Source organism: Camelus ferus, chromosome 9, assembly GCF_009834535.1.
Source record: "Camelus ferus isolate YT-003-E chromosome 9, BCGSAC_Cfer_1.0, whole genome shotgun sequence".
In the NCBI taxonomy this organism is placed as follows: domain Eukaryota; kingdom Metazoa; phylum Chordata; class Mammalia; order Artiodactyla; family Camelidae; genus Camelus; species Camelus ferus.
The window spans coordinates 52,936,659-54,090,091 of record NC_045704.1 but is presented as its reverse complement, the minus strand read 5'-3'; the positions used below and the strand labels follow the sequence as shown (position 1 = coordinate 54,090,091).

The window sequence follows — 1,153,433 nt, the reverse complement described above, 5'->3', positions numbered from 1 at the left end:
ATTTCTCAGTTGTCTGGATTTCATTTTGAAGTCATGGTTTTAAGAATGGCTCATGGGTCCTGTATTGTCTGAACAACATCATGGGCTAGGTATAACCTTCTCAAGATAGGCTATCTTTCATTTAGCTCTTTGTAGACATTGTTCCATTGTCTTCTGGCCTTGAGTGCTGCTGTGGTATTTTTTGAGGATAGCTGGAATTTTCTTCCTTCCTTGTACATAATTTATTTTTGTTTTTGGGTGTTGGAACAATTCTTTCTGATTCTATGTAATCCCAGTTTAACTGGGATATATTAGCTGTTAAGCATTCCGGATAAAATTTCCCTGTGATGGATTGTGCTCTTAGAGCTGAAAAGTCATTCCTTTCTTTATCTCAGGAAAATTATTTGTACTGTGTGGTCTTTCTTAAATCTTTGTTGGATTATCAATTTAAGAATCAAATATCCATATGTTGGATAATTTTTGTCTTCTACCTCTATCAGTGTTTCTCTAACAGTTTTAAGATGTTTGTCATTTTCATTGTAATACAAGCCTTTTATTTTAGTAATTCAATTTTCAGCACAAGATCTATTCCTTCCCTGCTGTCCTGAATTATTTATTAGTTCCATAATATCGTTGTTTTGGTCCTCAATTTGTTTCCTTAGCTCTTTGGTCTCCATTTAGAACATGTCATTCTGCTGTGTTATTTTCTTGTTTGGAGCCCTTGTTTTACTGAGATTCATGTTCTTATTTGTTGCTGTATAGTATGAAGTAGTTGTACAGGATTTCCTTCCCTTTCTGGAGTCATACTTCCTCCTTGGTTGAGTTCTTTGTTTTATATTTGCATCTCCCTCTTTCATCCCTCTCCCTCCTTCTCTTCCTCCCTTCCTTCTTTTCTTCTTTCCTTCCTTCCCTTCATTTCTTTTTTGCAAGTAAGTCTGTATAGTTTCTATGACATTTTTTTTTGCATTTTGCTTATGTTTGGGCAGCTCTGACCCGACATTCTGTTTGTGATTATATAGCGTGGGTGACTTCTTGACTCTCTCCCTGCTGTATCTGAAACCAGATTGTTTCCTCTCCAAGCTGTATTTTGAGGGCTAGGTATTTTGTGTTGCATCCACTTATCTGTGGCCTGGGGGAATGATGGAGGGAGAGAGATCAGCAGGGCAAAAATTCTCTCTGTTAGAATTGCCTGGACTCTATTCTCTAGTCTAAATTATGCCAAACATCCTGGATCGAGGCTCACTCCACTCAGCTTGGGAGGTGCACAACCATTTCCCTGGGGGTTGGGGTTATCCTTGTGTTTTGTTTTCTAATTCAGCATATAGGTTTGGAGCCTTGCTTTCTCTCCCTTCACTTTTCTCTGTTGTTTCCTGCCCTCTCCGTATTTCTTCCCAGCAACTCTTTCCCCTATTTCTATATCAGAAGAGAAAAAGCTAACAATTGGGGGATTAAGTAAAACTTCCCTGGATTTTGTTGATTTATAGGTAGAATTTCTGGGCAATGAGGGTGGCTTGTGAGCCATGCACTTTTTGCTTTGCTCCAGAATTTTTTGTTTCTTTCCTTACTTGATCTTTCATTGGTTTACCCTTTTGGTTTTCTTTGAATAATTCTTCTTTTTGGTTTTTTGCTGGTTTAAATATTTTGCTCATTGTGTTAGATGTCAGGACTAGGAAATTTTGAGATGCAGTTTCGATCACGATCTTAACCTCTTAATCTGGAATTTCTGAAATTGTGCTCTGTTGATGACACCCAGTTATCCACAGGCCCACCACTGTGATTAGGAAAATCCTCCCTGGCCCTTGTCCATATTCATCAATTCAATTGTTTATTCACTCATTCATTCAACATTTGTGTTCAAGACACTGTAATTATACTAGTCCTTCACCGTTGCTTCCAGACTGCACATACTTCATGGCCCTGTATCAGATTTAACCAGACAGTGTTAACTGAATAGAGAGTATTGTCTCATCATGTAAGAACTACCCAAAACATGGAAAATCAAAGAAACTTTTTTTCATTTGTTAAAAGATAGCTTGAGGAATAAATTAAGTGCTAAAGACAGTCTCTTCTGGCAAAGTTCACTTTAGAACCAGCTTCTAGACACATACACACACGCAAGGACCCTGAAGTTGTTTAAAATCTTATGTCATCAGCCCTGCTATTTACTAGTTTTCCAACTTCCTATTGAACCATTCCCTTTAAATTTTTGCTGTTTCCTAATAATTGCAACATTTTGTTTATATGGTAAATTATACTTTAGAAAGTGGTTTCCCTTATTTTTTCTTTTCTTTCTCTCTATCTCTCTTTTTTTAATTTTACTCTCATTATTTATCTCAACTTACAAATGAAAGAACCAAGGCTTGGAAGGTGTGATTTTTCTACACAGCTGGTAAGGGAGAAGAAGCATAAGAGAAATGAAATTCAACACAGTCCTGATACTTGTTTTTCAAACATTATTGTCTCCTGCTGTTTGAAATATATGGGATGTTTTTGTTTACAGGGAATAAAATTTAGTTCTTGCTTATGGTGAGAAATCACTGTACATACAATTTTGTATCTTATTTTTTACAAGACTATACGTTATTAGCATTTTAAAATTCCCCTCAGCATCTCCAGATGTCATTTTTAGTGATATGTCATAATTTATAATGCAGTTCTCCAATGTGGGACATTTAGTTTCCAGTTGTTATTTCCCTGTAAGAGCTGAGAAAGTAATAAACGTATTTGTGACATATAGCTTTTTGCTTTTGTTGAATTATTTCTTTAGGATAAGTTTCTAGGAATGAAATTACCGGGAATGTTTTATAATAGTGCTTTCCAAAGAGGTCATTTTAATTTATAATGGCACCCGTAAGGAATGAGGTTCTAGTTTTACTCTAACTTGGCCCGAATTACATATTGTTTATATTGTGAAATTTTGCCAAATTGGGCAGGTTTTAAATGATATGTCAAGGTTGCTTTAGCCTGCTTTAAAATTTAATAGCATGGATTTTTTCCCATATGCTTTTTTACCATTTGTATTGGCCCATGTAAATTAGCTATTTTTATCTGTTACCTGTCTGTCTATTAGGTCTTGGAGTGTCCATAAAAATCTGAATTACATCAGGGTTTGACATATTGAATCTAAATATTTTCCTCTGTCTGCTTTTTAAAAAATACTTAACATTTTAAAAAATTGATGTGCAATTTACATATTGTGAAAATCTACCCTTTTTAGGGGTTTGACAAATGCATGTAGTCTAGTCACCACCAGTACAATCAGTAATGGAATTTTGGACCCTCATGGACCTTTGTAGTGAACCCCTCCCCCCAGTCCCAGACCCTGGCGACCACTCATCTGTTTTCCTGCCTCATTTTGCCTTTTCTGGAATTCAGAAAATAAGTGGAAACATGCGTTGTGTAGCCTTTCGAGATGGGCTGCTTCCCCTTAGCATTCCACGCTGGCCCTCCGCCGTGTTCCGGGACTTCTTGTTGCTGAGTCGTGTTCCATCACATGCCTACAGCACAGTTAGTGTGTCTCCCTTTCTGCTTTAACCCTTCTGATTTTAGTTCTGTGACATAGCTCTTTCTACAATTTTTGACTTTTAAATATTTAAGTCTATCAGCTGGTCTTTTCCTCTGTAATCACTCCCGTTGAGAAGGTTTTACTTAAGCACTTCCCTTTTGTGAATAAGAGAACTCGAAGAAGCATAATCCATATGTCCATCCATCCTCCTTTCATAGAGTGGCTGACCTTTGTCAGCACCTCATCTTCCCCCACTACAGGCTGAATTCTGGGCATCTCGGATAAAGACGCACAATCCTGAGAGCTCTCTTGCTGGGAGCTCTCAATTTTAATGGAATTTTAATAGTGGCAGAAGTGAAAATGCTAAAAATTAAACATGTTTCCCTGGAGGCAAGGGTGACCGGCTGGCACAGCAGGGATGCAGCAACGCTGAGAAGGATGAAGGAGTGAGGGGGCATCTCACCTGGTTGGGGTGCCTTGGCATAGTGATATCAAACATTACTTTAAATTCAAGGAAGTGGCTTGTTTGTACATTAGTTGAATACTCAAGGAATCAAACATTCTCCTTGGCAACTTCTCAAAGCAACTGATAGATTATTTCCAATTCCTTGTCCAGGTCATTATTAGGATTGAGTTTGCAGAGAGAGATGTGGGAGAAGTAAAATGCTCATGGGACTTGATTTACATCGGGACTCTTGTACCCCATGGGAAAGGGGGTGTGTGACAAAGAATCTGTTGGTCATGGCCAGAGATGCATGAGACTGTCTTTGTTTCCTTCGGCAGATGCCTTGTTGAATAGGAGCAGCCTCCTTGAGTCCCAGGATTAATGCTGTTGCCACCACTAGACTGTAACCTCCGTAAGGGCCTGGGCTGTGTCTGTTCTTGTTACTCTCATATCCTCAGAAAATAGGGCTTAATAAATATTTTATTAAATGGATGGATGGATGAACACATGAAGTAATGAACTGAAAACTTTTTGGGCCATTTCCTAAAGCTACAAAGGCATGTGTCACATAGATCTATTCAGGAAGCTGACCATGTCCCCCTCGTGGTGCAGTGAGAAATGAGGTGGGAAAGCAGACCTTGATATGGGGGCAAAGGAGCCACCTGAAAAGCCTCTGGCTGTAGCAACCAAGATGCTGAAGGTCTGGGTGAAAAGTGAACCCAAATCCGTGCTGTGGGGGTTCAGAGATGCCCAGATTCTCCGTGAGGAGTTATGGAGGGTCTGCCTGTGGTTCACGTTGACAGTCAAGGCTAGAAAGGTAGGGCTCAGCCTGATGCGGGAACTCTCTCTCTCAGATGAGGGAGTCAGGGAGATTCAAAGGATCAGACATAGTACAGTTCCTTGGCACAGGAAGGTGCTACTACTGGGCTGTTATTTGAGAAAAACACTGTGAAATCATCTGAGCCTGTTTCCTGAGTCCTGACAGCCTCTTTTCATGTCCGCAGTCTTTCTTTCTTCCTTGTAGGATGCCTTGTAGCCATCACGGGGAGCTGAGTCGTCAGCCAGCTGGGGAATGGAAGGTGTCCTCTTTCTCCGTACTTTCTTTACTGCCCCTCCTCAAATCCAGGCATACCACGGGCCACAGGTGTTCCACATTCTCTTAGGATAAAGGTCCTGCGTGATCTCACCTTTGTGAGTCATTCCAGCTCTAAGGCCTGGCTTCCCCTTCCTTACAATCTAGGCTCCAGCCATATAATCCTCTTTCACTTCCTTTAATGTGTGGGCCACTCTGCACTTCCCCTCCAACTCACCCCCTCCACCTGCACCATTCCCCCTGCTGGCTAATTCCTACCCATCTCTGAAGTCTAGTTAGACATCTCTCCTTGACCCTTCAACCTAGCAGGGTCAGGGGCCTTCCCATGTGTCCCTATTGTGCCGTCTATTTTTGCCACCATGACAGGTACCAGGCTGTATCATAATTGCCTGTTCATTGTTGTAGCTTCATTGCTTAGTACAGAGCCTGGCAGATAGTAGGTGCTTAATAAATGTTTGTACAGCAATTGAATGAACAAAAATGAGATTGGCTTGGCACCAAATGAAAATATTAAGACCTGATAGGTTACCAGGATGTGTTAGTGAGAAATTATAACTTTCTAGGTAATGACAGTGGTTATTTTTAATCCACCCACCCCCCATTTTATGTCCCTTCTCCTCCTTTGTCTTTTGGCTTATGTATTTTCTAAAATCTCCACAATCACCACGTATTTATTTTGTGATCATATAAGAAAAAAATGACTCATTCATTTCATTGCCACAAAGAATGAATTTTGCATGTGAGTTTTGAATTTTACGTCCCCGGGAAGAGACGGTGAACTCTGCATGCTGCTCCTTGAAGGCCAGCAGCAGCCCTCTAGGCTGGTCGTATTTTTCTCAGTTAGCTACATTTCAGCATTTCAAGGATTTTCAGCCAATTAAGATGGATGTACTCGGATGACATGACAAAAAAAAAGTCTTTAAAATGCTACAAGTAGGCAAAATAGCAAGCGACATTTAAAAGGAAGCAAAAACACTCTGAAGGGACAAAAAGCTACATATCATGGAAAAAGGAATTACTTGTGACAAATGCTGTGCTACAAATATGAAATTAAGGTGGACGTGTCCTTGGACAAATACGCTGACAAAACTCAAGAGTGAAACCAGGGAAACGACTCCCGCTGTGTGCGCGGTGCCTGGCCACCTAGGTGACCCTGTTGTTGTTTGTTCCACGTGGCCCTTAACCCTGAGGCCCCGCCCATCCCACTTGTGGGTAGGCGGCTCCTGCTGGCAGGAAAATATCCCTCCCCAAGTCAGTCACGGGGTGTGTGTGTGTGTGTGTGTGTGTGTGTGTGTGTGTGTGTGTGTGTGTGGAGGGGGGTCCTCAGGAAAGTTTTATGTCAGCACGGGGGAAAAATCATCCTGTTTTATTTCAGGGTCTTGTTCTTTGGGTTAGACTTCAAGGAACTTGAAATGTCTAGCAAAGTGCTTCTGCCTCCAGCCAGTCCGCACTCTCCACAGCCCTCCGTTCTGGTTAACTGATGCTGCATAGTACATTCTCCACAACTTAGTGGTGTCAAACACATTTTTTGACTTGATGGATTCTGTGTGGAAGGACTTCAAACAGGTCACAGTGGGGACAGCTCGTCTCTGTTCCCCAGGGTTGAGGGCCTCAGCCGGGGTGGCTTCCCAAGGCTGGAGGCTCGAGTCCTCTGACTGTGTCTTGACTCATCTCTCTGGTGGCTGATGTTGGCTCTTGGCTGGGGACCTCAGTTCCCCTCCACGTGGTTCTGTCCACCTGAACTTTCTACCTGGGCTCTTCTGATCTGCTTTGCAGCCTGACGCCTAGGTTCCGCAGAGCAGGCGTCCAAAAGAGTCAAGCCAGGCAGGAGCTGAATCCTTTGGACGAGCTGTCTTTGAGAGTCACATAGCACTCCCTGCGCTGGAGAGAGCAGTCCCAGCCCCTACACTGACTCAGGGGTGGAAACTTGGCCCTCACCTCTCATTGGGGGCGTGTCCAAGTCACACCGGAAGAGCATGTGGGATTGAGGTCTTGTTGCGGTCATTTAGGAATTCCTCTGCTTAAAGACCTTCAGGAGGATTCCAGTACGATTCCATACTCCGTGTCAGAGAGCCTGGCCCCCTCCCTTGCCCACTGAGGAGCACTTCTGGCCCTCTTTCTGGTTCTCTAACACATTCGGGTCTTCACACAGGCTCTCCCTTGCCTGGTTGCGTCATTGCGAGGCTGGCCACTCCTCCTCAAGTCTCCGATTAAGTGTTACCCCTTCAAATAGGTCTTCCCTGAGCACCCTACATCAGCTCTGATGTTTCCAACACCACACTGGCTTCATTTCCTTCACTGGCCTATCCCACTTGGGAATTATGTACTGATTCTTTGTCAAGTATAAGATCTATGACTCTTTTATTCAAAATATATCCCATTGCCTAACACAGTGCCTGGCACAAGGTATTCACCCAACAGAGGTTTGTTAAATGAACACATAGCTGCTGCAAGCTGCCTACTTCTGGGAGGCTGGCTGAGAGCTGGATTCTAGGGCTGGCCTGGGCCCCAGGTATCACATTCCCAACAGGTCGCTGTGTCTCATTCCCCTTTGCTCTCCACTAGTATTTGCAAACCTCAGTTACAAGCTTCATCCTTGACTTCTCTGCAAAGGGGCATTAAAGGAGTGCTGTGGTCCCACACGAAGACGGGGAGAGCGTTACAGTGGGAAGCAACGCCCCCTAGCGGTCAGCATGGCAGTGGCAGATCCCAAAAGGGAGATCTGTTGAGCAAGTTTAGAAATCCAGCTGCCCCTTCCCACGTGGAGATACACTGAGCTTCGTTTCCAGTTTCACCCTTGGGGAATTAGGGTTTTATTGGTCTTGGTGGAAGTGGCTTTTGACTCCCGTTGGCAATAAAAGGGAAGACCCCGTCACACAAATGTGTCATGTGTGGTATGTTGCAATTATTAAAAAAGTGTCCTTTAGGTAGCTGCCACTAGGTGAGCTAACACAGCAGCTGTGAATTACCTTTGGTTTATAACTTCCATTAATAAAAACCCACATAATTATGCCCTGACCCGATGGCTAATCCTCTTCCCTTCAGGTCCTCAGCACTGGCCCAGTGGCCTCTTCACTAATCTTCAAACCCCGGCAGAATGCCCCCATCTCAGGGCCTTTGTGCTACTGTTCTCTCTGCCCCATATATTCTTGCTCCAGGGCTTTTCACAACTCACCTCCTCATCTCCTTCAAGTCTTTGCCCAAAGAGCATTTTCTCCAGGAGGTCTTCCCTGACCATCCTCTTGAAAATTACAACCTCCCCGCCAAAGCAGGCACCAGCCCCTGTCCAAAAACTTAGCTCCTTTTAATATAATTATATTATAATAATTATAATATAATTACTGTATTACTAATTTTATATTATATTATATATTATATCATATAGTATGTATTAGTATATATAATATCATATAATAGTTATTTTATTTTTCACTAATTGTCTGACTATTCCTACCAGACTTTAAGTTCTAGAAGGGCAGAAATTTTTGTTTACTTTCTTTGTTGCTGTATCCCAGCTCCTAGCACAGTGCCTAGAACATAGTATGTGCTCAAAAAACACTTGCTAAATGACTGGATAAACAACTCTGTTAATAACCAATCCTGTATTCTGGGCATTTATTAAATAGCTTTGATAATCAACACCAGCAGCCTAGGAGATATTTCTTTTTGTCTCTTTTTTACAGAAGAAGAAACTGAGGCTCAGGGAGGTCAAGTAATTTACCCGGGGGTCCACAGCTACTACCTGGCTGAATTTGGAATAGAACTCAAGTGTGTCGGACTCCAAGATCGATGTCCTGTTCAGCCCTGCATTCTCCCCTATTGATGCAGCCACCTCAAAAGGACCCTGCCCCACTCCTTGGCTCTGCGAGTTCAGGCAGGATCAAAGAGGAGCAGACACACAATTCCAGGGTTGGAACTACATTCTGGGAAGAAAGCATCAGGGAGGTGGGCTTTCTAGCCCAAGGGAGCCTGTGCAAGATTTGCATGAGGCACCAATGTGTTGTTTTCCATGTCATCTCACAGAGGCTGCAAACCAGAAGACGTGGACATGAATTTCAGGGTGATTCTGTCTGTAGCCACCTGGCCTGCAGGAACTGGGAAGAAAAATCCCCCTAGATTACACATCGATCAAATTTGCTGAAGAAACTGTTTCTGAAATAGTGAAATTCAAGGAATTCCACATCTGATTGATAATCATGATTATAAATGATTATAGGGTATATGATGATAAATACGGGAGTCTTTTTTAATATAACTTTTTTTTTTTAAACACAAGACATTTTAAACTAGGTGCCTGCTGTATGACTGCCTAATCCCTCTCAGGAGGGATTCAGAAGAAGGGGCCAAAGGATTACAGCGTAATGCCATGAGGTTCACTCTAGTATCCTGGAAATACACTGGCCTGAGAGATCTGAGTTCTGAAATGGGGCTCTTCGGACACCCTGAGCCTGAGCAAGGGAGTGTGATGATATAGATTGGTGGTTCTCAAAGTGTGGTCCCTGGATCAGCTACATCAGTATCACCTGGAACTTGTTAGAAATGCAAATCCTAACCCCTCTCTTCCCAGTGCTGCTCTGGGGTTTGGCAACCTGTGTTTTAACAAGCCTTCTGGGTTGTTCTGAAGTTTGAGAACCACTAGTACATGTATTAGTGCAAAGGTAGGGCTTTGGTGACCCTCTGATTCCTTCAATAATATTTTCCCCCCATGGCTGTGCTGTAGGATCTGGAGTCAGATCTGGGTTTGAGTGCAAGTTGGAGTGCAAGGTAGGTAATTTCTCTAAGCCTCAGTTTCCTTATCTGTAAAATGGGGATAAAGAATACTTGCTCTATAGTTTATTATATAAAATTTAAATTAAATGAGACAATGTGAATGAAGTACCTTTGCATCCTGCTTCCCTCCTCCCTTAGTATGGACTTTTTTTTTTTTTTTTTTTTTTTGATTATGAGCAACAGTAGCTTAAAGAAAAAGAAAAACTTGATGAGTTCAAGGAATTCCTTGAAGACTTGTCCATACCTGCTGCCTCCAGTTTCTCTCATCCCACTCATTTTTGAACCCACCCTCATCAGGTTTACATATCTCTGCTCACTGAAACTGCCCTTCTCCATGTTTGCAGTGACCTCCTTGAGGCTAAATCCATGAGTTCTTTCTCCGCCCTTATCTGATGTGTCCAATCAGTAGTGTTGGATTCGGTTAATCCCCTTGTCCTTAACATGCCTCTGGGACAATGTCCTCCCTCCTCTCCCAATCCCCCGACCCCCACTTCTGGGCGCCGGTCTTTTTGGCTGATTGTCAATCACTCACTAGCTCTCTAACGGTTGAAATTCCTCAGAGCTTAGGCCTTGGGCTTCTATTCTCTCCATCCTCTCCTCCTAGGTGATCTCATCCAGCTTCATAGTTCTCATCCATCCCATCCACCTGCTGCTGCTGGCTTCAAATTTATATCCCCAGCCTGGACCTCTCTCCTGAACTCCATTCTGGAGTATCCACCTGCCTTCTCAGTGTCTCCATTTAGATGTCTAATAGGTTTCTCGAACATGACAAGTCCAATCAGAGCCCTGATAACCCCCATGCACACCAACTCCTGCTCTGACACAGCTTCCCCATCTTGATTAACGTCAGTGCCATCATTCATGTAACTCAGGCCAAAACCCTTGACTTCATTCTTGATGCCTCCTCTTCTAGCCCACATCCAATTGGCAGCAAGTCTTGTTGGCTTCCTTTCCAGATCCAGAGCCCAATTCTTGTGCTCTGTGTAGGTCAGCATCATCTGTTGCTTGGATTTTTGCAGTAGCCCCCTGAATACTTATGCCCTTGTTTCTCCTATAGATTATTTCCTCAGAGTGATCAGAGAAACCTTGTTAACACGTAAATCAGGTGCTGTCCCATGTCCCCTATGTCCTCCAATACACATGTCTTCCATGGCCTCTCTGTGTATTTCCCAGAACTGCCATAACAAAGTGCCACAAACTGGGTAGCTGAAAACAACAGAATTTTATTCTCCCATTTGAAGCCAGAAGTCCAAAATCAAAGTTTCAGCAGGACTGGGCTCCCTCCGAAGGCTCTGAAGGAGAAGCCATCTCCTGCATCTCTCCTAGCTTCTGACTGTCCGGGCATCCCCAATGTTCCTTGACTTGTGGTTACGTTTTTCTAATCTCTGCCTCCATCCTCACGTGCCTATCTCTTATCAGGACCCCAGTCATTGGCTTTAAGGCCCACCCTCATCCAGTATGGCCTATCTTAACAAATCGAATTTCCAGATATGGTCATTCTGAGGTCCTGGGTGGATGTGAACTTTTGAGGGGTCACTATTCACCCCAATCCTCTCTCTAACCTTGTATCCTGCTACTCTGCCTTCCTTTCAGTCTCATGCGTGTGGTCCTCCTCATGCTCCTTTATCACTCCAGGCTTAGTCTCACCTCAGGACCTTTGCATGTTCTCTTTTCTTCCCTTTGCCTGGACTGCTGACTCACTCAAGTCTTTTCTCAAATGTTACCTTCTCAGTGAGACCTTCCCTGGCCACCCTCTCTCAAAACCTGGCACCTCCCATCAAATTTCATATTCCTCTTTTCAACTTTGTATCTTCCTCTTTAGCATTGATCACTTTCTAACATACTATATATTTTACTTGTTTTCTTTGTTGTCTATCTCTGCCAGTAGAATGTAAGCTCCATGAAGGCAGGGCTTTTTGTTTGTTTGTTCTGGTTTTTTTTTTGGTTTTTTGTTTTTTTTCTGTCTGTTTTATTCACTGTTCTCCTCCCAGCACCCAAAACTGTGCCTGGTACATAATAGGAGCTCAATACAACTTTGTTGGGCATTTGTTGAATTAATGAACTGAATTGTTTGGGAGTGGGACTAATTTGGCTATTGCAATTGTTATTTAAATTTGAACATAAGCACTGTTCATGTCTATCTTTTGACTTTATCTTTCTTTCTGTTAGCTTCATATTCAGGTAGGTCCTTCTCTTATTTTGGGGCAATAGCCACCACCAACTCCAGGTTTATATCTGACCAGCTTAACAAGAATCTCAGTCAGCTATTGCCACAATAATGCTACATAACAAAACAGCCACAAATTTAGCAGCTCACTACAACAAACTGGCTCACAGTTTTCCGCTGGTTGGCTGAGACACCTCTGCTCCTGGTTGGGGATTGCCTGGGCTGAGATCTACTCCATATGTTTCCATATTCTCCCTGGGTCAGCCTCCATCCATGAAATACTCTCCTCATAGCAAATGGTGGGAGCCCGAGTCCAAGGGGAAATATGTGATGTCTCTCAAGGCTTTGGCTGGGAACTAACACACTGTCACTTCTGACCACATCCCTGTGACCAGAGCAAGTCACCTGCTAGGGTGGGGACTCAAGCTCCACCCGCTTTCATACACTACAAAGTCATATGACAGGAGGGAGTTGAGAACTGAAGACATTCATCTAATATCCCATAGCAGGCTCAGCAGGAGGAAAGACTCTTGGGCAGACTCTCATTTGATTGACTCACTTCATACCCACCCTTGACTTGGTCACTGAGGCTTGGGGCAGATATTACAGTGATCGGTCAGACCAATCATGTGCTCGTTCCTGGAAATGGGCAGTGGGATGGGGGTGGCAGAGTCTTACCCTCTCCCAAGCCACTGGGTTGAGAATCAGAATGGTGTGTCCTTCTGGAGGAAAATTAGAGTTGTTGTTACCATGAGAAGGGTGAGTGGCAGCTAGGAAAACAAATCCACAAGTGCCCTATCCCCTCTAACCCCAGAATGATTTGAGCTGGCTGGCAGGTGGCAGTCTCCAGAAGCAGGGAGCAGCATGTAGCATGACACACAGGCTGTGACACTTGGTTTGGGAGTCTGAATGCAGTTCCTAGCCTGGGAATATGATAAAAGGGAAATCTGTTGGAGGACCTCACACTGACGTTTGCTGCCTTTGCCTAGGGACACTGGCCATCCTAGCTTGAGACACTTTCTAGCCTCATCAGCTTATAATTCCCACTCAAGTTAGTCCAATCAGAGTGAAGCCCAGGAGCCACTCGGAAGAAAGTTTCTTTTCTGCTGGACTTGTCCCTGGGAGGATTTGTGGGCAAAGTCTGTCTGAGCTGTAGCCAACACAGCAGTAGTAAAAGATAGAGAGAAGCTGGTGATATTGTTCAAGTCCTGGAATCCAGCCACGCCTCAGTCTGCCAAGCCTGTCTTTTCTGTTTCATGTTGATGGATTTCTCTTTTTCCTTAACTGTTCGGAGTCATCACTAAGTAAGGTGCTCCCCTCCTGACCCCAGGCCTGTGCTCAGGACCAACCTTGCCCCTTGCTTGGCCTCTTTGATCCCATTTTGCATTGAACATTTGCTCCCCTGTGTCTTCAACACCTGTGTGATTTATCAAAGAGTAATGTAGACAAGGCGACAGGTCATCAGTGACAGGTTTTCTGAGTAGAGAAAACTGTCCTCAAAATAGGATACTTTGTGCTCTTCCATTTGAAATGGCTTCACTGTCAAGTCACAGAGGGAGGTTTTGTCCCTGACATTTTAAGTATGTAACACTACAACAAAGACTCAAGAAGCAATTTCCCTTTTGGGGGGGATGAGTAAATATAGAACTAGCCATTGCCAGAAACCAGTGTGCTAGATAAATGTACTCTCATAAGGGAATGATTTTCCTTATCATTGTACCAAATTAACTAGCATTTTATGGTCTATATATAGTACTTTGTAAAGATTTTCATATACATCATCTGACTGAATCAACCTGGGTTAAAGCCACCCCAAGAGGTGGGTATTACAGTTCCCATTTTATGGATGTAGAAATTTATTCTCAACAAAGTTAAAATAGGTCACCTATGTTCTCTAGCTAACGAGGGTCAGAGGTGGAAGTGGAACCCAGGTCTCTGTGATTTCACAATCCTATGTAGTTCACACCACACTGTGCTAGAAGAATGAGAAAGTCTGTGGCAGCGTTAGATGGATTTTAGCTTGGAGTATGTTTTATATTCTTGTTACCAAACAATCTTCCATGACTTCCTTGGACTATTGAGTGAGGGTCAAAGAAAACACAAGTCAGATTATGTTATGTCTCTTCGTAGGACCTTTCAATGATTCCTATCAGACAAACTCTACCTGCCTTGTAGACACATGAGCGATAATAAATTATTGTCATCTTAAGATAATAAAAAAGAATGGTTTGGGCATGTTGAGGTTATTTGTTATGCAGTGATAGCTAACTCATACAGTCTTCTATGAAAACACAGCCCCCCTGGATATAGCCATTTCCGCTGGTGCCTTGTGGTCAGTGGCCACCTGATTGTGTGACTATCCTTTTCCCCAACTCTCCACCACATTTAGTCATGTGGACCCCACAGTAGGGCTGCTTATGCTTAGCTTCTCAAATAGTTTCTCTAGAATAAAACTCCTTCAACTTTTGGCCATTTCCCCTTCTAGGCAGGCTCAAACCAGCTGCCAAGGCAGGTAAAGAGACAGTACTCATGCCATTCCCTCCATCAGCCTGCTCTCACCAGTCCTCCAACCCCAAATTCATTATCCTCTTTCCTAAAAATGAATAAAATAAATGAAAATATCCTTGCATCTACAGGCATGCAAATCTAAGCAAACACCAGCCTGTAAGTGTCGGTAGCCTATTCAGTTTAGCAAACTTCCAGGCTTTATGTGATGGATTGGGTATCCAAGAAGCAGACATTAAGATGGGCTTAGACACGAAGAAAATTCACTGGGGGACTTGCCTGTGAAAGGTGTGACAAGGGAAGGAAGCAGGACAAGGTAGGAGGAGCCTACCTTCAAGTCAGATCCAAGTCTGACACCTTTGACAGGAGAGTGGGAGGGAAGGGGGATGGGCAGGAAGAGCCTCAGACCACAGCACCAGGGTCTAAGGACATTCTGGCCAGGCTGATAAGGAGTCCTCCAGCTAACATCGCTCCCAAGAGTCCCATGTCCTGTGGGAAAGGGCTGGCCCCATATTGTGTTGTGCTTAGTCATTGGGTGGAGTAGGCTGGGAGAAGTGTGGCCTCATTGTGAACATGGTGCATCCCAATAGGTGGCAGCTGGGGCTGTTCATCAACTGTATTCCTACAGCAGGCAATCTGAGCAGTGCATTTCCATGGCTGCCATAGTCCTAACCCCAGGTTGGCCCTTACACCCTGAATAGAGAAGTATATTTAAATAAGGATGAGCCAATGGGTGGTTGGAGGAAGGAAGAAATCAGATCTCTCCAAGGAGAGTTTGGCCTTTTTAGAAGACATTCATGTGGAGCAGACATATGGACTACCTTGACTCAAAGACATGTACCCAAGAAAAGGTGTCTGTCTTTGTCTAAATCTGGAACATTCACCAGATGGCTTTGGAGCAGGTGGTAGTTCTTGTGGTTGTTCACCAAAATGGTGTTAATTATCAAAGGGCTTCCGGTAGCAAGGCTGGAGTGTGGGAATCACTTCTGTACTTCTGTCTTCAGAGCAAAGGAGGAAGGAACACAAAATCCTTAAGAACTGCCTTTACAGGCAGACTCCAGGCACAGGAGAGAAGGTTAGGGTCAGATGGTCATTCATTCAACAATACTGATTTCGGACGTATGCTCAGAACTGCATCAGGTGCTGGGGAAGGCTCCAGGGAGCCTCCATTTGCCCCTTCAGACTCGCTTTCCACCCGTCCCCACCTTGCTTTGGCACAGGAAGGCTGACTTGTTTGGGCAGCACTGGGCTCCAGTGCCCTCTTGCTTCTGGTCGGGATTGGCCAACAGAAGGTCCTGGCAGGAGACTGGGAGGTGGTGGGAGGGTGGGGTCAGGCACTTCTCCCTCTGGCTCCCTCCTTGGTCACCTCACATCTCCATGACCAGCAATCACTGTTGCTCTCAAGGAGGCTGACTCCACACAGCTCTCTCCTTTGTGGCTTCCCTAGTGACCCCTCCCGTCCTCCCTTTAAGCTGAGGGTGGTAAGTTCTGGGTTACAGCCCCTACACCCACCCCTTTGGGTAAATAAACCCTCTTCTGATTATCCAATTTGGGTATGCCATCCATCTCCGGGGAGGCCTGGAGGTGATAAGGAACAATAACAAGACAGACGCGGTCTGTCTGGGGTCAACAGACACGGTCTCAATCAGCTCTGGTTGCCATAGCAAAATACTATCAACTGGGTGACCTAAACAACAGGCATTCGTTTCTCACAATTCCAGAGGCTGGGAGTCCAAGACCAAGATTCAGTTCCTGTGGAGGGCTCTCTCCCTGGTTTGCATGGCAGAGTGAGCACACGAGAGAGCCAGCTGTCATCTCTCTCTCCCTCTTGCTGTAAGGACAGGGGACTCTACCCTCATGACCTCATCTAAACCTAGTTACCTCCCAAAGGCCCCATCTTCAAATACTATCACGATGGAGGCTAGGGCTTCCACATAAGAATTTGCAGGGTTGGAGGGGAGACAGTTCAGCTCATAGTAGACATCAAACATTTAATTCCACAAACATTTAAAATTATAATGAAATCTACGATGGAAGAGTACTTCGTACCCCTAGTCTGGGGTCAGCTAGGAGTCAGAAAGGTCTTCTCTGAGGAGGTGACAAATTTCATGTGCTCTCTGCTGGGCACAGAAGGTGAGTTTCAGGCAGAGCAATAACGTACATGCAAGCCTGAGGCCAGACGGAGCTGAGGGTGTTCCACCAACCAAGAGAAGAATCGGGGTGGGCGGCAGCCTGGCGATGGCCATGGGATCAGTTCATACAGATCCCTCTCCCTCTCCTCTTTCTTTTCTCTCCCCTCTCTCCTCTACTCCCTTTCGCTTTCTCTTTGAATAAAATAGGCTTCAAAGAGGTCTCCAGCTCAAGGTCACCTGCTGATCTTGAGAAGGGCATGTGGTCAGGGACCCCTGGCTGAGCCAAAGGCGAAATCCCCAGGTTCCAAATGCCGAGTACAGCCTGGGCTGCTGCCTTCTGCTCTTCTCTTCCTCTGACTGCAGGGTGGGTGGGAGGATTAACTCCTTGTGACCCAGGTGATGGGAGGGATGAAGTGACTCAGAAGCAGAACCGACCTCATGCGTAGAGAGCTGGTTGTGAAAGGTTCCCCGATGCCAGGACAGGCAAGACCGAGTGTACTTGGCAGGGGCACTGTGGGATCTCATTTATTGGATCCATTATCTGACTTAGGAACAATTTGAAATGACGACCACGAGATAAAAACACAAGATAAGAGTGTTTGCAATCATCCTTGCCCCTGCTTGTCTGCGTTGTGGGTATTGTGGAGGCCTCTCCTACCTTTCCTCATGTTTCACATCATTTAATTAAACTTAATTAGTTCTTCTGGACCCCAGAAAAGGAAGAAGAGAGCCAGCATTTACAGTGTGCTAAGCACTACATTAAGCATGTTGATCCTCGAAGCCACACACAGCAGTTCAGTTTCTCATTTAATCTTCCCAGCAGCTCTACATAGAAGGTTTTATTATCCTCATCCTATGGGTGGAGATAAGCTGAAGCCTAGAAAGATTGGACATCCTAATTGTAGTCCCTTAGTTAGAGTTATACATCTCCCTGTCTGTCTGTCCATCCATCCACCTATTCATCTAGTCATCCATTAATCCATCTAACCATCATCCATCCATCCGCCCATTCTTCCATCCATCAACCGCTCCATGTTTCATGTGCTGCTGAGCACTGGGGTATCACTGGGGAAAGAGACGCTTGGTCTTCTGCCCACATGGAGCCCTCGTTCTAGAAGGCTGGGTGCTCAGACCTCCCTGGGCCCCTTGGGTGGGATGTCTCAAAGGCCTTCTTATTTGTAGCCCCATTCCAAGATCCTCTACACAGTCTAGGTCTGGACTGGGGTACCTGGAAAAATGTAGGGCTTTTCAGTGGCACATGAGCTCTTTTTAGCACTCAAAGAGAATGTATTTTGGGTGAGCAACTGACTTGCGCGGTGTCCCAGGATATGGACTTCTTTTAGTGCTGAAACCAATCTTGGGCAAACTTGGAAGCAAACTTGGATGGGTAGCCACCATGGTTCAGTGGTTCACAACAGCCAGGTGATTTTCCTATACCCCGAACATTTGGCAATGTCTGGAGACATGTTTGGTCAACACAACTGGGGTCGGGGACTGGCTGTCATCTAGTGTGTGGAGGCCAAGAATGCTTCTAAATGTCTTACAGTGCCCAAGGGCAGCCTCCTTCACAAAGAATCATCTGGTCTAAAATATCAATGGTGCCCCATGCGCAAGAGAGGGGCTAGAAGTGCTGCAGAATTACTGGTGCCAGGAGCAGCTTTCAGCCAATGGTGGGTGGAGTTGGAGGGTAACCACCCCAGCTTTTTTGCCTCTTAGGTGGGAAACTCCAGTGCACATTCTGCATTGTCTCCCAGACTTTCTGAGTGGAACTGAGCCCCTGCGTTGCCCATGGTGGTTTTGTGCTCAGTAACACACCCCTTCCGTGGCTACCTTCCATCCCCTGTCTCGTTCCCTTACTTCCCTACTGATACTCCCCTCAGACTGCTTGCACTTAAGTTCTTAATTCAATGTCTGCTTCCAGGGGGACCCAATTATCTTTACAAATAGAAAATCAAACATGGCCAGTTTTATTTAAAGATAAGAGTGGGTTGGCAGTGTGGAAACTCCATTCCTCTTCCCCACATTTCTGGCCCCTAAACTCAGTTCCAGGGTCCTGCTGCAGAGCCAGGTGCAGATGTGTGAGGATGGGTGGCCCCATGACGCTGAGCGGAAGTTCAGAGAGAAGCTGCCTGTGTGTGGCTTTCTTTGGGGGGCCTCAGGTGCACACGGATTTGCCTAAAGGGATGTGAGACGCGAGGTGGTATTGAAGCAAGATGTGGAAAGGGAAGTAGAAACAATCAGGCAGGCTGGGCTTCCTTTGACCTGGCCTCTTGAAATTAGCTGCTCATTTTTGTTGTCCTCGTGATTGTACGTTGAGGTTTTTTGTACCCTCAGTTGAGAGTGTGTCAGCTGGGTTAGTATAGCCGGGTGGGTAACGTCCCAGGCTTCAGAGTCAGACAGAGTTGGACTTGAAAACTCGAGTTGACATTTACTACTTCTTGGACCTTGGGTGACTTACTAAGTCCCTTGCCTCATGTGATTATCATGAAGATTAAATGATAAAATGCACATAGAATGGTATGTATTGTCGTACAGTATCAATGTAGCAATTGTAATATTGGTATGTGTCCACACATACAATATATATAATATATATATTCTCCAAAATTTAATTTTGCAGTCTGCAACTTCTTGTAGTACCTAGAAAATGTGATGTGGCCAGATCAGGGTCTAAAGTGTGTATCTGCAGAGAGAGAAGATCCATGAATGCATGATAAAGACCTATTTTCTTCAAATATTTTTTTCAGTATTGACATTTTCAAGTCTATACAAAAGGAGAAAAAATAATATGATGAACCCTCAAATATCCATCACCCAGCTTCAGCTGTGATCAGTATCTTGCTAATCTTGTTTTATCTATCCATCCCCCAATGTCTTTTTCCCTGAAGTCTTTCAAAGCAGATTCCAGACAACAAGTCACTTCAGCTGTCATCTTCTGTTCGCATTGTAATGAGTTGAACGTTGCTCTTCACTCAGGGTTGAAGACCCTCTGGGGAAAGCCAAGAGGACCGGCATCTGTCCTGGGCTGTGGGGTCCCCACGGCCCCTTCCCACTGCCCTGGGGACCGACATCCTCACCCCCAACAAGTGTGCTCTTCCCTCCCAGGCCGTTGTTTGTAATGATGGTTTTGAGGTCATACCTCATTTATACGCTGGTACCTGCCGCCTGCTTCTCTGGACTTCGCCTGCGTAATTCATGCTGAGCGTCTGTCTCGACTCAGAGAAGGCGCTGCTGCCTCCACATTTCACAATAAATATCTCTTTAAACGGCCTGGTGTTCAGGCTTGTTTCTCATTTCCAAGGAGGCTTTTGACTGATAGCCTAAAGAATTGCTTCCCCATGACTGACACTGCATTATGCAGTGTCGCAACCTCCCCATTCTCTCCCCACAGGAGCCTGGGTGAGAGCTGTGACTTCAAGTGCCACAGGCTGCTTCTGACAGAGCCATTTACCCTGGTTACTGCCCGCTTTCCTCTGCCCCCGCGGGGCTGCTGGCTGCCAGTCAGGAAGTCAGGGCCATCTTGGGGGTGCTCCAGTGGGGCGCATTTTTGCAGGAAATCCTTGTAAAAGGCCTCCAAGGGCAAAGTGAATTCGGGCTCCCTGCTTTACTGGAGTCTGCAGGCAGCCCACAAAGGCACAGTTTTCTAGAGACCTTGAAATCCACTGAATGCAAAAGCTCTACCAGGGGGAGTTGTGGTTTGAATTCTCTTGACATAGAGGCCCCAGATGCAAAGGCTGGCCTGTTTAAGAGTTCCATGTGCACAAGAGGCCCTGGGCACTCTTTATGAAGCACCTTCTTACACCCCATCAATCATCATAAAATGTATGTGCATCCCAGGTGAAATGCAATTCACATACGAATGTCGGGTTGCAGATGCCTGGAAGGCATGGAACCGATTCTTTCCCTGAGCCTTCAGTGAGCCCATGGCACTGTTTGTGCTACCAATGGAAACAAAGAGGCCTAGAAAATGATGGTTCTTAACTTTTTATTCTTCTACCAGACTTGATTCAATATTACAGAATCATGCATGTCCTGAAACAGTCACCTACCTCCTTCAGTTATACTTTTCTGTGTCTTTGGGAGGAATATCTTGTCCAGGTTTGGAGTTTTGTGATATAAAAACCAAGCCTGCATTTCCAGGTAACTCACTACTGCAGTCAACGAAACCTGCCCTTCTGCTTTCTAGATGTCCTGGAAAGGTCTTCCAGTCTTTAGATGTGAATGGAATCCAGTTTGCAGTGACTAAGTTAATTCTGCTTTAATGACTGATCATGCCTCACATCCCTTAACCAACGCCATCTCAGAAGTTGGTCAATAAAAAATAAAAGAACCATAAATGAGCAGGGCCTGGGGAGCACAGCTGGCCAGAGGCCACAGGTGGCTCTGAGTGGCCCTGGCTTATTTACTCTTAAGATGTATCACCAAGTCATCCTGCTGCTGACAGTTTGGTTCTGACTGTGTCCCCTTGTCAAGGGCTGAATTGTGTCCCCCACCACTTCCCAAATTTATATGTTGAAGTCCTAACCCCCAGCACTTCAGAATCTGACTGTATTTGGAGACAGAGTCTTTAAAGAGGTAATTAAGTTAAAATGAGGCCATTAGGGTGGCCCTAATCCAACATGACTGTTGTCCTTATAAGAAGAGGAGATTAAGACTCAGTCAGGTACAGAGGGAAGACCATGTGAAGACAAGGGGAGAGGATGGCCAACTACATGCCAAGGAGAGAGGCCTCAGAAGAGACCAACCCCACTGACACCTTGATTTTGGACTTCCAGCCTCCAGAGCTGTGAGAAAATAAATTTCTGTTGTTTAAGCCATCTAGTCTAGTACTTTGTTGTGGCTGCCTTAGTTCAGATAATAGACTCGTGCCTCAGTCTCTTTCTCTAGGCCGTACCCGCCTTGCCTCTCTCGCCCACACCAGTCCAGTCTTTCCAATCCCCCTCCCAGGGGTGCTGTCTGAACTCCTTCTGTGATTGTGGCTTGGTTCTCTGTAGACACTTTTCTGAAGCCAGCTCTAAGATTTGTGAATATCACAGCTCCTGGATTTCTTGCTGAGATGCTGTTGTGGGTTTTGCTTGCCCATCATACTTGTTTTGGGAAAAACCTCCCTTTTCCCATTCTGTGTGTTTCTAGTAGGGCTGTTAGTCATAGCATCTGCCTTCCTTCCACTGAACCACCCATCTGGACCATTATTTTTGTCCAAGAAACATTTCAGAGGGAGAATTGAATGGTTTTGGTGGCCAAATGGAAATGGAGAGATAGTAGAAGGTATCGGTACTCTGGCTTGGGCATTTGGATGGAAGGTTGTGAGATGGGGACATGGGGGGGAAAGAAAATTTGGGAGAAAAAGATGATAAACTTTGGTTTTCAGTAGCTAAGAAGTGAGCTGATAAAAGTGATGTGTAAGGAAGGCTGGCTTGGGATGGATGGGAGAGTCTAGAGGTCGGGAGATCAGGGAAGAGATACTAATTGATCCCAGTGTGAGACAAGAAATGATGTTATTAATTAACCACTTATGCCTAAGGATCGTAGCAAAGACCAAGTGCAGCTGCTCATGGTTTTCAAAAGTGGACCTGAAGATGTATTGGGGAGTAGAAACTGGGGAGAATCCAATTATTTTGCAAGATAGAAGGAAGGGAATTTGAAGTTCCCCAGGGTAATCAAGAAGTGAGGGGGTAAGAGAGAAAGATGGAAGGAGGACGGCGGAAGGAGAGCCAGAGATCTGGCTCCTCCTGGGGCTCCTCATGGAGCAAAGTGACTGGTGAAGGCAAAAGATTCTTAAGCACAAAAGAACCAACGTTTAATTTTGAGTCCTCTGCTTTGTTCCACCCCATAACCTTTTGTTTGTCACCTAAGCACACAAACTTTGGTTTTGCTTTTAAAAGGAAATCAAGCAAGGATCTGAGTGTGGATGTTTTCAGCAACGTGAGAGCATCCAGGATGTGATCAGATGCACGCACAAAGGCGGCCTCAGTGGACAGCTGAGTTTCACTTACATGGTTTGTCATCTGCCTCAAGTCTGAACTCACCAGCTGGTTCTAGATCGCTGAGTTCCACCACATGCTGGAGCTGCCCGGAAGCATCTGTTGACTGACTGCCTCAAAAAGGTTCTCCCATAAGAAGTCTCTGCATGACCCACCTCCCAGTTCTGTCCAGTGGCCTGGCCTGGAGAGAATGCCGCTCCAAAGATAGCACAGAGGTTGCCCACTGCCACTTTGAGATCACAGTAAGGGAACTGGCTGCACTCACAGAGGCAAGGTTCACTCAGCAGCTTCAAAAACATTTTTTTTTCAGCTAAGTTTCTGTTCTGCTAGCAGTTCTTGCTTGTGACCCAGAAGCAGCCGGTGCCCCAGGGAATGATGCTGTCTAAACTTCCTTCTATTTACTGGCCTCCCCTCCCCTTCCCAACACCACTGGTCACTTGTGCTTCCCAGCAGCCTTTGCAGGCCCTTCCTGCACCCCTCCTCCAGCCATGGCCCTGCTCAGAACCCTCATCCTATCAGATGCAGTCCCGCAGCTGGACTGAAGCCAGTGGCAGCCATGAATGTTGGCACCGGGCTTAAATCCACACTGGCCTCCCTCCTGCCTGCAGCGGGTCCAGTCTGGTCTTCCTGTGCTAACTTCTCTCTCTGCTCTGGCCAAGGCGCATGTGCAGGGTTTCTCAGTCCAAATTATACACGAACAGCTGGGATTTGTGTTACAACATGCATTCTGAGCTTTGTGGATATACACTCTGGAAATGTTGTCTGTAACTTAAACTTTCTTTTGCACACTGGTTTGTTGGATCCATTAATGTAGGCACCCCTCCACTTTAAGACATTCCAGAGTCCTTTTTTCCTTGTCTTTGAACGGAAATGATTCCTTGTCTGGTTGCCTGGATCTGGCTGGGAGCTGGGCCAAGAATCCCCTCTTATACACACCACTCAGTGCCCACACCCATCCAAAGTCCTTTCAAAAACACTGACTCATCCTCTCACCATCATTCATTCACTTACAAAAATAGTGGGACCTACTGTGTGCCAGGGGCTATGCTAAGTGCTAAGGGCACAGTGTCAAAACAAAACAAACCAAACAATGGCCCTTCCATCCTGGGGCTTGGAGTCTAGTGGAGGATATAAATCAGTAAACAATTTAACCCACTGATGCAATAGGAAAACATGGGAACACCTAATCCAGACTTGGAAATTCAGGGTAAGTTTTAGGAAGAAATGCCCTATACATGGGGCCTCCAAAGTGTTGACCTTAGGCAGGGAGGGCTGATTGATGTTGGCTTTAATGGTGGCCCTAAGCCATGCTGTGCATCTATCATACAGGCAAATTCCATCTCATGGCACCAGACCTCAGGAAACAGGGAAAGACATTGACTCAATGGTTTTTCCATCTCTTGGTTCAAAATGTCTTCACTGGCAGCCTCTAAAAGTGGAATTGTGGTGAATTGCTTGTCAGCTTTTCCCTTGAAGAATCTGTAGAGTCAAGACTTTTGACTTTGTAGCATCAAGACTTGTTCATCATCCTAAGATTAGATTATTACCCTAGGGTAAAGCTCCAGTTGGAACCCACCCCTCACCGTTGCCCTGCCGCCAAGGTCAGCCTCATCTCTAAGCCCCACTTTCTGGACTCTGATCATAAACTTCCCATAGGATGAGTGCCTTAAAAATACGTGCTGAGGGTGAGCAGACAAAGAGAGAGCACCTATTATGTTATATATGTAACCAAACCAGCCAGTAACTTTGGAAAAGTTGGGTAAATTGGGGGTTAATTCAGGTAACTCATGGTAGATGACATTTATCGAGTGCTTACTGTGTTCGGTGCTAAGTGCATGATGTGTGTGCCCCCACTGCATACTCACACCAGCCTAGGGAGTGGAGACTACCAGCTCCAGGGTGGAGCTGAGAAGCCCAAGGCCCAACCAGTCTGAGTAACTTGCCTTGTGTCTCATGGTTAGTGGCCGGGCAGCAGGGAGAACGCAGGGCTCCTGACCATGCTGACTCTCAGAAGTACTACTCCCTCTTTGGTTTTTCATGCACACAACAGAGCTCCCTTCAAGGTTTTGATTCTTCAGGTTGAGGGGATGTTTGGTGCTGGGATTCTGAGCCTGAGAAAAGAGCGTGAAGAGAGTGTGTTTGTGAGTCACCTGGCACTCCACAGCTGCCTTGGCCTGTTGGCGGGGCTGTGGACCCCATTTTTACAGGTTCTATACTCCTTGAGGGCCACCAGGAGTGGGTGGGTGGGAGCTGAAATCCAGCACAGCTTTCTTCATCAAGCCCAAAGGGGGCACCCTTTTACAATTCTGCAAAGGTGCCACAGGGCTAGCCCTGGCCTGCTCCCTGTGCATCAGCACTGGGTGGCCGCCCCTCCTTCCCAGACACACTGCTCTGTCTTGCGGGACCTCAGGTGCAGACCCATTCAGAACTCCTTTTTGCCTCTGGGCATGCCCCGCATTGATTGGAGACTTTGTAGGGTCAACATGGCTCTCCTGGCTCTGCCCCAGATTCGGCCACCAGAATCTAACAACAGGAGGTGGATTCAGGTTTCTGACTTTCTTGGGAGGGAAATTCCAACAAGAGCAGAGCATTAGGGGAGAAGAACAGAAAGAGAAGAGAGAGAAAGAAATAGGTAATGGGTAATGGGTTGCTCACTTGAGGTCACTAATTGAAGCTGTAGGAGAAAGGGGCCGTACATCTCTGGCCAGGTATAATCCCTACTCACTCAGCCCGCCCCGGCTAACCTGGGAGATAAGCTGGACTAGTGGGATTGTAGACACTTACAAATAGATACAGAGCATTGGGTTTTCAGTTTCCCCTCAGTTACCTGTAAGAAATACTACAGGACAGACATGAAATCAACTAAACATATCCTTGGAAAGCTAACTTCTCTGGCCAGAATATGAAATAAGATGACATCTGTTTCTTTTTATATGATTCATATGTTCCCTCAATACAGGTAATTTGTGTCTGGGTTTGTGCATATGTGTCTTCCCGTGTGCCTGTCTAGGCATGCCCATACTGGTGTGTAACTGTGTGTTTGCACGTGTGCATGTGGGGCTCTCCGCCTGCAGCATCCATAAAGCACGATGTTGCAGTTGCTTTGGAAACAGTATTCTTGCCCTGGCACAGCTGGGGACGAGGGGGCGTGGCAGGCTGTGACATGACCATGTGGCTGTGATTCTCTCAGGGATGTGGAGGCTCTCGGGCAGTTAGTTCTTTCTGTTTAGTTGGAGACATAAGGGCCATGCGGGATGACAGGGGGCAGGGAGGTCTCCCTTACAGAAGTGATGAAACCCTCATTTGGAGGCAAATCTGCAAAAGAAAGCCAACTGGCTGTGTAGATGTGCTCTTGGATCCTTGTTTTCTGCTCCCAAAGAGTGATACCAGTTCCTCCCTTTAGAGAGCTCTCTTCCAGAGGAAGCAGGGACTGGGGCAAGGGGGTGCCCCTCTTCCGCTGCTGGGGGACACGATTTAGGGCATTGGAGGGAGTATCCTGCATTTGTTTTACATAATGGATTGTTAACAGCCACACTGTATTTTGGGCTAAAGAGACTGATGAAACAGATCAATGAGAAAAAAGCCCAGTTAGAGTGATGCTCTTTGGGAAAGCTTATAAGTAAAAATGTAGATTTATTTAGAGTATGTGCTGGTGTACTTTTTAATGAGGTGCTCTCATACCTTAATAAATAATATCATTAAATCATTTAAGAAATCTAGGAGCTAGACACTGAAGACCCAGGGATGAAAGATCTAGCCCACGTTCTGCTGGAGTTCACAGACAGTGGAAAACGTGTTTAATTCACAAGATAATTGCAACAAAGTGTGATTTGCGTGAAAAAGGAAATACTAAGTGTGGTGGAGCATGGACGAAGGAGGGCAACCAGAGGCGAAGGGGTGGCAAGCTCCCTATGCCTCTCCCCAAACCCGTTCCTTATTCATAGCAGCCTGAGAACTTGTTCCTGACCAATCAGTCAGGAGAGGAGAATGGAAATGAGTAAAGGAATGTCAATGTCAGTGTTACCTGGGTGGTGGTGGTGGGGTAAATACCCCACAGCAACAGGCTCTGCTGGATGGTACTCTGACAGATGCAAGCATTGACTGCAAAGTGGTGCAGCTGTTAGTGAATTTGCACGTGACTTCGCAGGTGAGAACCTGGGTACTAATGATCATGACCAGCACAGCTGCTGCCTGGTCTGCAGGATGGCAGGCACTGTGCAAAGAACTCTGCGCCCCTCATCTGATTTAGTCCCCATTCGTCCTCCTCCCCAGTATTTAGATGAGAAAACTACACTTCAGTGGGTTTAAGAGATGGCAAAGCTTCAGCACTTTATGTCTGAGTCACTTCCATGGCCCCGCACATGCAGTTGTAACAGGCCTCTTAGAGTGGGATCAAAATCAGCTTTATCTCATCTCTCCCCTGCCCACTCCTATCTACATGATGGGACACGTTCTCTCTTGTCCCCTGTGGAAGCTCAGATGGGTCCTCTAGCTTTTCCAGCCACCCTCAGATAACACAAAACACCCGGTTCACTTTATGTCCCAAGGGCTCTCATTTCAGTCGTGGGTGTGTTCCATCCCATGGAAGGGTCCAAACTCTAGACTCGCTACTGGTGAAACTTCTGCCCTGGGAGCCGGCGATGGGAGAGGCTGTGTGGTCAGCTTCACACCCTCGTTTCTCTACCTTTTGTCTCCCCCAGCTGAGTGAGCAGTTTCTGATCCATCCAGGCTCCAAGTGGTGGAGGGAGGTAGGAGAAGGGAACACGGAAGGTCTTACTTGTCAGGTCCTGTCTTGAACTTGCCGCCATATCAAAAGGCCGCATGAAGGGAATATTTTAGTTCAAAAAAGGGTAGATTAGTTTTGGAGGAAAGGGATCACTGGGAAGTAATAATGATGGTTAAAACTATCTGACCCCCTTTTTGTGTTCTGTGTAAACACATATATAACCAGGGGTGGCTACAATTACTTTTTCCCATTTTATTGTTAGGGAAACTGAGGCTCTGAAAGATAAGTAATCTGTCAAGGTCGGAGAGTTTGTTAAGTGCATGACTGGGATTTGGGCCCAGAGAGTTTGAATTCAGAACCTGGTCTCTTAACGGCCCTGCTATCTGAATCTGGAAATCTGGAGAGGAAATTATGATTCCTTACCAGCTTGACAATTTGCCTTCTTTCTTATTCTAGGAAATATTACCAGACCGGATAGCATTTCCTTTTAATAGCTGGTATCAAAGCGAATCTAATGAATATGTGTAACCTGTAAAAAAAAAAAACTCTCTGAAATTGTATTAATTTATGATCATAAAGGGATCTGTTGTGTTTGCAACTAACCAACAACTTGATTGGATGGAATGTAAAGAATTAGGAAAACAAAACAAATCTCAAGGGAACGAATTTGTGTGACTAAAAATTATCTTGAGAGAATTGTTTCTTGCATTGTATGATACTTGGGAGCATAATTCAGTCAAACTTGCACCCAGAAATAATTTGTTGTCAGAAATAAAACACTTTCCCCCACCTCATGACCTATAGGGAGGCAAGAATATATCACTGATGATGGTTTTCAAACATAAAGCTGCTTTCAGTTGTTGCAATTTGTCCCTCTCAATACTTTAGTTGAGCTGGTGCTCACAGAAGTATTGAAACAGGTTTTACACATTATAATTCCCCTAAAACATTTTTAGTTCAAGTGATTGAAATATTTTGGGTGGAAGTGGGCGTTTTTGAGTGGGTGCCTTGTGTACACCAGCCCTCACCCTTTTGCCCACCCTGTGCTCCTCTGCACAGTCTATCTTCATTGTCTCTACTTGTTGAACTCCTACTCATTATGCAAAGCCCACACGGATAGTCTCCTCTTCACAGAAGCCTTCCTAATTGTCACACCCAGGTAGGCTGTTTGCCTCCTTTAGACCATAGGGAGTTTTGTAATTTGCGTTTGCAACATTTTACCTTGTATAAAAGTTGCTTAACTTTGCATCAGTGATCTAATTAGAGAATTCTAATTGGGTAGCCTAGCCCAGCTCTAGATCAGGGGTGGCAAGTCATGGCCCACAGGCCAATTCCAGCCCACTGCCTACTTTTGTACAGCCCTTGGTATAAGAATGTTTTTTATATTTTTAATTGGATGGAAAAAAGTCAAAAGAAGAATACAATTTCAGACAAATGAGAATGATATAAAGTTCTGATTTCATTGTCCACTGTTAAGTTGTATTGGAATGCAGCCATGCTCATTGGCTTATGTATTGTCTATAGCTGCTTTTGAGCTGCAACAGCAGAGTTGAGTAGTTGTGTCACAGACCATCTGACCCCAAAAACCTGAAATATTTTCTACCTGGCCCTTTTCAAAAAATATTTATTGACTTTTGCTCTGGAATAGGTGTTCTCAAATTTTAGTGTGGATCAGAATAAACTGGAAGGCTCAGTAAAACACAGACTGTTGGGCCTCACCCCTATAATTTCTGATTCAGGAGGTCTGATATGGATTCTGAGAATTTGCATTTCTCAGAGGAAATACAAATTAAAAGATAATAAAAAATAAAATAATAATAATAAATAAATAAAAAATTAAATTAAAAAATCTATTTCTAACAAGTTCCCAGGTGATGGTGTTGTGTTGGGATCCACACTTACAAACCCCTGTTGTAGATGTAAAGAATCATCTTTGCAGTGACAGATACATCTTTAATTTGTTATTTATCAAGCCATTAACATCTCTCAGAATCTCAGATTCTTCATCTGTAAAATGGGGCACATGATAACCTAGTCAAGTTGTTGGAAATTCAGTAGATGGACTCTGTGAGGGTTCCTGGAACATGTAGTAGGGATTAAATAAATGGGCATTTCTTTCTTCTGCTCCTCCCTTCCCTCCTTCCTTCTATTTTCTCCCCTCTTCCCTTTTGTCTGAGAAGGAACTGTAGGTACTTATTTTCCTACTGACTCTGAATCGTCTTCCTTCATGAGGCTGCTTGGGAATTTTATAGCAGTGTTCTACTCATGATGTGTCTGCCTCCAATATGGTGCCTGTCCTTTAACCCGAGCAGGGCAGGCTGGGAAAACCATCCTCCCCTAATTTACTTGAGCGTATACTGTATACAAGTTTCCATACTAAGGAAGAAAATTAAGATCGGGGACTAAGAAAGACATTGTCTATCTCTCAGAAGTTTCCATGATAAAGTCAGAGGCCGGGTTTTAAAAAATTAATGGTTGCCCTTTAGTTAATTGTAATCAGGTGGTTTTGTCTTGTTTCCGGGAAGAATGATAAAGGGCAAGAGCTTTAGAAACAAAACCCAAATCTTTAAGGAACCAGGTACAAGTGCACTTAAAAGAAATACAGGTGATTTGAAAGAAGCATTTTTCTCGGGCCTGGTTTTAAAACCACGATTACATTAAGCACACAAAAATACTGTTTTCCCTAGGAATTTTTTTCTCCTCTGAAACTTAGCCATTACTGCTTCATAAAAATTGTTACGAGAATCAAATTAGATAATTAATATAATTGTATTTGAAAATTATAAAGTACTGTTTAAATGCAAGGGAAATCAGGTTTCCCACATTAAGTCACCATTTCATTAGCAGAGAAAGAGTGCAATTTATTGGATGAATAGCAGAGGGTGAAGAGAATTAGGTAGATGCTGGAGGACCCCACTTCTTTCCATCTTAGCCCCTGGGTATCCCTGCACCTTAATTTACCTGTTAAGGTAATTATAGAGAAGGCCTTTCAACCTTCTTGCTCTCAAATTTCTTATTTCCTTTCTCTACATGTAGCCGAACCTGAAAGATGAGGACTTAACCTCATGTAGATTCCCTCCACACATGGCACAAAATGTCAGTTGTTCACTCCCCCTTAGCCCTAGCTAGAAAGAGGTACTTTTTACCTTGACATTTTTGCTTTGGTGTCCACCTCCCATTAGCTCTCTGGCTTCTTCTGCTATGAGTATATTAGCAAGTCATGTTTATGGTAGTAACTTCCCTCTACTGAGAAAAAAAAATGTTTTTAGGCAGTCATGTGCTGGTAAATGCTTAACGACCGGTTCTCTAGGAAGACAGATGCACATATGTTTGTATATTTATTACTACCATTACTGATATAAAGGATTTGTAGCACACAATTTACAAATATAGGTAAAACAAGCAATCCTCTTCCTTGTGAATTCCATAAAGCCAATTGTCAATGGATGTTTTTGCTGATTTGTGCCAAATTCTTGTATATATAGTCCATCTGCAGTTGCCACTGACCAGCAACTGTAGTTCTGACATAAGTTTTGGTTGATGTTTTCCTTCATGTTAAACTGGTAAGATGAAAGTGAAATAACCCAAGACATAGGTAGGGATGCTTGTCCATGGTATGAGCGACTCCTTTGCTGAATTGGATAATAGCTTTTGAATCCTGCAAGAATATTTCCTTAGTTTTTTGTGCCATCATGACTACAGACACAGCACACATTTTAGTTTTAATGCATTATTAATATTTTTCTCCATCACTTTCTTAAGGGTAGATGATCAATAATCAATCAGTCAAGTCCTGATTTGTAGTGTTTGTCAATTTCTGTGATGTACATAGTCCTATTGCTGTGTACTAGGCCCCTCCACTGACTTGGGACATAGGCCGTCATCCATAATTGTGGGGAAGGGCTGAATGGATGTTCACTGCTCATCTCTATGCTCCCAGTCGGGAGCATCGGTTAAATTTTCAATGTTCACTACGTGTTCTTTGCTAATTTTACTTCTTTATGCTTATGCTTTTCAGCTTTAGGAGTGGGAGTTTTGGATATCTGCCTAGCAGCTATTACTCTTCAGAGTTTCTCAAGTTTTAAACATTGTAGAGAATTTTTAACATTGTATAGAGGAAGAAAATGAAAAGCAGTCATAATCCAACTTCTTAAGTTTTTTTAACAAGTACAAATATTTGTATTTGTGATATTATTATGTTCAAATATTATGAATATTATACAAAATACAAATATCACAAAGTAGTATTATTTGTGATCACTAAGACATTGGAAGCTACCTCAATGCCCAAACACAGGAAAGTTTTTTGTTCCTCATTTTATTTTATTATTATTTTTAAAATTTAAATATGACTGACCTACAACACTGTGTTATTCCAGGTGCACAACATAATGATTTGATATTTCTATACATTGCAAAATGATCACCGTGGTAAGCCTAGTTACCATCTGTCACCGTACAAAGACATTACAGTATTATTTACTATATTTTCCCCATGCCACACATTTTTATTTATTTATCTTGTAACTGGAATTTTGTGCTTCTTAACTTCCCTCACCTATTTCACTCATCCCCAGACCCCTCCCCTCTGGCAACCTGTTTGTTCTCAGTGTCTTTGACTCTGTGTTTTCTTATGTTTGTTCATTTATTTTGTTTTGAGATTCCACATATAATTGAAATCATATGGTATTTGTCTTTCTTTGTCTAACTTATTTTACTTAGCATAATACCTCTGGGTCCATCCATGTTGTCACAAAGGGCAAGATTTTATTCTTTTTATTGCTAAATTATATTCCATCTTTATCTACTCATTTGCTGATGGGCACTTGGGTTGTTTTCAAACCTTAGCTACTGTAAATAATGCTGCAGTGAACATAGGGATGCATATATCTTTTTAAAATAGTGTTTTTGTTTCCTTTAGAAAAATACCCAGAAGTGGAATTGCTGGATTGTATGTTTTTAATTTTTTGAAGAACCTCTATGTTGTTTTCCATAGTGGTTGTTCCAACTTATGTTCCTATCAACAGTGCATGAGGGTTCCCGTTTGGCCACATCTTTACCAACACTTGTTATTTGTTGTCTTTTTGGTAACAGCCATTCTGAGAGGTGTAAGGTGATATCTCACTGTGGTTTTGATTTGCATTCCCCTGATGATTAATGATGCTGAGCATCTTTTCATGTGTCCGTTGGCCATCTGTATGTCTTCTTCGGACAAATGTCTATTCATATCCTATGCACATTTTTTAATTGAGTTGTTTGGTTTTTTTTTCCTATGTGGAGTTTGTGAGTTCTTTGTATATTTTCAATATTAACTCCTTACCAGATACATTGTTTGCAAGTATGTTCTCCCATTCAGTAGACTGTCTTTTCATTTTATTAAGTTTCCTTCACTGTGCAAAGCTTTCTAGTTTGAGGTAATCTCATTTGATTATTTTTGTTTTTGTTTCCCTTGCTTGAGGAGACATATCCAAAAAATTATTGCTAAGACCAATATCAAAGGGCATACTGCGTATGTTTTCTTCTAGGAGTTTTATGGTTTCAGGTCTTGCATTTAAATATTTAATATACTTTGAGTTTATTTTTATATATTGTGTGAGAAAGTAGTCCAGTTTGATTCTTATGCATGTAACTGTCAACTGTCCAGTTTTCCTATCACCATTTATTGAAGAGGTTGTCTTTTCTGCATTGTATATTCTTGCCTACTTTGTTGTATGTTAATTGATCATATAAGTGTAGGTTGATTTCTGGGTTTTCTACTCTGTCCCATTGATCTAGTGTCTGTTTTTGTGCCAGTACCATACTGTTTTGATTATTGTAGCTTTGGTAGTATAATTTGAAATGAAGGTGTGTTCTTCAGGTTTGTTCTTTCTCAAGGTTTGTTCTTTCTCAAGGTTGTTTTAGTTATTTGAGGTATTTTGTGTTTCCATACAAATTTTAGTTCTAGTTCTGTGAAAAATGCCATTGGTATTTTGATAGACATTGTATTGAATCTGTACATTGCCTTGGGTAGTTTGGTCATTTTAACAATATTAATTCTTCAGGTTTGTTCTTTCTCAAGGTTGTTTTAGTTATTTGAGGTATTTTGTGTTTCCATACAAATTTTAGTTCTAGTTCTGTGAAAAATGCCATTGGTATTTTGATAGACATTGTATTGAATCTGTACATTGCCTTGGGTAGTTTGGTCATTTTAACAATATTAATTCTTCCAATTCATGAGCATGGTCTATCTTTCCATTTGTTTGGTTCATCTTCAATTTTTTTCATAAATGTTTTTTAGTTTTCTGAGTAAAGGTTTTTTTTAACCTCCTTGGTTAGATTTATTTCTAGGTATATTATTCTTTTTGATGCAATTTCAGTTTCTCAAGATTTTGATATAATTCGATTGTTTGCTTTTTTGATGCACTCATACAATTTCAATCTTTCTTCAACCCAATTAGGACCATAGTATACATTAATTTTAAAGCATTTTTAAAACTCAAGATATGACACATACTTTGAAAAGAGCACATATCAATAAATTATTATGTAGTGAAAGTGGCCATGTAACCACCACCCAGGTAAAGAAAGGAAATGTTACTAGCCTGTCTGAAGGTTCTCCTCAAGCCCTCTACAAATGTGTATCCTTTCTCTTTTCCCCAAAGTTAAAGGTTATCCTATCATAAATTCATTTTGCCTATTATTAGACTTCTATTTATAATTAGAAACATATAGTGAATACACGTTTGTGTATGCTTTCTCTTCCTTAGCATTATGTTTGCAAGATTTATCCCTGTTGTGTGTAGAGTTTATGTATCTGTACTGAAGATTTTCCCCCGTTGTATGAATCTACCATAATCTATTTATTCACTCTACTTTTGATGGATGTTTGAGTTGTTTTTAGTTTGGGCCTATTTCAAATAATGCTGTTATGAACACTCTTTTAATATATCTTTTAGTGCACATGTGCCCTCGTTTCCATTGTGTTACTGCCAGGAGTGAAGTTTCTGTTCAGACATCAACTTGCAGACATCCGTTTTAGGTTGCATACTGATCAGTTCAGGAGACAATGCCAAACTGCTTTCCTAAGTGCTTATAATCATTTACACTCTCATCAATGGTGTAAGATACTTCCTGTTCCCTCACCTTCTTACCAACACTTGGTATTGTATTTTTGTTTTTGAACTTTTAATACTTAACATCACATTGTGAACATTTTCATGTACTATAGTTATTTTTTTCATTTTTAAAAATGGCTGCGTGCAGATTATCATATAGAGCAGTGGTCAGCAAACTTTCTGTAAAGGGCCAGGGAGTAAATATCTTCAGTGGTGCAGGCCATACAGTCTCTGCTACAACTCCTCAGCTCTGCCATTGCAGCACAAAGGCAGCCGTAGACAACATGTAAGTGAATGAGTGGGTGGCTGTGTCCTAATAAAACTTTATTTATAAAAACAGGTGGTGGCCCAGGCTTGGTTCACAGGCTACAGTTTGCCAACCTCTGGTATTTATTCAGTTTCCTAATGATACTACTTTTCTTTCTTTCTTTCCTTCTTTCCATCTTTCTTCCTTAATTTCTTTCTTTTTTCTTAATTTCTTAATTTATTTATTTATTTATTTCTTCCTTCCTTCCTTTTTTTCTTTCTTTCTTTCCTTCTTTTGGATACTCCTTTTCAAATTTGTTTTTAATCAGGAAAAAATATACATAAATCTACAACAAACATCATCTATTTGTTGAATACCTATTATGAGCCAAGCATTGTGCTTAGCTTTTGGACTTTGGTTGCATATCACTCACTAACAATTAAACACAAACCTTCCCCTTCCTCCCAAAGGTGAATCTTAACTGGAACTCAATATGTAAAATAGATAAAAGCAGAACTGTTTGACTTAGAAATACAAAACTCGGAGTCCTATCAACCTGACCACTTTCTGGCCCCACTGGTTCCCCTGTGTTTAATTCTAGGGCTCTCCTGAAAACAGCCTAAAAACATGACCAAAACTATCACTTGTAGGATGTTGACAGTTTTTATTGTTTGTTTGTTTGTTATTATGCCACTGCTTTTAATTTTTTTGTACATAAATCTTTGATTTTCTGCATTATTTTCTATACCAGATTTCTAGCAGAGAATTTATGAGGTCAAAGGTTATGACTATTTTGAAGGCTCTTGCTCTATTTTGCCAAAACATCTTGCAGTTTGCACTACCATGAGCACCATTATATGAGTTGTGTCTTACCTTTACCAACATCCTGTATTGGCATTTAAATAGCATTTGCAAATTTGATAGGTAAAAAATATTACCTTGTTTTAATTTGCATTTCTTTGATTAGTTGAGTGCTGAACATTTTTTCATATTTATTACTCATTTGCATTTTTTTCCCTCTGAATTGATGAGAATAGGACATTCTGAGCATAATTTAAATAGAATTTTGAAAAGAGATTAACAAATCAGTTTTTTTTTTTCTCCCCAGATACCAGACTTTGAATTAGAATGAGGTCATGGTCAAGAAAAACAGATTTCTGTAGAACTCTCCTAGGTAGCCACGCCTGTATTTTATTCTGGAGACATTACTATTCTTAATTTGATAAAACCATGTTTTTTCAAGTATTTAAAAACACCATTTGAAATTTTACAGGCAAAGATTTAAGTGTGAGAAACAGTGCGGTGTCAACAGAAGGGCGAAAATGAAACTAGATGTAGTGAAAGTAACTAGGTATGTGTCTTGGACTGAAAGTTTATGGCCACCCCCCTCCCCAATACCTATGTTGAAGCCCAAGTTGCTAATGTGATGGTATTGAGAGGTGGGACATTTGGGAGGTAATTAGGTCATGAGGATGGACCTTTATGAGTAAGATGAGTACCCTTCTAAGAACAGATATGCAAGAGATGATCTCTCTCTGCTCTCCACCATGTGAGGATTCAAGATGAAGGTGGCCGGTCTGCAAAGAAGGAAGAATGCCCTCATCAGACAATTGCTCTGTTCGCACCCTGATCTTGGATTTCTCAGCCTCCAGAACTGTATAAAATTAATTTCTGTTTTTTAAGCCACCCAGTTTATGGTATTTTGTTATAGAATCTCCAACTGACTGAGATAGAAATCTGTTCACCAGGGTTCTCTGGAGAAACAGAGCTAATTATATATATATATATAAAATTTTTATTTATATATTTTTTAATTTATATGTAAATAAAATCAGCTTGTAATTTAAAAAAAAGCTAAGAAAGAGATTTATTATAAGCTATTAGCTCACGCGATTATGGAAGCTGAGAAGTCCCATAATCTGCCCTTTGCAAGCTGCAGACTCAGGGAAGCTGGTGGTGTAAGTTTGAAGGCCTAAGAACTAGAGCGCCAGAGAGCCAGAGATGGTGTAGATTGCAGTCCAGTTCTGACAGCTTGAGAACCAGGAGGGCCAAGTCCAGGAGAATACTGATGTTCCAGTTTAAGTAGTCAGGCAGAGAGTGAATTCAACTTTCCTCCACTTTTTTGTTCTGTTCAGGTCCTTAATGGATTGGATGACACCCATCCCCATTGGGGAGGACCATTTGCTCTATTACAGCCTGTACATGTGCTCACCCTCCCCCTTAGTCACTCTGCCTGTTTAATTCCTTCTTCCCCTTCTGAGTTCTCAAATGTCCTCAGGGAAGCCTTACCTGACCCCTGAGGTTAGGTCTGAGCCTCTGCTCTGTGAATCCCTTGGCCCTGGACTCTCTGGCATCATCACAAAGGTAATTAAATAACCAGTTGTGCAAGTCAACCTTTGATGTCTGCATTATGGTTGCCACGTCAATTAAGGTAGAAACAATTAGAAGGCAGAATCAGAGCAATTTTATTGGCCACATGCCACATCTCACATTGTACCTGTTGGATAACACCCAGTCCAGCATTGTGGGGGTGAGGCTTACGAATATTTTTATTAAGTTGAATTTCTCTTCTCTCTTATCTATTCTGACCCTGATGAAGAAAACATTATCAAGAGTGGTGGGATATATTATCTTGTTCTTGTTACCTTTGCCCTCTGTTCTGGGAGATCCTTTCCACCTTCTTGTGAGTTGATGGCCCTCTGTAGCATCTGCCCTCAAGTGCTGGATTTTAAACATCCTAGTGCTTGATTACCTCCCAACCCACTATTTCTAAAAGGTAAGCAGGAGACTACCTGAAGTTTACTATCACCAATGGAAAGGCAAAAAGCCAAAGGGCTATCACCTGATAGATCTGTTCACCAGACAGAAGAAATGCAGGGTGGGAAAGAACACATCACTGACTCCTCCAGTCACCATGGCGAGACCTCTGATCCCTAACTGTAGAATGTTTCTCCAATTTCATTGAAGTTACCAGCACATTCATTACACCACAGCTAGGCTGTAAACCCCAAGAGTGTGGGCATCCCTGGGGGTCTTGTTCACTGCTCTGTCCTTCCTGCCTCACGATAATCTAGTTCTTGGTAAACATTTGTTAAACATGTGGAGGAATTAAACTCCTTAATCCATTTAGAATTCATTTTAGCATATGCTATGATTTAGAGAACTTGCTTTATTTTTCCCCACAAATGATCAGGCTGTAACTTCAATGGCAAATGTTGAAAAATTTATCCATTTCCTATTGATTTAAAACTCTGCACTTAAACATACAAGAATCATATATATACTTGCTGCTGTTTCTATATTTTTTATTCTGTTTATTAACCTGTTGGCCTGCTTTATCCCATTACCACCATTGTTGAAAAATTGTTCTTAATTGTGGTTTTTCAATGGCCAGTAGAAAATTTACTTATTTTTATAGAAAGATTTTGCTTCCATAAATTGTGCAAGAAGATAACACTCAGATGTCTTTAAAGCTCAGAGCCTAAATCACAAACTATCAAAGCATTCTGTTAATACACTTTGCTTAATTTATACAGTTCAACTAGTCATTTTATTTCCAATTGTGGTGTTTTATTTTAAAAATATAGATTATATTGAAAGCATAGTCTACTGAAGGTGCCTATTTACCAGGTTAAGGTAACTTTTATCAGCTTGCAGTAATGTCCTTCTTTTCTTTGGACAGTTGCGAGTGAGCTGGCAGAAACTGAGCTTCTAGTCTTCTGGGAAAAAAAAGTAAAAGAAATTACAGAACACATTATGCATTTCTGGAATGGCTTCTCCTTCCTCATGACTAATTTCCAAAATCTTGGCTATTCTCACTCATTTATTATTCCAGGTAAACCTTAGAATTATTGTGTCAAATTCTGAAAAGAAAATCCTGCTGATATTTTGACTAGAAGTGAATTACTTTGAAAGATTAATTTGGAGAAGTTTCAGATCTTTGCAATATTGGATGTTTTCATCCAGGAATATGATATGCCTTAAAAAAAAATCTCAGTTGCCTTTGATATCCCTTAATAAACATTTTTAGCTTCATATGAATCCTGTATCTTCCTTCCTCCCACCTTCTCTCTCTTGCTCCATTTCTTCTTCCCTCTCTTTCTTTCCCCTTTCTTCCCCCACCTCTCCCTTTCTCCCTCCCTTCCTCCCTCCTTTCCTTACTTCTCTCTTTCTCTCTCTCTCTCTCTCGTCTATTGTGAATGCTTGATTTTTACCCATTAACTTTTCAAAACTAGTTATTCATTAAAAAAATTATCAGGCACTTGTATAGTGCCAGTCTTATTCCAAGTGATCTAAGCCAGAGACACTTTTTATTGTGGTGAAATATAAATAACAAAATTTACCATTTTAAGCATTTTACAGTGTACAGTTTAGTGGAATTAAGTAATTCACACTGTTGTCCATCCACCACCACTAACCATATCTAGAACATTTTTTACTGCCTCAGAGTGAAACTCTCTATCAAGCTATGGTAACCAGTGTAAACAGACACTTTAGAAAGCTTTCCTATTAGTTTCAATAGTTTTATAATTGATTTTCTATTGTTGTTGTTTTCAAGATATATACTTGTGTGCAAATAAAGATTATTTCAATGGTTCACAGAACTTCCCCCATAATCTTAAGTAGCAGAAGTGATATGGGCATTTTAGTCTTGCTGTCTATTTTAATGAGAATGCCTTTGGTGTTTTCTTTTTTAAGATAAGTATACTGTTACTTACTGGCTTATCATTTCATATTGATATTCTTTACTAAATTATAGAAGTATATTTCAATCCCTCTTTGGTTGGGAGATTTTTAAAAAAAATAATTAGGGATGGATGCACTATTTTATAAAATGCTTTTCTACTTTTGTTGTATTGGACAGAGTTTTTCCTATTTAGTCCTGTTAATATGGAACCATCTTTGCACTCTTAAACTTCATTTTGTTGTAGCTATGGATTTTTTAGTATGCTGCTTGGTTAGGCTTGTTTAAATGATATTTGCATTTATATGGCTATACTTAGGAGTGAGATTTCTGAGACAGAAATTCTATTTCTTATTCTTAAAGTTGTCTATTTGTATTAACTGTCTCATTTCTTTTTTTTTTCTTATTAAACTTGTTAAAGTTTGCTTAGTTGGCCAATTCAAAGAACTAGTTCAGTTTTACTGTATTTTAAGTTGTACTAATTTCTCCTTTATTGTAATTATTTTCTTATTTTTCTATAGGCTTATAGTTTCCTATGTTGGATGTTTGCTTTTATTATTTCTTACTTAATAATAAAAGCATTTAAGACTATGAATATTCCTCTGATGACAACTTTGCCTGCATTCTGTAAAATGTCCTAAATTGTCTCAAATTTTCTAATGTTTCTAAATTGTCTCAAAATACAGATTTTATTTCCAACCTCACCAAAGAGCTACTTAATAAAGAGCTTAAAATTTTGCTGGTGATAGAATGATGGGAGCACATGGCCTGTACACATTCTAACTTTGAAAAAAATTTGAGATTTTCTTTGGAGAAAAATAGATAATGGATATATTTTTTGGTATCTATATTTGCCTGCTTATTTCATTTTAAAAAATCAAGTGTTTTAGTCCATTTTTTGGTCAGTTCTTTTTTGGAATTTTAATAGCAATTTGCTTATGTATTTTGATACTAGTACATAAATGGTCTTGACTGGTATATGTTTATTGGTTCTGCCTTTACCAAGTGGTTATATTTTACATGAGGGGCATGTTCTTGAAGACTTTGAAAATCCAAGGTTGATTTTCCCACTGGAATGAACGTAAAGTTTGTGTGAGAGATATTCTTGGTGTGCATAAATCTTCAACTACTACAATATATTTTTGCTTTAAATGATTATTTTTCAGCATTCTTCTGATTTATTTTCCAAAGGGCATAGTATATCATGATTTTTTTTCAACTCTTCTTATAATGTTGTAATACATCTAAGTCCTATTTGAAAGTTATTAATCGGGTTACAATTTCAGCAATAGTAATTGTAGTATTATTTAACATCATTCTTATAAATATACAAATAGTTTAAAATTAAAATTTAAAAATTACTTTTTACTATAAACTAATATTTTTGCTGTATACTATAGCAAAATAACAAATACCCAACAAAATCATCTGTAGAATTTCTAGCATGTAACAGCAATATGGGTCTCAGGATAACAACAAAGGATAATGGGTATGTTTGTTTTCTGCTGACCTGGTGCCATCAAGTGACAAAATCAATTATCATTATCATAATGATCATCACCATCGTCATTGTTGTAACAAATACTATGTACTAGTTACACGTGTTCTAAGTACTTCAAATATACTATCTCATTTAATACATGTAACATTATATAAGATAGTTATTATTATTATTATTACCACCACTTTATAGATGACAAAACCAAGGCACAGAGAGGTAAAGTAATTTGTCCACGGTTATATAGCTTGTAAATAGCTCAGCTTGTAAATGGCAGAATTTAAACCCAAACAAGTTGGCTCCAGAGTCCAAACTACTGACGATCACACTATGCTCTCTCTCCATAGTTTACAATTCACTTGGTTGAAAAGCTCAGTAATTTTGCAATGTTTTTCAAGTTTTAAAAATGCTGGGCTTTGCATTATTTCAGATATTGCACACAAATTACAATTTTAAGGTGTTTATAACCCACTACTTAATTTACTTAATTCAAAATAGCACAAAATGTAACTATATTGTTTTGCTAAATTGCATTACAGAGACTTTACATGAATTTATATCTGTATTATAATCTTCCTACTGTCATTTAAAATAAATTTTTGTCAGTAAAGGGATATGTAAAATAACTTACTGTTTTATTTTGCATCTTTTATTGAATTAAACATGAATGTATTGACCTTTAGTGTCTCTTTTGTAGATTTACTGCTTATGCCAATTTTTCTTCTGGAATTTTAATATTTTGCTCTTTGATTTCTGAATTTCTGAAAATTTTTTTCTCTTTTAAGGACTTCTACCAGTCCTCCAAATGTAAAGCAACTTGACGAAATAGTGCAGTTGCACTTTGTATGGTTTTAAGTTATATTTGTTGTAATTTTTCTGTTTGCCTTTGCCTCTAAACTTTGAGTCTTTATTTCGTTAACAGAGAATTTATATTTTTATGTTATCAAGTCTTTTGCTGTTTCCTTTGTAATTTCTTATGTAGGCATTTCTCCTCTATTAGGAGGCTGATAAATATTTAATAATATGTATTCTATTTTTTATGATACGTTTTGTTTTTATTTAACTCTTTATTCCAGTTGGGATTTCTATTTGTGTATGGTGAAAGGAGAAATTATTAATTAAAAATGAACCTTTACTTTCCTCACAGTTGTTAACCTGTTGTGCTAGCACAATTTATTAAGAATCTCTGTCTCTGATTTTGGATACACCTTTAATTAAATTAGTGTACACAATAAATCCTATTTCTCAGTGTTTGGTTTTGTTCCACCAAGTCGCTTGATTTGTTCTCATATATTGTCATACTGTTTATTGCACCCTGAGATAGCTGTTAGGTCTAGTCTGCCTCCATTGGTGTTATTCTTTGATAGCCTTATCTGTTTATTCCTTCAGTTTTATTTTAAAAGACAAGTTGCAGAGGCATTTAGAATATGGGACCTACAGGTGGACTTCTCCAGTTCAAATCCTGCTCTGACATCTACCAGCCTTAAAACTCCAGGTAGTTTCCATCAGCTTCCTCATTTGAGAATAATAGTAGTATCTTCTACGAGAACAATAGTAGCATCTTACCTGGTGCACAGTAAGATGCACTAATACTAGCTAATATATTTTTGTCAAGTTTAAAACTCATCCCATTGGGTTATTGATTGGAATCATATTAAACCAAATCTATGCATTGGTTTGGAAAGATAACTCCCTCTTCAGGAGCATAGCTTGCTTTAGTCAAGTCACAGTGTACATTTCATCAATGAGCGTTTGTAATTTTACCCACATACAGTGTTTCAGTTGGATTCTTAGTTAACTAGAGCATTTAAGATCTGGGTGGAGAGGGAGGATTCAGATCATCCCAAACTCACCCAGCTAGGAACACTGAACTGAATGAGTCATTTGAAAGGATAAGACCCATTTACTGGGTGTGGTTGATAAACAGGATAGAGTTAGCATCAGCCATTGCTCTCCTTGATAAGAGAAGTCTTAACCCTAAGGCAAGAACTTCTTTGGTTAGGATGTTCTTCCTGGGGCACGAGGTGGCTGGCAGCAGTGGCGATATAGACTAGGCTTGACCTGGGTAACACCAACAGGCTTGTTCTCTTGAAAGCCAAGGGTAGAGCCCCTCCACCTTACCTCCTGGATCAGGTTGTTAGAGCTGTGTACCTGCTCCGGTGAGATGTAGGAACCCTCAACTCACCAAGCTTGTTCCATCAGAAACGGATTAACTTGTACAGATGTTTTACTCCTGGCATCCACTTACTAGGAGCACTTATGGACTCATATCCTTTATTTTACTCAGCTGGTCAAAGTTTGACATGTTATAAACTGCAGCATTCTTACAGTCAGGGCGTGCATGCAGGCACAACGTGGTTACTTTTGCCTTTTTTTTTTTTTTTTAAACCAAGGACGTGCTGTTCACGAACAAATTCGAAATTTTCTCTCCTGTCCTTCTCTCTCAAGGCCAGATAGCTATGTGTAAACACAACTTATTCCATAGACGTTTGTAGTTTGCTTCATATGCCATACACAGTTTGCATTTAGATGTTTTATAGATATTATAATTGTTTTGTTATTTTTGTGAATTGGATTACTGTTTTCTAATTCATTATTGCTAATGCTATAGCAAAGTTATGGTTTTTTGCATATACATACTAGTGAGCCACTTTGCCCTTTCCTTTCATAACTTCTATTGAACTAATCAGGTTTTCTTTATTATGTTTCCTCTCTCTCTTTCTCTGGTTTAGAAACTATACATTGTCTTTTCTGTTCTTGTATTGTCTTCCTTAAATTTTTAATGGTATATTTGACTTAAGATTTAATTAATATCTTTGTCTTCTTTTCAAGCATGTCAAGACCTTACCATGGCTTAGCTCTGATCTCCCCTGTTATCTTACATATTTTTATTTAGTGGTTTCATCTTTTTTTAAAAACAATTTCTTTTGAAATAATTATAGATTCATAGGAAGTTGTAAAGATAATACAGAGAGGTCTCTGTATGTTCCACTCAGTTCCATCTAAAAGTTCCATCTTTTAAAAAAAATTTAAATAAAATTTTTTTTTGTCAGTGGGGTAGGTAATTAGTTTTTTTTTTTTTTAAACAGAGGTACTGGAGATTGAACCCATGAAAGTTCCATCTTATGTAAACATAGTGTAATATCAAAACTGGGAAGTTGATGTCTGTACAATATTTGTTTATAGTTCTGTGTCATTTTATTGGGTGTAGATTTGTGTGACCACTACCGCAATCAAGATACAGAACTCTTCCTCCACTATAAAGATCTCCCTTGTGAAATTCCTTTATAGTCTCACCTTTACTCCTGCTCTCTCATTGACTCCAACCCTGGTGACTACTCATCTCAATAACTGTATCATTTCAAGAGTGTCATATAAATGAGATCATACAGTATGTGACCTTATGACATTGGCTCTTTTCACACAGTATAATGTCCTTAAGATTTATCCACGTTGTTAAGTGTATCAGTAGTTTGTTTCTTTTTATTGCTAAGTGGGATACCACCATTTTGTTTTTATTCCCTTAACATTTGTTATTATTATTACTTAGATTTATTGATATGTTTACTATCTTCTCTACTTACTATTTCTTGCATCACTCTACTTCTGTGTTCAATTTCCTATTTCCTGAAAATACTATAACCTTTAGTAATTCTTTCAGTGAGGGTTTGTTAGTGCTAAATTCTTTCTATATCTTTTTTTATCCAAAATTATCCCTTTCTCCCTTTACTTTTTTAAAATTGAAGTATAGTTGATTTAAGATATTGTGTTTGTTTCAGGTATACAACACAGTGATTCAGATGCACGTATGTTTTTCCCCCTTTATTATACAGTAAATCTTTGTTCTTAACCTATTTTATACATAGTAGTATATATCTGTTAATCTCATACTCCTAATTTATCCCTTCCCCCTCTTTCCCCTTTGGCAACCATAAATTTGTTTTCTATGCCTGTGAATCTGTTTCTGTTTTGTAAATAAATTCATTTCTATTATATTTTAGATTCCATAAATAAGTGGTATCATAGGATATTTGCCTTTCTCTATCTAATTTATTTCACTTAGTGTGATAATCTCTAGGTCCATCCATGTTGCTGCAAATGGCATTATTTCATTCTTTTTTGCAGCTGAGTAGTATTCCAGTATGTGTGTGTGTGTGTGTGTGTGTGTGTGTGTGTGTCTGTGTGTGTCTGTGTGTGTCTGTGTGTGTCTGTGTGTGTGTACACCACAGTTTATTTATCCATTCATTTGTTGGTGGACATTTAGGTTGCTTCCATGTCTTGGTTATTGTAAATAGTGCTGCTATGAACATTGGGGTGCAAGTATCTTTTCAAATGAGAGTTTTCTCCAGACATATGCCCAGGAGTGGGATTGTTGGATCATATGATTAACTTCCCCTTTACTTTGAATGGTGGTTCAGGTGAATAGATATACAAGATTCAAAGTTTTTTTGTTTGTTTTTTTCCTTTTTGTATTCTTTTTCATAATAGGTTACTATAAGATATTGAATATAGTTCCCTGTGCTATACAGTAGGTCCTAGTTGTTTATCTGTTTTATAGACAGTAGTTAGTATCTGCAAATCTCAAACTCCCATTTTATCCCTTCTCATCCCCTTTCCCCCTGGTAACCATAAATTTGTTTTGTATGTCTGTGACTCTGTTTCTGTTTTGTAAATAAGTTCATTTGTGTCATTTTTTAGATTGTATATACAAGTGATATGGTAATATGGCATTTTTCTTTCTCCTCCTGGCTTACTTCACTTAGTATGATGATCTCCAGGTCGATCCATGTTGCTTCAAAGGGCATTATTTTATTCTTTTTTCACAAAACCTTGAAGCTTTCATACCATTATCTTCTGACTTCTGTTGTTGTTGTTGCGAAGTCTCCTGTCAATGTAACTACTCATCATCTGCAGGTCGTCTTAACCCTCCTCTGCTGCATACCTACTCCCTCAACCCTGCTCCCTCCATACCCTTTAAGGTTTTCTTGTTGCCTTTTGACGTCCACAGTTTCACCACCAGGTTTTTAAATTGTGGATTTATTTTTATTTATCTTATTCTGATCTCAGAACAACTTTCAAAAATAAAGACTCATGACTTTTTTTAAGACATGGAAAATTCTCACCAGCACACCTTCGATATTTTCCTCTTCCCTATGTTCTTTTCCCAAAGTTGGTATTATGAAGAACAATTTACATGCAGTGAAACTTACCTTATTGAGGTACTGTTGGGTGAGTTTTGACACATGCAGTCATGTGACCACCACAGCAGTCGTAGAATAGTTCCACCCTACCCACCAAAATTCCAGTTCCCTTGTTTACTTTATGGTCGATCCCCTATTATCACCCCAGCCCCTGACAACCATTCATCTGATTTGTGTGTATAGTTTTGCATTTTCCAGATTGCCATTTGAATAGAATCATACAGTATATAACCTTTGTGTCTGGCTTTTTTCACTTAGCTTAAGGCACTTGAGTTTTGTTGATGTTGCTGGATCTACTCAGTAGTTCCTTCCCTCTTGTTCCCATGTAGTGTTTCCTTGTAGGGCTATATACCACAATTTGTTCATGCTTTCAGCGGTTAATGGATATCTATGTTGTCTCCTGCTTTGGGCAATTATGAATAATGCTGCTATAAACATGCATGGGTGGACCTTTGAGGGACATATGCTTCATTTCTCTTGGGTGAATATTTAGGATTGGAATTGCTGGGTCATCTGGCAATTGTATGTGCAACTTGATGAGAAACTGTCAAGCTGTTTTTCAAAGTGGCTTTTAGCACTTTATATTCCCACCACCACCTATGTATAGAGATCTATTTGCTTCATATTTCACCAGCACTTAGCAGTGATGGTTTTGTTTTGTTTAATGTCTCTCACATAGTGTAGTGGTATCTCATTGTGATTTTAATTTGTATTTTCCTAATAACCAATTACATTGAGCATCTTTTCTGTGCCCATTTTGTCATCTTATAGATCTTCTGTGGTGAAGTGTTTGTTCATATCTTTTGTTCAGTTTTTAAATTTGACTTTTGAAATTATTGTATTTTGAGAGTTCTTCAAATATTTTAAATATAAATCCTCTATCAGATAGGTGTTTTACAAGTGTTTTCTCCCAATCTGTGTCTTGTCTTTCCTTAACAATGTCTTTTGAGAAGCAGACATTTTAAAGTTTGATGCATTTTATCTTTTTTTCTTTCCTTTCAGGGTCTGTACTTTTCATGTCCTACATAAGAAATTTTATCCTTCCCATGATCACAAAGATTTTTTCTTATAGTTTCTTCTAGAAGTTTTACAGTTCAGATACTACATTTAGATCTATGACCTAATTCTCGCATATGTTGTAAGTGTTTATGTTCCTTTCCTCATTTCCCACAAATTTTGTTATGTTGTGCTTTCATTTCCATGTAGTTCAAAACGCTTTGTTATTTCCCCGATTTCTTCTTTGAGTCATGGATTATTTTAGAAGTCTCTTATTTAGCTTTCACATACTTGGTTTTTTTTTTTTTCCAGGGATCCTTCTCTTATGGGTTTCTAATTTTATTCCTTTATGGTCAGAGAACATATTTTGTATGGCATGAAAATTTTATGTGTATTGAATCTTATTTCATGGCTCAGAATATGATCAATTCTGGTGTTTCCTGTACACATAAAAAGAGTGTGTAATCTTGCTGGTTTTGGTAGAGCAAAATATAAATGTCAATTACATCAAGTTGATTTATATTGTTGTTCAAATCTTCTGGGTAATTACTGATTTTCTCTTTGTTCTATAATTTATTTAGATGAGTTTTGAAATAAATTCTAATTTTGGATTTGTTTATATCTCCTTATAGTTCAAATAGTTTTTGCTTCGTGAATTTCAAAGATCAGCTACTAGGTACATAGTATTTAGGATTGTTATGTACTCTTCATGAATTGACCCTTATTATTAGAAATGATATTATTTATCCTTGGTGATACTTTTTGCTCTGAAATCTACTTTGTCTGGTTTTAACATATAGACTCCAGATTTCTCTTCATTAGTATTAGCATCCTTTTGCTTTTACTTTTTGTGTCTTTATATTTGAAGTGCTTTTCTTGTAGGTAGCAAACAATTGAGTCTTGATTTTTTAAAATCCAGTCTGATAATCTATGCCTTTTAATTGGGGCATCTGGGAGATTTACATTTAATGTGGTTATTAATATGTTTAAGTTTAAATCTATAACCTTGCTATTTCTTTTCTCTTTGTCTCATCTATTGTTGGCTCCCTTTTTTCTTTTCTTCTGGTTTCTTTTGGATTAATTAATTTTTTTGATTCCATTTTGTCTCCTTTGTTGGTTTATCATACATAACCCTTTCTTTTGTATGTATGTATGTATGTATGTATGTATGTATGTATGTATGTATTTGTTTTAATGAAGGTACTGGGGACTGAACCCAGGACCTTGTGCATACTAAGTACCCACTCTACTACTGAACTATTATCCTCTCCCCCTCATTTTAAAAAACTTTCTTTTGTTATTAGAGTTTATAGTATATATCTTTAACTTGTCACAGTCTACTTTCAAGTGATATTATACCAATTTATATATAAAAACAAACAGTACTATACAGTAGTCCTCCCTTTTCCATAGTTTTGTTCTCTGTGGTTTCAGTTACCTGTGGTCAACCACGGTCTGAAAATATTAAGTGGAAAATTCCAGGAATAAACAATTCATAAGTTTTAAATTGCGCACCGTTCTGAGTAGCCTGATGAAGCCTGTGCTGTCCTGCTTCGTCCTACCCAGGATATGAATCATCCCTTTGTCCAGCATAACTGTACTTTATACTCTACCTGCCCCTGAGTCACTTCGTAGCTGTGTTGGCTATCAGATCAACTGTTGTGGCATCACAGTGCTTGTGTTCAAGTAACCCTTTTTTAAGTTAATAATGGCTCCAAAGTGCAAGAGTAGTGATGTTGGCCTTTCAGACATTTTCTTACCGTTCCTAATTTATAAATTAAACTTTTTTTCATACATATGTATTTACAATAGGAAAAACATATGTAGGATTTGATACAACTTGCAGTTTCAGGTATCCATTGGAGGTCTTGGAACATATTCCTGCTGACAAGGGAGGCTGCTGTACTTCCATTTCTCTCCTCCCAACCCTTGTGCTATGGGGTCATGATATCATTTTTATGTATGTTATAAATCCCTTTCTACATTGTCATATTTTATATAGCCAATTATGTCTTTTAAAAAACAGCTTAATTTAGGTATAATTTGCCCATTGTAAATGTACAATTTAATGAGTCTTAGTACATTTATAGAAGTGTGCAATCATCACCATTATCCATTTCTACCACTCCACAAAGTTCTCTTATGCCCATCTGTGGTTAATCCCCATGTGCAACTTCAGCCCTAGGCAACAACTAATCTGCTTTCTGTCTCTACAAATTACATTTTCTGAAATTTTACAGCATATAGCCCTCTGTGTCTAGTTTCTTTCATTTAACACGATGCTCTTGAGATCCATTCATGCTGTTGCATGGATTGTTAAATTGTTTACTTTTATTGCTGAGTAATATTCCATTGTATGGATGTCCATAGTTTGTTTTTTCATTTGCCTGTTGAAGAACATTTAGGCTGTTTCAGTTTTAGGCTACCCCAAATAAAGCTGCTATGAACATTCATGTTCAGATTTTTGTGTGAACAGAAGTTTTATTTCTCTAGGATAAACACCCAGGAGTGTGATTGCTCAATTGTATATCAGTGTATGTTTAACTTTATAAAAAACTGTCATATTTATTGCAGAGTGGCTCTTCCATTTTACATTTCAACAAGCCATATGTAAGAGGTCCAATTGTTCCACATCCTTTCTAACACTTGGTATCATCAGCATTGATTTTAGCTATTCTAATAGGTGTGCAGTTGTGTCTCACTCTGGCTTTAATTTGTATTTCCCTACTGTCTAGAGATGTTGAACATCTTTTCACATACTTATTTGCTATCTGTATATTGTTTTTAACCTTTGCATAACTCTGAGTTACAAAGACTTTCAAAAAAATATTTTCTTCTAAAATTTTTATAGTCTTATGTTTGTCATATAAATAACCCAAAGATATTAGCCCCTAGTTTGTTTATATCTTCACTACAGACTGAGACTTATTAACTGAAAAGCCCGCTGGTACAAAACTCAAATTTTTACACATTTAATTATTTTAAAAAATAGCCCAAGCAAGTGTATTTAGTGCCTGCCTGCTTTACATATGCTGTGAAGCTGTACAGAGTATCTGCTGACCATCAGTAAGATAGAGCTTTGTGTTTTTAAGATTCCAAGGAGGTCTGTGACTAAGAGATGTCCTACTGCACAGCTAAGTGACAGCAGCTAGACAAGTAAGCTGCCTCTCAGACCTGCCTCTTCTCGAGGAGTTCCCTTGCCCTCTTTTCTTTCTGGGTGATGGCCCTCACACTATAAACCTCTGGATGGTCTCATATTGTGAGAGAGTTTCTGTCTTATGGAATCCTGTAAAATCCCTGCTTAATAAAGTGTGTGTGTTACTGCTTTCATGGTCATGTCTTTTTTGTTGATTAGCCCTCAAATCCCTTCAATCCCCTATAACATTTTATATTTAGATCTCTGATCCATATTGAGTAATTATTTTTGTATAAGGTGTGCTTTTTTTGTTTTTTGCTATGAGTTCCAGTCGTTCCAATATCATTTGTTTAAAAGAGTATCCATCGAATTATTTTCGCATCTTTGTTGGCCCTCCTTGTTTGGGTCCATTTCTGGACTCCACATTCTGTTCCATTATTTTATTCTATTTTGGTACTATTGCGAATAGAGTTGTTTTCTTAATTTCATTTTTGGGTTCTCCATTACTAATACATAGAAATACAATTGACATTTGTATGCTGATCTTAGATCTTGTGATCTTGCTAATCTTGTTTATTAGTTATCATATTATATTACATTATATTATATTATAATACTAGGTTTTCTTTTTTTATTCCTTGGGATTTTTTACATACAGTGTCATATCACCTGCCAATAAAAGCAGTTGTATTTCTTTCCAATTTGGATGTCTTTAATTTCTTTTCTTTTATTCTTTTTTGGCTTCATCTTACTGTTTTAGACCATCCAGTATGATGTTGAATAAGTTTATTGAAAGCAAACATTTAGGCCTACTTCCTGATCTTTGGGGGAAATCATTCAGTCTTAAGTATGATGCAATCTGTGTATTTTTTGTATATGCTCTATCAAGATGAGGAAGTTCCTTTAGAATCCTAGTTTTTCTAGAGTTTTTTTTTTTTTTTTTATCATGAATGGGTATTGGATTCTGTCAAATACATTTTCCACATTCATTGAGAATATCATGTGGTACCAACTTCGAATTACTGGGCAAATCAAACATGCTTGGTGTGTTACACACTTTGCTGATATGTTGGTGAATTCAGTTTGTTAATTTTATGTGTAAGATTTTCATATCTATACATATATGGTTTTCTTTTGTTGTAATGTCTTTGCCTTTGTTATCAGAATAATTCTGGCCACATAGAATTCATTGGAGAGTGCTGCCTTCTTTATGTTCTGAAAATTTTTGTGAAGATTCGTAATAGTTATTCTTTAAACATTTGATAATATTCACCAATGAAGCCAACTTGGCCTTGGCTTTTCTTTGTGAGAAGACTGTAATTATAAACTCAATTTTTTTTACTTAGTATAGGTTTATTCAGAATTTCTTTTTCTTTTTTAATGAGATTGGGATTTTGTTCTAGGGATTTGTTCATTTCATCTGGGTTATCTAATTTTTTTACCTCAAGTTGCTCATAATATTATGTTTTAATTCTTTTCCTTTCTGCAGTGTCAGTAATTATTTTCCCTTTTTCAGTCTTGATTTTGTTTGTTTTCTTTTTCTCTGTTCTTTTTTTTGGTTGGTTAACCTAAAGATTTGCCCCTTTTGATCTTTTCAGAGGAACGGCTTGGTTTCGTTGTTTTTCTGCCTTCTATGTCATTTACTTTAATCTTCCTTTTTTTAGTTTCTTAATGTAGATGTCACTTACTGATATGAGACTGTTCTTTGCTGAGGTAGGCATGTAACCGCTGGCTCTAACTGCATTTCACAAACTTTAATAGATTGTACTTTTATTTTCATTCAATTCAAAATATTTTCTGATTTCCTTTGTTACTATTTCTTTGAGCCATTAATTATACAGAAGTATGTAATTTAAATTCCAAATAATTGCATTTTCCTGGATTTCTTTCTGTTGTTGATTTCTAATTTAGCTCCATTATGCTTAGAGAACATAGTTTGTGTGATTTCAGTTTATTTAACTTTATTGAGACTTATTTTATGGCCTAATATATGACCTATACTGGAGAGTATTCCATGTCTGCTTGAAAATAATGCATAGTCTTCAGTAACTGGATGGTGTGTTCTAGATATGTTAAGTTGGTTGATAATGTTGTTTGAGCTTTTCATAGCTTTGCTGAATTTCTGTATAGTTGTTCTATCAATTACTGAGTGCGAGTTATTGAAATCTCCAACTTTTATTGTTGAATTCTCTCTTTTTCTTTCAATTTTGTCATTCTTTGACTCATATGTTTTGAGACTTTGTTATTAGTTGCATATACACTTGTGATTGTTATATCTTTATGATATATATTGACCCTTTTATCATTATGAGATATTCCTCTCTTTAGTACTATTTCTTGTTTTAAAGTTTATTTTGTCTTATATTAATACAGCTACTCTAGCTTGCTTATTGTTACTGTTAGTATTGTAAATCTTTTTCCATCCCTTTTCTTTCTACCTATTTGTGTCTGAATTTAAGATGTATTTTCCATAGACAGCATGTGATTGACTCTTGTTATTTTTACTTCCAATATGATAATCTCTGCCTTTTGGTTGGGGTATTTAAACTTATTCATGTTAATGTAATTGTTTATATGGTTGGATTTATACTAGTCATTTTCCTATTTGTTTTCAGTGTCTTTCTTCCTCCTATATATAAATATTTTATGTTTCTATTTTAATTCCTCTGTTATGTTTTTTCACTATTTTTGGTTATTTTCTTATGATTGCTATAAAGATTATTATATGCATCTCAATTTATCAGTTGTCTTCAGATTAATATACTCTAAATTCTCCTAAAATATAGAAACTCTGCTGCAGTATGGCTCCATTCTGATCCCCTCTTTGTCCTACTGTTGGCATAAACATTACTTCAGTACATGTTAAATGCAACAATGCAATGTTATAATCATTGCTTTATGCAATGTAACATCTTTTAAAATAATTAATAAAAATTACAATATAGTTATAAGATCTTTTATATGGACCTATATATTTACCATTTCCAGTGATTTTTATTTCTTCTGTGTATTCAGGTAACTGTCTGTTATCATTTCCTTTCACTCTAAAAGAATTCCTTTATTATTACTTGTACTATGGGTTTGCTAGCAACAAATTCCCTCAGTCTTTGTTTATCTGGGAATATCATTATTTCATATTCATTTTTGAAGGATAATTTTGCTAGATATAAAATTATTGGCTGACAGCTTTTTCTTTCAGTACTTTAAATGTTGTCGCACTGCCTTCTGCTTCTTTTGCCTCTGATGAGAAGTCCACTGTTAATCTTGTGGTTGTTGTGAGGGCAGCTGCTTTTGCAATAGCTTGGGGCTGGGGCTAGGATGATTCTGCCATTGCTGTGAGTTTCCTAGAACTCTGCCTCAAGCACTGCCTCTGAATATGATCCCAGGCTAGTGGTGGATGGAGTCTGGAGAAAATGACATAAACATAGCCAAATAGTGCTTGCAACTGACATAACCGAGACTAGGACTAGGGTGGATCTGTGTCTCCAGGCCAGGGACAGCACATATCTGGCTGACTGGACACCTGGCCTTGTCCTGATTGCCTTTGGACTTCATATCATTTTTCTCTTGCTACTTTCAAGATTTTCTCTTTGTCTTTGCTTTTCTATAATTTGATTATGTTTCTAGTTGTGGATCTCTTTATTTTAACATACTTACAGTTTGTCCAGACTTCTTGGATGTATATGTTAGTGTTTTTATAATCTTTGAGACATGTTCAATCATTATTTTTTCAAAAAAATCTTCTGCTTCCTTCTGTCTCCCATTACATGTATGCTGACATGCTTGATGTTTCCCCATATATTTCTGAGGCTGTATTTAAAAAAATTTTTTCCTCTATTTTTCAGATTGGGTAATTTTTAATGATCTGTCTTCAAGTCCACAGATTCTTTCTTCTACATTTTATGGGTTTGCACAAACATATAATGATTTGTTTCTATCATTACAATATCATACAAAGTATTTTCTCTGCTCTAAATATCCTCTGCACTCCACCTATTCATTCCTCTCCCCTCTCAATTCCTCAAAACCACTGACCTTTTTCTTTTTTACTGTTTGTATAGTTTTTGCCTTTTCCAGAAACTCATATAGTTGGAATCATATAGTATGTAGCCTTTTCAGTGTGACTTCTTTCAGTATTATACACTTAAGTTTCCTCCTTTTCTTTACAAGGCTCAATAGTTCATTTGTTTTTAGTGCTAAAAAAAATTCCATTACCTGAATGCACCACAGTTTATTTATCCATTCACCCACTGAAGGCTATCTTGATTGATTCTAAGTTTTGGCAATTATAAATAAAGCTATAAACATCCATGTGTGGGTTTTTGTGAAGACATATTTTCAACTCCTTTGGGTAAATACCAAGGAGTGTAAGAAAAGGGAACCCTCCTACACTGTTGGTGGGAATGTAGTTTGCTGCAGCCATTATGGAAAACAGTATGGAGAGTCCTCAAAAAACTAAAAATAAACTTACCATATGATCTAGTAATCCCACTCCTGGGTGTATATCTGGAGGGAACTCTAATTTGAAAAGATACATGCACCCCAACGTTCATAGCAGCGCTGCTTACAATAGCCAAAACATGGAGATAACCTAAATGTCCATCAGCAGATGACTGGATAAAGAAGATGTGGTATATTTATACAATGGAATACTACTCAGCCTTAAAAAATAAGATAATGCCATTTGCAGCAACATAGATGGACCTAGAGAAAATAGTCAAAAGTAACCTTGAGACTTCTGGCTTGAGCATCAGACTAGGTGATGATGCCATTTAATGAGATAGGGAATAAAGACACAGGGACAAGTTTGGGAGAGGAAGGGAGAAAATGAGGTCAGATTTGGTCATATCCAAAAAATAAAATATGTGGATCTGGAGCTTGTGGAAGGGACTGAGTTGGAGATACGGATTTGGGAATTATTAACATATCCATGGTATTGGAAGCTTAGGAAGAAGATGAGGTTGCACACACAAGCTGTATGGATGGAGTTAAGAAGAAAGACAGAGCCTGGAAGATTGTCTAACATTAAGGATGGATAAAAGATAGATCGAGGAAAGAAGAATGAATACAAATACTTAGAAAAGATGGAAGGAAGACCAGAGAAATTTGACACCCCTGTAACCAAGGAAAAGGATATTTCTCAAAATTAGTAGTTTGTGGTACCAAATGTCACTGCCAGGTGAAGCAAGATGAGGGCCAAAGAGTGTCCTGTGGATTTAGTCACAAGGAGGCATCGATGTTTCTTAGTGAGAGAAGTTTCAGTGGAACAGGTTGAATAATGAATTGGTTGAAGACTAAGCTGGTGGTAAAGAAATGAAGGTCGTGAGCTTTGAGTCAAGAAATTTGACTCTTACCCTAACTTCTGGGTGGTCTAATACAAAGGCCACTTTCCAGTCTTTTTTTTTTTTTTTTTTGACTATCCGACCATTATGTGTTTTGGTGAGGATGCTTATTTGTCAATTTTGCTTGAAATACAGTTGGTTATCTCATTCTCAAGAGTTAAAAAATGCTCAGTATGTGTAAAATTTCACTTATTATAGTTTTGAGTATTGCTTTGTTCTATTTGCTCTTTTTCTGCAAAAGATCCACTCATTAGTTAAATCTTTGTAATATATCCAATTTATCCGCCAAATCCTCTAATATTTCCATTTCCATTCAGTACTGCTTTAATAGCTGATTTTTTAAAAATTCTGTTAGTGCTTCTCAAATTTGTCCTATGCATCATTTAGTCAAGCTTGGGCAGCATTGTCCTTGCCATTCTCCATACAACTGTTTTCTTAATTACAATTTTTTATATCAGTCAGTGACTTATAACGATTTGTCCTTATTTAATAGAAAATATATCCCTTGTAGCCTCTTGAACATAAGAGGTGAATCTTTCATGAATCATTCTTTTGTTTCATGAAGCCTAGTAGAATATCATTTATACAAAAGTCTAAGCATAAGTGTATATGATGGAATTATTACATCCTTGTTATATCCTTTTTTTTAAATAAAAAAACATTGTTCACTTAAAAAATCATTTATTATGGTAATTGAAGAATGGCTTCCTGAAGTGAATAATTCATGGTGATGGTGAGCCCCGTTGAGCTGGACCTGTGGTGGTGAGAGTCGAGATGGATGCCTTTAGCCGATGCTATTTTATACTGTGAAAAGCTCATACATTTCATGGGACAAATATCATTTGTTACTGAGCAGAAGGTGGCTCAAGTGTAGAGGCTGAAGGAGAAACCTGGACAAGAGCAGCAGAGGAAGGAAAGACAGATGACAGGTCTTTTCATCAATGCTGCGTTACCGTTCCATTCTTCAGTTTCTGCGCCACTGTTACATTAAATCCTGTTGATAAGGGACGCTAGCCACGTCCCTCTCTTTAGATCAAGAAGGATTTCCTGGAAAATAAAAACTTCATTTGAGAAAGTAATTTATCACTTTTATAAATGTGTCATTTTTAAAGGAAATGAGTGCAAAGCAAATTCTATGTGTATGAACTGATAGGTAAAATGTTTTTGCTGTGTTCCCATGATTAAATATTGGTTATATTTTTCCATTTTCAAGTTAATCCAGATGTTTTTCATGGGTGAAAAATGTTGGCTTATGTTTAACATTCCTCGATTAGTCTGCATGATACATTTATATTAGATAAAACTCTCCTAGGATATATGGCTTTAAAACTTATTTATTTATTTATTTATTTATTTTTACTGTGCCACAGGTCCCACACAATATTCTAAGGTGCCTTTTAAAAAATCATTGTGCTTGTTTGAAGCTAAGATATCTACACCTGGAAATATTACATTGTTCTGTAAGAAGTCAAGCCATGGACATTCTATAGTGAAATGATCTTCCATTTTAAAACTATTTTTACAGGAACATCTTTGAATCTGTCTTAGAACTTTATACCTTTCTCTTGAACTTCAGAACATTTTATGTTCTCTCTTGATTTCTTATCATAGCATCTCCAGGTGGACTTGCCATTTTTGGTGTGGTCAGCAACAGGAAGAGTGATTGATTTCTGACACAACAACTGACCTCACTAGTCAACATTCAGAAATTGGCAGACAAGTAATTTCATCATCTTGTTATCCAATATGTTCTTTTTTTTTGTTTTCATATTCTTTTCCATTAAAGGTTATTACAAGATATTGAACATGGTTCCCTGTGCTATACAGCAGAAACTCTATAAAATCTATTTCTATATATAGTGGCTAACATTTGTAAGTCTCAGACTCCCAAATTTATCCCTTCCTACCCGTTTTCCCCAGTAACCATAGGATTGTTTACTATGTCTGCGAGTCTGTTTCTGTTTTGTAGAAGAGTTCATAGTGTCTTTTCTTCCCCCTTTTTTGTTATCCAATATGTTCTTCACACAGCACAGCTTTTAAGCAAGAGAGGTGAGTCAACATAGATGGTTTCATGCTCGCAGAATTGGAGGCATAAAGAGGGAGAGAGATGGCAAGATGTTACCATATTACGGTGCTCTCAAGAACACAGGCTCAGTATATCCCTTTTACCCAGAAAGAAGTTTATTCTCTGTCAGCTACAGAAACTCCTCTCAACCCACAGTATGTTGTCTCCCCTACCTCTTTCTTCTATTTGCATTTACATTCTCTATCTGGTCCATAGTCTCAAGTGTTTCTCTAACAGAGACGTGATTTTTTTTTTAAACTGAGATGTTTGTCTAATTTTGATTCAGCAATTCTCTTCTTTTTTATTGAAGTATAGTCAGTTTACAACGATGTGTCAGTTTCTAGCGTACAACATAATAGTTTCATCATACATATACATACGTATATTCCTTTTCATATTCTTTTTTCAGTGTGGGTTACTACAAGATATTGCATATAGTTCCCTGTGCTATACACTATAAATTTGTTGTTTATATATTTTATATATGGTAGTTAGAATTTGCAAATCTTGAACTCCCATTTTATCCCTTCCTACCCTCATCCCTCCCTGGTAACCATAAGTTTGTTCTCTATATCTGTGAGTCTGTTTCTGTTTTGTAAATAAGTTCATTTGCCTTTTTTTTTTTTTTGACTCCACGTGTAAGTGATATCATATGGTATTTTAATTTCTCTTTCTGGCTTACTTCACTTAGAATGACATTCTCCATGTCCATCCATGTTGCCGCAAATGGCATTATGTTATTTTTTATGACTGAGTAATATTCCTTTGTATAAATATACCACAACTTCTTTATCCAGTCATCTGTCAATGGACATTTATGTTGTTTCCCTGTCTTGGCTATTGTAAATAGTGTTGCTATGAACATTGGGGTGCATGTGTCTTTTTGAATTAAGGTTCCCTCTGGATATATGCCAAGGATTGGGATTGCTGGATCATAGGGTAACTCAATTTTTAGTTTCTAAAGGAATCTCCGTCTGTTTTCCATGATGGCTGCACCAAACTACATTCCCACCAACAGTGTAGAGGGTTCCCTTTTCTCCACACCCTCTCCAGCAACTATTGTTTGTGGACTTTTGAATGATGGCCATTCTGACTGGTGTGAGGTGATACCTCTTTGTAGTTTTGATTTGCATTTCTCTGATAATTAGCGATATTGAGCATCTTTTCATGTGCCTATTGGCCATTTAGTAATTCTTTTTCAACCAGTGCACCATTCTACATTCTAAATAGTCCCATACTTTTATCACAATGCATGGAAGCTCGTACAAAGTCCACTTTCCATGTACAGTACTTAACCAAACCAAATGTCTTCCTATTTAAGGTACTACTTCTCAGCCTTTATACTTATGACTCATCAGACTCTACATTGAGTTTTATTTTCTGTCTACTCCTACTTGAACATGCAGTAGCATATGAATATTCAATGTTGCAGAGTAATTAGTTTTGTTCACAAACATCTCTAAGGGGTGTGGATGCAATTTGCTACGGAAAATAACTATCAGATTAGGTGTGGGTGAGAGAACAAAAAATTTAGGAAAAAATATTAAACCTCGAAAAGGATTCTGCTCTCAGAATGTGTCACAATTGTCTTTAAATTCTCACTCTGTTTTAAAGAAACCAAGACTGACAATCAGGGCGGAGGCATGTGGATGGTGTAGGTGAGAAAGGTAAGGCAGGAGTCATATCCTGTGCTGTGCAATACCACACACGTGTGCAGCAGTAGCCACCTGTGGCTGGTGACGACTGCATTAGGACAGGTAGAGAAAGTTTTCATCGTCACAGAGAGTTTCACTGGACAGCACTGCCATCAGTTGTCCCCACTCACAGAAAAGTCTTTACCTCTCTGTTAAAAACATCGGTTAACCAGTGTGCACATGTATACTTTATTTAACACCCATATGGTTTTACTGGCATACTGTTTTAATGGACTGAAAGTTTTAAGCAATCAGTGCATAGTCTCCCAACCTCATTGGAGAATAACATTCTACTGTGGTGTTCTGTGCAAAGTGAAATGATTAAACGATGATTCAGAAGCGGATGGTTGAGGGGGGAGGTAGGAGACTGAAGAGTAGGTGGAGCCTCTGTTTTCTCTATAGAAAAAAATAAGGAAGTGACTTTTTACTGAGTTAGAGAGCGTTTATTTTTTGAATGGATTTCACTGAGGATGAGTGATTCAGTACTTTCCACCATGATTCTGGAGGGGCAGATGCTTGTGGTTCTATCAGTCAGTTGAACATCAGGTGGAGGAGCCTGTCCTGGACGGCCACGGCTGCTTCGTGGTCTGGCTGGTCGCTCAGGGAAGCCCCTCAGGACTGCCCACCGTACTCTACTTTCAGTGTCAGACTTGTGTTTCTCTTTTACCTGTAATTTTCTCCCCTCACTCTAAGCTTCATGAGGGCAGGGACGGCGACTGGTTTTGTGTACCACAGTATCCTTGGTAACTAGCACATAAAAGGACATCAAAAAATAGTAGTTGAATGGAAGATTAAATCAACAAAAAAAGATTTAAGAGCCTAATGATCACAGGTGTGCATCAAATGGGGCTTATTCTTCAAGGAATGAGCGATTGCCCCCCCAGACCTCAGGAACAAGAGCATATTTCATTTACCTTTATGCATATGATACCCAAAATGTCACCAGAGTTTACAACTCATTTACAAGATGTCTGGGAAAGGCTACAGACGTAAATAACCAGGCAAGTTAAGACTAAAGGGAAGAAAAAACAGTGGAAAAATTAGTTGCTTGTTTTTAAAAACTCATTTCACAATGTGTTTTCTTTGTTCTTATCAAAAGGCAGGAAACTCAATGTGTATAAATCTTTAACATTAGCACACCCCTTCAAAATGAGGACAGCTCTTAAACCTCTCTGTTAAGCAATCTCTTCATGAAAGTTTATGATATCTTGGGAGGAGAGGATGTGAATTTAGGTAGGATGCACAAAAAAGAAGAAAACGGCAAAAGAAAAAAAAAACAAACCTTAATTTTACTTCATGTCAAATAATAACTGATAATTACACAAGAGATAACAAGGATCTTAAAAAATATAAGCAGTCTTTTCCATTTATATTGATAATTAATTGTGTTCCCTAGCAATCAGAAAGAAGTGTTAAAGTTCATTTTCAAGGACTTGAAATAGAAAGGCAAATAACAAAGCGTATGCCAAAACAAGTTGCTTGTGAGTAACTTCTTATCCTAGGGCTCAGTGCCTTTGTGAGAGAAATATCAATAAGGAACCTTCTTCTTACATAAATAAGCTGAAGGAAATATCTTGATTTTTAGAACTGATAGGATTTCAAAACAGGAAAGTCTTCAAAGCAGATGCATTTTTTTTTTTAAAGAACGAAATATTTCTTCCCAAGGCAAAATTCATGCTCTAGAAATAGCTGAGCAATCTCCCTGATGACCTTTATCCTTGTTCTGAAAGCTTTAATGGTGACTTGAGTGCCATTTTCTCAGTCTGGTCTTGAGTAGATGTGGTGCTTTGAGTTTCAATCCCTACGTAAAAGTCTATATTTATAAATTCTCTACCTTGAGAATAAAATATGCATCTAAATCACAGGAAGGAATGGGCATGGCAACTTTGCATTTCTCTAATTTGTGGAGATAAAGGAATCCTTAAAACACCAACTATAGGTTTGCTCTACAAAGCCTTTGTGGCTCCTCTGTAGATGAACTCATTTCCGGAATCTTGGGGCACCCGGAAGACTCAAAGCTACATAAATGCAATGCACTAGCTTCTTGTCTTCTTTTCCTTGTCTTCTCACTGTTGGGTTGTGAGCATTTGTAAATGTGGCCACCTTAAAGCATATGTGGAGTGGAAACAAGAATTATAGTATTGGTGTTAAGCTTTCTGGCTTCATGTAGGACTGAGCTCTTCTGTTCTCATGCCTTTTCTTTTAAAAAAAATTTTTTTTTAAATTGCAATGTAGTTGCTGTACAATATTTTATGTTACAGGTGTACAATATAGTGATTCACAATTTTTTAAAGGTTATACTCCATTTATATTTATTATAGAATATTGGCTACATTTTCTTGTGTTGTACAATATATCCTTGTAGCTTATTTTATACCTAATAGTTTTAACCTGCTAATCTGCTACTGCTGTCTTGCCCCTCCTCCTACCCTCTACCTACTGGTAACCACTAGTTCCTTCTCTGTATCTGTGAGTCTGCTTTTTTGTTACATTCACTTGTTTGTTATATATTTTTAGATTCCACATATAAGTAGTATCATACAGTATTTTTCTTTCTCTGACTTATTTCACTTAGCATAATGCCCTCCAAGTCCATTCATGATGCTGCAAGTGACAAAAGTTCATTCTTTTTTATGGCTGAGTAATATTTCATTGTGTATATATACCACATTTTCTTTATGCATGTATCTGTTGATGGATACTTAGATTGCTTCCATATCTTGCCACACCTTTTCCTGACCTTCTCCTCTATCTCAGCATTGACTTGTTTCCTTTGACACTGCTGATGTGCTACTTCATTCTCCATCCTGTTGGAGAAAAGCCTGTGCAAGTGTGTTGGAGATTCTTCCAATGGCCATTCTTCTGTGTCCTCAAGTAGAATTACTTTGAGACCTTGGTTAAAGGGCAACATTCATGAGGAGAGCAGTTATTATATGGTAGCCTTGGTGTCATCTCACAAGGTGCCTTCTCCAGGACTTCTTCCTTCTTCCTTCTTCCTCCCTCCCTTGTAGTGTGGTTAACCATTCTCTCTTGTGTGCCCTCACTGTATTCTGTGAGACTTCTGTCTCAGCACATGGCACACTTGGCTACATTAACTGTCTACTTTCCTTATCTCCTACCCCGACACATACTTGATTTTGAGAATAGTGAGAATAGCATTAAGCAATACTGTTATCACCACCATCATCATCTCTAACATTTATAGATTATTGACTATGTGCCAAGTTCTGTGCTAAGTGCATTATATCATTGTCTCATTGAAATGTTACGATAGTTTTACAGAAGAGGAAACTGAGGCTCAGGAAGGGTGAGTGACTTGCACAAATGGGTGAGTGGCAGAACCACTTAGATTAGAACACAGATCTGTCTGATTTGGGGACCTGAGTTCTTCATCATGATGTTTTGCTTCCTCAAGACTTATTCATTCTTGGGTCTCCAGTCACTAATGAAAGTCATAGCCCACTGTAGTCCTTGGCTAACTTTTACTGAATAGATGAGTGAATAAGAGTCTGGAGAATTGAACGGAGCCACCCAGGAAACTGATCAAACAGAAGCAGTGCTGATCTTGGCCAAGTGTGGAAAGAGGCCAGTGTTTTCCTTGCCTCTCCTTAAAGGTAGTCCCTTTCTAATATCCTCCTATACTACCTTAGTCTTCCCATATTCTTTTCTAGCCAAGCTTATTTTTATGAAGGTTGGGATCAATAAATTGGTGTGGTCAAGATGCGACCCTTCTTCCAGGAGTAATGGCATTGTAATGCGATATCAAATTTTAAAGGTTAAAAAAAAAAAACTTGGCCTTGGACGGCTGCCCTGTTAGAATCAAGTTTATAGGGAAGTTCATGAGGTTTTATGACCTGAAAAGATACTCAATTTAGATGTAAAAAAGCTTAGTTCCTCCTAATTGTGCTTTACTTCCACTGTGTCCTCTGGACACCGAGGGTCCCCAGTGATTGGGCTGCATACAACCTCCCATATCTGAGTGAAAGATGAAAACATTAATTCAATCACTGGGACTTTCTAGCATACTGAAAATTGTACAAATTCATGTTCAACCAGATGTTTTGGTTTTGGCCAGCCAGACAAAGCCAATTTCTGTATTTGAACCACTTAGGAATCTTCTTCAGGGGTTTCTTGGTGGAGTACTTCATGGACAGCCAGTCTTCACCCAAGTCCATCATAGGAGTCCTAAGATACAGCCAACACCTCACCAACACTGGTTTCTTTTGGATATCTGAAGCTGTTGTGAAGTGGTTTTTCATAGCACCCAGGAGCTAAAAGAACCAAATGACAAGTCAAAATTATATTCAGTAGACCAGTGGCTGTCCACCTGGGCCATTTTGCCCCAGGAGAATATTTGGCAGTGTGGGATATTTTTGGCTGTTACAGCTGGGGACAGGTGCTGCTGGTGCTCCTCAGTACTCCAACATGATGCTTTAAAGAAAAACAAAACCCACTGAGAAATTAAATCAGGATGGAAACTAAATATGAAGGGAAATAAATTCATTGACCGTGTTCGTTTTGATATATCTTGATAGGATCATGAGGCAGTAGGGCACAAAGAAAAAAATGCTATTTAGTGCAAAAAAATGAGTGTCAAGTTTCTGCCTTTTAGGGAAAGAGCAGTATGAATATTACTGATGGATGGCTCTTTGATGGAGTAGAATAATTTAATGGGACTATGTGGTTGAGAAAGATGAGCTTCTGTCTTGTTTTTTTTTTTTTTTTTTTTTTTTTTTTTTTTTTTTGCCAACTTCTAGGGAAAGTCTAGATTTGTGAGGGTTAGAGAGCCCAGCTGCTTCCACTGAGAAGATAAGGTTTTTGAGTGTTGGTGGGCAGCCCAGAAAAGAGGGCTTGAGGGACCCAGCATGTGAGAAGAGGGCCTCAGTAATATGGCGACAGGCACCACCTTCAGGAAAATCATGGCAGTGAGGAATTCCCTGTGGAGGAGGAAATAGGGGGAACTATGCAAAAATAATGCAGTTTTAAATTAGGTGTTTTTTTCCTGGTTGTGAAGAAGTGACATTGAAGAAACCACTTCTCTTGTCCTTAAAAGTCTCAGTAAAAGTTAATCACACACAGTAATCCTGGGGAGTGTTGTCTAGGGAGTGGAGGAAGGAAGATGAGTGGTGTTGAGAAGAAGCTGGAAAAAGAGGTGATGAGTAGAAATAGGCTTTACCCCATTACCTCCTCCTCCCCATTTCTACTGTCTCAGACACTAGAAAAGAAACAAGACTTCTCATGGTGCTAAGATGGGGCCTTGGGCCATGTTATTTGGGTAATAAAAGACAGTGTGCCCTTAGCAAGCCAGAGAGTACTGGGGACATCTGGTTTATGGAACTGAGTTAATGAGAAGAATTGTCAAGCAATGGTGACATCTGCCCATTCTGCAAAGGCCCTGCCTTTTCACGAGTTTCCTTGGGCCAGTGTTTCCTACCCAGATATCTGGGTATCTGTGGCTTTCTCAAGGTCTTTTGGTGACACTTGCAGCCTGAAAACTTCCTAGGGAGCTGGAGTCTAATCCTTTCTGCCCAGCCTGCCTACATAAAAAGGAGGAAGGGAGATGTGGTAGGAGATGGCTCTGAGATGGGATGGCCTGGGGTTGCATGGGCTGGAGGCCAGGCTTTCTGCCAGCATCTCTGGCTTCCGAAGATGGATGAATTCTACGTGGTCTTCTGGAGTGTGTCCCCTGAAGAGCTCTGGGTTTTGTTGCATCACAAAGATCATGTCTGCTGTGTCTCTCTGCAGTTCTGGGAGTTCCCAGCTGCCAGACACAGAGCAAGGGGCTGTTGAAGAGGCTGTTTGCCAAAGGTGAAAAGTTGGAGGTGCCAAGGCATTTGCTGCAGTCATCTTTCTTGCCCAAATTTGTCATCTTCATTAGGAGGATTAATGAACAGTCAGTGTCCAAATGACAGTATTTCACCTTTCCCCAATCCTACCAAGACTTTAAATGCAGCTGTAGAAATTGTAATATTTGTGTATTATTGTTGTGGTCTAGGTCCCAGAGATTTTCTTTCTCCTGGGGTTTTTCTCACTAGGTCAGCCCTAACACATCTCTCTTTCTGTCTCTGTCTCTCTCTCTCTTGGCTTTCCACTGAATCTTGCCCCTAGATCTTCACCTGATTGGTTCCTCATCATTACTCATATCTTAGTTCAAATATTACCTCCTTGGAGAGACCATCACTGGCTTCCCCAGTATAGAATGTTGCTCCCCAGCTTCTTTGCCATTCTGTAGTAGTTTCTTTGTTTGTTTGATTTTAAGTAGTACTTATCACTACCTGCATTGGCTTGTTCAGTTCCTCCTTGGTTACTGTCTTTCTCCTTCTACTAGAATACAAGCTCAATGAAGACCAATATCTCATCTAACACATTCACCATTGTATCCCTATTACCCACACTGTGCTCTGCATGTAATAGGTTCTCAGTAAATATTCATTTAGACAAATGAATGAATAAGTGCAACTACTCTTTATAATGAATAACTTTATGGTCTCTTCTCAGATCTCATTTTTCTCCTCAATGTCCCCATTGGTTTTCTAACCACACTCAGAATTTTTCTGTCTTTCCTTGCATACGAAGCCCCACCTAATTAAAGGCTGGTCTACTTACCTTTCTATCCCCTACCACTCTTGGCCTTACTCGAATCACACTGTCTTTTCTGTTATTGGAACAGACCAAGCTTACTCTTGACAGTCAAGAGCACGGGCTCTGGACTCGGCTGAATCTGGGCTGAATCTCTGCTTGTTGCCAGCTGTGTGATGTTGAGCACATTCTTCACCTTGTCTAACCCTCATTTCCCTCCTTTGTAAAGTGCACGTAATGATAGGGCCCACCTCATAGGTGGTAACTACATGGGCTCACATACTCAGAGAAGGAAAAAAGTCTCAGTGAATGTTAACTCTTACCAACACAGCGTGAATTGGGTCTGAGTTGCAGATTTGGTTTGCAAGACTTTTTCGGGAAAATAGGAAGCCTATTGTGGGTGTGGCTGTTTCCTAGAGGGAAGAGTGTGCAGCAAGAATGTGGAGGGTCAAAGATTGAGTCGTGTATTGCGTCCACAGCAAGGTGGAAAAGCTTCAGAGAGAAGGCATCCAGAAAAGGTAGGATGCAGATCCAGCCAGCTGTTAGGGAAGCTGGGAGAAGTGTGATCACCAGAGTGTGGCTGCAAAAGATGAGATCAGAGATGTGGGATGATGGCAGAGTCTGAAGGCTGTGGAACAGCATCCAGGACATCCTGAGATACCATCCCTGGAGCTTGGGATGTCCTTTGTGCTTAACAGTTTAGGGTCATGGATCCCTAGTGGATTGATAGTGTCTTTCCCAAATCCATGTCTACCCCAAACCTCAGAATGTGACTTCGTATGGAAATAAGAGTCTTTGCAGATGTAATAAAGATAAGGATCAAGATGAGGTCATGCTGGGTTAGGGTGAGCCCTAAATCCAATGAGTGTCTTTACAAGAGACAGAAAAGGACACAGAGTTAGAGGGAAGGAGGCCACGTGAAGACAGATACAGAGATCCGAATGATGTGACCACAAGCAAAGGAACACCAGGAGCCACCAGAGGCTAGAAGAGATGAGGATGGAATCTCCCCTAGAGCCTCTAAGAGAATGCGGTCCTGTGAACACCTTGATTTTGGACTTCCAATCTCCAAAACTGTCAGAGAACAAGCTTCTGTTGTTTGAAGCCACCAAGCTTTTAGTAATTTGTTATTACTGCTTTAGGTAACTAACCCAATCTATTAAGAGAATTTTCTGACATCTGCAGATCCTTTCTTCAGAAAAATGCATGTGTGTACACACACAGGTACACTCTTCTTTTCAGTTTAATGGGTGTCCTGAAGCTCATCCATGGGTCCCGAGGTTAGGAATCCTTCCCCTAGCTGTGGAGAAAAGAGGGCCCTCTGACACTGTTGGTGGGAATGTAAATTGGTGCAGCCATTACAAAGGACAGTATGGAGATTCCTTAAAAAACTAAAAGTAGACTTACCACATGATCCAGCAATCCCACTCCTGGGCATATATGCAGAGAAGAACATAGTTCAAAAAGACACATATATCCAGAGGAAAACATAGTTCAAAAAGACAACATGTCCATCCATGTCGCTGCAAATAGCATTGTTTTATTCTTTTTTATGGGTGAGTAGTATTCCATTGTATAAATATACCACCTCTTCTTTATCCAGTCAGCTGTTGACGGACATTTAGGCTGTTTCCATGTTTTGGCTATTGTAAATAGTGCTGCTATGAACATTGGGGTGCAGGTGCCTTTTTGAAGTAGGGTTCCTTCTGGATATATGCCCAGGAGCAGGATTACTGGGTCATATGATAAGTCTATTCCTAGTCTTTTGAGGAATCTCCATATTGTTTTCCACAGTGGCTGCACCAAACTGCATTCCCACCAGCAGTGTAGGAGGGTTCCCTTTTCTCCACAGCATCTCCAGCATTTGTCATTTGTGGACTTTTGAATGATGGCCAATCTGACTGGGGTGAGGTGATACCTCTTTGTAGTTTTGATTTGCATTTCTCTGATAATTAGTGATATTGAGCATTTTTTCATCTGCCTATTGATCATTTGTATGTCTTCTTTGGAGAATTGCTTGTTTAGGTCTTCTGCTCATTTTTGAATTGTGATGTTTGTTTTTTTCTTATTAAGTCGTATGAGCTGCTTATATATTCTAGAGATCAAGCCTTTGTCAGTTTCATCATTTGCAAAAATTTTCTCCCGTTCCGTAGGTTGTCGTTTTGTTTTACTTATGGTTTCCTTTGCTTTGCAGAAGCTTATAAGTTTAATTAGGCCCCTTTTGTTTATTCTTGCTTTTATTTCTATTGCTTGGGTAGACTGCCCTAGAAGAACATTTCTGAGATGTATGTGAGATAATGTTTTGCCTATGTTTTCTTCTAGGAGGTTTATTGTATCTTGTCTTATGTTTAAGTCTTTGATCCATTTTGAGTTTATTTTTGTGTATGGTGTAAGGGAGTGTTATAGCTTCATTGATTTACATGCTGCTGTCCAGTTTTCCCAACACATTTGCTGAAGAGGCTGTCCTTATTCCATTGTATATTCTTGCCTCCTTTGTCGAAGATTAGTTGACCAAAAGTTTGTGGGTTCATTTCTGGACTCTCTATTCTGTTCCATTGGTCCATATGTCTGTTTCTGTACCAACACCATGCCATCTTGATTACTGTAGCTCTACAGTATTGTCTGAAGTCTGGGAGAGTTATTCCTCTAGCCTCTTTCTTTTTCTTCAGTAATGCTTTGGCAATTCTAGGTCTTTTGTGGTTCCATATAAATTTTATCATGATTTGTTCTAGTTCTGTGAAATATGTCCTGGGTAATTTGATAGGGATTGCACTAAATCTGTAGATTGCCTTGGGCAGTATAACCATTTTAACAATATTCTTCCAATCCAGGAGCATGGGATATCTTTCCATTTTTTTAAGTCTTCTTTAATTTCCTTCATCAATGGTTTACAGTTTTCCTTATATAAGTCTTTCACCTCCTTGGTTAGATTTATTCCTAGGTATTTTATTACTTTGGGTGCTATTTTACAGGGGATTGTTTCTTTACTTTCTTTTTCTGTTGATTCATTGTTAGTGTAAAGAAATGCAACTGATTTTTGAACATTAATCTTGTAACCTGCTACCTTGATGAATTCTTTGATTAGTTCTAGTAGTTTTTGTGTGAACATTTTAGGGTTTTCTATATATAGTATCATGTCGTCAGCATATAGTGACACTTTTACCTCTTCTTTTCCAGTTTGGTTCCCTTTTATTTCTCTCTCTTGCCTGATTTCTGTGGCTAGGACTTCCAAGATTATATTGAATAGGAGTGGTGATAGTGGGCATCCTTGTCTTGTCCCAGATTTTAGTGGGAAGCTTTTGAGTTTTTCACCGTTGAGTACTATGCTGGCTGTAGGTTTGTCTTATATAGCTTTTATTATGTTGAGATATATTCTCTCTATACCCACTTCGGTGAGAGTTTTTATCATAAATGGGTGTTGAATTTTATCAAATGTTTTTTCTGCATCTATTGAGATGATCATGTGGTTTTTGTCCTTTCTCTTGTTGATGTGATGATTTGCATATGTTGAACCACCCTTGTGTCCCTGGGATGAACCCCACTTGATCATGATGTATAATCTTTTTTATGTGCTGTTGGATTCTATTTGCTAATTTTGGTAAGGATTTTTGCATCTATGTTCATTAGTGATATTGGTCTGTAATTCTCTTTTTTGGTGGTGTCTTTGCCTGGTTTTGGTATCAGGGTGATGGTGGCTTCATAGAATGAGTTTGGGAGTATTCCCTCCTTTTCAGTCTTCTGAAAGAGTTTGAGAAGGACTGTATGAGTTCTTCTTTGTATGTTTGGTAGAATTCCCTGGTGAAGCTGTCCGGTCCTGGACTTTTATTTGTAGGGAGGTTTTTATTATTGCTAATTCGATTTCATTTCTAGTGATCGGTTTGTTGAAGTGGTCAGTTTCTTCTTGATTCAGTCTTGGTGGACAGTATGTTTCCAGAAACTTGTCCATCTCCTCTAGGTTATCCAGTTTGGTTCCATATAGTTTTTCACAATATTCTCATATGATATTTTGTATTTCTATGTTATTTGTTGTAATTTCTCCATTTTCCTTTCTTATTTTGCTTATTTGTGCTCTCTTTTATTTCTTCTTTGTGAGTTTGGCCAAAGGTTTGTTGATTTTATTTACTTTTTCAAAAAAGCCAGCTTCTTGGTTTGATTGATTTTTTTCTATCATTTTTTAAATCTCTATTTTATTTATTTCCTCCCTGATCTTTATTATTTCCTTCTTTCTGCTGCCTTTTGAGGTTTTTTTGCTCTTCTTTTTCTAATTCTTTTAGCTGGTGGGTTAGATTGTTTATTTGAGTTTTTTTTTTTTTTTTTTTTTTTTGAGGAAGGCCTGTATTGCTATAAACTTCTCTCTTAGCACTGCCTTTGCTGTATCCCATAAATTTTGTGTGGTTGTGTTTTCATTTTCATTTGTCTCAGGGTATTTTTTAATTTCAATTTTGATTTCATCGTTGGCCCATTGGTTTTTTAATAGCATGTTGTTTAATCGCCATGCTTTCCTTTTTTTCTCCTTTGTTTCTCTGTAGTTGATTTCTACTTTCATGGCATTGTGATCAGTAAAGATGCTTGAGATAATTTCTATCTTCTTAAAATTATTGAGGTTCCTTTTGTGCCCAAGTACATGATAAATCCTAGAAAATGTTCCATGGGCACTTGAAAAAAATGTATGTCCTATTTTTGGGGGATGTAATGCTCTGAAAATATCTACCAAATCTAATTTTTCTATTGTATTATTTAATTTCTCTGTTACTTTATTTTCTATCTGGAAGATCTGTCTAGTGATGTTAATGTGGTGTTAAAATCTCCAACAATGATTGTATTCCCATCAATATCCCCCTTTATCTCTGTTAGTAATTGTTTTATGTACTTAGGTGCTCCTATATTGGGTGCATATATATTAATGAGTGTAATATCCTCATCTTGTATTACTCCTTTAATCATTATAAAATGTCCTTCTTTATCTTTCTTTATGGCCTTTGTTTTAAAGTCTGTTTTGTCTGAAATCAGTACTGCTACACCTTCTTTTTTGGCTTTTCCATTTGCATGGAATATCCTTTTCCATCCTTTCACTCTCAATCTTTATGTGTACTTCTCCCTAAAATGAGTCTCTTATATGCAGCATATTGAAGGTTCTTGCTTTATTATCCAATCTGCCACTCTATGTCTTTTGATTGCAGCATTTAGTCCATTAATATTTACAGTGATTAATGATAGATGTGTGTTTATTGCCATTTTGAACTTATTTTTGCAGTTGATTTGGTATTTCCTCTTTGTTCCTTTCTTCTTCCTTTTGTGATTTGGTGATTTTCCTTTGTACTATCTTGGATTTTATTTAGTTTTTGTGACTCCCTTGTAAGTTTTTGGCTTGTGGTTACCTTTTTTTGTAAGTCTATTAACACATTACTATAACTGTTTGTATTAAACAGATAGTAATATAAGCTCACACCCATCCTACCGAGAACAAAAAATTTAAAAAAGAATGAAAAAAAATACTCAATATTTTCTTGCTTCCCTCTCCCACTCTTAATGATTTAAATGTCTTCTTTTACAATTTTGTGTTTATTCTATTTGTAATTCATGATAGTTATCACCTTTCCAATTATGAGTTTCTAATTTCTGTAGCATCCTGCTTCTTTTCTATTTAGAGTAGACCTTTCAATATTTCTAGCAGGGGTTTAGTGTTGCTAAACTCTTTTAGTTTTTGCTTGTCTGTGAAATTCTTTATCTCTCCTTCTATTCTAAAGGATAGCCTTGCTGGATAAAGTATCCTAGACTGCATCTTTTTTTCATTCAGGACTTTGAATATATCTTGCCACTCCCTTCTGGCCTGTAGTGTTTGTATAGAGAAATCAGCTGAGAGCCTTATGGGTGTTCCCTTGTAACTCATTCTTTGTTTTTCTCTAGCTTCCTTTAGGATCATTTCTTTATCCTTGACTCTGGCCATCTTGATTATGATATGTCTTGGTGTGGGTCTGTTTGGGTTCTTCCTGTTTGGGACCCTCTGAGCTTCCTGTACTTGGATATCTGATTCCTTCTTTAGGTTTGGGAAGTTTTCAGTCAAGATTTCTTCCAATACCTTTTCAATCTCCTTTGTTCTTTCTTCCCCTTCTGGAACCCGTATTATGCGTAGATTCACAAGGTTTATCTTATCCCATAGGTCCCTTATATTGATTCCATGGTGAAGAGGACCTCTTGTCATCCCAGCTCTGGGGCAATGGATGCTCTGCCTTTACAAATCAGGGCAAAGATAAAGATACTACTTCTTGAAAGATTCTTTATATTTTTGGGAAATAGCTTTACTCCTCATGCTGGAATATATTTTGTAAATATGACTGGTATGTTTTTACTGCCATTTTGTGATCATGGAGAGAGGAAGAGCCACAGGTTCAAATTCAAATTTAGCCTTGTGTATACTGGTACAAGTCACATATCGAAGCCTCAATTTCCATATTAGCACAAAAAAAGTTATTGTTAGGTTAAGTGAGGTAGTATCTACCTGGTGTACATTGTCTGTGGACTACCTGTAGCCTTCCCCACCTATACTTTTAAAATATTTTTTGTCTTTTGCTAACAGCATCCCAATTTATTTCAGGATAATCAAATCTTATCTCAGTCTGGGGGCCTGTGACCTAGATCAGGATATGGAGAATAAAGAGGAAGTTTGCCAAAGAGGGTCAATCTTCCAAATAAAAAGACAAAGTCTCACAGGGATAATTACTTTGTCCCTTCCTCTTTATTCTGCTTTGAACATTGGATGTGATATCTGGGGCTGCAGCAGCCATCTTGTAACCAAAAGGATATAAGCAGTTTGTGAATGATGGAGGAGCAGAAAGGGAAAGAGCCCAGGTCTCTGATAGTATCACTGAGAAGTTGAACCAAAGGCAGCACCACTAACTTCTAGGCTTTTTGTTAGAAAAGTTAAATTCCTGTTTTCTATTGTAGACAAATGCAGTCCTGACTGTGAATCCTAAAAGTGAAACAATATGTACTCATCCCAGTACTTGGCAATAGTGAGTGTCAGTAAATGCCAAGAACTTTCCTTTCCTCCTTTCTTCTGGTTTGGTTTAAGTTTTGCTTCTCCTATATCATTTCCCAAAGACCCCATTTCTTTCTTTTGTGCATATCTTCATTACACGTTTAATTTTATTCAATAACATCTTATTTGACCAAATGTCACCTATCAACCAAACCTATCTTTTTCTTCACCATAGCTGAGAATCCAGAGGGGAAGAAAAACAATTAGTGGCAATTATGTGGAAAATTAGATGTGAAAAACTTCATACTCTAAAGGTAGTATGAATCTAAAAGTTGAGTCTAAGCAGAGAACCTCAGATCTTACTCATAGCTTATATACTTTTACTCTGGATACAATTTTTACTAAAACTTGAATAAATGATTGGAAGCCTGCTCAAAGCAAAACAGTGATGATAGCATAGGAGGAGGCCAAAAAAACTATAAAATGCAAAATTATGAAGTGATCATCATAGTAGCTCTAAGTCATTTCAAGTAGCTGCAGGCACCCTGTGTGCTTGAATATCCCCAAGGGGATCTCTATATTACAGCATAGTGTGAAAGCAACATTCCTAATCATCCAAAGATGAATAGAAAAAGTTAATCTATATTCCATGTTGTCTGCCTAAGGCAGGGAAATGTTTTAGCTTCTTTTGAAAGATTTCCATTAAAAAAAATTGCTTGAAAACAGTAAGCTCCCCAGATCTGGAACATTTCACTTTAAATATTTGGATGTCCATGTTATCTTGTTGCCTAGACATTTACCTGCTTAGAGATTATCATCCTAAATTCTTCATTTATATCTCTGCTCTGCTATCCCACAGAGATAAACTGTGACAGACACTCAATAAAGACATATGGATTTGACTTACCTTTACATGTTGAAGCTGTTGAGTTTGTGTCACACTTAGATTTCAAGTGACTGGTTGGATGGGTGATCTCAGGATCTCACAGGCCTTCAGAATGCCTTGTCCATGAGGGAAAAAGTACCCTTTTAGAGCCCCAAGTTACAAAGTGTGAACTGATTAGATAATGACCCCCTAGGGCTAGTGCTGCTGTAGTCTTGGCATGGGAGGAGCTGATGTGTTTTCATTTTGGATCTCAACCGTTGGTGCCCTTCGGTTAAGGGGAGGAACACAGACCCTCCTTCACTCCATCACTAGGGAGAATAAGATGGTGGGAGAATGGATAAGGCAAAGTGGACACAGATAGAGAACAAAATTCAGGTGAGAGAGCTGAAGCATCACTCAGCCAGGACAAAGATGTAGAGACCCCAGCATGGGAAACGTGGAGCCTCAAACTCGGGAAGAAGAGCTCAACGTGTTTCTTCATTTCTCTTGGCTGTTCTGGTGAAGGAAGTTCACACATTTATTCAGAAGGACAGGCAATCAAATCAGGAACCCTGTATATACTTCCTAGTACGTGGTTTCTAAGGATGGGACATCAATAATGTAGTTCTCATGACAGACCTTGCTTTTGTGCTTTCTCAAAACGTAATAAACATGGTAAACACTGGGTCTTGTTCATTATAGATCCTTGGACTGAGTGGACCCAAGGTTATGACATCCAGAGTAGAGAGAAATCAGGTGTATGATACTTATATGTCAAAGGTGCTTCATGTAGATGTCCAAGGATTTATATTCCAGACTAATGAGAAGTCACTGGAAATCCATACAAAATTCTCTGTCTAGCTGTATATGTGCATTTTCAAGGTCACCCAATCAATAGTTTTCCATATATTCTCAGAGATCTCTGAACCTAATGGTGTTTTAAGCAATTTTTAGAATACTCTAAAAATTTTATTCTCTTCCTAATTCTTAAATAATACATTGTTGAAGTTTTAGAAAATGCATATGAATGAAAGAAAAAAATACTCACACCAAGGACTAATTATTTAGCTATTCCTCCAGTTTTAGATATTCAGAAATTATGTATGTATATAAATATGCACACAGAACTGAAATATACATATATATTACTTATGCTATATTTTCTTATAATAAAATAATTGGATATAACCAAATATTTTTAAGTTGTTCTTCCCCTTTTTATTTATCTATTTATTTATTTATTTATTTAATTTTATTTTTATTTTTATTTTACCCCAAAGTTTTTGGGTAAACAAAGTTTATTCTAGGGAGGGCAATTCATTGAAAGATAAAACCATTTAAAAATATACATATATGTACTGCTCATTGTTTCTAAGAACAGTTTAGAGCTTTAGCTTTTTAAACTTACATGATTATCAAAGGAATAAAGCCAACCACAAAATAAGAATCAACAGAATGCAGTAATCCAATCATGAAGGACAGTCAAATGTGTTTACACATATTCAAGAAATCAATCATCTAAGTTATAAATAATAAGTAGTTCATTTTTGTCCTCATTGTTAGATTCCAGATATAAATAATATCATATGGCATTTTTCTTTCTCTTTCTGGCTTACTTAGAGTGATGATCTCCAGGTCCATGTTCTTTCTCTCTTTAAATCATGTATGTCTTTTCTTATAAATATACATTGACATAACCATCCTCAGTGACTGTATGGTATTCCATTGTATAAATGTATCATAATTTAATTAACCATTCAAGATTTTTAAAGATGTTTCCCTATTATAAATGACAGTGAGATGCATATATGTATGCATTTATCTAATTATTTTTAAGGATAAATTTTAAGGGTAAATTCCAGCAAATGGACTTTCTGAGTCACTTAAGTCTAATATTTTACCCAATTGCTTTCCAGAAAGTGTACAATCTTTTTTTTTTAATATATATTTTATTGAAGTACAGTCAGTTTACAATCTTGTTTCAATTTCTGGTGTACAGCATAATGCTTCAGTCATACACAAATATATATATATACTCGTTTTCATATTCTTTTTTACCATAAGTTACTACAAGATATTGAATGTAGTTCCCACAGCACGAACTTGTTGTTTATCTATTTGATACATATTAGTTAGTATCTGCAAATCTCAAACTCCAAATTTATCCCTTCCCACTCCTTTCCGTCCCTGGTAACCATAAGTTTGTTTTCTGTGTCTGTGAGTCATTTCTGTTTTGTAAGTAAGTTCCTTTGTCTCTTTTTTTTAGATTCCACATATAAGAGATATCATATGGTATTTTTCTTTCTCTTTCTGGCTTACTTCATGTAGAATGACAGTCTCCAGGTCCATCCATGTTGCTGCAAATGGCATTATTTTATTCTTTTTTATGGCTGAGTAGTATTCCATTATATAAATATATACCACAGCTTCTTCTTCCAGTCCTTTGTTGTTGGACATTTAGGCTGTTTCCATGTCTTAGCTATTGTAAATACTGTTGCTATGAACATTGGGATGCATGTATCTTCTTGAATTGAGGTTCCCTTTGGATATATGCCCAGGAGTGGGATTGCTGGATCATATGTTAAGTCTATTTTTAGTCTTTTGAGGAATCTCCATACTGTTTTCCATAATGGCTGCACCAAACTACGTTCCCACCAGCAGTGTAGGAGGGTTCCCTTTTCTCCATAGCCTCTCCAGCATTTATTGTTTGTGGACTTTTGAATGATGGCCATTCTGACTGGTGTGAGGTGATACCTCATTGTAGTTTTGAGACCTCATTGTAGTTTTGATTTGCATTTCTCTAATAATTGGCGATACTGAATATTTTTACATGTGCCTATTAACCATTTGTATGTCTTCACTGGAGAATTGCTTGTTTAGGTCTTCTGCCCATTTTTGGATTAAAAAAACTTACATTCCTAAGAGCAGTATAAGACAGTGCCTCTCTCCCTATTTCTTTGCCAACTTTGTGCATGATCATAATTTTTGTCTCTGTCAATAAGATTGTTTAAAAAAAGGAACCTCAATATTCATTAGAATTTATTTGGTGATAGTGAGGTTAAATATATTTTAACTTTTTTGTGGTGTTTTATATCCTTTCTTTTGTGAATTAACTTTTATTATTGCCCTTGATCCCTTAAAACATTAATTTTTTTCACTTGTAAGAACTTTTTACACAGGAATATTTTGACATGTACATTACACATAAATTTTCCCAGTGTGTTGTTGGCTGAATATTTCAGAAATTTTAATCTTTTATGCACTTAAGGCTTTACATTGTGTTTCATTTAAATATTGTTCCTCCATGTTATATTTAAATAGATATAGGATCATGTAAACATTCATCACTATTTTCCTCTAAAGACTTCATTGTTTCTTTTTTACATTTCATCTTTTTTTTTCTGTATCGTCGAAATTTTCTTTAGCTTATTCATGGTAACAGATGATCCCCCAATTTTAAGGGCTTATAATAACACATCTTTAGTTCTCACTTACTTACATATTGGCTGTGGGCTAGCTTTAGTGCTGTTCCAGGTGTGCCTCATTCTTGGACCCCACCTGAAGGGGTCCTGTCTCTGTCTCCTGCTAGAGGGTCAAAGAGCCATGGTAGAACCAAGCAATGGTATCTTGGGCTTCTACTTGGATGTGGCATATTCATAGGTGAAATCAAGACACAAAGCTAAGTCTACGTCATGAGGCATGGAAATATGTTCTCATAGAAAGGGCAGTCAACAATTCAGAACTAAGTACAATCTACCATATGTTTGGAGTAGATTCTAACTTTATTTTTAAAATACTTAACCAGTTGTTTCAATACCATTGATTAAGTCTTATTTTCCATGCTGCTCTGTGATGCTACTTTTATCACATGGCACTTAATCTTTGACTTCCTGGACATTCTGTTGTGTATCATCGATCTATTTTTCTATTCCTGCACCTGGGCTGGTTGTACTTTAAAAGTCAGCTAAGGACAGGCCCACTTTATTCCCTTTATTTAAAAGATGTCTTGAGTACTCTCTGTGTTTATTATTCTAGTTGAGTTTTTTAAAACCTGTTCCATTTATTTACAGAAAGAAGTCCTATTGAGATAATGGTTGGATTGCATAATGTGTTTGGATAAATTTGGAGGACAACTGATTTGTTTGCAATATTAAGTCTTCTCATCCATGAACATAGTATGTTACTTTATTTGTTCAAACTATCTTTTACATTTTCTTAGCATTTTGTAGAGATAAAAAATCATGTCTTAAACTTAAATTATATTTAAAGGAATTTCATAGTTTGATACATTTATAAAATAATTTCCTCATGTGATATTTTATAAATGATGTATATGGGAAAGCTATTGTCTTGTTTCATATTTATTTTTTAATAAAATTAGAACTCTGAACTTCATTATTTATCTAATTAGTTCTCTTTCACTTTTGAAACCAAATTGTTATATATATTATTATAACTTATATATTATTTATTTTTCTAACTCAAAACTAATTTTTGGCACTGACCCAAAATTCCAAGACAATACTGAATAATAGTGGTTATTTCAGGAGTCATTTTCTTACTCCAGATTTTAGGAGAAGAAATCTTATTGGTGTTTATGAATTATTCTTATAACTCTAGTGTTAGGATTATATAACCATGCATACAGCTGAATTTTATCAAAGTGTTTTCTTTTTATACTTCAAGTCCTCACAGGTATTTTCCCTTTGGATCTACCACCATAGTGAATCAGATTGATGATTTCAAATATTGAGTAATCCAGTGAGTCTGGAAATAATGCTCACTGGACACAGTGTTCTATTCTTGACAATATAATTTTATTTATCTTGTTATAATTTTTAAAATGACTTTTGCTTCCAAATTTAATATTGTAATTTATCTACAAATTTACTATTTTGGGGGGGTATTTTTGTGAGTTTTTTTATGGTGTCAGAATTATACTGATAAAATTAATTAGAGAGTTTCCCTCTTTTGCTCCATTTTGGAATGGTTTCAAGAGTATAGGTACTTTCTTAAAAAAACATCACCTGTAATACTGTCTGGTCTTAAAACATGTTGAAGAAAGCTTTTAAAAACATTTCTTACATGGTCATTTGTGTTTTTGACTTTTCTACTTCTTCTCAAGTCAACTTTAGTAATTTATAATTTCCAACACATTTTTCCATTTAATTAAGATTTTAGGGTTAGTTGACATAGCATGCACAGTGAAGGAAACTATCAACAAAATGAAAAGGCCACCTACTGAATGGTAGAAGATCTTTACAAACTCTATATCTGATATAGGTTTAATATTCAAAATATGCAAAGAAGTCACAGAACTCAATATCAAAAAACAAATAACCCAATTATAAAGTGGGCAGAGGACCTGAATAGATGTTTTTCCAAAGAGGACATACAGATGGCCAACAGACACATGAAAAGATGCTCAACATCACTAATCATCAGGGAAATGCAAATCAACACCACGATGCATATCACCTCACACTTGTCAGAAAAGCTATTATCAAAAAGACAACAAATAAGAGTTGGCAAGGATGTGGAGAAAAGGTAGCCCTAGCAAACTGTTGATGGGAATGTAATTTGGTACAGCCACATTCGAAAATAGTATGAATATTTATCAAAAATTTAAAAATAAAGTTACTATATAATCCAGCAATTCCACTTCTGGATATTTTTCCAAAGAAAACAAAAACATGAATTTGAAAAGATATATGCGCTCCATATGTTCATTGCAATATTTTTTATAATAGCCAAGATGTGGAAGCAACCGAAGTCCATGGATAGATGAATGGACAAAGAAGATGTGTTATATATACACAATGAAATAGTACTCATCCATAAAGAAGGATGAAATTCTGCCATTTGCAACAACATGGATGGATCTGGAGGGTATCATGCTCAGTGAAATAAGTCAGACAGAGGAAGAAAAATTCCATATGATGTCACTTATTTGTGGAAGCTAAAAAACAAAACAAATGAACAAAGATAACAGAATAGACTGATAGATACAGAGAACAAACAGGTGATTACCAGAAGGCAGGAGAGTGGTGAGAGGAGGAGAGAAACAGGTGAAAGAGATTAAGAGGCACAAATTTTCAGTTACAAAAAAAAAAAATAAATGTCACTAGGATGAAATGTACAACATGGGGAATATAGTCAATGATATTGTTATATTTTTGTATGGTGACAGATGGGAACTAGATATATCATAGTGATCATTTTACAATGTACAGAAATGTAGAATCACTATATTGTGCATCTGAAACTAACAAAGTGATGTAGGTCAATTATACCTTCATTAAAAATATGTAGACACAGTGAGGAAATGAATCAATGAAAGTAAAGGTCATTTCTAGGGGGTGGGGAATATGAGTGATTGCTAATTTTTACTTCATTCTTTTTATGTATTTCTAATTGTCTTCAACGAACGTGTATTGCTTGTAAAATTAGGAAGAAGACAATAAATGTCATTAAAAATAAAAAATGTAATTGATTTAGCATCTAAGTAATCTTGCACCATTTGAAATATTGCAGAAGCTGTAAATTTAAAACAAATTACAAATTTCAATTTACAAGATTTCTTAGATATGAACAAAGCCAGAGCAAAGGTGTCACCTCTGTCTGCCACCGACAGGTGGCGATAGCAGTCACTTTATATTGTTCATTTCGATTTCAGAACAAATGGACTTTGAAAGTCTTCCAGAGCCTGGTCTCCTCTGAAACGAGACCTTTTCACCATTCCCAACGTTATATAATTGTGCCCTGTTTATTCCCTTTCTTCCCCTGTTCCTCTCATTTCTTTCTCATTTTATTCCTTTCTCTCTCCCTTCCTTTCTATTTCCCTTCTCCATCTTCCTTCCTTCTTTTCTTCCTTCCTACTCTTGCTAAATCTTAGAATGTGTTGGTCTTTTCAAAAAAAAAAAAAAATTCCTTATTTTTAGATTCTATATCTTTTCCTAGTTTTTTTCAAGGTTAAGTGTTTATTTATTTATTTTTGATATTGCCTAATAATGAAAGCATTTAACTCCATAAATTCTACCACTGATTAACACCTTGACTGTATTCCATTAGTTTTGATATTATTTCATTGTGATTAACTTCTAAATAATCTGTCATTGCAATTTTGACATCTTCTTACGCATAATTATGTGGGATAGTTTGTCTTACATTTCAAGAAGGGGAGATTTCAATATCTAACTCCCTACAGTGATGTAGTTGTATAGGGAAGCAAAATTGCCATGACATGAGACGTTCACTGATAACTTAACCACTTGTAAAATTGATCTCATACTAAAAATTCCGTCATTGGTAGGACCAGGGTCTTTAACCTGTCCCTCTGGTTGATTATTGTTCTCTAACTGATTATTGGATGTTTTCCTGACAAAACAAAGCAAACACATTAAATTTGACCAAGAAGAGAGACTGCAGAATTTAGAAGGTTGAAGGTGATGTTGGAGAACTGCTGAAATCAACCAGATTTCTTTGACAAATGAGGATTTGGCAGAATGCAAGTGAAAGAAGAGGAAAATCACAAGCTGATGACATATAGCAACAGAGGAGAAATAGCTGAATAGAAAAGCATTGAAAAGGCCTTTGGGAAAATGATAAAAAGCTTTGGGTTTTTTTTCCCAGAATAATTATTCTTCTTATTATTCAAACATGAAGGGTATTGTATCATGAGATCACAAATTTTGTCAGATTATGCCAAAGTTGATGTTTTTTTGTTCTTTAATTTTATTAAATATGCAATAAAATATAAACTTACCTTGATAATTTTTTGTTTCATTTTTCAAGACAAAATTCCACTACAACTTTTCTTCAATGCTTGTTGTGAAATTTTGAACATTTTAAAAAGACGATTTACTTTTAAATTATTCTAAGGATCAATTATCCTCAAGTAATGTCTGTTATTAATATATAATTGTATTGAATTTTTGCATTTTGTTATATGTTTTATGTTTATAAATTTTCCATAATTTTCAGGAAAATGTACTATCTCCTCACCTCATTTAAAAATTAAGCTTACTAACTTTATGACTTAAATCCTTTATGTTTTGTCTAATATACCTTCCAAAAACAATAATGGTATGCTGACATTTCACAAAATTACAGTGTTTGTGTCAGTTTTTCCTTGTATTTCTAACAAGTTTTTTTCTTTATGTATTTAAATGAAATAGTGTAAGGAATGGAACAACTCAAGAAAGTTATACATTTATTTTAAAGTTTAGTAATAGCTAGCATTAAATGTTTCATGCATTTTTTTTAATTCCTAAAAGACTGTGGGAATAGATAAGTTTTTGCTGAATATTGCACCATATCTTCATTTTGAATTATATCCCTTATTACTACTATAAAATATCCCCTTTTGTCACATGTAGTGTCATTGCCTACATTTCTTTTTCATCTAATATTCATTTTACACCTATACCATGTCTTCTTGTAGTCCTTTGTTTTTTAAACGTGTTATGTCGCTTTTATTTTATATTTATATTTGTGGAAAATGTACGGTTGACCCTTGAAAAACCCATGTTTGAACTGCGAGGATCCACTTAAAGGTGGATTTTTTCACTAGTAAATAGTATAGTACTACATGATCCCGGGTTGGTTGAGTCCACAGATAACGGTATCTCGGATGCAGGGGAATCATGGATTCAGAGAAACGAGGGATATGGAAAGCCAACTATAAGTTTTATGTAGATTTTCCACTGCATGTGGATGGTGGGCACCACTAACCCCCACGTTATTCAATGGTCTGCTGTAGTTTTGGCCTAACATGTTTCTGTGGCCTAATTTAAGAGTGGCCTCTCTTTTATGCATTTATCCCATTTACTTTTATCTTTATAATAAATATTACGCCTGTCATCTTCACTCATATATTCTGTTTTTTACACTTTCTTGCTATCTCTATTTTCTATCTTACACTACATGGACTATATTGACTATGCTTTTAGATTTGTCTGTGTTTTAGGGGCGAATATATCCTGCAACTTCTTGTAGTGATAACCACTTCAATGTTTCAGGTTTGTTTTCTGATTTTTTTTTTTTTCCTAATTGCAGAGTCAGGAGCAAAGGAGTATCTCTGGGCTCCCCAACCCTCCATCTCCCATTTGAGGCAAAATATTTAATACAATTTACTTCCTCCTTCACAGGTTTTAGTACCAGAAATTATTACATTGTTACTTTTACATTCACTTTCAGTTTTAAAGGTAGATTTAAAACAGTTATTTAGACTTCACGATTTTGACAGATTTTAGTGTTTATTGCTGCTCAATTTATGATTGCCCCATTCCTGAGGATTTTTTTGATTGAAATATGTAATTAGGTTTTTTTTTCCTCAACAAAAGTATTTTTTCTGAGTTATGGTGTTATCTTTACATAGAAATGACTACTTTCTTGGTATAAAACAATTAACAATTAAAATTTCTATAAAGTGGTAAGTCTTCAGCTCATCACTGTTTTCTTCTGTTATATCTTCAGATCTTACTTCTGTTCTGTTTTTCCTCTTCTTTATTGTCACTTTAAAAACATCGTATCTTTGTTCTCCGTTCTCCATCTTCCATGATTATCATATTTTCTCTCTTCATCTCAATCTCTTTGTCCTTTTTTTCTAAATTCTGGGAGATAGTCTTAAGTTTGCTGTCCACATCACACCATTTATAGTTTATAATGTTGATTTTAATTCTGCTAAAATGTTTTACATTTCCTTGCAATATTTTATGTCATTCATCTCCATTTTTGTTTTTTCTTTTGCCTGTTTATCTGTATCTTTTTTTCGGGCACTCTGATAATTATTTATAGAACCTATTATTTTTTATCTTTTGATATTCCCAACCAGATTTTGAAAGTTTTCTTCCGAATTTTGGAGAAGCTCATCTTCAAGACAGGTTATTCCCTGGATTCTTCCTCTTTCCAGGTTTCTTGTTGTTTAGGTGTGCCTTTCCTCAGATCAGTTCATTATTTTCCCTCTTACTTTGTGATAAAGAAGAGTGAAGTTACAGCCTTAGTGGAGATCTATATGTTCAGAAAAATGTAATTTTTCACTCTTCTCTTAATGAAGAGAACAATATTCCTCCTCTTAGGTGTGTATTTTCAGCTATACTGTTAATTGAAATCAATATAATAAAGTTTTTCTCTAGAAAAAACTTTGCCTGTAATGATCTCCTTCAGAGCCCTGCAGAGATAATTTATGAAAATGCTTTTATTGTATTTTGTTAACAGAATTTTACTTTAAAAAAACCCCAAACTTTCTTAGAATAGTTTTACATTTACAGAAAAATTGCAGAGATAGTACAGAGAGTTCTTAGATACTTATCACCTAGTTTCCCCTATTATGAACATTACTTACATTAGCATGGTACATTTATCACAATTAGCAACTAATACAAATACATTATTATTAACTAAAGGCCATACGTCATTCACATGACCTTCATTTTTATCTAATATAAATTTTTTTCTATTCCAAGATCCCATCCAAGTTATCACCTTACATTTAGTCATCATGTCTCCTTCGACTCTTCTTGATGGTGACAGTTTCTCAGACTTTCCTTGTTTTTGGTGAGGTTTTGAGCAGTACTGGTTGGATATTTTGTAGAATGTCCCCTGGTTGGGATTTGTCTGATAATTTTCTCTTGATTTGTCTTGATAATTTTCTCTTGATTAGATTTCTCTTCTCTTGTTCATCAGTTTTTGAGAAGAAGACCCAAGAGTTGAGTGCCATTTTCGTCACATCATATCTAGGGTGCATACTATGAGCATGACTTATCACCATTGACCTTGGTCTTGGTCACCAGGCTGAGGTTGTGTTTGTTAGGTTTCTCCACTCTAAAATTACTCTTTCCCCCTTCTTTCCATACTGTGCTCTTTGGAAAGAACTCACTATGTGCAGCCCACACCTAAGGAGTGGGGAGTTATGCTCTACCTCTTTGAATGTGGAGTACCTACATAAATTACTTGGAATTCTTCTGCACAGGAAACTTGCCTTTTTTCAGCCATTTATTTATTTATTTATTTAATCATTCACTTATATTAGTATTGACTCATGAATTCTTATTTTATACTTTGGATATAATCCAATACTACTTCATTCATTTCATTTCTCAAATTGTTCCAGCTTTGGCCATCGGGAGCTTTTTCAGTTGGCTTCTTTGACATATTGCCATCATTGTGGATTTATTTATTCATTTTGAGCACTTCCTTATTTTCTGGTACTATAGGGTATTCCAGGTTCCATTTTGTTTATTTTCTGCCTTAGTCCTAGAATCAGCCATTTCTCTAAAAAGCCCTGGTTCTTTTTACTAGAGAATGGTATTAGAAACCAAGTTCTCAGCATGAGGTGTGCTCAGTTCTACTGAGGCATCCTTACTTCTAGTGCCCTCTCAGCTGACAGAGCAAAGAGATATATGTGTGTATACTAACATGTATATATATTTATAAATATTTCTATATGTACTACTTGGATTTATATTAGGCTAGACATGACTCTATACTGATATCTCCAATTCCAACTCATTACCACATGAATCGTTCTAGCCTCCTCCCATTTCTTCTGTGTAAACTCCAACTCCAGAAGCTTGCTTTACTTTTAAAATAACATTTCCTTAAACAAAATGTCCTGAGTCTATAAATGTATCTGTTTATGTGTATGCATATTATATGCTCATTGTAGAACATTTAAAAATTCAACAATAGCTATGGAAGAAAGCCCAAATCTCCCTCTATATTCAATCAGTGTTAACATTTTACCACACACACTGTCACACATTTACACACACACATACAACTTTATGAATAAAAGTGTAATCATACTAAATATACTATTTTGTAATCTGCCTTTTCCACTTAATAATGTATAATGAACTTTTCCCCATGTTATTAACTATTCTTAAAGGTCATGATTTTAATTATCTGCAGAATATTAACATTTTAGACATTTACATTTTAATAATTTTTGGGCATTATAAATAACCCTAAACATAAGTCCTTATACAAAAATAGCTGATTTTTTAATTTAGAATAATTTATGGAAATTAAATTACTGGGCCTTAGAGTATGAACATTTTAAGAGGAATGATAAGCAATGTCAAATTTCCTTCCAGAAAACATAGCAACAATTTAGCTTTCTACCAACATTGTATATAAGCCATTTTTCTCTTCATTATTGGCAATACTAAGTATTGGAATAATTTTTTAAATCATCAGTTGATTAATTAAAATGGCATCTTGCTGTTCTTTTACACTGAGCTGCTTTTATAACAAGTGTGTCTTAATGGTCTTTTCCTAAGTTAATTGCCCATTCATATTTCTTTATTTCTGTATTGCCTATTAATGCCCTTGCCTTGCTCATTTTTTTGAGTTAGATATTTTTATTTTTTTATTATTCCAAAATAACACTTTAATTTTGAAATAAATTCACACTCATTATAGAAATCTTTTAAAAACAAAGAGAAATACAAAGAAAATAATTACCCAAGATCTCATCACTCATTCTGAGTTCCTTGCTATCATTTCCATTTTGATATGTCTATTTACACACCAGAAATCAGTATTTTACATTTTATAAGTGGTTAACTAGAAAAATGATAGACTGGACTTCTTGTTTTGTAGTCTGCTTATTAATCACTTAATGTTATATCATTAGTATTTCCTCAGTCAACACACAATGGTCCTTTTCTACTTAAAAGGAAAGACCTCTTTGGATTGAGTGTCTGTCCATCTATGTGCTTTTTCTGTGGCGCTCCTTCATCAGGAAGTCTGACTCTGCTCAACAGGCTGATAAGGACCCAAATCTGGACCATCTCTTAATTCTATGACACCAGTCTCTGTGCTATGAGGATTGCTATAGGATTAGTATTCACTCACTTCCTGGAATTTGGAGCCACTGTGTTCCCTTGAGCTGCTTCTGCTGCCATCCTCTTAGCCCTGGGGGCAGGGTATGAAGAGGGAAGGCTACTCTCTGCTTTATCAGTGCATTCCAATCATACATACAGGCTTGACTCTGAATTTCCCATAGCATAACTAAGATAGCACGGCAACATTTCACAAAACTAAAGACTTCGAGTTAAAAGAAGAGAAACTGAACATAGAGAGAGTTAAAACTAATTATGGGGATATTCTCAGAGAACACAGATCCAGGTTCCTCCAGCTGAGGCCCCAGCTGGCACTGCCAGGGCCTCTTCCTGGACTGGGTCATTCTGGGAGAGGCCCACCTCACTGACCTTTTCTGCAATGGCTTCCACCAATGGGTTTCTCTTTCATAGAGTCTCAGGTTCCCTCCCTACTGCAAGTACCTGTAGGTCTTCTCCAGATTAGTTCCTTGCCATAATGATTGACAGCTGCAGTGGCCACTCCTCTTAGAAATTAAAATAAACCTAGCACCCTGCCCACAGGAGTGAGGCTTGCTTTTGGGCATCCTCTCTTCCAACAGATTGTAATGATCTGTACATTTTCTGGAGTCAAGTTATTCAGTGAAAAATTGATATCCTGCTACAGGCTAGCAGGAACTCAAAAAGACAGAGGCATAAAGCTAATCTGTGCAATATTATTTGTAACTGCAGAAGGCTGTCCATCAACAGGTGACTGACTGAATAAACTTGATTCTGCCACATCATGGAGTATTATGCAGCTGTAAGAATCATAATTCTAAATAATTCTAAAGAATGATCTACAGGATATGATGTTTAGAGAGACAATCAAGGTAGACAAAAGTGTGCATAGTATACTAATATTTATCTAAGAAATGGTGTATATGAGTGTACGTGCCTATTTGTTTATGTTAAAAAATACAATAATAAACCATGAAATACATTGATTACCTACAAGAGGAGGGACAGAATAGAGTGGAGGGAAAATGATGGAAGGTTCATTTCTCTAAATGTACTTTGTTTATAGAATTAACTTTGGAACCATGTAAATATTTATACAATTAAAAAATTAAGTAAAAATAAAAATGAAATCTCTAAACATCAAAATCAAAATGAAAACAAACAACTCTGAATGTATAGTGAATTGGTGACTTAGCCAAGCAATGGAGAAGTTATTTCAAATGGCCTTAAAACAAAGAAATGTGCTTGGACATCCCTTGTGGGATATAACCTAAGAACTAAAAGAACTATAAAAAAATCCCTTAGCTTTGTTCATTGAAAAAGTCTAGAAACAATGACCAAACCATAACTAAAAGCTGATGTTCACTTTATGTTATCTTGACGCCATTTCTCAGTGAAAGAACCAGGTGAAGTCCACATCTGTTGCAGGACGTGGTCAAGATGTCTGAGCATCATTTCAGAGTGGAAATCAAGGATGCATTCAAATAGTCAAGAACCAACTTCAAGAGGTTTCTGCTGGCCAAAATAGGAGAAATTTGAGCAATAAGAAGAGAAACAATGGCAATGGGGTGAAACATATTAAATATGTTAAAATTCCTGAGTCCATCATGATGCTAAAATACCTCATGATCCTTTGCAGGATGGTAGAAGACCAACTTCTGATTTGGAAAACATAAATAAAAGGAAAGGATGAAGCACTTAGCCAGCCTTTCCTGTAAAAATATACCTTAGGGCAACCAAGGAGTTGATCAGGAAATATTTAATAGAAGTATCCAGCTGATAAATAAGGAAGGAATGATAGATGTTAATTATTTTGCAACCCCTACTGAAACGGATCTAGGCAGAAATCATCAGCGGCTGCCAAAATCACAAAAAGAAGACAAGGAGACACTATGTGCCTTCTGGTGGGAGTGCACAGCTGCAGCTATGAAGTATTCTTACTCCCCAAACAAACCCAAATCTGGATCTAGCTCCCAGCGTATAGAAGACACTGGGTGGAGAAGCACATGCTAAATGACACTGCTGACAAATGATCTGGATTCTCTAGCAAATAAATAACAAGAAAGAAGGGCAAGGATCATGATCTATACAAACCAACTGTGAAAAAGTATTTATGAAACAACTGGGGAAATTTGGACATCAACTGAGTATTTACCAATATCAAAGAGTTAGTGTTAATTTAGGTGTGATGGTAGTGTTGTGGTTGCATTTAAGATATCAGCCTTTCTATTTTAAAGATACATATTGACACGTTTTCAGATAAGGTGATGTAATTTGTTAGACTTGCTTAAAAATAATCTAGTGTGTGGGGTTTGGGAATGGGTCAGTAGAGATGAAATTAGAGTGGCCTTGGACTGGTGGTTTTTGTAGCTGGTAATGGCTACATGCAACTCACTGCTTATTCTCTTTAATTTTGCACAGGTTTAGAATTTTTCACTTAAAAAAAGGTTAAAAAATTAAAGAGGGAGAAGAGGAGGAGGAAGAGGTGAATAAGGAGGAAACAGGGGAGAAATCCCCTGTCAGGCTTCTCCAGTCCACTTAAGTTATGTTCTCTTAGGGTTCCTCCAGAAGCTTGTGTTGAATAAAGATGCTCTTAGGTCCTGTGTAGGGGCCTCTGGGCCTAGATTAGGCCTCTGTCCGGTCCTTTGTCGGGAACTTTGTGCATGAGAATATACACACTCATGTAAGATGTAGGAACCATGTAGTCTATTTAGAAAAGAAACATTTCCATATAATCTTCAAAGATGCAACTTTACCTACAACAGAGACAGCTTTTACAGGATTCTGTAGAAGTGCAGTTCTCACAAGAGTGGTCCAGGCCCCTCAGGGTCCCTGAAACCACTTCAAGGATCCATATGGTCAAAACTGTTTTCATAATAATCCCAAGATATTTTGGCATTTTTCACTCTCATTCTCTCACCAGTATATGAAGGACTTTTCTAGAAGTTTCATGAGTTTGGATAACTTTATTGTTCTGGCAGGTAACAGAGTGTGTGCTTGCATGTCATTTTTATGTGCATGAATTCCTGTTTTAAAATGTTTTTCAATGTAATTTCCAACAGTGAATAGTAGTAGTTATAACCCACATACACATAACCTCTTTGGCATTCCCAATCATGTTGAAGAGTGTCAATGGATCTTGAGACGAAAACTTGAGAGCCTCTGATAGAATTTAGTCACCTGAAGTCACACTGATGGACACATCTATTTCACAGTAATGTCACTGATTTACTACGTACAAACAAAAATTGCATTTTGATCTTCCTAGACAAAGGAGTATTGGGCCAAGAAACTTAAGTCCCAAGTTTCTTATTCCAATGACACACACACAAGATGCACAACTAAAAAACATAGTGCTTGCTTCCCATTATTCACCCATCTCCTACTCCTAAGATTTCAAAGTCATAGGACCAATTCTTAGCCAAGACTTAAAACCCAACATTTGGATGGTCCTCTGCAAGAAATAACTTTCTCCCATGTACATAGTCCACGGGAAGTCTGGGCCTACTTCAGGCAACAGAAGTTCTACCTGCCCTCCCCAAGGTCTTTACCTTAACTTCTTACAACTGTAAAATGCAGCCAATAGTTCTTACCTTGTTGAAATGACAAAATGATACAACATGCATATAATAATTGAGTTCTGCCCACAGTGTCTAGAAGGAAAGACAGGTTCACACCATTGAAAATCACTGGAGTCCATAAACAGCTCAATACATTTCTTTATTTTTCCTTTCAATTAAGGTTATTCAAAGACGACTAGGTTTCTGGGAGTTCCCTTCTTTTCCTTTTCCTGCCTTCATTTCTCCACGCTTCTCCTAGGCCTAATATCTGTGGTCTTTTCCACCCCTCAGTTCTTACCTCAGATTCACCCTCCGTTCTTAAGGTCTTCAATGTTCTCAACTTTGTTCCTGCCTCAGTCCTGCTGGGACAACAGCAGGTCCTTACAGGGTGAGCAGGGGAAGCAAGAAGGAGGTGAAGGAAACAGAAGATGGTTATACATGGAAAGCATGCAGTTCAAGGTAGTTGCTCATGTGCCATCACGAACTGTGCCATTTCAAAGGTCCTTGTCACTCGCTATGGTCCTTCTCACTCGAACAATCTCTGTTCCAGTTCATTGAGCAACAGTTTTGTTTGTATCATCTCTATGCAGTCCCTGTGTTATCACACCCCTTATCTAGCTTGGGTCCAGTAACCATCATCCTTTCATTATAATCACTTCCTCACATATACTCTTAACTCCCTTTCCCCTCTCTCCTTCCAGTGAACTCACATGGCAAATCCCACCCTTGGTTAAATCTGACGCCTAGCTTGTCCCTGAACAACTGAATGTGATTGGATAAATCACAGCCATGCTAACTGGTTGGACTGGTCTGATTAAGTTATGACCACAAATATCCAGTGGGCCTTCAGGACGTCCAGCAACACCACTATATTTTCTCCCCAAGTCAGCTTTTCATATTTAAAAATTTGTCTTCAAATATCTAACACCAGAGAAACTATGCATTTTGATCTAAATCTAGACAGACTTAGGAGTGAAAGGGGGTGTTATTTATAGTTTTAGGGGGACAATAGACTAAACAAGCATTGTTCCAGGCAGATCACTGTCCCCTATCTGATACCTCTCCTTTCCCCTCACTTTCATCCAATGATTTCATGAAGAATAATTGAGTTCCAAACTTGCTAATGACTTCATCTGCAGCCATGCACTTGGCCTGCTTTGTCCTTCCAAAGAATGGGGTATTAGTTTCCTGCGGTTGCCATAACAACTCACCACAAACTCGATAGCTTAATGTATCAAAAATGTTTTCTCTCTCAGTACTGGGGGCTAGAAGTCTGAAATCAAGGTGTCAGCAGGACCATACTCCCTCCAATGGCTCTGGGGGAGAGTTCTTCCTCCCTAGCCTCTGGTGATTGCTGGCAATCATTGACATTCCTTGGCTTTTAGACACGTTGCTCCAATCACTGTTTCCATTGTCACATGGCGTTCTCCCTATTTCTCTCTGTCTCTATTTTAAGGACACTAGTTACTGGATTAGGGCCAACTGTAATCCTGTATAACCTCATCTTAACTAATTGCATCTTCAAACAAGGTCATATTCTGGGGTTCCAGGTGGACATGAATTTTAGGGGACCCGGTACAGATGGGACCCAGTGCTCCTAAATCCTACCCTTCATGTTGGCCTCTTGGCATCCCCTCTCCATTGGCTTTTTCAGACTCCTTTCCTGCAGTGCTGTCTTCTCTCTAATGCACATCAATTTCCTCCTCTTAATTGTGTCATTCCTATCATTGTACAGACATGTTGTCATATCATCTATATTAAAAACCCTTCCCGTATCTGATGCCCCCCCTCCATCTACTCACCCACTTCCCTGCTCTTTACAGCAAAAGGCCTTGAATGAGTCACCTGTGCTCACCATCTGTACTTCCTCTCTGCCCAAACTCTCTTTAACTCACTCCAGTCTCACTTTCAACTTTATGGCTCCACCAAAACTGGTCTTGTCAGGGGTCGTCCAAGATCTCTAAGGTGCCAGATCCTATGGTCAGTTCTTTTCTTACCCAACCTCCCACTGACATTAAATGATCCATATTCTATCTCTGATTTGGCTTTGGGACTCAACACTCGCTTGATTCCCTCCTATTTCAATCACCCCTTCTCAGCCTCCTTTGCTGGCTCCTCTCCCTCCTCTTGACCTCTAACTGCTAAACTGTCCTAGGATTCCATCCTAGACCCTCTTTCCTTCCAGGTCTGTGCCCAGTCCTTACTGTTAGTGTGCTGATCACTGCCACTGTGTCCAGCCTGAGTTCCTGACTCACATATCGGATACCCCTTCATCTCCATTGGGATGTCTAAATGCATCTCAAAGTTAGCATGTCTTAAAACTGAATTACAGATTTCCCCTCACCCGAACCTAATACAGATACAAATACCTACCAAATACATTCCTCCCCAGTTTCCCAATCTCAGTAGATGGCTCTGCCATTCTCCAAGACACTCAGAACAAAAATTTAGGATTCTTCTACTTTCCTCATAGCCCACGTATCCCCATATACCTCCAATCCAACCACTTCTCTTTGTCTTGACACCTTCCCCCTTAGTCCACAGCACTAGGATCTTCCACCTGGGCTTTCATAATGGTTTCCAGCATCCCTCTAGTCCCTTTTCATTCCAGTCTCCATCCCAGAGCCAAGTGATCCTATCATATCCTCTTGCTCAAAGGTTCCCCCAGCGACCTCTCACATCACTGAAGAGTGGAATCTCAATTCTTTACCTGGCCTAGAAGGCCTTATATATACCTGGCCTCGATTAGCTCTTGAACTGACCTCCACCTGCGCTCTTTCTTGCTCACTCTGCTCCAGTCACCTTGCTTAACTTCTGGACCCTGAACATACCAAGCTTCCTCAGCCCCAGTGCTTTGCCTTTGCTGTTTTCTTTCTCCGATGTTCTCTGTCCTCTGATTTTATGTGTGTTCTCTCTCACTTTTTTGAGACTTTCAGCTCAGATGTCACCATCTTAGTGAGGTCTTACCGAACCACCTTATCTAAACCAGTACTCTCCCCATGCCCTGGCACACACACCCACCTCAGTTCCTTTCTGTCTCTTTACCTGGCTTCATTTTCTTTGTAGTTCTTAACAATTCATGAAATGATGTTATATATGTATATTGTTCTCTTGTTTTATTCACTGTCTCCTCCCCTGTATAGTAAGCTGCTTGAGGGCAGGGATATTATTTGTTTTGTTCAGTGAGAAGTTTATAATAATGAGCATGTTATAGAAAATGAATAAGTACGACTTTAATTACTATCATTATTATGAATATTATCATCATCATTATTTAAATAAAATATTTAAAAATTAATGCTAAAAATACAGCTTAGTAGCAAGAGTTTCTACATGGCTTGAGAACAGTATTTGTTTTGAAGGTTTTACTTGACTTAATGTCTTTCTACAGAAATCTTGAACATTCAAAGATATTAGTGACACATACAAATTTGAAACTAGTAATAGTAGTTGTAATGTTAATTATAACAGGTACATTATTCAGCCCTTATTAGTGGCAGGTGCCTTGCATGGATTTTCTCACTTAATTCTCAAAATAACTCTGTGGGTTATCTATCACCTCAATTTACAGATGTGGTCTCGTAGTTTTAAAATATATCCACAAATTCTTTGACAGCCCTCCCTTTAGAAGGTGGAGGCTAATTCATCTCTCCTTGAGTGTGGGCTCAGTTAAGCTGTTCCTGAAAACCGAACCTACAGAAAGCAAGATAAGAAATGCCTTTTGTTTTAAGCCACTAAGTTTTAGGGATACTTTTTTGTGTAGCAATAAATGACAAATACATTTGGAAATGGAAAAACAGAGAGGTTAAGTAAAGAGCCTCATAGCATATACCCAGCAGTAATGTTGCGGGAATTGGAACTCAGGCAGTCTGACTCTAGAGTCTATGTGTTCATCACCGCACTATACAGGGGGTAATGATCACGTCTCAAGTAACACCAGAAGGAGATGATTGGCACTTTCTAATGCCACTGTCAGGGCAGTGGATACAATCTGTCTTTGGATATTCAACTGGCTGCAAGGCCATGTTCTATACAACTACTGCCCTTGCTTCTAAGTTCCTTTTCTGCCACAGGCTTGTCCTAGTGTATAGTGAACATCTGTCTTCCCAGTATCCATTCCCCCATTCCTTTGGGCTTCTGCTCAGCCTCTGTTCCAATCAGGTAATTCTAGTAAAGCTACCAATCATTGAAGTCTTCCTGCCCCATAAGCGGGCATGTGACTTAAGCTGTCCAATCACAGAGTGCTATCAGGGAGTGACTACAGTGATTGGTCCAAAACAAGAGCACATGATCTACATTAGCCAAGCAGAGCCTTTCCCTGGGTTTTAGAAATACTGTTTTGAGGTCTCCACCCTGGGATGATATGAGCTGCCAGGTACCTATTCTCAGCTGCATGGAGGAAGTCCATCTTCAACAGGAAGATGCCAGCAGAGGGGAAGAGGCAGAGACCTTGAATTTAGCCTTTGAGACCTTGAATTTAGCCAATTCTGAGAGTAATTCCATCCTTTTCTGATTTAAGTGAGTCAATAAATTCTCTGTTTTAAATTAGTTTGAGTTTCTATCAGTTGCCCTTGATTACACCTAGTATAAAGAGTCTATCCCAGTTTGTAGAAGATGGTAGGTGTCTTCCACTCTCCATGAGCAACAATCTCAAGAACCTAGAGCAGCACTTTCTATTGGTTGGGTTGACCTTCCCACAGAGGGTGAAGAACCTTGCCTTCATCACTTAGGAAGCATCTGGCTTTTCTGGAAGCCAGCAATGGTCTGGGGGTAAGTTCAAAATAAAATGGTGTTATGACAGATGCGGAGCTCGGTCACTTAGTTTAAAACCTTAGTCATCTCCATATCCTCTCTCTCCTTAGTTGCTCACCCCTTCCCTCAATTCTGAACACACACACACACACGCACACATCCTGTTAGTCATCAAGTCCTGTTGATTTGGATCAAATGCTTTATGGAAGTAGGTGGAGTAACCATAATGAAAGTCTGTGGCCAGCAAATTCTTCCTTTTGAACGTCTTGCAAATCCAGTTTTTCTTCTTCATTTTTACCCTCACCACCGTGGACCACTGCAATTGGTCTCCCTACTTCTAAACTCCACCCCTGCAGTCCACTTCTCATATCTCTTCTAGAATTTGTTTCCTAATGCACTTTTCATGGCCTCATGCTTTTGATGGATTCAAAAGTCTTCGCTAGTTTTCCACTGCTGACTGGCTAACCTGCAAGCTTCTTAGCTTGGTGTTCAGGACTCTTCATGAACAGATCCTTGTTCATTATTCAATGTCAAGTGACTTCCATGACTCAACCTTCTAGTCTTCTCACACCCATCCCATCTTGGCACTGCCAACCACCTACCCTTACTTCTTTCCCCCAGGTAAAACACTCTCCCTCCTTTTCTATGAGTCTTCAAGATCCATTTCAGTACTGCCTCCTCAATAAAATATCCCCTGAGCGTGCCAATCCATAGTGAATATCACCTCCTGTGAACTCTGTAAACAATTGTTGTCTAGACTAAGGTTTTTCAAATTGTGCTTGAGTTCCCAGGGAGTATTTGGCTGGCAAGTCGAGCTTTTGGTGTTTTTGTAAAACTACTGATTATATATTCAAATTTGGCTGTGCGTACTATTTCCAAACCCAGTTTCTTTCTTGTCTTCTACTTTGAAATTACATCCTCATGCTATGGTGGCGCATTTATTCCCAAGTACAAATTAAAGATCATTAAAATTTGTTTTGTGACCTACAGACAGAGAACTGCTTATTATTATTATTTAAAACCATGACCATTGGGAAAATATCAGTATGAAAGAGGAAGAGAACTGCTATAACAATTTCTACAGTTTCTAAACCAAATACAGTTATGTGTTTCTACACCCTCACTTTCTTTTCCCTCTCACCATTTTAATGTGGGATTTTAACTAGAAATTGGTATAAAATCTGTTGTTGGTATTGTCTGACAAACATTCATTGTGTACCCACTCTCTGCCAGGAATAGTGATGGATGCTTCTGATACAAAGATAAACAAGCCGCTGCAAGAAGAGGAAGAGTTTTCCAGATGGATTCAACGTGAAAGGACATTTTAGGCAGAGGGAACAGCATATGTGAACTCATGTGTTCTAGAATGAGCCAGACATGAAAACTATGTGGTCCAGATTCTGTGAAATTTATTTAAATTGGAAATTTTGGTGGCTTTTAAAAGTTTGACATCCCTCTAGATTAAACCCTTCCCTTTTTTATAATTTCCCTTTGCCATCTTCCTCCCTACAATGCAGTGCAGGGTCCAAATTCAGACACAAATAAGCTTCATGGAGTTCTGCTGGGATAGGACACTGCACGTACACAGAGATCCTCTATTCAATTCTCACATCACCTTAGGTGTGTATCACCATCTCCAATTTAAAGATGAGGAAAGCAAGCCTCAGGTGGGTAAAGTGACTTGTCCAGAGTCTCACAATTAGGAAAAGACTGAGGGAGGATGCACCACACTGGAGAAAATGACCAGCTGGGTATTTTGGGGGCTGGGATGAGGGAGACCCTTCTTCTCATTTCAGAAAAGCCTGCCTTCCCAGGTCCTGAGTTAATTCTATCTTTAAGCAGAAGGGTGACCACTTATACGGAATGAAGGAGGAAGAGATGACTTAAGAATGAGTTCGGATTTCAGACAGCTTCCCCAGTCCCTCCAGCTCTGGAGCCCGGCACACAGTAGATGCTCCATTTTGCTGAGAGGGTGAATCCTCCTCACGTGCGCCTGGTTGATATCTCCTCTTGGATTCAAAGTTCCTTGTGGGCAGGGTCCCAGTCTTGCCTATCCAGGGACACAGTGTAGTTGGGTAGAGTTTGGAAAATATTTGTTGAATAATGGATGAGTGAGTGAAAGAGGGGTGGCGGTTGTTTGTGGAGGGAAGGCCACGCCCGGCTCTACTTTCCAGGGTTTACCGGCGTGCTGTCCTGCCGCCTCGGGATAGCCCATTTCGTCCCTCCTCCCTGTGGCCTCCACATCTCACTAACCAGACTGGAGGGAGGGGCTATGCAGCCGGGGAGAGGCCGCGCAGCCCCGAGGGGCTAGGTCTCCCAGGGCGGCGCCCACTCCCTCCCTCCGGTGTGGGAGAAGAAGTGAGGCCCCCAGGGCCGGCTGGGCCCGCCTGGGGCCCCTTCCCCGCGCCGAGCTCCGCAACCCTCTACCTGCCTCCCGGCCGCCCCTTCGCAGTCGGGGCCGGGTGCGCCCGTTGGGCACCTGGCTCGCCATCCCCGGGGGCCCCGCCGGCCGCCTCAGGGGCTGGCCCGGGCGGCGGGGCGGGCCCAAGCGCTCCCCGGCTCCGGGACCGGTCCCCCGGGGCGCGGCCGGGCAGCCGCCCCCGCCCCCCCCCCCGCCCGGGGGGCCGGGCCGGGCTCCCGGGGGGCGGGGACTCGCCCAGTGGCAGCAGCGTCCGGGCCGGCGGCGGGCGCGGGGCGGCTTCCTGCAGGCGGCGCCGGGGCGAGCCGTTGCCCGCCGCAGCCACCGCCGCCGGGTCGCCAGGTCGCGGGGGCCGCGGCGCTCGGGCCGCGTCGGTGCCTCCCAGGCGTGCTGCGCGGCCGTCGCTGCTGCCCGCGCTCGTGCCGCCGCCGCCGCCGCCACCGCCGCCGCCGCTGCCGGTTACGCCAGCCCCGCCGCCGCCCGCTCTGATTCTGCGCATAGGCAGCCCCCAAGCCTGTCATTCTGCAAAAACACAGTTTACTCAACACACCACACACACTCACACACACACGCGCGCACACACACGCGCACACTGGCCCCCTCGCGCACACGCACGGAGGGCGCGAGCGAGCAGACGCGCACACCCGGCGAGCCAAGTTCCGCAGCCTGGCATGGCTTCTGGGGACCTTTACGAGGTACGGGGACGCGGGGGCGCGGGTCGGCCCCAGCCCGCGGGCGGCGGGTGGCGGGGACCGGGCCGGGGCTGGGGCCGGGCGCGAGCCGGAGTTGCCGAGCCCGCGGCGGCGGCGGCGGCCGGAGGGCGGCGGGGGCCGGGCGCGCCTCCCGCCCGCCGCCCGCCCGCCCTCCCGCGGCGCCCGCGCCCGCTCCCTCTTTCTCTTTCTCTCGCACACACACTCTCTTACTCCATCTACTTTGCGGCCTTGGAGGGGAAGGAGGAAGCCGGGCGGAGCCGGGGCGGGGGAGGGTAGCGGTCCCGGGGAGGTGTTTCTCGCCCGACGAGCCGCCTCGAGTGCAGAAAGTACAGGTAAAAGTCAGCGCCGGACGTGCCGGGAATTCGGGGGGCCGCGCGGCGGCCGGCGGGGGTGCGGGGCCGGGGGTGCGCGGCCCGGGCTGGGCCGGGGGCACGGGAGGGGAGGGGGGAGGGCCAACGGAGCGGAGCCCAGCCGGGGCGAGGCGGGGTTCTGAGGGGGCGGCCGCGAAGCGGGTGGCCGGGTGGGGGTTCGGGAGACACCCGCCAAACCGCTTCCCGGGGACACCCGGCCACCTCCCCCCTCCCCCCACCTGCTGCCCCCGCCACCGGCTTAGGGCCGGGGCGTGGGGGCGGTCCTGGCGGGTGTCGTGCTCACTGGGGGCGAGAGGGGGCGCTGAAGAGGGCCCTCGGTGGAAAGGAGAGAACATGGAAGTCGGGAGTGGGTGGTAACACGTTGCTAGAGGACATGGGATGAGAGCCCTGCTTCCAGTGCTCTTCGTCACCCTCAGTGGATACCTGTCTCCAGGACCACACAGGTGGCCAGCATTGGATTCTTTGAAAGCGTATCAAAAGTGGTCAAGGAAGACATTCTTAGTGCGCCATCTTTGAAACAATGGAGAATAGTCATGGCCTCTGGGAGCTAGGTTTTACTAGCTCTGGACACAACTGTTCCTTGCTTTTGGATTCCTGACAAGTGGACAAAACAAGAAGCAACCCTCTTTCCCTGGAGAGAATGCCCCAAAGAGGTCTTGCCCCAGGAGAAGATTCAGGATAAGGAAGCTAAGAGACCAGCCATCTTCAGCCGGAAGGCCTCCTGATCCTCCAAGAAACCAAAGTCAGAGATCAGCCTGGACCTGGACTCCCCTGCATGTAAATTGATTAACACTAGCCTGGTTCTCAAGGCTTTTGACTAAATTGAGATGAGCACCCCAAGGGGTGGAATTAGCCATCTGAGTAAGAGACTTCAGGGGTGATTCACCCACAATGAGCTTTTTCTTCTGGGGCTTCTGGACAGCTGAAGCTTTTCCGATGGTGTATTTGCTGGCCAGTGTGAAAGAAGAGTGGAAAACAGGCAAGGTAGCTTCCTGTGCAAGCAGGGTCTTTGGATGATTCTGGACTTGGCCAGGCCCAGTTGTGGACCACTAGCCAGTGCGGTCAGGTGCCATGTCATGAGGACACTTCAGTCCTGTGGAGAAGTCCATGTGGTCAGGAGTTGAGACCTCCTACTCTAACTTAGCAAGCATGTGTGTGAGCCACCTTGGAAGCAGAACCTCCAGCCCCAGTCAGGCATTCAGATGAACACAGCCCTGGCCAACATCTTGACTAAAACCCCATGATATATTCTGGGGCAGAACCATCCAGCTAAGATGTTCCTGGGTTCCTTGAAAGAATGATGCAGGTTGACCTCTTCTCTACCTTACTACCTTCCTCATCTCTCTACTGATAGAGAAGATGAAGTTGGATAGAGAGCTGGTGAAGAACTTTGGCGGATTGTGGCCAATGGGTCACCCAAGCACTTTTGCCTATTTCAAGATGGCAGAGCAATTTCTGAAACCAAAAGTTGAAGCACGGTAAAATGGGATGTTTGATTGAGCTTCCCGAAGTATAACCAACACTCTTAGGATATTGGCCAAAAGTAGATACTGTTCAGGGGCACAGCTCATCTTGTTGGGAGTGTGGATTTTTCTACACATTGATACAGAGTCGTGTTAGAGCTGCTGACCTTGCCTGGGTGGAAAGTCGCATCAAGAAGGCATATTAGGAGCTATCGGTATTTCTCCGTTTAAAGTTTGAAACTTATGAACCTTCTGGGGATAATTTCTTGCTTAATGTTCATCTCAAATGCCCTCCTTAACATTGGTAATTATGGTTGCCAGATGAGTCTGTTAGAGGGAAGTTTTCACACTGGCCTTGGAAGTATCTACATACCTCAGGAGTTCTTATTGAAGTTCAGTAAACAAGACAATAATAATAATTACTTCTGTGATAGTAGGTAGTTGTGCTAGATGTAAAATACTTTTCCTGTGGCTGATTATTTGCATAGTCATTACTAAAAGGGCTAAATTGCATTACAAGAATATAACCAATGTCAACAATTTTGTAGCCTATGTCTACATTACGTAACTTATACTGAGAAATTTAATTTGTTGTCCAAATTTAGCTTTAAAAGCAATTAAGAAGTTCTACCTATACATTAACATGTGTATCTGTAACTAAAATTGTTGCATGTGTAAAAAATAGGATGTTTATTTAAGGACAGACCTTGGAATATCCAGTATGCTGATTGACCTTGAAAGAAAAAAAAGAGAAGAAACCTGATACCATTCTCAATTATGGTATTACATTAATTAAATATGATACTCAAGTGTATCTAAAATGACATCTTGTAACTTCTAACCAAGAAACCACATTTTGAGTGGGCTAAGAACTATCATGTTTGTAATCGATATATCTCATGTGTGTGTCTGTTGACACTACCCTTGACCCTTTATGGTGAAGATGTGATTTGGATTATGGAGATTCTTCAACTTCTCTTTGGTGCTTCAGACGATTACATTGTAAAGAGTAAACTATACCTGAAGAGCATCTTTTAAGGAATAGGTACTGATTTTACAGAATGGCACAAATGGCGCAAATGAAAACTTTGTTTATGTAATGGCATTCTTCAGTCATAATGAAGAAATAAGCATTCAAGCTCAGTTTCCAAAATATTGATCTTGAAAGATTGTTCTGACTTGTTTCTTCTATAGCAGAGTTCTCATCATCTTCTGGTGTGTTATATAGCCATCACCTGTAGGAAGGTGATCTTAAATAGGGGTTGATCTTTTTAAAATCAGATATCTAGATACAAAATGAAATTTCTTGTCCACATGCTCTGGTCATAAAATGGCAGTCTGTGAGCCAGGTCTAGTCTATCATGTATTTTGTCTTGCCTTGATGGTAGATAAAAATGGACTAGCATACCTTTATATGGGGCATGTGATCTCTCACTTATTATTGTCCCAGTGCTCCCTGTTATCAGATACCCCTTCTGCTTCACTTTTACTTTACTTATCTGGCTCCAGAAGGCATTAGAGTTTGGAACCCCAGGGCACTAGTCAATCATTTGCAAGATATTTGGGTATCAGGAAGACATAATCAGTGAAATAAGGAGCCCAGTTGTCTTTTGTCCATCTCTGCATCCTTGCACATTCAAGTACTTGTTGACTGAATCAGTGAACGGAAGACTGACTTAAATATAAATGGAGTACCTTGACTGACCTTTGTTATCCTTGTGTTGAGTGCTACACTCTGTTCTTTTTTTTTTTCCTCCGGCTTGTGGTCTCTCAGCGTTGGTAACACCACGTTTAGGGGTGGCTCTCGGTTCTCTCTGGAAGGAAGTGTGCTGAGTCCGCTTCTAGAGAGTCAGACTTATTCATGAGAAGTATTGAACACATATAAGCTTCAACTGTGTGGCTTTCTATGTGGCTGTGGGGTGGTGTTTTATACCCTCCCCATTGTGATTGGCTGACATTATGGAGGAGGTCTCCACTTTGTTGGCAAAAATGTTCAAAGAGAATGTGGTATGTCTATAGAGAAAGTCGGTAGCAGCCAACTTGAAATTTATTGAGATGGACTTACTCGTGGCAGTTCCTGATGTTTGTCAATATTCAGTTTATTTATACTTCCCAATGTTCTATCTTAAAAGGGTGAAATGTGCCATTTGTTTTTTTTAGGGGGATTGGTATGCAAGAGTGCTTCCATATCTTATCTAATATATATGTGTGTAATTATGTGTATGTGTATTACATATTAAAAATACTGCTTCCATTTCACTCCAAATAAAATAAGTATCAATAATAATAGGATAATTTCAGTTTTGTTGAAAGAAATTTACTTCAGTTAAAAATCGACCCTGCTACAGTGATAAACACAGGCATTGCTGCTCTGGCGCTGTATACGCACATCACGTTCTGGAAATTACGCACTGAAAATAACAGGGCTTATAGGAAAAACAGGATTGAGGCAGATGGCTGAAAACCTTTGGAACTCTGTAACCAGAAACAAAAACAAGCCAAATATAATAAAAAATACAGCTCGGTTAAATCTCCACCTCGTTGGTGTTTGCCCTCAACGGGTCAGTCCATCTTTTATAGCCTTCAAATTGGGCCCCTCTGTAGATCGCAGACTTCACTAGCTTCTAAAAGGGACCATTTTCATTGAAATTAAATTTGGCCCAGGGCATAGCCCTCTGCATTCATCTGTGTAGGGAGAAGTCTTTTGTTGCTTCTTCATCTGTAATTTGCAGCTTTGCCAGTCAGGTTAACATAGTGGAAAGGTAGTAGTTCTTGAAGCCACAATTGGCCACTACTCATATTAAAAGTAGGCCCTTGAGTATGTTTCCAGCTTTGTTCTAAGGTCTTTGAACATCATTAAGTCTTTCTCTTTCCTTGTGAGAGCTTTTTCCTATGATTGCTTCAAAATAGTAACAAACTAAAAAAAAATTATGTAAGAATCAACATAGCTTGTTATACTGATGTGTTCCCCTGTTTACCAGTCATGCCTGGGGTGAAACACAGGTAGTAGCAGAACAGACGGTCTGTGATAGAGCTTCTTGAGTCTCTGTACCAGTGTTTGAAGAGGCAAATATTGTCAGAGAGAATATATTGGATGAGTTGAACTGATTCCTTGGCACACAGTAGGCACCTGATGAATATCTAGTGGGTGTATGATTCTCCCAGCTTTTGAAAGTTATTTTAAGTTATCCTCTGTGAGTAGATAATCAGCTTATGTTCAGGTAGTATAGACGTTCATGTGATGTCATTCTTCATTGCATAAGGTCATTTCTTCAGGGGCTTGAACTGTCCTTGAAAGGAACTTGTACAGCTTCTTGCATCCTGACCAATTGCTAAGGAATGGTGATTCTTGAAGGTCTTAAGTACTGGATGCACACATTTATATTCCAAAGATGTGGGTTCTTCTTCTGCATCTCTTGGATGATGGAGAGAGGCATAGATGTTCATTTGTTCATTTCACATTGATAGGACACCAAATATAAGCCAGGCACTAGGGAAATGACGAGATTGTGCTCCCTGTCTAGTGTGAGATATAGTCAAAAAAATAGGCAGTTTACAGTGCAGTGGGAAAAGTGTTAGTACAGGGTAAGATGGGCTTCTCGAGGAGTGTGGGGAGATCCAGCCTTGGGGGAATGAGAGAGGGCTTTCCAGAGGAGATGATGAATGTTGAGGAATTTAAATTAGGGAATGAGCATGATCAGGTTTGCAGGACTTTTTGAGAATATTTATCTTTTCTGTTTTTAGAAGCAATTTATTGTTGCACCTTGAAAAAATATAAGCATAAAGAAAAAAATTATAATTCCTAAGATAACTATTATTATACATTTAGCCTAAACTTGGTGCTTGTTAAATACTAATGTGATATCTGAATTAATTAAAATGTTAGCTTTTTTTGTGTAGATACAAATGTAAGAGTGAAGTTATTTTCTGTAAATATTTATGTAATTAAAAAAATCAAATTGGAACATAGGGTACATACTGTTTAAAACCCATTTTATTTATATATATAATGAGCATTTCCTCGTATCTTAAAATATTATGTCATAGCATGATTTTTAATGACAGGTTAATTTTCTCTTGAATACATGCACTATTTTGTGTATAACTCACTCATCCCCTGTTTTGGCCATCTAGATTGTTTTCATTTATAAATCATTTAAATATTGCTATTATTAACTTCCATGAACATAATTATTTTATTCCTATCATATTATTTTCCTCAGGATAAATTCTGAGAAGTGAAATTATCACTTGAAGAACATTAACATTTTTACCACTATTGATACATAATCTCAGATTGCCCCTTAGAAATGGACAGTGGATTAGGTTGGAGGAAGACTCGAAGCATGGTGATCAGTTAATATGCTCTTTCAGTAATTGAAACAAGTGGTGTTGGTGGCTTGAACTAAAGGAGTGGTAGTAGAGACGGAGAGAAATGGATGGAACTGAAAGATTGTAAAAGAATGAACATAATTTGGTATACCAGTCAGGATTATGTTTGGCTGCTTATAATAGAAAATATACAAAAACAGTGGCTTAAACAAGGTTTATTTTCTTAAATGAAATAAATTTGGAGTTAGGCAGCCCAGGGTTGGTGTGATGCTCTGAAGTTCTCAGGGTGCCAGGGTCCTTCTGTCTCTTTCATCTGCAGCTGTGTCTTCTGTCTCACTGCTTGATCCAAGATGGCCACAGAGCTCTAGCCATCTTTTTTTGGAAGAAGATTGAGGAAACTGGAAGGAAGGAAGGGCAAAAGTGGAGTTATCCTCTACAAACAGCTACCTAAAAGTTCCATACAATCCTGTTTCCATCTCATTGGCATGAATAATTATATGGTCACACCTAGCTGCAAAGGAAGCTGGAAGATGTGATTTTCAGCTGTACTCTCCTGATCCCCCCCTCCAGAAAAACTTGACTGACAGTATGTAGGGAATGATGGAAAGGCAGAAGTTCAGGGATAACTTCTTGGTTTCTGGTTTGGTTCATTAGGTGGGTGGTGGAACCAGTCATGGAAATGGAGAACCAAGTAAGAAACATTGATTGAAGGAAGTTGAGGCAGTAGAAAGGATATTGAGTTCTGAGTGTTTCTGGGACATCTGGGTATAGGTGTTCATAACACTAGGTCACGTGAGCCTGAAGCTCATAAGTGATACCTGTCATGGAGATAGAAGAGTGGAAGTCATTAGTGTATAGATTACAATGAAAGCCAAAGGACAATATATAAACGTGAGGAGGGTCCAATGATGGAGGACTGGAGAAAGTGGACATTTACAGAATAGAAGAAAAGAAAGAAGATTAAATTTAAAAGGGATAGCAAGAGAGGTATAAGGAAAAACAAGAGGCTTTGATGTTATGGAAGGTAATAGAGAATTGCATTTCAGGAAAGAGGGTATGGTCAACAGGGTCCCTTGGTTGAGTAAGTCATTGGTAACCTTAAGGGACATCTATTCCATTGACTGTGTTGGTGTGAGGGCTTGATTGCAGTGTGATGATAAATGGGGGCTGTAGGGAATTGGATGTAGAGACTTCTTATTTGGGTAACACTTTTAAGAATCTTGAGTGTGATAGTGAGGAGAGAGTGAATGTGATGTCTGTGGTAAAGTGGGAGAATGGGTTAACCATCTCCATTCTTCTGGTTCTACACATGCTCTGCTTCTTGGATGACTTGATTAACAAGATTGTGATACAGACTTTGGGTGACTGGACTTAAACATTCTTAGAAGAAATGATGTTCTGTGAACCCTACAAACCCCTCTCCTGCTGACCTAGGACAGTGGGGTCCAAGATGTTTGGTAATTTTAGCTGGAGAAAAAGAGTAGAACATGTTTAATGTAGTCACCCAGAACCTTCTAAATAAAATTTGGTCAAGGAAAAGGTCTTACTAAATTGAGGATAAGGAGATAAAGTTCTTCATTAAAGAGTTTGTTATACCAGCATTTCTCTGAGAGGAGAGATCACTGGGGTGCTATTGATAAATGAAGGTGGTGGTGTTTTATGTGTCAGTTATTCAATCAAACACTATAACAGGTTTTGCAGTGAGAGTATTTTGTAGATGTGATTAAGGTCCTTAATAAGTTGACTTTAAGTAAGGTAGTTTATTCTAAATAATCTGGGTGGACCTGGTTCAGTCAGTTGAAAGACCTTAAGAATAGAACTGAGGCTTACCCGGAGATGAAGGAGTTCCATCTGTGAATAGCAGCTTCAGCTTGGAAGAATTCCAGCTTACCCTTCCTAGTGATCTGCTTTATGGACTTTGGAATTACCTGGCCAGTCCCACAGCCACATAAGCCAGTTCCTTGCAATAAATCTCTTGGTATATATCCTAGTGGTTCTGCTTCTCTGGCTGAACCCTGATTGATACAGGCAGAGTTCTCGTCTACACACCACCATTTGATCACAGTGAGTAGCTGGACATGTCTTTTAGTCTTTTGAAACTTGACGGCCCCTGCGGTTTAAACGAGAGCTCTTCTATTTTGGAAATTCCTCTTTCTGATTGAGTCTGTTACTTCTTCACTTAAACACCTTGTTAGTGGCTGTTGTCATCTTGTTTGTATGCATGTGTGAAGAGGGGCCAGCCTAGAACTCCAAGCATCCTGCCATTTCTTGGTTTTGTGTTACACTGGAGTTGTTCTGTGGAGCCGTGCTCAGGATGGCAGGCAGAGGTGGTGCTAGACTCCTGCAGAGGCCTCTTCTGGGTCTGAAATTCATCCTTCCCTTGAGGCAGCCTCCTGCTCTGGTAGTTGAATGAATGATGGGCATTATGGAATAGCTCTTCTCAGTCCCGATCCATCCCTTCCTGTCCCTTCTTTCAGCTAATCGTCTTCCTGTGACATCAGCCAGGCAGTCTTAGCCTCTGGATGGAAGCTGAGGCCGCAAAGGTCCTGTAACTCCATTGAAAGGCCCATCAGTTGACCAGGCCTATAGAAATCTGTGATAGGGTTCTTGAGATGCCTTGGAGGGCCACGAGTTTGTCATTTTATGTCCTGCTTTCTCTTAGTATGAAGGGCACTGCTCCCACTTTATTCCTGTACACTCCCATTCCCCCATCTCTCCCAGAATCCCCCAGCATTGATCCATCACCACACTGCTTTCTAAATGACTTACAGAAGTATCAGTGTGGGAACTGGAGGGACATGTATGTGACACTGGGGCTCTGGGCCATGCTCTGCCATGCCAGGAATTCCCCTGCTGAGGTTGCCACCATCCTGTTCTCAGATTCTGATCAGGGAATTTTCCTCTTTGATTTTCATTTCCTTGTCTTCGAGTCCAGTGTTTTAAAAATTATATCTCAAGGGGTCTTACTAACAAACCATGGATCTTAAAAAATGATGGATTTAAATTTTGTTTAAAAATAGTTACTTTTGTTCAATGATCCATCAATCAAATATTTTTTGTTTGTCAACCATGCACCTAGAACTGTGCCAGGCACTGGGGCTGCAGCCATGAGTGTCTTTTAAACTGTTGTTCAGAGTGTGGTCATTATAAAACCTAACACCCATATATGGTTGTATACCACATTTTTAACATGTTGGAGTGTTCAGTACATTTAAAGGGGCAGCTAGGTTAACTCTTTTGTGTGTGTGTGAGCAGACCTCAGAATACAGCTTTTCCTGCCATCTGGAGACATATATTTGAACTTCTGGTAGATGCACTGTTTTAGCAATGTTGTTGGTCTGCAACATTCTTAAAAATTTTTAGACCTGTTCATGTCTCCTCCCTTGAAAGTGTGCAAGCAGACACACTTTCTAGCATAGTGCACCCCACTCAATTAAATACCACCCAAAGTTCAGGTGGTGCAGTGGTGAATGTTCTAGACATAGTGTAATAATCAGTGTGCAACAATAACTGAATTCTAACACTTTGTCTCCTTATGTTGTATATAAGGTAGTGTGGGGCCTTATTGAGAATTCTAGGTCCTTCTGCCATAACTTTTAAATTTGAGAGAAAAAATGTACCATCCATTTTAGGTTGGCTGCCCAGAGCTGGACTGTAGATGGAGAGTTGTATCCAGGTAGTTTACTGAAGGATGCTCTTGGAAGATACACCTATAAGGAAGTAGGGAAGGCAAGGCTGGACATATAGTGAGGCGGACCTGCAGTGAGCTTACACCTGAGGTCTCAGTGGATCCTTCTGAAGGCTCGGAAGCTGGATGGCCCATCAGAAATGTCCCAAATTGAGGCCAGGGAACTGGGGCTTAATATCCCTGCATCAACCAGCCACTGTTGGTCAGGCTGTCCCATATGGGAGGGAATGTTCTTGGGCAGGGCAGTTCCCTGTGGTGGGGGCAGTTCCCTTTCAGGGACACACCTGTGAGCCTTGAGCAGCACGGATATTCCTAGAAGCTAAGGGGTCAGGCACACTAACCCTGAAAAGGAGACCTAGATGGGCTATCACATTATCTACTCCACCATCAATGCCAGCTGTTCACTGGTGGGTGCATCTGTCTGCCCGAATACACATCTGTCACCTCGGTTGTATTTTGGGTTATTGGTTCCTCCCTTGAAGACGTTTGCCATTTGACAGCCTCCTGGGGCAGCCCAGGTCTTGAGTACGGACACACTAGCCATGTATTAGGATCCTGCTCATGGTTCCCTTTTCCCTCCATACCACATGCAGCATAGGGCCACGTGTGGGGAAATATTTCAGAGGCTGTCATTTCTGTTGGGTCTCCACCCCTTACTCCTGAAACATTTTCCTCACCTCACTCTCCCACTTCTCAGTTGCCTTTGTGTCCTCATCTTCCACTGCCTATTCCTTAAACTGAAGCTTCCTATAGTTCTGACCCAGGCTTCTTCTGTCCTCTCATCGTGCTTTAGTGACTGTCTGGGTGATTCCCAAGTCCCTGACGCTTGCCTGGGTTTTGTTTTTTTTTTTCTTTCTTTCTCTTTTTCCTGAGCTCCAGAGTATCATCTAACTCCCTTGGGATCTTTGAACTCAAAATATGCAAAGTTGAACTTATGTTCAACCTGTGTAAGACTTGCTTTTCCATTTGGGTTCATAGCCTCAGTAGTACCTCCATTCACCTGTTCCTTAGCTAGAAATACAGCCTTTGTTTTGCCCTGGCACCTGTCTATTTTCTGTTGTATCAGCATCTTGAATATTTTTTGAATCTGTCCTTTTCAGAGTCACTCTTACCACATTAATTCAGGAGACAACTCCCCTTGCTTGGGTTTCTCCAATACCTCTCAGTTGATATCTGTGCATCTAGTTCAATATTTCTCTTTACTGTACTCACTGAGTTCTTTCTAAAACCCCCATTTTAATATGTCTCTCCTGATGAAGTGTCTTTAAGTGATGTGTAGTCTGATTTGACCCTTTCTCACCTCCTACTAGTTCTCTCCTTACAGCAGATGATCCATCCAGAGAGATCTGCTCTCAGTTCTTGAACACTCCATACACTCTCCTTTAATCACACCCTTCCAGGTGACTGGGCACCCTCCATTACCAACTCTGCCACAATTCTGCTTCCTTGACCTACTCACCCTTCAGGTCTCAGCTCAGATGTTGCTCTTCCCTGACTCATCAAGGGTTTTCTTTAGGCTCCTGTAGAACCTTGTTCTCTCATCATCACACTCATGTTAATGTGTTGTAATTTGTTATCCTATTTTAAAAATCTTCCACTGGATTGTAAATTTTGAGCAGGCAAGGGTTCCATCTTCAGCACCTAGCACAGTGCAAAGACTCAGAAAGAATTAATGTATTCAGGTCTTTCATTCACATGAAAGTTGAAATTGTCTCAGATATCTCTACAGTCTGTTTTATATGAAGCTCGAAGGCATTTTCAGTCTTTCAGTTTTCCTAAAGACATAAAAGTCTTGAGTCTGTTTTCTGTGTCTTTATTGATCAGTTGGTCAATGGACATTGGTTTCTCATAAGCAAAACTCACTGACTGCATTCAGCTTTGTGTTATCAGTAAAGCTAATACAGTCTTGTATTCAAAGGATTATTGAGTCTTGGAGTTGGATGGGAGTTTTGGAAGTCATCTTCGTAGTCTTTCACTAACATCTCCAACAAGTGATCAAAAGTGAAGGACTCTTACTCTATTGAAGGGGACAAATGCTTGAGATGCTAAAACTGGCTGTTTGCCTTCACTAAAATCTGAGTGTGTCATCCAGGAGGCAGAGAGGATATCTTCCTAGACTATTTTGGAGAGTCGCCTTGGAAGTCTTGACGTCATTGTTGCTTTTTTTATGCAAGACTTGGTAAAGGAGGTCAATGAGGCTCAGCATAGCCTTGAGTCCTGTTTAACTCTCTTGTTGTTGAAGAATGGGGTTAGGACGTGCCTCACCCACTGACATCATAGGCCTTGAAGTTAGGGGAAGCACTTGATGTCTAAACTTTTCCTAGAAATCCAAACTCATTTATTGGTGGTTGGAGGTCAGATCAAAGTAATGGAATCCAAGTCTCCTGTTGCATTAAAAAGTGAATGGCTAGTATTTAGTGTACTGATAGTTACATTACTGTATTTGCTTGTCTGTGTTGCCTCCTAAAGCCATGTTTACTTTGAAGAATATGGTACATGTGAAACAGACTTGGTTAAGGTCTTGCAGTTAATAGAAGAGAAAGGGAACCACACAATGGCTGCCTTTGGGTCCAACAAATGTATGGACTTTCTTCAAACTATAGACCTAATTTTCTCTCCAAATTCATGTATATTTTGGTACCACATTGAAAGTCATAGATTGTTTTCTTATCTTGGTTATCAAACATGGCAGCAGTTGTGAAGTCTTTGCTATCGTGAGGCATTTCTGTGTTTTATTACCCACCATTCTCCCACTCTTGTGTGGCTAAGTCTATGGTATTGACTTTTTGGGAAGCTGGTGCAAATCTCATTCACTTTTGACTTAGTGAGTTGCTATATCTTTTGAAGAAATCTGATCTGTGCTTCTTGTTGATGATAAAGAGGTTTTTGGAAGTGCAGCTTCCTACGATTCTTGTATAAAACAATCTTATCAATTATAGTAAAAATGGTCATAATAGCATTTATCATTTACTATGTGCAGACATTGTCCAAATCGTCCCAGGCATTATCTCATTTAGTCCTTCCTGTGGAATATGTACTAGTAGTATCCTCACTTTATGATTCAGAAACGGAGGCTCACAGCCACCAGAGGGTGAGACCAAGACTTCAGCGAGGTCACTGGAGGTTCTCATCTCTTGATAAATTATAAAATGCCCATGGTTTTCCTTCTAACATCCTTCCTTTTGTTACCCGGTGGTATTTCTGCTAGGACACTGTTTTGCACCTGTGCTTTACACAGAATCTCAGGTATAGGTCGGTGAGTGTTGCACCAAAAACAAGAAGAGAAACAAGAGAATATTTCTGCTCCTTTGTGCTTATAGCATGAAAACATAACCATGTATGCTGTATTGTTCAAGATGGCAGATGACACAGGCCAGCTTGAGTGTTGGCATGTGCAGCAGTTCTGTGAAATGAGTTAATTGGGATGAGGAATCTTCCATTTGAGTCTGCTTTACTGTGTTGCTTCAGAAATAGTGATGGCTCTGCCCACCTAGTAATTATGATAGAGGAACCAATTTCAGAGGTCCTCGTGCTGGGCGGCCTCTACTCAGGCTTTCGCATTGAGGAGAAGGCTGGTTTGGAGGACAGTTGGTAGCATTTCTTGGTCAGTGTCATTTCATCCTTCCAGCATATTTATGAGCCTCACTGCGTTTTTCCATGTGCTTTTTTGTTTTGTTTTGTTTTGGTTGGCGTGGTGTTCGCATCCCTTCACGGTTGGAATTGGCAGGATGGTGTTTCTGACATTCTTTCTCTATTACTATGTAGTCTACTGACAGTTTTGGTGCCTGGTGGACAGTGGTGCCTTGGTTGTATGGGTTTGTGCTCAAAACAGCTGGGCTTCCCATGAGTGAGGCAAACAATCCTAGATTCCAGCAAAGAGGTCTGCACGCTTGGGTTTTACAAAATATTAACAGCATACATATATCTAATCTTAACTAAAATTAAGGTAATACATCCTTCATTAAGTAGAAGTTTTATACTGATACGTAAAGCAATACAAAGAACTGGAAAGATATATGGTACTGTTTTTTCAGCCTCTTCATGACAAGCTGTATAGTACTGACGGTCATTTATCTGTGTACTTCTCTGTAAGAAACTCAGCTTGAGTAGATAGGTGAACTGAGATATGAGGTAATACTGTTAAATACAGAAGCATGCATGATTTCTTTCTTTCCTGGTGTCTTACAGTGAGTTGTCCAGTTACCCTGGCATTTCTGTTGCTTTTAGCAAAGAGTCTTAGAGGTTGGAATGTCTTAGATGTCATCTAGTCTAATTCCTCAACCAGTATATACATCCTTCACATAGGATCATCGAGTTTCTCCTGGGAAACTTTTGAAGGAAATAGGGTGCTCTGTCTTGAAGGGAAGCCTCTTCCATTCTGGCATAGTGTGCTAGCTTTTGGAAAGTGCCTTGTTATAGTGAGCCAAAGTCCACCTTCTTGTGCAGTTCTACCTGTTGGTAAGAGCCATGGATTCAGTCACCAGGAACTATCAGTTTCACTTCCTTGGTACCTCCGTTTCCTCTACTGCTGTCCTAGTCCTAGTCCAAGCCATCCCTCTCTCTCTTCTAGAAGAAACATTGCCTCTTAAATGGACTCAGAGCATTTCCTCTTTGGTGCTTTCTAGTCTCATAGTATCCAAAGTGATTGTTTGAAAAGGTAATTCTGAACATGTCACTTTCTTCCCAGTGTCTTCAGTGGTCTCCTATTGCTCTAGGGCATAAATCTCAAATACTTAACATGATCTGAACTTGCCTACCTTTCCAGGCTCAGCTAAGACTACTCACCCTTTTCTTCTCTGGGCACCACACTCACTGCCTCTTTTCAGGCATCCAGACGTCTTTGGCCTCAGGACTTTTTACTCATGCTGTTTCTTGCACTCGGAAGGACCCAGCCCTTCTTGGTCTTCTTTCCCATCACTTTTCAGCTGTAAAGTTGATTCACCAAGAACGCCTGCCCTGACCTCCAGACCAGGGTAGACCTCCCTGTTATGTGTTCTCTGAGCATCCTGTGCTGCTTCTCCACAGCATTGGTCCTTGTAATTGTTTATTTTGGTACTTATTTAAGGACTGTCTTCTTGGAGGTAGGGTCACATCTGATTCAGTGATGTATCTCCAGCACCTAGAGCATAAGAGGTGCTTCCAAATCTTCCAGAAAGGTCTGGGCTACTAGAAATTAGGACTGTTTTCTCCTCCAGAGTATGCATCCCTGTCTTCTTTTCCCCTGCTCTTATGGAATTTGTTTTCTGATCCTTTACCTCCCTGGTTGTTCTCTCCTGGATATCTCTAGTCTAACACCCCACTTTAAATGTATTACCTAGAATAATTTGGTCTCATCAGCAAAGGTCACTTCATCTAATTGGGACACTGGACTTTTTATTAGTTTAGCCTCAAAGAAAACCAGAACCTAAATTGCAGAATAAACGTTAAAAAAATAACATGAATGAGAACAATAGTCATAGGACTTCTGGACAGTGGATAAAGTGGTGCTTAGAGGAATACAACTTCAAACACATACATTAAAAACAAAAAGAATAAACTCAGCATTCATCTCAAAAAGTTAGAAAAATAACAACAAAATGAATTAAAGGAAACCATAAAGAAGGAATAAATGTAACTAAAACCAAAAATATTTAAAGTGGAAAAGAGAAAGACAGTAGAATAAAGGCATTAGAGATTACACTAGCTTTTTTTTGGATGTCAAAGTTTTACATATATATGTGTGTATATATAATATACATATATATTTTAAAAGTTTAAAAAAATTATGGTGAAATACACACAACTGACCTTGAACAATGCTAGAGTCAGGGGCACTGACCCTCCACACAGTTAAAAATCCGTGTGTAACTTAGAGTTGGCCCTCTTTTTCTGTGGTTCCTCCATGTCTGCAGTTCTACATCTGTGGATTCAACCAACTTCAGGTTGTGTAGAACTATATGTTTACTATGGAAGAAAATCTGTGTATAAGGAAATATGTGCACTTTAAACCCATGTCGTTCAAGGATCACCTGTATAACTTAAAATTTGCCATTTTAACAATGATTAAGTATACAGTTCAGTGACATATAGTATTTTCACAGTGTTGTGTGACTGTCATCACCATCTTGTTCCAGAACACTTTTTATCACCCCAAGAGGAAACTCTGTATGTTGTCATTTCCCATTTCCCCAGTCAATGGCAATCACTAATCTACTGTCTTTATGGATTTGCTTATTTTGGATATTTCATATAAATGGAATCATACAGTACGTAGACTTTTTTATCTGGATTTTTTTTTCTTGCCATAGTGTTTTCCAGGTTCATTCATGCTGTGACATGTAGACAATTTCATTCCTTTCTATGGCTGAATAATATTACATAGTATTTTATGTATGCCACAGTTTGTTTATCCATTCATCTGTTGATGGGCACTTGGGTTGTTTCCACCTTTTGGCTTTTATGAATAATGCTATGAGCTTGGCTTACAAATATGAGTTTAAATTCTTTTTTCAGTCCTTTTGGGTATATACCCAAGAATGGAGTTGCTTCGTTGTATTGTAATTCTGTGTTTAACTTTTTGAGAAACTGCCAAACTGTTTCCACTACATCTGCACCATCTTATATTCTCATTAGCAGTGTATTGAGGTTTCCAATTTCTCTGCATCTGTATTTATGCTTGTTACTTTACTTTTTTCTTAAATTGTAGTCATCTTGGTAGTTAAATGTTATCTCATTGCATTTCCTTAAATGACTACTGATGTTGGGCATGTTTTCATGTGTTTATTGGCAGTTGTTGGTCTTCTTTGGAAAAATGTGTATTCAAGTCCTTTGCCCATTTTTGAATTGAACTGTTTGTCTTTTTGTTGTTGAGTTGTAATAGTTCATTATATATTCTGGATTTTAAACCCTTATCAGATATGTAATATGAAAATACTTTATTACTTTTTATGGGTTGTCTTTTCAATCTCTTGTCAATGTCCTTTAATGCACCAAAGTTGTAATTTTAATGAAGTACCTATTTTTTTCTTTTGTTGCCTGTGGTTTTGGTATCATATTTATGGTAGAACTTCTGGTACAGTGTTGAAAAGAAATGGAGAATGTAGGCATTGTTGTCTTGTTCCTAATCTTAGACAAATAGCTTTCAGTATTTCACCATTGAATATGATATTATTGGCTTTGGATTTTTCATAAATGCTCTTTACCATCTTGAGTTTCCTTTTCCTGGTTTTTGACATTTTTATTATGAAAGGATGTTGGATTTTGTCACATGCCTTTTTCTGTGTCAATTGAAATGATCACGTGTTTTTTTCCTTCATTCTGTTAATATGTTACCTTTATTAATCTTTATATATTGAATTATCCTTGCATTCCTGGGATAAATCCCACTTGATCATGATGTATAATCCTTTTAATATGCTGGTGGATTTGGTTTGGTAGTATTTTGTTGAGGGTTTTTGAATCTATATTAATAAGAGACATTGGCCTGTAGTTTTCTTGTAGTGTATTTGTTTAACTTTGGTGTCATGGTAATGTTGACATCATGAAATGAGTTAAGAGGTATTTATTCTCTCCTCTGCAATTTTTTTTTTTTTTTTTGAGGCGGGGGAAGAACTTGAGAAGTATTGGTGTTAATTCCTCTTTAAATGTTTGGTAGAATTCACTGGTGAAGCCATCTAGTCCTGGCCTTTTCTTTGTTGGGAAGTTTTTGATACTGATTCAATTTCCTTACTTGTTATAGGTCTATTCAGATTTTCTATTTATTCTTGGGTCAGTTTTGGATAGTTTGTATGTTTCTAGGAATTTTTCCATTTCATGCATGTCACTCAGTTTGTCATGTGGGTAACCATCAAACTGGATAACCTACATGAACAATGCTGTTTGTTCAGAGCCTTCTCTTGTAATTCTTTTTATTTCTCTGACTTCTGTAGTAATATCCTCTCTTTCATTTCTGATTTTAACAATTTGAGTCTTCTCTCTCTTTGTGAATCTCATTAAAGGTTTGTGAATTTTGTTGACCTTTTCAAAGAACCAACTTTTGGTTTCATTGATTTTCTCTATTGTTTTTATCTTCTTTGTTTTGTTTATCTCAACTCTGATCTTTATCATTTCCTTCCTTCTGCTACCATTGGGTTTAGTTTGCTTTTCTCTTTCCAGTTCTTTAAGTTATACAGTTAGTTTATTGATTTCTTTTTAAATGTGTTTATAGCCATAAATTTCCCTCTGAGTGCTGTTTTCACTGCATCCCATAAGTTTTGATGTGTTTTCCTTTTGTATTCATTTGTCTTAAAATATTTTCTAATTTCCCTTGTGATTTTTTCTGTGACTCATTGGTTATTTAAGAGAGTGCTGTTAAATTTTCACATAATTATGAGTTTTCCCATCTTTCTTCTGTTATTGATTTCTAACTTTATTCTGTTGTGGTCAGAAAAGATACTTTGTATGATTTCAGTCTTTTAAGATTTACTAAAACTTTTTTTGTGCCCTAGCATGTGGTCTGTCCTGGAGAACATGCCATGTGCGTTTAAGAAGAATGTATATTCTGCTGCTGTTGCACGTTCTGTATACATGTGTTAGGTGGAATTGGTTTATAATATTCTTTTTTTTAAACATTTTTTATTGAGTTATAGTCATTTTACAATGCTGTGTCAAATTCCAGTGTAGAGCACAATTTTTCAGTTATACGTAAATGTACATATATTCATTGTCACATTTTTTTTTTCTTTGCTGTGGGTTACCACAAGATCTTGTGTATATTCTTTATATCATCTGTTCTCTTATTGATCTGTCTGGCTGTTCTGTTCAGATTGAACGTGGGGTATTCAAGTCTCCAATTATTGTAGAACTATATATTTCTCCCTTCCATTTTGTCAGTTTTTCCCATATATTTGGGGCTGTGTTGTTAAATGTGCATATGTTTATAATCATTATATCTTCTGATAGAACAATATGGAAATTTTATAGAAGTCATTTTATTTGGTTGGGTCATATGAATCTTTAAGTCAATTAAAACCTCCTAGATTTCTTTTCACACAAACAGGTCGCAGCAGTGAACTTAGAGCCTGTTCTAGCACATTCTTTTCTTTTGGTTTTTTAACCTAAATGGGTATATTATAATTTCTGTTAAATTTACACCTTGCTACTTTAGCCTATTGAAATTATTTTGAAAATCTGATTGGGTGTTCTCTCCAGTTTGTGTGGGCTTTTTATTTCTGGGCTTTAACATAGGTAACACAGAAGTGTGTTGAACAAGCAAATACCAAGCACGTGAGCCTGTTTATTTGTTGTATTCACTAGTTTGCTTTATTTTTTAGATTCCACATGTAAGTGATATCATACAGTGTTTGTCTATGTCTGACTTATTTCACTAAGCATAATACCCTTCAGGTCCATCCATATTGTTGCAAATGGCAAAGTGAAATTTTCAATATTTTACTTCTGGTATAACTAAGATTTTTTTAGGAGTCTTTGTATATGTTGGTGATACTTCCTTAAGATAAATTTCTAGATACGGAAGTTCAATGAGTATGCCTTTTATAAAGACTTTTGCTTCTTTTGTTAATACTCTCAGATTGCTGTTCAGAAAAGATTTGTTTGCCATTCAGAAAAGATATTGCCAACAGTACTGACATATTTATTTCCCTAGGCTCTCAGCACTACATTGGTATTATTGTTAAAAATTCAATTGGAGAGATGTTTTTTATTTCTTATTGATATATAAAGATTTTAAAAACTTTTAATGAGGTTAGTCCTTGTCTATAACATACATTAACACAAATAGTTATTTTTATTTCTGGCTAGTTATTAACTTTGCCTGTTGTAATTTTTTTTTTGATAAGGAGAGTAACTTAAACTTTTATTCTAGATTAAATATATACATATTTATGATTCCCTCTTGTCTCTCTATCTTTCCTACCTCCCTCCTTCCTTCTTTTCTTCCTACTTTCCTTCCTTGGAGTGGGTAGAAAGCTGTCCTTGTGCTGAAGTTTATAACCATTGATCTTTAGTCTCTTCTATTTTTTTAATGGAATAATTTATGCACATTTAATATAGCTGTAATTTGTTTTACTGTATGATCTGAAGTAGGGATATGGTTACTGCCATTGTTTATCTATTGTTTCAACAGTATTGATTGAATATTTTATTATTTTTCCTCTGATTTGAAATGTCATATTTATCATTGATGGAATTATTACGTGGAGTGATATGAATTTGTTTATGAGTATTCTGTTCTATTCCATAGTTTTAGGTATTGTGGTTTTAGAAAATATTTTATTGTTTGGTAATTTGAGTTCACTTTCATAATTCTTTCTCAAAAGGTTTTTAATTATTTCTGCTGATGAAGTTTCAAAATAAAACCCAGGTGAGATTCTTCTTTTAATTGAACTAGATTTACAGATCACTTTAGGGAAAGTTAGCATTTTTGTGATTTTGAGTCTTCTCAGTCAAGAGTATATTTCTCTCCATTTGCTAAAACTTCCTTTTATGTGTATTAGTAAAGTTTTCTAGTTTTCTTGATACAGATCCAAAGTTTATTACCAGGTAGCTTAAATTTTTGTTGCTTTTGTAAATAAGAGTTTTATTGATAATTTACTACTGTTTACATATCAGAAGAGTAATTTTTTGATGTTTGTTTTTAATGTTTCACCTTCTGAATTCTAATCAGTCTAAAAATTTCATTCAGTTCTTTTTGGAATTTTAGATGGTCATATCATCCTCAAGTTATACTGTCTTACCTGTCCTTTCTATTAGTTACACACTTATGTATTTTTCTACTCTTACTTTATTGGCCAGAATTTTCAGAATGCATTTGGTAATAGTGTGATCACCAGGATCTTGTTTCTTGCTTCTGATTTCACCATTAATTAAAGCAGTGGTTGTTGGTAAAAGGTAAATATTATTTTCCTATTAATTAGAGTTCCTATATCTGTGCACTCTCTCTTTTTCCTTTTAACAAGGAGTGGTGTTTTATTAGGTGCTTTTTCTTTTTTGATACTTACTGAGGTGATCATGTAATCTTCCTCTTTATCATAAACTTCATATAATTTAGTAACTGATTTTTTAAGGTTAACTTACCATATTTTGAAGTTAGCACACTTGGTAATGATGAATTTTTATTTTAATGTTTTGCTAAGTTCAGCCAGCTGCTATGTGTGTTTGAAATTTTAGTATTGATATTAATAAATATGGTTGGTCTTTGGTTTTCTTTTTGTGTGTGTACTAATTTAGTCAGATTTTTAATGTCAGGATAATGCTGGTTTCATGAAAGTAATTGATTAACCTTTTATTTTTTCCCCTGTTTTCAGGAATAGTTTATACAACATGTCAATTAAATTTTCTCTTGAATGTTTTTTGAAAGAAATAAGTTGGTTGTGATATTTTCTGTATCTAGAATATTTTTTGAGATACTTTGTTAACATTTCTACTGGCTGTTGACTTTTTTCATTTTTCTTCTTCTTGAGTAATTTTTTTTGTGATTTATTTTTGGCAAGAACACCATTCATATTATCCATGTTTTAACATTAATTTGAAGAGGTGCATATAGTTTTCTCCTGTATTTTCAAAATATCTCTTTCATATATTTGGTGATGCTCTTCTTTTCCTACGATTGTAGCTTTGTCCTTTCCCACTTTTTCCTATTTTTCAGGTTGCCAGCAGTTTGTCTCTTAACTGATTTTTTTTTCCTATAAAATCAGCTCTAAGCTTTATTTTCCCATTTCACTGTTTTCTGCTCTGTACGAATCAGTTTCTGCTTTATCATTATTCATTTCTTCATCTACTTACTTTTTCTACTTTTAATTATGAAATATATATGCAAATAAAAGTGTACATAATGAATATATATAACTTAATAACAATAATGACACTTATCAGTGTATTGACCACTTAATTTAAACAATAAAACATCTTTTTAGCCCTCTGTGTTCTCCTAAGTGTGTGCTCATCTATCTTTCCGAGAGGTAATTATTCTTCTGAATTTCTGTTTAATCATTTCCTTCACTTTTTCTGTAGTTTCACTTATGAATCCCTAAAATCTTTGTTGCTTTATTTTTCCTGATTTTTAACTTTAAAGAGTTGGAATTGAGTTGTATGAATTCTTCTGCATTTTGCTTTTGCTCAATGTAATGCTTTTTTTTTAATTGAGGTATAGTTGATTTACAGTGTTGTGTCAATTTCTGATGTACAGCACAGTTCTTCAGTAATACATGAATATATATACATATTCATTTTCATCTTCTTTTTCACCATAAGCTACTACAAGACATTGAATGTATTTCCCTGTGCTACACAGTATAAGCTTGTTTATCTATTTTATATGTACCAGTCAGTATCTGTAATGCTTTTGAGATTTATCCATGTTAATGTATACTGGAATATACTATTTTTACTGGAGTATAGTATTTCTTTATAAGAGTGTGTGTATTTACGTATAAAAATATACAAAATGTTGGAAATACAATACACAGTATATATTACGCAAATGTATGTATTTATTGGATATACAGATGTATGAAATTTACTAATCTATTCTGTTGTAGGTGGATAGTTTCTTGTATTGTTGGAGTTATTTCAGTTTCTTGTATAGTTTTCATGCTTTGCTATTACAAACGGTGTTCCTATGAGTATCTTTTTGTAATTGTCTGTTGGTACATCCATGCCAAAGACCATCCATGATAAATACTTACACGTGAAATTCCTGGGTCCTAGTATACTCATATGTTCAGTTTTACTAGATTATACCAAATTCATCAAATTATCTCCAAAATATTTATATTTTCTTTAGGCTTAATTTGTTCTTAATTTTCTACATACTTGAGTTGAATGCTTAACTTATTTATTTTCACGTTTGATATTTGAAAATAGAAAAGGAAAACATTTATAGTTTTTTTTTCAGACTATGGTTTTAACTAGAGTTTTATTATATAGCTTTCTAATTGATATTTTTTTCTAAATAGAATGTATTTTCAGTTGCTATTTGCTCTTTTATCTAAGAGTTATTTAGGAGAGTGTTTTAAATTAGAAATAAAAATTTTAATTTAAAAATAATTAAATTAATATTTTTGGTACTTTTTTTGTTGTGTATAACTTTATATTTTTATGCATTGTGGTCAGAGATCAAGATGTATATTTAATTCCTTTTTGCAGTGTTATTGAATTTTTTGTGACTTAATATGTAATCAATATTTTATTGATAGTTGAAAAATGCATAGTCTTCTATGGGAAATCTTCTGCAGAGAACACAAAATATGATATCTATATTATATGAATAAATGTATATTGACAATTAATAGATATATGTATATATCTATTAAATAAAGCTGATTAATTATATTAGGTAAACTCCTTAGATCCTTATTGGTTTTGTCATAAGATGAGAGCTAGTTTGAAGTCTCAAGGTCCCTTGTGAATGTCCTGGATAGGTTTCCATGTCAATCCACATAGATAGTATTTATTGTGAGTACTGGTATGTTTGAAATTATTTAGGAAATCGTATTTTATATTTTTTGTTCATCATGCTGTCTTGTTTTCCTTTTCTTATTTTTCTTAGGATTGATGATTGATTTAGGGACTTCTTTTCTTTTAGTGTTCTGGTAGTTACACATATCCTTCTTATTTTTATAATGGTTATCCTTAATTTCTTACCAAACATATTTGAAACTATTTTTCCTACTCATGTCTAGAGGTAAACAATTGTTATAGCTTCCCACTTGAACAAGGTAAGCAACTTAGCCACTCTTTAATTTCCTCTCTAGTGGCCTCATCTTCTGTTTTTTAATTTAATAATTTGAATTTTATATACAGATTTTTGTATTATTGGTTTAAAAGTATATCTACTTTCTTAGGCCTTGAATTTTAACATTTCCTTAAGTATAATAGTAAAATTATCAACAGTTATTTAGATTTAAATATAAATTTACTTATGTCATCACTTACTACACTTTTATATATGCCACAACTTTTTTTTTCTTGGACTGTGTCTCATGACGCTGGAGTATATCCTCAAGTAGCGCTTTCAGATAGAGACTATGCATGGAAAATCTTCTGAATCCTTGAATGTGTTTTAATTCCCTAATTTATAAAAATATTTTCTATTGATATCTTTGTCTTTTCAGTTGATAAAATTTTATAATGGATTTCTTACCCTCTGTATTTTGGAATATGTCCTTCTTGGTGATGACTTTTTAATAATCCGATAAATTCAGCCAGCTGCCATACTTCTTATCCTTCCTATTGTGGCCCCGATCTATATCTTACTACTCTTACCATTATTTTATTTTATTTTATTTTTTTTTGTGCTTTGCCCATTCTGGCCTTCCTGCTGCCCTTGAATGTATCATATTTTATCTTATGAACTCTTCACAATACTCTTCAACCTCTTCTGGAATGCTGCCCTCCTGCTACACTTATTAATTCTTATTCATTTTTTGACCCTTATTTCAATGTCTCTTCCTATAGGAAGTCTTCCTTGACTTCTAAGACTAGATTAGTTTTCCATTTTGTGTTAGTGTCTTCTCTTTGTTTTTTGTTTTTTTCCCATAGGGCTTATTATGGTTTGGAATTTATTTGCATGAATAACTGGTTAATGTGTGACTCCTCTAAAGCTCATGAGAGAAAGAACTATATTTGTCTCACTGTTTTGTAGTCCTGGCCCCTAGTATAGTGAGTGATTCATAGTGAATATGAAATAAGTGTCAATTGAATTAATTCTGCTTTTTTGTGGCCACTTTTGATTTCTTTCTATTCTATTTTCCTTGTATGTTTAATCCATTCCTTTAAATATCTATTTATTGCCAAAATTATAAATACCTTTTGAATTACAGAGTGAATACCTGTCTGGTTATCACCAGGACTTCATTTTATAGAACACTGTCAGCACCCAGAGATCCCCTGGTACATGAAGTTTGTCCTTAATAATTTTACCTTTTTAAGCTGTATAGTGATGTTCACTTTTTCATTTGTGAAACTGCTTATATTTGTCTCCTTCCTCTTTTTTTCCAAATCATTCTTGTCAGTGGTTAAATTTTTTAAAAGTGTTTTGGCTAACTCTTAGCTTTGTGTATTTTTCTATTGTTTGTTTTCTGTTTCATTTATTTCTGTTCTTATCTTTATTATTTTCTTCCTTCTATATTTCTTGTGTTTGTTTTCCTTTTTGTTAAAAAAATTCTTGACATGGTTGTTTAGTTCATTAATTTTCACCCTATCCTTTTCCCCAAGTATATCAATTAAAATTATATGTTTTTATTCAAGCACTGTTTTGCCATATCCCACAGGTTTTAACATATAATATTTTCATTGTTACTGAGTTTAAAACACTTTCTAATTTCCATTTTGATTTAGAAGTATAGTTCTTAATTTCCAAATGTGAAGATTTTCTATTTATCTTTATCAAATTTTGGATTAATTGTGTTATTAGAGCACATATCCTGATATTGACACTTTAAAATGTGCTGATATTTCCCTTATCACCTAGTATCATGTGCATAAAACCTCTGTGTTTTATGTATGTTCAAACAGTTGTATTCTGCAGTTGTTGCATAATGTGTTTAGGGTAAGTCCTTTATGTCAGTATTATTAATTATATATTAAATATGTGGCTTTGCTCAGCATTTAGTCTTGTTTTATCAGTTATTGAGAGGAGTGTATGAAAATCTCCATTTTAATTGTGAGTATATCTATTTTCTCCTTGTAATTTTGTCATTTTTATATTTTATATTTTGATACAGTTTTATAAATTTTTACATCACATATTTTCAGTTTATGAGATATATACAGATTTATAATTTTTATATATTCCTGGAAGATTGATCCTTTTACCATTATAAAACAATCTTTTTTTCTGAACTCTAGTAAACATTTTTGTTTTAGAGAATACTTTGATATTAGTAAAGACATGTTTTTTCAGTAATGTTTGCATGGCATGTCTTTTCCCCTCATTTTGCTTTCAACTTTTCTGCACCCGTATGTTTTATATGTGTCTTTGTATATGGCATACGGTTAAGTTTTTTTTTTTTAAATCCAATCTGATAACCTTTATGTTTTAATCTGAATATTTAGACCATTTACATCTAACATAATTATGCATATATTTGGGCTTAAAACTACCATTTGCTCTGCTTTCTCTTTGTCCTACCTATTCTGTATTACTCTTTATTTTCTATCTTGTCTTATTATTTATTAAGAAAAATTTTATCTCATATTTCCTCTATTATTTCTCAATTTCTTTTAGTTACTTGAGAGATTACAACATCCATACTTTACCTAAATTCCAATGTTAATTGGCTTTTTATACTCTTCTGAAATGATACAGAGGCCTTAGAAGTCTTTTGTCTTAGGTACTATTGTTTTTTAATGTTTTATTTATATGTATTTTTAACTCCACAGGACATTATTTCAACTTTCCCTTATTTCCAGTTTTTGGGGTGCTTTATTCCTTCATTCATTGCCAACCCTCATCTGAGATTATTTTCTGAAGATCACTTTATTATTTCCTTTAGTGAAAGGCTGGTAATAGCAAATTCTGTTCATTTTTCTTTGTCTAAAAAATCTTTATTTCACATTCATTCTTTTTTTTCTTCCAGTTTTATTGAGATACAATTGACATACAGCACTGTATAAGTTTAAGGTGTCCAGCATGATGATTTGACTCATACATTATGAAATGATCACTGAAATAAGTTTAGTGACCATTCATCTTCTCATATAGATACAAAATTAAAGAAATACAATCTTTTTTCCTTGTGATGAGAAGTCTTAGGATTTACTCTCTTAACAGCTTTCATATACAACGTACAGCAGTGTTAATTATATTTGTCATGTCGTACATCATATTCCTGGTACTTGTTTATCTTTTAACTCAAAGTTTGTTCCTTTTGACTGCCTCCATCTCACCCTTCCTCTCCCTGCACCTCTGGTAACCACACATCAGGTCTCTTTTGCTACAAGTTGCTTGGTTGGTTTGTTTTTGAAGTATAATTGACCTACAACACTATGTTAGTTCCTGTTACACAACATGGTGATTAGGTATTTCTGTACATTTCAAAATGGTCACCATGATAAGTCTGGTTATGGTCTGTCACCATACAAAGATATTATGTAATTATCGACTGTATTCCCCACACTGTACATTTCATACCTGTGACTCACTTATTTTGCAGCTGGAAGTTTGTACCTTTTAATTTCCCTCACCTGTTCTTCTCCTCCTTTCACCCTCCTCCCCTCTGGCCTGTTTGTTCTCTGTATCTATGACTCTGTTTCTGTTTTGTTATGCTTGTTCATTTGTTGTGTTTTTCAGATTCCACATCTAAGTGAAATCATACAGTGTTTGTCTTTCTCTGTCTGATTACTTCACTTCACATAATACCCTCTAGATCATCCATGTTGTTGTGAATGACAAATTTTCATTCTTTTCTATGGCTGGGTAATACTCCATTATACATATATATACCACATCTTCTTTTTCCATTCTTCTATTGATAGGTATTTGGGTTGTTACTAAATCTTGGCTACTGTAAATAATGTTGCAATGAACATAGGGGTGTATCTATCTTTTCTAATGAGTGTTTTTGCTTTCTTCAATTAAATACCCAGGAGTGGAATTTCTGGATTGTATGATAGTTTTATTTTTAATTTTTTTGAGGAATCACCATAATATTTTCCATAGTGGCTGTTTTTGTTGCATATATGTTTAAAAAAATCATGATGTGGAGGAGAAGTCTGATGTCAACATGATTAAAAACTTAATAACTTTTCTTTCTAGTTTTTGTAAGATTTATTCTTTATCTCTTAAATTAATACATTTCAGAAGTGTATATCTAGTGTGCAGTTTTTATTAATGTAAGTTGACACCTAGTCTTTTGATCTGTAGTGAAGTCTTTCAAATTATGTCATTGGTTATTAGTTTCTTCCTTAATTAAGTTACATTGGTGAATATATTGTAGATTTTTGGGATATACCCTCAGTATTTCTATCGTTTTGCTCAGGGAACAATTTTAGCTAGTCTTCTAATTCTCTCATTCAGTTTTCTGCGGTGACCATTGCTGACTCCATTTGTTTTGCAAAATAGTTTTTTTTTCCTTATAAAACCTGGTACTTTATAATACAAACAGCACAGAAACTTTAAAAAAATTTAATACTTTTGCAGTTATTTAATTCTTAAACCCTTCTTTCCTTATCATGGATACAATATTTTCAATATTGTTGAGAATGCATGTTGTATAATGTCATGAGTTTTTTCATTACTGTTGTACTGGGAAATGAGTAATCTGATTCCCCAGTTTAGTCTCCTGAATTTCATCTATGCAAATATGTCTGATTGTTTCCAATGTTTCTATCTTTGTTTTTTTGTCCAGTGTTAGGAATTGAGCTAAGATTCTGTCAGTAAAAGAACTGGTCCCTGTTCAGGTTTTTCAGGCTGAGATGAAGGGAGCTAGAGAAGTTGATAGCTCCCACAATTCCGCTTTGCCTTATTAGCAGAAAGAGCTGCAGCTAGAACGGTAGACATGAGCAGAGGCTTCCAGTCTCTTGAAAGATTCCTTCTTATGTTCGTGGTGACAGCCTGATATCAGTGTGTGCAGGGCCCCTTCTCTCACCAACTTTGCTGTCTATAGAGTGACTCTTGTTTTACTTTGCATGCCAAGATTGAGGGATAGTGATACATCTGTTTTAGAGTATGAAAATTATTTAAGAGACAATGCTTTTTAAGCTTTAGTATAGTTATTTGTGCATGGTAAGTGCTCAATAAATGTTGGCCTCTCCCATCACTTCCATCAGCTTATGCTTGGGCTAATGTTTTTCTAGTTTTACAACTTTTGGACTCATTTTCTTAATCACATAATGACCTAATAAATTATAGCTGGTTAGAATGTGACCATATCCCTGAAGACACATGCTCTTCAAAACTGAAACACTTCCCTTTCTTCCATTTCCTCATGAAATGTGGAGCTGTTGGCTCTGGGCACATCTGAAGCACATGGGCTGGAGTTATGGAAGATGATTGTGTAATGGGTGTTTGGTGCCTGTTTGATGAAGTCCACCATATTATATGCTAAGAAGTTGGGACTAATAGGGAGCATCTGAAGGTTTTAAAGTAGGGGGCTGGTGGTCAGAACTATGCTTTTGATAGTACAGGCTTTGTAAGTAATAGAATCATATTCGTAATGACAGCTAACATTTATGAATACTTATATTCCACTTGCTCCTCTAAGTGCTTTATCTACACTATTTTTTAATATTCTCAAGCACCTTTTTTTTTTTTTAAACAGACATTAAAACTAAGGCATCGAGAGGCTGAAAAACTAAGTTACAAAGCTAATAGATGGTGGAGGCGGGGTTTGAACCCAGGTGGTCAGGTTTCATGCTGTTACGCTGCCTCTCAAGCCAGAAGCCTGGAAGCATGGGCATGAGTTAGTACAGGTGAGGGAAACTTGAGGCATTGACATTGGGGGTAGTGGTGAGTGGCCCAAGTTTCAAGAGACATTTGGGAGCTAGGTCTGATGGCCCATGACAGGGAGGGAGGGAGAAGAGACTGGAATGAAGTTTAGGGTGTTTCCAGGGTCTCTTGTATATTCCCTGCCTCCCTTCATGGGCTGCAGTGTGGCTGTTTGACTTAGTGAAACAGATACAAACTAAGAAACCATCCAGACTAGGGTTCCAACCCCATCTCCTTCACTCATTACCAGTGTGACAGTGGGGGAATTGGCTCTGCCTCTCTGAATCCTGGTTTATCATGTATACAAGGGGTAAATATGATCTTACAAGATCCGTAGGAAGACTGAATGCATGAATTCACAGGAAGTGCTCAGAGCTCACAAAGCCCTGGGTATAAGGGAGGTGTTCTAGAGAAGGGAGCCTTTCTCACGGTAAGTACCGTATGAGAAGGTGGAGTGGGAGGGGAGGGCTGACTGGTGACATTCCACAGTGAACACGGTGCCACTTGGTGACAGCTTCATCTGCAGCTCCTTTTTCTACATTTTAGTGGAAGCTGGAGATCCTGTAAACGCTTGGGAAGTATTGGTGGAGTGAATTCTTTGGCACCAGCCAGCAACTTGTTCTCTAGCGTACTGTGACTGTGTAGACATGAACTTTTACAAAGTGCGGGGTGAAGGGGGGAGCCCTGGCCACTTCCGTGGCTCATGCCTCGTCTACCGCATTAATTGTTCATTGAAGAGTCTTTAGGGGTGCCTTGGGCAATGATTAGAAACCAAATTAGCTTCCATTAGGTATTCATTGTGTCTTATGCTCACCTGATGGTTCTTCCTTTAGGTGGCTCTGTTTTCTGTAAATGCAGTTGAATAGTGGAATCTGTGTGCCGGGAAAGCCCCACCCAGAATAAATGGCTGCAGTTATTTTCTCTACTGCATTAAAAGCCTGCTGGAAGCAGCACGTAAAGCTCTCCTTCCCTGAGAATTGCAGCTTCGTGCAGTCAGTCCCTCCAAAGTAAGATGTGCTCAGAGAGTTCTTTGAAAAGTGCTGGGCAGAATACTTGGGGGTATTCCTTGATGTGGTTTGATAATTGGGGAGTGAGAGAAAAAAATCCATTTATGCATTTGTTAGTTGAGTGAAAGTTCTGTTATGTTGAAGGCTGGTTGTCTTTTGTCTCTGAAGCTTCTGGGGCACAACCCAGCTCAGCCACTAAGTAGCTTTGTGACTAATGGCAAGTTTTCTAAATGGCATTGTGCCACAGTTCGCTCATCTGCAAAATGGGAGTGATAATACCTGCTTCTTAAGGTGTTTGAGAAGATTAAATGAGCTCATATATGTAGAAAACAGTGCCTGATGTATAGTAAGCCCTTAGTGAATGTTTTATTGTGATATACACATGCTTTTTAATAACTGTTTTACAATTTTTATGTAGTTAAGCTTATTATTCTTATCTTTTGTCATTTTTTTTCATCATTTCTACACTTAAAAACCTGCCACCAGGGATTAGATGAATGTCAGCTTGGATTGGACGAATGTGGACAATATGGACAAACTTATACAGACTTCACCTGGCCTACTTTGCAGTGAGCTTTTGCACTGAGGGCCCTTGATACTAGACATGTGAAAAGGCAAATAGGCCTATTTATTGGGCTCTATAAGAAGATGCTTAGTCTTCTCTTGGTATCCGTGGGAGATTGGTTTCAGGACCCCCATGAATACCAAAATCTGTGGATGCTCAAGGCTCTTATATAAAATGGCATATTATGGTCAGCCCTTCCCACCTGAGACTGGTTGAATCTATACATGCAGAACCCTGGATACTGTGGGGCTGACTGTGCAAGGAAGAGGTGGTACCCACTGCCCCATCCCACACCCCTCCCCTTCCCCCAGCACAAGGCCAGCGCCTCCCAGGCTAGGTGCTCCCTCAGGATGGAAGTGGCTGGGGTGGGCCTTGCCTCTGGACCACCTTTCCACTTGCTTGTTTTGTTTTGTTTGGAGAAGTCATTACAGTTAAGATGGTCCCCAGAGAATCCCTGAAACAACAAGGTGGATGCTAAGACCAACCCTGTTCCTGGCAGGGCCTCTGCTTTCTTAACAGTGCCCTCCACTTCCCCTGCTGTCTGGACTCCCACATGTGCTTTCTACCTGAAGACGTCTGGATTCTACCCCAGCCTTTTGCATCTGAGTCTGAGACTGGCTTCTTATTGCCTCACTTCTTCCCAAAAGTTAGAGAATTGAGATGTATGTATGATGTCGATCCGTCTACTTATTTTACTCAAGGGATCAAGAAAGTTTTCTGACCATGACAAAATTATCTCTGCTTCACTGCACGTTTAAATGAAAATGTGCTATCAGACGATAAAGGTAGGCAGCATGCTTTGTTTTGTTTTTATTTTGATTCTTCTATTTCCCAAAGGAAAGAATAATAACATTTGTGGACAGTTCTCTGTTACCAGACTGACACTGCCCTTTTGCTCATCCTCTTCAGTGACATAAAAACCAGGAGAACTTTAAGAAGTCATTTATGCAATATTAATTTAGCTTTCCTTGGTGTATAATCAGTATGGAATTAACTTGGGCACATTAGATAAAGATCTAAATTCATTCTACTCCGTGTTACTAACAAGTTGTCCCAGCCACGTTTGTTTACTAAACTTCTTCCCCACTGATGGAGGTGACTCCTACCATACAAAGACCATTTTTACGCTGCCACGTGCAAAAGAATGAAACTGGACCACATCTCACACCATACACAACGGTTAAAAAAAGGATTAAAGTCTTCAGTGTAAGACCAGAAACCATAAAACTCCTAGGCAGAAACATAGGTTTTAACTGCCTTGATACTGCTTTTGGTGATTTTATTTTTCTGGATCTGACTCCAAAGGCAATGGGAATGAAAGCAAAAATAAACAAATGGGACTACATCAAACCAAGAAGCTTCTGCACATTGAAGGAAAAGCCATCAGCAAATACAAAGGCAACCTACTGGATGGGAGAAGATCTTTGCAAATTGTATGTCTGAGAGAGGCCTAATATTCAAAATATATAAAGAACTCATACAACTTAAAAAAACAGTTGGATTAAAAATGGGCAGAGGATCTGAATAGATGTTTTTCCAAAGAAGATATACAGATGGCCCACAGGCACATAAAAAAGATGCTCAGTATCACTAATGATCAGAGAACGCAAATCAAAACCACAATGAGATATCATCTCATACCTCTCAGAATGCCTCTTATCAAAAAGACAGGAAATAACAAGTGTTGGAGAGGTCATGGAGAAAAGGGAACCCTTGTACCCTGTGGTTCAAATATCAATTATTGCAGCCACTAAGGAAAGCAGTATGGAGCTTCCTCAAAACAATTAAAAATAGAACTACCATATGACCCAGCTCTTCTGCTTCTGGATATTTACCTAAAGAAAGCAAGAAACACTAGTTCAGACAGATACATGCACCTCTATGTTCACTGCAGCATGATTTGCAATGGCCAGGATATGGAAACAACCTAAGTGTCCATTGATGGATGATGGATAAAGAAGTGTAGTATACACATTTACACACACACAGGAATATTATTCAGCTACAAAAGAGAGTGAAATCTTGCCATTTGTGACAACGTGGATGGACCTACAGAGTATTACGCTAAGTGAAATAAGACAGAGAAAGACAAATACTGTATGATTTCACTTACATGTGGAATCTAAAAAAACAAACAAAACTCTTAGATACAGAGAACAGATTGGTGGTTATCAGAGGGGAAGGGTGTTGGGGGGTGGGCGAAAGGGTTGAAGGGGGTCAGTTATATGGCAACAGGGTAGTAACTAGACTGAGTATGGTGATCACTTTGTAGTCTATACAAATACTGAATTATAATGTACATCTGAAACTAATATAATGTTATATACAAGTTTTAACTAAAAAAAGAAGAACATTTATGCTACTACCTCACCACAGTACATAAATGTACACTAGCAAGTTTGTCGTCGTTATTTTAGGGGGAGGTCATTAGGTTTGTTTGTTTATTTATTTAATGGAGGTTCTGAGAATTGAACCCAGGACCTCAAGCATGCTAAGCTTGCTCTCTACCACTGAGCTATACCCTCCCCTGCAAGTTTTTAATCTCTACATTCTTTTCCATAGATTTGTCTGTTCTTGTCCCAGCAACATACCCTTTTATTCATTATAAATATTTTAGTATTGATCATGCTAGTCTCTTTTAATTACTCACAGTGAAAGGTTTTATTTCCTTTTCTCCCATGGGGATATGGACTGGAATTTCATCAGTCTTAAAATTTAATTTGGGAAGATTTTGATGCTTTCTTTTCTTCGGTCTTCTCTGAAATAAGACCCTTAGTCCCATTGTTTCAGATCTCTTATATCTCTCAGAACAGTTTTGCAGTTGTCTTTATATAGGTCATGGATATTTCTTAAGGCCTTAAGGTTCTTAAGTATTATGTAGCTTTTGAGGCCACCATTTAAAGAATGTTTAAAATCATGTTTTATAATAGCAGGTTGCGGGAATATAGGAAAGTGATTTTTATATATTTGTCTTCTACCTCACTACTTTATTGAATGCTTACTTTTATTAAATGCTTATCTTTCATACAACTCTTTTTTTAAAATACATTAAATCATACAGAGTAGTAACTAGATTGACCAGGATATTTTAAACTGTTTTTTTGTCTTGTCTTTTTCAGTATTTTGTAGCTCTTATTTCGTTTACATCTCTTATTTCTCCACTACTTTTCCTGGGTACCCTATTTCATTTTTATTTCTCTTATTTTATACCCACTTCTCTATTTTGTCTTTTCCTTCAGTTCTTAACACTCTTTGCAATACTATATATTTCCTTTAAAAACATCAACAAGTTATTTATGATCCTCAGCAGAATGTAAGCTCCCTGAGGGTGAGAATTTTTGTTTGTCTTCACCCCTGTGTCCCTTGAAAGGGCACGCAGCATTATGCCTCAGCAAATATTTGTTGAATGAATGAACTTGCATTATTTTGAAACTCCAGATGGTATCTAATCTGAGCTCAGAGGTCTTTTACTTTTATAGTGGCTTGGTGTTCCATTCTGTCTTTCTCTTTGTTTTACCTTTTCTGTTTAGACTACTCTTTGTTGGAGATGATGGAAGCAAATTAGTTTTTAAGTAGCTACAGTTGATTCTCCTTATTTGCTGTGCTTGTTAGTCACGGTAGTTACGTTCTTTATAAAGTCACTGTGGACATGGAATTTGCCAATACAGTCGGTCCCTCCATATCCGTGGGTTCTGCATCCATGGCTTCAACCAACTGTGGATGGAAAATTGGGGGTTGGGGGGAATTCCAGCAAGTTCCAAAAAGCAAAACTTGAATGAACATGCCTGGTGCCCGCAACTATGTACATAGTATTTACATTGTATTTACAACTATTTGCATTGCGCTTACCTTGTATTAGGTATTAAAGTTAACCTAGAGATGACTTAAGGTACACAGGAGGATGTGCCTAGGTTATATGCAAATACTATGCTATTTTATGTGAAAGACCTGAGCATCAGCAGATTTTGCTTTGGGGGTTCCTGGAACCAACCCTCTGAGGATTACCAAGGGATAACTGTACTGAATCACCTCCCTCAGGGAAACACAGGGTTTAATTCTTTAGAGCCTCTTGTCACATTTTTGTCAACCAATCAGTACATAACCTCATGTCATGTGTGTTTCTGTTCACAGACACCTTGTTTAATACACATTTTTGATTCGTTAACGTTGAACCCCACAGGCGACAGCACTGTAAACTCACCCTGAAGGAAGCTCATGTAACACACGGGTTTCCCGCATGAGACCCATCACAGCCTCCTCAGGCTGGGCAGCCCTCCAGCACTGTGCTTGGGGCTGTTTTAAACAGCAAGATCACCAACAAAAAGCACGAAAAGGCAAACCTGTGACACTAGATAGACCATGAAGGCTACCTTTGTTTGCTGAATGAGAACTGAAATGAGAAGGCATAGTCGGAAAGTCACGTCGGATGAGTCAAAATTGCCCCCGCCCTGTGCATGTCCTTGAATGACCATGAAATCCCCTAAGTATTGATTTTGGGAGTCAGAAATAGATTTTAGTGAGTAGGAGAATTTACAAATACAGGATCTGTGAACGATGGGGATCAAATGTAGTTTCACGTGGTATAACCGTCTTTCTAAATGGTGGAGCAGCCTCCCGGAGTCAGGTTTTAGTCTGAGTGACTTGGCTAATGTCCAGCAACTCCACAGGTGTGAGTTCTGGGTTTTAGCGTCACCCACTGTTTTTTTTTTTTTTTTAATTGAAGTATGGTCAATTTACAGCATTGTGCCAATTTCTGGTATATAGTCCACCGTTTTTGACCATGGTCGTATTCTACTCCTTCTGCCTTTGCCTCACGTTCCCAGGGAGCCCAAGCTCATCTCCTTACAGTCACTTTCTTCCTTAGTTACTTTCTTCTTTCTCTTTCTTGGAATCATCTGTTCTTGCATAGTCAGAATTTCACTCTGGGGGCTCTTTAGAAATTCATTTGAACTGTCTTTCTTCTTGGCTTCTCTGGACAATGGACGCAACCTTTGAACCTCAAAAATTTTTTTAGCCTGCTTTCCTGTTTAAACAGGTTCTCAAATGGAGGCACACATCTCAATCATCTGTGGGGTTTTAGAAACTGCGGCGCCCCCTCCTCCAGCCTTACCCCAGACCCTCTGAGTCAGCAATCGCAGGGGGTGTGCTCCATGTATAGACATATTATGAAAGTTCCACAGGGGAGTCTGATCTGTTGGGGGAAGGGTTTGAGTGCTATGGTAAAGAGAATAATTAAAATCATTAAGATGGTAACCATCAAAACCACCACCATCAACATGAGGTTCCTTATTAAGCCCTTTGTGTGTTTTAACTTTACAGCCCTTTGACATAGATACATACTTTGATGAACCCCAGTTTTCACATGAGAAAACAAGCTCATAGTGGTCAGGTAACGTTTCCAAAGTCCCGGAGCTCCTAGGCATAGGGCTGGAAATCAGCTGGCTGCTTAACTACCAGTGGTTCATCCTGGATCTTGCCTGGGAATCCCCTGGGGAGCTTGTTAAAGCAGATTACTGGCCCCACTCTGTGCATTTCTGATGCTGTAGATTTGGAGTGGGGCCCGAGAACTTGCATTTCTGATGCGCTCCTCTAAGACGCTGATGGCCTTGTGCTTTCTTTCCTTTTTTGGACTGAGCCATCTCAGTTTTACACTCCACATGGTGTGGTCCATTTGGCTCCCATTACTTTCACCTGCCCAGTTAATTTGCTTGTCACTCTTGTGCATACACATCCGCAGAAGCACCTGTTCTCAGTGAGTCTTTTAACCTTTTGAGAGAGAACTTGGGGTGAATCCAACCACAGGTTTCTATAATTTTGAGAATATGGGTCTAGGTAACTGGTCACCTCTAAGTCGTCTTGCTCTCTTGTCCTTCCTGCATCTAGATGAACTATCCAGTGTTGTAGTTAGTGATCTGTCTATAAGCGCCTAAGACTTTTATCCTCCCACCAGTAGTAGAAGCCTAGGTGAGAAGATACTTGCAAGGAGTACAACTATTTTAACACTGTTTTTAATGCACCAGAGGCCATGCATCCTGCATTCTTAGGGGCAAATGCTGTTAAGTTCTTGCCTAGCTTAGGTGTGCCTTGCCTGTGCAATAGATGAATGCATTCCCAAGTTGGGTAATAACATAATTGCACAAGGGCCTGCTGTTTTTAAAGGAATCCTGTAGCAAGCCATCTTTGTAGAGTGAACAGTGACACCCAATTTATAATTCTAAATTTTCACCTTTTTCTTAAAATGAAATATGCCTTCAGGTTTGAGCACTAATCTCTAAACAGAGTCTTTGTGCCATTACAGTTAATTTACCCGAAGACAGTAATTTCTAATAACTCTAGTAACTCTAGTAACTCTAGTAATTTCCAAATCATTTGAGTCATTTCTCTTAGAATGTAGGACAGGACCTCAAAGAAAAAAATATATAGTTCAAGAATTTTTCCACATGTTTCAGGGCATCTTAGAATTCCCCTGATAGTTTCCTGGTCTTAGGGAAACTTTTGCAAGTGTGGTTAGACTCAAAGTGGTTTGTGCAGTCCCTGAATTAGTTGTTATTCTAAGTTTGTGTGTTTATTTTTTCTCAGTGCAGTTCCTCCCATGCATCTGTGTCTTGATGTTTTTGCATTTGCCTCCGGTACCCTGTCACACTCAGAAGTGTGGTCTCTTTTGCTGCCTTGAAGAGGAGGGTAGGTTGTAACTCCCTCTTCTTATCCACATAAGCAGCAAACATGATCCAAAACCAAAAAGAGTAATGTGATTGCTGTGCTTGTAATTGTCATCACAGAAGTGCTCCACTCTTTATAATGATTATGGTTTATTATTTTTTCCTGGCCATCCTTTTAGCATGTTATTTTAAAATGAGGTAGTATTCGATTGGTACGTGGGTCACAACTCTAAACAGTTAAAATCATTCAGTTAACCTGGCAGTACACATTTGAGGCCAGTTCATGTTGAAGGGCTTGCCAAAAAATCACATTATTTAGGACTAAACTTTCTTTGCTTACTCAACAATTTTTAATATATATTATGCAATAATGTAATAATATTGTATTTAATTATATATAACATATTATTTATGTTATATTGATATATATAATTATATAAGCATTATATATTTATACATAACTATATAACACTTTTATTCTTTTATTTCAAAATTTTATTAACTACCCTAACTCAGTTATCTTCCATATGAATTTATGGAATCAATTTTCAAGCAAATAAAATCTTAGCTAGGATTAGAATGGCTGTTAATTTATTATTGAGCTTGGGAATAACTCACTTATAATAGGCCAATTGGCTTATCCCTCTAATCTTATCTTTCAGTAATTTTTTTCTTCATGTGGATTTTACATATTTCTTGGTACATTTTTTCCTAGGTATTCTGTTCAGTTTTTTGTTGTTATTGAGAATACATTTTTCTCTATGATATTTTTTGTTTAGTAATTTTATAGGGTAAATTATTGGTTTTTGAATACTTATCTTGTTACCTGCCATATTTTTGACTCTCTTGTTAGTTATTTTGTTCTCCTGCTTAATTCTCTTATGTTTTTTGAGTTCAGTTTTATCTTAACCAAAAGTGGTCAGTTTCTCTTCTTCCTGATAATAGGTGCTATTACTTCTTTTCCTTGCTTTGTTTACTAGTGTTAAATACAAGTTGTGATAGGAGCCTTACCCCTGATGTTAATGGGAACGCCTCTATTGCATCACCTTAAGTTTGATGTTGGCTGGTAGCTTAAGACTAGGAATGTTCTTTTGGTCCTAGTTTGCTATATCTTAAAAACAGAGAGTGATATATCAGATGCCTTTTAAAAATTATAATGGTTATATTAATGAGTTCATATTTTTGAGGGGGACAAATACGTGCTGACAGAGGTATATTTTCTCTTATTACAGTAGTGGATTTATTGTATTATTTAGTTATTTTATTTAGGGGAAGGTGATAGGTTCATTTATTTTTTTTGGACGGGGTAGTGGGGATTGAACCCAGGACCTCCTGCATGCTAAGCCTGTGCTCTACCACTTGAGCTACACCCTCCCCCTTTACACTAGTGGATTTAAAACTTTTGTTTAGAATTTTTTGATGTATATTCGTAAGTGATACTGGGCTGTAGTTTTAGTTTGTGAGTGTATAAATGTGTGTATGTGTGTGTCAGATTTTTCTGTCAAGGTCACTAAATGTCATAAAATGAGTGAGGGAGGAAATGTTCCTTTTTTTACTGTGTCTGGAAAATTTTATAAAGCTTATCAGAAAGCATTCTTTAGCAATCTTTTCAAATTTGTTTATAGCTTTTTCTTAATTTGATGTTCTTGATTCTTTTTTTTCTTTTTTTAAACTTTTTTTTATTGAGTTATAGTCACTTTACAATGTTATGTCATATTCCAGTGTAGAGCACAATTTTTCAGTTATACATGAACATATATATATTCATTGTCACATTTTGTTTTTGCTGTGAGCTACCACAAGATCTTGTATATATTTCTCTGTGCTATACAGTATAATCTTGTTTATCTATTCTGCATATGCCTGTCAGTATCTACAAATTTTGAAATCCCAGTCTGTCCCTTCCTACCCCCCACCCTTGGCAACCACAAGTTTGTATTCTATGTCTATGAATCTGTTTCTGTTTTGTATTTATGTTCTTTTTTTTTTTTTTTTTAGATTCCACATATGAGCAATCTCATATAGTATTTTTCTTTCTCTTTCTGGCTTCACTTAGAATGACATTCTCCAGGAGCATCCATGTTGCTGCAAATGGTGTTATGTTGTCAGTTTTTATGGCTGGGTAGTATTCCATCATATAAATATACCACGTCTTCTTTATCCAGTCATCTGTTGATGGACATTTAGGCTGTTTCCATGTCTTGGCTATTGTAAATAGTGCTGCTATGAACATTGGGATGCAGGTGTCATCCTGAAGTAGGGTTCCTTCTGGATATATGCCCAGGAGCAGAATTCCTGGGTCATGTGGTAAGTCTATTCCTAGTCTTTTGAGGAATCTCCATACTGTTTTCCACAGTGGTTGCACCAAACTGCATTCCCACCAGCAGTGTAGGAAGGTTCCCTTTTCTCCACAGCCTCTCCAGCATTTGTCATCTGTGGACTTTTGAATGATGGCCATTCTGAGTGGGGTGATAACCTCATTGTAGTTCTGATTTGCATTTCTCTGATAATTTGTGATATTGAGCATTTTTTCATCTGCCTATTAATAATTTGTATGTCTTCCTTGGAGAATTGCTTGTTTAGGTCTTCTGCCCATTTTTGGATTGTGTTGTTTGTTTTTTTCTTTTATCGTATGAGCTGCTTATATATTCTGGAGATCAAGCCTTTGTCAGTTTTATCGTTTGCAAAAATCTTCTCCCATTCCATAGGTAGTTGTTTTGTTTTACCTATGGTTTCCTTTGCTGTGCAGAAGCTTGTAAGTTTAATTAGGTCCCATTTGTTTATTCTTGTGAGATAATGTTTTGCCTATATTTTCTTCTAGGTTTGTTGTATCTTGTCTTAGGTTTAAGTCTTTGATCCATTTTGAGTTTATTTTTGTGTATGGTGTAAGGGAGTGTTCAAGCTTCATTGATTTACATGCTGCTGTCCAGTTTTCCCAACACCATTTGCTGAAGAGACTGCCTTTATTCCATTGTATATTCTTGCCTCCTTTGTTGAAGATTAGTTGACCAAAAGTTTATGGCTTCATTTCTGGGCTCTCTATTCTATTCCATTGGTCCATATGTCTGTTTTTGTACCAATAGCATGCTGTCTTGATTACTGTAGCTCTATAGTATTGTCTGAAGTCTGGGAGAGTTATTCCTCCAGCCTCTTTCTTTTTCTTCAGTAATGCTTTGGCAGTTCTGGGTCTTTTGTGGTTGATGTTCTTGACTCTTATTAGGTCAGTTGTGTTCATTTTTACTTATCCAGAAAACCCTCTGTTTCATTGAGACTTTTCAAATTTAAGTCTTAATTTCCTGTCACTTTTGAATTGCTGCCATGTTTTTACCCTTTTTCATTCATTATTGTGTCTATTTTTGTTTTCTTATTATTTCTGTAATTAGACTAGATTAAAGTTTGTCTGTTGGTGGTAGTTTTGTTTATAGTAGTGTTTTTTAGAGAACCGGCTCTTGAATTCTGCTATTTAGTTTTTAATGAATTTATTTCTGCTTTTAACCGTACCAGTGCCTTGATTCTGTTTTTCTTATTTTTTATTTGTTTTTTTTCTAACTTCTTGAATTAAATTGTTGGTGCATTTAGTTTTATCCTTTCTTATTTAATAATAAAACCATTTGATAATTTTCTTAAGATTATAGTTTTAGCCATATCTCTTGTTTAGAACTCTCTTTTGAGTATTTTGCATTTCTCTATGTCTAAAATTATTCTTTTAGGATAGGTTTCCAGAAGCAGGATTAGCAGATGAAACATAAGACTATTTTCTAGGCTTTTGATAGATATGGCCAGATTCGTTATTGGCCATTTTGTCCATCGAGGGCAGCCGTGCCTTTTCTTGGTGGTAGGTATTAAAAGTCATTCCGCACAGATGTAGGTCTCTGTAAGCAGACAGCGAAATCCTGAGTATGGGCTCTGGTGCCCCACTGATCCCTCTTCCTGTGTGAGGACCCTGGGTTGCTGGGGCCAGGAAGCCCTTTCTGTTCATCCTCACGTAGATCTGAGGTGCTCAGACTCCTTGGTACACTAAGTGGTAAGAATTCACAGTTCTCTCTACTCTCCAAATGCAAGCAGTCTCCAAGCATCCTTACTGACACATAGGTGTACTGACACTTGCTGAGCAACCAGAAAATGTCAGGCATTTTACATATTTTTCCATCTTAAAATGAGTTAAATAGCATGTGAGTGAGGGAACCAAAGCACTGAGAGGGGAAGCCTGAGTCCTTTACCAAGTCCTCTGCTCACCGGACGTGCAGGTGGTATTGCTGGGCTGTTGCCCAAAGTCAGGAGTGAAGTTCTGAGGCTACTTCTCCTGGAAAGTCACATGCGGTTCTTGCCCACCCAGCAGTGTCCACCTTCCCATATGAGACCTTCCTCATCCCTGCTGCAGGAGGGTCTTCTGGGGGCCTGTTGATTTCCCAGTTGATTAATATTTGGGAGGAAAGAGGGGCCAAACCCCATCACACTTCCAAATGAACTTTAAAACCCCACTTTAGTAATTTATTGCACTCATAGTCCGTGCCAGGTCCCCATGTGGATTCCCCTGCTGGGTCCTCCCTGGTGGAGGGCTGGCATCACTCTCCATTGTACAGATAAGGGAAGTAAGGCTTAGGAGAATGGCTAAGTGACTTGTCCTGGGTCACACCCCAGACAAGCTGTGGAGCCATGTGGGCTGACACTGGAGTGCCCTTTTCTACAGTGTCATTCCTGGCCACATGAGGCCACACTTTATGGTTCGTGATGGATGTGACAGCCCTCAAATTCTGGCATATTTTCCAAACTACATAAAGTTCCTCTGCAAAAAACTGTCTAGCTACAGCATCTCTTAACTTCTGATATTGGGGTGGCCTTTTGCTCCTGGGCTAATCTCCATTTGTCCTGAATCCCAGACTCTTTTCCCTGCCACCCTCAGAAAGCCACATGGTCTAATTATTTCACTTTGCGCTCTGCCCACGTACTGGTTGGGCCCCTCTTGCTAGGGACACCTGATATGTTCACCTCCTTGCTGGTGCACCACAGATTGGCAAAGATTGATTTCAGTTTGTGTCTAACCAAGCATCTTGGTCCCCTTCCCCAGGCTGGTCATGCAAATGAGGAAGATGGTGTGTGGTAGAAGTTTCCCCAGTTTTCTTGAAACATGTGGACGTTTTGTCCACCGTATTTTTTAGTTTTATATTTTGATGCTTTTGAGTGCAGAGAGGTATTTCTGTGCCATGAGAAAATCGACAGTACACATAGCTTTGGGGACACAGTAGGTGGCAGTGGGGAGTGTGGCAAGCCCAGGAGGGCTGGCCATTGTTAAGAGTCCAGCCAGCTGTTGGAATGGAGACCCAGGGCTGCCAGTTCTTCCTTTCTCTTACTTTGTTTTTTGTTTTGTTTTGTTTTTTAAGGAAAGCTGGGAACCTGGATTTAAGTGAAGTCTACCAGTTTTTAAAAGTCAGCTCAGTTTTTAAATGACCCTGAGTCAACAGTAATAGGGTTGTGGGGAAAGCAGTCTCCCAGTGCATGGTCTCCATGCAGTGCCATCCTGCTGGAGACCCCCCACCCCCACCCCGAGGCTGCGCTGGTCTCCCTCACACCCTGGGGAGGGGCCCTGCTGACCTACGTGGTGTCGTTCTTTCCTGGCACATCTGGTGGCCAAGTGAAGATCCAGTGTGAGTTGTCTGAGCCAGAAATTGTCCTCAGTCTGTCTAGGATCTCTGACTTCCCGTGCCCTACATTCTTGGGGTTACTTCTCCTGCCTTCGACGCCGATTTGAAACAGTCAAAGATGCCAGAACACTTGAGAGGACGCAAGGAAAATTGCTTAGAATCCGCACTGAGAAAATTCTGGCTGTAAGAAGAAAACAAGAGGTCACTCCTGCAGTCAATGCCAGGTGGACCATTTTAAGCACGTTTAAAGAAGCCTTTCTCTTCCTGTAGCACAATTCACTACTGACTTCCTCATGCTCGGGATTGTAAGGTCAGCTCTCCACTGGTCAGCGGGGGAGGCTAATTCTGTGTCAGTATATTACACACTCAGTCCATACTCCCCCTCAGATAGACGGAGTGCAGTTCAGCCTCCCAGCACGTGCACATCTGCATGTGATGGAGGATAATTGTCCCTGTTTTCATCCAGGTGCAGCCCAGCACCTGATACGGTACCTGGTGGGAGGTGCCTTGTCCCTGGAGCCAAGGGTAGAAGATAGGTCTTGGGAACAGGTCTGGTCTTGTGAGTTTCGCTCCCTTTCCACTCCGCTCTTCAGATTCCAGGGAACTGGGTGTGGATGATGTAGACCCGGCAGGTCGGCGGCAGGTGTGCTGATCAGCCGTGGAAGGGTTGTCCTCACAACCACAGGGCTGTTGAATCAGGTGGTGGCGATGTGCTGCGTGTTCCGGGCAAACAGTGGTGTCCTTGGTCCTCCCTGCCTTACCCCATCCTCTGAGGCAGGAAGAGCAGCAAGAACCTTTCCAAGGGAATAACGACACGCTAGTGCTTGGTGTGAAAACCCCAGTCCTGTGTAGGGTTGATTTCAAATTCCCATGGGCATCACAGTGATGTTACTATTGTATTGTTCTACTCCTGAAAGCCGAATCTAGGAGCAAAATCACCTCCTGTTACAAACTGAAAACCTGCACTGTCATCTTTTTGTAGCAATAGTGATAATAATGATAATTGTGAATGTGTATTGATTTATCGAGTGCTTACAGCAGCAGACATCATTTGAAATGTTTTATGGGTATTAGCTCATTTAATCTTCATGCCAGCTCTAATAGGTGGGCGCTGTTTTTATCCTCCTACAGATGAGAAACCTAAAGCACAGAGAGGTTATGTGGTTTTCCCAAGGTCACTCAGCTAGTAAGTGGTCAGGCTGGGATTATGTACCCCAGGGGCTCTTGATTCCATTCTGACTGCCTTTTGCCTTGGGATTTTTGAATATTTGTGACAGGGTTTCATTTGGGTTCCTGGTTTCAGGGTCAACAGTGTCCTAGGGAGTGGACATTTGGCTTTCCAGATGCTCTGCTCACACAAGGGAGGTTACCTGGTGTTGAGCACAGATCAGGGGATTTGGAATCTGAGAGTCTCAGTTAAAAATCCCAGACCCACACATTCTAGCCACGAGACCGTTGGGCATGTTGTTTGAACTTCTTACCTTGATCGTTTTCATGGCGGGATGCTCTTAGTACCTGGCTCTTGGGGATGCTTGTGCAGGTGAAGGGAAACAGGTGTTGTGAAAGCACTTCATCAGCTGGAGGGCCTCTAGCAATGGTGCTTTTATTATTCCATGTCTGTCAGTCACCCTGTAGTTCAGGGTTTTTGCACATTTATGGTACCAGAAGGGCCATTGGGTGCCTGTGAGCAGAGTTTTCCTGAGAGGAGAGGAGGCAGGTGGCTCAGTGCTGCTGTATAACTCAGTGCTGGGCTTGTGTGACTCATAGCAGGGGGTGGTGGTCCAAGACTCATCCTTCTGATCATGTGTGAGCATGCTGTCAGTTGTCACAGGGATGGAGCTGCTGCTTCACTACCCTGTCCACTGAGAAGAGAGCTGGCCAGAGCTCAGTTAACTAGAAAGTCCCTTGGCTGTGCTGACACGTGCTGTCAAACCTGAGTCTCATCGAGACCCCCACATGGACTTTGACTGTAGTCCTGTGTGACACCCATCATCCGGGCAAGCCGCTTAATCTCCCAGAGCCTGTTTCTTCATCCATAAATTGGGGACAATGACATTTTCTTGGAAAGCTATTGGGAGGATTAAATAAAACGATGGTTGTGAATAGTTTAGGGTGTCCACCTTGTTAGTTTATTTTTCCTTTTCAGTCATCACCTTGTTGCCTTGTGAGGTCAGGACTGCAGAGTAGGGCTTCTTTAAGGAGGGATGTCTTCACAGGATCTAACGTGAGGCGGCTGTTAGGGGATTCAGCACGTCACGGGGAAGGCGAATCCCAACAGCCTTCTGGAGCATTGCTGTGGTCTGCAGAGGGGCTCAGGGATGGGGTGGTAGGGAAATCAAGGTAGGAAAGGGAAGGCACAGAGAACAGGGTAACATCTGCACACGTGTGCTCGCCCCTTCCTGAGTGAGTTTCTCAGCATGCCTGCCTTTTCTGCATCTCTGGACTCAGAATCAGACTGATTGAGTTCGAATCCCTTGTTGCTTCTAAGTGTGTGGCTTTGATGAGTTGTTTTCATTTCTCTGTGCCTCTGTTTTGTTTTTTTTTTTTAAGGGGAATAAGACACTTCCCATGTGAAGTGTCTATGACACATTCACAGAGGATGTTCCCTTTTCAGTTAGGGGTATCAGCAGAGCCAGTACCAGTAGGGTACTCCCACCACCACCCTGCCCACTGTGATGTCTTGAGCACTCAGTAGACGCTGCTTCTGTTGAACACATCAGGCACCTTCTATTTCTTTTGGTTTCTTCTGGTCACCAGGATGTTGCCTTCTGTTGTCAGTTGTCTTCATCCTTAATCGTATTTAAAGGGGTTAAATGTTTAAAAGTTTTTTAAAGATTCCAATTAATATGTTTATTGTAGGAAATAATCTTACCTGGATTAAGATAACAACAAATAATGGAACATAAGGCTCAAATGTCATACGGTTTAGGGGCTTAATGCCAATCTTTCCTCACCTGATGTAGGTGATACCCATTCCTTAAAGAAGGAGGTAGAGGTGCATCTCTCCTGATTTCTTCTGAATCCTCTTGTCTTGTCCTCAACTTTTACAGAGTCCTTGGTAACCCTCTCTATCCCACATTCCCTAGTCCACATTGGGTTGCTGCCTCCTTCTGTCGGAGTCCCTGTATCAGTGCAGAAAATTGTCAGGCCTGTTGTCTCTGGTTCTTTGAGACCCAGACTTTAAATAAACTTTCATACTTCGTGACTTCTTTTGACCTTTCTGTTTTATAACGAACAGATTTTTAAAAACTCTGGAAAGAGAATGCCTTCTGGTTTGGGTGGGAGCTACCTTACAATATCTTTGTTTACCATTTACTCTTGGGAGCAGAAGCCTTGGATTTTGCTGTTTAATTGTTTCATTCCTGTTTTGGTGAGGGCTAAAATGGTACCTGAAAATTTGCCTGCCATGAAGTTAATGTCAGTACCTATGATTGGAAACAAAAATGAGGACAGATTCCCAAACTAGTGCTTTGTGATTTGAGCCATTCATCTATCTATCTACCAACCCACCATCCATACATCCTTCCATCTGTCCATCCATCCTTCCTTCCATCCATCCATCCATCCATCCGTCCATCCATCCACCCACCCACCGACTCATCCACCACCCACCCACACATTCACCCACCCATCCACCCACCCATTCACCCACCCATCTACCCTCCCTCCATCCATCTACCCATCCGTCCACCCCCATCCATCCATCCATCCACCCACCCATCCATTCATCATCCATCATTCATTCATCTATCCATCATTCATTCATCTATCCATCATCCATCCACTCATCCACCTATCCATCCATCCATTAATTCTGTTAGATGCCTATGCCTGGCGAATGTAATTAAGTCAATCTCTTATTGTTGGACAGTAAGTAGTAAAGTTTCGCTGTTGGTATTGATGCTCCCTCAGTGGCATCTTAGTGTTTCACAGTCTGGACCTAGGCAGCCACACTGCCTGGGTTAGAATCCAGGCTCCACCACATAATAGTTGTGTGATGTTGGACAGTTTTCTTGGTCTGTCTGTGCATCAGTTTCCTTATCTGTAAAAATGGAGATCATCTAAGGATCTAGATACTACTTTTTTAAGGATTAAGGTACACACTCCACTTAAAGCCTAGAACTGTGTCTAGTAAGTACACGTGATGACCGTAACTTGTGATAGTGATGTTGAAACTTTGCACATAGTTCTGGTTATTCCCTTAAGTTTTCTAAAAGTAGAATTACTGATCAAAAGATGTGACTGTTTCACAATGGTTTTTCATGGGCATTTCCAAATTGTCCTCCAAGAATGCTGTAAATTAGTGTAGCATTTACATCTCCCCAGCATGATATAAGAATGCCCATTTATCTGAAGTTCTGCCAATGCTGGTCAGTTATTTTAACTTTTGCCAATATTGTGAAAAATGCCAATTCATTGTTTTATTTGTCAAACTTTATTACTGGTGAGTTAAATATCTTTTATTTGTTTTCTGGTCATTTCACTTGTTTTTCTCTTCCATACTTCTTTTTCCTGACCTTATCCATTGATGTGCTCATCTGTTTCTTACTGAATCATAAGATTCATACCCATAATAGTAATAGTAAATGATTTTTTACCATTTATAAGTCTTAACCTCACAATATTTTTTCAAATTTACATTATGACACTCTTTGATATACAGAAATTTTAAGTATTGTGTATTAAAAGCTTTGAAAATTTTCTGTAAGCTTAGAAGGACCTTCTCTATCCCTAGATCACTTATATGTGTGTGAAGGTATTTATTTGTACATTTGATTCTTTTTTAAAAATTGAAGTGTAGTCATTTTACAGTATGTCAATTTCTGGTGTGCAGAATAATATTTCAGTCATACATATACATACATATATTTGTTTTCATGTTCTTTTTCATTATAGGTTGCTATAAGATATTGAATATAGTTCCATGTGCTATACAGAAGAAACTTGTTGTTTATCTATTTTATATATAGTAGTTAATACTTGCAAATCTTGAATTCCCAATTTATCCCTTCCCACCCACTTCCCTCCCTGATAACCATAAGTTTGTTTTCTATGTCTATGAGTCTGTTTCTGTTTTGTAGGTAAGTTTATTAGTGTCTTCTTTTTAATTTTTTTAGATTGCACGTATGAGTGATACCATATGGTATTTTTCTTTCTCTTTCTGGCTTACTTCACTTAGAATAATGATCTCCAGATCCAGCCATGTTGCTGCAAATGGCATTATTTTATTATTTTTTATGGTTGAGTAGTATTCCATTGTATAAATATACCACAGCTTCTTTATCCAGTCATCTGTTGATGGACATTTAGGTTGTTTCTATGTCTTGGCTATTATAAATAGTTCTGCTGTGAACATTGGGGTGCATGTATCTTTTCGAATTAGAGTTCCTTCTGGATATATGCCCATGAGTGGGATTGCTGGGTAATATGGTAAGTCTGTTTTTAGTTTTTTGAGGAATCTCCAAACTGTTTTCCATAATGGCTACACCAAACTACGTTCCCACCAACAGTGTAGGAAGGTTCCCTTTTCTCCATACCTTCTCCAGCATTTATTGTTTGTGGACTTTTTAATGATGACCATTCTGACTGGTGTGAGGTGATACCTCATTGTAGTTTTGATTTGCATTTCTCTCACGGTTATTGAAATTGAGCATTTTTTCATGTGCCTATTGTCCATTCACATGTCTTCATTGGAGAATTGCTTGTTTAGGTCTTCTACCCATTTTTGGATTGGGTTATTTGTTTGTTTTTTTTTTGTTGTTGTTATTAAGTTGTATCAGCTGTTTATATATTCTGGAAATTATGCCTGTATCAGCCACATCATTTGCAAATTTTCAAATGATGCAACTGACAAATGGGAGATGAATCTCCCATTCTGTATGTTGTTGTTTTGTTTTGCTTATGGTTTCCTTTTCTGTGCAAAAGCTTGTAAGTTTAATTAGGTCCCATTTGTTTATTTTTGTTTTTACTTCTATTGCCTGGGTAGACTGCCCTAGGAGAACATTGCTAATATTTATGTCAGAGGATATTTTGCCTATGTTTTCTTCTAGGAAGTTTATAATGTCTTGTCTTATATTTAAGTATTTAAGCCATTTTGAGTTGATTTTTGTGTGTGGAGTGAGGGAGTGTTCTAACTTTATTGATTTACATATGGCTGTTCAGTTTTCCCAACACCACTTGCTGAAGAAGCTGTCTTTTTTCCATTGTATATTCTTGCCTCCTTTTGTACATTTGATTCTTAAATTAAACTGTGTTCATATTGGTTGATGATATGAGGTAGGCATCTCATAATTTTTCTTTAAATAGTCAACCAGTTATCCAAACCCACTTTCCTTATTGAATCTAGAATGTAAAATACCATTTTTCTTATATACAAAATTCTAATATATGAATATAAATACAGTGTATACATAGGTTTGTTTTGGGACTTCTTATGGAATTTTATTTTTTGTCTCTGCTACACCAGTTACTTCTCTGTTATAGATTTTATGTTTTAATAAATGGTAGTACAAGTCCTGAATTCATTTTTCTTTTTGTTTCAAAAACTTCTAGGCTATTTCTGCTTCGTATTTACTTAAAATAAATTTGTCAGGTTTAAAAAATCCAGATGGGATTTTGATTGAAATTGCTTTAAGTTTAAAGTTAATCTTGAGAAAATTAACATGTTTATAGTAATGAAACTTCCCATCTACAAATATAGAAGTGTCTCCATTTGGTAAAATCATTTTTTTAATGTATCACAGTTGTTTTACGGATTTCTTCATTCAATCCTGCACATTTTTGTTAAGTTTGTTTCTAGGCATTTTATATTTTTGTTGCCTCCATAAATAGGTTTTTTTCCTAGTATAGTTCCTAGTCAGTTATTTGTGAATGCTGATTAGATCTTTATTTTGTAACCAGACATCTTTCCAAATTTTCTTAGTCTGAATTATTTCAGTTCATTTCTCTTGAGTTATTTAGATGTATGATGATTTATGCAAATAATATTTTAAAGATTATTTCCTATAGATTACCTCTATATGTTTGTTTCCTGCCTTACTGCATTGGCTCAAAATTCTAAAAGAATATTTAAAATAATTATTTTAGATATCAGGGCTGCATTTTTAAAATTGAAGTATAGTTAATATACAATGTATTAGTTTCTGTTGTATAAGAAAGTGATTCAGTCATATATAAATATAGATATATGTTCTTTTTTGGATTCTTTTCCATTATAGGTTATTACAAGCTATCGAATATAGTTCCCTATACTGTGTAGTAAGGTCCTTGTTGTTTATTTATTTTATATACAGTAGTGTGTATATGTTAATCCCAAACTCCTAATTTATCCCTCCCCCCTGCTTTCTTTTAGCCATAAGTTTGTTTTCTATGTCTGTGAGTCTGATTCTCTTGTGTAAGTAAGGTCATTTGTATCATTTTTTTAGATTCCTCATATAAGTGATACCATACGATATTTGTCTTTCTCTGCCCGATTTACTTCACTTAATATGATGATCTCTAGGTCCATCTATGTTGTTGCAAATGACATTATTTCATTCTTTTTTATGGCTGAGTAGTATTCCATTGTGTGTGTGTGTGTGTGTGTGTGTGTGTGTGTGTGTGTGTGTGTGTGTATGTATCTAATGTCTTCTTTATCCATTCATCTGTCAGTGGACATTTAGGTTGCGTCCATGTCTTGGCTACTGTAAACAGTGCTGCTATGAACATGGGGTGCATGTATCTTTTCAAATTAGAGGGTTTTTTTTCAGATATAAAGGTTACATTTTTAATGGTGTAAATTTATGTGTTACAGAACTCGAAAGGAACGGGGTGTCATAGTTGTACCTCTGGGTTAGGCCTTCTAGGTGCTTCCAGGTATGTTTGCCTGTGCTTACATCCAGTTATTTCTGTAGACCCTCCTTCCTTCCCCCAAATTCTACCACTTTAGAAGTGAAGGATAAAGAATGAGAATATATTTGTAGGATCTTGGGCCTTGAAAGGATGGGGGTTGCAGGAGGGAACACAAGTCCGAATTTCAGGCACCCTGTTTTCTGCTGCATCTTCCTAGACATGCTAATTTATTCCACAGGCTGCACCAGGGCTGACGAGGGACGCTAAAGGGACAGACATGTCCTGTGGCTGTCAACCGTGCCTAATTTAGTCAGTCTCTTTTTTTTTTATGGGTTACAGACCTATCACCAGCTCTCCTGTCTTCTGTAATTTCTTCTCTGCACCCCTCCCTGCCTCTTCCACCCACACCCCCTGCACAGCCACATGGGGGAAGACAACAAACAAAGGAAAACCGTGAGGTGGTTCCTGAGTCTTTTGTTCCTGTACATCAGTGTGACTCAGCGTCACTCTCAGCAGACTTGGGCTGTTCTGTTGAAATATTCCAGATAAGTGCTTCTGGGTAAGTGGACTGTAGGGCCTGTGTGTGGATGGAAGGTCTCAGGTATGGGGCTTCCGTTCCTGGGGAGTTTCTTGCACTGGCAGGGAGTGAGTTCGCATGTCTGAAAGCAGGGTTCATGACTCACTCTTGCTCCCACGCCCCTGAGCTCTGAGCTGGCACTTGGTGCTCTGTGGGCCGGTGCCGGGTGGCGAAGCAGATGGCAGAGCAGGAGGGGGCCAGGGGGCCCCCAGAAGGCAGGGCCCCCGTCAGACTGTGGTGCTGGTTCCGACTTGGGACTGCCGGCATTCAGACACTCCGTCCGTCTGTCCTGATGAGGTGTTAACTTCTGAGCCCCCCGTCCTGTGCAGCCTTCTCCAGATTTCTCCCTCCTCCCCACAGTGTTCCTTTCTCCAGTCCTTATATCCCCCTAATCTTTTATTCTTCTTTATTGTGTTGAAATACGCCTAACATAAAATGTATCATCCTGACCATTTTTAAGTATACAGTTCTGTGGCATTAAGTACATTCACGCTTGTATGACCATCACCACGTCCATGCCCAAAACTCTTCATCTTGCAAAACTGAACTGTGTGAATTGTCTCATTAAATACAGAATCCCGGTTCCTCTCCCTTCAGCCATTGGTAACCACCTTCTACTTTCTGTCTGTATGAATCTGACCACTCTAAGCATCTCATAGGAATGAAATCACAGTATTTGTCCTTTTATGCCAGGCTTATTTCACTTAGCATAATGTCCTCAGGGTTCGTCTAGGTTGTAGTTTATGACAGGATTTCCTCCCTCTTTAAGGCTGAGTAGTATTCTGTTGTGTGTGCTTATATACCTCATTTTACTTACCTGTTCATCAGTTGATGGACACTTGGCTTGCTCCCACCTTTTGCCTGCTGTGAATGACCCTCTGATCTTCTCTAGCTGATAATTATATGGGTCAAAACAGTGAGTGCTTTTTACAGAGTTATCCCTCTGAATTTTCACAGTAATTTAAAATTTGCCACTGTTGTCATCTCTGTTTTATAGATGAAGAAATGGAGGCTTGGGGAAGTTAATAATTTTCCCAAAGTTACTTTATTTTAAAAACAGCTTTATTGAGATATAATTTGTCTACCCTGGAACTCCCCCATTTAAAGTATACAAGGTAATGGCTTTGAGTGCATTCATTACACTGTGTGCTACCACCAACACAGTCGAATTTAGAACATTTTTGTCACGTCAGAAAGCAACCCGTGACTGGGACATTGTGCTGTACACCAGGAATTGACACATTGTAATAAATAAATAAATAAATAACCTAATCCCTCCCCCCACCAAGTAATACATAAATAAATAATTTTAAGAAGCAACCCATACCCATCAGCAATCTCTCCCCCTTCCGCTTCCCCCTCTGCCCCTGGCGAGTACTATCTACTTTTTGTCTATGGGTTTGCCTGTTCTGGACTTCTGTAGATGGAATCATACAACATGTGGCCTTTTGTGACTGGCTTCTTTCACTTGGCACTTCAGGCTTCATCTAGTTGTAGCCTGTGTCAGTCCTTCATTGCTTTTTAGGTTAAGTTATTTTTTGAACCCACGAAGTCAGAACGCAGAGTTGCGCTGTTCAGTCACACTGCTGTCCTGCCTCCCCATAACATGCAGACACATTCACATTGACTCGCCGAGGCTTCCCAGCCCCTCCTCACCTCACGAGACAGGGGTTCAGCTTTGTGCTCCTGTTGCTCACTGCTGCTGTGGCACATAGGGAGCGCTTGGGAGGTACAAAATTAGTCAGTTCCAATTGAGTGCTGAGTTTGCTGAGTACTGCGTGTTGGGCAGTTCTGCAGACTAAGCTCATGCAGAGGGTTCTTCGTATTAGTATTCTGTGTGTGACAGTTATGTGTCATGTTTTGCCCTCAGAAACGAGAACAGACAAATGAGACATTTTCATTAAAGGGCTCTGAAACAACATGAATTATAAACGTACTGATAGTGGGGGCTGTGTTACCATTTGCAGTTGGATTTAGGAGGTGACGAACAGCCCACAAGACAGGGGTTTGCACACGCTGCCTCTGGGCCTGTGCAGCTGTGACAGCTGGGTGTTCACCGTCTCAAGGTCACTGGCCACTGCCATGAAGGGCTGGTTACTGAGGGCAAGCTGGCCAGGTGACCCTTAGTCCTGAGGCCGGAGCTGACCGAGGCTGGGAGTGGTTATTGACCTGCTCCAGGCCCCTGAGCTAGCAAGTGCAGCCTCGGGGCTTGGGGGTTCCAAAGTCCGTCCTTTATCACTGACATCTCCCTTTCGCCTCTGTCATGGGCAGGCAGTGTCCAAGGCTGGCAAAGAACAAGTGTCTTGTCTAAGAGTTGTAGCCGATCAAAGCTCCCCGACTGGCCTAAGGTTCTTTTGGAGACACTGTGCACGTGGAAGTGCGGTCTGAAGGCAGCACCGTGGCTGGCAGAGCGCTGTGTAGGGAGTCCAGGGATTCCTTCTGGGAGGTTCCTGAGAAGAATGTCTGTGAGCAGAATTTCCAGGGTTCTCTTCTAGACCAACCCTCCCAGTTCCGGTTGAAACCTGGAGCAGTCCTGTGCTACCTCTGGGAGTCCCCTCCCCACCCCGAGCAGGAGCCTGCCACTGGAGCCTGTGACATCAGTTATGGTGATAATGGAGATCACTGCTGTTCAGGGAGGGTCTGGGCTTTTGGCATGGAGCTAAGCACTGACGTGAACTTGGTTGTTTACTTCTCACAACCAGGGGGTTGTTATCAACCCCATTTTACAGAGAAGAAAACTGGTGCACAGACTGGGAGAGTCTGGCCAAATTCTGCAAGGATGTGATCGGACTCTGTTTCGTTGAGAACCTCTCTTTGCAGCACCGTTTCATCTCATGTGTTTTTGTGGTTGCTATACAGGCCCATTATAATACAGAAGAGTACAATTGATAGGAATTTTCTTCGTGGCTTATTGGCAAGTTCAGTAGCTTGGGCACCATTTTTCTTCTTGGCTGGCAGGTTCTAACATGTCCCTCCTGTTTGAGGTAGATCTCAGTCTGTTTGTTTATTACTTTTTGGGGCCTCATTTTCTGTGATCATTTCCTGCTCTTTTGAAGAGTTCTTGCCCTTGATGGTGGAGAGCTGGCAAGCCAAAAGCATGACCAGAGGAACCAACCAACTGCCAAGAGAGAGGATTGAGCTTGTGTTGAGTGCAAGTTGTGTGGTGCCTTGAGGCCAGTGCATCTTCACCAAATGGGCAGAGGATACAGGATGAAACTCAGCACTCAGGGATCACTGGGAAGCCTTTGACTGGAGGGACATCAGCAGTCTCATTGTAGCCTGGGAGGTCCAGTGACTGTCAGTATTGGAACATATTGTGATGGGAGGTCCTTCATGACTTCTGGTGGCTTAAATTGAAAAAACAGTAGTGCTAGGTTGCAAAATTGAGGGCCAGCTCTTCAGTGAATGTGCATGTGGCAGTGAGTCATTCAACACTTCCATTCAGCACTTCTCCTGGAATACATCCTTAAACTTAAGGGGGTAGTCTGCACCCCCAAGGTCCAACACAGTGTCTTTGACATAAATGAGTGCTCATGCAGTAAACCTCGTTGAATGACTTGAGTCCAAATCCCATGCCTCTAGTTGCCAAACAGGATGACTTCCTATGAGAAGGGATTCCTCTTATCCCTTTCCCAAGCCTACTTCCCTTTCCTGAGTTACTGTCCAGTTGCTTTCTATCTAGATGTCCTGCCCCAGCTCCTCCAGATCCACAGTGTACCTCCTTTCCAACTGTGCCTTCACCCCCAGGGAACCGCTAGCATTCTTGTCTTCATGGCCACTTTCTAAGCATCTCAACCTCATGCCTAGGTAAAACGTCCCTCAAAAACTCCATGGTACAAATCATAGGTCGTCCCCAAAGTTCTCCTCTGTGTAGCCTCGCTACCATTGGTCTAACTTGAAAGCTTTTTTTCACCCCTAGTAGATTCAGTGAGATTTACACATTGACCAAAGAAAGTTTCAAAGTAACACTCTTGAAATACCGAGCTTTGAGTGGTGGCATTTCTTAATATAGTCTGTGAGAAGATAACTGTTGTCAAGTGTCCACCCAAGTATCTATATGAAGTATAGCAGCTTGGTATTAAGTTTGTTGAATGTAACTTTTTGTGTATCCTAGTTTATCTGTTACCTTTATTCCTGGCAATAACTAGTTAGGAAAGCCAGTCTCCCATTCAGAATAATTCTGGGAGACTTTGCATATCTTGCCTTCAGGATGGGACTTCATCCTGTTGGGAAGCCATTGCGTTGAGTTTTAAGAGGGAGATAAAGCAGTGAGATTTATATTTTAGAAAGCTCAGCCTGATGTCTAAGAGGAGCTTGGATAAAGGAGACTGAAGCAGAAATCACTTAGGAGCCATTGCAATGGTTCCAGTCCAAGGTAGTCATTGTGTCTATGATCTATTATGAGAATGTCTGAAATCCTTGATGGTCTCACTGCTACAGTACTTAATCCTGAAGGCAGTTTCCTTTGTGGTGACAACCACTTCACTTGGATTTATTGACAAAGCATTGGGGAAGAGGCACATCCAAGATACTCCTTTTCCTCTTGCTCATGCAGGCATTTCTCCATCTTGGCATAGCAGTGATGTCCCCAGAGGGATGGGAGTTTAGAAACTGCCATGTCCTACTGGATATGAAGAGAGGTCACCAGTGCCTTCCAGGAAGCTGCCATCAACCTGTCCAGGGAGCCTTGGAGAATGTCCAGTATTTTCAGCATTTTCAGAACTTTGGAATAGGGTGAGGCAAAGCCAAGATGGCATTATGAAACTATTCAGAGTGCTTCCAGCCGATAGAGAAATTGGCTTCATACCCGTTCCATCCCTGCCCACTCTCCAACCAGGTTGCACCTGTGGCTCCTTGGAGGTTCCCAGGATATGTTAAAATATATGCAGCAGAGATTCTACAATAGTATTGAGATTTTGTTTTTGAGAACTGATGTTATGAATCCTTCTTCCTCAGTTTCCTCCTAACTCCACATTCCTCCCAGTAAACTACCTCAACCCCTCCCACAAGAGGCACAAGTGTTACGCAGGTGGGATGGAAGTGTTGTGGGAAGAATATTGTCCACACACATGGGATATGTTTGTTGCCTCAACCTTCACCACTTTCTACAGATGTCTCTGAGTCTGTGTTGGTCACATCTCTTCACAGATTAAATAGATCACAATACCTTGAGTCAGGCAACAGAATTTAGAAGTGTGTGTGTGTGTGTGTGTGTTTGTGTGTGTGTGTAGTTTCCATTCCTCACTGTTCCCAACTTGACTGTTGTTTAGGGAGGGCTATCACTGATCCAAAAGAAGTGTGCAGACCTTAAGAGAGGTTAGTGTAGTTGTTAGAGAACAAATGTAACCAAAGGAAGTCCTTACACTAGTGTCTGGCAGTTCAAAGTCATCTTTATCACATTGAATTCCCAGGTTCCTGGACTTCCGTCTAAATATTTTATACACTCCTTTACTTAGTTATTTAAAAAAATTTTGATAGGTAAAATATGCTCATGGTACACAATTCAAAAGGAGCAAAAGGTAAAAGGGAAAGTAGTTTTCCTCAAACATGCTCCAGACATGACTCTGGCAGTTACCCATTTTGTGTGCATCCTTCCGAAGAAATTCTGTGCACGTTCAAGATTGGATGTTTATAGAGGAGACTTTTTCTTGGTCAGATTTGTGTTTTGCTCTGCATTGCAGCCTATGGAGAGCAGAAGGCTCTTGCTAAGATTTTGATTCAAAGGTGCCTCCAGACTTGAGTGCAGCCACTTACATAGGGAATGTACCGTATTTCACCAAATGTAAAAATGCTGTCAGTGATAAGATGTACCACTCAGACAGAAAACAATATGCAGCCAAGGAAACTATGCCACTCCCTCAGTTGAAAGATGTATTTTGATTTCAGAGATGCTAACACGTGAAAACAATGGTGTCAGCTTAGTGAACCATGGTACTTTGTCTTCTCCTCGTTCAGTCCATCCATACGCTTCATCAAGGAGCTCATCAGTGGACGTGATGGCTCTAGTGGCTTGTGTGGTCCCTGTTTATTCCTGAGTGAAAGTGCCCCTGAATACAGAGCCTCGCATTACTTTGGCCAAAAAAAGTCCCCCCTGCTCCAGTCTGGGCTGATTTCCCTCAAAGTCTAGTGCACAGCTATCCCTGGAGTCCCTTCACCTCCAGCTTGGGGAGTCCCTGCTTTATCACATTAGTTGTATCTCTTATGTATTCTCTGTCTTGATTTACACCCTTGGTATGATGGAGCACAATCTCAAGTAGATTCTTGAGAAACATGGTTGGGAAGTTAGTTTTTTGAGATTTTACATTTCTGAAAATGTCTTTGTTCTCCTCTCCCAGTTGATTACTAGTTTGGCTCAGTATAGAATTCTAGGTTGGAAATCATTTTTCTTTAAGATTTGGAAGGTATTGCTGTATTGTTCCTAGTGTTCAGTGTTACTTTTGAGAAATCTGGAGCCATTCTGACTTGTGTTCCTTCAGTTGTAAAACATTATTTTCCTATTTAAAAGATTTCAGAATCTTGTCTATAAAGTGCAGTTCTGAATTTTCATAGGGATACGACTTGGCTTAGTCTGTTCTTGATAATTGTATAGCATGCCTAGTGGTCTCTGTGCAACTGGAAACTCATATTGTTTGTTGTGGGAGTTTTCCAGAATTACTTTACCAGTTTTCTCTCTTTTAACTTTTCTGTTTTCACTTCTCAAACTCCTCTTATTCAGATGTTGGATTTCCTGGTTCTCTAAGTTTCTTATATTTCCTCTCTTGTATTTTTTCTGTTTGTATTATTGCCTTATATTTCCTATTTCCTCAACTTTGTCTCCTAACCCTTCTATTTCTGTGCTTATGGTTTTAATTTTCAGGAACTTTATTTTTTGATTCTTCGAATATTCCCTTATTATAACATCCTGTTCATACTTTGCATGTGAATTATTTTATCTTCTCTTATTTCTTGGAGGGTGTTTAATAGCTTTGTTGAGATATAAGTGACATACAATAAATTATACATGTTTAAAGTATAAAATTTTATAAATTTGACATAACATATACTTGTGAAACCATCACCTCATTCAATCTAATGAACATATGCATTACTTCCAGGTGTTTCCTCTTGCCTCCTTGTAATTCCTCCTGCCTTTTTCACTGCCTAGCCACCCCAGTCAACCACTGATCTATTTTGTGTCACTACAGAGTCGTTTTATTTCTACAGTTTTATATAAATGAAATCATACAGTATGTACTCTCTTGGTGGCTTCTTCCATTCCATATAATTATTTTGAGATTTATCCAAGTTCTTGAGTGTATTGATAGTTCATTCTCTTTATTTTTAAGTAATATCCCATTGTATAGATATACTACAATTTATTCACCCATTCAATTTTTGCTAGACATGTGGATTACTTCCAGGTTTTGACTATTACAGATAAAGCTGTGAACATTCATGCACAAGACTTTGAAGGATGCATAGGAGTAGAATGGAGGAATCGTATATGTATGTTTGTTTTAAAGAAACTGCCAATTTTTTTTTCCCAAAGTGGTTGTACCATTTTATATTCCTACCAGCAAATGTATGAGAGTTCTAGTTTCTCCACAGCTAACGTTTGGTATGTTCAATATTAATTTTAGCCGTTTTTATAGGTATATAGTGATATTTCATTATAGTTTTAATTTGTATTTCCTTAATGACTAATGATGTTGAGAATCTATTAATTGCTTATTTGCCATCTACATACCTTCTGCTCAAATCTTTTGCCCATTAGAAAAACTGGATTGTTTCATTATTATTGAGTTTTATGAGTTCTTTACTCTGGACACAAATCCTTTATCAGATACATATTTGAAAATATCTTCTCTGAGTCTGTGACTTGTCTTTGAAATCTTTTACTGGCTTCTTTCAAAGAGCAGAAGTTTTAATTTTGATAAAGTCCGATTTTTCATTTTTTTCCATTTATGGACTGTGCTCTTGGTGTTCTATCTAAGAAATTTTTGTCTAATCTAAGATCACAAAGAAAGATTTGCTCCTATATTTTCTTCTAAAAGTTTTATAGTTTTAGGTTTTACATTTAGGCCTATAATCCATCTTGAGTTGATGTCTGTATATAGCATGAAGTATGGATTGAAGTTCTTTTTTACACATGGATATCCAATTCTTCCAGCACCAATTGTTGAAAAGACTGTATTTTCTCTGCTCATTTGCTTTTGCTCCTTTGTCAAAAATCAGTTGTTGATACATGATTGTGGGTCTGTTTTGGACTCTTACATTAAGAAGACTCAAAAGAAAATCTTCTTAAATTTTTCTAAACTGTTTGTAGTTTCCAGTGTATAAGTTTTACACTCTTATATTAGATTTATTAAGTATTTCATATATTTTGATGCTATTGTGAATGGTTTTTTTTAAAGAGTTTCAATTTCTGATAGTTCATTGCTAGCATACAGAAATACGATTGATTTTTGTATATTGTTATTATATCACGCGGCTTTCATAAACTCACTTATTAGTCCTAGTCGCTTCTTTTGAGGATTCGATTGGATTATCTCCTAGGTAATCGTGTCTTCTGGGAATAAAACCAGTTTCGTTTCTTTGTTTTTAACCTGGATGCCATTTATTTCTTTTTCTTGCCTAATTTCTCTAGATAGAACCTTCAGTAAACGTTGAATAAAATTGGTGAGAGAAGACATCCTTGTCTTGTTTGTTCATGATGTAAGGGTGAAAGCATTCAGTCTTTCACCATTAGCTGTAATTCTAGCTAGATGTTGGTTTTTGTTTTCAGATGAACTTCATCAAGTTGGGGAAATCTTCTGTCCCTAATTTGCTGAAGTTTAAAATTCAAGAGTAGATACTGGATTCTGTCATATATTTTTTTTTCTGCGTCAGTTGAATTGTTTCTATGGTTTTTGTTGTTTTGTTTGTAATATGGTGAATTACATTGATTTATTTGAATATTAAACCAACTTGAATTCTGGGGATAAAATTTCATTTGATATATAAAATTCTTTTTATATATTGTTGGATTGTATTTGCTAACCTTGTTTTTCGAACTTTTGTATTCATTTGCATGATTGATATTGGTTTATAGTTTGTTTTCTTTTCCTATAATACCTTGTGTAGTTTTGGTGCCAGGAGAAGGTTACTTTGATAGAATGAGTTGGAAAGTATTCCTTTCTTTTCAATTTCCAGGAAGAATTTGTGTTGACTTGGAATTATTATTATTATTATTATTATTATTACTATTATCATACTACTAGCAGTAGTAGTAAATGTTTGGTAAAACTGGAGTTTATGTTGTGAAAAGATTTTAAACTACAAAATCAGTATATTTAGTAGATATAGGACTACTCAGTTTATCCATTTCTTCTTGATTATAAGAGCCTTGTCTTTGTATATCTCCAGGAATTTGCTCATTGCATATGTTTTCCAGTTTTTTTTTGAAAAAACTTAAAATGACAGTATTTCCTCATTATTCTTTTAATATTTGTTGAATCTGTAGCGATGTCACCTCCCTTGTTAGTGATATTATTAGTTTGTATCTTTTTACTATTTTTTCCTGATCAGTCTGGTTAGAGGTTTATCAGTTTTATTGATTTTTTTCTCATTGAACTATCTTTTGGTTTCATTGACTTTTTTAGTGTTATTTTTCTGTTTTCCATTTGTTAATTTCTCCTCTTATCTTCATTATTTCTTTTATTTTGCTTTTTTTTTTGGTTTAATTTTTTTCATTTCTAGAAATAGAACCTGAGGTTGACTTAAGACCTTACTTCTTTACTAATATAGTTTTTAGTAGCATACCACAAATTTGATATGTTTTAATTTTCACTTAATTTAAAATATTTTCTAATTTTCTTTTGATTTCTTCTTTGACTTATGTATTATTTAGAAGTATGTTGCTTAATTTTCAAATATTTAGAGGTTTTCTTGAGAGCCTTCAGTTGTTAATTTATAATTTAATTCCACTTTGGTCAGAGAACATACTTTGTATGACTTCAGTCTTAACTTGAGACTTGTTTTATGGCCCTGTGTGGGCTATATTGGCAAGTGTTATGTGTGCATTTGGAAAGAATTTTATTCTCCTATTATAGGGCAAAGTGTGTTAGTCAACTAGGAATCACAAGTAGTGTTGGAGTGCCAACTAGGTCAGGTTGGTTGATATTAGTGTTCAGATTTTTCTTTATTCTTATTTTCTGTATGTGCTGAGTTTCTGTGTCTTGTTCCATTAAGTTTTGAGAGAGGTATATTTAGGCTTTTGACAATAATTGTGGATCTATGTACTTCCGCTTCTATCAGTTTTTGATTTTTACATTTTGAAGCTCTATTGTTAGGTGCATAAATGTTAAGTTTATGTGCTTTTCATGAAATGGAGCTACACCTTGCTGTGAAATCTACTTTGATATTAAAATGACCACTTTGACTTTCTTTTGAGTATTAGCATTACACATCTTTTCCCATCCTTTCACATTAAACGAATTTCTTTCTCAGTATTTAAAGTGTGCTCCATGTAGCCAGCATATGGTTGGTTCTTGGGTTTTTTTTTTAATCCAATTTGACAATCTTTTTTTACTTGGGATGTTTAGACCATATATTAAATGGTATTGAATTATTGACCATTAAATTAAATGTTATTATGACTAGGCTTACTTCTATCATTTTAATGTTTGTTTTCTATTTGTTCTATCTATACATTATTTTTTTCTTTTTTTTTCTACCCTCTTGTATTAATTGAATAAATTTTTAAAAAATCTCTTTTATTGGAGTACTAGCTGTATTTTTTTTTATTATTTTAGTTATTTAGCTTTACAACAAATGCTTTCAGTTTTGTTTATGGTGGGATGTATTTACTCTGCCTTCATTTTTTAAAGGTATCTTTGCTATATATTGGATTCTTGGTTGACAGTTTTTCTTTTGGCACCTTGAACTCATTACCTTACTGCCCTCTGGTCTCCATTGTTTCTGATGAGAAGTTAGCTGTTGATTTTCTTGTAGTTCCTTTGTATGTCATTTGTCTCTTACTGCCTTAGAGACTTTCTCCTTATCTTTGGCTTTCAGCATTTGACTATAATGTACCTGAATGTGATATCTTCATGTTTATTTTACTTGGGGTTTGTTGAGCTTCTTGGATGTGTAGATTAGTCTTCCTCATCAAAATTGAGATATTTTCAATTATTATTTGTTTTAACATTTTCTCTCCCTCTCCTTCTCATATTTCCATTTTGCATATGTTGGTGTGTTTAATGGTGTCCCACATTTCTCTAAGGCTCTGTTCATTTTTCTTTAGTTGTTTTTTTTTTTTTTTCTTTCTCTTCAGGTTGCATAATCTCTACTGATTTATCTTCAGGTTCACTGATTCGTTCTTCTGCCAACTCAAATCTGTTGTTGAGCCTTGCTAATGATATCTTCATTTGGTTATTGTACTTTTCAACTTTAGGATTTCTGTTTGATTCTTTTTTTTTTTTTTTAAATAAATTCCACCTCAGTTGATATTTTCTCTTTGATGTGTTAGAGTTATAATACTTCATTTTTATTCTCTAAACATGGTTTCCTTTAGTTCTTTGAACATCTTTGTCTGTTGTGTCCAACATCTGGGCCCCTTCAAAGAGTTTCTTTTGTCTGCTTTTCCCCCTGTTATTCATCATACTGTTGACTGTTTCTTCACAAGTCTCATAATTTTTGGTTGAAAACTGGGCATTTTAGATAATATATTGTAGCAAATCTAGATACTAATTCTCCCCCTCTACTCCCTACCAAGGCCTGTCGTTGTTTATGTTTGGACATTTATGTGTTTAATGACTAGGCTGAACTAATTCTCTGTTCTCTGCAGAACTTGTGTCCCTGCTCAGCTTTTCCCTCTTGTTTTATCTTTTAACTTGGCTTCCTAGGGATTTCCCCATGGGTCAGCATTAGCCATTTACTGGTCAAAAGGTGTGCTTTTACCCTTCAAGTGGTTAGAATTTTACTCCTTACAATTGAATTTGTGTGTGGCTTGGAGTCTACTTTCAGAGTTCAAAGTGTTTATGATTTTACCCTGTGCTGAGGGCTGGTATCTAGGTTGGTCCCTCTCTGGTCACTCTTGAGAGAATGCAGCCTTGGGCATGTGCACCCTCTTCCAGACCCCCAGAGATGAGTGAGTATGGTTTTAAGTCCAGCTTCCAAAGGTCATCATAGTTTATTGTTCAGTGAGTGTTTAGTTAGAGGTTATGCTTAAGCCTCTTGAGCCAGTAAGGCCCTGCCCTTTGCTGGCACATCTATATGGGGGGATGCTTTTAAGTTTGCTCTATTTCCATGTCAGATGGATTCTGAGTGGATGTTGCCTAACACATGTGCTCAGGTGTCTGGATTCCCACTATGAGTACGATTCCAGGAAGGACCTTCTTGATCTTTTTTCCCCCCTGATTCTTTGTATTAAACTTATGACTGGTCTGCCATTTTGTGTGTTGCTATTAGTTTCATGGAGCAGTTGCTTGCCACTAAGGTCTTCATTGTTTTCAACAATGTCCTTAGGCATGGTCTTTTCCATGCTCTGTTCTGGCTAACGTCATTTCCCTCAGGCATAGCCTTCAGCTTGCCAGTTCTTAAGTCCTCTCCCTGCTTGGGCAGAGCCAGTACACTGCTGCATCAAGGGTGAGGTTGGGGACAGAAACTCACATCTCCCAGAGTAATGGCTCCACTCTGCATGAGCACTGTGGAAAGGATCGTAGACTTTTTTCTTAGCTAGCCCCTCAATGCAGGCAGCCTCCACCTTATAAGCCATCTGTGTTGGGGAGGGGTGATTAAAGCCCCAGGATTCTTGGCCCCTGGTGAGCCTCATGTACAGCCCTTGTCTTATAAATGGGATTGGTATTAAGGAAGGAAGTCTTAACCTGTCACCTGTACCTGAACTTCTGCAACGTGGAGCTGGTAGAGGAGTGGGTTGGGAGAGGGGATGAGAGACCCTGTGGGACTGACCCTCCCTCGAGTAGAATTGTAGCCCTAGTCTGGGATCTGGTGGGGAAAGGAACCTCCTTTTTCTTGGTTGCACCACCTGGAGTAGAGCTTCTGTAACTTAGAGCTGGGCAGGGGATGGGAGCAGGTCATAGATCAGATGCTGCAAACTCTCACAATTATTATTGAGATTTAGTAGATACTGTTTTATAAATGTTTCTCTATTTGCTATATGCACTTAGGACAATTTCCAGAGACATTAAATGTTTATTTTTCCTTTTTAGTTTTACCAGTTAAGTGGTTGTTTTGGGAGGGAGAGCATCCTCTGAGCTCCTGACACAGCTCTTACAGAAGTCCTGCCTCTTCTTATTGTTAACCATTTTTAAAATTTAAGTAGACTTTTTTTTTAGAATAGTTTTAGATTTACATAAAGCCTGAAAAGATACCACAGAGAGTTTCTGTATACTCCTCACTCAGTTTTCTCTGTTGCTGATAACATCATAGGTTACCATGGTACATTTGTCACCACTAAGGATCCACTATTGGTAAATTAGTATTAATTCAACTCTACATTTCATTTGGACCTCTTGGATTTTCCTTGATGACTTCTTTGATTCCAAAATCGAGGAATGTGGGGTCGGTCAAGGAGAAAGAGATGATGGTGATTTGGCAGTAGCACACACAGACTTTGGGTGATGCTTTGACAGGTTTGCACATGGATGAGGCCCCTCACAGCATAAGACTGTCTAGGGGCTGTGGTACAGGGGTCCCAGAGGAGAGAGCAGTGAGTGAGGGGGCTTATGTGTCTTGGTGATGATGCTTCTAGCACATCAGAGAGAGCCCTGAAGGACAGCTGGGGTCTGGGGTCTTTATAGTTACAGAGTTTATCTTATGTATGACTAGCAAATGTTGGGTAAAATTTTGCAGGATAAGCAAGAAGTCTCTAAATGGCTAAAAATCTGCTCCTTTGGGCTATACTTAAAGTAATTGGATGTGTAAACTTGAATTTTGTACCTGTGAGCTTCGCAACCTGCTGTGAAAGGTCAACAGCTTAGGGGTCAGCCTACTGAGGGCATCTTTGGCTCATTTCTATAGTACAGGAGCCCATGCAGACTAACATATAACATGTAGCATGCCGCCATGCCGCCATGCCTTCTTGGCCTTCTCTGATCTATGGCAATTTCTCAGGTTCTCCTCATTTCAAATGCCCTCGATAATTTTGAGGCATACTGATCAGGTATTTTGTGGAACATCCCTCAATTTGGGTTTGTTTGATGTTTTTGTGATGATGAGTTTGGGTTCTGGGTTTAGAGGAAGACCCCAGAGGGAAAGTACCGTTCTCATCACGTCTTGTCAAGGGTGCTTGCTGTCAGCATGACTTGTCACTGTTGGTGTTGACCTTGATCACCCAGCCGAGGTCATGTCTGTCTGGTTTCTCCACTGTAAAGGTACCTGCCTTTCTCTTTTCTTCCTCTGTTCTTTGGAGACAAATCCCTAAGGTGAGCCCACACTCAAGGGTGGGAGTTAAGTACCAACTTCTTGAGGGGAGAATATCTGCATCAGTTAGTTGGAGTTCTTCTGTGTGGGAGATCTGTCTCTTCTCCCTAGTTCATCTGATTACTCAGTTACTGATTTATGTGGTTGGATGTGTGGATATTTATTTTATGACTTGGGTTATGATCCATTACTACATGGTTTATTTTGTGTGCTCCCACTGTTCCAGCTTTGGCCATTGGAAGCTCTTTCAAGTTGGCTCATGTGTTCCTTTGACATATCTCCATCTTTTTTTTTTTTTTTTGGAGGGGTCACTTCCTTACTTTCTGGCACTATAAGATGTTCCAGGCTTATTTTGCATATTCCCTTTCCCAACTCTAAAATCAGCCTTTTCTCCAAGGAGTCCTTGCTCTTTTTATTGGAGGATGATATCAGAACTAAGATGTGAACCCTGGGTGTTATTAATCTTGTTCTTTGTGCTTAAGCTAAAAATAGTTGCACTTTGGGAAAGATGCCTTACCTGGTCTTTCATTCAATAAATACATACTGAATGTCGAGCTCTGTCTCGGGGTCGTGTTTTTAGTTACTTAAGACTTGCTCGGCATAAAGTTTCACTTTTTTACACATAATAATTAGAAACTCACTCATAATTTGATGTTATTTTAGTAAAAGTTTACAATTGGAGATAGGGTCATATAATTATTATTTGTTGTGCTGAAGTCAGTCTATTTTACAAATTCCTTCACTCCATTGCCAGTTTTAAAAACAAATGCTTATTATTGGGAGCAAACATGCAAATGAATATTTATTTGAGTCACTAACTGCTCACCAAGGAATGTTTCAGTGTTCATGTGGGAAATCTCAAACATACACAGAAATACAGAGAATAATATACTGAAATTTCAAGTACCCATCAGCCAACTTCAGCAGCTTGAATTAAGAGCCATTCTCAATTCATCTGAACCTGACATATTTTTTTTGAGGGGAGGAGGTTAGCAAATCATTTTTGAACCTGAAATGGATGTCACTGCTTTTTGTGACTCACACACATAATGAAAGAAGCTTAAATGTATGTTAAGGAGCATTTCACAGTTGGCCTTTTTCAGAGCCAGTGAGTAACTAATTGTCATACCACTTCAGGAAAAAGATTCGTGCCCCAGTGTATTAGAAGCTTGTGGGTCGAGTGACACCAAGAATGCTTGGGACAAATGAGAATTTGGGGAAAAAATGAAGGCTCGCTCATCTAGAAAGAACCCAGACTCACTCTTCTTGAAGATCAGGGCACGTGCTTGTCACAGAAGCCTGCCCCTCACACTGGGGCTGGCAGGCTTTCAGGAGCAAAATATGCCAAGCATTTTCCAGTTCAGCCTGGATTCAGGTTTCTCAGGTTGGTCAAACATACCCGCTGCCAGAATTTCTTGTGGACTCGCTGGAACTTCAGATCTAGCTTAGCCCACAGTGACTGAGTATAGTTCCTAGATGTGCGATTGAGAATTTGAAATTTGTGGGCTGAGATCTGCAGACTGTAGAATGAAATTTGTTGACTGAGTACCTACTGGGGGCCAAGGGTTATGCTGGGGACACAGTGGGGGGCAGGGCACACACAGACCTGACTACATGGGGATTGCCATCCAGGAGTCTAAGGGGATGGTCCCCATGAATCACACAGATCGCTTGTTACAGTTGTGATGTGTTGCAAGGGATAGAAAAGAATGCTAAAAATACAGGGTCCCTGATTTTGTCCAGGGCGTCAGGGAGAATATTTTGAGGAAGTGATGTTAAACTAGAATTTAAAAGATGCATAGGAGTTAGTGAGGCAAAGGGTGTGTGTGTTAAGAGTGGGTGTATGAGAATTGGGAATATTCAAGCCAGATGTATCTCCAATATATTGAGTTAAAATAACCTAACTTAAGCCCAGTTCAATCCTAATATCTAAGGGCATAATACCCACAAAGAGGCTCTACAATGGATAATGCTGAACACGTCCAAGGACCCACTGGAAGGGGGCACCACTGGAGTTAGGGGTTCAGGAGCGGGCAGGCAGGCTGCAGACCATGCTTGTCTGTGGGCTGTGGTGAGAAGCCTGGGTTCTATTCCTAAGGCAGTGGGGAACCGCCGTGGGGTTTCAGGATAGGCCCTTTCCAAGTTGGCCGCCATGTGCAGAGTGCACTGGTAGGGCTGGAACCTGCACCGGGTGGGAGACTGCAGCAGGTGTCCAGCTGAGACGTTTCATCACTTGGTGAGACAGAGAAGTGGGTAGATCTGAGATCGAATTCAGAGTTTTAGTGTAGTGGCTTTCAGACTTTTTTTTTAAAGTGTAATCTACTACTGAGAACACTGTGGTTTGCATCATGGGCTCAGTGCATAACTGTGTGTGTATATATATGCATGTGAAACAAAAGCTTCATAGAACAATGCCTTTACCACAGGCAAGGCACACGGAAATACTTCGTGTTGTGTCTTGTGTATGCATGCATGTGTGTGTGTGTGTGTGAGGTAGGCAGAGGGAGGGTGTTAGAGATTTTATGGGCCATACTGATAAATCTGGATCTTTGGTGTGAAATGGGTTATCTCCAAAGTTTTAAATCAGATTTGTTCTTTGAGAGAAATAACCCTAGGAATAATAGAAACAATTGAAAAAAGAGCTTTGTGACAGGAACACTAAGACATAAATAATTTCTCCAGGTATCCTCCTTCTCCTCCTTTTTTCCTTCTTCATTTTGGTGGGGATTGACAAACTTTTTCTGTAAAGGGCCAGAGAATAAAGATTTTCTGCTTTATAGGCCATTTGATCTCTGTCCACCTCTCAATTCTGCCATTGAAACTGGAAAGGAGCTACAGAAAGACAGTATGTAAAAAATGGGCGTGGCTATGTTATCACTAAAACTTTATTTATAGAAACTTAGATGGTGGGCTGGATTTGCAGGCTGCAGTTTGCTGACCCCTGTCCTGAGGAGTGGAGGGGAATGACCTGTGGGATTTATGGGACAGGAGGATTTGCAGAGATGAAGTCAGTGTGTTGCGGGATGATGCTTGTCCTGACCGGTCCTTGAGTGGGATCAGAGCATCTGGAGTGAGGTGGCCCTTCCTGAGGAAGCCCCACTGGGGCCAGGGTGTATTTTGACAGACAGTGTGCATGTGGGGAGTCTGGGGTGCAGAAGCAGTTGAAGTTGAGGTCCCGTCTCCCATCCTCAGATTCAGCCATAGACAGATGCAAAGTGTAAATTGGATGTTCGGCTCAGTTCCTCGGGACTGTGAGGCCAAAGCTGGACTTGATACCAGGCCAGGGATTAATTAATGCAACCCTTCTGGGCAGAGTTCCCTGTGGTTGGGCCACGCGCAGGGAATGCAGGCTTTGTGCGGGGAGAGACAGCTCTTAGAGGAGATGGCTTGAGATGGCTCTCTGGGCTGCTTTTCCTCTCTCCAGGAATCCCTGGACCTGTGCCAGACACCTAAGTGCACTTGGAGGCAGACAGTAAGCCTAAGCAGATGCTGGAAACCATAGGTGCCATGACACACAGGGGCAGGGAGGATAGAAAGGTAGCGCTCCTGCCCGCCTTGGCAGAGGCCTTTGCCCTGCAGCAGGATGGGGTCGCGGAACCTGGGCCCTCTGTGTCCCTGTTCCCTCTCTCTGCTCTGTTGTGGAAATCCTCCTGAGCCTCTAGGGAGTGAGTCAGTGTTCCTGCCTGTAGAAAGTGACCCCCCCAGTGGAGAATATTTTCCCCTCTTGTGGACTTCCTCAACCCTTTGTATGTTGGAGGGGTGCCTGGATGACCATGACCAGTGCATGTTAGCTAAATGATGTTAGGCAGACACCTTCGTTTTTCTGAGCCTCAGTTTGCTCACCTGTCAGATGGGAATGGTGAGGAGTCACGAACTTCCGGCAGATGAAGTGTTCGTCAGGGGCCGGGCACGTGGGAGCGGTCAGAGCACCGCAGTGATTGCTCTTCCTAGTGCTCTTGTTTCTCTTGTCCGGTGGGGGTTCTCGTGATGTATTGGCCTCCTTGTTTTGGCCCTGCGTGGGGGACACTGAGGAGGCAGCTGCTCACTGTCTGGGAGAGGGTGACATTTTCCTGGGGTCTTAGCGGAAATGTGTTCACTGTGTCCAGAATCCCTTCAGGATGGACATATCTCTCTGTAGCCACTTCCCTCTAATATTGTGACGTGGGTTCTCTTTGACTATTTTAGTCTATTCTCTTATTTAAGATAAGCTACCCCACTGGTAACACTAAAGAAAGCCTTTAAGCAACCACGCATGCTCAGTTTCTGAAGTGGTTGAGTTCTCAGCATTTAATTTTAAACCAGAAACAGTATTACAATTTGGACTCCCAGGCCACCCCACTGAAGTCTTCCCTCGCTCCAGCGGCAGAATTTCTGTACTCATTAGAGCAGCATGTCAGCCTCCTGTCATTTGTGCATTGGTGCAAGTGGAAGCTGCATCCTGATCCCAGTTAGAGATGCCAGGGACATGCCTTCCCCGCAGCAACAACTCTTTCAGAAGCCACTGGTGAAGGCATGGGTAGATAGTCCCCAGCAAAGTGCCCTCACTGTTTAAAGACTGTCTGCAGAGCACCGTGTTACTTGCTTTTATAGACGTCTGCACACTCGTTGCCAGAGGCTTTCTTGTTGGGACCAATGAAAGTGGCAGCAGGGCTCGTGCATGGTGTTAATGTGCGGGGGTGATTTTGCACTCCCCGGTCACTGGGCACTAAGTGGAGATTCTTCATAAATTTGGTAGGAATTAGCATCAGATCTGCAGGGGCAAGCCTAGTCTCTAGTTTTCGGTCTTCTTGCTTCATTGGTTTTCTGACATTTAGAGTTCAGGTAACTGTCAGTGGTTTCCAGGATCCAGCATGGAATCCAGCATGTCCTCTAGGAGAGGAGCAGTCAGGGCAAGTTGAGGGTTGGTGCTCCCTGAAGGAGCCGAGTGGGTTCGTCTCCCTAGTCAATGTGAATATTGTATAGTTTCAGAGCCCCGGAGAAACCTGGATTCCCTCTCTTTACACCCTCATTCACGACCTACCTGTTTCTGCCTAAATGTCGTTTTGCTCTGTAATTGCTTTATAATGCCAAGGAATGGGAGATGGGGACGCTGGTGGGAAATGACCCAGCACAGGGAATATCGACGATGCTCTTGAAACTCCTCCTAAATTAACTGGGCTTAGATGCAGAGATGCCAGGGGAGGGTTAGGGTGGGAAAGAGGTGGCCAAGGCAGACCTCGGTGATCTCTCGGTTTCCTCTTGGGCTGATTCTGTTGTCATCCTCTCTGCACAGACAGGCAGAAGCTGTGAGCAAGGTGCTTCCTGTTCCCCCTGACTGCACAGCGTGAGGCTCGTCTGGGACGGCCTCCTTGCTTCCTGCCGCTGTGTCTGGGCTCCTAGGAGAGATGAGGGTTCAGAACTGGGGTCCCAGGTGACCTTGTTTTCCTCCAGGAGGCCTGGAGTGCACATTCTTGTTTGTCTCAATTTCAAGTTGTTGACTGGTCCCCATGTTGGAAGAGCAGGAACTGCCCGCAGAGCTCAAAACAATGCAGCGATTCTCAAAGTTGAGTGCGTGTCAGTGACTAGTGGTCTTGTTCAGATGAAGTCTCATAGGCTGTAGTCCTAGACGATGATGAAGAAAACTTAAATGATGGTCATGATGATCCTGACCTGTGTTGAATTCCTACTGTGTGCCAAGTACAATCATTTAATGCAGTAACCCATGAGCCGGCCATATTCCCAGTCCCATTTACAGATGGGGAAACTGAGGCTCTTCAGTTAGATGATTTGCTCAAGGCCACAAGGCTCCCACTTCTAGCCTCCGCCCCCAGGAATCTGCATTTTAACAAACACTCCAGAGGGTCCTCAGACTCTGGTTTGAGAAACATTGCCTAGACTTCAAGCTCACAAGAGGCAAAAACCACGTCCGTCTTGTTCAAGGCTCCATCTTCAGGGCCAAGCCTGGGCTGGGGACATAAGTGCTCTCTGTACTTATTGAAGGGATGGACGGGTGTTGTTCTCTTCAAAGGAGTCCCTTGGGGATCCCAGGGGCTCCTGCCCAGTTCCCTGGGAGCATTAAGTCATAAAGCCCAGAACTCATGCCCTAGTTCTGACAACTTTGGTCTTGTTGCCAAGAACAGTTTGCCTGGCTTCCTGGTTCAGTCTCGGGACTGCCTCATTGTTCCCCGGCCCAAGCCCTTGCTGCCTCTGTACCTTCCTGTTTCTCTAGATCCCAGGCCCTCCCTTGCTCTGGTCGGTAGCTTTCTTAGGGACTGGGCTTCTGTCTCCAACCCAGGTCTGGCTGCTGGGACCCTCTTACCTGGGCAGGCTTTCCTGCGGCTGTGTGCCAGCCAGCTTTCTGGATCTTCCGTTCTGTGACCCACCAACCGCTGCTGGAGCCTTGGGGCATATGGTCACACTTTCCAGACTGGACTTCAGCTCCTTCAGTGCATCCTTACCTCAGAGTGGCCAGTCCTACTCCTGAGCCTGGCCACCCTCCCAACCTCCCGTCCTGGGAGCAGTGAGTCAGCTCTGGTCAAGATGGTCAGATGATACTGATCTTAGGTCTTGGAGTGGCTAGGCTCGAGTTCAACCCTTGGCCCTTAAGCAAGCACTTTAACTCTGAAAGCCTCAGTTTCCACGTCTGTAAATCAGTTATGATGGTCTCTCCCAGTGGGTTAATGTGAGGATTAGATGGAGTTGTGTGTGTTAGGGGCTTGGTGTCGTGGCAGCGGTAGGTTATCACTGTTGTACCTGTTATGTGATAGTTGGCCATCTATCTTTAAACAACTGTGAGTTTTCCTTACAGGTTATGATGACAATGAGTACTCTATGTTAACATTTTATTTTAAATGAGGTCCCTAATTTTGTGCAAAGACAAAACCAAAAACCACTTCTCACTCCCCATGTGGCCAGTATAGCAGTAAGAGCTTGGGCTTGGGATTCATTCTTGGCTGGGCTGTGTGACCAACTCATCTGCACCATCTGAGCCTCAGTTGCTACATCTATAAAGTGAGGATAATCACCTGTCCTGGGCTTGTTGGGATGATTTAGTGACAGTGGTTGGGAAAGCACCCACCACAAACTAGACACAGAGGCTCATTGCATTTGCAGAGAGCTGGGCACCTCGTGCATCTCTGTATGAGTGCCCTGCTGCATCACTTGGCCTTTTGAGTGAAAAACTTATTAGAAACAGACCTACTCAGGGCATCCCTCTTTTGCCTCCACAAATCATATGGGAAAAGTACTCCAAGAGCCGTGTCACACTTTGCATGCCAGGGAATTTCTAGTGTATGATAGAGATCCCCCACCTCTGGCAGTATTTACTGGCATGTCCTGTTCTTTACACACTTGAAATTAATCGTTTATTTTAATTACTTATTTCCTGTCTTTCTTGTACGACTTCTGGCTAACCCCCAAGATTGGGGGCCTTGTCTGTCTACTTCACTGTTCCACATCCCCAGCAGGTCTCATGAATACTTGTTGCCTCCCTGGCAGTGGCAGAGACCTGAGAACAAATCTAGCTCAATCTCCAGTTTGCCCCCGGGGCTTTCTCTTCATGGGCCCCACGGAGGTAAAGAAGTCCCTTTAGATCTTGGAGAGCGGACCGAGGGGGGGCTCTTGGTCACCCCAGCTTAGGTTACTTCTGTCTCCACCAGCCTTCCCTTGTGGCAGAGGCTATGTTCAGTGTGTTGTCATTGGGATGTCTTACTCTACTGCCATTAGGAAATCCAATCCCCTTTGGCCCCGTTGCTATCTTTTTGTTAGATAGAGCCCACCAAAAATAGTGAGGTGGAGAGAGAACTGGTGATGCTCAATTTTATCATAGAAGGCACCCAAGGCTGTCCAGGACTCTGGGTAGCATCTGAAGGTAAAGCTGCTGGTTGTAAGGTTGGGTAGTGAGAGTGGCTAGTCTCATCTGATTTGTCTCCATCCATCCACTCATCCATCCATTAATTCATCTATCCGCTCTTCTATCCATCCATCCATTCATCTATCAATCCTTCCATCCATCCATACTTCCATCCATCCACCCATCCATCCCTCCACCCTTCCTTCCATCCATCCATCTATCTACCCTTCCTTTCATCCATCCAATCATCTATTCATCCACTCATCCACCCGTCGGTCTGTCCATCCATTCATTCATTCGTAGGATTTTAATTTGAATATCTACTCTATGTCAGGAGCTGTGCTGAGTATTGGCATATCCTGTGGGCAAAACCAGACACATACCCCACTCTTGTGACCTATGGGTGGGACATATACTAATCAAATAATCCTGCTAAAGGATGATGTGTAGTTACAAAACAGTGAGTGCTCTGAAGGGAAGAGCATTTAATGAAGGAATCTTAGTGTGGGGAGCCACAGAGGAGGCTTCTCTGTGTGGAAGTGATAATTGAGCTGAGCTAAGAATGAGGAGCCAACAGTTACTAAGTGCTTTTCATGTGCTAGGCGCTGTGACTTACCTAATTTTTGCATATCAACTCTTTTATCCTCATAATGACCCCAGGAAGCAGGAATGGTGTGGGATTTTCTGTTTGGAGGCTGCTGTGACAGGCTGGTGGTGCACTAGGGTGGTGCACTAGGGTGGTGCTGCTGGAGGCAAGTACAAGCCGCTCTGATTGTCAAAGTAACTTCTCCTCTTGGATACTGGCTTTGTTGGGGTGTTGATGGTGACTGTGGTCTTCTGAAGCCATGGGTCACTGTTGGTTATGAAGAGGTCATGACTTGGGGTCCCACAAGGATTCCTGCATTCTCAGGCCAGTGCCAAGATGCAGGAGTACCGTGTGTGCTCTCGAGTCCTTCCTTCCTCAGGGTCTGAGCCAGACACAACACTTCTTTCTGTCTCTGCTGCTTGGCCCTTGCAGCCACCGTGGCTCCCGGCTTGGACCAAGGTCTTGGGTGTGTTTGTGCGTCATGCTTCAGCTATGCTCACTCCTCCAGGTGAGTCAGATGTAACCTCTCATTTGCATGAGCTTAACCACCGGCTCTGTGTCTGCTGATGTTTCTATCTCAGGGTTAAGTCTCTGCCCCTGAGTGCCTCTGGAGGGCTCTGGGCATGCGCCGAGGCTCTGGCCACCTCTTTGAAATGGCATATTGACGCTGCTCGGTGGAATCTGCCTGTCCACTAAGGAGCTTTATAAATGCTCACCTTGCATCTCGTCTCAAAAAATGGAGCTTTTAACCAAAGGCAGTGGTAGCCTTTATTTGGGCTCACTTTCCTTTGAGCAGCCTCACCGTGAACCTCGGAGTTAATTGGATTGAATGTGGAATGCAGAGATGGTATTTCTTCTCACGGTTCCCAGGTGGCATCTATGTGCGGTATGCTGGGATTTATGAACCTGAACAGTTAGGGAAGCAGAGAGAGCTGGGGTCAGAGATGGGGTAGCTGACTTTATTGAAGCAGCCAGAACTGTGCAGACTCAAGGAAGTCTCTTCTAACGTGTGAGACTCAGAGCAGATGTATAAATGGTGGGTGACAAACCGGGTGGACATCAGCCTCTTGACTTACTTATTTCATCGATGTTATGTAGTGAGACTCTAAAAAGTATCTGAGGCTACCAGAGGAAAGGGCCACTCCTGCAGTTGAGGGGCTAACAGGATGGAGGCTCAGTATCAGGGCTCGACTAGGCAGTCTGGATTTTGGAATAATGTTTCAGTTCCAGTGTTCCAATTAACAAGGCTGTAAAACAAACCACCCCATAAGTTAATGGTGTAAAACATGCTTTAAATGCTTATGGATTCTGTGGTCAGGAATTGAGACAGGGAGCATAGGATTGGCCTGTCTCTGCTCCACAGTGTCTGGGGTCTCCACTAGGAAGACTTGAACGCTGGAGTGACTTGAGGGCTGGGAGCTAGAATCATCTGGAAGCATCTTTACTTGCGTGTCTGGTGGTTGATGCTAGATGTTGGCTGGGACCTGAGCTGTGTTGTCAGCTGGAACACATACATATGGTCTCTCCATGGGGGCTCTCTTGGGCTTCCTCACAGCATGGCTGCTGGGTTCCAAGAAGGAGCATCCCAAGAAAGCATGGTGGAAATGAATGGCACCTTTATGATCTTGCCACCGAAGTCACACAGGGTCACTTCCACAAACTCTGTTGACAGAGGCAGGGTGGTGGAGCCAGTGTCAAGGTTGTGGTCATCCCCATGTGACTGTTGACTCTCTGACTGAAGCTAATCAGAGGTTCAGAGGGATCTTTTGAGGTCTGGGTTAAGCTTCAATATGGTCCAAATGGAACATCTTGAATCATGACCCATGGCTGCTGCTACAGTGCATCTGAGTGGCCATCTGATGTAATTTTAAGAAGTTGCCAATTTTCTGGATGTTTACACTTAGCAGATGACATTCTTTTTTTTTATTATTCTTTATTAAAAAATTTATTCTGATTGAGTCATCTGAATATCTCTGAATTTTCCCCTGGTGTGGTGCACTCACAGCCCCTGCTAGCTTGTCTTAAAACTCTAGCCATCTCTCCATCCACCCATGTATTCATCCACATTTCTGCTCACACCTGCACCCAACACCCATCCGCGTGGCATTCACTAAGTGTCTACTGTGTACCATGAACTGCCCAGGGCGTTACGAACTGCAGGAGAAGACAGTTCAGTAGGTCACAGGCCACACCCTCAAGGAACACATTGTCTTGAAGAGATAATCTTGTACATTAAGTAGGGCTTCTGAGGGCGGTGGGGGCTCTAGTCTATAGCTAAACCCTTTATTGACAAAGCCACACCCACTGGACCTGAGTGTCCTTGGCTTCCAGTGTCCGTGTGGCCTCTCCGGCTCATCCCTCTGTTGGGTATTGGCAGAAAGTCCACATTTTCTACCAAGGAGGCCAGTGCCCCTCTGGGCTGGACGTCACTGAGATTGTGACACCCAGTGGGTAGCAAATTGACAGAGCCAGCTGTACGTTCTCCATAAATCAAATAAAGGGCAGCAGATGTGTCTGGTAGCAACTGCATTTTCTTTTAGCCACCCATTTCCCGTGCCCCCCAGAGCTGTGCGCTGCTGCTCAGGGCTGCCTTACCATCGGCACCTTTCAGGGAGGTGGGGGCGTCATGATTTTCTGTTCTAAGTGCCCTGCTCAGGCCAACAGAGTCCTCATTCCTCCTCCTTCTGGCCTCCTGCCTTTTCCCACGCGGTGGGGGGAGCTACGGCTGCCCCTGTGCTGTTCTTGGCGCAGGATTGTTTTTACCGCATTCACGTCTGCAAGTATTCAATTTCTTGCTGCTGTGGCAAGGCACTGGGAGACGTGAGGGGCTAGCTGGCATGTAGAGGAGCCAGCAACCTGCATTGTGGTGATGCTGATGAATGAGTCAGAGAGAATTTCAAGGGCAGACAAAGGATACCATGCAGCGAGCACTTACATTAGTGGTTTCTTGCACAGTCTCCAGGTGATCGGGTAGTTATTTTTGAGGAAATTTTTTGGACATGATTTTAATAAACAGACACAAACTTAATTGCATTCAGTTGAATCACAGTGAGCAGTGGTTTGGGTTTTTTCTTCTCTTTTTTCTTTCTTTTTTTTTTTTTAAATTAAATATGAAGGACAATTCTTGGAACTCCCTCTCCCCCTTTACCTCCCAACCTCATCATCCCCTACATATATGACTCGGGTGATCAGGGTGAGTGAAGCAGGTGGGTCTAATCCAGAGTTGGTTGGGCAACTGATAATTCAGGATCCAGCTGGGGTCTCCATCCTATGGTGCCATATTGAATATGGTCAGCCAGGGGATTATGTTCTTCCTGGGGACATAAGACATGGGGTCAAGTTTGGGAGGAGAGGCAATAGGAATGTCTCTTGAAATATGAAGCTTCAGATTTAATGAGTATTTATTAAGCCCCTCTTAGGGCCATGTGTGTTGTTTTTTTTAAATACTGAATCCTTAGAACAACCATTTGAGAGATAGTGTTATCCTTGCAATTCTGAAAAGGGAAGAGAGGCTCAGAGAAGTAAAGCAGTTGGCTGAGGGTCACACAGCAAGTAGCTTGAATGAAATCCCAGAGCTGTTAGGATCCAGAACTTGAGCACTGTCTCCTACGCTGGATCCCAGCTGTTGAGAGGAGGGAGAGCTTTCGGTATGGAAAAGCCAAGTCACAAAATGTTAAAAACAGGACCTTATGCTAAACAGTCAAAGTAGTCCCATCTTTGCCCCCTCCCAGGTGTGTACGCAGCTGTGTCCACCCATTCCCCAACCCCCACGCAGGCTGTCCATGTGTGGTTCCCCAAATGAGAATTTGCACTGATTCAGAGATTCTGACACAAATGGGTCAAGATACGGGCTTTCTGTTTTTCAGGGAACCCACTGGGTGGTTCCTAATGTGCTAAACGTGAAAAAGCCTCACTGCCGTCTGGTTTGTCCTGGAAGTTGTCTTCTTGGCAATAGCCCTGCCTCCATCAAACCCCACCACCTCGTCTTCTCCCATTAACACAGTCAGCATGTAAGCATGGTACAGTTCGCCAGCCTTTCTACAAAACCTTTACTTTGTATTTGTATGTTTTTTCCTGTGTTGTTTGCATGTTGTAAAGGGACTATTGTTTCCATGTTTACAGCAAGCAGCAAGCTGCAGATTAGTTTTAGTGACAGACTGAAGATAACCAGCTGTAGTTCAGGATTCAGATTGGTATGTTACAAAAGAATCTGTATTCACAAAACTAAAATTTCAAATTACTTCCTTCACATCTCAAAATAGTGTGTTGGGTATGTGATAGGCAGTGAAGAACTATTTCTGATTTTTAGCAAAACTGAAAATTAGCCTACTGAAAACCTTCATGGTGACTTAGCTTTTTAAAAATTTAAAACATAATTCTGTGTGCATGTGTGTGTAAACAAATATCATTGTTTTCCCAGCCTTTGTTTTGAGACTGATAATCAGTTTACATACATTCTTTTCCATTTCCACTTAACAAACGATGTATTACAGTCATTTACTATTTGGTTACATAGTCTTTGTAATTATGTTTCATGGCTTTGCACACACATATATACACACACACATCAGTTTCACAGTGAGCATCTTTAAGGCACACATCTTGTTTCCCTTTTCCTGTTAAATTATATCTCTAATCCCTGTTGAGTTATGTTTTATGTTTCCTAGAATGGGATTACTTGGTCAAAAGACATGGACATAACTTGGTGTTTATTGCCAGATGACCGCTGGAAGGGTTGTACCAATTTATAATGCTGCGTATTTACTTTAAAAATTAAATCAACCGTGGAAGAACATTTTTCCACGTTACAGTGAGTTTTGCTAGAATGTGACTTAGGTGTTCCTAAAAGCCAGTTTGCTCTCTATGCAAGAAAAAATCTACTTGGTTTATGGGAAAGTGAGGTTAGAGCACAAAACATAATCTTTGTCAAAAAATCTTTGTCAGTGACACGGAAAAAAAAAAAGGTAGCACATTTTTACACATGTTAAATGATTAAGAAACACACACATATGACAATGGATGTCTGGAGGTTGGCCTGTGGAAATGGGTTTGAGAAGGGTTGCGGCTTAAGAGTGGCTGTGACGTTGGAAGGAGGGTTACCTGACTGGAGGGAAGTCATGGATAGATGTGACTCACAACACACGGTGAAGTGAGATGGCTGGAGATGTGAGGTGTGTGTGTGTGCGTGTGCTTGTGTGTGCACGTTTTGTGTGGGTTTCTGCGTTCACCTCATGTTTCCAGTGGGTGAAGACTGTGCACAAGCAAATGCAAAATTTGCATTATGCTCAAATTGTACCTTCACATCAGCTGCATTGGAACAAATTTGTGTTTTCAAAACAAGTGGTAAGCAGAACTCATCGTGCTTTTTCTATTTGTATTTCCTGTTGTTGGGCGGGTATCTTATGCTTCTGTTCAATTTGCAGACAGGAGCTGTGTTGCCAGGAGAGAATTTTTATCTTTGTATTTAAATTAGGAATGTAGATAGGTAATGCCTCTTTTTGCTTTATAATAAATAAGGATCGCATCCATTTTACTTGATAATAAAGATTCCGTCATTACCAGATTCCTGTCTGCTCTGTCTTCGTGCTTTCGAACTGAGAACATTTTGAACAATAAAATGAGTGTCTAATAATTTCCATTTATAAGTTTAAAAAAACCCCATGCTTTCTATTTATTTGTTCATCTTTAAAAGGAGATCTGACTGCTAGCTGATATTTATTGATTGCCTCTTGGGTACACTGGTGCCCTTTGCATTCTTAAGGGGCAGGTTGAGTTTTCTCCCTAGTGGAAATCCTCTCTGAGCCTCATCCTCAGAATGGGATGGTGCTGGCGTCCTCACAAGGGAGTGATGAGGCTGTATCAAGAGAATGGAGGTGACTTCTCCATTTCCTGTTGGGTGAATGAGCATTTCCTCCTGTCCTTCTATGCCGTTCTGGTTTTTCTGTTGACCTAACATTCTATTCAATCTTCCCATGGAACACGAGGTGGGGGGGTACCATCTTTGCCCTAGCAGTGAGGAGTTTGGTCCTCTGAGCCCTTCTTCTAGAAGAGGAAGCATCTTTCTTGCTTTCTGGATCACTGTAAGGTGATCGAGACTCCATCAGTACCTTGACACCATGGTGGAAGAGAAAACACTCATGTAAGAGACATCAGTGGTCTCTTACTGGAATTTTCTCTTACTGAGTGGCAAATGAAACAATGGTGCCTTGTGTTACAGCCTCCTTGAAGTGCCAACCCTTGACCTGTGCCAGGGTTCAGATAAGCTTCATTCCCCTAACTGTATGGGGCTGTTTCTCTGGAGGGCTAGATGTGGTCATTCTGTTACAAACAGGGATTTGGGGGGGGGGTACAAACATAAAATCTGTTAAAAACTAGGAAAGGATTATGACTTCTGTGTGGGTTTAGACATCAGAATGACACCACTAAAGTGCCTGGAGTTTGCTGAAGCCAACCTGTGGAAGCTCTGTGTTCTGTCCTCTTTGAGGCTGCTTCCCTGCCAGGCATTTAAAATCATAGAACCAGAAGGAAATTTCCAGAAGTTTCCTTAAACGAGGATATAATTTTTAGAGCATGCATGTTTCATTTTAACCTGTTTGTTACAGATCTAGGTTTTCATCTACTTCTGTGCAACGCAGTAGACATGCACGATGCTTTGCTGAGTTTTTGGAGTCCGTGAAGAGGCCTTGCTAGGTCAAAGAGTATGGGCATTTTAAGGATTTTAATACATATTGTAAAATTCCCTTCTGGAAGTTGTGCTGTTGACAGTAGTGCATCAAGAGGGTCCATCTCAGCATCTTCTTGTCAGCATGAGGCATGAGTGATTTTCAAAAAAAAAAAATTTGTTAATTTGATGGATAAAACTCAGAACCTCTTTCTTGTTTTTATGTACTTTTTTGCTCATTCACTGAAATGTTTTTACCTATTTAATAGGCATTTGTATATACCATCTGAGTAGTTTCTTCATGCCCTTGGCTCATTTATGTACTTTTCTTTATGATGTTCCTGAGATTTTCACGTGGTAATTATTTAAGATTTTCTCTGACATGTGTCTTGATTTTTTCTCCATTTTACTGTGCACCATTTGGTTTTGTTTCTGTTTTTATATACAGTTTTCTTTTCTGAGTGAAAAATTATTCTTTTTAAGTGTAAGATATCTTCCAACTAAAAACCAGATGGCTGTCAGCCTCAGTTTCCTCCTAGTTTTCAGTTTTGTAGTGTGGTGGTGGTGATGGTGCGGTGTTTCAGCTTTCTGACTCTTGGAACCACCTGGAATTAGTTTTTTAAAAAAACACCAAATTCTGATTCCTCTATTGAATTCTGATTCCTCTATTGTGAAGTGAGGATCTGTTTCCCATCCCATTCCTATTTAATTGTCCCACTTACTCAAGAATGATTCCTTTTGGCACTGATTTTTGATGCAACTTTTTTTTTTTCTTTTCAGATTCTTTTTCCTAATAGACTAAGAGTTGTTTCTGGGTTCCCTCTCATATTATATTGATTTTTTACCTGCCCTAGTCCTGCACACACAATGACTGTGGCTTTATATTGTGTCTTATTATATAATTGTGGAAGTGCCTCCTCATTATTCTTCTTTTTCATAATCTCTTGACTATTTTTGTTTAATTGTCCCAGAGGTACTTGAGAATCATTTTGTACGGTTCTGAAAATGGGCCCATTGGGATTTTGATTGTAACTGCATTATTTTTATCGATTAGTGTGTTGCAGTCTGACATCTTTAATATATTAAGACTTCCCATCCAGAAACATTGTATGCATAGCTCCATTCATTTGAACCCATTAAAATATCTCAGCAGAATTTTGTGGTTTTTCTTCTTATGGTTTCTCAATATTTCTTGTAAAAGCTAACCTCTGCTATTTAATCTTTTTGGTTGCTTTTTTGGAATGTGTTCAGTTTTCCCATTATATCTTCTAACTGGTCATATAGATTCTATAGGAAATGCACTCACTTAAAAATATTTTTATTGATTTAACAATGGCACAGATACTATATAAATAGCTTGCATCAAAAAAAAAAGTTAAATAGTGCAGAAGATTATTGAATAAAAATGAAAGACCTCCTTAGTGCTTCTTCCCCAGTCCCACTCCCAGCCTGAGAGCCAACGTTGTTAAGAATTAGGCAATGGTTATAGCCAATTAACAGTGAATTATTCTAGCCCTTTATTCATTTGCATATGCATATTTTAACGTAAATGGAATCAAACTGTTATATCAAAGCATATAGCTCTATTTTAATTTCTTTAATCATTCTCCTTTGAAAGATGATGAGCTACAGTCTACCTTGATTTCTTTTCAGTATTAGAAACAGTTGTGCAGGCAGGATGGATACCCAGAAGCCAAATGGCTGGGTCAAGGGTTTGTGCAGTTTTTTGTTCTCAGTGGCTTAATACAACAAAGGTTTATTTCTCACTCCTGCTACACGTGCAGGGTGATTGGTGGGGAGTTTGGCTCCACCCAGCCCCTTAGGGACCCAGGCTTGTGGTGGAGATTTAACTATTGCACCAAAAGCAACTTACAGCTTCCCTAGTTACTAGCATGGAAGAGACAGAGCAGGAAATGAAATGTTTTTGTTCAAAGGGGACACACATTTCTTCTGCTTATGGTCCATTGGCCTGAGCTAGTGTAGTCTGATCCTAAATATACTGTGTGTGTGTGTGTGTGTGTGTGTGTGTGTGTGTGTGTGTTGTGTGTGTGTGTGTGTGTGTCTGTCAGCGGGCATTTAAAATTTTTATCTGTTATCTGTGCATTTAAAAATATTAAGGTATCAAATTACCTTAGGGTATACCAGTTTATACACTGACCAATGGCATATGTGGCTATTAATTTACTCACACCCTTGCCAATATATATTATCAACCCTATTTTTGCCAGTTTTCCTCATTGTTTCATTTTCACTTTTCATGATTAGTGATGAGATTGACGGTGCTTTTTCATATTGTGTCCATTTTTTTTCTTTGAATTTTTTATTCTGGTTCTTTGCCCAATTTTATTGTCTTAATTTTTTTTTTAGTTGATTTCAGAGTTTTAAAAAATGTAGTCTGTACATTAACCCTTTGTTAGAAATGTCAGTATTTTGTCAGTATGTCATTTTTTTTAATTGATGGACCTACACTGACACATCATTGTTGCTCCAAGTCCTTAGCTTACATTAGGGCTCATTTTTGGTGTTGTACATCCTGTGGGTTTGGAGATGTGTAACGCCATGTATCCATCATCATCATGTACACAGTAGTTTCACTGCCCTAAACATCCTCTGTGTGCATCTGTTCCTCCCTCCCTCCCCACCCCTGGCAACGGTGGATCATGGACCTAACTGTCTATCTGTGGATCTCTGTAGATGTCCTGTTATAGGTCATTTGGGTTTTCACTTTTTTGTTGTTATGTCTGGCTAGAGGTTTATCAATTCTTATTGCTCTTTAAATGACCCAGCTTTTGACTTCATTGATATTCTCTATAATATTACTGCTTTTAATTTCATTTATTTCTGTCCCTACCTTTTTTATTATTTTCTTCTTTCTGTTAGCTTTGAGTTTAATTTGCTCTTCTTTCTAGTTTCTTAAGAAGGAATCTTAGATTCTTTATTTTAAACCTTTCTTTTTTTCTTATATAATGCTATGAATTTCCCTCTGAACACTGCCTCCCATACATTTTATCTGCCTCCCATACATTTTGATATGCTGTATTCATTTCATTTTCATTTAGATTAAAATATTTTATAATTTCCCTTGAGACTTCTTTGACTTACGGATTAGTTTAGAAATGGGTGGTTTAATTTCCAAATATTAGGGGTGAGATTTCCAGATACATTTTAAGTTAATTTGTTTAATTTTGTTATGGTCAGAGAACATAATTTGCATGATTTTCATTCTTTTGAACTTTTAAAGATTTGTCTTGCGGTCTAGAGTATGGTAAATGTTCCATGTGCTATTGAAAGGAATATGTATCCTGCGGTGTGAGGTTTCTCATAAATGTGTTAGGTCAAAATGATTCATAGTGTTTTTAAAGAATTTGGTATACATATTGATTTCATCTTTTCTTGTCCTGTTAATTACTGAGAATAGCATTGAAGTCTCTAACTATAATTGTGTATTTGTATAATATTTCTTCCAGTTTTCTGCTTTTGCTTTGCGTATTTGTAACTTTTGTTAAGTGCATAAATATTTTGTATTGTTATATATTCTTGGAGAATTGACTCTTTTACTGTTACGTGATGTTCCTGCTTGTCCTTAGTAACATTCTTTGTTTGGAACTCTACTTTTTCTTTTATTAATAATAACTACTCAAACCTTATTGTTTCACAGTATATTTTCCCATCATTTTACTTTTAATCTGTGTCTTTATATTGAAAGTAGATTGCTTAGAAACAACATATAGTGGAGTCTCACTTTTTTATCTAGTTTGATATTGTTTTTTAATTTGATATTTATGTCCTTTATATTAACATAGTTATTTATATAATTGTATTAAAATCTTCCATCTTGCTGTCCTTCTTTTTGCTTCATCTGTTGTTTCATTTCTCTTCCTTCTTTTGAGTTAAAACTTTCAAAAAAGTTAGTATTTCTCATGATTCTTTTTACTCTCTGCAGGTATTTATATATCTTATTTATTTTTAAAACTAATTGCCATGAGGTTTGCATTGCATATCTTTACTCAGCTTACCTTTATATAAGTTACACTGTTTCACTGTAGTTCAGTGACCTTACAACATATATTCCCATTTCCCTTCTGCCTTTGCCGTGTTGTTGTCATACACATTGTGTGACATATGAACACACAATCCATTGCTGCTCTTTTTCCTTAAGATAGTCATTTAAGTTCAGAGCAATTAAAGGTAAGGGAAAAAAAGAGTTTTGTTTTTATCTTCATTTATCCCACTTCTAGGGCTGTTTATTTCTTTGTGTAGATCCAAGTTTCTGTCTAGCATCATATTCCTCTGTCTGAAGAACTTCCTTAAACATTTTCTGTGGAATGGATCTGCTGGAGATTTAATTCCCTTAGTTTTTATCTGAGAAATTCTTTCTTTTTTATTTTTGAAAGATGTTTTTGCTGGATATCAAGTTCTTGATTGACCATCTTTTCCTTTATCACATTTAAAATGTTTTATTGTGTGCTCTCTTGCCTTGTTTTTGAAAAGGAGTCTGGATGTAATTCTTATTTTTGTTCCTTGGTATGAAATATGTCTATTTTTCTCTGACTGATGGCAAGATTTTCTGTTTTTATTTTGTTTTCTGCAGTTTCAATATGATACAACTTGGTATTACATGGTTTTCTTTTGTGGGAGGAGTATTTATCCTGCCAGTGTTTTCTGAACTCTTGGGTTAGCTGTTTGGTACGATCATTAATTTTTGAGAATTTTTGGCTGTTTATTTTTCAAATTTTTTCCTGCTTATTCTCTTTCTTCTCCCTCTGGGATTCCAGTGACATGTATGTCAGACTATTTCATATTGTTCTACAAATCTTAGATGCTCTATTTTTTCCCCCCAGTTTCTTTCTGTGTGTTTCAGTTTGGGTAATTTCCTTCAAGTGTTCTGCTTTTCTTCCTCAGCTCTGTTGAGTCTGTTAATCCAGTCTATCTGTTCAGATTCTTATATCTTTTATTATATTGTTGATTTCTAGCATTTTTACTTGACTATTTCTTACAGTTTTCTTCTCTCCAGTGAGTTTTTCTGCCTGACCTTGCACTGTTCATCTTCTCCATTAGAGCAGGTGTCCGGGGGCATCTGCCTGAGGTAAGTATCCAATTCAGTCTCTGTCTGAAGGCACCTGAGATTTGGGGCCAGTTGTCTTCCCTCAATATCTGTTCAGTGCCGAGTTCTAGACAAGTCATGAACGTGGGTATGTCTGGGGTTTTGTTGTTCTTGTTCTCATTGTTGTAAAGCAGTGAGCTGCTGTTTTCCAGCTCTGCATGCTCAGCAGAATCTGGAAAGCTAGTCCATAGAGTTTTCTTCTTTGTCATTTTCTTGTTAATTCAGAATTTTATCAGAATGAATTGAGAAATTACAGATTGTGTGATTTTTGTTATGTTTTCTAATGTATTGAGATTTTACTTGCAGTATAATATGTATTTGTTTTTGTGAATAATTGATACATATTTGAAGAGAATGTGTAGTTTCATTTTGGAGCAAGGTTGATAGTGAATTATTCACGTTTATTTTATTCTTAACCGTTTGCTAAGCTTTATCAGTTCTAGTTAGGTGAAAATTTTTTCCATTAATTACTTCACATTTTCTAGACATATAAGATGTATAATCGTATTACCTAATATAGTGATAATTTGACCCGTTTCTTATATTCATATCTCCTTTTCCTGTTTTGTATTTTCATGTGTTGCCTTATCACCCAAAATAGCTCAAAAATGCAGTACTTGTACGTGCTTAATTTTGATCTTGACTCAGTGTTAGTGCTCATTAAATTTTACTCTTAGGATGATGGCAACTTCCAGGTTGATATAGCTTTTGCTTTGTCATATATATATATATTAGTCCCTTTTTGTGGGGAGAGGTGGTCTGGAATGAGTTTAAAATTTGAGTAATTGACTTTTCATCAGCTATTAAGATCATCTCATTTTTTTCTTCTTTTACCAATTAATATGTATTTTACTTTTAGTAGACTTTTAAATTTAACCATTCTGTGACTCTGAGATATTTTATTTTTAAATATATTATTTCCTTCTGTTTTTTAGTTTTGTATAAAATGTTTACACCCTATTAATCAGTGAAATTGTTATATGTATTTTATTGTTACACTGTCTTTTCCAAGATTTTTCACAAAGACAGTGCTAGATTTGTTCAGTGGATTTGAAAGCTTTCCATTTTTCTCTGTGCACTAAAATTCTTTGTACTGTGGTAACTACTTGTTTCTTAAACATCAGAAAGATTCTTGGGTAAACTATTTTAGGTTAGAACTTTTCCTTAGTTCTATTATTCAATAACTACCTGTTTTTTCCTGTAGTTATTATTCTGTTCAGATGTTTAACTTTAATAACTATATCTGTTTCTCTCCTAGTTATTTATCCTTTTATACATTCATCTTCTGAGTCATCTTTGCTAATACGTATATTATTTCATAATAAGCATTTTATCCCATTTTTCAAACTTTTCAACATGGTATTGTATGCATTTACATCTGTTGTGGTCTCATTTCATTTATGATTCATTTTATTTGTACTTTCTGTATTTCACTTCCAGTGGGATTTACCAGAAACTTATCTATTTTGTTGCCTTGCCTCAGAAATCAGTTCTTGTAGTATTCTGTTTTGATTCCCTTCTCATTTCCTTTACTGTATACTTTTTTAGGTATTTTCTTAGTGGTACTGTGGAATATACCATTAACCGCCTAACTGTATAACAATCTAGTGAATTGATAGCAATGTAGCTTCAATATCATACAGAACTCCTTCTATACAGCTCCCTTTCCTTTCCCTCATTTGTGTTGTTATTATAACAGATTACATCTTTATATATTCTGTACTCTCTTAACGTACATTTATAATTACTGCTTTATGCATATAAGAAACAAAAGTAGTTGCAACTCAAAGATGTAATAATGCTGACTTTTATATTTTCCTATGTAGTTATCTTTTCTAGAGCTCTTTATTTCTTCATGTGGCTTCAGGTTACTATCTTGTGTCCTTTCATTTCAGCCTCAAGGACTCTGTTTAGCAGTTGCCTGTAAGGCAAGTCTACTAATGATAATAATACTTCAGTTTTTGTTTATCTGGGAATATCATGATTTCTCCTTCATTTTTACAGGATAGTTTAGCCAGATGTAAAATTCTGGGATGACAGTTTTTTTCCTTTTAGCACTTTAAATATGTGATTCAACTGCCTTCTGGCCTCCATGGTTTCTGATGGGAAATTGACTGTTAATCTTACTGAGGATCCCTTATATATGACAAATCATTTCTCTCTTGCTGCTTAAAAAATTCTCTTTGAGTTAGTCTTTCAGCCATTTGATTGTAATGTAGCTCAGCATTGATCTCTTTGAGCTTATCCTGCTTTAAGTTTGTTGAGCTTCTTGAATGTGTAGACTTACATGTTTTATCATATTTGGAAAATTATGGCCATTAGTTCTTCAAACTTTCTTTCTGCCCTTTTCTCTTTTTTCCTTTTTTTCTGGAACTCCTATTATATTATATATGTTGTTTCTCTTGACGGTGTCCCATAGGTCTCTTAGGCTATGTTTATTTTTCTTTATTTATTTTTCCTTTCTGCTTCTCAGACTGGATAATTTCTTCTTTGTTTGTTTGTTTGTTTGTTTCTTTCTTTCTTTTTTTGAATAAAGTTAGATTTATTTAGAGAGATACATACTGCATAGAGTGTAGGCTGTTTTGAAAGGCAAGAGGAAGGTAAGGAAAGAGGTGTGGGAGTTGGGTGCTCAGATTTAGAGTAAAAGTAGGTACACACTCCATAGACAGAGTGTGGGCTGTCTCCAAAGAGGAGGGAGTGAAAAAGGGCCAGATTGGGTAATTTCAACTGAACTATCTTCAGATTTGTTGATTCTTTCTTCTGTCTGTTCACGTCTTCTATTGAAACTCTAGTGAAATTTTCATTTAAGTTATTGTTCTTTTCCTCTCCCAGATTTCTTTGATTCCTTTTTATAATTTTTATGTGTTTATTGATGTTTTCTATTTGTGGAGACATTGCTACCCTGGCTTACTTTAACTCTTTGTCCATGGTTTTCTCTAGCACTTTGAGCATACTTAAGATAGTTGACTTAAAGCTTTTGTCTAGTAAGTTCAGTGTGTTTCCTTCCTTAGGGAAAATTTCTGTTAATTTCTTCTGTGAATGGGCCATATTTCTAATTTCTTTGAACATTTCATAATTTTTTGTTGAAGTCTAGACAGTCTGAATATTATAATGTTGTAACTCTGGAAATTAGACTTTCCCCCCTTGCCAGGGTTTGTTTTTGTTGCTTGTTGTGGACTGTTGCTGTTTGTTTAGAGACTTTTCTAAACTATTTTTGTAAAGTCTGTATTCTTTGTCATGTGTTATCTGTGAAATCTCTGTTCCTTTAGCTTGTGTTGACCTAGTTGTAATAGATTTCCTTGCACATCAGGAGAAATAAATAAAAAATAAAGAATGGAAATAAAGGAAGGAAAAGAGGGAGGGAGGAAATAAGCTTCTCTCCAGCTTTCCAGGTTGGCTCTGTATTGGGACATTAGTTCAGTGCTTAGGCAGGACATTTACAACTCTACCTTAGTTTTCACTTCCTGCATGCGCTAAGCCTAGAGATTAGCCAGAAGTGAATGCTTTAGGTGAAAATGTTCTTGATTCTTTTCTGAACATGCATCCTGCCTTAGGCATCTACATTTCCTGGTACACACAGACTTTTTTGAATGCCCTAATTTCCCAAGGAAACTCTCCATCTTTTCTTTCCAGGCTTTTGGAGCATCTGTTGTTTTTCTCAGCTGTACTCTTTTGCCCTAGTTGGCAGCACATTGTTCATTTGCTTACATTGTTTTGCAAGAATGACTCTGCATAGCCATTTTTCCAACCTGGGTAAGCTGTGAGCAAAACAAAAAGAAGCGCTTGTGTCTGTTCTTCCGATAACCCCGAAACAAGTTAGAACAAACACAATTCTTTGAGAATGAGGTTTGCCCTGCTCCCCCCAGAACCAAGGACTATATGGTTCCATCTTGGAATGTGGGCTGCTTTATTCAGCACTGCTGCTGAGCTGGGGAGTGGGAGGTGCAAGGGTAAGTAAAACTGACATAGAGCTTTCCTACTATTTTTGAGTTGCGTTTTTCTTGATTCAGCTTTCAGTTTGGTCACTATGAACTTTTTTCCCCCAGAATTCTAAAAATGTTGATTCTGATGTTCTTGCTTGATTTTTCAGTGTTTCTGTGGAGAAACGACCCCTTGGAGCTGTCTAGTCTGCCATTTTTGCTCTTTATTTCAAGAATCAGTTTTTGAATGTCAGCAGGTTCAGCTTTTTTATATTTTCTAGTTTATTAATTCCTACTTTGGTATTTATTCTCTCCTCTTTCTTCCCAAGAGTGTTTTACTGATTACTCAGGATGGATGTTTAACTCCTTCCTTCCTTCTTTCCTTCTGCATCCCAACTGTTTGATGTATGTGTGTACTCATTTTCTCTTTTTGTTTTTTTTTAATTGTTATTGTAATTTTTTCTTCATTCTTTATTTGATGGTTACTTGGGTCACTTTTTCATTTATAAGTGGCTGGGATTTTTTTTTTTTAATTATATTATCTTGTCCTATAGCATTGTATGTATTTAGAGATCCCAGCCTGTACAATATCTTCTTCTTTGGCATTCATTAGAGTTTTTTTCCTCTGATATTTTAGTATTTAATCAGTTTTTAAAAGTGTTCCATGTATGATTTTCTTTACATTTTGTAGAGTTTATTTTTTTTCTTACAAATTATGCAGTTAAAAGTTTGTGTCTATACAAACATATGCAATATTTACTTGATCAACCATCATATTTATCAACCAGTAATATGTCTTTATATCCATATTATTCATCTGCTTGAGCTGTCTTGGTCTGAAAGTATTGAGTTTAAGTCTTCAGTTCAAATTGTTTCTACCAATTTTCTGTTGAATTTTTGTAAGTTTTTTTTTTTGACGCAGAAAAGTTCATACTACTGTGTATTTAGTATTTTTTAATTAAAAAATCCTCCTTTCTTATTTAACACGTTTTGCTCCTCAGTTTTACTTTGATATTCTTTATAAAGTTTGATCCTGCCTGATATATTTTTGTTATTTCTTTGAACTTTTATCACTGAGTAAATATACAGTGAGTACTTAGAATTGTCAGGTTTTATGATTGTTGTTAGTATTACTCAGATGCTTTTTTTTTTTAGTTTTAGTATAACCTGCCATTGTACTTTAAAAAAACCTTGAAATAATTATGGATTTTCAGAAGAGTTTCCATATACCCCTTAACCAGTTTTTATGATAATTTACATCTTACACCATGTGCATTTATAAAATGTGAAACTGTAAACTAACCTACAGACTTTGTTAGGATTTACCAGTGTTTCCATAAACATCCTTTTCTCTTTTAGGATCCAGTCCACGTTACCACATTGCATGTAGTTATTACCTTTTCCTCAGTCACCTCCAGTCTAAGGCAACATCTTAGTCTTCTTGTCTTTCGTGACCTTGACACTTTTCCAGAGCACTGGAAGTGTTTTGTAGACTGTGCCCCAATTTGAGTTTGATATTTAATCATTAGCTTATATGTTTGGGAGATTATACCACAGAGGGGAAGTGCCCTTCTCAGTGGCTCATATCAGAATGTATGTGACATCAGCACAATTTATCACAGATGATGTAACCTCGATCACAGGTGTTGGCTAGTTTTCTCCACTGTACAGTTGCTCTTTTTTTGCTTTGCATACTCTATTTGTTAGAAAGGGGTCATTCTAAGTCCAGTCACTGAAGGGGAGAGGAATTAGGCTCCACCTCCTAGGAGGGGTATCAGTTGGTGGGCATCTGTTAAAACTGCTGTCGCAGTTAGTAGATGTGTTGGGGGAGATATTTTGAGAGTATGCAAATATCCTATTTCCCTTTAAAGTTCTACCCATTAATTTTAGCATCCATCCGTGGGTCTTGTCTGTAGAAGTTATTCCTGTGGTGCTCTAATGGTGACTTCTCTATTTCCCTTATTCTTTTTTAGGTTTACTATTTGGAATTCTTCTATAAGGAATTTTTGTGCCTTCTCCCCCATTTGTTTATGTAGTCCAGAGTCAGCAAACTTTCCATAATGGATCAGAAAGCAAATATTTTCGTCTTTGTGGGCCACGTAGTCTCTGTTACATGACTAGCTCTACTCTTGTATCCTGCAGCATCATAGATAACACATAAATGAATGAGTGGGGGTATGTTCCAGTGAATCTTCATTTTTAAAATGGGCCAACTTCTGATAATTCATTTATTTGCAATCAGGTGAACTCACGGATATGTATTTTATTCTTTAGATTGTAAGTATAGTACTATCACTATTTATTTATTACTTTTTATAACTGTTTCTAAAGTGAAGTATAGTTAACATACAATGTTGTGTTAGTTTCAGGTGTACAGCAAAGTGATTCAGTTTTATATATATATTCTCTTTCAGATCCTTTCCATTATAGGTTATTACAAGATATTGAATATAGTTCCCTGTGCTATTCAGTAGATCTTTGCTGTTTATTTGTTTATATATAGGAGTACGTATATGTTAATCCCAAACTCCTAATTTATCCCTCCCCACACCCCCTGCTTTCCCCTTTGGTAACCATAAGTTTGTTTTCTATGTCTGTGAGTCTCTGTTTTGTAAATGAGTTCATTTGTATCATTTTTTTTTTAGATTCCACATATAAGTAATATTATATGGAATTTATCTTCCTCTGTCTGACTTACTTCACTTGATATCATTATTTCTAGGTCTACCCATGTTGCTGGAAATGTCATATTTAGTTATTTTTTATGGCTGAGTAATATTCCATTGTATATATTTACATATATGTTGCGTGTGTGTGTGTGTGTGTATACACAATATATATACCACATCTTCCTTATCTATTCATATGTCGATGGACATTTAGGTACTTCCATGTTTTGGCTATTGTAAATAGTGCTGCTATGAAACATTAGGGTACATGTATCTTTCCAAATTGGAATTTTCTCTGGATATATGCCCAGGACTGGGATTGCTGGGTCAGATGTTGCATTAAATCTGTTTTTAGTTTTTGAAGGAATCTCCATAGTAGCTGCACCAATTTACACTCCCACCAACAGTGTAGGAGGGTTCCTTTTTCTCCACACTCACTATTTATTTTCTTATTCAAATTGTTCCAGCTTTGGCCACTGGGAGATCTTTGGTTGGCTCCTTTTGCATTCCCCCATCATTTGAGGTTTATTGATCTGCTGACTGAGTGATTGAACCCTTTCTTATTTTCTGGCATTACAAGATCCTCCAGGCTTATTTTTAAAATGGGTTAATTTATATTTTGCTCCTTAACAAACGAAATGTCCTCCTCTTTCCTTCTTACCTGAAGGTCTACCTGACTGGTTTTAGAATTCTTAAGTTCACAGTATTTATTTTTTCAACTTGTGTACCATTTTGGATGGGGAGAGGTTGGGATTTAAGGTTGGGGAGTTTAATTTTTTTTAATTAAGAAGTTTTGTTAGAATAAAAATAGAGTTGGTTTGTTCTCAACCTCTGCTTCCCCCATCACTGAGATCTTTTTTTGGCCTGCAGACTCACAGAGAGATCTCTTCTGGTATGCCTTGTTAGTGTTCTCATCTCATTTCTATTTTCTCCCCTTGCCAGACTTACATTGGTTGAGTCTCTGTTAAACTCTCCTGGATATCTGCTCTCATTTTCCTTAATGTTTTCTTTAAAAACCTCTGTGTCCTTTTCTTCTGTGTTCTTGGAGAGCCTTTCATGTATGTTGTCTACATCACTGACTTGATTTTCTGCATGTTGGCTCTGTCCTTTCCTGGTTCCAGTGGGAATTTTCTTTCTTTGCCTGTGTTTCTTTCTTTGGTTTCCTTATACCTCCTTTTTTATGTAAATGAGTCTTCTTTCAATTCAGTTCCCTTCTCCACTTATTGATTTCATTTCACTGTTTATCTTTTTTCCTCCTTTCTTTTAGAAACAGAGGTCATATTTTCTGTAGTCTTTGAAAACATGACACAAATTTTTCTTAGTGTGATTTTGCTGAGAATTTTTAGTTATGATCATGTTCTGATATGTTTTAGAAGTTTTTATAAATACATCCTGTGATGATGTTGCTGTTACCAGCTGTTGTCTGTGTGTTCTTGATCAAAGAGAGGTCTCTCTGGCTTAGTGTTTCCTGGTAGAGTGGATATGGGAATTTTGAGGCCTCGTCACTTGGATGCTGCAGATTCTCCCCTAGAAGCTAGCTTGACCTTCCTGGCTCTGAGCTGAACTTCTTGGTCTGTTGGCTGTTTCCTTAATGTAGTTTTGATTGGACTGAGTGGGAAATGCCACCTGTTCCTACTGCCTTCTTCTCTGACCAGACGATCTGAAGCCCCTATAGCCTTCTGGATCTGAAACCGTCCATACCTTGTTGTTCCCAGAGCTTGTTCCTTCTTTATTCTTCCCGAGAACTTTGTGACCCAAGTCGTAATGATGGGAGCCTATCCCAGGATGTTGAAAGGATGCAGAAAGAGAGGTCCTCGTCGGGGTGGGTTCTAAGGCCCAGAATCAGAGGAATGTCCCGGGCTGGCTGCTCTGGTGCATGTGTGGGCAGATAGCAGGCGTGGACACCATCTTCCTTTATTCCTTTTTGGCCTTGTTCTTTGCAGTCAGACATTAAGACATGTACTGGTGACCCACAGTTTCTCAATCCAGCGCCATCTGGTGTGAGGGGCGTCCCTTCGAGAATTTGATCGGTAGTCCTAGGTTCCCGAGCTGTTGTTGTTTTATACCTGTTTGGTTTGGTGGGAAGCTGGGATGGGGAATATGACTGCTGATTAGTCTGTGTCCCTTTAAACCAGTGGAGAGTTGGAGCAGGACGGGAGGGAGGCCCACGTGGCATGCTCAGGGATCCCAGGAGAGTCAAGCTCAGGAGGCTGCTTTTAAACCATGTGAAGGTGCCGTAGTTTTCTGTGACCTGGCAGGAGTTGGGGGAGCATCTGAAGCTGCAGGTACACCATCAGCCTCAGTCAGGTTGGGCTCGCTGTGCAGGAGTGGGAGTGGATATGGTGTCCCCATTGAAAGCTTGGGGTCTGGAGCCAGGATGCATTGGACCAAGTCTTTGGTCTCTTGTCAGATGTGGGGTCTTGGCCAAGGTCCTTAACCTCTAGGTGCCTCCTTTATGTCTTCTATAAAAAAGAGAATGAAATTACTCACCTCGTTGGGGTATTTTGGAGATTAAGTGAGTTAATACATATATAATGTTAACATATAGGGATCACGAGCAACAGTGGCTGGCACTTAGAAAATGCTGGATGAATGGTCAGCCTGCCAAGGGAAGCTGAGAAAGCCGTCCTTCGGACTGAAGAGGCCTCTCACTGGTCCATTCAGTCTCTGAAGGCCCCATTCAGTCTTAACTTAAATTGTTCCTTCTAGGAGGGACCTCCCTGTCCATCCGATTTGCAGGAGCCATTCTTCCTCACAGCACCTTTCTCTTCACCATCAGAGCCCTTTCCGTGATTCTTACTTTGTGCTCACTCATTGAAGTGCTGTGTGCCCATGAACCTGGATGGCGGTCTCTGGGTTCACCATGGTCTGCGGTGTCTCGCATGTCGACATGCATTGGAGTGTTGGTTGAATGACTTCATGAAACCGTTTCTTTCTTCAGTGCTTGTTTCCAGTGCTTGGCTCACCCACACGGTTGGCACCTTGCTTGCTGGGTCCTGGTGGCTTCCCGCTGGTGAGGTATAGCCAAGTGGCTAAGAACATGGTGGGGAGTCAGATAACTAGGGTTCCAATCTCGGCTAACCACCTACCGGACTGTGGGATGGAGGGGAAGTTACCTACCTTCTCTGAGCCTCAACTTCCTCACCTGTCCGTAGTGAGAATAATGCCCAGCAGAAAGCTTGGGTATAAAGGTGAAAGCTAACACTTTATAAGTTCTTAACACAGTTCCTGGAGCTTAGCATGTGCCACTAAAGGTGATTGTCATCATCCTTATTCCTAATGAGGTGGCCATCATTTGTCATCGTGGCACTGGCAATAATTACCTCAGAATGTCCCTGCCCACCAGCGGTAGACCAGCATTGGTATTAGCCGGGATCACAGAGAGAAGATGTTAATGATTTGGTTGAACTCTAAGGAATTGTTCAGGGCCTCAGATTGCTTGTCTTTTAAAAGAGAAGCTAGCAGTGCATGAGTTTTTAGTATCATTTGTGTGTTCATTAGTAACTGTGGGAGAAGGGAACTAATGAATGTGTTGATTTGGAGGGGCTGAGCTTTAGGTAGTGCCCGAGGCCTGTGCCTGGTGGGGCATCAGAAGCAGAGCTGCCAGCACCCGGGGGCCTAGCTCTCTGTTTTCAGCGCCTGTGACGAGTTAGGGGATAGTGGAGGAGGTTGGAGGAGCTTAAGGGAAAGAAAGGATTTCTAGACAGAGTGTTGCAGTCGCACGCAAGATCAGGTTCTAAATAACGTGGGCTTTTGTTATCAACAAAACAGATTAGAGCTCTGGTTCTGTTTGAGACTCTCCCGAGGAGAAGAGGAAAAGAGGGTCAGAAAACCCATCCAGGGATGCAGAGAAGGAGATTAGGCCCTAGGAGGTGGCGCATTCAGAGTCTTATGGGAGGTTCTGTTCTCCTGGAGCTCCTTGTGGGCATTGTGGTCTTTCAGAAAAGGCGGTTGTTTTTCTGAACCTGAAAAAAAAAATTGTTTTCTTTAAAATGTTTTAACTGTGGAAGAAATAATGTTTATAAAAGCACTTTTGTCAACTGGCATTTCACGCATCTCAGAGCCATTTCACTCATCTTGTGGTGCTTTGTGGTGGTCAGGACACTTTACTTTCCCCCTGACACTTCAGTCCTTTCACCTCTCCCAACAGCCTTGCTGGAAGCTGCTATTATTACTGTTACTAGTTCTGCTTTACACCTGGGGACGCTGAGGCCCAGAGAGGTTGGGCGGCTTGCCCAGGGTCGTGTGGATGGAAAGTGGCGAGCTGATAGTTTCTGCCCTCGCCCTGGAAATCAGGCTACTAGGGATGGTCCTGTGAATACTGTTCATTGTTGTATTGCGTTAATTTAAGAAGGAGTGTTTAAGTAGATGGACTCTCCCTTCTTCCCAGGGAGGGGTTAAATATCCTAAAGTGGGGGGTCATATTCTGCAAGGGGTGGAAGCATTGTTTTTAAGTACCACGCAGGTTTGTATTCATTCACAGGAGGATATACAGGATTAAGTGGCCTTCCCTATAGAGTGCTAAACTCCTTTTTTTGGATATTCTCCACAACCACCCTATGAAGTAGGTGCTGTGTTCCCCTCTTGCTAGATGAGTCACCTGAGGCCTAAAGAGCTTTAGTAACTTGTTCAAGAACAAAGGACTCCATTGCAGGAGATTTAAACCAGTCTCTCTCCATAGCCTGTTCTTAAATACTATACTAAGGTCATTTTGATGTGTGTGCACCGTCCATCCATCCACCCATCTGTTCCTGAACTCACCTCTCTACTGGCCCTTTCATCCATCCCCCTACCCCCATCCATCCAGTCCTCTGCCTGTTTATAGATCTTTCCATTCACCGACCCATCCCACTCTTATCATCTGTTCATCCATCCAGCTACCCACCCACTTGCCTATCCCACTATTCACACATCTGTTCATCCATCTACCAACCATCCATTTTTCCATTCATCCATCCATCCTTCCACCCACCTACCCGCCCACCTACGTATCCATTGTGTTGGTTGGTTGTCTAATATGGTTTTCTGCTTGATCCTGGGGAAGTAGTTTCTCCATTCTGGGAGCCAAGCACATGCTTTTTGAAGCTAGAGACCTCCATGCCAACACAAATCCCTTAGCTCATATCCCTTAGACATATCTGGGCTTCCTCCTGACACTCGTAGGTTGGCCTTTTCTGGAATCTTGCTATTTCTGGCAGTGTCATGTTGCTTGTTCACTTTTCTTCTTCTCTAAACCTGCAGAGGGTTTCCCCCTTCAAAGTCCTGCATATGTGCAAAGAGCTTCAGGCTCCTCCAGAAGCACTCTTGACTTTCTGCAGCATTAATCACAAATGGATACCCAACCAGCCCCATTCCTTGATTCAAAGATTGGAAGTTGGATTAGTTTGGCATGATTTTACTTTTTCAAGCTATTATAGAGTTTGTGTGATACATCTAAAAATTATGTAATAAATCTAAAACAGATATTCCCAGAGCATTTTATAAGGAAAGAAATTTTAATAGAAATAGGCCAATTTGATTTGAGATAAATCAATTAAGGAAACAATTTAAACTGTCTGTGAAGAAGCCGTATTATAAAGAGGCAGCATGGCCTAGCTGCTTAGGTATTTATTAAGTGCAAAGCAATGGAAGTCATTTAATTATTTTGCATAGCCTCTGTTGTACATAGAACATTGGGAGGCAATCTCACTTTTCAGAGTTTTTCACTTTTTATTACAGAAAAATTTAAGCATGTAAAAATTCCAACATACAAACATAAACAGTCATATAACGAACTGCCATGTACACGTTACCCATCTTTAACAATTATCGACTATAACTGTAACCACTTCTCCCCTCTCGTATTGTTTTTCTTTTCATGAGTTTCGAGGGCATATTCCTCACTTATTACTTAATTTCATTGGGTCAAAATTCCATCCTAGAAAAATATGTAATGTTGACATTGAAATATAATAAACTGTTGACTACAGTTGTTTACTTTTTCATTGAAATTTAGCTTTTTTTTTTTTTTTTTTTTTTGGTAGAGCATTGGGAATTTTCCGTCTTTTTTTTTTTTTTTTTTTTTTTTTGGTTAAAAAATTTCAAATCTGTAGCAAAGTCGAAAGAATAATAAATGAACTCTCACATACCTTTCACCCTGATTCACCAGTGATTAGACTTGGGGCTGGCATTTTCCATGATAGTGCTTGAAGACAGGGGAGATGTCCTTACTGTTGAAGGTACATAGACAGTAGCACGTGGCTTTGAATCCAGATATGAGTTCAGAGCTCACTTCCATCATCTCTTTGCCCTGCATTGTAGGCAGGTTGCCTCATACTTAATCCCTCATCTGTCACACAGAAGTGGTGATAATGTCCCCCTTGTAGGGTTGTGCAGGGTCCATAGTAGGCCCTCAACAGATGTTACCCATCACATTGTCTCACAGCTGCACTAGCTGTGTTGCAGCTGGGGATGCTGAATGGGGGAAATTGGGCTCTGTCGATTCAGGTCATTTTTGGTTAATACGGCAGATTTTGTAGTTCAGAGAGTTGGTACATCCTAGTAATTAAGACAGTAAATCTGGGCTGAGAGTGGTCAAATCCCAGCTCTGTCCTTGCCAGCTTGGAACTCAGTTGTGTGACTTAATTTCTCTGAGCCCCATCTCCCTCACTGTAAAGTGGAGGGTAGAAAGAGTAGCTACCACATCAGGTTGAAAATGAAATAAGAGGAGAAAATGAAATGGGAGCGTCCATGCCCAGCATTTAGTACCGTGTCCGCCTCACACGTGCACAGGGGATGTTCCTCATCGTTGGTGTTGCTGTAAGGACACATTAGCACAGCGCCTGCCGTATAGATGCTCAGTGTTGCTTAGTATGAGTAAGGGTGAAAGCCCCACACCAAATGGGTCTTTGAAGCTCAATGAAAAGACTACGGGTCTTTGGTGAACGCTTGCAGTGTGATGTGACGTAAGAGTCAGCTTGGATAGGCATGTAGATGCAACCCCTGGGCACGCGTCCGGTGGTCATGGGAACCACCACGCACCTTTGGTTCCATTCAAGGATGTCCTCAGACAGACCAGCCTTCTTGAAGGCTCCTGGAAGTGTCAGGAACAGCTCGGCCCAGGGTCAGGGCAGATGCTTCTATCCTGAGGGCCTTGTGTTGCTCTAGCTGCCTGGGACTGATTTTTCCCCTCTCTCTTTCTTTCTCTCTCTCTTCTCTGATGCTCCTCTCATGTCCCAGGTGGAAAGGATCGTGGACAAGAGGAAGAACAAGAAAGGAAAATGGGAGTATCTGATCCGGTGGAAAGGCTACGGGAGCACGGAGGACACGTGGGAGCCGGAGCACCACCTCTTGCACTGTGAGGAATTCATCGACGAATTCAACGGGCTGCACCTGTCCAAGGACAAGCGGCTCAAGTCAGGGAAGCAGGCCAGTGCCTCCAAGCTCCTGCGTGACGGCCGAGGCTCGTCGGTCGAGAAACTCTCCCACAGACCCTCCGAATCGGGAAAGAGCAAAGGGACTTCCCATAAACGGAAGCGAATCAACCCATCCCTTTCCAAGCCGAAGAAAGGCTATTCAGCCAAGCTCCCTGCGGGAGGCGACAGGGCCACCAAGACGGTGTCTTACAGGACTACCCCCAGTGGTCTGCAGATAATGCCCCTGAAGAAGGCTCAGAATGGGATGGAAAATGGGGACGCTGGCTCGGAGAAGGAAGAGAGGCACTTTGGAAACGGGTCCCACCAGGCTGGCTTGGATCTGAATGAGGTCGGAGAGCAGGACCTGGGGGACTGCGATGTGACCCATGCGGCTCTGGCGGAGAACGGGCTCGGTACGTGGCTGGTCTTCCTCTCGCGTGGCAGTGGGGCTTTGTGGGCAGCCTAGGGAAAGACCTAAGACCCCCTCCCCCATCCCTGACTCTTGGCCAGGTGGTAATTCTCCCTTGGTCTCTCTCACTAGGGCCATGCGAGCCCATGCTGGTCACAGACATGTGTGCATGTGGGGGGCCCAGCCACTGATGCTTTAGCCAAGGCCTGCCACGGATCAGAAATCTCTGCACTCAAACACACCCAAGGCCATGGTAACCACTCTGCAGCCCCTGCCCTGAGGGCAGCTCAGGTCCTCACTCCCCCAGAACCAAAGACTCCTGTCCCTGGGGGACCAGTGCCATTCCAGGCAGCACACACCTCCCAGAGCCTTTGCTTTCTGTCTCAGTGTGCCCCCAGCACTGTCACCCACATCTCCTCCATCTCAGACCCACTTTGGACTTGAAATTCTCCAAACTGGTCCTTAAGCTGGAGGCTCCTGGCCCTCATCTCTGGCTGGCATGCATGACCTGGCCCCATGTCTATACGAGGTCCTACATGTTGCCCGGACCCCATCCTAGGCTCATTCTTTTGGTTTGCACCTTCTTGGTACAAACTGGAACCAAACAGTTAAGTTTATGGAGTTCCTCCCTCTTACCAAGTCCCCACAGGAAAACTTAAGGAAAGAGGAGGCAAGACCCAGGTATTTAAAGCTCCTAAATCTGACATTTCCTCAGTAGTCAAAAGTGCTTCTTGACTGAGTCCTTAGTTGCCCAAGTCTTCCAGGTTATGGGTCTGTACCTGTTACCTGCCCTCCCTCGTTTCTCAGCTACCTGTGTGTCTCTGGGGTGTATTTTTCTCTTTAGCTGCCAAAGCCCTGAGCCTTGGGATGTCAGGAAATTCTGTGCAAGTGTGGACAACCTGTGCCCTACAAAGTAGGGGCATCTGATGTCTTGGAAGGAACCAGAGTGTGTATGGGGTTAGGGGTGCCGGGACACAGGTGGGACGGGCTGGAAGAGTTCCCAGAGGGATGGGGTGATGGATGCAAATGCACGTTAGAGGGATATTTATTTCAGTTCCGAGTACTCAGGGCATGCCTGGCTGGGGAGAGCCTGCCGTCTTTAGGGATCCTTGCTGGGTAATCCGAGGAATCCGCTTTGGGGTTGCTCTTTCTCCAGAGAGAGGAATTTCACCCAAACAGGATTTATTTAGCAGTCTCTGCCCCACATTGGCTCACGTTTCCATCTGGGGATCCCTGATGCTGACATGACTCTGCCTGCTAACATATGTAAAAGCTGTTTGTTTTAAAAACCCATCTCTCGGGGAGGAGTGGGCTTGTGCAAATGAGGCCTGGCACAAACATCGGTGTCTGACGTTCCTGTGACAGCTGCCGGCGGTGGAGGGATTCCCTGTCTCAGGAAGGGGAGCTTTTGAGGCTCCTTGGGTGCAGACTCAAGAAATCTGGGCATGATTGCCGGCACCCTGGCTGGTATCAGCCCCCTGCCCTGTGCAGGATGTGAGGTAGGATGGTGTGCTGATTGTAGCTGCCAGACTGTACGGCGGAGAGAGAAGCAGATTTGGAGAAAGGTTGAGATGAGGTGCACTTCTCTTCCATGCACCTTTCTGGAGGGGGCAGGGCTGCTAGCCGTGTGCTCTCCATCCTTGGGCCTCATCAACATCCCTGGTCTGTGATCTGGTACCCCCACGACTGCAGGAAGCAGGCGAAGATGAGCCTGAGGGCCTCAGTGGTGGCCCTGTTCACTTCCAGTGCTTTGCTAGACCTTTCTCATCTCTGATCTCTTGCTGGCTTCATTTTTCCCCAATTAAAAAAAATTTTTTTTTAATTGAGTTATAGTCAGTTTTAAGGTTATTCTTTCGTTTGTTTGTTTCAATGGAGGAACTGGGGATTGAACCCAGGGCCTCGTGCATGCTAAGCATGTGTTCTACCACTGAGCTACACCCTCCCCCTTCCCAACATTGAATGTTCTCTACTCCACTTGGGTCCGTGCCTGGACAGAGAGGAAGAAGCCACCTGCCTCTATTTTGTTGGGTGTTGGGTGTTCCCAAAGGGCCTTTTTGCCTAATCACATCCTTGAGGTTCTCCTGAGGCTAAGGCAGTGCTTCTCACGTTCACCTGTGTATGATTACCTGGCACTTTGTTAAAATGCAGATCTCCTAGAGTCTGAGTCACCAAGTCTGGGGTGGAGCCCAGAAGATGGGATTTTAACAGGCACCTCAGGTGGCTCTTATGCATTTTGAGACATGCTCTGTGGCAAAATGGGGTGGCAGTTATGTTTCATATCAGGTGTCAATTGAAATCAATTCAATACTTTTTTTTTGCGGCGGGGGGGAGTTCTTCCTAAGAGTTCATCACGATGCTAGGTGCTTAAAGTATTAAAAAGGTAGATAAGGACTGCTTCCTCTGAAACTGACAGTCTTCTGTCCAGTAGGTTGAGAGTGGATGTCTCTAGGTTATTGTTGAGAAGACGCCTGAGGCTGACTCACTGGAAGGAGTAACACGTATGTTACATAGATGGTACGTCTCCCCATACCTGCACTGACATCTTTTGTGGTCACTGGGGTGATAAATACCCCAACCACTGTCAGCCTTTAACACTCTAGTTAGAAATAGTGTTATATCAAGGTCTTGAGGCAACTGGGGAGAGGAAAAGACTAAGAATCCTTGCCAGAGAGATAGAGACTGAGAGGGAGACAGAGAGACCGATTTCTGGTTCTTGGAGAAGACCCAAGACAGAGGAGGTTTTGCGGTTCCAGAACTTTCTGGCAAGGGCTCAGCGGTGTAGTCAGGCAAAACAGGACTCCACTTATGTTTTCAGCCAGAGGGAAGCCTTGATGAAGTCAGTGTGCGTGCCCATGTTGAACCCTGAATGTTTTCCTCTGTCCCCTCCCCAGCCCCACCTTCTATGTCCACCTTGACCAGTGGTCCAGTTCCCAGTGGCACAAGGCTGAGGCAGCGAGGTCTTCAGCACAGGAGAGGGGCCACATCTCTGCCTGGCAGAAGGGGCTGGGGAGATCCTGGCTATGCTGGCCCAGCATTTGCTTTGGGGGTGGGCTGTTGCTTTTTATATGATTGTAACTTCTCTTCGGTGAATTGAAGTTCTGCATACAGAAAAGCAACTTATGTAACACGTTACTCACTTGCTGCTGACTTCCCTGATCTGAGCTGTGGGAACAAGTGCTAAATTGGGGCTCCAGCGGGTGGTGCTTTGGTTTCAGGCAGCATTTTTCCCAGCAATGTGTGCGAAGTGTGTGCAGCGACTTGGTGCCGCTTTTGATTCTGATTCTTCTCCTGTAATGACAAACGGCTTCGTGGTCCGGGTACCATCTGCCTCAGTATCCCTTTGGGAGCTTGTTAAAAATGAGCTCTGCCCCAATAAAATGAATCTCAGGGGGCCAGGGTGTGGATTGTGTCTTTTAAATGCTGAGTTTTAACACCCATGGTGTCTACAGTAGCTCCTGGGGAAGCATTTGGTTGTAAGTGATGGATGGCTCATAGATCCAGAGTTACTTCTTGAATTTTAAGTTTGTAAGTGGGGATGTGATTTAGTCCTTTAAAGGTTTAAAACCTGGTGCAATTTCTTCTCCTTGCTTATGCACGCTGTGCCAGGCATCCCTCTTTCTCTCTCTCTCTGTCTCTCTCTCTGTCTCTCTTTTTTTTTCCCCCTGAAACAGGCCTGTTTCATCTATACAGAAAAACTGTTGGCTTAGTTAATGCCTCTTGTGGTCTGGTCTAGAACTGGTTAGCACTGTTTCATCAAAGTAGTCCAGGCTGCTAAAGTTTCATCAGCACTTTACAGATTCAGATGAACCTTTAACCTATGCAGACGTCCCTGACTAGGAGCCAGCATTTCACTCTGCACCCTGGTACAGTTCATAGATGCCCAGCGTTCTGTGAATTTCTGTGAAGCCACTGAGTTTCCACTGTGGATGCTGATCCCATGGCCCCATGTTCACATCTCTTTGAGTTTTGAGAATCGTCATCCTTGTGTCCTGATGACTGTTGTCATGGTCCGAGGACTGCATCTGAGACACTGCTCGGTTCACTGTGCTCAGAATTGTTCCTGTCATTGGATGAGTCATCCCATACACACGCACAGCATTTGCCGTCTTCTCTCCATCTTTTCAAATTATCTCAGCTTTCATCTCTCTAACGTTTGTTTATCTCTTCCTATTCACTCTTTCAGCACGATGGTCATTTTTCCTTTCGTTGATCGTAATGGAGTAACCATGTTTTAAAAGCACTTCAGAAAGAACCATGAATGTGGGAAGTGCCCTGTGACTTTCAAGAACCTTGGGCTCTCAGACATGGAGCCGACATCAGAATCCAGCAGAGGGTGTGTTAAAAAGCAGGTTACTGCACCAAGCCCCAGAGTTTCTGATTTAGTAGGTGTGGAGGAGAACCCAAGAATCTGCATTTCTAGCGGGATCCCAGATGCTGCTGCTGGTCCAGGGACCCTGCTCTCAGAACCTCTGCTCTAGATGAATAGATACCCAGATGGTTGGGACGAGAATGACAGGTAGTGGCTGGGAGTGCCAGTGGTGGTACTGGGGAGAGTTGAAGCACTTTTGCTCTGGACGTTGAGTTTGCATTCGTGAGAATTCATAAGTTGAAAGTTTGTGAAATGAAGTTGTTAAGTTGAAACTTTTAGCACATGGGAATGTCCCTGTTAGGCCCTGGAGTTGGCAGAGTCCTTTCTGTGATCCTCGTAGCTGTCCTAAGCAGCAGCTGGTGTTATGCTACTCGTTTTTTCAGAGGAGGAGACGGAGGTTACAAGTCCCTGGGTTGGGACTAGGAGAGAAATCCAGGCTGTGGGACTCCAGACCCGGCGCCTAGATCACTGCCCTCTGGGCTCCCAGACAGTGCAAGGCAGTTCCTCATTGCTGATAAAAATATACCCTGAGTGGGGGTGCTGCCGAGTGCTGGTGGGGCAGGAGCCGCTTCTTGGACTCCCCCTCATTGCTTATTGATGGACAGACATAGTCCCTCTAAGCCTGAGAAACTGAGTGATACTCGGGATAAAATGGTCAGTTTCCTAAAAAAAATACAACTTAACACAGTGGATTCACGGCCAACTAGAAAACTTGGCCAGAGCAATAACTCTTAAATTATTAAATCAGTCATTACAAAGCTCTCATAAAAAGTGGGAAGAAGGCACACAAGGCCCGGATGGCTTTACAGGCAAGCCTACTTAATATTCTAGAATAGAAAACCCTCTCTTACCCAAATGGTTGCAGAAAACAGAAAAAGAGAAAATGCTCCAACTCCTTTGATGAGGCCAGTATAACCTGGATTTCTAAACCAGACAAGGAGGGGAGGAGGAAGGAAAATTATAGGCCAGTTTCACTTAAGAATAGAGTGGCAGAAGTCCTGAATAACCCTCTTGGGCTCGTCACAGTTTCTTGATACCTCCTCAAAATTGTGATTGTGAGAAATTTCTCTCTCCATGCCCTGAACTTGACCCTAGTTCATGACCTTTAGACCCATCGCTGCTTCTGGAGGTGCCCAGCTTGTCCCCAGAAGAGGCCTTGTGGGAACTGGCTCAGGTCAGCCCGTGTGTCGTGGGCAGTGGCCTCCAGCCATCAAGTGAATCACAAAAAGTCCAAAGAGGGTGTCTGCTCGGGGCCTCTTGTTAACACAGGTATCAGCTTCCCTGGGCACAGCTGTTCTTTTAACACACTTCAGACACCCACTCCCAGGCCAAGAGACTTTGACCGGCCTTTTTGTCTTTTCAAAAGCAGGTCATTTTCCAGACCAATAACAATCACCAGAGCCTAAGGGGTTCTTATGTTTTGTCTTCCAAAGTGTGGCCAGTGATTGACTTGTGTGAATGAATGAACTTAAAGCCCTTTTATGTGGTCACGTGAAGACCCATCCAGCATGGCCACTGCCTCCAAGTGGAAAGTGCCAGACAGCGGTGGAAAATCTGACTGTCAGCTTGACCCACGGCAAATCCAAGGGGGAAATTGGCCCTCCTGGTTGGTTCCCCAGTCCTGGGTTTGACTTTGGCATCTAGAGCAGGCTGATGAAATCCTGATACTGACAAGACTCGGAAATCGACCAATTTCTTTCCCTGCCAGCTCAGATATTGTTTTCCTCTCTCAACTGCCTCAAAAGAAAAAAAAAAAGAAAAGAGTCTTAGGAACTCTTTTCAAGTCCCATTCATCAGTGCTGGACCAAAGAGGGTGGGGAGTGGAAGTACCCCCTTCCCAGGTACAAGCTGTGAGAGATACTTTGTCTGCAGACGGTCTCAAAACAGTGGGAAAAATCAGTCTGCAGATGTTGGTGAGAAGCTACTCCTTTCCACTGGGGTGGACCCCCGGGCCCAGGGCTGCAGCTCTACCCCCAGTGTCCCTACGAAATGCCTGTCTCCATTAGTGGTTATAATAATGTGGTGTTGGCTCCTTCTGTAGGTGAAGCCTCACTGTGTTTTATGACTGGATACCGTTTAATCCCCCCATTGGCTCTCTGATGTGGAATCTTAACATCGGTGCAACATGACAAGGTTAGCTATAATTAACCTTGCTTATAGATAGGGAAACGGAGGCTTAGAGGAGTTTAGACACAGAGTGCCAAGGGGAAGAGTTGGGGCCAGGTCTGGTGATACTGAAGTTCTCAGAGGTCTGGACCCGTTTTATAAAAAGACACTGCAGGGATTTAGGTGCAAACAGCAAACCTGTCCCAGGGTCCTAGGGCAATGTTCTGGCCAGTGTCCTCGGGCCTTCCTATGAGACATCTTCAGTGGTTCCAAAGATGCTGACTTGGCATTCTAGGGAGATGGAATAGCCAGTCCTGAGGATTTTCCTCTGGGCCTTAGAGTAAAAGACACACACACACACACACACACACACACATATACACACACACAAATACAAATCTTAAAGGGAACTCCCTTAATTATCAAAGTTTATTTCAGTGCTAGAAAACAATGGCAAAAAAAAAATAAAGTTAATAGCATCCATCAGCTGATGAAAGGGTAAACAAAATGTTATTCCATCATAAAAAAGAATGTTGTACTGACCCAGGCCACAATGTGGGTGACCCTTGGAAACATAATGCTGAGTGAAAGAAGCCAGTCAGAGAAGCCCCTTTACCGTATGACTGTTAATTTGAAAGGTCCGGAAGAGGAACATCTGCAGAGACAGAAAGTAGATTAGTGGTTGTCAGAGGCTGGGAGAATGAAAGGAATGCTAATGGGTACAGGGCTTCTTTTTGGGGTGATGAAGATGTTCTGGAATTAGATCGTGGTGATGCTGGTACACAACTCTGCAAACACACTTACAGATCGTTGAATTGTCTGCTTTCAACAAGTGGGTTTTATAGAATGTAAATTATGTCTCAATAAAGATGTTGAAAACCAAAAGGAAAAGAAACAGGAACATGACAAGTCGAATTAAAAAAAAAGCTAGTGCTGGCCACGTGCCAGGGAGCTTTCTGGGTGCTGTTGGCAGGGACGCTCCCCTGCTTTCTCACACCAGGAAACTGATGCTAAATCACACGTCCCACGTTCATCCCAGTGTAGCAGGAGGTGGAGCTGGGAGGTAGCCACCTTTTGACTCCTGAACTCCAGCTCCCACCTTGCGAAGTCCAGATGCTTTTGGTGGACCAACAACTCATGGCTGCCGTAACCGAGTGGCTTAAAACAACACATATTTATACTCTTATAGTTGGCAGGGCTGTGTTCCTTCTTGAGGCTCCGGGAGAGAGTTTGTTGCCTTGTCTCTTTCAGTTCCCAGAGGTCGCCCGCATTCCTTGGCTCAGCGTCTCTCTGAGCTCTGTGTCCATCATCATGTCTCCTCCTCTGACTCCATCCTTCCTGCCTCCCTCGTGTAAGGACCCTTGTGATGCTGTTGGGCCCACAAGATCTTTAATCGCATTTGCAAAGTCCCTTTTGCCACAACAGGTCCCATATTCCTAGGTTCTGGGGATTAGGATGAGGACATCTTTGGGGTTGATTATTCAGCAGACCACCAGCACGTAGGAGAATTCGGAGGGAAGAAAGTTCAGGGATGTGGGTTTATGTTCTTGAATGAGCAGAAGCCAACTGGGAACAGAGAAACATGAACTTTGTCATCTGGGTTAGATAATACAGGTACATGGAATAATCTGCTCGGCACGGACTGGGAAATGACTGGTGGGCACAGAAATTGTCTCAAGTGTCCTTGCTGACTTCAGAGATGGGAGGCGAGCAGCAGCTCCCACAAGACAAGAAGCACTTTTCCAAATTCCACCATGCTCCCACGTGGCATGTCTCACGTCAGTGTTTATTTTAGACAAGCTGACTCAAGCCCTCCGAATGCTTGAGCCTTAATAATGCCAATAACAGCACTGGCATCAATAACAGATACTTACTACGTCTTCACTGTGGGTCATTTGCTGGACTGAGGATCATGCAATCCTGACAACTCCTTGAAGCAGGTCGTCTTTCTATCACTAGTGTGCAGGTGAGGAAACTGAGTCTTTAGGGAGTGAAGGGTAATGTGCTAGAGCCAAATTTCTGACCCAGCTTCTTCTTCTTTTGAAATCCAGGACCTTTTCAAATCACCTTCTTATACTGCCTTCTTCTATTATACCTGACTCTCTTACCAGACCTTCATCACACAGAGGGAAAAAGCCTGTTCTGCCTGTTTTGTGTGTGTGCGTGTGCATGCAGGTGTGTCTCTGTGTGTTTGTGTCTGTAAAATGTTTTGTGTGACAACATTTGTGTTCTAATTTGTCCACTCAGTGTGGCATATGCCTGTTTCCATACTGGGCAGGTCTTGTTTATAATTTTAGTCATGCCATTATATTTTTTCAATAGAACATACACTTTTATTTAGCCTCTTGTCATTGGGTGTTTAGACTGGGTCTAAACTTCTTTGGTTTTGTCTTGTTTTATTAATGATTTATTTTCTTAGAATAAAATCTCAGAGGCAGGATTGTACTGGTAATTTTGCCATATCCCCCTCCTCCCAGCCAAAAAAGAAGATTGTGCAAATATTTAACAATAACCAACGAGGCATAATTTTCTACTTTTGCCACTGTCTTGCCAGCATCATTTGTGGGGAAAACAAAGAGGAACGTCAGTGTCTCTCACATTTGCATTTTTTGACTTATCACTGAGGCTGTCTTTTCTCCATGTGCTCGTTGACTCTTGGTGGCTTGTCTGCTCCTGTCTTTGAACTTGGAGAGAATTTAGACTCAAAGAGGAGGTGCTGCTAATTGTGACACAGGAGGATGGAGGTGAGTGTAAGGTGTGTCTGCAGGCTGGTGAGGTGGGCTTGGCACAGGGGTTGGTGTGTTTAGGGAGAGACTCAGGGAGACTTCTCAAAAGCTGGCGGGGCTGGGGCGGGAGATGCCTGATGCTTGAGGACCTGACCCTAGTTGTACTTACGGGACCAGCTGCTCTGCAGGTCATCAACAGAAGGACTGATCCTGCTTTTTTGATTTAGGGTTTCCTGATGATTTTCTGATCCTAAATTATTGATGAGCTGTCAGAAAAGACAGAAATAGCAAAATCTCATCCTGGCCTGTACGTCAGCGGTGAAGGTAGGGAAGGAAATTGTGGCTGCCCTGCGCTGCCGTCACGTGTTCACGTCCAGCTGCCCAGCCCGGCACTGTTCATGGTTCACTCAGCCCAGATCCTTGTCCCCACTTTGCCCCTGCAGTTCTGACTTAGTCCTGGGGCTCCCAACCCCTGGAGTCCACAGCTGGGCAGGGCCATTGTCCATGGTCCTCGGATGCCTCGAAGTCCTAAGCTGTCCAGGCTCTGGGGGAGCAGTTACTTCTCATCCCTTCCCCTCCTGGGCACTTGGCAGAACCTTCAGGTCAGTCACCTTGGCCCTGCCAGTTCCCGTACCCTGCTGATGGGGTGACATGAGTTTTCTACTGTTGTCCCTTCTTGTTCTTGTATTTATACCTTTTCAAAATATATTCATTCACTGCTGGTTCAGGGTGGTTTCGTGAGAGAGAAATGTGTTGGAATGGTGGCCTGTCTAACTGCACATCCCCAAAATGTCCCTTCTCTTTTCTCCGCCTGACTCCTCTCCTTCTTCCTTCCTTCCGTCTTTTAAAATTTTAAAAAATAATGTATTTCAGTTAAAAAACTCAAACAATATGGGAAATGTAAGCTTTTTAAAAATTCAAGTTTTCCCTCTTTCTTCCCCCCACATTCTATTTAGAGGTGACTGATGTTAATATTTCCATATGGATCTTTCTGGACTATTCTCCAAGCTTATACAAATTGTATATATATTAATATTTGTCATGCATTATATATTATAAGTGTAAAACTGTTCTATTTGTTCAAATATCTGTTGAAGGGATGATGAACAAGAGTATTATCACCTCTTTGGGTGTGGCAGGTGTATGGAGACACACTCACACGTGTAAGAGGCCAAGGTCTCACTAGAAGGTGGTATCTGAGTGAAGACCAGAGGTGGTGAGAACATCTTGTTTTAAATGTAAAAATCCATCTGTATCGGGCAGGTGGGTCTCCTTCCCCCTTTCTGGCTGCCCAGGATTTGACAGTGTGCAGGGACCTCACTGTGCTCTCTCTGATGGGTGCTGAGGCCGCCTCCAGAACCACAGGCTCCTGCCAGCTCTGGCTGTTGCCAGTCTTTGTCATGCTTTTCCAAGCCCTGTTGTGTTGATTTTAGTTTACAAATGAGGGTGAGCATCTTCTTATGTTCCTGCTGCCTGTGTTTCCGTCCCTGGGAGCAGCACGAACACAGTCACGCCGAGTACAGCAGAGGGTGACACTCAGTGTGGTGAGTGGATAGGGACATTCGGCCACGTGGCTTCGGGCACATGGCTTAGCCTCTCTGGGCTGTGCTCTTCATTCATAAAGTACAGATGGAGAGATAACCGTACCTCCTGGGGTTAGGGTAAAGGATAAGTGAATTCATTTGTACACATTTGTCCTTAGACTATTACCTGGCACATGGTAGACATTTGATAAATATTAGCTAATGTTATTTCAGTCCTTTGCCAGTTTTTCTAATTGGATCTTTGTATTTTCATGTTTGCTTTTTGGAGCACTTTACATATTTTACTTATCAATCCCTGAACCAGTAGACTCCTCGAGTGACCGCTGGACATGAGGAGCTGCTGAGACAAACAGCTGCGGTACCATATAGGGTGATGGGGAGACACAGAAGATACTGAGGAGGCGCTAAGCAGGGGTGCCTAAGCCAGCTTGGGAAGGGAGTTAGGAGAGGGCTTCTTGGAGGAGGTGATGCACAAGCTGAGGCTGGTAGAATGAGTGAGAAAAAAGGCAGGGATGGTGGAAGATGATGACAGCAGAAGCAGAGAACTGAGGACTAGCATGTGAGTGTCTGATTCTGCATCACAAAGAACACGGCAGCCCAGCCATCCCAGACCACCCTGCTGGGGAGGCTGGAGCTCCAGGACATTCCCTGTGCGGCAGGGTTGGCTTAAGAACCAGATAGATGGATCCTGCAATAGGAGGGCATGTGGACTCTTTCTGGAAGAGCCAGAGGAAGTCCTTTATGCAGCCCACACTCTCCAGGCCAGTGAAGCCTCCCCATCACGGCCTGCCTTGCGTCATTCCCCATGCACGTGTGTTCCCCTCCCTGCCAGCCCTCAGGTAGGCGGGTCACCCCTGCTCATCCTTCATGACTCACTCTGCAGCAGTTCCCCCATGGCAATATCCCTGACTCCCAGGGTAGGTCAGCTTCCCGTTTGTTTGCACATCTAGAACCGTGTTTCCTCATGGACAGCATGTGCCTGGGTTTGTAATGGTCACAACCTGGTTACTTTAATCTCTGCCTCCCTCGCTGGGGTGTCAGCTCCGCGAGGGCAGGGATGGTCTCTAGTTTTGCTCCCAGCTGGATCTCCACCACGTAACACTGCCGGGCACATAGGAGGTGCTTAAGAATACCTGCCCAGTGAGGGGGTGAATGAATGCATGGGCGAGTCGGGGGAAGCAGGAAGGAGGTTTGGGTCCTGAGCCCCGTGAGCCCCCCCGCCGCCCATCCCCGCAGCACCGCGCACCCTGGCTGCCTCGCGATCTCACGTCGCGCTCCTGCTCCCAGGAAGCGTCACGGAGAGCTGATGTTTTGTCAGGGCTTTAACAGCAGCTGAAGGATTCCCTTTCCCGCGTCTTGTCTGACAGTTGTTTTCACCATCTGACAGCCCTGCTTGCTGCGCGCTTTTCTCCTCCCTTAATATTCACGCAGTCTCTCCGGCTCTTAATGAAGCACCTGCGCTCAGACCCCCGCCCTGCCCTCCGTCAAGGGCGCTGCACGTCCCTTCCAGCAGAGCGCATTTGATTTAGGTCACATTTTCTGTATGTTGTGTTGTCCTTCCCTGTGGAAGAGAAAACGCAGTGGACTTCTTAATAGAGGTCCCAGGTACAGAAAGGACTTTAATATTTCTCCTTTAAACTCGCTGTGAATTTTGGAGGCAGCATGGGGAGGAAGAAACTGGAATGGGTGAGCATGGGGCTTTGGAGACAGAGGGTCTGTGAGTTCAAGTACAGACTGCCTCTTGCTGAGTCAGTGACTCTGGGCAAGTCTTCCCAGCTTCGGAGCCTCGGTTTGCACCTCGGTGCCGTGGGAGTGAATATGACAGCAAAGGCTGAAGTGGTGAGTCACGGTCAGTGCCAGGGGATTTGCACTTCTCTTCCTCCAACAGAGCCTCTCCCTCCACTCAAAGGCATGCTTTCCTGCCTCCTGCTGTGTGCCTTGTTGCTTTCTCATTGACACTCAGGTGTTAATTTTCATTCCCTTTATGTAAACCAGCAAGATGAGTTCAAGAGGCCCCACTTCTGGGTAGTGGGATGACTGACCCTGTCCATTGTGTCCTCGATGGAAGTCAGAGTCCAGTGTTCCACCACCATCTTGGCAGCAGTGATACTGGGTGGGAGGTTCCTGTCTCCAAGTGTGTTCTTTCCTTTTCCTGTACTGTAGTGCCAAGGTTTTCCCACCATCAGCCTCTTTCTCCAGTCCTCTCCCACTTCTCCACACTGGAGGGAAATGGATCTCTTCTGAGTTCCCAGAGTTTAAATAAGATGTCGCACTGCTGGCCTGGCTTCCTACCAGCAACTCCTAGCATGACTTGGTGGTGAGAGAAACACTTGGCCTCTGTGTGTGCCAGGCATGGGGTCGGGCACTGAGGCGACAGCCATGAGGAGAGGTGGTTGCTGTCCTCACCCAGCTCACACTCTTGTGGGAAAACCCAAGGAAGTAGCTCAGCATTGCAGCACACCACGGTGTGGCTCACTCGGTGTGGGTGAGGAGCCCACTGGAATTAGGAGGTTAGAGACAGGACTTCCAGGCAGGAGGGCGTCAAATCTGAGACCTGAAGGCTGCGTAGAGTTTAGTCAAGCGGAAGGGAGGAGGAGGAACGTTCTGGACAGTAGGAACTGCATTTTGTGAAGCATATTTGTAGGAAACGTGTACCATTTAACTCAGACGTCATCAGTAGACTGTATTTGTGCTTCATTAAGCATCTCGTGACTGCTAAGAGCCAGCCCTGCGTACTAGAAGGGGGTCACTGTGTGCCTTGTTCTGGGTGTATATTGATGAATAAGACAAGTGCTCACAGTTTAGGGAAGAAACAAATCAATAGGGAAAAGACAAATAAGCTGGCGATTTCTGCATCAGAACAGCCAGCATTTGTCTGCTGAGCCTGTGCTATGAGCCACGCCCCGTTCTAAGCAGCATGCCCGTAGTAACTAATTTAATGCAGGAGGTGGGGTGTGTTTCTCTCCTTGTTTTACAGATGAGGGAGCTGAGGTATATGAAGGTGAAGTAACTTGCCTGTGGTCCTTCCCGCGGGTAGGTGGCAGCTCCAGGTTTCAGATCTACTGGGTCTGCTCCAGACCTGTGTTCTAAACTGCTGTCCTTCGGCTTCTTGAGGGGTGGGGTCTTCTGTAAGCAGAGAAGAGAGCTACCTCAAAGTTGAAAACCCACTTTCTCCCTTAGCTTTCTGAGATCATTATTTTTTTTCTATCATGCAGTTAAAGAGGCGTTCACTTTGCACCCACTGCGTGCTGGGAACTGGGGATTAGAAATGACAAGCCTCATCTTCCATGGAACTCATTAAACTGATTAAGGGATCAAATGCTCCCACGTGGCCAGCTGCAAAGCTGAGTGCCGAGGACTCAGGAAGGGCCGGGCTGGGCCACCATGGGGTCTCCAGGGGGCAGCTACCCCAGGCACCTGGGGAAGAAGAGCTGGCTGCCTGGAAGACAAGCATTTCAGGTGGCCCCAAGGATTCGCAGCATGAAGGGGGACAGATGTGCTGTTCGGGGCCAAGGGGACAGCTGATGATAGCCCAGAAGCAGGAAGGCACAAAGAGTTTCAGAGAACTTCACCTTGTCCTAGAAATGAGGATGTTTATGGGACAGGAGTGGGAGCTGAGGGTGGAAAATAGGTGAGACCAGAAGGTAGAGTTTGTGGACAGAGCCATGACAAGAACAGGTGAGAGCATGACTCTGCAGTGGAGTCACGCTGGAGACTCTGGGGAATCTCTTGCAAGATTCCAGGATTCTGGTCTAACAGTGCTTTGAGGATCAGTGTGGCCTTGGGGCTTTTTAAACACCGGAGACATGATTTGACCTGTTGAAAAATTTCTTTTTAATCATCTTATTTGGCATTTTGAATTCATGCTCTACTGTTTAAAACATCTGGATGACTGACAGTCGACATCGTGAGTGGTATGACATCACTCTCAGCAGTTCTAAGTGATCTGGGAGCCTAAGCTTTCTTGAAGTTCCTGGTGTATGGATTTTATCGGGTCTGATTATAACATGCCAGATGGTGGCTAACCTAGCTAAGGGAGGTTTTGTTTGTTTGTTTGTTTGTTTTAATGTACTTTTAAATTTGAACTTTGCTGTTGAATTCAGCCCTGAGATCAGGATTCTGTACATGGTGACAGTTAGGGGCTGGGACGTGGACCAGCCAAGACATAATGGTTCAAGTGCTGAGTCTAGGTGCACGTTGGACCCTGTGAACTCTCATGACATGAGTGAGTGGAGTGATAGGAGGGTCAGCCCCCTCTCCCCACCTCTGAAGAACCTGACCCCCAGCCCCGCGTCTGTGGAAAGGAGCTGCAGTCCCCACCTGCTGAGTCTGCTGGGAGCATCTCATTGCTTCGGATGCGCTCAGACAGAAAGGGGTTGGCACGTGAACTTTGGCCCCTCTTACTTGGGCCCCTCTCAGTGCCCCATCTGAACGGTCCACAATGCTTTAGGGATCTTTGGTGAGTCTACCACAGACCAGGAAATGGTTCTCCTGCGCAAGAACTATCACTGTCTTTTCTCAGAACTGCAGCTGGAAAACCCTTACCCTGCAGTCAACCAAGCGATAGTTTCCCTCAACTACAGAACTGATGCGTCTTCTCTTCTGTTTATATTAAGCCTTCTGTCCGCCCAACCCTCGCCACAATCTGCATCCAAAGGTGCACCGGTGTGAATTGCCCTCCAGGTGCTCCCAGCCCTCTCTTCTCTCTGGGAATCGTGTCTGCTTCCCAAGATGGTAGTTGTGACTGGGACACTGGGAGAAAGGACCCGAAGGGAAATGCCTGACCGAAGGGAAAATGTCGGCACCTTTTCACGGGGCCAGCAGCAGACCTATCGCAGGCTCCTTGCCCTGCTTTCCAGCCTCTCGCTCGCGCTCTCCCGTTTTCGGTCAGGAGATAGAAACTTCTGTAGGTCCTCTGCCGTGTGTCTAGCACTTACTCATTTATCTACCCCTTCATTTAGTCAGCAGGGACGGGGTCCTTCTGTGTGCGGGGCTGCACTGATTCTGAAAATACAGGAATGGCTAACACAGCCCTCGCCTTTACAGAATCTGTGTGCTGGTGAGGAGGGAGCCAGGCATTCCAGAGGCTATGGCAGAATTTGCACAGTACACAACAGAATTATCCTGCAGTGTGATTACCTGCTCTGTCCAGTATGGCAGCTACTAGCCACACATGGTGAAAGTCAGATTTCAGCTCATTAACATTAGACAGAATTGTTAAGTTTCAATAGCCATATGTGGCTGTTGGCTGCTCTGTTGGGCAGTGCAGATACCAAACATTTCCGTCATTGCAGGGGGATTCTCTTGGGTGGCGCTGAACCAGACTGTAAGCTTTTAAGCACAGGGTCCATCTCTGTTTCCACCCATCGGTATATCCCAGGAGCCAGGTCTGTCATAGGTAACTCGTTAGTTGCATGCTGAATGGATGGAGGGAGGTGTGGTGAAGGCTGTAAAAAAAAAAAAAAAAGAAGCATGTACCAACAGCCACAAGAAGAGGGATGAGCTGCTCTGGAAGAATTCCTAACCAGGTAACAGCAGAGCTGCTTTGAGAAGGATGAGGAGAGCTTTATCAGGTGGGCAAGGAAGGGAGGGCGTTCTCTCCTTCAGGAGCGAGAAAGACTCTGGCCTTGAGACGTCTTCCTCCGGTGTCCTGATGGCTCACACCCCAAAAAGGGTGTTACTATTTTCTTCGCAAGGGAAGGAAACTTCATAGCGCTCACACCGTGTTCTCTCCCTGGGCCTCTTTGAGAGGTGAGATCTCGCTCAGCTGTTGTGAAGCAGAAGGGCCAGGTGTGATGCAAGTACGAGTTAGTCACCTAGGTGTGAGAGCAACCTGATTTCAGAAAACAAATGTATCCGTGCACGCGACTGATACCAAGGTTTGAAAGTGTGACCGACAAGCAGAGAGATGAATAGGGAGCATGTCCCACTATCGGGAGCATGAGATACGAGGTTGGTGTGCGGTGTGACGAGGCTGCTCTGATCAGTTTCCTCCATTTGTTTCTCGCTCATACATTCGCTTGATGAACATTCTGTTCAGCAGGGCTGTCTTCTAGGCACTGTGCTCAGCCCTACAGATACAAAGGTGAGTGACTCTCAGGCTTGTCCCCAACGAGCCCGCAGTTAGGTAGAGGCATCAGGCAGGTGCATAGATGATGGTAAAGGAGTGAAATGAGTTCGTCTTGGAAACAGCTCCATGTGACACTGGAACCAGGTGTAGCACCCAGATTTTCTTTCCTGCTTTTTGTTCATCAATCACTGGGCTCTCAGGAAGAAAAGCAGAACATCCTTCAGAGCTAGCACCAGCAAGTGGACCCGAGACCAGCGTTTGGTTTCAGAGTCTTGTTGCTTGAGTCAAGCTTCAAGTTTGAAGTCAAGATACTTGGAGTTTGAACTCTATTCTGGGACTTCCTAGTGGCATGACCTTGGGTTTTGCTTTTTCTCACCTGTAAAATGGGGACTAAACAATGTCTTATCAGGTTCTTCTTAGGATTGGATGAGGTAGGCCATGAATCACATAATAAGCACTCACCAAAATTGCAGTCAGTGAGCAATCAAGAGAAAAGACTTTGAGGATGCTGCTGCACTGATCCTGGAAGTTTCCATCTCAGATTGTTCCGGTCAGGTGTAGATCACTGCTGGCCCAGCCGCCTGTGGTAATCAAAGAGCTGCCCTGGATCCCAAGGAGGACTAAGCATGAAACAGCACAGAGAGCACCCCCTCATCTGGCAGTAGCATCCTTTGGTGATCCGTCTAAACTCCTTCCTCCTTGTCTGGAGCAAGCTTGGTACTCTTCAGTGCTGGGGCTAGACGTGTTCCTGGTGGAGATCGGGGGCATGGACCCTGAGCCCTGCCTGGAGTGGCTGATGCTGCGTGTAGCTGTGTCCTGCGGTCTGTCCAGTTCTCTGTGGCCTCCCCCAGACCTGTACCCTCTACCCTCCCAGAAAGCTCACCCCTCGTCCTGGGGCAGCTTCTCCCTTATCTGTCAGATAGCAGGTTACTCTTTTTCTTTGTGGATCTTACAAACTGCAGTGCACTTCTGACACACCTCTTCATGCTGCCTGGTGACAACCGTGCACCATTTATTGACACTCTTGGAGTCATCCCACCATTTCTCAGGTGATTGGGCAGGTTTCCTTCCCCCTTTAGCTGAGTTGAGATGCCTTTTTCAATCTTTAAGAGTCTCTCCTTAGGGAATTTTCCACACACCTGGGTTCTTTATTCTTTTCTCTAATCTGCTCATCTCTATCTTTTAATATATGAATCTCACGTGCTCACAAATTAATGTGATTATTAATATATTTGGATTTTTCTCCTATTTTATTTCGCATTTTCATTTCATCGTTCTGTTTCTCTGCTCCCGCTCCCATCCCCATCCCCTGCCCTTTTCATACTTTTTAATTGAATTGATACATTTTGTGTATTCCCTTTCTCTGGGCTAACTTGGAAGCTAGCCACAGATTGTATTTGTATTCTTAAATTTTAGCATAGGTACTTAACTATAAATTTTCTAGCAGATAATGATGTCCTCCTATTGATACAGCAAGGAGGACCCCTCTTGATTTTAACTTCTCAATGAGCATCTTGTTTCTGTTTTGTCCACCCAATGCTATTAAACACAAAACATGATTTTCATTATTCTTGCAGCCCATAATTACATTTACTAAATTTATAAAAATCAGCTGTGTTTCTTTTATGTCTTGTCCTCCTATGAGTTAACTTCTTGATTTGCTGAAGTTTCTCTTTATACTTCTTTTAGAGTTGGTGGTCGATAAACTCTCTTACTTTGGGGTATCTGAAAATGCTCATTTAGTTGGTCCTTTAAATACGGTTTTAGCTGGGTATGAAATTCTTGGTTGATAATTATTTTCTCCCAGCATTTTGATGATAGTTCATTTTTCTCAGGCCTCTGTTACTGCTTTTGCTATCAGCCTGTTAGTCCTTTTCTGAGAATGTGGTTTTTCTTTCCATGATGTATTTTAAGATCTTTTCTTTGCCTAGGACATTCTGAAGTTTCATTGTCATTTGTCTGTTTATTCTGCTTCATACAGAAAGTGCTCTTTGAGGCCAAGAACTTTTTTTTTTGTTTTATATTTGAAAATATTTAGCTGTTATCTCTTCAAGTATTCCTTTCCTAGAGGTATTCCTTGTATGGAATTTTAATTTGATTCTTATTTGCAGAATATGTATATTTTAAATGTATTTAACTTTTACTTTTGAAATAATTTCAAACTTACAGCAAACATTGTAAATAATCCCTTTTGCGATTTACCGGTTTTTAACATTTTACCATGTTTGCTCTCTCTTTCTCTGTATGTGTAGTGTGTGTATACACATGTTTATGTAAATACATACATATGTAAATACATATGTATACACATATGTATACACTTAGAACATGTATACAAATGATTGTACAGATTATGTACAAATTATTACTCTTTTCCTAAACCATTTGAGTGTAGACTGCAAACATCATGCCTCTTTGCCCAGTAATATTTAGTATTGGTATTTTCTCAGAAAAAGGATTTCCTCTTAAGTCAACATAGTGCAGTTATGAAATTCAAGAGATTTAGCATTGATACAGTACTTTTATCTAGTCTTTGGTTTATATTCCATTTTTTCCTATTATCCCAATAATGTTCTTTAGATTTTTTTTTTCCTCCGATATAGAAACCAGTCCAGAATCCATGCTGACTTTAATTGTCATGTTCTGTTTATTCAGGAGCAGTTCCTTGGTCTTCCATTGTCTTCACTGACACTGGCATTTTTTAAGACTAAAGTCCAGTTATTTTACAGAGTGTTCCTCACTTTGAGTTTGCCTTATGTTTCCTCAAGATTAGATTCAAGTTATTCATCTCCACTGAAATACTTGATATGATGTTACTTTCTTCTGTCTTACCCACCCATACCCTCTTTTCCTCTCTCCCTCCTTCTCTCCCTCTCTATCTATCTATCTATCTGTCTATCTCCCTACCTACCTACCTACCTACATATCATCAATACAGACTTGAAGATTATTTTATGCAATGGTTTATAATCCAGTACTGCCCCTTATTTATTTTTATGTTCCAATTGTCCTAAATTTGGCCAGAGGGAGCCCTTGACACTGCCTCATATGTCCTTTTGACATGACTGGTTATTCTTTTGATCACTTCCTTACTTCCAGGTACAATAAGATTTTCTAGCCCAATTTGTGTCTTGCCTGTCCCAGCCCTGGAAGGAGCCAATTCTCTGGGAAGCCCTGGCTCATTTTAGTGGGGATTGGAATTTAGGAGCTAATATCTGAGATCTAAGTGTGCTCATTGCTATTAGAGCTTTATTTCTTCCAAGCCCTTTCAGCTAACAGAGCTAGGAAATATATATAATTTTAAAAATCATCAGTTCATACTGATACCTCCAGTTTCATTCTAATCCCACTGAATTCTTCCTTGCCTTCCCATATTTCGTATTTGTATGTCCCTTTTTCCGTAGGAAGAGCCCTGTCTCTTCATAACATGGCACAGTTACTCATTTGCTCACTGTGTACTGCTCATAAAATAATTTTAGAATTGCTCCACCCTTACCATTATGAAAAGCAAACCCACTGAGAAGAATTCAGGATAAGTTTGAGGGTATATTATTCATTACACTGAGTTCAAAAGTGATTTGTATTCATTATCTCCACCTTCAGTAAATCTGTACATGATCCATGGTTGGTTGAATCTGTGGATATGAAGGACTAACTGTAAAGTTACATGCAGATTTTTGACTGCATGGGGTTGGAATCCCTAACGCCTGTGTTGTTCAAGGGTCAACTGTACTCAGAGAAGTATCACTCCTTCTGCATTTCTTCTGCTCTGTTCTCCCTGCCAACCACTGTAGGAAACCAGTCTTATTGTCTTCTGATTTATTTTTCCTCTTTTTTTTTGTTGCAAAAATAAGCTTATTTATCTATCCCCTTCTTTCTTACACTAAAGGTAAAATACTTCTGCACCTTGCCTCTCTTCACTTGGTATGTTTTGGAAATCCCTCATTTGTTCATTGAAATAGTTCTCATTCTTTTTATGGCTGCATAGTATTCCATTGTGTGGATGCACCATAGTTTATTTCTTCAATCTAAGCTTGCATATTTAGGTAGTTACAATATTTTGCAATTGTGACTAATGTAAGGAATAATCTTATGTGTGTATGTAAATTTGTGTGTGTGTGTGTGTGTATAAATATATGTGTGTGTATTTTTTTTAGTATATTTTCATGTTCCTTTTCCAGAAGTGAGATTGCTGAGCTGAGAGTAAGCACATGAACAGTTTTGTACACATATTGCCAAATTCCCTTCCATGGAAGTTGTACCATTTTGCATTCCACCCACAGTTAAGAGAATGCCCAGCTCCCCACATCCTCTCTAGAAGGGTATCTTGTCAAGATTCTGAACTTTTGCCAAGTGAATGGATAAGAAATGGTATCTCAGTGTAGTTTTAATTTTTATTTCTTTACTATGAGTTTTAGTTTGCATTATTCTTTTGAGTGAAGTTGAAATATTTTCTTATACTTTAGGGCTATTTTTATATAATACTTGCACATTGTATGTCCATATCTTCTGTCCATTTTTTTCCTGGAGGAATTTTGTTCTTTTTGTCCTCACTCTTTAGAATTTCATTACAATTTGGGGATCTTTTATCTGTGGTATGCAAATTTTTTTCCTATTTGTCATTTGCTTTTTAATTCATTCTTTACCTGACCCCTGTGCTCTTCTCCTTTCTGCCTGCTTTTGTGTGAGAATTTGTTTATTTTAAGTGACTGTTTTTCTTACATCTATCACTTTGAACATTCTAAACATTCTTATTTTAAAGTCCTTGCAGATTGTCTCATGATATTCATTTTGTTTTATTTGGACTAATTTATGTCACCAGCGGTGATTTTATTGGCTAAATTTCCAAGCATAAGATGTTTTCCTGTTTTGGAGTTTTGATATGCAGACTCATTTCAAGAGGGACGCTTGTTTTGCTTTGCTTTCTCTTTCTCCCGCTCTCTCTAACAGTTGTGTTTGCCTCCACCTGGCCCAGAGCTCCCAATAAAGTCTTGGCCACAGGCAGCATGTGGTGTTGTCATTTTTGTTCTGCCTTTGTGGAGGGCCTCACGCCTTCCCTTGGCATCCAGCCCTGGGCCCAGGTCCCTTCTCCCGTCTCACATGGGAGACGTCCTTTCTACTGTCCTTGTGTCCACTTCCTGAGCACCCCTCCCGACTTCCACCCCCTGCCGTGCTTTGTGTAAATGTTGCACCTCTCGCACGCAGAGATGATGGTGTTATCTGCGAGCCCCGTGTTTTATCTGTCCCTTCTGCATGTCTGGAGCAGAGGTGCCTTCCTCAGGGGAAACAACCCTTTTGTACTCCAAAGGAAGGAATGTGAGAAGGCTAAAGGGAATGGAAGGAAGGAAACTACCTTGATGGGGGAGTCTCCTTTGTCCCAGAAATGCAGCACATGTGTCCTCCTTCACTTCTTGACTGTCCTGAGAGGCAGGGGTGGTGTCTCCTGTTCCCCACATGGGAAGCTTGAGCACAGAGTGGCTATTGGGACCCCCAGCCTTGCAGCCCTGGGAGGAAAGGGTGTGGGAGTTTGAATGCGAGTCCACCATCAGGTTTCACTCTGGCTTTCGGGCTCACCAGGGTGGTTGATCCCCTTTCTGCTTGCAATGCCCCGTCTCTCACCTGGGTCTGTTCCCCAGGCTTGGCCCTTGGAGGGGCAGGGCTACAAGGACTCCCCAACTAATTCTTCTTTTCTGGAATGATTTGTCATCTTTCAGCTGACATTTCTGAAATGCCTAGAATGAGCCTGACCCTTGCTAATCTTGTATCGGTTCTTCAATTAAATTAGCTCAGAACAGCCCTGAAAAGTAGGTACAATTAACCCCATCTTATAGGATACTACACTCAAGAGCCCACGTGGCTTCCTCGCTTCTCCCAGTCAGCAAGCACAGGGCTGGGGTTCTAAAACTTCCATTCGTCCAGCATGTTCTGTTTCCCGTGGCGCCTTCCTGGGTGTCTCTGGAGGCACGGTGCCCCAGAAGGGGCGGGGCCTTGAGAGCAGCTGGGTGCGAGGGCAGAGTTAGGACCAGAGAGGGCACCTAACGCAGCCTCACGGGAGGCAGATCCAGGCCCTCACAGACGCTTCCTCCCTCCCAAGTCACCAGTGGAGATGGGAGCCCATGTTCTGATACTGGAGAAACAGGTCTGTGCTGCTCAGGTAGTTTTATGGTTTGTTCAATCAGGGGGTCCCTCGGGGGCTGCTTCACCTCGTGCAGGTGGGCTTCTTCACAGACATGCCCCCTCCCCAATATTCTTTATTGCATCACCCTATCTTTTCCAGTCTGTAATTATTTTAACTATTGGTTTACTTCCATCTCCCACACCTGCAGGAAGCTCTGGGAACGCACGAACCTTCCTTCTCTGATTTTTAGTGGCTGTCATCGTCTGGTATGCTAGCCGGCACACAGGATGTGATAAATAAGGAGATTTTGAGTGAATGAATGAATGAAATGAGAAGTAGCTGGCTCTAATCCGGGCTCTGCGATTCAAAAGCTTTGTGGCTCCCAGCCGGTTTCTCTCTTTCCTGTATGGACTCAGAATGGACTCAGAATGGCTGTTTTGTAGGGCTGTTGAGAAGTTTAGTGGCCATGTCCAGTGCTGCTCGCAAAAGGTAACCCTCAGGTCCTCCTCCTTAATGTATGTAATTGTCAAACAGCACCTTGACTTGCTTAGGGAAGCAGCAGGAGGTTAGCCAGACCTTTCCCCTACCCGGAAAGAAGCACTGATGTTCTCAAGTCCTGGGCTTCTCGTTTCACCCGGGAAAAAGCTGGTACCCACTGAGAGCAGCTCCTGTAACCCGCTATCCTCTGCTGGCAGGTCCACGGCACGGCTCTGCCTGGGCTGCTGTGGAACCCGTGGCTGGCTCCAATTAGGGAGCCATCTGAGGAGCTGAGAGTTTTGAGGTTGACCCTGAAGAAACAGCTCCCTTTACACAAGCCTTTTAATTAAGTGCTTGCGTTTACTTTCCAGAGTTGGTTGAATCATATACCCGCATCGTGGTGTTTGACAAAGCCCAGTTGCTTTGGGTGATGGAAAAGTACATAAGGCGGAGGCTTCTCGGAGTCTGTTGGATGACACGGGCACTGGTGCTTTTGTGCCTTTTAGGGCTGGGCGCCCTTCTGGTTGGGGTCAGGGCATGCAGGGAGGGGTCCAGGAAAGCCTTACCTAGTCTCCGCCTTTGGCTTTGTTCTTGAGATTCCAAGACCCACCAGTGCTAATTAAGAATCTGAGTCCACCTGGAGGTTGTCCAGACCCTGGTTCTCAAAGCCTGGTCACTGGAGCAGGGGCAGCAGCAGTGAGGTGGACACAGCTGGCTGGGTTTTACCAGTTCTCCAGGTGATCTGGAAATGCTGCAGATGATGCTCAGGTGTAAGAACCACTGGTCCAGGTTCTCAAACCTGCTGGCATGTCAGATGGCCTCAGAAGTGTTATTTTTTTAAGTTAACTTAATTGTAAAATGTATTCTTTAAAATAAACTTGACTTTCTAAACAGTGTTAGATTTCCAGGAAAGATAATATAGAGAGTGACTATATGCTCCATACTCAGCTTCTCCTGTTGTTACTAACATTTTACCTAGCACAGCACATTTGTTAGTTAGTCCCACTTAACTAAAGTCCGTTCTTTATTCAGGTTTTCTTAATTTCTGCCTCATGTCTGTCCCAGAGTCTGGTCCAGGATCCCAGGTCAGATTTGACTTCCTGTTTTCTCAGGCTCTTCAGGGCTGTGACAGTTTCTCAGACGTTTCAGGGTTTTGACGACCTTCACAGTTTGAAGGGCACTGATGAAGTATTTTGTAGAATGCCCTTCAATCTGGATTTGTCTGGTGTTTTCCTCATGATTAGATGGAAGTTGTGGGGTTTTGAGAGGGAAACTCCGGAGGTCCAGTGGTCGCCTCCTGACATCGTGTCAGGGTGCACACCCTCACTGCGCCTTGTCCCTGTCGATGCTGGGCTTCCTCACCTGGCTGAGAGGGCTTTGACTTCTTCATCTGCTCCAGTCAGGTTTCTCCACCGCCAGGTACCCTGCCCCCTCGCCCCCAACTTCCCACGCCGCTTGGAAGGAAGTTACCACGTGCATCCCACACATAAAGCTGTCAGGTTCTACACCTTGAGGGCAGAGCATCTATGTAAACTATCTGGAATTCTCCATGGGAGATCTGTCTCTTATCTCCCACTCATTCATTTATCCAGTCATTTAATTATCTCATTGTGGACTCGTGGATATTCACTTTACGCTTTCAGTTATAACGTAACACTTACTTCTTTATTCTGTTGTTCCAGTTGTTTCATCTTTGGCCATCAGGAGTTCTTCTAGCTGGCTCTTGTATCCTTTTGACATGCCCCCATCACTTTGAAGGTTATTTTTTATTATCTTTTTTTTTAGTACTTCCTTCCTTTCAGCCTCTACAAGCCTACCTTGCACGTTTCCTGCCCCAGTCCTGGGATCAGCCGTCTCTCTAGAGAGCCCTAGTTCCCTTAATGGAGAATGGTATCCAAAACCAAGATCTGGGCTCCATGTGTGCTCACTACCATTGGCATGTCAGATTCTGGGCCCTCTGGGCTGGCAGAGCATGGACATTGGTGTGTATATACTAACCTGTGTATACACGCTGGCCTGTGAGTGTTCCTGTGTGTGACCATCTGTATCTCTGTTAAGCTCATCCATGACCATGTGGGTCATTCTAGCCTCCTCCCCTTGCTAATCTGCAAACTCCGCTCCAAAAGTGAGAAACCTTCCTCCTCCCGTCTGCTGTCCATTTCTGTAATTGCTCAACTCCTGCATACATGTACAATGTCAGAATTGTTAACACACCTCCGTGGGAATCGACTTTATCAACCGGAGTCCACTGCTTCTGTGCAGGTTATTTTGCCTTTAGTTTTACAGCCCCACTCTTTCCTAAAGTTACTCGGATCAGCACCTTTTCTGCTGACCCCTTCAGGGAGCTGGTTTTATACACCTGTCATACAGTTAGATTCTTTTATCACATTCTGCATTTCCTCCTTGGATTCCTCCAAATGTCATAAAGTTTTTTAAATTTGCATACTTTAAGGTTCACTATCTGTGCTGTAAAGTTCTTCAGATTTCGACAGAAGCTTAATGTCTCATGCAGAGCAGTTTCACTTCCCTAAAAAAAAATCCCCTCTGCTTCACCAATTCCACCCTCCTGAGTCACTCCACCTGAACCCCTGGCAACCACTTGTCTTTTTACTGTTTCTCTACTTTTGTCTTTTCTAGAATGTCATATAATTGGAGCCATGTAATGTGTAGCCTTTGCAGACTGGCTTCTTTCACTAAGTAGTATGCATTTAAGATTGGTTCATGTATTTTCATGGCTTGATAATGAATTTCTTTTTATTGCCAAATAATACACCATTGTATGAATGAAGCCAGAGTTTATCCATTTACCTAGTAAAGGGCATATTGGTTGCTTCTGGTTTTTGGTGATTGTGACTAAAGCTGCAGTTATTTGGGTTTTGTTCATTTTGTGGCCGTAAGTGGGTTCCCCATTGCTGAAGGCATCTGAGCAGAAGCTGGGTGCTCCCAGGTGAATGGGTAGGAAAGGGAATCAGAATTGCACAGGGGATCCTTCACAGGGAGCCCTCTTGTCCTTTGCCAGATTTAGAGATGTGCCGGTTAAGCCCCAGGCCCTTCACCACCCGGAACCGGGTGCCTGGGGGTCCTGGCCATGTCCAACCTTTTCCGTGAAAATCTGAGCACCCCTCAGATCCCTCACTTGCCTGCCTGTCCCCGGTCCATTCCTCACTTTGTTTATCTGATTTTGGAAGGCTCTGCTCTGACCAACGGGGGCTTAAACCTGCCCAGCCCAGTGAAGAGGAAGCTGGAAGCGGAGAAGGACTACGTGTTCGACAAGCGGCTCAGGTACAGCGTCCGCCAGAATGAAAGCAACTGCCGCTTCCGGGACATCGTGGTGCGGAAGGAGGAGGGCTTCACGCACATCCTGTTGTCCAGCCAGACCTCGGACAACAACGCGCTGACCCCCGAGGTGAGGGGGGTGGGGCGGGGCGGGGCGGGGCACCTCTCCTGCAGTCACAGCGGGGCACTGGCTTTCCATGGGTTATCTTTTTACTTTCTAGATAGCGTTCTTTTATACACAGTTTAAACATTTTTGATAAAGTCCAGTTTATCTTTTTTTCTGTATTACTTTTAAAAATGCTAATCTTACTTAGGTCTTAGGTGAATAGAACAGGGAAACAGTGAACATTTAATGCAGTTAGGTATAGCACCATTCAGAGGATGGGGTACTTAGCGGAGAGCAAGGAAGAAACTGTTAATGGTGCGAATGTGGGAAGACAGTCCCCCACGCAGTCCCTCCACCTGGACGCACCTGGCAGGGCGCCGAGTGGTCAGTGCCAGAAATGACCACAGTGCGGCTGGCAGTGGCTTCTCACTGTCGGCAGTTGCTGTTTAGCCCATTTCATCCCCCAGGACCCTTCTGATGCAGGTTATCACATCCTCATCTTATAGATGAGAAGACATAGGCCCCAAGAACTGAACAGGCTAAGGTCACGCGGCTTCAGGAGGACAGGGCCCTCCCACTGCGGCCCCCCTTGCTTTCTCTCGGGCACTCAGCGCAGTGTCTGGCCCTCTGAGGACAGCTCACTGCACTGCTGTCCCTGCGACATCCTGCACTACCGTTTCCACGGTGGCAGTGCTGACCTGGAGGGCAGAACACGGGGCTGTGTTTTTTGGCGGGGACACGGTCAAGGAGTGGCCGTCCACCCAGGTTGGGATTGGGAGATGGCTTGGCTCTCAGGGAGGCCCGGGAAGTGGGGTGGAGTGGGAGGCACCGTGTCCTTGCACTTGCAGTCACGTGTCTTGTCATCGTGGTTTACACAGAGTATGGCTCTTTACAGGGGTTGTGGGGGGACGGTCGAGAATGGTTGTTAACCCTTGAGGGAAGAGAGTGGCCAAAGCCTGTGGAGCTTGTGGGGCTGGTGGTGACTTGCTGCTCCTCTTCTAAGTTTTGGGGCCTCTCCCCACTCTGCCTTCAGAACCATCCTGAGAGTCTCTGCTGTGTAGACCTCTGCATAGGGTTCAGAGAAGTCCAGGGCCCGTGGTTCACCCGAAAGGCCCTTCCCACGTTTCTACACCTGGAAACGTTGTTTTAAGCTCATCATGGAACATTCACCCGAGACCAGTTCTTCTGAGATTTTTTTTTCTACTTCACTACTTTTAAAAAGCGTGCTTTAAAAAGGCACAGTATTTTCCTTTGAGAAACCGAATAAATGTAAAGTCTCCCGGTTCATTCTGTCTCTTTGGAGCAGCTTTGACTGTTAACTATTGTCTCCTCCTGATAGAAGCGTGTGGCATCTGACTGTTAAGGGGCCCGGGTTCTCACCTTCTGAGATGTGGGCTTGGTTAGTTAGGAGTTTTATACCTAATTGGTGTCTGTCGGTCACAAAACAGGAGGAAAATAGAGAAACGGTTATTGGCGTGGTGTTTTCAGTTCTCTCAGCAATCAAAGTGGATTGATTCTGTGGATAATCTGGCTAACTGGGTGAAGCAGCCCTGAAGGAAAGATCCTACTGAAATGAAGAGTTGGTGTTAGGGGAGGAATACAGAGTTTGGAGCCTAGCAGACCTGGGTTCGAATCCTGCCTCTTCCAGTCTACCTCTTCTGTTACCTTGGGATTACTTTGCCTCTCTGAGCTTTCTCATTTATAGGAATTCTACAGCATCTTCCCTGTGGGATTAGAGATAATGTCTGCAAAGAGGCTCTCAGAGTCCCTGGCACATAAAGGATCCTGTCCTTGTTAAGATGAAACAGAGATAACGGCCACCAGCAGACCCAGCCTTGCTTGTTCACGGGGGGACTGGAATGAGGCCGCCTTCACGGTGGTAATTGCATTTCTTTTTCTAGTTGTGTATATGGCGTTGGCTGGATTGGCCTCATGGGCACAGATTCATACATTACTGTGTGTATTAACTAGATTCTGAGGCTAGCAGGTGTGTTGTGATATTTCTTCCGTCTGGAATATAGGAAAGAACCAGGAAAATAATGAAAGTACCCCTTAAGGACAGAGCCAGCATAACAGATTGTCCCGAGTCTTGGTGGTTGAAAGCACATCCACTTTTCCGTTAGGAGAGGCCCTCAGGCCCTCACCCAGTTCCTGGTTTCCTTTGTTGCTCTCAGCCTCAGCAAACAGCGCCTCCACCAGCACCCACGGGGACCCCCCAGACGTGCAGGAGTCACAGCTCACACCCTCTTGGTCACACCTGCCATATCCACACTGTCCTCAAGCCAGTTAATTCTTAAATAGCTCTCTCATGTGTTTCTTTCTGTTTCCATCACAACCATGAGAGTCCACACTCCTAGGCTATTCTGTTGGACAATCACAATAACCTACTAACAAGTCTGCACGCTTTCAGGAAAAGTTGAAGGAGGGGGAGGGATCCTGGTCTGCTCCCTTTTTAGACCCATGATTAATGGATGTGGTTGTTTGGTTCCATCCCACGGCAGATCAGAAGGTAGAAGTGGCCGGGGGAGAGTGTGCTTTCTCCCGCAGATACTGACACAGGAGCAAGTGGAGGCTGGCAGGTGCATGACAAGGGCAGTGAATCTCAAGAACAGATTCAGCACTTTAAGATGCACAGTGGTCTCGCTCCGTTTGTTACAGAGGCACGCCCTGCACTGGGGGGACTGCTCTGTTGCAGGCTAGCAAGTGACATGGAGAGGTAGCTACCATGTGTGCAGTGAGTTCTGTCTAAGAAGGCAAAGGCATGGGTTTAGAACCTTTTCCTTTAAACAAACCAGTTACATTAGAAAATTGGGGGGGGGTGACCTTCAAGAAGGTAGAACCTCAGCCATCAGTCCAAATTAGATTATCAAGACGAGAAAGGCAAAGGAAAGGTATACTAACTGTATTTTTTTTAGATTTAAAGTGTAATTTGCAGTTTTGTTGCATGAATAAAACACAAATTTACTTTCCGTTTAACTCATAAAAAAGCGACGGTTTGTTTGACGTTGTCTTTGCTAATTGACAAGTGTGTGTGCCCTCAGACGGGGAGGCTACTCTCTGAGTCTCGTGCAAAACTGCAGCTCACGTCTTTATAGCGGGGCTTTCTTTTATTTGCCTCTCGGAGAAATAGAGTTCATACGTAGGTGAGAGTGTGTCTATTTCTGGAGGCAGATGGATTAAAGGACCCACATGATAGTGGCCTGTTAGCTTTTCTGATGTTCAAAATGAATGTCTGCGGCTTATCCCCTGTTAGGGTGGGAAGTGCTTTTCCCATCCTTGCAGAGCCCAGGCCTGGAGATTCGTGATGCAGTTTGACATCTAGTCCTATTTTTTTCCACTAAAATTCACCCATTTATTTGAGGCACCCTACAGGATGCAGTAGTGGAAAGAGAAGGTATGTCAGGATGAGGTTTGCATCGTGGTTCTGCCTCTTCCTGGTGACCTTGAACATCTTACTTTGTTTCTCTGAGTCCCTTGCTTCGTCTGCAGGATTGGTTACCATTCCTTACTTTGCAGGAGTTTTGCTTGGAATAAAATATTGTGTAGAAATGAGCGGATTCAATCCCTGGCACTTCCACTTGCTTAACAAAAGGGGGAGGGTCTTTTAAAGGATCATTTAAAAAACACTACTCTCAGAAAATTTCTCCACTGTACCCTGTGATTCTGCCTGTTGAATAATTAATAATGATCCTTTAAAAGCCTGTTCACTTACTGTCTCCCCCACTGGACTGTCAGCTCCACTCAGGCAAGCACATGCCTTTGTATTATTTTTCTTCTTACTGTGTACTTTCTGCATTTCTTCATCCTCCTTCCCTAACTTCTGTTGGATCGAGTGATTGAACTTCCTTTATTTTATGCCCATCCATTCATTGTCATTCATGTAACTTTTAAGAAGTTTTCCTTAAGTTACTTACACATAGGGAAGCCTGCATGTGATCATGACCTCTGTGCCACCACTCTCAGACACATAACCTTGGCGCGTCCTAACTCAAATCATCTTCCCAGATGTTATCGCTCAAGGCTGTAGTCTCTGTCTTGAGACTCTGGTTCAGCCCCAACCCTCAGTTAGTCGCTATCAGTATGATGATTTTTATAGTTAATTCTTATATTGATTTATTAACACATTCACCCATTTCTTTGCTGGGTGCTGTTCTTTACACATCAGTTTTTCTTTCTGAATGTAGTTTTCTTCTTCTTGAAGTGCATCCTCTTTTAGTTCTTTCAGTGAGGGTCTAAGGGTGGTAAAAACATTCTTCTACAGAAAGTGCCTAATCTTTACCACTGCCTTTGAATGACGGTTTAGCTGGATACAGAATTTGTGCCTAATGGTTCTTTTCCTCGACACCTTGACAATTTTGTGGGTCTAATGCCAAAACCCACTTCCCATGTGCCTTCTCCAAGCCGTGTGAGCATCTTAGTCGAATTAAGGATAAGCGAGAGTATAATTAAACCAGGCCTCCCCTGGGCTGTGCACGGGAATATTTTCCTACACCTCGAAATGGGCTAAACAAACAAACACTGGAAGAAGATTTACAGAGATTGACCAAGGATTAGATGGCTCCAAGCCACGCTTCCGAGTCTGCAGCCAGCGGCCCCGCTGGCACCTCCTTAGTGTTCTGTGCTGATTCGGGGATGATGCGCTAAGTCTGGCTTGGTGTTTTCTTTGCTTGGTCTGGACGTGACTCATGTTCAGAGCAGATTTCCTCACCACCGCACCCAGGGGTGGGCGTAGGTCTGAAGGCCCCTAGTTTACAGATGAACACTCACCATCCCCCCGAATCCATCTCTACTTGCAGATCATGAAGGAGGTCCGGCGTGCGCTCTGCAACGCAGCCGCGGATGACAGCAAGCTGCTGCTTCTCAGCGCCGTGGGCAGCGTGTTCTGCAGCGGCCTGGACTACTCCTACCTGATCGGCCGGTTGTCCAGTGACCGGAGAAAGGAGAGCACCCGGATTGCAGAAGCCATCAGGTGAGCTCTGCTCGTGTTCGGACACACGGGGACCTGCCTGGCGCTGCCAGATTTAGCACATAGAAATACAGGCTGCTCAGTTAAAGTTGAATTTTGGACAACAAATAACTTTTTAATTGTAAGTATATCCCATCCCATGTACTATTTGGGATATACTTAAGCTAAAAATATTATTTTTTGTTTATCTGAAATTCAGAGTTTAATTGGGCATCCAGTATCTTCCTGCCAAAATGAGGGATGTCTTTGCTCTCTTAGTTACATCCCATTTTATTCTTTTGGTCAAAAAGAGATTTTATTTCCTTACATTAAGCCTGGGATCTGGTAACGTCCAAGTATTATACACACTACTCCCACCCTCTGCCTCATAGTGGAATCTTTGCTTTTCTAGGTGTCCCTGCCTCCTGGAGCTGACGTGGCTCAGCCCTAGGGAGGAGGAGGGACCTAGGCAGCTGTGTATCTGTAGACCCATTGGGCTGGGGAGCATTTCCCCCTTTCTCGTTGTGTTTGGGGCAAAAGCTGGGATCCTGGGGATGACATCCAATCCCAAAGATCAGTAACTCTTTTGGGACACTGGAGGGTAGTTATTTCCCTATTCTTTGCAAATTTGTCAAAAGTAAGTGTGTGTGACTTCCAGCAGGGCTGTCACGAGTCCTTGGCCCCGGGAAGGGCACACACGCCCACTGCCACACCCCACGTGGCACTTAGACATGTCATGGTTCAGTGATGCCACCTGATCCAATGAGAATGAACACTCACTCCGCATGGTGTCGTGGAGCCTTGGGCCATGTTTTAGGGGTTTTCTGGGGCCTGCAGTCTCACTGCACTGTGGCAGTGTTGCCTGGAGGCTGACTCCCGTGTGGCCGTGGGAGGTTTCCCAGGGATGTAGAGTGTCTGAGAGATGACTCCGTGACGCCTGCACGTGGGGTTCCGAGTCCCTCTTCAAAGGGAGGCGCCCGCTGGAATCTCTGCTTCAGAACACTTGTGTGCTTCCCGTGGCCAGCTTCTTGCTGGAAGAGACAAGGAAAGTCTGAACCCTGCTACTGGGAAAGGCGTCATGGTTTCATGCTGTTCGCAGGGGTTTGGTCTCTGCTCAGACTCAGCTGTGTCTCTTTGCAGCTGCCTTGTCCTGTTGTGAGGGGAGCAGCAGGGGCTCCAGCAAGCTTCCCTCCTCATTTACGGGACTGTCAGGGATGAGGCGCCCATCTCTGCAGCCTGAGGAAAGCCTGGGCCATCTCCTTCATCTGGTTTACAGATTTCAGTGGAGGCACTAGCTGGACTCCCAAATGGGAGGAGAGGCTGAGCGCATTAGCTCATCTCCAGAGAAATGCAGTTCGTGGAGCTCAGACATTTGCCGTGGAGCTCAGACGTTTGCCATCTCGTCAGGAAGGAGAGTTCCTCTTGGGCAGAGCAGAGGGAAAGCTGGAGCGGAGGTTCTTCCAGTGCTTCAGAGGGAGGGAAAGTTCCTAGTTTGTGAGCTGGTGAGGACCTGAGGAGAGGAAATGAGGGTGTTGCCTGGACCACTGGTTCTCTGCCTCGATGGTGCAGAATCCCCAGGGAGCTTTTCCAAAATCCAGCTGCTTGGCAGCCCCCTGGCAGTCCTGTCCCCCTGGGAGTTAATGAGTTGTGGTGGGGGGAACGCATCTTGGGTTGTAAGTTTCCTTCAGTGGTTCTAATATGAAGTCAGGGTGGAGAACCCCTGCCCCAGGCTAACCAAGAGGCTTCTGCACATTGCCTGAGAGCAGTGAAAGTTTTAGAAATAAAATGCAGAGAAGCATTTCCCAGAGAAGTTTCCGCAGCTTTCCCGAGAAGAGTGAGGGGCACTTGCCCCCCGAGTCCTGTCCCCACAGGAAGTCCCGCAGATTTTCCAGACATGTTAATGTATGTACAATCTGCAGTCTCCTGTGAAAGAACCTTGTTCAGCATCTAGCACTGGCTGAGACGTCGTTTAGCCACAGAGCCTTGGAACTAACTACTGACATCCCTTGCACTTCTCTCGGGACACGCACAGTCTCAGCTGGGCTAACCTCTAGGGTCTGGGCCTGCCGCGCGGCTGCGGCCCCCTCCAGCGGTGCTCCCTCCCCATCCTCATAGTTTCCTAAAGAAAACGCACACACACCTGGCCCGGGACGCGGCCTTCGCTCTGCAGGTGTCCACTGAAAGAACTAGCAGATGTGGGAAGAGCTCAGATGGTTCATTCCACAGAACCCTCTATCCAGGACCCAGACAAAGCCGTCTGCCCCCTCCCGGAAGAAAGGCTGCCCTCACCTGAGCTCACAGGGGATGCGACGGCCTGCTGGCAGGTTGCTAAAACGAAGAGTAATCAGATAACCTAGGGGAAATACTTGGACCATCCCTGGTCATAGTGGGTACTTAGGATAAGTGTAAAGGATTATTTTCATTGTTACTGCTGTTCCTTCCAGCCCCAAGTTCTAGCTGAGCCTGCGTCTGACTATGAGGTGGGCCTCTAGAGCCGCCCTCGGAGGGGCCCAGGATGGCTGTCACTGTGTGTGTCTGGTGCTCACGGGCCCGGTCCCTGCTAACTTGGCTCTGAGCTTTGGCAGTGGGAGAGTTGCACCCCATGACTCTGGTCAAAGGGAATGGGTAGCCGGGTCACAGTTGCCAGCAGAAATCTAAATATCCCCTGTGCAGAATTTTGCTTTGAGTCTCCTTTAGGCCAGGAGAGCAGATCACAGACCACTGAGAACTGAATGAAAGCTGTGTCCGCCCTCCCTACATTTGCTGACGTAATCACAGCGGCGGATCAGGCTCCCTGCGTGTCTGGTATGGTGCTGGTGCCCGGGGTGGACAGTCGCGTTTAATCATCGTGGAGACCTAACAGGACACAGCACGGGCTCTCCCACTTCACAAGAAGCAAAATGAGGCCCCGGAGACTGAGTAACTTGTCCAGGGTCTCACCACTAGTTAGGGGCAGTGTTGAGACTTGACCCTGAGTCTTTCAGACCCCCCAGAGTTCCCGCTGTCTCTGCCACATCAGACCAGCCCAGCAGCTCCAGCCAGCAGAAGCCAAGGCTCCATAGAGTCAAGGGAGCAGCAAGGGCTGGTGTCAACCTGAAGGACTTTGATGCTGGGAAGACAGTGAGCCACCTCCCCAGCACAGCCCCGCCACCAAACCAGGATCGGATATCTGAGTGGCAGCATCTGTAATGCAATATCCTGTTTGTTGTCTGGCTTCTACATCCAGTGGGCCCTGGTGATAGAGATCTACTGCTTGAGGTGATAGGAAAAGCATGGGCAGGGTCTGCGCATCACAGTTTTGCATCGAGGAAATGAACTGATGAATGAGGCTACTGGACTGGAACAGGGAGGGTGGGGGTGGAGGCTCAGGGCTGAGCCCTCCTTGGGGGTCGCTGGTGCCCCTGCACAGAAGTCAGGTTGGAAACAGTAGTGTGAAAGTCTCTGGGGTCTGGAAGGTGGGAGAGCTTCTGGACAGTCATGAGGGTCAGGGTGTGTTCCTGAAGAGCCATGGATGAAGAAGCAGAGCGAATAGGAGTATCACAGGGACCTCCGAGAGGCCTGCAGCAGGGGGATGTGTTGATTGGGGTGGACCTTTTGTATTGAGATTGGTCCCCAGAGGCCAGATGGTGCGTCCACAGGAGGCTATGGAGCAAAAGTGGAAGATCTGGCTCGGAAACTCTTAAAATCCTTCCCAACTCTGAGATCCAAGTGTCAAATTGTACGAGGAGGGTTATGAATGGAATGTCCCTGTGGTTCCCAGGACCCTGCAAAGAAGCCCCACATTCCCTGCAGACTCCAAACTGCATTTGGTAAACATAAAAAGCACATGTTAAAACCAGTGACTGAGGCCGTGAAGTCAGGAAGTCAAGCCAGGAAATGGGCCACCAGAAAACCAGGACTCAGAAGGCCATGGTGCCAGGTCCCCCTCTGTGTAGCGGTGTCCTCCCGGGGTCAGCCACAAGCAGGGCTGAGATAACTCCGTCATCTACTCACAATGAGTCAGCAGAAGTCAGGAAATGCAGCGCTTCAAGCCTGGGCACGCAGTTTCATGATGACATGGGTCTGAAGACACCCCTGTCCCAGTAGAATGTTGAGCAGTCTTCTCACAGTCCATCTGACCCCCACCCCCGTATCACTGTGATACCTGCATCTTTAGATTAGAATTCTAGAGGCACAGTGTCAATCAAGAAGTGACAAATCAGCTTGATATTTGCATTAGTTAAGTATTAGCTGCTGGAACAAATAATCCCCAAATATATATAACGTTCTGATAGAAATTGGCTTCTCGCATATGTGAACCTTGAACGGAGGTTACTGAACAGCCCATGGCTGTCCTCCAGGTGGTGACTCAGGAACCCAAACTCCTTCCATCTTGTAGCTCAACAGATGTCTTCCAGGACTGCCATGCTTGTCAAGATGAGGGGGCTTGAAAGACTGTGTGGTGGGAGGTTCCCTTGCCCAGGCCTAGTAGTGTGGATTTGGCTTCCACTCACATCCCATCAGCCAGCACTTGGTTGCTTAGCCACAGCCAACTGCAAGGGAGGCTGGGAAACATGTTCTAACTGTAGACTCAGGAAGGAGAGGGGAGGGAAACCAGGTCTGGTGAGTAGCGAGTGCGTCACTGCCACGCTTCTGCCGTCTTTGCTCTCGTTCTGGGAGGTTACTTACTGAGTGTTGATTCCAATGTGTAGGGAGTCCAGGTGGCGCCCAAGGCAGACCTGTGAGTTTCCTTAAGGAGCTGAAGGGGAAGGAGAATTCAAAGACAAGTAAGCAAGCAAATAATTAGGATAATTGCACATTGTGATGATGGTGTTTTCCAAGAACTCTCAGAAGGCCCCTGCAGCTCATGCACAGGGAGCAGGGGTGAGAGAGACATGAGTTAAGTCTGCAGAGGTAAACAGAGGCAGGCCAGGGTCATGGTTGGGAGTTTGGATTTTATTCTTGTGCGTTCTTGTTAGTTTCCAATTTTCCACCTAAGAATAATGAGGGATGCAGGCTTTAGTAGACATCCGGATCTTCCCTCCATGTCCAAATGAATATTAAACTGTTATAGACCATATATAGCAACTAGGGGAAGGCAAAAAGCGTTCTAAGGGACAGGAAGTAGGGGGCATTGCAGGTGTCTTCTGCTCAACAGTAAAGATGCACGCTGTGATCTTGCTCAGTGCAGACGAGCAGGGAGATAAAATACTGCCTAATCCGTAGCCATGGTTCCAGGTGCCTCGTGCCTATAGGGAAGCCCAGCGTCCTTCCCTGATTTTTGTCAAAGCCACCCAAACACACAGACCCTCGTCAGCATTCCGGAACCACCCTCAGTGAGTCTGGCATCCCTTTAGGTAACTCAGAATCAGACAGGCCTAGGAGTGAAAGAGATCTTAAATGTCATCAGTCTCCTCCTGTGCCCACCATCTGAAGCTTGAATTCCGTCTGCAGCATCACCCAGCATGATCATTGAACCAAACTTGGAATATCTGCAATCATGAGGAGTTCTTACGTCCCGAAGCTGCCCACTCCACCCTCGGCCAGTGCCCTTAGAACATCCCGTCTCTCCTTGAGTTCAAATATGCCTCCTTGTAACACCCTCCTTTTGGTTCTGTTCAGAACCTTAACATTCAGGCTGTCTTCCTTAGTATATTCAGTTTGTCCATATCTGTCGGGGAGAAGGACGTGGTAATCGGATGCGAGCGTGACCTGGGACCCTCTGGGCCAGTTGGGACGTGTGTTCATCCCATGAGTTTCCCTCTGAAAACCTTGTACCAAGCACTGAGTGTGCCATGCTGTACCCACAGCTCCAGGGCTCAGTGTCTGGGAGCACTTAGGGAAGCTTATTTCTGCTTTGGCATAATCAAGGTGTCAGTGGGTCTCAGCAGGCCTGGTCACCTGCTAACAAGGGTCTCTTCTCTTCCCCAGGGACTTTGTGAAGGCCTTTATCCAGTTTAAGAAGCCCATCGTGGTGGCGATCAATGGGCCCGCCCTAGGCCTGGGCGCCTCCATCCTGCCCCTGTGCGACATCGTGTGGGCCAGTGAGAAGGCCTGGTTTCAGACCCCCTATGCCACCATCCGCCTCACGCCTGCCGGCTGTTCCTCGTACACTTTCCCCCAGATCCTGGGCGTCGCGCTGGTAAGCCTCTCTGTCTCTGTGGCGGGTCCCTCCCTGTGACGCTTGGATTCAGGTCCCCACAATTTTGACCCTCCTCTGTGCTGAGTAGGATATGGCCCCTCACAGAGGTAGAATCCCAGGGGCGCCCCGGCCTGTGGAGTCTCCTGGCTTTCTCCTCTTCCTCTGCCTCCCTAGAGTTGCTGCCAGCCGGTGTCCACGCAGCAGTGCCCACAGGTGGATTGCAAGGCCATTCTGATTCAGGAGCTCGGGCTGCTTTGGGCCGCTCACAGTCTCAGCAGTGGCAGGAAAATGAGGCAGGCAGGGGGCCCGGGAAGCAAGCCCTTTCCCTTTTGATCTTGGCGACCATGCTCTGCCCGGTTCTTGTCGTCCTTCGCAATCACAAAAATGTTAACATTGTACAGGCTTATCTCATTATTTTATTTCAGCCATTTCTGAGACTCCGAGCATGTTGCTGACTGAGACATGTTCTTGCTGGCTGTGTCCTCTTTGGCTCCTCCTGAGTTCCTTCCTTACCTTTCTTCTTCCTGAGACGGAGTTGTTTCTAAATACATACAGTGGCACGTATTTGTCTCAGACCTCCAGCCACAGGCATCCTGTAGGCCTATTACCAACCTGACAGATTTCTCTCCTCTGGTGTTAAAGATTGTCCTTTGGGTCATCATGACCCACCAGTGACAGCCGGAACAAAGGGAAACCTGTGTGTAGATCCAGAGGCTGAGAGACCTCAACATTTCAGCGTCCATCTAAGAGCCTCTGAGCATTCAGGGCCGGGAAGGCAAGGAAAGGGGAGGCAGATGGACAGCAGTTGGTGGTGGTGGGGACTGGATTGTCTGCTGTGTGAAGGAGGTGGGGGTTCGTCCTGAAGGGGAGGGGGGCTCCATCACATGGCCGTGACCATCTCACCCTAATTATCAGTGGGAGAGTTACTCGTTGGTAAGTTACAGCGAGTGACTGCACTGTGCTCTGTCTATGCCTGGGTCCTTATCCACATAGCTCCTCCCAGAACGTGTACGCCAGCTGCACACTCCAAAGTCAAGGGAAATTCTTTGGAGAGGGGGGTGCATAGGTCAACTCAGAAGGCAGAAGGCATTTCCACCCTTTGCAGCTGGGCAGTGCCTGTGCGCAGCCCCTGGCCACTGGGAGAGGCGTGTCTCTCTGCACTGGGATTAGGGTATTACTCTGCCAGTGATGAAAACACTGTAACTGGCTTAAAGGAGGGAAAAGGGGAATTTAATGGTGTCCATAACTGGCAGGTCCAGCAGGGGCCCCTCCTTTTGAGGTGTGGGTCCAGGAGTCCAAGTGCCATCAGTACTGTTCTTCCGCATCCCGCCTGTCTTTGTGGCCCTGCCTCTCCATGGGGACACAGCAGCTGGTGGCCCTGGGCTCAGTTGAGGGAGAAAGACTCTGCCCATCCTCTCCAGCTTGGAAACCTCATGGAGAGCTGTAATGTCTAGGGTAGATCATCTGCTCATTCCTGAATTGGTCGTCATGGATGGGGTACCTGGACTGAGGTATGTGTCCAATCCTGCGGGTCTGCCGCCAGACGTGGGTATGGGTATTGGGCAGACGAAGCCCTGTAGGTACCTGGCTTCTTTGGGGAAATTTAATGGAAGCTCTGCACCCTCTGCTCAGAAAGATGCACCTCAACACAAGTGTTTGCATGTGGTTCCCAAAGCTTCTCTGACCCCTGGTTAAGAATCCTGCCTCCAAGAACTGGGACAGGTGCACTCGGCTAGTCCACACTCACTAATGACAGCGAGTCGCTCTGCCTCTCAGCCTTCTTCTGCCTTTGCTTTCTCAGGCCAACGAGATGCTCTTCTGCGGGCGGAAGCTCACTGCCCAGGAGGCATGCAGCCGAGGGCTGGTGTCCCAGGTTTTCTGGCCAACCACGTTCAGCCAGGAGGTCATGTTGCGGGTCAAGGAGATGGCATCCTGCAGTGCGGTGGTGAGTTCCTGCGTCTTTGTGTGCAGTCCTTGCAGTAGATCCATTTTACAGATGAGGGCCTTGAGGCCAGACGGAGTGATTGACTTGCCAAAGGACACACAGAGAGTACGTGAAAGTCCCCGTGTCACTTAGCAGATGTCCCTTCTCAGTGCTGAGACTTAAATCTCAAGGGAGATGGTCAGCATTGTCTGATATTCCCTGCCAGCTCCAGTTTGAAAACCTCACAGAAGAGATTTATTCTCTGGGGTAGAAATGTGTCCTTAAAAGAAAGTCCTAAACACACATGAAAACACAGACCAGCTCTGGTTTTCAGAGAAATGAGAAGTAAAGATGAGTAAGGACAGAGGGTGTTAAGCAGCCAGGAGACGATAAAGAGCAGATCTCGCCGTCCGTGAACCTCGTTCCTGCTGCCTGCCCAGCCCTCAGCCCATTTAAACATCACCACTCGACACATTGAAACACAGATAAATAAATAATACCTCCAAAGAGGCGCCGGGTTTTAATTAAGTGTCGATTTTATCTCACACAAGTCACTCTGCACGCTGCATGGAAACAGCCATTGCAGGTGGATTAAGGGCCAGGGCAGGAAATGAGAAAGACTCTGGGAGCGGAAGGCCCGGGACTCTGGGCTTCAGTATCGTGATCACGGGGATGCGGGGCTGGATTGCGGGCAGACCCGTGACTGCCCCCTTCCTTCTCCCCATTTACACTGAACCTACACCCAGCTGTCACACCTCCCTTGATTTGCCTCAGCCTTTCATGGGTACCTACTGTATGTAAGCTTCACTCCTGGGAAGCCTAATGGTCCCAGTGAGAGTGAGAGGGTTGGGGAACACTTATTATGGGCCAGGCTCTTCACTAATCTTTCTGTGGATTCTTTTTTATTCTTCCTGATAACCGTGGTGACCAACTTGTCCCACTTTGTCTTGGACTCTCCTGGTTTTAGTACCGAAAACCCCATGTCCCAGGAGACCCCATGGGCTTGGGCAAAGTGGGGTGGTTGGTGATCTAGGGACAGCTGTGCAGAGGGGCAGGCAGACATTCTTAACAGAAGAAAAGGCATGAGCGAGGGCACGTGAGTCCAAAACCCCACGTGGAGTTTAGGCAGCAGCTCGTGGTGGGGTGAGCAGGTGCACAGGGTATCTGAGGGACAGCAGACAGAAAAGGCAGATGGGAGAAAGGCCCCGGAGCTCCACTGAGGGTTTGGTCTCTGGGCAGCGGAGGTGCTCAGGTGAAACCAGCAGCTGAAGAAATGCTGCTAGGAAGTCTCTCCTGTTCACAGTTAGCAATTATGAGCTTTGGGGTGATTCACTGAAGTAGAATCTTCCCCACGGCCCCTGGGAGATGGTGTTCTTTGGAGAAATTCTTGGGAGGGAAGAGGCAGTCTTGGCCTGCCAGCCCTTTCTCATCACCATTAGCCTCCAGCCCAAGACGAGGCGTAGGACCACCACCCCTTTCCCACCTGCTTGGGCGTGGGAGCTCTTGTCCTGTTTGTTTCTGCTTGAAAGCGCTCTGCAAGGCTGTGAGCTGAAGCCTTGGTGTCCACGGAGCATGGTGGAGGCCAGGGAAGGATGCTCGGATGCCTCGCTTCCCGCAGGCCCTCTGCCTGTCAGCAGTGCAGCCTGCAGAATCCGCCAGGGCCTGCCGGCCACATCCGCCAGGTCTTTCCCCCATAATGGGGAGATAAAAATACTACCTATGTGTGGCGTTAACATGAGGAAGAAATGAAAGAATGCGTGAAAAGTACCTCTCCTAGGGCCTCTGGTTAACGGTGGTTGCAGTGGCATTGTGCTTATTACTGTGGTTGCTACAACTGTTCTTACTCGTTTTGATGATGATTATTACTGTTATTACCATTATTACTGCCATAATGCTAATATTATAGCCGTTGTCACTACTATAATACTAGTTTATTACTGTTGTCACCGTTACTGCTATTGCTAACATTACCATTAGAACTTCTACAATACTGCAGTATTACTACTTTTGTTCCTATCAGGAGTGTTGCTCATTACTACAATTGGTGCTTGCAGTTATTATTACTCACTGTTACGATGACGGATGCTATTTTTACTGCTGCTCTTACTGCTGAGCCTGGGCAGGGGCACTGTTGTTGGGGTGGCTCATTTGGATACTTAGACAACCATTAATTCATTTCATTGTCTTACTCTGTGGTCCCCACCCACTCTTGAGTTCAGTTGCCCGGGAGCTCCTGAGAGCAGTATTTCCCAAACTTTTTCATGACTTTTTCATCCATAGAAGGTGACACTGAGGTTGTCTCCCCCTTGGGTAAAAGGCCAAGCTCTTGGGGTGGGAGAACCACGGGGCCCACTCAGCTATCCCAGGGTCTGAGGGCTCCACATCTCAGCCCACCTGGATTCTGTTCCCGGCGTTGCGGGGAACACAGGGCCTGGGAAGCCCTGAACTATGGGAGGCAGCCTCCTCTGGCTTTGGACATGGGAAGGTTAGCTCGGCCACGCGTGCCCTTCTGGAGCAGAGTCCCGGGCGCTGGCTAACAAGGCTTGTGCATTTCCCTCCAGGTGCTGGAGGAGTCGAAATGTCTCGTCCGGAGCTTCCTGAAGTCAGTGCTCGAAGATGTGAACGAGAAAGAATGCCTCATGCTCAAGCAACTCTGGAGTTCCTCCAAAGGCCTGGATTCCCTGTTCAGCTACCTGCAGGACAAAATTTACGAAGTCTGAGGGCCCTGGCTCACTTGCCCCAGTGCTCATGGGCATGTGACTTCTAGCTCTGCCCTGTGTTTCAGAAATTGGAGCACAGCGGATGCCCGGCCAAGGAGTCTGTCAAGGTGTCCCTTTATACTAGGGTTGTATCCATGTCCTCGTGTCCTTTGGTTGCTCTTCATTGGTTTGGTTTTGTGTCACGATGGGAAACGCAGCATACTTGGCCTCCCCCACGTCCCCTCCCCACCTGGCTGGAGAGCTATCGAGGGCTATATCTTCCCAGGCTTCTGCCGGGTACCCCTGCCCTGTCCCCTACTTGCTGAAATGCACCATCCTGGTCCAGGAAGGGGAAGACCAGTTTCCCCATCCTTCCGACTCAGGCTGCGTCTACACAGTGCCTCTGATTTGGAGACTTGGCTGCCATGGCTCTCCCTGGTTAAGTGCAGACTCAGTGACCAGGGCTGGCCAGTCTTAGGGAGTCTCCAGACCAATGAGCAGAACGATCGTGTAGAGCCTGCCTCAGTCTCCTCTCTGATGCAAATCTGTGTGGCTTCTAGGGCTTGGTCTTAAAACCCAATTGAGTGATTTACAAACCCAGATATTGTACATTTAGGAGTGTTTTGTTAAATATATATTTTTAAAACAATGTAAGTGGAAATTCTGATAATTTATGTGTATTATATGTAAAGCTAGTTTTGCAAAAACACGAACTACTAGGAAAAATGTTTTTTCTTTAATCAGACTTATTTAATTTATTTATTTTTGTTTATATACTATGATATCTGTCGTTCTCACAGATATTATTTTCATACTGCCCTGGACCAAATCCCCTACAAGGTTCATGCTGTTGGGTGCATTCTAGCAAAGAACCACGTTGAAATAAGTTTTCAGAGAGATGAGGATGGAAGGATTTCTGTGAATGAAAGAAACAGCCCTGCACCAGGTTTTCTACATGTGAAACAGTCCTGTGATAACTGAATACCTGTTCTTGGGAGAAATCATGGAAGCGTTTTCTCCCCACTCTGCTGCCTTTAAGGAGATAAAGGGCCCTCCAGCCTGAATGCTCCTGAGACACCCCCGGCCCCTAATGGTGTGACATCAGGAAGGGGTGGGGAGTGGGCCTGTCTGGGGATTGCTCATTATTGTGGGGGACTTTTTTCTTTGGGACAAATGACTCCACTTGGATTTCTGAGTCCCTTTCTTCCACGTAGGGTATTGAGTCTGGTTTGGGCCGTCCAGGTTGGTGGGTAAAGTGTTCCCACTCTGTTGAGCTGTCAGTGGAAGGTCTGAATCTTTCTGCCTCCAGAAGCCCGGACTCTCCATCTTTTTTCAGGTTGTTGACACATATCAGGGAGCAGTAACCGGGATGAGGCTTCCTGCCCCAGGGCCCGGGGCTGCATGGGGACCCCAGCATTGTATTCATACCATCAGCCCAAAGCCTTGCTGCAGGGAAGCAGGGGGTTTTGGTTTTGGTTTTGGTTTTGGTTGGAGAGGAGAAGGTAAACGTCAAGATCAGAGCAGAGACACAACACGTCCTGCGTGAGGCTTAAACCTGTTAAGGGTCAAACCCAGAGAAAGTTAGATTCTCAGAGTGACGTGATTTCCCCACTGCCATCACAACCCCAGTGTCCTCAGATGACTTTTGGTCGCCCATCTCCTCTTCCCTGTGTTAGTCACCGGCTTCTCTCGACCCTTCCTTGGACAGCGTTGGGTGGAGCCATGAGAGTTGGGCACAGCTGGGGGAGGGGATGCGGGCTGGGGAGAGGGAGGGTTGCTGCTACAGTTCTCTCTTCTCTCTCTGTTTGTCTGTCTCTCTTTCCCTCTCTCTGGCCCGTTTCCCGACTTAAGGGTGGCTGGATGCAGTGGGCTGGGCAGGTGGAGAGGGTTCCTGGTCCTGCGCTTTGTGTTCCAGAGAGCAGGCGGGGTGTCTGCACTAGAGCTAGAGACATGGGCCTTTAAACAGTGAACCTGGAGGTTACCTGGACCCTCCATCCTTAAGGTGGCCTCAGTTTCCTCTGTAGAAAGCCTGTCTCCTGAGTTTCCCTAGAACTTCACAAGGGTCAGGGAAGAGGCAATGGCTCACTTGCTTTTCCCTTCTCCTGCCACCTGTGACATCTCGGCCCGGGGACCCAGCATGGGGGACAGCCACCTTGACTGTATCCAGCCAGAGGAAGTCCTGTGTACCCTCCCCGTGGTCCATGTGGGATCTGGTAGGAAGTGCAGACCCAGACTATAGGGAATTACTGTAGGGAATCACCTGCTTTTGCCCAAATACCTGTTGTCACATCTCACCTTGGGTTTGTCTTCTTCCTTTCAGCAAGTCAGCGTGTGCTATGCCAAAGCCCCTAGACAGCCTCATCCTTGGCAGATAATTTCCAAACCACCTCTGAGTTATCTAAAGAAAGAGCACCTCACCTTCTGTTTACCTTCTAGGGCTAGCCACCTTCAACATCTATAGAAGCAGTGTTAGGATTCTCATTGGAGATGGAAAAAAGGATGTTTGGAAATTCCTTTTGTTCAGTGTCCACCTTTGTTCCCTGCCGGAAAAAACCTGAAGTGTTTTAGTTTTGGACTAAAACATAGCTTTGGATCATCAAATCCGAACTTCTAAATACTTGGAGGATCCCTGATGATAAGGTAGGAACGTGAGACCATCACTGAGGTGGAATGCCTGCTGTTAATGCCCAGGTTCTGCGTAGAACAGGAGGTATTTTACACGGCAGTCTGTATTTTCATTGTTTCCACACAGTTCAAGAAGGATGTTCCACACATTGGGCAAAAGTCGGTTAAATCTGTTTGCTACAGGGTAGACTGAACCACTGAATTTTTACCTTCTGAATAGTAGCTTTGATAACGTATAAATGAAATCCAGGTAACTTGCAGCCCATCAAGCTGGGCTGGAATTTGTCAGATCTGTGGATGTTTCAGGGTAGTAGCTTTCTCGAGACAGGGGTCAGACGTGCGCTTTTTATCTCCTATCTCAGCATCCTGTCTCCACCCGTGGAATCCTTGCTCTCCTCTCTCTCCTCTGCTTTGCCCCCACCCCACCCAGTCTGTCACTTCCTAGGGTCTGGGCAGGTCTTCGAGGAATTGTGCTTGGTCTTGGCAGCACCATCCCAGAATGCTTTTGGAGTTGGAAGAGTAGCCGTGGTGGGAAGTTGAGGGTACCTCTTTAGTCAAGGAGTCTTATGGGCAGTCCGCTCTTTGTTGTCCTGTTGGCCATGCATGAGAACTCTCCTGTCCTCTCTTCTCCAGTCCCTGGTGATTCACATCTAACATCTTGCAGTGGCACCATTTGAGTTAACAGCCCTGTTCTAGGTGGACTTTTTGGAGAACTTTGCTAAGGTGGTCAGAGCTCCTCACCATTTGGAAGCCTCAGCCTAATACTCATGCGCCCACATGTCCCTTCCTGCTTTGAAGTAATGTCTGTGGGTGAAAACCATCAAACATTGCTCTCCGGGAATGAAACTGGGTAACTCTGAGAAGGTAGCAGAGAATTGATTTAAACTGTTATTCTTGTTTGGTATAAATTAAACTAGGGAATGTTCTCTCTGAAGCATGAAAGTATGTTTTTCCCCTACGAAGTTTAGTATAAGGATGGAAAAGTGATAATCACAATAGACTTTGATCAGTGCAACTTTATCTCCAGATAGCCACATTTCAGAATAGCCTGGACTGGATACTGAATTGCATTTCCCATTATTAATTGTTGGTTTAAAAATATTTTGTAAACTTTTCTTAATTTGAAATTTAGTCACATTCATGTAATTTTCCAATCTAGTTTCTGTGGAAATTTTTTAACACAGAGAAACAAATAGAAACATCTTTCAATCTTCCTAAGTGAGTATTTAAAATGCAGAATTGCTTCTCTTCTGTGTTTCTGTATTCAGATGCTTAGATCTGTTGTATATATTAGTTTAGACATCGTCACTAATATACACAGTATTTAAGACTCTAAATGAGATTTCTTAAGTATTTTATTTTATTCTCTGTAAATGGTTTTGTATAATCTTTAAAAATCTACACTTTGCCTTTGTAGATATTTAAGGGAAACCATTTGGGGGGGGGGTGTCTTGCATGTATATTTTTGTTGTAGATAAGTGTTGCTTAGTTATTTCTGCAAATTTTGGTTGAAATGCTTACAGACTTTAATACAGTATATATTTTCAGAATATAAACTTTTATATTTCTGTGGTAAGTTAGGATATGCGTTTTAGGCAATCTTTTCCATTACTATCACTTGTTCTTTCAAAAAATAGCATTCTGGTTTGGTGCCAATGGTTTGTTCCTTTTTTTCCATTAGAATCTAGTGCTCTTATATTGTTAGAGAGCAGGTTAATTTTCTTTTTCTCAAAGTAATTGAGTTTGAAGTATAATTTGAAAATGTACTGAATTTGTGAATAAGCCTTACCCAGTAGGATCGGTAAATTTTCCAACCTTTGCAACTACGTACGTAGTTTAAGATCTCCCCATAAATTCTCACTGTGTGGCAGTTGATGGAGTTTGTGAACAGAGCCTTAAGCTTGTTGAAAAAAAATAAAAGGTAATACGGGTTGTTTCTTCCAAGCAGTTTAAGCCATGCAGATGGACTCTGTGCATGGAGTCTGTACGCCATGGTGGATCTGGAGAGTTTGGTTGAGGTGATGGCGTCAGGGGCCAGAGAGGCACCTTGGTGATTGCCTTTGGCCATACGAATGGACCAAGGACAGGTTTCCCGGAGCCACCTTTGTACTATTCACATGGTTTAGACACGGTCACAGGGAGGGCTGCTGGTCTATCACTTGTTTTGAACAAATGGCATTTCCTGCTCCTGACCTTGGCGGTTGACCCCAGGTTCCTTGCAGGTGACCTGGAAATGTCCAGTCTGGCTGAGGTCAGCACTCCTTGAGAGACGTTAACAAAGTTTACATGTGAGTCTTACTGTGTAGACAATCTCAAGTCAATTTCAGTTACATAATCAGCATTCCCATGTGTCCTGAGCGTCTTATCCATGGACTACGTGTGTTAAGCCATACCGAACCTCAGTTTAGCAGGGGACAGGCAGACCAGATGCAGAACATACACATCAGCTGAGTCCGTCCACCTGGGGCTGTTTTAATGGAGCGTAAGTCATGGAGCTCATTGGCAGTGCATCCACTGTGTCTGGAATCTAATAAAGTCAACTAAAATTTGGGACTTAAATTTTTTTTAATTATGATTCTTTTCAGTTGGCCATGCTTCCATAATTACCTACCGATTCTCCTTACCAAGGCTTTACAGATAGATAATCTTGAGACCAGGACCAGGGCTATAGCACGGCTAATGTCAGATGATTTGGTTCATCTCGAGTAAGTGTTCATGAAGTCAACTTATCCACCATGAGGATGGAGATGGGCTTCAAGTACTTGCAGTGTGTGTGTCAGTCAGAAAAACTGACACCTAGTTTTAAACTTCAGCTCTGGTGTCTCTATGGGTTGACCATGCCTCTTGTGCCCAACACCTGGCCTCATGCTGAAGCCCATTAAGGCAACTCTGGGAAGTTTGGAGGGTGTAACATTTTCCATCTAGTATTTAATTTGTCCCTGTGCCATTAGTCCCAGCTTGAAGTCATTTGCTGATGTCCGTGTTGACAGGATTGTGAAAATATTGCCTTTCATAAAACCAAGGACCAAAGAATTCCATTATTCCAACAAAGCACGAGTTTCATGGATTGTGGGCACATCTAGACAGAGATGTGCACGCTTCATGGCACAGAGAAACTCACTTCCACCAGCCTCATGCTCCCCCTGGCTGGCCACACACAGGGATTTGTTTGTCACCTTGAGGAGGCTCTGAAAAGTGAGTTTCTCAAATTGAAACTCGCTATCTCAAGTGAGTGTTTCTACTGTGTAGTTCCAGCCTTTATCCGTACCATGAAGAGTGGAGGTCGGCATTCTTGCAGGAGATCTGACCAGTGTAGACTGCTCCATCTGAATAGGAACCTCCAGCGGAGTTTTTCAGATGTGTCCACACTGAGCAGTGAGATCCTGCAGCTGCTGAATTTCCGCGTCCTTTGTGTTTTCCATTGACCCATTCCAACTCCTGTTTAGCCTGAGAATTCTCTTCAATTCTCACACTAAGTCATGCTCCATTCTCATTCATGATGAAATCATCAATCCATTAACCAGTTGAGAAATGATTTAAGAAGTGGTTTTCCAGTGGTAAGGCTTATCACCAAACTTCTGATAATGAAGCAGGCTACCAAAAACGTACCCAGCCCACCCTGGGGGTGTTTGGATTTGATCATGGGTCTAGCACACACACCAAAATCCAAGGAGACCTTTGCAAATTAGGCTACTCGTTTTATTTTGCCAGGTTGTCACGGGAGAGTCTTTAACTAGTTCTGAGTATTTGTAAGTATGAGTACTTCATAGACTTATAAAAGCAGGTACAGAAGACCCTTTCTCACCGCGCTGTAAATATTACCCGAGACTGGGTGCAGTCCTGAGGGATAATAATCTTCTGATTTATCAAATGCTGACTGTCTAGAGCAAATTGTACACTCTCTTTGTGAATGGTCCTGTAACGTGTATGAACACATTTCTGGGTGCCTTAGAAGTTGTATTTTTCATGTGTGCTAATACGCAGTATTTATACATTGTGAGAAGCTGCTTTGAATAAAAAGGTTGAAACTGCCTCTGCATTTGCCTGTGTTCTCCCTCGGGCAGTCTGGGCAGAACGTTCACAAACAGGTTCTGTGGTTTCTGACAGAGAAGTTTCTGGGGCCTCCGGGGGGGTTGGGACCTCTGATGCCTCTTGGTTGTGTCTGGGTTCCTGGGGAGCACAGACCCCCCCCCATCTGCCTTGAGGCTTCGCTTGTTCAGGCTGGTGCTCAGGTGGGCAACACGTTTGTTCCAGAGGACCCTAGAATGGGACGGCACAGGTCTTACTTTTCATGGGGTTGATATGAGCATTCACCTCTTCCCTGGTACACCCGGAATGTTTCCTTGCACAGGGATCCCTCCTCAGTAGAGAGAAGCATCCCCAGAGCTTGATCTTATACACTCCCAGCTGCCACACATGGCTAACGACCGTGTTTGTCACTATAAAATTATGCAAAGTCCTTTCTCATTGCCTCGATCATTACAACGTAACTCAGGAGAGACACACTGCTGAGGACACCTGGCTCCAGAGATATTGTGGGGCTGCAGGAAAGAGGAAGGAGGAGTCTTTCAGGGGCTGGTGGCAACAGGGAATTCTGGGAGGGGATTTGCACAAGGTCACGTCTACCTTCCGTCCATCCTGCAGCAGTGTTGAGCCCTGGCTCTGCCTCGGGCATGCCACAGGTGCCTAAAGGCACAGATTACTCAGACAGTCCCTGTGACAAAGGACCTCAGTGTCTAGGAATCTGAGAAAGGCCTGTAATCCTGCCATGATTCTCGAATAGTCCACAGTGCAGTACTGGGGAGCGTACTTTACACAATCGCGGACACCCCCAGCGTCTAGCAGACAGTGCAGCATTCGCTGTTAACTCTCCGTCCGTCCCCTTTCAGTCGACGTGGGCCAGCCAGCCTCAGGGAGCCCAGGCTCTTCCCTCTATTGGCCTCCCTTTCCTTTTCCTTCCTCTTGCTCCTGGAGTCATCACTGTCACCCTGCGTGCCTCTTTGCCCTGTCTCTGGGGTCCTGACGCCATCCTGAGGAGACAAGATCAAACCTGGAAAGTCCTTTGCTCAACACGTGCTCTGCCAAAGCCCCTAGACAGCCTGTGGGCAGACTGGACGAGGCCTTTCAGATGTTCCAGAGTGCAGGCTCTGTGAGACAAACCTTTGTTCCTCTGGCCGTCTCTCACAGGCTGACTTTGATGTGATGTGATGCTTAAAGAGGCCCTTCCCCAATAGTGAGAGAAGTGGGCTGAGACTCCCATCTGGTCAGACACATAACAATTAAATGATTCACCAGTGTACTGAATAAGCAGTCATGGAGTGTAACCCTGAGAGCAACTTTCTGTTGTCACTCACTGTCCCTTTTAGTCGCCTTGATGGGATAGTCCTGACCTAACCCTCGATGAAAACAAAGGTAGGCTTTAGGACCTTTCCGGTAAATAATGTAAAGTCACAAACACAGTTCCAATCCAGTGGTCAAAAATGGCCATGTTCCATTAGGTGTCAGTGCTTCCAGCTTCGTTCAAGATGAGGACTTGACTCATTCTTGCTGACCCTCACTGCCAGGAAAGATTTTCCAGGAACCAAATGATGCAGGTGTCATATGGGGGTTTTCCTTCTCTGAGCCTCACAGATATTTATACCTGACTCTCTCTCTCTCCCAGGGAACCTGGATGGGTGTCCTGGTGACCTCTTCAGTTGATGGCGGCCAGTCTCTCACAGTTGTCAGATGGGCTCTGTATCATCAGCCATTTCTCCTCTTCAGCCCCTAGGAGGCTGGTGGTCCACTGCCAGCTCCTCCAGCTGAGCTCTGTTGGTCCCTTTAGGGTAAGACGATCCCCACGCCAGCCCTTCGCCACGCCTGGACCACACGTGGCTCAGGGGCCCACTCGTGCAACCCCTGGTCCTAACAGATCAGGGGGTGCAGGCGAACTTCCCAACAGCAGCGACCGCCTCACTGGTGAACTAGCCAGTCGGCTAGTCAGCGTCTTGTTTGCTGAATTTCTCAGGCAGGAGTCAGATGCCAACCTACTGCATGTACCCCTAAGTTTTAGGGGGTACGCATAGCTCACTAAAGCCTCACTCTCCTTTGACTTCAGGTGAGAGGGGAGACCTCCTCACTTACTTTGGGGTATGTGTGTAAGTCATGGCAGGTAGCACAGCTCTCTCCAAAGACATCCTCACAAACCCTTCTCAATGCTGGCTTTGTAAATTACATCTAGAAACTATTCAGGCTCTTACAAGTGGTGGTTTCAATGTGTTGGCAAGTTTTCATACAGGAGACTCGTGCTCTGGGGCCTAGTGGATCGTGATAAGGATTCAAGCTCTCACTCCAAGCGAGGTGGGAGCCCCTCGGGGGTGTGGAGGGGAGTGGCCTGGACTGACTTGTTCTTTAACAGATTTGCTCTGTGATGATGGGCAAAAGAGGGCTGAGGGCAAGGAGACCAACAGGAGACCCTTAAAGCTGCCCCTCTGCCCTCGATGAAGGCTTGAATCAGGGATGGGCGGTTGAGGTCATGAGGAGTGAAGACCCGGGTACATTTTGAAGGCAGAGAGAGAGCGGTCAGGGGTGAATCTGAGATTCGGGGCCTGAGCAGCTGGAAAGCTGGAATTGCCCCCTCACTGAGGGAGGGACAGCTCTGGGGTTTTGGGGTGCGGGTCTGAGTGGGGGCACTGGGAGCTTGGCTGAGGCCTGGTATCACGTGTACTGGGTGCCTGATCTCACTCAGCCTTTTGGGATTACAACTGTGCCTGCCTCCTGGGGAGTTTTTAAATGATTAAATGAGATTTACACACACACACACATATGCAACTGTGTATGTATACATGAGATTTTATACATATAGATTCACAAAATAGATTTATTTAAATATATAAAATGTGTTAACATATAAAATTAGATTATATGTAATATTTAAAACAGCTGGCATACAGTCTTAAATGATTAAATGAAATTTGCGTAATGAAATTATATGTATCTAGTATTTAGATATATAATAGCATAGTCACTAACGACTAAATGAGATTTTCATGTATATGCAAGATTTTACATATACAAGATTTTTACAAATGAGATGATGTATAACTATCATCATATATAATTTATACAACAGTTGGCAGGTAGTCACTATTTAATGGTTAATGTGATTTACATATATGTGTATACATGTGAGGTTTTATATAGATAAGGTTTATACAACTATAGGATATATGTAAATGATTATCTACATATATAAATGAGATTTTATCTATATATAAAATGTTTAGAACAGCTGTTGGCTCATAGTCACTCTTTAGTGATGCGATGAGCTTTACATAGATGCATGAGATTATATATGTATTCAATTTATTTAAAATATGAGATTAGGTAGGTGGATAGATACCTCCCTGTCTGCATACATACATATACAAAGACACACACACACGCACACTCACACGCACACACATCTTTAGGACCTTTGTGGGCACCACGTTCCTGCTGAATCTAGAGTAGCCGTATCAGTACTTCTGTGGGCAAGTGCCTGGGACTGAGAGGCTGGCGGGGCACCAGCCAGGGAACTCAGCACGGGTGTGTTTCGGTGGGAGCACATGCAGGCCTGGGCCCAGGAGGAAGTTGGGTAGGACGTGCTAACATCCCTCTGCTCTCCCAGATGAGAACCTATCTCTGCTGGTGGCCAGATGGAGCATTGTCCCCAGAGAAGCACCCTGGTTGTGACGCCCTGGCACATCCTTCTTGCTGGCCTCTGTGTCCTCCTGCATGTGGGGCTGGCACTGCCTCCCTCCAGGTGGTTGTGAGGGTTAAATGGGAGCATGTGTGATCTGGTGCCCTTTGCCTCAGGGATTCTCTAACACAGCCCCTGTAGAAGCTCCTGGATCATGTGATTTCCAGTGAGGTCTGTGCTTCTCCATCCTCCAAACCCCTTCCTGGAAATGAGGATGTGGTGACATTGGACCAGGGGGGAACTGGGAGCCTTCCTAAGCTGGGGTGAGCAGGAGAGCCCTCTGGGCACTAAGCCAAGGCGAAAAGTCAGCATCCTAGGGAGAGGGGCCACCGTGAATCGTTCAGGATGGAGGCTGGGGGGACCGTGTGCACTTTTACAAGCAGCTGCCATCTTGTCCAAGGGTGGGGAGGAGACTGTCCTGGGCACCAGGCAGGCAGGAAGCACCAGTGCATGCATAAATCAATGATAACTTCTCCTCCAGGACTGTCACTTTGTAAGAAATGTGGGGAATTTTTTGCTGAGAAGCAACTGGAGAGATCAAAGGCAAGAATGGCAGGGATTCTTAGTGGAAAGAGCATGATTTATATGATTTTTATAAGGTCAGACAATCTTGCATTTCAGTCTGCTTTGGGGTTAATGAATGACACAATCGTGATTTCCTCATCTGTACAATGGGCACAGCAACTCCTACTACAGCTTATTACGACACTTATGTGACCTCAATAGTGGAAAATGCCCAGAAGAGGGGCTGGCATGTGGTAGGTATCCTGTCAGTGTTGATTGCCTGACACTCACCTTGCCCCTTTCCCTTTAAGCAGTGGAAACCTAGCTGGAGCACAGGACAGGCAGGTGCGACATGAATGGGAGGCAGAGAGGGTCTCTGTATCTTGGTCATCAGGGACTGACATCCAAGCTGGTGTAATTCGAGACGTGCCAGGAGACCCCACCCACGTGGGAAATCCCCCAGCCAGATGGTGACTTGTAGGGTGTAATTTAATAGCCCCCTGGATTAAAGGCCTTAAAAATGATCGGTGGCTGTAGGACGGTTGGGGTCCACGGGTTTAGCCACCGTGTGCAGGAGAACACACTCAGGCACACACTAACAGAGCGCTCAGGGACGTGCCTGGTGGGCGAGGGTGGGGAAGGCTCGTCCTGGTGATTTTCCAGTTATTGTCAAACATAGAGCCCTGGGCTTTGCCAGGACAGATGGCAAATGAGCTGTCTCGAGGTGACAGGGGACCCGATGGGTTCTAGCTGCATGGCACACTCGGCGCCCAGGATGCCACCTGCACAGCCACACTTGTTTACACTTTCACTTCCAAAGAGAGGCGCACGGGCTGCTCACGTGGCTGTTTGGATGGTAACAAGCACTTACTGGCAAGGAGGAGAAAATTCAGACGTTGTGAGCCAGTTCCTGGCAGAGCAGATCTGTGGTTGACAATTTTTTTTTTTTTAGAAGTCTTGCGGTTGTGTCTTTAAGATTGTGTCTACTCTTGGCCATGCTTCCTGTTTGATTGCGGAGTGTTTTCCTCCCCCTTCTCCTCCTCCCAGTGTCTTGCGTTGGTTGTAGTATGATCATCAGAGCAACAGCTCTGGGGAAGCAGGAAGAGAACGTTTGGAATCATGTAGAGCTGGGTTCAAATTCTACCTCCATCATGGTGTGATGTAATGTCGTGACACAGCTCCTCTTGGCTTCAGATACCTCTTCTTGGTTCTGCTTGTTTGTTTGAAGGTTTAAGAAATAACATATGCAGACATAGGATTGAATAATGTGCACTTATTTCAGATTAGTTCCTTATTTGTGACCTATTTTTATGCCCAATCTCTTTGCATGCCTCCATTTAATAGGAGAGAAAACAGGCTCAGAGGGGTGAAGTGATTTTCCCAAGGACACAGTGGTAAGCAGTGAGCCGGAATTCCAACTTACTTGTCTTTTTGTTTACCTTTTCATTCTGAAATAATTTCAGACTTAAAAAGAGTGGCAAAAATTATACGCCTCCCAAATTGCACATACCCTTCACCCGTATCTCCCAATGATAACATCTTGCATAAACATGGCACAATTATAAAAATCAGGAAATTATCATTAATAACAATATTAGGATCTAAGTATTTGGATTTTACTGATTGTCTCATGAACGTCCTTTTTCTGGTCCAGAATCCAGTCCAAAATTATCCATCACCATTTAGTCCTCCTTATTTTCCTTTAATCTGGAACAGTTCACCTTTCTGAAATTGTCTTGACTTTGACAGTTGGAATAAAATGTAACAGGCTAGTTATATTTTGTAGAATGCCCCTCGATTTGGGTTTGTCTCATCTTTCCCCATTATTAAATTCAGGCTATGCATTTTTGGCAGGAGAATCCCAGAGCGATGTCATGACTTTCGGAGTGCCTCATATCCAGAGGCACCTAGTGCCCATTTCTTCCCTTACTGGTGATGTCAACTTGATCATTTAGGTTTAGAGTCCAAGACTTCTGTTTTTTCAATTACTCCATGCTACCCACAATCTGATTTCTGTAGACTGTACTCAGACTGCCAGAACTGGTACTGTCGTGGAAGCAGTTGAGAATAATCTTAAATGATATTGCAACTCAAGACGTTGCTTTTACACTGAGAGTCTGCTGGAGGGCAAAAACCAATTCTGAATCTCCAGCGCTTTTGTATCTTACACAGTGAGAAAGCCAAGATGATGTCTGATGAATGAAAATAAGTAAAATAATGAACACATGAGTGAATGGGATTCCCAGTTCCTGTTTGTTCCTTGAAGTCAGGAAAATATACCTTATGCAGCCCTTATTTTCTCTTGTGCCTGCACACAGTGGTTACTCAATGAAATCTGAGTGAATATAACTAACTCTTCTGGATAGATATTTTCTAACTTACAGGAGGAAGAGAAAAATGGTTGTTTCATATTAAAAGAAGAAAGGTTTTTTGCAGCAATTTCTCTTTCTAAACAAAGGTGTTTCTGCTTTGATCCTGGGTGTATAAAAATAAAACAATGATTTATCTCATCTTTGGTTGTTCTTGGTATTTCTGCAGATAGAGATCAAGACTATGTTGTTTAAGAAAGTTGCTTAATGACTTGGGGCTGTGGTAGGCAGAATGCTGAGATGCCCTCAAGGTTGCCACCCCCACACCCCTGTCTAATACCCCTGTCCTTGAGTGTGGGTGGGCCTGCCCTAATCAGGCGAACCTTTTATGGGACTAAAAGTCAGAAGTGGAAAAGTCAAAGACAAATGGAGAGAGTCACATGGCAAAGAATGGCAAGACGTCTCTAAGAGCTGAGATTACCCACTAGTCAATGGCTCACAGCAAGAAAACAAGGATCTTGGTCTACAAACACAAGGCACTGAATTCCGCCAACACCCTGAATGATTTTGGAAGGGGACCTGAGCCTCAGATGAGACCCAAGCTCCAATGGACACCTTGATTTCAGCTTTGTGAGACCTTAAGCCAAGAACTCAGCTACGCTATATCCCAATTCTCGACCCATGGATAAATTTGTGTTGTTTTAAGCCACCAAGTTTGTGGTACTTTATTACACAGCAATAGTTTTGCCTTTTCCTGAATGTCACATATTTGCCCTCATATACTATGTACCCTTTTCAAATGGACTTATTCACTTAAGTTTCCTCTGTGTTTTCTTCATGGGTTTTTTTTTTTGGGGGGGGGGGATATCCATGAGTAGAATTGGTGAGTCATGTGGTAGTTCTATTTTTAGTTTTTTGAGGAAACTCCATACTGTTTTCCACAGTGGCTGTACCAGTTTACATTCCCACCAACAGTGTACAAAGGTTCTCTTTTCTCCACGTCCTCACCAGCATTTGTTATTTGTGTTCTTTTTGATGACAGCCATTCTGACAGATATGTGATATCTCATTGTGGTTTGGATTTGCATTTCCCTGATGATTTGCCATGTTGGGCATCTTTTCATGTGCCTTTTGGCCACCTGCATTTCCTCTTTGGAAAAATGTCTATTCAGTTCTTCTGCCTGTTTTTAATTAGGTTGTCTGGTTTTTGATGTTGAGTTGTATGAGCTGTTTATATATGTTGGATGTTGACTCCTTATTGGTCATATCATTTGTAAGTATTTTCTCCCATTCAGTAGGTTGTCTTTTCATTTTGTTAATGGTTTCCTTTGCTGTGCAATAGCTTTTAAGTTAAATTAGGTCTCATTTGTTTACTTTTGCTTTTATTTATTTTACTTTAGGAGATAGATCCAAAAAAGTATTGCTGCAATTTATGTCAAAGAGTGTTTTGCCTGTGTTTTCCTCTAGAAGTTTTATGGTATATGGCCTCACATTTAGGTCTTTAACCAACTTTGAGGGTTTTTTTTGTTTTGTTTTGTTTTATTTGTATATAGTGTTAGAGAATGTTCTAATTTCATTCCTTTACATGTAACTGTCCAATTTTCCAAGCACCACTTATTGAAGAGATTGTCTTTTCTCCACTGTATATTCTTACCTCCTTTGTCATAGATTAATTGACTATAGTGTGTGGATTTACTTCTGGGCTGTCTGTCTTGTTTCATTGATCTATATATCTGTTTTTGTGCCAGTACCATACTGTTTTGGTTACTGTAGCTTTGTAATATAGTCTGAGGTCAGGGAGCATAATTTCTCCAGCTCTCATACACTGCCTTTTATATCTATTGTTTCGTTTAATCTTTGCAACAAAACAGCTGGTTGGGTGATATTATGAACTTCTTTTTACAGATGATGTAATTGAGTCTCAAAGAAGTTAAATAACATTTCTGAGTTCCTAACTAGTCCCAGCTAGTACATGGCAACTGCTGGGTTTGGAGTGTGAGGTGGTCTCATTTTAAACCCTGCGACCTTTACTCTGTCCTGATGGTCCTCATACTTTTTGGTCTCAGGCCCCTTTTATGCTCTTGAAAGTGATTGAGCTGCAACCTTTCATGAGTTATTAGATTTAGGTAATGATCACCATTCCTGTTAATTTCACCAAAATTGAAACAGCTGGACTCTATTTCCCTCCTCACGGCAGGACACAGCACCACTTGCCTCTAAACTGAACTTTCAATATCAAGGAAATATAGGTGAGAAATACATTAAACAAAACTCCACCAGTGCAATTAAATCCAGAATCTGGAAAACTACACAACAAAGTATTTCAGCATTTGGTGCCTTTACCAGACGAATTTCAAAGGAAAAAATATCAATAGGAGAGACATTTGTACCAAATGCTACGTGTAGACTGTCAGCTCCTGATTTGAACAACAACAACAAAAACTGTGTGTATGTGGTATGTGTGTATGTGGGTGTGTGAATAATATTAAGGAATTGTTAGTAATTTTTTAGTGGGATAACAACACTGTGGTTACGCTTTTTTAACAATGTTCTTATATTTTAAAAATATGTAATTAAATTTCTAAGTGCTTTACTTCTCACATCATTTTCCCCATTTTTTTTAGAGAAAGTAATACAAACCCAGAGAAATGATTTGCCATCTTCACACCTGGTACATGCAGAGCTGGGCCTAAAAGGGTGGGTGAGTGGAGGGAAATCATCTGACTAATTACAACTTAGTGTCATATTTTTATGGTTTCAGATCAGTCTTTCTTTGGTGTCTATACACCAAACCATGCAACAAAGGTGCAAGTCAAGGAATTTCAAGCTGTGGCTTTCGCAGGATTCAGCGTAGGGGGTTTTCTATGGAATTCCCTAGACACAAGTTTGAAAAATATACCCAGAATCAGCTCCGTCCAGGAAAGGTAATGCCAAAAGCAGCCTGATTAAGACTGAAACTCCAGATGTCACCAACTTTCCAAACACGTGCAATTTCGTGGTGAGCAACAAGCAGCAGTCAGGGTTGCTGACTCACAGGCAGGGAGCCAAGTGGCCGTGGCTGTTTCTCGCGAGAACCTTTCACGGGGCAGCTGCCATCTTGGCACCCGTGTGGGCCGGGCTGGGGTCAGAGTTAGGTGGTCCGGCCACGCTGGGGGAATGTGTCTTCATTCCAAATATGCACAGAGCTCAAGTGCATCTTGCTTTTGGAGTTTCCCGTTAAAAACTCAGAACCTCGCCTTCTTTACTGTCAAGCCCGTGGGTTTGGGGACGCGTCAGTGAAGAGGTGAAGTTGCGAGGCTGACCTCACAGGAGTCCTTTGCCTTCCCGATGAGCGCACGAACACATGCAGGCCGTGTAGCCTAAATCACTGGGCCTTTATCGCGGACAGGGGCGCGCTCGCGCCGCTGTGCCAGTTGCCTCAGCAACGCGGAGGGTTTCTCACGACCGCGGAGGGAGACTGCGGCCGCGTCCCTGCAACACCACCCAGTACTGGGAGGGTGACTGAGGGCCGAGAGGCTCCGTCCGGCGGGCAGCGCCTTCGTCTTCTGAGCGGACGTCCCAGCTGAGCAGCGCCAGCGCCGTGTTTCCCCGGGAGGCCCAGGTGCCCGGGCAGGTCTGAAGGCTGATGGGCTGGACTCACGGGTTAATTTGCCCAGGGCCTCCGGAAGAGGCGTTCTGAAGAACGACCGAATCCAGACTAAGAACACAGGTGTGTGGGGAGGGCACCTGCCTGCTGAACTCCTGAGGGCGAGGCAGCTACGATGAAGCTGGAGCACAAAATCAGAGGGCTGCCACCCAGCAAAGCTTGGTGAGGCGTCGAGAGCCCGCGGCTGCGCTGTTTTGTTACCAAGGAAACAGGATGTAGCACAAATGGGGACAGGTACTTTCCCGGTTGGGGTGGCTGTTGGAGCACAGAGTGACATCACGCTGGAGGGCATAGTGCGGGGCAGTGGGGCTTTGGGGACAACAGTGACCCTCCCGTGGAGAGGTGGAGCTGGCCAGGGTGGACAGATTCCATGGAATATCCAACAGGGGCCGTATTCTGGAGTTTAGGTACGATGCCCCTGTGGACTCAACCAGGGAGGTGAGGTAGCCTATCAAAGGGTCAGCGGAAGGATTCAGTGGGAGAGTAAGAGCATTGCTATTGGTATTGCTGTTTTATAATTTTGGTTGTATGAAATGAACCTTGCTGTTAATAACTGAATTAAATTATGTTAAATAATTCATGTAAAGCCCTCACCCAATGTCCGTACACGGTAAATGCTGTTAGTTGCAATTATTATTACAATTACCAGCGGAGGTAGTGGTCCTAGAAGAGCAGAAGGCATTTAAAGATGGGCTGGATGCTACTCAGTGGTAGATGAGGGTCAAAGATAGGGAATACATTTCTCTTACAGTGACTATGACCCCTTTTTTTTTATCCCTGAACTAAAAACTGATCCTGGAACACACAGGTGATATTTAAATAAATGTGTTGAACTTAGGAAAACAGAAGAAAAGAGAGACTCAGAACAGGGACTTTCAGGTTCCACTTCCCATCTTGGTTCAGTCAGGGGTTGTGCCTGCCATATGCCACTGTGTTAGGCTCTGCTCATGCTATAGATGAAGTAACTGAGACGTAGGAAGCTTGAGTCACTTGTCTAAGATCTGCTGGTTGCAGTCAGCAGCCAGCGCCTCCATTTGAAGTCTCATCTCTGACTTCACATCCCTTCCTACTACACAGTGCTGTCTCAGGTGAGAAAGGCCTCAGGGGTCCTGGCCACAAGTGTGATGGAAACAAAAATGGAGACAAAGTGAGTTGGGATCTGGGCTCCCATTGGCATAGCTTGCTCTCGGAAGAATGTCCTGGTCCAGCCAAAGGGAGAGATGCTGGGTGAGCCGGAGAACTGGTTTGGCTGAATGTTCTAAATTTAGAAGAGGACTTGGATGCGCCCTCTGTGGCTTTTGACTGGTGCCCAGTCTCGGAGTGTGTTGGTGTTTTTCCTCTTTGGTTTCCCTGCGGGGTGGGGAAGCTGCTCCCCTCTCAGGTTCCTGAGGGCTCAGTCACCGGCGCCAGGTTTATAAATACCCTCTCCCTCCTCTGGCAGATCTGATCCCAGCTAATGGTCAGTAATTTCAGGGTTTCTGGTGAAGCCTCTGCACTTCGATTCACCGGGTGATAATCAGGGTGGTGGATCACCCCCAGCCCCGGGGAGGGTCTGCGGCAGACCCTGTGTGATGTGACCCTGCAGAGCACAGGGTCCAGCATCCCTGCTTCCCTCCTTGCTGTGCCTTGCCAGGCATTCAAAAGCCATTTGTGGAAATAACACTTTTCCTTAGTCTCACTCAGATAAAACAGCTTGGAGGTTAGTGCTGTGTCATGAAAGAGGGGTGGGGGCGTGGGGGTAGCATTCGTAGCCTGCGTGCCGGGCTTATGCTAAATGATTTAATGCTAGTTGATAACGTGAGCAGGTATTGAGTGTTCCAGCGTCAGCTCCATGCACCATTTTTCACACGGACTGTCTTACTTCCCATGTGATTCCGCAACATCTGTACAAGTGTTTCACAGCTGAGGCATCTGAGGATCTGAGATGTGAAGTAACTTATCCAAGTCACATCACTCTTTCTCTCTTTCCACAGATGCCATGTTGGGAGCCCCTATTATTTCTGATTCGTAGCGTTGCAGGCAATTTAGCAACTCAAAAAGTTTGGACGCCACGTAGACTGGGGCTCAAATCCCAGTACTGCCATATGCTCTAAGAGCCTGGGCAAATCCTTTAAACTTATCTGAGCCTCAGTTTTCTTGCCTGTTGGATGGAAATGAGAGTAGAGTTAGTGTGAAGACGAGTTGAGACTGTGTAAAACAACTTGGGAAATAGTGTGCCCTGAATAAATGGTAGTGGATAATAATAATAGTGGGTAATAATAAAGCTAACATTTAATTGATCCTCCCTATGTGTCAGGCTGTGCTATGCACATTACATATTTTATTTAATGCTCCCAACCACCTTAGGGAGACATGCTTTTATTAGCATTATTTTTCAGAAGAGAGATCTGAGGGTTAAAGAGACCAAATAATTTGCCCATGGTCTCATGGCTAGTAAATGGTGGGAGGATTTGAATCCAGAGAGTGACTCCAAGTCCATATTCTTACCTCATCTATATTGCCTTTGCCACCAACAGCAGTATCATCATTTAGCATCATCATCGCCGTAATCACCATTATCATCATCATCACCACCATCATCATCACCATCTTTATCCCCACCATCATCACCATTGTCATCATCACTACCCTCATCATCATCACTATCATTAGACCATGAGTACTGTTATTCTTTAACTACTATCATCCCTGGCGCTTCTCCAGAGTAGGGACAGTGCCCATACCCAGTTCAAGCCTCACAGCAGGATTTCAATACATGGACTGGAAATATCAATGAGATGATCCCTTTATGAGCTCAGTTCATCCAAGAGCTTTCTTAATCATGTGCCCAGAGAAGCTGAGGGTTAGTGTATGTTAAACCTGAAATTTCTGTGGAAGGGAGCTCTGAGGAGCACATGGTTGGCAAATAGCTTAGAGACTGAAAGTCCTACATTTTCTCTGCACTGTCCAATATGGAAGCCACTAGCCATTTGTGACTACTTACATTTAAAAATTCAGTTATTTAAAATAAAACAAAATGGAAAATTGAGTTCCCCAGTTATGCTAGCCACATTTCAAATGTACCATCACCTGTGGCTAGTGGCTACCACATTGGATGGCATAGAATAGAACATTGGAATCACTGCAGAAAGTTCTGTCTGTGCTATTCTAGAAGGTCCTGATTTTCAGTCCCCTTAAGTACACTAATCTCTTCAGACCAGGAGGCTGGTCTGGAGCTTGTGGAATATGCTCACTGTGGCCAACATACAGCAATGGGATGGAGAGAGGAACCAGCGAGAAGCTCCTGGTGGACTCATCAGCCTTACCAACACCTTGCATAAGTGCACTGGGCTTGAGGTGAAGTGGTTAAAGGCACTAGCACTGGAGTCAGGGCTTCAATCTCCATTTCCCAGCTGTACAACTGTGTTCAAATTAATAAACCTCCCTGGGCCTCAGTTTCCCCAACTGTGAAATGGATATGCCATGACTTCATAGGGGCTTCTGGAAAAATTGGATGAGCTGTGTCAAAAGCACTTGCACAGAACAGGTCATGAAGTGTTAGTTCTCCTGTCCATCAGATAGAAGGCCAGGGTGGGTGAAGTTCAAAGCCAGGTGGCCTTGCAAGCTGCAGAGAAGCTCCCCTGCCCTCACCTCAGCCTGCTTCTCTAGATCTGGTTAGTCCTGTTTGGACCTTTATAGCTTTGGATATTTGGTGAGATAGAGAATTGTACCTTCACCAGTGAACAAAATACAAGGCTTTCCCCAAAGAAAGGAGTGAAGAAGGGAGTTAGAATCCAGGGTTCTGGCAGTCATAGGAACAACTCACCTCACCCCCCCAAACCCCCTCCCCTTCTCACTCTCCATCTTCAGTTCCCCCTTCTCGCCCCACATGGCCCCACTTCCCTAATGAAAATTGGCACCTCTGTGACTCTGAATTTCAAACTTGTGAGTAGCAATTCACATTCATAGCTACCGTGTGTTAAGGTCCTTGATGCACTGGGCACTACTCAAAGTTGTTTACATACAATATCAAAGAAACCCCTCTAATGGGCCACGTTATCAGTCCATCTTACAGATGAGGAAACTGAGGCCCAGAGAGTCTCACTAGCATGCCCATGACCTGGTGCATGACAGGTGAAAATGGCAGAGCAGGGAATTGAATTCAGGTCTACAGGAAGCCAAAGGCCCTGGTTTTCCCGCCATTCCACACTTCCCATGGACTCCGGAGGATGCTGATGTCTGAGTGACTGGCACGGGGTGGGGTTTTATAGCTGAGTGATGGTCCAGCTTGGAGGGGAAAGCTCAGGCTTTGTGCTTTCAATTCAGCTGTGAAATCTGGCTCTCACTAGCAGGGGTGTCTTGGGCATGCTGCTTAAAAACGTTTAAAAACCACTTTAAGTTTCAGATTCCCTAGCTGTAAAATGAGGATAGTGATTAAACCTCACAGTGATGCTGTGAGGATTCAGTGACTGAGGTCTGGATGTGACAAAGTGTTTGGCCCGTAGTGGGTGTTTGGGGCCCCTGAGAAACGTCTGCCCTTACAGGCTTCATCCTGCCCTGGACCAGAGTTTCTCAGCCTCAGTGTGGTTGCCCTTCTGAGCTGACAGTTCTTTGGTGTGGGGACCGTTCAGTGTATTGCAGGATGTTTAGCAGCATCCTTGGTCTCTACCCACTAAGTGCGAATTGGAACAACCAAAAATGTCTCCAGACTTTGCTAACTGGAGCAGGGGGTAAAATCCCCCCTCCACACCCTCTGAGTAAAAACCCCTGCCGTAGCCACACTTGTCCCATAGTCACTGAAAATGGCACAGATGTGTTCACGCCTGAAGGCTATGGCCCTTCACCATGTAGGGGACCAAGGCAGGGACCCCCTGCGTGAGCGCCACTTCCCAGCACACAGCCGGGCAGGAGACTGCGACAGGCCTGGGGTGGCTGGTGCTGGCACCTTTTGAGAATTGGCACCCAGCTCTCTGTTGGAGCCAGCAATTATCTGAACAAAAGTGTTCTAATTGCTTGAGGGTCGGGTTTCCTCTGGGGGTCATTTCTTTCAAGGCTCCTGTTGCTGTTTATTTATCCTCATCCCAGTAAAAAGCATGTGCTCAGCTGCAGGGGGTAGTAATGATGGGCGGGTCGCTCCAGACAGTGCCTGGCACCCAGGGAGGCGCCTGCAAAGCCATCCTCCAGAGGTTCCTCATTTGCTGGATCTGCCCAACAGGGCCCTGGTGAGGCTTAAGTGGGTGTCTGTGTGTGTAGGTGCGTGTGCGTGTGCGTGTGTGTGCACATGGGTTGCGTTTCTGAGGTAGCACCTGTAATAACACAGTGTCTCCCCCAAGGAAGTTTCCGCCCTCACATCTGGCCACCAGACTGGGCCTCTGCCAGCCCAGACTTACTGCATCTATCACAGGCCCCTGTAGCTTCCAATTTGACCCTTGCGGGGATACTGAGCCCCCAAGCCATCCCAGCTGGTTATCCCCCTAGAGAGGAGCTAATGAAGTAATGAGGAACCACACGTGTGCAGGGCTCTGTTATTAACAACAAGCTTTCTCAGGTGATCGTCACCTGAAGGATGATATGAAATAAACAACCTTTACCAAGCGCTGGCTTTGTGCCCACCACTGCATTGTTCATTCATTCCCTCAATCATTCATTCACTCAGACACATTTTGAGTAGCGCTAACCCCAGGCGTCATTATATTGCCGGAGCAGTGAGAAACAATTAGACAAACAGTTAAGTCTGGAGCTGACAGTTCTGGGGAGGTAGAGGGGAGACTGGAGAAAAAAAAAAGCCCTCCTCATTCTCAACCACACCATTGGAAGCAAAAAAGTAAATAAATGAGCAAGATGGTTTCAGTTATGGATAAACACTAGGAAGGAAATAAAATGGGGAACAGGACAGAGATTTGCTTAGGCGAGAGAAGGGCTTCTGCAGTGCAAGGGTGTCCTCACAGGAGCCCTCAGGCCAAGCCTTTGATGACACATGACAGAAGTGTTCTTGGAAGAGAAACAGCAGAGCAAATGCCTTGAGGTGGCAACAAGCTAGAATTTCTCAAGTCACAGAAAGGTGTCCCGGGAGTCTAGAGCCTGGGGAAGAAGTGGGGGGCCAGGGGCTCCCTGGAGCAGGGAGGTGGTCAGAGAGACTGGCAGCGGCCAGGAGTTGAAGGACCTCTTCGGCCACGACAAACAGTTCTAAGTACAATAGAAGCCCTTGGAGGGGATTATGTACCAAATGCTGTGATCTGATACATGCTTTTTAAAAGCTCTTGTTTGCTGTGCTGAGAATGGGTGCGAGGGAACAGAAGGGACGTGGGAGACCAGTCAGGCAAGGGCAGGGAAGAGGTGATTAGGTTCTCTTTGCTGCTGTAACAAACTTAACACAAATTTAGTGGCTTAAAACAACAACAGTTTATTCTCCTGCTGTCTGTAGGTCGGAAGTCTGCAATGAGTTTCTCTGGATTCAGATCCAGATGTGGGCAGGGCAGGGCAGCCTTCCTCTGGAGGCTTTCCCAGAGAATATCTTCCTTGCTTTCTTTTCCAGCTTCTAGAGTTGCCCACATTTGTTGGCTTGTGGCTCCTTCTGCACCTTGAAAGCTGGCACTGTGACAGTTTCCAGTCTCTTTCTCTCTGACCTCTGTTTCTGTCATCACATCTCCTTCTCTGCCTCCAACTCTCCTGCCTTCCCTCTCATAAGGACCCTCCCAATTACATTGGACCCACCTGAATAACCCAGAATCATCTCCCCATCCCAAGATCCTAAATCACATCTGTGAAGTCCCTTTTGCTGTGTCAGGTCACACATCCGCAGGTCCTGGGGGCAAGGATGTGGGCATCTCTAGGGGCCATTATTCTGCTGACCACAGGACTGAGCCGCAGTGGAGCCTTGGGTAATGCCAGTGGTGATGAAGAGAAGTGGGTGGACTGGGGATTTATTTTAGGGGCAGACCAACAGGTTCTTGCTGATGGGTGGGCTGTGGGCTTGAAGGCCCTTTCTGAGACAGGAAGAGAGCACATTTTGGGGTGGGGTTGCCGATCAAGAGGTTTCCTTGGCCATGTTTATTTTGAGATGCCCACTAGACAGTCAAGCGGCAATATCAAGTAGGCAGTTAGATGGATGAATCTAGAGTTGAGGGCAGAGGCCAGGGATGGTGATATAATAGTGGGAGTTGTCGCCTACGGGCAGAGCTTTCACCGCAGGACAGGAGAAGACCACCTAGGAAAAAAGTGTCGGGAAGAGCAAAAGGCGATGGACTTTGGAAGATGGTGTGGAGAGAAGCCGGTGAAAGCATCACGCTCCTAAAACACGAGCTGACCGTGTCATCCCAGTGCCCGGACTTCTCCTGGTTCCTGAGCCTTAATTTCCACCTGTGCCCTTGGGAAAAGAGATAATGCCCAGCTCCAATGGGATGGTCACTCCAGGACAGGCAGAGTGCTAAGTGCTTCGACAGATTATCCCATCTCTGCCCCATAGACAGCCGGATGAGGATGTCTTATTAGCTCCATGTTATAGTTTGGAAAACTGAGGCTGACAAGTGGGACCACCTGTCCAAGTTCCACAGCTGGAAAGTGTGTCCCAGACCCAGGTCTGAGTGGCTCCAAAGCTGTTTGCTCCTTATTCCTCCCCTCGTTGCATTTTGTACAGCTGTAATGCTTTAATTCATTGGTTATTATAAGTCACATATTTGATATCTTTTCCCCTGCCATACTGCAAGCCACGGGAAGCCAAGGGCTGTTATTTTGTTGGATGCTCTGTCGCCAGGAACCCCTAGCTGAGGGACTGGCTCTGTCCCTAACCGGTGGTCCTCCTGCCCTGCCAGCCCCGCAGGCTTGGGGTGTGATCAACACAGGAAGGAACTTGGACGAGAGTCAGTGCTGCTGCACCCCACTAGGTGAGGTCGGCGGGGGATGGAGGCAAAATGCCCTCCTCTCCTACAGCCCTTCAGAACTATTCCCCAACCCTTGCACCCTCACCCCAGCTGTGGGGGCACCTGCTCTGCTTTGAGGGTGGCGCAGGGCCAGCAGACACGCCCTAGTAAGCTGGGACCCCGAGAGCACAGGTCCTCACGCTGTCAGCCTACTTGGTTCCTCCAGGCCCTTAGAATCTTCCAGGGGCTGGAACTGAGGAAAGCTGAGCTGCTGGAATTTGTATCTTCCTTAAGGGGGTTGCATGTCCTCCCTTCCCTTACTTTCCTCCTTCACCTCCTCCCTCCCTCCCTCCCTTCCATAAGCAGGAGAGCAGAGCTGGGAACTGGGGCACACAGTGGGGCGGAAAACCCACCTCCTCCCTGCCATAGTGGGGCTGAGACTCCAGCCCAGTGGTTCTCCTTCCTGCCGGGAAGCTGCCCCTCCCCACCCCGCCAAGCAGCTGAATTGGAAAGGGTGGGGGTGGGGTGATGGTAGAGTTAGGGGAGTCAGTCTTCTGCACTTTTGGAAATGCCTCTAGTTTATTCTAATGCCCATTGGGACTGAGAAGTCCTGGTCTAGGAGTCTAATGGATTAACCCAATAACTCTCTAAATAGTCTCAAACTGCACCCCTGACAGGTGCTATGGGAGTGAGGAGTGGAGTCCAGAGGGATTACTGGGGAGTTTGACTTGGCTCAGGAGGCCAGGGAAGGCTTCTCAGAGGAAGCGACTTTGAGTTGAGATCTAAAGGACAGATGGTAGATTGAACCAGCTGAAGAGGTGCTGGAAAAGTATGTGCAAAGTCCCTGTGCCAAGGGGGAGCATGGTGAGGCACTGCCGGGCACTCAGAGCGGGTGTGTCTGGAGATATGAAGCGAGGTTGGAGAGGGAGAAGGAGGGGGAGGGGCAGGGGCTTGAGGTAGGGAGCAGTGGGACAGGTGGGCAGGGGTCAGACCACTCAGGCTTCTTTGGCTTGTCAGCCAAGGTAGAAGCTTCGCCTTCATTCAGAGATCAAAGGGAAAGCGTGAAGGCGTTGAGCAAGGGCTGGCATGCCCATGCTTACAAATACGCTGCAGGCTGTGCATGGAATGTGCAAAGAGAGGGTTCCAGGGTGCGTTTCAGGGAGACCGATCAGGAGGCCATGCCCTCGTCCAGAACAGAGGCCAGGAACTTGGATCACGGTGTTAGCGGTTAAGAAAAATGGCCAGATTCCAGACGCTAAGTCACTTGGCTGGATTCACAGACCAGCAAGTTCAAACCCAATTCAGTTGCCTTGCAGAGTCCATGTACTAAGACACTGAAATTATAATTGCAGGTGTCCCCCTCATGGGTTCATGACATCATTTTTTGTGGGTCACAACCAGCATTTGCAAAATAAATAAATAAATAGGAAAAAGGAAAACAGGATGGAATAAAACACAGCTAGACAGGGTACTGCAGGTGGGAAAGGTAAGGACTGCTTTGTGCAGATTTGTTCCATTCTGTGTGCAGATCTGTCAGGGTGTGGTGTGGCTGGTCGTGGCCAAGACAAGGTTGGAGAATCCTCTCTGAGAGGCTTTTGGGTTCACCCTCCGCCCCCTCTCTTCTGCTGACTCTGGATCCTGGTAAATGAGTCACAGGAGAGATGGTCTCCCACCCTCTGAGCACCTTCTGGTTTCTCATAATGCAGTATTGTGAAGTGAGGGGGTGGCTGGCAGAGGGGTCAGGTCTCTGACCCTAGCCGCCACAGCAGGGATGTCAGGGTGAGGGGAAGGCCATGTGAGTCTTCCACAACCCAGTGCCCAGCCCAGCCCAATCCAGACCCCTGTTCGCTCTGAGTGTGGTGTTGCCCCTACCCGCACCACTCCCGTCCCCACCCCCACCCCTCCTTTCCTGTCTAATCTGCTGCGATGTTTAGTGCTGCCAGCCCCCTGTGATGAGTCAGAGTCCCCGTGACCCCAGCGTCATCCCTCCATCCTTGGCTGCAAGGCAGGAGCTGGGCTGCAGAGCTGAGAGGCCTTTAATTTGTTTGATGTAAGACTGCCGCCAGACGGGGTGTGTTGCCAGCGAGGCCTGGCTTGGCCTGGCCTCAGAGAAAGCTCCCGCATGAATCTCACAGGACGGATCCTGGAGGACAAGAGGATGGGGGTGGTGCTCATGCCTCTCTTCCAGACCACCCTCTCCCTAGGCCCTGAGAATCTCACTGGCATGGCCCATGGAGGAAACAGAAAGACACTGAGCTTCTAAGGTGCCTCGGATTGGTTTTGAGCCCCAGTGGTGTAGCCTCAGACAACTTAATTTCCCCAAGCCTCGGTTTCCCCATGGGCAGGCTGCCCTCTACCACGCTTTTCACAGCATCCCTCACTCTTGGAATGATTCAATGCTTGAATTCCAAATAGATCCCAGTTTGGTTGAAAAGAACGACATGGGAGCTTCCCTCCCTTAGACACCGTACCTGGCCGTACTCATCTATTTAACTCTCTTCTCCTCTACTTAGCACCTGTTGTAGCCAGTTCTGACAGAAGTTCCTGGGAAAGCCTTCGCTTCTCAACTAAAACCTGTCTCAGAGAAAACTATTAGTGTCTTCCCTCTCCTTCCGCTCGATGTGGGTGTGATGTCTGGAGGTACAGCAGCCATCTTGAGACCATAAGGATGTATGATAAAGATGGAAGAAGAGAACAGTAGAAGCACATCTGTGACATTGTGATAGACAGACTTCAACTGCCTACCTTCAGACTTCTTATCTGTTTTAACCCTGACATTAAATACTCTACTTTTAGGTAAATACAGTTTCTGACTTTCATAGTGATCTATTGATGTGAGGCCTTATTCCTGAATTTTTTCATTCAACAAACATCTGTTGAGCCCCTGCCATGTGCTGGTCAGTGGTACTGCAAAAGTGAACCAGATCTTGATTCTGCCCAGAAAAGGCTCCAAATCGAACGTGGGAGGTAAGAAAGGTGGGGGGTCTTCATAACAAAGGGGGTCTCCCTGCCGCCTAAGATTGAGCTGTGATCAGTTGCAATGCCTGTGAATTCCAAGGCAGTTTTACAACCTCAAGCTCAAATTTAGATCAGACTTCTGGCCTCTCTTATGAAGTTCCCATCTCCAAGTCTTATCTCTGTTGCTTCATTTCTGCCAGCACAGATCCAAATGAGAAACATTTTCTTTTATCAACCAATCCACCAGCCCTTGCCAAGAAGAGTCCATTTACTCAAGACCTTTGCTTCTACCATGGACTTGGCTAGCTTTGGGGAGGCACACCCCAAAAAGTTAAAAAGTGAAACTTAAACACCCCTGTTCTTAAAAATCTCATTTGTTATCTCCTGGAGCTGCGACCCTCCAGCCTCAGTCACTCTCATGAACTTTGCGTCCTGTCTGAATACACTTGAGGGAGCTGTGGTGGTGAAGGCAGCAGGCTTTGAAGTCAGACAGCCTAGACCTAGATGCCAGTCATCCCGTTTTCCTGTGGCTCATTTTTCTCATCTGCAAAAGGGAGGGAATAACCTCCCCTCGCAGAACTTGGGGGAGAGGCAGTGGGCGGCGCCTGGCATGAGGTCTGGGGCCTGTGTGATACAATCCACATCCTAGTTCCCTAGCACCTTCCCTGCAGTGAGTTCATTAAAAAAAGGAGTTGCCATCTCAGGTAGAAGACCATCACCACTAGACTGTATTTCTGTGATTCTGAGCAAAAATAGCAGGGCTATGTGTCTTCATTGTGACGCAGTTAGCAGAGACGTGGAATATTTTCCAAAAGGAAAATGGGATGTTTGGGACCACTGACGTATTTGGCTCACTCTGCTCCATTCCCCCAGACCAGCACGTGTCTATCAGGTGTGTTATCATCATGGGAAAATTGTGGTGGTGCCCCTCCCCTCCTACACACACCCAATGCCCAGCCTGTTACTTCCCTGTGACCTGGAGTCTGCTGTCTCCTGCAAATATGAGGAGCCTGGCTCTTTCACTGAGACTTCTTTTTTTCATTAAGATAAAAGTCACATAACATAAAAGTCACCCTACTATTTTTTAACATTTTAAATTGAAGTGTAGTTGATTTACAATATTGTGTTTGTTTCTGGTGTACTGTAAAGTGATTCAGTTATACAGACATATCCATATTCTCTTTCATATTCTTTTCCATTATGGTTTATTACAGGATATGGAATATAGTTCCCTGTGCTATACCATAGGACCTTGTTGTTTACATATTTTATATAGAGTAGTTTGTATCTGCTAATCCCAAACTCCTAATTTATCCCTCCCCCACCCCCTTTTTCCCTTCGGTAACCATTAAGTTTGATTTCTATCTCTGTGAGTAAAAGTCACCCTTTTAAAGTGTACAATTTGGTCGTGCAGCTATCCCAGATGAGTGAGTCTCAACTCATGATTTTAAATCTGGAGCTAGTGGCCCGATCAAGGAGAGTGGACAGTCTCTGCTGGCAGTTGTGGCGGCCTCAGCACAGTCCTCACGTTCAAGGCCTGCGGGCAGCTCTGGCCTCTGGTGGGTCCATGGCAGTGGGGCCATGTTCGGTGGCACGAAGCTCCTCACTGTGTCGGTTCTGATCCTGGCTGTGGTCTTGGCTATCTCTTAGAACCCCTTATTCCTGGCCCGCATTTCAGCCAGGTCCTGCAGCCTTCCCAGCTCTTGTGTGAGCTAGACCCTATCTTTAAAATCGATTCCCTTTCACCTAGAATCATATAAAGTTGGTCTACATGTGGGCGACAGAGAATCCTGTCTCGGTTTAATAAGAAGTGTTGGTTCATAGAGGTTTTGCCCCCAGAACACTGAAGTTTAGAGGGTGCCACGTTTTAAAAATTGAACCTCCCTCCCCACCATGTTCTTTCTTATTCCTACTGCAGTGCAGTGGTGAGGGGGCTTCTTCCTCTGAGCTCGTCCCCCTGGTAGCAGGTGGACAAAGATGGAGAAAGACTCAGGATTAAAGATGTTAAGCATCTACCTGGGGATCCCTCTGCTGGGGAGGAAGCCAGGTCCTTCTTCACGTTCTCTGAATCTCCTTGTTTAGAAACTGACTTTCTGGCTGCTTATCCTCTGTTATGGGCTGAATCGTGTCTTCCCAAAAGATAAGCTGAAATACTACCCCCCACCCCGGTCCCCAAGAACTTTCTTTGGTAACAGAGTCGTTGCAGATGTAATAAGGTAAGACGAGGTCAGACTGGAGTAGGGCAGACCCTTCATCTCATGTGACTGGTGCTCTTAAAAGAAGATGACAAGACAGAGAGGAATGGAGACACACCCCCAGGGAAGAAGGCCCCTTGAGGGCAGAGGCGGAGATTGGAGCAATGCAGCCGGAAATCAGGGAACACCAGTGATTGCCAGCCACCAGCAGAAGCTCCAGGTGGGGAAGGATTTTAGCCTCCAGAGCCGTGAGAGAAGAGTCTCTGCTGTCTTGGCCACCCCTTTTGTAGTCCTCTGTTATGACAGCTCTGGGAAACTAAACCATCATTTGAACCCACCTCCCTGCTATAGTTCTGCTGCAGAATCAAGCCTTAGAGGCAGATGAACTGGGTGTGAGTCTCGACTCATCACCACCAGCCACGAGGGTTGCCATCTGCTGTTCCCCTTCTTGGTGTCTCTGTTTCCTCACCTGAGATGAACGAACCTCCTTCAGAGACAGTCACACATTTAAAGGAGTGCCTGGCACGTAAGGGGCAACTATTAATATTAAACACGGTTTCCTTGTCAGTACATGGTCCCCGTGGTCCCTTCCTGTTGAGGGAAATACATCTAAAGCCTGCTCTTAGAATACAGATCAATGCGATGGATTATTCAAAAATAATGAATTTGCTTTTCAAAAGAGAGGATAATTCCATGCCTGCTATGTTGCCCCCCCGTGCCCTTTCTCTTTTTAATATCTTTTTGTGCTTTTCAGCTGATGGTGCAGGAAGAGCCCCTTCTCAGTAAGAGTGGGTGCTAACTCGCAGGGGGCCCTCATCGCCCAAGGACAGAGCCCTCCTCCCTGCCAGCCGGGGCAGGGTCAGGGGTGCAGATGCAACTCGGAGCAGGTGGTGGGGAATCTGGCCTCCGATCTGGGGACGCTCAGCGCAGCCAGTGGCTTTAATATCCGCTCTCCACAGCTTCATCTCCGCTGGAGATGGCTGTGCTGATTGTTGTGCAATAAAGCTGGAGTTATGGTGTGGTGGCGGGGGTGGGGGGGCGGTGGCTCTGCTCTCCCTGGTTATTTCATTCAGAAGCCACCATAATACTCTTCAGGGAGAGATGGGAGTGATTCAGGGTAATTCAGGACTCCCGGAGTCTGGGACGTTTATGGTTCCTTCTAACCCTGGGGATTTTATGATGCCAGGCGTGTGGCCACACAGTGGGGCTGTCCTGCCTCCGAGATGGCGAAGAGGTTTAACAGGTGCAAGGACCTCCTGGGTGCTGGGTGGCTTATCCACACAATTATCCACAACACCTCACAACAACCCTTGGGGTGTTTTGGGCGGGTTCCCTAGTAGTGGGCCCTGCACAAAGATTTCTGTGCAGTGAGAATAGTTTAAGGAGGGTTCCCTGGGGGACCCAGCAAGGGAGATGGGGAGTGGAGTAAGGCGAGGAAGGAGATTTCAGGCCAAGGCCTGAGAAGGGGAGTTGTAGTTTGCCCCTGCTGGATGGTGAATTGCACCTCTTCTGGGTGCCTGGGAGCTGGATTCCACACCCCTGCACCCAGCACGCCCTGTTTGAGGGTGCTGAGCGTCAGCATGTGCAAATGCCCAGGTTCTGATCCAATAACCCAAGGGCAAGTGGAGGCAAAACTCCCTGAAGTCAGCAGAAGAGCACACAGTAATGATGAAACAGAGTTAGGGGTGGAAGCCTGCAAGTCTGCTCCAGGGCACAGTCAAGATTCCCAGTTTACTGAGGCTCAGAGTCAAACAACATGCCCTGGGGAGGTGAGTGGCCAAGCCAAGATTTTGAACCTAAGCTTTCAAAGTCTGTGTTCTTGCCGCTGCACAGGGATGGTGGGCCTTGGGCATTTGGGGACCAGTGGCTAAAAGCGTCAACCTTTCTCATTTCTTTTTGCTGTCTCTTTGAGATGCGCCAGCCCTGGTTTCATGGACCTGCTTCCTGTAAGGAAAGACCTGGCTCCACATTGCCTTCTACTGTAACTCCTTCCTGCCACCAAAGAAAAAATATTTTAACGTGTTTGATGCTTTAAAAATAGTAAATGGCGAAGAGGATGACTGACACACCACTCACACACAAAACGGATGACTCTCCCTGGAGTACTGATGCCCGAAAGAAGCTGTACACAAAAAAATTCCACTTATCCAAAGTACACTGAGAGCAAAAACTAATCATCTCTGGTGACAAAAACCAGGCTCTTAGTGACCCTGGGGGTGGGCATTAGAGACCGGGGAAACTCACAGGGCACTTCTTGTGGGGAAGGGGCAGACGTGTTTAGTTTCTTGATTTGGGTATTGGTTACCCAGGTGTGTTTAGTTTGTGGAAATTCATTGAGCCATGTCCTGGTGTTCTGTGTGCTTTTTGTTTGCAGATTGTACTTCAATGAAAATTTAAATTGCAGGAAAACGTGGGAAAAAAGAAACCAGACAATAAAGAAGGGCAAAAAGGAGCAAACAAAATCAGGCATAATTCCACTCACTCAGAAATATCACCATTGTTAATGTCCTAGTGTGTGTTTTTCAAAATCTTTCCCACATGTGTGTGTTTTCAGACACATGTGACAGTATTCCTGGCTGTGTTGGAGCCAATTATCCTAATTTGGAGAGTGGAGCAGCCTGTTTTCAGTGCTGGTGGCAGTCACAATAGTAATGGCAATCCCAAACCGGGGTTCAGTATTCTGGGGAGTGCTGGGAAGAAATAAGTCTGAGAGAGACCTCAGATGTGCTGTGGATCTGGGAGGTAGTGATAAAATTGCTCTTACTTATTTAAAGTGTGTGCCCCTCTTTGCCTCCCACCCCCAAACTGGTGATGTGGATTATACTGCACACAATTTTATTCTTCATCCAACCTTTCTATGCTGAACGTAGACCAAATGCAGACTCTGAATGATGCGTGGTGTGGTGGAGGGGCAGTGGTAAATAAGACTTGATTGCTGACTTCAGGGGGCTTCGGATCAAGCAGTGTGACTCTGGGCAAGACACCACCCTCAAGTGAACCTCATTTTCCTTATCAGGAAAATGGGATTAATAACGTCTACCAGGTGAGGTTATCTTGAGGTCAGTGGGGTGACATCATAAAGCACCTGGAACATGGCCCGGGATCCATGACTGTAGGTGACGTTGGATAATAGTGCAGGAGCCCAGTGGAGCACACCCTGGGATCCAGGCGTGTCCAGCCGACTGTAGGCTGGTGCTGTGGGAAACTTGTTTGCCTGGGTGCTTTGAGGTCCTCACTTCTCTGTGGAAGGATCGTCTGATGATAGAATGGGGTTTATACCAAGGAAAGGTCCCTGTATGTAAACACTGAGAGGTGAGCTTCACAAGGAGCCCATGCAGAAAGGGGAGCGAGGCATCTCGTTCCTCACAGGTGGCAGTTGTGCCCAGCATGGGAGGCGATGGTGATGGCAGATGAGGGAGTGGTACCTGCCAGCATGGGGGTTCCCAGAGGTTATCTGTGGTGTTCGGAGCCCAGGGGTTCTGGTAGGAGCATCAAGGGAAGAGAGCTGGAGCAGGTGAAGGTGAAGGTCTTGGAGATGCCATGTGGAAACTGGCTGGCCTGACTCACTGACAGCTGAGGCACCCCAGGGACCCCCAGATAGTTGGGGTATGACACCTGCCCGGGGAATCAGCTTTGGCTGGATCTTCCGGGTGTCTCCTTTCTCTTTCTTTTAGTCAGGATTGAGGCATACGCTGATTTCCCTACAACATCCTTTTATATCTCTCTGCTGTTATTATTAACTGTGACTTTGGGTGGCCAGGGCTTGGCAATGAATGAAGATTTCAAGAAGAGAAAAAGGGTAGAGGGGCCAGTGTTCCTAAACTCCTAGTCACAGTCCCTCTCCCGGGGCACTTGTTGGGGGAAACACAGATTTTTCTTGTCCCAAGGAGCTCTTCTCAGACTCGGGTGAGAACAAGAATCCCTGGGAATACTCCTACAGGCAGATGCTGATTCCCAGGTCTGGGGTGGGGCCCCTGAAGGGTAGATGTGTGTAAGCACAGGGGCAAACAGCAGGAGGGGACAGATGCTTCGTGGAGAGCAAGCAGCTTTGCTTACCCCTGTGTGTGAACGGAGGTTGCTCTTCCTAAAGCGAGGTTTGAAAAGCACTGGTCTAGAATATGTTTCGCTTTGCATGACCCGCTGCCCAGATCGCTCTTTCCCTCTTCCTAACTTTGAAAATTGCTGTTCTGCCGTTAACATCCAGGTCAGGTGTGTTTGCCTGAACGCTGCTTTCCTTAAGCACCCAGCCCCTCTTGGCCCTTTATCTGCAGTGTGTTTGCACTGGCTCTCGCACATGCTTCGTTGGTTGTTCTTGTCTCACTGAGTTGAAAAGGTATTCTTCGCACACCCATCTCCATTCTACACCAAGAGCTTTTAAGGGACAGGTGGGGATGTCACCCATGTCTGCTCCTGGGCAGAGTGTTGCTGGCATAATTAATGATTAAATGCTTGTAGAATGGGGCCCCCCTGGTCAATGGTTCCCTGATAAAGAAGCATATCTTCTTTCCCTTTACCTTCTCAGATGAAGGCAGTATTTTTATTAATTTGAAATTTAATAAGTGGTTATTCCTCTCTTCTTGCCTCTCCCAAACTGTTGGGTTTGGCAAGAGCAGGTAAACATGTTCAGATAATATCATCTTTCCCATCCTTCTGACATTGACAGTGGTGTGTGTGTGTGTGTGTTCTCCTGGAGACACTAGACAGTCACTTTCCCCCTACTTCCCCGAGATATGATCAAATACCCAACCAAAAGGTTCAGAGTCTGTGAACAACTTAAAGTTCATGCTAGATAAAGGACCTGGCTGACAGCACCATTTGGGGCATTGTAATCTGATGATGCTGGCGCCAGCCCATTCCCCAGAGGTCTGGGACTTGCTGACACAGGCCTCCCATCCACGCTCCACAAAGGGTGCAGCTGTGAGTGCTGGAACCTATTCTGAGAAGCTGGGCCTTCTGTACTCCTGGCATTGATGGGGAGGCCCCAGGTATTTCCTTGGGGCCATTCCAGAAGCAGAAAGTTGTGCAGGAGCAGATGCAGAAGGAGGCCCACGAGAGTCAAGGACCTGCCTAAATTCATTCTGCAATCTGCATTGAGAAGTTGTAAAGCTTCTAATTGGTCAGAATTCTGTCTTGAGTATTCTTGGAGGGTGTAGCTAATTACATCGACTTCAAAGGTGCTCATTAATTTGGTGGACACCTTTGTAACCAGTCGCATGATCCAGGGAACAATGTTTCTAAAATAGGTCCTGGGTAGGGACAGAGATGTTGACTATTTCCCCCGCCTCCAGACTTTGAGCACCCACCTTGTGCCAAATTTTCTGCCAGGCACATGGAGTGAGAATAAAGCAGAGTTTGTGTCCTCAAGCCTAACAGAATGCCAAATGCACAACTTTTCTTCATTAGTTTGTTAAGTCAATGCAGCCAGTTACTACAGACCAGAAAATCAGTCTGATGGATTGAATTAATCCATCAATCCAGACTAAATAGAAAAGCTGGTTATATGTGTAGGCAGGTGGGGAGGGGAAAGGAAGGAATGGTTGAAACAGGTTACAAGTGTGGATGGAATAGGAGGGAGAACAGCATGGTGCAAACTAGTTTTCTGTGTAGACACAAGGGGAGGAATCAAACATGACTCGATGAACGCACAAAACAGTAGATGCTTGCTTTTTTTTTTTTTACTTTTTTTTTATTGAGTCATAGTCAGTTTACAATGTGTCAATATCTGGTGTACAGCACAATTTTTCAGTCATACATTAATATACATACATTTATTTTCACCATGAGCTACTACAAGATCTTGAAATATTTCCCTGTGCTATACAGTATAAACTTGTGTGTGTATGCTATATATACCTGTCAGTATCTGTAAATTTCGAACTCCCAGTCTATTCTTTCGCACCCACACCCCACTGGCAACCACAAGTTATATTCTATCTCTGTGTGTCTGTTTCTGTTTTATATTTAAGTTCATTTGCTGTCATTTTTTTTTTTTTTAGATTCCACATATGAGTGATCTCATATGGTATTTTTCTTTCTCTTTCTGGCTTACTTCACTTAGAATAATGTTCTCCAGGGACATCCATGTTGCTGCAAATGGCATTATGTTGTCATTTTTATGGCTGAGTAGTATTCCATTGTATAAATATACCACAGCTTCTTTATCCAGTCATCTGTTGATGGACATTTAGGCTGTTTCCATGTCTTGGCGATTGTAAATAGTGCTGCTATGAACATTGGGGGGCAAGTGTCTTTTTGAATTAGGGTTCCTTCTAGATATATGCCCAGGAGCAGGATTCCTGGGTCATATGGTAAGTCTATTTTTAGTCTTTTGAGGAATCTCCATACTGTTTTCCACAATGGCTGCACCAAACTGCATTCCCACCAACAGTGTAGGAGGGTTCCCTTTTCTTCACACCCTCTTCAGCATTTATCATTTGTGGACTTTTGAATGATGGTCATTCTGACTGGTGTGAGGTGATACCTCATTATAGTTTTGATTTGCATTTCCCTGATAATGAGTAATATTGAGCATTTTTTCATGTGCCTATTGGTCATTTGTATGTCTTCCTTGGAGAATTGCTTGTTTAGGTCTTTTGCCCATTTTTGGATTGGGTTGTTTGTTTTTTTCTTATTAAGTAGTATGAGCTGTTTATATATTCTGGAGATCAAGCCCTTGTCAGTTTCATCTTTTGCAAATGTTTTCTCCCATTCCATAGGTTGTTCGTTTTGTTTTGCTTATGGTTTCCTTTGCTGTGCAAAAGCTTGTAAGTTTAATTGGGTACCATTTGTTTATTTTTGCTTTTATTTCTATTGCTTGGATAGACTGCCCTAGGAGAACACTGCTGAGATGTATGTGAGATAATGTTTTGCCAATGTTTTCTTCTTGGAGCTTTATTGTGTCTTGTCTTAAGTCTTTAATCCATTTTAAGTTTATTTTTGTGTATGGTGTGAGGGAGTATCCTAACTTCATTGATTTATATGCTGCTGTCCAGTTTTCCCAACACCATTTGCTGAAGAGACTGTCTTTATTTCATTGTATGTTCTTGCCTCCTTTGTCAAAGATTAATTGACCAAAAGTTTGTGGATTTATTTCTGGGCTCTCTGTTCTATTCCATTGATCCATATGTCTTTTTTTGTACCAATACCATGTTGTCTTGATTACTGTGGCTCTATAGTATTGTCTGAAGTCTGGGAGGGTTATTCCTCCAACCTCTATTTTTCTTCAGTAATGCTTTGGCAATTCTGGGTCTTTTGTCATTCCATATAAGTTTTATTATGATTTGTTCTAGCTTCTGTGAAATATGTCCTGGGTAATTTGATAGGTATTGCATTACATCTGTAGATTGCCTTGGGCAGTGTGACCATTTTAACAATATTGATTCTTCCAATGCAAGAGCTTGGGATATCTTTCCATTTTTTAAAGTCTTCTTTAATTTCCTTCATCAATGGTTTGTAGTTCTTCATGTATAAGTCTTTCACCTCCTTGGTTAGATTTATTCCTAGGTATTTTATTACTTTGGGTGCTGTTTTAAAGGGGATTGTTTCTTTACTTTCTTTTCCTGTTGATTCATCATTAGTGTAAAGAAATGCAACTGATTTTTGTACATTAATCTTGTATCTTGCTACCTTGCTGAATTTTTTTTACTAGTTCTAGTAGTTTTTGTGTGGAACTTTTAGGGTTTTATATATATAGTATCATGTCATCTGCATATAGTGACAGTTTTACCTCTTCTTTTCCAATTTGGATCCCTTTTATTTCTTTTTCTTGCCTGATTGCTGTGACTAGGACTTCCAAAACTATGTTGAATAGGAGTGGTGAGAATGGGCAACCTTGTCTTGTCCTGGATTTTAGTGGTTTTCAGGTTTCCACCATCACCCTGATACCAAAACCAGACAAAGACATTAAAAAAAAGAAAATTACAGACCAATATCACTGATGAACATAGGTGCAAAAATCCTCAACAAAATATTAGCAAACAGAATCCAACAGCACATAAAATAGATCATACACCATGATTAAGTTGGGCTCATCCCATGAACAGAAGGATGGTTTAACATACACCAATCTATCAATGTAATACACCACATCAAGAAGAGAAAGGACAAAAACCACATGATCATTTTGATAGATGCAGAAAAAGTATTTGATAAAATTCAACACCCATTTATGATAAAAAACCCTCACCAAAGTGGGTATAGAGGGAACATATATCAACATAATAAAAGCTATTTATGACAAACCTACAGCCAGCATAATACTCAATGGTGAAAAACAGCAGATGCTTTCTTGATGGGGAGATCAGTCCTGCGAGCGGCTCCTGGTATGATGACATTCCGTGAATGGAATGGTGGTCCAATATCCTGGAGACCCAGATAGATGGCTGATTGCTGGGGATGTGAGGGGTTTGGTGAAAGGATTAGGAGTAACTACTCTACCTGAGGAACCCCTTGGAATGTTGTCAATCTCAACATTGTGACACTGGTCATGTTTACAATGATAACATAACCACTATGATGGTCATCTCCCAGCACTTACTGGTTCTCTAGGTGGTACTGATGATGGTGATCAGAATCGTACCTGCCCTTTGTTGAACATCTCCTAAGTGTCATAGGCTTAATATAATTTCTTCTTGTCTCCCAACAACCTACCACGTAGGAGTTACGGTCTGTATTTTACAGGTAAGGACCAGAGATGTTAGTTTCCTTATCACGTATCTGGTGAGTCATCAACGTAAGGGAGTGGTTAAGAGTGTGTGCCTGAGTCAAGTGTTGGGGTTTTGGTGCCTCCTCTGACACTTACAGGCTTGACTGACCTTGGGCGAGCTGTGAAACTCCTGTAAGACTTGGTACTCTTTCTGTAGATTGTGGCTGTCATGAAAATCCGATGAGCCCGTCACATGGAAAGTAATCAACAAAGTCACCTGCAGCTGCTGTTCTTTTCACCTCCTCTTCCTCTTTTTCTTTCTCTTCTTCTTCTAAAATAAATAACATAAATAATAATTTTATTATTATTATTGTTCCTATTGATGGTAGGGTTGAGAATCAAAGACAGACCTGATCAGCTATCAGCAGGCTGCTTCCTTTGGCCCACACTGCCTTCAGGGGACAAGGGGACAGTAGGCCGTCAGGGAAGTCTGTGCTGCACTTCTTTCCTCTTTTTGTCTCTCATATGACTCTCTGCCACTTCAGACGCCCCAGGCCACCTGGAGTGATGCTGTGTTAACGCATCTGCCCCGGAGTCCAGGTGGCTGATTCTCTTTCCAGCCGATGACAGAGGCAGAGGCCACTCTCTGGGTGGAAATGAACTAGAGCCTCAGCTCCCCAGTGAGAGGGACGTCTCAGTCCCACTCTCCCCCTCTGGAGCTCTGCCTCCGAAAACATCCAGCAGTGACTGATGCCCCTGTCTAGCTAAAGCCATGGGGCATGTTTTGAAGCAACGGGGTGGGAGACCACAACCCATCTGTTCAGGGCCTCTGATTAATGCACACTTCCTGCAGGCCCTGTGTCTGATTTAAGCAGCCACCAGTGACCCAAATATAGTCCTAAAGTATTAATTAAGGACTTTTTGGTTTCAGGCAACAGATAAAACCCACTCTGGTAGTGTACACAAAAGAGGAACACTTACTAGGCTTTAGAGGGGGTCTCATATACCCAAGGGCAGAAATGTAGCTGAGGACCTCAAAGACTGCAGGGAACCCATGGCGTGAGCACTGTGTTCTTGCTCTGGTTACAATGCTCGTCTGCACGTCTGCTGCGTTCCTTCCTTCCGAGAACTGGTTCTCTGTGCTACCCCACTGTGGAAAATGTGGCAACCCCAACACCTGTGTTTCTGTACCACAGTCCACCCACTTGGGAATTTTCTGTCTGACTCTCTTCTAAATCTAAATACCAAGGAAGCATCTCTCATTGACCTCATCTGGGCAGGTGTCCACCAACAAGCTTGATGGAGTTGCATACAGATATTATGAAAAATCAGTATAAACCCTAGATAAGAACATGAAAATGCTTATTAAATGATAAATAAAGGAATTAGACAAAAGTGTGTACCCGGCAGGAATAAAACTCTTGAAATCCATTTACTTGTAGGGTTAAAGATTAGAAGAGGCCACAGTGAGACGTATTAAATGACTTGTATTCTGGTAAACTTGGTTTATTTTGCTGCTGTTGCTACTATTAATAATAATAATTGGCATTTGTGCTGTACTGTATAGTTCAGAAGGCGAGGCCACTTTGGGTGGGCATTATTCATATTTGTAAGCTGGGTCAACCGAGGCTCAGAGCAGCTGGGGACGCTGCTAATAAATGAGAGTCAGACTTTGCATCTCATGATCTTTCAGCTGCACTGTATTTGCGTCTCATGTTGTAAAGTTGACCAAAGAAAGAGAATTTAAAAATCGTTTCTGCATGATTGAGCAAGAATGGTCAAGGTGGAGGACATCAAGCCAGGGAGTCCTGAGGTCACGTATGGTGACAGGAGAAAGGGTAAGGACCAGGAGGAAGTAAGAAGGTTCAGACTTCTTTCCTCTCTGTTCAAGAAATGGCTGAGCACATGGCCAACCCAACCCCCTGTGTCAAAACTTGCCTAAGAAATACACAGAAAAGTGTTACTAACCTTAGATATTCAGATCCTAAAAATATTCAAGACTTCCCCTGGGGATGCCTGAGTTTCCATTATTAGAGATGATTTCATATTAAGGGAGTGTACTCTAGCCCTGTGGTTCCCAGGATTTGAAGTACCAATTTATCTTTTGTAAGGCTCCTGATTGGAGATGTTACCCTGACTCTGAAAGCTCTGTTATGGCCGTAAAACATCATCTACTTTTATCTTTAAGTACAGGGGATATAAGACAAAATATTGGTTGATTGATTATCTATGGTAAATTCACCTAAACACATTATAGTTTCCTGTTCAAGGGCATATATTATGTATTTCCTAAATTCAGAGGAGTATGGATATTTACCTCAGGTCAAAGATATGTTGGGGATAATTGTAATTTATTAAAGACCCAAAAGGGGGATAAATCCAAGTCTTAGTCTATGGCGATGTTTGCTTTTGAAGAGGTGATCTAGCTCAAAAGACAGAATGTTGCTAGTAAAAGGGACTTTGAGAGGCAGGCACCTACTGGAGCTTTGGCCAGCCTGCCGCCCATCCTCCTCTGAGATGGTCCTGCTATTTCAGTGATGAAGATTTGGGAGCTCGTAATGCTAATGATGTGTAAATGCACCTTAGCTATTTTATTAAACTGGTCTTGCCAGGTTCGTTCTCATTAATATTTATGGTTGGGATACGTTCCTCCAGAGATTCTGCAAATAGCTGTCCTGTTGTTCAGGTAAAATTTATAGCAAGTTGGATTATGGGAAGGCACTAGTGAGTCCAGGCTTGTACTTCTCATAGGAATTGAAAACTTTATCAATGGTTTTGTACGGGTGTGAATCTTTAGTCTATAGATCCAGGCATCTTTTAATTTTTTTAAATAAGAGCTAATTTACTGTGCTGTTCTGAATCCGAGGGGAATGCCGTGAAAGGCAGAGAGGGGTGGTACAGATTCCCTAAGATCATATCCTCTTCCATTGTAATTGGCTTTGGCAAGTTCTGTACCACAGTCTGTCTCTAGCAAAGGGTTACGGTTTCCTCTGGATGCAAAAGCACTGGCAGGACCACAGCAGAGTTCCCTGCCCAGTGGGATGGAAGGGTCTTCTTTCACAGAAGAGCCCACACAGAGCCCTGGCACTTAAAACAGTGTCCTCTGCACCTGCCAGAGCTTTCCCACTGCTACATCTCAAATGGGGCTTGAAATTTCTGGCTGGGCCAGGAGGAAGGAAGTGGCTTTACCACTCAGCTGTGCATCTGCTGATGAGCTCTGGGTGGGCTGGGGAACTAGGGGGAGATGACAGATTTAGGTATTGGAATCAGATGTTACCTCTGGTACATTTTATAGCAATGAGCTAATCTCTACCTCCTGCAAACAATTTTTTGGAGGGTATGGATGGGGTCTCACAAGTGTGAGCCCTCTTATAAGATCACAAGCACCAATTCCAGTGGCATGACCAGTTCAGTACAGACTCACATACTTGATTCCTGAAAGACGACTGGATACCTGGTTCAGGTGAACTCCTCACCTGTAAAACCAAGGAGTCAGGTAGATGGTATCAGTGATTCTCTCCCTCAGTAGCACATTTCCTTGCTCCTTGGATTCTAACAAGACATCGTGTATGCTGGAAACCATCAGCACGTGTAGAAGCCGTCCCTGGGTGAGGGGGTATTATGGTACCTAGACTTCACTGGGCTGAAGGGTGAGGTTGGGTCCGTGATGGTATATCTGGTCTCTGAGTCATGATGCAGAAGGAAGGGGAAGTGCTCACTTGTGACCAAGACCTTCTCTTGGGCTGAATTTCCTCTATACTTACAGGCTGCATCTGCGTCCAGTCAGGAGGGACTCAAGCAGGATGGGGCACAGATGGCACTGGGGACTCTAGGGAGAATCAATTCATACCCATTCAGCACCACCTCGAGGTGGAGAGTAGAGAAAGGAGTTCTCAAAACAGCTAACAAGCTAGAGACAGGACAGCCAAATGCAACGTGTGACCTTCGATAGAATCCTGAATTAAAAAAAATCCAGCTATAAAGGACATGATTGGCACCACTGGGAAAATTTGAATATGACTGTATGTTAGATGGTATTTTTGTATCAATAATAAATTTTTTAAGTATGAAATTGGGGTTATGGTTTTATATATAGAATATATATATATATATATAGAGAGAGAGAGAGATGAAGCAAATGTAAAATATTAAAGAGTTGGTGAATGTGAGTGAAGCTTATGCTGGTGTTCATTCTCTACTCTTCTGCAGCTTTCAAGTTTTTTAAAAAAAAAAGCGTGCTTGAAGTTGAATATATGTCGGAGTATAGGTTCTCTATTCCTGCAATCTATCTCTTCTGTCTTTATTCATCCTACTCATTGGAAGAACTCATTTCTGCTGTAATTTAAGCTTCTTTCCTCATTTGCTCTGTTCTCTCTGGAGACGGAGTCTGCATCCTCCCTGTAAATCTAGGGCTCAGCAGGCTTGATGACTTGGGGAAGCTCAGGGCTGCTCCCAGAACTTGTGTTTATGTTTGTCACCATCCCAGTAAGACCCACTGTTGAGTAACAGCCGTGAGTCTCAGCCTGGAGCAGCACTGCAAGGACCTGGAGAGGATTTCTGGAGTGTACGCCTGTGGGTCCCACCTTCCGGCAGCTCTGCGATCTGCAGCGGGGCTCAGATGTCTGTTGCATGGATAGGCTTGGCTGTTTGGCCTCAGCCTCTGTGGTCTTGCTCAGCCTTGACCTGTCTCCTTTCCCATCACCACTTGGAGAGTAAACCCCTTCACTCGAGGGATTTGCCCCAGGCCTTCCTTTCTGCCCAAACCATTGTCTGCCTGGGTTGGCCGTGGTGGCTTCACAGGAGGCAGGCTGGTGCCCTGGGTGTGGTGGGATTAAACCTGTCCTGCACCATTCCTCACTCTTGGCTTGTGGAGGAGTTGTGAGGACTCAAGTGGAAGTGCCTGTGGACCTCCGTGTGGGGTTGTTACTGAGTCCAAACTTGTTCTGCTCGCTGCACGACAGGTCAGTAAATTGGGAAATCAGGTGATGGAGCAAGGATAACGACGTTATTCAGAAAGCCAGCAGTCGGAGAAAACGGGGGACTAATGTCCTGGAGAACGCTTCCCCAAGTCAGAATTCAGGCTCCTTTTATACTAAAAAGGGGAGGGGATGTGTTTGGTTGTTGCAAACTTCTTGGTGTCGGAATTCTTTGTTCTTGCAGCTGTCCACGTAGGTCAGGTCATGATGTTCCTGTAAACCTCCCACAACACAAATGTTATTCTCTGCTCTGCAACTTTTTTTTTTTAATCTCTGTATGATTGGTAAAGTGTTATATACCCTTAAAGGTCAGAGCCTTGAGAATGGGCTCTCCTGCATATTTCAGGCTGTAGGCAACATTCTTTTACAAAAGGTGCAGAGCCAGCATGACTAAGCCCAGGAAAAGGCACAGGGTTAGAGCCAAAGGAACAGAGCTCATATGAAGTCAGATTTGTTCTTCCCGATTACAGGGTGATCTGTGCATCCTGACAAGAACCCTCTGGGAAGGAGAGGCCCGAGGCACAAAGGAGGAGAGGGGCTGCAGCTGTATCGGTAACGTTTTCTTATTTTTTGGATGAATCTCAACAAAATTATGCTGAGGGAAAAAAGACAGTCCCAAAAGGCTGCATATTGTATGATTCCATTTATGTCACAAACTTCTCGACATGACAGAAATATAGAAATGGAGGACAGACTATTGGGTGCCAGAGTTGGGGGAGTTTGCTACAAAAGGGCACCACGGGGAACCCTGGTGGTGATGGAAATGCTCTGTATCTGGATTGAATCAGTGTCCCTTTCCTGGTTGTGATACTGTGCTGTAGTTTGGGAAGATGCTGCCTTGGGGGAAACTGGGCAGAGGGCACACAGGATCTTGATGTTATTTCTTACAATTTCATGTGATCCTCAGTTATCTCAAAATAAAAAGTTTAATTAAAAAAAGAGGATATAAGGCAAATATGGCAAAATATGAACATCTATTCTGTATGGGTCTTAGAAATCTGCTACATTTGTTCTTTGATTTTCCTACTTCCCTTGGGGCTCCCACAGGGCTCCACTGAATCTCCTTGGCATGTTAACGAAATGGACAAAATTACACTTCTGTGCCGATTCTTGGTGGCAGTTACTTCTAGACTAAAAGAACTGTTGCAAGGAAGGCCATCTTCTCACTAGAATCCTTTGGTTTTGTGTATTATAAAAAAAAAAAGAGAGACATACACACCAGAATTTATTTATTATATAGTTAAATCACAAATTTACAATACATTCAAAAGGAACTAAATGAGACATGTAGAATGGTTTAAATGTAAAAATAGAAAGGAATGTCCAAAAGATCATTTAGGTTGGGGTATAATCTTAGTAATCACTAAGGAGTAAAGTGTTTTCATCCTAGCATCACAGGGCAGACTTGGCTGACGTAGGTCTATTCACATGGATTCTGAATGACAATCAGAAGATACTCCTTATCTGTGGAGAGATATGGACAAAATTAATCCACCCTAAAAAATTAAATGTTATAAGTGAATACTTCAGCTGACCTGCTTTTCTCTTCAAAACCTCACTTGGATCTTGTGTAGATCAGTGATTTCCCACTGTGGTTGCACACCAAAATCACCCATCAAGGTTTTAAAAAATACCATTTCCTGGGGCCTAGGCCCAGAGATTCTGTCTTCATGGGCCTGGGGTGCAGTCCCAGGTATCAGTAATTTTTTTGTGTGTGTGTAAAGTTCTACAGGTGATTCTGATGTGCCGCCTGAGTGACAGCACAGGTGTAGAAAAAGCTTTATTTAGTTGGTGGGTAATTCCGATTTTACAGATGTAGTATAGGGAATCTTGTTCTAGACTAGATTTAGGAACACGAGTCCTGTTTCACACTGACATCTGCTAACACTGTGACTGTACCTCTTTCAAGGAAAGAAGTATTTCGGTGGCTGTGGACTTTTAGTACCAGCTGAATGCGCTCTACCCTAGGAAGTTTAAGATTCTACAGACCTTTGATCCACCCTCTATTTATCCCCTGGGCAGGAGACATTTCTTCCACTCTCAGGAATGTGTGTGCTAAATTCACATAACATGAGACCCACACCTCCTAAATTTTTTGATTACAAATAACAAATCCAAGTGGGCAAAATTCAACTTCTTCACTAAGGCTTCACAAAATTTTCCAGTTGGAATTTTCAAACTCCTTCATTTTGTAGTTGAAGAACATTATGCGGCATATTGCATGTTAAAATCTACACTCCTCGTTCTTTGAGACAAAGCTTTTATCCAGCAAAGTACAAAGATGCTTTAAATGTGAAATGAAATGCCAGATTACCTGGAGCTACCATGATTTCATGTTTCTTTGACCGGATCCTAAGAAAAGTGAGGTCGTTCTGAGGATCAATGTCACGGACGGTGCTCCTGGCTTTCATTGTCAGCTGATGAAGAAGACCTGCATATTGAACGGTCGTCGAGTTGTCCAAGGTGGTTCGGATGGGAATGCCTGGGATGAGATTTAATGTGGGGTTAGGGTTTTTTTTTTTTCCCTGATTGTAAAAGTTATATGCACACTGTAGAAATATTGGAAGATACTGATGATTATGAAGAGGAAGAAACAGTGATGGCTCAGATTACTCACTGGTAACAATTTTATTTCCTTCCAATCTTTTTGTCTCTACATGGATTTTAAAATATAGTTGGATCAAACTATAATTACAGATTTGACTATGGCTGTTTTCTTCATTTAAATGACAGCATACAAGTTGTCCTTGTTGTTGACACTGCCAACAACATTATTTATAATAGTTGTAGACTGCACTATTTTATGGATATAATCAACCCCCTATTGTCGGATTGTTAGGGAGAGTGTTTTTGCTTTTGTTGCTAATGGTGTGATGGACATTTTTGTGCACAAATCTTTTGGAAGTTGTTAATTGACTATTTCAGCACTAAGCTAACATATTACTATACGAAGCGGATTCCCCTAAGCATTCTGTCTATGGTGAGTCTGCTGTGAAATGCCTGGTCTCGGACATGGTGCTGGCTTCTCCCTGAGGTCAGAAATAGAAAGGGGTATCGCTGCGCATGCTGGAGAGTATACCAGAAGGCGTGCTCGAAGTTTCTTCAGATCTTCCTCACACAGTATTCTCCAAATCTTAATTTTTATGTTAGAAAATACAGCAACAAAGACTCTGCAGTTTTGCAGGGCGTTCCCTGGTTTGCATTAGTTTTTGGTTTAAGCATAATTAAATTTTGGCTACTTGTGTGCTGTTGTTTCCTTATATGAGTTTAAAACAGAACCTATTAACTGGGAAAATCTAGCTGGACAAATATGCAAGTATAATTCAATTCAGTACAAATCTATCCAGCTCAATTCAGGTCACTTGGCGCCCATCATGGAGCAGGTGCTGTACTAGGCATTTTACGTATATTGTATCTAATCAGAGCAGGCCCTCGTATTGTTTTGAGAACTACCACGTAAGCCTGGGAATTCCAGGGATTTGATTTGCAAATGTGCCTTCAGGGGGACATATGAAGGTGAATTTGGGATCGCTGTTAAGTTCCCAGGTACCTGAATTCAGGCCAATCAATAAAAAAAGTCTAACTTGGTTTTCCCCTCGGGGAATGAGCTCCAGAAATCGTAAACAAAAGGAACACTTGCGACTTGAGATTTCACCCATTTTTCATGAAACTCTTTGAGAACCCACACTCTGACTTTGAAACACACGAAATTTCCTTTTCTTTTAAGAAAACCATTATCTCCAGAATAGGTCTTGCTAAACAAGACCAGGTCAATATTTACAGGAAAACCTGGTCAATAAATGTTTTATATAAAATGTGTTAATTTCTGTGTTGTTATTTTCTCCAGAAGTCAGTTCTGTCTCTCACACTTGAACCATCACAAGACATGTGTCTTGCACACAAGCAGGAAACTGAAGTGTAGCAAGCACTCAACCTTTTAAGAGTGCGTTTTGACCAAACAGTTTGATTTTGCATCCTAAAAACTGATGACCTACAAAGTCTGCGTTGCTCAGTGTCAAAAAAGAAATACAGCCCGAATAAATTATTTAAAATGTAGACGACAAGATTATGAATCAGATGCTCAGGTCTACTTAGTTAGTCTATTCGTGATCGGAGTCAATAAATAAAAGAGCTAGCCTTTCTGAATAATAAGTGCATGCAGTGGAAACTCTTGGAGTTTTTCATATCCACTGGAGACCCTTGAAAAATTCAATCAACAAATATTTATTGAGTTCTTGCTTGGTACCGTGTGAGGTAATTAAAAAATAACTTATTAGGAAGTAATTTGAGTGCGTGGTATAAAATTCTCCCACTTCCCCTTGGTGAGAGGTAACCATTGCTTCCAATTTCTTTGGTATCTTTCCAGAGATATTTTAAGTCTATTCAAAGATGTTTGTGTTTGCATTCTTTAACTGTATCATTCTCTATTTTGTACCTTAATTCTTTTCACTTAATACACTTGGGAAGTTGTTCCATTCAGCACACATAAGGCTAGGTCATCCATGTTAATGACTGCATAATGTGACTGTTGAATGGATGCTTTGTAATACACGTAACTAATATATCTTCCCGACAGGCATTTAGGCTGTTCCCAATCTTAGACTTTTGTAAACAAGGCTACAGAATACGTCTGCGTGTGTGCCATTTCACATTTGTATATATGTGTAGGATACATTCCTAAAATGTAACTTCTAGAACAAAGAGTATGAATTTGATATCGCTGCATCTATGGCACTACTTTAAAATAGGACTCTTTATTAAGATCCTAATAAGTTAGTACTCTTCAACTGTACATTTGTACTTTGCTTGATAGATTGTATTTCAGAAATAAAAGGAATTGGCTGGATGGCTGATAAAATCTAATGAAATTCAAATGATGGATTGTTAGAAACATCAGGAATATTTAAAATGAAGAGCCTACAGAAATCAGGCTTATATACATAAGAATATATGACAGATATGACTGTCTGGGAAATAAATATACACAGTCACAGTATCGAATCCAGTGATCAGTGCTGCAATATTATAAACAATGAATGGTTTTACAAATGGGAAACCAGGGTTAACAAAGAATCTACTCTAACAAAAACCTATACCACTCAGCATTGGGCTAAACGGATAAGTCCATGTTATTGTCATGATTAGGAAGTCTCTGTTTCAATAATCATGAAACCAAAGGATTCTATCTAACATGGCACAGGATGAGATCTAAATGTATAGATGTGGTAGAAGGCCTAGGTAACCACAAATAAAACCTAAAAATTTGTTAAAATATTTCACCTAGAATTAGTAGACTAAAAACACTAGTAGAGAACGAGAACGCATAAACATCAGCTCAGTTATATGTTTTCAGTATTAAATTTCACGGGACTTCTGAGAGCTGCCAAGCTGCACTGTAATAAATGGCACTTTCATCTCAAACTGAGTGGGCTGCTGAAATGGAGTATTTCATTTCATTCTGGTCACACAACTTGTACCATATGCTGTTAATAAACATCCTGGTCATACACTCTGGTTGTTAATAATCTGACCATAAAAATAAGCCCCTCATTTATATTTTTGGGAAAAAGGTTAATTTGGCTTTCAGAAAAGTAACCTGAATCCTAACACAACCGCATCCTAGTAGAGGTTAATTAGAAGTTAATGGGTATTAAACATAATATTTTGTTGCCTTTGGATGAGAAAAGTGTTAAATCAGAAACATCAGGAAAATAAAGTAAAAGTCATTTTTAATTCTACCACTCAGAGCTAATCACCATAACATACCCCTGCCTTTCCTTCCATATTTATTTTCAGGGTGTGTGTGTGCCTGGCTCTACTTAGGATTAGAAAATGCTGGCTACTGTTTCGTTTCCTGCTGTTTTTCCATCTAATATTGTGAGTATTTCCCATGACTCTAAATACTCTTCAACACTTTAAACAGAGTAATGGTTTATCAAGTAAATATTACATAATTAATTTAAAAATTTCTCTACTCTTGCAATAGATTTATTTATTGCTATTACGTATGATGCCCTTTGCACCTCTTTTCTTAGTCAATCCTTAAATTCCTAGGAATGAAATTACAGATCAAAAGGTATGGGTATTTTTCAGACACTTGACGCATATTGCCAAGATTCTGTACTTCAGACTAAGTCTTCCAAAGTAACATATTAGATACGATGTCCTGGGTGTCACAGGTGAATGTACCTGTACTGGGTTGAATAGTGTTCCCTCCAAAATTCAAGTACACCCTAAACCTCAGAAGGTGACCATATTTGGAAATGGGGACTCTGAAGACGTAATCAGTTAAAATGAGGACACAGTGGATCAGTATGGGCCCTAATCCAATGATTGGGGTCCTTCCTTATAAGAAGAGAAAACAGAGAGAACACTACAGGATGATGGGGGCAGAGATGGACGTGTCCACGAGCCAGTGCATGCTGAGGACTGCTGGAAATCACCAGAAGCTGGAAGACAGGCAAGGAGGGGTCCTCCTGTAGAGCTTTCGAAGAGAGCCTGGACCTGCAGACACCTTGATTTCAACTTCAAGTCTTCCAGAACCAAGAGTATAACTTTCTAATCTTCTTAAGCCACTAAGAGTGTGGTGCTTCGTTATGGCAGCTGAAGGAAACTGATACAGCACCTCTATAAAGTCATGCAAATAACCCATCTCAGGGAGCGCAGTAGAGTTTATGCAAATGCCTGAAACTAAAATCAGTTCAACCAGAACCATGCACTAGGGCTGGACTGCTTCCTGGAAATACTAGGCACATACTAGGCTCTTGACTTAACCTGTAGGCTGATGTTAAATCCTCTCCCTCCTGATCACTCAAGCCGGGTGAATTTATTATACTCAGTAGATGTTATGTTAAATTTCATTTTATCATTTTGCAAAACACATCAAATGTTTTATCTGTATAAATAAAAAATCCCTGCATTCTCAGAACTATTTAATGACAGTTAAGTGTTGGGTATTGTACCAGGCACCTGACAATTATTACTTCACTTAATTATCACAAAGCAAAGTAGGTTATTTTCCATTTTTAATGATAAGGGATTGAAGTTCAGAGTTTAAACAGACTTTCAGTTGGTAGCTGCTCAATAAATATTTATTGATGGATTTGCTCCATAATCCTGATTAGCTGTGAGAGTCTGTTGCCAAGCACTGAGTTGGCAATGTGCCAATTCCATGGTTGTACCACGAATTATATGAAGTAGCTACTCTTATTTCTACTAATGCTCTGGGATTTGTGGCAACTCTTGCCCTTCCAAATGCCTGAATTAGCAATGAAACCAGCAGAAGCCTTTATGAGGTTACCACCGTAGCTGAACATGGGGCAGTGTGCCAGAGCAAAAGCTCTGTGGGCTGTTCATAGATTTTGTGGATCCAGAGCAAGTTTCTGGTACCAGTCTATGGATTTCACAGGTGGAAATGTATTGGCCCTTCTTAAACTCTAACCACAAAGACTACACTATCAATTACATTAAAATTTACTTCTCAAAGATTTTATTAACTCTGGGAAAGGAACAATTTCACTTAAAATGAAGATGGAAACTATGCTTTATAATGTTAAATTGAAAGCAAACTGCCAACAATGGTATTCTTCCTATCTTCAAGGTAGTTTTATTGCTACTCCTGAAATGTTAGAGTTACCAAAGCTTTAAAAATTAGACAATGTGTAGCATTTCTTAGGAAGGTATAGACATTTTTGTACATGTCTTATTCATACTTATTTCCCTGCCTCTTAGCTGACAGCTTGAATGCGATAGATAATGTTTGGTAAGTAAACACCATAGCTAAAATATACATCTACTTTTGGTTTAAAATGCTAAAAATGTCTATCTCAAGGCTTGGCACCACAAAGAGGCTCTTGGTTGGCTTCTGTGTGTCAAGAAGGCAGCCTGTGATGTATTTACCTTCTGCGTTTACAACCATCGTTCCTATAACTCCTTTATGGCTCTGGATCCTCTTTAGGGTTTCCTCCACCTCTGCCTGGAAGAGATCAGAAAGGCAGTTAACCATCTTTGTCGTGACCCAACTTCTAAAGAGAGTGGTTTTAGAAAGATTCCTATTCCCCTACCTCCTTAAACTAAGGTATTGGATGCTGTAATCTCAGGTTTTTGGAAGAGAGCTTTGAAACTGTTAAGTCTCATGTACAAACCTATATTAAGACCCCCAACACCCAGCCTTGACAAATACCAGAAAGCTTACTGCCTTACAAGAGCTCACTTCATTTTCATCTGTCTCTGTTTACTGGAAAAGTATCCTCTACGTTGGACAGAAATCTGTTCCTGGTGATCTTTGAGCTTTCTGTATTCACATGAAAAATTCCTTTTCTACATTATAGATTTTAAAAAATATTTATAGAGTTATATAACTGCCTCCCTCTGTCTAAAAGCATCACTTAATGAGAAATCATATTCCCAGTCCTAAATGTTACCTTATTGGGAGTTCAGGTGGTTAAATTCAGGATATTCTGTAAAAACCATGTATTCCAGGATTCCAGAGTCTCTTGGTAATTACAGCCTGGGTCTCAGTGCAAGCTGAACGTTCAACCAAGAATGACTGATTATGTTGGAATTCCAGTACCAGATTTTAAACTCAGCTTTCTGAATCTTATGCATAGACTATATTGTACCAGTTTATTTCCTTCTACAAAAGTTAAAGTCAAGAATAATTTTTTATCAGCCTGCGTATTTTTTCATTAACTGAGTGATCACTGGATGTTCGGAATTCAAATAGTATTCTGCAGTCTCTTGATGAGGGTTTAAGATATATTTTTTCTTCCCAACATTGTACAGGTGAACATTATGTTATTTTAGTCAAAAGACAGATTTCTTTTGCCCCTAATGTGAGTGGGAGTGCTTATTTCCTCTTTCCATCATTATGGCAGGTGTTTTCTACATTTCAAGCATTCATGTACTAGAATTACAATTTTTGCCATTATGAATACTATTTATATTATTTACCCAGCAAGTTCTTCAAATTATCTCACTGCTAAAAGCTTAAATAAATGTATTTTAAAAGGAAACATAACATCACTACCACAAATGCAAATCTGGTATCATTTATCATAAGCAGAAATAACCATAAAAACAAAACAAAATAGAGCACATATTACTAAGTTCTACCCCAGTGGAAGCTCTGAGACTGAGGTCTGAAAGGTGAAAAATCAAAACTACCAAATGATAGTGGTATTAATGCCAGAAATTTTCTCTTGGTATAGTCTAAAGGCTGAAAAAAATGAAAGAGAATTAATTTTCTCTGATGTGATTTACTGTGTTTTTTTGGTACTTCTGAGCCATCTTAAGTAGCAACGGTTTGCATCTCATTAGGGGAAACACTGCTCTAATGCATAATAGCTGTACAGGGGATCAATAACTACGTTTTGCCTCTATAAGACAACGTCCACAGCTCCTTACAACCAGTGTCCTCCTTTATCTTTTTCTGTTTTACTTTTCTCCCAGCTTCTCTCTGCTTTTCCCAACTTTTCCCTCTCCCCAGTTTTCTCCTTTCCTGATTTCTGAGCCCTCCTAATGCAGTCTCATAATTCCCATCGCCAATCCTCTTTTAATCCCTTCCTTAAAAACAAACAAAAAACCCAAAAAACAAAACAAAAAATCCCCCAACTCTTTGCTTTCACTTTGTTCTTTTTCGTACTTCCCTCAGTCTCCATTTTCCTTTTCTTCTCCTTCCCCTATCCCCCCGCCCCCTCCTTCTTCCTCCTTTCTCTTTATTTTCCTTTCTTCTCTCTCAGTCTCTCCTCCTCTCCTCTCTCCACTGCCTTGCGCTCAATGTCCCACCATCTCTTCCCTCTCAAGGTGATTTTTCTCCTCTCCCTCCCGCCCCTCCCCTTCTCAAACTTGCCTTGTTGTAGAGGAGATCTCATTCCCCTCAGGATCTTTCATCCCCTCGGTATCCCTTCTTTTTCTCGAAATCCTCCCTCCCCAAGTACTACCCCCGGTAGTTACTCCCGCTAGATATCTATGCCCCGGATAGCTCCCCCGACCTAGACATCTTCTTCCCTCCCTCCACGGTCGCCCTCTGTTCCCTCTAGGTCTCTGTGTCGCCGCTCCAATAAGTTTCTGGAGCCCCCTGCCTTCGCCGCGGCCCCGGGACTGGCGGGGCCACGGTCGGCCCCGGGAGCCGGTCAGCGAAGGTCCCCGCAGATCGGCGCCATTGGGTCGCGGACGGAGACCCAGGATTTACCATCGCGCGTGCGGCGAGACTCTGGGCTCAGACGGCGCTGCCGCTGCCCGGGATGTCAACAACGCTTTCAGCCGTTGCTAGGAGACAGGGGGGGAAGTGGCCTCCCGGAAGCGTGGGTGCCCGCGCCTGCGTGCGCGCGGCAGGCTCTTCCGCCCCGAACTGGCCTGACGCCTCCCGGCCGCCGTAGGCGGAGGCTGGGGCCCGTGGCCCCGAGCGCCCACCTGGGGCTCGCCCGGCCCGCGGGGCGCTGGGGCCGAGGAGTGCAGAGGGGCTTAGGCCGGGCTCCGGGTCATTCGTTCGTCCTTTCATTCATTCATTGCTTGAGGTACGCATTCGTGTAACAGTCACTTCCTCGTTTAAGAACCATTTGTTGACCACCTGCCACATACCGGGCTCTCCTCCGGGCCTGAGGTACATTCTAGCGGGGGAGACAGACGAAATGCGACAAACGAAGCAATACTGTCCAAGTGTGATACGTGCTCTGGAGCAAAGAAACCGGGGTGGGTCCGTGTGACTCGGGGGTGATACTTGGTGGTGGATTCCAATGCCTTGTGACACTCGGCGTACTTCCTGAAGCGCTGCCTTATGCATCGCTGACAGGGTTGTTCCCCCGACCCCCAAGGACAGTTTTTTTTTTTTTTTTTTTAATTAAGGAGGAAGTCTATCGCAGCATCGAATAGTGAGTGCAGTCATATATATACTCATTAATTTACACCGCCTCCACACAAACATGTTAAGCGCTGTCTTCCACGGTGTGTTCTGTAGTTGTAGCACCTCCAAGCTGCTCTTCGCTCAGAGAGTTGCTACTTAGCAGCAGTTTTGTTTAATCCATTAGGATCTTTATTTATTTATTAGAAAATCATTTGCCCACGTTTCTGAATTGCTGAAAAATTGCAGGTAGTAGTGCTGGAGGTTCTTCACGTTGAGGTAGAAGAGTCCACTGGGTACTTAAGGAACTGATGATGGAGGAAAACAGAAGTTGAAGATCAGTTAGGGATGGGCAGAGGTCACTTCATCTTTTGGAGAGCATTGATATATCTTTGTTGTCTGGGAGGAAGAGACCGACTATGTGTGAGGCACAGAGGGAAAATTTTGTGGCTGCGGTAGTAATGAAGTCCTGAGGTTTGCAGAGGGCTTTGATCACTAAACTTCATGCACTAAATACAAGTGGGAATGCATCTCCACAGGGACCTTGCTATAATGACTCCCTGTAGTACTGATTCAGCGTGTGCGTCTATTTCCAATAAGCAGTCTCACACCAAACAAAGCGTGCTTATTGCCAGGAATGTCAGCCAGAATCTGGGTAGGTCCTTGTCAGTGTGCTCTGATGCTCTGCAACAATTTTGACCTTCATGGTTTTGGACTAGATGATCCATTTCAACTTGGATTCTATCATTTTATGATAATATGTACAGAAGCACTCTGAGGAACTCTAGTTCTGCTTCAAAAAAAATTTTTTTTTGTGGGGGAGGTGATCACTGTCATTTTGGTTTTTTCTCCGAGAAACTTATACTTTTCAAAAAGCCAAGTCACAGTAGCTAACTTATGTCTCTTGTTGCTCCACATTTGGAAGTCCCAAGGAAGATGATTTGGAATTGGAAGTCAGGATTGTGGGGGAGGAGCCTGGTGTGTGTTGGGGGCAGATCTAGCTCTGCTCTGATTGCCTATATCGCTTTCCAGTAATACAAGTATAGGCATTTACAGCAATCCTCACTGAATTGTACAAACACTGATTCTTGGGCTCTCTGGGTGCTTCTGATCAAGGAGAGTCCTACTTGATGGTGCAGCCATTTGTTTTGCTCATAGAAATCAGTGGCAGTGCACCGTATTATCTCTGGTGTCAGTCAGTGTTAATGAAGGAGGAAGTCTTATCGCAGCATCGAATAGTGAGTGCATATGCATGGAGTGTGAATCTCCTGGTTTCTGGAATCAGGGTGTCAAGCTCATTCAATAGCTGACAGCTGTGATTAGAGCAGAGCAAGACTCCAGCATGAAAGGCACTGACAGGAGTACCCAACTGCTGAAAAAGTAATGAGAAGTAGCCAGACTGACTTCCAACCAACAGTCAAGTCTGACTCAGTGTACACAGGAAATCAATGAGGAGAATATGAGCCATTTTCTCCTTATCGATTTTCACTTCTAATTATTACGTGGAGGTACCTTGGTTTAATTTTTATGCCTTTTGGGGGCTAGAATGCATATCCAAAGCTGTGCTGTATGAAGTGTCTTGGCAGTGTCTGTCATGCTTCCTGCCCCATCCTCAGGACATGGGGACCCTGCTTTGCCTCCTTCTCCCATTCATCCCCTCACCCCTTCTTCTGACCCACAGTAAATGCTAAATAACTGAACTAAAGCAAAAGAATGAATGAATAACACTTTTTGTAAGTACTCTGAAGCGACTCTCAAAGTTGTGGTAGATACGAAGACAAAGTCTACTGTTCTTCACGTGTAATTGTGTCAGAGTGAGATGACTTCCTCTTGGGGTCTGTCTCCTTGGTAATTTGTTACTGCTCTCTGCTCTGAAGAAATCAGGTAACTTCATGAGCTCGAGTTTTCTCTTGGGATTTTCTTGGGATTACCACACAGATCTAAGTTTGGCTTTCCTGCTTGTTGGTGGATAGTGAAAACTGAGCCATGGAATGTATTTTTGTGCCCATTTTCTCATAAGATAAGGCAGTATTTGTCAACTTGAACAGAACTTCTAGTACCCTCCTGGTTTTGCTCAAAGAAGTGTACACTAGATTCTTCGAAAACGTCCCTTAATACTGAGGCAGAATTAGAAATGTCACTGATATCAGTAAGTATTAACAAACTAACCCAATACCATAGAATTACAGGATTACAGATTCAGGGTTTCAGAAGGTCAACCATTTTATGCTTCTTATTAGGCAAAGACAGCCTCTATGGTACTTCTTCCCAGGACTCAAGTGTAGCATAAGCATTTACTTCCCATAAAAGAATCCTCTGTTGGAGTTAAATGGTTTCCTAGAGCACAGAATTTGGAGTTACATACAGCTGGGGTTGATGTTTCCAGGTGTGTTTCCATGAGAAAATGAATTCTCAGAGCTTCTGTTTCCCCATTTATAAAGTAGGAAAGATAATACCTAACAGAATTGATGTGAGGTGCAAATGCTATTATGTGGGCAAAATGTTTGGCTTGTATCAGGTGCCCAGTATGGATCATTTCACATTTCTTTCTTGCGTCATTTCCTTTCTTTAGTAAATCCTTCCTTATTCCATCCATTCTTCTTCTTTCTCTCCTTCCTTCTTACCTTTCTCTTTCTGTAACCTTTTCCTCCCAACTTCCTTCTCATTTCTCTCCTCTCTCCCTTCTTGACTACCTTCTCTTCAACCTCCTTTTCCTTCATGCCCTCCCTACAAAAAAAATCCAGAATTCGTATTACTGACTTTCTCACTAAAGAACATCTTTCCCTTTCTTCTCTTATTTCTTTTCTCCATTTATTCTCTTAGAATGTTCATGTGATGTAACTCATTTACCTCTAATCTCATTTTTTTTCACAAATCCCATTTTTAAACTTCTGGCTCCAGCAAGCATTTCCCATCTCTGTGCACTGCACTTAGTAGATGGTCTCAGTATCTCAGGGCTGAGGAAAAACTGAATATTTCCTGGCTTGTTAATTTTGGTAAAAAAGAAAGGGCCGAAGGGAGCAATAAATCCCATACACTTTATGTACCCCTCATTTTTTTCTGATTATCCAGTCCCAAGGTCTCTAATATATATATTTTTTCAAGCTCTCTCATCTATTTAGTTTCAAAATTACTTTCATTGATAGGTATAACACACAATAAAGTTACATGCACACACAAAAAAGTTAGGTTGAGTTATTAACAAAGGTCAGATGCACAAAACAAAACGTACAATCAATGAGTTACCACAAAGTAAACTCCTGTGTGACCTCCCCCGCCAACCAGGCCAAGAAACAGAACACTGCACTTTCCAGAAGCTTCCACGTGGCCATTCCCAGTCACTGCTCCCACACTGTATAGCCTGAAAAGCCTAAAGTACTTACTCTACTGAAAAAACGTGCTGAACTCTGTAATAGACTTCCTCCTCTCTTGAGTCTTCAAAATACGTTTGATAGTTGAAAACAAAACGTTGTTCAAAGTATGTAAATGTAATATGTAAAACAACCGTAGCATAAAGTGGGGAGCCTGAAGGGACCTACCTGAGGGTAAGGATCTTACATTCTGCTTGAAGTGTTCAAGTACTGATTATGGGTAGACTGTGAAAAGTAAGGTATGTAATCCCTGGAGCAGTCAATGAAAAAGTACACAAACAGATACAGTGCAACAGTACAATAGATAAAGTGGAATACTAAAAATTGTTCAAATAATCTAAAAGAGAAAAGGGGCAAACGGTTGGAAGGAAAACAAATGGAACAATCAGGTAACAAATGGCATAACTGTAGAATTAAATTCTAACACATCAACGATTACATTAAGCGGATATAGTCTGAGCATACTGATGAAAAGAGAGATCGTTAGAATTCTTTTAAAATGTGACCAGTGATTTCTGCTTTTGGAAAGATGGATTAGATGTACTTTTCCCTGTTTGTCCCACTGAATATAACTAAAACCCTTGGAAATTATATATAAACACAAGAAGACTTTGACAGAGTAAATCAGGCAGATTGCCCAGGGACCTTGGGACTCAAGGAATGATGCGATTGTAAGTTACCTGGGTTTTCTTTTCGCCTCATATATTCTAGACCAGGAACTGAGGAAGCTGGTGATCCAGAAATGCCGACAGGCACAGAAATTTAAAAAAACCCAACAAATGCCTGCTCTCCAGCCAAAGGACCAGCAAAGGGCCAGCCAACACGATAGAAACTCTTAGAAAATATCCACTCTACTCCAGCTAAACACTAGCAAAGGCCAAGTGGAGAGTATAGACTTTCTCTCCCACCTTGCGCTAATCTGCCCAGTCACCACTAGGGTATTGTCAGAGAAAGCTGCGTAGGCAGTTGGTACTTTTCATCCCGCTGGACCTTAACTAGTTGCCCCCAGCAGTTTCAATGAAGTCCACATGGAGACCCTGGACTGCCCACGCTAGCATATGAATAATTCCATTATATATAAACAGTCAAAATAAACCAATAAAAGGCAGAGATTCAGGGTGGATTAAAAAATATGACCTAACTATATGCTGTCTATATGTAATTGACTTCAAATATAATATAGGCATGTAGAAAATAAAAGGATGGAAAAAGCTATATCATGAAAACATCAAAGAAAGCAAGTAGTTATATTAATATCAGATAAGTAGACTTCAGGGTGAAGAAAATTACAGATCTAGAAAGCAACATTATATAATGATAAAATGGTCAATCCATGAAGAAGACATATCAAATCTAAAAAGGTAATCACCAAACAACAGAATTGTGAACTATGAAAAGCAAAAAATGACAGGATTAACAGGCATATCTGCAATGATAGTTGAAGACTTCAGCACCTCTTTCTCAACAACTGATAGGAGAATCACAGAAAAATCACTAGGGATAAAGAACTTGACATCATCAACCAATAGGATCCAGTTGACATTTATAGAGCACTTCAACCAATGGCAGCAGAATACATACTCTTTTCAAGTGCCCACAGTGCATGTACAAAGACAGACCACATCCTGGGCCAAACCTCAACAAATTTAAAAGAATTGAAATCAAACAGTATGCTCTCCAACTGCAGTGGAGTCAGGTGAGAAGTCGGTAACAGACAGATAATAGGAAAATCTCCAAACACTTGGAAAATAAACAATACATATCTAAATAATGCACAAGTCACAGAGGAGATCTCAAGGGAAATAAAAAAAAATACACAGAACTGAATGAAAATGAAAATACAATATATCGAAATTGTGGGACACAACTAAAGCAGTGACAAGAGGGGAGTTTATAGTGCTAAATTCTTACATTACAAAATACAAAACATCTTAAATTAATAACATGAGCTCTCACACCAAGAACCTAGAAAAAGAGGAACATAATTCCAAAAATAAGCAGAAGAGTGTAAATCATAAACATAATAGCAGAAATCAATAAAATTTAAAATAGGAAAACAATAGAGAAAAATCAAACAGAATTGGTTCTTTGAAAAGATTAATAAAATTGGCAGACTTGAAGCAAGATGGACAAAAACAAAAATGGGAGAAAACACATATTAGCAGTATCAGGACTGAAACATGGAATGCCACTACATACTTTGCAGAGATAAAAAAGGGCACACTATGAACAGTTCTGCATATATACAGTTACAACTTGGATGAAATGGACCAATTCTTTAAATCACCCACCATAAAAACTCATCCAGTATGAAATAGATAATTTGAATAGCCCCGTACCTTTTCAAGACATTGAATTTATACTTTGAAAATTCCCCCAAAGAAATGGAGATTCACTAGAGAATTTTATAAAATGTTTGAAGATTAGTTAACATGATTTATATACAATCTCTTTCAGAAAATAGAAGTGGGGAAACTTCCTGATTCATTTTATGAAGTTAGCATTACCCTGATAGCAAAACCAAACAGAGACATTACAGAAAAAAGGAAGAAAAGGAAACTATGGACCCATTTCTTTCATGAATGAGTGTGCAGAACCCTTAACAAAAATATTAGCAATAGAATTAGCAACTAAAAAGAGTTATATATCATTACCAAGTGGAGTTTGTCCTAGGGATGCAAGGTTGGTTCACCATTCAAAAATCAGTCAGTGTAATCCATTATGTTAACAAGTTAAAGAAGAAAAAAAATCACGATTGATTAATCAGTTGATGCAAAAAAGAATCTGACAGAATTCAATACCCATTCCACAAATGGGGGGAATGTCAGTTCTCTCCAAATTGATGTACAATGTTAACACAATTCCTGCCAAATCCCAGCAAATAAAGTATAATAGCTCTACCAATTTTGAAAAAAGGATAAAGTTCGAGGAATCACTATCCCAATTTCAAGATCCACTATGTAACTACAGTGATCAAGACTGTGGTACTGATGGAGTGATCAACACGCAGATCAAAGTAACAGAATAGAGAAACTTGAAATAATCTCATGGAAATACACCCAACTGATTTTTGGCCAAGGTGTAAGAGGATTCAATGGGAGGACAGTTTTTTCAGTAAGTGGTGCTGGAGAAATTGAACATACATAAACAAAACAACTAAGCCAACAACCAACCAAGCCAAACCAACTAAAACAAACAAACAAAATCTCTGACTTAAGGCTCACACCTTACACAGATTAACTCATAGTGGATCACAAACTTTAATGTAAAACTATCAAACTTTAAGAAAAAAAATAGGAGAAAATCTTTATATCCTTGAGAAATGCACAGAATTCTTAGACTTAGCACCAAGAACACAGTCCCTAAAAGGAGAAATTGACAAATTAGACTTCATCAAAGTTGAAAACTTTGCTCTATGAAGACACTGTTAAGAGAAAATGAAAACAGGCTATGGGCTAGGAGCAAATATTTGCACATCATATGTCTGCTGAAGGACTAGTATCTAAAATAATTAAAGAACTCGCAAAACTCAACAGTAAAAAACCAAGAGACCCAGTTAGAAAGTGGGCAAAAGACATTCCACTAAAAAAGATACATAGATAGCAGCTAAGCACATAAAAAGATCTTCAACATCACTAGCCATTAGGGAAGTGCAAATTAAAGCCACAGCGAGATAGCATTACACTATTACTATTACCGTTGGAAAGACCAAGATAAAAAATAATGACAACACCAAATGCCAGCAAAGATGTGGAGGCACTAGATCACTCGTCTGTTGCAGTTTGATTTTGTGTGTTTTTCCTTGTGTTTACCCTGCTAAGCATTCATTGTGCCTGGAAACTGGCTTGATATCTTTTGTCTGTTCTGGGAAATTCTCATCCTATGTTTTTCTAGTTTCCAGTAATTAAAAAAAAACATTTTTTTTTTACGAGTGAATAAAAAGACTGTGAGCTTTATCTAAGGTAATTGGCTGAAAAATGTTTACTCATCTTACTCTGCATGTGTATTTCCATCCACAGGATTATAAATATGAATACAAAACAGCACAGCTATGTATATGCTGTTTCTCCTTTATTGCACCCTAAATGGTCTCTGCCGGGTTCTTACTCTCAGGATATACTGATTATCATTTAGTGTATGTTAGGCTAATTTTGCTCTAAGTTTTATTTCCTAATTAAACCTATGTGAGGATGTAAGCCGTGAAGTATTCTCTCCAGACCTTTAAAAACTAAGGATAATGGCTATTGGGTGAATCATAAGTCTGTGGCCCTTTTATTAACACTTAATAATCTCTCATCTCTTATTTTTTGTTAGCTGGTCATAGTTTTCCAAGCACTTTGATGTGTCCTTGCAATGACCCCTTGAGTTTGGCAGGCTTGCAGGTATAGTCTCTAGGACAAAGAAGCCAGTTAACAGAATAAGAACCCAGAGTGGTAAATCTTATTTCATACCAGTCTGGAACTTCCCAGGATGGCTCTGACTCTGTATTTGAGTGCTTGTTTTTTACTCTTCAAGTCACCTGGTTCCAAAATACTGTAGTCCTTCCAGGGACGCAGTCAGCTGTCCAGCCAGAAACAAAGTCATCTGCCTTGTCTCCCTTTTGTGCTGTTATGTTAACTGCATACAAACAAGAAGACTTTGTTAATCTGCTTGGAAAGAGAAGGGGAGGTGTCTCATCTTCCTCCCATTCGACTGCTGCTTCAACCTAGTACACCAGACATCCCAGAAGGAGCCCTCCTGTAAATATTTTGGTTGACCACTTCTCTTGCAGCTGACTCGGGGATTGAGATGGGTAGTCTGTGGATCCTAGAATGAGTCTGGAGATGGTGAAGAGATTGCCAAGCGGAACTGCACTTAAGCCTCGATTAGCAAGAAACAGCTTACCTTGTGGAATCTCGGGCCTTTCTTCTGACCACTGTAGGGATTAAGAGGACAAGGTAAGAGGGAAGTGAAGTGGTGGGGACTGAGGCAGGTGTTTGGAAGGCAAACAGATGGAGACAGTGTATGGAACCTCGGAGTCCTTCCCAAAATAAATCATGTTCCACCGGGCAATCCTTCCTTCAAAAATACTGATGGAGTGGTTGAGCCAGAACCCTGGGCATGCAGGGAATACGCCTGTGAATAAGGTAGGAGGATCCCCTGCTGTCATAGCACCTATAGCCCAGCGGGGATGTGCTTGATAAACAAGTAATTACAAAACTGTACATCAAGTCTCTCCATGGGAGAAGCACAAGTTGCATATAAGAGGTCATCTTGACCTGGAGTTGAGGGGTCCTGGAAGGGCTCCTGGAATTAGGGATATCTAAGCTGAGTCAGAGGAGATTCAGACGCTCGTTTGGTGAATAGGCAAGATAGAGGGAAAAGTATGTGTGAGAAAATGAAGATGTTTCAGAGAACTAAGATTATTGCAGTTTGGTATGACCTAAAGCCTAGCTATGGCTTTAGCGTAGAGAATGGGGAAAAGAGTTCTCTTTTGAAAACTGGGTTGAAGTAATGACCTGAAATTAAGAGAATCATGATGAATGAGCCACTGGCCCCCCCACCTTTTATTAGTGGGTTTAGGTACGAACCCTGACTTAACATATGCAGTTGGGAAGGTGCCGATTAACTCAGATTTCTACTTTTGATGCCTTGCCCGGCAAGTTGTGAATCTGTCCCCTCACTGAGGCAGACAGCGCCCTCCAGTGGCAACAAAGACGAAGGCTCCATTGGCGCCTCACTGGCCCTAGCCAAAATTAATGTGCCTTTTTTGCCCTTCCCCTTTGAGGCTGCAGTCAGCTGAGAGTCGGAAAAGTATGCTGAAATTCTGAACCAAATAACACGAGGAGAGTGCTGGTTCTTAGAAGAGCTGACTTATCTAAATTTTAATCCTTTTAATATGTCTCCAAAGCCATTTCCTGGTGGAGAAAAATTACAAAAAATAATGAAAGAGAGAATGAGGACTATAAAAAATGGGAAGTGTTTTGTCATTTCCCTTCCAACCCCACTCCCAGAACAATGATTTAGCTTTGGCCAGTGGAAGGGAATGAGTAAGTGGATCTGCTGGTGTAAACAATTTTAACAATAGAAAGTTAATTTCTTCTCAACTCCTCTAAATAAACACTAGAAGAAGACTTTGACATGTTACCAAATATCCAGTCGGCTTCGGCGCTTACCTGTCTGGGATCAAGACAGAATAAGGAGGGGGTGTGTGTCTGGGGAAGGGACAGCTGCGGCTCATGTCATAATGTCCCAGGACACACACAATTCTGCCTCCCCCTCCAGAAAGAAAATTGGGGCCCTCTGCCCAAAGGTGTTGTGATTCTGAGGATATTCAATTTTATGTAGATATTCCATGGAAATTTCAAGATTTAAGAAGGTGCCAAATGGTGTGGATTCAATTGCTTTACGTGACCCAAGAGCTGGAAAGCAGCAGCTCCTTTTCTTTCTGCCTAAATAGGAAGAAGAGCTGAGTAGGGGGGAAATGGCCTGTGATACCTCTCAGAATCCTCTAGGTGGTGCTGCTGCAATAGCGATTGGCTGGAGATGTTTTTAAGCACTAAACCATCAAACTAAAACTTAACTTCTTAAATGTCCTGTACTCATGGTTAATTGCTAATATGATACTATTGATCATTTATACCAACCCATTCACATCATATTCTCCTAAGAATGAGCCTATACACGTAAATTCCACAACAGAGTAATTTCAAGAATTGGAATACATGTACTTCTCTGGTTATTACTTAATGAAACTATAGACTTTCGTGTGTGTGGAATTCTTCCATACATGTTAAAACAGGCTACAGGATTAGCTCTTCCTCACCTCTGCTTGTGTTGGACAGTGCTTTGTACATAGCAGATGCTAAATTAACGTTTATCAAAGGACTTGATTCTGTTTTGTTTTCACCCTTTCACTACTGATTGGAAATGAGGTGACTAACTGGATTAAGCTTTTTAAAACCCTAGTCAGACATTGCTGCTTATCTCTTTGCTAATAAAAAGACAGAGAGGCCCTTTTTTCTTCTTTTCTGAAAATGGCCTGAGGTATATATATGTGTAAAAATCACTTCTTTATTTTAGAAGCAAATTAGTTTCCAGGTTGGTTCCATTGAAATGCAGGAGTGGTATGAAAAATTGTGTTTGATAATTGCTCGAATCTTAATCGAGATTTTATTAAAATCAATATTTGATATGCTGCTCAATTTAATTAGATTAAACCATAGAGAAATGAGTAATAAATGAGCTTGAAAATCAATCACAGGATAAGGTATGTTTCTTTTAATTAGTTTAACATATGAAATGTTGGGTTAAGCAGTTGCTGACCACGAAAGGAACAAAAAACCTACCACCTTTATTTATTCAGTATGGACAGCTAATATTAATGAGCACGTACTCTGTGCCAGGCCCTGTGCTAAGCCTTGTCTATGAACTTTCTTCATTTATTTTGAAACAAATCCTGTGAGTTCTGTGTCCTCAGTTGATGCTACAAACCCAGGTTTGAGCCAGCATGAGTGTCCCAGGTCATTCAGCCAGGAAATGGCAGGGGTAGATTTTAACACAATGATCAGGCTTTCCCCACTCTCTTAAATTGCTCACAAATAGGAAGAAAAAGCATGACTTGACAGTGGCTAAATTTAGAGAAGGTCATTCACTGGTGGTAATTTTCTTCCTAAAAGAAGCGTTGCTTTTAAGATGAATGAAAGATGGGAGAGGAGGAAAAACCCAAATCAAAAGGCCTGAGTGTTGACTTAGCAGCTCTGAGTCCCATGAGCTGGAAATCAAAAAAAGAAGGTTTTGATTTTCCTGGACAGACACAGAATACGGTTATTTACTATATGATTTATGCTTATTGAGAGTGGCAGAGATTTATGGCTTTATTAAAAAAAAAGTGTTCTAATTGGGATTAGCTAATGAAAAAGTGGTGGGAACCGGAGAGGGAGAAAGTAGGAAAATGTGATTTCAGTTGAGGTGTTTCTTCTCACGGGATGCTAACAAAAGGGCTAGTGTTACGCACTGGGGCAAGAACGGTCCTTTTAATTAGGCCTTCGGAGTTGGCGCCTGCACCTTCGGTGCTAAGTATTCTTAGTCATCCAAAGAATCGGCTCGAGCAAACTAATGATATTCTCGTAAAATACCGTCAGCAGTGAGAATGAAACTGCTGCTTCCTGAAAAAAACTCCCTCATTTTTATCCAGTGCTCGTTCAGTGGGATGAAAATAAAAAAATCAACAATAATCACAACCACACAACCGTGTGGCTTCTCTGGTCTAGGCTGAGGGTAATTTTTCTTTCAAGTCGCTGCTTCCTAAACTACAGTCGTTTGTGTATCACATGCACAGTTTTTGACATCTCCCTTGTACCTCTTGTGTTACTTAATATATTTTCACAGAAAATGGTTCATTTTTAAAGACTAAAGTTAAAGACATTTATTGTAGAAGAAAGCTTTGTTTCACGACTGTGAATGGTGAAGCCTGAGTTCCTTGCTCTAAGAAGGATATGAGGGAAAAGAAATATAACTAAGTCAAAACATTGTTATCAAATTTAAACTCCAGGAGAGTGTCCAGAGTTCAGAAAGACATACTTGTACCCAGCTGAGACTTCCTCTTTTATTATATCTGAGGAACAAAAAGAGACGTGAAAAGGGAGCCATTTTTTCATTAGGTGAATCAGTTTTATCCAACAGAATGTCTACATACCCCCTAACCTCTCTCTTCCCACCGGAAGTGCATCCTCCGGCCTTTGTGATCAGCACTTTGTCTGCTGCTCACATGAGCCTTTGCCCCATCTTTACTTCCTTACTTCGTCCCAGTGGTATTTGGACCTTGCTCTCCACCCATCTCATTCCACTTACCTTGCTTCTAAGCATGTAGAGAATTGGCTTATGCAGACACACTTGGGGTGGAGGGCACATGACATGAGTGGTTTCTATCATTGGTTAACACTGCTTTTCCCCATAGATGATGGAGATATTTTTTCCCTCACCAGATGCGACGAGTTTCCAACGATAGTAATGGAGGTGTAATGACCCACGTCTCTTTACCACCCCTGACTTCACGCACCCAGTTCCCAGCTCTAGAGGCCACTGCTGCCGTCACGTTTTGCGTGTTCTTCCAGAGGGGGTCTGTGTTATGTGCGAGCTTCCTTGAACCTGTATTCCTCTCCGTAAATGCCACACAAATGGAAGCACACACTCTACACATGAAGGTAGAACACTCCATGTCACTTTTTGAACCCACCAATATGTTTTGGATGTACTTTTGTATTAGTACCTACAGCCTTAGCCTAGTCTTTTGAAGACTGCATAGAAGGACTCTATGCGTGTAACTAGTCCCCTTTCTTAATATATATATTTTTATTGAAGGATAGTCAGTTTACAATATTGTGTCAATTTCTGGGGTACAGAACAATGCTTCAGTCATACATGAACATGCATATGTTCGTTTTCATATTTTTTTCGCTGTAAGTTACAAGATATTGTATATAGTTCCCTGTGCTGTACAGTATACTAATCCCCTTGCGATGGGCCCTTGGATCATTACTTTTTCTTCTGCAGACGATATTGTAATATCCTTGCATAATTCTCTTTGGGACCCATGAAGACTGTTAAGAAATTCCTCTAATGCTGGACAGTACTCATTCAGAAGGGTGGAGTTCTAATTGTAATAGTGAAAGAAGACAAGTGTTGTCATGTTTCTTTCAGGAGGGCTGGCCTTCTCCCCTCTTTCCTGACCCTTACTGTCAGTCTGTGTTTGCCGTGGCGTCCCGCACAGCGCGAAGCGTCCTGCTGTGCACGTGCGCTTGTGGGTTCTAAGCTGCGTTTCCTGCCTTTGTCTAGTGCTGTTTAATTCTTCCTTGCTGTGTCCACATTTGAACTTAGTCCTGCAGTTCGGTGCTAGCCCTTCTCTCTTAGTGGCTGGCAAGCTCCATGAAGCCCAGGAGGGACTTGAGGAAACTGAAAAATCCTCAACGTCTCTGACCTTAGGGAAAATAACAGCCACGTTATTTTAATAGCAAATCGATACACATTCCTAGTGCAGCTTGAATAGGAAATATTACGGAAAAAAGAAAGGGAAAGCAATCCGAGAAAGTTGGGGTGGCTATTGCTGACCAGGCCGGAATCGGGAAATACCAGCAGTCTCCTAGGAAATCTCGTCTCACCGGAAGACAAGCCTGTCATCTTGACCAAATGACTGGTGTATCTTTCTGTGTATCTGAACTTGCAGACCCAGGCAGAGGCCAGTCTACCTTCTGGCTTAGTCTGCCATTTATTATCATTCACAAGGTGGTGTTAGATGCTCAGCTTTTAAAAGAACTGGCTTTTCAGCAGTATTTTTACCCTTGAGAGTGTGTAGAGAGAGCTCTGTGTTGTATATTAATCAGAGCTTTCACGACTCGCTTTGAATGGTATTCGAAATGTGTCTGGGAGTGTGGTGGATGAAATGTGCCCAAAGTGTGCTCTATTATTTATTACTCAGGAGTCTTTCCATCTGAGACATAGGCTGAAATTAAAGGAACCCAATACCTACCTTTAATAACTTGACATCTTCCCAGTTGCTGCTCCCGATGTGCCCCTCACCCCCAAAAGGGTTCCAGGATTTGATGCTTCATAAGAGTCAGTTTGTATCTAAAATTGGACTGAAATTTGTGTTTTAAAATTCCCCAGTCTTTCTGTGGACGTGTAGATCTCAGAGCACGCAGTGCTGTGCAAACATTTGGCAGACATGCCCAGAATCTGTCCTTTCTAGGACCACCTCTCTCCCTCTTCCCAGACGGCAAATCTTACTCATCCTACAAAACGTGGTTCAAATGTCACTTCCTCCTCTGCCCTCCGTGACTGTCCCAGGCAGTGAGTCACCCTCTTCTCTGCACTCCCACCATCCTTTTTATAAACCCTGATCACATGCAGTCTCAGTGGGGTCAATGTTGTCCCCAGGGGGGCAAAATTCACTTTTTGGGGGGAACAAAATATTATTCTTTCTACATATAAAACACAGATCTATATACAATACATAAACAGATATACAGTATATAAAATTTCATGGTGGAGGGAGATTGGGAAAAAGATATCTAAAAAGGCTTGATTTTAGGGTGATGAGAATGGAAAAAGGTTGAGAAACTGCTTTACCATAACACTTGCTCCTTCTGTGACAGTCATTACTTTGTATTATTTCATGTCTCTCTTACAAGTTTGAAAACTACGGCTCTGAAACCCAGCCTCTAGCGTGGTGCTTGCACGTATTGGCGTTCGAGATTTATTTACTCAAAGGGGTAGATGGTGATTGAGATGCTTACTTCTAAGCGTGACTGCTCCACACCCGAAACTCCTATAAAAACCATTCTTAGTACCGGCTTCCAGGACCCACCTCCAGATCTGGAGTAGGACCTGGTGGATCTGGAGTAGAACCTGGGAATATGTATTTTAAAATGATACTCGGGTGATTGGATTTGCAAACTGTTGCGCCAGCTCAAGAATCACTTTCCTTTCCTTTTGAAAAGTCTCCATTTATAAAAGCAAAAAACAAAGTAGATGTTATGATCATCTGGTGACATTTGGTATGCTGATCAGACCCCAAAGCACTGGTTTCCCTTCAGGGTACCGTTTTCTAAGAGGAACGTCGGCAGGCACCAGCATTTCCAGAAAAGTTCAGTGATGTGTGTTTCTCTCACTGGTGAGGAGTTTAGACTGCAGGATTCTGTGAGTGTGGCAGGCAGGGTGGGCTGACTAAACACCAGAAGGGCCCTGGGCAAGATTTCTTCTGCTAGCCCCTGAGCAAGATGGGCAGATATGAAAAGTTCGGTGGTTTTGGGACTGAATGAATGTCTTGGGTGCTGGTTGATGGAAGTGTGGCTGATTTTTAGTGGCATGTCCTGAACTCTTTCTTAGTCCTATCCTGGAAAAAAAAATGCTTCAGTAATTTGAATGGCACGATGGGAGACACACTTGTCAAATCTGTGGATGACACTCACTAAAGAGGAAGAAAGAACAAATGCATAGAACAGCAGTTCTTTAACAACCACCCAGTAGGTTGGAACCAAGTCTCTCAGTCCTCCCAGACCCAATGCCCTCTTTATAGAAAATGTTTTGTAATGCCACTTCCATTATTGTGAAATGAGTGTCATAGACAATATAAGCTACCCGTGTATGTAATCCCCAAACATCAGTGTAATGCCATGAATGTAACAGAGAAATAAAAGGAGAGTGATTTTAGACTAAGATGACACCAGGAGACATACTGTAGTACAGCCAGCTCTGCTGTCATACTGGTTTTAAAAACGTGAATTTGTTCCAACGTGACTGCTCTACTGGGGAGCGATTTGAGCATTTCTGTTAGCTTATGCGTGATCTCATCCACAGGAAACACCAGGGGAACACAGAGAATCACACCCAAGTGAGTGAATTCAGCCTGTAGAACACGCAACAAACGTAACAAAGTATGCACATGACTCAAACATCAACCAGCCCCCTCAGTTTACCTGGATCTGGGGTTCCGACTTGCCTTCCCATCCAGTCCACACTGCTTCCTCCACATCACAGAAGCACAAGCTGCAGCCCTTCCATTACCCAGACCTGTGCAAGCAAACCTCAGGTCTTTTTCAAGGTGGCAGGCCACTTTTATCATAGGGCTAACGTTTCCCTTTATCATTTAGCAGGTGTAAAACTGCGCTGCCATTTTTATTAGGTTTTTTTCCTGATGTGTCACTGTTGAAGTTTTTGAGTGCCGTGGGCTTCCTTCCACTTGGCCTGTAGGCCCTGTGATTTTTATCATGCGATTTTGTGTGGTGAGGTGGCATATATTGTGTTGTGTCAGAACTGACTGTACTCAGATACTTGCCTCTGGTATCATGAATTCATGTGGATCGAACAGAAGTAAGACAATCTTCAACTGAATCGTGCTGATGCTTTTTCTTTCTCTTGGACATTTTGAAATAAGGCTGAGATAAGTGTATGAGCACATATGCATAGAATTGCCTTACTATACCAGCTCAGACGCACTTGAACTCTGCTGGTGACGCAAATCCCAGTAGTGGTGTTGTTCATAAACGATGTGAGTTTCTAAAGTGGTGCGTAACTTTTATTCTGAATGAAACAAAGCATATCTCTCCCTTGATTTGCACAGTAGTTGCTTTTCTGGAAAATTAACTGACATTAACTCTGAGTAAAAATATAACTATATTTATAACTGAAGTGGAATTCGATTCTGTCCAGATATATATAAGCATGTTTTTTCATCTGTAAGAATGTCCTGGGGGAAGCAAGACAGTTCTTTTATCTGCTATGAGGCATGTAAGCCCCTGCTCACTAAATAACAGTAGTGCCCTGCCTCATCACGTGACAACCCAAACTGCCCCCACAAATTTCCAGCATACCCTGTGGTGAGCCGCAGGGCTATTACAGCGGACTTAGGATAAGCTGTAATTAGGATCAATGTAAATTCTTCACTTAGGCTGAGAAAATAACTGTACAGGAAGCAGAATGGAGAAAAACGACTTAGCACAAGAAGGGATAAGGAAAGTGCAGAGATGTTTGTTGACAGTAAGTGAAATACGAGTAAATAGTTTCATGAGACTTAATATCCTTAGGCTGCTTGGAAGGAGTCCAATAACTAGATCGGTGCTGTTCAATACAAATACAACAGGAGTACATATGTAATTTCAGGCTTCCTAGTAGCCATGTTAAAAAAAGGTGAAAAGAAACAGGTGATGTTAACTTTATGAGTATATTTTATTTAACCCAACATACCATCAAAAATATTTTTTCAAGTTTCAATCAATATAAAAGGTATATTAATGAGATATTTTATATATTTGTAATACTAAGTCTTTCTAATTCTGTTAGTATTTTACACTTAGAGCACATCCCACGTGTTAAGAGTCCAAGGGTTCTGGAAAACTACAGGTCTTTTTTGGTTATTACAATACTTAAATGTTAAAGCTTGAATTCTGTATTTTCTAGGACGCTGTTGAGGACAAGTTGAAAATCCCCAACACAGACTACCTTAAACAATGAGAACATTTATTCTCTTACTTAAGTCAAGAGTTAGGGTGCCCCCAGGACTTCAGTTCAGCAATTTGTGACATCATCCGGGGGGTGGGTTCTTTTCATCTACCAGTCCTGACTTTCTCCGAATGGGGCTTCTCTCACATCTCTAAGGTATCACCAAAGAGCAAGATGGCGAATCATCCTTCCTTGTTTGTGTCCAAAGGGAAGGATGGGACACTTCTCCCCCAAGCTTGAAATATTCATTCTTTCCTTCAGTCTTGTTGGGCTCAAATGCCGTGTCCCAGTCGGCTTACCCAAGTCATCTGGGTCAGGCTGTTGGGTATTTTTGTAATGGATGCAAGGATGCCTTTGGGCAATTCTTCTTTATTTACTCACCATAAGAGACACCATTTCTTATTGTGTTATGCTTGATTTCTTCTCTCATTTACTAGACCTCACTGTCTCTGGAAGTGGTTGAGTTTGTGACCCCTTCATAAAGACTGAGCTCCAATAATTTTTGGCCAAGCCACACATGCAACACTGCATTTAATTTTGATTTAAGGGGATATTAAAAAATGGAGTAGGTTTAAAGGAGAGAGCTAAAGTGACAAAGGGAGTTGAAATCATATTATATGAGGAACGTTGAAGGGAATGGAGGTGTAAACTCTTGAGACATAGAGGGCTGGGTGGGTGGGAACAGAGCATTTTACATGTATTAGGGATGACGACATGTCTGTTTGTACAGTTCTCTTCTCCCATCAATTTAGCTTCCTCTAATTTGTTCTGGAACTGGAAGCCAGATAATTAAGCCTGTTAGAATAACTTGTACTATGAGAACAAATAGGCGGTGATTGAGAGGCTGAGGCGCTTGTCTGAGAATAAAGTATTTAAGCATCAGTCCGTGAACTTGGTCACCCTCATCCACTTCTCTCATCTCATTCCTTTTTGATGTAGTTTGGGGCCTTGAGCTTAGTTCTGGCTAGGTAATAAGACTTCATCCTTTTCTAGCATATGCTAATACATTCATGAATGATCACTAGTAAGCAATAATATTAATTAATCTTTATTGATGCTCTGAGCTAAGTACTACTTTATCTGCATTATCTTCTTAAATTCTCCCCAAGCCGTGTGCGTTAGGTAGATACCATTTGTATCTCTATTTTACAGACAATGAAACTGAGGTTTAGGGAGATAAATAAACTTGCCTAAGTTCAGACAGTAAGTCCCAGAGCTGGGATCCACCCCAGAACTGTCCCAAGTCAGAGCCCATAATTTTAAGTATAACCCAAGGGATGTTTGGGGAATTTTGTATTCTTGACATACAAGATACTAGGAAGAGCAAGCAGTCTTCCAATTTCCTGTTTTTTTTTTTAACCCGCTCTCTCTCTCTCCATATATATATATATATATATATTTTTTTTTTTTTTTTTAACATTTTAGTACTTCTAATGGTACTGTTTTCCTCATTACGTATATATATGTATCTGTTGGAGTGCAGTTGGTTTACAATGTTGTGTCAATTTCTGGTGTATAGCACAGTACTTCCATCATACATGAACATATATATATTAATTTTCATATTCTTTCCCACCATAAGTTACTACAAGATATTGAATATAGTTCCTTGCGCTATACAGCATGAACCTTTTTTTTGCTGGTTATTATTTTCTTTATTGACGTGTAGTTAATTTACAATGTTAGTTTCCAGGGTACAGCAAAGTGATTCAGTTATACCTATACATACATATATATATATTTTCTTTTCAGATTCTTTTCTATTACATGTTATTACAAGAAATTGAATATAGTCCCCTGTGCTAATACAGCTGGTCTTTGGTTTTTTTTTGTTGTTATTTTTGTATATATATTTTTTATTGAAGTACAGTCAGTTTATAATGTATCAATTTCTGGTGTACAGCATGAGTCTTCCATTATACATGAACATACATATATTCGTTTTCATATTCTTTTTCATTATAGGTTACTTTAAGATATTGAATATAGTTCCCTGTGCTATACAGTATAAACTTGTTGTTTATCTATTTTATATGTATTAGTATCTGCAAATCTCGAACTCCAAATTTATCCCTTCCCACTCCCTTCCTCCCCTGGTAACCATAAGTTTGTTTTCTCTGTCTGTGAGTCTGTTTCTGTTTTGTAAATAAGTTTGTCTTTTTTTTTTTTTTTTTAAGATTCCACATATAAGTGATATCATATGGTATTTTTCTTTCTCTTTCTGGCTTACTTTACTTAGAATGATGATCTCCAGATCCATCTATGTTGCTGCAAATGGCATTCTTTTATTCTTTTTATGGCTGAATAGTATTCTATTATATAAATATACCACAGCTTCTTTATCCAGTCATCTATTGATGGACATTTAGGTGATTTCCATGTTTTGGCTATTGTAAACAGTGCTGCTATGAACACTGGGGTGCATGTATCTTTTTGAATTAAGGTTCCCTCTGGATATATGCCCAGGAGTGGGATTGCTAGATCATATGGTAAGTCTGTTTTTAGTCTTCTGAGGAATCTCCGTACTGTTTTCCATAACAGCTGCATGAAACTACATTCCTGCCAGCAGTGTAGGAGGGCTCACTTTTCTCCATACCCTCTCCATCACTTATCGTTTGTGGACTTTTGAATGATGGCCATTCTGGCTGGTGTAAGGTGATACCTCATTGTAGTTGTGACTTGCATTTCTCTGATAATTAGTAATATTGAGCATTTTTTCGTGTGCCTATTGGCCATTTCTATGTCTTCTTTGGAGAATTTTTTGTTTAGGTCTTCTGCCCATTTTTGGATTGGGTCATTTGTTTTTTTCTTATTAAGTTGTATGAACTGTTTGTGTATTCTGGAAATTAAGCCCTTGTCAGTCTCATCATTTGCAAATATTTTCTCCCCTTCTGTAGGTTGTCTTTTTGTTTTGCTTATGATTTCCTTTGCTGTGCAAAAGCTTATCAGTTTAATTAGGTCCCATTTGTTTATTTTTGCTTTTATTGCCTGGGTAGACTGCCCTATGAGAACATTACTGAGATTTATGTCAGATAATGTTTTGCCTCTGTTTTCTTCTAAGAGGTTTATAGTGTCTTGTCTTATGTTTAAGTCTTTAAACCATTTTGAGTTTATTTTTGTGTATGGTGTGAGATAGTATTCTAACTTCACTGATTTACATGCAGCTGTCCAGTTTTCCCAACACCATTTGGTGAAGAGACCGTCTTTACTCCAATGTATGTTCTTGCCTCCTTTGTCAAAGATTAATTGACCAAAAGTTTGTGGGTTTATTTCTGAGCTCTCTATTCTGTTCCATTGGTCCATATATCTGTTTTTGTACCAATACCATGCTGTTTTGATTACTGTCGCTTTATAGTATTGTCTGAAGTCTGGGAGAGTTATTCTTCCAGCTTCATCCTTTTTCTTTAGTATTGCTTTGGCAATTCTGGATTTTTTTGTGATTCCATATAAATTTTAGGATAATTTGTTCTAATTCTGGGGAAAATGTTCTGGGTAATTTGATAGGGATCGCATTAAATCTGTGGATTACTTTGGATCCAATTCCCTTTTGATGCCAGTGGGACACACCACTGAGACAGAAAGATCATGATTTTGATCTGATGTGGCTATTTATTTTTAACTTTCTGAGTGGCCTGCTCCTATCAGAATTGTGTGGAGTTGTTTTACCAGAGATGAGATTTCCAGTCATTTTATGGCTCACACCTGTCTCCGCTTCTGCCTGACTCCACCTCTTTGAGGACTGTTCTCCTCACAGCGTAGCACATGTCATGGAGGCTGGTCCATATTTAGGAAATGAGACTTTATTTCTCCATCATCTCCAAGTTTCAGCCCCATTCCACACAACACTGTAGTCACCTACATCCTGTGGCAGGGAGATGAGGGGAACGTGTTCAGAAAATAGGACATAAATCAGCTGGCCGGTGCAAACTCACTCTTGGACCTGGGACCTGTACATTCACTTCCCTTGGGCACTGCTGATCACTCGTGTCTTTATCCATAAGTGCTGAAGGACCCAGATTCTAACAGCTGTTTGGACCACCCACGACCCAGTGAATACCCAAAGTATGTAATAACTAGGGGGAAATTAGAAATCCTTCTAGGACAAGGGAGTGTAGGCCATTGCCATTTTCTAGAAGGAAATTCAGGATGGAGGGTGAACCATCTCTCTGTGCCAGAGCCATTCTAGCAGCTAACACTGACCATGTGCTTAGTATGGGCCATGCATTGTGCAGAGCACATGACAAATTATTTTACTTCACTCCCATCACAAACATCTGAGGAAATATTCTTATTCCCATTCTGCACATGAGAACATTGAGGCTTCAAGAGGTTGACTGACATTCTCAAGGTCACATGGTAGTAAATGGTGGCGTCTAATTCAAACCCAAGCTGTCTGACTCCAGAGCCAACACTTTCCACCCTAATGACTCTGGATTCCCTGATGCTGAATTCAAGAAAGCTGAGATCATCCCTTTCCTCAAAACAATTGATTCCAGAAAATGAAACACACAGCAAGGCTGAGTCCTGCCTAACTGCTCTGTATCACCGGCCAAGTGTCACATGATCCTCATTACACGCAACACAGACATGTGTGTGAATGTGTACGCTCACTATTCCAAGGTGAAATGTGCCATCAGGTCGACTGTCAAGCAAATGGCCCTAGCAGTTGAGTCTTAAGCCATCTCTACAAGGCATAAATAAATAATAACATGGAAAGAGAGAAGTTGGCTGGATGCAAGAAGCCAGCTGTAATTTCAAGAAAATGTTGATTGCATGTTTCAGGAACTCTTTCACAAATCCTTGCTCCAGTACAGATTTTCCTTGTAAGGTAGCATGAAAAAAAAAGAGAGATTTTTATTTTCACTTGGTGTTCATTGTTTCTCCGTCAGCAGCTGTGCCGACGTGGTGTTGATTATACAGGGAAGAATTATTTTGATTATTGACAGTTGGCATTCTTCTTCTAATTTGGAGTTCTTCATCTCAGAATTGTTTCCTTACCTCCTCTCCTGTCTGCACATGAATAAAAACCTAAAAGCACTTGCCAGGATCCTTACCCAAAGCAGCTGCTGGGAGGAACGTAGTTGAAAGTTCAGATGCAATTTGATGTTAAACTCTCCCTGTGGTTTATTCCTTGATCTGAGTGTCACTTCAGAGCCGTGGAGCTCGTGGGCTTCATCACAAGTGTCTGAAAGGCCTCTCGCGAGGAAGCCACTCTCTCTTTGGAGGACAGCGTTTCCCCAGGGTCATTGTCTGCTGGCTGGACACCCCGTCTCTCCTCGCTGTCTCCATTTGAAACTGACTGGGTACAGGTCAGGGTTGGCTAAAATGAATAGTCTGTGCTACTTTCCACATTTTTTCCTTAGGAAAAAAGCCTGTTTGAAAACAAATTATCTAGAGACCCCCCCTTTTGGGTAATTTTCACATGTGTGTAGTGGATTCCTTTTGTGTCCTGTGTGTCTTTCAGTCTTGGGTAAGACACACCTCAAATGGCTGAATCCCATCTCAAGCTCTCTCTCCGTGGGGGCAGTTAACACCCCCGAGGGTAACCCTCCAGTGAGGGGGTCAGAAGCCAGTGAAGTGATCCCACTTCTCCTCCAGGTGGGCAGTTCTGAGAGGCATTTTACCTGCTTCTCAGAGACCCTGGTGGAATCACACCTGTTGTCTGCAGCACTGACCCCAGTGTACTTCCTTATCTGGGCTTTTCTTATTTCCCTGGGTCACCTCCCGAGTGAGCACGTGTACCCACGTCCTTATCTCAGGCTCTGCTTTTGGGGAAAACACGAAATAAAATAGTGGGAAAAAAAGTGCTTTTTTTCCCGCTGAATTTGTTTCTCTTTTCTCCTCTCCCTGATCTTATCTATTTCTATTTTGGGAGGTAAGTATTAAAGTTTATTCTTTAAAAAAAATGTAGGAATAATAGAGATGCATTGAAAACAGTTCTCTCTCTCCACACACACATATGTGTATTTTTATATTATGTATGTATGTATTTATATATGACTACATTTTAATCTTATACAGTTCTGTAGATACATATATGTGCATATATATATTTTATGTGAAACCCATCTCTTCGTGAAGAAAGTCCATCATGCGCAGAACCCAATCTTGGGTCAGACAGGTCTGGGGTTGAATGGTGGCTCTGCAGCATTCAAGTCTTGTCAACTCGCGATAGATATCTGCCCTCCCTGGGCCTTAGTTCCAGCTCCTGTAAACTAGAGTGAGCGTACTTGCTGGGTTGTTGTGCATATTAATTGACATTGTGTGTGTAGCACACTGGCATGATTCCGAGCATTTAGCAAAACTCTCAGCGAGATACACTACCTCAGTGACTATTATGAAAAACAAAACAAAACAAATGTCTCCACTAAACTGTACATACTGTACCCACTTCCTGGGGATGGTTGGCAGAGGGGAGGAAACCATGGTGTCTGCTGTGTATCTTTCCAGAACTTTTTTTATGTGTATACAAACTTTCTAAAGAAATGCCTGTGTATATGCAGTTTTGTAGAGCTTACCTTCTCTCTCTTTTATGCATGTGGGATCATAGTACATGCTCATCTGCAGTTTGCTTTTTTAAAATTTAATACCATTTCATGGACATCCTCTTATGACAGAATATGTACATCTACTGCATTTAAAAAATGACTACATGGTATTCATCTGCATGATGAAACCATTTGTGACAGTTAATTTTATGTGTCAACTTGAGTGTGCCATGGGGTACTTAGATATTTGGTGAAGTATTATTTTAGATGTTTCTATGAGGGTGTTTTTGGATGAGTTTCATATTTAAATAGATATACTGCACTGGAATTTGACACAACATTGTAAAATGATTATAAATCAATAAAAAATGTTTAAAAAAATTAGATAGACTGAACAAAGCAGATTGTCTTCCCTCACGTGGGTGGGCCTCATCCAATCAGTTGAAGGCATGAGTAGAAAAAAAGGTTGCATTTCTCCTGAGGAAGGGAGTATTTCCTCCTGCCTGACTGCCTTCAAAATGAGACATCAGTTTTTCCTGCCTCTGGCCTCAAACTGAAACACTCTTCCTGGGTCTTGAGCCTGCTAGACTTTGGACTGGAACTACGTGGTCAGCTCTCTTGGGCCTCCAGCTTGCTGACTGCAGATTTTGGGACTTGTCAGCCTTCATAACTGTGTGAGCCAATTCCTTATTATAGCCACTTCCACTATCTATATAGCTGTATCTATACATATATATGAATTAATAGGGGAAACATTCATACATTATTAATGAGGCAAAGGGCAAAGCAATGGTGTATTAGTCAGGCTTCGCCAAAGAAACAGAACCAATATGTACATATCTGTACGAGGGAAACTGGTGAGATGTCTGTGATCCTGTCTTGGAGACTCTTTGACTTTCTTAACTCATCAGAGACTTCCCCATTCCCACCAGCAGTTTTAAATAGATCAGCTTTCTTGGGCTTAGTCATCCTTCTTGATTTCCAGGCTCACAGCCTACTCTTTAAGGATACAGCTCCTAAGGATGTTGTGATGATGCAGGGCAAAGTTGCTCTCAGGAGGATAACAGTCCTGGCTTCAAAGCTGCCCCAGGGGAGCTGTTAGAATAGGGCTCTTTGGAAGTGTTCATGCCTTTTCTGAAGATATTAGACAACTAAGAGTCAAATAAATTTACGTAACGTCTTAGCAGTACCCAGGTTCTTCCACATAGTAGTCTGTAGGCAGGCAACCCAAAGCCAGAACTCTTTATCTGTGTTTTTACTTCAAAATCACTTTGTCTTGGATATGGCTCACGCCCAGCATCAGTAACAGCCCTGAGCATGGAGCTCTCCAGTTCAAGGGAGGCAGAGCTTAAAAGGGGACCTTTTAATATTCAGTTTAGGATTTACCAGCTCCTCTCCTACCTGGAATTAAAAGAAGATTCCTGGTGTTGGATGCTCTGAAGTGAGGGTCTCCAGGGTGGAGTGGACTTTCTTCTGTTGGGAGGCCCTCTTTTGATCTACAAAGCCCAATGTGAGCTGCTCTGGCTCTTAGGGACCGGTTCTTCACCCAAGACCTTCCTCTTGAATGCCACAAGGATAAAGAAATGATAACACAGTGAAACAAGTCAGATGTCAGGTACCCATTCTCTTCCACTCCATTCTGTGCTGTTATGTTTAATTACTAGACATTCTAGTCCATGCTCTCCCATTCCATTTGACCTTGGAACTTTTTATTCTTCATTAGTCTGGTCCATTCTATTCCATTCCACTCCATCCCATCCCATTTCATTCCATTCCATTCTACAGCCATATAGAATGAGTTCTTGTCTAATGCAAGGGATTTTGCTAGATGTTACAAAGAAAGCTCTGTGTGTGTGTGTGTGTGTGTGTGTGCGCACGTGTGTATGTGTTTGCACACATGTGTGTTTTGAGGAGTACTTTTCAGGATATCAGACAAAAATTCCATATTTCTTGCACCCCTCTCTTGGAATACTCAGGAAGAAATCTTAAGTGAATTTGAAATATTACAAAATAAAGATTTATTTAGAGAGCATTAGTACTAGCAGTGAGTTAGGGGCAATTCAAGGTTTTAAGTCCTGTCTTTTCCCCTAGTGATCTGTTAGAGACCATGTTTACTAACAGTGCAAATCCTGTGGTAAGTTAAGATAAATTGCAGTCTATATTTGAAAGTTTGAAAGGTGGAAGACACCAAATGACCAAAAAAGACTGTAATGTGAGTAAAGAACGTACATGCTTTCAGATTTATTTCTCAACCATCCTTCTTCAGTGTTGGCTGTGATGTGCACTTTGACATCTCTTTTGTTGTTTTTCTTTTGAGAGTCAATTATTCTGGGAATAAAACATTTTCTCAGGAGGTAGTCTAGTGTCATAGTTGAGATCACAGGCTTTATAAAGAGCTTTATAAAGTCAATTCTGCCAATCCAGCCATATGAACTCAGGCATGTTCCTTAAGCATTTGGAAAATCATGGAGTCTCCATCAGGATGTTCTTGAAAGAATTAAATGAGATAATACATATAAAGTGCTTAGGGTCATATTACCAATGTTAAGTGGTCAATATATGTTAGTTGTTAGTTGAGAAATAGTGATAATATAATGCTCGTAGGGATATTTTAAGGGTAAACTGAGATGCTTGTAAAGCATTTAGATCACTACCTGACACATAGTAAGCACTCAATAAATGATCATCATTGACACCACTGCTTTTGTTATTACATCTTACCTCTAAAATGTGGAGAATGTAATTAACTTAGTATAGTTGTAAAGACTCATTGAGATAACGTGTGAGAAGTACTTAGCACGGTGCCAGGCACAGAGTGAGAACCAAATAAATGTTAAACTGCTAAGGGACAGGAATTGTGTTATTTACACAAACTGGGCGCCCCAGCCTTATTCCTGACACAAAGAAGGTATCTGATAAGTATTTTGTAAATAAATGAATGAACAATCGTATTATTAATTAGGTTTTATTCCACCCCAGATGTAAACGGAGATCTTGGAAAAACGTTCTCGTGTCCTTTAGAATCTGATGACCCCTGAAAAATGAGGAATAAAATAAACCCGAGGAGACAGGATGTTCCCAAACTCTGAGATCATCATCATAATCCCCTATGTTAAAAGGTCTTTATGGTTCACAAAGAACTTTCACATCCATTATGTCATTCAATATAAAAAAAAAATTAAACAACAAAAAAAGGCAAAAAATGTCCTTAGGGTCAGCCTGGACAAGGAGTTCAATCTCTTACAAATGATTTAAAACCCACTCTGTCTTGCTACAGATATTACTTACAGAAAACTTCAGGCACAGAAATGTTATCCAGCATGATTTAGCTTAAAGAAACCTTTTGTGACCTTATAAACAAACACAGCCCAGTGGGAACCCAAGTGGAATTTCAGAATTTTGAAGATGAGCTGAGAGAATTTGCTCGGAAATAGGACATATTAAAATAATCTCTACCAAAGGAGAGAAACAATAAAGAGATTGACTCAGAAGAGAACAAGAAAGGCCAGTCCTGCTTATTGGTGAGCAGTGAGTTCCTGACTCATTATGACTGTTGACTGCATAGCAATAATGTTTGGGAACATTGCAATCTCAAGAGCAGGCTTATAATGATGTTCATCTGCTCATATGGATGGACGGCCTTAAACTCTGATTGCTCATGGAAAGAGCTTCTTATCCTTAAAGTACACTGTCAGAATGGGACTGGGCAAGGCTGATTAAAAGACATTTTTATGAATGTAAATGTCAGCTTCGAAATACCTGTCCTCTGACATAATGCTGTGTGTTCCCGCATGTGTTGGGTGAACATGTTTCGACCTTATGTCCTGAGTGGGTGGGTTAGAATTAGATCAGTTGGTGAACTAAACGAGTTATTGAAAGACAGACAAGGGTTGTATTTGTGAAGGTCCCAGCAAGAAACAGATGGTTTGAATGGAGTCTCAGATGGTTCAAATGGAGGGACTTTATTGACCAAAATATGAGTAGTGTTGCTCTCAGATAAGTCAAATGAAGAGACAAGAGGACTGAAATATGGTCAGGGTTATAAAAATGGACAAGGGATGGTGAATGAGGTCCCCAGAGACTAGCAGTAATAAGAAGCTGTGTCCTCCCCTAGGGAGTACATAGAATTTGGGGAACCCAGTGAGAACTTGCAGTGTGGAGGAGGCACTGTCTGCAAGGAGCTGGGATCACAGAAAGACAGACACTATCATCGATGTGGTGAAGTGGGCAAGAGGCTCCAGCCTCTCTCTCCTCTAATTCTCTGATTCCATGTAGGTACTTGCCATTGGTCAAACCCAACTGGTTGCTAACAGGTAAGGGTACCTGGGAGGCAGTCTTTTGGGGTGCCCAGGCACAGAATAGGGTAGAAAAGGATAGATCTGGGTGTAGGCCATACCATCTTTGTCACAGCTACTCAACTCTGCCATCGTAGGGTAAAAGTAGGCACAGATAATAAGGAAATGAATGGATGTGGCTGTGTGTCAATAAAACTTTATTTACAAAACAGGCAGTGGGCCAAGTCCCTAGTTACAGTTTGCTGACCCTTGGCTTTAGCCTCAAACTTACCAGAAAATGGTTTATTTATTGGGATGAACATAAGCACAGTCATTCAGTTTCTGGCTAGCAGCAGACAACAGCAGCAGTGTCCCCATTAAATCTTTTGATAAGGGCCTGGCTCCACTTGGTTTCTGCCTTGGGTGTCATATAGGTTGAAGCAATTGCCCCATACAGGCTTAACGCACATTAGAGTGGACTTTGGTGGAAGCCTTTTGCACACTCGAAATGAGGATGTAAATAATTCAGTTGAATACGTACGTGATTCAGGCCAGTTCCAGGAGTGTGTGCACGGGCACAGGTGTGTGTGTTGTGTTATATGCCGTGACCGAAAGAGAGAATTCCATGTCTCTGGGCACAGCTCAGAGGCACGTAGTCTATCTCCTAGTTAAGCCAGCAGACTGTGTGGTGGGTGTGTGCCCCAGTCAGAATTTTAGGCAATTTCAGATGGGAGTGGAAATAAACAACGACTACCCCAAGGAGAACAAATAGGAGCCTTTTCCTGAGAGCTTGTTATGGCAGGAGAATCAACCACCATCACTGGTGTTTGGCAGAGACTCAGAGGGAGGCAGCGGAGAGGAAAGGTTTTACAGTGAGAAAAGGGAAGGCTTCAGGTGTGTTCCTGTTGGAGGCTACTGTCCTGGGGAACCTGGAGGCGGGCCAGCTAGAAGCGGGGCAGCCTGCACACTTGGTTTGGAAGCACATTTGGCTTTCTCTAGTCGGTCCTGAGTTGGAAGAGAAGGCGAAAATGAGAGAAGCTGGCGTTATTGACCAAGTTCTGTCTGTTGTGGATTGACTGCTCTCGAGTGTGTGGTTTGGCTTCCCAGGCCGGCTGCGGCAGGGGTTGTGGGTCAGAGTTCTCTTGTCATATGTGGTCTGGCCACCGGCCGTTTGTATATCCAGTCTCTCATGTTACACAGGTTACTGCTGATGCTCTGCCCTGGCTCTGTCACCTCCTCAATGTTGCTAAGACAGGAAGAGTGTCTCAGCAGCCAGCTGCTCTGCTCTGTGCCAACTCACGCGGGCCACCATGGCCGTGAGCCTTTCCCTTCCTGCCCAAGCAGCTCTGCAGGTGGTTCGGAGTGGGTCCCTAGCTTCCTGATCATCACACACTGACTCAGTCAATGTTCCCAGGAGATGCTCAGGCCTAGCTCTCTGAAATTCCCTAAAAACTTAGTCTTAAGTCAACTCTTTTGTATAAATCTCAAATTCTTCCCTTAGTGACCTCATCCACGGCAGCATAATCCCTTCCAAACTCCTTCCCTGCTGCCCCCCGAGGTGGACCCAGCTAGATGCACGTGTTCTTCTCCAGTGATTCCTCACCTCATTTGCATATAGTTTTCTCATAATTTTACTTCACCAGAAGAGGCCTCCTGGAGCCAGGATGACCCGGAGTGGAATGTTGATAGTGAGGTCTCCGTTCAGGCCCATACAGCTGTGGTCAGGTTCCTTCGGTGTTCTAGGCTTCTCTCTCGTGTGTGGCTGAAGACTGGGCACCCTTTCACAGGTCTGTGTGTTTTCTCTTCTGGCCATACTTATTCCTTCCTACCAGGTTTATCTCTCTCTCTCTCCTCAACACTTGGCTGGATTGGACAGTTTGTCATGAATTTGCTAAACTACTGGATGCCTTTCTCTCCTTCCAAAATAAAACAGATCATCCTCCGAATTTCCTTTCTGATCAGTGCTCCTCTCTCAACAGACACTAGCTCTCTGCTCTGAAGCCGACAAGCCCTGCAGCCAGTTTTCTTTTCGTGGGTGTGCATTTGCTCACCTGAGTCAAGTGACAAAATTCTTTTCCATAGACTTGCAGAAAGGGCTCTCCGAGGTCAGGGAGGCTGATATTCTCTGAATGGGACGCATAAGCCAGGGTGGCTATGCATGGTGATGTCAGCTAAACACTTAAGATAATTTTAGTTGTTATATATTTACTCGAATCCTATTAGAAAAAATATGTATACCTGGTACATTAAACAACACGAGTTCATAAATGTTGCTGTCTAGGATGAGGCTGAGGCAGATGGTTCCTTAGAAACCCATTGTACTTGGGATATAGGAATTGCAGCTGCTGCCAGGTACTACCTAGATATGACTAAGATCACGAAGGTGGAATTTTTGGAAGCACTGATCTGTTCCAACATCCTCAGGGCTGTGCAACAGGAAACTGAGGCTTTGAAAAGAGGCGAGGATGATCCAAGGCCACTCAGCTCCATAGAGGCAGAACGAGGGTTAGGTCATGCCCAGACTCCCAGTGTTCTTCCATTCAATTTCCAAAGACTCCTCCTTGGCAACTATGAGTTCAGCCGAGGAATGGAGACCACGACTGACAAAGGCTCCCAGGGGGTGGATTTTCAAAAGCACACGAAGCTGGACAAAAGCCTATTCTGACTACACGGCGAATTACCTGAACAAGTCCAAGAGCCTCATTTTCAAAGACAAAAACTGCTCGTTTATTGGCTCTAGAGCAACTGAAACCTTCTTGGATAACAAGGTAAATGAATGCACCGCACCATTCACCGCTGTGGAGGCCCACAAGCTGCTGGTTGCTCTGCGTAATGGGAGATTCGGAATGCAGTTAATGGGTTAGTGTAGCTTTTATTGTAAAAGCAAACTAAATTAAACTGATAGTTTTAATTAAATTTGAATTGGCTGTGATTTTACTCAGTTTTAAAGGCCACTTGAGACACTAGCATTGCACTTAAAATCTAGTGTTGTAATTAGTGACATCTACATTTATTATAATGGTTACTGCACTTTATTGAATTTACTCAGGAGTAAACAAAAGCTCAGCATCCAAAGAGCATGGATTCTGAGCTGGGTTGGCTTTGGGAGCCTGTTTTGTTTCTGTGAGGATGTCAGGTGATGATGCTGATCTTGGAAAGCGGGGTTTGGGGCTCAGCCACCCATCCAACCACAAGCTCAGCCTTGGGGATACCTCAAGCCAGAACTGTCCCAGAGCACTGTAATGAGGTTTTTGCTATATTCTTTATCTGGAAAATCCAAATTAAGTGCATGTTTGAGCATCCCTATATCCCCTCGGTTTTCTAGAATTCAAGGTCCACCAACCTACGTTTGGAGACAGCATGAAGCCACCATTCCTTTGACCTGGAAATCACAAGAGCTGTGTGTCAGCTCCAGAAAATGTTATTGAGGGAGGCTGCAGGCTTCCTGAGGAGGGCAGTGCCCTGGTGGTACAGTTTCATCAGATGTCCCAGACAAAACTGGACTGCACAATAGTAGTTCTCATGGCTTTGTTGTGTGCAGCATCATCTGCGAGGCCTGTTCTAATGAATTCTCCAGGGCCTCGTCTGTAGAAATTCTGGTTTAGTAAATGCATGGGAAAAACCTCATTTTGAGAAAGTCTGCTCAAAAGCATTAATTCAGTCTAATGCAATCCTCAGAAAGACAGCTGATCAACAGAAATAGCAGTATCTTCTCAGAAGGTCACCATTTTATGTTTTGTGTGGCAATAGTCTCTTAAAAATTGTTGGATAAGAGTGAGATTAAAGCAAGTATAATTATTTTTAATTAAAAGAGTAATTAATGCTTCTAAGGTAATTCAGAAACGTGTAACATAAAAATGAATTACCCTTAGTCCGTTCAGTCCCCCTCCCCAGGGGCAGACAACTCACTGCCTGTTATGTTTCTTTTAGATATTAGCCTCTTTCTTTACAAGCATAGATGTGAGCGGGTGCATCTCTGTTTGACTTTCCCAACTTGGTACTTTGTTCTGTGTTCTGAGGGGTTTCCTCTGTTCTTCGTTTATGCCTTTTATGTACCATCCTATTCTTGTTTAATGGATGTGAATACTTTCCCAAGTTTTCTGAAGATAATGTTTCATTTTTGTGGTACCGTCTCTGTTTTTTCTGTTATCACATTGCTCATTATTTACCTTGATCTTTTTCTGGAGAGAGCAGGTCTGGTGGTTCTCGTGTAGTCATACATGAGAACAAGGCCCCAGGAAGGCTGAGTGGGAGGGGCTCTGGGTGTCGGGGGTGCTGGTTGACTGGCAGGTCCCTCCTTTGGTACAATAGGCAAGCGTGTGGACATGGGGCTTTGGAACTCCTCATGCCAACGTGGAGTGCTGCCAACATCCGCACACACCCCAGCTGCCCTACTTTTCTCTGTTCATTCCATTTTTTTTAGAGGAAGACCTCTTTTTGTTGTCATTGCTGTGGGTTTTTTTTTTCCTATGGTTACTTTTATCACAAGTAAACACTTGCCTTTAGGATATTCTGAATCCTCCATGTGTAGAAGTTTAATAAATCTCACTTTCTTCCTTCCTCTCCTTATTTATGTCCTGATGCTTAGGAGTTCCAAACCTCACTGGAGTTCTCTCCTTTTAAGACAAAGTGGGAAAAACTCAGACTTTTTCAAGAGGGTGACCCATATGCTTACTGAGCAGTCTAAAATCTGAACAAGTTGGCTGTTAACAAACAAATACTAGTAAACAAACCTGGGTATTTTAGTAGGCACCTAGACTTGGGGCACTCCCACATTATTCGGATGAAGTTTAAGTGTAAATCTGTAGGAATTGTGACTGTGAAGAACAGTGAACTTCGATCAAAGATGAAACAAATCTGGGTCATTTGCATCTGATTCCTTCAACCTAAATTCATTGATTTGGAATCTGTAGAACCTGAGACTACTTAATGGCAATCAATCAAACAATCAAAAAGCAGCAAAGAAAAATCCCAAATTCAATGAACATGGATGCAACAGGAAAAAATTAGGTGTGATTTCTTTTCAATCAATATAAATTCAATTACTTGTTTTCCTATTGTCAATGTAAACTCTCTGGAGCATTGAACACCAGTTTCAGAATTCCAGATTTTGTTCACAAGAGCTATAATAGTCAACAAAATGTTTTAGACCTTGATAAGGCCTTAGAGATCAGTTGAAACAAAGTCCTAATTGTATAGATAAAAAATGAAGGGAACCATATTGGGAAAAAATTAAAACTTGGCTCTTTGAATTTAGGTAGGGCTGGGTTCTCATCTGCCTTGGCTTAAAGGTGATACTGTTGCTTCTCCTCACATCCTGCTGATCAGAACTAATCACATGACCCTGTCCTAATTGCAGGAGAGCTTGGGAAATATGGTGCCACACAGACTGTTTAGTGAGCTCTCAGTCATCGCCATTATCATCAAATCCAAAGAGATGAAATACTTTTTATCTTGTTTACAGAACCAGTTATTGGTAGAATTAGGGCTTGAAGAAAGGTAAGGAGTTTTGAGCCACAGTTGAGGACTCTGTCCACGAAAGTCTTTTATTTTACAGTTGAACTTAGGTTCCCAGGGGTTGTGCAAACTTCTCAAGATGTGGGGTGAATTAGGAGTAGAATTGAATTTTATTCTTTCTACTTAACTGCTCTGCCTCTCTTCTCCTGGAGATTTCTGTGGTATCTTTTCATAATTATATTTGTGACATTTTCCCTCCAAATTACCGAATTGTTTATTATCACCTAGAAAGAATAAGTCTTTCAGTGAAATGTATGAGCATGTAAATTTTATGATAATGAGAAACATTTCCTACTAAAACTAGGACAGAGCATCTGGAAACATAAAATGTGTATTAAAATACTAAAGAGCCCCCCCCACCATCAAAGTAATTAAAGTTTGGTTGCAAAGATTTGTGTTAAGATTAGGAAATGCTTCTTCAGGTTCTGTAATGATGAATTCTTGTCACAACAACAAAACAGTCTTCTGACATGCAGGTGACATCAGGGCTTCATTGTTGAAGAGCATTCTCCTAGCACTGTGAACTATGAGGCGTCAATAAAATTGTGTGTAGTGGGTGGGCACACACTCTCCCAACTAGGCTGGACTTCCATTTCGGTGGATTAAAAATGGCCACAGATTCTTCAATGAACTTCTCAGTCAGAAGTGGGATTCCCTTGAGAGAATGGGCCCTGTGGCTGCTTAGACTGATAGACTGAAAGAGTATGGTGGAAGGGACGCTGTGTTGGTTTCCAGGCCCAGGCGAAGGCAGTTTCCATTTCATGTCTCTTAAAATACTCGTTCTGGAATCCTTAACCTTCATGTGGACAGGCAAACCCCGTGGAGAGAGTGGGCCCCATCTGTGCTCAGCTTTCTAGTCACTCCTGCAAAGGCACCACACATGGGGAAGAAGAAAGCCAACTTGGGTGTGGATTTTCCCCGTCTCTGCCCCAAATTGCCACACCTCTAATCCAGATAGATCAGAAACAAGCTACCTGGCTGAGCTTTTTCTGAATTCCTGGCCAACAAAACTGTGAGCCAGTAAAATGGCTCTTCAAGCCATCAACCTTGGGTTGCTTTGTTACACAGCAGTTGATAACTGTCAACTATATCTATCACCTATGGTTCATATCTAGTTTTGAGTTTAAGTTCTGGAACCAGCCTGTTTGGGTTTGAATCCTGCTGCCAAGACTTAGTAGCCATGTGATTGCAGGGAAATTATTTTAATTGTCTCTGCCTCAGTTTTTTCATCTATAAACTTAGAATACTGAAATTTGTCTCATAAGGTAGTTGTGGGGACTAAATACATTAATTCCATAAGGTACTTAAAACAGTGCTCAGTAAGTATTTAACAGTACTATATGTCAAGTACTGTTCTAGGCTCTGGGATATATCAGTGAAAAAATAGGCAAAAAGTCCTACCTTTTTATGACTTCTACCTTCTAGTTGAATATTATTATGCCATTTACATTTAAAATGAGCAAGTGAACAAAACCCAGAACTCATGGAATCAAGGTTTTTCTCAGACTCAGGATATATCAGTTAAATGTGTTCTGCACAGCTCCACTCTTTTATATGGATAATCTTTGATTATGGTGATGGTTAAGCCACTATTATAGTGATTGCAGTGACTTCTGGAGACAATCAAGAACAGCCTTTGAAAGGAAAGAAACTGCGTAACTATGGCCAAATTGAATTTTCTTAGTCAGTTTCATTATCTGTAAAACGAACCAGTTATACTGAAGGAAATTTAAGTTCTCACCTACTTCTGATAATCAGTGTGTCATAAAAGGAAGTGACAACAGGTCACCAAGAAAGGTGTATGGGGCGTGAGGTGCACGTTCTCTGTTGGTAAAGGCGAGGGGTTTAGAGAGCTAAACTTCAAATTTATATGTGTGCTCTGATACGTCTAAGTGCAGTTTCAGGGACAATAGGAAAGCATATTTAAAACATGATTTGCAAAAGGTAAGGCACGTGGCTGCCAGGTTTTTTGAATTGTGAATTTTGAATTGTTTATTTTAGAAGCACATAAAACTAAAATGAGTATTTTTCTCCCCAATGCCTCCAATAAAAAATAACTAAGTGAACCTGATTACCTCCCCCCAATAAACAAAGAAACAAACAAAAATAATAAAATGAGTATTTTATTCCAACAGCCTACAGGAAAGAAACAGGGAGCTACGTGTTTATAGGTGCATATCTGCATGAATATTCTTGCCGTGATTCTAAGACCCACAAAACCTAGGATAGAGGACATTACAGTTGGATTTGAAAAAAACATTTACATTAAAACATTTTACATGTACAATATAAATAAATAATATCACCTTTATAACAAAAAATAATAAAGATTAATGAAAGCAGGGTATACCAAACAAAACGTTTTTTTTTTCACTTTTGAGTCAAATTCTACACCCTGGATAAAGAAGCCTAGACTGTAGTCTTGCATGAGTTCTTTAAGTGCTTTCAAAATTTAGCAAGGCTGCAATTTCTGTCAATAAATAAAATGAATATTTGTTAATAAGCTATGAAGTCCATAATAAATGACAAAGCAAGCTGAGCAGGTTTAGAAAGTTGCCCCAGTTTGCATGTGGGGGGCCATGAAGGGAATATTTGCACCTGTGAGAGGCTCCTTCCTTCTCACACTCAGACACTCAGCACACAGCACCCGTTCTCTATTTCTTTCTCAAATTCACATGCCTTGTACAGCAGGGCCATACCCCTGGTTTACTGAAGTTATTGTTACCTCTGCTTGGAGCTGCACGAGGTGGTGTTTTCATTTATTCACGTGTTTGTTCTGTGAACGTGTGCTGTGCAGTCATTTTGTGCTGGATGTACATAGGCAACTGCAGCGTTTTGTGCTAACTGCACCAATGGAGGTTTGCCCAGGATTCTGTAAGAGCTGGGCAAAGAGGCTCTCTGCCCAGGCTGGGGGGCTCAGGCCAGAAGTCAAGGACAGCTGTTGTTTTTGTGTCTCCAGTACCCCTTCTCCCTCACTACAGGCCGTGGACCTCTTTCTAGTGAAGAATAATCCTGTGTGTTCTGAATGGGACTGACTCAGCAACACCTGGCATATGACCCAGACAAATAAATGTCTCCCTGTGAATTTTATCACACAGCCATTGGCAGAGACTCATTTCGTTAAGGTTGTTAATCTGAAGGGGTGTACACTTGGGGTGGCCACTGGTCGTCTTTCCAGTCATTTGGAGAAAGTCCGACTGTGAATGCAACGTACATGAAAACAGCTGCAGAGACATTGCCCTAACCAGTCTAAGGTAATTGAAATTTGGCTGCAAAGATTTGTATGAAAATCAGAAAATACACCTTTAAATTGTAGACGGCTGATATCCTGTTACAGTGATGTCACTGCCTTGAACTTCTGGGGCATCTGCCTAAGAATGAAATCAAAGAACAGAGGAAAGCAGACCCAACAGAAGGAGAGAAAGACAAAGCCCTGTAATAGCATTCAAGCTTCTGGATCCAACCACGCCTGAAGTTAGCCGTTAGTCCTGTACCTCCTGTTATGTGACCCAATGAGTTGCTTCTCCTACGTTTTCTTCCCTAAGTTAGTTCAAGGTAGATTTCTATGGTCTGCAAGTACAAAGGTTTCCTGGAGTGCATAATGCCTTAGCTGAGTCTTAAAGAATGAATAGGAATTCGTCAGGTGAAGTGTGGATGGCGGCTGAGGTGGGTTAGATTTTCCAGGCAGATCATATAAACAAAGGCTTGGGGAGACAATTTCTAAGCAAAATATCTATTCAAAGTAATAAAGTAGGCACTGTCATTGGCCCAGGCTCCTCACTTGGAAAAAATACTGCTACAGAGTGGCCAAAATTAATTTGGAAACAGTACCCAGAAGAGCATGGCCTTCTGAGTAAAATCCACAGCCAATAATGAGTTGGGAAAATAGTAGCTTATAAGGCTCACTTAACTGGCTTCTGGGATGAAGTTATAGAAGGAGTGACAGAAATACTACCTTTACTTTATTTAATAAGATGTTCAATTTAATCCATTAGTGCATGCTCAGAAATGTTAGGGGAAATCAGTCATGTTCATTTGATGCTCTTGTTTATTCAGAATGGCTGAAAATTTTTGTTTAATTGCTTATGAGTAAAGGAATTGTTTTTACTTGAGCTCTGCCAATGTACAAAACCCAAATACTAAGTTTAATACAGCTGATGATGAAAATGAATCCTCTCCGTGGCTTGTGAGGTGATATTAAAAGCCCAAAGCATTCTGAGCACATCATTCTTACTGGAAATGAGTCCTCTCTCCTCGTCTACTCTGCCATCTAGATTTACCCATCCTTTAATGCCCATTTCAAATTTTATTCCTTCAAATGTTTGTTTCTGAATACTACAGCAGAATCAAGCCCATCCTCTTCTGAATACGTGCCTAAGCTTACCACTCGGCCTAGACACTACTTACTGCCTCTTTTTTGCAATTAACTTGAATTACAGCTTAACTTGGGGCTAGAGGCCTACCTGAATGTAGCACCCGGGGCTAAGGGGCTTTAATACCCATTTCTGGTCTTCTGGCTACAGAGTAGGTTCCGTGTATGACTCTCCAGGAGTCCCACCAATAGACCCCTGCCCTTTATGAATAATGTCTCCAGGAATCATAGCTTCATGGGATACTAATGAGTATGATGAGAAAACGGATCTTTGATGAAGCAGGTTTGGGTATTTCATGTATTAGATGAAATGCTCTGAACTCAATAGGTCTCTAAAGTGCAGGGCTTATCAGAGCCTTCAGTGTGCTTCTGTTACCCTTCACAAGGAGGATATGGTACAGTTGATCCTTGAACAACATGGGTTTGAACTGTGTGGGTGCACTTATACGCGGAGTTTTTTCCAAAAATATGTACTACCACACCACATGCTCCTGGTTGGCTGAATCTGCAGACCCAGAACCACGGATACAGAAGAACTGCGTAACAGAGGATCACCTATACGTTATAAACGTATTCTCAAATGCATGGAGGGTCAGCACCCCCGGCTCCCCCATTGTTCGGTGGTCAATGGTATATATCTTCATATATTATCTTGATTGACCTGTATTCCATAGAATTTATTCAGGAACAATGGATTCCAGTTTTCTAGGGGAAGATGTGCTGCTCTGTTGTTGCTCAATAAATGGCTTCTAGAAATGTCTTTTCTCAGATACCTGTTTTACTTGGGAGGCAGAATATTGCAAGCTTCTCATTTTATAATAGGAAACAATCTTGGCCCAAGAGACTGTGCAGTGTTTGCTGTCTTTTAGTTCTTACTTATTGTTTAGGATAAGCCAGCAATGGACATTGAAGGAGTTTATTTAACTAAATGCTGAATTTTGTAACCTCTATCACCTAGCAGAAAGATTCTTTCCCCACCCCTGCAACCTCAGATCATGAGGAGGGCAACTTTTTTTTCCTGCTGAACTCTTTCAATCATATTTGAATGTAAGGACAGTTTTAAACATAGTAATTCACCACACCTACCTCTGCTTTTGTTTGTGATGTGTGGGAGTGGTACTTATTTCAAGTGGGCGTCATGAGCAGTGATTTCTGTGCCTGTATTTGGAAATGCCTGGAAAGACAGTTTAATTCTTCCTTTTATCTTTGGCATCGGTGGCTCTGGGAGTCAAGATGTAGAAAGAGTGTGGGCTATGCAGCAGACCCAACTAGAATTTGAATCCCTGCTCTGTTTCTTACTAACTTCATGGGTTTGGGAAAGGATTTCAGCTTTCTGAAACTCAGTTTCTCCATCTACAAAATCAGACCGTCAGTACCCACTTACCTCACCAGAAAGTTGTGATGGTCTCCCTCCCTCCCTTGTCTTTGCAAACTGAAATGCGAGATGACCCCAAGGCAGGTTCTTCCCCTGAATCCATCTATTGCTCACGTTGTCTGAGACTGTCCTTCCCTCTGTCGGGGAGACTTCTTTTCCCACAGCAGCCTGCACTCGCCCTTCACTTTGGCACTCTGACCTTTCCTGGCTGTCTTATTTATTGCCAGCTTTTCTGTACATGTGACAGCCATGAGCAATAGGTATCATGTGACTATTTCAGAATCTCTGTGGTCAGTCATGTATTGAGTGAGATAAAGTTTTGGATTATTTTGTTCAAGTAATGTTGCCCAATATTAGGTCTTATGTGCCTGATATTCTTTTCTGAGATACCTTGAAAGATGCCTTGGAACAAACTTAACTGTAAAATAAATCAACCTAAATTTATTCCCTTAATCTTTATCAAAAGCAACACAAGTCCTGATCCTTTTTTTTTTTAATTTAGGAATATATTTTTACTTTCACTATGAAAAATTTCAAACATACAAAATAGAGATAATAAGGGCTAATAGTGTAATGAAGTCTTATGTCCCCAGCATACAGCTTTAACAGCGACCAGTTTATGGAAAATATTGTTTCATCTATATCTTCCACTTCCTCTCACCACTGGATTATTTGGGGATAAATATAGGACATCTTGTCATTTCGTCTATAAATATATCCATATGTGCATTTTGAAATGATAAAGGCAGCTCGTGAAAATCTAACTGCAGTGCAATTGTCACACCAAAAAATTAAAAATCATTTTGAAGTGTTATGTCAATCACTGTGAATGGTGAAGGGGGGAGACGAGATGTGTAGTAGCTGGGGTTCACCACGGAGCCACGCAGACTGAGAAAATAATGTCTTGCAGAGTCTGAGCACTTGGCGACCTTGGCCCTCACCCCCATCTGCAGGTTAGAGGAATCTGGCAAATTCTAAAACATTGAAAAGGAAAGAAGGGAAGTTTATGGAGTGACCACCAGTACTCCTGAGCTCCCACCTAGCAGAGATTACAGGGACCGTAAGTTTCTGGACACTTGTAGATGCGTTTGCTGGGCTACAGTGTTTGATGATCTCACCCACATCAGTCATCGCCACGTCACTGACAGAAGGTGGTTTCTTCTTTTCTAGAATGGATAGCGTCTGCTGTGGTATTTATTTTGGGCCCAAATGGGAGAATCAGTAGAGTGATGATATTATCATTCCTCTCAGAAACTAAGAACAAGGAAAAAGGGGAAAAAAATCTCCAGAATAAGTCCTAAACGTGCTCCTGAGGACCACTGAGTATTCCCAGGCGGCAGCATTTCCTATCAAAATGTGACAGAAGTTCTCTCCTTAGAAAGGTACCAAGTTAATTAGCACCTTATAGGACCTTGTTATAGCCCAGAACGACTTTCCATCTGCTGATAATTTAATCGTTATACGCATGACACAAGGAAATCGAGCTTCACATTCCGTTACATAATGTAATTCGACAGTCGGTGAACACTGCTCAATAGCTTGATGTCATTAATAAGGCTGTATCTTAAACTCATAACAAATATCAAGTTGTTTTCTCAGTAGGTTAAAAAAATAGAACCAATGCATGTGACAGCTTGGAGCTGTGAACCAGCCTGGGCGCGTCTGCAGCTGCCTGCGGACGTCGTGGGCTGCTGCTGGAGGTCGTGTGGACACTGATCTTCGTGTGAGAGCAGGAAGGTCCTAGAAGGACACCCTGCAGGTGACCACCACTCTGCCGGTTGTCTTTAGCTGCTGGCTGGGGGTGAGGGAAAGTTCATTCCTGATCTGGAGGCTTCTGCCTGGCTGGGTGGAGGCACATCCCATCTTGGGATGAGGGAAAGGAGCTCTGTGAGCAGATGTGCTCCGTGGACTCTCAGAACTGGGTCCAGGGATCCTCTGAGGTCTGGGCCCCCAGCAGAGCTGCCCATGGGAGCCCAATGGGAGTTACATCCCATTGGGGGAGAGTGGGAACCATGTCCCCACTCTGACCATCAGCCCAGGCAGTGGGAGCAGGCAGAGTCAGCTGCCTGATAGGCTCTGTGCTGCCTCGGGAGGCCCTCCTCACTGACTCGTCCCCCGAGTGCTGTCCTGATCCTTCGTGTTGCTGGAGTCCTTGGCCTTCCTCCATTCAGGATTAGCTACAGTTTTCCTCTCAAACATCCCGTTGTAGGTAAACAAGGAGATCCTTTCCACCTCTTTCACGTGGGGCAGGATTGTGTTCAGAGTTAAGGCATGAAACCAAAGCAAACAGATAAGTAAAAACAAACAAACAAGAACAAGTTAACAGTCAACAAAGAAGAGACAAGGGCTTTAGGTTAGCAGCAAGCATCACATCTGTAGCAAGTTTGGGCTGGGTGGAGCAGAAAGGCTGAAGATGTTCTCAGGCTGCTCAGAGAGTGGGGCTCAGAGATGTCAGGGTTCTTGACGATCTGAGGAAAAGGACCAGATGTGCAGGACAGGACTTGAGGAGAGGGTGTGTGAGCCCCAACTCCTACTGTCTCTGGTGAGTAGGGATTGGAGCAGCCTCCTCCCTCGTGAATGGGGAGGCCTTTGGGACAGAAAGCCCCAGAGGAGTGTGTCTGGGTAACTGTCGTCAGGGAGGTGGCTGGTGAAGCCATCACATAGACTAGCATGGGCTGACTCTGGCAGAACAAGGCAGGGGGCAGGAGCGGGCACAGCTGTCAGGCTGGCAGCCTGTGAGGGTCCTGGGCACCGGTCCCCAGTGAGGCAAGTGTGTCTTCAGCCTGCTTGTAAAGTGCACAGAGTCAGTCACACCGGAAGCAGTGACCAGGCTCCGTGAAATGAGCTCCAAAACTAGCTTGCTTTGTGTTCTTGGAGCAAGAGATTGTCTAGCTTGAAATCTCTGGTCTTTTTCTTTTTAGTGAATAAATTCATGGTAATTGCAGAAAATCAGAAAAAAAAATGGTAAGAATAAAGAAAGTTAGCAAAAAACCTCCCAAGTATTCTGTTAGAGATCAATCACTGTCATACACTTGATAGATTCTTCCTCTTCCTCCTCCTTTCTTCTCGCTTCTTTCTTCATCTCTTTCATGTGTGTGAAAATATAGATATAAACCACAGATACGTCCTTACATATATATGGATATATACGGCATTCTACCTTGTATCCTGTGTCTCCTCCTTGTTATTGATGACACCGTTTCAGGTATGTGAAACGTTGTTGTTGGTGGCCGAGTAGTGAGTGTTCCACTGGATGAGTGTATTCAATCTCATTGTTAAACAGTGGACGTGATGCTCTTTCTAGTATCTTCTTTTGGGGGATTATATTTCCTGAGCTCGCACCTCTAATAGTGAACACCTAAAGTTTGCTGGGAAGAAATGAGGAGTGCTGCTAGAATCATGGACTCTCAGGGTGGGAAGAGAACTTGGTTACAGTTTCAGAAAACTTCAGCCTCATTTTATTTGGTGCCACTTACAGCCACCTCACTCCTTGGGTGGTTCAGCCTCTATTTGGCAGTGACTGGGAATTGGCTATGTCAGAAAGCCACCGATGAGCTGATTCAATACCCATCGGAAAATATTTTTTCTGTGAAATGATCCAGAATCTGCTTTACAGCATGGGGATCTGGAGCCAGATAGACTGAATCTGGGGTCCTGGTTCTTCCATCCACTGGCTCTGTGATCTTGGGCAAAAGGCTTAACCTCTCTGACCCTCAGCTTCCTCACATGTAAAACAGTTGTAATACGGTAGAAGGTGCCTCAGGTGGTTGTTAGGAATAGTCAACAAGACGAGGCAGGTGGAGTGCACATTGGGAGCTCAAAGTACTGCTGTGGTACCATGATGTCTGCACAGTCATCGTAACACAGGACGTACTTGGTCCCTGAGGCATGACAGACCTGTGGCAGCTTAAAGGGTGCCGCATGGGTCATATCCCCATCCCAGTCTTCCCTTCTTTTCCTTCACAGGGTAGCAACTCACATCCCTTCATCCTGTCCCCCTCTGCCCTGAACATGCTCTGTCCTACCCACTGTGATGGCTTTAGTGCTTCCCTTCCTTCTCTCCCCATCCCCGCTGCACTTCCTCAGACAAAACCAGCTTTGGGTCTTGACAACCAGTGGGTTCTCCACTGAGTGCACGGGGTCTGCTCTTCCCAGAGCCTCCACTCCAGTCCAGCTTCAGGAGATGGGGTGGATGGGCACCACTGGCAGGGGAGTGCTGTTTTGAAAGGAGCAGATGTGAAACATGAACTGTTTGGAAAGTTTTTTCAAGGGGGAGGGGTAATTAGGTTTATTTATTTACTTATTTTTAATGGAGGTGCTGGAGATTGAACCCAGGACCGTGTGCATGCTAAGCCTGCACTCTACCACTGAGCTTTACCCTCCCTGTTTTGAGATTTAATATCTCTTACTTCCTGTGTCCTTTTGGACAGATTTTGATGGAATTATTGGTGTAAAACCACTCTGATTGTGGAGATAATGCGCTGAACTTCTTGAGGTCAGGGACCTTACGTTGTTCTTTTTTGTTTCCCTGTTTTAAGGAACATACTATTAGTAGTCATTGTGTATTGAGCACTTACTAAGTAGATGACAGCTACTCTAGTAAGTCCTTAAATGCGTTGTAATGTTTTCCAGTGACCCTCTGAAGGAAGTTATTCTACTGTCCTCACTTTAACAGTTGGGGAACCTTGAATTCACAGAGATGGAGCAAAATATCCAAAGTCACTCAGCTGTTAAGTTGTGGGATTTTTAGCAGATTAGTAAATAACAATGTTTTCTTACTCAAAAATTCAGAACTAAATTGATAGACGCAGGAGTCAAACAGATGAAGACAAAAGCATCACCTTTAGTTCTGCAAAACTGGTTGGGAAATGTGGTTATGGATTTATGGTCAACAGGGCTTTTGACACCTTGTCCTCATGAGTGATGGTTTTAGGAGACACCACTCAAGGGAAAGCTAGAGATTGAAGAGGAGTTTGCTGCCCCACATCATCTGGAGGGAAAGGGACGGGGATGGAGGGGGAGCAGGAAGGGAGAGCAAGAGAAAAGAAGATGTGAATTCCCAGAGCTTGCTTTCTTTGAATAGATTGGCTTCACCCAGTCATCAAGCAGGCACCAGGGAGACCCCGCCCACCTGAGTCACCCTGTTGGGAGAGCAGGAGGCTGGGGGGCTCCACCAGTGGGGAGCCCTCACCATGAAGTTACTCTTCTAGGGGAAGGGAGGGCCCTAACTAACCCTCCATCCTGCCCAAAACTGCCTGATTTCGGGGTGCTTGTACCTTTCAACAGGCTTCCCTGCCTCTCTGTGGTTTGTTTAGTGAACAACTTTGATTTCATCTTCAGAATATCTTAGAAGAAATTCTCCTCTGGAGACTTTTTCATGCATCATTATTTTTAAGAAAAATTAAATACACATTAGAGTTTTGGTTGGCAGAATTCCCGTTCTTGACACAATGGACAACTCTTCTGGTGCCAGTGACCCAAACGGTCTCGATGACTCACTCATGTGACTGAAGCTGTTTGCTAAAAACCATTGAGTGACCAAGAAGGTTGACAGGTTTTCCAGGCCTTCCCACCCTGACCAGGCGACTCTTGTCCGGCCTGATGTCTCTCTCCCACTAGAATAGATCAGAGAAGATGGTGTCTCGCCTCTAATTAAATTCTCATCTTTGCCCAACTGTTTGAAAGGGCAACTGTCTTAAACCTTTGAACTTTATTTGTAATACAAAACTTCAATTAGATAAAGGACAATAATTAGCAGATCTTTTATCTTTGGGCATAATTAAATCTTTAAGAAGGGACGTTCTAATCAATGAATTGTAATGACAAGTTCATAAATTAATTAATCCCGCCAATGGAGGCTTGGCAGTAATCAATGGATCTTTAAAGAGGTTCAGGGTGAGGGGACACGGCTGTGGGAACACAGATGCTCACTCAGTTCAGCTTGGTGCAAAGAGTCTAATTTATTAAGGACTAGCTGGCTCAAAAGATTACCTATTTATTTAAGGGGAAATAATTTAAAACGTTAACTTTTAAGGGGAGGGAAAACCTTCCTCTTGCAAGTTTTTACTCTCAAACTCTTCTTCGAGCTCTCAACTCAGACCACAGCTGCTGATGTGCGTTTGCACCCTAGCCCTGGAGCTGTCTGCCAATTCTCTGACTTGATGGGTAGCCTGAATTAGAGAAGCCGAAACCAAGGTTGACTACCATTAGATGTTTAAGGAGTCAGCAAATTCTGGCCCACTTGCCAAATCTGGCCCTCCGCCTGTTTTTGTAAATAAAGTTTTATTGGAACACAGCTGCACCCATTGAGTTCTGTTTTGTGCATGACCATTTCACACTACAAAGGTGGAGCTGAATAGTTACTCCAGGGACTATTTGACCTCAAAGCTGAAAATGTGTACTATCTGACCATTGTTTTTACAGAAAAAGTTTGTTAGCCTCTGTTTTAAAACCTTGTGTCCCTTTACCAAACCTTGAGAGTTTTGATAAAATTTAAACTCAATATAGCACTCCATAGATGGTGTTTATTATAAGAATGTAAATTGAATATTTCAAATATGAGATTCTTTGGCTTTAATAGCTTCCAAACCAGGTTCTTGGCATCAGTCTGGGAAAAAAGTGAGGGAGGAGTGATTTGGATGAAAGGAAGGAATTGGCACATGCAAAGGTCCTGTGGCAGAAGGAGTGTGACTCATCCAGGGGTTGGAAGGAACATGGCTTAGGGAGCAGTGTGAGGGGGAAAGGCCATGTGTAGAGACTAGAGGTTAGGCAGGTCATCCAGGGCCAGAAGCAGCTTCTGTAGAGATCTGAGACACCTAGTGGGGGATTATTTCAGGAAGATATAGTGCCTGACCTCATTGAGCCATCACTGGGCCCCATCACTGCTAATATGAGTGTTGCTTCTTCTACCATCAGCTGCCCTTTGTAGCCTTTGCTTGAGGCTTAGAAGCAGCTTACGTTGGAAAACAAGTGGGGCTCTCGTCACACCACTTAGTCATCTGTCCCAGTTGTTTGTCCCAGGGGCTTTTGGTTATAGGCAGAGTGGATGGCAGTGCACCCTCCATTCCACACATCACCCTCAAAGAAACAGAAATAGGTGCTCCCTTGCCTTCATTCAGCCCAACAGTCCGTGTGAATGATCCCGTTAAATCTTGACAGGTTGGGGTGGGGAGCTGGTTCTCCAGAGAAGCAGGAAACAGAACCAACAGGATACATGTATGTCCTGGGATCAGGTGGGCAGAGAGAGCTCCGTGATGCAGGGGGAGGTGACTGCAGTGAAGGGAAGGGTTGCTGCTGTTGGTGGTAGTGGGAGGACAGCAGTGAAAGCAGGAGTTGGGGGTGCTCCCCAAACAGGAAATCTCTGGAGTCATGCGTGGTGTAGCAGGGGATCAGGATGTGGCGAGGCACAAACAGAGGCTGGAGCTGTTATCAGGGGCCAAACCAGAAGGTTGCAATTTATTTGAAGTGTGAATGGAAGCCATTGAACGATGCTGAGTAGGGTGCACTTCTTTCCTAGGGCGTCCACACGAAATCACCACAAACCTCATGGCTTAAAACAACAGAAATTTATTTTTTCAGAGTTTTTGAGGTGGAAGTCCTAAATTAAGGTGTCAGCAGGTCCCTGCTTTCTCTGAAGGCTGTAGGCAAGGAGCCTTTGCCTTTTCTGGCTTCTGGTGGCTCCAGGCATCCTTGGCTTGTGGCTGCATCCCTCGTCTCTGCCTCTGTCTCACGTGGCCTCTCCTCTGTGTCTGTGTATCCAATCTCCCCTCCTGTCTCCTCCGAGAGCACCAGTCATTGGATCGAGAGCCCGTCCCAAATCCAGGATAAACTCATTTCAAGAGCCTTAATTACATCTGCAAAGACCCTTATTTCCAAATAAGGTCCCATTCATAGGTACCGGGGGTTAGGACACTGACAGTTCTTTTCAGGGGAGACACAGTTCGACCCACCATCCAGGCGGTAACATCATCTGCTTTTGAATTTAAGACCACACTGCCTGCTTTCTTGGGGCAGGAGATGGGATTGAAGTGCACAAGCATGGTACCAGGGGGGCAGCAGAGAGGCTGCTGTGAGCTTTCAGATGGGGGAGGACAGCAACTCTCAGATGTGATGGCCATGCGGGGGCAGGGAGGGGCCGGGAGGTGCCATAGTGTGGAGTAGCTTCTTTGGGAAACTGTCTGCCACTTGGGGAAGATAATTAGGTGGGTCTTTTGCAAAGTCAGGTGATTTCTTTTCTCCCCTCCTCTGGGAGGGCATGCAGGGAGAAGGGCTCGGAAGATCAGGGACGAGTGTGACCCAGTGCAGTGAAGATGCTCCAACGCTCAGCACGTGCTGGTGGAGTAAGTGCAAGCAGAGGATTGTTCCAGAAGCATTCTTCTCTGAGCGTGGGTTGGCTTTGGGCAGAGATGCAGGTCTCCCTTCTTCAAGATGTTTTAAAAAAATAAACTCATTTGAACAGGGCTTAGAATTCTTTGGCAAGGAGACATTGGGCACTTGGAAATATTACTATTATTTCTGGAGCCAAATTTAGCAAGGACGGCTCTGTCTTTAATTACTGGTTGATGCGGAGTTGTACAGGCAAATGATTACATGCACAATTAGTTGTTCCCACAAGTAGCCAATTATGGGAACGATTATTTAAGAAAATTGTGGCTCCTGCTAAAGAGACTTTCTATCGTAGCCTCAAAATACATTTCTGTGTAAAATTTCCTTTTATTGCATATGTTATTATTTTTTCCCTTCTCCTGGGCTGCTGGAGAAAGTGGCCCTGGTGGTCTCATTTGTGGGGAGAGAGAGTTGTGGACACGCAGATCTTTGGGGTCCAGGGAGACTCAGCAAAGAGTGGGGTTGACAGCTGGAAGCTCTTTCAGGACCCTTCTCACCCTGGGGATACGTCTTAACCCTGAAGAAGGAATTGGGAGGATGACCTAGGCCTCTGGATGGTTGATAAGGGGTCATCTGGAGGCACCTGGAGCCCTGCAGCATAGCCACGTGTCTCTGTCAACTCAGTCTTCACCTCTTCCCATCAGCACTTCCCCCCGCCTCCTGATGACTGTGCTTCGTACCCGAACCCCTTCTTCCCAGCTGAGCGTCACAGATCCTTCCGTGCAGCCAGCTTGTCAGATCACAAGCTCTCGAATCAGAGGGACATAAGCATCATCTGGTTCATGTGTCTCATTTCACAGATGGGAAAACTGGGGCCAGAGAGGGGAAAGACTCACCCAGTGAAACGTGGCCCCAGCTTGCCTGATTCCAAGGCCTTGGCCCTTTCCATCACACCACGCTGGCTGCTGGGGGCAGTGCCACCATCAACATGTTGTGACTGTTACAGTCAAGGGGCAGCCTGATGTCTTCCCCCCGGGTCCGGCACACAGCACACTGGTAACCACGCCAAGGTAGAGCTGGAAAGGATGCCACAGAACCTTCTAGTTTTGACCTCTATTTTATATCCGAGTGGAATTTGGAAAATGTATGTACCTAAGGTCCCTCTCTTCCTCTGACCATTTCTCGTGATGTGGACCATGAAACCTCCGTGATCGACTGTAATAACCTCACTCGTGTAGGAGAAACCACAAATCCAAATGCCAGTGTTTGGGTTGGCCCATGTAAACCCTGTTCCTTCCCCCAGATGTTAAGTGTATTTTTTGTGTTGCTGTGTTAACTACCCTTGATCAACAGTTTTTTTTCCCTGTGTTTTCATAGTGACATCCGCTACTCTGCCCTAATGTGGGCGTGTATGTGACTGGTCCCAATCCTTCAGTACTCTGGTCTAGTACTTTATATTCACGTCCTTGCCACAGCCTCACGGTGGGTGAAATGTATGTACCCTCCTGTCCTTGAATTTGGGTTTGGCCATCCGATTTTTGGCCAAAGAGTTGCTGGTATATGTGACAGGAGCAGAGCTTTGTGGCATGCCCTTTGTGAAGGACTGTATCCTTAGTCACCCACTCCTTGGCTGCCCTTGGAAGATCTGGGATGATGGAATGAATGGGTGATTGGGGTGTGGCAGTAATTCACTCTCGTAGTCTGACTGCACACGTCTCTCTGTACGAGGGAAAAACTCCCTTATGTCGCATGGGGAGAGAACAGACATGCAACAGCTCATGTTTAAATGTAGCTTCCACCTCGACATGGAAGACACAGCTAACAACATTTTATAGGTCTCAGCTGACTGTCCGATAAAGTCTCCTGGCTGGATCTTACAGCATTTTGTGTATCTTTCAAAGGCTGGCTGGTGACCTTTGCTAAGTAAGCTGTAGGTAACAAACGGATCGGTTAACCACACGTTGCTCTCCTTGGCTGCCCGGGGCTCTTTGCCTTTTCTGGAATCAGGGGATCCTGCTCTGGAAGGATGCTCTTCTCACTTTATGAGAATGCAAATCCGATTTGTTTTCTGGGGGACCATGACCCAAGCCTCCCTTCTTCCAGGACCAAAACCAAAACCTTTCATGACCTTGGCACATTTCACGAGCACCGACCAGTTACTCTGTAGAGTGTCCTTCTCTGATGTTTGCTCACGATGACACTGAGCTTATGTGTCATTGGCAAGAAATCACAGAGGTGATGTTGGGTCCTTCTCAGCCCATCACACCAGCAGGCACTTGACACAGATCTGTCTCATTGCTGTGAGGTTGGTTTTGAGTACTTGGTTAAAGTGACGTCTGCCAGGTCTCTCCACTTTAAAATTACTCTTTTCCCCTTTGTAATTGGTAATTATCTTGAGGGAGATTCTTTGAGTTTATGCAAATCTCCTGTTTCTGCATTATAGTGTCAGCCCACTGCTCTCAGCATCCGTGACTGGTTCTCCATCCCTTTTGGTTTTCCGTTTTCGAATTCCTAAGGGCTTGGTCCTGGGCCCTCTCATCACTCTCCCGTTCTTGCTAGGACATCTCCTGAGCTCCCAATCCCCACCTACCTCCTAAACGCTGCTGCCTCCTTCTGTGGCTGCATATCCAGCCCTGCTTTCTCTCTGGAGGACCCTGCGTGGGCGTATCACAAGCACCTCACCTAACCACCCCGCCCCCAACTCGTACCGCCCAGCTGGCTCCTTCTCTGGGCTTCCCTACCTCGTCCCTGTCATGACCTGCACCCCGTGGCTCGTGTCAGACTGCTAGGAGTTTCCCCCGATCCGCTTTCACCCTTATCTCCTGCATTTGATTAATCTCCAATACCCGCTGGTTCTGTCTCCTTAATCTTTCCAGCCCTTTCCACGTCCACAGCCAGTGCTGCAGACTGAAGCCACAACCATCTCGACCCAAGACTGTGCTTTGCCCTTGTAACTGGGCCCTGGGCTCTTAGCAGCTCCCTTCTGTTCTGCTTTCTACATAGCACCCAAGACACATCTGTTCACGCCTCTTTCCTGTTATGTAGGAAATGTTCTGTGAACCTCAGTGACCCGCACTTTGAGGTATTATGGAGCCATTGCTAACAGTGAGCTAGCCAGATACCAGGGGATTTAAGACTACCGAATGAATGAATGAATGAAGACATGAGTGACGGTGGAAAAATGGGAACAAAAAGGGAACAACTTTCTCCTCCCTTATGTTAATGGTGCCAATGGCACCTTCCCAGGGCTGGGGTGAGGGGAAGACAAAGGGACACACTCCTCAGGTGCAAAACATAAGGGGGTGTCAAAAACACTCATCAAAGAAGATACTTTAATTCACTATTAAAAATCAAAATTAATGCAAAAACTCCATAATGAGCAAAACATCAAAATTTAAGTAAAGACAGATCTTGATTGAGGAGCAGCACTCACCTCACCCCTACCCTGGTTCTCCTGTTGCTCAAGGGAGAATTTAGCCCAGCAAGTTGTAATCACTTAGAACAGGCATTCTCAAGGGGAGGGGGACGACTTTACCCTCCAGGCGATAGTTGGCACTGGGAGACATTTTTGGCTGTCACACTGGGGTGGTGGGGGTGTGCTGCTGGCCTCTAGCGGGTGGAGGTCAGGGTGCTACTAAACACCCTGCAGTGCACAGGGCGGCCCTGCAACACAGAATTATCTGGTCCCAAATGTCAGCAGTGCTCAGAGTGATAAACCCTGTCTTAGAGGTCCTTAAAAAATATTGTGTCCTTGTCTTTAAAAGCTCTGCATAACTAGAAAGAATATACCAGGGAGAGTTGGGTAAGGCAGTGAACAGCCTCAGTAATAGGGATATGCTTTTTTTTTTTTTCCCGCCTCTGTTGAAAAAGTCTCATTAGTCTGAAAAGAAATATTGTGTTGTCTCAACTTCCCAGCCGCTGAATACTCTGCTTCACACAGAGTGGGCTGGGCCAAAGGAAGTCCAGGCAGCCCAGCCGCCTAGCAGAGCAGTTCCTGCATCTGGCCGTGGTCCCTGGACACTGAGCTCCCGGGGTGCACTCCCGGGGTGACCAAGGTTGAGAAATAGGCCCCGTCAGGTGGTCCCTTCCAAGGCCACCAGATGGCTTGTTTCTCGAGTCAAGTGGAGAGAGGAGCGGTTGGGGCAGACGCGGTTCTCCAAAGACAGGCTCCACCTTCGCAGTCCTTGTTTGTTGCGAGTTTGTTTTCCTTTCTGCCCCTCTCCTCGGTCTGTAACCCTCTCTCCTCCTCCCCTTGCTGCGTTCGTCTTAGGAGGGGTGATGGTTTTGCCCTATTGCCAATCCCAAGGGGAACCCCCTCTCTGTGCTAGTTTCCTCATTTCTGCCTTGTAAGTCCTCTTTTCACTCAGGCCTTTTCGTCATCATCTGGGTTGATGTCCTTGCAGCTAGTACCCTGACAGATAAACTCCTGTCAACTCCGCTGATTTCATTCCTTGGTGACCTCAAGTTCTTCTGCTTGTTCATCTTACTTCCGTCTTCCAGCTGGACTGAGTTCTCCATGTAGTCAGGGAGGCGACCACAGGCAGGGCTCTCTGATTCCGATAGTCTCGGCTTTATCGTCTGTTAAACTGAGATCATAATTATCTGGCCTTGGACCTCACAGGGCAATTTCAACCATCTAAAGAAATAAGGTATGCCAGGGAGCCTTGTGAATTCTGAAGCACCACGAAGTGAAGCTGCTATTACTGCTGTCATTTCTCCACATTCACACCATGTTATCACATCTGCTTTCAAAAGCGTCCCCCATGAATCCTTAGTGCTGTAGGAAGGAGGCCCGTTCTTTTTCGATTTTGAACAAAGCAGAGTCCAGTAAGCATCACCTGGAGGCTGGCAAAAAGGTGAAACCATGGAGACTGTACAAGCAAGCCCTCAGTGCATCTCTTCTGAGGTACAGAGCAGTGGAGTATCCTGTCCTTCCTTAATCTAATAGGCATCTACTGAACTTCTTGCATGAGCTGGTACAGGGATGTATAACCTAGTGTGTTAGCTCAGGCTGCCGTAACAAAATACCATAGAGTGAGTGGCCTGAAATATGGAAATTTGCTTTCCCACAGTTCTGAGAGATGGAAGTCCAAAACCATGGTGCTAGCAGGGTGGGGTTCTTGGTTCATGGGGAGGGCTCTCTTCCTGGCCTGCAGACAGGTGTCTTCTTGCTGTGTCCTTTCATGGCAGAGAGAGGAAGTGCTAATGTTTCTTCCTCCTCTTATGAAGGCACTAATTCTATCACAGGGGCCCCATCCTCATGACCTCATCTAAACCTAACCATCTCCCCAAGGCCCCAGCTCTGACACCATCACTTTGAGGGTTAGGGCTACAAGATGAATTTTAAGGGAGATACAACTCAGTGCATGGCACTTAGTGTCTGGTTATCCCATCACCTGGGAAACATGTTAATATGCCAGTCCTCACTCCCTGTGTAGAATTCAGTATATCTGTGGGATGTGGTCAGAGATTCTATGTTTTAACGTGCACTCCAGGTATGTCCAAAGCAAGTGGTCTCTGTACCACCGTGGGACAAACATCAGGGGTCATTGTTAAGAGGGTGAGACGTTTAAAATTCTGGCTCTGTCCCTTGCTACTTGTGTGACCTAGCCTATTCTCCATCTCTGTCTCTGGGCGACTCAGTTTGTTCATCCGTGAATTGGAGCTAGTAACAGCACTTTGCTTCCTATGGGCTTTCTGTGGGGGTTAGTTTAAAACTATTGTCTAATTATTCATTGTTATTAAGTATTTACTTATTTATTATTAATTATTCATTAATGATTGAAGCGTGCCTGGCAGACCTTTAAATGCTTTAGATATGCTACCACTGTCACCAATATCACCAGGTTATTTTCTCTGCCCTGTGCATGATATTGTAACCTCTGTCGTGTCCCCCTTTGGTGTCAGAAGGGACCTTAGGGGCTTGCATCAGGAGCAGGCCCTCATGCGCTGAGTGAGGAATGTCCTTCTGCCCTCAGGAGCGCCCACATTTGGTGGGATGCCTTTCGCCCTCGACACCTTTTACCACACCACCATCTCTCTCCTCTTTGCCACGGATCAGGCAGCCTGGGGCTGGGCCACATTTTGCCTCCCATGCTGTCAGTAAAGACATGGTTGACCTTTTTTTCCCCAGATGCTCCTAAAGAGTTTCTTTGTGCCTAAGTTTGGCCTGCCTGAGACAATGGGCAAGGATGTAGCTCATTTCCCATGGAGCCACCAGATGGCGATGTTGCCCTTGTCATTGCCAGAGGCCCGCGTGTGTCCCCTGGTTTCGGGGCCCAATCATACTGCTCCAGGTGCCAGGTCTCCCTGATGACTGTCACGGGGACCCCATGGTCCATCTTTGGGATTTGGGTCAGACAGGTCCCACTTCTCTTGGTGGAAATCTCATGCCTCTGCAGGCGCAGAGCATATTCAGAGGTGGCCCAAGGGAAGTGACTTTCCGCATTGCTAGATGGCCAAGCCATCATTTGCTGACAGCTCTGGTCTGTTTTTGGAGAACTGTTCCCAGAGGCTCACAGGTGTCAATTGATTCTCGGGCTTCAGTTGACTTTCACTCCTCTCTTCCTTCTCTGAATGCCCCATTAGTGGCTTTTTGATAAATGAAACCCTGATAATTAGCCCTCTATAACATGAATGCAGAACCACTTCCCACACTATCTGACGAGCAAAGAGCCCCCAATAACCAGGAATTGCCTGAGACCAGAAACAGACTGCAGGTAAAGTCCTCTAGTTTGATCCCGAGGAAGGATGTTGGGTAAGCATTCAACCTCAGCCACCTCAGAGTAGTTTTCCTACAGCTCACCTGACGCTGCCCTTGGGCTGCAGTGCCCCTCTGTAACACTCATGTCTCTGAGCTGTTCATGCCCACCTGGCTTGTAACGTATAGAACTGACTATGTGTTTAGACACCCCCAAACCCCAGACTGGGCCTTCCACCTCTTCTCTGTTGAATTGACCTCCTCATGTTTCCCTGCAGGAGTCCCCCGGTAATTCACACCAGCAGGCTGTGCAGTAATTAACACAGCATCAGCCATAAGCCTCGTGGGTTTGACGCCTGACATAGTTATTTATTTCCTTTGTGTTCTGAGTAAGTTAGTTAAGCTTTGATCTGAAGACGCCTTATCTATAAAATGGGGATAATAACCATACCTATGGGTCAGGTTGCTGTGGAACGTAGATGAGGTAATATATGTGAGACACTGGGAACCATATCTGGCATTCTTACAGACCTTTATCACATGACTGAGCCCTGTCAGAAGATACACGGCAGGAAGGAACTCAAGGAGGGGGATGAAGGAGGAAGAGACAAGAGGTCTGAGTGGCACCCGGGATAATGGAAATAGACAGCATTTAGAGGAGTGGAGTAAAGCGGTGATGGTGAGCTTCATAAGGGCATCTGGACCAGAACCATGAGGCTGGAGCTGCCAGTCCGTCGGTCTAATCTTAATACTGTTGATGAGCCATGGAAATTGACCCTATAATGGAAAGCCTTTACTAGCTGTAAGATGTACATGTGTGTGTATGTGGGGGTGTGTTGAGGGGGTGGTTTCCTTCACATTCTTCATTCTCTGTTTGGGACATTCATAATTACTCATCATCCTCCACCGTGCTTCCCTGCCACCCTCTCTTCTCTCAGGGAAAAGACCCACTCTTCAAGGTCCAGCTCAAATGCCACTCTGTCCTGAAGTCTTTCCAAAGCCCCCACGCCTCCCCTCCCTCTTCTCCAGTCCACCCGACACCTATACCTCTTCAAGAGGGAACACCTCCTGAGTTTTGTGCCCTAGGTGCCTCATTCATTTCACTCTAGTCCTAGCCCTGTTGCCCTAGAGCACTTAAAAATTAAATTAAATTGTATGGTCACGGAAGTCATATCACTAAATATATTTCATTAAAAACTCAGATATTAAATCTAAGGCTCAGATGGTCTTTGACAGCCTTCCTCACCTGGTCCCGAGCCCCACATCTGTTTTTGGAATGAGGTGGTGGGGGCACCCGCTGTTACGGACTTGAAATGTGTGCCTGCAGGCTTCTTGCTGTTACATTTGTTTGTGCATGTATTTGCTTCTCTTGAATATTCCTCACGTTCCCTGATGACAACATTAATTGTATTATGTTGAATGTTTTGTTTCCATATTTGTCTCACCCAATAGGCCACAGGCTATTATGCAGACTAGGTCTTACTGACGTTTCTCCTTCCAGGACCTAGCACGGGGCCAGGCACACACAGGCTGTGTTTCTGTAGGGAGTGTGGGTTAGTGTGTGCTTGCCGGTGTGAGGTGGGGAGAAGGACCAGGCTGGGTGTGCAGGAGAAAAAGAATCACAAGAAGAAGAGAGGAAGGTGGAATTGGAGTATAACCTAAAATTCCCAGAAGACATCTCCAATCTCTACAGAAGCCGCGAGAAAGGGCAAGGTTGGAGCGAGCAGCTGAGCGGAACACTGAGTTAAGTGCAGGCGCTGATCCCTGAAAGGCCCGGCTCAGTCAGGGAGAGAGGGTGACCAGGGGTGTGCGTCCCCCTGGCAGGACCTCCCGGCCCCGTGGCAGCGGTGAAGACTCGCCTGGTCACTAAGGTTCAGGGGGGAGAAGCAGAGTCTTGAAGAAGACTCGTGAGAGTTGACTGCACAAGCTCGCGGCAGAAGGACTCATGAATCATGTCTCAAAACCTGTGGGAAAAAGTGATGTGAGACGGCTTTTGTTATTAGAAGTGTGTTTTATTACCGTAGTTGGGAAGGCTGTTTGCAGCCTGGAAAGGCTTCCTAGAGGATCCTCCCTGCAGGTGGAGAAGGTTTTCTGTGTCTGCAGCCTGTCGCCTTTCCTATTAATCATTCTGATTCTCTCCTCCTGTGCACATGTCACAGGCTTCTCTATTTCAAGACTTTATCACTGTTTATCTTGTAGCTTTTAATAAATCATCTGCTGATTGCGTGTGATCCGGGGTAAGTTACATGAGTGGAGCGCCACCCTCACCCCACTTAACTACGTTTCCTTGACACGTCTGAGCAACTTCTGTTCTGGCTCCATCTCTCTGAAAGGGGAGCTGGAAAACTGGGATGAATTTGGTCATCTCAGGACGCTTGTTTGGGGAGAAGGGGGAATTTCCCTTGATCTAATGATCTATAGTCCTTGTTTTAATCAGCGGGTGCACATTAAAGCAGAAACTTCCGTTCAAATAGAGCAGCACTCATCCCTGAAAATGAAGTTTGCCTTTCAGTAGGGGTACACTTGAGTCTCTCACCCTCCAGAGCCTTTTCAGGTTGTGGTAGGTTCTAAACCAAAGGCGGTTAAATTACAGCCCTCAGGCTGAATCCTGCCCACTTCCTGGTGTGTCAGTAAAGCTTTATTGGAATAAGACCACATCCATGTGTTTCGTACACAGTCAAGCAACAACAGCAGAGGTGAGTAGTTGCAAGAGATGCCTTCTGGCCCACAAAGCTTAAAACATTTCCTCTCTGACCTTTTACAGAAAAACTTCTGTTGGCCTCTGTTTTGGGCATTTCATGGATATCGGTGGGTGGCAGTCTCTGCCTCAGGGGTCCTCTAACCTTGCTACAATTCCGGAGTCAGATCTGCCAGGGACTGGGGTACATATGCCCGTGTGCGTGTGTGTGCACACACCCCTGTACGTGCGTGCGATGCCTAGGTGTGTGTCTGTATAGAGGGAAAGTCCAGCAGGTTCACACCAGGCCTGGGAACAGTGGTCATCTGGGAGGCGGAATGTTATGTTCTTTTTCTCATTATGTTTGTATACTTTTGAGTCTTTCTGCATCTACTATCTGCTCGTTGCACAACAGCAATGACAGAATCCTTCCTTCTTGTGTTGCTTAATTTTCCCTGCATGGTTTGTGATAGTGAATTCATGTCCCTGTAAAGGAATGGAGTGGGTGAAGTGCCCCTCATCGTATATAATTATTTTTCTCCACCTAATCCCTTTTTCTGTGCACCCTTCCTCTATTTTCTCTTTATGTATTATTATTATTATTGTTTTTAGTTTGGTTAGAGTAATGGATTAGAAGGCTTTAAGCAAACCAAATGATGCCTTTTTAGTTCATTTTTTAATAGCATCAGTATTTTTGAGCACCTGTTCTAGGCCAGCTATCAAGGTAGGAGGGGCTTTTATCCCTGACCGTATCTGAACTCCTCTCCCTCCACACACACCTTTAGGGCCCCCACATTCATCCTGTTCTCTTATGTTTTGTCACATTGTCTCTTTTTTTCACCTTGGGGCCACCATCCCTTCTTCTCCTGATGTATTTCTAATTATCATTTAAAACCAAGTTCTGGGTTTTTGCCTCTTCCTGGAACTGCCCCAAAGCCACCAGAACCTGGGGCAGAAGCTCTCCCCTCATGATGAGCTCTCTGTGCGCCTCCCTCTGGACCCTGACCTTCTGATGAAACATGATTCCTTGGGGGAGGGACAGTGGCTAGTTCTGCACCTGGAGAGGGAGAAAAAGGAGATCAGGTCACGCTGGTTCTGTGTTAGCATCTTCACATGCTGTCAACAGGAGGAGCCTGTGAGGAAGTCCTCCTCACTCTGTCTGACCTATCAGGAAAGTCGCAGAGACGTAAACCTGTTTGGCCCAGAGTTATTGACTGTGCGTTGGGGCCAGAACCAGCTCTGCCTGACTTCAGAGCTCGTGGTTTTCCTATTGTGTCGTCTTTTGTCTGGTGTTCGACAGGGAGGGAGAGAATAAGGAAGGCTGGGGGGCTGGTAAAAGAGGAAGAAGCAGACACATGAAGACACGGCCATGCAGTGTGGTGTGTGCAGGGCTGCAAGAACACACGTAGAAGTCACGTTCACAGGCCCGCAGGGCTCAGGGTGCAGGGCGCAGGTGGGGAGCTTGGAGGAGGGAGCGATGCAAACGTAGAGGAATTGCTTATGATTTACTTTTTTAAATTGAAAATGAAAAAGCATTTTTTTTTTAAATATGGAAATTCACTGATGGAATTAGCCTTGGTGTCCCCTGACTCTGAACTGTGGGTTTCTGAGGCTGGGCCACTGTTTCCCTGTGTTGGCGGCGGGGACACTGACAGACCCACATCCTGGTGTGAACTCCAGGCTCTAATAAAGTTCTGCTCCCCCTGTTTCTCTGCCATTTTCCAATTGAAAGCAAACTGAATACCGACATGTTTTCGGCAGGGCCCACGTCTTCACCAGGTTCAAGTCGTGACACTGGAAACGGAAGAGTCATTATTCTCGTTTAAAGAGCTGGATTCAACTTCTCTTGGAAAGAGCCCTCGCCTCGTCCCCCACCCACCTCTCCCCCAGGACTGGGTCCTCCCAACCGGAATAGTCCTCTCTTTATCAGCCCGGGCGCTGGCCAGGCCGCCCTGTGGGATTTCTGGAATGAAGTCCTTATTGGAAGCTATGGCTTCCTCCGCCTCCTCCCCTCCAGGAACTTGCGGAATGTGACTTTCCGTTTGCGAATGAATCTGCCTTTGGACTGAGTGGTTCTCTTTCTGGCGACTGCATTTGGCCGGGTCTCCATTCAGCTTTCTGAAGAAAGCCCGGTGCTGCTGTTGTTTTGGCCATGTGGACCAATGGGCCATGTGACCCGAGTCGGTCATCGGGAAAAAGCAGGTTCCAAAGATCTCAGCTCCATATGTCTAGAAAAGAGAGCCAGTGACAAAATACTCAAGGTGGGGGCTTGTGTGTTCCTTATTCAGCTGCCCCCCCACCCCCATGTTGCAGAAGGGGACACTGTGCCCCAGAGAGGGGCCTGCGCTTGGTCTGATCTCACAGACATTGCTAGCGGATGCTGCCTCAGAATCCCTGCCTCCATCTCCAAGTTCACTCACAGCTGTCCCTTCTCCGTGTCTCCGTATCACTCAGCAAATATTTTCCTTCGGGATCTAAACCTGGTGAGTGCGACTGCAGGATAAAATATCCTGGGGTTTTGTCCCTTTCTGGCTGATTCTGTGACAGGGAGCTGCACAGAATGCAAAAAACCAGGCCAAACTCCTGTACATTCACAAGATGCTGGGTGAAGGGCCTGGGGTTTGGTGCCAGGGCCGACCTGTGTGCGCACGTCCACCCAGTCATCAGGGACTGCGGGCCTGGGGTCAAGTCACTTCTCTTTTCTGGCATCTGGTTTCCTCGTCGGTGTGTTGAGTCTGATGGCATCTTCCCCATCTCCTGGTCGTAAGGCATGAGTGAGAGAATGCGAGGAACGTTTGGCATCCCCGTGCTGGCTCACTGCACGGTGGCTGCCTCTCTTCCTCCTCTTCCTTGGGTGCATCCTGGCCCCTAATTACGCTCACTTTTGAGATCCCTGACACCTGGGAGGTGTGGTGAGGCAGGAGCAGAGGGGAAGGGAGTATTTGCGGAGGGTCTGATGTGCGCGAGGCCATAGGCTTCTAGAACCATCCGAAAGCTCTTATGTGTGGCCACTCGTGTTCACATGTGGAGTCTGTGAGAATGGTAGAGCCGGCTTGAGTTTAGTTCACATTGTATATTCCAACTCCGACCAGATCCAAGGTGGTGGAGACCCAAGAGTGGCTACTCAGGGGCGTCGTCCCATCCCTCTGCCTGAGTGGGAGTACACTTAGGATTCCTCACATACCTTACCTCCCGTGAGTGAGAGACGATTGTCCATTTTGCAGAGGGGGAAAGTGAGGCTCAGAGGGCTTGAACAACTTGCTCAAGGCCACACAGTGAGTGTAGCTGGGTTTTATTATTTCTAAGGTTGTATTTCTCTTTCAACCCAATCTTAGCTTTGGATTTCCACAGACCTGTGTTTGAATGTCATAATGTAACTCTGGAGAAGCTGAGTTCATATTGAAAAATCAAGCCCAGAGAGAAGGCCTGTGTGCTTTAGAACTTTGTATTAATCAACTAGAGACTAGGGGACTTAAACCATAGAAATTTATTTTCTCACAGCTCTGCAGGCTGCAAAGTTCAAGATCAAGGTTCTGTGGGATCAGGGCTCCTCCCTTACGACCTCATTTAACTTCAACCACCCCCTTAAAGGCCCCATCTCCATTATAGTTACACGGGGTTAGAGCTTCACACCTGAATTTGGGAGACACAGATATTCAGCACATGACAGTCTTTATGTTGGGGATTCACAGAGTTAGACATGATTTAAAGTTATGGATTCTGATTGCAGTCTTCTTAAGAGTAATGAGGCCCAACTACAAAAAGCAAAGGTCTTAGGGAGAGAGAGATGGTGAAACATTTAGAAAAAGCGAGTCTTGTGTCTGAAGCACAGAATCCCAGGCCACATATCTTGCCCCATTCACTTCTGGTTCTGTTTCTATCCTCCTGACTTGGTTTCCCCTGGTTATAAGTAAAGCAGTTAGCACTGTGTGAGGGTTGCCAAATGTGCGTACGTGTTAACTATTGTAATTCTCCTGTCTTGCTACAGTAGTTACTAGTGCGGCTAACCAAATAGTTCCACATCCCCATCCCCACCCAGGAATAAAGAGGCCAGCGTTTCTAGGTCCCCTGTAATTACTGATGGTTGCATAACATTCTTCTCCATAGAAATGCCATAATTTATATAATCACTATAATATATATATATTTTTTAAGTTTTCCATTATGCTGAATCTTCATACGTAAATCTCTGCCCACATTTCTGATTTTTTTCTTGGCACAGATTCCTGGCCTAAACATATGAATGCTTTAATGGTCTTGATTCATTTTGTACATTTCTTTTTGAAAGGATTTTCCAATTTATATTCTACCTTGAGCAAGAGGATGTTTGTCTTACTACAGCCCCCGAGCCATTGTATTTTTCAAGTATTTCCTTTGATTATGTATAAATGCAGTATTTTATTTTTGTTTTAATCAACATGTTTGGATCACCATTCAAGGTGAACTTTCCACATAATATGAGATGTTTATGTTTTATTTTCTGAATATACTCAATTCTCATTATATGACCTTTCACTGACAATTCAAAATATTTTTAGAACTTCCCTTGATGTATTTATTAGTCAGGTTTATTGATTAGTTGTACTATTTTCATTTGTTCATGTTTTTTAATTGATTGAAAAGGCCCTTTCTCTTTCTTTCTCTCTCTCTCTCTGTTTCTTTCTTTTAAACAGAGGTATGGGGGATTGAACCCAGAACCTTGTGCATGCTATGCATGCACTCTACCACTGAACTCTACCCTCCCCTGGAAATAGCCCTTTCTGACCATAACCCCCATCCCTACCCCACTCTGTTCCTCCACTCCTCTCTGCATGTGACATTTGTCATCCTAACAGTCTGCATTTCCTCATCTCAACCCTGTTCTCCTGGGCTACCGATTCCCTTTGCAAACTGCAAAGACTGTGTGACTGTTGATGTTGTAATTGCTCAGCCATGACCCTACATGTAGTCACTTCAGCATCACTTTTGACAGCCTTATTGCCTTGGCCTTGCATTGCTTCCATCTGGCCAATCCCAAATTCTCAGTATATCTGTCTCACATTTAATCATGGGAGTACTTCTAGAGAGAGTCTCGAAGTGGAATTAATCAGTGCGCTTACTTGACACATTCCTTTGAGCATGTACTGTGTTTCAGGCACTGTTCTAAATGTCTGGGATATGTCCATAAACTAAGACCACTGTCCTTATGGAGAAGACACAAAGTAGTCAGTCCGCTAAATAAGTCAGCTAGTCCTCAGTGCTGTGGAAAAAGGAAAAGTAGAGCAGAGTAAAGGTGGTCAGAGGTGGGAGGGTGATTGTCATTTTAAATGGCACAGTCAGGTTAGCCTTCAATAAAAAGGTGAGATTTGAGCAGAGACTTAAATTCGGTGAGGGGAATAGGTGTGCAATACAAGAGCTTTCAGGCAAGGCAGACAGCCCTCATGTGGCCCTAAGGTGAGAGTGTACCGGGTGTGTTAAAGAACAGCAAGGAGGGCAGTGCTGAAGTGGAGCCATGATGGGGAAGGACGGGAGGAGATAAGGCCAGAGCAGTTAAGAGCGTGCAGGCCATGGAAGGCCATTCCAAGGAGTGTGGATTTCACCCTAGCGCAGTGGGGCCTGGGGCACAGTCAAAGCATCTTCACCAGAGGAGGGACTTGATCTACCTGAGATTTGGAAAGGCCTCTTCAGGTTGCTGTAGTGAGAAGCCTCTGCAGAGGGCCAAAGGTGGAAGTTATGCACTCTGCAGTCCTGGTGTAGAGAGGACTGTGGCTTGGTTCAGGGTCTCAGCAGTGGAGGTGGGGAGGGGTAGTCAAATTCTAGATACACTTTGAAGTTACAGCCAGCTGGATGGACTGCTGGACTGGATTTGAGGTCTTAGATAAAGAGAGAAAGAACAGATAACTCCAAGGTTTTGGTTGGGAGCAGTTGGTAGGGTGGGACACCATCAACTGAGATAGGGAGAGTCGTGGGAGGGACAGGCTTTGGGGTTGAAGATTGGGGCTTGCTTGTGGGCACGCTGTATGTGAGATGTCTAATTAGGATTCTAGGTGGAGAGGCTGAGTAGGTAGAGCAGAGCAGGTTACAGAGGAGAGGTTTGAGCTGAAAATAGAAAGCTGGGAGTTGCTAGACTATAGATGGTATTTAAAGCCATGAGCGTGTACGATATCCCAAGGGAGTTAGTGCAGCTAGAGAAGGACCAGCTCCCCTGCAGATTACCGTTCTCTGGTATCAGCTGGACCCTATGTGCAGACTGCTAATTCTTTTTCTTTTTCCTTAGCTTACTAGCTCTGTTCTCTGTCAATCTGAGTGATGACTTCTGCCAACAGTTACATGAAAGGTTACATGATATCATATGCTCTGTATGTTTCTTGACCTCAAGGATGATTTTAAAAACTCAGAAAAAGTTTATATTACAATTATGTCTTATGAAGTAGCACACAAGTAATTTTTTTTTAAAAAAAGAAACCACACTCTTTTAAAGAAAATGCATGCTTTTCTGTGATTCATCTCATCTCTCTAATTTGGTCAAAGACTGGATGTATGTGTTCACCAGGTTAGGTATATTATGGTGGGAAATTATGAAAGTAACTCATTAATTCCCCATCACAGAAGAAGGTTGCAAGTTATCACCTTTATTCTTCATATTACTTGGCTTTAGAACTTTTGATTGCTTCTCAAGTCACATCTTTCTCTTTTTGTGAAGGCTTGTAAAGCACGCAACATAGAGTTGGAAAGAATATTTCAGGGAAAGAATAAGTGTGGTTTGGGCCATGGCTGCACCTTTATAGTAAATGTGTGGCCTCCTATGTTAACAGTTTTTATATTCAGCACTCTTTGAATATGTGAGTTTTGGATCCATTTGTTAAAAATACAGTTTTAGGACTTTATACTTGTATTTCATATAACTTGATTTATGTTCACAATTGTCACAGTTGCATATGTATTAAAATTTTAGTCTCTCACACAGAATATACAAGAGCAAAATAGGAAGGAATCTAAGGGACCCAGGAAACAATGGATCCAATTTAGAAGAGTAATGAAGTCCTGGCATGTATTAGGCTGTGTTCCTACTGCTCCATTTATTTAGGTTGAAATGGAAGGATGGACATCTCCAGAAAAGAGATATTTTGGAGAAAGTCTTTGATACTAGCTTGAGACACTAGAAATATTTAAGGATTTGATAAAGACAAATAGTTGGAGAATAGAAGGCAACTTAAAACTCCATGGAAAACAAAAAGTATACAAGCAGAGCAATGTTATCATTGCACTTTACTTAGCTTGACTAATCCCCTCACAGAGGAAACCTGGACTTGTTTTTAAACATAGGGTGAGACTCTTTCAGAGCAAAGTACACTCTTAGGGTAAACCAACATTTATTGAACATCCATTGTGTGTTTGTACCTTCTTGAAGGTATTTTTTAATACCTTTATTTTTATAAAATAATCACAACTTCCCTATGGAACAACTACTACAATCTCCATCTTACCTTGGCAAAAACTCAAATACAGAGAAGGTAAGACGCTAGCCACAAAACACGCAGCCACTTGCTAGCACAGTTGGTTCAAACCTGATCTGCTTGCTTTGAAAACCTAAGTTCTCTTCTACCCATGCTGCTTTCTTATAGAGAACCGTTACACAAATGACTGAGAGCTACCTACATGCTGTAGGTAAATCTGTGTTTTAATTATAAATACATTGGTCAACAGCAGTAGAAATCCAAAATAAAGCTGCCCCAAATTGAAGCACAACATTCATCCCCAACTGATGTATACTACTTAATAATTAGTCAACTACTCTACCATAATAATTTTAAATGTAGTATTTATGAGAGTCCTTAATTTGGTGGTTCTTAACCAGGGGCATTGTTGCCCCAAAGGGACATCTGGCTATAACTGGGGAGTGTTCCTGGCATCTAGTGGTAGAGACCAGGGATGCTGTTAAACATCCTGCAAAGCACAAAATGGTTCCCACCCCAATCTGAACAAAGAATTACCCAGCCCAGAATATCAGCAATGCTGAGGCTGAGAAACCCTGCCCTAAATAAAGAGTATATGCAGAGAAAGGCAACAAATAACAGTTTGATTAGTGTGTGAATTCTTTCTCCTTTTTACTCCAAGAGATAATTCAATTATTTGAGTGAATATTTTCTTTCAGACATTGTTTAGCAGTGTTTTGATAGGAAGGTAAAAGCTATCCATTTTTAATCATTTGGATAAAGCAAATCTCCACTGATAGCCTGTCAAGGCTCAGGCATTTGTAAAGCGTTTTTGTCAGTGTAAGGTGTATGCTCTGTGTGAGGTAGACTGTGGATCCATATTGGTTGTTGATGTGTGTGTGTGTGTGTACGCACTTGCTGGTTTTGACGGGAAGTATAAATTGAGTTTTGGAAAAAGATGCCCCCCCCCCACTACCTCCAACTGTAAGCCTTCACTTCTTCCTATTAAGATTTCCCTTGCAACTTGGCCTCTTTTAAACTCCTATCTCGTGCACTCTCTCTTCTAATCTAATACCTCTGCGTACATATCTAAACATGATCAGTGACAGTTTTCGCTGCAGGGTGAGGCTTTCTCTGACAAGGCCAGTGAGCGCTGATTTGAGACCAGCCATTGTGAGTGACTTCAGCTGTCTCTTCAAGTGACATCCAGCTACTTGAGAAAGGAATGATGACGAAAGTTCTTTGGACAGAAAACTTTTGCTGACAAGAAGGTGACAGGTCCTTGCACAGCTGGTCTCTGATATGCCTCGGAAGGGGCCCATGGAGTGACTAATTTGAGCTTTGCAGTAGCTGGGAGGAAGTGTGGGGCCCATGCACTCTCAGGGCTTGGAGAAGTCTGTAAGACAGAAAGGCAGTCGATGTGAGCTGGAGGAACCCATTGTTGGTGGTCAACAGGCCAGGGAACCCCATCTGTTCAGAACATGAGAACACTGAAAATATTCATGGCAAATGGACATGAGTTGTTTTTGCCTGCCCAGAACCCATTCTTCCTCTTCCTGGTAGCAGCACCTTATTTTTCCTTTAATAGCCCTCCCCTCATCTCTGCTTTCATTCGGTTGGTGCCAACCGGCCAGGGATTAGCCACTGATATCCCCAATCCTTCATCACAGTGATTGGTTCTGGGAAGGCTTGGTGACCCAGGGCAATGCAGTGAGACTCAGTTCGGTGACTTTTGCCAACGTTGTTGGGGGAGAGGTTCTTCCTCTCCACAGACACAAGCTGTGGAGATAAGCTTGGAATTTCTAGGAGTCATACTGTGGAACAAGTTAGAAAATGAACCAACTCAGAAAACAGAAGAACTGAGAAATGGAGAGAAAGAGACATTCCGGTGTCAGTGAAATTATTTGAGCCCCTAATTCAGCTGTGTCAGAAGGCCCCTCTACCTTAGACTTTTTCCATTATACCAGCCAATGAATCTGGTTTTCCCCTTAGCTGATAAAATTTGGTGTGTCAACAGAAAGATTCCTGATTGATACAAAGCATTAGCAGTTTTGAGTACCTGCTATATTCTAGACACTGAATGTCCAGGAGGCCATGTATCCTCACAGTGAGCTATAGGGTGGGCACTACTGATGCCCTCATTCTAGAGGTGAGATTACCACAAACTTGATGGCTTAAAACAGCAGGAATTTATAATCTTGCTGTTCTGGAGGCCAGAAGTCCAAAATCAAGCTGTTGGCAGGGCCATGTTCTCTCTCACGGTCCTAGGGGAGGATTCTCTGCCTCTTCCAGCTCTGGTGACATCGAGTATTCCTTGACCCTGGGGCAGCATCACTCCAGTCTGTGCATCTGTCTTCACATGGGCTTCTCCCCGTGTGTCTGTGTCTCTCAAATCTCCCCCTGCCTTTTCTTGTAAGGACAACTGGCATTGGCTTTAGGGCCCATCCTAAATCTAAGATGGTCTCATCTTGAGATCCTTGATTTAATCACACCTGCAAAGATTCTTTTTCCTAGTAAGGTTACAGTCACAGGTTCCAGGGATTGGGGCTTGGACATACATTTGGGTGCCACTAGTCAATCTACCACAGCAGGTGACAAGAGTCTGAATTAAGATAGGGTAGTGGGATAGAGGGGAGCATATCTATTTGAACAATATTTAGGAGGTAGTTAAGATTAATGCATAGAGTGGTACAGTGCCCAAGATTTACTTCACAAAAATCCAAAGTGGGAAGAGAGTGGGGTATAAATTAAATAAAATTTCCCCGAGTCAATACACTATTGAAGCTGGTGGGTATATGGAGGTCATTGTACTGTCCTCTTTACTGCAGTATATATTTGAAATTTTCCAAAATAAAAATATTTCAAAAGAGGATAATCATGTATATTCCATTTCCTTTTGTTAATTACTTATTAATTAAATTTCAGTTTTGATTGAGCACTCACAGCATGCGTGGAGTCCCTTGCTGTTTGTGGAGCAGCTACAGATTTGTTTTTTTTTCCAGTGATATGACACTCTTGTATCACCTGACAAATAGGCATGAAGATTTATTTTGTGAGGAGGCATGCATGTTTGTAACAAGATTTTTATCTTAGGATAAATGCCCTTTCATCACAGGTGAGTGGGAAATTCATGTCACCTTGTCCAAACCCAGAGTCAGAACCTACGACTAGCCAGGGTCTTGTTGCAAGGAAGCAGTTTGTTTTTCTTAATCGTACAATGTCACTTACAAGTAGGAATGAATGACAGCGATCCCTCCCCGAGTCCATAAACTAACTGTCACAAGGAAAGATGAGCCTATTTAACCTCAGGAAAACATTGAAATATTTTAATTGTCTTGTCTCCAAAGCAGACGGTTGTTATCAGAGTGGAGGCGGGGGAGGCAGAACGCAATGAAATATTAAATGCAGGCAAGACGCGGGCATGAGAGTGATTCTGTCATTTAGTCCACGTGCTTTTTTCAGATCCTTCCTCGTTTTGCTGCAAAGTGTGGTATAAAAATGATGTCAGAAGAAAGGATTTGCTGGGCTACTTAAGAGCCCACATACAGCATTTACAAGGTGTGTTGTTGACAGTTAAAAATGACATATCTATTATTCACGGGGCTCCCCCTTGACATTGAAGAGGTTGCTTGAACTCGGCAGCTGTAAATGAGCAAGGTGGAAAGTAGTGGAATTCTCGCTGTAACGTTGTCTCAGCCATGTCTGGGACTATTTCAGGAGCCCAATAATGCGGTTTCCTTATGAGGGACAGCCAGCTCAGGGACATCTGAGTCTGATATAAGCACCACTCAATGAAGTTTCCTCTTACCTCCAACTGTTTATCTCAGTTTCTTTGCTATAGTTGTCCCTGTTTGGTCTGCCTTCTGGCTGCAGGGTTGCTGGACTCAAGTCCCAGCTATGGCCACTGCTCATCTCAAAGCGTGAGTCTAGCAGCTCAGGGCCCATCCGTTAGAGAACTGGACACTGCGGATGCTGACCCCACCCCAGCTTCCCAAGGGTCTACGGAAATGACTGTCCCATAGTCTGGGGGTCAGTGGGGGTTGTCAGTCAGGAGTTGCTGGCCGAGAGAACAGTGGATTTTTGAATGTTTCCTTTTGCTTCCCCCAAAGCCAAGTAAGGGAATACCTTTAGGTACATCACTCTTGAAGACGGAGATGCTTTAAAGAGGTGGACATAGGCGTGTCATACCCATTGGGTGGTGGCTGAGTTGGGAACATTTAGGCCATCTTGGTGGTGTCATTTTACTGGAGTGGGGCATTGTGAGGGCATTCCTGGGAGACAGTAGAGTGTGTCTGCTGGAATATAGGGGTGCGCTTGGACAGAGGAGTAGAGGCCGATGCTTCTCCTCTGGAGATTTCTGAGGTCAGGATGTGCCTGAGAAAAGAGCTGAGGAAACCACCCATCCCAGGCCCCTGTAGACCTTGTGGAGCACAGAAGGGGACCTCACTGGTTCCTTGGCCCTGGAAGGAAGAGCATGGAGTCAGAGGAGAAGCAGACTTCATCATGCTCTCCCTCTGGGATGGGATGAGGGGAGGCCTGGATCATTAGTTTGGCTCCACAGAAGCAGAACCTTCCTATGTATTGTAGGGGCCATGACAATGGATGGGTCTAGATGAAGTTTTCCACTGCCCCACAAAACTGTGGTTCCCCTGTGCAGAGGCTGCCACATTGGCAAAGGCAGTTGGCAGCTCACAAATCCTCAGATGGTGTCAGAGTGACTGTGTTGCTTCCCTGCCATCAGACAAGTGGCCATTCTCTTCCTAGTCCTCAGTTCTGGGAGGAGATACCCTGAAGGAGTTTCCCTCCCTACAAAGTGGTAGGAAGGGAGGCGTGAAAATAAAATCAGCTCCCTTCCACGTTCCCTGAGCTCCAAGCCCAGCTGGTGACGAGGAAGGAGAGGGCTTTCAAAGTGGGTATGAGTTTGGAGTTTCAAGGTGGGCTGGACTTTTAATTACCTTTCATAGCTGAAAATGACCATGATGTTTTGGAATCTACCCAAAATTTTACCAAGAGAATAGAGTTAGGAAATCAACAGACTACAGCCCAAGGCAGTGACTGGAGGAAAAATGTCTAACGTTTCTGATTTATGTCTCTCGGAGTTGTACCACTCTGAGCTCAAAACACCGGTTTCTTAGTCTTTCAGGTATTTAACATCCTCAGTTTTGGCCATCTAACAGCAGTCCATGGCTTTCATGATTTGCGGTAATTTTCAGTTTTGCTCAAGGATGGTTTTGAGGCCTTTGCTCGCCCCTGAGACCAGAGTCCACTCACCAGCCTGCCTCATCAGCCCTGCTTGGTTGGGCTCTGCTGGTTTTCACGTTTGCTCTTTGCTGCGCTGTTTACTTGTAAAGACTGACAATGAAAAGAAAACTGAGTGCTCATTCAGATGACAGCAGGGAATTGAAACTGGAAACGTCTAAGAAAGCGGGGATTCAGAACCAGAAAGCAGAAATTTGGGAGAACATGGAGAGAGGGATGTCTGTGTTGATGGTAGCTTAAATCTATGCTGTGGACATGATCTCTGGAAGCTGGAGGCTGAGATGAAGGTGTGTGTTTAACAGTTAGTGCCTCTTCTTCTCAAGAACGAGTGGACCTTCCATGAACTAGACTCAGCTTTCAGTGCTTCAGGAATCCAAAAGATTGTGGCATTGGCTTTACCCCAGGATATGGACTCAAAACCGAAGGAAGGAAACATTTGGGCTTTGGAAGTTCACGGGAACAATAGGAGCTGCCTCCCAAGGGAGTGGACATCCTGTCATGTGAATCTTGAAGTTGCAGTGGTTTTAGAGCTGTAGGACATCTGTTATGATCTGCATCTCCTTATCCAGCGTTCCTGATGCTACACCTGTGTGGTAGGTCCCAGATGCTGCCAATAGCACTGAGATGTAAGGGTAAGCCCTTTAAGGGGGTTAACTATAAAGTCAATGCTTAATTGACCAGAAGAGAAATCGGTAAAGTCACTGTTGCCCTAATCACAACGTGAATAACAGCTAAAATTATTGAGTGCTTGCTACGTAGCTAGGTACCAGGCACTTTGCTAAGGCATCCAGCCACCCACCTGTCCATCCGTCCACCCATGCACCCATCCCTGCATCTCTCCATCATCTGTCACCTGCTCCTCATCTTTCTAAATCCCCTGTGAGGTTGGTATTACTATGTCAGTTTTATAGGCAGGGAGTGGTTCCCAAGTCCACGGGTTTGATTTGTAACCTGACTGAGAACCTTCAATGTCCAAAAATAAAATGAGTTTCTTGTCAGCTCTGAGAGTTTGGAAGAGGAGGGACACAGAAGCCACACCTCAGAGGGCAGGGGCTGCCCCACCCAGGCACATTCAGAATGAGGAGAAGGACTCTTGCCTAAGAATCCTCAAGCTTTGTGATATCCTGGTCGTGCTAGTCCTTTTGTTGGGGAGCTGTCTACTTCAGGAACTCCTTTTTGGTATTGCTTCAGTGGGCATCAACTTGAGACTGTAAATCCGTCTTATTTGTATCTTAACTAAAATTACATGAAGAAAATATAGTCTATTATGTGTGCAAAAGTGAGACCATGAATGCATGTGTGCATATGTTTATATAAAATATATATCTGATTATATATGACATATATTTAGTAATGTATACTTTGTGTATGTTATTTTTATACCTATGTATTTTTACATTTTGCATATACACACAAACACACACAATTTTAGATCAGTTGAGGCCCTGCAGAGGACAGGAGGGGAAGCTTTTTCTCTGTGCTGGAAGCTAGCATTTGTCGAGTCCCTGCTTTGTGTCAGTTTCTTCCAGTATGTGGTAGCGCTGACATTTGCTCTCGAGTCTGGCCACTTTCAAAGTTGGGGCTCCTCCAGGTGAAAGTTGCTCTGTTTGCTTTCCTGACCTTAAAATGCCCGGCAGTTGAGACATCTGATCTCTAACTTAGCCTTGCATAGACGGATGCTCTCTTTGATTTAGCCACAACCAAGAAAAGCAGCTGGGACTAGAAGCGTTGGGGGCGGGAGCCCCTGCCTGAGTCTGGGGCCTTTCTCATGGTCCAGCCGGCCCGGTCCCCCTCCTGTGGCTCCGAGCTGGATATGGAGTGATGTGAGCCGAGGTGTCTGCAGTCCTGAGGTATAAATGCATCCTTGGAGATAAATCTCAGTGGCGGAGGTGCGATTCCTCTTCGCTCAGTGCTTCTCAGAGGGTTTGAACAGCAGCAGGCGGAGCATTTGCCTGGGAGGGCAGTTTGAGTCCACCTCACTGAGCTGGGCTTCTGGATCGGAGATGCAGCTGAGCCAGGGTGGATCTCAGGCTGGGAGCTTTGGGTTCATGTCTTGACTTTGAGCAAGAGCAGAATCCCATAGGTAAGAAGAGATTCCTTTAGGAAATGCTGTGAAGTGTATCTTCCTGTTTTAGTTTTTGTTATTTTGAAGGGTAACTTCTTTTTCAGAACCTAGAACCACACCTTCAAAGTAGGTGGTTGGGACATTTACAGTAATTAATTTTGTTTCTCCAGCAGCAGATTCATGTGCCTGGGGAGTTTTTTGTTTACTTGCAGACCCCTCCTACCTTAGAGTGCACCATACTGTGGCAAGCAGTGGCTCCCAAGAGGAAGGGAAGCCACAGTTGAGCCCACCCCAAGGGTATGAAGTGGTGTTGCTGTCGCCTGAGTTCGTCCTGCATACATTTAAAGCTGAACTCTGAGAAAAGTGGAACATGTGTTTTTTTTCCAGCCCAAGATGCTTCTTGCTTTGGGTGGGATTCCCTTTTGCTTCGTGCACAGGGGCTTCATCCATCACTGCCCTTCCTTGTCCAGTTTCATTAACCTGAGCTTGTGTTCATCTTGTGGCAGCTTAATAACCTTTATTTGTGGAATCCCTCAAAGAAAGCCTTGGTTATAAATCCTGTGTCACAGAAATGAAGGCATAAATGCCAATCTGTGTCACTGCGTAATATTTATTATTTTAATTAAAGAAAATGGATAGTGACATTTATTAGGTCACAAGTTACTTGTTAATGGCAACGAATGACAAAAAAAATTACTGATTTTATGAGCAAATCTTGGAACGTTCCTCAGTGATTATTCTGTTGTGCTCTCCACGCAAGTGGCCCTAACAATGCATTGGGCGCCTTTTGGGAAGCTAATGCTTGTTTTTGGTGAGACACACTTCCTGTAGGGCAAAGTGTCAGCTTAACTGAGAGGGGAAGTCAGAACTGACTGGTGAATTCAGACTTGCTTTCTCCGCCCCAGTTCTTTTTAGTATATGACTGGGCTTTCTGAGATTGTGTGTGTGTGACTTTCAAAGCAGAATGAACATGATTTCTGGAAACAGGGATGCATATTACAATTTTGGTCCATACATGAGGCATCCCAACTGAAGCATCCATTCAAACGGGGAAATAAGTTAAAAAACAATGATGTGTAATAAAATAGTCCAAAGGCTGGGACTTACAGAGTGTTTTAAACATAACGTTATTTCATTTAATGCTCCTACTTCTGTCACGAGGAACATACTTCAGTATCTCCATCTGTTCATTTATTCACAGTCAACATACATTATTGGGATTAGTTATTTTAGGGAAGAGTTTATGGATGAGAAAGGAAACACAGTTGTTTTGTAACTTGCACACGATGCCACCGCCTGTGAATGACAGCGCTGGCATGTGAACCCTTCAAAACCTGTGATCTTATCAACATCCTGCTCCATCTCTGAGACAGTGTCTTCTAATCACGGGGATTTTGACCACCGCAGAGCGGGAAGTTAAGGAGGTCTGTGGCTCTGTCTGCAGAGCTCACTACTGCTAAAGCTAATTTTAGTTTGTCAGGATCTCTGTAAAGTTATGCTTCTCAAGGGCTTTACTCCTTTTATTTTTTGTGTGGCTTGTTTCCTGAGTGAACATGCTAAAGCACAGTGCTGAAAATTTAAGGCCGACTGATTCCTTTAACAAAAAAATGTTAGCTTGTTTATGATCATATCTGGTGGTGGTCTTTATTTTGATACATATTTTATTTTCATCCTATTGATGGGTAAATATTAAACTGGAGGACTGGATTTGTCTTCACTGCAGCTGTGCTGGTAAATTTTTATCCCTTTAGTCTGAAGACATCAAGAATAATTTTGTTCTGAGGACAGATACACTCCACATTTACAGAGTGGGCTTAAAGAGAAAGCCACACAAGAAAGAGAGAGAAATGAGTATTTTTTGAATACACACAGTGTGTGCGTCATTATCCTAGGCACTTTGCACATTATAGCATTTAATCTCTTAAAATGCTCTGTTATTGTCTTACGATATAAGTGAGGGAACTGAGGTTTAGACTCTTTCCGCTAGACAACCCAGAGCTGTTAGATCAAGTGCAACAGTTGGTGTGTATTCTCGTGAAGCCTCTGATCTTGGGGCTCTCCCTGCCTGAACTTTGTAAAATAATTTGAAGGATAACTTACATACATCAACATGTGTCTTAAGTGTGTGGTTCAACAAGTTGTGACAAATGCACACACCCGTGGAACTGATACCCCAGTGAAGATGTAAAACAATAACCTCACTGCAGAAAGTTCAATCTTTTCAATTTGGGGAGATTGTGAATAAAGTTGCTATGAACATACTTTTACAGTTCTTTGTGCAGATGTGTGTTTTCATTTCTCTTGGGTAAATAACTAGGGTTGGGATCACTTGATCGTAGAGCAAGGGTATGTTTAATGTTATAAGAAACTGCCGTCTGTTTACCACATGGCTGTTCGGTTTTGTGCTTTCACAGTATTGAGAGTTCTCCTCTCTCTATATTTGCCAAAATTTGCAGTGTCAAGTTTTAAAATTTGAGTTATTCTAGTGGATATGTTTGGTACCTCGTTTTTGTTTCAATTTATACTAATGCTTAATGATGTTGAGCACTTTTTCTATGTGCGTATTGGGCATTTGAATATCTTCCTTTAAGAAATGTCTACTCGAGTCTTTTGCCAGTTTTTGATTTTTAAAAAATTGAATTGATCATATAAATATTATTGATTTGTAAGAGTTCTTTATATATTCTGGATAGAAGTCTGTTGTCAGATATATATTTTGTAAATGTTTTCTTCCTGTCTGTGCTTTGCCTGTACATTTTATTTTTTTAAATCGCTTTATGGAGATATGATTCGTATATGAAAAGCTGTAGATATTTTTAAATGACTTTTCATTTTGCCTAAGTCTAACTTACCCTTCTTTATTTTATAATTATTATTTTCATTGTCTGATCTGCCCCAAGGTTGCAAAGATATTCTCCTATGTCTTCTTCTAGTAGTTTTGTAGTTTGGTTTTTACATTAACCCTGCGATTCATCTTGAATTGATTTTCACATGTGGATTGCAGTAGAGGTTGGGGTTTGTTTTTTGCCATGTGGACATCAAGTTGTTCTGGCACTATTTGTTGAAAAGGTTCTTTTTTCCCCATTGAATTGCTTTGGTAACTATGTAAAAAATCAAATTACCATATACGTATAAGCCTATCCCTGGACTTTATTCTGTCCCATTGATCTATATGTCCATCCCATGCTGACACTGTACAGATCTATGTCCTTTGCATTTCCATATATATTTCAGAATTAGATTGTCACTTTCTAAATATAATATCTGCTGGGATTTTGACTGGTACTGTGTTAGATTTACAGGTCAATTTGAAGGGGAATTGATATCTTAATAGTAATAATGAGTTTTCAAATCTGTGAATGTATCTCCCCACTTATTAGGAACTTCCTTAGGTTCTCTCGACTATGTTTTGTGGTTTTTCATTATCTTAATCTTGAATATATGTTAAATGTACCCTTAACAATTTTTGGTGCTATCATAAATGGTATAATTTTTAACTTTTATTTTCTAATTGCTCATTTCTGGTACACTGAAATGGATTTTTATATATTTCCTTTGTGTCATGTGCTCTTGCTAAGTCACTCATTCTAGAACTTGTTTTACAGATTTCTTAAGATTTTCTCTTATATACGATTATGTCATATGAAAATGAAGACACTCTTATTTCTTTCTTTTCTATCTGTATGCCTTTGATTTCTTATTTCTGCCTTACTGCTCTAGCTAGGACTTTCTGTTAAACATTAAATGAAAGGAATGAGAGCAGAAATCGTTGCTTTATTACTCATCTCAGGGGAAAATACCATTTTCCATTAAGTATGACATTAATTGTCATTTAAAAAACTAATGCTTTTTATCAGATGAACAGATTTCTCTTTATTCCTAGCTTACTGAAAGTTTTTAAAAAATTAAGGATGGGAGTGGAATTTTGAACTTTGTCACATGCTCTTTTAAATCCATTGAGATGACTCACTGTGGTATATTTTCCTATTTACTATTGATGTGGTCAATTACATTGATTGATTTTCTAATATTGAACCAATCTTGCATGTTAGTGATAAAGACTATTTGGCCATGATGCATTATCTTCTAATAAATTGCTGAATTTGATTGTAATATTTTGTTTAGAATTTTTATATCTACTTCAATGAGCTACATTGGTCTGAAATGTTCTTCCTTCCTTTTTAAAATTTTTCTTTCTTTCTTTTCTCTCTTTCTTGTATCAGGGTTATATTGGCTACATAAAATGAGTTGGTGATCCACTGGCAGATTATTGAGTTAGGGAGAGGGACATCCAGTGTAGGGGTTGGGTGACTCAGATGCTACCTGGTTGAGAAAGCCGTCTACTGCCCCAGCCCTGATCAACAGCGTAACTTAATTCCAAGCCCCATTGGAAGGCAGAGCTAAAGTAGCAGATACACTTTCTATCTCCTCTTCTTTAAAGATGACCCAAAAGGCTGGGAGTTTGCCTTGCACAGCAGAAGCCAAATAACTCTGATGCCTAAGCAGCCTGGAGCTGCCTATCTTGTGAGGAATACCTGCCAGGGAAACTTTTTCCTCTCCCGGGCTTATCACCAGAGAGCTAGCCTAACCTAGCTTGTCTCACCATTGCTTTGATCAAAACCTTTCATTGTTCATTGATTTAGCATTTCGAGTCTTACCTTGGACAGTCAAATTCTCTTTTACTTAATTGCACCTATCTAAACAAGTAATGCCAGGGTTTCCTTCTTGTGTTTTTCAGCAGATAAGGAACCCTGGGAATCATCAACATGATCTTAACAGCCATTATCATGATCATGATGGCTAATACCTATTGAGAATTTATGCCCAAGGACCTTCTCAGTGCTTAATATATATTACCTAATTTAATTCTCAAAAGATTCCTGAGGGTTTGCAGCTATCATTTTGGGTTAACTCACTTGCTCAGGGTCACCCTTTAGATGCAAATCTTTGGCTGGAATTTGGAGCTGAAGACTGCTTCTGCTTAGCTCTTGTTTTCTACCTGAGAAGTTGCTAAACTTAGAAACTAAATGATTTCAGTGACCATGAGAAAGAGAAAAGTTAACAATTTCTTTATTTTTCTGTTGCTTTTTTGAATCTACAGGCACTAGCCTTGTTCTTTTGGCTTATATTTCATTTTTAATTCTTAAAAGAAAAATATCTCAAATTTTTCTTTATTCTTAAACTTTTTCAATATTTCTTTGATTTTACTCTTTCTTTTTAACAATATGGATGCTTCTATGCATGACTCTGTGTCTGTATGCTTCTAGGAGTGATACTGTAAATTATCCTTATTAAATTCTGGTTCATCTTCACACCTGGCTTGAGGATCCTCAGCAGGAATTTGGTTTTCTGGGGCTTTCAGAATAGCCTAGACTAGGTTAGAGACATGTTTCACAGATCTGTAACTCTCTTACATGATGAGGCTTTAGACCAAAAAGGGCAGGTCAGGAATGAAGAGAGAAAAGAGAATTAGGGCGGACAGCAGAGCTGCAGAAGAAAGCTTTGTGAAACAGCTTTAGGGACAGAGAGAAGTAGAGGTCAAAGATAAGTATTCTTTGGGTTTTCAATGGCTCTTCCACATCTGAAAATGGGGAGAGGTTCAGACTTGAGTTGACGGGAGTGATGGAGCCTGGAATATTAGAAAGAGAGGAGGCTAAGTTTGTATGGTTAATTTAGGTCTTGAGTAATATGTTCTGGGGAATATGAGGAGAGGCCAGGTAGGTTAATAATTTTCCCATTTACAGCATCCATAGTATCGCAATGGGACAGACTGAAACTGAAGATAAAATATTCCTTTGTCTTTCCCTCAGCTCAGGTCTCTTCTTCATACGAGAAAACCGGTTTCCAGTCCTTGGACACATCCTGCTTTGTGTTTTGGTTCCCACTGTTTACCATTCAAGCTCTTTGTAATTAAAGAAGCAGAAAGTGCGGGGCAAGCTAGTCTAGCAGGTTCAGGGAAAGGCTGTCTCAATGAGACACAGCGTTAAAGATTCCAAGTATTAACGTTTTCTCATTTTCATGCCTTTTTCTGGTAACTTTCTCCTTTTTAACGGCTTAGTTTTCAAGTTGCCTTCTTATAAGGAATAGTTTGCGACTGAATGTCTGTGTTTTCTCAAAATTCACATGTTGGATCCTTAACCCCCAATGTGATATTTGGAGGTGGGGCCTTTGGAGGTAATGAGTTCACGAGGGTGCTGCTCTCATGACGGGATCAGTGCCCTCATAAGGAGAGACAAGAGAGAGCTTGCTTCCATGTGCTTGCTCTCTCTCTGCCATGTGAGAACAGGACAAGAAGACAACCATCTGCGAACCAGAAGGAGGACTCTCACCAGGAAACAACAGGCTGGCACCTTGACCTTAGACTTCTGAGCTTCAGAACTGTGAGAAATAGCTATCTGTTATCAGAGCATCCAGTCGATGGTGGTTTGTTACAGCTGCCCAAACAGACTGATACACATGATTATAACTGAAAGTTCTGAAATCCTTGTGGGAGCAAAAAAAGCCTTTCAAATCAATTGAGAATAACATAACATCATGGAAATAGTACAAGCTTTGAAGTCATAAAGATTTGGGATTGTATCCCAGTTCTCATACAGTATTTAGGTGACTTTGGACAAATGGCTTAATTCCCTTGAATATCAGCTTCCTAGTCAGAAAGATGGAGATAGTGTTTCTGAAATATTTGGACATATAAAATATGTAAAGTGCTTAACATGAGGTTTGGTTTATGATAAAACCTCAGTAAGACATAGCTATTATTCATACCTACAATAAAGATCAACGTTGTAGCTGACAACACCAACTGTTGGGGAGGAACTGGAATGCTCATACATGGCTGGTGAGAGTGCAAATCAGCGCAACCAGTTTGGAAAACTTTTTGGCAGCATCTGCTAAAGCTGCACAAAGCAGGACTTATAACCAGTAATTCTGTGCCAGGTATACACCCAACAGAAGTGCATATATGTATGACCCAAAAACCATGTACAAGGAGTGATTATAGAAGCACAATTCACATTAGTCAAAACTGTAAAATAACTCAAAGGACTATTGATAGTAGATCTGGCAATGAGAAAAATGAACTATTGCTGCAAACAACAATTTGGATGAATAAGTGAAAGAAGCCAGAGGTAAAGGAATACATATGGTATAATTCCATTTATGTGAAATTAAAGCAAACAAACCTGAAGTCAGGAGAGTGATTCCTCTTGAGGAGAAAACGGCTGGTGACTAGGGGTAACAAGAGGGTCTGGGGGCTGGTCACGGACTGCATATTCTTAATCATTTCTTGATCTGGTTACTAAAGTCTGGGCACTTTGTAAAAATTCCTTGAGAGACACTTATGATTTGTGCACTTTTCTGTGTATTTTTTATAGTTAATAAAAAATGTTTAAAAGTGAAGCTGTCATTTCTCTGGATTATTGTTAGCTGTCTCTAGAGGGGTTTGCTTCGACTCTTCTGCCTTTACCACCCCTGCTCCATCCAGCCAGAGCCTCTTGCTGTGAAGGCAAGTCCCAGCGCTCCAGACTCCTCCATTGTCAGCTTTCTGCCACCCTCCTGGGTAATCTCAGAGACAGCACTGTAAAATCAGACTTGACTCTCATGTACAACAAACTCTGCCCTGAGCAGGGAAGAGATGGCAGCCCTACCCCTCAGGCATGATGCCCTGCCAGCCCCTCAGAGCTCTTGGTTGATTGAACTCTACATCTTGCCGAGCTTGCAAAGTCCAGGCTACTGTTTAGATCTAAGCCCCTGGAGGGAGGGAGGCCCTGGTGGAAATGCTCACATTCTGAACCAGAGAATTAAAGGAGTTTTAACTGTGTACTTGGGCTCAAGTTTATTCACGGATCTTGGTGTAAACTACACTGGTGGCTAAGAGAGAGATCTTGTCTTAAAAAGGAGATTGGTTAGCTTGAAAGGAAAGAAAGTCATTTGAAGCATTTAGCAAAGTTGGTGGAAACTTCTATCACCTCGATCTCCTCCACTCCCTTCCCATTGCAAGACCCACGTCTTCCAAACGAAAACATTTGGGTACCTGGTATGTACCAGACTTGGCATGATGCTTACTTAAATATTATCTCAAATTTGGTCTTCCAGACAGCTCAACGATGCAGATAACAGTTTATCTTCCATATGAGGAAACTGAATCTCAGAGAGCTTAAAAGAAAGTCTCCCATGGACATAGGTCTGTTAAGTCAGTAAGGAACAGCTGATTTTCAGGTGTACCTATTTGATAGCCACAGCTGACAGTCACCAAGCTAAGTGCAAAGAATTTCATACCCAAAGATCTGATGAGACTGATTGTCTCAGTAGAAGGTCAGGGACAAATCTGTAGGTGAGGAGAACTCAGCAATCAGATGTTGAACAAGCCAAGAGAAGGCTGCCTCGACATCTACACCATCACACCTCTTCATTTTTACAAGTTTCTTTATTCTGTCGTGTTGTGATTTCATGGTTCAGGTGGTGGCCTTGGGTTCCCAGCCAGGTTGCAAGCTTCCAGGGTGAGCACACAGTCTCGCATGTCTCCCATTCTTACAGGGTGCCTAGGCTCGGGCTGTGCACATAGTGACCCCAGTGTGCACCTGACAGTCAGATTTGGTCATTACCATATCTCAATGGCCTTGGGAAAATGCCAAGCACTTCGCTTTTGGTCCTTCTCTGGAGCTTCTGATATGTCCAGTAAATGGAACCCTTCAGGACATGGTGGGCTGTCTTTTGTCAAACTGGGGAGCAGCTGTCCATTCGTAGCCTCAGTCCCTGCTCATCAGTTAACTCATTCCTTGAAAATCCGTTGATTAAAGATCAATTGCAGTAGTGGCCCAAGTGACCCGAGTTGCAGTGCCACATCTCAGGGCTCTCTGCCAACTCCCTGGGCGGTTTCACCTGCCCAATTAAACACCTTGCTTCACCCTGACTGCGTCTGCAAATACTCCTCTCCCACTTCACCTGTTACTGAGCATTAAAGGCAAACTCAATTCTATGCAGATAAATAGAGTTTAGTGGTAATGTGCCGTATGACCTTTGAAGTGACAAGATGACATTAATTTTTAGGGATTCTCCCTTCTCAGGCTGTCACTGTTGAGCATGTAACTTGATGAGAAGTGGAGGTCTCTGCATTTTGAGGACGTACTTACAGTTTAACATGCTGTTTCAAATGTAAGGAGGCTCTCTCTTTAATTTTTTTTTCACCAGCTTGACAGTTTTTCAAACATATTCACTGTCAGCCCTAACAACCTGTCAACAAATGCCATTATGTGAAAATTGCCGAGACTCGCTTGAGGACTGTGAAAAGTGACAGACATGCCACACGGATAAGTTTCTCACAAACCCAGGGCTGAAACTTTTGAAAGACACTCTGGCCCTTCCAAGGAAAAAATGAACAGTCAGATCTCCAGGAAAAAAAAATACACTTGTCATATCAGATATCTGTTTCTTTCCCAGGCAAATTAAGGTGTATGTGAAAGAATAAAACATTCAGAGGACAATAGCTGCCGAGATCCCAGGCTGTGCGCATCTCCAGTGTTACCAGTGAATCCGACAAAGGAACAGAAAACTGTTTATTTTTTTTTTCCCTCCCCTTCCTCTAGAGAATTTAAGGGCAGGTCTCCTTCATTTTTAGGTTGAATGTTCCTGGGGGTAGACTCAGGGAAAAAAGAGTAACTGAGATAAAGTGATGTGGAGCCAATCATGAGCCTCAGACATAAGATGATGAGAACTTGTTCTACTATTGGGACAGGACAGAGCTGGGCAGTAAAATGTGGGGGAAATGTGGTGGGGGATGTAGTCCAAGGAGCCTTGGGTTTGAAATTAGGAGACCTGGGTTTGAATCCCAGTTCTGCTATTTAAACGATGTCTGAGCTTGAGCTCTTAAATTGAATATTGAACCCCCACTATGCCTCTAAGGTTCCTAATCTGTGCCCTGGAAATGATCGTGCCCTCCCCAAAAGTGCTGTAGCGAGGATTAAATGAGTGAATTAAATGAGTGAATGGGACTCTGCTCAAAACATGGAGTTGAAGTCTAAGACTCAAATTGACGTGGTAAGAATGTCTCTGACCCCAGAGTGTCACATATCTCATTCTAGATGTGATTTGGCTCTTCATTTGTAACTGAAGTTTCTATTTATTCAAATTCAACTCCAGCAAAATGTTGTGTACGTATCTTGGGTGACATTTCAAACCAGAGGCAACCCCTCCGTGAACAGTGGTGGTAGAAGAGGGAGGCCAGCAACAGAGGAGAGAAGGAAGCTGTCCCGGACTGCGGGTGTCCAGCCCCTTCTGCCCAAATGGCCTCTGTCCTTATGTGGCTTATCCATGGGCCCTGGGGCTGCTAGGTTTTGTTCATATTGTTGTTTGGCCATTTTTCTTCCTTTTTATTTTATACTCCAAGGCTTACTAGCTGCTTCTCTCTTACATCTAATGCCCCAGAGATAAGGCATTCTCTCCTAAAGGGGAATCCAATCTACGCACAAAGGGAACAGCATTCCACAGCACTCTACGGGGCAGGGAGTGCTTGCCCTCAAGTCTTGGGTGTTTTGTTCCAAGGAAGCATAGGAAGGGGACATTTTAACAGAATTAGAGTGAGGCTTCCCAGGGACCCTGTCTAACAAGCAGTCTGAGGTCAGGGGGCATTTCAATGCTGCATGTACCTGTGTCTTTCCCTAGGTTTCCCCGTACCTCATTTTCACAGCCACCTTCCCACTTCCGTGTATATCTGGGTGCCCTTGGTCATCTTAGAATATCTTATATTTTCCCAGTGTGATTGGGGTATCTTTTGAAAGAGACGGAACTTTTTTCCTACCCCATGATTTTTCTTTGGACCATTTAATGTTGATGCTGAATTTGTGGTTCACAGGACCGTCTCTGGGGCTTCTCAGGAGATGCTGATCCAGCCGGGGGTCTCGAATGCTGATTGGCTGGTAATATCAAGGGCCTTCAGAATCCCATATGAAAGCCCAAAGGACAAATGCCTTCTGAACTGACTGGGTGTAAAATCCACATTTGTAGGGTCGTGACCCGGGGCTTATGGTCTACACTATGATTGAATGTGTGGATTGTGGTGATGGGGCAGGGACAAATGGAAAAGTGCTGGGAAGACACGGTTATGTGGTCATGGGTTTAGTCTGGGTAAAAGTTTGTAAAAATCCTGACGTTGACCCTTGTTTATCAGGTAAGACAAATGATGTCGTATTTAACACAGCTCAGCTTCTTTGAGCCTCTGTTTCTGCCAGCTGTGAAATGGGAATAATGTCTGTGTTTCAGAGCCCCTGGGAGGATGAACTGAGACTGTGTGTAAGAGGATAAAGCACTCCCTCTGTGACTGCTTCTGGGGTCTGATGTAGGTTGTAGCCATTGGAAACCCAGCGATTTGCTCCTGAAAACCATTTGCCTTGAGAAAAAAGTAACTGAGACAATCTCTGTTCTGTAAAAGTGATGAAGTTGCTGTTAATTGTAATGATGATGATGATGATGATGATGATGATGATGAAAATAATAATAATGATTGCCCTAGGTCATGTATAGCATATTTACTTTGTACAATGCGTTCTCTATGCATAATATCACTTAGCCTCCCACATAATCCATCATAAACGGATTAGTTACAAACCTCTGTTATGCTTTTTCTAAAGATGAATAAACAGGTCCAACTGAGGTTAATAACTTTCTCAAGGTTACACAGCTAGCAAAAGCAAGAACTAGCTCCACTTTTGTCTGAGCCCAGGACTAGGACCAGTTCTCAAAAATACGTGATTTTCACAAACACTAGCACTCGATTCCAAGAGTTCTTTATGCAGCTGTGGGATTTTTCCAATTTAAACTTCCCCTGCTCTTCTCTTTGCCATCATGCCCTTGGGAGCAGAGCCTTCACCTTGATTCTGGCTGTAACTCCCATTAACTCTAATGGGTGTCTAGCACATCTCCCCCAGCATGTTGAGATGAGATTGTTTCCCATCCAATTGTTTTAACGTCGTGGGTGTTGCGTGAGTCTACAAACATTTAACCTTTGGTTTCATTATAAGGCTCAGAGCAGACAGGGTGTGGGGAGAAGATAAACTGGGACACAGACGTATTGAAGCTGGGTTTATGAGAGCACAGCATATGGAATAATAGAAAAATAATTACTAGTGTATTTGGGAAGTGAATGGGTCTTTCTGTCTCAACTTTGAACATTGGATAAATATTGCCTGAATGCAGAATGGACGATGATTAGAGAAGGAGGAAAGACAGCCCAGGTTGTATAAAACTGTGATAGAACAGCTCTGCTTGTATTTCCTTTAATTAAAAAATGTAATGATATTCCTGAATTTGTTGAGTGCATCAGGGTTTTGTACACATAATTTTAAAAGTTTATGTATTTTCTGGTCCTCATGGTCACCTTGTGTGGTTTGGAGGCTTGGATGCCCTTATGTTGAGTCTTTGCTTACCGATGTGCAGCCCCGTGTGACCTCCCTCTCTCCCAGCCCGCGGTGGCAGCTGCTTTTCCCACCACTGTGTTTTGGTAGCTTCGTGCCTGTTTTCGCTCCCACAGGGAATTGGGCTCCTGAGGTGCCCTCAGTCACTAAGTCCCCAAGCAGGGCTGCTTGGCTTTCTGGGTTTTTACAGCAACCCTGGCTCCTTTGTTTAGCCAGATCCCTTCTTGCAAGCCTCATTGCTCTCCCAGCACCTCAGAATGGGACCCCAAGTCACTGCAAATTGCCGTAAGCAGCAGCTCTCTAGACTTCCTTTCCTCAAGTTTTTTCTCAGACTACATTTACCACTTCAGGGTGAATTCCACCCCATGTTTTCTAGGTGTTGCACAAGCTCTTGGACCTACGACCTCATAGGACTCATCAGTTTCGCTCCAAAGAGGCCCTCTAGGTTTTCAAAGAAATGGGCCCCTTTCCCAATGCCCTGATCATGTGCCCTTGCCAGATATATCTGATTTTCCGTGGAGCGGTTTATTCCTTGTTCCAAGAATCTTCCTCTAGTTGTGTTCATCAGACTGGCTTCTACATTAGAATGTGTGCTTTGAGAGCAGAAACCATTGTGTCTGTATGCTGTATATAACATAACACTTATTATATGGATATATACATATACTTCTAAAACACTTTCAGTGTTTCACTGCCACCATGAAGCTCTACTGAGCTTTTTGACATCTACACAGTGCTTAGTAAATGTCACTTCTCTTGAGTTTAAAAATTTCAAAACTAGGGGTAAAGTAGGAAGAATCTGGGGAAGCTATTAGGACAGTGAAGGGTCATGAGTTCAACTTTCCTTACATTTGGAGTCGAATATAGAAATTAGAACATAGCCACTCTCCCTCATTCACTATGACTTTGTCTGCTTTCAGAGGACATTTGGTTTCTCTTTCCAGTTTTGGGTAAGTGTAATGGGGTCAACCTAATTATGGGTTTGGGCTGGGTATTAAATGCTGTCTGGTGGCTGTTAATCAGGCTTAATTTGGAAACTGGAAGCCTATGGAAGGATCATGGTAATGCTTGTAAGACCTTTAGACCTGGTGTCTGAGCCCGTTATGAAAAGGTTTATCCATCATGTGTTCAGATGGACACATGAGTGTTCTTATTAACGATTTTGTTGAGGGAGGGCACGTATCGGAGTAGCAGTTTAACTTCATCAGACCGAGATTAAACCCTGCCCCATGTGCTTCTCATTGTCCCTCTTTTCTCAACATAGGAAAGTCCATGGTAGAAACCGTTATGACCCCTGGTATTTGGAGCTTCTGTTCCTGAGACAGAAAACTGCGATGGATGTTTCCTGGTTCTCATGAGCTCAGAAAACACTTCGCTAGAATGTCAGTTTGATCATGCTGCTTACTGCTTTAAAAGCTTTCAGTGCTGTCGCCTTGCCCTTGAGATAAAGATGCTCCTCATTAACAAGGACAGCCAACCTGGGTCAGACACCCACTGTCCCCAGAATCATCTTTGTGTTTTCCCTCTAGGTCTGCTCCACAGGTTTAGGTGTCTGTTTTAAGGGGATCTGGGGTTTGTTTTAATCAGCTATGCTGAGACATACAGATGTGGAAATGACTGTCGTGAGGGGAGAAGTTTAGCAATGCTGGAATGAGTGAAAAGAGATAGGAAGGTAAATTTGAAGGCAGTCTAGTCTTTCTCTTTTCTTTTCTGAGTAGATATCCAAGAACCAGGAACGTTCTTTATGCAACGTCCCCTGAAGCTACAGTGAGGTAACATCAGCAGTGTTGGGATTGGTCCGTGGACTCTCCAAATTTCATATAGTCACGTGGGCCTCATCACAAATTTAGTAATTCAGTCGGGTGTTTACTTACTGTTAAATCTGGATATCTTCAAGGACAACACCCTTTCCTCTTCTGAGATTGGTTTTCCTCCAATTCAGATTCAGAGAACATTTGTTGAACAATTACACTTTCCAATTATGCTTTCACACCTCCTTGGGGAATGTTGTGCTCATTCTTTAAATAAGGAAACAAAAATTCAGAGAGGGTAAATGACTTGCTTGCGGCCACACAGCCAGAATCAAATCCCGGCTTGCTCGTTCTAAACTCTGATCCACTTCACCATTTGGCCAAGTATGGCTACATCTTCTGTCTTATTATAGGACCTTTCTTTTGTCTTATTATGGGCTGCAGGGTGACTCTCCCAGTTATCAAAAAAAAAAAAATCTACGAAGTTATTTGGAACATATAATATTTCTGATGCAGACCAGGACTTGGAGGGAAAAGACACACAGCCATCCCTTTGAGGTTTCATTATCCATTCATGACCTGATATTGGCTAAGCACCTGCTCTGCCTCCCAAGATGTGCTGGGAGCTGAGGAAGCAGCACTAAATAAGGCTGTGTGACCTCATTTTGAGGGGCTAGTATTTTATGGGAGGAGGGGCAAGTGATAAATAACTAAACAAGCGAATAAGCAAAGTAGGTAATTGTGACCCTGTGCTAAAGGCTTTGAATGAACTAGGAAGCTGAGAAGGGGTTTCAGTTTGGCTGAGAACTCTGCTCAATGGGATGGACAGAGAGAAGTGACATTGAAGCCAAGACCTGGAGGATGAATGATTACTAGTTAGGGCCAGTGTGGGGAAAAGTATTCCAACTACAGGGAAGAGCACTAGAAAGGTGCACAGGTCAGGGCTTTTGTCTTGGGGCGTTTTGTTCTGTTAGCAAGACCTGCCAGAAGAGTCCAGGCAGACGGTATATATAATATATCACCTGAGAGATTCTGCTGGGCAGCTGGTCTCCTAGTGACCAGCAAAACTTCCAGAAGGGCAGCTCATTGCCTACCACAAGATTTATGCTCCTAGAGGGATGGGGAGGCTGGCAAGTGCCAAGAATGTTGCCTGTGTCTAAAAGCACTAAGAGCTGAGGTCAGCCCTGGAGCACAGAGGCCCATCTTCGTCTTCCTGGGGCGGTGGCAGACCGACCGCACGAGGCCATCACTTCTGCCGCTCTGCCATCAGCAAATCGCAGCTGGTTATTGCTAAATTCTGGGATTTGCTTCTTGGAGAAAAAATAATTAACACTGGCAGGAGTTTGATTGCATTAATTCACAGAAAGAAACACCCAAATGATAAATCCATAGTGGGAGAACTGCCCATATGTTACAGATTGGCTTAACATGGTTGAGGCATTAAATAAAAGAAGTCTGGGAAACAAAAACCTTTATCAGCTTTATTAGCATTGAACTCTGCGGCTTCCACTGGGGCTGACACACTTAATTAAAGATGCTCTGGTCTAATTAGGTTGCACATCAAATATACAAATACGAGCTTTTAAAAAGCCCAGAGATTGGAGTTTCGGTTCCCTCTGGTGTGCATATTTACTTCATCCTAACACCAGGACCTTCCCCAGTGAGATGTGGGCACCATGGGGCAGCTCCACCCCGTCTGGAAGGCGTAGGTGTGTGCTTCTTTGTGCTGAACTTCTTTGCATTCAGAGGAAGCTGGAGGGAGTCGACTTTGACTTTTTCCTTTTTCTGAAGAAGAAGGATGCATTTCAGTATATGTGCTGCTGAAGCGAGCACAGAAGGATGCATTTTAGAGAGTGCATCCAGAAACTGCATTTTGGCCATAGTTTTGATATAATATTTTTTGGCTTATTTATTGAGATCACCAGTTGTTGTCATTATTATCGTAATCACTCCATTTTAAAGGTTTGTGCCAAGAGAGTATATTTAATAAAAATTAAAACGAAAAAAAAAAGTCCTAATCATTTGCTGAGAGCCTAACTTGTACTGGTTGCTATTTTATGTTAGGAGGTTTGCTTACACTATCATGGCTTTGGGAAAGTTACTTAATATGACTTGTCTTAGTTACCTATTGCTGCATAACAAATTGCCCCCCAAACTTAATGACTAAAAGAGCGAACATTACTTATCTCACAGTTTCTGTGGATCAGGAATCTGAGCACAGCTGAGCTGGGTCCCTGGTTTCAGCCATCAGCCAGGCCTGCAATCTTATCTGAAGGCTCAGCTGGGGGAAGATCGACTTCCAAGTTCACTCATGTGGTTGTTGGAAAGACTCATTTCCTCATGGGCTATTGGCTTGAGCATCCCAGTTCCGCACTGGCTGTTGGCTGCCACATGAGAGTCTGTAGGGTGGCCCAGGGGGAGTGAGCGGGACACCGAAGATGGAAGCCATAGTGTTGTTAGAAACTCACCTTGGAAGTGGTAGTAAGTCCAGCCCACGGTCCAGGGGAGAGGATTACACAAGAGTGTGACTTCCAGGAGGCAGGGTCACGCTTGCCATCCTAGAGGCTGCCTACCACATCAGCCCTCTCAGTTCTTCGGCTGTCAGATGAGAAGCAATAGTAGCTACCTTGGGCATTGTTGTGAAAATCAAACATAGAGGTTTTGAACATAGTAAGTTTTCAGTAAACGATAGCTGTCACTGATGTCTTTCAATGCTTCCAATAACAGTGTGGATTAAATATAAATATTCACATTCTAGAGATGAGGCAGAAACTTAAAAAGGTAAGATGTCCTTGGTCATGAGTCCTCTCCTGTACTCTGGCTTGAGAATTGTCCACCTTCCTGAACTCTGATCTCTGTTTCCTCCACTCAGTGATACCACCACACTTTGTGAGAGTTTCCTCATCCTATTGCTGTAGTCCAGAAAGTGCCTCCAGGCAGAAAGCCTGGGGTAATTGTAGTGCTCACCTCACTTATTTCTTACCTCTCACAAGGTTTGAAGTCCTGTGATGATTGTTGTGTTGTGTCTGAAACCAGCCATTTCATATATTCTGTCTCATTTTCTAGTTGTGCTTGGCTATATAAAAAGGCCAGGACTACTTACTTCAACATGGACAAAAGTGCAAATTTCCCTCATTAATTCAATTAAAAATTACATGTAGTTATACATTTTTATATTAATTTATATTGTAAGAAAGTGAGGCTGTCCTAGCAAATCTGGAGCATATCCGTTGGGGAAACTGAAAAAGGCCGACATTTGGGGTCTCCTGAGCTCTTCCCTCCTCTTCCTTTTTTGACTCTTCACTGATTTGTCTGCCAAGTTTACACGGGCCTGTGACCACCTCTGTCCTCAAATACTTGCTTTCTAGTTGTGAAACACAAAATGCTGGAATCTAGTTATAAGGCCCAACCAATTCTGGAGAAGGAAAGCCTGCAGAGGGCTTCTATTGTAAGTATCTTGTCTTAGGGTAGAGAAATTGCTTCTAAATTTTTTTTTTCTAAGAGAGTATTTCTTAGGGCTTCAGAAATCCATGAACTTCAGTAAAAATACTACCATTTGGCTCCATTTTTGAATTCTATTAGTCTCTACCTGTTTTCGGTTTACCTGTGGACTCAGATAAATTCTCCTAGGAAAAAAAATAACTTTAGAAGTCATTTGTCAAAACTCCATATAGCTCTCTCTATGGGCTGATGCATTTCAGATTATCCAGTCTATTAGTAACAGCCATTCAGTGAGCACCGACTGCAAACCAGAGCGCTCTGTTAATTCTCGGTGGACTCTATCCTAACTCGCCCCCGTGCAACTCCAGGAGGGAGGAGATAATATCGTCTGTCCAGTGTTCTGGGAAAATCTGGCAGTGAGTGTACTGTCTAATGCATAGGGGACAGAATAAAAGCCAAGACCTGGTTTTTTGACCTTAGAGATGGTGATGTTAAAATGGTTTAGAACGCAGGAATGCCACACAGATTTCTTACTGCCTCTGAATTCTTAGTGCATAGCAGGAGCTGCCTATAGATTTGTGTTGAGAGGGATTCTGAGGTTGCCTGCAGGCTCAGAGAAAAGAGTGCTATAGTGGATTCACAGTCACTGCCCTGGTAATAGTGGCAGTTCACATCTCGTACTCTGGTAATCTCTGGGTTTTCTTAGTGAAGCCGTTCTGGTGGTCCAGTGTGTGGTGAAGGAGGAGAGATCTGGGCATTGAATGGGGAAAGAATAAGAAGGGAGGTGTGGGCAGCCCTCCTCTGGGAGCTGCTGTGTCCTAGACCATCCTGTCTGCATCTCCCCACGATGGCTCACCAGGGTTGCCCAGTTTCTTCACAACAGAGGGAGGGTCACATCCAATCTGTGTGTTTAATGACCCCCCTCTTTGTTGCCCTACATTTCCCTCAACTGCAAACTCTGGATTTGTTTGCTCAAAGTTTCAAGGCTCATTAAGCAGGCCAAGTTGGACTTTCCCTAAAGAGCAACCACTTGCTTTTTGGATGATTGTTGGCAACCTTTTCCTTTGATTTCTTTGATACTCCTCACCCTGGCTCTGGGCATCACTCTTCACTGACTCTTAGCTAATTGGAAGATTTTTGTTTTCTCAGAGGTGGTTGACCTTTACGCCAGCCCTGCTGATGACCGGCAATTATTAACCAATGTAACAGAATGGGGTTGGGGATCGTGAACAAGTAACTGGACACATTTTGTGGAAAGGACCCCAAGTGGAACACTTTCCAAAGGCTTCTCTCAGTGAGGTGAAGTAAAATAATGCATACAGAAAGGCTTGGGATATTAAGGGCTACAATAGAAATGCTCGCCATTTTGTTGTTTTTCACATAGGGTTGTGAACAATGATTTTTCCTCCTGGTGCTTTGCATGATGAGCTTCTTAACTTTCAGATCTTATCTTAGATGTCACCACTTTAGAGATGCCTTTCTTGACCATCCTGTTGAAAGTGGCCCTCCACCACTTGCTGCTGCTCTGAGACACTGTCAAGAGCTGAAATGATAGGTTACGAGTGTATTTAGTATTTCATTGCCTATTTGTTTTGTCTCCTTGGCTTTAAGATTCATGAAGGGGGTCAGGTATATCTAGTTCATGAGTCTATCTCCAGTGTGTAGAATATGCCTGGCATGTAATAAGTGCTCAATAAATATCTGTTGAGCGAATATTTGGGACAAAACATGTTATGGCAGTAGGGTTCGTGTGGGACTGAAATAAATGCAACGTTGGGCTCATGTCCTGGTTTCATCTCTCATTAGCTGTGTGATATTAGAAAAGTTGCCTCATTTCTCACTTATAAAAAGGGAAAGAAATCAAAGGAAATGATGAATGTGAGCCCCTGTGTGCACTGACCACCACAGGGTGAGTCCTTGATACATATTAGCCATTATTACTATGAAAAGGATTGGATATTATTGATTCGTTTCCTCAGTCATTCAACAGTAACTTACTGAGTATTTATTTATTATGTGCTGGATGCTCTGCCAGGAATTTTCTTTTGGAGAGAACTGAGCAGCCGCCAGATGTGATAGCCTTCATTCCTTTTTTTGGTTCCTCTTCTTTTCCCCCACTCTGGGCCAAATCCACCTAGTTCAAGAGCAACCTTAAAATTTCCTCCAGATGCAGAATGGTCTTCTAATTCCTTCTTTTCCAAATAATAGCTACTAGATTAGAAGGAAAAATGGCTCCCAATATAGGACAGAAAGTCAGCCCTGAGAAAATACGACCTCGTTAGCACTGAGTGTGAGCTGAGAGTTCAGGTACATGGATAAGCAAATGAGGAAAGTGATCCTTGAGACCTGAAATGTGCTGAGATTTAGACCCATATCAGATACTCATTTAATGAGTGCCTGCTGGATGCTGGATGCTGTGCACTTAGGCTTTCTCACTTTTATCTCAGATTTTTCACCCTCTGATAGCCTCTGCTGTCTTCTTCTAAAATCAGGTCGGTGCCACTTACCTTCATCTCCAAATCCGACTTCTGACCCCCAGGCCAGATCTCCTGTCCTCCCCATGTGGACAACTTCTCCTTTCTTTGAATTCCCTTAGCATCTTTTTTTCAGCTCTCTTATGGTAATTTTATGGGACTCAAACTCATCTCACTGTTGATGTTAAACAGAAAGATGGAGAAGAAGATGTGCTGGTAGCGCTGTCAGATCTAGAAAGGGGGTAGCACAAGGGTGAGGGTCCTGTAATTCCAACTGTTCCATCCCCCAACTTCAATTTTATGAATTTATCTGGAATTTGTGGGGATGTGTCTTGTGCTCACCAGGATGTAAGAGACTATTATATAAACAGGAGTCAATGTCGTCATTGCCAGCGGGGTAGGGATACTTGAGCTAGGTGTTCAGAACTATCTCTGGGACTTCTGACTCCCTGGAATTCGCCGCTATGTCCAGATGCCTTTCTTCAACAAGGGGCACCATTACTCATGTGACTGCTCCAGCCTGTGACATGGGACAAATTTCCTGACACACTCCTCTTCCTCTCTCCATACATCCAAATGACCACCAAGCTCTACAAAGTCAGCCTCCTACACGTCTCTTGAGTTGGTTCCCTTCACTTCCCTGCATCCCTACCGGCAATCCCCAAGTTCAGACCCCCATCACCTCCACGACCACAGCGCCATCTCAATCTCATCTTCCTTCACTTCCATTGGCCCCCACACCACCTTAGAGTGACTGCTCCAGAACTCAGCTTTGGGATTAAGCACAATCCTGAACTTCTGTTAAACCTTTGGAATGAGCTATTGCTCCTTCAGTCTGAAAGATGAGTGGTGTTCTCATCTTGCCTTTCTCACTGTTAAAGGATCCTTCTAGGTTGGGGTCTGTTTCCTTCCCAGGGGTGCTCTTCTTTCTTTCCTCCTGGGCCACCATATGTATGAGAAATTCATAATGGACCCCAGCACTTAATATGCTCTTCCTGAATACTCTCTTAAGCAGCTTTATGTCTGGTCTGCCTCTCTGATGTAGCAGAAAGAAATCAGTGTTCAAGACAGCTCACTATTAATGCCTTTGGGGTGACTCCTAGGTGAGAAAGGTAACAGTAGGAGCCTTTTCCTAGGGCCCCACTAGGAGAATGGTCTTTAGCAGAAATATGCCATTAAAAATGTTTACTTTCTAGCAAAAATGCTGGGTGAAGATACCATGTGAAGTTTCTTTCTCCAGGGGCAATGTTCCCTGCCAGAGCACACATCTGAGGGGGGTTAATCGCTCCCCCAGAGTAAAAAGAAACAAATAGCCTAGACCTAGAATTGCATCTCCAGTTACATGACAGATTTCTAGAAGACCACTGATGCTCTTCTGGACAACTGACGAGTTCTCATACAAACCTATGATTACCTTATCACCCGGACCAAACTCTTACCATTTCGATGCTCTTGCTTACAAATACTACCCCACCCCCAATCCTATGGGGTTTTGACTATTTACTCCATTTTAAAAGTGATGAACTTGAGATAAGGGAGATTAAGAAATGTTCAAATCTATTTCCCTATCAGTGTCAGAGCCAAAATTTGAATCTAGGTCTTTGTGTCTGCAACACCCTGTTTCTGTTCCAAAATAAAATTAAACACTTAATTAGCCATTTAAAACAACTTTGAATCATGACTTCTAAATGACTTTCCTAATTTCTTCACAATGGGAATGTTTACAAAGAGCATTTTTCAACTTTTCAGGAGGAATTCAGAGACTGTGTAGGAGACATTGACTCCATTCATCCACCAATACAATACACCCGAATCTGCTTCCAGGGGGCAGAAAAGAGAACAAGAGAAGAATTCAGAGGAGGGACAGCCACTGAAAGAACTTAAGTTTTTAAAGTTATAACCACAATACAAGCTCACTGTACACATTTTAGATAAAACAGAAAAGACAACAAACGCCGTGTTGAATACCGCGCTGAAGTGCAGTGGGCATCTATTATTTGTCTGCTCAGCCTCTCACCCTTGCTTTCCCCACCGCCTTGGGAAACTTAGCTTTTATTTTTTCCTGGTAATTTCTTTTCCTGCTCCAACTTTACGGTTTCCTAGAAACTTCCATTTTGTTCCCGGATTCTTACACCCCTCCCGCTGCCCCTTTGAGGGTCTGGGTAGAGCCGCTCAGCCAAAATGGGGCAGTCACAGCTCTTCCCTTGGATTTTCAGAAGTGGGGCCAGAAAGAGCATCTGTCTTTCTCCACTAGTGGGAGGTATGAGATGGCAAAAAAGAGTCTTTTAAATACTCAACACTCATATTTCTACAAGGTGGTAAAAATCAGTTTCTAATGATCAAGAATAAATATGCCTGCCTGGGTTTAGTTCCTTAGTTTACTCTTTACCAGCTGTGTGATATGGGCAAGTCATTTCACCTTGCTGTGCCTCCGTTTCTTCATCTGTACAAAGCCACAGTAGTGGTGGCAGTTATAGTCATCATGGTAGTGTTACATGTGGAAAGATGCGGACACCAGAGTTGGGGAGAGAATCCTGGTGGCATTCCTGTTTCTAGGTTCAAGTTTGTGTCCAAGTCTGTGGAGAAAGTGCTTCCCAGAGCTCGGTCTTTGAAACTGTCTTTGGATTCTGAGTCCAATTATTCCATTTTTGTCTAATCTGGTTGACTAGGGTTTCTTACACTTGTCAATAGGAGTGTAATGCCTTAATTTATTTGCACTTAAGACGTTTAATATAAATGAGTTAATTATTAAAGTAAAATGACAGATACTGCTATCCATTAATTAGAAACAAAGTTTAAGATTTTGACTTTGTGCTTCAGATTTTTATTTTTATGATTACTATTATTACATAAAATGTGATAGATGTTGTTGAAGTCCCCTTTGTTCACCTCATCAGCCTCATTTCCCTTCCCTCCTCCTCCCAGAGAAAACTAGTATCTTGGTGAATATCCTTCACTTTCGTAGTTTTATACGTTTATTACATAAGCGTATATCAGTAGATAATATATAGTATTAAAATGCATTAGTGGTACATTATGCAGTGCTTATCCTTCTGCAACTCGCTTTTAAAATCAACATACTTATAAATCAAGTTCTTTCATTTTAAGTGTTGAATTTTTCATTCTTTGAATATAGCATAATTTATCTATTTCTTTCCTGATGAACACTTAGGTATTTTTTCTCTCATTTATTTATATATTTACTAATTTTGCTCTCGCAAACCATTAACATGCTGGCTAATTTCTTCTGGTATGTGTGTGTGAGCATTTCTCTGAAGTATGTACTTAAGAGAAGTGGGGTTACTGGTTGACAAGGTCGGGGTGTCTTTAACATTATTAGATGCTGTCAGATTGCCAAAATATACATTTATCAGTAGCATGCACATGGTCCCTCCAACATTTGATATTGTCTTTAAAAGTGTGCCAATTCTTTTTGTGAAAGATGGCATTTTATATTTGTTTAAGCTACTTGATAAATGAAAAAGTTTAAACTACTTGATAAACGAAGAAGTTGAGGAATGTTTCATGTACTTTTTGATCGTTCATAATTCCCTTTTAATGAATTGAATCCTTGTAGCTTTTGCTGGTTTTTCTGTTGAGTTGTTTGTCTTTTCCTTATTGAGTATTAAACATTCTTTATATATTCTGATTCTAACCAATTGTGAGTTAAAGACATCCTCCCAGCCTAGGGCCTGTCTTTTATATTTTTATGGTATCTTTAGTGATACAGAAACTGGAAATAATTTACTTTTAGTCAGAATTCTCAGTCTGTTTCTTTATGGTTGGTACTTTTTGATGTCTTATTTAAGAAGTAATTCCATATCATTCATTGAGTTACAAATATATTATTTTATATTCCCTTCTTGTTAAAGTTTTTGATTTTTGTTTTTAGGTTTTATACATTCATTTCACCTACAATTTATTTTCTGTGTATAAACTAAGGCTTTAGTTAATTTTTCTTCCTATATGAATATCACTTGTAGCAGCATGTTTCAATAAATAGTACACCCTTTCCTCGCTAACTGGTGACGTCAACTTTTGTTCTATCAAGTATCCATGTATACGTGACTGTTCCTTGGTTCTCCATTCCATCCCACGCCGTTCCATCCCATCTCATTCTGCCCCATCCCGTGTTTTGTCTGTATCCCTGGGTCATTCTTAATTACTGTAGTTTATATATCATATCTTATGGGAATGTGCCCATGGTGCTTTGAAAACTTGCCTGCAAATTCTTTAACACTTCTCTCATTAAGAAGTCTAATACCCCAGCCCTTGATTCTGGAAAGGTTTTACTGACTGTTTCCAACTAATAGGATGTGGTGGAAGTGATTTTGTGTGACTTTTAAGGCTGGATCATAAAATGTGATACAGCATCTTCCTGGCTCTCATGGGACACTTTCTTTTGGAACCCAGCTGCCATGCTGTGAGGAAGCTAAGCCACCATGTGGAGGGGCCAAGTAGAGGTGTTGCAGTCAACAGCCCAGCCTAGGTCCCTGCCAGCAGTCCCGCCATGCAGGTGAGTTGGAGAGCCTTCAGATGATTCCCACCTTGGGCAGTACTTCCACCTTCCCCTGCTGATGCCTCTTGGAGCAGAGATGAGAAGTTTTCATCAAGATCTGCTCAAGTTGTAGATTTGTGAACAAAATAAGTTGTTGTTTCAAACAACTTAGATTTCAGGTGGTTTATCACATGGCAATATATATTGGAACAGTTTCCTCTCTTTATTATTCTTCACAGTTGTCTTTGCAATTCTTGGCTTTCTCCTTCAGTATGAATTTTAGGTTCTGTTTGTCAACTCTATGAAAAACCCTGTTGGGATTTTAATTGTAACTGTATTGAATTTATAGATTAATTTGGAAAGAATTAAATTTTTAATGGTATTAATTTGCTCATTTATAAATGTAGTGTATTTTTCTATTTATAATTTTTATATCGTCCAATGATTTTTCTTATATTTCCCCTGTAAGTCATGTACATTTTAATAGCTTCATTCCTTAATTAAGTGCCTTGAGTTTTTTCTATAATATTTTTTAATTGGTTAGTGCTGGTTTATAACAATATTATTTATTTATTTTTTATCCAGAAATCTTGCTAAATTATCCATTTAGTTCCAGTAATTTTGTTTTCCTACATAATTCTTAGGATGATATGTAATTTGTATATAAAAGCAATTACTTTCTTTTTATATCTAATCTTTAACTTTTATTTCCATTTCTTGGTCTACTTCATGAACTAAGACCTCCAGAACAATGGAATAAAAGTGATTATATGGGACATATTTGCCTTTTTCCTGACTTTAAAAACAATATTTCTAATATTTTACAATTAAGTATGAATTTTATGGTAGGTTTTTAGAAATCACTTTGTATCAGGTTAAAAATCTTTCCTCCTGTTTTTAGCTTCATAAGATTTTGTCATGAATGAGTATTAAATTTTATAAAATGTTTTACTTATATCAGTTGAAATAATTGTTTTCTTTTATTGAACCATCCTTGCATTTCTAGGATAAAAATCTTGATCATGGTATCTTTTTTTGCTGTATAGGGTCATGAAAGCCATCAGAGGACTAGGAGTCTGTTTATAATGTCTGGGTTAGCTGGAATATAGATAACCTTTGATGTGCCATTCTACAATGGCTTGCTGATTCTTTCTTATTTCTCTTTATATCTAAACCTCATAGGCAGTGTTGAATCCTGACAGGAGGTGTATAACATCTGCTTGTATCTCTCTCTCTCTCTTTTTTTTTTTTTAATTCTCATAACAGTTCTTTTTATTTTTTATTTTTTTAAACTTTTTTTATTGAGTAATAGTCATTTTATAATGTTGTGCCAAATTCTATTGTACAGCACAATTTTTCAGTTATACATGAACATATATATATATTCATTGTCACATTTTTTTTCTCTCTGAGCTACCACAAGATCTTGTGTTTATTTCCCTGTGCTATACAGTATAATCTTGTTTATCTATTATACATTTTAAAATCCAAGTCTGTCCCTTCCCACCCGCTGCCCCCTTGGCAACCACAAGTTTGTATTCTATGTCTATGAGTCTGTTTCTGTTTTGTATTTATGCTTTTTTTTTTTTTTTTAGATTCCACATATGAGTGATCTCATATGGTATTTTTCTTTCTCTTTCTGGTTTACTTCATTTAGGATGATATTCTCCAGGAACATCCATGTTGCTGCAAATGGCGTTATGTTGTCAGTTTTTGTGGGTGAATAGTATTCCATCATATAAATATACCACATCTTCTTTATTCAGTCGTCTGTTGATGGACATTTAGGCTGTTTTCATGTCTTGGCTATTGTAAATAGTGCTGCTATGAACATTGGGGTGCAGATGTCATTCTGAAGTAGGGTTCCTTCTGAATATATGCCCAGGAGCAGGATTCCTGTGTCATATGGTAAATCTATGCCTAGTCTTTTAAGGAATCTCCATACTGTTTTACACAGTGGCTTTCCTTGCTTTCCTCTCCCACTCTTAATGATTTAGATGTCTTCTTTTACAATTTTGTGTTTATTTTTTTGTAATTCATGGCAGTTATCTCCAGTTATGAGTTTCTCATTTTTGTAGTATCCTGCTTCTTTTCTATTTAGAGTAGATGCTTGTATCTCTTTTTGTGATGTTAAAATTTATCGGTGGGTTCAGGTATGATAAAGTCCATTCTTTTATAAAATTTCCCACCAACCTACCACCCAATAGCTTAATTGACCATGGGTAATCATTGCCCAGAGTCATCATTTTATTGAAGTTTGCTGAGTAGTGGTATTCTAAGTCTATATTTTCTTCTTCATTTTTTACTTGGAATTCTTCAGAAAAGAAGAACTTTCATTCTCCTCTCTCTTCTTTTTATTCTTTTAAATCTCCTTGAGATAGAATTCATAAAGGAAAGGGAGGGCAAATATTTGATTTTTCTCCTCTTTGTATTCTAGTTTTCAATAGTGAGTTAAATTCCTAGCATCCTCCAGAGGTGACCGTCTTAGTCCTTGTGGGATGCTGTAACAAAATACCATAGACTGGGAGGCTTAGAAACAACATAAATTTATTTCTCACAGTTCTGGAGTCTGGAAGTCTGAGACAAGGTGCCACTATGGTCAGTTGAAGGCCATCTTTTGGGTCTCAGACTGCTTGTTGAGTCCTTACATGGTGGAAGGGACTAGGGAGCTCTGTGGAGTCTCTTTCATGAGAACTCTAATCCCATTCATGAGAGCTCTTGTCCTCATCGCTTAAGTACCTCTGAAAGATTCTACCTTCTAATCTCACTATAGCATTGGGCATTGGGATTTTGATATATGAATTTTGGGAGGAATACAGACATCCAAATCACAGTGATGACAAATTTTTAAAAGAGGAATATCATTATAAACATACTCATTTTAAAAATGGTTGATATGTTTCAGTCAATGAAGATAGTATTCTTTTCATGCTCAAATTGCTCTGTCTTTGGGCAATGGAAGTTCATTAGAGTTGTCTTCTGGGTCCTTTTGATGTGATCCCAGAAGACTTGGTGACTCATGGTTTCCTTCTGGTGTCTGGCTTATCTCATAGATTTCCTGTGCTATGTCTGCAATCAGCCATTTCTCCAAGGAGCAAATGCTTCCTATCAGTGAGAAGAGATATTTTGAGACCAGAGTCTGAATAGTGGGGGTGCTCTCTGTATTGGCTTGGTTATTTTGCACAGGCTTCTTCTGCAGACAGCTCTAGGAAAAACATATTTTAATGAACAAATACTGCATGAGTCGATAATGACAATACAAATGCTCAAAAGAAATATTTCTTTGTGGTTGTTTTTGACCTTAGGATATGTGCATTTGAGACTCCTGGTCAAATTATTGCATTTCAAAGTTGCTTGATGATGTCCCTTGATGATGTTGTATTTTACAGTTAGGTTGTTTTATTTAGTTCTCAATTTTGAAATAGTTTTTCCTATTCCAATTAAAATTTTTAATATAACTTGGTAAAACATTTACATAGTTTCAGAGACATGTCTGAAAAGCAAGAGATATTCAGACAAGTCTAGATTTTACTCCACGCTGTTCTTTCCCTGTCTCTACATGGCACCTTTAATAATGAGCAAATTCACTTACATGCATATTTCGTTCTTAAATAAAAGGTAATATACTCTACATGCTTTTCTGCTCCTTGCAATTTTAAAATGCTGATGATGATTCCATAGCTATATATGATATATTTTATTCCTTTTTGTAATTGCATGGTGGTTTATCCAACTAGCCACACAGAGATGGACATTTTTCTTGTTTTTAGATTTTGCTATTACAAACAGAGCTTCAGTGAATGTGTGTACATTTGTATGTGTGTGTGTATGTGTGAATGTGTGCATGTATATACATATGTGTGTGTGTATATATAAGTAGTCAGACTTCATTGGCATGAAATTCTATTTAGCTGTGAACATACTAGGTGTTAAATTCTGTTTAGCTGTAGTTTTACTTTTCACTTTTCTTAGGAAGACTGGGCACTTTTTCATATGTTTACGAGTCATTGTGTTTCTTTTTCTGTGAACCCCTGTATCTCTTGTTGGGTTTTCTTTTGCTATAGAAACTTTTAATATACTTGAGATGTTAACTTTGTTGTGATATAGGTCACAAATATTTTTCCCCATTTGTCATTTGCTTTTTACTTTGTGGGTTTTTTTTTTTTTTTGGCCATGTATTAAAATCATTTTGCTTTCTGTTCTCCAAATTGTTTCCCTCATCATTCCCCCATTCCACCTGTCTGACCTCAACAATCATTGGCAAAGGGATGTACTTAAAATGCAGAATTCTAGAAAAGGCAGAGAAAAGCGCATTCTTCTAGGGAGCTATGATTGCCTTTCAGGAGAGGGGCTCTTTGTGACCAAGAATCGCAGGTCCAGAAAGAAATCTATTTGTGAATATTTTGGAGGGAGCTCTGGAGAATCCAAGTTGCTGTAATTATCCGAGTTGTGGAAAGAACAGTGGCCTGATGCCAGAAGTTGGGGTTGGACTCCAGTTTTGTGACTTACCGGCTGTGTGACTTGAGCAAAGCCAATTTTCCATAGAGACTACTTTCACCTCCCTTACAAGGTGATGTTGTCAATTAGTGCTCAAAGATGTCACGGCCCCTTGTATTTAGTTGGCCCTTGTCTGTTTGCTAGTTGAAGGTGAATTAAGCCCCTTTTCCACAATATGGCTGGAGGAATTTTAACTCTTTCCTGGTCATTATGTTTCCTACTCATCGAGGGCACCTGATTAATCTCTCCTTCCGCTATGCCTGTGGCTCTTTTCAGCAAGCCAGCAAGTTTCTGTTTTCCTTTTCTGAAGGTGTTTACTTCCCATCCATTTCCAGACCTCCCATGGACCACCTCCACCAGCTGCCAGGCCTCGATGCTTCATAAATGAGTTACAAGCACCTTAGGTGAGTCAGGGATGCCTGCATGTCTTCCCCGGAGGCCATTGCTGGGAGAGCTGATGGTTTCATCAGCTAATGTTTTCCTCCAAATCTTAGATCATGTACCTGAAATTGTCTGATTGCTCATTTTTTGCCTTCAGTTTTAATATAGGGGCATGAAAATAATACAAATGGTAAAAGAGAAAGCAAATATCCACGGGGATATTTTGCAGTGTGTGCCTAAGTCCACCTGTCCTATGTATAACGTGGTTAGTCCTGTTAGTTCTACATGCCTGTATTACTGTGAAAGCTTCCTAGCTGCTCACCTCTTGCTCACCTGCAATCCAGTCCCCCCCCAGAAGCTAATGTGAATATATCACTACCTGATTGGAAACAACCCAGTGTCTCCTCTTGTCACTTAGAAAGAAACCCCGCTCCTCATCCATCCGCAGGGCCTTGTATGGTCTGACCTACTTCTAACCCCCTTTCCATTCTGTGCTTCTTCTCATCCCTCAAACCAGCCAAGTTCCTTCCTGCTTTAGGGCCTTTGCACTGGGGGTTAGCTCTGCCTGGGATGTTCTTCACGGAGTGTACTCTCGTTGCTGACTCTGTTCTATTCCCGATTTTGTTTAAATGTCATCTCCTGACCGTACTATCAAAAGCAACTAACTCCCTGACTCACTCTACTATATCACTCAGTTTTATTTTCTTCCTAGCACCTCTATCTGGCATCTTATTTAAAAGTGGCAGCTTATTCACGGCTGTATCCCTGGTACCTAGAACTCCGCAGAGTATATCAAAGATGCATAGTAAATGTTAGTGGAATGAATGAATGAGTGAAAAGTGTACTCATGTCCGTGGCATGGACGCCCCTGGACATTGTGCATCAGAGGAGGCCCACTACCACGTGACGCTTTCTCTGAGTGGAAATCCCACACACCGGCATCGTGGTCCATTCTGTTCACCTTGCCTTTACCCTCCCTGCCTTGTCTGTCCTCACCTGTGAGCCGTCCAGAGCAGCTCGTGCGGTTCCATGTCACAGATGAGGACAGTTTGCTGGACCCTTTGTTGAATGTTACACTGTGACCGAGGCAGGCCGGGCTGCTCCCGACTTCCCATGCAGTGTTTTCCTGTGAGTTCCTCCCCTCCTGCTCTGACCTGCAGGCAGAGAAGGTGAAGATGAAACAAAGTGGTTTCTGCAGAGCATGCTACCCTAGGAGTACGTTTTCCAGAGGCTTAAAGTAAAATTAAATGCAAAGACCAAGTCCAAATTGATATTGGAACAGAAAAGTAAGTGAAAGCTCATTTCTAAGAAAGTAGATATTTATTTTTTAAAATGCTGCAGTGAGAAGAAAGAGGGAGACAGGCTGCCAAGTTCCGGCATAACGCTATTTCAGAGGCTCCCTTCCAGGGCTGTTTCTCTGACTGCGTCTGGTCGTTTTTCACGGGGCAGCTGGGAGACAGGGTGGCAGTGGGGTCGGCTCTTGGTTTTCTTGGTGACTTCAAGTCAAGTTTAGGGAGAATCAGGGCTTCTCGAGGTCTGTTGATTGATTCTGCCCCTTCAGCTCAGGGTGGAGTTAAGATCACAAAGTGGCTAAGTGGGAACATTTCTCAGCTTTTTAGGAAGATGAGCAGAGTGCTGGCGCCCTGGGTACGTGGACCCCTGTGCCCCTCCTGACAACCCTGTGCTGCAGCCCCTTCTCCTCCTGGCTCTTTCTGGCTGTCTTCATCATGCTGAATGGCAGAGAAGACAAAGCAGAACATAAATCCGCGTCCAGCATACTCATACACAGTACATATTTGGGGAACAAACGTGGTAGAATTGAGTCAGACTGACAGTGAAACATGGATCCTTGAGGTTGCCGGTGTAACCAACTTCACTAAGAAATCTGCTCTCGCCTCCACAGTCGTGTTGGAGAAACCATTTTATGAGCACTTTATCATTTTTGGATGTTCTTTTTAAAATGTTTATCTCAATAGGCTTTGAAACTGGAAACAAAAATCACTGATTCCTTCTCTGCCCACACCCCCCCCCCCAGGAGATAGCTCCAGCTTCCTGATATATTTTACTTTTAATAAAATATCAAATGCCATTTTCTCTAATTATTTCTTATTGAATGTACTCCTTAAGTCCCCCTTTTTCAAATAAAAAGAATAAAACCGACCATGTAATAGGACAATGGCTCTATCACTACTGATAATTATACATTTTGTTCTCATTGTAATTGCCCTGGTTTGAACTGTGCTTATTTTAGCAGAAAGTGTTCATTATTTTATCAACAACTGGCAGACCCCGCTGGTATTTACTGACTTTTCTTTAACCAAAACAAGGATTATAGCTCCTATCCAAGGCTCAGCTGCTAGATCTCTGCTAAGAAATTTGGGAACCCCTTTTGAATGAAACACTGTACAAAGCTTTAAGCACTCTTTGCAACTGAGTTGTATTAAATGATAGACAAAAAAAGCCCTCTGAAGAATTGGTGCTTAATTACAACTTAATTAGCATAATTATGCATGCTAATAGCATCTCAAATGAATAGCAGTTGTCAGGAGGTTGGGACCATCTGTAAGAATGTCGGATTAATACATCATTTTTTATTTCTAACAACGCTGTAACTCTTTCCCTGAAAGTGATTTTCATTAATCAAGTTCATTTTTATTATATAGAAAATTTGGCATTTTTCATTATGGGCCATTATCTGTTTCCCCATGCAGCCCTAATACAATACTAATGAGCCCCCGTGTGGCTGGCCCACACTGACAATGGTGGTACAGGTGTATTATTATAATTGTTACAAACAGCACATTGTACCTCTGGAGTAGTGGAGTTCTAATCTCCCAGCACCCGCGTTTCCGCTTGGTACTTCCCCAGGGCCTCGTACAATTTTCAGAGCTTTATGAAAAACATACATGTTTGTGGTTACAAAGAAGCTATTTAAAGAGAAAGAGGCCAGCGATTACCTGTGGCCAGGATGCTGTTTTGCTGAGAATCCCTTTTGTGGAAACAGAAAGCTTTGGGGGCAAAAAGGAGGTCTGTGCCTGGACCAGCCCCATACCAGGGAGGAGGGAGGCAGCGGCTGCGAGGCCTGGGCGTTCGCTGCAGAATGGCTCCGTGCCGTTCAGCATCACTCATCGCTAAACACGGCCATAAAACCGCAGGGGGGACATGTGTCTTCATGGTTCTTAGCCCCAAGAAGCACCCCAAATGGCAATTTTGAAGTTCACATCTGGATCCACGCACACATGCTACAGCAGGCTCTGTAAATATCTGGAGTCTGTCTCGTCTCCGAGCTGCCTTTTACTTTTTACTTTGGTTTTCGACTGTTTTGAGGGTTTATCTGTGCTCCACCCTAAAAAATACCTCCGCTGGCCCTGTCCCCGGATGCACAGCTGCACAGACTCTTCCTACTCCACTCTTTTCGGAGGAGCCTCATCTTTTCTTGCACCCGCACTCCAGATTGAAGCCCAGGGCAGATGCTCAGGACTCCCTGCTGCGGGGCAGGAGGGTCCTTCAGCTTTAGCGCTCTTCGCCCATTTCCAAGCTCAAGGGGAGTGGCAGCCTCAGGCACTTTGTAGACATGCAAAACAAAAGGGCTACAGCTTTATTCCCAACCTCAGTTCTGGGGGAGTAGAAACAAGCCTCTGGCTGTACAGACAAGCCCCAGGGTCCAGAGGTGAATGAAGACTCTCTCTTTAGCATCACAAGCAACACAGGGGCTGGGAGGGGGCTCTATGTAGGACTAGTGATGTGTGTTTATACCTTGTACCTGCAGATGGGAAATGGGGTGATCAGAGAGGACGGGGCAGGCTGTAGGCTTCTCCCCACTGAGGGTCCACATGGAGGTGAGTCTGTGACTCTGCGCTGGCCACCCGTGCCAAGAAGCATGCTGTGTGTGGAACACGCACGCTATGGAGCAGGGATAGCACATGTGACATTCTTATGCTAAAACAGTTACTTGTCATTTATTTTTTTTGTAATTTGCTAATTCTGGAAGCCGTATTCCAGAACCAGACTGCCTGGTCTTGAATCCTAGTCCTGCCGTTATAAGCTGTGTGACTCTTGGCCACTTACTGAACCTCTCTGTGCCTTGTCTCCCTTGTAAAATGAAGACAGTGCTACTGACTTTGTTGGGAGGATTAAAAGATTTTTAAAAGGTCAAGCACCTAGCACAATACCTGGCAATAAACACTCATAAAGTGATAGTTATTAATGTTATCTTGTGGGAACTGTTTGCTAAGTTCCCAAAGTCAGATGTAAGATGCCACTTGTGTTTTAAATGTAAAACAGGAGGACAGCTGTTGCAAGCAGGGCCTGTGGGGTCAGAGACAGTGCAGAACAATGGTTCTCAGCATGGGCTTTGGAGCTCAAGGGGTCCAGGTTCCGCAGCCCTCAGTTACTAATAGTGGGATCTTCCACAGGCTCTTTGAGGTGACCTCCTGTGTCCTTATTGGCAAATGGAGTTATTCATGGTCCCTGCCTCCCAGGGCTTCTGGGAGGAACACCCAAGATATGTGTGGATTTCTCAGAGCAGTGCCTGCAGTATAGACAGAATCCTCCCCTGGCACCCCCAGCCTAATGAGAAATCGTACGGGCTGAGATTCCTGTTCCACTCGTGCCACATGCTAGCTGTGTGGCTCTAAACACATTACTCAGCCTCCATGCCTCGGCTTCCTCCTCTGTAAATGTGGGTAATGGTAGTGCTGACCCCACTGGGCAGGGGTCAGATGTGCCTAGCACTTAACTAGTCATCAGTATAAGATGCTGTGGTTTTCAGCTCTCGTGATTCCTTGTCTCCTGCAAACTCTCCCCTTGTTGGAGGAATCAAGCCCCAGTTTCCTGCCAGAGCGAATTCCCAGGCAGGGCATCTGCACAGAGCTTGCCTGGCTTACAGCGAGCTGCCACTGGGAGATGCACTGTGTCCGTGACAGCTCCAGTTAGTGCAGAACAAAAGAGCGCCAAGCAGTCCTGCTGACAGCCTTTGCCGGGGGGGGGGGGGGGGGGGGGGGGGTAGGGTTCTTCCGAAGGTCATGGGTAGTCTGCTTTTGTTGTTTTTTGTTGCTTAAGGAACAACCTGCTTTGTGCTCAGTAACGTGCACGCACACAGACACACACAACACACAGGCGCACACAGACACACCATGCCCACTGACCTGGGAGAGGCCAGGTCTGCTCTTTGCTCCTTCTGCACCCTCAGGGTCATCTGGAAAAACACAAGTGTGACCTAAAGGAAGACATCTTCCTCCGCGTTCAAGAAGAGAGAGACCTTGTATCTTCCTGTTCAAAGGGTTGAGAGTGAAATCCACTGAAAAAACTATGAGACCCCTACTAAGTGCTTGCTGTTCACTCCATCATCCTGTTCAGGCAGCCGTGGATTCTTTTAGCAGATGTTTCATGAATCGCTTTTCTCTGCAGAGGGAGGAAGGTTCATCCCGCGGGACTCTAAGGGGAGTGGGGTTTGGTTCTCCTTAGGGCTTTTGACCCATGGAGGAGACACAGTACATGAATGCCATGGGGACAGGAGACAGAATCACGGGGGCTGGAGGGAGCTGGAAAAAGAAGCCAGGGTGAGGGGGAAACCAAGATGGGAAGTTTCTCCTGATATTGTACAGAGGCTCTGTGATTACTGATATGCCTGAAAACCCTGTCTCCGACTATAAAATATCCATCACATCCACTACTAGGGATTTATCCTCCAGACCTGTGTATGAGACTGTTTGTTCAGCATAGATTTGAGAAACAAAAGAATGGAAACAACCAGGATGTTCATTAATAACAGAATGGTAAATAAATGATTGTCTATTTAAACAATGGGATATTATGAACTTGTGAAAAAAGAATAAAGTGGGTCTCTATACGGTGACTAGTAGGATCTCAAAGCTCTTTTGTTGAGTGAAAAATACCGAAGGCAATATAATGACTTTGGAATGTTCCCCTTGGTGGAAAGAAAATGGAGATATACACACAGGCCAGGAATAAAATACGGTGAATGGTGCTTGGACCTGAAGACAGGGCCTAGGTCTGGGAGTTTGATGGAGACTTAATTTCTTTGTATGTGTTATTGTTAGGTTTTCATTTTCTTCCACATGTGTACATTAATTGTTCAATTGAAGAGGCAGAGCAGAAAAAGGAAACCTTCCCCTGCAACAAGGCAGAGAGAAGGCTGCCTGGGAGAGCAGGCTACAGGCCAGGGCTTGGGGATAGGGGATCCCATTACAGTCCCCCAGCCTGAAAGGGTCCCTCCAAATCTCTTCTCGGAGATTCTATAACTTGTCAAATTCTGTAGCTGGTAGAACCACTTCATTGCTAATTTCCTGATATCATTTTGCCCCACGGGGAGTGTTGACAGAGCTTCATTTGAATGAAATTTGTACCTGTCTGTCTTGTTCCTGGAACTGAAGTGGTTTGGGGTAGAAGACAGTGGATTTCCTAAAAAGACTGTATTCACTAGGACCAAGAAGCATCTCTTGGTAAGATTCCCTCATCGGAAGAAATTAGCAGTTCACAGTCTGGTTGCGTGAATACTAATCCTTTGTTGTGCTGCCACCCTTCTGATCTGAGATCCGGGGAACATGGGATTCACTCTTCTGAAGTGCTGGAAAGAGACCGAACTAGAACCAGGAGCCCCGGGCTTCTGGCCCAGCAGGGTCACCCTGCGAGCTGTGTGGGGTGAGTTGCCTGCCCTCTCCAGCCTCCTTTTCCTTAGTTGTGAAAGGGACCGTTAGTCCTCATCACTGCTGGGACCCTTCAGTTCTGAAAACCCATTGTTTTATGAAACAATGAAAGAACAGAGAAAAGATGTAGGAGAAAATCCTTCCACTCTGTAGATACCAAGATGGTGCCATTGACACTTGCTGGCCGTATCTGCCTAGACAATTTTTGGCTTAAATATTAGGGAAATTTAAAAAACAATAATAACACTGAGTTCAAACAGCCACTTTAGGTTTTCTGCCTCCTCACTGTTTGTTTTTAAAATTCCTCCCCCACCATCTCTGGTGTTTATGACCCGTGTGGAGGTGCTTGCCCTAGGGGCCCTGCCTAGTTCCTCTGCCCCTGTAGGATCTGATTCTGGCCTCAAGTCCTGCAGACAAGCTCTCACCTCCTTTGGGATCCATGACCTCATTCTACTTTTCCCACAATGCTCTCTGGCCCCTTCACAGGGCCTCCCAAGGGTTAGGATCTTTCAGTTCTAAAGCCAAAATGTTTCCTAAGACGTTCGTATTTCCTAACTGTATATAATGTTACTTAAAAAGAGAAAGAAGGCAAGAAAGAAAGGAAGAAAGGAAGGAGGAAGGAAGGAAGGAAAAAGGAAAGAAAGAAACAGAAGGAAAGAAAGGAGAAAGAAATTATTTAAAATGCTTGGAGAAGTTGGGGTGAGTGGGGTGGGGGAGTGGCAGGCGCCATTCACTAGAATTCCTATAGAGTAATCAAGTCTTTTCATTCCCAAGGGTGTTATTGCCTGGAAATTAATATTAGATCTGATTTTGAAATAAGCCTAATGATGATGACTTTTGGGGATATATATTTTTTTGCTGTATTTGCATAAAGCCTTTTCTTCCCCCCAGCTTTGCATATGGAAGTTAAAAATAGGCGTCTTGCCCATGAAATTTGTGTTGGCTTATTGTATGGCAGAAAAGGTGATTGTTTGCAGGGATCACAATGAGGGAGGTTAACCTAGTGTTGTTTGAAATGTTGCTTTTGAAATTCAATGGCTTTCCTGGGGCTCGTCAGTGCTGGGAGGGCTTCAAGAGCTGTGTCTAGAGCCTCTGGCTCGCTTGGGTGTGGTGGAGTGTTCAGCTCCACATGTGTGCATTTTTCACAGGCCTGTCTCTCTTGTCTTCTAAGCCACAGCAACACCTCTGTATTTTCTCCATCTCTATCATTATTTACAGGATGAAGTTAGCAACACACACACAAAGTGGTGTTTTACCCTTTGTTCATTACCTATCGCCTTATGACAAATGAGCCAGAATGTAGTGACTTGAAATAACATTGATTACCTCAGTTTCTATGGGTAAGGAATTTGGGAGTGACTTAACTAGGTGATTCTAGCTCAGGATCTCTCTTGACCCTTGTTTTTCTCCCTTCTTATGTGCACACAATTTTCTCTCTTCTTGCAGTACTGATCCATGGTCTTCCTTTATCAAGAGGTGGACTCCTAGCCTTCCTACAAAACCCTGATTAAACAACCCATCCTCTTTTATTTTTCCCTTTGCTCTCCCCAGAAATTAGCTTCTACCTGTAGGCTCCCATGGCATTCAGAGACCCTTCTATTAAAATGAGAGCCTCTGACTTTTTAATGTGTGTGTGCATGATGTCCACACATGAGGTGTCCAAGATGGTAGCCACATGTGGCTATTTAAATATAAATTTAAATTAGTTAAAATTAAATAAAATAATAAATTCAGTTCCTCAATCCCATGAGCCACTTTCAAGTATTTGCTAGCCATACATGGCTGGTGGCTACTATATTGGACAGTGTGGGTAGAGAATTTTCCATCATCATAGAAAGTTCTACTGGACAGCATTACTCTAGAGTGCTAGCTCTTTCAAATCTGGGGTCCTGTCCTCTTCATCCAAAAAGCAAAATTTTCTGGTCTAAAGCAGCATATATTTGACCTGTTCACCTCTGTATGCCTGGGTCTGACATAGTGTCTGGTTGAATTGGCAAAGTGGTTTCTGAAGGGTCTCAGAGACTTATTTGACATATATTGAATTCCTACTCTATGTCAAACACTGGTTCTTGGGACTGAATGGAAAAGGGATAGTGTGGCCATCAGAGTTAATTGATTGGCTCAATCTCTGTTTACAAAACCTCACAAGTGTCACCTTTCAGCCAGAGGTGACAACATGACACAATGGCCATCTGGAGATGTAGGTATAAGGCTGCTATGGAGTTTCTGCGGGCTCTTTTGCTTTCCCAGTACTGGTGTTGTCACAACGATCTTTTATGTGAGATGATAAGTTGTCACCCTTCTTCATTCCTACTGGAGTACAGGTATGATAGATGGGGTCACGGCAGCCATTCTGTGGCCAAGAGGTGATGAACGAACACACTGAAATGACAAAGCAGTTGATAGAGAAAGTAGGCCATACCATTGTGGAGTCTCTGCACCAGCCCTGGACCACAATTCTCCAGGTTTCTTATTGGTGAGGAAAAAGTAGATCCCTGTGCTTGAAGATAGGATGGTTAGGTTTTATATCACTTGCAACCAAATGCAGTTCTAAGTCACACAGATGGAATGAGTAGAATCGCCAGTTCCTCCTTATCAAGTTAAGGAGGATTCTTCTTCAAAGCTTAGCACTTAGGGCCTCTAGCCACTGGAAACACAGCAGCTGAAGGTAACATTTCTGACCAGACTGTCAAGTGAAGGATTGGAGACTGGGCTCACTGGAAGCACTAGTCCACAGCCCTCGCTGAGTCTGACCACCTGGTTGTTCCCCTCTCAGAGCCTTCCAGGAGCTTTCAGGGATGACATCCTTGGAGCTGTGATGCGCCATGGCACCTAGACCCATGCTGACCAATGGGACCTGCGAAACACACCATCAACTGAGGGCCAGGCCAACTCTGGCCACTGGATGGTCCTCTCTAGTCCTGACCTGCTGGAGACATAGAAATGATTAAAGAAACTCTGGAATGACTTTGGAGTCCTTCCTTTTCTTATATTACACTTTTGATTTAAAGGAGGCCAGAGGAAGTACTTTATTCTGGCTAAACTCAGTGAAGTTTGTCAGTGAGAATTTCAAATACAACGTTGTCTTGCACTTAACCGGATCTCCTATGCATCATGTTTTAATGCGACAATTAAGTCTTTAAGTCCGTTGATGGAATGCTGCGCTGTGTGCTTGTCATCCAGGGGAATAAAAACACTTGTTGATATTGAATGCAAAGGGCAAACTTAGCTCTAACTGCCAAATTCCATTCTGAGCAATACACTCTTGTTCGGCCACTGGTTTGCAAGACTTTGAACCTTTAATTGGCCCGTAACAGCAGACTGACAGCAAGCTAGATTTCAATCAACATACTCATGATTGGCCAGTATTTTGAGCAATAAATTGCTAGCTAATAAATTTCCCATAGCTTCCTTTGTAAATGCCAGCTAAAGGCCTAAACATTCCGTGTAGATTTAATTACACATTTAGTGTTCCTGTAATTTTGAATTAATTACATGCCAAACAGATTTATGTTCTATGTACTTAATAAACCTCAGTAAGTGCCCTTTTAGCAATCAAGTGGTATTTAGGACCTGGTTTGTTTTTAAAAAAATAATGGTTTACTTCGCTGGGTCCTGTTGTTCCTTCCATATGTTTGGGTGTTGATAGAATTAGAGGCACCAGATGTTGATACTAAAATGAAAACAGAGTCACTGGTGGATAGAGGGGTTTGAGGGTGTGGGGTGAAGAAAGGGGATGAGCTCACACTTGGACGTCACGGAGCAGAACCATCAACTCCATCAGCAGGTCTGGGTTTTGCTGTTTGTCTCAGGCCACGGTGGGGTGGGGAGCAGATGCTGCCCTTTGGGAGGAGAGGTGAATCGCAGGAGACGGGCAGTGACCTTGCTGTTCCCACGTGGTTGGTACCCTGATGTTTCAGGGGGCATTTTCTTGATTTATGTATTATTTTTCTTCAGGTGCTGCTTCTTATTGTATTTTCTCTCAGGACAGATGTATTTTCAAGCTCCTTGGGAATTTCGATTGTATTTATTGAGAATTTACTCAATGCTTAAGACTTTGCTGAATGTTTATGAATTATGTTCCAGTGATTTCTGATTTTCGATCACAACTGTCTGGAGTGGGGGTCCCATGCACATTTAACAGATGAGGAAACTGAGGTCTGGAGAAGTGGAGATGCTTGCCGAACTGACAGAGTGAGCAGAGGGTGGAGCAGGTGTTCGACTTGAGCAGAATGCACAGATGTCTGTCACTCCTAACTATATTTTTATCTCTGGTTTTGTTGTTGTTGTTGTTATTTTTCTGCCTTTTTTAACCCTTCTGTCTTAGTCTGCTCAGGCTGCTCTAACAAATTACTGTAGACTGGGTGGCTTAAACATCAGACATTAACTTCTCACAGTTCTGGAGGCTGGAAGTTGGAGGCCGGGTGCCAGCATGGCTGGGCTCTGGTGAGAGTTGGCTCACTTCCTGGCTGCTGGAAGCTGCCTTCCCCCTGAGTGCTCGCATGGTGGTGGTGGGGAGAGAGAGCAAATTCTCTCGAGCCTTTACTTATGAGGGCACTAATCCTATTATGGGGACCCCATCCTCACAACCTCCTCTAAACCCAATCACCTACCTACTCACCTCCCAAAGACCTCTTTTCTAAATACCATCACATTGGGGCTTCAACAAACGAATTTTGGGGAGACACAGCTCAGTCCATAGCTCGTCCTGAAGTGGTTGATGACAACTCAAATTGGGAGGCAAAAACCAAGAAATCAGTGACCTCTGGAATCTCTCAGGTTTGCATGACATCCCGCGTCGGATGCAGGCGGGAGCATTTTAATATGTGCTGCAGAGCCACCTCTCAGTGAGGCAGCAGCCACCCCATTTCATAAGAGCCTTCAGGAGAAATCCTCCTCCAGAGCAGACCTGGAAGAGGCAGGCTCTGCCCTCTGTACGTGAAGATAAAAGCTGATCGGCTGGGGAATGCAGAGGCAGGTCGGGGTGATGAGAAAAGGGCAGCAGTGAAATGAAAAAGCAGATCCTGGGGGTGGGATTGGAATTCTACATAAAACAGAGTCGCGAGAGTTCTCCCTCCACAGCGCCGGCGTCTGATTTCCCTTGTTGTTGGAGGTCGGGAGGCCAGTTTACCGGCGCGGGATAAGGACTGCTGCACCATCACTAAAGATGTTCTCTGCTCTGGGCGAGTGTAGTTCAGGGCTGACCGCGCCCACCTGCAGGGAGACGGCTCTTTCCTCTGATCACCTCCCACCCACTCTGGTGGCAAGTTCGAAACTGAGCTTTGTTCAATAAAGGGAGAAACTTGCCATTTTTTACCCGCATTCTCTCTTTATCTGGACACGTCCCCAGGCCTGTGAAATTAAGCAGTAACGGAGCACGCAACTGTCATTATCTCTAGATAATCGACTGCGTATCCCGAGTGAAACAGAGGTGGTTACGGAATGGTGAAGTCAATTATCATTTATTAATGGCGGTTACAGGGCATAGCAGAGCAATTTCCAAATTGAATTTATAAAATTGAACAGCCTTCTTTTTTATATTTTTAAAGGCAGGAGGCAGATAGGTGGAACAAAGCATGTGACCTATAGCTGGTGACACTACGCACCTACTTTTGGAGACGCTTTTTACATGAATCCTTTATTAGGCCTCTTTTGTGAGGCACTTCGTTCCTTTGAACGAAAACTGCTAAATGAGCACGTTCTCTCCCATCTGATTTGGGTGAATGGATATAGCCGCTGTCAGTGTCTGTACGTGAGCCATGTGTCCACACACTTATGTGTGTCTTTACACATCAAGAGAGTCCCTGTAGAAATACACGAAAAGAGAGGAAAGAAAAAGCCAGAGGAAGGCCGGAGAAGGGTGCGCTAACCTCGTGAGGCTTTTTCATCACTAATTGTGCTGTTTTAACCAGTCCTGAAATGGAGAGAGAGAGATTGCTGAAAAATAAGGGAAAAGATCACTCACACCAGTGCCGTGTTTTATCAGAGGGTGACGTAGGTTCTGCTGCCTTTTGAAGGCATTTCTATCTTTAATAAAAGAGTGTTTTAACTTGACACCCCTGATGAGCTACAGTCGCAGAATTTCCGGCAGGCTGAGTGAATTTCTTCTTCTTCTTCTTTTTTTTTTTTAGGATTAAAAAGCTTCTCTCTAACACTTAGAATGAAGAAGCAGACCAGTAAGGTACCATCTGTGAGTTTAAAAACATTTTGTCTCTTCCCACTTGTGCTGTTGGCACGCATCTCAGCGGCCGCGGGAGATCCTGTTTCTTCTGTGATTTCATAACTCAGGCGGCACTCGTTCATTTATATTCCGAGTCACACTTTCACCTACATGGTACCTCACGACCTGAGCCAGGGGTAAAGGTGACCTCTTCCGGGCTTTTGTCCCACGTCCCTGTTTTGCCTGTGCAGTTTTGTTTTTAACCACCACGTGACGTAGCTAGCTCCCCTTAAACCTGCTACGCTTGACAGAACTGCTTGAAAGACACAAAGCTGGATGTCAGTGTCTCCTTTTACCCCGTCTGAGGGGTTATTCACCACGATTTGTAGGCGGCACAAACCGTGTTGCTGTTTTACCCCCTTCCCCAAACACCCTTTCTTTCCCGTAAGGTTTGGGGCCCAGGAATGTTCACTGCTTCGTGCAGATGTTGCCTCCTGCATGATAAAGACAACGGGCAATTGCACAGCTGGAATCCCCCAGACCCTCTGCTCAGTGAAGATTCCCCCTCTCCGCTCTGAAATCAGCAGCAAGCCCTACCCTCTCTGTGTTTCCATTAATTTTTCCTCCAGCACATCTGATTTCGATTGCAGGGTCTCTGGGAAGAGCCCTGATTAGCTTTTCTTTCGGAGTTGGTCCTCATATTGCTTACAAAACGCGTGCAAATCATGAAAATGATTCTAAACAAAATCCACTAGCTGCAAATAGTGTGGGGAGAGAATATTGCGGTGGGATGATGCGTATTTGAAAACGCGCTGAGTTGGAAGCCGTTTGCCAGAGATTCTGCATAAACAGTGGTGATTGTTGGGACTTAGCTTCCTCGCAGTCTTTCTGCTGAGAACTACTGGGCAGGCCATATCTGGAAACTTCTGCCTCTCCCCTTAAAAAAGAGGGCAGAAAACTCATCTTTTCTCCCAGGCATCCCACTTCTAACTTCCAGCCCACTCAGCACTGACTTGGAATTTCTGGCCCCAGTCAAAGCTTTTGTGCCTCTTTACATAACGGCTGGGCCCCTCTGCGGAGGGGTGGGTTGAGTGACAATTTTCTGCATTGTGTCTGTGTTCCATGACTGGGTCAATAGTACATCCCTTAGGATAGGAAAAATAGCTCATGGGTGAAAACAAAACCATCATTTAAAATCCCCACACAGTCGCCCCCGCCCGCCGCGGATGGGGCTGACGTTTGGGAGCGCTGGTCTTTGGAAGAAGAACAGTGCTGAAAACGCACTCTGCCGGCATCATCGAGTCAAAGGGAAACAGATCCTCCTCCCTCCCCTGCTCTTCTCCATTCCAGCCAAACTTCCTGCACTGGTTATAAATATTTAAAGCTACAGTCAACAAAGTTTAAAGACGGGGAAGTGAGGAAACCCAATCTTGTCTGCAGTGCCTCTGTGTCCCAGGGCCTGCCTCTTCTGTCCTTCAGAGTAAGGTCAAGGCACGTGACTCAGAAGGAGCAGGTTCTCATCGTCAGGAAAGCCATCAGCCCCTGTGAGTGGCACACAGGCCTTTCATTTTATGATTCTCACTCTGTTGAGTGTCGAATGTGGAACAGCTTGCTGGAAAGAAAGCTCCTGAAGCAGCTTGCTCTGGATACGTTCAGTGCAAAAAGCACGTTTAGGAGCCCTCAGCCAAGCACTGCCAGGCTCTGTGCTGGGTTTGGGGGATGCAGGACTTCAAAAGTGCAAACCCTTCCCTCCAAGAGTTCACATTTACAGTACACGGTGATACCATGTTCCAACACTGGGCATCGGGAGGCTTATCAAGAATTACACAAAGTGCTGTGGGGCTTAAAAGATTGATTCATTCATTCAGCCAACAGTTAAAAGCACCTACTATGTGCTGGGCAGTAGGCTAACCTTCAAAGAGTCAAGGATGAAGCAGGGATGAGAGTGGGGTGCAGAAAACTTACGAGATCATAAGGCTTCACCTAAGGAGCTAGCTTTGTTGGACCTTGAAGGATGAATAGGAGTTTTCCAGGTAAAATAGTGGATAAGGATTCGGGAGAAGACATTCCTGGCAGACAGAAGTCAAGGGCAAAGGTGTGCAAGTGGCAGACATAATTAAAGAATGGGCAGAAACCAGGTGGGAGTTTCCCAGGTACGTGGGTACCTCACTGGGCAAGAATCTTGTAAACCAAGAAAACACTGGATCTCACCCAAGCTGGAGACTCTGGTCCAGAGCTGGGCCACTCAGAGAGAGAGGTATGTTTCTAAAAATTGTTCCACCCAGAGAAAATCCCTTTTTCTTATTCTCACAAATATATTATTGTGTATATTATTCACTATCTCATGAAAATGTTAAGGTCTGCTCGAACCCTAACAAAGAAGGCAGAACTCCTTGCTGGGGGAGAGAGAAGGAATTGCCTCCTGTCTCCTTTGCTTAGGAGCAGGACTGTCTAGACAGGCAGTGCAAGGATTCTTCTGGCAGAGAGGGTGATGTCTGCACCCTGCAGGAGTGAAGCCTAGGAATGAAGGTTGCATAGGTCCTGCTCTGGGTCAGCAAAAATGGATATAGTGGCAAGTTAGTTTATTGCAGATGTCTTGTTGTTGGATAATATTGGTTAGGGGCAAATGTTATAGTCAGAATGTAAACCCCGGCCCAGAGGTCAGTTTCTAGCTGCCGTGAGGGGCTCACGTTCATGAACAGAACTGTCCTCCTAATGGGGGGACAACCTCAAGCCATAATTTTAAAAAGCCTTTTAATCAACAGCAAAACTTTAGTTAAATAACATTAAACACGTTTTTACGAATGACATGTGAAGTTGCTTTTGAAAATAAATTTTGTTTTGCAGCTCTTCCCTTGGTGAAAAATCTATAATTCTTCACTCAGTCTAAGTACATTATAGTTTATAAGACATTCTTATATATCTCCTCTTCCCAAGAACTTCCTGACGATCGGGGCCGAGGTTCTTAAGCCCATGACGTGGGTGAGAAGACACAAAGTCGGAGAGGTCCCGGCACTCACGGTGGCTTGGGACTGATTCTGTCTGTTTCCCCGATCCCACATCCTAATGCAAAGGGTGATTAGGTGCTTTGCCTGAAGGTTTGGGGGCCGAAAGGGCCTCATTCTGCTGCTGAGGGGCTGTGGCTTCAAGGGACATGTTTGTGTGTTGAGGCAAGTGTGTAACTTGGGGCCCAGGAGCTCTGAGCCGGCTCTGTGATTGTCCTGCAATAAGACAGCCCACTGTCTTCTAGTCCTGCAGTCAGCGACAGACAGCACGGCTTTGGGGGCGTCAGTGCCCGGCTCAACAATGGTCCCAGTGGCAGTGAGGGACCCACACACGCTCAAACTCTCAGAAGTAACCAACTGGGGACCTTGCCCTTCGGAAGTGATTGAATGGCAGAGTCAAGTTTGTTGTGATTTTGTCTTTGAAGTTACCTGTAGTGACTCAGTATGGCCTGAAAGAGGCTCCTTAAGACTTTGGAAGTTGGCTTTTTTGATTCCCGGGCGCTGTGGGATTCCTCTCCGACAGCAGTTCCTTCCTCTGCTCATGCAGGGAGAAGTGCTGTGAACCAGTTCTTTCTTTACTTAATCACATTTGCCCATGACTTGTTTTTGAGGCTTCCCTATATATTGCTTTATTTTTTTTTTTGCACTGCCCCCTGTTGACCATTCTGAAACGCTGTGCCCTAGTGCACGTTCTGGGCTGGGAGTGGCTTAGCTGCACTTGGAAACCCAAGAAGACGAGTCAGTTGCAATCACTTCTGTGGGATTTGTGACACGTAGGGATGAGTCATATGTTTGTTCATTCCATTTTCCATAGGCTTGTCACTTCTGTGCCTTTTGTCCCTGTGTCTATAGAGGGGGAGGAGCAGGGGGACCTGGGCATGCCTCCTTTCTGAGATAGCATTGAGGTTTCCAGTCTTTGGGGCCTCTGTCAATCCCAAGTCTCTCTCTCTCTGCCTCCTCTCACCTCTATCCACACACATATAGTTGCATGTGTGATACAGACTTTTGGAAGCTATTGCAAAGTCGGGTCACCCACGGATTCCCTTTCCCAGTTTGGACTTAAGTGTTAATGGTTTTAGTAGAAAGTGAGGAGACCTTCATCCACTCGGTGGTACATTTCTGTAGGAAAGTAACTCCAAAGGAAAATGATATCTCTTTACACAGGAATCACGAATCCCCAGCCTCTCTTGGGTGGGTTCCACCAGAATGGAAATTGTCCCCTGACCCTCTGCTGGGTAAATAGGCACCTGGGTGTAGGGTGGGAGGACACAGTGGGCTGAGTCGTCCATGCCTTTAGAATGCTTCTGTGAAAAACGAGATGTGCTTCTTGAGATGAAAGCCCCTCAAAAGTGACTGACCTATCACAGAGTAAAATGAGTGTTTCTGCTCCAGAGTGGGTGGGTGGAACTCATATTCCAGGAACGAGGCCCATTTTCTAGACACCATGCTTCACTGGGTCATGGTGCCTGCTAACCACACACTTAGTGCTGGGGGGAAATGAGCAGACTGCCTTTAGAGTTGTCTTTTTTTTTTTTTTTTCTTTCTTTTTTTTTTTTTTTTTGCTTGATTGTTTCTTTAAAAAAGATTTGCCCAAGTCTTGGGCAAGTTAGGAAGATAGTATAGCTCAGTGAGGTCTGGCCTGAGAGTGACTGGGTTTAAATCCCAGTTTCACCTGTACTGGTTGCATGACCTTGGGCATGTGATCTCATCTCTCATCCTCAGTTTCCTCTTTCTGCAAAGTGGGAGTAACAACTTTACCTACTTGTGATAGGCTGAAAGATGACCCCCAAAGACATCCACTTCCTACTCCCTGGAACCTGTAAATGTTAGCTTATTTGGAAAAAGAGACTTTGCAGATGTGATTAAGTGCAGGATCCTGAGATGGGGAAATTATCCTGGATAATCTGGGTGGGCCCTTAATGCCATTACAAGGGTCCTTATAAGAGCGAGGCAGAGGGAAATTTCACAGGCACACAGAGGAGAAGGGAATCTGAAGATAGAAATGGACTAGAGAGAGATTTGAATATATTGGTCTTGAAAACTGGAGTGATGCAGCCATAGCCAAGGAATGTCAGTAGCCACCAGAAGCTTAAAGAGACAAAGAACAGGTTCTTCCCTGGAGCCTCCAGAAGGAACCAGCCCTCCTGACACCTTGATTTTAGTCAATGAGACTAATTTTGGACTTGTGGTTTCCAGAGCTATCAGAGAATACATTCCTGTTGTTTGAAGAAATTTGTGGTGATTTGTTACAGCAGCTGCATGAAACTAATACACACCTTCGTGGTGTTATTGAGGGGATTAAATAAGATGATGCACATAAAACATTTGGCATAGTCCTGGTGTTACATAGTACACTCTCAAGAAGTATTAGCTGTGATTATTATTTTATTTTGAAGCTGGGAGGAAGATTTGCAGAGGGCAATGGAAACTGGCTGAGGGGGTCGAAAGGGGGGGGGGTGTCAGATCCTGGTGGGGTCACTGTCATTTGCAAGCCCAGCTCCTGTTTTTCTCCTTTGGCAAAAGGAGGCGGCCGAGGCCTGCCCTGATCTCTTCCCCTGAGTTGTGAGGATCAAATGAGTTAATGAACGTGAAAGTGCTCTGCACGTCACCCACGTAAATTGTTAAGCTGTGGTCACAAAGACCGGGACCAAACTGAAGCAGCGTGGCCGAGGGCTGCGGAGAGCTTTGTCCCTTTGGCTCTGTGAGGTGAGGTCATCTCTTTCAGCTTTTGTTCCTGCCTCTCTGAGCTCATTTGCTGGTTTTCCCCCTAATCCCGGCCCCTTCAGCCCCGAATGGGGCTTCAGATGACAAAGCCCCACCAGCCCCAGCCAGCCATGAGCCACCCCGGGGCATATTTCTTCTTGTTTCCATTTTTAAGAGGCACAAACAAAAATAAAAACAAACCCCCAAATACACTAATCTTAAAAATGATTTGCAGTGCCCACCGCAGAGATGATGAGGTCAATGGATTCCAGTCCCACTTAGCTGAGGTTTGAGGTGTTTTCAGTCTGTTTTTCAGGCCAGAGACCCATGAGACCCAGCATCGGGTGTCAACTTAGATGGGAACAAGTCAACCTTTGTCAAATGCTTGAAAGCGGTGAATTCATCTGTAAAGATACCCAGCCTCCCAGGAAATGTGTGGTTTTAGCCTGAGTAGGCAAAGGACAACACACAGGATGAAAACAGGCCATTTCTGCCCATCATTTGCTTTGTCTTTGACTGGTACTCCCAGTAAAATCTTCACTCTCCTTAAGATGGTCAGAGGTGTGCATTGTGAAGACTGCCATTGCTGCGGGACTTGGCAGATTCCTCCAGCTCGTTGATTCAGATCTGCTCACCTACTGGAAAAGGAAGGACCCCGTTCATACGCATTTACCTTTAACAAATATAATAATGAAAACCATTGTGTTCCAGGTATGGTGCTAGGCACTGGGGAGACACTGCTGATCTCAATGCATGTGGTTTATCCGGAGTTTGCAGTTGAGTGGGGATGACATTAGCTAAACAGTGACATGACGTTACAAATTGCAGTTTTGTGGTGCAAAGGGGCACCTAGTCCTGGAAGGGTCTCCAATGGAGATTTCTCCCAGCAGAGAGATCCCGAGTTCAACTCAGATGTCCAGGGATCTGTTGAACCAAAAGAAAGAGGAGCACATTAGCTGCAGAGAGAATGGTGTGTGCAGGGGCCCCAAAGTGGGGAAAAAACATGACGTGGAGGAGGAACCAAGTGGAAGCCAGGGTGGTGGAAAGCAGAGGAAAGAGAAGAGTCTGGGGTGAGCCTGAAGGAGGAGGAGGGGCCAAAATGGAGGTCTTGTTGGCCATGCTAGGGTGTACACGATCTGGGGAAGAAAGATTCTCCTCTTTGGTCCCACTGTCCTAGAGATGCATTAGTGTGGCCTTCCCTGTGGGCTCCCCAGGTCTGCCCAGCCCTACACTGATCTTGACACAACCCTGGCCATTAGAAGGAACCTCAAAGGCAGGCGCCCTGTAACTCCTCGGCCACCCAGCCCAACAAGAGCCTGGGCCCTGAAGCCTGGAGAATGTACCTGCCATGCTTATCCTGGGTCTTCTTTTGGCTGACTTCATGCATAAAGGTTTTGCTTCCATTTCCCCGCAGATCTAGGTCTCTATTATGAACTCAGCAAGTCTTACTCTAGCCTTGAGCTACCCCCAACCCCCACGAGTTTGTTCATTCACTCAGCAAGTATTTAGTGAGCATGTGTTATGTGCCAGGCCCCGGGCTGCAGTGCTGAGTGAAAAAAGGCCTGCTCCCTGCTCCAGAGACACTTCAAGTCCAGTGTGAGGGTGGGGGAAGCTTGGACCCTCCACGATCAGACATCATTTTCCCCTTTGCCCATTGTCCAGACTTCCTGCTGACACCCTCCATGGACTGCCCACCAGCACGTCCCCTTATCACAGGGGCTTGGAAGTAGCCAGACTCTAGACCATTCACAGTGGTCTGCAGTGGTTCTCACTGTGTGGATCGGGGTTAGTTCCCAGCTCAGCCCCAGCTCGGTTTTCTTGCATCTTTGGCTGCCTAGCCCCAGCTTCAGATAACAAAACCATCCTGCCAAGATCTACCTCCCTGCCCTGGGGTTCCAGGTTCCCAGAAAGGCCATCTTGTCATTTCCATGGGGGCAGCAGAAGTACCCTCCAACAGTGGCATATTCCCCCTTGCCAGCAGTTAATGAACTGTTGTTGGGGCTGGTTAATGCCCTGTGAAATCAGCCATTAATTGTAGACACAACTGATTTCAGAGAGATTGCCTCAATCATGATCCTTTTATGATGATAAAGGCATAACCAAACCCACTGCCATGTTGTGTATTGGTCATGAGGGAAAGAGTCTGCAACTTGACTTTGAGTTGTGTCCTGATGGGAGTGGTCACACGCTGCTAAGCTTCTGGCAACCACACTCTTTTTTTTTTTTTTTTTTTTTTGATTTTAAAAATGTTCTCTCTTTTTATTTTTTTTGTATATGTATATATATTTATTATTGAAGTATAGTCAGTTTACAATGCTGTGTCAATTTCTGGTGTACAGCATAACGATTCAGTCATACCTGAACATAATAAATATTTGTTTTCATATTCTTCTTCACCATAAGTTACTATAAGATATTGAATATAGTTTCCTGTGCTATACAGTATGAACTTATTGTTTATCTATTTTACATTGTTTTATATTGTTTATCTGCAAATCTCGAACTCCCAATTTATCCTTCCCACCTCCTTCCCCCTCTGGTAACCCTAAGTTTGTTTTCTATGTATGAGTCTGTTTCTGTTTTGTAAATAAGTTCATTTGTCCTTTTTTTTTTTTTTAGATTCCACATATTAGTGATATCATATGGTACTTTTCTTTCTTTATCTGGCTTACTTGACTTAAAATGACAGTCTTCGGATCCATCCACGTTGCTGCAAATGGCATTATTTTATTATTTTTATGTCTGAGTAGTATTCCATTGTATAAATATACCACAATTTCTTTATCCAGTCATCTGTCTATAGACAATTTAGGTTGTTTCCATGTCTTGGCTATTGTATATATTGCTGCTATGAACATTGGGGTGCATGAATCTTTTTGATTAAGATTCTCTCTGGATATATGCCCAGGAGTGGGATTGCTGGATCATAGGGTAAGTCTATTTTTAGTCTTTTGAGGAATCTCCGTACTGTTTTCCATAACAGCTGCACCAAACTACATTCCCGCCAACAGTGCATGAGGGAGGGTTCCCTTTTCTCCACAGCCTCTCCAGCATTTATTGTTTATGGACATTTTAATGATGGCCATTCTGACTGAGTGATACCTCATTGTAGTTTTGATCTGCATTTTCTCTGATAATTAGTGATATTGTGTATTTTTTCATGTGCCTGTTGGCCATTTGCATGTCTTCCTTGGAGAATTGCTTGTTTAGGTCTTCTGCCCATTTTTGGATTGGATTGTTTGGTTTTTTTATTATTAAGTTGTATGAGCTGTTTATATATTCTGCAAATTAAGTCTTTGTCAGTCTCATCTTTTGCGAATATTTTCTCCCATTCCGGAGGTGGTCTTTTTGTTTTGCTTCTCTGGCAACCACGCTCTCAAAGCCCTGGCTGCAAAGTTAGCCACTGTGTTCCTTGGGAAACAAAAAGGTACACCTGCAACGGGCCGGCTGAAGGAGGCAGCATCGGATAATGGATGAAGCTGCTGTCAGGCTGTGGCCTTTCCTGGCCCGGTGGCTTCTGAACAGAGGTCCCAGAACCGCGGCTGGGCAGTGAAGGTTCTCCCTTGTGGTCTCTGGGCTGGCTTCTGAGAGTGATGATTTGAGACTTATTTTTCATATGTTTTGTTTCCTGGGAGAATGTAAGAGAAGCTGGCCCCTTTGTTGGTAGTGCATCCAAAACATGATCATTCATTTGTTCTTTTTACAATGGGAGTTTCATTCCTGGCAGATAGAAACCAGTCACATCCGTAGGAACATTCATAGTGTCTCGGAGCTGTCCCTAACCACACTGCTAAGATTTTTCAGCTCTCTGCCTTCAAGTCTTGCAGCTATTTCCAGAGCCCCAGAGAGTGTCTGTGTAAACTGTTGAGGAGGTTCTTAGGGGCCCCTGTCCCCCGGCTCTTAGAGATGGTGCCTGGAAGTATCACCCCCTTAGTCACTGGCTCTGCATTCACCGGCACTCGGGCTGCATCAGATCATAACCCAAATAACGTCCAAGAGGAATGGTGACCATAAAAGGTTTCTGAAGCATAATAGCAGGACCATTAGTCTGTTTTACAGAGATCAGCTAGGTCAGGCTGGGTAAGGATGTCAGTGTGTGCTCATAGCCAGGCGGTTTACAATACTGAAATACTGAAGTTGCCCTGCGTGATAACAACATAGGATTAGCAAAATGCATGTGGGTATTTCAGTAAGGTAGAATCCTATGCAGCATTTAATATGATTATTAAAATCTATGCTTATTGACATGGGAAAAATGCCTATGGTATATTACTGAGTAGAAAAAAGCAGGTAGCCAAATATACTTGATCCTGTTTTATGGAAAACGTGCACAAGTGTGGGTATGTGAGTGTGATGGTCTTTATTGATACCCTCCTCCCCTCATGTTACAGTGCTTATTCTGGGAGATTGAAGATGACTTTGAAATTCCTCCTGATGCTTTTGAGTAGTGTCTGAATTTATTGAGACAAGCATGCTTTGATTTTATAATAAGAAAAATAGTCTCTTTTTAAACATTTATTGAAACCTGCTCTATTTTATTTACTGTAATAAAATGATATTAAAGGAAGTAAGTCAGAGAAATATCATATGATATCACTTATATGTGGAATCTAAAAAAAGATACAATATAAACTTCTTAACAAAAACAGAAACAGACTCACAAACATGGAAACAAACTTATAGTTGCCAAAGGGGAAAGGAGGGGGAGGGATGACTATGAATTTGGAATTTGGGATTAGCAGATACTCACTACTATATATAAAATAGATAAACAACAAGGACCTACTGTCTAGCACAGGGAACTATTTTCAATTTCCTACAATAACCTATAATGAAAAAGAATCTGAAAAATAATACATATATATATATATGTATAAGTGAAACACTGCTGTACACCTGAAACATTGTAAATCAACTATACTTCAATGAAAAATTAAAGCACTCACACACAAATTGTATCTTATCAGGATTTTCTAAAGCTTTTTACATTACTTGCCCTTATTGGCCAAATTAAGACATAATACTATTAGAAAAAAATTTTTTTTTAATTTAGAAAATAACATCTCCAAAGAATTTGAAAGATTAAGTTATAAAAGTTGAAAAATAAATGGCTTGCATATTTTATGGATTATATTATAAATGGAAACCAAATATCAACTGGGCAGCTTCAGAGAGAGTAGACTTGGCTGGAAGTGGGGTGTGGGGGAGGGGGTCCATGCTAATTTGAGACAGAGATACAGGTGAGGAGTTGGGTAGCAAATTATGTTTTTTTTTTTACAGTAACAGTGGGCGTAGATGTCATATAAGGATCTGCTGTGGCCACGTAAGTGATTCGGGGGCAAACAAGCCTGGACATTTGTGACATGACTGAAATTTTCATTCTGTCTTTAATTTAGACTTCTCTTGAATTTGTGCATAATTTCAGATTGCGCTATGCCTTTTCCTGGTAATCTTTTATTCTGTCCCCAAATATTGAGCTTTTGCTTGGCCCCCTAGCTGAGAAGTGGCTGTGCGCAGATACCCAGGGAAATGATTGTCATTCCTGTGTCTCCTTAAATGAGGTCTTTTTCTTGTTAAACGTCATTGCATGCAAACTTCATTTTAAAATTCGGCAGCACAGTGGGAACTTCAGCCGGTGGTGTTTTGAATTCCAATGCAAGAAGTTATTTCTTTAATGAAATTTGATGCAAAGTGCAAAACCTGAAATCTGAAATCAATATTGTGAATCTATGTTTTAGCTAAGTTATCAAGCGGCTGGAAGGAGGGAGCAGGAATTTTTTCAAACAAATTAACTAAAATTAAATATTTAAAAAGTTATCTTTGGGGCTGAATATAAACAATAACAACAAACATACATTTAAAAATGGCTTTAAAATCATGATCAGAGGAAAATTCCTAAATAATAAGGATCAATCTCATTTTATTAATGATTGAACAAAAATGGTATTTATTCCACAAATCCTATCTTTTCTACTAAAAAAAAAATTCTATATCTGTCTGAAGTTCTCTAGCTTTGGGAAGATATTTCACAAATAAAACATATTCTGATTGGAAGTGGACCTAATAAAAATGTTGCAAGACCTGGGTCAAAAATAAAAAACCAGGGAACCCTCCAAATTATCTCTTTACAGTGTATCCTCTTTCCATTGATGGAGACACTCTGTTCTTTATTATCTGCACTAACGCAGCTTTAAAATAACTTCTTTCATTGCTTTCATGTATCTATATTTTGTCTCTCTAGCGAGATTTCAGGCTCTTGAGGGTAAGGACCATTTAGCTCTGTTTCTCTGATAATTCCCACTACTTGGGATGTCAGGAGAGCTAGGGACCTGTCAGGTGCTTCACAATTATTTATTCACTCGGCAAGAAAGAGGTGGAATTAGAAAGGAATAGGTTTCATTTTCCATATGACTTGTCAACTCCAGTTGATTGCTAATAGCTTCTTGGAGCCCCAAGTTAAGAAAGATTCTGAGGATGAGTTGGTACCACATGCAGAGTATTGTGGTTGATGGGGGTGAGGACTGTCCAGGGTGCAAGAGTGGTGGTACCTCTGCTGTGTTCAGTCCCTGTCCCTGAAAAAACCAACCCCAGACCCACACCGTTGGGCTCTCTGTTGGGTGAGATAAACATATCTCATCATTTAAGCCACTTTTAATCAATTTTTCTACCCATCGATAAAGGTGCCCCATATGCTACAATCTCCTTTTCACCAATCTGAAAACATCAATAGAAAATTTTTTGACTTATAAAAATTATATTTTCCCATTAAGAAATTAATATGTTTTAATGAAATGCCACATGAGATAAAAGGTATCCAAAATTCTCAAATATTGATTCTCTACTTCCTAGTTGAGTGACTTCTGCTTAAGTTTTCTTAAAGTGTGCCAAGTCTGTGTTTACTAATTTGTAAAAACAGGACAATGTATATATCTCATGGAATTATGAGAATTAAATAAGCTAATTCAAGCACTTGAACACATGTAATGTAGAGCAGGTGTCCCACTCAGCTGGGTTTCTCTCTTTTCTAACCTCCTTGAGGAAGTTTAACCTCAGCCACTTTGTAGAAACATCTGCTTTACTTGGTTACTGGAGCTCGGTCCCAGTATCTCTTCACAGAGAGATCGGGAAGCTCTGGAGGGAGGGAGTGGACAGCTTTCCCTTTGGACTGATGGCTTTCTTCACAGAGCTGTGTGGTGGTCCTGCCCTCACACCCCCAGCTCCAGCGCAGCTGAAAGGCAATCTAATCAGAAGAAGAAATCCAATGCAAACTAATACGCAATTGGGAAATCTCCTGAGTCTGTGCGATTTACACTTTGGAAGATTTTCACTCTTTATTGCTGGCGCTTCTGATAAATTAAAGAGAGATGAGCTGTTCCTCAGCCAAAGAAACCCTTGCATTCAAATTCAAATTTAAACTTTTCCTGTGTTTGCTCTGTCAGACCCATTGGACTGTGTCAGAAGGGACTTGAGCCATGTGACACTGTCTTGTATTTTTATTTTTATCTTCTTGGTCAAAAAGGTCCCATTGACTTTTTCTGCAGTATTGCAGTTTGTCACTAGAATGATGTTCTCTAGTACAGGGGAAGTCACTGAAGCTGCGACTTCCCCTGTACTAGAGAAATGTTAAGAGAACATTTGAGAATTGATTCAGCAACTAACAGCGTTCCATAATAGTTAGGAGAATGGGTTTAAAGTCCAGACAGATTTGGTTGCTAATCCTACCGCTTAACAGCTCTATGACCTTGAACAAATGACCTCTTCAAGCCTTTGCTTCCACATCTGTGAAATGGAGATGATGCTTGCACTGTTTAACCACAGCTGTATACAAACCTACCAACAGCAACCTTTTTTTTTTTTTCTCAAACATCTGTGTGTCAGACGAACTCGTCTGCACTTGGTTGGGTGACCCTGCTCCACATGTCCCTTGTCCTTCTTGGAACAGCTGGCTAGCTGAAGCATGCTCTTCCTAAGGTGATGGTGGGGGCTGGGAGCATGAGCCCAGTCACTCAAGCTCTGGTCAAGCCTTTTGTTATGCTGGCTACCATTTCATTGACCAAAGCAGGTTCCATGGCCAAGGGCAAAGTCAGGGGGTAGGGAATTATGTTCCTTCCTCCTCCCTCCAGACTCCCTCCTCCTCCCTCATCTCCCCCTCCTCCACCTCTCTCCTCTTTCCTCCTCCCTCCTTCCCCTCTTCCTCCTTCCATTCCTTCTCCTCTCCTCTCCCCTCTCTCCGGCCCCCCCATTCCTTCCCCCACTCCCCACTCCCTTCTCCTCCTGCTCTTCCTCTTCTGCTTCTTCTCTCTCTGAGCAATTTGAGGAGAAAAAAATCATATTTTATTAACCTCCCTCCACCTGGCACCTTGTAGGTTTCTGATACATGTTGACTTAAAAACCATAAGGCAGTTTGCACTGAGCTTGTGTAAATGTGTGTGCTCATGCACACCCACACACATACACACACGTGCACGTGGTTCGAAGACATTGGGCTGTCTTTACTTATGAAGAAAAAAAATGACCTCCGTCTTGTCAAATGCTTCAGGAGAGAAAAAACATTTTCTCTTTTATGCCATCATTTGCTCAGAGGCAGATCCCGAGTGTTCATTCAGATGTTTCTGCTGCCCCTATTATCTTGTACAAAAGCTCTCCATTTGGGAATAGTTGCAGGTTTCCTTGTCATTCTCCAGCTCTGGTTTATATAAAAATGGATCATTTGTTGAGGCAAACTTCAAAGTCAGAGAACGCCCTAAGTTATAAATGGTTCCGTCTTTTAATTCAGGCATAATCCTATTAGAGACACAGCTCTCAGGGCTGGGGAATCCTTTTAGGACTCTTTGATCAAGGGAGCATTTTTGAGTTCAGTGGCTTCAGCTGTCCAAGCCCTAAAAATAACAGGGAACCCATTTAATACCTGGAAATGTCAATTTCTCTCATTTCTGGTGAAAGAAGTCTATTCTCAAGTGGACCAGTACCCGTTTCTGAATTCAGAGGAAAAGTGGGAAGCAGGCACGGGACTGTGCTGTATTTCCAAAGTCAGGCCCACTGTGGGGGACTAACCCTTGCTGATCCGCCAAATAACTTTGAGTGGCATTGAATTATTTCCAAAGGCATTTGGTACCCTACTTGTTCATTGACCATCTTCAAACGTACATTCTGATTGATTATATGAGATAAAAGTTTCAGTTTGGTCTTTGTCTCTAGCTTATCAAAATCTTATAAACTTTTCTGTTTCCCAGAGATCATCAGCCAATCTTTCCCTAAGCCTCGAAGACTCCCTAAGTTCTGCCAGCCTCTGCCTCCTCACATCCCCCCATCACCCCTGGCTCATCACTGCCTCACTCACTCTGTACCACCATGAGGTGGGCCTCTTTGCTGTGTTAACACACCAAACACATTCCCTGTAAACTTAGCACACTGTGTTCCCTTTGTTCTGGGGTTTCTTCCCCCATTAATCCATGGGATTCAGTCCCTCACCTCCTCTGATCTTTAATCAAATGCCGCCTTTTCCTGAGGCTGCTCTGCCCACCCCGTTTCCAATGGCCTCCCATCTCTCGCATCTCTCTCTTCCTGCTCTGCTTCATTTTATTTGCATAGCCCTTTTCATCACCTGTTGTACTGTAGGGTTGCTTATTTGTTTACTGTTTGTCTCCCTCATGAGAAGGTAAGCTTCATATTTGCAGGAATTTTTGTCAGTTTGGTTCACTGCCATATGCCCAAGACTTAGAATGGTGCCTAGCACACAGAAGATGCTCATTAAAATTTTTGTTGAATGGACAAATGAAAGAACTGATTTTTGACATTGGCAAGTGATATTATTTAGTTAGAGTTTGATAAAACTGCTCTGTTTGCATTGTTATTATTTTTATCTGCACTTTCTATTTAAGGCAAGTGACACTAACATCTTGGCCCACAGTTCCTTGTTCAGAATTCTTTTAAAATTCCACACTCTGATTTCTCCATTATCTGTCAAGGCTCTGAGTTCATGGAATATTCAACACACTCTTGAGATCGTTTACAGTGGAGATGAAATATGGATCTCACTGGGTTTTGAAATGCATATTTTGAGGCCCTTTATCAATTTATATTTTTCACTTTTTTCTGAGTTTTTTTCATGTACAGTCCGCATTTTTCATGATCTGGAGAAGAGGGATGTGTGCTTTTCTTGGGGGCTTACCTCAAGAATTCACCAATCAGGTTTAGATTTGAACCATACCCCAAGTGCCATATTGGAAGGTGGGGTTCCACAGTGTGCTTGTCTCAGATCAAGCACGTGAGGCTTGTCCAGACACACAGAGAATTTATTCTGATGGAACACCAGCACCACAGAAATGACAAATGGTGGAGGAACTCTTTAGGGAGGCAAAAAATTCAAGGCCTGAGCTTGACAAAGATTTGAGGCTGAAGTCTGCAGCTCCAGTTAAACCAGTTCAGTATGCGAACCGTCCACACCCAACTATGTGCAGTGACCCAATTCATTCATTAGGAAACAAAATTCGTTGAGCTCCTACGACGTGCCACACACTGTGCCAAGTGCTGGTCACCAGGGATGAAGAGACAGATAAGACCCCTGTGTTCATGGAGTTTAACACCTAGCGGATGGGGTGGTGTATTAGCCCGGTAATGATCCAGTCACAACCTGGGGGAAGGTATGTGGAGGGAAAGCACAGAGAGAAGCAGCAGAGACTAACAGCAAGGACGAGGGGTCTGACTCAGACTCGGGGTGACGGCATCTAGGGTGCAAACTGGAGGTCTGACCAGGCCATGGTGTGAACCCCAGCCTCTGCCCTCTCCTTTCTGCCCCCCGGAAGAGAGTTACTTCCATAATTTACTCAGCTGTTCACTCCTAGGCCGGTGGTTGTCCAGCCTGGCTGAGGATTGCAATCTCTGAGGGAGGTCACAAGTGTACAGCCCCGGGACCCTTCACAAACGAAGGGACTCTGACTCTCCAGGGTTGGGCCCAGGGAATCTGCATTTTGAAAATGTACCAGCAAAATTCTTTGGCTAGCGCAGTTTTGGGACCCAGGTTTAGCCATCCAGGAAAGCTTCTGGGAATGATTCCCCCCACTTCACCCACCAGATAACTTTCCTGGAACAATCTGGCTTACATGCCAGCCTCTGCCTTCTCTCCCTCATTTTTTACCGTCATTGTTCTGGAGCCCAACCACCCTGGGCCCCAGTAATCCATTCACCTTTCTCTGTCTGGGAGCCCCTTGGGGGCAGGGCTGGGGTTTTCATGATTCTGTCCCCAGCGTGCAGCACAGGGCCATTCCTCACCAGAGACTAAATGAGTTATAATCGTAACCAGCACGTAGGTGGGTGCTCACTGTGGGCCCAGCATCTTCCTGATACTTACAGAGCTCACTACATCCTCCCAAATTCCCCAGGAGGTAGATGCTGCCATTATCCCTACTTTACGAAAGGGCAAACAGACACAAAGAGACTAAGCAATGCAAACATGTAGCTGGAAGTGGCAGAACCAGGCAGCCTGATCTTAGAATCCGGACCCTCGATCATCGATCATCATGCCCTCAGTACATGAATGAATGAAGCAATGAATGAGTGAATGATTTCTGTGTCACCCTGTCCCATTTTATTCTTAAACAACTAGTACATAGTGTGTTGGGGAAACCCTTAAAGCGATAGGAAGCTTTACTCCCTGCTAACCTAAACCCTGTTTTGGCTTATCCCTGGCTTTTGAAGATTTTATTACAAATTCCTTGAGACAGGCACTGGATAGAAAGTTCCACAGGGAGAATTTCCTAGTAAGTAGCCTCTGTCTTTCTCCTCCCTCACCCCAACATCACTGGTCTCGTAAGGCACATTGTTAAACTGTTGGATAGCCACTGTTGATATTTACAGTTGTTCCAAGCAGCTGGGGCAAGATATGGGGAACTAACCTTAGTTTATCAAACCTGACACACAGAAGGAGTCTCTATGGGCCTTCCCTGAAGTCCGAAAGTGCCCAGAACCCTCTCCTCTTGCATCTTGTGCCACGTAGATAAGATGCAGTTGTCATTCACTCAGCACTCCCGTGCACCAGGCACCGCGCAGGTAAAATGCCTGCCACCACTTAGCTCACGGGGGCACCTTGGTTGGATGCCGACCCACCAGACGTTGCCGGTCTCCTGATTCATTGGTACTCAACCTTCGGTCATATCTAAATCACCTGGAGACCCTGGTGCTGTCCTACCTCAAGGACCTTGGCCGCTGTGCCTGAGTAGCTTTGCAGGTGATTCTGATACACACTTACATTTGAGTTCCTCTGGACCAAGACGGTGGTCCTCACACTTTAGGGCCCATCACCGTTGGTGGGGGAGCTTTTAAATGCCGAGCACGCTGGTGCCCAGGTAATCCTGACTCAGGTCACGTCTCGGGCTCGTTCCCACCTGCAGCATGCCTGTGGCCTGGGAAGGCATTGGGGTCATGGCTGTCCTGAGCCTTGAATACTCCAGCCCCCCCTTCCCTGCAATGCCCTTCAGTCCTCTGTGGGAAGATCTGGGAGTGCCTAACACCCTGGGAGGACGGCCCGGGAAGGGAGGCTTTGTTAAGATAAGGAGGGCTCTGCCTTTTGTTTTGAATACTGGCTTTTGGGTTGTGTCTGCTTTCTGAAACCCAGATGAATGTGGTTTACTAAACCCATGAAGGCCAAGGCTAGCTTTTTGTTCTGTGTGGGTTTAGGTTAAGGTTGGCCTTGTCTCTAGTGAACCATGTTCTGTGTTACATTGTCCTAAGCCCGTTCACACCCAGCCTCTCTTCCGATCCTCCCAAGTTCAGCAAGGTTGGAGGGATGGATTTTATAAAAGGGACTGAGGTACAAGAGAGATAAGTGACCTGCTCAGCGGCTGCAGGGGAATGAATTAGGTAGCCGGGGCAGTAACCCGGGACTCGTGGCTCCCATGTGGTGCTGGAATAGACTGTGCTGGTCCCTCCACACCGGCTGCCGTGACAGCCAGTGGTCCTTGCTGTCTGGGGCTGAAGGTGCGGATGGGGGGAAATCTCCAAAAACTGCTCCTAACAAGGTGTTCCCAAACTTCAGCTTCTACCAGAAGCCGCGGCGACACTAGCTAGACTTAGGGCTCTGGTGATAAATTGGCAGTAATGAAATCTCAATATCTGCCCACGAAGAGAAAAGCAAAAAATCCATAAGGGGCCCTGATGGACCATTAGGTGTTAATAGGAATAATACAAATGCCCAACAGAGTACGTTACTGAACTGAGTGAGCCTCGCCTCACCTGACACAATCAAAACGTCTCAGTATTTAACTATACACCACGTGTGTTGGCTTGAGAATGACAACGACTAAGATGAGGGAGGTGGTTATACATATATATGTTAGACTGGAAATAACAATACCTAAGATGAGGGAGGCAGGACTGTAAAAGTTAATGATCATTCGTCTTTAGTCTTTCACTGAAGGGATGAATTTGGACAAGTTATTGAAACTCTCCGAGCTTCTGTTACTATCTATAAAATGGGAGCAATCATGCTCCCTTGCGGGGTTTTTGGCAAGATGGAAAGAGGTCATGCGATCCCATTGTCTTGACTTGCATTTCCCTGACTTCCAGGTGAACTGAACACCTTTCCCTGTATGGCTGTCAGAGGTTCTTTTGTGAGCCGCCTGTCCCCTTGCTAGGTTCCATCTTCTTTCGAGTTGTTGACCTAGATGTTTAAATGTTAATCTTTTTGTCAGATATGTTTGCAAATATTGTCTCCCGATTTCTTTTTTTTTTTTAAACAGCTGTGTTGAGGTATAATTTATATACTAAAAGTCCAGTCATTGTAAGGGTACCATTCAAGGATTTTTTTTTTCGGTAAATATATAGAGTTGTGCAGCCATTACCACAGTCTACTTTTAGACATTTTCCACCAAACCAGAAATTTCCCTGTGCTCATTTTCAGCTAATCCATGCTCCCATCCCCCAGCCTTAGGCAACCACCAATCTGCTTTCTGTCTCAAAAAGTTTGCCCTTTGTAGACGTTTCATAGCAATGAAACCATACAATATGTATCCGTTCCCATCTGGCTTACTTCACTTGGCATCACGATTGCTATGTTCATCTATGCTGTAGCTTGTGTCAGGACTCATTTCTTTTTTATTGTTGGGTAGTATTCCATTGGGAGGATGTTCTCTCCAGCCTTTGCTGTGTGTGTGTGTGTGTGTGTGTGTGTGTGTGGTGTGTAAAGCCTCAGCCAGCAGTATGGTGCTTTCCGCCAAGACCAAAGCCTCAGTCAAGTAGAGCTGTTGGCCCTCTCTGCCTCTGAGATCATCATCTCCACCAATAACACCACTGGGCTTTCATGTTGCCCTGGTAGGTGTGTGAAGCTGCCACTCCTTACAGTTTTCCATCCTGGCACAGCCTCTGCCAACCTAGCTTGCAGAGGGGCAATAACCCCATGATGATAGTGGTGATGGTGGTGGAGGTGGTGGTTATGGTGGTGATGCTGGTGGTGATGGAGATGGTGGTGGTGGTGATGGTGGTGAGTGAGGTGAGTGATGATCCAATTCCAGGCCAGAATGTTGCAGAGTGGGTCCCACTGTTTTTATTTAAAGTCCAGCAGTTTTACAAGCATAAACACTTTTCAGATTGTTATTTGACTTTGGCAATTTCCAGTGTACTGAAATGGTAGTTTTGGCCTTTTTTTTTTTTTTTTTTTTTTTTGCAGCTCTAGAGTTGCTTTTGCGGAACTGATTTGCCAGTCTCCTCCTTCAACCATAGCTGGAAGGCTCGCCCTGCTTCCCAGTATCTTAATTGTCTGTTAAGTGAGCTGTGGGGTTTATATAATGATTTCAGTTTTTGTGTAGACACACGTAGTCGTGTTTCTGTTTTGGCATCTGTGTTTTTTTTGCTTGTTAGGGAGACTTCCTCCATCCTGAGATCATTAACAAATTCCCTTATATTTTCCTCTAATATTTTTATAGCTCTGTGACTTACGTTTAAAGGCTCTTGATTCACGTGAAATTGCTTTCTGGAAGGGTTGTACACATTTATAATTCCACCAGCAAATTATCGGAGTTTTTTTTTAAACCACATCTTAGCTTGTGTTAAAATGTGTGTGTATTCTTTCACCATTAAAGTTGATTGTTTCTTAATTAGTTGTTTATCTTGTTTTATGAGTTCATGATATTTGCCAAACACCTCGTATGAAGTCTTTATACACAGAAGATATTGAGCGTTCACTTATCATATTTGCTGTAAATATTTCACCAATATGCTGTTTGGCTATTAATTAAATACCTTTTTATAATAGCAATACAAAAGCATTTTAGAAAAATGAGAAAATAAACGTGGTTTCATTTATACCTTATAGTATTTATACTTTTCCTGGTTGGTGTAATTGTACACACATATTTAGCCAAAAAGATTGTGTGGCGTATATATTTTCAATGCCTGTGTCATGAACTTCTCTCACAGTCACTTCATCCTCAACATAATTTTAATGATTGAGAAGTATCTTATATGGATATACTGAAATTTATTTAATTCACTTCCTTTGGTTGGTCTTTGCAATGTTTTACTCTTACGTATAACACTCTGAAGAACAAAACTAGCTAAATTGTCATGGATCTCTTATTTATTTCCTAGTTGGCTTTGTCAGAGAGCACATCAGTTTCTGAAGCTTCTGATACCTGTTGACAAATTGGCCTCTAGAAAATTTATTCCAATTTACATTCCCACTGGTGGTATGTAAGAGAAACTTTTCTCCTAGAACAGAAGCAGTTATCATTTTAATAAAATCTCTGCAAATTTGGGAGGCAAAATTGTATCCTTTCAATGTTTTTAGAATACATTCATAAATGTCTATATTTTTGTAGAAAGTAAAGTGTGTAAATACATGTATATGTGCACACACACACATATATATACTTATCTATGTTTTTATGTGCATATAACTTTTTTTAATTTGCAAGTATTTAGTTACTAATAGGGTTAGACATTTTTCAGTTTAAGCAATTACAGGTCTTTTATGAATAGCCTCATCATGTCACTTGCCCAGTTTTAAAATGAGTATTGATCTTTTTCTTATTTACTTATGGTCTTTATATGTTTTCACTTTACAATATGAGACTGCAGTATTTTGTAGTGTACCTTTCTTAATTTAGACTATGTAGTTACTATAATTCCTTATCAACAGTATAATTTTTATATTCATATCACGAAGATGGTACCTCTTTACCTCCTACCGTTATTCTCTTCCTGTTACACAAATCACTCAGAAAGTCTCCAGTTCTCCACCCTTTCTGGTGTCTGTGCCCTTCGCAGTGGGACTTTGCAACTCCCCCAGAGATGGAGTCTTCAGCCTGTGCTGCCTCTAAGACTTGTTTGGCCGACAGAATGGGGTAGAAGTGACAATGTGCCATGAGGTATTGCATGCCTCTGCTCTCTCCCCTGGCGTCCTGCCCGTGTCGTGTGAACACACCTGGGCTAGCCTGCTGGATGATGAGAGACATGTGGCCTTATCACCCTGTTGCCTTAGTAGACAACAAGCCAACTGCCAGACTGGTAAATGAGGTTGTCCTAGACCACCAGACCCAGCCAGCTAATCACAGATGCATGAGCAATTCAGGCCAAGATCAGAAGCATCCAGCCATCCCCTGGAGCTGTTAGTAATAGTTCGCAGTGGTTATTTTCAACCACTATATGTTAGGGTCGTTTGTTATACAGTAACAGATAATCTTTCTTTTTAAGAAAGTGGGGTGGTGCAGGATCTGGAATTTCTTTTATTCTGCAGATGATTGTTATTTTATATGTATTACGTTTTTCAGTGGTTATTTTAATTTTATTTGTACCTTAGAACAATATGGAGGTTTTTTCAATATTCACCACCAGTCATTTCATACAAGATGCTAACGTTTTTCTTCAACTTGATTTATCTCTTGTTCTGTTATTCTGCATACTGATGAGTCAAGATGCAGTGCTGTCTTAAAATGTATCTGTTATAGTCACCATTTATTTTTATTTGTACCATAATTTGTACAAGGTAGGAAAAAGGTATTTTCTGTTGTTTTTTCCCCCCATAACTCCATGATGATATAGACTGTCTTTATATTGGTTAAGATAATTATAATGGCTTCAGTACAGTCATGATTGTTATGTTTGATAAGTAAACTAAAATTCAGTTCCCTACAACAAAACTAGCCAGAATTACATTTTTTTATGATGAAAACATACTTCTAATAAAAAAGGACTTTTACCCCACATTGGCTAAGATTTATATTCTCGGTGTATTTATGGCATCTGATTTTCTCCAACTTTTACCTCTACCTAAATTTTAGGGTATAATGTTTTGCACAGTGCATCATATTCTCACAGCTTTGTATCAATAATAAAATATTTCATAATCTCTCAAGGTTATCTGTCACTTGTTTCAAATCTGATTTTAATCAAGGCTGAATAAAAAATGTGGCATTTGTAGTTTTACATTTTCCTAATATTTTAGTAATTTTCTCTCCTAAAATCATCAATAAGTCTTAAAATTTCTGTGTCACTACATTTCTAAGAATATCGTTTCGTTATCTGCAGATGCCCCTGGGTTTGGCTGGGTGTATAATTTTCAGGTTACCCCTTTTTTTCCTCCTTCAAAGATGCTCTTAGGATGGCCATTATTCAGGTTTCTTCTGGCATTTCCTGTTAGAAAGCCACATGACTTTTCTTCCTTTATAGGTAACCAGAGTTTTCTCCCTAAGTCCTCTTAATAGTCTTCTATCCTCAAATGTAAAAGAACAAAACAAACAACAGTGAAATGGGTTTTGTCTAGGTGTTGGTTCCTTTGTGTTGATTTTACCTGCCTTTTCACTTACAGAGTAAGTTACTCAGCGTCACTGTAGCTGCGCATTTTACTTTTGCTTCCTTTGCTTTGGTTTCCTGCAACGCCAATTATCCATCTGTTAGGAGTTGGAGCTTCGCCATTCGTTTCCCCTCCCCGCCCCTTACCTATTACCTTCCCGTTCAGCTTAACTTTTATTTGTTCTTTTACTTGCTCTTCTGTGAAAAGCACACCAAGCTCATTCTCCACATTTTTTTTTTCCAATGTAAATTTTAGTCTTCATGGTTCTTAATGTTATTTTCTTTTTAATTCAGTTGTGGGCTTGTTTTATTTTTCCTTACCAATGTCAGGAACCATTAGTATCTCCCTGGATGTCTCATCCACATGCCTTATTTGACTTCCCCACCTGGGAAGAAGATGATCCAATGACTGTGCAGTTCAGGGAAGACAGCTAGGGAGCAATGAGATGGTAAATAGCTGACACAGTGGGCAACTAAAACTAAATCCTAAATGGAAGCTCTGGGAAATGGCATGACACACATGCTCCAAAGTATCCCACCCAGAGTGTGAGGAATCTGGGATATTTATGCCCTACACCCGTCAGTCAGTGCTCAGGGGCTGTCTGCAGGGGCATGCCAATTTCCCAGGGACCTTGGCTCACCATGCCTGTGGGCAGATTGGGTTCCTGCAATCTGAGGTCATCACTCCAAAAAAAGGTGCAGGTGTTGGCACTTGTAAATGAGGCCAGTGTGCACTGAAATCATAAGACAGTTTGAGGGCCTGGGGGAAGAGCGTTACTTTTGGCTATGTCAGAGGAAAGGAAAATCAACAAACCTAGATGCTTCCCTGAACGAGCCACAACGACCGGAATGTGAGAGTAAGGACCGCAGCTTTGCACCCTGAAGCCTGGCTTTCAGCTCACTTCACTTCGGCTCCTTCTTGGCTGTGTCTGACGTCTCAGAGCCCTCCGTTTCTCCTTGTGTGAGTTAGGTATTATTACAGGGTAGCTTTGAGGGTCGAATATGATAGTGCCTGGTCTCTAGTGAGTGAAACATACACATTTTTATTTTTTAAAAAAATTCAGCTGGGACTTTACCTTTGAATGCAGCTTTGACCATATCTCTTAGTTTGGGGATGTGGTACTTTTTGTGATGTTCTAAATAATGCATGGTGTGTGTGTGTGTGTATACTCCTCATCTTACTTCAGGCCATTTTAAAGAACTGCCCAGTTGCCAGATCCCAAACCTACAAACAAACAAAAAACTGAAACATGCATACTTTGCCCTTACTTTGTGTTTTGATGTTTAAAGGGCTTTCTTCTTAAATGTAAATCCTTGTCTGTCCCAGCGTAGTCCTGTGAGGTTCCGTGGATGGAGAATTACGCTCTTAGAGGTTATTCACAGTTTACCCAAGGTTACACAGGAGAAGTAATAGAACCGGAGCCCCGGGTCCCTCTGACTTGTGTTCCAAGGCTTTTCCATAGCCTCATGCTCCCTCTGTGTGGTGGACAGATAATGGTCCCCCAAGATGTCCACATCCTAATCCCCTAACGTGTGAATGTTACTTTATATGGCAAAAGGGACTTTGCAGATGTGAAAAAGGATCTTAAATGAGGGGATTATCTTGGATTATCTGCATGGGTCCAGTGGAATCCTGAGTTGTCCTAAGGGGGAGGGAGAGTCAGAGACGCGATGAGGGAGGCAGGTGTGGAGCATTGAGTCAGAGAGGGAGGGAAAGAATGAGAGAGAGAGAATGATCAAAAGATCAGGGCGGCCCTGGTTTGATTTTCTGTATTGAGGGGAAGACCACGTTCTTTCCCCTTTTCCACACATCTCATCCTGGAGACCCGTCTTCTCTCTGGAGTTCAGCCCTGAGCATCTACAGGTTTCCCAGGTGAGCTCTGCATGCCGTCGCTGGAGCCTCCCCAGTGGGTTTCAGGTTTGGTTAAGCTCATACACTATCCTGTGACGCCTTAACAATCAGAATTCAGGTTCCCTTCTACCCTGCCCATGGCCATAAAATTCAAGGTAGAAGACACTCGGGTATCCAGCTCATATAAAAAAACTGGAGTAGTTTGTTTTGAACTGTGTTATGGAATAGACTGCTTTCAATATTGTGAAAAGATAACAAAGATTAGATACTACCTAGGCATGCTTGGTGTTTCTTTTAGCATCCTTGGCCTGGTTTAAGTAACCCAGTTAACTGGTAGTGTCTTCCAGCTTTCCCCTCAACCTTGTGCTTTATGGCCAGAGCTTAACACCTAAGGCTGGATGAACTGGATGATCTGTGTTTTAATCCCCCTCCTCCACAGCGTTACCTCACTTCACTATTTATATTTTATTTATACAGCAGGTACTATGTGCCAGGCATTCTTTTAAGCACTTAAAGATATTAATTCAGTTGATCTTCATAATACTCCTACATGGCAGGGACTACTGTCATCTCAGTTTGAGTGATGAAGACACCGGGACCCAGAGAAGTTATGAGTTTCCCAAGGTCCTGTGGCTCTTAAGTGGCAGAGCTAGGATTCAAAACTGGACAATTGTGCTTAGTTCTAATGCTGTCTCCTTGGGAATGAGAGATTTTGTCATTCTCTGGTGTCTTCCTGCTTGCCCACCTGTGCTTGAGTCAGAAGCCACATTTCTCATACCCCAGTGTCTTCTGGCCTCTCCTATACCAGCCCCATGCTCTTTTACAGAGTTGAGTTCTGTCTGCTTGCCTGGCCTTGGCCACATCATGAGGCCAGGAGTCATAAGCGGGAAGTGCCCCCCCCCCCCACTTGCCAAAAGCCACCAGGCCCTAAGCCAGCCACCCCGAGGGAAGATCTCCAACACCCTGGGCCTGCCGCCACCCATAGATGTGTCTTTTCCCAGAAGCACAGCCAGGCCCTTTCTTGGAAGCTGACAAGGGGATGCCAACAGAGAAAAAGCTTAAACTTTGTGCTGTATCCACCCTGATTGCCACCCATCCCCACTGCACTCCCAGAGTTTGGGGCAAAAATGCCCATGATCTTTCAACAGCTCCTTTGAAGTGCCATCATTTTTCTGCAGGGCTTAAGGACTGTCCTGATACCTTGGGGTCATTCTCTAGCAGTCCAGACAAGTAACTGGAATGAGGTCTGCAGGATCAGCCTTTCTTGGTAAAGACACAACTCTTGCATCAACTCTGTCTCCTGCACAGAGAGCAGTTAGATATTTCTGAGTTCAGGATGGCACTTGAGCAGTTCCCTTCTTCTGCTTGTTCGTTCATTCAAGCAATAGATATAGACAAGCACAGAAATCAGAAACAAACCAGGCACAATTCCTGCCTCATTAAGGTCACAATCACCTGGGGGAAAACTGATAAATGAGCAATTGCGTAGAGGATGGAGAAATGCTTTGATACGAACAAATGAAGTGGGAGAGACAGGTAGCCTGCTCTTGGGTGGCCTCCCAGGATCTGACTCCTGCACTGGGTCCTGGGATGGAGGAGGGTTACCTGCGCAGAGGAAGAAGGGAGAGACTGTTCAGGCAGGCATGGGGAACAGCATATGCAAACGTATGAACGGGGACAAAACATTTGAGAGCTGCCCAATGTGACAGTTGATCGTAGGATTAAGACATGTCAATCACGTAGATGCTCTTGCATGAGAAAGTGATGTTTGGCACTGCAGCAGCCACCTTGTGATCATGAGCCTATGAGCCTGAGGATTAAAGCCAACTCGTTTGGGTTGTTCTGTAAAGTATTAAATACCCTTAGGATCTAAGCCACTCATTTTTTTGTTCCTTTCAGCTTAAAAGATAATAACTGATACAGCTATGATAAGGAATTTGGCCTTTACTTTATGACAGTGGGAGGACATAACATGTTTTAAGCAGTCTATTTTCTTTAGACATGTCATACCCATGTGGGTGTGTGTTTTCCCAATGGCTCACTCCAGTTGTGTCCCTGCTTTATGAGTCTTTATAAATGTCTAAATGGAGTGATAGATGCAGACACATCTCCATCCCACACCACTTCCCTGAACACAAAACCTTGTGAACAGTCCCCCCCACAAGACACACTCATGCAAACGTTCACAAGGAGGACACCCGTTCTCTTCACACCCGCCCCTCGGCTTTGGAACTTTTCAAGTTCATCATTATTTATAAAGTTAATACTCATAATGCCAAGGTTTCTCTTTGATGTGGGAGTATTTTCGAAGCCTCGGTGACCTATATTGCCGACACACCCTGTACGAGGTGAGGCCGGGACCGGCTGGGGAATTACCCGTGTTTAATGAACACTAAAATTAGAATTTGACTGAAATCCACAGAAACGGCTCGACAGCAAGTTCGAGATCCCCCTGGGGAGCTGTGGGCAGCTCAAATTTACCCACAGGCGTTTTTGAAAAATTTTTTTTTTTTGAATCAGCATAGTTGGCTCTTTTGAGCCGAGAATGCTGCTTGCACTCAAAGCGTTTCCAACCCCTCCCTGCCCTGCCCCCTGACATTGATGCTTCAGGGACAGCTCAGTGCCTCCATGGTCCTCTGTCATATTGGTCATGCCTCAGTGTGCACAGAGTGTGGAGCCTGGCAGTGGTCACACTCCTTATGGAAAGTTGTAAGAAAAATCTCAGCCTCAACAATGGGTGCATGGTCAGTTGTAAAGGACCCCAGATATCTACTGGTTCTGTGGACCTGGGGCCTCAGGGTCGATTTTGATGTCCTAAGAGATCTAATGAAAGTTCTACTTTTAATGAGAACAGGGGCCCTACGTGAATAAATGAGTTTAGTTTGGTGACTGTCACTCCAAGCCCAGAAATAATAAAGGCAAAAAACAACTAAAGAATGAAGTGCTGGATGGTGATACGAGAGTTTGGAGGTGCAGGTTCAGTGCGGCTGCCTCGTCTCCCAGGAGGGGAGCAGCTGGTCGTCAGGGACAGAACTCAGGTTTCAAACGCGGATCTCCTAGTTCCTGGGCCAGGGCGGTGTTTGTGGGGTTCCCCACCCTACTGTGCACACTGATGCTGTACAAGTTGCATTGGCATTCTGGGGGGGGCATTTTTATACACTTATGTAATTGTAAACTTTATTTTCTAAGTTACAAAAGCATTTATAAAAATGCTTGTTTTAACAAGTTAAAAAAAAAAGGAAAGAAAATGTTGATACTGACTTCCAGCTCTTCTCCAGTCTCTCCTCCCTAGGAAACTGGTGTTCACATTTGATGTGTGGTGTTCAATAGCTTTTTATGTTCTTATGCAAACATACAAATACATAAACTATAGACATACATGTCTGTATATTTTTAGTGGGATATTATACTCTTTAGCTGGACTTTGGCTTTTTTAATTTACTCAAAAAAAGCATAAGAAAGATGACAATCAAAAGACACATCAAAAGTATCTTTCCTCGTGTGCACGGCATCTGATCACCGTTCTGTATTAGTCCATTCATACACTTTCTCAGAATATAAACTGATGCAGCCTCCTCACTCCTCTGTCACTACTCCCCTGACCCAGTGCTTCTCAAACTTGACGGTGTTTAAGAGTCACCTAGAGATCTGATCAAAACGCAGCTCCCGGGCCGCTTCCGTCAGTTCTGAGTCAGCGGTAGTAGGTGGGCCTGGGGATTTGCGTTTCTAAGGCTCCCAGGTGTGGTATGATGCTGTTGGCCAAAAGCTAGGCTTTGAGCAGCTCTGCCTTCTTCTAAATTCTCAGTCAGCTTGGGGGTGATGGGTGCATTTGTCTCTTAGCTCACCTGCTTTATTGTAACCACTCCTGAAATTTCATCTTCTTTCCTCTTCCGCAGCCTCACAAACACCTCCCTGTCTGCTGAGGCCTAGTGCTATTGTCCCCGGCTGTGTGGTAGCTTCCCCTGTGCCCACTTCCTGTCCCAAGGAGAGCTCCTAATGGCTGCAAGCCTCATACTGGATTTGAATGATCATATCCCATGTAACATCAGTAACCCATACCCAGACTTCGGACACTCTGCTCAAAAATGTTAATCGAGGGCCTGTATTCTATTATTTCAAAAAAGAAAGATTATATAGCATTGCACATCAACCCCAAACCTTTAAGTTTCTTCAGTCATAACTAAGACTTGATAAAACACCTAGATATGTAGCAAGCTATCAGTCAGAATGTGAAATGTTTAAAACTTTGGTTCTTAATGTCAACCACCAAGTAATGTGGATGTTATGTTACCAATCAGCTGCCTCGTCTGCATGGAGTCTGCAATCTATTTCCTAGCACTGGCTTCATCTGAGACACGTGCCCCTTTCGCTGACCCTCCACTAGCTCTTTAAAGTATCTCCCGTGTCATTCTGACATTCTACTGATTTTATTTGCAAGGTCACTCAATTTTTTATTTGCACATTGTTTTAATGTATAGTATTGGGGTTGTAAATACATGTTTTTCTTGATAAACATTGGTAGAGTGATGTGATATTGAGAAATAGTTGCCTTCTATGACATTTGAGTATTAAAAAACAAAGGTGTTCTGCTGCTGGAAAAAATGTTAACCAGGGAGATGTTATCTCTGAGGAAAAAACACAAACACATTTTTCCCTAATCCCAGCTCATCAATAGCACCGCCTGGAGAACTTTCCCTTTCAGGTGATTCACAGGCCCCTCCCTGCAGAGATTCGGATTCACTAGGTCCAGGGATCTGGGGGTGGGGTTCTGGACCGGTCCAGGGCTATTTCATGTGAGCAAACAAGTTCAAGAATCACTGCTTTCGGTCATGGGCTTTGCCCACTACATTTTCAATGGCAGGAATTCTTGCGTGTCTTTCTACCCAGTGCCTGGAATGGAGTAGTGTTATAATTGAGTGGAATAGTACTCATGCTGGGTATACAGCAGGCCTGCCTTGATGCTCATCCAGAAGTGTTTGTGTGGAGCCAGGCTTGTCCTTGGGCTCCTACAGCAGGACCACGAGTATAAGGAATCATTTGAGGGTCTTAGTTGGGGTGAGAGATCTGAACGAGCTTTTTGTGCAAACATTCCTTCTCCCTTGCCCTTTCCTGACTCAAGCAGATTTGTTGTTTTGCAAGACCAGGAGTTTCTTGGAGCATCTGTGAGTGCTGAGTGAAGCCTGATCTTTGTTGTAATCATTACTGTCATCTGGTTCTCATATCCTCCTGTCCAGCCTGGGGCCGGGTCAAGCTGCCCCCTTCCTGAGTTTTTCACCTCCAGTGAATCTTCCTGTCCTTGACCTTGGGGTCCGTGAGACTGCCCTTCACCTTGCCTTTCCAGCAAATTCCGGGCTGCCTCTGGGGCTCTTACCTTTCATTTTATTTTCACGAAACCCTTCTGGGGCTTCTATTTTTATCCTCCTGTTTGAGGTGTCGAGACTATTTAAGATGAGGTCTTTCTGGGAGCAGCTCTTCTCCGAGGGACGGAGGCTGCTGTTCCCATGCGGCCGCCTGGTAGCATTTACTTGGACACACTGGGTGACTTCCTTTCCGGTTCCTCCCCCCACCTCACTCCACACACCTAACAACACATCCACACGCTGCCATTTATTTGTCAAGCTGATAAGGGGGGGAAATGTCAATTTGTACATTTCCAAAGTCACCTGCTTTTTCTGCATGGGTCACTTCTTTTATCCATAGCTCCTTTTTAACTCTAATTATTTTCTGACTAGTATCGATACTGTGCTTTTTATCCTGTGATACTCTGTCCCTGCAGTAAGACTTCTGAACTCTTTGAGATCGGGTGTTGGTCTCATCCTTCTCTTTGTAGCACCCAGGGCTCCCAGGAGAACCAGGGATGACTTGTTGAATGAAATGTTTGGCCCAGATTTCTGAAGACACCGCCACTGATGCACAGCAGATGAAAACAACCAGAAACAAAATTCCAATGGTTTATTTTTGAAAATGGGCAAAATTCAACTTCTAAGTTTAGAAAAACATTTGCAAAAATGCTTGTTTTAATAAGCAAAAAAATATTCAAATATCAGTAATTGCTCCCCACCTTTCTCCAGTCTCTACGCATTAGGGAACTGATTATTATTTTGATGTGTGGCATTCCATAGCTTTCTTTTTATTCTTATATAAACATGTATATAAATATATAGGCATAATGTGACTATATATATTTAATGGGACTTTTAATGTGTTGCCCATTTGTGCTTAGATGTAAACACTCCAAGCAGCATGACTTGCTCTTGTGTCCAGAAAATAGGTTGCTGAACAGGTCAGGGCCCTGCCACCTGCATGACTCCATGGTGCTGCCATCTCACCTTGCCTTCCTCCAGAGAAATGAAGGAGCCCATCTGAGCAGAAACCTAATCACGGTGGAAGAGAGGTTCTGGAAATGGTCCCCAGAAGCATGCTGAATAATCACCTACATCTGTGTCTGCAGCACAGTGTTGTTTCTCTCTCTCTCTTTTTCTTTTCCTTGAACAACACTGTGCCCCCTAAGCTTCAGCAGTTCCTGCTGCCTGAAACACAATTTCCCTATCCTCTTGGTCTGGGTAATGCTTCAGATAGTAGCTTCCACGTCACCTCCTCCAAGCAGCCGACCCTGACTTCCGTGCTCCCTCAGAATAGCATTAGGGGCCCTCCTCTGTGTTACTGTGGCATTCTTTCTTCCCCTCTTCAGTGTTCTGTTATCCTCCGTAGCAGTTTTCTAGGGTGGTGGACATGGAGGTGCACTGTCCATTCTCCTTCGAGGAACGACTCGATGCCCAGGGGCAGGAAGTGTAGGCGGCACGTGGCGAGCTTCTTTAGGTCTGCCCTCAGCTGCAGAGAGCCATGTCGGCAGGAGCCATCCCTTTCCAGTGCCTGAGCAGGTCGGGATGTAAAGACTCTGCCCCTTCTCCCTGGTGCAGGGCAACTCTGACAGGTGATTCCTGCCCCCAGGTGACACGCCAGGTGAGCAGAGGCCTTGTGGAGCTTGCATCACAGCTCAGTTTCTCCCTCTGCCCTATCCTGCACCTTTACTGATGTCAAACCCTAATACACATCTCATACACGGAACTCCATCTTCCTGTTTCTAGAAAACCCACCTTATGATGTGTAATTGACTGTCTGCCTGCCTCAGTGAGGGCAGGGGTGAGTCTCAGTCACTGTTGGATCCCTAATACCTATCGCATGGCGAAGAGTGAATACTGGTTGACATTCCTTATTGAAAGCATGGATAGATGAATGAATGAATTTGGATGACTCCAGAGGAACCTCAGATGCTAGTTTCCCCCGACTCCTGCCAGACGCCCCTCTCTGCCCATCAGCCCTGGAACCTGACCCTGTCAGCCCCTCTCCCAGTGGAGGACCATGTGACCACTGTGTCTCTTCCCTTTTGTTTTCCATCCTTGCCTGCCCCTGGGAGGGCTGAGCAGGGATGCTGAGCAGCCCAACCAGACAACCCCTTTTATTCCTTTTGACGGCCTCAGGGAAGTTTGATGGGGATATTTCCATAATCGATGAGGGAGCCCTGTCACCCCAAACGTGGAGTCTTTAAAGAGAATAGGTTTATGCAAATGACATATTGATGGAGTAATGATTAATTGGCCCTGAGCCTTTGTTAGTATGCAATTGTAGTAACAGAGATACATTTATAATTATTTCGGTTAATTGTTCAAACAAGCACTCAGGACTTAATTGCACAGAGTAATTGAAGAGCCTTGGTATCAGGAGTCTTTCTTTCCAGAGAAAAATTGGAGTTATTTAACTAGTTGGATTCCTGTGCTGAATGGGGTAGGTGAAATCTGGTCCTTTGAGGTCATGGTGTCACCCAAGGAGAAAGAACAGTCATGTATTCTTAGGTCTTCCTGTGTCTGCAGAGTGTTGGGGATGTGGGCTTTGAATTTGGACAAATAAAGGTTCGAAGTTTGAAGTTGGCCAACTTCAGCTCTATGATTTTGGGCAAGTTATTTAGCTTCTCTGAGCTACAGTCTCCTAACCTGTAAAATGAGAGGAATTACACTTAACTTACGGAGCGGAAGGAAGAATAAATGAGGTGGTCTGTGTAAAGCCATCCGCTCGGTGTCTGGTCCACAGTCCTAATGCGAACTGGTGCGGTGGTAACTTCCAGCACTGCCACCAACAGAGGCAAGAGAAATGGAAATGAGTCCAGGTCTCCAACACCTGTGAGCCTATGAGCAGGAAGCATTTGGGGGAGGGAAGGGCATAAAAGGCCTGACTTAGAGAGTTTATTTAAAAACACAGAGATGGGAACAGATTGGAGGAACATGTGCAGCTCTGTTACTGCTCTTGGAAGGGTGATGACAGTGCTTTGCAGAGTAGCTGGTCTGGCTGCCACCCTGAGGTGACCTGCTTCTGAAGGGTGTTTTTGTGAATTCCAACTTTCTCTTATTTCCCTTTGTTCAGACTCTAAAATCACACACACACACACACACAAATTACAAACATTGTGATGGGGAGGAGGAACTTGATGCTGAGTGATAAAGGGGCAGTCCTTTCCAGTGGTCCCTGGGTTTCCCTCCGGCCCTTCCTGAAAGTGAAGACTCCCAGCCATGCAGGGTGAGAGGGTGCAGGATGAGCTGATCAAGGCTCTGAAACCCAGCCCCCACGGAAGGGGAGAGAATACGTAGTGATGTTCAGATCCTGGGCTCTAGAGCCCGACCAATGTTCTTGCCAATCCAGGCTTTGCCACTTGAAGTCTGTGACCTTGAACAGGCTATCCAAGCTCTCTGACTCCGTTTCCCCATTAGAAGTTTGGACCTTGTAGGGCTGAAGTGAGGCACAAATAGGATTGTACATGTAGGGTATTTATTTAGCATGGTGCCTGACCACTGTAAGCAGCTGACACTTGTGTGGCAGTGATAACGAAGATCAAGATCTTTGGGGGTGCTCAGGCAGCCCTCAGGAAGCTTTAGAGGTACCACTGCAGGGGCCACCCTTTCCCACATCACCCCATCAACTGCACTCATCAGCAGAGGCACCCGGTGAGAAAAGTGGCGGGGCCACGCTACCTGACGTGTTTATTTCCCTGGTCTCCTGGCTGGCAGGCTACTGCTCCAGGAGGACAGCTAGTGATTTCTGTGGCTGGGACCCTCCCCTCACCATACCTGCTCTTGCTGCCTTTTCACCACTTCCAGCACAACCTCAGGACAGAAGGAGACGGGCTCAGGGGCACTCTCCATGGTAGGCAGACCACTGGGACACTACCTGTTCATCTGGTCACAACATATGCTGTGCAGTGAATAGTGCTGTGTAGCGAGTGATTCCTCTCACTCCTCTTGCTGTGGGTCTCAATAAAGAAAAATGCCAAGGGTGCCGCGTGTGAACAGTGGACTTTCACAGGGTCATCTCATTGAATCTCCTCACCAACCTATGAGGTGAGGATTTTGATTATCCCCACTCTACAGGTAAGCAAGGTGAGGAACGGAGAGGCAAAGTGTAATTTGTATTTATGAGGCAAAAATTTCTATTTCCTGGTATATCGGTGAGTCCCTTTTCTTGAAATAGTCTACACCGTACTCACTGAGGTTCAGAATTTTGCCGTCAATGATCCATGGCAGACTTTTGTCCCTCTTAAGCCAGAAATCTTGGTGATAAGGTAGGGATGTGTTCAGACCCTTCTGGAAGCTATTCCACGCCGTGGTTACTCCTGATTAATTGGTTTTGTCATATGCACAGAGTGGCGTATCTGTGCATTCGAAACTGAATTTATCCCCAGGTTTTACCACTCAGCCAGCTTTTACTCTCTCTGAGCAGTGGTTCCTTCATCTGTCAGGGCTGACCACCAGGTGCCCGTCTCATCTGGATGCAGTGAGAGTTAAATTCACGAGGGAACATGCAGGGTTTAGCATGTTGTATGATGCAACGTAACAGTATCATAGACCGTGATGTTGTCATTATTGTTCCTGTTGTCTTCTTTTTGAGAGTACAGAGGAGAAGCGCTGAGGAAGCTGGGTGACAGGACAGAGGAGAGGGGCTACAGTGCTGGGAAGGGGGTGGAGCGGGAAGGCGGGGGAGACCCCATGCTCTTTCTTGGGGAAGGGCTCCTTTTAGGACCTGCAGGCCTGTTGCTTCATGTAGCGTCTCCTCTGCTCTAAAATATCAGGGGGAGGTGCAGCCTGGATAATCCAACATCTTAGTCAATGGTTGCTTCATGTTCCATAAGGCAAGGGTTCAAGTTTCAAAGCATTCAATGGACATACCATGCCAGGGTGATCGTCGTGTTCCTCGTGCCGTGCTCGGCACAGAGAGCGCTCCCTGAGTGTGTGTTTACCGCCAGAGTGAATGCATGAGCTCACGGAGTCACGGCTCTGGGCTTCTATTCTTCCAGGCATTTCGCTCTGTGATGCACTCGTCTCCCCTTTCTTCTCCCTTCCCCTTGAGCCCTCTCCTTCCCTCCCCCGTAGGAGTATGGGGGACCAGGCCCCCCGGTATCTCACTGTCTCATGGGGATGCTGTCTGAGACTGAATCAAGTGAGCGGTGAATTGAAGTCCGGGGCACAGGTGAGTGCTTGCTCATGGAGGGTGCTTGCTTATCCAAGAGCTTCCAACTTCTTCCGTTGCATCCTTTCACAGGGTCATCCACTGCATCCTCCACCACAAAGCATGAAGGCTGCTTCTGTGCCCTTCGGGTCCCTGGGAAAATGGATTGCCCGTTCCCTGAGTGTGACCCCCTTTCCCCTCCTGTATCCTGATTACTCCCTATCTCTGCCCTCACCCCCTTCCCACCCCCAGACCAGGTGATGGTTCTCCTGGACGCTGCCGCGTGGCAGGAAACAAGCAGATCCCCAAGTAAGCAGCAAAGTCTTCTGGACAATAAGTTTGCTTCCCCATCTTTCCTGGCTGCTCTTCCGTCCCGTCCTGTGGCCTCTCTGGCTGTGATGCTGCCAGGCTATGTGGAGGAGGCCGAATGCGTGAGGACGTCGCTGAAAGCACTGCCCTCACCGCTTTGCCGCAGCTGCAGCCTGGGATTCTGCTTGGGTGTCATCCCCATCTGCCTCGATCTGTCCTGTGACACCAGGTCTGGCCCCGCCCACTCACCCTTAGCAGCCTCTGCCTAGACCCCAGGCCCTCACCTCACCGGCCGTCCCTCAGGCTGCCTAGAACCTGTGCCTTTAGGAGCCTTCACAAGTCCATGACTCCCAAGTCATCCTTAATTATTCCTCTCTCTTCCACCTGAAGAAGCTGACACTAGGAAGCAAAGAACTGCTTCTTGTGGCAAGTACATGCCAGGTGTTTCAATGCAGCAGTGAGTCTTCTCCCACCCGGGGGTGGAGAGGGGACCGGCTGTCTTCTCATCTATCTCTGAGATGCTCTTTGTCTCCAAGTCTGCTCTGAGTTACTGTAGCTGCAGGAGCTTCCTGATGGCCTGGGGCACTTTTTTTGCATCTATTTATTTTCAGCCTTTCTGTGTCTTCTTACTTAAGATGCATCTCTTGTAGACAACACGTAGTTGGGTCTTGATTTTTTTTTAACCTATTCTGACAATTTCTGCCTTTTTTTGTTTGTTTCTTTGTTTGTCTGTATAATTTAAAAATGTTATTTTATTGCTTTATAATCATTTTACAATGTTGTGTCAAATTCCAGTGTAGAGCACAATTTTTCAGTTATATACATGAACATATATATATTCATTGTCACATTTTTTTCTCTGTGAGCTACCATAAGATCCTGTGCTATACAGTATAATCTTATTAATCTATTCTACAATTTTGAAATGCCGTCTATCCCTTCCCACCCTCCGCCCCCTTGGCAACCACAAGTTCGTATTCTGTGTCTGTGAGCCTGTTTCTGTTTTGTATTTATGCTTTGTTTTTTTGTTTTTGTTTTTGGTTTTGTTTTTGTTTTTGTTTTTTTTTGTTTTTTAGATTCCACATATAAGCAATCTCATATGGTATTTTCCTTTCTCTTTCTGGCTTACTTCACTTAGAATGACATTCTCCAGGAGCATCCATGTTGCTGCAAATGGCGTTATGTTGTCATTTTTATGGCTGAATAGTATTCCACTGTATAAATATACCACATCTTCTATATCCAGTCAGCTGTTGATGGACATTTAGACTGTTTCCATGTCTTAGCTATTGTAAGTAGTGCTGCTATGAACATTGGGGTGAAGGTGTCATACTGAAGTAGTGTTCCTTCTGAATATATGCCCAGGAGCAGGATTCCTGGGTCATACGGTAAGTCTATTCCTAGTCTTTGGAGGAATCTCCATACTGTTTTCCACAATGGCTGCACCAAACTGCATTCTCACCAGCAGTGTAGGAGGGTTCCCCTTTCTCCACAGCCTCTCCAGCATTTGTCATTTGTGGATTTTTGAATGATGGCCATTCTGACTGGTGTGAGGTGATACCTCATTGTAGTTTTGATTCGCATTTCTCTGATAATTAGTGATATTGAGCATTTTTTTCATGTGCCTATTGATCATTTGTATGTCTTCCTTGGAGAATTGCTTGTTTAGGTCTTTTGCCCATCTTTGGATTGGGCTGTTTGGTTGTTTCTTATTAAGTCGTATAAGCTGGTTATATATTCTGGAGATCAAGCCTTTGTCAGTTTCATTTGCAAAGATTTTCTCCCATTCTGTAGGTTGTCTTTTTGTTTTACTTCTGGTTTCCTTTGCTGTGCAGAAGCTTGTAAGTTTCATTGGGTCCCATTTGTTTAGTCTTGCTTTTATTTCTTCTAGGAGAAAATTTTTGAGATGTATGTCAGATAATGTTTTGCCTATATTTTCCTCTAGGCGGTTTATTGTATCTTGTCTTGTGTTTAAGTCTTTGATCCATTTTGAGTTGATTTTTGTATATGGTGTAAGGGAGTTTTCTAGCTTCATTGTTTTACATGCTGCTGTCCAGTTTTCCCATCACCATTTGATGAAGAGACTGTCTTTATTCCATTGTATATTCTTGCCTCCTTTGTCGAAGATTAGTTGACCAAAAGTTTGTGGGTTCATTTCTGGGCTCCCTGTTCTGTTCCATTGGTCTATATGTCTGTTTTTGCACCAATACCATGCTGTCTTGATGACTGTAGCTCTATAGTATTGTCTGAAGTCTGGGAGAGTTATACCTCCAGCCTCTTTCTTTCTGTTCAGTAATGCTTTGGCAATTCTAGGTCTTTGATGGTTCCATATAAATTTTATCATGATTTGTTCTAGTTCTGTGAAATATGTCCTGGGTAATTTGATAGGGATTGCATTAAATCTGTAGATTGCCTTGGGCAGTGTGACCATTTTAACAATGTTGATTCTTCCAATCCAGGAGCATGGGATATCTTTCCATTTTTTAAAGTCTTCTTTAATTTCCTTCATCAATGGTTTATAGTTTTCTGTGTATAATTCTTTCACCTCCTTGGTTAATTTATTCCTACGTATTTTATTACTTTGGGTGCTATTTTAAAGGGGATTGTTTCTTTACTTTCTTTTTCTGTTGATTCATCATTAGTGTAAAGAAATCAACTGATTTTTGAACGTTAATCTTGTAACCTGCTACCTTGCTGAATTCTTCGATCAGCTCTAGTAGTTTTTGTGTGGACTTTTTAGGGTTTTCTATATATAGTAACATGTCATCAGCATATAGTGACACTTCCGCCTCTTCTTTTCCAATTTGGATCCCTTTTATTTCTCTCTCTTGCCTGATTGCTGTGGCTAGGACTTCCAAGACTATGTTGAATAGGAGTGGTGATAGTGGGCATCCTTGTCTGGTCCCAGATTTTAGTGGGAAGCTTTTGAGTTTTTCACTGTTGAGTACTATGCTGGCTGTAGGTTTGTCATATATAGCTTTTATTATGTTGATATATGTCCCCTCTATACCCACTTTGGTGAGAGTTTTTAATCATAAATGGGTGTTGAATTTTATCAAATGCTTTTTCTGCATCGATTGAGATGATCATGTGGTTTTTGTCCTTTCTTTTGTTGATGTGATGTATTACATTGATTGATTTGCATATGTTGTTGAACCACCCTTGTGTCCCTGGGATGAACCCCACTTGGTCATGATGTATAATCTTTTTAATGTGTTGTTGGATTCTATTTGCTAATATTTTGGTGAGGATTTTGGCATCTATGTTCATCAGTGATATTGGCCTATAATTCTCTTTTTTGGTAGTGTCTTTGCCTGGTTTTGGTATCAGGGTGATGGTGACTTCATAGAATGAGTTTGGGAGTATTCCCTCCTTTTCAATCTTCTGGAAGAGTTTGAGAAGGACTGGAATGAGTTCTTCTTTGTATGTTTGGTAGAATTCCCCGGTGAAGCTGTCTGGTCCTGGACTTTTATTTGTAGGGAGGTTTTTTATTGCTATTTCGATTTCATTTCTAGTGATCGGTTTGTTCAAGTGGTCAGTTTCTTCTTGATTCAGTCTTGGTGGACAGTATGTTTCCAGAAACTTGTCCATCTCCTCTAGGTTATCCAGTTTGGTTCCATATAGTTTTTCATAATATTCTCGTATGATATTCTGTATTTCTATTTTATTTGTTATAATTTCTCCATTATCCTTTCTTATTTTGCTAATTTGTGCTCTCTCTTTCTTCTTCTTTGTGAGTTTGGCCAGAGGCTTATCGATTTTATTTACTTTTTCAAAAAACCAGCTTTTGGTTTGATTGATTTTTTTCCTATGGTCTTTTTAATCTGTATTTTATTTATTTCCTCCCTAATCTTTATAATTTCCTTCCTTCTGCTGCCTTTTGGGTTTTTTTGTTCTTCTTTTTCTAGTTCATTCATCTGGTGGGTTAAATTGTTTATTTGAGATTGTTCTTCTTTTTTGAGGAAGGCCTGTATTGCTATAAACTTCCCTCTTGGCACTGCCTTTGCTGTGTCCCATAAATTTTGTCTGGTTGTGCTTTCATTTTCATTTGTCTCAAGGTATTTTTTAATTTCAGCTTTGATTTCCTCATTGACCCATTGGTTTTTTTAAATAACATATTGTTTAATCTCCATGCTTTCCTTTTTTTCTCCTTTGTTTCTCTGTTGTTGATTTCCAGTTTCATGGCATTGTGGTCAGTAAAAATGCTTGAGATAATTTCTATCTTCTTAAAATTGCTGAGGTTTCTTTTGTGCCCAAGTACATTATCGATCCTGGAAAATGTTCCATGTGCACTTGAAAAGAATGTATATCCTATTTTTTGGGGGTGTAATGCTCTGAAAATATCCACCAAATCTAATTTTTCTATTGTATTATTTAATTTCTCTCTTGCCTTATTTATTTTCTGTCTGGAAGATCTATCTAGTGATGTTAATGCAGTGTTAAAATCTCCAACTATGATTTTATTCCCATCAATATCCCCCTTTATCTCTGTTAGTAATTGTTTTATGTACTTAGGTGCTCCTATATTGGGTGCATATACATTAACGAGTGTAATATCCTCATCTTGTATCACTCCTTTAATCATTATAAAATGTCCTTCTTTATCTTTCTTTATGGCCTTTGTTTTAAAGTCTATTTTGTCTGAAATCAGTACTGCAACACCTGCTTTTTTGGCTTTTCCATTTGCATGGAATATCCTTTTACATCCTTTCGCTCTCAATCTATATGTGTCCTTCTCCCTAAAGTGGGTCTCTTGTATGCAGCATATTGAAGGTTCTTGCTTTATTATCCAGTCTGCCACTCTATGTCTTTTGACTGGAGGATTTAGTCCATTAACATTTACAGTAATTAATGATAGACGTGTGTTTATTGCCATTTTGAACTTATCTTTGCAGTTGATTTGGTATTTCCTCTTTGTTCCTTTCTTCTTCCTTTTGTGGTTTGGTAATCTTCCTTTGTATTATCATGGATTTTATTTAGTTTTTGTGGCTCCCTTGTAAGTTTTTGGCTTGTGGTTACCCTTTTCTGTAAGTCTATTAGCCCATTACTATATCTTGAACCCATCCTACTGAAAACAAAAAATTTAAAGAAAGAAAGAAAGAAAAAAAATACTCTATATTTTCTTGCTTCCCTCTCCCACTCTTAATGATTTAAATGTCTTCTTTTACAATTTCATGTTTATTTTATTTGTAATTCATGAGTTATCACCTTTCCAGTTATGATTTTCTCATTTCTGTAGCATCCAGCTTCTTTTCTACTTAGAGTAGACCTTTCAATACTTCTTTTAGCCTGGGTTTAGTGTTGCTAAACTCTTTTAGTTTTTGCTTGTCTGTGAAATTCTTTATCTCTCTTCTATCCTAAAGGATAGCCTTGCTGTATAAAGTATCCTAGGCTGCATCTTTTTTTCATTCAGGGCTTTGAATATATCTTGCCACTCCCTTCTGGCCTGTAGTGTTTGTGTAGAGAAATCAGCTGAGAGCCTTATGGGGGTTCCCTTGTAACTCACTCTTCGCTTTTCTCTTGCTGCCCTTAGGATCATTTCTTTATCCTTGACTCTGGCCGTCTTGATTATGATATGTCTTGGTGTGGGTTCTGTTTGGGTTCTTCCTGTTTTGGACCCTTTAAGCTTCCTGTATTTGGATATCTGATTCCTTCTTTAAGTTTGGGAAGTTTTCAGTCATGATTTCTTCAAAAACCTTTTCAATCCCCTTTGATCTTTCTTCCCCTTCTGGGACCCCTATTATGCGAAGATTGGCATGCTTTATGTTATCCCATAGGTCCCTTATGTTGCTTTCATTTGTTTTTATTTGTTTATCTTGTAGTTGTTCTGATTGGGTGCTTTCTGTTGTCCTGTTTTCTAGGTCACTAATTCGTTCCTCTGCATTATCTAGTCTGCTTTGCACAGCCTTTAGATCTGGTCTCATCTCGGCCAATGGGTTTACCAATTCTACTCGGTTCTTCTTTATAGCTTTGATTTCATTTTTGACATGTTTTATATCTCTAAACACTATTTCTTTTAGTTCCTTCAATACTTTGATCACTCTTTCTTTGAAATCTTGATCTAGTAGGCTATTGATGTCTATTTCATTGATCATTCTTTCAGGGGATTTCTCTTGTTCTTTTAATTGGGAATGGTTTCTCTGTTTCTTCATCTTGTTCATATGTCTCTGGTACTGTGGCTTATGGAATATCAGTTATCTATTGTGGTCCTTAAAGGAGCTTATTTATTTATCTATCTAATGCCAATGTAGGAATAAAACAGATTTTTGGCGTCTTTGTCTTTTGAAGAGGACAATGTTCTGTTGGAGTTCTGAAGGTGCTCTGGTTGGCTGAGTGGGTCCGTAGATGTGAGTCTTAGTGTATCTGTGGAGAGGGTGAGCTATGTGCATCCTACTACTCTGCCATCTTGGCCTCTCCGTCTCTGCCTTTTGAGTTGAGTGTTTATTCTGTTAGCATTGGATGTCATTATTGATGTGATTGGATTTAGGTCTGGTTCACTGTTTGTTTCCTTTTTGTCTCATTTATTTCATCTTTGTTTCTCTGTTCCTGCCTTTCCTACTTTCTTTTTGGTGTTTGAATATATATTAAATTTGAATGCATATTAGAATGCCATATTCATTTATCTTTCAGCTTTTTAGATGAACCTGTTAGTTTTTATAGGTACTTGAATATATATCCTGAACTTTGCACAGTCTACTTAGGATCAGTGGAATGTGGAAAACTTCCTACTGTTGTGGGTTCATTTACATTCACCCAATCCCCTATGTTACAATTGAACATAAGTATTATAACTACATATGTTATAAACCTCAAAATACAGTTTTATAATATTTGCTTTAAACCAGGGGTTAGCACACTCTGGCCAGCAGGTCAAAAATTGACCTATCACCTGCTTTTGTAAGTAGAGTTTTATTGAAACACAGCCATTTATATACTGTCTGTGGCTGCTAGTAGTTGCAACAGAGACCATATGCCTGCAAAGCCTGAAATATGTCCTATCTTCTGGCCCTTTACAGAAAAAGTCTGCTGACCCCTACTTTAACCACCCATGTGTATTATAGAGAAACGAAGGGGGAAATGCCTTTCACAGATTCCCAGATACTTACCACAGATGAAGCTCTTCTTTTTCTCAATTGAAACATAGTTCAATATGTGATATTTGTTTCAGATGTGCAATGTGGTGATCCAACATTCATATATGAGTTGATCACCATGGTAAGTCTAGTACCATCTGTCCACAGTATTATTAACTATATTCCCTGTGCTGTGCTTTAGATCCCTGTGATGAACTGGAAGTTTCCACTGCATAGTCCCCCTCACTCATTTAACCTACCCCTCCCCTACCTCTCCCCTTGTGACCACCAGTTTGTTCTTTGTATCTGTGGGTCTGTTTCTGTTTTGTTTGTTTGTTTGTTTGTTCATTTGTTTCATTTTTTTTCTGTAAGTGAAATCATATGGTATTTGTCTTTCTCTGTCTGACTTATTTCACTTAGTATAATACCCTCTAGGTTCATCCATATTGTTGCAAATGGCAAGATTTCATTGTTTTTTATGGCTGAGTAGTGTTCCATCATATACCTATGTACCATATCTTTATCCATTCATCTGTTGATGGTCACTTAGGTTGCTGCTGTATCTTGGCTATTGTAAATAATTCTGCAGTGACAGTAGAGGTGCTTACATCTTTTTGAATTAGTGTTTTTGTTTTCTTCAGATATATACCCAGAAGTGGAATTGCTATATTGTATGGTAGTTCTCTGCTTAATTTTTTGAGGAATCTATGTTGTTTTCCATAGTGGCTGTATCAATTTACACTCCCACCGGCAGTGCATGAGGGTCCCCTTTCCCCACACCTTCACCAACACTTGTTATTTCTTGCCTTTTTGATAGTAGCCATTCTGACAGATGTGAGATGATGTCTTATTGTGGTTTTGATTTGCATTTCCCTAATGATCAATGACATTGAGCATTTTTTTCATGTGCCTGTTGGCCATCTGTAAGTCTTCTTTGGAAAAATGTCTATTGAGTCCTTTGCCCATTTTTCAATAGTTTTTTTTTTTTTTTTGGATATTGAGATGTACTAGTTCATTTTATATTTTGGATAGTAACCCCTTACCAGATTATTGTTTGCAAATATCTTTTCCCATTGAGTGGGTTGCCTTTTTGTTTGATTGATGGTTTCCTTCACTGTGCAAAAGCCTTTTAGTTTGATTTAGTCCCATTTATTTTTGGATTTCTTGCCCTTGCCTGAGGAAACAGATAAAAAAAATATTGCTAGGACCAGTGTCAAAGAGCATACTGCCTGTGTTTTATTCTAGGCATTTTATGGTTTTAGGTCTTAACATTCAAGTCTTTAACCCATTTTGAGCTTATTTTTGCATATGGTGTAAGAAAGTAAGGGGCAGAAAACGTATTTAAAGAAATAGGAGCTGAAAACTTCCCTAACCTGGGGAAGAAAACAGATATCCAGATCCAGGAAGCATAGAGAGTCCCAAACAAGATGATCTCAGAGATAGCCACACCAAGACAAATCACGATTAAAATGGCAAGAGTTAAAGAGAGAATTTTAAAGGCGGCAAGAGAAAAGCAACTAGTCACTTATGAGAGAACCCCTATAAGTTTATCAGCTGATTTTTGAGCAAGAACTTTGCAGGCCGGAAGAGAGTGGCATGATAAATTTAAAGTGCTGAAAGGAAAAAACTTGGAATCAAGAATGCTGTACTGGGCAAGGTTATCATTCAGAATGAAGAAGAGAGAAAGTTTCCAAGATGAGCAAAAACTGAAAGAGTTGATCACCACTAAACTGGCTGTAAAAGAAATGTTAAATGGTTTTCTTTAAGCTCAGAAGAAAAGGCCATGAGGAGAAATAAAATATTTGAAAGAAAAACTTTCAATGGTAAAGGCAAGTATACCATACAGGCAGTGGGGTCAGATACTTGAAAAGCTAGTATGATTCTAAAAAAAAATTACAAAACAAACCACCAACAACAAAAAACTAGTCTGAGAGTTAAAAGACAAAAGTTGTAACATCAGCTACAACTAAAATGAGTAATTAAGGGATGCATAAAGTAAAAAGATGTAAACTATAACATCATAAACATAAAGCACGGCGAGGGTAGGAAAAACGTAGCGCTTTTAGAATGCATTTGAACTTCAGCTTGTAACAATCTGCTATATCTATAGGTGGATATATATATAAACCTCATGGTAATCACAAACCAAAGCCCTACATTAGACACACAGAAAACAAAGAGAAAGGAACTCAGCACTAAAGAAAATCATCAAACCACAAGGGAAGAGACAAAAAAGAAAACGGAGAACTAGAAAAGCAACCAGAAAACAGTGAACAGAACGTGGAGGAAGTCCACATGCATCACCATTTCTTCATGAACCTCTGGTGCCGTTTCCCTTCAGCCTGCGTCTTGTGGCGCAGACTCTGCACAGTGCCTCCTTCCAGGTGCAGATGCCCCCCAACAGTCTGTCTGCACGGGCCCCTCTCCAAAGTCTGCCAATATTTTGTCCAGAGTTTTCTCTTATCTACAGGAAGAGCCTCTTGTAGAGGAGTTCCTGCTGGAAGCAGACCCTTGAACAGACTTAGGTCGAATGAATTCTGTATTATTAGCATCTCCTGTCATGGGCTGGAAGAAGGTGTAATACCAAGGGATTTTGTACGTCAGATTGCAGAGCGGGTTGTAGAAGGGAGAATTGCACTAAATACGGTGGATTTTCTGATAGTGTGTGAATATTTGAAGGTGGTTTGGGCAAGGGCATTGCCAAAGTAACTAACACTATTCTTGTGGGATGACTAGATGACAGGCACCTTTAGATAGATTCTCTAGTTGCATCTTTATGAAAATCCTCTGACAGGCTTACGATCAATGTCCTGTTTCACAGTGAGGCACCTGAAGGTCTGAGGGAGGAGTGTGGTACTCAAGGTCCCACACACAGTGAACAATGAAACCCAAGCAAACTCACGCCCTTGACCAACGCTGTGCTTGGCCTTCACTTAACCCTTCCTGCCTTACGATATCATTTGTGGTGTTTCTGTCTGGAATGACTGTAAGCTCCCGGAGTGCATGGCTCAGACCTTTCCTGCCCAGAGCAGCCTCCACAGGCCCACAGCCCTGCACCGCCTGTAGTGTGCCTCATCCTGTGGGTGTCGAGAGGCAGGGCTGATGGGAACTGTCAGGGGTCGGGCACATAGTCAAAATGGGAAAGGAGTGGAGTGTTAGAGAATCAGAAGACTTTAGGGGGAAAAGGCCGAACTTTAAAGTGAATGAGGCAGTGCTGGGAAGAAGGAGTGGGCTGGAGACATGATAAAGAAGGACAAATTCATCTGAAAGAGGCACAGCTGATGGAAGACAGAAATTGGTGCCCAGAAGAGAAAAGGGATGCATTTCAGGACAGGACAGAGAGGCAGGCTATCAAGAGAAATGCCTGGAAGATACTGATTTGCTTTTGGAGGGTTCAGAATAGGCCACCCCTTCCCCTGCCAAATGCAGGAGAATACACCTCTCAGTCTCTCTGTCTCTCTGTCTCTTACTCTCTCTGTCTCTCAGCCTCTCTCTCAAAGTTGCAGCTCCCAGAGCTTGGCTACTGATAGCAGGTGCTCAATAAATCCTTGATGAATTAAATTAAAATGTTTGAGAAGCCATTTTCTGAGCCAGGCCTTTCTCTGCTGTCAAGGAAGAATTTATTTAACAAGACCTACACTTTGGCAAACGGATTCCCCTTCTCTTGGCTGGTCTGTGGCCGTGATTTAAGATGCTGACATTGCTGCCCACTGTTGGGAAATAAGTTCTTGGTTGGGGAAGGGGTGTGACTTAAAAGGCTTGGGAAGAAGATAATTTAAAGATGCTCTGAACATGATCATTGCTTTAAATTCTCTGGTCCCCCCACCAAAAAAAAAAAAAAAAAGACTCTGAATTCTTGAACTATATGCTTGGTCCTCAAAAGTCATAATTCTCTGAGGGCAGCTGGTCATTTTCGGTGTAGATGCAAAGGCTTTTGCATCCACACAAACAGCTCCAGATCATCTCTTTGCAGGAGGCAGGGAATATTAATGAAATTGGTGTAGTGTCTGGTGCAGCTTTTCTTTCTCTCCCTCTGTGGGTGTTGTTCGTTGTGAACACCATCTTAAATATAACGAATATTTGCTGTGCCTGGGAGCACTGAGCAGCAATCAGAAGATGTGTTCCCATTATAATAACTTCATGGTGTGTCTTTTCTTCTCCTGTTTCTTGACCAACAGCAAACCTCTCATTCCCTGAATTTCTCTGAAGTGGAAGAAGCGATATCCTTTTCGAGACACCCAGAGCTAAGATGATTGTCCACGCCAGGACTTAATGATCACCTGTTTCTCAAGAAGACAACTGCAGCAGCTCGAAGGAGCCCTGTGATTCAGTGAGGTAAGAACAGAAACAGACGTTTTAATTTTAGTGGACGAATGCCATGTGGCTTCTGGGAATCCAAGCACTCAGTCTCCACTCCAGCGAACGCCAGCGCTTGTCCCCAGTTCCAGTGGATCTGAGAACCAGCTCTTGCTTCTTCAGCAGGGACCAGGGAGGCAGAGGGCAAAGAAACCCCTTGGGTAACTGGTCTGGGCCCTCGTATGTCTTGGCCAAGTGCTCAGGATGCTGTTAAATTCTTCCAGATCTAGTGTTTGGTCTCAACACTCAAGTTATAACCTTCCTTATTGGTCTCCTGAGCTGGACCTCCAGATCCTCCCAGGTATAATTACCTGAGAAGGAGGCTCTGTCTGCTTAATTATGGAGGATTCTCTAGTAAACCTGGATGGTTCCTTTTGCACTGGTGATGTGTGAAAGATGGAATGACGTTTCAAAGATGTTTCAAGCACTTAGGCAAATTGGAGAGTTCGTTCTACCTTCTGTTAGTGGGGAAGTTATTATTGATGTAAGATCTCCTTTGAATTCATCTTGAAAACTTCATTGTGGAACTGAGATAATCTTATTCTGCGCTCATGGTCTGTTTCTGGTTAGTTTGACATCAGAGCCCCTTTCAGAAGGTGTTTTTCTTCTTTTGGTGCTTCTTCCCAAACATTACTCCTGCGTATTTTACACAAGCAGGTAACACAAAAATATTAATGAGTTTAACAGTTGGAAAACTATGACCCCACCATCTAATTCATCATGATTTCATTTTTCTTTGTGTAATTTATACAGATAATACTAAACCTACTGTTTTATGTTTATTTGCACTTCAACATTTTTCTCTGTGATGCTGCAGTCATTTTAATGATTCTTTAGTTTCCATCCTTTTGCTTAACAAATATTTATTAAAATTATTCCCAAATATTGAACATTTATGCTGTGTTCCAGGATTAACTTTAAGAGAAAATCTGCATTAAATATCCACGTGCATATTATTTTATTTTCTTCTGTTTCTGTTGAATTGTATCCTTGGGTAAAATTCATACAGGCAGAAGTTACCTTAAGGACTGTTTTCATGAATCTTCCTACATGTTATAATGCTCTCTAACATGGCTGTGCCAGTCTAGAATGAATGAATGAATGAATATAGGGCTCACTGAAAACTCACTAGGATTTGATATTACCATGTGTAAACTTTAGGTCTGAGAGAGCATGTCAATTTTGTTTAATTTTCATATATTTGATTTCTCTCCAAGCTTTCGATCTTCTTTCTAGCAAGAGAGACCTGGCTGTTCTAAGCTAATCAAAGGCAGTGTTTCCTTGGCTTTAAAGCATACACATCATTTCTTTAAGTGCTAAGAATTCCTGTAGCTTCTCCTTCCAAGAGCCAAACACAAAAGAGGGGAAAGGAGTTACTTAGCAATGTGATAACCTGGAGTTATCTTTCCCCAAATGGAAAAAAAACCCCAAAAACTTCTGCTTAGTTATTTGTTTCTCACATTGGAGACCTCAGCTCTGTTATCTGTCATTAATCCAGTGGAAAATTTTCAGTCTTCATCCTACTGTACCCTCAGCAGCCCTTGACCCTGGACCAACCTCTCCATCAAATAATGTCTTCCTTTGGCATCTGTGACCTTTTTCCCCTCTATTTCCTTCCACTTATCCAGCTTTTTCAGGTCCTTTTATTCCCTCTGTCTTGTCCCACCTGGCCTTTAACTGTAGGATGTTCCTGGGACTTAGTCTTAGGGCTTCTCCTCTTTTCTGTTCCTGGACAATCTCATCCCCACAGAGGCTTCTGTTACCACCTCTATACCGTCTTCATCTCCAACCAGAGTGCCAGACATGGAGATGGGAGCATCAACTAAGTACCCTGTTGACTGTGTTGAGTACAGTGAGTTCTGTTTTAATTCCTTTGGAGTCCTCCACCCCGATCCAGGCACCTCTATTCATTCATTCAGGCAAACCAGCTGCCCTCACCATCTATGCCAGTATCAGGTCTTGTCGACCCTACCTCCTTTCAGTTCTCACCATCCCCTGAGCCGCTATCTTTGTACACACAATCTGGCCTTCTCACATCGACTCAACCTTGCTTCTCCCAATTCTGCTCAATTCTGTTCTCTTCAGCGAAGCAGATTGCTTCCTTTATGAGGACCAAAACTCTTACCATGGCCCACAAGGCCCCATGTGATCTCATCCTGGCCTGCTTTTCAGCTTCATCTCGTTTCACACTCATACTTGCCATCCACGCCCCAGGCCTATGTGGGCCTTCTCTTCACACATTCCATGCCCTCTCCTACCACAGGGCCTTTGCACATGCTGTTCCCAGCATTTGGTATCATTCCCTTTCTCCTTCATCCCTAGCTCCTTTTAGGAATGCTGAGGTCAAGGGGCACTGCTCACAGTTTCCACTTAAGCGTTTATTTCCTCAGCTTCCTGGATAGTCATCAGCTGACAGCTGAGTCTTTCCCCAGGTTTGTCCTCAACTGAAGGGAGAGGCCTTGCCCAGAGTTATGACTGGTTAATGTCGAGGTACAAAGTCCTAGCCTCTTACCACAACTGGGGACAGAGCTCTCTGTGGGCTTGGCTGAGCCCTTTGTTGCTACTTTCCCCTCTACCCCATGCTGCTTCCCTCACTCCCTTACTCACCTTACAGGTGTTTTCCTGAGCCCGACCCCCCAGAGATCCCAGCACTCAGATATACATGTCAGAATTTCTTTCCTGGGGACCTGAGCTGTCACCCCTCCTGTTCACCTTTCAGGTCTTGGCCCACACTTCATGTCCTCACCATGTCTTCCCTGATTCGCCCCAAACTGTGTCTTCAAAGTGTCATTCATTAATGCATGACTGGACTTTGAGCTCCTTGGAAGCGGGAGCTCACCAAATCTCCAGTTGTAGGCACAGTGCTCGGCACAAAGCAGGTGCTCATTCGACACAGTTGATTCTCAGTACTCACGGTACTTCTGTTCTAGAAGATTATGGGGACACGGGATTAGCCAACACTGAGCCACTGCTCCTCGTGTAAATACATGGTTACAGTCCTACGAGCCTCTGGGCATAACATGTCCATCAACTGACTGTTATGTAGCCTAGTTTTATGTGTGCTTCTATTTAAAGAATTAAATGCAGTTAATTTTTATTGTTGATTCATTAACATTGAACTCATGGCCAACAGCACTATGACTTTTTTGTCTGAATGAAGCTTATTTACCATAAGTGTTTTCTCCATGAGGCACATGGCAGCCTTCTTGTGCTCAGGAAACTAGACAGTGCTACTCTTTGGGGCTATTTTAGACAGAGGAATCACCAACACACAAAAAATCACAAACATGCGAAAAAGTGGCACTAAGTTGACTGCAAGAGGAACACTCATTCTAAAACAAGAAGGCAGAGTCTAGTTTCCCAAAGTCAGCCTCAGCAGGGAGCGTGTGGGTCAGGGGACTCAATTTTTTCATGTCTGTGAATGACCACAAAAATGCTGTGTTTTCGGTGTTATAAATAAATTTAGTGATTATGAAGTGAATTCACAAATATGGAATCCTATGAATAATGAGGATCCAATTGTATTTGTTTAATGAACAAATGTGATAAATTAAAAATGACCAGAAATGATTCCCCTCCTTCTAGCACATCCCCTTGGTAATGATCCCCTATATTGACTCGGTCATGACCCCCTGTATTGACTCTTGGCTGGCCTTGACATGGTCAGTGGGATAGTAGCAGGTATACAGCAAGCAGAGGCTCTAGGAAATGCTTGTGCATGGTGGCTGGCTCTCTTGGAAGCACCAGGCACTGCCACCACCAGACGAGAGAGCCCAGGCTAGTCCACTGGGTGACAAGACACTTGGCCAAGCTGTCCCCTTGCTGTCTCTGCATCTGACACTGAGCCAGCTGCCGGACAGGGGAGTGAGGCCATTCTGGGTCATCCAGCCCATGCAAGCTGGCCCAGATCAGAAGACCACCAGTCAACGTACAGAACAATGAGCAACAAAAAATGTGTGGTACAGGTTGCTTGAACCTACTGAGTTTGAGATTCTTGTTCCTTGCAGCTTCTTGCTGGTTAAAAAAGTGAACACTTGGAGCAACTGTGTTGGGTAAAGGTTTCCTGAGTGTATAGATAGATTTATGTCATTAGTTAAATAACAAAGGTTCTAAGCTTATCCAAAAATGGCCTTTTAACTTGGTAAGTGGAGTCCTGACCAGCTCCTCTTCTGGCTAAAGAGGAGAGGGTGAAGTGAAGTGGATAGGGGAGGACATGATGCTAGCCTGGGGAGGATTCCAGCACCCAGCTGTAGGGTTTCTTTGGTGCACATTCTTAAACCACCTCAACAGTCCCTGTGGAGTACTGAGCCCAGCTTGGGAGTGAGTCATAGGACAATGCTGCTTCTCAGGTTTTACAACATCCAGCTCATACAAAGACTGACAAGTCTCTCTCCAAGGCAGGCTCCTGCTGACACGTTTGCCTTTGACGTGCATAGTCTTCATGTTTCGATTTCTTAATGCCACGTTTAAACGTACTTTCAAAACCCCCCCAAATCATTTATCTCAGGCAGTGGTACATCTTTGGGAGAAAAAACTCTTTGCATCAGAAATCAGAATAGCAGTATTTCTCCATAAAACTGATTTTAAAAAATCAGAGTAGCAATTAAAAGGCACAGAGGTCTGTGGGGGTAAGTGTAAATTGAATTGGGAATAGGATGCATGACAAACTTTTCAAAAAACCAAGAACTAATCATTCAGGAATTCAACAGAGTTATTTCTTAAAGCCGGTCCTTTCAACTGCTTCCACTTTTTTTTTTTTTAATGCTTCAGTGACTAAAAATGGCAGAAAACATTTTATTTATGTAAAAAGAAATCACTTGTATGCAAAGTTGCAGCTGCTTCTTATAGGTATACAAATGGATAAAAACCTGGGAACATGTGGTTTTTCTTTTTTAATGGAAATCTTGATTTGCTCTTTAGTGTGGAGTTTTGAGAATCCTTCATTCAGCGGTATCTTGGAATTTGAACTGGATTGACGGCAAAAAATGAAGTACTAGGAAGACATTCGTATCCTGGTTAGATCTCATTAGATGCAGTTGTGCTTTTGAGGATTGTGACTTTTTCATGATTAGGCCAGAAAAATAAAAATGGTGATGATGGTAATGACAATTATAATCAGTAAAATTTCTAATACATTAGTATTTAATATTGTTTGGCCTACTTTCCCCATCCTCCACACCCCTGACTTAAAAATAATCTTTTTTTTTTTTTTCACTAGGGAATGTTTGAAAGTAGAATAATGACTTAAATCCAGAGAAAATACTCCGAAATATTCTGTACTTTGACTTGTTTTTGTTGACTCAGAAGGAAAAAAGACGTTCTTTGTGCATACTGCAGATAGGAATGATGCTTTAGTAAAGAAAAGCAAATTATGAGTTATTTTTCAGAGCACCCTTCAGGCTTGTTTATTTTTTGTTTGAAGCCAGTCAGGTCAACTCTGGAAGGCAGTGATGGGGATGGGGAGGAGGGGGCAGGGTGGTTTAAAGGCCACATGAATGGGCTGGACTGGAGATGAGGGACCACTGGCATCCAGTGGGTGGAGGCCAGGGATGCTGCTGAACATTCTGCAACGCCTGGGACAGCCTCCACCAGGAAGAATTACAGTCCGAGTGTAACTGGCCTGAGGTGGGAAACCCCAGTGTAGCCTGACTATTGGGAATTGCTACAGAGGCTCTCGCTTGGCAACCCGCTTGGACAGTTTGGGGTGTTTGTGATTGGGTCCACTCCCAGGGCGTTTTTCAACAAGGAGGCAGAGTGAGAGAGAAAGGCAGCAGAGCCAAGCGAGAACTCAGGTCCCCCAGCAGGAGCGGGTCTAAACGTTCAGTTCCTGCGTGTGGGTGTGGCTCCCACTGTGACTCTGCCTCCACTTGCGGTCGTCCTCACCACTAGCTACCCCCCCCCCCCACCAAACCTTCAGCCATCAGTAGTGCCTGCTCTTTCCTGCATCCTGAACCCCGCTCACCGAATCTTCATCTCTGAACCTCACTGTCTGTGAGTCAGTTCCATACCCCAAAGAAACAAATGAGAAACAAGCCAGAGACCTTTTCTTACTTTGCTTCCCGCCTCCTGCACTCGCTGCCTCTGGCTTCCTGATCTGGAGCTGAACTTCCCAGAGTGGCCTCCCTCCTTGTCCCCTTCCCTCCACACCCGCTGCGTGACGCCTTTCTCTCCTTTCCCCTTATTTGCTTACTTCTCGCTGGTCTCCTTTTGCTAGAACGTGAGCGCTGGTGTTAAGGTGCTTTCCCCCACTGCTCTGTCCGCAGTGCCCAGAACAGCGCGTGCGCTGTAGGCTCTTAGTTGCTGTGTTTTGGAATGAACGTGTGATGGGTGATGTTTAATTAAATCTCCGAAGGCAGGAGGCCTCACCTCACATCTGGGTCTCACCTGGGATGAGGAAAGTGATGTTTCTAGGGCAACAGGAAGTTGTACTTGGATTTTTCAGCTCCTGGAATGCCCCCCACCCCCGCCTTTTCCTTCTTTAAATCACCTACACGTGCCCGTCACACTTACGTTGTCTGTGCTCTTCCGCCCAATCGTGCTACGTCAAGACAGCCGAGCTGCCAGGAAACAGGGCCTGTTTTTTCTTTTGGCCTTAGCTTTGCTTCCACTTGGTTTCACTCTGGGGGAAACTGGTTGTGAGCCAGCTTTGGGAATTCAAGGTGCTGTGAGTTCGCTGCTGTCCCTCCCAAAGCTAAGTGCAAGTCCTCAGCCCACAATCTGTGAATGCTGCCTTATTTGGAAATAGGGTCTTCATAGATGTCAGCAAGTTGAGGCCATACTGGGTTCATTGGGCCCTAAATCCAGTGACTGGTGTCTTTATGAGAAGAGGACTGTGGGACATAAAGATGTGAAGTCATCCAGAGGGAAGACCCTGTGAAGATGGAGGAGGAGGTTGGAGCAATGTGTCTACAGGCCAAGGAATGTCAAGGATGGCTTGCACCCCCCAGAAGCTGGGAGAGAGGCCTGGGGCAGATTCTCTCCTAGAGGCTCTGCCAGGAGTATGACACTGCTGACAGCTTGATGTCCGACTTCCAGTGTCCAGGCTCAGAGAATACAGTTCTGTTGTTTTAAGCCCCCGGAAACCCGCATGCAAGACCAACGGTCTCCGAGTGTGCCGGTCCCTTAGCCAGCCCTTGCCGCTCAGGAAATTTGTGATGGAAGTAAACCCTAGGCACGAACTGGCCAGCTCAGCATTGCCAGACAAAGGGTGTCAGCGTGGCGAGGCAGCGAATTCCTCTCTCCCACAGAGAGGGGGATGTGACAGGAGGTGGCTCTCGGAGCCCCGGGACTGAGTCCTGTCGGATCTGTGTGGGGCCTCATGGTATGGGGAATCTGGGGATACCTGGGACCCAGGAAAGTGCAAGTGAGGGCCTGAGCCAGCCTCCAGCTTAGACGAAGCCCTCTGAGATCAGACTCTGACCTGAGAGATGGCCCAGAAGTGAGCTAGACCATCCAGGCTCTTTGCTTCTGTGACGTCCAGGACATCTGGGCCATCATTGAAGCGGGCAGGTCCTTGCTGCTTCTGTATGTGCTCTTTGGAAGGGGCTCCTACTTGTAGTTACCGAATATTCATCTCTTCTGTTAAACTCTTAGTTTTATGAGGGAAACGACTGTTTCTCTTCTTCACTACTCTGTCCTCAGTGTGCACTCAGTACCTGATGCACTGTAGCGCCTTATAACATGCGTTGTTGGAGTGAATTGATTGGATATATCCTTAGATACTTAAAAAAGGAGTTTGGTCATTGTTTATTAAATGTGGTTGCTTTAAAATTTAAAAATTTTAAGGTGTCCTCAGTTGCTAAAGGCTGTAGGGAAAAAGCAATCTAAAACAAAACATCTCACAACCTATGGAATTTTACAACACAAAGCATGAACCCTCATATGAACTGAGGACATGAGTAAATAACAGTGCATTAATATTTGATCATCATTTGTAACAGACATACCACACTCATGCAAGACATTAATAATAGGGCAAACTGGGCGGGGGTGAGAAGGAAGGGAGGAGAGAGAGTGTATGGGAGCTCAGTGGACTTTCTGTCCAATTTTTCGACAAACCTAAAAGTGCTCTAAAAAATAAAAGTATGAATTTAAAAATCTAAACACCCAAAAAATCTCATTTCATTATTTTTTGAAGACTCACACCTGCTTTGCAGGATTACTCTCAAGACCACACACACACACACACACACACACACACACACACACACACACACACACACACACACACACACAGTTAAGTAGTTTATTTAAAGTTGGCTGTAGAGAGGGGACCTGAGGAATGGCTTTGCCTTCTTCACTCCTTACACCATTTGGAGCCTCCTGGGCAAGAATTTTTACCTGTATTAACTCCATAGATTAAGTTTTATATACAGAAGCTCAGGTAGGAAAGGATCAAGATGAAACTGATAACAAATTACAGAATTAATGCCCCAAATCTTGTATCATCATTTCTGCCACATATACCCTTTAATGGTGGAAACTCCATCTCTTAAATAATTTCAAGATCTCATTGACACCCTGTCAGCCTTTCATATAATTTTTATCCAGCTACTCAAAACTTCACCTGGAAGGCAGTGTCTGGCTGGCACCACAACCTGTTATTTTGATTCTTAGTCCATCCTTCTGCCTTTTGGGGAAAATCCAGGGTCTTTGTCTAACAAGCATGATATGACAGATATGGCATTAGTGACATGTGTTCAGAGGCACCCCCCCCCCTTTCAAAGTCCATCAAAGAGGAAGTAGTTGGAAGCAGTAGGAGTGGGTCTCTGCCAAGGCTGTTTCTAGAATTCTGAGATGCAGAATCAGGTAGTGAGAGAGAGGAGACAGGAGAGAGGAGACTGGGCTGTGATGAACACAGCGAGAAGGTCAAACCTCTACTAAGAGGCATAGTCAGTGGCTCAAAGCAGAGAAAGTAAGAAGTGGGGAGGCTGGGGAGGGAGCAGATTTACTACGTGACAAACCCTGGAGAATCTGGGAGGTGAGAACTAGGAGAAAAGCGGGTTCAAGATAAGTTTCTGGTCTGTGCAAGACGTTCTCCATGGGCAACCATAAAGGGGAGGATTCATTCAAGTCATTTATTGGCTTTTTAATTGTTGGCTTCTTGGGAGGAGAGAATAGCTCAGTGGTAAGGTGTGTGCTTAGCATGCATGAGGTCCTGGGTTCTATCCACGATCCCTCCATTAAGTGAAAAAACGAGAAATTAATTGTTGGCTTCTTTTTTTTTTTTTTTTTAACATGATACTTCTCTGATACAGAAATGCATGTATTGTGCCTTCAGGACCCCTTGGGGGATGTATGGGACTCTGGGAAATTTTTTTGTGGGGCCCTTGTCTATGTAAACAGTTTGATTATAAAATTTATTCACTGTATGAGGTATGGTGATTTACTGGTGAAGCTGTGGGGCAACGAGGAAAGGACGTGAACTTGTTTATTGTCCAGTCTGCTCATGTGAAGAGTCCAGGCCTCATTGCTTCGGGTCCAGGGCCACTTCTTTGTGCTTCTTATTGTCAGTAAGCCATTCCTGACTGATTTCACATCTTCTGTCATGAGCAGCAAGTAGCAACCCTGTTTTTACTCATAATGCTGTGACTTTTCATAACTGGTTTATATTGAACCAACACAGATATATTGTGGCCTCTGCAGCTCCCAGTACTGTTGATTTAGCTCTGGTTCCGTCATTCCTCATAACACAGCATCACCCTTCATGCTACCTGTGAATACTGGCTTCCACTGATTCGAAGGTTGTGTTTCACTGCAAGTGCAGTCTTACCAAGAGTGTGCAAGAAAATGGGAATGATGATTTATTTTCTGGGCATATTAAATCTACTGTTTGGAATTTTATTTTGTAACGACACAGAATGTAGAACAACACATCCTCCAATGGTGTCGTCTTTCGAACTCTTGAGGACGTAATCACTGCGTACCTAGCATGTGATCTCTTTCAATGTTGATGGCACCCTGCCGTCCAGAGAGCTGGATGCATAGGGAAAGCCAGGCAAGGGGCCCGGGGTGGAGAAATGAGAGCAGTCCATTTGTGCAAAGAGCATCTCTCATCGAGCGTGACCTGCCTGGCCATGGGGATGACCCCATAGGTATGAATCCTGGAACTTCTGGGGACATTGACTCCATATACAGGGTAAAGGGCTCAAGAGTGCTCCAAAAGGGAGAAATGAAGACTGAGGTCTGTTTCAAGGGAGGGACTTCAAAGCATGGGGTCACTGAAGGGTGGGGCTGGGATGGAGGCCCCACTAGCCTGGGCCTGGAGGACACACTGCCTGTCTACAGCAAGATTATAAAAAGTCTCCACCTGGTATCATGTCTCCCTAATTTCCCATTGTACTTCCCTGTACCCCTGTATTTGGGTTCCTGTGTTGCACCAACTCTTTGTTCCTTCAACCCAATTTCCTATCCCATGCTTCCGTACAGCAGATATGACAAGTGAATTCCCATCTCCAAGAAAATCTTTCTCCCTCTTCTTCTGATGAGTACTTTTTGTTCTTCAGAATCCAGCTTACTTATTACCTCCATTCGTCAAACCTTCTAGAAAATTCCCATCTGCCCAGTTCCCTCCCCATCAGAACATCCGTTGTCTCCTTCACCCAGCCAATGAGAACTTTCTAGTGAGCACCTGCTACTCTCTGCCAAGCCCTGTGCCAGACGTTGTAGCAACAGCAGTGAAGAAAACCGCCCCTTTAAGCCAACTGTCATATAGGCTCCCTCTGGACTCTGCATATCTCTATTTCCACTTATCTTGTGTTGAAATTATCTCTATTTGTCAACAAATGTTTTCTGTGAAGGATGGACAGTAAATACTTCAGAAACTTTGTGGGACCTATGGTCTCTGTTAAAACTACTCAGCTCTGCTGTTGTAGCACAAAAGCAGCTGGAGATAATATGCAAATAAGTGGGTGTGGCTTGTGCCAATAAAACTTTATTTACAAAAACAGGTGGAGGGCTGCATTTTGCCTACCAACCATGGTTTGCTGCAATAAAATGTAAGTTCCATGAGAACAGGTCTCTTTTTCTTCTTTTTCTTTATTTATTACTGCTATCTCCTTCATGTTTAGAACAGTGTCCTGCACGTAGAGGTACTTGACCTTGATATGTTAAACAAGAGAAAAGAGCAAGTATCACCCATTAAACTGGAAGTTTCTGAAAGCCAGGGCCCCATGTCCACCTCAATCAACACAACTACGTGTTGAATTGATGGGTGAGTGACAGGAACACCTTCCCCCTGAGACTTCTTCCCGGCTGGTGCCTCTGGTGGGTGGGCAGGAACCAGCCGTATCACCCCTTGTACTGCAGCTGCCTCCTCGGCCGGCCAGTCGAGTTGCACACGAGGACCCAATAACAGAATTACAGGCAGAATTACAGGCAGGCCTCCCCAGCCCGCGTGCCGGCTCCCTGACAGCCCGCTGCAGTCTTGCAGAGCTGCGGTCCTGTCCCGCGAACTCACAGTGGAAGTAGCCATTACGGTTCAACGTGACTGCCTGTCAGAGGGAAGTAGCAACAACAGTATCCCGATGGCCAGCATCAAACCGCCTGTCAGCGCCGGCCCGGTGGCTTTCCCCGACGGGGCCCACCTTCCTGAGTGAGGGTCAGCGGATCGGCTCTGGCAGGCGGGGCCCTGGTGTTTGGCTGTATCAGTCAGCTGAAATCTAGAGGTGAAGCTGGTGCCGCTTTGGAAATTGGGGGCATGACAAGTGCAGCCAGATAAAGACAAGAGGACGGAGAGAGGGTCAGGGTGCTGTGCTGGGGGAAGTGGCCAGCAGGGCCCTCTGCTGCCAGGGCCTCACCCAGAAAGGATGCAGCTTCTCTTCTGTTTTATGTCAACTTCGCTGTCATTGGATAGTCGGCGAGATTTCAAACAGATAAACGCCCCTTTGGGAAGCTGGAATGCCTTGGCAGACAATTTTAGGCCTTGATTTGATTGATAAATCCTTTGTGACAAGAGGGGATGAAAGAGGCCCCCAGTTTGGTACATATAAATAGGAAATTAGCTGGCAAAGTTGTCAAAGATAATTAACTTTCCGATTCTGCGGGTCTATTCAGGTTGACATCCTGAAATTATTTAGAAATGCACATGTCAACGCTCTGACAGAGTTTGGGGCTGATCAGATAAACAGATTTGGAGATGTTTGATTGTAAAATGATGTAAGCGCTTAGCTGGTGTTTTATCACCGCGTGCTTCCGCTAGCTGTAGCGGATGGGCAGGGAGAGGGTTTGGTTGTTCGGGGTGGGTGGGTGCTGGGGGTGTGGGGATGGGGAGATTGAATAGGATGCACAAAGTACAACAAACTTGCCTTCTATTACTCTCAGTGAGTTGAAAAATTCCTAACGTTCAATTCAGCCACAGTCAGCCCTGGACTCAACCCAAGGCTCTCCAAGCCTGGACCTCACGTAGGAAGGGACACATTCCGAAGGACTTGGCAGCAGGCACCCTGTCCCTCTGTCAGACTCGGTCTTGGCTAAGCGGGTGTGGCATGCAGAACCATCTAGAGTCACTGCTGTTTCTTATTCATCATGACTCTGGGTGAACCACTGGGTCTGACAGGCTATTAAGAGTAGAGAATACCTTCTTCAGTATTTCAGTCTTGTTATTGGAAGTTGCCTCTTTAAAAGACCAATTCAGAGCCAGATTCTTCCGGTGAAGAAATGTCCTTTCTCCAAGTGAGTGAAGATGGATGAGAGCTAACATTTACTGAGCACCTACTATAGGACAGAGGCCAAGCTGGACACTGTATTGTGTCATTGGCTTACTTTAACCTTTGTAATTTCCAGATGAGATATGTCTTTCTCATTTGGCTAGTGAGAAAACAGATACTCAGAGAGGTTAAGTCAGCTACTGTAGGTAACTCAGCTACCAAAGAAGTGAAATCGGGATTTGAATGTGGGTTTGACTGTCTCCCCTCTTCCCTGAACATGGCCTTCTGGCTGAGAGAATCCTAGACTTAGCTAGGAGGGAGTTTGAAGATCATCTGGTTCAGGGTTCAGCAATCCGTGAGCCAAATCCAGCCTGCCACCTGTTTTTGAGTAGCTCACAGGCCAAGAATTTATTTTTTATTTTTTATTTTTGCATTTTTCAGTGGTTGGGGAAAAAGAAAAATAATATTTCATGACATGAAAACTACATGAAATTAAAATTTGAATGTCCATAAATAAAGTTCTATTTAAACATAGCCTCACTCACTCATTTATGTATTGTCTACGGCTGCTTTTATGCTGTAACTGCTGAGTGTCAACAGAGACCACATGGCCTTCAAAGCTGAAAATATTTACTTCTGGGTCCTTTACAGAAAACATTTGCTGACCCTTGGTTTCACTGGCAAAACTCTCAACAGGCATTTTCTAATTTATCTTAACTACTTAAGGTGGATCCTATGAAGTGTTATGAAGGTGAAGAAACTGAGGTTCAGAAAGGTTCAAGAAGATAGGCTAACACAGCAGAGCCAGGATTCATGGCCTGATTTCACACTCAAAGCACATGCTCTGAATTCCCTCATCTCATTGCCATTTCACTATAATTCCATGTTGTCTGGATACGGCTTTTCTAGGCTAGGTGCTTGAGATACAGTAGTAATTACCACTGTGGTGGGCAGAGAGATCCCCGCCCAGGATGTCCTCATCCTAATTCCCAGAACTGTGGATGTTTCTTTCCATAGCAAAATGGTCTCTGCAGATCTTATTAGGAATCTTGAAATGGGGATATGGTTCTGGATTATCCAGATGGTTTTAAGGACAAGGGTACTTATAAGAGGTAGGCAAGAAGGTCAAGGAAAAACAAAGAACCAGGAGGATGGAAACAAAGGTTAGAGTGACGTGGGGCCATGAGCTGAGGAATGCAGGAGACCCCTAGAAGCTGAAAAAGACAAGGAAATGTGTTCTTCTCTGACGTCCAGAACTGCAAGAGAATACGTTTGTTGCTTTAAGACACTAAGTTTGTGCTCATTCGTTAGAGCAGTCATAGGAAGCTAAGACACACCCGCCAAGTCCTTGCCTTCATGCAGCTCCAAGTGATAAGAGACCCAGCCATCAACAGAGGTAGATTTCAAAGGAAAATCTGTGCTGCAGTTTTTAAAAATAAACAACTCACTGGAGGTGGGATCAGCCTTGAAGCCTTCCTAAGAAGGGGGTTAGAGGACTTGCAGTACTGCAGAGCCTTGTCCTCAGTCAGGTCCTTTGTCCATTTCATTGTGTGGGGCTGGATGCTGGCACCCTCCAGGATCAGCCACAGAGCATAACAAAACCGAAGACAAGAATCAGAGGCAGCTTGCCTCCTAATTTGTTGTTCTTGGTCTCCACCACTTGCCCTGCACATCTGGGGCTAAACTCAGGCTTTCTGGCACATTATCTACACCTGATACGATACTACGCTCCTCGGTGAGTTTGCTGCTTCTGATTATTGAGGAGCTGGGTTTTTGCAAAAGGGAAATCAGAATCTCGCCTGCATTTTATTAGTATTGTGACTGTTTGCAAATTAATTTGGAAGGCAATATAATTTACCTCTTGTATAGAATTCAGTTTTGATTACTGCCATGTCACTGAAGTTCCAGCATTCACGAAAGCTCTTATTATGAGAAATTAAGATACCTTTCTTCCTCATCCAAGTAAAATAAACATATGGCTATGAGACGCGATTGAATTTAAAAATATCATTTAATCCAGGGGAGATAATTATTTGAATGAAAGTGGAGAGGAGAAACTCAATCTAGGGTTTGAATGTTGATGTGAATTTGTGAAGGCTATTTTCACTCATCACTGACTTCTAATAGCACTTTGTACAGAGTAATTTGCAGCATAAACCTTGTTAATGTGTTATTGGTTATTTCAGAATCGTGTTGGATCCCAGGCCAGAGCCATTCCCCAGGCCACGGTTGGGATGTCCCAATACATTGGCACAGATATTCGAGGAGTAATTCTCTGTGGTCGTTTTCTGTTCAAAATGTCATTTGGGAAGAGAGCAGAAGGTTAGCAGCTGTGGGTGTATGGTGTACATACCCCGTCCCGTATATCATATGAATGAGGTATGTGTGTTTCGGGCATGGTTCATAGATTTGAGGGGGTAGCCTTGATTTTTGATGCTGGCGCTTTTGCCCTAAGTTTCACTGCAGCCATTAAGGTCATTATCACATGTGTCCTTGAAACTTAGCATTTTGAGGCATATCCTGCCTGATTTCCAACTGCCAGCCCCTGTGAGTTTTTGAGTGCTTTCTCCGGCCCCTGGATCCCACTTTGTTTTGAAGCAAGCTAGAAATGTTTGGAATTATTAGTCCTCGATCAGAAACCCATGTGAATTGGTGGAAAGAGAACACCTCTCCCGGGATGGGCGTGGGAAGTGCAGACAGCCACCTGGCTATTCTGCTCGGCTCCCCGCGTTCCCCAGAGAAAGTCCCAGTCCCAGTTGCTCTCAGTGGTAATGAGCATGAAAATCCACTCTTTCCCAGTTTCTGTCCCTTCCCTGTCCCATTCTCCCACTTCTTTGCTGGTTTTTCCTGAAATTTCCTCCCAAGAAAACCACTTGCTCCCAAATCCTTGCCTTGCTGTCTTTTAGGGGGAAACCAGTTCACTTGCTTATTAAACGCTAGTTGGGAGCCTGTTCAGAGCAGGCGGCTGAGAACCAGGTAATAGCCCTGCCTGGAAGAGCATAGACCCTGGTGAGCAGACATATGTTAAACCAGCAGACAGACGTGGAAGGATGGTTTTTTTTTCGGATTGTACCTAAGTGTCCTGCTGGAAATAAACAGGACCGTGGGAGAGAGTGATTGATGGGAGAAGATGTTTATAGAGTGGTCATGAAGTGTCCTTCTATGAGCTGGTGACCTGAGGCCTGGAGGATGAGAGGGAACCAGACCTGCAAAGACTAGGGCAACGTTGAAATGTTAAGCAACACAAAGGAGGATGCTGAGTTTGGAGTGTTGAGCATAGTGCAGTGTTGGGGATTTGATATGAGAATCACAGAAGGAAATGTGGGTATGATTAGACTCTCCAGGCTCTCATGGGCTGTGTTGAGATGTTATATTTTAAGGGAGAACAATAACTCAAGTTAAAATCCAAGTGAGGAAACTGGACCACATGCAAGTGAACATCACCAGCTGGAAAAGTGATTAGACTGGATGCTCATCGTTGTTGATAAAGGCTGGTTCAGGGCTTAGCAGTAATAAAGATGAAGATAAAAGGCAAGGAAGTAATGTTTGCTGTGAACTTTCCTTTTTTCTTTTTTTAATATTGAGGTAGTGGGGATTGAACCCATGACCTTACACATGCTAAGCACGAGCTCTACCACTGAGCTATACTCAACCTATCCTGCTGTGAATTTTCTTAAGGTGACCCATTGGGCAAAGTGCTTTATGCTTGGTAACATCTCATTTTAATACTTTCAACTTTAGGTTGGGGTTGTTTCTCATCCCTCTTTACAAGAAGAAAAAATGGAAAATCACTAACCTACCTATACAGCTAGGTAGGTTACAAAGGATTAAGTTGAGATTTGAACCCAGATCTCTCTGGCCCCTGAACTAATAATGTTTCAGTTATTAAACTACCTTGCCATCTTTGCTTTATCAAAAACACTGTTCAAAATTATCAATAATTAGTAAATTACCAATAAGAAAATTAGTCTGAGACCTGACTGAGTGAAGAAAATAAGAATCAGTTTATTAACTTCATTGCTATTTAACTCACGTCTCCTGTTCAATAAAAGTATTAATACATCTTGATCATTCTACCTTGTCTAGCTTGGCATCAAGCTTTTTTTCTGCTCTATGTCTGTTTGCTAAGCTCCTAAGGCTTAATACTTGGGGTGTATGTGTGTGTGGCGGGGTACCCTGCAGATGGAGTGGTTGACTGCACTTGGCACGTTCAGTAGGCAGAGACCAAAAAAAGGTAGGAAAAGGCTTATCTTAGTTCTGGCTATCTATAGTTGGAAATGAAAGTATTCCCTCAGCTGAGTTGCATCTCTAGGATTTGCTTAATTAGAGAAAAGCTTTGCCCATCCACTGTGGATGGATAAAGTGAGTCAATAATCTCGTAACAACCCTTATCATATGTCAATAGAAAGAGAAGGAAGAGGCATGATGTAAACAGAGGGATATGTTTATTACTCTCTGCACCCCCCCCCCCACCTACTATTAATGAGCAATTTAGTCCCTTCTTGGCTTGTTTAGCTAAAGAAATGGCTGCTGGCTCCCAGGGAAAGCCTTCGGTTGGGGTGATGGGGTGTAGTGTGGGGCGGGGCAGGGAGTCCATTAAAGTCTGGAACACTTGCTGGATTAATATTAGCAATTCTGTTTGGACTTACTTTGAATTTCATATTAACAATATTGAGTTCAGTAGCTGAGTCAAATCAGTCCAGCTGATTTTAATATTTTGACTGACATGACCTATTAACTCACTCATTTAAAAAATAATTATTAAGCACCTACTATGTGCTGAGCACAGATGATATAGCCATAAACACAACACCAAAGGTACCTACTCCTGTGGAGCTTTGGTCCAGTGGGAGTTTCAGACAAATCCCCAAACACAAGGTAGGTACCTATATTATAATGCTAAAACAGTGACGTAAAGAGATGGGGATCGTTTTCAGAGAGGATGGTCAAGGAAGGCATCTGAGGAGGTGATAATTAGTTGAAATCCGAGCGTCCAGGATGCCACCATGCAACAATGTGGGAGAAGAGCTTTTCAGAGAAGGGAAAATGAAGATACAAAAGTCCCAGGGCAGGAGTGACTTTAGTGCATTTAAAGATCAGAAATAAAGCCACATGGCATCAGCTGAGGAACCAAGGGGGAGAGATGTGAAAGAGATGTTGGTCTGTAGGCAGGGTGAGGATTGTGTTGGGAAACCGTTAGACGGTTTTCATCAGACTCATAACATGACTCATTCTGGCTTAAGAGAACAAGACCAGAACAGTAGCCAAGGAGCAATGGCAACTGTTGGGGAAGAAACACTGGTGTCTGTCATCAGGCAGTGGAGGATATAGAGTGAGCAGTGAGTCGATTTGGGAAAGGCTTTGGAGGTAATTCAACAGGATTTGCTGATGAGTCAGATGACAGGAGGGAGAAAGAGGGACTACGGATAGCTCCTGGGAGGTGGGCCAGACTGACAGAGTGGTACCATTTCCAGGGATGAAGATCACCAAGAGAGAAACTGCCTTAAAAAATAAAGGAAGAGTTTTGTTTTAGCCCTGGTTTTTAGACATTTAAGTGTAGAAGTCATATGGGAAATTCTGTACAGTATTCCAGACTAGTTGCTATTCTGTCCAGTAAAAATCAAAATTTAAAACTCAGACTAGTTAAAGTGAATATTTAGCTTGACAAGGTCCAAATCCTTGCTTATGTAATAATAATAATCTTTGTTCTTTGAGTCTTTGTCCAGAGTAAGACACAGTTCCATATGTTACTCATATACTTCTGATGAACTTTTGATGAATACTTTCACCTTGAAGTACGGTATATGTGTGTGTTAAACACAACAATGAGACAGAGGGATAATCTTTTATTCCTTCCAGGCACTTTGCACACACATTGGCTTTGTAAGTCTCACAGTAAACCTATGAAATTGGTACTTGTATCATTATGATTAAATTCATCTTTGGATAACAAAATTTCCCACAGTGCTTTAAACACAAAAGACTTATTCCCACAAGTAAAAGAATATTCAGAGCTAGGCAATCCAAGGGTGGTATGGCAGCTTCATAAAGTGACCAAGGGACACAGAGCCTTGAGGCTCTGCTGTTTTTAGCATGCTGCCTATGGTCCAAAATAGCTGCAGAAGCTCCAGCCATTATATATACATTCCAAGCCACAAGAAAGTAGATATGGAAGACCATACCCCTTCTTCTTAAATGTTATTTTTGGAAGTATGCTACCACACTTCTGCTTATAATTCATTGTCATATGTCTACACCTAGCCTCAAGGGAGTCTGGGAAAATAGTCTGTTAGTAGAGTGACATTTGCTGAGAGAGAAAGAGACAGTAGATATTAGCAAGCATCTAGGAGCTTTGTCTTTGTCCTAGCATCCCTACTTTCCTTGCCCAAAACCACAGAACTTAAAACAGAAAGGCAGGGCCGAGACCTAACTTTTACTATTACTTGTTCTCCTATTTTCTGCCTTTCCTATACTCAGCTCTTCTATTATCTTCACAGTTTAGAAAATGGCTTGTTTTTTCTCAAACACCCTCTCAGAGCTATTTATTTTCCCATTTTTAGCACCAGGGTCTTTCTCTGAGTTCTGCAAGGTGTTATGGGGAATAGAAGAAAGGGAGAGTACTGATTTCAACCTTGCAATGCAATCTCCCCCAGCTTCCATAAATCAGCAGGTTTTCGGGAGATGGCAAGGAGAGCACCATCTGATTTTTACACACCTGATTCACAATAAAATCTGCACAGGGGCTTCTGGGGTGCTCATTTTCCCAAAAGGCTGAAGCAGCAGAACTCTATCTATTATATTAGGGGTAGATTCACCCTTTTAGAAGTAACTGGGAAGTGCTGGTACAGAACCTTTTAACTTTCAATATCCATTTTTAATACAGCTGGGTGGAACATATCTGCATGTGTCCTGAGACTCACTGAGAGGATCCTTAGTGACTTTTCTGCTACAAACCAAAAATTCATTTAAAAAATAAGAATAACAGTGAATGCCTAGATCTCAGTTCTCTTTCACTGGCATGAATGTACGGCTCTGTGACATTCAATAGTGGTAATTCCTCTTGCTCTAGGAGACCCATCCCCTTCCCTCCTCTGATCTATCTATAGCCACTGGATTATATGACTGGAAACCAGAATCTTAAGGTTAGCATTAGTGTCTACAATTTGGGGACCGTGTGTCAACGTAAAGGCAAAGCATGTCTCACTGGCAAACAGAAATACCAGTTAGCTTGACACGGGGAAACCACTTCAAGTCTTGGGTCTCAGGTTTCCTTACCTGCTGAAGGAGGTTGGTTTAGACTATTTGAAATTTAACTTGTTCCTGAACAGGGCGAGTGGGTAATGAGAGCTGTGGTCGGTTATCTTAAGCATGAAGTCCCGTGAGCAGGAGTTCCCAGCAGGGGTCTGTTAAGTGAGCTCTCTTGATGAAACATCCCTTCTTGTACTGCACAGGAGGGCGTGCTTTGCCTGCATCTTCTCATGCAGTCCTCTTGGTACCTTGATAACATAGTTGCTGTCATCCACATCTTACTGTTGGGGAAACTGAGGCTGAGAGAAATGAGTAACTCACTCACACTTTCTGTCTCATAAGTAGTAGAACCCGGATTGGAACTCAGACATATGACACCAATATATGGGCTTTCTTTCAGGGAAGCCAATTCATTACATGTGTATTCAAGAGAAATTAAGTTTTAAAACTTAGCGGCCCTGGGCATAAGTAAGTTAAACCATATGAAATTGCCAATACTTGATGGTATTTGTGCTACAACAATGTCAATCCCATGTGGTTCAATCAGTAGATAAAATCATCCCTTTCCAAGTCATTTTACTCAACATGGGGCTTGGCAAATACAATTACTGAAGGGCTACTCTCATGTTAATATTCTAGAATGTGTAATTCTAGTCCCAGTAGGCATAGTATCCTCATCTAAACCCAGTAAGCAATGGCATCGTCAAAAGTCTTGGTCATTACTCCTTGCAAAATATCTGTCATCTGTTTTCTGCGTTCAGCCATGATCCACTGTCTCACCAGAGATAGGAACAATACTTTCTAAATGGTAGGTCTTTTTGTGTAATTAATGTAGTTGCATTTCAGAAAAAAAAAAAAACAAACAAAACTTTACTGCTACAAAGCTTCAATTACAAAAAATAAAAAGATTTATGCCCAGAGAAGTTTACTGCAACAAGATTCACAATGTGCATATGATCTCAACCAATACAGAAAAACATGACTGGGGAATATACTAGGGTTCTACTAGCAATTGCCTACGGAACAGAGCTGAATTTTATTTTATTTTCTCCCTGCTCCTTTACATTTTCACATTCCTTCTAACTTTCCTGTCTTCTGTTATGCCATATGAGAAGAAAATCAAAGAAAATCCTAAAAAGTAAAAGAAAACTCTTCAAAAATAGTATTTTAATATGGCAGGACAGAGATATTAATGTGAAAAGGAAGTCTTATTCTGTCTTTTGAAGAAGAGAGATGTTGATTTGCTCAGAGAGGAGCTCAGTGGATCTACAAAAGGAATGTGCAGACCCAGGGAAGAGAAGGAAAAGGAAAAGGATGGAGCAGAGTGATTGTCAGCTGGGAGGTGACAAGAAGAAAAGGAAGCTAGTGTTGCCAAGTGTAGATCTCTCCCTGTGATGCCACATCCTCTGGTAGCCCCAAATCTAATTTAGAGTCCCTTGGTCCAGCCTCGTATAAGATGACCACATAAACTTACCCTGTTTAACCAGGACCTCCTAGTATTAACACTGAAAGTTCCAGATCCTGGGAACGTGCTGGGGGAAGGTTGGTCACCTGCCTGTCACAGCTCTGCTCCTCTCCCACTGCTTCACATGGCTGTAGCACAATGTTATGGTTATTACCATTTAGCACAGTTGTTGTAAGATGTGTAGTTTCCTTATCTCTGCAGTTTCCTTATATCTGTCTTCTCCCATTAGTACATTTCACGAGGGCAAAAACTATCCTGGTGTCTTTAAGTTGTGGGTATTCACGGATTTACTGAATGAGGTAACACACAGCACAGGCAGTCCAGGCTGAGTGTGTGTGAGACAGGGGACAGGGGAGAGAGCCCGGTGTGTTCAGTAGCTGAGAGTCTTCCTGCATGGCCCGTGAAGGGTCAAGGCTGGAGTGAGACCATTTGAGAGCGTTAGCCTTCTGGGGACCATCAAACCCTATCACTGCTGCAAGCGATGGGCCCGCTCCCCACAGAAATGCACAACTGCACATCGTTTTGCGTAGAGATTCAGAGTTTAGAGCAAGCGTGGCAGAACTATAGCCCACAGGTCACATCCGGCCAGTGGCATGTTGTTTTGTAACAAAGTTGTGTTGAAACAGAGCCACAGCCGTTCGTTTACATACTGCCTGTGGCTGCTTTCTTGCTCAGGCGCAGAGCTGAGTGGTTGTAATACACAGTGTGATGAACTTGCAAAGTCTTGAATATACCTTTTGGCCCTTGACAGAAAAAGTTTGCTTAGAGAGCACTGAGAGTTCGGGGGGTGCCTAGACCCAGGTGAAACCCTTGCTATAGAAGTTAGAGAGCCACTGAAGACTGTTAGAGATGACAGCGGATGCGTCCGTCCCCCTCTCGGGGTGATGGCTCTGGCTGCCGGGTGGAGGTGTGCAAAGCATGAGGCCAGGAGTGCGGGAAGCTTTGTAGCGAAAGCCCGGAGGAGAGACGATAGAGCCTGAAGGAGAGCAGGGTGGGGAGAGGGGAGCACAGGTACTTGGATGCCCACCTTTCCACCTCTGCTCTGCTCCTCCACACTCTCAGCTGTGCCCGATGGAAATGCCCCCAGCAGTTCTGGTCCGCACTTGACCACGGGCTGTGGGGTTCCATACAGATATTGTCAAATCAGCTCCTCTAAGGCTCACTGCTGGCAACGCTCACAGCTCTAGTCAGGGAATTCACTTGTCCGCTTCTGCTTTGTGCAGTGCTGGCTTTAAAAAGATCTAAACCCCAAAATTGAAAAAGAAAATCTAAAACCCTGTGGGGTTCACAGAGAGAGTCAAAGAGCAAGAGCTTATTGTTAGCATTCAAAACAACCTCTGCCTTTGAAATGTGAGGTCTTGACTGTTCTGCGTCAGGACAAAATTATATGTGATGAGATCTCACGCCTCAACCTTGTGCCAGTGCACCAGCCGTTGTCCGTGATGCCGGGAGGTAACAAGAAATAGAGGGAGAATAGAAGCATGTACCCTCAGGTCTGCTTTCCCCAGGGAAGCCCCTCTTCCCATTCACAGGGTCAGAGTTCAGGGGCCACATGTGGGATTAGATACTGGGTGAATGCTCATCTCTACATTAACCTCCAATTTTTTTCTCCGCTTGGAAGAGCCTTGTGCTATTATTGCCATAAACAGTGCTTTGAAGGAAGGGCTCAGCCAGTGCTGGGCAGTTGTGGGGTCTAGGAGCAATGACCAGAGGGGGAAAGAACCATGAGGAGAAATGGCCCTGATCTTGCTAGTGTGGACGGACCTCAAAACCATTATGCTAATTGAAAGGAGCCAGTCACAAAGGACTGCAGACTGTATGAGTCCATTTACGTGAAACGTCCAGAACAGGCAAATCCACAGAGACGGAAGGTGGATTAGTGGTTGCCAGCAGCTGGGGGGAGTGGTGAATGGGGAGTGAGGGCTTAGTTGGTACACGGGGGGTTACTTTGGAGCGATGGAAAGATTTTGGAACCAGATAGAGGTGGTTTGCACAACATCATGAATATCCTAAATGCCACTGAACTGTTCACTTTAAAATGGTTAATTTTATGTTATGTGGATTTCATCTCAATAAATGACTCAAAAAAAGAAAAGGAGGGGGAGGAGGAAAGGATGGACATGGCCCTTGAAGGTCCGTCTTCCTCCTATGGGATTCCGAGCAGCCATCTGCATCCAAAGAGCATGTGGAGCTGCCTCCTGTATGTAGGTGGCCGTATTAATCCTTCCGTGTTTATTTTCTCCCTGTATCCTGCCACCACGTGCCATTGATTTACCCTTAAACCTCTCAAGTCCACCTGTTCCTTACCTGTCTCACTGTCACTACCTTTCTCTAGAACTTTCACCTCCCCAGACCAGGAAATGCCCTCTCTCCCTGCCTCCAGTTTCCTGGCCTCCTCTCCACCCTCCACCCTCTGACCAGAGAAATCTCCATAACACACCTCTTGCACAGTGTCACAGTGCCATGCTGCTGTGCCCTGTGGCTCTTCTGGCTCCATGACCTTTGTAGAGAGTCCTAGTTCACGAACTCGGTGTGATAACCTGAAGAGGACCTTGAACCTGGATTTGGATGCTCCTGAACATCCTGATTCCAACACCGACTAGTGTGGTACCTCGACCTGTTCGTGAGTGTGTTTATTAACACAGGCTCGGTTTTGTTTCTCCCTTTTGTTGTGTGGTAGTAGTGACAGTCCAGTGTGGGGTCTGGTGAGACCCTAGGGAGATCCTATATGGCTGAGAGTTACTGAGCACTTGCTCTGGCAGACTCTGGACCAAGGACGTTTGAATTTTCTCAAGTAATAGAAGACTGCATTCAGCCTGAGGCTCTGTGCACACTTGACACTGCATCACCATCATCACCATCACCACCATCACCATCACCACCATCACCATCACCATCATCATCATCACCACCATCACCATCATCATCATCATCATCATCATCACATCATCATCATCACCATCACCATCATCACCACCACCACCATCACCATCACCACCATCACCATCATCATCATCACCATCACCACCATCACCATCACCATCATCACCATCACCACCATCACCATCACCATCATCACCATCATCATCATCATCATCATCACCATCATCACCATCACCATCATCCTCACCCTCACTTTTTAAGTCCCTTTCAATGTGGTCTCATGCTTTAACTCATTGCTCTTACTCTGTACGTGGTAGATCAGTTTTACCACCCATACCTGTCTTGTGCGTGATGGTCTCTGCCCCATAGTCTGGCCTGACCCCTCTGCCTGGAGCTCCCATCTTTTCCTCAGAGCTGGGCTGCTTGCAGTATCTCTAGGTAGCACAGTTTGCCTCCAGAAAAGGTCTGGGAGGACTGTGGCTATCTTCCCAAAGATTTCTCAGACTCAAGCTGCATCTCCAAAACTTGAGGTAGCCGTGGGGAGTCGAGAGAGGCAGAGACCCTTGGATTTGCTCCTAAGCCTCCAGCAGAAATTCACAGCCACCCGCACAGCTGTGTATCCCAGAGTTGTCCCACAGGAATGTACATCCTGGTTGGCTAAATTTTAATCATTCAAAAATTTGCATGCACATGTCTTACAAAGACCTTCATCTTTGGTTAAAGTACCAGTTTTGGGTGGGGCATTTCTTGTAGATGCCACGAATCTTCTGACGGAAGCCACATGCTCACCTTTAGTGTGGCTGATCCAGGGTCTTGACTCCCTGCCCTGGGATGGACCGACCTGCTTGTCACACATGGTCTAGCAGCTTGGTTGCTGCTGGGCAGCATCTGCTTTCCCTTTGACAATTCAGGTTGTAACCAAGAGGCCTGATGAGGTCAGAGGCCCATAAGGTGACAGGAGAGTGACAGTTGATTCTTTTGTGATCACTTGACAGATAATGTGGCTTTCCAGATACCCAGACAAAAACAAACTTCTTCCCTCCCTCTGTTCCCCTTTTATTCTAATTCTAGTCTTGGACCTGGCTGAAAGGGAGCACATAGGCTCCGAGTCTGGGCTGGGATGTCATGAACGGAGTTTGGTTTATTGATTCCTTGAATACATGTTTATTCAGCATGTACTCTGTGTCAGGAATTAAGCTAGGTGTTGGAATACGAGGTGAAGCACTTGAACATGGTCACAGCCCTCCCAAAGTTTATCACATAGTAGGGATAACAATTAAATAAGGAATTACCATCAGACGGTGTTGAGCACAATGGTAGAAATCAGAGTGAACTATAGGAAGGTAAAACAGAGGCATCTCCCAGGTAAGGAGTAGTCTGGGAATGCTTCCTGTAGGAGTTAACATGTGAGCTGAGACTTGAAGAATGAGCCGTAGGAGAGTGTTATAGGCAACTAGACCAGCAAAGGTCAGAAGTGAGCAGCAGGGTGGCACATTTGGGGAAATAAAAGGGGGTCAGTGTGGCTGTAGTGGGTGGAGAATTATGTTGGGTTGGAGGGGATGAGGAGGGTGGGGAAAAGTGAGAGATGGGGCTGGCAAAAGTAGCTGGACCTGACGTCCAAAGTGCCTCCCTGGTCCCAGGGCACCAGAGAGAGCCCCTTCTGCACTGGGTTATTGATAGGGCTGGACTCATAGGCTCCTCTGAATTCTAGCTCCCCCAACACTTCAGAGCAAGTCACTCCTACTCTGAACCTTGGTGCCTTCATTTATAAAGGGACACAGTTGACCTGGCTACACACGGAGATGGGAGGATTGGAGGATGAGTGCCAGGTTCAACTACCATGTGGTCAAGGCTTCCCCGGAGATGCTGACGCTGCAGCTGCTGCTCAGACCTGGCCCTCCGCCGCCTCTGGCCTCAGCCGGCAGACATCGAGCCGGCAAGGCTGGCCAGTAAGCAAGCCGGCAGGAGGAGTGTCTAGCTCACTCAGCCATAGACAGCACACCTGCAATTTTTCCCTGGCTTGGAGGGGAGGGCTTGAGCACCAAATAGATGTAGACATGGCTCTTTATTCTGTTATCTGCTCATTTTGTTCACTCACTCACTCACTCATTTGCTCCAGCATAACTTGCCTGTTGTGTGTGAGGATGCTCTCGGCTTCAGGGAGACACCAGGCGTGGGGAGCCAGGCAGACATGATCCTTGTCACAGTCAGAGACCTTACCATCTAACATGGAAGAGAGTAATCAAACAGAGAAGTACAAAAATAATCACAGCCGTCAGAGGAGCTGGAAAGGACTGGTAAGCAGAGCGTTCGCAGGGCCACTTAACCATATGGAAGTTTTCAGTTTGAATCTTGGCTCTACTGATTGTCAGGTGGGAAGGTTCCTGGACCCATCTATGCCTCAGTTTCTTCATCCTGCAAAATGGACCAAACCATGTGAGAAAAGGTGGTTTTAAACTTTGCTGCATCGGAAACACCTGGAGAGATCTTAAAAATCCCAGTGCCCAGACTGTACCCACATCAACTCAGTCAAGATCTCTGGGAGTGGGACCCAGACACTAAAACATTCTTGGAGATTCCTGGGTGATGGCAGTGTGCAGCCAGGTCTGGGGACCAGCGCTCTAGCCCAGTTCTCCTCACTCTCGCATGTGCCCAAGTCACCTAGATTCTTGGAAAATGCAGATTCTGATTCATTGGCTCTGGGATGGGACTGAATGTTTACATTTCTAACAGGCTCTTGGGCAGTGGTTCTCAACTAGGGTGATTTTTTGCCTCCAGGGGACCTTCGGAAATGTCTGGAGACATTTTTGGTTGTCAGAACTGAGGATAGAGAGAGATGCTGTTAGCATCCAGCGGGTACAGGTCAAGGATGCTGCTAGATGTCCCATGATGCACAGGATGGCTCCCACAGCCAAGAATCTTCTGGCCCCAAATGACAACAGTGCCAAGGGTTGAGACACCCCTTCCTAGGGTGAAGCCGATTTTGCTGGCCCATGGGCCATGCTTAGAGGAGCAGTAGCATCCTTTTCTCCAGCTTAGCAACAAGGACTCTGGGTTAAGCCATCTAGGTGAGACACAGTGAGCAGACAATGAGCAAAGATCAAATTTTATCTTTTGTTGGGGTTTTGGTGGAAGGTAGAGAGGATGTCACCAGCCTCAGATCACTGGTGTGAAAGACGTGGCTGTTTGAATGTTTATAAGGATGGGGCATTCAGGGATCAATGGGAAACCTCCACGTTTCCACCGAGTTTAGCAGCAAAGACAAAAGGACTAAGGAAAGTGAGCCCATGAATTATTAACGGGCCCGGGTGGGAAAGTGTGGTGCAAGCCTTTTTAACACTGTTTGAGATCAGGATGAGGAAAAATGGGCAGAGACTTAATTGTTTCATTGACTTTTGCGGAGGAAACTCAGAGTCATCAAATACACACGCAGAGGGCAGAGGAAGAATTCACGTGCAACTCTTTCCTCCTTACTTTTCTGTTAAGATTAATTTGTAGTTTATGGCTCTAATGACCTTCCTGGTGTTGGAGCTGAGATTTGGATGCAGGATTCATAACACAGCCACCCTTACAGGATGTCCAAAGCCTTCCCTCTGCCCCACTCCCCCCTGCCCTCCTTGACACCTTCATCATTTCTCACCGGGATGAAGGGTGTGGGCTCCCAACTGGTTTTCCTGCTTTTACTCTGTCAGACTTCCCTTGAAAGCATCTTCACATTGTGGCTGATGGGAGATTTCTCCAAAGAGCATCTGAGCACCCAGGGGAAATTGTTCAATGGTGCTTTGGGCTGTGATCAGTTTAGTTTCCTAGGGCTCCCCTATTCCCTAGACCCGTGGTCCTCTAAGGGTGACCCATGGACCCTAGTGGGTCCCCAGCAGTCTTCCAGGGGGTCTGCAAGGTCAAAACTATCTTTGTAATATTAAGACATTATTTGCCTTTATCACTGTGTTGACGTTGTCCCGATGGTACAGAAGCCACGGTGGATGACAGTGCTGGTGCCCTAGCAGGAATGGAAGCGCAGTGTCCACCTGCACAAGTTGTTGCTGTGTTCTTCGCTGCCAAGCTCTTGCAATAACACAGGAAACAAGCAAATAAGTAAACAAAGCCATATTTTTCTTAAGCGTGTCTTTGATACATTTCATTAAATGTCAACCTTGGAATAGACATCTTTTAATATTTCATGTGATGCACCAGGAAGCACTTCTGCTCCCTGGCCAGCTGTACCAGTGGCCTCCGGGAAAAGCACTTGTGTGATTGCTTGAGTTGTGAACTCAACTAGCCACTTTTTTTTTCATGCCACATCATTTTTGCTTGGAAGGGCAACTGACAAATTATTATAATTATTCGGATTTGGGTATTTGGCAGACATTTTCTTGAAAATGAAAAAGGTGGGCCTGTCGCTTCAAGGGAAAACAACTAATAGTGTTTGTTGCCAATGGGAAATTTCAAGCTTTCAAGTGAAAATTAGGATTTTGGGCAACTTGTATTTGTAACTGTGAGCTAGACAGTGTCCCAATACTTGAATACTTTTGTGATGAGATTGGTGGTGTTAATAAATGTGTTTTTTTAATGTGGTACAAATGAAATGTGAAAATATTTGAAAAAATCTGCATAACTTAGAGAATCCATATTTTCAGAATGAATCATCATGAGTGGATTAAAGAACCATCCAAAGTGCAGAATGGACCAGTGGATTTTAATTGGGCAAAGTACAGAATAAATTATTGAAATGGTTTCGGATTCTATATTGCAACTAACCTTTACAAAATATCCCTTGTTGAGTTTTGGTGTAGTATCAAACAAGACTAGTCAAAATGACCTGAAAATATTAATAAGATATTCTTCTCTTTTCTAATTACATGTCTGTGTGAGTCTGGGTTTCATTATTTTCTGTCTTAAGAGCTATGGTTATTTTTAAACAAAACTGTATTATTTTTGTTGAAATATAATCGATTTACTGTTATTATTTTAAATGAATAAATGTTAAAATTTTCCCTTTCAAAACGTAACTATCAGTAGACATAATTTACATAATCAAAAGCTCTTTGGGAACCTCAGGAGATTGTAAGTATGTGAATGGGTCCTTAAGACCAGAAGTTTGAGAACTGCCATCCTAGACCTTCACCACTGTCACCTCTTTGATCTTCTCTGTGCTCAGAATGATGTGCTACTCTCATTTTTAACCTGTAATGTGCACCACCCTAGAGAGCCTTGCATTTCAGAGAGCGATCACATTACATTCTCAGCTGAGGTTTCACAGGGCTAAGGAATTTGGGGTTTTTGGAGGCTTAATGACTTGCAGCATGGAAAGCCATGCTGTGAAAAATAATACCAAACAGCTGGTGGGAATCGAATGCCCACTGAGAGTTGCCCTTGGATGTGTCAGTCTTTCACCCTGAACTCATGGGACCTGTAACTATCAACCTTCCCGTTGAGCAGGAGCCAGGCTGGACCACGTGTAGATTATTCACACAGTTCTCCTACAAAGGGCATTCGTAAAGGCTGGATTGCATTCAAGGTATTGTCTCCTCAGACAAAAATGCGTCTTTCTTCTTTCTCAGAGATGACCTCATAAGTCGCCATCAAGACCCAAACAGACTGGTTTTCATTTAGAGTGTCTACCCTTCCACAAACCTACCTCCTCAGAGCTGTAGGCATTTTCAGGCCTCATCTAGCCTCCTCATGGGGTAAGTTGTCTTGGCCTGGACCAGATGGACTCCCCAAGGAGATCTGGCTAAAGCATCTTCTCCTGAACATCTCAAATTCCCATGCTCAAAGGCACCCATCTGTTCTTCTTGAAAATGTATCTCAGCCATTGGGTTTGAGATGATCTGGAATTTTCACTGTAAATGAAATATCTCTGCCCTATTTCCTCTGACACCCAGTTCCCACTTCCACAGGTGGTTGGTTAGCTGGAAGATAGACTTAAATGTGACACTAGCATTTTGGAATTCTGTGTCAGATTGTAGCATCTAAATCCTGCCATTCACCCTCTTGTTTTTTGGTCTCCTGAGTCAAGGGAGCTGTGTGAACAAGGGCAAAGACCCAGTGGAAAATGAGGAAGGGCTTAGAGAAAAGACCATGCGCCATGATGCAGGGTTCCTACAATAAGCAGAGGTTAGGCTCCGGGCTCCAGGAAAGCTCCTTGCTTCTCCTTCCTGAATCTCTTGTTTTGCTTCCAAACTAGAGGGAAGGGTATTATAACTCTAGTTCAAGAAAAAGGCCATATGAAATAAAGAGGATAGCTAGATACAATGCTCTCAGACATGAGGAAGGAGCTGGCTTGGGCAACCCAATCCTTGATGGTCTGTTAGTTGGCTAATAATTGGAGAAGGGAGAGGGTGGAATGGAGATGAGGAGGCTTATTCTCCTCTCATGTGGGGAATTGTGCTTGGCCTAGACTGGGACTGGAGGAAGAGCTGAGAACAGGCCCTTCTTGGGCAGTGTTTCTCAGTCTTGGCATTGTTGACATTTGATGCTGGATAATTCTTTGTTGGGGTGGGGCTGTCCTGTGCATTGCAGGATGTTTAAAGCAACCCTGACCTCCATCCACTAGTCACTGATAGAACCTTCTCCACCCCCCTCCCAAACTCTAGCAGTCAAAAATGTCTCAGGGTATTGCTAATGCACTCCCCCCACCCAAGTTGAGGACCACTGCTCTGGGGTCACTAGAGTAGCCTGGTTTCTGCCTTTGAGGCACAGGCACTGGTGACACATAGCCCAGTGACTATCCTCCACTCTGGACAACCAGCTTAGAACGTCATCTTCTGATGGGGAAGCACTTGGGGAAGGAGTGGGCAGAAGGTCTGAGGCCCTTGCTCCACATGGCCCACCCCCAGAATTAAAGCAGGCACAACCCCTCTCCCCGCTTTTCTATGTGAAGGAAAGCAGGCGTTCAACCTCTCTTCACCGTAGTTCCCACCGGGAAGAAGAAAATTCACCTAGTAGAGTCCAGCACTGTAATGTTGGTTTATCTTCTGGTAACCCATGTACTGTTCCAGGTACCATTTATTATTTAGGACTCAGATTAGGACCCCTTCTTTGAAAAATATTTTCTGGCTACCCTATGGCACATAGCTTCTGTCTGAAATCTTTCAACATTTGATTAAAGATCATCTTGTGTTTTCCAATCACTTTAACAGACATTTCTTTGGTCCTTTGTTTCCATTCACTAGAAGTAAGGTTGTTAGGTCCCTCAGTTAGAGAACACCTCCCACCATCAGACACAGAGGAGGTGTTTATTGATTTGGCTCCACCCCACCTTCGTGATGGTATCAGTGTGACGTCATGGATGAGAGCTCCACTGTGGGTTCTAATCTGGGCGATCTGGACAAGTGTACCCAGACTGTAGGACAAGGGATTCGAGCTCAGAGAAATTGGTAAAAAGGAAATACATTGTTACCTGAGACATATTAGGGAGCCATCAAACAGCCGTCCAGTGAAAGCCCCTCACTTCCACTTACTATAAACCGTATAAACTTCAGCAAATCACTATCCTACACTGAACCTTCATTTCTTAATCTGTAAAATGTAGGTGTAATAATATGTGCATTAGAAAGCTTTCATGAAGACTAAATTAAGAATGTGGATACCAATGACTGAGCTAGGAAGGGTCTCAGAAGGAGACAGTCAGATCTCTAGGGGCTGAGTTTGGGTTGAGTTGGGGCATGAGTGTGAACATGATGTGGAGAGAGGGGCCCAAGAACATTTTGGCTGCTGTAGAACTTTGGGGTAGGAGTAGAAACATCTAAAGGTAAATTTTTAAAAGGAAGTTGTGTTTGTTAAAGAAAAAAATTTAAAAAAAACCCCAGGTAATAGCTAGTTTATTCATATAAGCTTTCAGACTCAGATTTATGTCTCTTTCCAATAGCAAATTCTGATAAATAGCCATGAGAGAACCCACACATTTGTAGATCCCACTAAAGAGAGTCTATTAAAACTCACTTAAGTTCTCAGCAACGCTGGTTTCTTCTCAGTTCATCTCTGGTAGGATCCTGTACGGTGTCCTGTGTACAGTCCGCACATCTTCACTTATAACTGATAGATATTCTGTGTGTGCCGGGATGTTGGGAAATCTGGCTAGGAATAGGGTAAGGGGTGCTTGGATAAAGTCTTCAATGTGCTTTTATAGTGGGAAAACAAGCTTTGTGCTTTTGGGTCTTGACAAGAAGCAGCCAAGGCTGAGCTAGGACCGTGGTCGATCCTGTCACTTAAAGAAGCACGTACTGCAGTAGGCAGGAGCCGTGTAACTCTGTAAGCTGCGAAGCAGACTCGCTGAAAGTGCGCTGCCATTATTTCAGGGGACAGAGTGCATGCTGATGTGTTTCCGAGGCATTCAAAGCTGAACTTCCTAGGATGAGACCTTCCTAATCAATCTGGCAGGAATTGGGGGAGGGTATTTGGGCTCCCAGCAACTTTCCAGCTCCTATAAGAGGAGACTCTGTGAGCAGCCAAAGGCTGATGTGCCCCCAAGGAGGCCCTGTTGCCTAATAGAGGCAGCGTCCTGCAGGGAGAAAGACTGGTGTCGGAGTCAGAGCAGCTCCAGCCCATTATGCACTTCTTCTTCTAAATAACAGCTTTACTGAGATAGTATTCACATACCATAACATTCACCTTTTTTAAAGTAGATTTTATTTTTTTTAAGAGTAGTTTAGGTTCATAGTAAGACTGAGCAGAAGATACAGAGATTCCCCATTTACCTTCTGCTCCCACACATGCCCAGCTTCCCCCATTATCAACCTCCCACACCAGAGTGGTACATTTCCTGCAATCCATGAACCTACACCAACACATCATTATCACCCAAAGTTCATTGTTTACAGTAGGGTTCACTCTTGAAGTACATTCTGTGGGTCTGGTCCAATCTATCATGGCATGTATCCACCATAATAGTGTCATGAAGAGTAGTGTCACTGCTCTAAAAATCCTGTGTTCAAGTCCACTATTTTAAAGTATACAGTTAATCTGGTTTTTTTTTTTTTTAGCATATGAACATGGTGTGCAACCATCATGACTATCTAATTCCAGAACATTTTCATCACCTCTAAAGAGTAAGTCCTTATCCCTTCACATTCACTCTCCATATGCTCTTCTACAAGCCCCTGGAAATTGCTGATCTTTCTGTCTCTGTGGATTTTTCTGTTCTAGACATTATGTATCAATGGATTAATAATATACAGCTTTTGTGACTGGCTTATTTCACTTAGTATATAGTTTTCAAGATTCATCATGTTGTAGCAGATATTAGTTCCTTACCTTTTTCACTGTCAAATAATATTCCATGGTGATATGACACGTTTTCTTTGTTCATTCATGAGTTGATAGACATTTCGGTTGTTTTCCAGTTTTGGGCTATAATGGTACTGTGTACATTCATGTAAAGGTTTTTGTGTGGACATATATTTTCAATTCTTTTGGATGTATGCCTAGGAGTGGAATTGGTGGGTCTTATATGTTTAAAAGAAGAATTGCCAGGCTTTTTTCCAGACTGTTTTTCAAAGTGGCTGCACCACTTTACAATTGCACCAACAATGTATAAGGGTTCTGATATTTTTCACCTGACCAAGACTTGTTATTGTTGGTCTTTCTGATTCATTCATTTATTCGTTCAACACTTATTTGCTGAGTATCTATGTGTGCTAGAGACCAGGGTATAAGAGTGAGAAAATCACATAAGAAGCTTATGATATTTTGGCAGGGACCAACAGTAATCAAATGATAATACAAGTAAAAGTTAACATGCAATGATGCAGGGAATTACAAAGGGGGAGGGGTACATGATGCTGTGAGACTGTAAACCAGGGAGATTTGACTTTGTCCAGGGGTTTGGGGAAGGTCATTCTTAGGAGGCAATGATTGAGCTGAGATGTACAGGCTGAATGAGAGTTAAGTAGCTACCTGATTATAAACAGCAGTGTTACTGTATCTCTGCCTCAGTTCTTCCTTTGCAATATGGAGTCAGCCAGATCCATGTAAGAGAGTGGTTGGGGGAACTCAGTGAAAGGTACTGTTAGGCAAAGATTAGATCCCTCAATTAATGATTTTCTGGTTTCCACTTGTAATCTTATACCCTCCCTCACTGTCCTAAAGAAAGTGTCTCTAGACAAATGATGCTATTGATGGTGGTGCTGATGGTGGTGGTACCGATGATGGTACTGATGATAATGATACTGAGGAAGGCTGTGATTTGATGGGTCCCTTCTGTGTGCCAGGTACTGTGCTAAGTAATTTAAAGCATCTTATCCATTTCTTATAATGACACTGCAATAGAAGGAGATCAGCATGAGATTAGGATGAAGGAAAAAATAAAAAAGGCAATGGGGAAAAAAGGCACTGAGTTTATGTATGAAGAAACTGGACTTACATTTGAAGAAATGACTCTAAGGCAAATATTTTTACATCTATATTCAGAAACCACCTGAATTAAGTACTTGATTTCAGAAAATGTATTTTTATGTAATTTAATTCTGTTTATACTTAGAAGGGTATTTTATTTCTCGAATATGAAATGCAATTTCTTTTGTTTCAAATTACTTCTCTGGTATTAAATGAAATGGTTTGGCTTAATCACATATAACAAACCTCCCAGTATAAGGGCCCGGATCCCAAGTCTTGCTGCAAATTAGTTTCTAGCCCAAGCAATAAATGCATACCTGGAGCAAATTCAAAAAGGGAAACCACTCTAATTAGGTTTGAAAGTGTCTCCAATCAGTTCCAGAATAGCTGTCACTGGATTTATGATGCACCTTCCAAACTGTAGCTCTTTTCATGTCTAGGTGAAGTGAGGAGGCCACAGAGAAATGGGGCTTGATTTCTTGAAACCTAAATATTTATCTCACCAAATAAATGCCTCTAGAAAATATGGGCAAGACTGATGGAAGGAAAGCAGGCTCACCTTCATTAAGCCTATCAGTCAGCCTCCATCATTGTCTCCACCTAATTGCAAGAGTTCTAGAAGGATTAATCCAATCCAACTCTCGCTGGACCATTTCCATAAGTATAGTCTGACCCCACTAATCTGTCACACAGCAGTTGCATTCGTGTCTACACTTATGCCCAAATGCAGGGCTACCTGGAGCAGAGGCTGGCACTGAGACTCAGAGAGGTTAAGTGGCCTGCAGAAAATCACTGAGTTCTAAATGTCAGAACCAGGATTCAAACCCAGGTTACTCCATTGGAAGTATGTCGAGCCTAAGGAAAATACTCAAAAGATAACGTCAGCAGTAAAAATAATGATCAGTCATTTCATCTGTGTGATTCCCAGCTGTTTTGAAGTTGAGTCACCTGTTAAATTTTGTCGAATTCTTTAACCTTTTCATCCCAGCCATAATGCGTGAGTGACAAAACACAAGGAAGTAGACAGCACTGCAGAGTGGAAAGGTGTGAGGTTTGGAGTTGGAAAAATGGGACTTAGAGCCTGGCTTTCCACTTCTCAGCTATGTGTATGACTTTGGGCTTAACCACTCTGACGCTTAGTCTCTTCCCCTGGATAGAGGGAATTAACACCTCTGGGTAGGGACTTGTGGTGAAGATGAAGGGAGAAGATGCCTTGTAGAGTGTAAATTGCCTTCCACATTACTTGCTCCTTTTAAAATCTAAAAGATTATGATGAAATCTGGCAAGAGAAGTCTGCAAGGTCTTCTCTGAAAGTTAATTGGAGATGTCGTCCTGTGTCAGAAAGTCACAGTGACACTTACCCTTGAGCACTCAAAAACCAGCTCTTTAATTCTTGCGAAAATGGAGTAGTAATTGTGAAGAAGGTAGGACACCAGGGTTAGAATTCCCAGTATCTCCACAGTGTGCTGGATGCTGTGCCAAATACTCTGGGAATATTATCTCATTTGAATAAATCTACGTGATTGGCAGTAGTGTTATAACGCTCACTTCACAGATGGAAACTGAGCAGAGATCGGTTCAATTTGCTTAAGTTATTCCAGCAAAATGATAATTTCCTTTGATCCCAGTTTCCTCTTTTCCTTTCCATTTCTTTGTATTACCAAGATAGTTTGCCAATGGAGGCTTAACTCTTTCTCCTAGATGACTCATACATGATTTTAATCTCACTGACTGTAAAATGATGTGTTAGGCAGAGTAATTCTCCCCCATGCCCCCCAAGAAAGATGTCCACATTCTAATTTCAGGACCTGTGAATGTGTTACCTTAGATGGCAAAAGGGACTTTGCAGATAGGGTTATGGTAAGGATCTAGAGATGGGGAGATTGTTTTAGATTATGTGGATAAGCCCAATGTAATTAAAAGGGTCCAGTGTAATACAAAAGCCAGAAAAGGAGATAGGAGGACAAAGCAAAGTTTGGAGTGATGAATGGAACAGGAAGTAAGAGCCAAAGAATGCAAGCAGCCTGTGGAAGTTAGAAAAGGCAAGGAAATGAATTCTCCCCTAGAGCCTCCAGGAGGAACCCAGTCTTGCCAACACTGCAGATTTAGTCCAATGAGACCCATTTTGGACTTCTGTCTTCAAGAGCTGAAGGACATTGGGTTTTAAGCCACTAAGCTTGAGTTGTGTTAAGTTTGTGATGATTTGTTATAGCAACAATAGGAAACCAATATAGAGGATCAGACCAAATGATTGCTCGTGGCAAACCAACCAAGCAAGACACCATCATAAACATTCAAGTAAGTGTAGTTCTACCATGGGCTGTAACATTCAGAGTGGCCGTGGATCTTAAAGCCATCCAGTGAGGTTGAGGCCACACAGCTAGGGAGTGCAGCTCCTGGAATCCAAATCCAGGTCTTTCTAACCACGTCTCCCTCCTTCTACGTAGTGACTTGTGCCAGGGTCCACAGCTAGTTACCAGCAGAGCTGGGCTGGAATGTGGTCCTCATTCTCTAGATACATTTTTTTCAAAAGCAGTGATGTGAGCCACAGGCTCAGCACAGGATGGGGATGCCTGAGCTGGTCCTCCTGTCTCCTCTGCTTCATTCATTTCCGAAAGCACCTGAGTGCAGTGCTCACCCACCACTTGTGACTAGCCTGTCTTCACTCGTGGTCTTGTGCAAGTGATCAGTTGGCATACAGCAGAGCTCAGTGTGAAATAATCACTGATGAAGTGGTTAATGTTTGCTGAATGTCCCAAGACTGCACTTTGATTCCTGTCACCACCACCTGTTATTGAGGGACAGTCCTGATAGAGGAACCTCTTTTGACGTAAACGAGGGCTGGGGTTACAGTTCAGGGCATATCCTACGGAAGATCACATCCTCCCCAGTGCTGAGATTAGGATGCAGCCACCTGACAAGTTTGTATTTCTGGGGGAAGGAGGGAAACTGAATGTGGAAGGGCACCCGTTGTGTATACAGACCCATACCTAGTGATTTCAGATGATGTAATTCTCACTATGCATTATGAAGGATTATGATGCCTCTTTCCAAATGTGGAAACTTGGGCACAAATCCAACAGGTAACAAAACTAGAAGTAATGCTGGGAAGCTTAGAAATTTGGGGTTAATGGAGGAAAAAAACAAAGTTGTAATTCACACCTCTGGGTAATGAAAAGGTATTCAATGTTCCCTGTTTCCGTTTATGAACAGAAGTGTTCAAATTCCATTATTAGCCAACACATAACATGTAGTTTATTTTGACCCACTAATGTCCTGAATAGAGCTGATCTGAATCCATTTATGCGGTGCTGAGCGAGACATTGAGGGTTAATGAAAACTAGAATAGACTAGGATTTAAAGACTTGAATTATGATTGGATTGCTACTATTTTGTTCTTATTATTATCTTGGACAAATTAAAAAAAAATTTAAGGCTTCTCTCTGGACTTTCTTACCTGTTGAGGCAGCAAAATAGAAGAATAACATAGGTTTTGAAAACAGGAAAACTAGATTAAAATCTTGGTTCTTTTGTGAATGTACTGTGGCCTTAAACAAGCCACTTAACCTCACCCCTCTCAGGTCCTTCTTTAGGAAAATGAAGATAACGATTTGTAGCTCGTAGGACTCCTTAAGAACTGTGCATAGTAAATAACAGGCATCTAGAATGTAGGTTGGCTCTTCGTTCCCCATGAGTGGTAGCTCTGTGATGAAGGATGTTTGACTAAAGTAATCTCTAGATCACCTGCATGTCTCTAATTCTAGTTTTTTAAAACCTTTGACTACTGTTGATGAGAAACTTATTACATAGTAGGCTCAGGGCCAAGGATTATGCTTGCATTATCTCATTAAATCTTCATCACAATTTTAGGAGGTAGGTGCTATCAGAATCCTTGTAGATAAGGAGAAGATAAATGAGCTGTCCTTGTAATTAAAAATAGTGATGGAGTCAAGATTTGAATCTAAACGTTAGACTCCAGAACTCCCACTTGTTAATAATATATCTCCATGCATATTATCACTTTTGTAGAAAGAGCTGGGCATCGGTTCCCTCCTCTTCCTCTAGCACAGGTAGGCAACCCAGTGACTTGCTGCATCCTGGTGAGGCCCTCGATGGCCTCGGGACAGGAAAAACCCAGTACGAGCCATACCAGTGTTTTCAGTTGAAAGGTATGGCGAAGAAAACTGGTCAAAGCTGTGAAGAACGTGAGACTCAGATGTTTGATTGCCCATGTTCTCTGAGGGGAAGAGCTGCTGCTCAAAGCTGATGGGAACCTGCCTCTCTGAGGACCAATCAGACGTCTGGGCTCTCAGCCCAGTTTTTGCCCCATTCCTCCATGCTGATTCTCCACTGTTCTGTAGGTTAGATGATTGGTGGGGAAGTAGATGACTGAATTCTCTAACTCCTTCCAACTTGATTCCCAGAAAATTCACATTTACTGAGTGTCTATAATCTGCCAGGCAGACTGATAGCAACAAGAGTACAGAAAAGATGAGATCCCTATCCTTAAATTAAAAAAAACCGAAAAGCCCTGATTTGTAGCTTCTGCCAGTTTCTATGGTGTAAATACTGCCACCAAGGCCAATTTCAAGCTACAAATGTGAAGTTACCGAATACGAGGTTGGGGAGAGTTGCGTACTGGCTCTGGTGAACCAGTACAGTCTGGCTCCAGCCCTCCGCCTGGGTTCTTAAATACCCTCTTTACTAGAACACATGCTCCTCCTTTGCCTAGTTAATGCCCTCTCACCCCTCAGGTCTCCACTCAATTGCCACTTACTCAGAAGTTTCCTCTGGACCCTTGTGCCAGATGGAAAGACTTCTGACAATTTGAGAGGACTTTCTAGTTTTTTTCATTATTTCATGAGATAGAAGAAAGCGCCTTCAGAGGGAAATTTTGGCTATGACTACCCATGAGAACCCCCAGGCAGGATACAGAGACTGGTGTGATGTGAACACAACCTTGAAGCAATCCTTCGAAATGGAACCTTTCTGTCAAAATGGCTCTTGGAGTGAGTCCTGGGTCTCAAGGAAACTTCTGCAACAAATCAAGTCCAATTTTCCCATATAGCAATTGAAAAGGGGTAGACCAGCTGACACGTGCATCGCATAATACTGAAATCCCCCACCCTGCGTTTTTAATGCTGAACACTGGGTAATGCTCTCATTCCAAACTATGTGAGGTTCTAACTTCCAGTGGCATTTTAGGTGTCTCAGGGCAGAGTAAAGACATTTAGTTGAGGGCTTTGGAACTATTACAGCGGTGCCCTTGTCTAGAGGCTGCTGAGCTGATTCGGATAAAATAAGAAATGGCTTGACCCCTTAGCTTCAAGCAAAATCAGGACAAAATTAAACGTTTAAACTTTAAAGGAGTTCACCCAACTTTTCCCCTATTCATCTTACTTGCCTCTACCTTCCTTCCTGATCACCACTCCCGGCCAGCTCTGGGGATGTCCTGCTAGGAGTCAGCTCTGCCTGGGGGATTTCTGGCCTCACCCAAAATAGGAAGAACCCGAGGTCTCCTGAGAGCCTCCTCTCCAGAGATTACCCTTCCGAATCTGCAGTCCCAAGAGAGAGGAACGTTCGCAAGACTTGGTGTCAGTGGCTGAACTTTCGTTCACCTGCTGATCAAACTCAAGAGCCATCGCCCCTTCAGAGGGTCACCTGTTACCACTTGTCACCGTCGCCCAGGAAATCGATTTTTTTCTCCTAATCTGCTCTGACAACAAAGAGCTTTCTGGTGCCTCCTCTTGCGTCTAGGTGGCCTTTATCCAAAAGGCCTAACCAGGGATGCTTTTATTGAGTTCCTCTTGTACAAGCAGAGTAAGGAGTGGTCGTCATCGCCTTCACCTTCACTATCATTGCTGCTGTTCGCAGAGTGCCCACAGTGAGCCCCAAGTCACGCCGAGCATTTTACATGCAGCTTCCCACCTAATCCTCACAAAGACCCTACTCAGTTATGGTCCCCGCTTTCCAGTTGAAGATTCTGGGACTCAGAGAGGAGGAAAATTGCCTAGGATCACAAAGCTAGTCAGTGGCGGAAGAGAGACTAAAATCCGGGTCTGATGACAAGCCCAGTGTCCCGTCTCACAGAAATGGATGGGATTTCATTTAGGAAAAAATAACTTTGTGAAAACAGATCACTTAGAGGCTGTATTTCCTTGCGGTCACAAAATCATCTCAAGGAACCTTGCTGACTATTCTCTTGCTCCAGCAGACGGACAGAAGCTGTGGGCACATCAGACTCTGAAGGCCTCCAGCCCAGGCCGCATCGGAGTCCACAGCAGATGTGGATTTAACCTGGGGCCACTGTTCCTTGGCCCCTTCCCTCCCAAAGGACATAATTGGCTTCTCCTCCTGTTTCTCCAGAAAGAGCCAAGCCAGGTGATAGGGTACATATAAATAGTGAAAAAAATGTTTTTAATAATTTTATTCCCACTGCACATATACATGCCTCATTCAACAACAGATGATAGTTGGATCTTTCATGACTAATTTCAGCAGTTTTTACTTTTCCACACGTAATAGCTTTGTCCCCACTGCCTTCTGGTTTCCATCACCCTGCCGGAGGGGGCAGGCACTCCCCATATAGCACAGAGGCCACAAAGGTGGACTTCCCTAAACACAGTCTGAATGACAGATGCTGCCTCAAGGCTGCCATTGCTGTTTGTCCTGGATAAACAGTGCTCAAGGTGTTGAGTGGATTTTGCATTTAGCATTTTATGGTACAAACAGTTCCATTGTAGGTGAGGGCAGTGGGCTTGCTGAAATCTCCTGGGGGCTCTGAGGAAGAGGGGAAGGCGGCTAGGACAGGGTCTGGCCCAGGAAGGGGCTGGATGTCCTTACACTTGGCCTGAGAAGTTTCAGCCAAGCAGATCAGAATGCTCAGTCCAAATAATGGGACAAATCTTGGGTGAGTCTGGCCTAGGAATTCGAATCTGGAGGGTGTTACATGGATTCCCAAGTCAGATTGGATGCATGTTTACATCAGGTGATTGAACTATATCAAAAATATTACACTTCAATAAAAATAAATAATAAATAAGAGCATAGTAAAGAGACTGGAGGGAAATTACAACTAGAGAGCATCTCCTCTGTGCTTTGCTTTTTACGTTATCTTGTTTTAGTCTGCTGTGGGGCTGAGGCATCAGGTAGATCTGGGTTGTTTTTCTGCTCCACCCTGAGCCTGTCACTTCAGCTAGGAGAATGGAGTGAGACGATGGGCAGGCTGGCTTACTTGCTCACTTCTTCCTCTTATGGGAGTTATGGCTCAGTCCCATTCACTAAATCCCGGAGAATGTGTTCCCTGCAGGAGGGAAGTGTGCGCACACCAGAAGCAAAGAGAATGGATGTGGAGCAGCTGAAAGCAACAGGTGTCCAGTTCAATGATGGAGCCTCAAGCCATCTCTGCCGTTGTCCATGGGTAGTTATCTCTGCACCACAGGCAGGATGGGTCTCTTGGGGGAGGAGGCATCAGGAGCTCCAGCTTCAAAGAACTAGGGAAGACTGAGATGAACCACACAGCAGGACATTTTAATCTAATTAAAGACTAATCTCCTGGTTCTTAAGGGAGAACTGCAAGGTGATTCTTTTCCTCAAACTGAGTGGTTCACCTGCACAGAGAACACAGACTGCCAGGTATGAACAGGGCTGAAGCAAGGTGGAGCATGGAAAGAGCCTTTCTAGTCCCGAGAAGAATAGAATGGTCATTCTTACCTGTCCCAGGTGTGTTGACAGAGAAGGAAGGTGCAGCCTGTCTCATCCCAACACCCCGAGAGCCCCCAGGGAGGGCTGGCTCACCTTGAGCAGCTGGGGGTGAGGGGACTCCATCAGGTGCACTGCCAGTGGCACAGACAATCACTGCGAGGGCCATGAGAGCCTGCCCAGCAGCCCCCGACCCCAGGGAGAGAGATGGACCAACATCCCGTGCTGTGCTCGGAATCTCTCCAGGTGTGTGTGCCAATGCCACTCTTCCCACGGGCGCCTCCCAGCCAGTGACTGAGCGTGGCCGGCACAGTCCCAAGGCACGAGATTCTTCAGACTGGTGACTCTGCCTTGACCCCGATGACTCTGCGGAACTTTTCTCAGACTGTGAAGTGGTCTAGGACCCTTGTTTTGCACATGTTGTTTCTCTAATGAATTCCCACTAAACTCCTATATATCTCTATATTCATTTCCTATTGTTGCAATGACAAATTGCCACAAATTTCGTGGCTTAAAACAAATTAATTTATTCTTTTCCACTTCCGAGGTTAGGAGCCCAAAATGGGTTTCACTGGGCTAAAACCAAGGTGCTTAGGGCTGCCTTCCTTCTGGAGGCTCTAGGGGAGAATCTGTTTCCTTTTCCTTTTCCGTTTTCTAGAAGCCGCTTGCATCCTTTGGCTCGTGGCCACTTCTTCCATCTTCAAAGCCAACCCTGTAGCATCTTCAGATCTCTCTTTCTGACTCTGACATTTCTGCCTTTTTCTTACAAGGACCCTTTTGATCCTACTGGGACCCATCTGGACAATCCAGAATAATCCCCCATCTCAGTATCCTTAATCACATCTGCAAAGTCCCTGGTGCCAGGGAGAGTAAACGTACTCACGGGTGTGAGGGATTAGGAGGCGGGTATCTTTGGGGGCAATTCTTCCACCTGCCATAACCTACTGATGCCTTATTCAGGAATCAGCTGTTCTGTGAAGACTTCTCCTGTTTCTGAGTCAAAAGCAACTAAAAGGAACTACTCATTCCTATGAAACACATAATTTTAATTTTATTGTATAATGTTGTACTATTTAATACATCACCGAGCACTGCCCTTATTTTCTTATTTCTGTCCCTCAAACTCGATGGTGAGATCCTGGTGGTATAGGGTCATATCTTGTTATCTCTGTAGCCCCCAAACTGAGCAGAGTCTGCCTCAGTTTAGGTTTCAGTAAATATTCAGTTGAACTGAAGCTATGCGTTTTGATGGGGGCAACCCATTACAACATCATTTGTGGAGTGTCCAGCAGTCAAGACTAACTAGACTGAGGGTCCTTAAGCAGGTAGAAATTTGGGAAGATACCACAGTCCAGTCTAATTTCAAATGTTGGGTGGAAGCACCACGGCAAGAGAGTGGGATCCAATGTAGTGACTTGTTGAAACATAAAATTCAAGTAGGAGTAAAGCCTAAAGATGAGGCCGAAGGGAAGAAATGCAAACCCATGCCAGACTCTTCTACACCTGACTAAGGGGTCGGGGCTTTGTTCTGTAGGAGGTAGGGGGCCAGCATGGAGTTCTCAGTTGAATAATGCGATGGGACTGACGTCTCCTGGGGCTGGAGTGTGGAGTGTGAGGAAGAAGGCAGACCGAAGGCAGGGAGGCTAGAATGGTTCCCGGGAGGAACACTCACGTTCTGAGTCAGGGCAGTGAGAAACAAGACGGAGACTCAGATCTCCCTGTTAAACGCCACGTTTAATGAGGGAGTGACTATGGCAATTCTTGCTCATTGTTCGTCACAGGCCCTATAAAGTTCCATTGGACATTCAGTGAACAGGTATCCACTGAATAAGTGACAGAAGTGACTCTAGAGATGTTAAAAAAAATAGGATTGATGGAACTGGGTGATTGGGGCAGTGCAAATAAATATATTACACGTGGTTGGAGAGCATTGGGCCAGAGCATGCTGTGAGGTTAGTTTTAACTGGCTATCCTTTGGCTGTCAGACGACTGACTTGGAGGGTGTGTATATGTATGTGTGTTGGGGTGGGCCTGGGGGCAGGTTGCAGCCCCCTCCCTCGTGGTTTCCATACACTAGATTGTCTGTGCTCCCTGCCCTTTGACCTTAGAGGCACCTCTCTCCTGGCCGCTCCCTGCCCCTGCACATGCTCTCTGGGATAATTCTCAGCTACTCAGGTTTCTAGTCCTAGTGTACCCCAAAGGGCATCCAGCATAGCATTCCTTCTCCAGCCCACTCAAGGATTCTTAAATGTTGCCTTATTTCCACGCTCCCAGCATTTGCCAGCAAATTCATTTGGACTCATTTTTAATAAGCTCCTGGGCGCTTGGCTCAGACCTTAAATATTTCACTTGATTTGTGTTTGGTGGGGTGGGGCGTGGAAACCACTGACAAACAAACAAAAATGATGGCCCTATATAAAATGACAAATGTTTACTGGACTTTTCAAAATGCACCCAATACTTTTAAAGGCCTCTGGGAAAATATTAAATTAAAAACTGTCTGTGCATTAAACAACCTGTGAAATCAACTGCTCTTGGTACATAAAGCTCGATTTCCCCCATTGGTGTGTATGGGTTTAGACCATTTGGCCACCACTGTCTTTATAAACAGAAAGTGGTGATGAAACTTTACCTACATTTCAGTGATTCTTCCTTGTGGACCAATTAAAAAAAATACACTCCCACCTACAACATTCTTTCTTCCCTCTTGCTTCAGCGTGTGATTTGTCTCACTGTAGTTCAACAGATTTACAGAAATTGATCTATGAGATTTTTAAATCTATAATTTTTCCCACAGTTGGGAGAATATGAATAACATAATTGACCAAATACAATTCTCATCTCTAAGGCTCACCCCTGATATGTCAATATTTCAGAAAGGAAAGAAAGTAACATTTATTGAGTACCTACTATGTGCCAGGTATTGAGCTAAGTGTCTTTTTGATCCATTCTCATTTTATCTGCCTCTTTCCTGTAGTAAAAAAAAATGTACATATATCTCTATCTGATAGATCAGAGCAAGGCAGCTCGGGAAAGCTAAGTGCTCTGTGCAGGGTTACACAAGACGTGGGAAAAGCAGGATTCAAGAATTCAAGCAGATGTCTGTTACCTGCAGAAGGAATAATGGTCAGGAATAAACGCAGTGACAGTCATCAGACATCTCACCAGTAACTGTCCTTCTCTCTCCTGGTTTGCAGAGCATCAGCTCAGTCACTGCACATGCTGGTTAAATGGATTCAGAGGTGCATTTGAAGCACGTGCAGGAGAGGGGCTTTCTCTTCAGCAGGCCACACTTTCAGTTATTATTATCCTTCAGGAATTATTGTCTTGTTGCTGAATTTAATGGGGATGCTTTGGTGTAAGGGTGATGTTGGCTTATGACTTAAGATGGTGCGTCAGCGTCCTCGGGGCTGCCCCAACAAAGTAGCACAGGCTGGGTGGCTTACAGCAGCAGAAGTGTATTCTGTCACAGTTCTGGAGGCCGGAAGTTCCAAATCATGGGGTTGGCAGGGTTGATTCCTTCTGGGGACTCTGAGAGCGAAACTGTCCCATGTCTCTCTCCAACTTCTGCTGCTTGCAAGCACTCTTTGGGGTGGGGTTCTTTGTCCTGTGGACACATCACTCCAATCTCTGCCTCCATCTTCACATCACCTCTTCTCTGCATCTCTGTGTGTCCATTCACTGTCCCTTACTGGATTCAGGGCCCACCTTAATCCAGTACGATCGCATCTCTATCCTTACCTCAGTTACGTCTGCAAAGACCCTTTTTCCAAAAAAAGGTCGCATTCTGATGTTCTGGGTGGACGTGAACTTTTTGGAGGATGCTATTCAACCCATTACAGATGGATATTGTTCTGGTATTTAGAAAGATTTCAGATAACATGCTGTCAGTATTTGATGCTTAATTTTATTGCATATCTTTTTGGCTTTCTTTGAAATAGAAAAATCATCTTTGATGGATCAAAGGGGATCAATCTATTAATAGACTTTGTAATATTAAATGATACATTTATGATGGTATCAGGCTCTTCTTAGTGTGTGGTGTTATTGAAATACATTGTTGGATTCAATTTGATACTGTAGTATTTAGAATTTTTACATTTATATTCCAATAGGAGGGAGGATTGCAAGTTTGTGGTTTGAAGTATTTCAACTCAGTTACAGAGTCATTCTAACTTAAAACAAACTGGGAATTGTCTGTCTTTTTAATATGGTCTGGATACAATTACATGTTGTGAAAATTAGTTAATTTTTGAAATTATTGCCTATTAGTTCTTCTGGACCCAGGGCCTTTTTACATAAGTGATGGTATGAAACTTTAAAAAAGAATTTCTATTCAAATAGTTATTGATCGAGGCAAATGGATCCATTTTGATAGCCTCCTAGAAACTGTTCTAACATTTCACTGTGATTTTTAAAATTAACTAGTTGAATGTCGTATAGAAACTCTGCCCTGCTTCTTGTACAGACATTGTTCTTTTGTGTTTCTTTCTTTCTTCCCCATTACTTGACTTCTCAGAGTCCATTTTATTTTCTGCCCTCCCGCACCAAAGTATCAAGTCTTAGACATTTCGATTAGTTGTGTGCTTTTTCTGTTTCTTAATTTACTAAGGAGACATCACTTACATTTTTCCCTTTATTTTTCAATTTAAGTAAAAAAGATAACATACGTATGTATATATGCACACACATTTATGACCTATAACATACTATACATACATATAACATTTTAAGTTTAAAAAGATGTTTCATATACCTAGTATTTAAACATGTCTCACATATATATTTATAAATGTATAAAACATTTAATCTGTGAATCTGCTTCTGACTACACTAAACGTGTGACATTTAACACATCTCATGTGGATTTATTTGCCGTGTATTGGCATTTTATATATTATATAATCCTCATGTACTTATAAGTGGAGGTGCGAATTTTAATTTTGATCTTCTCTGACCTATGAGTTATTTAAAGGTGTGCTTACTCAAAATAATTGCAATTTTTGCTTTAATCTTTTATACTACATTTCTAATCATATTACTTTCTGATTGAATCATGGTGCTTGGCGGCCTTATGCTTTGGGAACTTTATTTAGCTGATCAATTTGTGTAGATATGCTAAAGACATTTAAAACAGTCTTCTCTCTAAGGCACACAATTACTATACATCTTTTACATGACTCTTACATGTTAATTAAAATGTTCTATATCCTACTTAAATTTTCATCTCCCTAATCTTTCCAAGAGTGTTAATTTATGTTGTTGTAGTTAGTTAGCTCTTTGGTGAGGTATGAAATTGGTTAGTGTCTCCACTGGGCTGCTGGTCTGTTTCCAAGAAGGATTTATGGCTGTAGACAGTGCCATTGGTGGTGGCTTCCTATCCCCTACATTTTTGTCAATATCTACTTACATTTCTAATTATCTTGATTTTATTTTAAGTCTATTATTTTGCCCAGAAAGCTGCATACCTGTTATATTAAATTTAGATAATTCAGTTGTCTATGCAAAACGAGACTAAGGCTGGTACACTTCACTGAATTTTATTTTTAATTCTATCTTGTCTACCAGACATTAATTTCTACCCCCTATTCCCTCCTGATACTCACCTGCATCCCCTCTTGGAGGTGGATGAGAGGCACCTTCTGCTAACATTTCCTCATGATTTTTCAGTCTTCGTGTGTGTGTGTGTGTGCGTGTGCGCGTGTGTTATATGCAGGGATATATCAGGCCTTACAAATAAGTGGAAGATGGGGGTAAAAATTAATGTCAGGTAGATAAAGTAGAATTTAAATTAAAATGCATTAGAGTGTGCCGGCAACAGACTCGTTTTGAATAGACAAACAATGGTCTGAATTCGATATAATAGGGTTGCAGCTCTACAGGCAAAATAATAGACTTAAAATGTATAGAATCAAAATAATTGGAAACAGAAGTAGAAATTGACAAAAATGTGGGAGATATGAACCCTCATGCCCAGTGTTTGAAAATTCCTAAGAGAGGAAAGAAATGGGGACAAGACAAAACTCAGCAGTCGTTTTCATGTTTTACAAGCTAGGCTGTTCATTTCCTGCAGCACTCTTTCTGGAGCAGCTGTCAGTGAGACGGGGGGCGAGGTCCTGATTTTGTGGCCCTGCACTCTGCTCCAAGTGCTTTGGGGTGTGCACAGCCAAATAACTGTCAAGCATTTAATGCTTTGGTAACATCGGTGTGTAGGATGATTCTGGTGGCCAGAGATGCTTTCTTTGGAATCCACTGTGCTTTGGAAGACATTTTTGGAAGAAATAAATAATAGGTCATGGCCACGTCACCACTCATTATTCATCCATTAAAATTTTATTGAGCAGCTAATATGGCTGTATGAGGCATCCAGGCCTGAAAAGAGCAAGGTAAGTAAAACAAGGACCATACCCTCCCTCATGGGGTGGAAAGGCTGTCCCTCTGGAAGATGAAACAAATAAAGCGATGGCTGTAGATCACCTGTTTCCAAGAGTCACAGTCTCAGTGGGGAGCGGGTTTAGCGATGGGTTCCTACGATTCCCTCTCATCTTGGAGAAGACAGTAGGGGGGAGATGATTTTTGCGATGAGGAACTGCTGGCGAGAAAAGTGATGTGACAGAAAGTGTCATAGCCTTGGGCTAAGTGAAAAATCAGCAATTAGCTAGAGAGAGATGTACTCCACCCCCCCCCCAAAAAAAACCTGAAGATGGAAAAAAATTCCTTTGTTTTTATATATATGCTAAGGAAAGGGGATATGTGGGGAGTGATCTCTTTTGTCCTGGGTGCAGATAAGTCTACAGTCCATCGACAGGTCCTGTCAGACGTACTGGAGAGCACTGGGAAAGTCCTGAGGTTACATTTTCCTTTTTGATGAATGCTGCCAAATTGCTAATTTGGACTCACGTTCTTTTTCTGCAACATAGCTTTCTCTGACCTCGAAGTTGCTACGGTGTAGGCAGCTGAGTGTCTTAATGTTTGAGAATTGCCAAGTCTGCTTCTCCTTCTGTAACTCTCGGGTGGATTGGTCCGTAGGGTTAAATGGCTCATTGCAATTCAGCAAAGTGGCTTTTATGTGCAATTAATGTTTGTTAATTTGGTTAAATGTCAAAGCATACATTCTTTCGGGGTGGGAAAAAGTGCCTGCAATACAAACTCCAGCCCCAAAACCCTTTAAATATCGAGGAGTGAGATGTTACCCTCAAACAAACACAGTGGCAATCATATTCAGCATCTGCCTGAAACTGAATGGACGATACCTCAGCTAAATGTCCCTCTTGGGAGAAGAGACAGTGATATGTCAACACATCTGAGTTTAGAACCAAAATTACGGGGATAGTTGGGACAACCCACTGGAAAAATATTGCCTTTACTACCTGGCCTCCAAAGAAGAAAGAAGGGGTTTTAGCCCACTTGCTGGAATTCTCTATCTTTTTGTTCCCCTAACATTTTAACATTTTCCCCTTACATTTGTGTCTTGTGTGTTCTGGGCACTTTCTGTTCATCTATGTGTATCTGTTGGTCTGGGAGCTAAAAGGTTCGGATACAGTTGCTGGATCCCCTTAATAATAACCTTTTTTATTTAATAAAGTCTACCATGCATTTATGTAAAAGATACATAGTGAAAATACACACAGTAAACATAAAAATAGGTTAAAGCACTTGATTCTTCAGCCCTGACACATATCTGCTACTAAAGTAGAGAAATGATTGTCTTTTCCAAGTTCCCAGGGAAAAAATAGATTTAAGGGTCTCAGTCTTAGAATTTCTCTTATACTTTTCTTTTTCCTCCTAAGAATTGGATCCTTGCTATATAGCTCTGTGCTGATTAAATTGTGCTGCATACATGTGTGGGTGGAATAGAGGTGTGACTTGTGGATGTCCTAGATATTTTTAATTCCTTGTCTTGTCCTCTTTTTAAAAATCATTCTCTTTGCACTACGTGTCTCTCTGTATCTCCATGGTGTAGCGCAGGGATTAAATTCTGTCTGCCCCACCCACTGCCCTCTCACCCTGCTGGATGCGGGGGGTGAGGCCAATTCCTTCTAAGCCTCAGCAATATACTCTCTCTTCCTTTTGATATATGAATTGCCTTACACTCTTCACGCCTTTCTTCCCTATAACCTCAGAAAGGAAGACCCCCCAGGGCCAAGATGTGGGGTCTATGGAGACCTGCTTTAGTTTGCTCCTTAGGTCAGAGGGACAGAAGTCATCCTGGTGGCTCTTCTGTATCAGGCAGGGCCAACAAAAGCCACCTGATCATAAAGAACAAATATTTTCTTGGTATGTCTTTTCTTTAGATCATTTTCAGAAATTCATGACAGTGGCTCATCCATGACTCTTGGTAGGGCCAGCTACACAGGTGTGACCTGGGCAGTTGCACTGGTCCCCATACTCAGAAGGTCCCCGATCTTGGTTTAATGCTCTACTGTCTCCATCTTAGAAGTTCTTAATAATCTTTGAACTAGAGGTCTTCTGTTTTGATTTTGCAGTGTGACCCACAAATAACGATTCTCTGTACAGGGTTCTGACCGTTCCTCCTTGCATATCACCAACCCGGCAAACGTCGTTGGCCAATAAGTAGATCTCGGGAGGGTGAGGGACACCTATGTATGTGCCTCTCTGGGCCAGAAGAACACGTTAATTTTCCCCAGGGTTCAAAGGGGAGAGTTGAGTTCAACAGTGATTTAGCTCAATGTGCCGAAGAGTTCACAACTACAGTGGGTGGTGAGCGTGCTCACTGATAGCAATGTTTTTATGACTGAAAGGGAGCAAGGTCCAAGGTACTTTTAAGTTCTGTGGAAATCATCCATGGCTTATCTGGGAAGCTCTCTGAGTTTTGTGGCTCTGTAATCATTGAAGGTTACATCACTTTAGGGTTGACATGGAGTCCTAGATCCTACTATATGTGCTATGTCCAGGAACTAGACTTTGTAAGCCAACAGAAAAATATTTTCCTTTCTCCCAAACCTTTGGCTAGATCTCCAGTGCAACAAACAACAAACCCCTCCTCAGCCAAGCATTCAAGACACATTTTAATATGTTTATAAACATGTTTTTCTAGGGAATTGTCTAACTTCAGGGGCCAGGAAGGACATTTTGCTGGAATTGAGGAAGATAGTGACACATTCTTTGAGAAGTGTGCCCAATTTAGTGATACGGCAAATGAGACTTAGCTTAAGAATGGGCAGGCAGGTCGGGGGAGAGAAGTGACCAGCTGGCTTTTCACCTGGAGACATAACCCACACTCTCTTATTCGGCTCTGTCTTGGATTTCTTTTTGCGTGTGATGAGATTTTAATTGGGTTCATGAAGGAAAGAGAGGAAAAAAAAATCCCCCTCCAGCAGGATGCTCCACTGTAGAATTCCTGCATAGTGGGTAAAATTCTGGGCAGAATTGTGTTTATTTCTTTGGTTTTCACCCAGTTCTTGATTTGATGGAGGAATGAATCCCTGGTCTGGACTCACATTCTGTCCTCCCCAGGGCCTCTCTTTCCAGGAAATGGAACTGTGGTATAGGGGAAAGAGTCTTGGGAATGGCATTATGAAGTTGGGTTGCAAGTCCCAGTTGTGAGAGTAACTGTCAGACTTTGAGTCTTCCTCTTACTTGGGAAGGGGTGGGGTGAAGTTTAAGCATCACAGAAGGGATATGATGGTTACAGGATTCAGTCTGTGAGAACTCCCTACCCAGCATCTAGTGAATAAGAACTATTCAAGTTGTATTTAGTCGAACCAGAGCAGAGGAGTAACTCTGTGTTGGTGTTCTTATTGTTATTAAATGTCCTTTTGTCTGGGAGCTAGCATTGACCAAATTCTGCTTTGTTTGTCTACCCAGACTCCTTGTGAATTGTCATGTATATATAATTATGACAAAGAAATCCCAATTCACAATAACTAGTATTTGTGCCCGAAATTCAATGCAGGAAAATGTGGTGAGGGGGAGTGTGCAGAAATCCATTTTACTATCATGGTTAGGCTCTAGGATGTTCCAGACTGATGTAACACACCCACTAGTCCTAGGAGAACATAAACAGAGCAAGAGAAAAATCCACTTGCTCCAGCCTGCAGCTGAGCAGAAGTCCTGAGGCTAGGTGACGAGTGAACAAGAAAGGGTATGCCGACCACCAGCCAGCTTCCAGGTGGGGGTTAGCCTGACCCTCCCAGGACAGAAGAAGAGAGAAAGAGAAGGAGAGACAGAGTGAAAATGAGAGGGGGCCGTGCATATAATGGGGCACTGAGTGCCCAGAGACCCTGACCACAAGCAAACAGATCTAAGTACTGGCTCAAGTTCTGGCAAATCCATAGCAAATCTTCCTCCTGGGGGAAAGGAACATTTCAAAGAGGAGGTTTAGAAGATCTTTACCTCCATCCTAATGGCCCTTCAGAGGCCACTCCTTGTAGATTTGATTTGATGTCTCTCAAGGGAAACGTAGCTTTTATCTTCATGAGAGAATTCTGTAACAGATGCCACTCACCGGGGTCAGAGTTTTCCCGCCAGGATAGAAGAAGGCCACGTTTTAGGCCTTCATGGAATTCCAAACTCAGATTCCAAGAAGAAAATTACATTTGTCCATGTTATAAATAATAATGCATTTGGACCTGGCAACCACTAAGCACGGCTGTGGAAGATATATAATACAATTAGCCCTTGCTGGGAGTTGCCAGCTGACAATGGGGCAAGATTTATGTGTTTGCTTTTTCCATAAGTACAATTTTATTTGATAAGTGCAGTCCAGAGATATAAAGAATTAATCCAGGGTCTGCATTGTGGGATATTTCCTCTGTAATATTAAAATAAATATTACCCCTCTATCCAATTACATAAAATTATGTTAGTATTATCTTCTTTGTTGTTGTTGTCTGCCTGTTTCATCTTTGTAGCCAAAGAGTTTATTAAAAGCAGTGACTGGCTTCCTTTCAGAAAGAAGTAGTTTTTTTTTTTTTTTTTATCATCTTCGAAGAGTATAATTATTTCTTTTTTGAAAGAAACTCTCCCGTCTTGGGTGGAGGGTCTGGTTTTTATGAGACAGTGTTGACTCTGAACTCCCCTGCCTTCTAGCTCATCTCTATGGTCCACCTGAACTTCTAGGAATAGCAGTCACACTTCGGCAGTGGACGTGTGGAGGGGGTTGGTAGTACTGAGATGTGGGAGTGGGCATTTATTTGATTATTTTGAACAATTTGATACCTACAAACCAGAGGGGTAGTATGAGATATGAGAAAATAGAGGGGCAAGATTTGGGGATGAGTAATTTTTTTCAAATGCCCTTGTGACACCCAAGCATTCAGTGTGTTTACTGGTGGCTACTTAATAGATATTTGTCCTAGGCTGGGGATGGCATATGTAGTCTCTGCCAAGGATCTTAGAACTTGGGGGAGCAAGCAAGGAGTGATGTAAAAATCAACGTGTGCCCCAGGCTCAGGTAGAAATTCTGAGGTCCACTCTTCCGCACAGACACACAGAACCAACACACACTTGCTAACCACTGCCTTAGATCGCACTTTATGAAAACCACGGTCCGTGGTCTGGTTTTAGTTACTGTCCGTGGTGAGAAAAGCACAGAAATGGAGAGTCTGCCTTTAGAAACGTTTACAGCAATTTAACGCTGTCATGTTATGCTTGTGGAATCAATGGTAATCATAATACAAAACACTGGGCCTCATAGCTTGCATTTCATTGTTTTAGTTCTATCATTTGCTGGTTATGAATTTTTATTAATTGGAAATACAGTGAATTGGCAAAAAAGAAAAAGAAGGTTGCGTTTTTCACTGGATGATTTGAGAAAGTGCAGGTCTTAACAGATAGAACTTTTTTACATTCACAGAGACCATTACAAAAATTAAAACACAGCAGAGCCTTAATAAATGTTGGTTAACTTAACATGAGCTTTGAACATGACTTATACATCTATGCTGACCCCCAGCTTCTGCTGTGGGCAGCAGGGAATAAGAAAAAACTAGGATTTAATGCAGTGTCCTGCATCCCAAGCACGCTAGGGTGAGGTCTCACAAAAATACCTTGAAGCAGCATAATTAGAGCCATTTTACAGAGAGGAAAACCAAGGACACACAAGTTGCACAGCTCAAAAGGGGTGGAGCCAGGCTTCGACCCAAAGAGCAGGTTCTTGCTTTTTCTTGACTTGCTTTGGCTTAGCGAGCCTTTCAGAGGCTGGATGTTGCATCCTCACCATGTCTGGGCGCAGTGGGAAGCGCCTGGCAGCCTCTCTCTCAGTCGTTCCCCTGGAAGCCCTCTGAACTTACTTAACTCCTTACAGATGAGGGATCTGAGTCACTGAGAGGTTAACTGATGGGAGGCAATATGGCCCAGCAGTGTAGAGTCAAACTGTGTTCATATCCAGCAAGTACAAGGGATGGCACGGCTGCTATGTACAGCTGGGCAGGCTGTGCACTGTACAACATCAAGGGCTGCCAATTACACCATCATCTATGTAATGGAGCCCCCTGGAGTTGTGCAGTGCATAACCTGCATGGCTGGATCAATGGGACTGGCTGAGAAAGGCAGCAGAGTCTGAAACCTGCTGTTCAAAATCGTCCCAGATGCACTTTTCAGAAAACACATCAAGCTCCGCCCTACTCTCTACAGAGAGAAAGCACACTCCCCTGGTGCCCCTATTGTCCTGCCCCTGGTGCAGGTCACTGCTCAGAAACAAAGCAAGATGAGCTTGTGATACACCCTTTGTTGGCCCTTTAATCTCTGGCTCGCTGTGCTTTTATGAAATGTGAAAGTAGATTATGGGCTGTGAAACACTATAGAACTCCGTTAGGTAATGCTTAAAACGTAGCCAGTGCTGCCAGTGATAATAAAGGAAGAATGAGGTCATAGGAAAACCCACTCACGTTTCAGCTACCCGTTGTTTCGGAAGATCCAGATTCCCCGAGAAGGGCACAAAACAAGCATTTGTTCATGTTGATACCTCCCTTAGTAAGACTTGGCATGGAGTCGGCATTCAATAAATGCTGACAAATGAAGGAGGGGACCAAGAAATGAAGGGAAGTTTAAGTGATTAAGTGTACAACGTTGCAGGAGTGGCAGAAACGGGGAACTTGCCACCCGGCTGTCATCTCTTGGGAAAGGTGCATTGGTGTAGATTATACAACGGTACCTCCTTGGGCGTAAGTTAGTAGTCATGGAAACCACGGTTTACTGAGCCCCACCTGTACAGCATCACTGTGTCAGGGCTTTGTCCACATGCTAGCTCGTTTAATCCCTCGTCAGCCTCACGGTGTTATCACTCTGATCTCCATCTTACAGGTTGACACTTGTAAGTGGCAACAGAGGATTTAAACACAGTCCCACATGACTCTGGAACCTACACTTTTCTGTCTTAGTTGTTAAGCCATGCAAAACTACCCCAAACTTACATGGAGATAAACTTCCTTTCTGAAATCATGGGCTTTTCAAGGTGTTGGGTTTTTTTCCCCACTTGTGTCTGTTGTTAGGTCCTTGCCTTTCCTGGTAAACTCTTTCTTCTCCATGGATCTGGGAGAGTCTTGGCTCCAGGAGTGGGATGTGAGGCAGAACCATGGCTTCTGTTAAGCGGCCGGCTCAGCTCTAGGTTCTGTTCCAGCATGCAGGTACCGCTGCTGCCGGTAACAGCCTGATTCTCAGATACCGAGAGGAGTTGGTGCTGAGAAGGGCTCTTGATGTATCAACACGCCCAAGTCAGAAGATTCTAATGAGAACTTTTAAAAGAAGGAAGGAGAGGGAGGGGGAGAAAGGATAGTAAGAAAGGCGGTAAGAGGAATTCTTCCTGGGTTGATCATTGACTTATTGGACTCATCTTTTCCTCCAGTGATTGCTGGTAGAGAACTCTGGGGGTGATTAGGATTCAAGGTAAGAAAAAAAGGAAAAAACATCACTTCCTTGTCCTGTCATTTGATGTGTTTGGATCCTGAGGTGGGGCTGCAGACTGCGGTCTGTGTCTTGTGGCTGTTCTTAGTTTTACTTCAAACCCCTGCAGGTCTGAGGAACGGGCCTGGAGAGGGATGTGGTTGTGGGAAGGAGGGGGGCAGGGCGTGTGGGTCAAGAAGGAAGAGGAGACTCGCCAAGTGTCAACATCGTTCAGTCGTTCAACCTGTCAGCTCTTCTGCCAAGACCTGGAGCTTTCCCTGTGGCCCACATGTCACCTCGGATCTGACTTTATGTTTCCAGGACATGGCTTGGTAGCCCCTTCCCCCTGTCTCCTGCTTACATGCTGACCCAGCGTCCCTTCCCGCCACTGCTCGGGTGGGGTGAGGGCTGACCCCCTGGGCTCTGAGGCCTCACATCATGTCGGGGGTGGCAGGACCTTCCCTGGGTGCTCCTCCCCACCCCCCGTGCTGCTGAAGTAGGCAAGGCCTGGGCCCAGTGTGTCTTCAGTGGTGTTTGTTTGCTCAGATGCTTTTGGGATTTGAGGAGAAGCGACAGAACATGGCCAAGCATGGCGAGCGGGCCTCTTGGCCGCCACCGCCACGGAGGGCCAGGCAGACCTCAGGGGTCCCCGCTTGCTGGGCTCCTTACTGGTCAGGGACTTGAACCTGCCTGTCCTTATATCCTCAGGCTGCATTTTGAAGATGTATCTGGGAGCTCTGTAATGCTTAGCCACGTGGCAATACCCTCTGGTGTTTTAGTCCTAAGTTATCCTTGAAGACTCAGAGCAGGATGTCCATGTGCTCTGTACTTCTGGCCCACGTCATGGTTGGAATCTGCTGGTTTCACAGCCAGCTAATGGCTCTTGCAAAGCCCATCACCGTCCCTTGTTAGTTGGGTGGATGATGAGCAGATTACCTTCAGAATCATCCATTTTTCCTTCAGTGATTTGGGGCAAAAAGAACAAAAATCCATGTTTGTTTGGGGTGAAATTCTGCCTACGAATAACCCATGATGTCTGGGGCCTCCTTCTGTCTTGGATTTAACCCTCGGGAAACTTTCTGAATAAACCTTCTGGTTATTTTTTGTACAGGGGCTAAGGCAGCTAAGTGTTTACATGCTGACTGGAAAGTTTAAAACTTACACAGGATCTGGTTCACAGGACTTTAGGGTCATGTTCTTTGCTCCTTTGATTTGGTGATCTTTTTCCTAAGCACGCCTGGGTGTGTGTGGTTGGGTAGATTAAAGGTGACTGTAGTTTTTGCTGTTCCTCTCATGAAGAGGCAGGATCTTATCCCCTCCTCTTGAATCTGAGTGGCCTTGGTGACCTACTTACCAAATAAAAGGTGACAGAAGTGATGTTCAGGGACATAAAGTCCCAAGGCCGGGTCATAAAGTCTTGCAGCTTTAGCCCAGACCTTTTAGAACACGTGCTCTAGGGAGGCTCCCTCTGGGAACCCAGATGCTCAGCCACATGCAGGTGGTCTGTTTAACAGCCCCAGATGAACTCCAGGTCAGCAGCCAGCATCCTTCCCAGCCCAGGCTCCAGGCTTGTGAGTGAAGGTACCACCTTGGAAGTGACCTCTAGCTCTGGTTGCCTGCTACGTATCACTCTAGATAGCAGATGAACCACCCAGCTAAACCCATCCCAAATTTCATACCTGAAAAACTGTAAACTAAAATGGACTTTTACTGTGGGGAGAGTGAGGTAACATGAGATTGCTATGCATACAAGAGGTGCTTTGTGTGTATCAGCTGTGAATGAATAGCTCCGATTCATTGCACCCTCTTGATGACAGCTCCCTCTTGGATAGGTGACATTCATAACCAACACTTATAGAACTCTTTGGAGATTATAAAGACATTTTTCAGACCACTTAATTTCAAACACTCTGTGACTTTTTTAAAATATCGTAACTGTTACTAGTGTTACATTATTATACTAATTTGACAAGTAGGAAAATGGGTTTTTCTGTCCCATCTTAGAGAGGCAAACAGACCCATCCAGGCTGAATGTCTCATCACTGGTAACAGTTGTCATGACTTTAGGGAGACAGAGGATGATCTCACCATGCAAACTCAGCCCTAGCTCTGGTAGGTCTGTGCAGGGTGTTATGATCAGGAACATGGGAGAGACAGGTTGTTAGGCAGGACTTGTAATTGAAGGCGGAGGGCCTGTGGGGTTTGGCACACTCTCTTCATCTTGCTTTCCCACTGTAAAATGAATTGTGCAGAAAACCGAAAGTGTCTTTAGGTGTGCTCTGTCTCCTCCTCTAATTTTGGAATTTGATGCCATTGACTTCTCATTAACACTCGTTGTAGAACTACCCCTGGCTGTCTGTGAAGAAAGGTCTATCAAAGTTCTAAACTGTTATCTTGAGGAGGTCAGGGAGAAGAAAAACAGCATCTTATCAGCTGGGAGCCAAGTTAATGTTTCTCCATTTATTTTAGCCCTTAGATGGGGTATCAGAGGGATTCAGGGGTATGTGAGTCATAAGACCTTAGGACACAGCACTGACATGTCACAGAGGAGCCCTGACTTTGTTTTGGGGCTAAAGAGACCTCTGCTTCGGGAATAATGTCAAAGGAAGAATCAGTTATGGGTCTTTGTACAGGGATTGTAAAGAGTTGGAACACGTCATAAGCTCATCATGAAATGAAATACAGATGCTAACATCCTGTGTGAGCCCACTGTGGGCTGGGCATGGGTCAGGAGATTTGCATACATAATATTACTTAATCCTTCCACAAAGCTGTGAGGAAAGGAGAGGAAACCAAATGCAAAACTGGATATGTGTGTGTGTGTGTGTGTGTGTGTGTGTATGTATGTATCCGTGTGTGTGTATATATATATATGTATGTATATGCACATATATAATATATATGTATTCTTAACATGGACTCTGGAGTCACCTTGATTTGGGGTCAAATCATGGTTCTATGATCAATAGGTGACTGAAGTCAAGTAAACTAAGTTCTCGAAACCTCGGTTTCCCCACCTGTAATTAGAGGTGATGCAAGTGGAATGGTTGGCCTAAAGTCTGCCATATGTTAAGAGGTCAGTAATGGACAGCTAGTCTTTATCATCATCACCACCATCACCATCACTACCATCATCAGCACCATCACCACCACCGTCACCACCACCACCACCATCATCAGCATCACCACCACCATCATCACTACCATCACTGCTATTGTCATGATCACCACAAGTCTCGATTATCCCCATTTTCTAGAAGATTAGTGAGCTGAGGCTCTGTGTACTTTGGTTTGGCAAATGTTTTTAAGTTGTGCTAGTACCCTGCTTTCTATCAGTGTTTCTCATAAAGAGCAAGTTAATCCCTTTAATTATCTGAAGGAGAATGTCACCATTTGGTGCTAATAGGACTTTAATGCCTCTCTAACACTTGTTCACAGAGAGAAAGCAGGCCTTAGGATCAGAACTCTAGATAGGAAATGTTATATAACTAGAATTTAACAGTATGAGTTTTATTATAATTTCTTCACATGTCCCTTTTATTCCTAGCAGAGTAATAGTTGTACACTTAAAGTGGTGATTAAAGTTTCTGATACAATACGATTAAGGGAAAGGATAAAATAGTGAGTATATTAAAGGTACGTAACAAATAGTACAGAGTGTAAAAGGATATGACAAAAATGGTGATGGTGGTACACGAGTATTTGTAGACTGGAGTGTTGCCTCCACAAAAATGAATCTTGGCTCCAGGCTCAGAATGGTAGTGCTTTTCTATCTATTTATGCTCCTCCTGAAAAGCGTACTGTGGTGTCAGAACTGTCAAGGAGGACCCAATAAACATGCAGATTCCTAGCCCTGACCCAGTGGGTATCTTGGAACTAGCTCTTACCAGCTCACAAGAGCTGATTGGGTACATGTCTTCCCAACTCTGTGTTAAGTAATATTGCATTGGTAACTGAAATTGGCCATGGTGAGAATAATTACACCAGAAAATCAGCCAATACTACAAATCAGAACTTTTTTTTTTTTCTTAAGAGAGAGAGCTGGTTGCAAACTTAACAGCACATCAACTGCCCCTACCCCAAACCTACTGAATCAGGAACTTGAGGAGAAGGGCCCCAAACACCCAGGCTTATTAAGTTGCCACCCAGGTGATTCCGTTGCTCTGTCTGCATTTTGTACCCACCGCCTGAGAGCGTCAGAAACTCCCCGGACCTGCAGCTTTTGCTTTCTCTAAGCTACTCTCCCTGCTCCACCCCTACGGCCCACATCCTCTGTGCCCAAGAAGGTTCAGCCCTCGGGAGGGAAAATGCTGCGGAGGCTTCCCTACCTGATGAAGCAGAAAGACGCCGGGCAGGGATGGAGAAAGCGCTCATTTAAACACAAATAGCTGAAATAATTGCTGAGCAAATCTAGAAAATGACTGGCTAAGTAAATTGCTTTTCTGTGTAAAGTTTCTGTGAGTTTGCCCCTGGTGCTGGGGGTGAGGGGAGAAAGGGACTCCTTGAGAAGCTCAGGCTGACAGGTTGAATCCCGGGCTGTTCCTCCCCAGAGTTACACAGGCATTTCCTACTGCTTCGGGTCATGGCTGCCTCTGCCTGCAGGGCCTCTGAGCTTCCCTGGGAGGCCCCGAAAGGATGGGTGGGATTACCCCCAGGCACAGCAGTGTGGTTTGGAGCGGCAGTGCTGTTGGCTTCCCCAAGTCACGGAATTCAGGTCAGCACACAGCCTGTGAATGGTGAGCTGACTTTCTTGCAGATAGAAGGCTTAGGGAGATCTCTGCCCACTATTGGGCATCCCACACGGGGTGTTGATTGTCCTACGGTGATTTTATTTAGAACAAAATCACAGTAATTTAGCACAGAAGGAGCACCGGAGGTACGGTTTCAAGCCTGTTTTTCTGCATTAACTTATTAAAAATGTCGCCCACCTCCATGTGGTACATATTCTTATTCTCCACTGGGAGTAGAGTTAAGGCCTTGGCCAAAAGCCACAGAGCTGGGATTCCAGCGGGGCCCGTCAGTCCCTGGGCGCCCAACTCTTACCCACGCGAGGTGAAGCTGCCTCTCACATTGGGCATCCCCGTTCCCTCTTGAAAATCCCATGAAGTGGGTAATGATTGTGATTGGCTGCCAAGGACAGTAAAACTCAAAGAAGTGAAGAAACTTGCCCAAGGTCGTATGGGAAGTGAAAGAAGGAGCTGGCAGGAAATGAAGTCCTGAAACAGAAGCAGGAATGTCAGGATGGGACAATTGTGCACGTGGAGCTGCTGCCCGGCACACCCACACGGGATGCCTCTGTCTTCGGGATCACAAAGCTTGGGACCAGGAGTGAGGGCTTGGGGTCCCAGCTCAAGTAGCTGCCCTTTCTGTCAAGTTCTAGATCGTTGACCCTGGCAAGTCACTCAGCCTAAGACTTTGTCTCCCCTCTTGTAAAGTGATCATGATGACAGTAGCCCAAGGCAGCATCGTGAGCATTTAATAAACTCGTACGGACTCCTAGCAAAATTCCTGACAAAGCAGGGAAAAAAAGTGTTGCTATTGTTATTATTTCAGCCTAAAGCTGGACGTTCCTGTGAGTTTGTTATCACGCTGATTACAGGAAAATCCTGCAAAGACTGGGGCCTGTCTGTTCCTACGCTGAGTCCTCAAATCAAGCCTTAAATCCAATCAGGGATTTCTTCCTGGCTGGCTTCCCACAAACATTAACCTGAGAGGGAGAGCGGGTGACTGACACGAGGTCGGGATGTCCTGGCCCTCCAGAGAGGCTGGACCCTGGTGAAGTTCTGGCCAGGCCCCCTGGGCTGGGGGAAGGGACATGTTGCCTTGGTTTCTTCTCCCCGAGGAACTCACTCATTTGTCACCACCTGGTCTGACCTTGGGGTTGACCCACTTGCCCTGCACACAGTGGCAGTCTCGATGTGGAGCCAGCTGGGGAGGAATTTGATCTCAGAGTGGTCCTCTCAGACCAAGAGTAAACTCCCCTTTCCTGTCTGTCGGTCAGAATGAAGGCAGCCTTGTCTCCCGCCGGACGACGTAGACATATTGGTTTCAATATTTGATCCCAGAATGTCAGCAGTGGCCCAGATGTACTGCAGGAAGCTGCCTGGGGCTTCTTTTCATTCTTATTTATGCTGTAAAATGCTTTCAAATACTGTAAGTACAGTACTTGGTGATTGAAGACAATTTAGAAAATATAATAAGCTAAAGTAAGAAAAAATGTTTAAACCACGAATCCTACCTTCCATAAATATAAGGTGAAGCTTGATATTCTTAATCCAATTCCAATTTTCTTATAAAGTAATGGAACATAACTGCTTATAAAGTAATAGAATAAATAAATATTAAGTGCTAAGTGGTTAAAGTCTGGATTTTGTTGCTTCAAAAATTTCATGTGGATAAAGTTTTGGACCTTTGCCTTGAATTTTGAAAGGGAAAGAGCTGTTCCTGACCTCTTCTGGGTGAAGGTTTCAGAAGACATGGAATATTCGTGGCCTTTACCCTCCTGTGGTACCCCCAGGGATGTCATATTCTAGAGTCTGAGAGGAAGGGATAAGGAGCGTTGATAAGGTAGACTGAGTGGCTTCCTGGGAATTAACGATGAGGACAAGGGTGGACTTGGGCAGAGGAGAAGGCTCTTGCCCATTCACAAGCCCATTCCTTGGGCTTCTTGGTCTGCACAGAGGGAGGAGGAAAGAGAACGGGAAAGCAAGAGCTGCCTCCTGGTCATCAGGCTGTCAAGGGAGGGGAGAACCTGGCCCACCAGCCACCCATTGGCAACACCTTGGTAGACTCATCATGATTCAAGGTCTAGTCCTTGTCTTTGAAAGCCCAGAATGATCACTGCCTTGCAGATGGAAAGGTCCTGTTGGCTCTGCCGGCCACTGAAGGGTTACAGGAGAAGCCAAGTTATAATCAGGAGATTGCTTGTTGAGTATGCGGTGAGGACAGAGGGGCCCAGTGATGGAAGCAGCCAGGGCCTTCGAGCTCCACCTCCCGTCTCTGCCAGGAAGGGAGGGTGGCCGGAAAGTCTGGATATTGCAGACAACCTGGGGTTAGACATGTTCTTTCCTGTCTTCTTTGTTACAGTGGTACAGCATTTGGAGACAGGAGACCTGGTGAGTCTTCAGTTTTCCTGGCCTCAGTTTTATCGTCTGTAAATTGGGAATGTTGTAGTATCTATGTATGTGACTTCTATAAGCCACCTGGCAGATCACATTGCTGTTACTAAGGACCATTTTCTTTATTTCCTTCAATATATATATATTTTTTGGTTTGTATTTAGTAATGTAACTATTGGGTTATTCCAAATTCTTGCTTAGATTGGGGGCCATTCTCTCCCATTAAATGACCCTCGACCTTCAACTAAAAGTAGTTGCTGATAATCTGTGTCCATGATAACTCACACTTTTGCTTTCTGATCCTAAGACCCACTCAGGTGTCCCAGATCTACAGGTGAGGTTGAATGGTGGGATAATCCAGGAGAGGAGATAAAGAGGTCCAAACTCTGATCATTGTCTCTAGGAACACTCAGTGGTCTGAGTACCTAATCCATTCCTGTGATCCTCACTCCTGCCATCCAGTCTAGTAAGCACCATGCTTTCCTTCAGTCCCATTTTGTGGGGGAAAACACACACAAGTCTAAGAGGAATTCGTAGTATTTGATCGGAGAGGCACAGCCACTCAGCCCTAACGATGCATGATACAAAGCAGAACATAATCTTGTGGAATCTCTCAGATTGCATATCATTTGTGAGAAAGTATTTATTCACGGGCATGAAGATTATAAGGAATTAATTTTAACCCAGAAAGGAGTACATTTTGCAGGCAAGCAGAAACACTTTAGAATTTTTTATTAACCTCAATTGACATCTAGGGATTTGATAGTTTTCTTTAAGAAAGCTGGTTTGAAAGCCCAGCCATTTGTATGTAAACTTTCCCCATTAGTCGGGCTAATTGCTCGAGGACTTGCCTACTAATCTCCCATTTTCTTCTTGCCTGAAGCCCCCTTTATGGTCCCCACAGGGATTTAGAGTCTCCTCTGGTATGCAAAAGTTAGATCAATTGATATCTTCAAAAGCACAGATGCCAGTCTTGGCTCCAGAGAGCCCAAGATGGTCTGAAAATCTCATTCTGTTTCCCATCCATGTTTTGAGACAGAATTTTACAAAGTAAGGGACCCTTATCCCCAGGGGGACTCTTTCCATGTTGGTACCTTTGGTAACTTGTTACATTAAATAATATCAGGATACATCTTAAGACAATTATTTCCTTTTCACTTATTTATCAGTATTTCTGATGTTGTCCAAGAGAAAAGATCATTTTTAAAAAAGGTCATAAAAAAGTGCTGGTATAAATTGTGATTCCCTTTCTAGGGTTACCAAATTTAGCAAATAAAAATATAGGGCATCCGGTAACTTTGAATTTCAGATAAACAACAAATACATTTTTAGTTATGTGTCAAATAGTGCATGGAGCATACTTTATAGTAAAGAAGTACCTGTTGTTTATCTGAAATTCAAAATTAACTGGGATTCCTGTATTTTATCAGGTAACTCCACCCCTTTCTGATTTCTACTAATGGCCCGTTTTAACAAAGATTCAGCAGACTTCAGGCTCAGAACCTATAGCTGGCAGTGATGTCTAATTAAAATTTAATAACAAGATGTTGTTTTCACAACTTATTTTTACGTGTAACTTTTGACTTAGGGCAAATAACACCAGTTACATATTTCCAGTAGTTCTTTTTAAAGTAAATTTTTCAAATGACTTTAAGTAAAAACTAAAAAATAAATGGATTTAAGAAATATTAATACAGAGTGAACTTGAATGTGGACCAGAATTACGGAGGATAGGGTGTACTGTCCGTGTGTCGTAGTCAGATAGATGCTGTATGTAAAGCCGGGATGAAATATGATATTTGGAGAGAAGTTTGAGGTAAGTTATAAGGATCCAGAGAGAGCGCTGTGGATTCTTACAACATAAGAAGGGGGAAAATCCCAAATTTCCTTTTTTGTTGGTGGGGTGGGGCGGACATTGTCTCAGGACCCAGTGAGACTGCAACTTCTGAGTGGTGAAGAGTAAAATTTTTGGTTTTCTCCTTTGGAATTTCTTTTTCTTTTTCACTCCTTATGCTTTCTTCCCAAATTTTCTTAGTTCACTGGTTCTCAGTGTGAACCAGAAGCCTGGAATCAGCTGGGAGCCTCTTAGAAATGCAAATTTTCAGGCCCCACCTCAGCCCAGCCTCCTCTGTTTTGACAAACCCTTCAAATGATTCTGATGAAGCTTCAGATTTGAGAACCACCGTCATAATCCATACATCAAGGCATAGCTACAAACCACATCCCTTTTGCACTTTTCCCTGGTTCTCTTGGCTGGAAATGCCCTCTTCCTTATCTGCATACCCATAGCCGTTCATTGGAATTCTGTTGTTACTCTTCGTGGGCACTAGTTATTTGTAAGCAGTATCTGCTGTCCTCTTTACCATGAGTTGCCTGACAAAAGGGACATTATTTACGTATAGAGAAAACTTACCAGAACTCCTTATCTGGCAAAGAATTTTTAAAAATTAATCTACAGGCGGTCATGTCCATAGGAATCACTAAGAAAAAAACCCACTAAACTCTTAATAGCAGTATTTTGTGCCAAAGATACAAACCAGACAAGACACAGAAGAAGAAATGCAAATATCTAAATATGCAAAAATATTCAGTTTCACTGGAAAGTAAGTTAAAGCCAATTAGGATATGAATAAAGAGCCGTTTTAGCTATAAAATTAGCAGAGATTTTTTAAATGGTAATATTCCAGTTTGGCAAGAATGCAGAAAAATAACATTCATATAAAGTGCCGGAGGGAGTTGAAGTTCTACAATTGATATGGAAAGTAATTTGGCAGAATATATGGAGTGCCTGAGCAAAGTTCATGCCCTTTGACGTAGTCATTTTTCTTTTTGGGGGAAAGTCAGAAATGCGTATGAATATTTATGCACAAATATGTTCATTGCAACATTATTTATACATAGCAAAAATGTGGGAATGAAATGCATGCCAAAATGGTTAAATAAATTATGTTCAATAGAAATGATGGAACATATGCAGCCATAAAAAAATAATGTTTTCAAAAGATATTTAATGACATGGAAAATTTGCCTCTTACAATGTTAAGTTAAAAAAAGAGAGCAAGATAAACATTTATATATACAGTATCATAAGAATTATGTTAAAAATGTGTGCGTGTGTCTAAAAGAAAATAGACTAGAATGTTGCCAATAATAGCTCTGAATAGTGGAAAGTCCTATTCCTATGAGATGCTAGATTTCTTTACTTTCCTCTGGACTTTTTGGTGCAAGGACATACAACTGGATCATTGAAACACAGTAATGTGAGAAATAGATTCAAAGTGATTCAGGTAGTTGGTTTTTTGTGGAACACCTGGAGAAGCACAAAGAAAAAAAATCTTGACCCCTACCTCACTCCTTAGACAAAAATTAATTGAAATGGATCCGAGACTTAAACGTCAAATCTCAAGGTTTCTAGAATAAAATATAGGAGACTATCTTCCTGACTTTGAGGTAGGCAAAGACTCCTTGGTGGGGGCAGTGGTTACGAGACATATCTGTCCCAAGTTATTTCAGAGCTTTGCCGGGTTGTTTTTATAATTAACTAAAATGATGCACATAAAGTGGCTGACACACAGTCTAGTGTCTGGTACAAAATACATTCTCTAGTATTTGTTCCTTGTCCTCATCTCCTTTGTCCAGACACCAGCATTGCTGTCTCCAGGCTCTGGAGTGAGACCATTTGGATTGAAGCTGCATGCACACTCCCTGAGTGACTTGGAACGAGTTTTATTTAATGTCTCTTCATATGTAAAATACTGAGTTAACCTGTAAGGTTGTTGTGACTCACTAGAGAATCCATGCAAAGTGCTTAGCACAGTGGTGGAACCTATGGTAAGTGCTCGAGAGATGTTAGCTACAGCAACTGAGGGGTGAATGTCTTCAGATGTCAGATAGCACCCACTCTGGTTGTGGGGTAGAGGAGATAAGTGCTTAGCACCTCAGAGGGCTGAGTCATGGAGATGCCTCCACTTTTCAAGGCCATACTGCCTGTGTCCCCAGTGGCCATAAGATGCTGGAGTACGTGCTTCGTGGAACTCAGAACAACAGATGACCAAGAGCCTTAGACTTAGCTCAAGTGACAGTTGAATTATGCTCATTTCTCTTGTCCTCATCTCTGGGTCAGGAGAAGTTGCACTCTATTTTTCTTGATTATTTTCATGGGGTCTGTGACGTGGTCTCTTTGAAGTCATGTGGTGGTGAAACATTAAGACAAGTAACATCTGTGATGAAAGCCCAGAGTCAACCCGGAAGCTGGCTGTTCTCAGTCTGCTTCCTTGCCCATGCTGGTGGGGGCAGAACCGTGCAGAGTATATTCCTTGTTTACAACTGTGTATGATGACTTTGCTGGCTGACTCAATGGCTGTCTGAACATCAAAGCAAAATTTAGTTACACCTCCCACCTTTCAGTGGGATACAAGGAAGAGGGTTCCTAGTTCATCTATTGGTAAAAGTTACATTCTCAGTGTGCCTGGCAGGGGAATGAAGAAGTTGCCAGTGGTAAGGGGGTTTTAAGTTGCATCCTGGCAGCTTAGGGTCCCCCAAACCTGCTGGATTCTACTTATCTGGTCTGGGAGGGTCATCAGCCCAGCCAGCAATATCCAGGAGGCACAGCTACAATGGCATGGCCCAGAGAGAGAGGGAGGGGGGCATTTTCTTTGATGGTCTGGACTTACACAGTCATAGCTTTTAAGGAGAGGGACTGGGCATTCCTAGGTTAGTCCACAAAGCGCAAGTAACCCACTTATGCTTTCAGATGGTCCCTCCTGAAGTTCATCAACCATATAATTGAGACCGAGTATTGGTATTTAGTACCATACCTGAGCGTGGTAGTTTTTCAGTAATTGAACAGTGCCTTTAACTTTGTCTATAGAACATAATACTGCCCCAGAGGACATACTTTCCACTGTTTCTCCCGTCTCATTTCTAGGGAGATGATTAATTGGTAAGGCCCTGAGGAGGAAGCTGGGAAAAAGAAAATCATGAGGCTCTCAGTGGCCCTCTAGAGCGAGCTAGACACTGGGGTCATCTTAGTTAGGAGTCTTTTGGTTCCAAGCAACTCAAATCAGTTTTAACTAGAAAAACTGGGGAGAGGGAAGTTTGTATTGTAAGACTGTGGGTTATACCATGATTTTCAAGGACAGAGAAGGAGCCAACATTGGGATTGGATTTGAATCTAAACATGTCATCAGGACTCTCCCAATTCTTTGTTCCTCTTTATCTGTCTGGTCCATCTCTCTTTGAGGCTGAAATCTTTCTTTTCCAGTTCATATGACTAAGAATGCTCACCTATATGTCTACTCTGGAGACCAGGCAGACTGAAGCTGGTGTCTCTTATTATCTATCCTATATTCCTAGGGAAGAGACACTAGCCCTCTCTGGGTCAGAAAACACCCATGTTTTAATTCTGCTCAGCCAGGGACCCACCCTGTTGCCAGATGGACACAGGGTATGTACGGGGCAGGACAGCTCCCAGCACAGGTACTGAGCAGTAGCCCAGTTAGTGTCTATTCCATCAGTGATACTAATGTTTTGAGCTGGTCCTCCTTTTTCCTGGGTATGTCAGAAAGGATTGAGAAATACCCCAAGCATTCAAGACACACTCCCTTAATAGGCTAATAAAAGATGTTACTAAGATAGGGGACCTAGAGCTTGGCCTTGTGGCATGACAATTCATGCACCCCCATGGTGTTAGAACATCCCATTAATTAGGCCCTTGGGTTATGCCCTCCTGTCCATCTTCATGTCCATCACTTTCTTTAACTAATACCCACCTACACAATAGCCCAACTATTTGGTCTCCCTAACTCATAGACTCCTTATTCTCCCTCATGTCCACTTCCTGCAGTGCTGTCAGAGACGGGAATTCCTAAAATTCAAACCTGGGCATGTCCCCTTCACTCTTGAAAATGTGGCTGGTTTCAGTAGCCCTAAGAAGTCCATGTGCTTTGCTCTGCTCTCCAAGATGCCAACCAATGTTTTTGGCCTCCCTTTCTCATCATACACACCAACCAGAAGGTGTATCCTAGATTTGTCCAACTCAACTCACAGGAAAGGCAATGGAGTTGGACCCTAAACTCAAGTCTCCTCTCACTGCTCACTGGCTCTGTGACAGTGAGCAAGGTGCTCATCCTCTCAGGCTTTTAGTTTCCTTTCCTGTAAAATAAAAATTAAAAACAATACCTACACCTAAGTCCATGGAAAGAACGAAATAAACTGACCCAGGTAGAGTGTTTTAAATGATGCTTGGAACGTGGTCAGCAGCAGCATCACCAATAAAAGGAACACCGTGGTCAAACAAATGAGCCACCATTTTGATTCCTAGACCTCCAACTCTCGTACGTGCCCAGCTATGCTAACTAGCCATTTCTCTGAGGCCAAGTTGAACATGTTCCTTCAGTAAACGGCCAGAAGGAGGATAGGAACTCTGGAATTGATGAAGAAAATGCTGAGCCTCCCAAAATGAGCCCTTAACCACACCTCCCTCACAAGCACCTGCATGATACCAATACATGGTTCTTAGAAGTAATGTCTTTTTCTCCCAAAGCGGAATTCCAGTCCTTGACCTTGGGAACCTAAGGACAGAGGGTGTGGGCCCCAGGTGGCTGCCACGGGGTCTCCGGAACACAGCCTGAGCTGTAGTAGCACCTCGCTGGGCTCCACTGTCACAGGGAGGTGGCAGCCCTGTAATTCATTACCAGTGGAAACAGAACATCACTGAAGAGATAAGGGCAACAGTGGCCCTCTCTCCAGTGATAAATGACTAACAGTTGCATTATTTCCCCTTATTTATATATGGCTCCCTTTATTGAATTTAGGGGGAGATAAATAAACGATCTGCCAAGCGTCTGGTTAATATTACTTCTCAGGGACTTGTTTGAGGCCCAGCTAGACTCCTACTGATACTATCTGTAAGCTTTTCAGGAGGGAGAGACATAACATTTGTTTCTGACAAGAACCCTCTGTTTGCCTTATCTGTTTCATTTGAGAGGCCGTCGACCCCTAGCTTCTTTGGTTAAAATGAACTCTTTCCCACCACGGAGGAGTTCTTGAACTTGCCTTTTACCACCCAGCATGACTAGGTGTCCCGGCTGCAAATCTGGGGACCTCTGTCATATACAGTCAGACTTAGAACTTCCTGTTGGCCACCAGGAGACAGCAAGGGACATGGTGCTGAATTTCTCCCTGTAAGGCATTAAGATAAAAGTTCAGTTTTCAGATTTGAATATTCCTTTCTGATCTGAATAGAGATTCTTTTTCTTTTAATCACAACATTTAATTTTTTTCTTTTTAATTCAAGGAGCTATAGATACACACCGGTTTAGAAACACACAGCTGGTCTATGGCAATGGAAATTAACCCTAAAGAATAAAAAAATAAATAACCCTAAGCTTCCACCAATGTACTGCAGTAGAGCCGTAAATTCAGAGACTTTGTTTTCAGGATCCGTCATTCTAATGCTGTGACGTTATGGACCATATTGAAGGCCTGTGTCTATGTGCACCTGAGGAATTTGTACTCCTTCTTGTACATTTCTTGTGATTTCAGAGGTAGCAGCCTCTGCAAACCTTTTTCTTATCCTAGATCTGTGTCTCCAAGCAGCCAATTGCTCTGCCTGGGCCTAATGATGTTGGCACCTGCGGTAAACACTTGGCTGTGTTTACAAGGCTCCTTCTTGGTCTAGACAGCAAGTTCCTGGGGGACACACATTGCAATCTCTCTGTATCTTCCGGGTTTAGCAGAGGCTTTGGCAAAGAGTGGGTGCTTTGTAAATATCTCTAGGTCATTATAAAGTCTAATGGGACAGTGTTTCTTTCCCTTGAGTGCTGGTCTCATCCTTTCTCTCTTTTTTTTTTAACATTTTTTATTTATAATTATTTTACAATGTTGCATCAAATTCCAGTGTATAGCACAATTTTTCAGTTATACATGAACATATATATAATTCATTGTCACATTTTTTTCTCTGTGAGCTACCATAAGATCTTGTATATATTTCCCTGTGCTATACAGCATAATCTTGTTTATCTATTCTACATTTTGAAATTCCAGTCTATCCCTTTCCACCCCCCGCCCCCTTTGCAACCACAAGTTTGTATTCTATGTCTATGAGTCTGTTTCTGTTTTGTATTTATTTATTTATTTATTTTTTAGATTCCATGTATAAGTGATCTCATGGTATTTTTCTTTCTCTTTCTGGCTTACTTCATTTAGAATGACATTCTCCAGGAACATCCATGTTGCTGCAAATGGCATTATGTTGTCGGTTTTTATGGCTGAATAGTATTCCATTGTATAAATATACCACATCTTCTTTATCCAGTCAGCTGTTGATGGACATTTAGGCTGTTTCCATGTCTTGGCTATTGTAAATAGTGCTGTTATGAACACTGGGGTGCAGGTGTCATTTTGAAGTAGGGTTCCTTCTGGATATATGCCCAGGAACGGGATTCCTGGGTCATATGGTGAGTCTATTCCTAGTCTTTGGAGGAATCTCCATACTGTTTTCCACAGTGGCTGCACCAAACTGCATTCCCACCAACAGTGTAGGAGGGTTCCCTTTTCTCCACAGCCTCTCCAGCATTTGTCATTTGTGGACTTTTGAATGATGGTCATTCTGACTGGTGTGAGGTGATACCTCATTGTAGTTTTGATTTGCATTTCTCTGATAATTAGTGATATCGAGCATTTTTTCATGTGCCTATTGATCATTTGTATGTCTTCCTTGGAGAATTGCTTGTTTAGGTCTTCTGCCCATTTTTGGATTGGGTTATTTGTATTTTTCTTATTAAGTAGTATGAGCTGCTTATATATTCTGGAGATCAAGCCTTTGTCAGTTTTGTTTGCAAAAATTTTCTCCCATTCCGTAGGTTGTCTTTTTGTTTTACTTATGGTTTCCTTTGCTGTGCAGAAGCTTGTAAGTTTCATTAGGTCCCATTTGTTTATTCTTGCTTTAATTTCTATTGCTTGAGTAGACTGTTCTAGGAGAACATTTTTGAGATGTATGTCAGATAATGTTTTGCCTATATTTTCTTCTAGGAGGTTTATTGTTATCTTGTCTTATGTTTAAGTCTTTGATCCATTTTGAGTTGATTTTTGTGTATGGTGTAAGGGAGTGTTCTAGCTTCATTGATTTACATGCTGCTGTCCAGTTTTCCCAACACTATTTGCTGAAGAGATGGTCTCATCCTTTCTCTGGTATTGTTTTTTATCTGAGAAATCTCTCTCTCTCACCAGACAGTAATTTCTATGAGAGCAGAAATTGTGTCTATAGGTCTACACTGTCTCCCCTGGTGTCTAGCACGGTGCCTAGCATTCAATGTATGTTTACCAAATGGAAGAGTAAATGATTGACAGGCATGAGGGCTTGGGCTTCAAGGCCTCTGCGTGTGGGAGAATGTCAGTCACAGTACTGCACAGAAGACCATGCACCTGAGTCAGGCCTGGTTCAAATTCCAACTACGTGCCTCAATTTCATCATCTGGAAAAGGCACAAAAATCACAGGGATGTTTATCAGGAAAAAGAACCAATGGATCTGAGAGCTCCTACTTCACTTTGAGGTGCCATTTTTATGTTAGCCAGTGTCTTTGATTCATAGCCTAACCCAGAACACTTCCTTGAACAATAGTCAGTATGCAGTGAAATGGGCCCATGGGGTGAGGCTCAGGAGGAAGTTCTGGACCTGGGCAACCCTCAGATTACATGAGCCATGGTATCTAATGAGAGAGTCGGCTGGAAAGAAGAGGCTGTGTTGCTGTGGCAACAAGATCTGTCCCTGGTCCCTTCAAGTCTGTGTGTTCCTCAGTGGTGGTCTTGAATGGGTTGATCTTGTTCTGATCAACAGCAGTCCCTTCTCCCTGGAACCGTTCTCACCTCATCCCACATGGCCAATTCATTCTCTCTCTATTTTTCTATCTCTTTCTCTCTGACCTTTTCTGGCCCTTCTTTCACCCTCTGATTGAGCCAGGCACCAATTTCCATGTGGGATTGTGCAGAGCAAGAAAGGCCTTTTATATCAGAGGTAAAGGGGGAAGAATTTGGGAGTCTAGCAACTAGGGATGTGGCATCAGGCTCTACATCATCTCATCCAATTAGTGTGCTGAATTTTGTCTAAACCTTTCTCCGTGTCCTACATGCAGCGCACCCTCTCTGAACTGCTGCCACCAAGCTTCACGCACGCTCCCTGCCTTGCTCTGAAACTGCTGGAGGCACTCTGGCTAATGAGCTAACTTCTGGCTAAAATTCAGTTTAAACTCTGAAATCCTTCACGTTGCTAACAACATTATTCTTTTAAAGCCAGATTGGGAGCATTATACTCCCTTTATCCCATCCCTTGACTGAGTTTCTAATTCTCCAAGTTAAATTTCACATACCTCATCCTGAGATTTAATGCCCTGGATATGATGTGCCTTTAAATCAGCTTTCTAGCCTCATTTCCCTCTGAATCCTACTAACAACTAGCCCTGAAATTGCCCCAGACCCCTCTTTGGGAGGCATGGAACATGGAACCCTCCCTTTCGCTCCATCCTTCTTAATCTATGTCTGTATGATTTTGTATGTTGCTTCCTTGGAAATTTGAATTCATGATCACCTTTTAATAGCCATTCAATTATCATCTTCTCTAGGAAATTTTCCCAGAATCCCACCATTGAAAGAAATGGCCCCTTCAACTTTGCTCCCAGAGCCCACTGCAGCTTGTGTGGTCTCCGGAACTACAGTTACAGTAGTGTCTTTCTTCAGGCTGCTGTCACAGAACACCATAGACAGGGTGGCTTCAACAACAGACATTTGCTCCCCACAGTTCTGGAGGCTGGGAAGTCCAGGATCAAGGTGCCGGCAGGTCTGATGTCTGATGCGAGCTCTCTTCCTGGCTTGCAGACAGCTAATTTTTCACTGTCTCTTCACACAATGTGGGGAGAGCGAGAGAGAGATCATCTTTCCTGTGTCTTTTCTTGTCAAGACACTAATCCCATTCATGGAGGTTCCACCCTTATGACCTAATTACCTCTCAAAGGGTCCTTCCAAATACTGTCACACTGGGGGTTTAGATTTCCACATATGAACTTTGTGTGTGTGTGGGGGGTCACAAACATTCAGTCTGTAGACAAACATCACTTCAACCAGGGGATGAGTTTCTTGAGGACAGTTTCTTGTTTCCAGTCTGTACTCCTTAGCTCAGAGTCTGGGACATAGTGAAATTAATTTTAATAGTTTTCCCACAGATATCCTTTCCTCCATGTCACCAGTTCCCTTTAAAGAACTAGTTATTAAGTGAAATTTCAAAGTACACAAAAGTTGAGAAAATAGTTTGGCAAACCTGTGTATTCATCATTCAGCTTCAAACATCTTGCCCATCCTTTTAAAAGCAAAACTCCTCTGCAGACAAAGCCTTTGGTGGTGAGGGACATGAAGACATCGTCTGTAGTGTCCAATTAATACAAATCAAGTTTTAGCAGAGTTTCCTACCCCAGAATAACATCAATAGGACTCCCAGTGAAAGGATGTCTTCCTAAAGCAATTCTGAAGACAAAAACGCAATATAAGAACACATTTCCCAATAATGTGAAGATCTATGACTCTGCTAAATAAAAATGTTCCCTTAATGTACTGTAAAAAAAAAAAAAAAAGATGTTTGGCTAGATTTATCAACCTCCTCTAGGAACAGAATTAAGTTTCCACGCTACATTTTTTCTACTTATTTAAAAACACCTGAGTTGTTCTGTAGCTAGTCAGACAACTGCTTCATTATATAAATATAAAGCCTATCTGCCCTGAAGACGTGTGGTTTAAGGAAAGGCTCCTGTGTTCTCAGACCTGTTGGAGAACGTGTAAACGGTGATTCCTAGAGACACAGATGTGGGTGTGATTACCTACATGTTAAAACTGGTTCTGCATTACTGAAGACTTTACTAGATTACTGAGACTCTAAAGATACTTAATGTACTGGGGGTATGTTCCCCCAAAATGAAATGAAAGCCGACTCTTAAAATGTCGAAGTTATGTAGCCTGGAAGTTGAAGAGCCAGACAAGCTAGGGGCAGAAATCTTCATTCTCAATGGGGTAGGTTCCCCCAGGAGACTCATAGTCGGCGACAATGAGTGTACGTGCATAGTGACATGTCACTGTATCATATTCTCATTTTAGACTTGCACAAAGTTCACGGCCTAGCGTTCCAATGAGCAGCAGGCGTGGAAGGGTTTTTCTCACGGCTTTGCTCCTGGGGTAAGCCGTTTGCCAGTGTTGCCTGCAGTTTCTAACCCAGGCAATTCACAGGCCATGAGGTGACTGAAAACAACCCAACACCAAGTGTTAAAATAGTGACCCTGGGGCTGCTGCCCTCTGAGCTCCTCCAGGGAGCAGCTGAATGAGCAGGGGGAAGGCTGGAGGGGCCTGGGGAGAAGCTGCAGTCTCAGGAGGGTAAAAATCAGACTGGATGGGGTTTCATCACTTCTTAGAATCAACTGTAAATTCTACTTATGAGGGAACAGGATACTCTGGCTGCTTTTTCCAGAGGCTTCCCCAGACCCAGATCGGTGGAGTATCAATTCATTGGCTTTTTCGTTTCCTTTTTACTCTCTGTGTGAGCCCAAGAGAGATCTGGAATATCGCATTTCATTGGGAAAAACACTCCAAGCTCATCCTAGCATCTCCACCTGAACGAGTGATCCCGCTTATGGACAGAGCACAGTGTGGATTCCTCATGAGACCTCATCACCAACTAATTGATTTACTTAAGTCTAAGCAATGGATGATCAGTGTCTGCTGGCCCTCTCCCCAGTTCTCAATCTCACCTGACCAAGATGGACACATCAGTGAAACGAACTGCCTCCGTCCTCTTGTCTCCCAGCCATGGAGAACACCACTGCTTCCAATTAAATTCCACGTGATTTATGGAAACCAACGAGCTCACCGGCCTTAATTCTTCCCTCTCCTGGCCACACAGTCCTATTAAATTTCTTCCTTAAAATCTAGGGCTCCATATTCTGAAATGCCATGGGTTGTTATGCCGCAAGGAAGTTAGAAAAGAGAGTAGGCTGAAAGAATCCTGAAAACTAGTGTGTTTAATAGCTATTTACCACGTTCTGCGCAGTATCATGTTCCCCCCAAAAAAGTACCAGACACTTTAGTGAGGAGTTTCTTCATTATCTCAGTGCATCCTATAAATCGGTGTAATTCCTGCCTTGAAAGAGGAGAATACTGTCCCTGTCTTACATGTGTGAGAAACTGAGACATGGAGACACGTGCCTTTCCTAAGGTCACATAGTAAGTGGCAGAGCTGAGATGCGAAAAGTGCCCAACACATAGTTGACAGGCATTCGAGTTACTCATGATTACTCAGACAGTCACTGTTAGTTAGGGCCGCTAATCTGTCTCCAGGCTGTGGTTGGGTATCCACTGTCTCCATACTGCTAGAGTCCTATAAAAGTATTATTGGGGTTTCTAAAACCTTTTTTTTTTTTTTGATATTTCAACTACAGAAATAATTCATGCATTTACCAGCGAAATAATGTCACAGTCTGAAAAACATGATCATTTTCTTTGTTTGGGATGGGATTTTACTAACCCAGAGGAGCAATCCTAGTTATTCATTGCTGATCAGATACTAGGAAGAAAAAGGAGGCCTTTACTTATCAAGAGAGGTTTGACATTCAAACAAGCAAAAAATAAAAACACACACGCAAACAAACTTAAATTTAGACCATGGCTCCCCAGGTAAAAGAGCAACAGCAACGCAATGCTATTAGATTGGACAGTGAGGGGGGCATCGTTCAGAAGAGGACCTCATTTTGAGTAGATACAGGTGCAACAGCGAAGGGCAGATTCCAGAGACACAAGCAAACACCGCAACCTAAATGGAATGATTTGGCCTGCCTGCTGCCTGTCTTTGCATCTCCCCAGGAACTCTGGGTAAATGCCACAATGGGTGAGTTAGGTCCTGCTAGTATCTGAATGATGAGTTTTAGGCTGGACTTGAATAAAGAGTGGAGATTGGGTTGGAAGAATTGATTGAATATGTGTTTCCATGCAGAGGCCCATAAACATGTCATAACAGCAACCTCACTATTCATCATACTCAGGTAACAAGTGTATGTTGGGTCAGGCACTGAACTGGATGCCTGGTGAGGAAGTGGAAAGGTCAAAGTCTAGGACTCCATGAGCTCAAGTCTAGTGGAAAAGGCAGAGGCTTCCATGAAACAATTTACTGTGGATTGATTAAGGCTACAAGAGAAAGACATACTCAACAAGATGGGGACATAAAAGAAGGAGTCAATTAGACTTTCCTCATTCACCCAACTCAAGTAAAACCTTTGAGCTCCTTCTTAAAGGGTAACTGACTGGGAGAACCCAGTCATCATCCTTAGATATCACAGTGGATAAGGGAGTTCACTGGATTCAACTCTGGCTTCGATTCATTTAATCATGAAACCTATTCTCCAGCTGAATTGATGGAGGACATAGAGGCTATATCTTGTGATTTAATAAACTGAGCTTCTTGAAGTCAGGAACCTTGCCCTTGTATCTTTGCTTCCCCAGGAGAGTAACTTGTGTTTAGTAGCTGCTCAATATATATATTTTAAAAAATCTTGGGTGGGTCATTATGTCCGGAATGTGTGGTACAGTGAATGGTGTTAGAAGTTTTTGAAATACATTGATAATTCAAGCCTTAGAGGACAATGACATCACAGAGCTGATTACATTGTGGGAACTAGGGGCGAGGCAGGGTAGGCAGTGGTGCTGTGTTGTTGTGGTCACCAGTTGACCCCAGCAAAAATGAATGTATGTTGGGGTTGCAGGTTGCTTGGTTGCAAAGGGGAGGGCATAGGAATGAGTTGGGGTAAGGTCCTGTTAAAAGAAGTTCATGAACAAGAGAAAAAGACCTCGATTTCGCTGGTGTGGGTCTATGCACAGAGCTGCAGTAGAATAACAGGTCACAGCTCTTGTTTTGACTTGGCAGCTGCTCTGCATAAACTGATTATGACTTAATGATATTTTAGTGCCTGAGTCCCATATACATTGGTCTCTTCATCTCAACTTACCAGAGCAGTTTCTCAGCAAGCATTGCATTCAGCAAAACCCAAGCCATAGAAGCACTTGATAGCGTCTCTCTTCCAGCATGCATTCTTCTTGAAGTCATGCAAAACCACGGAGGAAGATAAACTTATGATATGAGCAATTTTCACGTGTACTCTGTTGTGAAATCCCAGGCATCATTTTTCTAAATATGGACAGGTCTTTGGGGACATTAAGAAACATTGAAATGATTAGTAGCCTGGGGGCAACTTTCTTTTCCCCAGGGCAGGCTGAAGCATCACTTTGAAATGAAGACAGGGAGCATCCTTGGGTTTTGCTTCATTAAAATGACTAAAGTTTCTGTGACGATGCCAAGGTTAATCGCACCATCACAAAGGGGCATGCACACACATGTACAGTCAAGAGAGTTTCAGCCACCAACAAAATACCACTTTGATGTCTGAGGAATCACAAGTTTCTGTTTTCAAATCCTGTGCCTTCCTGGAATTTTCTGGAGCCCACTCTGTTACCAATTTGAGGACTGAAACTTGATAATTAATAGGTTTAATAGTTTCATTTTCTGAATCATCTGAAGACCATCTCAACTTGGGGTCTTTGCTCGTGGTCTTCTCCTTCCTTGTTCATCGTCCTGAGTCCCAGTGATCCTTTCAGTCTCCCCTCCTTCTGGAAGTCTTCCATCATGCATCCGGTGAATTCCTTTAGCACTCAGAAGCCAGCTTTGAATGAAAACTGTCCTCTCTGGTTCTGTCGTGTCTGTACAACGTGTGCCCTCAGACCCCAAACCTCCTATAGCCAAAGGTACATCTTTCCCAACCTGTGTGTCCACCATCATCCTCAACTCATGGGATAAGCCCTTAACAGGTACCAGTGGTGATCCTGTCCCATGCGCGACAGAAAAGCGTGAAGTTAGGAAACAAGCACACATCAAACACTTACTGTGCTAGGTCATGAGTCAAGTTCATGCATACATTGCTAACTGATTTATTCAGCAACCTTGAAAGATAGTACTCATATTTTAGAGATGGGAAAACAGAATCTCAGACTGATAATACGTGGAAAAACCAGTCAGGCTTTGCCTCCCTCCTCTGTCCTGTGCCATTTCTGTCCTGACTACAGGCTATTCGGGCTCCTGATGGTGGCTAATATACTGCAAAGAGAGTGAAATTAAGGGATGAAGTGTTAAATAAGCCTGTGCCCACTGCTTGAAACTTACTCCCCTATGACCATGGCACGTGAGTGGTATTGATATGAGGCCCAGGAAGCAAAGCTGGAGCGATAAATTATATGGCTTATTATAGAAGGTACAGTCAATAATTATTATGGGACCCATTTTAAGTGAGATCCATGCTCTCACGGTTGCTTTACCCGTGGCCACTTCTTCCAATTAAATACAATCGATGGGGAGAAAGAACCAGAGGAGAGGAGATGCGGCCTCAGAAGGATCTGGGTTTTGTGTGCTCAGTCACCGACCCCTGGGCTTTTAATTGGCTTTTTGTTGCCAGAACATTCGAAAGAAATAATTTTTTATGATTCTTGAGAGGTCTGGCAGCCACTGCTTTTTTAAACGTTGATTTGAATATTCAACATTCACTCAGACATGAACTGAGAGAGACTGGCCTTGGCCTGGAATGCTGAGCACAGACGCCGAGTCCTGCCTCCCTGCCTTCGCCCGTGCTGTGCCCCTGCCTCTGGTGCGCTCCCTTCTGTAGTTTTTGGCCAAGTGGAGATATTGTTTCTTCAAAACGTGGCTAAAATGTCACCTTCTGGGTGAAAACTTCCCTGAGCCCTCTCATGCTCCTGTCCAGCACAGATGGGTCTTTCCACCTCTGAGATCTCAACTTTGGGGTGCTTTCAGTGTCTGTGTCCTGCATTGTCATGTTTATGAAGTCACGGAGCTCCACGCAGGACGTCTCATTACTGGGGGAGGCAGTACTGCGTGGTGGTGAAGGCTGTCTGACTCCTAACCCAGACTCCAACCCTTACCAGTACAAGTGGCATAATGTCCATCCCTCAGGTGCAGGGAGAGTTAAATGAGATAGATGATTCTTGTAAGTTGCTTAGCACCTGCCCTGAACTGCGCTAGCTCTTTGTGTTGCTGGCCTTTTCATCACCCCAGGTCCTCTTTTGACCACCTAGTCTGTGCAGAGGGTGGAGCACAGGCAGGTGAGACTTGGAGATTTCAGTCCACCATCCAAGGAGACTGGCCTCTGTCCACTTGCTTGTCCCTGCTCTGGGCTGGACAAACACCATTTGTTGTGCTCGGCGTGCCTTTCTCAGCCTCTCTGTGGTGTTCTGACCCTCACTGCCAAGGTCGACCCAAATTTCACGTCTTCCAAAGACTCCCCTGACCCACCCAGACGCACTGATTCCAGGGACTGAGTTCCCACTTCATTGATCTGGGATCACTAATTGTTAAATTCTATCCGTTCTCACCAGTTTGCTTGTCAAGTATCTATTTTTAACTTCAGACTCATGGTGAGAAGCGCGAAGGTAGAGGTTGTGCCAGACGCCCCTTCGTGTTCCCAGAGCTTGGATCAGGGTTGTTCCACACAGTCCTGGGAACTCCGTCAGCATAGAGCCCGGCTCCATCTTTCAGTTAATGCTTTCTGTTAGCGCCTTCCACTTCCCTTGGCGCTGAAGTGCGTCTGCCAATGGGACAGCTGAGACCCCACAACCCCCGTGGGTTTCATCCTAGCATAAGATACGGTCACATAAGCAATCAACACACAGATGAAGGCTATAGTTGGAGACAGTGTTAAAGCCTACAGAGGAAATACAACAGGGTGATGTCTTAGAGGACGACTGGGGGGTGGCAGCTGACGTTCAGTCCTCTCTTCCTACTACTCAGCAATCGGACACGACATTGCCTGAGGAGCGCTCTGCTGAGCGGTCCCTGGGCCAGATGCTCAGCTCAGGTAAAACCAGGGAATCTATTGTCAAAAACAGTTGGAAGGTACACCCTACGTGTTTATCCCCTGTTGGAGCTACACAATTTATATTAGTACATTAAAGGCACTGATACTGCAGTAAAGGCATTTTTATTTTGCTTAAGCCAGCATTTCCCCGATTTTTTTTTTCTTCATAGAACTTTTTATCTACCTTTTCATATTTAGCATTCATTAACATTCCATGAAACCCAGGTCTGTGGAATAAGCTTTGAGATGCATTGATTGTATCAAATGGTGTTTATTCTCAGCAAAATTCTTATCTTATCTCACAGAGAAGCTGATCCACGTGGCGTTGCTAAGCCGTAAAATTTAAGCAGAGCAGAAATAATGTCATTGAGTGAGCCGGTAACAAGCTTACTTTCTTAACTTCTTAATTCAGCTCACTGCCCCCTCCCAGAAAAATTATTAAATATCTAATATGTTCTAGTAAATGTTCTAGGAGAGAACAAAGTTCAGTCCCTTCCACCATCTGCAAGTCCTGCGGGATCATCGCAATAGCTTCCTCCCCGGCTTCCCTACAATTTCTGGTCCACAGAGCAGGGGAGCCAGAGTGCGCCTTTACAAGCTCAGGCAAGTTGTACTCTGGCTTCGTCCATTTTCCCCAGTGGCTCTTCATCTCACACAAAGCAAGAGCCAAAATCATTTCCAGCGGTCTGTAACCCAGCTGTCACAAGCTCTAGCCACTAGCCGCATGTGGGCTTTTGACGTGAAAATTGTTTGCAACCGAATAGAATTCGAAATGGATAGCCCACCTCCCTCAGTTGTGCTCGCCACACTTTGAGTGCTCTACAGGCACGTGTGGCTGGTGGCTATCGCCGTGGGCAACTCTGATGTAGAGCATTTCAGTTCTGTGTGGTGTCGCGTGCTGCCCTGTGACATCTGGTCTCTGTTGTTCTTCTCTCATCCTCTACTGACCTTGCCCTTCATCCTTCTGCTCCAACCACCAACGGCCACATGGCTCATCTCCTTGCCTCTTGTATTTCTTTTCCCATCTGTCACCTCCTCAGTGATGCTCTCGTGGCTACCCTATTTAAAACTGCAGTGCCTGTTTCTTATCTTACCATGTCCTCTCTGTCACCTTACTTTATTTTTCCCATCTGGGGTACCTACGCCTTACATACTTATTTACTGTTTGTTTATTCCCCAAGGGTAGAGATTTTTGTCTGTTCCGTTCACTGCTGCATCCCAGCGCATATCCCTGGGACATAGTAGGTGCTTGATAAACATCTTTGGGTGAATGAAGTAGCTTCATGGAGAAAGATACCACAGGGACAGCCCAATAACAAGAGCATAAGCAGATACAGATTCATGGCGATGTGTCACAGAGAAAAAAAATGAAGCCGTTGTATAGAAAGTGTTACCTCTCCATTTTTAACAGTCAGGGAGACTCAGGCTCAGGAAAGTTAAATAAATGGTCCATGATCGTAATCACAGCGGGCCAGCCAGGAGTTGAAGCCCCATCCATGGTGGTGCCGATGAATGCTTCACAACCTGGCTCTCTGAAGAAAAGAGAAAGCCCCAGCTTGAAGTGTTTGCCTATTTCTGTGGTGTAAATGCTCTCACCACGGCTAATTTCAGGGTACCAACAGGATGCCATTGACCACGGAGCTGGGAAGAGATGCGTATAGTCCACTCTCCTGAGCTGTGTGCGTCCCAGTGCACCACTGCGTCTCACCTTGAAGTCCCGCCTCATCCCGTTGTATCATGTGGCCCGTGGAAAGAAGCAGGCCGGCCCTCTAAAGAACTCCCACTTTCCAGACACCAAGTGACATCCTTGGCTCTTTTCGATACCCCTATCCCGCAAAACCATTGGGCCTGCCTTCGCCCCGTTTGAATTATGGCATTTTTCTGCTAAGAGGATCATACTTATTTGACTTGACAGAGAAAGTTGCTCTCAGAGGAGTCTTCTCTCTGCGGTGGCCTCTGAGACGGCCGCCCGGACGGAGCAGGTAATCCTGTCGGACCTTTGGGACTTGGGTGGACTACTTTTTAATTGATAATTCCATGTTTCTATAATAAGGGGCCTCCTTAATAACAGCCTGCCACGTCACACAGGATGATCGCTAATTTAGGTTTCTCAGGCTTCCTGGCTGTAATGAGCTCTAATAAGCCCAAGACTTGTCAGAGACTCAGAAGAGCCCATTTCCCCTCCACCCCCCACCCCCGTAAGCAATGCTTTCCCTCCATCCCTGGACACAACTCGGCATACTCTTAAAAATATTAATAAGTGTGACTGGGATGTTCACCCCTTTCCAAATAAAACATAAAGTCCTGGTTTCATTAAGCCAAGCTATTAAATTAAGAAAGTGTTTTTAATTATCTGAGCATTTCAGGGAGCTCATAAAACATTTAAGGACCTCACAGGGGTGGTGCTGAAGCCCTTTCAGAGTGAATTAGAGCTTTGACTTCAGGAGCTGGACGGGAAGGGCTTGGGGCCCACAGCTGCAGATTCCGTTTGGCCCAGAGCATCGACCTGCTGAAACGGGAGAAGCTGCGGGTCTTCCGGTTTGGGGGTTGGGGTGGGGTGGGTTGCGTCTGTGTCCAAGCTACTGGAGAAACCAGCTCAACTTCTTGTAGCGGAAAAAAAGAAAAAAAAATCTAACGAACCAAAAACAACAAACATGTCCCTTGCGCCTGGCTCTCTGCAGGGAGCTGTGGGTTTAAAAGGCTGCTGCTGCTTATTAAAGAGTCTCTCGTGTGCTCAGCGCGCTAGTATTTACATTATCTGATGCCATCCTTATTCAGGTCATGTGAGGCACCTGTTGTCCCCACTTGATAGGTGAGGAAACTGAGAAAATTTCCCATGATAGGCAGCTGGACCCCAGGAAAATACCTGGTTCTGTCTGGCCCAAGCCCCAGGAACCTTACACTGCTGAGTGAGTTGTAGCTCACACTCTGATGCCACAAAATAGTTACTACCATCATTACTATTATTGAATAATAAATACCACTTAGGGTGCCAGGCAGAATGCTCTGCACTCTGCATAGCTTATTCAACTTAATCTTCTTCATGACCCCATGAAACCCCTGTACGACAAATGAAGATGCTGAGTCACAGAGAGAGGTCACATAACTTGTACAGGGCTCCACCTCCCGTGCTCGAGGTGGGATGTGTGCCAGGACTCCTGAATCCCAAATCTTCAGTCTTATTCACTCTGACCCTCCAAACCCCAACTGAGTCTATCTCGTCTGCTACCCACTCGGTACTTTGTTAAGCGGCTGAGTATTAGGTTGTAACTCAGCACACACAGAACAGGAAAGGTGTTTTTCTTTACAATCCAGACCTAAGTGTCCTTTCCAGTCTCCTCTTTTTTTTTTCTCCTGTGTTCTCTTGTCACTCCAGCTAATTCACCTGCTCCGAATATGCCTTTATATTAGTTGGATGAATGACTCATTTTTAAATGATATAAGTGGGCTAGTAACATTCTTTTTTTGAAACCATAGTTTCCTAACCAGTACCATGTACAGGTTGCTGGGATATTGATGCCCAAGGCCACCGGATGGCTGGGTCTGAGTGTCTTGAGTCCACTAGTCTCTGGCCACAAGCAGCTTCATTTATATCCCTGATGTGCTGCTCCGATATCATTAGTGCAGGCGTCACGCTGGGTAATTATTAAGTCTCTCATTTCAAAATATCTAGTAGAATCCATTTTTCACCTCCCAGAGTGACCAAAAAAAGCAATCTTTTGGCAAGGTTGTGGAGAACAGGCTCTTGTGAGTGAGAGTGTCATTTAAAACCCCCACGGATGGCAATTTAGCAACATTTGTCCAAATTGCAATCATTTAGGCCCAGCTATCCCTCTTGTAGGATTTTACCCTTTAGCTAGACTTGCTCCCAATGTTATATGTACATTACTATTTGCTGCAATATTGTTTAAAATAGTAAAGAAGGGAGGGAGGGAAGAAAGAAAGAAAAGAAAAGAAAAGAAAAGGGAAACAACCAATGGCTTTGTGAATGGGGAAGAGTTTATATAAATTATGGAATAGTCATAGAATGGAATATGACGTAACTATAAAAATGAGGCATCAGTTTGTGGCCTGAAACGGAATGATCTTTAAAGTACATTGTTTAGTGAAAAGAGGAAGCAAGCCACAGATCTGTGTATATATTGTACTTCCCTTTGTGGAAAACTGAGAAGATGACGTATGTGTGGATGTGCTCAAATAGGCTTTAAAAATCTCTTATAGTGAATGGAGGTGAAGACTGAGTATGAGGAGGGAACTGGGTGGGCAGAGGACAGAGTTGGGTGGAGAATTTATTCCATATACATTTTTAGAATTTCGACTTATGACTCAAGTGTATTACCTATGCAAAACTCACAGGACACGGATTGTGGCAGGAGGATGGGGTAACAGAGAGTGGGGAGAAAAGTTCTAGATGGAAGGGTTAACAGGTGCCAACAGGAACCTGGCATTTTCAGGGACCTGAGGGAGCGTCAGTGTCTGAAGCAGAGGGGAAAAGGGAGGCCAGAGCATGCCTTACCAGGACTTTTTGAAGATTTTTGGATCATTATGCTCAGAGTAATTGAAGGGTTCTGAGCAGGCAGGGGGTGCTTTGATCACATTTGCATCTCAGAAGGACCATTCTGACTATATGGAGAGCCGGTTGGGAGAGATGCTGTCTTTGTCCAGGTGACAGCCCAGCCAAGAGGCTGCTGCATCAGAGTAGGGGGGTGGCCATGACAAAGAAGTGACAATGTCCTGGTGATCTGGTTGGGAAATGAATCGATGGACCCTGGGGAGGGATTAGATACAGAGGCAAGGGAAACAGAGGTAGTGAGGGTTTTGTCTAAGGACTGGTTTGTGGGACCAATTCTTGAGAGAAGGCAGGGACCAGGTGTGTGTGGGTGGGAGGGGGGTACTTGAGTATAATCTTAGGCATGTTGGATCCAAGTCTCTGTGATACTTCACAGAGGAGACGGCAAAGACGTGGTTGGAGGCAGAATTCTGGAATGCACAGGAGTCTGACCGTGGTCGGAAGACGTGTACACTGGTAGAAATTGAGGGTGTGCACCCAGAATGAAATTTCCTAGGACAAAGCTAGTAATTATGCCTTCTTCCCAGAGATGTGAGCAGAGCCCAGTCATTTATATGCAAGTACCATCCACATAATAGGTGCTTCTTGGATGTCTAGCTGATCCGTTACAGAGGAGCAGTGAACAGCAGACAGCAATTATGGGGTTACCTGCTCTCTCTTCATCTCTGTTCTTCCCACTGCCTCCCCTCCAGGCTGGGTGGCCTGTCCCCTACCCCTTAAGTCTCTCTCAAGACCACCCACAGAGTCCCTCACCCTGGCGATGTCACTCCTGCAGCTTAGAGGTGAGCAGGTGATACCTCCCTCTTTCTGAGTACCTCCCAGCCCAGCAAGCAGCAGTCTCCAGGAATAATTGATATTACAGAAAACACAGGGCCGGGTGCCAGCTTCAGATTCTCTAAACATTGAATGATTCCACCTTTCAGTTTCATCAAAGCCAAGCTTGGAAACTCCCTGATGACCCACTGCTAACAAATCGCAGGGTGCCTGCTTTAGCTCGACTGCTCCTCAGCGTTCCGGGTGGTGGATGAGACCTTTGGCTGGACGACAGCAGCCAGGTGGCCTCTTTGGTGCCTTTGTGCCCACACAGAGGGCTCCAGTTTGGCACGCTGGGTGAACCCTCACTCTTGCAGGGGATCAGCCGGCAATGCTGGCTCGAGCATCCGGAGGTTGGCACGAGCTACCTTTTAAAATGTGTTTGTTTAAGCTGTCAAGACAGGACACAGCTGTTTGTGACAGCAAAAATGAAACGCAGGACAGTCCTGCTGGCATGGCAGCAGCAAGGAGGTTGAGGTTCTATCACGGGAATGTCAAGGCCACTGGGGGTTGTGGGTGAAAAAGGCGGGAGGGGGAGAGCTCGCAGGGGGCCTGGGAAAATGGGCAGAATGGGAGCCTAAGAGACAACAGATACAGGGCAGGCAATGTAATAGGGGCGCTGGGGAGAGGCAGTTAGGGACAAAGATAGGGACACAGAGAGGCAGAGATAAAGGAAGCCAGAGATCAGAGGTACGCACATGCACACAAAGACGAAAAATGAATTTGGGGGTGCACAGCCAGCTTCTCCGACTTCAGGCCCCTGAGCTGGGTTCAGAGGTGCTGAAAGAGACACTACTTGGCTTTCGCGGTTGGTTTGATTATTGACCAAAGTGAGCCTTGTTGAGTGGTGAGCCCCACACGATATGTTGTTATTAACTGCAGTAATAGTAGTAGCCGTCGTGGTGGAATTAGAACTTGCTTCTATGTAGAGCGTTACAGGTCCCTGGCAGCAGCGATCCAAGGTAGACTTGATCATCTCTGCTGGGAATTCAGTAGCTGAGACAGTCATGTCACATGTAGAAAGTCACCCAGCTGGTGGGGAACAGAGCTGCACTCTGTTTGGGAGACCACTCCTCTCCCATTCCTTGTTGTTCAGGAAGGGCTGACCTTGCTGGCTGGCGCACGACGAGGCCCGGCCAGTCAGAGTGCAGCATTTTCCCGTCCATCATGACTGGTTCCGCCACGGTGGGGCCAGAGGCCGCCCTCGGCATTGTGAGCCAGAACTGTCATGAAAAAGGACTCTTTCTCCAGGCCTCTCAGCTACATGGACGAGATGAGGTACTGCAGCTTACAGCATCTTCCCCAGATGTTTGGAGGAGATGTGTGCTGATTTTAAAAATGAAAACAGACAACATTGAAGCCCCAGGACCCAGTGTCTCTCAGCAGCCTTCTGAGAATGACTTTTCAGTCAGGTGGGCCAACCCGGGCCTTAGTTTTGGCTTCTATTGAGTTTGGCTTCCATCCTTTACAACTGGAAGAGTCCTGATAAATGCGTCCTTAGTTAATTTCCCCATTTGAATTGTTTAAATCAGGATGCTTTGTTTTCTACTTCTCATATCCACACAGACTTTAATACACAGTTCTCTTCCATTGACATTAAGAAGCAAGACTGACTCTAAAAATATTCCTGCTATTTGGAGCCTCTGAGGGTCATTTCTTGACTCAGTGCAGCATTTAAGTGACTTTCCAGGTTCACCAAAATGTGATCATGCTTGAAGGCAGGGTCTGTTTCCATAGAGTTGTTTTTTTTTTAGTCTTTGCTTAGACCATACCTAAAGCCCACTCTGACTCACAGACATAGGAGACAAACTTATAGTTACCAGGAGGGGAAGGTGGGAGGAGGGGATAAATTGGGAGTTTGGGATTGCCAGATACAAACTACTATGTACAGAATGGATAAACAACAAGGTCCTACTGTAGAGCACAGGGAACTATATTCAGTGGCTTGTAGTAACCTGTAATGAAACAATATGAAGAAAGATATATATATATATATCTGAATCACTATGCTGTACACCAGAAACTAATACATTGTAAATCAACTATACTTCAATTTAAAAAATGGGGAAAAAAAATGAAGCCCACACTGCATGAGCAGGGAATTCAAATGCAAAGAGGACTTATGTATGAAAGGAATGAAATGTTCTCTGAATGGAAGCTGCTTCTACTTGGTGTCTTAACAGCAGTTAGCTATTGCTGCATAACATACAACTGAAAACCCTGTGATTCAAAGCAACACAGATGTACTTAGCTCTGAATTTGCAGCTGGCTAGGTGGCTCTAGTGGGTTGAGCCGGGCTCGGTAGAACTCACCTGTTTCTCTGAGGTGAGGTGTGAGTTGGCTGGGTAGCTTTGCCGATCCTGACTGAGTTCTCTGTGTTCTGGACTCTGCCTCATACGTTTCTCATCTTCCAGAAGGCAAGTCCAGGCTTGTTCTCAAGCTGCAGACACAGCCATGAGACAGAGTACATGGAAACGTCCCTTTTAACTCCTGCTTCTATTGAGTTTGCTTCTGTCCTGCCTGCTGAAGCCCAGAGCCTGTAGAAAGGCATTGCTAAAGGCCAAAGATAGACGAGTATCATCTGATGTCTTTAGTGAACATTCAGAAAGCCTCAGAAAAGAACAGATTTCACCACTGGGCTGTCAAATGCTAATTGCTGATGTGAGGCACTGAGAATCCAGAACTTTCCATGGGGGTGGGTGGGCAGCTCAGGCATGGGGAATTAGACCTTTCAGCTCGTACTTGGGAAGGAATTTAGAACTGCATGAGTTCCTCTGCTGCTGAAAGTATTTCACGCAGAGAACTGTTTTGTCTTCTAAAACTGCCTCTAATCCCCTTTTTTCATGCCAGGACCCTTTTCTCATCTTTTCAGGAAAGAGGGTCCTCAAAGAACTTATAGTCCAAAGTGGGAAGCAGACACAGAAACAGAAAATTTCCAGATCAAAAAAAAAAAAATTAGGGCCGAGGCAGGAATCAGCCCAGCATGCTAAGGGAGGCCAGAGGCAGGGCATTTAGCCCGAGCAGGCAAACCATTTAGAGAAATCTATTTTAAATTGATTGTTTTATTTGCTGGATTTTATATTGACATGTTTTGCTTTGTTCTCAATGTGTTCTGGGACTGCAGCCTATTCATTTATTATTAAGAGAACAGTAATTATTTCCAGGAGCTCTTGAGAATACACTGTGCTTCCCCTTTGCCTGATCTTTGCTGATTCTGGTGTAACCTTCACATCTCTGAGGACGTCTGTGGCAGGAAGGGACAATCCCTGCATGTCCAGTGAAATGCACCAAAGATCCCACTCTGGAAGGAAGGCTTGCAGACCACTGCTTCTCAGACTTTAATGAGCACTTGGGTCCCTTGGGATCTTGCCAAAATGCACATTCTGCTTCAGGAGGTCTGGGGTGAGGCTCGAGGTTCTGTTTTTCTCATCAGCTCCCAGGCAATGCTGCTGTTGCTGGTCTGTGGACCACATTTTGAGTAGGAAGGTTGTAGATCAGCAGCACTTTCTCCACTGGGGGAAGATTGTAGCAGGGCTGAACAGAGACCTCGTACTAGTCCAGTGATTACTCTACTGGTCCTCATATCACGCCCATGGACCAGATTAGCTCGATGTTGATTCTAGCTTAATGTTACACGAGAGTTCCCTACCTCCTTTTGGATGCAATGATTGACACTATTAATTTCTTCCTATTACAGCTCTTCTGGCTTGGTTAATTTTCCCCAAATCTTTTAGCACCTTCCTGCTTCCTTACTTGAAAATCCTAGTAAAGCTGCAGGATTGGAGTTGGAGCGAGGCCAGTCATGGCATGAAGCACTAACATTGAAATTTAAGATCATCACTAGTCTCTTAGCTTGAGTTCCCACCCAGAAACTTGGCACCCTCTCTTTAGGATGCAGTTTGAAAAAGCCACAAGCAATTAGCCCTTATGCAAACTACCTCCTCCTCAGTTTCCTCAGCTGCAAAATGGGAATAGCCACGCCCTCCTTGTGGGGTTTTAATTAAGATTAAGGTTGTGATATAATAGGTTTAAACTGATTAGCTCAAGATCTGCCATGTGCAAAGTGCTCCATAAAGGATAGTTTTTTTATTTTAACATCTAGAGGGTGAATCCTAAAGTCCAGGATCCACTAGGGGAATCTAGGCTCATATCTCTCACAGCTCATTATGGACGAGAGGAGGTTGAGTCCAGTAGGGGATAAAGTATAAATAGCTAACATAGAGAAAACACACAAGGCTGGCTCCTAAAAGAGCCCCTGTGATGCAAGTTAAGTGGACCGTGCAACTAAACAGCACAGTAGCTTTTGGGTGTCCCTACTCCTGGGACTCCCCTAGACTCCTTCCTCTGCTATACTGCCTTTCCAGCCTCCTCGCTGTGAGTGTGGCTTGTACCTGTGTATACCACCCAACACGTGTCCAGAATTAGTTTCATCCTAATGTTTACATTTTCTAAGCAGTCTGGATCACCTGGAATTTTATTCCTGTTTCCTAAGTTTTTCCATCATTGTAGAATATGAATATTCTATTAAGTATTATAGAATTTAATTTATTCAGTTAGTCAACAAATATTTAGTAAGCATCTCCTATATACCAGCCACAGTCCTTGGACAGAACACATCCAAGGATGCAGAGCTGAACAAGGCAGAGAAAGGTCCTGTCCTTATGAAACTTAAATGTATTTTGCCAAAGTGATGTACATTTTTCACTGAGTCAGGAATCAAAATGGTGACTAGAATGAATCCCAGCCCAGGAGAGATTCCAGTAGAGGTCTCAGGAGAACGCATATAGTAGATACTTGTTTGTGGACTTTATTGAATCTGTGAACATATAATTGTGAGGAATAAAAAGAGAAGACGGGAGAGAAGAGAGATGGGGTGGGTGGCTTCACCAGAAGCCATTCCATTCAGGACCTAGTCACTCACTCATTTATGGAAATGACCAGGACATGTGCTCCATACTCAACAAAAGAATGAGCTTGGACCATGTGCTGGCTATTATAATTGGAAAGACAAACATTGCAGTAAATGGGGCAGATAATTCCACCTTCATCAAGCTTACTGTCCAGCTAAACATTCTTTCTTGGTTCTTCCTGTGTCTAAATGAGCTCAGAGCCTCTTACCATATCAGCTCAGATGCTGAAAAGTCTGTCCTGATCACAAATTTCACTGGACATATTTAGATACCTTTCCAAAACAACACGGTCCATAATGACAAGTTGACTCTTCAAAGTTTCTAAGTCTTAAATCTTGAAATTGAGTTTTCAACTAAGCTGATAAATGAGGAACCAATATTATCTTATTCCTCAATTTAACTTCAACTGACAATATGTCACCCATTCCATCTTGGGCTATATTTTTGTTAAATTAGGGTTTCTCAACCTTGGCACTATTGCCTTTTGGGGCCAGATGATTCTTTGTTGTGAGAGGCTGTCTTGTACATGGCAGGATGTTTAGCAGCCTCCCTGGCTTCTACCTGCTGGATGCCAGTGGCTTTCCCCTCAACTGTGACAATAGAAAATGTCTCCAGGAATTACCAAATGTCCCCTAGGAGACCAGTGGTCCCCTTGTTGGGAAACACTGCTTTACATGTGTCTGTGCTTTCAAATAATGACAAGGGGTTTTGAGTTGTACCTGATCTGGTACTGAGTATTGGTTCTGCTGCACACAAGCTATGTGACGTTGGACAGGCCTGGCCTGAGAGTCACCTTCTGAATCTGAACAAAGGGGTAAGGAGGTCCATCAGCTGATGCTGTGGTGAGGTTTAAGCGACGACATGTGTAAGGGACCTGGACAGTGTGGAAGCTCAACGGCTGTGATCTCTTCTATTCTTTGCTAATATAATTGACCATTGCCCAAAACTCTATGTGTTTGGAAAGTGTGCGTGCGCGCGTGCATGCGCGCATATGCACACGTGTGCTCCAGGTCAGGGATAGCTTGCTGAGAAAGCAATGACCTCACGAACTCCCTGGCAGGTCACGGAGTGCGGTGCCGAGCAGTACTTCAGAGCACCAGCTTTGGAGTGGGGCCGGCCTGGATTCCACTCCTGGGTCAACATCTACTGGTTCTGTGATACTTTCGGTCAAGTTGTGTAACCTCTGCCCTCAGTTTCCTTATCCGACAAACGAAGACAGTAACAGTACTCGTCTCACAGAGTCACCGTGCTGTGAGGATTCCGTGAGATCATGAACGGGAGACAGCCCCATGCTTTTGGGCCCCGTCAAGTTGGCTCAGTAACCGTTAACTGTTGTTGCTGTTATTATTGGTGTTATTTCGCCCTTGGGTGCATCCCTGGGGCAACTTCAAAGCAGATAGTGGCCTCTTTCCGGGGGGGGGGGGGGGGGGTTTCCTATCTTGCCAGAGTAGCTCAGTCAACAGCTTCCCTAATGAGCTCAAGACTCCATCAGCGGGACCCTTTGTTTTCCTAGTAACTTGCTATCAACAGGGTTTCAGTTCCCGCATCTACATTACATACCAATTGCACATTCACTCGCCTGCAAGGGACTCAAACTATCAATTGCTACAATGGAGTAAATGCTATTCATTGTTAAAACAGGGTACATGCCTATTTCTTTTACACAATGGAAGAAACTGTTGTGGCCTATTAAGTAAATAACTATAAATAACACACCATAAAATGCTTTACATGTGCCTTGTCGCGCTGAAATGCAACGCTCTAAAGTAGCTGCTATGGCTGGGTAAATTATACGTGTTTTTAAACACTGTCCAAAATACATATTTACCCGTACTTAAAATCCTACACTAAACAGTCGCTATAGCAACTGGGAAAACACAAAAGCCTTATTAAGCATTCTTTGTAGTATTTTTAGGAGTTTAATCATTAGGAGAAAGCTCATAGGCCACGTAGACACCAGGGAACGCGAAGAAAGCAAGTCTTTAGAGGAACAAAAGAATGAGGCTGGCTTTGAACCTGGTGGGAGAGGATTTTATTTTTTTAAACTAATAATCACCAAGGGCCTTCTCTTTGTAAAGGCAGTGCTGGGTTGGGGGACATCAGACACAATTTTGGAATTACAATCTGGTTTCTCAACAGAGAAGAGAGATTCTTCAATTAACATATTTGAGCAAAAGATCACTTTCAATTTTTCCTCTTTAGTCACAGCAAGAAGAGATTTCCTTGCCATTCAAGAGGGAAGTAATATGTACAGTCAGTGCTGAGCCTGAGTCATATAACTCTCTGAAGGGAAATTCTGATGGTTTCACTGGGGTGAAGCCACATTCCATCACTTGAGTACTGTATTTGTCTGATGGTCCATGGCGTGCAGCAGTAACAGTGTGCCTTGGAAGTATCAGTGACTTAACACTGCAGAAGTTTCTTTGTTGTTCATTCTTACATGTCCTTTGCCGGTTGGTGGAGTTTCTGCTTTGTGCTGTTACCTGGGGACTCAAGGGGACTCTATCCTTGTGTGATGCCACCACTCAAACACTTGCTTCTGCAGTAGGGGAAGAAAGAGCTAGAAGGTGACTTGAGGGCCCAGGAGCAGCAAACCTCATTTCCACACATTCCCCACTGGCCAGAACTCAAATCATTTAGTTCCAACCAGCCTGCTACCAAGACTGGAAAGATAGGGGAGCACATGAAATATTTACTGAACACTGAACATCTTTGGGGAAAAAAAAATTCCTTAAGTGTCAGAACTGTGCCAGATACTTTATATTGCTTGATCTTATTGTTAAAAACAACTCTGCAGTGTAAAACTTCCCCATTCACTGCTGGAGAAATAGGCTCAGATATCTTATATGGCTTGCTTAAGGTCACTCAACGAAAAATTGGAATCTAAATCTAGGTCAATCTAAAGCTGAATACGAGTTAGTCTGTGGCCCAGCAGTTCCACTCTCAGGTACTCTTCCAGAAATGCATGCATATGTTCAACAAAAGACACGTTCTTAGATGTTTGTGGAGGCATGCTTCATAATAGTCCCAGACCAGGAACCATCCAACATCCAGCAACAATGGAATAGACAGATTGATTGTGGCATATCAATGCAATGGAACACTACACAGTACTGAAAATGAATGAATGGTAGCTACATGCAGACATGGATAAATCTCACAAATATTACCTTGAATCAAGGAAGTCAGATACAAAAGAGACTATACTGTATGGTTTCATACTGTATTATTTGATAGCATGCAGATTAATCTTTGGGGATAGAAGTCAGGATAATGATTACCTTGGAGTTCTGTTTTTCTTGTAACATTCATTTATTTGGATGCTAGTTATATTGTGTGTTCAGTTTGTGTAAATGTATCTAGCTGCGCAGTTCTGATTTTGAATATGGCTCTATATATGTTATAAATGTATGTCCAATATAAGTATAAATACGACAAAAGTCAACTTGAAAAAAACAACTTGTAAAGGTATAAATTACAGATTCAGATCAAATTGATTCCACAGCCCCGTTTTCATCACGTGGTATCCATCTCTCCCCAACCACATTAAAGCAAAGCTCATCCCCACCCTTAGACAGTCCAACTTGATTACCTACCCCTGTCACATAGCCCAAACATTAAGGTGCTTCCTTAGAATCGTGGTTTAAGTAGAAACTTTCAGCAAATTTGAAAGAATTGTCAAAGTCAATTGACAATTCGCTCTAATACTGACTTTGGTAATAAGAGTTTTCTTTCTTGACGTCAAATGTAAACCTGGGATCTCCGGATGCTAGAGGGAAAGACTGTGGAGTCTGCTTTCTCCTCAGGCTAGAGGAGTGGACGTGGTCGGGTGGAGAGAGAAGACAACCTATATTACAAAAAACCCCACACTACGACGGAACAATCAGATAGATTGGGGCTGGGGATGTTTCCATCCATTTTATTTGGAGCCATCATAAAGGTCAAACACCATTGTACCTACCCAGCTCAAGTGAACTCGCAGCTGAAAGTGTAATCCCATTGTTTCTCTCAGCCCCTGCCCCATCCCCTTAACACACCCAACACCAAAACAGCAATTTGGCAGAGCCCTGACTGCCAGCAGACAACGCTGTCTTAGGGAAGGTATTAGTGGTAAGTCCTCAAGCTGTTTTATAAGCACCTCCTAGGTTGGCAGCAGAAGGCTAAACACAAAATTGCAAGATGAGCTTGAATTTAATTTTGCTGTTTTCATCTGTCATCACATTACGACGGTGAGGTGGTGTGGGCTTTACAGAAGGTGCAGGGCAGGGCTATAACACTCCTACTGGGAAGGGCTTCTCTCCCATCTGTTCCTGTTTTGGAAGAAATGCTTGTGGGATCATGGTTTTCAGAGATCCAGTGGGAGTTGCCAGAGGCCACTCTTAAGACCTGTTTCTGTGCATTCTTTGTTCATTCATTTATTTATTCCACATGTTTTTACCAAGCACCCATTGTGTTTTAGGTGCTGTGTGTGGCCCATGAACAAAGAAGATATACTTTCTGCCCTTGAGAAACTTGTGATCCAGAGACAGACTAGACTAGTAAGTGAGAAATTTTTAAGAAATATCGAGAAATACTGCAAGTGGGATTAAATAGTGCACTATACAAGCACATAGGAGAATTGGTCACCAAGCCTTACAGAATTAAATCATTTTTGGAGGTAATGACATCTGGGCTAAAACGTGAATAGTCTAGTGAGGCTGTTCTGGACACCCTCCGTGTACCGATCACTATGCTGGGCTGTGGAAATATAAGGGTGGAGAGAGCCTGGTCTGAATAATGATGTAGAGTTTAGTTTGACAAGGGATAAAGAAAAGCAAATGGACTGTTTTGATAGATTCATGAAATTCATTAAGGTATTTTGGGGCCAGCTTGGTGGAGATGATGTCTGGGGAGTTAATTCTGGACAAATGAGTAGCAGTTAGGGGAAAAAGCGTGGAGGGAGAAAAATACAGGATGTTCTAAGAAAGAAAACAGCATAAGCGACGCAGAGGCACGAAACGGTGGACCTACAATGGGTACTTTGTATGTTTCAGTGTGGTGTAATTGATGTGTGTAGCTCGAAGCTGGGGCCGTGGAACCTGGGACGTGCTCCATTGGAAATTACAGTGAGCCAGAGTAATGTTGGTGAATCACCAGCTGGTAGTAGAGGCGATTTGATCACATTGTGCTTGATAAGGATCCCCATAATACCACTATGGTGACAGGATGAAATCTGAAATCCAAATTAGTATGACCGCTACACCAGTGGTACCCACAAATCTACGCCTTCCCCTTTCCCGCAGCCTTCTGGGCTGTTAGAAACACAAAATCTAACCCCAGAAAATGACCAGTGGGGACAGAACAACCTGTTACCCTGTTCCCCCTGTAGACACACGGCCTTGGTGTGGATTTGTACAACTGTGTTTAGGACTGATGATAGAATCATTGTGTTTTTTTTTTTTTTAATCCCTTCCGTGCCACAAACCAAGAAAAAAAATCATAATAAAATTTTACAAGTTAGCTGCCACCAGGAATAAACAAGAGAGCACTATAAGAAATGAATCAGAGGCTCTAACTGAATCTCCTCTCAGGACAATAACTCTAATGCAAAGCCGGGGTCTGAGGAGGTCGCAGTGGAAAGGTCTCCTGGGGCATTTCCGAGGAGAAAGGAGATATTCTACCCCTGTCATCTCCACTTCATGTCCTAATATGTCTGTGGATGTGCAGAGAAAACATAATCTGCAGCCTCTGCTCTGAATCAGGGTTGGGATAACCAGGGCCATTAAGGCATCCCCAAGGATCACAGAATTAACCCTCTGTGAACCCGGGGAAGCCACGGCTGCTAACGCACCAGAAGAAAGTTGCTTGATTCTAATCACAGCTGAGCCAGAATGTCACTTGCCATTAAGTTCAATTGGCATTTTTTTTTCATTTTTAAATTACAAGATTACCTTTAAATTGTGTACAGGAGCTCATAACTGCTGTCCATTGGAGGTAATCGGGAGTGATTTCATTTTACCCATGGACAGGCTGCCTCTCATGGAGTCTTTGTTCATTAAGCCTTCGTCTGTCTCCGGTTCCATTTAGGTATCAATGAGGAATAAATTCTGTAGCACAGAAGATACTATATGTTTGCTTTTAGAGTCACCTCCATTGTTGGCTGGTGATTCTTTAGAGCAGGCTGGATTCCCCTGGAACCTGTCACGTATATGTGGCAAATATGCATTCTGTATGTTGCCTGTGCGGGCTTTTTGACAGAGATGGCTGTGTTGGGCTGACCCCATAAACTCTCCAAAAACAGCACTTGGAAAGACAGATCTAAACCTCTAGGCATTCTTTGTTGCCTCCAATTGAAGCAGCCGTAGTAGAACTGCATATAGACCACATCGTAGCATTACTCATCCATTCATACACTCGTTCATTCATTCATTCATTTGACATAATTATTGTGCGTCTGTTGTGTGTAAGACATTGAGCCTGGCACTGTGAGCTACAGTGGTGAGCTACGGTATAGCGGTAACTGGGCAAAATTAAACAGGCTCTTCCATTACAGAGTGGAGAAAATTGGAGGCCCAACCAAGGTGCATTTATTATAGGGTCTGGGGCACAGGCCAGGCTCCTAGGAGAGAGCTCCGTCTGAGCTGGGTGGTGAAGGTTGATAGAGTTTCACTGGCTGAAGGAGCTGCTCGTGCCAGGGTCTAGGGCTGAGAGGGAAGTTCAGAGAGCGTGAAAATGGATAAAAGGTGTGCGGCTATGAAGCAGGCAGAGCAGCAGGCCAGGTTGTTAAGGAAGGATGTAGGTGGAGGAAGTCAGGGATCATAGCACAAGGGGCTTTGTAAGCTCTGTTCTTAAGCATCTACGTTGTTGTTGGGGCAGAAGAGAAGAGAGGAGAGATGTGAGTAGCCAGGCACTGTGGAAACATCACTGTGGATGTTGCACTCACAGCCCACGACTGGCTCTATGGGGTCTGATGGGTTTGCAAGCCTGATGGGACCCCGTATGCAATATCCCTTCCCCTAGAAGCCACCTCTTGCCAGCTGCACTCTTTGATTTTGATCTTTCCCCACAAGAATACCCTCTGTACTCCATTTATCTCAATTCTGCATGTGATGGAATAGAGTTTCAGTAAGAACCCATCTAAAGAGGCTCACAGCCAACAGTTGAAGGCCTGACAAGAGCACTAACACCCATGGCCCAAGACCCTAGCCAGGGGCCCCTCGTAAGCAGAGCAAGGGTTTGGATTTGCCATGGCAAAGTGACTTCAGTGGCTGCATTGTCAAGTCCTTCTTTACTGATAGAAAAGGTTTAAAAACCTGGCTTATGAGTTGTCAGCCGGCATATGTTGGAGAGACACCTGGACTTGGAGTCTCAAGATTTAAGTCTGAATTCAGTTATGTCACCTAATAACTTAGACCCCTCTAAGACATAGAGGCCCCATTTTTTTCCATCTGAAAAAAACCTTACTGTAGGACATTTCTTGGATGAATGGAAGTGAGATAGTACTGGAGAAGCCCTGAGCTCTCTGGGCTTAGTCTCCTCATCTGTAAAATGAGAAGGTTGGGTTAGATCCTTTGAACTCTTTCTGGTTCAAGTGATCTATAACTCCTTGACGCTTACCTACTTGGGAGGCTCGTACTGACCAATGTGCTAAATATAGGAAAAATTGGTTCGGTATCTGATAAAGCCAAAGGGCAATGAATAAAAGATTTCTGAGAGAAGAAACCCTCGTGGCTACTCTGGCCCCATAAAAATTGCTCTCATCCAGAAGTCAGGTGATGGAAGAATGTTTATTTGCTGCTGTCACAGGCTTTACTTGACTTTTGTGGCAAAGACTTGGTCTCAGAGGATGCAGCTGACAGCAAATTTCCTGTAAGACCACTTTGCACTGTAGGAAAAAAAACTGTTTTATCCTTTTATGTTATCTCATGAAACACTGTTGATGCCCTGTTGATGCAAAGAACGCTTCATGTTTCTTCTCGAGTAAGGACTCAAAGAGAGGGGATTGTGAGCACAGAAAATCTGATACCTGATATTGAATAAATGTTCCTGCTGGCTTCTGAAAGGTGATTCGATTTGTAATTTAAACCCCTCTGGGAATGACCCCCTCTATAGAGTACCTTTGATGTATATACATTCTGTCCTTGCCGTATTTAAAGAATTTGTTCTTTCTTAGTAGGTAGATATTGGCATTGCTCAGTATTTAATGACTCAGCTGATTGGCCTTTACTGTGTTGATACAGCTAAAAATAGCCACATGGGGAACCGTTCCAAAGATAGGAGGACGGAAAGTTTTGGGGAGTAGGTGTCTCATCTATTTAGGAATGACTTAAATATGCCCAGTCACAGCTAAAGTGTCCCTTGGCCACAGTGGGGTATCTTCTGTGTTGTTAGGACCCGGAGCCTGATGTTTTCTGTATTACCCATATTTTCTCTTTTGGTGCTTGAGAGAAGACCGACTATGATGTTGATCACATAGGACCATCCAGATACCTATCCTGGAACACAGTCCTCAAACGTTAGGAAGTAAAGCTGCAAATCAGCTACTCAAGATGATGTGGGATGATTAGAGAGCCAGAATTTCAGCGTCATTTTCTCTGGGCATCTGGGGTCACCTCTCTGTAGGTGGCTTCCCCAGCATGCAGCCCCCTGATATGCATTTTGCTATATGTAGTCTTTCCTTTGAGGTCCATCTCTTAGCTTGGGCTTCACTTTCCCAGGGGATAGAAACCCAGTTGCTTGCTCACCTCTACTGTATATTGTCTGGCACATAGTAGGTATGCAGAATAATTTCCAGTAAAGGGTAAAGATCTGTTAGTGTTGCATTTTAACTGTCTGTGTGCTTCACTCGATTGTAAGGTCCTTCAATTAGAGACTTCATTTCTTTTTTAAGTGCTGCATTAGAACAGTGTTGGTTGTTAGTGCTCAATAGTTATTTACTTAATGCTCAATAATTATTTACTTAATGAATGAGTGAATGAATGAATGAATGCATACACATTAATCAAACAAAAATAAAAACAACAACTTGGAAGAAGGTGATCAGACTGGTTACCTAATACGTTTGCACTCAAACTACACTACCCAGAACAAAAAAATTATGCTAAAAATGGTTGTTAAATTAGTCCATCTACTTCTTTATTTTGAATCATGAATCCACTTGGTATGCATGAATATATTTTAAGAATTCTGGCACTAAAACCATTCCAGTATCTACTGCTTTAAAAAAAAAAAACAACTCTATTGAGATATAATTGACATACAATAAAATACACATTTTAAAAATGTACAATTTAGTAAGTTTTGATATGTGTAGACTCTACTAGGGGAATCATTACACAAGATGACACACATACCCATCACCCCTCAAAGGCAACCGCTGATCTGCTTTCTGTCAGTATACATTAGTTTGTATTTTCTAGAATTTTATGTAAATGAAATTATTCAGTATGTTCTTGTTTCTGTTTAGCTTCCTTCACTCACCACAATTATTTTGAGACTAATCCATGTTGCAGTGTGTAACCAGAGTTCATTCTTGCTTTGCTGAGAAATACCCCATTGTTATGACTATACCTCTGTTTAACCTGTGGTGGGATATTTGGGGAGTTTCCAGTTTGGGGCTATTACAAACTAGGCTTCTGTGGACATTCGTGTAAAAGACTTTGTGTGCACAAATAATTTTCTTTCTCTTAGGCAAATACCTAAGAATGGAATGGTTGGATCATATGATAGATGGATGCTTAACTTTTTAAGAGATTGCCTAAGTTATTTTCCAAAGTAGTTGTACCATTTTGCATTCCCACCAGCAGCGTATGAGAATTCAAGTTCTTTCACATCCTTTCCAAGACTTGCTGTGATGGGTGATTTTAATCTTAGCTGTTCTCGTGGGTATGTGGTGGTAGCTCCTTGGAGTTTTAGTCTTCATGTCCCTGATGACTAAGGGTATCGGGCAACTCTGCACGTGCTTACTCAATACTCATGTTTCTTTTTATTTGTTGGGTTGTTTTCTCTTTAGTGACTTTCAAGAGGTCTTCATATATTTTGAATACAAATTCTTTACCAAGTATATGACTTGCAAATATCCTCTCTTGGTTTGTGGCTTGTCCTTTCATTCACTTAACAGTGTCTTTTGAAGAGCAGTCATTTAAATTTTTATGAAGTCCAGTTTATCAGTTTGTTCCTTACAGACTGTACTTCTCATGTCCCTTCTGAGAAATCCTTACCTAACCCAGGATCAGAAAGGCTTTCTTCTATGTTTTCTTCTTGAAGTTTTATAGTTTTAGATTTTATATTTAGGCCTATGATCCATTTTCAGTTAATATAATGTATTCTTAAAGGTATGGAACAAAGTTAATATTTTTATATGCATATTCAGTTGTTCTAGCACCATTTGTTATAAAGATTACCCTTCAAAGAGGGGAGGGTAGAGCTCGAGTGGTAGAGCGCATGCTTAGCAGGCAGGAGGTCCTGAGTTCAACCCCCAGCACCTCCTCTAAAAAGAAATAAATAAACTTAAGTACCTCCCAACCCTTAAAAAAAAAAGAGTAGCCTTCATCCACTGAATTGCCTTTGTCTCATGCAGAAAACTAGTTGCCTGTACATTTAGTATTGGAGCTGTATTCTGAATCTTGAAATCTTAATCTCGAAATCTTGGGGTGTTAGCTGTACAACTTTATTCTTTTTAAAAGTTATTTTGGCTATATTAGTTCTTCTGCATTTCCATATGACTTTTAGAATATAATCAATTTCTACCATAATTAACCAGTGCTAGCCAAACAACCCATTTTGTAGGGTTGGGTATTTGTGGGAGATGAATTGAGCATGAAGATGGTCAATGCCTGATCATATCAGATGGACCACTGGCTGCTGGCATTCATGTGTGCTGATGTGGATAGCCTGGCCATTTCTTGCTCTTCCCTGAAGGACTGAGTGCAGGTGAAAGTCTTCAGTCAGCCTCAGTGTGCCCAGTCGCTTAAGCGATAAGAAGGAAAGTCTTAGGGAAGGTCTTCTCCGGCAGCCTGGTTCAGTACGTGAGAAGCTGCCTGTTCCTGCCAAATACCAGCCGGGCACATCCTTCTAAATAGATCTGTTCGGACATGGTGGCTTCTTTCCTTTTCTTTTTCCAGAAGCTGAAAATACCCCTTGATAGCTCAACGGAGAAGAATAAATTGTCCCCGTGTATTTACACAGAGGAGAAAGATTTTCTTCATTGTATTTGCAATTCCGTCTCATGAGATGACCTCCATTTTCATAATCCTTCATGGAGTGTCATGATTTAAAAAGCTTTCTCTCCCTGCTGTTTCTGTTAAAAGGTTTTCTGGTGCGATTCTTGGGAAGTCAAATTCTGCATTTAAATGTTGTATTTTTGCAGATGTAATATATAAGAGACTGTACTTCTGGCCTGTTTTTCTTCCTGGGAGAGTAGCACGCAGTTCCACCCTCCTGCATATATTGTTAACCAAGCCGTGAGAGTGTACAGCAGCTTTAATAGCAAAGCAGTTGTGATTACATCTTGCCCGTAATTGTGTTTATTTGCTCACATATGTCCAAGAAGGCAAGCATTAGCCAGACCGTATGGGTATGTACTTGTGCAAGGAAAATCATCTGGCAGATTGACGGTGAGGAAAATAGCTTTCAGCCACGTAGGTCTCTCCTGTCACGGACACTTGCAGAGACTGTCAGGGCTTACTTAGTTTTTTTTTTTTTTGCTTTCATGGTTCTGAAATCAATTGCATTTGTAAAGCAGGGGAATTTATTATGGGTGATGGATTTGCATCAAAATAATCAAAATATTGGGGGCTGCATATAAAAAGATTCATGTCTGTGATCCAAAATAGAAGAAAGTTGAGAAGTGCTATGGTTCAAAGCAGCTTTAGAAATGGCTACTGTCCCATCAAAGGAAAAGGATGTATGCAGCTTCTCAGGGAATTTAGAGGAAAATCAGAGGGTTACGCGTGTGAAAGAATTTTCGGTCTGCGTCATTGAGCTGTCCCTAAGGAGGATGAGAAAGTGGTGGGAGTGGCGTTGGCTTTTGTGAGACAGATGAGTTTGGCTGGGCCACTTATAAGTCAAGACTTTGGAGAAGTTCATTTACTCCTCTGCCTTCACTTGCTTATGACTAGAATGGGGGTAGCAACACTGAGTTTACTGGGCTGTTTTCTCATTTGTTACTCACTGGGCTGTAAATAAGTTTCTGACTCTGGGTCACTGCTGTACCCTCAGAAGCTGACACAATTCCTGGAGCATCATACTTTCTCAGTGAATTTTTTTTGAATAAATGAATGTCAATTACATGATAATATGCACAAGTCAACACATGGTATTGTGATTGCTGTTGTAATAAATTACCACAAACTTCGTGACTCAAAACAAACACAAGTATTTTATCTCACAGCCCTGGAGGTCAGAAAGTCCTAAAATCAAGGTGTCAGAAGGTTGTGCTCCTTCCAGAAACTCTAGGGCCTTTTCCAGCTTCTGGAAGCTGCCAGCATTCCTTGGCCCATGGCCCCTTCCTCTGTCTTCAAAACCAGTACGGTATCATCAAACCTCTCTCTGTCTCTGATTTTCTGTCTCTCTCTTATAAGAATCCTTGTGATTACAGTGGGTGCACTGGATAATCCCGGATAATCTTGCCGTCTCAAGATCCTTAACTGAGTCACATTTGCAGAGTCCCCCTTTGCCACGTAAGATAGCATATTATGTGGGATTAGGGATTAGGACGTGGACATCTTTGGGAGGGGTGTCGTGATTCTGTCTACCACGAGTCTCTCTTATGGAATAAAACCCTCACTGTTTATTATTGCGACTTCTTCGTATTACCTGTTTGAAAGTTCCTGTTGAGGGCTTTCCCTACAAATAACAGTCAAACTCCCAGATTCTTTTGACTCCTTGGCAATGGCCCAGGGATGCCGGACACCACCCATGCTCCTTTAGGCCTCAGCTGATGGTGATTTATCTCACCCACATTGGGAGTTAGGAGGGCATTTTTTTGGGTTGAATAAGTTTCTCTCAGCACCTAACAGAGGGTTGGGCAGGCAATATGTGATTGTGGAATGAATGAGTAAATCACTGTTGAAAATGTAACAGGCTACCTTCTAAGATCCCTTCTAAAGACGAGGGATGCCTTATAGAAAATTCTTTGTAACCAGCAGAAGAACAGCACTTAGCAATGCGTATACATGTCCTAGGACTTTCTTGTCAAGAAAACGATGTGATGGTTCAGTGCCTCTCTTCCTTTGGGCTGAGAAATCTTCAAACACAGGGTTAGAGTCCTCAAGACCTGAAGTTTGCTGATGTGTTGCCTGAAAAATCTGTGAAATAGAATTAAATTGTGTGAGTAACCAAATAATTCATGGAGAAGCCAAGATCTTCCACATGTTTTGGGCTAGGAGAGGGTTAAAGTATCCTCACATTGAAACTTTTATCCATTATTTAGAGTTTTTGTGGCCATGTCTAAAAATAAGCCATTGAAATCCTTCCATGATAATGTCAGACTTAAATCAATTTTCTATCCTTGGCAAATTTGGTGGGAAGTTCTTTCTTACAATGAACCCAAATAATTTCCCCATGGTGCCTGTCCATCCTTGTGTTCTGTGTCCTACATCACCTCCCCTTTGGTGCCCTCCATAGACTTCTCACCCCAGGGTAATGTCTGCCTCCCTTTTCTCTCTCCTCCTACCCATTCCTTGTGGTTTCTGTAATGCCAGATTGCAAGGGGCTAGCCTAAATCTCTTCTACTAGACTATCATTTCTTAAAAGCAGGTTTGTTTTATCTTTGAGTCTCAGAGCTCAGCAGAGGGCAAGATTTATGGTATCAGGAGAGTCTAGTTCAGGTGAATTAACACTACACAAGTAATTGAGCATCATGGAATGAGCTCTGGAAACCCAGTAAAGAGTGTGGGAGTTGAGGTCTGCCTGTGCAGCTTTCGAACTGAGCAAATCGGGGAAGGTGGTTCTCGTCTCTGAGTCACAGATTCCTGTGTCTTTATGGCAACCCCTTGGGATTGTTTTCAGGATAAAATGTGTGAATTATGGGAGTGTATTATGCGAATATGAAGGGTTATCCCAGTGCCCTTGAAGCCACATAGAATAGATCTCATCCTCTTCTGTTTGGCAGCCCTTCAGGTATTCCAAGGAAGAGATCTCACACTCCATATCCCAAACTGACAACATACATAATAACTAACTGAGATGTCCAGAATGAAAGTTTGGGGTTTCAGATATCTGCTCTGCTGCTGTTAAGCTGTGTGATCTTGGGAAAGTTACTTCTCTATGCTTCAGTTTCCCCATCTGTGAAAATGGGATAAAGATAGAACCCATTTCATAAGGTTGGTGTGAGGTCTGGATTAGATATTGCATATCAAAGCTTATGATAGCAACTGGCATGGATCAATCAGTCAATTATAATCACATGATTATCATTGTTTCCTCCCAGCCTTAATGTCCCTAGTTCCTTCTACCTTATGAATCTTTTTTTCCCCGGGCATTATTCTCTGAGGATGGCAGACAAATTCTATCTAGTCTTCCAACTGCAGTTCGTTCATAATGGCTGTCTTGAACTTTGTGTTAAGATGGATTCTGAGGCTCTGTGTGGGTTCTGTAGGAAAGAATATGAAAATAAACTACTGGTATTTTCCAACAATGGAGAAATGGTAACAATCATGCCCCAAATATGCTGATATAGAATCTCTTTACAATCCTGGGTCAACTGAGTCTAAATTCTTATTTTATTGCAGTAAGTCAGACCATATGTCAAGTTGAGTTTTCTAAGGGTCAGTTTGAGAAACATGAAAGGCAAGAGGTACCATGCTGAACTCCTGTCAAGAGCCAGGCACTCTTTTAGGTAATGTTCATATAGAAGTGAATGAGTTTTGCTTGTTAATGGTGTTTATATTCTCATGAGGCAAGAGGAGAGAATCAACTAAAGAAGTATATTTGAAGGTGATTTCAAATACTAATAAGTACTAAGCGAAAATCAAAACTAGATATTTTGATAGTGACTTGGGGATGGGGGAAGGTTGTGTTATTTTTGCTGAGCAGTCAGGAAGGACATTGGAATTGGGATTCGAGTAGAAAGGATCCAGTTCTCCATTGCTGCTAAAATGCATAACCACAAACATGGTGGCTTGAAACAACACAAATCTATTTATCCTATAGTTCTGTAGGATACAGAGCTACACAGGTCTCACTGGGCCCAAACCAAGGTGTCATCAGGGCTCCATTCCTTTCTGGAAACTCTAGGGGAGAATCTGTTTCTTTGCCTTTTCTGACTTCTGGAGGCCGCCTGCATTTCTTGGCTTGTGGCCCCTTCTCCATCTTCAAAGCCAGCAGTGGTGATCTAGTCCATCTCAGTCCTCTCTCTCTGACTCTTCTGCCTCTCTCTTCCACCTTTAAGGACTCTTGTGATTGCACCGAACCCACTTCACTAATCCAGGATAATCTCCCTCTTAAGGTCTTTAATTTGTTCATACCTTCAAAGTCCCTTTTGTCATGGAAGGTAACATATTCCCAGATTCCTGGGGTTAGGACACAGACATGTGCCACACAGTTGTATGAGTATATGGGGCTGAGCCTGCCAGGCTCCAGGAAGAAGGACTCCAGGGTGGGAAATGCTTGGCGTGTGTCAGGGAAAGAAAGAAGACCAGTGTACCTTCTGAGCAAGGAGGGGAGTGGCGGAAGGTGAAAGTCACGCTTTTACTCTTAGTTACTGAGGAGTTGCTCTGTGTCTGTCACTTGGTGAACACTTTCTATGTATTAATTCATAGACTCTCAGGATAGCCCTATGCGAAAGGTGTTATTGTTCAGTTCCTTCTACCTGATGAGCGAACAATAGATCAGCAGTTAAGATACATGTCTAAGATGATAGAACCAATACAAGGTGAAGGCAAAATGTGAATCTGGGCCCTCTGTGTATGAGCCACTGTTCTTGACCTTTGTGCTTCCTGCCTTCCACACCACGACACCACTGCTTGGAATTAGATCTCGGTGTAAGCTTGGAGAGGGGGCCCACGAGCCACTGGTGAGCCTAGCTTCTGCCTTGACTTCTCTTCCTTAAGTTTGCTTTGAAACTGTCCTTACTGGTTTTGAGCTTTGGGGATATTTTCCTGAGAAACAACAGATCAGTTGAGAAAGAGAAAAACAGTTGCTAACAGCTGGGAGGTGACCTGACATTCAGAGCCAGGCCTTTGTCATTCTGAGCGCTGGCCTGGTGCTCACAGCCAGGCCCTGGTATTCTTCCGTTGCACATTAGCGATTTTCTGGAACACCAGCATCAGACAATGCCACTCTGTGACCATGATGCAGTAGGACACAAACAAGATCACCCTGGAAGTATGCCCAGTCGCAGACTAAACGTGGATGTTGACCATCCACAAAATCCCAGCCCTCTTGCTGTCCCGGCCAGGAAGCGGGACTGCGGCTCCCTCACCAATCACACCTGCGGCTCTGCTCTGGTCTGCCCTCCCTGTAGACGGGACTCACTAAGGCACATCATCAGTTACTGCTGCTTCCACACAGTCCCCAACCTAGAGAAAACCCCCGTTGTCTTGAATCTACTTCAAGATCACTGAACACGTGCCCAAATCTTTTAAGTCATTCTAGCTCTGTTTACTGAGATCATACCGAGCTCCTATGGTATAGGTTCTCCCTTGTTCCAACAAGCCAACAAAACAGCCTTTATGTTACAGCAGTGTCCTGGGTACCTTTGGCTGAGAGGCGTTGTCAATCAAGAAACACAGATGCACGTAGCAGCCCTACATCCCCAGTGTGCAGCTCTGTGCTCATGGGGATTGTTAAAGGTTAAGTGGAGTCTTATCATGAAAGAGACACATGAAACAAATTTGATGATAAACTGCAAAGAATAGGGTGCTCAAAGTCCTCAGGGACAGGACTGTATTGAGGGGAACATACTACTTAGGGTTCAGTTCCCGACCCTCCTGTGTGACCTTGGGCAGGTTGCTTAACCTCTTGACTCCTGTTTTATCACCTTCAAAATGAGCATAATGACATATCCACCTATGAAAATCTGTAAATTAAATGAGATAGTCCATGGAAAGAACCCAGCCCAAGACCTACCATCACATAGTAAGCAGATAATAAGGTTGACTCTTTATTGCAAATATTTTTTGAAGAAAGAAGAAATTTGCTGGAGACAATCTAACAAGGAGTGCCATTCTGGAGGAGGGGGGCTTAAAAGGAGCCCTGGTGATGGAAATGTCCTATATCTTGTCAGGGGTGGTGGCTACACAGGTGTGTACATTTATACAAACTCACTGAACTCTACATTTAAGATCTGGGACTTTCACTGTATGTAACTCAATAAAGGAGTTCATAATTAAAAAAAAAATAAAAAAGAGCCTTGAAGGCAAGGTAAGACTAGGTAAGCCAATACAAATTGAGGTCACACTGCAGGCTTCCAGAACAGCATTAGAAGTTCTCAGTGATCAACGGAGACAGAGAGGCATTCCCTTAAACCCACCCCTAGAGTTCCTGAACCCCTTCACCCGTTCTGTGAGCATGGCTAATTCTCCTGGCTGGAGCTCCAGTATCAGATGATTATAGTTAAGCAACTGAGTCTTTGGAAAAGAAAAAGTGCTAAATAGCTGAGAGGTTCTTGTGAGCTGAAATGATTTCATGAAAGCACATTAAAAATGCAGTCTAATTTTGGATTGAGAAATACCTGGATTCAGATCTTGGCTTCTCTGGTTTTATGATGTGGGGCAGTTTACTTCACATTCTGCAACTTCCTGTGTTCTCTTGCAAAAAAAAAAATGACTATAGAGAGAATAGATGTAAGGTGTTTAGCAAATTGGGCATATAAGGGTAGTATTTTGTATCACTTGTTGTGGTGGAGGTGGTGGTGCTGGTGGCTGGTGGTGGAGGTGGTGGTTGGTGGTGGAGGTGGTGGTTGGTGATGGAGGTGGAGTTGGTGATGGTGGTGGTAGTGGCACTGATGGTGGGAAAGGTGGAGGAAATAAGAAACTGATACAGCAATATGTGTAATGACCCTGAATTCCAAAATATAAACTGAAGCACATTTTTCCTCAACTGAAAATTGAAAGGTTGATAGTTTTCTACTCTTCAAGCTTCATCTTCTGTTGACCTGGTGCTGCTCTGCGTTGCCCCGCTGTAGCATAGATTGAAGTGGCAAGAAAGATAAGAAGGAAGCTCACAGTGAAGAGAGGGATATCAAAGACTGGGGCCTCAGCTCTCTTTTAATAGAAGACCACTTATAGCATCCATCTCAGTACCTTCTGGTCCTGCAGGCGACCTAAGCTCAGGCCTGGCTTCTTGCCCTCTCAGAGGTGCACTTCTGAGTGCAAGTATTTGCTTAATATGAATCTTTTAAAAGGGCTGCCAGACCTCCCTTAGCCCTCCGTTTCCCTGCCTTCCCTCTACCCCTAGACCACATTTCACCTACTTCCCCATAGAGCCCCCTCTCCTACTGCAAGGAACCCTGGCCAAAACCCAGACTTGCACCACCAGAAATCACAACGTCGACTTCAGCACGAGCTGAACGAGGATTTGCAGCAGATCACAATGCTGACGCAGTAGACCCCAACTTTATTCCTGCGGTGCCGAAGCAAGCCACATCCTGTGATGATCTGTCCTCTCTTTTGTTTTTTTCCTCCTCCAGAATATAATAAATTAAACATAGTATGAAATGCAAAAAGGTTACATTGAGACATATACTATTTGAAGGTTTAATTCATTTTTCTAGTGTATAAGATACAAGGCTATTAAATTTTTAAAGCGGTGATCTCCTAAACTCTCTACTTTACGAGGGCTTTCTTCATAAAGATAAATGGTTTCCTTGCCAAATCAAATGCAGATTTGAAACAAATTAAGTTAATGTTCAATGGTACAAGGTAGAATGGATGGGGGAGCTGTTTTATTTTGCATTGTAATAACCATACACACCTAAATCAATAGCTGTGGAAAAAAGGCAATAATATCACGTAACTGCAGGAAATGAAATATAGTGGCTGAGTGGAGGGGGGGAACCGGCTGCGAAAAGAAAGGGTTTGTATTGGAATAATGACATTTCATTAAACAGGGAAGGAGTGCTATTGAAGAGAGGTCCATAGCAGTAAATTCTATTTCTTATAATAACACTTGAGACGAGTTAAAGTTGGTTGGGTATTGTGATAAAGGATAATGCCATCGTCCCTCCGTGTGTTGTGCTGTAATTTTATGTTTAAAGAAAACCCAAGATATTAAAGAGGCAGCGTGTGTTTTCAGAGGACGTCCTCATTCTTCTGATCTGTTGCTTAATTTGGTACAAGGTCCAATAATCTATCTGAAAGTCAGTAGTCAGATAAGGGACGTGGCATGTGGCTCAAGGTTTGTTTTTTTTTTTTTTTTTAATTGCTCTTGAATGAAAGCCAACAGGTTTTCCTCTTTCTTTCTTTCTTTCTTTCTTTCTTTCTTTCTTTCTTTCTTTCTTTCTTTCTTTCTTCTTTCTTTTCTTTTCTTTTCTTTCTTTTCTTTCTCTCCTTCCTTCCTCCCTTCCTCCCTTCCTCCCTTCCTTTCCTTCCTTTCCTTTCTTTCCTTCCTTCCTTTCTCTCTCTCTCTTTCTCTCCCTCCCTCCCTTCATTTTGTAGGGGGCAGGTCAGGGACAAAGGAATTTGCTATTAATGAAAGCTGCTTTTCAGCAGTTATCAGAGAGACAGAAACATGTTCCTAGAGCTGGTATCTTTGAACTTATATTTGTCTCTCCATCATCTCTAGAGTAGCTACCAAGGAGGAATCCTAGAAGACCCAGATACCTTGGCTTTCACAGGTGCGGGGACTGACTCAGGGTTATCACTGTCTGAAACCATTGTGAGTGATCTGTTACCATCTCAAACTGGCTCTAAAAGAGATTGTACAAGGACCACCATCCTCCTCCTTCAGCTACAGCCTCACATGGTATGTTCTTGGGGCTCCCCAATGCTTTGAAATTAGCCTGCAGATCCTGAAAGCTGGGGAGAAGGTTTTTTGTTTCTCCCTGGATCTCTTTTTGCTCTCTTCACTGCCAGAGACAGATGCACCTTTTCTATCTGGCACCAACATGCCCACCTGGAGCTGGGTCTATAGAGATGCTGGCAGGAAAAACATGATATGAGAGGAGTCACCTCCTCCAGGAAGGCTTCCCTGCCCTCACAAATTGGATGAACTTTTAGTCTCCGCTTACAGTGCAGCTTTGGAGTGGGAAGATAGTAGTATTATGCATTTTCCTATATTATCCCAAGTAACCCTGCCTGCATCATGAGAAGCAGGTAACACAGTTAAGCACACGGGCTCTGGAAGACAAATCACGCAAGTACAATATAGGGTTTGTGACCCGAGTAGCTCTGTAATCTTGGGCGATTCCCTTAACCTCTCTCTTCCTCAGTCTTCTCATTTTTTAAATGGTACCCACCGCTCAGGAATGTTGTAAGGATTAGGTGAGAGGATGTCCATAAAGCAATTAGCAAGGTGTTTGGCATGCAGAATGTTCCGTAATTGTTCAGTGTTCGTTGCTGTTGGTACTAGTACCATTATCTTCATTATTAAAAACCCAATCAAGGATTATTCTCCCCTATTTCTCTTTGAGGAGCTTAAAGTTCAGCCGAGTGAGGGACATAGATGGCACTCGATGAAACTTCCTCACTTCATCCCTTCCTCCCTTCCTGGTGTTTCATGCCTGAAAGAGGTCCCTCGCCCAGGATGATGAATAAAAACTTTTCCCTGTGGGATAGGAAAGGAGTGTCAGGTTGGTTTGTTTAACACATAAATCTGTAACTAATGCCTCAGGTGTCTCCACCCCAGACAGGTGCCTCAATGCCTCTGGGCGTCTCAGCCTCCCACAGTAAAGCCATTTACCAAATGCTGCTTTACCGGCTGGGAAGCGTTACACAAACTTCAATAAAAGAGCTCCAGTTAGACAACCAAGAGCAGAGGGTAAACAGAGCACATTTAATCACCCATGGAGTGATGTGGCTCCTGGAGTGAAGTCGCACAGGTACTCTGATCCCATATACTAAGTTACTCCCCACCCTCCCAGTCCTGGACACCCACTTGAGGCCCCCAGCCCTGAAAGGACTGGCAGGGGCCAGTGGGGAACACGCAGTAGGTGTCTGACACCAACCGAAGTAGAAGAGGTTGTTCAGTCCGGTGCCTGGGGTTGAGCCAGGGCACAGGGACCCAGCTGCCGGAGCAGGCAGAGCACAGGAAAGCCTGAGGGGGCCATGTGGTTCTCAAACATCAGTCTATGGGGACACCAAAGTGTCACTGTAAATTCTGCAGTGGCGTGTAGTTGGGAAGGGGTTACACGTGATGCGTTGCCCCAGGCACCACTAACCCTCGCTTTCCTGCTGCCACGATGGGCTTTTTCATTCCGTCTGGGTGTGCCCAGCTTGAGTCTGTGTTGGGCAAGGGAATTCTCTTCAACTTCCTCAGCCTTCACACCTGCCCCCCTCCCAGTCTCACCTCCTCAGCCCATTTGTGTCTGATGCCACATGTTCCGCAGATGACAGGAAGCCCCTACCTGTTTCCTATCAAAAATCGACCACCTCCTAGCTGTGTGGCCTTAGGAAAATAACTTGGCCTCTCTGAACCTTTGTTTTCTTATGAATGTAATGAGAATCACCATACTGATGATCTGAAGATGAAGTTTGGCAGTTCATGTAGAAGATGTACTACTGGGCCTGGCAACTAACATATTTGTAAAATAAATGCTAGCTGTTATTAATACCTAAAGATGGACTCACCAGGTATGCCTGAGGCCAGAATTCCACCTGCTCAGGAGAGAATTTCTCATCTTCTCTCTACTCTCCCACATCTCTTGTATTGAACAGAAGGTCCCCCGCTGCCTCACTTGATGGGCACACAGCTGAGGGTTTGGCTTTTGGAGCCTGGAGCCAGATATACTGAGTTTGAATCTCAGTGCTGTCCTCCATCTCTGGCATCCTTTGTGCCTCATTTTCATCACCTGTTAAACAATAATAGAACCGTCCTCCTAGGGTCAGTGTGAGGATGAAGTGAGCTGATGTCAGTGAAGGGCTGGAGTAGAGCTTGGCACTGTGAAAGTGTTCAAAACACAACAGTGAGACCAAGTCCTGTTTCCTCAACACCTACAGCCACTCAGTGGGAGTGGTGAGAACAAGGATCTTCATTTTAGAGAGAAAAAAACTGATGCTCAGAGATGAAACGAGGTGCTCCCCGCTCAGGTCACACACTGAGAAAGGAGCAGATTTGTGTAAAACAAATTGATGGCCCTGTTAGCCCTCCGTAGTCTCCTCTTAATGAGCCACCTCTGCTCCCCAACGCCCTCCCCCTGCTGCTTCCCTCCAGTTCTGGGGGCAGGCTCTTTCCGACGCCTGGGATACTCCACCGGCTCGCCCTCTTCAGATGCATCCTCTAATCTTCAGCCTGTCATTCCTTCAGAAGTCTGCCCATCCCTCTCCCCACCCCAGACTGGATGTGGGGCCCTTGCTAAGTGTATCCGTCTCTAACGGCTCGTACCACACAAACCTGTCATTGACTCTTCCTGCAAGTATGTCCCCCCACGGCTCTCTAAGCCCCTTGACTTCAGAGACCAGCCTGTTAACCATCCAATCTTTGATGGCTTGACTGCTGAACCTGTAATAAATACTAATTGGAGGAAAGAAGCAAAGAAAGAATTGAAGAAACTGAGGGTGTTGTTTTCAGTTGGTAGTGGTTAGAGTAATGTGGCTTTTCTTTTTTTTTCTGAAAAATTGAATGGGACTGTCACAGTCATAGAAAAAGTCACTAATAACTGCATGCAAAACCAGGATTTATTCTCAAGTTCTCTAGGCAATGGAAGGATCAGGAGCTGGATTTGAATCTTGGTTCAGCAAATTACTAACTTCAGCGTCCTTGCAAGTCAAACAGGCCTTCACTTCACCTACCATGTGAGGCTGCTGTGAGAATTAGAAACAAATCATGGGAGTGGCGGGGCCAGTGGAAGTTGCCTGATATACTGCCGTGATGTCCTCATCCTCCTCGTCGCGGGAGGCATCGATGCTGCTGCTATTTTGGTTGTTTTTTATTAGGAGCAGAGCTCTTTCTGTCTCAACAGATTTTGTTCTTCAAGGAACACGCAGTTCCAGCAAATTAGCAGTTTAGTGCATCTCTCCAGTCGGCAGAATTTCTTCAACATGTGCTGGACCCTCCTCTGGCCAGAACTTGATACGAGTCTCTGTGCTTTCCGGGAGGAGTTTGTCATCCTAAACTAGGGAACTTGGAAGTCATACTGAGCGTGATGGCTCAAGGACCAGGCTGAACTCATCAGACAGAGCCTTCGTTCCAAGGAATCAGAAGACAGACAGTCCCAGGGGATGTGCACGGTCTGGCTGGGCACTCTGTTCGTTTCTTCTTGCTGTTGTTACAAATTACCACCAACTTGATGGCTTAAAACTACACACATTTATTATGTGACAGTTCTTGAGGTCAGAAGTCTGATATGGGTCTCGCTGCACTAAAATCAAGATGTCAGCTGGGCTGTGTTCCTTCTGGAGGCTCTCAGGGAGAATCTCTTTCCTTGACTTTTCCAGCTTCCAGAGGCCGCCTGCCATCCTTGGTTCTTGGCCTCTCCTCCATCTTCAGAGCCAGCAAGGGCAGCTTTCTCGTGCTGTCACCCCAACTCTCCTCTTTCACCTCTGAGACCCTGGTGATGACATCGGGTTGACTCGGATCATCTTGGCCAAGCTCCTCATCTCAACATTCTCGGGACCATATCTGCAAAGTCCTTCCCACCACATAAAGTAACACATTCACAGGTTCCAGAAATTAGCACATGGACATCCGTAGGGGCCATTTTTCTGTCTGCCTCAGATTCCTCGGGACAGAGAAGATCTCCCACAAGGGACATTGAGGGGAGCTTTGCCAAAGCACAGCATGATCCACCAAAGGCTTTGCCTAGTGGGACTTTCTAGGCAAATTATAAGGAAACCTGGTGGAAATGTGTCCATCTGAGTTTATCATCACACTTTCCATAGAAGGAAATTTTAATTTTAGGTGGGAGGTGAGAGTCGTGATGCTCACTGAGCCTTTTGCAAAGTGCCTGACCACATCAACTTATGTCATCTTTATCACAGCCCAGCAAAGCGATATGTTCATTCATCCTGTTCAAGGAGGACCTGTAGCTGTGCCACTGGGATTTGAACCTGAATCTATCTGGCTTGAAAGCCCAGCTGAAATTCCTGGAAAAGAATTCCTCGCTTCTTCCATGGACTGGGGCTACTGGTGAAAGGTCTCTTTTCCCCAGAGGAGGACAGAGGCAGAACGAGGGGGCAGTCAGGCCCTCCTTTCTCTTGAACCCCAGCTTGGTGGGGAGGTCTGCGCTGGCAAGAGCTCAGAGTCATCTGCTCTTTTCTCTCTGCCCTTCGAGAAGCCAGCTGATGAGGGGGAGAGGATTTCCCCTCCAGCCTGACATCAAAAGGTTCTGGTCAGGGGCTCCCCGGGCCAGGATGCTGTTAGCATGGGATATTAACCAAACACACTTCACCCCTGTGTTTGTCGGGGTGGTTGTGTCTTTGGCGCAGCCTCATTCCTTGGACTTAATTAAAACCCAGTTCCCTCTTTTATTCAATTTATGAGGCCTAGCCAGCGGGATTAAGCGATTACAGACAAAAAGCCCCATTTGTGAAACACTCCTAAACTCAAGCTGTTACGCTGCTTACTTGTACTCCATTAAATTAATAAGGAATGAATCGGCTGATCCATTATGAATAAAGCAGCGGGGAGTCGCTGCCCTGGTTCCTACTTCCTGCTCCCTCCTCGGAGAACATTTGTGCAAAATGATTATGTTCATATTCATTCAATTGGAATTCTCTAAAAGTGGAATGCATAAATTACTCTAAAGACACAGAGTTTATCTTAAGCATGAACTGCAAAGGGTGAATTAATATGACTATTACAAAACCATTAGCATTCAGTGTGTTTACCTACAACTGCAGTATACCTAAACCAAACTCAACCCCCAGTTGCCATTTGTGTTGGCTGATCAAGCAAGCTAGTTTATTTTAGCCCTCAGTTCATTTAAATTCATAACACACTCTTGAATATCCGATGTTTCCATTAGCTCTTTTTTTCAGAAGTTAACTCAGTTGGAAATAGACATTGGTTGTTTTCTGATTCTACCACAAACCTCTGTCCAGCCATTATTATACCCGAAAGTTTCCAAATACTGGTTGTTTAACTCTATGAGATAGGAGCTAAGAGGCTAACTTTTATCATATGAAGTATAAGTTCACATTCTGAGGTCGAGACAGGTCAATGATCTGAGGAGTGTGGGGAGGGCTATCACTGGGGAGAGGGAGCATTCAAGGATCTTTAGTTGACCCCATGCCCAGTCTGTTTGGAAAGAATGATATGTGATATGGCTATGTAGAAGTTAAATCTTGCTTTGACCCAGGATTTTCCTACCTGGAAACTTGACAACTGGAGCTGGACGGTTCCTTGCTGTGGGGCTGTCCTATAGGACACTGAGCAGCATTCCTGGTCCTGCTCATCAGAGACCAGTTACCACGTCTGCTCCCTCCCCAACAGTTGCGACAACTGAAAATGTTTCCAGATACTGCCAAGTGCTCTCTGGAGATGGGAGGGGGACAAAACAGCCCCTGGTTGAGAACCACCAGTCTTAGTCTATTACTAGAAGTGAGGAGTTGTTTCAGCTTTTTAAAAAATTCTTGTTTTTTTATTGACATGTAGTCAGTTTACAATGTTAGTTTCATGTGTACAGCAAAGCAATTCAGTTATACATATACATACATATATATAAATATTTTTTCAGATTCTTTTCCATTACAGCTGATTACAGTTGAATTGAATATAGTTCCCTGTGCTGTACAGTAACTCCTAGTTGGTTATCTATTTTTATATATAAAATACTGTGTATCTCTTAATCTCAAACTCCTCCCCCATCCCCACACCTTTTCCCCCTTGGTAACCACAGCTTGTTTTCCTATGTCTGACACTTCACCTATTTTGAGCTGCTGCTTTTTTTTTTTTTTTTTTTTTTTTTTTTACTATGAGATGAAAGAAGGTGGCCTCAGAAGGATTCTTGTAACCCCCCAAATACTGATTGTTGTGAAGTAGAGACCTCCTTGACGACTGCTACCTCTGTCCTTCCTCTGATAGGGACACCACAGCTTGGAAGGATGAACCACTCCATGCTCTAAAGCCACTCTCCTGTGTTCACCCCCGTCCTTTCCCTGGTCACAAAGTATTTTCCCACTCAGCCTTGAGTGGTAAAACAGGAGGAGATTTTCCACACACTGTTAATCTACCTTTCTACCTACATTTGTGCCCACACACTCTCTTCCTCTTGCTAAAGTAATTCGGAATCGTCTGCCTGATTCTAAATTCTTTACTGTCACTCAAATGGGCTTATATAGGAGATGCTTCCAATAAAAGGGCAGAGGTGTTTCCTCCTCCCTGCTTGAGATTCCAATATGCGCGCACACACACACACATTCCCCCAAACATACACCTAAGAGACACCTGCTCTGGAGGTCCTACAGCTGTCCAGAGGGAACTCAAATCCCCTAAAATCCAGTCTATTTCTCATCAGCACAGGAATACCAAGTTCTCTTCCTTTTGCAACAATAAAATCCATATACTCTCAGCACAGTCGCATATCCCAACTCCATTCCTGAGCCCTGGGGGTCTCCCAAGTCAGGCATAGGTGGTTCCGAGCCACGCTAACAGGAGGGAGAGAGGGGTACATGATGCAGGCACAGGTGGGAAGGTAGATTTAAAGCCTGTGGCAACTCTTCCGACAGCTTCCATTTTCCTGTTCAAGGCTGGACTGTGAATTCAGTTACCAGGGGATGCTATCCTTATTTTGGGTACACACGCCAAGATGGAAAGGTACATGTGGTAACTTGCTCAGTGACATGTAACTAGTGAGGGGAGAAGAGGTGTAGACCCAGCTGCCTGGAACCCAGTCTTTTGACTCTGACCTCACCTTTTACTACCTTCGAATTACTGCGGTCATTCTAACCCATCAAAAACCAACTCTTCTTTGCCAAGACGGAGCACTGAGTAATTAAATGCATTTAAAAATCTTCCTTATATCTTGAGTTTTGAACTCTTGCCTTGCCCTGTTTTCCTTTTAAATAGTATAAGCATTTTTACCATCGGCTGTTTTTTCTCTTTCATCTGATTTTTTCCCTTCTCTTCTATCTGATTTTTTCCCTTCTCTTCTATCTGATTTTTTCCCTTCTCTTCTCTGAGCCAACTGCTATCACGTTCTGCATCTCATAAGAATTTTAGGAAGGAGAAAGTAAGCCAGGTAGATGAGTAACCAGAAGTGTAGATCATTGGCTACTAGCTAATTGGCAAAATGTGGTATTTGGCATCATTCAGTAGAGAATGAACTGGCCATGTCAGCTGCATGTCCACATAATGGGGCTTTGCAATCAGACAGGACAGGGCTGGACTCCCTCTGACAACTTATTAGCTGCCGTGCTTCGGCAAGTTACTTAAAATGTGAGTCTCGGTTTTCCCATCTGTCTAAATAATTTACCTTCTGTACCCCTTGGTGCTGCAGTGAGAACAGAGCGAGTCCACTTACTGGAGTTTCGGTTAAGTGGTCCTGGGCCCCTCTTTAAACACATAACTGGGGCCAGGGAGGCGCCCTCCCCAACGAGGCCCCAACCTCCTCATCCCCAGCCCAGTGGGAAGGATTAGTGCATTCTTTCTTGAAAGAACTTACATGTACACATGGAATTGGCAAAAGTCTGGCTCGTTGGCCCAATTCCAAGCAAAACTAATCATCAGAAACTTCATGCAGATTTACGATTACTCTTTGTATAACAGAGTGAGGCCCAAGCTGGGGAGACAGAATTAAAAAGGCGCTGCTGCAGGCGGAGAGGGCGCAGGTCCCCACAAAGCAGCATTTTCAGACGGGGCCCCTTGCGTGGAGCCCGGACTCCAGTTTGGCTGTAAATTAATATCAAATGTTAAAACAGCCTCGCTCTCCTTGCCTACGATTGTTGTGATGGGCCCTCACCACTGGGCTACCAGCTCCCATTTAATGCTAGTAGAGAGAGGCACACAGGACCTTCTCAATCTAGCGTGCTTATTAGTCCAAGACGTAATTTAATTTTATGATAGCTGGTTTATCTCAATTGAGCCAGATGTGTGCGGAGATGTCTTTCTCATTGTGGGCGGAGTGGAAATGGTCCTGAACGCTGAGCCCCAACCAGGAGTCATCACCGTCCTCGGCAGCCCTGTTCCCCTTTTGTAAAAGGGCTGATTAGGGTCAGAGTGGAGTATGTCAGCTGCAGGCAGCACACAGAAGCAGTTTGCTACACACTGGCTTCACACTCTTAAGAAGCATTGAATCTATTACCAATACTAAATATTGGCCGAGTTCACATGCAAACAATGTGGATTTTTGGCCTCTGTTAGGAAACTGGGGGAATTGGTCAATGAGATGTGTGTTCCAAGACGGCAGCAGGTGGATGGTGCTGATCACTGGGGGCTGCATTTTGCTCAGTCAGAAGCTGGCTTTTCAGGTTGCCACTGTCCCTGCCACTTCCTATTGTGACACCTGGCCTCTGTGATTCATGCATCTATTTCCTGGTCCCTGTATCATAGTTTGAAGTCCCCATCTTGCAGAAACTCTTCTGGTTGACTGATTTAAGATTCTGAGGATCAGGGTGATCTGGAATTATCTGGCTGAAGATACTCTTCCTGGGTGAATATCTTGGTGAGAAAAAAATCTGTTCTTCTTCTAACACATCTGAGATACTTTTGATTCAGTTTATTCATTATCTCTATTTTGAAAGCCTGCTATGTGAGCAGTGCTTGCTGGCACATTCTGGAGATAGAAGGACGAGTATCAGTTTGGTAGAAGAGAAGATAGAAGGTAAACAAGGAAAGGACCAAATTCAAGTTAAGGGCATTAACATCTGAGAGAATCCCAATGTCACAGAGGAACAGAGTTTTGTGAAAAAGAACCATTTAGATTTAAGCTGAGAATTGGAGATGGAGAAGAAGCCAGACAAAGGTTGGTGGGGCTGGGTACCAGAGGGTGGGAGCAAGGAGTGTGACGAGGAAGCGGATGAGGTTGGCAGTGGTGAGACCCACAGGGCATTGGAAGGCCTGACTGAGAGTCCGGCTTGATTTCTCAGAGCTTTCAGGAAGGATAGATGGAGGTGGTAATGGGTGCTCAAGTTACATGGATCAGAGTCTCTGCTCCGGGAACCCACAAAGTCTTAAACTACCTCCTCCCCACCCCCATCCAACTTTCTGACCTTCTCTCTGTGCCCTTTTTCCAAATTATGGGCACCCCAGTGGGTTGATGTTGTCAAAGACATCATCTGTGGGTAGAGGTTTCTCTTCTTGCGGAGGTCACGGCTGAATCATTTGCGGAAAGAAAGCTCGGCCTTGAAAGCTCAGCCTTATTGAAAATGTTCTGTGTGCCAGATGCTATTCCATATTATTGAAAAATCACTTTGTATTGAAGTATAAACTCCTTTTGGAGTCTTCACTGAAGAGATGGGAGCAGGTTCAGATTAAACAAACGTGTTGATCAACTACTACCGGGAACTTTTAGAACCTCTGTTCCCATTAATTCCATCATTTTCATGAAGTAAATCTGAAGGATTTCATGCTCAATTTACAGTAGGGAAAGTGAGGCTCAGAGAGGTCAAGTGACTTACCCAAGGTCACCAGCTTATGAGCAGCAGAGACAAGACTTGATATTGACTCTCATTCCCAGAGCACAATGTTTCTCTTATTTCTTGCATCATAGTGTTTCCCTACAAAGTCTTTGGCCCTCTGGGGTTCTTCTAGGGTTCTCTGTGTTCCTGGCCAAGGAGGGTTTTGCAGAGGCCTGGTCTATACTTGCGAGAAGTGGTTTGGAGCCAGCCTGCTGGAGGGAAATAAGGAAAGTCCGAGGGAACCCCGAGGAAGGCTGGGAGGCTTTGTGAGCAGAGGTAGCCTCACAGAGCCCTATGTCCCCCGTGTGAGTGGCTTTGCGCTCAGAGAGACCCGGGTCAGCTCCTGTTGCCCTTACTTACAGTGCCGGGTTGAGCAGTGCCCCCCGAAATTTATGTCCTTCTGGAACCTCAGAATGTGACCTTATTTGGAAGAGCATCTTTGCAGATGTAAATAATTAAGGATCTTGAGATGAAGTCACCCAGAATTTAGGGTAGGCTGTCCATCCAAGGACAGGTGTCCTTATAAATAAGTACAAGAGAGGACCCAGAAACCAGAGAGAAGAGGCCTCGTGGAGATGAAGGCAGAGATCAGGCGATGTAGCTGCGGGCCGTGGAGCGCTGAGGGCTGCCAGTGGCTGCCAGCAGCGAGGAGGAAGGCATGTGGTGGTTTCTCCTTCAGAGTGTCCAGAAGTAACCAACCCAGCCAGCGCCTTGATTCGGGACTCCTGGCCTCCAAAGCCGTGAGAGCCTAAGTTTCTGTTGCTTTAAGCCATACAGTTTGTAGCAGTTTGTTACAAAGCCCTAGGAAACCCATATCCTTGCAGACTGTGCCCTCCCAGGGAAACCACTAACCTCTCTGAGCCTCAGGTCACATACGTGGAAAATGGGTCTGTTGAGTGGGAACTGTCTTGTGGGGTTCTGACGATTATAGATCAACCCTGCAAAGCACCTACACATATTGGGTGGGTGTTCCTTCTGTGATGTTACACCAGGGCAGCTGCCTGGACACCTACCAAGCCAAACTGTCCCTCCTGAGAGTGGGTCTGGCCACTCCTGGGCCCGTGGACAATGCCCATGCTCTCGGCCGAGCTCCCAAAGGCGATGCCTGCCAGCCCTAGCACAGTATTCTTCGGGACTTCGCAGTGGCTGCTCACATCAGCACACCCTGTTGCTTTCAGTCGCAAGCACGTACTGCCAAGGACGCGTATCCCCCTTAGAACCATAAACGCTCTAATAACAGTAACGGGGCAGCCTCCATCATGACCAAACGTGATTACATTCCACATAAAAACATAAAAGCTCATTGGAGTCAGGGCTCCCTCTGGGCCCATTGCCTGCACTTTTACTGAAAACCCCACATTCCTGACTCTGTGAGCACTGATGTCAGGGCCCAGGGAGGCTGGATCTCAAGGGCCCTTGTAAAGCCCCAACGCGGCTCAGTGGGCTGGACTCACCTGAAAACCCCCAATGTCTCTGGGTGTCCTGAGATGCAGAGCCTCCTCTCCCTTTATCATCTTGGAGAGCCTCGGACCCACAGTACCAGACCATGACTTGTGCTTTGCCCTCCCCTGGAACGGGAGGCCGGTGAAGTGGGGAACTGCTCTGCCCTGTCCTGCTGTGGCCTGACGGCCCAGCCCCTGATGAGTCAGCCTCAGGGGACACCCCTTCCTACACCACACCTGGTCCCCTCACGCTCCTGTCTCATTCAGCCCCGCTTCCCTCTCAAGCCTCACCTTACAGCCTGACCACACCCCACAACCTGACACCCAGCCACGCTAACCTCTGCCAGGGCCCTGTGTGCCGTGCTGCTCGCCTCCTGGCTTCTAGTCACGCCTGTCCCTGTGCTGGGGACTCTTTTCCGTTACTCATTACCAACTTCTCACCACTACTTAGGTGTCAGTGTGGACATGACTTTTTCAGTTTTTCCCCCTAAGCGTCTCTCTCTTTCTTTCTTTTCTTCCTTCCTTCCTTCCTTTCTCCCTACCTCCCTCCCTCCCTTCCTATTGAACTATAGTTGATTTACATTGTTGTGTTTCTTTCAGGTGTACAGCAAAGTAATTCAGTTTTACATGTATTTATATATATAAAAACATACATATTATATATATCTATCTTTTTCAGATTCTTTTTCATTATAGGTTATTACAAGATATTGAATATAGTTCCCTGTGCTGTACAATAGGTCCTTGTTTATCTATTTTATATACAGTAGTGTATATCTGTTACTCCCATACTCCTAATTTATCCCTTGCCTCCTCTCCCTTTTGGTAACCATAAGTTTGTTTTCTATATCTATGAATCTCAATCTATTTTATAAATAAGTTCATCTGTATTATTTTTAGATTCCACATGTAAGTGATATATAATTGTCTTTGTCTGACTTCCTTCACTTAGCATGATAATCTCTAGGTCCATCCATGTTGCTGCAAATGGCATTATTTTATTCATTTTTATGGCTGAGTAATATTCCATTGTATAAATACACCACATCTTTTTTATCCAGTCATCTGCTGATGGGCACTTAGGTTGTTTCCATGTCTTGGCTATTGTAAATAGTACTGCTATGAACATTGGGGTGCATGTATCTTTTTGAATTAGAGTTTTCATCTTTTCTGGATATATGCCCAGGAGTAGGATTGCTAGATCCTATGGTAACTCTGTTTCAGTTTTTTAAGGAACCTTCTTGTTGTTTTCCAAATTACATTCCCACTCATAGTTTAGGAGAGTTCCCTTTTCTTCGAACCTTCTTCAAAATGTCTTTCTTTTGTCAAAGCCCAGTGTGGCTCTCCTGTTTTTGGTCCCCTGTGCTTCCGAATCACCCTGATCCACCAGCCACCCCATCACCTCCATGGACGTTTCTCAGTACCCTAAGCCCAGAGGTCCTGGGTGTTGCTTCCTATACCCTTCTCTCCCAGGGCCTGGAGAGTCTGACTCACAGCCATGTTATTAAGCATGGGTTGAATGAATTGACAGATTGCTGAGAGAAGAACACATCTTCATAAAAGTAGACACAAAAGGGAGAGAAGCAGAGAGGAGGGACAGGGACTGCTCAGTCGGTGTGATGGCAAATGCTGTGGAAAGCGGTTTACGAGTACCCTCTCATCTGGTCCCTGCAGCACCGGTGTGAGAAAGCTGATACCCTCTCCCACCTTCCCTCTCTCATTTACACATGAAGAAAGAGGGGTCAGAGAAATTAACTTGGCCAGTGTCATGTACATAGTAAGCAGGCAGGGCCAGGATTTTAATCTCAATTTGTTTGACTCTAAATCCAAATTCCCAGTAAGGTCAGTATATAAGACACCTAAGGGGAAATGTCCTAAGAAATATTTCTAGAGAACGTGATTGTTAAAAGCACTGAAGTTGGGGTCAAAGTCTCCGTTCTGCCACCTGCACATTGGCAGACCTGGGGCAGATCATTTTCTCACTCTGGGCCCCAGTTTCTTCTCCTGGAATGAAGGGCTGGAGACAGCTGGGCATTGGATTAGGCGATTTCAAACAATGCCCATCCAGCTCCAAAAATATTCTGAAAGTATGCACGATTTACAAAAAAAATATATATTTTGAAATTCAGTGATTGAGGCAACAGCTGTTGGCATGAGATTTTTGTTCTGTTTTAAAAATAGGTTATACAGAAGTGGGAGTGTGTGTGTGTGTGTGTGTGTGTGTGTGTGTTCACATACATATAGGCCCATGAATTGAACAATGGCAAGTGTGTCTCATGGTTACCTTTTAAAGAGTGCTGTTCCCACTCAAAATCCTCAGAAGAGAATAAATGAGTCGTTGATAGTACTGATCTGGAATCAGATCAAACTCTGTGCATGCTGTCAACATATTTGTCTTGATTTACCTGGATTTCTGTTCTAGTGGTATCTCTTCTCTAATTCAAGGAGACAGTCAGTTCAGCGTGAAAAGCTATCGGTCATGAGGGGCAGGAGGTGATGCCAAGCAAGCCTGGTGGAACGGGGAAAGGAGGCAGGCCAGATTCAAGACAGACATGTTGGCGATACCTAATAAGAGGGAAGGCTCCTTGGTGTCAGTGATCCCACATCTGTTGATACTTCATGTAACACAAAGGGCACTTGTAGTTTCCAAAAATATTGGAAATATTTTCTGCAAGGTGGTGTCTTCCTGATAGAGGAGTTCCATTGCTCATTCATTACACACACACACACACACACACGCGCGCGCGCGTGCACACACACACCAGCAGTGTGCCAGACACTGTACTTGGCAGTGATGAGCATTCCTTGCTATTACAGAGCCTGTGAGCTAGTTGGGGAGTGTGATGGGCAGAGTAGTGCTCCCTCCCCAGGATGTCCACATCCTAGTCCCTGGAACCTGGGATCACATGGCCAAAGGGACTTGATAGAGATGAAGGATCTTGAGATGAGGAGAGTATCCTGATGCACCCTGGTGGGCCCAGTGCGGTCACAAGGGCCCCAAAGCTATTGGTTGGGGAAGGCCCCTCTGGGCTTCCTGAAGAAGGACACTGGTGCCTTTGGGAAGGAGCAGGTGGGGAGAAAATTCCATGTTGAGAAGGCCTGGTGCACTGAGTGTGGGGAGGAAATCATGCAAACTCAGCCTGGACTTCATCCGGGAGCTGGATCGTGCAGAGTCTTTGTGAACTGAGTTAGGGGTTTGGGTTCTCAGCCTAAGAGAAATGAGTGTCTTTTGAATGGTGCTGAGTCACAGTGAGATTGGGTCAGATTTATACTCTTTAGATCTGTGTTGTCCAGCTCGGTGACCACTAGCTCTGTGCAGCTACGTATTGAATATAAATTTAAGTAACTAAAAAAATTCAGGTTCTTAGTGACACTAGCCACGTTTTAAGTGCTCAGTAGCCCCATGTGGCTAGGAGCTATCATATCCAACTGAAAAGATAGTGAACATTTCCAGCATTGCAGAAAGTTCTCTTGGACTGTGCAGCTATAGAAGAAACACCCCAGCTGCAGAGTGGAGCGTGAACTAGGGAGGGAGATAAGGATGTGGCAGAGCAGGTAGAAGGAACTTCCCACTATTTCAGGTGGGATTTGACGGGAGTTCAACCTAAGGTGGTGGTAGAGGCAGACATAAGTGGGGAGACTTGAAGTCTATATAGGAGATAAGCGTGGATTTTGGGGAGCTTCTGCCTCACTTTGACCCTTCATTAGAAGCACTGCTTAATATCATGGAGCCTCAATTTCCTCATCTGTGAGTGGGAGAAAAATCTACTTCAAAGGGGATATTGAGGGGGTAAAATCCCTGGCATGACAGATGTTTAATAAAGTGTACCTCTCATACCCTCTCTAAATCTCCAACTTAAAATGGCCTTTTGAATGTGAAGATCCGGGCAGAGTCACTTTGGAATCACAAACCCTTGCTGACCAGCACTCACTCTTGTGAGTGGAGCCTGATCAGAGCATCTCCCTCCCAGCTGGACAAGCCCTTGCTCTAGCAAGACTCTTGGGTGTGAAGGTCACGGGGAAAGGTACTGGGGAAAAGAGCCATATGCGGAAAATGAGCAATTCTGTTCCCACCATGACGGCGGGGCGCCCAAATGGAGCTATTTCGGAGTCGGAATACCACGTAGGACCCCACCAGGAGAGCGAGCTTGAGGGAGGCGAGGAGGAGAGCGTGCCATCCGTGTAGAGAAGATAATTGAATCCGTGGGAGGTCGACTGGGGCTCATTTCACACGGAACCGCGCACCAGCACGTGGCTCGCTCAGAGACAATACGGGCCTTCAGAGGGAACCGCTAAGGGGAGCACATTTCTCTATTAAGGGCACAACACAGTCTAAGTGAGATACCTCTTCTTCCCGGCCACAGCCTGGAAATAGCCATAAAAGAAATGAAGTATATTTGCCTTGTTAACACAGTTTGTATTACATATTCATAAACCATTTTGTGAAACTGCGAGGGAAAGATTCAATTGTCTTGGAAGCTGATAATGGCCAGGCTGCCACAGAGAAGGCAGGCAGCATGTTATGGAATTAGCTGCACAATGAATGAAATGCAACGCCTATAATAAACCCATTCAGATATAAATTATGGCTGAGTAGATGCAATGTTTGTTAAGCAATAAAGCTTGCCACCCTACATGGGAAATTGGATGAGATTTATCATAAAATATGGTGGAGAAGGTGCTAAGAATCCGACTCCCCAAACTGGACTTAATCAGAACCACCTAGAGAACAGGCTTCCAGGAACAGGAAACCAGAAGAAAACGATATGGGTGGGTCCAAAGGGCGTTTTGACAATTGTGACTTGAAATACCCTGGGTCTCAGCAATTCCACCAAGAATATTTCAATTTTGGGAAAAAAAACAAAACTGTGTTGATTTTTTTCCTTTGAGAATTATCAAAATGCCTTCAGCTCTGGGAAGACGAAATGTGACCAATAATTGACTTCCTGGTTGGCCAGGGCACTAATTGAATTCAGGGGCAGGGAACTTGTCCAAGTGACACTGGGCTCTTGGTTTCCCTTGGAAATGGTTGAGGTTGGTGATCCCCGGGGAGGCAGCTGTCTTTCAGACCACACGGTTGGATGTTTCACCCAGTCATTGGAGGACACGTGGCTTATTTTCTCAGAAGACCTCCCATGAGTCTTCCATGCACAGCGTTAAATGAATACAGGGGCACGCTATGTATCGTCTCCTGAAGCTGGAGCTTGGGTTTATCTCAGCCTCCACTTTCTGGGAAAAATAAAACGAAACCAAATAAAATAAAACCAGGATTAACCCAGCATGATGCAGTCTTTCTGGTATTGTTATTTGAAAATAACTGCAAATATTTTGTGGCTTTACAAGTTGGAGTCAATGATTTCAGTGTATTGAGAACAATGAAAAATACCTTAGGAATGTATTATAGTCCCAGAGTCAGATTAAGAGTGTTCGGAAGCCAAAAGGAATTTTCTGCCTGCTAATAACATTACCCTGAAATCTAATGAAATAATCTCCCTAAAGCCAAGTTTATTTTCCCATTTGCTGCTAAAAATAAAACAGACGTCTTTGGTCAGCTCATCACTCAGTCTGTATACCATCAAACTACTTCAGATAGCAAAATTATATGACTTAAGTGAGTCAATTATGAGGTTTTAGAAATAAAATTTGTTACCAACCTTCACTGAAGTAACCAGAGAATTTGATTTTGACAATAGACTTCAACACACTCCCAAAGAAGCTTAAAAGCACACATTTTGGAGTTGTTACTGATGACTTCAGCTACACTGTACTCACTCTGTTCTCACACTCACTGTATGTGTAAATGTAATATATAAATACATACATGTGTATATAAACATGTATATGCATTATACACACATGTATTTATATATGCACAGATGGTGTGTATATATATATGTATATATATATATCAACAGGAAAAGATAGGTTATTAACAAAAAGATTGGAAAAATTAGAAGTCACATTAGATTCTAATAAATTTCTAACAAATCTTTTCCTCCCTCTCCTCATCAAAACCCATTCTCCAAATGAAATAAGTGTCAAATATTTGGAAAGGTAATCAGAATAATAGGGTACTGGGATAAAACAGAAAGGTAATTGTTCTCAATATCTTGTCTAGGGTCGTCATGCCAACAGCATGCATTTGTATTGGCTGTTTCCTTTTTCCTTGCTATCATCTCATTCACTTCTCACAGAAGACTCTGCAGAGCTGGAGTCTCCACCACCATATTATAAGTTAAGGAATCAAAGAAGCAATGGATCATTAAAAAAAAATCCTTTTAGGTACAAGAAAAAGACACCTGGAGTTGAAGCGATGTAGGGTTTATTTGTCCTACGTAACAAGAAGTCTTGTGGTAAGCCTTTCCAAGTAGAAGGTGCCAACAGCTACTTAGACCTTTTCTCTCTCTCCCCTCACCATCATCCTGCAGACTTTCAAGAATGAAAAAAGATGAAGGGCCACACCCCCAGAATGGGGTCCTTTTGTATCGCCAAATTCAAAGCTTCCCTGGAAGCCCCGTTCTGCGGAATTTTCCACTTTCATTTCACTGGTCAGAACTGCTACTTGGCCACCCCTAACTGGGCGGTGGCCAGAGGGGTGGGGCTGTGGATGTGATGTTATGCGAGAATTATCAAATGTAAATCCGGGTTTGCCCCATTGGCACTTCTGTACAATGGAGTTTACATTGCACTTGAGATGAATTGGACAGACCCACACAGTGAAAAATTTAAGTTCTGGGTTATGACTCTGAATTAGGTTAAGCAATAAGAGTAATTTAGTGAAATTTCTGAACCATTTGGCTTTTATGGGCAGACTAGGTGAGGCAGCCATTAGGGCTGATTTTCAAAGCTGTGTAATCACTAGCATCTCCACTTACAGCTGGAAACCCTAATGTGCACAACAGTCCTCACTGAAGTGAGCATTATGCAGTCCTCACTCCGACATGCAGTGTGGAAGCACAGTGTCGCAGTGGTTGTGTAACCAGGGCACAGACCTTTTTCCTCACCTGGAGAATGATCAGAATTTGAATTGAGTACTTCAATTCAAAGAAGGAAAGAAAGAATATGCTTTCCCTTTAAAAGCCTCTTCCTCATCTTGGTTGCTCCGGCCAACCATCATCTTGACTATGGGTACAACCAGTTTGGTGTGGATATCACTCAATTTCCATGATTTAGTGTGCCCAGATTCCACAGCACACCCTTCCATGCACCGTGCATGTGGGAGGGAAGGAGAGAAGGAGCTGAGAAAACAAAACACTCTACAGACTACATTCTCCTCTAAGACATTCCAGTGAAATGTGGGAACCAGAGGTTACATCCCATGCTTACGTCACCTGCACTTAGTTCAATGCATAGGGTCTCTGTTGAACGGGGTTTGGCTGAGGTAGAAACTTTCTCAAAGTTATCTATTACTGTGCAGTGAATCCTAAGATAAAGTGACTTCAAACAACACCCATGCAGTGGCTTACAGTACTGCAGTTTCAGCAGGGGTTTGGGGTGGTGATGGCTTGTCTCTGTACCACGTGATGTTGCTGTCATGTGACTCAGTTATCTGGGAGTCATTCAGGAGTCTAGGCTGAGCTTTATTTCATGGCAGCTGGATCCTGGGAAAATGAAGGTGGAAACTTCCAGGGCTCTTTAGTGCTAGATGCCAGAACTTGCACATCTCTCTACTACGTTGCATTGATCATAGCAAGACACCAGCCAGCCTAGATTCCAGGGAAGGGGAAACACAGTCCAACTCTTGATGCAAACAGTGGCATATGCTCAGAAGGACGGAAGGATCCTTGGTGGCCATCTTTGCATGCAAACTTCACACCCAGGATCAGCTCTCTCTGAAGACTTTATTGGTTCCTTCAAGGAACTGTCCTTGCTCTCCCAGGAATCTATGCATCCCTCAGATGGAGCAGCAATGCAGTGTGGAGGGTCTCTGAGCAAGGGATTTCAAGTCGGATTTCTGATTCTTAGCACGGCTCTTCTGCTTGCTGAATGCCAAATCTTGATCAAGTTATTTAATGTGTTTGGGCCTTAGTGTTCTTAGTAAAATGAAGATAATAGCAGTGCTCTCCTCATAGGCTCTATGAAGTATTTTCCAGAGTTAATCCATGTAAACCATTTAGGATAGCACCTGGTACATGGTCAGGGTTCAATAATATTGATTCACAGCTGCCTCTTCCTTTTCTTTGAATTTCTGATGTCAAGGCTGGTGTTCTGAGACCCTGTAAAGATTTTAATGTGGTGGGTGCTCAGTGAATATGTGAAAAATGAATCATGATCCAGGGCTATCCTTTTCTTTAATTGTGTCCATCTGAAGGCAAAGATTTATTTTTAAAAAAGTATAGATCGGGGCAGCATATGTTGTGTACGCCAGAAAGATGAACACTTACTCATTCATTCAGCAAATATTATTGAGTGCTAGTTGTGAGCTAGAAAGTCCATTATGTTCTGGAGATAACATTGTGCATAAGTCATGTGTCGTTCTTGCCCTCGGGGTAGTTATATTCTAGTGAGAGGAGAAAATAAATAAACTCAAGATAATATTAGATAGTAATATGTGTTTTGAAGAACAGAGCTATGCAGTAGAATTTTTTAAACCAGGAATGGGATGAGATGCAGCTTTGTGACGGTGGTAAGAGCTGTGAGTTGGTGGAACTCCCAACTTTCCAGAGAGGTTAGAATTTCAGCAGAGATCACAAGGAGAAAACATTAATCATTTGGAGATGTGTGGGTAGAGTCTTCCAGGAAGCGAGAGGAACAAAAACAAAGACTTGTGGTGGAAATGAGCGTGGGGATTAAAAAACATGAGAAGCCCCGTATGCTGGGGTCTTGGCAAGACAAGGGGAGGAAAGGCAGACACAGGCTATGTGGTGCGGCACTTCTGGTTCACATTTTACTCTAAGTGCAGCGGATACCATCAGGGGGATTTAAACATGAAGGGAGAAATGGCTTCCCTTCCGTGTTTTCCATTCTTGGATTATTTTGTTGCTGACACCCACCCAATATAGCCATGATCCTATGTACACAGGAGATGGGAAATCCTGCTCTTTTGAGATATGTGTGAGAGTATCTAGTGATGGTAGCAGTTTAGGGGTGATGGAGACGGTCCTCTTCCAACAACACTGGAAATATACTGAGTTCCCTGAGCAAAATCCAGATAGTCCAGGTTCTTTTTGTACCAAGAATGAAATGACGATGGTAGATGACAGTGGCGGCCACTTATTGCACGTTTACTGTGTGCCAGGCAACTGTCCAGTGCTTCACAAGCACCGGATTTGATTCCCATGCACACCCAGGAGACCATTGCCCTTGGTGTCTGGGTTTCACAGATGAACACACTGAGATCTGTGAGGTGACATGCCTGCCCCGCTGTTAACCTGCTGAGGATTTAAGTCCAAATCTCTGGACCTTCTCTTTCCAGCACATTTCCAAGTTCTGCTCGTCTGCACCTCCTCCCGTGAAGCCTCCCCAGACAGTGCAGATAGACGGGGAATGAAACTCAATGATCGGTTACAAGACGTTCTCTAGAACTTGCGGAAATCATAGGGTGGGAGAGCTGCACGGGTTTCGCAACAATGGTCCTAATGAGCAATTCAGTGATGAGCGGTGCACATGTGCGGGGGAGTCGGCAGCACAGCCCGCCTTGGGCACACATTTGTGTCATTGTTGGGTGTCTGTATACTACTCGAGATTTCCAAAATGTTCCCCGAGGAAGTGGATGAGTGGCATTCCTCCGATTTTAGAGCGATTTGGGGCTGAGGCAAGCTGAACATTGGCCTCAAGTCACACAGCGAGATGATGGAGGCTTCTGAGGCCCCAGATGGAGAAGTACTTCCACGTACTTCCATCCGAAGCTTATGCGATCTGACCTTCAGCTGAGGTCAGCATACCCAGGAAAGGTTTGCTGGGTCATAGCACATCAATTACTTCCTCAGTTTGTTCATCAAACGTTAAATGCCTCCGAGGTCTCAGGCACTCTGCTAGGGATGCGAGCACCCAGATGGATAAGACACAGCCCCACCCTTGAAAAGTTGTCAACTCTTTGAACAGCTGCCCTCCTTCTACCTCAGTGCATCCCAGCCCAATCCAGTGATGTTTAGGGATGCAGGCGCTGGTTCAAATCCTGGCTCTGTGTGACCTAGGGCTAGTGCCTTAACTTTTCTGCCCCTCAGTGTCCTCACCTCATATTCATAGTATATAAATAAAAGAACTGTGGTGTCAATAAAATAATACAGTGTAGCACCCCCTTCCACCCGGCCAAGTCCCTTAATGATAAGCTTCACTTGTGATGCTTGTTAAAAGTACAGCTTCCCAGGCCCCTCTCATGGAAATTCTGAGGCAGTGGCTTTGGGATTCAAGACCTTGTCTTTTTGTTTTGTTTTTCTTTAAACAAATATTCCAGGTGATACTTGTCGTCAGGATCATCTGGGAAACATTGATATAATGCATGAAAAGCAGTGGTTCTAACTTTAGTTGCACTGTTGCAGTTACCTGGGGAGCTTTAAAAATACAGGTGTCTGGGTCCTACTCAAGAGATTTTGTTTTCATAGGTGGGGGTGCATATTGGGATGTTTAAAGGCTCCCCAAGAATTTCTGCTATGCAGCCAAAGTTGGGAATACCTGCTATAAAGCATTTAGCACAGTACCTGCCACAAAGTAACGAGCAGCAGACACACCATCATCTTTATCATCACCTCTGTCTTCCCCAGAGGAAATGAGAAACACACAATTAAGGAGAAAATTAAGAATGTCAACTTGTGGGTAAGAAGGGTGGAAAGAATCATTCTGAACTCGTGTGACACTATTTCGTTACGGCATCTGGATACTCTCTTGGGCTCTAAACCTTAAACATTTTTCTCTTTCACTTTCTTGACTGTAAGCTCTGTCAGGAGCAAGATAATGTGTTTTCATTTTTTAATATTACCCCAAAGATTTATCCAACACCTGGTCTATATAGTAGGTCCTGAACAAGTGTTTATCAAATTAATAAGATACATGTGTTCATGGAGGAATAGCAGAGACGATATATTACAGAAAGGGTGAGAAAGGAAAGGATTTCAGACTGTTGGAAAATGTGTGAGTTGTCACCTGAAGAATGATTTGAGTGTTTTGAAATGGAGTGGAGGAGGGCGTTTCTGGTGGGAGAAATGACTTGAGCAAATCTGGGGAGGAGGAAACAGCTTATGTGTATATGAGGGAAAAAGAATACTCAGGTAGGGGCGGAGGAAATATCACTGGCAGACCTGAGCTAACAGGACAGGTGGGAGAAGATGCTAGAATCACAGTGTGCTTCTGCTTACTTAGGACCAAGGACACAGAGAGCGTGGGTCACTTGCCCAAGGCGTGCCCCGGTGGGTCTGGAGTCAGAAGCTTTGGCTCAGGCAGCTCCACACTCCACGCTGCTGCGCCCTCCTGTCTCCCAGTGTCTTAAACAGCAGGGGGATAATGAAGACTTCCCAGGCAGAAGCATGACAGCCTCCGACAGATTTTGTAGAACAATCATCTTGGCAGCTGTGAGGAGGAATGGTGGCAGAGGGGTGAAACGAGAGATCAGAAGAGTGGTTCTTTCCGAAGTTTTTTCTTCTCAAATAGGGTGAGCAACATGCCTGCTTCCAACAAACAAACAAACAAACAAACAAACAAACAAACAAACAAAAGCAGCACTGAGGTCAGCACACAAAGTGCATAAATACAGGTCGTGCATTCTAGTCTCCGGAAGAGGGGTGGGCCACAGATTTGGGTCGGAGCGTTCTGGCTGTCAGCATGGTTCGTGGAGGATGTAAAAGGTGAACAGAATGGTCACTCAGGAGGTGCCCAGTCCTTGCTCTTACTGAAACCAGAGAGCAAACCCCCACCCCCTGGATCTCAAAGTGCGGACCCCATGCAGAAGGCTGCACGTAGCTCTCAACAGTGAAAGCAGCAAGGCGTCTGTAGTGTTCTTTAACAGAGGCAGTCTTGCCAGTGGGTAACTCTCCATCTTAACCCTGTAGGAACTGTGTTTAGGATTTGGACACTCCAACTTAAGATTTCATAGCATTTGTGTTTATTAAAATATACCACCCTCTATGCCACCACCCCAGAGTAATGGTTTCCTTTTTTTAAAGTCAACTAAGTGATTGATCAGTTCCTACTATCTTCCACTTTATTTGCAGTGCTGAAAATATAAGGCTGGGCTTTTAAATATGTATATTGTAATATCTTGATGTCAGATCTTAGGCATTAATAATGAAATGTCAATAGCTCTGCTGGGATATGAATACAAACCTTCCCAATGACATCTTAAACACAACAGAAGCATCTCAGCCTTCCTCCCTTCATGCTTTAATGGTCTTTTCAAAACTCTTTGTATCCTGTTTGCACAGAACCATAAGCGGTCATGTTTGAAATTGCCTGAAACTTAATGCATCCACAAACTCTTTTCTATCCCCTTCCCACCACTCCCCGGTCACACAGATGCTGCAAAATCAGACTGAACATGGCTCCTTACACTCCAAATGTCACCCCCCACCATCACTCCAGGAGAGCAGCTTCAGGGAGACAGAGGGGAAGGGGAGGTAATAAATGTATAGGAATTCAGCACCTGCTCCGTGTCAGCATTGCACATTACCTGCTGGAACTGGACAACACACTTAGTGACATGCATTCACCTCCCACTTAACAAGGAGGGGAAGGGAGGCTTTCAGAAGCCAACCAACATGTCTCGCTTTACACAGCTAGTTAAGAGTCGGAGAAAAATTCTGTCTCAAATCTGACGTCACTACCCAAGTTCTGTCTGTGGTAATATACATCTCCGAGGATAAACCTGAAAACATAGGTGCTGCAGGCTGCAGTTCCAGGTAAAATGATGAATCCACACTCCGTCCTGTCTCTTCCATTGAATGAAGCTACAAAAGCTCAGTAGAATGTAACGGAGAAGCTATCTGAAGACTTTGAAAGTAGCAGTAGCAGGCAGATAGGGGAAGAAGAGCAGAATTCAGTGTCACAAAACTTTGGTGAGTTTCCCAGCTTTTTATCTTCCTCTCCCTCGCAGCCTGGACTCAAGGCAGCTCAAAACACTAAGTGGTCATCCATGTATCCAGACAGAACCCCAAAAGAAGCCCTGGCATCAGGAGCAGGGAAGGGGACTCTCAAAGCTCAGAGAGGGCAGGAAAATCACCCATTTTGAAAAATGTCTTTACTCTCTTGAGCCCCAGTGGCCAGGTAATCACTGCACAGTGTTGACAGTGCAGTGTTAGTGATGGAACTGAGGCTCTTCAAACTACTAAAACTCTGACAGGGAGACGAACCTTCCTCTCTAATTGGTCCCAGGAGGGTGAGGAGGGTCCCTGTTGCTTTTTTCCTCTACTGACTTACCACCACCTGGCTGTGGATGCAGGTGTATTGTGGGAAAGAGCTGGGAAACAAAAACACTAGCTTCCTTATGGGAGCATCAAACCAGGAAGCCTCAGGGATGTGGAATGTAGCAGGGAGATTATGGAGAGAGAGGAGCCCGGCAAAGTAAACCCATTAAGCGGTGTATCAACTCCTGGAGTCACTCGCACACTGGGCATTTGTGTTTCTGCTCCCAAAGGACACACCAAAGGCTTTGAGAACTGAACTAAGAGAGAGACCCGACTCAGGTCCCAGACAGCCCACTGGGTGGGACACATGCAGGATAAATTCAAATAGCACTGCAAAGGATTTGAAAAGGGGACAGAAACTGAGATCACAACCTACAGAAGTCTGTGGAGAATTTGCAGCTTGACCCAACAGGGTCGATTGCCTGGAGAAACAAAAGTGTCAGTGTTCTCCACAGGATTTAAACAAAATCCAGCGTCTCCTAACCTCGTGTTCAAAATGTCCAGCATACAATTAAATATTACCTGGCATCTAAAGAAAGAGGAAAATATTAACTTGCGTGGGAAAATATATTCAACAGAATACCAATGCCAAAACGACACAGGTGTTAGAATTGTCTGATACAGGCTTTAAAACAGCTATTATAAAGATAATCCAAGAAGTGAAAGCCTACACTTTTAAAAGGACTGGAATGACAGAAGGCTTCACAAAATTAATAGAAGATACACAAAAAGCAGAAATTGTAGAAGCAGAAATAGAATAACCTAAATTAAAAAAACCCACCTCACTGAATGTACTTCATAACAAAATGGAGAAGAAAACAGGAGAGACACTAGGTGAAACTGAAGACAGAGCGATAAAAATTATCCAACCTGAACAATAAATAGAAAAAGATTGAAAAATTGAAAAGAGCATTAGGGACCTTGGGACAATACCCAACGTTCAACATTTGTTATAGAAGTCCTAGAAAAGAGGAGAAAAAATGTGGTGTGGAAAAAAATATTTGAAGAAATAATAGCTGAAAACTTTGTGAATTTGGGAGAAGACATGAATCTCAATGAAACCCAAGTAGGATAAACCAAATGAAATACCCTTTAGTATGTTATTATCAAAGTACTTAAACCTACAGGTAAAGAAAAAGACTTGAGAACAGCCAGAGGAAAACAGTTAATTACTTACAGGGAATAACAATTTGAATGACTGGTTTTCTTTTCAGAAGTCATGGAGGCCAGAGAAGGGGGTAACAACACTTTTAAAAGGTTGAAAGAAAAGAATTGTCATTCCAGAATTCTACAACCAGTGAAAATACAGGTAATAGTCAACCAGTGAATAGTGGTAAAATAAAGACGCTTAGGGGAACCAACTGTCCCAGTTTGTCCAGGACTAAGAGGTTTCTCTGAATGCAGGACTTTTAATGCTAAAACTAGGCAAAGAAGGACAGTTGCTCACCCTAACATCCTCAGGTGAAAGTAAAAGAAGAGAATTTGTTGCCTTTAGAGACATGCTCTGAAAGAATTGGTAATGGGAGTGCTTTAGACAGAGGGAGGTGATAACAGGTGATAACTTGAAACTTCAGAAACAAAGAAAGGAAAATGGAAATGATAAAAATCTGGGTAAATGGTGAATTCTTCTCCCTTGAGTTTTTAAAATGTGCTTGATGGTTGAAAGCAAAAATATAACATTGTCTGACGAAGTTTTCAATGTGTACATGCCAACTAGCATCATACTTAATTGTGAAGACCAAATGCTTTCTCCCCAAGACTAGTCTGAGGAAAGGAGATCTACTTTTAGCACTCCCATTCGACATTTTTGTGGCAGCTCTAGCAAGTATAATAAGACAATCAGAGGAAAATCAGAGGAAATAAGATTTGTACAGATTAGAAAAGGAAGAAATAAAACTCTCTCGATTCACAGAGGGTATGATTGGATTTGTACGAAAACCCAACAGGTCTACAGACAACAGCAACGAGAATATAAACTCTTAGTATTAGTAAGTTAGTTTAGGAAAATTACAGAATCCGAAGTTAACACACTAAAATAAATTGTATTTCTACATACTAGTAATGAAGACCTGGAACCAAAATTTGAAAAATAAACACACCAACAAAAGTAATACCATTTGCAGTAACTCCAAAGGTGAAATACTTAGAAATAAGTCTAGAAGTCATATATATATATATATGTTTGTATGTGTATGTGTATGTGTATATGTATATATAGGAGCTATATGCTGAAAACTACGAAGTACTGATATGAGAAATAAAAGAAGACCTAAATCAGTGGAGAGACGTGCTGTAATCATGGATTGGAAGCCTCAACGTAGTAAAATGTCAGTTTACTATGTCCTCCCCAAATTAGCTGTTAGATTTAATGCACTTCCAATCAACATCCCAGTGGCTTTTGTTTGTTTATTTGCTTTGCTCTGTTTTGTTTTGTTTATAGACAAACTTATTCTAAAATCCAGATGGAAAGGCAAAGGAACTGACATAACCCAAACAAATTTGTAAAAGAAAAATGAAGTTGATGAAATCACTGTGCCCAGTTTTAAGACTTACTATAAATCTATAGCAGTTGAAACATGTGGTTTTAGTTAAGGAAGAGCCATATAGACCAAATGGAGCGAAATGGAGAGTTCAGAAGTAGACCCACACAGATACGGTGAATTGATTTTTGAAAAAGTGGAAAAGGCAATTCCGTAGAGAAAGGATATTTTATAATAAATTGTGTTAAAATATTGTACATTTAAATATATTAAAAAAACCCCTCAACCTAAACCTCATATCCTATACAAAACTTAACTCAAATTGTACAATAGATCTAAATGTAAAATGCAGTACATTAATACTTTTAGAAGAAAATATTTGTCACCTGGGATTCAGAAAAGAGTTCTTAGACTTACCAGAAGTCATAAATCATTAAAGGATAAAAGAATTGTAATTGGACTTAAAACTAAAGACATTTGCTCTGTGGAAGACACTGCTGAAAGATTGAAAAGATAAGCTACAGACTAGGAAAAATATTTGCAAATCACGTATCAACAAAGGATTTACATACAGAATATATGAAGAACTCACAAAACTCAATAGTAAGAAGGCAACCAATTTTTTTTTAAAAGGGCAAACAACTTGATACTTCACCAAAGAGAAGGCAAATTAGCCCATGAAAAGATGTTCAATCATGAGAAATTAATTGAACACAAGTTAAAAACTATGATGAGATACCACTACAGTTTATCAGAATGACAAAAAAAAATTACTGACAATATGAAGTGATGGCTATAGGAGATGGTTATCAAGAAGACATGGCCACTGGTGGATGACTCATGAACTGGACCCGGGAAATTGGAGGCACTTCACTCCCACTCCTGTCCTTGGAATGTAACTTCTGCCCACTGTTCCCATAGTGGGAACTGTTCCAAGGGCATAGTCTTGAGAGAGTAAGGTGTGGTTGAGACCATCTGGATGCTGTATTGACTAAACCCCATTAAGACCTCTATATAAACATTTGAGATTCTGGCCGATGGATATGGAGATCTACTCGTCTTGTGGCCCCCCAAGACAAGCCTTGTTAAGTGAGTTCCCTTGCTTTTTAAAACAGCCACCTACCAATCTGGAGTGGTGTGCCCCTTTCTTTGATCTCTCCTTGCTCCTCTGTGTGTGGGAGCCAGTTTCAGATTTCATCCTGGAAAGTCCCTCAGTTTTGAACCAATGATGGTAAGGCTGCCGGAGCAACTGAAACTCTCCTACATTGTTGGTGGGATTATAAAGTGGTAGTCTCTCCAGAAAACAAAAGTTAAATTCACACTTATTGTGTGATACAGCAATCCCACTTCTGAGTGTTTACCCTAAAGAAATGAAAACTTATGTTCATACAAAAATTTGCACATGAATATTTATAAGTGCTCTACTCATAAGTGTGGAAAATGGAAAACAACCCAAATGTCCTTCAGTGGATGAACGGATAAGCAGAATATGGTACATCCATCTGATAGAATACTCTCAGCAATAAAAAGGAACGAACTGTTGTTACACACGGTGACTTAGGTGAATCTCAGTGCATTACACTGAATAAAATAAGCCACTCCCAAAAGGTTATATCCCATTCACGTGATATTCTCAAAATGATGAAACTCTAGTGAGTGACAAAGAACAGATCAGTTGTTGCCAGGTGTTAGGGATGAAGCAGGGGTGACTACAAAGGCATGAGGGGATTTTGGAGGAGGTGATGGACCTGTTCTGTATTTTGATTGTGGTCATAGTTACATGAATCTATGCATGTGTTATATAGAATTTATAGAACTACAGGTGTAAAAAAGGCCAATTTTACTATGTGTTAATCTAAAAAATAATAAATACAGCAATTATTTTCGTTATCTTTAATTACAAATATATTTCCTAAATAAATTCTCATTGCAAAATCAAAATAATAATAAAGAGGCAGGTGAAGTTCCTACATCATCACCTTGACTAAAACTGCCAATCTCACTCTCCTCCCCAGAGTAACTTCTCTTATCAGTTCATCTCCTTTTTCTCTAAAGGAGCAATCCTTTTTAATGTTTGGAATTTTATTTCAAAAGCATGACCTTCAATTATGAAATAAGTGAGGTTAAGCAAAGAAAGACATCCCCAGCATTTACATATGTGGAAAAAATGAGCACAAAGCAGCTGATGATGACACTGTTATGCCATTTCTTGGCCCACAAACATCTATCTGTGTTCACTGAGCTCATTTTAAGAACTATCTTCTATTACCATCTGCCACACTCACTCACCCTTCAACTCTGTTAGTCTTACTTACGTCATGCTATTCATTTTCTATGACTTTATTTCATTCCTTTTAAACCTTCCCATCTAAAATCTCCCCCATCAATCATGGACGATCACAACATCAATCTTTGGGCAGATGTTATGAGCAGACAGTCAACTGAGGCAAAATCACAGCGGAAACAAATCTCTCCTTTCTGATGTGCTGATTCCCGGCGCTTTCTCTGGGTCCTCGTGTCCCTTTCGGCTAGTATCTCCAACAAAATGCGCTGCGTCCCCATACTTCTGGTTTTAAATTGAGCTCCATTTTCCAAGCTCTGACTGTTTTTCTTGTTTTAGTGTGGGGTCATTCCAGGCTGAGCTGGCCATGGCAAATGTTGGGCACACCCCTTGGGGACTCCCTTACTGGTCGGCGAATTGCCCCCGTGGACGGGTCCTCTGTTAACATGAAGCAAAGCTGGGGCCTAGACTCGAGCCTCAGGCATAGTCCATCTTTCTCCCTGTCCTGCATGTCCTCATTCGGAATTGTTTTTCCTCTCTGCTCAATCACAGATGGTATCTCTATGCTGCCACTAACTCAACCATATTTTAATCACATTACTTAGTCCAATTGTCAAGTGGCGAAAAAATAGATGAGTAGCTTGAATAGTTGAGCTGATAATGGTTATTTCATCATCAGTGGTTGTAATGGTTCAGCGACTGTAATGGGATCAGATTGAATATTTAGCATCCAATCCATTGAACAGAAATTGACCTAAAACAGCCAATTTGGTCTTTCAGTTAGAGCCAGAGTCTTTCTGTTCTTATTTTTAAGCATGATCTTTCTCAGCGAGATCACGGGGCCACTTTCCATGACCACATGTTATGATTTGTGTCCTGATTTACATGAATGTTCTTTGATAAGCACTGTCAGATAACAACCATATTCCCAGATATGATGCTGATGAGTTCTGCGATTAGAAGTGATTTTTTTTTTAGTTTCTCAAATTCCTGTGATAGTCGCTATATTGATTTACTAACAAAACATCAACCCAAAGAGAGACCACTTTTATGAATAGATCTGTAAGACACAAGCTTCCTACATATTTAAACCCACAAAAGGAGATGCCTTCCTTAATCTCCTACCCTTTTTCCTAGCCCCCAGGATAAGAACTGCATGCTAGCACTCACACTGGGGAAAGCAACAAACGTGGCCAAAAAAATATGTGTAGGATGTCATTTGATATTCTGCACCCTTTACTTGTGTGATATTTTAAAAATTCCCACAGTGCTTCTGTGAATTTCATGATTCTGTCTCTATTTTAGGGGTGAGGAAACTGAGACTCACAGTCGGGGCCACCACAGGTTTATATGGTGCCTGTGTGCAAAAGATACCCCTAGAAGACACAGTTTCATGACTTGGCTGGTGGGGCACAGGTAGGATTCCAGTCTTCACTTGCTCCCTAAATTGGAAAACTCTTTGCAGTTAGCAACTTGTACAACTGTATACAGTGGCCCTGCTCAGAAAAGTCAAGAAACTTACCCGGGGTCACAAATTAGAAACCAAAGTTTCACTGACTCTGAAGTTCAGATTCTTTCTATTTTAAGAAACTGTATCCTGGTAAATGATTAAGATTTGTGATGGCCTTACACTGAGAATATTCAGTGCTCCAGACTCTAAAACTGAAACTTTCAAAGATTGGATGTAACAAAATACACAGAGCTGGTTTCTCCAGATTCAGCTCAGATTGCCTCTGATTGAGAACCTCTTTATTTTTGCACGTTGTGGCTGACTTTAAATTCAGCTTAATCAAGCTCCAAAACCACCCCTGGCCACCACCTCCCCACCTCCTAACCTCAGGAGCCAAGTTCAACAATGCCCTTGTTTTATGTCATAGACACAGCCCTGAAATATTGGCGGTGACATCAGTCAAAACTACAACAGCATTAAGAGAACTCAAAGACACCGATTTTCTTTTAGTAGCTCAAATAGCCAAAAATACCTGCAGCTTTGTCTAGTGCAGATTTATAACTCGACTCCTAATAAAGCTTTATTTCCCCCAAGTTGTGGTATTTAAAATTCACATGATGTAATGCTGTTAACTAATGTTGCAATTTATTTCTATTTAAGGCATTATGCAGGGGAAACATAGAAGAATAGCTTAATGGGAGTGATTCAGAATGATATTAAGTGTTAATCAAAGCACAATTAAGTAATAATGAGCTGGATTTTCTGACCCAGGTTGGAGGTAAATTTTCCCTGACTCTTGCCCACCTTCTTATTAATTTATGATGCTGTGCCCCTCCAAACATCCCCGCTTCTTCTGCCTCATTGAGATTTGGGTCCATGAATCACTACTGTGCCCTCAAGAGTTCTGTTTAAGGGGTTGTGTAGCCAGATGAGACACAGTGCATCTATTTTATTAATAAATGGGCAAATGTCTGGCCTAGACATACAAACTTTCTGGTATAAAACAAATCAAAAGAACATGTACCCAACAGAAATTTGTACCTATTTTCACTGAAAGACATGCAGTACAGTGTTCATAGGGACAATTTTTGCAACAGCCTAAATCTGAAAACTACACAAATCAACAGTAGAAGGTGCACTGGAGGGCCCAGGTGTGTGGCCGGGGCTCAGTGTGTCTCGGTGCCCTTGTTCTTCCTCCTTGATACTTGCTAATGATGTGATGCGTTCAGCTTTGTTCTCTCTCAAAATTGGTCTGGCTATTCTGGGTCTTTGTCGTTCCACACAAATTTTAGGATTGTTCTTTCTATTTCTGTGAAAAATGCCATTGGAATTTTGATAAGGATTACCTTGAATCTATAGATGGCTTTGGTATCAGGGTAATGCTGGCCTCATAAAATGGGTTTGGGAGTGTTCCCTCTGGAAAAGTTTGAGAAGGATTGGCATTAATTCTTTAAATGTTTGGTAGAATTCGCCAGTGAAACCATCTGGTCCTAGCTTTTGTTGTTGCTGTTGTTTTTGGGAAGTTAAATTACTGCTTTAATTTCCTTAGTCATTGGTGGTCTGTTCAGATTTTCTGTTTCTTCATGATGAAGTCTTGGTAGGTTATGAATTTCTAGAAATTCAGATTACCCAATTTGTTGGCCTGTGATTGTTTTTGGTAGTCTCTTATGATCCTTTGTATTTCTGTGGTTTCAGTTATATTTCTTTCATTTATTTTTTTTTTATTTGAGCCTTTTTTTTTTCTTGGTTAGTTTAGCTAGAGGTTTATCAATTTTGTTTATCTTTTCAAAAAACCAACTCTTTCATTTTTTTTTGTATTGTCTCTTCTGTCTCTGTTTCATTTATTTCTGCTCTAATCTTTATAATTTTTGTTCTTCTGCTAAGTTTGGGCTTAGCTTGTTTGTATTTTTCTAATTCCTTAAGGTGTAACATTAGGTTGTTTATTTGAGATCTTTCTTTTCTCCCAATGTAAGCATTTATTGCTATAAATGTTTCTTTTAGAACTGCTCTTGCTGCATCTCTTGTTTTTGTATGCAGCGTTTTCATTTTTATTTGTCTCAATATACTTTTTGATTCCCCTTTTGATTTTTTCCTTGACCCAATGATTGTTCAGGGGTGAACTGTTTAATTTCCATGGATTTTCCCATTTTCCTTCTATTATTGATTTCTAGTTTCATACATTATGGTCAGAAAAGATGCTTGATATGATTTCAGTCTTCTTAAATTTGTTAAGTCTTTCTTTGCGGCCCAGCATAGGATCTACCCTGGGGAATGTACCATGCATACTTGAGAAGACTGGTGCTGCTGGATCTTGATTTTCCTTAATGTATTCTGCCACTTTTGTGTGGAAAATTTAGTCCATTTATATTTAAACTAATTATTGATAGGTAGGGCCATTTTGTTATTTGTTTTATGACTTTTCTTTTCTTCCAATGTGGTTTATTTTTTTGTAGTGGTGTATTTTAGTTTCTTTTTCTTTATGTTTTTGTATCTGCCTTAGGTTTTTGCTTTATGGTTACCATGAGGCTTACATAAAATATCTTATAGGTATAATAGTCTATTTTAAGCAGGTAACAACTTACCTTCAATTGCATACAAAACCTCTAAACTTTTACTTCTCTTTCCCCAACATTTATGCTATTGATGTCACACTTACTATATTTTTATATTGTCTATCCATTAACAAATTATAGTAGCTGTAGTTATTTTTAGTATCATCGCTTTTTAAACTTTTAGACCAGAAATAAAAGTGATTTACCCCCTTTACCATATTTGGGTATTCTGAATTTGATTATATATTTAACTTTACCAGTGAGTTTTATACTGTCATATGTTTTCATGTTATTACTTAGTGTTCTTGTCTTTCAACTTGAAGACCTCCCTTTAGCATTTCTTATAAGGTAGATCTAGTGGTGATGAACTCCCTTAGTTTTGTTCGTCTGGGAATGTCTTTTATCTCTCCATCATTTCTAAAAGACAGTTTTGCCAGGAATAGTATTATTTGGCCATGTTTTTTAGGTGAGTGCCCTCTTCAAAGGCAAGGACCCTGTGAGCCTTGCCCAGAATAGATCCACCACCTGTATCAGTACAAGAATGAATGCACATGAGACTCAACCAACTCATGAAGGACCAGCCCTAAAATTATGGCCTCTGATATCAAGAGACTTTCTGCTTTCAGAGATCATCTCCAGATTGATGGCTCCTTTACTGCAATGGCTTCTAGCTCACTCCCTCAGGCAAGAGGCAACAAGAGTGACTGGTTGGTAGACACTGGATTTTCATTGGGGGTTGTAAAAGCCACACTTCCTAATGAGAAACTAGATCCAGGAAACCAGCCCAGTTGGTAACACCCTTATAAAAGAGATTGATAAATAAATAAGTGAGCCATCCATCTTTTCTTCTCCTCAGTAAATGAGATGGAACAACTGGCCTTGGAAGGAGACGCTGTGCTTTGTTAACTGGAAACAGATTAGCAAACTCAATCAGCCAACCAGTTTTTCAGTCCGTGGCTTTGCAACATTTGAAAAAGGGAGTTTTTGTTAAAAGTTTCTCTGGCAAGGGCCAGGCAACAAATAACACTAGCCTGGTCTGAATGATTCTCGTTGGTGGGTAAAAATACCTCCTTTTTTTTTTTTTTGGATTCTCATCTTTAACTTTCCTATGGGTCTTTGACAAAAACCTCAGGGAATTCTATAGAGTGCATCTTGTCAGTATTTTAATCAGCTTCAGCTGTCAAAACTCTTGTAACCCGCCTCTTCTATTTAAAATGTGTCTTCTAGGCATAAAATAATTAAAGGTGCAGGGCCGTACAGCAGGCGCAGAGCCATTGCAATGTGACAAAACCCTATGGATGAAAGGTATTATTTCAGGAAGTTTTAAATATAAATTTTGTTTTGTCAGAAGGCTGCAGGGCACACATTTTTCTATACTGTCAGGCTTGATAGTAACAATATTTATATTTCAAATAAAAAGATTAAATTGCAGTCTTATGTGTTTCTGCTCTTCGTCAATTTTCCCCCCTAATTTATCATAGGGCTACGTTCTCAGTGTGTCATCAGCATACCTTTTTTTTTTTTTGCTGACAATACTTTTATTTTACTGAAATATTTTGTCTTTCACTGTCAATCTCAGGGTTGAAATAACTAAGGCAGACAGCAGCACCACTTGGGTTTTTACAAATGTCTTGTTTCACACCTTGTTGAGGGTTTTGTGAAGGACGTGTAGAACAACAAAAGCAAACCAAATAGCAGACGTGTTCTGACCCATGTGTTTAGCGCGTGTGACGGAGAAGGCTTTGAGTTCTTCACCTGGAGTCATGAGCGTGCTTTTGCATCTCCGGCGCTAGAAAACAAACAGCGAACAGGCAAGGCCAGTGAGCCCCAGGAAGGAGCGTTTGCTGTGAATGGCTGTGCTGGCTGCTTTGTGTCAGGGCTTGTTAGCTGCCGCAGCTCAGTGTCTCCAAAGGGGCCGAGGCAGCCGGGGGAGCTTTCCCAGCCACGGGAGCTGATGGGTTTCTGAGTTTCCTGGCTGGCTCAGTGTCGAGCCTTCAATATTGCACTTGACAGAGCTGTTTGGGGGAAATGTGCAGGGTGAAAGTCTCTCACACCTGTTGCACCGGAGTCTGACTGCAGCTGGGGGCTCTGGGCTTGCTTGTGCTGAAATGTAGGGAGAATCCTTGCTTTCAGTGGGTGGCTTCCTCTTTCAGAACTTTCGGAACGGATGTGCCCCCTTCTTCCTACTCAGCACTTTGCTCTGCTGAGGGAGAGTCAACTGGTTGATCTGAACTCTTCTCCCCACCTCCCCTTGTCTATGGAGTTTGCCCTTCTTCCAGTCAACTAGGCCCAAGGGAAGTACCCTCCTCTCTGAATGACAGGTCACTTAAGAGCAGTAATTTCTCACTCTGTGCCTGTGGCAGACATCACTAATCAATCTCAGCACTGTTACACTCCCCCAGCTGCATCCTCAGACTCCCTGGCAGCATAGCGACCTGGACAGTCACAACCGATCGGTCAGGTGGCAGGCCGTGTTTGTTTCACCAGTTCCCTCTGCAGGGCACAAGGGCACCCATCCAGGCACACGTGTCCCTGGCCATCTCATGACTCAGGCAACACCGCCATTTTAATGTTGCAGTTCCCAGCCCCCAAGGAATCACATTTTTACCATATTTCAATTCACAAAGCTGTTTCATATCCAGATCATATGTGGCAGTTTAGAATCCTCAAAAGCCCGAAAGCGAGGGCTGCCAAAGCTAGTCACTTCTGCTACATTCTGTCAACAAAAGGGAGACACAGGAGCAGCCCAGATTCAGCATGGGAGGCGACTGCCACAGGGCCCACACACTGCGAGGTGTGGTTCCTTGGAGGCTGTCTCTTTGGAATCTGGCTATCACAAGACCACTTAGCAGTCTGCATTGTAACACTTTAAGAATTGCCTGTTCCATCAGTTCAAAAGTGACCTTTTGCATTTGTGTTAAAACCCCAACTCTTCAGCGTAACCGTCAACACCTCTCAGTCTAGCTTTAGTTCACCTGACATCACGCCATGCTCTTTCTATATATGGAGTTATGTCTCTGAGGCACTTATTTTCTTCAGGCTCCTCATCTTCACCACTCCATGTGATCCCCTTGTTATCCTGGAAGATCCACTTCCAGTGACTTTTACTGTCTGCCCTTAGGAGAGCCGGAATGGCTGATTTCCTCCCGCGGACTCTTACAGAACCACGGAAGGGAAGAGGAGAGGGAGAAAAGGGGGTGGGGGAAGTTATTTGCATGAATCGTGGGCAAGAGGGAAGGCCCTATGATTTGAACCAAAAAGCAGATGAACATCTTCCGGCCTAAAGATTCTGAAAACATTTTTCCCAGTGTGTACACACGCACAAGCACGCACACAGACACTGAAGTTCAAATGATAGAAGCTGAATCAGACCGTATTCTGGAAGGAAACTTTTTTTCTCCTGTCCAGACTACACTGACCTGGAAACCTATGGATAACATCACCCTGTTTAAACTTGTGCCACTAAAGCATTTTCCAGAATACAAACCCTCTCTGTCAGATGCATGTCACCCGTCACCCTGTACATGGAAAGGGGAACTGAAGTATTGGTTAAATCAGAGTCATTCGCTGTACTAGGCAGGTTCAATGCCTGTCTCCTATTGTGTTTATGTCTTATAGCCTTCAGTGGCAAAGAACAGCTTAAGCAAAAGCAAAAGCAAAAGCAAAAAGGGATTAAGAAGAAAGACCCAGAGAGAGCTAATGGAAGCCAAGGAGAGGAAAGGTAGGCACAACTCACTGGGCATGGGAACTGGGACCAGAATATTATCAGTAGAAACAAGAAGTACCCCCTCCCTCCCGGGGTTGTATCGACTTTTGTGTCTGATTCTGTGCAGACGTCTCTCCTCTTTCTCTCTCTCTCCCTCTCTTTCATTTGTTGCAAACCAGGTCTCTTCACCTCACTGCATGTGAGCCAAATATGGCCGTATCATGGAAAACTTTATATTGTCCATGGCCACAACTTAAGACTCTGTGTTTCTGCCTTGATTCCTCATTCCCAAGGGGAGAATCTGATTGGTCTAGCCGGCCACCCAGTTTTTCCCTGGGACAAGTGGCCACGTTTGGTCCAAATGGACATGACCACTGCGGTAGGGGAGGGGGACCTCACTTGTCTCCATGCAGTTTTAGAGATTCCTTCATGTATGTTGTGGGAAAGACCTTCTTAGGCAAAAGTTTACAGGATGGATGGCTGGGAAGAGATTTGAAAATGCTTACTGAGTGTTATTCTTACTTTGTAGATAAAAGAAGGGAATTTCAGAGACTTTGTTTTTGGAGAAATAGACTCTTTGTCAGACTTTACATGTAACAGGGAGGATCTCTTAATAGGCCACCACTCTGGAACTACTTCAACCCAACTTCTGCATGATCTGGTCCTTGTTTACAAATACCAGCCTTTTTTTCTTTCTCCTTTTGTTCAGTCACAGAGGGGGCCATCATTATGACCCAGACCATTTAAGTTAGGGTTGACAGATCAATGGTGTGCCCAGGATATAACATAAAAGAAAAGACACTCCTTACAACTCTGGGAGGGGACATTGCTAACCTCTGGTTTCACAGCCAGAAATTTGTAAGAAGACACTAGGAAAAAAAGTGATTTTTTTCCAAATAGGTGATTAATAGTTTTCAAATAGGTGATTAATAGACCTGAAATTACTGGCAAGGGAGAGGGTTATCAAGAGCCAAAGGAGTCATTCTTAAGCTTAAGCAATAATGTGTCACAGGGCGGTTTTCAAAGCTTTACTCCCTTTAGAGAAGGACCACGGAGCCCGTGACAGTTCACTCCGTCTATCAAATGACTCTAAAAGCTCCACTGAGAAACTTAGTTTCTGTTGCAAAAAACTAAAAGAAAACCAAAACCAAAACCAAACAAAGCAAAACCAGTATTCCAATTGTGTAAAATCACAGAGTAAGGATTTGTAGGGATTTATCATGTGGATCTAACCCATTTTCACACACACACACACACACACACACACACACACACACACAAAGATATAAGGGAACTTACCCAAACACAGAGAAGACAGGACTCTTTCAAAAACTCTAACCAAACTATGTAAAATGAACAGAAGAGTAGATGCCATAGACTCCTAGGAAGAAAGTTAATGTAGATCTCTAGCCAACTGCCTATAGGAGGTCTTGTCAGAATATTTATCTAATTCCACGTCATCCCTAAGTCAGTTTCTCAGAACCTGCCAAAAAGGGGAGACGTTCTGAGTTAGACACTCCCTGAATAAAAAATAAAAACTGCCCAAGCTCAAGAAAAGAGGCAGAGCTCTGTCTAGAGTCGTGCTGAAAGGAGTTGTGCTTAGGACTAGGATGAAAAACACCTACGATGCGGGGAATTACCAGGGAAAGTGGAGACTCAGCCCTTTTAGAGGGGAAGAGAAGCAAGAAGGAAGAACGAAGAGGGAAGAAATAGGCTCGTATCCAACGCTGCTGTGAATCGTTATTGACAAGTACCAGCGAATGGATCAGGAAGCTTGCCCGGTTTGATGATAAAGAAGCTGTCACTTTTCCGGCTGAGATTGACATGCCTCATGACATCAGTATAATTGATGTCTGTTCCACAATACCCAGATCTGTCCCAGAATCTGTGCAAGAACATCTGATAGTTATATCAAACTTAAAAGTGAGATGCCAGGGAGGAGAGTGTCCAGATGGACACAGATGTTCTCAGACAAAATAAGGTTTTTTAAAAAAATTATTCAAAGCTGTGTAGCAGCTGTCACATTCAACAAAGGAATGGTGCACAGTGCGTGTGTTGGTTCTGAAGGAAGAGCTGGGCTGAGCTGGGCTGGGCACCAGGGCCCTCAAGGCCCTGGGAGTCATTGCCTAGCCCTGGCTTCAGTTTGTGCATGGCCATAGCGAAGCTCAGAGAACCATCTTGTATTCCATGACCTGCTTCTGTGACTCCCCAGCTGTTTGTGTGTTTTAATGGGAAAATGGAATTTAGTGGCTTTTATTTACCTAATAAAGACATAGACCCATTTGTGTCCTTTTACTCATCACTTTCTTTGACTCATTACTTTCTTTAGAAAATGAAATGAGGTGACACATGCCATGCACTTAGTGTGTGTTTAATTACCAGTAACCGTCATTATTGTGACCTCACGCACGGACATTTGGCACTTTTTAGTCTCTCGCGTCCCCAAAAGAAAGCACTTGAGTTTCCTTCCTTGTTCCTTTGGGTACTAAGGGCACAGAAGTTGCTTAAACAGCGGGTAAGGTTTATTTGACAAAGCAGTTTTCTACCCAAAAAGGCCCAATCAGCCCCATGAGGCAGAGGCCTGTTAAATCAATCTCTGTGGCGTTAGATGGCAGGATCTGTTACATCGTCGTCAGCTCTCCTGCATCCACGGAGGGGAAATCCTCCCCCACCTCTCTGAGATCTCTCCTTTCAGAGGAAAGGTGTTTCAATCAAGGCTAGAACGGACCTCGAGCCAGGAGTCAATGCAGTTCCCCAACAGAGGGGCCGGCGTGTCCAATACATCTCCTCCCAACAGAAAGCTCGTTTCATTTGATTTTGTATTTATTTTCCATTGTCTTTATGTAGCCCATACACCTCAGGGGAAAATGTCTCCACCTGCAGCATCAAAGGTGAGCCAGGTTCGTCTATGGAAATTGCCTCTCCTGCCACTGATTATTCCGTGAAGAACAAAGGACCCTGCTGGGCCAGTGGGCTGCGTGAAGCTGCCTTGCTCTCATGGGGGAACTTTGTAGAACTGTGCTGTATAATAAGATGGCTCTAGCCACACGTGGCCACTGAGCACTTAACACAGGGAGAGTCCAAACAGACCTCAGATCTCAGAGACTAAGTATGGAGAAAGAATCCAAGATCTCTTATGAATATATATATATAAATTTGCTATTGATGTCATGCTGAAATGCCAGTGTTTTGCATAGGTTGGGTTAAATAGAATATATTTTAGAACATTTAATTTCACCTGTTTCTTTTCACTTTTTAAAATGTGAGTAGGCAATTAAAGAATGAGTGCTTGCCTTCTGCTGGACAGAGCTGTCCTAGGGTGACCCCTTTCATTGGGACCTGGGTGTGTGCAGACAGAGGCCAGGAACTGCTGCGCCTGTGGGTGACACCCACCGGGGACAGGGCAAGAGCGAGGGGTCAGTTACGTGACCTGATGGGGATCCCTGTTGTTCAATCAAGTTTGAGATAAGTCTGACTCTTACTTGCTGTGGAAAGAGTTTGAACTGTACACGACCAACACCTGGGATCTCCCAGGTCCTGTGACCTTCTCGGAAGGGGCTGGGCGGGCAGGGGCAGTTTAGCCTCTCAAAGATGGGGTAACACGTTCCCAGAAAGTGGAAATCTCAGTGATGCTTTGAAGCTGGGGGCCCACCTGTGAGGATAAGCTCCCGAAAGGAGACTGTGGGACACATACAGAGCCTGAGCCATCTGCATTCCAACGGCAATGGTGGTGGGCACCTCCTACTTCCCTGCAACCCTGGAAGGATGAAGATAAGGCTCACTTAACCTGAGCAGGCAGAATGATTGTGCTGGGCGCTCTCCTTTGCCCCTCCAAGGCACTCTCCACCCTTCCACACCCCACTCCCTGCCCTGGAAAGCAAGATTTATCAGCAGAATCCTTGCTGTCTGTCTCTCAGTTGGGTTCAGCCAATGGGGAGCAACAGGGAGAGATGAGAATGAGAGAGGAGCGCGTGATTGGGGCATTTGTTCTTCTGACTCCCTCCCTGCAGGTTAGGATGAGCTGGTGGCATCCCTCATCTTCAGATCACAGCTCGTGTCAGGCGGTCCTCTTCTTCCAGGTGCCATGTCCCTCCTCTCTCCCTCGCCCCTTCAAGCTGAGCAGTAATCATGGTGCCCCCTTGCTACTAGCCCCAAGAGTCTAAACCTTGTGGTTTACCTATACCCTGCCCATACCTTTGTATTAAGCTCTCTTCCAGTGATCTGAGTTGATTGTCTTATCTTTTTCTTTAGGGACTCTGATGCAGTGGTGCTTCCAGCCCTTCTGTGGGTTTTTGGTTTTTTTGGGTTTTTTTTGTTTTTTTTTTTTTGTTTTTTTTTGTTTGTGACCAGGTTATGGGGCAAGGTTACTGAAGTCACAGACGGGCAGATTACAATATGGGGGAGGTCCAGTGATCAGAGAGTGGGGATGTTACTGGTGGATTAGGATGGGAAGGTGGGGGAGTTGGCTCAAGGAATGGGCCACATGTGGGAGTGAGGGAGATGTACCCTCCCGGGTGATGGTGACTTGATTTTGGACTGTCAGTGTGGACTGCCAGGGAGTGCAGTTCAGGATGTCCTGTGACCTACAACGTCACACTCATATTTGGAATCTTTAGGGTGCTGCATAGAGTTTTTAGAACCCTGTTCCAAAGACCCCACAGGTATGTGGAGTTCATACGAATGACATCCCTAGCGATGCCACAAAGACTAAGCTTATGGAGTTAAGGGCATGTTGATTATTTAGGACGTGGGTGAGCAAGTAATACCGCCTGGTTCTGGCCAAAGCAAAATTGGAAGGTAGAGAAATTTGATTTGGACATTCCTACCTCTCTCCTTCTCAGCTCTGCTATTTTTTCTCCCTTCTTTCACCTCTTCTTGAGTTTCCTGGCCCTTGGGGTCCACTGGCTCAGTATTTTTCAAACATCATCATCATTCCTTTGTATACTATTTCAAGATTTTTGCCAGATTATTATAACCAGTATTGATTTATTTAAAATTTCCTAAACCAACTTATTTGCTTGTTTGTTTTTTTTTAAACTTTATCTTAACTACCTTGTCCTAAGCATTGATATGTACGAAACCACAGATTTGGTAACTCGGTTATAAAATTCCTTTTACATATACACACAGATATGTAATGAAGATAATACAAAAATTCTTGTGCCAGTTAAGCCAGCCCAGGTATCACCTGATCTGTGGGTACCCCAGCACAAGGAACATGAAATTGTCAGACGGATTCTGCAGTCCCCCTGTCCCTCAGGACTCCGTGTGATGATGGACATGCTTGTATCTGCTCCATCCAGGACACAGCCACTAGCCCCTGGAGCTACTGAGTACCTGAAATGTGGCAAATGCAACTGTGAAACTGTGTTTAGTTTATTTAATTTTAATTAATGTTAAGTTTAAATTTGAATAGCCACATGTGGTGAGTGGCTTCCATACTGGACAGCACAGCACTGGGGTAATCTGCTTTTAAAAATAAATCAGAGCAGAAGCGATGAACCTTGTGCCAGATATTGTATGAGAAATTTACATATTTTTTTCCTTATGTATTTATTCCTAAGGACCCCGTGAGGAATGGATTATTTCATTCTAGTGGTACATACAGTGAAAGATGGGAAGATTTTCTGTTGCATCCTTAAATACACAATGAAACCATCATCTGTTATTTACAGAGAAAGAGAGTGAGAGAGAACTGTAAGTGAGCAAATTGTCATCCAGTCCCAACCACATTCAAGATTTAGAAGTTTGACATTTCCTTTTTTCCTTCTCTCTCCCTTTTTTAAACATCCAGCCCTCCTCATTAACCAGATATCTTTATTCTCTAAATATTTACCGCCCAAATGAAATTTACAGTTTAATTTGCTGTATAAAATCATTTATTGACTGATAAACCTCATTACTAAGCTCGAGCACAGCCCTGGGTACTCCCGACAGTTTTAATTCTTGTAGCAGCAGGCTACTGCGAGAGAAAAACAATCCTGTCAAATTAACGGCGGGGGTCTAAATTATTCAAATACACTAAATCCATGCAGAACCGTTCCCCTGCTCATAATTTTTCTCTCAGAGCTAACAATTAACTGGCAATGTTCTAACTTAAACACTGACAGCCATTCTCAAAGAATTCTGGGAACAGGGAGCATTCCACCTTCCCACATGTCCTTCCGTTCCTGGGGGCACTGAAGGGATGACCTCTGTGGGAGCCCCCGTTGTAGGAGGAGGTTCTTCTCCCTCAGACAACTCACCTCTTCAGTGCATCATCCTCTGTGTGTCTTTCTCACACCCCCCAGGTCAGAGATGGAGTTTCAGATGTCAAGGTGTGTGTGTCTTTGTGTGTGTCTAGCATTTATACCAGACGAGCATCAGCCTGCAATTAGTTAATTGCACATGTACCTTTCTGCCTGTGGGGGAAACAAGTGCCTCCACTTTTCTACCTGCAAGTGCAACCAAACTCATTATTGAGCTGCTGATTCAGAAGGCAGACCCATCTAATTGAGCCTATAAAACAGAAAAAAAAAACCCAAAAACTAAAAATGGTATTAGCTTCAGAACAGCAAATATCAAGAATCCTTCTCACATTGGAGAAGGAAAATTTTTCCCACCGCGCTGGACCTCAGTCAGGATGTGCCCAGTGAGTGGCCTTGGGTGTCAGTGGATGCTGTTTTTTAAATCTAATTTCCCATAGCTTGGGTCCCCTAATAGTGATGGATCCCTGGGCATGACACCCAATGTCAAAGTTCTTAAACAGAAAAAAAAATTAAATGTTGATCTTGACAGTTCATGCATGCATGCATTCATTCTTTTATCAAATATTTATCGAGTGTCAACTATCTGCCAAGCTCGTAGTACTTAGGAAGCATTGTGGCGCTAGATGTGGGATGAGAAGCCAAAGAATGACACTTAGTCAAAAATCATGCTTGGTCCCTGCCCCTTAGTTCAGGGTTGATCCGAATGTGTGACTCAGGAACACCTCACAGGTTTATTAAAAATGCAGATTAATTGGATTCACTTTAACACAGAGTAAGTCAGAATCTCTGGGATGAAGCCCAGGAATCTGCATTCTAACCCACTTCCCCAGGCGATTCTTAAGCACCTCAAAGTTTGAATGTGTTGGCTGTGAGCTTGCCAGATGACAGACTTACCGCTGAAAGCACCAGGCAACAGTGAATGACCATAGAAGGGATGTCAGCATCAGTTTACAGATAAATAACCCAGAAAATATCACTGGGATTGTACCCCGGGTCCAGCCGGGAACTAAAAAAGTGGGGAAGGTGCAGCACGGGGAGCCCTATTTGCACAACTCCAAGGGCACCTTAGTTACTGTAGACAATGCCAGTCCTCCCCATGGTGTTCATGGGGACATTTCGTTTTGTTTTGTTTCTATTGTTTTTATTTTCTTTGTAGCTTTGTTTACTTTATTAAACTTTTAAATTTAGAGTAGTTTTAACTTACAGAAAAGTTGCCAGGGTAGTCCAGAGAGTATCCATGTACCACACACCCAATTTCTCATATTATTAACACATTACTTTGGTGCGGTTCGCCCGTCTCAATTCATGAATGAGTATTGACGCATCATTATATACTAATCTCTGTACGTCAAACGAATCTCCAGTTTTAAACTTAAAACCTTTCCCACCTAGGATCCCATTTTACATTTATTTAGTTGTCATGTCTCCTTAAGCTCCTCCTGCCTGTGACAGTTTCTCAAACTCTCCTTGTTTTTGATGACCTTGACGGTTTTGTGGTGCACAGTTCAGCCATGTTGTGGCATCACCCTCAGCTGGGACTTGGCCGTTGTTTTATCTCATGATTAGACTTGGATTATGGGTTTGGGGGAAGAAGAATCCAGAGGCAGTGTGCATTTCTCGTCACATCACATCAGAAGTGATCCACATGACTTATCACTGCTGCTGCTGACCTTGATCAGCTGGCAGGGTATGTTTGTCAGGCTTCCCACTGTGAAGTTGCTCTCTCTCCCCCTTCCCGTATGGTACTCTCCAGAAGGAAGTCACTATGCGCAGCTCAAACTTAAGGGGTGGAAAACATGCTCCTCCTCCTTGAACACAGAGTAAAGTATTTGGAACGCTTCTCTATGGGACAGCCTCATAGTCTCCTACATTTATCCAAGCATTTGTTGAGAGAGTACACCCTTGTGGATGTTTATGTTTTATTTGGGGCTTTGACACAATATTTTGTTACTAATTTTTCTTGCTCAGATTGTCCCTGCTGTGGTTATCCGGAGCTCTTTTGGTTGGGTCCTGTGCTCCTCTGATAACCTACATAGCTTTGTCTTTTGAGCCCGTCTTTAATTCCTGCCCCTAGAAGATGCTCCAGGTTCATCTTGTACATTCCCTGTCCCAGTTATAGAATCAGCCGTTTCCCCCAAGGAGCCTTGGTTCCCTTTATTGGAGAATGGTGTTTAGACACCAAAATCTGGATGTTGCATGCACTCGTTATTACTGGGGTGTCATTGCTTCTAGGCCTTCCCAGAACTAGAACAGAACTAGGAAATATATGTGTGTATGTTAAAATATCGGTGGATATACACATTGTGTCTCTGTCTCTACATCTAAATCTATACCTGAAGCTATCTAGCTTCTATCTCTACCTAGCATCTATGTATATAGCTATCTATGTCTATCTTATGCTAAATATGAGTTCATACTAATGTCTCTGACTCTAATCTATTACCACATGGATCATCCTAGCTTCCTCCTTTGTTGCTCTATAACTTCCCACACCAACAGCGAGGAACCTGGCTTTCCCCATCTTCCACCCATTTATTTGTTCAACCTCAAGATACATATATAGTGGCTTCACAGTTAACCTGTTGCCTCACTGGGTCTCCCTTTTAATGTAATGTCCATTTACAACCAAAGCAATGTCTGTTATCTGCAACAACTTTGGGGGTACTCTGGCTTGAAAGGACTCCTTTCTAGGGTTGCTACCCTAGGAACACAATGAGTGCCCTGGGCTACCTCTCCGTTTCTTGGTCTATCCTTCCAGATCATGGCTCAGCTCCCAATGGCAGCCACCCCAGACTTTGCCCAAAATCTGTAACAGCTTCCACTGCCTTTCTGGGCCATATCAGTATCCATTCAAGAAGCACTTGCTGAGAGCACATACTACATATCTAGGTCTGTAAAGATGCTAAAGATAAGGATGTGGCTATTAATATAACAATATTTGTCTCCGGTAGCTCTGTTTCTAATTAGGGCTGGGGGCCGGGGGGGGGGGGGCTTGTCCCTTGTTGCCATTTTGCTGTTGTCAGTGTACTTCTTTAAGTGCCACCACACAAGGAAGCGTGGAATACCAGTGTCTTAGAGGAAAGCACCTTCACCTCTTTGGGACATGCAGGAGAGCTTCTCCAAGGAAGTGCCTCTGTAGCTGAGTCCTAAAGAATTGCTTAATGCTTTTAGTATGCACCTCTTGAGCAGCCTAATACAGGCTGGGTGTTGAGAACACAATGAAGGAGGGAAAACCCAGGTGAGGTCACTGGTCTCACAGAGACCCCAGTTAAGTGAGGGATTCAGGCACTTAGCACTGTAAGTGGCAGTTAATCAGGTGTTGTAGCCCTGAGGCTTCACCTGCAAAGCTTTCCTTCAGTTTTCATGTCTCTGTATCCATCAGGGCCCTCTGGGAGGATGCTCTGCAAAGATTCCAAAGCCCCAGGCTTACAGGGGAGCTGTGTACTAATTCCTGTGCACGAGGGAGAGGGGAGAGAAGGTGGGTGCCAAGTGGGACAACATCCATTTGATCCTTTTTATATGTAAATGTGACTTTAAATAATATTTTGTAATGACCTGCATTTCTGTTAGGAAGTCTCTCTTGATGATTTATTTTTCTCCCTGCAGTTACGACAGCCTAGTGATCTTGTTAATTAATGCCAGAGAAGGTTTTTCAGCACCTCATTAAAGGTTTTCCCTTTCAGGACACCGATGCTCTTGTGCACAGCCAGGGCAGAGAAAGCTATTTTCTTGTGGGTGGAAACACATCTTTTGATCCCCCGCCTCTTCCTTTTCCTCTCCTTTGCCTTCTTATTACAATTCATTTTTCCCTATTCTGTGTCTCCTCTTCTTTTTCTTTTTCTTTTCCTTTCTTCCAAAATACAGTCACTTCTCCTTGTTCCAAAACATTATTTTACATAGTTCAACTGTCATCAGTGTGTTCCCTTAGAAGCCCTCTTTCTCCTGGAAGAACTGTTTTACTTTGCTATTTAATTCAGTATTTCCTATTCAGGGAGCTTTGGTTGAGAGTTTTCTGTGTTTCAAGTTCCCTTATAGACATCAGGGAAACCACAGTGAACCAGAGTGTGCTGTCTGTAAGACTCTTAGATTTGTCCCATAAAAATAACTAACACATGAATGAGTGAATGGTTCTATGGTCCATTAAATTTTGTTAATCTTTGCTGACCCCTGCTCTATCCCATCATTGGAGACCCTGAATCCTAATTATTTATTTAAAAGTCTTAAAAATTCTATAGTTAGAAAATGTATTTATTTTCTTCAGCCCACTTTTTCCCCAAACATATTTGATCACAGAACCTTCTTTCAACCCATCACCTATTTACGAACTGATTTATAGACATTCCTCCTGGATGAAATGCCCAGTTCTGAAGGTTGTCTTCCTCTGCCTGATTTCAGTTTGGTTACCACCCTGGTCTTCTGTCTTCCTGGCAGGACTGTCGCCCGGACGGTCCAAACCCAGCTCCTCTCTCAGCCTCTGTGAAAGTACCTTCCACTCAGGCATGACAGCGAGGATTCTCCTCGGCTCGAATGAGACACTGTTTCTCTTTCCAGGAGCAATGGTGTGTAAAACCTGAGTCACCACTAATGGCAAAACAGGTTAGACTGGTTTCCTATCCAGGGGGTTTCCACTCTTGCCTCATCTGACTCATCTCAGAGAAAACTCTTTCTGATTTCTGGCTCATTTTTCTGAGACTTTGTCAAAGCTCAGATTAAACTGGGATGCCTTGAAGATCAGCTAGACTTGAAAGAAAGGCCATGGTGGTGTTGAGAAGTCCCTGCAGGTCCAGAGAAAACCTGGAAACGCTATGGCAGGGGAGACATCCTCCCTTATCCTGGGAGACAGGGAGGTCATTTTTGGAAGAAAAGCCTCAGATGACACTTTGGTACTTGGACAGTGCCGTGAAAGTAGAAACAGGCTTGTGTATTACCTTTCCAGCTCTGCTAGTTCTTTCCTTCTCATAAATAACGCCAAAGAAGAGAACAGAATGTTCGGTACCACAGGTAGGGTGTTAGGGGCAGGTACCTCTTCAGCAGATTGGGGGGCAGGTAGTCAATAGGTAGATGCCAGACCTTCAAGCAAAGACCTGCAAGGGACTGAATTCTGCAAACAAGTTGAATGAATGTGAAAGCATGTTCTTCCCCAGAAGAGTTCAGCCTGGCTGGTACTTTGATTTCAGCCTCCAAGATCAGATCCTGGGTCAAGAACTAGTCATACTATGCTGGACCCCTGACCTTCAGAACTGTGGGCTGCTCACTGTATTTTGTTGAAGCTGAGAAGTTTGTGGTCACTTGTTACACAGTAGTAGGAAACTAATACAATAAGCAAAGTATCAGGATGACTGATGATTCAATGAGGAGTGTTATGGGTTGGTATGAAAGTGTTTCTGCAGCATCTTCCCTTTGGTAAAGTAACACTTCCCTCTCCATAATAATCCTGGCTAGTTTGTATGGTTCTTTTAAAATTTACTTCACACCCCTACTCAGCACTAGACTCAGGACTTTCTCACAACAGGATTCCATCCTCCTGGGCACACTGATAGGATCAGGGGTAAGTCTATAACACAAGTAGGGCAAATGTAAATTATTGGAAAGACAGCCTCTTTGAGCTCTTGAGCCATAAAGACTGTGTGAGTCTCATTCTTGGTAGCTCAGAAAATTCTGTCTGCTAATGAAACAAACACAGAGGAAAACAGAATTGACAGATGGAGAAAGGAACACAGAGCCTTGATCTAGCCATACCTGAAGCCAATGATATATTGGAATTTTCAGTTATATGAACCCCTTCCCTTTTATTTTGCTGTAGCTACTTTAAACTAGGCTTCTCATTAGGTACTAATGGGATGGAAAAGTGCTTAGGGCAGAAATTCTCTAAAGCCTTACAATTCAAAGTGTGGTCCGTGGACCAGAAAAATCCACAATTCCAGGGAGCCTGTTAGAAATGCAGAGCCTCAGGCCTTACCCTGAATCAGAACCTGCATCTGATCAAGGTCCCAGCTGATCTATGTGCTCGGGACAATTTGAGAAACACTGCCATGACATCCTTCCCACCCAGGGGACCAGAGAACCCAGCTATGCATACTTCAGGACACATCCATTCCAACCGTCAGGAAAGGGATGGAGAAGATACTGTTTATCAGAGAAGAGGATTAGGGGAGCATGCCTTTAGGTGTTGGGGTATCTCTGGTCCTCTCCTCTCAGGGAAAGTTGGTTGACTCTTGTTTGCCGAGTTTCAGCAGTCATACTCATTCATTCAGTTTTTGGTTTTTTAAGAACTTATCTGGGCTACACTTTGCAATAATTTTGGTGTATTCTGGTGAAACACAGTGTCACTGACTGCAGGGAATTTCTAGCTGGGAGAGACACATACTTACTTCTGTATATGCCTGCAACTGTGATCAGGAGGAAACACACAGGGGATTAAGAAGGGACTACTTAATTCCACTGGTAGAAATAAGATGACTTCATTTTAGAGGAGAAACCATGCAAATCATCTAGACCAGGGACCAGCAAACAGGAGCCCACGGGCCAGTTCCAGCTTGCCACCTGCTTTTGTAAATAATGTTTTATTGGAACACGAACACACCCATCCATGTATGTGTTTGTGGCACCTTTTGTGCTACCACAGTGAGGCTGAGTAGTTGTGACAGAGACCACATGGCTACACAAAGTCTGAAATATTTCCTATCTGGGTCTTTAAGAAAAAGTTTGGGTCTTTGATTTTGTTTTGTTTGTTTGTGGACGAGTGAAGTGAGACCCAGCCGGGGGGAGCTACTGACCCACTACCACATGGCGACTCAGTGCAGAGCAAGCACAGGGACAGAGATTTCCTGGGTCCCAGGGCTTAAAGGGGCCCTGGGGACACCCTGGACACCTGCAGTGGAGAGACACGTGGAGCCGGGGTGGGCAGCGGTGGGCAAGGGGTCCCCAAACAGCAGGCTGTGGACTTAGAAGCTGGCCTTGGGATAGATGAGGAGAGCGTATTTTGAGGCCCACCTGGAGAGGTGATGGTGAGTCAGTCACGCCTGGGCAGGAGGGGGACCTCAGCCGTGAGAGAGGCAGACAAGCCAACCACGGGGTAGGAGTGGCTGAGGATTCAGATTTTAACAGTGCGAAAGTCACGCGGACAGCATCTCCCTCCAGAAAACTCCATTTCACAAAGACAGAAACTCTGATCCCTAGGAGAGTGAGGATGAGTGGTGGGGAGGTGGGGGCTGCGCTAGGGAGCGTCACAGGCAAGAGGAAGAGTGCATACAAAGCCCCGAGGCAGGAGAGCACGCAGAGCAGTTAGGAAACTTTAAGGGGCTCTGTGTGGTTCATTCAATTTGAACATTTTCTGAAATGACCTCACTCTGGGGTGAGACCACCTCCCTGTTCCTCCCCAGGCTAAACTCTTAGCTGGGGCTTTTGAACCATAAGAATTTTTTTTTTTTTGAGCAAAAGCCTTCCACATGTAGGAACATGTAGGAAGAGGGTGGTAAGTCATTGTTCTGGATCATGCTTAAAACAAAACAAAATAAAACAAAACAATAAAACAGAAGTTCCCGGTGCTAACCATCTGATGCAATCAGGTTCTGCTTTGAGGGGGATTATTTTTCCCTACGCTTTTCAGTTAAGGGAATATGCTAGATACTACTCAGCCATACAAAGAGAGTAAAATAGTGACAGTTGCAGCAACATGGATGGACCTGGAGATGGTCATTCTAAGTGAAGTAAGCCAGAAAGAGGAAGAAAAACACCATATGGTATCACTTATATGTGGAATGAGAAAGGAAGGAAGGAAGGAAGGAAGGAAGGAAGGAAGGAAGGAAGGAAGACACAAATGAACTTATTTACAAAACAGAGACAGACTCACAGACATAGAGAACAAACTTACAGTTACCAGGGTGGAAAGGGGGTGAGGAGGGATAAATCGGGATTTCAGGCTTTGCAGATGTGAACTACTATATATATAAAATAGATAAACAACAAGGTCCTACTGTATAGCACAGGGAACTATGTTCAATACCTTTTCAGTACCTTGTGATGGCCTGTAACGAAAAAGAATATGAAAAGAAATATGTATGTATAAATGAATCACTATGCTGTACACCAGAAATTAACAGAACATTGTAAATCAACTATACTTCAATTAAAAAAGAGAATATACTAGAAATAATATTGGAATCATTATAGTTAAACCACACTCATCAATGTTATATTGATTGATCTGAGTTGTATTTAAATAGAATAATGACAGTCAACAGGGGAAGGTGTTACTTGTTTTCTGTTGAGTCCAGTTAGGTGAGCTCAAAAGCAGAGGCAATAAAGGCACTCAGTTTACTCTTTAAGTTGTCAGTGAGCTCTAGCAATTAATTTAAACAACAAACTGAGTGATGGCTTCCTCCCTGGTGCTATTGGTTAATCTTTTACTCTCAGGTAATACCGCTGAATCTCATTGTTAGAGGTGAGCCACTCTGCTCCTGGATTGAGGCACTGCTCTGAAACTTGTAGTTGCTCATTATTTGGGAACTTCTCTGCATAATGTTCTCATTTGAACACAAACTTAAGACTAGAGTCTCATTTATTACCATGATTCCTTTATAGCAGGAATGAACATGGAATTTAAATAAAATTCTCTTCTTAAAAGCCACACTACTTGCTCCCACAGGGGAATGTTCACTGAATTTACTGAAACATCGAAAGCAAGACTCTTAGGAAATCTTGTAGCCATGTTTGATGAACCCAGGAAAATTCTCCAGTATAGCAGACGGAGGGCTCCAAGGCTGAAATTTAACCATTTCCCCCAAAGTTTAATTTCCATGGCTTGATTTCATAAGAAGCAGTTCTCATCATGGTTTTTAGGTGGTCATAATTAAAAGGAGAAATTCTCCCCCTGAGAGAGTCTCCCTAGATAGCTGTTTTTGACATTGATACGTCTCCCTCTTGGCCAGAAGCCCACAGAAGATGGGTCCCCCTCATGTGAGATCATTAATTTGTTCTTCGTGAGGTCTCCACACAGTAAGCTGAGAACCAAGGCAATTATGCAATTAAGTCAAGCAAAAAATGATGCTTGTGTTCCAATGGGCCACAATTTTAGATGACAGTGGCTTTGACTTGACTTGCCCAGATAACGGCTTGAAGTCCTCCACGATCCTCCTACAGAGCGTGTGAGCTCCTTTAGAGAGGGTGTGATTTAGGGGGAGACAGTGCCACCATCTTCTTACGAAAAGATGAGGAATGGATACTGATATCCTTTACTTAAGTCAAGTATAACCTGTGTGTGTTTGGGATCCTCCAGAAGCTGACCCTTAAACAAGAATTCAAATGAAATGGTTTATTCTGGAAGTAATTCCAGGAAACATTGGGAGAGGGATGGGAAAGTAAGACAGCAAAGTCAGAGTAAGCAAATAGCAAGCTCACTCCTACAAGAGAAATCTGGGAACCAAGGTAGGACTCTGCTTAGAGTTCCCACCTGAGGGGGATGCACAGACTCCCAACAGTCATTGTTGCGGGTCTTACCTAGGGGAGCATTAACTCTTTGGCACTTAGGACAGAATGGGTCCAACTTGAAGGGAAAGCCCTTGGACGGAAAAGGCAAACGCCAACCTGGGAGTTCTGGCTGGCAGGTGCTGCCAGGACGAGTCCCAGAGGAACGTGAATGGGGGCACCGACCCTACTTCCAGACTTCCTCAAGCCATAAGACCTCAATTTTTGTCATTCCAGATCTGGATCCACTTGTTTCCATTCTCTGCTTTGAGAACAAATCCAGATGTTGGGACATGAACTTGACAGTGTTCACCTTGTTCTCCTGGAGACAGTAAGTCATTGGCGGACATGTACATAACTTTTCAGTCTCTTTGAACTCTGAAATGTTACCTATGTTCACTCTTGGATACCCTTTTCTATTTTAAAAAGAAAAAAAAAACACCGTAAATGTTGACATGGAAAGACCTCACTGTACCTGGTCTTTGAGGTGTATACCTTCCAACAGCCCTTGGCCCAAGGTAATACAATTCTGTCCAGATGATTTTCTTTGGTACCCTGCAGACGTAGCCTGGGTGAGCCAACTCAACAGTATTTGTTTAACACTTAACATGTGTTATGGCTACCTAAGGTAAATATTTCTAAACCACATGCTCTGTTGCTTGCTCTAAATCAACTTTTCTTCATTGCCTGCACTATTGTTTGCAAATACAGCCAGTAAAGAAATGGAAAGAGCGCTCACAATGGGTTTGTGGGATGGAAAGCAGAATGTCTTTCTCAGCATTTTGGCTCATGTAACATTCTTTGAAAACCTAAGTCCGTAGAACTCAGGAATTGTCACTAAAATTATTTACCATGGGATGCTTTATTCTCTCAATTGCAACCTCTTTTAAGAATACTTGAGAATAGTAGATTTATCCAAATGTGATGTGCACAGAAATTCAGGATAATCCTTTGGCACTGTAAAACGAAGCCCACCTGTGTAGGTAAATGTCCTGGAGAGAATTTTGAAGGGAGTAGTCCTTGTATATCATTCTTATTAATAAGAACACCATTTATCTCATATGCTGAGCCTCTTCTTTAATACTTTGTGCTCTGAGAGGCTTCACTGACTCCCCTGGGCAGAGTGAGTTTTTCTACTTCCCCTCTGTCACTCTGTGTTATATTTATCTATTTCATACCTAACATGGTGAATTTCTCAGAACAGGAATAGTCTTTCATTTTTTTAATGGGGGTACTGGGGATTGAACCCAGGACCTCATGCATGCTAAACATGTGCTCTACCACTGAACTTTACCACCCCACTCTCATTTATTTGTAAATTCTCTGCTTATCTAGGTTAGTGACTAGGACATAAAGGGTGATTAGAAAATGCTTGTAGAGTTGATCTGAGAAAAGAGCCTTCCTTATTCTGATAAAGAATATCTACCAAAACCAAAACCAAAACAAAACAACAACAACAACAACAACAAAAACTGTACTGAATATTATAATTACTGGTGAAATATTTAAAGCTTTCCCATGAGATTGGGACCTAAACAAACCTGCCCACTTTCATCACTTCTTTTTAATGTCACATTGCATGTCCCAGCGAGTTCAATAAGGGAACTAAAAGAAATTTTAAAATATTAGGATAAGACAGGAAGAAATATAGCTATCATTAGGAAACAACATTATTGGAAAGTAGAAATCTAAGAGTCTATAAATAAACTATCAGAACAAGTAAGTGAATTGAATGAGGTTGCTTAATATAAAGTCAACATGCAAAAATAAGCTTTATTTCTACATACAAGCAACAAATAATTAGAAATTTAAATTAGGATAACTGGGAAGCATTAGCAGTAGCATCCCACACATTAAACACTTAGGGGAAAAAGTCTATCAAAAGATGTATAAGACTTCTACCCAGAAAACTCTAAAATATCACTGGAAGAAATTAAAGACTATAGTCATGTGCTTTCCATGTTTGCCAAAGTACAGAGTGTACAAGGACTACAGAGTGGCTGGAGAAGAGATCTCAGAGTTAACAGGAAGTGAGTTCATATACTACCTTGCTGGCTGTCCTAGTTATCTATTGCTGTGTAACAAATGTCCCCAACCTTTGTGGCTTAAAACAATATATAATTGCTTGCAAATCCATTGTTTGGCCAGGGATCAGCAACAGTGGTTCATTGCTGCTTCATGTTGCATTAGCTAAAGCAGCTGGACTGGGGGCTAGAAGATTTCAACATGATTCTTGTCCATGACTGATAAGTTGGTGCTAGTTGTTGGCTGGAAGCTCAGAGAAAGCAGTATGCCTCTTCTCGGGTACCTTGGACTTTCTCATAGAGTGGTGGCTGGGTTCCAAGATTGTGTGTCCCAGGAGAACATGATTGGAGTGCATGAAATTTTTATGACCTAGCCTCGGAAGTCACACAGTATCACTTCCACTGTGCTCTGTTCATCCAGGCAGTCATAAAGTGCTACTCAGTTTCAAGAGGAGGGCCATAGACTCCACTTCTTTATGAGGGAGTATCAAAGTTCTGGAAGAACACAGTGAGACAGGAGATGTTATTGTGACCACCTTAGAAAAATAAAATCTGTCACATAGGCCATGGTAAGGTCTTTGGTTTTTCTCTTCCATAAGAGGGTTTTGAGCAGAGGAATGATGACCTGACCTAGGACACTTTTTGCCGTATTATTTTACCTAATACTTTCCTATGAGATGTGATATGATTTTGTCCTAAGACTAAAACATATGAGTCATTGCATGCATGGCTGTGACTCTGTGGAAGTCTAGTGCCCAGCATAGTATAGAAGATCAACAGATGCTAGGTTCCTTTAGATTTTTGTGTGGTCACATCCAACTGCCAGACTTGGGCAAACTTAGAAGCTGTGGGCAAACGTGCCTCTGAGCCTCAGCGGTTTTGTACACATAGGCTTTTGCATGTGCCAGGGAAGGGAGTGGAAGAGACCAGGTTTCTCAGGCTGGGTTGCTGGCTTCCTAGGTGAAGGTCAGACTTCCCAGAGAGACAACACAGAGGCAGGAGTGTTGGAATGTGTCTTGACTCTATGGGAGAGGAAGTTCTTTCTCCTCTTAGTTTCCTGATTCTTACACAGAAGCAGCAAAGTCTTCGGATGTGGTGAGTAAAGGGAGGCAAGGCACCAGCTCTCTAGCCTCCTGGTGTTGGAGAGAAGGCAAGGGAGAGAAGTAGATCACAATATGGGAGAAGAGAGAAGCCCTCGAGATGGAATTTTAGGGGAAGACCCACCAACTCGGATGAAATATTCTTTAGACTACTTTTAAAGGACAGGAAGTCATCATGAAAAAATCTTTGTCTTAGCAGTCAAAAATACTGGATTTGATTCTTACTCCCATCACTCACTAGTTGTGTGGCTGTAGATCTGTAATGAAATTGCACCTCAATCTGTCCATTAAACAGAAAAAGATAATAATAGCCACCAAGAGCATTTTGAGGATTAAATGAAACAATATGTGCAGTACTCCTGGAACAGTCACAGTTGTCTGGTAAACACTCTGAAATGGTAAATACCTCCTTCTCCCTAAGTTCATCCTTCCTTTCCCATTCTCTAGACTGGCGTAGCTGAAATCTTACCTCCTTGACCAGTACTTCTGGGGGTTTTGTTTAGAAAGGGGGTATAAAATCCACAAAAGAAGACTCATTGGCATTCTAGAATTAAACAAACTCGGGAGGCATTTTGAGTTATTTAGTAATTATGAGTGGGGAGGGTAATAGAATGAAGGAAAATGAACTTAACATTTTCTTTGAATTGTAAGCACTCATTTGAATTTAAAAACAAAAGGAAAATATGAAGGGAATGTGAATGGACTGACTCCACATAAAGCCAAATAAATAATTATCTTAGTGGATCCCTGATGAACTGGAATGTACAGCATTTTTTTTTAGCCAAAGACTGCTCAGAAGCTAAGTATATGGTCTAGGTCAACGTAGTGATCACACAGCCATGGTCAAGAGGCATTCTCATTGTAAAGGAAGCACAGTTGAGGATGAAGCATGCGTTGTTGCTCTCTCATTGATAATATTCTAGGTGGACAGTAATTGCAGATTCAGACTCATAAAGGAAGACTCAGTGATATGTCGGAGTCAGCTTGTACCAGCTCATGGGAGCAGATTGATCACATTTCTTTTTGACTCCATGTTCGTGTCATCAGTCACTTTAGTAGCTTGGCATCATGAGCCATGCTGGGAGTATTTACATCATGGAAATTGGCAGAAGTCAGTACCTACCTACTCCCCATCCAAGGCTCGTCATTAAACATTTACTAACACCCTCACTGGACAGACAGATAATGACATGAAACATTCCAACAGCTTCATTAAAAGGCAAAGAAACTATATTACATGTTAAAAATTTGTTTTTGCTTTAAATAGGCAAGTACGTACTTGAAGCTAGTGGAAAAATCTCAATTTAGAACATATATGTTGAGTTCCAAAGGACTGAAATGACCACTAGCCAATTTAATTAAAAAAAAAAAAAAGAATTTCATTGTTTTTGGATTCAGTGAACGGGGGATTTTTTTAAAAATTGATTTTTGTTTTAAAGTTCAATAAAATTTTATTAATTTAATTAGTTCCTATCAATTTTTAAATAAGCAGTAGCTTAGATTAAATTTGCTCTCTCCCTTTCCTTATTTAACCCAAACTCCTCCAAGCATATTAATGGGTCTGATATGTCGTTTTGCAGTTGGAACACTGTTGGTGATTGTAAATCAAGTGAAAGTTTTGGGCCAGGGTCTTGAGGTGTTGTTTCTATTAGGATTTCGAGGTGTTTCCATCAGGGTGTGTGTAATGGGAAAACAACATATGAACTGGGAACAAAAATGTTTGCTGGGAGCAGGAAGAGGGTTCTGTTTATGGTAGTCATTAATCTAAGCCAATCGCACCTGGCGTCATGTTCAGAAAGGTGATTTAAGACGGGGAGTGGTACCTGCAGGCATCTGTAGGATGGTCTGAGTTCACCTTCCAAGTATATGTGGGCTGGGGGGAGCTGGCGGAGGAAGAGGATCAGACAGTGTGATCAAAAGAGGACCAAGTTAGAAGATGAAGGACTGGTAGTTCACAGTTCTTTTAAGAGAGAATTAATGACTTCGGATCAGTATTGAAACCATGTCCAGAAAATGGAATAGAGTGGACTAGAAAATGGAATAAATAGGTTACAAGACTGGAGTTAACTTCTGAGGAATGAGAATCCAAGTGTGATAAAGCCTTTTCCCAAGTATTTTCCTTCATTCTCTAGTTCCACGTGATAATTTCCGAAAACATGGATTTGTATTCAAATAATTGTGCAACTTGCTGGTTGCATACTCTACCCCTTCTTGGAAATGCACAGTGGGTGTTGGTCTGTTTAAAGCTCTGGCAAGTCTTGTCATTAATAAAGGCATTTAGGTTTGCTTAACCAACTCCTTTGAGCACAAACACATTGTTGGCATCACAGTGTGCACATTCTGCAGAATACAGTTCTGCACAAGACCAGTTTGAGATGTGGCGTGGCAGAAAGAGCATGGACTTTGGTCAGATACTCCCAGACCCAGACTCTGGAGACAAGGTCTTATTAAGAGACAGACATAGCACCTAACAGACCATCAATACACAGTGGCCTGAATTCTCCCAGGGTGGAGGCAGGTGTGATTCTGAAAGACTGACCTCACAGGGGGCCCAGGTGGGCTACTTGCTCTCTGCAGGATTACCTGTCTGGAGTGAGGACATGAGACAATCCAGGCAAGTTTACAGAGTATCTAATAACCTGCCATTCAGTTCTGATGCTCCTGCTTTCTTGGGTGCAAGGTTGAGTTGATCACTTCACCATTTCAAGCCTCATCTTCCTCAAGAAGAACTAAGCTCATCAGTGACAGGAGTTCAGGGGCTCAGAAAATAAAACCTGGGGCCGGTAATGAAGGCTAAATATGCACACAGGGTCAGCCTCCTGTGTTTGTTAAAGAAATATCTGTTGTTGAGCATCTGTTTCCTTCCCTTTCAAGCAATCTGCAAGGCAAGACTTGCGTCTTCTGGAGGCTCCCAAGATCCAATATAAGAGGATTAATGAAACAATGTAAGAACCTGGGTGTAAACATTAGGGCTCTGGAGAGAAGGAGGGGCTGTTTGCATGGTGATGATCTTCAGGACTTCCTAGATGATTTTCCCTGTCTTTCTCCAGGGGTGCACATCCCTTCCCCGGGGCTGGGTGTGAGGTGGAGAATGCACCTTGGGATTTGCATCCAGCCAGTGTTTTCCCAGCTCTCCAGTCATTTTGAACACAGCCCTGCATTGACTGAGTCACAGCAGAGGGTGGGTTCAGATATTCCTTTCTGAAATACTTGCTGTGCCAGGCATTGTGCTAGCGGCTGGGCGTACTAAGGTGAAAACGGGGCAGCCCCCTTCCCTGAAATCACTCATGGTCTGGGGCGGGGGAACAGATGTACACACTAACTGATCATTAAGCCCCAGAGCAGTGAATGCTGGGGTAATTCAGGAAAAGTGTTTAGAATACTGTCTGAGCACATGATAAGGGCTCAATACATCTTGATTACTATTATGATCAATATAATTATCATTATTAAACAGGCAGGTTGCAATGGGAACCTCAAGGAGTGGGGGGCGGGGGATGAGGGAAGGGGATGGCTTGTTTGCCTGGAAGCTCAGAGAAGGCTTCACAGAGAGAAGGTGGTATTTGAGTCTTGAAAGATGAGAATGCAGCCAAGCGCAGGAGAGGACAGCGTATCCCTCTGGTCAGAGACGGGTGCAAAAGTCTGGACCTGAATATGTGACTATCCAGGCAAGCTGAGATAACTGCAAATAGAGGTGTGTGTGTGTGTGTGTGTGTGTGTGTGGCCACAGATGAAAATGGGAAGGCGAGTGGATAAAAGTCAGTTTGAGAAGGTGCTCACTTTTCCTGTTGTGAAGTTTGGGATTAAGCCTGTTTGCCGTAAAAACATGGCTCCTTTTTTTTTTTAAGAAATATAAATTAAAATAATTTAAAAACTCTTTGACCAATTGATCCCCATTCAGGGAGTTGATCTTCATAAAGCAGGATCTACGTCAAAGCATTAGAGAAAAATCTGACTAAAGAGGAAGCATGGGGTACCCTCGAGCATGTCTCCAGGACTCCATTAGGTGACTGTTCAGGCTGTTGTTAAAGAACCATATGAAATAGCTTGGGAAACTGCAAACAGTGTAGCATCAAGAGAAAAAAATCGAGAAATGAAACTGACTGCAACAAAGAATCCCAACTCTAGTACCAAATGTGCTTAGCTGGAAGATTAGAAGGCAATAATCTGCAACGTCAAAGTCATTATCTGCAGGGGGAGGGCTCAGGGAAGGTTTTCTTTTCTTTCTTTATTTTAAAATATTTATTCCAATCAGGGAGAAAGGGGGGGGTGTCTTGTGCCCCTGTGAAGAACCCTGGTAATCACCTGGTGGATTACAGCCTCGCCAAAGCCGCCTGGTTTGTACCATGCCCCCCTGAGCCCCAGGACGGTGAGCAGTTCCTCTGGGCTCACAGTGGAACTGAAAGATAAGGCTGGGTGAGCACGTGAGTGGGACCATGCCCCACGACTGCCAATGGTAACAGTACAGCTGAACCGTCCCCAGTGGGGAATACGGGAGTTCTCAGGGGGGAGACATCTGGTGGCTTGCGGCCAGGGGAGGCTTCTTGCAGGCTGTGGGACTTAAGCTGGGTCTTAAAGCGTATGAAGGTTTAGATGGGTAGCAGGAAGGACGCAACCCGAAACCGCTTGTCTTTCCTCCTTAGTGAGGAGATAACCCCCACTCTTGAAGGTCTGTCGCCCACTGTATCTATGCGTCGATGGTTCTCAGTAGCAAGTGTGCTAAACTGAGTGGGTTGCTGGTTGGATGCCTGTATACGACCACAGAAGTGGTTATAATAGCTGCTGACTGCTGAGCGCTGGCTGCGCACCGTACCTGCCTGGCCTCAGTGATACTCACAGGAGCCCTGGTGTAGATGGCTGTTTGTCCGGGCGGGAAAACCGAGGCTCTCAAAGACCCCCTGAGGCAGAGCTCTGTGCTAGAGGTATGTATGGAGTCCGGGCCAGTCTGGCGCCGGAGTCCGGGACAGTAAGCGCTGGATGCTTCTGTCGCCACTATCACTGCACCTGTCCACTTACTGTCGCACCTGTCCGCATCACACCTGGTCAGAGGATCAGGCCCCGCGGTACCCAGGGTCCATTTTCTGGATGCCAGCCGCCAGGTACTGAGATCCGTCCATTCACCCAACAGATATTTGGGTGCTGGCTGAATAAGTATATTGTATAAAATGCCGCGTGAGGTGAGGTGAGGCCAGCACACACGGGAGCTTTTAGAATGGACCTGATTAAAGGGCCCCGAGGCTCGGAGGCGTGTGAGGGGGGACCAGAGTCTTGGTCCTGGCCTGGGCGCCAGGTCCTGCTTTCCCTGTGGCTGTTAGTCCAGGATCCTTGCATCTGAGAGGAGAGACCTCAGAGCAAGTTGTGCGGCCTCGGGCAAACCCTGGCCCTCCTCTGCGCCACCTTCTTTTCCTGAAAAGTGACAAGGCAGAATTCACCGATTTCCAAAGTCTCTCTAGTTCTCAGATATGACCCTGTGTCCCACATTGGAAAAATACAGTTCGTCATCCCGCAGAGGCGGGACGAATCACGCACATCAAACACGGAAGGACAGAAGCAGTGCCACATGTATGGCTTATTTGTATACAGGTCGGAACAGGTGAAATTCGCCTGTGAATTCAGAAGTCAGGACACTGGTCAGCCCTGGAAGGGATGGTGCCTGGGAGAGAAGGGGGCCTCCAGGAGGGCTGGTTGTGCTCTGGGTAGTGGATCCAAGCACTGACTCCACAGGTGTGTTCACTTTGTGATGTTTTGTCGACCTGGACACATAGGAATTTGGGCTCTTTTCTTTATGGTTAAAAAAAAACCAATTAAAAAAATGCAAACAGCATCTAAAGGGTGGGAAGTGTCCCTGATGGGTGCCTGAGGGAGGGCAGGGACTCTGGACTCCGAGCAGAAGGCGGTCGCTCGGGACAACAGCATCACTTTACGCCTGGATTTTCCCAGTTCTGAGGTTGAGTGGGTACAGGACTGTGTCTGGAGCATACTGCCTGGAGCCTTGGAATTTGCACGCTCTCGCAAGCATTCAACAGGTGGCAGTCTTCCCTCAGCCTCAGCAAGTTCCGAGTGCCAGGCAGGGCTGCGTTTCCCCCACAGTTAGCCAGGATGCTAATCTCCAGGGAAGGTCCCTCTGTTCCCCGGAGTGGGGGTCTTATGCCGGGGCTCCCAGCTCAAGGATTCTGCTCATGGCCGCTCTCTGAGGGCTCCCACTGTCCCTAGGAGGAGCCTGAAACTGGCACCCTCAGTCCCCTCCTCTCTGGAGGAACGCCCCCATGGCCCCTCTGCCAGCCTCAGCTGGGGGGTCCCAGGTCTCACCCAGGGACAGTCCTGCTCCTGTGGGGCAGGCTTCGAAAACGAGAGAGAGAGAAGTTCTGGGAAGTGGGGTGACTGCTCCAACAGAGAGAGGAGAATGAATATTTCATTAAGGTGGTTCAAGTTATCAAACATTACAGAACCCAGTGTGTTGGCAGGAATCTGAGAAGCACATTAACATGGGTGAAAATAGTGGAAAAGAGGCCCAGAGTCGGGGCAGCCTCTGAGGGAAAGCCCCCGAGGGGCTCTGAGCAGGGGGCCCAGCTCTTCCCGCCCCTCCAGGTCTGTCTGAAGTGGCCTCCGCAGCAACGAGGCCCCAGCTCCACACATGCGCCAAAGGGAAGGCTCCGGAGTGGCAGGATGGTGGGCTTTTGGCAGCCCAGGGGCATCGGCTCTGGAGTCTGGGTAGTTCTGGAGGACAGAGGCCTCTCAGGCACCGCTTCCCTGGTCTGAGGGTCCCAAGGCTGCCCTGGAGTCTCGGATGTCTGGGCCAGGGCAGGTCAAGGCCTGACAAATGGTGAGACCCGTGTGTCACAGTGAGGAGGGATCCAGCGTGGGGTCCTGTGATGCCTCTGGGCCACCACCGGGCCAGCTGTTCCCAGGTCTCCCCCCAGGCGTCAAGAACACACAAAGGCCCCTTGGTTCAGCCTTTCCTCTGCCTCTCGTGTGTCTCCCCTCGTGCAACTCAAGGCTACTTCCACAGAGACTCCTTCTGTGCTGTTTCTGTGTAAAATAATAATACAGCGACCTGCACTGAATTTAGCACTTGGCACATTTAATTCCGGCCCAGCTCTGAGGTAGGTACTGTTATTATCCAGATGTTACCGAAGAGGACATGGAGGCTCAGAGAGGTTTGGAAGTTGCCCAAAGTCACATTGCTAGTCAGCGTAGGAGAGGAACTTAAATCCACGTGTGTTTGAATCCTGAGCCCCACTCAGGCCATCTTGGTTGGAGAAGGTGTCAGAAGCCTCTGGATCTCCCATTCCCCGCGACTCCCAAAGAGAGACAGCGGGGAAGGGCCGTCACGGAGAGGCCGCAGAGTCAGGGAGGAACCAGGTTGTTCATGGAGTCTGCTCTCCCCCCTGGGCACTTGCGTGGACAGCTCCACTGCGTAGAGCCTCCGTTTTCTCCTGTTACTGTGAAACCCAACTGAAGAAATAAAAACCTGTGATGCACCAAGTCTGGTATCTGGCAAGCGTCTGGTGCTCAGTGAATGGCAGAGCCCCTGTCACTTCCTGCTGCCTCCTCTGCCTGCCCAGCCGCACACGGTTCTCTTATAGCGTTAATTCCTCCAGCCAGGAGGAGTTTCCTCAGAGAGGCTGGGAGCGGTGGCTCCAGACCCAGGGTGCGTGTCTGCTGCATGTTCTCTCCCTGCACCTTGAACTCCTCCTATCTCGATACTTATTATGTTGTTCTGTGGATTGTTTAATTATCCCTGTGTCTCTCCTGAACGGAGGACCTGATGTGGCAGGAAATGTGTCTCCCTGGTTCACTGTGGAAAATCAAGTCTCCATACAAGAGCCTAAAATGTTAGCGTGCTCAATATGTATCTGTTGATGTATGTATGTATGGATGGATAGATGGATGGATGGATGGATGGACGGACGGACTAATGAGTGGGTGGAGACATGGAAGGATGAATGGATGGAAGGGAGGTTGGATGTGAGGGTGGATGGACTGATGGGTGAATTGGATGGATCATTTGATATATGCAGATAGTCATCTTAAGTACCTTCAGTTATAACATCCTATCACATGTGTATGCACTGGTGTTTTCAGGAACACGGTCCTGTTTACTATTAACTTTTTGGCTTTTACCATCCTGAGATAGGCAGAAGCAGTAACTGAGGCTGGCCCTGCCCACGGAGATAAGGGCCGCTGTCCAGGCCAACACCAACAAACAAACAAAAGCATTCCTCAAGCCTGCTCCTTCTTTACAAGCTTCTGGAAAAAAAATTTTAAAAATTCTATTTGGCAAGAGTAGATGGCAGACTATCATTCATTACCACAACCTGTCCTCTACTCAGGAAAGGGGGCTGCTTATGATTTCTGGAATCTTAAACTCCCCTCTTTTTTTTTCAGTGTTGATGGAAAGGAGGGGGACTGATCACTGCTGATAACCAGGCTGCTAATTGCTCCACTTATCAGAAGATGGTCTTTCATTGCAGGGTGTACGTGGGGAGCTGGTGGTTCAAAGGGCAAAGCAGTGGTGGAGTCTGCGGCTTGGCAGTGACGGGGTCCCAGTAGAGAGATCTGAGTTCAGAGAGAAGGGAGGGAGGGCAGGGCCAGTGGAATACTCTCCAGATAATCTCCTGTTCTTATCGACGGCACGTTTCTCCAACACACATACTCAGTGTACTTGAACTTATAACCCTGGGAAGCAAAATAGCGGCTTCAATCTTTTGGGCCCTGAGGGAAAGCATATTCTGGTTCTGGTTCTTGAGAAAGCTTGACTGGATGTCTATCCTGGGCGGGTCTCAGAGGCCAGGCGCTCTCCTTCCTGTGTCCCTTTACTTCTCCATCACGCTCTTCCTCCTTCCTCTGAGGTGCCACTCCGCTGTCTTCGTGCCCACCCTACTCCCCCTCCTAAACAAATTCTCAAAGTAGAATCAGATCAACACAGACCCACAGAAAACTCTCAGCTGCACCAATGATCAGAATTATGCCTGTGATCTGAAGTTCCTGTTTGCATTTGTTCCAAGAAATGAAGTTCATGTCTTAGAATAACAGATTCCCCAATAGGAGAGGGAATGGGAGTGACACTCCCAGAACTGCAATTACTCCCTCTAGGAGGGAGAAGCAGAATGAAAGGAAGGATGGGAGGAAGGGAAGGTGAGCAAGGGAGGAAGAAAATAAGGGATTTTGAAAGGATGGGTAGAAAGAAGACAGGAAATGGCGCGTAACGTTTATTGAGTCTCTGTTTAAGTCAGGGCTGAAGTCACATGTCCGTCTTCTCTAATGTCCACAGCAATCTGGCCGGGCTGATTTGTTGACTTCCATTTAATAAATGAGGAAAACGAGGCCCAACAAAGTTAATTAACATGCATAAGGTCACACAGCAACTGGAATCAAAGTCTAGAAATCTGACTCTTGCCGGCTGCCTCCTGTCTCTCTCTCCTGCTGTGATGAGGTGAGTTGAGCATGGTCCAGTGAGGTTCGAATGGTCACCAGGACAGCACCTCACTGTTAAGCAGTAACTAGGGCCTCCTTGCTGGGCCAGCTCTTCACTCAGACTCAGAAGCTGGGACTGTCAGATCTTAGAAACTTCTTAATGCCTGGAGGCTGAGGTGCAGTGAGAGGAAAGACCTGGTCTAGGGTCCCACAGTTGTTTGAGGCAAGAGCTGGGACTAGATCTATAGCCTCTTGAATCCCAGTATGGCTGTTTGTGGTATGCTTTGAGGCCCCTATGCAGTCAATTCCATCACTGTACATGAAGTCACAATATGGAGGGGAAATAACATAGGAGAATGAGAAGAAGGAGGGGATGAGGCTACAAATCTCTGGCCTCTACCTTCACATAGCTTATCTGTGAAATGGGATCACTATGGTATGGTGTGTCCAGAACAGCCCTCCTTACCTCATCCTTTTGATCTATTAATAGGATATTTTGTAGACATTACTAGAAAGCATTCTATAGACATAAATTATATGCAGTGACCTTTGACTCCAGAAGGAAGTTCACGGGCATGGTGCTTTGCACTCTCATTACTGAGGCTGGTCAATAGGGCAGATAGGGATTCCAAGAAAGGAGGCTGGTAAGATGTGGAGAAAAGATACCCGCGATAAACTGTAGAGAACAGATACCCGAAGTCAGAGTGCTGGGTTTGTGCTCAAGCTTTGACTACACTTCCTGGTATCAGTTTCCTCATTTTTTTTTAAATGAAAATGATATAAACAAGCTTTCCTATAGCCTAATTTTTACCCAATGCTTATAACAGCAGCTCTGAGCAAGTCTCTTGTCTCCTTAGGACCTCTGGATGGTCCCCAACTCAAAGGGGCTTCTTCTCAGAAACCTCATCTCCTACCTCTTCCCCCCTCCCCTCCCATCCTCAGGTGCTCAGATTTGTCATGTTGCCTCCTCTGCAGGGCCGCTGCACCTGGGACTCCATCCACATCACCTCCTCCTGCCCAGTTCTTCCTCCCACTCCGACCTTGTCCCTGTTGTAATTTCCTCAGGGGACCATTTACTGATCTTCATGTGCACCCGTGAGCTCCCCTTCTGCGGTGTGTGTTCTCTCCCACACAACTCTTATAGTTATACTCTTCTGTTTATTTGTGAATTACCTTAGAAACAAACCTTAATGATAAACTCCATGAGGTTTGGGACCCTGTTAGTTCATGCTGATCATTTTATCCCTACACTGAGAATATGTGATCATGTCAAACATTTGTTGAAGGAATGAAAGAAGTGATGGAGGGAGGGATTGAGGGAGAGATGGAGAGAGGGAGAGGTGATCCCTGATGAAGCTGACTTTCCTCTGAGAAGACATTTATAGTCAATTACTAATCAGTGGACTAGTCAGATATGCTCCCAAATCAATATGGCTCCCCTGAATTCCTTCTAATTCCCCAAGGCTAGATCCTTATGGAAGCCCCCACTTTGGTGCTTGAAGCCCTGAAGGGAGAGTCCATCGTCTCTGCTCTCTCGCCACCAGCCTGTGCATGTTATTTATTGCTGAAGACTGGTGGCTTGTTCAATGCCCATCCCCCATTATTTTATTACATACTTTCTTGATCAAACTGTAAACCAGCAAGAGAATGCTTAGCAATCATTAACAGCTGTTCTTGGAAAAGGACTAGATCTTATAACTGTACCTTTTACAACATTCACCCTGACCACCGTTCCAGCTCCGTGGCCCCGCACGTCCTCTGTAGCTGGAGGCATCACAAACAAGGATCCTGGCTAAGATCAGAGTGGGAAGGAGCAAGAAGTCGGGGAGAAAGTTCCAGAAAACAATGTACTCGTTACAAAGTTGCTGAGATGCTTGAGGCCGCTGCATTTCGGTTGGCTGCTAAGTGAATATGTAACTACTTTATATATTTCAACAAAATTAAACTTAAACCTACAGAATTAGGTTTATTAATTTCTGTCAGGGCTCAATGGGGGAATAAGAATGGCCATTCATTATGGACACACAATTACTGGAGACAAAAATGAAGCCCAGCGCTATTAAGTATAATAAAAATGTTGAACACTGAGGAAATTTTCATTAAATATAATCTATTCTTTATATTACTACACTTAATCCTTGCTGTCTGCTTCTCTGTTTTTCTCCAACCTATTTAATTTTATTACTTAACTTTTTATAAATGTTTCTTAATATAATTATGATTAAATATTTTGGAGAAGAGGGTTCGTCTCTTCAAAAAGAAAAAGAAAGACGTCTCCTTCCATGTCCTCTTCTCTTTCCCTCCTCAGATGGTGAAAAATGGTGTTTTTGGGGAAAAAGCAAGTGCTAAGTGGGATTTTATTGTTGGGGCAAGGCCGGAGCACGAGAGAAGGGAAGGCAATAAATAAGAAAGAAGCACCGATCAGCAGTTATAGGAGAGCCCTTTATATTACACATTTAAATAAAAGTCCACTGCCTTACTAAAAATGTCTGCGAATATTTGCGTGGCCCAACCATGTAATTAAAAGATGGGCCCAGCTAATGTTATTGCTTGCACTACACGAAAACATTTGTGATCCAAGCATTTATTTATTTATTTTTTAAGCCACATCGTGTTCCTTCTGTGAATTGCTCTCTCTTTTACGGAGTTGGTGGGAGTGGAGAGTGGGAAGCGAAATGGGGAATTGTGTTTTCTTGGCCAAAAATGTGGCCCTATCACCATGTCTTCAAGCTTCTAATTGGACATACCATGGTCTTATTTTTTTTTTTTTTTTAGTATAGTTCAATCAAGAAGGAGCAATCAATACTAGCTGGGAAATAGGGGCGCTGAAATCAAACCATGATGCAACCTTCACCCACTAACGACTGCTTTAATGACTAGGCTCAGAACAGAGGGGTCTTGGCTCTATGGCCAAGTCGTTTGGGGAGTTCAGTTCTGGGCACCACATGTTCGGTTTCAAGCGTTATCAGCTATTTTGTTTTCTTGTTTGTTACAGCTGCGTAAGGGGAGGCTGAGCTCTCAGTCACAGCGCCACACAATCCCGCCCAGCTTCCAGGACCCACTGCCCAGACCCCATCCTCCCCACGTGCTGATGTACAGTTTTACTAGGCGAGGTGTTGGATGTTCACAGTGTCGTGATGATGTAAACTCAACTCACAGCTGAGGCCTGAGATGACGCCTTTTTTCCATTCAGGGATTCATTTCTTTGGAAGCTGACAGTTTTGATGTCATTGCTGTGGCTGTTATTATGACTGTTCCCGTAGTTCCTGACAGAGTTATTCTCTCCCCGATCTTGCCCATCATTTATGTAAATCCTCTCGAACAAGGCTGTCCTATCAATGCCATCTTCTGGAAGAACGCTCTCTGAGCCTTCCGACCTGCCCCAGTCTGCATGGGTGGCTGGCGGCTGTGGTCCTGCATCTCCCTTCACACTGTTCCCTGTGTCCTTCCCCCGCCTCTCACACTGAGCCCCTGACTCCTGAGTCCCATGCCCACCTCTTGATTTCTCCCCATGTTTTGTAGGGCATGTCTTCTAGTAACTTCCAAAGAAGGAGTTAAACCTTGAGGGACTTACCCTGTGTGAGAGGTCTTCCCTCCCAGCACTGTCTAAGTAATCTGCCCCTGTTTCCCCCTAGAACATCACCTTATTTGCGTCGTCTGCCAAGTCTCTCTATGAACAGCCAGTCTTCATTCTTACTTACTAGCTTACGTTTGTTTTTGGCATCCTCATAGGAAAGTAAGGTCATGTGTGGTGGGACTGCTGAGTCCCGGTGCCAAGAGCAATAACACATCTATTAGACACTCAATAAATATCTGTTGAATAAAAGAATGGATGAATTTATTAGCTTGCTTAAATACGTGAATCTATGCAGAGCAGGAGGTGTTGGAGAAGTCTGGTCCTCACTCGACATAGCCCATCCTTAGGCAGAGGGCGTGGGGTTCTCTGTATGAGCAAGAACCCACTTCAGCCTTTACCAGTAAAATCAGTAGCAGACCTGCGCTAGGCCGCCTACTCCTGGTGCCTCCAGCGTGGGACTCCCCTTTCGGCAGTGACACAGAACACTGGACTTCAGGCACTCGCTGGGGCCATCTTCTTGAGGGATTTGCTAGTGTTCTCCTGCCAGAAGTTCAGGAAGACAGAATCCAGAGAGGCACGCTAAGGGATGTATGTACTCCCTTATGGTCGTCTAGACTGGTCGTCTCCAACCTGTGTTGAACGTGTGTGATTGTGCGTGTAAGTAGATACGTAGACACTGTATACTACACACTCATTTTGTAAAAGTAAATGATACACTTATAGTAATGTACGAATGTATTATGGCCATTATGAAATGTGCAAAAATTGATTTTCAAAATAGGAGAAATAACAGTACCTCTGAAGACGGAAACTTTAATATTTTCTTTGTATTCTCTGTTGGGTCACTATATTTTTGGAGACCCTGATGTAGATTAGTATTTGCTGGAGTTCAGTGTGCTGAGGAACCACCCAGGTGGCTTCATGAGAAAGGAGATTTCCAGACTTCTTTCAGAGTGTGACTCATTAGGACGTGTGAGTCTGCGTTTTCCCCAAGCACACCAGTTGTTCTGATACGTGTGGTTCACAGACCCCCTTCTCTAACATCCACCTAAATACTCTGAGCGTCGCTTCCATATTTGGGCAGATTCAAGCAAAGAGACATACTGGGATCATGTTAGCTTAGCTTCTGTTGCAAATCACTTTTCTTCAGTACTCACAAGGAAGAGCACTGCCAGGTAGGTAATATTATCCCCGTTTTATAGATGTAGAAACGGAGGCCTGGAGAAGTGATTTCATCAGTCACTCCTGCCACCAAACAAAGCAAAACAAAACAAACGACAACATAGACAAAAACCTCTTGACCCCAGCCTTGCGGAGTGATGTATTAAAACTTCGGGAAGCGCAGGATCACAGAGCAGGTCCACGGTGGCTGGGATGTTGACCAGGGCCTCCCAACCCAAGTTCCATGCTCTCTACACGAGCTCGAAGCCTGCTTCACTTCCTGACACCCCTCAGCCGACGCTGGGCCACAGCTGGCAGGTACACAACGGAGCTCTTTAATCCCCTCCTCTGTTTTCCTTCCGTCGCATCCCCAGTCAGCTAGTTGCCTTTTAACCTTCCTGTATTAAGCAGCGGGCTACACAGCAGAGAACTTGACTGTCATCACAAGTTATAGTGTCCCATACACCACCAGTGAATGGGACCCCAAAGTTCTGCTCCAGTGATTCAGCAGTACCCCACGTTGCTAGGAAACCCTCCATGTCCTCAGCCTCGGAGATGTTTTGCGGCTCAGCCAGCACCCTCACACCCATCAGTGCAGCCATATGCTTGGCACCAGTTAAGCAAAGCAGGCGGATGCCAAGCCACTTTCTCTCTTTTCTTCCCGATGTTTTGGCATCATGTGCACATGGCCCCTGGGGGCATTTTGATGGCTGCTTCCCTCCCCCATCACAGTAATATTAACCTTGTTTAATAATCTATTAACAAAGAGGATAAAGGTCTTACTAACATTTACATGCTTTCCTTGCCACTGAAATAACACTGTCTTTTTGTGTATTCGGAAGGCTGATTTTTTTTTTTTTTTAATGACAGAGGGATGATGGATGTGGTGAAAAGGCCACTGATAGAAGGACAGTAGGTCACCTGGTTCAGACCACAGCCTGCCACTCACTCTCGGTGTGACCTTGGTCAGGTCATTCAGCCTCTCTGAGCCTCTGTTTCCTCATTTGTAAAATGGGGACATTTGGCTCTACATCCATCTTTATTTTGCAGGTTCCAGAAAACTTACAACTTGGGATACAGAAGGCACTAAAATGTATTAGCTCTTTTCACAATTCTTACATCCCATGAAATGAGTTTTCATGGAATTGCAATTAAGGCCATCAATGAGTGACACATGACCGAGTTCCCCACTTGAAGATGCTTGCCTTTGGCTTCTGAGACAAAAACCAGCCTGTCTACCACAGTAGCCGTGTCTCTTGATGAGCTCAACTAATAATGATGGGGGAAAAAAAAAAAAAGAAGAAATCCAATGGACATAGCTCTGGTGGATTTTAGGAAACTGTCAAGAGAAAGAACAAAGATTCTTTTTTTCTTCTGAGATGGCTGTTTTCATAAATAACATATTTATGCCTCCAAATCATCCTGAACTGGAGCAAATCAAGCAGCTTCTCTGGCCCTTTTACAACAAGTCAGAAGCCGCCGAGTGACTTGCAGAGCTCAGTTGTGTGTCTGGGACCAGCTGGCAGGGAGAAGAAGAGAAAGGGAGGGGCGGGCGTTAACCAGGATCTATTGCAGGGCACGGTCTGCCCGCCTCTTGCAGAGCACTCCGGGGCGTTGCTCAGATTTTGCCATGTGTGCACATCTCTGGGGTTGAATTCGAATCCAGATTACAGATGGCAAGTGCAGCTTCATTCCTTAGAGCTGGGCTGGGGCCCACGACTCTGCATTTCTGAGGCCCTCCTCCTTGCTGCTGCTGCTGGTCCTCAGACCACACTCAGGGTGACAGGTGCTTGTGTTCTGTGCACACCGCTCAGAGGGCACAGTTGCTTAGAAGTATTTCTCCCGCTCTGTTGATGGACCCCTGCCTTCTGCCTCCATGTGATTTATATTCTGGCTCCTTCTCAGCCCTGTGATGCTGAAGCATCCCCTGTCCTTCTCTGGTATTTGTGTCATTCTCTGTCTTTCTTAGAGCCTGCGTCGCAGCAGACAGCCTCGCGTGTGATCTCTAAGGGTGGAGATGGCCACAAAACAAAACAAACAGACAGGACTGCGAAGCTACAGAACCAAGTTTGTTAGAGGAGGGTAAGGAGCGAGGTTGTCCTTGCAGTAGACCTTGAATTCCTGAGGTCCTAATCGAAGGTTTCAGATGCCTGGCCCTGTTAGGAAATTTGGGGAGAGATGGTCAAGGTGCCGCACACACCTTTGGAGACTCTTCCCTTCACTGCTACCGAATGGAGTACGTGAGCTGGCAGGCTGGGAGTGAGATTCTGGTTTCTGGTGTGTTGGTATTAGAGCCACCCGGAGAAGTGTGACCAGATACATAGATTATCAGAAACCACTCCCACCTCCACTCCCCTCTCCCATTCAGAGAAACTGAGATGAGACCCAGGTATTGACATATATATATATTTTTAAGGCACTACAGTTGAGAATAGCCCCAAGACAACTTGGGGGCTGGGGGTGCAAGTTAATTGAGAAGGAAACGCTCTACCTCTCCCCGCCCCCTACCCACTCCCAGTTCGGGATGATTTGGCACAGAAATGTTTGAGTGCATTTCTATAGGGATTTAGAACTAATATCTTCATTTTTTTTTTTTAAAAAAAGCGCCTCCCACATGCTTTTTTTTATTATTATTATTCAAATACATTCTTCAGCAGAGAAATACCCATTTCCCTCCTGGATTAATTGCAGCCCTGTTGTTGATGGGTTTTGCCTGAAGTTCAGCTGCTGCTTGCAGTGGGTAAAGGTGCTCTGATGGGGAGTGAGCACTGAAACGCAGAGGGGCAGCTGCAATTCGTGGGGAGATATTGCCATTTCCAATGTCACTCAGCTTGATTTGTGACTAAGGGGAGTGGGAGGCTCCTCCCGTCTGGGCTGCTGCAAAAGCGGAGATCTCTTCTCTCGCCGCCCCCACCCCACACGCAGCCCTGTCACCACCGATGCCCATCACCTCCCCGCTGCCTCCTCTAGCACACCCGCCAGCCCGAGACATTTAGCTTCAATTACAAACATCACTTGTCATTTCTGGGATTCCGACTACCTTAATAAGCTTTTTTTTTGTTTTTTTGGAGAATTAGTTTCAAGTGTCTTGTGGATGAATAATATTTATCTGCTTCCCTTCCATTGCCGTGTGGTGTCAGTGGACAGGGGGAACGGGACAAACCCCTGAACTTTCAGGTCCGCACAGTGGACAGATGTCTCAGTCTGTACTCCAAGGCTCTTGTGCAAGCCTAGAGGGGTTTTTGTTTAACTTGATACACTGAACCTTTCAACCGGCAGCCTCCTCCTCGCGCACATGAGGACGCAGTGAATTCTTGGAAGAGGAAGGAGCAAACTCTGCAAAAATTACAGGGCCTCGTGGAGCCCAGGGGGCCAGGCCGGGATCAAAGGTGTGGGGAAGAGAGGACGTGGCCCGGTGGGGCCGGGGATGCGAAGGTGACATGTTTTGGCAGGTGTTTTCTTGCGGGACTGCAGTTTCCCTGGGGTGACCCTCACGACTGGTGACAACCCGTGAGACCAGTCACCACTGCTACCGCAGCTCTGCAGCCAGGTTCTGGACACCCCTGCTGGTCCGGCCTTCACCCTGCAGTTAGTTGCTGGATTGTAGAGACAGATAGGAAAGCTGTGTTGCAGGGTGGTGGGGGACACTTAACTTGGACAGATGTATTTCAGTATTTTAACAGCTGAATAGCTGCATTTTGTCCAAACAGGCTGACTATCAACCTTGGCACCACTGGTGTTAATGGAGTGGCCTGCTGGGCAGGATGACTCCATGGGGAGGGGTATAACCCCAGGGGCTCATGGTGCAGTCAGATCCACCCAGAGTTTCCCGGTGAGACTCTCCGGGTAATTCCCGTGTGCTGAGCACCTTCTGTTTACTGAGCACCTGGTTAAACACAAAGTGACAGAGGTGGGCAGGAAATGCCTCGGCCCTCAGCGAGCACGTGGTCAAATGAGGGAGACACTCATGTAAACAGAAAATTCCAAGACAGAACGTTCAAATAATTCGAAAGCGTACAGATGGCAGAGGAGTGGATTCTGCCAGGGAGACTTAGAGACAGCTTCAGAGACGTTTGACTTTTTCGAAAAGTTATTAAATTTTAGTTACTCAGATCATACAAGAATTAAATACCACCAGTAAAAAGTTAAAAGTTTAGAGATAAGTCTAAAGACTGCTAGGACCTCTCCCCACCTCACACCCCAGCCTGTTCGATAATCACGGTTATTGGTTAGATGTGAATCGTTGAGTCTGTTGCTCTGGAAAACAGTAACAGTGTGTCTGTATGTCTCTGCGTGTGTGTCAGTGGATGTTCACATGAATTGTATCAGGCTGTATACATTAACTTTCTCCAGCATTTCATTTCTCCCTCGTGTGCCTAGGGGGCTCTCCAGGTAAGTGCACAGAGGACCACCTGATCGTCTGACATTGACATTGGGTTCACAGTTGGCAGTGCTGTTCTCCTGTTGATGGGTATTTATGTAATTTTTGATTTTTCATATTATAACTAAACATCCTGCTGTAGTCTTTTTGTTAATAAGTATGAATGTTCGATGGGAGAGATATAGAAATATGCATTTATTGAGTCATTAACTCTGCCGAAATTGTCCCCCTCCACCCACATCCCAAGTAATTACATTCACACGTATCTCCCAACCAGTTGGGTATAGAAATATCAGTTTTCCAACCCCCTGCACACATGTGATATTATCAACCTTTTCCCCTCTCCTTAACTTATGGAGGAAAACATTTAATCATTTTCCAACAGGATGTAGTGGGTATCACATTTTAATTCATCTTCCCCGAGCATTGTTTTAAAAGCACACCAGCCACTTATATTTCTTCGGGTTTGGATTTAGCAGATGATTAAGGCTCTAGCAAGCGAGTATATTCACCATGGAAGAGAAAGCAGTCAGGGCAAAGGAGCATGCGCTGTCAGAGATCTGCAGCTTGGGGAATGCATTGTGGACGAAATACTAGGTGCTGAGGGAGGGATGTGGATGAGGCTGGTTGGCATATTGGAAACAGTGCTGTAGGGCTCTGGACCACACTGAGGAATCTGCCTTTCATCGTATTGTCAATGAAGACATATCTGGCAGGACCTAAGAAAGGTCCTAAAGGTTCAAGGTGAAGTTTGCATTTCAACAAGATCTTCTTGGCCACCTGGCAGAAGAAGGACTGAACACAATCAGTGGAAGAATAAATGGAGAGACTCAGGACCTAATGCAAAGGTAAAATCAACAGGGCTTGATGACTCATTAAATGTGGAGGCTGAGGATGAGGCTGTACTGGACACACCTCATACAGCCCCAAAGAGCTTTCTTCCCTAGCCTCCTAGCTGGATGCAGCTGTTCAGGTAGAATGGTTTTGCTCACAGTGTGGTCCCCGGACCAGCAGCATCAGCATCACCTGAGACCTCGCTCAAAATGCAGGCTCACGGTGCCACCTCACACCTACTGAATCAGAACCCCTGGTGGTGGGTCACCCTCCGAGAGATTGTTTTGCACACCAAAATTTGACAAGCACTGATGTCCACGATTCCATCCAAGATTCCAGATGCGAGGAGTTTGGATCCCGGGTCACCATTTGGAGGAGAACCAAGCTGAGCCGAATCACCTGCATTGGATTATGTGCAAGGGAAAAAAAAAATACTTCTCTGGTTAAGTGGCTGGGATAATCAGTTTGTTCCAGCAGTCAGGGTGGTCTACAGTTAATTTAACTGAGGGTCCAGATTTCTGCGCAGTGGCTCTCCTCCCAGACATTTTCAACCCCAACTTTGGGAGAAGAATGCTTTTATAATCATCGGCCGGGTGGCAGCTTCCAGGTGGCCACCAGAGAATAGGGCTGGGGTTATGTCCTGGCCTTTCTATGGGGCGGCAGGGAGCAGGGCAGAGGACTGGGACCAACACAGCTGGTCAGTTGCCATTTTGATCACAGATGAAATACTTTTAAAGACCGATTTCTTCCTTGTTTGGGTCAGACAGACTTCAGATTGAGAAGTGACCACAGAGGTTTTCATTGGGAGGAAGGCCTGGAGAATAAAATTAGGGGGGAAAAAATCTCTCTTCTCTCATTCTTTTTTCCCATTCACCACCCATGATCTCCTTAACACAGCTTGCCAGGGGCCTTCCACCAAGGATGTTGTGTTCCTCTATCTAGGGGGAAAAAAAAAAAAGGAAAGAGAAAGAAACGTATGTGATGGCAAACTGGCTCACTCTGTGTGCTTACATCACACTGTTGCTAGTGTCTGCCTGGATCACTGGGTTGCGAAGGACTCTGAGGCTTTGTTGTAACACATTGGGAGGCAGCCCTAGTTTATCAACCCATCTGTTCCTCACTTTGCACTACCTGTTTCCAGCCCTGTCGTGATTAATGCCTTGCCTGCTATTTCTACCAGTCGGCTCCTCGGACCCCCGACACTTTCTACTCTGCCTGCAGAATGAAAATGCACTCAGGGGTCTTGGGATCCTATCTGGGGCCCCATCTCCTGTGGGAATTCCTCACTGGCCTCCCAGAGGGTTCGTGTCTCAGGAAGAAGACCCTCAGAGAGAAGGGACACCCACGGCCTACTCCACGCCACAAACAGCAGTTCTGGGCCCAGGAGAGCATCCTTGGATTTGGGTGCTGAAGGCAGCATCCGAGGCCATTCAACCCAGTGCCCTCTATACCAGGAGTCAGCAAACTGTGTAGCCTGTGGGCCAAATCTGGCCTGCCACCTGTTTCTGTGTGACTCACAAGCTAAAACTGGGTTTTATATTTTCAGATGATAGGAGAAAAATTAAAAGAAGAAAGTTGAGTGGCACATAAAAATATTTCATGACACGTATAATGAAAAATTACTTGAAATTCTGATCTCGTTGTCCATAAATAAGTTTCGCTGGCACTCAGCCATGCTCATTTGCTTCCATATTGGCCGTGGTTGCTTCTGCTCCACCAGGGCAGGGCTGACTGGTCTGAGATGGAGGCTGGGATGACCCGCAAAGTCTAAGACATTTGCAATGTGGGATTTTCCGGAGAAAAGTCCTCGGATCCCGGTCGATACAGCTGGGGAACCGGAGGCTTTTAATAGCACTTTCCCACACTGTCAAATGGGTTCCCTGGACAGACACAGCCTCACTGTGGCTCCGTTTACAATACCTAGGAGGGATGGGGTAGTTCTGAGGGTTTTCCAAGTTGAAAGTTGGGCAACCGGCAGGGTGTGGAGTCAGGGGGACGTCCCTCCTGAAGCTTCCGGGCATCACACAGGTGTGAAAGAACTTGCCTGGCTGGTGTGGTTTCACCTTGGGGAGGAGGCCAGACGGAAGCTTTCATGGTGAAGACTTTGCTTTCGCAGGTGCCGTTCGTTTTAATGAGGGTGTGGGCTGGTGAGGCCCAGCTCCACCCCAGGGGCAGCACGGGAAGGGGTGGAATCCATCAGACATCAAACAAATGACTTTGGGTGAGAGCACCTTCCCGCCAGCACCTACATAATCGTGGGGCTCACCTTTCCCAGCGGGAGCTCAGGAAATCAAGATGCGATTCGAGATGACATTTCCAACCTCCCCTGGAAATGGTGGGAAATCAGTTTTATTTATTAATTCCATCTTGCTGGCTCCCAATTTGGTGCGAACAGTTATGTTTTGCAGCATGTTTCCACCTTGCAACTCGCAGAGTTAATTTAATGAAATGAGTAGTCTTGTGATGACCTGAAGGGGAAAAACACATTAATCTGGAAACTATCAAAGCCGTCTGACATGTATTATTGTAGGACTCAGAAAAAATAAACAGTTTATGTAGAAGATTAAGTGGCAGTGTGGATTTGTTTTTGACATATCTTGTCTCCAAATCTAAGTTGGGGATTTATTATCTCGCCATCATGTCACAGCTATCTCATTTATATGATAACACATCTGTAATGTTTTACAAGTGCAGCACTACTTGTTCGAAATGGGGCTTTTTTAAGTCCTAAATTATAGTACCTGGAGAGGCATGCATAATTATAGTGCGTGTTAGCAAATGAGAGGGTGCATTTTCCACCCGCACTCAGCATTAATCGTCAGCATAGTGGGTGCAATAAAATCATAATTGCTTCTTCCCAACTTCTCATCTGAGCTGTACGGGTTGAAGTCAGTGGTTTGGGGGAGAGACGCCTGCTGTCACGGTGCGTCAAGGCCTCGTTCCCATCTTTGCCAGCAGTCCTTGGATTGAGCGGCCTGAGATGGCCGTGTGCTCAGGCAGGGAGCCAGACCCCACAGGGGCTACACACTGAGGTCCCCTGAGCTCAGCTATGCTCTCAGATCAGCATAGCAGAAGACACCGTAGGATGGTAATCATGGGTCCCGATCTGGGGAGCTGAGTGTGGATTCTAGCTCTGCTTGTCCATTTTGGACCAACTGTCTTCTCTAAACAATTGTTTTCTGGTCTGTAAGTGAAAGATGGGAGTCCCTAACTCAAAGTGTCCTCAAGGCAATTAACAATATTTACAAAGCGCAAAACACCCTGTGATCAAGTTAGACGTTACTATAACTCTCTCCTAAGGATCATTACCAAAGCCTTTGCTGTCCGGTATGGCAGTCACTGGCCACACACGGCTTTGGAGCACTTGAAACATGTCCGGCTCAATTGAGAAGGGCTGTAAACACAAAATACACACCAGTTTTTGAAGATTCATTATGAAAAAGAATGTAAAATACTTCAATAGTGTTTATATTGATGACATTTTGAAGAGATACTATTTGGGCTATGTTGGCTTCAATATATTAAAATAAATCCCACCTGTTTCTTTTGACTTTTTTATTGTGACTAGAACATTTAAAGTTACACAAAAGGCTCACATTATGGTTTTATTGGACAGCACTGGTCTAAACAGATGAATGCCGACCAAAATGTTATGTAAGTGTTTTGAGTTGCAACTCATGGTTCCTGCCATTAATATTACTGTCCTCACTGATTTATACTTAGCCTGCTTCCGAAAATAATTTCAGGTGGTTTGCTAGAGGAAAATGGAGAAGAGTTAGTGACTGTAGTGAGCCACCTAATTTAACTTCAAGCTCCCTGGTAGTTAAAGCCAAAAATAAAAGAGCACATACTTGGATCATATGGGTCTTTTTAAAAGGTAGAGGAGTCACATAAGTTCGTTTGGAAAGAAAGGCTTTCCCCTGGCCCTGAATTCTCAAAAGTTGCACCTTTCCTGGTGCAACCCTGAAATTGCAGCTACACCTGCACCTCTCCGTCCTCCCTAGACAAGGCTTTTGTGGACTTAGAGTGCTGTGAGTCATACAAACACAGTGATGGTAATTACACCTCCCTTGATTTATGTAAATGGTCGGATTTGATCCTGGCAGCAGCCCCGCAGGATGGGCTGTGCAGGGACTATTGTTCCTGTTTTATGGATTAGGAACCTGAGAATCAGGTAGGGCTTTGGAGACTTGCTCAAGCTGTCATAGCCAAGGCTCAAGTCCTCATGGCCCAAAGTGGAAACTCCCTCTGCTTTTGGCAGTCATGTACACCTTAGTGTGAAAGAAAGCTCAGAGGAATAACTGATGGGAGAAAGCAGGGAGTGTCAGGGACCCCACCAAGAAGGGGGACACACATATAGCTGGGAGGCTCATAGCTCCAAAGACAAGCTGTGCTTTAGCCAAAGAGAAGAAATAGCTGTTTACACACATGCATTCCATTATTTTACTAACTGCGGCACACCCAACTCAAGATATCCTATGCCTGGGCCTCGAGGGACGACTGATATGAGGGCACATTAGCTTGCTCACCTCTGAGGTCAGCTCTCCGGGAACCTTAACGCACACACCAGTCATCGCGGACCTTGTCACAGTGCAGATTTCATTCAGAGGCCTGGGGAGGGGGCTGAGCTCTTGCATTTCCCCCAAGCTCCCAGGTAACCCCTATTCTATTGGTCTGCAGGTTGAGTAGCAAACTATACTATGTTTGTCTTCTGCTTTTCCCCAAAACTACCTCAACCATACGGTCTTTTACAAGGAGTAGAGGACTGATTCTCAGCCTTCAAACTTGGCTATAAATGAAAACCTTCCGAGAGGCTTTTAAGCAATATCCCTGCCTGGGACCCATTCTAGCTTCAATCAAGTTAAATAGTTCCTAGGAATGGGGCTCTAAGTATGCAGCAGGCCAGGTCCCAGCCTTCTCAGTGCTTGTATTCTAGTGAGTTAAATAGCCAGTGTGAGTATGACCAAGAAGAGCAACAGAGCCATTTCAGATCATGGTAAGTGTCATAAGAGAAACAAAACGGAGTTGGGTAGGGAGACACTGCTGGGGCTGGTGGCGGTGATTTCTTTGGGGTGAATCAATTCAATAAAATGTGGAATGCAAAAAAATGTATAAAGAAGAGGCTCTTTGGCTAGGAGAGGCTTTTCTTTTCCCCATCCTATGAGATGCTTTTCTTGATTCTAAGACCTAAATGCCACTGTCAGCAGGAGCTGACGTCCACAACCTCCTATGTGGCCAAGGAGGATGCTGAGGGGAGTTGGGGGAACAGGGACTGCCCCCCAAAAAAGCAGAGGAAGGGGATTCAAGGAGGAGGGGGGGACCCTGAGCTCATGGGTTGGGATCCCACGAATCCAACGGTGGGACATCAGCTGTTTTTCCCAGGGCAGCTTTTTGTTGACAGATAACTGTAAAAATCTGGATTCCTGGGTTCATCGAAATCTGCAGGGTGGGGTAGAAGAGCATCTGCATGTAGTTGTTAAAAGCAGCTGGGATGGTTCTGATACACCCCCAGATTGGGAAGCCCCAATCTAGACTTTGAAAAGCACCAACTTTAGCCAAAGATAAAGGGTGTGTTGTCAGACCTCGTCTGCTAAGCAGATAGCACGCATATCTCCTTTCAAACGGCCTCCAGATTTCCCAGCTCACTCCTTTTCTTTTCCTTTTGAATAAACAGCTGGCGAATATGACATCAATTTCACTGTAATGACTGCTTTTAATTTTCATTTTAAATCTATACCATTACTGTATATCGGGATCCTGGCTGGTGCCAACTGCTCTGGCCACACGTCTGGTTTTCATTTAGTCTCTGAGTTCCTTTCGGGTAGTCGTGTTCAGAGGCCTGGTTTAATGCATAACCCTAATTGCAGTGTGGAATTAAGTTGGTGCTGACTGTAGCATTTTCAGTCTTAGAATCAAGGGAAGTAGCTAACAGGAGGGGGAAAGAAAAGTCTCTCCAGGGTCCCACCCTTACCAATGCCTTATCTTTATAAATTTTTCACATTCAACTTTTTTTTTTAATTGAGTGCATAATATGGCCATAAAACCGCCGTTTAGATAATGTGGTCATCCTGCCAGTTTATATATATCTCTCTTCGCAGTTTCAAGATGTCCCTTTCTCCTCTTCCTAGTCTGACACTGGCCTCTTGCTCATTACAAATGCTGGCAGCTTAGAAGTGAGGAGAGAAATGCAGGCTGAGCTCCTTCTCCCAAGCTGTGTTCGGCACTGAGTCCCTCCTGGAACCCTCAAAGCCTTTGAGGGCAGGTAGATTGCCCACCAATAGTTATTTCTAACTGTTGTTGGCCAGAGAGCTTCTACGTAAAGGGTTAAATGTAATATTTCGACATCCAATGTGTAAGAAAAAAAAAAAAGATTTTCTCTATGATGGCAGGTACGTCTTGATAAACTAGGATGGAGCCATGATGGGGAAAATTTGCCCCCGTTTCTAAGTTCATGGGAAAATGTAGATAAAAGGAGGTACTGGATAGAGATTCAGCAGTGGGTGGAAAAGAAGCTGTGTAGGCCAGGCCATGTTGGGGTGGGATGGGAGGGACAAATCAGAAGTAGTGATGGTGTCCAGCCTGCATTTGATGCACAGTCCTCACTGTACAAATATTTGCTGAATGAAAGTTAGTCATTAACGTTGATATGCTGACTCTCCTCCAAACAGTTTCCTTGCGTTGGTTCCTCTCTCCTATTTGTTTCTGCATGCACTCATCATTCAAGATGCTATTTATTGAGTAGTTGCTATGCTAGGTGTTGGGGGCCACGAGAAACCCTGGAGATAGCACATGAGCAAGACGGTCATGTTCCTGCTCTCCTGGACCTGCTAGGCTAGCAATAAATAGGGAAGAAAATGTGCAGCGAGAAATCTGTGTCAAGGCGATTTTGTAAGGGGCCATGAGTGATGATTTGAGTACCAGCAAGTGCCTGGCCCAGGTGGAAGGGGCTCAGTCCCTCCCAAACCATCAGAAAATGACCCACTCTTCCCGCATTGTCCTAGGCCTGACTTGGAGGCTGATGTGAGGTTATCACATGGAAAATTTTGTATTGACCTGGGTAATATCGCTGAAGAAGATTTTGAGTCTATCACAGTTCCTTTTTAAGTAGACCCACAGCAGGGATTTCATTTCACTCTGGTTTCGTCTCCATACCAGGAAATTGCTGTCCTTTCCCCAGTTTGTGTATCTCAGGAGCAGTGCAGACTCTTCCATTGAAGGTGTGGGTTTCCCTTGAGAGCTAAATAACTCTGGTCACATTTGCACCTCATTTTTGGAAATCACACAGGATCAGAGAGTGTACTGTTGATAAGTTAATGTTACCCTGATCTTAGCATTTCTCTACCCTCATTTTCCTATTTTACCCAATTCTTTTATTTACTTTATTATTTTCTGTTTTCTTTATTTTTGAGAAACCATCTCAAATTCACTAGGAGCAAGGAAACAGGGGCCCTAGGGGTGGAAGTTTGGTTTCTGTAGAGAACTAACAGACTCGTCTAGGAGCAAATTTGATGTCAGTGATAGCATTTGAGAAAATAAGCAACTTCAAATGGGACAATGTAATCAGAGTTGAGAGAGAGGAGAAAAGGCGGGTGGTGAAGGTTTAAAGTCAAGTTTGAATTGCGAGGTGATTCAAAATTGTGAAGTTAAAAAACAAAAAGGGAAGTAAGAGTAAATCCTTCCAGTTTCTCCAAATCCTGGACATCTGACACGCAGCCAGTGTCAACATTAGCTGAAGAGGTTTGGCCTCTCTTCAGTCTGATCAAAAATAAATTAGGAGGATGCTTATAAACAGGGCTTAGGGGAGGGACACACACACAGTCACACCCCACTAATAAGGGTACTAATTAGAGGGTTTTAATAAATGCTAATTTAGTGATAACAACTTTAAATGGGGTAGTTTATGCCAGGATCTGACATTAGCTGGTTTGGGATCTTAGCCATTGACCTCTAGAAGCCAAATTTTGTGTTCACTCGATATCTCATGCCTCCTCTTTCCTCAGCTACTACCTCCCCGACTCTGACCCGCCACTTGCCTGCTTCACATTGGCTTGATCCAGGCGTGGCTCCGAGTGACCCCCCTGGTGGGCCCTAATGTACATCACTGCACCCTGACACTCAGTCTCTCTCTCACTTGTCTGTGCATGAGCCATTGAAGACCTAGCATGGAACTTCAGGTCATGAGGATCCAGATTTTCCTTCCTCCTTTGCTTTCCCTTCGGTAGATCTTGGCAATGGACAGTGCCAGATCACAAAAGAGAAAGAAATATTATTCCAGCTCTGCAGAGGATGCATTGGCAGGGGTGAGGGACACAGGAGAATGAAAATCTAGCCAACAGTTCTAGCAGAAGGTCGGAAGCCTGCGGAACAAAACTGCACCCTGGGTCACCTAAGCCAGAACAGTCCTTGGTGTATTTCTCTACCCTCATTTTCTCATTTTAGCCAATTCCTTTATTGACTTCATTATTTTGGGTTCTATCTATTGCTGTGTAGAAACAATGACATATTATTGAAAGCCTGTGTTTTAGTCTAATGGATCTGTGTCCAAACTCAGATTCCTTATTTGCTAATTGTGTTTTACATGAGACAAACCCACTCAACCTCCTAAGTTCAGTTTCCTTATTTGTAAAAAAGCAAGAATGTCTGCTGCTTTACAGTACTGTGGTGAAGCCCCACCATGATGGTGAGCAGAATTCACATTCCATGGCAGTGCCTGTTGGACAGTAGGTCAGTTCATCATAGCTAATGTTTCTTGAGCTATAATGTGCCAGGCATTGTGCTCAACAATATGTGTGTAGTTTTTATTAGTACTTTTATTATAATCTTTTCCTGAACAAGCATCAAGAGAAATCTCCTGAGAGCAGAGTAGATGCTCACTAAATTCTTGTTAAATGAATGTCCAGTTCCATTTAATCCTCTAAAGAACCCCAATTAAGTGAGTCTCATAAGTATCCCCCATTTGTCAGATGGGAAAACTGAGGCCCAGGCAGATAAATAACTTGTGTGAGTCTGTGCTCAGCTTGCAAATGCCGGAGTGAGGATTTAAATGCAGGGACTCCTAGAGCCTCTAGCCTTACCCACTACACTCGACCAGCACTGTCAATATTTTTATGCTGGAATGAGCGACTCCCATGGCCTTCTCCAACCCTCCTCGCTGCTCTGCCAAATGCCAACGTGCACACGAGCACTGGGGGATTCCAGCTCGGGGCCTAGCTGTCAGTAAGGCAGCACCTGGATTTATAGCCCGTGGATGTGGGCAGAGGACAGAAGATAGCACGTGTACATGAAGTCCTGGGAATGATGCTTTTGACACTGAAGCCACACGGACAAGGAAGTTGTGCACCTCATTGTAGGCCGCCGATTGCTGCAGCGAGCTGTTTGTGAGCGGTGACCTGGCCTCCATCCACAGCGTGTTCATGTCGTAAGCCAAGGCTCCAGAAGGAAGGGAAACCTCTGCCTAAGACTGTGGTCTAGGGCCCTCTGGGCTCCGTGAGAGGCTGGGTGGAAGGAAGGGTGAAGGACACAGGCTGGGAGGCAGTGAGCAAGGCAGAGACAGGAGGAACTTAGAGATGCTTGGGGTCTCCACTCCCCCCATGGGGCTTTCTCTGTGCCCGCAGGTCCTCAGCAACCTGCTCTTTTTCCCTTTTTTTCTCTTTCTTTCCCTTTCTTTCCTTCTCTTGCCATCTCTATTTCTTCCTTTCTTGCTTACTTCTTTTTTACTATCTCAATCACTATCTCTTTCTCCCCTTCATTCTCTTTGTCTCTTTAAAAATTATTTTCCTCTCCTCCATTTCTGCATCTCAGTCTGTGTCTCCTTTCTCCCACCCCTGTCTCTTTCCTCTCTCTCTTCCCATCCCTCCTTCTTTTTTCCTTGAAAATTTGAGGTCTTTTCTCAGAGTCCTTGCAGTCTAGAGGGAGAGTTATTTCTAGATAAACAAGGAGCTGACTGGCAGAGACTGAGACCTCTTTAATGGTTCAGAGTCCAGAAAGAAGCAGCTATTTGGTGACCCCATCCTGCAACTGGTTATATCAGGGGAGAAAGACTGAGAGGTTTCGGTTATAGAGAGACGTCTCCGGCAGCTGTGACGGAAAGACTGAGTGGAAGTGAGGCTGAAGGCTGGGAGAGGAGTGGATGGGAGCAAACTGTGGGCATCTGGGGGATCTTGTCTTGATTGAATGAAGACAGTTCTGGTATTTAAGGTCCCTTAGGAAGGCATTGTTTGGATGTCACTCCTGGAGAACAAATAGTGTTTAGGACAACGTTGGTCTGTCTTAGGATCTACAGCCAAGTCACACAGTTGTCTTTTCATCCCTTGTCTGTTGAACAGAAGGACACAGTGACAACAGTAACTGTAGCCACCTACACTGAGTGCACAGTCTGGTGCAGCACCCCAAGGGGCTTTCTCCAGTGCGGGGGCCATCAGAGCAAGTAACACTCAGAGGCAGTAGCTAAGCACTAAAGAGAACTGAACTATGGCTTGAACTGGGGCTACTGCAAAGACACTCTGGCTCAACACTGCATTATCCTGATGCTTGGGGTGAATGCTGCTCGAGGTCATAGCAACGGTGATGTCACGTTGATCACATATACTTTTTCTTAAAATTGAAGTACAGTCAGTTACAATTTGTCAATTTCTGGTGTACAGCACAATGTCCCAGTCATGCATATATGTGTGTGTATTCATTTTCATATTCTTTTTCATTAAAGGTTATTACAAGATATTGAATGTAGTTCCCTGTGCTATATGGAAGAAATTTGTTTTTTTAAACTCTATTTATATACATAGTGGCTAACATTTGCAAATCTCAAACTCCCAAATTTATCCCTTCCCACCCTCTTTTCCCACCCCACCCCCCCAGTAACTATAAGATTGTTTACTATGTCTGTAAGTCTGTTTCTGTTTTGTAGATGTGTTCATTAGTGTCCTTTTTTTTTTTTGGATTCTACATATGAGTGATAACATATGGTATTTTTCTTTCTCTTTCTGGCTTACTTCACCTAGAATGACAATCTCCATGTCCATCCATGTTGCTGCAAATGGCATTATTTTATTCTTTCTGTGGCTGAGTAGTTATATATAAATATATCACAACTTCTTTATCCAGTCATCTGTTGATGGACACTTAGGTTGTTTCCATGTCTTGGCTATTGTAAATAGTGCTGCTATGAACATTGGGGTGCAGGTATCTTCAAATTAGAGTTCCCTCTGGATATATGCCCAGGAGTGGGAGTGCTGGAGATCACATATATTTTTGATGTCAGATAATGAAAGTGGCACTTTTTCCCTGTAGCCATCCTCCCCCAAACCCATAATCCCAGTATAATCATGAAAAAAAAAATCAGACAAATCCTAACCGAAGGACATTCTACAAAGCATGTGACCAGAAGTCTTCAGTACTGTCAAGGTCATTAAAAAAAGAAAAATCTAAGAAACTGCCACAGTCGAGAAGAGCCAAAGGAGACCTGATGATTAAATACAATGTGGTGTCCTGATGGGATCCTGGAACAGAAAAGGAATGTTTGGGAAAAGCCAAGGAGATCTGAATAAAGCATGTACTTATTTAACAGTGCATGTCATTTGTATATATTTAAAGATTTTGTTTCTTTTGAAGACTTGGTCTTCTCTGCCTACAATATACTTCCATTCTCCTTGTATATTTGGCCAACTCTTATTCATCCTTCAAAACCTTTCTTGGACACCATCTCCTCAGGAATGTCTTCTTGGGATATCACCTCTTACCCAATAGTGAAATATCTGTATTTTATGTTTTATCTGTAGTTTGTATCTATGTCTACTACTGATTTTATTATTATTTGATAGTTTACTGTTTATCCTGCAGTCACTTTTAATCTACACACCAATGGTGGGAGGAAACTTTTATTCATTGTGCATATAGCCACAAAGTTTAGTTTGGAATTCATCAAGGATGCTTATTATTTTGTTGAATTGAAGCTTTTGCTGAACAGAGACCTCATGCATCTGTAAAGTACTATGTTGTCATAAAAATAGTTCTATCTGTTAAACCCCTGAACTTGAACTTGGAAGAGAGTCTCATTCGCTGATGATAAAATAGTTCTCTTTAAAGATACATAATGATTTTTCTAGATGTGCCCAAACACCTTATTAACTGTCTTCTGGTTCCTTCTTATTCTCTCTGTTTAAATGCATTGGGAGCCCAAATTTCTCACTCTGTTATTGCTAATGAATAAAACATCCAGCCAGGCTGTTCCACAACCCGACTGGGATTGACTGATTGGAAGAGGGTGAGACCCTCCTCTCCTGATATAGATACGTTGATGCCATTGTTCCCCAGCCATGGTCCCATCAGAAAATGATGATTCCTTGAGGTTGAAGCCCTCAACTTAGTCTCCTGTTTCTGGCACCACAGCCAAACTCTCTTGGCTGGTACCAAGGTCCACTCTTAGCAGCCAGATGGGATCAAGCTTCATGCTACTTAAGATGACAGTAGCAGACACAGCTGAGGAGAGGACTGGGAGTTGGTACTAAAACAAATATCCATTGTGTCTCCCTGGGTTCACCAAAGGGTGATGTGGAAGCCAAGAGCCCAGGATTCCAGTAACAGGTCAGGAAATGGAGTGCATATTGGTTCAAGACCAAGTCTACAAACAAAAAAATAATAATTCCCCTTAGGTTCTTATGGGCTGCTGGGTCTTATTGTGGGAAAGTTCATATGGGGAGAAGGCAGAGGACTAGAGTGACACTGGCCCATGGAACAGGCACCGCAGATCGTCAGGGGTCACAGGAGGGGCAGAATTTCCACCGTCGCTCCCCGGTCCCTCTGAGCTACCCTGCAGTTTCTTTTCTGTGGTTCTTTCAGCACCAACCTGTCTGTTCCTTGAAAACACTGGCAGTCCTTAAGGGTTCTTTAGAAAGGGGTTCAAACAGCATTTATGCTTTGTCCATTACCCTGTTCTAATGAAATGTGTTATTTGAAAGAATTACTGAAGTCTATGTAAATTGGTCAATGCGAGAAATGTGTTTGGGGCGGGGGCCAGCCCAGTCGAGTTGGGTGATAAAAATAGAGAGTTTTATCTCCCTTTGGACTGATTTTGAAAAGGTTTTTAACCATTGCAACTGAATCCTTTTCAGAACCCTCCTTTTTTTTTTTTTTTTTTTTTTTTTTTTTTTTTTTACCCGAGTTGCTATGAGAACATGAACCATCTTTTTAGCACAATGACAGCAAGTGTAGCATTGAGGAGCGGACCCTGATTTTTCACTGTTTGTTCTTTGCTCTCAACAAGATAAGCTGTTGTTATTTCTTTCTTCTTGAACAAGCACACCATGATTGCTGAAGTGGTAAGAATAATTGGACCAAATAGTCAGGCGATTAATGCAAACAGAGAGAATTCATCTGTTTCGAGTACAGTAAATGCTCTTCTGAAGATGTGGAGAGCTTGCTTTCTCTGTTTATTCTTGGGCTGGGGAACAAATGTTGCTGAGTTCCCTGCCACAGATTCCTGTGTTTCTTCCACAGGGTGGAGACCTTAAATGAACTGAGTTAAGGGAGAAATCAGCCCTATCTGGGAAGTGGCTGGGCTTGGAGGGAGGGGCTGCGGGGTGAACAGTAGACCCAGGGGAGAGGGCTTCTCTGCCCCACCTGACAGCCTCCTCCCATCCTCTCCACTGGGGTGGGGGATAGTGTGGGGTGTAAGATGGCTTCTGCTTTCCTAATACATTTTAATTACAAGTTGATGTGACCAGTTGAAACAGAGGGGACTTAGCCCTGATGAGAGCTTTCAGAGAGCCTTAGCTCCAAGCTCAACATTTCTGTCACTTAGATGCCTCTGGCATGAGGCAGGTTCCATTATCCCCATTGGACAGATAAGGAAACTGAGATTCCGAGGTCAGTCTCCAAACTCATGAACCTGGTATGATGAAAGCTTTGGGGTTTGAATCCAGGTCTTCTGGCTAGTGTTGTGGTGAAGGCAAGGGCTTAGGCAGGGGACAGCCAGCCCGCCTGCTTTTGGATCCTGATCTGCCATGTAGTAACTGCGTGACCTTGAGCAAGGGGCTTCACCACTCAGGACCTGAGTTTTCCCATCAGTAGAAAAACTGGGAATGATAACAGTACTTATCTAATAGTTCTGTTTCAGGATTAAATGAGTTATTGTATGAAAAGAAGATGGACTTGTGCCCGGCAGACAGCATGTCCCTAATTCGCACTAGCCATCTGATTACTCACTGCCCAGATGCATTCTACTACAGAGGGTGACTGTCGCAGCACACCTGTGGTTGGCTGCAGTGGTGCCCAAACTCATGTCTTCATGCAGTCACCCTGGCACACCCTGGCCAGGTGAAGAGTCTAAAAATCCCATTTTTCAGGTCACCTGATCACTTTGGCAGTCCCCCATGACCTGTAGGGGAAAAGCTTGAATGTTCATCCATTGACTGGCTGTGTCCCATTTTCCCCACTAACTTCCCACTGCACGCCCCCTCTGCTTTGGAACTGCTCCCTCCACATACCTCCCATCTCCCACCTCTGGCACTCAGCTTACCCGCCTGTCTGTCATCAGTCTGTCTAAATCCTGGGCACCTCTCAAGTCCTCCACCCAATTCCATCTTCTCCCAGAAGTGTCCCTTCCAATGTGAACTCATAGAGATCTCAGCCCCTGCCTAACTCCCAGAGTCTACACCATCAATCAGTGCTTCTTTTTTCTTTTTTAAATGGAGACACTGGGATTGAACCCAGGACCTCGTGCACGCTAAGCATGCACTCAACCATAAGCTATTCCCACCCCCTGGTCAGTGCTTTTAAATTATTTATTTATTTATTTTGAATTTCAAGCTACTTTTTTATTGAAGTATGGTTGATTGACAATGTTTCAGCTGTACAGTAAAGGGATTCAGCTTTACATATATATATTTTTTTCAGATTCTTTTCCATTATAGGTTATTACAAGATACTGAGTATAGTTTCTTGTGCTCTACAGTAGGTCTTTGTTGTCAGTCAGTGTTTCTTATTCACTGGCCAGTGCCACCCCACGGATCCTTGTTTCTCTTAATGGCAGATGTGATGGAGGGGACTGGGGTTATTGCACTATACTGTCCTCATTGGTTGACTTGTCTTTCACAACGACATGCAGAGAAAACTGTGGCTCCAGAAGCCTAGGGGACTTGGAAGGTCGCTGCCAGAGGAGAAGTCAGAGTCTTGAAGGATCTGGTGAAATTTGGCACCTAGGAAAGCAGACAAAGGAATCCGAGGCAGAGGGAAGAATTGTGTGAAGTTAGGGAGGCGTGAGAATCTATGCAGATGCAAAAGTCGGGGTTTAAACAGGTGATGGAGAGACTTTCCAGTGAGGCTGAAAGTTCTCAAAGACCAGGGACCACAAATGTGATTGTTCTTGACTTCCTCCCACCTTTGCCCTTCCCTGCTCCTCTGGAATCTGCGTCAGCCCTGGTTTGGTTCTTCTTTCATTGTGATAAATGTTTCCACCCTTTTGCTTAGTTGTTTCCTTTCAGTTTCACAAAACAAAACAAAGATTAAATCCAATTAAGTAAGTAAGGCACCTTGTGCCAGCTTTGGCCAAGACAGCCTCATGCGGTTGTGTTTGTTTGAAGTGAGGAAACCACTGGATGCTCCTTTACTGTAAATGAGTGCTCTGTCTGGGGTTGGGGCATCTGTCCTGCCTTTCTGTCAGAAGTCCCGTAAATCCAGTTTCCCCTCCGGAGTTGCAAAGCACATACCAAAGGGAAAAGAACCAGCAGAGTCTAGGCGTCCCCCACATGCTAGAGCTCGTCAGCCACTATCTAGTTGAGCTGCAGAAGAACCCTGTGAGCAGGTGTTGGATTCCCAATCTGATAAACGGGAATAAGGACTTTCGGGAGAACAAGGTGCATTCTCTGTTTCATAAATCCAGTGAGTGACCGTGAATAACAGGTGCCCTCCGGGCTCTGCCCCTGTACATTGGAGTGTGCACTAGCCTGACCTTCAACTGTTGGCACCTGCTTTTCTCTGCTCAGTAGGTTTTCTGGCCAACAGGGCCTACTCTGCCCATTTCTGGGGGCTCCCCTCAACCTCCGCACCTACAGGGAAGCCCCGTTGCCTCCCACTCCCAGCGTGGGGGAACTCTGATGGTACCTTCTGTTCTACACAAGCTCCCAGAGTCCCGGGGAATGAGGTCTGACTACCTACAGCGGCCACTCGCTTGATACTGCTTTTTATTTACTGCCTTTCCGTCCCTGTCTCACCTCCCCACTTCCCTACCGGTGTTTCCAGGGATCACCTCCCATAGACTACTTGCACTGAAGTCCTTGTCTTAGGCTCTGGCTCTGATGGATGAAGATAGACTTGTTTGACTCTGAAATCTACAGCCTTCACAGTGTGCCAGGCTGTGGAGACGGCTCACGGAGGATTTCCCTGGCACGAAGTAAGAACGGGATGGTGGAAACCACTAGTTAGAAAGAGACAAATGAGTTTTGATTTGGGGGTCATCTATGACTGATTGGCAGGCGCCGCCCAGAGGCTTCTTAGGGGCTGAGTTTGAGGGCATAACCAGACCGATAGGGTAAATCTGGGTGGAGAGTGTGGCGGTGGGCACATGAGGGAGGAAGAGCGAGCCTGGCACTAGTTAACCCCTGGCCCTTGCTCCTTCTTCGCTGTCCGTTTATGTTCAGGCCCTTTCTGTGAGTAAACTTGCAAAAAGGAGCAGCATCTGTAGCCCCCCTCTGAGTAAGCAGCGTTACAGCGGAGGGAGCTGAGTTGAGCAATTACTCTATGAGCATCAACTCAGAAATTCTGGTAAAAAAATGCACTTTGGGCAAGTCGCTTTCCCAAGTCTTGCCTCCTTTTAGTGATGAAGGTATTAAGAGCAACAGCCACAATTTTTGCTGAAAATCTCTTCCCAGACAGCTCGCTATCATTCTGTGACCTCAAGATTTTAACCTCTTCTAGGGTCCAGTGTCTTTTTCTAATCAAAGGGTGAATTCTCACACCTTGGTAAACATTTATTTTGGGGGCAGGGGGTGCATCTCTCCTCCTTCCAAGCCCCTTCTCTTGGTTAGCACACCTCAGTGTCCCTCAGAGGATCTGATTTCCCCCCCGTCCTCTGTGCCCATCTTTAGTTCCAGGAATGGTTCTGGCCTGTGGTCCTGGCCAGTTCACTCCTGACCTTCTCCCATCACTGTGGATGGTCTGGTGATGAGGATCCAGATTACTGACAGGCAGGGCCATTGCTGGGTCTCCCAGGAAAGAGGTGTGAGTCTGTAGAGGAGCAAATCGGGACCTGTTGCCCCACCTTCTCTTCTGTGCGACCGACACAGAGAAAGGAAAGCAAGGAAACTGACAAAGAAGAACTGAACCCGGGAGCCCCTGTGTGGTCCCCTTGGTTAAGCCAGACCTGAAGCTAGGCATTATTCCCGGAATTTTCATTTATATGAACCCATATATTCCATTTTTATTTAAACAAGTCTGGGTTGGGGTTCCTCTCTTCTTGCAAACAAAAAACATCTAACTAATTCATGGATATAAGAATTTCACTGAGAGTGGCTACCATATTATACACACACTGAGCCTTGTAATCCACTGGACTTCCCACGGGCTCGGCAAATAGGAAAAATGGGCTCCCAAAGTTAGTAGTTGGAGGTGGTAATTTTCTTAGCATCCTTCATTTCACCCCACCTACAGATCCTACCCATCCCTGCCCATAACTAGGCCCCTTTCCTGCCCCAAACAGAGAGAAACATGACTTCAGTGGCGTTTTATACCTCAAGCAGCAGACATTTATTATGGCCATAAAATGATTTCTTAGAGACTCCAGCCAGGCATGAGGCCTTTGTGTTCTGAATTTACCAATCAGCGGCAATTTGCTAAAATAATCATCTTCACATTTGCTGTTAATAATCTTGCTTCAGGCTGTTACAACCAAATGGTTGGTCACTTCCAGTAATGGCCAATTTTTCAGGGATTATTGCTGAAATGATTAGTTAGGCACAACGCGATTTCCCAGGGCACCCGCTTTGGAGTTGATCCATTAGCAAATAAAAAGGCTTCGGGGCTGATTTGGAAAGTGGAGAATGCTTATCTAAAAAGGTAAATATATGTCATCGTGCCTATTTTTTTTCCCCTTAGCTAACTCCTAGCTTTATTTTTTTTCCTGCCCATTACTGGTTCATTATTTCGTCTCTAGGCTCTGCTTCTTTGCTTGCTCTGAGCCCTTCACTGGACCTGGTGGGCCTGGGAAACATTTGACAGCGAACCAAGTAAATCAACGAATCCCCTTTTTAAGGAAACATCCCGCCTGGAGGTCCTTGGATGAGCCACACGTTGGCCTAGATCTTTTGCGCAATATCTCATTTAATTTTCTCAGGCGAGTCCTAGTGTCGCCCTTGCACGTGCGGAGCTGAGGCCCAGAGAGCTCACTCACTCACTGCATGTCATTCAGCCTAGCCTGCTTTGGAGTCCAGGGTTCTCCCCCCAGCGCGGGGATGTCTGTCATTCTTACTCCACTCCACTCGCCAGGACGAGCGTGGTGCCTGTGAGCCCAGCCCCAAGGTGGAGGCAGGTTAGGACAGCGTTAGGCGAGCATGGGAACCCACAGCAACAGCGGTCCTGCTTGGCGTGCGGCTGCCGGGTTCACGCCCGACGCCAGCACGTCTGTTGCGAGCCCTGGGCTTGCAGGCTCAGCTCCTGCAGCTGGGGAAACGAGGTGAAAGAGAGGAGGAAGAGAAGGGGTTGTAAGGGAGGGCATTCTAGGCAGAGCTTGACCTGAGAAACACTCTGATTTTCCAAAACAAAGAGAGTAAAGTATGTTCTCATTGCTGTTGTAGTAGGCATTTTATAGAAGCCATCCACAGACCCTCAGCTGAGAGTAGGAAAAATGTCAGACCTTGGTCCTTTCCTTTGGCACTGCATAGATGCATAGAGAAGCAAACTGGGACACAAATTCTAGGGCATTAGGGAAAAGAGTGAACAAAAGTAGAGGCAGACATTGTCAGGTCTTTACTGAGTAGACAGCCTTTGGGGCAAAGCTAGCCATGCCTGCAATTCAAATATTATCCCTTGATGCCAGGAAGTGGCCATTCTAAAGTGGACCGATTGGAACATTAGAAGGAGATCCTTATATGACACAGAAACTCAGTGATGAAAGGGGGGAAGATCCCACCTCAATCAGAGCAGATGTATCTCCAGGCATCACTGGCAAGATATTTCACAAATTAGGGAGAGAACAAATTAGTGTGAAGGCTTTGGTAACAGATAGCTGAGCTACATCACACTTTTCTGGGGATTATATCACTGAAATGTTTTAATATCTTTAATTTTTAAGTTGTTTATACTTTTATTACAAAGCTGTGATGTATTTGCCTCAACATGGGAGTACAGGAACCTTTCTCAGTAGACACTGTTCACTGAAAGTCAACATCAAATATTTACCTTAATAGTAACGTGGTGAGGCATTTCAATTAAAGTCTTCAGGGTGTCCAAGCTGGACATACTAATTCTTGTGTTCAATCTTAGTAAACTGTACAAAATTCGTTTTGTGAGGCAGGATAATTGATCAACTCTGGTGACTTGCAGAGATTACTGTTGCTCCCAACTCATTGGTCAGAACAGGTTACTTGGTGCTGACTTAACTGCAAGGGGCTGAAAGGTAATCTGCAGTGCCTGGAAGGAGAGATCTGGATACAGGTAAATTCAAAAGTGTCACTTCTGGGACAAGGCAGGTGAAAGCCAGTATGTACCTTTCCTTGCTCTCTTCCCCCACTAAGATGACCTTGGAAGCCATTTACTTCCGATGGCTCAGCTACAAGCTGGTGGAGTTTCCATTAGCCTGGATCCCTGAGTGACGATGTGGAGCAGCGGTGCCTATTGACCAGCATTGAGGAATCTTTGTGAAATTAATTCACTGAAATTCCAGGGTTAGTTTGTTTCCCGTAGCTCAACCTCATCTCTTCTAAGACAGATGAGTTAACAGAGACCCAAATTCAAAGGATCTCTGCCGGATCTTGCAAAGGAGGTGCACCTGAAACAGATGGACTTTCTGGTATACTCAGTCCCTGTCCCAGGGCCCAGACCAAGAAACAGGTTCCCTGATAAAACAGGATCCTGGCAGAGATGATTCATTTTTTGAGGGAGTCGCTTTTTGCGACTGCAGTAAGATTTAAAGCCTGAGAAGAAGAAGAAAAAGTTTGTGCCACAATATTTGCTTCTTCTGGAAGGATAAAGAAAATTATTCATAAGAACAGGGAAAGACAGCATCAGAATTGAGGAAGCAGACGTGGAGAAAAGGGCATCCACCATATTTGTACCTTGCTCACCGGCTGGATGCTTGTGGTCTTGGTTGGCCTCCTTGTCTTTTTCTTTGAATCCCTAAGTTAGAGTCTCTCAAAGTGAGTGGATGTGATGAATATGTCTATCCCAAGCCAGAAACAAATTTTGTAAGCCGGTGATGACTAGGAAATATTTTCAAGGAGTTTCTCCAGGTGGGATTTCACAACTGCCTAATGCAGAGCTGTTCAGTGAATCAGAAACTCAAAGGCCAGGCTGAGAAAGGTTCATATGGACAAGATCTGGAGCAATACTATATCCACTAATGTTTGAAAGTAACTGGTCTAAAGCCTCCCCTCTGGCTGAATATGTCATTCTTTGACAAGTAGTTCTGCCCTGAGTTTCTTGCTTGGATTATTGGAAAGCAGTTTCCTCCTCTGTTTTTTTTCCTCAGTCATGATAACTACTAAACAAAGCTCAGAAAAATGATGATCAGCATGCAAAATGATGCTGTAGTGAACTGGTCACAAGTGAACGTGACTAGCCTCCAATGTGCTGGTTTGGGACTTCTCTCTGTTTCCCCTGTTTATGCAGCCAGACAACCCACATACCTTTCCTAGACCAGGTGCTCATGGAGGTTTAGGTGGCTGAGCAGGGATGAGTCACTGACTGCAGGTGGCCAAGTGGTATGGGGTTTGCATGCATCAAGACCCCCTGCCTCCTCCTCACTGTGAACATGCCTCCAGGTCTTAGGCTGGAATTTGTCATGAGCTGCAACCACAGAGAAAAGCCCAGGTTTCATCACCTCTCCTGTCCTTTGTGGGAGGTAGTACTTTCAGTCATCACCTGAGACCTGCCAGAGACTCTGAGACTTGGTCTGGATTGATGTCTGAAGCTGGGATTTGCATCTGCATTAGAAGCTGCTCTGTACACCGCAGAGCTTGCCAAGTGACTCACTATCCTTTGTGTCACAAGAGACTTTCAAAATTTAGGTAAAACTAGAACTGCTCCCCAAGAGATGGAAAACCTCTACGGATTTTGCCCCCCTCACAACCCCGCACATTGAAAATTAAACTGACCTAAATGAGGTCACCAAAAACTACAAAGCCTGAACAAATTTTAAGGATTACCATTAAGTCCAGAAGCTTCCTCATGAATTCTCCTGTGTGTTCTGCAAGCTAATCCAATGAGATCGGCAGGGTGGGGATAAGCCTGATTTTACAGATGAGGAAACAGGCGTGAAGGGAGCAAGCCGTTCGCTTGGGATCAGTTCCCCTGCAGTGAGAGGGGGTTCCTCTGATGCTCTGATTCCAAGAACAGTCATTTCACATGTTCAAAGGTGGAGAGACTCAATGACCTCAGAGCCTGGGTTTGAATCCAGAACATTTACCTCTCTGGGTCTCTTGTGTAATGACTATGTCTTCTTCACAGGGGTATTAGGAGGACAAACGAGATTATTTTGGAAAGCACCCAGTATAGTAGACCTTCACGCTGCTGAACATTCTACAATGCACAGGGCAGCAACCAAGAATCTCCTGGCCCCAGCAGTCAGCAGTGCCGAGGTTGAGAACCCTCGCTACAGAGTAGTACCTACTTCGTTCCTAGCGTTTGGACGTCCCCCTAGAAATCCTGCCATCACTGGCTCCCTCTATAAACACATCTACAAACTAAGTCCATGGGTTTTGTTTGTTTGTTTTTTGTTTTCCAGTTCTCTGACTCCATTAGCAAAGGGGTAATCCCATCATGGGAGGAGTCCCTCAAGTATGCCTCCATTTTTTTTTATCTATATAGATGTGATAACACCGCCCCAGAGTGGGTAATGTGAGAATTAGGTAAGAAATTGCCAATATTTAAATAGCAAGACACCTTTGCAGTCAGGGTATAATATATGGGGGCTGTTTCTGCTGTGTTGTCATTCACCATCCTCATCATCACTGTTGCTCTCTCTGCACGATGTATCTCTGGCCCGTTGTCTCTGTGCAAGGCTGTTGCTGCTTCCGTCTTCTTGTCTTCTTTCTGGGCATTGTCTTGGGAACCTCTGTTGCCCTTTTGATGCCTTTTTACCAACTCCAAAAGTGGTGGGGAGGAAAGTAAATTTAATTTCCTGTAGCTGTTTGTTTACCCTGTGAATACCTTTGGCCCAGACTCAAGCTTGCATCTGAGAGTTTCCGTTTCCAACACATGAGTCACTTTGCAAAGGAGCAGGCTGACCCTGTGACACCCCAGGGCTCTAGACAATGGTGGACCACGTCTAGGCTCAGGGACATGTTGCTGCTGACCCACAGCAGAACCAACAGCTCCCAGCATGGGCAGCCTGTTGGCACCAGAGACATTGTTATCTCCTACCTGGGGTGGGTCGGGGGTGGTGGTGGTGGTAGCTGTGAGCACACTCATAGGAGGATCCATGTAAGCTCAGCAGATACATGTTGTGGGCACATCAGAGCCATCTTTGCAAGTTCACCAGACATATCACCAACACTTATAAAAAATATAAGACATTTTTTAATGGATTATAGCATGTATTTGGAAAAGTACACAAATCTTAAGGGCAAAGCTTAAAGACTTTTAACCAAAAAAAAAAAATCAGTATGTGACCCACAAGCCAGGTCAGAAAACAGTTATTAGCTCCCTGGAAGCCCCCTGTGTCCCTGTCCAGTGACCACCACCGCCTCCTCCCCAAAGTAGCCACAGTCCTGATTTCTATCATCATAAATTAGTATTGCCTGTTGTTGAAATGTATGTAACTGTTATTATACGGGATATACTTTTTCCTATTTAGTTTTTTGTTCTCAAATCTGAAATTAAACCCTGCTGATATCTATAGCAGTAATTAATTACTTTTCACCATTACATGTGATTCATTTTAAAGTATGTACCACAAGGTATTTATCTGTTCCATTTTGATGGACATTTGGGTTTTTTCCAGGTTTAACTATTATGTAACGATCTTACGGGCACTCTCACCACGGTCTCTTGGTAGACATACAGTTTCTTGGATCGACACACAGCAGCAGATGGCTCCATCATAGAAGCTGCTGGTGTTTGGCTTGAGGAGATACTGCCCGTTTTCCAAAGTGGTTGTACCATGTTTCTCTCCCCCAAAGGTGCAGGTGACTTCTAATTGCCTCACATCTTTGCAGCCGTTGGTGGTGTCCACTACATTTTTTTTTTTTCATTTTGGCTGTTCTGGTTGGCATCTTGTTGTGGTTTTAATTTGCATTTCTCTGATGACTAATGGTATTGAGCATCTCTTCATATGCATATTGTCCATATGGTTATCCTCTTTTGTGAAATGCCCATTCAAGTCTTTTGCCCACTTTTCCATTGATTGCCAGTCTTCCATTGATTTAAAGAATTTCAGCTTCTATTCTGGATAAGAGCTCTTTGATGGATTCCCTATCTATCTATCTATCTATCTATCTACCTATCCACCTGTCTATCCACCCATCTATTAATCTCCTGTTTCACCTATCTGTCCGTATATGTGTCTTATCCTGTCACTAAGTTACTGGTGTCTTTGGATAAACAAACTATTCTTTATTTTAAAGAAAAACAATTTTTCAGTTATTTTCTTGAAAATTAGTATTTGTGTCAGTTTACTCTTTTCTTATCTTAAGGTCATGATATATGCTTTTTAGTTATAGTATAGAAATCTGACTGCTTTAATTTTCACATTTAGGTTGACAGTCTAACCTGGGAATGATATTTATGTGTGGTGGGAAGTAGGAGTCAAAATTCAGCTTCTTCAGTTAGTTGATCCAGCACCCTTTGTTGAACAAACCATAATTTCCCCTGCTGCACTGCTGTTTATTTAACATGGTATTTATATACTATATCAAATGGATCTGTTTCTGGATTCTCTATTAAATGTCATTGATTCATTTGTTTATCCTCGTATCAGTAACTACACTGTTTTAATTATCATACATTTAAGATAAGTCTGTGCAGTGAGTCCTCTGACTTTGTTCTTCTTCAGGATTGTTCTGGCTATTTTTGGTCCTTTACATTTCCATATAAATTACAAAGTCAGCTTGTCATTCTCAACAAACAGCCTTTTGGGATTTTGACTGGGATTGTACTGAATCAATAGATCAACTTGGGGAGAATTAATATCATCCCAGTATCATTTTCAGTCCTTTACTTTCAATATTTAATGACTCCTCATTTTGTAGACACATCTCTTACAAGTAGCATATAGTATTTTTTCAGGTTGAAAATCTTTGTATTTTAAATTAGATGCTTGAATGTCCATTCCATTTATATTTAATGTAGTTACTGGAATGTAACTATATTGCATGTATGTTTGAGTTTTAATTTGCCATCCTGCTATTGGTTTTCTATTCTTCCCACCCGTTTATGCTTTCTGTTCCCCCCTTTTTCCCTTCTTTTGGATTAATCAAGCATTTCTTAAGTATTCATTCCCATAGGCTTATAGTAACATTATTTTTACTTCACTGGCTACACAAGAGATTAAACCAAACATCATTGACTGATAGGTGTCTAATATAAATAAGCCCTTTTACCAGTTCTCAGAAAGTGTGAAGAATTTAGGACACTCTAACTCCATTTATCCTCTCACACATGGTGTGTCATTGTTTTCATGTATGTCAATTGACATAAAATATTACTGTGTTATGCTGTACACCAGAAATTAACACAACATTGTAAACTGACTATACTTCAGTTAAAAAAAAAATATATATATATATATATATACTAAAAGAAAAAGAAAAAGAAAGCCAGCCAGACCAGCTTAAAAAAAATCAATCGGCCATAAAAAAAGATATTATTGTCATTTTATACAGTGGATACTATTTTAGAAGCATTCACATACTTATCCTTTCTACTGTTTTTCATTTTCATGCGTTTCTGATCTTACATCTGGGATCGTATTTCTTCCACCTGAAGCACTCCTATAATAGTTTCTTTAGTGTAGTTCTGCTGGGGTTGATTTTCTTAGTTTATGTTTTCTGGAAATGTCTATTTTTTTCCCCTTGCATTTTAAAGATATTCTTGCTTGGGATAGAATGAAAGTTTGGTTACTGTTTTCCTGCTGTTTTTTAATGGTGTCTTCACAGGATGTTTGAGATTCCATCTTTTCAGTTGAGAAGTCAGTCATCGTACTTAGTGTTGATCTTTGAAGATAATATGCATTTTCCGCTCTGCAAGCTTTGAAGATTTTCTCTTTATCTTCGGTCATGTTGTAAACAGAACTGTTTCCTTAATTTCATTTTCAGATTGTTCATTGGTAACGTTCCAACTGACTTTTTTATGTTGATTTTGTATCCTACAACTCTGTTGAATTTATTAGCTCTGATAGGTTCGTGCACACATGTGCGTGTGTTCTTTAGGATTTTCTATATATAAGGTTATGTTATCTGCAAATAGAGACAGCTTTACTTCTTCCTTTCCAGTCTGGATGCCTTTATTTTTTTCTTGTCTATTTGCCCTGATTAGAACATCTAGTACAATGCTGAATAGAAGTGGTGAGAGCAGACATCCTTGTCAAGTTTCTGATCTTAGGGGAAAGTTTTCCATCTTTTACTGTTAAGTATGATGTTAGCTGCGAATTTGTCACAGACACACTTTATCAGGTTGAGGAAATTGACTTCTGTTCTTAGTTTTTTGAGTGTTTTTATAATGAATGGATATTGAATTTTGTCAAATGCTTTTTCTGTATTGACTGAGATGATCATGGGTTTCCTTTTTCTTTATTTTATTAATATAGTGTGTTACATGGATTGATTTTCATTGCCGAACCACCCTTGCATTCTTGGGATAAATCCTACTTAGTCATGGTATATTATCCTTTTAATATGCTGCTGGATTTAATTTGCTAGTATTTAGTTGAAGTCTTTTTATCTTTTTAGTAGTTTTACTCTGATATACCTAATTGTGTTTTTCTTTGTACTTCTTTTCCTTGGCTTTGTGATTTTTTTTTTTTTTAATATTGTGACTTGAAGTCTTTCATTGGTTTTGGAAAACTCTTAGCTATCATCTTTTCATATATTTTTCCCTTTCCCTTCCCTTTTGGTCTCCAATTACACATATAGTAGACCTATCCCCCATACCTCTCACACCCTTCTATATATTATTATCCTTTATTTTCTCCATACTTCAGTCTAGACAGTTTCTGCTAACTTGTAGTTTCTTCCCCTTATCCACTTCCTCTGTGTCTAAGCTTCTGATACACTCATCTACTGATTTTATTTCAGCAATTGTGCTTTTTAGTTCTAGGACTTCCATTTCTATTCTTTTTTTAATAACTTTCAGTTCTTCTGTGAAAAGTTCTATCTGGTCATGATCATTTAAAAATCTGTGTCTGACAACTTCCATGTTCACTTCATCTTTATTCTGTTCCTTCTGTTAGTCTTTTTTGCTCAGTGTTTAGTCCTGTCTTTTGTTAGCCCTGATAATTTTTACTGAGCATTGAACATAGACATTATATATAAAAACATATAGAAAGTCTAGATGGGCAGATAGAGTGGGACTGAGCTCTTTCACGCCTAGGATTCAGCCTTGGAAGGATCTGGTTTGTTTCCTCTTTGCCTTGTTTAGAGGGTGTAGTTCTTTCAGAATCCTAGTGTAGAGCCTCGTGAGTGGACCTTTGCTCAGCCTCTTTGATGGAACCTGAGCTCCAAACTTTTTCCACCAGGACCGTGAGACACCTGAAAGCTCTGTCTCTTTAGCCCACTGCCTGCTGTTTCTTCCTGGCTTTCCTTGGCCTCTGTAGCTCATGAATTGTCAAGGGCCTCCTGGGGATAAATAGCTCAGACCTTTTATACTTTCCCTCTCTACTTCCCTTTGCAAGATTCTGGTCCCTCACATCTTGGCTACCTCAGAAGCCTAGACTTCACATTCTCCCTCCCTCACCCCATTGGGCTGTCGAGAACTCTGTTCAGCTTCTTTGCTTCTTACAATCTATTACTACTTGACTTCTTACTCTCTCTGCCCAGGATTCTTACAAATTTGTAACGGCCCCAAAAGGAAAACACTGTCTAAAGTTTTGTGCTAGCTTCCCTGAGCTTTTCTTCTCTTCAGATCTTGTCCCCTGTTGTTTTGGCTGTCATGGTAGCTCTTTAGTGGTATTTAGATTTCCTTGTCATTCCCAGTGAGAGGTTTGTTTACTGCAGGTTAGTCTGCTATTACTATAAGCAGGGGCTCCCCAGAGCTGCTCTGGACTGTGTATCCATAAACGTGAGGGGACTAATCAGGGTGAAATGAGAGATCCCTTCAACCGCAGAGAGTGCTCCAGGAACCTTCCTTTACTCCCTCCTCTGAGAAGACCCATCCCCAGGTCTCCTTCACATCTTCCTGTCAGTCTCTCTGCTGAAGTCTGTGTCCCAAAAAAATGCCCTCAACCTTTTGGATCAGAATTATCAGTGTTATACTGAAGGTATAAAGTAATAGTATGTGGTTATGTTTAAAAATATATAGTCCTTATCTATTACAGATTCAGTCTAAAACATTTAGAGATTAAATGATAAGTACCTAAAATTTTTTTTAAAATAACCCCACCAGGATGACCATTAGGAAGAAGAGAAAATTTGCTTTATGTCAATATTTGTTAAAGCTGAGTGATGGGTGGTCCATTATACTATTATGTGTCAGAATGTTTGGATATTACCATAATAAAAAAAAAATTAGGCATATAAAGAAAGTCACAACCATAAAGATACCTACCCCTCTATAGAATAACAAGGAGAATTTCTAGGCTATTTTACACAGGTTCACTCACTCTTTGCACCCCCTAGTCATGCTGTGTTCTCAGTCCCTTACAAATGCTGGTACATTTGCTTGTTAAAATCCACATTGCTGAGCTCACCCCCCAAGTTTCTGGCTCAGCAGGCCTGGGGTGGGGCCCAAGGATTTGCATTTTAATAAATTCCAGGTGATGCTGATGCTGCATATTCAGGGACAACACTGAGAAATGTACTAGAGGATATTATTTTAGGGAAGCTGTAATGTGATTTGTTCCCTTCAGATAGGCAAGATGATCTTGGTGGTTCCTCTGGGTCTTGGAGAGACAGGGACTCTGTTGAGAGTGGAACAGGTGACCCATGGCTTTGAGTTCTTTCACTAGAGGAGTGGATGCCCTCTGGTAACTGTCATAGCCAGAGGGAATATTAAATGACTTGTTGCAGGCACAGGTCTTAACAAGTTGTCTGACCCAGAATAAGAGCTGAACAAGCCACCGTGGAGAAGAGTTCCTTCTCATATGCGTGAAGGTCAAGAGCATTAGGGGAAGCATGGAGGCATGACATTTGGACTGGAACTTGCAATGACTAGTTGTTAGGATGGGGATGAGAACAGTCTTGGTGGAAGGAATGGGATAAACAAAAGCGCAGAAGTGGGATACAGGCATGGGTCTCCGGCAAAGAGCAAATCCCTTGCCTGTTCCTTGAGCCTCTTCTCCCCTTCTGCACACCACTCCTGCTGGGCTAGAAATCCAGAGAATGGCTCATCTTCTTCGGAATCCTGGACCTCTACAGCCCAGAAAAGCATTGCACCTGGCTAGTCTTATGTGGGCTTCCTTACACCATGTTTTGGGGTGCTTGCTCTGACTCACTGGTGGAGTCACCCCTTCTTTGGGGAGCCATGCTGCAGAACAAGTCCTTCTGTTTTAAATCTTACCATGTTCTCTTACAAATACGATTGTGTTCGATGGGGGGTTTTGTCTCCTTGTTGAACTGCTTTTCTCTGTGTTTTCCATGAGGACAGGCCCACCTTGGTTTTCTCAGTGCTTGACTCATGGTGAGGGTTCAATGGATATTGGCTGAATGTGTAAATGGACAATGAAAGAGTAAACAAATGAAGGATGTGTGAATAAAAGATTTTCCAACTGGAGTAGCCCAAGGCATGGTGAAAAAACTACAATACAGAGCCTGCTACTCAAAACGTGGTCCAGGGACCAGCAACATCTGCCTGACCTGGATGCTTATTAGAAATGCAGGGTCTCACATGCTGCCTTAGACCCACTGAGTCTTCATTTTGACCAGACTCCTGGGTGATTCGTTACAGGTTAAGATGACTGGTCTTGCAGTTAAGAAAGAAAGATCTGGAGACTGGGTTCAGATTTGAGATCTGCTTCTTACCCAGCTGCGTGGACTTGATCAAATCACTTACTCCCATGGGGCCTTAGTTTCCACATCTGTCAGGTGGACTTCATGATATAGTTAATTCGTGGTGTTGTGAGGATTCAGTGTTTTAATGGATGTTAAGTCCCTTGTATGACACTTGGCAAACAGTAAGGGCTCAAAAAACATCAGCAGTTATTTTTACTACCCATGTTCCTCTGACTGCCCACAAGGCGATGAGGAAAAGACTGAAACTCACTAAACACCTAAAAGAGCCGCTGTGCCCGCCTGTTTCCTCTGTGCACCTGGTCACTGGGTGGTGGTGGCCGGCCTGGCTCAGGGCTGTCCCTTCCTGTGCGGGGCTCTCTCCGACGGGCCCTGCTGACGTGGGGAGCGTGGCCTTCCTCTCAACGGCCACGCCACCAGCCTGGCGCTTCCTGGATCTGAGGACACCAGCCAGACAGAGAGAACCACCCTTCCCTGGCGCTGAGTCACGCGATTTCTATGCAGACAGGGATCGGGCAGGTGGGAAGCTCTACAGGCCTGGCGGAGGTGCCCCCAGCATGGGACCGGGTGACTCACACTGTGACATGACTCATCCTTATTACATAAGGGCAGATCAAGAGCATTCACATGCCACACAAGCCCAAATCTGTCCCCACAGACTGAGGAGGGGGCTATCTGGGGAGTCTTGCCCATACATACATCTTGGAATCTCCAAGACAATTTGACAACTTGTCATAGATCTTCTTTCATACGTGCCCGAGGACAGTATCGTCATCGCCATCATCACCACTGATGTGGTTATAATTTGAAACCGACAGGAAAATTACCTCTCAGGACAAGAGAAAAGCTGTAGATAACTTACTTTAACTTCAAGACAGATTAATTAGCACCCAAACATGGGCGATCTGGAAAAGCATTAACTTTTTCTTAAAAGTTATGTAAAAAAAAAAAAAAAAAGTGGAGTTAGATTGAAAAGCAACTCAATAGAGGAAATACATTTCTTTAGCCAACAAAGGAATAAGGCTTTTATAGTGTTTAAATTAACAAAGTTCTTCCTTTAGCATAAACATTTAGGGATTGTGAAGGTAGGGAGAGGTGAATGCCCACACTCCCCCATGGCGACAGAAAGTCAGGAGCTTTCTGGTAGCAAATTTGCCTTAGAAAGACCAGTGACATTTTACCCCCCTAGGGTTATGCTAAAGACACAATCTGAAACAAAAAGATGTCTGTATATTAAACCTGCTGGGCAGGCAGCTACCAGAAAGTCTTTTGGAAAGTCCTCCACTCCATCAGATATGCTATTGCTCAAATAGTAAGTAAAAGAGTAATGCAGAAAACAAGATTTTTTTTTTAAGCTTGAGGGTCAAAGATGCATTCATAACAACAACAAAAGGTTGTCCTGCTTTGAACAAAAATCAAAATGTGAACGATTGAAATTAAACAATAAAAAGTGACTCTCAGGATCCAGGGAATATTTTTTCCACCTTGGGTAAATTTTCAGAATTTTCTGTAATTAAGATGATTTTTATGATATAAGTATATATGCAAATTAATGAATATATGTTTGTACATAGCACATGAATATATAATACAAAAGCTGCATATAGCATATATAACAAATATTGTATCATATCATATGCAGTGGACCGTAAGATTAAATTTGAAGAAAAGGGTCTCTGTATCTAGTGCTTTATATTCTTTGATTCTTAAACTGTATCATATTCTCCTTTATATTTATTTGCAAATGGTGACCAGCGAACAAAGATGAGCCAGTGTGTAACTTGAGTCCAGCATGGACTGTGTGCTTTATTAATCCCCGTGGATTATTTCTGCGTAGAGAACTCCCGATTGGGTTCCCTGTTGCTATCGCCTGGTGACCAGATACCAGCTTTTGCTTGTAGTAGGTTACGTGTCTTTCAGCTTCACAGTAGGTAAATCAGGTGACACCTGAATGGGCTACTCACTCTCTTTCATCCTCTCCCTCACGCCTTCAGTAAATAAATGCTAATGAGCTTTTACTGGGTTTTCCTGGACCATAGAATATCAGTGTCACAGCCAAGGGACAAGTTCGCTGGCATCCCCAATCCAGACTCAGTTGTGGACCTCCACATCCAGCTACCTGCTTGTAAGAGGGCTGTGGCCCTACACCTGAAATGTGAGAGAGGGTCTCCTACCCTAGCCCCACAATGCAATCTCTAGAAACCCATTTTATGGAAAGAACAGTAGGTGGACCAGATACCTCTACCTGCTGTACCAATCTCGCCAACCCTCTGATTAAGCTAAGCAGCAGGGACTTTGAAACATGCTCGCCCCTAGTCAGGAGACAGAAAGTTCTTTCCAAGCCCTGATGCGCCCTGCTGACGACTGCCATATCCGCTTTACAAAGGCCCGTCTCTTCCCCTGTTGTCCCCCAGCCGGCCCTCTACAGCCTGTGGCCCAAATGCAACCAGCTGCCTGGGTTTTGTTTTGTTTTCTTTTGTTTTATAGCCCTTGAGCTAAGAGTGACTTTAATTTCTTTATTTTTAACACAATGGTTTTCAATGCTTACAGGCATAGGTACCTCTTAGTCTCCAGTCTGCCTTTTGACCTTGATTTTGCCTAAAATATCTACTCTCTGGCTCTTTAAGGAAGCATTTCCTGAAGCTCCTCATTGTTACCACCCCGGCCCAAGCTGTTATCCCCTGCTGGGACTACTGCACTGGGCCTTATTGGTGTCTGGGTCCCACTCTGCCCCCTCCTCTCGCAGGGGCCAGAGTGCAAACCAGAGCGTGATTTCCCCTTGCCTAGAACCTTCCAACAGCTTGTCATTGCTCTTAAATAAAATCCAAGCTCCCCACCCCGGCCCTCAAGCCTGGAGACCCTGCCTGCCTCCTCTCTCGTCCCCAACCGTCTCATTTCCTCCCTGGGCTCCAGCCACATAGCTTTCCTGGTCTTTCTCACATCGAGCCTTTGAACCCAGCCCTAGAATATAAGCCTCATGGAGGTAAGGACTGGTCTTGGTGACAGCATACTCCTCAGAATGGTATAAAGCACTCCATAAATATTTACTAAGTAAGGACCTTAAATCTTCAAAGCAACCCTATGAAGCAGGATTTTTTTTTTAAATCACCATTTTGCAGGTGAATAAAAAGAGGTTCAGGAAGGAGGGAAAATTCAGTAAGCAGTAGAACTGGGGTTAGAATTCAGGGCCTTCTGACATCCCACTACATTGTGTCCCGTCATGCAAACTTCACTACAGCTCTGCTGAGTGATGTAGAACAAGTCAGCGCGTCTGTGACTTTCTCCTGGAGGAAGTGTCTTCCCCCTCGTATCGGAATCGTCCGCTCCACGTGCCCTGATCCTGGCTGCATTGTCTGAACAATTTGAATGGGGGTTTGCCTGTGAGCCCCTCAGGCTAGAGTCTGGCTCTGGGCTGGAGAGCCTTGTCCTTATGCTGGAATATTCCCATGTAACTACTGCCTAGTAGAGGGCTTCAAACACTGCCTGGCCTTCTCCCCTCCGATCAGACATCGGGGTTCTTGCTGCTTTTTGCTAATTTTCAGGTGACTCCTGGAGCTGCGCTAGGTTCCTTGATTCTAGTTGGAGAGGGGGTTTAGGGATGGGGATCTGACACACGGATCCTTGCAGCCTTGCTGTCCGTGTGGACCAAGGGCCCTTGACCGGGTCTCTATCATCAGCCATAGTCTTTCCCAAACTTTGCTTATGCCATGGCTGCTCTCCTGATTTGTGCCCTACTCACCTAATTAGCTCACTTTTTTTCCTATTCTCTTGTCCTTTATTCTATTTTTTATATATATATTCTTGTATATATGTATTTTATTGAAGTATAGTCAGTTTACAATGTTGTGTCAATTTCTGGTGTACAGCATCATGTTTCAGTCATACATGAGCATACATATATTCATTTTCATATTCCTTTTCACCGTAAGTTACTATAAGATATTGGATATAGTTCCCTGCGCTATACAGCATGAACTTGTTTATTCTATACATATCAGTTTGTGCAGATTTCTAACTTAGCTCACTTTTTAAAACCTTACTATTGGCTCGTATTAGACTTTCCCAGTCCCAGGTCTGGAGTCTCTGGAATCAGCCATTTCTTCAAGGAGCCCTGGATAATGATATCTTTCAGAGGATAATGACATTTGGAAACTAAGTAGCTTATGGTTATGGGGATATCATTGCTTCTAGGCCCTCTCAGTGAGCAGAACTTCAAAATATATGTATGACACATGGATGTATGTGTTTGTACATATACAAACCCAAACACATCTATGTCTAATTATCTTTGTCGATCGATTGATCTATCTTATAAATCATGAGCGCACATCAGTACATTGAATTCCAATCCAAAGAACAGGGTTCATGCTGATCTGCCTTCTTTCCACATTTATTTCTTCCTTCTTTGACCATGAGAAACCACGATTCCATCATCCGCAATGTATTTACTATTTCATTAACCTGAGAAAACACAGGCAGTGGTTTCAAAGTTGCTAATCCATATTACAGTGAAGGACAAACCTGCTACCTAGGTTTCAATATTTGCAGGCAATTGTTTTTGTCTATATTGTGAGGGATGCCATCCAAATACTGTGTTTGGGTTCTTCGGGCTCATTCTTCATTCTCTGTTCAGTATGGTCCTGTGATTAGCTCGTTTGTTACTGTTTGTATTGCATTTTAGGGTTTTCCCCTCATCCTTGTTGTGTGAGACATTAACATCTTTCCGATTGTCACTGCTCTACAAAAGGATGTTCTCAGAGAAGCATCCGTCCCCCACCCCTGCACCCACCCCTGCAACCTTATCTGTTCTTTCTGATCCTTTTCTTCCCACCCCTGAAGATAACCAGGCTCATTCGTTTCTGATTTATCCCTCCTGTGTTTCTTTTTGCCTAAGTTAGGAGATACAAGCACATCTTCTCATTACACAAGAGGTCGTGTGTTACAGATATTCTCTGTACTTTTTTTTTTCACTTAGCAATAATTCCTAGAAATCACTCCCTGTCAGTTAATAGGACCCTTCCTCATTATTTTTCACCGTGACATTGTGCTCTGTTATTCACGGATGTACCAGCGTTAATTCAGTTGTCTTCTACCTATGGGCATTTAAGTTGTTTCCAGTGTTTGCAACTGCAAACAATGGTGAGATGAATAAACTTGTGCACATCTTATGGTTGGAACTGTATCTCCGGGATACATTCTTAGAAGTGAAATGGCTGGGTCAAAAACTAAAGGCATATGTTATTTTGTTAAGTATTGTCAGGTTCCCCTCACAAGGCTTGTACCAACTCCCATTCGCACCAGCAATGCACAAGAGCACCTAAGGCAGTTTGCTTTTTAAAAACTTATAAAGACTTTTTAAAATAAATGTATTTCCCACTAACGTGATTGAACAAAATCACTGTCCAGGAAAAGAAGGTGATCTGGGAAATAAATGCTGTGTCCACAAAGGGTGAGATTATGTTGTAGCCGTGACAGTGTTAAAAAGGGAAATCAGCGGTGCTCAGGAAACGTCACCCAGTGTCAAGGTAAGACTTCTTAGTAACATCAGCAGGAGGTTTAAAAGGGGGGCTGAAAGAGTAGAAACGCTGTCTCTGTGACCCAAGGTTAGTAGTGTTTGCTCAGCGCACCTTGTAGAACCTGACACATGCTCCTCTGTCCACACTGGGGATATTCCAGTCTGTGGACACTGGACCACACTCCTCGAAGGTCCCTCACGATCTGCCTGGCCTGCATCTTACCCCCTTCTCTCTGCTCCCCACACCTCGCTAGATTCTCATGTAAATGGGATCTCATCGTAGCCGCCAACAGAAGCATTGTCCAAGAGCTTACCTTAGTGAATTCTCCCAACGAGCCAACCACTTGGAAAGATTTCATAAAGACGAATCTGGGCGGAGGGGGGGGGTTGAAATCCTGGTGGTGTTCCTGTATTTTTTCTAGGTCCAAAGCCCCCTGCTCTGAAATGACTTCTCTCTCTCAGGCAGGATCCTTCAGGTATAAGCCCAAGAAGGAGCATGAATTTGACAGCTTCGCTCCTTTTTTAAAAACTGCCCAATGGCTGGTGACTGGAGGGGACCATCTCAAAGCTCGACACCTGCGCCCTGAAGTCCAGGGTCTCAAGCCTTACTGTGCTGGCCAGAGGAGGAAAAAGAAATTTAAGCAGATGTTTTCACGAAGAGATGAAGAAGAGCAGGCGTACTCTGGTCTGCTTCCAAATCAGCGACAAATAAAGGGTCCTGTTTATTTACTTTTAACCTGGTGCAAACTCTTTTTTATCCAGAAAGCGCATTTGCTTTGCTTCTTTTATTCCCCTCTTGAGACTAGCTCCCAAGGCCAGGGAATGAAAGGGGCCTCAAAACATAAGCTATTGGTGAGCTGGCCTGGCATTCTGTATCTTTTCTTACACAGCGGTTATTTGTAAACTAATCAATGAACTTTTCTTACTTTGTCTGCTCCTTTGGAACTCAGCAGCCGCCTGCTGAACCACGAAGAAACTTAAAATAGCGATGACTTCCCTTCCACGCTGCCTCTTTCTCCCCACAGAACCCGCGAGCCAGTCTGCGGTGCTTATACTCAAGGCCCTGTGCAGCTAATCTGTATGGAAATAAAGGATGGAAACATTCGGATTGAATTTTACTAAGTGAACCCGAGGTTTTCCTGTTCAGCAAAATAGGCCAGGTAAATGCGTTTCTGATACAGAATAAATCACTTGTATGAAGACCTATATTCCCCTTTTGCCATTCTGCTTAGAAGCGAAGAATTCTCAGCCGCCTGCGTGGACCGTGACAAGCCCAGGTCCCTGCCCCCGCCGTGGTTCTCTGAGCCGGACTCATTTCCTCTTAGATCCCGGGGCTCAAGGTGCTGGGGCTCTTCACAAATTGTCACAGAAGAGAGAGGAAAGTTTAAGAGGCAGGGATGCATTTATGGAGCACCTTACAAGCCAGACCCCGGGTTGTCCCTCCAGGAATCTCAGACGTGAAAAGGACAATCTCTGGCTTTGACTAATAGAACGTTGTTGCACAATTATGGTAAATGTAGAGGTGCCACAGGAGGACATGGGAGGGGGTCCCCAGCGGCAAGGTGTGAGGCCAGGCCAGCTTTTCTGAAGACCTTGAATCTAGACGAAGTCTTTTCATGCATTCATTTATTTAGTCATTAATTCCACCGATGCCTACTGAATGCAGGTAACATTTTAGGAAGGTAGCAAAGGACAAGACAGGCAAGGTCCCTTCTCCCTTGAAGTCTTATTGTGTCATAGAGTGCGACTTGAGAAGTGGGAAAGAAGGAAGCAGAGGAGAAGAAAGGCATTTCAGACGGAGGGAACAGCAGGAGCAAAAGCCTTGAGGCAAGAAGTAGACCAGTGCTTTCTGCAACTACGCTGAGTCCTTTCTCACTTCACTGTCACCCATGGCTGGAAGTGGGAAGAAATAATAATGGTGAGGGCCGTGTCACTAGTTTGTCTAGGAAGCAGTACAGAAAAACTAGAATCTCCTCTCATTTATGGCTCTCCCAGATGCTTCCTCTGTATCTGAGGCAGGGAAGAAAATAAATCTTATTTTATTTTAGAGCAAATCTTTTGGAGACAGCTCTTTGGTTCTGTATGGCCAACATATTTCAGTCTGTCTGAATGCCATAATGAATGCCACGGAGCAGAGGCTAGGGAAGCAAAGCCATGGGCACATGCTGGCTTGGTCTTGACAGAAGACCACTGGCCAAGGCCAGCCGCCTGCGGCCAAGTGGTTCACATACTCAGTGACCGCCCTTGCTTACACGTCGTCGAGTCGATTTAAAGACTCTGGTTGAAGGGGAAGCATCTGAACACTCTTTGGTTTATGAGTCCTGAGGAAGAATGCGTGACAGCCACAAATTGCACAAATTGTCACACATTTTCCAGGAGTGAAATCAGCTCCTATTAACCACCATTTATAAGTTAAACCAGAGGGTGTAGCTCAATGGTAGAGTGCTTGCTTAGCATGCACAAGGTCCTGGGTTCAATCTCCAGTACCTCCATTAAAAAATAAATCAAATTTAAAGGAAAAAAAACCAACCAATATAAGTGAAACCATATAAAACTGCCAAAAGAGCCAAAATGACAATTTTGTGCGGTTTTGATAATATGTTGTGGGGACAATATGGGGCTTTTGATAGTTATCATCTCACAAATCTCACCTCCCCTATTTGAGGTAAACGCTCTTACGATCATCATAGCTGAAGAAATTGTGGCTCAGAAGAGTGACGTGAATTTCCCAGAGCCACACAGCCAGAGGAACCAGGACACGAACTCCAGTCTGTTGGACTTCAAATCTGACTCTGTGGTTGAGATGCAGAGCTCCGTTCTCTCTGTACGGGAGCCTCTGGGGCCATTGAGAGCCCTGGGGCTTGGGTGGGCCCAGCTGGGCCTTTTCTAGTCTGCAAATCAGCCTCTGGGCTCCATGCTCTGAAGCCAGCCTGATTGTGGGTGTCCTGGTCCGTGGCTTGACTGGCACTACAAGGAGTTGGAGGACAAGACCCAGACATTCTGCAGAAGACTTGGCTTCTGATGAGGGTGGAGGCCAGGGAGAGTTCTGGAAGGGTTTCGGAGATGACTCCGTCTCTACAGGGGTTTCTCGTAATGACTGTCTCCACACCTGTTTCTCCCACCTCACCGCAGACCCTGTTTTGTCAAGAAGTCTCTGTGACTGAATGGTTAATGTCAAAGCTCGTGGAGCTGCCAGTCCTTCCACAGACGCTGAGTCCTCTGAGGGTGATAGCAGTCAGGGTGGGCAACGCCATGCCGGGAAAATAAGCGTCCCATGACACTCAGTGCCTTAACATAGTCACAGCTGTGCTCTCGGTCTCTCTCTTTCTGTCTGTCTCTTTCATGCTGCCTCTCCAGCAGGGTCAGCAGGGAGGCTCTGCTCATCAGAGTCACACAAGGCCCCTGGAGAAGGAGGCTTCCTCTCAGCATGGGCTTCTACAGTCCCCTCGGCATAGGGAGGGACCATGTCAAATGGTGCCCTGGCTCTTATAGCTTCCACTGAGAAGTGACACACATCACCTATGCTCATAGTTCCTTGGCCAAACCAAGTCACATGGTCATAGGTCTCTTAGAAGAGGGTGGGGAAATATAATCTAACTATATGCCTGGAAGAGAGAGGACAAGAAATACTTGTTGAGAGCACAGTGACTTCCACAGCTGTTCACAGTCATGCAGAGGAAGAGGGGCTCACCTCTTGGCCACCAGACATGGCTCTGCCAAACACATAACCTCATGAAGTTTGGCTCAATGGAACAAAAGACAGTTCCAAGCACACTCTGGCCATTGTTTGGAGCACTGACTGTGGGGACAAGATTGGAAGAAGGGTGACCTGTTAGGATATTTCACAGGGTTAACTTAGAAATCATGGTGGCCATATAGGTAGTCAGAAGAGTCACATTTCGATATATCTTAAAGGTGAATCCAGCAGGATTTGTTGATGGGTTGCATGTAAGGATGATGGAAAGAAAGAAAGCAAGGACAACCTTTTAGTTTTTTTAATTGAGCAACTGAGTACAATTCAGCACCATTTACTGAAAGGGGAAGGAGCGAGTCTGAGGAAGGAGAGCATGAATTCTTTATTGCATCTCTAATATTTGAGATGTTTATTAAGCATCCAAGTGGAGATCTTAACTATGCAGACGAATGTATGAGTCTGGAGTTCCAGGAAGACATCAGAACTAGATGTGAATTTGGAAGTCATCAGCACAGAGATGGTATTTAAAGCCAAGAGACCATATGAGGTTATCTTGAGAATGAGTTGTAGATATGGAAAATAAGAGGACTAAGGTCAACATCCTCGAGTGAATCAACATTAGAGACTGAGAAAAGACCAAAGAATTGGATTGGCCAGTGATGAGGGAGGAAAACCAGGGAAGTATGGTAACCAAAAAGCTAAGATAAGAAAAGGCTTTAAGAAGGACTGGCCTGACCAAGTGTTTGAAATAGCACTAAGAATTCAAGGGCAATGCAGTCTAAAGTGTGGGAATTGGATTGAAGGAGGTGAAATCCATAGCGGGGTTTAACCAGCGCTGTTTTAGTGAGACAGTAGAGAAGAAAGCTTTGACGTATGCTGAAAGGGTGATGAACAAATGGGTTGCATTACGGGGGAGAGTTGTGAGGTCAAAGGCAAGTTTGTCAGTGGGAGCTCTTTTGGCGTGTTCTAACACTGATGTGAATGATGTAGTTGATCGATGATGCAGGAGATGGAGGAGTAACTTTAGGAGCAAAGTCCTTGGCTGGATGGAGGAGGGCATGTTTAGAGAGCAGCAGGGATGTTTGAGTCATGACAACAGGAGAGAAGAGAAGGCTGAGCCTATATGTAAAGATGCAGGTAGAAAAAAGAAAATGCTCTTCCAATTGCTTCTATTTTCTCAGTAAAGTAAGAGTCAAGGTCATCTATTGGCAGTGAGTGTCGGCTGCCTTAGGAGTGAGAAGATGTGTCAATAGTCATCTGGATAAATGGGAGGAGGTTTTGACTGGGGAATTGTGGTTGGCTTTTCAGATGCTGCTTAAGACCCACTTGTGATATGTGGTCATCCATCTAAAGTGAGGCCAGTAAGCACGGTTGTGAATTTTTCTCTAGACACATTCTGCTTCTCAGGTCCAGGCATGGAGCAAGAGGAGAGATGGGCTTTAACAGGGCTGAGGTTCACCACAGCAACGGCAGCGGGGAAGCAGGAACTGAGAGGGAAAGGGAATCACTGTAGGGATGGACCATGGAATCCGGACTGGAGAAAGATGTGTGATAGTGTGGGGCTAGGATTGGAGTCTACGCGGGGTGTGAGCACTGTTTGTTGGGGTGTGTAAATTAGTAGAAGTGATCTGTTTGTGGCTAAAATGTCTGATGTTTAAAACCTGGATATAGAAAGTGGTGTGGTTATTGATAATATACTGATTTGAGGTATGTATCTTTGGAAGAGGATAGCTGATGTGTGCTGGAGGAAAATCTCTAGAAGGTCACTCTCCAGGGGGAAGAAAATATAACAAGAAAATATTGACATGTTATTTTTAGGCTGTAGCTACTGAAAAAAAAAAGGGGGGGGGTAAGAAATGAACTCTGAACTTGAATAAGTTATTTTGACTAGCGAATCCTACCCAAATTCCTTGACCCTTTTCTTAGCAGTTTTCAGGTCTGCTCCTGCAATTTGTTGCCAATAATGAAATGTTAACATTGAGATAAGTGACTTTTTCCTTAGGAAAACAAATAAAGCTAATCATTGTAATATTCTTACAGTGTATGACTCACACGGACCATTTTCTCTTGAATGTGAGAGGAGAGATGGATTTAGCGGGATGTGCTGTGGGTTCCACGGCCTCTGTTAGCAACAGTGCACACTGCAGTGAGTGACCTTGAACTGATGTGCCATTAAGTGTTGTGGTGATTGTGAATTTTTGTGGTATTTTGTAATCCTCGTGTAATCTGCAAGGTTTCATGCACATGTGGACACCCCCCATGGGTGCACATGAGTCATGGGAATGGCATGCAGTATATGAGTCTTTTTGGAGAAATAAAGGAGGAGGGTGTTGTGGGCTAAGCTCTAGGTACACAACGTGGTAGCTGGTAGAAATGGTCCCTGTGAGTTACACTCCCTGTGTGCATGCTCCTTTGCGATGTGACTTTGTTCCTCTTTCCACCTGGAAGTGGAGTTCATTTCCCCATGCTTTGATCTGAGCTGACCTCGCAGCTTGTTTTGACTAACAAAATGTGGTAGAAGCAACATGGCGTGGCTTCTGAGTTGGGGTCTCCCTGCTTTTCTGGAACAGGGCTGCCTCCACGCTAAGGTCCAGGCTGGCCTTCAGGAGGGTGAGAGCTAGAGGCAGTGAGAGTCCCTGCAGACAGCTGGCACTAATGGCCCAACTTGTGAATGAGGCCATCTTGGACCATCCAGCCCCTCTTAAGTCACTGGCTGACTGACGGCCACCATGTACGTGACTCTAATCAAGACCAGTAGAAGAACCACCCTGCTGAGCTCAGCCAAATTTGCCAACACATGGAGTTGTGAGCTAACGAGTGACTATTGTTTTATGCCACTAAGTTTTGGGATTGCTACACAACAATAGACAGTTGATGCAACCACTAAGAGTTACTAACAACAAAAACAAAGGGAGGTGAGAAGTAACATTTATTGACTACCTACTTGGTGCTGAGCAACTCCTGGGAATATTATCTGATTTTGCTAGACAACACCTCTCCAAGGAGGGGTCATTTTCCCCTCAGTGAGAAAGCTGGAGGTCACAGAAGCTTAATGACCTGTCCAAGGTCACGTGTCTAATGAGGGATAGAGCTTAGATAGAACATGTCCAAAACCTACTCTTTAAATATATCAGTTTCACAATTTCAACTCACATAACATCATAAATTTTGGCATGTGTTTATACTAGCTGAACTATTGTTTATTTAAGAGTATATTTTTAATTGGCTCACCTGAATGAGTAACTAAACAAGTCTATTTAAAGTAGAAACACTTTGTTACTAGGACAAATGGCCATGGCTAATATTTATTGCATGGTTTCCCCAGGCGAGCTCTCTCTGATGGCTTTGTGTGAAGTAATTGATTTAATCCTCACAGCAATGCTATGAGGGTGGAGCTACTGTTTTTATCATCCCCATTTTACAGATAAGGAAAATGAGGCAGGGTCATAAAGAGTTGGTCAATGTCACTAAAGATTAAGTGGCAGAGGCATGATTTGTGCTACTGGCATTGGGTCGGTACAGAGCAAGGATGCAGCTAAACATCCTACAGTGCACAGACAGCTTCCCCACCCCCAACAGAAATTATCCAGCCCAAACATCAACAGTGTCCAGGTGAACAAACCCGGTTTCTGCTTTTCTAAATGGTAAGCAGAAACAAATATCGTTTGCAGCGAGTAGAAAGCCTATGGAAAACAAACTGTGCTGAAGAATCTCTCTGAAAACTGTTGCTTGCCAAGTCTGAGAGCCTTGGGAGTCTCTCTTTTTGTTGAAAAAGAGATTAGCAAAATGTTAGAGAGATGGTAAAGGCTAGCACCCCACAGAGATGCTCTCCTTGTTGTAATCAGAGGATTATGAGACTTAAATTGGAATTAAATCTCCTTGTGTGACTCTAAGTTATTTACCCCATGTCTGTGTACCGACCAAATCGTCCCACAGTCCACTGGCGCACAGCCCATCTTGGGAAATGTGATGCTATACCCCGGGTGGGCCAGCTGTGCCCTGGCCCATCACCTGGGTTGTACATAAAGTTTTATTAGAACATGGCCATGCTCATTCATTTATGTGTTGTGTCCGGCTGCCTTTGTGCTACAGAGTTGCTAAGTGGCCATGGAGCCCATTTGTCCCACAAAGCCTAAAATATTTCCTATCGGTCCATTTACAGAAAAACTTTGCTACCCTGCCTAGAACTATGCTTGGTCCATAGTAGGCACTCAGTAAATATTTGCCAAATGAATTAAGCCCCCTTTCGGCCCAAACTCTCTTTCTACACTTCTCTCTCCTCCCTTTCTGCCTGGCACTCCCTTCCTCCGGCTCCATCCCGCTCATCCCCATTTAATTAATTATTTGTTAGCTTGTTTATTATTCTTACATTTCCATTTTGCTCCACACAAAGCGACAGCTCCATTCTCAGAACAAGCACTTGGCGGCTGTGTAGTCATCACTGTGAGCTGCTCCAATTTTTAGGGGAGCTCAGAGATATAAATGGGTCTCCGTGTGAGGGGATGGTGATGGATCACGGTAATCTCAGGAGTCTGGGCCCTTCCCTTTCTCCTTGTAGCTGTTGGCATTCATGGCACTCTCTCAGCTCCCGCACTAAGGGACAGAGAATAGACCCGGGAAGACCTATAAAAGGAGCATCTGAAACTGCCGCCGAGCAGAGTATTGATTTATTCATTACTATAAATTTTTTGTCATTACTATGCCATTGCTCTATCTCAGAAAGAATTGATAGATGTGGTTGGAAGCTGCAACCCACTGTGCAAAACTTTTCCCCTCCTTCTATAATTTCCTGTAACTCTTCTAAGGAATCATTATTCCTTATTACATGGCTCTGGCATGCCACCTATTTAGATAAATGCGTGAACAAGTGTGCAGTAAATATTCATAGTGGCCCATGTGTCAACGAGCTATGTCACTAATTAGATAATTTAGTGGTTCAAATAAATAAATAAGAAAATAAAAGCACACCCAGGAAAATAGTGAAATAAAACACCGACTCCTTGTGGGAATCCAGCCAAAAAGGACAACTTTTCAGGCTATAGTATCACCTTATATGCTGGCGGCCAATCAGGAGGTGACAGGAGGGCTGAATGGGGCTGCTTACACGTGGGAGAAGGCCAGAGCCACGACGGCATAACATCTGTTTAGGGCTTGTCCAGGAGCCACATGCTTGTTACCTAAGCAAGTCCACTCTGGAGGGTCTCAGGGGCTTTGGTGACCCTTTGCCTCTTCCATCCTATTCGTCCTGTTAATACAAAGAGAACTGGGCTCAGAGCCTGAAGACGATGGGTTCAGGTCTGACTCTGATAGGAAGTGGGTAAGTGCCTTATTCAACTTGGGCCTCAGTGTTCTTGTGTGTAGAATGGGAATAGTTATAATTTTGACGATAATGACAATGATGGTGATGTATAAACGAGGCGACGGATGTGGAGGCCCTTTGCAGAGCTCAGAGTTCCAAACAATCATTAAAACAAACACACACAAAAAAACCAAAAACCAAAGAAAGTGAACTAGGCAGATAGAGCAGCTATTCAGAGAATCAGGAAATTAGGAGCTACTGCTTACTGGGGGCTAACTTTGTATCTGGAATTGAGCTAGACTCTGCCTGTAGGTTATGGACTAGAATCCAGCTGTGTGAAGTAAAGGATGTTTTGCGCATTTTACAGGTGGGGAAACGGAGGATTCGAGACATTCCTTGTACCTTGCCCAGGACCACAGATCTGGTAAGTGATGCCTGATGAAAATCTGCATCTCTCTAGCTGTATCCCCATGTCCTCTAAGCTACTGGTGGTACTTACTTATTTTATTTTGTACAAATCAAAGACAAGGCTTCAATCTGTGTTGTCCAGGTGGCTTGACAATATAGTCAAACTCACAGAGTGATCTTCCTCATCTGAATAAGTCAGAGTTCTGTCTATACAAGTGGAGTTACCTCAAACGGAGTTAGTTTGGTTAAGGGTTTCTGTGGAAACCTCATGATGTGATGTTAAACAAAAGTAATTGGATCCACTGAATTCTGTTATTGGGCTGATTAGCAGCCAGTACATGGATCTGGCCTGAGCCCTTCCTGGTGGTGTGTTCGAATATGAGGGAGATGGATTCATTGTGTCAAACAGCGAAAGCCAAGGCTTGTAAACCTGCCTAAACTAGTCATGGCCTCGTCTGGGCATATTCATTTCTCACATGTAGATGGGCTGAATCCTGCACACTACCATTAAGCAATCGTAGGAAAAGCAAACTTATTCATAGCAGCTCCAGGGCCAGCCAAATTATCTGATCAAGGTGCCGCCTTTCTCATTTAGGTTTATCTAGTCATAACTGAGAGCACGCATTCATTTATTTAGCAGATATTTAATTTGCACTTGCTATGTGTCGGTAGCCATGGAAGACCCTAGGAATGCAAGGATGAATTGCATTTATATGATTGTATCTATTCATGAAATCCTGGTTAAGGACTCCTGATGTAATTGTTGAACAATAAGAATATAGATGGATGGATGGGTAAATACATGGATTTGTGGATAGGTGGACAGATGGATGAACTGACGGATGAGTAAACGAAAGTGTCTTAATTGTCTGAGCACTTTTTAAAGCTTCCTTCTGACCCACAAGAAGGCTCAGAACTATTTATCATTATCTGCATGACTAACTTTAGTACCAGAACGGATCTCTGGTTCTGGACTCTTGTCTCTTGCCTAGTTTCTGTCTCGTAGCCAACTCCTTCCCAACTATCATTTTGGTTGCACTCTGTGGGTGGAATTGAATCAGGGTTCATCTCTATTTCTCTTTTCAAACCTCCCTGGGATCCATCCAGTAACCAATTCATGGCCCAAGGGGTGGAATTCTACAGGTTGGATAAATGAATAAATGCCAATCAATGGAGGATTGGTGGGTGGATGGGGGAATGGGAACTGTATTGTTCTACCAACCGTATTGATGTTCTTCCAGCATCAGCAGTGCCTGGCTCATAACAGATGACCATATATTTAGTGAATAGGTGGTTAGGTGGTTGAATAAATAAGTGATTGGATGACTGAGTGAAGAAATGGTGGGTTTCTGAGTGAGTGCTGAAGGGATGGACACACCTGTGCTTGGATACATGGATCATTTACTGGATTGGTATCATTTCCTGGATCGGGGTCAGTGAGTAGATAAACTGAGGATCTGACAAGTAGATGAATGATTAAAAGGGAGTACATAGGTGGATGCCTGCATCAGTAAATGAATGAGTGAATGAAGGATTAATAGATGAACAGATGGGTGAATATATGGATGTATGGACCCATACCTACATCCATGCCTGGATACAACTTGGGAGGATCTAGGGCTAAGTGTATGAATATGTGAATAAAGGAATGGATGATGGGGTGAATGTTTGGGTTGTAGCCCTGAAGCCTGTGGGGCACTGAGAGAGGACAGGCAGATACTTAACTCTACCCTTATGGTGGCCAAAGTAAACAATCCTCTTGGTTTAGGGGAATGATGCTGCTGGATTTGGGAAGATTAAGGGTATCACACACAAGGGCATGGAAAGTCTGACTGGCTAGCCAGAAGAGTGATAATGACTCGTGGTTTCCAAGCACTGTTTATAAAATAACCAAAGAGGCAATGAGTGTGTTTCTTGGGTTCCTTGAGGCCACAGTGAGAAAGGATGTAACCTCAGGAGGAACAGCCTCATGCAAAAGGCCAGCCAGCCCAGAGTGCACGACTGCCTGGAGGTGACAGGCTCGCTGTTGACCAGATGGCCTCCCTATGTTCTGCCTTTCTTCTTTCTTTCTCTCTTCCTTCCTCTCCCTCCCTCCTTCCTTCCTCCCCTCCCCTCCCACCCTCCCTCCCTTCCACCCTCCCTTCCTTCCTTGATTTCTCACTATCAGACAGGGATAACCCAGGACCAGGAAGCAGAACCTTCTGGGAACTGACCCATGCTTTGCCTTGAAGTGTGGAAGCTCACCTACGAGGCCAGTCTGGAGTTCTGATGGAGCTAGCTGGGTGATTTCCCTGCTTGGGATGATTTAGTTCGTGTGCATTCTGATTAAATGAGAGGAGCTGTGACGTAGTAGAATGAGCAAGGGGTCGAAGCCAAACAGGTATTATTGGCTGGTGACCTTGGAGAGTTTCCTAAACTCTCAAACTCTGCTTTACCTGCTAAAAATAATGAGGAAAGGATATAAAATTAAAAACGCTTGCTTCGCATGGTTATTGTAAGAATTTAAAATAGAGATATGTGAAAAAAATCAGTAGCTGATTGGCACTTTCTAGATGTCTTATAAAAGTTATTAATTCTTTTGTTGTTGTTAATTGCTTAATGTGTCTTCTATAGTTAGAGTCCAGCAGCCCACAGAGACCTGGGTGTGGGTTCAGTGTCAGGTGGGCTCATTCCTCTGGTCTGTTGAAGGCTCGTGGGAAAGATTTCTCCAAAAGTTAAGCAGAGTTACCATATAACTCAGCAATTCCACTCCTCGGTGTAGACTCAAAAGAATTGAAAGAGAAAACTCAGAGAGTTGCTTTTACACCAGTAGCATCATTCACACTCACAAAAAGGTGGAAGCAACACAAATGTCCATCAAGAGAGAAACAAATAAGCAAAATTTGCTTTATCTGTACAATGGAATATTATTCAGCCTTAAAAAGTAATGACATTCTGATACATGCCGCCACATAGATGGACCTTGAAAGCACTCTCCTAAATGAAATAAGCCAGACACCAAAGGGCAATTATGGTCTGATGCACTTATATGAGGTAAATTCATAGGGACAGAAAGGGCTGGGGGTCGGGGGTGGATGGGGAGTTATTGTTTCGTGGATTCAGAGCTTCTGTTTGGGATGCTGACAAGTTCTGGGGATGGATAGTGCTGTCAGTTGCACAACATTGGGAATGCACTTGATGCCACTGAATTGTATACTTAGAAATCATTTAAATGGTCAGTTTTGTTGTATATATTTTAATCCAATAAATAATTGCCAAAAAAATAAAAACCTAAAAAAAAAAAAACCTAACTAAACACACTTGTGTTACAGAGGTGAAGACTCTTGTGTACCCCAGCTCATGGGTCAGACAGCCTGGCTCAGCTGGGTAATCTCAGAACAGAGTTCAGCTCTTCTACCGCCGCTTGGCTTTCCCAGACGGTAGGCAGGGGCGATCAGCTTCGGTTACCCCGTTCCTCATCTTCCTGTAGGCATTGCTAGCTTATCATTAATTTCACTGGCGTCAGTGAGACAGCTATTTACTAACTGTGTCCCTCAGACCATCCACACCCATCGAGGGCAGAGTCTTTCCAGGTCTCAAGGTGAGTTGTTGGTCTTCTTTAGATGCGTTCTGGTTACACTCTGAGCTTTTCCTCCCATGACGCTTCCATGTTACATGGTAATTATTTGTGTGGTTATCTTTTCTATCAGGAGAGAGGTTGTATCAGCCTGTTCACTGGTGGATGCCAGTCACACATGCATAGCAGAGACTCCAAACAACACAGTTATCAAATGAATGCTGAACTTTTTGTGCCAAAAAAATCCAAGAAGTTTTGTTCACCATTGACTCTCAGCTACTAGCACGATGTCTGGAAAGAGAGGAGGATTTATCGGGGGGTTCTTTGATTGTCATCAACAGAAGCCAACTCCAATGATTTAAAGAATAAAACATGAGATGTGTTGAAAGACATTGGGTAGCTCACAGATTATAGGGAAGAGCTGGACCACTAAGACTTGGAAAGGGCAGTGGCCGCAGATTCACAACCAGTCTCTTTAGCCCAAAGATGTTGGAAATAGTTTAGCTGCCGCTGCTTTTTGACTGGGTAACCGTACTCAAGGTTTAAATTTCTGAGAGTGTAAGTGTGACTGGCCTAAGGTCTTAGCAGAAGGAGGAGGGTGAACCCTGGACAGACCAGAACGACAGTGGTGATGGAGTGGGTAAGGTTAAGACTGTCCTCACTCCTCCTCCATCATCGCCCAGAATCCTTAAAAACCATCTTATTCCATCACCCTTCCTGTTCCCAGATATTTAGGAGCTTTGAAAATGTGCCTGCGTCAGACCAGGGAGGCCACAGAACGAAGCAAGCCTTTTCTGGCCCAAACATAGAATGGCATACGTGGAAAACCCACGCCCTGCTGGAATCCTGTTACAATATACGAAGAGCCAGAGCCTCAATTATGGGTGCACTGAGGACAGAATTTCAGACTTTGCTCTGGCTTTTGTCAGCTTAAGATGCTTAAGGTCGTTTACACAAAGATTTGTGTGTCTGAATTTTTCCCTGGCAGGTTCTCTTTATAACCTAGATAACACAAACCCCAAATATTTGTGGTTGGCAACAATGAGGAATGTTCAAGTTGTCTGACATCTTCTTACCATGTAGATTACCACCTAGGATCAATGTTCAGCCTTGAGACAAAAGGAGACAGAGGATGGTGGGAGATTTTTCCATGGTTTGGGCAATGTTTGAGTTTAAATTCTGACACCTTCAATCTCTCTCTCTCTTTCTGTCTCTCTTTCTCTCTCTGTCTCTCTCTCTCTTATTTATACACATACACACACACCCCAACCCTTTTTGCCCTCCAAAGAGTTTTCTCAGCGCTAAGGAAGGATAATGTTATGTCTAATCACCTAACAACGTTATTACCATCCAACCAATGCCTTCCCACACTGCAGAAGAGGGAAGGGACATTTAAAAGCAAGGTTTTTGCATTCTCTTCAGCTTTGCAATCTCCTGGCCGTGGGTCATACTGTTTTGCTTCCATGACAAGCTGGTTTCAGATCTTCCAGAGCTGAACAGAACAACTGTACCACGTCGGTAAACAGAAGACTGTTTACACAAAAAATATAGATTTCCTTTAAGCACTTGGCTTGAGCCTTTAGTAAGTCCTATTTACGTTCTTATTGTTTATGTTCCCAAAAGCCAGCAGGAGGACGGCCCTGCTGCACTGGATGCGGTTTTGTGATTCACACTTGATCAGGCAGCTGTCACACAGGGCGGGGAGGCGCAGGGGGCCGCGTAGGGGAAGCGCAGAGAAGATTAGAGCAAGCTCGCTTGTGGGATCCCTGGCCTTCACGTAATGGTACCGCCAAGGGCTGGGGATTTCTGAGTCAGTCTTTCAAATTCCCAGACGTGTTTATCAGTGTTTGAGTTTCAAAACCGGCCCACCCAGAATAAAGCTCTGTTGCACCTGATGTTTCACTTTAGCGGTGTTTGGGGCGGTGGCGGGGTGGGGGGGGGATTCTCCTGACCTCCAAGCTCCTTCCCCAGCTGTCCGCTTGCCCGTGATCTCAGCTCCTCTCCTGTCTCCTGGGTCCTGGGAGCTCCTTGCGGGGACCTGCTCGGCCAGCCTGCACTTGGCTGCTGGCTGAGCTCCTTCTCTGTGCACGAGATGCCCGTCCAGACGTATTTCTGGACTGGGGTGGGCACTGGAGGGGAGGGGGAGCCTGACCCCAGTGCCGGAGGATTCGTAGCGTTAAAACTCCACGGGTCCATCACCATGAGTTCTCCCTGATGGTGTGCCCAGCTCAGGGCTGTGTGAACTAGTTCAGGTCTTTTTTATTCTGTTTGCTTGACTCTTCGTTGTTTGTTTTGTTTATAAGCCCTGGCTCTGTTTCTGGTTAACCCTGTGGCTTTAGGTAAATTTCTTAATTTCTCTGTGCCTTAATTAGCCATCTGTAATTGAGAGACACTCTGTGCCTCCTTCTGAGGGGACTAGATGAGATATAGAGTGTAAAGCACTTGGCCTCACGCTGGGGAACGGTAAGCTCATGATGCCTGGTAGCAAGAAGTGAAAAGTATTTTTATTATTAAAGGCAGCAAGGAGAGAAGCAGAGAGGCTTCTAAACGGGGGGAGGATAAGCCAGGAGGAATTTCACGGGCCATATTTCCTACAGAGGCATTTATGTATGTGTGCTGTCGATAGCTTTGTTGTGAGATGCTGGGAATATTTCAAGGGGTCTCGAGTTGCCAACTGTTCTGGGAGTAGCTTAAGAACCAGAAGGACCCAAGGATCCGCTTCTATTCCACTAGGGTCTATGTCCAGTTAAGGGCTCCTCATACTCTGGGACATCACAGAACCACCCTTGAACCAGTTCCTCTGGGTCCCCCATGTCCTGGACCCTGGATATGTTAACTTGTAAGCTTTCTTTGACTAAAGCTCTGGTCATATATGGACATTAGATTTGAATTAGGGTGTGGGGACGATGTCTGTTATCCAAGTCTGCTAACTTTAACAACCAGATCTCTACACTGAAGCAAACCCAGCCATTGTATTATTCCTGTATTACTTTATTCAACCACTGTTTTTTGAGTACCTACTGTGTGCCAGGCTCTGTACTAAGTGCTGAGAATATTATGGTGAATGAAACCCACAGAATATTATCCTCATGAATCTAAATTCTAGTGAGGGAGACAATTATAAATAATCATAAAAGAAATGCAAATTCTAGCTTATTGTAAGTGCGATGATGGAAAACTGCAAGTTTCTATGAGAACATATTGGGAGTGTGGCTGAGCGTCTGGGGTGAGGGTTGTCAGGAAGGTCCCTCTGTGGATGTGATATTTGATTTGAAAAATAAGAAGGAATTAACAAGGGTGAATGGGGTAGAGATAAACAGAGAAGAGTCCTAGGGTGTGATCCCCTACTGCATAACAAATCACCCCAAAACTTAGTGGCCTTTAGCCTCTCTCAGTTCTGTGATTGGCTGGTCTCAGTCCACTGTGGACTGGGACTGGACTGGATGAGACATCCACAATGGCTCCCTCACACAAGTGTCAGTTGAGGCTGGCTCTGGGTTAGGATCTCGTCGAGGCTCACTGAATGGAGCATCCGCATGTGGCCTCTCCGTTAAGCTTGGGGCTTCTCACAGCATGGCCGATGAGACCTGAGGGGGAGCATCCTGTAAGAGTGATCCAAGGGGTCCAAGGAGAACCTGCAAGGCTTTCTGTGACCCAGCCTCAGCAATTCCAGAATGTCACTTCTGCCCCGTTCTAATGGCCAAGAGAGTTGCCAAAGCCAGCCCAAATTCAAGAACAGAGGGAGAAGTAGATTACACTTCTCGGTGGCAGGAAGGTATCACTGTACAGGAAGGGAAGCATCGTTGGAAGCCATCTTGGGAGCAAGTTATCATGTGTGGCTTTTGCTCTTGCTATTTATTCCATCTGAAATGATCCTCCCCAAAATATTCACATGACCTGCACCATTTAGATCTCAGTTCAGAATATCTCCTCATTTCCAAATATGTCCTCCTCAAAATACTCTCCACAAAGAGCGTTCCATTGACCTTGGTATCCAGTCCCTTTTTCCACCATGGCCATGTTTAATTATGTTCATAGTCCTTATTTGTGGCAAAATGATCCTTTTGTTCAATTATTTGCTTCAGTCTGCTCACAATGACCCCCACCCTCACACACCCATAAAACATAAGCCCCATGAGGTCACAGTCTTGGTCGCCAACGTGTCTGACACTTTTGAGTGACACTGTTGACTGAAGGAAGAGGATCCTAAGCAAAAAGAAATGCCATGTGCAAAGATCCTGAGGCAGGAAGCAAGCAAGGTGATCTAAAGCAATGGACAAAGCCACACATGTTGGAACACGGGGGTGAAGGGGCAGCCATGTGCCCAGGGGCTTAGAGCAGGGTTTTACTTGCCCATATCCACAATGATTCAGCCCTGACCATGGCCACCATTTCTTTTTTTTTTTTTTAACAAAAGTACAGTCAATTTACAATGTTGTGTTAATTTCTGGTGTACAGCATAGTTGTTATAAAGTTAGTTTTTTAATATATATATATATATTCCTTTTCAGATTCTTATGCATCACATATATATGTTTCTTTTCATATTCTTTTTCATAATAGGCTATTACAAGGCATTAAAGATAGTTCCCTGTTCTATACAGTAGGGCCTTGTTATTTATCTATTTTATATATAGTAGTTAGTATCTGCAAACCCCAAACTCCCAATCCCTCCTCTTCCCCTTTCCCTCCTGGTACCCATAAATTTGTTTTCTATGTCTGTGAGTCTGTCTTTGTTTTGTAAGTAAGTTCATTTGTGCCCTTTTTTTAGATTCCACATATAAACAATATCATACAGTATTTTTCTTTCTTTTTGTGGCTTAACTTAGAATGACAATCTCTAGGTCCATCCATATTGCTGCAAATGACATTATCTTGTTATTTTTTATGGCTGAGTAGTATTCCACTGTGTGTATATGCTGTGTGTACATATACATACATATACATACATGTACCAAACTTATATATATATACCAAAAATTATTTATCCAGTCATCTGTTGATGGACATTTAGGTTGTTTCCATGTCTTGGCTTATTGTAAATAGTGCTGCTGTGAACATTGGGGTGTATGTGTCTTTTCAAATTAAGAGTTCCCTCTGCATATATGCCCAGGAGTGGGATTGCTGGATCATAGGGTAAGTCTATTTTCAGTTTTTTAAGGAATCTCCAAACTGTTTTCCGTAATGGCTGCACCAAACTACATTCCCACCAACAGTGTAGGAGGGTTCCCTTTTCTCCACACCCTCTCCAGTATTTATTATTTGTGGACTTTTTTTTTTTTTTTTTTTTGAGAGCGAATCATTCTTTAACTGCTTAACTCTTCATTCTTCTTTTTTTTTTTTTTAACATTTTTTATTGATTTATAATCATTTTACAATGTTGTGTCAAATTCCAGTGTTCAGCACAATTTTTCAGTTATTCATGGACATATTCACACTCATTGTCACATTTTTTTCTCTGTGAGTTATCATAACATTTTGTGTATATTTCCCTGTGCTATACAGTGTAGTCTATTCTACAATTTTGAAATCCCAGTCTATCCCTTCCCACCCTCCACCCCCCTGGTAACCACAAGTCTGTATTCTCTGTCTGTGAGTCTATTTCTGTCCTTTATTTACGCTTTGTTTTTGTTTGTTTGTTTGTTTTTGTTTTTGTTTTTTAGATTCCACATATGAGCGATCTCATATGGTATTTTTCTTTCTCTTTCTGGCTTACTTCACTTAGAATGACATTCTCCAGGAGCATCCATGTTGCTGCAAATGGCATTATGTTGTCGATTTTTATGGCTGAGTAGTATTCCATTGTATAAATATACCACATCTTCTTTATCCAGTCACCTGTTGATGGACATTTAGGCTGTTTCCATGTTTTGGCTATTGTAAATAGTGCTGCTATGAACATTGGGGTGCAGGTGTCATCCTGAAGTAGATTTCCTTCTGGATACAAGCCCAGGAGTGGGATTCCTGGGTCATATGGTAAGTCTATTCCTAGTCTTTTGAGGAATCTCCATACTGTTTTCCACAGTGGCTGCACCAAACTGCATTCCCACCAGCAGTGTAAGAGGGTTCCGCTTTTTCCACAGCCTCTCCAGCATTTGTCATTTGTGGATTTTTGAATGACGGCCATTCTGACTGGTGTGAGGTGATACCTCATTGTAGTTTTGATTTGCATTTCTCTGATAATTAGTGATATTGAGCATTTTTTCATGTGCTTTTTGATCATTTGTATGTCTTCCTTGGAGAATTGCTTGTTTAGGTCTTCTGCCCATTTTTGGATTGGGTTGCTTATTTTTTTCTTATTGAGTCGTATGAGCTGCATGGCCACCATTTCTGAAATGCAAAAAGCGAGCTTATTTTCTGATATCCAAGCATTTCCATTTGAATGTGTCTATGTGGCCAAAATGGTTTGTTCCATGAATATAAATGGAGCCCACCAAATTTGGTCTGTATCTTATTCTTGCCCAAAATAACTGAAACAAAAACAAAAACCAAACAAACAAGTGATGGCATGCTTGTATTCAGAGAAGAAGTTTTGCCCTTTTCTACGTAGATACAAGGACATAGTTTCATTTATTTCTTACAACAGCTCTATGAGGTGGTTATTGCCAACCTCCCCTTCTTTGTCTTTTTTTTTTTGACACAAGTGATGACACCCAGAACACAGGAAACTTGCCCAAGTTTCTCCAGTCTGATACTGGTAGATGCTGGGTTCAAATAGAGGTCTGCTTTATGTCAGAGCCCTGCATAGTTTGAGGTAATGGCCTGAGATGGAAGGAGAAAGAAATCAGGGAAGGCAAATCTCTAAACCCAACCCCAGAATGATATATTTCCCCTGTGGCACTGAATCAACGTGCTGAGCCCCAGGATGAGTGGCCAGCTCTGATTATAAGGCAAGGATCTGATTCCTGCCTCAATTATGACTGAATAACCACTGGTTCAAAATCATGAAAAGGCCCAAATAAATGCAGTGGGGATGAGGAGAGGTCTGCTGGTTGCCAGAGATGGAGGCAAAGGCAGTCAGAGGTGGGGGCACTTCAGTCAAGCCCAAACCAAAGCCACCAGAACGTCATGTTCGGAGGGGAGGGGGCTGGTGTGGGGAAGATGGTTGGTGATGGTTTTTAATTGGGTGCTCACTCTTGTGAGTCACCTTGAGGGACTCCCAGCTGGTTCTCACTGACACTCCCCAGCGCTGGGGCTCTCTCCCCTAAACCCAGGTGAACCATGATCATTTCAATATTTTTCTATGCTTAACTGGCCTTTCACTTGATATCTCAATCTACATTTTGAGCTATTTTCCTCTTTTATTTTTGCTCCATATAGAGAAAACTTAAATACATTTTTTTTTTTTTAAAGGAGACGGCTATAAAAACTTTCCTTAAGTCAGACCATCTGTGTTGGTGGAAACTTTAGACTTGTCTGCGAAAGGAAATTTCTTTCTTTCTTTTTTCTGTTTTCTCCTGTTCTTTGGGAAATCCAGGGAATAATAAAAAAAAATCTCCAAAGAAAAAAGCTTTCAATGGAGTTCTGGAAATAAGAGAAATTAAGATACCTAATAAATATTTCAGTAGAGTTTAAAGGGATACATGAAAAAGGGGGATATATTGAAGATTTTACACTGGGCTTAGAGATCCAACAGTGTGTGTTACTCGGGTCTTTCCTAGCTTGTCTGTGCTCGAGCAAAGCTCAGCTTCTCAGAATGAATTCCAGGTAGGTTTTGAAGTTGAGAATAAAAGCGGAGAAAAGTGGCAGGTAGAAGGGGAGACTCATTCAGTCAGTGGAGCCCATCATTGAAATTGGTATTCTTGGCCTCGGTTTTTTACCTTGATGCCCTCTGAGGTCACTGTGACCTTAGCTGAACCCCCATCTCCCAGATGATACCCAGAGCCTTCAACTCCAATTCTTGCCTGGATCCTTCCCTGGCTCATTCTTTCTGCCATCGCTGGCACCAGGTCTCACTTTGTGAATGGTGAATGGATCAACCCAAAATGGACTGATGAGGTAACAAGAACCTCTCCATTTGTTGGACCAACTTGCCAACAGTTGGTGACACTCCCGTGGCTGCTGTGTCTCAGTGGTGATACTGTTGAACTCAGGCATGCATGGAAATTGAAGGATCTCATTTTCTATCATTTGTTTAAAGCCAATTATGCGCAATGTGCTGTGATATTTTGCCCATTGTGTAGAAGGGCTGTTAACTGATCTAAGGCCTCACAAGTTTTAAGTGGAAAGGTGATTTCAGTCAAGGCCTCTCTGACTTCAAAGACTGAGTCAGTCATTTAAAACTGACCGCAGTGAAGGTGCCACTGGAGGGAAGGTATAACTATTCATTCATTCATCCATTGGCTGTCTGCTTATTTGGGGAGTGCCTGCAAGGCTCACCAGCAGACTACCAGGCTCCGAGGCTGCAGAAATGACAGGCACAGTCTCTGACCTCATGGAACTCATGGTCCCCCTGAGTCTTGATGCTCTGAATGTGGTCCGTGGATCAGCATCCCTGGGAACTTGTTAGAAATATGGAGTCTCAGCCCCACGCCTCCCACAGAGTCCTAACTTAGAATGTTCTTTTTAAGCTGGTCTCCAGGCCATTTGTATGCACATTAAAATTTGAGAAGATGAATGCCACCTAAGAGCAAGGCAGATGGAAAAGAATATGGAAAAAAATGGGGGCTGGCCATCCAGGCAGTGGGCGGGCTGTGTGCCAAAAATGAGCACTCTGAGCACGTTCAGGAAAAGTGGGTAATAAACCAGAGCAGGAGAGAAAAAATGGGGAGCGAACTATTTGAAGCCGGGCCAGGCAGCTTGGGTGCGTGGGCACGCCTGCTCTCCCCTGCTGTGAGATCTCATCCAGCCTCAGTTTCCTCATCTGTAAAAGGGGATCGTATTAGTAACTATTTCACAAAGTTGTAGTGAAGAACAAGTTAATGTATGTGCAGTGCGTAGCAGAGAACTTGGCACAGAGCAAGTCCTAAGTGCATCGGCTGTTGCTATTGTTAATTACAATTATTCCTATAAATTGGCTGCTCGGGGGACTTCCTGGGTGGGACACACTGCCCCCTTGAGGAATGTGTTGTCCGAGTAAAAGATGGAGCAAACGTGCAGCTGGGCTGTTGAGACTGAAAGCAAATGCCCAAGGTACTTTCTAAATTGCCCTCAGAAAGGCAATTTAAGTATCACCTCCTCTTAAAACCACCCATTTATTTAGTCTTACTTTTTATTAGTATGAACAATGTTACCTCTAATTACATAATTAATCACAGATAATATCAGGACAGATCATAGCCAATGTTTATTGAACATTTATTACATGCAGGTACTTGTAAAACCTTTTACAAGCGTTACCTCCATTTAATTCTCTCAAATCCCTAGGAGGTTGTGAGTAATCTTACCCCCATTTTCACAAATGGGGAAATTGAGGCTTGGTAGATGGAAGAGAGATGCACCTGTTGATATTGTCATATGATGGCAGTATAGGCAAACATTGGAGAGGGCTGTCTAATGCACAGCCCCTCCCCAACTTCTCTCAACCCACAGCTCAGATGCCCATCCTCCAGTGCCCGATTCTTACCTCTGCAGTGAGCAAAATTCTAAAGCTGTTCCCCAAGATTCCCATCCCCTGATTATTTAATCGAATGCTAATCTAATGCTAATGCTGTGAAGAGGTTTTCCTGATGTAACTTAGAGTCCCAGGTCACCTTAACATATGGAGATTATCTAGTTGAGTCTGACCCCATCAGGTGAGCCCTTTAAAAGCAGAGAGTTTTCTCTGGCTGGTGGCAGAAGGGAAGTCAGAAAGATTTAAAGATTTAAAGCACCAGGAGGTCTTGACATGCCATTGCTGGCTTTGAAGATGGAAGAGGCCGCGTGATGAGGACCCCAGAGGGGCCTCCGGAAGCTGAGAGTGGTCCCACTGACAGCCAGAAGGAGGATAAACCTCAGTCCCACAACAGAGAGGAACTGGATTCTGCCCACAACCTGAATGAATTTGGAAGCAGATTCTTCCCTAAAACCTCAGAACAGAGCCCCACCTGGCCGACACCTTGACTTGGGCCTTGTGAGACCCTAAATAGGGAACTCTGCTAAGCCCGCCTGGGCCTCCATCCAGTGGAAACCATCAGGTACTAAGTAGGTGTCATTTTAAGCTGCTAAGTTTGGGGAAGTTCATTCCAGCAATAGAATGTTAATACGGCCTCCATCCGTGAAGACATCACAGCATATCACACGGTTGGGTTTTCACTCTGCAGCTTTTTTGACTGTGAAATCAAAGAACATTGTTTTACTTTTCTCTCAGACAAGTAAACATAAAAGTGATCAAACTATGTTTCCTGAAGGAAAAGCTGGATAGGACCTAGGTCTTCTTCCTTTTGGCTGTGGGCCCTTGGCATCAGGCTTCCCTGATTCCAAGTTCAACTTCTTCCCTTAGTAGCTGTCCGGCCTTGAGTTTTTCAGTCAATCTCTCCAGGCCTCACTGTTTCATCCCTAAAATTTGGATAATAATAGGGTTGTTGGGAGGATTCAATAATATGATGCTCATAAAGCGTTTGATTCCCTGCCGAGCACACAGTGATCACTTGATAAGCGTTATCTGTACACGAGATTGTTACCTGGGCGGGTTAATGAATGAATAAATCCAGCAAGAAGAAGATAAGACATCACCACCATTGTTAACACAGCTCTCAGGTTTTGCAACTGAGGCCACGTTTTGTACTAGGTCAGATCCACATGCATTCCCGGATCTGTGAACCTGATGGGTGATTCCCACAATGGATCCTGGAATGCAGAGTCAGATCCTAAAGGAACAGGTTGATAGACAACCCAGCTGGAGGCTCTACTTGCAAACAAGACCTCAGTTGGGATGCCTGTGCAGGTTTTGGAACCACCACCAACTCAGCTGTCCAAACTACTAATGCAGGGAGGGGGCTGCTCACGCAGGGTCCAATGAAAACAGGGCTGTCCATTCAGTCTAACCTGTTGAGCCAGTAGCCCTGGTTTGACAAAGCCAGACTTAACTCCAGCCCCGACCCCAGCATCTGTTCATTTCAAGCCTTGCCAAGGAGCCAAAGGTAGAAATCTACAAACATGCTTCTGTTTTCATTGTGTGTGTTATTAATCCATTTTTAAATTTTCTCTAAAGGACAAATAATCTGGGCCAATATGTATGGCCTGTTGTTATATTTTTAATTTGACTGTGCTTTTTCAAAGAAACATGGATCTTAAAACAATTTGTTAGTGAAAAAAAAAAAAAAAGAAATATTTATGGTAAAACCCTAGCCCAGCACACAATGGCAACTGGATCTTTTCACTAGGGGGAAGTACAAGCTGACATCCCAAAATAAACCCTATAGGGAAGGAGGGAGGGTCTCATCTGCACCCAGACAATGACTAGAGTCTTAATACCATTCCCCCCGCCAACCATCTATTATTTGCAAGGCCCTCATGCAAGGACCCGTTTCTACCTTTCTTCCCCTACATGCTTCTCTATTCTCTGATTTTAGCGAGTTAGAAAACATCATGGCATGCGGTGGAGGAGGAAGCTGGAGTACTTGTAAATAACTGGCGGATGCAGAGATCTGTTCCAGCTGAGGGGAAACAGAAGCACGCGGGGTGCCTCGTGGTCCCTGCATGGGTGTGCATTCAGGGTCCGGCGCACAGAGGAGGGCACAAAAGCAGAGAGGGCTGGCCGGAACAATGGACCGTCACAAATGCCATGTTATGTAACTGGGTTATTTGAATTCACAATTGTGAAGGCCACAATTGTCGGGAAGGCCTGTCCCCCAGCTCCGTGGGGGGAGGGAGGCAGCTCCTATGCTCCCACCCAGGTGCCCTGGGAGCTGGCTCTGACCCTCCTGATGAGCCCACGGCTACCACTCAGAAGTCAAGGGCTGAGTTACTCCTGACACCGCGAAGTTGCTCGGTAACTGTTGAGCTGGACTTTTGAGTGTTTATAATAAAAAAGGCAATGAGCACATTAGATACCTTTCCCTATGCAGCAATAAAAATGACCGGATTCTTTCCATTCAGTGCATACTCCTTGAGCTCAAACGGGTATAGGTAGTGCATGGGGACTGTAATTCACATGTTGCCCAGCCGAGCCAAAGCACGTGGACATAAATTTGCAGAAATTCATAGCATCGCAGGGAGTGGGGGGAAAGCTTCTCAGGAAAGGTGAGCTTTGAAGATAGCCTGGCCATAGGCTGGTAAAGACATCCAGGATCACTTTGAAGGCTACTTTCTATTTTGGTGACTTGCACATAGCACCTGATGAAGCGGGCAGGTGCAGCGAAAGGACCGGCTTTGCCTGGCCTGCCTCCCAGTTTCCTGCCCAGTGCCCCCGTCTGTACGTGCCGAGCTGCGGCCACACCCAAGAGTGCCAGGGACACCTTTGCCGCCTCCCTCATCCCTGACCGTCCAGTTCCTCAAACCCAGTCAAAATCTCCCTGCTGCTGTAAGGCCCGTCCCCATCCTGGCCCCGGCCCTCTGGTTAACACGCCCTCTTCCCTGGGTTCTCATAACTCCCTGTGTTTAATTCCTGCAAGCACTTGCCCTGCCCCACTCTCCTGGTCTATTTGCAGACCCGCCTCCCTCGCTAGAGTGTGCCCTGCCTGAGGACAGAGCCACACCTTTTCATGTCTTTATCTTTCATGTTCAGCACTAAGGCAGCTCTATAACGTCTGAGTAATAAGTCTTTTTCCTAGGTTCTGGGTGGTAGTAAAAAAAAAAAAACAGCTTTAGAATCAGTAAGCTCACTTGCAAATCCAGGCCGAGTCCTTTCTTCCTTGCACTTGTGGTCATGTTGCTGTTGTGTATTTAAGCTGGACGTGCAGACAGAGTCTTGGCTCTGACTCTGCAGCCATTCCACCTGTCTGGGCAGTTTGTCAGTCTGTCAGAGGGGACCAGCTCTTCCTATTGGAGAGCTTTCCAGGCTGGAAGGGGTATGGGAACAAATACCTTGGAGATTTGCTCACTCCCTGGTGTCCTCACATGGAGATAGAGGATGGTGGTGCTGGTGATGATGATGACCTGAATGGGTGTTTCTGGTGTGCTGAAGCACTCTTCATTTCTTTCCTTGCTTACAACAGAGAAGATAAAGGGGGTAGGTATAATTATTCTCATTTTTCTTTCCTTAAAAAAAAAACAACCCAACTTTATTGAGGTATGATTGACCTGTAAAAAAACCTGTACATATTTAACATATACAAGGCAATGAGTTTGGGGAAGAGTGTATGCCTGCGAGCGCATTACCGCCGTCACTTCCCAAAGTTTCCTCCCACTCCCTTTATCAGTGTCATTGTTGTTATTATTATTATTATTGTTACTGTACAAACAATCAACATAAGATGCTTATCCTCTTAGAAAATGTTAAGTGTACAGCGCAGTATTGCTGTGTAGCGTATCTCCAGAAATCATTTATCTTGCGTGATGCTTACATAACGCCCCTCCCCCGAGCTCCCAGCAACCACCATTCTACTCTGCTTTTGTGGGTTTGACTCTCAGAGACATGCTTCTTAGGGAAGCAAGCACTGGTGCCCAGGCAGCCCTATTCCAGGTGTCCCCACATACTTCTCCGCGACTTCCAGCCACTACAAGTGTGTAAGTGCGTGCACCGTCACGTTCACACGCACATGTGCATATGAACTTGCAGAGTTGGGTGTGTTACGTGTTCTTGGGCGCATGTGGGTAGGTTTGTGCTGGGGGGTGTCTGTCTGTTCACATTAGAATGTCTGTATGTGTGTGAACTGTGTGCGTGTGTGTGTGTGTGTGTGTGTGTGTGTGTGTGTGTGTTGTGTGTCTCAGCTTAGAAAAAACATCAGGGTCAGAATAGGGCCATTGTTAATATGGTGAGAAGTACCCCCAGGTGTCAGGCACCCCCACCCCTGGGTCTCTGCCTCCTCCTCCTCCACTTTGAAACAAGAGTACATTAAGGCATCCTGGCCTTCCCCCAAGCAATGCTGCAGAGAGAGCTGCAGATTATTGGGAGGTAAACTTCCACGGTGAAGACTTGCTTTTCAATGGGAAATTTACATTTAAATGCACCCTGTCATTTTTAATCTCAGGCACTTGGCACCACCACCTCCCAGGAGCAGGCTGTTTGTAAGGCCTACTTCCAGCAGGGCAACACCCAGGCTGCAGGAGCCCATTGTAGACTCCAGGGCCCAGAGGCATGTGTGGGTGTGGATGGAGCCGCCTGGTGATATATGCAAATTTTACTGTCAGGGTAACTGAAATGCAGTCCGAGGATAGCGCCAAGGGGCATTCTGTGTTACCAGGCCATGGGCGTGTCCGCTGAGACAGGAATCCTCCAGGTCGGAGGCGGGGCTGCTGAGTAGCTTGTTTGGTCCTATTAAAGGTGAGAATGCATTGAAGGCGGCTGACAAGGTAGAGAAGTTGCTGTTTGTCTTATAAAGACGAACACTTAGTTTAAAGAGAGAAGCAGCCTCCTGCTAAGTTTCCGTCACTGCTCCCAGTCCCTGATTCAGAAACTTGGATGGCATTTTTTTTTCTTTATTGTCAGAAAGTAAGCTACTTACTCCTAGGGGTTATTTTGTTTTGTTTTATTTGATTTCACCTTTTATTTTACGCAGATTTTCCAGCTAGAGATGCTTGGCCACGCCTGCATTGAGCCTAGTAAATAGGTATCTGTTAGACTTCTGTTTCTGCCCCTTGGGACCACTCATCTTGTTTGAGTCCATATCAAATCTTCCTACTTTTTCAAAAATCCCTATCTGAATCAACAGCCCACAACCTCTCTTATAGCACCAGGCAGTCCAAAAGGAGTTTTCTGATGTTTGCTGTGGGTCTGGAGTGTGAAAAGCCTTTTTGTTTTGTGCAGAAAGACACTGAACACAGGGTCTGGCAACTTGCCTGAGGCCACTCAGTAAGTAACTTTAGGAGAGCCAGGAGCTTAAATGTGACAGGCAAAAGTATCCAGTAAAAGTTTCAACTTGTAAACTTTGGCCAACCACCGAGAGAAACGAGTGAACAGCCCCGATGCAGGGTCAGTTACGAGAGTGTCAGAAGTGAGACTTGAGTCTGCATGTCAGAGATGAAAATAGTAGAGTAAAGGCAAATAATATTTACTGATTTTTCAAATTCTGAAACAGTGCTTTTTCACTATGTAAATCTGGAGGCAAAATGTCCAGGATGTATACAAAAGGGATTTTTAAAATATTTATATTTGTGTCACATAGAAGTAACCCAGATTTCTTCCAGTCTTTTTCCTACTCACCTAAGAGTACTGATAGTGCCACTGGGGGAAGGCTGATGTCTCAACTGACTGTGTGACAGTGGAAGACATTTGTTTCAAGCCACCCAGTTTGTGGTACTTGTTTATAGCCGCCCTGGGAAACTAATACAGCGGGAGTCTTGTTTCTGTCCTTGTGTGAGCACAGGACACCATTTTTGTTAGTTGGTTTTGTTTGATTTGGCTTTTCTTTTTCTTTTTTTTTTTTTTTTTACATTTTTTTATTGCATTATAGTCATTTTACAATTTTTGTGTCAAATCCCAGTGTAGAGCACAATTTTTCAGTTATACATGAACATATATATATTCATTGTCACATTTTTTTCTCTGTGAGCTACTACAAGATCTTGTATATATTTCCCTGTGCTATACAGTATAATCTTGTTTATCTATTCTGCGTATGCCTGTCAGTATCTACAAATTCTGAAATCCCAGTCCTGTCCCTTCCCACTCCCCGCTCCCTTGGCAACCAAAAGTTTGTATTCTATGTCTATAAGTCTGTTTCTGTTTTGTGTTTATTTATTGATTGATTTATTTAGATTCCACTTATGAGCGATCTCATATGGTATTTTTCTTTCTCTTTCTAGCTTACTTCACTTAGAATGACATTCTCTGGGGACATCCATGTTACTGCAAGTGGCGTTATGTTGTTGTTGTTTATGGCTGTATACTATTCCATTGTATAAATATACCAAATCTTCTTTATCCAGTCATCTGTTGATGGACATTTAGGTTGTTTCCATGTCTTGGCTATTGTAAATAGTGCTGCTATGAACATTGGGGTGCAGGTATCTTTTTGAGGTAGGGTTCCTTCTGGATATATGCCCAGGAGCGGGACTACTGGGTCATACAGTAAGTCTATTCCTAGTCTTTTGAGGAATCTCCATACTATTTTCCACAGTGGCTGCACCAACTGCATTCCCACCAACAGTGTGGGAGGGTTCCCTTTTCTCCACAGCCTCTCCAGCATTTGTCATTTGTGGACTTTTGAATGATGGCCATTCTGACTGGTGTGAGGTGCTACCTCATAGTTTTGATTTGCATTTCTCTGATAATTAGTGATATCGAGCATTTTTTCATGTGCCTATTGATCATTTGTATTTCTTCCTCGGAGAATTGCTTATTTAGGTCTTCTGCCCATTTTTGGATTGGGTTGTTTGTTTTTTTCATATTATGTCATATGAGCTGCTTATATATTCTGGAGATCAAGCCTTTGTCTGTTTCATCGTTTGCAAAAATTTTCTCCCATTCCGTAGGTTGTCGTTTTGTTTCACTTCTGGTTTCCTTTGCTGTGCAGAAGCTTGTAAGTTTCATTGGGTCCCATTTGTTTATTCTTGCTTGTATTTCTATTGCTTGAGTAGACTGTCTAGGAGAACATTTTTGATATGTATGTGAGATAATGTTTTGCCTCTGTTTCCTTCTAGGAGGTTTATTGTACCTTGTCTTATGTTTAAGTCTTTGATCCATTTTGAGTTGATTTTCGTGTATGGTATAAGGGAGTGTTCTAGCTTCATTGATTTACATGCTGCTGTCCAGTTTTCCCACCACCATTTGCTGAAGAGACTGTCTTTATTCCATTGTATATTCTTGCCTCCTTTGTCGAAGATTAGTTGACCAAAAGTTTGTGGGTTCATTTCTGGGCTCTCTATTCTGTTCCATTGGTCCATATGTCTGTTTTTGTACCAACAGCATGCTGTTTGATGACTGTAGCTCTATAGTATTGTCTGAAGTCTGGGAGAGTTATTCCTCCAGCCTCTTTCTTTTTCTTCAGTAATGCTTTGGCAATTCTAGGTCTTTTGTGGTTCCATATAAATTTTATTATGATTTGTTCTAATTCTGTGAAATATGTCCTGGGTAATTTGATAGGGATTGCATTAAATCTGTAGATTGCCTTGGGCAGTATGACCATTTTAATGATATTGATTCTTCCAATCCAGGAGCTTGGGATATCTTTCCACTTTTTAAAGTCTTCTTGAATTTCCTTCATTAGTAGTTTATAGTTTTCCATGTATAAGTCTTTCACCTCCTTGGTTAGATTTATTCCTAGGTATTTTATTACTTTGGGTGCTATTTTAAAGGGGATTGTTTCTTTGATTTGGCTTTTGATAGAAAGACCACAGGACATAAGACATAAACATTTGGGATTCATGAGATAAGAGGATGCCTAGGGCTCAATAATTTAAGTGTGCAAGTCCAGCTCCTGTAATAGAGACTAAATGCTACGTGTGTACTCTACCTCTTCCTCTTCCTGGGACCTTGATGGGGGTGCTTCCTGGGCTTCTCTGGAGTTAACTTGATGACAATGGCCTACTGCCAGGCCTTCAAAGTCTCCATCACGGTTTCTCTTTTCCTGCCACAGTGACCTTGGGGGCAACATATTCTACACCCACAGGTACAAGATGAAGGCGAGCCATCTCTCCCCATCAGACTTTGTTTGCCTAAGAAATAAACTTTATTTGTGTTACACTGGGATATCAGCCCTAACTTGTCATTTCCGAAAATCCTGTCTCCCTCACCATGGGGTTGTCCCCACACGGTTTAAAGAGGATGTTCAGGGAACTGAGAACACAGCATCATTGACCCTGGTGGCAGAATTTTAAAAGAAGTCTAATGTCTGAGACCCACCTCCTCCTCCCACCTATATCCTTGCAGTTTAGAGAATATATAAGTAAACAAAGTACAGTAATTATGAGCTTGGGCTCAAGAATAAGAAATCCCGGATTTTCAGTGTATACCAGCTACAGGACCCTGGGCAAATTCCCTGTATACTCAGAACCTCAGTTTGCTCACGTGTAAAGTAGGGTAGTAGCAGCTGTCTCGTAGACCTGTTGAGAGGTTGAAACTGAATGAGCTATGTGATGGCAATTGATAGCATCCATCCATTGATCAACCCTGAAGCTCAGCGCCTGGCACTGTGGCAGTTTGATTACTGCACTTCTCTTACTTTAACAAGAAGGCTGGTATCTTTTTGATGATCACGATGAGCTTCTCTCCCTGGTGATTCAGAATCTTTGTGTGTCTGCACACCGATGATGTACAAACCAATGAACCACCTTTGCGGTTACCCATCTCTCTCTTAAAATGGATGGCATGGACATTGCCTGTGGGGTAGAGTTTCCACGTTTTGTCCTCCAGACAGTGAAGGCTGGCTTTGCCATATACTTAGGGACCTGGGAACATACCTTCAGATTACATTTTAGGATAATGCCATTGCTTATTATATGAAAAAAAAAGGAGGAAGATATTATAGCAATGTGTTTAAATGAAACCTGTCAATTAAAAACTAGGAGTGGGTGGGGATTTCTTGAGGACGAAGAGAGTGGTATTTCAGTTTAAATAAGCAGCATCTGTGTTTAAAATGCTCTTCTTAAAGCTCTGGTTTTCACCCTTGCTTGAGTCCTGTTTCTTGTAACAGGAACTAATAAATTGCAATTCCTGGAGTGGGGCCCTGGGCACATGTCTTTTTTTGGTTTGTTTTGTTTTGTTTTGTTTTTTCGATGACCCTGAAGTGATTCTGGTGGGCAGCCAAATTGAGAAACCCTCCTTTGGAGAAAATTTGATTGAAGACCCCTAATAACAATTTTTACCATCTTAGTGGTACAGTTGGCAGAAAGTCTTCTAGAATTTCCCAAGGCTTATCACATCTATACAAAAGGACGGTGAAATAATGAGCATTCCCTCCATCCTTCAACAGAAACAGACTCTCAGAGTTGAAAAATCTTGCCCAAGTTCACACAATTAGGAAGCAGTGAAGTTAAAACTTGAATCTCAGTTTGTCCTGCTGCAGAGACGACAGTCCCTTGTCAAGCATACTTCTGGTCATGAACATCTCAGTTGGCTTTGCTGCCTCTGATGGTAAACCAAGTCATGAATTTCTAGGCAGCAACATCGTGCTACAAAGGAGCCAGTGATATTGGTCATAGAGAGGACAGTTCCCTCACATTTTGTTCTGAAACTTCTGATGCAGAGGCCAACGTGTTAACCGTATGGAATCACAGAACAGAGGTGATTAGAGTCAGTAAGGATGAGAGAGAAGGTAAGTCTTCTTGGTGGAAGTTTTTAACGAACCAACCTCCTGAGTCACACTCTCTGCCCACAAACGAACCTCCCCATCCACCCAAATGGACCCTCTCACAATTCGAAATGTGCTTTGATACCCCGGCCTTTGAAAACACCATCTCCTCATTGATCCTTTCCCCATAAAGACTCCTACTTTCCATTGCAGGAGTTTAAGTTTTAACTTCTGCAGGCAGATGGCAGTTCCTCTCTCTCTCTCTCTTTTTTTTTTTTTTTTTTTTGCCTTCATGGCCTACGATCCTCTCTAGAGTGGCTCTTTTCACTCTGTAACCCAGAGGTCGATAGACCTGGCATTACCCCCATGAGAGGGTCTCCTCCTATAGGGCAAGGGCAAAGTCACACTCATCTTGGTACCCAGGGGTCTGGAGTCAAGAACAGCATCTGGCACATAGAAGGCACATGATTTAAAATGATACATCGAAGGGGAGTTTGGTTCTTCTGAGCTAGGCCTAGGGGTTTCATCAACCAAGGAATCCCTGCTAGTCCTCCAGCTGTATTAAAAACAAAACACCAGGGCGATGTGTCGAGCCGTCTGCTGTTGCCCCCTGATTCATTTTATCACGGGACAGCCACTTCAGCCTGGAGCCTGAGCCCCGGCTGATGGGAGCATATCATCCTCTGCCCTGTTAAGAGGATCCCCCCTTCCCCACCCCCACCCCCAGTAATTACAGGGTAAATGACTTGTTAAATCCAAAGCCCTCACGATATGTCTCTTGACATGTAGTTCATATTCCTTGGGCAGTTTATCGCACTTTCGAGTAGTACATATTTTATAGAGAAGGGAGAGCTCTCCAATTAATAGTAATTGTGATCGAAGCGGTAATGCTCGTCTCCAGCCTCATTCTGCAAAAGGAGACTGGAAGGCCCGTCTTAATTGCCACAAAGAGCTCTGTCTATCTGCCGCAGTATATAAATAATAAATTAGAGGGAGGTGGGGCACTGCAATTCTTACGGTCTTCGAGGAGGTACGGATATTTATGTAGTGCTGATTGCTAAAAATCCTCTCCAAGTAATTATTAGTAAAAGCGGAATGTCTACATGTGTAAGGGAATTTTAATTAAGGGGAAGGTGACTCTCATTATGGGGAAGAAGTAGCGTTTGGGGATTAAATTGCTGGTCCAGGACCGGAGCCTCAGGGTCTGATTGGCTCTCCCTGCTGCCGCCTGGTCAGAGGCAGGAAACTCAATTCCTCTGGGTTCAATTTCTCCTGGTTTAGAAACCAGTGCCTGAAGTTCCATTGGATAAACAAGGCCTCCAGTTCTATAGTTGGAGACTTCTGATCTGATTTGGTTCAGGATTGCCCGACAGGGATGGGACATCACCCCGTTTTTTGGAGCTTTCAGTTTCTTCGTCTGTAACATTTGAGTGTCATCATTTGCACGGTGACCTGAGGTGGAGTAAATGAGACCAAGCATGCAGAAGGACATGGAACCATTTCTGGTATAGTGCCGACTTTCAGTAATATTATGAGAACAACTTGTGTCTGTTGGTTCAATGATGTCAGTTATTTGGCTCTCATGATTCTGGAATACAGAGGGCATTCCTGGTTCTTGACCCCCAAGCTACTCACCATCTCCGACAGAATGAGGTTCTCTCAATTCTTGATCCCTCTTCCTTCCCGCACTGAGTACAGTGATTCTTAAACTTTATTTATTTATTGGTAGGGGTAGGAGGCAGACATAGATTCCTTTAAGGAGCTGATATAGATCATGTAGTCTCTTCCAGAAAATGGCACATCATTTGCAGAATTCCAGATGTTTCAGGAAGCCCTCTGTTGACCGTCAATGTACCTTCACTTAAGGACCCATGGTCCAGAGGGCTGGGCTAAGGAGATTTCCAGAGCTGGGTGCAGGAAATGGAGAAGCTAAAGATCCCAGGTGACTTATGAGCCCTAGGAGTGATGAGAAGGATCCTGTTTCCCTTGTAGGAAGATGAGTAAATTTCAGACTCAGTCCCGCCCTTTCTCTACACACCAGAGAGGAAACTCGTACATTCTGGGCGTGCGTCCATCAGCAGATGGTCAGGGATTCTCATTCAGCCTGTGGGAAACACTGTTGAGTCTTGTCTCTCAACCATCCCAACTACACATGGACATGGACAATTGAGAAATAACAACATTTAAGGGGTCTGGCCCTGGAAAGGAGGAACAAAATTTGAGCAGAAGAGGGAAGGTACAAGGAAGTAGGCTTAACAGAGGAAATAGATAAGTTTAAATTTATCTAATCGCCCTTGATTGATCCAGAGGGACATCATCACAGTAATACAAAGACAACTCTATTGTTAAAAATCTGAATCTCAGACATGCAATTTTCAGTTAGTTAGGGGGATGACTGGCAAAAATTATACAAGTGACAGTCAAATTAGCACTCTGGATCAGGGGTTGGCAAGCTATTTCTTAAAGGACTGGAAAGTAAGTATTTTTCCATTCTTTGGGCCACAAAGTCTCTGTCACAAGTATCCAGCCCCGCCCTGGCATCGAGAGCAGCTGCAGACAGCAGGTGAATGAATGAGCGGGGCTGTGTTCCAGTGATACTTGGCTTGTGAGCGCTGAGATCCGAATGTCTTGTCATCTTCGCCTGTCACAAAATATTCTTCCTCTTTTGATTTCTTTTTCTAACCATTTAAAAATGATGAAGCCATTTTTAGCGATGAGTGGTACAAAAATGGGTGATGGGCTGATGTGGGACTGCAGGCCGTAGTGTGTTGACCTTTGATATAGAAGATGGGGTTATTTTATTTTAGCCTATCTGAAACAACAATGTGGAAATGATGAGGGAGGTAAGAAAAACAGAAGGTAGATTTAGCTAAATTATTTTCTCACTGAAATTTAGTGTGCCATTCCATTTCTTAGTTCATTCACTCATTCATTCATTCACACTTCCCTGATTTACAGGCAAGTGAAGAGAGAGAACTAACATTTGATCAGTCGATGTTAACATGTTACCAAATGTGTTATTCTTATGGCTAGCCTTCCTGAAAGGTAAGCGTTATTTTAGTTTCCACAGTGAGGCCCCTGATACAGAACAGGTAAAGTCACTCAAGCGAGGACCCCAAGAACTGAAAGCAAGGTTACAAGCTGAGTCCAAGTTTGTCAGCTTCCGATGCCCGTTCTCATTCAATTTCACCTTGTGAGGGTTTTAACGATCCTTGACCCAGTCCTGGGCTCAGTACTTGGTATTTCGTTATCCTTGTGTCATTGAGAAAATCAGAAATGAAGAGGGAATTTCAATCCTGTACAGCTGGTACACTGCAAAGCCAGGAGTCAGCATTAAGAACCTAAACTTACCAAGGCACACACCAACCCCCTCACCTAGAAAGTTAGTAACTTAATGACGCTACTGGTTTTTCATCCTGTAGAGTTGAACTGGCAAGGCTGTACAGAGGTAAGGATGCCTTATATAAAAGTGGTGGGAGGCTGTAGGCTTGGCTGTCTCTCTTTGCAAGGTACTATGACGGGAGCATCCTGTGTGTCATTTGTATTGTGGCCAGTACCACTTAAGTCCTGGTTTTGCAGGCAGGAAACCGAGGCCCAGAGACATTGGGGAGCTTAGGCTCTGGAATTTGCTTGTATTTATTTGTTTTCTCATTCACCATTGTCTCCCCCCTTTAGACGTTTGCTTTGTAGGGAAAGTGTTTTCCTCTGCCTTGTGGCTACATTCCCAGAATTTAGAACAGCGCCAATGCATATAGAGAGACTTTAAAAATATTTGTGAAATAATCAGACCGAGTAAAGAAATGAATACATGAAGGGATGAGTGAGTGAACTTACTTACTGTGATACAGCGGTTACTCATTAGCAGCTTCAGCTCCTGCGAAGACACTTTCACAAGAGTTTGAAGAATTACTGACCATCAGGAATGAATGAGAAGTGAAGATGAAGGTGGGTATCTGGCTTTACAGTGAGCTCTGTGAAAAGAGTACATGATTGATGGAAACCCAGTATCCTCTTTCATGGACGTGTCTGCTCTGCAAAGCCGAGTCCTGTGCCCACAATCAGACAGAGCTATGGTATTTTCAAAACCACATCATGTTTTCTTATGTATTTTAAGCAAAGCAACTCATCGAGGAAGCACTTCATAAATATTTTCTGTCAGCGTTAGTGCAGGGGACAAGAGGTGGTCTGTCAGTGTGGCTAACTGGGGAGGAAGACTTGGTAAAACTGGGCAGACAGTTATGTCTGAGTTGAGCATTCAGAGAGGAGAGAAGGGAGAAAAAAGGGAAGCAGGAGAGAGAGCGGGAGGGAGGAAGGGAGGAGGAGGAAGAACTGTTGATGTGGGCTGGTGGATAGGTGCACTGATAAAAATAGGGAAGCAGCCAGAGAACTTCTAGTCATTCTGCTCTTGTCGACAAGGGGCTGCACTGGTACAGTGTCTGCAGGACTCACACTGGGGCTGGAAGGGCCTGGAGAAGCTGCAGCGCAGGCCAGAGCAGTGCTCCCACGAGACGGGCTGGCAGTCATGTGGGAAAGGGCGCTGATTTGGTCACATCAGAGATCAGAGCCCCCAGCAGTCGCCAAAGCCGCCGCCGTTCGCAGGACCCTTCCTGTGATCCCTCGTGGCCCTACCGGGTTCACACGGTCCCTCCGTCAGGTGGCAGGGTGACAGTCGAGCCATCATGGTTGGGAGGAGGCGCGGCAGGCTCGGGCGTCTTTGGGCTGGTGTCTCCTCTGGGTGGAGGGGTGTTAACCAGCTTGTCCTGACCTCCCAGTCAGTGTGTGTGCACAGACACTCACACACGCACACAGTCACTGTCGCACTCATACTCAGCAGCCTCACAGAATACTCTCACACACCTTCGTATACTCACTCACACACTCAAGTACACCTCCCTGCACACGCATGCCCCACACCCTCACATACACTCAGAGAGACACACAGATACTCATCACGTCCACTCTCGTACCCCGCACATCCTAATGCAGACACACACACTGTCACATATACACTGTCACGTGTGCACTCTCACATACAGCCGCACACATGTATGACACTCACAGTGACACATACACACAGGCACGCACACCTACTCTCACGCACACTCACGGCACACACACACATCCTCACACGTGTGCAGACACACGCAGTAGGAATACTCATGTCTGCACATGTGCACAGAGACACAGACACACACAGACATGATCACATGTGTAGACTCTCACCCAGACACACGCACACACACTTGGACACATATTTTTCTGAACGTGTTATCTCTTCTCCAGTCTCCAAATTCACTTTGCGGTCCCGTACAGAACTTACAAAACGTGCCCGGTAAGCACGGGCCCCGCTTTGCGCACAGGAAGACCCCTGCTGGCGTGAGTCCGCCAGTCTCTGTTGGGCAACCTGCCTAGTTCAGGTTGCCCCCCGCCTGCTAGAAGCCTCTTGAAGAGCCAGGTTGGACAGAATCGTGGCAAAGCTGGAAAGAGGCGGGGAAGGGGCCCCCATCTGCTCGGTAACACAGCCGTTTGTGTGGCCACTGCTCTCCCGGCCTTTGTGTTACTCAGAAATCCATACATTGTGCTTGCCTTTTGTGTCCAGCATCCAACAAGCCTGCCTTTGTCCCCATCACAAAGGCCAATAAACTCTGTGTGGCAAATAAGTTTCAGGGGCTGGTGGACACGATGACTCACTGGAGTGCAGTCTATATCCTCCAGACTATAAACTGCTACGGGAAGACAGTGGCGGAGAGGGAGCCCATTGAGAGGAGCGAGGCCCCCGGTAGCCCCCCTGGGGGCCGAGACGGGCCACAAGGGGCCTATTGATGACGCAGCCCTGGCCCAGACCCCGGCAGAGGGGGCGTGGGGTGGCATGACCACATCGCTGGGCTCCAATGCTGCTTTTGTTTGCCTGGCAGTGCAAACTGGCACGTTAGAATTAGTTCTGTTTAGATTGCTCAGAAACCCGGGGGAGAACATTTTAGCGAAGAGAGTGAGAGAAAGGCCTTCCCAGCCCCCTCCCCGGCCCTGTGCGTGAACCCAGGCCTGCTCGGCTGCCGCTCCCTGGAGGCAGTACCACGACGTTGAGCTCAACTCTGATGGATGTGAGAAAGATACGGAGGAGAAAACTGATCCATGCCCATCACACTTCTGTGCCTGAAAACTGTCACTGCCTCCTGGCTTCCCTCTGCTGTGTCACTGGGGTACCTGTCCTCCTAGGGTGACAGCGGTCATTGGCTCTGCCCAACCCTCGAACGCTGAATTCCTGGAGGAGAGCTGACATTCTTTCAGAGGCAAATAGTACTCGTTTGTTCATTCGACAGATGTTTACCGCGTGCATTCTGAATGCCAGGGTGAGGGACCAGACGAACGCCGCAGAGGCTGGTGGAATCACTGCCCATTCTCCTGCTCTTTTAAATAATTGCCCTAATTTGATTTATTATTTTCTGATTTATTTCCATTTTGAAAAAAATCGAGCAGCCATTAAAATGGCTTTTTTTTTTTCTGTCCCAAAATGTCACCAAACAGCTAACTTGGGCACGCAGCGTTCAATCGGGTGTTATTGGGAGCAACCCGGACAAGCTGGAATTCCAAATGCAAATCAAAATGTGGGACTGTGTTCATTTTGATGCTATTTATGATTAAAATGGGCGCCAGCGAAATGATCATTACGATGCTGCATACAATTTGCTATTTTATTTTTCTGTCCGTCATCACTGATGAGACTCGTATTTTTCCTCTTATTCCTATTCTTACCCAGGGTGTGGAGACTAGAATAGACCTCAGTTTCTTACACTACCCTGTTTTTTTTTTTTTTTTTTTTAGCTGAAGGTCAAGAAATTGAAAAGGCAGTAGACTTCAGAAGGTGGGAAAATGTTAGAGGCTGCATTAAAGTCCTACTTACGGGAAGCAAGTTTGCAAAGGACAAAAGTTTCCCCAACAAAACCCCAAAACATGACCAGAATTCTAAACAAACACCTTTCATAGCTTACTGGTTGTAAAACTTCAGTTTTTACATTTTGAAGGTCAGCTTACATTTCCCCCCCTAAAAGATGTAATTTCCCTGCCCTCTTGGAGTGGACATCCTCTTAGGAGAGAGAGAAGGCCACTGAGGACAGATGACTGCAGGTGTTCAGAGAGAAAGCTTGGGAACAGAACGGGGTGAGAGTGAGAGTGGGACCGGCCTGTTTTATGCGGAGCCCCGGGAGGCTTCCAGGCGGAGGTGGCTTTGAACTGAGATCCCAGGGCTGACAAGCATCCTGTGCAGGCAAGTCTCTGGGGGAAGCATTAGGAAGAGTGGAGGCTCAGAGCTTGGCCGTTCAAGGGTTAGGGAGAAGGCGGACGAGGCCGAAGCGTACAAGTGATGGGGAGAGTGGAAGGAGGTAGACTGGGGGGATGCGGGTGCAGCCAAGTCAGGTGAGGGGTGGACTCTCCCTCTGGACTCTGACTGACAGATGTGCCTAGGTCTGAATTCCAGGTCCATCAGCGACTGCTTATTATCTGTGTGCCCGTGGATGGCTTGCCTAAACCCCCTGAGCTTTATTTTCCTTGTCTCTAAAATGGGTAGACAGCCGTCCCCTCTGACAGGGCTGATGACACAGTGCCTAAAGGCTCTGGTACCGTCCCGGCACCTGTTCCACGTGAAGTACATATACTATCATCTGATGACTGAAGCTATTCTTATTCATAGTAAATACAGGAACTGCATTGTCTGGCTGATATTTTCCTGTCAAGCCAAGGAAAATGTTATCTAGAGCAGAAATCCACAGGGCTAGGGTGGCCTTTCTAAGTACCCAATGTTCGCCAAACCCAGTCTCTAGTGCTGGGTATAAAGAGATGTCCAAAGATGAAGGGAGGTCACAGAGTAACAAGAAAAGTGAGTGAAAATGTCAAAAAAATATTTAATAAAATGTGATGGGGCGTGCACCGGATGCTGGGGAACACCAAGGAAGGCACCCAGCCATCAGAGACAGGGCGGGCGTGCTCCTTGGAGCAGGTGATGGTGGCTCAGAGCCGGAAGTTCTAACGGGAACGAATCGGGCAGAGAAGAAGGGAGACACTGAAGATTCCAGGTCTTCCGTGTCCAGAGGCAGGGAGACATGGGTGCCCTCGGCACTGCCGGGAACTCCCTGGCAACCTGGTCAGCTGGAACATAAAGAGAGGGTAGAGGTGATGACAGGAAGCGAGGCAGGCGAGGTCGCAGCCGGAAGTCGGCCTGCAAAGCTGGAAGGTGGGGAGGGAGAGCTGTGAAGTTAGCGTCGGTCACCCTCCCCCGCCCCAGAGTTCTGTTACCTGAACTAACAAACTTCCCTCTTTGCTTCAGCTCCTTTGAACTTGGGTTTTCCTCATTTACCCGCTAGGCAATCCTCACACCGTGGCAGGGCAAGTAGAAGGCTTTTCAGAGCAGAACAAGAGGCATCCTGAACTCGGCGTGACCCAATCGGGGCCACCGAGCCCTTGGCTGGTGCTCTGAGGAATCATCACCCAGCTAATCCAGTTTTCAAAAATTTATTACGCAGAATAATCTGTCAAGTAGATGGGCATGGTGTTTAAGTCTCTCTCTCTGGCATTTAAAAATGAGACACGTAAGTCCCGCCCAGATTACTGCAATTTGTAACTGGTCTCCAGGGCCTCAGAACTTGCCCACCGAGCACCCCACACATCCCTGGCATCCACACCTTAGCCAGATGAATTTTCTCACGTGCAGATCAAACCAGGCATCTCTCCCTCCCTCCCAGATGATCTCAGGAGAAAGTGCAAAGTTCTTCTCGTGGATTATGAAGCACTTCATAACCTGTGCCCTTCTCTCCCACCTCATCTCTCAGGGACAGTCCCCAGACTCCACTCCCCAGGCCATGCGGTCACGTTAAAATTACTTCCACTTTCTGGAATGTGCTGTGCTGTCCTATCCAGATCCTTAAACACAGGCAGCCATGTTGGAGCTTCTACGTGGAAATCCTGTTCTTCCCTCATCCTCTTCTCTACCTTCTTACTCTCTCCAAGGTCTCTCCTTAGATGTCACTTCCTCTGGGGACTCGGAATTAGGAAGCTTTTCCTTGGCTGCTTGGAAAACCATATTCTTGCCAGGCTGTGTGGCAAAGATGCTAGATGACCATTTGACTTGCATCCTCTTCCTGGGATCACAGTTGGCCTAAATTTCCCAGCCTCCATAGCAAGGTAGGGGGTCATATGATGGGGTTGCTGGCCAGTGGACAAAGTGATTAGCACCAGGAATAAGCAGTAAACATCACATAGACCCCATCATCATCATCATCTGTTCTAGAGGGGGACATAGTTGATAAAGAAGGAATCCAGTAAGCGAATCTCAGGTAACAACATGTGCTATAAGGGAACACAGGGTAGTGGGTTGCAAGTCAGTGGGTGTCAGAGAACAGGGGGAGCCTTTAGCTGAAGTGGCCAGAGAAGCCATCTCTGGAGAGATGACAGTGCTTGGAGATGTACATGATGAGGGAGCATCCTCGTGTACACGGAGGGCAAAGTGTTCCCGCCTTTGCTGTGTACTAATTCTATTCTGTGAGGAGCTTTAAGACACATATTCTTAGAGATTCTGATTCAGTTAATCCAGGTAGAGTCCTGGGCATTTTATATTTAACTCTTCATTTAATTCTAATGTAGATAAAATGCATGATGCAGTAATTTAGAAGACCAACTTTCCTGAAAGAAACAAAGCCGTTAAAAGTTCTTTAGGAAGAAAAAAACTTTGAAAAGTCAACGGACAGAAGGGAGGGCTGAGAAGCTAGATATATTATAATGAGAGCAGGAAGCATGGAAGCATGATGGGAGATCAGTGCCAGAGGTCAGAGGTCAGAGGTGAGCAAAGGCAAGTTCACAGTAGGTCAAGTTAAGGAATCTGAGTTTTATTTTTATTGCAGTGGGAAGTCCTCGGAGTGGTGTCTTAGGCAATCAGATCTGATTTATACTTTTAGGATATTCTGTCTCTGGAAACAGTAGGGAGGGGTTAAGAAAAAAAGGTATTGTGGGAGGGAACCGAAGAGAGAGGATGGTAGCTTGAACCAGAGTGGGGAAGGGAAAACATTAAAAAAAAATTGGATTCCAGATACATTCTGGACATAGAATCATCAAGGCAGGGCAGAGAAAGGCAAAATAGGAATTAAGAGTGACTTTTACGATTTGGGGTCTGGCAACAGTGTGGACAGAAGTGCCACTGACATAGATTGAAAACATGGTCAGAGGAACGGTTTGGAGTTGGGGGGAATTAAGAGTTATGTTTTGGACACATCCCATTGGAAATTCCTAGAAGATTTCCAAGTGAAGATGTGAAGAGAGAAGCTGGTTGACATATCTAGAACCCAAAGAAGAAGACAGAGCTGGAGATATAAGTGAGAAGAGAGAGGCATCAGTGTATAGATGGCATTTGAAAGCTGGAGTGTCTTCAGAAGTGATCGGTCAAGTCTGTCAAATGAGACTGAGTCACTGACCAAAAGGAATTCAGATAACTGACCACAGGGCTTTTGCCAAGATGGTGACCTTAATAACAGCTGTGTAGGTGGAGTATGGAAAGAATGGAAGTCGAGGACGTGTAGAGAGCATCGATATGCATGGCTTTGGAGGAGTTTTAAGCTTAAAAGGGACGAATAAATTGGGCTTCAGCTGAAAGGCATTGTGGAAAGTCTTCTCTTGTGTTTAAGATGAGCCATAAACAGATGGATGAGTGATGAATGAATGAATGAATGATTGAATGAATGGGTCAACTGTTGATGCCTTAGGTGAAGCCCAAAGCTAATTGCTTGGTGCTGTGTACACCATGCAGACAGCCCTTTGGCCGTATGGGCTCTGTACAGGACACTGTTTGGCATTGGCTTATCAAAGACACAGTTCATTTCTCAAATGTCCTCATGGAAAAACAGCCATAAATTTTCCTTTCAGGACTGGGGCTCTTTCCAGGTGTTTCCTGGATGATGCAGGTGGATCTGTGAAAGTACTTCCCAGGGAGGCCTGGTACTTTCCTTGCCCGGCAGGCTAGGTTCTGAGAAATCCTGCTAGAGTTATCAGACATGAAGTTCATGGTGAGTCTCCAAATAGATACAGTGGCCCACAGAGAGAGCACTTGGGAGAAAAACCAGACTTGGTGGCAGTGTTCTTTCTAACACTTAATTTTTTTCTTAATTTTTTTCCCATAATTTTCTTTGTCTTTTTCGTTAAAAAGGAAAAGAAACCCAAGAAAGACATGCAAATGAAAAACAAACTAACTAAAACCTCTCTATTTTTCAAATTAGCCCAAAGCCAGCGACATCAAATCAGGCGCCCTATCCCGCATCTGTTATTTCGGTGTGATTGCTAGCGTTTCACATCCCTGTGCCTGAATAATGTTCTTTGAAGGCTGTCTCATCAATAAACCACTCTGGTGATGTTTCACAGGCCTAGAATAATGAATAACAATTAGAAGCATTTAAAAAGTAATATTTTTTCCTGCAGTTTGGAAATTGATTTATGAATTTGGGGATCCTCCAATTTCATCAAATAAATGGTTTCTTCAACTGAGTTCTTTTGCCAGCTGAGAAAAGCCCCCTAAAGGCTGGCAAGCTTGTGGAACCTTCTGGCCAGTGTATTGATTCTGATAGAAAAGAAACTTTTGACATTTAACAAAATGTGACTACGTGCAGGAAGATAATTACTACCTGGAAAGCATTACTCAAGCAGTTGAATTTCTCATCACCTGAACCTAGTTCTTTCAGGATTTTTCTAAGGAGTTTGGTTAGAATGTTTTATAAATATGTCTTGAAAATTTGTGAAAGAAAATGGAGTCTATTCTCGCATTATCAGAAAGCAGTAGATGAGTGATGAAGAGATAATATATGACATACATATAGACAGGTAGGTGATAGAACATTGAGAGAAAACATCCCATTTTTAGATCGATGATCCTTGGCATAAGAAATCAAATTAACTTTGTCTCAAAGTTCTCTTCCTCCCTTTCCATACTTTCCCGACTATCAACAAGCTGCTTCTTTTTATGGTCCATCCTTCTTGAATGCTATGACATCTCATGGCTGCAAATGAATGAGGAAGCAAAATGTGCCCTCTTACAAGGTGAAATACATTAAGAAGAATTAGCTACGCGGTCAGATTTGGCCCCTCATATCTTTTCCAGAACTGAGCCAAAACATCCCCTCTGTCTGGGTAGATTGCCTTGATTACTTTTGACCAATCTGAGTTATTTCATCAGCACATGAAGTATGATCCTTTAGCCTTAGAAGGATAATTCATTCAACAAACATTTATTGAGCATTGACAGTGCTCCAACAACTGCTGTGTGCCTTAAGGACACAGAAATGGACAAGATATTTTATGACCTAATAGGATTATCAACTTAGACTCTGAAAGAATAGAAAATGAAATGAATGTAAAAATAAATGTTTACTTCTTCTGCTTTTTGCTTGTTATTCTCATGACACAGAAATACATTTGTTTTCAGTAGGCTCACTTGTAATAAAAACAGAGGACTTTTTTTTTTCTTTTACTCTGGTCTGGAGGTTTCCTCCCTGATATCATATCCACATCATGCTTCTTAATTGACTTGACTTTTTTGAATCAATGGTGCTAAACCACAAAGTCCACCCAACATCCCAGGCACGTTACGGAAGAATGAATGACAGCTGCCAAGCAGCGAGTCCCAAGTCTGGGCTGACCCCTTGTTCCTCTATGGGTTGAGCTTTATGCAGAGTCTCTGTCCCTGTTGGGCTAGTGTGTACCAAGGAAGGCGCAGAATTGATCTTTGTGCCTTGGGCAAGAGTCTCACTAAAACAATATTCAAATGCTCTCTGAGGACTGATTTATGACTGAGAAGCAGAATATTTCAACATCCCACAGTCAGCTGTGTTCTTTAGAATTCTCTATTTCTGTGCTCATTACCTGGGTTGATCTCGATTTACATGCTCATGTTGAAGATTTTAAGCCTTTATTTTTAGTCCCAACTTCAACCTGCTTTATAAATCTGTGTGTTAGGGTGTATACCCCCAACACAGGCTCTTAGATATTCTTCAAGTGTTTAAAATGAACAACTCAGAAGAAGTGCCTTGTCTGATATGTGGAAGCTGCAGACGTGGGTTCCACCTCTAGCCTGGGTGTTTGCAACTGTGTATGGATATGAGCAATGCCTGCACTGCTGACTTAATTAGTGTGGGTGAGGCTGGATATGAGTTTCTTTACATGTTTCCTAGGTGACTTGAATACAGTGGATCTCAGCCTTGCCTGTTTCAAATATCCCAGTGGGTGCAACCTGCACCCCACTTACATTAAATCAGAACCCCTGGTAGTGAGACCCAGGCACCAGTATTTTTTAAAGTTCCCAAATGATTCCAATGAACGCTCAAAATGGAAACCAGTGCCCTAGCCCTGCTACTGATTAGCTGTGCAATCTTAGTCAGTGGTTTTACCTGACTAAGCCTCAGTCTCCTAATCTGTAAACTGAGGATAATTATCACGCCTGTTTCAGAGAGTGTTATAAGGATTACATGAGAAGATTTGTGTAAAGGGCTTCGCAGCGCTTAGCACATAATAAATACTCGCTAAATAAAGCCATCATCACCGTAGTCGGCTCAGGCTGTCATAACAACATCCCGTAAACTAGATGGTTTAAACGACATAAATTTATTTTCTCACCGTTCTGGAGGCTGGAAGTGCAAGATCGAGGTTGGGTTCTGGTGAGAGCTCTCTTCCTGGCTGGTAGGTGGGCCCCTTCTTGCTGCATCCTCACAAGACAGAGCGCTCTGTCCCTTCCTCCTCTTAGAAGACCACACTCCTATCAAATTAACACCCAAACCTTAGGACCTTATTTCACTTTAACTATCTCTTAAAGATCTTGCCTCCAGATACAGTCACATTGGGGTTAGGGCTTCAACATATGAATTTCAGGGTTCAGTCCATACAATCATCGTCATCATAATCCATTTCTAAAACTCTCCTGCCAGGATGACTAAATCCCACATTTGCCCGGGATGTTCCTGGTTTCATTGCTTAAAATCCTGTATCTCATGCCAAATCCACCCAACCAAATATCCAAGCTAGAATCCACAGCCAGCCTAGAATCTCCCCTCACGTCTACTTCCTGCATCTGATCAATCATCCAATCTCAGCAATCCTAACTTTTCTAGGTATATTTTACTTTTGCCTCCACATCTCCATTCTTCCCACTGCCTCCATTGGTTATGGTCTCATCTCCCACCAGAGCATTGCAGGACCCTGCATTACCGTCTCCCTTCCCTGTAAACCAAACCCAAGCAGGCGTTAGAATCCTCTGAGGACTTGTTAAAACATGGATTACTGTCTTGCTTTTCTTTCCTGCCTTCTGATTGGGTAGGTCTGTCTGGAGTGCTGAGAATTTGCACTTCTAACAGGAGAGGCTGATGCTTTTAGGCCTTTAACTGAGTGGCTGGGTGGTTTTCACTCTGCACGCCCAGAGCCATGGGAGACGTGGAGCCCGCTGGAGATTCCAGAAGCATGTGGGTCCCGTAGCAGCAGCATTCCCATCCTGGGGCCCTTTGTGGCCTGCAGAATTCCACATCAGCAGGAAAGCCCTGGCAGCGAGCTAGCCTATTAACAAGTGACCTGCTCCTCTGTGAACTCATTTTTATCCCATCCTCATTCCTGTTCACAACAGTTGCTCCTAATTTAAAATGCCGAGTCAGCCACTCTTAACAGATGATTTAGGCTGGGACATCCCTGACTTGTGAATTGGACCATGTCATCATTCATGGTCTTCAAGACCTCAGCCTGTTCCTCACCAGCCAAAGGTAGAGTGGATATCCCCAAACGACTAGGAGATCGCTTCTCCTGAAAAATCTTCACCAGGCTAAACATATTTATTAATATATTCATTCAATCTGGATAGATTCTGAGCTCTCTTTACCCATTCGTTCATCCTTTCTTTCATTCATTCGATCAATGTTTATTGTGCCTACTGTGTGCCAATACCAGCTAGACAGTGATGAGATCACTCAGAGCTTGTTCCTAATCCCATGGTATTTAGAGTCTGGGGAAGTTCCTTGATGTCTGAAACTTAAGCAGAAACTCAACTGCCCTGATTCTGGTATTCTCTCTTATATAGGAAGCAAAACACTTTTCCCCTCTGCTCTTGGGTCTGAGCAAAAGCAATCTGACCCTCTCCCTAAGCCTCTGCCTACTGCTGTGTTCTTAAGATAAGGACACACCCTCTCACAGGCATGCACCTTTCATGCCACACATCAATCATCACCTCACTGGTGAAGCTTCCATCCGTTTATTGTATTAGGTCTTGACAAATTGTCCCCAAACTTCTCAGCTTGAAAGAACACACGTCTCTCAACATTTCTTTGGAATAGGAATCTGGGTGCAGCTTAGCTGGGTCCCCTGTTTCATGATGTCTCACACAGCTGCCAGCAAGGTGTCAGTCGAAGGTCTGCAGTCATCTGAAGGCTAGGCTAGGGAAGGAATCGTCCGAGTCTTCCTTGCTGGTCGTTGGCAGCATTCAGTTCCTCATGGGCTGTTGAACTGAAGAACCTCAGTTCTCCTGTGACTGATGACTGACAGTCGTGTCCTGTTCCTTGTTCTGTGGCCTCTCCCACATGACAGCTTGCTTCATCAAGAAGGCAGTAGGGAGAGTCTGCTAGCAAGATGGAAGTCACAAACTTCATAACCGAACCACAGGGATGGCATCCCATCACCTTTCATATATTTTGCTGGTTTGAAGCAAGTCACTAAGTCCAGTCCGCACTCAAGGTGTGACTACCTAGAGGCAGGGGTCCTTCCATGTTAGAAGTCTGCCTCCTGCATCCACAGGTTAGGCCAGGTCTTCTCCTGTATGCTCTTGTGGCACCCCATCCTTAACCGTGATGTACCTGTGATGGTTAATTCCATGTCAGCCTGACTAGGCCATGAAATTTGGACAAACATCAATTCAGATGTCATCACGTAGGTTCACTTTAGATGAGGTCAATATTTAAATCAGTGACAATTTAATACTACTACTAATACTAATAATTCACAATGCAGGTGAGCCTCATGCAATCAGTTGAAGACCTTAGGAGAGAAAAGACTGGGGTCCACCAAGAAAGAGGGAATTTTGCTTTTAGATGGACTTTGTACTCAAGCTGTAACAACACCTCTTCCCAGGGTCTCCAGACTGTCAGTCTGCCCTGCGAGACAATTCCTTAAAGTAAATCAATCCATCTCAATCTCTCTCTCAATCTGTCTCTGTCTCTGTCTCTCTCTCCACACACACATAACCTAATGAATTCTCTTTCTCTGGAGGACCATGGCTAATATAAGCCACTATCTTTATTGAATCAGTTAGTTATTTATTTGATATTTGTTGCCCCTACAGGCCTCAGTTTTCTGCGAGCCCAGCACTGTGTCTATCTTGCTTACTACTGTATTCCCTCTGGCCATAGTGGACTTGACTATGTCCCCAGTGAACGTCTGTAAAATTCACACATATGCATGTGTGTAATCTACAACAGCCACTAAATATTTGAAGTCCTACTAAGTGGCATTCACTTGGCACCAGTTCATTCTACCCTAAGTCACGCTTTATATTTTAGTCATCTGTGTAGGTATATAGTTAGCGTCTTTTAAAGTTCTGGGAGGAATGAAGAGAGCCTGCCTGGCTCCAGGAAGTCACTGATCAGCCCGTGTCAAGGTGGCACACGGGTGAAAGGCAGGTGTGCTGTCTGTTACATTAGACAGTTTCATTACTGCTTTGAAAACCCAAGGTTTGAGAGCAGACTTTCCTTCTAGTAAATGGACTTCAAGTTCATTTTCCCAGATAGGAATGAAAGTCAGCTGTAATTAACTTGTGGGATGTAATTTGGCGAGCACTGGCTGATTGACGTGGTGGCTCCCGCGCTGTCCCGATGAATCAGCAAACTCCCGGGTGATTCAGTTCGTCCCTCAGGAAGGGCCTAGAGTTTCCACTTTCCAAGTGGATGCCTTGTCTCAGCTGCTGCTCTGTCAGAACTTTCTCCATGACAAGGGTTCATAATGCCTAATGGGGCCAGCGAAGGAGAGCCCAAACACCAGACTTGTTTACTTCCCACTCTCTGGTAACATGGGCACCTATGAAATTTGCAGTGCTCAGGCCCGAAGCGGGTTTGAAGGTGTAGGGCTGAGCATCTGTGACACAGGATGACCCATCAGGAGGGTTGTTGGTGGCTTGCTGAGTGTGATGACATCAGCTGGAGAACACTTCCTAGGATCCATTCCCACTGATAAGAACTTCCCAGTGCACATATTGATTGGAGATTTATCTGCACCATCTGTGGCTCTGGAAACCAATGATTTGGGCCTGTGTTTCCTCCAAAGGTGAAATATTGAGAAGCACCATGTGGAATGTGTAGGAAGCTCGGGCTGATAACTTCTTGTACCCAAGCCAGTATTGCACAACGTTTTGTAGGGTAATTTCGGGACTGCTGGCCCGGAAGGAGGATGTGTAGGGACGGCAGGTCCCAGAATCAGAAAAGGTGGTCTCTTAGCTCAGAGCTTCCCACGGTCCCAACAATGGGTACAATTACAAGGAAGGTGGGGCACACAGCTTGAGCACAGAAAGAGCATAAAATGTCAACTTTTAGCTATGTGTATCTGGCCAAAGATCTGTTCATGGCCTGAGGAAGTTTCTGGGACAGTCATGTAGGTACAGAGGCTCTGCCTAGAAGCTTCTGAAAGAACAGCTTCAGTGCCCCACGCGAACCTCCCGTGAGCTGAGCAGACAAGGACTCTGAACAGCTGAGTGGATGCCGCAAAGATGACGTGAATGGAGATCCACAAGTGATTATGATATTCAAGAAAGGTCCTAGCTTGTCACAAGACTATGAGAGGGCCAGATGGGGCAACGTGAGCCCAGCATCCACGGGACACATTTTAGACATTCTAGGCTACAAGCTGGAATTTCTGATACAGGGTCCATGTAGTGAGAGGTGGGACTAAGAAAACAGAAGTAGGGACACCGATGCTAAAAATGCATACAATTTGTTGAGAACTTAGAGTCAGAGTTTGTGCTAACCACTTCATGCACGTAGACTGTAGCCAGACTGGCACCACGCCAACCAAGTGTTACTCAGTCTCCCATTTTATAGAGAAGCAAACCAAGTCTCAGAAAGCTTAAGAAAAGTTTTCAAGATTAAACATCTAATACATTGTCGACCTGGGATTAAACTCAGTATCTTTGATGCCGGAGTTCACGCTCTTCCTGTCTCACCATTCAGCTGTAAAGTGCTCTGGAGATAGTGGTGTTATTTTGTTCATTGAGTTTCAACAGGAATTCTTAAACATCATGTCTGCCAGAGCCTTACTGATTTTCTTTTCAAATATTCTAGGAACAGGGAGTTCACCACTTCCTTCTAGGGAGCCCCATTTACTGGGGAATGGAAGGAGCTATTTTGAGATTCTTCTTCATTTTAATATATATTATATACAATATATAAAAACATATATCTACATAATCTCCTTTTTTCTTTCCAGACTACATTGTCCATCAGAAATCTATGGAGCTTTTAAAAAATGTAGATATGTATACTTTTAGGAGTTCAGGTGTTTGTTTTACAAAAAAGTGTCCTAAAGGGACTTGGAAGCATATCCCTACTTAAAACTTCTTTATACCAGTGGGTTGGCAAACTATGGCCGACAGGCAAGATCTGCTTTCTTATTGTTGTTGTCATTGAATCTGTTTTTGTAAATAAAGTTTTATTGGCCCGCAGCTGTGCCTGCTCATTTGTGTATTGTCCGTGGCTGCTGTCAGGCTAAAATGGGCACAGTGGAGCAGAGCTGACAGGCACTGTCCGGCCCACTAAACCAAAAATATTTGGCCCTTTACAGGGCAAGCATTAGTGCTCATTAAAAACTCACCTGGAGAAATTGTTAAAAATGTCCGTGAGCTGGGGGAAGAGCTTTCCAGGGATTTGGAACGGCACGTAAGAGGTTCTGAGGCAGGAAAGAGTTCGGCTTATTCATGGGACTGAAAGGCGTTCAGTGGCACAGGAGCAAAGAGGGCAAGTGGAGGATGGGAGGATGTGTCACACAGGACCAGGTAAGCTTTGGAAGATGTATTCCATTTACTAAAACAAATGATGGGTTTAAAGTAAGGGAAGTAAAATGAACACATTTATATTTTTAAAAGATTGCACCAGCTGCATGAGGTAGGGAGAAGAGATTGGGGAAGGTCAGGAAAGGACACAGGATGACCAATGGAGACCTCTGTAACCCAGCTGAATAACAATGGTGACTTGGACTAGGCTGTCCCTAGCCATAATCCTGGCAAGAAGTTGAAGTGGAATTGATGGAAAGAATGGCTAGACACAAACTCTGGGCAGCAAGGAAATTTCATGAAAGTCGGCAGAATTGAGGGGAGCTTAAAAGATGGCTGGAATGTGGGTATCCAAGAAAAATCAAGTGGTTTCTTTCTGTCTTACCACGTTCTAATTTAGGAAGTGATCTAAAAAAAACATAGTGAGTAGGCAATAATTCTTTATAAAAATTCTTGAATTGATATTTCCTTTTCTTGGCAAAATAGCCAACATAATTTCAGAGTTACACTTGCACATAGTTCAGCATTTTTTTCTCCAGCCCCTTGAGTAAGTAGGAGGCTGCCATTTTGAGTGTTTCATATTAATCCACCTCCAATAACAATTACAAATGGAATGTTTACTTTGCTTGGTAACATTTATAGTTCTTCTGGCTGGCTAATATTTGTTATTTTTTATTTAAGATCTATTGTTAGGAAATGCTTGCGACGTTGATCTTTTGAGCATTCTGTTTTATTCTAAAGCACTTTATGCTTCACACCGTGGACCACGGGCGCTTGCATATGAGTGATGTGAATGCACACACATACCCGTGGTAGGAAAAGAGAACCTTTTCTGATAAAATTAATAGGAGGCGCCGTCTCTATTCAACACCATCAAATTAATCTTGTGAACGCAATGACTGAAACTCCTGGGGGTTAGCTCTTTGTGTTGCAACGTGGGGACATGCGCGGTGAGTCTATCCAGTGCCACTCATTTTACTCCTCTCTCTTCTTCCCCCTTGTCTGGAATAAGCAACCAACTCTGAGGATTTAATCACATATTTCTAACTAGCTTGCCAAGTCGGATACGTTAATGTCTTGTGGACAGGAAATGTAGTCTGTGACATCATATGAGCCCCATGAGTGATCTATTTCAAGGTGGATGAGAGATATCCTACAGGATGCTTGATTGAAGCTTCACATCAATAAGATTTAGGGGAAAAAAAGTCTTTCTTCATGACACAGAACCCAGAGTCACCCATACGTGGAGAAAGAGAAGTGGCGGGGTGGGGGGAGGGCAGTTGGTGAGGCTGTTTCATCCATGCCACTGACCTGGCCGGGATCCTAGGGGCTCCCTGTTGACCATATCCCAGCATCGGACTGGGTGGAGGCTGCTCAGAACCCCTCTTGGCAGGCATGGTGAGAAAGGAAAAGAAGGTTGAGGAAGGCCACGTTGGAAGGTGCTCATTCCGTGTGAGAAAATGGTGACTGGAAATAGCTTTCGTCCTGGCCAAAGGACGCACCAAAAGACATCGGGCAAGTGTCATAGTTATGGCCAGGAAACATCTGGCTTGGTCAGGAAATGGATGGAAATTGAACATAGGCACATCTGCGGTGATAGTAGGGTGGGATCCGAGAATATGAAGAAATTTCAACTTTTGGAAGAGGAGATATAATTGAAAAAATAAGAAGAGGAAAACAGCTAATAATCTGTGGTCTTCTTTTCCCCCCTAATTTTTAGCAAACAGGTCATATTTTTTTAATTTTACATCAGGTATGTTACGAATGCTGAGATAGATGACTCAAGAGAACACATTTCCAGATGGAAAGGCCAAAGAACGAAGCCAACCAAAGTCTTCTGGAAGTGATATCTCAAACTTAGTTTTTCTGCAAAACTGTTATCAGGGCCCAGTTGGGAAATGGTAGATTAGATTCCTAATTAACACATGGCCCCATGGTTATACATGATGGCTACTCTCCAGTAGGAAAGAAAACATCTTCTCCAAAATATTTTAAAGATTGATGAGTCAGATAAGAGACTTGAAAAAAGGATTAAACAAGTCAAAGTCAGAAAAGCAAAATGGAGATTAGCGGCAAGGCGAATTGGATGCTTTCAAATACGGAGGAAGCAATGAGATATCAGAGAGGCATCAGGGGCGGTTTAATCAGTCAGGAGCCAGAAGCCCCCATTTGGGGAGGTTTGCATCTCCCACTAATTTGATTCACCCCTGACTGCACTTCCCTCTGCTTCACTCCCACCCCCCTAACCACTCACCCGAAAACCCCCACAACTGTATTAGTATTAGGCCTCCTGGCAAAAGAGTCGGGTAGGGAAGAAATCAAGTGAAGAAGGAATCCAAGAAATTAATAAACAGAAGGCTTTCCATGTGTATAAGGAGCAATGTCTTGGTAGCTTGCATCTTTTCTAAGTTTCACTTGTGAATTTTGCCCAGGCTTGGGGGCAGAAAGGTCCAAAATGTCAACCATTAGGTGGAGATGACCCTAGGCCACCAGTGCAGACGTGGGAGTGAACTTCAGGAGAATGAAACTGACCCAAATGAGACTTTGCAATTGGAGCAGAAAAGGAGATAGAGTCGAGACAGGGTCCTGTTCAAAGAGAGGATCAAGTGAGGACAGGGTTCGGTACATTCCTAGAAACTGGCATGTTTCTAGGTCAGCATCTCCTGGAGTTGGTCCTGGTTTGTTTTTTGGGGGGCAGTTGATAGAGGTTGTCACAGGTCTAAGGAAAATTCAGCCAGGACTGAGAGGTCCTTTCTAGATCGCGAACTCCTTGACGACAGGGCTTCTGTTTTTAATCTAAATCCTGATAACTCCAGGATTTAATTCCATACTTAGTCACTATTTGTTGACCTGAGAATCCCTTGCACACAGCTCAGTACACACTTTGATGTGGACATCTATGGAATGGACCCAGAGGGGTGTAGCTGGTCCTTACCTTCTGCTGCTCTTAGCTGCTCTTCCATAAATGGGAGATAACACACCTCCGTGGTAAGACTCTTATGAGAAACAAGACTTAACTTGGGTCAAACAGCAACAGTTCTCTTAGCCTCTTTTTCAATCTCCCTCAGTTCAGGGTTTGCTAAAAATGCTGAACTGTCTTCTGGTGCAGAATCAGCTTGATTTGTGTGGGAAAAGCCAAACGTGAGGCATTGGATGAGGTCCAGATTGTCCTCATTCAGATCCATCTGTCCCTCTTCACCGAGGCTGCATCCTGTGTGTACGGTGGCCTGGGGGCTGGGGAGGATGCTTGGGGGGTCAGGTGCCAAAGGGGCCAATAATTCTGTCAGGGGTTTGAGGAGATATGATGGGGCCCGAGGGCACGGAGCCAATGGCAGGCAGCCACGTCGTCTACACCCGCCCTGCTTGTTCTGCTGTTTCTCCTCACCAAGCCCTGGGGTTTTTCTGGTTTTTGTTGGTTGGTTGGTTGGTTGGTTGTTTTGTGAAGTGGACCAGGAAACCTGGTTAAGACAGTGAATGCCTTGTCTGGGCACTACCATCTTAGCCAGACTGACCACTTGGCACTTACCCAATGGGGGCTCTTTGGGAGACAAGGTAGCAAGTGGTAAGCCACTCAGGCTTTGAAATTGGGCTGACCGGGTCAGGATTTCCACTCCTCCATTCCTGGGTGGAGTGTCTAGGCATGTGCAGTCACAACCAGCTTCAGGGGACATGTGCTGTCCCAGTGCCGGGACATGCCTCTCTGATCAAGTCTAGTCCAGTGACCACCCCCACCCCCGGCTTTGTTCTCCTTCCTCTAAAGGAGGCTTTAAAGTTTCACACTGGGTTTGGATCCTGCCTCCTACGCTTGCTTGCTGAGTGACCTTAGGAAAAAATCCCTTAATCTCTATAGGTCTCAGTTTTCTCAAAGGGAACTAATACTGCCCGTTGGAGGATTAAACTGGATAGAGTTTGTAAAACACTTAGCAGGGTTTCTGACACAGGGTGCGCTTTCAATACATGCTAGCTGTGGTCATTTTTCACTTAGCTGGGAACATCCTGCCCCATGTATACCTGTGGCTTGATCACTTCCTTCAGGGCTTTGATCAGAAACTGCTTTTTTTTTTTGAGTGAGGTCTTCTGTGATCACTTATAAAACACTGGATTTCCCCTCGTCCTCAGAATTACCCCATTCTTTCCTCTGCCTTATTTTTCTTGACTTTTTACAATCTCAGGCTAATTCATTTATCTATCTATCCATCTGCCTGTCTGTCTGTCTATCTATCCATCCATCCATCCATCCATCCATCCATCCTACCTGTCCATCCATCCATGCATCCATCCTGCTCTATCAATCTTATCTGTTTCTACCTTCTAGAATATGAGTTTAAACAGGGCAGGCATTTTCATCTGTTTTTTTAAACTGCTGTATCCACAGCACCTAGAATGGAGGTGGTGGTGGTGGTATTATTCTGTAGGCTGGCACTTTGTGATTGCCATATAAGACTTAGTTCACAGTCATTAAATTCATGCCCTCCTGTGACAGCTAGCTGCAGTAACAGTGGTGTACCATCAGACCCACCTTCAGGACTGAAGCTCGCAGGCCCACAGGCTCTGCCTCTTTCAGAATCGCCCTTGGCTGATGAGAGCTGCTTTGTCCCAAGTCATGACTTCTTCCTAAAGGCGCTTCACATCCAGCAAATTGTAGGTGCAGTTATATGAAGGGCTGACCCACTTGTCTCAACTGGGACAACTGTCAAGCACAATCTCAGATCCTGGAGAGACTGGTTGAGACCTCCGTTACTGCTGCATCCCAGCCCAATGTCTCCCTCCGCCTGGTCCTACTTCCATCACTCCCATGCACATGTTGATCCTGGGAGCTGTTCCTAATAATCTTTCTGCATGTAAATCTCCATCTCAGAATCCACTTCCCACTGGCCTGTGCTCATGACCTTTTATCGTTGTGACCAGTGAAGTGGCAGTGAGTGTCTACTGTATGTCAGAACCATGCTAGACTCGCTAAGTGGAGAACTTGGATCTGTCTCTAGGTTCTCCACCATGATCTACATCTTTTCCGTGACTGGAAGAGTTATGTTCCATTCCCTTCATGGGATTGGGAAGTGTTGCTTGTTAGCTATGATCTAAGTTAAAAATGTATATTTCCATTAAGCATAATTGTCTAGTCCACACTGCTTCCTGGATGACCTTCAGGTAAGCTCAGGAGAGTGATTCTGTCTAAACATGTGCACATATACCATCAAATCTAAAAGTATGTCGGATTCTTGTAGGCATCATTTTCTTCTTTTTATTTGTCTAATGTATCCTGGAGATTTGTCCATGCTCATTTATTCAGGTCTCCCTCATTCTTTTGTGAGACAAATTAGTAAGGCTGTGTAGCTTTGATTCACCCATCAATTCATTTAATCATGCAACGAATATTTATCAAGTGCTTCTAAAGCCAGTATACCCTTTGAGCTCTGAAAAAGACACATGATGTCTAATAGCTTCAAGGAGATAAGATTCTAGTGGGCAAATCAGAAAAGAAACAAGAATGCAAGTAAAAGAATGAAATCTTTCCAGAGAGGAAGAAATGTGAAGAAATGGAATAGGATGATGGATAGTGAGGAAAAGAGGCTGAAAAGAACCCCCCAAAACTGTCTGGTCAGAGAAGGTCTCTCTCAGGAGGCAATATTAAAGTTGAGTCTAAGGAGTTGGAACAAGCTGGACACAGGAAAGTCATGAAGGTAGTTGCTCCAAGCAGAAAGCAAAGCCTGTGCCAATCATCTGAGACAGGAGTAGCTGTGACTTCCTCAAGGACCAAATAAAAGTCAGCATCCTTGACCTCAGGGAATGTAAATGTGTTTACTGAGGACACTGTGTTTGAAATACAGCTTAGCCTCTGACAAAAACATCTCATGGAATTTCCCTCCTCTGAGAAATACACTTGAAATTCATTACTTAATCAAATATATGTATTAAGCATTTACTACGCATGAAGGCTAAAAGACTAAGCAAAGTTGACATACCGTCTGTCCTCATTGAGCTTATGGCCAATAGAGGAGACAGAAACTTGGAAAAAAAAAGTAATAACTTAACTAGTACAATAGATATTTGACAGCCTAATACTGTTTCCAGCATTATGTTTGCAGGTGATAAAGTTCACCCTCTTAACATAACTCTCACTAAGGCTGTGGAAATTGTCATACTCCATAAAAGTAAATAATGTCATCTGCAGGAGCTCATTGGGCTTTGAATTCATTTTAACCACATGCCTAATTCTCATTCATCACTGTTACACATCATTTGTTAGATGTTGACTCTGGAAGTCTCCATTCATACCATGGTACAGTCCTAAATAAAATATTTTTCTTTCCCCCTGCCTTGAGTCCTAGAAAAATGGCTTCTGTGAAGATGTCAATGACCACTTGGTGTTCAGAAATTCTCTTTTTAACTCAGTAGGCTCCTCAGCTATCTGTCCAGTGGGTAAGGTCTTCTTTCTTCTTTTAACATTAGCTCTTGGTTATATTATAACCATTGAAAAGGGCTTAGCTGTCTAGGTCCTATTTCCCCATTTCCATCCTAACATTGTCCTCTAGGGACACCCCTGTTGGAAAACCATCATCTCGGCTGAGGCTCCCACCTACCCAAGTGAAAACAGATAAGCTTATTTGGCAGAGACAGTGAAGTGAAAAGAGTGGGGCTTCAGAGTCAGGCCTTTCTGTGTTTGAAATCTCCTCTTGTGTTGACTAGATGTGTTGCCTTGGGCAAAGTACAAATGTTATCTGAGCTTTGTCTGGCTTTTTCTGATTTGCAAAATGGGACTCAGGGCTAGGATTAGGGTGAGGCAAGTGAGGCATTTCGCTGCAGGTCCAAAATTTAAGAGGTGATCAAGGTGAATAATATTGTAATGTGATATTTAATAAAATTAAAACTTAATGCAAAAAATCCATGATGAAAAGAAATCAGAATTTTAAGTAAAGACGGGATCTGATGGGACCAGGTTTAGGGTGAGGAGAGAGCCTGAGTTATGCAAACACAAGGTACCTCCTTAAATTTTTCTTGAAGCTACTGCCTCACTCACTCACCCCAAGCCATGGCCGTAACTGGCCTAATATCATTACATGATCAGTCTGTTATGAAAGTCCATTTTGACAATCAAGGTAAAGAATCTCACACGATGACTTGTAACCACTTAAGATATTTCTCCCTCTCGTCCTTCCTGTCTTTGGCATCCTACTCTGCTTCCCCCAGGTGATTCAAGATGGGGGACAGACAAAATGAGTCTTCCACTCATGGAGGACTTATCAGTGCTGCGTACAACTCATCAACCCCTCTAAGCCCTAGGACATTTGTCTCGCTAACTATTAGATGCTTCTAAGTGCTTTTCTTTCATATGGATCTCTCTCCTTCTCTTTTAATACAATGTTGCAGTGCATTTATTTACTCTCTGCAACAAAATGGCTGCAGTCCTAGGCTGGGACACTCTCTGGCTCCATGAGACTTACCCAGACATTGTCTAGATCTATGACTTGAAACTCTTCCCATCAGACTCCCTCCCTTGCACAAACCAAGGCGTCGTGCACACTCATCACCTCGAATCCTGTGCCAAGTTTTTGCTTTATGCCCGCAATTTCAGATCCATTGGCTATTTGGGCAAGAAGCCTAATATGAGCTCCTAAGTATCTTCTTGGCACCATTTCCCTACCTGGTGCTGTTTCCAACCTCCTCCTCCCCCACAGTGTTCTCTGTACACACTAACATGGAAGATGAGGGTTTTCTAAACTTTTGAGAGTCTGTTCGTAATCACACAGCATTCTCAAACCCACAGAATCCTTCCCACAGCCCCTGACCTACCGGACATACGATGACCTCAACTTGGGGGCACAAGGGGCTGACCAAACCTGTTGCCTGAGCAGGTGGGAATGCCAGGCTAACCTGATGGTATTTCATGAAAGAATGTCCCCAAAGGCCAATGTTACTAATGGAATTTGGGGAGGGGGAATAGAAGAGGCAGATATTGCTAAACTTTTTTCAGTGGAAAAGCTCAAAAATTAAAACCAAGAGAGAATGTTAAATGGGACATTAGTGTTGGTTGACTATGATAGGAAATCAAGGACTCAGGTTACACTGAAATGCTAAGGCTTTGGTTCTCAAGTCAGACTGAGTTTGAATTCTGGGCCACCATGATCTCTTGACCTTGTATAGCAATTAGAATGGTAATGTCAATCTCAAAGGGTCATGAGGATCCAATGAGAACATCCATCCATGTAAAGGACTAGGTCACCACAAGTGCCAATAATTGTTATGTTCATAGTTCTCCAGAATAATTCAGTTTTGAGTCAGCCACAACATCTTCCTCATAAGCCTATCTAATCTTATCAGTCCCATCTTATAATGCTCAAAAGTTTTCTTTTGTTAGACAGGAGAGGGTAGGCTGGAGTATTCCAAAATCATGGTGGCTTAACCCACTGGAGGTTTACTTAATGCTCATGCAAAGTCCACGGTGGGTCTAGGCAACTCTGGAGGACAGCTTTCCTGTGGCATTTGTGGCTATGCTTTCTCAACTGCAATTTCCTTGGGTTTTCAGGAGGCAGAGGAGGAGAAGGAGGGAGAGGATTCAGGTCCATCTGTTACTAATTTTAGCTTGGAGTGACAGCCATCACGCCTGCCGGTAGCCTATTGGCCAGAGCTGGTAGCAGGGCTGCCTCTAAATGTGAGTGCAAAAATGAGGGTGAGCAGATAGAATGAGAAGGGATCACCATTTTCTCTACCACGCTCTCCCTCACCATCAGGATCAAAACAAAAATCTCTCTGCAACACCTGGGCTTTTATCTTCTATCTCCCTACTGTCCCATCTCCCACCATTTCTCCCTTCTATTTTGACATACTGGAATTAACCATCACCATCATGCCTTTGCCATGATCTTCCTTCTGAATGGATGCCATCTCTCTACTGGTCCACCTGACAACCTCCTGTGATTCTCTGAAGTCTCCATCCCTCAAAGGGCTCTCTTTCAGGGATAATGAACTTTTGTGGCAAAGAGTTAAAGGCTATCTCATTATTTCCATGCGAGGACTCCACTGCTGTTCCTCACTCCCACAGGTAGCGTTTGAGCCCAAAGTCTTCCCCATCATTAGTTTTAAACCATACTTCACAGTGACCTTAATAAAAATTTAAAGACCATATAACATACATTATCCTGTAGGTGTGTTAATTAGTCTTATATATGACATCATCTCTGCTCCTGGGATTTTTTATGGCTGTCATATATCTCAAAGGAAAGATTTAGCCATTCTCTACATATAACTACATAAAATTCTGTTTAGTCTGCCAGGCACGACAAAGGAACTCTATCCTCTGAAACATCACTATCTATTTATAGTAGCAAAATAATTAGAGGACAATATTTAGGGAATATTATCTCTCTCAAATAAATATGTAATTTTTAAATGATTAATTTTCATAATTAAAATTGACTTGTAGTCAATGTCAGTCATGTTTTATTGTGTCACTTTAGAAGATTTTAATACTTTGAAGACTTTCTAAGATTTGTGTATAAGCACAGCTTTAAGCATACACACAATATTGTCAATCTTTGCCTGTAACTCACCATGCCAGCCCTCTCTCAGTCTTCCTGTTGTTTGTTTGGTATATAGATTTAAATAACAGAGCTATATTTTTCACTCGTCTCTTAGCATCTGGCACTTTAGGATCACAGTCTTCAAACCGAAACTGGATTGTCTTGAAAGCAAGGCAATACGATTGACCAGACATTTAGAATACTTTTTGAAAATCATTCAAGTGTTATTTCAGATGGTCTAAGCAGTGTCATTAGAAACGTGTGCCTTTAACAACTGTAGATTTGGTGTGTACTAGGTCCAAAGAATGGGGTCATGTGAAATTTAAAATGTATCATATTTTTCATCTGGTTCATATCAGCTTGATTTGTTTTTCTGTTTTCACTCTAACTTCCTCAAGGCAAAGAAAGAACTGTCTCCACTCTATTGGTCTGAACCTTCTTGTAGCACCTTGAGTATATTAAACGTGGTGATTTCCCGAGGGCGTGCTGATAATTTAACCCACAAAATAAATGTAGTCCTCCTACTTTCCACTGAGAATTTTAACATATGGTCTTCATTATCCCAAGAGGTGATACAAACAGAATGCATAATTATATTCAAAAGGGCTTGGAAGAATGTGTGGATGCCAGGGAATGCCGTGTGTCATCCTTAGGGGGTCACGCAAGTGGCAGGGAGGATGGGCCAGTGGTATCTTTGTTTGAATCCCTACTAGGCTGCAGGTTCCCTGGTGGCAAAGAATCTGACTGCGGGCACTCATTTATTCGTTTTACAAATATTTATGGAGTGCCCACCGTGTGTCTAGAGCTGACCTAAGTAAATAAATGCTTAATTAACATTTTCACTTCCTATAATGTATTTAAAGGGGTTAGAGTTGGTTTTTCTAGTAGTGGTGACTACCTTGGCATGCGTTCATCTGCTCCTACCTTTATAGGAGGCAGCACAAGACGGCAAGGAGCTCGCCACCTGGGATGGGGACTGGGGCCATGCTCATGAATCAGAAATCAGGTTAGTGGCTCCAATGGGAAATGACCGTCACAAGTAGCACCCTGTTTTAACCCATCAGACTCCTCATCCATAAATATTATCTAGATGACATCTCTACCACCCTGACATTGTTGACTGACCCAATGTGAAAGCATGAGCAGGTGTTAGGGTAACCTCATGTCTCCATGGCAACCCCATCTTGTACGTAAGATTCATTAATAATATAATGTCTTTGTGGTAAGATAACAAAGGATGCAAAGGTTTGTTAGAGTGTTGGGCAGCCACTAGGCACAGAGTAATAGAAAGTGGGTTTGTTAAAATCAGTTTTAAACTTACAAGAAAAATGCTTTTATATGGGCCATACAACTAACGCTGGGGATGAGATTTAGTGTACTTCCTGTTGACTGGAGGGAGGACGGCCAAGCAGTGGAAACAAGGTGCTAGAACTTGTTAATGAATTAAACCCTATCGATTGGTGGAAGAAAAGGTTTAGATTCGAAGACTAGTAAAGCCCCAATAGGTAAAAGCCCACAATAATTAGTCTGAACAGTTTTTGTTGTTTGCGTTTTAGATAGCAGATCGATAAAGCAGCATTAATAATTAAAGATCAGGATAAATATACCAATTCCAGATTAGAACTTTGAGCTTTAAATTGCTTATGCCAAAGGCTTTTTAAAAAAAAATAGACTCTAATTTTTCCAGGTGTACTGAAGGGCTATAATGTGACTTCTTAAGCTATGGATTTGGTGAGAAATACGAAGTTCTTCTAGATGAGGGCTGTTGAGAGGTCCCAGAGCAGGCATCCGGCGGGGCTGTTACAGGAAGGGCTAGGCATGTCCCATTTAGAAGAGTCGCATGTCTCTTTTGTCCTCCTTCAGATTCAACTTAGTGGGTCATAAAACAATGGGGAGAAGTAGAACTTTCTGTTCATCGGAGGCTAGCTGGGATTCTGCCAGGAGAGGTCAAAGCTGAGAAAAGGAAGAAGGAGAGAGCTGGTTAAGACTTGACTGGGAAAGTGCTGCTGGGGCTCCAGTTCTGTGGGGCATTGGATGGACCTGGAGAAGCAATGAAAAGGCAGATCCTACCAAGGACAGTTTGTGACCAGCCAGGAGGGAATCAGGAAGTGGTACTTGACATTAGGAAAGGGTTATGCTTTCCCCAAGGCCCCCCCAAGTGGAGAACTGGAAACCAAACGTGCTCTTCATGAGTCTTTATTAGTCCCAGGAGATGCTCGCTGAGTTCAGTTCACCAAGCAGCCATGCCCCATCGGAGAAGAGGGCAGTACCTTCATCAGGTCGATGCACTCCGGGACAGTCTCTGTCATGAAGGGCCAGCCCTGTCTGAATCCACATTTCCTGTGAAGCCTTCTGGATGGATTTCCTGAGGAGCTCTTCCCATCGGGAAGGAAGTTGACTATGTCCACATTGGTCTGGCCCCAGGCCAGGAACATCTCATACTTAAAAATAAAAGACACACCCGTACCCACCACTATTTCATGTCCTTCCCCTTCTTTCTGGCTCTCATTTTGTTGTTTAATTCTCCCATTGTCCAGCTGGGTTTTTTTTTCTTTTTTTTATTTAATAAACTAATATTTTTCAATTTAAATTTTATTTTTTAAATGTATGTATTTTTATTGAAGTGTAGTTGATTTACAGTATTATATTAGTTTTAGGTGTACAACATGGTGATTCAATGTTTTTATAGATTGTACTCCATTTAAAGTTATTACAAAATAATGGCTGTATTTCCCTATGCTGTACAATGTGTCCCTGTTGCTTATTTATTTTATACATAGTAGTTTGTATCTCTTTATCCCATACCCCTATTTTGCCCCTCCCTTTTTCCCTCTCTCCTGTCAACCACTAGTTTGTTCTCTATAAGTCTATTTCTGTTTGGTTATGTATGTTCATTTGTTTTATTTTTTTAGGCTCCACATATAAGTGATAATGTAGAGTATTTGTCTTTGACTTATTTCACTAAGCATGATGTCCTCTAGGTCCATTCACGTTGTTGCAAATGGTGGGATTTCATTTTTTTAATCACTGAGTAGTGTTCTATTATATATATATATATATATATATATATATATATATCTCCCACTTCTTTTTTATCCATTTATCTGTTGATGGACACTTAGGTTGCTTCCATATCTTGTCTATTGTAAATAGTGCTGCTATGAACATTGGGTGCATGTATCTTTTTGAGTTAGTGTTTTTCTTCTCTTTGGATATATACCCAGCTGTGGAATTTCTGGATCATATGGTAGTTTTATTTTTAGTTTTTTAAGGGACCTCCGTACTGTTTCCCATAGTGCCCGCACCAATGTACATTCCCACTAACAGTGTACAAAAGTTCCCTTTTCTCCACATTCTTTCCAACATTTGTTATTTGTACTTTTTGATGATAGTCATTCTGACAGATGTGAGATGGTACCTCATTTTGGTTTTGATCCGCATTTCCCTAATGATTAGCAATGTTGAGCATTTTTCTCGTGTGCCTGCTGGCCATTCATATATCTTCTTTGGAAAAAATGTCTATTCAGGTCTTCTGCCTATGTTTTAATTGGGTTGTTTGGTTTTTGATATTGAGTTGTCTGAGCTGTTTATATATTTTGGGTATTAAGCCCTTATCTGTCATATCATTTGCACTCTTTTCTCCCATTCAGTAGGTTGTCTTTTCATTTTGTTGGTGGTTTCCTTTGCTATGCAAAAGCTTTTAAGTTTAATTAGGTCCCCATTTGTTTATTTTTGCTTTTGTTTCTTTTGATTTAGGAGATTGATCCGAAAAGATATTGCTATGATTTATGTCAAAGAGTGCTCTGCCTATGTTATCTGTTGCCATATTTCTTATGCCTGCTGCTCTGTTCACTTCTCAGTCACTCAGAAACATCTCTACAAGGTCAACGCCTTTATCTCCCTCATTCTTCGCTTTCATCTCCTTTAAGTTAATGGTGCCTAATTTTGCTATGCTGTCTGTGCTCTTGGTTTTCCTAACTATATACTTCATTAAATTTGACCACAGCTAGGAACAATGATGTGGTTTTCTTATATAGATTCATGGAATCTTCAAGTTGAAAATAATTTGGAGTGCATGTACACCCAGTTTCCTAAGGATTATTTCATCACACATCTCTTACCCTGTCCCCAGCATCTTGCAAAAAGTTTCTGTTGTTCTACTGGAAATGATACATACTAATATCCCCTCTTGAAGAGTCATTGCTAAAGACTTTACTGACATGTTTAGCTTAGTTTAGTGTAATGTTTCCCAAACTTGCTTGACCAACAAACTATCCTCTCTTTATTTTTTCTCTGGTAACTATGAATATCCTGTAACAAGTGGGGGTTGGTGATTTCACCCACCTCCCCTGTCCAGGGAAGTCATTCCCTCTTCAACATGCAGCATCCATTGCCATTTTTATGCCTCCAGTGATGCAGAGTTCACTCCCTCTCAAGGCAGGACAGTTCCATTGCTGAAAATAATCACTAGCGCGTTGTGCCTTGCATCTTTTCACCAATATTGCCTCCTTTGGTTTTGGTTATGCTGAGGTAGATGTACCAAGTTTCAAGATAGTGCTTTTGTCTCCCTTCAGACATTAGTTCCTTCAACTGTCCTCTTTCATATCATGCACCAGCCTCCCTCTTCTGAATTTGATTCCCTATTTCTCCTGAAATCCACCTATGAACATTTTTCTACGCATTCTTCAGCATGTCCAAACACACCTGAAAAAATTTAGAAGGCAATCAGAGTTTATTTCTCGATCATGCCTATTTCTGCAATTTCCTGAGTTGTTCATTTTGGCCACATTTTCAGATCTTGGGAAATTAATTTGGACTATATTTTTTGACCAACAAAGGGAGCCTCTCTACCTCCATATGTCATGTCTAATTTTTCTTGCAGAGAAATCCAAGCTCATTTTTTTTAAAACAGATTTTTCAGAATGCTAGTAGGTCTATTCAATTATACCATCTTCATCTTCTACCCTAAATATCTGGTCTTACATTAACTGGTTTAATAATACATCATGTTTATTTTCCCCTTCCAATCTTTATGCAGTTTGATCTTAGGGAAAACATCTATTCCTACCCTTTTTTACTGCGTATGAGGAATCTACCTCCCCTTTAAAAAATCTCTCATCTAAGGGTTCATTCTAGGAGCTTCCACATTCATAAACTAATTCTCGCTCCACAGGTCTTTAACTCACCCATACAGTCCCCCCTCTTTGCTCAATCTTATTTCTTCATACTGAGCTGACCCTGAGATTTTCAGTTCTGAAAGTGTCATGGGTTGTACCCTGGCTATGATAATTGGACTAATATTGATTCAACATTATCATGGGCCAAGAAACATTTGGCTAAGTGTGTTGCTTTATTTTCTAAAGGAAAATATGATTTCCCCCATTTTAAAGATAAGGGAAGTGAGGATTATGGAGGCTAGGTAAACTCCTATGTGGTCACCCTCTACATACAGCTAGAGTTGAGTGGAACCAACCTAGTGAAAACTCTAACCTGCTAAATTGTGCTTTGTTTTGGAGATTTTGTTCCTATCTGCAATGAAGACTTCCTTCTCTCCTTCCCACCCTCCCTCTCTCCCTTCCTCCCTCCTTCCTTCCTCCCTCCCTCCCTCCCTTCCTCTCCTCTGTCTCATCCTTCCTGTCTTCCTCCTGACCCCCTCCATCCCTTCCTCCCCCCTTCTCTCTCTCATTAATCCCTCCTCCCTTTATCCCTTTTCCTTTTTTTCTCATCTTTTCTTCTGTAATAGTATTCACTTTACTCAATTCTCCCTTTCCCTTTCCTTTTCTCCTTTTTAAACTACACATGTACCCCTTCCGGCATGGAGAAACCATACTCCAGAGTGAAAGGGATTCAGAAATAGGCCTCAGGAGACTTGGATTTTTGTCTCAACTATGCCAGTGATTCTGATGCTGTTCTTTTAACTCCCATATTATCTTCCTAGAAGGAATTTGACAGACCATGAACATTTGTCATGTGCCAGGCACGGAGGATACAAAAAAACTAAAACATGGCTGCTGTATATCGAGCTGGGCTATTTGCCTAGTTCTGTGCCTAACACTTTCCATGCCTTTCCTCATTTTACTTATTATTTACAGTAACAGTCCTAGTAGATTAAGTGGTTCGTTCCCACTTAACAAAAAAAAAAGCAATGTTCGCAGTTTCCATTTCCACGCTTAGTAAGTGGTGGAACCAGGACACCAACCCCGGCTCCACGTTCCAAATTCCCATCCTCTGAACCACTGCACCAATGTGGACTCCACAGAGCTGTGGAATATCAAGAGGGCTTATGAAATTAAAAGGCCTCTGTGATCAAATAAGTTTGGGACATTCTGTGTTAAATAAAACTCATTCAGATCACACCGGTGGTAAGTGGCAGTTCATAACTCAAGACAGGGACCAGTGTCTTTGCTCTGGTTTTCTTCCTACATTACACTGCCCCTTCAGTGGTTTCCAGGAGAAAAGTTGAAAATGTGTTTGAGCTTAAAAATATACCATAGTTAAGACTGTGTAGGACCCAAAGGCATTAATAAGAATGCATACTTATGCTAAATGACATTGCAAATGTAAATGTCATGCGTCCATATTTCTTCTAAGGATAATTCATAACTGAAAGGCGGGCGCATGCTTCAGTGGTGACGACAGCAGAACAATTCTTTACAACCAATTGCCGCCTTTTTAGTAATTAACATGCTCCATATGGATTGAAAGGTCATTTCTTATCCTCTTTCTCTAATGGTCTTTAATATTTACCAAATAGCGTCGCATTGTTGAAAATGTCACAGGCTCCGCAGCACAGGGGTGATTCCACCCAGTGATTCATGATGACTTAGTTCATTAAGAAAATTACAACTCATTTATTTGGATGCTATATCTCTTCTGCTCTCAAAGAATTCTCTTTGATTAAAAAGGTAAATTATGTTGACTTGTGTTGTAGGTGGCTTTAATTAAAATAAAAAGATAATGTGTCTCAGCCTTAAGTATGTATTTCCTTTTCAACGACCATTAGAAGTTTCAATAAAAAAGTTGTGATGGCAAACACAAAGCAATTCAGAGCTGAATGCTCTTTCCTTTTTCCAGTCACTCCACCTCATTGTGTGGCATCTCCGTTAAACCTGTTTGTCTAACCAGAGACCTGGGAGACACCCAAGAAACCCGCCTCGCCTTCTTCCCCCCTGCCAACCCATCTCAGGTCCTGCCTGTTTTACCTTCAATACTTCATTTAAATCTGTCCCTTCTCTCCACCTCCACAACTACTACTCTAACCCAGGTCACTGTCAGCAACATAATAGTCTCCCAAATAACCTCCCTTCTTCCAGCCCCCACCCCCATCCTGCTCTGCACAGTAGCCAGGGAATTGCTTTACCAAATATCTATGGTAAAAGACTAGATATTTTTCCCCCAGCGCATCATGGTCCAACATTCTTGTAAAATTCCAAAAAGAGATAAAGATGTGCTTAAATGTTGCAGCAGTTAGGACGCTAGGAAAGTGTCTGAATGCTTATGCCCTATTTCTGTACAAATCTTATCAAGATCTCGTAACAAACTTTGCAGCCTGGCACTGGTCTGAGGCTCATATTTTGAATGTCATGAAACTAGAAAGACTTAAAAAAAAAAACACATATAAATCAGATCACAAAATCCCATGATTCTGATTTCTATTAAAATATAAACTAAAGGAGTTCACATCACCTACCTGGCCCAGGGAGATAAGCCCTTGTGCTTCCTCCCAGTGTGTCCTCGGGCTTGCTGCCGTCAGCCTCTCTGACTTTCTTTCACTCCCTCGAGATACTAAGTCTCTGCACTTAGCACACATACTCCCCTCTGCCTGAAATGCTCTCCCCTTCCCTCTCAGTCTGGCTTTCTCCTATGGTCTTCAGGTCTTGTCTTAAGTATCTCTGGTGCAGAGTATGCCACCATATCCTCCCACCACTACTGTTGCTAATAAAATCATTTGACACTCCTTCCACTGGAAGGTGGCGTCTATACCCACCCCCTTGAATCCAGGCAGGTTCTGTGGCCCCTTATCCAATAGAATGTGGTGGAAGGGATACTATGCCAGTGTCCAGGTCCTGCCTTTGATGTAAACCACTTGCATTAGCTGTTTCTTGGATTAGGTGGGAGGAGTAGGCATTCACCATGTAAAAAGTCTGACTGCCCAGAAACCTCCGTGCTGTGAGGAAGCCCACGCCAGCCACTTGGAGAGGCTCCATTTAGAGACAGATGCCCATTCACACGTCTGGGAGATGAGTGGAGAAGGCTTCAGGTGACTCTAACCTCAGCTCTCTTTTGACTGTATCAATAGAAGGGACCCCAGGTGAGAACCTGTCAGCTGAGTTCATCCACCCCAGACCCAGAAGAGATAATAATATACTATTGTGATTACTATACTAGAGTTCAGTATGATTAGCATAGTTCAGAGAGTATGATTAGACGCCAAGTTTTGCTAGTTGTGTAGCAGTGGACATGGAAGTTTCCCTGCTGTGTTATTTGACGCATCCTGTTGTTTCTCCTCTCTGGAATGTGCATGGTAAACACTGTGATGGTGTGACTCGGTTTATATGTCCCTCAGCAGCAGAACCTGAGACAAGGATTTCATTGCAAGTGGCTTCTAGTTCAAATCAAAAGATAATATTTCCTAGATTAAGTATATATTTCCTTTTTCTCTGCCTAAGAAATGTATCGGCGCAAAACTGTCGTGGTACTCAAAGAGCAGAGCGGTTTGCAGTTGCATTTTCCTTGGTTTTGTCGTTACCCCTGGGGAAGTGATCCTGGGAGGCCGGATGAGGAAAACAGTTCTGGGTCCTCTGGGGGCCATTGAGTCTCCAACCCACTGGGGACCCACTCAAGGCGGTGTGGAACGTGGCTCACAGCTGTCCCACTGCCAGTCAGGGGGATGCAAGAAAGCTGGTATGTCCATCTACCAATGCTCACCATCCTTGGTTGAGGGCCGCTTTGGGAACGTTCATGGTCTGGCACATTAGCCTGCACAGCGAGCGATTTAGCGAATCCCTGAAGCCAGAGAGATGTAGGATGTATATTCGGAAAGCTCTGGGGAGGCCTGTACAGTGGAAGAAGGGGATGCGGTGACTGCAAGTTCCGTGGGCAGGGGGCAGATCTATTTCATTCCCTGCTTTAAATACAGGATCTGATGCCCACAGGGCATACAGTGAGTGTTTGTTGAATGAGTAAAGGAATGGTCAAGACACCTCATTTTATGAAGATTGTAGCAATAATCAGGACTCCAGAAGTTTCAGATTTGGCTGTTGACCTTGGAAAGCCCCTCTCCTCTCTTGGGGCCTTTGTCCTCTGTGTATGTGGTAAAGGGTTTGGGGCTCACGATTTCCATGAGCACTTCCAGCTACAGTATCCATGGCTTATGAGTAGAAAATATATAGTCTCGTGAGACTGAGAGATCATATTCCAAGTTGAAGAAGTTCTTTGGTTTTTACTGAGAAATGGAATCCGTGTTTTAATAAGAAAGTGTAATTAATAAAATAATGAGAATTACATTGTGATCGCCTGTCCTTCTAAAAAGGAAGGTTAATTATTTTATAAATTGGGCTACATATACACAATGGAATTATTTAACAACCATTAAAAGCCAAGTTTATGAGGGGAATTTTATAATATTGAAATGTAGGCATATATTATATGTATAAAATGTCTGTGTGTCTGTGTGTGAAAATATATCTGGAAGAAAAAAGTAATATCTGAGTTATCATTTTAGGTTGGTGGGATAACGAGAGATTTTTATTTTCGGATTTAAAGTTATTTACACCTTCCAAATTGTGGAAGATAGGCATGCATTATTTTTATGATCAGAATTTGTATAACAAATGTGCATATAAATGTGTTAAATGGTACTAAGAAAAGGTAAGGAAATGCAATCAGAGAAGCCTCAACAGGACCCTCTGATGTCACTCACTTGCCCAGGGGAAGGCTGTGGCACCGGCCTCACGCAGACCTTGAAATTTACACAAAATGAATGAAAAGTGCTGCGTATAATATAATTTTAGATGCATATTCATGCATTATCAGTAGACCTATATCTTTGCTAGACTCTTTCATCCTCAGTATCTAGATCTGTATAATGGGTATACCAATACCGAATTCTCACAATGGTTGTAAAGATTAAAGGATATGATAATAAAAATACTGATACATTTAAGGACAGTTAAGTTTTCATGAAAGATAATGAGATCCAACATCACATCAATGAGCTGATGGCAGAAAATATTTTCCAAAGATGACCATATAAATCTCATATGCTCTTCTCAAAGTGTAATACTGACACCTCCCATCTAGAGGTGGGGTCTCTGTTCCTTCTCCTTGATTCTGAGAGAGCCTAGATGTGGTGCTGCATGATTTCCGATGATAGAGAATAAAGAACAAAATAGCATTCACCTGAGGCTCTCTCTTGGGGAGTCACTGTGGGATCCCGAGCCAACACATATGCTGGCAGGCTATACTGAACTCGCTATGCTGGAGAGTCAGCAAAGAGAGATGGCACAGAGATGGAGACAGATGCCCAGGGGGCCCCAGTGGTTCCAGCTCCGCTCTGGTCAAGAATCCCGAGCCCAGCACCAGATATAAGAGCAGCCTTTGAGATGGTCCCAAACCAGCACCCCAACTAGAACTGCCCTACTTCTCCCAAATCCCTGACCCACAGAAACCATGAGAGACAATCCATGAGCACTGTGGTTTTAAACCGATAAGTTTTGAGATGATTCACTCCACGGCGGTAGGTAACTAATCAGATGCAGATGATGGGGAAGATGTGAACTGGCATGTCACTGAGCCACTTCTAAGTCTGCGCTTGCGTCATCATCATTCATCACAACTAACATCACAGGACTGAAGGTTTCTCCACAGGCGAGCAGGGTTCAGGGAGGAAGCCAGGGTCTCAGATAATGCAGCTACTCTCTCACCTCTGCTGCTCTTTAATGATGACTTTTGTCTGTACACGGGGCCTTTCATTTCATTTTGCCCTGTGTAAACACAGTTCTCTAACCTCATTATCAACAATGGCCAAGTAGAAATTAATCAGAGAACGAAAGCCAGCACTTTAATTGATGACTGTGAATGTGGACCCAGGACCAGATCCTTGTGAAACACACAGCTGCCCTGCTTTTCCATTTTCCCTCTGATACTTTTTCCTACCACTGACCCACACAAGCAGACAGAGGCGGTACGGAAGACAACGCAAAAACCCCTCTAAAGGAGAACACAGACAACTGCTTGTTACTGAAAAATTACTGAAATCTAGAAAAGTTTTCCTCTTTATGACATTAGCTCATTTTTGGATTGACTTGCCAATTCAGTGAGTATTTTGACACAACGTGGAAATTAATATACTGTCTCACTAACTCTCCATTTTCACCCACAATAATAGATTCAGTAATTCAGAATATTGTACTGATTTTGCCTAAACAGAAAAATCTAAGACAAATATCCTACTCTGAGAAAGTGTCTAGAACCTACATATTTGTATATTTGCTGAGGCAGGTGGTGTGTTTGCATGTGTGTGCACACGTGCATGTGCCTCTTACCATGTGGCAAGCATCATACTAGCCACTAGAGATGCAGTGGTTTAAAAAAAAAAAAGGCACATCTGGTTCTTAGCCTCATGAAATTTACAGTCTAGTTGAAAATCTAAACAGTAATTGGATAAACAAAAAAATCTTAGTTGTTGTACTGAGGATGCAGAACAGCTGATTGAAGAGTACATCAGAACAACCACAACTAGAAAACCAGTTTGGTGTGATCTACTAAAACTCAACAGCCTTGGGTGTACAATCTGCTAACGTGTGTACACATATTCACCAAAAGATGTATATTGGAATGTTCATGGCAGCATTATTTGTCGTAGCTCCAAAACTCAAGTGACATAAAGATGTCCATCAACAGTAGAATGTATTAAAAAAAATTACGGTATATACATGTAATTGAACACTATACAGCAATGGAAAAAAATGACCTGCAAACTATATACAGAGCAATATGATGAATCTAACTGACATAACACTGAGTAAAAACACCTACTATACAAAACTGAAAAGCTAACCTGTGCATTAGAAATAAGGGCAGTGGTTATCCTTGGTGAGGAAGTAACTAGAAGTGGGCTTGGCGATGGCGGGGTGGGGGGTGGAGCTTCTCAGTGCTGGTCATAGCCTGCCTTTTGATCTAGGAGTTGTAACATGGACGTGCTCATTTTTCTGTGCATCTTTCTGTACGTAGGTTTTGTAGCACTGTAGAAAGATACAGTGGTCAATGGCCTCCCTATTGTCTGCAGTTTAAACTCTTTATGATCAAGTCCTGGTTTATCCACATAGCCTTTCTTCCTTCCCCTCCATGCCAGCATTTTCCCAACTGAACTAGTTCCCTTTTCTCAAGTGCAGTGTAGAATTTTCTATCTTCTCCATCCTGTAAATGGGGTTTCCGTGCCTGGAAAACTCCATTTCTCTTCCCCACCTGGAGTGTCTCTTTTCATCAGCTGCCTAGGCTCAGCTGTAGTATTAAATTGAACAGGAAATCACCCCCAATTTCTCTCTCCTCTCCCATACTCCACCTCCTGTGTTCCCGCAGTTTCTTTGCTATATTTAGTATTCTGTTGTATTTTAAATGATCTATTTATATGTCCAGTCACCCACCTCTCAACCCCTGCAAACTAGATTGTAACTTCGGTGCAGGGGTCTTGTCTGAGGTTTCATTGACCCCCAGTGCCTGGCGTCCTTCTTGGCCCACTGTATGTGCTCACACCTGCCTGAATAACAAATGCATGAGTGGATGCTGGAATAGGACTGACTTGGAATCCAGGTGTAACTCGATTTTCAAATAAAGAAAGGAATCTGGTGAACTGCAGTTTGTAGAAAGAGCAAAAGTATCAATGGTTACATAATCCACCCAACTAGAAGATGGGATTTCTGGAGCATTCCAGAGAAATAATGTCACCAGGCAGAATACTTGATGTAGGTTGGGGTGTTGGATAAAGAAATCTTTGAGCACACAAAAAGGCCTTTTAAGCAAATGAATGTTAAGGGCAATTTCCATACAACAGAAGAATACAGTTGTCTCCCTCATAGCTAACCAACTTATCTAACTCATCCACTCACTCACTCACTCACTCACTCATTCATTCATAGCTCTTGACTGAGTAGGTTCTGTACCAAGTGCTGGAGATCACAGGTGACTCAGTCACTGCCTATAAAGGGAAGAAAAACCTGGAAACCTATTATTAGGTTGATCCAACTCGATTACTGAGAATCAGGAAACATCTGTACCATTTCATCTACTTTTGGTGTCTTTGGTATCACCATTTTGTTTATATGGACCATTTCTAAATAGTCCCCAAATCACTGCCAAATCTCTGCCTCTATGTATTCCATAGACAATACATCATATTTTTGTAAGCTAATAATTACAGTAACCAAAAAAGAAAAGAAAAGTGAGAAACTTTAGGTAAATAATTATTTTCCACCCAGAAGACAAAGAATCTATGTTCTGATTTTCTCCAGGAAAGGCTTCTGACTTGCACTGGGAAACGCTGAGGACACTGAGAACCTTGGTCGCCATTCTCCCTGCTTGGTTGATAAATAGGTCATCAGGAGGGAAGTGCTATGGTGATAAAATGTGATCTGTTTTATAGCCTATTACTGTCAAAAGCTACTTTGCCACTTTGGGGACCTATTTTCTTTAAGTATTTAAATATCCTGGAAACCAGAATTCACTGAGCAAACCCCGTTGACTTGCTTTTTCACTTTCCTAAGTGTTAATCACAACCATTCTGGTTGATACATGGTCCCAGGGAGAACTGGCCACTTCCTCCAGTGTGCCTTTTTCTTGTTACATCATTGTACACCCACCTCGCTCTGCATACACCTGGGCACAGGCATCCATCTCGTTGCATTTAATAACTTGGTTGTACCTCCATCTCTCTTCCTTGACTAAGACCTTGTGGAGTGGAGAGAGGGTACCTGTCCGTCTTTACGTCCCTGACCCCTCATTCACTGCATGGCACATTTTGAAGATTTTTATGTTTATGACATACATTAATGAATGAGTGTCTTATCTTTGGCCATTTTCCAAATTATTTCTCTTAATATATATGCTTTAACTAGTCTACATTGTGCATTGCCCTGACTGCTCCTGTTGAATTCTTTTTTTTTTTTTTTTTTGCTTCTTTTTTATTGAAGTATAGTTGATTTACAATGTTGTGTTAGTTTCTGGTGTACAATTTAGTGATTCAGTCACATATATAGATACACATATTCTTTTTCATATGCTTTTTCAGTATTGGTTATTACAAGATATTGAATATAGTTCCCTGTGCTAGAGAGTAGGACCTTGTTGTTCATCTATTTTATATATAATAGTTTTTATCTGCTAATTCCAAACTCCTAATTTATCCCCACTCCCCACCTTTCCCCTTTGGTAACCATGCTTCTGTTAGATTCTTTGATTCCAAATTGACTTGGAGGCATTTTGAAGCACTGGGTTGATAAAATATCCACAGTGATTCTGGATGTTGATGCTTTAATTGTGTGAGGAAAGACACACTAAAAATGCAGACACAGCCCCAAAACTGAGAGTCGGAGGAAATGGGTGATGTCACCCCTCTGGGAATCCCACTGCCCACGAAAGGAGGAAGTCTGTCTTTGAAAATCGGTGTGACTGTTGGATGCTCAGCTGTCACTTTTTTCTCACATTTATTCCGAATGAGCACAATCCATCCATCAGCGCTTAAAGAGTTTTCCAACAGTACATTGACCTTGAATGCGGCACATTGATTTTCAGTAACGCACCGCAAATAGGGTCGTTACCGAGTCACCCAACAGTGAATGTGATTGGGAACAGATTTCTGAAATTCCAATAGGGTGCCACCTGCCCCGGATGATGGATCAGCCTACTGTAAACCATCAATCCTTGCCAGGGTCTTGAAAAGGGTGATACCTGTATGAAATTCATCATTATGTACACCACCAGGCAAAGCGCAAGACCAGCACCGGGCTGTTCCTCAACGGCGGGGCCTCTCGGGTAAATGGTCTGTTTTGTTTGCTGCAGCATTATTTACTGAAATGCTTTCCTGAGAAGGAACCACCGGTGATGGTGACAAAGATGTAAGGACTCCAGGGAATCACATCTGCCGCGAGGATTGAGCGATAGATAAAAAGCCGACGTCTTAAGCTGTTAGAGGTTAACGCCCGATCAATTAAGGTGATTGTTTCTTAGATTGCATTGGACAAATATACACACACAAAGAGGACATTAGCACAACCAGGGAGAGGAACAAAGAGAAATTAACTGGCGCTAAACTCCGGATCAAACTGGGAAATGATTTTATGTTCTTTTTGAAATGCTAAATTATCTGAATGAAGGGTTTTCTTCCAAAATGAAGCTTCTATGTCCTTTTTTTTAACTTTAACATAAGAAACTTTCAAATAAAATAAGTGGTTTTTATCAAGAACTGGATGATTGTGGAGGCCATGATAAGTTTGCAAAAATATGGATTTGGAAATCTATGTTTATGTTTTTGAAAAATGATAGGGTGTTTTATTACTCTAAGTAATACTAATTGTCATTTACTATCTGTAATATGTAGTCACCACCCCAGGTACATTACAGGCATTATGTTAACTTCCTAATAACCTCACCATGGGGATTTGATCTCCCCATTTTACAGATAAGGAAACTGAGAGTCAGAGATCTTGAGGAAGTTGTTCAGGCTTACACAGTTATCAATGGCAGAACTTGGACCGGAAATCTAGTATTTTCTCTCTGATTTCAACCTTCACATCCTTTCCATTATAGCCTGGTGTCACTCATATAGCGTGAGAAATTAAGTCGTGGGCATTTAAATACATCGCCTTGTTCTAATACTGCCTGCCTTAAGAGCAGCAAGTTAGAGCAGATTGCATCCTGATCTTTCGTCCAAAATGGTTAACAGATGTTGCTGGGCCTAGTTTGCAAAGGTGCTCCTTTAGAAGTTGCTAAGCTCATGATTATCTGTCCCTAATTATAAGCTGCTTGGGAGAGGGAAACTGTTTGGAGGGGTCTGAGTATTATAATTGCCACTTGTCAAATGCACACCCCAACCTACCAGTCATGTCTCCTTGTTTTAGACTCTGGATGTACATGACCACCCCTAGACTCAGGGCTGCTATCCAGCCAGGCAGGCCCATAGGGATGATAGGTGAGGGCTGCCACAGGTCAGAACTCAGCCCAAGCTACTCACAGACAGGGTGAGAAAATGCTCACTCACTTCTTTTGATAATTAAGTCCTGCGTTGGTGGGGGATTCAGCGTCTGCAGCCTGAGTGAGCTTGAGGAAATTCTGCTTGTTCCCAGGTGTCTTCTCTGCCCGGCTAGGCGCAGATGTCGGGTTCCCAAATATAGCATCATTCATTCATTCATTCTTCTCCATCCCCACCTCCCTCCCACAATCAAGTTTGGGTTTCCAGAGAACCCTGCCTGCCTCTGAACTATGAGATTTTGCACAGGCGATGTCTTCTTTGGCTTCTATTTTGAGCACCTAGTATCAAGCTTTGTGTATATAAATGACTCTCATTGGAAGGCAGAGAAAGTAACAGAGACACCCACCATGGTCTAGAGCCTTTGCCCTCTCCCATTCTCCTACCTCACAGAGGCTACAAGACCATGTGGCAGAATTAATGATATGAGGACAAGGAGGACTTTCCTGGGTTTATAGGCTCATAGGGAGAACAGTGCAGCTGTCAAGGTGGCCCATCCCCGTGTCTTACATACAGTCAAAATCTAACAAACGTCCATTGAAAAACACAATCATTTATTAAGTAAATGGATGAATAAACATCTAATGAATGAATAAATATCTGCAGCATGAATGGATACTGTAAATAACTAAATATCTGCTGAATGAACAGACAGATGGCTGTTTGGTCAGTGACATGACTTGGCTGGGTGAAGTTTCCCACAGGGCTAAGGATTCAAACTGAAGCCAGCCAATGGACAACTTTGAATCTAAACCAGTCAACGTACTGTGTTCAAAGTGCCAGGATGTCTAAACTCCCCAACTACACAGTCACTTGAATTGCCTGCACAGAAATCTGTCCGCAAAATTCCTAAAACTTCCTGACAATTCTAGTTTCTGTGTCTGAAAATAAACCTCCTACGCATTTTTGGTATTCATTTTCTTCCTTTTGAATGATGAGAAAAATGGTGTCCTGGGTGGTGGGCATACTGTGTGTGTTCAAGGAATGAATGGGGGCTTCAGAAACTTCTATTCCAGAAGCCATCAGCATTCACCAAGGAAACCAAGCACATGACAAATGTGGTTAGAAACGACTGTCAAATAATGACAAATAAGTTCTAATAAAAACAGACACAATCTTAACAATTACTTGAAATGCAGGTATTTATCAAACAGAGCAAGATTAAAAATGACCATATTGAATTAAAGAAATCAAACTGATGGAATTTTAAATATGCAGCGTGGCTGCTGTCCTTGGCTCACGCCTTCCTCCTCCCCAGGCTCCTTTGCAGAGAAATGGAGTGGGAGTGAATTTAAACAAAGAGCGTTCTAATGCACGCTGAAGTATTCACATTTTTTTACCAGTGTTATCTCCAGAGTTCAACACTGCAGAAAAATGAGACCACAGTAGAGAGGCGAGTGGGACAGCTGACAGCCTCTCAGCCTCCAGTTGTGCCACCGAGCCCCTTGGAAACTTGTTGAAAGGGTGTGTGTTATTAATGAAAAAGTCCAGATAGATTGATCGATGCAAGAAAAAAACCAAGCAGACACTGATGACTAACACCCCTTTCTCGTTTCTCTCCCCTACCAATTCACGTCATAGTTATCTAGCTTCATTTTGGGGCCTTTAGGGAAATTCTGTGACTCCAGCCACAAGTCACCAGAATGAATATCCAATAAAAAGTTCACCAGTTATTTGGCTTCCTGTAGAAGTGGTGATCATATTATCCTATTTTAAAATGCTGTCACTAACAATACTTAGGGTATATATTCTTTTATTTTCATTGCCACCATGAGTTTTAACTTATTCACATGAAAAATCCCCAAAAAGCTCTAAAATAATTAAATGAAATTGCTGTCACCTACCATTCAGTGAGTTATGTCCACATACCAGGTCCTGAGCTGAACACTCTAGAGCCTGGAGCTTGTGTAAGTTCGGGACTTTCTTTAAGAAAAAGTAAACAACATTATAAATAGAAATTAGATATGAAGGTGAGTATTTAGAATGGAGAGATTCCACATCACAAATCTGAAGAAGTTTTCAAATACTACATTCAGTGCTCCCAGGTTCTTGGAAGGAGCCTGTGCAAGAGAAAGTCATCAAGGCTGAAGGGTCATTCGCTTCAAGGTGAACCTGCTTTGGACACTATTAGGGATGATGTTATTTAATCCATTTCACCATTCTACAAAAGAGATGTGACAATTTTTGTCTTGCTAGAGTTTGGGAGACTACAGCTTAAAGAGATTAAACCGCTGAGTCAAGGACACGGAGTTAGGATTTGAACTCGACTCTAAGACCAAGGGTGGTGCTTCTGATTGTCATGCGGTTCTGCCTCAGAGCTCACAGTGAGTCCTCGTCTCCATGACCCCTCCAACTGAAAGACAATAAGCACACGCACGTGAATCTAGGGATTTCAGGGCGTTGGATACACATTGGCCAACATCCTAACAGTTCTCAGCCTCAGGTAAAAGAAACGAAGTGAGGAAGAAGGGAAAGGAGAGAAGGAATGAAGAAAGGGGGGAGACATGGAAGAAGGGAAGATGATCAGGCCGACTCCCACCTTTTGATTATTAGCCTGCGTCAGGTGACAATGTCACAAAGTGGACCACTGACAGGCATCGTTTTCAGCTTAAAGGGAGAATCACATGACAGGGTGTCTCAGTGGTTGAGAGCTGCCTATTGTCTATGGTGACAGTAAATCATGGTTTTTTTCTGGAATAATCCGTGGTCTGCCCTTGGCTACCTTCCCCACCCAGGGGGCCTCAGTTTGCACACTGCAGCCAGAACCCACTCGCATCTCTCTTAGATATTAACATTTAGACAGTCATAGTGATCTTCCTTCAGGATAAGAAACAAGATGGGGAGGAGTTTGTCAGACTTTGGACCAGTATCTTAGGAAATTATTTTTTCCTCCATCTCTCTCCCAGGGCTCATTTAGTTCTGCTAACATAAACATCATTATCATTTTAAAGCCTAAAATAACTTAATTTACAATTTTCCTTATAATTAAAGATTCCAGATTTGTTGAACTTTTTTCCCCTGCTCCTCAACTAGGACATGTGGTATCTATAGAGAAAAAGACAAAAATCTTCTTATCCTTAAGAGCTTTGAAGAAAAAAAGAAAGAAAGAAACAGGTGGGAAATGAGGACACTGTTAACAGAATGTGGGAGGGTGAGTTTTTCAGTGAAGTAGAGGGTTTCTGCCCTGGCATGTTCAATGGCCCATGGCAGTGACTCATGAAGAAAGTGAAGGGAGCCTTTATCGGGAGGAGACTCTTTGTCTTGCAAAAGTACATGTCTTGGTTTGGCCTAAGGCAACAAGTCTGATCCAAAGAGGGGTGTAGACGGCTCTTTTTCAACCTCAAGCCAATCTGACTCTTCTCACTTCAAGTCCTCATGTGCTTGCATCAGACAGGATGGACTAGAAAGTCTTAGATTATGAAACTGACAGTGACATCTTAGAGATCTCCCGATGCAACATTCCTAAGCTTCTGTATATGACTTGGTACCTCTTTGACCCTTCTTGACTTAGATGACCATGAAGATACGGTCTTCAAATCCACCAGACCTACAGAGCCCATCCAGAACTTTTGTAGCTCAACCTCTTTCCAGCTGGAAGGGTGATACCCATCCCTAAGTCTCCCTGTATCGGATGGGACTATGTTCATTCATTCATTTATTTATTCAAAGATCACTTACACCTATTGCTTATGCATCTATTCTGTGCCCAGAGATCCAATGGATTTTTCTACCTCAAAGTCTGAGGTTGGTCATAGACCAAATGAAAAAGAAAAGTCTGAGAACCTTACCAGCATGTGCTTATCTGATGGCCAACATTAACACAAGATCTTTGGGAAGCTGCTCTGGAATCTTTGGCTTCCAAGTCAGAAAGTTCCTTGTGAAGCCTATACTCACTTCACCTGTCATCACTCAAAGGTGGTGGAGCATCAGAAGCAATTTCCCAAAGAGGAGACAAGAATCAGAGCTCAGAAAGTCACCAGGGCTCACCTTCCTCAATACATGCTCTTTCTTTCCTGCATCATCATGTGTTCTTTCTCTGCTGGACCATGCTCACCAGCATGCAAACATACATTACCTTCCAACTTCAAAAAGTGTTTCAACACTACATCTCTCTCTGTCGATGGACCCATGGCTGTGCTCTGCTTGTGGTCTCCCCTTCTCTTCTTCTCATTCTGTCTTGAACCTGTTACAACTGGACATCAGTGCCCACCATATCTGTCTAGCTGTTATCATGACAACCCATGGCCTCCACATTGCCAAATACATGGAAAAATCTCCATTCCCCATCTCACTCCACCTACACCTATATTTTATCATTGATCATTTCCACTGTCTTCACTTGACTTCAGGAATCTTCTCTTAGGCCCTCAGTCTCAGTATCCCCTCCTGGTCTCTTCCAGTCTTGATCATCTCTAAGCATTGGAGTTATCCAGGGCTCGGTCATCAGAACTCATTTCTTCTCCGTCTACCCTTCCTCCCTAGGTGATGGCATCCAGTCCCATGACTGGGAGGCTCTCTAACCCAAACATCTGGCCCAAGTCTCAGATCCTCAATCTCAAATTCAACTACTTTTCCAGCGTCCCAAGCTGTCTAATAAACATCACGTAATACCTTTAAAATCAAAGCTCAAGTCCCCCATCCAAACCTGGCTCCTTCCTTATTCTCCTTCATTTCAGTAAATGATCATATTAGTTTCCCGTTGTTCAGGGCAGGAAGTTTAGAGTCCTCTAATGCCTTTCTTTCCCCAACACCCATATTCAGTCTATCAGCAAATGGTGTTAGTTCCTCATGCCCATCCCCAGTTGAATACAAGCTTCTCGGGGGCAGGGATTTTATGTTGTTCAACCTTCCCTCTAGTGCTCTGGACAGTGCATACCACAGAGGTGGTCATTCACAGTGGCTGGGTAGACTGAAAGAAGATGTGTAACCCTGGATGGTGGCATTCCAACATCTGTGCTGATTATAGCTTCTTCTAGCACCATAGTATTTGCTTTAATCATACTTAAAACAATTGGTGATTAGATATTTATTGTGCTTTTATTGCTTAATGATGTCTTTTCTATGTGACCTGAGACTCACAAGGATGGCATCTGCGCCTCTTTGTTCACAATTTTATCCCCAGATTCCAACAGAGAGCCTGACACAAATCCAATACAGTCGTTCATTCATTCAAAAAGAATTTATTGAGCATTTATTTTGCCTCTGGCTCTGAAAAGCACATAACTCAGAGATTCATAAAAATCCTTTCCCTAAAAAGACATCGTAGTCTATTGACAGAGAAAATGATTGAAGCAAAAAGTTGCATGTGCATCTATGAAAGTGTGTAAAACACTGTATGTACAACAACGTGCTACAGGAGGGGCACACGAACCCATCCCATCGGATCAATGAAATCAGAAGGTTTCACATAGGAAACGGCATAGGATGGAAGCCTTGAAACATAAGGACTGGATCACATGAGTTTGTCAGGGGGATGGTGAGCAGGGGAGAGGAGGTGCAGGCCATTCAGGGAAAGAGGGACATAATAAGCAAAGGCAAGGAGTAACGTCACGTTGGCCGAAACGGTAAAACATGTCGGCAGGGGGTTGGAGGTTAGTTTTCAAAATGGCCAATGAAGAAACGCACGGAAATTCCAGCATCTTCTCTGCAGTCCCTCTCCAAAGCAAGTCATTCATTAGTCAAGTCATTTTCCTGGGCTCCTACCCTCCCAAACTTCAACAAGGCCCTGGGGACTAGGAATCCTCCAGTCCAGATGCACTGGTGTCAGCCTACGGCTGTACTTCTTAAGGCCTCTCAGTCTTTTCCAGCTATACAATTAGAATAAAGTTCTGATGTTTCCCAGGTCCAGCAAGGTAGGGTCTGGCCCAGATCTCATTTTCTACCACTTTCTACTTATTCCCCATGCTCCAGACCCCTGGCTTTTCTCATCTCCTGAAACACGTCAACCTCCTTCCCGATGTGAAGGCTTTGCCCATGCTTAAACCAAGAAAGTGTTTAGCTGCCTCCTTCGCATACTGCAAAGCTCATCTTAAATGGTGAATCTGGGAAGGTCTTGCCTCCCACCCGATCTACGGTTGGTCCCACTAATGGTTGTGATTACCTTGTTTTCCTGTTTTACTTTCACAGTCTCTGCACTAAAATGTAATCTTCATAAGAGCAGCTTCAGGAGTAAACTCTCTCCTATTTAACACTATTGCCTTGGCACGAATTGTCTTTACTGATTACTTATTGAAGGAATGATGGTTTAACTGAATGTGTGAATGGGTACAACCATCCATGGTTTTGCCCCTCCTGTGATGAATAAAGTGCCACAGAATTAGGAATGGACAGTGGTGGCTCTTTTTTTTTTTTTTTTTTTGTGGAGGAACAGGATATGCCTGTTCAACTGCAGGGGGCAGGGATCGGGGGGCATAGAAGACCCAGGCAGCAGAGATTTTGAGTGAGTAAAGATGTGCCACTACCCGCCATCTTGATCTGTGTGTCTGCAGGAGCCCAGGCTGTGGTTCCCTTGCGGGGTCGTCCGAGCACTAGCAAAAACCTACCTGGAAATGTCACTGCATAGATTAGCTAAGGTGTGGAACTGCTCATTCTGGGGATGTGAGGAGGACGACCAAGGCCAAGGTCAGTGGACCAGCTGCCCAGCTGGCTGGCTGGCTGGCTGCTGTGTGTGAGCTTCCTGTTTACCCTGAAGCTCTGTGTCCAGACACTGTCCTTCCCCACGGGGCGGACTTCCCATCTCCCTGCAGAAGAACAGGGGAAAAAGGGAAAAGTCAAAAACACATCGTCCAGGCTGACAAGGCTGTAAGCAGCATGGAGACTCAGAAAGAGCACAGGCCCGGGGACTCAGAGAGAAATGGTGTGAGTCCCAGCCCGACCGTTCACCCAGGCGGGGGCTTGGGATGGGATTGGCCTTGCATCCCTGAGCCTGCATTGTCCCATGCATCAGAGGAGAACAGTAGAAATCCCTACAGCAGAACTTCTATACGCTTACAGGAAAAACACATGTAAAGTATTTTGCGCAATGCTTGGTACCTAGTGAGCACTACCAAAAAAAAAAAAAAAAAGGACTAGCTTCTAGCAGTAGTGGTGTTGGCGGGTCGTGGTGGTCATTGTAATAATAGCAGCAGGAGGAGGAGGAGTTATAACAGGATGGCGGTGGCTGCTGTAGAAGCACGAGCAGTGAGAGGAGGAGCTGTACTCGGGCGGTGTGGCTGGCAGCCACCACAGCAGGGAGGACGTAACTGGGGCTCTGCTAGTAGCAGCGGTGGCAGTTGCGGTGGCGCCAAGTGCCGGCGGGGCTCCAGGTGTGATGGTGGGGAGGGCAGTAGTTGTGTTAGTCGTGGTAGAAAGAGAAATTGTAACAGTCTCAGAAATTCTCATAGTACTTAAACTAGTATTAACAATAACATAAAGCAACAATACTAGTAAGAATATAGAAAGAATTGTTTTGAGAAACGTCCCTTCCATCCTCTTGGGCCCATTCCCTCAACGATTTCCGGGACCAACTAGTCAGCAGTGTGTGTGCTGCCTTGTTGGGAAGAACCCCTGACCCGGCATGAAGTTCCAAAACACAGATGAGTGTGCCCTATAAAAAATGAAGTGGCTTTCAGAAGGCTCTAGCCGACGAGCTGGGAGTCTGCCACATGGGGACTTGTGGAAGGCCACGCAAGGGAGTGCACATGAGCAATAATGAGTGCCCTATTTCGTTCATCACTCCTCGGTGGCAGTGAAAGGCTTAATGAAAGGAAAAGAGCAGAAGGACTGGCAGTGATCTGTGCCTGCCCAAGACCAGCCTTCGTACACGCCCCACTTACTCCTGTGCAGAAGGAAGAGGTTATTCTCAGACAATAATGAGGAAACAAAGGCTCAGGGAGGTGTAGAAACTTGGCCAAGGCCATGCAGCTGGTACCAGGAGAGCTGGGATCGCAGTCCCGGGGTGACCACCGGACCCCTCCCGCCCTCACTTCTCCCTCTCCTGAAGGCCATGTTGGGTTTCTGTGTTCACTTGTTCTCTTACTAACCCACAGGCAGTCATTTGTCCTCTGCTAGCCTGTAAACTCCTCAGAGAAACCAGAGGATTTTCTTTGTATCACACATGGTGCCCATTAAAGATAAAATCAAATAAATAAAAAATAAAGCACTTTGTTGCTCAGCTCTCATGTGCTGGGGATTGCCCTTAAGATGAAGTTCTTTATACAAATAACCAGAGGGAGTTGGAACTGGTGCGTGGACATGTGTTTTGCTAGGAAGAGAACAGACTGAGGAGAAAACAGAGGTGAGTTAAGATCCAGCCCTGTGCCTTATTATCTGAGAAATAAAAGACTAGCAAATGACATTGCACCCCGAGCCTCAGTGTCCACATCTCGAAAATGACCACTTTCTCCCTTCAGACTTAGACAGCAGGAAATAATTTCAGTCTGCTACACAGCTTGGTGCCTGACAATTAACTGATCAGCAGCAGCTCCGGGCAGAGAAGTCGCTAGATTCCTGGGCTCAGCTATTTGCTAGCTGTGTGAGCTGCCCTGGGGTTGACCACAATGCCTCAGTTTCCTCATCTGGAAGTCAGGCTGAAATAATAGGTCTTCACAGGGCAAGGACTCTCATTGAATGAACACACGTTTCATGTTGTGCGGAGTGTCAGACCCACAGTTAGTGCTTTTCAGAATTAGCTGTAGCAATTATCCATATTACGGATGATGGTATGAAAATAAATATGAGACAGGACAAGGTAATATACAGAAGAGAGGAGATGACATAGGTCTTGAAGCAGAGGCCGTATTTCTGGAAGGCCAGGAGGTCCCAAGATTCCAGGCCAAGGAAACAGCATAATAAGCATGGGTGGGAAAGAGCGTGGCTTTCCTAGGGAATTGGGAGCAAATGTATTGGTCCTGCAGCCTGTGCCCCTCGGGAAGCAGGGAGGAGAAGGATGAAGCAGAGGTTGGGGGTGGCCCTTCTGTTGCATCTGGAATGACCAACCTCAAACTCTGACCTTGGCAGATTCCAACATTTATATTCCACGTACTCTCCATGTATTTTACTCTGCACACTGTGTACTGATTTGTCACTTTTTTAGGGTAAGATTATGTCTCTGAGTAAGCTGATTAGTGTTAGACTGATTGTTTTAAAATAACTCGAGCGGCATCTGAATTTATTTACATACATGATACTGCCTTCTATAAACACAGCTGTAGGCAGAAACAAAATTCCACGGTATTTTAGGAAGTTAAGCCAACAGTTGAGCTGTAATAAAGGCAGACTTCTCATTCTGGTTTCTCTTTATTTGTGTCTTTCTGGATGAAGTTTTTCCAGGAGGGGTGGGCCTGAGCACTTCAGCCCAGAAGGCTCTCAGGTACTGATGGAGTTTTAGGTCTGGTGGCCACAGGGAACGAAGTCACCAGCAGGCAGTGAGTGTCTTTGAAAAGCCGTGGCTCTGCAGAGGAGAGTGAGCTGGTGTTTAGGCCTGCCTCAGATTCCCCAACTCCACGCAGACCCTGGAGTCAACATGGAAACCATCATGAGTGTTAGGGCTGTGGCCACCTTCTGCCTGGGTAGGGCAAAGGCTTTGTGGATCTTGTCAATTTTGTGTGAATTTATTGAACACCATCCTGTGCGGCCAGGCTCTGCGTCAGCTCTGGTGATGTCATAATCCACAAGATAGAGATCCTGCCCTCAGGAACCTTAAAGTCTACTGACAGAGTCAGGCAATCAGTAAGAAGGGATGGAAATGAGTTTATAATAGCAAATATAGTAGATACAGCCGAGTGTGGAACTTAGCCTGGGTTTGGGTGTGGGAAGGAGAGCTAATGGTGAGGGAAGACTGTTTTGAAGATGTGGCATTTCATCTGAGAACTAAAGGAGGAATATGAATTGGCTGTTTGAAGAGTGAAGGAAAGAGTGTCACCTGGAAGGGAAAGGAATTTGGTGTGTCCAAACGGGCCAAGAAGGGCCAGTGCGGCTGTCCAGGAGGGAGTGAAGTGAGGCTATAGAAGAAATCAAAAGCCAGATCCAATAGGCCCATGTGGGCCAGACTATGGATTTTCACTTTATCCTCCAAACAATGGGAATCCATCGATGGGTTTCAGCCACGGTGTGACATGGTCAGATTTGTGTTTCAAACAGATCACTTGGGCTGCCAGGGGAGAATGGATTTGTTGGATACCCAACAATGTACGTGGCCTATCAGTCAATTGGCTACTGCAGAGATACACGTGAGAGGGGAGGGTGATTAAGACTAAGGAAGATGGAAATAAGTAGTCAGAGTTTAATCAATGGGGTTCCTGTTTGATTGGATGCGAGGAAGGAGAAATGCCAGGTCCTTTTTTTTTTTTTTTTTTTTCCCTGCCTGGGCAACAGTATAGATAGTGGTGCCATTTAAGGAGCTAGAATAGATAGCAGAGAACCAGCTTGGGATGGAACAAGGAAATTAAAATTTGACCACAAAGTTTTAGATGACTGTAGACTTCTAATAGGAAATAGTGAGAAGACAGCAGAGTCATTGGTCTGACTGTCTCAGGAAGGACTTGGGCTAGAAATTTCGTTTGGAGATCAAGTATGCAAAACCACGGTAGTGGATGAGATTACCAAGGGAAAAAGTAGGGAGAAAACAGAGAGGTTTATGAAGGTACAGCTGCTAGAAAACATCTCTGTCCATTTCAAGGCACTGCCGACAGTTAAAAGTTTGGTCTGGGAAACAGGTCTATGAAACAAATTTTTCGTGTCATAGGGTGTGACTCAGAAAGTAAGCTGTGCACACAAAACAGTGCACCGATTCCAAAGAGGATTTACACCATTTGTCCCCCTGATGCATCACGATGCTGGAAAATGTCAGCATTAAAACCCACAAAAGATTTATGTCAGCACTCCAACGCTGCCCGTTTTTGAAATCCAGTACAGAGGGGATTTATTAGGCCCTGGTGCTTGATCACTTTTTCTTGGAATTTTGACTGTAACACTTTATCCTTTTGATTATTTAAGCTCTTGTTATATTTTAACCCATTGCCACGACGTCTTCTGGATGGAGTGGAGACTTTCTTTTACTGTCCACAGAAAGGGGAAAAAACACAAGGAGGGAAAAGAAGGTGGGAGGATCGTTTCTCTCTAAAAATGCCTCCCTGTGGAAGTTATCTTAGTGGAACTGCTAACACATTTCAGGAGGCAGTTTGGCAGAGGCCAGAATGGACCCAAATCCCATCTCTGTCACTCAATAGCTCTGTCACCTACAGCAAGTCATTTAACCTCTCTGCATCTCCCACAAACTTGATGAAATATTTAATAATGAAAGTTATTTTATGTACATGTGAATTACTATATGTACACATGTAATGTATTCAAAAATATGCTATTTTTGCCAGAAAACTCACAGTTGGACATGGGAAGAAGAAAGAAAATACTGCTTATTTTCTTCTTTATATATTTCTGTGTCAAAGATAAATACTGTTTTTATAATAAGCTATAGTGAAGTAAAATTTACATAAAATAAATTTCACCAGTTTTGAGAGTATTATTGATGAGTTTTGATAAATGTATCCAGGCGTGTAAAACCATTTCTACGATCAAGATATAGAACATTTCCATACCCAAAGTCACTTCCCTCCTCCCATCGCATACCCTAAAAACCATAGATTGACTTCTCATGTGTTTAATTTTTCTGTATCTAGAATCTTATATTAATGGAGTCCTATTGTACATAGACTTTGAGCCTCCCTACCTTTACTTTGAATGCTTTGAAGATCCAACCATGCTACTGAATATATCAGTAATTTATTCTTTTTTTATTGCTGAGTAATAGTCCATTGTTTGGATATATCACAATCTGTGTATTCACCAGTAGACAATCATTTGAGTTGTTTCTAGTTATGGATTATTAAGTAAAGCTGGAGCACTATAGTACTGTCTTTGTGTAAACACAAGATTTCATTTAACTTTGGTAAAAAACCTAACAGTGGGATTCCTGGATTGTAGCGTGTGCATTTAACTTTATTAAAAACTGCTATATGGTTTTCCAAAGTAGCTTTATAATTTCACACCCTCACCAGCAATGTATGAGAGTTCCAGTTGCTCCACATTCTCACCATTAATTGGTATTATCTGACTGTTAAATTTCAGCCATTCGAGTGGACGTATAGTTGTATCTCTTGTGGTTTTAATTTGCATCTCTCTAGTAACAAATGACATTGTGCATATTTGCCATCTGTGTCTCTCTTCTTTGGAGAAGTAGCTGTTAAAATATTTTGCCAATTTTTTTTTATAGAGTTGGTTGTCTTCTTTTTGTTATACTGCAAGACTTATTTTGAAATTCTGATTATAATTCTTTTTATCAGCTATTCATTTTACAACTGTTTTCTCCCAGCCATAGTAGTTTTTTTTTTAAACAGAAAAAGTTTAACTTTGATAATGTTTAATTTATCACTATTTTTCTTTTATGCTTCATGATTTCAGTATTCTTACCTATAAATGAAATTTCTTTAATAATATAAGGCCATACTGGTTATTTGTTTCTTCCTGAAGGAAGTTTGGTTGTTTGTGTCTTTCAAGGGATTTGCTAATTCCATCTATTATCAACTGTATTGAAATGAAGTTATTCATAGGATTCCCTTATTGTCCTCTTAAGGTCTACAGAATCTATTGTGATTTCTTTTTTTGATACTTGATGTTTTTAATTTATGTCTTCTCCCTGTCTTTTTTTCTCCCTGTCTTCCCTTTCTCTCTTGCATGTGTGTTCAGTCTGCTAAAGGTTTACTAATTGTATAGATCTCTTGAAAGAAGCTGCCTTTTGTTTCATTGATTTTCTTGCTTGTTGTCCTGTTTCCATTGATGATTGCTCTTATCTTTATCTTTTCCTTGCTTCAGCTTCCTTTGTTTAATTTGCTTTTCTTCTAATTTATCAAGATGGAGACTAAGATCACTGTCTTGAAACTTTCTTTTTTTTCTAACATAAGTATTTAATGATATAATTTTCCCTCTAAGTACTGCTTAAGCTGCATCTTGCAGATTTTTTTACCTTGTATTTTCATTTTAATTCATTTCACAATTAATTTCTATTATGATTTCTTATTTGGCTAATTAATTAAGTAGTTTTTAGTTTAATTTTCAAATGTCTGGGAATATCCCATGTATTCTACTGTTCTTGATTACTATTTTAATTCCATATAGTCAAAGAACATATTTTACATGATTTCAATAGTGTTAAATTAACTGAATCCTGTTATAGGACCCAGCATAATTTATCTTGGTGAATATTCAAGGTGCACTGAAAAAGAATGTGTATTATGCTGTTAATGGGTAGAGTATTCTATAAATGTCAAGTAGGTCAGATTGGTTGATAGTTTTGCTCGAGTCTTTGTACATTTGTACTGATTTTCTGTCAACTTGTTCTATCATTTACTGAGAGAGGAGTCTGGAAGTCTCCAAATACAATTGTGGGTGTGTCAGTTCCTCATTTCAGGTCTGTCATCTTTTGCTTCATATCTGAAGCTCTTTATTAGGACTGTTATGTCCTCTTGATGAATTGACCTCCTTGACCATAAGAAATATCCTTCTTTATCCTTGTTAATATTTCTTTTTCTGAAATCTACTTTTTTTGATATTTATATAATCTCTCCAGCATTTTATTGACTAGTGTTTGCTTGGTATATCTTTTACTGTCTTTGTACTTAAAACTATCTGTTTTTATGTTTAGAGTGGGCCTCTTACAGAAACATATAATTGACAGTGATGGTTAATTTTATGCATCAACTTGGCTAGACTATGGTACCAGTTGTTTGGTTAAATGCCAGTCCAGATGTTGTTGGAAGGTAATTTTTAGATGAGATTAACATTTAAATCAGTAGACTGATTGAAGCAAAATAATCTACCTAATGTAGGTGAGCCTCATCTAATCAGTTGAAGGCCTTCAGAGACTGAGGTCCCTTGAGGAGGAAGTTAATTCTGTCTCCACATTGCCTTTAGACTCAGGATTGCAAAATCATTTCTTCCTTGTGTCTCCAGCTGTTGGCCTGCCTTGGACATTTTGCCAGCCCCACAACTGCATAAACCAATTCCTTAGAGTAAATCTTTCTATATATACATCCTGTTAGTTCTGTTTCTGTAAAGAACCCTGACTAATACATTGGGTTTTGCTTTTTTTTAATACAATGTGACAATCTCTGACTTTAACTGAAGTGTTTAGACCATTTACATTTAATGTAATTATTGATATGGTTGAGTTTTCTGTCATCTTGTGATTTGTTTTTATTTAATCTTTCTGTCCATTCTTTTTTTTTCCATTTCATGCCTTCTTTTAAACCAATTGAGTATTTTAAAATTTTATTTTATCTCCATTATAGCTTATTGTTCTACCTCTTTGTCTCTCTTTAAAAAGTATTGTTCTATGACTATATGTATCTTTCTATATATTTATATTTATTTATTCATATTCCTATGGTGTCTTTTGTGAAATATCTAAAAATGAGTGAAAATATATATATATATATACACACATACACACATACATACATATATATATATATATATATATAAAATTTATTTCTAGTTTAAAATAAGAGGATAAATCTGTTCTTTGATATTTCACATTGGTCAGAATCTGGGGTTATTCTTTATTCCAGTGTTTTTCTGACAACTAATAATTTAACTGTAAATTATGAACATTTTACAATATAGGGATATGTTTTAATAGTGAAAATCAGGATGTATATATAAGTGCATGTTACTGCTATTATGCCAGCTATACAGAAACACAGTATGAAAAGATATCATGGGTCCTAATTGTGGTTGTCTTTAGATGCTAGGACTACACAACATACTTTTCGTTTTTGTATTTTCCTAATATTTTATAATGGAAATTTAGAGATTGCTTCTATGTTGGAAAAAATTAACTTTATTTTAAAAATAATTAAAGCTATTAAATGATTATACACTGTGCAAGTATTTCTAGAGTAGAAAGTTCATCACATCTACAAAAAAATTTTATGTGCATGAATTAATATGCATATGTAGATTATCTTTTTATGTGCCCTATCCTGGACTTGGCAGTTTCCCCTCATACTTCACTTATTTCCAAACTGTAATTGGGGCTTATAGTAAACAGAGATACAATAAAATAATAAAATTGTTAAGATGGAGGTAAAAGTTCAAAACACAGGAAATGAAATGAGTTGCAGGTATATGGCTGAGTGGAGAATGGAGGGAGGGGCATGCAAAGGAAGCAACGTAATTTTAGCGGAAAACCTAGACTAAGGGCTGCTTTGGAAATGGACACAAAACTTTTCTGCAAGCTTACTGGTGGCCAGAACAAAGAGGAAAGGGGTGGGATTTGGAGCTCTCAGAGGTAAAAGTTATTCCTTCTGCAGATGCCCTTTTAAATTTTCTATTTTCCAGTTCTGATTTCTAAAAGACTTTCACCTAAATTAGATCAAAGAAACACTCAACAGATAGAAGTGTTGTGCTCAGCTCTTTGAGAACAAAAAAATATGAGGCATAGACCCTCTCCTTAATGGAACTAGGTTCCCAGAGAGTAGGGGAGACACATGCATAAACCTGGACTAGTTTGAGACAAAAACAAGACAGCGTATGATTGATTTTAACTTAAAGTCAAAAGCCTGCAAGATTCCAGTTAAAGGTCGACCTTTGGTTCTTAATGGATGGGTGAGGATGGCTGAGCACAGGGGATGGAAAAGGCATTCTAGGGGAAATGGACAACTCAGAGGAAGGCCAAGACGGGGCTAAGGGCATTGTAAACAGCTTGGGAAGGTTAGCTGCTGAGCATGCGTGTTGGGGAGCAGCAAGGATGTGGAAATAAACATACTGACTCTCAAATGAAAGTGCTTATTCTGTTTAAGTCACACCAGCCGTCCTGAGTGTCATGGTGGAGGGAGCATTGACAACAGACCCACCAGCTCTTGCTTCAAATCCTATCTTGGCTAAATTAGAGGAATTAAAGTAAAGAAGTGCAATGCTCACCACCTTGAGGTTTTAATAGGGCTAAGTGAAGTTTCACATTTTAATAGATGCTATGCATCAGGCTCTATCATATGTATTAAGGTGTTTTGTTCCATTTTAAAGACAATAAAACATCTCACACACAGGAGAGAATGCTTTTGAGTCCAAACATAGTCCTCCTAATTTTCTAAAAAATATATTGAATATAACAAGGCATTTTGGGCCAACAGAGTGACGATTCAGAATTTCTAATGGAAATTAGAAGTCCTTCTGGGCAAAGAGAGCCAGGGGATGCATAGTTGGACCAGAACTTTCCAGAATGTCTCCTCAGTCAGGTTTTCTTGTGGGACTCCGAACCCACAATCTAGCAAAGAAATTTTGTTCAGCAGTTACTCCAAAGAGGAGTTTGGTTTTGTTGAAACAGCTAGAAAGACAGCAGAACAGATGAAGTTTCTAGTCTAACTTTAATTTGAACCTGAGTTTGAGAGCCTATGGATAGAAGACTGAGGGCCTGAAACATTCATCTCACTGGTGTGTGTGTGTGTGTGTGTGTGTGTGTGTGTGTGTGTGTGTGTGTGGTGGTTGTTTTTGTGAGTCCTCTGGAAAGAGAAGCAAGCTGCTCTGCGATTGAATAAGAGGAACCATAAAGCTCCCCTGAATGGCTATAACCAGCCTGGGCCCCTGAACCAGCCAAAGTTCGGTCAAGAAAACACAAACCACACTGTTTTAGCTTAAAAAAAAAAAATTCAATAAAATACCTCGATTACACAAGCATTGGAAGACTGAGAAGGCAAAAATGGAAACACTGAGGTCGCGCAGCAGTAATAACTGTAAGAGGCAGCTGCCCCACCTAGGGCCGGGGAACCAAGGGTCGGTTTTAGGATTTCAGGATCCTGGAGCTCGGAGAAGAGGCCTGCTGGACCGGAGACTCAGACCTCCGAAGCGCACTGATCCCCGAGTATGGCTACGGGAGGGACCCTCGGAGCTGAGGCTCAGGTCTCTAGGGAAGCGGCCTTGCCTACTGATGCTCCTATCTCTAAGAGCACGCGGTGTGGCTGCTTCGGAGTCAACAGCGGCTGTAGAGAGGGAAGTACCGAAAGGGTAGCAAACCCGTCTCCCTCCGGCGCCCCCTATCGGCAGACCCTTAGGTGGCACCATCTGCACCCCAATGTGTGCACGGTGTCCTCCCCAGTGGAACAGAGCAGGGGTGAGAGGGCGCCGGAGTGACTGAGACACGTGAGCTTCGGAACCAGGTTCCTTTCCGGGATCTCACACGGGCTAGCACAGAATGGGGATGCGCTCTGGCTACGTGAAAACGAGAAACAACAGGCCCTTTCTTGAGGAAGACTCTAGAGGCTATATGCTGAGATGGGCAAGTGCACATTTCTTACTTTATTTCATCCTTACAGTAACTCGAGAGATGAGGATCACTAGTCCCACTTTACAAGCGGAGGATCGGAAACTCAGAGTTCCTGCAACTTTCAAGGGTCACAAAGCTAGTAGGTGGGAGAGATGGGAGATAAACAGGAGACTTACAGAGTCCAACACAGTTCCCTTTTCACTAACAGCTCTCTCCCCACCCTTTCTGGTCGCACTAAGCTGACTTAAGCACCCATCAAGCAATTACATCTTCCCCGCTAAAGGGTGAGTTCTGTGTGGTCAGGACTGCATCAGACTTGCTCATAGGCTATCGGCACCATACACACGGGCGTTCAGCAAATATCTGTTAAATAAACAAATAAATGTGTTTGAATCCCTTTAGCCTTCTTTCAGTGTAATGCGAAAATGTCCACACATATAATTTGACACCCAAACATAGAGGAACCATGCATAATCCCTGTGTATGTCCAAAATACATTTTAGCACAGCACAAAGGAAAGCAAATGCTTTTAAATCCAGGAGGGGACCACGTGACACTAACATGCTCATCTGTCCTTCTTCCGAGGGCCGACCCGTAGTTTAAAAATGAGGCAAATGTGAATACATATCTGCTCTTTGAATTAACTATCCCATTAAACCATGGTCGCTTCTTCCCCTTCCCCCAGCCCATCCCCCAGCCCAAGCACAGCCTATCATCAGCCGCTATCTGGAATCGACAGCGGAGTAATTTGAACTCTGGTTCCCAAGGGCCTATTCTTTTACTTCCTGCTGTAGGAATACGGGGCGTATTGATTAGATATCAGACCGTAATGGGCTTCCAATCTCTCTGCCTTAAGATATATGATGGAGATGACAGGAAACAGATACCCTGTTACTACTTGTAAATAGTCTGGTTGAACAAAATGGTTGGTAACCACTTCGGTGCCGTGTACTCTCACCACCAGGGAAGACGTTACTTATCACTCTTTCCAATATCATGTCTTGGGAGGGGAAGGCATGGAATTTCCTTGTGGGCCAGAGCCACCGTTCCAAGATTGTCATCAACTCTGAGAACTCTGCAGGAAGGATGACCTCCCTTCAGAGTTCACCCTTGAGAGCTGTTCAGATTGTGCCGATGCAAAACTAACAGCACCTCCAGCCCACTTGCCCCCGAGGTGACTGCTGTGAGGGAGGAGGAGAGGTAACTGAGCGGAAGGAGAGGAGGGAGACTGAGCGGAAGCTGAGCAGGGCTCCTACCCTTATGAGCAAGACCTGCAGTCAGTCAATTCTAGGGGCCTCAGTTTCCTCATCTGTAAAATGGGAGAAACAGTCCAGTTCACAGCACTACTGCAACAATTGAGTACAACAGTGCATTCAGAGGGGCTAAGGCAGTGCTGGGTGCCTGCTCACTGCTCCTTCCTTCCCCTACCCCTGTCTGACCCTGGAAATAGATTTCCTGCTGTTGGAATTATGATAGTTTTTCAGGTTGGGGGAGAGGCGGCCACACACAGCATGTGTCCTTATGTGGCACAGACCAGACCCCAGAGAGCACACAGCAATGGCACATGTAGGCCAATGGACTGAAAGTCCCAAGCTGAGATGAACTTCGTCTGTCACTGGAGGGAATACTGGTTCCATGTCGCTGATAACTGCCTGTTTGAAGTTGACCCGGCTTTGTTTTGTGGGTTTTGCCCACTTCCGGCACTAGGCCTGTGATGTTTGAGTCAGCAGGACCCAGACTCGCAGCTTGATCGCTACAAAGGTAGATACAGAGTTGACTGGTGACATCTTCCTCCTCCCGGTGGCCAAGCAGACGCCAAGGAGAAGCTCCAGTGCCGCCCTCCCTGATAGGTGTTTGATTTGGCACCAAAGGGGATGTCTTCTATCGGCTTCTCAGTTTTCTTGCCTTTTCTTATCACAGTAAAGATGACTCATAAACAAATCGAACACTGGTTCGAGGATTCCAAAGGATGATTGTAAACTTTGAAGGGGGAATAAAATGTGAGTTTATACATTTTTAATTATGCCAGGCCTGGAGCTCATCCTCATTTATCACTAGTGGTATCAGCCACGTATCTGCTGCCTCTCTAATCTCTGCCCTGCAAACACACCGACCTCTAGTCAAGTAAGATAAATGGAGAATTAAAAAATGGCTACCTGCTGGGAACTGATTGAAAAAAGGGACAAAATGCCACGAGCTCAAGTTAAGGCTGGATTCCCTTCCCATCTTTCTAGGTTATTGCTTCTCTGGGTCAAGACAAACTCGAATGGGCCCAATACCCCTTTGCTAACATCTCCCCGTTGCTCCCTCCTCCCCTGCCCCCATTTGAGTAAGGCGATCAATAAAAGCAGCTCTGAGAGAGGAAGGAACCGATCTCTGTGCTGGTATCAAATGCTGTATAACTGCCGCACGTGGAGAAGGGCCAGTGAGCAGTGAGTGACCCGACTGCACATTTCCCAAACACTGAATTCATATTATTGGCTTCATCAGCATTGTCCCTCCTAGAGGTTGCTCTCAATTAGCCCAGGAGATGATTAAAGAAAAGAACTGTGACTGTTACCTTCGAAGCAGAGGAATCTGGCCAAGAAAGAAGCAGAGACACAAAATGCCGGGTGGCATTGATCAGATGCTCTGTTCATGCCATGCCCCGTGCTCACTTCCTGAGGTGCAAGATCTCGTTTCATCCTTGCAGCCACACTGTGAAGACAATCTGACCACTTCTGTTCTACAGATGAGGAAAACTGAGGCTTGAAGTTAGGAAGCTCATCCTCATTTGCACAGCTGGTCATTGCCAAGGCAGATTTCACACAAAGGTCCACCCAACCCTTCCCCAGTGCCCCAAATCCCCAAATTAAGGCAAACTCTGAGTCCGTCTCATGTCATGCTACCAGCTCTCCAGCAGCAGAATAAAGGAGGAGGTGCAAAGAGGTCATCTCATCCGGCCCCTCATTTTTCAGATGTGGAAACATAGTTCAGAGAGGGAAAGTGACTTGCCCAAGGTCACACAGCAGAGCTATGACTAGGTGTTCTGATGCTGAACTGTCAGCACTAGGCTCTTGGCACAGATAAAACCCACTTGTCTGATCTGCCTGCATCACTCCCTAGACAGTAGGCAGAAATACACAACTTCTCAGTGACACAGAACTAAAAGGGCCAGAAAAATAGGAAGATAAAAGTGTGACATAATACAAGTGAATTTCACAGGTTATTTATGTATTCAACAAACTTTTATTGCACGTAGGATATATAAAGCACAACTCAAGTGCTGAAGTTTTGGCGATGGAAAACAGGTGTACAGTAAAGGTTTGCTTGCACGTATATGTGTATGTGTGTGTTACTTTTCTTACTTTTAAGTAGTTATACTCGAGATGAATGTGAGCTTACAAGTAAAGTGAGGTAAACAAGATTTTTTTTAAAATTAATAAAAACTGCAAGTACCTGTAGACATGCATCACAAATTAAGGCGTCAAAGCAAGCATTTGTTTCCAAATTTATTTTGATCACCCAACATGCTTTTTACAGTATTGAAATAATCATGTTTTTTTTTTAATTTGCAAGTTGTAAAAGTAAGTAAAAACTAAAACTAAAGTAAAAGCATTTCTAAATTGAATGTTCTTATCTAGAAGTAAAATGCTGAGTATTTTAGAAAGAAGGAATAATGACATGATTATTTACTCTGGACCAGGGATTCCACAGACATTACCTCATTTAATCCTCTGGAAACTCTTGCAAGGTACAATTATCTCCATTCTACGGATGGAGAAAATAAAAGAGTAACAAAATCTCACTAAGACCAAACAGCAACAAAGATACCTCCCCACTTACCCACAAAGAGGACGGTTAGGGTCATGCAATAATAATAGAATCACAGTGATAAAATAATCACCATATATCAAGCATTTGCAGTCTATCAAGGACTATGCTGAGCACATTTCAGACATTATCGTATTTAATCCTTGCAACAAGCCCAGGAGGGAAGTACTATTATTAGCACCATTGTACAGATGAGAAAACAAAAGCACAGAGAGGGTAGGTAACCTGTGCAAGGTCACACAGCTGGTACATGACAGAGCCATATACAAGGGCACAAACCCAGTAAGCATAGCTCCAGCCCTCCACTCTTAACTATTATGCTGTGTTGACTTTCCAGTAAGAAAAAATCCAGTTCAGCATGGATAAGTGTAGTGGCCCTGTATGCTAGGTCTAAAAATTCCAGAAGGATGGAAGTGGGGAAAAAAAGCTAAACATCAGGGAACAATGAAATCAGGAATTCTAGAAATATCATAATATCACAGTTATCACTTCAATCAATGCAAAGGTGGTTTAAGTGGGAAGCAGTTGCCCCAAACTGTATTTTCACTTAGGAAGTGGATGCATTTTTACACTTTGACATATATCGTATTACGTATTTCCTTCCCTAACTCAGAGCACAGAGAGAAGTTCACAAGGAAAGCTCTAATTTCTATACAGTTATGGTTAAGGGACTTTTGATTTTCCCTAATGCATTCCTTACCCAACAAGGCCATTCCTATGGGTGAGGGACCCATGTTCACTGTTCCCCGCAATAAACATGTCTGGATTTTCTGTGCAGTGAGACATTGGATTAGCAAAGTTTCTTCCCCCGGGTCTGGGGAGGTTTTCTTCACACTGTGAAATGCTGACTTTCTTCTGCCCTCCTGGTCTCCCAAGGGCTTCCAGAATGTTCTCTGAATTCCCGACTCCACTTCACTTTTTATGCTACAGGGTATAGGAGTACTTAGCTGTACGGATATTAGGCCTTTTCCTTTGCTGCTCTGTTTGTCTGACTGATAAATTAAATTCTCCAGATCACCCTTAGCCTGTATGAGCATCTTGTCCTCAGAAATGCCGACAACCAGTTCACAGAGATATCATTAATCCGCCATGGATGAGGGTCATCCAGTAAGATCAGAAGAGGAAAAGGGGCTGACATTTTTCAAGCTTCCTCCTGATGCACTTTACATATGTCGTCTCACTTAATTGTCATAAAACCCCAGAGAAATCAGCATTCTGTCCTCCATTTTATAGAAGAGGACACTGAGGCATCTGAAATGTCAAAGGTTGAAAAATGAGTTTAATAGTAATAATTACAGCCAGCATTCATTAAGTTCTTGCAATATATACCAGAAACCGCCTCCACTGTTCTCCAAATATTAGTTCATGTAATTCCACAGTAACCCTGAGAGGTAAGCCTAATTGTCATCATTGTGGTACAGTTGAGAAAACTGGAGCGCAGAGATGTTAAGCAACTTTTCCAAAGTCGAACAGCTCAGACACAGTTTGAAACCAGAAAGTATGACTCTTTGAGCTTGCACTCTTAAGACAAAATGAACAGCTACCAATTTTCCCAACAAATCAAAGAGTGAGGTTTTCAGACTGCCATTTTAGAGATATAAGTGGAAGGGAATAGCTCTCCTCAATTGCTGGTCTTGGGATTTAGGGTCAGACAGTAGTAACTGGAGGACTGGTTTTGCTGCTCCCAGCAATATGATCTTGGGCAAGACAATTCTGGGCCTAATCACACCTGCCTTCCAGGCAAAGCTGCAAAGAACACGAGAGAGAACTGAGGAAGTGAAAAATCCCAACAGTAACTGAGGTCCAAGTATTGGGAGAACCGTAGAAAACCAAATGAAAGCCTGCCTTCGGAAGAAGAATCAGCCCCCAGTTTGGGCCGCAGCTTAAGACAAAGAGTGTATATTTTAAATTTCTCACCAAAATAGCTACTTTGGGTTTGGAAAAACAAACAAACAAACAAACCCTTAACAACAATCCAGGAAATGACTTTAACTATATATTTGTCTTTCCTTGGAAAAATATTGCTTAATTGATTTTTTAAAAATGAAGGCACACAACATTGTAAACTGACATACTTTCATTAAAAAAAAAATAGATAACTTTTCTGGAATTAAAAAAAAAATTGGAGATAGCTACCACAGAAATGTGTAAAATAAAAGAGGAAGTTTGTACCTGTTCTGCAGGAGAGGTTTTGGGGAGTATGTACTATCGATACTGTTCTTCACTTGTTTGTGTCCCTTGGTGACGTATCACAGACGTTCAGGCGTGTGGATCTACCTCCTTGAACAGGCACAGCAATCCTGTTATGTGGAGGTTCCATCTCTTATTTTTTTATTCCCCTATTGATGGACATAGAGCGTGTTTCCTGCTCGATTTCGTTATTACAGCTGCAAAAAGCATTTCTGTTATATTTGCATGCATATCCTTGTACAGTTGCTTTTTGTGAACTGATTTCAATGAAATAAATGCCAAGTTTTTTTCAAAGCAGAGTTGATTTACAATGTTGTGTTAGTTTCAGGTGTACAGCAAAGTGATTCAGTTTTATGTGTGTGTGTCTATATATATTCTTTTCCAGACTTTTTTCATTATAGGTTATTATAGGATATTGACTATAGTTCCCTATGATATACAGCATCCTCTTGTTTATCTGTTTTACATCTAGTAGTGTGTATCTGTTAAACTCCTAATTTATCCCTCCTCTCCCTTTCCCCTTTGGTAACTGTAAGTTTGTTTTCTATGTCTGTGAATCTCTTTCTGCTGTGTAAACAAGTTCAATTGCATCCTTTTTTTACATTTCACATAATTGGTATCTTATGATATTTATCTTTATCTGTCTGGCTAACTTCACTTAGTGTGATAATCTCCAGGTCCATCCATGTTGTTGCAGATGGCATTATTTCATGCGTTTTTTGTGGCTGAGTAGTACTCCATTATATATACATATTATATATGTATAATATATATATAATGCACATATAATATGTATATAACTCCCACAACTTCTGTATCCATTCATCTGTTGATGGACACTTAGGTTGCTTCCACGTCTTGGCTATTGTAAATAGTGCTGCTACAAACATTGGGTGCATGTATCTTTTCAAATTAGAGTTTTCATCTTTACCAGATATATGCCCAGGTGTGGGATTGCTGGATCAATGCCAACTTTTAATTTAACTTATAAGAAAAACAATTGAGCGATTTTGATAGGTGTATAGTTTTCACACATGGGGGAAAGGGGTGGAGAGTTTCACCAGATTCTAAAGATCTCCTCCAGGGAGGACCCCTCCCCACACCCCCACCACCTGATTGATTCCCTTCCCTGCCCCCTCTCCCCAACGAGCCCCCGTCAGAACCCTGCCTTTGATGTTACAGGATCACCAAGGCCATAGCCAGACCACTAGCTTTGTCTTTAGAACTGGCTCTTTTGACTTGGTCTAAAATCTTATTCACAGTAAAAACTGATTTATGACCAAAAAAACAATTTATGTGTAAGTCACAGACTCCTTCTTTTGCTAGAGGGTTCATGGCAAGGAGTCTATGGCAGTGCCTGTGTGATTTAGGTCAGATAGTAACCACATTTCTTAATTTTTTAAAAATTGTTTGTATTTTTATTTATTTTTTAAATTGAAGTTTAGTTGATTTACAATGTTGTGTTAGTTTCTAGTGTACTGCATAGTGATTCAGTTATACATATATATTCTTTCTCATTATAGGGTATCACAAGCTATTGAAAATAGTTCCCTGTGCTACACAGTAGGACCTTGTTTATATTCATATGATAACACTTAATGTAGAGTCTAAAAAACAAAAAGACACCAATGAACTTATTCACAAAACACAAATAGACTCATAGACATAGAAAACAAAATGACCAAAGGGAAAGGGGGAAGAGGGATACGTTAAGAGTTTGGGATTAGCAGAGACAAAATATTATATACAGAACAGATAATCACATTTTCTTCGTGAGTAAAATTTATAGGGCGGAGTTATCCCCTTAGCCACCTCCTGAAAAGCCAAAGGAGTGCAGGAAAATACTCTTTATCTCCTCACTGAACCCCAAAATGGAAACCAGTTGCCTCTAATAGTACAAAGATTTTAGTCTATTTTCTTTTCTTTTTTAAGAAGAATGACCAGAACATGTGTCTCAGTCCCCCAGTGTGGGTCACTAGACTCCAGAGCTCTTCTTAGGGTGAACTCAGTGTGAGAGTGAATGCCTTGAATCAATTCCTGCCATTTCTGGTTTTAAGCCTCAGCTTGTCCAATCGTTTGTGACTCTTGGGGGTATTTTGGCATCTGTATGAATCTGGCTCTGCGTTTTCAAATCCTCCCGGTATTAACATGAAGTCTACATTGAAATTAATATAATATCATATGTCAAAAGTGTACTTTAATTTTAAAAACATAATTGCTTACCCCCTAGAAATACATATATCCATTTTGGATTTGTATGCTTACTTATTTTTTAGTTCCTTCCCCACCTCAGTAGCCTGCCTCACACTAGCCAGGAACTGACAATTCTTTTTGGAAAACAAAACAAATCTTTCAAAACAGTTTTCAAGTCTTGTAACAGCACGTCTGTGCTGTTACAGCTACAGACCTGTCAGGCCTCCAGCGTGCACCTTGATTTCAGCTCAGCGAACGGAGCAAAATATCCATTTTGTGCATGAAATTGCCTGTGTTCTGCGTGGGAATCTCTTCTTCTCAGCACCCTCTGCACTTAGCAGGCTGTGCTTGGCTTTTCCTTGAGCTGAGAAATTGGGTCCTGAGGAATAGGCACCCTCTTGCCTGATACTGGAAAAGCCATCCCCCGGGAAACCAAATTCAAAGTGAGAACCATGCATTCTCACTTAGAACGTTTTTCCTTGGAAAAAAAATATTGTTTTTGTTTTTTCCTGAGAGAGCCCACAAATGTTCATGCTCATCCAATACTCTTGAAAGTCTAAATTGCTCAGAACCCTGGCGGTATGAACTTATTTCATGTGAACAGATAAACCAGCAAAAAAGGTGACAGTCAAAGCAGCCCTTTCCGGGCAGATTGGAAGAGTATCAAGAGCTCAAAACACTTTAATTTCATTTATTGGGATCAATCATAAGGAAATGAGCCTTTATCCACATTTACAAGCACATTGAAGGATTGTCATCAAAGCATTATTGAAAAGGGTGAAAAAAAACCTGGCCGAAAAAAGTAATAATAGTTTTACTATTACTATAGAAAATAGGTCAGTGTGGCATGTCCATCAGATAGACGATTTGCAGCTATTGATATGAGTTCACAAAAGGAGTTGACAAACATGTCATGGCTGAGTTTTTAAAGTAGGTTTTATTGGGGTCTAACAGACACACAGACAACTGCGTAAATGTTAAAATGGGCAGAAGACCTAAACAAGCAATTCTCCAAGGAAGAAATACAAATGATCAATACGCACATGAAAAAATACTCAGAGAAATGCAAATCAAAACTACAGTGAGGTATCACCTCACACCAGTCAGAATGGCCATCATTCAAAAGTCCACAAATGACAAATGCTGGAGAAGCTGTGGAGAAAAGGGAACCCTCCTACACTGCTGGTGGGAATGCAGTTTGGTGCAGCCACTGTGGAAAACAGTATGGAGATTCCTCAAAAGACTAGGAATAGACTTACCATATGACCCAGGAATCCCACTCCTGGGCATATATCCAGAAGGAACCCTACTTCAAAAAGACACCTGCACCCCGATGTTCATAGCAGCACTATTTACAGTAGCCAAGACATGGAGACAGCCTAAATGTCCATCAACGGATGACTGGATAAAGAAGATGTGGTATATTTATACAACGGAATACTAGTCAGCCATAAAAATGACAACATAACACCATTTGCAGTTAACGTGGATGTTCCTGGAGAATGTCATTCTAAATGAAGTAAGCCAGAAAGAGAAAGAAAAATACCATATGAGATCACTCATATGTGGAATCTTAAAAAAAAAAAAAAAGAACATAAATACAAAACAGAAACAGACTTATAGACATAGAATACAAACTTGTGGTTGCCAAGGTGGAGAGGGGTAGGAAGGGACAGACTGGGATTTCAAAATTTGTAGATACTGACAGGCATATGTAGAATAGATAAACAAGATTATACTGTATAGCACAGGGAAATATATACAAGATCTTGTGGTAGCTCACAGGGAAAAAAAATGTGACAACGAATATATATATGTTCATGTATAAATGAAAAATTGTGCTCTACACTGGAAATTGACACAACATTGTAAAATGACTATAACTCAATAAAAAAAAGTTTTAGAAAAATCTTAAGCATACAGGTTAATGAACACACACATACAACTGGTACCAGGATGCATAAAACATCCCTAGTATCTCAAAGTCCCCCTCATGCCCCATTCTGGTGATTTCTTCTTCCCAGGGTAACTGCTTCTAACACTTTAGATCAGTTTTGCCCGGTTTTGAACTTGATAGCTGAAACGATACCTTGTGTATCCTTCTGTCTCTGGCTTCTCCCACTGAATATTTTCTTTGTAAGTTTCATCCACATCATTGTGCCAGGTTATCATTTCCGCATCCCCACTCCACTGGGTTAATATCTTACAATTATTTATCCATCCCACTGTTGATGAGCGTTTGGGTGGTTTCCAGTTTTATCCATCACGTATAGTGTAGCTGTAATTCCCGTGTGGGCTCCTGTTGGTGATCATGTGTGCATGTGTCTGTTGGGTGTGGACCTAGAAGCAGAACTGCTGGATCATTGGCTCTCCCTATATTTAGTTTTAGCAGAGACCACCAAGCAGTTTTCCATATGATGACACTAATTTCAGTTCCTCCCAGCAGCATGTGAGAGCTCCAGCTCCTCCACATAGTCACCGACTTAAGTGTCGTGGGTCAGAATTTTTTTTTTTTTAATTTTGAAAGCATGCAGTCAAATTGCAAATAGGATATAATCACAGATTTGTTTTTTTAAAAAAAGGTATACACAGAAAAATAGCCTGGAAGGAAGTAATCCCACCTGCTAAGAGTCAATAACTTTGTGTGACTGATGGGGTTATGTTTTAAAATTTTTTCCATCATTTTCCTCTGACATTTTCTTATTCTTTGTAATGAAGACATGCTTATTACAGGCATACCTCAAAGCAACTGCAGGTCTGGTTCCAGGCCGCCACAGTACAGTGACTCTCATGAATGTTTTGGTTTCCTAGTGCATATAAAACTCAGGTTTAAATGTACAGCACAAAGAATAGAGCTGATATTTTATAATAACTTTATGTGGAGTATGGTCTATAAAAATATCAAATCACTGTTGTACACCTAAAATTAATATGGTATTGTAAGTCAACTATACTTCAGTTGAAAAAAAATTCAAGATTCAAAAAGCTGTTTCCACCATGCTATATTCTGTTGTGTGCAACAGCATGGTGTCTGATAAACAGAGTACCTACCTCAATTAAAAAATGCTTTATTGCTAAAAAAAAATGCTAACCATCATCCGAGTGTTCAGTGAGTCATAATCTTTTTGCACTAACGGCATCAAAGATCACTGATCACAGATCATCGCAACAAATATAATAATAATGAAACAGTTAGAAATATTGTGAGAATTACCAAAACGTGACACGAGACACGAAGTAAGCAAATGCTGTTGGAAAAATGGTGCCGATAGACTTGCTTGATGCAAGGTTGCCACAAACCTTTAGTTTGTGGGGGGAAAAAAAATCATGTCTGCAAAGCGCAATAAAACAAGAGCTGCCTCTTGTAATTCCTGTCCTTTTCATCAGGCAATAGCTTAGGGGAGGGGCCATCATCTTGTATGACGGTTACTTCCTGATGTTTCTGGCCCTGGGAGAGAGTGCTGTTTTCAGGACAGCTCCATGGGCCAATCAGGCATTTATCTGTCTAACCATTCATCCCCCCACATACTCACCCCCTCATCAGTTTGCTCATATATTCATTAAATGCTCATTAAACAGCAACTTCGGGCCAGGCATTTTGTTGGGCGAAAAGGAGTCACGAAAAGATTTTTGAGGATTGCTCACACCACAGTTTTGTAGTTAGACATCAGTAACATTAGAGCACCGAGGAGGATGTACTGATAAATACAGAACAAATAACAAATACTTGTCTAGGGCTCACGACGCACGAGGCACTGGACTCCGGGTTACTTGTAGACAGTCATTTAAATCACAGTCACCTTAGGCCTCTTTTTTCATCTCCGTAAAGCAGATGTGGAAGCAAGAGTTTAGAGATTATAAAGCTTGCCTGAGTTCACAAAGCTAGCCTGGGATTCAGACCAGATCTGTAGATCTGCAGGGCCTGACTCCCCACTCCCTCACCACACTGTCGCCTCCTGGGCCCCTGAGACCTTCTACCCAGGGGCAGTGGGACAGAGGGACCAAATGGACGTGATAGTGACCTGGAATCGCAAGACAGCCTTTTGGATTTGATCTTAGAGGCTCAAAAAAGAATTGTTTTAGGCAGAAGAAAAAATGGGGTCACTTTAGGAAGCTTGTGCATGGGAAAGCAAGGGTGATTCCAAGTCTGAAGGAAGGGAGGTAGCTCTGAAAGTGAGAGGCAAGCAGGGAAAGAGAATGCGACGGACTTGAAATCTACCACAGAGGATGGTCCTTGAGTCCCCTCTGTGTCGTCCACCAGGAGGCCTGGAGGCCTGGCGTTGGCCCAGGTTGGGTAATCTCCCTTCCTGCTGCTTCCATAGATTCTGTTCGTGTTCTCATTACCACGTTGTTATCTTCAATCTAATATGGTGGTTACCAGACAGGCGTGGCTGTTTAAATGTAAATTAATGAAAATGAAGTAAAACTAGAATGCAGTTCCTCCCTCTGTTGCACCAGCCACATTTCAGATGCTCAGTAGCCAGTTGTGGCTGTTGCAGAATGTTCTGCTCAAGAGTGCTGCTCTATCGTCTGTCTCCTATATTTTCTTCCTTTTGATGCAGTTTTAAATGGGATTGTTTTCTTGGTTTCTTTTCCTATCATTATTAGTGTATGGAAAAGCAACAGATCTCTGTATATTAAGTAGAATAAATGACTAGAAAAGTATCGGGGGACAAGGGACCATGCTTGAAGGGTGACCCCAGTGTCTCATGTGGAACCTGGCACAGAAAAAGTTATTAAGTCCCTGACTTCAGGGCTGGAAAGGAGCCTATATTCCCACACTCTCTATCACAAGGGAGGAAGTCTAAGGCTGATACTATGACTGGGAATATGTCTTTGAACAAAGGACCCTGTCCTTAGTGCTCTTCCAGTTTTAACATACACGCCAGCACCTGGGGCTCTCCGTCGTGGTGCAGATCCTGATTCAGCAGTTCTGGGGCGGAGCATAGATTCTGCACATCTGAGAAGCTCCAAGGTGATGATGATGATGTTGGTCTGATGACCATACTTCAAAGTAGGAAGGCTCAAGGACCAGGAGAAAAGACAAAAATGAAACACTACTGGACACATCTGGGCAGGCTAGCTGTTGGTAGGGGGGTCTTTCTGCAACATAGGTCCACGAATTCATTTTTGTGAACATAAGGACAAGCTTAAGACACTCGTTCATCTATGTCTTTTTTGACACTAAGCCATCCCTTTTACATCGCCTTTTAGAACATGAGAAAATCAGAGAGTATGTTCAGAAATCAGATGCTAAGAAAAGCACCCCCTCCTTTTCCCTGCTGATACATTCGTTGTAACCACAGTGAAACATTAACAAGAGTAACAAAAGCTTAAATTCAAGGAATAATCAATTAGGACTCTATTTAGCAACAGACATCGTAAAATGAATAGATCAACACACTTTTGAAACATGAGTCAGAGAGGAAGCCAAAAGGCCAACGTGCTTTTAAGGAACTTCAGAGGAGGCGGGGGTGGGGGTACACACGCAACATGCTCTTCCCAGGAAGAAAAATGTCTTTGCAAAGCTCTCCCCTCTGCAGGTAGCTCCTTCAAAACCACATCTGACATGTGGCTCGTTTCCTTGCTTGACAGCATCACCATTAAACAGCCACACATCACAAGTAACATGTTTATCATTTTAACATTCCTTCCAAGATGGGGTTTGAATTATGGATTGTGAACGCACAGATTCTGTGGCTTGGGAGGGGGAAAACGGCGATGTATCAGTGTTCTAGAAAATGAATACTTAATACCATTTGAAAGACAGACTACAGATACTGGGAGGTTTTTAACTCCCTAAGACCATTTTCATGCCTGAAACAAGTATGTTTAATTAGGCAGCTAACAGCTCTCCTTAATGCTAACGAGCTGAGAGAAGCAGGCGGAAATTCTTCAGGAAAGGAGCAGGCATTGGCTCAGAGCGCCGGTCCTCACTAGGTCTCTACTCAACATCAAGCATCATAGAATGCACGATATTTGTCAAATGGATGTGGGCTGAAGTCTGGCTGTTGCCTCTTCCTAGCCATTTAATAGCCACGCCACTTACTACTTTCTGAGCCTCGGCCATCTGGGCAATAGTAATACCATTTCTGGGTTATAGGAAATATTCAATAGAAATAATGTATATAAAGCGCCAGATACATGGTAACAATCGTTTTGAGGTAGTAATATTCATAATGGTGTTTGGCGTTCATCCCAGGATAAAGAATTTGTTAGTGATGGGACAGGGCGTGAGAGTTTTCAAGGACAGAGAGTCCCTCCTCCACTAACCTGCTGGATGGCCACTTTGCTGTCTCCAGAGGCCTCTGTGACGGTGCACACACGATGTGGCTAGCAACGTGATGATATTCAGAGCAGCGGTGAGGGTGCGGAGAGCCAAGGAGGGTGGTGGGTACACCAGTGGGTTGGACGTGGTAGTCGACATTCTGTTTATGTTCCTTAGGGTAATTCACACGGCTGCGTCCCAGCACACATCAGGTTACCACAGTCCATCCTCATAGCAGCCCTGGGAGATCAGCACTACTATTACTTCTAAGTGTTCCAGCTTCGACACTATGGATATTTGGGGCCAGATAATTCTTTGTTGTGAGAGCTGTCTTGTGTAGGATGTTGATCAGCATCCCTGGCCTTGACTAGCCAGATGCCAGTAGTATACTCACCCCACCCCAGTTGGGATGACCAGTAATGTCCCAGGCATTGAGTCAATGGGAACAATGAGGGAATGAAGTTCAGAGACTTCCCCAGATCAGCAGGCAGGCAAGTGTTGGAGCCAGGATCAGAAAACAGCCCTTGCCCTCATACACGGAAGCTATGCATCTTCTAGGCCCAGGGTATACGGCAGAGAAAGCTCTGTGTTTGGGGAGGTTTGAGGGGTGGGAGGGGCCTTCACAGCCAAAACTCTGCTGTAACAAACGAACATAACAAGCCATCTGACAACCTGGTCACATCTGACAGTTCCAGGTAAATATTTTCTTTCGAAAAGCTCTCCCTGATTCTGACACCACCACGTATGCACAAATGATCTGAAAACGATTTCTTGGGAGCATCTGCCTTGGCTGGTTCATGGCATTTAAGAAAAATCTGACATTTGGCCCCAAACCATTATCTCCTCCTTATTAGCAAGACTTGGCAGTGGATGTCTTTTGGCTTAAAAAAAACATCAAGTCTATTTTCAAAGACAGAGTCTTGCCTTCACCAAGGAATCCAATTTACTGTATCCTAGGTTCAAGAGGCAAATTAAATGAGAGCATTTTGACTATGTGAAATATGTTTCTGGTGTCCCAAGGGGATAAATTTCACTTAAAGAAGTGATCTTTGGAGAATTTGCTAAAAGGAGTTCCTCTTGTTCCTGAAGTCTCATCTCTGTAGTTTGACTGGATCTATCACAAGCATCTGAGAAAGCCCACTATGATACTGGCAGGCATTGCTTTAGGAATATAGCTCGCTCACCTTGCTATATATGCCTCACGGCCGCAGAGGTTTTTCATGTTCCTCTCAGCTGATCTTTGCAAGGTAGCTTCTTAGAAGTATTATTCCAATCCCCATCTTTACGTGTGTGGAAACTGAGGCTCAGGGAGATTGACATCCACCAGTCAATACCTGGTAGAGACTGGGCTCCAGTTCAGGTCCTTTAATTCCAATGGGTGGACAGGTGATGAGTGGAAGTGGGCTCTGGGGAAGGTGTGAGTCTGGCTTTGGAGACCAGCTCTGTCATTCTCCTCTGGCCTGTGACCAGCATCCCACCACTGTAATCATGGGCTAGTCTCCAGTGAAGACATATAGATGGCCAATAGACACATGAAAAAATGCTCAATATTGCTAATTATCAGAGATATGCAAGTCAAAACTACAATGAGGTGTCACCTTACACCAGTCAGAACAGTCATCATTAAAAAGTCCACAAATGATAAATGCTGGAGAGGGTGTGGAGAAAAGGGAGCCCTCCTACACTGCTGGTGAGAATGTAGTTTGGTGCAGCCATTATAGAAAACAGTATGGAGATTCCTCAAAAGACTAAAAATAGACTTAACATATGATCCAGCAATCCCACTCCTGGGTATATATCCAGAGGGAATCTTAATTCAAAAAGACACCTGCACCCCAGTGTTCATAGCAGCACTATGTACAGTAGCCAAGGCATGGAAACAACCTGAATGTCCATCAACAAATGACTGGATAAAGAAGTTGCAGTGAATGTGTATATATATATATATATATACACACACAATGGAATACTGCTCAGCCATAAAAAAGAATAAAATAATGCCATTTGCAGCAGGGTGGACCTGGAGACTATCATACTAAGTGAAGTAAGCCGTAAAGAGAAAGACAGATACCGTATGATATCACTTACATGTGGAATCTTAAAAAATGATACAAATGAACTTATTTACAAACTAAGACTCACAGACATAGAAGACAAACTTGTGGTTACCACTGGGGACAGGGGCGATAATAGGGAGTTGAGGATTTTCAGATACTACTATGTATAAAATAGATAAACAATAAGGTCCTACTGTATAACACAGGGAACTATATACAATATCTTGTAATAGCCTATAATGGAAAAGAACATGAAAAAAATATATATATATGAATCACTATGCTGTACCCCAGAAATTAATGCATTGTAAACTAACTATACTTCAATTTAAAAAAATACATAAAAAAAGAAAAAAGAGGAAAAATACATAATCAAAGCAGAGACAAAGGGATTGGCCCCACGCGGAGTCCCCAATGGGCTCTAATTGTGTCTTTAATTATGGTCCCAATCTGCATTCACTGCCCACCTCGTCACCACCTCACCTACATCCCCAAAGGTCCACTCAGTGTGCTCATCTTGGTGGGACTTCTTCCCGCACTGTCTCCAGCTTCAAGCTTATCTCTGTCCTTTAGTGCCTCGAACTCTTCTCATCCATAGTATCTGAGACCCTGCTGCAGGAACCCCAGTGGAATAGAAGAGCCATGAGGCCAGAGGCTGAGAGTATTTCATATGTGTCCTCAGCCCCCGGCTGGGTCCTTGGCACACAGAAGGGGACAGGATGTAAAGAGCAGAGACTGGTCTGGGTCACCAAGGCAGGAGCGCAAGGCTGGCCACTCACTGACCACGTGACCCTGGGTGAGCCACCTACACTCTCCGTGGTAGAAGGGTCCCACAGAGATGCCCTCATCCTAATCCCCTGACCCTACGAATATGTTCCCTTAGCTGGCAAGAGGGGAGTCAGGTTGCAGATGGAATTAAGCTGACCTTAAAATAGAGAGTTTATCCCATGATCCACGTGGGCTCCATGTAATCACAAGGGTCCTCAAGATTGGAAGCAAGAGGCATCAAAGGAGTCAGTGCCAAAGCGAGGGAGGCCCTGTGAAAAATACCGGACCCACCATTGCAGGGTTTGAAGATGGAAGGAGCCTCAAGTCAGGAAACGCAGGCAGCCTCTGGAAGCCACAGAATTCAAGAACATGAATTCTCACATAAAACCTTGAGAGAGGGGTCCACCCTGCCAGCACCTTGATTTTAGCCTGGTGAGACCCCCGTTGGACTTCTGAACTCCAGAACCATAAGCTAATAGATTTGTGTTGCCCCAAACTGCTCATTTCATGGTAATTTACTCTGGTGGTATTACATATGAATCCACCATCTCAAGCTCAACTTCACCATCCTTAAAATGGAGTCAGTAACCTCACATACCCTGCAGGATTGCGGGAAAGATTAAATGTGAGAGTATGAGTCAAGTTCATGGAGGACAGCCTGGCTAACACAGTCAGTTTTAGTGCATTTCAGATGTGCACAGATGGTTGTTGAATGAATGAACAAAGATGTTTGAGGCAAGAAGCAAGAGAAGGGATTTAGGATGTGTTCAAGGAATGATCAAAGTATGTGCAAATGTAAGGTTAAGTGGTAAACATTTAGCTCCTTGCCATTCTCTGCAGTAGCTTAAAGACTGTGGTATCCAGGCCCTTCCCTGATTCTGTCCCTGAATTTCCCTATTAACCTGTTTCTGGTGTGGTTGACCATCATTCTCTGAGCTACCGCTCTGATCCTCTCCAAAAACTGATGGATGCGAATCTCCTTGAATCTCTCAGCCAAGACATAAATAAAATAATAATAACACAACAATTAAATATAACGCTGTGAGGACAGTGGATGGTAGTATTCTGTGATATTGGATTGACCACAGTGTGATGTGACGGGGTTGCCTCCATGCTTGCCCCTAAAAGTTGTTTGCCTTCACATCCCTTCATTTTTGCCTGTGGGAAACAATCCGTCCTGAAGAAACCTTCCACCAAGATTTTTTTTCCCTTCTTCTTCTTTTTTTTTTCCCCCTTTTTTGCAGTTCCTCCGTCCCCGGCCATCAGACATCTACCCTACAACAGAACAGCCTGCTCTGTCTTCACTCCGCAGCATTTTCTAAATATTCGCATTCTTCAGATGCCAGCTCCTTCCTTATTTTCTCAATTCTGTATTTGTTTATCCTCAAAAGCTCCTTTGTAGCTGCCCACATGGATCTGGGAAAATGTGAAGGCCAGCCCTCTTCCCTTGGGTGGCCCAGGGCCCACCAAGAGCCCCGCCTGCCATCTCTCCACCTCTGGGGCCCTTCCCTGAGAACAGAACTGGCTGCCAGGTCCCCGTGGAGCAGGCAGCTGACCCAGCCCTTCAGATGCAAACCAGTCCTCTGAGGCTCTGGGTCCTGGTGGCTGCAGGTTCCCTGTGACCGTGGGGAGATTTTAAAACCCATGGTTTCCTGTTTTGCAAGTAGGAACTCCACATTTCAGACTGATTCCCCCCAGGCAGACACCAGAACCCAGGGCATTTAAAACCAGGGATCATTTCATGTCCTGTGCACCCTGACTGAGCGCCCGTGAAGGCTGCAGATGTTGCCCACAGGTTGTAAGGTAGTGAGAGAGCCAGCTGCCACCCCTGCAGCCCCACCTTGCCCCCCGCGCAGGGCTGGAAACCCCTGCGGAAGGACAGCAGAGAGAGGGCTGGAAGGCAGCTGGGCGGCGGGCCTGGTGTGCCGGCCAAGGCCAGCCCCAGAGCGGGATTAGGAGGAAATGATGTTCCTTTGGTCAGCCAGAAATTCTCTCCCGCATGGGCTACAGCAGGACTTAGGGTCCTGGAGTTGGAGTCTAGAATCATTTCTTTTTAGGGGAGAAAGAGTCATTTTCTTGCCATACACTATTGATTCTGTCTTCACTGCCTTTAGAAAAAGCTCCAACTCCTCTTCAGAGCCTTCTGGGATCTGCTCCTGCCTGCTGCTCTGCTTCCCCCACCCCCTCACATACAGTTGCCTTTCAGCTCCTCCCACCTGTTAGTGGATCCCTCTCCTGCCTCCCAGACGTCTGTAACTCTGTAAATCTCCCTTCGGATCTCAACACAGCAGTCACTTCTCCAGCTCTGTTAGAGGTCTGTCCTTCCTGCTTGAGAGGTAGGGCATAGAAGTTCCCAGGACCTGAATATGTTCACTGTCCCTATCATTTTGCATCCACCAATTCATTTACTCTTCACCACCACACCATGAAGTAAGTCAGTGAGACTACAAAACCCATTTTACAGACCAGGAACCTGAGTCCAGAGAGCTGAAGTCACTTGCCCAAGGTTGCAGAGCTGCCAAGAGGCAGAGCTGGGACAAGCAGCCCCACTCTGGGGTTAGCGTGGGCTCTGTACTCAGAGTCAGAACGGGATTCTCACCAGCTGTATGACCTTGGATGGGTTTCTTAACCACCTCTGAACATCAGTGGCCTCATCTTAAAATTGGGATTACAGAGAGAACCTACGTGAGGAGGTAATAACGACCAGGGTAGCTGAAAATATAAAGTGCCCTGAACGTCCACCGTGGAGTAAACAGTTACGACCTGGCAGCTCTAAGGTTATTGTTACTAATCATCCTTAGCACAGCCTTGATGACACTAGACCTGAGCCCCCACCAAGGGCAGGAACCACGTTGTTTTAGCTTCCTGAGGTGGTGCCTAACTCAGCGCTTAACAGATATTTGGAATTTAGTAACTGAGGAATGAATCATTGCACCTAATCTGACACATATCACATCAGGCACATCTTGAGCATTTAACTAATATCAGTAATTATTATCCTAGGAATTATTATTATCATCATTTTCTTGCATCGTGTAACATAGCTCCTTCTCCGACAGGGGGGCTTCCACTCTGTCCACATTTGATGAAGGACCGTCCCAGTCTCCTAGCTGACTCAGAAGAAATACTGCAAACTTTGCAGCCGTCTCCACCAAAGAGGAATAGCAGGACTCTTAATTGTACCCCACGATTAACTGAAATTCCTTTGGTTGTTGAAAATAGTGGTGGGGACGGTGGAAAAGTCAAACGAGGTAAAAGCCAAAACAACCCAATCATTTACCCGCGATGGGAATCACTGAGCACAGGGCCAGGGTCAGTATTAGGGCAAGTTACATATCAATGTGGGGTCATTTGTCTCTGCTCATCCCGGCTCTGGGAGAGCAGACTGGCCCCGGGCCAGCCCATGCGAGGGGGGAGCTGGCGGTGTGGACTCTAACCGTGAAAAACAAGATGCTGGGAGGTTTTATGTCCCTAGAGCTTAAAGGTCAAACCAAGCTGTGGTCACAGTGTCCATATGCTTTCCACATATGCCAGCCGCAAGGATGAACCACTGTCTAGCTTGCGGGAGGGAATCGGAGGTCACGTGCTCTGACAACAACAGGACAGAGGTGCTCTTCCTGGTTGTCCAGGAGGGCTCTGGGAAAATGGCAAATACTATGTTTGGGGGCCAAGTGGGGGCCAGTGGAATTAAGGACGACTCTTGTCATTCTCATTACTAATTATTACTAATTATAATAGTTACTCTTCATGGAGCACACACTGGGTGATTTCACATGTGGCATTGCTTAATCGTCACAAATGCCTCGGGCGTGGTTTAGGGGGATTATTACCACAAATATACAAATGACAAAGCTGCAAAGGTCGAGGTTCCGAAGCTGAGCATCTAGTATGTGGCAGGGAAGGGATTTCCAGCCCAATGCCACATGCCTCCATCAAGCAGCAGATGGATGTGGGCAGTCTCCTTTCTCTTTGCTCAGGAGACCCTGATTTCATTGAGAACAGCAGTGCGCTCCCCACCAGGAGATGCTGGCTCTCCCAGAACCCCTTGCAGCTGGGGTAGCCACAGGATGGAGCCGGCAGGGAGGTGTGAGGGAAAGCCTGCTGGGGGAGGGTATGCCCTCTTAGAGGCATGTGCACCTTCCTGGAGAAAGAGGGGACAGGCTCACCTCTGCCTTCTCCTCCTGCCTCAAATGAGTTCGTAAGCCTGGAGAGAAAGAGGCCATCTTCTTTCTTTGAGTTTTCTTTATTCCTCCCAGTTTTATTGAGGTGTAATTGACAAAAATTGTGTATATTGTAAGGTGTACAACTTGGGACTTTGACTGACATATACATTGTGAAATGACCCCCACAATCAAGCCAGTGAACACATCCGCCCCTCACTTAGTTACCTTTGTGTGTGTGTGTGTGTGTGTGTGCACATGCGTGTGCATGCCTGTGGGTGTGGTGAGCAGCTTAAGATCTACTCTTAACAGATTTCAAGCGTACAATACCATGTTATTAACTATAGTCACCAGGCTGTGGATTAGAGTCCCAGAGTTTATGCATCTTATAACTGAAAATTCATACAACAAATGTATGGATAAAGAAAATTATACACACACACACACACACATATGTACACAATGGAATATTATTCAGCCATAAAAAGGAGGATGCCCTGCCATTGAAAACCATCGATGAACCTGGAGGGCATTATGCTAAGTGCAGTAATCTGGGCACAGAAAGACAAATACCATGTGATCTCACATGTGGAATCTGAGTAGAAAAAGGCAAAAGCCTCCTGCGCAGAAGCCTTCTTGTACTCAGGAGGGAAAGACAGAGAACATCTCAGACACCTCAGAGCTGGGATCATTGATCAGCTGAAGTAACACCTGCAACCAGGCTCCTTGAGACCTCTCGTTAGTACAACGACAAACCCGACGCAAGCAAAACCATCAGCTGCTGGTTTCACTAGCCAGGGCTTCCGTGTCGTACAGCCGGTGCGGAGGTGTCTCCATCCTTGCCTTCGGTGAAGGGAAGAAAAAAGACATAAAATAAATGGAAAATGGACAAATGGTACAAAATCAAAGCAACAGCCGGAGCTTTCGCCGTGGCAACACACGCTTTCCCAGACTCGTTCTGCTGCACTATTCCTCCCTGGAGCTGGGGAACTGGCTGGGCTCACAGTGGCCAGCGGCGTGGCTGGGAGGGTCTGAGCAGCCAGCTCCCAGCCTCTAATTGCACTTATCGTGAGCTAATGAGCATTTAATAAGCAGCAGCCGAACATCCAAACTGAAACAATAAAGCGACCTCATCCTCACTTCAAAGATGAAGAAACTCAGATTAAGATGTTAATAGCCGCAATAATGAAGGGCCACACATGCCTAATTGGAGTGAATGGCACCATTAGAACCCAGAGCCGCCCGATCTGGAATCTGGTTGCTGGCCGCCTGGCCAGGAGGCTTTATAATTAGACGCTGCGATGCCCCGAGTCCCTCACTGGTTGGAATAATTAATGCAGGCAAAGTCGTTTCAAGGGAAGCCAAGCTTCACATATCTAGATGTACATTGCAAGGCCCCAACAATCTTCTCTGCCAGGTGTGAGTTCTCTGGGTTGGGAAACTCTGCAAAGTGTGGGTGGGGGCCCCTCACCCCCACTTTGGGCGCTGGGCTTTGGCAAGAGTTACACTGGGGAGCGGTGTGGCTCTCGGACTGTCCCCGAGGCCTGTACCAAGACCTGTGCCACCAGTGGGCCGCTTTTTTCATCTCAGTCTTGCTCCTTCTTGCTCAGCTAGTTCTTGCCGTTTGGGAACTAGCTAGGCCAGGGGTCCTGAAAGTGTGGGTCCCTGGAGTAGCAGCGTTGGCATCAGCGCATCACCTGGAAACTTGCTAGAAATGAAATTCTCAAGCCTCACCTCAGGTCCACTGCACTGGAAACTTTAGGGGTAGGGCCCATAAATCTGCATTTTGATAAAGCCCTCTGGAGGATTCTGAGAGACACTCAAATCTGAGAAGCACTCACTGGACGAGGCCTAATAAAGGCACCCTCTTCATAGCCTGAGGCAAGAGTGTGGAGAAGCCTTCAAAGATCTGCGATTCTGGAGCACAGGCCTCCCTCCGTGGTCCTCATTCAGTCCATCACCAGCTCAGAGAACCGCTCGTGCGTGGGGACCTACCCGTTGAGAGCAGCTTTCCCATCTGCATTTTTCAGATCTCCCCACCTTTGTCCTCACTGTTACCTCTGCACAGAATGTCCTTCCTCTTCCAAGAAGCCTTCCCAGACTGCTTTCTCTGCTCCACCAGCTCAAAATAGCCTGTGATCTCTTCTGAAAATGACTTGCTGTATGTCAGTCTTTCCCTAAACTGTGCTATCCACAGGGACAGACACGCAGTGCCATACATAGCATGTCTTCCCTGGTATTCTCCTAATGTAAATCGAGTAAATACTTTTTGGCATTAATTTGAAGAACTTACCCATGCCATATTTTCTTATTTTTACCATTTATTTGTATTCCCCTCCCCATTTTGATTATATATAGACAGGGGTTAATTTTTCTTGTTTTCCCCCCAAATTAAAAAAGGCATAATTTAAGTGTCTCTTCCCTTAAAGTCTGGCTCCCTTTCCTATGTGAGAAGGTCAATGATTAATAACTGGGTTGCTGGACTGTTAGACACCATGTTGTCTCATCATTATTTTTCCCCAGGTCAGCATCTATTTACCAAGTGTCTGCTTTGTGCTGATAGAGAAATGCTGGAGAAAATTTAAAAACAAATTTCATAGGATGGTTCAGCTCTCCTGATGTTCCTAGCCTGGGCTGGGACACAGCCTTTAAAAAAACCAAAACAACCGTGCTCCAGGTCACGACCGCTCATCAGCATGATCCAGAGACGGCTTCCCGGGTCAGATCCCAAGTCCTACACGGAGTCAGGGAAGGGCTGAAGTGTGTGTGGTGAGACGTCTCGGGGAGGCTTGGTGGAGGAAGGCAGTCTTGAGGACAGGAAAAAAGATGCTTCTTGGGGTGGGATGCTAGAAACTTCTGCTTCATTTATTGTCCCCTTGCCCTTCACTGGGGACAACAATGACGAGAGCCCTGCCTGTAGGCATCTTACAGTTTGGTTAGGGAAACAGGTAATTTAAACCCACAATCCTTACACGATTTGGAATATATAGAAGAGAAATACAGAGAGCTTGGGGATGTTGAATCCAGCTGGGGCAGTCCAGGCAATGCTTCCTGGAGGAGGTGACTTCTGAGTAAAACTGTGAAAGCTGTGGTATCCAGGCAAGAGAAGGGAATGTAAAAGGACAGGGGATAAAGTCCCATGCAAGAGCAGAAGCAGACTCAAGGCACTGAGAAGAAGTTTCTGACCCCCAGGACTTGGTGCACAAGGTGCAGAGGGACCACAGTCTACAGAAGTGACTCTCACATTTGAGCTGTATCAGAATCCCCTGAAGGGTGTGTGGGAACCCAGGTGGCTGAATCCACTCCCAGAGTTTCTGATTCAGTGGACCTGGGGTGGGGCCTGAGAATCTGCATTCCCAGCAAGCTCCCAAGTGCTGCTAAAGCAGCTGGTCTGGGAAGCACATTTTGAGAACCTAACTAAGGCAATGAGAAATGTTGATACACAGGAGTTCACACAACACTGAACAGACTTGAGCCCAGTGAAAGGTCTATGATTATTCCCATTTTACAGATGAGGAAAACAGTCAGTGAGAGTGAATCATTTACCCCAGATCCCAAAAGTAGAAGAAGTCAAAGCTGGTATTACCCCTGTTCTTTGAACTGGGACCACCTCTGTTTCTCTGGCCAGCCATGAGCTATGGAAGAGGATGTGGCCATGTGTGAAGACACTTAGACTGTCTTGCTGCTATTTGATATGTGACATTTCAGAGGAACTTGAAAGGGGAGACTCAGAGAGGGACAAGGCAGTGAGCTGCAGTAACGCCACCTCTGCCCCATCCCCTTTGCCCCGGACGGGGCTGAAGCATGGGTAGAATATTCCCCTGACCAGGCAAAGAAATGGGTTCCCTAGTCTGTACACACCATTTCAGACACCGACAATCACTAAGACAAATGTCGCAGGGGTCAATAACGTGGTAAGAGCTGATCATCAAAAGCTCTTTAATCTCTATTAAAGGTTTCACAATCTAAATTTCCTGGAGGAAAAATGAAGGTTTGTTACATGCACTTGCTAATTGTGCGTTTGTATACACACACACACACTCACACACACACACACACACACTGTGCTGGGTTAAATGTGTGCACCAGATGACAGTTTATTTCTAGATGCCACGTAAAAATAAGATTCAGCATGCATGAGACTGTGTGTATAGAAAGTTCTAGGATCCTTGCTGATCTTACGGGAACATATACACACATTTAGAAACATACCAGAGCGTTGGTAGAAGTGCCTGGTTTTATTTAGCACTCATCATCGTCCTGGTTTTATTTAGCACTCATCATAGTCCCACAAGGGAGGTGCTACATTATCTCATGTGTTGTGAGGATTAGATTAGATCATATATGAGAAGCTTAGTGTCTGATACATAAATATGCTTTTTATAAGCGATAGTCAGTAACACAGTTATTACTTGCAGGCCTCTACCTCCCATTTCTCTCCCTGCTGCTTAGTGGCCTCCTCAACTTGGGAAGGTTTTTTGTTTGTTTGTTTCAATAAGTTTCAGGCTCTTCCTCTGTAACGTGGGAAGACTAGATGGCTAGATGAATTCAGAGGTTTCAAAGTATTTCCGATTTTGGCTGAAGAGCCTTGTGTTCAAACAAAGATATATATGGGGAATGGTTAAAAGTGGAGTTTTTCTGGCTGTTTTGTAGAAACTCTTGGACTTCCTTTGATGCCGCAGACTGCTTTACTTAATGTCTCAGAGCCTTAGTTTTCTCTTCTGAAAAATGGGACTATATAACTGACCTCCTTGTGGGGTTGTGACAGTGAAGAAATTAAACGGTGCTTGTAAAGTGTTTTAGGTCATATGAAGTGTATATGTCCGCCTTGATTTTATCCCCTGCCGATCCAGTCTCTCCTGTTTGAGGAGGCCTAGCTCTTACCCTCTGCTCTGCTGTGGTCCCAGATTCTTCGCCAAGGGAACAGGTCCTTGGCGCCAACTCAGAACCACTGGATAGATGCTCTCTGATACCCGTTACTGCTTCCAGTGGTACCAGGGTCATGACTGATAATCGGGCCTCTGGCGGGCAGAGGGAAAACACGTGCTCAGAAGTACTCAAGCTCTGGTAGGGTAGAACGTTAGGCTCCGTGAAGGCTACAGATCAATGGACTTTCCAATATACCTAATACTTTCCCACCCAAGATCTGTCCCACTTGTGTGACTATTAGCAATCACAAGAGAGGGGTGCTTTCAGAGGAGTGGGCAGGGGCAGAGGATACCAAAGCTTCCAGGGTTCCTTGTACAAGCATTTTGAGAGCCCGGGGGTCTTTTTTCTGCTCCAGAAGCTCAATTTATCGAGCTGAGTCAAATTACTGTACATCCTGGCAGACCCGTCACTGCCATTGATCAGTCCTGAAACCCTCCTCCGCAATGCATCACCATTTCAAGAAAGAGCAGGTTCTCAGAAACACCTGTGATCTGGGAATGACCCCCCGCAACCCCCAGGCTGCATCCTGCCCACTTGGAGAGAGAGGCATTCTGGGAGACTGGCAATCGATGGGCCAGAGACACACCTGAGCACCAGGGGTGGCTCCTACCTGGGCTGCTCTCAGTCGGTGCCCACCTGGCTAAGTGAGGCAGACCCGAGCATCGATGTGCCGGAAGAAGATTCTCGATACCATGTTCAAGGAAGAACGGGGCAAAGCAGAGCTCGGTCCTGCTCTTTTGCTTTTAAAATTGAGAATATTAACTTCTCAGCACCAGTTTGGATTTTGTAAACCTTGTGCAGGCTTAGGCCATTGTGTGATGTAGGTTGACTATTGCCATTTAATGACGTTTAATGATGGGTGTGCGGTATGTGCAGGGCACTTGTGTGTGTCTTTGTGTGTTGCATTTGTGTATGTCCAAATTCACAGGGGGTTTCTTTGAAAAAAAAAAAAAAGACTATGTCTTTTCATTAGTCCCCAAAATGGGACCTTGTTTATATTAAAAGTTCAGCTAGGGGAGAGAGTATAGCTGAAATGGTAGAGAGCTTGCTTATCATACACAAGATCTGGGGTTCAATCCCCAGTACCTCCTCTCGAAATAAAATAAGTAAACCTAACTATTTCCCCCCACAAAAATATATAAAGTTATTTAAAAAAAAATTCAGCGAATGTTTCCTAAAATTGAGTTAGGCTTTTAAATTCCTTTTTATTATAAAAGAAGTACAAACTAATTGCAAGTTTTTTAATATCTACAGAAGTAGGAAATGAAAAGTTACCTCTCACCTCTTTCTCAGTGCCCGAATGTCCCCTAGAGGAAATCTCTGCTAGAAATCTCTTTCCTGTGTATCCATCCATGTATTTTCTCTGTATGTGCAAATCCAGGTATTTGCTGTTTATGTGTACAATTTGCTCATTTGCATATGTTAAAAGAAAGGGAATCATATATGCCGTTTCTCAATTTGTTTTATTCACTTAACAGTATTTGAATTGAACTTGGGTGGAACTCCTCTCAGATTTCAAGGGAAGGAAGGGGACTTAGTTATGAGGTTTCAGAGAAGTTGGAACCTGGGTGATGGTCAGTGTTGATGCTGTGAAGGAAAAGCAGGAAATTAAAACCAAACTGTGAAGCAAAACTAGGGGGAGAGGTGACCTGGAGAAGAGGCAGGACCAGGTCTGAATGGGGCGAGGCCAAGATGAAGAAGCTGTGGTCCCGTGTGAGACCAGCAGCCTTCCGGGGAGAGGTCAACAGAAAGGGTGCAGCAGCTCCTCTCCTAAGGCAGCCCCCAGGGACCCTCCCCTCCCGGCTCTCACAAGCTCCGGTGGTCCCTTCCACATTGAGTCTGGGTGGGCCCACGCTCTGTTAAACTGCAGAACTCAGGGGAAGTAACGGTGTGTTGGCTCCAGGCCCAGCATCGAAGAAGACTGGCAGCTCCCGCTTCTTACTTCTGGGTATGTTCATTCTCAGGGGCCCTGAGCCGCTGTGGAAGATGTCCAGCGGCTCCGCTGGAGAGGCCACATAAAGGAGGGCCACGTGGGGGGGAGGCCACTGGAAAGGAATAGCCCTGAGGCATCCATGGGGGCCATAGCAGATCCCTGTCCTCAGATGAATTCCATCCCGGCCACCATTTGGCTACAACTGCTAAAGAAAGCCTTGGTGAGACCGGCCTAAGGACACCCAGCTGAGCATGGTCAACGCACAAACTAAGAAATAACACAGCGATGCGCTCTTAAGGCCCTGCACTGCAGGGCAGTTGGTAACCCACCAACTGAGAACAAGCGAGTGGGCAAGGGCTTGAGTACATGCTCCTTCCAAACCCTGGTATATTCTCAGGAGATAAGGAAATTGGTGAGGGAGGGCCGCTCCTATCTAAGGCTCTTACGCATCTCCCAGGCCTCGAGAGAGCTCACCTCCACGATCAACGTCTCGTAGTTTCAACTTAATTTGGCTTTGGAATTCCTTTGAGACAACAGAAAAGGAAGACTCCATCTTTATTCCTGGTGCTACTGTCATAAAGCCCTGGCAGTGTCCACGCCAGAAAAGGACCACGGTGGGAGGGCATAGCTCAGTGGTAGAGCACATGCTTAGCATGCACGAGGTCCTGGGTTCAAGCCTCAGTATCTCCATTTAAAATAAATAAATAAACCTAATTACTCCCCCACCAAAAAACAAAAGAAAGGAAAAAAGTAAAAAAAAAAAAAAGTAAAATAAAAAGGGACCACAAGTTTCTCCAACAGTTAAGATAGAGTTTCCATTTGACCCAGCATTTCTACTCTCAGGTAGTTGCCCAAGAGACCTGAAAACATTTGTCCACATAGAAACTTGTACATCAGGTTCATAGCAGAGCAAGATTCATCATAGCCAAAAGACAGAAGCAATCCAAATGCTCATCAATGAATGAATAAACACAAGTTTTAAAAATTAAAAAAATAAAAAAGGCCCACATCTTCTTAAATGGAGGTAAATGGGGACAAATAAGCAGGCCTCAACCCAAGGGTGGTTAACAGCACATCAAAAAGCGAAAAAGAAAAAAGAAGACAAAAAGAGAAGTATCAGAACAATCTGGAACGTCTCCTTCTATTCAAAAGAACACAATCATTTGCACGCAGAGTGCTTGTTTAGCCTCCTGGGACACTGGTTGACACAATTAGTTAATTCCTGGGAAGGGTGCTGTGTGTGTTCTTTATTAATTGACATTTTCCTTTAACAAGGAACATAAGGACCAGGAAAAATTGTCATTATCCGGGAGTAATGGGTTTTCTTTGGAGAAGCCCACGTGTGTAACGAGGAGAGCGTCTTTCGTCCCGCAGCATTCCAAAGGTATTTAGAAACTTTATGGGCCTTGAAATGGAGCCACCTCTGGCATGAAACCCGGGAACACCTCTCACCATTTGAGGACAGGATGTGCGGAATGCCAACCGAAACTACCCAGAGCACGTAATTACCAGCTGGAATTATCAATTACCAACTGGAATGGGTTCAGGCCCCAGGCTCGACTCTTGTGACAAACATCAAGGGCTATTGAAAGACCACACATGATTTGACATCTTTGCGTTGGCCTCTTCACCGTCTCGGATCCCAGAGCAGAACGGACTGTTAAATAGGTTAAGTCTCCCCGTTGGCCAATGTCGGGTCCTGACTGAGAGAGGCCTCGGAACCAGGCATATAAGCTGAGTGGTTCAGCCGGGCTGATCACCTGGTCTGGGGTGCAAGCAGTGAGCTCTGAAGAGCAGAGAGCTCTGAAACCCTGGGGTGCCATCTCTTTTATCTGCCCTGGACCGGGAAGCCACTGTATAAAGCCAGCCAGGTGCCTGGGATCATTTAGAAGCATCTTTATGCCGAGTGACAGAGGGATGCTGGAGGGTGGACGGAACAGCTTGAGATAAAAGGTGTGACTCACACGTGTGGCTTGTGTGCTTCTGAGTGTGATCAGGATGCCCCGAGTTGGGGGTGTATTTGTGACTTCATATTTGGTTGTGCCTATGTGGTTTTGATTTGGTTTGTTTGTTTATTTGTTTTATTTATTTATTCAACAACAAAAAAGCTATTGCCAGGCAGCAGCACAAATCAGAGCAAGATAAGCAAGACTCAGTCCTCTGGGGCTTACAGTCAAGTAAAAGGGAGGAATCAGGCAGCTATGATGCCGTGTGATAGAAGTGTAAGTTTTACCAGTGTGAACACCGCTGCCCCTCTGAGTGCATATAAGGATGTGTAACTACACATTATGGTGTGTTTGGAAAATAACAGAAGTTTGCCAAATGGTTGCAAATCGGAGGCATTGGAATACTTCATGATGTAGTTAAGAGTCATCAGTGGACCCTTGGGGATGTGTGCCAATGATGGAGAACCCTGAACTGCAAAGCCCACGGCCATGGTGACTCCAGTCTCTCCCTCCCTCCAGCTGACCCCGCGCGACTGTGGCTTTCATGTCAGAACAGAGGGAATAGCATGTTTGTTACTAGGGGAAGGGCTGTGGTACCCACAGGGATGGGGTGTCGTGTGTGTGTTTCCTTGTCTGGTTCTCAAGTGCCTTTTTGGATCTCAAAATTGTTCTAAGTCCACTGAAAAACTGAAGATAAGGTTTTTGTAGCCTGTCGTCACTGGGTTGCTGTACCTCATTCTGGGTTGGGTTGAGTGGATCATATGGTAAAAGAAAAAAGAAGGGAAGAGAAACACACTTAATTAATGGCGCCTGCTCTCAGACGCTAAACTGAGCAGCTCCTTTTGACCTCCTGAAAACCCCCCTGGGGAGGAGTCAGGATGCCCATTTTCAGTGGAAGAAACTGAGCCTGGGTGGGTCACTCACGTTCAGTGCGTTTCTCTGTCCAGCTTCCTTTCTCACCGTCGCTAGGTCCTCATCACCTGGCTTTCCAGTCATAGAGTCTAAAATTCAGAGCCTTTCTCAACTGACGCTCTTATTCTGAACCACAGAACACAGAAAATGGTTAAAGTGACTATTTTTTCGAGTCTTCCAAAGATGGTACATAACCAGAACCATTCTAGATGCAGAGAAGTCCATTTATCAAATCAGTGAATGTCTTGGAACATAATTCTCTTGTAAAACCCCAGCTCTTACAAAGGCTTCTAGAATGAAGTTCTGCCTCTCTGTTTGAGACAAGTCCATCTCCTTCTGAAAAGCCTTCTGTGGCTCATCACTGACTCCGTGGCTATTTCCTTATTCTCTGGGTGTCCTCTTAATGCCGCATTTCTAGAGGTCCCTTCTTAAACCAGATGTCCCTGTTTGCATCAGTCTCTGCATCCTCATGATTTTCTTCCCAACAGTTGTTACAAACAGCATGTAAAGTGTCACTGTTTGCTTGTTTATTATCTCTCTCCCCTTAATGGTAGGTAAACTCCTTAAGGGGCAGGATTAATCTTGTTCACTTGTGAATCACAGCATTTAAATCACAAGTGCATGGTACATTCTCAATAAATATTGGTGGGACTGATGAGATGAATTATCAATTATTATTAGGATTTATCAAGTCCTAGCAAAAAACTTGGACACAAAATTAAGTAGGTTTTTATTACATGTGCGTGCGTGCACACACTATCTCCAAAACATCTGTTGGTTGATTTCTCCCTCCTTTTCATCAACTTCCCAAACTTAGCACACCCAGTAACTGCTTTTTCCAAAAGGCAGGATCATAAGTATTGAGCCCAGTTTACCTCTGCTGCTAAGACCATGTTGGACCCGAGGCCCCCGCGTGGCCCTGTGGGAAGGAGGGCTGTATCCCGGGTGGACGGCAGGAAGCCCACCGCTGGGGAGCAGGAAGGGCTGGAGGAGGAGGCAGTCTGCGGAAAAGGAAACAGCCCCCACTGCCCGCTACCCCCATTCATGCCACTGAAAGAATGACGGATGCTTCTCCCAGAGATCGATCACATCTGCTCGGCTAATAAAGTCGACAGCGTGTCCCAGTCGTTCTGTGGCTCCAGCAGGAGAAGGGAATCGGAGCATCTGGGAAGGGCGCGCGCAGGCGGCGCTGGATGGAGCGGGAGGTTGGGACAGCGTGGTTTTCTAAGGCAGCTGGGCCTGCCGGGACACGCAGCTCCCCACACCAGGCTCAGGCACGCACGTGGAGCAGCCTGCCTGTGATGAAATCGGACCTTGCCGAGCCCTGAGGGGCCAGAGAGTTGCTCCACAGGCCCGTCGTCATCATGGGGCGATTTGATTTCACTTCTCTGTCGGATTGTGGTGTTCTGATTTCAGTCCGTGTGAAAATGAATAATATTGCAGCATCCACTTGTGAATACCTCGAGTTAGAATGGCTCTAGGATGTGTGTATTTATCCACACACCACACAGACGTATCTAGGTATTTCCATGAACAATAGCTACTGTCTTTAAAAGCTGTGGCTGATACGGTGAAAAGTGGCGTAGTGAGTAAGGCTGTCAGATCTGGAAAACGTAGACAGAGGATACCAGCCAAGTATAAGGATATCTCAAGTGCTGCGTGGGACACACTTACGCTAGACAGTTTTTCTTTTTTTATCTGAAATGTAACAGGCTACCATGTATTTTCTCTGGCCAAACTTTTAATGGGTGTATTAGTTTCTTAAGGCTGCTGTCACCAATTACCACAAACTGGGTGGCTTAAAACAACAGAAATTTCCTCTCTTACTGTTCTGGAGGCTAGAAGTCTGAACGCAGGTCCGCGCGGAGCCTTCTCCACGCTGAGACTCCGTGTAGAATCCCTCCCCGTCTCCTCCAAGCTCTGGTGGTGGCCAGCAGCCCTCGGCTTGTGGGTGCGTCACCCTAACCTCTGCCTCTCCTCTGTGGTCCCAGGGAGGTCTCCCTGTGTGGCTGTGCCTCTGTCTCCTGTCCTCTTGAAAGGAGGATGGTCATACTGGGTGAAGGGCCACCCTACTCCACTGTGACCCCACCTGAACTAATTACGTCTGGAACAAGCCTATTTTCACATAAGGTCACACTCTGAGATATTAGTGGGTTGGGGTTGCAACAGATTTTTCTAGGGGACACAATTTGTCACATGACTTCAGTTTAACTCATTTCGTTATTATTCTTAGGATATCTTGATTCTGGCTCACTGCGAGGAGCCCTCTTTAACCTTTGAAAAACTGCGTTCCGAGAAAGTTAATTACATGCCCAAGGCTGCACAGCTACACGAGAGGTGTTTGTGAGACCCACACCCAGGCAGCCCAGGCAAAGGGCCTGTCTGATAATTCCTATTCTGGCTATGGGAAAAGTACCCAGTCTGGGAATGAGAGCTCAGAGCAGTGGCCCCTGAGAACAGTCTCTTTGGGGCATGCCCTTGCTCAGTCCTGGAGCCAACTTGGCTTAAAATCCTAATATGTAAAATGAAAACATGGGCCTCTAGGTGTGCTACCCAACACCAGAGCCACAGCCACATGTGGCATCTGAACATGTGCAGTGTGGCTCATGGACTGGAGGTGGCTTAAGTGTCCAACACACACTGGATTTCAAATACTGAATCCAAAAAAAAAAAAAAAGATAAACAAAGAACTCAGTAATTCTTGAATACTGATTCCATGTTGAAATGGTCATCATTTAGATATGCTGAGTTAAATAAAATATATTAACCCCACCCCTTTCTTTTTACTTTTTCAAATTTCATACTTTTAAACCCTTTTTATGCCATTATTTTTATGAACATTTTTCTATCGTGAATTTTAAATATTTCATCTATGGCTTGTACTGGCTTAGATCATTCATTATCAGATGGTTTGCTTAAAAAAATGTTAGTCTTTTAGCTATGGAATCCTTCATTCAAGCACAAAATAGGACACACTTAAAAATTAGTTTCATTTATTTAATCATATGTTTCTTCAGCAAATGTCTATTGGGCACATCCATGACAGAATATGCTGCCCTGGGAACTCAGGGTTGGATGGTGGTATCTCTTCTCCCTGCCTGGGGCTTGCATTCTCACAGAGTGTGGGGACAGAGGGTAAAAAGAAAACAGATTAAATAGAAATTTAACATGAATACAGAAGTTAACATTTATTTGTGATAAGTGCCAGAAATGAGCAAACAGGATGATGAGTTAAGAGAAGACCTTGGAGGCCCTGACTTAAGGTAGGGCGTCCAGGGGAGACCTCGCTAGGGAGACAGCGTTGAGGCTGAGCTTTCAAATCTCTGGGGAAGTGTCTTGAGTCCCTACTCAGTGCCTCCTTCCCGGCTTTCTCCAGACCCCCTGCCCAGGCCAACTTGGGCAACATTCCTAAATCTGGGAAACTCAGTTCATTCACTTCTAAGGGAAGGATAAGAGTTCCTCCTTAAAAGTGAAGCCATTGGTGAAGAACCAATGAGAAGGCAAGGAGAAAATCCTGACAAGGCTTTGGGTCTGAGCTCAGTGTTTTGAAAGGACTGAATCTGTGTTCATTTGATGCTGTGCTCGTGTGTGTGTGTGTGTTGTGTGTGTGTGTGTGTGTGTGTGTGTGTGTGTGTGTGATGAGGCTGGACACCTAGCTGCACTGTGGAGACAGGATTTCTCAAACAGTAGACCTGTCACCAGCAGACTTTTTTTTTTTTTTAATTGAAGTATGGTTGAATTACAATGTTGTGTTAATTTCTGGTGTACATCATAGTGATTGATTTCTACATACATGTATTCATTTTCATGTTCTTTTTTTCATTATAGGTTATTACAAGGTATTGAATATAGTTCCCTGTGCTATACAGTAGGACCTTGTTGTTCATCTGTTCTATATATAGTAGTTAGTATCTGCAAGTCCCGAACTCTCAATTTATCCCTTCCCATCCCCTTTCCCCTCTGGTAACCATAGTTTGTTTTCTGTCTGTGAATCTGTCTCTGTTTTGCAAATAAGTTCATTTATGCCCTTTTTAAGATTCCACGTATATGTGATATCATATGGTATTTGTCTTTGTCCATCTGACTTATTTCACTTAGTATGACAATCTCCACGTCCATCCATGTTGCTGCAGACAGCGCTATTTCATTCTTTTTTATGGCTGAGTAGTATTCCATTGTGTATATATACCACAACTTCTTTATCCAGTCATCTGTTGAAGCAAGATTTAAGTTGCTTCCATGCCTTGGCTATTGTAAATTGTGTCACCAGCAGACATTTTAAGTGCCATGTTATCAGTTTTCCCCTTTAAAGAGTAAAAACTAAGATAGGGTTAATTATTGAGGTTGAAAGGAGGCAACACAATGGCTACAGAAAACCAACAGAGAAACATCAAAAAAAATAGGTCCTTTCTTATCAGACAAAATCAAGAATAAGACAAAATTGTGAAAGATCATGATGGAAGAAGGGAGAAAAAGGAGGAGGTGGAAGAGGTAGAGGGAGAAGTGAGATGGAGAAGAGGGAGGTGGTAGATGGTCCGTCTTAGGGTTTCCTAGAAGTTCGTGCTCTTTCCTTCATTTCCTTGAAAGTCAGATTTATTCTCGAATCATCTGAGCTGATCTCTGAATGCCCTAGAAGTTATAGCTGCCACTGTTTAGGGGAGGCATGGGCCCAGCACTGTGGATGGAGCTGCTGTCTCTGTTCTCAAGGACCTAGCCACGGGGGACTACCTTTGTGGAACCTCTGGAAGATACCCTTGTTTTCATTGCGAAGAGTGGTTTCTCTAGGCTGGACATGTATTAATTTACACAGCACACACTAGGGGTGCAGGGAAGGGGTGCCCACCCCAAGCCCTCCTTACCCCACACTCCTATATGGAAGCAGCATTGGGTATCTACTGGTGAATTTGAACTCTCATGCCAGACACTGGAGCAGTGACTCACCCCAGCAGGTCTGTACAACCTGTGTGAGTCCTTTGCCTTATCCTGCTGCTTTCTTTCACCCAGGAAGGGATCCCAGCCCACTGAGTGCAAACTCTAGGCCAGGTGCTGACCATCTCAACCTATGACAATCCAACTAGGAGTTTGGTGTGTGTTTCTTCTTATTTTCCTTCTGATAAAATCAACCAATTCTTTTAATGGAGAGAAATTGCACAGAATCAGGCTTAATCTTATTATAGAATTGATATACTTTCAATCTTTAATTTTGATGTGAAAAGCAAATAAAATCATGAATAAAAGGGAAGATGGAAAGAAATACATACATGCACACACAATTATGAGGATTTGACTGAGAGTAGGGTAAGAAATAAGAATATTTTAACCCTGAACAGTTGCTCCAATAGTGAATATATATTCATTTGAGTGCCTAAAAAGCAGTATTTATATGGAAAAACAATAATGCAATAAAGCATGGTGATACTAAAATATTATTTTGAATATAAATTTATAATTTTGAATATGTAAAAAATATAATTTGGTCAAGTAAAAATGTAAGTAATGACTGCACTTAAAGTTTTTGACTGTAAAAATACTATAAGAACATTAAAAATCATTTTAAGAAAAAAAATTACCACCCACTATTCCATCATCCTAATACATCTATCTCCACTTTTTTTGTGCAAATTCCTTACCATCTTTGTCTACATGTATATATTTACATCTTAGATTTATAGTACAAGTCTTACTTTGTATTCTGTTATTTCTGTATCTTTCATCCATCTGTCTTCAGAGTCATAATAAACACCACATCTCAGCTTATTCACGTGTTCCTTGGGGAAATATCTAAGCACCCTCACACCCTCACTTGGTCAGTGTTCCTGTTTTAATCATGAAAGGACCATTTTCCGTGACACTGATCGGAGGATTATTACTTTTTGTGTGTGTAATTCTTTGATGAATATCTGTTTCCTTCTGGGGAAACAGAAGTTCCTTAACATATCATTTTCCCACTCACTGTTACATTCCCTAACCCCTGGTAAATACTCATTAACCATTCCTTAAATACATGGTACACAGTATCTCACCATGTTGATGCTGCAAGGGTCCTGATATCACACCACTGATAGTGTACACTGATTTGCTTCAGATGTGTTTCTTGAATAAAACATACTGTGCATCTTTAGGCACCTAGTTTTAAGATGTTTAATTTATTTTTTAAAAATAGAAATGAGATAGATAATTATGAACATTTTATGGTGCTTGGTGCATCTGACCATAAGGTATTTGAAAAGCTTCAGACCCACTTACAAACAATGTGTGAAAATATAACAATAAAGTCATTTGGAGCCTTTAGGTTATTAGGATGGTGGAATAGTGGATAGGAATTTTTTTTCCTTAAAATGATTGTAAAAATAAAAATGTATCAAGTTAAGCCTGGTTAACTTAAAAATATTAAAAATTATACAGAAGACACTTCCTAACGTCTATAAGCACATCATACAAAGATGAGCACCATGAAGCTTCCCTTCCAAACTAGGTTTCACATGTATGCATTTAGAGATAGGTCCTAATTACGTAAATTCTGAACCGTAGGACTTACAGATTTTAATACTCTGGCCCCCTCCATTTGTGCTACATACTGGTAGTTTTTAATTCTTCTGATCACTTAGTTTTCATTGCTATATATAACTTGATTATATGGGTGAGTTGTAACTTGATATTGCCCTCCTACCTGAAGATTATTTCCAGTCCTTTCCTATTAGTAAATATATTGTAGCAATGCATGGCTTTTGTATAGACAGTCGATTACTCTCGGTAATAATGCTCTATTTTTTTCTATTTTCTATATATATATAATAAATTATATATATATATATATAATTTATTATTGAAATATAGTCAGTTTACAGTGTTGTGTCAATTTCTGGTAATGTTCTGTAAAGTCAGAACAAACACTGAATTAGCCGACACTGACCCACTGCTCCTAGGGGGACATGTCGTGTTAGGTTCCTATGAGCCTCTGGTCACAATATTTTCATCAACCGATCAATGCATGACTTTGTTTAATATGTTTCTGATTAAAGACGCCTTATTTGATATCTATTATGGATTCATTAACATTGAGCTCACGGCCAACAGCACTGTAACTCATGCCTGAATGAAGCTTGTCTAACACAGCTATTTTCTCCCTAAGACACGTCACCACCGGCTTGCTCTTATAAACACTAGACAGCACTTCAGCACTGTAACTGGGGGCCATTTAGCAAAATCAGCAACAAAAAGCACCCAAATGTAAGAGACATGGCACAAAACAGACCGTGAGAAGGACACTGTCTACAGTATGAGCGCTGAAACAAGAAGGCAGAACATCATCTTGTGCGACCTCAGCTGGAATCAGGTGCCTCAGGGAAATTGAATTTTGTTGCTGCTCTGCCGTTTGTCCCCTGATGATTACACGAGCACTGCAGGTACTGATTTTGGAGTTACTAATAAATTTTTGGGAAGAGGCAAATTCACAAATACGGAATCTGAATAATGACTGTACGTCTTTGGGGATATCACTACATACGTCCTTGGGATGAACACGAAATGAAGCCCAGCACTTGCATTCATCGAGAGCCCTGGAAAGGGAGTGCTTAGCAGCCATCCCATCAGAATAAGGTGGAGAAAGTCTGGTCCGGAGCATCTTACCTAGAAAAGTAGATGTTAGAGAGGACCTTCCACCATGACTATTTTCCAAGACCTTCTTAGCCAGTCCTTTTAGCATAGTCTGACCTGGATTCCAGTCCCAGGCAGGCTGCTGCTTATTCGAACCACCCTGATCCCATTTCTTATCACGTTGAGCCTTGTTTTTCCCATCTGTAAATGGGTTAATCTTAGAACTCACCTCAAAGGGTTGTTGCAGGAAATGTTTGAGATAAAGCTTGTGACAGGGTCACCAGCAGGGTCCTGGTCAGATTCAGTAAAGCCATGGCAACAAGGGAAGAGAAAACCTTCAAGGTTAAATTTCTTCAGAGTAAAGCCGAGAGGTTGGGAATGCAGTTCTCCTGAAGACTGAGTTCGTGGCAGTTAGGACAGTCCTCACTTTTTATCATTCAAGACAGCCCAAGGGGATTTATAATTAAGATTTTATTTCAAAATCTATGGAGCTTTCAACCACCCAAGAAAGGATGAGTGTCCATAGTTACTACATAAGGATCAAATGTTACCAGAAGGTCCCCTTTCTGTTTCAAACCCAGTCTCATTATCAGTTGGCTCCAACACAAACATGAAGGTCTTAGAATTTTTTTTTCTCTCAGATTGCCACGTGGTATGCTCTCTTTTGTCCTCAGCAATGCATTATCTAACAAGTCAGCTGAAAACCAGTGTGGTGATGCAGGAGAAACATCACTGGATTTTGAGTTGTACTGACCCAAGTTGGACTCCCTAGCCCTTTCTCTTACTCTTTATGTGACTTTTAGAACAATTGCATTATCCCTCTGAGACTCAGTTTCCCATCTGAAAGATAAGCTTGATAACGCGTGATTTATACTTTTGTTATGGTTGTCGGTCAAGTTACTTTTAAAGGCCCTCGCCTGGTGACAAATGCCTCCTAGGCACTAAGTAATCGTAGCCATCGACAGACTGTGTACATTGTCTGCGCATCATCAAAAGTCACTCCCACTAGGATTCTTATAGATTCCCCTGTAACATGCCGCGTATCCATTCACATTTCCAATTTGCTTCCTCTTTTTCGATCTTGCCCCCTCTGACAAAATGAGACTGACTGTATCGCAAGACAGAATCTTTACTTGGAATCTGAACCTTCAGCAAGAAGCAAAATGTATTGGTGTGTGAGTTAAGGCAATGCATTGACTTCCTCTCCCTTGAAATCTATTTCAAAAATCCTAAGGGAAGCAGGACTCTAACAGGATAATGGCGGAGGGATGACATGGAATTGTTACAAAATGATGACTGCTTCAGGGCCAAACTGGAACTGAACCAAAAGGAAAAAGATATTCCTCCTTGCTTTCTCCTCAAAATCAAGGAAGCTGTTCGACATAATTATTACAAAACCCCAATCCCAGATACTTATAACTTAATATCCTATTTCAAATAGTCTGTTTAAAGCTAGACTGAGGGTTTTTTTTCCCCTTGAAGAGCTAAGAGGTCCATCTTCTACTAGTTAATAATTGAACGATTCCAAATTTGAGTTAGATAATTAATGTTTTTAAAATAATATATTTATATACATGTGTGTCCATGCACTTATGTACTTGCATGTATATGTGTGTGTGTTCACATATACACTCGTGCTCAGAGAGACATAAAGATTCATCTGAAGGGAGTTAACAAGTTGCCATTGGTGCCGGGGCTACTTGATGGTAAAGTGGTTGGTTTATTATTTATGTGTGCAGGTTTTTTTTTTTTTTCCTTTAAAAAGACTAGGAGAATTACACCAATGACCCTTTCCTCGCTGTGATGTTACACTAGAATGATGCGAGATGTTACAGTGGGGAAACCGGAAGAAATGTATGTGGGGTCTCTGTGTTTCATGGATTTACAGTTTTCTTAAGATGGAAAGTTTGGAAAAGAGAGAAGGAGAGGAAAAGGAGAGGGTGGGGAAGGGGGAAGAGAGGAGAGATACAGCACATCCTTGAACCTCCATCTTCTGCTTCCAGGTGGTCACGCACATTTGCCTATAACATGTGCGTTTCACCCTACACGTGGCCCACATCTTCTCAACCTCCAGATCTGAACTAAACCATTGCTTCCTCAGAGCTGTTTTCCTGGGTCCTTCAGTCCTTAACCTTCCCTGTTGAACAACCTCACAATCCTCTCTATTCAGCACACCCCTCATTAATTAAATGAGATAACTAAATGTCAATTGATGCGTCGATATCTACCTTCCTCAGGGAAGCCCGCTGAGATCCTCTAGGGTTGTCAGCCCTCCTGTTCTATGATTCCATAACACCCTGCATTTCTTGGGGATAGTCCTGATTGCACGTGCAATTTCACCTTCCACGTCTGTCGCCTGCAGCAGGGCAGGGGTCCTCCCGTCTCCCATGGCATCTGAATCTAGCACAGCGCTGGCCCAGAAAAAAACGTACAATAGAATGTGATGGTTAAAGCATTAGCAGCATTCCTTCTCTGTGGGTGGGACTTCTGGCTCTATTATTCCCGATCCCTCCTGCTGGTCCTTTGCACCCATAAGACGCTCCCTGACTTCTCCCAGCCCCCCTCTCCCACTGTCCTGTGATCCAGGACCCATGGTGACCAGCATCTTGCTGAATTCTAATGCTCTGTTCACACCATTGCTCATGTGCCCACCTCTCTGGGTAGCTTTTATCTATTCAAGGGCTGAGATGATATTTTATAAATCTCTGCAACTCCAACACCCAGAATGGTGTCTGGCATCCAGGAGACATTCAATAAAGATGCCAAGGGAACCAACCCCTGTTTTGTGCATTTCCTCTACTAGGCACGGCTATCCACGCTAACAAGATGCGGGTATTACTGGCTTGATTTCCCAGCTTGTGGTCTCAGGGATCCTGGTCTTGGGCGTGAGTCTCCCGGCTTGAGCAAAGCAATCTCCACAGTGGTGACCGTGTGGCAGACCCACCAAAGGGCCCAGACTGGAGCCTGAGGGAACTGGCGCCATGCACCCTGGGCAGCAGTGTCCTGCAAAAGACCCGGACTGAGCCGACAGACACATGCCCGGGGTGGGAACGCTGGCCCAGGAAGGAGCTGGAATTCAGCACTGAGTAAACAAGATGAGCTCAACGCTCCTTTGAAGGGCTCTGCAAAAAGTCGGACACCAGGACTAGTGGCACAGATACCAGGAGTGAGCAAGTGGGTTTGGAATGGAGGCGCAGATCTGGGGTCTGGGGAGATTCCCTAGGCTCCAGCGGTCCTGGCAGGGGCTGGGTGTGGACTCCGTGGTTGAGCCCTGGGTGGGGAGGGACGCGCACCAAGGTTTAGGGGGACTGGGCGGGAGGGTCTGCCCACCCCTCAGCCCTGCACGCAGGGAATCCTGCCTGGGCTGCACAGCCCTGCCCTTCAACTGCTGAGCAAAGTTCTATCTCCGCCGGCTTGGGTCCTGGGCAGGCGCAGCAGCCAGGAGGGAAGAGGGGCTGCCTTGCTGCTGGCTAGGTCACCCCAGTGTAGGGCTGCTTCCAAGGGGCTGGGGAAAGGGGAAGGGGAGAGATTTTTAAGAGGAAAAGGGAGAAAAAGAGAAGAAGGAGGGAAAGAGTTTTGCAGGCTTAGAAAGTGAAGGGTCCGGAGTGGCTGTGGATGTGGGAGCTGGGGATGGAGGGAACCGGCATTTCAGAGGATTGCTTAGGAGCTACGTTCTCCTTGGTCTCCAGAAGACAGAAGAAATGATCTGTCTTTTCTTTCTCAGTTTTCTAGGAATTTTTTTTTTTTTTTGACTGCCGGACAAGGCTTCTTTGAAATGAGATTTCCTGCAGTACTGTGCCACATGGGACCCCAGTGTGTGTGTGTGTGTGTGTGTGTGTCTAAGTATGTCTGTGCATGTGTGTATCTTTGTGTGTCCTGATGTCTATTTGTGTTTATGTCTGTGTGTATCTGTGTGTGTGTGTGCGCGCGCAAGCACACGTAAGTGTATTGATCTAGACAGTAAATTCAGACAGGGTTCATTCTGGACCCAGAGGGCTGAGATTCTCACCCCAGCACTGGCTCTCCCACCCCTGTGACCTCACAGAGCTGCTCACCCCTGCTATGACTCAGCTGACTCACTGGTAAAATGGGGATCATCACAGCACCCCAGCAGTCATAGGATTGCTGTGAGGATGCCTTAGGGAATCCACAGTTGTACCACGCACACAGCAGGCACCCACCCCGGTCAACGTCAGGCACCAGCACGTCTCCCCCAGTCAGTAATTCTGGGCACAGACACCTGTCTTCTCTAGCACTCTTCCCTTTAGGGACTGAGTCCCCAGTTTGCTGGGGACTGAGGGGTCTTCTAAGACCCAAGACTCTTTGGTTTAAAACTGAGACAAGAGGGGTAGGGTATGGCTGGGGGGATAGGTAGAGCTCAGAGGTAGAGTGTGTGCTTAGCATGCATGAGGTCCTGGGTTCAATCCCTAGTACCTCCATTTAAATAAATAAATAAATAAATAAATAAATAAATAAATAAATAAATAAATAAATAGCAAACCTAACTACCCCTTCCAAAAAAAAAAAAAAAAGCTTAAATGTTTTAAAAAAATTTAAAAATGTTTTTTAAATAAAAATTAAGCTGAATAAAACTGAGATAGTCCCAGGCACACAGGAGCAAGCTGGCCACCCTGTCGATCTTCGTCCACCCCCGTTCCCGAGTCCATTCAAGGTCTGCAGGTAGCAAACACTTGAGCGTTACTGGTTCTCGGAGCTGAGAACTTGCCTGACTCCAGGGATGATTATTTAACTCTTGCTAGGCTCTCCGTGCATCAGTGTCTCTGGGCCAACCCATTGCCTAATGTCTTCCCAGAAATGGGCCTGGTGAGGGCCAGGGGCATCTGGGAAGGGAGAGAGGTGGGGTCGGGGGGATGGGGCCACGCCGAGGGTGACTCAGCGCTGAGTCTGGGGGCTTTGTCACAACAAGCTCACCTTTCCCTGGAACACCCAGGCCCCAGCACCGCGCCCCGCCCCGTACGGTGAGTCAGGCTCAAGGTGGGGAGGTGCTCCTACTGCCAATCAGAAAAGGGCTCCCTGACACCTTCCCTGTGGGAGGGGGCAGTGGCCAGGACCGCCGGCGAGGTCCTGGGTGAGGCTGCGCCCCACACCTGTTCCCGCCTGGTCCCCCTGCGCGAGGCGTCAGCTCGGTCACTAGGGCCGAGAGCCTTTGCTGCTGCGAATGAGTCGTGGAGCAGAGGGAGCTGCCCTCCCCGTCCCGCTTTTGCGGGGAACCTCCCAGTTTGGGTGATTTCTCAGCCCACATCCTTCTAATCAAAAATGTGACTGGAAGCTTCCAGGCTCATTTGAAAGTTGCTAAGAGAGTCAATCATAAAAGTTCTCATCACGAGAAAGAAAAATTGGGGGTAACTATATGTGCTGATGGATGTTAACTAGACTTACTGTGGTGAAAATTTCACAATGTATAAATACGTCAGTTAGGGGTGGGAAGAGATAGACTGGGATTTCAAAATTGTAGCATAGATAAACAAGATTATACTGTGTAGCACAGGGAAATACATACAAGGTCTCATGGTAGCTCACAGAGAAAAAAATGTGACAATGAATATATATATGCTCATGTATAACTGAAAAATTGTGCTCTACACTGGAATTTGACACAACATTGTCAAATGATTATAAATCAATAAAAATGTTTAATAAATAAATAAATAAGTTAGTACACCTGAAACTAACATGTTATATGGCAGTTACACCTCCATAGGAAAATCTGGGTGTGTTACCTGCTTACAAAATATGCTCTATAGAGTCTGAATTCCTTATGCTGGCTCCCTGTCTCCCCTTCTTTGTCTGGTCTCCATTGCTGACTGCTTCCTGAACTGTCCAGAACTGTCTGCAGTCTGTGCCTTTCCCTCCAGCAGGGTGTTCCTAAGCCCTTCTTCCACCTGCAGTCTTTTAGTCTTCCCCCAAACCTTAGTTCCAGCATCACCACCCTCAGGAGCCTTCCCTGAATCCCCTTGACCCCGGCTGCAACGGTCCCAGCACTTGGCAGTAACTTGAGCATGCCTCCCAACGTGCACATCTGCTGGGGTTTCCAAACAGGAAGGCACGTTAGAGTTATCTGGGATTCTGATTGGAAAAAAAAAAAAAAAAAAAAAAAGGTGAGATTCCCAAGGCCCAGATCCCAGACATTCTGAGTCCATAAATCCAAGCTGGGGCCGAGGAGCTGTATTTTTTAACACATGCTCCGGGCGACTCCGATTCAGGTGTTTCTCGGGCCCTACTTTTAAGAAACTGCACATAACTGCACATGGAATTATTTATTTCTATCTGCCGACCTGCACCTACCCAGCCCTCAAAGGTCGAGAGCTCTCAGGAGCAAGAACAATGTATTGTAATTTCTGAGGCCCTAGTGTTTGGCCCACCTACAACAGATACTCAGAAAACGTGGTGACTGATTCCGTTTAGCCATTTTGTCTGTAATTACTTATTATGCAATGATTGTGCACAACTTTGTTCTAGGCATGGGGAGAAGCAAAAGAAAGAAAAAGAGATAAAAATTTCCCTGCCCTTGTGGATAAAGGAACAGATGCATGAATTACGAAGACTAGATTCCGAGTTTCCAAGTTTTAACAGTCATGCATCAGGGCTGCTGCTGGCTGGTCATTCGGTGTCTTCGTGGACACTATATTATCAGAGCTCAGGAAAAACAAGAGATAAGTAATACAAGAAAATGATTGCTCCTGCTTATTTTTTTTTAGCAATAAGGAAACTGAAGGTCAGAGAGGTTGAGACTGACTGCTTAGGACAAGGCTACTCACCTGCAGAATCTGGATTCAAAGGCTGGCCTGAATTTTAGGTTGTCTCCCCAGGATTCATCACCTTCATGGCCTCACTCCGCCAAGCCAGGAGACAGGAGCCAGAGCCTCTCCGGAGCTGAGCGAGTGGGTTACCTGGGGCTATGCTCTCGCTGAGAAACTCCTCTGTGGTGCTACCTGGGCACTGTGAGTCCACTTAGCCGGCTGGGGGAGGGTGTACCGGCACAACTCTGCTTCACGGGAGGAAGCGGTTGTCATTCTTCACGCTTTCATTATGACGATTTAGACCAGAGGAGGCTGGAATGGCTGCATGTTGGCACAAGAAATCAGAGATTAATAGTAAACCTTGAAAATAGAGAAGCATCTGATTTGGGCTTTTCCATCGACAAGCCCAGTAACCCGGAGGAAACTATTAACATACAAATAGACGGCCTTCCCATTAAAACAGTGGCCGAGGGTTCTGGAAAAGACCTCTTCACGCAGAAAGCAATTATGACTGGAAATCGAGTCTGATTTGCCACAAGCTTGGAAAATCAAAATGTAACCACTCCTAACCGTGTAGACAACTCTGCTCTGCGGGGTTGGGGGCGGGGGGAGTGGCCAGTTCTTTATTGCTATTACGATTATTTCACTCTGAAATCATTCCACTTCGTAAGCGCCAGATCTTACTGACTGGCATCCTCGGCTCAGAGAGGTAACAGCACAGTGAAAAAACATGTAGTAGTCACATACAGAAAAAAAAATCAGCCTGTCTATCAATAAATAGGGTTTTTTTGGTCAGATTTCCAGAGGTTAATAGGGTTGCTTAGCTGAGATGCCGCTCAAACCAAGAACTTCTAACTGAGCAGTTATCGCATGAAGTGTCTACACCCTGTGAAAGTCAGATGCTTCAGCTCTGGGCCCGCCACTGTCTTAACATGACCAGAACCTCAAAGGCATAGTTGGGTCTGGAGATGACAGTTGAGACCCAAGGCAGTTGGAGGCTCCAGGTAAAAACTAAATCATTCTGGAAAACATGAAGGTTTTCTTCCAAGTGGCTGTGGGAAAGGTAGCAGACAGGGATGCTGACGTGAGGTGGTAGACCTGCCACTCTGACACCCTCGTGAAAAGGGCAGGAGGTTGGTGACATGGCCTGGGATGACGTTGCATGGGTTAAGGAGTGAGGATTCCTGCTGCACCCTCACCAATCACCCGGCAGCTCTTCCGGGACGATATACTTTACTTTCGTCAACAGTGCAAGTTCCCATCCTCTGTGCTGGATGTCCCGCACTCTCCGATCTCTAATTACTTTTTAAGAGGAAGACCGACTCCTTGCATGTGACCTAAGCTGCCCTCTGCCTTCGTCTCCAGCAGAGCTGGATACCCGTTCCCCCACATCCCTGTGCCCTGGCAACCTTGGCCATCTCTACTTCCGCATACTTGCTGTACTCCTCATGCTCTGGGCGTTTGCACGTGCCTTTCCCTCAGTCTGGAACCCCGTTCTGCTCCCATCTCCTGCCTCTCATATGACATACCTAGTTAACCACTGGGCTGTGTGCACTCATGACATCTGGTCCTTACCTTCAGCTCCTGTGTCTGTAATTATAAACTCACTTGGGTAACCAAGGCATGAAGGTCATGTTCTTCTCCCTCGAAAGGGTACCATCCAACAAGACTTGCAGTTCCTGGTGAATTCTTGGGATCCAAAATATTCCACAGCTCAGTCAAGATGTCCTCCCATGAGAATGTCCCTAGCTCACAAAGATACAGAGAATTTGTAATCAGTAATAGACACTGGAAAGAAGAGTAAGTAAGGTCATGTTTTTAATTCAGCTATCGAGATTTTTACATGGCAAATGAGCTGAACTCTTTTGTATTTGGAAGGGAGCATATTTTGGGTAAGATTGTTTGGAATCACCCTGCTCTTCAAGTTAGGAGAAATCTCATAGTCCCCAAACCCTGAACATTTAATCTGTCTCTTGTGTAAAATATTTAATACAGATTGTCTTAGATGATTTTTAACTGTGTGCTTGAATTAACCACCATCTCTCTCATTAATGATAAGTTCCTAGTGACAGAGGATGACTCTTTTGGTATCCTCCAAGAGTCTGGAATTTATTTCTTTTCTTTTTTTTTTTAAATTGAAGTATAGTCAGCTTACAATGTTGTGTCAATTTCTTGTGTGCAGCCTAATGTTTCAGTCATACATGTACATATGTATATTTCTTTTAGTGTTCTCTTTTATTATAGGCTACTACAAGATATTGGCTATAGTTCCCTGTGCTCTACAGTATAAACTTGTTTATCTGTTTCATGTATAGTAGTTAGTATTTGCAAATCTCAGACTCCCAATTTGTGCCTTCCCATCCGTGCCCCCCACTGGTAACCATCAGTTTGTTTTCTATGTCTGTGAGTCTGTTTCTGTTTTGTAAGTAAGTTCATTTGTGTCTTTTTTTTTTCAGATTCCACATATAAGTGATATTATATGGTATTTATCTTTCTCTTTCTGGCTTACTTCACTTAGAATAAGATTCTCCAGTTCCTTCTATGTTGCAGCCAACAGCATTATTGGAATTTAGAAAGAGTTCTGTGTGTGTTTGGATGGATATCAATGGGTGGATGGATGGGGAGATGGGCAGACGGATGGGTGAATGGTTGGAAGCTAAGGGCGGAAAACAACTGACTTGGCACACCAAGACAGAATGAGATCATAAAGATATCGGTCAAGCCCACCTTTGGTGGTTTGGAAAATACACTCACAAATGATTCGATGCTCCTCCTTTCAAGCAGGAGAGCCTAGTTCTCCCTTGTGTGTAGACTGGAGTTAGTGGTCGCTTTCAATTACTAGAATGAAGTGGAAGTGATTGTGGATATCTTCTGAGACTGGGTCATAAAAAAGCCCTGTGGCTTTTTTCTTGATCCGTATCTTGAGTACCTTGCTCTAGAGGAAGCCAGCTGCTACGTTGTGAGGACACTCAAGCAGCCCTTGTGGTGAGGAAGGAGCTCAGGGCTCCAGCCAACAGGCATGTGCACAAGCTGTCTGGAGGCAGATTTCCCAGCCTTCGCTGAGCCTTCAGATGACTGCAGCCCCAGCCCTCAGCTGCATTGCAACCTCCTGACAGATCTGAGCTAGAACCACCCGGCTAAGTTGCTTTCAAATCCCTGATCCTCAGAAACTACGTGAGATAATATGTCTGCAATTTCAAATGGCTACGCTGGGGGTAATTTGTTATCAGGCAGTAGATAACTAATACACCACCCCACTCCTGAGCTCTGATACCACCAAGCTAGGCCCCTGACAATGACTCGTTCAGTATTGGAATAAATCAGGTTACAGAATGCACCTCAAGTCAGCCCTAGGTCTTTTTCTATTTGTTCAAGTGTAGTGTGATTTTGTCAGAATTAGAGATTCAGTTCATACAGAATTCTTTCCCCTTCCTGACTTACTTGTTTGTTTTTTTAAATAGAATAATGTGGCTAATTGCGTGGATTTGAAGTTGAACAAATCTGGGTTTAATTCCTTTCTTTCCTATTTATTACACAGTGAACTGTCTGAAATTTATTTATCTCTTGGAGATCAGATGTTTCTCAGTGAAACAGGGAGGGTCATAGTACTTACTTCATAGAGTTGCACAATCCAGGGGCACCAGGGTTTCATCAGAATCCATTTAGATAAAGTACCTAAAACATTTAGCATAGTAGCTGGGACCTATTAAGGATTCAAGTCATAGTAACTATTATCTTTAATAATAATTATCTAAATTCCCTTGCATCAACAAATAGGACATTTCTTTAATTCCAAAGAATTGTCCTTTTTGAACTTAATTCTGGTAGACAACATGTTGTAACAGCTGAGTGTTTTCAAAATGTGGTCCATGGACTTCCTGCATCAGAACGATCTGAAGTGTTTGTTAGAAATGGAGATTCTTAAAACCAGTTATCAGGCCCATAGGTTAGTATCTTGAGGATGGGAGTAAAGTACAGGGGCAAAAATGGGAATTGGCATTTTTTTAACAAGCTCCCCCAGGAAAGTTCTAGAATCACTGTAGTGGAGGAAAGAAGATTCATCTCAGAGCTGGAGGACCTGGAGTGTGGGTCTGACCGCTGACATTAACTAGCCAAACTGAGTGAACCTTTGCAATTCCCAGTTTCTCATCTGTGAAAGGGAAACCCGAATCTGCCTTCTCTACCTTACAGAGCAATTGTAAAGATCGCCTGAGATAATGAAAACTTTTAACTGACTTCTGTCTAGTTGTGTACACAGTTTATAAAGTGATTATATCCACTTTGTCTCACTGAAGCTCAGGATCGTCCCATGAAGTCAGTTTTCCTCCCTGTTGATGGAGACAGAAGCTAAGTCTAAGTTACATGGCTTGACCGGGCTGCACCGCCACAGAGTTAGTGTGCAAACCCAGGTCTGGACCACAGATCCAGAACTGAACTAAAGTCAGGGTGCTATGTCACAGTACTATTTCTGAGTGTCACTTTAGCTAAGACTGCTGCCTTGGTTACACTACCACGAGCAGAGAAGAGGAACCTAGTAAGAAAAATCTCTACATCCCAATTGCCCAGATTATAATTATACATGCAAAGAGCAGTAATTATTTAAAAACAAAAACTGTGAGGTCACTGAAATGCATTTCCTTAGCAACACCATTACAGAATGTGTCGGTCTTGGTGTGTCAACTATTTCTAAATCATGCCCCACTAAATTCACTCATCTTAAATTATAAACCTGAGTAACTTCATTAATTGGCTTTTTCTGGGTCATGATTTTGTTTCTTCTGTCTAGATTTATGCAAGAGAAAAATATTTGGAAAATCATTTGTGTTCCTTATATGCTTTATGAGTAAAAGAAAAGGCTTCAACTGAACGGCCTATGATTCTATTAATAAGATTGAGTGTCTGCTACGTATACTATGTGAAATGGCTGGGCAGGTTTTCACTGAGTTTGGAGGGTGTGCCTGGGAGGGTCTGGCTTAGACTGTAGGATGCGTATAATAAATAGATCTTTGGGTGTCAAAGACAGGTGACCTTCCTAAAGGCAGTCACACATCCTCCAGAGTAGCTGAAGAAGCAGCAGCCTCTGCGGCCAGGAAAGACAAGCCATGAGTACTAGGTTCTTTGGGAAAGGGGAAAAAATGCTTTCAAATATGAGCTGAAATCTGAAGTCAAAAGGTGGGACACTCGCCACTGTCAAGGCTGATTTGGAATGTGGTCAGTTCTCAGATGGCAACCCAGGTCGAGAGCTTGAGGACGAGGTTAGTACTTAATAGAAGTGTTTTAGGTTGGGTTCCCCCAAGAGTAGAACTGGATACAGGGGTTTGAGTGCAGGTGGTTTATTTGGGACGCAGTTTCAGAGGCATCGGTATAGAAATAGGCAAGTTTAACAGGGGACACAAGAAAGCCAGAATGGGGTTCCTGAGTGTGGAGGTGACTGGCGTGGGCAGCTGGGGCTCCATCCAACTAGAGGCCTCTGAGGCTGTGCAGAACACACTCCAGAGTTATCCCACCCAGGGACAAGGAAGCTGGGGGGCTTTATCCTCTAACCCCCATCCATCAGGGCTGTTTCCAGGATGCTAAGACCCTGGCACCTCTGACCTGCCCTGAAGTGTCCAGAGAAGGTCCTTAGGTGGGGAATGAAAACAGGGATACTTGACAGCTAAAAGCCCTCAGCTAGACTGACTCCTTGCAGAGTTTCCTGTAACCCAGAGGGTGAGCTCGTAGGTGATGAAGATGACGGTACACTGGTACCAATAGCCATCCACCTAACACCTGCTGTATGGTGGTCCCCATGGAGATACATCTGTCATGTATATCTTTCAGCCCAGACAACAACCCTGTGTCGAAGGCATTAGGATTCGTATTTCCCACGAGGAAGGGAAGAGTCAGAAAGTGTAGGTTACCGGTTTAAGTTCACATGGTTGACAGAGGAAAGCCCAAATCTGACCCCAGGCCTTTGATTCTAGAACAGACCTTCCCCATTGAGCAGGTAGTAAATCCAGATGTGTATAATGCACAAACTAAACGCACATAAAGAGCTCTTTTTGGCTTTCAGCACTTCCAGGTGGTATTTTTCGTTGACTTGGATCTGCCTTGACTGTTTTCTGAAACCCACCCCTTACCTGTCCCTCTCACCTCTAGGCAAGGCTGAAGTGTGGTGTATAATACAACATGGATACGTTTTAGTCCCAGATAATATATGATGTAGATTTTGTGTATATAAAGCCTCGGGAAGTCCATACAGGAAATTAGGGGCAGGTCAGAGAGGCTCTGACAGCCTATCATTGACTCCTGGAGGGAACAAACAGTTTCCCTCACTCTCTGCCACACCTCCCTGCCTTGGATTTAACAGAAGCTGCTCGGTGTAGATTCACGCAACATCTACTTCTTTTCTGGGCTGGTTCACGACAAATAGTCTCAAAGTTTCAGAAAGCATGTTGGGCTTCCCACAAGGTTTGAATGATGCAGATGTTGGTGGGATAAAAAGGACACGATAAGCTGCTTCCTACCACAGGAAGCCTCTGTCACTCACCGTGGGCTCAGGGTTGATGGAAAGAAGAGTTAAAAAAAAATTAACTAACTACATAGATAGATGGGGTTTGAAATGCCATGCAACTGTGTTTTTCTAATGCAATCACTCTGAAACGCTCAGGTAACCTTGTCAAAGGAAAAAGGATTCTCTGGGGCATTCAGTTTTTCATCTCTAAGAGGTTCAGCCACTAGCATGCATGGTTTATCTCCTAGAAGGCCTAAAACATTAGAATTTGGAATAGTTAAGATTTGCCCTGCAGTAAGCTGTAATGGCAACTTCTTGGTTTCTCTTCTTCCTGACCCCTGCCCAAGCTCCAAGGGGGGAACAGAAGCCATTTTTTCAAATGGATCAATGTCTGAAATATTGGCTTCTGTTTCTGAAGAACTCGCTTGTGAGCTTGTTTGTCCAGCTCTGTAGTTCGAATTAATTTCACCCTTCAGGGATTCGTCGGCGTGTTGACAGATTCAATGACAAAAATGGAGTTTTACTGGAAAGGGTGTTAGTCAGGGAAGCCAAGGGCTCAGGGGATGGTTTGGTAATGGGCTATGGAGACTTTCTTCCTAGGTCACTGGCTCAGATCTAGAACCTGCTTGGCAATGATTGAAAATCGTTACCTCTTGACAGCTGCCTGACAGGTGGCCCGTAACATGTTGGTACCCTATTCCTGCCACTCCTTCTAGGCAGAACAGTCACATGACAGGAGGGACACCATGGATTACATGACAACAGAGGCGCTGAAGTACCAGTTTGCTTTCTCAATAGCTTGTCACTTATCAGATTAAATAGTTTTTTTTAATCAATTTAACAGATTATGGCCCACCAAAAGATTCCAATGCTTGCCTCTCAACAGTAGTGAAACCTGATTAAAACCAGAGGAAAAACTGGGACATAATTAGAAATGATGGGTAGTAAAGTTACTGCATCTTGCTGGTCAGCTGCTAACAGCTGAGCTAGACCATCTACATGTTTCCATAAAAAAGACCAAAAAATCATAAAAGGCCAGAAGGAGCGTCAGGAAAACATGCAGGGAGAAGCCCCAAGTAGAGTGACTGCAGGAGGAAATTTGGCAGATTTCCATCTGAAGGGCCCTTAAGAGACATGCGAGGCAAAGAGCCACGTGAGGCCCATTCTGGGCGGGCTGGCGCCATGTTAATTCCAGCATGGCCATTCTCGGCTGGGGCCCAGTCGCTGCATCGCAGCTCTGCAGGAGTCCGTCCTTAATGCAGGCTGGGCCCAGATAATGAGGACTAGACTCTTAGTGGGGGGGTTTCCTTCTTTCAGTGGGCTTAAGCCAAAACCTTTAAAATTATTTTAATGTCATTTTTCTTTTTTAATGGGACATGTAAGCACTAGGAAAATTATAGCATTCAAAGGGTTTCTTTGGACTTTTTTTTTCTTTTTGTAATTGCCTTTTAGAGGGTAGAACTTTTAATTCATTCTGAATGTTTCCCTCTGATATGAGGAACCCGATGCAAGCCTCAGATTCTGAGGTAAGTTCCTCATATTTTCCCCTAGAAAGACACTCAGGACACTCACTAGTTTGAGCTCAGCATGTGTTCATCCCCCGTAGGTGATAAGCTGCGGGATTTCCTGAGAGGTGAGAAGATTTATCCACTGCTGTTGGCCACAGGAAAGAGTGCTACAACCACATAAGAGATAAACATATTGTCACATGGCTGATTAATTTGCAGACAACACCACCAGCTGCCCATCTCCAAGAGCATGGCACCCTTCAAAGTACACACGTATGAGACTGATGATCTGAAATGTGGATTACTGCCTTATGTTTGCTGCAATAGAATCATGAACAACTCCCCAAATCTGAGTGGTTACAAGCTTTTTTTTTTTTAATATTCTTGCTGCCAGGCCTCCATGTTGGCTGTGGCTTAGCTGGCCTTGACCATTTTAGGACCCAGGCAGTAGGGGCAACACCTGGAGAATGTTCTTCCCATCACAGAGGGCAGGAGGTTAAGAAAGGTGAGTAGAAACACGCAGAACCTCCTACAGCCTTGACTTGACCCAGGACGTGATCATTTCTGATCATGTTACATTGGGTGAACGTGATCAGGGGATGGTGGGCCTGGGGGAGAGGGTTCATTTGTTGGTCATTAATACGGTCAACCAGAGTCACATAACGTAAAATCACATAACTTGACACTGGACAGGCGATATTCTTTTATTGACTTAGCGCACATATATGACAACCTCGATGTCACAGGAACTTTTTACCATATCAAGGTGAGCACAGTACATTCATTTTATGGTGTCACCCTCTCAACAGAACTCTGAGGCAGGTACTTATTCCCATTTTACAGATGAGTTGATGGGAGCCTGGAGCAGCAAAGTACTGTGCCTTGGCTTCAACACTAGAAAGTTGGAGAGCTGGCATTTGGAGCTCAAGTCCTCTAGCCCTGAGCCTGTGCTCCTCTGCAGTCCTGGCTCTGTGCTCAAGACTGGGGGCGAGAGAGGAGGGCAGTGGTCCCCATGTGCAGATTTTCAGTTGGCTGGGATTGTCCCAGGAGGAGAGAGGATTCTATTCTGGAAATGAGTTGAGGACCTTGGGCTGAGTCTGGAAATGGAAGAGGTTGATCAAATTTGATAAGAAGGGGCATCGGTATCTCCATCAGAAGAAACAGTAAGTGCAAAATACAACAATTCCACAATGTCCCAGGGTACAAAGAGAGCATTTAGCCTGCAGCACCAGCATCCCACCTGGAAGACGTTCTTTGATTCAGCATCCTCCCTGCTCCATCTGCAGCAGTATGGCTTCCCAGTTTTTCCCAGCTTTATTGAGACACACTTGACACACAACACGGCACAAGTGCACTGTGTAAGATGTGATGATTTGATGCGTGTGTATATTTCAAAATGTTTCCCAGATCAGGTTAGTTAACACATCCTTTCTTCACTGTAACTATCATTTTGTTTGTCGTCATTGTCGTGGTGAGAGCATACAGTTGACTAGAGTCACCATCCTGTAATTAGATCCCCTAAAACTCAGTCACCTTATAACTGAAAGTGTGTATCCTCTGACCAACATCTCCTCATTTCTCTCTCCTCTCAGCCCTTAGCCCCCCAACAACCACACATTTACTCTGTTTCTATGAGTTTGATATTTTTAGATTCCACCTATAAGTGAAATCGTATATACAGTGTTTGTCTTTCTCTGACTTCTTTCACTTAGCCTGACACACCTCTGCTTCCTGCTTCTAAACTCATCTTATATGGCCTCACTGGATGGCCTTGAGGATTCCGGCCAAAACCCCTGTCTGGATATTGGGTGTCTTGAGGTTAGAGCTGCGGGCGTGGTCGGTGTTGGTGTGACCGGCATGATCACTATTTTGTTCTGGGCTGCAGTGCTCCTGAGCTCTGGAGGACACAGCACAGAGCACATGGAACCAGGAGATGTGATGGGACATGGGCTAGGATTCCTTTCCCCAGCTCTGGTTAAAAGCCATCCGCTCCACGAAGGCTTCAGTCATCCCAGGTCACGTTCTCCTCCTTTGATGTTCGTGGGAGGATTTTCTTCACTGTGTCTCTGCGTCACCTGCATAGAGAACCTTTTCTGCTACACTGAGAGATTGTAGAGGGCTCTGTCTAGGTGCTCTGGGGCACAGTACAAGGTAGTGTCTATAAGCAGTGTTTTGAAGCCCTGCCACATTTCTGCCACGTCTCTGCACGTAGGTGAAGGTACGTGCTGAGCCCATGGTCCTCCATTCTAAACATCGTTTAGTCTATTTCGGTAAGACAGGCCTTTGGGGTTTTGATAGGGATCACATTAACTCTGTAGATCACTTTAGGTGGTATGGACAATTTAACAATATTGTCTTTCAATCCATGAACAAGGTCTGTCTTTCCATTTGTTTCTGTCTTCTTTAATCTCTTTCCTCAATGTTTTGTATTTTTCAGTGTATGTAAGTCTTCACTTCCTTAGTTAAGTTTACCCCTAAGTATTTTATTCTTTTTGATGCTCTTGAAAATGGGATTGTTTGGGTAATTTCCTTATCAGGTAGTTTGTAATTAGTGTGTAGAAACACAGTTGGTTTTTGTATGTTGACTTCATAGTCTACAGCTTTACTAAATTTATTGGTTCTAATGGCTTTTTTTTGTGGAGTCTTCAGGATTTTGCAAAAATAAAACCCCCCAAAAACAGGTATAAAATTCATAAGGAACCAGAGTAATTCCCCCAAATTATTCTACACATTTAATAAAATATGAATTATAAAATCTAAAGAGCTTATCACTGAAGTTGACAAAATTTTATTCTCAAATTTATTGGAAAAACAGAAGTGCTGAGGAAGCATTTTAAATCAAGTGGAAAGGATGGATGACTCAATACAATGCACTGGAATATTGACGTCCAGGTCGGGAGGGAGGCTAATTTAAATCTCCGTTTCACACAGTATTCAATGATGAATTTCAGTTGGATTAAATATCTTAAGTTGAAATGCAAAATTTAACTTGCCTTTTTAAAAAATAGGAGGCTGACTTCATGACCTTGGAGTGGGAAAAGACTTTTTTGTTTAATGCTAGAAGTTTATTTTATCTCTACAATTTTTTTACCAAAACTTTTGGAAAAGACCGAAATTATTCCTACCCCTAAAACCAAACTCTTCTCAAATCTGAGGATAGTCATTTTCCAGTTGTTTGTTTCTGAGAAGTCAAAATCAGACTATGAATTGCTTGGAGTCCCCTTTTTATTTTATTTTATTTTATTTTTCTAAATTTTTTATTTCCACAACAAAAGGGGGCTGCAGCATTTACTGTGAGAAATACCTCACTGGGCTCAGGGCTCAGTAGATAGCTTAAGTTAACTAGGAAACAGCAGTAATGAGGAAGGGTTTTGCCACTCTCCATTCTCACCCATTCTGGTGGCTTTTAGAGACGTTTCAGGGAGCTGGCTGTGAAGCTGTGCCTTCCTCGGGTGGGAGGTTCGGTCAGTCTTACACTGATGTCTCAAGGCTCCTGAACTATGCATGTGAAAGCAGAACAAGTGATAAGTGAACAACTAATAAGAAGCATGCTAAAACAATGTTTTAAAAGAAAATACATAATTAGAACTATTGACAAAAACGGCAACTGGATACAGAAAATGTGCACATACAGGGAAAAGATTTCTCAAACAAGATGTACACAGCAAAATCCTTCAATGCAATTTTAAAAAGCTAAGACTTTTCAACAAAATGTTAATATAGAAATCTACCTACTAAGAAAAATATTATTCTTATATTACATCTAAATATACAAATCATTCTGGCATAGTAATAAATGAGAGCTATACAACCCATTGCAGGGTGGAGGGAACAGCCAAAGGATAAAATAAAGAAAATTTTAAGAAGAGGAAACCCAAACATTTGACCAAAATGTGGCCTTCATTTCCCCTGTTGACTTACAACACCTTCTTGGTCATTTACCAAACGTGGGTGTCTGTCTCTAAACTTTCTCTTCTGTTTCTTTGATCTATTGGCCCACCAAATAAAAGTGGTTTCTTCCATTTTATCACAATATTCTGGTGCCCTAAATCTGTGCTGTCCAATAGGGTAATCATGATCACACATGGCTGTTTAACTTTAAGGTGAAATTCGATTCCCTGGTCACACTCACCACATTTCAAGTGCTCAAAAGCCACATGTGGCTAGTGACTACCATATTGAATAGCGTAGTTACAGAATATTCCTGTGATTACAGAAAGTTCTATTGGACATTGCTGCTTCAACTTATAAATTTATTTTAGGGCAAGTCTCTTTTCATTCTTCCTCATCTTTAAAATTGCTTTGACTCTTAATTTTTCCAAATAAATTTTAGAATAATCAGGGAAATGTAAATTAAAACAACAAAGCTATACCACTCCACAGAAACTAAAATGAATGTGTTATGTGTACCAAAAGGGTAAGTCTGAACAGAATGGGAGTATGTGAGAAGCCCGAGTTGCAAAAGGAACGTGTGTGTGTGTGTGTGTGTGTGTGTGTGTGTGTGTGTAGGTGTAACGTTATGATGCAATTCAGGCAAATTTTTAAGACACCCCCCCAAAAAAAACTATTCTGTTTATTGTTTATGGATCACAATAATAGCTAATCTTCATAAAGCATTTATTTTTTCCAGACTCTGTTCCAGGCACTTTCAGTGTGTTAATATTAGACTGTTGCACCCAAGATTAATTTACTGTCATCTTCCTTATTTAACTGAGGCATAGAAAAGTTAAGCAATTTGCCCCAGGTTACCCAGCTAGTTGGTACAGAGTTGGAGCTCATAGCCAGGCTGTCTGGCTTCCAAGTCTGCATTCACAACCACGGTGCTATCCTGGAATCAGACCAAAGGACACTCACTAGACATGCATGGGAATGTTTCCAGGGAGGGAGAAAGTAGAAATGGGCTGTAGGGCTTTACCTTCTGTACAATGTGTTATAGAGAGGGAGAGAGGGGGAGAGGGAGAGAGGTAGGGAGTGGGGGAAAGAGAGAGACAGAGAAATTGAGAGGGGGATGAGGATGGGAGATGTGAAGGAAAGATAGGACAGATACTAACATCAGTCAAACTAGTTTAGTGGGTATGTGGCTGTCTGTCATTTTCTGTTTGCATATAATATAAAAGACGTTTTTAATTAATAAAGTAAAAAATAATGCATATCTTGTGAGATGAAGTAAGGCTTCCAGGACTTGCTTAGAATCTGAGATCTGCTAACTAGGCTCCCATGTTGCTGAGAGTTACCCCTTCCGTTTTGTCGAGTGAGATTGGAAAGCTGGAGGGGTTTTGCGAGGGACACAAAGCCCGGTGACAGGAGACACAGCTGGGGGAGTCTTTGGGCGGGCCAAGGGAGGGGACAGCTGCTTCAGGGAAGCTGAAGCAATGACGTTAAAAGAGGATTCCCGAAAATCCTCTGGTGCTTGAAGGAACCCCCCACCTCTTCCATTTCCCCAGGAAAGTGTCAGTGAAATCACATTTCCCATGTCTTTGGCCGTCAGATTTCTATTTGTTTTTGGCATGTGGGGAAGAGGTGAGACTGGCCTCAGAAAGACCATGGTGTCTGTGATGTACAGCCCTGGCTGGTGAAGTTGTGCTCAGGCTACAGGTACAGAGCATCTCTTCTTGGCACCCGGAAAGCCTTGACCACAGCAGTCAGTGTTATCAGCCAGCATCACTTCCCATGGAGGCCTCTTCTCACCTGGTGCTTTGTGTCCTCCGATCAGTCCAGGGCTCAAGTTTCATGCCGATGTCACCTTGCTCCAGTGGTAGAGCTACCTGTTTGCCTCCCTGTCCCAGCATCCCAGGTGGAGAGCGTCTTTTGCTGTCTCCCTGACGCCCACTCACGTGTGGGGTTTTTTTGTACGCGCTGTCCTGGGAGCAGACGGGTAGGAGTGGCAAGATGGGGCTGACACAGGCAGGTCCTGGGCAACTTAACCATGTGAATGGCAGACACCTGCCAAGCACCAGGAGAAGAGGAGCTGGGTTCATCCAGGGGAGGGAGGAGAAGGAGGGTGAAGGAGACAGCTTGGGGGAGGTCCTCCCTCCATCCTTTCCCTGTAGCTGGTCTGTACAAGGGACCCGCTGCCCCTGCCCATTGAGCCCCCTCCACTGCTGATTTATGGCTTCTTTTCTGTGAGCTCATCAGTAATCACGGGCCAGCAGGTTCTTAATAAGCAAACACCCTGCAAGGCGCAGGCTAGCCTGGCTCTGCTGGGGCCCCTCCTGGAGCACAACAGTAGGTTTCCAGATTCTGGGACTGTGGCTGGCCTGCACCTGCCTCCAAGCCAGCAGCAACTCTTGTGCTGCTCTGTGCAGTCCAAGTATGGAGCTGCCGAGCTGTTTCCACACAGGCTTATTTCCGAGCCAAATAGCTCGAGAGGAGAATGAGAAGATGCTGGGTTTTAGTGTATTTTGCGACCGAATTAAGCCTTGTGAGCCCCGCTGATGAGGGCACCATGTGAAAGCTTCCCTTCTACCTAGGCAGGGCTCTGGGGCCAGCTGAAAGGTGAAGGCACCTGTCACAGCCCATCCCTTTGGCCACCAGCTCCCAGATCCCTCTGCACCCATGCTCTAAAGCCTGCCTGGTAGTTTGGATTCATAGAAGAGGCAGGATAGACTGGTGGCAGAGAGCAGCCTCTGGGGGCAGACAGAACCAGGTTAGCATCCATCTTTGCTGCAGGTCCTCAGTGGTTAAGCTTTCTGAGCATCCTTCTGTTTATCAGAATGGAAACCTTCCCCACTTTGAAGAGTTTCTAAAATTGGAAAATACACTCACGTGGCTAATTTCCCTCCTTAAGCCTGTGGAGGACCATGACTTATGTTATTTTCCCGTTTCTCAGACTATTCTGCATATTATAAAGTCCACTGTGGATAGTTAACAGGGGTTTGTTTGAAATATATTTACTATTAATGAAATGGTCATGGATCTGTACATATGGGCGTTTTAAAATCTTCTCCATCTCAAAACTAAATACATAAACACATAAATGAAACATATATAGATCATTCATTTGTTTCATTTACTGGTGCTATAGAATATATATGTGTGCATATACACACATATAGTGCTACATTTACATGTATAGGATATATAATTTCTATATATATATATATATATATATATATAAAACTTAGCACTATGGCATAATGAATGGGGCTCTGAATAGACAGGCCTGGGTCTCCCTATTTGCTCTAACGTATCTTAGCTTTGTGACCTTGATTACAAGCAAGTTAATTAACCCTTCTGAACTTGCTCTTGCTTATTTGGGGGAGACCTTATGCAGAACGGTTCTAAGGGCTGGAACCAGATTATCAGGGTCTGACTCCTATTCGTGACTCATCTCTTTGTGCCTCCGTTTTGCTGGCTGTAAAATGGGAATAAGACTCTTCCCTACACATAATGAGGCTGCAAGGAAGAAACGAGCTGTAACAGAAAGTCAGGGAATATCAAGAACTTAAATCACTGCCTGAAAGAGAGATATTAAAATGGCTATAACGTAGGAATGGTAATGAGATCCCCCGGAGACGGTCGTGGGGAGGAAGAGAGGAGGCCGGGCCTGAAGTCCCCGCGCGGCGCTGTGGCCGCTGAGACTCGGCTTCAGGGCGGGAGGCGGGAGGCGGGACGCCGGGCGGCACACGGGCCAGGCGCAGGCTCACAGCACTGGGGCGGGGGCCGAAGGACAGGCGTGGGGGAGGCGGCGGGCGGCGGGGAGCGGGTGCCGAGGTCGGCGCTCTCCGCACAGCCCACACCCCAGGAGGCGGGCTCCTGCTGCACACCGGCCCGGACCATTTTGCTGAGCCACCCCTGGCTGCCAAATGGTGTTCTAACCGGAGCTCTTTGATCCGCAGCCAGTCCTTGGGCAACAGAGGCGAGGTGCGTTGGGATCCGGGCGAGGCCCTCGGGTGAGGCCGGGCCCGTCCCGACAGCCGTGCCAGCGCCGGGCTGGGCGCCCCCCCGGGGGGGGGGGGGCGGGCGAGGCCCCCAGCCAGGAAGGCACAGGCTCAGGCCTATCAGAGCCACCCAGGGCTCCCCCGCCGGGCGCCCGGCCCCTCCGTGGGAGCCCCGCACTGTCTTCCCTGACACAGAAGAAAGGAGGGGAGAGGACAGGAGTTGAGAAGGAGGGAGACACCAAGAGGAGACGTGGCAAGAGAGGCAGGGAGAGGAGAGAGAGAAAAGGAAATGCCACCGCAACAAGCATGGTCTCCCAGCCAATGTCATGGCCCCTTTTTTTTTTTTTTTAAATGGAAGTATAGTCAGTTTACAATGTTGTGTTAGTTACTGGTGTACAGCATGGTGATTCAGTTATACACATACATATATATTCCTTTTTATAAATTTTTTCATTATAGTCTGTTACAAGGTATTGAATCTAGTCCCCCAAGCTCTACAGTAGGACCTCATTGTTTATCTGTTTTATATGTAGTAGTTTATATCTGCTAATCCCAGACTTCTAATTGATCCCTCCCCCATCCCCTTTCACCTTTTGGTAACCATAAATTCATTTTCTATGTCTGTGAGTCTGTTTCTGTTTTGTAAATAAGTTCATTTGTGTCATATTTTATATTCCACATATAAGTGATAGCATATATTTGTCTTTGTCTGACTCACTTCACTTAGGATGATAATCTCCAGGTCCATCCATGTTGCTGCAAATGGCATGATTTCATTCTTTTTTATGGCTAAGTAGTATTCCATTGTATATACATATGTATACACATGTGTATATATACATATATAAACCACAACGTCTTTATCCAGTCATCTGTTGATGAACATTTAGTTTGCTTCCATATCTTGGCTATTGTGTGTAGTGCTGCTATGAACACTGGGATGCATGTATCTTTTCAAATTCAAGTTTTCTCCCAATATAGTGTCATGTCCTTTTCAAGCCAGGGACCTCCCTCTGGAGGCCCCACAGGGCAGACTGTGGGAAAGACCCACTTAGGAGCAGCCCCTTCCAGGAAGGCCCAGCAGGGCAGCCCTTTCCATCACATTAAGCCTTTTCCCAGGAATACCTGGTTAATCCTCTGTGTCAACGTTTCAGCCTCCAACTGCCCCATCTGTCCCTGCCAAGGGAAGGGGACCAACACTGTGTCTTCCCGGGGCTGCTTGCGTCTCCTTGGTCAGGTCCAAGTATGCAACGTGGATGGTGCCAGATATGTCCAGGGTTCGAGCCTCTTGTAGGGCTCCCCCTCTGCCGAGAACAGCTAACCACAGGGATGCGTGCCCAGAACACTGAGGAGAGGACAGGCATTGGGACATACTTAAGTCAAAAAAGTACGTGTTGTTTATATGAAATTCAAATTTAAGGGCTTTTTGTGTTTTTACTGGCTACATCTGGTCACACAGACAGGCAGCTCGGACCTGACTTCAGTGGCAGAAATAGGAAGAGAACTGCTATTTCAAACTCCTGCCCACATCACACCTCTCCCAGGAAGGTTGCCAGCTTGGGAAGGCTGATGTCTGACCGTCCTACCAAACAGCTGGCTGATTTGATCCTTGGCGAGCAAGGGATAGAGAAAATTGGTCTCCTGGTTCATTTGATGCTGGATCTGGCAGTCACTGAGGGCCAGGTGTCCGTGCTAACCATTTACCTGCATCATTTCGTGTAATGTTGATGCCCATCTGAGGAACAGGATTTCTATTTCTGTTTCTACCTGTTCAGGAGCTGACTCTGCCCGAGATCCAGCCTGGGGCCCCGGCCTCAGAGCTGGACTTGACCGTGGCTGACACCAGCTTCACCACTGGCTGGGGGATTTTAGTTCCCACTCTTCTTTCTTGCAATTCCTTTACCGTGTCCCTGTTTCAAAAATGAGCACCCAATCCTGCCTGCTCTCCCAGGTGAGTCAGAATCTGAAAGCAAATATGGTCGGTGAGAAGGGAGGAAAACTGAGTCCCAGAGGCTTAGGTGGAAAATGTGTGGGGTGGTGACACCCAGCCCTGAGTCAGAGTCTCAGGTCTTTCATTGCCTGTGTGATCCTGACTCTGCAAGTGGCGTGCGATCCTTGGGGCTTCGGTTTCATTTGCTAAATAATTGGGATAATCATACACACAGCCTTGAGTAGTTAGGATTTAATAAGAGAAGGCAAGAGAAGGAGGTAGGCATCAACTGAGCTATTATCTCACTCAAAGGATGGTTGGAAAAGTAGAAAAAAGATCTAAAGTAAAGACGTGTAGTTGATGCCTCATAAATGGTCATTATGATTATTGTCACCAACACCCTTTGAAATGGGTTATTCATTTCCCAGAAACCACTCAAAACTTCTGTTCTGATCGCAGAGGAATTGGATAAATGACTCCTTTGATAAACTAGCTTTTCACCTGGGGGAACTGCGTGGCTGCTCCTACCCAGGTAAGAATGATTACAAATCAATTTGATTTGACAGCTGTGGAAAAAACACAAAATGCACGTCTATACTGACGAGCAGCAGAGCCCCGCGGTGCTGATACAAGCAAGGCCGCAGAGCAGGCTGCCGTCTGTGACCCTGCTTCCCTTCCAGGGCCGCTGACCTGGCCACCCTTCAGCAGCAGGTAAGACTGCAGGTCTCCCTGCCTCCCCAGTGACGTCACCTCCTCCCGGGCCTGCAAGGTGCGCGCCGGAGCCCAGGTGCCGGGGCCCTGGCCTGTTTCTCTGCTCCTGGGCCCTGGCCTTGGAGACCCACCCCAGACCTGCAAACTTACAAGTTCTCTGCTGCCTTGCAGCATGGTTAGTGGCCACTCAAACAGCAGAACCACCGGGATCTGAGAGCTGGGGCTGCTCGTAAGATGAAGGAAGGCAAAAAAGTAATTGCATCCATCCACCTCTTGCCAAAGAATAGATGACTTCATTCCTGCCTCCCTCCCTGCCCCGCTCACCCCCCAAAACCCCGACCTCCAGCTCCCTTTACTGTTCCAGTGACACATGTTCCATCAGGTCCGTCTGCCCAACTCTTGAAATGACACATCCTTTGGGGCCACTAGGCCCAGGGCAGGCCGCCTTGTGTGACCTCAGGGAAGGCCCTCAGGCCCCTTAAGCCTGAGTTTCCATGTCTGTTAAGTGATGAGAATAAATCAGCGTTAGCCCTGCCTGTTGAGAACCAAGGGATGTGTGAAAGTAAAATGCCTTTGTTGACGGGGAGCCTTCAGATGGGTGTTTTGGAGTATCCATCATGCTGTAGAAAATTGTGAATGTTCTCTGTGTAAGAGCAGGGCTGTTGCTCATTGACCCCCTTCTTCTTGCATTTTTCCATGTGTCCTGGGTCTCTTCCACTTGCTATGGGGGAGGGATGGGACTGTCACTGTGTTCACACCACTGGAGATGGTTCTTCCTGAGTTCTTAGCCTGAGAAACCCAGGAACCAAACTGAGGAATCTGGCTACTTAGAGTCCTCCCTCTGGGTTTATTTTAAACTAGCTGCTCAGAATAATCACTAATCATTATGAAATAAACCTTGTGGAGTTGCCTTAATAAGAAACAGCATCTTCTTAGACCGTCCCTTCCCTTGAAGACGTCTACCTTCACTTTTGAATTCCGTCTCTCTCCCTCCGTCTCCCCCACTCCCTGCCCTGCCCTGCCCCTCTGGTCTTCATATATCATGAACTCTTTCCTAATCAGTGAGCCACACGGACTATATGCCATTATCTCAGGTTCAGCCACCCTAGGTACAGCCCACATGGAATCCTACCTGCCGCTTAGCCTTTGTTTTAAGCCAGATCTAAAGACACCTTTCAAGTTGGGTGAACATCCATCCATCCAGTTTTACCTGCACAACAAGAGGCTTGTTTTATTTACAGAGATAAAAGTTGTGACTGTCTCCAGCCTAGAGGAGAGGCTGCCTTAGACACCCGTGGACAAGTTGCTCAACCGTGTTCCAGGAAAGTGCCAGTGACTTGCACTCTAGCCACAGTAGCTTTCACACAGTGAAAACTGGCCGCGTGCCGGGCATTGTGCTAATATCTTATTTAATCAAGGATACCTCATCCCCCGAGGGTTAGATATGGTTATTAGCCCATTTTATAGATGAGGAAAATGAGACAAGGAGCGATCAAGCCATTTGTTCAGAACTAAGAGTTACTAAGAGCCAGGATTCAAAGCAGGCCTTTAAAACACTTTCTACCAGACCTGCTAATGAACCCACACGCTTCTGTGTGGACAGAAGGCCCGTGAGCTGAGCCCTGGAGCTGCCCTCGTTTTACAGAGAAGGGGCCCGCTCGGGGAGCCTCGGGTGTGATGAGTTGAATGAAGAGAGATGAAAGATGTTCTAGAAGCTCAGCGCATGGGAGGGGCCCGGGAGCTGCTGTGACCCGGCTTCATGGCAACTGAAGAAGGCTCTGCGTGTGATGGTGCGCGAGATTGTTTAATTAATTGCACGGCTCACCTGTCATAACATCTGCCTTCATGAGTGTCTTTCATCTTGGATCTCCAAAGCAGGTGTAAACGCTGTAATTAGTCATAATGATTGTTGTGTTTTTTTAAATAGCTACCTGCTGTCATGGCCCTTTGACTGCTGAATGTGCTGAGGCTTTGGGTCAGGGGCAGATCCTAAACACGGAGACTCAAGACGTCAGCTCACCAAGGTCTTCCCCTCTTGGGCAGCTTCACGGGAGGCTTAGTGTGTCATGAAACAGAGCTGCCACTGACATACGAGTCTGTCCCCTCTGGCCTTTGGGTGTGGCTCATATTCCTTTCTGGATGGAGGAGAGTGGTCACTTTCCATAGCATTTTACAAGAGCTCGGTATTAACAGTCCATTCCATCATTAAAGCCAAGGAGGGCTCAAGATTCAGGATGCTCTTGCAGCACGCACCAACCCCAGTCTGCTCCTTGATAACACAGGGTGGTGAGTCAGGTGTGAGCACAGGAGGAGGCACCGAGAGGCTGGGGAATGAAGGTCGTTACACCCAGAGGCGCTGGAGACAGGAGGCGGGGCACGCAGGGAAAGACACCAGGGTGGCCCGGAAGCAGAAGACAGGAGGGGGTGAACGCTTACACCGCCGCCTTGATTGGGTTTTCTGAGGGCAAGACAGGGCAGGGCGGACAGCATAGGACTGGCTGGTTTGAATCATTGAATCAGTGGGCTTTGTGCTATAGGGATGGTCCCTCTTGTTCATCAACAGAAAAACACATAAACGGAGAAGAACTCTATCCAGTCGGGAACATAAATGAATGACGTACAGGGACAGGCAACACGGATGCATCTTAGAAATACAATGTTGAGAGGAAGACACAAGTCAGATGACGTACAGGGGTGTTTTTACAAAGCTGAGAAGCAGGCCCCCACACACACACCCACACACGCACACACAGCTGAGGGACACCTACCGGTGTCACTTTTGAAGAAAAGCAAGAGAATGGGCAGCAAAACGGGGGACATAGATACTTGATAAGGCAAAGAGAGGGGCTTTAGGAAGGGATTCATCAACATTGTCTTACGATTCTTAAGACATTGTTTTACAGGCATTTTCTATGGGGCATCATGACCAACATACAGATTTCACACGTGCATAATTGCTCAAAATGCTTCTTTCAGGAGAGACACTTCGTAGTACAAATAGCCCAAAGGCAAACCGTTCTGTTCAGTGAAAGCAGATAAACATGAACTTCAAGAAAAATACAAGGAATGTGGTGTGTGGGTGGGGGGAATGGGGCCCCAGGAGGAACTCGGGACGGAGAGGAAAATGGAGAAAAAGTCTGGAAGCAGAAAGCTGGGAGAATAAATGTCTGTGGCTCCTAGTTTTATTTCTCCTTTCTCCATAAGATATGTTCAGCTACTGAGTGTGCCCCGTTCTCACGGCCTCCAGGATGCTTTTTAAGGACTGTGGACAGGGGGTGCCCTCCGTAGGATGTGAGACCTGCCGCCTTTCACGCTGGTGAATACCCAGGGCTGGAGAGGGAGCCCATCTCAGAGCCAAAAGCCCAAGGGCTCTCTGGTTTCACTCTGCAAGTGTGACCGGGCAGAGGTCTCCATGTCTCCCGATAGCGGGGGACGCGGGCCGGGCCTCACTTCCTGGCTTCAATTTGCCACCCAACTCTCCATTTCATACAGATGGCCCTTGCCATATTTAGGGATAGCTTCTCAGTTTGGGAGGTCAGAGTTTGAAAGAGGAAGAAGTAGATCTCCTCACCCCCAAACATTATGACTAAAACTATAACACAATATATACCCCCAAGAGAAGGGAGAAGGAAATTTCCTGGCTATCACAAAAACCCATCCTGCACAATCTCCAAACATTTATGTTTAGATTATGGACTTCATGTTATTTTTGGGGGGGCGGGGTGTAATTAGGTTTATTTATTTTTATTTATTTTTTAATGGAGGTATTGGGGATTGAACCCAGGACCTCATGCATGCTAAGCAGGCACTCTACCACTGAGCTATACCCTCCCCCCGACTTTCTGTTATTTTGAATTTGTGTAAGAATCAGACACCCAGGAAAGATCTTAAATAATAGTAACAGTAGTGAATTAATACTAGTAATAATGGCAGCCACTGATTGGTGATGTCAAGACTATGATGCACACACTCTGATGGCCTCACGTCCAGATGCTGTTTATTTCAGAGCAAGATTTTGAGGTCACTACCTTCATCCACAGACCAGTGAGGGCTTGGGGCAGGCACTGAAAGGTAAAGTGACTTTGCCCAAGAACATTCGACAATTAGGAAGACGCTGTGCTGGGATCTGAACCTCTGTTCTGGCAATTGTCTGGCAATGGAACCACTCATGTTATAGCCAGGTTCTGATACATAATTTTCCAAAGATGTAACAGCCAGGAGACTGTAACAGCCAAGCTGAGAATAACCCTATTTTATGAAGGGCTTCAATTTATTTAACACACTCACTTACCCAGAGCAATTAATTACTAAGTGTTTGCAAGCCTCCTGCCTCCAGCTCCAGCTCTGAAGGGGAAGGCCAGTGTCTGTATCTCAGCAGAGCCAGGAGTGGAAGGAAAAAGCCAGTCCACTCTGGTTCTGTTTGCCAAGCCACAGGATCCCTCCAAAAATCAAGAGTTGTCATTCTTGGCAAAGAGCATTAGAAACCCGACGGTACTTGATTGCAGTGGGTCTCCCATCTGCTGCCTGGACTCCCAGCTTCTCCGGGCTGCCGTCGGGGCAGCAAGGGTCAGGGCCCTGCATCAAATGTCCCTCTGTCCAGGCCCAGGGTCGGGCACTGACTACAGGGCACTGGGGCCACAGCACAGCTGTTAAAGTGAGGGCCTTTCGTGGGTACCTTGCTCATGAGGAAACCAGGACCCAAGAGGGAAAGACATTTGGCCAAAATGGGACAGCTCTCAGGAGGCTGGAAGAGTTTGAGGAGCACTGCCTACTCCAGACCCCCACTGTTACAGCCTCGCGTGGATCTCTCCCCAGCAGGGCTTCTCAACCAGGGCAGCGTGTACTCCCCACTCAGGGCACTGAGTAACGCCCGGAGACATGTCTGGTTGTCGCTACTGGGGATGGACGTTGCTACTGGCATCTGGTGGGTAGAGCCCCGGGAGTACTGCTGAACATCCCACAAAGCATCCGACAGCCCCCTCACCGCACAAAGAATTTTTCAACCCCAAATGTCAATGGGGCCAAGGTTGAGAAAACCTGGGCTAAGTTTGGCATTAAGGAAACAGAAGTGGGAGAGAGTTAAGTCCACTGTAGGAAAGGGACCCTATTTACAGCAACCTGCCTGCGTTCTACCAGCCCAGGCTCCGGCCAGCCTCCTCTTAGTAGCTCGTGTGCCATCCGCCAGGGCAGGATGGTCCGAGATACCCAGAGACAGCAGAGAACGCCATGCCTTGCTCCTTCTCAAAGCTCTCTCAAGGGGCAGACAGCTCTGAGGAACTCGCAAGGGTAGGGAAGTCAGGGCGAGTGGGCAGCGATGTGAGCAGCGGACAAGGGGTCCTGTTTCTCTAGATGCCATCAGTGATTACAGACGGGCGGCTGGCATCTCTAGGGAAACACCCTGCTTCTTAAAGCATCACTTCTCAGTGTCAAAAGGGAGTGGGAAATGGTCCGGGAAGGGTTAAGTGTGTGTCTTCTCTTGCTGGCCTGTCTCCCAGGTTAAGTGAACACTGCTCCATCTCACATGGATGTGAAAGACAAACTGTGCAGATTGAAAACAGCTGTACGCTGACTGAATGGGCCACATGGCTACAGTGCCATGCTGAGGTTTAGCTCCGTCGGTGCCCTTTTGTTTGACTTCGGAGGAGCAGCACAAATAAATACAGTAGGTTCTGTTTAAACAAAGGGCTCTGATCAATAGAGGTTTGTATAGCTTACGACCTTCCACCATAAACAGAAATTTGAGGTAAAAATCCACAAATCCCAGATCAATTACCAGATTATTTACCCTTTTGCACTGCTAATGTTCCAATCTGCCTTGCATGTTAAATAGCCAGGGAAGAAAAGGATTTCTGTTGCAGAGGAGAGGGAGGGCTGTGTGGATTTATTAGTCGTGGCAATCAAAGCGTGTGCCATACGTTTTCTATATAAACCCGGCTGCGGTGATTGTGCAAATTGGCTAAGACAAATTTTAAATTCCAGGACTTTTCAGCTGATGTTACCAGTAGCCTTTTTTTTTTTTTCCAAGGGGCTTTAACCATCTGCCACAAACTGTTACTGCATTGTGGTTTGCTGTAAACGGAAGTACACATGTCAGGGGCTTCAGTCCTCACGCTGGTCCTTGGCAGCTGCGAGTCCTTGAGAATCGCCCCCGCCCTGGGCTTCCTGGACTCAGTGTCTCTGGGCGTCAGCTTGGGCTTGCTTGGAAGGGGCACCCACTGGCTCTGTACTGTGGGCAGGCTGTTTGATCTCTTGAAGCCTCTGTTTTCCTGTCTGTAAAAATGGAAAAAACCCAATACTGTTTACCTCCTGGAGTTGTGAGGAGAATGAAATCCTATGCAGCATCTTAAAGCACACGCCCGGCACCCAGGAAGTGGCTCCAGACGGACAGGAGCTGCCGTGGGTGTCGTCACCGCCATGATTCTGCACTCCTTCCCCTCTGATGTCCCGAATTACAACATACCCACCATATTTGGGGGGTGAATTCTCTGAGTCAAGGGCTTGGGGAGAGGCCGGGAATGAAGAACTGGGGACTTAGGGAGCGGAATGTGTGCTACCTCTAGGAAGAGGGGAGAAACGTGTTCCTAGCAAGTCGCCCTGAGACCCCAGCAAGCAGCGGTGGTGGGTGCCTGACCACCCCACATTCCCACCCGTCTGCTCATGGAAATCTTCTGGCTTTGATGTTTCTTCATCAGAACCTGTACACCTATTCTCTGCGAAGAGCTGGCTTGGGTGCCTCGCCCCCCATCATCATCCCCTGTGGGATGCTGGCTTCAGCAAACACAATTCCCACCCTCTCTGGTACAGTGTGAGTCCCTTTGAAGAAGGCTGGGGACCTGCGTCCATCCTGGTAATGTCTGCTCTCCGGCCCCTCACCCTGCAAAGGGCTCGGCACTTACTCAGGACACGTTTGTTGGATGAGTGGGTCCTCAGAACAGCTCAGGTGTCTCCCCCTTCTCCTTTTGTTCTGTGGGACTCTAACCTTTCCCTGTCATCCCGAGCCATCCTCTTTACTCCCTTATTTGGGCTTCCAAGCCAATCACAGAGAAAATGTTAGGACTTACTCTGTTCTCCACGTTTCTCTTTGTCCTACCCAGTAACGTAGGAGTGACAGAGAAAGCAGTCTGTGCCCAGCGCTGTGTTGAGAGCTTGACACGTACAGACGCACTAATTCACACAGTCACACCAGCGAACCCACACTTTACAAAGAGAAAGAGGGAGTGTTGGGGAGGTTATCCAAGTGGCAGCTGAGATTCTAAACAAGGTCTGCCCAACTCTTAACTGCTAGACCAGTGGTTCTCAAACTTAAGCAGCATCAGAAGGACCTGGCAGGCGTGTTGAAATACAGCTTATGGGCCCCCATTCCAGAATTCCTGATTCGGAGGAGGTCTGGGGAGGAGCTTGTAAATGTGCATTTCCAATAAGTCATCAGGTGATGCTGATGCTGCCATCCAGGGACAGCTTCTGAGAAACATTGCCCTAAGTAGGCTGCTTCTTCAGCCAAGTTCCCAGCACTCTTTCCACAAGAGAGCAGGGGCAGAAGTTCTCCTTTCCTAAATTTCCAGATTTCAAATAGAAGACATGTGCATCATCCCATGGAAAACAAGCTACATCAGCGACTGAATTTTATCATCGTCTTTGCTCTTGCCTCCTGCTGACAGAACCACCTTGCTTTGGAATCATCTGTGTCCTACAGTTCACCCTCAAGTGTCATATATAAGTTGAACTAAAAGTGAAATCCTCATTAACCAGGCTTTGTGAAACTTATTTTGGATTAAGGAGTCGGGGGTGAGAGAGCGGTCCAGGAGTGAAGAAAATTCTTCCACATTAACCTAGAGGTCTAATTAGAGCAGAGATTGGCTGTTTCTTTAAAAGAAAAGCAGTTTCTTGAGTTGTAATTCTACATATTATAAAATGTGGAAAGCCGTGGGGTGGGGAAGGAAGACTAGAAACTCGCATTCCTTAGTAATGAACTACATACGCAGTAAAAGCCCGAGTGAGAGTATTTTTTTCCAAACTTTTACTCAATAAATGTCTCCAAAGTATCACAAATTCCAAATTAGCAAACATGTGGATTCCTGAAATCCATTCATTTCTCCATTCATGCATCCCACAAACATTTATTGAAGCCTCTCCTCTGTGCCAGGCATCTGCTGGGTGCCCAAGGGACATGGCGGGTGTGTGCAGTTCTGGGATGTTGATGTTGAGAGAAATAAGATACAGGCCATTTCCTTGGGGGACAGTGGGAGATAAAGAGTCAGGGAGGAGATGTGTGTGCCTTCACATGTGGGTGGAAAAGTTGAGGAAGGGCCTTGCAGAGAAAGAGACTAGCATATAGGGAGAAAAACTGTAGATTCTGATGGTGTTCCTTCCAGATCCCCCTCCCCAGCCCGTCGCATCTGTCCCCCAGCTGCCATGCCGACTGCTGAGGGCTGAAAGCTGTCCCCTTGTCAGCCAACTGGAGCTGCCTTGCCAAGAAGGTTACACCATCCTCCCGGCACCCCACCCCTCCCAGGGGACAGCCCACTGACCTACTGATGGACCCAGGGGTACCTTGGGATGAGGGTCCACCCCCACCTGGACCAATTCTCTGCTACAGTTCTTATTCCAGAGCTTCTGCTGGGATTAAGCTAGAATTAGACTCCACCTGAGGCCACATCTTTGCTTCGCTCTTTCTCCTACACTGTCTTGTTCCCTCATCCTTTTCCTCCGGCAAATCGCATGCTTCAACCCTGTCTCAGAGTCTGTTCTGGGGAATTTCATCTAAGGAGGAAGTCTAATGACTAATTATGGTCTCTGAAGACACATATCTGCATGTATAAATGGCTCTGACATTTACTAGCTGTGGGATCCTGGATAACTTACTCAACCTTGACTAGAACTGCTAATAGAAGCCCAGTTAATCCAAGAGGTGGACTCCCCAACTCCCAGATTTCTCTTTGCCCCATCCCTTTAATAAGGAGCACGATCGGGTGTATGCACATGTGCACATCTCAACACACCCACACATATGTATGTGTGTATATGTATATATACATGTGCACGCATGTGCACACATACACACACACAGATTAATACTGGGTAATAAAAAGCAGAAGGAGAGAAACCACGGGCTTGGAGACCTGCCCATGGATAACCTCTCCTAAAGGCTTGAGAGTTAGTCTCCAATACAGCAGCCTTAACCTAATCCAGTATTCTGTAAATCCCCAAAGTTTTCATCCTGACCTTAAGTCAAGACTCACTTGGATAGGTTTCTAAAATTCATCTCTATCATTTTGAATGTTTTTAGAACTAAGCAATAGGAAAATGTATTATTTTGTATAAGTCATGTTGTCCAGAAGTAGGACACATTCCAGGACTGGTTGATTCAGTGGTCAGTGATGTCAACAAGGACTTGGATTATTTCCACTTTTCTGCTCTGCTATCACCAACATTGGTGTGGGTTACCCATAGGATGTAACAGTAGGGTGCACCCTACTTCCTTGTTCCCAGTTGTAGTCAACAGTCCTTCCTGTCATCTGATTGGTCCATCTCAGGTCATGTGTCTCACCAGAATAACAATCAACATGAAAATACTGTGCTCTCATTGGCTTAAACTAATCCAGACCCACCCCTAGAGCTAGGACTGGGTTGAAGGCAGTAGATCATGCTGAGACTGCAGGGCCGGAATGCTGGGAGCATGCCTGCGGCACTTAACTAGCCCTATGACTTGGAGTGTATTATTGATTTCTCTGTGTTTCGGTTTCCTGATCTGTGTGATAGCGATAATAATATACCCACTTTGTTGAGGGGTTTTTGAGGATTGAATAAATCATCAAATTACAGGCTCTTTGACAGTCTTAGTGCATGGCAAGTACAAGTGTTCAGGGTTTTTAAATATATTATTTTTTATGGACGCATAGTTGATGTACAATATTATATGTCATAGGTATGCAATATAGTGACTCATAATTTTTAAATGTTAAACTCCATTTTAGTTATTATAAAATATTGACTATGTTCCCTGTGATGTACAGTATATCCTTGCAGGTTACATTGCATCTAATAGTTTGTGAGTTTGTATCTCTTAATCACCTACCCCTATGTTGCCCTTTCCTGCTTCCTTCTCCCCACTGGTAACCACTGGTTTGTATCTGTGGGTCTGCTGCTTTTTTGGTATATTCACTAGTCTGTTATATTTTTTTTAGATTTCACATACAAGTGGTATCACACTGTACTTGTCTTTCTCTGTATCACTTCTTTCACTTAACATAATACCCTCCAAGTCCATCCAGGTTGCTGCAAATGACAAAAACTCATTCCTTTCATGGCTGAGTTGTATTCCATACATCTTCTCTAACCATTCATCTATTGATGGGCACTTAGGTTGCTTTCATATATATCTTGGCTATTCTACATAATGCTGCAATGAGCATTGGGGTGCATACATCTTTTTGAATTAGTGTTGGGGATTTTTTTGGATATGTACCGAGGAGTGAAATTTCTGGGTCTTATGGTAGTTTTATTTTCAATTTTTTGAGAAACCTCCATACTGTTTTCCACAGTGGCTGCACCAGTTTATATTCCCACCAACAGTGCATGAGGACTCCCTTTTCTCTACAAGTGTTGGGTTTTATCACACTGTATTGTATCTGAGCAAAGCTGGGGTACAGTTAGGAAAGACAGATGGGGCAACAGATATTAGGTAGGCAACTATCAGTGTTCATTACACTTTCTCCTCACCTCAAGTTGGTGTTTTAACTCACTGATGGTGTTCAGCTCAGCATCCTGAATTGAAAATCCTGGCCAGGTGGGTCAGGCTTAAAAACCACCTTGTTTCTGAAATGGTTCTTGGCTTTCAAAGTACCTCCCAAGCATTTGGAAATTGCAGCTCTGCGCCCTTCTCTTAGTAACACCATCTCTTACCTAAACTCCACCTGAAGCCCATCATTAAACTACTTCTGAGTTTGGGCAGAGCTGCCAGCTCCGGGAGACGCTACCTCATAAGGGAAGGCCAGGACCCACCTGTCTGCCCGTCTCTCAGGGGTTGTACCACCGTGGAGACATCGTCCTGGGCAGGCCTGGTTTGCTTACAGAATCAATGAGAAAACAGACAGAGCTAATCACATCATGCCGCTTCCCGGCCGCGAGACCGAGGCGCTCACCCTGTGGAGCTGTGGGGACAGGACGAGGAGTCAGGCTGGCCAGAAGGTGTGAGAGTAAGAAAGTGTAGTGCAAATATCATGATAAAAGTGTCCAGGGGAGGCAGCAGTACCTCCTGGCTGGGCTGTTTAGCAATGTCCAGTTTAGTCAATAGTCTACACTAACCCTAAACTTAGGGTTTGTACTCTGGGACTTCTGGGTGGGTTCCAGATGACCACTGAACCCCTTTTTATTTATATACAGGTGTGTGGGCCTGGGTTGCTGGACTGTTCTAGTGGGAAGGGCTCCTGCTTCCAATGGATTCTCAGAAAGGTTGAGATCTATTGTCCTGGAATGAACTCCCCAAATCATGAAATTAACCACCTCATATTGTTCATTTTCTCATGGCTTCTCATCTCGAAACGGATATGTTAGCAAGTTGGACCTGTCACATCCAAGAATGGGTGAAACTGAGGCCAGGAGTTTGAGGATGTTGAGAACCCCAGTACATCCTGCTGAGGGAGTGGTCCAGGCCCTACACTATCAGAGCCCTCAACAGAGAGTCAGGGAGACTCATTGCTGGGCTTAACGTGATTTGATATTTTGCACAAGGATAAAATTAACTCATGAGAAGTCTGAACTTTGTGGCCATATAGAGCCCCATTTCTCACTCACCAAGGCTCAAAGTTCCACTCCTGAGACTCCTGGGGCAGCTAGTTCAGTATGACCTGGGCATCAAATGGTTCCTCACCAGTTCACAACCAGATTAGCATAGAGATGGAGGATCTGCCTTTAGGAAATTTTATAGCAATTTGACAGTAATTTTGTCTGCTTAACCTGATAGTTTAAAAAAATGGGGCATATATTTTATTATGTCTTATTATTTTATTTCTTTTTTCAAATAGTTCATTTTTGTTGTAGTTTATATAGCTATTAGTCTAAAATAAATAAAATTAAAAAAAAAACAACTGCTCTTCACCTAGAGTTTGAGAAGCACTGACTCAGAAAATCTTTTCCTGGTTCCTCTCTCGGAACTTAGGAACCCCCTCCCAAGACAACTTCTGGGCTGAGGTGTGGGGATTGCAGATGAATGATCCCCAAACAGAAGTCCTGAAGGTGACATTTCTTCAGGGGCCCCTGTGATCTGAAAATCCATGGCATTTTAAAACTTTATTCCACCATATAACCACTTTTGTCTTAATATCAAAATTGGTTTGCTGGTTTTCACTCGTTTTCCTTTAAGGTGTCAAGTAAAATTTTAGCTCCAAGATGCACAGTGAGTTTCTGTTTGTCTATGCCTCTGAAAAAGCATGCCTGTTATGCATGTGGTTTTGTGTGTCCTATGAAACACTCTCACAGACCCTTGGGAAAAAGCAGCTCTTGTCATTTTGGGAAGCAGCTTTGCAGCAGATATTCAAAAGCATTAAGGTCTCAATTTAAGATTTAAGAGCAATTGAGTGGAAGAGGTTTTTTTTTTTTTTTTTTTTTTCCAAAAAGCAAATGTGAGTTCAGTAGTCTTATACAGATGTGGCTTTCAGTGTAGTCTGAATATATAAGAGCAAACTCACATGCAGTGTTCACTCTGTGTTAGGGAACGTTCTGGGTACTAGGTACTCTTTCCACATCAGCTCGTATAATCCTCAGAGCAAGCCTTTGAGATAGCTGCCATGAATCAAATCATCTCCATTTTAGAGACGCAGTACTGATGCACAGGGAGCCTAAGTCACGTGCCCAAGGTCACACGGCTGGGAGAGCTCAGATTTCTGCCCAGGCAGCCTGGGGCCAGAGTCTTGCTGTGAACTTATCCACTGGACTATGCATCCCCAAAGCCCTCCGAGTGGGACAATCTTAGAAGCCGTGTTGGCTCAGTAAACTACAACCGCACAGGGAATATTACTCCTGCATTTGACTCAGGACCAAAGAATTACAGGGAAGCCAAGGTTACACACAGGTCCACCTTCGACTGCCCTCAGAGTAAATTGACTGGAGTGTGAAACTGGCAAATAGACTAACTTCTAATGCACGTTCTGCTGTGCATTTCTGCCACCTAAGTGATAGTCTCAAGTTGGTTCCTCGTGGAAAAGAATTGTGTTTGAGGCTGTCCAGGTCAAGGCACCCTGGCCTGAGCAATTTTCTGGGAAATTCGGGATAATGTTATACCCACAAGGATGCCCCATCATTTCTGCTAACTCTTTGCCCATGCCTGATTTTGTCATGGCTGTGAAGATGCAGGCTTTGTGAATTAGCCACATGCCAGCCCACATCAGCGTTTGATTTGGTATTTCAAGCATCCCATTTGGTTTTGAAATGAGTTGAAGAGGATGCTATTTAGAGGCCATGTGAAAAAAAAAAAAATATATATATATATATAAAATCTGTCTTATGCTTATGAAAAAAATTGCTGTGTTCTGATTAACTGCACGTGACACTGAGACATATCCCTGTGAAGATGACCTCCATTTGCAGTCTGATTTTGATTTGCAGGCAGTGGAATTAGATTCCACCTCATTGGTTTTATGTTTCTCCCATCGTTTGCCCATTCGTTCACCAAACATTTATCGAGCACCAACTGTAGCCAGGCCCAGGGCTAGGTGCTTGGGGGAAGGAACCGAAGGAGACTGTCTGAGGACGGATAAGCCCCGGTCTCTGCCTCTGAGCTCGGTTTCATCAGGGAGACAGACATGTGGACAGTAGTAGTGCAGGAAACACACATAACCCAAGCCAACACCTATTACAGGTCCCCAGTTCATTTATTTTCTAACACCTTGGTTACTTTGGCTCTTAGAAATACCAGGTCGTATTGCCTGAGAGTCAGTAACTGAGTGATTGTTTACTGTTTATCTACAACTAGGGTGGGAACAATCAGCTGGATGCCAAAAGGCTAACTTCAGGCTGGCTAGACGTGGGATCATTTGTCTGCCTGATCCGTTCATGTCAAGGCAAGGCCAACAAACAAAGGACAGAAAGCATTTTCCTAATGCATCTATTCCAGACACAGCCACCCCTCCACCCACCTCCGGCTTCACAAAGCACCTCTCCGTCCACCTTTGAACCACGGGGTGTCATGGCAACAATGTCTGAAGATAGGCGCCGGCATCTAGAAGGAAGTCAGGTGACTTGCCCAAGGCCACCCAGTCAGTTAATGGTAGAGCAGGGTCTCCAGCCCAGGTCTTCTCACTCCAGAAACTGCCCCGCCCGCTTCATCAGGCTGTTCTCTTTATTTACTGAACACCCGTTGCACATTTAGCTTTGGATGCACTGTGTGACTGGACGGCATGACTCTAATATCCAGCTTATGAGTCATTTGGTCACCTGGCCGGTCATTTTATGACTGTCGGTGACTATCCCCATAAGAAATGCCCAGCTATGGTAGCAATCATGATGAACCCGGGTAGGACAAGTAGAATCTTCCAGAGCCAGCTCTCTCTGGTCCACTCAATTTATGTTTTCCTTCATTGTTTGAAGGAAATAACTCTCTTGAAAAATCTTCAGGATGGTCCTAAAAGAACACAACTCTTATTTTTTTTTAAGTTTTGACTCAAATGGGAAACTCAACTCAGCTTTTTGAAAGTCAGAGTGGCCTTTGTGTTTGGAAATTAACTTTTTACAGCAGCCGGGGGGGGAGTTATTACTCATTGGATACTTTTAGGAATTTAAATGCGATCGATTAATTGATGGTAAAAATTATATTATGTAAATGCAAATTCAGAATTGAGCTTGGTGTTCACAGTGGCCTGAAAATATTTTAAAAGGCCAGGTGAGGCCTGAGGACATGGGAAGTTTTTTCAGTCCTTGCTATTAAAAAAGAAGAAGGAAAAAAAAAAAAGAATGAAAGAAAGAAAAAGTGAGTTTGCAACACACTCAGTAATGAAGGCCAGAATTTTTTTTTCTTTCCATTTTGACAATGTTATCGCCATCTGTTATCACCATCTAACTGTCCCACAGAAAATCTAATGTAAGGATTCAGACGAGCTTTTGTTCTACCCTTTTTGTTAGAAATTCTGCTCTACACGTCTTATCGAGCTGATAAAGCTCATAAACACTGGTACCCCAAACAACTTAGGAAGATAGAAGGGCCAAAACTGAAAGACAAGAAGGAAAAAAAAATGGTGATAAAATGAAATTGAAGAGAGTAACACAATAGAATCTGGAGCCATTAATTTTCATAGCTGATTCAGCTACTAATATTTTATGAGGTTTAGAAATAGGAGTATAAAAAACACCCTCATATCTGCCCTTGTTCTCTTTCTCTTGTTGTTTTAATTCAAAGATAAGCCCATCATATTGGTACCTTGAATATGGCCTTATTACAGCTAAACACCCGTATGGTAGAAAACATTCTGTTCTCTGGATTTTTTCCAAATCAGTATCCTTTTTTTTTTGAGTTTGGTTTTCCACCTTTTCCAGCAGAAAGTCATGGACCACATACCAGGCCGTTTCTTTTCCTTTTTCCTTCCTTCCTTCCTTCCTTTCTCTTTCTTTCGGTGAAACGTGTCAGCACTTACTTCCAGTTAAATCGCAGCAGGCTTTGTGTTTATTAGCTTTGCCTCGGACTGGACTGGACTGCCTGCAATGTCTCCATTTAAATGTAGATTTTGACTTTACACTGGGGAGGGAGGTGAGAGCCTTTCTGCAGCAGAATTAACACCCAGGTGAAAACTTGAGCTTGAGATAGATGCCCTGCTTCCCTAAGTAGGGCTGTGTGAGTCCCGTTCGAATATTCTGAGCCATTTACGTACAAGTTGCCTTGTACCCCACGGGGGGGGGAAACATTACCCAGATCAGATCTATATACTTACTGAGGCCACAACACCAAACTTTAGGTCAAGGAAATCAAATGCTCGAAGAAGCATAGAGACTAGTATACTGACTTGATGCAGCGGGGGCACCTCTACCCATGACCCTTTGGAATTAATGATAAATAAAGGGCATATTTAAGAACTGTTTACATCTCTTTTCATTGTTCAGGAACCATGTCCACTATGAAGAAATGGAATAACTTATGCATTGTATAAATGAAGCTTTATCACTTGTAAAACATACACTTTGAATTATACCCCTACCCCAAACATACTTTTTAAATTTTAGCTGAGCTATAATAGATACCTAAGAAGTTCATTTTTAAAAGTTTTTAAAAATCATGACTTTTGCCTTCTCCCTCCTGCCCCATTTTATTGATAGGCCACTAAAGAGGGGGCAAAATTGGATGCCTTACTCACAGCTAGATAACTTGGGCAGAGTTTTCTTCTTAGCTGTTTATGAACAGTCTCACCCCTAAGCAGCACTGACCTGAAACCTTTTGTACCATCCCAATGATTCAATGGGAAAAGAGAACAACTTGTCCAGAGTACTTCAAATATCCTGTCTTACTGAGCCTATAAGGATACCTGTACTTGTAAAATTATATATCTTGATTTGGTTTGCCAAACACATGGTAGTTTACCTTTCCTAGTGCCCTAAATAGAAGCCTGATCATGCTGTGGGGAAATGACTCCTAGCTTTAATTCTATATGATACTTAATCCACCATCATGTATAGGCTGTGTGATTTTGATCAAGTTACTTAACCTCTCTGTGCCCCAATTTGATCATCTGTAAACTGAGAATAATGGTAGTATTTGTACCATAAGTTATTTGAAGGATCAATTCACTGAATGCATGGAGAGGCCTTGGAATGGTAGCTCAATAAATGTTGAGAAGTCACACAGATACACGTGTGCGTGTGTACATGTGTGTAGATATGTGTGTTTAGATACAAAATTCTCTCCTGGAGACATCAGGGACCAGAGAGAAGGGAGAGAAAGGAGTAGCTGTAGACTAAAGTCCAGGATCATTTACTTTTCTGGAGACCTTAATAGAAGAAAAACAGGGGAAGAAGTACTTTTGTAAACTATAGGTCAGAAATAAGAAAATCGTTAAGGAGTCGCATAAAAGCCAGCAGGTCCTAGTAGAAATGAGAGGGGAAGAGGACAAAGGTAGGTATCTGAGTGAAGACCCCCAGATGCCTGATTTTGCTCGGAGGCCCAAGATCTCTGGTGAAATTCAGGGCTGAAAAAATTAAGCTTCCCTTCCCACTTTGACAGTCAGACCAAGACAACCATCGTTTGCACCTCATCTGGTCTAAATATTCAGTTTACAAATGGATGTTGTTCAGCATCATGTGTTATAGATGCTTTATGTTTATTTAAGAACTCAGTTTCAAGGAATGTTTTCCAGACGTGTGGTTCACCGCAATAGACAGCTGTTGATATTCTGATCCCGTGAGCATTATAATATGTTTAAAAATTGCGACACTTTTAAAACCAGATGTTCTACATAAACTGCACACGGGGGGAAAAAAGAGAAAAAGAAAGGAAGAGAGGGGCAGAAAAGAGGGCGGCAGATCTGTCACCAGGCATGACTCTGGAGCTCTTCGTGCTCACAGAGAACTCACATCCCGTTGAAGTGACCCCCAGAAAGCTCGTTCGGGGTTTTCTTCTGCAGAAACGATTAAAAGACAATCATTTCAACAGAAAGGAAAGTTCTTCTCTCTGTCAAGACTAGCAAGAGAGCTGCAGCTAAAGCCTGAAGGTCAACCACTGGCCCTACTGTGGTTGCAGGTTCTTTGTCACTGTCACAGCTGTTTTTTTCTGGCATCCACTGAGCATGTGCTTACTTAACTGGGCTACACCGAGCATGCACATACGTAACTGGTTCCCGGTCCTTCTGAGGCTCTGCGTGTACTGATTGACTTTCCAAGCAACCTCCACTTTCCTTTTAAGAGTTCCTTTGGGTGGAAGCCACCCTTACAGGGCCTGTTGATGCAGAATGTGTGTGTGTGTGCAGTGGTGCAGTCACATGATTGAAAGTGGAGTTTCTGAGGTCAGAATCCCAGCCTCACCACACAAGGCAAGATACTTGATCTAGAGCTCCATTTCTCCCTCCATACCCTGGAGACCTGGATGGAACCCACCTAACAAGGAAACTAAAGTGTTTTTAGCCCATTCCTTGGTACCTAACAAACACTCAGTATATTTTAGATACTTTCACGGAAGCCTTTTTTCCCCCCAGTTCAAAACTATTTAAGACGAACTTGCTTTGAGGGGAAGTCTGGCAAATGTCCAACCTCCCCTGGGATAATTGGATAATGTAGGGTGTCTTCAAGTCAGTCTTGGAAGTCACTGATCCAGGCAATTACAAATGATTGGCTTGGGGAGAAGTGGTTTAATGGAAGGGCGGTGTAGTCAGACAGCCTAGGTCTACAGCCGGACTCTGCACCTTACCAGCTGTGTGGTCTCGTCAACAGCCTCTCCTGCTTGGGCCCCGGTTTTCCAGTTGGATCCTTGGTAACACCTTTTCTTCTCAAAAGGGGCATGAAATTAAAAGGAGCCAATTTAGATTAAGTGCCTTGCACACAGGAGGCACTCAATCAGCGTTTATTTATTTATTCCAACATCTATATGGGTCCTAAAAACATATTTTTATGTATTTATCAAATGGCCTCTGCCCAAGTGCAGAATTTATCAAACTATATTCCTCATACATCATCTCTGCTAAAAACCAACCATCTGTCCCACTGACAACACAAATATGAACAAAAATAATAAACAAAAATATCAGAGCAAAATACTTCAAAATCTTTAATGTTACCTTCTGACCTTTGTAGAAAGTCCATGACTGAACCCCTACTTACCTCTCCCATGCCACCTCTCACCATTTCACCCCATTCCACCCTTTCATCCAGCCACCCTGAAGTGAGTCACTTCTTAAACATCCCCATCTCCTTTATCTTCTGACCTTTGCACTTCAGTCAAATTTTGGTCCCACGCCCTCTTCAGTCTTCCTAGCTCAGCTTGGACCACTTCTTCTAGAAAGCCTTCTCCATGATGTGCCCCATTCCTTGTGCTCTTTTAATATTTAGCACTTACCTCTAGCCCAGCCCAGAGTTCCTTGTGTCATCCTTCCCTATGTAACTGTCTTTCTTATTGGACTGTAAGATTTTGCAGGATAAGGATGATGTCCTATCCACCATGTTATCTCAGTAACCAGCACAACACTGTTCCTGGAGAACTGAATAAATTATTTGGTGGATGAATGAATAAATGCATGGATGGATGGGTAAATGGGATGGATGGATGGATGGATGGGTAGATTTGATAGATGGATGAAGGAGTGGATGGATGGATGGATGGATGGATGGATGGATGGATGGATGGATGTGATGGGTAGGTGGATGGATGAGTCATCTGGGACTAGAAAGGTGAATCTCTGACCTCAGCTACCTATCACATTTTTGGTAGGTGGGTTGGGCGATTGAGCAGCTGAGTGTGGCCCATAAAATCACCAGTAACCATGGGTTGATCATGCGTTCAGACCTTTTCTAGGTGCTCACTGGACTTTATCTTTGGTAAGTTCTGTATACTCCTCCATGTGTCCTGCTCGGCTGTGGTAGATCTGCTCTGCCTGCGTCTACAGATCGCCTCCCCCCACTGGCTGTCTCTTCCTCTGTGCTCTAGACTCACCAGCATCTTCAGGGTCTCTTTACCTACAGTCCTTTAGGGATGTTTTGCTCCCACGTTCACCTGCCTCACTTCTACTTGTGCTTTTAGGATGTGCTTCAGTGTAGCTCCTTTAAGTGAGTTTTTGGTAATGTGCTCCTCCTCAGCCTCCCCCTGAGTCTCCGAACTGGATAAGGCCCCTGTTATTTGTGCTTACAGCCCCTTCTCCTGCTCAACATAGCACTTACCGCAATTCTAATTATGTCGGAATTGATGTGATTATTGGTTTAACGTCTGTCTCCTCAGCCACAGTGTAAGCTTGCAGCGACCAAGTGGAGCATATTTACTGCTGTAACCCCAGGGCGTTGCTGGGGTCTGGCAGAGTGTATGTCCTTAAGAAATAACCTTGTGGTTGAAATTAACATGCAGGGGGCAGGGGTCCATGAATCCCATAAAATTGTTTTCGAAGTGCAGGGTTGGTATTCAGTTGGTTTGAACAAATACCACCATACCTGTTGTTCACAGCATGTGTCGCTTCCGATTAATCAGATCTAATTTGTTAGTTAGAAAGACAGTATCTCAAATTTTATGTCAGATTTTCAAAAAGGTTCATGATAGATCCCTACCCTCCCAAATGAAGTTCAGATCCACTGTTCTGGAGTCTGAAAAGAGCCCATATCATGGAAAGTTCTGGCAAGCCATCAGGGTCCCTTCCCACAGTCCCAGGCAAGGCACCAGTCTGTGTTGTGTTTTCCATCTGGACCTGCCTTGTGTGTTTCCCCCAGTGGGGTCCCTCACAGCTGTATGTGACACATGAAGGGTATTCTGGGGGACTTGAAGTCATCAGTGAGTCATGTCTTTGGAATGAGTGGCTCACCACGAAGAGATACATGGAGCAGAACAGCATGCATAACTGCTTCTCTCCTTTGAGGAAGAAATGCTTCAAAAATGTCTGGAGAGAAACAGACCTCAGTGACCCATGTGGCAAATATGAGCATCTTCCTCCATCACCACCGGAGTGTCAGGAGGAAGAAGAGGAAGAGAATGAGCCGAGTAGCTATCTCTTCCTAGAATGAGGATGCGCAACCCCAGTGCTGCCCAGATACCCACCACGAATGCCAAAGCAAAGGGCCAACAGTAACAAGACGATGCGTGCTGTCAGCCCTGAGCCAGGCACTGTGCCAAGTGCTCGGTGGGCACTCTTGAATCCTCGCAGTCACCCCCAGAGCCCAGTACTGTTGTTGCCCTGTCTGTGTATGATCAGAGCCTTGGGGAAGTTAAGTAAATTTCCCAAGGTCATTCTCTCACAAGCAGTGAATGTGGGATTCAACTTGGGATCTGAGTCCAGATTTATCCTTAAACTACATATTTTGTGTCAAGGGATCACGGGATCTCCTTTGGGACAAAGGGGCCATCTACACTGGCAGCCTTACGTAATACTAAACAAGTATTCATTGTGCACTCACCCTATGCCTGGTGCTGTTCACAGTGGCGGACATAGAGTGGGAAGCAAGTCACACTAGTTCCCCAACCTCTGGAATGTGGTCTGAGGGAGATTAAGCACTTAGGTACTTTGGGAGAGTGCTAAGGCAGGAGAGGTCAAGTGGTGGGACCAGGATATTGGACGTTCAGTCACTAAGGAGGCACACCCTAGAAGGTGCTGTTGATCTGTTCAACAGAAAAAAGGAAGCCCATGAAATCACACTCAGTGAAGTTTGTGGAAAGGTCTTCCGCTATCCTATAAGCTCCATAAGACCAAAGATGCTCTTGGATTCATTTATTTCTGCAAAATCTTCGGCAAAGCGTGGGACCCGGTGTATAAAAAAACTCACTCAATACTTGTGAATGAATGGATGAAAGTACAAATGGAGGCCATAGATGTTCAACGGATGAGCCTTGAAAGCTCTTACCACAATGAGCAATGAACACGTTGGGAAACAAAGGAGGGAAACAAGGAGTAGTCTTGGTACCAGGACGATGTGGCATCGAATCGAAGGTCTTCTGAGATGTTGGTACCAATGCTCATCCAATCAAGAAGCCAGGTGAGAGGGAGAGAGTGAGTGAGAGGCCATTAGTTAACTCCATACCCAGGAGGGGAAGGTATGGAAACACATCACGGTTTAGCAACTTCCTCAAAATCAAGACACACGTAGGCAATTAGGTGAGAAGACCTGGTTTGACATTCTCGCCTTACTAATAATTATGTAAAAAGCTCTCCGGGGACTGATGAGTTGTTGACCCTACTGATCATTTGCCGTTTAACTCGGCTTATCGGTTAGAACGTTGTTATCACATTCATAATGCCCAACTAAACACAAGAGCTGCTGGAATTCTTTTATGTGTAATTAGCAATAAATGATAGTATGGAGCTGTTGTGACGGTGTGTAAATCGTGAGTAGTTTAAACAATAATACCTTTAGATGGAGGGAATTTCTTGTGAAATTTAATGACCCAAGAAGACTCAGCTGAGACAATAGGACTTGAAAAATACCAGTAGTAGCAGTTGTAGTAAGGGAAAGAAGTCGTAATAGTAACAGTTGAAACACCAACAGCAGTCATAGTAACACAAATAGAAATATGCCAGACGTGTGTGTGTGCGTGTGTGTGTGTGTGTGTGTGTGTGTGTGTCTAGAGATAGGAAGAGAGACCTTATTTAATTCTCATACAGTCTGTGATCTGTAGTTATAGCAACTACTGGTATTCCCCTCTTTTAATAATGGGGCAGTGGAAGCACAATGAGATTAAGGGTCTTGCCAAAGGTTACACAGCCAGTAAGAAGTGAGACAGAATTTGAATCACTTTCTGTGCAAAACCGAAGCCCACTGGATCTCTCTACTGGATGCCATGGCCTTGACACATACCAGAGTTTTTGCAACTCAGAGAAAAGGGAAAGCTTTCTGGCAGTTCAGCAAAGGCAGTTATGATCAAACCTAGACAATGCTCGGTAAAGACATCTATTTGGCTGGAGTGGACGGTGAATGCTGGGGAGGAAAGTGAAGCAGGGTAGGAAAGGTTGATGGGGTCACGGGAGAGCTCAGAGACCAGACAATGGGGTCTACACTCTCTCCTCCTGGCAACACAGAGCCCCTGACCACACTCCGAGCAGCAGCATAATTTGTTGAGGATTATTTGTTGAACTGGATGAGAGGCTGAAGGCGGGGAGGCCAGCCAGCAGGCTGTTGCAATAACTTTCCTGAGGAGTCCCAGACCTGGCTTGTTATCCCTAACATGAAGAAATGCCTTTGTTTGCCCAGGTCATGAGTGTCACTTCCTCACCAAGACACCAAAGGTCTGAGCTGCGTCTCCAGCATCCGCCAAGGCCTTCCACCCACCATTGCTCATGAGCCTTTAGACCTAGAGGATCTTTCAGTCCTTCAGGTTGGCTCCACTCCTGCCCAACTGAAAAGTGTCACACATGCCACCTTTATTCCTGGAAAAGACTGTGTCCTTCAGAGGGCCTACTCCGATCCATTTTACACCACCTTGCAGCCTCAGCATCAGCCCCACTTCCTCCTGGGAAATTCCCCGATCCTGCTGCATGCCTGGCTGGCCCCTTTCTGTGTATTCCCATAACACCATGACTTCTGCGTTCACCTCACTTATCATCACTACGTTAATTAATTCAGTAAGTATGCAGTTGCTTTAACAGCACTCACTCCCTCTCCAAACTGCAGCTTTCTGATGTCAAGGATGGGGCCTCTCTGTTTTACTGTCACTTCCTTATCTGTGCTAAGCACAATACCTGGCCCGTGATCAGCATAAATAAATATTTGTCGACCGAACGTGGGGGGAGATTCAGGATGTTCAGCCTCAAAGTGTGGGGTGGGATGAGGTGGGTTTTGATGAGGAGGAGTAAAAAGAAGAAGGATGTTGAGGGTTGGAACAGAGCCTTTTTTATTCCACAGCTAGCTGTGGCCAGCTGCCAATCTCAGCAGCAGGAGGTAGAGACTCAGTGATGAGCGATTGACTGACCCGCTAAACTAAACCAACTCCAAGCAGGGGAGGCAGTGACACCCATGTGCCACGTGACTCCACAGGGTGCGTGTGACCACGGCTGCAGCCATATTTATGTGCTTGGGTTCCTTGCCCACCTTGGCTGAGATGGCTGTGCATGTCAGAAGTTCCATCTTTGTGCGGTAGGAATCATCTGTATAAGTTAAAAATTCTATGAAACAGCCAGATTCTCTCTGCCCCAATGTCCAAGTGAAAAAACACTTTGAAATCCGATGGAAAAGGACTCTAATTCTTGAGTTCTTGCATGATAGGAACTATCTGTCCATTGTCTTTAGAGCTGAATGATAGTTTGCCTGGCTATCAGTCTTAAATGTCACATTTTCTTTCCCTGCAGGCGTTTTACACACTGTCCCACCGTCTTCTACTATGGAATTATCACTGACGTGAGGTCAGAAATCAGTCTGATTTTTTCCCCTCATACATAATTTAACTGGATTGCCATAAAATTCCCCTTCCTTTTTAAAAAAAATTTTTTTTTTTTAATTTGAAGGGGTAAACGAAGTTTATTCCAGGAAGATCAACTCATTGAGAGACAAAGCCATTTTAAAATTTACGTATATTACTGTTCATTGTTTCTAAGAACAGTTCAGAGCTTTAGTTTTTTAAACTTACATAGTTATCAAAAGGATAAAGCCAACCACAAAATAAGAATCAACAGAATGCAGTAATCCAGTCATAAAGGACAGTCAAATGTGCTAGCACATATTCAAGAAATCAGTCATCTAAGTAATAATAAGTAGTCATTTGTGTCCTTTTTCTTTTTTCAAGATTCCACATATAAGCGATATCATATGGCATTTTTCTTTCTCTTTCTGGCTTACCTCACTTAGAATGACGATCTCCAGGTCCATCCACGTTGCTGCAAATGGCATTAGTTTATTCTTTTTTATGGCTGAGTAGTATTCCATCACACACACACACACACACACACACACACACACACACACACACACACACACAGCACATCTTGCAACTTGAGAACTGTGCAAGGATATATATCTCAGTGTATGTTAATTTCCATCAGTTTTCCCTCTGGGATGTCATGCTCTCTTAAATTATATCTTCAAATATTTTTTTCTGTTTTGGTTACATTATTGGGTCTTTGTTTTGGGCATAACAGTTGTGTCCTGTTTAATCTCTTTTGTTTTCCAGTGCTATCTGTGTTTATCTCTCATCCTTTCTAACTCTTCAAAGCTGTAAAGTCGCATGCTATTTTATTCTAGGAAAACATTCTTGATTTATATCATCAAATACGTCTTTTCTTCCTCTTTAGAAATGTTTTTCTCACTGGTGGAGTTGAGTGTATGCATTTGGTTTAGTCATGTATGCAGAGACCTCACATACATCAGCTACATCAGATCTCCTTTTTTTCTGTGTCCCATTGCTATTATTTTCTCTTGATTCCTTTTTAATATTTGCCCTTTGTTAAACTTAATTTTCATCATTTGTCTCAGATATGCCTTGTGGTCCCTAATTATTTGTCAGCAGTTCTCCCTTTAGTGGCTTTCAAAGTGACTTCCAAAGGTCTTAGTTTCTGTGATGGTTTTATATTTCTTTTTGCAGCTTTCCCGAGTTTGGCCAGGTCATTTCTCATCTACTTCTGTTATTTTATCATTCATTCCTTGAGCTTTGGTCTCCCTTCATAGAGGTCATGCTTGGTTAATCTCTTGGGACAGTCAGCCAAGACTATGCTGTTACCACTGCCAGGTTCCCCTGAGATAACCTCCCCACTGCGCCACACTGTTTAAGAACATCCTAGCCCGAGATACAGTGTCCTGATTTGCCACTCGGGGAGTGGAGAGTTTGTAGGATCTGCCAGGAAGGAAGAAGCACATTGGCAGAGCTGGGCCTGTATCAGTCTCTTTACAACATCATTTGTGCTAGAACCTTACTCAAAAAAATCCACCAGCAGCATCAACAAAACCTAAGAGTTGCTGGAAATGCAGACTCTCAGGCCCCACCCCAGCCCTACTGAATCCAAATCTGTATTTTAACACGATCCCCAAGTGACTCATGTGCACGTTAAATTGGTGAAGCATTGTGAAGACGACCTGAGCGAGGCCGACCAACTGGGAGATCACGCTCCCCATCTTAAAATGCAGGGCTTTACCTATACTCTGTGAAGAACATCTTAAGAAGACAGCTCCCTACTTCAGAGAAAAAGCCCATGACTATCTTTGAAGCTCAAGAGTTGGTTAATATTTTTCAAAATGTGAGTTCGCATCAGTTAAGATTTAGTGCCTGTATGAGGGGGAGAATGGCCGTCTGAGCGAAGCTGCAGACCAATAATTCAGATTAAGAAGTCCCACCTCTAACGTTCACGAACACCCGGAAATAGCAGCAGGGCCCAAGCTGTCATTATTACAGACTTCAGCTCTCAGACATTCCGCTCTGATTCCTGTAGCCAGCAAAAGAGAAAGATGAGAAAAGCCACTCTGCTCCCTTTGAGAGACTGTGCGTCTTTGAGACATGACCAATGGTTTACATTATCCCTGTAGGGATCTTGCACTGCGGACTGCATCACAGTTTGAACGAGTATGTACTGGGTCTCCATTAATGAAGATGGAGACCTTGGGTTGAGAGCAGACTATGAAGCCCACAAACACAACAAATTGTTTCCTGAAGACCCAAATACATCTAACGTCGTAAATGTGATTTTGAGGCACTCTACCCTCTTGGGGTGTGATTTGTTTTCAGAGAGGACAGTTCAGCAGAACACGGTCTTCCAGGGCGCCATGAGAAATGGGAGCTACAGAGAAGGGAGAGTTTCCTCACAGCACAGGGCAGAAATCAATGAGGGGATTGTCTACGAGTGTCTTAGCTTTGGAAACATCTTTATCGTGTAACGGATGGCCACATACCACAGAAGGATATTCTCTCTGGAGGCTGAAGGATGCAGTTGAAGACCTTCAGAGGCATTTACCAATTTTTCTGAGTTGTGGCTGTGTGACAGAGCCAGAATACTTCAGAAATAGAACAAAAAGTATATATCTGTGGTCTGATGCTTGCGGCACAAAATGTTGAATACCGATCCCACTGACTGCAGTACCCCCTTTTACTGGAAACAGAGAAACCTTCCATGAAAGGAGAGTGCTTGGGGATATCTGACAGTTCACTGCTTCCAAATCTTCAATCCAGTTTCTCTTTCTTGGTTTATGCTATGCATGGAACCCAACTATATTGTTTCCCCATCTTTGTGTCACCTTACTTCTAAAAATGATGCATGCACGACTTGATAGTTAGTCCTTTTAACGGCCTTGAAGGTGGACAACATAATTAGCCCTAACTTACAGATTAGAGGAATGAGGCTCAGAGAAGATACTTTTCTCAGCTTCTAAGAGTCAGAATTTGAACCCAGGCCATCTAACTCCAGATTCAGTACTCATAGCCACTAACTACTTGAAGCCTCTTCACTAACAGCATTAAGAATTGGGCACTGTACTAAGTTTTCACATAGACAGAAATAGAATACACAGAATACACAGGCTCTGAGGAGGTACTGAGCGGAGCTGGGGTCAACTTGGAGGTGGCCCAGATAGGCAGTGGGTGGAGGGCAGCATTATTCAATACCCTGTCTTGGTAATAGTGGAATAGTGCTCAATACTAGCCATATATATATATATATATATATATATATATATATATATATATACGTGTGTGTGTGTATATGTGTGTGTGTCTATGTATGTATATGTGTGTGTGTGTGTGTGTGTGTGTATACGTATATAAAATGAGGAACGCTCTTGTCTGCAAGTAACGGAACACCTGACTCCAGAGGCTTAAACAAATAGGATTTAGTCCCCTCCTCTTGAGGGGGACTAAAATGAAATCTAGTGGTAGGAAATTTCAGGCATTTGTCTAACACAGTGGTTCTCTCCTGGGGATGATTTTTCCCCCCAGGGGGCATTTGCAATATCTGGATACATTTTGGGTTGTGGCAACTGGGAGACACATTTTTGATCGTCACTAAATGCTACTGGTATCTAGTGGATTAAAGTCAGGGCTGCTGCTTAATGCTCCACAGCGAACAGGACAGCCCCCAGTGACAAAGAATGATCTGGCCCCACATGTCCATAGTGCTGAGGATACAAAAGCTGGATCTAGTAGTAAATGATATCAAGGCCCATTTCTCTACATTTCACTTGGCCTTTTCCTCATGGCCTCAAAGTGGCTGCTGAATCACATCCTCATTTGAGACAGGAAGATGGGGCATAGGAAAAAAAAAAAAAAAACGGTGGTTGCCATAGCTGTTTCTTTTCCATTTATCAGGAAAATAAATGCCTTCTGAGAACCCTGAGAAGACTACCATTTCCATGTGACTGGCCAGAACTGTGACTCCAGAAAGACTCTCGGATAGACAGTGTCTTATGTGGGACTGGGTGCATTGCTGCCCCAAACATCTCAGGGTCTGGTAACAAAGAAGGAGCGTACTGGGCAAACCACAGTTAGTAAGTGCCATAGCAGACCGATATTTTGAACTGATAGTCTCTACAAACACAAGTAGCTCTATTCGATCAGTCCTGTAGACGCCGTAAAAGTGCAGTGGCTGCACCGTCTTTATCGGTGTTAAACTAAGCAGCCTCCTTGGTCTGCCAGCACCTCTATTTAAAGGGCTAGCCCCATCTCCCCAAAGCAAATGTTTTTAAAGCTTCTTTTTCCATTGATAAATCAACTGAACAGAGACAGACTGAATTATTTATCTGGGCTCTGAAAATCTTGATGGGCTCTTCTCAGTGCGGCTGTGGTCCAGTTATAGCAAATGTATTTGTGGAGTGATAAATAACTGTATTAATCCCAGACTCCTTTTATTGCTGTGTGATTCATTCATTCATCAGATAGGTAGAGGGCTCTGATTAGGAGTGCTTGGCTGAGTATCACGTTATGGACACGGTAGACATTTCCAGAGTATAAGGTCCTCGAGGGAAAGGACCATTGACCGTCACAATATCCGCAGAGCCCAGCTCACTGAATTGCTCATGAATGTCAGTACATTTATTAAATGAAGGAAGGCATGTAGTGTTATCTTCATGGGATTGTGTTCTGGTTGGCTGTGGTGGGGGTTATGGAAAGAAAGCAAACAGGCAATTATGATGTACCACACAGATGTGTCAGATCCTCAGGATGGTCCTTGATTCAGCTTTGGGGGATCAGGGAAGATTTCCAGAAGGAAAGATGATCTAAGCTGAAAGATGAAGAGGAGGAAACGGGGGATCTTGTTGCACCCCTCTAATTCCATTTAAGGAGGTAAACAGCTTAATAGAAGATGTTTCAATTTCCTCTAAGTTCTAACAATGTATGAGTCTACAACTTAAGTTCAGTGTCTCTGGCTTGAGCACACAAGATGTCTTTTCTTCTTGGGACCTCCCCCCTCCCCACCAGAGACAGAGAGGAAGAGAAGAGAAATGTTGGATCCTCAGATGCCCTTGGAGTTTTCGCAGAGGCTGCCTCTGTGGGTAGATCACAGGCATTTCTGGCTGCCAGCAAATGTGTTTCCATTTCGTTCGCGCCCCCCTCCCCCATCTCAGGCTCCCAGCCCCCACGTCCTGGCTGACCAGCGTCCAGGAGGCTGCTTGCTCAACAGCCGGAGGTGGGAGGCAGCCCAGGCCTCTCGCCCAGAACCCCCCCTGGGGATGCTTCTGTGACGTCCCTGGCTGGGGCAGCTTCTCTGAGGCTTCCGTGTAGGAAGGAGTCCTAATTCTCTCCAGACGAAGAAAGAACATGCTCCGGGTGAGGAACACTCCGTGGCCAGGGATGGAGCCACCAAGGGAAGGACCCCTGACTCAAGTCCAGATCTGTCTCATTCACAGAATCTTTGTAGACTGTTAGGCCTAGAGCAGATTGCTTGCTCTCGCCCAGTCTGTCTATGCTTCCATCCACACGCTTAGGAGATGGTGCCACGCTTACTTTGAACCTGCCTGTCACTTCCTTTTATTTGGGGAGCTCTTTTGTTCACACATTCATTTAACAAACGCTTGTTGAGTGCCTACGGTGCAGCTGGTGAGCGCTGTGGCCTACACAGCCAGCTGTCCTTGTCTTAATGCAAGTGACACACAGGGGTCCGGGGAAGACCTTCAATTGCGTACTCGGTTGTACTAAAATGCAGCGTGAGACAGAGAACATGCTTGGGTGGCGATGTGTGATGGAGACACTTAGCCAGCACACGGAGCCAACCAGGGTAGTCCCCAAAAGAGGTAATGGGTAAACTGAGGACAGAAAAATAACGACACAGACTGTCTCATTTGTCTCATGTCTCTAGAGCCCAGTGGGATGCCTGGAACAAAAAGATGTGTGTTAACTGGAATGAATCCATGTCTCTACTGCTGAGGTGCCTTCCAGGTCTTTCTGGTCCTCTCCACCCCATTGGCTCCCTGGCCGCACCTTCCCCATTCTCCTCTCCCCTCCCCCAGCAGCATCCCCTGGTCCCCTCACCGGCACTGCCCTACTGCACACAGTCCCCACTCTGTGCTGTGATGGTCGTCCTAAGCACAAAGAGGATTGCCTCGTTTCCCTGCGCAAATCCCCGTGGCTCACCCGGGAGACCCCACCTTCCTCCCCTAGTGCGTCCTCTATTTCCATAACATAGATCGTCACATGGAGGGCTGAACTGGCCACATGCTTTGTCTCCAGTTCCCTTTCCACTTTTCCTCACCTGGTGGACACTGCAGCGTGCCTGCCGAGCCCCTGCCCGGAACTCCTCCTTGGTTACGCGTTTCCCAGCTCACCCACAACTGTATCACGATCCTTGATGAGCCTTGATTCCCCATAGACCGCGGAGACGTCCTCAAGAGCAGAGACGACATTTTATTCACCTCTGTTTCCCCAACCCTGTGTCCGAACTACAGTGGGCACTCAAAAAATGTTTCTAAAAGAAATAGGGCATTTGCATAGCCTTCCAGAAACATCACACTAAGACACAAAATTAATAGGCTTTTTGTTTCCTAAAAATGATAGTTACTCTTACAAGCAAATCTTACAGTTGTTTATTAAATATTTTTTATGAGCAGCAGCAGAGCGGCTGCATTTGGCTTTTGTTTATACTGTACATACTTTACTTCAAAATGAAGAATCAGCTTAGCAGCATGTATGCCAGGGTCTCTTGCCTAGACAAGATCTTGCAGGGGCCTTTGAAGAACTCCAAGACAAATGGGCAGCTTGCAGGCATTCTTTTCCAGAAAAGCCTCTGAAATAGACAGCTCTTGCCAAAGACTCTCTTCTCCAGCAGTCTGCTGGAAAACTGAAGGAGGAACAAACCGGATTTTCTTTTTGAGAAGAGGACTGTTCATCAGTGGAAATAAGCCCACCCCACCGTCAATGGGTACGTTTGACTCCACAGCCAGAGAGCAAAGGTGATCAGCAAACCCTCTGATTTATTGGGAGCATTTTCTTAGTTGGTCATCGAGAAGTGGAAAGTACATATAGTGCTCTTAGTATCCCTGTGATCGCTTTGCAAGGTCGATGTATCATTGCCTCGTGTACCTTCCATCGCCCAGCGCTTACTGCTGAGCTGAAAGCACTAATGAACTTAAACTTTACAGTAGCTCCCGGGAAATTAAGCAGTATCATCTCAGAAGACACCACCCTCTACATCAAGTTAATACTAGGCTTCCATGAACACGATGTTCCGGGGTTAGTGACCCTTTCAAGCCTATGGTGACTCAACAAAAATATCTTCGATAATTTATATAGTTAACCCTGCCTGACACGTGTTTGCCCAAAGTTCCCAGCAAGGCAGCCCAGAAGTTGTTGCTTGCTTTCTGATTTCAAACCCACTCTGGACTCATCGCTGTGTTCTTTGTAAACAGGATTGCTGCTTATTTCAAACTGCAACTCGAAGCGTTTTCAAAATGCCTTTCAGTGAAATCGGAAAGAAAGAAAGCTTATTTGATGTTAAGGAGTGAAATTTCATCGTATCATCTTGTCTCCCCTTGCAGAGGCTCAGACACTCAAAGAGAATCTTGAACACTGGAGTGATCATTCCCTCAAACCCCAAGAATTCACCCAGCCCGACTCTGCTGGCATTACTGTTAATAATATATCTTTTAAAAGTTGCAGGCATGAATTATTTGCAACACAAGTTTGATGGTGATAGCATGCATCGTACATTAGTTCTTGAAGCTGAATTATGCAGGGTTTGTTCAGTGTGGGTCGATAGACGTTGGATTTCTCCAAATCATTTTCCCTTTGCTCTCTCACCGAGAAGATGGTCCTTCTGTGAGGTGAGTTCCTCCATGACAGAAGGTGAGCTCAGTTACCTGGCGGGATGCAAAGGAAACAGCAATGCCCCCACGTTTCAGGAGCATGCCTTCTGCGTCCAAGACATTGCCTCGGAGCTCCAGACAACAGTTAGTAACTAATTGATGAGAATTCATCTTCCGGATGCATTGCTAGAACAGACGCTCCCATTGCTGCTGGGCGGGAAAAGGTCAAGTGGAGAAGAGGACGTGAAATAGCGTACCCTTTGCCCAAACCAAAGCAAATCAAAAGTGCACCAGCATAAATACTAACTACTATAGATAAAATAGATTTAAAAAAGCAATATCTTCTGTGTAGCACAGGGAGCTATATTCAATATCTTGTGGTACGCTCTAATGGAAAAGAATATGCAAACAAATATATGTATATGCATATGGCTGAAGCATTGGGCTGTACACCAGAAATTTACACATTGTAACTGAATACACTTCAATTAAAAAAAAAAAGTACACCAGGATAATAAAATGGAGAGGATCCACCTTGTAAGGCACATGTGGATTCCCCCCAGGTGACCAGGGCTCTCCTGCCCATTGCCTTTCACCTCTTCTTTCCTTCCCTTTTCGGTTCATCTCTGCATCATCTTAAGTTTAATCTGCACTAACTCTTCTCCCAGGGTCTCATTAGATTTTTCCACCGCTAAATGTTCAGTGCCAAAAATATTGCCTGATAACGTAGTAAGCACTCAGAAGATACCTATTGCATGGCCTGAGTGTGAATGTGGAGTGATCACACATGTGTCCCCACTTCTGCATGTGTTGGTTCTGACCGCCATTCCCCAGAAAGGGTTGGATTGGGTCATTCAGGCACCGTTGTCTTATCTGGGCAGATCTCTCACACCAGCATACCCCTGCAGGCCACCTTTGGATGTGGGACCCTTTCTTTGCATTGTCTGTGGCCTGATGGGTGAGATGACAACTTCTGCAGGAGGACTGACCTTGGGTGATTATGAACAGATATCCAAGCATCCAGGTGTTTTGGACACCTCATTGATGCTCCAGAAAATATGTCCTCATCCTCTGTTTTGTGCTCAGCATCGTGCTAGTTCTTACAGGTATCAGTGGATTAGAATGAGTGGTTGAAAGATCTCCCAGGTAAGGAGGGATTAGAAAGGGACACAGGGAAACTTTGGGGGAGGAGGTGGATATTGTCTTGATTGTGGTCGAGGTTTCATAGGTGTACACAGATATCAAGACATCCAGTTGTGCATTTTAAATATATTCAGTGTACTGTACATCAATGGTATCTTGATACAGCTTAAACATCAGATTAAAAGATGTCCTCCAAAATGATGAGGCCATCGTTTCCAAGGCTAGGATAGGTCATTTGTTGGAATCCCGAGCTGGGCCAGATACTTTGACATGTCTCCCATTCCACAGCATTTGTCTGAACGTTAGATGAGACAGATCTTGATCTGAAGTGATGATAACTGGGTTGGAAGAATGGGCCAGATCAAATAGATGCTGTTTAATGGGGGGAAATGTGAAACTTCTTTGTGACTCAAAGGCCAATGGGTCAAGTGTGGAATTAGGAAGAGACAGCTTCACAGGAAAATACATAAAAGAGATGGAAGGTGTTTAGCTGGCAGCAAATTTGACCATGCACTGTGATCGCCAAAAGTGGGGCGAAAGGAAAATTTTAGGATGCGTTATCTAGAAGAAGGAAGGAGATTGTTTTATTCTCCTTCTGAGTTTTATTCTTAGCTGGAATATTGTGTTTGTTTCTGGTGGGTCACAATTAATAGGGGACATTTGGGTAGGATTTTGAGAAGACACAAACCAGGATGGTGAAATGATTTAAGATAATTTAGCATGAAGAACAGTAGAAGGAGCTAAGAATGTCTTCAATGATTTGCCAACTACAGGGAAATAAAATTTGGCAGGTGCCCGGCATTCTGCAAAACATACATCACATGCCTTAAATCTGTAAGTCTGTAGAGCAATCCTATGAGGGGATGTGGCCTCACCATATTCACTGAATTTTTCAGCTCTCCATCTTCCGGGGACATGGTAGGCTTGCACTTTAAAATCAGGCGTAGCAGCCATGTAACATTCTTTGGCCAATGGACTATGAATGTAAATGATACATGTACTTTCTGGGTAGAAGCACATAACAAAACAGACCCATCAGCTGGGTCGCTGAGTGAAGACAACCTAGGTCAGACCCTGCCCTTAGCCAGAGCCACAGAAAACAGGAGCAAAAATGAAAGCTTAGTTATTTAAAGCTACTGAGATTTTTGGAGCTGTTTGTTACTACAGCAAAAGTGCACCCTGACTGATATAGATAGTAATTCATGAGGAAATAATATGCCTAATATCCTACATCCAGTCAGTGACAGAGTTGTGATCCGAATTCTGTTGAGACTGGCTCCACGTCACACCCACTTCATCACCCTAATACACAGAGGGGTTAAATCTAATGTGTAATATTTGAGCAGAAGACAGGGCAAAACTGGAAGGTGCAAGAGACCTCATTTTTGGCTCAACAGAAGAGACCACAACCGCAGTTATCTGACAATAAAAGGGGCTGCTTGAGAGGTGTTTATCTCTCCATCTCTGAGTATGTTGAAGCAGAAGCTTATCAACTGCTTTTCTAGGATGTGGTGGTGAAAATTCAAGCACCAAGAAGATGTTTGAGCTAAAAGGCTTGTTAGTTTCCTTCCAGCCCTGATATCCTGGGAGACTGTACCTTTTAAATGGTAGATGTGCCCAGAGGGCATTTCATAAACACGAGCTGAGTATAATAAAGCATTCTCAACCAGAGAGGCGGAAAGCCAGCTCCTTTTCAACGTCTAGATAACTGGTAAATTAGATCAATGCTGATATCTCATACACGCTACAGAAGTTCAGAGAACCTAGCTGAGTCTTCAGATATTAATTGCAGGAAATGATTTGTCTGCTTTAAGTGGTAATGCTGCCTAGAGCCTCAGGTCTGTCTTCATTCTCTGAGATCCCCCTAAAGCAAAATACATTTTTATCTTTCTGTTTTGTCCATGACCTACCCCCTCCCATCCCCACCCAACCCCACGTTAATAAACACCAATGTTTTGTTGTGACCAGCGATTCTCTCTGCATTTTAAATTCCACCTTCCTTGGGTGAGCTACTGAGACCCAAGTTTTCCCAGCCTGAGCATCTCAGCCACACAAATCATAGAGCAAGGAGATTTTTATGCAAAATAAAGCACTTTCCATGCTTTTCCCCTTGCAATGATTACGTGATTTTCCCCTGAAACTGAACAATATGTGTTTCATAAATAGATCCCTCTCTCTGTAAGCAAACCTTGGAAATGGATTATTTGTTTGGTTTGCATTTTGTCTTTCAGTGTTACAGCTACCAGAAGCCATTTCTCACAGGCACGCTGGGGAAAGGGGGGACTGAGAGGGCTGAGAGTCACAGAGACTGCCCCTTTCCCTGAGACTGCTCCCCTTCCAGTGCCACCTTGCCTGTTAGATCACGAGATACTCAGAAAGCCTTGAAAAGAGTTGATTTCTAATCCCAGAGGGGGTGGTTCTCAAATTATCAGTGAGGGGGAAAAATAAAGAACAATAGAAAAAAAAAAAAAAGATGTGTTTTAACATCTGAAATTCATAGCCTTTCTAGGCAGGTGTTTATTTTTAGTAACCTCATGTTACTTCTGGAAAAAGCAGGGAAAGTTCAATATTTGAGAGAAGTTACCATTCTCTGCTGAAATTACCAAACCGTGGGAAGTCAAAGGCATTCTTTACAGGGTGATGCAGTCAGGTGAAAAAAAAAAAAAAAAGACACTGGCCATCCGTTTGAAAGAAAGGGCACATTTAAGACCACGGTTGTGAGTCCTCGATATTGAAATCCTTCTAAAAGGTATTTCTTCCCCTTTTCACGGAGATTGCCTGCAGTTCCGAATGTCTCCGGCCAGAGAGAAGGGAGTGGAGTTGGGGTCTCCTGGCTCTGACTTACCATGTCCACTGGCCACGTGAGAGCCAGGGCTGCCTGCCCGGCTAGTCTAAAGAGACCAAGTCATTTGATTCCCAGGACAAAGGGGCCTCATCAGAGTGGACACAGCCCAGCAGGGAAAGCCTGACATCACACAAAATAGAGACAACCTCATTATTCTGGAATGTGGGGGCTGTGGGGAGAGCAGAGTTGAAATGTGCCTTTATACCTTACCTAAATCCCAACAAAGCCCATGAGTGTCCAAGTATCACCGAGAATACGGTAAATAACTCCAGCACCCTGCAGTACGCAAAGCATTTGATGTGAATTATGGATTTTTCCATTTCAAATTAGCCTTCAGTCTCTCGGGGAGGTAATATAGCCTCGTCGCTTCAGAATAGGGGCTCTGGTGTCAGCCTGTCTGAGCTCAGATTTTATTTCTCCTACTTGTTACCTAGAACATGACTTTGCACAAGTCCTTCTCTGCACCTCCGTTAACTCATCTATAAAATGGGATAAGAATGGATTATTGTCAGCATGTGTACAATTCCTGGCACAAAGGAAGTGATATTATGCTCATTACCATCACACTATCACTGTCATTATAAGGAAAGATTTCCTAAATATTTCAACAGGACGCCCTATTGCTACTATAGTGACCTTTTCATGAGAATCCACGCAAAGTGCAAAGATCTGGACATTGTAATAAAAGGTGCTCATTGTTGCACACTTGAGTTCTCTGGGTTCGAAGGCATCAGTGTGCATATGTGTCGAAACTGACTTGAGTCTAGGCTTTTACATTACCGCAATATGAATTATAATGCCTAGGGTCAGGTAGGGTGTAAAATAAACAGGGCCACCTGTGTAAACGGTGAGTCTCGTCCCTGACACTCAGCCTGGTGGTGCTGCCCCCCCCCCATGAACTCAGACCCACGTCCTGTAGTTGGACAAGCCTTTGAGAGTGTGGGGAGGGATTCCAGGGGCAGCATGTGCCACCTGGTTGTTCCTGATGAGGGATCCCTTGGAATGAGAGCCTAACCTCGAGACCTGCGGTCTCCACCCTTGTAAACTCTTCATCTTGTATTGCAGCCATCTCTGACCATAGCATTTCAGTCTCTCTCCCCTCACCTCCTGGACCACAAGCTCACAGGAAAAGCTAAATGGTCTCTGCCTCTTTCTTACACTCAACCTACAAAACACAAGCAATGTGTCTGCACAGGAATCACTCATGAGGTGCTTATTGAATGAACAAATAATACAACACTGCCTTTTTCCATGATTTAACAGAGCAAGAGGTATTATATTTGCTGATTTAATATAAGACCTTTCCAGGCAGCACCTATACACTGATGTAACCTGATGTCATGTCCCCAGGCTGAACACAGTTGCTTGCACACTCTGGTTGCTTAATAAATGTTCGTTTTGTGAATGAGTGAAGGAAGGAATAAATGAGTAAACCATGGAGTGGCTCAATGAATATTTGATGTTTCAGGCTAAATAAAACATTTGCCATCTGATGACTTGGGTAAATCGGGGTATGCACATCAGCTCATTAAGTACATGGCAAAGAGTCAGTCGTTGAACTTGTCTCTTTATAAAATATGATTCGGGGCTGTAATAAACCCAGAATCACACATGCATGAAATGAAGCGTCAGTTGCAGGCTTTCTGTAAAGGTTCTGTTCATCCACGTGCCATCCTGATTTGACAATCCCTTTCTTTAAAGTCTGTTTTCTTCATCCCCTATCCCCACACCTCACCCCTCCTCAGGGACAGACCTTGTCAATGCCAACACCCCTTCACTGAATTTTTTTTTTCCAAAAACAAAAAGCACTAAGTGGCATGTGACTCACTTCCTAGACACAATCCAGGCTTTATTTTCTAAAGTGGAGAAAGCACAGGGGACTCACAGAAATGTCAGGACATTACCAAACGTTGGCCGGCATCAGAAAGGAACTCTCATACCGTGCTGGCGCGAATATAAAATGGTGAAGTTACTTTGAGAATCTATTTGCAGTTTCTACTCAAATGAAGCACGCACCAACCCTATAACCAGGGAATTCTATCCCTAGGAATATTAGCCACAAAAAAACAGGTGCATGTGCCCCCAAAAGGCATACGCAGGAATGCTTCAAGATGACTTATTCATCTTAGTCAAGCGATAAATAGATGTCGTTTCTCTGCATGTGGAATATGATAGAGCAGTGAACAAAGAACAAACTATTAATGAAGCGGGACTGCCCATTGCAACTTCGTCTGGAAGAATCTCACAGATACTCTGTTGAGTGAAAGAAACCAGATGCCAAAAAGTACATGCTGTATAAATCTGTTTGTAGAAAGTTAAAAAAAAACAAGCAAAACTAATCAGTGATGATGGAAGTATGAATAGAGGGTGAGAAGGAAGGAGACTGAACTGAGAAGAGCCCAGGAGAGCCTTCTGGAGAGCTGGAAATGCTTTATACTCTGATCTCAGTGGCGGGCACGTCGGTCACCCATGTCATCAGGCCAGGTGCTTAAGATCAGTGCACTTCTCGTACTCTGCTCTAGCCATCTTGTTCCTCATTTTGAAAAATGTAATTGCAACAAATGCCAGGATTCTCTCATGCTACCGAGATCGCTTGACGTCTTAATTCACTGGTAGAATCTCCTTCTTATTTCTTTCTGAATGTTAATAAATGGCTTTGAGTAGATTTCCTAAGTATTATTTTAGTAGCTGAACTGCTCTGATGTTTGTCACACAAACAGCAGTCATGGAGCAGTGACAGTTGGAACTCGGGGGCCATGTGAACCAGAGCACACCCGGCTGCTCTAGCCGTGTGGCCTTGGGCACCGTATCTTTACCTTCTTGAGTCTCAGTCTGCTTGTCTAGGAAGTGGAGACAATATCCGTATTCATTGGGATTAAATGAGAGAGTCTATGGGAAAGTGGATAGCTGGGCACAGAGTAGAGGTGACTAGTTGTAGTATTAGACACAGGGGTTCAGTAGCAGCAAGAGCAGTTGCGGAATTGCTAATAGTGGCACTGGAGTCACCTCCGGGTCTGGCTTGGCTAAAGGAGAACATAGCCTGCAAGGCGTTTGCTCCCGGGTCTGGAACACCCCATATGTACGGCGTGACATTCATCCATGTTCCTGGTGTCACCAGAGCCCAAAGTAAAGCCAGATGTCCCCTGCCCCCGTCTGAACCCCAGGCTGCGGTTCAGTGGGCAGATGGTGCACATAATTCTCCGTAATGATCCCCCTCCGTGGGCTGCCCCGGGACAGTGTGTGATTACTGTGTAAAAAAGGAAACCAGAGGTTAAACCTTGGTGGAATCCGTGTCTGGTTAGATCATTTACGTTCGTAATTACTTTCCATCACCACACTGGAGCGTGTCTGGTTGTTCATAATGGGAACAGTGATTTGCTGTCGGCGTCCACATGGAGAAGGCCGTGTGACTCACACGTCCGGGCCCAGCTCAGGGAATGCGGCGAGGCTGAGTCCTTGCTCGGGCTGATTCAGTTGGCGATGGTGTCCCTCTTCCTGGTAAAGCCACTGACACTCAGAGACGAGAAGGACCATGAACTCCATTGGGAGGTGAAAGATAGATCGGTTCCTCTCCCAGCAAGTCTTAGCCCTGTCAGCAGCAGCGGAAGCTGTCATTTCTCTAGAACCCACGATATGCCGGAGCACTCTGTGTAGTGCGGCACTGTGACCCCGTTCTCACTCTGTCTGGGCGTAATCATCTCCACGTTAAAGATGATGAAATGGAGGGTTATAGGAATGAAGTCAAGCTTGTAAGTGACAGAGCCAGAAATCAAATGCCTTCATGCCTGACTCCCCAGCGCTAGGCTTCCCCAAATGGAACCTGCAGGCTGTTGGAAAGTCTGACTTTCCACGGGCTACTCACAGGCTCTGTACACAGAAGCTCCTCAAGAATGACCACAGTGCTCCCCTCAAAGGACTAGTGTCTGGGTCAGGCCTGTTAGCCCAATCCTATCTGCCAGCTCCCAGCCCCCAACCCAAATATCACATCCATTTGGGAAGGATTGTAAGTTTATGGTGGCCCCTTGCTTTCTGCAAGGAAGTTGACCCCATGAGGAGCAATCCTCAGGAAAACTTAGAGTCAGAATAACTCAGCTTTTTGGGGTTAAATCTCACACTTACTTTTATTTCTGGAAGATTCCAAGATAAAGAGAAGAGATTGAAACCATGTATTGGCTCTACCAAAACACAGGCACACATCCCCACTCACTGGAGTGCCATATTGGTTGGAGATTGATGACAGAGGCCAATAAATAAAAGTAGCTACTATTGGCTATCGTGCTTAGCACATAGGACGTATTCAATTAACTATCATAATTATGTTTATTGTCATTCTATAAAAGATGGATGTTAGTTTTCATCTCCTATAGATAACTTCCCACAAGGATTCAGCTTCTAAGCAAGGCTGAACTCCCCAGAGAGTCCCACATGCTACTGTTTTGCACAGAGGGGACATTCCATCATGGCCCATGGGCAGCTCATTCTCGTGGACCAAGTTGATTCTCACTTCTCCCATGGAATCTTGGGAGTAGTGTGTCTTCCAATCCACGGACAAAATCAAGCTCTTGATAATAGCATAGAATACTGGATAAAAGAGATCAGTGTAAAAGCATTTGCATGAGGGGAATTCACAGCTCTCTTGCAATGAAATAAATTCATTTCTGCCTGCAGACTCTGGGGCCGCCGGGGACCATTGTGCCCGGCTGATGCAGGGGTGTTCTCCACCCAGCCATCTGCAGGTGAGTCAGAAGTGCGCTTCCACTGGCAAGTTGTGTGTGTAGGGTCCTGTGGTCCCCTGGAGTTGTGGCAACAGTGCATCGGGAGACACTTGAAGTGGAACAAATGGCTGGCTTGGGTGTGCTGCAGTTGTATCTCCCAGATTTACATCTGCTTAGAATATTTTTAGCTCAACACATATCTTGTCCCTGAAACTGAGCGGGAGCTGTCACAGACAGCTCAAGACAGGGCCCGGCTTGACTTTGTTTTCTATTTTCCAGCAGCCAGAGGCCCACACTTCCGGACTCATTTGAGTGATTACAGCAAAGACGAAGTCGTCGTGGATTTCATCACACGGGAGGCCTGCCACATCTGGTAAGTTGTTTGATATTTATATAGATAAGTCTTCGAAAATAATGAACTTCCAGGAAATACATATTGGATCTGCCTCCCAAAGTCTCAGAGAACAAAATGCTTAATGTTAGGGAGGGAACTGAGGGAGTGTTTTGCAAAGTGTTCTCTGTAGAAGCTGAAATCTGGATTACCTTCCATGGAAAGAGGGGTCTGTTATCAAATAACGGATGTATACGAAGGCCCCAGCTTTGAGGTCCCCCAAGTACACCAGCACACAAAAAGTTCTAAAGTCCAGCAGTCATGGAACCTTTGTCTCAGGGTTTTCTGAAAGTTTTGCTCATGGAAGCTTTATTTTTTTCAAGGAACACTGTTTCCTGGGATGACTTCTAGGAAACAGTTGGCCAAGGAAATTTGTTGATGCAGAGGCCCAGGAAAACGTTTCTTCTCAATCAAGAGTCCTACTGAATAGATTCTAGTTGGAAATAATTATTTCACACTGGTCAGATTTTCAGAGGAAGAGTTTAGGGGCTGGAGTAAAATCACCTTCAAAGATCCAAGAAAGTCTGGACATTTTGCCATTGCCATTCGTCTTAGACCCCTTAGGCTGCTGTAACAAAAATACCGCCACCTGGGTGACTTCAACAGCAAGGATTTACTTCTCATGGTTTTGGAGGCTGGAAAGTCCAAGATCAAGGGAGCAGCAGATTTGGTAGCTGGTGAGGACCTGCTTGCTATGTCATAGACGGCCGTCTCTTCACCCTGTTCTGACATGGGGGAAGGGGCTAGGGAGCCCTCTGGGGTCTGTTTTATAAGGGCAGTAATCGCATTCATGAAGTTGCCACCCAAATGATCTAACCACTTCCCAAAGGCTCCACCTCCTAACCATCAAAATGGGGAATAAGTTTCAACATAGGAATTTTAGGGGGACACTCATGTTCAGTCTATAACACCATCCAAGTTAATATCTTAGAAACTAAGTCAAAACTCTAGGTAGCAGGCCAACCACGACCTTAATAAAGCCCTAAGCAGGACCTTGATTACTGAGCTGGGCTTTGGCATCATTAGAATCAAGTCTGAGCCCCTCTTCCCTTATAATAGTGGTGTGATCTCAGGCTGCTTTCTACAGCTTCACAATCTTGATCTTTAAAACGAGGACAATATAATAATAATAGCACCTTCCTGCATAAATCTCGTGAGGATCAAATGAGACTGCAGATGTACACCCTGGGCCTGAGGTAAGCGTTCGTTTAACGCTGGCTATTAAAACTATATGCTGTTTTTGTTAGTCTCCAGTCCTCCCAGAGTGATGAGCACTGAAACCCCTTAAGTAGTGAAACGATTATTTTATTCCTGGGCAGGGAGGGAGGAGGAGCCAGACTGAGGGGAAGAGGGACCCCAGGATGTAGAGTTGGTGCTCACAGCCCCAGAAAAGGAAGGAGAGCAGGCCAAGGGGCTGGGACTCTTGCTTGATGGAGAACAGAGAGCTGGAAGCAGCCCCGAGGCCTAACAGCCACAGAAGAGAGGAAAGGACTGAGTGCAGCCAAAACAAACTTGTCAGACATTGCCACGAAATGCCACCGAGGTCCCTGTAAAATGCCGGGCACACCTTCAGGGAAAGGTAGAAACAACTATGCAATTTGGTTGCTTCATTTTTCTCTTGCATTTCTAGCTTAGATTTTTTTTTTCCTCTCTTAATAAAATTTTGCTACCGTCTGGGCCTACAAATTTGCAAGGATGGGTGGATCTCTCCATTAGTTACATGACATGGGAGCTTGGCACACAAACCTGAAAAAGGAAGTAGTTACCTCCTGCTCAGAATCCACGAAGGCACATGGGGATGGCCCACTGGGTGGGAGTCAGAGCTTGGCTTGTATGCTTCTTAGCATTGACGTGAGCCGCTATCACAGACTCGGTGCCTTCACACAAGAGCTGAAATCGAAGTGTTGGGCGGCCTGGCTCCCTCCGCAGGCTCTTGGAAGGAATCCCTCCTTGCCTCTTCCAGCTTCTAGGGCCTGCGGCCACATCACTAGTCTCTGCCTCCATCTTCACGTGGGCTCCTTCTGTGTGTGTGTGTGTGTGTGTGTGTGTGTGTGTGTGTGTGTGTGTGTGTGTGCCTGTGTCTCTAATAAAGACGAACAGTGTATGTAGGGCCCATCCTTGTCAAGTGTGATCTCATCTCAAGACCCTCAACAAATTACATCTGCCAAGACCCTATTTCCAAATAAGGTCCCCTTCTGGGGTTCCAAGTGGGCATGAATTTGGGGGGTATAGCCAGTAGTCAACCCACGACAGCTTGGGAGCCTGGGATAGGAGTTACCCAGGGATCTGTGATGGCCCAGAAGATAGGGTTAAATGGAGACTGGTCACCCAGCTAGGTAGAGAAATACTGAAATAATGGGAGGCAGCGAGCTGGTCTTTGTGCTAAGCATTCCCACAGAGGATCTCACAGAAGCCTGGTGAGGAACAGGTGGGGTGAGCACTATTTTCAGCCCTGCTTTGCTGAGGGGGAAGCCAAGGTCCAGCGATGCCGTGGATCTCGGCCACATTCATGGAACTAATTAGTGGTAGACTCAGCTTTGGAGCGCCAGTGCCTCTGACCCCTGTGCGCGGAAGCTCAGTGCAGGGTGACTGTACACCGCAGTTCTCTGGGCCCCATTGCAGCTCACGCAGAGACGAACATGAAGCCAACCCTTGGGTGACTGAGTAAGACAAGGAAGGCCATTCTTACCTGGAAAGCATTTTCTTTACCCTACTCAAAAGCCTTCCTGCCTTTTTTGGTTTTTCCCACCACCTCCAACAAATATTCCTCCTACCACCCCCAGAGGCCTGACACAAAATTTACGTTTTCCAGAACGTTCTTTAATTTGGGATGAGCCCTTGAAAGTCTGTGTGAGTAGCACCATGGCAAAAAAAAAAAAAAAAAAAAAAAAAGCAGGCCAATAAATGAGCTCATATGCTGAGTTTGGGGGCACGCCCTCTGGGCTCCAGGCCTGGGGTGGTCGCTGAGGTGGGAGGCTCGTTCTTCAAGTCCTCTCGTCTCCATGACCTCAGGTGAAAACCAGAGGCTTGGAGAAGAGGATTCCAAAGGCCAGGCCCAGCCCCAGCTCGCTGTGGCGCCCTGCGTCCTCTCACAGCTGTGGGATCTCCAGCTGGAAGCAGCCTGACAGTCTCAACATGAAAACGGACCCTGCAGTCCATCCCGCCCCGCTCGCTGTATGTCTTTCTCCCTGGGGTTCCTTCCTTAGTCTTTGCTTTCCCCTTCCCTGCAGAAATCTCAGAATCCAAAGAAATGATCGCTCAGATAGTGTCTTTCTTTTTAGTAGGAGATGGACCTTCTCTCTGTTTAAGACGATTCCAGGTCACTATCATCATCCCCCAACCTCCACCCCATCCCCCTCTTCTCCTGTCTGGCCCTGACCCAGACCTTGCAAGAAGCAGGAACCAGGGGTGCGTTTGCTGTTTCTGGTCCCCGAGTCTGAGCTCGAGCCCAAGTCTCTGAGCTGCTGGAAGAGGCTGACACCCATCCATTTCTGGGCTGACCTAAGTGGACCCCAGTGGCTGGAAAGTGATGCTTCGTGCACAGGCCACATACTGCCTTGTCTCTGGAAGGGACTTTCTATTTTATTTTTACTTGAAAAATGACTCGTAGCCACACCCTCTCACCATCTCCTGAACACCCCTGCTTCTCAGCCCTCAGCAGTTGGTAGATGTCTGCTCTGTGTACAAATTGTCCTCAGCACTCTGTACTAAGTAGAATGATCTAGGGGAGAGAGCATGGCCTGTTAAAAAAAAAAAAAAAAAAAAAAAAGGTCACAAAGCAGTCACTGGAGTGATAGCACATCTCACCACCTTCCCAGGCTGGGTGCGTCGGCAGGACTGGAGCTGGGTGGGTGGGTCAGTCTGGGAAAGATTTCGTGGATGCCTAAGAGCAGTTATCTCTTGAAATTTGCTTACAAAATGAAACGGGGAAAAGGAAGCAGGTAAAACAGCTTCTTCACAGCCCAGGGTCTGAGTTCTCTCTGCAGTCTTGTGGACTGAGGTGCAAGGGGCCACACGAAGGTGCAACTGGAACTCTCTTTGAGCTAGAGCAGGATGCATTTATTTATTTGTTGTTTTTTTTTAGAACATAATGATTCAGTATTTGTGTATATTGTGAAATATACACCACAACAAGTCTAGGTAACATTCATCACCATACATAGTTAACATTTTTTCCTTGTGAGGAGAACATTTAAGATCTACTTTTAGCAACTTTCAAATAGGCAATACAGTATTGTTAACCATATCCAGCATGCTGTACATTACATCCCCATGACTTATTTATTTTGTAACTGGAAGTTTGTACTTTTTGATGCCGTTCACCCATTTTGTTCACTCCCAACCCCTGCCTCTGATAACTAACCAATCTGTTCTCTGTACCTATGAGCTCAATTTTTTTCTCTTAATTTTAGATTCCACATATAAGTGAGATGATATTATATTTGTCTTTCTCAGTCTGACTTATTTCACTTAGCGTAATGCCTTCCAGGTCCATCCATGTTGTTGCAAGTGGCAAGATTTCATTCTTTTTTATGGCTGAATAATATTCCATTTTCTTTATCCATTGATGAACACTTAGGTTGCTTCCATGTCTTGGCTATTGTAAATAATGCTACAGTAAACATGGGGGTGCATATATCTAATATTTTTGTTTTCCTTGGATAAATACCCAGAAGCAGGGTTGCTGGATAATCTGGTAGTTTTATTTCAATTTTGTAGACACTTCCATACTGTTTTCCATAGTGGCTGTACCAATTTACATTCCCACCAACAGTTCGCAAGGATTCCCTTCTCTCTAAATCCTTGCCAGCACTTGTTATTTCTTATCTTTTTGATAATAGCCATTTTAACAGGGATGAGGTGAGATCTTATTGTGATTTTGATTTGCATTTCCCTGTTAATTAGTGATATTGAACACCTTTCATGTACCTATTGGCCTTCTGTATATCTTCTTTGAAAAAAATGTTTATTCAGGTCTTTGAGCAGAATGCATTTAGAGAACTCAAAGCACTGCCAGCAACAGAGCCATTGATTCCTACTCTGTCCACTGATGTCCTGATCTCTCTGTTCACAATGTTTATTGAGCATCTAGTATATACCGTTTACCGTGCGCGAGGCTCTGAGGCCATGACATAAGTCAGGGATCCACATGCATTTCTGTAAAGGTCTAGAGAATAAATGTTTTAGCCTTTGTGGGCCAGAGGGTCTCTGTTGCAGCTACTCAAGTCCGCCATTGTAGTGCAAACAAGCTGTAGATGATACGTGAACAAATGGGGGAGGCTGTATTCCAGTAAAGCTTTTCTTCTGAGTACACCTAACGACCTGGGATTTGGATGGGCCATAATTTGCGATCCCTGGAATAGATGAGCAAGACAGAGGTCATATTAATTGGGGCCGACCTCCTGTTTCCTCACATTATTTGTTGTGCGCCAACGGGGAAAGAGGGAATTAGAAGAGGGGAGGGGACTGATACAGGTTCCCCAGAGAGGAAGCACTTCAGTTTTGACGAATGATCATAGCTCATCAGATTAAGGAGAACACCATTTCAGACACAAAGAACAGCATATATAAGGGTCTAAATGTGTGAAAGAGCGTGACCTCTTCTGGGAGTGAGCAGAAGCTCTGGGGTCACTGGGGAAAATGGTAGAAAAGAAAGAGGTAAAGCAGGCACATTTCTATAACGAGGCTGAGGAAGCCTTGCTTTTGCCAGTTGCATCCAAAAGCACAGAAGAAGCTCACATCCAGGAGCAGAAACCTGTGACTTCTGCTCCCAGGGCAACCGTCTCAGTTTTGATCACGATAATTTAACTCTATTCCAGGCATTAAACTAAGACATTAATCTCTTCTTAAAATTTAATCCATTCAAGAACGCTATGAAGATGGTCTTACCTGACCCATTTCACACATAAGGAAACCAAAACCATACCGACTGCACGATTTGTGAAAATTCACAGAGGTCTTCAGAGGTAGAAGTGGAATTTGAACCCGGGGACTTCAAAGTTCATGCCCTTAAGCACTAGCTCAGCTGTTCTCAAGCCTAAATCAGTAAAATAAAAACTTGGTAGTGGGGGAGGAGGGTGTTCATTAAATGCAAATTGCTAGCCCTGCCCCCAGGGAGTTTTGAATTGCTGGTGGAGGGGGGCGCTTGGGCACTTGCATTTTAGCAAACACACCCAGGTGACCTTGCTGTAGGTGGTTCTTGGGAACTACACTCTGCGCAGTAAGTTACACTGCATCCTGGGCGCACATCCCAAGGAAGGTGACCAGCTGTCTCAATCTGCACCCAGAAAGACTCTCATTCTGGGGAACCTAGGGGAGCTGGTTGCCCTACAAACCTCACCCAGATCCACACACATCATTCCCAGCACAGTGCCTAGCAGGTGGCAGACCCTTAATAAAATCCTTGTGGAATGAACGAATAAATGAACACAGCCCCCCAGTGGAAGCCCCAGGTTGATTGGCAGGGCTTCCCTGCAGCAAGAGATTTGAGGGGCTCTTCAAGGCCTAACTCAGAGGGACAGCTCCTCCCGCCCCCCTGCGGAGTTAGTCACAGCCCTGGAAAAAGTGATGCCTCATCGTGTTCCCATTTGCGCTGACGTGTTCAGGCGCCGCTCGTCCTTAATGCAAGAAGAAAGGAGAAGGAGGCAGGGGTAAATCTTTTCTGTCATGATGTCTCTTTCTGCCTTTCCACTGCCCTTTCCCCAAACTCTCACCCCTCCCCTTCCCTCTCCGCAGAGAGACCTGTCCCCTGAGTGGTGGGGGTGGCAGGAGGGACCCTGGCGTTGGGAGACTTTGCCTGTCCAGGCTCTGCCTCGGATCTGTTGGTGACTCCCTTTGGCAATTCAGTGACCCTCTTAGGACCTGAGAAACAGCACTGTAAAGCTGGGGTGGGGCTGAACCCCTTTCCTGTGTACCTAACAAGGCCGGCCGGAGGTGCTTGCATGTGGGCAGGGCTGGGTAAAAGCAGTGGGGCTCGGATAATAAAATACACAGATATCATTAACACCCGCCGATGTCATTCACCTCCTCAGCGGGGGTCTTGAGGTCCCTGCACGGAGCCAAGGATGGCCCCAGGCATTTGAAATCCCACTAGTTCAGAACTTTTGGTCTGTGAGGGAGACAGGCATGTAACAAATGATGGCATATACGAGGACATAATCATAATCATTACCATCATGACGTAGCCTCCAAAAATTAAGGACTCTGTCAGACCACATAATATGGGGACCTGGCCCAGTCTTGGGGTTGATGGAAGATTTCCCTGAGGAAATAACACTTAAGCTGAGGTCCAAGGGCTGAGCTGGAGTTAGCCAGATGAAGAAAGGGAGGAACGGCATTCTAAGACAAGGGAACAGCACGAGAGAGCACACTTTTACAAGGGGCAGCAAAACTTTCCGACGTGACTTTCTTCTTTTTCTCTTCTCTGTTCCTCCTTCCCCTTTTCTTTTTCTCCTTTCCTCCTTCATCTCCTAATATTCTTCTTGTTTTTCTTCCAATGTGGTGACAATATAGTGGTCTATTTGCTGCTGTTGTTAAAAAGATAGCATCCTGGGGCTAGAGGATGGGCTCCCAGGTCACACAAGGGATGTGTGCTTTCCTTCCAAATTTCCCCCGAGCTAGGCCTCAACATCAAAGTCAGCGTTCAGTGGTGGGAAACAGAATCCGAGACCCTGGGAGACACCTCGTTCTATCCAAGACCACGATTTCTGGTCCTGGCCCTGCACCAGCTCCCAAGCCCTCTGTGGGCTCCAGGTGGGCATTGCAGCCACAGTGCAATCGGCTGTGTTTGCAGATTGTGTAAAGAGTTTGGGAGACATTTCCCCAGGAGTAGAAACAAGCGGTAACTTCTAGGAGAAACAAAACTCTTTTTACATACTTTGCTCTGATTTGTGCTCCATTAAAACAAAGCTTCGGAGTCAGCGTCTGGTGCGAGGCCTCGGACTCGAAATGTATTGTTTCCACGAAGACGTTTCCATTGTTAATCTAGGGGCGCCATGGATCTGATGCCCAGGGTCTTGGAGTACAGGTTTTGCAACTATTTATTTACCAAGAGGGAAACAGAACACTGGTTCCATTTACTCCTCTTAAATTTATTGTCAGTCCTTCTGTGTGGTGTAAAATTTTTACTCATCTTCAACAGCTCTCAGAAATAAGCATCCCAAATATATTCGCCTGCTGTACAAAGATGTGCTGACGCCACTCCTCGCAATTTTGCAAGAGAGGATGGGAAAGCGTAGATCTAAGTGGTGGGAAATGAATCTTGGGAAGAAAACAAAAATCCGGGGCCTTTGTGAAGCTTAGAAAATCTCAGGAATTGCAGAGGTGCCCCCTGGCATGGACGGCTGAAAAGAGCCTAGGTTAATGACTGGGGCAGATGCCCAGGGAAGGGGAAGAAGGGTTTCCCAGGACTATGACCACAGTGAAAAGTTAAAGGACACCAGGGTGGTCAGAACCAGGGGTCAACCAATAGGCCCACCAGGTCTCCCATCCCCATCGCTACCTGGCAATTCACACCCTTCTCGCTCTTCTGCCAAAATAAAGGGAAATGGCCTGAAATAAGCTGGAGAGTTAGAGTCCTGTCAACTCATGCCATCTGGAAGTCCCCAGACCTTTCTGCCCAGGGGAAAGTCTTCCTGAAAACAAACAGGAAATGGAGCAGGGGTTCCCAACCATCTCACCCCCTCCCACAGCTGAAGGTGTGCTGGAGCTGGTGGCCCCTGCTTTTGGGAGCCGACTGAGCACATCTTCCCGCTTCAGCGTTCTGAAACCCCTTACTAGGGCGCAGCGTGAAATTGGCCGTGGTGGGAGAATTTGCACCAGGAAAATTGGCGATCGCTACAAATCAGGACATCAGTTTTTTTTCAGAGCATCAATTTACCAGCCCGGGGATGCCCAATAGCCACACTGTCATTCATTCTCTGTCTTCAGGTGGCAAATCTGTTCATTCATTCATTGAACCCATGTTTATTGAGCCCTGATTATGTGCCAGCTCTCTGGACTGGGAGTGGAGAAGTGGGAAATCCAGTCCTCTGTTCATTGGTATGAAAACTGCTGAGAGAAGTGAGTTGACTGGCCCAGGAACACTGAGTGCCGGCCCTGTGCCAGGCCCTGGGGATGCAAGGTGGAAAAGATAGATGAGGTCCCTGCCCTCAGGGAGTTGACATTCCCTCCATTCTAAAATCTGCACATGCTATGAAATTATGCACTCATTTTCCATTTTTATAAATGACTTAAAAGCATGTAAAACTGCCCATCAGAGAGCTTCAGTGAGTTGAAAGAAGCTAGGTGGTCACGAGAAACTAATGTCCTCAAAAGCGAAGATGTTTTATATGACATTGGCGGGTGGAGGTGTCTCGTGGCAAGTTTGATTTCCATTCAGAGGATGGATTTTCAAAAAGCAGCAGAGACAAACCCCTGGAGTAGGAATTTCAGTTTCCATTTTATACATGAGACGTCTAAAGAGATGAACTGGCCCAGGCAAAGTTACTCCATTAGGAAACAGGGTAAGAATAGCACTGGATGTCAGAGACCCCCCAGATGGAACTGTGGGTGCTTTGTAAAGAGGAAGGTGCCTGACAAATGCCAGCACAAATTGCCCTCATTATTAGTTGTAGCGTTATTACGTTTAAACATAGGAGGGTCTGACCTTACAGCACCACACGCGATCCTGGCCTTTCCTTTCTAGGAGAAAGAGCCTGTGTTAACGTTTTAGGGGTCGTGCCCCCACATCAGCCCTCCGGGAGTAGTCTGCTGGGGTGGAGGGACCGGGAGAGGGGAGAAGGTGTTAGCAGAGCCAGGATTTTCGGTGAGCGCGCATGCTCCATAGTGCCTGAGCTGATAAGCTGAAGATCTCATTGGCTCCCCTGACCCGGCCATCAGGCTTTAGCCACATCGGAGCCATCACGAGACCCCGAACCAGAGATGAGCAACAGCTGCTGGAAACCGAGGCTTTCTCCCCACCATCCACACAGTAAACCACTCTTCCCAGCAAAACAAAATGTTCCTGTTCATAATTATTTATTTTTTTTAAAGAAAGTCATGCAAGGCATTAGAGTGGTGCTGAAGCTGGTTGTATTCAGCAACTCTAAAAATGATAACAAATGTTTTTATTTTATTTCATTCTCTTTTCCAAACCATATGGACTCGCCAGCTCAACGCATCACTGCTTGTTTATTCTAGAACAGCTGTCGGCACCCTGATAATGCTATGGGACCGCTCAAGTGCAGACGGCCAAACCACAGTATATGGAAATCATCTCACAAATGGAAAGAAAAAAAAATAATAAAACCCTCCCTTCATGTCAGATTCCAACCGTGAACTTCTGCAAGGAAGGGGGTCGGGGAAGGGGTGTGGAATCCTATAAATAGTCTTAGAACTCAGTATTGTTTTAACCAGGCTAACGTGTGACTCGTCTGGTTAATCACAGCTCGTACTTGACCTTTACAAAGGTACAATTTATGTTTTGTTGCCAAGTGCAACTTGCTGTTTTCTCCTTTTAATTACTGAACGATGATTCAGAAGTCAGCCGCAAGCGCACAGTTTGGAAACTTGATTCCCTATAAGTTTTAGGCACTTTTTATGTATTTATTTGTTTTGACCATGAAAAAAATAGCTACTCATGACAGGGATAACCAGCCAAAGACACGCATCTCGGCCTGCTGTCCTAGAATCACCCGAAACTTTTATTAGAGTCAGTTGACCTCGTCCAGCCCCTTCATCCTACGTAGGTACAAGTAAGCAGAGGATCTACCACTAAGAAGAGTCCCCTGGTCGGGAGGAGGCAGGCTCTGGGAGAGTAGACTGTCACACTTGGAGTTGGCCTCTGTGGAGCAAAATTCTACCTGCTGGAACTTCCTTTATTGTCTGTGTATTATACCAGACAGCTGGGGAAAGGGCCAAGCAAGAAGAGGAAGACAAGTCCCAGGTGAAGCCTTGCTCAGCATGAGGCCGGAGCACCATCTCATTGAGTCCCCACCGGACCTCAGTGAAGTGGGTGACGTTATCCTCATTGTTTCAGATGCAGGAACAGAGGCTCAGTGTGGGGAAGCGACTTGGTCAAGGTTGCTGTGGGTTGGGTTGTGTTCCCCAAAGACATGTGGAAGCCCTAACCTCTGGGTACCTGGGAATGTGTCCGTATTTGGGGAAAGCTCTTTGCAGATGTCATTAAGATGCATATTCAGTTAAGGTTAGATGGGGCAGAGCGGGCTCTGAATCTAATATGACTGGTGTCCTTGTAAGAAAATGGGAGGGGACACAGAGATAGACACACACAGAGACAGATGTCATGTGAAGATACAGATGCGGACAGAAAGGGGACGATGTAAAGAAGCACAGGGTCGCCATGTGACAGTGGAGGGAGAGACTGTCAGGAAAGCCCCGGGTGCCTTGCTGGCAGCAGTGGATGCTCAGAGGAAGGCATGGAACAAATTCTCCCCAGAGCCTTCGGAGAGAGCAGGGCCCGGCCCCCGGGCCACACCTTGGTTTCAGACTCCTGCCTCCAGAACTGTGAGAGAAGACATTTCTGCTGTTTTAAGTCACTTAGTTTGTGGTCATTGGTTTTTGCAGCCTTGGGGGACTCATCCAAGGGTTGATATGGTTTGGACACTTTACAATGGCTGGATATCCTTTACCTCAAGTGATAAAGAGAACCACTCTCTGTGCATTTCAAGAAGAATTCCGAAGAGAAATGGGAAACACATGACAGGAAATTGAAGGATTGGGGAACTCCCTCCGTGCCACAGATTGTACAAGGTGCCGAGGCTTCAGAGATGAGTCGGCCACGGTCTCTGTCTTGGAGAGCAGTGATCCAGTGATGCGGGCATCATTATCCCCGACGCATGGATGTGGTCCCTAAGAATGGAGACGGAGTCACACAGGAGATAGCGGGAGCTTGGATGCCACACCCCAGCGCAGGCTGGAGCTGGAAACATCTTCTTAGAATAGGGGTGTTCAAAGCAGTGCTTGGGGGCTATGTGGGATTAGATCAGGTACCGAGAAGGGGTGGCAATTGGAGGACAACTCCAAGGAGGGATCTCTGGCAGTGATGTCCACACTAGGGAGGTCGGTCGAGGGGCACTAAGGGGAAAGGCTCACCGGTGCTGAGCCATCTGTTGGCAAGAAGACCTGGGATGGCAGAATGATCAGTTTCATGGGGCTCAGTATTCTGCTGCAGGCTTTGCAGAGAGGACAGGCAGACAGACAGGATCCCCAGGCTGCTTCTGAATGATTAATCGAGAAGGAGAGGTGCTTGAGAGCCAGCTGCTGTGTCCAGACTCATCCCTGGGCCACGGCTTGGCTTTCTCAGATTAGTTTATTTCTCTGGAACCGGTCAAGCCAGTTCAGGGGCTGGGGATCTATCGTCATTTAGCCAAACCTGTGGGCTTCTGAGCCTGGATGTGTCTATTTGCCCTTCTCTCCAGGGACATGACATCATCTCAGCACAGACACTGAGATAATGTGCCCCATCACCTCATTTGGCAAGAAAAATCCTACCAGGGAGAACCCCCCACCTGACTCTGGGGGCCTCTGGGTAGTGGCTTTAGGAGTGAAAAGCCATTTTGCTCACATGGCAAGTTCTCTGAGGCTCTGCGAAGTCTTAACATTCCCTTAGCAAATTAGCAAATAAAGTTGATTCCTCACTCCAGTTCTGATTTCTTCCTGGGTGTCAGGCTTCACACCAGGCAGTGTGAACACTTACAACGCCATGTTCATCAGGATGTTGATTTAGCATCTATTTTTGTCCTTTTATTGAGTGTCCATTTATGCCAGGCACTACGTTAGCCTTTTACAGCATTTTGAACATCGATACATTATCTCATGTCATCCTAACAGCATCGAGTGTAATGATCCCTATTTAATAGATGAAGAAACTGAGGCTCAGAAAAGTTAAGGAACAGGTACAGGTGAACCTACTGGTAAGTGACAGCACAGGCCTCCAGCCCTGTATTTTGACCCACTACGTTACTGTTCTAAAAGGTCCAAAGGTGAGTAATGTTCTTTATTTTCTGTCCATTAAAGAACAAGTTCATGGTCTGCCCATTTATTGCCTTAGAAGGGGAGAACCTCCTCTCAAAACCTCATGCTCCTCTGAACCCTAGTGGCTTACAGATTCTTCCAGGAATTTTCCTATTGCCAAACACACAACACACTTACACACACACACACACACACACACACACACACAACTAAACCCATAGCAACATCCTCACCCTTGGGAAGGGTCCCAGAAACAGCATGAAATCAAGGTTGCCAATCTTTTAACCCCTCAGTTTAAGAAAAAAATCTACATAGTGTGTTTCAGGTCATGAGGTTTCAGGTCTCTCTCACTCTAGGTAGTCACTGCTTTGCTGAAAAGTTGCCCGTAATTAATTATTGGTAAATCCAATGTGATTTAAAGTTCACTAGCGGAACGTCTCTTGAAACTAGTTCTGCAGCATCTTGGATAATAAGATGAATAGTCCTCTTGTAATCTGTCCATTTACAAACTGTGACTTTTTAAAAACCATTAATTGTGGAAAAGTTGTGAACCTCATCTGCTAAAGGGTTGACAGTTTCTTCCTTCCTTCCCCTCCTCAGAAGCACTTCTGAGTTAAGGTTCATCAACCCCAAAACATTAGGGGATAGAAAGCTTCTAAATTTCTCTTGGGCATTTAACATAAACTCTTTGAAAGAAGTCACTTCCCATTAAGTATATGCATTCCAAATCTTTGCGTTTCCATTTTATTATCTGAGAAATACTGGATTAAATATTCTTTTCATTAGCTTCTGTTTCTGACAGTCACAGGCTCTCATGTCTCCCAGGCTCTTTAAGACGGACTTTGTGGATATAGGAGTTGAGCACTAAGTTAGAAATGATGAAGGGTCCCTTTCCCCCCACACACCCAAATGATGAATTCTAACTGGGAAAGAGTAATAAAAATAAGCAGAGCACTAAAGCCAGCTGGTTTGGAAGCTGTCTATTACACAGATCAGTGCACCAAGCTGTGTGTAATTCACTTGTTAGAGTCCTCACTGAGACGAGCGAGGAACCCGTGGAAACAGCAGCCACGAAGAGCATCCTCTTCCTCCAGCTCCCATCACCCTGACTCCAGATGGAGGCTGCAAGCCGGGGGAGCTGTCCCTGGGAGCAGGAAAGAGTGAGCTTTCCAAAGGCAGACCAGACCATGCCCAGGGGGATGTTGGCTTACAAGCTGGCTACCCTGACAACTGACTCCCCAGCTGCTGTTAACTTGCCACCAGGAAGCCAGCACTAGACAAAGCACATGAAGAGTTCGATTTGGCTAGGATTGCTGAATGGGAACCCAAAGGCCGATCCAAAACGGCAAAACCTTGAGCTTTATTTAGTTCTTTACCTCCACCCCATCTTTCTGGTCTTTGTCTTCTCTGAAAGAGCTAAAAATTCATGGTTAAACGCATAACTCTATGCTTTACTGCGCTTCCTTTACAAAAGTTCTGGAACTCTCTAGGCCTCCCTTTTCTTATCTTTAAAGAGAGCATAAGATTGCTATGAGGGTTAAATAAATACACATTTAGCACTATCCCTGGTCCACAGAAAGCACACAGTACTTTGAATACTCTTGTTTCTATTGTAGTAGTGGTGATGGTGGTAGTGATGGTGATGGTGCTGATGGTGGTGGTGCTGGTGGTGCTGATGGTGGTGGTGCTGGTGGTAATGATGGTGGTGGTGATGGTGGTGGTGATGGTGGTGGTGCTGATGGTTCTGGTGATGGTGGTACTGTTGGTGGTGGTGCTGATGGTGGTGGTGATGGTTGTGGTGATGGTGGTACTGATGGTGGTGGTGGTGACGGTAGTGCTGACGGTTGTGGTGGTGGTGATAATGATGGTGATTATGGTAGTGATCTTGATCTTGATGGTGATGGTGATGATGATGGTGATAGTGAAGATGGTGGTGGTGGTGGTGATGGTTGTAGAAGTTGTTACTGTGATATCCTTGGAACTAAGACATATTCTCATTCACTCTCCTTGATTCAGTATCTACTTTCCCATGAGCCTCTAGATCCACTCAACCTCTAACCATCATTCTTCTATTGATGTGCCCATATGTAAGTCTCTCTTGCCATTTCCTCTTCTCTCTATTCTTCTTTACAAACAGAATTATCCAACACCAGGGCCATTCCACCTGTCCCCACTGAATCCAAACACTCTATCAGTGGTCCTCTATCTCTGCCAGGTACCTCTATTTTCTCTTCTTCTCCTTTTCCTCTTTTAGAGTCATGATGGCTCTTTTCATTTATTATCAGTTCATGCCAAGGCCATTGACTCCTAGGAGACAGCTAGTGTGAGAGAGGTCACCCTAGCTACTCCCTCATGGTTTCGCAAGATCCATCATGACCCAACTCTCACTAGTATGGGCCACCTGCACGATGACCCACAGTGTCATCAGCATTTTCCATTCCTGCAGGGTCTCTAGCCCAACTAGAATGGAAACAAGCACTCCTTGCTGGTGCCAGGTTGGATCTCTTTGGTTCCTATCGCATTGTTAAGCTCTCCATGAATATGGAACCCAGGCTGAGAACACTTCCCTTAATAGGCTGAGGGAGCAGCCAGTGGTATTTAGGACCACATAGTATTTGAGAGCACAAGCTTTGAGGTTGGAAAGGCCTGGAGTTACATCCCAATCCTGACACTATTGGATGAACTTGATCTTGATGGGTTATTAAACTCTGTATCAGTTGCCTCATCTGTGCAGTGGAGATACTAGAACCCACCTCTCAGGATCAGTAGAAGATTAGATGAGACAGTATTTTAAAATGCTGAGGTCAACACCTAGCATATAACAAATTTTCAGTAACTATTGCCTAAAGTTATTTCTCCTTGCCTTAAACATATCAAGTATAATCCAGCCATAACCTTATTAAGAGTCATTCCTCTTGTCCAACTTTACAAAGATTCTGAAGACCAAGGTGACTTCAGATGACAGTCCTAGGAGTGGAGGCCCCAGTAAAGAAGCTGAGAGCTCTCAAATAAGCAGAGGTACAGGGAAAGGTACAGTACGAGGAGAGGAGAGATAGAAAAATAAAAAAATTAGGCCCCACTTAAATTACCTTTACCCAGCATTAATCACCACAAATGCAGGAGGAGGTCTATTTTTATACCAACATTAGAGGTCAAAGCCAGTGGAGATTTGGAATTCTTTTTTCTCCTTCTCAAATTACTCAGAACTCAAAGTGGAAAAGATGACCTGTTGGTTTGCTGACTGGAGACTTTAGGCAAAGTCATAAGGCACTGACTTTCCTTTCCCTGGAATGGAGTAAGGTGATGCTTTGTGAGCCACCTGGCTAATTTCATTGGTGTTGACAGTTGATCCTAATAATGTGGTCAGCAGTGTAGAAAGGGGCTCCTCTACGATCTACTCTGGCTCCTAACGTTTCCATACATGCTGTCTCCGTTGATCAGATATAATCAAATAATGGCTGAAATTCTGCTTCTCCATGGGCCCTATAGGCCATTTCTTTATGACATGACCAAATTGGCCATAGCGCATTCAATTTGTTTTAATGGCCAACACAGAAGCAATTAAGCGGATTGACTGTGCAGCGATCCAAATTGTCCATTAAGAAGGTGGCCGGAACAACTGGACCAAAGGCATGTATCCCCTCTACCGCCATCCACTTATTTCGGGATGTCTAGACTTGGCTGCGCCTTTAATTTTCTTAAAACCCCAGTTAACTAGTTCTGTTTAATGTTGACGCTACAGTTCTTTAGAATGAAGCAAAGCAGGTTTAGAAAATAAAGAGGGATTTTTAGGATGATCCTGAACTTTCTGATACGAGTGAGGTAATAGGAAGTAAGCACCTTATTCGAGTTCTGAAGATTTACAAGGATATGAGAAATTAAATGCATCAGTGCAGATTGCTACTAATACCCATTTTATGAGGAGGAATTTATCTTCCCACATTAGCAGCCCCCAAGGTTATGATCTGTCTCTGTAATATGTCCCTGCATTTGAACAATTGACAATTGACTTCATCTGTTCCTACTTTGCTAATTCAATCTGCAAAGGAAAACCACTCTTTGCCAGAATTTTAAAGATGAAAAACGCACCCATTATGTTATTGAACACAGTTGATCTTGGAGCACGTGTGTGTTTAGATATATGCATCGGATTCCTTTGTACAAATACCAGAGACACTTATGAATAGGAAGGCTTATCTGGTAGGGAGGAATAGAACGTGTCTGCTAAGATGCGCTCACGGAGAAGTTCAGCAATAGAGGACTAGTCATTGCCAGCAGAAAGAAGCAAAGATGATTAGAATCAACCTAATCTCTCTCAACTTTCATGTTGAGTGTGTTTAATTTTCCTGTTTCAACTGGCACTTTTCCTTTATATATTTGTCATCAACAGTCATTGGGTCCAATTGAGAGAGAGAGAGAGCATTTAAAGAGAGTAACCAACAATGAAGAAGTACATCTCAGTTTCTTTCCAAACAATACATTTCTCCCACCATTTGCTAAAATGAATAGTGTCTTAAATGGATATTGTGTTTGGGGGGCTTTCAAAGCACATGTTCACTCTAGTCTCCTTTTGAATTAATGGGGGCTCCTTCTAAGTCAGGCTTGGTCATCTCCATTTAACTGATGAGGGATGCCCAGAAAAACGAGTGACTAACCAAAGTTATGGCTATTGGTGGCCAACAGAAGAACCAGAGCTGCTGCTGACTTGGAGCCTGGAGTTCACTCGCAAGATAGACCTGGGTTCCCTGGTTGGGAAATAGTATCTGATTGATAGTCAGAAGTGACCTGTAGTCACACTGACTGTCTGCACCCAAGAATCTCCATCTTGGAGGAGAACAGGTCATCTTGGCCACTGCATCCCCAATGTCTCAAGTCCCCAAGCAATTTTCTTAGAGGCAGCTGGTGTTGAGGTTAAAAGTGAAGTATCTGAATGTGAATCCAGTCTGCACCATTGACGAGCCAGATCCCAGCTCCTTGTTATCCCTTACCTATAAACTAAGGGTAAGGATAGTACCCACCTCACGGTGGTACCTACCTCAGTTCTCTCTCCTGACTGGGTTTGTGAGTTCTCTCCTGTTTACCACTACAGTACTGATTGGACCACGATGAATACCCAGCACTCAGTAAATATTTGTTGAATGAATACATGAGAAATAGGCAAGATCAAATATCAAGTGACTGGTACATAGTCATAAACACTCAACATATGTTCTTTGCCGATAATAATAGTGTTAGTAATGGATTATATCAGAAAGATAGAGACCTAGTTTCTGCATTTCTAAAATAGGCTAAAAGATGCTGCTGTCTTAGGGATAGTAGATATTTTAGAAAATTCTGTGCAGAATGCCTGGCATGGCATTTACTCTTAGCATTGCTGTATTATTATTTTTATCATCATCATCATCATCATCATTATTTAGAAGCTCTGGGATCCCTCCATGACATTGTACAGCAGCAGGAAATGGAAAAGGTTATTAGCATTCTCAGGTGCTCACCATATGCCAGAAGTTTTACCTCCAACACAAAAACTAGCCTAGGTAGAAAATATTTATGTTCCTGTTCTGTAGGTTATGGAGACTGAAGCTTAGACCTACACAAGGTCATGGCTGTTGGACTTGGGTACCATTCTTGCTCTTCCCTAAAGTCTTTGGTATTTTTAGGCTCCTGTGTCCCCTAATGAGTTGCTCTTGTCCCTCACCACATTGAGGCACAATGTTCTCAGGCATGGATGAGAGAGGGAACTCAGAGGGAAGGATCATGTAAGGATAATTCTGGTTGCTCCCCCATTGGTCTGAGGAAAGGGCAAGGACTCTTATCAACACCCAGCATATCACAGGGACTCAGTATCTCTCGAATGGGCAGATGAGCCCCTCCTCAGACAGAGATAGGGTCAGAGGGACAGTGTTCTCAAGGCCACCTGCTTGGAGCCCAAGCAAAATCCAAGAGGCTCCATAAGAAACTTGACAACAGTGATCTTTGTCATGAAGTCATTACTCTCAACACTTTGAGGACATATCTCCTATTTTTTCTCAATTTAGAGAGAAACTTTAGTTTTATGGCCCTAGGTTAATACTTTCCCTTCTACCTTTCCACCCAGCTCCCCCACGGTCCATTCTCCAGACTCCCAGTGAACCCGTCTACTGTCCCTGGCACATTTCATAATACCTGTGAAACATGAACCACCTTATTACCAACCCTTCTCTTTCCTTCTGGTAGCACAATTAGCCAGATGATGAAGCTCTTTAAAATGAAAGAAAACACTAAAAAAATATAGATTTTCTACAGAGCCATAATATTAAATGTATCGTTCCAAACTGAAAAGGGGGCTAATTTAGGAGGGACCCATAAATCTCAAACTAGCTGCGTGCAGTGACTTTTCTTCTTAAAAAAGCGTAACAAAAAATTATATATCTGGAAGCTTGTCTATCATTAAATTACTCAGTTTGGATTCCCACTAATAAAATATAAGGACTTGTTACTATATTAGGCAAGTCACTCCCATTATTAATTTGTTAGATAAATGGCTTCTGTATCACGGAACTTTAAATGAAATGGAATTCACTAATCCTAATTGCTTTGCCTTCTACCGGAATTTTTTCCCATTACTTCAGCATGTTTCTTTCCCCCTCTTTTCCACTTGAAGAGAGGAGCCTTCTTCAACTTAAAGCCTTAGGGTATACTTCGTGGGTTTATTAATTATCAGGTATTCATTCAGAAGGGTTAATTAAGCGATAACTTTCTGTTGACTGCGGTATACAGAGAATAAAAGGCTTGACTTCGCCTGCTGATTAAGCCCCTAGTCACCGGGCCTTCATTTTCCTCCCTGTGGTTGGGGGAAATAAAAATCTTTGACCAGTTCTGGTCTTGAATTACAAGGCCACTAAGGAGGCCAGTTAAAAACCAGTTTATATTTACAACTCAAGGCACCTTGAAATGATCCCAAAAGTGGAGAAGAGACTCCTACCTCTTGGGGGAAATTTTGTTCCCAGAGTCTTCTCTAATAATCACTAGTCTTTCTTTTCAACCCAAAGCTTAGCATCTGCATCCTTCCTCCTGTCAGCCAGCTGCTCAAGATGCCTTTCTTTGACAATGGCTTCAAAAAGTCTGTGGCATGCTTTTGAGCAGCTGAAGGTCAAGGATGGTTTCCTCCTCCTTCTCTTGGGAGTTTGGTGGAATTAAAACAAGTCACTGTGATAACTCCACAAACCAGGCAGGAGTGGTGGTCATCTGGATTTTTTGGTGACCATTTTCATTTCAGGGTGTATCTATTAGGTTCACACTCAGAGGTCAGGGTCCCAAAAGCAAAGTGGGGCTAGAAGCATGCATGCCATACGTGCAGGGGCGGTGGGTTCCTTGAAGCTTGACCAAACAGCTCATCAATCTAGAAAAGAAAGAGATGAGTGAGTGTCTTCTAACAAGGCTCCATCCATCCAGATTTTGTGAGGGAAGAAAACAAGGCAATTTTCCTGCCAGGGTCTTATAATATTCTAGAACATTCCTGTGGCAAAAGATGAGAAGGAAAGCTCACAAAAAACCCACTCAATAGAATCTCCTAATGCTCTAGCTAACCCTACCTGAAAATTAGGTGGCAGCAGAAAAGATGGGAAACTGCACATCTGGGTTGGCCCCTCCACCCCTTCTCCTGCTCCTCTATCTTCCAGAATAATTCAAACCAGATGAGATGTTACCTGGGAAGACACATAGCATATAGTGTAGTGGTCACAAAATGGATTTAGCATGATTTGCATGTGGATTTGAGTCCTGGCTCTGCCATTTATTAGCTGAGTGACCAGGGGCAAGTTATTAAGCTCTCTGAGACCCATACACATAATGATCTCATTCTTTCCACATTCTATTTTATGACATGGGTATTTCTCCATATCATGGATAAGGAAAAGGAGAAATGCAGAGGTTAAATAAATTACCCAAGGCCACAGAGCTGCCTCAAATGTTGATATGAAATAGAATAAGATGTATATAAAATTTTTGGTATATCACTGGTCCTACTAAGTACCTGATGAATGTCGGTGATTACCATCATGACTACATCATCCATGCCAACTCAGCCAGCCTCTCCTTAGCTAAATACTCTCGACTTCTAAAAGACATAGACCTCAACATGATGATAATACCTTTGTTTTTTAGACGTTAGAAATCAATCTATTAAGTTTTTCTTGCATGGAATTCTGACCTCCCAACACACACACACACAAACACACACACACACACACACTCACACATATGCATTCATACAAATAAGCTTGCTCATAAGTCTTTGCATTTTATAAAGCTTACAGAGTATCAAAGTCATATAGAGAATCCATCCTCTGTATGTTGAGATATACACACATAGGACCACATAAAAACACTGCCATATACACCCTCGAGAAAAGACATCATCACACTCACACTGGACAACAAAAATGTGCCATAGTGACTCTCTTCCCAAGAGGACTGTATGGAAAGGAGGGGACAAGAGTAACTGTATGGTGAACTGTACTGTGAAGAAACCTGACAAACATGACTTCAGCCAGGTCGTCAAGGTCAACATCAATAGTGATAAATCATGTGACGGTATGTACCTCTGGTGCAATATGATGTGACGAAAGTGGCACTTTACCTCTATGGCCATCCTCAGCCAAATCCATAATGCCAGCAAAATCGTGAGAAAAACACCAGACAAATGCCAACTGAGGAACATTCTACAAAATACCTGGCCAGCAGTGCTCAGAACTGTCAAAGGTCATCAAAACCAAAGAAAATCTAAGAAATTGTCACAGCCAAGGAGAGTCTAAAGAGACATGATGATTAAGTGTAATGTGGGAACCCAGACGGACTCCTGGGAAAGAATGAGAGAAAGAAAGAAACAAAGAAACAAACGGACGGAAGGAAGAGGAAGGAAGGAAAAACTATTAGGTAAAAACTAAGGAAATCCAAATAAATTATGGACTTGAGTTAATAATAATATATGATATTGGTTCATTGATTGTAACAAATGTGTTACCCTAGTGTATGACATTAATAATAAAGGAAACTGCACGCAGGGGGCCTGGGGAGGATAATTTGGGAAGTCTGTACTATCTGCTCAGTTTTTCTGTGAATCTAAAACTGTTCTTAAAGTCTTTTAATACAGATTATAGACATAAATTGAAAATAAATTTTTAAATGCACATAACAAACAAAGGCGTGCCTTACTGACTACATGACAAGTTCCCACTCTGTACTGAGGTTCAGGGGGGACCACAGTCAGGCAGATACAGTAAGATGAGGGTCCAAGACATGGTCTTCTGCATGTTGTCTCTCTGGGACCATCCATATTCTGTCCCGGAACCCACCTGGCCAGTAGGAACATCCATAACCTTTAGGCGCCTTTGATTTTGAAGTCCCCAGGGCAAGCCTGGGCCCTTTGGGACTCAGTGCATCCATGGCTTCTAGAGTCAGAGACTCAGTGCATCCATGGCTTCTAGAATCAACCCTCTCTCTCTAAGTCCGGGTCCTCTGGTCATGTCTCTCCACTCCAGAGCTGGCTTGGAGTGGCTGAGGAAAGAGGCCATGCTCACTTATGCCTTGAGTATCCTAAAAATATTTATTAGATGGTTATTCTTGCCAGGTTCTATGTTTGGAGCAAGTGCCTGCCTTCAGGAATCTTACAGTCCCCTGGAGAAGTCAGGGAGGCTGCCCCACTACTAGGTAACATCCCCTGTTTTGATCTATAAAAGGGACCAAGAGGATAAGAGAATTAGCAGAAGAGAGATATAAATCCCCACAAGAACCAACGGGAAGAGTCTAGAAGGAAGGTGCTTCTATGGGGTCCCTGGTACACAGGCCTGGGGTCCTCCCATGAGCCCACAGACCTCTCTGTCGATGCCTCATCCTGAGTCTATGGGGAAAAAAAGCAATCCTCAGCTCAGCGTTTAGCAGAACAAAGCAGAAGCAGTTGTGACCCAGAGACTCCAAATGTTTTTCTTAAGCAACCACAAGGGACAACCTCTTTGGTGAGTGCATTCACCAGATGGCTGGGGCTTGTCAGCTGCTTCCAATCAAACCTTGCACCACTGAGTTGGTGTATCCCACACACTCAGCAAGATTCTGCTGAGTGGAGGAATTAAAAAAAAAAAAAAGTTATATTGTTCCATACCTAGAAAGTGTGCTCTTGGGGTTTTGGGGAGAACAGATTCCAAAACCAACAAGAAAGCATCAGAAGAAAGCAATGGAAAACCGAACACAGCACCCTGTCCTGCGGCATGAGTTTTGTTTTCAGTCGACGGAACGAGGGTGAAGGCCAGCAGAGGACCTGGTTCTTGGAGTCAGTGTGGGCAGAGAGGGGCAGGAAAGGGATGGGAGAGGACATGGGGAGGACTACTCTAGGGAGAGATGGAGGAGAAGGGAAGAGGAAGTGAGAAATGAGGGCCACTCAAGCCATCTGCAAGCTCACAAGATGCTAAAATTCAATTTATGATTATAAATGTTATTTTGCACATTGTAATTTACCTTGCTTAATCTCAGGTCTGAAGGGAAAAAAAGACTAAGACTAAATTCATTCATGCAATCATATATATATGAACATCTCATAAATGACTATGTATATATATGTAGTTGATTATTGCTGTCATATAAATCAGTGTTCATGATAGGAACTTCAGAAGACACACTGTAGTGGAAATTTTAAAGTATGTCATCCATACTCTCCCTCCCCATACATAAAACGATTCTGTTTTAAAGGAAATGCTGGAATGACTTTTTCTGGGCAGGGGAGGAAGATCAGGGAGGAATGAGACAGTTACATTCTAACGGTTACTATATTCTAACAATATAGTTGAATATGAGGCCGTCTGGTCCTCAGACCTCCCTGTCCACATGCACACATACAATAAAATATAGCTCCCAAGTTTGAAATGCCCCCTCCAACAAACAAAAATAGTAGTAATCGAGTCTCCCTCTGAATCAGAATGACTTTCTTCAGCTGCTTCCTAGACACAGCACGTCCCTTTGGGAACTGGAACGACGCTTACTGAATTGAACACCCCCAAACAGCGCCCAGGCTCTCGTGATCAGGGCATTGCAAAAACACCCGAGTCTGCTGGGGACGTTCAGTGTCACTTGGATCTGAGCACTCGGTATGTCCGGTACCCACCAGGTTTGTTCACACCTGCTTAGTCATTCCATGACACAGAGCAGACAGATCTGTTCCTATGAGACACGGAGGGAAAAGGCGAGGGCACAGTGTTTCATGTGCCCCACTCCAAGCCATTCCAGACAGCAGAGGTGTCAGGGGATGGACAGAAGCTTTGGTGTGGTTTGTACTCAATAAGATACTTAGATTTTTCTTGCCCCCCCTTCCCCCCATCTCCCACACCAAATCACACAAACAGAAAAGTGAGACCCAATAATATTTTTTTAAATCCAAGTAAAAATGACTTAGATTAGCTACCTCTTGTCATCCACTGTTCTCCCAAGGCCCAAGATTGAAACCCTATAACATTCAATTTCTGCGTCTCTTAAGATGGGGCAAAACACCAGCTCTCAGAGCAGAGGGAGGTTTTAAAGAGATGAAGAGATGCAAGTTTGCAAGAACCCTGGCACTTGGGTTGCCCCAGAGTGTGAGCTTCCCTCCCCTGTCCTCCTTCTGGTCTGCACAACCCTGATTCGGCAGCTCTCTTCTGATAAAACACAGTTTGGCAGGCTGTGAAACTGTTAATGTTTGGATTTGGATGATGGTGAGGGAGAAAATTAAATTGCATGCATCTGAAGTAAAACCAGGAGCTCAGGAATTATCTGGCAAAGGGAAGCTTGATTTGGAAAAGTGCTCCCTGCTTTTTACAGTTTCCCAGCAGAAAAGGGCCACCAGGAAGGGTCAGAGCACAGGAGGCGCTGACGTTGAATATGACTTAGTGATGGGAGGCCTGGCGTATGAACACTGAACCTTCCAAGAAAAGGAGGGCGTGAGGTCTGAGGGAGGGGTAAGCACTGCTCATTCCTGGTACCGGCGTGGAACGCCACCTTCTACATTCAGTCAACTTCTCTTTGCCCAGAAGTGACCTTGGAATTTGTGTCTTCCTGCAGCCAGTGGCTAACGGTTAGAAATCCTTCCATAAAATTTGGTCAGAAAGCTCTAATTTTCCCTCTGGAAGACTGCCCCTTTCCCTCTGGAAGACTGTCCCTTTGAAATTTTTCTTGTTTGTTTGTTTGTTTGAGTTCTTGTAAGATCCTAAACATAGCAGCGGACTCATTGTTGACAAGGGCAGCTAAGTGCTTCTAAGTCAGGATTTCAATGGCTTTTGCAGCCATTGTATGTAAGCCTTCTCTAAGGAGGAGATTGGTGGGAAGGGCCAAGATGCAAATATACTATCCTGTTTATTTTATTTTAAGTTGGTCGAGATTTTCCTTAGTCATTTAAGCCTGCCAAAGGCATTTTAAATATTATAGGATCCTAACGTATCCATGTTATTCCTCACCAGTGGCTCCTAAGACCCTTCACTGGTGTGGTTCCTATTCTGTCATAGATGACCAGTAAGCATGGAAGGGGAGGGTGAAGGCGTGATTGCATAAGGGAATGACAGGATTAACGGTATGTGGTGCCAAGGTTCTGGCTATTTCTCTCTTCAGCCCACCCCTCAGCATCCCACTTCCTGGAAAATGCTCAAATTATGCCTGGTGAGATTGGTTTTATGTGACCTCTAGGCTAACACTGGCTTCTCTTCCCACGTCCTCCTCTTAAGTAACCTGTCTGAGAGCTTGCTTCTTTATCCCTTGCTTGTAGGAGTGTTTTCAGACTCCTCTGAGTGTCAGAGTCACCTGAGATGCTTACCGAACACACAGCTTCCCAAGCCCTTCCTGTGCATCTCAACCTCGGTTGCCTATTAGATTCAGCTGGGGAGCTTTTAAAACTACTGATGACCAAGCTGTCTTCCGGGCCAATTCCATCCGAAACTCGGGGTGTAGGATGCAGGCATCAGTGGCTTTAAAGCTCCCTGAGTGCTTCCTGTGTGCAGCCAAGTCTGAGTACCACTGTCAAGATGGTGATTCAGCAGGTCTGTTTTGGGACCTTGAGGAGTGGGTGCAGGCACTGCAGGTGACTTTTATCATCATGGAGAGATTTGGGGAAAGGTCAGGCTGCCGTCTGGGGGCCAGATCAAGCACCGTTTCTGAAAGGTGAGTCAGTTTCTCCCAAGACATTTCAGTTGAAACGCGTCCCCTTCTGTATAGCTGAATGGCCCAGTGGCAAACAGCTAATCACGTTGGACCATTCACATTCGCTCACCTGGGATATTGGAAGGGGCATCACCTTGTTGCAGGTGGTGTCCTTTGTAAGAAAATGTAAAGTAGATTTGGGACACGATGGTCCTGTTTATCCCATAGCACGTGAAGCTGGGAGAAGGAAGGAGCAATAACCTGGAGCAGACCCACTGAGAGAAAGAAGTCATTTAAAAAAAGAGAGTGAGGGAAGGAGAGGGAGAGAGACATCCTTAGATCCTGAAAGCTTTCTTTCCACTCCTGACTCCTAATACTCATGAGGCCCAGGTACCTGTTCTGCCCATAGGTTTGTTAGTTACTCCTTAATTCTTTACACATTCTGTATTTTTCTAAGTATTTCTTTATTATTTTCTGGATTAAGTAGGTTTTACTTCCTGCAACCAAAAAGTCCCTAAGATACCAAATGGCAGGATAGGAGAAATCTACCAATAGCATCCTCCAGTTTGAAAATGCCAGGACCAGGAAAAGCTACATGTTGCAGGAATTCCCTGTGCCCACCTGAAACATCTCTGGCCCAGCTTTGGCTGAGTCCATCCTATCAGGCCATACGCTAAGCCTCAAAGCTTAGATAATGGAGACAGACAAGCCCACAACGGGTGTGGACTTGGATACATTACTCGGTGTCTCCAAGTCTCAGTTTCTTCTTCTAAAAGTAGGTGTATCCACCTCACCACTTTGCGGAGGTGATGACATGGGATGATAAATAGAAACTTGCTAAAACAGGACTGGGTTTACAGCAGATGCTCCAGAGATGCTACCCTATTCCCTTTCCACAAAGTGAGCCGTGAACACCATTTCCCAGAGGTTAACCTGCGATTTAATAGATTTTATGTCACAGATGTAACAAATAGATTTTACGGAACAGGAGATTGAATGAAGCTGAAACAGTTTCTTTTCTGAAGCCCTTTTCAGTGAGCTTATATGCTACTGTACATTGGGAGTCCCCAGAACGGGGATATATGCTAGGTGGAGTCGCCACATGTCACTTAGGGTTACAGAACCTTCTTATCTACGGAGCATTTCCTGGGCCTGTTCCCCTACAGAACACACCCTGGGACATTCTCAGATAGGCCTGTCATTTTCAAACTGCGCTCCATGGAGTCTGGTGGTCCCAAGGGAAAACTTGCAGGGATTCTGCAAAGAGGATGTGGACAGTGAAGGCGTAATTGAATAAAACTCAAATGCCTTCACCTCCCCTGGGAAATCTTTTCCATCCCACATCAGGAACTAAGGATCTGAGTTTGTTGGGGGGAAAAAAAAGGAAAGAAAAGTTATGACTATATTTAAAAATCAGTGACTTTCATCAGAGCTTACCAATTCTGATATAATCATAACGGAACACCCTCACCATTCTTCCCAGAGCCAAAAGAGCAGTGGTGTCTGTCCCAGGATCCATGCTTCCTAATCACATAGATTTTTTTTTTCTTTGAATGTTAGGTTTGTGGCACTACAGTTTATCAATAATAAAATTAACCTTTTTTGTTCCATTATGTGAATTTTGACAAATGTGGACAGTTGTGTAGCCATCTTTATATTCACAATATAACATATTTCCAAACACCCCCAAAATCCCCTGTGCCCTCTCTGTACCCTCAGCCTCTGTTGTCCACTGATATGTCATCTATTCTTATAGTTTCGTGGGGAGTTTTTTCTCCTTTCCTTAATGATTGGAATCATACAGTAGGTTTACTTTTAAGCCTGGCTTCCTTCACTTAACAATGTATTTTGATTAATCCACATGGTTGCATGTATCCAAAGTGTTTCTTTTCTATTGTGGAGTTATATTTCATTGTATGGGCATACCATTGTTTGTTTATCCATCCACCAGTTGAATGACATTAGAGTATTTTGTTTTTTTCTGGTTTTTCATTAATAAGTCCACTGTGAACATTTGTATTCAAGTGAAAGTATATTTTCATTCCCTTTGGGTAAATAGCCAGGGATGGGTAATATATAAGTTTAATACATATGTTTAAATTTATAAGAAAGTGTCAAACTACTTTCCAAAATTGCTATCCCATTTCACATTCCCACCAGCAACGTATGAGGGTTCCTGTTGTTGTCATTCTTGTCCACGATCGGTGTTGCCATTTTGATTTTTTAAAAGGGGGTCACACTTCCACCCTGGGTATAGAAAGCTGGACAGAGTATTACTCCCACCTTAACAATGTGAAAAATCCTGATAGATTAACTTTTCTTGAATCCATGGGACAGCTGAAGATACAGGGCAACCAAGTAGCCCATTTCTAGGTAAAGACAGGCTTCTCCAAGGGGAATTCAGATGAGAGCACAGTTTCCCACATGGCAAGAAGAAACAACAACAGAAATGATCTTAAAATTTTGAATAAATTGCTAAAGATTTACACAAGATTTTAAATATCTAGCAAGCACCCCCTTCTCTTCTTAGACACATACAGGACATAGACCAGATCGACAAGTCACTTCAATGACCAGTTCATCAAACAGCTCATCCAATTCAGACAATCTTTCTGAATTATATACACATATTATCTTTCTGAATTATATATAAATTGTATATATACAATTATATGCATATAAATATGGATTGACTGAACCTCACAAACTATTTGTTGATGTATGGACACACAAATCTCATTTTTATCATTTCTCCCAATACATTTGTGGGCAGACGGTTTCAGCTTGGATTTCTGTTAATGGTCTTTTAATGCTTGTGTTTCTTTTCTTTTTAAAAATACGGTGAAATAATGTAGTCCTTGTATTCGTTTCTTAGTTAGGTCTTCCATAACACATGGCTGGAAATGAATTGGCCTAAAACAACAGAAATATATTCTTTCACAATTCTGGAGACTTGCAGTCTGAAATGGAGGTGTGGGCAGGGGTCGCTGCTTCTGGAGGATCCTGAGGGAGGATCTGTTCCTTCCTCCCTCCTACCCTCTGGTGCTGCCCGCACTCCTGGTGCCCCTTGGTTTACAGGTGCATCACCCTGATCTCTGCTTCCATCTTCACATCTCCCTCTTCACCCTGTGTGACCTCACCCCGTGTGTCCTCACCCCTTATAAGGACAGCTATCATTGAATTTAGGGTCTACCCTAAATCCAGGATCATCTCATCTGGAGATACTCAACTTATTTACATCTGCAAAGACTCTTTTTTCCAAATAAAGTCACCATCACAGGTCCTGGGAGTAGGAATCAGATATATCTTCTGGGGGGCCCTCTGGATCTATTGGTATATGTTTACCAGGTCGCATGTGTATTTTCTTAGTTGTAAGTTTATCCACTGAGTCATTGTCACTTGGTGATCAGAAACCTGAGGGAAGCCTTGATCATTACGATCAAACTGGCCAATATTAGCCAGTTTCACCTAGAACCAAATGGTTTAACCAGTGAAGCCATTTGCTAATATATATGTATATTTCTGAAATGCCAAGCACATCATAACTAGACTTACATTTTGGCTACACTGAGATTTTTAGTGGTTCTGTAGTTTCAAAGTGAAGGGGCACATCACCACCAGAAAGCCCACCAAAAACTGAGACAAAACTGAATTAAGAGTAATTAATAATCCAAAGTGAGTTTATGATGACCACAACAGACAACTTCTGTTTGGCAGGTATAGACTCATTTTTAATTTATATTGTCATTAAAATGAACCACTGTGGAGCCATAATGATCTGAATAATTTACTTCTGCTATTCAGGGATTAAGAACTGAGTTCATATCTCGGCTAATCCATTTACAAGGTGTGAAATCTAGACATTTTTTACCACGACTCTGTGCCTCACTTTTCCCGTCTGTTAAATAAAAATAATATTGCCTATGTTCTCTCAATGTTGTCCTGAAGATTCAATTAAATGAGATCACGTAGGCAAAGCAGGGGCAAGTTCCAAGTACTAATAAATGTTAGTTACCCTGCCCTTTGACCCCGTGTTGCTATTCATTAAATTAACCTCTCCCCACATGAACTGATTATGTCATGCTTTATGGCATTGCGCTGCTCACACAGAGATGAAAGCAAGGACAGAGCCTGGAATGGAAGTCAGGAGACGTGGCCTCTAACCCGAAGACCTCTACCACCCAGCTGCTTTGCCTGCAGAGCTGGGCTTACTTCCCTGGGCCTCGATTTCTTCAATTACAAAATAAAGGGCTCCAAAGTTACCAGCCGCCTCAGAGTCCTTTACAAGCCCTACTGTGCACAGTTAACATCTTGGTTGGCAAAATAAGTGTCTGGGATACCTCCAGACTTTCTTCTTACTTATTGCAGACTTTCACACCATGGGTGTGACTCACCGATAATCTCCGAGCTCGGAAAGTAAAATCAGCACAATCCAGAGAATGAAAACCAGGCCTCTCTTTGCCAGGAAAGAAGACTTGGATTTGGGGGTAAAACAGATGCAAGACTGTGTGGTTTTTCTGCCAGGCCCAGGGGAGAGTGTATTCAAGGCCTGTCTCCTCCCAGAGGACCTGGCACCCCCCCAAGCTCAGTCTCACACAGACCAGCGTTTACGGCCTCGCCAAAGCCTCCCAAGTATGTATTTCATAAAAGCAGGGCCTGGTTCAAATCCCTTGTAATGTCTCCAAAGAGAGAGAATAGAGTCAATAATCAGGGCTGTGTCTGTGTGTCGTAAATTCCCCAGTCCCCCATTCCCTCTCCCGGCTAGCACACGCGGGCGCACGCACACACACATAAACACGGCCATAAATATATACACTCCCATTTAATAGACTGGGGATTCAAATTACAGTTACAGTGTAATAAAACTGACTAATCTGCAGGGTGTGTGCAGAAGTCTAAGTTGTGTGTGTGTGTGAGACAGAGAGAGAGACTTAGAAGCCCCCTCTTTCACTTGAGGTCTAAATTCCCAAAATGTGAGATCCCTCTGGGACCCTGAAATAAGCTGTCTTCACAGAACCGCCCTAGAAGTTTCTTATCCCTGGATGCAGGGCTGACTACCCTAATTCGCAGGACCAGTGCAGAATGGAAGCGCAAGGCCCATCATCCTTCAGAACATAAGAATTTCAAAACAGCAACAGCAGAGCACGAAACCAAGAGTGAGGTGAGACCTTCCCGTTGCTAAGACCCCTTGCGATCGTGCTGGTCACATACCGGAGAAGCCATCCCTGGCTTGATGACAAACTGTGAGTCTGGGTCAGATTCTTACACCTTGCCCCCATTTCTTTAGGATATCGTACGCCAAAATGTGAAATATGCTCCTAGAGAGGTGTGTGACATCACAGAAACAGAGTGGCCTTTGGAACGAGGCCGGCCCGGGTTTGAATCCTGCTAGACCACATACCAATGGAATCTTCTTAGACACTTTCGTTCCTCATTTTGTACTTCAACTTCCCATCTATTAAATGGAGACAGGGCGACTCATTTTCCAGAATTACAAGGAGGATTAAATGCTGCAAGACATATGAAACCCCAAGGACAAAACCTGGCACACAATAGGTGTTCAGAGGGCCCTTCCTTTGGGCTTAGATCTTGCAGATCTGTTCAAAGAAAAACCACACCGTTAAAAGCGGAGCTATTGTAATGGAGGTTTGCCAGGGGTCTTTGGTGGTGACGACCGAGTGGGACTGGAAAGCATGACATATCGTTTTCAGTCTGTCCTTTCTTTTACTTCTAATGAGGTTTCTCCCTTGGGGTGGGAAGGGATGACCTTCGAAAAGGTATCGGAGTTTGGGGTCTCAAACAAGCATCAAACTAAGAGTGAAGACAAGGGGGAAGGGAGGAGGGGAGAAAGAAGGAAAAGTTAGCGCTGGACTCGGGAGAGTGCCTGGGTTTGTTTTCTTGGCAGGGACAGGGAACTCTCTGGCAGCCAGGTTCCTTGAGCGTGGCCGGCGGCTCCGCGGCTCAGCGGCTCCCATTGGCCCGCGCGCGGCTGTTGCTACGCGGATGGACCAATGGCGCGCGAGGGGCGTTCTGGCTCCGCCTTTCCCGGGTCGGGCCACGGGAGCCCGGGGGAGGAGGCTGGAGCGCAGGCCTCTCCCCCCGGCCTTTTTTTTTTTTTTTTGTAAGAGGAGAGGCGGGGAGGGCGAGCCTGGGCGGGGCGGACACCTCCCTGCGCCGCGCCCCGGGAGGCTGGTTCACCTGTCCGACTCGTTCCTCCTCTCCCGGCTGCCTGGCCCTCCTGCCTTTGCACAGCCTGCGGGGAGAGGGCTGGACGCACCGGCTGTTTTATTGTATTTATTTATTTATTTATTTTTCCTTCCTGGAGCCTGAGCGTGGTTTATGTTTTAATAACTTTATCAACTCGGTGAACTTTGGCGAGAGCACCGGCAGCTTTTCTCTCCTCCCTCCTAAACCCCTTGTCTCTAACTGGCCTCTGGGTCACTTACAAAAGGTAAATCCCCTCCTCCCCACCCCCACCCCCATACCGACACTGGTGGCGGAGCATTTGGCACTGCTGCAAAGCGGGGCAAGAGAGGGAGAGAGAACTGAGGCATGTGCAGCCTTGAGTGCTGTGGATTAAAATATCAATAATATAATAATAATAGTATAATTTGATGTGCCAAACCCTGAACTGAGCAATTGAATCACTCTGTATCAGACACCGCTTTTGCTTTTAAGCAGTTGCCATGCTTCGTCCTATTTAAAACTTTTAGAGGTGGGTAAATTGAGGCACAGAGTCGTGGAGAACTTTGCTTCAGGTTGCCAGGCAGAATCAGGGCTTGAACCTGAGTACGTGCGGCTCCAGAATGCTCGGTTCCACCCACTTCCCTGCCTTGTTGCACAACTCTCAGAATGCCGCAGAGGTCTGGGGGTTCCTCGGCCCCCCATCCACTGTGTGTCTCAGTCAGGCTCAGTCAAGTCCACCCCCCCCCCCCCCAGTAGAGCAAGTCTGTGGAAGCACTGCTCTAGTCCCAGACTGCACGCTTACCTAGCTGCAGGCTGAGAGTCACTATTTCCTAATTTTGTAAAACTATCCAGTTCAGCCTATGTAACAAATAACAATGTGTCTCTTTTTTCCTACCAAGTTTCCCTTTTTCTTTTTTTCAAGGTGCTTCCTTCCAACTCTCCTTGTTAAGGCTTGTACCATTGGCATGGTCAATACAGCAGGCAGAATGAACCCGGCTTACTGCAGGTGAGGACGCTGAACACAGAGGCAGTGCACCTGGCCAAGGTCACGCAGTCGCACAGTGGCGGACCCCAGGCTGGAGTGTAGATTTCCCCTCCTGTCCTTGCTCCCTGCCTAGCTTCTTTGGTCTCCAAGAGTGCTATAAATGATGGGTTTAAAACAACAGCAGAATGTTGGGACTGAGAATGCTGGTGGAAAAAAAAAAAGGTCAGTGAGAAATGAAATCCATCCTACTTTTTGTTTAGAAACTGCCTGGGAAGTGGCCCCTGAGCCGAGAGCAGGACTGACGGGTGGAGGAGCGTCTGCTGGCAAGGCTGCTTTCTACCTGGCAGAGGGCTGCTTGCCACCCTAGCCCTTGCTCTGAGCCTGGCACCACAGGGAAGCGTGTCTGCATTCTGTCTTGTTGCTTAACAGGCTCAGCAGAAAGGCCCCAGCCAGCCTAGAGGACCTGGCCCTGCTTGCCTCCTTCCCTAACACAGCAGAAGCTGAGGGGTGTTTCTTTTCTGATGATTTAACGCGTTCATCGCCACGTCACCCATATCTGGGTGGCGGTTGTGTTTCCTCAGGGGCACCCGGTCCACAGTGGGCGATCAGCGTGTTCAAAGGAGATGCGTTTGAACTTCCATACCCCGTGTTACCCAGCTGGTGGGAGCCTTTCCAGCTCCACCCATCCCCAGAGACTCCCTCGGTCCCAGAAAGATAGTACTGTCTCCTTCCTTAAATCCCCCTGGCTTAAGGAGCCTAGCCAAAACCCTGCTTGTAATCTTGCGCCATAAAGTTTATCTTCTAAAACTTTCCTTTAAAACCTATGGAAAAGAAAAATCAGGAATGGAGCAAAGCAAATTACTGTGTTTGTCGAGGCTGATACCGTTGCTGACTGTTGTCCCTGGTATCCCACTGCCACTCTTCAGGCAGCCCTGAATTTGAAAGAGTGTTTGCAGAGCAGCTCTCTTCCTGAACACTAACCTAAATCCCTCCTGATGCAACCTCTGCTCCCTTCCAAGCCCTGCAGCGCAGTGAGACACCTCCCCGCACACAGCCGTGTCTCTGCCTCTCTCAGTGTTCTTTCTAGCCGAGAGCCATGCAGATGTCCCTTCTCCTTCCACACGCGTTTCTCTGGAGGGGGCTCTGCCTCTGTGGTGGGCCCTGGGGACTCCCACCTCCATGCCTGCAGTCAAGTGAGAGAAACATTATTACCCAAACCCCATCACATCCCCAAACGTCCACTGTTATCCACGTTACAAGGGAGACATATGTACATGACACCATCACAGATTATACAGGAACTTAAAGTCATTTAGAGCAATCAAGACAGGCTACACAGAAGAAGTGATGTTTGAGCCTAAGGTTCATGGACAGACATAGTGCAGAAGCGGAGGGTGAAGGTGGACACGAAGAACCAGCATGGGCAGATGCCCTCTATTGGGTCTCATATCCATGTGTCCACTGAGAACCTTTGGCAGAGCTTCCTGCAGTCCAGTCTGCTTCCCACAGATGAGGAATTGCATTGTATTGAGACTGGTAAAGGTTAGCTTCTCTAAGAGCATTGGTCTAAGACAAGAAACTGGAAGCACACGTTTAGGCCTGGTCTTGCTAGGTGGGTGTACAAGTCACCAAAGGGATAAAATCAACCCATCTTCCACTGCAGCCGTAATCAAAGAGTAGGAGCCCTGGAGTCCTACCGATTTCCGCCTTGGCCCAGTGTAGTAAATATTATTAAGAAGTGGCAAACTTCCAGCGCCCCTGAACTGAAAGAGTTCCGACTGAAATGCCTCCACAGTTTACGAAGTGCTGAGTAGGACCGGGGTATTTCCTAAATATGACCCCGCTCGGGACCCCTACGGCCACACTAAAGCTAGAACTTTTCAGCCCCTTTTTGCAGATGAGAAGAACAAGGCCCAGGAAACCCTTGGAGCTGACTCCCAGTGTGTGGCATGGATGTAGAACAGAAGAAAGTCCTCTTTCACAGCCGTAGAATGAGTGTTTCATGTGGCCGGCTCACAGAAGGCCGGGTTTGGACAATATTTCAGAGCGACATTTCTTTTTCCAATTCTTATCCAGTGTTTGGTCTACAGAGATCCCGTACCTTTGGAAAGTTCATTTTATGCCACTTCACTTCTACGATGACCTCCACCAGGACCAGTTTTCACTAACTGGAAGAAATCTGAAGAGGATTTTCGCTGTTAGGAAGAAAGGTAATTGCCTCTTCACTTTATGTCATTTCGGCTTACAACGTTTTTCACAGGAACGCTCTCCTTTCAGATGGTGGGGGAGCGTGGGTAGCACCCTGACATACCCAGCCTCAACCTGTCTTTCCTCTGGTAGGGAATTCACTGCCTTTTTGATGAAGCCAGGTGGACTTTCAGATCTTTGATAATTCAGAAAAAACTTTCAGCCTCAAGACTTCCAGTTGGCCCAAACAAACAAACAAAATCACCTGTTCAGCAAAAATATTCATTAAATGTTTAAACCAAGTTGGTGGGCAGAAACAGAAGCAGATGTGCTAACAGCTTGCAGATGATACCAGCCCCGCAAATAAAGGAAGAACCCAGAATACCTTCGTAGAGATCATACACTTAGTGTCTAAGAGCCCTTGAGGGGGTCCACGCCCATCACTCTGTGCAATCTCTCCTACCTTCTTAGGAGTTTAAATTATAATGTTAGGTAAGTGAGTCAAATACTTCTCAGTGGTCTTCCAGTGGAAACCCTTCTAGACTTAATACCACCAAAGTGAGACTCGGAGGCCACCTTTCCAGAATTTCTGCCTGGGTTGGTGGCAAAGGACCCATAGAGTTGCTAACTTCAGATACCTGGAGCCAGTTTCCCAAGTCCACGGGCACCGCATACTTTGCCTCTCCAGTCGGGTACCTCCCTGATGGATACCAAGTAGCTTGTACCTCTCCTAAGTGTCAATCACAGCAGCCTCCTCACACAGAGCCTTTCTTGATTCATCCATCCATCCATCCATGCACTCGTCAATCCATCCAACACATATTTACTGAGCTCCTACTATGTACCATACTGCGAGGGTGAAGCTAACAAAGCAGCCTGCCTTCAGGACATTTACAGTCTAGTAGAGGGAAAAAGACAACGTTTAAAGGACCAGGAATGAAATGTCAAATTCCCATGATTATACGGGATCAAATTTCCCCTTCAGAAAACTCCCTCTGGCTCCTGAGAATGGACTAGGAGATGAAGGGGTGGGCGCCCCTCTCCAACAGCAGCTGCTGACACCACTAACCTTCAATCACCTGCTTTTTAAATTTCCCACCAGCGCCGCACATGCCCTGAGATGACTGTGTTTGTCACCTTCTCCTCCAGTTGCTGATCTGCCTTCACTCCACTGAAATGAAAGTTCCGTGAAGGGAGGAACTTTCTCTAGCTTGCTCACTTCTGAACTGCTGTCCCACCGGAATCCCAGGAACAAATGGTGAGCCCCAGTTGTATCTGTGGAGCCAGTAAATGACTTTTTCCTCAAACCTGAGTGAGGCAGGAATTCTAGAAGCACCTGAGGGAAGGCCCACAGGAGCAACAGGAGGCAGTGTGGCACACCTGTGCCTGCGGGGAACGTCCTTCTGCTGGCTGTGCCCTTGTCACTCGGAGAGGCTCCGGTCTGCTCCCTGGGAATCCTTTGGGGATTTGGGAAGAAGATGCTTCTCCGTTTTAGTAATTTAATTACTGGTTAAAAATTCAGTCCAAGTTCAGAGCTAACTCCTTGCATTTGCAACTGAAGAACTATTTTTTTCTTTTCTTTTTTTCTTTTACTCTCCCACGTCTCTCTTCCCAGACATGGGTGCCTGGCCTCAAACCCATATAGTTGGCAGTTGGCTTTGGAAGCACATGAATAATCTCTCCCCTTGATCCAGGAAGGGAGAAATGGAAAATGTGATCCCCAGGTGGCTTCGTTGGAACTGGAAAAAAAAAAAGGAGATGCCGGCATTGTCCGGTGCTTTTAATATTTTCCTTTTAAAACAATCGTTACTTTTGTGCTTGCAGCATGCTTTGTAATCACTCCTGCTCATGATTCTCTACGTCAGCACAGCATTTTATCCATTTTGAGGAGGGTGCAGTTGAGGTCAGGACTGGGTAAGGGCCTCCTTCAGGCACAGCACAGACCGCTCAGACTCCAGGAAGGATCAGCATCTAGAGAGTCTTTATTGCCCTGGCTGACATCTCCCCCGAAGGGTACATCTCACCTGTGGTGAACTGCAGAGGGGAAAATGCCCACATTCTGAAGGGGTTTCACCCACAAAGGCAGAAGCAGAATCTTCTTCCACTATCAGGGCTGGAAGGGAGGCTGTGCCCCAAGTACCCGCATCCACTCCGTCTCTGTGGCAAGGCACCAGCATTTAGGGATGTCATCTCTCATCCTCACATTGCAGACAAGGAGGGGGCGGTTGGATGTCACCGGAGGAGACAGAAGATGGATAGCCTCGGAGGTTCCTCTGTCCTATTGACGCAGACACACCCGTCTCCCTGTCTCACTGTCTGCATCACCTTCAATTTGGCCAGATGGACATCATGGGGGAAATTTTGTCTGGACCAGGAGTCTTAAAACACTAACAAAAAGAACTGGCTCTTGGGAGAAATGAGGACGGGGCCATTAGAAGTTGGGAGCCAGGGCCATTAGGAAGCAGTTGTCTATGCACAGGGGGATTTCTGCTCGATCAAGGGAAATGTGAACACAGGTTAGTGCTGTGATTACAGCATCCTGGAGGGGCCCTGAGAGGCCAGGAATGGATTGATTCACTCAGGCAAAGGTTAGGGGAAAGGGTGAAGGTCACCTCTTCAGATTCTGGGGAAGGTACCCATGCGGTCAGAAGCGTTCTCCTCCACTGTGCAGACGGGAAGGGTCCTTCTGGAGTGTGATACTGGGGAGTGGCACCTATGAATCGTATCCTCAGACCTCGGGCGAACTGAACCCTCAAGACTGGGGACAAATTAAAAACAAGCCCCAAAGGGAAATCTTTAGGCGGTATTAGGAAAGGCTTTGCTACACCCTGTGTGGCAAGATGGCCAACCTTCACTCCTTCTGCTTCTGGGGGTCCATTTGGCAACATCCATCAAAAGCCTTAGAAACCAGACTCAAAACACACAAATTTATTCTAAAAAAAAATATTTAGATATCCACACAACGATTTATAGTTAAGAAAGTATCAGTGTGATGTCTGTCCTGGGGAAAAATGGGAAATAATCTAAAGGACCAACGACGGAGGAAATAGCTAAATCAATTGCAGTGCATTCGTACAGTGACACTTAGCAAACCTTCAAATGTGAAGTCACATTAATGACATGGGAGAGTGATGGTGGCATGTTAAGTGGGAAAAAAAAAAAAAAAACAGGTTACACTAAGAAAGCAAATAGGTGATCACAATTCAGTAGAGAAAAAGGTTCAAAAGAAAACAGGCCGAACTGGTAACAGTGGTGATCTCTATGTAGAAGGATTATGGGTGATATTTTATATTCTTTTCCCAGTGTCCAAGGTTTTCCAAAGTATCTGAGCATTAATATGTATTACTGCGTATGAATTTGCGTCTCTAGTATGTAGATTACCCTCCCGTTCTTATCTTTCTTACCCTGTTTTTTTCTTCTCCACGCCAGGGTTCACTGTCTGACATCCTACATGTCTAGTTGCTTATTGTGCTGTGTGTCACTGTTGCTCTGTCCTCTAGAATATAAGCTTTCCAAGGGCAAGGACTTTGTCTTGTTCAGAAACCTAAATCCCTCCCCTGCCTGGCACATAGCCTTAGATAGGATTCAATCAATAGTCACAGAAGAAATTGAAATGCTCCTTTTATAATCATAAAAATTGAATATTATTAACATATAAAGAAAAGTTGTCATCGTAGAGAAGGTTTTGCTCCCCTCACCCCATTTTCACGACCACGACAAAATCAAGCCAGGGTACAGGATGTATTAAGTTTCTCCTCTGTCATGGCAGGTGATCACGGGAAGTCACCGGTTGAGTCCCAAATGGGGAAGGGGAGTGAGAGGCAATAGAAAGTTTATTTTGATGACGCTAGAGTAGATACTTTGAACCATGGGACTCTGTTAAGAAAAGACTTAGGCCTCAGGGTTGAAATTCCCTGAGTCAGGCTGGTATGCACTAAAGGCAGGCATTGGCTATGTGAATTTGGTCATTCCATTCATAGTGTCCAACTTTCCCCCTGGATAACTGTTGCTTTGATCACAGTAAATAATGATACACTTCACCTGAAGAAAGAAATTTAGAAGGCACGTGGCCTCCTGAGAGGGTCTAAATAAATAAATGTTGATTTAGAATCCGGGTTCCGTCACTTCTTAGCTGTATGACCTCACTCAGGATACTGAAAGCTTCCTAATCTTTAGTTCCTGTACCTGCAAAACAATACTCACACGGTTATTTTATGTATGAAATGAGATTGTAGCTAAAAGGTCTCACATAGTGCTAAGCATACGGCTTTCCCCAAATTCACACCATCCACCATCACGAAAGTCTGGCTTTCTAAGAATGAACTCGGTAATACCTACGTATAACAAATACCAGTTTCCACATTTGTGAAAATCAGGGCAGAGAATCCTCTCCTTTGAGCTGTGAATTCCTCTGTCCCACTGTGGTCCAGAGGCCACTGACATCCCAGCTCCCTGAAGAGTTTGTTAAAATAGGGCACAGGTTGACCATCCAGATTCCCTGGCCTCAGTGGACCTCTGAGTCATAACGTCCAAGAATGGATCTGAGCGTCTCCAGTCTTAAAGGTCACCCAGTGACTCTTGTGCACATTCAAATGTGAGATCATTGCAACCCATGTTCCTAAGTACGAGTTGAAAGACCTGTAGGCTTTTTTTAAGTCAAGGCACAAAATTTGCTTCCTTTTTCCTCTTCCAATCTAGAATTTTCCTTCTCATGAGGGTAAGGTCTCCGAGTGTGGCCTTGTGAAGAACACAGACATTTGCCATGTAGTGTCTAAGCTCCCTGCAGATCCTGCTCAGGAACAGAGCCTTGACATGCCAAGGCTGTGTCTCGCAGGGCTGTGGTTAACCACACAACAGTCCCGAATGCCCGCGTCTTGATGTGGATTTGTATGGTCTCTGTCTGCCTTTTTAATGTGCGCAAATGATTGAATGGAAATCTAAATCAAAGAAAGAACAGATGTAGCCCTGTTTTCACACCTCCCCACAAATTAATCTTTCCTCCCTTTCTCCATATTTCTCCCTTCAGGTCCTTGAATATTTAAGTTCCACAAATTCATAATCATGACATTGATAGGTCTCCAAGATAACGTTTCTTTTAATTTCACAATCAATATCTTCCCCACTTTCCCTTTGCCGCCGTTCCTCCCGCACAATAGAATTTCTTTCTTTGTATTAATTAATTCTTAACCTCTGTGTGAGGCTTTGCCTCTCTCAAAGCATTTTCATGCCCATTTTCTGATGAACAGAAGCAGATCCATTTGTTTGGATGATAACTTTGTTCTGGCTTATGAAAAGTATCTCCGTGAAGATTGATCCAGCAAAATGCTTAGAAGCTTGGGCTCGATAACTGAAGAGACCCAAGTTCAGTTCACAGTGAATTGAGACAAGGAGCGTAGCCTCCCCCAGCTGGTTTCTCTCATCTTTACAGTGTAGATAATCAGCACCCAGTGCGTAGAGTCGCCATGAGGAAGAAACGGGAGAGTCACTTACAGAATGCTCAGCACGGTGCCGGTACACAGTATGAGTTCCATTCACGTCTGTTATTCCTGTCACTATCCTTGTTATTAAATGTATTAGATAAAGGCTTTTAATGACTGTAGGACATGAGAGGAAGCCAAGTCGACTGGCCTGAACGGACCCCTGAATCTGATTCAGTCCAGCCCTCAGCTTTCAACCCAGAGTAGCAAAGAAAGAACCCCATCTTGTGTTATGCTCTGCCCTGGGTATTTGTCTTATAGAAAGATTGTGATCCCACGTTATGGGGAATCTTCACCTGAGACAGAAAGATAATTTTTGAGGTCTCCTCTACCTGCTACCCTCGCCAGAAGCAGACACCTGACATGTCTGGTTCAACTGAAATCCAAACTTTCAGAAATGTTTAGGAACCCAGTTATATTCATCCTCAGATGGGATCTTCGTAGACTGGGGTGGAGATGGGGGGTTCTCACTGCCAGATGTCTCGTGGGAAAGCATGTTCTTGCAGGTCTCAGCAGACTCCATTGGTTCCAGGAGTTCAGGCTCAGGTAAGCTTTGGACAAACACCTGAGGCTCCAAGAGGCTTAATTGAAATGAGCCTGAACTTAAATGTTTTACAAGATACGCCCAGTGCTAATTTTCTTGGCCAAGTTTTAGTCGGCCCTGTTGTGACTCTGCTCCTGTTAGCGCCTGAAAAACTCAGGGCTTCACCATCGGGTGTCTGTGTGGTTTGACTTGACCACACCTCCGAGAGCCACAGACCATGCTTGTGAGTGCACACAGCCTGATCACACCGGGTTCCACAGTCGTGTCAGCCTGGGAGCTGTTTCTCCCTTGGTACAGCTTGTCTTGAAGGAAAGCCAGGCCTCACCTTCCCCTTAGCGAAGGCCTCCAGGCTGGGACCAGATTCTCTGTCAAACATGACAGGTCTAAGGAACAAGGGAACACCTAATCCAAGAATCTTGCCAAGGTCCCGTGTGAATCGGGAGTGAAACAGAGCCTGTCTTGTGAAAGGAGACACAAAATGCCCCAGCTGGACAGAGCGCATGGGACCATCTGAGAAATGAGCCAATTAATCTCCCACGATTTGCCATCTTCTTTGATTTTGACAGGCTTCTCCACACCCAAGTTCAGAAGCATCTTGGAACCTTTTCCTGAGCTAACCCCAACCTCCAGACTGTCAGTCCCTCTGGGTCTTGTTTATTTTTTGTTCGTATGGAGAATCATTACATGCATACGCCACAAACACTGTGAGAAAACTGCATACCCTGAAAGTTTGAGTGGCATGATACCTGGGCGTCCATGTAATTTTCGGAACGTTCTTGGGGCCAGCAGGAAATGAACTGGCCCAAGTCAGACCACAGCACACTGAAATTCCAGTCCCACATTCATGTTACCCTTCAGAATGTTCTGGATCAGCCACCTTCCGGTCAAAGTCAGGGGCTCAAGGGCAAGAATTCAATATGGGACGTCGTATGACACGGCATAAGCCAAAGCTGTGTGACAGCAGCTGGGACGGCAGCGGCTTCCCCCATGGATCTGGAACCGGGGAAGAGAGGCAGGCGTTGCCGGAGACGCGGAGCCCCGCACAGAGAGGGGAAGAAACACCCTGGCTACTCTTTCCCTCCTGCCTTCCAGACTCCACCCAGTGCCTCCCACGACCAAAACCAGCAGGAAGCCAGTGTCCCAAGGGAATCTGGGAAATAAGGTTTTCAGGGGCCAGTGTCCCCAGGGAGTGGATCTCATAGACAATTAGGATATAAGCAGTCCACACACATGGCTGGGCTCAGTCTATGTCATTTTTATCCTTGTCACAGAGGAGCAAGCAGAAAAACCTGAAAGCCACAGTGTCAACATGTACATTTTCAGACATTTCTGTGTGTCATCTCTGTGCTCCCAGTTCCGCACGTTATTCTGCGTCCTTCGCTTTCATCACTGCCAGTATCTGCATGTACTGCAGTCTCTGTGCAAATTTTTGATTCAAAAAAGAAGGCAGGCCAACCCTCTCAAGAGAACATTTTTCACTAAAAAGAAGAGTGGCAGGAACAGAGGCGGCGAGCAAGACTTCCTCACCGGACTGGTGTCAGGCTCCACGAGCGGCGAGATTGGAAGATGCCGTGTGAGTGTCAGGCCGAAACCAACACGTGTGCCGTCGGTTCTTCGTGCTGTGTGCGCCAGTAAAACCATCCAGCATCTCTTTTCTTCAGGGTGATGTTGACACATGTCAAATACATTAACATTCCTACTGGGATGACTCATTTGGAGGGAACAGGCAGCTCAGAAAGATGACAGAGGGGAGGGAGAGAAGCCTTTTACAGCCGTTCAAGATATGAGGACCAGAGCGTCTTTGGGGGTTTTGTGTTTTGAAAGAGAGCAGTTGCGGTCTTACTGCCATTGTGTTGTTATTTGACTACATCACCATGGTTGTCATTTGTAAGCTGCGTTAGCTTCACCAGCTTCGAAGCCTGAAGGAGGCCCCCACACTGCTGAGTGGACACGGTTGAGCCTCTTCTGCTGCCGCACCAGCTCGGCCACCCTGGCCAGGTCTCTTCTGCAGTGTGTCAGGATGGGTGGTACCCAAGCCTTCAGCATCTGTCTTGGCCCCTGTCTCCACCTCCCTTCTCTCCTGTTCCCCAAGGCCTCTGTCCAGCCTCATCAGGCAGATGCTGATGGGACGCACAAGGCTGGCCTCTGAGGTCAGTCTCAGGGATGCTGCTCTCTCTTGTCTTCCAAGTCCCCTCCTCACACAGTGAGAACCTTGTCACCATCATTACTGTTGCTGCTGTTGCTTTGTTTTGCTCTGAGGAAGAGCTGGCTGCGGTTTTGTCTGTAAATGAAATGAAACAAGGATCGATCAATTGCAACTGAATGTGACTCTACTTGGAGCCCCAGGCACAGCCCTGCTTCATGAGGCCTCCACAGGAATGCCTTGCCTTGTGCATCCTAAACCCCTCTCTGCTGGGAGAGCCGCTTCTCCCCGCAGGGAAGGACCTCAGGCATGGCTCAGTCCCAGTGTCTATGCCTGATTGCCTCGGAACCCCCAGGAGAGAAACTGCCTTCCGTGGACTCGGGTTGAAGAACACCCTTCCATCTCTGTCCTGGTGTTGACCTCATCGCAGGATGGCGGCCAGTGGGGATCTCCATTCTCTTCAAAAGCACACATCTCCACCCCCATCCTTCTAACCCACCCCCGTCACATAACCCCAGACAGGTGCTCAGAATGCGGTTGTCCGACACCCAGACAATTCCCCAAGCCCAAGCCGTTGAGCAGTCATAACTGTTCTCATAAGCTATGGACAGAATGGTTTAGGGTGGGCTTTGCCCACGTTCAGTTTTCACCGTGGCTCCCTCAAGATGAGACAAACATGCACTCAGCCATCTTCTGTTTCACACCCTTTAACAGAAACACACTTATCTTAACAAGAACAAGCCACCATTCAGTTTCAGCAACTGTCCCCTTCTTAGGAACCACTGTAGCCCCCACATTGAGATCTGTAAGTGCCTTATAACTTACCTTTGAAGTCAAGCCATCCCAAGGAAGTCTTGCAAATTTTGTTTTGATGTCGTCAATTGTCTTTACATGATGCAATTAACAGTTTAAATAGACACTTTTTTCCCCCAATTTTTTAATGGATGTGTGATAGAAAACTAAGGGAGAGGACAGTATTGGAAACTGTAACCCCTTAGAAACTCTCCCTCCACACAGCCAAGTCTGCTGTGCTCACATCTCGTCGCCGTGGGACTGCAGAGCAGGTTTGTCTGATTGCGGAGCCTCGTCTTTCCATGGACTCACATCGCCTGCCATTCAGTTGAGTGTTGTTTGTCAACCACCCCTGAGTTCTGTGATGCATACTTCAAGGCAGAGTTTTGAATTCTACCATCATTAGTCATTGAGGAAGGCAGCTAGGAACAGACAGCTTCAGACTCCCTCCCTCCCTCCTCCCTCCCTCCTTTCCTCCCTCCTTCCTTCCTCTCTCTCTCTCCCTCCTTCCTTCCTTCCTTCTTCCCTCCCTCCTTCCTTTCCTCTTTCTCTCCTTTTTTCCTTCCTCCCTCCCTCCTTCCTCCCTTCCTTCCTCCCTTCCCTCTATCCTTTTCCCTATCTCCCTTCTTTCCTTTATTCCTTTTTTCAATTTCTTTTACCAGTGTCGGTTCTATACCTGAGCATCTCAAACTCCTCTAAAAACGGCATCTACTCATCTGTTACCTGATCTGATCACCAAAACTGATCTCAGAAATGAAGATAAGAAATGAAGGCGTCTCTGATTCATTTCCTGAGCTGCTCCTCCAGCTGCTGTCAACTTTCTTTCACTTCTCCTCTGTCCTCTAGCAGCCCGAGCCCAGTTTGGGGGGAGCCTCCTGTGCATCCCCCACAACGCACCCTCTCTTTCCTGTAAACTCCGGACACCAGCAGCCACTCTGGGTAGGACGACCACTTCCCCGGCGGAGGCCTGTCGTCCCACACATTTCAGATGTTTCCCTTTAACTCTCAAAGGTGTCCTGATCTTCTGATAAATGATACAGTGACTCTCTTCCCTAAGAGATCTTGAAACTTGGTTCCAGACCCAGCTGTATGGCTTGTGCCCAGCAGTCTCAGACCCGCCCCAGGATTTCCAGAAATCTCTGAGTTCCTGAGGTTCATTGCCTTACGCTTCTCTGGTTTCCTAGATTCTCTGGTTCTCTCTGGCATCAGCCTAGATACAGAATTCATCTTTCAGTATCAGCTCAAAAACTCCACTCCCGGGAATTATATGAGCCTTTGGGTCCACTTTATTTACATGTAGGGGATGTGCTGGGAGTGGCCACAGTGTGGTTTGAGAGCTCCCCTCCCCCCCCGCCCCCCCCTTACCAGTTCTCTTCCTCCCTTATCTCCCCTCCTCTGCTGAGGAGCCATCCACACATTCCTCTCTCTGCCCCCTGCAGAGCCCTGCTGTTCAAATCAAGGTCCCTGAAGGCCTCAGCTTGTATCCCTCCTACTAGACAGGGATGTTTTCTAAAGAAATATCTTGTTCTTCCTGAAAAAAAAAAAGTCTGGCGAATACATTTTTTTTCCCTTTGTGTAACTAAACCTAACTACCTAACTACATGTGATTGAATTCTCACTGGCACGTGGACAAGAGTAAGCTTTGGCATAAAATGTGAGAGAAAAGAGATAAAAAGCATGAAAGAAACGAAAATCAAGGGGCAGGGAGAGAAGAGGAAGGAGAGAGAAGGAGAAAGAGGGCAGGAGGGAGGGAGGGAGGGAGGGACCTCGGGACCAGACAGTTGAAGACCGGATCTTCCTGAACAGTGATTTTTAAACTGTCCTGCGAGGGGTGTTCCTGGAGGGTGTTGTCTGTGGTTTGGATTTGTGAAGCCTACCACCCCCCTCCCCAAAGCCTTGACCTGGTAAGATCCCCAAGGACCAGACTTTGAAAAGTCTTCTAGAACACGCCTAAGCTTAAGGGAAACAGTAAGATGATAGAAAACTAAACGCAGCTAAATCGGGGAGGATTCTGATTCTTTTTCTCTTCACCAATTTATTTGAACTGTATGGAGGTCATTCTCTCAGCCTTGATATCTCATTTTGCCTTGAGAATCTGAAATCATCTTAAGTGGCAAAGTACTGAACACTTTTTCCAGTCCAGCCCTAGCTCAAACAATATACACACTCGCCTTCTGTGGTACCTTTGCGGACAGATGCGAAGCCAGGTCATCCAGGAGAGTGCTGGCCAAATTCCTGGGACCTGGGGGGGCTTCTTTTAAAGAACATGTCAGAGAAGTGGTAATGAAATAAAGCCTGGCAAGTGCCTGGAACCGAGTGTTAGTATAATGAAAGGACAGTGATTTATCTGTCGGAGACTTCGAGTGGCGAGCTCCCTGGCACGTGATGTCCAGGGTACCGAGTCAGCTTCACCTGTGAGGAGGAGACCCACCCCAGGTGGTGAGGATGATACTGACAAACAGGATGATACAAACAAAGACCACTTTCCCTGTTTTAAAGCCACCATTGCTAATGGTTTATGGGATCCCTGCTCAACTGCCATTCCTTCTGCAGCCTTATTCAGGCCATCATTGTCCCTGCCCTCTCCATGCTTAATCTGTTTCTGGCCACCTCCCTCTTTTCCTTGACAAAGCTGTGCCTGACTGGAGTGGGCCCCCCGGGGAATTGGAGGGAGCTCTCCAGTCATGTTCAGGAACAGAAGATAAAGCCCTTGCTCTTAGTGCATGGGGGCTGCTACAACAGAAGTACCGATACAGGGCGGCTTAAACAGCAAATATTTATTTCTCATGGTTCTGGAGGTGGGAAGTCTGAAAATCAATGAGGCAGCAGACTTGGTGTCTGGTAAGAGCCTCTTCTTGGCTTTCATGAGGAAGGGGAAAGGGGGCTTTCTGGGGTCTCTTTTAAAAGGGCACAGACTCCTTTCATGAGGTCTCCACCCTCATGACCCAATCATCTCCTAAAGTCCCCACCTCCAAATGCCATCACATTGGGGACTGGGTTTCAAGATACTAATTTTGGGGGAGGGGAGGCACCAGCAGTCAGTCCATAGCACCTTTAAAATTCAAAGGGCTCACACATAGGCATCAGAATAGGACTGAGAAAAGAAATCCCACAGCAAAGAGCCTGTATGAAATTAGTCCAACACATACTGTACACATTTTGAAGAACCCTCTTAAGTAGACAGTTTCTCCTCTGTCATCGTGCTGTCTGATTCTGATCGTTGCCCCAATTCGATGTCTTTTTCATAAACTCTGCTTTCTTGGTTTCCCCATCTTGGTTTTCTACTTAGAGCTGGTTGCTGCCTCATACTCTTCTACATAGGTACCCAGAAAAGGGGGAAATCTGCTCCCCGTCACCCAGAGAACTACATTCTCTTTTCAGGAAAACCCGAAGACCTCCCCAGCGCTGGGAAAGTGTTCCCTTTGTGCTTTCTTCCCCAGACCTCCATCAGGGCTGCTGCAGGCCAGCCACCTTCACTTCCCAGGAAATGAAGAGCCTCACGTGACCCTCACGGGGGTCCTCAGGTGAGTCCTCAGTCTCAGTTCTCACAGGTGGGGAAGAGCTTGCTGGCTTTCACCTTTATAAGCTCATCAAGCTCGCTCTTGCTCTTTATGTTAAGAAGTGAGTGTTTTATTTGAAGCCAAGCGATGACTTGTGTGTGAGATCACCACTGGATGGACAGTTGTAGAAAGGACCCATACAAAGGTCAATTCTTTTCATATCTGCCCCTGACCTCCCGGTACCGAAAACAAGCTCAAGCAGGATCTCCTTCACGGGATCTTGCTAACTCAGAGGCCGCTGGGCCCATAATTTCATCAGCGTCCGTGCAGATATTAACTTTCAAAACCCGTAAGCAGTAGCTTATTTTGAGCCCCATAATTCATTGCGTGTACGTTAGTAATCACAGGGGAAAATGAAGATGCTTTTGGTGCGAACTGATGTGAACTTGTTATGTTCTGATTCCTGGGAGTTGTCTAAACGAAATGAGAGCAGAAAAAGGTGCATTTCAGAGACACTGTCACACGGGCTTGTCCTATAGTCGGTAGATAAATGTGACTTACCCTGCTCTCGCATTTTCAGGGTCAGATTGAGAGGACTTGAACTGTACATACATAACCTCATGGCGTGGCCCTTCCCCTTGGCAGGGAATGTGGAAAACACACAACAGCCCCCATCCTATTGTTTCACTCGTCCTCAATCTCAGCGCTTGTCTAACGTGATGTACCTGCAATTAAAGGGTGATGTCAGTTGACACGGTGCCACGGAGGCCAGTTCAACATTGTTCCTTAGAAAATGAGAGCAGGATTCAATCCGGAAAACGTTGGTAGTGGTCCAGGCACTGAGTCACTTGGCTGGGTCGGAGCGTCTAAGCTAGCTGGAACACGCAGGGAGCTCAGGTTCCCTGCAAACCAGGGAAGCAGGGAAGCAAGCAGAGGGAGAATGTACTTGTAAAATAACACACTGCTCTGGGGACCTCCTGTTTCCCTCACAACTTGGGTCTCATCTCATTCGCGGGTACGAACCCCTGGTCTTGCGGCTCACCCGCCGAGCTGGCTGGGAAAAGCAGAAACTGCACATCTCACTGATTTCAACACTCAGCACACTTCTAGGCGCTCAGGTCTTTTTTTTTTTTTTTTTTTTCCTCTTTTGCTTCTTGCAAAAGAGCTGGAAATTGAAAGATTAAATCTAATTTAATTTACAGGCACCTCCCATTTTGATGGGAATACTTGGAATATATTATGGACTTGTTTAAAAAATAATGCCAGAAATACACCCAAGTGACTGTGGCTCGTGTTTGCACGATTGAAATTTCACACACGAATAAAAATCTCCAGCCTAGAAGAGAGACAGTGTGGCTGCCCCTCTAGAAGGGAGAACGTGGTCGTGTTTCTACATTGGTTTTCTGTGGCTGCAGTAACAACTATGATCACCAACACAGTGGCTTAGAGCAGCACAGATCTGTTGTGTTAAACAGTTCTGGACGTCAGAAGTTTGACGTGGGTCTCCCTGGGCTGAAAACAAAGCGTGAGCAGGGTTGTATTCCTTTGAAAGCTCTAGGGGAGAATCCAGTTCTTTGCCTTTTTTTTAGCTTCAAGAGGCCACTTGCGTTCTTTGGCTTGTAGCTCCTTCCTCTGTCTCCAAAGCCCGCAGTGGTGGAGGTAATCACATCACATCCCTCTGATGTTCCCACCCCTCCCGCTTTTAAAGACCTTTGTGATTGCATTGAGCCCACCCAGATAATCCAAGATAATCTCTCTATTTTAAGGTCAGCTGATTAGTAACCTTAATTCCACCTGCAAACTTAATTCGCATTTCCCGTCTAAGGTAACAGACTCACACACTCTAGGCATGAGGGCTCAATTTTGGGGCGGGGAGAGGCATTATTCTGCCTGTCACAATTTCTAATTTTTTTCTGTCAACTTTACCAAGTAAATTCCAAATGCAAATGAGTCCTTTCCCATATGTTTTTCTGCAAAAGAAAAACAACCGAAATTGATTTTATATAACAATTACATAAGTGAATGTGGAGTTATAAATTTATAGTAGAGGGAGAAAGGGTTTTTTTTTTAATGCATTTTGGTTAAGAGCCAAAGATTCTTAACTAAAAATTTGCAGAAAGTACTGCTATAAACAGATGACTATTAAACTTAAATAGTCATCAAGTTAAGTTAAATTGAATTTAACTTAAATATTTATTAGGAGTGAAAGCAAACATAAATGTTGAAAACTCAAATCCTTACTTCTCAACTGTCTTCTCATTTTCCCACAATGTATTTCTGGCTGTACGGAGGTAATTTCCTAGATTTTATTAACCGGTAACAGAAGGGGTTTATAGCTAAATCCATTCCAGAGAATAACTCATTTGTAACCCTGTGTTGTAGCTTCTAGCGCCAAAGGGGTCAAGGAAAATAAGCTTGAACTCAGGAACCCTTGTTGCCCGGGAGCTGAAATAAGTTAGATAAAGAAATGTAGGTGACCTGACCCATTCGCAATACATAGGCTTCCCTTGGTAAACTCAGTTCAAATAAATGGAATGTATACATTCAAAAAATATTTATAGGCACCCGTTTTAGGTGAGCATGGTTTTAGGCACTGAGGATGCATTCGTGACAAAGGCAAGTGGGACAACTTCCCCTGTGATGTTTACTTTCCTGCAGGGAGAGTTAAGAGAAAAATGAAGATATTTAAAATGATTTTAGGCGGTGAGTAATAGGACACACACACAAATACACAGCAATATACACGCATCACGAAACAGACGGCACAGACCGAAATATGAAGGAGAAACTCCTAAAGGACTGTTTCCATAGGTGGGGGCAGGTTCGAGGTGAACCGAGGACCTTGGCAGGGAGGGCAGAGGGGAAATCAGTACTCCACCTCACACTCCTCCTGCCCCTCCTGCTGTGAGGACATCCGGGGACTAACTCCAGCTTGTCGCCTGAGGCCCTGGGAGCCCGCTGTAGTCCACAAAGATCGGCCAGCCTCCGTGAGCACAGGAGAGGGTGGAGAAGGGCGGACTGGACCCGGAGGGGCAAGCTCAAACCTTCAGCACCTGCTCCTGTACAAATGCCCTGGAGTGAAAGATGGGGCTGTGACTGGCTGTGGGATGGGGCATCGGGATCTATTTTAGAACGCAGTCAAGGAAGACCTCTCTAGGGGGGACACCTGATCTGTGGCCACAAAAGTAGAAGCAGCCATCAATGCACAGAGGAGGAGCAGGCAGTTTTTGGCAGGAAAAACCGAGTGGAAGTGAAGAGGACCTGAGCGAGGAGTCAACTTGGTGTACTGGGAAAGGAAAGTCTAGTGTGGCTGTGATGGAGTCAGGGAGGAAGCAGGTGGCAGGAGATGAAGTCAGAGAGATGGATGGTGACTGCCTCATGAAAGCCTTGTCTTCAGTCAGGTTTCTCCAGAAGGAAACTCTGAGATGAGGGTTTGAGGGCAGCTATTTGGGAGGTGATTCCAGGAGGCATGGGAAGTGGGGTGAGGGAGTGAGAAGGGAAGGATTCCAGGGAAGGCGACGTCGCTGACCTGACTGCCAGTGGCAGGAGGGCTCAGTCCCCCACCTTCTCCGGGACACACAGCGTACCTCTCATGGTGCTTGCACTGGATGGGAGGAAGCGGGCTGCTTACTCATCAGCTCCTATCCAAGGTTCCTTGTGGAGGCTCCCAGGGGCGTCCGTATCTGGCTCTTCTGGAGAAGTCAGTGGTGGGAAGGCGAGAAGTTGCAAGTGAGTGCGGTGGGTGGCCCCGTGCGGATTTGCTTGGAAAGGGGCAGTGCCGGACAATAAGGCTGGGGCACTGTCAGCGTCTGCTCCCTGTCTGAAAGTCACTTAGGCTTTTCCTGAGTGTGATGGGAAGACATCACTGGTGATAAAGGATTCACGTTTTCCCTCTGACTGGGCTGAGCTGCTAGAAAATAAGGTCCTTTAAAAAAAAAAAGGTATAATTCACATACCATAATATGTACTGTTTAAAATGTGCAATTCAGTGGATTTTAGTGTATTTACAAAATTCTGCAACCATCACCACTGTCTAGTTCCAGGACATTCTCATCACCCTGAAAAGAACCCCCGTGTCAATTAGGAGCCATTCCACAAGGACTGGGTTCTTAGATGGCGTTAGAAGAGTGCTTCATGGTGGTCTCGACGTTCAAAACAGAAATGGTCAGTGCAGAGGAAAGAGCATCGGCTCACAAGTCAGCTGCCCCCACCTTTGATGACGGGGCCTCTTTCCAGCCCCAGACCCATGGGCAAGTGTCCTTGGCTGTACAACGGCGGCCACAGGATCCACCTTCTGTAGTTTTCCTGATGATCCAAGGAAGCACTCGTGAAGGGAAGAGCCCCTGGCACGGAGTCGGCCAGCACGCACACACTTAACGTACCGTACGCATCATGTGTTGTGTGTAAATGAGTGTCGGTGGAATGTTCTCTTTGGGCAGGACACACGTGAGTGCAAAGGCTGGTGTTGGGGTTGATGGGGGAGTTAGAAACAAGTGGAGCACGCGTTTGGACAGAAAGCTTTGGTGAACTGAGGCTGGACGTGGTAGTTTCTGAGAAGGGTTGATTGGAGGTGTTGTTTACAGCGTCATCTTCCAGTCGAGCTGCCAAGAAACAGACAGAAGTACAGAGACAGCGAGTGGCAGAGCAGCAGCCCAAGGTGACATGGAACTGGTACCCTTGGGGGCCATCGTGGGCTGGTGAGCAGCCAAAGAGGACCCGGCCTCCTCGCAGGCCAGGCAAGCTCAGGCAGAGAGCACTGGCCTGGCTGCTGGGGGAAGGGACAGGTATTAGGAGGAGGAACGAGGTCATGCAGGGAGCCCACGTGAGGCAGGCTCTGACCCAGCGGGAGCTAGACTCTGCCCCTGGGCCGACACCTAGCTTGTATAAACCTGCCCGTCTCCCCCTCTGTGGGTCTCAATAACAGGCTTCGCCAAGAGTGATGTTACAGATCAGCTGCCAGTAAGGAAAAGGAATAACCCAGAACCAAGTGGCAGAGAGGGTTATGTCAACAGGTCACCTCCCCAAGTCAAAGTTTACTATTGTTTCACAAATCATTTTATATAATAAAGCATTTGAACCATTTTAAAGCACACAAGCCTATTTATAGTGTTGGGCAGCCATCACCACTAAGTTTAAAACATCTCCATCACCCCCAAAAAAAGCCCCTTACCTCCCAATTTTTCCCATCCCCCATCCACTGGCAACTACTGTACGCCTTCGTGTCTCCATGGGGTTGCCGATTCTGGGCATTTAATATAAGTAGATTCATACAATATCTGGCCTTTTGTGTTTGGCGTCTTTCACCTGGCATCATGCTTTAAGATGTTTCCGTGCTGTAGCCTGCACCGGTATTCCGTTCCTCTCTATGACTGAATGATATTCCGTTGTTTGTATAGGCCATGTTTTATTTATCAGTTCTTTAGTTGATGGACCTTTGGATTGTTTCTTCTTATTGGGTGTTACAAATAATGCTGCTTTGGACATTTTTCTCTAAGCATTTGTGTGGATATATGTTTTTATTTCTTTTGAGTACATACCTAGGAGTGGAACTGCTGAGTCACATGGTAAATCTACGTTTAAATGTTTAAGGAACTGCCAAAATGTTTTCCACAGTGTTTATTCCACGTTATATTCCCATCAGCAATGTTTGAGGCCTCCAATTCCTCCATACCCACACCAACTCTTGTATTTCTTATATTTTAATTATAGCCATCCTAGGAGATGTGAAGTGATACCAAATTATTGTTTTGACGTACGTCTTCCTAATGAGTAATGATGTTAAGCGTCTTTTCATGTATTTGTTGGTTATTGGTTTATCTTCTTTAGAGAAATGTCTACTCAGATCTTTTGCATATATTTCACTTGGATGATTCGTCATTTTATTGCCTTGTAAGAGTTCTTCACAGACTGTGAATTCTCGACATTTATCAGATATATGATTTTCAAATATTTTCTCTCATTCTCTGGGTGGTTGTCCTGGTCGGCTCAGGCTGCAGTAATAAAGTGCCATAGCTGGGTGGCTTATAAACAACAGAAATTTATATCTTGTAACTCCGGAGGCTGGAAGTTCTGAGATCAGGATGCCAGCATGTCTGGGCTCTGGTGAGAACCCTCTTCCAGATTGCAGGCTGCCACCTTCTAGATACAGCCTCTCGTGAGGGAGAACAGAACAGAGGAAGCAGGCTCTCTCAGGACTCTCAAAGGGCACAAATCCCATTCATGAGGCCTCACTCTTACAACCTCACCTAATCCTAATTACTTCCCAAAGTGCCCACCTCCCAATACCATCACATTAGTGAGTAGAGTTTGAACACATAAATTTTGGAAGGACACAAACCTTCGGTACATGATGCTTATCTTGTCTACTTTCTTAATGGTATCCTTTGATGCACAAATTTTTAAAGTTTGATGAAATACAGTTTATCTAGTTTTTCCTTTGTTGTTTATTCTTTAGGTGCTGTATTTAAAAACTGTAGCCTATTCCAAGGTCATAAATAATTACACCTATGTTTTCTTCTAAGCGTTTTACAGTTTTAGCTCTTACATTTAGATCTTTGCTCCACTTTGAGTTAATTTTCTGTAGATGGTATAAAGTAGGGAGTCCACTTAATTCTTTTGCATTTGGATATCCTGTTGCCCTACCAGGAAAGGACTGTTCTTTCCCACTGAATAGTCTTGGTAACCTTGTTGAAAATCAATTGACCATAGATGTATAGGTTTGTTTTTAGACTCTGAATTCTATTCCATTTATTTATATGTCTGTCTTCTTGCTAGTACCACACAGTGTGATTTTGTAGTTTTTTTAATAATTTTTCAGATCAGAAGTATGAGTTCTCCAGCTTTAGTCTTCTTTTTCAAGATTTTGACTACTCATGGTCTCTTGCATTTCCAAATGGAATTTCAGGATCAGCTTGTCCATTTCTGCTGGGGAAAAAAAAAGGCTGTTGTAATTTTGATACAGGTGTATTAAATCTGTAGATTAATTTGGTGATTATTGCCATCTTAACAGTACTAAGTCTTCCTATCCATGATCATGGCATGTCTTTTCATTTATTTAGGTTTTCTTTCATTTCTCTCAACAATGTTTTATAGTTTTCTCTGTACAAAGCTTGTAATTTCTTGGTTATATCTGTTCCTCTGTATTCTTTTTTATCCTATGGTAAATGGAATTATTTTCTTAATTTCAGTTTTGATTTTCCATTGCTAGTGTATAGGAAAGCAGCTGAGTTTTGTATATTGGTCTTACATCTGCAACTTTGCTGAACTTGTTAGCGTTAATAGTATTTTGGGATGTTCTTCAAGATTTTCTCTATATATGTCATCTGTAAATAGAGATAGTTTTACTCCTTTGTTTCAATCTGGATGCCCTTTATTTATGTATTTGTTTGTTTGTCTATTTCTTCTTTTCTCTTCTTTATTTTTCTTATCTAATTGCTCTGGCTAGAACTTCCAGTACAATACGGAATAGAAGTGGTGAGAATAGACATGTTTTCCTTGCTCCTGATCTTAGAAAGAAAGTGTCCAGTCTTTCACCATGAAGTATGTTGTTAGCTGTGGGGTTTTTTGTACTCTTTATCAGGTTAAGGAAGTTCATTTCTATTCCTAGTTTGTTGGGTGTTTTTATCATGAAAGATATGGATTTTATCTTCCCTTTCCACATCTATTAAAGTGATCATGTGGCTTTCATCCCTTTATTCTATCAAGATGGTATATTACACTGATTTACTTTGACCAGCCTTGCATTCCTAGGATAAATACCACTTGATCTTGATGTGTAATCCTTTAATTATGCTGCTGGATTCAGTTTGTTAGTGTTTTGTTGAGAATTTTCACATCTATATTCACAAGTGATACTGGTTGATAGGTTTTTTTTTTTTTTCCCTTGTGATTTTTTTGCCTGGCTTTAGTATCACAATAATATTTGTCACACAGAATGAGATAGAAAGTGTTCCCTCCTTTTGTACTTTGTGGAAGATTTTGAGAAGAGTTGGTGTTAATTCTTCTTTAAACATTTGGAAGAATTCACTAGGGAAGCCCCATGGCCCCATGTTTTCTTTGTTGGAAGTTTATTTTGTTTAATTACTGACTTAATATCTTTCTCTTTTTTTTCCTGAGTCTTGGTAGTTTGTGTGTTTCCAGAAATGTGTCCATTTCTTCTAGGATTTATTGACATACAACTGTTCATAGTGTTTTCATACTATCCTTTTTATTTCTATAAAGTTGGTAGTGCTTTTGTTTCTGATTTTAGTCATTTGAGTCTTCTCTCTTTTTTTCTTGGTTAGTCGAGCTAAAACTATGTAAATTTTGCTGATATTTTCACAGAAACAACTTTGGGTTTCACTGATCAGAGTTTATTTTTGAAGGGAGGCTTTTCCCTTCATGATAATTATTTCTGCTTTGGAGGAGTTGATACTGATTTCTGTGAGCATAGATGTACAATGTTTTAAAAGTGATGGCTCTGTTTGTATTTGATGAATGAAGTTTTGCATGTATGGACTTAAACAGAACATTCTTTCCCTTCTGTTAAATAGAGTTGGTTACATTCCAACAGATGCAGCAGCCTTGGGATGGGAATAAGGGAAAATCATTGCTAAGGACACTGAAATCTATACAATCATTTTCGTTCTTATCTTCTTGCCAAAAACAAGTGAAACCAAATATAAATCTCTGAATGTAAACATTTCCTTTTTGTTGTTCCCTTATTCCAAAATACTATCTCAACATTTATCCTCCACAGATAGAGCATATGTTTGCATATCCTTTTTCCTTATAAGGTCCACCTCTTCTCACCCCAAAACCCTGTGGAAGTCTCTCCATGAGGTGAAACCAGAAAAGAAATCCTGCCAGATCACTGTGCAGCCATTCTCTTTTCTATATCTGACTTAACATAGTCTGTTTCCTCCCCTTTCCTGCCATCCAGCCAAGTCCTGTCCATCTCCTGATGTCTCTCATAATAAAGAATCAAGACTGTTAGACTTGTTTTCATCAGGAGCATCATTTTGAGGGGCATGAAGTAGGTGGACCTTGATCTGCTAATTAGAGAAGAGAAAAGATGTGGTCTTGTGCACAAGGCAGGTCAGTCATGTATGAGGGATGGTCTGGGCAAAGGTTGAGTGGCAAGAAAAGCTGGACTGAGAGCAGGTCATCACAGGACAGTTCAAAATATCACTTTAAAGTCTAAAATAACCTTCAACCCCCTGCCAGCCACTTTCACGCATGCACATTCACATGCACACGTACACACAAAGACACAGAGAGGCCTTCCTTTGGGTCCCACAAAAGCGTGTCAATATATTTGACCTCCAGCCCTTTTCTCTCTCATTGTCCTCCAATGGAAATGAAAACAAAAGCAAAATAGAAGGACCTGAGGTCTTCATCCTTGGGGATCCAACGGAGACTCCATTGACTTCCCATGGCAGAAATCAGAGATGACTGACCCTCCTCTTGAGCTTCGGGTTAGCAGAGGTCAGTCCTACAATTCGTGAATTGGATCGTGTGTGTATGTGCACATGTGTGCATCAGATTGTCTGCCTCAGCCGGCCCCAACAATGCGTCCTCTTCCTGCGCACACATGCCGCCACTTCTAGGAAGAGGAGGGGACTCCTTCCCCAGAATCTCAGCCGTCCTTCTGAATCGTGTTGACAAACAGAATTCAACAGAAGTGAAACTGGGCCTGAAGAAGTCTGGAAGCTTCCACTTCCACTCTCCTGTGACCCAACCATGTGCAGAAGATTGGGCCAAATGGCTGAAAAATGACAGAACATGTGGAAAGGAGAGGGTTCATTTATTTGTTTGTCACTAAACGTTCTTGGGTGATTTGGCTTCTTGAAAAACATAGCTTTCATTTTGAAATGTAAATGGAGCAACTGTGTTTGCAAGTGTTGGATCAGGATATGACTGAATGTTGGCCTTTGAAGTCAGGTCTGCATAGCCTACACGTGGGTCCCAGAAACAGCCAAGACTTGGTCATGATGTCTGTGAAGTGTCTCTTTGTTTTCAGGATGACAAACCTGACGTTTCTTAGAGAAAAGGTGAGACAGGACCCGGATCAGGTGGTCTTGGCCTTTGGTATTGGACGCTTCTTCGTATGGGGCGTTCATCAACTGCCTGGGCAGAGTGCTGTTTAGGGACGTCTTGTGCCCTGCAAAGTGCTAGCAAGGTCCAAGCGCAGCCACAAACAAGTCCAGGTCCCACTCACGCTCCGTTCCCCTCTCACGGATAATCCCTCAGAAGGAGGGAGTTAAGGGACTAGGCAGGGTTCATTAACTTTCCCAAGTCTCCTAGGTAATTGTCAGCTGGGTATGAAATGGGACCCTCGTGGTGGAGAGAATGGGACCCTCCAGAGCCTGACTCATCCCAGCAAAGAGGGATGGGACTTTCAGGGAGGATCTGGGCTCACTGACTCATTGATCCAGGTTTATTTCATTCGTACTCACCCTCCATTCATTGCACAAACGTGTATCTATTGCCAATCAGGGATAGGCACTGGGAAATGTCTTCAAATACACTAATAGTACTCTTCAAAAGATACGCTGAGAGGTAAGTATTTGAGGCCCTCATTACAGTCAGGTTCAGAGAATAAGTTACCAGTGACTATACATTTAGTCACTGCCAGAGCTAGAAATCTAGCAAAGTCTTCATATTTCAAAGATCACGTGGATTATGCAACCCTAGTGTTTCCCAAAAGTAAATGAGTTGCTGTATCCAATTGTACATATGTTATCATTCACTTAATATTTTAGAAATGTACTCACTCTTTAGATAAATCTGTTTTAATAAATTTTGCACACTTAGTGGAGGAAAATCAACATGACTGGTCACAAATAGAAAGGAGAAATAAAAAAAAAAAAAAAACCCAGATGTTGGAGTCTGGCTGGATAAGAGGCCCTTCCCAAGGTCTCAAACCTGAAGCCTGATCTCTCTGTTAGAAAAGGAAGCTAGCCAGTGCTACCCAGAAGTGTTAGAAATATCCTGACACCCAGCAGAGACTGCTGGCTGCATGAACGAGGAAGAACAAAAGAGAACTGGTCAGGGCAATAAGTTATCAACAGGAGTCTGTGTTTCTAAGTGTCCTTCTTTGATGCACCATCTAAAACCTTTGGTTAACACCACTCAGTACCATTTTCCTCCCCTCCTGAGTTCCTGTAAAGGAGGTCTTGAAAGAGACAGACACAAAGCAGCAAATACAATGTAGTGTAAGAGTCTCCATCCTTTTTTGACCATGTAACCTTATTACAGATTTCTTGACTGTACTCCCCTACATACATTATATTTCCTCTTTTTAGATTAACATATTTGCACTGGTATGCAAATATTTTATGCACATCATAAAGCATACAAAGATAAGAACTTTAAAAACTAACCTGCTAATCTGTTCCCCAAGTGCCCAAAAGAAGGCCCTGCATTGCCCTGCTCTGGAGGCTCTGGTTTTAGGGGAAAGTGTAGGAAGCACAGGAGAGGGCACACAGCACACCCAGAGAGATGAAATCAGGGTCCAGAAAAGGTTCTCTGAGGGGGCATGGTCCCACGACATGACCCTGGGGTCGGCAAGGTGGGGAACATGGGAAATGGAATGCAGATCCAAAAGGGCCGAGCCTGGATGGTGTGGACGGAGAGAGGAGGATGGAGGGAGAAAACAGAGTCCATTCCTGGGGAGCCTGTAAATTCAGAGGAGTTAGGGCTCAGTCTGGGGGCGCTTGGGAGCCACTGAAGGGCTCTAGCAGGGAGCAGTTCAAGCTCCAGAGGCTTCTTCCCCAGTTCCCATGCACACCTACGTGGGTAGACACACTCACCCTGAGCCGCACGTGAACATAGCAGAGAACGCCCAGCCTCCCAAGTGATCGGCCATGCAGGGCTCACTCACTCCTCCTTCCAGCGCACGTTTATCCTGGGCCTGCTGGGGGCTAAGCGCCGTCTGGGGGACAAGTGGTGAACAAGATCCAAGTCACCAGGGAGCCTTCAGTCCCATGGAGGAGATATACTAAAGCCAGTCCATAAGCCAAGTCATTCATAACGTCAGATTATGGAAAGATGTAATGGGAAATGGTAGAGAAGGAAGGCAGGTGGAACAGCAGTGCCTTAGCTAAGCTCATCTGGGGGTGGTGGTGGGGCTCCGAGAGGGACACACGTGAGCCCAGATGTGAGCTGTAACATGTAAGCAGCCTGTGAGCGGACCGGGGAGAATGGTCCCGGCTGTGGGGACGTCACAGAGGGAGGCCGTGAGTCTTGGCAAAAAAATCTTGGCATGTTTTGGAAACATATGACCAAAGGGAAAAATGAAGGAGTTAGAATTAGGATTGGGGGTAGGATTCGGATTAGAATTAGAATTAGAGTGAACTAGAGGGGAGGAGGGAGGATGAGGACAAGTTGGGCCTCGTAAGATGCTCAGGGCCATCGTGACGCCAGGCCTGGCAGGGCAGGTCAGAGGGAACTGGGAAGCCAGGTCAGGAGCTGGTTGGGAAGGATGCGTTTCACACCACACTGTGAACACCTCCTCGGCTGCCAGGAGGCCTGGTGATTGCTGTGGTTGGGCTTTCTCTCCAGAGAGCTGGTTTGGGCTGGACAGGCAGCAATGAATGAGATCAGTCGACATTCGACTGATCCTGTTGTCAGAATGTGACGATTGTGAGGTTTGAGAAGAGTAGAATTTGGCGAAAGATGCAGGGACCGAGTTCACGATGTCCCAGAGAAAGTCTGACCACAGAGAAGAATAGGGAAACACAGCCTCCAGGCAGTACGGGGTGGGGTCCGTCTCATGTCAGGGCAACTGCGTGTAGTTTCTGGAAGGAGTTGAACCCTCCCATGGGTCTAGGGTGTCCTTAAGTCCAAACTCAAAGGGTGGCCTCCTCACATTTCTTTGTCTCCAGAAGCGCTGCCTTCCCAAGGCGCATTGGGCTATTAAAGACTCTCTTGAAAGCTGGCAATGTGGTATTGATCAGGGGTGTTTCCTTCCAGTCACCCCCGGGCTCTGCAGTGACTCAGAGAAAGCCCACCGCAGACACCAATCGCCTTTCACATCACAACCATCACCGTTAAAGAAGCCACGTCTGCAGGGCCACTCACCAAGTCTGGGGGACCACCTGGGAAAGGGGTGGGGCGGACTCCAGAGGGTTACCCGAGCCAGACCACCCCTGTTGGAAGGCAGAACGGGAGGTTCCTTGGCTGCCCCCACAAAGCTGATCCGTAGCCAGATGCAGCTCCAAAGTTTGTCTGTCTCCTCGTTTCCTTCTAGTTTCTGCCATTGATCCTCAGTACACAGGGCTTTGAGCTGTCTCGAACAGAAAGCAAGGGGACTGGCAGGTACTCAGCAGCTACGACCGAGGGCGGAGTCGGCAGCTCTACATGGCTCAGCTCATCAGAAGCTCAGAGCAAAGTTTCAACATGGGGAGTATTACCTCTGCTTTATTAACAAGAAAAATGATGTTTGGTGATGTCAAGTGATTTATCCAAGAGTCTCACAGATAACAAGTGGTCGGTCCAGGTGGATGTCAGATAATGAAACCGTCAGTGTACGTTCATGCACAACTACGCGTGCCAAGCCAGAGTCTGCATGGTTACGCATACTGACCTGCGTGCTCCTCACCCTGAGGAGAAAGTCGGGAGGCAAAGGACCCCTCGCAACCCGTGTGAGGAGGGCAGCTCCACTAGCCCCATCACCTGAGGTCACCTGGCTAGGAAGAGCTGAGGTGTTCCAGGTGTTCCAGGAGTTCCTGGAACTCAGGTGTTCCAGCTCTTCTGCCTGCCCTCGAGTTACTCAAATGTATGTCCTCTTCATTAGACAACTTTGAGCACAGAATCGCTTGGAAGACAGTCATCCTAAAGCCAGCACAAAGCCCCTCAGTGGGCCTCAGGAATGAGAGATAATCAAACAAACATTTTCGTAATGAATGTCACACGGACCCGACTGACTGGGGTTCGCGTGTGTTTCCATATGTCATCCATGTGTGGGTATTTCAAAGGACAGATAGCATGGAGCCTTGGGGACCTGTCACGTAACTTTGTGTGATCGGCAGCACATGGCTGCAGCTTTCTGAGCCTCAGCTTCCTCGCTGTTAAAGAGCCGCTAATCCCTTCTACGTGAGACACGTCCATGCACGTGTTGTCTAACGTCAGCTCGTAGAGGCGTTCAGTAAATGTCTGTCCCTGTCCTCCGTCCAAGAAATCACGGTGTGTGAAAAAGAGGTAGAAGAGGAAGAAGTTGAGTGACATGCAGAGGTTTCCTTTATGTTCAAAAAAGAAGGTCTTAACTAAAGACGTAGTTGCCAAGACGGAATCCAAAATGACATGAAAGCACTCCGAGGAACCAGGCAGTGTGTGTGTTAAGAACAACGGGCTGGCAGAAGAAATACTAGAGGGGAAGAATCCCATGTTAGTCCAATAGGAGAAGGGAAAGGGTTGGCTTGCCAATTTTTCTATTTGGACAATCTGCACATGCCTCCTCCAGACACACTGTGGGCCACACACAACAAGGACAAAAGGCTGTCAGGCTCATAGGAATCCCTTCTGGGAGGGCAGAGAGTTGGGCACCCAGCCTCTTACATACTCACTTATCCAGAGTAGAGAGAACTAGAGACATAGAAAGACAATGTCCCCACCCTCCACTGCGGACAGTTGGCCAACAAGCGACAGAGACAGAATGAAGGGAAAGTATCCAAGTGGAGCAGGAGGTGGATATGGCAGAGCCAGAAGCCAGGAGGGAGGAGGGGGAAGGGAAAACACTCAACACGGCGATGGAAAAGGGGGAGGGTGTGAAGGATGCAGGGTGGCTTTGGGGGATGGTGTGTTAATCAAAAAGAGGCATTAAGGAGCTATTCAAAAAACACAGGATAGAATCATAAATTCTCAGAAGTTTCTCTTTAAGACAGAGCGGTGTTGGTGGGGAGCAGTGTGTGACATCTACGAATACTGACTAGTATAGGATGGCCTCAGTGTAAAGACGGTGTTTTGTGTATCTTGTGGTTCCTGCTGCCCCACACAGTGCCAGGTGTACAGCAGGGACCAGGTTGAGTGAATCAGGACTAATGGCAGAAGGGTGGCCATCGTGATCCCCCATGGACCCTGCTATCCTAGACCATGAATGGAACCCTGAACCCTCTCAGTGAAGTGGGGGTGGAGGGCACTGGCGGGGGAGGGAGACAGGAAGCTCCCAGCTGCTAGGAGAAGATGCTCAGAGGTCCAAGAAGAGAAGCTCTTCATCCCTTTGCACTGCCCACAGGCGCCCAAGCAGCTTGGACTGAAGGTGTGGACTCCGTGGTAGGGCAGGAAAAAGACGAGCAAGGAGGAGGGTAAGAGTGGTGGGATGCTTCCTTTCCAGGGGTGTGGAGCCTGCCTGGACCTCTTTCAGTCCTGTGTTCAATCAGACCATGAAGCTTTCCACCCCTTCTCCCTCCCCCAAGTGGACCCTCTGTCTTCCTCTTGAGCTGGACTCTGAGTTGTCAGTCTGGACTCACTGAGATTTCAGCATAAACCTCTCTGCTGTGGAACCAGTCATGGACTGGAGTCATGATGGACAAGGAAGGACCCTTACTGACCACTCACTGTACGCCTAGCACGTGCTAAGCACTCTACCTGCCTCCTCCAGCCCTCATAATGACCAGAAAAGATGCTGTTGTCCTGGGTCCATGATGGATTACATGAAGATCAGAGAAGATTCACAGCTTGCTCAAGACCACCCACTCATCAGTCATGGTCTGTCTGACCCTCCAACCTCCTTCCACAAAGCCACATGGGCATTCAGCTACTTCAGTATTGTCAAGTTGGTGATGGTGCTGGCACTCGTGGTGATGTGGAAGGTGACAAGGATCATTTATCCTGTTTTATCACAGTAACACTACCATATTTATCGATAAGTAAACTGAGACTAAGAGAGGTTAAAAACTTGCCCAAGATCGTATCATTGGTAGATAAATCCAGAAAGCCCTTTAAAATGTACCGCACTGCTGAAACCCTGAACACATGGGGGTTGGAGGGAGGGGGTGAAGGACTGAGTCTAAGAAAACACATTTTCCCCTTCAACCCAGTTCAGTGCGTTCAGGCAGATTGCCCATCACTGTGGTGACCAGTGACCAGAGCGGTGAGCCAGGCCCGGTCTGTCGCTGTTTGCCGCCATCTTCTGGGGGCTGTTGGCAAGCCCCCTTCTCTTATTCCAGGGCCTTAGGGTTTCATCACAGAGGGAGGGACAGGAGGGAACAGTCTGACCAGAGAACCAGCTTGGGAAGAACGCCTGGGAGCCGGGAGTAAATCTCAGCCATTTAATATCAGTTCTCGTCTCTTATTGATCCATTTTATTTTCCTTTTACAGAACAGGAGCGTCCCTGCAGTCTAGCTCATCAGTGGCCTTTAAAGGTTTCCTATTGATCTGTGAAACTATTGTCTTGGTTTGCATTATCCTTTTTGGAGACACCGTTTGCTTTTAGGTCTTGTTCTGTATTTAGTTTGCCTCCATAAACATGCTTCTTTTCCGGGAGCAAGGAGCAGACATCTGGGGCCCGAGGCAGCAGCTGGATTTCATTTCGTGATGCCCTGGGCACCTTTCTGGGGGCTCCAAGAAATCTCCAGCTCCCAAAAACTACAGAGAATATTGCAGAGTGAGGGGCTAGTGAGGACCTGAGGACCTCATTCTAGAGAAGGAAAGTCAGAGTGAAAACCAGAACTTCCATTTCTCAAGCCCTTTTTCCATGGTGCAGCCGCATCATAACCCTGAGAGGTGGTTTCACAGATGAAGAAATAGTTTGCTGTTTGTCCAGACACACTTGGTTTTTGGATCCTAGTTTCACTCGTAACTGCCTGCACATTGAAATAATCTGGCAAGGGTTTCAGAGAGCTTTGGTTTCCCCATCACCAAGATGAGGATCATGATAGAACATTCCAGAATTTGTGTAAGAGTCCCATTGGGTAATGTATCTGAGGCCCTGAGCAGAGTGTCTAGCAGAGGGGAAATACCCAGTGGATATCTGATGAATGAGGGAAGACCACTTTCAACCCATTTCCTTAAAAATTCATCTTTCTACCCCACTCCCCATCATCAGAAGAAAACCTGTTTCTTCTTTCTAAAGCCAACACTTTACGTGAAGTCTCAATTTCAGATGCAGAGAAAATGTATTTGAAAATGGCTCATACAGGGCCCACCATACAGTAGGTGCTCATTAAATATTGATTGATTCATTTATCTATCACCCCTGGCTCCTGAGGAACTAAGTGTGTCTCCAGCATCTTCAGATTTCCTTCTTCTCTACCTTCAAACACAGCCTTTCCCTCAAATGCTCTTTATTGAAAACTTCTTGAATTTTTTTTTTGTTCTGCCAAGTGACTTGAACCTTCATCCACCGTCTTAATTCCTCATGAATCATTCTTTTCTTGTTAACTCCTAGGATTCAAAGCTCGGGTCTCTCCCAGCTTCTGTTACCCTGCTCATTGCTTTACATCCATCTATGCCCGCCTCAGCCTCTGTCTGGCTGTCAGCAGTGTGCACCATCCTCTCTTCCTCGCCAGGCGCTCCCCCCACCACCGGCTTCTGGGTCACTTCACCATTTCGGGCGTCCATGCACACACTCCGCAGTCTCCACCTGCCCTGGGGGCCGCACGAGGCAGCGGAGTCCGGCGCAGCTTCTGCTCAAGGAGTTTCAGATGCAGCAGCTGGTTCTGGTTCTTTCCTCTTCCCTCTGCCCTCATCTGCTGGCCCAGCCTGATCGACCCACTGAGATGCCATCTTCTCTGTGATGAAACCCTGACTGCCCTTCGACAGGGACAATTAATTTTCTCTCCTCTGCCCTGTTTCCATCCCTTCAGCCTACTTCCCTTATGGCCCGTATCCCCTCAGTTTCAAATTCTCCCATTTTGAAGCTGACTAGCGCTCTGTCTTCGGGGGGCAGGAAAGAAGCAAGGGCTCCATCAGTGTCCGTTGGGATATTGTCAGCAACCCCATCACCTCGAGCTCACTGCTGCTCTCTCGTGTTGGCCCGTAAATGGAGCCGCGCCTTCAGAAGCCCACTGTCTGTTCATGCTTCTGACGTTGCCTGTGGGTCATCAGACAAGCGTGGGGAGACACATCCTGTTTGCTCTCCCAGGGTCTTCAGCCACCACCTTGCAGCCACACAAAATTAAACTTGGCTTCCTTTCTCGCCTGAGCCCTCAACCCCCTGAGACAGGACTGAGACATCCTTGAGTCTGGTAATCTCCTGGACTCCAGCCAGTCATCTTGTGTTTCCTGCGACTGCTGGAACAAATTACCACACCCTGGATGGCTTCAAACAGTAGAAATCTATTCTGTCTCAGTTCTGGGGGCTGGGAGTCTGAAGCCAAGGTGTCGGCAGGGTCATGCTCCTTCTGAAGGCCCTGGGGGAGACTGTTCCAGGCTCCTCTTCTAGCTCCTAGTGATGGCCGGTCACGCTCGGTGTTCCTTGAGTTGTACTTGCTTCACTCCAGCCTGTGCCTCCGTCTTCACATGCCTTCCTTCCTTCTGGGCGCCTGTGCCTCCCCCAGGCCCACTTGTAAGGACCCCCGTCCTTGGATTGAGGGCCTCCCCTGAAACAGTGTGACCTCATTTGAACTAATTACATCTGCAAAGACCCTATTTCCAAATGATGCTACGTTCTGCGGTTCTGGGTAGACATGAGTTGTGGTAGGGTGTCATTCAGCCCGGCACGCCCTTCAGTCAATCTCGGCTGCCCCCGCCCCTGTCGGATTCCCGGGTGCCACTTGGTTAAGTCCTTCCAGGTCTCAAAACCTGAAACAACTTTACCTTTCCTCGTTTCTTTGACTACCATAAGCTGCCTGAGCAGCCTGTTTTCCAATTACAATACAGATTACATTTATTTTAAGTACTTTAAAATAAAAAAAAAAGTGACCCTGATAGACTGTAAACTCCAAGGGGTAAGGGTCTAGTCTGTCTCCTTCACCGCCATTTCCCAGAACACAGCTCAGTTCACACGTGGATATTCAGTCACTACCTGTGGGTGAATACCTGGTGAGCTGGGTATCAGTTTCAAGTCCTCTGTCTGACTTTGAAGAGTCCTCCATTATCTGTCACTGCGCCATCCGCTCCAGTCAGCATTTGCTGAGGAAAAATTAGGTGCTCTCAATAAATACCTGTTGGTTGATTGATTAACCCATCAACCAGGCTTCCTGCTCTGAAGCATTTTTAATGCGGGTCTCCAGGGGGCTGGGGTAGGGGGCCTAAAAGGGGTGAAGGGACGGGCCACGGAGACACTGGCTCAGCACTCCCACCTGAGAACTTCCGGGGCCTGCCCACAGTTTCTATTTGCCTGACAACCCACTTCTTGCAAGAGAAACAATACCAGCAACTTCGGAACCACAGATAGGTGGGGCCCAGGGCACAGAAAGTAAGATGCAGATTAAGTGCAGGTAACATGGCTCCTTTTCTGTGCAGAAAGAGTTCCGGAAAGGCAGGCGGCTGACCCTAAATCAGAGAGATGCCAGGTAGCCTGCACGCACTCCTGAATCACGGGTGGGTCTGTATCAGTGAAGGTTTGTGAGAGCAACACAGCATGGCCACACACCTTCTGACACACCCAGCTTGATGCATTTGCGTCCACATCTCGAGAAAGGAGGGTTTAAGAATCTCGATGAGGTTGGCCCGAGGATGAAGGTGAAACTTCTGGAAGCAGTCATTTCTGCATCTAACCCTTCTGTGGATTGGCTCCAGTAGCAGAATGTCACTGGCTATCTAGGAAACTAACCAAACAAACAAAAACAAAAAAACAAAACAAAAACAGCAATAACTGAAGGGCAATCACGGATCCGTCATTTCACATAAAATCATAGATGATCACATTTGTTACCCACACCTGAGTCAACCCCCACCCCCACCCCCACCTCCACCCAAACTGATGTGACCTGAAGCAGTGCATCCAGTATTTTATTTTTCTGTGTTCTTTTTTTTTTTTTTTTTTTCCCTAAGTGTCCTAAGTCACCATCCTCTTAGCACTTTCTCCTTCGGGAATTACAGAAGTAAAGCTGGCTTGATTCTGTTTCAGTTCCTTGTATCCATTTCAGTAGACTCACTAATACCACTCATTTTCAGATTTTGTGTGCTTAATAGATCGGGAATATGAGGTCATGTGTCCAAAAAGATAATTATCATTCTGGGCGCTGATTGAATGGCTTCATTGTCCCTGAGATATATGGAAAGCAAAAAGGACTTTTGTTATGGCTTTACCTGGCGTGTGTGTGTGTGTATGTATGATTCCTGTAATTTCACATGACTCAGTTTGCTGTCCCCAGATACCAGAATGTTAACTTTGCCCCAGGAAGGGGAATTTTAGTAGCAGATAAATTTGTGTTTTCAGGAAATGCAAGCCACGCAAAAGTTGGGTTGAGCGATATTAGCCTGTTGGATCAAAAGGAGTGAGTTGATTACATCTGCCTGTTAGTTACATCAATTTGTTAGTTTCCAAAATTCCCAACACTTGAAGTTGGTGGGATGAGCAGCATGTTCCCGTGGCATCTACAATCAGAAGTTTAGTTGACACCACTTCCTCTGTGGCCTCATTCCATTCCTGGAGGCAGAGAGAGCCCTGGCTTTGTGCTCTCCCAACCAAATGTGGATGTGAACTCAGGGGTCACCATTCCCATAACTCTCTCAAGACAGAAGGTTCTGGGAAAGAACCTCCAGCTTCAGATTCAACTCAGGAAACAGCAGATGCCTGGAACTGGGAGCATGGATCAGGTGATTAGGAGCAACCCAGAACTTTCTTTGCATGGCTTAATTCCTACTAAGCCAGATGCGGAGATGCCCAGAGTGGCCCCACCTGGAGGTGTGTCTGGACAGCACCTGGGAGGGTCATCATGTCTGTGGGGCTCCTGGCTTCCATACAGCTCTAGATGCCCCACTGCTTTTGATCACACCACCACTGCCCCCCGACCACAGTGGACTGGATCCACCTCGCCATCTCTGGCCAAGCATGCATGGTTCCTTTTTCACTTTCCGTCTCTTCCTCAACATCTGCCACTCCACCCCTCATCACTAGTATGTACCAGGTAGCATCAACCATTCAATGACGCTCAAAGATTAGTCCAGTCCAATCAAAAGACTGAATATAGAGGCACACAGTCTTGGGTCCAAGTCTCACTGTGCCACTTGCAAGGTGGGAGGGGTGAGCCCAGGAAAGTGGCTGAACCCCCCTGAGCCTCCATGTCCTCATAGAAGATGGAAGTAACAGCACCCACCTCCCCAAGACGTGGAGAGGGAAGGTGCCTCTGCCGGGCGCCAGTGTTGGGGCAGGGAGACCACCTCCTCTACTAGAATTTTTGAATATCGCATTTGTGTTTCAAACATCAACTGAAGTAAAACTGATCAAATGTATTCTGGGTTATCAGGATGACCCTTTTGCATTAACACTTGCCACCGCATTTTACTGTCGGTGATTGCAAACCCTCTGTAATACTAATTCGATGGGGTCTATAAATGAGAAAAGAACAAAAGGGGAAAGAAACTCAGAATCATGTATGACTGTTAAATCCATGCCAGGTAATTTCCCAACTCTCTGACACCTGGAGGGAGGTTGAGGGCCAGCACAGGGGACTTCACAGTGGTTGGTGGAGTGTTCTTCTAGGCATGTGCGGGGTACACTGAGGGGAAGAGGGCAATAACCAAAAATCATGACCATTATCAGTATTGGCGTTGGCAAGTCTGCTCTGTGCCCGATCAGAGACTACGGTCCTTTAGCTCCTCGATTCCTGAGCCTGAAGGTACCACGGCCATGCTAGTCCCATTTTCCATGGGAGGACACAGAGCCTCTGTGAGAGTCTAAGGCAGTTTAGGTATCAAGTGACAAGGTCGGAACTCAACCCAGGTCTGTCCAGTTCTCCCTCTGCTTGTTCAGAAGTCTGCCAGCCTCTCAGTGGCAGGGACGAGGATGAGGATGGGATACTGGGCTCACGTACTCCATTCTCTCTTGAGGGGCCTCAGAAGGAAGAAGAGATCCTCTGCCCACCCACCCTTAGATCCCAGGGGTCTTTTCCTCAGCCCATCCCTTAGAGGAAGGGCCAGCGGGTGGACTTTCTTGAGCACTTTCCCTGTCCAGAGGGTACCCCACCACGTTTGGGGCAACGCCTTCTCCGCGTGCAGCCAGAATCTACCTTCAGAACCCTCTAGGCTCCACTAAGTTCATAGCTGTCCATCCCGCACCTGGCTGGTTTGTGTGCCTCCGAGCCCTGATCTCCAGCCAGCTGGCGGACTTGAGTGGGGCCCACCTGTTCCTGGGAGAGTCAGAGCCGGCAGAATGAGCGTGTGCTAATGGGATTTCCTGGTGGTTACGGTGCTGCAAAGGTTCAGTGTGGCCGCAGGAGAAGATCGGGGCATCAGGCATGCAGCCCTGGCAAGGTAGTGTGCTGGGAAGCCGGGCCCCTGGGACAAGACTGAGAGAAGGGGAGAGCTTTCTATCATGATAAAATTTAGGGCATGCTTTAATATTTTCTTTCCATGCTCATTATCAAATCTTTGAGAAAAATAGAACACTTAAGGGAAAGAGGAAAAAAAAAAAACAAACTCCCAGACCCTTGTTCAGAAGTGACGGTTTTTTGAGTATAGCCTAAGGATTTTTTCTTTGCCTGTAAAGAAATACACATACCATACTTTTTTTTTAATTATTATTACAAAAGCATATATCCTGGTTGCTCAAAGTGGGGTCTGTGAACCGCAGCCCTGGAATCACCTGAGAATTCATTAGAAATGCAGATTCTTGAGCCTCACCCCAGACTGAGCAAATCAGGATCTGAGTATTAACAAGACCTCCAGGTGATCTGAAGGCACAGGGACTATCAAGCTGGATGGGTCACCGCGCTACGAATGGACCGTGAGTGAATCACTTCATTACCCCCCTTTCCATTCAGAATCACGCTCTGTCTAAATTTTCATTGCATTATCCACTGCAACAGAGTAAAGTCTGCTGCCAGAACAGCCTTTTGCATCCATCTTTAGCAGATCATAATAACAGTTATCATCATTACTCTCATGCATTGAGCACTAACAATGTTCGAGGCTCCAGGTTGAACACTTTGTAAGAATCATCTCTCCTCATCCCTTTGATGGCCCGCAGGGGAGGGACTGCTCTTATCTTAGAAGGGATGTCACTGGGATCTTTTTCAAACAAAGCATTGCAAATAATGGTGATATTCCTGTGACAACGGATGGTAACGATGATTGCGTTTATTGGGCACTTTCTCTAAAGACTATATTAACTGTTTTACATTCTTTCGTAAAAAATTTAAACCTCAAACAATCCTAATAAACAAGTATTGTTATTAACCTTCTTAAAAACCAATGTCACCAAGCTCCAAGGTTAGATATCTTGTCCAAGGTCACATATCAAGACCACAGCAGAATCCCAGTCTGGACCCAGGTCTGTCCGATTTCACTGCTCGCGTCCTTAATGTTGTGCAGGAAGAGGATGGCGTTGAATTGCTTCTAGTTCTTCCACGTATCCTTGGGGCCTCACTTCCCTCCTAAGTAAGCCATTCTCCAAGCCTTTGTGTGTGTGAACAGACAGAGGGGGTTCACTGCACTGCCTCCTCGGCAGGGATGGGCTCAGAGGAACAGAGGATTTTTCCTTAATCACTGCTCTCCGCAGCAGAGCTGCAGGCATCAGGAGCCTCAGACATTCAGACTCTCTGGCCGCGTGGCAAACATCCCAGGACTTTGCAGGGAACAATGGGCACTGAACTGCAAGTGACCCGACCTGCTAATCGCTGCCTGATTGCCAGCTAATCAGTGCCTTGTTTGGGACACTGAATCCCAAATCCCTTTGGACTGGGCTGGGCCCTGGCAAGCAGTCACCTGGTTAATGTGCCAGGAGCGAGGCAGGGGGTCATGTGTTCCAGTGCAGAGTGGCCAAAGGCCATCTTCAGGGAAATGGTCACAGGGTCAGTCTCTCCCCAGCTGGTCCTGGACAGCTGCAGCCTTGTCAACAGCATGTAAGTGAACAGAGGTGGAGGAATTCAAGGGAAACCCATGGAGAAAAGCTAATCAACACTTTCAGGCACAGAGGAAACAGAAGACTCTTTCTCTCAGAAATCCCTCCAGAGGAGGTCTAGTAACAACCACCACCAACACCTTCATAGCTACCACCAGTTTCCAGCCTCCACAGCCGCTAATACTATGACTACCACCACCACAACTGCTGCTGCCGCTGTGGCCACCATCCGGGATCACCACCTCCTTCACCATCTCAACCACCAGCAAGATGACCACCACCCCCACCATCAGTACTTTCATCACCATCATCACTCCCACTGTCACCTCTAGCACCATTACCCCCATCACCGCTACCCCTACCACCATCAGCACCACCGCCACCACCATCCCCTCCATCACCACCAACAGGATGACCGCTGCTTCCATCATCAGTACTGTCACAGTCATTGTTCCCACTACTGCCACCATCGTGACTCCTACCAACGCCTCCATCATCAGTCCTGTCACAACCATCATTAACTCCTGTCGTCACCACCACCACTCCTGCCACCACCACTACTATCTCCACTGTCACCCCCATGACTGTCACTGCTCTCGTAGTCACCACTGCCGCCACCTCTACAACCACCACCACCACCAGTATCACCACGATCAGCACCCTCACCTACACTACCACCACCATGAACATCATCACACCCCTGCCACGACTGCCACCACTTCCACCACCTCCATCACCACGACCAAGAAATCACCACCACCACCACTTCTACAGCCACCATAACTCCACCACTGCCACCAGTGCCACCGCCACCACCACCACCACCACTGCTGTTGCTCTCATCACTGTACACTGCCATATCCTAGGAAAGCAACCTTGATTTCTGGTTTTTTAAAACACTGTTTTGAGAGCCAGTCATATTTAGGATCTACTCCATGAAGTCCTATGTATTTGAGTTTGGACAATTCATTAAACTTTGAAACTCAGTTTCCCCAAACAGAAACATTGAGAGAGTAAGATAACCAGCTTCTAGGTTTGTGGCTCATGCAGACCATTTTCACAGTGTTTGGTGCATAACAAGAACTCAGTAAAAGCTCACTGTTATTAGTATGGTCATTCCCCTGCCCCCATTTTAGTACACAGCTCCTCCTCCAGCATCCTTCCTTGAAGATGGCTGGGGAGAGGACAGTTCATCCCTTCATCTCTGATGCCATGGGATCCCCTAGGCTGCCTGCCATCCCTTAGAAGCACGGGTCTGGGTTAAAGAAAGTTTCCATTGGGAACCAGCTGTCTGGTTTGGAATCCACATCTTTTTAAAAGCCATCTGACCTCGAGAACTTCTTTAACCTCCCAGAAACTCCCTTTCTTCTTCTGAAGAAGGGAGCCTGATCATCTTTTCCTTGAAGGACTGTGAGAAGATAACAGGAGATAAGATAGGGGAAGCCCCAGCAGGTCAGCAGGCACAGATGAGGCGTTCGGTACCCTCAGCGGATTTCATCTGCCTGGTATTTTAAGTTCGATTAAATAATTACCAGGAAGTGGAAAATTCGTGCTTGACAACTTGCGCTAGACAACTTCCTAACGGGGGCAATAAAACCAAGCCTTCCCCTCTGTCTTCCACGTCGAGCTGAGCCCTCCACGCTGCCCGGTTCTCCGCGTGCACTGCTAAGGTCTAATAAAAGGTTACCTTTGCCCCGCTGCTTCAGTTCTAGGAAGCCGTTCAATGTTTGACTATATTTCTCTAAACTCATTTAAAAACAGTTCATCAGGTTAGTCCAGTTGAATTATTGCTCCTTGGGAGTTTTCCAAGCCCTAAATTTCCTTCAGAGAGAGCTGGATTCTGTTCCATTCTTGGAATTCAGCTCCTTGCCCCTCTCTGTGACCCCTGATCACAAATACAGTGTAAATAACCTGCCGCCTCCTGCACTGAGAGAAAACTCCCCGGCCCCCTGCTTGCAGAATGGGTTCTATTCTTCCAGGCTTCCCAGAGCAGGCAGGCTAGGCCAGCTTGTCCGTTTCCCTCCTTCGTTTCTAGGGCTGTCAGTCCCCGGCATTTCGGTAGCGCACATTCATACAATGGCTGTGCTTAAAGAATATATGCCTGGTGAGAGGAAGAGAGAAGACAGCCTCATTTACCCAATCGCAGCTGGTTTGTCCGTGTCCCACGTGAAACCAACTCCATGTACTCTGGGAAGCACACCGCAGTGGAAGAACTCTTAGCAGACTCCATCCATGACCAGGGAACACAGGCTGCGTATGAAAAGTCAGAGAGGCAGTGATGAATTAGGAACCCACATTAAATAAATAGCTGAGAGCTCACTTTGGCCAACCTAGCACCTGGCTGGGGCAACACAGGAACCTCCCCACTAGCATCGGAACAGGTAGACGGCCTGCTTCGTGTTCAGAGTTTTTCTCCCTATGGAATATCAAGTGAGAGAGAGAAAGAGACAGAAGGAAAAGTGGATGGCCGACAAGCCACAGATTGAACTGGGAATCGTTCCAGATCCCACCCGCTGCCCTTCCATCCTGAATCCTTTGTCAGGGTCCCATCTACCTGGTGAGAGCGTCAAATACTCTGTTGGGCCAGTCGCCACGCTGAGTGTTTATTGCCGCTTGGACCACCCAGCGATCCTGCTTGCGTTCCTTATGTTTCTCTCAGAGCTGCATTTTTAAGAACTGCTATTTGGCATTTCCGCCTAATTTCTTCTAGCTACCACATAAATAGTATTCCCTACTATGTGGGCCAGTGTATTTTTCTTCCCTGTTTCCTCAACTGTGGACCCCTTGGTTGCCTCCCTTACCCAGCAGCCTCAGGTACCCTTGACATCCTCTTAATGTCTCTTTCATGGACCCAGGTGAGGATTCCTTGGGCTATGCCAGAAATGGAGCTCATGATTCTGATGTCCATGGAGACTCAAGCCTATGGTAGTGTTCTCTAGGGTGGCTTTACTCAGTTCCCACATCTCTGAGGAATCATGACTGCCCACGTCCCATGGCATTATACTTGGCAACACTTGTCGTTATCCACCTTTCTCATTTTTGCCAATCCAATAGGCATAAAGTTGTATCTCACCAGATTTGATTTGCATTTCTCTGATGACTAATAAGTTTAACACCTCTTTGTATTGTGTTTCTACCCCTGTGAGTTGCCTGTCTTATCCTTTGCCTCTATTTCTGTTGAATATTTTTTTTTGAAGTATAATCAGTTTACAATGTTGTGTCAGTTTCTGGTGTACAGAATAATGTTTCTTCCATCATCCATATATTCATTTTCATACTCTTTTTCATTATAGATGACTGCAAGATATTGAATAGAGTTCCCTGTGCTCTACAGAAGAAACTTGCTGTTTATCTATTTTATATATCATAGTTAGTATCAGCTGAATTTTATGATCCTTTTCCTGTTAATTTACAAGTGTCCTTCACATATGCTAGATTGGTTCTTGGTCCCTTTGGGGCATTGCAAATATTGTGTTCCAATTTTTTTTTTTAACCTCATCTTGGCTATCCTTTCTTAAAAAGAAATCCTCAATTTCGAAATAATCAAAATCATCCTTTTTTTCCGCTCATGCTTTGTAAGTTTAGGTCTTGTTTAGAAAGTTTTCTCCACCTCTAAGTCATAAAAATATTCAGCTCCATTTTCTTTTTAACCTTATAATTTCGCCTCTCATTTAATCCCTGAATTCATCTGGAGTCCACCTTTGTATAACGTAGGGCTACAGATTTTATTGTCCTCCATATGGGAAGTTTCTCAATACCATCTACTAAATAATCATTGCCAATGATTTATAAGCTGTGTTAATCATATTTCAAGTCCTCATTTATAAATAGTCCCATTCGTTGGTCTCTGTTCTTGAGCCAGTACCATACTGATTTTATTATTATGGTTTTGTAGTATGTCAATATTTTGTGGGCTCAACCCCTCCCCCACATCTTCTCTTTCATGCTCGACCTAGCTCTCTGGGGAACTTTGCTCTTCTGCATCCATTTTAGCATAAGATTGCTGTGTTTCACAACAATAAATGTTGAAAAAGTAAATACATGCAGCTGGAGTTCTGATGGCAGATTGCATCGGATTGGCGCTTCGTTCTTTAAACTAAGCAAGACGTGGCTGTTTCTCAGGTGGAAAACCTGAGTCGTGGAGGAGCTCTCCTTGGGTCAAGTTGAAGAGGGTGACTGCGGTGAAGGAGGGTTGCCCTCTCTTGACCTGTGCGCCGTGGGAGCCCGGGGTGGCCGCAGATCTGGTCTGGGCCGCGCTGTTAGGGCCTGATCCCGTCTCCAGTAATGACTCTGCTCAGGAAACTGTGCCTCAGGGCTCAGATTTCCCCCATTTAAGCTTGTGGCTTCTTGGCCTGGAGCCTGTTCCCTTCCCAAAATATTTGTTAGTGTAGTGGCTTTTTATGGCACTTTATGGAAAAATTAAGCGGGGTAGGGGGGACGAGGTGGGGAGATGACTGTATTCTGCAAACCCGCCTGTCTTGAACTTTCGTTTACTGGAATTTCAGTCCTCTGCATACCTTGTTAGCAGGAAAAAAAAACTTCAAATATATTTTTTCCGTCCAGACTCACTGTTGGAATGTTCTTTACCTCTCAACTCGGGCCAGGACAAATGTGGCCCAGGCTCTGAAAAACAGCCTGTTATTTAGCAGAGTTATATGGTCACCTTTGCACAACATCTACAACCACAGTCATCCCCGGGGGCTCAGGAGAGGGCCCGGCCTGGCGACAGGCAGAGGGTGGAGGACACCCATCCTTGCAGACTGGACCCTGGTGGCAATGTCGGTGGGCTCGCTGCTCGCTGCCCCCAGCCCCTTTGCCAGCTTTAAAAAAAAGTCACACCTAGGAACTTGAGTTCCTTGTTCTTGAGGTCACACATAGGACCTTGTGTTCCTAGTTCTTGAGTTCAAGCGAAACCTTTTGGGGGAAGGTAGTTTCTCTGCTTCAAGAAAAGGGAGCCCGCAGGCCCATGAGACAGCCTGTCTCTGCTAAAAAGGCGGGAAGTCAGTTGGAGGGAACGAAACCAGGTCTCTAGAAATGTCATGTTTTTCTTAGAACTAGGGCCTCGATTACACACAAATTTGAGATTATCGCAGACAATTATCTAAAATTAACTGTGGTTTTCAAATGAAAAACATTTAGGGGAGGATCAGATAAGGAGGAGGCCTATTTATAATACTTGCCACAGGGGGGAAGAATGAGAAAAAGCAAGAACAGGAGTGAGAGCACAGCATAAAACGACACCGCGTGTCCTCCGGGGACCCGAAGCCACCACCACGGTGACGCTCTGTCTCTAACCCTCAGCGATAACAGAAATGAGAATGATTATCCCGATTGTTCACCTGTCGCTTCTTAGAGAAAATTCCGTTCTGAAGAGAAATGCTGGCTTTCTGCCTCATTCTCGACCCAGCCAGAGTTGAGTGACTGTAGTTCTGAACCACTGAATGTCAGCATCAGTCAAATGTTTGTTCAGAGGGTTTGAAATATTAACCAGTGATGTCTGGCTGTGAAGTGGTTATTTACAGGCTGGACCTACAGCGAACAGTGGCTAGAATTAGAAATGAGAAAACAGGGCAGAACCCACTTGAAGAACCTCTGTCTGGAAGATACCATCTGAAGTCCCTGGGTTCCCTAGACGACAAAGAAAGCCCTTGAGTGTCCCATCAGCATCTGGGCTCTGCACTTTAAAAAGAGCAACTTGGTGAAGAGTTTACTGCTGTTGTTCCCATTTTACAGATGAGGAAGCTGAGGCTCAGAGAGGTCCCTTGGCTAGAAAGACAACAGTCTAGAATTTGAAGCACGCCAGAGTTCAGAATGCACAGTCGACTGCCATGCTGGGTGACCTCTACACAACTGTTTTCCGTCCTAGCCCACGTGACATAACCCCACTCCGCACATGGTGTATAGGAGAACCTTTTCCGAAGGGGAGAGGAAGGACGGATGTGGGTGTTGAGGGCAGGAATATATTCCAGGGGGAAGCTTTTTGAGGGCAGTAACAGTAGTTAAAGTAATGCTGGCCGGAAGCTGAGCAGGATTTGAGCTGCTGGAAACAGAGGACCCCTCCCTTTCCACTGCACTGTGATATGTCCTCATCCTGGAGGCACGTCCAGTATTAGGACTCTCCAGGGGCCTCAGGCTATCTCTGCACTGGTTTTGCTGTACCCTACCCCCACCCCAACCGAGACACAGGTTGGCAAAGAATAAATGATCCCAAAGACCAAAAACAGCCCAGTGGGAAATATTTACCCCATGGACTTCCAGACTTTTCTGGCAGAGACCAACTCCTTGCCCCACCTTTGTTCCTGGTCAGAAGGAAATGACATGAAATGAAGGACAGTTTTTATAACCTCTTTCAGCTCTAAACCGTGTTTCCTGTGCACTTAGCGGGTCTTAATGGAAACCAAACAGATCTCTCAGGCATCTATAGCCTGAATGCCCTAAGTCAAGTGCCCACGTGGTCAAGAAAACTGCACCAACAAAAACATTTTTTAAAAATACCATAGCACGACGTGAAGTGACCGTCGCTAATTCACAGAGGCAGACATATTTCTTAAAGGTTGAAAAGCGGTGAGTCTTTCAGCAAGATTCTAGCTCAAGGCCACATTTGCAAAAGTATAATCATTCCCTCGCAAGGTTTTGTTTATCTGGCCTTTAAAAAAATTTTTTTAAAACAACTTTTACTTTCGGCTCTCTGGATAAGAACTGTTTTTCCAGCTGTGTAGTCTGAGGACGATACAGGAGGCCTGGTTTGGATATATGTGCGTACACACACACACACACACTTTTTTTTTTTCAGAGTGGAAGGAAACTTTCTTACACAATTTTGCTGGGGCTAAACTACATACAGAGCAGTTTATTTATACTGTTTTATCGCACACCTGTTTGGATATGGGCTGTTTTCTGGTATTTAAACAGACCGTTTCTTGCCAGTGGCTTTATCTGCAGTCCCGTGTTTTTGCTGCAAATGTTTCTTATTAACTCAGAAAGAAACACCAATTGCTCCATGAGTATTATTAGGCAGACTAAAATAACCTAATTGTTACTTGCTTCTAACATGTTATCGTTGAGGAATTCTATCCCAGGAATCCGTTTAAAATATGGTAAAGGCCATTCCACTGCACTCAAGAGGTTGGAGGGGAGAGAAAGGATAACAAAGCTTTTTTGGATAAAATCCTTTAGGGAAAACATTTTTGAAGCCACCTGCTTATTTTGAGCTGGTATTTTAGGGAGAAAGGGAGGCAATGCCATTTGAGATTGTAGTGGGCTCTTTGCCCCACTGTGGGGGTTCTGGGGTACACAGATGGCAGCCTTAGAATTTGGGCAAAAGACCTACCTCCACTTATCTGATCCTTTCTGAATCATTTAAACTCTGGTCACCTCTCTTGGTAAAATGTGGGTCATAATAGCCAACCAGTGATGAGATTTAATTTAATTCAACGTGCAGTCATTGAATATCTGTTGTGGGGGAGCCTTGTGCTAGGTCCCATGGTGCACAGGCGGGTGAGACAAGGTCTTCATTTCCAGGAATCCACAGTCCACAGTCTGGCACACAGCAGGTCTCCATTCGATGTTAGGCGAATTTGAGTATTTATAGGTAGATTCATAAATAGCTAAATATAAGCCCAGACTAAATCTGTAGAATAGAAATCCAAGTGTTTATGCAAAGGGGGTTGATTTTATCCTGCAGTTTTAAAAAAAAAACCAAGCAGGTTGGACTACTGGCTTAACAAACTGTACTAGTTATCTATTGCTGTGTAACAAATGGCCCACCAAACAGTAAATATCTATTATCTCACAATTTCTGCCAGTTAGAAGTCCAAGTGTGGCTTAGCTGGTTGCCTTTGCCTTAAGGTCCTTTGCCTTAAGGTCTCTCCTAAGGCAGCAGTGCAGGTGTTGGCCAGGGTTACAGTTTCATCTAAAGGCTCAGATGAAGGGAGATTTCCAAGTTCAGTTGCATGGCTCTGGGCACCACTCAGTCCTCTGCAGGAGGCTGCACTGAGGGCCTCAGTTCCTTGCTAGGGGCCGGGGGAGGGGGTGGCATTCCTCCAGTTTCCTGGGCCTGTCCCCAGAGCAGTACCTAAAGTGGCAGCTGAGTACCCTTGGAGAGTTAGAGAGCTAGCAAGAGTAAGCAAGGTGGAAACCACATTGTCTCTGTAACCTATTCCTGGAAATGGCATCCAGTCACAGCTCCCATAACCTGTTTATTAGAAGTGAGCCAGTAGGTCCGGCCCACACACGGGGAGTGGATAACACCAGGATGGGAATGTCAAGAGGCAGGGATCACTGGGGACGACATTGGGGGCTGCCTACCGCCCAGATGGAGACCGAAATGGGTCAGGACCAGATCAAGAACCTCAACTATGTCTCAGCATAACATGGCAGGTCCCGTCGTGTCTCAGCTCCCGACATAGCTGGGCAGCCCAGGCACAACTGCGTTAGAAACTCGGCTTCACCCACAGGGGAAATCTGTTGGGACTTAGCCACAGCGGCCCTCTCCTCGACCGTCTCATGCAATCACCTCCAAAGAGGAGACATCAAGACACCCAGCCACACCTAGAGTGTCCCAAGACCATAGAGTTTGCATGACACAGCCCCAAGCCTTAGAGCCTGGGGTTTTCTCCTTCTCCTGTCCTGTCAGCATGTGTTTCTTTTCTTTTTTGAAGCCTTGATGGTAAAATGGAGATAATCAGCAGCTTTTACGGAATTGTGAGGATTACATGGCATTTGTAGTTAACATGCATGTATTTTGGATCTCTTAGATGCCAGGCTCTCTGCACTCTAAAACTTGTCCCTGCTTTCTGGAGAGTCAAACATAGCAAAGAAGATAAATAATTCACTGTTAAACGTAGTATATACCTGTGAAACAAAAATATAATTATTAGACAAATAATCATAAGGGGGAGTGTGGGCATGGGCTTGATGGACCAGTCAGAATCAAAACTGGCTGTAAACCCATATCCCAGTTCCGGAAGTCCTCTGCAGTGCCTGGCCACAAATCTGTAGTTGCTCAACTATGTAGAAATGGGGAGTGGGCAGACGGCAGTGATCCAGGGAAGGCCCAGTTGGCCTGAGTTTGGCACTGGGGGCTCAGAGCCATAGTTAATCGTCAACAGTTACAAAAGCATTTCAGTACTTTAACTGGTTCGGGTACAGCAGTGTGCACAAGCCCACTGTCTACTGTCAGCTCTGAGAATGTGCACTATGGAGACAAATGCGGAAGGCCTTGACCTGGTTAGGTCGGGAAGGGCGTCTGTGAGGAAGACACTCTCCTAGAGGCCTGAAGGATAAGCAGAGATTAAACAGGTCAAGGGGAAAGAAGCAGCTTCGTGCACCGAGGGAACAGCGTGTGCACAGACTCGGAGACGGGGGACAGCGTGACGTAGTCAGGGATCCAAGGGGAGTATGTGACGCTAAAAGCAGAGGGAACAAGACAGAGATTGGGGTCCCTCTGGGTTGTGTGAAGGATTTCTGTTTTGACTTGAGAGGCTCAAAAGAAACCATGGAAGGGATTGCAGTAAAGGCATGACATTATCCTACCTGCATTCTTGAAAGCTCATTTGGGCTGAAGATCCTAGCACAGCTTAAACATACATACCATTATTATTTTTTCCCTGTTTTCCGGGGCTGTGGTAAACCCAAAGGAACAAATAGTTAAAGAATGCTCGGGTTCCAGCTGCCTGCCCTGTTGGGGAACACAAACAAAGTTCCTAGACCTTTGGATTCAACCCAGCCAAGTCTGGGTCCAAGTCCTCAGAACCAGACAGGCAGCACTGGTAACAGCAAACTCTCCCCACTACCACCCCCCAGGTCCAAGCAGTATTTTAAAGATACTAGCATGACCACAAATGACCTCTTTGGATGAGGTTCCTAAAAATTGTCAATTGAGGGGATTAAGGTGGAAATGGAGCTGGCTTTAACAATGACGTGATTCTTCCTACATGCTGCTCAACTATCCAAGACCCCTCTTGGCCTCACCAAATCCAAATATTTTCTTGTGCATCCAAACATAAATGTGTCCCTCAGACAAAGGATAGTCATTGAGAAGATAAGCCTCGATGTGAGTTTGTTTGACCAGAATCTACTCAAACAACTCAACTCACTTACAGTGAACCTTTACTTCTTTGTCTGTAATATTGGAATAAGGTCATTTCCCACCTCACAGCATTGTCACGAGGAGAGGAGTATATGAGTTTATAATGTGTGAACTCCTTAGCAAGTGTCCACCCCAAGCGTTGCTCAAAAATTGGTAGTTTAAAAACAGATGCCCCTGTGGGTTAGCTATCAGTGCATAGTAAATAACCGCAAAATCTCAATTTTTGTCACACAAATAAGCACACGGGTGGCTCACAGGCCATGTGGGTTGCCTAGAATGGTTTGCTCCAGGCCGAGTGCGGAGCGTGGCCCGGCTCACCTGGCCTGGCTCACTCACACCTCTGGTGATCAGCTGTGGTGCCAGCTTGATTCGGCTGAACGTGTCTCTCACCCTCTTCCCCAGGTCCGCGGGCTAGTCTGCTCACGAAGCAGGAATCTGCCAAATGAACAAGGTAGGCACGAGGTACCCCAGGCAGAGGGAAGGATGTGGGAAGAGCTGAGGCCCTGTGGTCACTTGGGCCTTTGCTGGGGGCTGCGGACGTTATGAACGAGGACAGGCAGATGAGGATGGAGAAGAGGCCCAGGACTGTGGGTGGAGCCCGGCCCACCCCGCCTATCGAGAGCCATCAAGGTGGCGCGAGGGTGGGGCCAGGAGGAGCGCTGCCCCTCCCTCCTGTGCTGCCAGGGCCTCCAGCCCCGCCCTTGGAGGGCAGCGCCTGGAGAGAGGGCGGGAGCAGAGCACGTCCCGGCACCCCGCCCTGTGACTCACTCTTGGCCCTTGGAGCGCTAGCCGGTGCCGAGAAGCCGGGCACTGCTTAGGGAAACTGCTGGGAAGCGGGGCCTGGGCCGGGCCAGAGCCCGCTCCACCCTCCCTTCCCTCCCTGGGGCTGGGACAGGCGGCTGGGGAGACGTCGGAAGGGCAGAGAAAGTGAAGGGGCCACCAGTTGAGGCTGACCAAAGGCTGAGAGGTCAGCTGGTCCAAGATGGGGAAACAGTCCCAGTGGAGGAAGGGATTGGCAGCGCCAGGCGGTGCGGTGGGAACAGAGCTAGCTGTCAACCCCACAACCCGGTGTCTCCTGCAGAGTCTCCTCTCATCAAGTGAGAATGAAGGAGACTGACTCACTCAGGAATCCAGGCCCCAGGATCTGAGGGCGGGCTGAACAGTCTAATTGAGAGGCCGTCAAACTCCGGCTCATGGGTGATCCAGCCACCGCCCACTCATGCCGGGTCGTCCACAGCCCCGGGGAGCCACTGCAGCAGAGGCCGTGGCCTACGAAGCCTGGGACATTTACTCCCCGGCCCTTTAGAGAGAACAGATGTTGAGCCCTGCTCTACTCCAGTGTTACTCCCATTTCAGTCTGAGCACCCGCCAAGTAACCAATGCAAGCAGTTTGTCCCTGGGGGTTGGAATCTAAAGGTTAATGGCTTCCCCGGGTTTCAGGATGCAGGTGGCCCAAAACCACACTTGGAGAACCTTGGTGGAGCTCCAGCTCAGGGGAGGCAGGACTGACTCTGGGTTTCAGGGACCGGGGCAGGGTCTGCGGGCTTCGGCACAGAGGGCCTGTGTGCAGCTCCGGGCTCATCGTGGCCCACAGCCCCGCCACCATCACAGCACAAGGCCCGTGAGGCCTCTGCAGGGCTCACAGAGGCCATGGCGCTTCCTTGTTAGCTGTGTGGCTAATAGGTCAGGAGATAGAAAAATGAGTGGAGCCCTCTGCCTTCGCAGTCCCCATGTTTACACAGACACCTCTCTCTCTGCTCAGTGGAAGCAGGTGTAACATAACTATCATACACTAACGGCGCCATCGCCAACATCCCCATGACGTTGACCAAGTGACTCAGCACCTGTTTTCTGACTACCAGCCTTGGTACCTCACGAGGTTCACGCAGAGAGACTAAAGGAAAAGTCGGTGCTGCGTGTTGTGTAGAAAAACCTGCATGTACTTCCCCACCAACAAGCACTGACAAACTCTATTAACCGCTGTATATCAGTTGTTCCCACTGAACAGTGGTTACGATCCAGGCCGTCTGCGAGGCCCTGAGGGAACAAAGATCACTGCCCACCCCGGTTTTGAAGAGTTTGCACTACCGATGGGCCAGGATCCTTGGATACGTACAGTAGTCGTGGCTTTAATTTGGTTCAGTATTTATAGGAAATGAGAGCAAATTATTTATGTTTTGTGTTAATTCAAAACACATAAGCATGTTTCAGTATTGTTTGCATTAGGTTAAAAAAATCAAAATACATATCCATCAATGGAGGCTTGGTGTTTAAATGAGTAAAAGGTTTGTAGACAGTAGAAAAATATACAGCCGTCAAAAAACTGTGTCTACAGCTGAGTTTCTCAACGTCGACACCGTACTGACGTGCGGAATTGGGTAATTCTTTGTTGTGGGCACGGCCCTGTGCGTTCTAGGATGTTTAAGAGCGGTCCCCCGGCTAATGAAGACAAGCAAAAATGTCTCTTGTTGCCAAATGGCACCCAGGGGACAAAAGTGGCTCCTCGGGCCTCATTGAAAACTATTGGTCGACAGTAACTTTTCAAAAATCTTAGAATTACCTATGCTCCTGCAGGCAAGAACAACAGAACAGTCATATTGAGACGGAGATTATGATCTTGTAGATGCAAAACAGCATTAGAAGGAGAAGCAGGAGATGAAAGAAAGGGGAGAGGAGCAGGAGGAAGGGAAGAAAACAAGAGAAATTAGAAGGATGGAAAAGAAATAGCCCCCAAAATCAAAAAATGGTTGCTTCTGAGGGGTGGGATTATAATCACTGAGATTCTTCTGCACCGTTCTGCATTTTCCACAATAACTGCACATTACTTCGATATTCAGGGAAAGCCTGGAAACAACTTAAAAAATACTGAGAAAATGCTCACGAAGAGATGGTTAGTTCTCGTTAGTTCTGACGTGCTATTTTGGACAGCACGTTCACCCGGATTTCACATTTCTGAAAATCGTCTTTCCTTTCAGATTCATCTTGGGCCCAAAGATGTGGGCCACATTTCTGAGCTGCCAAGTCTGTGGCTGACCAGCAGGATGTCTAAGCTGTGCAGCTCTGAGGGGAACTGTCCCCAGTCAGCAATGAACAGCTGACTCAAACAGAGCCACATTCATATTGATACAAACTTTTGCTGACTCATCTCCATTGATATATCCTCCAGGCTCTGAGATCTTTCTAGAATTAGCCCCAATAGTTTCTGGCAGGCTTCAGGGAATGTCTTACAAGATCTTAAAACATCTTTCTTCAGACTCTGTGGGGCCATATGTTGATATCACTGTCCGTGGCACCTTCCCCACAGCACGGCTGCCTCTGTCCCCTCCCCACCATGTCTGTGCCAATGCTGCTTTCTCCAGGTGTTTCCCAGGTGTCCTCCAGGTGTTCCCCAGGCAGGTAACCCTAAGACGTCAGACTCCTTAGTGCCCTGTAGTTCCTCTACTTGACTGCCAGGCAAGCATCCATCTGTTTCTGACTCTACATCTCCGTCCATAGTTCTCAAGCTCTAAATCAGAGGTGGACAAATTCTTGTGATAAAGGGCCAGATAGTAAATATTTTAGTTTCTTTGGTCCATATTGTCACTGTCACACCTTCTCAACTCTGCCATTGTAGCCAGAAATCCAGTATAGGCATCGTGTAAACCAGTGCGCATGGCTCTGCTCCAGTAAGACTTGATGTGTAGACTCTAAACTTGGTATTCCATAGAGTCGTCCAGGGTCATGAAATACTAGTCTTTAAAAAAATTTTTTTTCCAACCATTTAAAAATGTGAAAACAACCATTAACTCATGGGCCACACAAAGTTTATACGTGAGGTGTCAGGCTAGTTTTGGCCTGGGAGCCACAGTTGGGCAAGCTCTGCTCTTGTGCATGGGAAAACACTAGAAGGAAAACCCGGAGGAGAAAGTGGACGGGGCTCAGCGGAAAGACTGAAATGGGAACACAGTCTGACTTGCTTGGCTTCTGCATTCCTTCATGCATTCAGTGACTTTCACTGACATCCTACTACGTATGTGTCAGGCATTCAGTGAGGTGCTGGTCAGAGAAGTAAGTAAGACAGACAGGGACCCTGCCCTCATCGAGCTTGCGACCTACCGGGGAGACGGAATTTGACACAATATTCAGAAATGTGCTTCGTGCTGCCAAGAATGTCAGGAGTCCAGGAGAGCATTGGTGAGGGGAGAATGTAGGAGATGTTTAATTTTCTTTGGCAGCATAATGAATTACCACAAACTTAGGGTCTTAAAGCAACATGCATTTATTATTTCATGGTGTCATATGCTGGGTCCTCTGCTCAGAATCTTACAAGCCAGTAATCAAGAGGTTGGCTGGGTCGTGTTCTCGTCCGGAGACTCAAAAGGGGAACAGTCCCCTTCCAAGCTCATTCACATTATTGACAGAATGAATTTCCCTGTGGTTGAATGACTGAGAGTTCTAGACTTCTGCTATATTGGCTGGAGGTTACCTTGGGTCCTAGAGTCAGCCAGGAGGGCCTGTCTGGCATGACTTTGGCTACTCGTTTCATCAAGGCTACAAGGAAAGTCTCCTTCAGGGAAAGCCTAGTCCCTCTCTTAAAGGCTTCCACCTGATTAAGCCAAGCCCCAGAGTGTAAGAAAATTTCCTCTGTTGATTAACTCAAAATCATCAGACTTGGGACCTTATTATATCTTCAGAATCCCTTCACCATTGCCATATATTCTATTGGCCAGGCAAGTCACAGGTCCTGTCTACACTCAAGAAAAGAGGATTGCACAGGGTGTGAACACAGGGGCAGGGATCATGGGGGCCACCCTAGGGTCTGCTCACCACAGTGGGGGAAGCTTCTTCATTGAGAGAAGTGTTTCACTGAGTGTTTCACTCACCCTGATGGATGAGTATGACCTAGTAAGGTGGGGCCTAGAAGGAACAGAATTCTAGGAAGCAGGAACTGCATGTGCAAAGGCCCTGAGAAGGAATGGCAGTTTTGCAAAGCTGAAAAAGTTTAGTTTGGTGGAATGGTGTTTCTTCATTACCTAGAGAACTCAAAAAATAATTGTTTCCAAAAACTATTTAAACCACTACAATTCTGAAGTTCTTGACTTAGGGCTGGGCAACTATTTTTGTTTGTTTGTTTGTTTTTCCTAGAATCTCCTGAGTTATTTCTGGGTAGGACAGGGGTTAGAGGTTGCCCAGATGTTGGGAACAGAGAGCTAAGCCTGTGTTAGTGAAGATCAAAAGTTGTTCAGTTAAGGGAGGCAAGAAACAGTTCCTTGCTGTTTTTATAATGCAGACATCATTTAACTGTTCATATGAGGAAATCAGATCCATATTCTATAGAAAGCAGCATTTCTTCTGGACCAACAACCTTTTAATTGGAGACACAGAGCACAAGATTTGGCCAGGATTGGACAAAAGGCTCTCCATCATGGCCATCTCTCTTTAAAATATCCAATCAAAACATACTCAGGTTTTAAGCCCACATCTGTTCCAGGAAGCTGTTCCGGAGATAACCGATCTGAAAGCACCTTGGAAATGAGATTTTGATTTCAAAGCAATTAGCATGTATTGCTTTCCAGCCATGTGTCCAGTGATGCATTAGGCATCATTGTGTATAGTAGTGTATTTAACATACACAATAGCACAAGAGCCCAGAGAAGGGATCGTCAGGGCCTACTCCACGGGTGAAAAACGGGAGGCTCTGAAAGTACCTTGCAGCAGACAAGGTGGCAGATGGCAAAGTGCATAAGCTTTGGAAATGGACAAAGCTGGCTATTTTCAAATCCTGCCCCCTTCCTTATGACCTCTGTGAACTTGGGCAAGCTCAGTGGACTTCACTCTGAGTAGAGGAGAAACAGTGCTCTGAAAGGCAATTCCCACTTAGGTAAATAGAAGCTGGTTGCTCACGTGCCTTCAGGAAGTGGAAATGTGTTGAATTTTTTCATCTTTAAATGTTCCATCTAGAAATCAAGCAATCTCGCAGATTTAAGATTGAAAAATGGCTAGATATCTCTCTCTCTCCCCGTCTCCATTCCTCTTCTGAGACTCAGTTTCTTCGCAGTGAACAGAAGACAGTGATACCTCCTTCTGAGCACTGTGCACACGTCTCTACAGTGCAGCATCTGCACAGCTCTGCCTTGTCACAGCTGGCCGGCTCTGTCATCATTCAATAAAGAGTCTCTATTATTACAAGGACCAAAGAAAGAGGAGTCAGTCAAGGAGAGTGGTGCAGATTCCCCCCACATAGTCCGCTGGGCAGTCCTAGCCAGGGGCCCCTAAACAGATGACTGGGTTTCCTTCTCTGGTTCCCTCCACATGATGAGAAATGATGGAGAGCTTACAGAGATGCTGTGTTCTGTAAATGACAGAAGCTTTGACATCTCCGACCACAGTTTATTTCTAGCTTCTGTTCTCTGGGTACCTGGTGTCCAGTGTCAGGTGGACTATGAACCAACTCCAGAAGCAACCCCACCCCGGGGGGCCATCGTCCCTTCATCATGAGACTGGAAGGGGGCGTCCTGGAGGTGGGGGGCACCTCTTGTAGACACAATATTAAATTGTCCTTTCATTCCAACTGGAGCACATTCTGAGGTTATAAATCACCAGCCCATGGCCAAGAACAGCCAAGCTCGACCCTCCTCGGCCCCCCTGCCAGCCTCTAAAAGATTCAGTCCTGCTTTAGAAGACCCAGGGCCTCCCACCACCACTTGGACCGAGCTCGTAACTGTGAATTCCTCTGCTGACTCCAGTACTACACTGGGAAGGTTACCTTTTAGAAAAGCAAATAAGAAGGCCCCTTTGAGTCCTAAGGGCCGTTTCAGGATGCGGGGACACTGGTCGAAGAGCGCTGGAAAACGGCTGAGAAACTAGCTGCTGCTCAGAGAAACAGGAGGGAGACCGCCATGCCTGCTCGGCTCCCTTAAGTGCCTGGGGTCTTGGGGTAACTTCTGCTAGTGACAAGACAGGGCGTGCGATTCCCATCCCTGGTGTCCCCATGAGCCTCTGAGTATCTCAACTCAAGGAAGGCTGGTTGCACTGAGACGCTGAGCCAGTGTTGGGAATAACTGCTAAGGCGCTTACCAGATGGATCTGGACCAGAGAAACACAGAGAGAATGCAGACTACTTATGATGCGAGGGTGGGGTGGTCTGTCAGATTCTAGGGGAAAATTTAGATTCACTGTTAGACTTCAGGTTTGTTTTCTTTTTAAGGAAAATGAAGGAAATGTCTTACTTATTTCTTCACAGAACAGAAATGATTGTAAGAAAGACAGAGGAGAAACTGAAAACTTGTTTTTCTGAGTTAGTACGCCAAGGCTAGGCAGGAAAGGAGGAAAAATAGAAAGCGAGAAAGAGACAGGGACAGGGAAGTAGAGAGAGAAGGAGGGAGGGAGGGAGGGAGGGAGGCTCAAGGGCAACTCTTCCGTCAGGCACAGGACACCTGATGTCTAGGACTCACAATACTTCTAGTATTAATTTTTTAAATTTGTATTTTTAGTAAATGAATTGTCATTTCTTTTCATTTCAATTAATTTAAATTCTAGTTTCTCTTACAATCAGAAGAAAGAAATGAAGATAATGATAATGGACATGTAATTCTGGATCCTACCGCGATTATACTCATCTTCACCCCAATGCAGTCATAAACATAATTTTTTTTTTTAAGGGAGAAAGGGTTCCCACAAGGGCAAAAGTGCCTAGGGCCTGCCTACAAAAGTCACAACACAGTCCGGGGAGTTGGGTAGTAGGGAGCTGGGGGGCTGGGGATGGGGAGGGAGGGGCGGGACAAGGCAAACAGATGGGTGGAGGTATATGTGATACAACTGTGAGATGTGGCGCGAAGCGATAGGGGTTGTGAAAGATTCTTCCAGAGGTATCTTCCATGTGCGTTATCTAGTTAAGAGAGCCTGCCTTGTGACTTGGATGCAATTACCAAAAGTTGTATTTTAACATGCCGACGATCATTAATCCACTAGAAAAAGATTTACAAAGGCAGTAAATTGCTTTAAATCATCCCCTGTCTCTTTTCCTCATCCCTCTTGTAACACATTGGTAGGTTTAGATTACTTAAAACCTTTCAAGTCATATTTGTGATGATTGAACTTTAAGGAGACCAAAGACCAAGGTCAAATCTTCACCCTCCAGGAATAAGCTTCCTTCTCCGAATAGTGTAATCGCTGGCTCCACTCTTGATTTTCTGAGTAAGAAGCCATTGCTCATTGAGGAAATTAGACAAGTCTGGCCTTCCCAGGCTTCATTCATCCTATAAACCTTTGATTTTCAAGATTGGAGTCTAGGTAGCTAGCTTTCAGGCCTGTCTTCCCTCTACTGCAGACGCGGGAGCTAGACACCCCCCCAGCGCCCCCCCCAGCCCCCCATAGGGAGTCTTTCTAAAGCTTGTCTCTCCGGAGGCCCTGTGGCTCTGCCCAGAGATATGGATGTACAGTCATGTCAATGACAAACTAGCCCATTTAACTCTCTGTAGACTGAGTTCACTGAAGCAAAATTTTCTACAAGCATCTGGCCTTCTGAGTTTGCCTAGAAGATACCAGTACCACAAAACCCAGCTCAACTATTCAGCAGGTGGGTGACTGTTTAGGAAGGGTGATCTGTGCCTCAGTTTCCCTGTTGAAACATGTGACAAGCAATATCTTCTATGCAATTCAGTTGTCAAAACTGAAATTACGTATTTGAAGCACTCAGCACATGCTTGACAAGTATATGTATAAATCAAAATGTGGCTAACATCAAGACTACTGTAATTTAACTTTCAGTTCAGTCATTAAGGAAATGATACTTCTTGTACAAAAACTGAAAGTATTGAAAGTATAAAGAAGCAAAAAGGAAATCACCCATAACCGTTCCACATCGATGTAACAAATTTGGTATTTTGGCATTCCCCTACCAAACTCAGATGTTTAAAAGCATTTCAGATATAAAATATTGAAACTCCTAAGAGAGTTCAGCAAAGCTGCTAGATTCAAGCCCAACAGACACAAATCAGTTGTGTTCTTATTGCAGTGTAATTGCAAAATGCATTATTAAATTAGTGTGATTTACGATGGCAACTAAATAATGAATACTTGGGGAGGGGGGCACGGGGAATCCAACAAAAATGTACCTAACTCTATGATTAAAAAACAGAAAATGTAATCTTAAGTCATAGAAGAAAATTTTAGTATGTGAAGATGTCGACCATGGTCGTCGTAAACAAATCACAAGCTGGCAATCCTTCCCAGGGTATCTGTATTGACATTCAAAGTAATTTCAGTGAAAATCCCAGCAAGGAACTTGAGAGGAGACATTTCATATGGGAGGTGAAAGAGGAGAGAACAGACAAGATCGTTTTGAATAAATGGAACAAAGTAAGAGACTTCCCAGGTTTAGAGGTTTATTAAAAATCCATAGCAATTGTGGCAGTGTTACAGGGAGAGGAAAACAGACCAATGGAATTGCATAAAAAGCTTCAACACAGAGCCACGCGTTTGTGGAAACTTGACCGTTGAAAACGCTTTCTGGTGAAGGAGGAAACTGCCTTGCTGCATGCTCCCGGGACCAAGGTGCGTGGCCACCTCCTGACAGTGAGGAGCCCGTGGCCTTGGCAGGCAGACACCAGGCTCATCCCCAGCTCCCTCTCCGCCAGCTCTCCACGCGCAGGCTCAGGCCCACTTGGGGGTCCTGCGAGCTTTCTGGAGGCCCGCAGAAAGGCCCGGGCATGTCTATGACTCTGACTTTTCTGGGAATTCTAGCGGAGGATAATCTGGATAATTACAGTCCGTTCTTTCATGGTCCTAACTCTTGGGAGATCTTTAGCCCCAGAGAAGGCTACAGTCAGGAAGTCTTCCATCCTGGCCTCCCCTTACCAGGGAAGAGCTGGAGAGGCTTCCAGAATGGGGTCTCAGCATGGACTTCAAAGAAGAGGAGGAGGAAGGAGAGGAGGAGACTCATTGCTCTGTCAGAGAAGTGTAGAAAGTGCTACTTTTAAACAAAGTTGGACACATGTTTATAACTGCGGTATCTTTCAGAGCCTAGCTACTGTCGTTCAGACCCTGGCCACAAGTTAGGGTCACTTGGTAGGAATGGAGGAGGGGAGGAGGGGGAGGCAGGGCATTAAAAATAAAGATGTCATATATCCAGAGGAAAATATAATTCGAAAAGGTACATGCACTCCAATGTTCACAGCAGCACTATTTATAATAGCCAAGACATGAAAATAACCTAAATATCCCATCAACAAATGACTGGATAAAGAAGCTGTGGTGTATTTATACAATGGAATACTACTCAGCCATAAAAAAGAATAAAATAATGCCATTTGCAGCAACATGGGTGGACCTGGAGGTTGTCATTCTAAGTGAAGTTAGACAGAAAGAAAGAAAAGTGCCGCATGATATCGCTTATATATAGAATCTTTAAAAAAGGACACAAGTGAACTTATCTACAAAACAAAAACAGATGCACACAGAGTACAAACTTATGGTAAAGGGGGTGGGAAGGGATAAATTGGGAATTCAAACTTTGTACCTCTTGAGGAGTTACAGAAATGTTAGCTATCTTGACTGTGGTGGTGGTTTCGTTGGTGTATACATCTATCAAAATTCATCAAATTGTACATTTGAAATTATGTGTAGTTTACTGTACAGGAATCATACCACAGTAAAGTTGTTAAAAAATAAAATTTAAAAATTAAAAAAAAATTTTTTTAAAGCTGCCAAAGCCCCATCTCAAGAAATTCTGAATTAATTGGTCTAAGGCTGGCTTTCAAAGTTACAGGTAGCTTTCAAAGTCCTTCAGGAATTCTAACATGCAGCTGTGATGAACTTCATTTCCTTTTGAACTAATGTGTTCTGAGATCTATAAACTTTTTCCACGTATATTTGGCCACATTTATCTGCCCGTATCTGCCTGTATTGTAGTAGGATGAGTATAGTTTTCCATAGAAGAAAACATTTGAAACCTGGGACTTTTCTGCCACAGGTATTTTTTTTCCTTTAGGTAAAAAGAGGACAATATTAGGAAATGAATGTCTTCATCAACTTATATGAATAATGCCAACAACTGGCATTCAGTGAATCTTAAGGATTTTGTATGTATTATCTCATTTAATCATTAAAATATCTCTGAATGCTGGTACTGCTATTATTCCCATTCTACAGGTGAGAAAACGGAGGCGAGGAGAGATTTAAGGGACTTGCCCAATGTCATGCAGGGAGTAACCATCAGAATCAGGATGGGAATTGGATCTGAGCGCCTTCCATGTCTGAGTCCTACCCTAAGTATGCGCTGCTGCCTCTATTTTTGAAATGTGGTCCAGACTCTCACCCAATTTTTCATTCTAGAATCCTAGAAACATCCATTTCTCCTTGATGGGAAAAGGCCACTTTTCTGTCTCTAGAGTGAGTCCCATGAAATAGCTGTTCTGAACCAGACTCTGTCATTCCATGGGGTTTGTGATCAGCCAGGATCCCTCTTTAACCCGGCCCCATCTCTCCCGCTCCACCCCAGGAAGAAAGGACGGCCATTGTACACCAAGCTCCCGGAGCCCCACTAGGAAGGCAGCGAGGGGCCCCAGGGCCCTGGGACCGTTTGGCAGTCCGGGCCACGTGGTGGTGGGCCACGGCTCGCACAGGCCGAGCAGAGTGATTTGCAATCAGTTGCCAGTGATTACACATTGTTTCTCATTGGTAGACAGAGGGAGCCCTGACAGGGTAATGAGATGCAGCTGATGGAAAATCACAGCTGCCTGTCAACAGCGAGCGGGGCTTTGCACAGCCCTCCAGTGTTGCAGCTGAGTCCTCTCCGCTGCGGAGGCCGGGAGCAATTCTGAAAAACCGTAATGCTAAGCCCCTTCACAGTGCCAAGGAAAACTGACCAGACAGTCTCCCAGTTAAGTATCAGATATTCGGCTAAGAATAGGACACAGGGACTCCCTCTGAACAAACCACAAAGCCTCCCAGCCTGGAGCTCAGGATCGCCTTCCGAAAAGGAGAGCGCAGGTCCCGGACAGGCAGCCCAATGACAGGCCTGAACACCGGGGCAGCAAAGGACGGGGTCCCTTGACTTTGAGGGCTCCCAGGGAAACAGGTCTCTGTGCATTTCCTGGGCGGGGCTGGGGAGTGAGACTGTCTTCCTCCCTGTGCTCAGTGAGAGAATCTGCTTAAAGGATCTTTCCATGGATCAGTTCGCTAAGGGCCAACTTGAGCCCTTTTCACCCTTCTGTTGTTAAGGAAAAACAGCTGTTTGCTAAAATTGAGGTCTCCTTCTTCCATGACGGTCAGTACTGCTTCCCCAGTAAGACATAATGGGCTTGAATTTCCCAACTAGATGGGAGTTGCTTAAGTCTTGACTCTCCTGGTGAAGGCCATCTGTGACCCAGAGTCATGGCCTTCCTGAAGAAGGTACTATTCAACTTAGCCTTCATGCTTAATTACCCTTCCCAGTGGGCGGGCAAAGAGGTCCCTAGTCAATGAACTTGTTAAGAGCACGACTCTGGTTCCAGATCTCTGACCCAGTTTCCTCACTTACCATTTCCATCTACTGCTTTTATGCTGCATGGTCCCTGCACAACATATTGGAATCATTTATAATCAAAGGTTGAATTTGGCCAATTCATGATTGACTAGTGAATGCATCAAAGAAAAAAAATTGCAAATATTAAAATGCACTTAAACCCTTAAAATGATCAAACCCTTAGTTAAACCATTAGTTTTTATTTTGTTTTGCTAAGAGCTTATGATTTTAATTTTTTAAATTAAATGTTTTATTTTGAGAAAACTGTAGGTTCACAGGCAGTTGCAAGACATAATGCAGAGAGAGCCCCTATAGACCTTACCCTGTTTTCCTTAATTGGAACATCCTGCAAAATTGTAATGTAATGTCACAGCCAGGATATTGAAATTGCTACAACCCACTAATTCTCAAACATCCCCAGTTTTATTCACCGGTTCTATGCAATTTTATCACATGAAGGGGTTCCATCCAGCATCATAACCAAGATTCAGAACAGCTCTGTGACCACAAGGATCACTTGTGCTGTCGTTTTGTGCTCTCCCTTCTCTGCCTCATGCCTGGGCCCTGGCAGCAAAGAATCTGTCCTCCATTTCTATAATTTTCTCCCCTCAAGAATTCTATGTAAGTGGAGTTATGCAGTATGTGACTTTTGGGGGTTGGCATTTTTCACTTAGCATAATTATCTGGATTCATCCAAGTTGTTGGATGAATCAACTGTGCATTCCTTTTTTATTGCTGAGTGATATTCCATGGTTTGGATATTCCGGTTTGTTTAACCAGTCGCCTGCCGAAGGACATCTGGCTTACTTCCACGTTGGAGCTATTATGAATAAAGTTGCTCTGAATATTCATGTATAGGTTTTTGTGTGAACATACATTTTTATTTTTCTGGGAGAAATGTCCAAGAATGTAATGGCTGGGTCATTTGACAGTTGCATATTCTGTTGTTTAGAAGTTGCAAAACTGATCTCCAGAGTGGCTATACCATTTCATATTGCCGCCAGCAATGGATGAGTGGTCCATTTCTCTGCATCCTCACTAGCATTTGGTGATGTCACTATTTTTCATTTTAGCCGTTCTGATTGATGTGTGGTAATATCTCATTGTGGCTTTAAATTGCACTTACTCAATGACTAACGATGTTGACCATCTTTTCCTGTGTTTATTTGCCATCTGTGTCTCCTCTTCAGTGATGTATCTATTCATGTATTTTGTCTATTTTTAATTGAATTGTTTTTTTTTTTCAGTGTTGAGTGTTGAGAGTTCTCTATATATTTTCGATACTGATCCTTTGTTGGATATATCATAAAATCTTTTCTCTCAGTCTGTAGTTTTCCTTTTTATCCTCTTAATGAGGTCTTTCATGGAGCAAAAGGTCTTAATTTTGGTGGCATCCTGCTTATAAGTTTTTCTTTTTGTGGGTCATACTTTTGGCATCAAGTCTAAGATCTCTTTGACTAGACCTAGATTCTAACAATTCTCTCATATTGTTTAGAAGTTTTATAGTTTCATTTACAACCGTGATCTGTTTGAAGTTAATTTTTGTATAAGCTATGAAGTTGAGGTCGAGATTGATTTGTTTTTTGCCTCTGGATGTCCAATGACTCCAGCACCACTTATTGAAGACACTCTCCTTCCTCCACTGAATTGCTTCTGTACCTTTGTCAAAAATCAGTTGGGCATATTTGTATAGCAAATAATTTTTAATGTGTAAGTAAAACAGTAAGTTGCAGAACAATATGATATGACCCCATTTTTATTTGAAAACATAACTGTGTATATTCACATATACATATGCACATCTTCACAATGATGTCTATTGTGATTACCTCTGGAGCTTGAGGAGGGAAGATTTTCACCTTATATCCTTAGATAATAGTTTATTGAGCATTTATTATGTGACAAGTACTATTTAGAATTTTCTAATTCATTAAGGTGCCATTGTAAAAAACAACCATGATGAGAATGATCATGATTACTAAGTTATTACAAACTCTCATATAACCAGGTACTGTTCTTAAATGCTTTTTATGTGTATCCTCTCACTTAACGTATCACACCAACCCTATGAGTTAATTTCTATTATTATTCCTGTATTATCATAAGGAAACGGAGCTGGAAGGTGGTCTATGCCCAAGGCCACAGAATCAGAAATTGCAGAGAGGGAGGCCCAGGTAGCCTGACTTTACAAACAGCTCTCTGAGTCCCCTACATTATAATGTCTACCTGTGTGTTGTTCGAATCATTTGACAACATAAAGTCCTATTTTTTGTAATCACTGAAGATGAGTTAAAATAATGCAGTCTGATTTGCAGAAGAAAAGACATAGCTTTCTCTTTGACCAGTTTAGCTGCAATAACCATTCACCAATTATCTGAGTGTCTGATCTGTGTATGGTCCATGAGAATATTCTCTTCACGAATTTTTCCTCTAAACAAAGTTCTAGAACTTCTAAAGTATTCTAATATATTATAGTTTCCTAAAAGAAATCGTTTTTTAAAAGATCAATTTTTTCTTAAGAATTATGCTTGGCTGGTTTCAGAGGGCTCCTGAGAATTAAGTGGTCTCTACAATGTCTCCTCTATATTCAGAATAAACAAGACAAAGCCAGAAAGCTCAGGGACAGGACATGACCCACACACTCAAGTCTTTATGGCCTAAAGTCACCTCGCCAGAATGCACTCAAAGGCAAACAGAGTACATTCTTTAAATATTTCTAATAAAAAAACAAAAAAGCAAGCCTTTATTTTATTCCTTTTATTAGGCAGCAAGCCCCCAGAAAGGAAATAGTAAGTAAGTGTTAAAATGTACATTAATTAAAATGTATACGTATTCCCTGGAGAAACACTCTGTCACCCCAAATCCTGCAAATAAAGAAAAAAAGGGGTTTCAATGTAAAAATTCCAGAGTGCTTTCCTTCAGCCTCCTTATTTTACACTTCTCTAACTCACTGACTCCTCCCCACATTCTCAAACCTCCACAAAAAATACTAATCATAAATTAAAATAAAATTTAAAAAGAAAAATTTAAAGTATAAGAGTTTTTTCCCAAGTGATGTTACTTGAACGCTGGATATGTGTCTTCCACCATTACTCGTAGCCTTTCTGTTTCGATGGCCACCAGCTCAATTTAGGCTCATGTCACATGTTTCCATCCATATGCTTATCACCTTCTGAATTCTCCTAACCCCAGCCTTTCTTCTCCGGTCAGTCTTAGCCACGCTGCCAAGTTATCTGTCAGAAAATACAACTCTGGCCGGGGAGTCCCTCACTCAAAGCTCTTCAATGGCTCCCTACTGCCTTCTGATGCAAGTACAAACTCCACTCTGTGGAATTCAAGAATATTCACAAAATTACTCCAATCCAACGTTTCCTGCCTTGTTTCCCACCATTAGCCTTCACCCGCCATCATTCTGTCCAACCCTGAGGGAGGACCATTTCCAAGACAGCCTTCCCACCTGTGTGCTTTCCTCAGGCTAAATCTTCAGCTGGGCTGTCCTCATGGGACCTGTGGCCATTTGCATCCTGCTTCAAGACCATCAGAGCCCCTCCCCCTGAAGGCCTTTTCTTAATTTTCTCCAAATTCACCAAAATCTTGAGGATCATCTGGCGATAGCCGTCAATTTCGCACAGCTGGCAGTGCATCAGCCCTCCCTTGGGACACTTTCACTGACACCTGTAGCCCCTCCACAGCTGCGACAGGAAGGCGGGGTACTTCCCCCACGAACGTTTGTTCATACTTTTGTTTCCATTAAGGAAAAGATGACAGTGAAATGATGTTTGCTAGAACTTTACTGATTCACTAATGATGAGTGAGACTAACTTTCTGACTCGAATAATAGCTTTCAAATACTGGAAGAGCATTTTCTCAAATTTTTGTGCTAGTCATAATATCATAGTTGCAGACATGACCCGATTTTAAGGTTGATTACTAACATTGTTTCCAATACATTCTTAAGTCGGGAGAATCAAAGTAACAGTACATTGAGCCTTGAGTTGTAGTGTTTGCCTATTTCCGTGGTGTAAATGGCTGATTTCAAGCTACCAATCTGGCATCAGTGAACAAAGTTGGGAAGAGATGTGCAGTAGTACCCCATTATGTAATATTTTTACCATACACATACTGGATGTAAATAATCTAAAGAACATAGTTACATACAGAATAACCAGGAATGGTCAGTTAATTTTCAGCAAAAGGAAGGACCAGTGCAATTCAGTGGGGAAAGAAGTTTGTCTCTATGGGGAGAAAAAGAACTTTGACTTATATCTTACACCATATGCAAGAATCAATTGGAGACGGTTCATAGACCGAAACAGAAAAGCTGAAACTATAAAGCTTCTGTAAGGAAACTAGGGGAATATCTTCACAACATTTAAGTGAGAAAAGGTTTCTTAGAACACAAAAAGTACTCATTACAAGGGAAGCATGGGTCTAAATTAAGTAATTTGCTCCTCAAAGGGAAGCTCGCTTTAAAAAGTGAATAGGCAAGACATGGACATGGAGAAAATAGTTGCAATACATATATCTGACTTAAGTCTCATATTCAAAATATATATACACAGGCGGGAGGGCAGAGGTCAGTGGTAGAGCACATGCTTAGCACGCATAAGGTCCTGGGTTCAATCCCTGGTACCTCCATTAAGTAAACAAATAAACCTAATTACCTAACCTCTGCCCCCAAAAAAACAAAGCGAAACAAAAAATAAAATGAAATATATACACAAATGCTGAAACTCAATGTTTAAAAGCTAAACGACACTGTTTAAAATAAAATAGAAGACTCAGGAACCTAACAAAGAAAAATATCACATGATCAATAAGCCCATGAAAAAAATGTTCACTATTTGTCATCAGGAAAAGGCACATTAAAACCACAAGATAATTTTATATACCCACCAGCATGGCTGAAATGAAAGAGACTGACAACACCAGGTGTTGCTGTGGACTTAGTGGGAGTGCAAAATGGGCAAATCACTTGGAAAATCAGTCCAGCAATATCATAAAAGTAAACCTACAGCCACCCCATGACGCGGCAATGTCCCTCTTCAATGTTTACCCGAAAGAAATGAAAGCATATACATACAAGACTGGTACAAGAATATTTATAGACACCTCATTAATAAATAAATAGCTATGAGGAGAGCCCAGATGCTCATCACAATGAAATAGATCAACAACCTGTGATATAGACATACAATAGACTACTACACAGCAGCAAACAAAGCTAACAGGCTGCTACCACACATCACAACCTGGATGAGCCATAAAAATGTCATACAGAGCGGAAGCCGGGTACAAGAGTACTGCTGCGTGATTCCAGAAATTCAGCTGAAGTGTTGAAACAGGAAAAACCAATCTCTTATTGGCAAAAAGAAAGTCTTAAGGCTTTTCTCTTTTACCACCAAAGAAGCCAGTTGATGTAAAACTCTTAAATGAGCATGCGCTGCGCGCTGCACACACACACACACACACACACACACCCACACACACACCCACAACCTTCCGGCAGATGATACTGAATCTGACTTAGCCTTCTCCTTCACTGAGATGCAGAAATTGGATTTTTTTCCTGCTAGTACAGAATCCTATGTACTTAGGAATGCAAACTGTAAATCAATACCCACGTCTTAAAGGTGACATTTCAACAACTGTACATCCTGGAGCCTTTCAGGATCTCAGGATCATTTTGTTCCTGTCAAACGTCTAACTTTTTAAATAATTTATGAGCATCCAACTCCACATCTTGCACTACAGGATGAACCGTCTTCATTTTGTGCGTGCATGTCCTCATTCAAACAGCCAGTCATTCATTCCCTAGATATTATTGGATACCTACTATATGCTGGGCACTGAATTGTGCAGTGTGAATACACTAACGTCAAGGACAGTCCCAGCCAGAGCCTGGAACTTACATGGGGAGGAGGAGGGGATAGACATCAAATTATGGATTACACCATAAATTTCAGCTGTAATGATTGCTTTTTTAAAAAGGGGAGTTAAACAGTAGGCTTCCTATGAATGCATTTACTGAGAAGGCCTCATCGTGGTATATCAAGGAGTACTTCCTGGAGGAAAAAGCTTTTGAACTGGGCTACAAATGGAGAGCAAGCATATCCATGGAGGGGGCTGATATTTCAGGTGGCTGAAGCATTGTGTCAAGGTACCAGGATAAAGCTTATTGTTAGGGAAAGTAGCGACACAAAGTGAGGCTAGTGAAATCGGCAAGGTCTGAAATAAGCAGGGCTGTGTTAGGAATCTCTGCTTTATCAACAAATAGAATTGGTGGGAAGCTACACAAACTGCACTTTGGACAGATATGATCACATGGCTACAGTGTGGAGAATAGACTGGGGGAGGTGGTGTACAGCTGTGGGGGAGGCCAGTTTGAGGCCAGCACATGTACATCATAAACAGATGCCCCTACTAATTTCCAGTGGAAAGACATGCTCCAAATTCTGTGGACTAAGTAAGAAAACTTAGATACCCCTACTTTGAACAATTAGCTAATATCCTGGCTTTGCTTTTCAGACAAAAGACAAAGACCTGAGCCGCTTAGCAGGAGTTAAGGAGCCAATCAAGAGGAGGATGGACAGACCAAAGAAAACAGCCCGAGGTCACAAACACCTGAGATACAGGTATGTGCCAGTTTTTGATTTTTTTTAAATTTTTATTTGAAGTCAGCAGCTGAGAGAGCGTTCTGTCTCAGAACTGCGTCAGGTGTCTCATATTTATCAGAGTTAATGCTCACCTCCATCCTATGAGGCATGTTGTGTTATTCAATACTTTTTACAAAGAAAGAACTGGAAGTTTAGAGAGGTTGAATACCTTGATATTGTACAATCTGTGAGTAATAGAAGCAGAGCTGGAACCCAGGTCTGTCTGCTGGTCAACACTGACTTCACCACCACCACCACACTTTACCCTCTTGTGCTGGTTCTTCTTTGCATCACTTCCACTGTATTTGGGGACTATTTCGGGTTCTTCTGTACTGTGTACAAATACATAGAACCTTAGCTGTAAAGGGATCTTAGACATCAGGCCAGTCCTCTGATGTTCCAGGGGTACCACGTGAGACTTAGGGATATGCCAGGATCCACCCAAGGTCCCCCAGCAAATGATGGGCATGCGAGGTACAGTACCTGTGTTCTTCCAGCAAACCACACTGCTTGTTCAACCCATCCATCCTCCTTACAGATGCGGGGGTCTTGCAATGACAAGGTTTCACTGAGCCCGTGGCCTAGGGGCGGCCAGGGGGACAGTTCTTAAACACTGGTCTGTGACCATGAGTCATCATCAAAGGACTGATAGGAAAAATCAAATCAGTTTGAGAGAAGAGGCACTAGACCTGGACGGTTCTTTTGTCTTGTCTCCCCTTCTCCGACGGGTGGAAGAAATGTTACTTAACCTGCATTAAAATGTGGAACATTTTAGAACTTGCAGCTATAGTCATTGCTTAATTATTCACAGATTGCTTAGGGCCAAGTGCTGTCTGCTGGGGCAAGAATGAGTCTTAGGTTGCCTCCAACTGCAGCGCAGATAGGAAGCCTGCATTTCACAACAGCAAAAAGAATAGCCCCCACCCCCCACCCTCCCCCCTACCTGGTTCAGGAGAAGAGTGGACTCGTTAAGATTTTCAAAAGGGGAGAAGAGTGGACTCGTTAAGATTTCCAAAAGGGGAACTTACAGGACTGAGACTTCAAATTATACCTCGGTACCTAAAACAAAGCACGAACTACTTATTTTGTAGAAGGTACTTGACGATCCCTAGTCTTGCGTAATTCAATGCAACTAATATGTAGCTATTCCAGATTCTAGAGCTTACACATCTCTCAGCAATTCTTGTTGGCAGAAGAGCATCCACGCTACGCATCGCAACTGGGAACAGCCTCTTCTGGGTAGGAGGGACTCAGCTTTGGCAGCAGCAAACTTGAAGATTCAAGGGAGACTCTTCGTGCTTCCAGCAGAGGACTTGGGGATCCCCTGCGTTGTGAACGGGGGTGTTTTGGAAACCCAGGGTCTATCCGAATGCCCAGGCTTGATTATTTTAGCAGAACTTTTCACTTTCAGAGATGCAGTCAGTCGTCTCTGGGTGCACCTGGAAAGAAATGTTTACCTTCAATGCTATACTTGAATGGATTTTATATTTTTAAGAGAGAGAGAACATTAACTTTTCCCACTCAGAAGGCAATGTCTACAAGCACTTTGCCTGGATTTCTGGCACAACCCTTTCCTCTACTGAACAGATATTATTTAATTTCTGGCCCAACAATACGTCTTCTCAACCTGTGGAGAGACACAAAGTTCTTTCTCCTTCCCTAGATGACCACTACGACTTTTCCCTGACTCTATTCTCCACCATGGAAAACCTCGCTCAGAGATGCACATAGGGAACAAATTCCCAGAGGTATTTAAAAAAAAAATTTATATATATATATATAAATATATGGTAATGCAATGTGTGGAATTCGGATTAAGCTCTGAAAGGTTTTTAATGCCGTCTCCACTGTTTACTATTTGTGTGACCTTACGCAGGTTGAATACCTTCTCTGAACCTCAGTTTCCCTTGTGGATGTCACATTTTCTCAGGATATCATGATGATAAAATGAGATCCCTGCACTATAGCATCTTACACAGTCCCTGGAACAGGTTGAATCCCACAATTATTCTCTCTCTGTTAAAAAAAAATTTGATACCAAGCCCATATATAATTTTATAAATCCAGAACAGCTCACCTTATTTCAAAAAAAAAAAAAGGTGTGAAAACTTAAAAGGAAAGAGCGGTGGGACAGAGCGCTAAGAAAGGTTCTGAACAGAAACAAGAGACCGCCAGCAATCCCAGGGGATTTGCCATAATCTTTTCTGAAGATCTATCCTGAGTAACAACGGGGCTCTTGCACAACAGCCGGCCGTGAATTTGACAAACAGAATGACTGTTTTGGTCTGTGGTAGGTCAGAGAACAACACTAGACCAGAAGGTCACGGAAAGGCTTCGAGCTGGGTAAGGCTTTCAACGTCTTCTGACAAGTTACGTGCAGTCAGCCTTGATGCAAACTGCCAACGGTAACTTCTGGCTTTCCCAGGCCCTCCACACGAGTGGGCGCCTTGGATGTTAACAGGCGTCGCTGTGTTTGTTTTGGGCGTGAATCCTAAGTGTGAATAGAATGAGACCTTCCCTGGATTCTTAAGATGAGTGCTTCTCGGATTTCACTGAACTGAGGCATGGGGTTTCTCACTGAGACTGCTGGACTGGATGACGAGGTTGTGGCCCCATTTTGGTAGCTGCTTTAGGCCAGAGGCTTTCAGCTTACATCGGACACATCCAGAAGCAAAATCACGTGGTCATAATACACATTGTATGTTTTTCAGAGGGAGTGAGCCTTCTGCTCTGATTTCCCTCCTCTGATTCCCAAGCACACCATCAGAAATGCTTCGGTCAGCCACGCTCTGAGTGGTGGGATCTCAGGGAGGCTTGTGTTTTTTATTTGAGGAGCGGAAGAGACCGTTGCATAGGGATCGGCCTGCCTCCCACAACCCCATGATAGCAAGATGAAATGTCATCGAGAAAATGAAGGCCAAAGACAGGAGTGAACACTCCCAGCAGTACATCTGAAGAGAGAGTCCTGCTGTTAAAAGTAATGATGATGATAGTATCAACAGTTGGACTGTTTGCAGTAGTCTGCCCCCTCCCCTCGATGGGGGTACATTCCCAGACCCCCAGTTATGCCTGGAACCACGAATGGTACTGAACCCTATATACACTGTGTTTTTTCCTACACTCACATACCTACGAGAAAGCTTCCTAGTTTGGTTTTGGTTTTGATTGAAGTATAGTCGGTTTACAATGTTGTATTAATTTCTAGTATACATCACAGTGAGTCATATATATGTATGTGTATGTATGTATGTATATATATATTTCCTTTTCATTTCTTTTTCATTATAGACTATTACAAGGTGTTGAATATAGTTGCCTGTATTGTACAGTAGGACCTTGATGTTTATCCATTTTATATATAGTAGCCAGTATCTGCAAATCTGTAATTCCCAATTTATCCCTTCCCACCTTCTTCCCCTGCCCTGGTAACTATAAGTGTGTTTTCTATGTGAGTCAATCTTTGTTTTGTAAATAAGTTCATTTGGCCTTTTATTTTTTTTTTTCAGATTCCGCATATAAATGATATCATATGGTATTCTTCTTTATCTGTCTGACTTAACTTCGCTTAGTATGACAATCTCCAGGTCTATCCATGTTGCTACAAATGGCATTATTTTATTGTTTCTTATAGCTGAGTAGTTTCCCGTTATATAAATATACCACAGCTTCTTTATCCAGTCATCCGTCAATGGACATTTAGGTTGCTTCCGTGTCTTGATGATTGTATATAATGCTGCTATGAACATTATGGTGCATAAATCTTTTCATATTACGGTTTCCTCTGGATATATGCCCAGGAGGGGAATTGCTGGATCATATGGTAAGCCTATTTTTAGTTTTTTAAGAATTCTTTACACTGTTTTCAATAATGGCTGTACCAAACTACGTTCCCAGCAGTGTAGGGGGTTCCCTTTTCTCCACACCCTCTTCAACATTAATTGTTTGTGAACTTTTGAATGCTGGCCATTCTGACTCATGCGAAGTGGTACTTCATTGCAGTTTTGATTTGCATTTCTCTGTTAATTAGCGATATTGAGCATTTTTTCATATGCCTGTTGGCCATCTGTATGTCGTGACTGAAGAAACATTTGTTTACGTCTTCTGCCCAGTTTTTGATTGGGCTGTTTGTTCTTCTGTTATTGAGTTGTATGGGCTGTTTGTATATTCTGGAAAGTAAGCCCTTGTCAGTCGCATCATTTACAAATATTTTCTCCCATTCCGTAGGTTGTCTTTTTGTTTTGTTTATAGTTTTTTTCCCCATGCAAAGGCTTGTAAGTATATTAGGTCCCATTTGTTTATTTTTGATTTCATTTCCATTGCCTGGGTAGACTGCCCTAGAGAACATTGCCAATATTTGTGTCAGAGAATGTTTTGCTTCTGTTTTCTTCTAGGAGGTTTACAATGTCTTGTCTTATGTTTAAGTCTCTAAGCCACGCTGAGTTTATTTTTGTGTATGGAGTGAGGGAGTGTCCTAGCTTCATTGACTTACATGCTGCTGTCCAGCTTTCCTAACACTACTTGCTGAAGAGACTGTCTTTTCTCCGTTGTATATCCTTGCCTCCTTTGCTGAATATTGATTGATCACATGTGTGTACATTTCCTTCTGGGCTCTCTATTCTGTTCCGTTGATCCATATGTCTGTTTTTGTACCAATACCACACTGCTTTGATGACTGTAGCTCTGTAGTACTGTCTGAAGTCTGGGAGGGTTATTCCTCCAGCTTCATTCTCTTTCTTCAGTATTGCTTTGGCAATTCTGGGTCTTTTGTGATTCCATATAAATTTTAGGATAATTTGTTCTAGATTTATGAAAAATGTCCTGGGTAGTTTGATAGGGATGGCATTAACTCTAGAAATTGGAGAAAGCTCCTTTGCAATCAGCTCCTTTTAATCTGCGTGTACTGCGATTCTGCCTTGTTGTTCATGACAACACATAGAAATTTCACTTTGGGCTTCCGTACCCTCCCCTACCCGTAACACACTAGCTGTTAGAGTTGACTCCTGCTTAGCCTGGATAGAAGCCTTCTTTATAGCATGGGATTTTCTTGGGACTTTGGCGATCTTATGGTTCAAGTCCTTGTTCTTTGTAGTCTCTGAGGACCCTCAACTTTTCAGTCCATGGGGCTCTTTCCACTTACTCTCAGGAGTGAGAATTGGCTTGGGGATCATTTCCAAAAAGGTGGCCCAGACTTCTAATCAGAGCACCCTCACTGCCATCCTGTAACCCGCTAGCAGCTCAAATAGTTTCGCCAGACTCTGTGTGTGATCTCTCAGCATGAAACCAGGAGAGGAATATGACCTCCTGATGGGCCAGCCCTGTGGGATGTTTCTACTGGAGTGACTCCAGCCAGGACAGGGAACGACACTTAGCCAGCACTTCCACCAGGCGGGATGAGCTCTTCGCTGTGTTTCAAGAACTCCCACTCTTCCAGGGCATCGGCAAACCCTGACCTCATGAGGAGATGGAGCTTGAGCTTGGAGATTGGTCAGGTATTCCCCAGAGGAGGCCCAGGCATCCCCCGCACAGATGGTGAGCATGCTTTCCAAGTCATGACTTGGAGAAAAATCCCAACCACCCCCTCCTCTTTCTTCATGCCCTGCACTCAGCTCCTATGACACCATTGCCCATCTTGGGCAGCTCTGGCACAGCTCACAGATATCCACCTGCTGGTGCCCTCTGTAACCTCACTGGGCTCCACCAATGACTCTAAGTGTGCCCGTGTCTCAAGGATGCCCACCACCTGCCAGTTTGGGAAATAGGCACAGTTAGGTTTTAATAACCCCCTGCCCCTACATTCCCGGTGCCTCTAACACTGCTTTACATACAGATGTTCAAAAACACATCTATCTCCTTCCTTGATGGATATGGTGGGGATGATTTTTTTTTATCCAGGACCCTCAAAACATTTGTCCTTTCTACAAGGGCACACCCTCCGGGTCACCTCGTAGCAGGAGTGTAACATTTTTAGACTTGGGTTCTCCCTCCCCCTGTCTGGCCCTTGAGGGCACAAACCAAGTCTTTTCATCACCATCCTGATAGGAATCTAGCACCAGAGGCTTACACATATTTGGCAATAGGTACATATTTATGAAAAGAAATGGGATGAACTGATCTGGAATGAATAGATTCATTAAATGAGGCGTGAGCTGGCATACCAGCCATCTGCAAAAGAATGTAGATATTTAACGAGCGTTTAAAGTATCTTTGATTCTTTAAAATGGTGTTGAAAATAATCTGCTTTGGGTTCAGTAGTAAAAGAAAGCATAAGAAATGAAAAATGTGTGTAAAAATCATTGTGAACCACGGAACACTCCTTGGAATGGCTAAGGAGAAGGAGAGTAACAACATAAAATGACAGAGAGGACGTGGAGCAGCCTGAACTCTCACACTCTGTTGGAGGGAGTTTAAAATGGTAAAAACCACTTGAGAAAACTGTTTAATAGCTTCTCAGAAAAGCTAAGCATGCATCTCCCTAATGACCCAGAAATCCCACGCCTAGATATTTATCCAAGAGAAATGAAGACATGAACCTACATAAAGCCTGCTCTAAGAATGTTCATAAGAGCCAACGACTGGAAAAAGACCAAACAGCCATCGTTAGGAAAGTGAATAAACTGTGATATATCCGTAATGAACTATATTCAGAAAATAAAAGGATAAAACTGCATGCATGTAACAACATGAGTGAGTCTCAGAAATAATGTGCTGAGTGAAAGAAGTCAGACACAGAAGCACAGACCATACGGTTCCTTTTATTATGAAATTCTAGCATAGACACAACTAAGCTAACAGCGATAGAAATCAGAACATCCGTTGCTTCTGGGGTGAAGAACTGACTAGAAAATGGCACAAGGGAACCTTTTTTGTGGTGATGGAAACATTCCATGTCCCGGCTGGAGGCCGTGAGGTTACACAAGTGTGCTTGTTCCTCAAAACAGAGTCAACAGTGCCGTGAAAAGCATTGCACTGTATATAAATCATACCTTAGTTTAAGAAAATCATTTTGGCTGCGTTGTTTCTCAAGTCCCAAACAAAGAAAAGCCTAGATGTGAGGGGCAGAAAGAGGCCTGGGTCCCACCCATTGGATAGATGGAGAGTCCCCAGAAGGAGAAGCGACGTGTTCACAGTCACACAGACTTCACGGCCGGGGCAGGACTCGAGCGCAAGGCCCGTAGTGGACGGGAGGATTGGGAGCCTCGCTGAGCGGCCACTTCCAACGGGAGCGCCGACAGTTACGTTCACCCTGCACTCTCCTGGCATTAGTATTATCAGTTAATTGGCGACCGGGCTTGGGTCAGCCCAGGGTGCCCTTCTCCCCACCCCTGCTCTGGTCCGTGCCCCTCCACCACCCCTCCTGATGGCGCTTCACCAAGGAGGCTGATTTCCTGAGCTTTGTCTCCATGAAGCTAGAAGCAATTACAATTGCATTGTCTCTAGATATAGGAGCTCTGGCTTTCAGGTCATCCTTAGGCTGTCATGGAGTCTCTTAAAGTGTTCAAGAGCCCTGAGGGCAGGTAGAGGGGGGGTTAGTAGCCAGAAATCAGGAGAAGTGTCCCAGGACTGGATTCAGGAGAAACCCGAGCTTCTGCAGAGATGGAGGAGAGGTCACTGAGTCAAGCAGAAAAGGGAGTGTGGAGCGAATCCACCCACTGCCTCGCCTCACCCAGGCACACCAGTCCAGGCTGCTTTCTCTGTTCTAAATAGTGTCTCATACTTACCAGACTCAGGTCCTCCAGGGCCCTCCACTCACTGCTGGCTCTTTCCTATAAGCAGACATCACTCAGATACCCATGAGGACACTAGAGAGGGTCCGCCAAGGTGGTATGCGGGCTCCAGCCCCATCACCTCCAAAGAAGGCAGGAGAAGGGGACATATTAAACCACAGCACTACTCTGAGGCAAAACCTAAAAATCTCAATCTTAAAGATAGTAGGGTGAGATGCTCCCTATAGGATCTGGCTGTATTGCCCATCAACACAGATGGAAGGCATCTGTTGGCTGGCTGATTCTATTCCTCCGCTGCTCCTTGTTCAGCCAGTGAAGTCCTCAGTGGGACCCCCACTCCCCCTCCTTCACTGGGGACCTCTGTGCTCTGCTATTCCCAGAAGTGGGGACTCACAGGAAGGCCTGGCCACGAGCTTCCAGCAGAAGGCTCTCTCTTGGAGAGATGAATGCTAGCTAACAGCTATGCAGAACTCTTTTGCAAGCTCTATGGGGCCATCTCTTATTTTAATGCCAGGCACTCAGTAGATGCTTTAAAAAAACACACACACACACACACATTGACTGGGTAAAGAATGAGTGAACATTTGCTTTCTGGTATCTGTGGCTTTTCATCTCAGTCTGTGCTGAGGGAAGAAACCAACTTGAGCTTTGGAGCCCAACCGATCTATATGTAAGTGCAAAGTCACCTTGCCATGCTGCATGGGCTATAGCTCATAACTCTCTGAGCCTCAGTTTATTCATGTTCTTCATGGGGAAAATAATACTTAACTTAAAGCAGAGGCTTTTAGCCTGGAGTCCCAGGGTCCTTAAGGAGCCCCTAGAATTGAATATCATTTTTGGTACATACGTATTTTTATGAAGGAAAGAGTTTTAGATTTCATCAGATTCTTTAAGTAGGTCAGTAACTTCTTTTTTTAAAAAAGGAAACCACTGTAGCCTTAGACTTTTTCAGTGAAGACGGAGATAACACGTATAGAGTGCCTGGGAACGCAGGACCCCACTGCGGCTCCTGTACATCCCTGGCTGGGCGAAGCGACCCGTCTGAGCTTTGTACCAGGCTGTCCCAACCCTTATGTGTCTGCACCCCTTTTGAGCAACCAGCTAGGTCATTGAAAGCAAACCCTTTCCTCTCTCTGGCCTCAGTTTCTTCGTCTGTAACATGAAAACATCTTTGGCTGTTCACCCAGGCCTAGCAGGTGTTAAGGTCCTGCCTCAGTGCAGAACATCACTGTGATCAGCCCTGTGCTTCACCTTCTAGAGGGCTAAGGAGGGTGGCCCCTGCTTTTCAGCTCCAAGAATGTCTCAGTCAGTTTTGGTGCAAAGACAATTAGGAGTCTGGGACAGGGCGCTCTCCAGACCGCGTGAGGAGTAGAGTAGATGGAGAGCTCAGGCCTTCCTCATCGGTCAGGGGTGGTAGGGTCGTGGTACCTAGATTCCATGACCCCACAATACTTCTCCTGCTTCTGGTGGTTGCCTCATCCTGTCTGCTGGACTGTGGGGCTCCCCAGGACATGTCTAGGTTAAAACTCGCCTCCCTCTGGGAAGCCTCCCGAACCAGCCCCTCAGTCTTCACCACGGTTGTGAGCTCTTCGTCTCGCCACATAGCCCGAGTCTCAACTTCCCTTACAGTTAAACGTCCCTTCCCATGTTGAGTTATAGCTGCTTAAACGGACGCTTTCTCTCTTCCTCTCCTACTTGTTCATTCCAGGGTTCATTTCTTTCTCATTTTAATTCTTTCCCTCCCTTGTGCCTGCTTGTTGTCAATTTTTAAATTCATTTGTTCAATCATCATCTGCTCATTCCTTCAAAAAAATGTCTTGAGCACCTCAAGCCAATGTCAAACTCAGTCTAGTTGGTGAGGCAGACAGTAATCATATTGTCCTCTAAAATAAATACGTAAATAAAAGAAAAGGAAAATTGAAAACTGTGGCAAGTGCCATGGAAGGGAGGTACACGGTATATTGAGATATGACTGAAGCAGGTGAGGGAAGACTCCCCTGAGGAAAGCAGAAGCATGAGCAAGAAGCAAGGAGGGGAGAAGAGAGTACTCCAGGAACCAGGAATGGCATATGCAAAGGCCCTGGGGTAGGAGAAACCGTGGTGTCTGCTAGGACTTGAAAGAGCACTAGTGTGGCAAGGACAGAAAGAGCAAGGGGCAGAACAGTGCAAGACAGAGCTGGAAAGGAATGGGAAAATGACTGATTGGGTGATTAATTGAATAGATGATTGGATGAATGAATGGGTAAGCGGGTGAGAATATTTCCTACCTCACCACTGGGAATAATGAAAGGGTACTGGTTTGCAAGCCAAGATAGTTAAGCACCAGCTGCCTTCCTACCCCTAGTCCCTCTGTGATATGGGAGAAATCATTTTTGCTTTCTGGTCCTCAGTGTCTGCATCTGATATGATGGGGGAGGAGGGACAGAGACATCATTGCAGTGACATTTAAATTTTTTCCTATGGATGTGCTTGTAAAGTTGACTCTAGGATGTGCTGATGGGTACTCTAAGCTTGTACCAGTTATCACAAAAGCAGATGCCTTCCGAGGCATGATGGTCCCACGAATACATCAAGTCAGCCTGGTGTCAGGCGGCGGGGTTGACGTGCTGCGTCACACCTGCCTTTCCCAACACCATGCCTGGTGACACCACACATTCCCGGCTCCCCCTGGTCTGTAAGGTGCCAGTCAAGGCACACGGGCACTCTGCACAGTGTCACCTCAACTAAGGAATTATTACAAAACAAATTCCTTTGGGCAGAGTGACTTGTGCAAAAGTCATAGTAACAATAAGGATTCAGTGTTAAAAGTCCTAAATCATGTGAGTGGGCGGTCTGCCTGCTTTGGCATCGTAGGGCAGAAAGACCTTGACTCCCCTCCCCCGCCACCTGTGCCGCAGGCCCCCGGGTGTCCCGTCTGCACACGTGGCTGACCCGCGCCGAGCTGTGTGCTCTACTCTCTGGTTTCAGCCCCCACTTTCCGCTCCTTTCAATCATCTGCCGAACAGCAGAGTCCGTCGCGTGCCAAGCCCTGTGCAGAGAGCCCTCGAAAGAGGACTCGGGCTTGGTCCCACCCTCCAGGAGTTTGTAGTCTAGTGAGGGAGACAGAGGGGTCTCTGTCTACGCTATGATATGGCACATAAATGCCCCAGTTGAGGTTTGTCCATTCCAACAGCCAACAAGGCAGATATTAAGTGCCAGCGGTGAGCCAAGCACTGTTTTAGGTGCTCGTGAACAGGACCCACAAAAACCCCTACCCCTACTGGAGTCCACGTTCTAATGGGTAAGAAGAGACAATAAACTAAATAAATGCGTACGTTATATAGAGCATTAGCCAGTAACACGGCGGGAAATCCGGCAGAGGAGAAAGGTGGGGAGAGCAGGGAGAGAGGGTGGGTTGCGGTTTTAAATAGGATAGTCAGGTCAGGAAAAGCCCCACTGAGACAGTAACATTTGAGCTGACAGATGAAGGAAGCCTGCAGAGAACTGTGTTCAGGTATAGGGAACAGAGAGTGCCAAAACCCTTGGTTAGAGGATGCCTGCGTGCGGAGCAGTGCCTCCTTGCGCCTACCGTGGATTTGGGGGTGCCAGAATGATTAAGGTTTAAGCCCCAGGGTGCTAGCCAGACCCTTGATCCCTTGTCATATTTGAATTAAATAGAAATCTCAGTGTCACACATATTTCTTAACCGCCTGACTCTGCATGGCACTCTAGCCAGCTGTTCCATAAATTAATATATTTCTGTGGTAAACAGAATAGAAACCTCCCAAGATGTCCTTGTTCTAAATGCAGAACCTGTGAGTATGGTACCTTACAGGGCAGAAGAGAATTTGCAGATGTCATGAAATTAAGGATCTTTATGGGAGAATATTCCGGATTACCCTGGGTGGGCCCATTATAATCACAAGGGTCCTTATAGGAGGGGGTATGGAGGGTCAGAGCCAGAGGACATGTGACAAAGGAGGCAGAGATCACAGCGACACAGGGCAACAAGCCAAGAAATTCAGGCAGCTTCTAGAAACTAGAGAAAGGAAGGAGTGGCTTCTCCCCAGGAGCCTGCAGGACTAACGCAGCCCTGCCCACACCTTGATTTTAGCCTGAGACCCATTTTGAACTTCTGACCTCCAGATATGCAAGATAGTAAGTTTGTCATGTTTTAAGTTTGTGGTAAGTTGTTTTGAGTAGCAAAAGGAACTTAATACAATTCCAAGATTATTTTCTTCAATTAAAAAAATAGATGTGTTTACGTAGTGCGGGACCCCTTTCTAGCTCTTTACAAATAATAATTTATCATTTAATCCCCATAAGGATTCCTCAAGGGAGGTGCTGTTAGTATATTGATTTTGCAGATGAGGTCACTCAAGCACAGAGAGTTTAAGTAATCTGCCTAAGGTCACACAGCTCTAAGTGGAATGGTCAGGATTTGAACCCAGATTGTTGGCTCCAGGTACCGTGCATTTCTGCTCCGATTGATTTTCTTACATTGGCATCAGTGACCTCAACAAGTCCCTTGCCTTTCTCGGGCCAGGACTATCATCTCTGCTCTTCCGTGCTCTCTCCTCAAGTGGATGTCACGATGGCAGACCCATGCACAAGGCTCAGAAAGGACCTCAGAAACCACTAAATCAATATTGAAACTAATATCTGGTCTCCATTTCTGAGGGGAAATACAGAGAAAATCAATCTTTTGTTTTAATTTGATGATGTAAGCCAATATTTTTATAGAGCTACAATTCATAAAATTCATTCTTTTGAAATGTACAATCCAGTGGTTTTTAGTATATTCACAAAGTTGTGCAACTCTCACCACTAGTTTCAGAAAACTTCCATCATCCCCAGCAAGAAACTCCATACCTGAAAACAGTCACTCCCCATGCCCCCCACCCCCAACCCTGGAAACCATGAATCTATTGCCTCTCTTTATGCATTCACCTCTTCTGGACATTTTCTAGAAATGGAACCATACAAAATGTGACTTTTTGTGTCCAGCTTCCTTCATTCAGCACAATATTTTTAAGGTTCATCCATAATCATGTCTTGTATCAGTCCTTCATTCTTTTTTAGCGCTGAATAATATTCCATCGTGTGTGTGGCTCTAACACAAGGGTATTTATCCATCCATCAGCTGATGGACATTTGGGTTGTGTGTTCCACCTTTTGTGATTATGAATAAGATCACCATGGACATCCACGTAATCTGTTTTCTCATGCCAGATTAGAAGGGACTTCCAGACAGGACCCAGGAGCTTCCAGAACCCTGCTGGCCGAGCCATGCAGGGAAGTTGCTGTTCTCACTGGTCCACACCCCTGCAGTGAGATGCCGACCCCTCCTCCCCAAGAAACATACCTTGAGATTCAAGGAGGGGCTATGATATTCTCTGCCGTGAAGGGGACTTGAGAAGACTCAGAAGCAGCAGTTCCCACCTTGCTTCTCTTTCAAGTGCCGTGCCAACCGTGAGCACGCCTGCCTCCTCTCTGGGCCTCGGTGTCCCCATCTGCAAAAGGAATGGCTTCCTGAAATGGGGGCGCTTATACCTGAAGAGGGAACACCTCCAAGCTAACATGCTGTGCTGGGCATTTTTTTATGCTCGACCCACTGAAATACTGTGATGTTATCCTGATTAATGTGTGCAGTTTCTGGGGATTGCATACACTGAGCAAAATCCTTTAAATCTTAATAGGATACGTAATTATTTTTGACTGAATGTTTTCAAAACTCACTTTGAATAGAATCACACAACACTTCTCAGGATCACTTGGAAGGAAGGAAAAACTGTCCTGTCCAAAAGCTCCAATAACCAAAGGCCATGGGTACATGCTTTTGTTGATAACAAAGAAAAGCTATTGAAAACCTAAATAATTAATAATAATAATAATAATTCATAAGGAAGAGACTGCATCACGTGGTCACCTCAAGCTCTTCCAAGTTCATGCGTCCACCAACCCTGACTCCAAGGAGGCAGGTACTCTGGGCCTTAATGTGAAGCCAAGAGTCCTAGAGCTGTGATCACAGCCCCTGCTTGTCCAGGTGCACCCCAAAGGACATGTCAGCCAGCAGCATTGCCAGGGACAGTGACACAGTAACCACCATTTCTGTAACACATGGAATAAATGTCCTTTCCAGTCCAAATACAGTGGCAGGAATCAGTGAGGCAGTGGCCTTCTCCTGCCCCGATGCAAGTTAAAAATACTGCCTTCTTCCTTGCAAACTCCCGTCTTAGCCCTGCACATTTAAAAATACACCCGTTAGTGGCTCTGCATTTGAAAATGTATTTTGCATCTGATAATTACGATGCATTTAAAGGGCAAAATTAGAAAGCGCAGAATTAGGCTGGCAGGCTTAATTAGCCCATTCTTTTTTTTAATGGGTGGAATTTGGGCTACTGTCTGCTCGAGGGGCACAAAGACCCCTAATGGGGTTGGTGGAAATTCACTGGCTCCTCTGTCAACCCCGTCACTCAGCAAGCTGGGTGGGGGATTCACTGAGCACCGAGAAATGTGAGACCCGCGAAGCAAGAAGATTACACCCTCTTGTCCTCAAGAAAATGACCATGAGTGCGATTACAAAGTAATCTATCAAGAGATAATAGTGGCCCAGGTACATGGCTTCCCAGAGGCCTGATGTAATCAAGGTGGCGACAGGGGTTTGTATGTAAAGAGGTGAACTCGCAGCTTGGTGTACTCACAGGGATAATTACCACCCACATCTGCACCTGAAGACCCACTGCCCCTCCAGCCCTGGTCTGGCTAAGCGGGTCCTGAATGCCTTCCTCTGCCCCCTAGTTCATCAGCTGTTCGTGGAGGGCGCCGTGAGCTGGCCACCCTGGGTTTAGAAGCTTCCAAAGACCTTCCAAGTGCCCCATGCTGGATTCTGTGCAGTCTGATTCCTGAGTTCCTGATAAAGTTGCCCTGATGGCTGCACTGAGCTTTCTCTGCACCCAGACGGGGCGGCTCCGTCCGTCCCCAGCTTTCAAGAGGGGAGTCTTCTCTTTTCGAGTCGCCACTGGCCCCACACAAGCCGGGACAGGCCCTGGGAAGCCAAGTGGAGGCGAAGGGATCCCATGTTTGAGTCATCCCCATGAATCAGACGGTCCCTGCTTTTTTAATTTTTTTTTTTTCTTCGAGCTGTGAGTTTCTTCATAACAGAGACCGCGCTGCTCTTTCTGCAGCCACAGCTCCGGGAGCCCTCGGCACGTAGACAGAGAGGCTTTGCACTGCTGGGGCCAGCAGACGGAGCCCCGGATGGGCTGCCCCCGCTTCAGGCCACCTGGAATTTTCTGAAATAATCCATGGGGCAGCTGCCCAGCTCAGGAGAGGGCCCGGGATCTGAGTTTGAACCCAGACTCTCAGGCCAGACATCAGCTGTGGTGAAACCTCACACTTGTAGAATGGCTGTAAAAATGCATTCATCGAAGAGAGTAGTTCTCAACCAGGGGCTGTTGGACCACCTAGGAGACACTGGGCAATGTTTTGGGACATGTTTGATTGTCACAAGTGCCATCTTTACCATCCTCTGTGTGGCACTTGGCACCACAGAAAAATCCTCTGAGTCGCTAACGATCCATTAAAATTCAGGAATTTGTTTTCAACATTTTAAAATCTTTGTAAAGAAAATGGGTATAACCCCAAATTCCATTAGAGAGATAGGGGAACCGAGCAGGGAAACCCTGTCCCTGCTGTAGTCACACTGTCAACATTCTGTTTTGTTTGGTTTTTTTAACCTGGTTAACATGACTTCATGACAGTTTTTGGCCACTTTCTTTCAAAGAGCCAAAACAGAAGGAAAAAAAAAAAAAAAAAGATTGCTAGAAAAGAGAAGAGGTCGCTAGAAAAGGTATAAAATAGTTCAGCTTCTAAGTCCTAGTATGGAATTTCTCCAGCCCTGGGCAGAATTGCTTTACCGAGAGTCCGGTCGGATGACCAAATGGTAGCCTCAACCAGGATTCCCGAGGGAGAGAGAGAGAGAGAAACACTTAGGAGCTGGAGCCTGGCAGACCAGTGGAGGGGGGAGAAAAATCAGGAAGGTCTGAGTAGGGAATCTCTTGGGGCCTCTTAACTCCTTGCAGAAACACCTTCAGTCTAAAGCAAACAGGGCTCCCTCACCCCCTGTATTTGCAACACACAAAGTAGCAGAGGGGAGACGAGGACTTTTCTGATTGTCCGGCAGAGAGAAAGAAGACATCCAGCAAAACCCCACCATGGGATCAATGGAGCCCCGACGATGCTGAAAAGACTTCCCCCCACCAGGTTTTTAGGGGGCTTGATTTACCATTCAAGTGAACGCAGCTGTGAGCAGGGGACGAGGCTCGGAGCCAAGAAGGGGAGAGCATAAACAAGGAGGAAGAGGATTGTTTGCAGACTAGACTATTAAACTGACTGGGAGATAGTTCCGCTCGTCCCGCCATGCGTAAGAGTCGTCTGTTTCAGATGGAGCCCCGCACACTCCCAGGCAGAGCCCTGGGGTGCGGTGGACATGGCGTGCTAACTGCGGGAATGGAACCCAGCCCCGTCCTTGCTCAGCCTCTGTCCAGTTTTCCCTCATGAGCTTCCTGAGCCACAGCCCTCTGTGGCCCCAACAATGAGCATAGATGGGAAATATGTAATTATTCATTTTATCGTTATAGACGCAGCCGACGCTGAGAGGCCACGGCTGCCCTGGGCTTCTGGACAGTGCAGATGCTGTCCAAGGAGAGTGGGTCTGTCTGGAGTCAGAATGACCTTCTTCCGGGACAGGATCTGAGGCTCACTGTTGGCAGAGTTTTACCCCCAGAGCTTCTGGGAGCCTTGGTTTGAGGTGGAGTTCACGTTGTCATTGGGGAACTGTGACATTACTCACTGGTGGGTCTCACTTTTATTCTAAAATTAGTAGTGGGAGGAATAGCCCACACTGTTCCCTTAAGTCGCTGTTCATAGCTGGGTGAAACGCACCTACCCCTGCATCACGGTCAAGGTCAGCCGGACTCTCGGCGTGCGTGTGCTGTGACCATCAACCTCTTAAGGGTATGTAGTTGGAACTTGTTTATCCGTGCTTCTTTGTCATTCAACATCCTCCACCCTTTATCAAGCCTTCAGTGCGTGATCCTATTTTAATGCTAGAACCAGCCTCTCCCAACCTGAGAACTTGGACCCTGTCTCCATTTCCTGTGATGGCCAAGACAATTTACTGCAAACTCAGTGGCTCAAAACAACACGCATTCATTCTCCTTAGAGTTCTGGAGGTCAGAATTCCAACAAGGGTCTCACTAGACTACACTCAAGGTGCTGACAGGGCTGCATTCCTTCTGGAAGCTCCAGGGGACAATCTGAGTCTTGCCTTTGCCAGCTCCTGGAAAGCTGGCCTCTTTTTCCGTCTTTACAACCAGCAGTGGCAAATCAAGCCCTTCTTACATCACATCACCCTCTCCTCATTTGCCTTCCCTTGCACTTTTAGGAACACATGTGACTCCATTGGACCCACCCTTATAATCCAGAATACTCTCCCTATCTTAAAATCAGCTAATTAGCAACCTTAATCCCATCTGCAACTTTAATTACCCTTTGCTGTGTAATCTAACATATTCACAGGTTCTGGGGAGCAGGTTGAGAGACATCTTTGGGGGCCATTAACTACCTACCCCAGCTCCTCTTTGGGATGGCCTGCATTTAGTTCATTCCCCTCACTTGCCAGTTGTACCACTAACCTTTCTAGTTACATCCTCCTGGGAGAAGCTTGGTTCTGGGACTTTCCTGCTCAGAGATCAAATGCATTCATACACACATGCACATGCACACACATGTGCACACACGCGCACGCACACACACACGGCATCCCAGCCTCCTGTGATGGGCAGAACTAGAATTCAAGCTCCGGGAGGACACTCTGGGGCTGTATTCTGAGTGTTGCGTGCACTTGGTGTATTGGAAGCACTCAAATACTTCTTGAAAAGAATCAATCAATCGGGAGAGTAAGACCTGACCTAGGAGTCGTGTAGCAATCGTGCCTGGAGCCTGGAGTCAGATACAGGGTCACTTCTTGCCGAGCTACTGAAGAGTTCTGTGACTCTCGGGGAGCCTCAGTAAGCCCACCTCTAAAGTGAGGATCAAGTCACCTGTCTAACGGGGCCACTGTGAGGACGAGCGTGTGTGAGGGACGATCTGGGATGTAATAACACGCAAAGAGCGGAGGCCAGCGGTGCCTTCCTCCCCCAGCAGTCACTGTCTCGGACAGGAAAACAGTCACGGAGGCAAACAAGCATCTCCAACGTTGGAGGTGGTCTGCAGGGGATGTGTTTGCCTTCCTCTTTGGGAGACAGAGGAGGAAATGGTCAGTTCCATCAGCCAGGAGGCTTCACAGATGCATTAACACTTGAGCTGAATCTGAACCAATAAGGACGTGTCAGAAAGATAGCAGAAGAGGAGAGGCATTCCAGGAGCAGGAGCAGCATGTGCAAAGGTCCGGAGGCACCGAGCAACCTGGCCTATTCAGGGAGCTGTGGGCAGTTTTATATTAGAGTTAAGGGAGCAACAGCAGGGGGCGGGGGTCACCAGCCGTGGCACACGATGGGCTGGAATGGAGGAGGGTAGGCTCTGTGTGCTGTGCTCAGGAGTTCTGGTGGCTTAAGTTGGCTGTGGACCAGCTGGAAATGTCACAGATGGCTCGCATGCACATAGTCGCTGTTTACAATCCTGTGCTTTTTCTCTCCCTCATTCACAGAAACTGACATGCATATTAGACACATATAAAGTGGTCGTGCAAAAAAGTCCATACATGTGGGCCATGTACACCCACTGGATGCATGTACAATACAGCCCCTGGGATGACAGATGTGTTTGGGGCCTGTACCTTGTGTCCCTACACACTCACAATCCACGAATGTCCACATAGAACACGAAGGCCTCAAAACGCATCACTGAGCTTGTGCCCCCCCCACACACACACACTGGGAGGACACACACAGGAGCGTGCATAGACGCACGGACACACAGGGCACTAAACACACAGACACATGCAGACAGCACACACTCGCTGACCGTGTGCACACGCAGAACGCTGGCCCGGCACGGCCTCCCACACACTGAGGAACTATGTCTGCACTCCAAATAAACACCCACACACACTGAACGTACACTCACACCATTTAAACACACACACACACACACACACACACACACACACACACACACACGCACTTTGACCAGGCACACACAGACCCCTCATTTCTTTCTGGAATGTGTCTGGGTTCCAAGGCAGGCACTTGTCTGGCCCGAGGGAGGCTGTGATTACTCTCGCAGCCACGGCAGGCAGGGCGGCTCAGAGACCTGGTTTGGATTACACAGTGTGTATCTACCTCTCCCCCCACGGGCAAGGGCGGGGCAGAAAGTGAGCGCTTTCACGGCCCCTGAGCACCCGGCTTCCATCTCTCCACCAACCCAACCAACCCCACCGAGGCGTCTGCAGCTGGTGACAAGGGGATGTCATCCAAAAGCCTTGCTGGGTCTTTTGCAAGAGTTCCCCCTGTGCACAGCCCACTGCCTAGCCCTCCCTTCCAAACTGAGCTGGCAGGGGACCAGGCCCCCCGGCGTTGGGGGGAGGGCAGAGCCAAGCGCTTGGCGGCTCCCAGCACCATGGGGCCCTCATCCACCACTCTCCCTGGGGCCCTGTTTGGGTGACGAGCCCAGCCGGCTATGGAGCTTTGCAGAGACGGGTCCCACACTGACATCTGCTCGGTCTATCTGGGGCTAGCCGAATGCAGCAGTCCTTTCCTGCCTGTGTCCATCTGCGGACTGGGCTCCAATGAGCTGGAACCTTGTGCCTTTCGCCCGAAGTCGGGACAAGTCGTTGATTCCTGGCAGCCGCCGAGGTGGAGCAGTGACCTCCATCTGGGTTAACGAGAGGAAGGCTCGCCCCACGCCTACCAGCGCTGTCCCAGCTCACGTGCCCCGTTCCAAGGTCACGCCTCTCCCTGGATGCACTGCCTTCTCCTTGGAGACCATTCCATGCCCTCAGTCAGAACAAGCCTCAACCAGTGGGGCCCAAGCCCCTGCTCTGTTTAGACAAGGAAGGAGATCAGGGCAGGCAGAGGGGGATGTGACTGATGGAACTCAGACGTTGTCCACGGCGCCCACTCCTAGGAAGTTTAGTGTGAATTAGTCCGAACCCTGACTCCACAGATTTGGCAAGAGTCCCGAGTTGTCCTACGACTGCCGTGAATTCCCCCAACTGTCACGTCTTCATACTCCTCCCAGCTCCCAAGCTCGTGGTTTCTGATGCCTCCCTTATCAAGCTGAACAAGAAGCTCATTTTCCAAAGGAGTTTCCCAAATAAACCCGCTCATTGGAAGCCTTTTGAATGTCGTGGCTTTAGCGAAAGGGCAGTGATCACAGGGAGGGGTACCCACAGGGTCATATGGCTGCCCTCAGACATCACACCAGCTCTGGTCCTAGGCTCCCCTCCCCGCCTCCCTCTTTCATTCCTCTCTGGGGTAACGCACAAGTCTATCCCCGTCTCCATCCACCTGCTCAGGTTCAGGTCCGGGAAGATCAGTTCCCATCCCCACCTATCCCCAAGGAGACCTTTCCAAATTTCCTTCTCACCTAAGAGTGGGTGTCTGCCCATAAGAAATGTTCAGGACAGATGCCAAGAATATACACTGTTCCCCATAGCATTACGTAATGCAGTTGTGTGTTCAGAAGAAAAATTCCTCCAACAAAGGTGAATTAAACATCACGGAAATGAACCCCCGAGTGAGAGTACTTCAGGACTAGGGGAAGTCTGACTGCTCCCCAGCTGGGTAAAGTGAAGTTACTGGAATTGGGTGTCCAGCCTGACTCCTGTTTACCCAAGCGATGATGAGACAGCTAAAATTTGAGTCAGAAGCCGGCGCCCCTAATGGGGACCCCAGGAAATTTCTCTCCAGCCAGGGTCTGGGCCTTTGTTCCAGGCTGACAACAAAGGCCTGAATTCCAAACATCCACCCCTGCCCCCAAGTCCCTGTGGTTTCTCCAGGCCAAGAGTGGGGAGAGGGGGCCAAGGCAGGTTACGGGTCTCCTCCAGAGAGTTGACTAGGGGCCATTCAGACACAGGAGAGTTGCCTTTCAACAAAGTCTGTTTGTTTCCCCCGAGAGCCCTGGGGACTCCGTGCCAAGACAGAATGACTCACTGGCTCCCAGGCCTTGCCTGGCTCTGGGAGACACTCAGCAGGGCCTCTCCTCCCCTCAGACCAGGCTCCAGCTCCACACGGGCCCTGCAGCACTAACTTGGGTGGAAACACAGCACGAGGAGAGTCCCATGTGTGGGCCTTCAGGCCTCAGCCCCAGTGTGGGATGCCCCGTCCATGTTTACTGGCTTCTTTCAGAAGTTCAAGTAGCATCACTTAAAACAGGAGACTGATTCCCCTCGGTGAGCCCACTCTACTGGAAACCTCTGAAAGCAGGGGCTCAGCCTGCATGCCAAAGTGTGGTTCTCATGCTGGAAGGTTTGAGAAACATTCTTTTCAACATTTTAGAAACTTCCAGAACAGCTTTGTCAATGAGCAAAATTGCTTTCTTTGGCTCAGTCACGGTCAATCATAGACACTAGTAAGGTCTCTTCATGGATGAAAAACTGGATACAGTTCCAACCACGTGGCCTCATTGAGCTTCAGAGTCATCGTCTATTAAGCGAAGACTTGTTACGGGCCCCCCACGATGGTTGTGAGGATTAAAAGAGGAAATAGTCATGACCCCGGCAGGATGATTACTGGAGGCCAAGCAATGCAATGAGTACCTTACAGACATCATCTGGCTTCAGCCTCAAATCCATCCCAGGGCCCCAGGAAGGGCCAGCGTCTTTATACCTGTATTGAGGAAACTGATGCCCAGTGAGATTAAGTAGCCCAAGTTCACACAGTTAATAAACATCATATTACTCATCAAATGAGTAAAGCAGTAAGATGCAAAAGGCGAGTGCTCAGCCAACTTAGAGACCCAAAAATGTTTAGTGGTTTGTAGGTACTTTAAAAGCTCACATATCACTCATGCTAATTATTATTAATAATGCTAATTATAAAGCTAGTTTCTTCATTAAACAGAGTTTTCATATATGGTCCTCAACCATATTACTACCTAGGCAAGTTACTTCCTAAAATGGAAAGTTATAAACCTACAGGTGATCTTGATTGGTTTTTCTCATCTTTCCTCCCAGTCAGGGAGGTGCCACTTATTCATTCAACAAACATTTACTCAGCATCTCCTTTGGGCCATGAGTTCTGCTGGGGCTGGAAGTTTAACTGGTGACCCAAAGGGATGAGGATTTGCAGTCTAGGGCAGGTTTATCAACCCCAGCACTACTAACATTTGGAGCCAAATCATTTTTTGTTGGGGGAGCCTGCCCTGTGCCTTTGAAAGATGTTTAATAGCATGTTGGCCTTGACTGACTAGATGCCAGTGAGCGGAGAATATTGCCAGCCATGTTAGGAAACAAAGGATGCTGTGGACATCAAGTCGTCAGCGGCTACCACCACCCCTCTGCCAGTGAGCGGAGGGAACTCAGAATGCAACCAAGCCGGCAGCCGGGCCTCTGCCGCCACCCCCAGCGGCACCCCCTGAGGGAACTCAGAATAGGAAAGAACAGGACACTAGTCCTAGACAGCAAAGGTGCACATCAAAGGGATGATTTTAATAAGCCCAGACCTTTGCACCTTCCCATATATAGAATAGCACTAAATTCCTTAACCTGGGATGTCTGGTTTTCTTTAATTAACAGTAAACTTTTGATGTTCCAGCTACCTGGTCTTTGTTGCGAAGACTTATATATCCTGGCTTTTCCCTGCCCCTTTGGAACGACTTCTTAGAGCAATCTCAGATGCTGTGTCCCGGGCTCGAGCCCTAAGAAAATCCACCAAATAAAACCCAACTCTCAGCTTTTAGCTTGTGCATTTTCTTTCAGTTGACATGCCAGTGCAATTCCCGGGCTGTGGCAACTAAAAATGTGTCTAGCCATTGCCAAATGTCCCCTGGGGGCAAAATCACCCCACTCGAGAACCAGTGTTTCACAGAGGAAGGGAGTCAGTAATCAAACGCTGGTAGCTGTCAGTACAGGGGGTTCTGGTGACCAGCCCCAAGCCTGGTTTTCTTGGTCAAGGTGACATGGAAGTGGAGGTGCAGGCCCTGGTGGAAAGGTGAGAGAGATGGGTTCCGGAAACATCTCAGAGGCAGAGGCAACAGCATGGCCCGAGGCGTGGAACGAAGTGTGATCTCGATTTGGGGTCTGTGTGGTTCACCATTCCTACCAGAGCTCTGGATAAAATGAAAGCAGCGTTATTCCATGTGCAGCTGAAACAATGCAGGGAGAAATGACACTGTATTCCAGAAGCCTTAGACCATGGGCCAAAATTATGATGCACTAACAGGAACAAAACTCCAGCATGATGGTGCAAAAAATCCAACCATTCAAACAGGAGAAGCCTGGCTGGAAGGCATAATAGCCTCTGGGCTGAGGACAAACCTCAGAGAATCACCAGTAGAAGCTCAGTTTCCGAAGATGTTCATGACATTAAGGTCAAACGAATAGAAACCTGGTGCCTCGTGCAAGGAGGTGAGCGTCTCGGTGCTGAGGCTTTGGCTGGGTGAGCCGGGAAGAACGCTGAGCCCCCTATTTTGAGGGAAACTGGAAAGTTCCAAAGAAAAGCGAGGAAACGAGATTATATGAAAAGCGGTTGAAGGACGTGGGATGTTTGGCCCAGAAAAGAGAAGTTATGGGAAGAATCTGGGAGTTGCTTCAAGTAACTGAGGGGCTGGGCTGTGAATAATGGATTTGATGCATTTTTGTATCCCCCAGGGTCAACCACATTAGTTCAAGATAAGGAAAGCCAGGGCGGGAGTGTCGGGGACAGGGGTTTCCAGTCCAGCGTAAAGAGGAACCTTGTAACAATTACAGCTCCAGTGCAACCCTGTCCCGTAGAAATAAAGTGTGAGCCGGGCATGGAATTTAGAATTGTCCAGCAGCCCTAGTGTAACAAGTAAAAAGTAAAGAAGAAGCAGGTGACATTAATTTCCATAATACCTCTTCTTTAACCTATACAGTTTCGCAAACATTTTCACTTGATGTGTCTTCAGCCTACAAATTATGAATGCGGTACTTGACAATATTCTGTCTGTATTAAGAGTTCTGGATCCAGGCTGTGCTCGACACTCGCAGCACGTCTCCCCTGGACCAGGCAGGTAGCGAGTGCTCTGTTGCCACGTGTGGCTCAGGGCTCCCGCACTGGACAGTCAAGCTCCAGTGATGCATGAATCCATCACCAGGAAGTGAGAGGTTCCTAATTTTAATCCGTTGCTCTGCCCCGTTACTGTCTTTTGGCTTTAATGACATTCATATCCCCCTCACATATTCCTATTTTAAATTAAAATGAACTCATTATAAGTTTTTATATACATTTTGAGAATTCCATAACATGGTTTAAGTTATCTGGAAAGCAGCCTGGGGCACCCTACATAGAGATGGTGTCAGGACTCTTGCTTACAAGTGACAGGAGACTCAATTCAACCTAGTGTAAGAACATACCAGAATAATTTACGAGCTCACACTCAGAAGTCCAGTGGTGGCACTGGCTTCTGGCAGGGCGGGATCCAGATATATCAATAGTTGTCACCGGGAACTGGTTTTTATGGCCCCGAATTCACTTACTTCTGTGTTGCCTTCATTCTTTGTCTGGATCCCCCTGAGATAGAAATATGGCCTCAGAAATTCCAGTCTTAAATCATCCTTACAGTGAGCATTCTCTGTGGAATAAGCTTCTCTTTCCAAATAGTTCTAAAAAGCCCCGTATTTGAGGCTTACTGACTTGGGTCGATAGCCCATTGCCTAACCCAGCATCCAGCATTACGGACTATGTATTTGGAAAGGGCTGTCGCCTCAGGAGCCAGGACCCGAGGGGCTCAGCCCCATGCAAATGGAAGAATGGGAGTGGGGCATGGGGTCCCCAGAGGAAGAGAAGGGGCTTGACGGCCACAAATATCAGATGTCCACCAGAGATGGGCATTAATGACAGAGCCCAATGGACCATTTTGTCCTGGATTGTGAAAACTGCCTTTTGAGAAGGTCCAGTTTCTCTTTATTCTGAAGGCAGGGCTTGGAATTTCGTAAATGAGGCGCTCATTAGAAGACAACTAATCTTGAGTGTCTGGGCCACAGTGTGAGTCTTGCTTGGCTTTTGACCAGTTTGCTTTAAGAAGTCTTGTCCCATGTGGCTGAATTTAGGTGACAGAGATCAGGATGAGGCATAGGAAGTTTAAAGAATAAATCTAAATTGATGCATTCCCAAGAAATTTAGAAGAGGGAAATTAGTAAACCAGGTTATCGTCTATTCTCCTTCCCTCCCCCAGGGACTTTTCCACCAAGATGGCAAGTGATCTCTAGGGTCAGAGATGTGAAAATCTTACAAAACTCAAAGTCTATCTTTTTCAGATCCCTGAATATCCAAAACACAAACAGGATATGCATGTCATCTGAAACCCTGCAGCCCTTGTTCACAGGCATTCTTTATTTGCACCATTGGCTCATTTCACTTACCCATTCATTTCCTCCCATTGGAGTTCATTTTCCCCGAAGTTATGGACTTTCTCGGCTCACATATACCTAAGTGGTTCCCAAATCCAGCCAGCAATTTAGACAGGTCCGTTACTGACGTCTGAAATCTTTATATGTGTGAGTTTAGGAAAAACCAGAGAACTCCAAAAATGTGTCAAGCCTAGGGACTTTTAGGAACAGAATTATCTTTTGTTATAAAAAATAGAATTCTTTATCTCAAACTAAGGTGTATTTAAAAGTAGCAATGACCAGAAAATATTAGGAACAATGTGTCAAAGTTCCCCCCCAAAATACCAAAACTTCCCTCGCCTAATTTGTGGGTGCCTGTTCACCCTTTAAGGGCCCCCAAAACTTTGCAGACTCTTCTCTGAAGAGTTCTCCCTGCACTGCTGCGTTCCACCACTTTACCTGAGTCACAGCACTGACCAGAGGCTGTCAGGCTTGATGGCTTAAGAGGGTTAGACTGTCCTAGATTCAAATCTCAGCTCTGTCATTTCTTAACTGTGTATCTAGAAAGTTCTTAAAATTCTTCTGGGTCTCAGTTTCTTCACCTATAAAGAAACGGATTCTTGTCTTGCTGAGTTGCTCTTAAAAATACGTGAAATAACGTATGCAAATTGCTTGGTGCCTAAGCACTGAATGAATAGTAACATTATAATTATTATTCCGGCACTGCGATTACTTGTTTATAAGTCATTCTTTCCCATTAGACAGTGGCCTCCTCTAGGGCAGGGACTGTGTCTTATTAAACTTTATGTCTCAATCTGGAATATATAGATACACATTTTAGTTGAAATAATTACATGGGGAAATAAATGGATGCATACAGATGAAGGAAGAAAAGTCAATCCACAGTCCATCACTAGGGAACCATGGCCCTAGAACAATAATTTTATACCCTTTCATTTACAGATGAATGCTTACTTAGACCCTGTTAGACTGAATCACATGTTTCTGAAGAAACAGTGCCCATGGTCACGGGGGCAATCTCATATGCTTGAAACTGATTGAGTCTTAAGTTTCGTTGTCTTTGAAACATCACTATATGATTAATTGTATTAAATATCTTCCTCATCTACCTCTTTCCAACCACAGTGACCAAGCAGAGACTTAAAATCAAAATAACAGTGTTTGTATATTGAAAATGCCTGCTTGCAAATCAAGCTGTAAGTCTCCCAGGCCCAGAAACCTCAAAGTTTGATTTCTGAATTCAGCCACCTCCCCATGCCCTACTTTGGAACTGGAAAGGCTGCCTATGTTATTTTCAACTTGAAAACAGACACATGCTCATCCCATGATCAAGTCGGCCGTGTAACATCATTCCAGGTAACTTTCGACCTCAAAATTCAAGTCAGGCACCAGAATCATTTCTCAGCCCCATTGACTCAGAAGCAGTGTGGGCAAACTCCCTTATAAAAATTGTCCCTTATTTGGATTTGAAAAACCCCTTCAGTCCATGCTGTTAATCTCGTCCTAACCATATTTTGTAAATACAAAACCTGGTTCAGTGGTCCCGCTGAGACCACATTTCTCAATAATGAGGGAAATGGCATTTACAGGAAGGTCTGAAACCTCCCTTCAGTAGCCTGCATTTTTGTAAGTCCCGCATGAAACCTCCATGTGGGCATGACTAATGGATCCACCTAATTAAATTTTTACAGCATTCCAGGGCTGGAGTGTCAAATGTTTGCTTCCAGCTTGTCTTCTTGTAACACTGTCAAATAAGTCTCCCATCCCATCCCCCTCCCACACACACCTTTTTTAGGGTCTGTAGGCTGCATTCCAATGTCATATGAAATCAGAATTTGGTTGATGAGGATGAAGAAATGGATTGCCAAATAATTTTTGCAAGCCAGCCTACCTTCACCTATTTAGAGGGGTTAAAAGGATAAAAGAAAAAAAGCCTTCCAGCCAAGGTAGGATTCTACATGGGAAGTTGAAAAAGTCACTTCCAATAAGTAAGAAGATCATCACTGTTTATAAATCCTTACTCCAAAGGACTACAGTGTGCATTTAGCAAGATGGGATTTTAACTTTGAAAACGTACTTAAATTCAGTAGATTCTGTGGACTTCAGGGCAGAGGGTTTACTGGGTCTAATCTGCAATCTGCAATACATCATTTCTCAGTTCTTTGTTGTGTAATTGGTTTCAGAGAAGCAGCATCCAGTTAGATCATTTGCTTATCTCCGAGCTGGAAGGTGAGGGTTCATCACAAAATGGGTAGATAGTTTGAGGATGTGTCTGGGGGTGCTCAGCAAAAAAATCAGGAATAGAATCTGATTTGAATGAACGTTGGACTCAAGATCGGATGCCGTGGGTTCAAGGCAGTGCGCTCCCCCAGTGAACTCTCAGAGCATGTTGGAGGCACCTTCTTGGAGATAGGTGCTTCGGAGGAACACGTGTCGGTCAATCCCTGAATACTTTCCAAACCAGAGAGTCCCCAAGTGTGGTTCAGGTCATCTACATGGGAACCACCCTGGGAGCTTTTTAGAATGCAGATTCTCAGCCCCCAACCCAAACCTCCTGAGTCAGAATCCAAGTGGAGACAGGGACTCTGCATGCTAGAGCTCCCAGATGAGCCCCACCAGCCTGGACTTGCAGATCTTTGCTCTGGGGCTGTTGGGAAGATGATAACGCCACAGAAAGATGGGGCTGGAGGCTGCAAGTGATGAGGCATGGAGTCACTGAGGCTAGACAGAGACCCTTCCCAGGGAACCAGGTCATGGGCACCAGGAAATGGTTGTTTTCATCTGGCTTGAAGACCCCTGTAGACACACAAAAGTCACATCACAAAGCCTGAGATGATTCTTCTAGTCCAAGGTCCTCAGGAATCATCCATAGTGGGGAATCTCCATCCTAAGTCTTCCACTATGCCTTCCCCTAACTGCCCACCCCCTACACGTGTACTCAGAAACACACTTGCCTGAGTTCACCTTGACATGCATATACAGATCCACCCTTGCAAGCAAACATTCGTGTGCATGTGATTTGTGCACACACGTGCCTGAGCATACATATACATGTACATCTCTGTAGCTCCTTGTCCTGACACAGAGATGCTCTACCTCAGCTCTTGTTGAGGCAGACTAACCTCCCTTCTAAATATTTTCCTTTCCAGTTCATCTACGGAAAATCACTAACCACAAGCAGTTCTGAAAACCATGTCTCTCCGAGAGCTTCATCCTGATATAGGAATCAGCTCCTGACTCCACAGCAAATGGTTGACTGAAGTCAGAAAGATGAAATTGTCAGAAATTTATGATGCGATGAAGTAGGATTCCTTGGCAGCCGTTCCTCCTGGGCCCTGATCTTGGGATGAGCTCAGCACCATGTTGGACAAAGAAGCGGAACAGTAGGGTAGACTCAGTAGGGCTTTGGGACCGTGTTGAGTGGCCTTACACAAGTGTCTTTGGCTGGCATTGGCTGTATGAGCTTGGGCAAGCCTTGAGTTCCTTTTCTATAAGCTAGAAGTTTATGGGGATTAAATGAGACCATGTGTGAAAGCACCTAGCCCAGGGTTCTAGGAACCCCTCCCCAATAATGGGAGGTGATTGATCAGTGATTGGCCTGGCAAAGCACTTACATTCCATAGACTTTAGATTCTAAAAACTCTTGCTTTGAATCTTGGCTCCTCTACCTGTAGGTTGAAGATTTTGTGCAAGTGTCTTAACCTCTCTGAATGTCAGCTTCCTCATCAGAATGGAAACAATACCCCTACCAAACTCACGGAACTGTTGGAAGGATTGTGTTAATGGCTCATTAAGAACTTAGCACATGCCAGGAAAAGTGAATGCTTGGAAAGAGATGGCTGGTTCCTTTTGCTCTTTTTTAATTCTTCTTCTCTAAAGAGAATACCCCAGGAGAAGGAAGGATAAAGGTAGCTATTTCCCCCTTAGGGGAAATCTCTAGACAGGAAACTGGACTGAGGGCAAGGAATGTGTGGGTGTTAGAGAAAGATTCATTCCCCAGAACACGGGTCACCGAATGATCTTTTGAAAAAAGTCAATCCCTGCTTCCTGGGTCACCGAGGCTGAAGGAAATCTACTCCTTGCCTGTGTTCTGTCTCCACATCAAATTCCTCCACCAAATAAAAGGAGGAGGTTTTCCACTCAAGCTGAGGACAGTTCTTTTGAAGGGTTTTGCTTTTTTTAGGCAGGGAACCTACAGCCTTTGGAATCTGGTGAAATAATTTCAATAGGTCTTTAGACCTAATCAGGCTCATTATTTCTTGCTGTGTATCCTTGGGTAAATAGATTAATCTCTCTGAATCTCTATTTCTTCATTTTAAAAGATCAGTAAAATAATGGAATTGAACACCAAGTGCCATACTGAGTCACAGCTAACTACTGTGGTGATGGAGCAAAGAGGGGCTCAAAGGGGGTCTCTGCCTCTCTTCAGTCTTCTCGTGCCTGGGAAGAGAGCCAGCAGCATCTCAGGAAGTGGCCCTAAGTTTAATTCTGGGCCTCATCTTGGGTGGAGGACATATTAGCTGGTTGGATACTATGGATGGTTGAGAAATGAGAGCCTTAAAAAGTGTCTGATTCCTCAAAAAGTTAAACACGGAATTACCACATGACCCAGCAATTCCATTTCTAGATATATACCCAGAAGAACTGAAAACAGGTCTTCAAACAAATACTTACACATAAATATTCATAGAGTTCTATTTATCATAGCTAGAAGGTGGAAAGAACCAAAGTCTGTCAGTGGATGATTAGCTAAACAAAATGTGGTAAATGTGGTATATCCATAAAGTGGAATATTACTTGGTCATGAAAAGGAATGAAAAGGGGGCAGGGAGAAATTAGGAGTATGGGATTAACAGACACACACCGCTCCGTATAAAATAGATGAGCAACAAAATCTTACTGTATAGCATGGGGAACTTTAATATCTTGTAATAACCTATAATGGAAAAGACTCTGAAAAAAATATATATATAAAACTGAATCACTTTGCTGTACACCTGAAACTAACAAAATATTGTAAGTCAACTATACTTCAGTTAAAAGAAAGGAATGCAATACTGACACAGGTTACAGCTTGGATGCACCTTGAAAACTGTATGCTAAGTGAAAGAGGCCAGATGCAAAAGATCACATGTTGTATGGTTCCATTTATATGAAATATTTAGAATGAGTAAATCCGTACAGTCAGAGAGCAGTTCAGTGGTTTCCAGGGGCTTGGGAGAGAGTGAAATGAGGAGCGACTGTTAATGAGTACAGAGTTTCTTTGGGGGTGATGAAAATGTTTTGGACCCAGATAGAGATGATGGTTGCACACTATGAATGTTCAAAATGCCACTAAAATTGTACATTTAAAAGGGTTACTTTTAGAATATGAAAAGGAATATATATGTACAAATGAATCAGTACACTATACACCAGAAACTAATACAACATTGTATATTGACTATACTTCAATTTTTTTAAAAAAGGAAAAAATGGTTACTTTTAGGTTATATCAATTTTACCTCAATTTAAAAAAAAAATCTCCCAAGCCAGTGGGTGAGTATCTTGATGCCAGAATGAAGCAAACAGAAGGAGGAAAAAAAAAAAAAGGAGGTGGTGATGGTCAAAGCACTGATTAAAAATGTGCACTTTGAGGGCAGGGCAGTCTCCTAAATCTCTTTAATTAAGACAAAGGAGGCAAGAGCTACGTGGGAAACAGCAGTTCAGCAGATAAACAGCAACAGAAGAGACGCCGGCCAGCGGCTTCTCAGGAAGGGTCAGCGGCTCGGCTTTTTTGTTAAGTCGAGTTAACACGTGAAGTGTGCAAACACCACCGTTGGTTCTTTTGTTCCCACTCCCCCCGATCCCTCTCCACCAGCTCTCTCGCCTTGGCACGCATCCTGTTTTCTGAACAGCAGCTGTGCACAGTTGAATAGTAAATCAAACCCCCTAAAAAACTGTTGTTTTAAAACAATGTCTCCGATTTCCCAGATATTTCATTTCTGTGTTCCTTCCCCCCAACCCTTGCCTCTGGCAGCAGCGGGAGGTAGCCTGTTCAGGTGTGAGCCTCTGTCCCAGCGGACAGGGGGTAGTTTCACAAGTAAATAAAATCCTGTTGCAGAGTGGGTTCGGGGCAGAATTTCCAGGCAGGGTAAACTTCAGGCTGATCCTGTGTGCTGTTAGGAAATTTGTTGTTAACAGATCTTAAGCAGGAAGACAATGAGTGGCTAAGGTTTCCTGGGGACACATAGCCCCAGAATAAGCCCCAAGATTTTAAGGATGTCAGCACCATGCAGGTTCTCCAGTCCCTTGGCTCTGGAAGCCATTCTACAGAAAGTCTTTCCTGGCAGCCCCCTAGCAAAGACTTTGCTGGTTCCAAACTCACTGTCTGGGGCGGGGGCCATTTTCCTAAGGAAGGGGTCAAGCGGTTGTGGTGAGAGCTCTTCCCGAAGGGGCGGTGCCTGGCTTCCGGGCAATTCCCACACCTGTGCTCACCTGAGCACACACTCACAAGCCCAAGTGCTACTGTGGGTGTGCCCAGCTCAGCCTCTGACTTTTCTTGAAGTCAAGGTTTCTCATCCTCAACACTGTTGGCATTTGGGTCTGATCATTCTTTGTCAGGGGAGTTGTTGAAGCTCAGAAAGGTCCACAGAAGTCAGATGGCTATGAAGTCACAGTCGTTATCAGGGATTCACTCAACAAACATTTTATACCACCTACTGTGTACTGAGCTTTATCACAGACCCTGCAGGCCAGCAAATATTGATTAAACAGCTACAAGATGTCAGGGTTATGGATACAAGAAAGAACAAGACATACCTTCCCACTGCTGAGGAGACGGGAAATAGACACGTCAGCCAGGGTTTCTCAGCACTGCTGAGCTTCAGGGACTCAGTCGTGCTTTGTCGTAGGGACTACTCTGTTTTGTAGGATGTTTACCAGCGTCCTTGGCCTCTCCTAGATTCTAGTAGCATCCCCAGTTGGGATGACCATAAATGCTCCAGATGCTACCAAATGTCCCCTGGGGGGGTAGTGGGGGGCCAATATCGTCTCTTGTTGAGAACCAGTGAAATAGAGGGAATTTAAGAAAATAACCTTAAAATGAGATGAAGTGGTCTGAGTTAAAGTGGAAATCCGTGTGTCTGACCAGAGAGAAGCAAATGTATGCCAGAGATGACCTCCCTCGGGAAGGAATAGTCAGCGATAAGAGCTACCCGGGGATGTCACAGGATCAGCCCTGCCGGGAAAGATGGCAGTGTTTCAGTCAGAAGTTGGACCAGCCGGTTTATCTGAAATTACCTTATTCAATCACGCGTTTATTGTCAGCGTCCCCCATTAAACGGTCAAGTCTGTGAGACCGGGAACTTTGTCCCGCTAGGTGAATGTTGTATTCCCAGAACCTAGAAACATGCCAGACACAAATGCCAGACCGCAAATGACAGGATGAATAAATCTGGACAGCCTCCCTCTGGCAGGACCACTGTGACCTCTGCCACTCTTTTCCTGACCCTCTCTTATTCCTCCCTCTTTGACTTCTGGCCTTTTCTCTCTCCCCATCGGTACCCAGACACACACACACACAGAGTCAAGGTCAAAAGCAGACATAGTCATACTCCCACAAGCAGACACACACACAGAGCCCCCGCAACACAGCAGCAGGAAATTAGAAGGAAAGACCCAAACATGTCCTTGACTCAGTGTTCTGAGAAAATCAGCCATCCCAAACCCAACAGCAGATTGCTGGCATGCAGATTACACGGGAAATCAGCTGGCCTCTGAGCTTCTGGGCATTTGTTAATTTGTCCCAATTGAGGGTCTTGATGCCTTCACCATGAGGTCACCAGAAGTTCCGTGTTCCGGCCCAGAACCTCTGTGATCCTCTGCATTCAGAGTAACACACTTTTGCCATCACATTTATAGCAAAAGCTAACATGAAAAGCCCCATCCCCGCCTCTTCCTCCAGCAAAAATATAAACACACACACACACACACACACATACACACACACACACACACAACTCTGTGGTTAGGAAGCCCATATAAAGCGATTCCAGTCTCTTGGCAAAGACTATTAAAGGCTAGCCGGGCAGGCAGAGATGCAGTTCAGAAAACATACTCTTTTATTTACCCAGATAAATATGATACTTGCTACATAAATTTGAGGGCACTTTGTTAAACACTTGATGTGCTGTAGCACACCCGAAAGGCCATGAGAGCCTGTAGACTGAGGACAGTGATTGGGAAAGAGCAAACGAGGCAAATAAATAAATGATACATATTTATTTATTGTTCACATGCTTTTCTGGACAAGCCGCAAGGCCTCTCTCAGGTGACATACACTTGGCAACCCACACTAAAATGGGACCGCTTTGCCCAGAAAGGAGTGAGCTCCCAGTTGCTTTCCTCCTGGGCTGTGGCCGGACATCAGTCCCCCTGCCACTCTTGGTGAAACCAATGAAGATCAGATCCAGGGGCCACATGTGAATACAAGGCATTCGCCTCTTTTTCCACAATCCGCGCAGAGGAACTGTTACAAACGAGGAGGTGGTCTTAAAAGTGCATAGATTCAAACCCCAAACTGTATGTGAGTCAAAGGAGGAACCAGGATCCCTGTGGAACACAGAGGCTGCGTCTGAGAATTGAGCGCAGTTTAGAATTCTACCCAAACGCCAGCTGATCTCCTGTGACAGACTGTTAAGATGTTCCCTGGGCTGGCACAGTCTCCCAGGAATCCCTCTTAATTTTCACAAGTTCCTTTGCTCTCTCCACTGACCATACATAACATTTATTGAGCGTTTTGTACATGTCAGCTTGTTCGAAACACTTTGCCTGACTGGAATGTTATCCAAAATGCAATGAGGTACTGTGTTATCTATCTTTTACACATAAATCCTCATGACCTGGGGAGTTTAGGTAAATCTCCAAAGTTACCACAGCCAGTAAGTAGTGACAAGGAGATCTGAATGCAGCTCATCTTCCATGAAAGCCAAAACTCTAGACAACCGCTGTGTGTTTTAGTAGACGTAGATCCTCTATGCATTTCACTCCTCGCTTTCAGCCCCTCCATGTGTTTGGTCATCATCTCTGTGATAGCCATCAAGAATATCTCAGTTTCCATACAAGCTGCTATCTGTGGGTAATTGCGGTGGTTAAACAGTCAGGCTCAGTGGGAAAAAAAATCCCATGATTGATTAGTGATGCCTGCTCTGGGTGCAGAAGTAGCGCCCTCTGTCTATATGCTGTTCAGCTTCCATTGCCAGCCAGTGCTTTCTCTTCTGAACTCCAGAGCCAGATTTTCAACCAACACTGAGATATCCCATCTCCGCTGGGAAATCCTATTGGCATCTCAGACTCCTCAAAGCTGGCCTCTTCTCCCACGGTCCCTAATGAGAGTGAAAAAAATAGCTATTCACACAGATGTCAAGCTGGAAACCTGAGAGTTGAGCTTAGCTCTTCTCTCTCCTTGATTCAGTACTCCAATTAATCATGCATCTTTTCCATCCTACTTTTCAAAACTGTTGAGAATTGGCTGTGATCTGTCACTCTTCCATTCTTTGAGCCTAGGACAGGCCCTCATTTAAACTATTGCCAGAACTAATTGTCCTGGCTGCTCCTGCCTCCAGACTTGCCTGTTCACTGCCAAATGCTCTTTCTGAGCACGAATCTGGATCTATATTTCCCTTGTCCAGATACCTCTGTGGTTTCCCTAAGATCCAAACTCTTCCACTACCTTAGGAGAGCCGTCCCCATGAGGCCTTGTTCTAACTGTCCAGGTATCCCCATTGCCCCTCCATCTATCACCCTGTCACATGTTACCTGTGCTTCAACAGTGTAACCACCTCGCTTTGTTATTCCATCATCATCCATGCCCATGTGTCCTTGCACAAACTGGTCCTTGCACCAAGAATACCCTCCACAATTTAGGGCTTCTTTACAGAGACCTCCGTGCCCTTGGTTGTCAGGCACCGACCGTCACAGATCACATCCTTGACTCTAGGAAAGGATTGTCCGAAGGACCCAGTGTAGCTATAACAAGCCCCATTTACAGAGGGGCTGGGCCTTACCCCAGCCTGCCCTTCAAGGCAGCTGCTCTTAGGATGAGATTTACAGCCTATGTGTCCATAAACAAAGGTACCCTTCAGACAGTGTCCCCATGGAAACAGGGTGGTGAGACCCACAACCCTCAGCCACCCCTGACAGGGTCCCCAGGCTCCTCAGCTGCCAGAGTTCAGCTTACAGCTTACCATTGCAGTCGGCACACACCTTCCCAGAGTACGCAGCTCATGCCAGCCTCGTGGCCCTGGCTCAGATTCAGGAATATGAGCCCCTTGGGGGCAGGGGCCAGTGAGAAACATCCTACTCTCGTGTTGTACCCGGGCTTGGTACTTGGTCCAAGGCAGGCATCCTAGAAGTAGCTGTCCATGGACTGAATGGAGGGAACCAGAGACTAGATCAGTTGGTCTCAGCACCGTCCCTTGTTAGCTGGGTGATCTTGGTCTAATTTGTTAACCTGTCAGCTCCTGTTGCTCCAACCACAGAACTAGGGTCATAGTAGCGCCGTATTCTGGGGGCTCTTCAGACCTTGTTATTGAGGAGTAGAGGACGGATGGATGGACTGGTGGGTGGATGGGTGGCTGGATGAATATTCCTGTTGATAAATAAGTGAACCCCCCCACACACACACACTTAAGCTCAGAGAAACTTAAAGCCAAGCCCTCCTGTCACTTGACCCTAAGCCTCTGCCCTCACACCGAGCTCCTGGGAACAGTCTACAGATCTGAGGTTTTATCTTGCAAAAGTAGGTGGTGAAGACAAGGCTTTGCACTCTTCCCTCCTCGCTCTGCTTTTAAATTAATCTGTCATCTCAGTAGCAGTGCTTGTGTGTGAAGGCGGGCGGGAAGGAGCCATCCCTGCATTCTTCCTCTCTCACCTCTTAGAGGGCACCCCTCACCTGCCTCGGACCTCTCACCTGTGGTTCAAAGGCCTAACCCGCTCTGAAAACCCAGACTCTTCCTATTGGGGTGCCCTGCAGACCCCCAAGACTTCGTTGGCCCCTCCCCAGCTCCGCTGTATCAGCTGAGTAATCTCCCCAAGCGTCCTGACACACAGCTGCGAGAGATGAACACTGTACTGTTGATAGATGAAACTTTGGATAAGATTACATGGTTTTGAATATCTTGATGACATATTTGTCTGAAAAGTCTTTTAGAGGACGGCCTAATATAAATGCGCGGAAATGTTTCTAATGACGAGCATTTGTCTACAGACATCGTGGGAGAAATTAGCATTCATGTGTCTCTGGATGTCATTTGCATTTGTATGTGGGGACCAACTTTTGAATAATCATTTCTTCCAGCCCAGAAGTGTTAACTGTTTACTCTGAACACAGGCTGGTTTCTTTCTCAGGCTATCTGGCTGGGTCCATGGTGTCCAGAAATAGGTAATGATGTAATGGACACATGTCCCACTGCTCCAAGACCACTGGGACCTTCTCAGGAGTCCTCAGCTACCGTTTGCCTTCACGAGTATTTCCTTGGCTCTGCTCTGGCCTCACCCACCTAGCTGTTGTAATCACCCCACCTCATCCCAGCCAACCTCAGTTTTTTCTGTGAACTCCAGACCTACTAGGTTGAAGTTTGAGACTGATCTGGTCACATGTCTACTTGGGATTCTCCCCATAACGACACAGGTTCTATTGAAAGCCCACAGAAAGGAGCCAGTGTGTAAAGGCAGCATGGTCTCATTTTCTTCTGTAGTTTCATAGAGGTCCTTTGGCTGAAGTCTGGGGTAATTTCCCTGGTCCAGTTTTGCACTAAGAAGAAGGAGAGGAAAAGAAAGATCTGGATAAAACCAAGCAAGCAGAGCTAAGTTCTACCGAGGCTCTGATCTGCTTTGTAATGTCCAGGAAGAAAATTGCCTCTTTAGGCATCGGTTTTCTTCATCCATAACTTGGGGAGGTAGTTGCATCAATTACCCTAGAGTTAAGAAGACAAGAGTTGATCACCCATCTGCCTGCCATATCAGTAAACAAAGGATGTTGCAGCCATCAAGCCACTACAAGCCTCCCCGACAGGGAGCCCTGAGGGAACTCAGGATGGAGACAGAGCCCTCAGCCTCCGCAGCCACCCCCAACGGTGCACCCAGAGGGGACTCAGGATGGGCAAGCCCAGCACGCTGACCCTAGAGAGCTAAGGTGCACATCAAAGGAGTGATTTCAAAGAGCCCAGACTCTCGCATCTTCCCATACGCAGAATAGCACTAAATCCCTTATCTTAAGGTGTCTGGCTTTCTTCATTTAACAGCCATCTTTTGATGTCCCGACTACCTGGTCTTTGTTGCAAAAGCTCCTATATACCCTGGCTCCTTCTTACCTCTCCAGAGCAGTCCCTCAGAACTATCTGAGAGGCTGCCTCCCAGGCCTGAAGTCCTCAGAAAGTCCACCAAATAAAACATAGTTCTCAACTTTGAGGTTGTGTGTGTTTGTTTGGTTTTTTTTTTCAGTAGACACATCTAAAATCTCAGGACTTGACATGCAGTGGACTCTGAATAAACCTTGCTTTCCTGGCCCCGACTCCCTGATGTTTCCTAGTTTGTCGCCAGCAACAGCGTTCACTAAGGCTCCTGGTAGTAACTGCTGCAAAGAATGAAAAATGATGTGCTGGCTTCACCATGAGATCCGTTTGGGAGAGTTTCGGGGTGGGCACTTTGGTTTGGGGGTAGCTGGGCAGCTGTGGGATTCATTCGCTGTGTGAGCTCTGGGTCTCCAGTAAAATCCTCCTGTGCCCGTTCATCCTCTGAGGTCTTACCTGCCCGTGCCAGAGGTAACCCCAGACTCTTCTGCCTGAGTGGTTTACTCTGGAGGCAGGAGGTCCAAAGGCAGGTGAGGGCCACTGTGCGGCTCTGTTCTGGGACCCAGCTTCGTGCACCAAGGTGGTGTCGCATGAACGCCCAGCAAGTGAATCCGTGTGAGTTTGTACATTCCGGCAGCATCACGCTATCTCCTCTGAGAATGTACAGCAGCAGTATTGACAGTCCGCTGTTCCAAGACATAAGGACCTCCAATCATAAATGAACAGCAGCAGCGGCGATGATGCTCGCACTTCAGGAGCCCTCCCTCCGGGGCAGACTTTGCACTCTGTGCTGTATGGGGCTGTCTGACATGGACACACAGCGCGCTACCATCCCAGCAGGAGCTGCCACCCCCCATCCCAGCAGGAACTTGGGTACGGGACGGGAGGAGGTAGCTCGGGGACCCTAGAACAGCTAATGAAGGATGCCAGCATCCCAGCAACATCCTTTGCTGTTTCTTCCCCTTGGCCTGCTCCTTCTCTGTTTTGTTCTAAAGCATAAGGAACTCATTTCAGGCATCACCCTGTCTGAGAAATATCCCACAGACCCCCAGATTTGCGGGATCTCAGCTCCCAAATATGGCTAAATTCAACCTTTTAGGGATTCCAAGAACTAGAAGGTGGACGATGACAGGAGCCCTACCTTTAATGACAAGTGGCAACAGTGTCAGACTGGAAGAGGATAAATGAAGACTACGCAGTGCAGCTTTTTCCGTGATCACGACTGAGTTGTGTTTTAAGTCACTGTCAGCAGGAACCATGTTGGGGTTGCAGGGAGCTGCTTTGCTGACACCCAGAGCCAGCGCCCCACCTGGAATTCCACCTGGTGCTGGTCTTCGGGCATCCCGAGCTTCCATATCACAGGACACGGCACTCCAATCCCGAGCTCAGGCTCGTCTGTCTGTCCACTGCCTGGACACCTCCCGGAGGGCAGGACTGGCTCCCAGGAAGTGTCCCTGCGGAATGTGTTCTCATGTCACTGGTGTATCCCAGCCTGAAAACGACTGTGCTCGTAACCTGGGCTCTCACTCTCTATCTCTCTGACTCTCTGACTCTGCCTCTCCATGTCTCTGTCTTCTCTCTGTCTCTCTTTGTCTCTGTCGCTTTGTTTCTCTGTCTCTCTTGTCTATCTCTCTGTTTCTCTGTCTCTGTCTGTCTGTCTCTGTCTCTGTCTCTCTCTCAGGAAGGTGTTGACAAGGAGGGAGGGAGAAGGGGAGGGTTGAAACCTTATCTGACAAAATTACTTGATTTGTTTCCATCTTTCTGTGGGGCCCCACGTGAACACCCGACAACTCTCTGCCGCCATGTTAATGTCTCGGACGATGCTATCTGGTGGCCCACATCTCCTGCCAGAGACAACACCTGCTCCCTGAAGATCCCGGGCCACGTCCCACCCTGTCTGTGTCTGTGAAGGCATGCTGGGAGAGGCAACATTCATATTCCTTGGAGCCTGGGTTGCTGGGTTTTTTGTTGAGGGTTTGTTTTTTTTTTTTAACACTACGCCTTGAGAACATTTTTATGTGCCTCTTGCCAAACCTGAAACTTGATGATGGGATTATTGGTGATTCTCTGGAAAGCAGAACCTCCAGTGGCACCAGAACACACCTGGCCACTCCCAAAAGCACATTTCCCAAGCGGCAGGAAACTACACCTTGTCCTCAGGGTAGGAGCAGCCCGGGAGGGAGGCCCAGAGTCTTCTAGCCTCGCTTTTCATTGTTATCTTGAAAGAAACAAATTTACCTGTGGATGTGGCTACTGTAGCTTCTGTTTTGACTGAGATGATTGCTCCATTAGTGCAAACACATCATTAAATGACTATACACCTGATATATTCATATGTAACTGATGCGTGCATAGACGTCCCCCCTTTTGTTTGTTGCTAGCCATTTTTTAAAATTATGTACTGACCCTCTTTGAATCACGTGCTTCCTCCTTGCACTACCATTTAAGACTCAGACTGATTTAAAGAAAGATGTGTAACTATCTCCCAGCCCTTCCCATTCTCTCCACCCAGATGCCTTGCGGAGATTTATATTCCTACCATTTAGATCATATAGTTTATTGATGCGAAGGATGCAGTGACAAAACCAGCACTGAGTGTTTACCACCAAAGTGTAATTCTGGAGGGTTTTTAAGAGGAAACCAAACTGAGGCCATTTCTAATCTTCTGTCACAAAATACAGAGTGTGGGCTGGATTGTGAAGATGTGTGGGGAGGAAGGCGCTGAGTAGAAAGGAGACTCATCAAGGCAGAAGGGCTTTCGTTTACATGAGAGCCCATCTTCAAGTGCTCCATGAAAGCTTCTGGAATGTTCACTGGGGGGATAATTGTAACAGCACTATGGACGTGGGGCAGGGTATTAAGAGCCTCTTTCCCTTCATTCAGTTTTGTGCTGGTGTCTTTGTTGAGCTCTGCCTGCACCCACCCCACGTCCATCCCCCACCTCTGTCCAATCATCCGTGGGCTCCGGGAGGCAGATCTAGGTAGACACATGGATGGGCTCCCCGAGCCCTCCAGCGTCCATCTGGGCAGGCTTCTGAGTGACACTGAAGAGGGGTGAGCCTATTCCTCCTTCCCAGTGGGGTCACTGCGGGCTGCTGGTATCCTTGACTGAAGGTTCCAGCTGATTCCGAGTCAGGCTGCACTGTCCAGTGAACCAGTGCGTGTGCCATTTGTCTGTCCCTCTCTCTCTCTCTCTCTCTCTCTCTCTCTCTCTCTCTCTCTCTCTCTTCTCTCTTCTCTCCCTCTTCCCCCCTTCTCTCTGAGTTTTGGAACCATGTACCCTTCCCTTACCCTTTCAAGCAGCAGGAGGTGGGACTGGCTCCCTGAAGTTGGAAGCCCCAGGAAACGTGACTTTCCCTTAAGGTTCTTCTGCACCCCATGTTCCTGGGCTTTGTACACACTCCCTTTATTAAAACACCCCTCGCATTACCCAGATCAACACCTTCTTGCTAGGACCCAAGAGACTCAGAGTTTGGGAATCAAAAAGAATCATAATGGCTGTGCTGCTCCCGGGGTGCTGAGGTCCACGTGGAGTGGAATCTTCTTTGTCATTCTCCAGCGTTCCCCTTGGACACAGTCAGGATTCCCTGCAGAAGAACCGAAATGACCTTCACACCCTTCCTGGGAGCTGGGGACATAAGCACAAACTCCGGGCCCCTGAATCAGAGCTGAGCTGTGCAGAAGGGCAGGGCACAGACCAGGGGCAGACCGCCTCGTGTCCAGGCCCAGCTCTGTGCTCCTGCCGCCCTGTGACCTTGAGTTGTACACGTGCTCCCCTTTGGAGTCATCATCAAGTCAACTGATGAGGTGAACACTCGAGCCTAGTTCTCACCAGGCTCTCGAAGGACAGCAGGGCTAGAGGAAGGCAATTTGAAAGTTTGCCACGCTGACATTTACACCCTGGCTGTCAACACCACAGTTTCCACACTGGGATTCGATTACGGGAGGGCCTCTAAAGAAAATGGGCTTAGAAGGTTCAAAGGGGATATTACAGTACCTGTCATTTATCGAAAGGCTGATACGCACCAAGCATTTTCTAATCCCTGTTTCAGACACATCCTACATCATCTCTATTAAGCAAGTATTTTAGCCCCACTTTACAGATGAAAATTCTGAGGCTGAGAGTTTTCATAATTTGGCCAAGATTCTGAAGCTTATGAATGGCACAGAGAAGATGTGAACCCTAGTCTGCCGGCTCCACTGTAGACATCTTGCCTGCAAGACGAACAATTCAGAGTGCAGAAACCACCCCGGGACTTTGTTTTTCTTGCTTTAGCATCTGAAGATACCAACAGACCCAGCCAGGAGCCAGTCTGCATTTAAGCAGACTCTGCATTAAACCTTCACAGGGTCTAGAATTCAATCCACGGAGGGTTCAGAGGATGATGGTTTGGGGCCATTGAGAAAGTGGCCCTTTCCCCTCTCTAATTTGCATGCTGGATGTCTATTGAAAGTTGCTATGGTGATCCGTTTGCCCAGAAGTTTCCGCTGAATCATCCCAACACATATATGAAAACATAAGTGCGGTTTGGGTACCCAGAACCTAGCAGCGGAGGGAGAGTCTCCGCCTTTCATTTGTGACTCACTCGTGGTCACGCGTGGGCTCAGCTGGGAGGAAGGCGAGACCTCTGGGGCAGGTGTCGCTCCCTGGAGAGGCTTTGTGTGGCTGGGCACCCTGAAGTCGCCTCTGTGGAACCAGAAGACAAAGAAAACGTGGAAGTCGGCACTTGAGTGATTCCCTGCTCCGCTGGGTCATTCCGGAGCTCAGGTTTTCTAAGCAGATGTCTCAGTTTGGAGATCCCCTAAAAGCAGAGGCTGCAGTAGGCACTCAGATTTGGAGAGTCTACCTGGGAAGCTGATCTGAGGAAGCAGGAGGGAAAGCGTGGGGGTACTGAGCCAACCAGGAGGGAGAGCCTTTCCTCTGTGCGGCGCAGCTGGCTGCTGTGGGTGGTGACCTGCTTGGGACCTGCGTCTAGAGTACTTGGTGACAGGACCCAGTGAGCGCAGGACTGGGGGCAGACAGACCGGGGTTCAGATCTTCCCTCCGCTCAGCACAGTACCGGCTACAATCCTTGGCAGGTTCCTGAACATGGACATTAATTTCTCTATGCCCAGAAACGCAGGAAAGAATCCCGCATGCGGCTTCAAAAGAAATAATATAGACAGCAGACGCTGATGTGGAGTTTGGGGTGCGGTACGTCCTCAGTCAGTGCCGTTCTCTTTCCTTCCTCTCTTCACCAGAGACTCTGCTGAACGGTACCGCCAGTCCTTGGCTACGAACCAGGCATAGGAGCTTATGGACTAATAGTTAATTTGAAAAATTTATAGAGATTTAAACATAGTTATCCAAAAATGCCCCTTTTTTTCAAAGTAAATACTATTTGGCATTTGGTTTTCATTTGAATTATGTTCTGTGTAACGAGATGGAATGGAGATCTTTATAGATAAACAATGTGGATCCATAAAGAAAGAGTTGCCTAATTAGTCCTTTTTTTTTGCTGCTTGGGAACGTTGCCACTGGTCTCAGTACAGGAGGTGGTTTGGAACTAGTATGTGGAAGACTTGTCAAAGGAGAAAAATCTAGGGCAGACTGGTGGAGGGCTGTTCCAGGAGAGATATTGTAGTTCAAATTGATGTCAATTTTTTTTTAAAATTATGGAACACATTCCATTAGCAAGAGTGTGGAAAGACAGGTACATCTTTTCTAGAAACTACTTCGTCATGTTAACATCCTAAAATATGTATACATTTTAACCTACATAGCAGTCAGTGTTCTCCAGAGAAGCAGACCCACTAGGGTATGTATATATCCTACTGGATAACTGCGTACACATATGTCACATAGTGGTATAATCCAGTCTGAGTGTAAAGGCCTGAGAGCCGGGGGAGCCAGCTGTCTAGATCCCAGTCCAAGGGGAGAGATGAGGTGAGATGTTCCAGGTCAGGCCGTGAGACAGGAAAAAGAAAAAAAAAGGAGGCAGAGGATGAATTCCACCTTCGTCTGCCTTTTGTTCTGTTCAGGCCGTCAGTGGATTTGCGGATGCCCACTCACCTTGGGGAGGGCATCTCCTTTACTGAGTCCACAGATTCACATCCTAGGCTCACCCAGGAACACCCTCACAGACACACCCAGAAATACGGCACAATCTGGGCACCCCACGGTCAGCCACGCTGACACGTGAAATCAGCCATCACAGCCTAGCAACCCCAGTTTTTCGTCATTGTCCTGGGGAAATCAGCCAGGATTCAGAAATCATGCACAAGGATGGAGAGCAAAGCAGTATGTATATTACTGAAAAGTTGCAAAGTATTTTCCAAACAAACAAATAAGCAAAATAAGCAAAGAAACCCTTTTATAATCGCATGATTTTTATGTGGTCAACGAAGACATGTTTTCAAGGAGTACCAGGGCAAGTGTTGATGGCAGATTATGAAGTGAAAAGTGGGTGAATAAAGGTGAATTCAGCCTGATTCCAATTCTGTTAAAAATACCCTTTAGTTAGTTGCATATCTGGATATATATGTTGGTATATTCATTACCAAAAAACAGAAGAAGAACAAGAAGGAGAAGGAGAAAGCACTATTAACAACCCCTGTTTCTTCCCTTTATTCTGTCTCCAGATTTTCTGTAGTGAGCAGAAAATACTGTCATAATCAGAACAGGAAGCAATTGATATGATTTCTAAAGATGCTCTAGAAGTCAAACATTAGAATCTTGCTCATGGCTTCAGCATAATCTGTCTTCAGAATACAGGTGGGTCTGCCCCCAGAAGGTGAGGGTCAGGTGAGCCGCAAGGCCTCCAGGGTCAGGAACAAGTGTTTTGATGCGTAGCCTCTGACCTCTAGGACAGAACAGGAGGGAAGGCAGCCAGGTGGTGGTGGCAGGCTGGGATTTGTAACGTTGAATGAGACCTGTCAGAGGACAACATGGAGGGCTGGTTCCTCTCCCCAGGACTGGGGGGTGTGACCCAATACAGTGCCTGATGTCGCCTTGGTGTGTCTTAGACTGTGAGAAAAGCTTGACAGCTAGAAGCTCCCCACATCCGGACCTTGTTATCTTCTCTGTTTTCTCTCCTCTGATAGCACCTCCGTTCCACATCCCTCCCCTCTTCTCTGTGGCCCCCACTGTCTGTGTGGTCCAGCAGGCTCTCGGGCCCATGGGGCTGCTTCTGCTCACACCAGGGTTCTGTATGGGCCAGTGGCTGTGTCCTCCTCCTTCCAACGCCTCGTGTCCCTCACTGATGGTGCCAGAGGGTCTCAGAGAGAGGGTCACCGCGGCAGTACCCACCCTGGAGGTTTCCAAGGTCCATCAGCCCGAGGCAGTGCAGATAGGTCGAAAAGCATCAGCACTGTAGTCAGGAGACTGTGGTTTGAATCTCCCTCGCACCCTTATAAGCTGTGTGGGCTTGGGTAGGCATCTTAACTTCTCTGAATTACAGTTTCTTCACATGTAACCGAGAGAGAATGCTATCCAGCTTACCGGCTGATCGTGAGAAGGAAATGAGTCTATTCGCAGTGGTAAGGGATGCCGATAGCGTTTTCTTTTGCTGCATAACAAAAACCACCAACCTCGTGGCGTGGAACAACGCCCACCTCTGATCTCACAGTTCTGTCAGTCTGAAGCCTGAGGAGGCTTAGCGGGGTTCTCAGTGCAGGGGCTCATCCGAGGCCAACATCAAGGTGCCGGTGAGGCCGAGCTCCTCACTGGCGGCTCTGGGGGAGAATCAGTTTTCAAGCTCATTCGGGTTATTGGCAGAAGTAATGTCTCTGTAGTGCTGGGACTAAGGTCCCCATTTCTTTTCAACTGTCAGGTGGGAACCTTGCTTGGGCTCTGGGGAACACTGCCTCCTTGTCACGTGCCCCGCCCCCGACCCCTTCAACCAGCGACAGCAGGTCAGATCCTCCCTGGGCTTTGAACCTCTCTGACATCCCCGTCTGCTTCCAGCTGGAGAAAACCCTCTGCTTTCAAAAGACTTGTGGAGATTAGAGAAGGGGCTGCATGTAACTGACTCAGAACGGCGCCTGGCACTTAGGACATCAAGGCTGATCTTTGGGATAAATACAGTGAGAGGTACATAGAAGGTTCTGGATCCGGCTTTTATGGAATAAATGAGCATGTGAATGAATGAACAAACTGGAAAAAAAATCAGCAGTGAAGTTAAGAGTTTCTATTTTGGAGGGCAGAGGCAATCAGTGAGGGACATCGCCAACAGCGAAAGGGACATTCTGATATGAATTCCATCAGTCCGCATGAAGTGAGGATTCAGTTAATACAGCTACCAAATAAGGTTTCCCCCTGCAGGGTGAGAGTACCTGGGGTGCATCCTCTGAGCCTGGTTTCTCTGCTTGGAACACATCCAGCCCCGAGGCCCCGGAGAAGTCTTACTGGCAATTCCATCTAAAGGAACCAAATCCCGTCCCTAAGCACATCCCCCCTGCAGCTTCAAACTATTCTTGGGATATTTCTGTTTCTCCAACACAGGCTCTGCTCTAGGCACCCGGCACCCTTCCCACCATGGGATGGGCCAGGAGGTGGATTCTAGATTCTTGCTGGAGGGGGGTTCTCCAATATTTGTCATTTTAGTAGTCACCTGAACATTGTTGGATCATCACATCAAGCAGCTCTAATAACTGCAAAACAATCAGGTACCAAAGAGAAACAGAGCAGAGATGAAAGCTGGTGTCTGATGGGCAGAGGCATGCTTGGTAGACTTACAGACCCCGCCCCCCCTGGCTTCCAGACCTCCTCCAGAGGGTTTTTATAACTTCCTGAAAAGGCTTTAGTATTCAGTTTTAATTAAACATTTAATTTGCATCATGCAAATTTATTAATTCTGCCAGGGAGAAAAAGGCTGAATCTTGTATTTGGATATCTCCAGCTAGGAAGACTCACATTTTCCCAGGGGTTACTGATGGAGCCTCCCAGTTTGAACAGCACTGCAGGAGCTGGGGAGCCGCTTGGTTTGGAAAGTCACTGGCTCAGGGCAGTTGTGTTAATTTCAGCTTCTCAGACTCAGTCCTGAGACTGAGGTTGTAGGGAGGTACAAGCTGCTGAAATCAGCATGAACCACTTACAGACGGGCTCCATTTGTCACAGGGTCCTCTTCTGTGATCCTCTCTTCCCCCTTCCTGTTCCTCTGCTGCAAAGTTCTGATCTCTGAAAAGGGCGATCCGAACTACCTGGAAAATACCTTGAGGAAATGGCTCAACAGGCAAGATCTTACTACCTGCCTGACCCAGGGTGGTTAGGACCCCATTAAGTTGGTATTTGTTGACCAAAATTCTGAAAGAATGAGGAACCTGGCAAATCAAACATTCTCCTGCAGATCAATCACAAACTCTTTTGATTTCCAATCTTATTGTTCAGATTTCTTCTGAATTCGTATAGGTCTCATTTCCTGCCTTATTAAAGGGGAATTGGGTAAAACTCTTTGGTAAGTAGGGATTGGAAAATGCACTTGGCTAGTCTCAGCTCCAGTATTCATTGAATAGCTATAGAGCAGTGGCTGTCAACTGCGACGATACTGTCCCCCAAGGGACTTTGGCGATGTCTGGAGATATTTTTGGTTGTTACAACTAGGGAGGTCTGGGGAGCAGGGGTTCCAGTGTGTGGAAGCCAGGGGTGCAGAACGGTCCCATAACACACAGGATAACCTCCTCCACGAAGAATTATCCAACCCCAAATATCAGTAGTGCTGAGGTCGAGAGGCCCTAATATAGAAGTTAAAGAAAAGGACTGCGGTACGGGTTGATCTGTTAGATGATCACCTACCAGGAGAGATTTAAAACAAACTAGTAAAAAGTCCTTGAAGTGAGAATCTGGTGGGGATTCTGCCATCGACCAGCTGTGTGGCCTCGAGTAAGTGAATGTATTGAGTACACTGAATTTGATTGATTTACTCATTCATTTGGCCAGCTTTGTGAAGAATGGCATGTACTCATCTAAGCAGGGGAAACCAAATACATGGTATGTGCAAAGGCTCAATGCAGAAGAGAGCCAGTGTCCCCAGAAGGCCAGCGGGACTGGAGGATAATCCACAGGAGGGAAAGAAAAGCAGGGGAGATGCTCCTGAACCTTCTGGACCAGAGTAAGGAGCTGCACTTTAATTCTGGGTGTGGTGAACTACCTCCCGCAGTGAGTGCTTTAATGCTGGCTGCCTAGACCGGCAAACTGCACTTCTGGTTCTCCATACAGACTCTAAAGGTGCCCGTTGGGTGAGAGACTTTGCTCCCTGCTGTGGTGGGGTGCAGACCTGGTCGGAGAGAGGCGACAACACAAGAGGCAAAGGGAACACTCAAGAGGCCCTTGTGTGGTCCCAGCAAAAGAAGATGGAAAAGACAGAAAACAGTGGAGCAGTTCCTCCAACAATTAAACGTGTTACCACATGACCCAGCAATTCCGCTCCTAGGTATCTACCCAAGAGAAATGAGAACGTGTGTCAGTCCGACAACTTGTACACAACTGCTCCTCACAGTATTATGCACAATGGCCAAAAGGTGGAAGCAACCCCGATGTCCATCAACTGATGGATGGATAACCAAAAAGTGGTGTATCCGTACAATGGAATACCACTCAGCCATGAAAAGGAATGAAGTTCTGACACATACTACGACGTGGATGAACTTTGAAAACATTAAGCTAAGTAAAAGAAGCCAGACACAAAGGACCACATTTTGTATGATTCCATTTATATGCAATGTCCAGAACTAGCAAATCTATAGAGACAGAAAGTCAAATGGTGGTTGCCGGGGAGAAGGGAGAATGGAGGATGACGGCAAATGGGTGTGAGTTTTGAGGGGCATTGATGAAAATGCTCTGGAATTAGACAGTGGTGATGGAAGCAAGACCTTGTGAATATATTTCAAAAAAAATACTAAATTGTACACTTTAAATGTATTGTACGGTGTCTGAATTATATCTCAAGCTGTTTTTTTTTTCTTTTTTTTAAAATGGAGGTGCTGGGGATTGAACCCAGATCTCATGCATGCTAAGTACACATTCTTCCACTGAGCTATAACCCCCCTTTTGTTTTATTTTTAATAAAGCTTTTTTTTTTTAAGGGAGGTGAATGTACAAAGAGGAGTGAGGATGGACTTGAGATGGGATCTCAGACTTTGCGTACCAATGGCATCTGAGGGGAGGGGTAGAGAGCAACAGAAAGCTGGCTCCCCAGTTTCTCAGCTGATGCAGCTGCCACTGCTCCAAACGACTTCTCACTGATGTCACATTCAGAAACTACATGATGGTTTCCCCAAATCGCCCTCTTTCTTCTCATTAGAGTGTAAGGGCGGGAATAGCTTTGGGGAAGGGAATTTGCTCTTTTAGAGAAATCAGAAACCTTTCTTCTTGGTGACCTTTTCACTCTTCATTGCCAGAAGACTTTGACCTTTGACCCCAGGGACGCTGGGAGAACAGGCTCCGGACAACAAAGCATTACAAATACAGCGGGTTTTTCATGGAAAGGATGTGGTACATTTTCATGCAGACGGCTTTCCCCAGGTAGTAGTCAATGTACAGAGAGAGAATGATGGTGCTTCCTTTACTAGGAACTTAGCTTTTCATACACAAATAAAGTGTGACTTCTGGTAAAGTCAGAAACAGAAAGAACATTCTTTTGTGCTGATGAGAAAGATAGGAAAAAAAAAAAAAAAAACCAACAAAAAAGACCCAGGAACATAGAAAGTATTAACATTAGACATCTAGGTTTTGTGTCATTTGGGGGGAAGTGTGCATTTTAATCTGATTTTAATTATGCTGACAGACAATGAACACACTTCTATCCCCGCAGGAGTGTTCAAGACTGGAGCAGAAGGTGAATCTCCTGGTTGGATCCTGAGACAAAGAAATGCCCTCTGGCCCTAGGGGCCAGCCAAGAAGGACACTCTCTTACATTCACAGCAACAGCTCATTTCCAAAGTTTGGAGTTATGAAGGTAAGAGTCCATCACTGCCCTCAAAGAGCTCACAGGCATGTGGAGAGAAAGACAAATAGTCAATGATAAACTGCAGAGGTATCCAAAGTGTGACCTGTGAAGCATCTGGCGATTAGGAGGTGGGTACAGTACGATGGTTACCAAGGGGAGCACATCTTTAAGATGCAATGGCCGTTTATGGGGGCCCCTCTAAACCATGCCCCGGGGGTACTGGGACGTGAAATAGTGACTTGGAGCATGATTTTCTTTTCTTACATTCAACCATCATCTAAAGTCTGCACTAGAATTGAAGGACCTGGGTCATTATCCTGGGATTTCTCAAGACTCAGGTTTGACCTCAAGTCCCATCTTTCAAAAGCCAAGTGGTTTGGGTGGCTCCGTGCCCTCAGCCAGGCCCCCCGCCCCCGGCCCCACAAGCCCTGGCTTCCCATCAGGGGAGATGGAGAGGGGGCAGGTTTGTTTCCCAAGCCGCCGCCTCCTCCCCATGCCCGGTGCGCCGCCCTCGCCCGCGCAGTCATCTTGGCGGCTCATGTGGGAGGATGCTGACCACAGGTTGATCTGAGCCCAGGCTGCTCACCCCACAAGGCTCCCTGCGGAGGTCCCCTCAGTGACTCGGCGCCTGGGGAGGCTCTGCTGCCCGGGCCCTGCTGCCCTCACCTCCTTGGCAGGTGGCCCATCGTGGTTGACCGACAGTGGGTCTGTGACTGTTTTCTTCCTCCTCCAGCAAAGACAGGGTGGGCACCTCAAGGGAGCACCCAGGCTATGGTCTCTCTCCATCCCCAGAGCCCCTCCCAACTTCCTGGTTGTGGCTGGGAGGCCCAGAAGGAGCTGCCAGGCCATCTCATCTGCAAAACCAGCTTGTTGCCAGCAAACTGAACACATTTAATACAGAAGCCATTGGGACAATGACTAGGGAACCCCTCGGACCGGGTCATCGTCACGGAGTGACTTCCCGTGCCTCTCCATCTTCTACCCAATTAGATCCTGGCTCATTAGTTTGGGGCACCGAACAGCAGTTGGGGGTAAAGGTCACTTTGGTAGACGATTTTCTTTCTCTCTAAGCCACAGAACTTCCTCCAAGGAACAAGCACTAACCTCCGATTCTCAGAAGCAAAACAAGCCAAGTCACACATTTCTATGAATTCTCCCCGAAAGCCGATGATCACTAACAACAGCAATCTCCGTGGCTATTGACTGAGCGCAGGCGCCAGACTCGTCACAGAGCTCGCCAGTCCCGGAGCCTCCCAGAGACGGGGGAGCTCATTTCACAGCCCAGTCAACCGCCTCTCAGCAAGGCTAAGACGGAGAGGCCAGGGGAGACTTTGCAGAGAGAGTGAAGTCAGGACAGCCAGGATCTGGTCCCAGCCCCGCCGACCCTGCTGTGGCTTGGGGAATCCTTCTTTCCCAGTGGAAATTCCAAAGCACTAGACAGGAAGAGTTATCAGCTGTAACAGTAAAGCATGTTGGCGGGTCAGTTGCCTGACACTCAGTGTTTCTACAACGGGAATGATAGCCCAGCAGGTACATGGACCCCTCCCTGTGCCTCCCAAGTTGGAAATCTGAAGGAAACCAACTTTGGCTACCATGTGCCCAGGCGTTGTGGCATGGCAGGGGGTGGGGGGTTACCACCACATGCTTGGAAATAGAAACGCTTTGAAAAAGATACATACAGATACATATAGAACGGTGGACTTCTAAGACCCAGTTCTGTGGCCCTTTGACACAGCTCTGACATTCTGCAGAGAAGGAACTCCCCTGAACATCTTATCCACAAGGGTTAGTTAAGACAAGGTGAGAATACCGACTTGCTTAGAACAAGGAGACAAGCCCTGTCTTTGAGGACATCCTCACTAATCGTTCCCTAACCTGTGAGCTATGTAAGGGGGTTTGACCTTAACAACTTCTCACCGGTGACCTTCAAAACACAGCACAGCACCGTGACCGGCCCTGCCGCTCTTTCTGGCACCCACTGTAGTGTCTCCACTCGCTGAGCACAATGTGCGGCCCTGGCTTTATTTTTTTTTTTCCTGTATCTTTTCTCCTTTCATTGGTTTAGTGTGTCTTTTCTCTTCCCAATTCCTGTTGCTTAACATCAGAATTTGTACAAAATCTCTATAGACAAGGATTTGGCAGTAGGGGAACTGGCAGTGAGACTCTGTCACTGTATGTGAAGAAACTGGATGACCAGCCAGTTAGATTTTATTTCTAACAGCTGCGAAACATAAGCCCAGGACAGAATGAGGGAGCATTCACCAGGTGGCTGAAATGAACCCCAGACTGGGTCCAACACAGCACGTCTTTAAACCTTCAACTCTAGAGAACATTCAGTTTCATCTATGCGCATTGGTTCTCAAGAACAGGCAACCAGTGAGATTGAGCCTGTCTGTGAGGTGTGTTCTGCCACCAAGCAGCTTCAAGAAGGCTGGGCGAAGCTGTTAAGGAGAAAGTTTATTCCTCCTTGGGCGAAACGGAATCATCACAGGGAATTCCACATGTGGTAGATTCCCTTAGAGATATGGACAGATAGACACCAGCGAGGGGAAAAAGATTACATTTCTTGAGATTTTCACTTCTGGAAAACAAAAACACAAAATAATCTGAGTGCTGGGGGCGGGCATATTCACAGCAACCGTTTACTTTTCTGTTCAGATTCTCAAGTTTGTTCTCTTACTTAAAGTAGGAGGAAGATAACATGGGTTCTTTTTGTCACCAGTAAGCTGTTCAGCTTATATTCTGAGCAGCTGGTGTTCTTGTCACGTCTAAGAGGCAAAGATGTGTTTGTGCCCAAAAGATGTTGCAGAAAAGTTCAAAAAGCTACTGTTGCCTCAATGGCATGTCATGTGTGCCCTGGGGCTACTAAAAATTTGCATTCTGTACATACAAATGGGTGGCTAGATGGATGGACAGACAGACGGATGGATGGATGAATGGGCAGACAGATGGAAGATACATGGATGAGTAGCGGGATTTTTTTAATCCCTTTAACTACCCAACTCACACACAGCCTGACGCAGAGCAGGCTTCCAATGAAGGAAGACTTGACCCTTAGTGGTTTCAGTAACAGTCAACTGGTCACTGCCTTTCAAGACTTGATCTTGGAAGAAACTCAAAGTCATCTTACATGCTTTGGTATCTGTTCTTTCTGCACAACTTTGGGATTCAGAAGTGTCCTTGGTGTCTCCATGCATCAGTGAAGCACATGACTTGGTACTTGGGGTAATTTGAGGATCCCTGCTACTCCAAGATGGTTTCTGAAAATTCTACCATTAGTAGGATGAACCACAAGAATAAGGCTAGAGGCCAGTGAAAGAAAGCATTTCCTCTTCCAAGTCTGTCATGAGAAAGTCTATAGAAGATAAATCCCAAGACTCTTGCTGAGGACCTCCAGTTCCTTGCTCTAGGCACTGTCACCATGGCCTGAGTCACCATGAGTCCATAATTTTCGAGTGCATTAATCCCTGAGTGCCCCCATTTTCATGGAGAGATGATGCAAAGGAACACAATTGGGACCAAAAAATAAAAGTCCGGCATACATGCTTCATTTTACAGAGAACTCTATCCCTCCCTTCGTGTTAAGTTTCTGTTTGAATCACCTGAAAAGATGATATTTTAAGGCAATGTGACCCCATAGTCACCACTGAGATCTTCACAATCCTCTGCAGACGGCAAAATCCCATATGATGCATGTCCTTAGTGCTTTGTGCCTCGAGATGTTCTCTGTCGCTGTTGGCCAAAACCTTCTAGAGAGTATTCCGAGTTTCCTTCTCTGTTACTGTGATAGAATTTGGATCTGTTTCACAGGCATTCACAGAGGAGCACCTAGAAGTCACATGCTGGTTGGAGTTGGCTTGAACCAGGACGCAGAGATTAAACATAAGACCCTTGGATCAAGATGCTCACAGAATCCCAAGAGAAATACATAGAAAAAGGCAATGCCACAAGGCTTAGCAGGAGGGATCCTTGTGGTCTGCACCGAGGTGGTGGTCAGGCAAATCTACACAGGCAATACAGTTGCACTTTATTGGTTTCAGCTGCATGTGGATCTAGGGTTGGCTCAAATTTTTAAAAATTAAAACATAGACGTATAATTACGACATACACTCACAAATGCCATGTGGGCCTTGGAGCGCAGGGTGGAAATGCACCACCCCACTTGGGTTAGGGAGAAGCAGCCAAAGAAGTTCTCCCAGGGAAGGAGACCTCGTCGCAGAAAGATGAGAGGACATTCGACAGGCAATGCTGTGTAGACGTTTGTCTCTCCCACCGGCCTACTGCTCCCTCTCTGGGTTTGAGCCACTTCTTTTAGATCTAAAAAAATGCCTGTTTTAATCTGTAACAGTCCCCATTTCTCCTCCGCTCTTTTGCAGTTCATTTAGTTGTCAAAGAACCTGGAACATTTATCTTATAGAAGTTCCCATTTTCTGGATTTGAGTTATTGCTTCTTCAGGGGATCTGGATCCTTTCTCTGCCCCCTATATTTTGTGGAAAGTGGTAGTTTCATCATCATCATCATCATCACGTTACTACCAAGTCATCCCAATGTAGTTGGAAAGGTAAGAATGTGGGCAATCGAGTGCTAACTTCTAGAAGTCTGATTCCTCTCTCCTGTAACTTTAAACTGAGTCTTTCCTCCCTGTGATATAGAACATGCATTGGAATCTCATGTTGTTGCTTGAGTTTGGGAAGTGATTCCATTACAAAGAAAATGCATGGACCTATGCAGTAGCCAAGAAGGGCCAGCCCTGCAGCTGCATTTAGATCAGGGAGTTTCTGGAAACAGACCTTTCTGACGGTAAACTCCAACAAAGCAGGTGGGTGTTATGTTAATGACTAGACTCTTAGTCACCTCAAGGGAACTGAAATCAGATGACACCAGGATGGTGGAGGGAGGTGAGATATTAGCAATTCTGACTGCAGATGTGAGCATAATCTCAGGGGCCTTTTTAAATAATCATTCTTCTGCTTTGATTAAATGCCTTATCTACTACTGGGCTACAGAGTGGGAGGCAGAGGTGAAGTGAGGAGATCCGAGATTATTAATTTGCCTTGAAACCTATGCTTTAAGAAGGCCAGGAGAAGAGAGCTGCCGCTAAACAAAACACAAAATCTTCCCCTCTCAGCTCACCCTGTGCACGCCAGCACTCAGAAACAACCCACACTGAACAGACCCGTGCATGTTTGTGTGTAGCAAACACCGGTTTAGGGAGAGTGACACAGATTTCCAAAATGCCAAAGGCATTTTTTAAAAAGGAGGGGAAAAGATGAAGTACAAAAGCTCTATCATTTGCATTTGACACTTAACTTCTTTTCCACCTGCCCATGAAACAGCCTTCCTGGGCTCTTTTCCACCTAAAGTGTCCACTAAGATCGTCTTAGGGACACAGACTCAGCCTGATCGCTGTAAACACTCAGCCCCGCTGGAAGCCAGAGAGCTACGGGTCTAGAAATTTCAGCTCACCTGATCTTGCCTCACACTTTCTTCTTCTGATTATTTGTTCTGCTTGTGCGACTGCAACAAACCTAGGAATGTCATAAAAGTGAGATTGCCAGGAGGAAACAGGGTTCTTGGATCAAAGGATTCACACTCTGCTCATGAAATGATTCATTCAGTCAGCTGCTCAACATTTATCCAGTACCTCTGATGTTCCATGCTGGTGACAGGTGTTCTTGGAATGGATACAAAAATGGGCCACTAACCCCTTCCGCAATGTGATTTATGATATGATATGTTATGATGTGATGTGAAATGATATACAATGCTATGCTATATTATATAATGTTATACTGTATTATATGATACTACGCTCTACCACCTTTCATTACAGGATAGTGTATATTATTTGTCCATTTGATATATGATATGATATGTTACAATATGATATGATATATACAATGCTATGCTATATTATATAATACCATAGTGTATTATGTAACACTATAATGTATTATATACTACTCTCTACCACCTTACGTTACAGTATAGTGTATATTATTTATCTGTTTAATATATGATATGATGTTATGATGTGATATAAATTATTTATAATGCTATGCTATATTATATAATGTTACACTGTATTATATGATACTACATTCTACCACCTAACATTACAGTATAGTGCATATTATTTGTCCATTTGATATATGTGATATGATGTACAATGCTATGCTATATTATATAATACTATACTATATTATGTAATACTAAACTATATTATATGATACTACACTCTACCACCTTACATTACAGTATAGTGCATATTATTTGTCTGTTTCTCGTCTGTCTCCCTCTTACAATAGAAAATACAAGAAAATGATTAAGAGCATGAACTTTGTAGCCATGCCTGGATTCATACCTTGGACCAGCCCAGCTGAGTGACCTTGGAAAATCTCCCGAACGTCTCTGAACTTTAATTTCCTTCTCAGTCAGAGGGCAATCACAGCAGCACGTATCTCCGAGGGCTGTTGGGAACAGCCAGTGATTAAGGCTGAGGACAAGGCCTGGGTGAGTAGCAGGTACGTTTTCGTCGTTAGAAATGTTCTCATTTGATGGGGGAGCCTCACGCTGGGATGGACAGCTCCTCTGTCACACGCAGAGGTTTCTCCAGGTCCCTGCCCACCTCATTTCTGAGTGTAAGCCTGAATCAGTCAGCGTATTCATCCCTTTGCCACTGGGATCGGAACAGGGGTGGGCGGATAACCAGGCAAATGACCCAGACGGATTTGACCCAGCCATGACTTTGATTTGCCCAACTGAGGACTCAGACCCACTCCCATGGGACCTACTCCATGGGGATTTACAGCTGGAGCTGCTCCAGCCCTCGTGTTCCCACCAGGAGCCTTGGCCCAGAGCCCATGCAGTAGACAGCAAACACAACAGGTGGACGGAAGCCAGCTCCGATGGAACTGTGTGGCTCCTGCCCCAGCCAGACCTGCAGCAGCTCTGTCCCTGTACCTTTCGGTCACATGGGCCCATCAGTCCTCTTTTTGCTTAAGTCAGTTTAGGTCAAAATTGTTCCATCCATAACTGGAAGAGGGCTAATTGGCACCCCCATGACATGCTGAGGACGGGGACGTGCAGAACATGTGAAGAACTCAGAGGTCACACTTTGACAGGCAGGTCACCTTTGCCTGGTCACACATTCCCAAAGTTCCAGAAGGCTCTGGAACAGAGGTCAAGATACACCGGTGGGGATCCATGAATAAAAGGCAGGAGTCAGGGAGGGCTTCTGGAAGCAGTGGCGACCGCGTTCACAACTGAGCCCTCTTAAATGCTTGTTAGATGCCAGTCCCCTTGCTCAGAGCTGCCCGGACCACCCTGCGCTGAAGCCGCACCTCGGGGAATGAGCGTGACTCGGGCGTGTGGAAATGGGGGCAGGCTGGCATTCCTTTTGGAAGATTACAAAAGAGTGCCGTGTGCCTCGAAGCCCTGGGGCGGCAGCTGTGACTCAAGGCTGGAACCGGGCCCGCTTCAGTGGTAGCAGCCAGCGTGGCAGCCAGTCGGCACACCTTGGTCCACCCAGGGACCTGAACGCGGCCCTCTGCTCATCCCAAATTCCATCCCAGCAAGGTGGACTGATTTCCATCTTGGTCCCAGGGTCCGCACATCTCCACCACGGTTCCACCCCGTTCCAGCTCGGGAAGACGCAGGCTCGTTAGCGAACAAGATAAGCCTCCTGGTGACTGAGGGGCGGGCCAGCCGGACCAGTGAGAGGTGAGTGCAGAACTATCTTGTTGCAACACAGCGTCCAGACACCCTGCCCCACTCGCAGGCCTGTTTTCTGGGACACTGGGCAGGACAGCCTGTGTGCCTAAGAATCTCAGAAAACAAGGCAAGGAAACAGAGCATTTGTGTAGTCATTTTCATTTGAATAAACATGTATTGAGCACCTACTGTGTGCCAGGCACTGCAATAGGCCAAAGAGATGGAGAGGTGAGAGGAGTGGTCCTGGCTTCTAGACGCTCCTAGGGCAGGTGGGGGCCAGTATGGAGCAGTGAGGACTCTAAGGCAGTGAACTCAGAGGCCCGGCAACCCCCACCTTGGGGGCTGGAGAACACGAGGACTGAGGTGAAGCTTTTAAGAGGAAACCCAAGACCTGAAGAGTCACAGTGAGCCAGCAGACAAGACAGAGGGGACACGGGGAGGGCTGGGGTTCCAGGGGGACAAAGTAATACAAAGACTGAAGAGAAAGGAAAAGAAGGAGGAACTATGCCAGGTTGCCAGGTTCAGGGGTCACGACGGCTTTAAGGCAGGAGGGAAAAGACAGAAGGGAAAATGTTTCCTGAGACCCTAGTCCATACCCGGCCCCGTAGAGGGAAACGGAACATCAGCACAGCCCTTCGCAAAGCTAATCAGTTCTCGCCAGGACTCACCAGGGGGTGGCTGACCTGTGCCAAGCACTGAGTGCACATGCTCACCACGATTCCAAGACCCTCTCCACCTTTGATCCCGGAGGAGGCTGGGGCCGAGAGACAGGGTCCTCTGGCTCGCCTGGGTGTCACTCCTGGGACGGAGCAGAAGTCACACCCCGTGCTGGCCTGGCAGCAGAGTGCAGCACCTCCTGGCTGGTATCTTCCCCCAGTGACCCCTCGCTGCTCTGCCACCAAAGGCTCTAAACATCGTTCCTCTAAAATCACAGCATCCTCTGGCCTGGCGATGCAGGAAGGTTTGCCCCCCAACCCCCATTCTGCCCCCCACCACGCTGGCTCTGTTGTTTCGACTCCACAGATGGTCTGACTTTGTCATTACCACCCATCAGTGTTCACCAGCATCCCAGCATGCCAGCTCTGTGTGTGTGTGTGGGTGTCTGGTCCACGATTACCTACCCACCCTCTGTTCAACCTCAAAGGGCTGAGGGCTTTCCCTCCATACAATCTGGATTTCTTTTTTTTTTTAACCTCCCCTGCAATCCAGTCCATTTTCAGTTTGAATGCTGAGCTGGAGAAGCCAGGAAAGCTTTGCTGAGGTCGGAGGGGGAATCAGCGGGCTGTCTCCAGGCTGGTCTCCGTCCCCAGCCTGCCAGCACCCGCGTCTCTCAGCAGCTCTTCTTGGAGCCTGGAGTCCACAGTCAGTGACGCTCTTCTGAAGAATCCCCATCGTTCCTCCAAAGCTCCGATGCTCTGGGTCAAGCTCCCAGACAGGACACAGACCAAGGACAGCAGATCCTAAACACTCACTGCTTTCGTTTCCAACTCTCTCTGCTGTGAGGCAGGACAGGCACCCCAAAGGGCAGGTTCTGCAAAAGCCCGCACACTGAGATCCTTTGAAGGGAGACCGGGGGGAACCAGCTGCAGCTCAAGAGTGGGCGCTGGCAACTCTGAACTCTTCTGTTCCAGAAAATACCCAGTTGGAGCCTCCAGGCTTCAAAATTGGCATCAGGAAATGGCAGGGAAAGCGGGGATCTAAACAAGAGAAAACCCAGGGAGGAAGGAACGGATCACTAAGAAGCTTTTATACACACAGGGAGCCCTTCTGCTTTGTTTTTCTAGGTTACATCTATTTTTTATTAGTCTCTGAGGTCCCAGCTTTGGACAACTACTATGTATTTCAACAAGGCAAAGGTTTATAAAGAGCAGGGCAGGTGAGACTTCAGACCGTTATCTAAAGGATCTGCCATCTTCAACAGAGAGCTCTGTCTATACCATGAAAAAGTCAGGGTAGTTTAGAATTGACTAGAAGGGTGAGTGCAGGGCATCCAGATGGGGTAATTTTAAACTAAATTACCAAATGGGCCAGTTCTGGGTGGTTTTTTTTTTTTTCAGCTTTATCGGGATGTAATTGACAAATATAAATTGTATATATTTCAGGGGCACAGCGTAACGGTTGGTATACATATACGTTGTGAGATGATGGCCACAGTCCAGCTAGTTAAAATACCTATTTCCTCACACAGTTACTATCGTGTGTGTGTGTGTGTGTGTGTGTGTGTGTTAAGAACACTTAACATGTGCCCTCTTAGCAAATTACACGATACAACATACGGCGCAGCACTGGTGACCGTAGTCTCCAGGACTTATTCATCTTGCATAACCAAAACTTTGTCCCTTTGACCATCTCTCCATTTTCCCCTGTCCTCTGATCCCCCCAAACCACCATCCTAATCTCTGATTCTGTGAGTGTGACATGTTAAGTTCCCACATACAGGCGAGATCATTCAGTATGTGTCTTTCTGTGTCGGGTTTATCTCCCTCAGCATAGTGCCCTCCAGATTCACCCATGTGGTCACAAGTGGCAGGGGGCCCTTCCTTTTCAGGGCTGAAGAATGTTTTATTGGATGTGGGTACCAATTTTCTTTATCCATTCACCTGTGGGTGGGGACTTGGGTTGTTCTAGTATCATGGCTATTAGAAATAAGGCTGCAATGAATATGGGAGTCCAGATATCTCTTCAAGAGACTGATTTCATTTCCTTTGGATGTAGACCCATAAGTGAAATTGCCAGATCATATGGTAGTTGTGTTTTTAACTTTTTGAGAAACCCCCCATACTGTTTTCCGTAGTGGCAGTACCAATTTATATTCTCACCAACAGTGTCCAAGGGTTCCCTTTTTTTGCCACATCTTTGCCAACCCTCATTTAGCTTTTGTCTTTTTGATGATAGCCATTCTAACAGGTGTGTGGTGACATCTCACCGTGGTTTTGATTTGCACCTCCCTGTGGCTTTGGTGATATTTTAGGCCCATTTAATTGAAAATGTCCACTAGGGGACTTGAATAATCCAGGGAGTCATTCCGTGTAATGATTGGGAGTTGGAGAGGCAGTCTCTACCGGGGTGCCCCGGGGCTTGGCCTCTCGCAATGTTGACATTGACAACTCAGGGTGACAACAGCAAGTGGAGGCGTGCACCAGCCATTCGTGGAGCTCCCCGGGGCCTCTCCTGGTGGAGGACCCTTCACAGGCACAATTTCTAACCCTGACAATCTCCCTTTTTGCAGGTTAGGGCCCTGCTTCAGAGAGGTTATATCATAGAAAAAGCCCATCAATTTCATTTGCAGCTGGCACAAGCCTGGGAAGAAAATTTGAACTAGTCAATGGCACGTTCTAGGTCCAAAGAGATTTAGACAAGCAGGGAACAGGCTGAATCTACTGAAGTGAAGCCTATGGGGGATGGTTGTGTGTTTCTGTGCTTGGGTTCAAAAACATAAGGTCACACGCAGAGGATGGGGGAAACGTGAGAAGAAAAGGCCCAGGGCCACGCATGATGAGTCACTGGTGTTATGTGTCTGCCAGCGAGGCTCGTGAAATTACGGTCGGCATGAGGAGCAGACAGATGTGGTTCAGGGAGGCGGAGGGCGGTGCTCACTCTGTGATGAGAGGCTCACACCTGGGGAGCTGGGTGCAGCACCTGAACCCTCAAAGAGGGCAGCAACCAGGAGGCAGGGGCACTTGAAATTCCAGTATGTGTGGAAATGCTACAGGCACTGACTGTGTCTAGAAGTGAAAAGGAAAAGCAGGGAGAAGGCGCCACGTTGGTTGTCTTCCATTCCCCAGAGACCCTGAGGGATGTAAGGACTCATTATACATGGCATTTTGAGTGTGTAAAGTCAGGACTCATGTATAGAAGAAAGGCATACGACTTGATCGTAGACAGACCAAGAAACAAAAAACTTTCCTGACAAATCTCAGGACTGTGGGAAGATAGACAGGGTGGAAGGTAAAATAGGGAGGTAGTGAGCACCCTGTCACTAGGGCTAATCAAGTACATGCTGTCAGGGACTTTTGTGGGTGCTAGGTACTTTGGTTTCCGTGGACCCCTTCTTCCATAAAAAAAAACTTAATTATGTTTATGACTGTATAATGAAATATCTAACCCATGCTGAATGATAGTCATTTCTTTAACTCTGACTTTAGTCTGAGTTTAGTCTCATGGGCCCTACTGCCGTGCCTAGTAAAATCAGCCCTGCATGCTGTCTGTTCACGTGCCAGCATGTTGCAAAGAAGATTCTGACCGTATACTGGTTGGAAGGAGAGTGTTAAAGTCAGATTTCTAAACTTCCCCCAGTCTAAGATCCTCTGAAGTGAGTTCTGCTAAAGGATAGAGGAGTGCCCCAAACTGCCTTGGGAGATTGTTAGGGTGGATGTGTTGCTGGGAGCAAAAGTCAAAGAAGTGTGTTCCTGCCACAATTCCATTCCATAAAAAATGTACACACAGACCCCGATTATTATGCGTGGTAACACCTGAGATTACAATTAGGGGATGGAGGTGGAGAAGAGGAATCGTGGTTCTTTTGTTTGATAGCCTCCTATTTCTGTCTTGTTCAAATGTTTATATTCAACAAACAGCATGAATCCTTGTTATAAAATTACTAGCTCAAAATACTGGCAAAAGGTGTATAAATCTGACTTTAACTTTTACGGGGTGAGGAGGGTGATTTAGCCCAGTTCTCTGTTCTTTGTCCAACCAGGAACGCTATCACGATAGATGATGCCGTGAGGGTATCACCCAGGCATGTTTGGTGTTTTCAGTGAACAGAACAACACGTGAGAAAGCTCAGGAAAGCCCATTATGCAACCAAGAATGGAGATATAAAACAGGGCCACGAGGGATCCCTTCTCTCAGGCCCAGCCAAACAAATTCACAAACACACAGATTCAGAAATTGTCTGCATCGACCTAGTCCTCCGGTCATCACACAAGGATTTAAGTCTGATCTGTTTTTCCATCTCCCAGGTCGAACGGCTGCTCAGTGCCTCTGGAACAGGACCTCAGCATCACCCCACACCCAGGGGGAGGAAGGAGAGTGACCAAAACTACAGAGCCAGCACCACCACCAGCCTGTCCTTGGAGCCATCCTGCAGGGAAGACCCAGTATGAGCAAACACTGTCCCAATATCAGGTCCGTTTTTTTATTTCTGCTTTTACTTTTTTTTTATCGGTTCTGATTTCCTCACAGTAAATCTTTGAAGGGTTGAGTGGTTTCAAGACACATTCCCTTCTCCGTGTAGCTGTGAATACGATCAAAAAAGACAACAATGAAATAGTGAATTGCCAGCGGTTCCTAATTGAAGGAAAAGAAGAATCTAGGAAGAGGGCTATGTCCTGAAAAAAGGAAAGAAGGGGAAAAAAAAAAAAAGACTAGCATGGAAATCTGTTGATCTGGAATGGCCAGAGTAGGGAAAGAGACCTCATCATTTTAGATTCCTATCTATTGCCTAAACCCCAGAGAAGGCCTTCCATTCAAATGTTCGTGTATGCACAAAGCGATTTATTAAACACCTCCTGTCTGCCAGGCCATACTGGATGTCTTTGTCGGGTGAGGAGAGGGAGGAGAGCTGGAGTAAACTTTGGGAGGCCGTCCCAGGAATTCTCACTTGAGAAAACATCTGGGTTTTTCACGTCTCTTGTGCAAAACAAACAAGTATTTTATTAAATGATGTGCATTGTGTTCGAAGGTAGAACTCTTTGGGAGCCTGATGTGCGTGCGTGCACACACACACACACACACAGACACACACACACACACACAAACGAAACAAACATGAAATCATCAAGACCCCACACTCTGGCAATGAGATGCACTTGCTATCATGGTCCTTCACAGAAGCACAGATGATAGCTTACAGGGTTTTTTTTGTTTGTTTGTTTGTTTTCAGAATCCACTTTCCACATCAAGATCACCCAGTAAGCAATCTAAATTGTGAGTGAAGAGCCCAGAGCTTTCTTCTGCCCCTTTCCCTCTCCTCCACCCCCAGGCATACCCACCCCCCATCAAAAGGATACCTTCCCCGAGAAAGGAACCTCCCAAACTCATTTGTCCGTATTTCACTTTCTCCGCCTGATTACTCCCCTCTCCTTATAGCCTGGCTTCCCTGAAACCAAATGTGAGTCGTTTTCCAACTGCACCAGAAAATCAGAATTTATTGTACATATGTTTGTGTTCCACTTAATAAAAAAACCTATATTTTAAGATAAACTTTGTTAGTAATTCATGAGGTAAGTGACTATTTATGCTAATCAGGCAGAAATATATTCTCAAGCATAATGCATTACATAAATTTGAATGCAAAATGTTCAATTATGAAGTAAATACAGGTAATGCAAATAATAAATTACCTCTAATAAAAATTATAAAAGATGTGTCTTCAAAGAGAGAGCGGCTTTAACTTACAACTGTGAATTGCTTAAAGAGAAAAGAATTAATAAATGCTGATTTACTCTGATGATTATTTAGCACATAATTCACCTATTCACGACTCCTAGTAATCAGACTGTTGTCTCATTCTCCAATATGAGGCAAGACTGTTTCCTCAGCAATTTTACCCTTATCAGATTATCTCGTCTGATTCTATTAATTTTCTTCCATGAATCTGCTAACAGTGATTTGTGATTTACTTGCCCTGCTAACTAAAGACTGTTAAAAGGATTTCTCTGACACGATGGCTGGAAACATCGTTCAGTTACTCTGAACAACTCTTTTCTCAAATCGATTCGGTTGGGTTCATAGTGAAATTCAGTGGACCCTGGTTAGTTCTGCACCATAAAATCAGCTCCTGGATAAACAAAGAGTTCAGACACTCCACTTGATGCATCTTGTTCTTTCCAGATTATATATGTCTGATTCCAACATGATATACTTGAGTTGCTGAAACTCACAATCAGGAAAACAGTGTGATTTTTAGCTTTTAATCATTGTAATTTGGACATAAACAGAGTTTTTAGAAAATGTTTTTTGCATGAAGTTATGTATGTACTGACATGAGACTGTAATTGTGTTTTTGATATTACAGTTTCACAATCTTCTACGTGATCCGACCCATGCCCTCCCCTCTCCCGCCAAATTCTTCTCTAAATAGTCACTGCTTTCAGAAACTTTAATGCTACTGGTTTGAATTGGTCAGTAATGACAAACGCATGGTTTCTAAATTACTCTATATTGTTCTACAGAGATTACTGGAGTATATATAGCAAGAGGATATTAAGCAGTAAGAAAACACAGTTCTTATTGTATTTGGATTAGATTGGCTTGGATAGAAGTGAAACAAACAATGTTAGCAAAGAAATCTAAAGAAATGTGGCCTGCTGTAATTGCAGAGGCTCAAAAACCTGAATAGTACTAATTAAAATGAGAGAGCTCAATTGTTATAAGAGAAATGCGCTAACAGAGAACTGTAAATGTTTAGACACCCCTGTGAATCACTAAATAATAAAGTAGAAAGGACAAAAATGAGAATTAAGTTATAAGCTTGAGAGCACCCCTGCCACACAAGAAAAAAATAATTCAGATCCCTTTTTTTTTTTCCAAGAGAAAATGGGAGACTATAAAAGACTCTGCAATAAGAGAAAGAAAAATACCCTGGCTTGACTGCAGTGTACAAAAATAAACCATAAAAAATGTGCAGATAATAATACATTTAGCTGCCCAAACATGGGCATTTAATTTCTAGAAATGATACATAATTGCAATAATTAGGTACACGACCGTGAAGCTATATCTCGTGGTCTTCATCCTTAGTGAACTTTGTTTATACATGTTGTTTATTTATAAATGTAGCAGTTTCAGTGTTCCTGACCAAAAATTCTTTCATGACAGGCAGGGATCATATCTCACAGCTTTTACCAAAAATGTGGTGCAAAAGGATTAAAGAAAAAACAATTCTCATAAACAAACAAAAATTAATTCTTCCTAGATGCACTGAAATTCATATTTTACATGAAAAATATAAACTGTGGGCATTTGTGGCTAATGATTAAAAGAGACTTAGAAAAGTGTTGCGATAGGCCAGGCTCAATGACATAATATGTTTATGTAATTTAAGCAGTAAATTTTCCTCTGGATGCATAAACTGTAATCCCTTAACTTCATTACTAGGTAAAATACCGTTTGAGTGGAGGAAAGCAAAGGAATTCTATGTTAGGTTGCATAAATATTGACATACTCTTCACTCTTTCTTCCCCAAACTGGTAATAGACATACCTCATTCCATCCCAACAAAATACTCCCATAAAACCAAAACTACCCTTATAAACACAGCTCCTCTGCAGTAATGATGAAAAGAAAAAGTGCTTTTCTGGAAAATACCAACACTGCTGGCCTTTTCGGGTAATGATGTGCCTACAAACCTTCTGGGGAGTCTCATTAGGGATACCCGGGTTTGCTGAAGCCCAGGGTTGCCAGCAATGAGAGAAATTAACACAAGTCTAATCTGGTGTCTGAAGCCAATGAGTGACACCTAAGGTCTCGTTATAAATAGTAAACTATGCTGTCCGGTGGGTGAGAGCCTTCTGAAGTGCAATGTTCAAGAAGCTGGCTTAATATATGACTAAGTGTCAGAAGTCAGGTTTTCTGAGAATTACTTTTCAGATAAACAACTTTATAGCACTGCACTTAATATTACTTAATAGAGACATCTCATTTGTCACTGAATTACAAGTAACTTTAATTCTATTGATATTGCCGTAAAGCCCGTTGAAAATCCATCCTGGCACTTTTAAAGGGTTTGGGGCCCTATTTGTTGCATGGGATCCTCTTGCAGAAGTCTCTCAGCCAGAATTACACTCAGAAGGCTTCTGTGTCTCCTGGCCTCTTTATCCACAGTTAAGGGGCATAGCAGGGAAAAAATGATTCCCGCACCTGCCAGCACTGTCTTCAGCCCCTTTCCTAACCAGGTCGGGTTCTCCCACTGCAGTCAAACTAACTTTCTGTGCCTCTTTCCTCCTCCCACCTTGGGAAAGCAGCTTCTTTTCATTTCATCAACAAAACTGGACACGGATCAATTTCAACTGACCTTTGCCGAAAGGTGGCGCTGTTGAGGTAAAAACCAACTCGGTCCAACAATAGTTTTCACTCTTCGATCGTTTTGCAGGCTTTTCTGAGTTTTTTTTTTTTTTTAATGCACCCTCCTAGCGTCTCCCCCTCCCATAAAATAAAATAAATATGATTAACACCAAATGCATTTCATTAATCCGAGGAATCAACCGTCCAACATCCAATCAGGCGGGCTGGTCTTCCAAACGCTGGGTCGGCTTCGCGCACTCTTGCTTTTTCCCAAATAAATCTCGGCTTCTCCGACTGGCCTATCGCTTTAAAATCTTAGAAACAGAGTTGTCGGTTTTCTTTTTTTCTTTTCTTTTTCTTTCTTTCCTTTTTTCTTTTTTGCATAAGCTTTAGAAGAATCGGTCAAGAAAACTGAATAGTTAGTAATCTCTGCAACCCAGAGGGGGAGAAGCAGCCCCCCACCCCACCCCCACTCTGAGTTTCCGGGCCCATCCGAGAAGCTGCGGTTTAAAATTTAACCCTTCGAGGGGAGCTGGTGAAGGCTGGGGTGTTGTTCCCCACCCCCCCCCCACCTTGTTCCTCGCCACGATCAAGTCTGAAATAATTAAGTGAAACGTAAAAGTGCAAAGGGCGCGCGGGACCCTGATAAGCAGGAGTCAGATTTCAGCAAAGGGTGGGTGAGTGTGTGTGTGAGAGGCAGAGAAAGAGACAGAGAGACAGAGAAAGCGAGATGGCTCTGAAAGGCCAAACTCGGGCCAGGGTCGGAAGCCAGCGGGTGAGCCGGGCTGACCTGACTCTGAGCTTTCCCGGAGTTTACTCGCGTAGGCGTTTGCTCCCCCCAAGGGCACGCGATGCCAGCGGGCAGCCAACCCCCGAGCGGAATGGCCCCTGAACAACTTATTTCACCTCCTTTAAAAGAGGATGATAAAACGGGCTCTCTCCGCCGACTCCGAACTGCCCCGGCAGGCGCGCGGCTGGGAGATGTCCTGCGCGCAAAAGAGACACTGCACCCCTGCGCGCGGGCACTGGGGAGAGGGACAAAGAGTTTGGACCAAGTTTGAGCTCCGGGGCGCTGCCAGGCTCGGGGAAGTAAGGTCCCCGGGGCGGAAAGCTTGGTGCTGAAGGTGGAGCAAGGAGGAAAAACTGCCCGTCGAATTCACGACCAGGGGTTGGGGGTCAGGCAGGGGAAGGGGAGCAGGCCAATTCCCGCCGAGTGAGTCGGGGGCGAGCTGGGGCTCCATAAGGCAGGTTTCTCTCGCGCTCCGAAGTAAAGCAAACCGTCCTGCCGGTCCACACAGTTTCCTGCACCCCCTCTGGAAAACAAGTTCCCGTCTTGCGCCAAACTTTGCGCCAGGCTTTGCAACCTCCGGAGGACGCTGCGGCGCTGGAAGGGTTAAGCCAGCCCGTCCCAGCTGACAGTCAGCTGATTGGGCCCTGATTGACAGCTCCGAAAAGTTTCCTTGTTTCCATACTATTATGCTAATCGCGGCCTCTCTTGCCTCCTCCCATTGGTCCGGAGTACCAGTCAATTTCCCATTTGGGCCTGACGTCACAAGTGCTATAAAATTCAGCAATTGCTTTAAACTCTTCTTGCTGGATCAGAGGCTTTAAAATCTTTTTTTCATCTTCGAGCTGTAGCTCGGGCTGCTCGTCGGCTCGACCTCCCCCCTTTTGCTCTCCGCCTCGCCTTTCCCCAGGACTTCGCTATTTTGCTTTAAAAAAAAAGGCAAGAAAGAACTCAACTCCCCCCTCCCTTTCCTCCAGCCGGGCTGCACCTCTGTCTTGCACTTTGCACGGAGGGAGGAAGAGCGCGAGGGAGAGAGAGAGGAAAGAAAAAAATAAAAAGAGCCAGGCAGAAGAGGAGGCGAGAAGCATGAAGTGTTAACTCCCCCGTGCCAAGGCCCGGACAGCCGCCCGCCGCGCCTCCAGCCCCGAGCGGCCGCCGCGCGCGCCCCGCCTGCAGCCCGGGCCGACGAGGCGAGCCCTCCTTATGCAAAGCGCTCAGCGGAGCGGCGAGCGGGGGACGCCGCGCACCGGGTCGGGCTCCTCCGGCTTCTCCGCCGCCGCCACCGCAGCCCGCGGAGGACCTTCCCGAGCCTGAAGCCGCCGGCTCGGCGCGCTAGGAGGCGAGCAGGCGAGGAGGGGCCGGGGCGAGCGAGCGAGCACATTGGCGTGAGCAGGGGGGAGGGAGGGCGGGCGCGGGGGGCGCGGGCAGGGCGGGGGTGTGTGTGCGCGCTCGGAGGTTTCGGGCCAGCCACCGCCGCGCGAGCTAGAAGCGCCCCAGCCCGGCAAGCTGGCTCACCCGCTGGCCACCCAGCACAGCCCGCTGGCCCCTCTCCTGCAGCCCATTTGGCGGAGCGGCGGCGGCGGCGGCGGCGGCGGCAGGAGAATGGCATCAGAACTGGCAATGAGCAACTCCGACCTGCCCACCAGTCCCCTGGCCATGGAATATGTTAATGACTTCGATCTGATGAAGTTTGAAGTGAAAAAGGAACCGGTGGAGACCGACCGCATCATCAGCCAGTGCGGCCGTCTCATCGCCGGGGGCTCGCTGTCCTCCACCCCCATGAGCACGCCGTGCAGCTCGGTGCCCCCTTCCCCCAGCTTCTCGGCGCCCAGCCCGGGCTCGGGCAGCGAGCAGAAGGCGCACCTGGAAGACTACTACTGGATGACCGGCTACCCGCAGCAGCTGAACCCCGAGGCGCTGGGCTTCAGCCCCGAGGACGCGGTCGAGGCGCTCATCAGCAACAGCCACCAGCTCCAGGGCGGCTTCGATGGCTACGCGCGCGGAGCGCAGCAGCTGGCCTCGGCGGCCGGGGCCGGCGGCGGCGCCTCCCTGGGCGGCAGCGGCGAGGAGATGGGCCCCGCCGCCGCCGTGGTGTCCGCCGTGATCGCCGCGGCCGCGGCGCAGAGCGGCGCGGGGCCGCACTACCACCACCACCACCACCACCACGCCGCCGGCCACCACCACCACCCGACGGCCGGCGCGCCTGGCGCCGCGGGCAGCGCGTCCGCCTCGGCCGGTGGCGCGGGCGGCGCGGGCGGCGGCGGCCCGGCCAGCGCCGGGGGCGGCGGCGGCGGCGGCGGAGGCGGAGGCGGCGGGGGCGCGGCGGGGGCGGGGGGCGCCCTGCACCCGCACCACGCCGCCGGCGGCCTGCACTTCGACGACCGCTTCTCCGATGAGCAGCTGGTGACCATGTCGGTGCGCGAGCTGAACCGGCAGCTGCGCGGGGTCAGCAAGGAGGAGGTGATCCGGCTGAAGCAGAAGAGGCGGACCCTGAAAAACCGCGGCTATGCCCAGTCCTGCCGCTTCAAGAGGGTGCAGCAGAGGCACGTCCTAGAGTCCGAGAAGAACCAGCTGCTGCAGCAGGTCGACCACCTCAAGCAGGAGATCTCCAGGCTGGTGCGCGAGAGGGACGCGTACAAGGAGAAATACGAGAAGTTGGTGAGCAGCGGCTTCCGAGAAAACGGTTCGAGCAGCGACAACCCGTCCTCTCCCGAGTTTTTCATGTGAGTCTGACACGCGATCCCAGCTAGCCACCTTGATAAGTGCTCCGTGGGGGTCCGACTCGGGTGTGGGCTTGCCAATTCCAGAGCCTTGCTCGCCACCACCTCGCCCCCTCCCATACCGAGCTTGCCCCCCCGTTGCCCCCCGCACGCGCGCACACACACACACACACCCTGCTCCGAGTTGGTGGTGGTGGCGGCGGCTGTTTTTAAGTTGGGGAGGGGCTGGTTGTCTGGCTCATGGATTGCCAATCTGAAATTCTCCATAACTCGCTCGCTTTTTTTAACACACACACCCCCCACACACACACACACTTGCACAATGTTCAAAGATCTCAGCAGAGTTCCTCACGCTCACCTTTGATGCCTGCATCATTCACATATTTTTTTCTTCTTCAGTTCATGAGCTGGTATTCATTTTCTGTGTGTGTGTTTTATTTTGTTTGGATTTTTTTTAATTTGACTTTTTTGGAGCTTGCTGTGTTGCCTTTTTTTTCCCCCACCCTCCATCCTCACTCCCTCTCCACCCATCTTCTCTGAGATAAAAGAAAAAAAAAAAGCTAAGTTTTTTTTCCTCCTCCTGAGTTCTTCATATGAGATTGAGCTTGCAAAGGAAAAAAAAATGTGAAATGTTATAGACTTGCAGCGCGCTGAGTTCTATCGGGTTTTTTAGCATTGTTATGCTAAAATAGAGAAAAAAAAAAAACCTCATGAACCTGCCACAATCAAGCCTGCATCAACCTTCTGGGTGTGACTTACGAGTTTGGCCTTATGATGCCAAATCTGAGAGTTTAGTCTGCCATTAAAAAACTCATTCTCATCTCATGCATTATTATGCTTGCTACTTTGTCTTAGCAACAATGAACTATAACTGTTTCAAAGACTTTATGGAAAAGAGACATTATATTAATAAAAAAAAAAGCCTGCATGCTGGACATGTATGGTATAATTATTTTTCCTTTTTTTTTTTCCTTTTGGCTTGGAAATGGACATTCGAAGACTTATGGCATGGCTTTCATACTTTTGTTTTATTGCCTCATGACTTTCTTGAGTTGAGAACAAAAAAAGTGCAACCTTAGAGCCTTCTTCCCATGAAAGTTTGCATCTGCTCCAAAACTGCTTTGAGTTACTCAGAACTTCAGCCTCCCATTGTAAATGCACTGAGGGCATTCCTTGTCAAAGATGCCAGAATGGGTTAAAAATTTAACATGGCAAACATTAAAGAACTCTGAATGTTTTCTTTTTAATAAGAATGACACCCCATTTGGGGGACTAAAATTGTGCTGTTGCCGAAAGCAGTCTAAAATTTATTTTTGAAAAAAAATCTGCCCCGTTATTTTTGGTTTGTTTTATTTTTTTTTAATTTTTTTAATTTTTTTTTTTGGCGCTTTTGGTCATTGTCAAATGTGGAATGCTATGGGTTTCTAGTATATAATTTAATTCTAGTTTTTATAATCTGTTAGCCCAGTTAAAATGTATGCTACAGATAAAGGAATGTTATAGATAAATTTGAAAGAGTTAGGTCTGTTTAGCTGTAGATTTTTTAAAAGATTGATGCACTAAATTGTTTACTGTTGTGATGTTAAGGGGGGGTAGAGTTTGCAAGGGGACTGTTTAAAAAAAAGTAGCTTATACAGCATGTGCTTGCAACTTAAATATAAGTTGGGTATGTGTAGTCTTTGCTATACCACTGACTGTATTGAAAACCAAAGTATTAAGAGGGGAAACACCCCTGTTTATATCTGTAGGGGTATTTTACATTCAAAATGTATGTTTTTTTTTTTCAAAATTAAAGTATTTGGGACTGAATTGCACTAAGATATAACCTGCAAGCATATAATACAAAAAAAATTTGCAAAACTGTTTAGAACGCTAATAAAATTTATGCAGTTATAAAAATGGCATTACTGCACAGTTTTAAGATAATGCAGATTTTTTTACAGTTGTATTGTGGTGCAGAACTGGATTTTCTGTAACTTAAAAAAAAATCCACAGTTTTAAAGGCAATAATCAGTAAATGTTATTTTCAGGGACTGACATCCTGTCTTTAAAAACAAAATGAAAAGTAAATCTTACCACAATAAATATAAAAAAATCTTGTCAGTTACTTTTCTTTTACATATTTTGCTGTGCAAAATTGTTTTATATCTTGAGTTACTAACTAACCACGCGTGATGTTCCTATGTGCTTTTCTTTCATTTTCAATTCTGGTTATATCAAGAGGAAGAATAATCTACAATAATAAACTGCATTTTTTTTTGATTCTGTACTCAGTTTCTTAGTGTACAGTTTAACTGGGCCCAACACTGCATTAGACGTGTAAAAGGCATCCTTTTCTCCAGAGGAAGGATTAATGGAGGAGTAGGAAGGCCATCATTCAGAGTGAAACAGAGGCTGTTTTGTGAAGCAGGAGGCCAGTCCCTTCTAATAATTAGGAATATTTAAGAGAAATGTCAATTACAACCTCTCCAAATCCTCCGCACCCCTCCCAAAGTTTTCAGTTTTCAAATAAGTTGAGACATCATTGCCCTAGTGAAAACAAACAAAAATCCCAGCCAGGGAAGAGCAAGGCCTTCTCAGCACCGCCCTGCGTTTCTGACCCCTCTGCTCGCCCATCTAGAGAGAAATGAGCCGGGCACCTAAGGCTTTGGCGGAGGGGGCTTGGGCACATATGCATTGGGTGGTAAAGATAAACACTTCTTGCCTTTTGGCTAGAATTGATTATTTTTCCTTCTCCCTTACACGCCATGATTTTCCTGTTAGCAAGGCCTGACAAGATTTCACATCAACGCTTTGGACAAATCAAAGTTGTTTGTTTGTTTGTTTTTTTTAACTTTGAAGGTCATTTGTCTTAAGTAGGAAAAAGAAAAATCCACCTCTCACAGGAGTCCAAGTATGTATCTGGGTTTAAACTGTGTTCTTCAATGCTATTTCCCTCTGAATATTTAGCGGAGAGCTTGTCCTCGTAGACAAGTTGGTGATTTCTGATCACCTTAGCTCCTGAAATATATGCAAAAAATAATGCTTGGTTGGAATAACGGCTGTGCTTTGATTTATTGGCATTTACCCCAACACGGGCTGTGTGTGGGGGCTGACTTAAAAGATCACTTGGAAAGTCTTGAGCTACCTTCAGTAACAGCATTGACCTATTTTAAAATGACACAAATTCGTGCAACTAATGTTACAAATTCACGCAGTTTGCATTCTTAGTCAGCTTCCCTTAGGACGTGAATAGAATGTTAGACAAAGCCAACGCTGTTTTGAAAATACAGCCAAACACGATGACTTTTGTTTTATTTTCTATTCAAAAAAAAAAAAAAGATAATATTGCAACTCTGAACGAAGGCCTGATTTTGAGGAAAACAGGTTGTGCTTGGCGCTGATGAGTTCTGGCCAGGGTATCAGCCTTCCTTCCGTTTTTCACAGACCACGAAGACAGTGGATACCCACTGCATTTTGACCTTGGTCTCTGTGCCAGCTTGGAGAGGGCCCCTGAATCCACACTTCATTTTGCTTTAACAAAAGTTTTCATAGTAAATCTATGTCCATGTGCCTGAAGTTAGCTGCTGTTCTCTGCTTGAGAGATCTTTTTTTTTTTTCCCTTTGGTCTGATCCCAACTAAGAGATTTGCAGTCTACCCCTGAAGAAGCAGAAATGCTCAGCATCCGATGAAAGATTTTAAGCAAACACATTCTCAAAATAAAAGTGACATTCAGAATGGAGTTATTGCAGTTAGCTCATGAGGAATGCCACTTGGGAGAAAAAAACTGTGCTACAACAATGAAGCATTTTGATAGGATCTTACAAGGCAGCTCAATACAATAAGCAGGTTTTGTCCCCAAATATTAGAAAGCCAAGTAGAGAGGTGTTAGCAAAAATAGGGTTTTGGTGGCTGGCTTTAAGAGGTTAACTCCTAATGAAAGGTGTTTTTAGGAACAACCATTACTAAAAACTTTGACAGGTAATGAGAGTGGTGAATATAAATATATATATATATATATTATATATATATATATATATTTTTTTTTTTACAAAGAAATCCTAAATCCTGCCTAAGTGCCCTTATTGCAAATAAGTGTCTAAATTAAAAAAAAAAATCATGTAAGGAAATCTAATTTTCTTTTTACACTGCATTTGAGTCTTTGTCTAAATAGTGTTAAAATTCCTTTCATTCCAAATACGGAACTGAGCCCACTCACAAGTTGGAGCCATCAGTGGGATTCACCACATTTGGAAGCCCCAGCAGTGTGTGCTTAATCAGTGCATTCACAGAATGAAATTTATGTGAAATTTATGTAAGAACTGTACATTTAAATTATTATTATTATTATTATTATTATTAATTATAATTATCTACAGTCACGTAAAACACCTTGCCCAGGACTACTGTTGAGTTTCCTTTTTAAAAAATAAATGATTGTGTTTGAGATGCAGGCTATTAAATATATAACTTCCATACAAATTAACTGTACCTCCTGTCTGAGGGTCCTAGGTGCAGACCCATAGTAAAGCAGACTAGTGTGCCAAACCAAAATAAATGTGATTCTTTTCAACCTGTAATATTGCTTTTAAAAATCCACTGAAATTTAAAAAATTTATAGGAAGGAAGGTGTCCCAGAAGGTAACAGCTAGCATTTTTAAAGCATACGTAGGCATGCACCCTCTAAATACTACTTCTTCATGCTTCATTGTTTCTCTGGCAGATAATTTTACTAAGAGGAAAAAAATATTTGACTCCCCCTCCCCAAGCAGATGCCATGGGCAGAAGCCTTAGCAGAGCCAAGCACCCTGGTTTTCTCTTGGGCCCTGGATAGTATTGTATTTATCAGTGATGTCAAACGTGGTCATTTATCAGACAAAGCCGTAAATGAAACCAGTGTTAGTTACGTACCCCTACTCCTCCGTGTGCTTTTTTTTTTCCTTCTCCTCTGCTCTCAGGCATCCACAAAATCACCTCCCATATTTCCTTTTTTTCAAAAACCATGTAATAATTTCTTACAATGTATCTGACACAGTAATAGATTGATATCAACCAGGCAGAGATTGCACTTCCTGATCGCAGTGAGGAAAGGATGTCTAGATGTCGTATCTATCTGCCTCAGTGCCCCAACCGCCTGGGCTCCTTCAAGACAGGCCGTTTAATGAGAAATGCTCTGTTTATTACCGAATGCATGATTCTAACGCCCTGATCTTTTCTGCCTTGTGCCTTTACCCCAGTAGTTTTTATTTAGTAACATCAATTCGAGCTACTTTGGTTCTGAAGTAGGAACTTCCCTGGCCAGACCACCAGGTTTAATGCGAAACTCAGCAAACACTGTGCAAATGGTAGCCACCCTTGCAAACACGGGCCACCGCTGTCTCAGTAGCCAAATTTCCGGCATGTCTGGGGCTAACGTGATTGAAGTGGCCTCGGACACATTCAAAGTTTCCTGAGTTGGGTAGTTGGAAGGTTTTTGTTGTTGTCTTTGTTTTTGGTTTAGGCCAACTTCCGTATTCACACACCCTGGGCTTTATAAAATGTCCTCCCCCATATTCTAGGCCAATCAATATATTTAAAACCTGCTTGCCACACAGGTATCTGTATTTTTTGCCTGTCGGTAGTTAAAGACTAACTGAGACAGGTTGGGAGACTAAGATATGTGAGTGACAACCTTCAGCCAGCTGGTTTCTGTGCCAGTGAAACACACAGCCAAGCTCTGGGGCCTTCCTTCTTACATAAACATTTGCTAAGAGAGGCTAGGAAGCTGGATTCTCCTGCCTTAGACCGATGATCTGCAAGGCTCCCCACTGCGATTTTACTTCATTTGATTAAAAAAAAAAATTGTCCCTTTTCTTTGAAAAGATGTCTTAGTTTTTTTTTTAGGGAAGATCTATCTACCTTAGGGAGGCTCCACTTTTCACCAATTCTGATTATTCCTCAGCATATTGGGTGAATAATTCAGAGTCAGTGCCTTCCTCGTTGTTGAGAGGAAGATAAGAGAAACCTAAAGTTCGTTCTCACTCTTGGCCCAGCCTGAACATTTAAAAGATGTCCCAAGTCCAAGGCTAGGCAGACAGGAGCCATCAGGGAGGTGGTCCAGCACCCAGCCCTCCGAATCCGGATGTGTTTGTTTGTTTTTGCACTTGTTTAAAAACAGAGCAGGAGCTGTCACCCACCTTCTGATAACACAGCTTTTCTCACTTTTGAGATCAGTCTTCAAAAATTGAGACATCAAACAGCCCCAGAAAAGGGGAATTCTCTCCAAGCCTGGCTCCACCCTGACTGGTGAACAAACCCAGCTCTGTGTAGCATTTTTTTTTCCTCTAGCGGGGGTAGGGGACAGGGTGAGAGAATTTCAGTCTCCCAGACTGTCTCATGATTGTCAGAGCATAAAGAAGTATGGTCCTGCAACAATGTGAGAACATCTTTACCCTTTAGAGAGGGACAAAACAACAAACAAAGCAAATCAAATTGCTCGGTGTGAAGGCGTAGGAAAACCCCGGGCTCTCTGTTCCCTGTGCCATCCATGGGAGGTGAGAAATGAGGGAAGCCAGAGAGAACAGTGAGGAAGACGTCAAAGGCGAGAGGCACCCAGGGTCCACGTTTGCCAGGTGCCAACCAGGTTCAGCTGTCTGCTTCTTTCCTATCTGTTCACATGTGTTTCGTTTCTGAAAACGATTTTAGAGATTGAACCCAAATTAAGAGAGCCGGGGATATTGTTCATGCCTTAACTTTGGGGCATTTATAAATATATTGATCTGTAATTTTACAATGGTGACATTTGGGACCATTTGGCACCATTTGGCCATGATATGCCAATATTTCTACGGTCACCGCAAGAGGTTTTACGGCATCGTGGCAGTTTTTATTGTTTAAATTTGAAAGCCCTTTGTGTGTTTTCCGTAAGTTTGCCCCCGTATAACAAGACTGACAGAGAAAGAACACCTCAACAGCACACAGAAATCAGATCTTTATATGACTGTGCATCAGAGTTGGACAGTTTCAAGAAATTCACAAAATACATTTTCCACAGAGAGGCTATGATCGGAATGCATTTTTTTTCTACCCAGATCATAATCATCTGCTAAGCACCTCTTCCCTGTTCAACAAAATACATTTTCTTTTCCTTTCTTTTTGTTAAATAAAAATTTTTTCCTATAATTAGGACTTTGGATTGCAAAATCACATTCCTCCCCTCTCCACAGATTCTTGGATCTTTAGTTACGATTAGAAAGGGGCATTAATTCAAGAAGGGAGGATGAGGGTGGGGGTGTCTGTGGAGGTTTGGGAGGGGAGGGGGGAGGGGAGGAAATAGTTCTGTGTTCACCCCCCACGCCCGCTTGGCCCCTGCCCAGGCCAGGCCTGGGTGTGAGCTGCACACTGGGGATTTGGATTCTGAATTTATTCTAAATATTCTGATCACCAATCTTGAGTGTTTCCAAGCTAAGATTCCAAAGAACGGCTTTTCCTTGTGGTTGGTTCTTTTCGGTTAGGGAATAGGAGAGGCCCTGTAACCTTATAGAACTGGGGAAGGAGGAGGAAAAATCGCTATCCTGAGAGAATCCCCTAAAAGGATGGCTGTGAAGGGAATCCTGGGCTGAAAATCTGGACAGCAGTGCAGCATTCCTTTTGGCAACCAAAATTTGCCCTGGTCCTATGTGCCCTCATCCATTCTGGAAACCTGTAGAAGTGGGTTTCTGGTCTCCTTTGGGGACACGAGGATGGGAGGGGGGTGGTTCCGCAGAAGGACAACAGGCCTGAGGATCCTGGAACAATAGGCAATCCCAAACTAGGCCTGGGAGGGAGGAGAGGAGAGCAGAGCAGGTAGTGGGAGGCATGCTGGGGCTGGGGGAGTATTACTAACAGAGGCCAACCTTGGCTTATGACACCCTGTCAACTCTGGGTCATTCCCAGGGCTCTGACTTCCCACCAGGAAGGCTCTGTTTACAGGTTGATTGACAAGCCGTTGACAGACCCAGAGATCCTCATGATTCTTAAAAACAACAGCAATGTACTTAGCCCCAGGGCTTCAGCCCTTTCCCACCTGGCCCCAGCCCATCCCAGTATGTTCGCCATAATTTTTGGCACCTCTATCCCCCACCCCATGCCTCATCACCCAGGGCCATCAGAGAGACTCAGAAGTCACTGCTCTTGGACCAGAAGGCAGTCACATAAGCTGAGACCTCGGACCCACTAAGTCGCTCCTGCTCCAGTTCCGGTGCGAAGGCAGGAATGCGGAGAAGTGCTGGAAAGTGGCTCTGGAATGTTCAGCGCTGGCTGGAGCTTCTGGTCCAAGGGCCTTGAAGCCAGGAACGGAGAAGATGAAGGCAGGGAGGATGCTGAGGTCGTCCGCTGTCCCGTCTCCTGGTTTTCCCGGGCCCACCCCTTCCGCCTACACTTTCTCTGCGGGGCCCATTCACTTTGGGCATCTCTGCGCCTGCCAGGTGCGCTCCTGGCTACTCGCAGCAAGTGCAGAACAGGAGGCCGGGACCTCGGGGGCGGGTCCAGGTGGTTGCCCGGGGCCACGGGAAGTCCCGGGTGCCCCGGGCCCACGGCTGCGCCTCCGGGAGGCCCGCAAGCTCCGGACGCCGGCCAGGCAGCTCCCCTCCCCTCCGAGATGCCCAAGCCGCTACCGGCAGCCGCTCCCAGCGCGCCCCAGCAGGGAACTCGGATTTGTACTGGAATTTGGTTTAAGTTTTCCAAGAGGACTGCCCTGGCCGTCGTGGAGCTCTCGGAACTTGAAAACTACCTGCTTGGCTGCGCCCCGCCCCAAGTGGGCTCCTGGAGGGAGGGAGCGGGACTCAGCCCTAAAAGGCTGCGCCCCTCACCTTGGGATCCCCACCTCACCCTCAAGCTGCCCCAGGCACCTTCTGGAACTAAGATCGTCAGCTCCAGGTCATTCGATTTTTTTACTCTCTTAATTGTCCAGCCCATTTTCCTGATCTATACACTCCCCCCCCCCGCCCCCTGCACTCTGATTGGAGACTGGGTGAAAGAGGAAAAAAGAGGAAAAGAAGGAACTCCAGAGAGCATGTTTTAAAATCTTTCCAGAAATCTCGATAAGGTTGGGGTTTTTCCTTGATAGAGTTTGATGCTTATTGTAAAGGAAAGCCGCTCAGGCAAACTTTATTAGGATTTCGCCCACAGCTCCAGCGCGAGGGGGTTGCTTGCATTCGCAGATTTAACACAGCTGTAGCCAAATCTCAGGCAGGCAAGAACTGTCTAAAGAGGGCAAACTTTAAAATGACTCATTTCAGAAAGGAGCCCTTCCGTGTGGGGCTTTTTTCTTACAGGGACCCTCAGTTTTTTAGATCCTTGTAGGTGAAGTAGTTAGGCAAGAATCATTGCACCTTCTTAAATAATTCTCCTTTTCCCCTTTTTCTCTTAGGGAAGGATTCATTAATTGCAGATAAATGTGTTGAAAGTAAAACTGTGATCTCAGCATCTAAGGCACTTTTACACCACCAGATTCCACAAAAATCCTTGAATGCATGGGGGGGGGGCTTGGTAACCACCCTAAGATTAAATCTGTTAAAAGGTGATATTCACGTCTTTCTGTTTTCAGGTAATGAATCCAACATATTGTTTCATCTGCCATTTATCTATCAGTTTGTTTACTTATTTATTTATTTATTTATGGAACTCTTTAAAGTAACACATTGTAGAGGGGGAAGCTATTAAAAGGTAAATCCGCAGTTTCCACAATATGACGTAAAAATGATCATGCGACAGAGTTCTTCAGCCTGCTCTCCATGTTGGTAGGCGTGAGCGGAACCTAACCAGAATCATCTTCCCATAAAAACGTGGCCAGACTTGGCGTGACTCCGGGCAGCGCGGAGACGCACCCTGACCAGTCTACCATGTCCTCGGGTGTACAGGTCCATGTTAATTCCCTGCACTGTACCGGTGATGAGACCTTTTAAAATCTTCCTTGGAATGTCGCTGCACATGCCTATGCTATTTAAAAAAATACTATTTAACCGTTAGGTAAATAGATCCCAGTGTTAGAGACTCTGTGCTGGCAGACGCCTGGCTTGGACTACGCCATCATGGTCCAGCTCAAAAATCTCCTCTCCCACTCCTACGTGAGACCCCCTGGCCCCCACCACTCTTCCCCAGTGACCAGTCTGGGTGAAGGTGATGAGAACAGAGAAACAGCAGTGACTTTTGGACTCTATTCAGGTGTGCAAACGGAATCTCTCTCTCCCTCACTTGTGAAAGTAAATGCCTTGATAACAGGATGGGTTCCCCAGGTGGCCAGAGGATGGAGGTCATCTTGAGGAAAATGACACCAGTGATCTAAAAAGGACATCTACTTTATGAGAGTTCAGGCAGGATGCCAAATATCGCATTTAATGAGGCCCGATTCTTTTTCTCCAAAAATAACAGAGACTATCAATGAGATGGTCAGGAAGGCAAAGGGGCGTTTTTGCAAAGTCTCCGTTCAATTATTGCTTTGTAATATTTTTCTAAAATTGAAAAATGCCTCACAAGTATATGATCTCATGTAAATATTCCTTACAGAAGCTCAACATATGTTTGCAGTACCCCAAAGAAATTACAAAAATATTTCCTCCATGATCTCTTAAGCTTTTAAACTCTATTCACTTGCATTTCTAAAAGAATCTGTTGTTTCTAAAGATTAAAAAATGTAAGCTTATACGGGAAGTTTTCTTGTTTTTTTGGAGGTTAGCCATTTGAACTTCAAATGGAGAACAATTGGTATCACGGATAACACTTCCAGGTTTTATAATTTCAGTGTGTTTTTTGTTCCTTCTTTCTTTTTTTGGCAGAGAAATAATGTATTTGGCAAAAGATTAGTGTATATTGTGGCATGAAGAAGAGTAGTTTGTGCCACAAGATTTTAAAAGCATTTCTAACATGAAATGTGGGTGAAAGCACATAGTGTATTTGGGGCAGTTCTGACCAATATGAGTACAGATTTGTTTATCTGAGTGTTTTAATGCATAGTCAGACCACTTAGATAAAGGGCATTGGAAAAAATTAGAGAGTTAAGCTAAGTGAAAATTTAAGAAAGATTCTATGTCAGTCACAGCAGCCGGCGGATCTCAGCAGGTGTATGCATAGAATATTTGTTCACACCAACTGTAAAGTAATTTAAATAAAAGTGTCGCGTATCAAAGAAAAATAACTGAATCTTCATGTTGGGAAAAAAATTAGATTGACTTGCTAGTTTATCACAATTATTGTACACAGATTTGCTGTAACCATGTTGAATTTTTTAAATTAGATTTTAAATATATTTTGACAGTCTGAACTTGTATCGTGTGGCTAACTATAGGGAGAGATGACAGGTTTGCTTTGTTATTAAACTGCTGTCTGGAAAATATTGGACTCGGTACAGTAAATGATAATTATTTTGCCACTTACATTAGTACAGCTAATAGCAATAAGGGTTTTTTGAACCATAGAAAGCTAACTACTTTGAATTACTGTGCTTTGTTATTCACTGTGAAGCAAAAAGACTTTTTTTTTTTAAAGCAACCTCATTTTCATATTACCGTTCTAAGCATTCACTGCTACTAATTTAAACAGAAAAGAAGTTAATAAATAAAAGGGCGGTACCCAAATGGTTCTATTTGTTAAGAGAACATTTGCAATTAAGGTCAGCAGCGGCAGCAGAAGAGCCCAGGGCAGTGGAGGAGGAGGGGGGAAGATGGAAGAGAAATGTGCCCTAGGAAAGAGCTGGGGAAATCTGGACCAGTTTGGTTCTCTGAGGGATGCGCAGTTTGTGAACCCTTGAGTCACCCATCAGAGGCCATTCATGTTCTCCTGCCCGTGACCCCGGGATCACTTGGTCTTCCGAACTGAGGGCAGCTTCAAAGCTGATCCAGGCTGCTGGGCCAGTGGGTATCTCTATCTCAGCTTCCTGGGGGCTGCAGCAATAGTGGAAAAAGGTGACCCAGCCTCCCATGCCGTTCTCTTCCATGTGAACCCTTCCTCGGGCAGGGCGGAGGCCAGGATGCCAAAGCAAGTAGAACTGAATCCCTATTCTTTTGGTCTCATTCTGCCCTTTTCATAGCTAGGTAGGCTGCCTTTAGCATACTGTCCTTAGAAAACCCCCTTCATGGTTATTAACAAGCCTTTGTTTATTTTAATATATTTACTAAATCAGGTACCCAAGGGAATCCTCTACATCAGTGATGTGAACAAATCCTGTTGCCTGAAGTCAAAGAGGTACATCTTGATTTCTGATCTGCATGTGCTTGTTTTAGTGCATTTTCCATGAGGGAGAAAGCAAGCAAGCAAGGAATGCTGCTCATTCTTGAGGTGTGAAAATCTCCTGCGTTAGTTTTTGTATGTGGGTTTCCCGTGTGCATAAATGGTGATTCTAGGGGCTGCAGAGAAGGGTGCAGTGTATGGGAGACCAGCATGCATGCAATTCTGTACTGATTTCATTCCATAGGTGTGGTGGATAGAGTACTAATCCTGTTTGAGTAGATCTCAGATCTTCAGCCTCAACCAGCGTGAGTCTGTTGCCACACAAAGAGCTAGCTAGTCTTTCTTCTTGAATGTCAGTTTGGGTGAATCTGTACAACCAGCATCCACAGTCCTTGGCCAGCTTTACTTGGACGTCAGAGACACATTCCAAATTCACAGAATCTTATAATTCACTCTGTATTCACATTTGGAGGATCTAATGCAATTTCAAAGCACATTATGTCCCCTCTTCTGTGTCCAAATGTGACTTCGAAGCCACTCCCCATTTCAAAAATAGGCAGAAGGTGGGTAGGAGGCAGAAATCTGATTTTTACCTACTTCAAAAAAAAATGAAATTAAGCTATTTAAATGGGTTTTCAATTGCAAGCATCTCAGTGTGAATTTAATTATGATTCCTTTTTGTTTAGAGAGCTAGACCAACACTCTTACACCAACAATTATTTAGTGTCATCGTTTTATGTATTCGTGTTACCTCATATTGGCTAATGGAATGAAGCTTGATTTTTTTTTTTTTGTATTAAATTTGCTTGCTGAGAAATTTGCATGAAATACAGCTTTTGGTTTCTAGACAAACTAAGGAGGGGGGCAAATTGCTACTTTTTGCAGAGGAGACTCTTTAAAATCCACTGAATTGAGGGTCTTGGAAAACAGAACCTTATTTTCCCGCACTGTTCAAAAATGGTATCTGATTACTTACTTTCACACGCTGTGATTAGGGGAGTCTTTGAATAACTGGACTGTGAATATTTAACATGATTTCTTTCCTAGCCTTAGACAAAATTAACATTTTCTATAATAGTTCTCTTACATAGACTTTAACTTAGTGTGCGCCTTTGGGATTAATTTGTGTGTCCTCGTGTGTGCATGCAGGAGCAACACTTTATTCCTTACTTTTTTATTCCTTTCTTTTATCCCTGACTTTATAATTGCAGTTGGAAAGCCTTCTATTAAATATGATGATTTGGGCCCACTGGCAGATTTTGTTACACTGAAACCATCCATTTCGAGCAAAGAGTTAATGAACTTTTTAAGGCAAGGTTCACACGGGTCTTGACCCCCCTGGTAATATTTCATATGAGGTTACTGGTGGGAGAGAAATCAAATTTCAGCTGCAAACATGATTGACAGGTGAGAGCAAGGAAGAGAAAGGCATTTGGCCAGATGGGGAATTTGGGAAGGAGGACAATTCCTCAAAGTTACTCTGTGATATTAGATATTATAAGCTGAGATATGAAAAGTTCAATACTTGATCCCTTTGGGAGAGTTACTTAGTTTATTTTCAGAAAGTCACTTTGGTTAAGAGATTTCAATCCTGGAAGCCAAAGACGGGGACCCACTACCTTTCTGCTCTCTTGCTAATTTCAACTACATACAATTACAACTTTGTGGCTTATTTCTGGCAATTTTCTAGGCTAGGGTGTGAAAATGAAATCACAAGCCATTTGGGGAGGCATTTAATTACCTTTTATTTATTCTCAGAAACGCAGTCTGGATTACACTGCGGTTCTTGGGCACATCAGAACAGTCATCCTAAGTGTGATCACAAAAAGATTAAATTCTCTATTTCTGTTACATCCCCTGATCCCGACTAACACTTTCCAACAGCACATGTTACAGCTTACAATATGCAAGTCTTCCCAAGTGCGTGCTTTACTGAGGTTGTGCCTTCTAACCTGACAATCCACAGAGCCAACGACCCCACACTGCTATCTGATGCAGATTTCTCCGTGGTAGCATCCCTGGGGAAGGCGTGATATTAGCATCATCCCTGTGGAAACAAGTGATGATGTGGCTTGACCCTAAGGCGGAGGGGCGGTTTTGGAATTCACCTTAGAGGCTATCTATTAGGGTGAATTGTCAAAAGGAGGCAACACAACAGCCCATGGTTTGCACCAAAGGTGAACGTAGGCCTTTGAGACGTGCTCTTTCATCCCGTGTGCTGAAACGCTCATTTCAGAAGGTGGCGGTGGACCTTAGCCTGCTGATACGTGTGCTCTGCCCGTTACAGATGTTCCTGATATTGGCTAAGACCCATCCGGATGCAACCAAGCCTTACAGAGCTGCCTCGGGGCAGGGCAGGTGGGATCCGTACATAGGGGGAGGCCTGTTTGTAGCTCTCCTGTCACCTAGGGGAGCTTTCCTGATGGAACTTATATAAACAGCACTTCTCTGGTTCTAAGTCCCCGTCAGTGGTTTTTTTTTTTTTTTTTTTTTTTTTTTCCTTTTACCCCTAGTCTTAAATTAGCTGAGTGGACATGTTTTATTCTGACTGTATCTATGCTGACGTGAATTCAAACAAATGAAAGAAAGGCTTTACTATGTTATGAACTGAAATAGAAACAGAAAACACGGTAAAAGGACTCAGAAATCTTGTTAATATTTTGTATAACTTGTCGTCCCACGTTGCCCGTAATCATCCAGAAATAAAATGCAAGCATGGTTTCCCGATGCCCAGTGTCAACGTGGGTGCCTTAGTACAGCTGTTTCATCCAAACACAGAATTAAAGATGTCGTGGCTGTGCTTCCCTTGCAGAGATCATCAAAATATTTGAACAGAAGTGGTGAATCAGGTGTTCTCATGCAAAGGACATGTGAAAACATAGACTGTAAGTTTGAATTTCTTGGTGCCTCCATTCGAGAACAGTGGCTGGTCTTGTCTCTGTCTTCACTGCAGACCCCTCAAGGCTTCTAAATACTCAGTTTTTAGAGTAACTGCCCCATCCTGGAAGACAGCAAGGAGTAGAATGCTGTCTGGCATGCAGATTTGGAGAGCGGACCAATCCATCACAAGTTCCATGAGTATGTCTTAACCAAATTACATCACTGTATGTGTTGGCGCTGAGAAAATAAGGGAAAATAATTCTGCTTAAAGTGTTTTATTACTGGGACTTACCTAATTGTTGTTGTTGTGTGTTTATTTAGAGTCTGCTCCCACCCAACCAAACCCCCTTTCCATACAAGGCTGCCTACTGTTTCCTTTCCTTGGGCACTGGTCCACTACTGAGCGGATTTCATCAATTAATTATAGCAGAGCAGGTACTGGGCAACTGGTTGAATGGTGCCATATGAAATCACATTATATTTTCAGTTAACTTTAGGACGCTCTTGAAGGGGCTGCCTTACAGAAAGAGACGTTATGCATTTGGGGGAAAAAAAGGAGGAAGGAATTTTTGTACAAGTACAGCACTCGTTACTTAAAACAAAATGATGCTTCTGTAAAGAGCTTTCGTTCTAAAAGCACACACTCAGGCACCTGCCAAAAACTCAGATTTACTGCTGCCGTTCACAGATGCCAATGTTGAAACTCCCTTCGTCTGCCGCATGCTGTCTTTGATTTCCTCGATCCAAATATTACTGTAAAGTTGTTGTTTCACGTCTGCATTTTTTCTTCTTTTTTTTTGCTTTTCCTGGCACCTAATGAAATTATCAGCAATAAATGAGCTACGCAGAAGGGTTGGTTGGTTTTGCCTTTTTTTTTTTTTTTTTGTGTCTCCTTTTTTGCAGTATTTGGAAAATGCTGGGATGAGGGTAAGCCAGTGGGAAAATTCTGAGTGCCTCTCTTTCCAGAGTCTACAGGAAATATAATAAAGATATTAGCATTTATAAAATTTCGGATGGGAACTAATGCCAAACTGGAGGTGGGGGAGAGGAAGTTTCAGGCTTTGTGAGTGGGAAAATCTAACCAGCTGTGGGAATTACAGGTGTCACTGGAGACAACACCGCAGTGACCTCCAGTTGAAGCTGCTGGAAGATATTAACACATAATTAGCAGGACAGGGGCGCATCCTACACCTTCATCACTGGTGAGGTGAGAATAAGAAAAAAAAAGAGAGGAAGGGAGTTTGTTTTCCCCGGTCCCTCAGCAAGCATCTAATAACGTGTTATCCACATGCAGCAAGTGACAATTTCTTTTTAGTCATTTCAATCCATTGAAAAGCACAGTAAGTTCACTTGCTAGCAGGTAGGCAGTGGAGGTGAGACTTGAACTGATCTGAAATTGACCCTGAGGTCATGCCTCCTTTAAACTGGGTTCTACAGAAAAAGTTTCTTTTCTTCTTCCCTGGCTCCTGCCAGCAGCCAAGCTGAGTCTTGAGTCCGGGGGTTTGCAATTGTTTAAAGAGATTCTGACACCAAGGTTGAACCCCTCACCCCAGCTTTAATCAGAATGGAAACCTTTTATTACCAATGGTAGTTAATTAAAAGGCTTGAGTCTATACTGTGATGGTGTGCCTCTGGGTTGTTTATATTTTAAAATGAGATTCATTCCTAGTGTACAGGCAAAGGAGGGTGGGGAGCTGACGTGGGGTCTCTTACTAGCTGAACATTTTGAATAGGAAAATAGAATTTTCTGTTTCATTTTAAAATTTCTCTTACTTCACTCCTCTCTCTCTTCCTAATGGAGCCATTAAAATCCTCTCAAATCCTTTCAAAAAATCTTAGGGTGTAGCACACGATACGTCTGACAGTGTTGGTTTTCCCGCACTGCTTTTCAGAAGGCCAGGTGAGGGTGACCAAGAGAGATCAGAAATTTCTTCCCTTTATTTGACCTTTTTGACCCGTGTTGGGTCTCATTCTTTGCTCCTTCTTGCAGTTCTATCCTGATGCTCAATGACTGTTTTGTTTGTGACTCAGTGGCCCCCGACTTTTTATTTTTTATTTTTTCTCCTTCTCTTCTTTTAAAGCCCGGAAGCAGCTTCTCACCATTGCAGAGTAGAAGCAATAGTGTCTGTGCTTTAATAGGTGTGCTTACAGAGCTGAGCCTGGGTTCCCCCTTTCAGAGAAGGAGCAGCAGTTTGGGACGAGATCAGGATTTCTGTAAACCTCGGGGCTGCTTTGCGGCCCAGGGTTGAGGGCTCCCAGCTGCCCTCCTCTCAGCAGCTGCTGGAAAGTCACCACACGTGCGAGGCCCCTTGGCATCACGTAATTTCCCTGGACACACGGACTTCCCACCTGCTCTGTGTTCTGCTAATCCCCTGGAGCCTTGCAAACCAGAACTTGCATAACTGCTGCTCTCAAACTCTCCCTCGGCTTAGTTGTTGGTGGTAAAATTGTTAGTAAAGATGGGATGCTAAACACTCTAGCCTCCAAGAGGAACCTGGTTAATTTCAACGTTACCTCTGTTGGCTTTGATCTTCGCTTACTTTGTAGCATCCTGACAGCGCTTGGCTGAAACGCCAAAAGGTCAGTGTAACAAAATAGCACCTGACTGGAGCAGTAAACCCTCCCTATACATTTGTGAGCAGATAATATGCCCAGTTCCCAAACAGCTGGTAGGACTTCAATTGGAGAGTTTGAACCCTATAATCCGGATCCTGCCCGAAAGCGGAGGTTTCTTTCACTTGTCCAGCCAGAGCTTGGAGATTTCACAGCAGTGCGGTGGCAGTCGCTCGGCTCCAGAGAGGGAAAAAAAAAACACAGTAAGAAAGAATTTGGTTTTATTTTTTTCCCCCTCCTATTTTATTTGAGCTGGCTGATGTTAGTAATGAAAATCTTTCTGTTCCTGTTGCTGGGAAATTTGTAACTTTTAAGGTATTGTTGGGACGTGGTGGCGGGAGTTGGTGGGGAGGGGGCAGGGGAATGCAGATCCAGCAAGATGTTTCTGTCTGACTTTCCTCAACGTTTTATAGCGTCCTTCAGATTCCTCATCCTCTCCAGTGTCATTTTCTTCTACAGTAAAAAAGCCCCCTTCCCACATTTGCCACAGTTAACCGGTCAGACTTTCACTTAAGGGAAGATGAGATCTGAGTGGGTGATTGCATTGTAAATTCATCAGGTGTTACTTGCCGAGCTATGGAGGATGTAGTTATTCCGAGAATGCATCTTTTACTATTTCTTTAACATTTAATTGGGATCAGGCCACTGCCTAGTTTTGTCTCAAGGGTTTCCTTTTTCCATCCTTTTACTTTCTTTCTTCTTTTTTTTTCTTGCTCTTGCATGTTGCAGTAAAGTGACCTGTAATTTATAATCAAAGTTTGGTTTTGTTGAACTAAACTGTAAAATCTGACTTTGGGGTTTTGCTCATAAAATAAATATTTGAAAAAATAGAGCATTGAGGCTTGTGCAGTAGAGGCAATGTCAGTACATATGTATCTCTATATATGAATGTCTACGTATATATATATGTTTTCCAGAGACTTGTAAGCCAGCCCTGAAAAAGCATGTGGCAAAACGGTGACCATCTATAAACATCCAAGTATAAGGACACCCTGATAAGAATATAAGCACATTTTTAAAATGAATTTCTGATTTGTTTTTTAAGCTCCATTCGTCTCTCATATTAACTTATTTTTTTCAGTTATATTATTTTTGCACGAAAGACTCAGCGTATACATGCTAGAATTCTGTCTGTAAGCTGTAGTGGTCCTTAGCTAGACTTTTTTTTTTTCCCTTTCCTTCTAACAAGGAAGCTCATTTAGAAAGAAATGTTTATGTGAAGTGCTTGTCAGTTGGCATTTTTACTGGGTTGCTAACCCAAAGGTAAAATATAAAGCCATGTCTTTTCCTCACTGGCTTGTTGTTACAAGAAGGGTCCCTCCCTTGTTAGCTTGATAAATAATTTTACTAGAGGGACTCTGCTGTATTTTTATGCTTGCTGTCTATTTTCTGCTTGCTGCAAATAAATTTCTGTACTCAGAGGGCACTAAAACTCCAAACACACGGTATTTCCCCATTTTGCTGCTGGTCGCCTGAAATATTTATTCCATCTCATGTTTCTAATTATTTTTTTAAAGGAAAAAAGTAATTTGTGATTAATATCAAACAAGAATTAGTCATTTATTTCTCAGGACCATTGTGTTTGAACCTGGAAATAGTGCTTTTTGAAAGGTTTTGCGCGTCCAACACTGTTTCATATTTGTCAAATTGAAGACAAGAGTTACTTTATTTGGGGGAGTCCTGAAGTCTTCTCATTACATTTCCTGTCTGTCTTTCCAACTCTAAATATTAAGCTGTTAATATGAGAAATGAAGAGGGCTCTAGAATTCTATCTAGAAACAAAGCACTACACAGTAAAATCTTTACATGTGAAAAATGATACATCGTGTGAAGTAGAGATGAAATTGATCATAGGTGTCAGTATGACCATCCGCATCCACCTGAGTCCCAGGCCTTGAGACCTGGGATTCGTTACTCCTGGGGAGAGACTGGTATGGATCAGTCACTGGGGCAAAACGGGACGCTCCCTGCTACAAATCTAAACACACCCTAAAACATCCCAATAAAGGAAAACAATAAAATCAATAAATGCATTCTATAAATTACAAATGCAGTGAACACCACCCGTAATCGGGGACAATAACGTGTTTAACGAAGGAGTGACATTTAATGCCTGTTGGCAAAACAAGGGATCATTTTCAGCCAGTGCCAGATGATCACAGCCATTGAAGTATGATTTTTTTTTTTCAAAGCAGATCTGCTTGTTATTTGCTCATTAGCGGTGGGGGGGGGGTCTCATTTTATGAAATTGGAAAATTATTTTTACAAAGGTACCAGAGACATACATTTGAAACCAGAATGCCAGCCCATGTTACCAGGATATCGGGGAGAGGTTATCTGGAGGTCAGTGTCTGCAAAGATAGCAGAACAAAAAGGAACATGTGGAAGAAGGGGCCTGTATGTGAGTTCTCAGATACACATGGAGATCCAAAGGTCAAGATTTCACACATTAATTTTCTTGGGCTGGAACCATAATACTTAGTCAGGACATTTCCCCTGCATGCAGACATACTGTGTATCTTATCAAATGTGTGCAGAGTTGGTTTTCACCTCCCTTGTCTCGGGGGTTTCAGAGGTGAGCTGGACTTCAAGTTGAAGAGTTGTTCCCCTCCCCGCCCCGCAGCCACAGAGACTAGGAGAATCAGCCTACGTAAAGGGGAGTTGTTATTCACCACTTCTTTTGGTCACTTGGGGGTGGTGCCCATTTGTCAGGAGTGAGAGAAAGCTTCCACGGAGTTGAAGACCACGATGTTCCACCTAGCCCTAGCCCTTGGAGGCCATCCAGCGTCTCACAGGAGATGATGATAACAGCTGCCTTTGACCGAGCATCTCCTGGGAGCCAGGACCTGTGCCGTCTTTGATGCTCACACCAACTAGGGGGCAGATATTTTAATCCCCTTTACAGAGATGAGGAAACTCAGGTTCAAAGCAATAAAGTTGTGATTTGACCCTACACCACAGTCAGGCAGATGTTTCTAGATGCACACCATGCCACCCTATCCCCCTGCCCCCCCATCCCAGCTAAACAGCTCAGTGTTTAACCTCAGCACGTGTCGAGTGAGATCAGTTACCCTCTCCTTCCTCCTTGGTCCTCTTTTTCTGAGTGGGGCTGAGTGATGCCTAGAAGAAGGTACATTATCATCTGAGTAGGATCTAGAAGACCCAGGGCTACTACTTCCCATGATCTTGACCCCAAGGACCCATCTGGCTCTAAACACAAATGATTCTGTGGTTTTCCTTTGGCAGGTAAAGGAGCAGCCCTTCCCTACTCCAAGATAAAGATTGTCATTTCAAGAGCATTTAAAAAATAATAGATGGTACATTTCCTTAATACCCTGTAATGTGTAAAGTGTCAGGTGCACAACTGACACTCAGGAAATTGCTGGATAGTGAAGATAAATCAGCGTTAAATCACTCCATTGAAAGCCCCATTTAATAAAAAGTTGTCAGCAAAATCTCTAGTAACATGAAAAAGAATACAGAGTTTCTGCATCTGTAAAATAGGGATAGTCCCTGAAAGGCTTTTGCAAAGGATTAAATACAATAATGCATGGAGAGCACCTGGTACAGAGTAATTACCCCGGCAAGCTTGGCCCTGACCAGTATTATATGGACTAAAGCTTTGACCTTGACACTGTGCAAGCCTTCATTTATTTTAAAATAACTTTGTGATTATGATATAGGACATCTTCCCTCTGCTTCTTTAAAAATTAAATTTATAGGGTTTTTTTTGGGGGGGTAATTAGGTTTATTTTTTGTTGTTTATTTTTAATGAAAGTACTGGGAATTGAACCCAGGATCTTGTGCCTGCTTAGCACACACTCTACCTCTGAGCTATACCCTCCTACCCTTTTCCCTCTGCTTTAAAATAAGGGCTGGAGAAAGGAGAAGAATTTAGAACAGTAGTTTATTATCCGTCCTCCCATGAAAAAATACCACCACCCGGAAACATTTTTTTAAAAAGATGTGCTTAGGAAGTTCTGTGGTCAAATAATTTAGGGGAATTATGGATTAGACTAAGTGAAATGTTTAATTTCACTCTTGTCCACCTCAGAGCCTTTGTACGCTAATGTATATTGTGACCCTCCGTGGGGAAGGACCAACACGATGGCATCCAGTATCCTCACATTTATTTGAACATGGAACCTGTTTTCTCATCAAACATCTTGTGGAAATAACAGTAGGGCAGCTTTGAAAAATGGTTGGCTAACTAAAGAAGTCCTGACTTAGTTCTTTTATTTAGTACCAGAGGACCCCTTTACTCTCTTCCTCCTATGAAGCCCACATTCTGAAAGATTCATCTGTGATTCTGTGTGTTTGTTTTGTTAATCAGAGCCCTCTATAAAAGCTCTAAGGCTTTTGATCAGCAAGAGAAGTGGTGTAATTCCAATGATGTATATTCAATAAAAAGCAAAGAAAACCTCATCATGGGGATCATCCTATAGGTCTTTATAAGAGCAGGAATGGCTCATGGGTGCCATTACTGCCTTCATGGACTCCTATGGTCTTTTAGGATGCCAGTTCGGGGTCCTCTGCTCAGATAGAAAACCTAGGATCACCCTCAAATTCGACCTGGCTATTTGTGATTGGATGAGCCTCTTAAGGGAATCTGAGGTCCTTGAAGGAGCATGTTCATTGCTTAGAATCTTGGACGTAAAAACTCTGCCTTCAGGTTGCTGTTCCTTTATTGTAAGGATACAGGTGTATATTAAGGGCGTGAAATAAAGAGGAAGGTGGGCGGAGTTGGGGCCAGAAGTTCATTTTCTCTGTCAATCTTTCCTCCCTTTTCTCTTTTTGCACATTGGTTTCATTCTCCCTATAGAAAGCAGGCAAGACTTCTTACTTAGGAGGACCCCTGATTCCTGCTTTCACCCCTGGGTCCCACCCTAAACATCCCCAGCAGACGTTAGTTAGAAACTCTGCTGTCCTGTTCTCAGAAGAGATAGCTGATTGGTCCCCCTTGGTCAGGTATCTACCATTTGTCCAATCGGCACTGGCTAGGGGCGGGTCCTTAGGGCCGTCTACCTGCCTAATCAGATTTTCTGAGAATACAGTTCTGCAGGGATTGGGAGATGGGCACTTGCCAATGTAGGGGAGGGAAACCAGTACCCGAGAGCCACGTACACCTTTTTAGGAGATAGGAATGAGTAGAATTAGGGCATGAATGGGTCTCTGAACCTAGGGACTGGATTTTCAACCTTGGATACACCGATGGGGCTTTAAAAAATGTTGATGCTCTGCCCCAGACCAATTAAACCAGAACCTCCAGGGGCTGGTGGGGCTCAGGCATCCATATTTTAAAAAAAAAAAAAATTCCAGTTGTCCTACTGCACAACCAGGATTGAGAACTCCTGAGTTATCTGCAGAAATCCAGAAAGTGAAGAAGCCACTGATGAGTTTCCCATATTTTATTATGTCTTACAACTCAGCGGTTTTCAGGTCCCGTTTAAAATTAAAGGGGATGAACAATTGCTCTGTGTTTTTCCTGCTTCCCATGGCCTTCCCAGTCCTCTGTGAACATCAACTGTGTTCTTTATAAGGAGGGCTAAGGCAGCCAGATGCGGCACACAGGGAAAGAGAATGGGAGATGATGTCCAGAAGCCTCGATTTTACAACTGCCTTGGCCACCAAAGCAGCCTTGTGACCTGGGCAGGCCACACTCCCCTGAGCACCCGGCTGGCTTTAATTCTTCTTTTTTGGGAAACGGGTCAATTGAGCTAGAATCAGAGACCTTCTGTGAGCCTACACAATCTGCTCAGTGACCAGCTCATCATAGTCCCGCACATGAACCAGGAGAGGTCCTGATGATTTCGAGCTGGCAGAATGGCTAATTTTAAACATGTGATGGTGTTTAAAATCCTGCCTAGAAAAGAGAAAAATGCATTTAGTTATCTAGTGTCAAAGAGAGATGTCGTCCAAATTATTTGCACATGCTTTTGCAGGGACCAATGTCTTATTTGTCATCATTCCCAAGAGGTGCTTAGTTAGGGTGTGACTAGGGTGGCAGGAGAAACAGGACTGAGGAATATGGTGCCGGCTGAAATTAACCAAGATGTTTGATCCCTGCTGTCAGGCGCTTGACCCTCCACTAAACCCACAGCATTAAACCACACAAAAATGGGCCTCGCTCTGCAGGCCCTCTTCCCTCTACCTTTTACATTTCTCATCTCTTGGACTCAAAACTCATCTCTATGAGCCTGGAGTTCATGCCTCATTTATTCTTGTGTCCCACCCAGCCCTGTCCCAGAAAGCAGCACACATCTTTGCCTCAGATCCTCCTGGGAAAGTGGCAGGGCACGCACCTGAAGAAGCAATCAGGTGCTCAGACAAGCAAGCAAACAGGTAACAAGAGCCTCGGCAAAGTTCCTTCAGTGATGGAAGAAGACATCTTGGCAAGCTGTCGAAACGAGAGGTGCTTCTCTTAATCCTCTCCCAGCTTTTCCACAGCCCCGTATCCTGGCATTTGCTTGACACTCTTTGTGGGCTGAGTTTCCTTTCCTGGACAGCTTGTTCAACTGCAGTCTGCACCAGACCTATGTCTCAAGGTCCTCTTTGGGAGAGCTTTTAGAAAACAGACCCTTTTGCTTCGACTGGCGGGGCAGTCATAGTTGGCATGCTTTATTTTAAGATGCGATTTGATGAATGCTTGTTTTGCACCTGCTGTATTCTAGAATGTGGATTTGGCTCTGGAGGATCCAGAAACACGTAGGGCACAGTTCTTGCTCTCAAGATTTATTATTGATGCAGACAGTTAAAAAAAATAAATGCCAGTCCTGTTTGATAAATGCTTTCTCAAGCCCGTGGGGTTTGTGAAAAGGAGGAGGGTGGTCATTTTGTGGACAATGTGAAAGCAAAAGCTACAAAGCGTCAAGAGGCAACTATTTTTTTGTGGGTTTTTTTTTTTTTTAACTTAGGCTAGGAAAGATCTTCCTTAGCCTGACTCAAAACCTACACATAGGAAGAATGCCATGAACAAAATCAAAAGACCAACAACAAAGTGGGAAAAACCACAACACACAAGATAGTCCAAGACCCAATTTCCTTAATATGAAGAGCTCTTCTAAATCTCTTAGAAAGAAGGTAAACAGAAATGGACACATTATAACTGACTATATACTTCCATTAAAAAAATGAGAAGAAGAAAGTAAACAACCTGATAAGAAAATAGACAGCTTTTAGAAAAAATAAATGAAAATGACCAATAATCTTATGAAAGTATGTTCCTCTCACTCATAACCAAATAATAATAATAATAATCCTTTCAGGCTGGACTGTGGGGTGATGGATAGTCCCATGCTCTATCATGAGCCTGTAAGCTGGACAACATCTTAGGGGGCTAATTTGTATAATGTCTAATAGCACAGCATATTCACAGACCAAACACCCTTTTCTACACTTTTCATGCTTGGGGAATCTTAATTGAGCACAGCAGTGTGGGTGTAGCTGGAATAAACTATGTGGTTATGTGTGTGAGTTGGGGAGGAAGGATTGTCCTGGACATGGACCCAAAATGGGTAAACAGAGATCAGATGGAAAAGAAATGACAAAACCAGGCCAAAGAAGGAACGAGTGGAAACAGAAGACAAAAAAAAAAAAAAAAAAAAGTAGAGAAATGAACTCAGGTGGCTGATGCCCTGACAGTTGGCGTGCTTCCCTTCTCTGAAGCCACTTCTGCCTAGCATCCGTTTTTACAAACGTGAAACCATCCGGGCGCAGACTCTCCTCTTCATCAATCAGTTTCACTCCATGCTCCCCATCCAATAAAAGACTCCTGTGTATCCACTGAATTCAGGCTGGTATTATTCGTGGGGCTGGCGGCAGTTCCTCCATCCTAGCCTTTTTCTGTATCATCTGCATTGTCACAGCCAAAAGTACTGGAAAGAGAAGGAGGAGCATTTTACAAAGAACTTCATGGAGATTTGGTCACGTGTCTGCCATTAACATCAGTCGCAGATGCAGGGCAGAAATGCCTGCTAAATTCCTACACATGCCTCTTTGAAAAAACGTCCCCTCGGGTGTGGCTACCAGGCTCCCCTCCACTGATACAGGATTCAGGGAGCTTTGAAGTCGGTTGTGGAAATTTCACTGCTTTCTTTGACTCCAGCAGATTGCTCCAAAATGCTCCGGATGTAAAAAAAAGACGATGGGAGTTTTAGCAGCAGCTTAGAAGTGGAATCCCCTTAAGCCATTGACAGAAAAATGTGTTTCTTCTTTCACTTTTTAATTTGTGAGTTACATGTTAAACTACAGCAATGCCCTTGCAGTCTTTTCTTTGGAAGAGAAAAATGAAGAGTGAGTCGAGGTGCCAGGCGGTGAGGAAGGAGGTAGATTTTGCAGCCCTAGTTCTTTGAACTTGTTGCAGGGGCCAAGCTGCCTGCAGAGAAATTGTGTAAAGCAGATTTTGTCCAATGTGGGTGGAAAGAATTTCCAACAAGGGGGCGAGCATTTCCAAGATGCATCTAGATTTGACTGGGTGTTGAGGGAAGTTTGCTAGGCTGAGCCGGGAAATCCTGCAGACTGGTCCTGCAGGAACCCGGGAGAGGACGGAACAGGGAGATTTGAACCCATCGCTTTGGTACGAGGGTGGGGGTTACTGGTGTGCTTAAAATTTTGCCTTGAGAGTTCTCCTTTTTTGGGAGGAGGTACTTGGTCTTGGGTGCATTTTCTGAAAATTTCTCCAAAGTTATTTTATTCCCATTATCTGCTAACTGTAACTGAATTAGAAGGAAACATGGGGAGATGAAATGCCCACTAAAAGTGCCCCTGACTTCAGCTACGATGTCCATAAATTTCAGAATTTGGCACAAATCAGAGGTTTTCAAACTTGTTTTATTTTGTTTTGTTTCTGCAGTGCAAACATTTGTAAAATGAAAGGTTATGTGAGATCACCGACTAAAAGAGAAATGAGACGTTTCTGAGGGTGGAGCTGATCCTCCAACTTCTCAGCCCTTCTCTCTGTGCCACCTAGGACTCCAGAATCTCTCCAGTCCACTTTGAGTATCTTTGGGGAGTCATTCTCTAAGGGAATGTCAGCTCAGGAAGTCTCTGATCTAGCAAAGGACCACTTTCCCTCACTGGCCAGGCTTAGAGATTTCTCAGGGTGTTGGAGGCTGCACAGACATCAGTGTTAGACCCTTGCAGCTTTGTGACTTTGGGAAGGTCTCTTCCTTTCTAGATGGGCATGGTAGAACCAGCCTCCTGGAATTCTTACATGGGTTAAACAAACCTTGCACTCCTAAATGCGATGCCAATGGACTGTGGTCACCACTCCGGCAGCAGCAGAAGTGACCAGTGGTAATGTTGTCTCCTTTGGCTCAGAAACGTTGAGGATCCTTTTTCCCAGGATTCAAGGCGATCCTGTAGATTCACTGGTAAAAGTTGATCACTCCCCTCCTTTGTATCTTCCTTTTTCCTCTGCCTGTGACATATCACTCTGAAAGGCAGCTTTTTTCCCTTTATACCACACTGGACTCTGATCCAGGACCCATGCTTTTTACTCTTTATGCTCAGCATTTAGCACAGGGGATCTCACAGAACATAGTCCCAGTAGATGTTTGTGGGACTGACTGTCCGTAACGTGCTAGAGCTCACCCCTGAGGGCTCACGAGAGCCGGTTGTGGGTACCTCTTTTTGTGTGCTTCTCTTTCAGTTCCACGTTCAGTGATTTCGCACTGGTAGTATGAAGTCAGCTGTGGTGGGAATATCTGCTGCACAGAATGCAAATGCTAAGAAAATCTAGCCCCTTTCTCTGGCCTCCATCCTCTGCCAAAGAACCAGTTGTTAAACGTTTAGCAGCACACTGTTGCCTGAGATGCCCAGATGAAAACAAATGGAAATTGAACAGAGCGGGATCAGATACATCAATCAAATGCATCGCTAACATTGCTGCTCTGATGGTGGCCCAAGAGCAGCAGAAAAGGCAGATCATTGTGGGTTGGAGGCATCGAAGAAAGATCTTAGGGGATGGAGAGGTTATGGGCATCCAGGAAGAAGGGACAGGATGTTCCAGGCTGTGGGGTACAGGATGGGAAAGGACTCAGCCAGGTTAACAAGGGAATGATTACAGACTTTGCAAAAGATGGTGAGGAGATCGGCTTGCCCAGGGCTGAGGAGGGATGGCTGGAGGGAGGGACAGGACCTTGGAGGATGCTTGGGTATTGTTAAAGGAAGAGTTGAATCCCCTTTCTACCTGTGGCAATGATTCTGTTACCTTGCAGATATGTCTGGCAATGTGAAGCATTAACCTGCCAGTTTTAGTGGCCTTCTTCACCTCTTGGGCTGATCAAGAGTCCAGCTAAATAGCGATTTAGGTAAATCGATGAAAGGGGAATCCAAAAAAAGGAACAGTGAGAGGAGCTGGGCCGCTGGGGGCCGCAGTTTGAGGCTGAGAGCGGGGAATCGCCACCCCACTCTTGCTGCTTCTGTCCAAGATTCTGGCTGATGGGTCAGGGAGCCAACCTCAACTGTTTTTAATTTTAACACTTGGACTTTGACCGATGACTCGCCAAGAACCGGGGTCAGCTCCCTCGAGGTCGATGGTTCTCAACCTTAGCTACCTGTGAGAATCATCTGGAAAGCTTTCAAAATCCCAGTGCCTAAGCCCCAACCCAGATCAATTAAGTCAGAAGCCCCGGGGGGTGGGGGGTATCCCCACATCAGTATTGTCTGCAAAGGGCCCCGGGGGGTTGTAGCATGAAGCCAAGGCTCAGACACATGCCTGCGAGGCACTGGGTCTGAGACTTCAGTGAGCACCTGATCGCCTGACGTGAAAACTTTGATTGCTAGCAGCCCCCATCCCTTGAATTTCTGATTCAGGTGTCTGGGGGTGGGGCCTGGGAATTTACATCTGTAACCAGTTCCCAGGTGACACTGCAAAGGGGCCCCATTGGAGAACCTCGGCCCTAAGGTAACTGAAGCAGCTTTTGGAAAACAACCTAATGGAGGAGTCAGGTAGCCTGGGGTCCCCTTCCCAGCTCTGCAGCCCCACCTGCGTGACCTCATTGTTTGGTTAAAGCAGGACGATTTTGCTCCCTAAGGGACATTTGGCAACATCTGGAGAACTTTTTGGTTGTCATGACTTAGGCAACCGGGTGCTATGGGCATCTAGTGGGTGGAGGGCAAGGATGCTACTAAACATCCCACAGGGCACAGGACGGCCCCTCCAAGACAAAGCAGTCTCCAAATGTCAGTCTGCTCCCCTAGCTTAAAGCCTCTGAGCTGCTTCTGACTTCATATATGAAATAGAGATAGTCACACTTGTTTTTCTAGGTTGTCGGTAAGAATAAATGAGATCCTACAGATAAAGCACAGCAGGCAGGAAGTGCTTAATACACGGTGGTGGTTCCTAACCTCCCAGCTGAGTCACATGGTGATGTCAACTTGTCTGCGGGACTTGACCTCCAGGGACCTGTTTTTGCATCTGTGAAATGGGCACAATAATAGGCTCAAACACCTGCAGGGCAGTTGGGAAGATTAGAGATCATCTATGTCAAGTCCCTAGAAGTAGCCAATAGACATTATTTATTATCACGGCTTTCCATTTTGTCTTGACACAGACCTTGATTCCCTCCCTTGAAGAATCTAAGATGCTGACTTACCACTTCTTGCTTTGTAGGTCTGCTATATAGGTGGGAAGTTGGCTCATTTCTAGTTTCCAGATTGTAAGGACTCCGGAGCAGCAGCAGGAAGAGGGCAGCCTCTTAGCATTCCAGGCCAGATCCAAGACCCTCAAGCCAGATGGCGCTTCCAAAGTGTCCAGCTGCAGGTGGTTGGTCAGAAAACCTGATGCTTAAGTTTTGCTTCCAGAAAATTTTTTTTCTAGCCTTAGTACAGGTCTCCTTTAAGTGAGGATTTGGTACTGTGAAATGTTTAGGAGACAAAACACCTTTAGGACCCAAATCCCATAGGTAGACCAGTCTAAGGCAATAAGTGACTTAGGGTGCCTGCCGCCAAGCCCTCCCCACTTTCCAGATGGAGCAGGAATTTGAACCCAGGTCTGTTTGAATCCAATGCCTAGTTTCTCGACCAGGCTGTGGTTCATGTTGTGAGTTACAACAGGAACCCACAGAAGACACCAGCATCCACCCACAAACACCCCGTCCTGCCAAACCTCCTTTGCAGAGAGCCTCCTGCTCCCATCTAAACAACAGCTTCAGAGGTAAAGTATCCTTTCTCTAATCTGCAGGCAAAATGGATTTTAGTCACTAGATTTTACTGAGAAACAGACTCCCTGGTCCCCCTCCCCTAGCATTGGAAAACATATTGTCTTCTCTACTGTAGTTCATTTTGCTTTCCGAGGTGATTAATGAATTAAAGATGCAGTGTATTTATTCTTTTACCTGATTACCATTCTGTAATAAATCTAAGCTCTGGAGTCTGTCGATACAGGAAGGCCAACCTGCCTCTTTGGAAAATAAAGGTTTGTACATTAAGCTTAACTTCCAGCTTTAGAGCCTCACAGAAATTACTGGGACGTTCAAAGAGACACTGGCTGGCAGCTAGAAGATTCCGTTTCTGTGGATGAGAAGGGACTTTGCTCACACCTCCCGGGATACCGGAAGTCTCATTGACCTGTAGGTGGGATTTAGTTACTGGGAATGCTGACTATCAAGCTGTTCATGGAGGGGACGGTGGGGAGGGAGGTGACATCCATGAAGACCTCATCCCAGACCTGTGAGATCTTACTGTCACTGTAAAATGGTGCTCTCTACACATTTCTCTAATCTCTGGCTGGATGGCCAAGGTCTTGGGCTAAGAGAACTGCTGACGGAGTCAGACAGGCCCCTGTCTAGCTCTGCCTTGTCACTTACTAGCTGAGGGACTCTGGGCAAATCTGGTTCTGTCATCCATCCGATGGGGGCTCTTCATTCTCCCCCACCTCCCCCGATGGCTGTTGGGGGGTTGACGTTCCCCCAGCACCTGCGGGGGCGGGGGGCCATGCTTTGCCTTCTGAAGATCTGACCTCATATAATTTGACCTATGGCAGGACAGGAAGAACAGATAAAGAAACAGACAAATGAAACTGGGTTGGGAATATCACTGGCAATTTCCATGTATTTCTTAGTTAAAAAAGAAATAACAAATAAAATGTTAGTTGTTTATAGAGGTCCCTCGTTCAGCTGCCACCGATTGGACAGAATATACATGTTATATATATAATTATCAATATAGATGTATTTTACATATGTGTTATTCATAATAAGCTAGTAATCAAACATTAGACCAAATGAGTGCCTCTTCCAGCTAATACTTGCATTTAATGGTGGGTAGCCTTTCTTTATATGCAGTCTATCCATCCCCAGAACCCAAGGCTTACCTTCAAGGTCCCTATAAAATCCCCTAGAAAGTTATTCGCAATTCTCTCCAGGAATTGTGTCCATTTTCCTGGAGAGTCCCTAGGTTCATCAGAGCCTCAAAGGGTCTGACAGCCAAAGAGAGTTTGGAGATCAAACTACAGATTCCAAAGGCCTCCTCTCTCCTTGGGGGATTCCCAAGCCTGGGACTGGGGGGCCAAGTCAGCAACGGGAGGCTTTTCAGCACCCTTAACGGTACAGGGGGCACTGTGTGCATCACTCTGGGAACTTGGTCCCCACCTATGGAAAATGGGGATGTGGAGATGCACACTGTGGCAGGCAGGACTCAGCGCAGGCAGGGTACCAGGCCAGCGTTCACCCTCCACGTGTGTCTGGTTGGCGAGCAGGTTTCCACAGTCTCTCCCGTGAAGCCATCAGCCCCTCCGCGGCTAAGCTCCCGCGTGCTGGGCTGGGCAGCAGTGCAGTGCCTGACTTCTGACCTGCACACCTCTCCGCACCAGCCAGGGCCCCTCGACTCCCTCCCCATCCCCCCTGTCCCTTCAGACTGCTGACGAGTTGAAATGTCTCTCCAGCAGAGAAGGGATCAGACTCAGGGGTGCATTATTTTCGAATGCGCCCCATTACGGGTTCCTAGCTCCTCACCTGTCTCAGGACTCCACTCTGACACCACGGCCCTTAGTCAGCTGTGGGCTCACTCCTCACTCTCCTTCCCCAAATTCCTCATTGTGTCCCCCCCTGCAACCAGAACACAAACTTTCTAGATGACACATACAAGAAAGATGTATTTCAGCCAGGCTGGCGTGCTTCCTAAGACAAGGAAATACTTCCACTTTCTCTCCAGCAGAACAGAACAATCGGCAAGGTGGAGAGGAAAGAGGCCTCCTGGAAGGACTGTACACTTAATTATACCCTGAAGCCTCTCAGTGAGAAGTCCCAGAGGCCTGAGAAGGTGGCACTGGCGCTGGGTGACGGAACCTGCGGAAAGCAGAACTTGCTACTCTTGAGATGTGTCCCCTTGGAAGGTTCACCCTTTCTGCCTTGGAAATACACGCAATGGTGACCTAGCTTAAGAAGAAGCTTCAAGCCCAAGCGAATGGTTTGAGGCTGCCTCTCCCAGCATCCCCAAATGGTTGTAAGTGATTCTGCTCTGAGCCATCTGGATGATACTTTTTGAAAGTGAAAAACTGTAGGAGGAGCAAAAGGTTTCCTTCTTCCCAACCAGAAGGGCCAGGTATGATACCCCTGAATCAGGATAAGATATGAAATCAGAGAGGAACCCCCTTCCCCCCTGCTGGCGATCATCCAAGCAGGCAAACCCATTCTCTGCGTGTTTGTTTCACTCACTATTTATTCATTAAAACAGTCAAGAGCATTGCTGTCCCATAGAAATGAGCCACATTAAGTTTTCAGTGTTCTAGCTACAACATTAAAAAAAAAAAATAGAAACAGGGAAATGAATTTTAGTATTATTTAAAACCCAACACATCCAAATAGTATTTCGGCAACATATGATCAGTATAAAAATGTATTAATGAGATATTTTACAAACATTTTGTGTGCGCACGCCAAGTCTCTGAAAGTTGACGCGTGTCTTCATTTGGTTGCCCAGTGTTCAGCGTTTAATGTAAAACAGAGTCTAACCCAATCAAGGTGTGCTTAACAGAAAAAAAACTTACACTGCTTTAGTCCATAAGTCTAAAAGTAAAGTAGTTAAAATCAGAGACAATGAAAAATTCAGTTCCTTAGCCACACCAACCACTTTTCAAGGGCTCAGTAGCCACATGAAGCCAGTAGTGACATCACTGGATAGTCTACTGAGTTCTAGAGCTTGAGAGTTGTCTGAGTTACCTGGCTGAAAACCACTACCAGCTTGAGATTTAGCCGTGTCTGGTATCTGGAAAGACCTGTGCCTTATAGACACGGCTTTCAGCCCGCATGTTAGATCTAGCAGAGTGTAAGCTCCAGGTGTCTGTGCGCCTAGCGCAGCGCCTGCACGCAGTATGTACTTAATACGCATTTGCTGAATGGATGGATGGATGGGAGGAGGGACCAATGAAGAACTTCCTGTCGGGTAGATACTTGTGAATTTAAAGTAGGAGGCTGAAGGGTTTTTTTGGTTTTGGATTTTTGTGTGTTTGTTTTGTGGTGGGGTAGGGGGGATATGGAAGAAACAGGGAGGCTCCTATTCTGTTTCCTGGCCCAAGGGAGGAGCTGGATCTGGAAGGACCTGTGTGGGGAGGTCTCCTAGGCAGAGCCACTCCCAAGTTGGGCTGATGTTTCCCGTCCCTGTTCTACTTGCTCTTTTAAGGAATATGTCCTGAGTGAGAGAACCCTAGACAGAAGCTAGATCGTGAATGTGGGGCCTTCTCAAAAGCACAGAGGCTTAAGAAGGGGGAACTGGAGTGACCTTGAAACTCTGCAAGTGTTGGGAAATCTGCCTTCTCAGATCTGTGCTTAGGGACGAGGCTGAGAAACATTCTGTACTGTTAGTTGGGATCCAGGGTACAGATAACATCAAAGAATGTTGTGGGCTTTGTGTAGACAATGGACCTTTGCACTTGGAAGATGGAGTTTTCTTGAGGGCTAAGAACTGGGTATCTGACTCCTAGGACCTGGAACATGCTGAGAATCCACTTACTGAGTCATTCCTTCCTTCCTTCCTTTCATTCATTGATTCACTCACTGGACACATCTTCTGTTAGGAAACTATTGTGTGCAGCCACGGGATGCTGGGAATACAGGTGGGAACAAAACAAAAACCTTGTCCCGTCCCATCTCCAGCTTCACAATCCGCTGGCACAGCCGGGCTTTAAGCCAGTGATTCACCCTGACTGTGCTCAGTGTCGTAAAGGGTGAGACAAGAGTGCTGTGGCCAGACCTGGTCTGGATATCAGGAGATGTGAGACTGACTTTGAGGATTTGAGGATGAGAAGGATTATGTCTTGAGAAGACAGGGGGATGAGGACGGAAAGGGGACATGTTTTACAGATGGAACAGGGAATGTGCTGGAAGGCTGAGGACAGGAATGAGCTGAAAGCTGGCCAGCGCGTGGTTGTGAGCTTGGGGACAAATGGCAGACATCAAGGCTGGAGACACTGTGATGTCCATTCTTGGCTCCTATGTACCCTGCTTGGCGCCCATCATAACACAGGCGCTCAACAAATATATTCTGAATTAACAAAGGCAAAGAGTTCTCCCCGGGACTTCTAGCTTTGGGGGCCACTCTTGTCAAACAGCAGACATACCTCTGCCTCTTTTCTCAGCCCATCACGTTCCATTTTGAATTGTGTGGATAATTGTTCTAACTTTCCTTGGCTTTGGAGAACATTTTCTGTCCCTTTGCCCAAGACATCTCCCACAATCACATGTATCTGGAGAAAAACAAGCAACACAGTTCAAACTGTTTTTTCATTCTTAGCTACACAGTCTATGTTTTTGATTCTCAACATGAAGTTGGTCCAACTCAATTTGAAATGCCCAGATGAAGGACTGCACAGGGCTCCCTCCTCTAGAGCCTTCATCTCAAATTCTTTTGATTTCTCTGAGTTAACCAACTTGGTTTCCCAAGCAATATGTGGCTTACGGAATATCTTTCAAGGCTAGTGTTAGTGACAGAGACAGACGGGGGGATCATAAAACAAAACAAAACAAAATAAACCGAACCAAAACAATCATATGTTAGGAGAACGTTCAAGGACCCATGGTCGGCTTTGCTTGTCACATCTGCCAATCAGGTACCAAATCATAAACTGATGTGATGGAGAGGAAGGGAAAAAGTGGAGTGAAATACAGCACTATCAGCATTTTTCATTTCCATTGGCTCCTCCAATTTAAAAATGGAATCATGTTTAACATCTTAATTAGGGATGGTAATGTACAAGTCTTTTTTTTTTATGAACATCTAGTAATTTACCCTTGAAGTAAATTATAGTCAATTTATCTGCAGTGACAAGTCAATAAAACAGTAGAAGGCTCAAGCTTTTCAATCACCTGATGTTTGTTTCTCATTTTTACCGCTCAGTGGAAGGCAGGCAACAGGTAGGGGGGATGTCCAGCCCTGAATACAGGCTGTGGCTTTTGAATTTGCCACTTGCAGGCTTCCCCTTTGAAAGACCCTGTCTGATTTTTGCCAGCTGTCATGAGTTTAGAATTTGCATAGAGACATGCATTGTTGAAGAGAAAGAATGACTGGGCCTTTTGGTTCTTGCTATGTAGATCGTCAGGGTGATTCAAATGGTAAACCCAATGACCGTCTGCTCTCAACAGTGGTTCCTTCTAATGAGAGTGTTATGTTCATGCACAAACCATCAGTAGCCAGAAGCAAGGGGCCTCCACAGGCTTTCTTTCTGGTGGTGCGAGCTCGGTTAATAGCTAAGCCCACTCAAACCACGGCCAGTGTCCTCAGGCGTGGTGTTCGTGTTTGAGGAGTTGTCCTGTGGTTTCAGAAATGGCAATTAGATCAAAGTAAACAGCCCCGAAACAATCACACAGTGACCAGGCAAGATCACAAAGGCACACCCTGGGTAGGGGTTTTTGTGGTGTTTCTGTTGGTTCAGAAGAGAAGTGCACGTGTCCAGCCAAGAATAAACAAATGCTGTGAATAATCTGCCTGGCTTCAGAGAAAGGAAGCACGAAAGTTACCCTGTGATCATCTCTTAAGAGTTTAAAAGCTTCCTAGGATTAGGACCCCCCATGACAAACATGAGAACCAGGTTAAAAGTCCTAGAACCAAAGGGAAGAGTGATGTTTTGTTTTGTTTTCCCCAGGAAAGCCACTAGACTTATGAATGGAACAGCAGCTAGATGGTACGATCTAGGAAGGCAGGGGCTATCAGTTTGGCTTGATGGTGTATCCTCAGGGCCTGGGACTGAATTCCAATTTGTGATGAAAATCCCCCGCTCTCTGCTTCAGGGAGCTCAGCTACATCCGTGCTTCACTTTTTTCATATAATGGAGCTAAACCCAGCAAGTTTGACCCCAGCTTTCTCTTTTGTCTTAAATGAGAAAATAAATAATATAAATCAGTTCCAATAATGCCTTTTAATTTTAACCTAAAGAAATAAAGCGCTGCCCTAAGGTCATTTGAAATGACAAAGCTGATCAACGTGGTTCACCAGAGAGAAGGGTACCTGACTTGAAAACATGATGTTTCCTTGAGATGGGATGCTTGATCCTCCTTTCCCCTCCTTCCCTCTCCCCTCCCTTTCCCCCTCCTTCCTCCCTCCCTCCCTCCTTCCCTCCCTTCCTTCGTCTTTCTCTTTTTAGTGTAAAGTTCCCCAGGTGCTCTCTCAGTATGGTCAAAATCGTAAATGGACCCCTTTCCCTTTAACACTTTGATTTCCGGCTTTTTACGACAACGTCGTGCTGCTAAAATGGCTCCCGCGGACCCAAGCAACCCAAGACCCAGTGGATCCGGTCGGTCGTCAGGTATGTTGGCTTGGATGGTCTCTGGCGGGCTGGTCCCTGCAGTGGTCAGGTTGTAGGGACGAGGTTCACATTCTCATCTGTGCTAGTGAGCGAGAGAGGCCACCGTGCTTCCCCGAGCTGCTTCCATCGCAACGTGGACTGTTTCCTGCCCCCTCCCCTGAAGAACCTGGCTTAAAGGCCCCTTCCCAGGAAGCCTTCCCTTACTGCCTAACTTAGGTTTCCAGTGTCTGATTTGTGGCCCCAGGCCACCTGCGCTCTCCTTCAGATGTGCAGCTCGGCTGGCTGGAATGAACCCATGTTTCTCCTGAATCCTCGCCCCTCATGGAACACTCAGCATAGGCTGAACACTTCATATGCATCAATTGAAAAAATGAGACTTTACACGTGACCCCTGATTTTATAAAAATAACTAGCATTACTGAAGGTTGACCATGTTCATGCGTAACAAGGATCATCCTGCTTAATCTTTGCAACACTCTGAAAGTTGGGCACTGGTACTTTTTTTCCTTTACATTATGGTTTATGACAGGATATTGAATATAGTTCCCTGTTGTTGTTCATCTATTTTATATATAGTAGTTTGTATCTGCTGATCCCAAACTCCTAATACATCCCTCCCCACCTCCCTTTCCCCTTTCAGAATCGTAAGTTTTTTCAATGTCTGTGAATCTGTTTTGTAAATAAGTTCATTTGTATCATATTTTAGATTCCACATATAAGTGATACAAGATATTTTTCTTTCTCTGACTTACTTACTATGACAATCTCTAGGTCCATCCATGTTGCTGCAAATGGCATTATTACATTCTTTTTTATGGCTGAGTAGTATTCCATTGTTTACATAAACCACATCTTCTGTATCTATTCAACTGTCAGTGGACATTTAGGTTGCTTCCATGTCTTGGCTATTGTAAATAAGGCTGCTGTGGACACTGGGGTGCGTGTATCCTTTCCATTTAGAGTTTTCCCCAGATATATGCCCAGGAGATTTTTAGTTTTTTAAAGAATCTCCATACAGTTTTTATAATGGCTGCACCAAACTACATTCCCACCAACAGTGTAGAAGGGTTCCCTTTTCTCCACACTCTCTCCAGCATTTATTATGTATAGATTTTTTTGATTATGGCCATTCCAACCAATGTGAGGTGATACCTCAGTGTAATTTTGATTTCTCTTTCTCTGGTAGCAGTATTGAGCATTTTTTCATGTACTTATTGGCCATTTGTATGTCTTCTTTGGAGAAATGTCCATTTAGGTCTTGTACCCACTTTTTGTTTGAGTAGTTTCATTTTTTTGTTGTGGAGTTTTATGAGTTGTTTGTATATTTTGGATATTAAGCCCTTCTCAGTTTCATGGTTTGCAAATATTTTCTCCCAGTCTGTAGGTTGTCTTTTTGTTTTGTTTACAGTTTTCTTTGCTGTGAAAAAGCCTGGAAGTTTGATTAGGTCCCATTTGTTTATTTTTGCTTTTATTTCTATTACCTTGGGAGACTGACCTAAGAAAACATTACTCTGATTTATATTATAGAATGTTTTGCCTATGCTCTCTTCTAGGAGTTTTTAGGTACCATGTCTCATATTTAAGTCTTTAAGTCATTTTGAGTTTATTTTTGTGTATGGTGTGAGAGTGTTCTAACTTCTTGATTTACGTGAGACTGTCCAGCATCAGTTGCCAAGGAGACTGTCTTCTCCATTGTATATTCTTGCCTCCTTTGTTGAAGATTAATTGACCATAGGGGTTTGAGTTTATTTCCAGGCTCTCTGTTCTGTTCCATGGGCCACTGTTATGATCCCTATTTTGCAGATGAGAAAACTGAGTCATGGAGACTCTGACATGCCCAAGGCCACATTACTGGTAAACAGAGCAACCAGGGTTCAAATTGTAGGTGCAGCCAATGCCTAGAAGCAGAACGGCCTTAGTTGGTCCGTCTGTGCTCTGCATTTGGGCTGACTCTACTGGTGGATCTATTTCTCCTTGCTCACAGCCAGGGATGTTTTTACTCCCCTCTGCACCCGGGGGCCCAGAAAATGCTGTGACAAGATCGTTGGCAAAGAGAAGCCCCAGCTTTCTCCTCCTCCACCCTCAAACTGCTGATCTTGGCCATTGTCTAATTTTCTCCTCCAAAAACGGAAACTTCGGGAAATTACCTTGGCAGAAAAGTCTTTCCTAGCTCTTCCCCAGCAGCCCAAGCATCGATAGAGCTGGCACTAGCAATGGAATTGAATTAAAAAAATCTCTCTAGCTGAGGTCTGTCTGATAGAGTGTTGGCCCAAAAGAGCTTGTATGCGTACAAAGAAGGCAGAGAACCCATAACGGAAAATCACCAACATAGCTGACTCTTGTCCAGCACTGCTCTAAGCTCTTCACGTGTATTAAGTCCTTATAGCAACCCTATAGTGTGGTTATGATGAATTATTCCCATTTTTTGGATGAGTAAATTGAGGCACAGAGAGATGATCCAGTGGCTTAGGTCACATAGCTAACATGTGAAGGTGACAGCTGTGCTTTGGATGAGGAATTCCAGAAGGACATTTTCACAGGCTGCTTAGATATCTGCTCTCCCAGCTCAACCCTCACCCATAATTTCTGTTATTTTACCGTTGAGTTGGTTGCAGAATATCACCAACAAATTCCGAGGCTTCAACTTCTTTAAGGTTGTGTTTCCTTCATACGAGATCCCTCAGCTTAAAATCTTCTGAAGGTCTGTTTTTGTGGGTTCAGGCAGTACTGGCCCAGGTGCCTGGAAGGCAAGAAACCAACTTAGCTCTCTTCTGTCTAAAATCAATCTACTGGTGGAGGGGGCTGGATATAGCTCAAGTGTTACAGCACATGTTAGCATGCACAAAGTCGTGGGTTCAATCCCCAGTACCTCCTATAAAAATAAATGAACCTAATTACCTCCCCCCCAAATAAATAAATAAAATAAAATAAAGTAAATCTGCTGGACCAAATTATGGCATAGCTGGTGAACACTCAGGGCATTCTTTGATCCGCAGCTTGAGCTAAGGAGTAAAGGCTGTTTAGGAATTTCCTGGCTACCCAAAGGGAGATGAGTTAATCCCCAGAAGATGGAATCGCATGATTAAGGTATTAAAGTGCATGAGATGGACCATATATGGTAAGCTGAGATACCACCGTGTGCTTAAGTAAGCTTGCTCTACCTTGCATGAGCTGGTTGTCAAATTTTCAAAAATTTTGGGAGCCAATTCATTGGGAGTCATTATTTAAAATTAAATTGTATATAATATTACAACTATATTATTATATATGGTAATTATATTACAATAAGGTAATAAGTAAACAAAAGCATCACTTCCTAATTACTTTACTACATTTTACTATTTACATAGGTCATTTCTGTCTATTGTATCTATTTGTTAGAAATATTGTATGTTGGGCTGGTAATGTACGTCTCTTCCCAGCTCTGCAGTTAGTGATGTCGCATTGGTGGCTTAAAATCAGCCAAAGTGAATGTATTTACACTGCAGGAATCAGCAAATGCTTGCCTCAGGCTCTGGTTTTTTGGGAATCTGAGCTAAGTCAAGAACCAATACTCTGTGGATTATAGTCTGAGGTCTCTGAAATGCATTCAGTGTCCTTTGGTACCTGGCCCCTTCTTACCTCTTTGGTACCCTGACTTCTGGTGGAAGGCAGGTCGATATTTAACAACCAGCTTTCCACAGTGGCCAGCATTAAGCTTTTTTTTTTTTTTTTTTTTACTAGAAAGTGCAGTCCCAGGACAACAGGGGTAAGGTTAAAAGGTTTGGGCTGAAAGCCCACACAAGGCAATGCACTGGTAGAGGGCGAGGCCTCAGAAACCCAGGGAGCACGCTGATGTATCTGTTATAGTTTGCAAGCTTTAGGGTGCAAGATCTCACTTGTGGGAGCTTGTCCCAAGGTCAGTTTCCTGGGACTTATGTTGAGAGTTATTAGTCTTTGAAACTGGGTTTGGGCTCAGGAATTGCCTTTCTAGTGAGCATCCCAGGAGCGCCTGAGGCAAGGGGTCTCTCAGAGGAGCACTGGGCGAGACAAAGGGGACCTCATCCTTCAGTAAGCATCTGCCCTGGACCTCCTGTCCTCTGTCTTGTCACATACGCTTACTGAAATGCTATTCAAACCTCTAGAACTCTGATCTGATCCCTGACTCTTTTCAGGCACTCCCAGCAGCTCTCACATTCCCCTGGGACGACCTTTCCCTCTGTCTCGGCATCTTTGGCAGGGCACACGCTTCCCTTGTCCTAGTGAGTGAGGACCAGCGTGGCTGAGAAATGGGCTCACAGATCTGGGATACTTTAGTTGGTCACTCTGCCTTTTTAAGGTCCCTCAGTCTCCTCATCTGTAAACTGGAGACCCTGGTCTCCAAGGTTGTTGACAGGGCCACCTTAGGGAGCCCCGCTGCTGCCATTTGCACGGTTTCAGCGCTTTCGCTGCTGCTGTCTTTCTGGTTGTTGTTATCAAGCAGTGGTGGGAGCTAAGAAATGAAGATCTGTTCCCCAACTGAAATGGCTGTAGAATCATGGGGTTTTCCTGTGTGCCGGGTGGCCCTTCAGAAGGCAGGGAAAGGGACGCTGAGGACTCTTCCCTTCCCTTGGGCTTCCTTTGAGGCTCTGGTGTCACTGGGCACAGGCCTGGCACCCGGCTCACCTCGGCTGCGCCAGCCCCCAGGCTCCTGGAAAATGGCAGACTGGGTAGCAGACAGTGTGCTGAGGCATCTCTTGGACAAAGGTGCTTTCTGAGCACAAGCTGACTCCAGGCTGTCTGCCGGAGCTTCCCCCCGAAGGAGGCTTCTGTGACCAGGGCAGCATAAGGTTCCAGGAGCCCCAGGATGGGCTCGTGCTGGCCTCTCCTCTCGGCGGTCTCTGGCTCTGGGCGGCGGTCTCAGAGGGACTGGGGTCTTTGGGAGGCTCTTTGCCCACTCTGGACTAAGCAGGCTTCTCTTACATTACAGGGAGTTGGAGACACTGTGCCTTGAGAAATGGTGCCTCCCGCAGAAGAGACCCAGGTCTGTTGCCAAGGCAGAGGTTCACGGTGGCAGCTGGCATTTTTGAGCACCTGCTTTGTGCCAGGCACTTGGTTTTCCTACTGCACTTAAGCCTCCCAAATCTGTAGGATGGGGATGTTAATAACCCATTTCACAAGTGGAGAAATTGAGGTCCACTCACAGGTCACATAGAAAATTGGAAATTCAGACCCCTTCCCAAACCTCCCTGCTCCTTCAGCTTTGCCTTGTGGAAGTGTGGGGCCTCGTCACATTTTCTGGCTGTTGCCCACACGTCTAATTGGCATGGCTGAGTGGAATTGGCTGGATTAGGGCTGGAGGGCATTAGAGCCACAGTGCTGCCCTCTCATCGGTCAGCATTTACCCAGTGCCAAGTATGCACCAGCCCCGGCACTAAGTGTTGTGAACATAACCACAGGGAAAAAAAAGCCCTCACGGAAATCACAGTCCAGTGACAGTAGCTCCAAGTGGGGAGAACGCGATACCAGCTGCCTGGCAGTGCAGTCTGTGCTTTAAGAAGCCAAGTGATAAGAGCTGAGATCCTGTCCCAGCAGGCAAGCGGGAGGGGCCAGAGAGGAGGAGGGAGGGTCACATTACTGCGGAGGATGAGAAAGTGTTACGAAAGAGGTAAGACTTGAAATAGTCTTGTGGGAGGACAAGAGTTCCCCAGGCGGTCAGAGAAGGGGTTTCAGATGAGAGAACAGCAGGTGCAAAGGCTCAGAGCACGAGGCAAGAGGGCAGCTTGTGTGACAGCCAGCATCTCCCTTTGTCCTGAAAGCAGGGTGCAGCAGCGTGGCCATCTGTACACGCAGGTTAAAGTCTTATAAGAGCAGGTAGGTCCGAGGTCTCTGCACTAAGCTAAAGAGGGTGCGTTTTATCCTACAGACATTTTGAAGATATATCTTCCTGTGAATCCCAATGTATAGAAAAGAACAGGAGCAAAGCTGGGTTGAAGCAGGAGACAGAACTGGGCAGAGCAAGGCCCAACCCCGACCAGGAATCGGCAGAATTTTTCTGCAAATGACCAGATACCACATATTTTCAGCTGGCTCTGTGGGAGCTACACAGCTGTGCCTCTGGTGTGAGAGAGCATCCCTGGATGGTGTGTAGTGATTGGGCGTGGTGTAAATGCATGTGATTTGTGGACACTGAAGTTTGACCTTCATGTAATTTTCACGTGTCGCAAAATATTCCTTGGATTTTTATTTTCAAAATTTTTTAATTAAAATTTTTTTTAAATTTTAAACATTTTTTAAATTGAAGTATAGTCAGTTTACAATGTTGTATCAATTTCTGGTATATAGCACAGTGCTTCAGTCACACATGAATATACATCTATTCATTTTCATATTCTTTTTCACCATAAGCTACTGCAAGATATCGACATAGTTCATGTGATATACAGTATAAAGCTGTTTATCTATTTTATATATACCAGTCAGTATCTGCAAATCTCAAGCTTCCAATTTATCCCTTCCCAGCCCCTTCCTCCCTGGTGACTGTAAGTTTAAGTTTGTTTTCTATGTCTGTGAGTCTATTTCTGTTTTATATATAAGTTCATTTGTCTTTTTTTTATATTCCACATATAAGTGATATCATATGGTATTTTTCTTTCTCTTTCTGGCTTACTTCACTTAGAATGACATTCTCCAGGGCCATCCATGTTGCTGCAAATGGCATTATTTTATTCTTTTTTATGGCTGAGTAGTATTCCATTGTATAAATATACCACAGCTTCTTTATCCAGTCATCTGTTGATGGACATTTAGGTTGTATCCATGTCTTGGCTATTGTAAATAGTGCTGCTATGAACATTGGGGTACATGTGTCTTTTTGAATTGTTTCCCTCTGGAAAAATGCCCAGGAATGGCATTGTTGGATCATATGGTAAGTCTATTTTTAGTTTTTTGGGGAATCTCCATACTGTTTTCCATAATGGCTGTTTCCTTGGATTTTAAAAAGCATTTAAAATGTGAAGGCCATCTTAGGCTGAGCAAAACTGGGCAGTGAGGATCTGGCCCATGGATCATGGTTTGCTAACTCCTGCTCTGGGCTGCCAGGTGGTCCAAAAAAAAAAAGGGTGACAACACAGGGACGGAGCTTCAAGCAGGGAAGTGAAGGGTGTGACCTCAGTTACAAAAGGTCCCCGAGACAGCAAGGTCCACGTCTTCCCCCTTGTAATTGCCAGGGCCAATTTGGGAATCTCATGAAAAGAGGGAGAGCTGGACCCAAGCTTGGCTGTGCCCTTCTGGCTTCTCTAAGTGACCACAGGGCGTGCACTTCTGTGATGAAAACAATGTAAGAAGGAGGGCGAGAAACCACGCATGAGAGAATAGCCATGTGTGAACCTGATTCAAAACTGGAAATGATGGCCTGGCTGCGTTGCTGCCTGGGCTGACGGAGAGGAAGACAAGCCCTTCAAGGACCACTGATGCTGCGCATAGTCACAGGGTACTTGGGGGAGGGGGTACATCCTAGCTGGTGACCCAGCACTGGTAAGGTGGTCTCTTCCTTGAGTGACCCCTTTTCAAAAGTGGGTGTGTGATCCCTCAGGAGAGGTGACTGTAAGGTCCTTGGAAGTGCTCTGGCTCCCCGGTGTGTGGTTCTGGAGTGGACCTAGGTGTTCCTGCTCTCAGCTCTGCTGTTCGTGGGGCCGGGGAGGGTCTTCTTGATGTTCCCCCAGTGCCATGATTCCAAGAGTGACCATCAGTGTAGAGAGATTATTTCTTGAACCATCGCTGCCACTCCCCCAGGTCCTCTGGGTTATGCTTCCTTATAATCTGGCTGGGAACCTACATACAGAAAGAATCTTACATGTGCCTGCAGCTCCAGCACTCACCTCCAGCCACAGCTTAGAGGGTACAAAATCCTACCATCCCCAACCTGGGCGAATACACCCAGGGAGCACAGCCAGTGACCCTGGCAAGGGCAGTGAGGAGAAGGCAGCAGAGGGTGTTTGTTTCAGACTTGACCCCATTACCGGGAGGGTAATCTCGCCTGCAGGTGTGGCCCCTGACTTACACTGTCGGCTTTGCCCTCATACTGCTCTGCTGGCTGCTGATGTAGCCCAGAGTTGTCCATACTGGAGGGCCGCATGGAGGCTGTCTCGGAGTGAGGTCTCGCAGGATTTTGTGCCTGAGGGAGTCAGAGCTGGAAGCAATGGTTCAGCAGAGGACTCGGTGTTGCCAGCAGAGCAGGAGCCAACTGGAAAGTGTGGTGAGCAGAGAGTTTGTTTCTCTTGCTCTCTCTCCTTTCCCCTAATTTTTGTGCAGGGAATAAATACATTGCCCCCTTCTGTCCTCTTACCTATGTCCCTGCAGACCTTCAGGACCACTTCTCTTCTCCTTCCTTTCTCCAGCCCACCATTTCTTTGGTCAACGTGTAAATGTTCCTTGAGGTTAATGGTCCCCACCCATCCAGGCGGCATCCCCATCCAACACAAGGTGAGGGACCAGGCTCTGCAGACCCTGGTGGTGGCAGAGCTCCCAGTGCCAACCTCGTGGAGTTTCAGGGTTTAGGGGGGCAGCATGTGGGTGAGGAAGTCAGGGTGGCTGCAGTGGAGGCGGCGGGTGAAGCATCAGAGATGGAAGGAGCTTCCCCAGCCTCGGTTCACACCACCACGCATGGTGGCCAGACTGCCCGTGTCTAGGAACTCAGCAGCCTGCAGCTTATGCTCTAGAAGTGGAACCATTTCAGAGGTTGCTTTCCTTCCTGTTGTTTTTAGGGGGCCCTCCTTGATTTACGGAATAATCAGTCCATAATGTGCTGTCGTGGAAGTGGCATTTCATCGATAGATTCAGTGGAGGGTGGGCGATGGTCTTTGACCTTCTGGGTTAGTGGAATTCAGGGCTGCTGAGAGGAGGTGACCCTGTCTCACCTTGCCTGCCAAGGTTTTGGCCGTGGCACTTTTTCAGATGCTGCAGGATGATCCACCTCGGTGTCAGGCTTCAGACAGACAAAGTGGAACTAGAGGGGATCATTTTCAGAGGGGATATCAACCTGAAAGGGAGGTTTCCACACTGGGGAGGTGACCAGTGTAATCAAAGCTGGGCTTTGCTGGCTATGCCAAGGGCCAGGCAGAGAACCGAGTAAGCTTGGTCTTTACTAATAGCACACCAGCTTCTCGCCTTAAATTTGACATTGATGACCTGAAGTAGTTCAGGAACTTAGAAATCCATCATGGTTTCGCAGACAATATCCTGTGGCTCTCTTGTGGTGTAGCAGGCTGTGGAGTGGAGTTTGGCTCTGCTCGAGCTGACGTACTGTGCCTCAGTTTACCCAGCTGTCAGTGGGGGGCTCACAGCGTTGTTCTGGTCGATGAACTGATCCATCATCACGCACTTGCACTGCACCAGGACCGCCCCAGTGGTCCTTGTTGTTAATCATCATCCCTTGAGCTAGATCACAGCAGCCACCATGGCCGGACACTGGGGCTGCAGCGCTTGGCACACCTCTGCTCCTTTGCTCCTCACAGCCGCCCTCCACAGTAGGTAAGGCGCTTCGTATTTTACAGATGAAGAAACTAGGCTAAGATGCTTTGCCTGTGAGCGGGGAGGATGGAGATCTTTCTTTTCTGAAGAGTAGCGTTTGCTGATGTAGCTCAATCAGATCAGCCCAAATCCCATCCCCCCAGAGGCACACACTGATTGGTATCTAGTCAGTGAGCATCCTGCTTGTCCAGAGAAGTTTAAGGAGCGTGGGCAGGAAGGAGGCCTGTGTCTCTGGGCTCTCAAACACAGCTCCTGACTTCCCCACTCTGCCAGGCTGCTGCCTCACGTCTGTGGTGCGGGCCACCCTCCTCGGGGCGCCCACATCCCGGGGCCTGCTGTGCTGGCTTGTCACAGGTCCACGAGTCGGGTGGGCAGGGTACCAGCATTGGCTTCTCTGGAAGTCTGTAGAGACATGCCAAAGAGAGGAGACAGAACACCGTGAGTCCATTGAAATAAAGTGTTTTCCAGAATGAAATAAGACTCTCCATCTTCTAGGCCATCCATGTGGCCATAGACTAATTAATGGTCACTGGAGATGTCATCCTAGAAGCTTTCCTTGTGGAAATGTTTTATAATGAATCTGGAAATCCAGAGATTGAAGGCCAGCCAGACAACGTGCACCACCCCCGCACACGCAAACTGTTCTTACCTTGTTAAATCTTGAACTTTTTTTCTCAGTGAATCTGATAGATGAGTAATTCATGACACAATTGGACTTTATGGTTTGTTTATGCTGATTCCAATTACAGAATAAATGACTACCTGGAGTAAAAAAAAAAAAAACTAATGAAAAAGCAGGCATCAGTCAAGAACATTTATGAATAAAGACTTTAAGCATCTATACTGGGAAATATATATGATATTTAGAAATAGATCTGAAAAGACTTATGTAATGGATTTTAATCAAATCTTGAAGAGAAATTGGCCAATAAATCAAATCTTGAATAGAAATTGACCAATAAATCAAATTTGGAAGGAAAGTGACAGATAAATCAGGTCTAAAAAAGAAACAACCACTCTATCAAATCTGTGATATGTTTATTAAGGCAACTGATCTTGGGGTTTTTTTTTTGTGAACCTGTGTCTTTCCTGAGCCCATGTTTTAGGGATGTATTTAAGAAACAGGATACTTGTTCTATATCCTCTTGTGTGTATGTGTGTGTGTGTGTGTGTGTGTGTGTGTGTAACAGACACGAATATAATTTGTAAACCAAAATAAGGGATCTGGCCTGGGATCGTGGAAATCAAGGAGTGAAAGGGTCGATTATAGACAAACACCCAACACCAGCCTCACTTTTATGTGGTTTCTAGGATTTATTTATGTATAAAACATCCATATAACACTAGTGTTTAGGACATCACCAACTGAATTCCTTGGGGACCCAAGGCATACCTGATGAATCTGAAATACTCTTTCACAGTAAATTACGTTGTATCAGTTCCAGAAGGTGCAGGGTTTTGTTTTTTTTTTTTCCACATCTGTACAGCACTGTATAGAATAGGCTGTTTCATTGGTTTTAGAGTTAATTATTTTAAGAGTTTCCACAAAGGTATTTCTAAGTATACTTTTGAGATCAAGTTGTGTGTGTGTTTGAGTGTGTGAGTGTGTGTGTGTGTGTGTGTGTGTGTGTGTCATGCTTCCGAATGACCAGGTTTCTCTTCACTATCTCATTGCCCTCACCCATAATACTATACACCTTATTTCATAAAGGAATGTTTCAAAGAAAAAACACTTGAGACCTGTCCTCGTGTCCTGTTCAGCCATGTCCTGCATTTCCCAACAATGACATGAGTTAAAAGATTTCTGCTTCCCTGCCCCCATAGGGAACCTGCAGTTGTCACATCATGTGTCTGAATATCTGGGCTTAGAAAATTATGTTGTCTGTATTTAGATTCTTCCTTAGTTTTCAGCTCATAAATGTGTCATACAAGTCCATCCTCCCCACTATAACTTCCAGTAATAATTTTAATAGTTGGTCCGTTGTCAGGTTTTTTTAATTGGATATATTTGACATGTGATCTTGTGTACATTTAAGGTGTACAGCTTGTTATTTCAATACATTTATATGTGTGCATGGTTGTCATTGTAATGATATTTGTCACATTACATAATTATAGTAACAGTAGGATTGTCTGTATTTAACATACTGTATTATGTGCCTTTTCCCTTTAATCCACACATGTACATGAGGCTGGTACTCATTCTACCCATTTTACAGAGGAGGAAACAGAGGCAGAAAGAGACGGTAATTTGTCCAAGTTCCCAGAGCTTGGAAACAGTAGAGGCAGGATTTCAAGCAGCGTCTGTTCCTAGCCAAGATCTTATCTCCCTTCCTACATATTTACTCCATTTTGCAAACATGCAGTCATGTTGGTGTTCCCTTTAGGGTCAGCTCCCAAGTCCCCATCTTAGTCTTGGCCATGTAATGTTGCTGCCTGAGACCAGCAAAAAAATCTAATGGATAGAGTTGATGGACAGCTTCTTCCAGTGCTTGTAAAAATTAGGTAATGTGTCCTCATGTGAAGCAAGTTGCTTCTCTTAACACCATCATGGCCTGGCATGAAATGGAATAGTTTTCATTTTTAGAAGTTTCCATAAAGATAGACTCCCCTGCTGGGAACCTTAAAAATGATCTTACCACTTCCTGCATTTTTCAAATATGCTGAAATCTTCCACCCCAAGTCACTACAATCCATACAGAAAACTGGTGTAAATTATGGTATGTGATTGGAAAGCTTATTCTCCAAGTGTAGTTTCAAGACAAACTCTGTAGGATCCCACTCTGAGAAGAAAAAATAATTCTCTGGTTGATTTTGATTTTTATCTGTGTTACTGAGCAATAATATTTAAAATCAGATGTCTTGGACTATCTTATGATAATGTGGTCATAATTCTGTGCTCACAAGTATAGGATTTTTTTGGTTTTTTACCTGATGAGATTAAATGTTAGGGTCTGTTTAGTCCCCTAAACCCTTTGATGATATTGGTAGATGTTGTGTGTGTGTGTGTGTGTGTGTGTGTATTATATATATATATAATTGCCAGTAGATTTTGGAGTGTCCACTGTTTCCTACTGGAATCACGTTTTCGCCTGGTGGTTTGTGGAAATTTAAAATTTTGCACTAGGGCTGGCTTCATGGGCTTGTGATACATGCAGTCATCCAGGACTCCCTGCCCAGAAGGGCCCCACACTTGGTTTCATGCTCTGCTCCCCCCTTCTTGAAATTCTTGATAATTGTTGAGCAGGGGGTCCTGAATTGTCATTTTGCGGTAAGCCTCGAAAACTATGCAGCGGGTCCAGCACTGCACTCTCCACCTAAAAGTGAACATGTATCTTTTCCAAGTTTGATTTGCTGGCATTCAAGGTCCAGCACTGCTCTGGATTTTGTGGTGGACTTTGTAATGTCTGCTCTGCAGTCCTTTCTTCTACCAGGCTTACTTTCTCCCCCACCCCACACTGTTTAAGGATGGAATTTAAAACCCTGGAGGGAAAGGCTCAAAGACCATCTATTTAATATTCTAGGAGTTAAGAAGGAAAACAAACAAACAACAGAAATGCATGCCAAATGGCTTCTTGGGATGTGGTGAAAGACATTGCCCTGCTCTGAGGGGGCCAGAGGTCCCTGGCCCAAAATTGTGTGAGCTCGTGCAGGGCTTTATGGGACTCATCTCAGCTGTGGCCAGATGTGGAAAAACACTCTAGTGTCAGTCTCACCCTATTTGGTATTATCAGCTTAGCACCTCCTTCTGTCATGTCAGGTTTGCCATTTTTAGGTGCTGGTGATGAAATAATACCGATCAGTTTACGAAGAGGAATATCATTCAGGTACCATATTGGTGAATACAAAAAATAAAACAATGTGTTAGTGTTTCCCTTTGCCTGTTGGTACTTAAGTGTTTTTATAGGGAAAATAACATTCTGAAATCACTCAGAATTTCTTACTCTCAAAATCTGCACTGGCCAAGAGAACTTTCTCTGGTGATGGAAGGGGTCCATCTGTGCTGTCCAGTGTTGCGGCCACCAGCCACGTGCGACTGTTAAGCCTTGGAATAACGCTAGTGTGACAGAGGAAGTGCATCTTTAATTTCAGCTGATTGTAACTTAAATTTAAATAGCCGTGTGGAGCTAGTGCTTACTGTACGGATAGCACTGCAGTTATTCCTCTTATTTTTGTATATGCTCTTGTATTCCACATCCAAGCTTGTATTTTCTTACAGTTGGCCATGTTTTCCTGTCTGCTACGAGCCTTTAAAAAAACTTAATCTTCACAAATGTTTCCCCATCTTTCAGTCCAAGACTCGATGATGGAGGGTCTTGGCATGTGGCTTCTGTGCTGGTACAAGAGAGGGCCTGGAAATTGCTCGGCCATACTTAGCATTGAAACTCGACCAGACTCGTGGCGTTCCAGATCCTGACAGCCCAGAAGACGGGACACTAAGACAGAGGAGCACTGCTTAGTGGCTGAGCTTTTCTCTCCTGCCCACAGGGGGTTATGGAAGCGGGAGAGAAGGAAGTCATGGGAAAGTGGGAGGGGCTGCCCCCTTGAGAACACCCACGCCTTGGCTGAGCATCCGCCCTGGGTCAGACATAAACCCTTCGCATCCGCAGCCCTTGTCGTCTTGGCATCAGGCCTTTGGGGTAGGTACCATTCCATTTAACGATGAAAGCAAGAGTCAGGAAGGCGACTCCATCAGGGTGATGTTGCTGGCACCCTGCGGGGACAGAACTGGACCCCAGTTCTCTCTGGCTCCACAACCCATTCTGTCTCCACTCTCGCCTGTCTGTCGGGCACCGGGGAGTGATACTGACCGCCGCAGGTCGTATGGGTGGGACTCCTTTGTCTCCTGCCCTCCTTTAAAGGCCTGGGAAGAATCTGCTCTTAGGACTTGTCACTGTTGATTATATTGTCACCTGAATGACTCTGTCCAGTAGAATGCAGAATTCACAGTGACCTGCTTTTGCTTTTTTAAAAAATCTTAAAATATTACTTTTGTTGCTTACGTGGTTGTGAGAGACAGAGAAAAATGCAAGTGAGACACACACACACAGTGCAGAAATGTCACACAGTGGGGTAGTTTCTTCTCTTTTATAGGAAAGGTTCTGCCAACTTATGATGTAGAGCCCAGAGCCTAAATCACTTAGAAACCAAGCACCTCGAAGTCCTTCCCCTTGGAGGCCTTAGCTCTTCCCTCGCTGTGGTCAGTGCAGAGGGCAGTGCTGTGGATTGCTGCGGGGTCAAGGTGTGAGTCCCTAAGGGGAAGGAAGCTGATCCCTCCCAACCAGGAAACTTGGTTGACCCATCCGAGTGCAGGCCCCAGAAAGTCCAAGCTTGCAAGATCCGCCAGGCTCCAAGTGGCTTTGGCCATGGTCATGAGATCCGGCCCTGGGTGCGCAGCCTGGAGCGCTCGGCCTGGAGGGGGTGGAAGCGCAGTTCCCTCTTTCTCTTGCCGCTTCCCTTTGTTACCCACGGACCTCGGAGAGCTCTGGGGGGAGTGGGGGCGGGGGGACTTGGAACCTCGCCAGTGGCCTCAACCCTGGAGCCACTGACCCGAATTGCTTGGGCGACACCAGTCTGGAAGCTGGCCTTGCCTCTATCTAATCCAACAGGCACTTACTCATCACGTGGCCCCATCCAAAAATAACAGTCACGGGGGGCCTTGGGGACACCAGGCCCAGCTAGCGAGAGGCCCGGGAGCCCGCCTTCCTGTTTGCCTTCCTGGCCGCCAGCATCTCTGTGCCTCCCCAGCGCACGGAGGGCCCACTTGCTGTTCCTGCACAGGCATCGCCCCAGGAGCCCCGTGGCCACTTGCTGTGTGAAGGAGGAAGTTGTCACCCAAAGACAGCAGTGCTTGGTGTCAGGAGAACTGGGAGCGATCAGCTTAGCTTCTTATCCCCAAACCGACTCCCCGCCACCAGGACGCTGGCTCGGCCGGCACCTGAAGCTCCTTGTTAGCCACGTATAACCCCAGCAGCCTAGTGAGGGCAGGAGCCCTGGGCCTGCTTTGTTTGAATCCAGACCCCGTCGCTCACCCGCTGTGCAGACTTCGGCCTGCCACCTCACCGATGGAAGCCCTGGTTTTCTCATCCTTAAAAGGAGAGTGCTTCCTGTGTGGCAGCCTTGGGGCTGGTGGTGAGTAACTGTGGACAGAGAATCCCTACCGGGACCTCATAAGGCTTTCCTCCAGCTTGCAGTCTTACTGCTTCGCGCAGCCAGCGTTTGGGCGGTGGGCACAGGTATTTTGTGCGCCACAAGGTGCGCCATCTGACAGTTGTGCAAGGTCTCTTGGAGATGAGAAAGAACAACTCAAATCAGGATCGTTTCCTTATGTTTGAGAACGTGTGGTTGCTGTAAGTGCCCATGAGCTTATAGTAACAATAGTAGCAGTAGTAATAGTAGTAATAATCGTGATAGTAGTAACAGCAACCGCCGTGGTAATAGTAGCAACAGTATCAGTTACAGCAGCAGCAGCAGCAGCAGCAGTGACAGCGTTGGTGGTAAGAGTACTAACCCAGCAGGGGCAGTAACAGCAGCGGTTAGCAGGTGCAGCGCTGTCGGGACAGTGGTGGTAATAATGCTGGCAGCAATGATGTAGTGATAGTAGTCATTGTCACTAACCTTGACTATGCCCCGTGGCAGACACTGCTAAATTCTTCTGTGGTCCAGCTCCTTCTCCTAGCAATCTGAAGACAGCCGCTCTTCCCTGCGCGCAACAGAAGACGGTCAGTCCCGATGCCCAGAGTTAGATGCAGAGTTGTTTCTTTCCAGCCTGGGCTGTGAAATGAGTACCTCTATGGCAGCTACCCGCCTGGAACTTGACCAGGCCGTGCTGCCATCTCTGTGGTCCAGGCTGGGAAGCAGACACCCAGCGAGGTGTGGCCTGGCTTCCCCCTGGTCTTCCCAGAGAGCTCACGGTGGGCCGCAGCCACCTGTTGAAGATGAGTGGGGTGGTGGCAGAAGGGACCTCACGAGGGGCAGACCCAGCACCCGCAGGCAGTTTTCCCTTTAGGGGGCTGGCAGGTCCTTTGGTGTGTGAACACACTTGGGCTCAGAGCGACTGACTCACCATGAGGTTGGGTGGTTGCTGTCCAGACTGTTGTTTCTTATGACTGCTGGTAACCAGGGGCGCTGGTGCTCAGCATGTCTCCTGGGCACCGGTGCCTGAGCAGTAATCTAGCCCTTCTGGAGACAGCCTCCCTGAGGGCGACTAGGAGCTGTGTTCTATCCAGGTGGCCAGCTCTTCCTCAGCATCTCCCTCACCCCCTCCCATTTTCCTGAGCAATGTCTAGTGCTCCACCTGCCTAGTGGCCATAAGGGTCCTCCTGAGGTCCTTTTGGCAGTGGCTCTAGGGATTCAGTCTCAATTCTTAATTCTGAGTAATTAACTTTGTCCAAAAATTATTTTTGAAAATCCTCTGAACATTTTACTTTTTGAATAAGACAATTTATTCATCAAACTATTATTAGGTATTTAAGTTGTCTCCTTGTTTTCCCTATTATAGATAACACTGTACTGAACATCTTTATACACAAATCTTTTTGAAATCTGATTTTTTTTTTGATATAAATGTTAACAAGTGGAATTATTTGTTAATCTGTGATTTTAAAATTCAATACACAAAATAAAATTACTTTCTGGAAAGACTGAACCAGTTTATACTGTCACAAAAACTATAGGAGACAGCTGGCTTCACTGTAACTACCTTATCAGATCATTTTATAGAACTTTATTTGATTGTGAAATATAATATCTTATTGTTTTAGTATCTTTACATTACATATGATATACAATGTAGTATTTGTATATGTAATATACAATCCTTTGTATTTATATCTTTATTTGCTTTTGAATAGTTTCCTATTTTTATTAATAGCCATTTTTATTCTTCTTCCTATGAATTCTGATTTTTTCTTTCCCTCCCCTACTTTTTTCCATTTGACATGATTACTGATGTTTTCATTGTTGATTTCTCATAGCTCTTTATAGATTGTGTATTAACCCTTTGTCATATTTGTGGCAAATTTTTTCCATGTAAGTATATTTATTGTAAGTATATTTACACATTTACAATATTCCTATTATATTCAAGCTTAAAAATTCTTTCATTACTTTTATGTTGAGAATGATTTCCCCATCCTCTCCAATTAACTCTTCACCCATACTTTCATTTTTATGATTTTTGAATCTGACTTTTAACTCTTCAGTCCATCTGCAATTTAATTTTGGCATTTGGTATGAGAAGCCGACTTGATTTTTTCATAAATAATTAATTTTAATAGCATTTAACAGCAAAAATTCTTTCTCCACTAGTTTTAATGCATCTTTTATCGTGCTTTTGTTTTTTGTTTTGTTGGGGAGGTAATTAGGTTTTTATTTATTTTTAGTGGAGGTACTTGGGATTGAACCCAGGACCTTGTGCATGCTAGGCACATAGCATCTTTTATTGTGCTTTAACTTCACGTGCATGTGCACGCACACACACACACACACACATACACACAGCTGTTTCAGGGGTGTTTTACTTCCTTGATCTATTTGTTGTCTTATAATGGGACATGATTCTTTCACTTTATTTATAAAAAATTTTAATATACTCTAGAGTGATCATCCTCAACACTATTTTTTTTTTCAAAATTATCATGGAAATTAAAAAGAAAACTAATGTCTTCTACTTTTTCTCTCTCAGTGTGGGATGTAGACTCAAATTCACACTGTGCAGCCAGATGGGGACTTGAATTCCAACTTCTCAGATCATTCACTGTCAGTGGAAGTTGTTTTACATCCCTGAGATTCAGTGCACTCACCTGTGAAGCGGCGTAGGGTGGAGTCCATGTCGTGTGGGTACCTTGAGCACCTCTGTCAAGCCTGGAGTTCAGAGCCTGAAATACACAAGGTGCTTAATCAATGGGGACTGTCATTCTTAGGTTCAGAGGTTTCACGTTCCATCTCTGACCTCATCTGTTAGGGTGAAAAAGATGCCAGCTGTCTCCCTGGCACCCAGGGCTCCTGGGTTTGAATTCTGCTGCTTTGACATTTCAAGGTGGCAGATCCCATGGCACCTGAAGAATTTCTAGGAGCCATCTGTTCTCAAGTCCATGTGCCACAAACAACAACCTGTTCCTAGTTAAAAAAGACCGATGGGATTCCAAGTGCTACAGAGCAGAATCCAGAGTGACATCCTTCTCTGGTCAGGCTTGTTCAGGAACATAGGGACATAGAGTCTGGTTTTGGAGTCAGATTGGCTGAGCTTGTCTACCGGCTTCGCTGACTTGCAGCTGTGTGACGGACATATGACATAACCTTTCTCAGTGCCAGTGTCTTTGGCTGTAAAATGGGCAGTGCAATGGCACCTTCCTTCTGGAATTCTTGTGAGAAGTAAACATGACTTTGAATATAAAACACTCATCAGAGCGCCTGGTGCAATAACTACTCAGTGCATACTGAAGGCTGCTGCTGGTGACATCATTATCAGGTATCAATGTGTATTTGGAGTTAGTGTTTTAGTGCAGCCTCACAGAGGAAAACCAGGCAACTCCCAAGTTGGAACAGCACATCTAAGTGTGACTCTGCTGGCTGAGACCAGATTGGAGCTGAGAATAGATTCACCAAATGACCCACTTTATCATTTAATAAAATGTGCTGATTTGGCAAGTTGCGATCACGATCTCTGGTTGTGCAGACATGGTGAGCCTCTGGGTGCATGCGTGCACACACACACACACACACGCACACACATACATTCACCCTGCAGGTGCCTGCTGCTGCTTGAATCTGAGTTTGGAGTGCACGCAGAAAGCCTCCCTACCCACACCATTATGAAATATGTGCTTTTTGTTGCTGTCGTTGTCGACTGGCAGAGATTGGCAGTGAATTCCATGCTCTGAAATTTCATAGACTCTGTCTGGGCCAAAGTTTTATAAAAAGTATATTGCCTACTCAAGGCAGTGTTGGTAAAGGCTGCCCTACCTAGTTGAGGAAGGCACTAAGATTGCGATGTCTCATAGCTTAAAAGGGGCTTCTCTCTAGTTTCCTATTCTGTCTCTCTATCTGTTTGTCTATGTCTGTCTGTCTATCAATCATCTATCTATATATGATCTTTCTCTATGTATCTCTCTATCTGCCTGTCTATGCCTTTATTGAACACCTATTGTGTGTGTAGCATGTAGAACCAATGGTGAATTGGACATGATCTTGATTCTGGAAATGCCATCAAGTGTGGGAGAGAGGCATCTAAGCAGATAACAAACACGTAACTTCTCCATGCCTCCATTTATGACCTTGATTTCCATTAAGATCTTGTAGGGCTGGAGCTGAGCTAAAGACGAAGCAGTGCTTGGTCCTGTCTCCAAGCCTTCGTGAATAGCGCATACTAAATATAAATGTGTGAGAAGTATTAATACTCAGTAATACTTCCAGCTCCTCTTCCCTCCCTGGACCCGACAGCATTTCCACACACTCTGGATGTTAGTCATGATCACTTAACTTGATGTGAACAATAAAATACTAGCAGAAGTAACTAGTAGCATTTCTGGGTAGAAACATTTAAGAGTCAGGATATGATTGTCTGAGCTCCTGTCTAATACGGTGGCATTAGGGTTAAGGAAAGCTTCACCTGAGAAGGTCAAAACCCTTGGGTAGGATTTTGAAGCAAGCGTGAAAGTTTCTTAAAAGTAATTCATCTAATCCTCCCAGCAAGCTTGTGAGACAGGCTGTGTTTTCATCGCTGTCATCATCGCCAGTGAATGAGAAGGTTAAACCTGATGCCTGGAGGGACTGAGAGCCCAGCTCACTGTCCATGGAAGAACCTGGGCTCAGATTGGATTTTTTTCCAAATTTCAAGCCATTGGATTTTTTTCCCCCTAAATCCCGTTTGCTTTCCTCCAAGTCCAGGCTTCTTACAGACAATGTCCTGAAAAGGAGGCGGTGACTGGTCACCAGTCTTTCAGGTGAATGCTGTTGGCAGTATTTTGTAAATCATAGGTCTTAGGGATACAAGATACTGCATGTAATATATCAAAACCCATGTGGTTTTGAGTGTTTAGTTAGGGTTGCAGCGTTGCACTCCAGGGGTCTTCCTGGCACCTTCTGAGAGTGGTACACAGTTTCTTCAATCCAGGTGCCCAGCTGACCTGACTCCTTTCTTTCCAAGAGCAAAACCCATCACACAGTGATGAGATAAAGGTGGTGAACCAGACATATGCACAGCACCTCACCTTTTTTTTTTTCTTTAACAAAAAGAATAACAGTAATAAATTACATTTGGATTCTGTTTTCATTGGAAGACAGAAAACAAACTGACATGCAACTTAAAGCTTAGGAATAACATCTTGTTGTCTGTCTGTCCTCAAGTTGTACTTCTGGGTAGCCAACTTTTAACCAGTCATCCACCCAAGGAGATTCTGTTGTCGTTCCTTGGGGGAGTGTAATTTAAAATAGAACTGAAGGCCAAGAGATCTGGTAAGGTTAGCCAGCAAGGATGCGGCCGGCGAGGGCTCTAGGTGAGCCTTGAGGGGGTGTGGAAAGCTGGGGGCATGAGTTTCCCACGGCCTGTCCTGTCCTTGCCCTCCCTGGCCTCCTCCCACCCGCACTCCCTTCCTCCTGTGCTCTCATGCCGGGGGTGATGGGGGCGCCCAGCCCGGCCTGGCCTAGTGCACCCAGTTTCCCAGTTCTTGTTTTGATGGCAGGGGAGGAGGGCGAATGCTATTTCCGAAGGGACGACACCTCTGGATAAGAAAATTCATTTCTCCACGTCCTCAGGAGCGGAGTTAATCACCCGGGAGGTCGTGCAGAGGTCGCTGGAGCAGCAGGCCCGTGCTGAAATAGAGGTGGCAGGAAGTGAGGAATGGGTCACTGTTGGTTTCTCCCCCAGCAGATCTTCTGGAATTCTCACCTCCAGACCGAAGATTGGGTACGCGCTCCAAGGCCACTGAAAGCGATCTGAACCGATATCCGACTCTTTCCCCACGTCTCCTCCTTTTTCTCGGTTTAGAGAGGACAAGTGAGATTCAGACTAAGACGTCAGTGCTTGTGGGCGAGCATCCCCCTAGTTATCGGGGCTTAGAACAGCAGGCTTTAACATAAGGAACTTTTTAGAGTGCGTCAGCTTCCCTTTCATTTTTGATTTCACTGCATATAAAATAGCGAAGCAGCAGGATAGCTGGAAACCCCTTTTGACAGGACCCTTCAAATGGAAAAGTGATTTCGAGAGACAGAGAGACAAAATGCTGGTCTAAGACCATCACTCTGCCCCCTTTTCAAAGTATAAGCTTTTCTTCCGTTGATAAAAATGATAGCCCTTTGAGGAATAGATAAATAATAACTTCTTGGCTAATGTTCTTGGTTCATGGCTACAGTCTAACTTTTACACAAAGAGACCAGTGAAGAGAAGATAAATATAGAGAGAAAAGAAAGAAACTAAGACACTAAGTTATCCCAAAGGGCATTCCTGTATTAGTCATCTTATAAAAATTATATGTACCCCAGAATAGCTATTTTTAGAGGCCAGGAGGTTATGTGAAGCAGTTCAGATGTGGGCAGAGACCCAGAGGCCAGCTCCCAGCGATGGTATTAGATTTTCGCTATTTGTTTTCTTTATTTTCACTGTGCCAAGCTGGTACTGACCACATGGGGATGTTGGCCACTTGGGGCAGTGAAACAAGAGCCGTGTGCTTCTTCAAAGACATTGGAAGTCCTAAGTGATTGTTTCGTGTTATTTTTGCCCATCTTCTAGGCCTGGGCATCTCTCACACACACACACACACACACACACACACACACACACACACACAATGGACATTCTATATTGTAACACCCGCCAGAGGCCTGTTTCAGGAGAGGAGAGGATGGCCCCAACTCTCACGGAAGAACGATTCAGCTTTTATGTAAAGCCTGAAAGAGCAGGAGACGGAACCGCCCCATTTCTCCTAATAACCTGATTAGGACACTTGATTTCAACTCTCACTAGTTAAACCTTGTCTGAGTTGATCCAGGCCAGACAGTTTGTGGCTTCTCTCCGCAGTAGAGGACACTCGACTGAGCTACTGAGTAGTTGAAAATCTATGGGATTTAGCGATTCCGGCTTCAGCAAACCCCTCCAGAAACGCAGAGGGCTTTGTCCCCTGCCCTTTTGTTTCATGTTTCTTTCCTTCCTTCAGTGAAACTGATCCAAGCTGCTTCTCAAGGCTCCACTCTCTTATTTACCCAAAAGACTTGTCTCACAGTGGCCACGGCTGGTGCTGCCACAGGTGACATCCTGGAACACGATGCTGACTCATCCACACGTCCACACACTCCTCCCCACCCCCAAACCAGAGTGGGCCCGTTTCTGCCCCACACTCCATCCAAGTTGTCAGAGACACTCAGCGCTGGAGCAGGAGCCCAGGCAGCCTAAGATGCTGCTCTCTGCGCTGGAGTAGAGTTGCGAAATTTAGCCAGTAAAATCGCACGATGCCCAGTTCAGTTAAATGACAAATATGTTTTAAGTGTCAGTAGATTCCACGTGATCTTGGGATCTGCTCATACTAGTAATTTTTCATCGTTCATCTGAAATTCAAATCAGACTGGGCGTCCTAATTGTTACCGGGTGGACCCTAGGCTGGGGCACCTTCTGTAGGGGCATTTGAATGGGCTCCAGCCCATCTGAGCCCCTCTTCAGGGCACACAGCACTTAGGAAATAGGGTGGGACGTCACACCTCCTAGATTCCACTGGTGCCCATTTTCTTATCCTTAAGAGGACCTAAAGTTTTCTTGGCTTGGGAGCCGACCCCCAAGACCCTTTTAGGGGAAACAGAAGAAGCGGGTGGGGGCTGTTTGCCCCCACCTCCGCTGCCTGCCTTTCATTTAATGTTTCTGAAGTTGGGGACGGCTGGGCATGAGCCCAGATGCCCCAGCAGAGCAGGGCGTGATTAGAACAGCTCGTCAGTCAGAGAACGAGAGTGTCGCGCATTGGTGCCTGGTCTTCACCTGCAGTGTTCAGAGTGATGCTTTCACTCCGTTGATCCTCCAAACACTGAGTGAGGCAGGAATTTGAGGGAAATAGATCTTGGGGAGTTGCGACTTGACCCAAAGTCTCGTGGCTGACTACCAGCAGAGCCAGTCTCTGGCAGACCTCCCGGTTTCTCTTTCATCGGGCCTTTCCACACCCAGTACCGTCTCCTTCAAAGACACAGCCCTTGGCTGGTTCTTGCATCTTTTCTGCCACAGGGAAATGGCTCGGGATAATCATGGCCACTTCCTCCTTGCCCAAGCCCACCGTCTTATCATCTCTGAGATAGTTGTCAGTGCAAGGAGGTAGCCAGAGCTAATTCTGAAAGGAGACAATAAACCACAGTTAATCATTCATTTCTTTTGCTATTCATTATGTTTATTATTTATTTTATCTGTAAAGGTAGTACATGAGAGGAACTTTGTGAAATTCAGACCAACATAAAGGTGAAAATAATAATCACTTGGTCATCTTCTCAGTAATTAGAAGACATTTTGGTCTTTTCTGTCTGTAGCTTCTTTTTGAGGCCTGCGTGAATACATGGGTCCATTCATATTTGTGTAAATGCCTAGAAACACACCATATAAAATTTAAAAGGTCCTGAAATATTTCACCCTGATTTTTTCATTCAGTGTATTATTCATATACATTTTCCAAGGACATTTAAATGTTCTTCAAGAAAATAGGGTTGAAATGTTTCCCAGTAGTCACGTCTGTTTCCTTTAATGCCCTCAGGAGCCTCTGGATTAAATCGGCCCTTTAGGACCCTGATGTGATGGGACAGAGAAGTGGAAAAGGCTCTGCATGGCTAGAGATGAGCATCCCCTCCCTGGCCTTTCTGAACCTCTCCTGAGCCCTCAGAGAGCCAGCCCTTGATTTGTGTCACAGTGTCTCCAAAGGAGACATGGGAATGTGCCCTTCTCAAGCTAGGTGACTTGGAAGGATTGACAGGACATTAACAGAAAATGCTGAGACATCTTCGAGGTTGGGAGCCCCATAAACACTTAGTATTGACCTGCTTGTTTGGGACCCACTGGAGAGCCCAAATATTGTTCTAGCAGTTTGAGAGGAAAGTTCTCTCCAGATACTTGATGAGCATGATACGCATCATCTCTTCTTTAAAGGCATGTTAAAATAGCATTTACTGAGTGCTTAGTATCCACACGCCCATCCGTGCAATCAGCTGACACTGACTAAATGTCACTCCCCTGCCAGGCACTGTGCTGGGCACTTAGACATGCATGCTTCTGCTGCCTTTCTTTATGCCTTTCCTTCCTTCCCTCCCTCCCTCCTTCCTTGCTCTCTCTCTCTCTCCCCCACTACCCTCCCTCCATCCCTCCCTTTCCTACACAAAGAAAATGATGCTCAGGATAGCTAAGTAGCTTTCTTACATGAAAAATCAGGATAAAACATTCAAGGACATTATCAATTTTATAAAATGTGTTTCTACACATTGACACAAATATGAATGGACATGTGTGTGCATCTATGTATGCCTCGAAAAATAGATACAAACAAAAAGACCAAAATGTTAACTTTCTAGTTAAAAAGAGCACAGCTGGGTGATTGTTATTTTCATCTTTCTGTCTTTCTTTCTGTCTTTATGTTTTCATCCCTATGTTTCCACCCCACTAGAGGAGGGGGGAGACTAGGATCTGACTGAGGTCCCTTTGGGTCCTAATTCAAACCTCTTTCCCACCTTTGGCCCAGGGGAAGGTGTAACTGACTAACGAGAGCCCAGGCGGAGTTTGAAATCTCTTAATCTGGAACCAGGGGTTCCAACCACCTCAGGATGCCCCTGATGTAGCGCTTGAGTCCTAGGACGGTTTCATTCTCAGTGGGGAGAAGAACTGGGTTGGCTCACGGAGACTGCAGGTAGGAACGAAAATAGAAACTCTTGACAGCTTGATTTCCTTTTGCTGGCACCAAGCTCTGTTCAGGGGAGCTGGAGGAGACCCTATAAATATACAAGCACGGGGAAATCCTGCACCAGGTCATCCACCGCCTCGGTAGGGCTGGAGGGAAGGCACATTATTGCAGGCAGCCAGCTCCGAGAAATCCTCTGCATTTCTGAGAATCCCTGAGTAGTTAGTGATTGTAAATAAAGAAGCCGAAGACAGCCAATTTCATTTGCAGAGTTTTGGATTATACTGTCAGAAATGCATAGAAGCATATGTATTCAATAATAGCACTGACGGAGTGGGAAGCTCTCCCCTGGCTCTCCTCTTGCCTCTTTTCTCCCTTCAAATTGATATCTCAAAGCCTTAAGTCAAACTGTGTTTTATTAAGAGAATGGGTTATTTGAGATACGGCTGTGACATTAACCAGGGCTGAGCCCAGCTGCAGCTCTGCCAAGACCCTGCATGCTGAATCTGGATCTCAGCACAGCGAGCAAGAGCCCTGCTTTCCTCTGTTTTGCTTGGCTTGGATGGTTTTGCTCGGTTCCTACCCAAGTGGCAGGGTTTTCTGCCAAGAGCAGGATGATTTCCCAGCCACTGGGACAGTGTCTGTTGATAGTGTGGGTGGTTCACAGAAGCTCAATGCATCCAACCACATGAGCTTGGCTTTCTTCTCCGTGAACAGGATTCCAGAAAATCATACCATCGCTACTGGGACTGCCATGAGAAGGAGCAGAGGGCTCCTGGCACCTTGGAATTGGACGTTGCCAAGGAACTGAAGGGGGCAGAGAAAAACTCTTGGAATAGGAGACCCCTGACAATTGGAACTGAATCCTGAAATTCACTTTTTGAAACTGTTGCTTTTTTCTTTTTTTCTGTTGGTCATGAACCAACTCGTTGCTGGCGCCATCTTACTAAACCTTTCTCAGGAGGCTCTCCCAAATCACCTGATGGTGTTCTATTTTTCAAGCTGCTATGAGAATCCTTACAGATGCCCCCACCCAGTCATCTCTGAGAAGTGGTCTTGATGATTGTGAGATGGAATACTGGGACCTCCGTTAGGGTGGGAACCCTCGAATCTTCTGGGACCCCATCAGGGTGGAAGTACATGGGTCTCCTGGGACCTGACTGGGGGGTAGCACCCCAGATCTGTTTAATGAGGTCACTGAATATTGGCATCAGAAAGGGAATTTGGTGAACATTTAATCTCCTTTCTTTCCCTGGGTGCTCTGTCCTCTGGGTCTGTGGAAAGGGAAATATTTACAAGATCTTCCAACACTATATGCCATAAAGCTGAATGACTCCTTTTGTCTGAGGAGCTGATGCCTCCTTTCCTGAGGTTGTTTAGATCCCACTTAAGCAAGGTGAGGAAGCCAGCTTAGTGCTATATTTGGAGACAGTAAAGCAAATGAAACCTTTTATCAGAGAAACCAGGCAGGTCTGAGACTTTGTGGGCAATTGTATTTGGGGGTGGGGAGGCTTGGGGGACCAAAACCAAACTGAATCTCTCTTGTACAGATCCAAAAACATGGCCTATCCCTGGAAACAGGCAAGCTTACTAAACCACAAATGACACACAGCCATTTCCAGCTGAATGGAGCCAGGTTCGCCTAACAGCACTGATGTGTTGAACTTGGCTTGAACTGGCTCACAAGAGCCCATTGTTAAATGGTCAGAGATTTTGTGAGTCAGTTGTTACACACAGCCACGACGAACAATCAAATCATGTAAACTTACAATCAAATACTATTTAAAAAAATGTACCAAGTACTCAAAACCCCTGCCTTCCTAATGATGGTACTGTGTTATACTATGATCTGTGCTCTTGTTAGGATTTGCATCTATTGTGTGACACAGTGAGGTCCTAATGCACATCCCATCCCAACTCCACACTCGGTGACACGATGGTGGTCGCTTGAAATTGGCCAGGTTGGAAATACTTACATCATAGAAATGAGCAAATGTTACTAATCAGCTCCTCCTCCCTTTTATTTTAATCCAGGAAAAGTTGCAAAACATTTACCAGCATACCACTAACCTACAGGACCCATCTCCCAATATTTAAACCCAGGGGCTGGACCTCGAGAGTCTGGGAGATGTGTGTCTGAGCAAACTGTCCACGACCATTCGTCACAACCTGCAGCTAGTATGACTCTATTGACATCTGAGTCAAAAGGGACAAGAAGATTATTGTTCATGAGGTTGAATGGTGTTCACTCTCACATGATTTCATTTTATTTTTACTAATGAATGAAGAACCTTTCAGGCTGTTTAGCTCCTATTATGCAGACGCTTGTTATTTTAAGGCAAGGAAGTTGATTTCCTCCCGTGTCTCCAAGAATCTTCTTTCCAGGGTTCTAGGGACTTTGACTTAATGTTAGTACCCATATCCTCTCTCTAGCATTCTGACTTCTTTCTCAGTACATAGCATTCTCTGTGAAACCTACAGTTACTGCTAGAAAACACACTGACTCCTGCATATAGTGATTTTGTGACAAAAACATTAATCTTTTCTGGAATATCATTTGTAGATATAATCATAGTATGGGGGAAAAAAAAAAGCTTAGCAGGTTTAAAACCAGGCATCTTTTTTGTTTTAATGAAGGGAACTCAAATACACATCATCAAAAACCATTAGCAATGGAAAGTAGCAGCCTACATGGCATAATTAATTTTTCAACTTTAAAGGGATTTGAAAGTTTACTCTGTGTTTTTTGCCTTTTTTCTCCATGCTGGAATAATTTAGTGGTGCTTTATCTTGCTTGCCTTTTCTAAATTGATCAAATGGCTATCACTATTTGGAAGAAGAATTTTTCCAAAAATGATCCAACCTACTATGTCTTTGTTTGATGCCCCAAGACCGGTCTGTCCCTGCCGAGTGCGTGGCCGTGGACAGAGCCACATTTAATTTCTGTTGTCTTGCCAAGTCAGAATGGGATTCACTGTTCTCAAGGTCTCTGGACTATCACTTTCCCCAAAACATCCATCCCGGGTATTGCAGGAGGCAGAGAAGCTCTGCATAGCTATTTATTTTAAGTGCCTGATTAAAATTTCATGAAAACAGGAAGTCGGGGGGGAAAAGAATAGATTGCAAGAGCGACGAAATCCGGGGCTTTGTAATTTTTAGCTCAGAGGGAAAAAAAAAAAAAAGCGTTAAATCGTAAGGAAGGTATATTTTCAGAATCGTGCTGTGGCCACTAATGGCATATTTTGTCACTGGCCGGGGAGCTGGTGAACTAAGAATGGGTCCAATTTTTTAAAATCTTATTACACAGTTTTGCTCTCATTTAGAAATTGTCACCTTAAAGTAACCTAATGCTGCTCTACTTAAAGCAGACCTCATGCAGTTCCCTCTGTGTGGATGTTGGTCACATTGTCTTCTATCTAAGTAGATAAAAATGTTTCCTGACACAGTTGAACAGCACAGAATCTGTCCGCTCCGTAAGTGGATGTCGCCTAAGAACTTAATCTTATCTAATTCCCATATCCAATGGGATAAAGAATTTGGGGGAAAGAAAGTAATGACATATTTTTTGCTGAGTGATAACTGAATGATTTCTATATTTGGTCAATGGAAAAATGGTTCTCCAAAGAAGGATCTGTCGACATTTAGCTGTCGAGGAAATCAGCGTTTGAGAAGAAAAACCCATAATCAAACTAAAAATGGCAGTATAACCAAGTGCAGTTCTAGGGAAGCGGTTGACAACGAGAACGGCCCTGTTCTGCTGCTGTTCCTGGAAATTCCAAAATCCTGGATGAATGTTGGAGAGCCCACTTTCCCCTTTGGGGTCTCAGGCTGAGCTCTCATTTGGCTGATCAGACAGGAATAATTGCACAGGTGAATGGCTAGATAAGTTTTATTTGCCAGTCTCAGATAAATCCCTGTCTGAAAAACTAGCCTCGAAGTCCAGTTGCAGAAGAAGGCGTAATCCTTAGGAGAGATGGGTCAGAGAGGAGGGGACATGGCGCCAGAAGGTATTGCATGGCCCCCAGCTAGTGCAGCAAATTAACTCCCCCCGAGGGAGGGTTAAATCCTTTAGATCTCTTTCCAAGCTTCCTGTTCGCCCACTGAAACTGACCTGAACAGGGATCAGAGGGTTTATCAAGGAGGAAAAGCAACTGGGGACGCTGATGGGCACAGCTGGATGCCAGGGCGTCCCTCCAAAAGCTCCCCAAATCCCCCAGGGCCTGAGTAGGCGAGAGTCTATCAGGGAGAACCCAGCTCTCTCTGGGATGGGGGTGTGTGTGTTTATATTAGATGGCAAGAGGTCATTTCATGCTGATGATCAGGGGATTTTCACAACCGTGTTATTCCAGGGTGGAGAGCAAAAGAAGAAATAAACTGCAGGAAACTGTTCAAGTCTCCTCAAAGTTGAAAAATCAGTCATTCACTTTTATGGACCTCATGAATTCATTTCCATGGGACTGAATCAGTCATAGGGAACAAGGTCCCACGTTGTTCAAGGGCTTTTTGCTTAGACAGTGTGGGACATGGATGAGTTAGTCTCTCTGTGCCTCAGTTTTCCCTTCTGTGCAATAGGGCTTCTAATATTTGTCAAGCCTATTACTCTCCACCTCTATCACCACTGTCTCAAGGATGGGCTTTGCTGATCTTGAAATTCTCTTGCTTACTGCTCCATCAACCTCCCTAAACTCTCCGGCCAGTTGGTTTCTCTTGTTCACCAGTCTTACCCCTCAGCATCATGACTGGCCACGTGGGCGTTCAGTAGTAAGTATTTATAGAATGAATGAATGGGTGAGCGAATAAACAAATGCTTAAAAAGTGTTGTGAGAATTGAAATAAGCAACATACGGCAGAGTTCTTTTAAGATGTTTAGAGATTCAGCATAACCTCATTTTCTGTGCTGGAGCTTGGGCTGGGACAGAGAAGGGTCCCCCATTGCCTCCTTGTCTCCTGTAGGGGAGTTCCCCCTCCCTGCCTTGGGGAGTGGCTTGCAGAAGGGGGTTCTCCCCTTAGCTATGGTGGAGAATTCCTCTTTGAACAACCATGGCTGGAAGATGAACAGTTAATCGAATCAAATAGATCTTGCTTCGGTTTTGCCACCATAGAAAGCCTTGTGCTCTAATATCGTGACGCTATCTACTGTCAAACAATATTGACCAATGGATCAGGAAAAGCACAAAAAGAAAAAAAAAAAAACAATTATATGCTAGGAGAGAAATCTCAAGAGTAACATTTTTACAATGACTCCAATGCTATAATCATTCAGAAAACCCTCAAAATTCCTTTTCCATCATTCTCTTTCTCACTGCACTGGGTTAAGATTTTGAGGCAGAAGGCATCGTGTCTCCCCTTTGGAATTTGGAAACCTAAACACGATGACCCCAGGGAGGCACGCTTCTCCGAGCTTTCCAGCTGCACGGGGTTGATGAAGCAGCTTTCTCCAAGGAGCTCCAAACCTTTTGGATCTTAACCAGATTCAGCCTTATAGCACTGGGTGATGTTAAATGCCTTTTGCCCCAAGCCCTAGCAAGAAAAGCCATCATTGGATTGTTCTCAATGCAAGAGGCCCCTCTGATTTAATCACAGGCTTCTCTAGACTCCCAGGGCACTTTGCTGAGACCTTGCCCACAGCATGGCTTTGCCTTCAGATTTCATGCGTTGTGCACGCGTGTGTCTCCCCGGCTGGACTGTGAACTCCCAAAGGGCAGGGGCAAATGGCCATGATTGATGTACCCACCCTGTATCAGACACAGGGATAGTCACAGATGTCTCTGAAATTGCATAGGTCTTTTATTTTTTTGGTAGTGAATCCTTCCTCTTGTGCATGCGACTGGAGGTGAAACTGCCAACTCAGCTCCTTTCGTGGTTCTGTGTAGGGCAGATGGGCTTCTGTTTGCAGTGTTATTTTTTCCACATAATGGAATCACTGAGGCACTGTCTTGCCTACACAGAAAGACTCACGCGAAAAAAGAACCGTGACTTCTACCCCAGAGAAGCTGAGAGTGGAATTGAGGCGGTCAAATGACCTTGGAGCAATGGAGGATCCATGATTTGGGAGCTGAAACCACCTGGATTTCAATTCAGCCTTTACTTCTAAGTAGCTGTGTGTCCTTGAGTAAGATACTTAACCTCTCTGAATCTCATATGCCAAAGACACCATCTTTGGCCACTTACACATCTCAGATTCTCTGCCCATGTACTTGCTATGCCCTGGGGTAACATACCTCTCTCTTGACAGGACTCAGTTTTCCTATTTCCCCACCTAGAAGCTGAATGCTTTGGAGGCAGCAACTACATTTTATTTATCCTGATTTTCCTGGTGAATGGAGATGATAATACTAATATTTGTCACGTAGGAGTTTAAGATAGAACTATATTTATTCACGTGCTTAATGTGAGGGTCTCTTCCACATAGAAAACACACGAGAATTATTGACTCTTGTAAATATTTGTTCCATAACTGTCTGAAATGTGCGGTCCTACTGAAATCGATGGTATTATCCCCATTTCACAGATGAAGTAACTGAGTCTCGGACACACGAGCATGTCAGAAATTCTTATAGTAGAAAGGCGTGGCGGGCTGGTGCACAGCTTGTGCTGGTGATGGTGGGAGGGAGGGTTGCCTTCCCACCCCACCACCCCCCTCAAGAGACTTAGACTAAGAAGACCCAGGCGGCTCGTGTTCAGAGTGTTTGGGAAATGGTTCCATTTGGAAGCCTTGAGCCCTAGAATTCCGGAGTCCACAACAGGAAGAACCCAGAGATCCTGCAGGAAGCATGTCCTGAGGATTAATGGTGGCTTTAAATGCTGAGCGAGGACTTTTTCCTTTCCTCATCTGCATTTGGGAGATCTTTACTTTTCCTTTTGAAAGATCAATGTGCTGTATTTCTTTTTTCTGAAGGTACATCTATTAACCAACAGTGGTGGCGCTCACAAACAATTCCCCACCATGTAATTAACCCCTCGGGGTCCCATTTAGAGCCGATGATATTTTGTGACTGTATTAACTAAAGGTAAATAGGGGCACTCTCTAGTGTGGTGCTGGGGTTTGGGACTCTTGGTCTCTGGAGCACGAGGGGTTCACTGTAACCATCTGTGCCCCTGGCCCCCCTGAACCATGTCGAAGCGTTTCCCTTTTTCTTTATTGTGTGTGTATCTGTTATAGATTTTGGGTTTGTGGTTACCATGAGGGTTTTGTACAGAAGTCTATGTATACGCGTGATTGTTTTAAGTTGCTGGTCTCTTAATTTCAGGTGCATTTTAAATACCCTGCCCTGGTACTCTCCTCCCTTCACGATAACTGTTTCTGATGTCATATTTCTGTCTGATTGTTCTGTGCATCCCTTAACTGCTTATTGTGGAAATAGACGAGCTGTTAACTTCCCCGCCACCTCTGGGTGTGGGTGATTTCCTACCTTTGCCGTACGTTTGCCTCTACTGGTGAGCTTTCTCATTCCACAATTTTCTTATTTCTAGCTGTGGCCTTTCCTTTTTTCTCCTAGAGAAGTTCCTCTCACATTTGCTGTAAAGCTGGTTTGGTGGTGCTGAATTCTTTTAGCTTTCGTTTGCCTGTAAAGCTTTTGATTTCTCTATCAAATCTGAATAAGAGCCTTGCTAGGTAGAGTATTTTTGGTTTTAGGTTTTTCCCTTTCATCACTTTAAATAGATTGTGCCACTCCCTTCTGGCCTGCAAAGTTTCTGCTGGAAAAAAAAAAAAAAACAGCTGATAGTCTCATGGGAGTTCCTTTATATGTTATTTGTTGTTTTTCCCTTGCTGCTTTTAGGATTCTCTCGTTATCTTTAATTTTTGTCACTTTTGATTACGAAGTGTCTTGGCGCGCTCCTCTTTGGGACTCTCTGCACTTCCTGCGCTTGGGTGACTGTTTCCTTTCCCAGGTTAGGGAGGTTGTCAGATAATCGCTATTATTTCTTCAAATATTTCCTCGGGCCCTTTCTTTCTCCTTCTGGGACCCCTGTAATCCATCTCTGGTTTGGTTGTGCATTACATTTTCTAACTCTTTGTTACATTTTTCGAATTTCTCACTCTGCATCCATTGCCTTCCTGAGTTCTGTGATCATCTTTATGATCATTACTCTGAACTCTTCTTCTGGTGGATTGCCTATCTCCAAGTCATTTAGTTCTTCTGGAGTTTTATCTGTATCCTTCATCTGGAGCACATTCCTCGGCTGCCTCATTTTGCCCAAGTTGCTATTTGTACTTTCATGTATGTGGTAGATTAGTTACGTTTCTCCACCCTGGAGAGGTGGCCCTCTAGAAGAGATGTCTTGCGTGCCCCAGCAGTGCACCTCCCTGTCATCAGCCAAGCTGATGTAGGGGTTCCCCTGTAAGGGCGGCGTAGGCTCCTCTGCTGTGGTGGGCTGACTGTGTGGGCAGCCTCATCTGGTTGGTGGCCGGGGCCTGCCTTGTATAGATACTGCTGGTGCTGATGAGCTGGGCCTGGTCACAAGGTGGCTGATTGCAGAATCCTAGGGGGCTCCAGGGTTAGTGTTGGCTCACTGGTGGGCAGAGTCAGGGTCCCAAAGACCTTGGGGCTATTGTCCCCAAGGTGGCAGGTGAAGCCAGATCCCGGACTACTGGCAGGCAGAGCTGGCTCCTGGAGCCTGCTGCAGGGACCAGGGATCCCAGAGCTCAGTCCAGATTATTGGTGGGGGGAGTGGGTCCTGCAGGATGGCAGTCGTGTTGCCCCGGGTGGGTGAGGTTGGTCTAGAGGCTAATGCAGGCTTCACGGAAGGCAGGGCAGTGCCTGCTCACTGGTGGGTGGAGCAGGGTCTTGGCAGGGCAGTTTCTAGAGGCAGCTGTGGGCTGTTTAGTCTTCGGGCAGCCTGTCTGCTGATGGCTGGGGCTGTGTTCCCACCAGTCACTTGTTTGAGCTGAGGCGTCCCAGCTCCCACAGGCTGTTGGGTGGGGCCGGGTGTTGGCGCTAAAGAGCTAGAGTGTGGGTTTCAAGATGGCGGCCTCCGGCGTCCGCGTTCACGTGGCTGGATGTTCCCCCTCCGTCCGCCACCAGTGTCCGCGTCCCCAGGGGTGAGCCGCAGTCCACCCCCGCCACCGCCCCTCCAGGAGACTCTCCGAGACCAGCAGGTAGGCCTGGTCCAGGCTCCTATCAAATTACTTCTCTTGCCCTGGGTCTCGGTGCACGACGTTTGGTGTGGCTCCTTAAGAGGGAAATCTCTGTTTTCCGCAAGTCCTGCGGGGCTCCTGCAAGTAAGCCCTGCTGGCCTTCAGAGTCACGTGCTCTGGGGGCTTGTTCTCCTGGTGCTGGACCACGGGGGCGGGGGGGGGGCAACATTTGGCTCAGACCTCTCCCTCCTGTGGGAGAAGCCCTGTCTCATGATGATTCTCCAGCGCCTGGGTCGCCCACCTGGAGGGTGTGGGACCTGATTACCTCGCAAGTCCACCCCTCCTACCCCTCTCATTGTGGTCCCTTCCTCACGTCTTTAGAAGATCTTTTGTGGTGGGTTCCAGTCTTCTTCGTCCATGGTGGTTCTGCGGGTGGTTGTGATTTTGGCTGCTCGTGAGAGGAGGTGAGCTCAGGCCTTTCTGCTCTGCCTTCTTTGCCCCTCTGAGCATTTCTCACGTGCTCTCCCTTTTAATTCACCATTTCATGGAATCCTGTAGGAAAGTATAATATATTGGTTAGGAGAGAATTCTCTGGAGCCAGTTACTAACTGAACGACCTTGGATAAGTTCGTTAAACTCACTGAGTCTCATTTTATTTATTTAAAATATGGCGGTAGTGGTAACACCTACTTCCTGGGAGTTTGTAAGGATGAAATAAAATAAGCAGGTGAAGTGTTCGTTGGGGCCCCAGGCACGTGGTTAACAGCCTTCAAAAGCTAAGTACTGTTAGTCGCAGTATCAACCCTCAGGTGGTGGCCTTGGTGTCTGGCTCTTGCTTCAGGCACAGAAAGAGGCTCCAGCAGGCGAGGTGAACATGCCCAAGACTGCTCAGGCAACAAAGCTGGCGCTGAAACCAGATCGGCCTGGTGCCAAAGCCAGTGCTCTTTTCTACTCCAGGAACAATGTTTTTTTTTTCTCAGATTGGCTGCTGTTTGGGTGGCACCCATTAGACAGTAAATAAAAGAAGGCATTTCCATGTACTTATCCAGATTTTAAAGCCTTACAGGTGAGAGGTTGCAAGAGGGAGGGAGAGCGAGAGGGCAGCGTGGGGGGATGCGCTAGGGGCGGCCAGAGCCCTTCGCGTGCCCTGGGCCGGCTCCTGGAGGTGGCAAGGAGCCCGACGCGGCCTTGGTGGAGGCAGGAAATAAATGCATGTGGGCAGGAAGCAGGGGCTGGGCACTGAAGGGTCTCTTAGGGCATGGTGAGAACCCTACTTTCCCTTCTCAAAAGGATTGAAGACAATTGTAGGACTGGAAACGGGTACGACTTGGTCTAAATTCTAAGATGACTCCACTGCTAGATGGAGGCAGAATTGGGGGGGGTGTGAGTGGTTGGCAAGGGGGAAGTCTGGAGAACAGTTAGCACACGATTGCCAGACGGGGTCCTAGTGCGTGTCCAGTCCTGGGAAGAGCCTAGCTCTTTGTATTATGTGTGTAATCCTTTGGGCGCCAAGAATGAACGCACACACCTGATGTCTTTGTTCCATGCAGTTTGGTCTCCCCACAGTCTCCCTTTCTCCCTAGTGTCACCTCCGACCCAGCTCAGCCTGTGCAGACAGGGAGCTCTTTCCACAGGAGAAGAGAGTGCGCTGGGAGGGCCACACTCTCAGGATGGGGACACACGCTGGGCCTGGAGGACCGAGTCCAGATGGGTGAACGGTTGCAAGGGTCCGGGGCTTCAGTTTCTTTTCCCACCTGGGGAACCAGTCAAAGGACGTGGGTGGCTACCTGCGCCGTGAACCCGAGCATGATGGAGGAATGCCACGTCACGCAAACCTGTGAGTTAGAACAGGAAATGCGAGCCAGCACGGTTCCAGTGATGCCAACCACAGCAGGAAACTTGGGTGTACGGAGCAGCGCATCGCCTAGCTTGGCCTGCCGCAAGGCCACCCGGTTACAGGCCTTCCTGGTCCCCCAGGGCCAGGCACAGTTAGCTATGACAAGTGATAAGGAACTGGGTTTTGTATTGTAGCCAATAAGGAGGGAGAGAGAGCAAGAGACGGAGGCCGGGGAGCCAAAGCTCATTGCTTCAGGGATGACAGTTCTCAAGGGGCGCCTGGCACCTGCAAGATTGTTGGTGGGAACTGAGGACCCTTGGGAACGGCTTTCCTTGGAAACTTGGAGGCAGAGACTCTCCGTAACACTGCTGTTTAGACAGAGCAGGTCACAGACCTCAGATGCTCTCTATCAGGGTCTGAGCCCACCCCTTCTGCAAGTTGCAATAGCACACCCAGCCTTTAGAGCCTGGAATGTTTAGTCCCCTGTTTCCTGGGGGTTCCTCTGTCATTGGATGTCCCTGAGGAGGTCACATTATTGTTTCTAGGTTCCATGAGTTCTGAGTGATAGCTTCAGATTTGATGGTGATCTGTGCTGTTGGGCCTTGGGCAGGTCACTGGACCTCTCTGATCTGTTCTGTAGGCCTTCTGCCTTTCTGATCCTCCATGGCCTCACGTGTCATCACAGTGGCCCTGCCACAGGGAGGTTATGAGGATCAACCAAGATAAAAAGCATGAGGAATGTTGGGAAGTAGGATATAGCTATATTATTAATATTAGATACAGTAGTGGTAACAAATTAGTATCAGCAGACTAATTAATGCTTACTGAACAGCTACTATATACTGGGTCCTCGGGAGCCCAGATGTGTGACACACGGGTCTTCCACCTCTAGTCCGTAGTCCTCGTGTATATAATAAACTTAATACTACTGGATGGGACTTAAAAAGCAGCTACTCTGTGCCGGACACTGTTCTCAGTATTTTGCGTGTATTAACTTATGTGATCCTCACAATACCCTTACTAGGTGGCACCTCTTATCACCATTTCACAGATGAGGAAGCTGAGGCTCAGACAAGTAACTTTCCCAAAGGTCCACAGCAGCTCAGAGTTGGTACCAGGATCAAATTCAGGCCAGCGGGCTGTTGAACCACTATTCCTAACCACTGCTCCACATGGTCTGTTGAGTAAGAAGACTCATTGGTGGTTTTCAGGATTCCCCATGAAAGTTATGTAAGCTGTATCTGTCCAAGTTCAAAGCTTGGGGTATTAACCACTTCCCCATGCAGCCCTGGGAGCTCACCAGTGAGGAGCCCGGAGAAGGATAACCAAACTCTCCGGTAAGCCACCACGCTGGTTTCCCAAGAAGCGGTCAGGACGTCCTTGGCCACATCACTCCAGGCCCAGGCTCTGGAGTCTGATCCTTCTGGTGCCATCTCAGGTGCCTTGCTCCCTAGCAATGTGCCATTGGGCAAATGATGTTTCCTCTCGAAGCCTCTGTTTTCATTAGTGACATGGGAGGTGTTGTAAAGTGTTGTTAAGAGAATGTAACAGAATAACGTCCAGAAGGCATGAAAGTCAGAGCTCTCCATAGAGAGGAGACACGTACGTCATGTATATGACTGACTAGTAGCACAGCCAGGGGGCACCGGTGGGGGCTTTTGATGCTTTGAGGAGAGAAACCGCTATTGAGTTCCCAGCTGGTAGAAACTGCATCCGTTGTCCTGGCAAAGAAGGCTGTGAGACCCTGGATGGCTTCTGTGTTAAAGACCAAATCAACCCTCTACCCAAACCCCCACAGTGGAAAAAGGACCCTGAGTCTTGGGGACCAATTAGACCTAGAAGACGAGAATGGTCCCTTATTTGAACTTTATTTGCTTGTTTAAATTGTTTTAAAATATGCCTACTGCCTGGGGCCACTGGGTAAATGGCCCAGGTGATGAAAACATGTAATTAGGTGAAACCACACAGGGGCAGAGTGTGTGAGCAGTGAGCAGTCCTCCAGCACGTGTGGCTGCCATGTCATCAGGCACCTCTGTGTCTCCAGATGTTTCCCAGTCAGTGCTATTTGGTGACTCTGGACCAAAGCCCAGTGGGTTTGGTTGGTCGGCCCTGGAGATTTTCATCTTGCCGGGGAAATCGGGCGCGGGTAAGCTCTGAGCCATGGAGCTAAGACCAGACTGAGACCGCATAGAAACTACAATGTAGACCAAAGGGCAGATACCTGGGTGGTCCCCGCTGCTGCCAAGTGGCTGAAACAAACGCACAAGAAAGCCATGTTTCTTGGCCCTGGCGAAAGAAAACTGGAGATTCCATTCACAGAACCCTAGAAGATGTAATGTAGGTGGTGCCTCATGGAGCCTCTAGCTCAGAAGTCCTCAGACTTCCTCTAGCTATGGAAACCTTTGTTTAAAGGAAATCTTATGAAAAAAAAAACCCCAAAATAAAGCAGATGAAGTCTTAGCTGCTCTGGTGTAAGATGGGGCAAGAACTTGGCCATGAGCCCTTAGATCTCTCCTCCCTTGCTCCCCCGAGTGGGTTCTGTGGAACCCCGAGAGCTCCATGGAACACAGTTTGGGAAACACTGCATGGTGGCAGAGACCTTAGACAGTGGGAGCAGGGCTGGAGTCAGTTTTCTCATCTGCCGAATGGTGATAATAAAAGTGCCATCTTCATAAGCACATTTCATAAGCACATCATAGATTAGCTAATCCACGGGAAGGGCTTAGCAGAGCCTGGTACAAAGTGAGCATTCAGTAAGTGTCAGCAAAATAATTTCGTATTATATTAATTGTCACGACTGTGTCTGTCATTACTAGCTTTGTGACCTTCGCAGATTTACTTCTCCTTTCCCAGCCTCTTGCTCTGTCTGCAGACAAGGATAATACCTACCTTGCCTTGTTGTCATGAGAAAATCTTAAACAAAGAAAGATTTGTAAATCACTCAGCATGGCATCCAGTACCTTCCCCCTTTGCCACGGGAACTCAGAAACTGGGCCAAAGTTGATGTTCCTTCTAAGCGTCCCTGAATGGACTCAGTGACAATTCCCAGAGTGCATTTGGAGATTTCAGTCTTAGGGAAATTTAATCATTCAGGAAAATTCCGAAGTCCTCTTCCAACTTGTCTAGGAAAATGTCTGTGATCCCCATACTGGACTCTCTGTGGGTGTCTCCCCCTCGTCGATGTGGGGAGCACAACTTGTCCCCGGGCGGTGGCCGTCCTCCGGCGTGCCTCTAAGGGGGGTCCCAGGTACACTGCCTCCCCAGCTTCTGCTCGGAGTCAAGTCCAGTGATGGAGCACTTGTCTTAAGCTGGCCCCTTGTTCCACCCCCTAGCTGTGTGGCCTAGCTGAGCCAGGGCCTTTGCCTCTCTGCCTGTCACTTATCTCTGCTAAAGGGCAGCCACAATGGTTTAATTTTTGTCCAAGTAACACATCTGTGCAGGTGGCAGGAGACTCTACTCATTGTTATCACTTGGGGACCACAGCTGGTGGCAGTTCCCTCTCAACTCATGTCTCTGTGATCACTGTACTCTGGGAGGGGACAAGGGGGTGACCACCACACACTGGCCCTTAAAGCTTCTTCCCAGAAGTGACACCCGGAGCTGCTGCTCACATCTGATTGGCGAAGACAGGCCACATGTCCATGCTCAGGGTGGGCAGGGGCAGGAAGTGCAGTCCTACCTCGTGTCTGGGAGGAGGAGAGCTGGAATTATTTTGCTGAATGGCACTAGACAGTCATCAGGAACTACTGGGGAGAGGGGCCAGCAGTCTGGAAATCTCAGCAGATGATGACGAGAATGGTGACAAGTGACAGCTGCCCTCTGTTGAGCTGGGACTCTGTGCCCAGCCACAGCCTCATCTGCATCATTTCATTTAATCCTCTTGCCTTAATGGGGGGGCACTGGGAGCTGAGGCTTGGAGAGGGGAGGTCACAGACATGACGTCACCCAGCAGGTGTGAGACATCCTTCATGCTCCCTCCAGCAGTGTAATGGTGGCAAGTGAATGAGGGGACCAAAAAGTCAGAACCCAGAGACAGTCCTGAAGGAGAGGGCTGAGGTCAAGGAAGATAGCTCCGGCAAACATGTGGTCCATTGCGGAGGGAACTAAGAGTATGCACCCAAACACACTCTCATCCAGCTGCCGGCCACTGGCCAAAGCCCACCAGCATCTGGAAGGCAGTGGAGTCCCTGCAATGCTGCCACTAGTGCTTACAGACACCTTTATGCATATTGGGGAAAGGTGAAAAGGCAGCGCTCTGGGCAGTAGTTACCACCTTTGTACGGTCATCAGCCCCCGCTCCCACTGCCCAAAGTCTGCGGTCCCCTGCCCCCGTGGTTTGGTGTGTGTGCAGAAGTGGGCGGCGTGTGCTTGGAGAGCCCTGGGTACCGTGCAGCTGTGCGCTGGGCTCCATGTGACCCATCCCAGGAACGCATGGCCATTCATCCTCATCCTTTGGGAGAATGAAATCAATACTGGCAAACCCACGGTTTTTCCTGCCACAAAACCTGACTCGGGCACATCTGTGTCTTTATGATGTTTTTATGATTATTTTCCCCACTTCAAATATGGATGGTCTGGGACCTGTTAAACAGTTGTTTTCATCCACCGCACACCCTCGCCTTCCCCAGGTCCTGGAAGAGTTTCCCTACTGCCTGTAGAGAGAGGGTCCTTCTCAGGAGAGCCAGCTTGGGTGATGAATTGGAAATCTAGCGGAGGCCCTCACTGCTGCCCCACCTGGAGCCCTGGAGGTGACTCTGGATTCCGAAGCTAAGCAGTCTCCCACCTCAGGAGCCCTAGATCATGTCCCCTGTGTGAAACTCGGGGCCCACTGTCCCCCTGGCCCCGATTGTACCTCCAAACCCCAAGATCATGTGCAAATACACAGAGCTGAAAGCTTGCATTTTCTTCAGCCAGAGATGTGTACTATGAACTGGTTTGAAAACTGCCTGGACACTGACCTGTGGGAGGAAAGACTGAGAGAATGAAAGGGAGTCTACCTTGAACCAGGGGAGCCTTTCCTGAGCACGAGGGTTCCCTTCTTCCGTGTGCCTCCAGCTTGGATTTAAGAGTGAAGGAGGAAAAAAGTCTGTTTTTCAAGGTAAAGACAGACGTTCTCATTCAAAAAGTGATGGAGTCATGGAAGAGGCCACCTCAGTAAGTAGTGAGTTGTCTATCATGGGGAATAATTTAAAAAAAAAAATCTCTAGTAGGGATGTTGGAGAAGAAATCCATGCCTTGGGGGCCAGGTTAGAAAGATGGCTTCTCAAGTCTGTCTCCCCTGAGATGTTGCATTTACAGCCAATCAGCAGTCTAGTCGAGCACGGGTCTGTGACTTATTTTTGCCACAGCCAATCAAAGCGGCTCATGTTTTTAAACCCAAGCGAGGGAGAACATCGAGAACTCAGGCCTGTGTCTCAGAGGCTCCGTGGATCTGGGTTCCAGTGTTGGCTCTCACACAAGCTGTGTGACCTTGTGGACGTTTATTGAATTTCTCCAAAGCCTCAGCTTTATCCTCTATAAATTCAGACACACCTGTGTCATGGGGAGTTGTGCCGATTGGATGGCCTGGTGAATGCCAGATGCTTAGTGGCAAGTGACAGTGGCAGGCACAGGCACGGAGCCATGGATGCCGGAACCCAGGGACGTGCAGATTTTATGATGCTGTCCTGGGATGTCTCTCCTGGCTCTAACAGTATCCATGTCTCTGCGTACTTCTAAAACTAAAGTGTATTAAATGCAGCAATGTTTATTGTCAATAACGACAGTAAAACTTTCCTGGATAGTCTGGCCGTTTGGAAATAAAGACTTGAATTTATTATTATTGACATTCAGGTTTTAGACGCTCATATAACTAACCCACTTTAAGTCTCTCTCTCCTTCTCTCTCTCTCTCACACACACACACATTACTATTTTAAGAAGACATTCCCTCTGCTATGTGAATGAGGTGAGGTGTTGGGGGGTATTTTCCTTCCCTCCCCCTCTTTTCTCTTTTTGCAAAGGAAACACCTTTTCAGTGTTGGCATGACATTAATAAAAATATTAAAGGAGAAGGCTTGGAGGGAAAAGGTAAATAAGGCAATTCATACATCATCTGGGAGAGGCACGGGAGCACGGCGGAGAAGAATCACCACTGCGCCATGTGAACTGGGAGATTTTCATGAGTTAGCTCGTTTGCTGGTTTCTGGGTTCCCAGCTGCCTGCTGCCGTGGGGTTGGCTTCATCCTCTCGGCGGGGCCGGGCCTGGTTTGGAGACCTCTCATAATTAGCTGTGCTTCTTTTCTGCAGGGGATGCTAATAGAGGCACCTCTTGAGTGTAGCAGCTTAAAATTCCAAAGGGTCCCTCCTAGCTCCAGATACACACACACACATGCACGTGCACACACACACAAAGTAGTGTAGACAGTGGTGACCTTGGAAGTGCACCTATCCCCAGGAGTGACCCACTCCACAAAGTGCGGGGCCCAGTGCAAAATGGAAACGTGAGCCCCTTGCTCACAAACGTTACAGATTCAAGGCAGCAGCGGGAGGGCATTAAAGGTGCCAGGCCCTGGGGAGCGCGGGGTGCTACGTGACTGCCCAGGTCACACGCCCGTGAAGCCGGGCCCACCTGCCGCCTTTTTGGGTCACAAGCCTCATGGGTGTGACAGTACATAGAGTGTGGGTGGCTTCACATGGCCCCTTTGCTCAGCAGCTGTGTCGCTGGTGAGTGACAATCAGCACAACCTTCCATCCGGGAAGCCAGGGAGTCGGCCGGGTGGTGCAGAGCAGTCTCCCACACGCGTGGGCCGACGCTGAAAGCGGCTCTGAAAGGATGGTCGGGACAGTCAGCCAAGGGTTGGGAGGTGCCCGCCTCCAGGGTTCAGTTAGAAAACCTCGTCAAAACCCCAGAATTATACAAGTTCACAATTGCAGGATACTCTCAAAATCATCTCTTCTAACTGCCTCGTTTCCCACACGTGGACACTGAGGCCACGAGAGACGGGAAAGATATTTCTAGTCACAGTTCACTTTTATTGCACTCTTAAGCGCTTTGCATGCATTTAACTCACAACCAGCACAGGAAGTAAGCACAGCTGACATACCCACTTTACAGAAGAGGAAACCGAGGCTCCATAACGTTCAGTAGCTTCTCTAAGACCACCCAGCTGCCTTATGGACCCTGGTTCTGGAGACCCTGCTTTGTGAGTGCTCTGCTGTTTCCAGACAGTTGAGGGCAGGGTCCCCAGTTCCTGCTCCCGGCTCTGTGTCCACTCCCCTTCCCTCCAGCTGCCTGTCTTCTCTCTGGGTAGTCTGATCCCTCCACTCCGTCATGCTGCTCCCTGAAAGCTGGGGGTGGATCTCTCTGCCAAGTGGATTCTCACCAGTAGACAGAAGAGTTATTGGGGAAGAAAAAAAAAAGAATCATCAGAACCTAGGAAACAAAGCGGTTTGGTCCTTTTGTGGAAGAGAATGGTGTGATCTCAAAGCAAGGCCTGGAAAAGCGTGCCTCCCCAGAGAAATCGAGGGCGGACGTCCGCAGTGCCAGGCCCCAGGCCCCTACTGCGAATGAATCACATGCTTGGGCCAAGGTGACAGAGGCCTTGGCCAACATCCCCAGGTCCTTCCTGCCCTGCACTGGCCTAGACCCAGCCGTTTCCAGCCAGGAGGGGGAGGACGGGTGGGAAGACAGGAGGAGGCCTCATCGGAGCTGGTCTCAGAGCCCCAGCAGGGCCTCGCGTCCCACCCAGCAAGGGGCTCTGCTGGCAAGATGCTGGCCAGCCAAGCTGAGTAAACACGTGAGGCTGCTGGCAGAGCTGGATGGAGGCAGAGAGGAAGAGACAAAGGCTTCTCCTCCCCGGACTGGACGTGGCCCACTCCACCCTGCTTGGTGGCCCTCCTGCCTCAGGCCTCCTTCCCCTCCCCACTCAGAAACGCGGGCGGAGGGGTGGGGGCTGCTTTCTTAGAGACCCATGTGCTTCCCAGCTCCAGCTCTCCTTTGCAAAGACCTGTCCTGTTTTTATTCTGCTTCTGCTTAGAACCCCGAGGTTTGCTTTCCTTACTACCATGACTCAGAGATGGTTTCACCAAGTGGCAGAAAAGCCACATTGCTTCAGTGATGTGACCCTTGTGTGCGTCCAGGGTAAAAGCCCTGGAGGGAACGCAAAGACTGAAACGTGAAGGCCAAGGCGGCAGCGGTCTGTCTGTAACTTGAGCTCGGCCTGGGCTGAGCTCCTTCCAGCCCTTTCTTCAAAGGGCAAAGCTGCCTGTACCTAGAAGCTCCCGCTCATCCTCCTCCTGGCCTCCTTCTGAGGCCCCTCTTCTTGGTCTCATGCTTCACCATCTTCCTTTACTTCTCCAGGCCTTTGTGGGCATCAGACCTTCCCCGTGTTCCCTCGACTGTAACATCGCTCCAGTGTCCTGACGTGGTACCCTCACCCTTTGCAGGGGTCAGGCTGCAGGGTCTTGCACTGCTGTTGCTCTTGTCCAGGGCACCTTGAGATCGCCATCACGTGTGCAGACTCAGAGGTTGGGCTGCTCACGTTTGAACCCTAAATCCTTCCCCCAGGAGATGAGAACTGCAGACAAAGCACCCCTAGACCTTGACCTCTCTGCGATGCAGCTTCCCTGGCATTGAAATGGGGCCGAGGTAGGTGTCCACTTCCAGGAATGCTGGAAAGGACACGCAGAGAAAGGACTTAGTACCTCGTTACAGGCAAACACTCACTCAGTTCTACTTCCTTTGACTGTGCTGTGCTCACGTTGGCCCAACTCCACTCTCTCTCCCTTTGCATTTTTTACTTTGGGGGGTTGAATTCCACTGCTCAGTAGGGGACACCTCCTCCCTTGTCGCCTAGGAAACCATGAAGGTTCTTTTGACTTCCTCCTCCTCCCACTTCTCCTTCCCTTCCTCCTCTCTCTCCTCCTTCTTGCCTTTTCCTTTCTCTCCTTTCTTTCCTTCTTTTCCTCCTGTTGAATTGCCCTCCGTGTTGGACGTGCAGACTTAGTCCGTGTGGCCTGAGTTCTCCTATGTTCCAGGAGCTGCCTTTGTCTACTGGCTGGCTGGATATCTCTCTTGTCTCATGAGTACCTTTACACTCTAGTTGCTTGTCCCCAGGGGTAAACTTCAAGCCTCCTTGCCCTCCGGGGAGAGCTTGGCTCTGGGGATACAGGGCACAGACCCCAGTGGTCTCAGTGTACGGGTCGTACAGACCACCTGGCCACGTTTACCCGGCCCCAGTTGAAGCCTGGGGCCCCGGGGCCTGTCCGCCTCCTTCGTCTGAGGTCCCAGTGCCCTGGGAGTGGCTGTTTGTCCTAGCACTCTGGTTTCGGACAGGAAGCAAGAGCTTCCGGGCGAACTGGTGATCGGAAGACTCTTCCCCTAGGAACAACAGGTCCCTTTTCTGCGGCCTTTTTATAAATTTTAATCTTCCTCCTTTGTCAGACTTCCCCCCTCTCCCGTGACTGAGGGACCGGGAGGACAAGCCAGCCCCACAGAATAGATCCAGCCTTTCAAATTGCATGCATGAGGTGCCCCGATACCTCCGTTGAAATAAATAAATAAATAAATAATTTTTTTCAAAAAAAAGTAAGTAAATAACCTAATTAGCCAACCCCCAATAAAAGTAAATTAAAAATAAATAAATGAATAAATTTTAAAAATGAGTTAATAAAATAATTCACATTTTAGGTAAGACATAGGTTTGAAAATGTAGAGGGAGACAGTGTTGTTCTCAGCTAATCTTTGGCTCTGTTTTTTTCTGCAAAAGACACTGCCGTCTACATTTGCAAGTCCTTGTACCCCAGGAGGATAGATATGGCAACCCTGAAGCAGAATCAGCCCCTGGGAAACAGTAGTGACTCCACACTGTGAGTGTGAGTGTGTGTGTGTGTGTGTGTGTGTGTTTGTGTGTGTGTGTAAGTGTGCACACTTGTAGTCACAGCCTTGAGCAAGAGGGAGGGAGGTGTAGCAGAGAATGTGTTGTCCCCTCCAAACCCTGGCAAGAAAATACAGAGAACAGGCCCCTCCCCTGATGTATGACGTTGCCCTGTTCAGGGGCAGAGTCTCTGCTGGATTCATCCATCATCCATTCATCCATCCATCCATTACCTCCATCCACTCAGATAAGAATTCTTGGGTAATAGTTGTGTGCCAGACACTGTGCTGTGTGAGTTACATGGGATTCTCATTTCATGCTGACAATAACCCGCTAAGGTCAGGCACTTGTTATATTCTGCTGGGTGAGAAAGCAAAGGCTCAAAGAAGTTAGTAATGCATCCAAGTCAAGCAGCTGTAAGAGGCTGAACCGGGACTCAGTCTCTCAGTGTCTGACTCCAGAGCCTGAGCCCCTTCTTCTTCATTATGCTCTCCCAGGGGGTGAGGAGAAGGAGGAGGAGACGGGGTGGTGTCAGCTGGGAGGGTTAAGAGGGGAGGGAGGAGGGCAACTTAGAACAGGCATGTTGGTTCAGTTTCCTTCTAAAAGGAATTTCCAATGCCTTGGGTTAAATCTACTTAAATTCGGGTTATAGCAAAACAGCCAAGTCGAGGAGGCTCACACGGAAGGTGAAAAGTCACACCTGGAGGTCTCATTCTAGGACAGTATTTGATAGGTAGTATTTAAAATAACATGAGTGGAAGGGCTCATCCTTTCATGAAAACTAGGAAGACTGGAAACCCTTTGGGAGATGCTGACTGAGCCTCTGCTGTGTGCCCCGCCACATACTGTGTATGTGCAGAACACACAGCCTGTATCTCTAACATCTGTCTCTAACATGCCACATGTGTTGGAGATAGAAACTGTAGATTAAGAATTTTCTTTATGGATGAATACTTGGCCTAATTCCAGAAGTGGTTTATGGGCAATATAAACAAAACTCCGCTTAGGAGAGAACCAAAAAATGAAAACAAGAGAATGATGGAAGTGGCACATGATAACAGGAAGTCGAGACCAGGGAGTAGCCGCAGGGCAGAAGTGCAGACCAAACAGTTCTCCACGGTTGCACTGATTGGCCCACATATTTGGTTCTGAGCTTCCCGGTGAACAACGTGAAGAGGAAAACAGAATCAGTCATGTGATTTTTCTTGTCTGACAAGAGAAAACAAAGAAGTTTTTCTAGAGGTAAGGATGAAGAGAAGTTCACACTAGAGTGGGTCGGTGCAGAGAATCGAGCCACAAGGATACACACAAAACGGTAAAAAGAAAGCATCTCTGACTGCTGACTCCAGTCCAGTAAGGCAGTGCGTCTCATGTGAAAGAGAAGGGATTTTAAGCTGGGTATTCCCAGTGGCTTACATTCTCAGTCTCCGAGAAGTTGCTTTGCTTTAATTTTGCAGTCAACATTTTTTTTGTTATCAAATTTTAAAAAGCTCTTGGAGAATGCAGGCTCTTTTTAATGAAGTTTTTCACTCATCTAAATTCTGGTAGCTTTATGGTTGTGCTGATTTATCAGGGTATTTACAAGGAATTGCCATCACTTAGCATAGTTTCTGGAGCATCGGAGACACTCAATAAAAGTCTGTTGAGTGAAGAAATAGAGTGTAAACAGGGTGACTGATGAGCCAAAGAAACAGAGGATGAATTCAACAACATACTGGAAATTCTTCCAATTCAAGGATCATTGATTTCTGAACTTGTGCCCTGTCGTGACATCCAGCCACATTACCCACAACTTTGTGCCTTGAATTTGAGGCTCAGACATTTCCTCCAATGCTAGAAAATACTCTTTTCTGGCTTTTCACATTTTTGACTCCATTCCTCTGATAAGAGCACGTCGCTTTTTAATCAGCATTATCGAGGCATAATTATGTAAGACATGCACAGTTTAAGTGAACAGCTCAATGCATTTTGACGGGGGGAGTACCCCTGTGTAAACACCGTCCCAAAGAAGAGACAGGACATTTCCAAAACCCCAGAGATTTCCGTGGTCCCCTCACCGTGTATTCCCCGACCCATCCCTTCAGGCAGCCAGTGGTTGAACTGATGGGTTTTTAATTTGTTTTACATGTTGTCCTTTTTTTTTTATTTTAATTGAAGTACAGTCAGTTACACTGTGTCAATTTCTGGTGTACAGCACAACGTCCCAGTCATGCATATACATACATTTATTCGTTTTCATATTCTTTTTCATTAAAGGTTATTATAAGATATTGAATATAGTTCCCTGTGCTATAAGAAGAAATTTGGTTTTTCAATCTATTTTTATATGTTGTTCTTAAGATGGAACAGGACATAAAAGTTTTGAGGCTGCTCGTTAAGTCAAACCCTCTTATTCTAACGATTTGGGAGCGAGGCCAGCAGGCTTGACCGGTCAGCATGGAGGTAACAGATCACTCTAGCCTCAGCGGCCAGCGCTCTTTGTCATCTCTGCCCTGCCTGAACCACTGTGGCGCTCACAGCGGAAGGGCTCTTGGGAGAGGCACCGGCGGGGAGGGTAGGTGACATACATTTCACTGAAGTTAAAAATTGCCTTGGTGGTGGAAATTATTCTGAATTATCCTCAGAATGATTAAGAAAATGATACCCTTCAATAAATGTTTGAAAGAAATGAGTTTTGTTGGGAATAATACCTCACAGCCACTTCTCAGAAGTCCAAAGAGAGAAGCAAATTAAGGGACACCCTTCGAGCCATTGGGGGTAGGAAAAAAAAAAAAACAACACAGAGTTCCTAATAAATATCTCAGCAATCCAATTATAACATTCAAATCAAGGAGAGAAAAATACAGTATCAAATGTAATGAAAGCTTGCTTTCCCTTCGAAAACACTGCCTGCTTCTCATTGTCCAGTGCTGAAGGGGATTTCAAAGTCAGCATTTATAGGCGAGGGGGAAGAAATGCCATGTAAATCAAAGTGAAATAATCAAATTTTTCTGGTGGAAATAGGTGCAGTTGTTTGATGTAATTTTGACATTCAGCATAATTCCAGCGTCAACACTGAAGTTCAGCGATCAGGGTGTCTCTGTGAGATTTACAGAGTGAGAATTTACCGACTGGGAAAAACACCTAAGAGTTTGAATGCAGTGTGGCCCTATGCATTTGGGGGGAATAAAGCCTCCTATTGTCTATATACTCTATATTTCATGGCCTATGTTCAGGTAGAAGAGACCTGTTTCCATTTGTAGTGAGGGGAATAGCATGCCCCCTAAATCCAGGTCCACCCAGAACTTGAGAAGGTGAGGATATTTGGAAATAGGTCTTTGTGGATGTAATTGGCTAAATTGATGTCATACTGGATAAGGGGGGGCCCTAAAGCCAGTGACTGGTGGCTTTCTAAGAAGAGGAAAGGGCACAGGCCTGGAGAGGAGAGGGAGGTAACAGTGGAGGTGGATGTTGGAGTGATGCAGGTACAGGTCAGGGGACACCCAGGACTGCCAGGAGCCACCGGAAGGTGCAAGAGCCAGGGAAGAATCCTTAGAGCCAGAGGCAGTATGACCCCACAACGCCTTGAGTTAGTCCCTGGCCTCCAGAACAACATTTCTGTTGTTCGAAGCAACTTTTAAGGGCACGCTTTATGGCATCCGAAGGAGACCAATGCACTGGTGCTGTGTGAGCCCCCTTGCACTTCCAGAAACAAGAACTGGTCCACGGTCATGCTGCAGAGACACCAAGGAATGTGGGAGGTGACTTTCCCTAACAGAGAAACTGGGTTCACAGTATTATGAGTCAGCAGTTGAGATTGTTCCAGACACCCTTTGAGAAGTTCTAGCAACACCCCCGCCCCCTCCCAGTGACTGAGGAGCAGAAGCCTCGGTGAACCCTAAAGCCTCCAGCAGGAAGCCAGTCTGCATCCCTGCTGATGCTTGTTCTACTTTTATCGGGAAAAGCCAAGAAGGAGGCGCTGACACGTGGACCAGAGGATGAGCCCCACATGGCTTCCCGGAGAGTGTGTTCTGAGCACAGGAGAGGCCGAACCAAGTGCTGCTTGGATCCCTTTGCTGCCTGGAACCAGCCAGCCTCTCCAGGACACTGGTCGGGTTCATCACCTCCAACCTGGAGGAAACAGAAGCTTCCATGCCATGCGCTCTTGCACTGCCTCGAGCTGCAGCAGGCGGAGTTGTGTTGAAGAGGCCATGCATTTCTGCTCTCCCCTCTTCGTCTCCTGCCCCTTGATCAGGACTTGAGTGTACACCCAGGTAACGTCTGCTCTTTTCTGCTTCCTTATCCCTCCCAATTAATTAATTCACCCATCCATTCAGTAATTCATGAACACATACTTACTTGAGTCCTCATTACATGCCAAGGATCATGCTGGGGCTTGAATAGTGAACAGACTAGACCGCTGGTCTATACCTCACCAAACTCCCAATCTTGGGGCCAGTGCAGGACCATATGAGGCCTTAGGATGAATTAGGTAAAGGCATCCCCATTCCTCTGGGCAGAATACATGGCTTAGAACACTCAATAAGGACTTGAATATCAGCCCAACCTACTTTTTAGGCCAGTGCTCCTGTGCAGTGCACAACCTACACAACTGTACCTGGCGCTTAGTCTGCTGGGAGGCGCTAATAGCTAACAGAGACAGACACGGAGGATGGGAGGGGAAATTGAAGGGCACACAAGGCAGCATCAGACCCAGTCCTAGTTGAGCTGAAAGAGGCATCACAGAGTGGGTGACTTCTAAGAGGAGGCCAGTACCCATAGCTGTGAAAACAGCCATACAGTCAGCCTTTGTGGGTTTTGTTATTGTTTCTTTTATTCTTTAATTATGAGAATTCTGAGACATGGTGTGTTCAGTTAGTCCTTTGCTTATTTCTGAAACTTCCTTTGTAAAAGAGAGAGAGAATATATATGCCACCATTTAGGCCTTTTTTCAGTACAGTCACTGGCATTGCGTTTTGGCAGAGGCACTAAATGACTTAGGAGAGTTGGGAGATGGAGAAAAGATGTTTTTATTATTATTATTATTATTCAGAAGCTTTTATTTGATCATATAAATCGTTATACTCACTTAAGTTTCTGCCTCAACCAGGACCAAGAATTATATCCGCCAATATTCTCAGGCCCACTGCTGCTGTAGTGAACTTTAAATTGTAACTTGCAAGGAAAAGAAATAATCGGAGGGATTTATCACAATTGGAAAATCAGATTCTGGAAAGTCAAACACACTTTGCTCTAGAGATGAATTTGCATGTGTGGCAGACTTGCACATTAAAACAGCACTGGATGTCATGGACAAAATCTGCTTCTCTTTCTACTGGTGTGTTTATTTTCATAGCCCCACAATTTATTAAATACCCTTGTATTTAAGGCATCTCTAGGCCCCATCATCTGCATTTTGAAAGTGCCAATTCCTAGACACTGAGCCGCCAGGGAACTATGTCATCTGCATCTTGAAGAGACCTTCCTTATGGGAATCCTCTCCTTTGAAAACTAAATCCACATGGAATTCTCAGTCTGTATAGATGAAGGCAGATATACAAGGGATGTCATATAATACCACAGTAAGAAACTGCTCTGCTAATAAAACACAGAGAATTTCTAGTAGCAGCTGTGATAACAGAGCCCAGGGAGTGTCACCCAGGGAGAGTAATAAAGTATCGTGAAAAAATGCAGGTTGTGTCTTTGAAACTCACTCTGTATGACAGTTTTAAGCCTGCTGATTGTGCTAGTCAATGCCAAAAAACCCCATCTACACAGAAATTATAGCTGCCTAGAAGGCTTTCTTGAGTCCCATGTTTGTTATGATATCATATGGAATCTTCCCAGATAAATGATCCTTTTCCAAGATGCAACCCACCTCTCCTCTGGAATTCCCTATTCTCCTTCCTGGCTCTATTTCTTTCTACTAAGGCTTGTCACCATCTGACATGACCATGTATCAGTTAGCTAATGCTACATAACAAATACTCTTAACACTTAGTGGCTTTAGAACAACAACTGTGTTATCCCATAATTTTTGTGGATCAGAAACCTAGGTATGGCTTAGAGAGATTCTCCAGCTTATGATATTTTACAGAGCTGCAATGAAGGTATTTTCTAGGGCTGTGGTCATCTCAAAACTCAAATGGGGAAGGATCCAGTGGGAATCAGTGGGAGCCATTTTAGAAACGGCATATCAAGCTACTTAGTTTAGTTATTTATTTGTATACCATCTCTATCCCTCTGAAATAAAAATTACTTAAGAGCAAGATCTTTCTGGTTTGTCCCTCACTATATCCATGATACAGGATATGAATGAATGAGCCAAGGTAGGCATTGCTTTAGCTCCTCAGAGAAGTCCTCTGTGTGTCTTCTTTCTTTTCTTTCTTCTTATAAATGGACCTGGAGAATTTTTTGAGTGTCAAAAGGTTGAGATAGTATAAAAGCTGTTTAGGAGAAAAGATTTATTTCAGCAGTTATGTGGGCAGAATAATGCCTCTCCAAAGATGTCTATGCCCTCATCCCTGGGATCTGTGAATATGTTACCTCCACAGGGCAAAAGGAGACTTTGCAGCTGTGATTGAAGTTATAGACCTTGAGATGAGAGATTATTTTAGATTATCTGGGTGTGTTCAGTCTGATCAGGTGAATTCTTAAAAAGGGAGAGAGTTCCCCAGGTGTGCTCGGAGAGAGAGATCTGATGACAGAGAAGGTACCAGAGTTGGAAGTTGGTGAGGGATTTGATACCCAGGGCTACTTTTGAAGTGTAGGGAGAGATATGCAAGGACCCGAGAGAGCCTTCTAGAAGCTGGGAGCTAGAGAGAGCTTTCTAGAAGCTGAGAACCACCCCTGCTAACAGCAAGCAAGGAAACAGGGACCTCAGTCCTACAGCCACCTGGAACTTAACTCTGCCACCACCTGAATGGACAAAACTATCTCTGGGAACACAGCTTGCCTACACCTCAATTTTAGTTCACTGAGACCCATACTGGACTTCAGAACTCCAGAACTGTAATAAATGTGTGTTGTTTTCATCTACTAAGTTTGTGGTCATTTGTTATGTAGCAGGTACAACTGTGTTCAACAGCTCTGGGTGCCTGGCTAAACTGAGCTTGATGGAGGCGTTAGAAACAGCAGTGGGGATGACCCAAGGACCATAAATCCTAAGTCCTTGGAAAGAGCCCAATTTTCAAGGAAGTCCTGACAGAACCAGAGGTTGTAGACCTCAAGAAAAAATGTTCTATTTTTTTTTTTTATTAATACCATTCACAAAGTATGAGACTTGGGATCAGCTCTTTGCTCATGAGAAGGTTTTGGATAGAAGAAAGTCTCCAACTGAAACTGTCTCTGAAAGTATTGATACCCTCCTTCTAGGTCAATATGAAGAAGACACTGCCATCAGTAATATTTGCTAATGGAAGAGAAGCCAGCCGCTGTTAGCTTTGCTCTTTTTCACTCCGATAAGTAATCTATTTATGGAAATATAATGAATATACATAAAAAGCACAAACCCATGGATTTTCATGAAAACCGCCCCTGTGGGGTTCATTGCATGTTGTGTTTCTCGCATATTGTGATTGGTTTATTCTTGTTGCTGACTGGCGACTGAATGGATAGACCACAATTTACTTAACCTTTTCCCTGCTGATGAACATTTCAGCCGTTCTGCTTTGGGACTGCTGTCAGTAGTAATGTTTATGCAGTTCTTATACATGTCTTTTGGTGAAAGCATTTCTATTGTGTATACACCTGGGATGGGGGATTCCTGGGTTAAAAGCATCCTTTTCTGTTCTGCTCGATATAGTGACTGCAGACCTGGGGCTACATGAGGTGAGAGACATGAGTTGTGCAAATACTGGAATCAGGTCCTGTCTTAATTTTCCATTCTGCTATTTGCTCATCATGGGATGTTGTGCATTAATTTAGATTTTTTGGTATTAATTGTACTTTTGATTTCTGGTGCTGCTCTCTTAAATTTTGCAGCCAAGGTGAATGCCTCGCCCACGTCAGGCCAGTTCTGGCCCTGAGCAGATCTGAGAAACGTGGTACCTGCTTTTATCTACTTGTTTCATGTCTGGTCCCAAAAGGTTTGTTGAGGCTGTACCGGCTTAAACTGCATTAAACACCCGGTCCTAAAAGCTCCTGTCTGTGCCTGTACAATCTCATGGGGACTTTTTGTTTTTAAATGGGCTCTTTTTAGTTGCAAAGACCTTTGCAGTGTTGTTTGAGATTTGTTGGCCTGGGGGGAGGGGGATGGAATATTTCAAATTCAACATTTAATTCTTTAATTAATTGGGTTGGGGTTACCAGGCTGCCTTTTCAGGCCCCCATTCTTGGTTTCTAGACTATGCTAAACAAGAGAGGGGTGGGGTAGGGGAAGGATGCTGTTTAGGAAGGTGTGGCTGGGTGGAGGCAGCCTGGAGGGGCTGCACTCACAGCCAGATCAGATCCCAGTGCTCCTCATTAAAATGCCCCTTTCCTCTGTCTCTTTAACATGAAGAGATTCTCCATCACGCATTTTGTATCTCTTTAGTCAGCTCTATCCCAAAGCTTACAGGATGAGACTTTCTAGGGCTTGGTTTATTAGGTAAGCAGATCATCCTTTGAAGAAAAAATTGTTCATCAGTCAACCTAATTTACTCGTCTGGAGCGGAACATTTTTTACTTTGTCATGTGCTAGTGGTCGGGTGTTCTGGGCATAGCAGCAGTGCATGCCAATCCAGGTTCATTGACAGCAGGGAGGCAGCAGAGACCTGGGGTTGGAAACTGAGGTTCTAATTGAGATGGTGATTGATTTCCCTAGGGGCAAACGGGGCCATACAATGATGACTTCAGAAGTGATTTGGACCCAGGGATGTAAAGCTGGTTCTCTGCCTGTTTTGTGTCCCCTCCAGGAAGAATCTGTACTAAGAATGCAGTCACCCTGTGGAGAAAAGATTTTCATCTGCTTGTTTGTTTGGTCAACCAAGGGTCCTAGCTTCCTATCTATGTTCTGGTTAATTTCATGAGGCAGCTACTGCGTCCCAGTCATTCAGCTCCCCCACACCTTTGTGGTACTGGCTGTGCCTTCGCGTCTGGTCCTCATGGTTGTTTTAAGCTGTCAGTACCCCAGAGTACTTAGCACCATGTCATATCAAGCTGCAGGGCTCCCAGGTAGTGCTGCCTGAAGTCTAACCACTCTCCAGTCCCGTCTTCTCTAAATTCAGACTGTGTGTGACGTGTTCCCATTTACAGATTCTCATCACCAATTTTTCCCATTCTTAACCTAATTTCTCTGGCTTATATCTGTGATTCCCCTTGCTATCAGAGTTTGGACACTTCATCTACTCATAATACAACCAAACATCCTCAGTAAACCACAGTACCTGCTCCCTCTTCCTCTTTCCCCTCCTCAGAGAGCCCTGAGCACCAAGTCCTGCTGGGAGACAGGACAGCCCAGGAGTGGAACCTGGACACTTAGAAATACCAGATCGTGTCACCTTCTTACCTTTATAGTCACCATTTTGTTCTTATTATGAAACAAATAAATATCTGTATATCTTACTGCATGTAACTTGGAAAAGCACCTTGTAGTCCTCCCCAGCCTCTGCAACAGTTTGGCATATGTTCATCCAAATCGTATATTTATGCACGTGTGTATGTGCGTGTGAGCTTATGCTTCGTGTTCACTTAACCATACACCTGAGATAGCCTTTCATGTCAGTACATAGAGATGCGTCTCATTCGTTTTAATGGCTGCAGTGAGCTGCATTGTATGAGTGTACCATAATTTACTTATCCAATTAAACCCAGAGAATCTTACAACACAGCTAGTGCTTTCAGACAGAGGAATTCCCTCTCCAGAGTCTCTGTGGGATGCCAGCCCAGCCCACACAGGTCTTGGGTTTCCTCGGGTACAGACAGTTTTGTTGAATCTAAGTCTCCGGGGTGGTGTCTTTATTCTGCCTCGTTTGAATGGCTGGCTGTTCAATCAAGACTAAGACAGACTTCCAGCTGTGCCCGTGGTCAAGATATTTTAAAAATACTCAGCAGTTCAGGTAGATAACCTGCAGAATCATGGCTATGTAGACATTAGAGTTCACCAATGGTTCATCCTTGGCCCTTTTTTAACTTTTCACTCTACATAACCTCACTCACTTCCTTGATGCTCAGATTTTGGTGGGGGGGGGGGCGGATTTGAAATGTGCCTGCCTCCTGGGCATCTCTACCTGCAGGTGTAGTCACTTTGACCATGGTCAAAACTGATCCATCTTTCCTTCACGCTCCCTCCTCTTCTCCAGAATCCCATTTAGTCGGACTCTTACGAGATACTGGCTTTCATCCTGGTTGACTTTCTCCATCTACCTCATGTCCTGCCTCCCACATGTTTCCGGGATGCCTGCCCTCCACTCCAGGCCTGTCACCACTTCTCTGATTCTGGCCCTTGCAGATCCCCTGACCACTCTTGTCTTTCTCCAAACCAGAATCACTGTCAGGACCCCTTCTACCTGGCTGTCCACCTCCTGCAGCATAAAGCAGGGCACAGAACGCCTTCCATACTCCGATGCTCTGCCTTCCTTTTGACCCTCATCTCCTGCTCGGTACAGGCATTAACACTCCCTTTCTCTCTGCCATCTCTTTGGCTACGCTGATTCTTCTCTGTGGATCATCCTCCCCGCCTCTCTCTTCAAGTCTGAGAAGATATTCCTTCTCCAAGGAGTCTCCCGTGACACCTAGATTAGATTAGATACTTCTGTTTACCTATAAGACAGCCCCTCTCTCTACTTCTGACCATACCTTATGCAGCGAAATCGTCCGTATGCACTCTCTTTGTGAATTCTCCAAGGGGAAGACCCTGCTTAGTCAGCTTTATAGTCTCGACTCTTATCACAGGAGCTGATGCATGACACATGTTCAGTGTACACAGGATGGACAGATGGATGAATGGAAGGCTGGATGGATGAAGGATGAAGGATGGATGGAGGGGTGGATGGATGGATAAGCGAGTAGGTGGACGGACGGATGGATGGATGGATGGAGGGACAAAGGATGGATGGATGGATGGAGAGATGGACAGATGGCAGGTTGGGAGAGTCTGAATACCTGCCAGTGCTATTTTGGTTTCAAGCATCAGTGGGATGGACCTGGGTAATTTGAGGTGCTCAGATACCTCCCTTTGGTTCATGGCACAACGCCCTCTTTCCTGTAAGATCAACAGTGAGTAGCAAGGTCTGAAAGGAGAAATGACTGCCTTCACGTTGTCTGGGACACCCCACCAGGAGACACTCCTGCAATGTTTGAGGGAAGATGGGTCCTGTCAGTATGCCGTGGGAAGGCTGGTGATTGAAAGGCACCTTGGTCGAAACAAAAAACTAACCAATGGCCAAGATGGGTTTTCCCTTGAAGGCTGGCTCCTTCAGTCTCTCTATCTAGGTGACAGGATTGTGAAACAATACTAGGAGTCTGCAGTGCGAGGAGCACCATCTGTGTTCCGTGCACCGTGTTCAGCCCGTTGCCATCGTTGTCGGTGTCATCCTCAGGGTGACCCTTGCAGTTAGTACAACGTAGCATATAGGCTTCTGTTTATAGGGAGGGTCCTAGGGGCTGGGACACTTGCCCAAGGTCACTTGATATTAAGTGGGAGGACAGGGCTCTAATCCTAAGCAGTCTGACCCCTGAGCCTGCCCTCCCAGCTGCACCCAAAGAGGGAGGGGTCGGGGGAGGGGGACCTAATATTTCTAGACCTGAAGTCCTCAGAGCAGATTTCACTTTCTCCACTAACTGGAAAAGAAGCGGGTTCAGAAGGATCCCGGCTGGCTGGGAAGTGTCAGAGCCAAGTGGGGGCCCAGCTCTCTCTCCGCCCACTCTTCCGCATGGGAGTGATCCTGTGGTGGCGATGCCAGGCACGCCAGCACGCCACTCTGGGTCTCCAGGGACAGAGGTTTTAAGTCCCAAGAGCCTTCAGCTTTTCAGTTCTCCATGCAAATGCTTCTCCTCCTGATTTGTAACCACATCCCTCTCAGATAAAAGGATTGACAGGCTGTCTAATTTCCTTGTGTCTTCCCAATGCGAGCGCAGTGAGCACCGGCCTGAACCTCTGCGCTGGAAGATTCTCATTTACGATGCAGGCTGGAGAGGTTCATCCATATGCAAAGACAAGAGCCAAGCTAGTCACCGTCAGGAAGGAGGGAGAGGGCCTCTCGGAGCCAAAGGAGACTCCCAGTGACCTGGGGTGCTCTGAGGCCCCCCAGAGTTCTCTCCAATGATTACATCTTCTGAATCTAAGAAACATAAGGTAAATACAGACAGTGAGCATTTTTTTCCCTTACTTTCCCTTCACATTAACCTTTTACCTCTTGAGTAATAAAATAGAATTTTCCCCCTAAGGGTGCATTAAGAATGATCATATCTTTCACATAGACTCAAATAGATTAAAGGACTTCACCTTGTTCTTTTTCTTATTTTAAAGTCACTTCAGTGTTGCCCCAAACAGGGAATGACTCCTTTCAGTCATTCTAGTTCTTTTTCATTTATTTTTTTTGATTGAAGTATGGAGTGCAGTAAAGTGTACAATTCTTCAGCACATAACAGCTCGATGAAGTTTTCTTTTACACACACCCATGGGTCCACCACCAAGATCAACATATAGAATATTCCCAGCACCCAGAAAGGGACACCCCCATGACCCTCTCCTGCTGATAGTCCCTCAGTTAACCACTGTTCTGACTCGTACCCTCATGGACCGGTTTTGTCTGATTTGAACTTCATGAAAGTGAAGTCACAGAGGGTGCATTTTTCGCGCTAGGTCATCGTTTGACGTGTACTTAGCGTTGAAGTCTGGGTGTTCTCTAACCAAATTTATAACCATATAAACCAAATGTTCCCTGGTTAAAAGGTCTTAATAAAAGTGTATGAAACAGTGTTTAGTGGGGGGAGTATTTTAATCGATGTTCTTTGCAAAAAGGAGAGGAAGTTTGAGGCTTTTTATCTCCCCCCGGGTCCCCAAAAATGAAAACCACTGGATTAATCGGCACCAAATCTGGGCAGCATATTTAGGATGGACTGCTTAAAATCTGTTAACTGGTCTACTCCAAATCCACTTTGTAGGAGGTGGAGGGGCCCCTCAAAGACTTAGTCAGATGATCCAGGAGAAGCTGCAAGCATTGATTGTTTCTCCCTCAGGCAGCTCAGGCCCACCCAGGGTGAATAGCAATAAGGATTTACTTATTTTTAAGATAGTTAATGATTCTTCTAAATGATGCTGTAAAGGGCAGTTGGTGGGCAAATGAATCTGAGATGTGTTTTATGCTCTGTCTCTGTTTTTGAGATTTATAATGCTCATCATCAATTAGCATATTCAAGGTTCTGAAAAGTCCTGCTGCGAAGATAGCTATATAATTTGGTGAACTGGCATCAGCTAAATATCTACCACAGAACCCTGTTATAGCTGGGGAATCTTTTTCTGTCTCAAAGAGCTCATTTTCCTATAACCTAGGTACAGAAAGCCAGCAGAAAGTAAATCGGTCTTTGGGTCCAAGAATTTTACATTTACATTTTAGTTCTGATAAACATAGGGCCTTCATCTGTATTTTCTCAGGATGTCCTGTGATTTTAAATAAATATATATGTATATATTTAAATGATCAGAGTGAATATAGTATCACTTCCAAAACGTTTTAAAAATATGAGTGAAACTATCCTATTTGGGGAAAGTTTATGTTATTGGTTTTATGTAAACTTTTTTTCTTATTCTGCAGCTAATTATTTTGAATCTCAGGGGCACCAGAAATGCTTCTCTTTCCCATAACTACCCTCTAAAAATCAAGAGAGAGGAACCCAAAATGGAGCTGAAGGCCCCTGATCTGGCAAGGGAAGGTCATGGGTGAGCGGAGACGTGATAGCTAACGGAGAGTTATGCGACAGAGTCTGTTATCAGGGTTTATTATCTCTGTTAAGCTTTTCTTTTCTCTGAGATGTGTTGGAGCAATCAATGAATGCTTCCAAAATGTCTCCCCATCCTCCACAGAGGTCCGGATTTCCTGTCTGCAGGGACCTCATACAGTTTCATCCTTTAAGAATCTATCCCACTTATTGGATGGATGTTTTATTAGTTTTCCCACAGAAGTTGTTTCTGCTAATTTGCTAATTCATTCATGTGCTCTCTGCCAGCCTCTGGGTGTCCGTGGGCCATTTTCAGCCTACTTTTGTTTGGCCAGACACGAAGTCTGCTTGCTGCTTTTAATTGTATTAAATCTTTTGGAGAGAGGGAAGGTTCAAGGGGGGGTACCTGACAGATCTTATTGCTCCAGGAAGGCACATTGCAAGTTGCAGGATGCTTTTGAATCACCTGATCTAAACATTTTCATGAGATATTAAAAAAAAAAAAAAAAAGGAATCCTTCTTCTTACAATGTTTTATTGTCTCAGATTGCCAGCCTGTGCTCATGGACTAAATTCAACTAAATTCAATATATAATCAGCACACATTTTTAGCACTTTTATCACATGCTGGATTCTGAGAAGGATTCTCAGAAGATAAATCTGAGCCCTTGGTTCTCAAGGAATATATAGCCTGTTTGGAGATTCAAACCATTTAGTTAAAAAAAATTCATAAAATAATAAATGGGTGGTTTTAGGTGAAAAAGACAGTGCTTACTGTGTATCTGTCACTGTCCTTAGCACTATAAGTGTATTAACTCTTTTATTCCTCAGCCCTACAAGGTATGTATTATTATGATTTCTGTTTAAATGTGAGGAAACTGAGGCACAGAGAGGTCAGGACACTTTCCCAGGGTCACACAGCGAGTCAGTGACAGAGGTGGAGCTTTTGTAGACTTTCAAGAGGAAATTGGCTTTTATTGAGTGTGTACTGTATATCAAGTCTCATGATAAATCATGGCACATATTGTTTGGCTTAATTTTTATAAAAGCTTTTAAGGGAAAGAAAGAGTATACCCACTTTTATAGGTAATGAATTGAGACTCAGAAAAGGTGAGTAGTTTGCCTAGAGTCATGGAGCATAGAAGTGGCAGATCCGAGGTTCAAATCTAGGTCTGCCTGATTCTAAATCCTGTTCAACTGCATCTTGCATGCTGCCTCAGTTAAGACAAACCTATGGGTCCTTTCTCTAGCTAACTAGCTTTTTATAAAAATATAGTCACACACACACATACCCTTCCCTAGCCACCAGTGTCTCAATCTACTCTTGCTATCAAGTATGGCCACCAAGGGGCCAGTGGGAGTAGCCTCACCTGGGCCCTCAGTCAGAACTTAGCCCGGAGCTGGAGCCGCCAAGGACGTTATCACCATCTTTGTGGCAGACACCTGGCCCCAGGCTGCCACTGGGAATGTGCCCTGAAAAGTTATCCAAGGGTGGCTGTCTCCTGCACCCCTTCTTGAAGGTAAGGGCCAGTGCCTTCACTTCCCACCAGAGCAGGGACCCAGGGCTACAGACGTAAGCCTGGCTGACCCTTGGTGAGGACTCGGCCGGGGGAACACCCAATGGATATGTCTGTGGTCAGAAGGGCTGAGTCACCTCTGAGGTCATCCTCAGATAGCCCACTCTGCTCCTTTCTCAGCCCCCATGGACCTGGGTCACTTGGTGCTCTGGCTTCAGAGTAGGGAGACACAAGGGCTCATATTGTGGGAGAAATTGGGAGTCACACACCTGGAGGAGCTAGGACCATCTCCCCTGTCCCAGCCCCACCATCAGATGCTGAATGAGGAAGGGTTCCCTGGGCTCTCGGAGGACCTGGAGTCCTGTCCTTTTCTGCTGCTTGCTTGTTACATGGCAGTGGGCGGGACCCTTAACCCTTCCCTAGCCTCCTTGTTTCTGGGGTGGAACAATGAGGGTTAAAAACAGACCTGTAAAAGAATGCTGGGAGATTAAATGCAGTAGAACATGGGAGCTGCCCCAGTGAATGGTGGAGCCCACGGGCTACTGTTTCTTTCCTGAGCCTTCTCATCTCCATCATTGCTGCATTTATCACAAAGTGAGGGGCAACTCACATTTTTGCCTTGCCACCTGGGGACCAGTCAACAGAGGGCACGAAATTCAAGGATCATCACATTGCTTTGCTTGTCTAACCACCTAGCACCGTTAGGATGGGGACCGGATCCTTCCTCGGGGGCCCCAGGACCTTCCTGCTTGTTTGCTCCAAATTATGCCAGCCCTGGCCCCTCTCTCTACCCCAGCTGTTCTGATCTTTGAGTGAAGTGAACTGACAGCCCCCCTTTTCCAGCAGGATCTGTGCATCGGCTGTTACCTCTGCTAGAACAGAGAAAACGCTGATTTTCATTCTCAGTTGTCACTTCCCCAGAAAAGCCTCATGATCTGGTCACTCCTGTCCATTATATACTGTCCTGATAACGGTGCACGTCATTCTCTCGTTAGTTTCATCACTCCCCTCCCTCTGGTGCCTCCTGCCTTTTCCTTCTGCCCTACTGTATCCCCATTGCCCCACCCTGTTTGAACACAGAGGTCCTGATGCACATTTATTGATGGAAGGAAGAAGGAATGATCTGTGCCCTGTGGGCCCTGGCATGTACTCTGAGCAGTCGACAGCCCATCCCTTGTACCCCTCACTTGGATCATGGTGACAGCAGCTTTGCCCAGTGGGGTGCTGGCTGCCCAGTTATTCCCTCCTGCAGCCACCACCCCGGTCAGGGAAGGGCCCCCCTGTAAGCACGCTGAGTGCTTCACTCCATGTGGGCAGGTGCACAGCACATGGGAAGGAGCAGGTGGCAACCTGGGTGATAGACTGGAGACTTCCCGTCAGATCGCACCCCCTCACCAAGCAGGAAGAGCTGGCAGCCTGTTTTAATCAATTGATAGCATCACTTGGCACCCAGCAGCCAGCTTGGGTGTTGTAAAGGACCAGCTCACTGGTTTTCTCATCTCTCTATCCTCATGGGGATTTCAGGTTGGGGGCAGAAGGCGGCTGCCAGGCTGGAACACTGGAGAGGGGCCAGGGCTTTGCATGGCGCACTTCCCCTGCAGAAGGAAGCGAACCCCATATATAGGGGAGAAAAGAGAAGAAGGAAGGCGCCAAGAATGTTCTGAGGGAAATGAAACTGTCATATGACCGTGGTCTCTCCCTTATTGAGAGGAGGGGCTGACAGCAACCGAGATGAATTCAGCTCAGAACTGAAGTTAGTCGAGTCCCTTTAACACAAATGTCATCCATCTGCCCAGCCTTCTGCAGTGACAGACCCTTCACATCTCCTCTTCTTCTCGTGGCCTCTCCAGACCTGCTCACATGACCCAGGCCTTTCTGCTTTCATTGTCCATCCTGTCTGCAGTCTCTCCTGCTTCCAGGCTGGCCTCCAGTTTGGGGTCAGAATAATTTTCCCAAAGTCTGAGCAGGTCATACCATATTCCAGTAATGGCGCCTTCTTGTGACTGTTCCTCCTACCCAGATGGGTGCCTCTCAAGGCACATGCCTTCTAGTGATACCATTCTAAGACCAGGGCTGGCATTGGGTCTGGAATGCAGAAGGAACTCAGAACATGTTTATGCATAAATGGATGGATGGATGGATGGATAGATATATGGATGGATAGACAGATGAATATATGGATGGATGGATGGATGGATGGCATTGTTAGGGGCGGGAAGAGGTAAACAGGCCTGGGGGATGTGCTGAGATGGGGCAGTGTTAACAGTGGATATACAGAGATGGTACACAGTGGTCAACACCAGACTCTAAAATCAGACTGGCAGGGCTTGTGTCCTCATGACTTTGGGCAAATCATTTCGTGTGATCTAAAGCCAGTTTTTCTCATCTGCAAAATGGCATTGGTGGCAGTGCCTCCTTCAGAGGGTAATTGTGAGGAATGAGAGATAAATCCCGGATGTGCTGGGTACCAGACCTGGCAGCTGGGAAATGCCCAGGACCAGGGAGAGATGTTCAGGATGCTGACGATGAGGGGGAGGAGGAGGGGAGGGAGGAGGTGGCCTAGGTCATGGTGGAGAAGGGCGTGCGTGGGGTCTGCGTTGCATTAGTGTCCTGACGGCCCCTCCCTGCCCCTGCAGCTGTGCCCAGGCTCCCTGAAAGTGGCTCACTCTGCTGTGTTTGCCTCCGGACCCTTATGTGGTTTGTCCCCACAGCCCTAACACTTCATGTTGCCTTGTCTTGTTTAAGACCCTATGTCTCCCCAGGTCAGCTTTTGATCTCAGTGTAGTACTTTGCATTAGACATTACTCATCCTGTTTATTGATCAGGGTAGGTTAATAGCTGTTACTCAAAAATCAACACAAAAAAGATACAATTTTTACAATTTTTATGCAGACAACGTTCAACATTTTATGAGACAGATTCAATGAGGGCGTCCTGGTTAAGTGAATCTCCTCCAAGTGGTGGCTCAGGGACTCCAGAGTGTGACCACCCTTCCCTAGAGCCCCGTTCTCCTCTCAGTGTAGCGAGCAGGTGGAGAGAGAGAAGGAAAAAGTGGGGAATATTCACGGATCAGGCTGGAAGTGACATCATCTACCCCTCCCAAGTTCTGTTGGCCAGAGCCAAGTCACGTGGCCCCAGCGTACCTGCAAGGGATGCCAGGCAAATGTAGTCCAGCCGTCTTCCCAGGAAGATGGGGGAGATGGGAGTAACCCAGTGGCCTCTGCTAAACCCATCTTCCATGCTCACTCTCGGCTGAGACTCTTCGGTTCATGGCACAATGACCTCTCACCTCCAGGCCAGCCCTGTCCAGTTCCAGCTCCATCCCTGGCCCCTGAGACTCCGTCCTCTAGAGAGCTTCTGCCCTCCCTGCCCAGGCCTGTCACGATGTGCCCCTAGTGAAATCTGACGGAATGAACATCTGGATGCCACATCCAGAGAGAGCCCCTCACCGGGCTTCGCACGGTTTTCTCCTGTGTGATCATGTCCACATGCCTGACCTGTTCCCTTCCTGCCTCCTTTCTCCCCTGCCTGGCCCCAATCCGGGTCATTCCAGTTTGTGCTTGGAGGCTGGCTTGCTTTCTTTTCTTTCTTTCTTTTTCTTTCTTTCTTTCTTTTCTTCCTTTCTTCCTTCTTCCTTCTTCCTTCCTTCCTTCCTTCCTTCCTTCCTTCCTTTCTTTCTTTCTTTCTTTCTTTCCTTCTTTCCTTCTTTCCTTCTTTCCTTCTTTCCTTCTTCTCTCTCTCTCTCCCCCCCTCCCTCCTTTTTTTTTTTAAATCCAAACCAATTAAAAATGTATTTTGTGAAAGAGTGAAAAAAAAAAAGTCTTTCACCTCAGCTGAGAATTCCGCCTGCCCAGTTTCACCCGGAAAAGAACTGAAAGCGACACCCTGTTACTAACTGGGGAGCCCACGCAGCCTCTTCTGCGTCGGCGTGGATTGCAGCAGACCCGCTCGGGTGTGCGGATATTCACAAGTTTACCCGCACTGGCGGCTGCCGTCCCGAGAGGTGGTGTCTCAGACAGAACAAGCCACGCGGTCAAGGTGTGTCTGGGGACAGGCCAAGGATTCTGTGCACTCACACCCTGGAGTGTGGCCCAAGGGAGGTTACTCCGGGCTTCTGTGACATCCTCCAATTGTAGGGACGTCAGTGTTCTTTCTCACCAGCAGTCGGTCTCCTAATCACTTTGCCCATCAAATACCTGCAGCAAGTAGTGTAGGACTGTAGGCATTTGAGCCATAAAGACTGGACTCAAGTCCCACTCATCAGCCCTGTGATTTGAGCCAAGTGACCATTTCTCTGACCATCAATTTTCTCATTGCTAAAATTGAGTCAACCACCCCAACAGACAGCAGAATCAAGTCATTGATATCAAGTACCAGCAGGGACCTTGGCACAGAGCAGTCTTTTCCCTTCCTTTCTCTCCTGTGAAGAAATACCAAATCCTGCCTTGGGTGCAGGTTAGAGTGAGCTTCCAAACACTGAGGACTGTGGTCAGACAAGGCAGGTCTTCAAACTGATTTTTATTCAAACATTTGAAATAAACCATTCACTGCCACACAAATCCAGTGAAAAGAGTTAGGGTTCTTGATTTTTCTGGAGCCCTCAAAAGAGACGGTAGAGTGGTGTGTTGGGCTGGAACACAGGTATGCTGTGAGATAGTCCACTAGGATGGGACACAGGTCCTCTAGGATGGTGTACAGGTATACTGGGACAGAACACAGGTGTACTGGGATGGAACACTGAGCCTGTACAGTGGTGTACTGGGATGGAACATAGCTCCACTGGGACTGTGCGGTCAGATGGTATGTTGAAATGTGACCTGGGGATGGTACGTAGGTTGCTGGGATGGTACACAGAGATGGTGCTCTAGGACGGGACGCTGGGATGGTGTGTAAGAATGGCACACAGGTATGCATCTGTGAGCTGTAGTGATCATCAGCTGTTACAAACCGTCGTGCAGGGGAGCGGCCATGAAGGCTTGGGAGTCTTAAGGCACTGAGTTGGAGATTTGAGCTTCACCTCTCGGTTACTGAGTCCTTGGGCGAGCTACTCGCTCAGCTGTAGTCTCCTCATCTATAAACTAGGGTTAACCATGCCTGACTCTGAGTGTTTGCTTATTTTTTAAATAAGCAGCTTGATTCCACAATGAATGTCAGGCAGGTGGTAAAAACTCACACCGCAAATGAGATGCCAGTAAACAGTTCGGGTGAAGGTAAGTCAAGGTAGAGTAAGAAAATTTGTAGGATTTTCATTCGGGAGTACTAAGTTGTGGAAAGATTAAGGAGCCAAGTGCACATGAAGTGACTGACCAGGCTCAGCACGTGGTAGGAACTCAGTAAATGTCCGGTTCCCCTCCTGGTATGAATACAGGGTTTTCAAGGTAGTTTTCTCAGGCCAGAAGAAAATTGGAGGCAAATGCCGTTTTTTCTACCAAGACAGCCTGGCTCACAGGTGTCGTGTTGTGCAGACCTGATCAGGCTGGTCCTGACCTGCTCGGTGACAGAACCACCACTTGGAAGTCCTCGTCCAGCCAATCACGTCCACAGTGGGAGGAGCCGGACTTCCATCCGCGTCCATCCCCGAGTCCACGCTCCCGGGGCCTGCGGCTCTCACAGGGGCCTCTTTCAGCGGCAGGGGCATGACAGAGGCCCTCATGGTCGTTAAAATGATCCTGTGGCATCTATTCTCTAAGCAGAGGAGTGTCGATGAGTGACAGCTCTGGCCATTGCCAAGTTCAAATTAAAGTAGTTATAGCAGTTCCGTCTCCGGATTCTTTCAACTTTGCTCGTGTCGGTGCTGCCTTACGCCCGGCAGAGCTCTGGGGACTTCTGTTGGCCTCGTCAGAAATGCTTGATGTCCTGGAGGTGGGAATTGTCACCTGTGACAGGCGTGGGTTGCACCTGACCTTTTGGAGCAAGAAGCCCAGAAAAGACCTTCAAGAGGGCTGTGGACAATAACACGAATATCTCTGGCACCTCTCCTCAGACCTGCACTCATGAGCACTTATAGGAAATCACATTAAAAAAAAAAAAGGTTTTTCAATGATGGAGACACTGAGGCACGGAGATGACAGGCTTCATTGCCTAAGGTTAGACTGGAGATTGGTGACAGGAGCCCTCCACCACATGACTCCAAATTCACTCACTCACTGTCATATTGTCATCCTCTGCACCACAGTGGTACCCGTCCTCTCCCTTCACACTGTCATGCATGTTAAATACCCAAGTCCTCCTCTCTTACCCTCACAACTTCCTAGGAGAGGATCCTCTTGTCCTTCTCATTTGGAAGATGAAGAAACCGAGGGTCAGAGAGAACAAGTGAATTTGCCAAGACCACAGTTCAAGAAAGGAGTAGAGCTGAGACACAAACCTGTGTTCATGCTCTGAAACACTGCTCTTGATGGTCCCAAATGTCCACGCATGCTTAATTGCTTTAAGTTTTGATTATGGAAAAATTTCTAACATAGGCAAAGGAAAGAGTGTCGTGTTGTGTTAGTTGTCTGTTGCTATGTAGCAAGTCTCCACGGATTCAGCAGCTTAAAACAACTCCTGCTTATCATCCCAGGTCAGAAGTCTGGGCGTGGCTTACCTGGGTCCCCTACGCTGGGTCTCATGAGGCTACAATCAAGCGGGACTCATCAGTAGTCGGAGATCTTTCTCCAGGCGCATGTGCGTATGGTTAGAATTCCTTCCAGCTGTAGGACTCATGGAGGTTTGTTTCTTCAAGGCCAGCAAGAGGGAGCCTCTACTGCTTTGAGTCTCTGAGCTCAGGGAAGACCTAGATCCTTGTCCAAGGACTCACCTGATTAGTTCTGGCCCATCTAGAATAATCTCCCTTTTGATTAACTCAAGGTCAGACTGATTCGGGATCTTAACTTTGCCTTTGCCACATAATGTAACGTAGTCACAGGATGACCTCCCATCATATCCCCAGCTCTCACCCCCACTCATGGGAAGAGATTATACAAAGGCTTGGATTACTGGGGTCATTTTAGAATTCTGCTTACAAGTATAACCCACATGTACTCATCCCATAGCTTTAATAATGATAAACATTCTGCTTTTCCTGTTTTGTTTCCCACCCCTGCTTAGTCATTATTCATTTTTACCTTTTTTTTTTTTTAGGTAAAACTCATATACATTGAAATGCACAAATCTTAGCTGTGCAGTTTTGACAAACGGATGCACCCCTTTCCCCACCATAATCCACACCCTTAGGACAACTTGGACTATTTCCATCTCCCCAGAAAATTCCTTCCTAGT

General features: G+C 43.9%; 3 protein-coding genes and 3 long non-coding RNA genes across 18 annotated transcripts in view; 4 read left to right on the top strand and 2 right to left on the bottom strand.

Annotated features, from left to right (window-relative positions):
• The first annotated feature begins 97,498 nt into the window (after positions 1–97,498).
• Positions 97,499–247,609, top strand: CDYL2 (chromodomain Y like 2). The gene is made up of 7 exons (XM_032486832.1): positions 97,499–97,936; positions 197,886–198,474; positions 225,069–225,286; positions 230,059–230,231; positions 236,118–236,328; positions 238,130–238,273; positions 240,814–247,609. Exons 1-7 carry the CDS (start codon positions 97,913–97,915, stop codon positions 240,970–240,972), a joined length of 1,518 nt encoding a protein of 505 aa, XP_032342723.1. The 5' UTR covers positions 97,499–97,912; the 3' UTR covers positions 240,973–247,609.
• A 37,969-nt stretch (positions 247,610–285,578) lies between these two features.
• On the bottom strand, positions 285,579–294,681 carry DYNLRB2 (dynein light chain roadblock-type 2). Of its 2 annotated transcripts, none has more exons than XM_032486830.1 (4): positions 294,559–294,681; positions 292,266–292,341; positions 286,681–286,848; positions 285,579–285,830 (listed from the first exon to the last, which is right to left on the bottom strand). In XM_032486830.1, exons 1-4 carry the CDS (start codon positions 294,559–294,561, stop codon positions 285,787–285,789), a joined length of 291 nt encoding a protein of 96 aa, XP_032342721.1. In that variant the 5' UTR covers positions 294,562–294,681; the 3' UTR covers positions 285,579–285,786. The 2 variants fall into 2 exon arrangements, with proteins under 2 accessions (XP_032342721.1, XP_032342722.1); XM_032486831.1 differs by lacking the exon at positions 294,559–294,681 and adding an exon at positions 294,217–294,539.
• A 28-nt stretch (positions 294,682–294,709) lies between these two features.
• On the top strand, positions 294,710–879,178 carry LOC116665825. Of its 4 annotated transcripts, none has more exons than XR_004322543.1 (8): positions 294,710–294,883; positions 303,349–303,514; positions 456,697–456,853; positions 552,815–552,893; positions 621,184–621,277; positions 687,622–687,678; positions 877,395–877,488; positions 877,830–879,178. It is a non-coding gene; the product is annotated as an uncharacterized LOC116665825 (long non-coding RNA). The 4 variants fall into 4 exon arrangements; XR_004322542.1 differs by lacking the exon at positions 552,815–552,893 and adding an exon at positions 490,102–490,167 and having other exon boundaries at positions 294,714–294,883; XR_004322541.1 differs by lacking the exon at positions 552,815–552,893 and having other exon boundaries at positions 294,724–294,883.
• Positions 879,179–909,355: 30,177 nt separating this feature from the next.
• On the top strand, positions 909,356–1,041,816 carry LOC116665824. Of its 5 annotated transcripts, none has more exons than XR_004322540.1 (13): positions 909,356–910,063; positions 910,721–910,804; positions 912,874–912,993; positions 914,120–914,228; positions 925,308–925,450; positions 978,459–978,565; positions 1,027,947–1,028,090; positions 1,032,458–1,032,643; positions 1,032,735–1,032,901; positions 1,034,391–1,034,606; positions 1,035,688–1,035,804; positions 1,040,760–1,040,925; positions 1,041,683–1,041,816. It is a non-coding gene; the product is annotated as an uncharacterized LOC116665824 (long non-coding RNA). The 5 variants fall into 5 exon arrangements; XR_004322539.1 differs by having other exon boundaries at positions 914,073–914,228; XR_004322537.1 differs by having other exon boundaries at positions 912,860–912,993; positions 914,073–914,228.
• Positions 920,232–922,428, bottom strand: LOC116665828. The gene is made up of 2 exons (XR_004322548.1): positions 921,960–922,428; positions 920,232–921,272 (listed from the first exon to the last, which is right to left on the bottom strand). It is a non-coding gene; the product is annotated as an uncharacterized LOC116665828 (long non-coding RNA).
• A 4,583-nt stretch (positions 1,041,817–1,046,399) lies between the features above and the next one.
• Positions 1,046,400–1,153,433, top strand: part of MAF (MAF bZIP transcription factor) — a 343,782-nt gene continuing 236,748 nt past the window's right edge. The window contains exons 1-3 of one of the 5 annotated variants that reach the window (XM_032486827.1): positions 1,046,400–1,048,314; positions 1,060,428–1,060,489; positions 1,063,287–1,064,206. In XM_032486827.1, the coding sequence (XP_032342718.1) occupies positions 1,047,194–1,048,314; positions 1,060,428–1,060,461 (1,155 nt within the window). In that variant the 5' untranslated portion in view covers positions 1,046,400–1,047,193 and the 3' untranslated portion in view covers positions 1,060,462–1,060,489; positions 1,063,287–1,064,206. Of the gene's footprint in view, positions 1,048,315–1,055,611; positions 1,057,187–1,060,427; positions 1,060,490–1,062,761; positions 1,064,207–1,153,433 lie in introns of those variants that run through there. The other 4 variants (XM_006178228.3, XR_004322534.1, XM_032486828.1 and 1 more) reach the window with 4 other exon arrangements.

What these genes read in the sequence shown, in the direction of transcription:
- CDYL2 (XM_032486832.1), top strand. Translation starts at nt 97,913, where the DNA reads ATGGCTTCTGGGGACCTTTACGAG. An exon ending in TCTGGCGGAGAACGGGCTCG is followed by an intron (nt 198,475 to 225,068) that starts GTACGTGGCTGG and finishes TGATTTTGGAAG; the next exon opens with GCTCTGCTCTGACCAACGGG. An exon ending in CGGATTGCAGAAGCCATCAG is followed by an intron (nt 230,232 to 236,117) that starts GTGAGCTCTGCT and finishes TCTCTTCCCCAG; the next exon opens with GGACTTTGTGAAGGCCTTTA.
- DYNLRB2 (XM_032486830.1), bottom strand. An exon ending in GATGGTTGTAAACGCAGAAG is followed by an intron (nt 286,849 to 292,265) that starts GTAAATACATCA and finishes ATCTCATCCCAG; the next exon opens with GCATTCCCATCCGAACCACC. An exon ending in TGAAATCATGGTAGCTCCAG is followed by an intron (nt 285,831 to 286,680) that starts GTAATCTGGCAT and finishes ATCTCTCCACAG; the next exon opens with ATAAGGAGTATCTTCTGATT.